This window comes from Aythya ferina (genome assembly GCF_964211825.1).
Source record: "Aythya ferina genome assembly, chromosome: 2".
NCBI classification, from domain to species: Eukaryota; Metazoa; Chordata; class Aves; order Anseriformes; family Anatidae; genus Aythya; species Aythya ferina.
Window position 1 is genome coordinate 133,290,344 of NC_140297.1, and position 1,043,976 is coordinate 134,334,319.

The 1,043,976-nt window shown below is 36.5% G+C and overlaps 6 protein-coding genes and 2 long non-coding RNA genes across 12 annotated transcripts; 4 read left to right on the top strand and 4 right to left on the bottom strand.

Annotated features, from left to right (window-relative positions):
* Positions 1–101,112: 101,112 nt before the first annotated feature.
* ATP6V0D2 (ATPase H+ transporting V0 subunit d2) lies at positions 101,113–122,320 on the top strand. The gene is made up of 8 exons (XM_084508417.1): positions 101,113–101,459; positions 110,755–110,926; positions 112,748–112,926; positions 114,746–114,825; positions 116,669–116,746; positions 119,768–119,944; positions 121,303–121,380; positions 121,921–122,320. The coding sequence occupies exons 1-8, from the start codon at positions 101,330–101,332 to the stop codon at positions 122,080–122,082; spliced, it is 1,056 nt and encodes a 351-aa protein (XP_084364543.1). The 5' UTR covers positions 101,113–101,329; the 3' UTR covers positions 122,083–122,320.
* Positions 119,076–123,879, bottom strand: LOC311431149. The gene is made up of 6 exons (XR_014689275.1): positions 123,594–123,879; positions 123,012–123,096; positions 122,635–122,747; positions 121,728–121,976; positions 120,541–120,599; positions 119,076–119,960 (listed from the first exon to the last, which is right to left on the bottom strand). It is a non-coding gene; the product is annotated as an uncharacterized lncRNA (long non-coding RNA).
* Positions 123,880–142,287: 18,408 nt separating this feature from the next.
* Positions 142,288–204,074, top strand: WWP1 (WW domain containing E3 ubiquitin protein ligase 1). 4 transcript variants are annotated; one of them, XM_084508681.1, is made up of 24 exons: positions 142,288–142,719; positions 164,669–164,759; positions 168,211–168,349; positions 170,654–170,778; positions 173,761–173,898; positions 173,998–174,058; positions 176,054–176,235; positions 180,180–180,531; positions 182,373–182,468; positions 183,157–183,331; positions 187,105–187,159; positions 187,272–187,356; positions 187,460–187,588; positions 188,673–188,745; positions 188,836–188,907; positions 189,965–190,053; positions 192,682–192,841; positions 195,210–195,343; positions 195,442–195,582; positions 196,929–197,049; positions 198,605–198,709; positions 199,975–200,071; positions 200,399–200,471; positions 201,923–204,074. In XM_084508681.1, the coding sequence occupies exons 2-24, from the start codon at positions 164,690–164,692 to the stop codon at positions 202,020–202,022; spliced, it is 2,772 nt and encodes a 923-aa protein (XP_084364807.1). In that variant the 5' UTR covers positions 142,288–142,719; positions 164,669–164,689; the 3' UTR covers positions 202,023–204,074. The 4 variants fall into 4 exon arrangements, with proteins under 4 accessions (XP_084364807.1, XP_084364808.1, XP_084364810.1 ...); XM_084508682.1 differs by having other exon boundaries at positions 174,001–174,058; XM_084508684.1 differs by lacking the exons at positions 142,288–142,719; positions 164,669–164,759; positions 170,654–170,778 and having other exon boundaries at positions 168,212–168,349.
* A 1,726-nt stretch (positions 204,075–205,800) lies between these two features.
* RMDN1 (regulator of microtubule dynamics 1) lies at positions 205,801–219,221 on the bottom strand. Its single transcript, XM_084508690.1, has 10 exons — positions 219,065–219,221; positions 218,782–218,893; positions 216,699–216,786; positions 215,256–215,415; positions 214,517–214,606; positions 213,678–213,733; positions 211,572–211,659; positions 210,430–210,460; positions 207,950–208,083; positions 205,801–205,943 (listed from the first exon to the last, which is right to left on the bottom strand). The coding sequence occupies exons 1-10, from the start codon at positions 219,194–219,196 to the stop codon at positions 205,905–205,907; spliced, it is 930 nt and encodes a 309-aa protein (XP_084364816.1). The 5' UTR covers positions 219,197–219,221; the 3' UTR covers positions 205,801–205,904.
* A 41-nt stretch (positions 219,222–219,262) lies between these two features.
* CPNE3 (copine 3) lies at positions 219,263–250,628 on the top strand. The gene is made up of 16 exons (XM_084508689.1): positions 219,263–219,397; positions 227,507–227,646; positions 228,223–228,402; positions 229,337–229,411; positions 229,861–229,932; positions 230,805–230,888; positions 232,506–232,595; positions 236,003–236,101; positions 238,298–238,384; positions 238,982–239,041; positions 240,176–240,309; positions 240,741–240,795; positions 240,897–240,948; positions 241,613–241,746; positions 246,446–246,682; positions 247,720–250,628. Exons 2-16 carry the CDS (start codon positions 227,515–227,517, stop codon positions 247,828–247,830), a joined length of 1,602 nt encoding a protein of 533 aa, XP_084364815.1. The 5' UTR covers positions 219,263–219,397; positions 227,507–227,514; the 3' UTR covers positions 247,831–250,628.
* A 2,765-nt stretch (positions 250,629–253,393) lies between these two features.
* Positions 253,394–916,882, bottom strand: CNGB3 (cyclic nucleotide gated channel subunit beta 3). The gene is made up of 16 exons (XM_084508686.1): positions 916,854–916,882; positions 287,119–287,273; positions 285,496–285,681; positions 284,708–284,916; positions 282,234–282,284; positions 280,338–280,424; positions 278,442–278,506; positions 275,745–275,867; positions 268,243–268,384; positions 266,284–266,443; positions 265,747–265,844; positions 264,620–264,703; positions 262,308–262,426; positions 257,803–257,949; positions 255,626–255,806; positions 253,394–254,471 (listed from the first exon to the last, which is right to left on the bottom strand). The coding sequence occupies exons 2-16, from the start codon at positions 287,195–287,197 to the stop codon at positions 254,196–254,198; spliced, it is 2,007 nt and encodes a 668-aa protein (XP_084364812.1). The 5' UTR covers positions 287,198–287,273; positions 916,854–916,882; the 3' UTR covers positions 253,394–254,195.
* LOC311431319 lies at positions 538,978–649,215 on the top strand. Of its 2 annotated transcripts, XR_014689343.1 has the most exons (6): positions 538,978–539,187; positions 542,296–542,361; positions 543,975–544,179; positions 617,271–617,393; positions 626,995–627,037; positions 649,085–649,215. It is a non-coding gene; the product is annotated as an uncharacterized lncRNA (long non-coding RNA). The 2 variants fall into 2 exon arrangements; XR_014689344.1 differs by lacking the exons at positions 626,995–627,037; positions 649,085–649,215 and having other exon boundaries at positions 617,271–618,653.
* On the bottom strand, positions 779,391–969,668 carry MMP16 (matrix metallopeptidase 16). The gene is made up of 10 exons (XM_084508687.1): positions 969,201–969,668; positions 877,278–877,426; positions 870,511–870,633; positions 858,401–858,705; positions 835,805–835,966; positions 828,603–828,820; positions 802,620–802,758; positions 792,368–792,518; positions 787,738–787,853; positions 779,391–783,878 (listed from the first exon to the last, which is right to left on the bottom strand). The coding sequence occupies exons 1-10, from the start codon at positions 969,330–969,332 to the stop codon at positions 783,544–783,546; spliced, it is 1,830 nt and encodes a 609-aa protein (XP_084364813.1). The 5' UTR covers positions 969,333–969,668; the 3' UTR covers positions 779,391–783,543.
* Between the last annotated feature and the right edge of the window lie 74,308 nt (positions 969,669–1,043,976).

A 1,043,976-nucleotide genomic window follows, 5' to 3' on the forward strand; every position in this document is an offset into this window, starting at 1 on the left:
TGAAATCATCTGTGCTCACAGTAAGACAAGGCAGACTCATGACCATCTCCAATGCTCCCTGTCCAGAACATCAGAGCAGGTACACGTGACAGTTTGTCTGAACATAGGATGAGCAGTGGAATGGGTAGAAGGCAGAAAGTGGAATGGGTACAAGGCAGAAAGTAGCTATTCTAAAAATATGTATTTATGTGTTCTTAATAAAAACCACAAACAAAATGGCCTTTTTTTCTCTTTTCTTTTTTCCTTCTATTTATTTATTTATTTATTTATTTATTTATTTATTTATTTATTTTATTTTACCAGCATTGAGAAAATACATGGGAAAGAACTAATTTTTCCCTTGATCCTTGTTAGATGCCGTTAGCATTTTCTGCACTTACAGAAAAAAAAAAAAAAAAAAAAAAAAAGAAAAAAAAGAAAAAAGGTTTATTCTCTGTAAATGGAGAAGCAGTGTGTGGAAAGCAGTGATAAAGCCTGAGGTACTTATTTCTCAGTGCTTTTGCAAGTAGCTCAGTGGAGTTCACAAATGCTCCTTTAAACTCTTTCAGCTCTGAAGAAATAGCAGGAGGATCTTAAAATCAGAATGCAAACTATTTGCAGCTACCTGACCGAATCTTTTTGAATGAGGGACTGGAAGCACATGACCACATGGAATTTTATTTTTAATTAAAAATACAATAATTATGTAACTGTCCTTTCTGTCATTTTTTCAGACCTCCAGTATTTCTACAGAGAAGTAGTCCTCCACAATGCATAACGATGTATCACAGGAACTTGTTCCCATAGAAGACATTTCTTAGTTTAATCTTCACCTAAACAAATATTCCCTTAAATAAAATAGAATAATATTCTCAGTGTCATGTGCTCAGTGTTTTCAGTATCTTAGAAGAGTAAACACCAACCCCCTGCCTGTTCCTGCTTCCTTTGACTCCTGCTTCCTTTCCCACGTGCTTTATGTCTCTCACTCTTTGACCCATGCTTGGGCCTTGCAGGTCCATTTGCTCTTCTCAGCTCTGACAGCTCTGCTGTACTCCAGACCTAATAAGCCACGGAAATGAGCTCTGCCAACTTTACTGGGAAACCATAGATGATGCTTTTCTACTTTATGAGAAAATATCTCCACTTTGGTGTGTGTCAGAGACCCATCTGACCCTCTCCACACTGGAACACAGTTTCTCTTATCTGGACTTTTCTTTTCTTTTAGTTATTTTTTTTTTTTTTTCCTGAACTATGGGATTCTTGGTTAGTTTTACAGCATTTGCTACAGAATGTCTTGTGTTTCTTTTTTTTTTTTTTTTCTTTTTTTTTTTTTTTTTTAAGTGATGTGTTCTGATGAAAGAAATGCATATTTCAGTTAAGATATGAGATAGACTGAAAAAAAAATAAAAATAAATCCTTCTGGTTCAAATACCTCAAGCCCCTAAATCCAGACATCATTCCTAAAAACAATTTTTTAAGTGAAAATTGATAAAAAATATGGTAACTTGGGAAATCCTTCCCTGTTTGATAGTTACTTAGATGACTGTAAAATAAGTATTTAACAGTACAATGTCACACCTAGAGAAATTATTCTACCATTCCATTATCCAACAAAATGTTTTAGGAGAACACATTGAAAGCCTATTATTGGATCCTAGTAGCAGCCATATTTAGCAGTTTCTGCCAGGACATTTTACAATTTTTTGATTTGTTAATTCCTACACATTTCAAGAGCGTCACTATCAGAACTGTTCACGTACCTGCCATAGCATATGGAAATTTGCTTTTCTTGAATTTTAAAGACCTCCAAAGGAATAGTCTACAGAATTCAGAGATTTCCAGATAGTAGGATGAAAATCACTATTCTGTAGGATATTATTTTGGATATTACCTCCTGAATTAGATCACAGAATCACAGAATCACAGAATTTTCTAGGTTGGAAGAGACCTCAAGGTCATCAGATGTACTTCACAAATGCAGAGTATGCTTATTTCAACACTGAAATGGAAATAAACATCTAGAAGTGGGAAGACCACTGGCTAAATTTACAATAAAGCCTGCCAAGATGATCAGAAAGTAAGATGTTACAGATCCTCACATACAGAGTGACTGTGTTGAATTTCAGGATTCACAGCAAATGTTTAAATGTAGTCAGTTATCAAGTGGTCAGTTATCAAGAATTCCCAGAAAAACTGAGATTTCAATTTGATCGGAAAGTCAATTTGAAACTGGAACTACACGTCTTGCTCTTTATGTGTTGGCCACTGATTCATGTTTTTAGAGTAACCAGCATCTGTATGAGACTCCATGTTAACATTAACAATAGATGGTTAATATGAGACTAGGAAATCTTTTTTATAGACACTATCTATAATTCCCTGATTGGCATCTGTCTACGCAAAATCCATCGCAAAAGGAATTTTGACACAAAAAAACAAGTCCAAGTACCTTTGGATTGGACCTCCTCAGCAGAAAAGCAAAGAAGGATACTTCCTTTGAAAATTGCAGCTGACCACAAGCCAAACCTCTTTGGGCTACAGACATGATTACCTCCTCCTCTGCTGTCAAGTCAGCTAATTATTAGTACAACTAAGATCAGAAGAAGAAAAGAAGTGCTCAGTTTTGTAATGATAACATGTTGCAAAGACATTTTCACAGGTGGATTTTGGATAAAGAAGGAAGGGCCCCCATGGTGTTCCTCTTTTAGAACTGTGAACGAGAAACAAGAATTTGTCCCTCTTAGGCAATAGCTTCTAGTTTTTGTGGTCTGACAGGCTCTAGTGAAGACCAATTTAAGACATACTTAATGATGCCACAGTTATTGTTTAATAATATACAGACACACAGAGAATGAAGATAACTGAAATGATTAACTAAGCACATGAAGCTAAGCAATGTTTCTGAAAACAAATGCAAACATGGATCCATTTTGGCACATTCCTAGATAACGATCTATGTCTGGACACATCTATTATTAACCTTTGCATTTTCTTAAAAGGAACAATTATTGATCTTTTTCACAAAATTGCAAGTAAGTGAATACATCAAGTGGAATAAATACTAGCAGGGAAGCACCATCTCCTATCATTTTGCCTGTCTTTTCCAAGAAGTGGAGAACAGCCTTGTGACCTAACCTGGCCATGCAGTGGCCAAACATTAAAACAACTTCTGAAATGCCCAGAAAATTCTTTTGGCTTTACTATATACTAATTTAGGAACTTTAGAAAAGTCTTCAAGGGTCTCCAAAGCTATGGCACAGTTGATTCAGTTCATCAGTCCTCACAGAGATGTGGTGGACAGTGAGTACCAGCAGCAAAGAGGAGATGAAGGCCTCTGGGTTATGGGGAGGAAGTACAAGCCCCCTCTGAGAGCTGATAGTATCAGTTAGGTAGAGGAGTCACTTCCCGAGTGGAAGCTGAAATATGATATAATTCTAACAATATCCATCCGGAAATCACAGAAATCTGCAGGATTCATTAGTTTCCAGGAAGACTTAGATGTTTTCCTAAACCTCAAAAGTTAATGTAGATGTTTCAGCAAGTTCAACAAGAAGTACAACAAAGATCCTGTTGTCTTTCCCTCCAAACTTGTGTATGTTTCTTAGGTACCTGATGAGCCATTTATATGACAGTGTCCCAAGTTATTTCCTCTGCTGTCTCTGTACCAACAATGTCTATTCTGACTTTGCTTCCTATGATTCTTATCCACTGCTGCATTTAGATGTCAACATCCAGTCAAAAAAATCAAAATAAAGCAAAACCAAGCTGTGCTAGCTAATATTTTTATGAATTGTTACAATGGCACTTATTATAAAAATAGCCATGACAGCTTCCTTTCTGACACATTTGATTATTCATTGTTCACTACATGTAATTTTTGGTCGTTAGTATAACTATAGCTCTTTCCATTTATCTTGCTTTACCACCATTTTCTGCCCTCTCACCTAGACTGATAAGTACTTTTTCTCTTGATCCCCGCTACTACCTCTGTATCTACTTACATGCCAAGCAGGTATTGTGATATTAAAGAAATCTTTTTGAGATCTTGGATGAATGACCATAACTTTTCAAGGAATCTCAGAGTTTCCACTGTACTCGGAGTGATCACTTTATTACAAGATTAGGTAGGAATTGTCAAGTGCCAATACCTGTTGTTTGTACTACTGCTATTGTTGCAGAAAATTCTACCATGTCTGATATCTAAATTAATTTATTTTCCATTTTATGCAATGCTGTTATATCAACTAATTGTTTGTACAATCATTATATTTGTCCCACTCCTGTGCATGATTTTTGCTCACATGAACTACTGTAGAATAGGAGTGCATTCCGCTGAAGCAACACATATAATGGTAACTATGGTCCCACATCAAGATATTATTTCTCTTTATCTATTCATTGATAAATGAACAGTAAATGTGGGAGGGGAGACACTTATGAGGCTTACTTAAGGGAATGAGTCACTCTATGTATAAATCAACACAATTAGGACTAGCTACTTAGAAACAGTACTTTCCACAACGTAAATCTCTACCAGTATTCATTGTAGGGAAAAGACATACTAAACCAAGAATCATATTAGCAATCTGCACACCAACTTGAAAACTGCACTTAAGTTGTACAGTAGGGAAAAAGATGCAAGAGTGTATGCCTCAGGAGGATGGTGCTGAAGTGGAAAGGATACTTAATTTAGCCAAATAAATTAACCAGTAGGTCTCATTAAGCATTCACTGTAAGCAACAGGGAGACTCCTCCTGCAGGTGATGCAAGGGATGTAAATTAAGTTCCTGATGTAGGTCCCATTTAGAAGAGCTAGCTCTTCACTGGCTGTTCAAGGAGTTTAGGGAGTCTGTTTGTCTCGTTTGCACAGCTAAAGTTGGAGGGTATTGGTATATCCCCTCACCTCAGCTGCCTCCTCTGGTCTGTTTCCTCAGTAGTTGACATTGACAATGTTCAAGTTTGTCATTATCCAGCATTATATTAAATACCCCAAAGTGTTGGCTGCACTTTGTGTTTCCTTATAAAGCTTTGTTTGCCCTGTGATTTATTTTATGAATGTTGATAGAGATATTTTCAAATCATTTACTAGTCAAAAGAGATCTTTTCCAAGACCGCAAAGTATAGCAACTCGTCTTAGACATTGGACTGAATTTCTGTTTTCTGATACCTGTTTCCTTCTGTAGTGATGTAAATCATACATTTTCAAAAAAAAAAAAAAAAAAAAAGTACTTAATTTCCTCAGATTCTAACACATTTATTTTATTTTTTTGTTGTCATAAAACTTAGTTGTTCTAATCAGTCCTTACAGACAGTATATGTAGTAGTCATGTAGAGTTCACTTATAGAGTTCACTCATACCCTAAGTGACCATAGGTAAAATGACCCCAGAATGTGCGTGAACACATAAAGACAAAATTTGCATCCAAATAGGGGTTTGAAAAAATACATTATGGGCCATAATAAAGCTTCATCGCTGTGTAACCACTGTTACGTGCTTTTTAGATGTTTTTTAAACTGTAATTGAGCATTTCAGAATCAGTTAGGTGGGAAAATTCAAAACTTTTAGAAAGTTTCTAATTCACTGCTGATAAACATCAGCATTTAAGGTCAAGAAGTGTCCAAAGAAAACGTGAAGAGTATAGTTGCTTGTGGGTCCCTTCAAGAAAGTCTTTGCACAGGATATTGCTTTTTAGGTTTTGGACAGACTTATATGCTTTTCTTTTTGCATGAAAACATTACTTTTCATGTAAAGCTGAGGTTAAAATTTTCACAAAACCATTGCACTTTTGGTTTTAATTTGAAATTATGAAGGTATTAAAAAGTTTACTTTGCCTGGATTTAATAAGGTGATATTCTCAATGTCATTTCTGAAACTGTACCTTCCAAAAGCCTTTCCACACTGTAATTATCTTGTTATTACAAGCTTTTGCAAAGTTACAGTACTGGGGGTAGAAATATCTATCATGTAGGCATAGACTAATCTAATACATGTGAGTTGCTCCTCTGTGCTCAACAGAGATGCTTTTGTAAATGAAGTATATATTTTGTACCTCTGTGCATAATATGGATGAAGGTCAATGTCAGTTTCATTTTACGTTTGAAAGCTAAAAATTTGAGCTGTAGAGAGTTTTTTACCTTTTATCTTCTGTATATCTATCAAATGCCTGCTGAGCAGAAATGGAAAATTCCTAGAGAAAGGGAATTTCTGCTCCTTCTGCTTTGTGACAGTGGGATTTCAAAACAAAGTCCTGGTTCTGTTAAATTCAGTCCAGCTTGACTGCAACACTAATTTCCAGCAAAAAAGTGACTCAAATGTTTATTTTTGCTTAAAGTCCCACTATGACATCCACCAAATTGAACTTAAACAAACTGATTTTAGAACTGTATTACTCTGTGCTCAGTAGTGGAATTTGCTTTAACATAAAATGTGTTGTGTCCTCTTGTGTCCTCTGAAAGCTTACTCTTATTTAATTATAATTCTATTTAAAAAAAAAAAAAAAAAAAAAAGTAGTAAGATTTATCATATTATCACCAGTTTCCACAGAAATATAATGAGACTTCATGAGTAACTGGCTTGTGACACTATTAATGGTCACATTGGTCACATGGGGATTGAGGAAAGCAGCAATTACCCATGACTTCAGTACAGTAAAGCACTTAGGTAAATGAAAACTGCCACTATCATCAACAGACCTGTAGATATTGCTAAAGAAAGCATTTGTTTACATACTCATAGATCATAGTCCAAGATTTTATTCATTTATAATGGAGATAAAGATTGTATGGACATTTCAAATTTTCTTAATTTCAGATATTACCATACAAATGACTTGTGTTTCAGCCTAAGGAAGTGAAGTCACTAACACGAGTGATAAGGCTGACTGGAGGCTATGAGACTAAGCACAGTCTGCCCTCTTTTAAAGGTTATTCTGTCTCCAGCATAAGTATGGGATGTTGGTACTCAGAATGTTCAGTTAAATTGTTGCTTCCTGCAATTGCCTGTGAGCTATCAGCATAGACATTGTTTTTGTGCATGCACGCTTGTATTTTTATCACAAACATTGGAATATGTAAATTCATAAATTTATCCAGTTTTAAGGGGAAAAAAAAAAAGTTATATTCTTTGGGGAGGGGAGAGGCATCTGAAAATGAAATTAATTTAGTTGCTGGAACAGTAATTAAATTATGCTTTTCTACTGGCTAATATAATGAACAGCTGTTTCCTATGAAGGGAAGGGTAGATCCCCTTTTTACCATGGAAACTTCAGATTAATTAGAACAATTAATCTATAAGGTAATAGTATCTTTTGGAATTTTCCACATCTCTACAAGTTTTCAAGTCAGCTTTCCTGCTCTCAAACATGTGCTCTTGTTTCCGTGTCATTAGTTTCAAAGTGAAAGCTGAGTGAATTGTTATTGCTCACTCTGCAAATAGAAAGGTGAAAAAAAGAATAAGTTGAGTAAATCATATTAACAGAAATGGTCTTGCATAAAATGAAAACAGCTTATAATCAGAATAATATTGTAGTCAGACTGCTGATTTGAAGTTACAAAAGCTGTAGCAGTTTAATACCTTTAGAAACGAGTTGACATTTCCTTTCATTTGAAAACCCCAGCCAAGTCCTTGTGAAAAGCAGTCTCACCACCCTTTGAGCTGTCTAAATAGCCTTTAAGTCTTGCATCTACCTTATATTTATTTTTTTCTTTAGAAATAGGCTATTTTCAATAAATCTCCTTTCAGAGTTATGAAAGACTAACACTTTTTTTTTTTTTTTCTTAATTGCTCCAGTCCAGCTGGTTGCTTTTGTTGCTGTGATACAGTATATTTTTTATTACATATTAATATTAAATTTGCTTTCTTGTATTTTGTCACTCTAAACTTCTACCACCAGTTTGGTTAGGAAGTTTTCTGTGTGTCCATTTCTGAAGGAATATGTCAAACTGAGAGGATTACTTCTAGAAAAGCAGGGAAAACTATACCATCTTCCTCAAGACTGAAGGCCTTCCTGACAGGTAGTAGTAGCTTCAGTCAAGTAGTGGTAGAGCTCAGCGTAGTTTCTGCTGGAAAAAAAAAAAAAAAAAAAAAAAAAAAAAAAAAAAAAAGGCTGTAAATGCCACTATAAGATCTAATGGTCCTTTCTAGCCTTGAAAAGTTACAGAGTCATTCACATGTGAGCGTGAATTTTAATTGGCACTTGCATGATCAGAAGGTGCAACTTTTATCAGAATCTGAATAAGATCCTGTGTTCATAAACCCCCAAACCTTGAAAAACTTGTGAAAGATCATGCATCAATAGCAGCCACATAATCTCCTTAGTTATTTTAAATATCAAATGTTTTAATTTACATTAATGCTATTGAGACTAAAGTTAAACATATTTAATTTTCCAATGTAACAGGTACCATTTCAACATGCTAGAATGGGCCTGAGCTGCCCCCAGCTGTCTTTGATCACAAAGGACCTAAAGAGGCCTTCTTTAAGCTTCAGACCATAGAGAGGCAACAAGTATTATCATAATCCCTTCCCTGCAGTTTTCTCCTTTTCCCTCAGGGTATGAGTATATGAGTGAGAAGAAGGGAACTGCACAGTGCTCACATAATGTGACCACATGCCCAAAGGTCACTCATTTCAGTGTTTAATGAGAAAATCATAGTTCCGTAGTCTCCCTGTAAATCAATATTTGCAACCTCTGTAGATTATGAGTTTGTAGATTATGAGCTTGAACAATGAGATTGGTTCCATTGCATGGGCAGGTCTCACAGGCTCTTTTGGAGTTACAGACTGTCCAGGAGAAATATGGAGAAGGAAAGAAGGCAAGTCTTCAGTGGAAAGCAGCTGCACATCTACCTGTATTTTACAGAAGATTACATTGCCAGAGGATGGGAATTTTTTCACCTTGTTTTTCTGAGTTAAGCAGAACCACCCATCCTCCCCTCCCACCCTAAAATAAAAAGTAAAAAGTTGTCAAAACTTCAGTTTGCTTTATAATAGCAGAGAGGTATGATCTGCAATTTGACTCCCAAGTGCTGTGCTTGGCCCTCAAAGACATGATAAATTTTGAGAAGTGTACTGAAATATCCATTTATATCAGGGTTTGTACTTTTTTATGTTTGGTTCACAGAGAAAGTTCACTACTTGCATCATCCTCCAGACAAGAAAAAACAAATTGGAAAGGGGACAGAAGGTGCTCCTTGTTTCAAGGGATTTTCTATTTTCCTTCCTTCTTCTTTTCTTTCTATTCTGCTTTATTGTTACTGTTCCCCGTAATGGAACTTCCTTATGGTCAATCTATTGTTACTTAGGATTATGATAGTGAATATCAGGCTGAGTCATGCAATATTTGCCAACTCCACACCTTTCAGTATTCTGTTTCTTGAGAGTGGAAGTAAAACAGCTGTTTGTGATTATAACTGCTTTCTTAAAAAAAAAAAAAAAAAAAAAAAAGCAGCTTCATTTTTAAAAGAAATTGAGTAAGAAAAGAAGAAAAGAAGCTCTAAAGAGAATTTAATACATATTCTTAAGGTTTTCATAAGTCTACAAAGAAATTGAAACTGTCCAGGTCCAGCAGCGTTCACAAGCAATGCCTTAGTAACACAAGGATTTCAAGTATTTACATCTAAGGAAAAGAAACAGAAGCAATTAAACAAAGAAGCATATTCTTAATTTCACTGAAGATGAAACAGAATAAGAATCAATAAGAAAAAATTTTTGCCTAAAATTTCTAATTGATTAATGAGAATCTATCTTTCACTGAAGACAAATAGAAGCTTAAGCCTGGTGTGTGTGAATCTAATGTGAGTTATTATGCACTATTATATACTAACCTTAATTGTCTTTTCAGGAATATTTTTATTTTAAATTACTTTGCATTTTTCCTTAACAATTTCTAACAGCTACATAAAACATCTGCACTGCAAACACTCAAAGGAGCATCCTGAGATGGCTGCACATGTGGTGACTTTTGTGATTTTTAATTTCTCCACTTGACTGTCAATAAGGAATGATTAGAAACAAAATATGTAATATTTCTGACATTGAATGATTGCTACAGAGCTGCTACTGGACAAACTAACACTCTATCTCATTGCGCAGGCATGTGATGTTTACTTTTGCCACCTTAGTCTACTAAGCGAATGCTGATAATATCTAAATCAAAAACAGATATTATTTTTATTCCAGATTTGACCTTGCAGTCATTGTTTAATATTTTCACCATTCCTGACAGATTATAGGTATGTGCCAGGGATGCAGCTTCTGGGGCCTTTCTGTGTCTTGTTATTTTAGGTGAGGTTTGTCAGCACTCTTTCTTACTCTCCTGTTTGCTGGGAGCAGCAGGAATAACTATATAAAAAATAAAATATAAAAAAATAACCCTCTTCAAAAGAGACAAATGAAAGGAAAAATACTGACCTACTGCATCAATCTGCAACTCTGCTATGTTGAGACTGAAAAATCTGAGACAAATTCTTTCAAAATGTGTAGGTTCATACTATAAGTGTTGCTATTTTTATAAAAATAATTGCAATAATAACTAATGATTTTTCCAAAATATCATATAGGCCCATCTTGACTGACTTTTCACACTACACAGCTGTAGATTTCACATGATAATTCCCACCTTGAAAGAAATAGCTTGTAACCGAGCTATAGCTTCCAATTGAAATAAAACATACCTTTCAGAAAAAAATACGCAGGCTTCTTTAGGTATTAGGAATTTTACCATGAGCCTCAGGAATCTCTCCCTGCTGTTAACTTACTGAAACAACTGCACTGCACTTTCAGTTGTAATATTTTTTAAATTCCCAGTCCAGTGAATGTTGCCATGTTATTTAAACAGAGATCAGAGATGAGAGATTTCCTTCTCTAAGTACTAAGTATGGAATTCACCCACTCTCCCCCAAACTTTATTCTCTAAAAGTTGGTCTTCTAATATAAATCACTTGTATAGGCTCCTTTTCTAGGTTGTGAAAGGACATACAACATTCACTTGGTCAGTCTTAGACACCTAAACTAGGAGTGGAGAAAGAGGCTGTTGCAGGAGTGTTTCCCACTTTAGGCAATTGAACTGGAGGCCTACTTTTTAGGCTGATAAAATTACATTTGGTGAACAACCAAAGTGGTCATGGGTCATAGTGATGTCCTGTACTCTCAGCTGTACTCTCAGAATTTTCTCTTTCTCTCACTGTATATCCATTTCCTAAATCATAGTTAATTCTCATAGTCAGTGGGTTGCCTCTTAACCATTTTTTGCCCTTGATGCCCACTACTGCACTGGAACAGGTTGCCCAGAGATGTTGTGAATGCCCCACCTCTGGAGTTGTTCAAGACCAGGCTAGATGAGGCCCTGAACAACCTGTTTTAGTGGGTTACATCCCTGTCTATGGCAGAGGGGATGGAACTAGATTATCTTTGAGGTCCATTCCATCCCAGGCCACTCTATGATTCTATGAAAAACAACTTCTTAAGCAACTGTAATTTTCTTTCCTACAGTAAAAATCTTCTATGACATGGCTACTCTGTTGACATATTTGGTTGAAACTGGCCAATGGGTTAGTAGTTCTTGTTTAGGAACACGGGAGTACAGACATGCACACATTTCCACCAGACCCACACCCCTGCACATACAAGCCACATAAGCTTGATTTCCCAACTTAACAGTTTTAAATGAAATTTGCAAAAAAAAAACAAGTGTATGTTCCTGCCTTCACTCGGCAGATGAGAAATGTCAAATGACTGACAGGGAATGGGAAAGCTCTGTATTTTCCCTTCCCTTCCCTTCCCTTCCCTTCCCTTCCCTTCCCTTCCCTTCCCTTCCCTTCCCTTCCCTTCCCTTCCCTTCCCTTCCCTTCCCTTCCCTTCCCTTCCCTTCCCTTCCCTTCCCTTCCCTTCCCTTCCCTTCCCTTCCCTTCCCTTCCCTTCCCTTCCCTTCCCTTCCCTTCCCTTCCCTTCCCTTCCCTTCCCTTCCCTTCCCCTCCCTCTTCCCTTATTTTCTCTTCCCTTCCCTCGTTCTTTCCCTTATCTTCCCTTCCCTTCCCTCTTTCAGTTAGAATACTCTGTCAAGAACAGGAAACTAAATTCAGTGTTTGGCCTTACATATATAGCACCAAAATAGCTTTGTGCAATACCTTAAGTCAGATCTTACCAGCTAAGCAATACTTGGAGGACTTCTCAGGATGTGGTAGGAAATGAGGGGGTGACAACACAGTGGCATCTTGTTTCATTCAGCACCAAAATATGTGCCTTTGCTTACTGAATATACTCTGATGCTCTCAAAAGCTCGAGGTTGTTAAAATACCATAGTTCTTTATATATGAACAATCTTTTAAGACCCAAGGATAAAATTTTACCTTAGGTAATTAAAATTAATATTCCTATAGAAATTCTGTCTAATGAGAGATTCTTAAATATTCTCTCTTAAACCTTTGTATATTGCTAGATGTTGATAAAAGTTGCTAGGTTCCTTCTCTGCAAGCAGCTACATTTCAGTGGTGATGTATCATATGTGTGAGGGTAAGTAAAACATTTGGGAATTCTTCTGTATTACTTGCTAGGTCTTTGTTGTAGCAACATTGGTTTGCAGCAGCAGTGACACTGCTGGGGTTCATTACTGTAAGAACACACAGACATAATGGAAAGCAGAATTTCATGACAAGAGAATTAAAATAAAAGTAATAGTCGTACAATGATTGGAGACAAATTACCTTTATTTTTTTTTTCCAGACTTTTTTCTCTTTACTGTGTTCTATTAAATGATTCTGTTTTATTTGCTTTATCTAATCGGTGTATAAAGGTTGGTTATTTATATACAACTATGCATACAGGTACTTAATTGTATATAAGAATATACAGAATATACATTACTATAGTATGGGTGTGTAATTGTACTATGCGTATTAGTACCATATGAAATTCTAACAAAGAATCTAGATGCATTTAAGGTACTGTGATTTAGAAAAGAAAAACATATGAAATATCTACAGTAGAGCAAGTAATGTAAACAAATTACTGTGAATATTCATTATAATTCTGGAAGAGTTTTTTTGTTGCCAGTTTGCACCATTTTTATACATTTTTTTCCAACAGTTGTGTTCTACTAAGAAAAAAAAAGCTATGGAAGATGAATTTTATGGATTTATATTTGGAATCTTTACACTGGTGTAAATGTTTTAACATTTAATACTGTACCCTGCAAGAAATTCCAGTGACTGCTTTGGGGATATTCATGATCGGAGATGTAAAATACCATGGTTGTCAAAATATGCCTCCAATTTGGCATGATCAATAAATAAGGAGAAAGAATTATAAATCTCTTACATTTTGCAAGTATTCAGAAAGAAATGTGAAAGACAAGTCTGTTCAAATCCCAGTTTTGTAGATGACTAACTACATTTACTTCTACCCACATCAATAAATCCTTTGCAGGGAAAGTAAATGTTTCACAAATTGGATAAAACACTGGTTAATAAGTTATTTGAGAATCAATGTGTATTTATTCAAGTTCCTTCTGTTAACACGCATTGCGAATTATTTCCATTTTTAACTCTGTGTTTCTCTGCAAGTTTGTCATTGGGTATTCCAAAAACACAGTGGAAAAATGTTCTAGCTAAAGAACAAAAAAGACTAGAAAAAGAGAAATGTAATCGATTTTGGAAGCTCATTTGAAATTTGTGAGGGATTTGAATTTGAATATCTGAATTTGCCAGTCTACAAAGGAAGAAAGTAGGAGTCTGCAAGTGAAGAAATTTCCCATGGTTCTTCCCTTATAACAAGCCACAAAGGAAGGAACTCTGTACTCAAACAGGTTCTGTAGAGCTGTTCAGTCTTTGCCTACATCATGACTACTGTCAGGATGATGATGTAGCTTGGGAAAACTTTCTGGGCACTTACTTGCCTTCTTCTTACGTCTGTTCACACTCTACAGCATCAGGGCTGTAGATTCTCTCCATCAAACTGCAACTTCAAGAAAACAGAAATGTTTTGTTAATTTACATGTCCAAATAAATTGTTAGATCTCCTATCACTATACTTCCCAATAAAGTGTCCCTTCTCAGCTTTCCTTTAGGTTCCCATTAAGTACTGGAAAGCCACTATAAGGTCTCCCTAGAGCTTTGTCTTCTCTAGGCTAATTAACTACAATTCTCTCAGCCTCTCTTCATAGGAGAGGTGTTCCAGTTCTCTGATCATCTTCATAGCCCTCCTCATATTGTTTTTCAACCAGCAATACCCCATGTCCTTCTCCGTAGTGCTGATCTCAATCCACTCATCGCTGAGACATGTTTAGGATTGTCCTGATCCAAGTGCAGGACCTAGTACTTGGCATTCTAAAACTTAATGAAGTTTACATGGGCCCACCTCTCAAGCCTGCCAAGGTAGGGATGACATCCCTTCCCTCCAGTGTGTGACTGCAAAACACAGCTTAGTGTCATCAGCAAACTTGCTGAGGGTGTACTCAATCTCACTGTCCATGTCACTGACAAAGATGTTAAACAGAGCTGGTCCCAACACAGACCCCTGAAGGAAACCATTCGTCACTGGTCTCCACCTGGACATTGAGCCATTGATCGCATCTCTTTGAGCCATCCAGCCAATTCCTTACCCACCAAGTGGTCCATCTCTCAAATCCATGTCTCTCCACTTTAGAGACAAGAATGTTGAGCAGGCAGTATTAAATGCTTTACACAAGTCCAGGTAGATGATGTCACTTGATCTTCCATTATGTACCCTGTTGTAGAAGGCCACCAAATATCAGGCAAAATATGCCCTTGTGAAGTGATGTTGGCTGTCACAAATCACCTCCTTATTTTTCACATAATTTCCAGGAGGCTCTGCTCCATGATCTTGCTGGGCACTGCAGTGAGACTGACAGGCTCGTAGTTTCCAGTTTCTGGAATAGCACAAGTGTCACTCCAGAAAAACAAACAAACAAACAAACAAACAAACAAAACCTGTCAGATAGACAGCCTATGGTCCTAGTGGTAAAGATTAAAAATAAATAAATAAATAAATGAATACATAAATAAATAGAAATAAAAACAGGCAATGCTAGTAGACAGCCAGCATAAGTAGCAGGGCTGAACGGAAGGACCTGTGCCAGCATGATGATCACATTGATGATCACATTTTTACTATGAAATAATATGAAAAGGTTCCTGAGGCTGGTTTAACTTCTAAGAGATAAACTAACCTAGGAGAATGTGCAAAGAAATTGTTATAACTCTTGACTTAGGAAATAACTTTTTTTTTTTTTCCCCCCAAGAAATTAGGAGGTAACCATCATATTTTTGAATTTGGAACAAATCTGATTTCAACGATCTGATAGATGGACAGCTAGTGAAATTCTTGCTTTATGTAACTTTTTGATTCAAAGGAAACCACTAGCAGCCTGAGGTGTGAATGTGTGTTTTCAACTCAAATAAATGGATTAATTTACAGTGATTGAGCTGAGAGGAAATGAAGACATGATTATGAGGTTTAACGTGGCATTGGCAAAGATAAAACACAATACAGGTGGCATCTCATAGATGACATACCGAAGGATTGCTGATATGGAATATATGTACAACTAATGAGAACTGAATTTAATGATAGAGACATATTATTTTCCATATCCTTGAACTTTATTTTCTTAACAATCTAAATATGGCAGTTTGTACAGCACTTACAGATACCTGTTGTGTTTCTTAATGCTTCACATATTAAAATGTTTATAACTTTGCATTTTTGCATAATTACATCTGTCTCATTGGAAAAATTTCTGGACTACCAACTGTTGTCACAATCAATGACAGCAACCTAATTAGGCTCCACTGGTTGCTAAAGTTAGTGAAAGCTTCCAGTAAATCAGTAAGTATTATCAGTGTTGTTTTTTGTTGTTGTTGTTTCTGTTTTGATTTGTTTTTGTTAAAGAAAAGATTTATTTATTTATTTATTTATTTATTTATTTTGTAAGGAAAGATGAATTCTTATTTACAGGAAAAAAAAAAAGCACGCAAAAACAGCATTATAGAAAAATGTATTGTTGGTAGTACTGGAGATTTTAGAGTATTGCATTCAAAATGTTTGTTTGTTTGTTTGTTTGTTTGTTTTTCATTAAAGTGATTTATACCTCTTCCTAAACCTCATTTTTATAGAGGACTTCAAAAGAAGGTTTCAACAAGCTGAGTAGTAAGATCAGCATTGTATCATATGATGTGTGGAAAGAAAATCACGAGCTTGAAAAAGGGAAATATGAAGCTGATGTACAATCAACCATTTCCTCTTTTATATTTTGTGTGTAGATATAAAAAAATGACTGACTGTAGATTCTGACTTTTTGTGGTTTATGAGAGGTAACAAGGAGCGTGGAATAGACTTGCTACGACATCTTCAGAAGATAACCATCACCTATGACCACAACAGACACTTCCTGACCAAACCAAATGAGGGTAGGTTGTCCCTCCCAGTCATCTAATCTATTTTTGTCCTGTGCCCAGCAATGCTAAACACTGTGAAAAGCTGCTGTTTGTTTGCTGTCCTTACGGAAAATTGTGAATATTGTAGTTGAATCGCAGACATCTGTGTTGCACCAGTCATGACATTAATTTACAAAGACAGACAATACTGAAGTCTATCATTGTAACTACAGATCATATGTATCTGGAGACTAAGAAAACTTGTTCACAAGATGGACAGAAGCAGCTTTCCATTTCCACCAGTGTGGCGTGACTCAGTCCTGAGTAGATAGGATTTTTGTTTCACATCAGTGAAACAGAACATCAAGTTCTGCATCTCTTTCTGCATTTGAAGCCAGTAACTATGGTCAAAAGTCAGCATATTTCCCAGAGATTTCAGAAGCAAAGAGAAAAGCAGCTGAACTTACAGGTGTCATTCTCCCAATTCAGGGTTAAACAACACAGTCAAAAAGAGACAACTACATTGCCCATTTCATATTCTGTACAGAGTGGATCTTCTGTCTCCTGAACAAACTGAGCACTATATTTAAATTAAAATGAAAAATATTTCTATCTACGGTTGCCCATTTATCAGTATAATGCTGATATCATCTTTGTCATGCTGAGAAATAGAGATGAAAAGTTAAAAAACATCATTGCATTTTAAGTCTGCCATTCCTAGGATTATTCTCTGACTGCAGGGTAAACACAAAGCAATGAATAGACAAGAAGCACTCACAGCAAAAGAGAATTTGCAAATCTTCAAATGATGTTGAATTTGAGTGGGCAGACCATGACAAAGTATTCACATTTCTTCATCAAATCTAACTAGTTTGCCACTACATACTGCACAGTAGCCCAAATGAGATGCTAGGAAGCAAAAAGACAACTCCTTTTGTAGATATGGGACAGGACAGGATTTGCTAGTTCAAAATTCTTTTAATTTAATTAGAGAAGTACAATGCATTTGAGATGTAAATACTAACATTAACTAAACTATTTAGTACTTTAAAATATTAAATTAAGTACTTCAGTGTTTGTCATCCAGCCCAGTCCCTGATGTAGATATACCAGACACGTTTACCCCCTATACTTCTGCATTCAGTCACTAAAACATGACATTTTTCTGGGGAGGCTAACTAAAAGGTCAGTGAAACACAAAGAATGTTGCCTGCCTATTGGCATTTTAATTTCTTGGGAAATGTTTTGGGTTAGAACTTCTTCCATGGGATTTTCACCACAGCTAGATTGTTTTCCGTTTTTGCACGGTTATTGGTATGTGTCCTTTGCTGTGCTTTCTTCAGTTACATCAGATGACTTAAGCATTGTTGCACCAGAATGTCTGACATATGAATTTGGCCTTAAACAAAAATCTAGTAATGAAACATTTATTACATGTCCTTTTACAATAAAAATAAACATGTGCAAAGAACTCCAAAAATGTTTGCATTGACTAGGCAAAAATCTGTGGCTTGATGAGGACAACAGAGATACTTGGGAGTACATAGTTAAGAGAACCTTCTTTATAATGGTATGAATTGTAAAAAATCTTAATTTTTGGAAGTCCAATAGAAGATCTATTTTTATCATCTTAGACACAAAGCTTTATTTAACTTTATGTTTAATGGAAGGTTTCCATTTCAAAGCTGTCTTTTAGGTATATCTTCATTTTGAATGGCAGTGATAAACACGAATTTAAAATACTCTACATTCTAGTTAAACAAAACAAAACACAATAAAATAGTTAGTTTTCAAGATGTACCTATAATTAAGGCTAATCTTACTTTCTGGTCTCTATATTGCTATAACTGGATCTTCAGTCCCACACCCCTGTTAACAGTTCTTGCCTACCGTTTGTTCTGCCAACAGCTTTGTTTTGTTTTGTTTTTTAAATTACAGGACTGTCATGTTTATAGTTGCTCATGAATAAAGACCAATGTCTGCCTAGGAAAGATATATCTGGCTAGAGAATTGGCTAGGGCTTGGTGTGCTTCCTTTATGTTGTTGGCTCAGATTTACTTTCTCCTTTATCCTCAGGACACTCCCATGACAAGGCAAAGAGAAGGGAATGTATTTACAGTTATTTCACTGCTCTGAAGGCAGTTTACGAAGATACTACCATTAATTAAAAATAAATGAAAATGTACTGTCGTTTCTCAAAGCACGCAACAAAAACATCACAACACATGTATTTAAAACATCACAACACTTGGATTTTTTACAGCAATAGTATTAGTACTACATGCAGATACAGGATATCAAAATTTAATTTCTCTCCCATTTTTTTTTCTTTTTTTTTTTTTTTTTTTTTTTTCCTACAGTCATATTAGAGTCCAGAGGAAGGCCACAAAGATGATCAGAGGGCTGGAGCACCTCTGATGTACCTCCTATGATGACAGGCTGAGTGCAGCCTGGAGAAGAGAAGGCTCTGGGGAGACCTTACAGACCCTTCTAGTACCTAAAGGGGGCCTACAGGAAAGCTGGGAAGGGACGCTTTGTCAGGGGGTGTAGTGAAAGGATAAGGGGGAATGGCTTTAGACTAAAATAGGGAGAGTTAGATTAGATATAAGGAAGAAATCCTTCACTCACAGACAGTGCACAGGTTGCCCAGAGAAACTGTGGATGCCTCATCCTAGTCTGGTGGGAGGTGTCCCTGACCATGGCAGGCAGGTTGGAATTAGATGATCTTTAAGGTCCCTTTGAAACTCTCCTTATAAAGATCTAAAAGCACCCTCTGACTTCAATGGAATTTTAGTTTGGTTTCAGTGGAATTTGGTTTGGGCTGGAAGGGACCTTAAAGACCCTTCTACTAGAGCAAGTTGCTTTTAGTAAAGAATTTCTTCCTAATATTTAATTTAAATCTACCCTCTGTTCGTTCCTAGTTCCTGATCTACACAGAATGCACAAACTTATGGCGGCATGGTGCCAAGCAGGTTTCTGTAATCACCTATCCTTATGTGACTTCTGTATGGGTGTATATTTGAGCCTGAGAAATATAAACTCTGTCACAGTAATGATTAAATAGAGGAAGCATTCTCTGGTAAATGTGCTCCTCAGATGAACAAAGAATAACTCACATTATATGCATTGACTTAGATGCTGGAAAATTCTGCTAATTGGCTGCTGGCAAAAAAAATTTGCACTAAATTTTGTAAACTATTAGAATGTTGTATCTTTTTTGTTGTTGTTGTTGTTTGTTTGTTTGTTTTGTTTTGTTTGTTTGTTTATTTTTTCCACTAAAGCTCTTGGTTCGTTTTTTCTTTTCCCTCTTTCCTTTAAAATTCCAATATGCAGAGACTTGTGCTTGTAGTTTATTCCTTAGGCTATGATTTCACCCTGTTTCCATTAAAGAAGCTGCAGTCATTTTCCTTTATAGGTACCAGGGTGTATATTTTCAACTGAAACACATTTTATTTTGAGATGTGTGACAGGTCACTCACAGTATGAACACAGGGTAGTTTTTCCAGGTGAAAAAAAAAACAAAACATTTTTTTCTGACATTTAGAGATGTCTGTTCCGTTGTGGACTGTGGTGGAAATGTGGCTGTTACAGTGATTTCAGACTTTTTCAGGTCAGGAAAGTTAGTTTACAACTCAAATCTAAAGTAGTGAAATAAGTGTTTACAAATTCCCTTTTTGCTGAAGTTAGATTTGAAGAGAAGATGGTGAATGTACCCTGAATGTGTGTTGCTAAACATGTTCCAGCTTTGGTGCTCACTTGTAATGTCCATGAAGCAAGGGCAGTTACAGAAACTGTCTCGGGGCAGAATTTAACTTTAAATCGTCTTCTGTGTAAGGGTTTTGCTGAACTGAAGCCAGGAGGATTAACTGGAATATATTAATAAACAGCATTTTTTCTTTTGCAGATATTAAAATAAATTTCTCTTTATCAGTTCTATATAACTTCATGAGGCATTTGTCGTCAAACAGGTCATTGGGAGAGGACAGCACTGAATTCTGGTCTGTAAATTACATTTATTAACACACTAATGAGGGAAAACACAAACAACTGAATTTCTTCAGGCTTTTAGTGGTTACTTTTAATGGCACAGAGATGATGTTTCTTTCAGAAAGCCACACAAGTTTTTCATGTACTGACCTACCTATGGTACAAAGCCAAGTGATAGCTTTATATCATTACATCTTCCACTTGCAAAACCTAATGATAAAGTAGTCCAAAAGCAATTTACATACAGTGGACTTGTAGCTATAGGAATAAAATGCTGTTCCATGGAAAAACCTGGTTGACTCCAATGTTTTCAAACATCCTGTTTTCTGACATATTTCATGAGAAGGTTTACAATAACCCTGGTATCCCGTAATACTCCTGATTCAGCTGTGTGTGGTTTTGGTCAAAAAAGGAAAATGTTAGCCTTCTGATTGCCACAGTTTCTACAAACAATAGACAGTGTCTGGGAATCTCTGCTAAATGATTGCCTTTGCTCTATATAAAAACTGATCTGAATTGTTCGCTTATATGGTGGCACATCTTAGACTAGATCTGAGTCCAACCTGACATGCAAAAACAGGCAAGAGTTCTGAAAGAATGTAGTTTTAATGATGAATATCCAGAAGTTGAATTCATGCCTTTCTGCTTTACGTACAATTTCCAGGATAAAAGAGAACAGCTGAAGCTCTAATCACTCCAGATACTGATCATTCTCCAGGGGGTCACACACATTCTCCTTGGAGGCCAGTTACTGAATTAGCAATTTTGATTTTTGATTACTCCATTTGGGAGCCTGTAGGAGTTGACTATTCTCTTAGGAAGAAGTCAAAACTCTGATTTTCTCTCTGAGTCTGAGAAACTGTGTTGTCTTCTTAATTGACTTTCAGTGATATTAACATTTATTTATGCCTCAAGTCTGATAAACACAAAATTTTAACACATCTTAGACTTCCCTCAATTAAGGCAGCAGATGGTAATAAATACAATAAATTGGTTCTATAACCTTGAGTTTTTATCATGTCTTCATTTGCATAAACACATAAGTAAACTCACATACAACCAATTTTTAACAGAAAAGGTGTATTGCAACCATGTAAATATGGTTATTTAGCCCTGGCCTCATTTTATAATTTTAAAACATGTATATATATCTTTTTTTTCCCAGTTAGAGACAAAATTATTCTAAAAAATCAAACCAGATTGTAGTCTTTGTATATTGAAAAAGAGGCAATGATATTGGAGAACATTTTGTACAGCCAAAAGTATCCAAAGTGTCACAGAAATTTAAGATGAGGCTATGCTACAGAGAGAGCTTTGGATCAGTGAAGGAGTGGAGAAGCTGCCTTCCAGTAACACCATCCCTTGGGGCACCTTGCACATTCAGAGCATTGGCAAGGACATTAATGCTGGTTTCCCAGTTGCCATGATTTATGCGCATCTTTGTCTTCATTGCCCTTAGGTTCCAGAGAGACCAGCGCTGCAGCTGGTAATGTACTGATGACAGAGGTTAAAGGCACAGCAGTTCTCTGCAGTTCTTTCCTGTAAGAAATGTGATGGATCTCATGTTAAGTTTTCAGCCAGTGAGAAGGGAGTTATCCTTGTTTGCAGAAATCACCAGCGTTAAGGAAAAATAAACAGTCCACCCTTACATACAGAAAAATATGGGATTTAGCACCAGCTGAAATGCAAGACTATGGAAGGTGGTGCCATGATTTCCACTAGCAGAGACTGAAGTCGGGAGTTATAAGATTCACTGCATGTATTGGTGCAGGGCATGCTCTTGATGACCTGCAAGGCTGAAAAACTCACTGGCAAACTCAGTGCACTCAGTGAGAGAGACCACAGCAGACAGGTGAACTCCTTGCAGCTTGTCCTAGATCAGCATGGCTTGCTTCTTATCTATGTCCTCTTCCTCCCATACTCTGCCTTTGCTGTCCCTGTTCCTATTTTGTATTTGTAGTATTAAGAATAAACGTTACCGTCACCATCATTTCTCTATTTCTTTTCTACTTTCTACTATTCTTCAATTTACTTTGTACTTTTAGAATTTCTACTCTCATTTTTCAGTTGTTCTTCATGCATGTCAAACCAAAACAGTGCAGAGGTTCTGACAGAATTGGTGGCAGAATTTAACTGAATGCTTTATGAAGAGAGAAAAGATGCAAGGGTTTGTCCATGGCCACTTTATTTTGCAGCCTTGTAAACATGACTTGCTTTATAGCTTTTCAGATGACTTATTGTGATGGAATCAGAGGAGATCATAGGGTTGTTCTAATAAAATATCCACAAGTCCAGTGGTATGCCTGTATGTTTACAGGAGGTCTGAGTGAAGGCCAGCAATGAAGAAAGTGGGAAGGCAATAAAGAGCAATAAATAACTGGAGTTGCTTTCAGACAGGGTTCTGTGGGTGAGGTTTTTGTGCCAAATACCAAAAGCAACTGTGCTGTCCTTGTTACAAACTATAGCCTTATTTTCACCTAAAAATTAAATTAATCTTTAATGTGGAAGGGAAAAAAAAAAAGAGAGAGAGAGAGAAAGTATTCAACTTGTTACTTTGTTGGCATTCAATTTGAGATTAAGGTGTTTAGTTGTATGTGTCTGCACATGAACCTAATGTGTGGAGTATCTGAGCTCCTGCTTGTAGTCACTAGAACTTCAACATTGCCTATACAGCCAATCGTGTCTATGCTATTAACAGCCCAAAACAACATAACCAGTGGAGTACAGAAAGCAATCCAGAAAACACACAAATGTAGGCACCTGGTTGCTGGTTGACTGAGCCATGAAGTATTGTATTGAATGTGTTGTCTTTAACTCTAATGAAAACATAAATACCTACCGGACCTTATAAATATCAACATATAGGTGTTTTAGTCTCAAATGGAACCTCTTGTTCTTTAATTCTCAGTCTACATGACAGAAGAAACTCAAAATTAAATAAATAAATAAATAAATAAATACCATTTTCCCTCTAAACAAAATTACAATGAGAAATCAGAGCATAACAAGTAAAATCAATGACCTTCTAAAAAGTATAAGGATCCAAAGTAACATTATTTAACGTCATTGGCACTGAAATAGTTCATTAATGCCAGGGTCTAACTGTGCATAGCTATTCATTTTTTATACACCTACATTGCTCTAAGACAATTTGCAAACAGTATGACAGAATGGAGGATTACCTACTCTTGAAATGCTCTATTATTAATGAACTCACAGCAGCTCTATACTACATTTTAGCATAGTAGGAGAGGAATAACATGTGCAAGTGAAACTGTAGGGTTTTTTGAGTACGCAGCATGTAATTACCCAGACTGGAAGGTGGCCAATGCACTAAAGCTGACACTCTAACACTAACTTCGCAGAATTTGGTATCCAGCATATTTGCAAACTGTTTGCTGCAGTTCATTTTCCAAGGTTCAGCATTAGACAGGAATATATTCTCTATTATATTCTCATGGCAGCACATCCTCCTCCTGATTATAGTCTCACAATCTACTTTTGCTGCCTAGCTCTGATACCTTTAATTTTTCTCGATTAGGGAAATGGAAAAGAGAACAATAGCTTATTCCTTCCTTCCCAACAGCCAGGATACATTTAAGTGACATGCAGTGGAAAATTACTCCCTGGAGTCTTCTCTGAGGTCCAGACAACACACATACATCTTAGAATAGTAAAAGTCATACACATCAGGATGAGGATCATGCACATCATGAGCACTTCACAAACAAAGACACCCTCTACTGTGTTCTAGGGAGTATGAGATAGCTTTGAAGTCACAACCATTACAAAGGCTGCCAAACTTCTCTTATTTTCAATTATCTGGTAACCCACTGTCAAAAGCAATGTTCTCTCTTTCCGCATTCCTCAGACAATATCAAATGACTAAAGAGGGAAGCTAAACGTGTTACTACATGGAATAATTGGGAGGGAAAGGTTATTTGGTTTAGGCTGAGGTGGGAGCAGGAGCCAGTTCACCTATGGGATTTGTTCGGGAATGATGAGAAATATGTGGGAGGTGAAGAGATTTGTCGAGATAAAGGTTGGTACCTGCAAGAAAGAGGCTACATGTGGTTGTTGGCAGAACTCATTTTACAGGAACAAAATCCGCTCTGAAGAGTGGTTTATGAACTTTGACCTGGGATCCAGGCAGGTAGGCCTTGTTCAATGGGTATAGATCTCATGCTTTCAGATATTGCACCGCCTTTTGTAACCGGAACCAAACAATGGATATTTTAATAATTGAAATATCTGTATTATGAGCTACAAATTTACTCAACTTTGCATTTTCCCATGAAAGCAAGGCTTTGAGTCTTGATGATTACATTTTCCAGAAGGAAATTTCACACAGCTTTTAGTCTTATGTATGTGGGAGGGGGAGTGAGCTCACTGCTGGCTGGGTCTGAGCCAGAGAAACCAGCACATAAATAGAAAGCAAAATTTTGGAAAAGAAACATGTCTAACAATAGAGAGGAACATGGACCCCATTGTTCTTCCAAGCACATTTCTACAACAGGTAGAAGACAGTAATGCCTCATTTAAACCTGTGTAACAGACTGACTGCTTATTTTGCTGTTTGCATTTAGCTGGTTCTGATGGATGCTCTGTAATTTTATGTCAGTCAAAGCATTTTTTTTTTTCCTTTGATAAAGCTGGCTATTCAGATAGTATTAGATTAGTGTTTTTTTTTTTTTGTTTGTGTGTGTGTGTGTTTTTTTTTGTTTTGTTTTGTTTTGTTTTTAGGATTTTTCCTAGGCATTTCATAAAATTGTGATTTTGACACTTTTTTCCATGCACTGTTGACTTTGTTGACAACTTTACTGAGCTCATTAAAATACTAGTATGATTTTGTATATCATAAATACTAGTCTGGTAGTGAGGAGGCTCATTAGAAAGCCCCAGAACTTTTTGGGGGCTAAATGTCCCAGAGCTACAGATGCTTATTTAATTAATGACTCCATCTCTGATCTCCCTTCTTAACTTATTTAAAGATGTCAGCCTTGACATTGACGCAATACACAACAGAGGTTTCTATCAGCATTACTTCTACTTTAGGAACATCTAAGTATTTAAAGTTCACCACTTCTACTGCCAAAGTGTTTCTGCATTACCTCCTTTTTCTATAGATGAGGCTTTTGTAGAAAAGCTTCAAATAAACGTTCCAGACATATTTTCTGTGAAAACAAGTGCTCAAATTTTCTGCATCTCCAATCTCTTTATCTTTCCTTGAAGTGTGCTTCATTCATCTCTACATTGTTTCTCTTTTAAACCAACTATTTGGAAAGCTGTAACAGAAGGAAGTGTTGGGTGACTTCTGCAGCAATTTGACCTAGATGGGTAGAGAACTCCACTCAAAGGCAGGACTGTGATAGCATAATATTAAACATATAAGTGAATATAGCTGCTTAGCATTAGCAGATGTAGTACTTTGTTAGTTCATCGATCCCTGCAATGTTAAAAGCAGAAATTATATATATATATATGTTTTTCTTTCTAAAATTCCATCTTACTCATAAGGCTTCTACTTTTAACTTCATGATTTTCTTTATAGCTAGACAGAGTATCTTCCTGACACCCGAAGTCTCTGTCAGGAACTAAGTTTTGAGGTGGACGTATTCAAGTTTCTAAACTGTACAAAGGGTTAAGATCTGGCTATTTTTTTCTTGACTTTTCTGTCTGGTCCTACTCCCCAAAACCACTAATCTCTAACTTCTACTCAAAATTTAATTGCATATTAATATATTATACATTATATAAAGTATTATACATTTATATCTAAATGGACAGTGTACAAATAACATTTGAGACATTATCTCAAATGCCCATGAGAGAATCATAAAATAAAACAGATGGCAAGGGCTAAATAAAATGAATGGCAATCAAAATGGTATTAAGTACCTTGCAAATAGAACAATAGTTTTGATTAACATCAGCAGGAATTACAGAGATAATAGGGAAGGTCTACAGAGCTCTAAAATGGTTTTTGGTGTTCCAGTCTGAAATAATCTACTGTGACAGAACCAGATCTCGCATCATTTAATCAGTACAGCTTTCTACACTGCCTTCAGTTTATGTGTTTTCCTATATGGGCAGTACAGATCATGTTGAAAAATAGAATATGAAAACTCAAAGCATTATCAAAATTAGTTTTCACTCTTACCTTTTTATTGGTTATAGCAGTGACAGATAAGAACAACAGCTTAACATGGAATATTTGTACTTGCTTGGCAACCAGCAGTTCTGGAGAGGGACTGCAGAGATAAAAGAATTTGGCAAACTATTTCAAATAAAATGTCTAAAATGGGGTTAAAATAGTGATAATACTCTGGACAATACAAAGCATACACACCCTGGTGTACTATATACTATTATTTCATACAGTACCATTTTTCTTCATGTAACCCAGCATCTCTCTATTAAAACTCCTCAAATTCAGTTTCTGATGGGCCTTTTAAATTTCCTATAAAGTGGGGTGACCTCCTTAGTAGGAAGAAACATATGGGCAGTGTGACATGGTTCCTCAGACGTCAGAGCATGCTCTGCTTACCAGGGTGTATCTCAGCTATGCTTGGATTTGAAGTGGAACAATTACAGACTGGGAACATATTGCAGAGGCACATTTACTAACTCAGTCATCAAAATTATGAGCAAAATATTTACACCTAAATTAAGGTCAGAAGTGTGAAACAAATGAACCCCTGCTGAAGTCATTTTCAAAAGTACAAAGATGACAGTATTTCAATTCTCAAGGTCGAAATAAGGGCTTGTATCTGAAATGTTGTGTGTTTCTCTTGTTTAACTCATAATAAAAATGAACTATAACCTCTCCCTTTTATGCTTTTCCCTCCTTCCCTTTACACAAGAGCAATGGGTATTATAAACCTAACAAAACTATGTAAAGAAAATACTGTAGGGTAAATTTTACCCTTTAGGCACAGCTAGGTGCTCAACTTGTTAGTTCTATAGTGAAATTCAGCAGAACAAACAATTTGTCTCAGAGGATTTAACTGAAAGGTCTGAGGAGGTCTGATCCAGCTCTCACAGAAATCAATGTGAACTTTTCCAGTGATGTCAGAGAAAGCTGGATCAGATCCAACAGTTAGGGAATTCTAAGTTAAAGCTCAGATTTATCTCATTTAGCCTTACATACTATTTCAGCTTCCTCTCCAATCAAGAATTGTAAACAAATACAAGTAAATGAAAAATTACAGAACAAAGCCTGGGTTAATACTGCCCAATCTATGTTTTCCCACAGCTATTCGTGTGTATCCTATTATCCCAAAAGAAATAAAATGAAACAAATAAATACAATTAGTTTGCAATACACACAGCTTTTCATTATAAATACAAGCCAGAGACTAATGAGGACAATACAGATAGGAGATAATGCATCTGTGTTTTCTAATGCAGTTTTAATATACAAATAATTTCATTGCAAATAATTATTACTGTAAGCTTAAACCCAAATGGTATAAAGTACTGCTGAAATTCAGACACCAAGCTTTATGAATGTTGATTTTAATGGAATTAGCTGGAAATCAGTGCTTTCTAAAGATATTCATCTGGAAAAGCTCTTCAATTTGTTTTTAGCTATCTAATTTCAGTTACTCCAAATGAAGTAGAAAGCTGATGGTATATAAAAACCATATCAATAAAATTTCAAATGTTGCAGCATTAAGAACATGCATTAGTTCTGTAGTGTACGTATGCAATTCCTCTCCCTTAACCATACAAACATTTTCCTTGACATTTTCTGTTCTAACACTATATATGATCTGTCCTTCAAATATCTTTTTAAAAGAAATATTAGTACTGGCATCCATTATGTTGTAGATGGACCTCGGCAGAATAAAAATATCTTGCTTAAAAAAGTACCTGCCGTGGAGCATTTAACAAAATGTCAAACCTTAAACTAGGTCAGCCTTGTAATTCTGAGCAGTCTTCTCATGACAAGAGCAACATAAACACACTAAGTGTTTTTCTATATGGTTACCCTCATGTTCGCCATATGTCTCTTAACCTGTTTTTATAATTTCTTTATTGCTCTTACTTGGTGTCCAACAATTTTATCCATGAACACAGAAAGAGCTCAGAGCTTGTACTTGTGTCCATTCTGGCCACGGCTAGTGGAGAGGCAGGAGGGCAGTTCTCTAGGTCACAGCTGGTAAATTTCAACCTTGTCCAAAAAGAAAAATCACTTGCATGCCTATAAACACTTCACCCCAAAACTCAAGAATCCTGACAGGTGTTTTTTATTTACACTGAATGTTATAGACCTTGAAACAGCCCCAGAGGAATATGAGTCCATTAAGAGGTTTAGCATACTCTGGTGATGAAGATGCTTGTTGGATGACAACAGCTAGGAGCTGGGTCAGTAGTTGAGCTCCATGCAAGAAGAGAATGATAGAATGATAGAATCATAAAATCATTTAGGTTGGAAACACTTCTAAGATCACAAAGTCCGACTGTTAACATAGCACTACCAAATCTACCACTAAACCATATCCCTAAGCATCAAATCTATAAATCTTTTGAATACCTTCAGGAATGGTGACCCAACTACTTCCCTGGGCAGCCTGTTCCAATGCTTCACATCCCTTTCAGTGAAGAAATGTTTCCTAATACCAAATCAAACCTCCCCTAGAACAACTGGAGGCCATTTCAATAACATGGAGTTCCCAGCTCTGATCAGTTCCTCTGTCCCTAAGGACAGTGTCCCAGGGTTCTCATCCACTAGGTCTTTAAACAACTGGAATTTTGCTCTTCTATATTTCAGTGTCCTGACTTTGCTCTTTGCCAGGTCCATATTCCCCAACTGAAAGAGGATGTGGTTGCTGTAGCCTAGATTGCTTCCAATCGTAACCTGTTTAATGAGCATTATGTCCTGAGCATATTTTCATTTTCTATCAATAATTTACATTTTGTCTATGAAACAAAATACACCATCACAGCACACCTGTTAATGACTTCAATGAAAAAAATAAAATAAAATGGTAGTAAGCTTGAAAGTAAACACAGTTATTATTTAACAAGTAAGCTAACATGCTGTTCTCTTTAATACTTAGTTTAATTATGTCACTGGAATGCATGCATGACATTATCCATTACAATTAATGAAGTGATTTGTCCAAAGTCACCTGCTCCTATTACCAGTAATCTAATCAGGCTAAACTCTACATTTCAGGGAATAATCAGTAAAGAAGAAGGCAGGTAGTCATGAACTCTGCAACTTTACTTCTACACTCATTAATATTAGATTTTCAAATTAGCAGACCACCTGCCAGTACAAATTTAATCTAGATTAGGCATAAATACATAATCACATTTCTGTCAGACTAACCAGAGTACGCAATATGATGTTGTGCCACCTTTTTGTTGGCTGCACATAAATAAATAATACTAATCAGGCATAAACTCTGAAAGAATTAAATTAAGCTTTTACTATTCTTATTCTTATTCTTATTTATTATTATTTATTATTATTATTAATTTTATATCATACTTGATCCACAACAATGAGTTTATTCCAGTTCCATTCTTTACCTGTGTGGCTATGCCATTTTTCACTCCATAGACCACCAAAGGGATTATTGCCCCAGGTGGCATGAAATTAAATTGGCTATGCTTGGTTAGTAAGTACCAGAGAAGGAATGGGGAGGGATGTTGTGGACCTCACTCACTTTATCATTATACACATGATGAAATGAGCAGAGCCACCAAAATAATTCAAGTAGAAACCCCAAACCTGTGTATTGAATTCTGCCTAGCAAGCCTAGCCAGAGCATTTCTCTGATGCATGGGTGGTAGCAAGGCAACAAAGCAGTGTGTGTAACAGCTTAGCTGACTGAGAGCATGATCACTATGTGGGATGTTTTCATTTCTGTGATGGCAAGTTGCTGTACATCATTTACAACAAAAAGACACCATAAGGAAATAGAACCAATGGTCAGGAAAACACATCCGAAGTATTGTGTGGAGAAGCTGGCTGCCCTCCCATGTAAATAGTTCTCACACAGGTATTCATTAAGTTCAAATACATGTCATTTGAAAGATTACTTATTTCAATGGGGACTCAGCAGTTTTACACGTAAGCAGAGTGTACAATTTCATATTCAGTAACAGCACAGATTGGGCAGGCATATGTAGTTAAACTTCGAATTGTAGATTTACATTTAAAAAATAGGCATAGAATGACCCAATACATGTGAAGAGTGCATTACTTTTTTCTTTTTTTTTTTAAGTTACTGGAAAATGGGACAAAGTTCACAAGACAAAATAAGCAGTAAAACCGGTTCTTAGAAAGAACACTGCTTCCTCATTTTTGCTTTCTTTGTGCAGTTTCCTAGAAAGCTGTATGTAATGGACTTGCAATACATAGCTCAAATATCCCCTCAAACAGCTCTGAGAAAGCAGATTGCTGTCACCTACTATATAGTGGTGACACTATATAGGCTATATAGACTACTATATAGACTTCTTTGTATATATATGTTGATATATTTCTACCAGTTATCTGAGGTTCTTCGTATTAGCTATTCTTCCAATTGTAGTTTAGTTCTGACAATACATTGCAGTTTGCACTGGCTTATTCCCTGATGTGACATTACTGTCACTCAATGACTGTCCAGGAGAAGCAAAATATACTGAAGTGGAAACAGACTGAAAATGAAGCCCAGTGCTTCTGTACCCAGGGTACAGAAAAAAACAGATGAGGAAAGTTATTTTCTATGTAGTCTTACACTGAACTGTATGTTTTCAAAAGAGATTTTGGACTTCTATTTTCAACATGAGAAAAAATTTAAAATGAAAGACAATCCTGTCTTGATTATTGTAGTGTTTTGTACATACCAAATAAAAGATCTCATTACCATTACAAGATCTGCTACCACCTATTAGGGTCACAAAGCTGATAGGAGAATTTTCCCTACAAGGAAAGACTGAGAGACCTGGGTCTGTTCAGCCTTGAGAACAGAAGACTGAGAGGGGATCTTATTAATGTTTACAAATATCTTAAGTGTGGGAGACAGTGGGATTTGGCCAACCTCTTTTCAGTGGTTTGTGGGGACAGGACAAGGGGCAATGGCCAAAAAATGGATCACAGGAAGTTCCACACCAACATGCGAAAGAACTTCACAGTGAGGGTGACGGAGCATTGGAACAGGCTGCCCAGAGAGGTTGTGGAGTCTCCTTTTCTGGAGATATTCAATCACCCCATCTGGATGCCTACCTGGATAACCTGCTCTAGGGAACCTGCTTTGGTAGGGGCGTTGGACCTGATGATCTCTTGAGGTTCCTTCCAACCCCTACAATTCTGTGATTCTGTGATATTTCCTCCTTATATAAATGGAGAAACACAGATTTAATCTGTTAATAAAATGGAAGACTTGTAACCCCACTCTTTTTCTCAGACTTATGCCACTGCTTCTGATACTGAATATTATGGAAGTAATTTAGATGAAAATTATTTTTAAGACTTATTTTTTTCACATTTTAATGTGAAGCAGAATTGGTGTCTCAGGAGCTCATGACAAATGGTAAGAAGTAATCTAAGGAGTCAAATTATTGGAATTCACCTCCTTAAAAAGGTAATATTACAGAGAAGACAGATATTACAAATGAAACCAGTCTTATTGTTTGGACTGATTATTCTCTGAACAAGAACTAGCTTTCTTCAAATTTCAAAATTAAGGATACAGAATTAGTTTCTGTACCTATTTAGCTAAGATAAATCCTGGAGATAGTTATGACTTGCCATATGTTATTATATGTGTAATCATTAAAAAATATTTATAATGCATTTCTAGTCTTCAAAAAATTCATGTAACTGGACATATGTTCTGTGCTTTACATAGCTGTGTTAGGTAAATAACCAACCCCTTCCCTGAGCATATAATATGGTCCACTTGCTAAGAAAAATCATGCACAGTAATTCAGGGCTACATACACGCTCAGAAGATGATCTTTGCCTTACTAGGTGGACAGTTGAGCACCAAAATGCTGTACATCATGCTATTTTTTTTTCTAATCCCAGGCTCTCTTTGCATTGCATCAACTAGTCCTCTCCAAGACAGATTTATTAGAAAAAGAGACAGTCCAAAAGAGGGTGGATATCATCATTCAGTGCTACTTGGCCTTGGAGCCAGGTATTAGCCTCTTCCTTATTTAGCTCAACAGTGTAGATGCAGCCTGAGAGCTCTTTAAGGTGGTGTCACTGCTCAGATGCCAAAACAAATGCACTTAAAGCATCGCAGACAGATATGTATCTCAGCTTTTCTTTAAAGCTTCCATTTCCAGAATTTCAGTTCCAATGCTTTAAAGTTCTCATTAATAATTCTGTTTGTTGTTGCTGTTTTTGTTTTAATATCCAAACTACTTATAGGAAATGCAATTATTTTATTCAATTCTTCCTCAGCCAACATTTGGAATGATTGATCCCACCCATTCTATAAACAACCCGTTACACGAATAAAAAAAACCCTCCCACTCCATATATATTTATATATATTTATTTTCTAGGCTAAACAAGCATAAGTTTTCAAATTTTATTCACAATTTATGCATTTGTAACTTTCTTACCAATTTATTTTCCACAAACACTTTCTTAGTATGGTAGATAAAAGCCAATATGACTTTCAAGTAAGGAACTAGGCCACACCAATGTCCAACCGACTACAAGAATTTCCCCCCAGATACAACATGCAACATTTATTAATTAACTAAGAGTTAAAATTAGACTTTGTTAGTGGTTTGTCCTGGAAAGGGATAACATTGTTGTCTCAAGTTCAGTTTGAGGAGCACAATGGATTAGTCTGATATGTTTTGTTCTTGACATCCATACCACTTGCTTCTTAGCATTATACGATCCCCTTTTCAAAAACATCTGGTGAATTTGGGGGCTTACTGGGTAGCAGTCAGGCAAGGACCATACGAGGGATGGTAAGTATCATGTAAAGAAAGAGAAAGAGCATTGTTTAAAAATTCACAATTAGGCCATTAAAATCAGTAGGTAACTCAAAATTTTTATCACCTTTACCTTTGTCTGTAAAAGGAGATTAAGCTTTGGGGAGGAATAATTCTCTGCATACAATTTTGTATACTTCATGTGCTCTGTCTGGAGGAACTGGATGGAGCACCTCTCCTATGAAGGCAAGCTAAGAGGGCTGGGGTTATTTAGAAGAGTAGGCTCTGGGGAGACCTTATAGCAACCTCCCAGTACCTCAAGGGGGCCTACAGAAAAGCTGGGGAGGGACTCTTTCTCAGGGAGTGTAGTGATAGGACAAAGGTGAATGGCTTTAAAGTAAAAGAGGAGATATTTAGATAGTAAGGAAGAAATTCTTCATCACAAGGGTCATGAGGTACTGGAACAGGTTGCCAAGAGAAGCTGTGGATATCTCATTCCTGGAAGGGTTCAAGATCAGGTTGGATGGGGCTGTGAGCAGCTTGGTCTAGGGGGAGATGTCGTTGCCCTTGGCGGGGGAGTTGAAACTAGATGATCTTTAAGATCCTTTCCAACTCAAATCATTCCATGATTCTATGATTCTATGATCTTGCTATGCTTCAGCCAGGTCAGTTTATACTCTCCCAGATTGTTTCTTTGATTGTTTGATTCAGGGATTAGAATAAACCAAAAACAGTATTGGCTGGCAAGTTTTTGTCTAAGAGTATGGCTGTATCTATTCTATGCTAATGTTAAAGAACAGTCAAATGTACACTTAATTATTATAAGTGCCTTTATTATAACTGATATACCTGTGTTATACCAAGAAGTCAAGACGCAAGCCTCTCCAGAATTCTCTTTAGATCCGGAGAGTTTTGCTGTGTTTTAATCAATTAATATTCCTGAGGACACACTGATCAACGAGTTAGCTAAACCCACATCAAAGTACCACTGAACCTCTAAAGTTTGTGTACATATGGAAAGTGCAAATACACAAAAAGACACACATACACACACTGAAAGTACAAATAAAACTTGTTTAAGGCAAAACATTCAAGGTGTGGCTTTTGGAGAACTTGCTATGTGTGTCTCGCAATATTTTTCACCAAGGACAATTTTTGTTCAACAAAATTCCTTTAAACATGGCTGGGAAAAGAAACCATGAAACCTTGATAGCACCTGGACCAATATAGCAACAGAGAATATCCTTCTTGATTTTGATGACAGTAGGAGAGAAAAAAGACATTGAAACTCCAAGTAAATTTGACAGATTTTTCTTTTCTTTTCTTTTCTTTTCTTTTCTTTTCTTTTCTTTTCTTTTCTTTTCTTTTCTTTTCTTTTCTTTTCTTTTCTTTTCTTTTCTTTTCTTTTCTTTTCTTTTCTTTTCTTTTCTTTTCTTTTCTTTTCTTTTCTTTTCTTTTCTTTCTTTTCTTTTCTTTTCTTTTCTTTTCTTTTCTTTTCTTTTCTTTTCTTTCCACTTTTTTTTTTTTTTTAGCTCAAAAACCTAGCAAATCTTGAGGGAAAGTGCAAATAAAAATGATGAGTCTCTATTCTAAAACAGTCAAAAATACAAAAGGATTGAAAATTATGTATTTAATATTGGAAGATGAAATCTTTACCTTGACAAAAAGCGGTATTCTCAGATATTAATTATCCTTGAGAAAAGGATACGGAAAAGAGGTACATCTCTCTGATGTTTTTATTCTTATTAGAGAAGCCTATTATTTATCAGAAAAAGTTACACACCCACCCACACATAAACATACACACAGTCTGTCTCTAGGATCCCTACAATAGATGTTTGAAGACCTCTTAAATATAATGCAGAGCATTATATGACAAAAGGTCACACACCAAAGACCTTTCACAGATTCTTCCCTGTTCTTATGTAATCAGAGGACTCCAGCAGATCTCTCTTGAAGACAAATTCATCTGAGCTGTTCTGGATGAGATATAAAGCTGGACTAGAAATGTGGAATACTGAATCCTTCATGATCTGACCTCTGTGGTGAACTCCCTTCTCTAAAAGGGGGTCTTGGCCAACCATATTTGCAGATACATGAAATGAAGGGAGACCTCTGAAGTAGTAAAATACCAACTATATCAGAGCTTCTTCAGTCAAAACTCCTACTTCAAATGCAGCCATGAAGTCTCAAGTTCCCTCTTGGGACAGGGAATAAGGAGAAGTGCCTTTGTGGCCAAGAAGACCAATGGCATCCTGGGGTGTATTAGAAGTGGTGTGGTTACTAGGTATTGAGAGGCTCTCCTACACTCCACCCCGGTGAAACTGCATCTGGAATATTACACCCAGTTCTGGGCTCCTCAGTTCAAGAAGGACAGTGAACTGCTTGGGAGAGTCCAGCGCGGAGCCACAAGGATGATTAAGGACGTGGAGCATCTCCCTTATGAGGAAAGGCTGAAGGAGATGGGTCTCTTTAGCTTGGAGAAGAGGAGACATAGGGGTGACCCCATTCATGTTTATAAATATATAAAGGGTGAGTGTCAGGACGATGGAGCCAGGCTCTTCTCAGTGACATCTAATGATAGGACAAGGAGCAATGGGTGCAAGCTGCAACATAGGAGGTTCTGTCTAAATATGAGACGAAACTTTTTCACAGTGAGGGTGACAGTGACCCTCACTGTGCCCATTCAGACTGTGCCCATTCCCTCTTGTCCTCTCTCTGGGCACAAATGAAAAGAGACTGGCTCCATCCTCTTGAAACTCTTCCTTCAAATATTTTTATGTGTTAATGAGGTGATCGTCCCCTTGTATTCTTCTCTGGTGAGGCTGCACCTCAAGTACTATGTTTAGTTTTAGGCCACTCAGCATAAGAAGGACATTGAGGCCCTGGAGCATGTCCAGAGAAGGGCTATGAAGCTGGTGAAGGGCCTGGAACCCAGGTTCTATGAGAAGCAGTTGAGGGAACTGGGGTTGTTTAGTCTGGAGAAGAGGAGGCTCAGGTAGAAACCTTACTGCTCTCTAGAGCTACCTGAAAAGAAGCCATGGGAAGCTGGGTGTGGGCCTCTTTTCACAGGTAACTGGGGGGAATGGCTTCAAGTTGTGCCAGGGGAGGTTTAGCTTAGAAATTAGGAGATATTTCTTCTCAGAAAGAGCAGTCAGGCACTGGAATAGGTTGCCCAGGGAAGTTGTGGCATCACCATCACTGGGGGAGTTTAACGGGAGGTGGGATGTGGTGCTTAGGGACATGGTTAAGTGGGTGATATTGGGGGTAGGGGGATGGTTGGACCAGATGATCCTGGAGGTCTTTTCCAACCTTAATGATTCTATGATTCTCTGAGGTCTCCCCTCAGTCTTCTCTTTTCCAGGCTAAATAGGCCCAGTTCTCTAGGCCTGTCAGGTGTTCCAGTCCTCTAATCATCTTTGTAGCATTCCTCTAGACTCATTCCAGTAGCTCAGATAGCTCATCTTCCATGCCAATATTTTTGAAGAGAAGGTGAGGAAAAACTTTTTAATTCAGAAATTGACAGATCTCTTTGATATTGTACATATATTATAAGCAAACATGGATTTTTAAATGGGTTTTTATTCCAAACCCACATCCTTTCAGGTTTCACATTCCCTTAACTTTCTTTTTCAGGCAACTGCTTTGTAACTGGTTTTACAACACATTGCAAGTCATAATGTCCCAGAAGAACTTGTAAGAGAGAAGTTCCTTGGTCAAAAACTTACCAAATGTAGGTCAATATTTTTTTCTTAAGTATCTGAGCGTCTGAGTGACTATACACAGTTTCAAACCATGGGAGCTTTGGTTGTATCCAGTAACAGCTTTATCTGCTAGTACAGTAATTAAAAAAAAAAAAAAAAAAAAAAAAAAAAAAAAAAAGTACTAAGCTTTATTCTAGTAAAATTAAAGGATGACTTAAAGGATGATTACTATTCAAATATTATGTCTGTGGTGTATTTTATCCTTACACAGTTTGCCATCACCAGAGGTATTATAAATATCAGAGGTATTTTCAAGCGTCACTGGTGTCCTAGGTGTTCTGTGTGCTGTATATACCTCCAGTGAATTCTCACTTCAGGAGTGACAGATGTCAACTTCCTGGCTAGTAGGCTGGCAGACGGATATCCGACATGCACAAAAGAGACTAGCTGCACACTGAGACAGCAGGGAGGCCTCCAACACTTGATCTCAAACAATTAGAGGAAAACAGTAGCTGAAAGCATAAAGCCAGGCTCTTTGAATTAAAGGATAGTATTTCTATTTAGAGATGCAATCCAACTTTAGATTGGTTAGATGTTATTTGTGTTTCAAAGTATGGTCAGTCTGGCATTTATTCTACATTATTTGAAAATAGACTACATTCAGAATTTAATTAAAGCACGTGAGGCTCCACATTGGTTTAACAGTCAGACTTTACTAATCTGATTATGGGATCAATGGCATAACTTGCATTGGTGTCTGAAATCCAAGCAAAATTTACAGTACATTAGTGAATCAGAAAAGAGTCTGAGCCAGAGAAAAACCCATACTGACTTTACAAATTAGGTTGTCTAAGTAGTGGGTTTGTTTGAACAATTCCCTATTTCTTCTTTCTGTCTACAAAGGCAATTTACCTAATGTAAGTTTTGATGCAGGACTGTACTGAAAGAACTGACCATTTTCAGATTTTACAGCCTAATTTTTTTTTTTTGCCTGTAGGCACCCCACAGTAATCATTACTAGAGAGTATCCATAATTTCTCTTCATTCCAAAGTGCAAAGGGAAGTCAGGTCTGGGAGATTTCTTACCAAAACTCCCAGGATGACATTTACCATAACATGCTTCAGAGTATCTGTGATCTTCTACAGGAAAATTACTGATATTTCATGGGGCTCTCATGACCAGTCTCAGTCAGACCATATCACAGTCAAAATCAACAGGTCTGTAGGAAAATCTTCTTATACTTAAAATTGCCTTGAGATAATGCAATGGAAACTGGTTTGTTTACTCTTGTAATTTGTACATTCTAGCAATAAAACCAATAAAAAATACTTACATCACAATATATAAGATACCAAAGTCTGCTACTTAGAATGGAAAATTAGAGATAATACAATTCATCATCATTGTGCTGTCAGTAGAGTTTCTGAACTCTGCTAAAATTCCTTGAAAAAGGGAACTCAGAGACTGGCAAAATCATAAGTATTCTCAAAAGGGAAGTTCTAAAAACAAGTAACTTAATGGTTTGCAAAATTAGGTATCCTTTACCCTATGCTTTTTTTTTTTTTTTTTTTTTTTTTTTTTTTTTTTTTTGAAGCAGGTTGAAAAAGCTAAATATAATGTGGCCACTGAAAAGAGAAGAATGACCTAGTAGGCTATAATACTACATACATGTAAACAGTTGTCTTATTCTGTCAAAATATTTTCAATAAATGCAATAGCATCTTCTTTACAATTTCTATGGATTTTTGTTAATCTGTAGTGAGATTTTAAAATCTAAGACACTATGTAATTAATACAACAATAACAATAGTACTTGGTTGCAATGTGGTATTTTTTCCAGAACAGATTTCCTGGCATTTAATTGAAGGAACTATCAAAGTAAGTGGGCTCAGTAGAACTAATCTTATTGTAAAATCTTATTCTAATGTAGATTACTGTTAAATTAAATCATGACCAGTGATCCTTATAAGATAGATAATAAATTCTATTGGTTCTTCCAATTGAGATTTAATTCTTCAAATGCATGAGGCGATCAGTACAGAAATAGCTTTACTAATCAAAAAGCAGTGCTTAAAGGGCAGCTCAAAATCCTAATAACAGATTGCCCCAAATTGTACTACCATTCTTCCTCTGTGGAAAACATTTTAACTGCTCTTTATATCCCATATGTGTAAAAAAGCATCTGTCCCATTGTCTATGATATTAGTTTCCTCTTAGCAGCAAAGACCAAACATTATGACTACCAATCCTGTTTTATCACTTTGTGCTTGAACACTATCTCTAATTCTAGCAGCTTACTTAGGGCTACATCTAATAATTTATCCCATAATGCCTCAAAAAAATTTATTTTCTCCTTTCTTAGCAGTACTTTCTTAGATGAACAAGATGAAAAAAAAATAGAAGAGGAGGCCCCATAGCTAGAATATCAGCCTTAGCCTAAGGAAATCTATTTTCAATGCCCTGCTTTGCAGCAACCCTTTTTTGATAAACTTGGGTATTACTGTCTGACAGCAGCACTTCCCTACCTCACAGGAGTATTATAAAGATAACTCCATAGAAAGTATTGAACCAAAAAAGTACCATGTGATGTAAATATTATAGATAACTAAAGTAATATGTTATTAATATTTATTAATAACAAACATATATCAGTATGTCTGTTTTGAATAAACGCCCAAATAATTTATATAACAGTTTGCATGTTTTAAGCTGGTGGTGTTTGTAGACTTAAGGCAGTTCAAGATATTGCTGATCCTTTTTTAAGTCTGACTGACCCTTGAATACCACAACCATAGATAATCTCACTACATATTATATTTTAATTCAACAGAAAATCAGATAAGGGACAAATAACAATAGTAATAATGAAGAAGTCTGGGAAATAAATTGTGGCTAGGGTAGTTTAAGCCAAAGAATGACTTATTTATACATCTGTCGATGTTCCTAATCCATCTTCAGTTCAGATATTCCTTCAGAAAGAAATAATGTCAGCTTTTGGCCATCTGTGCTTCCTTCAGATGAATTACTCAGATTATCAATTACATCTTTGGGCTCAAATACAATTGTTGATGAACAGGGAGGGGATCCAAACAAACAGTGCACTCAGGACCCTGAGATAGACCGTAGCACTTCCCTCTATCATATTTTGCACTAAGATGTAAGTTTATCAAATTTTGTAGTAGCTGTAATGCCTGATACACTAATAGATTTCAAAGGATATTTCGTTTTATCTTCAGCGAGTATATGGGATTACAGAGGTGACACAAGAGTCGTCCACAGACTAGCTAGATCTTTACTGCAAAGTATCCAGAAAATCAGGTATTGCTCTATCTACTAAGGTGCTTCAGATTGTATTGACTATAGAAAATGTATCTAATTTGTATTTGTGTAAGAAAGCCATATGTCTTTTTTGTGGTTGAAAATGCACTTTCAGCTAGCATCATGTATTTTCTGATTACCCATATAAGTTTTTGTCATAGCTACAAAGACATACTTCAAAATAAGAAAACCTTATCTACCATTTTCATGAGTATCATTATTCAGTCTAATTATTCAGCCATTTAATGGCAAGACAAAAATTCATGTGCTTATTTTAAAATGAATGCAATTCTGCTTCCTACACAGAGTGTCTAGAAACTATTAAGGCAAAGTAAAATGTCAGCAGTGTTTACCTTGGGAATTGGTTTCTCAAATGCATGGAAAAAAGTATGGGCAAAAGGCACATTTGCAAGAGTCACATCTTCTAAGCCTGTACCTGAAGGTCTAAAACTTATTAATAAACTCATTCTCTTACCACATGTTGGTTCAGTGACCACTTGTATGGCTAACTGGTGTCTTTTATTAGTGATGTATTACAAAATTACTATTTTTTTGCCTTCCGTTATAACAATCCACCCCAAAACTTTTGTGACCTGTTAAAATTGGAGATTATTCTCACAACACTCTCCTCTAACAATCCTTGTATTTTCTATATTTATGGAAATGGACTTTGCTACCAAAGTCAGCAAAGACGAAATAATTTCAAATATTTAATAAGAAATATTGCTATCAATGAAAATCTGAATATTAAAATGTTTTAATCCATTTGAGAATATTCAGTGCTGAGAATGCTGACACAGTCAAGCACAGAAGTACTTTTTAAACATGAATAGTCCTTCTCCTTATCTTCTCCTTCAGCTATTTTGAAACAAAGCCATCAACTACAAAATGCAGTGGTGGATTTTCTCTAGACCAGGATGACTGTGTTGGTTACATGCTGAAAGTCTCTCTCTCTTTCATTAAGGCTGAAGGCAAAAAATTGTTCTGTAGCTAAGTGTGTAGACTGCAGACAACACTTGCTTTCCTGGCTATTTCTTTCTCTCTGTTTCTTGCAGGCCATTGTACCAGTGTTCAGCTGGCTGAAGGCCCTATGTGTTCCCCTGTTCACTGTAGACAATCTCAGGTAAGTTTAACCAGGTGATTATGGTAAACATGAACCTATTTTTTTTTCCTTGAATAACCTACAAGATGTTGTTATAGAAGCCCATCGAGTGATAGGAAAACAGGAACACTGTGAACTGCAAACAAACAAACAAAAAAACACCACCAACAACAACAAAAAACAACAACAACAACAAATGGAAAAGGTATGACCTTGCTCCAGAGACCTCATATCCCAAAAAGGAGAGCAGCTACCTCAGTTGCTGAATGTGCTGTTCCAAAACTTTGGATGTTACGTAGTATAGGACAAAATTATTCTTATCAGACTTGCCTTCTGCCATTCTTTTTCCTTATAAGTAAAGGAGAAACTGATTGCCCAAGCAGCCACTGTTGACGTTTTACTTGGTCTTAATAGTTTCTAGTGTCTATTTTGTCTCTTCTACTTGTGTTCTGTTAGATATACTGCAATATTAAATACATCTGTATTTATGGATGAACACTTTAGGAGTATCTATACTAGCAAAATTCTTACAAATGTTATGGCAATCACTAGGACTGGCTACCATTACTCTTAGAGTGAACATAAGGTTTTATTATAGAATCGTTGAATCATAGAATGGCTTGGGTTGGAAGAGACCTCAAAGGTCACCTAGCTCCAACCCCCTGCCATAGGCAGAGCTGGCTCCAAGTAGATCAGATTGCTCAGGGCCTTGTTTAACCTGGTCTTGAACACTTCCCTCACCACCCTCTGAGTGAAGAATTTCCTCCTAACCTTTAATCTAAATCTCCCTTCTTTTAGTTTAAAACCATTCCCCCTCGTCCTGTCAATATCTGATTGAGCAAAGAGTCGCTCTTCATCTTTTTTATAAGTACTGAAAGGTCGCAATGAGATCACCCTTGAACCTTCTCTTCTGTAGGTTGAACAGCCCCAGCTCCCTCAGCCTTTCTTCGTGGAAGAATGTATATGAGGTTTTCAAACAGGTAAATGCTTCCCAATATGGCCTGTGAACAAGTTAACAAGTAGGTAAATTAGAATATAGATTTTCAGCATGTTTGCACTTTCATATGAATGCTTTTACAACAGTTAAACCACACGAGATCGCACAGCACCTGTTGTCTCAGGGAGTGTCCTTGGAGACCTGTCACGCTAGTAAATGTCATCCCAGAGGGAGCAGCAGTCATGGGCCTGCAGAGCTGTTTGCTTGAGTCCACTTGAATTCAGTGTTATGAAATATCAAGAAGCTGATCTGAGGGACATCAGCCCTTACTCTATCCAAAGTGAAACACCCTAGCAGAGATAACAGCATGTGCTGTAATTTCTGGATTTTCTCCTCCTTAAGTCGAATAAAATGTGGTTTTCTACTTGTAACATGGATGTCAGAGTTGTCTTCAGATTTCAACCTCCATTCAGAAGTATCACTAGACAGAAAATTACATTTAGGATTGCATCACTATCTTCACTCTCATGGGAATATCTTTGCATATATATCTCTTTCCTGCGGGTTAAAATACACAATGCTGTCAATAAAGATACCATGGAGAACAATTCAGGTGCCCAAAGATAGCACTTTACCATTTAAGATCCTTAGTCTCTTACCTGCTCTCCAGCTGTTGTTCCAGAAGCCCTGTTCCTGAAGACCTTATGTGACACATCTACCAAGCCCACTTTGATATCTCAAATGCACCTCAGATGGTACAGGAATAATTAATATTCAGTTATTGTTACAAAATTCATTTATTAATCATCCCAAAATATGAGACAGCACTGATCAGTCTGCAGGAAAACAGCCATTCAGAAGTTATCTAAGGGAAAAGGGTGTTATGAACAGATGTTCCTCCTGTGAAAACTACGACAAGCCCTCATTTATAGTCTTAAAGTTATGACGCTTCTCCATTTTTCTGCATTTGCCACAAATAAGCTTTGCCATCTACTGCTTACTTCTAGAGACAGCTTACTGTAGTGCAGAGGTTTTGTGTAGATGTATTTAATTCCAAAATAAGTGAAAAATATTGCATGTGTTACACCAGAAATCGTAATTTAGCTTGATAAAGCTGGATATGTTGCCTATGGTTTACATTATTTTTCCTTTTTTTGAGGGGTGGGGGTGGGGTGGGATGGGGAGTGGAGATAACTTTCAAAGACAGCTAATAATCTATCATTTCCAAGTAATCAATTGAAACTTTCCACAAATAACAGAGAGGTAAGACAATTAACGTAAGTACTGCAGTAAAAGTGCAGAGATAAGACAATATAGTAAAGAAATCAATTTCCCCAAACAAACAAAAAACCCACAAAACATTCAGAGTAGATTTTAATTATGTCCCATTTTCATAACCACATTGAATTGATGTGCTTCTAATATAGATTCTTAGTTTACTACTAAACCCCCAGATTCTTGTTTTAACAGCAACTTGTAGTATTAAAATGTGTCAATTATTTATTTTACTGTCTAAAATAGGTGCTTACATGTGACCTCTGGTTTCTTGGCTTTGCAATCATTTACATTAGTTTGCAGTGCTTAATATTTTCATTTTAAAATGATTGCATAGAAAAAGCCAGTTCTTAAGTAAGAACCATTAGCATCCACAATGGTGCCTTTTTAACTACAACGCGTACTGTCATACCATCCACTCCTGCATGGGTATCTACCACTGCAGCAGCTTGCTCATCACTGAGCCCCATGAACTACACAGTGTCTTGTGACTGTGCATTCGCTTGTGGTGTGGGGAACCTCCTGAGCACTCAGCCAAAGGGATAGTGTTTATCAGCTCAGCACTAGCTCCTACAAACATCAGTCCAGGAGGGGCTCTGGAAAACTCAGGACTTCATTATTCTATTTGTGCCTTTTCCAGTTTAGATCAATAAGCCAGCACTGAATTTCTTTGTTTCCCATACTGCTTGGTGCACTCTCACCAGCTCAATCTCTCCCCACCAGCTCTGGGGTTTTGATTTCTGCAGCTATTGACACACAGCTGACAGCAGCACTTGTACTCAGCTTTTCTGCTCCCCAGTGTTTCAGCTCCTCATCTCAGCACGTTTCTAATTCAGCCTCTCAGCTCTCAGGAGACAAGTTTGACCTCACTGTCTACATTTGGCTTTTTGTAGACTTTAGTCTTTTCTCCGTATTGTTCATATACTCCCAGATTACTTTTCATGGGAGAGTACTCCTTGGCATCTGCCAGCTCTATTCTTCTTACAACATGTTCTTGCATGGTTTAGAATCCCATTCCAACAAAGATTGACATTATTTACTGTTGCCAGCACTACAACAGCAGAAACATGGAACAATTCATGACAAGAATCACCAAGAACCTCCCAGCTAATGGTGACTACTTCCTAACCTGCAGTTTACTTGCTTTCTTGTCAAGTCTGAGCTTTCAAACATGGGAGAACAAGGAAATTTTTCAGACAAGAATCCACAACAATTCCATGAAGAGTAAACTGGAAATTCTTCTGTTTGTATTTTCTCTATATTTTGTCTCTTTACAAGGCAAATTATTTGTGATAAGGTTTTCCTATATGAGTATGTAATAAGTCATTCACACCCACAAGGTTGCATAAGCCATTCAACATGCATAGCATTCTGAATAATAAGGAAAGAGAATCAGACTGCAAATCACTGCTCTCCAGATTACAAGCAGCTTGGTCATCATTACACCTTCGTGATTTTGTTGATATGGAACCTGTCCATGTAGGAGAAGGCTCACCAGGTACAAAAGAGGCCAAGAACCTCTGCTCTAAACAAATCTATGTCTAGTCAGCACATCACTGCTTCCCTCAGAGCAAATCAGACACACTTTCAAAAAACTAAAGACTTCTTTTTCACAATCCCTGCACTTCTTTCTCTGCCTTTCTCTGTTCTTTTAAGATCACCATTGGACTTAAAGTATGTCTATGCATAAAATGTTTTTTTTTCCTCAGCTGAGCTAAATTAGCACTTTCAAGCCCAGCATCTAGCTGTTAGCGTTGGAAGCCAGTCTTTGCTCTTGAATAAATGGCCTAGTAGACCTGATGAGAAACTAGAGTGGACTGTGGGAATTTCAATCCGATACCAAGGACTGGGTTAGGGAGAAGATCACAGGACTTATCTCCTTTTTCTTCTGGGGCTTTGCTTTGAACTTTTTCAGGTCAGTGGCAAAAGAAAGTTGCTTACATCTGATGGCTCTGTCATGACTCACAAAAGGGGATGTGGCCTGCTTATTCCATTTATCATGGGTTGATAATCAAATTGCAAAGCCCAGCAGAGCCATCATTATCAGTAATGATTAAAGTTTCCTCATCCATACCTAAGATAGGTAACTGAACTCCCTGCATGTTATCCTGCTGCGTCAAGGTTAGACCACGCAGCTGTCTGTGCTCCACAACCAGAACTCACCAGGACTGCTAATAAATGCATTTTTCAGGCCCTATCTGCCCACACAATTTCTCTTTAATCCCTTTGCCCAAGATTGACAGACTTAATAGCTGTTTTTAAAAATGGAGGGAATGTGTAGAAAGACCTATTTTCTAGCATATGTAATATATAAAAAATATCAGTGTCAGTTAGCATGCAACCTTTTCTTTCAAAAGTACAGCTTTGCAAGCTAAAACCCAGCTGGGATGAAAGGCAAATCTACACAAAGGCATTACTGCTCTGCCTGACATTCTCTCCACTCTCAGGGTAGTGAGAGAAGCTCCACACCACATGCAGCCCCAAGGAAGACAAAAAAAGAAGGAAGAAAGGAGGGAAGGAGGGAAGGAGGGAAGGAGGGAAGGAGAGAAGGAAGGAAGGAAGGAAGGAAGGAAGGAAGGAAGGAAGGAAGGAAGGAAGGAAGGAAGGAAGGAAGGAAGGAAGGAAGGAAGGAAGGAAGGAAGGAAGGAAGGAAGGAAGGAAGGAAGGAAGGAAGGAAGGAAAGAAGGAAGGAAGGAAGGAAGGAAATCATTGCAAACTGAGTTGCTAACGAGCATTAACTCATGCTGAAGAAAGTTGAGAAAGTTGGTTAGGATAATTTCTGTGCTTTGAAGCACAAGAACAACAATCTGCAAGACTTGTAACTGTTGTGCTGTTCAGTGGGTGTGGTGGGTGGGGTGCCCAGTACAGTGGGCAATGTACAGAGGCCTCTAAAAACACAGGTTCCATAGTTGCTATGTGCATGACTGCTTGGGTTTCAGATGTGGCCATTCTGCATACTGTGTTATGAAAAATCCACCTGGACATGGTCCTGGGCAACCTGCTTGAGGTGTTCCTGCTTAAGCAGGAAGGTTTTACCAGATGACCTCCAGAAATCCATTCTGAACTCAACTGTTCTGTTATTCTATTATTCTATTCTGTTATTCTATTCTGTATTATATTCTTATATTATTTTATATTATTATTATATATATGTATATTATATACAGAATATTCTATTCTGTATATTCTATTATTATTCTATAATGATTATATAATAATTCTATTATTCTGTTATTTTATTATCTATTCTGTTCAAGGATTAATGTAAGTTGCTCTCCATTGTTTAAATTTATATGTGATCCTGTACTCAGAAAAACATATGGTCACTTTGGGCCAGAAGGACTGCTGCTCTGTAGGCTCTTTACCAAAAGCATCTTCGTTGTCTTTTCACTTGGAAGCTTCCATTTGGAGTGTTTGATCTCTGGTGTTTTCAAGTAAAGGCTTAAATATTCACCATGAAGAATTTATCTTAGTTTAAGATTAAGAATTTTGATGTAGAGGCATGCATTATCAGAAGCCATTTCATGAATACAAAATGTATGCATAATTTGATAATCAGGTTTAAATCAAGCTTTAGTCAGTAGGAGATGAACAAAGCTCCATCAACAAATGTAGCACAGAGGAGGTTGCTATTCTCTGTGGTTATTTTTTTTTTTTCCTAAATATTTTCAGTTCTGAGGTAAAGCTTTACGTAAAAAAAAAAAACTTCTGAAGGATCTTAATTCTATCCTGCTAAGCACAGAAAGTGCTGATGAGTCACTGAAATGTTTTTCCAAATCGAGTGCGTCTGATGTGGGATTTGGGTTGTGACTGGGTAGGTACAAGTGCACTCAAAGTATATCCTTGAGTTTCTGGCTACAGTCTAGTTGGAAGAATCTTAAAGCAACTTTCTTTGGGGCTGTCTGGGGTTCTGTCAGGCAGATACAAGCACACAGATTGGCAAACATTAAAAAACCCCAACAACACTAAAAGCTAAACCACTTCAAACACTCCTTGTTTGGGGATTTGGCACATTGGTATTTCTAGCGAAGAATCATTAAAATATCCAGCCATACAACTTCCAGTTCAGTTGCAAAACATGTCCATGAGGCAGGAGGAGAGTGTTGAGGGGTTTAGCCCTTTTTGTCTGCACCTTTGCTGCTACCCCTGGGAAAGTAATTCTTCACAGTGCTGCTTTCTGTCTTCGTCCTCCACAGAAAGGGGTCACCCCAGCAAGATATGGTGCCACTGCTACCTTGCATTTGTTTTGTGCTATTGAACAACTAGCCTATTGTTTTAATACCATAAACAAAGAGCTGTGGAAATGAGTTTGTGAATAGAGGCAGTGTTTAGATGAACAGCTATAGCATAGTTGATGCTGCAGCTCACTGCAATGCTCCTGGTGCCCCTGAAGGGGGGTAGGCATCTGCCCCAAGGAGACCCACTTTGGGACAGTCAGTAGGATAAGTGCAAGCATATGTCCTCAGTCTTTCCTTCTGCGTAGATGCAGCACCTTCCCCAGAGCTGCCAGCAGGCGCCTCTATTCCCTCTGGACTCTGCCTTCTGCTAAGAACAGGCAGCTATAAAGGCTGGGAGGGAAGGGGGCACAGTCAACCTCCTCTGGCACTCAAGCATAGGCTATCATCTTGCACAATCATACTGAAGTATCACAACAAAGAATCCGTTGAACAACTCCACCACTTGGACATCCAGGTGGGAATGGCCAGGGTGGGCAGGTGGGGGACTTCCATGAATTTTAACCTTTCAAGAGTGGCACACTGAACTGAGACTTGTTGAAGTCCAAGATCTGCTTTAGTCCTCTAACACTTTTATTTCATAAACTGGAACTGAATGAAGACTTCTAAGTGTTTCGAAATGTGTAAAACTTTTCCCTGCTTGGCTTGTACTTCTGTGTTGAGCTCCAGGTACAAGACAGGGCAAGTCAAACTACTCAAAATCCTGGTACAAATCCAGGAAATATTGAATGTTTCAGTGAAAAAAAAAGAGTGAAAGGTCAGATTTCATGTTATCCAGACTGAATTGAACTTGCTAAATTTCAAACCATTTGTGTCTGTGGTGTCATTATGTGTATTATAACCTGCCTTTTTAAAATGAACATGAAGCACTGTCACTCTTTGGCAAAGTCTGCTGGGAGGATGAATTTGAGAAAAGCTGCTGCCACAAGCATTTTTAGGGATTTAGGAATGTAATTGCCTGTTCTGGCAGCCAATCCAAAGTCTTCATTTCTTGCCTTTTTTCTTTTTTTTTTTTTTTTTTTTTTTTTTTTTTTTGTCAAAGTTATAATTACCTTTAAACCTGTGATGAAGATCTGCAAAGCTGAGGAAAGCAAGTTGTTTGCAGCTAGGACCACAGTTTTACTGTGCATCCTGTTCCAAATCTTCTCAGGGACCTTGCCTACACAGTGACCTACTGTAATTTTCCCAGAGAAAAATAAATGACAAAGGCCTAGCATCTCTTAGTCACCAAAGTGGTTATTTTTTTCCCTCCTGTTTGTTACTTAATAGAGTCCTTCTAACATTAAATGCAGATAAAGTTTGATTTTTGATCCCAAGATGTTACAAACTGTCCTTCATTTTCTTTCCTAATAACTAGAATTTGCAGTATATCCATGTGGCCCAAAACTCCACATATGCATTGTATTTTGAAGCTGTGGATTTCTTTGCCACTTATTTCCCACAAGCTGAGTCACTCTCTAGGGGCTGAAACTTGCTGAGAACTCAAGTGGATATGTTTTATGTCAATATGTTTACACATCAAATAAAACTGAAATGTTACCTTACTTCGGAAAACATATTCCAACTCAATTTACTGGGGAAATGTCATGGGTAAACATTAGAGCACAAGCTCTACACAGACATATTATTTTTCCTTCACTGACATTGTTAAGATTGAACATCTGACTATTTAAAAAATACATTTTAAATGTATCAGAGCCATGTAATGACATTAACAATACAAAGTGTAATTGAAGAGATTAAAAAGAATTTTATTTTTTTTCTGCCTTCCTTCTGGTGTTTATTTGTAGTTGGGTTACTTTGCCACCTCTATCAGAGACCTTTGTCCAGGAAGTTCTAAGGAAGCCATTCTGCCACCCTAGTCACCATCACTACTGTCCCTGAAGATATCCTTAAATAATTTGCTAGAATTATCCATGGAGTCCCAGTGAGAAAAACAGGAATAAAAATATCAAATCTCTCCTAAATTCTCTTTGTGTTAACCCTGCTACTTCTAAATACCGTGAGTGAATATTCGTGTTTTATATTGTACCTTAGCAGTGTTGTAAGAGAAGAGGCTGAGAAGAACACTGCCTTGGGACTAACTTGCTTCTGTCAGTTTATGTCACAACATTACATTTATTTTAATGAGGGGGTGTTACATTTCATGTCTGCCTATGATAACTAGATTAAAACAAATGGAAAAAGACATGAAAGCCAGCAAATTCTAAAGCATTAGACATTTTTGTAGCTAATGAGACCACTCTATTAAATTAGAAAAGATAATCTATTCAATTAGAAGAGAAAAAAACAGTGGCTTTTTTTTTTTTTTTTTTTTTTTTTTTTTTTTTTTTTTAATCTTTATTAAATCAGTTATAAAGCCAGGACATGCTTGTTAAAGGCAGATAGAAGTGTCTGCTCCTCTTTACAACTACTCTGAAGAATTTTCTCTGAAGTTTCTCGTGCTGGTTGCAGGCAGAGGAAACACAAAAAGGACAATAACACATTCTAGTATGGCCACTTCCACAGTGTTAATAGTCCTTATGTAAATGGCAGAAAGAATGCACTATATGTTAAGGAAAAAGTTACCTTTAGTGGCTGTACAATACAGTCCTGGAATTTACCTTCTTGTCTAAGCAGTGTCTACAGCTCTGCTGTTTGAGCTGAAGGCCTTGTGATGCCATGCAGTATGTGTTATATTGTATTGCACCCCTATGGTGTTCTCAATTCTTGACTTAAAATTTCTTCAGTAAAGACTGAAGGGAAAGACAGCTGCCTGCTACTGGCCTTATCCCAAACCTAATGGGTTGTGTAGTCACCTTCATTTCCATCTCACAGAAGTGGAAAAAGACATCTGTTTCCTTGGGAGTGTGTTTATCCCCAGATAAGAACTGTCAAAGCAAAGCCTTTTGTTGTTGTTGAGGGCTAGGGCTGTTGTTGCATGAGGGCTAGGACACTGCTCCAGGATGCCTTTTGAATTGAATTTAGAGGGTAAAAGAATTAACTCCTGATTTGCTGTGTGACAAACAAACGCTAAATAAAAATAAAAATTAAAATTAAATACTATCGAAACTGTTGTTCTTGTGGCTTGATGTTACAAACTAAAGCTTGTTCTAGCATTGAAATAGATACTGCCTTGAATTCAGATAAAGAATGCAGGAAAAATAATTTCCACTCAATCCTCTATCAGCTTTTGCTTCATTCTATAATTTCTAATTTATTTTCCCATTGGAAATATTATTTTTCTTCAGTGGCAGGGCAATTTGCTCTTTGCATAGACAAATAAAGTTGATTGTACATGTATTCGCTTCTGAGATTTTTTTATTTCTAACTGAGCTATTCAACACTTTTTGAACAAGCTTATTAACATACCCTATTACACTTCATTTATTTTTATATTTTCTTTATAAATCTGCCACCTATATATTGTATATGGAAAAAACTATGAGGGATTTTAGTAAAAACAAGACAAGACAAACCTTTTATTCTTTAATTTAATCTCTCTGATAATTTTGCATTAAAGTGTTAATAATGTCTTTCTGTTCTTCATCACTAAATCAAATGCTATATAATTCTCTTTCCACCTAATCACATTGTTTATTCTTTTAGAAAGAATATTTACATTATATAATGCCTTTTAATCTGTCAAATCATTCTTCTGTTTTGCTGCTAATTTCTATAAACTGTCAGCTCTATATATTTCTAGAAGAATATGAACAATCTTGTTGTACATCCTTCTTTCATAATCATCTGAGGAGAACTATGCATCCCTATGTTCTGAGTTTTTTTTTTTAATCCTTGAAAATCAAGAAAGAGTCCAGCAGCCTGGAGTCCTGTATGAAGTATTGTGAAAAATTATTAATGGCAGACCTCTAAAATTGCTTTTTATCTCAGATTTGAAACAGGTTCTGTGAACATGATAGGTAAGCAAGGGAGCCTGGGAGGCCTTGTGTCACGTTACAGACTTTGATGTTTGGCAACCCTGGTATGTGGGCTTGCAGCAAAACTTCTGTGAGGACAGCACAAGCATGGAAGCTTTCATGTTACATATGCACAAACATATGCACAATACATATGCATACCCTTCCCCTGATTTTGACATTTGGGGCATAGAGAGCTTTAAAAGTACTGCTTCCCTGTGCGGAGTGCAATGGAAATCACCTCTACCTGACCACACTTTCACATTTCTAATCTTTTCTCTCTTATACTGGAACCCAGCTCCTCTGGGTTCCATTAGGGCAAGTTTGGCACCCCCTGTGGAAAATGGGCATTATGCTTAGTGAACCTGTTGCATTTTTGGGGGAATAATTATTTTTTGACCCTGAAAAAGGATGGATTTTAATGATCAGATCACTTGAATTGGCAAAGAAATCTTGAGTATAAGCTTTTCCTTCAAAAAGAGATTTGCATAATTTACATATTTTACACATTTCACATAATTTACTTCTTCCACACAATTTACATAATTTACATATTAAATGTTTGCTAGAGCAAGGACTGGAATCAAAGACCTCTCGGGTGAGGCCACTGCATACCAAAATTCAAACTCATTTGCATAGCAGGTCCTGTCAGAGTTCTTCTTGGGCTTCATCACAACTTCAGAAATTCTTCTACTTTTCCTATTTCATAAAAAATAAGACAGCAAAGGTATTGGCCTAACTTATAGCCATGGAATAGCTGCATAAGACAGAGAAGACATCCTGGTCTTAGGCACTCATACAGCAATAAAACTGAGCAGTGTGAGGAGACCATTGTTTATACATAAGTGAGGATAGTGAGCTCTACCAAGAGCCTTGATTTCTTTAGCATTGGAAGTGTGGAAGAAAAGAGTGACCATTTATTTGAGAGGATGAAATGATGATCAGTGAGTATCTGATGATCAGTGAATGATCACTCAGTGAGTGAGTTTGTTTGAGAGTATGAAATGACATTCAAGTCCAATGCTGACTGTACTCTTTACCTTCATGTTACTCTGCAGTATAACAGAAGAATGACAGCTCATCTGCTCATGCTCACCTTCCTTCAATGTATTTTGGTGATTTTGGCTGCACACACTCTGTTCTGTTAAGTGCACCACAGCTTGAGGTCTGACCTCCACAGCACTGTGTACTGCATGATATGGGACAAGCAGAAGGTGATACTGTCAGGGAAAGAACATTTTACTATTTTTTCAGCATAGCTAGTGCACTCTCTCAAGGAAACTTTCAGCTGCCCAGTTCATGCTGCATTACCCTTAAGAAGGATTCAGCTACAACCTGAATGCAGTTTTAAAACTGTTCAGACCCCTTTAGGTTTCATTGATAGAGCAAGTCTTTGTTGGAAGCATTTTCTATGCATTTTATGAGCATCAAATTCTACATTTGAATTTCCAGTAACTCTATTAAATTTTGTGCAAAGCATGCATATTCTGTCAAGATATACATTTTGTTAAAACAAACAAAACAAACAAAAACTAATAATTGTGTCATGTTACATTATCGCTCTGTGTCCTCTGTGGCTCTCACAAGCACATCAATTTTTCTACTTTATAGCTGAAGGAAATAAAAATAGATCTGGTCTCTCATCAAACTTCCTAAGCATGAATCAGTGCAGGGCCTCCTCTAAAGTCTAGTCAGGATGACATATAAGATCCACGGTGTTTGTCACCTAAGTCTGCAGAGAGACAGAAATAACAGCTTTGGTAGAAAGCCGAGATAGCTACTCACTAAGCAAAACCTGCCAATTTTATCATTTAATTCTTTTCTCGCATCTTTTATTCAATCTCCTTCTTTCACAGCATATTCGATTCCCAAACCTATTAACTGCTTAGATAGTATATAATCACTTTTTACATTTGTACAATGGATTCTTCTGTAAAAGAAAATTTTCAGTATTTTCTAATGGGTGAGCTCATGAACTAGCTGGACAACAGCTGTCCAAGACATTAGAAAGTACAAACAAGGTCTCTGGAAAGCTTGACTACTTTGTCATCTACACTACACCTATGACTTGGGACACCACACAACTTATGGAAAATTTTCTTGAGGCAACATCCAAGTCACTCAGATTTCAAATACAAAACATTCTGCTTGTATGGATGTTTCCCTCCTAGCAGACCAGCATTAGGAGATGTATCTGCCATTTATTCGAAGGCTTGGCTTAAGTGTGCTCTGTAAGTTGCAACTAAACCAGTGCATGAGCAGTAACTTTTCTTCAGGTATGGAAACCATGCTGGCAATCCTCTAAAATACATTTATAAGATTGGCTTTCTGGAATAGAGACATATGGAGTGGCAGAGACCAAGTTGTAGCAAGGCATTTGGCATTTGCACACCTCTGAGCAGCATCTGCCAGCAGCCATGCCCTACCCACCCTGGCACTCACAGAACTGGCCAGCGAGGACTCAAGCTGACTGGGGAGGGAGCCCATTCTTCTCCAAATGCCTGTAAAGAAATACTTGGCATTGCACTGAATGTTTGGGGTTTTCTTTTGTTGTTTCTTTTTTAATCTGTTAACCACTTTTTTAATCCAGTTAACCACTGGAAATCCACTGGCATGCTCAGGCATGCATTAAGCATAATGGACAGTTCAGGCACTGAAAAATTCAAAGCAGAAATGAGTCATTTACTAGGAACATTTTTAAGATGGCAGAAGTATATATGTACACTATCTGGAATATAGTCAGTAGGTTGCTCACTCAGATTGTGCACATTTTAATGGGAGTTGACCTTTAATATTTCCTTGTTTTTTATTTTGAATCTTTTAATATGTAGTTTGTGAGGTAAGATATCTTTTGCTGTGTCTTAAAGTTGCTTCTCCATGTCACTGTTTCTTTTGCCATTTACCTCCTCAATACATCTTGAAAACTTTAGATTACTGCTTTCTGTTCTCCAAATCTTTTTAGCTCTGCTTGTTGGCAGAGCTTTTTAAGAGGCCCACTTAGAGCCCTATTAGTGTGTTATTACCAGCTGCTATTAGAGGTGATATGTATTTTACAATCATTCCTCCTTTTCTTTCTTTGTCTCTTTTGATTTTGCCACTATTCTTTTTTTTCCATGCATTTTCTCGGGAGCTGGTGTTTGCTTTGGCTAGTTTCTGACAGTTACAGGTATAATCACAGGTAAGCATACTTATTCTAGTATCTTTGATATTGCCAACATAAATTGTCATGATACATTACTTTCTGATTCTCAGCAATTAAAATTAATTTTTCTTTTCTGTATGAAATTACTGCTTTATTATCTGCTCCTTCTATATACCTCCTAGAGATCTTTAGGGAATGCTACTAACTGACCTCTTACAATCACAGATATCAGGAGAGGCTTGCTTGGTGGATGGTTCTCACAGTTTGTTACTCCTGGACCTCTCGCAATGATCCCTTTCCCCAGGTTGGGTAAGGCTCCACTTGTTTATCACTGCCATTTGCAGGGGAGAGGGGCTTGTCATGGTACACTGGCACAAATTTCAGATTAGCTAAGGAAGCAAAACTGTTAATTTTGCTGTCTTAATTATTCTGCATGCACAGTTAAGCCATCCATATAGAAGGGATAAGAAGATGCAAGAAAGGAATAGGGCAGAAAGCTGGAAAAGAGAGCATTTTTTAAGCTACTCTAAAAATTGTCCTTGCTTGAGAATGAGAAACAATTCTTCCACTTGATTCTAGGAGCCACTGTTGTGCTTTTTTGTTGTATCTCTGCTTACTATTATCCTCCCTAGTCTTGTCACTGAAGTCATCCATTATCAAACTGATGCCGTATTTTGTAGTACTTCAGTAAAAGTTTGTAGGCAGTTGTAGAACTGTTTGACAATGATCTGCTAAATGTTTGGCAGCCCATACATGATTGTTCTTTGGAAGGCAAAATTAAACTACTTCAAATGAGTGGGAGCTGTCTCACCTCTCTAAATATATTACAATGTTATAGTTTCATATTCAAAGTTTTATTATCAGTTTCTGCTTACCATTGTTGCTTACGTCAAATATTTCATACCAGATTACATGAAAAATAAGTAATTACCTTTCCTGTTACTCCAGTAACCTTTCTATTTCTCCTCCCTCAAAATCACTTCTTTCAGCACAATTCACAGACTTCACTGTTTTTTTTTTAATTATTATTTTTGTTTGTTTGCTTTCTTTTTTTCATCACACGATCTTCCAAGGAAGCTGTAAAGTTAGCCTACATAAAATAAGTCATTCAATACAGAATAAGTTTCATAGTATCTATAAGAATATGAATCTGCACCAGTCTGCTAGAGTTTCCCACTGCTTAATATCCTCTTTTAGAATTTACCTTGTTTAGGCTTTTAGAGTTCCAGTCCTGATCCTGAAGAACAAACATAGTCTTAGTCAAATTGTTGAGGTCTCTTTCTTATGGTTATTTATTCATAAAGATATTTACAAATTTAGTGTCATTGAAGAGCATTTTGTATTTGGTTTTGTATTTATTTTTCAAAAGAGCTACAAAAATGTATGGAACCATGTAATAACAAACAAACAAACGGATAGACAAAACCTCTGGCACTGGAGAATATACTCTGAGGAATAAGAAATTTTTAAAAATTAACATCTTTTCTTAAACATTTTTTTCCCAATTACATGTAGTTCCCCAGGTAAAACAAAATTGTGTTTCACATATGCATATACACACTTAGGCTGAAGTATTTAATCCTACTCCAGTAGAAGCCTACAAGATTAGTGAATTTGCATCTGGATATTGTCACGAAAGCAGAGCCCAAGAGCAGGTAGTTGCTGAAATTGGTATTCTACAGAGTAAGTCCTCCCTGTTGATATTCCTGTTGGCATTATGCAGCAATTGAGGTTCCCTCAGCTCATATCCCCTAAGCCCTCAACAATGCTGCTGCAAGATATTACAGAATTGTACATGCCACGTATTTTAAATCCAATGTGCTTTACTATTTGCTGACAAAGCAGCTATTTCACCCCTTGTATCTATGACTGATTCTCTAGTCATAAAAAGTTGGTTAAGTACCAAGTGGTGCCTTTTTTTCAAAGCAACAGAAATTTCGTCAGTCTGAAAATGTTTCTTCACCAGAAACCATGCAGAGACATGTCCTTCAGGTATATAGATACATGAAGGTGAGGTGAGGTCAGACAGAAAAAAATTATAAACCAGCATACTATGTCAATGCAAAGACGACATCTTGACTTGGAGATGCAAGTTTGTTCTTCTGTCTGTGCTTGCCACTATACACTCAGTTCCCCCCATGTCTATATCTGTTCTCAAACCCAGGCTCATTATAACTGAGATCTGATCATTGCCTCTTCCTTGTCAGTCACAATGGCTCCTAGTCTCACCCTTATCCTAGAACTAGCATTTGTCCATTGAATTCAACTGCTGTCTGCTACCAGGCCATATCAACCCTGCCATCTGCTTTATACTAATCTAATCTAATCCTCAAAACAAAACAAAACAAAAATCCTCAAAAGATAGTTCTGGATATAACTGAAAATTTGTGTTACAAAGGAATTAAATCCCTGGCAAATGGTAGATAGATGATAATGGAACTTGAGCAAGGTCATGGTGGGGAGGTGGGGGCTTTACCTCCAGAGAACTTCTGAAGGAGTGAAAATTAACTTTAGACAACCTGCTTCTGTAGAAAATTGAGCATTTCTCTTTAGACACCTGTGAACAGCAAACAAGAATACAATATATTGTTAGAACTTTTTGCAGTGGTTGTGTGTGATCAGTGATCGGGAAATGTAGTTTCAACACTACATTTTGAGGAGTTCCTGAGTTCCTTTACAAAAGCAGAAAGATGTTCCTTCCAGTCCGTTGAAACTACACCAGTCAAAAGCTATAAAGACAATTCTGCAACAAGGTCAGAACTCAACCCCATCCACAGCAATATGACAGCTACTGTGACAAATGTGGTTTTATGACATCAACTCATCTTTCAGCTTCCATGACACTATCCTTTCTTCTACTCCCCAGAAGCTTCTATTGTCTCAACTTGATCCTTGAAGGGGTTCCAGTCTCAGTCATCTTTTTGTCTCTACCTTACTTCTGTTAATCTCATTTAAAAAAATTAATTCAAGTGTCACGTCTATACTACTTACCTGGTGATTGACTTCTTTGCTCTAGATTTGTCTCCTGGTTTGTCAAGAAAAAATGCTACACAATCATTCTAACATTTAAAGCTTTTACAAGGAACTCAGGAGGCAGCAAGAAAAAGGTGCAATTTCACTGCACTCAGTTCCTGGTTGTAAAAGTTTTCATGTATTCTCCTTGCATGACCAGGAACTGTGCATTTGGTCCATCATGTCATCCCACAGAGTCCATGAATTCAGCCTTGGCACAGTTCCAGAATTGCTCTGGTAACTTTAAGAGCTTAAGGAAGTTGAGGAGGGCAGGGAGACAGCAGACAAGGGTGTTGATTAGATAAAATCAGTGCACCCTACCTGAACTCCAGTCCTGCTTTAAATATATCACAATGCAGCAGCCATTCCTTTCTAAATGATAGCTCATGTTCAAGCTGTATAGATTTGGATGAGATATAACCTTTTTTTCTTGTCATTTTACTGGAGAATAATGCGGCTGAATATATATTTAAGTCTAAATTGTAAAATCTGTTCTTTATTTTCCAGCCTGCTACATTGTAGTTTACCTGATGATACCCAGAATTACAGGGGCTAGCTGCCTTCCTGAGACAAATGCAAGCTACAGACTTTCTCTGTCTTGGTGACCTGCATTGAAAATGTTTTATTTAAGATTTTCTTTCTATTATGCTTCTCTCTATTAATATTTAAGTAATAAGCTCTATTAATATTAATATGGCTGTTTAATTTTTTTTTCTCTATTATTAGTATGCTCTGCCCTTCACTAAAAATGTAATTTGTTCAATGATTTCCACAGAAGCTGAGCTTTTAGTAAGGTAGCAAGTTCATTGTAAATGGCTATTTGTCCAACATAGATATATATATATTAAATAATGCAGAAGCAAAACTGGCTGAGGGAGAAGAGCTCTTTTAATACAGCTTTGCATTGTTTATATTCAAGAGTATGAGTATAATTTCTCTTTTTTTCAGCAAGATGCTTGAAGTTATTGATCACACATTTCTTAGCATATCCAAACCTAACAACTTGACTGCCTGCCTTGTCACTGTAGCACCAACTCCTTCCTGCTGTACCTCTGTGTTGAACCTTGACCTATAGAGATTAGCTTAGCCTACAGAAAGGGGCAAAGGGTAGTTTAGTCTCCCAGCCCTTTTGATCTAATCTTTTCTTCACAGACTTTCAGGAGCATTACCAGAAATTTTAGACTCTGCTAGTGCTTGGGTGGTTTTCTGAGCATTTTATATTTGTTCTTTCCTCCAACAAAACTATATTAAAATAATCCTTTTTGGAATGTGAAATAGTATTATTGAATTGTATGGTACAAAAAGATAATAAACTATTGTTGAAGTAAAGGTGTTTGTTAAAGTGATGGCAAAACTGATGGGCATTACTGCATGTTCTGAGTGTATGTAATCAAAAGATGCCAGCATGACTTAGGACTTCAAATTGAACATGAAATCAAGTAATAATGCAACAAAACTGTTTGAAAAGAATTGTGCAGATCAGTAAAAGATATATATATATTTTTTTTTTTTACTCTGCCTTACATCTAATATTGCCTTCAATTCAGATACCAGTTATTCGCTTCTGGCTATAATGGCACACACTTTGATCTTTGCAAGTAATGGAAGAAAGGTTTACACTTATGACAGCAGAGGAAGATACTCTGAGATAAAGCTTTTGTCCAAAACCACACAAAACTGTAGCAGAATAACCAAAAAGTAAATTAATTGTGGAACAACAAAACACTATTTGAATTCAAATTGTATATAAGAAAGACAAATCAGATAATGCAGTTTGTAATGTCTTTTACATAAGCATAGCAGATCCTGTCTATATGCACTTATATTGGTATGGGCATGCTTCCTTGATTCCAAGAGAAATAAAACTGATGGAGCATGAGCAAAATTATATGCAGTTTTCTCATCAGACTCAATTTTTTCCAAGTTCATCAATAGGTTTACTCCTTTTTTATTTTTATTATTATTTTTCTTTCTTTCTCATTTGCTCTTCTAAGCTTAAAAGTCTGCAAAGAGTATATATATATATGTTTATATAAAATATATACATATACTGTCAGTAATGTGGCCTATGACCTACAAAATCCAACTCCACGTATGATGCACTAACCAACAAACTCCTTATTTGGATCATGGCCTCATCTCTGTACCATTTCCTAAGTCACAGAATAATAGAATGGCTCGGGTTGGAAGCAACCTTAAAGATTATCTAGTTCCAACCCCCCTGCCACAGTCGGGGACACCACCCACTACATCAAATTGCTCAGGGCCTCATCTAGCTTGGTCTTGAGCACTTCCAGGGATGGGGCATCCACAACCTCTCTGGGCAACCTGTTCCAGTGCCTCACCAACCTGTTCCAGTGCCTTTACCCTAAAGAGGGCAAGCACAAGATGGTCCCAAGCACATTGTTATTGTAATGATTATTTCTCTCTTCTGGTGATCCTCAAACTGATGTGTCCTCCTCCTAAACCTGACGGTGCTTTCCCACACTGACATCTGCACACACAGTTTGCCTTTTCACCGGCATCTGTTTAATCTTTCTTGTCTGATTATTCACCTAGTGCTGTAAGTTTCAACTCTCCATAGGTTAGAAATCTACAAAGCACCAAATGCATCATTTTGGCCACTTGCCCTTTTAAATTCCAGGTTGTGAACTGATTATTTCAGTTTGACCTTGATAAAATCCATACAGCTGTGAGCCATGGCACCAGCTAATGAAGATGAATACCTCCCAGATGCTCAGGTGACTTCTCATGTCATAAGTAGGTATCATTGTTTATTACATATATAAACCTACAATGCGTTTTATCTAATAGTTTAACTCTGTATCAGCAAAACACACATATCTAGGAGGTGTTCGGGCTTTTTAATATTTGCCAATTAGTTACAATCTGCATATAGCATACTGTGCTCTGAATTCAAACATCTGCTCTGTGTTCTAGATGCTCTGGAAATCATGTATTTTTAGTTTCCATTTTCATGCACCTGAGCAAAAGCAATGCCATGGCAGGACTCACATGTTTCCAAGATTTGGGCATTCAGCTTGCTGTCAGGACAAACATACACACACCTCAATATCTGTGTGGGAGCTGAACCTTTCATCAGACACTGACTTTCTTTTAATGAGTCTCTGAATCAGCTGACTTGACTAAGCCAGTGTTAGGTTTCCTCTCCACAAATAAAACATTTACATTTTACCTTAACTACAGTACTGTATAACAACTAAATGAGAATCGTTGTTATAATAACCCATTATTTCTGCAGAGACTATTTGAAGTTTATCGTGTACAGAACACCAGCACAGAGGGCTACATGTGCTTTGTTTTACTGAAGCTTTTATGTTGTTCACTGAACTGTGATCTTTAAAGGAGCTTGACTTCGGTAACTTTATGTCCTATCAGATTTTCATCAAAAACAGTGCTAAGCAAGGATCCCATTACAGTTCAAATAGCTGTATTAATGGATTATAACAAATATGAGATGACATAGCTGTGCCCCTCCATCTTTTCCTTCTCTTCTTTAAAGCTCGATCTTCATTTCTTCTTCTCAAGCCCATTTGCATCTCTAAAGCCTTTGATTAGGGAAGGGAGCTCCAAAAGGTATTTCATTGTCAAACTCCCCCATGTTTACCCGTCACTGACCAACAGTGCTAACAACTTGCACTTGCGTTTGCAAAATTTAGTATTGTATTTTTTTGCAAGCTGTGAATTTATTAAATGCAACTGGACTTTTAATGTGCTAAATTTGCACGATAGCAGTGTGAGATGGATCCTGGACCCGCTTTGGTGTTTGAGCAGACTTGCAAAGGCCTTTCATTTGTTTGTCTGTAAAGATCTACAGATATTGGAATTGGTATAATAACATACCAGGGAGGGGAAATCTCCATAGAACTTCTTTGAAATTCAGGGTTAAGAACAAAAACCATGAACTACTAATAACAGAAAGATGTTTTTTTTTGTTTAGAGCACAGAAGAAAACTTGAAAAGATCATAACACTCCTCACAGTGAATTTACTGACAAGGATCTGTGGCTTTGTGAAGCTTGACACTTTTCACAGATGAAAATCTGCTTCTCTGATTCATCATCACATAACGGGCTTCATCCTGTTTATTATTAAAAGTACAGTCCTAAGGTATTTTAGGCTGTAGTGCCTAGAAGCTGGCACTGCAGGGTTCAGGCATGACTCTCCAGCCTTCACAGCTTCCAAAGGGAGAAGGAAACTGGATGATGGAAAATGAAAACCCTAGCATTTAGCAAAATGGAAATTAGCACATCCAGCCACAACTGACACATTTTCTTTGTCATTCCAGAAAGTAGCTTTACAATTTTTCTCTGAGTATCAGAGAAAACTTCCAACAGATCCCCTCCAAGAAGTTTGTCCTCAAGAAACGTCAATCAGCAAAGCACTACTGAAAGAGTATTTTTAAAATACTTGTCCAGAGACTGCTTTCTAGAGTAATCTAACATGGTGACTTGTCAATGGTCAAATCCTTGTTGTCCAATTCAGCTGCAAATTTCAATATACTATATTGTTGCAGTAGAATAAGTTATTGAATGGAATGGAGTGAAATGGAATGGAATAGAACGGAACAGAACAGAACAGAACAGAATAGAATAGTTCAGTTGGAAGAGGCCTTCAAAGATCAGCTAGTCCAACTGCCTGACCAGTTATGGCTAACCAAATGTTATTATTGAATTATGATTATTAAATGCATATTATTGAAGGCAGTATCAAAAGTGAATGAAAACTGATAGGCATGGGGCATCAGCCACCTCTCTGGAAAGACTGTTCCAGTGTTTTATCACCCTCAGAGTAAATACATTTTTCCTAATGCCCAGTCTGAACTTCCCCTGGCACAGTTCTGTGCTGTTCCCTCATTTTCTACCATCAGTTACCAGGGAGCAGAGACTGGCATCCCCCCCCATCCCCACCTCCACTTCCCCTCCTCATGAAGTTGCAGAGAGCAATGAGGCTGACTCTCAGCCTTCCCTTCTCCAGACTAGACAACGCAATTTTCCTCAGTCTCTCCTCTTAAGACATGTCTTCCAGCCCTTGTGCCAGCCCTTGTACCTTGAACACTCTTCTGGATGCATTCAAGGACCTTAACGTCCTTTTTGTGTTGTGGAGCCACTGCACGCAATACTCAAGGTGAGGCCACACAAGTGCTAAATATACCAGGAGAATCACCTCTTTTGACCATCTGGCCATTTTTATGTTTTATGAATCCCAAAATGTAGTTTGCCCTCTTGGTTGCCAGGGCACACTGCTGGCTCATGTTAAGCCTGTCTCCAACCAGCACCCCTTTCTGTTGAGCTGCTCCCCAGCCACTTGTCTCCTAGTCTGTACATGTGTCTGGCATTACTCTGTCCCATGTGCAGAACCTGGCATTTCCCTTTTCCATTTGAACTTGATGCCATTGTTGATGGGTTCCAATCTATCTAGATCCTTCTGCAAAGCCTCTCATCCCTCTAGCATCAACAGAACCTCTCAGTTCAGTATCATCAGCAAAATTGCTGAGGATGCCCTCCACTCCTGCATCCAGATCACTGATAAAAATGTTGAACAGTACTGGCCCTAGAACTGAGCCCTGGGGAACACCACTGGTGACCATCTGTCAGCCAGAGGTAACCCCATTCACTTACAACCCTTTGAGATCTACTGTCAAGACAGTTCATCACCTAGCATAATATGAAACTTTTTATTTCACAGTTGGACAATTTGTCCAGAAGGATGCTGAATTAACCTACCTGCCCATTTATTGTTCTATCATCCTTTGCACTAAATTGAGTGTACTTTGGAACATTTACTAAACACAGTCATTTCAAGTGCAAACATTCCAACTTTAGAGAGAACTGAACCAACCAGTGCTAGCCAGAGAAAGGGAGTAGATTTGTGAGTTTGTGATAAAGAGTGAAAAAACAGAACAAGGTTCTGGGTTAAAACACAAGCCCAAAGACAAATGACAAATTCAGCAAAACAAAAATAACTTGTTTGACAACATTACTGTAAGTGTGGGTCACCTTGTAATCTTTCTATTACTTGATTAAGCTGTATGGTTTTCTCACTAATGGAATATTAATCTCCTTTAGTTGTAATTGACAGAAACAATCATAATTTAAATAACAAACATGTAAGATAACTTCCCAAAAGGCTTGCATTTGGCCTAGTAATTATGGCAACAAACTTGCACAGCTCTTCTTAATGGTGGCTGTAAGCTATCCGACAAGGTTTTAAAGAAAATATTAACAGGCAACACATGCCTGCTGTTAACCATGCACACTCCCACAGGTACAGCCTGAAGGTCACTTGGAACACCAGCTTTGTTTTCTTAATCCATATCTCAAAGAGCTCACAACTTGTTGGCTGTCCTGGCAGCAAAGCTAGCCGGGGTTATGCTTTGTTCCCTGGTTCCTTGGTGTGCCTCCTGGTGACAGCAATCAGCGGTGCCCAGCCCAACGCGCTGCTGCAGGACAAATATGTAGGCAGACCATTTTCTCACTGCAAGAGACTGGCACAGGCTTTCTGCCTCTTTTTCTTTTTCTTTTTCTTTTTCTTTTTCTTTTTCTTTTTCTTTTTCTTTTTCTTTTTCTTTTTCTTTTTCTTTTTCTTTTTCTTTTTCTTTTTCTTTTTCTTTTTCTTTTTCTTTTTCTTTTTCTTTTTCTTTTTCTTTTCCTTTTCCTTTTCCTTTTCCTTTTCCTTTTCTTTTTTTTTTTCCTTTTTTTTTTTTTTTCTTTCCCCTAGTGAGATCATACCAAATGCTCTCTTAGTAATGGTGACATTTTTCTAGTTTAAAATAATTATGCACTAGTCTCTGGGGTTTAATACATACTATTTAGATAGTGCCTTCTTTCTTCCCTTCTGTCCACAGTATGTCTGCAGTGACTCCTCATCAAATGGCAGAGTGGTGTAAACACTAATTTTAACACCAAACCTCTAGAACATGACGTAGCCTACATTATTCTCAGTGATGCCCCATGAAATTGACTGCTTGGAGAATTACAATATTGCACAAAGGTCATTAAAGTTCAATTCAAATCAGTTCAATCAATACACACGTAATTTCACTGGGAGAACTAGATATCAGCCTAAGACTTGAAGTCTTTGAATAAATTGGCAACCACTCCTACTCTTTGTGTCCAATAAAAATATTTTTTTGCTCAGAACACTAATACTCACCAGTAGCCTGATACTAAATCAAGATTTTATGCCATGCTTCACCTATGTTCCTGAAAACACATTCTTGAATAATTCAGTCCAGAAGGTACTGAACAGCATTTTACCACATTTTATGTATCTTTACTGTCTTTATAACAATATGTACATATAGAATCATAGAATCATAGAATATCCTGAGTTGGAAGGGACCCTTAAGGATCATCAAGTCCAACTCTTGACACCGCACAGATCTACCCAAAAGTTCAGACCATGTGCCTAAGTTCACAGTCCAATCTCTTCTTAAATTCAGACAGGCTCGGTGCAGTGACCACTTCCCTGGGGAGCCTGTTCCAGTGTGCAACCACCCTCTCTGTGAAGAACCCCCTCCTGACGTCCAGCCTAAATTTCCCCTGCCTCAGCTTAACCCCGTTCCCGCGGGTCCTGTCACTGGTGTTAATGGAGAAAAGGTCTCCTGCCTCTCGACACCCCCTTACGAGGAAGTCGTAGACTGTGATGAGGTCTCCCCTCAGCCTCCTCTTCTCCAGGCTGAACAGGCCCAGTGACCTCAGCCGTTCTTCGTACGTCTTCCTCTCCAGGCCTTTCACCATCTTCGTAGCCCATATATATAAATAATACATATATTTAAATAACAGATAGGTATGAAAAATGTTGAAAACCTGCTTTATGTCTACTGTTCAAAAACCACTGAAATTTTTTGTTATACATATAAACAAACAAACAAACAAACAAACAAAAAACAACAACAACAAAAAAAAAAAAAAAAAAAGAAGTTACAGCTCAATGCCAGGTTTCTGCTGCTTAAAAATAAAGACCAATGAAAAGAGTCATAGGGAGGAAGTGAAGGAGGAAGGAAGGAAGGACTGTTACAGTGGATCAGAACAGAATAATTTCTGGGATTAGCCTTCCTATTGGCAAGTCATTATAGAGGATTAAAAATATTTCCACAAAAGAAAATTTCATTTAAATAGGTCCCCACATCAAGCACAATACAGCACAATACAGTTTGCATAAATATATTCACTATGTCATAGGTGTTTTTTTTTTAGTAATGGAAAAAGGGAGATAATCTCTTTTGGCACATGCACCTTTTAATCATGTGATTTTGCAAATATTTGAATCCACCAGCTAAAAGCATAGCTCATAACACACAGACCATGTGTAATGAGAGAAGATCAGTTCTTGTTCTGAAGTCCATGGTTTAGGCCCATGTGTGGTAAAAATGCATTAGTATGGTAAAAGCAGAACAAATAAAATTCCCATAAAAGTTTACACAACCTGTTTTGGTGACAGTGAACTTTGGTAAAGGGTGACAGTAATAACCTGTTTCTTGAGCCAAGTTTTACTTACACATTTACTCATCTGTCTTTTCCCTCTTCCCTCTCGGCAAGCACTCTGATAAGTGCAATGAAAGGTGTTTGGCAATCTTAAGAATGTCAAGTTACTCTTATCTGAAATACAAAGAATGAACACGAGATGCTTTCTCAGGTACAACAACAGAAAAGCTGAAACAGACGAAGATGACAGTAAATTCAGATCATTCATATGATGCTATAAATTTACATGACATTTTTCATTGAGAGATGACACACTGTAGCTTTTCAGGGGATCAGGAAGGGCTGGGATGGACAGCAGGACAGTGCAGCTGGGTGCTAGCAAGAGGAGCGGATGCTGACAAACATTAGCACCTCTTCTATCAAAGTGCAAAGGACTTCATGAGAACAGAGATCTCCAGACCATTATTGCAGACCAGACTGTAATGCTTTTCAAGATCTCCTTGTAGCAGGAAAAGCTATACCTAGATCTGAGAAAAAAAAAAATATATATATATACATAATAGGACACACATATATATAATATATATATATGTATACATATATACATATTATATATATATATATATATATATATATGATATATATATATATACACATCCTATTTTATACTCATTATTCCTAAAACCCAGCCAAAATCCCACAAAACCCCAAACCCATACAAGTATTCAGCTTTGAGAAAATTGAACTTAACATAGATTTTGTCTAGGTTTAAGGGGGGATGCTGGTCACATCTGATTCTAGCTAAGTAAAATTTACAAATAGAAATGAGCTCTGACTCAGGTTATAGGGGGAGGTAATTACTATTTCTGTGATATTAGGTTTGGCCATGTCTAAGAAACAGAAGATTTGCCATTTAATCACCAGAAAGTCACTCATTTTTACAGCTTTAATTGAAATTACGCATGGAAACCACTTTTCTCAATTTTCTTCTTAGTGTTCCTTAAATAACTTGTGGTGACAAGGTAAACCTTCATGAATTAAAGGTGCAGTATTAACACAGAGTGGCATGCTAATAATAATGGTATTTTTTTTTGTTGTTGTTACTAGCTCTCTTACTCTATTAGAAGATGTCAGATTGTGGTGACCGTATTAGCAAAGCATGATTTGAAGAGATATGTCTTCCTTTTAGCCAGCTGATGTAACTGCGAATAAAATAAAAATAAATAAATAAATAAAAAAAACTAAACTAAACTAAACTAAAAATACAGATACTCTGGGCAAAATTGCAACCTTCAGTTTAATACAGAATTAAAACAAAACAAACAAACAAACAAACAAACAACAACAAAAAAAAACTGCTGTGAGTTTAACTGTCCTGTGTTAATGAGTTAGACAAACTAAAGAAAAGATGTTGATGTCTGTAGAGGAATTTAAGAAGGGGGGACCTGCATCAGAGAGAGAGGGGAGAAAGGGAAAGATAAATACTGAAGAGCAGAACCCTAAGGGGTTTGTTGGCACATAGGGATGGAAAGGCTAAGAGGTACCATAAAAAAATTGCCCTACTCTGTGACTTTAAAGCCTATCAGAATTACGACTTCTTATTCGTGGATTCATCTGAACATGCTTCAGGACCAAAAACAGTTCAGAGGTGCAATATTTTTTGTGTGAAAAATTATTATTCTGCAAGCTTTTATATCACAGTATATGTAAAATATTAGTTATATTGACTGTGTCTGCCAGACAAGAGACAGGTGAAATCAAATTAAATTCACTGATAAATGCTCTGTTTGTTAAAAAATATTGAACTGAGTGAAAAATCAAAGGCAACCTGAAACTGAATGGTCTTGTGCAGTTATGGGTCTATGCAAATTATTTACCGTGTTCCAACTGGGAGGTTACTTTATAATATCTTAGTGGCATGTCTACATGGTACTGATTGTCAGGTAAACATTGGTGCAAAATTCATGGTTAAAGCTAGCCTAGGTACTGCAGCATCAAGCTCAAGTCACATAGTTATCTTAACTGTACTTTAATGGAAAACATATGAAGCATTTCCTATCCTAGTGCAGATTTGGGTTGATTTTTTTCTTCTTGAAGCAATGTTAATATATAACCTGATTTCCAAAAGTAGCTTGTAAGGGACAGTCCTAGGTCACCCTGCAGGACAGCAACAGAAATGAGCACAGAAGTTATCACTTCCAACATCTGGTATGTGGTCCCTGTGCAAGAGGTCACACTTTTTCCCTTCAAGCAGTTTGACAAAATAAGATAGGAGCCATATTTAGCTACTGGTTCTTGAGTCATAGGGAAGTCACAGAAGAAGTGTTATGGTGATAACAATTATACCCTGAAGAAAAGGATCAAAACTTTCTCAATAGTTTTGATGCTTTCATCCAGGAAATCCCTACTCTCGCATACAAAAACCATCACTCTCTTAAATACAAAGTTTCCCAATACAGTGCCGGATATCCTACAGTGAAGATATCCTGTGGAAGCAGGATGAGCCTGGAAGATGGGTGAACATTAAATCTGACTTCACACTGGATTCACCCATTACAAAATATTGCAGTTCAGAGTGAGTTTCTGATGGGCGATAAAGAAACAATCAGTACTTGACAGCATAATAAAATCTAACTAACTTACATGTAATAAAGAATATTTTTTCATCTCTAACACTGAGGATTTAAAAAACAATGCTACTTAAAATTAACTTCACAAATTCAATGCTACTTAAAATTAACTTCATTTTTAATCAACTTTTTTTCAAAAAGAACCTATTTTAATACAAGACATTCACTTAGAAAAAAATGAATTAATCTGAAAACATGGTATTCCTGACTTTCTAAAAATAAAAATTGACATTTAGCTCCCCCCAGCATTTTTTTTCCAGAAGATTGTTATAGTCTCAACACCTCCACACACAGCCAATTAGAACTAGGAGCAAAATGTACCTTTTCCTCCAAAAATACATTTTACTAAACTGTTCTTAAATAAGTATATTTAAGTATATATCATTATTATTATTTAAAGTACATGGATACTCGCTCTTCACTCTTTAAATCACTTTGAAGTGATTTTTCCAGATGAGAACATCGGTAGCAAATGAACATCAATAGATTTCCTTTATGGAACCACTGTCATACACCAAATGGAAGAACATTGGCAGGGTATAAATAATTATGCAAACTGTTCAATGAAATAAGAAGAACTGAATATTTTATATGTGTTTTATGGGACTCTTTGGGCTTCTGTTTGTGTAGATTTTTTTTATTTTTCTGTGAGGAAAAAAAGTCCTGAAATAAAGCCCTGTCTTCAGACCTCGATATCCTGTGATGGGCCCAATTTTAATTTAAAATACATAAGAATTTTCCTAAAGAAAACAACAACAACAACAAAAAAGTTTGTAAAATATTTTCATCAGTATATTAGCACGTGTTTTCTATAAGCAATACATATATATATATATATAGTTACACTATTTCTGCACTGAGAAATAGCCAAGTAAAATGGCTGAAAATTGCCATCTAGTGGCTTTGCAGTGAGTATCTCAAGCTGGATAATGGCACCATATTGGCAGTCTTATGAGCAAAAGTGGTGCTGGTATGATCCTTCTCAGGCCACTACAGAAAAGATTAGGAAGTTGTAGGAGAGAAGAGCATTTTCTTCCCTAATTTTTGTGCTATATCAGACCCACTTTTTTTTTTTTTTTTTTTTTTTTTTTTTTTTTTTTTTTGGGGGGGGCAGCAATATGAAGTTTTCAATTTAGAGAAATGCACTTCGAAAGCACTGACCTTTTTTATAGAATATATCATCTACTAGTACATCATGACTATGGCTTTAACAATCACTAATGCTTATACTTAGCTCTATTTCCTGTGTATATACATACCTCTACATTGGTATGTACATGTGTGTATATATATATATATATATATATATATAATTCACCATGTTGCTGTTTTGACCTTGGCACTCTGTAAATAATTTCATACGCACTTCCTAGCAGCACAACTGAACTTAAGTTAGTTGTCAAAGACATTGAAATTATTGCTATAAAACCATTTTCTACATTTATTTCCTCATTTTTTTGTTTTGTCTAAAACTCCTTCCCTCTAATGTCTGTTAAACTCTATTTCTACACAGTGTCTTGTATGAGACAAAAAACCTAGCTTGTATCCCCTTCTTCTTCAGATGCGTTATTCCTGGTATGGCCATGCCAGTTCACTTGGATTGTATCCCTACCTGTAGGTTGTTTTTTTTTTTTTTAACTCTATTCCTGCTACTGTACTGTCATTCGAAATATGAATTATATATATGTTCTTACATCCAGTAAGAACTGGCATCTCCTAAAATAAATGTATTGCGTGCAGATTTTGTGAAGGCTGGGTGGCAGCACACTAAACCACTCCAGTTATAATAGTCTTTCCCAGCTGCTTTAAAGCTGGAGGACTTTAAAATTCCTAAAGATAATAATGAGACGATGGGAAAGCAAAAGAAGAAACAGGAGAGAAGTTTCTGGAGAAGCCTGAAGAATCCAAATTAGATATGAAAGTGTTGAAACAGACCTAAATCCGCCAAATTTGTATAGTTGTGTTTTGTCAATGGCTTATTATCTAAACACTTTAAACTTTAAAAAGTCTTGGTTTACAGAGATGTGGTTGATAATTAGTTGCTTACAGGAACATATTTACCATGGGAGATATAGAATCTGAAGAGGACTGACTGTTTGGAACAATGTAATGAGAAATTCTGGCTCTTATAGGTAGAGAATTATCAACTGTTGCTTAGATCTTGCTCCAACATTTGATTTGATTCAAAATTAAAAATTCAAAAGTGGTGGATTGCTTTTCTTACAAGAGCATAAGTACTTTGAATTAATTGAAATGTAGTTGAATTTTACCTGCCAAGGTACCTGGAATGGTAACTCCAGAAACAAGTGTTAATTCTTTGTGTGCTGTTATTACTGACATTAGTTATTACCTATGGTTTTAGGAAATAGAGCTGGGAAAAGTATTTCAAATGGGAATAGGAAGTAAGTGAAAGGGAAGAAAGAATGAGCAACAGAAATAGAGGGAAATGTAGATAAAAACAAAGAAAAAAAAGAAGAGAATAAGTAGGCAATATAGCCTTCCAAAAAGGAGTAAGTTTCCAGAGGAAGTGGTGCAGCAGTGTTGCAGGTGAGGACTGGGCAGGTTATGGAGCAGATCCTGGTGCCCCTGAGGTGAAGAGGGACAACAGAAGTGCTCATGGGAAGCTGACAAGTTCTGAGCTTTTTTGCAGTAAGGCTTGAATAAGGCCTAAGGGCCTAGCTTTGTGCTCTGGAGATTTGGGAATCCGTCTCAACCTGGTCATGCATGGGTGTATATACCAAATGTTTTTCTTGGTTTAAGAATGGCCCTGTCCAAGAGAAAAAATAAAAGGAAGAGAAGACAGTGGGTGAACAAAGACAGTTTTGTCATTATGGCAATAAGTTGTTTTCTAGGAAACAACAGAACACTCTCACGGCTTCATCATGTTCAGCTTTGAGCCCCTCACTACAAGAAAGACATTGAGGCCCTGGAGTGTCTGACGGAACTGGGGTTGTTTAGTCTGGAGAAGAGGAGGCTCAGGGGAGACTTTATTGCTCTCTACAACTACCCAAAAGAATGTTGTGGGAGTCAGCCTCTTCTAGTGACAGGATGAGAGGGAATGGCCTCAAGTTGCACCAGGAGAGGTTCAGGTTGGAAATTAGGAGAAACTTCTTAGAAAGAGTGGTTAGGCATTGGAATGGGTTGCCTGGGAAGGTGTTAGAGTCCCTAGGGGTGTTCAAGGAAAGATTGGATGTGGTACATAGGAACATGGTTTGGTTGGTAATATTGGTAGTAGGAAGATGGTTGGACCAGATGATCTTGGAGGTCTTTCCCAACTTTAATGATTCTATGATGGACCACAAAATAAAACTCTAAAGGTCTGAATACATTGAGCAAGTGGTTGCAAACTTTTTTTTTTTTTTTTTGCTTTATCCCACCATATCTTATTTACGTACTTCAAACACTGCATACTTTCTTGAAAATATGTCAAATACAAAAACTAAAATAAGTATGTCCTCCAAATACAAAAACTAAAATAAGTATGTCCTCCAAGTTAGGTCTGCTGTGTGTGCGCATCCCAGCTGTATTCAATCTAGAGTTCGCACACTGTAAAAGATAAAGCAATTTATACTGTGTATGATATAACAAAACCTTCTTATCATGTTAGAGGGACTTGAGACATCAGTGTCAGCCAGCTGAGTTTACTATTCCTACAGTGGTTGAAGTGAACCTGATCTGCCCCATTTTGTAGTAGCCTAGAAGGAGATGCTTAGTCATTTACTGCCTTGTAGTTGAGTTTCAGCATTCACTCACTGAAGAGGTAGTAACTTCTATCAGAGAAAACAATAATACATAAAAGCAATTTGTCAACAGAGAAAAAATGAAAAAACAAAGCAACGATAATACTTTGACATAGAGTTAAATCTGAAAATAAATTGAATACATTTTTTCTTTGCTCAAGGAATGAAAATATGAATGAGTTTGGCTGACAGCTGATTTTTGTGTGCTTTGTGGCATAAGAAAAAAACTTCTTAATAGACAAAAATTTTAGATGTCACTGAGGTTGCAATGTAAACTACAAGCATCAACACAGAGTAAAGCCATTTTTTCCTCTTAATTATCTGTAGGATGTTTGTTACAGCCATAAAACACTTTGCAGCTCTTAACAAATGAACATTCCCCTGTTACCCGATAAGGCAAATTACTTATCTCCACAATTCTTTGCATAAAATTTCCTGATTTGCCGATGGAATAGGAAATAGTCATTACTCTACTGGTGAATATAAGTAATAATAATATTTTTTTTAAAAAAAGCTACTGTTTTGTCAAAAATAATAAATGGACCACAAATAAAACTGTAAATCAAAGACAGTTATATTGGTACATTCCTCATATCCATTAAAAAAAAAAAATAAATATTTGTAAATACAGTTCAGTAGTGTTATTAACCCATTCCATGGTTTGGATTTGCAAGTGAGATTACTGAAGATGTTGAGTGGGAGTGATTTGCAGGGAAGTCCTTTGAAATTAGAAGGAAAATTAGACTTTCTAAAAAAACAAGTTATATATATATATATGTAATATATATATATTGTATATGTATATAAAATATATAAAATATATTATATAATAATATATAAATATATTGTATATTGTATAATATATGTAATATTATGTAATATTATATATGATGTATATTAAAGATATATATTAAGGATGTCATGCCACTCCTCACTGGTGAGGGAATGAATATTCATTGTTGCTTCCACAGTGCTGCAACGGAGTCACACAGCTGCAGGTCTGGGAACAACCCTGTCACAGCAGACAGAACAAATAAATATGTTGCTGTACCTTGGAGAACAACATACTTAATGTTTGTCTGTCTGCCGAATCCCAGGCCTGGCCTGTGGGCAGTGGATGACACTGCTTGTATAAGCTTAAAATTAATCTATGAAAGGCTAGGTATTCCCTTTTTTTTCAATGGCAAAAATAACAGAGAGAAATTCACTCATAAAGTATCTGTTCTACCTGTCAAATACACACATTCATATGTTACCTGCCAACAAAGATATGGATAACATATCCTACAGCAGTGATGGTTTTGAAAGTTTGGGACAATTATAAAAAAGCATTTCTAAAAAAAACATCCTTTGGAGATGAACTGAAGAAACAGCAGCCACATTCTCATGGTCAGAAGTATGCTGCCCATTGTCAGGTCTTTCCTTCTGGTATCATAAAACCTTTACAGCTGTTCAAATATCCATATAGCCTTTAAGGATTATGGAGCCATATAGCCTTTCAGGATTATGGAGGTAATGAAGAGTACTTTGTTCTTTTGGTTTTGGATACAGAGACATGTCTCTCATGTGCGTGTCTAATATCTTAAATAAAATGAATAAATTAAAGAAAAAAATTAGAATGAACCCTCCCATCCCCGAACTACTGCTTCCCACACATCTGGTGTGCAGATTCTCACTACATTTCAACAGCTAATGGGACACGAGAAATAGAAAATGGATGAGTGCCCTTAGCATCATTTCTTGATATCTGCCAAAAGTCAGGTAGAAATGACTACAGCTGAAAACTAGATACCAAAATCAGATTTGATCAAAGCTTCTGTTGCCTACATCTGGCATTGAAGCAATTCATCTGGTTGACAGTCTCCATTCAGTCAAGTCCAAAGACACATTAATATTCCTGCTTTCTGCCTCATGCTCTATTGGGTACACAACTGCAGTGTATTTTTTGTATTATTTTTCCCTCTGTATCCTCCAAGAATCCAGTAAAAATATGTTCTAAGTGAAAGAGAACCTCAGTGACTGGTAAAAAATTGTGTGAGTTAATTGTGAAATCTCTAATGCACTCACATATCAATTACTTCAAGACCTTGTGATAATATATGAAACATTATAAACTAGGACCAGGCAGCATGAAAGTACTATAGAAATGGTCTCATAGAAAACGAGATGTCCTTTCAACAACTTTGATGGAAAAGGAAAGGCAAAACTATCTTCATCATGTTTCTAAAAAGCTGCTGAATAGTTTTGCACCACATGTTCCTCTTTTTTTTAGGAAAAAAAAGAAAAACACCAAAAAGCACATTAACACATAACACATTACCCCAGAGAAATCTGCTTTTTCTTTCCAAAAAATATAAGTTCTGAACTGAAATGTCACATTGAAAATGAAATTGAAAAGTTACTGAGAACTATTTTAAATATCCCAGTCTGAAAACCAGTGTAGCATTTGTCAACTCCATATGAAATGAAATCTGGGGAAAACATATTTCAGTGGTCACAAAAAAAGCTCCACCCATTTCTCCTAGAGGCAGAAATCCAAGTGGAAATTTTTCAGTCATTTATGGTGATAAGCTGTGTTAACCAGAATGTCACCACTGGCTCTCTTGGGTACAAGACTGGAAAAGAAACAGAAAAGCTTAGGGGTCCACGTTGAATGCTGGCAATCAAAATTTTTGTGTAACAACATGATGGCATCAAGAACTAGAGGCTAGTTGCAAAAGAAAAAAAAAAAGTGTCAAAGATGCAATGTTGAGTTTCAACTATGGAACTCTGAAAGCAGCAGAACCTAGGGTAGCCTTCAGAGTCAGCAAGAAGGGACATAAAGCAGAAGATAAAGAGAATGGCAGGGAGCAAATATGAGCAGAAAGAAATACAAATTTCTGAAAGGAACCCACAATCCAGTCAAAACTATTAATGAGATTAGCCCTACACTTTTCTGTCTATGTCTGCCTCTTAAACATCATGTTTTCATCCATATTTCCTTTTATACACACACACAAGAAAATGAAAGGTCCATCATGATGTTGATTATATCCCATGGTAGGCAAGGTACCACAAATGTAACCAACTTCAGCTCTGATATTGTTTCTCCCCTGGGTTTGCTGGTGCGTCACAGTAACCTTGGCTACAGGGCAGTTATTGATTCACAATACTAGTACAATGTGAGAGAATTTCACTGCACAACAGGATTATTGTGATTGACCTGAAAAAACCCTGCTTCAGCAGTAAATGCAGAATCCAAGTATTTGATCACCTTGTTAGATATTTTGCACTGCAGTCTGATGCTTTCTTGTGTTTGTCCAGGAACTTGCAACTAAGAAGTAAAAATAAGAATACAGCATGTAACACGTTATTGTATTAGTTTGACACAAGCACAGTACTAGAAAAATGTGAGACCAGAAAGATGACGTCTTTTTCCATTGCCAGAGAAAGAAGAATGCTATAAAAGTCATAACAACAGCAAAACACCAACAAAAAAGGGTTTCCCACCAATGTTACCACTAAAGTTGTTACCCAATTCTGAATGGACAGAACTTCTTAGCATCTTCCATGTCCTACAGCTTAGCTCATCCCACCTACTACTATCATGGCCAATGCTCAAGTATTTTTCTCCATGCTTTTTATTACTTCATTTTACCTTCATTGTAATAATAACTCTCAATCCTAGTGAGACTGCTTGCTAAAGTCGTTAAAAAAAGTTGTTAAAGACAGTGGTTGGAATTAAAAATTTGGTTCAGATGAATTATTTCTTTTGAACAAAAAATTGCCTGGATACAAAGCTATTTTGCAGCTTACCTATAGCTTTAAAATTATGAATACATACTGTTACTTAATCATGTTTCAACACTTTTTCACATGCACAGCTTGTGGAATAGTCTATTCATTGAAAAATTCATGCAGAATTTACCTTTTTTACAGCTGACTGATGTTATATACTCATTTGTACTTCACTGGAGTGCAGGGAGGATGCAAAATAATATTCAATTAAAGCAAAAGCAATTTTCTAAAGTTTGAACAGCAAGCAAAGATTCAGAGCAGCAGTGAGGCATGCCCACAAGAACCCCTTCCAGACATGAGCAGCTTTCCCCACCAGTCCTGTCAGTCTAGGTCCTTACAAACATGGCCACAGGCTGTCTGCTTTCTCAGCCAGCCACCCATGGAGGGGGATTTGCATGTATTTACCCCTATTTGGTTGCTTCCTCTGTGAACTTTCTTCTTGGATAAACAAGACTTGGTACTGAGGTAATCTTATTTTTGTGAATTTTCTGTTCATGATGTAACACTTACAGCCTGGGCACTACTTTTAAATAAATTTCACAGGTGAAAGGGTAGTTCCTGATACAGCATATGAAAGTAATCACAATATTAAGCAAATAAACATTTTCTACTCTTCCTCACTCTTTGTTCCCTATGTTATTTCCCCCAAAATAAGTTGTAAAACTGATATGAACCCTTTCAAATATCTATGGATTCTTCCAGAATGAATTTTGTATTTTTCTACTTGGAGATCAGTTTTGAATTCAACCACACATACACAGCTGACTTCAAAATCAAAAGTTTGAAGTCTTCTTCACAGAAAATAGAAAGGTAAATTTAAATATTTATCAAAGAACAAACCCAACTCTTGGCTACTTCTCAGCCAGTTAACAGCTTTATCTACCCAACCATACAGACTTTCACAACAGTACTAAGGTACTTTTAATCCAAGCCTAAGGAATAAAATCTTCATCTGACAAATGCTGCTAGTCCATTTACCTGAAAGGGTAGATCCCAAGGAGGCTCCACTCTGCTAGAGTTGTGTCCTCTATTTACAGGATGCAGGGCTGTAGAGGAAAATTTTTTCTTAAATTTTCCTAAATACAACTAGGCAGATCTCTTTCAATAGACAGGTACTCCAAACCAGGAGCACTTCATATTTAAGGAACAGTGAAACTCAGTTAGGAATTTCACATCCATCATAAAGGGTACATATATTTCTGAGTGAGTCTTGGCCTGATTATTCTGAAATATTTTCAAGATTCAATATTGAAACAAAAATTTTCTCTATTAATAAAAGTTAGTTGCTTCTGAGGAGTGATTGTATTTATATCTATGAATGAAAAAAATGGGCAAATTTTTATATTTTTAAATTCTAATAATGTGATGTGACATCCCTCTGATTACTAAAGAAGGTGTTGCTCTTCTGCTGTTGACGAAATGGTGACGTAGAATGTAGGTTCTTATTTTACATAAGGACTCCATATTATGTATGTAAAATAACTTTCACAAGAATACATGTTTAACATGTTATGTTACTAAATGCATTGTAATTAATAGGAATCGCATATTAAGATATTAGTGCAACATGTTAGAACTTTAATGACTTGCTTACATTTTTATATTATTTTTTTCATTAAGGATAAACTTGCACCTTCCCATGTTAGTGTGTTTCTTTCCTTAAGAACATGGAGTCAGAATTGGAAGATGTATTTTTATAGAACAAAATTTATTTGCAGGAGATATGTTAGCAAGTCTTGGAACACATAACATTTAACTTCACGACAGTTCCAACTGCAGAAAAAAAGATATGCGGTACTGCACACTCAATATCATATTAACCATGAGCATCTGGCTGTACTGCTCTAGGAGAGGAGGTTCAGTCCTCCAAGTTCTCAATCTTTCTCTTCCCTCCCTACATATTTTATATTTTAGGTTCAGTACAAGAATTTTGTTTGAATGTACTCTCCAGGATCATCTTGCTGTTCTTCCCACAGCAGCAAATCTTTGTGCTAACTTTGGTATGATCACAGTTTCTAAGCCAGCTATGTAGAGGGAGGCAGAGGAAAGGAATCCAGAATTACTAATACCAAATACAACCAAAGATCCCCAAACCACTTGTTCTTTGGAAATCCTTAGTCAGCTTGGATCTGAATAGGAGAAATGTAAAAGAGTTTATGCTTAAAAAATGCTCTTTGACCACCCACTCACATTTTAAAAAATATTTTCAGTACTGGCCTTATTTTATTTGATTTCAAAATAATTTAATTGATTTACTTTAGTGTGAAAAGGAAATTAAATGAAATGTTGAGCATATATGAACATGTAATCTTTTTAAATTAAATACAATTTTAATATAATAATATTGAAAAAATAAATAAACATACTGGGAGCACATAGCATATGGAAAAACAATATAAGACAAACAAATAAAACCATTTTTTTTATTGTGACAGAAAAAGCACACACACACACACCAAAAAACAAACAAACAAACAAAAAAACCCCACCTACTTCCTATTAATAAAGGCAATTGAGAGTGCCTTGTATTTTTATACCAAAACACAGAGTGTTGGCTGAGGAAAACATTTAATGCTTCCCTAATGGAAAAATATAGTCTACTATGTTCAGAGCAGAATAGGAAATATCATTAGCAAGAAACAGGAGCTAGGGTTATGCCAAATTGTTAGGCAGCAGTAATATGAATATGCCTTAAAACCTACTCTGTTAATGAAGGATATTTATTACACTTATGCAAATATGATGTAGGAGGTAAAATAATTTTGATAAAATTATTTTTATAGCAAAAATAAAAAATGGACTTGGATCTTGATTTCCATATACATTTCAGTATTTACTATGTCCAAGTGAAGATTCTGCATTTTTGTGCCCTCTGCTTTGAGCCATGAGATGCAACATTGAGCCTTCTGGTACACTTGCATTGCATCTGGGCTTCCATTCTACAATCTATTTACAAGCTCAATTCCAGATTCAAGTACCCAGTAGTTTCCAAAATGGGAGTGTGAGAACACTCTCTGAAAACTTTGTAATTTGCATACTTAAATAAAATAAAATGAACTCAATATATACTGCAAGCAAATTTATGCTTTAAATTTCTCTGTCTCAAAGTGACACTCTATCTTGACTGTTCCAAGCTTGCCTCAGGTACAGTTTTTAAGCACTTACAAACAGTTGTTGTTTTTTTTTTTTCAAATATTTGGTATGTTTAAAGTACTTTGTTTTGCACAGAGCTTGGACCTCTGGTATGCTGCATTAGCAGCATGATTAGTAGCCTTTATCTCAATTTTGATAACACTTTTTTAGGATTCAGTGTGCACACCAGTACTTTGAAATACCAGGCAATAAATGGAGTCAGTCTACCATGGATCTTAAATAGTTAGAAAGTCCAATTCACTAGTTGGACTACAGATGCCATAATTCTTTCATTATCATGTCTTCTCTTCACACATTGGTAATGAGCTATTTATTAATATTAGCTCTTAATATTCTTAAATTAGGATATTATATGAAAAAGTAAATAGTTAACAATGCTGTGCATATGCCATGTCCACCCCTAAAACTATTTGCATTGTGTTTATGAAAAGAATCCCAGAAATCAACCCTTGTGAATTTACAGGCAAGGAATTTATTTTGAAAAATTACTAAAAAGGTCTACCAATATTGTGTCCTTCACATGAAAGTCATCATAATGAAAAGATTCTATATATGCATGCGTCTGTAATAGCTAGATGGATTATGTAAAATGGTTTATATAATAAAGAAAACTAATAAGTCTTAATATTTAGCAAAGGTGACTGTGAATTTTAGTTAATTAAATTTTGCAAACTGTTATGTCCACTAATGAGCACACAAGCTGATTTAGTAGAATTAGTCCTTTGTAGTCAATAGAGTAATATATCCCTCTTTGTATTGCAGTGACAAAAGAGAAGTGTTGTCAGGGAACTGCCTGCCTACACACACAAACACTCTCTATAGAAATTGCCATTTTATTGGAAGCATGGAGGAATTTCACTGTGAAAACACAGGAAACCCAAGCCAAGATTTGACATAGCTAAATGCAATTATTAGACACTTTCATTCAAACTTGAGAATGGTGTTTCAAAAGCCACTGTTTTGTTACTGCCTGCTAAAAGCCCTTATGGCATTCTTTATGATTATTAGTGAAACAGAAATTAAATGGCAACTGACCCGTACAGTATTCACAGGCGTCATGTGTTTCGGAGACCCAGATACTGCATCTGCATCACTGTGTGATGAACATCACGTACATTCCCAATTAAGATTTGCTTTGGAGTGCCAGTATAGATGAATGAAGTAAATTTGATGAAACTTCTTAAAATGACGCTACAACAAAATGAATGCAATGGTCTTGTTTTCTGTTTTAAACTATGTATGATTGTTTTGTAAGCTTATGTTCAAGAAAAAAGAAAATCTCAGTAATGTCTACTAAAAAGAAATGAGTTAATAAAGAAGTCTGAAAGACTCAACATACCTCTTGAAAGGAATTACAATGTTGATATAAGTAGGTGTACTGACTATCTCAGATATTGAAAAACCATAACCATGCAATTTTTAACAAAGAAAAAGCAATAGCATGATGCCAGACAGCATAATCCTGCTAACAGCATTATGCAAGAAAAACCTTGTTTCCTTGTTTCTCAGGTGGAACATTCTGAATTCACATTTTTTAAAATGTACTACAGCGCCACCCATTGCTTTTAAGACAAAGCCAAGCTGATGGCAAATTGTCAGTGCCATCAGCCATTTCTGCTGCCTTCGGCAGCAACCTATCACTGCTAGCACCAATTTCCCACTACTCTGGTTCTGGCAGCAATCTACCCTTTTCAAGTAATCTAGCAGGTCAGAAAAAGAAGTCTGTTGTTTGAAGATGTCCAAAAACTGAATTGTTAGTTATAATCCTTTCTAAGAGGTTTAACTGATTCAGTGTACTTGAGAAAGCCAAAAGTTATTGGTATTCTACACATTTTACTCCTGCCCAACTACATATTGCCATGTAAATATTAGGTTCATCCACATATTCAAAGTTATCTTTTTTATATGAGACTTAAAACAGGGTTATAATTTCCCCTTTTCTAAGCACTCTAATAAATCACACTTGAGAGTGTTCAGTGGTAAGCATTTAAGGAGAACTTGATATCTTTTTTCTCTTTTCATTTAAAAGACAAATGGCATACCAACATACATATAACAAGTACACACACAGATGATCTGGAAAGAGTTATTCTCTAGGTATAAGTTTCTAGCTGTAACAGTACCTCAAAACCATATTCCCCAATAATTGCTTTATGTGGCAGTTTTACATGGAAAATGTATAAAAGTCCCGTTTCCTGATAAGTTCCCATGCAGCTTGCAGAACTGGCGCCTGCACAGCTCTATTTTCCCAATCCCATCCATTTGCAGGACCATGTTTTTCATAAACAGAAATTTATTTAGTACCTCTTGTCCACACACCACCTGGCTAACTTTTAGAAAACACTTCCTCTTTTTGCATAGACGTCATTTGTTGCAATTTCTGTGAGTCCTACACTTGCCTTTGCAGGAAAAAAAAAAAAAAAAAAAAAAAAAAAGATAGAAAAAAAAAAAAGATAATTCTTTCCTAAAGGTTTGCTTGCCACAATAGAAAAGTAACATGCAGGAACCAAAAATATATGTTGGTGAAGAGCCTGCTAGCAGCCTGAAAAAGAGTTGAACACTGATCAGGCAAAAGGCATGTCAATTAAAACTTTGTAAATACTGTATTTAAAGTCTCTTTACAAGGAAGCCTCAAACTGCCATTGTTCAACACGATTTAACATTTTCTGTTAGACTATAACTAGATGGGGGAGATAGAAGTTGGCCCTCCCTATACCAGACAAACTCCAGCTAAGGCTGTCTTCCTTTATTACCATCAAACTTTCCCAAATGAAGTGAACCTAAAATATAACAGCATTTTTAGGCAGACAAGTGAGTCTGGGCATTGAATTTTCATTCATAGAGGCTTGTCCAAATAATAACCCTCTGTCTGCTGTCACTTTCTTATGAACAACATAATTTAAGCTGGTTTCAGGAGCACGAAATTAAATCATTCACAGTGGATAGATCTTCTAATAACAAGACACTTTTATCTCACAGGCAGCACTGTTGTCAGACTTAGGCATAATTAGGACTAGCAATCGGTAATTTTGCTGTAAAGCAGCTGACGGAACAGTGGAGACTTTTATAAATAGACTGCAGTTAAAATCTTTAATATAGATTCAGATTGTTTATTTGGAAACTTCCATACAGCTATGTAGTATTTTGCTCTGATAAATATTAACATGTACAGAATTTGAGGTAATTCTTGTTCTCTAACCAGTCACTTTCCCTTTGAATTCCAGAACTGTAGATACTCCTACTGTTGTATATTATTGATAGTGGAAACAAATTTATCTTCTGGAATTTTGGAAAAGGTAATCACCTAACGGAATCTTTAATGCAAAATATGATACTATCTTAACCTAAACTGTAGAGGAGAGTAATGTGGGAGGCTAGCATTTTTAGTAAAATAACTGTCATAAAAGACCCACAGGAATGTGAAGAAAAAAAAAAAAAAACAACAACAACAAACAACAACAAACAAACAAACAAACAAACAAAAAAACACAAAACAGAAGAAGCAAAATACATTACGTGATAGGAAAGTCAAATTAGAGACTAATATATGAAAGTAAGACACTTCAAAGGAACCCTAAGACAGTGTTTCTCTCTAAAATGCATGTCACCTATCACCTTTCATTAAAAGATGATGGAAACAATACATATATAATCTACTGTAAAACTATAAAACTACATACTGTATTTGCATTTATTTTTTTTTTTCATTTCTGTTACCGGTTGTGATGCTTTACCATCCCACAAGTTTTAGCTTATTTCATAAAACCTTCATTCTCATCAAAAATCATTAGGTATAAATCACCTAAAATTTTCCTTTAACTCACTTCCTTCACCATGGTTCCTTTAAAAGTATTGCACAGTGTCACACAAGTTTATTTTGTCAATGAATACTTTGAAGCACAAAAACAAAGTGATTTGCCCAGGACATAGAAAAACAGTGGTAGAGCAGGTTAAAGGTGACAGATGTTTTAAGCCCTACACCAACCAGAATATAACTGCTTAACAAGTTGTAATAAGGCTAGAGGTTCACAGGCTACTCAGAAATATTCTTACATCAGACACTGGTATATGACTTTTTTTTCTACTTTAATGTCACTTCAGGATATCCAATGCAGCAAGCAGTTACTAAAATAATGCCCCAGGTCACTCATAATCTTTTGGAACCAAGGAAATTCCTATGAGAACAGCCATTCATAGACCTGTGTTAGACTTCCCATCCCATCCCATGCTCAGTGTTGAATCCACTCTCCATGCAGTGCATGATACATATACTTAGATTTCCATCCAATGTTTTGTGAAAAAGTCCTGAGTGGATGACCAGAGACATAATAAAGAAAAAGAAACTTGGAGAGGTTGCTGCATAGAAAAACAAAAGCAATGCAACATCTACTAGCTTGGGATCCAAAGGAATGCAAAAAAAATATTTTTGGAGGTTAAGCTCACTTTATATAAACTACATGCATTTTAGTATTTCATTATCTTCCTGAATGACTAATACTTCATCACACAGAGAAACTACTAATCTGTTTGTATTTTTAACTATGCAAATTATAGGACGTGATGGATATAGGATATGACAGTACATGGTCATCATGCACCCATAAATCATAGGATATTGACTATTGTAAATTTTAGTTTCTTTCTAAATTTTAGTGGCTGCACATATAAATATAATATGCATATATACATCTATAATAAATATTATAATATTTATAAAATCTATATTATTATAATATAAATAAAGCCATATATTTAAAAAATGATGCATCGTTCAGGATAAAAAAATACTCAAAATTTTAACTATAAATTGTAGCTATGACATCATGGACTACTTTAGGTTGGAAGAGACATTTGGATGTCTATTCTGAAACCCTGCTTTAAGCAGAGCCAACTTGATATTAGATCAAGTTGCTCTGGCTGAGTTTTGAAAAAATTCCAAGAATGGTGTCACAGGTCACAGGCTAGTTGGTTGAGGTAGCCACAAAAACAGAGCCATACCACTCAAAAAGTATTAACATAGGAGGGTAGATATATCAGGCAAGCAATATTTCTGTTCCAAGATTTCTATTGTACTACATGCACTCACACACTTGCAAATCAGATCCCAGCTCCTCTTAGCCAGTTAATACAAACTTGCACTATGGACCTGAGGGAATGGGGCACTCACTGTGACTGCTCGACACGTGGGGTTCTGCTGACATCTTGGCCCTTGCACATAACAGTTCTGCCTCAGGCTCTGCCTTTTACATGTCCAAACATAAACTCCTGGTGTTTCCCTCCTTTCCCAGATGCTTGGGGCTAGTCTTAACTATTCATTGCTTTCTAAATTAGATTGTCAACATAAACTGTTAATGACCTTGCTAATCACACAGCCCCAGGCCAATTTCTTTGATTTTCTCCATATCTAAGGCAATTACTGATCGTCCCTAGTGTTTCTATCACCCTCCTTCATCAAATATACTATAAAAAGTATAAAGACTACTACCTCTGGGCTTCTTTGTTTTCCAGCTAGTACCAGGTTAATCTAGTCAGTTCTCTGAATGGGTAGATGCAGTCATTTGCAGTCTCATTTGCTTTTGCAGTACTTCTGGCTGTGATTGTAAATTTTTTTCCTACACGTAGTAAGAATTTCTATTGTAATTTGTAGGAAAGTCTCTTATCTTTTATTGTACACCTCCAAGAAGAGTCTGGTTTTGTTTCTCTATAAATTTCTATTGGACCTGTGAGGACAGCAAAGTCCTCAATGTGGTAAGTTACCCCTTACCACATTGGACTTCTCTGTTGACTCAAGTTCAGTTTGCTTGCTCATCTTCAGACTCCTCCTTCTTTTTTTTTTTTTTTTTTTTTCCTTGTAAAGTAGCTCCTGGTCAACTGGCCTCCTCTTGCACTACTGAGTGGAGCAACTCCATCCCTAGGGGACAAAAAGGCATTGCATTTTCCTTTGTTGAACTTCATGAAGTTCCTGCCAGCCTAATTCGCCCAATTCTTTGAGATCTCTCTGACTGTAAGCCTGCCTGTGTTCTCAGCTCACCTCATTTTGATATCATCTACCCATCAGTGTGGTTAAAGTCACCCAAGCGTGGGACTAGGAGACTTATTTCGGTAGTGTGAAAGTGGCTTTAGCTACTTCTGCTTTTTGATGGAATGGTCTGTAGCAAATGGTAAATGTGACATTTTCCTTGTCCGCCCACAATACTCTTAACCTCTTGACAGGCCTCTGATAGAGTAGAGCTCTATGTGTTTAAGTCGTTTTAGGCAGAACACAACCTCCTTTCCTTGTGTTTTTTCTCTCTCCCAGAGAATGTATTTCTACCTCCTGCAGTGGATTTTTCCCACCATCTTTCTTTAACACCAATGATTCCATATCTGTGACTATGCATAGACCTCTTTCTCCTTTTTGTTTCCCATGCTGGGTGTACAGACACTTCAGATGGGCCCATGCTTTGTTTCTTAGAAGACTGTAAGAGTCTTATCTGTTATGCTGCCCTGGCTGCTGTTTCCACTTTATTTCCTTGGGCTGTGGACTTAATCCAAGGTAAAGATGGTGTGACATCTCCCTCAGGTTGTTGGAAAGTTTTTCTTAATTATTTCATCAGTCAATTCTGTCTCTTCTCAGCAGTCCTCAGTGCTCAAGGAAGTTCCATGGCCATATCAGACAATAGAATTCTAAAAAGTCCATGGGAGGCCTTTAAGAAAATTTTCAATAATGAGAAAGAGTACAGATATTCTCACACATATGAATTTTTCTGTTAAACCCAATTATATAATACATGAGAACAAAGGGCTGATTTCATATTAGTACAAAGAACTGAAATTTCAATTAAAAAAGCTACTAAACCAGAGACATCAGCCTTAAACAGCCAATTAGAGACAGAAAAAAATACTGCAATCCTCGCGTTTTTCAGATGTTTTCCAAGTTTTCTCTTTAATTGAATTTACTTGGGTTGTTAATGCTTATCTTCAGTGACGGAATAAAATAAGCATTGGTTACAGCCTAAAATGCTAATTGTTCCCATGTGACATCAAAATCTTTAGCTCTCCAGAAAGCATTTTTTTCTCATTGCTAATTTCTCACACTGTGAGAAATATTTAAAGTTCCTTTACTAGTTTTGAAAACACAATTTCCCATATTATCACCAGCTTCAACTCCTTAGCGCTGAAATAAATTCTTTGTTTTTATACATGTTAATGCCAGAATTTGTCATTAAGCCATAAGGTTCACAGCAAGAAATAATGTATTTTTTTCTTGAGTTAACAAAGCCAAATTTATGTGTAAAGTTAATCTGTAAAGACTGAAGCCAAGTCACAAAAAGCTACAAGATTTCCATAATAAGTTTATAGAAGATGCTTTACTACGGAAGTTTTACATAGGACCAAAAGTGTTACAGAAGTTTTGAAAACCAATTAAAGCAATAAAATTGTATTTTTTTTTTTCTGAACCTGTGCAGTAATATATGATTGTGTGGACAATGATTAAGACCATACTTATCTAGAGAGAATTAAGGAAATAAAATAATCTGAAATAAGATCTGTTCAATTTTTGGAAATAGAAAGATGACATTTCAGAGTATTATGATTATCTCTTAAGGACCATGGCATCTGAATTGTGTCTCTGGTCTGTCTAAACTTCCAGCAGTGCCAGAATCTGACTATGTGAACCATTTATAATGGCCCATGGGGAAAAAAAATAGACAGTTTGTATGTAATTTGCAATCTGAAGCAAGGCATAGAGATTTAGACTGAATTTAGATTTTGTAGATGAAATCATTATCAATTCTATAAACAGTTATTTCCTTCTTTTAATTCAGGATGCAAGTGGCCTAATAAAGGGATTTATTTCACTCACTGAAATTTCTGAAAGCACACTGAAGCTTCAGCTTGTCTGTGGCTTGTCTAAATGACAAGGAATAGATACCCAAAAGGAACAATCCACTTTTAGGAGACAGATTTAAGGTTCTCATTGAAATCACTTTAAATAGACATAATTTGGTGTAAAGTGTAAAGTAATCATTGTTTGCTGAAAAAAAATATAATCATATCACACATGCAGGATTACAAAAATGCTTGTATAGTTTTCCACATGATTCTCACCTCTGATTACTGCTGAATATATTATTGAAATCTCTGATTTCCAACCTATGCAAAAATTTTGCAAAGTCAGTCGTGAAGTCCTGTCCTGGTGAGTTTGATATCTGCTTATCTTCCTGTTCTGTGGACCTTGATACTAGAGCATGTCTACAACACAATACAGGGAGGATGAACAATGTTTAATTTAAGTACTAAAAACAAAGTAGCTTTGATGACATGGAATTTTGTTGTAGCTAAAGCTCATGAAGCTTGTACTTCATTAAGGTATTTGGTAGCTAAACTATCTCATTTATAAACTATCTCATTATGAGCAATATTTCATCTTTGGAATAGAGAAGCAGAGATAACAGTAACTTATCTTGTGAATGTTGTAACTGGCCAAAGGTTAGATATTTTTTGGTGCCTGAATATTCTCCAAAGACTTGAAACAATGAAGAATGTGAGTAGGCATCATTAAAACAGTCTTATTAGAAGATTACCATTTATAAAATCCAGAACTTCTCTTTGGAGTACACTTAATCATATCTTAAATCCATTCTGGTTCTGATATGGGGAAAAAAATATTTAAACTCTTGTACCTCGAGAGAAATGTGAAGCAACTGGAGAGAATCAAAAGGAGAGTGAAAAGAAAGATCAGATGCCTAAAAGCATTTTTATAATAATACATAAATAATTACATAAGAATAATAGTAACTTATTCTACATATGTACAGTGAGTAAGACAAGCAAGTAATAAATTCAAATTGCAGTAAGGAAAATTCCTATTAGATATTAAGACAAACTTTCTGATGCTATGGACAGCATAACACTGCAGTAAACTGCTCGTGAAGTTTTCAAGAACAAGACAGACAGATATCTGTCAGAAGTTAGAAGCAGTTTTCCTACCTGTTGATCTCTTCAGGTTCCTTCCAGCTCTCCTGTGCTAATACAGAAGGGGATATTGTGCAGATGCAGTAATGCAATCTTGTGTTTTCTGGAGCAAAGAGAAAGTACATCACCAACTAAGCCAAAAAGGGACACTCAATTTCATTTTTTTATTTTTATTTTTAAATCTTTTATCTTTTAACCCAAGATATATGCATATATTCATTTTCAGAGGAAGAAATGGGATGTGCAAGGAATATTATGATGGCATATTTATTTGAAATTCTATCTCACAGTTTTTGGGTACCTCATGAACATTCTATAGAGATGATGAAATAGTGAAATATTATAAATTAGCACATTTAGTCTTATTAATTTATTTCAGATATTTTTCTGACACTGCTGCAGCTAGAGTGTTTTGGAATGTTTTCTGTTAGTTCAGCATGTTTTACATGTGGATGAAGTATGCACAGCGGAATTAAAGCCTCAGGGCTCTTCCCTACTAACTAAACATAATTTTGGCTTAAGAGAATGATCAACACAAAAGTATAGCATACAGCAGGACAGGCAAGGAAAGGAACTGCAGGACCAGCGTTTCAATTGCATTCACTAAAGCCACTAATTAAAGTCTTAGAGATCTGATAACAACTAAACTTGCACTGTTTCCCTCTCTAGATACTTAAATACTTAGATGACTCATTAAAAGATATAATTTTAAAAGATAATGCATGCATTATTTTTTATTCACCAAAAATAACCAAAAAAGAACCCATCAAAAACAACCAAACCAAAACAAAACAAAACAAACAACAATACATTGTGGAAAAGCAGTATTAGTTCGCAAAGGAGATAATGTGACATCATCTACAGAGCTTGAGGAATAAGAACAGACCAAAAACTCTAGAAATGAACCATTCTTTGCTCTGTCTTTGTAAAAATTCCCTCTGCCAAAATACTTTATATATGTATGTGTATGTCTGTATTTGTATATGGATGTTTAGTTCGTAGGTTCTCAGATGAATGTTTGACCTTTGTACAATAACTGTAGCTACTATAAGAATTCTAGTTTCAAGAGCTTACTATCAAACACACAGCATTCATATGGCAGCATTTCTTCTCATCTCAGTTTTTGATTTTTATCCTTTTTTCATCTTTAGTGGGACTTCTAGCAGTACAATACTACTAGCAGTAGCTTAAGTAATATGCAATGTTTTCAAATAAATTTAGTCTTTCAATATTTTACTCAGTATTTTGTATTTTGATTTGCTTGGTGAGGCAGTTATAGACATAAAATCATAAAAAAAAATAAAAAAAAAATCAGAAAAGGCCACTATTTGAGGTCACTGCATGCCAGACACCCTGAGGCACATTTTCCACAGACAAGTGAAAAATTAGGACACCAGTTTCACCAACGTCATTTGGGAATCCGTTGCATTACAGCCTCCTTTACCGTAGAAACTGTCCTCCATGGATTTTCAGAGACGCTTAGCATTTATAGCTCAGAACCTACAGATAAATGAGATTTGGAAAAAGGGAAAAATGAGCAATCATTTTGGAAAATTTGGGTCATATACTTTTGTAAAGTACTTACTGGACTACCCAGTTATCTTCCCCAAAGTTTTGATTCTCTGCCATTTATTACAGTCTTCTTCCATTCTGAAACATCTATATGCTTCACTGAATTAGAAAGCAATCACGGATTAATCATGGAAAAAATACCAGAGAACAGAGAATACGAACTTAACAGATAAGTACTCGAGCAATACATATTTAAGATTTATTTTCTTTGCAGAAAAAGGGAAGAAAGAGGAGGGAAAGCATGAAAATTAACAGTGAAAAAAAAAATCACAATCATTTGAAAACAAATGTTAGTGATTTCTGTTACGGTGTCTTGTTTTATAGTTATGAATATTTCAAAGTCATTGAGAAACATCATCCTGTGACTACCACTTGGAAATTCTCTGGGTTATAGTCCAACTAAATTCCTTGGGTCAAAAATCTGGTAGATAAATGAATGTATCTAACTAATACATTACTTCACAAACTATGATGGAAAATTCCATATTTTCTATGAATAAAACTGAAGACAATAACCAGCTGCTGTTCAGCAGTGCCTTTTGCTTGCACTTGTTCCTTATCTCTGTATTTATGTACTCTATGTAACTTAGTGGAATCCATATATTTACTTGGAATGGCAGTAGTAGATGTAGAGAAGTATTTTATTCATGTATTTTATGAATAAAAGCAATTTTTACTGTGAGAAGCCCAACCTACTTTTTTTTTTTTTTTTTTTTTTTATTCCAGTAAATGATCTTTTGTGTAACTAGAGTTCTTTCTATTTCTAACCATATGTGCACACAGGTAACAATAGGAGTGAAAAGGCTGTATGTATAGTACCAGCTTAAACCTTTACCGTATTTGACTTCTGTTCATAATATCAAAGGCAAGGAACTATAAATATAATTTGCTCAATATATAGGACATGGTGATTAAAAAGATATTTCACGGTATTATTTTTTAGCAAGTTACTTACCTGTTTTCTATGACTGCTTGCCTCAAGACCTCCCATTTTATTATAAAGCTTAAAGTCTGTGTTTAGTGAATCTGCTTATATTTATGAAGAAGTGAACATGATGTTTATGGGCTCTGTGGACCAGATCCTTTCCCCTCATATATATTTTCATATATATTTATTTTATTACAATTACTGTTGTGACAACATCAACTTCTATTTGAAGTCAGATAAAGTTCTGATCTGTTTGCTGGCACTCATCCTGTCCATAAGAGTGCGAAAAGTTTGGCAACTCATTATACCTTTATTTTTTGACAGATTGGGTCTGGGATCAAGAGGGCCTGAGATGCAAAACTCCAGAGTGTTTAATTCAATACTCCTGGCAGCGTGCATGATGTTTGCAGCCACAGAAATCCATGTTTTTACTTTTTAATGCTAAATCAGATCCCAACTATGCAAATAAAGTTTTGTTTTGTTTTGTTTTGTTTTGTTTTTGTTTTTATTGTCTTTCCCACCTGTCCTCGGTAAATATGAATATGGAGAAGCAGGCCCTGGCACTAAAGAAAGTTTAGCATATTTATTTATTTATTTTAATAAAGGAAGCACATGCATTACATTATATTTTATCACTATTAAATATTTTTACATTTTTTGAACAAAGGATATGACTCTTTACTGGAAAAGGTAAAAAAAGAAAGCATTGTCCTGAGATAACCTTTCCCATGATTTGTGCTTACGTGGGTTTGTAGGAAAATGTGATATTAAGAACTTTTACCCTGAATAGTACTTTCATACTTCTACTGTTGAAGTCCTTCTGACTATGTGCTCTGGCCATTCAGCCACTCAATGTGCAGTAATGGTGAAGTAGAGTTCTGTTCAGCCAGGAATGAATAAAGGGGGACAAAGATCTCTGCATCCAAATATCAAAAATAGCAATAACTGCTTAAAACCAACTTTGACATTTTACTGAAGACTGAGATTAATTTAATTATGACATTCCCATGCTCAAACAATCTATAAACAAAAAAATCTTACAGTTAGAAGGTGTTAATAAAATGTAACAGAATGTCATTTCTGTGTTTTCTTTCTAATTTAAGATTTATTGTATTCATCCTTTCCAGCAGCAGCTCTAAGCTGTCTTTACTGTGTCTGATGGCTATTTATTTTCTAGTCCTTTTATATAATTTCACAAACACAACTTTAATTCTGATACATGTGTAGGAAATGAAGGGAACAAATGCATTATCAAACTCACAGTATTTGATATTTCACTATTTCACAAATAATTCACAATATTTGATTTCACTTTATACGACATAGCTATGACCATATGGTCGTTAAAAAACTTCAGACACCACACAAATGCAAAACTGAAAAAAAACTCAGTCATTTCATAAATCATCAGAATAACACATTCAGGTGTTATTTTCTAAGTCTGAAGCCACAGAACTAGGAAAACATAATAGGAGCAAATCAAGCTGTGAACTGAAATGTAAGTATTAAAATGTAAAACAAAAAGATGTCACTGAGTACTGAAGAAAAAGTACAAAGCTATCACCCTGAAATGTTATCATAAAATTATATGCCCATCTTTCTTTGGAAAATATAGTCCTGTAGAAAACAGATTCATTAAATTTTGATAAAGAATAATTATCAATCCAGGAATGAAGAGTATTTCTTTAATGTAAATTCTATATTCTGAAAATTTCTAAACCTTACCATCAGTATTTCTTGAATTAAAAATCTTGAGATGTGATTGAAAGGGTTTTGATTTTTTTTTTTTATTTAAGTATCACTATGTTTAAAAGTAATCTACCTTGAAAAGAGGTTTTCACACAAAATATAAAGAAATGACTGCCTAAATTTGCACATATGTGAAATGACATTTACAGAATTGTAACTAAACATATAGCTACATAACATACAAATCAGAATTTGTTTTTATTTCTTGTTACATACATTAAAAAAAAAAAAAAACTGGACTGTTTTCTGAGTTAATTTTGTATCAGTTAAGAACCACTCATGAAGATGAGAATAAAAAAGAACTAAAAATAATAATTCTACGTTTGAATAATTCTTAAGAGGTATCCGAGTTAGCAAAATGCTTATCTGAAATTGAAAACAAATATTCAAACAGAATAAAATTAAAGAAATACATTTCCAAGTTTATTTTCCCCATTTACAATGTACAATGATTTATCTTAGAATGTACTTGCGTATTTAGCATTCCTGGCAGAGCAGCTGTAAGCTGGTGTCATTTTAGGAAAGGTGTCTGGCTCCATCTAGTGACAAATTTGTAGCACATCAGGCTTCAAGTCAAGCTGAATAACGTACACACCACATCTTCCGTATTCATGCAGCCAAATAATTAACAATTAATAAATTTATTATTATTATTATTATTATTATTATTATTATTATTATTATTATTATTATTATTATTATTATTATTTCCGAGTTATTAATTCCTGCGTTAAAATAGAACTGTGATTTTGCAGTTCATACAAAGGTTTAAGACTTTATTCACAACCATTACACATAAAAATAATAAATGGAAAGGAGAACTGTAATAAAGATGTGCATGAAACTGAATGTAGATGTTCTTCATCCCAAATGACTGAAGACATCTCAGTGTCCATCCAGTTGCTCTCTCTTTCAATACAATCTCTCTAATCTCAATTAATCTATTTTTTCTATCTTATATTTTCTCTATTTATGATAATCTTTAATAGCCTATCCATCCTATGGTATCCTACTTTTTTGATCCTAATTCAAGTTATTCTCACAATTTTCAATAAAAGCCATCCCTGTCAATGACCACTTCCCCATGTTCATTTTTCTTAATTTATGTATTTGTCAGCAATATACATTAATATCATCTTCAAATGAAGAATTAAGCACTAGAAAAGTCAAATGAGCTAAAAATATCAGAAAACCATGCCCTCAGAAAGGCTTTTTTTTTTATCTTCCTGGCTGTTCCGTTTCCAGTCAGGTCAGGAAGTGGAAACAATAGCTCCAGGGCTGTTTGATTTTCAAATTCATTGTGTTATTTGTTTTACATGGAATAACATACTAAAAATAATATTTTTTTAAAATGTTCATTTTAGACACGAATATTGCCTATTTACAGTAGGGTTTGCTTGTTTGCTTTATTTTATTTTATTTTATTTTATTTTATTTTATTTTATTTTATTTTATTTTATTTTATTTTATTTTATTTTATTTTATTTTATTTATTACACATGTTAAATCACAGCCCATTGTAGCCCTTGTGAGGAGGCTCATCTTCCATGTGTGTACATTATTATTTCTAAATGATGCATTGTACATTTGTGCAGAATATCTGTATAATGTAAAATAATGTAAAAAGTTGTAAGAACCAGTGCAACAACAAAGATTACGTGGCAGAAGAAATAATAAGGGATCTCTTTTCAATGTGTGGAATGTATAGCTGCTCTTTCCCATTTAATAATTATTTAACAAGAACTCAGCGTGGTTAGAAACGTGTTATTTTTATCCATTAGATTGGAAACCAATTTTAAAAGTTGAATTTTGACAATACCTGCTACTAATTTATCTGAATCTTTTTTTTTTTTTTTTTTTTTTTTTAAGATAATGTATACATGCATTTAAATTATATCCAAAAGTTATTACTTTCTAGCTCTACCCTTCATTGAACTACCCTTTCAAAGTACAGTCAAAGCTATTTTTCCAATTCTACTATTGTTTTCTTATGGTAAGCAATTTTCTACCATAAAAAGAGAGCTAGCAGACTTCTGGTATGACTCACATTGTAACACAAGCACAATCACAGTTGCTTTCAAGTGCTTAGCTGCTGAGCTTTAAAGAGCAAGAAATAAAGGATCCTTCTTTTATCTATCATGAATTTCATGATATGTTAACAGAAGGCTACATTTTGCATTCATGTACATCTTCTGACTAGTTTTTGAAGTGGATAAAATTGACAATGAAAAAGAGATTTTAATGTCCAATTACTTTATCAGAAATATTAACTTTCAGAATTTGAGTCTGTGTCAGAAACTGTTACGGAGCTGAGGAAACCACTCAAATTGCAGTCCACAGAGTGAGGGGATTGGGACAGCAGAGAACTGTGACTGTGGGGAAGCAATGGACCATTTGCACTTCATACTGAGTTGCAAGTACGTTTTATTTTAAAGTTTTGTCAATCTTTCAGGATGTATCCAGGATAAAACCTTTATGATACCTGAATCTGAAGATACTATCAGTTAATTGTGGCAGTTAAGGGCCCATGAAGAAGATAAAAGGCTATTCATCTGCATTTAAAACCTTGTCAGTAAGTGGAGTAAAAATTAAGATACCAGCCAAAAAAAAAAAAAAAAAAAAAAAAAAAGCCCTGACACTGTGCAGATAAAGGCTTAAAGGCCTTAAAGCCAGGATGTTAATTCCTGCAGTCCTCACTAGAATTAGCCAGGACTTGAGTCCTGAGCAGAAGGCTGCTGACTTCATGTGAATGCCAGCCCCACCCCTAAAGTACAAATTATTCACACCAAAGTAGCCCAAATTTGTAACTGAGTGCATAAGTTTTGTAAAATTGCAGCTTCAGTTCTGAAAGCATTCCAGAGCTTTGTTAATTCTCTTAAATCTGCTTTTCTCTAGGTTTACATCTACCAATAATGATTTTCTGCTGGCTTCTCTCCACAGACTTACCACTTTAAGTCTCTGATAAAATCCATCTTATTACACTGGCATGTAATTCTTTGAACAAAGACCAAAAAAAAAAAAAAAAAAAAAAAAAAAAGAGAAAGCTTGCTGACCTACAAAGCTGATTAGCTTTTGAAGGTGTAGAAGGGGAAAAAGGAAGATCTTTGATATTTTGTAACATCAGATGTTTGTGAACCCAATATGAAAATAACACTTCTAACAAGGAATAGGAATAAAAGATGCATTTAATGTAAATTGTATGAAAAGCTAGTCAAGATAGGAAAGTTGGTGCATTACTGCTGTGTGAAGGCTCTCAGCAAAGGCAGTGTAAATTGGCTGGGTGGGTTAGCACTGGGTGTGCCTGCTAGGTACAGAACTGTTGTTGGTACACAAATACTGCCTCCCATGTGTGTAAAGGCTTAGCTATCAGTAAGATCTGCATGAGCATGCCCCTTTATCTTGCTTTAAAAGTAGCTACAAAGCATGGCAGCTGGGTTGTGGCTATTCAGGTATAGTTTATCATCATTCTCAATTTTCATATATTTTTAAGTACTCAGAGTGTATTGGATTTACATGACAAGTTTTTGGTAGTAGGAGTGCTGCAGGGGTAGTTTCTGTAGAGCCCAGCAGCTGACCCATGTGCGATCAGAGCCAGCTCCAGTCAGCTCCAAAAGGGACCAGAGCTGAGCCAGCGAGCGACACTGGATGGGCCTCTGGCAGAGCAGATTCAAGAAGGGGAAAATAAAACAACAACAAAAATTGCTTTACAACAGCAGCAGGAGAGAGTAGTGAGAACCAGACCCACAGACCCCCAGGTGAGTTCAGCAGGAGGGCAGGAGGTGCTCCAGGCACGCAGCAGCAGTTCCCCTGTGTCCTGTGGAGAGGCCCCTGATGGAGCAGGCTGTCCCCCTGCAGCCCATGGGTCCCACATGGAGCAGATCTCCACACTGCAGCCCATGGAGGAGCCCCTGCAGGAGCAGGCCCTGGACCAGAGTTGCAGCCTGTGGAGAGGAGCCCACGCAGGAGCAGGGAGTCGGTGGGTGGGGGGGAGCTGCTGCCCGTGGGAGACCTTTGCTGGAGCAGGGGAAGAGACTAACCGTGATGGAGCAGCAGTAAAAGCATTCACACTAACAAAGCAGTGTGGACTGACCACAACCCCATCCCCATTCCTTAGAAGAGGGTGGATGGAGGGAGAAGGTGTTTTAGTTCTCACCACGCTAATCTGTTATCAAGAGGTAATAAATAACATTAATCTCCCTATACTGAGTCTCTTTTGCCTGTGACAGTAATTGGCAAGTGATCTTCCTGTTGTCATCTCAACCGCTGGAATATTTTATTGTATTTTCTCCCCATTCTTTTGAAGGGTATGGTGTGAGACAGCAGTGTGGTGGACCTGGGCTGCCCATCAGGGTGAAACCACCATATCCATTATGGGCTATTACTTTGTGGCTGAGTGCAGCTCAGCAAAGTGCAGAAACTGGGACCAGCATAATTATGTTAGCTGAGTGTACTGAGGTAGCTGAGCTACACTTTTGCTACCCATGCTACCCATGCTACCCATGCTAGCACACTTCTGATTTCTATGTAAAGGAGGTGCATTTTCTACAGATCGTGTAGGAATTATAGAGTGTTAAGTCAAAAATCTCCCACATATAAACAGAAAGAGTCATACTATACACAGAGATAAAGAAATCTGTTTAACCCACACATTGAATCAGCACTTTATACTGATAACAGTGAAAGTGGCACATATAATGCTGATTATATATGTAAGCAATTGTGCAATCACAACTTCAGTAACTTTTGTTTTATTATCTTTCAGTACTTGTGAAAAAAGGAGTAAGTTTAATTCATGTGATTTAGGTTCAACATTCCATTGGTATAACACATAACATGCCTTACTCACTCTTCTGCTGATTCTTTATCATTTGTTCGTCAGCATTAACCTCGTGGCTGTCAACACTGCTAAAAAAAGGAGAGAGAAAAAAAAAAAAAAAAAAAAAAAAAAAGAGGAAGCTCAGAGAAAATTTGTAGATGTAGCAAAAATATATGTAAAACGGAAATACTTTGTTTGCCACTTCTGAGTATATGTGGTTTTTATTGTTAACATTAGATTAGTTGAAAACAAATTAAAAACACCAGAACTTCTTGTGTATTTCTTTCCAAGTCAATTTCTTCTAGTGAAAGTGAAAAAACTGGCTGTGGTTTACAGCAGTCTTAGGATGACCTCTTGTGGTTGAATAATATGCACATTTTGTTTCACAGTTTCTCAGAAACCTTGATATCGAAGGTTAAATTCTGCTCATAGATTTGAACAGTTTTGTATTGCTAATTCTGCTTAACCTCAATTAACATCTGCTTACAAACATGCTATCAGTATTTGCTTAGCTCACTGATAGAAAATTCTTTTAAATATATCTCAACCTTTGCACTCTACAAAGGTAACAGGTGAGAGTATTGTATTTTTTCACATGGTCATTTTTTTAAAAGTCAATTCATAGCTCTGTCTAATTAAGTTCATAAATATAAAAAACTATAATTTCTAAATAAAAACATGCCCACCCCAAAACACTGAAGAAGCCATATGGTACCAGTCATTCATTATAAGAAATTACGACAGATACTGAAGATACTCTCATATATTTTTATATAAAAATTTAGGCAGGTCTCTAATTATGTGCATTGTTTCTAAGTTTTGCTGGTAAAACTGTCTCCTTTCAACCACAACTTCTCTTGAAACAACAACAACAACAACAACAAAAAGAGAGAGAGAGAGAGAAAACCAACCATTTCCTGGTGTTGCTGAACGCAGCCTACTAACCCAAATTACAGCATTGGACACTTTATCCCCTAATAGATAAATTCCCTAATAGATAAAATCACCCAAGAGTCTAGCCTGCTTTCATGATGACGTGAAATCTTTCAAAAATACAGAGATTTCATTAAACAAGTTTGTTGAGATATAGCACTTCACATGATGGGCCTGAAAGCAGTATTTTTGGATCTTGTGGTTGCAATTTCTCACTGGAGGATCACCGGTGGTGGTATTTGCACCTGCCAGTCAGTATTTACATGACCCCAAACCTTACTAAATTTAGGCTCTGGTGCAAAGCCATTTCTGCACTGGCTCTGCTGTTTGAAGTTCTGGAGGCTCTTCAGCAGGACAGGCTTGGACTGCCACCAGCTGGACGTGTTCCATTTTCTGATACACTCTGACTGCAGCTGGGGGAGGCCTGACTTCAGCTGCTGCAAGACATTACTTGTTTATGTAATGCACACTTTTAGAGATGTGTAGGGTAAAAACAAACATTGCTGATAGTGTACACAATAATGAGTCCCTCGTGTTTTTATTTTTCATTTATATTCCTTGAAAAAATGAATAACAGACCGTTGAGTGGAACAAGCTAGAACAATGATGATGACATCGAAAAAGCAGGTTTAAATTAAAATTTAGATATCTTCACATGGCAATAGGAGGCACTGCAAATAATAACATACCTTGAAAAATTTCCCTGGATTTTGAAACACCAACAAACTTCTGTCAGTTTCTTGCATTCTATGCAAGAGGAGAATCTGGACACTGTGGGCATGGAGACTTGGGAAACAAAAACAAATAGCTTGTTTGGGGAAGGGGGGGGTCATCTGTTTCATTCTTTTGCTGGGCTAACTCTGCAATACTAAAACCAGACTTCCTTAAAATTGTTAGCCCAATTTTCAAGAAGGAAAGAAACTTCAATACCCCGGGCACCATTTGAACTTTCAAATACTTACACTTTGCATATCAGTGGACATGATTTTTTAAACATCCAAAATGCTGTCATTATTTTCCCTTCAGTTGCTCACAGGCGTGGAATTAACCATGTCAGCCTGAGTCAATTTTAATTCAACCTTCAAGCTACTAGTACTAATTGTACCAGTATTGGCCTGGCCTGACGGGTGGGCCATAGCTCTTGCCAGCCCACCAGGGACTCCTGGACAGAAAGTCAGGTAGCTGACTTTTCACCTTCTTCCTAGGGTGGCTGCTTGATCAGCAAACACCCAGGCACCTCGTGCTTCCCTGTGTGGCACGCAGAGCCGTGCCGCAGCCAGGAGTGAGGCAGTATAGACAGGAATGACCTAGTGAGTACCAAGTTGTCATCACTCAGCTCCCAGGTTAGGGACAAAAGTCCCATAGTTTTGCCGGTGTGGCTGCCAGCTCACAGCTCTCACTGCAGCCACGTTTCAATGCAAGAGATCAATAGAAAAGCCAAGCTGTACGTCTTCAGCCGACACAAGGCACCAAACTTGTTAAAAGCACTGAAAACCGAGCCTAAGTGTTGAGATGCAGACGGCAGACAGCTGCTGTAGTTCCTGTTGCTGGTGCTAACCCTCCAACCACACAGCAGTCTTCAACACCTCACTGAAATGTTCCTGAGCTCCAGTTAACTACATAGCTTAGTATCACCTAGTGCAATATGAGACTTTCCCTTCCAGCAAAGCCTGAAGACATATGTTGCATGTGATAGTGAATTTAGGGGGTAAAAAAGACTTTTTGTGTTGATTACAGAAGTGTAGCCACTTTGAAGAGTCAGACTGGGGACACCTAAATATGAAAGGCAGCAGACTTACCAGTTCCATATAAAATTCACTGATAGATTTAGCACAATTCTGAGTTTAATTTTTAATCAAAATCCAGAAGTCTACAAAGGCCCGAAATTTGCATTACAGAAATCAAGATTCTTATTTTTCCAATCTTTAATTTGTAAGAGGAAAAAATATGAGTTATTTCACATCTTGGTGAATATAACCAGACTATTTTGACTTGATCTTTGACAAATTATGGTTTTGAGATAAATTCTGGATATCCACTTTAAATGTTAATGTTAATGTTTAAGGTTAATGAAAATTGAACCTTTCAAAGATCTTTCACTTATCTAGCACCTATGGGCATGATCTAATGTTCACAGTAATTATTATAAGACTCTTATAATTTATATACATATTTCTCAGTAGTGATGGGCAGTAGAAAATTTGGGGTAATCAGAAATAAAAAGTCACACACAGACACTTAAAAAGCATTTAAATTACATTAATAGTTTATGAGATTCTTTTTCTGTGGTCTACTGCAGTTAACCATTTTAGTGTGGAAATATTTATTCAATATATATTCACAGATAACTTTCTGTTTGTTTCATATTTAAGAAATATGAAAATGCTATCAAGCTTTTTAATAAGCTTTTTATTTTCCAGTCAGTACAGAGCAGTTTTGCAATCAAAGGTTAAATCTCATGCTCCCTTTTTGGCTTCTCTTTCAACAATAATAGATTCATTTTCTGGCTCTGACAGGAGGGAGTTGGATTTGCTGGCTGGCTGTTGTGTAAGCATCAACTATACTGGAACTATATATACTTGGAGCAAGAAACAGGAAGAAACTAGTTGGTAAAACACAATCATAGGCTGGCAGGAAAACAGTGACTATTTGTCACTCCTTCCAAAGGGGAGGAAAATAATTGGTGGCAAATACTCAGTACCATCAAGAATCCAACAGAAAGCTCAAATCTCCTTTTCTCCATGCCGGGCTACTCAGAGTTTTACTTCAATGTGGACCATGGCTACCTGGAGGGTCTGGTCCGAGGGTTCAAAGCTGGGATCTTGACAAGTGCAGACTATGTCAATTTAGCACAGTGCGAGACACTAGAAGGTAAGTTTGGTGGATTATTTTATTTGGGAAGAAATACTGTTGCTTGGACCTTTGAAGAATGGAAGGTAAAAGACCAAAGTATTGACAGCCTTATCTTAAAAGCCAGATATAACCCTGCTTTCCTTTAAGAACTGTTCTTATATTTAATCTAATAGATTTCCATTGAAATTACCCTAGGATTGTACAGACTGTGATTTGCAAAGCAATCCGGATGATGGTGTTTTCTAGTTTACTGATAAATCTTGGAAATCTCATCCACAGACTTCCTATAGGCATTGGTAATCTCACATATATTAACCATTGTACAGGACTACGAGAGTATGGAAGTTTTGTAACATTGCAGCTGGACAAAATACTTTGCAGAATCTTATTAAAAACTTACCATTCAGCACTGAATTTCTCTATAAAAGATATAAGATATAATTTCAATACTTTATTACTTCATGAGTTCTAGGGCAGTCAAGGACATTTTGCTTACCATGAAGAGAAACATATGTCACAAAGGTAGAAAACTGAAATACTCTCAAGCTTAAAAAAAAAAAAAAAAGGTTTTTTTTTTTTTTCAAGGTGACTTTGCCACAGTAATAAAAGAACACACAGTAGTTTCCAAAGCAGCTTTCCGTGGCCAAGACTGGTCACAGCCTGATGAAGACAGACTTGTACAAAAAATCATATGACATACCTTTGGACACTTGGCAAGACAAAAAGGCAACAGAAAAATTCACCTTTCTAAAGGAACATAAAGTTTCTTTCCTTGACCCCAAATAAAAGCTATGATTGTATACTGAAATCTCATCTATAATACAGAGTATATTAGATGTATGTGCAAAAAGAGCAGCAAGAATTAATAAGCTCATTCTGTTTTCAGCTGCTTTGTCTATGCAGTGATAGAGCTGAGGAAATGAGAAGTGAAGAATGTGATGACTCCCACATGCATCAGAGTCTTGAGACTGTCTAAACTGTTACAGTATAAGCCTGGGAAGGTTGCACACATTAATCTTGCAGATTAAAAGAACTGCATTTAAATAGGCAGATGTAGGTATTTAGCTGTCAGCTGGAAAAAAATCCTCTCATAGTTAAAGAGATTTTTCAGTACAGTCAATGGGACTAGAGACTGTTGAACTGACCAAGTGCATGTGCCTACTCTAGTTGATAAACTGGAGACCTACATGAGCTCTTCATTTCATACAGTGTCAGTTTGGACACACAGAACACATGTAAACACTTACTTACTCTGAGAACTGAAATCTATTCTTTATGTCAGCTAGACAAAACCAGCAGTATATGATCTATGAAAATTAAGGACTCTACAGATGTTGCTTAAATTGAACTGCTTAAATTGAACTGCTTAAATTGAACAGTCCTGCTCCATGAGTTTACACATGGTTTAGGAAAAGCTAATAGAGCTTCAAACATCTATAAAGGACAGCAAAGACAGAATGATAGAATCATTAAATCTTGTTCTTCATTTTTCTCTGCAGAGGAACCCTGGAGATGATGTCACCAAAGGTTCCATGAGGAAAAAAAAATAAAATCCTGGCTATTTCTGAATAAGATAAAAAACAGACAAGTTTAAATACTTTTTAAAAACATACAAGGAAATAATATTTTCCTCACCCTTTCCAAAAGAATTCTTGTTCCTGTTCAAGAGACATGGGTAAAATGGTTAACCATGTCTGGAGAATGGTTAAAAATTATTTAAATTTTTAGTGATTTTTACAAGAAAGATATTTACAACCAGGGAGTAGTTTTCAAATATTACTGAGATATATGAACCTTTATTAAGCGTGTGCCCTGTTCCTTATGGGAAGATCACAACAGAGAGGTGACATCATTTCTTAAGTAAGATTTACAGTAGAAAGAACAGCAACTTTTTTTACTTTTGAACTTTCTTCTTTCTAATATTCATTCAATTTTAGAATGTAAATGCATTTCAGCTACAGAAAGAACAGTCTTCATCAAGCTGCCTACAAGAATATCTTCAGCACCCACTATCACTTCCTTTTTCTTTCCTAATCAGCTTCAGAACATCACCATCTCCATTGTACCATTTTTCTACTTGTAGAAAAAGTGTTTTTGTTGTTGTTGTTGTTGTTGTTGTTGTTTTAAATCAGGTTGCCATCACTTATCTACCAAGCATACTACTGAGAAATATTGGATTTGTCCATGGGGTTAATTATACAAATCTCTGTGCAAATAAATGATGCTGTAGTACTGAAGTTGAATCACAAGCGTACAGTACACCAAAAGCAGACCCTTACCTCTAAATTAGGAAATGGAGTTGGATCCAGCATATGCATTTGTGCTGTAGTACTACTTTGCTTGTCCTATAATGCCTTCAATTCATGTATTCACATTCAAAGGTAATAAATTTACACCACTGTGCATTCTGTGGCATTGTACCAGACCACAAAAAGTGGAGTAAGTTAAAAATATTATAAATATGCTAAAACCAACAAGCAGTAACAAAATCAAAACCACCCCAAGTAACCCATAAATAGAATCAAAAAGGTCTTTTAATTTCAAAGTGGTTTTGATATCTCTGGAGGAGAACCCATAATGCCAGTACAGAAGAACCACAAGTAGAAAACATGGGTTAGAGCTTTACATCTGCTTGGCAATAACAGGGTACGTAGAAAAGTGAAAAGGAAAGTTAAAAAGGAGGTTGCTAAGTGGCTTAAGTTAGCATTGTGTCCTTTCAATTCAGGGCCACACAAAGAGAAGTGCCCTTCAGCTGAATTTAGACATCCTTTGGGGCTTGTATGAATTATTATCATTTTCATGGAGCTACCTTGTGGTCCACAACACTGGCTGGAACCTCTGCAACATGGCATGCTACCAGTCTGGCTCTACTGCATCATCTGTCTTGGGGGAATGGGATCCCCAGAGCAACAGCGCTGGCACTGAAGCAGAGTATGTGAGGTTTTACATTCAGTGCTTTGTTCTTTCCTTGATTCCTTGCCTGATGGAAAGAGTGCTGCTCTCTAGAAGGGAAGCAAAGTCACAGAAGGATAAGCAGTCCAGCTCTGCTCCCACCAATGAAATAAATTCACAACTTGCCCATGCAGGGACACCAGCATGTAGCAGCTGAAAAAACATTAAATGAAAAGTGATGGTAGCTGGCTATTAAAGTGAGGAGTCAGACAAGACTCCATGTGCTTGATGCTTAGAGACCAGACTAATGCTTGGTTCAACCTCTTCCAGTACTCTTTCTTCATGTTTTAAACACACTCATCTTAAACTAGCCTCTCCCTGCCATGGTGTGAACTCTGATTGTGATTATCCTGATTTATATTATTGGAGCTTGTTGATTATTATTTTCTCAATTGTTCTGGCATCAGGTTGACTACTGTTTTTTACATACATTGTGCATGCTGGAATTTATTAAATTGGGTAGAAGAAATATTTCTCTAAAATAGGCCATGGAAGTGACAGGGTCATTCATCCAATATTCCTGGACATAGTATTTCTTCCATGATTTTGAGAGCCAGGTAGGACTATATCATGTGTTATGGCTAATATTTTTTATACCTTGTGATTTGGTGTAGATTCTAAAACTACTCAGACAATAAAAGAACCAAGGCAGACAATCACAGTCTTGTCAGAGACATCCTACCCACAGTAGGTTGGTTTTGGTTTCTGTTCATCACATTATACTAAACATATTTCAGAATGGTCAATACTTAGGGTTGATATTTGGGTTTTGCTGTCTGCTTTAGGTACTAAGCTCCTGGAAACCTGTGTCCAGAATGCATTTACAGAGTGTGACTCAAGCTAGGTATCTGGTTCATTTGGAAAGGATTTGATGAAAGCTAGATAGAATCATAGAATCATAGAATCATAGAATATCCTGAGTTGGAAGGGACCCTTAAGGATCATCAAGTCCAACTCTCGACACCGCACAGGTCTACCCAAAAGTTCAGACCATGTGCCTAAGTTCACAGTCCAATCTCTTCTTAAATTCAGACAGGCTCGGTGCAGTGACCACTTCCCTGGGGAGCCTGTTCCAGTGTGCAACCACCCTCTCTGTGAAGAACCCCCTCCTGACGTCCAGCCTAAATTTCCCCTGCCTCAGCTTAACCCCGTTCCCGTGGGTCCTGTCACTAGTGTTAATGGAGAAAAGGTCTCCTGCCTCTTGACAACCCCTTACAAGGAAGTTGTAGACTGCGATGAGGTCTCCCCTCAGCCTCCTCTTCTCCAGGCTGAACAGGCCCAGTGACCTCAGCCGTTCCTCGTACGTCTTCCCCTCCAGGCCTTTCACCATCTTCGTAGCCCTCCTCTGGACACTTTCCAACAGTTTCATGTCCTTTTTATACTGTGGTGCCCAGAACTGCACACAGTACTCGAGGTGAGGCCGCACCAGCGCAGAGTAGAGCGGGACAATCACCTCCCTTGACCTACTAGCGATGCCGTTCTTGATGCACCCCAGGATACGATTGGCCCTTCTGGCTGCCAGGGCACACTGCTGGCTCATATTCAACTTGCTGTCTACCACGACCCCCAGATCCCTCTCTTCTAGGCTGCTCTCCAGCGTCTCATCGCCCAGTCTGTACATGCAGCCAGGGTTTCCCCGTCCCAGGTGCAGGACCCGGCACTTGCTCTTATTGAACTTCATGCGGTTGGTGATCGCCCAGCTCTCCAACCTGTCCAGATCCCTCTGCAAGGCCTTTACGCCCTCATTTGAGTCCACAACTCCTCCAAGTTTGGTGTCATCAGCAAACTTGCTCAAAATACCCTCTATTCCTACATCCAGATCATTTATAAAAATATTGAAAAGTACCGGCCCTAAAATGGAGCCTTGAGGGACCCCACTGGTGACCGCCCGCCAGCCTGACGCAGCTCCATTTACCATAACCCTTTGGGCCCTGCCCGTTAGCCAATTGCTCACCCATCGTATGATGTTTTTATTTAGCTGTATGGTGGACATTTTGTCCAGTAGGATCCTATGGGAAACCGTGTCAAAAGCCTTGCTGAAGTCCAAAAAAATCACATCAGCTGGTTTCCCTTGGTCCACCATACGGGTGATCTTATCATAAAAGGAAATCAGGTTAGTTAGGCAGGACCTACCCTTCACAAACCCATGCTGGCTGGGACCAATGACTGCTTTGTCCCCCAGGTGCGCCTCAATAAGTCCGAGAACCAACTTCTCCATGATTTTACCAGGCACTGACGTGAGACTGACAGGCCTGTAATTGCTAGGGTCTTCTTTCTGACCCTTCTTGAAAATCGGCACAACATTTGCCAGCTTCCAGTCTACCGGGACCTCTCCAAATTCCCAGGATCGTTGAAAAATAATTGAGAGAGGTTCCGCGATGACATCCGCCAGCTCTTTCAGCACCCGGGGATGAATCCCATCCGGACCCATGGACTTGTAGGGATCCAGGTGGAGTAGCAAATCCCGCACACGTTCAGGGTCAGTTGGGAGTTTGTCATCCCCACCGTCCCGGTCCTCCAGCTCAGGGCACCCTGGGTCCCGAAGCCCATCATCGGCATTGAAGACAGAGGCAAAGAAGGCGTTAAGCGTCTCTGCTTTGCCTACGTCATCGTCTGTGAGGAGACCTTCCCTATCAAGGAGCGGCCCTATGTTTTCTTTAGTTCTCCTTTTTCCATTTACATATCTAAAAAAACCCTTTTTATTTTCTCTCACAGACACAGCCAGCTTCAACTCTAGCTGTGCTTTGGCCACTCGAACTTTCTCCCTACAAACACGAACAGCATCCCTGTATTCTTTCCATGACGCCTGGCCCTCCTTCCAGTAGCGAAACACTCTCTGTTTCCGCCTAATCTCCATTAGAACGTTCCTGTTCAGCCACGCCGGCCTCCTGCCCCGCCTGCCTGACTTGCGATATTTTGGAATTGCCTTATCTTGTGCTTCTAGGAGGCATCGCTTAAAGAGTGACCAGCACTGGTGGACATCGAGGCCTTCAAGAGCAGTTTCCCAGGGGACCTTACTGACTAGTTCCCTGAGCAGCCTGAAGTCCGCTTTCCCCATATCTAGGGATGAGGTTTTGGTGGCACTTTTCCTTCTGTCACCATAAATTTTGAACTCAACCACTTCATGGTCGCTATGACCGAGGCGGCCACCAATCACCACATCTCCCACCAGACCCTCTCTGTTTTCTAGCAACAGGTCTAGGAGGGCACCTTTCCTAGTTGGCTCCGTTAGCACCTGTACCAAGAAGTTATCATCTAGGTGCTTCATGAACCTCCTGGACTTGCTCGTGTCAGCCGTGTGGCACTCCCAGTTAACGTCCGGCAAGTTGAAGTCCCCCATAAGGACAAGGGGAGTTAATCTCGAGGCCTCTCTTAGTTCTGTAAAGAATAATTTATCGGTGCTATCATCCTGGCCAGGCGGTCTGTAATAGACTCCCACAACTACATCCCCTTTATTCGTTCGTCCCTTGATCCTTACCCAGAGGCTCTCAACTTTGCCATCGCCGACCTGAAGTTCCACACAGTCCAGCCCCTGCTTCACATACATCGCCACCCCACCACCTCGCCTACCCTGCCTGTCCCTCCTGAAGAGCCTGTAACCATCTATCGCAACACCCCAGTCACAGGACTCATCCCACCAGGTTTCGCTTATGCCGATGATGTCGTAGTTGCGGGACTGGGCCAGGACTTCTAGCTCATCTATTTTATTCCTCATACTGCGTGCGTTTGTGTAAAAGCACTTCAGGTGCGTCTCCTTACACTCAGCACCTTGTGGATCTGACCAAAGGACCCCACTGGCACACAGCCCCTCTGATTCTAGCGTACCATCCCTTAGGTCTTCACCGGCGCGCCTGGTTTTAGCCCCTTCCCCCTTCGACTCTAGTTTAAAGCCCTATCTATCAGCCCTGCCAACTCCTGACCTAAGATCCTTACCCCTCTCCGAGAGAGGCGCATCCCATCCGGTGCCATCAGGCCCGGTGTAGCATAGACCTTCCCATGATCAAAGAAACCAAAATTCTGCCGGTCACACCAGTCTCGAAGCCACGAGTTTATGTGAACAGTACGTCTTTCAGCTTCGATCCCCCCTATCGGAAGGACAGAGGCAAACACCACCTGCGCCCCTGATCCTCTAAGTAGTCGCCCCAAATCCCTAAAGTCTCTTTTGATCGCCTTCGGACTTCTCGTTGCTACTTCATCACTACCAGCCTGAAAGACCAGTAGCGGGTAGTAGTCAGTGGGCCGTACCAGGCGCTTGACTTTCTTGGCAAAGTCTCTCACCCGAGCCCCAGGGAGGCAACAGACTTCTCTGCGGGTTGGGTCCGGTCGGCATATCGGTCCCTCTGTCCCTTTCAGGAGGGAGCCCCCCATAACAATAGCCCTTCTTTCTTTTTTGAAGGATGATGTGGCAATGCGACGTGTAGGTCGCATTGTCTTAGGTGCCCCCTCCAACTGGGACGGGTGTTTGTCTACTTTGTCATTTAGATTGTCTTGCTCTAGTCCTTCATATCGATTATTTAAGGGTAGATGAGAATAGATTTTGGCTCTCTGCATGTAATGAGGTAGTGTATTGTAATCACACCATACACCGAGTATTTTTACCTTCTTTGCAGTAAAGAGAAAGTAAAAATTATCAGTTTGCAGAGGAAATTTAGCTCTTATATGAAAATATTTTTGTATTGTTTTTTGTTTTGTTTTTAAGCCAGTCTTAAATATTTAGATAAACTTCTGTCATAATTCTGTATTTTTGTTTCTCTCCTTCACCTTTCTTATCTCTCTCTTGAATTAAGTAATTTTCATTTTTTCATATTTGGATTCTTTTTCTTCTTCCTGGATAGAAACCTGTACTGAAACTGTGACTATTTCCTAGTATATGACTCTGATGACTGAAAAAACAACTCTCCAGTGCTCTCTTTCATTAACAGTTCTGTGATGACCTATATTATTTTAAGAATCAATTAGTTTAAACTGACAGCATGACTTCAGTCTCATGCAGGAAAATCTAAAGAAATGCTACCAGTTCTAGAGTGCTACCTGAGCAAGACTGTCCTATCCAAAACAGTGCATTGATGTAGTCACTGGAATGAGCTAGTGCCAGTAAAACTCATGTAAAAAACTCTACAGGTTATCTATCTCGTAGTATTAGTGCTAGACTTAGGAGTCAGAATTGCAATGCACTAGTTCTTTTGCATTGTCTCAGTGTAGGCATACTAAGAAAATATGCATGTGAAGAGTTAGGAAAGAGTAGCTACTCTACTGATAAATGCACACCTTGCTAAGGCATATTAAATTCTCTTGTAGACACACCCTTAATTCAGTCGGTGGGAGTGTTGCTATTCATTTCCCTAAATATCACTTCAGTTTTTGTATGGAAATCTAATAATTATAAATGCTAAAGCCTTATGACATTATCTCAATCTATAATTTATGGTACTTTTAATAAAGCATTTGAACATAATTACACAATATAGCAGGGCCTTTTCTAAAAGGAAGTGTTAAACTGCTTTGAACACTAAGAACTGATTCAAATCAGTTTTGCTTCATGGTGGAAAATAGCTAACAGAGGAAACTTATCAAATTAATTCTTTGATATTATAAAAGATTCTTTCAACTTTGCTGCCTAATCAACCCATTTTCTCCAATTACCATGGTGGGAACACTGGCAGAATGTCACGATAACCCAAGTTTCTGGAACAGCTTCTTAGGATCTGTTAATAGCAGCCATAAATCAGGCAAAGCCAAAACAGAAATGCTAAGGGAGGGTAACTGTGCCCTTTCAAGCACTCTCCTGCAGACCTCATTTGGAGACCAGAGTCTGAGCCAGGCAAGATGTGTTCTCTCATTTTCTTCAGGCAGCTTGATTACATGAGATTATAGTCTTACATGAGATTTAAACGTTTCACATGAAAATTGAAGATCTTAACAAAGTTACAGGATGATTCTTTTTGATACATAACAGTCTACTGTATCACAGGAGACAAAACTGACACATTATAATGATTCAGTACTGGTGCCCTGAATAAATCTGTGAAATCAAAACATTGAGCTGGGAAGGGGTGAGGGACAGCAGTAATTAACACTGTGCTTGTTGTGACTGTAAATTAAATTTACGAGTAAAACTTATGGCAGAGGTGTAAACTACTTCTGGTTTCTTGTAGCAATGAGTCTTACTCGGAGAAGGCAGTATAAATTTGCAGTAATTATGCATTTACTCTGTATCATCTATGGTAAAATCTTATGTATGATCAGACCCTTCATATGAAAATATAATATTACAAAGGAACATTTTAAATATTGTTTGATTTGATTTGTAGACAATATAATGGCAGTTTATTTTCATGATCTTCCTTGAATCTAATTTCAGATCTAAAGTTACATCTACAGACTACAGACTATGGCAACTTCTTGGCTAATGAACCTGGCCCTCTCACTATTTCCACCATTGATGATAAACTGAAAACAAAGCTACTCACAGAATTTCATTACTTTAGAAACCATGCTTTTGAACCACTTGCAACTTTTCTGAATTTTATCACGTAAGTAATATTACCACATTGCTTAAATTATGTACTCAAAGCAAAAGCACAGCTTCAGGTTAAAACAATGTAAATACATCTTAGTGGAATTTACATTAAATTTCAAAAACAGTGAAATTACTTTGATACTGTAATATTTACATACTTTATTTGCTAATATCTATTCTGAAATAATTGTTGTCTTCACAACCACTTATTTTAAAGAACACAAGAAAAGAAGATTTTTACTGCACACGTGGCCTAGAGTAGTGGGAGAGACTGAAAAAAAACTATTATTATTTTCAAATGTCATTTAAATCAGAGAACTTGCAAAAATAAGTTTGTGGGGGTGACTCATGAAAGATGTACAATTCCATGATATCCAGTGATTTAATTCCTAGGCATGTGGCAAATTCTAGATTTTGTTTAAAGACTACACGTCATATACCCACCATACTTTTTATACCATTTGAACATTAAAACCAGAACAACCTTATATTGTATATAGCAAGATACTTAGATCCAAGTGGCTTTGTTTAAAAGCACAAGTGCTGTTTGATGTCAGATTAAGAGAAAGTTCTGATCTCTATGCAGTTATAAACAGACAAAACTTGTAAATAAATGACTTAATGTTAAGGAAAGAATGGGGTTCTGCTTTATAACAGTATAACAACACGGATTAGAGAAATGTCACTAGAATATTTTACTTAACTGTTTATTCCCCTTGGTCTTTTTAATGTATTCTCACAAGACTGTTCATCTTACTTTCAAGGAATATTTTTATCATAACAGTATCTTTTTTGTTGTTGTTGTTCAAGTGTGACTAATCAGTTTTAGGTTGTTATGTCAACAGGATCTTAGAGACTGCCCTGGGACAGACTGCTATAACCTATTGGTATACAATGTTTGGGTTTTGCTTCAGAGAAATGAAAGTGAAAATATGAAAATTATGGCAGCTCTTTTCTTATACTTAATGACATGCATATGTACACGTGTGCATACATTCTAAATGCTGTTGTTTTGTGATAACAGAGACATTAGTTTAAGATATTTAACAAAACTATTGCATCACTGAACTATGTATCACCAGATCCTTAAACTCCATCACAGATTGTGTGTGAGATCGTATTATTCTCTGTATGTTGCTAGCTGTGTTTTGAACCTACAGCACAAGCTGAAGACTAGCATCCTTGTTATAAGCATCCCAAGGGAATAGCTTTCACATCTCCATTTCTGAGTCACTGATGAAACTCTTACCAGTCTCCAACAGCAAAACTAGTAAGAAGCTACTAGTAGAAACTTCTACTGAAAACTTTTAGCAATAAATAAGAAATCTGTGAGACTTTGTTCATAGTTTCCTCCTCAGATGATGTTTAAAGCTGAGTGAGAAGAAAGCCTAAGACTGGTCCATCTGCAGTTTTAGTGCCTAGATTCCTGTGCATTTCTCCCCATCTGGATGTGATATAGCAAAATCCCAAACTAGAGAAGCTATTAGCTCAGGTGATTTACTTTTCCGTAGCATGCATTGTCAAACCTACATTTCACAGCTGCTAAGCTTATCATGTTTCAGTTTTCCCTTCTTTAAAAGTGTCTCTTTTGCAAACCATTCATCATGTGATTTAAAACAAAAACTGTGTTGCCTACTTGCAATTTTAAAACTTCTGTTTGTTTTTGATAAATGAGACATTGATAAAGAGTGAATATAAATACCTGCAAATACTGTGGTCATTTCTGACTTCAGTGCTTTTACTAATTTTCAAAAATCTTGCTTTTGTATTTTTTTCAAACCAAAATTCATCATAAAACCAATGTTAATTTATTTTATTTTTATTTCAAATACAGATACAGCTACATGATTGACAATGTAATTCTTTTAATAACTGGCACATTACATCAGCGACCCATAGCTGAACTGGTTCCCAAGTGCCATCCACTGGGGAGTTTTGAGCAAATGGAAGCAGTCAGCATTGCCTCAAACCCCACAGAGCTCTTCAATGCAATTTTGGTTGACACACCATTAGGTAGGAATACCAAATTACTTCTTATTTGCTTCTTGAAACTACTAATTTTGTATACTTGAGAACATCTGAGATCAAGTAGCATGTTTTCCACTGGATATGCTGTGCTTTTGTAACAAAAAATGTGTAAATAATTGGCTGATGTAACTGGATCAAGCACTTCTGAAGTGGTGTTCAGCACTTTTTCTGGTAACATTTATTAACAGCGTCTATATCAGCCCTGATAGCAGACACAAAGAAAACACACTACTCTAGAAGAGTAATGGATATCTTTTATACTCAAAGTAGCCATTGATTTAGAGCATCTAGATTTTTATTTCAACACCTGCATCTATAATTAAAAAAATCAAGATAAAATCTTGCCTATCCCTCACTAAGGATCAAGAAACAGACAGTTACTAATAAATATTAGATGTTGTGGTATAACCTAGAATCTCTCTCCTGAGGATTTGGGCATTATTCAAGCACACAGATAATCCCATCCTGAAGGACTAATTCTAAAGGCAAAATAGAGCCGGGGCTGGGAACTTCACATTCTGAAAGTGAGATGAAATTCTCCTCAATGTGCTGCAGTAGCCAACACAAACAAAAAAATACCAAGTTGTGGGGCTTTGTTGGGAAGGGTACAGAGAATAAGATGTATCTGAATAGATTTGACCACCTATGGAAGCACTGAAGGTATGGCAGGTTCGTGGTTTGGCTCCAGGCAGAAGCCTGACTCCCACTCAGCTGCTTGCTCTCTCTCTGCCTCCATTGGGAGGGGGAAAAAATGGACAAAAAAGGGAACTTGTGGGCTGAAATAGAGACAGAGATCACTTACCAGTTGGTGTTGCAGATAAAACAGACTCAACTTGTTGAAAATTAATTTATTGCCAATTAATACATATATATATGTTTAATTACTGAACATTATCAATTATTATTATTATCAAAGATTGTTATTATAGTTATTTATTATGTTTAATACTAAGTATTACCAGATTTTTAAGAAAACAACAAAAATTCACAGGCAATCAGATACTCAAGGAAACTATCAGGGCTATGCCCCTTTGTGTCTTTCATCTCCCAACTGGATGCTGGGAGAGTAAGCCAGGCCTGCACACTCTCCCGAAATACTATCTCATGTTGCCACTGTCTCAGACAATATTCTCTCTAATGCAGCACTGGCCTGCCCCACTGACAAAGTTCATTAACAGTGACGGATTGGCATACTTTTGCAAATTATTTTATATATTATTTTAAAGTGGCCCAGCCACATAAATGAACTTCATCCCCCACCTGCCTTTTCAAAAGTTTGCTTTTTAGCCAGTTCTGCAGAGGACCTGGAAGTACAGATGGTCAGGATCAAAGCTTGTGCCCCTTTCTAGTTGCATCCTGTTAGCTTTCTCCCACTGACAAACATATCCAAAAAGGAAGAGGTAAACTAGGAAAGAGGATTCTCCTTAACAATGGAAGAACACCTGTGTGATTTAGGACAAAAATTATATTTAATGTTCCTCACTGGGAAATCTGCCTAATGACCAAACCATCTACTTCAGAGAAGATTAGGGCTTTCATTAGCATTTCCCATTTGATGATCTTTGGAGATGTGGACTCTGCTGCACTGATTGATTCTCTTCACAACAGATTCTTATTAAAAAGGAGGGAGTACAAGGATAAGCAGAAAATCAAGAGGATTTCTCTTCTTCTCTGTGTATCACTGCGTCTCGTACAACAGAAACATCATATTCTTGCTCATGCACTGGTATGAATGGCAATAGACAAGAGATGCATATTACCAACATGTACATTCATACTGCAATATAATAAATTCTTCTTTCAGCTGCTTTCTTTCAAGACTGCTTGTCTGAAAATGACCTGGATGAAATGAACATTGAAATAATGCGCAACAAACTGTACAAGGCAAGTTCTTGCAACATAACAATAATACTTGGGGTTTTAAAAGCATTTTAGAAAAGGAGGTCAGCATCATTAACCCTTTTTTATGGATAGGGAAACAGAAGCATGGAGAGACAAAGCAAGCTGTCTAAGGTCACCTGGATGATAAGTCCAGGAATCAAATCCAGCTCCTCTGATTTCTACTCCAGTGTCTGAAGAGATTTCAAATTTTAGGTCTGCATCCAAAATCTAATTTAATATCTCATTAATAAAAAAGCTTTAGATGTCAGGCTAATATCCAGATCCATTTGTTTGTGAATAACTCTTTTATCCACCAAGTGCCACAGAACTGTTATCTCCTAAATAATCCTAGGCAGGCTTTTGGCTAACATTTATTTTTATTCATAAAAGGTAAATGTAATTTGAAAAAGGTCTAATTTCTTTGAGTCTAGATGGCATTTTTTAAATTAATGTTTTTGCTTAATTTTCATTCTTTTTTTTTTTTTTTTAATTATATTTTGCATTGCTATGATACACTAATGTAAGGATATTCATCTAATATGTGCCTTGTGTTTTCAATATACTTTACAAATATTAGCACACAGGTCAATACTTTTATGGTGGTGTCTTTAAAGGCTATAGATATTTCATCCTGTTAATGGTTTCTCCCAGCATATTCTCTGCAGATTCTTCGTCATCTTTCACAGTGGATGCCCCAGACTGCAGGAAGTATTCTTAAAGTGATCCGATTGCATTAAGGGAAAAGAAAAAAAAATCTTCCATTAGAAATGATATTTTTTAATTCCCAATATGATATTTAATTCTTAAATACTCTGCTAATTCTTATTATTCTTAACAATATCAGTTACTAATAAACTAGACACTTTCTATTTGATAACATACAGATTTGATTCTTATGTCCTGTATTTGTATTTGTAAATTTGTATTACAACAAACTTACAATTATTAAAACTAATATTTATATTTTTTCTTCTCACACTGCTAAGTGTCAGGAGGATCATTCTGCAAACACTTCTAAATTATTAACATATCCTTTCTCCTCTGCTTCAGCTGTCAATGTGATCAATTATGTTTCAGCTGTATTATCAGAACTATACAGAATCTAACTAAAAATCCCATGCAGCAAATCCCCCTCGAGACATCTCTACTTAAAATTCACTTAATTGCATAGCTACTGACATCTTCCTTCAACAAGATTGGTGGAGTTGTGGCAAATGCATTCAGATAACATAAATGTTCCTTAAGACAGTATTTTGAAGGAGGGGGAGGCAGGGGGAACAACATTTCTGAGATACGTGGGGTCCTTCCTGCTCAGGTGTATTGAAATGGGTGCAAAGGAGGGAGTCTTCAATAGACCAAAGGGTTCTGCAGACCATTATTAGAGAAACTTAGTCCACTGTTCTGTCCTAATCCAGGGTTTTGAAGGGTAGAGCAGTAGGGATTAGTTTGTGTATCCTCATAGTGCTGGCCAAACAGCCGTGGCATATACCCAAATCCCCTCTTCCACACTCCAACTCCACACGCAGAGTTGCCTTCAGCCATCTGCTTATTATGCAGTGGAAGCTCAATGGAGCTAAAGAAGTTCATTCTTTATGAATGCAAAAGAGAACAAAGAAAGCATAATATTTGTTCTGTAACATCTTTTAAAAACATTTAAATATATATTGTAAGAACATGGTATTTGCATTTTACTATTCAATCCAGCAAAGTAATTAAGCACATAAATGAATTTAAATTCGTAGGTAGAATTATCAAAGTCAATGGAAGTATTTAAAAACGAGATTCACGACTATGTGGTCAACTTTTTAAGTAGCATTTAAAATATTTCTCTTCTTCTCTTTTGTAGTCTTATCTTGAGGCGTTCTATAAGTTTTGTGAAAAACAAGGAGGTACTACAGCAGAAATAATGAGACCCATTCTTGAGGTAAGAAAAAATTCACTCATTGTACATGAAAGTACTCCAAAATGCTTTTATAATTAAGTGACTTTGCTTTTCCTGTTTCTTCTCTCTCCGCTTGCAGTTATTTGTCAGATGTTTGAATAATAACTCTATTGCTGAGAGGTACTGAATTCTGTATTCTAGAATGAGTTTTACCTCCTGACTTGAGAAACAGGTAGTCCAGGGAGGAGTTAGCCTCAGTTAATATTTTTCTATAACAGAACAAAAAAAAAAAAAAAAAAGGTTCACTGATCTTACACTGTTGCCCCTTAACATATTTCTGTATTGTATAGAGAGAATAAAGGGAGCTCTTACATCTCCTAGAGCAAAATTAAATTTGGTATAGCTACATTCTGGCATTACTGTATATGAATGAATCATTATTTTTTAAACTTCATGGCACCATCATGTTTATTTACTCTTCTATTAAAATTAATGGTTGAAGTTATAATTGAGTGGCATTCAGAAAAGTCCAACTTTTCAGGATTTTTGTCTCAACTCAGAAAAGTTAAGAACTTATTTTTTCCATGGTATACAACATTCCTACCACACTCATAAAATTGAGTTCTCAGTATTCAGCTCTTTTTTTTTTTTTCCTAGATCATTTCCTTCCGGGAGGAAATGATCCTAATGATCCTTTTTTTTTTTCTTTCTTTCTTTTTTTTTTTTATTTCTTTTTTTTTTTTTTTCTGGGTAAGCAAAACTTGTACTCTGCAAACTGACTGAACAAAATTCACTGAGCTTTTATGACCTCATGCTAAAAGTCTACATTACAGGAGAGAGATACGAATGAGCCTAAATTATATTTTATGAAATAACATACTAATAGGACAATGCTATTTAATGTTTTATTTTACCAGTTCATAATGTTATGGTTACTTTCTAAAGAAAATATCCTTAATCAAGTTGAATTGTCCAGAAATTAAATATTTTGTTTATTCCTTTCTGAAAAACAAAAATCAAGAGATTGGTTGGCAGAGGTAAAGACATTTCTCAGTGATTCAGATTTTGCAGAAAGTTCATTTTTAGTTTGACATTCATGCTGAGAGATTACTAACTAGCATTGGATTAAGCATATTGTAAAACTCTGTTTATACTAGTGCTAACAGTTTGGTCCATTATAAGTTCTTTTAAAATCCCTGTCTAATGTCAGCAAACTTTTCTCTAAATTTCCTTTTCTACTTTAATAATGTGAAGGTAGATTGTTGAGTTTACAAAAAAGCCAAAAATTAGTTATTCAAAAGAATACCTTTTATTTATTCTGCCAAAATGAGTTTTCTATTTTAAAATCCCCAAATCCTTGACCATCACATTGCCAACCTACCACATTAAAAGTACTGGTGATCTCTCTTTGGACAACAAATGTTGCATGTTTAACCCTGAATCTGACAAGAAATTGCACAGCAGCTAGTGCTGGGCATGTTATTGCCTTGCTAATATTCAGGTAGCAGACACAGAGCTTCAGTTTTCCCTAAGGAAACCAAAACAATTAGCAAATGGTCATCCTGTGACTCCACCCTCACCTGCAGCAATGAAGTGGCCCAAGTCACTGAATAACTAACTGCCTCCTGACATTACCCTCAGTGGAGAATCTTGTGTGCCAATAATTTGATGAGTTGAGAGGTCTGGCTGGATAGGACCGATTCTGCAATCTTTCTCAAGCTGGGAACCACCCCAGGATTAGGCCCCATACCTGGTAGCATTAGTTGCAATTGCCTCTGAGCATGTTTTTCCAACAAAATATTACAAAACTACCAGCTAAATTCTACATGGCTTTAATAGGTTAAAAAAGCAAAGCATTCATCCTTCCAAAACAGTTTCACTAGGGCTGATACGCCTGTTCGTATTAATAAGGCAAGTGAAATTTGGCCCTGTTACTCATTAGCTAGAAATCTTTTCAAGCACACTTATTTTCTTCTCATTATTTCTGTATTGTTTATTCATTTTCCTTACTCTGAAGTCAGTGCCAAAGGGCAGCTGGGTACCTGTTACAAAGTGTTCCAGTACCTAGGAGTAGGACTTATGTGCTTCACTGCTAAATTTGTAGAACAGTGTCGCAATGGCATTTGTCAGTCTTTTTCAACAGAAAAGGGTACCTTTGTGCTCAAAACAGTTCAAAAGTTCGCAGCACAGGAAAAGTTGCAAACTGCCTAAAATCTGCACATGCTATATTTTCACTCAGAAATTTTTAGACACTTCTGAGTGGACACTTCCGTGTTCTTAAAAAATGAAGGTAAATAATAATAAAGGGAAGAAAGAAAGTCATAGTCAGTTTAGATCTCAAGAAAAAAGAACAGATTTAAATCGGACAGAATTGGGTAAGATTATTTTTATTTGCCATGTTTTTAATTAATTTTGCAGGGAAAATGTAGATGCTATAGCCTTTTAAAACTGGGAGAAGAAATATAGCCCTTGATTCTATGTATTAAAAAATAACTGTTATTTGAAACATTTGAAAACTTTAACTTGGCAGGTAAACAACCTCCTCCACAGAATTAAATCATTGTTTTAAATATGTGCATTCAGAAACTGTATTTTTCAATTTTTTTCATTCAACTTTTACTCTCAGCAGCACTTTGAGGTATCTCAGAACAGTGCTATTGATTCCTGATCCTTTCAATATATTAATATTATTATTTCTAAGACTATTATTTCATAACTTCAAAAGGGTGTGTGAGGAGATGTTTTGTCAACAACTTGTCAGCTGAGCAGGGAAATGAGGAAGTAGCAGTGTTGATATTTTCAGTACAAAATTCACAGAATAAAAGCTGTGCTTGCAAAACACTGTTTGACCTTCTAGTTAAAATTTAACAAGTATTTGCAAACTAGAATTTCCAATTTGTAAAATAAGATGTTTCTAATGCACAGTTTTATTTTTTAAGCCTCCATAGCTTAGCTTACTGAAAATGAAACAAAAACAAAACAAACAAGCAAACAAATAAACAACTGTTATTTTGTACTGAGATCTGTAATAATGCCTGCTTATTCCTTATTTTATGCATTAAGTTTGAGGCAGACAGACGTGCTTTTATCATCACCATTAATTCATTTGGCACTGAGCTGAGTAAAGATGACAGAGAGAAGCTATATCCAACCTGCGGAAAACTGTATCCAGAAGGCTTGCACCTGTTGGCCAATGCAGATGACTACGAGCAAGTGAAGTGTGTTGCAGATTACTATGCGGTGTGTAATCTAATTTCTTAAAACAAACAAAAAAAAGAAAATAAAAATACTTAACATCTCTTGATGTCAACAAAATTGTAACAAAAATTCACATAAGTTGAAAGCATTTTTGAAAGAATAAAGGATTCATCAAAGATACAAATACAAAAGATCCTGCAGAGAAATATATTGAATCAAAGGCCTTTGATATAAAGACAGAGTAACTTATTATCCTAGTGCAATACAAAGTTCTTCTTACAGCAGTGTTTAAATACCACTAAATCACATCATAATAAACAAAACTGTTCTTACTTCATTAACCCTCCCCAAATTGAAGTTCACAGCTGCTGCCTGATTTTGGCACAAAAACATGTCATTTTAAAACAAGAGGATCAAATAATTCATGCCACACATGACTGCAAACCTCATTCATTGCTAGGGTACTGTAAAAATAAAATGTTCTTAAAATTTTTCCCTAAATCACAGATTGAATCCAAGAAGTAGATGACATTATTAATACTGATGCAGCTAGCACTGCTATTAAAGATGAACCGATATAGAACATTTGCTCTGTGAATTAGCTATGGTACTGTGATTACTTTTAATATTTAACCTACCTCAAAGTAGGTACACCAAAAAAATTATGTCCAGTCTACTGATTTCTTCATACCTGTTCCTGTGCACAAGCAGAATGGTAGAAGTACGTTACCATATCAAATGTGGGACAGAGCGAGTATATTCATGCGATGGTGGGACATTTAGATGAATTTGGGAACCATTGTACTAGACCTATATTGCACTGCTACTTTATAGGAAAATCATAACCAACACACGGAGAAGCAAAACACACAGAAAGGTAACACAAGAAAGAAAGTCAAATATGTCTGTGCATACTCCAGAATATTCCAGTTACATATCAGACTGATGGATTACAATATTAATGCAGATAAAGCAAATCTAGCTGACTACTGGAATAAAATGATCACTCATGTGAGGATCAGAGTTCAGGGTTTTGGCTCCATTTACAACTCTGGCTCTGATGGATACTATTTGTACAAGAAGTTCAGTACTCTATATCCAAAGGAGTGAAAGGTCATGTGTCATTCTGCAGTCAGTCTCTTTCAGTGCCTTCAGAAAATTACTTTAAGCTGTAAGAAATGACAATAAAAACCACAAGAACAAACACCTTTTTTTTTTTCCTTCTATTTATTTTTGGTGACTATATGCTTTCAACTTTTGATTTATAGAAAATTGTAATCTATACATGAGTTCCACACAGAAAGATTACTTAATGTAGATTAATTAATAAAGCAAGGTAGTTGTGATGCACAAAATGCAAAAGTTCCTTACTTCTGTTGTGTGATTGTCTATGCTTTCAGGAATACAAGGCTGTGTTTGAGGGTGTAGGGAGTGACGCTGGAGAAAAGACACTGGAAGATGCATTTTTTGAACATGAGGTAAGAGGTTCTAACCATAAAATATAAAAATGAAAGTTAACACCCCCCCCCAAATAACATTTAAAACAATGAGATACTATGCTTTTGCTTCTACTATATTGCATCATTCAGTTTTATATTCAAAAACACAGAATTGCTATGACTGCCAACTTTTCAATGAAATGAAATAGGATTAATCTTTTTTAAATAAAATAAATCCCAGGGCATTTTTTTTTGAAGAATAGGTATAGAACTGTCAACCCTGATAGCCTACCTGAACCCCATACCATGTAAAATGCTTAGTGAAATTTCCTTTGAATAGTCTACTGAAGAAGGTATTTCACCGCTGCCCTTTACTTTTTACTTGCCTGTAATGCTGCTGTAGTCTGTTACCAAAACAGATAACCAGAGATGACATTTCAATGATATTTCTACTTGAGTCTCCTAATCAGTCATGATTGCAAAATTACGTAGAAATCTTCATGATGAAAGCTCCCGTTTAAAAATCCCGCTTGCTTTCTTTAATATATTACCATAATACTTGTTTAATCTTTTCCACAGGTAAAGCTGAATGTGCTTGCATTCAATAACCAGTTTCATTTTGGAGTATTTTATGCCTATGTGAAATTAAAGGAACAAGAATGCAGAAATATCGTATGGATTGCTGAATGTATTTCTCAGAGACACAGAACTAAAATTAACAACTATATTCCAATTTTCTAAATCTGAGAATTTATAACCCTACTGTGCTTGAAAAGAAGTAATATTTCATATAATAGAAGAAAAATGTTATTTTAAAAGTTAACTCTTATGTTTTGAGTTGTATTACTGATTCTCCTTCTATAGTGCAGTGCGACAAAAAAGTAATATAGATATATGTATCAGGAAATAGCAATGGACTCATTCACAGCTTTTGTGCCCATTTTAATTTAAAAGATCAATAAAAAGTCTCTGGAAAGGCCTTATATGCATATTCATTCTTCCTTGTGGAAGTAAGTTTTATACCAAAGACGTTTGTAAAGCTCTTTAATGCTTAACTTTGAATTAACATTTTTTTCAAAACCACTACTTCTGTCTTACACTTATAGTCTTCTTCATGGCATACAAGATTCTATGAAGGACTTACAACACAAAGAGGGATAAACTTTAGGGTTACTCTGAGAGTCCCCTCAAGGAATTTCAAGAGGGAGCTTCCTGAACCTTCGTAACTGTGAGATGTCTCTGGAGTTAAGTGTAAATAAGTAAGTGGGATGTCATGAACATGTCTTCACTTACTTCTTTACGGTCACTTGAGGTGCACCGTAAGTGTCCAGCAGGTGTCTGATCCACTTCACAGCAATATAATTATCTCCTCCAGCCACACCAAAGATACCGTCTTCATGTATGCACTAGGAAAGATTATGAAACATGAATGAAAATACCAGCCAAGTCTGTATCAGTTTTACATCAGGCACAAACAACACCAGCTCTGAGCTATTTAGGACCTGGCTAAGATCAGTAACTAAAAATAGAGCAGACAGTTGAAGCCAGATTGTAGTAGGACAAGATTAATTCTGCTGAGGAAAAAGAAAGGATTTTGAAAACCTCATCAACATTCTGCCTTCAGAATCCATTCAAGAAATTTGCCCTCTTGTATTTCACACAGGTTATACCTTGATTTTCTGCATGATTTCTTAGCTTCAGGCTGGACCACAGAAAATCTCCACCTTCAGCTGAGTATGTAATAAAATCCATTTCCTGCTGAGTAAACAGAATATATATATATATGTTATATATATATATATATATATATATGATGTCAACACCTTAGAGTTATGGAAGACATTCAGGCATCATGTTTTTAAGAACTGAGATGTATCTCTCCTCGTAACACATACATGCAGACATATATACATATATAAAAAACAGAAAACGTCACCTTTTTTATAGCTAAAACCGCACTGCTTAAACTGTAAATGTAACCAATGGGTTATATCCCAGGACATCCCATATAGATTTAATAAAGAATTTGGAAGATTTTCAATATTTTGCTTTATCATGAATCACTGAGAACTTTAAATAATTACTTTAAAAATACTTTCATTTAGAAATAATTTAGTAGGCATGTAGGAGGATTGCCTAAAACGGAATAATTGTAAAAGAAAATAATAAAATCTTATTTCTATGTTTAGGCTTATTTATTCTTTAAACCTAGTAATCCAGAAGCAAAACAAAACAAAACAAAACACCCTGACCTGTAAGATGTCTGCATTGCAACTGCAATTTCATTTTGGAATGTTCATCTGGAATGTGTATTTCTTAATTTGTATTTCCCATGCTAATCTTTGACCAACATTTTCCAGTTCACACCTATATTGCAAACTATATCATAAACTGCAGAAAAAAAAAAGCAAAAAAAAAGCAAGAGGGCTGCATTGTCTCAAATTTGCATTTTCCACATAGTTTAGTAATTGCATAAGAAAAAAAATTAAAATGTTATGAGCAGAAGAACAAAATCAACTGATCTAGGATGCAGAAACTGAATTCTTGCCTTTCAGTGCAGTATTTATAAGAATACTTTTTCTGTACTGATAGATCAAACCTCCCTACTTGAACAAAACAAATCAGCTGGCTTTCTGCCAAGAATTTTCTGAAGTGATTTGAAGGGGAAAGAATCTGCTCTCCACCCTAAATCATTCTGTGCCAGGGAAGATATGCAGCTGCTGTTGCTACAGTCCGTGGACACTGTTAGCTCAGAGAGAAATGAGTAGGAGTTGCAGCTTACACAATTATGTTGTCAGCAGAACTGGTCTTTAAACTATGGAAAAAACAGCATGAGTGTTGATTTTTTATTTTTATTTTTTAAAACCAACTTTCTAGATATTTGCTAAGTAAGCACAGGAAGTAACAGGCATCGTCTGTATTTCGTTTAAGAATAAGCAACAGAGTGGACAGACTAAGAAGGAAATTGGGACTTCAGAGCTACAATTCCTCAAACACCTAGCTTTTTTAACAAATAGTATAATTTAAATTACTTTCTTGTTAACAAATTAGCCTCCACGCTAGTCTATATACATCTATGCACAAAGAAAAATATTATAATATGTAATCTCTAACAATATCTATAGCAGAAGTCCTGATCACAAAATCACTACTACAAGCATAATTAACTTAGTAATGATCTGTCACTTTGTGGAATAGGGGAATATGAGACAATGAGCTACTTTTCTTGTTCTTCTTTGCATTTCTCAACAGGAACTTGTGTTCCCATGCTTAAATGACTAAACTTACATAGGCAAGTTTGTTCAGTATGATTATCATGACTATGCCCCTTTGCCTATGTCTTCAATGTGAGATGAAGAACAGGACCAGGCTCGAACTTCTGAGCTCTGATAACTGTGAATCTTTCATTCTCTTCATTTGCTGTAGCCCAGGCTTGAATTGCCCACAAACAGCTCAGCATCACTGAACTGTGGATGGACAGGGCTGCAGTGTTTCAAGCACTGCCCACGAACAATCCCTCCTTCCAGAACAAATGATAATTTGCATCCATGCTAGAAAAAGAATATTGTTCACTTATAGAATGAACAAGAGCAGAACATGATCTTAAGACTAAATCTGAACCTACTATCAGTCGACAGTCATAGAGACTCTTATTCTGATTCTATCAGTTCCAACGTAACTTTAAGGTAAAAATAAAAAGAATCCAGTACCATACTTGGCCTATTATGAATATTTATTAAAGCTAATATTGTGCAACTTCATTTTTTCATATATGACAATATGATGCTTCCTGTTTTTAATAATTATGCCTAAGTAACACAGTATATTTAACTTTTCAACAATTCTACTTAAGATCAAAACAGCAGATCCAAAGTATGTGGATGGAGGGATGGTTGGCCATCATTCTATTTGCATCAGAATTATGAAGTTGTTAGCATAAAGATTAATGGTTTAAAAAAATGAGACAAAGTCCCATGATATGCTGGACAAGTGGAGTACTTTATTAAAGAGAGTGGGAAAATGGTGTAATATAAATCACAAAAATAAATGACAATGATGTCTATAAGACAGTCAAAATAGTGTATAAGATACAGGAACTGTTCTCAAACACAAAATAAATTATTCAATATATTGGGATATCTCCTGAATGACAAATGAGAAAAGCAAGTCATGGAATTCAAGAAATAGCAAGACAAACCTCACAAAGAACCCACATAAGGATTTCATATTAATGACACACAGTGAGAGAAACATTTGAGAATTAGAATGTTTAAAAGATTTTTAGTAAAATCCATTAAAGTCAAATAAAGCAAAGTATTTGCATTTTCAGCTACACTGATTTAAATCAGTGTGGAGGAGGGGATTTGGGACAAGTACTGCATTCTCTTTATATTGTTCAGCACAAAAGGCAAGTGACAGCACTCAAATAATTACACGCCAGACCTAAACTCATCAGAATTGTTTATAACTACAGCAACACTTTAGTGAAGTTTGGCTGAGCCCTACATGAGTGTTGTTTACAACCTCTGACTGTAGTTACCAAAATCCAACCACAAAAAAAAAAAAAAAAAAAAAAAAAAAAAGCAAACAAACAAGACAGACAAACAAACAAACAAACAAAAAAACAAACCACAAAACAATAAGATTGAGTATGCACGGCTTGGGGACCAGTGCTGCTTCTTCTCTGGACAAACAAAGAAGCAAAGATGAGGAGGGCACATAATCTCTGTCCTTGGTAAAAAAAATTTTAAAAACTCAAAAGCAGAAATTAATCTTTATATAAGCTTCTCTTCCTCCCTCCTCCCCCTCCCCTCCCCCCCCCCCCCCCGTAGATTACAAAGGAGTTTTGACAGAAATAGCTAATTTAATATATATATCTTGTAGCAAAAGATAAGACTGAGCCATCATAACTGTTACAAAACTGAAGTGTTTTTATCTATCATCTGCCACACAAAGAGGGAGTACTGACACTGTTACAAATGTGTAGAAACCAATAGAGACAAAATAAAACAGAAGCTTATTTATAGCAAATATTATGACTTTTGTAAATGTATGAAAACCACAAACTCCAAATTACTCAGCATGTTATAAAATCATCTTGCTCAAAAAATTAACAAACGATTTAACAAAATATATAAAAGTACAATAAAAGCTACCATAGGTCATAGTCCACTAGTCTGCTCTTAAGGAAAAACAAACAAAAAAGAGCAATATTCCTTTTGGAGTCAGTGAGAGCAGGGTTAGAACCTCTGGGGTTCTATATTTTCTTATATATATATTTTTTTCTTTTATATATATATATATCACATATGTATTTATAGCCCCATTTGCTGTGGGCCTGTGAGTTGTATAAATATATATATATATATATATATGAAAAGCCTGAAGCTGTTCTTAGAGCTTCCCAGTATGTTAGACTGCTGTCCAGCAGGCTGCAGCAGCCAGGATGCTGAGAACTGTTGTGCTAGGTGGTTAACCAGCATGGTCACTGTGCCCAGCACAGGTCACAAAGTACTGAGCAGCAGATAACATTTTTCTTAGAAACCTTACGTGTATTAGTGTTGATGGCCAGTGATATCTATTTCTTTGAGCACATTTCTCTAGCACTCCTGGTTGGCAGGAGGCAATGACATAGAAGTTCTGCTGACATTGTTATCATTAACTCCCCTCTCTGGTCTCCATGATCTATCGTTAGAGGACTTCTGAGGTTCAGAGGTTTCAATGTCTGACTAATTAAACAAATCTATTCAATTTAGTATATTGGGAGCCAACCACATGAATCCTCCTCATTTTGATCAATACAAGCATGTGGAAAACAAACAGTGAAAGCCACTGCTAGTAAAGTATGCTAGTAAATGTGACTGCATAGAATCACGTCATCACTTATGTATCAAAGCTCTATTTCTATCATTCTAATTCATTTAAAGGTGTGAGCTTTAACTTTTTTTTTTTTTTTTTTTTTTTTTTTTTTCTTAAAAAGAGCTGTAACACTTTACAGCTTCCACCATGAAACCGTGGCTATCAATCTATAAGTAATCCTATCAGCACAGCTTTTTGCTCCCATGGTTTTCAGATCAGTCCTTGCTACTGAATCACAAGTAGCAGTTTCTAGTTTATCTTAATCTCTCAGGACCTTATCCTTACCAAAGCTTAAGTCAAGTTTTGTATTTAAACAAACTCTTGCCAAAAGTGTTAACTCATTGATCAAAATGCCTGCCTTTCTAGTCAGGCCTACTCATTCTAACCACATGTGCATTAAATGCTATTTTACCTAAGTGTCTCTCAGCAAGTCAAATATTTAATTGCAAAAGTCTTCAAGAGGTGTGGGCCAGACCTTGAACAAACATTCCGTATAGCTGTCCAGTCTTGTCCTTGATGTGGAACCTTCAGGTGCCTTGGAACTAACTGAAGAAAAATGTTAAGTCACTGAAACAGATTACAGCTACTCGCTCAAGAACTCAGAGTACTGTGAACTCTGCAACCTGAAACTGGATTTGAGACCTAGCAGGATAATAAACAGGTAATGAAGTAACTAGAAAGTTCTTTCCTGTGAGTATTATGAATAGGAATCAAACCCAAAGCCAACTGCAGGTGGGAAGAGTGGTTTACTAATGGGCATTATTGACTGGAATTAAACTGAGTAGTCCATATACTGCTTTGATGATCTCAAGAAACAAACAGAAAAAATGCCTGCTATCATACTTTAGTAACTGTATAGAGGATTAATTAATCTCAGAAGCTTCTTTATAGATATCTGGGACTTCCGGCTCCAAAGGAAAATCACTGCTATGGGAAGGTCCATACTGTTCTTAAATATCACCCAATGAACGGCTTCAGAGATGACTTGCCCCTACAGGAGACTGAAACAGTACAGCTCACTAAGTAAACTAAGCTCTTCTGATGTTTCTATGGTTTCTTGGCAGCAGGACAGTCAGTGAATACCCATTTTGTGAGAAATAACAGACAAATAAATTTTGTAAATGGCAGTTCAGAACAATAGGGAGAGTCTCATTTCTGGGTGTGAAATAAGCAGATACGGTTTAGTATCTCACAACAGTTTTAAACAAGACCTCTAACGCTGAAAAGGTTATTTGCAACTATGGCTATGCACATTGGGAAAGTGGGAGGAGGATTCTGAAGTAGAGACAACCACCAAGGAGATACAGGAGCCATAGAATGGTTTGGGTTGCAAGGAATGTTGAAGATCATCCAGTTCCAACCCCCTGCCACAGGCAGGGACACCTTCCCCTAGACCAGGTTGCCCAAAGCCATGCACGCACACCCATAACCAGCATTACCTCAGACATGCTTAGGTTCAGTTTTAGCCAGCTGCTGCTTTTGTTTAAATGTTAAGCTGGACAATATAGGAAATGTACTATCTGAGATGCTGACAGAAGACAAAGTTGACCTAGCTCTCTGCCTTCTAATAGATTTAAATTATTTTTTCTTCTTAGGCTTCTCCCTTTTGGGCATAAAAGCATGTATCATATTCCCCTTTTGGGAATAAAAGCAACTGCATAGTTCCATACCAGTAATAAGTCTCTGAAATGCTACAGACAAAACACGTTTACAAAACAATATTCACTTGTATTCTAATGAAGCGATAGCAATTAAAATGTGGGAGCTCTCACATGTCCTACTCCCTGATTTTACTTACAAAATAGGTAAGATATGTAGGTATGTTTTAATTTGAAATACGATATCTATAGCTCTTAATCAAGATAATGAGGCCCCTCACCTATTAGCAGAGTACACAATTAAAGGACTAAATACTGAAAGTCTGCCAGGTACATGGCTACCTCACAGGGTGTCCTAACATTAAGATTTGTTTCTTCCCATGCACTGTCTGGACTGCTTAAGCAACTCAAAATGGATCCTGCACACTGAGCAAAGAGACATATTGCTGATTAACAGCAAATGCTAAGCATAGGGCATATCTATACTTCACAGAAGCATAAGTGAGCAATCCAGTGCTGGAAAAGGTACCTGTATCTAATCAGCATCTAGAGGCTGCTCCTACATATGGATGCCAACAGCTGCATTAACTTATCAATTAAAGCCCTCTGCAGGGAGAAGATCTTGGGCTTGGTCCCTGCTGCAAGAACCAATTCTTTATCTATATTCAACAGAAAAAGAGCTGAAACAGTTTTTTTGACTGGCTCTTGAACAACCCAGGCTCAACGAAGCATTCTAACCAGCATAATTTTAAGGCATGAACTTGCACAACTAAGACATTGGAAACCAGATGAAAATGGGCCCTGCAACCAACAGATCTCTGGTCTCTGGATGTCTTGCATATGTACAGAGTGACTCTGCATGACAGGAAATGACTTGGAGTTGCACCAGTTCCTTCTCCTAAGCGAGTTTAAGCAAGACCTAGTCACTAACTTGTTCAGACTGAGACAATTCTGAGCAGCCAGTAAAACCAGCAAACAACTGGAAAACTCTGGAATCAAATAACAGGTGAATTCAGACATTTCGAAGAGCTGAACAAAATTTGCTTGGAGCAATTTTAGAATCAAAAGCTTCAAGCATGCCAGAGTTCTGTTTTCAATGCCAAAGTCCTAATTGGTTTAAGTCCTATAAACAAAACAAAGTGGAAAAATATTAACACGTTCATGCTAGTGGATCAAAGAACGGAGTGATTTCCCAAGGCCACTTTGGCAAAAGAGACAAATACTGAACACACATTTCTCATGCCACAGCCTGGCATTTCCATCAGAAGATTCTTTTTAAAAGATTTATTTCCCCAGATAATCTTACCAATAACACACAGCTCTCTTACCCGTCCCGTTCCCCCCGCCCCCCGAGGAGTTGATCAAATTATCATCAAAGAATAACTACCCTGAAAAGACTCTGTTTGCTCTGCTGTTGTGCTAAGCAACTGAAAAAAAAAATCAGTCTTTCCTTGTAGATCACATTTTATAGATGCCTGTTAAATTCTGTTGGTTTGCTCTGGACTCTTTCCAATTAGTCCACATCTTCTGAAGTGCACCAATTCAGATTAGTTTTGGGCACAGCACCAGGCACATTAGTGACAATGATGATTATTGAAAACTCTCTCAAAACATTTCTGTTTGCGCACTTATAGAGGGCACAATATAAGTGGAAAGAAAAATAAATAAAGCCTTTTGGAAATTTAAGCCTCCCAAAAGAGTTCTATCACCTACTCAAGGATGATGGAAAACAAAGTCTGATTATTATTCAGACAGTATCTGAAGTTACAGAAAGAGCAAATAGCTGACATATTCTGGCTAAGTCAGACTGCATCCAGAATGGCGACAATGATCTAATTCCACTGAAAGAAAAACAGTTAGACGGTCTATATGAAATCAGAATTCAGAACTATACAGATTAATATCAAAAGCTGCCATAAGCCTGAAAAAGTATAATGACATAATCTGATGGTATTTTGATACCAGCTCAGAACTGTCCAGCTTCACAGAAATTTTGTTTGACGACAAACAAAATGTATTGATGTATTTCAAGCAAAGTGTCTGAACCCAACCAAGGGGGGGAGGGAGGGAGGGAAGGCAGTTTTTCATCTTATCTGCTAACATATACAAAGTTAATACTAGCTGCAATAGGATGAGTTTTAAAAGATTAGCATTAGTGTATGTTAACATACAAACAGATATGTTTGGGTGCAGTTTCCCCTTGGCTAAGAAAAGTGATGCTCACACACAGCTCAATGGCTTCTCTATCCGTAACACAGAATCTCAGCATAACTAATGCCAAATTTTCAGAAAATAATCTATCGTTCCCCTGTTACAAATGGAATCCATCAACTTAATGGAAGTTACAGCAATTCTAAATGGTCACATATCTTTTTATACCTTCATGGTGCATGACAGAGCTACCCTCCACAGTCAGGCAGGCTCTTATAGTCTCAATATAAGAAAATGCTCAACAGTGAAGGAGCCTGTCCCAGAAAGAAGACTGAATAACAGCGAGACTGTTACTCAGCAGAAAGAAGAAATTTGTTCTGTGGGAAAAGAAACAAACAAACAAACAAACAAAAAAACTCCTGTAAAGATGAAATTTAGGCTGTGAAACAAAAAATGTAATACTTTTTGTCTTCTTAAAACAATGGCAAAGGATTTTCACCTCCTACCTATATTCAGGTATTCATAGTGGCCTATATAGAAATAAGAGTTATCATTACTAAGAAAAAAACACAATTAGGGTTGCTTTTTGCCAAATTAATACAATATCTTGTTCCTGCTTTCTTCCAGGCTCCAAGCTACACGAAATTAATTAATAAGCTGCTTCCAGGATGTGTCTTACTCCCATTCAAAAGCAATGAAAAATTAAATTTATCATATTTAATCCCCTTACTCTCTCAAAGAGAGTATTGGGTAAAAGCAAACTTTGATGTATATGTGAATAGTGAAGATGATGAATTTAAACCAGCCTAACCTCTCATCTGGGTTTTGAAAGTTAGATGCTTAGGAATTATACTGCCTTGGCAGACAGAACTACATTTGTTAGAAAAAGTCTTCAGGCAAAAACACAGAATGAAAACAACAACAAAACCACCACAGAATAAGCTAATTCAGTATTAAAAGAAAAATAAAAACACTATCCCTGCACTCCTTATAGAAGTCTTCATAAAATGGTCAACATTTCATGACACTATGGATTATGTACATCACAGAAGTTAAAACCAGCCAGTTTACAGGTCATGTCTAATGACTGAAGTCAATGGAAATGCTTCCATTACAGTAACTTTCTCTGATCCATTTCACATTTGCTCAACAATCTATTAACAGTGATTTTCAGAAGTTTTTTAAATATAAGAGAAAACATTTTTTAAAAGATTTGGAATTTTAAATAGCAGTTTTTGCACTAAACCATGTAGAAAAATATGTTCAGTTTGCATAGACCTTTCAGGCCAGCAGTGCAAGAAAATAGAAAATTGAACTGAGATAAATAGCTGAAATACTGGCGATGCTAAAGAATAGAAGGGATTTTGATGACTGACAATCTTGGGGCAAAGAGTCAGCTACTCTAACTAATGATTAAAAAATTAATTAAATTCCTTCATAAAGATCACTTTACTTAATTCTTCTGTCTGGAGCCTATCTAGCATTCCTAGTTATGTTGACTAACAAAAAACAAACAAACAAACAAACAAACAAACAAAAAAAACCCAGTTGGTTACAGCTCAGTCTTGTTATCAATTATTTATTTGCAGGTATTTCAGTATATTCAAATTACAGTGAATCCTTTTAAATATGCACAGTTTTTAACTTTTACACTTAATCTGTATTTCCATGCCCTTTTTTGCCCTTTTTTTTTTTTTTTTAAATATAACACCCTCTCTTCTCCATTACAAAGTAATCCAAATCGAGTAAGGATGCAATTACCACATTTTAGCTCTTGTCCAAGCCTATTTTGCTATTTGGCCACTGGTAGTGCAGCTAGCACAGCTGATGAAAAAAACAAAACAAACAAACAAAAAAAAACTAATACCTTGGAGACAGCAAATCCTAGCATGCAGACCACTATTGTGCATAGCATTTTATGAAAGAAATCTGATTCAATAACACCAAGAGGCTAATGTAATTGAACATGACCAGATTGCCACAGCTTTGCAGAAAGCCAAAGCAATAGTCTGCTATGAGCAAACTATTTCAGAGTAAGTCTGGAACATCTATGTCTTAGAAGGGAGAATACTCATGCAGTAATATCTCCACTTATTTCTGCTTTATTTATTTATTTATTTCCTTTTCAAACTGTTTCTGGCCTTGAACCTACCCAAAAATTTAAAATCTGTCAAGTTCAAGGTGAGTTACTACTAAAAAAAAATGTATCATCCTATATTATGAGAGTTCTCACTTTGTTGCTGGATGAATATTTTACCTTTTCTGGTTCCTTGAGTTACAGTTTTGTTAACTTTCATAAAATAAATGTGAAATTAATCTTGTCTCCCAAGACAAATCAGCAAAATTGGTCTGACTTCCCTGAATACTGCTGGACTCGCATGTTCATTATAAAAGTTAATGTGATATTTCTTGGGAAAGAGGGGAGAATACAAGGCTTTTACAGTTGAGAAAAACAAGTTAACCCTCTCCCCCCGAAAGAAGTTTTTAATTTCATTCATAATAAGATCTGTATCACTGGGGACACTGGTCTTGCTAATTGACTTTTTTTATTATTATAGGTAAACAACACGTTAGAACATTGTGGCATTTTCAAATAAACCATTGCTTTACTGGCAGTAAGTATCAAGAAACATTACTGGAAACCTGTTATTGCTGGAAAAGCATTTTTGAATGTTGTGCAGAAAAAGTACAATAATCAAACATCTTAACGAGTTACATTAGTCAATATGGCTTTTTCCTTAGTAAATTTTTGGAAGGAGGCTGAAAATAAGTCATGTTTTCAGGGTTCCAAAATGATTTTTGGCATATAACACAAATTACATGTAAACAGTACACTTTCTAGTTAATCAGTACTCCATAAATACCGAAATAGCTTTTGTTTAGTTCTAGAGAGGAAAAAAAACACCTTTAAAAGAACAATGCACCAGCCATGTTATATCTTTCATTGCCAAAACTAGCTGTTGTTTCTCCCTTAGGAAATGCTGGACAGAATTTTTAGCAAAAAAAATAGGAATAAAAAATAAATTAATTATTATTAATAATAACATATACAACCAGCAACCTTGTAGATTTCTGTTATTACATGTGATCCTTCTTCCCTCGACTTTCTCAGTTCAACCTTGCATTCATTTTTCTGCTACCTATCACCCAATGAACGTAAGACAGATGGTGGGTAGTTCTACTTTCTGAAAATAAGAACCATCCCTGAGGCTGTGTTCATAAAACAATCTTTTGGTACAGTATCTCACGTCAGTTCTGTAATTCACTCAGTGCTTGGTAGAGAGCCAAAGGAGATACCTACAGTTCACACACAGAGATGTGCAAGATAGGACTCACCCTTGAAACACACAACAAAACAAATGTATTTATCTCCCATATATATCTTACAAATACCTTTGCATATAGGAATCTATGCTCTTGAAAACTCTCAAGAAAGCCTTTTCTTCAAAGCCTTACACATGACAGAGAAATTGCTGTGGGTAAACATGGATTTTCTACATGAATGTGTTTTCACTTGGAGCTTACTTCCGTCCACTATATGGCAAATACTTGAGACTACAGCAGGAAATACTACTTAACACTCATTGAATTACTTGTGACACTGCCAATATTTTAGCGATCATATATGTATAACAAACTAGATTTCCAAATCAACTGATGTCATCTAGGTGAATGCAGAAGACAAAAAAAGTGGAAGAATTGCTCTATTTCAAACTCATCTCTTGTCCACCTGTCAGATTTGTGCTAAAACTTCTGTATTGTAAACTGAATGTGCAGAATGTGAAAGTAACACTACAATTCATTTTAAATGCTTTTAAAGAGCAACATACTCTGATTTTTACAGTAAGCATGCATGTGTTGTTCCATATTAATATTTAATTGGTTAAAACACTCCTGTATAAGTCATGAGAGAAATTTTAAAAATAACAATTTATAAATATTCTTATTCCCCTTTGTGTCTAAAACACTTTAAATATCAAATAAAGTATACATGAGTATGAATTTTGTATCTCATTTCAACATGCACAAATTGCTAGTGAAACTTTAATTACATTCTGGGGACAATGTCTTATAGCTGAGAATAAGAAAGCCTAAAGCAGTATAGAAATTTCTAAGGTAAACATTTTCTAGTCTATCCCCAGTTACAGTTTAGTCATGGAAGAAACTGTTCGCCAAGATTACTGTTCTACTATGGATGTGTATTGCCTTAATAATGAAGTGAACGTAAATTACTTGAAACATTGGAGTTATACATACAGAAACATAACAGTACGATACTGCAAATACCTGGGGGAAAAAAAAATAAATCATATTTTTAGAACACATGCATGGAACTATAAGTCTATTTTATTTACTGTACTATCTTGGCCTAAGTCTTATCTCCAGTTCAGGAAATGAAGTGATGGTTTTCAGAGATAAAAGGAGTACTAGGGCTTGAGAAAAAAGGTTTGCAGTTAAGAATATAAGAAAGGTCAGAGAGGCAAGTCAGGAAAAAGCTCAGGTTCACGATCTTTGTTTTTCTTTAGAAGAAAAGAAAATCGTGTTTTCATGCAAGTCATGAGCTTTGCACAGAAATGCAATATGGACGTGTTCTCTATAAAAGGAAAAGTTCTTAAATAGAGTTCGCAGTTCTTAAATAACCATGAATGTTATAATAACCCATATAGTGTTAAGAGGAAAAAATAGATGGTTAAGTCTCAGAAAATACCACAATTGAAGATTTGGATTTCTTATTTTTTCCAGATAATGCTCAGAAAAGGATTGTGAAAAGACAAGTAACTTGCAGATAAAACCAATGTCTGACTGGTTCACTTAGGCCATGTACTCATAATAGGTGAACACAATTTACACACACTTGTGAATTTTCAGTTCTGCTACCTAAATAGCTAGATAAAAGAAAAAGGACATATAGTAAACAAAACCTTGATTCCCTTTTACTGTGGTCCCCAGAGCACTACATTTCTCAATCTTTTAACTGAAGAAGCACTTAACCTGTAGAAATAAGTAAGTAAGTAAATAAATAAATAAATAGAACCAATCTCACATTTCAAAGACCATCTTGCACTTACTGTTACAAAGTAGTCGCAATTGCTTTCTCTTACAGGCAAATACAAAGATATAGAAATTATCCTAAATTTATTTTCCTCTTCCATTTGGCTTGTATGGCCTGCATGAGACCACGTGTGTGCACAAATTTCTGGCTTTGATTTTCTTTCTGAGTTCCCTTTTTATATGTTTTTGACCATCAATAACTATCAGACTATTGGCTTCATAGCCTTGCTTTAGGTGATGCTGCAGTTAAATCACATCACTCAGTGGTACGGGAGCTAATGAAGCTTGGTCTCCTAAAGATTTTTTTCTCATGGTTGATTGAGTCTGGGGCCTAAGAATGCAATTCCAACTGAAGCCTTCTTTTACAGCAAGCATCCATAAGGGCTGGCTGGCTTTTTGCTTACTATTTATCTCCCCATTCTTTGGTGGTTAATAGCACACTGTTTAATGATATAGCTTTTCCTTTACCTGTAGACCTTCCAGGGGGCATTTGCAGAAGGTTTCTACTGTACCCTGCTATCTATTTTTTTAAAATTTGTAGGAATTTGCCTGCCTGTTTAAGACACATTTGAAGTCGGCCACCAAATTCAAAAGTTGTTGTGGAGGTGTAGGGGTAATTGATCAGTGAACTGACCAATTCAGTCAGCATAGACCAATTCACTCAACATAGATCCTACTTCTACAGGAAGTGACACTAAAATCATTTTCCATACTCTGTTTTGCTTTTCCAAAACTCATTGTCTATTTATTGCAGAGAAAAAAAATAATAAAGCTACTGAAATATGAATGGAACAAAGCAACCTATTCCTGTCACCTTATTGCAATGACCCTCTCACACATCATGCCTTTCTCTTCCTTCCCCTGGCTCCACACTGACTTGCTATGCTCCCACACTCTTCTGGTGCATACCACTTACTTTCATAAAGTAGGACTAGAGTCCTTCATTCTCCATTACCTGACTTTTATCTCCTCAGACATCTAAGCAACACCCAGCTTACTAATTATCTGCTCCCAACCTCACCCTACTTGAGACCTGCTTCCAACCCAGAAGTGCAGCCATGCTTCAAAACAGTGACCCTGTATGAGGCAAGGACTTCAGACAGAGGCTCAAGCTTTTTTCTGCTACAATTTCAATAAATGTGAATTCACGTTAGTAAATTACACACTATTGCAGTGTGGAAACAGCACTTGATAAAAAGGTACTGTACGCTTTGTCTACATTTCAAACACTTTCTTGTGAAATTTGTTTTTCTGAGTTTGGAGAAGACCTTGCAGTATCAGACTTAAACCAAAGCAAAACGGGTATGTTTCCTACAACAGGAGATGAGACATACTGGTTTGTACATGATTTATTTTCACAAAGTAAGTCTTACATCTTGTGAGACAGCCCACCAGAAATAACAACGCTTTCAAAAGTTGTTTTCGTTGACTTTTAGGATTTGGCACACAAACCTGCATGCTTACATGAAAAAATAATAAATTCATTGCTGGTTCACCAGTGCCTCAGGGATGAGTAACAGACCTGAAAAGATGAAAATGTCAAGGTACTGAAATAATTGTACTCCCAAAACACGAAGCCATTTTGGAAGATGCTTGTATACAGGGAACCTATACTTTATTGGACTGTAGATAAAAATAAATGGTTTTTACCCCTCTCAGCCATTCACTTGTCCTTTACAGGTACAACTTTTGGATTGTAACATTTTGTTTTGGATTAACACTTTTTTGTTGTTGTTGTTGTTGTTGGTCCAGGCACAGGAAAAAGATTCTCCTTTTATTTCCAAACTTCTAGGTAAAGAAACTGATATTGTGTAAGACCAGAGCACCAAGCAATTTTATTGATTTCTGCTAACTGGAAGTCAAGTCTTTGCAATTTATCCGTTTTTAATTTCTCCATAATGCTGCTTAAAAACAAAACAAAACAAAAAATATTTTAATGTAATCAGCCAGAAAATTCTTGCTAGGCATCAAGTTAAATCAGGTGTGGCCAAAGTAATTACTAGGTATTATTTACACTGCTACACATGCAAAAAAAAACTTGTATCACAGACTAGAGCTTTATTGTGCCAGATACTGTGTACATAACAGTAGAATCCGTATTTCATACCTTATGTAAGAAGCAACATACGCATACCTCAGAGAGATGGGAGGAGATATGAAATAGTAAATAACTGGAAGGTATAGTACCCAATTTCCCTAACCATTGGAAAACTAGAGACTTTAAAATATGCTGGAAAAAATGCCTAAGGTAGGATTCTACTTCGAGTATAATGTTAAAAAACATATACCGCCATTAGCATAAAACCCTGCCCCTTACTTGCCATATAAATAAGATATTCTCATATGTTTGAGGTGTAGTTTTACAAACATACGTATGTATATAAATAAAATGTATATATAACTATACTCAATCCACTTTCAGATCATAATAATCATGGAACCAGAGAGAGAAATATGAGGAGACTCTGACAGGATGCCAACAATGCAGACATTCAGTTGTTATAGGGAGTGTTTATTGTCCTGGAACAGGAGCCAATATTGTGCATTGAAAAGCCATTGGTTATGTCTGAATGCTGTTGGGAAGAAGTACCAGAAACTAAAACTTTCCAGCTGTTCCAGCTAAGTTCCCTAATTGCTGGGCCATCCGGCAATACTCTTGCACTACTTCAGTGTGCTTTTGTGAAGCTGCACAGAGACTGCTCAGGATGGATAATCCTGACCCAAATCAGACAACCCTCACTGTTCAGTCAGCCTTGTCAGAAGAGGTTGGCCTGAGCTTTTTGAAGCTGAGGAGGGCAGAGAATGCAAGTTCTCTAGGTCCCATCTTACCTACGCATGATAATACTGTAAGCCCGGTGATCACTGCTACCACATTTCCATCTGCTTTTATCCTTACAGCAACTTCTGTACTTTGTGCGGGTTTCACATCTTTTGTGTACTTGGTATTCCCTAACCATGCCTCTCTGATTCGGCCCACCATGGATTTCAGATGATATACTACCTACTGTTTGGACTGCAAACAAAACAGGCAGAAGTCAATCAGCAATTTTTTGTTGCAGTGAAGACATCAGGTGCCCACTGCCCATGCCTAGAGTCACCAAATACGCGCACTGAAAGACCCAAGTGACTACATCCATGGTGCTCTGCAGCTTGTGCTCTTGAAGCGAGAATTTAATTTCTACCCAAGCCACACCTCACGTGCCCAGATGCATTTTTACACATGGTCCAAAGAAACTTATACATAAGTTTTCTTACTCTGCATGAGTTTTGTATAATAAATCTTCATTCAAACTGTGTTACTGTTGACAGTCAAATCTTCCCTCTACTCTCATTAGATATTGCTTCTCGGATTTTTCACAGTTGGAAGATTAGCGCTGCATAAGCAACCAACCTAACCACTTGCATTTAAAACGTATTATAACTCTTTGCTCATTTCAAACAACAGAAACCACACATACATGCAGAATAGTTCTGCATGCCTTTTCTCAAGTGAAACCAGTTTGTATTTGAGTCTCTTAAAGAAAGATTTGGTTTCAGCATCATCTTCTACTACTGTGTTACTGTTATGGAAGTTGAATTATTACACTTCATTTTTACTTTTTTTTTAATAAAATTTTCTAAACTGTTCTGTAGCACGAGGGCATTATAGTTTAATGGGGCTTTTATAAGATGTCTGAGAAATTCAAAAAGAACAGAAATTAAAATAGATGGTACTCTGTACTAATTTTATATGCTGCTGGAGACACATTTATATCTTTTAACGGTTCATTTCCTATTGAGTTCCAGAGGAGTTCTCCAGAAGAGTTGTTTGAGCAAAACCACTGCCATTCACACAGACTTTCCAATTAAAGGTTAGCTGTGCTCACTGCCAGTCCTCTGTGAGCAGTAATGTTCGCTGAAGAGGAAAGATACAACTCTGACCAGCGGACACTCTAGTCTTCTCTAACCCAGATTTTGCAAAAGCCATGCTGATTGAATTTCAAATAAATCTTCATGCAGGCTGTTTTGTCAAGTTCAAACTTTGGGTACTTTATGTTTTGATAAGGTTTCTGAGACCTTACTTGAGGTTAACAATGTATTTCAACCCCCTAAAGAACAAAGGTTTGAAGCACTGAGGCAACTGAACCTGCATTCATTCCTCCCAGTCTTCAGCTCTGAATGACAGAAAGTGTAATCTTTACTGGCCATAGCACAATAGAAAAAAAATAAGGTGGATACCTGCAAAATGAAGTAAACCATATTTTTTCTGATTCTTAACAAGTATACCTTAAGTATAACATGCTTTCAGCTAGTTTTCCATGCATAGCTTCTAAACACTATGCATATACTTTTATTTATTACCTATTGCCCTAAAACTGGTTGTAAAAATGGAAGAATCCTGAGGTTTTATAAGACATTTAAAACCCAAATTGTGCAATTAATCAACTTGTGACATTTTGCTTTCAGAAATGTATCAAATGTCTTAAGAGGGAATAATACTTGGAATGTCACTGTTCCCCAGGGTGAGACAAATGTACGACAAAGCTTATTTTGAAACAGAGGAGGCAAGCCAGAGAAGCCCAAAACTTGTATACAGAGTATTGTCTCAAATCGCTACACACTTTCATACTTCATAAGGCAAGGGTAATTTTAATAATTTTACACTTACAGACTATTCTGAAGAAATAATGCTCATATTTTTCACGAAATACAAGTATCGGATTACTGACATTAGTAATGAGCAAAGCCTTGGAAGAGGAGAACCTCAGAAATGGGAGAATTAAAAGCTTACATACAGAGCAGATATAGAAATGTTGCTATTTACACCTTCACTGGTCCTTTACTTATGAGAATGCAAAGGTGAATCCAATGGAAAGTTCCTCAACATAATTTTTTCCCCTGTAAGAATGTCCCCACCTAAACGTACTGGCATTTTTACTCTAGATTTCAATTAAATTGCTTTACCTCAGGTAAAACAAAAATAAATTAGCAGGAAAGAGAGATGGACCTTACTGGCAGACTCTGAAGGACAGTAAGAGTAGTTCCTTGGAGTAAGACAGTAGTTCATTTGGGGCAATCTCATAACAAAAGCACGATTGCATTCTTTAAATATGATAGCTGATGCACAGAAAACATTATTTATTGAATTCTGCAAATCAGATGGCTTAATTAGGTTACTAACTAAAAACAGGGAGCCTTACGGCCCACGATGGATTTTGCAAGCCTGAAGCTCACATCTGTCATAGCTGTAGTGTGCAAACACTCCAACTACCACAGTTTTCAGGCACTTGTACCAGTGTTACCAGTGAAGAGAAGACCTAGTATTATCTTCTAGAGAAGGCCAGTCAAAGATAATTCTTAAAGTTGAATTTTACATGTTTATTTTTTTTTCTCCAAACATTGTGGTACTCCTATAGATCTTGTATAAAGAACAAACAGGTTGGAAAGCAGTACTTCTGTGAGCATCCTGAAGGACTTTGTGTGCTCATCAGGCTGCTAGATTTTTTTATTTTTTTTTTTAAATCCAACAAAATGCCAGACTTGGCTGGAATCATAGAATCATTTAGGTTGGAAAATACCTTCAAGGTCATCTGTTCCGACCATCCCCCTACCACCAACGTCACCCACTAAACCATGTCCCTAAGTGCCACGTCCCACCTTTCCTTGAACAGCCCTAGGGACAGTGACTTCACCACCTCCCTGCACAACCCGTTACAATATCTGACTACTCTTTCTGAGAAGAAATGTCTCCTCATTTCCAACCTAAACCTCCTCTGGTGCAACTTGAGGCCATTCCCTCTAGTCCTATCACTAGTCATCTGAGAGAAGAGGCCGACCCCAGCTCCCCGCGCCTTCGTCTCAGGTAGTTGCAGAGAGCAATGAGGTCTCCCCTGAGCCTCCTCTTCCCCAGACCAAACACCCCCAGCTCCCTCAGCCGCTCCTCACAGGACTCGTGTCCCTTCAGGCAGTCCCTTCAGGCTTCCATGCTGCGAGCTGTTGCTCCTCGCAGCTCACCGTTTACCCCTCGGCGTGAGGCAGAAGCCTCTCGCGGTGCCCCGCCGGGACAGCCTGTGCCTCCCTCAGCCATGCCGGGGCCCCGTGCTCCAGGTGCAGCTGCGGGGGGAGCCCCAAATCCCCCTCAGGGAGCAGGATCCGACCTCCACCAGCCGGCACCCCCTCGGCCGCGGGGGAGCCCCTTCCCAGGGCGCTCCCCCTCAGGGGGCAGCACCGCCCGCCCCAACCCGCGGCTCCTCCTCCCCGCCCGGCTCGGCTCCGCTCCGCTCGTCTCCCCGCCGCGCCGCCCGACTTGGTTCAGCCCGGGGCAGGCGCTCGGCAGAAGCCCTGTCCCCCTGCGAAGAGCCTCGGCCCGGACCCTCCTTTCTCCTTCCCTCCCTCCCTCCCTGCGTCCCTCCCAGCGCCGCTGCGCACTGCCGGGCTCCGAGCGGGCCCTGACGCCCGGGCGGCGGCGGCGGCGGCTCCGCCACGGTTCCCGCAGCCCGTGCCGGGGGCGCGCACACGAGGCTGGCTCGGCCGTTGGGGGCGCGCCGCGGCGGCGGGAGGGGGGTTGCTGTGGGCGAGCCGCCGCTGCCGCGGTGAGATGGCATCATCCTGCGCGGCGGCCGAGGGGTGAGGAGGAGGAGGAGGAGGAGGAGGAGGAGGAGGAAGGCGAAGCAGGAGGAGGAGGAGGAGGAGGTGGGGGGAGGAGAAGGAGGCGGCAGCTGCGAGGCTGCGAGCCACGGTAAGGAAACAAAACAGGCTGCGCCGCTTTGCGGGCTGGCCCGGCGGCCTGCCGAGCGAAACGGCCGCGGTTTGGGTTGTTTTATTTTAATTTTATTTATTTTATTTCTCCCCCTCACACACACACACACCCTCTTCCCATCCGCGGGGGAGGGGGGAGCCGGGCGGCTGCGGGCCGCCCCTGTCACCGCGCGATGGGCGTGGGGGCTAAAATGGCGAAGGGAGCCGGGGCCAGGTCGCCGCCGCCTCGGCCTCCGCGCCCCGGCCCCTCGCCCTCCGCAGGCCGCTCCGGAGGGGGCTCCGAGGGTCCCTCGGCCCCCACCTGGCTGGGAAGGGAACGGGGAGGAACCCGGCTTATCGCGGCCCAGGGCTGAGACCCGACCTGTGGGGAGCCGCCCGGCGGCTTATCTGCGGGCTGGGGGCCGAGGGGCAGGGGGTGCGTGCGGCTCCGCCGGCCTGGGGGGCGGCCGGGGAGGGACAGGGGTGAGGAGAGGTTTGTCGTGCACCACGGGCTGCTGTCACCCTCGTCGCTGTGCTCCCCAAAAGGACAGCAGGGAGGGGGGACCTCGCTGCCACTGTTTGAGGTGTCCGCAGGGCTGTCGGGGTCCTCCTCATGCCTGTTTTACCGAGCACACCGTCTGGGTGCAGCACCTCGAAGAGTCTGTTTGTGTCGCCCGTCCCTGTTTATGTGGTGGCAAAATGTTACAACTTGGTGTCAGTGTTTATTTACTTGGATTTTTTTTCTGTAAAGCCTAATGCTGGGAACGTCGGTTCTCCTCCAAGTTGCAGTAGGATGATCTAGCTCTGCTTCCAGGTCTATAAATGTTTAAACTGTGCATCGGAGGGACAAGGACTGCATGCTGCCTAGTTTTAATGGGAGCTCTTCAGTGTTTGTGTGGAATTTCAGTATTTGGATGAAACAAAAGGAGATTTTCATATTTCAACCATATTTTCACACAGAACCTGCGTCATATAGAAAACTTTGCATAAAAAGCCCAGGTTGTGTGAGTTTACCATCTAGCAAGTGACAGTAATAAAACTGTCACTTGATGGAGGTGGCAGAGTTATTTATAAACATACGCATGAAAGACAATATTGCCTTCATAGTAATAAGTGTCTCCCTTTAAAACTCATACTCTGCTTTAATCCCTTTCTTGTCAGAGGAATGAAACGATTAATGATTGGCTGTAATAATTCTTCATTAACCTGGGCTTTTTTCTGTGTGTGTGTTGCCTTATTTGAGTAAGTTGGTAGATTTAAACTGAACTATTATTTCTCATGAATATTAATACTAGTGAAGATTGAAAAAAAGTAGAAAATATCTGTGTATTTTTCCTCCTTTTGAGAAACATTGTACAGTTGTAAAAGCACAGTTTGTCTGGAAACTTGATAAAGGTGCTTTCAACTGGGACAACTAGAAATAGTTTTAGCTGATGGTGTTTGTGAAGCTGTGGGTTTAGAATCCTTTTATCGCTTCCTTGGTGTGTATTTTCATCGTTAAAGTGAAGATGTGATTCTGTAAATGCTTCTAGTTTGAGTAACTAGTAGTCTTTTTCCGATGATACTGTAAGATAATTCTCTTACATGCATAATTATACCTGAAAACATGAAAGCAATGTTATGTACCAAGACAGATTTAATCTGTCAGTATGGAACAGTTTATTACTAAAAGGGGTATAAATTATTATTATTATTATTTTTTTTTTGAAAAATAACATATGTTTGTTGCTAAACATCAATGAACAACACATTGTGAGTTTGCATGTATTCTTGTTTAAGGGTTGACAATAAAGTTAAAATAATCACCTGTCTACAAGTGCTTCTTAAATCAGGGGAATACTTGCAGGGTTCTGAGCTGATCAGTCTCTTTTCCTGGCTCCGTAGAAGGAAGAGGAATATCTGCTAGTTCTGTTGCTTGTTGTTTCCATATCAAGTTGGGAACTTTGATAAGTTGGAAATTCCACCCTCTTTCCTGGTTTCTCTCTGAGAAGAATATGTGTGGAGGTTCTTCTGTTTCCCTCCAACTCTTTCGTGTCCAAAACCAGCATCTGTCACAGGAAGTGTGTTTTGCCTTCAGTTTTGCCTTATGCCATTAAAATAGTAGATTTGAAATCCAAGGCACCATAATAAAAAATTTATGGCCTAGCCATTTCCAATTAATAAATACGGCTTACCATTTGTGCACTTAGGCCAAACACCGTTAGCTTAAAACTAAGCAACAACAACAAAAAAAAACAAGTCCATCCTAGAATTTAATTGGCGAAAATGATGTGGTTTGGAGGGGGAGTGGATGGAGGGACAGACAAGTGCAGACATTGGTGCTGGGATGGCTTCCTCCAAGCTGTGCTTCAGTGATTGTTGGAAGCTACTTTTAATTTAAGATTTTCTCTTTTATCTTGATGGAGACTGAGGAGAAAGAGTAAAGCTACTCAAAGTATGTCATATATTTTAAGCTATGTTACCTGCTTCCGCACAGTGTAGCATTCACCTCAATTAAAAAGTGGCTTTTGAGCTCTTAATCAATTGCGTAAGACTCTAAGTCAGTAGATAAGCTGCTCCAGTATGCCTTCCAGAATAAAAATGTGTAAACTGGGGGCAGGGGTGGTGGTGGTGCTCTCTACTTTGTATGGTAGTGTCGAACCAGATCCTGTCATTTTTTGCCGTCCTTATGACATTATGTAAGCTTAGAGCTGTGGAGCTTTCTTTGGATTTCGAGTTAAGCCATGGCGAGGGACATGTTCTTTGTTCCTTCAGCCTACATGCAAGTGCAGAGAGCAGGATTTGCTTACAGCCAGGCCTTTCTTTAACATTTTGTTTTCTTTGCATCAGTAGGCCACTTGTTTTCCCTGTAGGTCCTAGGTCAGAGCTAGGATGTTCTCCTATAGCGACCTAAACTAGTCACAGGCAGGGACCAGTACGTGTTTCAGGGATCTCGCCTCTACTTTCTCGAAGGAAAATGGTTTAGTTGGGGGGAGAAATTCATTTTCCCCATTGGCAGCAGGAGTAGGTGTGGTCTAGAAGAGTTAATCTGAGGGCTTGTAGTAAAGAACAGATTGTATGAGTGGTGCACCCTCTTTTTTCCTGCAGAGCAGTGGCATGACATGTTTATTATTGCTTAACATTTCCAATAGTACCTTTTTAAGGGAGAGTTTTTTATTTTTAATTATTTTCTCTAACTGGGAATTCATAATTACTGCCTTTTGGGGTATGTTTTTACTGTGTTTCAGGACCTAATAGTTTAACCAGAAGCATGCTTGAGTTTAGCTTTGTATTGCTTAACCTAATGCTGCTTTACAGAAGAACACGAGGGACTCAGAGGAGCTATGAGCTGTCAGAATAGTTATAGTATGTCAGAATTGTTTACCTGGGAGTGTGCTATGGTTTTTCCTACTTAACATTTCAGGGAAACCTTTATCCTTGTATTACGTGTAGTTCTTGGTAGCTACAAGACACGTGGAATGTGGTATGGAGTAACTAATGACTGCAGGTTTGCATGACTGTATACTGCGGTGGTTCTCTAGATACAGGGCAAACAAGTTATTTTTTCAATCCCTCACCTCTCAGTCAATTTCAAGGATTTGTCATGTAACATAAGGTTTGGTAATTCAATATTTTCATGAAAGCACTTTCAAAGTTGTATTTAACGAGAATATGAATTCAGATTTAATTTACAAGTTTCTTGACTTTGAAGAATTAACTGAATTTTGCTTGGAGGGTAGTGTTACTTTATGAGGCCTTTTGACTAAAAGAAGCCTTTAATAAAAATTGGAATGAAGCATGTGTTTAACAAAGCAGATTATCTGCTTGAGCTTTTGATTTTTTTTTTTTGTATTTATCATCATTTTTCTTATTGCTGGAATATGTGAGAAATGTTAATGTTCTACTTCAAGTCACGAGGGTCTGAGGGTACTTGATTGTAACCAGTTCAAAACCTGAAGACCTCTTAACATCCATCACATGAGATGTTAACTGGGAGTTATTTAATTACTTCTGTAGTAAAATTCAACCTCTGATGTCTGAAGCAAGGATTTTTTCGCTGACTGAAACCACTTTGGAATAATTCCTCCAAATATAAAGATCTGTTCTTGAAAACACAGTAGCACTTTCTCTCCATTTATCTTGGATATAAATGACACAGAGTACAAGTGTTTGTAACTGACCTTCTCAAGTGGTTCTGAAGCACAGAATCATTCCGTCCGATTTTTTTTTTTTAATAGAACTTCAGAGTTAGGTTGCTGATTGTGGAGGTAGAAGAGAACAATAAATAAATAAACAGAGGAAAGTAATTTTGTTGTTGTTGTTTTAGACATTCTGGGATCTTCACATTGTAACCTGAAGTGGGCAGGAGAGAGCTCTTGTCTGTGCTTCTGTGAATGCACAGAGGAAAGTGCGTAAAGTATATTCTGCACACGTTTCTAGTTACTGGGGTTTCTAAATGAGATTTTTACTATCAATATTTGAATGGAGCAGCAGATTAGCAGAAGAATCCTTTTAAAAACAAATCAAAAAACACCACCACAAATGAAACTTTTCCTCTGTTTCTCATGTTGTTGGATATTGAGAGAATTTTGGACTGTATATACATTTAAATGTAGCCAGTGATATTTCAGTATAAGTCAAATCAAAGGAGCTATGGTTTTAGAATAGGGAAAAGTAAACAGGAAAGATTATGTTCCTAATCTGTGAAATTGCACAATATGTTCAGGCATTAGAACTAGAAAAAGAACACACGTACAGTTTTGAAACACAGTGCTCTGCTCATTCTTGAGAAATTCAGTAAGATGTAATGTAGTTTTTGTATGCGTAAACTAAAACTGCCAAACAGATCAGGATACATACATTTTAAAATCTGACCTTGTTTTTACTAGCTGGTAAATTGAATTAACTCTTGCATTTTCTAGTATGCATGCTGACACTAGAGAATCTGTGCATAACAGTCAAAAAACAAAACTAAACATAAGAGGAAAGCTGAAATGAAGATGAAGAGCAGCGGGGTTGCCACACTTCCCTTTTCTTTTCCCCTCAGGATAGAAGTGTGGAAGCACTTTTTTTTCTTGAATTTCAGTTCCTTTTATGCCTTCTTTCTTGCCACTTTTTTTTTTTTTCCTCCCTCTTCCCCAATTCCAGCTACCTTCTTACACTGTTATCTTTTCAAAAAATGAGTGCTGTCCTACTTTAGTATCTGGAAAGACTTTTTTTTTTAAGTGTGTTTTGACTTTTGGATGCTAGTTACAAGAATGGGAAAAAATTCAATTAGAATTGAAAATCTGATGGAAGACTGATGTAATCTGTGTGCCATTTACAAATAAAAATAATAATAAAAAAATCCCTACCTGCCTGTCTTGTGAGAAGTTTATGACAAGGCTGTCTTGTCATGGAATGGTGAATAAAACTGCTTTGTTAAGGGAATGGTTTTGAGGTAGAAAACTAGTGGGAATCTTAGCTTGTTATATGGCAAAAAGACTGCTACTAATGGAAGTACAAGTGGTTATTTGTCCTTTTTCTCAAAAGCAATTTAAATTAAAAAAATCTGTCAATCTGTAGGTTGTGAAATTATTTTCTGAGTAGTAGAAGTGGGAACTTCAGAGAGACAAAACAGGCTAGCTTAATACATCATGATGGGTACTTTTTTTTTGCTAACATACAAGGCTTAATGCACACTGGAAGAAGTAGCTAGAACTATTCATCAAAATGGGGTGTAAATTGAGTATTTAGTAATAAAAGCTTGACATAATTACAGATTACTCTATGAAAACATCTGATTGGGAATGAACTAAAACGTAAATGTTGGAATGTATTAGGAAAATAATATAGATTAGCTTGTATACTAGTTTTTATATTTATTTTATATGCTGTTTCTGAAACTGCTAAATGCTACTATTGTATGGCAGGTGGTCCCTGTATTATATGGGGACCTCCTATCTTTAGTTCATTTGCAAACAGACTGTTGTTTCTTGATTGTTTGTATTCCATTTTTTGATAGGGAAAATAACCAATTCAAGTAGAAAAGTATTAACATAGTACTGCGTCTGTGCAAACAAACTGGAAAGTAGAGCTTATTTTTCAGCTTAAAAGAATTGGAGGAAGAGGGCACCTTCAGCAGAGGCCAGCAGACCTTTGAATGAGGTTGAGTCTGAGTAAATTCCAGCTTGCGCTTTTAACCTTCTGCCATGTAACTAAACAAGGAGATACTGGAGCATACTTCGAAAACCTGAGTAGGGTAGTCTGTCGGGAAGTAATTGTTTACAAGGTTCAGTTGGGATTGGCTGATGTACGACTCAAGCTAAGGAACAGATATGGACAAGGAAAAGATGTGTTGATAAATAGTAGGTGCTTTAATAAAAAAGATTACAGACTTTACAGTTTAGGATGTGGACTAATCATGTTTCTAAGTATGTCCTATGAATGTATTATTCTAGACTGACCACTACAGGTTTTTGTTTGTTTATTTCTTGGTTGGTTGGTTTATGTTTTGTTTTCTCAAGTACTTGGAACAGCCAGCTTTCAGGGTAGGTTGATGTACTTCTTTATGTTTGGTAATTCTATTACATTGCTTGCTTCAGTTTCAAAGTTTGAAAGGCCATACGAAAGTAAAATCAGAGTAAGTAGACCTTAATTTGCAAAGAGATGCTGTTTGGGCTTGTTTTCCTACATCCTAGAAAATTTTGTTTCAAATGTCCTATTCTCCCACCCTGAGGGCTGAAGTAAGAACACATTTCTAGATGTTGATTGATACTACCTCTCGCCCCCAGCTTAAATAGTTGATGTCTCAAAGGTTGATGGAGAAGATGTTTATTTTATTCTCTGTTCTATTCTAACAACATCATCATGCCACCGTTTATACCCATGGTACATTCCAGTCTCAAATGAACGTTTTGTGCATTTTTTGATCTTATCCTCTCTTTGTCCTGTCTTTAAATAGTGTGTCATCGAGACAAGGATGACTGACTTCTGTGGATGAAGACTTACAGAATGACTAAGGATTCTTAATGCTCTTCAGACTAGAAGGAAGGATATAATAACCAAGACTGGCATGAACAATAGAGTGATTTATTAGTGTATTTTCTGATAAATTTTACCAAAGGCAACAGAAGCAAGGCCATATCATATGAAACTAGTAAGCATTATTTTCAAAAACAGAGAAAAGGAAGTGGTTCTTCACAAAGCTTGTAGCTTAGGTGTGGAACTTTTTACTGCAGAGTAACATAGATGTGAAACTCATGTGGTATTATGGAATACGTCAAGCACATTTTAGTCTGTTGTGTGGCAGTTCAAGGCAATATATTGCAGTCTTTGAATCCAAACACCATCTATTTACGATGAGAATTTTATGCCTGTGTAGTTTTTTGACTGGTTTGTTAGGCTCAATGGCTGTTGTGAGGGACCTTTCTGGGAGGTTGACTCTGGAATCAGGGCTGTTCTTTGGAGGTAACATCTCAAAGTTCATGTTTTTCGGGAAAATTGCCAGATAAACCAAAGAAATGTGGGTTTGTGGAAAGTAGGAATAGTTAATGTGCAAATTCCATTACATATAGCCCCTCAACTCCTCAAAAATTCACTTCTTATTGCATTTATGGACTGAAAGGATTTGCAGCAAAAAAATTCTGTTGGCCATGATTACATTAGGGGGTGCTGGTGATGCTTTTCTCTTCCTTGTCACTCCCTGCCTCTAATATCTGTCCGAAAAAGTTGCTCTAAAATGAACAAGAATGGGGGAATGATTGACTTCCTGCAGTGGGAAGTTGGGTGGCCTTTGCTGTGCAGTGTTTGTTGTCACTTGGTTTTGAAGTTTTCAGGGCAGTGTTCTCCAGAATTAGCTGGTAATGCTTTCAGGTTTATAAAATAGCCTTTTGCTTTGTATCAGAAAGGATACAGACCCTCGTGAGCGTATTTCTGCATTCCTCATGATTGTCATCTGTTAAATGGAGAAATGTAATCTATATTTCCAACACTGTTTTACTACAAAATTTAAGTTGTTTTCTTATAGTTCATTGATTCCTTTGTAGCTTTGAACTAAACTTGATTTCAGATATATTGATGTGGTTCAGTACTGACACTTGGGAATACAAGGTGCTTCTGGTAGGGCTTATATATTACTAATTTTTATCTTCTCAGCTTGCAATATTTGTATGGGACAAGCATTCATAAAGCAGTTACATTTTGTTATTGGGTTATCTCAGAATCATACTGGAAAATAAGTAGCAGAAATAGGCTGCTCTTTGTTTTAAGGAGGGTTTATCACCTGTGCACCTTATTAAGGACCAGGTTTATTGCTAGAGGATTCTACAGACTGGAGGGCCCTTCTGAAAAACAGGGACAATACTTGGGTGAGTGATCTCACTAATAGGTAAGACTGGCAGGCTCTGTGCTGGGAATTAGGACAGGCATGTTTTAATGTTTAACACTGTTGAGATTGACAGCTGGAAGGAGGCTTGCATAGCACATTATAAAAAGCAAACACAGGGAGGAAAGAGTGGGAACATTCAGTGAATTCTCCTTCACTGAGCTGTTTTTTGAGGTAGCTGTTGAGAGGTGGATCACATCAAACCTCTTACTGCCAAAAATTGTGCAAAGACCATTTCTGCTGTTTCAGCCCTTAACACTAAGCAGGTTTTTCTTTGGGTATTGACTTATTGCCTTTTACTGACTTACCAAAACAACAGAGACTGGGAAAGACCTATTTTGTGAGACAGTATTAATGCATTTCTTGTAATTGGTATTGCTTTATCATGGGTTCTTCAAAACCCCCCAGAACCAAGGGGGAGGGATGATGAGGGCACAGCAGAAACAACAAAACTCTTTGTCATTGTCTTCAGTGTTCCTTTGGAATTTTTTGGTTAGTTCTGCTGTGCCTGCAGTAGGGACATGCTTACACTAGTAATGGTTCTTGTGACTAATAAGGCTGTGGTGATGCGAGTGGATTTTATAAGCTATCTGGGCACTCGTGGTATGTGCTCAGGCTGCCTGCCTGCTCTGCAGCCCAAATACTTCTCCATTTCCTGTATTGCTGTAACACGTTACATACAGTGTTAAATTTAATATCAATGTGCCTCCACGTGACTGCAGTCAGGTTTTCTGTTCACCATGCAGATAGACTACAAATGCTGATATTTTAGGGATATGTTTTACTACATTACTTTCATGGCTCTCAATGCAGGTCTGATACACAATAATTTATAAGTACTATTAGGGTTTCCCATAGCAGAAGGTAACCCAGAGAGACTGAAGACTAAATATAACCAGTATATGATGTATGTGTTATTTTGATAGATGTGGAAGCTGTTCAGTTGAATATTAAAATGAGGGGGGAAATACTCATCCCAGATTTCTTGATATATGGATTGTGACCATTGTTCTATTCAAGATAGCTGGAAGTTGTTTATTCGGGTTATTACTTTGTGGGAGGGGGGCCTATCTAATACACAGAGGAGGCATTTTAGTATTTTTTGTTGTGTGATTTTTCTGGTAGGATCAAGAAACATCATCATAATTATGATTCATAAGCAAGGTGTGCCCTAAATATTTTGTCACATAAGTTGTTCTGTGATCGGGGAAATTTGCCTCATGATTTTTTTTTTTTTTTTTTTTTTAACATCATCACAATTCTCTCCTCTTCTTCTGGACCTTTCTTACAGTTAAAAAAAAATAAATAAATAAAAATCCACTGTACACAGCAGCAACCTAGACTGATTTATAGCTGTGTCTGTCTTTGGGCCAGGCAGCATGGATAACTTGAGTTCATGCTGTAGTCCTTTGCTCAGCAAGTGCAGGAAATTGTCTTTTTCCTGTACCTAGCTGTTGATTTTCATGAAGCTTCTGGGATCCAAGTGTATCAGAGGATGTTACTTTTCAGTTAAGTTAAACTGAATCTGGTGGTGAACAGATTCATTTCGAGGGATAGAGATGAAAGGAAGAGTGGGAAGAGGCGGTTGGACAATATGAATCATACATGCGATGTTTGCTTGGGAAACCAGGCTAAAAAAGGTCTTTGCCAGGGAGCTGCTAGTCTAAGTATAAGACAAAACAGAGCAGGCAGACTTGTGCCGTGGATTCATAGCCTGTGATTTGTTTAGACCTCTTGCATAACCCTCTCAAAAATAGGTTTTGTAAACTTCTGTAATTGTACTGTATTTTTTCTTAGCCCCTACTATGCGGCTGGCAATATGTTACAGTTAATGCATGGTTTGGTATTCCCACGTCTGAAACAACGGTCAGTCGATGTGCTTGAGAAATGACAGAAAATGAAATATTTTTATATGTAGCTTGCTCTCCATGCCGGTTACCACTCTGAACGGACAAAGGTTTGTTTGCTTGAAGCGGGGGGTGGGGAAGAACTGAGTGTAGGTTGGCCTGAGAAGGATAAATTAATGTACAGAAAAGCTTGCATCAAACCCAGTGTCTGAAGAAGAGTAGCAGTTTGCTTGCCAGTTCAGATCTGTCTAGGTCTGCTATAACGCTGGTAACTTGGAACTTACTAACAAAATATTTGCAGTTTATTGTGAATGTTGGAGCATCTCAGGAGAAGCTGTTAGTTGCCAAAAACTACAGCCTTGTCTTGCTGACAGGGCCTTACAGACTCTGAGGAGGAGACTGCTGAAGCCGAAATTGTACTACTGACAAAGCAGGTTCTAAGGAAGCCAACAGTATATGCCTGCCCATCAGGACACTCCATGGGCTTGATGTAAATGAAACATTCAGGATTATATATAGTGAATGTGCAGTTTATATGCTGAATGTTAAGTATCAGGAACACTTCAGTCTCCTGAAGTTTTCAGTGTTCAGAATTAACATGGAATATATCCTACAATTACAAAGGTTTCGAAACAATGAAAAGTACTTGCAATTTTTCCTTCCTGTCGTCCAGATCCATTTGTTTTTGTAGTTAATATTTACAAGTCTGATGGAGTACTGCTACTTGGTTGACTGAAGTTCAGAACCAGTAGTAGGTGCCACAGAAAATAATTTGTTGCTCAGCAAGTGATGGTCACCATATTACAAGCCAGTCCTATGATTTAGATTATTCAAAGACAAAAATAGCCATAGGACTAAAAGTTGAAGGTGAAAACAACAAAAAATAATGGTCTTAAAAATAGTAAGTGATTGAATTTAGGCAGGTAAAAAAAAAAAAGAAATTTGATTGGGAATTGACAGTTTGTGTTAGGGCAAAAGGAGAATACCAAAAGACAAGGAACTTGGCATATTCTGTGAAAAAATGCAACATTTCAGTGTCATATAAACAGATCTATTGAGTTAAATTGACAGAATGTAAGCTCTTCAAAGTAAAGCAGACAGGTTAGAAAACAAAGGTTAGAGCTGTTTGTGTAATTTGGACCTTGCTTTCCTTCTGTATGCTTAGTAGGAGTTAATTAAAGTTAATAAAGTTAATTAGTTATACCCAAAAAGGAGAATTATAAACCAGTGTATGCTTATATTAAATTCAGGCATCCAATTGAAATGAATCAAAACTAACCATCAAGTATTTTGACTAAATATAGAAGATATTCATGGATATAGCTTCTTACTTTAAGCTTCTGTTCATAGGAGAAGATTGTTCACCCCTCACATATACAGATAAATTATTTGTTAATAAAAGGTAATACTGGCTTACATACTGTTTCTTGTCCATGCCCCTAGACCATCACACCTAAAATAAAGTACCTTCTTGGCTTCACAGTACATTCTTAGTTACTTCATATTTGGTTAGAAGGGAGGATGGAATTGCTAACCTTTTAATTAGCCTGTCATAGGAGATGTTAACACGGTGGAGAACATCTTATATGGAAGAGGACAGATCAGATTTTTAGGAAGTAAAGAACAATAAATGAATTTTGTTACAAATATCAAGCAGAAACTTTAATGGTTCTCAGATGGCCCTATTACTGTTTATAGGAGATATCCCTTGATGATAAGTGTAGGCTTTCCATTGCTTCTTACAGTCGCAGACGTGCTTGTGGAGCTCAGGGAAATAAAGCTTTGACTTTAAAGTTTTGTATTTGCCTAGGTGCAAGTATTGTTGTAATTTTAGTTGTTGATTACCAAAGCTATCTATTTAGGGAGTGTCAGTTCTTAGAACTCCTTTGTTAGTGTTGGCTGTAGGCAAGATGAGAGTTGTACAAATACTCATTTGCTGGCTGTCCGGCTCAGTTTAATAAAGGTCAATGCATTTTTGGGTACACAGATTCTTCTCCAGATCTGAAACAAACATGTCAAACTTTCAGGTTGGATGTTAAAGAGCAATAGTTCCAAATTTAGTTAGGTATGCACTGTAGAGATATCTGAGAGGGAAAATGGCATCCCTGGAGTAGAAGTTACGGTGTTTATGGGGAAAAGTGGTGTATATGGTGGGGGAAAAATGACAGGTGTTCTTCAGGTTGTGAAACATGAAGAGGCTATTAAGGAGAAGGAGAATCTATAATGTGCCATAAAACTAACTGTCAAATGTGTGATTCCAGATATCCAGAGGAGCAGGCCCCATGTGGGCAGAACTTTGTCACGAGGTTGTTTCAGAAAGTGTCTTGTGGGCTGCCTTGGGCATGAGGACTGGGAGACCAGAGGTAATGATTAGTCTGCAAGATATTCTACTGTGCAATCATTGATTAGTTGGCCAAAGTGCAAGAATTCAGTGTGCTGGGTAAGGCATTAGAGTGCTATGTTTAGGATCCAGTGAATGACCTTTCTTTTAAGATATTTGCTGTATTTGTAGATACACTTGAACATTTCTACGTTTATTGCTCAGGGATGCACTTGATATGTTGAGTACCGGGAGAACCATGGGAATTGTTAAGAGGGTAGGGCGTCTGGGAATACTAGTTTCAAGGTTGGATCTCTCTTAATGTTTTAAGGATAAAGTCCTGCTTTGGTCTCTTTGTGTATAATCAGCTCTGAGATGGATTTTTTCTAATGTCAAAAGGAGATATCCTTTTTTTTTATTATTATTATTATTAATTATAAAGAATTACTGCTTCTCTGAAAAGAACACAGCTACACTAGCAGTTTTTTTTTTTTATAATCAGTTAATTAGAAAAACTTTCAATTAGCTTTAACAGAATTAGAAAAATACTGTGCTTTTGGTAGAGACATTTTGCGTTCTACAATTACCTTAAAGGAGGCTATAGCAAGGTGGGGATTGGTCTCTTTTCCCAAGCACCAAATAATAAGATGAGGAAGTGGCATTAAGTTGTGCCATAAGAGGTTTAGGTTGGATGTTGGATGTAGGAAAAAACACTTCACTGAAAGGGTTGTGAGGCATTGGAACAGGCTGTCCAGGGAAGTGGTTGACTCACCATACCTTTTTTGCTTACAGGGGAAAAAACTTAAATAGCTGTGCTTCCTTGTTTTAAAAAAAAAAATAATTTGAAAAAAGACTTTTTTGGTCTGTATTTCCATTTGAATTTGGAGGATATGCTCTCATACAAGAAAAATAATACTTATGACACTGTGGGGATTTTACCCATCTGTATTCTTAGTTATACTTAAAGTAAATTGAATGAAAGGTGCTAGTAACATTTAGGCTTTTTGCATATCTACTTCCTTTGTCCTTGCCTAGTGCATTTATACAGCTAGATTTCAAGTTTTCTTATTTCGATTTGGGGGGATTCAGGAAGGCTTTTGATTTGACGGTACTTATTCCTGGTGTAGTCTGTATTCGTGCTTATTTTTCATTCCCTTATCCATCCAGTTCTGTATTGTTTCTGGAACAGAAGCATCAGATTAGCAAGAGCATAAATCAGCGTTTATTAAAGCATGATCACTAAGCAAAATACATTGTGATTGCATATAAGTTGTTTTAAATGGCAATTACATTTATTTTCTATTCAATCTTCTCTCTTGTACTGGCTGAAACTGCAGTCAGCTGAATGACTTCTTAAGTTCTCTGCCACAGTTTTGTATAAATATCTGATCTAAATGTCTGAAACTAAAACTGGAAAAGTTGCTGTAGTCCAAATTGGCATATGAAGTAAAACTTCAGCTTTATGGATGGTTTCTGAGTTCCTGGCTATGTCAGCATGTGTGTTTTTTTATTTTTAAGTGGACTAACGTCATAAGAATGTGTGTGTGTGCATCTGCTCATGTGACTGGCTTCGTGACCCACTTTATTACATTTTTGTCAGTATGTTCAGACAGCTTATGCTAGGGTAGGGGGTGTTTCAGAGAAACACTCCAACATCCTTGAAGTTTTCATTAATTGGACATCAGAACGTATATTAGAACAATTGCAAAAAATTGTAACGTCATCTTCCTCACTCAGAGCTTCTTTGATAAGTATTTCCTTGGTATTTCCCTGATTTGTTAATTTATAAATATGTATTTGTTGTTCCAATGATACTTTTTATCTCTCAGTTTTAGAAGAAATGCTATTGTTTGTTTTAGTATAGCACAATAGAAAGTACCAGCCAGGTGCAACCATTACCAAATGGGCAGTGTCATAAAAAGATAACTACTAAAGTTTCATGAGTCCATTATCTACTAAAGACTAAAAATAGAGTAATGCAATATCCACTGAAGTAATTGTCTGTTTTTTTTTTTTATTTTTTTTGTGATGCTTTAATAGCATTTTGGGATTCAGATAAAGTGTTTCCCAGAATTGCAAATCTAAAATACTGTTATTAATTAGACTGTCTTCCATGAAACTGTTGATTCACATGAAACAGGAAGCGAGCCTTCAATTAAAAAAAAATAAAGGATATATCATGGTTTAGGTAGAGTCTTACTTTGTCTTAGTTGATCTGTAATTACACAAATTTGTATACAAAACTAAATTAACACTAATTTTAATGTATCTGCTACAGGGGTTTATAGAGAGATTGTATTCTTTGAGCTAATGTAGTGGTTATGTATGTTGAGGATAGTTCAGAAAGAAGTTTGTGACAACTGTGAACTTTATGTGGCTCTCAAGACTCTGTTAATTCATTTTTAGGGCCCAGGAATTCATTTATCGGGCCCAGGGGGGTTCTGTGTGTGTCAGTGAAGCAGCTCAGAAAGTAAAGCTTCATATCTCTTACAGCAATGAAACTTAGCCCAGGCACTTGAATAAAGAGATGTAGCAAGCTTATAGTCAGGGATGTGTTATGGCTGTAGCCCTTGTTAGAATTAATCCAGTGATGTTCAGCAGGATTATAAGTGCATGGATAGTGACCCTTTACATTGCGGTATTTAATCCTCTTTTTAAGATTATACAGAGATAACATCAAACATTTTAAGCCTTAATCAATATGTTTAGTAGCTAAACTGGACATTTATTTTGAGTAGCAAAAAATAAAATAAAAACGGGGGAGGAGGGGGGAATTGGGGGCTGCATACCACGTGGTGGTAAATGGTGCCTATAGGACATACAGTTCCTTGTGCACTAATAGCTAGGGTTTGAGCTACTGGAAATATATATATTTATATATTATTTTATTATAGCATGTTTCTATGCTTCCTCAGCAGCTGTTTTTCTTTCTCATGTAGACTTTCTTGCAAATAAGATCAAGAAAGTACTGGTGTTTTGCTTTTGACATCTCTGGTTATGAAAACTCGGTCCTCCAGATGAGTATCATCACTTTAATGACTTGCTGTAACTGCCGTCCCCTCCCCTCCTTAATCAAGATCGGACAACTTGTTTAGTTTAAGTTTTGGTTATTCTCTGCCATGCAGATGTAGGGTTTTCTGGCTTACAAAGATGGGAGTCTCCCATTCCTTGAAACTTGGATTTTTTTTTCAGTATTTCTTTGAATAATTTCTAGTTGCATGACCTTTTTTTTTTTTTTTAATCAGCTTATGATTTTTTTTTTTTATTCTAATGAGGTAAAACAGTGTTGGTGTAATCCCATCCTACAGCAAATCTGTCAGGCCCTCTGCTATGTGACTTCTTTACTGTCCCTGCTTAGTTTCACACAGCCTGTGTTTATGCTCTCTCTCTGTCTGGTGCAGCATTGCCTGCGCTCTCAGAAGCCTGAGGTTTTTTACAAGCAGTATTTTATTTCAGTAGCCGTTACATTTGTTTCCTATGTGTTCCCACGTATTTCTAGATTATTATCAAATTTACATTAGCCTTAATTCTTGTTAGACTACTCTTTCTTTGTCTTTATGCTCCCAGTAATGCTCTTCGTGTTCTGTCCTTTTCTAGTATATGGCAATCTACCACCAGCACCTTCCACAATGTCACTAATGCTATTTTTGTCACTACTGGAAACACTTAGATGATAAATTGCTTTTTATCTATTTATTATTTTTATTTCTGTGGCTGCATCATAGTAGTAGTTTGCCTGTTAAAGGAAATTTCCTGAGGGGATAAGCTTTGGTTTGTACTTCTCGTCTTTGACTGTGCAGCAGCATTTGTCCTCTGTCCAGAACAGCCTTCAGAGGGTAATAGGTGTTTCTATTTCAACTCTCTCGATAAGATCCTTCATCTTGTACAACATAACTTGGCTGGCTTTTCTTCCTGAAGGCTTTGTTTACCTGGAAGAAAGACCTGTCCAACTGTGAGTGTTACTCAATGTGCATCAGGCAATTAAGTTTCTTTTTTTCTTTGTTGTTTTGGACCTTGAATGAAAATCACAAACATGATGTGAGCAAGCTGTCTCTTCTTCCAGGAGAACCAACCCAGATCAAGCCTGATTTGACAATAACCTTTTAGTCCTGTTCAAAAATGTAGTAGCTGATTTGAATGGGTACTGATTGAAGTAACTGATAACTGTCTGAAGCATTGTCTTTTTTTTTTTTTTTTGATGTATTCCTAAAAAATAAGTTACTAGAAAAACAATTGATAAATTTTCCTAATTTGACTTAGAAAATGGAATGATTTTTCCCCCTATTAATTCTGTATCAGCTCTTAATTCCTACTTAAGCAAGGATGGGGAGGTCTGCAGCTTTGGAATCTTTAAACCATGAAGTGACCAGAAGTACTTAATTCAACTAGTTTGATCAAAAGCCATTTTGAGTACAAAATATGATGAAAGATCTCCTTCATGTATTGTTGTTACTAAAAGTGATGTCTATTTAAAAGAAAATGCTTTTTTTTTTTTTTTTTGCAGCTGCATATATTTTATTTTTCTAAATAGTATTTGACTTGCGTGTTAATGCAGTATTTTATTTACAGCATTCTAAAAAATTTAGAACTGTAATCATTGCTGTGTACATGTACCTAGGTGTACCATATTGTCAAGAATTTAATACAGGCCTTTATTATAAAAGGATGTTGATTTTTACAGGGGCAGCAGAAGCAGAACATTGGGGCACTGATGGTAGGGATGTAGTTGTGTACTTGTCGCAGAAACATGGAGTCCTGCAGCCAAAGCCAAGCCTAACTCCGTTTCATGTCCTTGATACGTTGGTAGCTTCCTGGCATTGTAATGTCTTTTTTCCTGGCCATTGTCGTCATTTTTTTTTCCCCTGATGGGGAAAGATACAAAGCTAAGTGTAGTCAGTTTTCACTTCAGTGTTATCAGGCCATTGGTAAATGTGTACACCAAATTCAGTTCATAGCTTAGGAGCAGGCAGGGCCAGAAATTCAGGTTAGGGCCGGGTCTATGTCTTGCAGATAAATCAGCACCTGAAACCTGAAGCCTAAGTAGGTTAGGCAATGAGCTGTCTGCCCTGTCTTCCTGGGGACTTTGACACAGTTTTTGTTTTTATTTATTTATCTTGATTTGTGCACACTAAGAATACAGTTAAAAGGAAACAAAACCAAAATAAAACAACTCAAAGCAATACCCCAAGCATTTTAGACCTATGTAAGTCGAGTCATAGAACCACAGAATGGTTTGGGTTGGAAGGGACCTTCAAGATTGTCCAGTTCCAACCCCCTGCTATGGGCAGGGACACTTCCCACCAGACCAGATTGCTCAAATCCCCATCCAATCTGGCCTTGAACACCTCCAGGAATGGGGCAGGAGGACAATAGGGGGAGGAAAAAAAAATATATATATAAAAGTGATTGTGATTTGTCAGTTACAGAAATATGCCTAAACTAATTTTTTCATGTATGATCAGAACTAGAGTGCAGATTGTAGTTTCTTATAAAGAGTTTACTTTAGTTGCTGCAGAACTGATTGCGTGTGTTGCTTGCTTAATGCCTTCCATATCAGCAGTCTTTAAAGGGAGGCTCCCAAGATGATCCATTTAGGTGTAGGAAGAAAATCCTAGGACTTGTGTTTTATCTGAAATAATAGGAATACAGTGCCAGGGAGATAGCCAATGGGACCTGTGATTCCTGCTAGGGTGAAAGGCTGGAACACAGAAGATGTGCCTTTGGTAGAAGAGGATCAGGTCAGAGAATACTTAAGTAAGCTGGACATTGATAAATCCATGGGCCTTGATGGGATCCACCCACAAGTGCTGAGGGAGCAATCAGATGTGATTGTGAGGCCATTCTGTATAATCTTTGCTGAGTTGTGGCAACTGGGATAATGCCCAAAGACTGTTGGAAAGCAAATGTCACTCCTACATTCAGGAGGGACAAGGAGGATACAGGGAAGTACAGGCCAGTCAGCCTCACCTTGATCCCTGGGAAGGTGGTGGAACAGCTAATGCTGGAAACTATTTCCAGGCACAGGAAGAAGAAAATCATCAGGAGTTGTCAGCATGGATTCACCACAGGCTAGTCATATTTGACCAGTCTGATAACTTCCTGTGATGAAACAGCTGACCTGGTACAGGTCAGGGGAGAGCAGTGGATAATATCTTTCCGGACTCTGACAAGGCCTTTGACACTGTCCCCCGTAAGATTCTCAGAGGGAAGCTGCTGAAGTATGGGCTGAATGAGCAGACAGTGAGGTCTACCAGGTCTAGTCCTGTTTCATGTCATCGTTAATGGTCTGATGGTGAAGAGTGCATACTCAATAAATCCATGGATGACAGACACACAATAGTCATATTGCTATCTAGAGGGGGACATCAACAGGCTAGAGAAATGGGCTGATGGAAACCTCATACAGTTCAACAAGGAAAAGTCCTGCACCTGGGGAGGAGTAACCGCAGGCACCAGTACATGCTGGGGGCCACCCAGCTGGAAAGCAGCTTGACAGAAAAGGACCTGGGGGTCCTGGTGGACACCAAGTTGAACATGAGGCAGCAATGTGCACTTCCTGCTAAGAAAGCTAATGCTGTTATGGGCTGCATCAGGCTAAGTGTTGCCAGCAGGTCAGGAGAAGTGATCCTTCTCTTCTACTCAGTGTTGGTGAGGCTGCATTTGGAGTACTGGGTCCAGTTCTGGGCCCCAGTGCGCAAGAGACATGGACATACATGCACTCAGAGGAGTCCAGTGAAAGACCATGAAGAGGATGAAGGTCAACATGGTCCTGGGCAACTGGCTGTCATTGTCCCTGCTTGAGCAGGAGTTGGACCAGATGCCCTCCAGAGGTCCCTTCCCACCTCACACATTCTGTGATTCTGAGGGGAGGTGGAATTAAACTTTAGTAATACTTAACATGGTCTTGCACCTCATACGGTTTCAAGAGGGGACAAGGGGGTATTGTGCAGCATGGGGTGTGTGTGGGGGTGGGTGTTCCATAGTGGCACCTTTCATATATTGAAGGTAATACTAATAATGCAAGCATGAGTGAACAAGAGCATGGCAGAGCTGATGCTTCTCCTACCTCAGGTATGAACTCTTTGTCAGTCATATTGTGAGGTAAAAACAGTGACAATTTAATCAAATCTGACAAGAAGTGGACCAAAAGAAAAATCAAAAATATCAAGAAGACTATTTCAAATACAGATCACCATCTTTAATGATTAACCTCATCTCTATTATATCTTGAGATATTAGCTAATGATAATGTGAAGCACCATCATGACTACCAAGGCATTTGTAAACTAAGCATCTAAAACACAGAGTCTAACCTCTCAATTCTTTTCTGCATTGTTTAAAGTTATGTGGTTTGCAATCCAGTACTCTACAAGATTTCACTATGTGATAGTGATAAATCTTCAGAGAAACCCCTCCTGAGATTCCTTACATAATAACAAAAGGAAAAAAAAAAAACACATATACTGGGGAAACACTTGTTCTTTCTGGTGTGGTAAAAATGTCTGACATAATACATGGAAAAGAATATGGCAACTAAAATACATTTCTTTGTTAGCAATTACTGTTAGAAAACACACAGAAAGTAGTACTGAAGATCTGAAGAAAGAAGTACCAGAACAAATTGCACTGTATGAGGTTTGCTTGGATGTAAATATAGATGTTTCTAACATCCCTCAGTTTATGGTATTTGCTAGATTCTGTTTTGATAAGGAAATACACAAAGAACTAAGCCACTAAAGGAAAGATGCACCAGAGAAGAGATATTTGTACCAGTAAATGACTTATAAAAACATTTTTTATGGAAAACTGTAACCACTGATGGAGTGCCTGGTTTGACTGATGTTTAAAAAAAAATAATAAAAAAATGGGGTTGGGGAATTACCAGGTAAGGTTAGAGATAGCACCAGATGTGAAATTGACTCACTGCATCATTACAGGCTATTACAGAAAGGAAGTTGGAGCCAGAAGTGCACAAAGTGCTGCAGGATGTTATTGATGTGGTTAATGATATGGAAGCAAGACCTTTAAGTAGCAGTATCTTTACAATACTTTGCTGATTATCTCATGGCAACATGCTGTCAAACAATGATGAATTATGTATTTTTCTTTCACAAAGCAACAAGTGTTATGTATTTGCTGACCTTCTGTTACGACAAGTGGCTGTCAGTAGTATACTACCCAGCAGATATTTTACAAACAGCAACACCAACAAAAAGACAATGTGTCCCTTCTGCCCATTAAAAGAGGTGCTTTGATGTTGAGAAAGTAACTGCTTTTTGCAAGAAATCTGTGCCGTGGAGCATTTTGAAAGTGAATGTTTGGAAATGTTTCCATGCTTATGTGCTTTTGTTGCCAGAAAGGATGTAAATGTGCCACCTGTATCACATCTGCATCACCTCTCATATCTGTACTTTTAAACTAGGAAACAATTTCCTAACCTGATGAGTTTTTCCTAACCTGATGAACTTAACCTTGTTCAGTAGGCTATGAACCTATTTGTTAAAAATACAAAAGTGCAACACCTTTCACTGATTTGCAAAAACAACTGATTGTCATCGGTGAAGGTGGAAATGTACTAGCCACATCTGACAAAAAATATATGCATAATTGATGGGAGTCAAAAATGACTTATGATTTAGTAAGTGCAGCCAATAACGTACTTCTATTTGGATCTGTGTATCTTTGTGAATTACGTTTTCCAGCTATGACGGATATTAAAATCAAGTATTGAAATAAACCGAATGTATAGTCTACTTTATTTCTAGCTTTGTTTCAGGTGTAGTAATTTGAAGGGAAGGGATTGATGCGGTGTGCATGTGCGTCAAGTGGTGGGATGCCCCAGCTAAGATCAGAGCCCCAGTATGTTAGTTGCTGAAGGGTAAGATGGGGTGGTCCCCGCAAAGTACTTGCTGCCTCAATGGAGGAGGAAGGCGATTGGTACGTGGACCAGCAGAAAGCTGGTTGCAAGTCCTAGAACAGAATTCAAATTTTCTTTGTCTAAATCACCTGTGGTGCAGCTGTGGCATCTTGATTTTCAAACATATAAGCATTTTGGACACATTCACTTGAAGTTGTGGGTGCTCAGCTCATCTGAAATCAGACCATGGGCATAGTTTCTAGAGATAGATAGGAACATTGATGTCACAGCTGATTTTTTTTTTTTTTTTTTTTTTAAGCAAGTAACTGTAAGGGTGCATGTATTCATAAAATGTATTCTAAACATACGCATTACTGAAGTGCCTTGGCATGCTCAAAGATGTAAGGTGAGACAAATTTGCAAAGTAAATTTTTTTGACTGGTGTTATGAAATACTACTGAATTGTCATACAGGAGTAACATTTGGTAATTTGGTGATTAGTTGAATACTTTATTTTATAGTTGCAACTAACACGCAGAGACAAGTACTTTTTAATAAGCATCTGTGTGCTTTTTCTTTTAGGCTAAAGCCTAAGCCTCTGACATGGCCACAGCCTCACCAAGATCTGATACAAGTAACAACCATAATGGCAGGTTACAGATGCAAGTAACAGGCAAGTAGTGATTTTTGTCATGGTGATTTTTACTGTGAAATATACATATTATAAAAAAATAAATAAATTTGAAACCAGTGTGAAAAATAGATCAGTGTAGTCAATATCTTAATTAACTGGAAGGTTATGAATATGAGTATGACTATAACATGCGTAGATGAATTGCAGCTAGGTAGAAATGGTGGAAGGAGTTAGGTGACAGAATTATATGAGCTTTTCAAATGAGAAAAAAATAAGTTGCAATGCAACAGTAGGGAAAAATGTAAGGAATTGTGCTTGGGAGCAAGTAGCTAATGGCACAAAATCTGTAGAGCGGAACATATGTTACTCTAGTCTTACAAGAAAAGATCGGCAGTTTGAATGAACTGCAGTGAAAATGAGTGCAATGTTGCATATTGTGACTGTTTACTTTTTTCCTCCTAATGTGTTTGTTCTCATAGTTTGAGATAGATTTTAGTCATTCCAGTATCTACTGGAAGGGAGACAGTGGTCTACAAACAACTCTGAAAATTTCTGACTGCGTTGGGGATGCTTTTTTTTTCCTAATTAATGCTGGACAGGCCACATAGGTGAATGTATTTTGCTATTCGTGGATAAGAACTGGTCAGGAATGTGATAATCGGCATCAATCTTAGCTGTTCTTTTTATGGCATGGGAAAGCAGAAGAAATACCCATTGTAGTCCAAAGATAAGCAGGATGAATCTAGGCTAACAAGCTTGACAATTGCTGTATCACTGTCTTAATTACCCAAATGTAAAAAATGTTATCAGCAAGTAGTTAGATATTATGCATAAATATATATATATACACATTTATATGTGTGTGTGTGTGTGTATATATATGTATGCATATGTATATGTGTTATTTTATCATTGATACATAACCTGAACTTTTCAAGGGTTCCTGAGAAATCTGGGAACCCTGAAGTAAGAAAGAATGCATGACTAAGAATATATTGAGTCTATCTTGACTAAAACTTGAAAAGCATCAGGAGGATACCATGTCTTAAAAAATACCATATCTGAAGAAAGATGCAGCGCGCTGGGTGGTAGAAAGAGGACCAGGTTATCTGAGAAAAAAAACAAACAAACATTGTTGTCCCCAGAATGGATATTTTCATTAATGAAATGAGAGGAACCTTCTGTGCGAAAATTGATTAACCTTGCGTAAGGATCAGGTAACTTGATAACATGACAAATTGTCATAATCAAGTATAAGTAATAGCATAGATGGGGCTACCTAGATCAAGTGTATAAATAACCGTAACAAACTGAGTTACATAAATGACCTGTAACTTCAGAACTGGGTATGCAGAAATGATCATTCTGATACCCTGTACTGTACTGCACTGCTAATTATATAAGTAGTTCTGTATTTTCCTGGCACTGGAGCTTCTCTGACTTCGAGATCTGGTTCAAGGATTGAAGTGGACAGAAATTCGTACAATTTTTAAGATTAGTTTTCTGAAAGTTTGGTTCTCTAACCAGCCTTTATTGCAAGATCAGAGGAATGCCAGTGGCAGTACAGAAAAAGAGGTGGGAGGCAGAGGAGTGTCAACTGTGGTTTTTGTTCAGATTTTTTTGCTGTTGCAGGATCTAGATTTATATTTCAAGACCTGTAGTTGAAAAGCACTTACATAAAGGAAGCAAGCAGCTTATGCTCATTTTGTAGGCAGGGAAATTCATATGGAGTGGTTTTGGTTTAGATAGTTACAAGCTTGTTGCCAACAAATTATACCATCATTATTTTTTCAAACAGTCTTAGTGAGTTATCTTGTTTAGTCAGTTCTTTTTGAAGTCTTTTTGCTAATATTTTGTGTTTATTCCTATTTTTTTAAGAAGTCCTTACCAAAAAATGGTACTATTCTCTGTGCTTGTCAGGGGACTGAAAACTTAATGACTTAAAGCATAATCAAAGAAAAGGGGGAAAACTAAAAGGAAGCTTGTATATTCTGACAGAATAGCTTTATTTTAAGAACTGTTGCAGTTGCTTTTAAAAAGCAAAATATGGAGGAAAAAACAAATGTGGAATAAGTAGGGGTTTTTGAAGCTGAAAAAGGTATCAATTTCAGATGAAAAAATATGGCCCGTGTGTGGAATCATGTTTCTAATCTTTTACATTTAATCTTTCATCAGTATCAATGCTGCAGCTCCCTTTTATGACACGTGACACATGAATTAGACATGAATTTTCAAATGTAAAGGAGTTAAGTGTACACCTTTTAATTGAAATTAGGTAAAATTTTGTGGTCAATGTCTTTAGGGTCTTGGACAGTTGCATCCCACTGACTTTTTAAATAACTAATTAATACTTTCCAGAATACTGTAATCCAGAAATATATTACAAAACTTTTTTGTCTTCCTTTCAGACAGTTTAGTTAACTCCCACTTATTTCTGGAATAACAAGTACCAGGCAGAAAAGTAACAGGGAAGGATTAGTTCCAAGTGGCTGAAAGTATTCAGCTTTGCTTTAGGTTCAAAGTGAAGGGAAGGAGGATTGCATTGAAGTATAGGAGGAATAATAAAAAGCATAGCCAGCAGGTATGTACAGCTGTGAGCCTACTGATGTGTTCTGAAGAATGTGCCTGAAGTAGAATTTAAAATATTGGCAGCTTGGCTGCTGTTGGTTTTTATAGTAACATTATCAGCTGGGTGAAGAAGTGAGAGAACAGATTTATATTCAGGAGCACTGAGGACCTCACTAGTCATTTGGAGATAAAAAATAGCTTCTTTGGTCATTTGCTCTTTCTAATTGTTGAAGATTTAGCTGAAGCCTTAAGTTTATCTGCAAAGCTAAATAGGGGGAAATTTTGCTAAAGCAAACTAGGGGGAAATTTGAGAGTTATTTTCTTAATTTTAGCAAACTGATGTGTTAAAACAGAGGTTAACTGGACAGGTGGAATAGGCGAATAGATGAAGTGCTGCATACTGGCTTTGCAGGGAAACATATATAGCAGTGAAAAATTTATAACAGTGAAATTTTGTAATAGGTTTAAATTGCGTATACCTTCATAAGTACATAAAATTTAAAGTACTAAAGATTCTATTGAAAAACGGCAGCAACAAAACAAAAAAAAATGATAATCTTTCAGATGTATCATACTTAGCTATTTTTCAGTTAGAAAATAGAGGAGATGGAAGAGGAAGAACTGTGAGAAGATAAACAAAAGAAACCACATGATTTTCAGTTTTCTGTAAAATAATTGTTGTGCTCTTAACTATGTTATCAGTACATGGGTAAAGGAACATGTCAAGCTTGGTGTGAACTACCTGACAAAGTAGTTTTTGAAATTAAATGCTACCATTTTAGCATTGACCTCTTTATGTTCAGCAGCAGTAGAAAAGGTGAGGAGTAACATTGCTCTGCCATGTTCTATGCATTGTGTAGGTGGTACTTTTTCTAGTTTTCAGCAAGTATGCTGTTTTAGATAAAGCAATACATTTTATTAGTTTCTAGTGCCAAACTGAAACGGAAAAAGAATTGGTTTGGAACAACTTTCTACACGGAATTAACTGCAGATGGAGAAATCAAGAAAACAGCAAAATCAAGTAGTTCTTCAAATCCAAAGTGGGATGAACAGCTGACAGTGTAAGTAGGTTTTTTTTTGATTATTTAATACTATTTATTAGCCAGACCCTGCAGGCAAATATTTACTAGGCTTGGCTGCCTACATAATTTTTTTTGGCTGTTGATAACCACATGCAGATGTAAGATGCTGTTTATCTTAAATGAAAAGTCTTACTCAGTGCTTATGATGTTCCAAGAACATTTTTATTTTGTTTTGTTTTGAGGAGAGTGTTCTTGTATACAGCTACTGTCCACAGTATACCCTTAATATTTGTTTGTACTGTGGACCTTTCAAGTTTAAGATTTATCTCTAGAAGATCTGACTGTCATTCTCAATGTTAAAATGCAAAATTTCTCAGCTGGATAAATAGTAGTTATAAGGAAAGTCACTTTTTGTTTTAAATTTCCTAATGCAACGGATACACACACAAAAACAGTTTACTGCAAAATGGCCATGTAACTTATCCTTACGTTTGAGCAGTTTAATTTGGTTATGGTTTAATTTGCTTACTGTGCAGCAGGTGCAGATATACCTGACTATGACCCTATGAAGAACTGGCAAATCTTGCACAATGTAGTTGGCTAGAATGCATTATTATGCAACCAAGATTGTACTACTACAGATTTGGGTGTGGAAACAACACAGCTACTTTCAAGAGGTGTTGAACATGGGCTAGTATGCCTTACAGCATCTGACCTGCCTTTGTACAATAATAGCCAGTTTGTTAGTTAGGGGAACCTGGTTTGGTTCTGGAGAATGGGGAGAGGCACAATATAACTAACTTTGGGGGAACTGTTTACTTAGGAACTAGTGTTCCTAATAACTGCAGACCTGGGCTGAACCAGGTGGGTATTCCTCTGTCACATTTCTTGATGTTTCAGGTTTAGTAGTTTATTAGCCCTTTGTAGTACAGCAAAACTGAATAGAAAACATTGATTTCGAGGAGTTATTACTAGCACAAGTACAGAGCTGTCGATATTCACAGAGACCAGAGTTGTTGTTCAGGAGGCAGGTTTCATTTGACAAGATTTGGTGAGCTGATAGAAATGAAGTAATTTGATGTATACAGTAGAGCCAAACAAACTCACTCCATCATCAGTATTATTTAGGAATTGATTCTTATATGTCAGGTATTCTGTTCCCCTTTTCTGTCTGTCAGAAAGGTATCACTGTTTCAGTTGTCCAATCTATTTAGGAATAAGTGAACTCTCCAACTTAATAAGTTCCCATGACATGTATGGGGGTATGCATGAGCACCAGCAGTGTATTCTGTGTGTACTTTTCCTCCCCACTCCCCATTTCTTTTTTTTAAGCTGGTCTTTTAGTAAGTCTTCCATTAGAAGGTGGACTATTCAAATTATAAAAGCACACTTCCTCATAGATTTCTGCAAAAATGATCCATGTTGTCCAACATATTCAAGTGACTAAAGTTAGCTCTGTTGATGCGGCCTGGGGATTGTTTTTAGCATTATTTTTAGCAATACTGATATAACTTCATGTTTCTAGTTCTGACGGATATGTGACCTTGGACTTGCAGTACAACGTTTCTGCTCCATTTTTCACAGCACTCTTGCTGTAATAGACCCTATCTTGCAAAAACTTACACTCCAGGACCTAGCATTGTTTTCCTTCCTGAGCAGGGGGGAGATACTGCCAAGGCTTATTGTAGCATTACTGTAATTGGGACCTTTATCTTTCTGCTTTCCTCTAGTTTTTACTTTAGCTTTATCATTTGAGTTTTTTCCCCTCTGATTTTTGTGAGCATGCATTGTGATTTTATATATATATTTGTGATTCATAAGCAATGTTTTATCAACATTTTCATGGCAAGTTGACAGCTATGGAATGTATTCCTCCTGCTTGCAAGTAGTTGATTGGTTGTATTTTCTTTTCATTTTTAGTAATTGGTATTTTTCACAGACAAATATGCTTACTACCTTTTTATTCACATTAAATAATGTGAGTTTTTAGTTAGAATTCTGGAATAGTGAGGAATAAGGAAAATATGTCTTTCATAAACCAAGTAAGATATGTTGTTATATAACTGAGCTTTGAGCTTAGGGTAGGTTTTTCTGATACTCCCCAAATTCCTTATGCTATTATAGTAATGCTCTTTAATTGATCTTAAGGATAAATATTATAGTGTTTTCAGTGCTTAGTTAATTAAAAATTTCCCCTAACGGTACAAAAACCACTTTCAGTCAATTATTATCAAGAAATAACAATAAATATGAGAAAGTGAATTAAGATCAAATACTCCTAATAACACGAATGAATACTTTAAAATTTGTATATATTTTTTAAAAAATGTATTTTATATGCAGGAATGTGACTCCACAGACTACGCTGGAATTTAGAGTGTGGAGCCATCACACTTTAAAAGCAGATGCTTTATTAGGAAGAGCCACTGTAGACTTGAGACAAGCTTTGGAAATACACAATAGAAAATGTAAGTTATCCTGAAGGATATTTTAAGTAGAATTATTATTACTAATCTATATATCAAAACTGGCAATCAGACTACTAATACATGTAATTACAACTGATTTTCAGTTGATGTCTTTCCTTGTCTCTTCTGGACATGTCTAACTGTGCTATAGAGAGAAATTTGAATGTAACAATGGGATATAATAATTTTGAAACATACACCAGAGTACAAGTTACTACAAACTAAGTAACCACAGTAGTGATTAATTGAAATGTTTTGTGGCAAACTAATATCTAATTTGCTAGAAGATCTGTTTTAGACTTGTTTTTAAAACAAACAAATAAATCTAAAGTTTTTGAAAAGCCATCATTGTTCCTGTTTTCCTTCTTTGGAATTGTTAATAGAAGGGCTGTATATTTTTCTCTAATAATTTAGCTGCCCAGAGAGCAGTAGAAACCATTGATAAAAAAAAAAAATTGAGAAACTTATTTTTAGCATATCAGTGATTGTTGTGTTCTACGTAACTTTTAACTTTTGTTGTCTTTAATAGAATTAAAACAGGTCTTCTTTATCTAATTCACTTTTAAATTTTTTTTTCATGAATGCAAGAAGATGGTGAATCCACACTTTAAATTCCGCTCCAGAGTGGCAGTAGAATTCCAGCTAAACCAATTTCTAACCTTTCTCACAAGCTAGATACACAAATCTGAGAGCTATGTTTAGGGAGGTGGAGGAAAGGAGATCCCACCCAGCCCCCTCACCCTGCTTCATTTTTCTGATTCTTACAGAAAATCGAAACAGAATGCAAAATCAAGTGGAGTTTCTTCAGCAGTACAAAAAAGATTCCTGACCAGGATTTCATAGTTAAGCAGAAAAGTTGCATATTTTTTAATTTATTTTTTTTTTTAAAGTGATTTCTAAAAAGACATTATAGTGAAATAAAATACTATTTAAATATTCATTCTGACATTACATGACCATATTTTTAAATACTTTCTAACAGAATTAAAAAGTGATTGCAAAAAGAATTGTATCTTCCGTACATCTAATGCATGATATTTTATGCTTTAACTGTGTCAGAAGAAACTGGATTGTAATAGTAACAGCAAACAAAATAGTTAATATTTTGTTGCTGTAGATACAGGGATTGTAGGATCCAATAACCTGGCAAATTCTTTCAGGAAATGGTTGACTGAGTTAGCTGTACATTGCACTAAAGGTAATTTATGTGCAACACTTCTGATTTTGATGTGTCGACAGTTTGACACATGCTGGATTATCAAGTAATTCAGTGACAGAATAATCTGATCAGTATCCTTCAGTGTTTCAGTTATTTGTACCTAATGTAAAATGCAGTACTTGAAAGGTGCTTTACTGAAGAAAATGTAAAGAGGATGTCTTCTAAATGAAGAAATTTTAGAATTAGTGCTATTACTTCCTCCTGCTAAGCACTGTTAGTAGTGAATTGCTACCCACACCCCTCCCAACTTTCTTGCAAACTCAGTTGGAGTACAGTGAACAGTTGGTCTGGTTTTGGAAGTTTACCTTTTAAAACAATACAAAGTAAACCAATCATCCTTTGCAAAGATGACAATTAGGAATATATATCCTAACAGCTCTGTGGTGGGCTAGTTTCTTCTCCCTTTTCTTTTGCTACCATTTTCTAAAATGCGGATCTCAAACCCAATAATTCTGTAGTAATTTGGCAGCTTTGTGCTTGCTCCAGTGAAATCCATTTGTAACATAGCAGTGGGTGTCTGCTAGTAACAGTTGCCCCACTACATATAGTTGAATCTGTTTTTTGAAATAACAGATGTCAGTATTGACCGTAGCAAAGTCTTGGGGACATCTCGTAACAGCTGATGGTAGCATTCCCTGTTTTCATGTTTATTGTTCATTTATGATGTTTATTAAAAAATTAAAAAAATAAGAAAATGCTGGCTAGTTTAATGCATAGAAGTGCAAGTTGCATAGGGAGCTTTGACTTTAGCCTGTAACACTGTCATATTGAGGGAAATATGCTGATACATCTTGAAAAAAATAATCCTTTAATCTGAGACAACAAATATTAAAAGGCCGTAACCGTTTTAACCTGATTAATGTGAACTCATAGCTTACTGTGTTTGCATTTCTGACGTGTAGTTTTAAATTCTGTACCAGTAACAGTTGATTTAGGGAGAATTATGCAACATCCACAGCATGTTTTACCTCTGGTTATGTATGTCTACGTGTGTATGCATTGCTTACCAGTTATATTGATTTTTTTTTACTGCACCATGTACATGTGTTTTGTGTTTTGTTTTCTTGTATATCTCGAAACAAAAAGTTTTTCAGTTCCTCATTTAATTTTTGATTGCTTCAGGTATCCTCTCATACTGTTTAATCCTTGGAGTTGGAGTCTGTGAAAATGCTCCTAAGAACTTACTAAAATATATATATGTATATATATTTAAATAGAAAAGACTGTGTGGAGTCTTTGTATTTATTTTTTCCTCAAAGTGATGTTCTTTTTAGTTGTCTCTTAGAACTACTTTTGGAAGGTGATAGAAGAAATGAACATAAGCTCTGGTTGTAGGATAAAGTTCCCTGTGACTTGTAACATGTAGTATTTGGATGTGTAGTTCAGAAGTTTTTTGACTTTAAGCCTTCCTGTGTTATGTAAATAGTGCATGGTTTCAGAAGGGCTTAGTGGAAAAAGAAAACCTGGGAAATCATTTACAATAAAGTGCTGAAAATACATGAATTCTATAGTATACCTAGAATATGTTACGTAAATGGACAGTTTATTTCTGTAATATACTGTGGTTTTACCCACAGCTGGTGTAAATTTACACAGTTTCATAGTGAACTGTGGTGATTCAAATCATCTGAACATCTCACGTTTCATTTTGTGCAACTAAATATATTTTTTGTTGACAGTCTTTTTTTTAACATTGCTTAGAATTTAATCTTTCCTTTATCCCTTCTCTTCTCTTCTCCTACCCACCCCAACTCCGTTTCTAGTGGAGAAGGTGAAAGAACAGTTGAAGCTATCTTTGGAAAACAAGAGTGGCATGGTGCAAACAGGTGAACTGACAGTTGTGCTAGATGGTTTGGTGGTTGAACAAGAATCTCTTACAAATATCAGTTCACCAGCAACCAGTAAGTTAAAACAATTCAACTGGATTGTAATATTTTGATTAATATTTCAAACAGATGTGGTGGAATATTTCTGTTGATTTTTGTTTGTTTACTGTTCAGTAGAAGTTCAGCAAAATGGCGAAGCTGTGCATGAAAACAGTGATGCAAGAAGTACAATAAGGTTGGAATTTATTTTTGTATTTTAAACTCTATGTGACATATATCAGCAAATTTATCTGTTAGCATTTTTTTTGTGTGAATGGGAGTGATTTTCACTGTCAAGCCCTTAATTATTTTACCACAGGCTTTAGAAATACAGTTTGTATAATAATTACATAATGTAGTTTGACAGAAATTAAATTTGCAACTTTCCTTCCTCTCCTGTTAGAGCCTGCTCTCCAGTAGTTTATGATTGCCTCTTGGAAGTGTAGCCCTCTGAAAACAGATTTCTTGTTGGCTGAAATTTTATGAAATCCTGGGAGCAGTGGCTCACTGTGATTTTGAGTACTTACTACATTCTTTTTTTTTTTTTTTTCTTGCTGTTTAAGAGATATTTCTGTTCATGTGTACCAACTTGTTGCAATGTACCATTTGAACGGAAGGAAGAAGAAAAAAAAGCATAAATGACTTCCCCTTTGCCCGGTTCCTTTTTTAAGGTTGTTATCAGGAAGTTGTTGAACAGACTTGTATTGCATTTAGGAAGCAAAAGTATTCAGAACACTAAGTCAAAGACTTTGCCTGCTTCAACCTGAAGTGGCAAGAATACGACTTTGGGATCAATTTAGAGCTTTGTTCTTGGTGCCTCCATTTTTATGCCAGCTGATGGAGTGCCTGCAGAGAAATAGGTGTATCCTGTTTGACCTCTCACTGTTAGTGAGTCAAGTAGGTCAATATTCACATCAAATTAACATTACTTTTTAGTTTTTAACACAGGATGCAATGAAAAAGCATACAGTTGCTATGCATTTGAACGACAGGACACATTTGTAGTTGTATGCTTGACTTGATTCTTCTTTTGAACATAAGTTCTCCCATAGGTGCACAATAAGAGGGAGTGAGGATAAAAAATTACTTACCCTAATTTGCTTTAGAAAGGTTTGGGACTATGCAAAGTGAATTGAAATGCATACGCGTAACACTTTGAAACATGAGTAGCAATTATTTGTTTTCATTCAACTGTTACTGCTCCCAGTGTAGTTTTTACTGTCACGTTTACTTGATGTTTGTATTCTGATTACAACAGTTTTCCATATAAATTTCCAGCGGTTTTGATTTACAGTTTTAAAACAAAAAGGTTTCTAGTCTAGAATTGACAAGAGATTGTATTTTAATTATCTGTTAATGCTACTCATCTTGTCGGGTAAGATAGCATGGAAATTCTATTTCTTCCTTTCATATTCTGCAAAGTGGGACTCGTAACAATTCTCATGTTTTTTTGTTATATATTTAACTTGAATTTTTAGCCACTACTCCTTGCAAAGATGGGGAGTTGGCACTGAATGTAATTTTCATAATATGTGATTCTGGTGGGTGGCTTTATGCATTCTGGGATAGATTTAAGTAAAAGTAGTGTAGTTGAACAGCACTTTGCATTCATAGGCCCTTACAGTACATGTATTTCATTGCAGCCATTCAAACACAGAGCTTCTTGTGTATATCTGTCCACATACTCTCCCATCCTGCCTATACATAGAGAAACTTCTTTTACTGAAGGAGTTTTCTTACTTATGTTATTACTAGAAAAAAAATAGAGATATGACAAAATTATTGTTCCAGTTGCTTAATGAGAGAAAAAGTTATCCTGCTCATAGCTGCTGCTTTGGAATGGTTCCTAAGGCATTTTTGGAAGATGTGGCAGGCACATTGGTCTGCCCAACTCAATTCTAATATGCCATTACAAAGTAAAAGATGAACAGGAAATTAAAAATCTTATCTGTTTTAAGTATCTAAAATTCTTCAAAACAACATTTGTATGTTGTTCCTTAATTGTTTTCGTCTTGCACTTGACTGTTACCTAGGCTGCATACATGGTATTATAAACTGTTGTGAATTTACCACGGTTTCTTTGTGTTTCTTTACCATGTAATAGTGTAGGATTTGTTTTACTTTGCCTAACTGTTCGACGTGTTTGTACTAATGTAAACCTATATATATTTTTTTCTTTATTTTTACCAAGATCTGCTTGTGATATTTCTAATGGGATAGACAATCAAGTACCTTCAAACTCTGTAGTACAGAATGCATTCTGCACAGAAACTATTAATGGAGACAGCTCACCATCTCCTACTCACGTTGCAGCGAGACCCAAAAATACACCAGTACCAAAACCACTTACAGCTCAGCCTGTCAACAGCACTGGTAAGAATGGGAGGGTTACGAGACCATGTACCGTAAGGCTTTTTTGTCTAGTTGAAATGAATCTGAAGTTGAATCACTTTTCCTGTACGTTTTTTTGTTAGATTTAAAAAATTCTGAAAGAATGTTTCTGGGCTTGAATTTATAATCTTGTGTTTTCACTTCCATGAATTTTTCTGGAGTAGGTCTATTCTTCAGTCTACCAACTTTCACACTTCCCTGTGAATTCTCATCTTGGATGAAGAAAGATGTAAAGCATCCAAATCTTCCTTCCCTATCCCAGATGACTAAACCATATTATGAGTTGTCAGGAGGAAAACTTAGGTTTCTTTCACAGAATTAATTTGAGTAACTTTAGTTAGGTTTCTTTTGCTATTGGATAAATCTGCTGTTTATTGCTGTCAGGGAATCACAGAATCATCTAGGTTGGAAGAGACCTCCAAGATCACCTAGTCCAACCTCTGACCCAACAGTAACAAGTCCTCCACTAAACCATATCACTAAGCTCTATATCTAAACGTCTTTTAAAGACCTCCAGGGGTGGTGACTCAACCAGTTCCCTGGGCAGCACATTCCAATGCCTAACAACCCTTTTGGTGAAGAAGCTTTACCTAATATCCAACCTAAACCTCTGCTGGTGCAACTTTAGCCCATTTCCCCTCGTCCTGTCATCGGGAACTATTGTGCTCTTAGTTGAAATGTGTTGTAGATTCTTTTTGCCTTCCATTTTAAAAAAAAGACATTCAGTAAAGTAAAAGAAGTGAAAAGCAAATATTTTTCATTATTTTTGTTCTTCAGAGAGAGCTTTGCATCTAATCATGACTATGCTTTCTAAGTGCTTTCCGTCTTTCCTCAGCTGATTGACTGAGATTAGAGTGATAGCAGAGCAAAAAGGTACTCTTAAATAGGAAGAGGCAAGCTGTTAATAAACAGGAGAATGGAGACTGTCAAGCTTCCTGTAATAGAGTGGGAAATGTGGGATGGTAGGAAGATGACGGAAATAATTATAAACTTTAAAAGGTAGTAATTAAATCAGGTCTTCTGTGAAGTGAATCTCTATTTAGAGAACTTGAACTCAATTCCCTTCTCTTTTCAGTTGAAGGCCAAAGAGCATATGTATTATTTAAGTGTTGTTCCCTTTTTAGGGAGAGAGATCCAATAGCTGAGAGATCCATTTTAAATTGGTATTCAGATAGTGTAATTGCAGAAATAATTGATTTGTTCAAATAGTAATATTGATGAAACCATACTACTGAGCTTGCACTAAGTCACTGTTACAACAGTTTTCAACTACTGTACCTGTTGGTGGAGACTTCTTTGAGACAAGATGTAGAATGAGTCTTCATGATCTGTTGATGACAGTTTTTTTGTTTTGTTCTTCTCACTGTTGTGCTTATCAGGATTGTCATTTTATGTGATGTTGCCAGAATTGCTTTTTCAGATCTGAATGATGAGGTAATCAGCTGATAAAATGTTTTATAGATCTGTTTTGGAGATCACCTTACTAAGAGAGACAACAATTTGTCAGTTACTTTGATCTCTGACTTCATTTTGGAATCTCATAGATCCTTTCACGTAGATGAATTGAAATTACTTTTTTAATGAAAGCTGAAACTTCAGCTGGCATTTTTTCTTATTTAAACAAAGCTGTTGGTAGAGAAAAGAGACATTTGAAGAAAACTGATCAGGTTGTCTGTAGTTATATATGTATTTTTTTAATCTCATGCTTTATAGTTGCTTGAACTAATATGAAGTCTTGATGTGGCTTGGTGTAGTTTAACCAGTTCTGTGTGAGATGGAAGTAGTGATATATTGCCCTGGAATAGTTCTGTTAATAAAGCAATGCCTTTACAGATCTTACAAATCGGCTGCTACCTGTAAAACCTTGCTCATCGTTATGCATGTGAAGAAACATATGTGGCCCAGTGATAATTCCTTAAAGAGATTGGCTTGCTAACTGGAATATATTACTGATTTCTATTTTATTGCTTGTAATTCTTTGATCTGCTTGTGTGTGTGTGTGTGTGTGTGTGTGCATGTGCAAGTGCTTTAGACGAAAATGAGATTTACAGTTTGCCAATATCTGGGAAAGCAAGAAATTGCTGACATTACAGAGCTATTGCAAGTAGTATGTAGAGTCTAGCTATTTATTTATTTGTGAGGATGCTATACATAAATAAGTAAACTCTTTAAAATGGTGTTCCATCATTTTATAGATACTAATCTATGGCTAATTTTTGCACATTTCTATCAATAAGGTTATGAATATAGAGAGCAATTGTAGTATTTTGGCCTCAGAATTGTAAGCTGATAGTATGCTATCAGCTAGAAAATCACTTGAAGTCTGCGTTGCATATTATATTTGGTCTTGAGGGAAAATACTTCCAACTCTAAAAAAGGTACGAACTGAGAAGCTTAAATAGAATTGTCACTGATGTTAGCCTGCTTTTTCTGCACCCCTAGTTGTGACTGATATTGCATTGCTTTAAATAAGGGCCTTGACTTTTAATGGGGGTCCTCTGACTACTGTACCTGATTTGTCTTGTCTGAGGCAAGGTCATGTGCTGAGATACTGTTCTGTTAAGCTCTGCAGATGATCGGTATTGATGTATTACTAGCCAATTGGGCTTGGGAGTACTTATGCCTTCTTAGCCCCTTTTTCCTGCCAAATCCATGTCTGCTTTAAACCTGTTATGAGATTATGCTTGCTTGAGTTGGATGACATTTGTGTTGTTCTTAAAAAGACAGAAATCAATTTAGTTTGATTCTAAAATAATTTTCTCAAGTCTTTGACCTATATAAATTACAAGTGTCATGGGTCGGACTGTGATGGAGTTTGTATGCTGCTGTATTTTAGATTTGTGACCAAAATAATGTTGATTACACAGTTATGTTTTAGCTGTGGCTGAACAGTGTTTGCGCAGAGTTAAGGCATTATCTATTTCTTACTCTGCCTCCCCCAGGTCAGTAAATAGATTGGGAGTATGCAGGAGGTTGGGAGACAACCAGGCAGATGACCTGAACCAACCACAGAGATATTCCATGCCTGTAGTGTTATGCCGAGCAATTAAAAAAGGAGATGAGGAAGTTTAGGGAGGTTAGCCATCTTTTTGCTGGGAACTGACTGGGTATCAGTCTACCCACTGAAGGTGGTGAATGATTGCCCTTACATCACTTGTTTTGTTTTGTCGTCTTTCTCTCTTCTGCTTCTTATTAACTATTTTTTGCTTTGACCATCAAGTTTTCTTGCTTTTACTCCTCCTTTCCTCTTGTCCCATCACACTGTGGGTGGGTGAGAAGTGTGAGTGAATGACTCTGTGGTACTTAGCTAATTACTTAAGTATGGTTAGCCCACAACAGTTAGCAAAATACAGATTTTTAGGACTTACTGACCTTGTTTGGGGTGTGAGGAGGAGTTTTTTCTAAGCCATACACAGGTGTTTTTTTGCTTAATTGTACAATTCTATATCTCAACTCTAAAAAATGGAAAAAAGTGTAAGAACTACCTCTTAGTTTAATGTATTTCATATAGTTATTTAGCTCCTAATATTTTTCTTTCATCTCATGCTAATAAAAATTCTTTTTTGAAGTTTGTACAAGTTCAGAGTTTCAAAGCAAATAAGGTGAAGCAGATGTCTACCTTTTGCTAATCTAAAGAATAGAGTGTAAAGTTGAATTGAACAAGATATGCGGAAACTAAGGTGTTACCTTTGCTGGATGTATAAAGAATAGCTTGCAGATTGTACGTTTTAATTACAGCTTTAGCTGAGGCAGGTGCACTGTGACTTTTTTGTCATCTTAGGCAAAAATGCTGCTTATGGCACGTAGGTGTGAATTAAACATGTTCCTTTCTTTGTTTCAATGTAGATTGCTCTACAAGTAGATCGTTAAAAAAGTAAAACTCATCAGAATCTGATATGCAAATGTTCTTATTTCCCATTTCTTAGTTAATGGTGAGTCATCTGCCTCTGCACCAGAAGCTGGTAATTCTTCTGTCTCCGAGGCAGTGGTGGTAGGTTCAGCAGAAGCTCCCATGTCTACAGATTGCACTAACACTACAGTAGAACCTCAGTCAACAGCAGAAGCAGCTAGTTGTTCCGAAAGCCACGCTTCTACATTACCTGTTGTGTCTGCTGGACTAGAAGATACAGCTACAACGGACTGTGTGCAACCTAATGCCAGAAACAGTACAGCAGCAGATGCAGCAAAACCTAGGGAATCCTCCTCAACCTCAAGTGCATCCGGAGAGCCTGTAAGACAGCAGCCTGGTAATGCCAGTACAGAACCTTTGCCACCAGGGTATGTGGGCTTGATTTTAATACTGTAATTGTGTTTGGTCTGAATGTGTATATAAAGAAACAGCAATTTAATTCCGTATGGAGATTGCCAAATGCAGATCAGTTGGCTGAGAAGGGGTTATTTGATCTAAAATGGGGTTTGTACTGTGCTGCTATAATTGGCTAGTAGCTCATGCCCCAGAAACTAGCAACTGATCACTGATTTGCTGAGACAGTAATATGATCTAAATAGAGGAACTCTTGGGCATTATGGATGTGAAAGCTTTTCATTTGATCTATTCAAACTTATTTGGGTTATAATTCATTGCTCCTTCAGTTCTTAAACTATAAGAATGTAGTAGGAAGTAAGATACAGAGAAGTGAAAATGAGTAAAATAGTCTACAAATACTTGTAGGTACTTGCAGCATAGGAATATAACCGATAATGTTAAAAACAAAGATTTGAAGTTTCTGTATATGCTCAGAATAACTAGAAACTGTTATTTCTATGAAACTGTCTGAGACTACTGCTGTAGTCCTAAACCTTAAGTACACAATTAAAGATATGCTTAAACATTTAATAAAAATATGATACATGTTCCAATACATATATCAATCTTAAACAAAACAAACAAAAAAACGAATGCTTTCATGTTTGGGTGAGAAGGTGTTTTCAGAAACTAACTGAGGATGCTGAAATTTCTTTGATATTTGAAATACTAACTATTTTAGCATTTTTTGAACACAGACAGTTTATTCCCAAAGCGTATATAATTTATGCCATTGCAGCTGATCTTTCTGAGAGCCTGCCTTGTATTTGCTCCCTCTGAAACAGGTTCAGTAAGTAATTAGGGACAGTTCACTTGAGCTTCTGCATTTGGATAAACATGAAAACAGGAATGTAGAAAGACAGATGTATGGTATGTACTGTGTAGGGAAATACTACAATTATTATTAAAATATTATTTGCTTCTCTTTTATCACATCATAGTCTTGCCATTTAACCTCTTGAACTGCAGAAAGCATTTCCAGGAGTTTTATAGGATACTTTGTAATAGTGAGGAAATGCACATCAAATTCTGTGAGTAGCAAGCAAGATGTTCTGCCTATACTTTAAGGAGCTAATTAATTACATTTATAAGAAAAGCATACATCTAACACAAACAAGGGCTTCGGTTCATTGTCTAATCCAGTTTTCCTCTCCCATTTAGAAATGGCATGTATTGTATTACAGCAGTTCTCAAGAGCATGAAACTTGAATTGCTTGTAATGTTTGGTCCTCTGTCCATCTTCATTGTAAGGGCTTTGCAACTAAAAGTGAAGAAGTAATCCCCAGGGATATCAGATACAGAATTTACCAGGATAGGAAATTATCTAGCCCGCATTTCAGGTTCACTCTGACACTCTGAAAGATCCTGTTGTTTGTTGGGTATAAGGAACAGTGCTTCAAAATGTAGATTACCTTTTTTTTTTTTTTTTGTGAGAGGCAAGTACTTGAAAATGCAAAGAATGTCTCTAAACTTTCTGAATTTAGTTATTTTAGCATACAGACTGTGTGTAGTTAATTACTTGGCTTGTTTTCAGATACCTTAAATAGAATTTGGAAATGTTTGTGAATATTGATGTACGCTCATTTTACGTACCAAGTTCCTTAAAGAAATTTTCATGGTGATACCAGTTCCAGCAGGAAGCAGGAAGTAAATGATTTTTATTCTAGTGTGAGTTGTCTTTGGTGTTTCAGAATGAGTTTTGGATCATTGTGTGTTCATTCAATAGCAAAGTGCTTTTTTTTGCTTAGTGAGAAATAATTCCTAAAGAAATGCTTTCACCTTGACTTATATGGAAGTCTTTTTTGTCTTGAAGATGGGAGCAAAGAAAGGATCCTCATGGTAGAACCTATTATGTTGATCACAACACGCGAACTACAACATGGGAAAGACCACAGCCCTTACCTCCTGGGTAATGTAGACTTTTTTTTAAATTTAAATCCGGTAATAGTACTATTTTTATGTTGTTGTTTGGTTGGTGCAAGAAGAACTACAGTCATGTTTTTAGTAAGCAGCTCATTGAAAATATGAGCTGCTTACTAAGAAATAGAAAATATGAGCAGCTCGTATATATTAAGAAACCTTAACTTTCAGTTAGCTTAGAATTGTGTTAATTTGCATAAGTATATTGGTGTATATATATGTCTCATTCTGATGACTTGTTCAAATGTAGCTGCTAAATTCTGTTTTTCTTCCTTTAAAACGTAAACATTAAAAAATGAACGCTTTACCACCCTTATTTAGATGGCACAACTCGCTGCAGTGCTCTTGTTCCTGACTTCTGATTCTCAGAAAATATGGTTGTTTATTTTGTGTGTGTGAAACCTGCCAACTTGTTCATGGTCACAGGAAATTGCAAAGTTAAAACTGAGGTGACAGAAAGAGCTGAGGATGCTATTTCCTGCAGTCTTGTTTGCTCAGTGTATTTGTTCTTCTACCAATGAAGCTGGGGAGTACTTTTGCATGCTTTAGAAATTAAAAACATGACTGTCACTCTCATTAATTCATTCAAATACTATCTAGGAACTTAGCATAAAGAGAAAATCAGTTATGTGATGGTACTGAAAAACATAACTGTTAACATTTGTGTTTCTTGGTAGCTGGGAAAGAAGAGTTGACGATCGCGGAAGAGTTTACTATGTGGACCATAACACCAGAACAACAACATGGCAACGACCAACAATGGAATCAGTCAGGAACTTTGAGCAATGGCAATCTCAGCGTAATCAACTGCAGGGAGCTATGCAACAATTTAACCAACGATACCTCTATTCGGTAATTTTTGCATAAAATTTAGACATGAATAGAGATATAGGTATACTTCCTGTTTGATTTTTCTAAAATGCTTTAATAACCATTCAACCATATGTGTTATATTTCTCATCAACAATTCAACTGATTCTGTTCACAAAGTTTATAAGAATCATCATTCAAGAAAAAAAGTACTCCCTTCTGAATCTCCTTCATAACTTGAGCTTTGTGGACTGTATGATACTTAAGACTTTCAATGACTGTAGTAACAGGTAAAAGTAGAGCACTCCCTTAACTGAAAAGGAGTGTAAAAGATGGGATTTGGGCATTTTGAATATTAAATGTCATTCAGAACTTCCCTAGTGATTAGGAGTCTCTCATCAGTACAGGTGTGGTAATTCTTTTACTTTGAGCTCATTTTGAAGCTAAGTCACCTGGTTCATCTCTGGAATTTCTAATACAGCTTTCCATTTCTCTCAGATAGTTGCTTACTTAACTGTTGGAAGAAAGTATCATGAGTAGCTTCAAAGAAAATATTTCTTGAGACAGATTTTTTTCATTTCTAATGAGATAAATGGGATAGTTGTTTTTTCAGCAGTTAAAGATGATGCCTGCATGTCACTTTTATCCTAAACACTTTATTGTAACTGTTCATTCTCTTAAGTCTCTAGGATAGGATCTTAATTTAATTAATGATAAATTATGCTTTAATCAATTTAATTAATGATAAATTATTTTAATTAATAAAATTAATAAATTAATAAAATTGATAAATTTAATTAATGATAAATTAATTTAATTGAGTTGAACAAATTCAACTTGAAGCTGGAGTGCTTTGAGAAGAAACTGTTGCAGTATAAGTCTGAATCAGCATCATTTTGACTTCTGGACCAGGACTCTATACATCTGGATACTTAACTTTCCTTTGAATTTGATAGACCTCAGATATCTCAGAAAACTCTCTTTTCCTGACCCTGAGATTTATTTGGTTTTGAGCTAGATTTATTCTGTCTCAGAGTACAGAATATACATGTCCTTTCTGACCTTAGAATCATCAAATTAGAATTTTTCAGACAGAATATGCTTGAAGGAAAATAAAAATAATTGGACTGCTTGCATACTATTTTGCATCTCTTTACAGTTCTATTTTTTAAGTACTGCATCAGTTGCATACCTAAAACTCAAATTTTTGGGGGGAAGAAAAAATTGAAATGATATTGAAGAGAATGTGAATGCAGGTTTTTTGTTGTTACTGTTTTAATTTAAGTGGTGCTGTATACATTTCTTTTAGAAATGTTGTGGTCAAACCACAGGTAACTTCCTCTGGTGACACATCAGAGCTCTGCTTATATAGCAGTTTATAAGTGAGATTATAAATTATTTTTTTGGGGGAAAAAAGTGAATTAATCCTCTTAATAAATGATGGAATATTTCAGCTACCTTGAATAGTCAAAGCTAAACCATATGAAGAAATTAAAGTGGATAGAGTATAGTTATTTTAATTACTTTTACTTTTTCTATTGTGTTCTTCTCAGTGGTACTTCTTTCAAACTGGGGACTGGAATTATCTTGCTTTTGATTTATATGCATTTCTTTCTAGCTTCATTCTCTTTTGTTGTGTTGTCATAACAGTAGGTAGTCCTTTTTTTTCTTATAATCTATTTTATGGAATGTAGCAGCGATTGTATTACTACGTACAGACTTAGTATTAGTTTATCCTCAGCCAAATCCATTGTTACTTGCACCCAGTTGTGGAGTAGTTCTACCTGGAAAGACTACTTAGATATTTCAAAATATTTAATATGAGAGAAGTTGCTTCAGACTTCTTGCTTCAATTTTTTTTTTAAATCTCTTAATAGGCACATAACTAGTTGCAGTGTAACTTGCTGAAGTTACTGGTTTTTAATACATTTAACATCCTGCAACTATATGCAGTCAAATGAACTAAAAAAAAAATAATAAAAAAAGTAATATCTATAAGTGGAAAAAAACTTCCATGAAATGAATACTTATCCAAAGTAAGAGTTGTTTCTTTTTTTTTTTTTAAAAAAAAAAAAAAAAAAAGCTTGGAAAAATTAATATAACTTTATTTAAAAAACGCTGCTTACTACTAAATGATAGCTGTTAGAAACATTCAAATGTTATTGTGTGTTTACTTACAATCATAGTATTGGCTAGATAGAACAGCCTTCTTCATCCTTTAGATGGTTACCTCATATCAATTCAAAAGCTCAAAGCATGCTGATGTGTAAAATTATTTTTGAATGTCATAGACTGTTTTCTAAGGATGGACCTTCATTATTAAAGCAGAATAAAAGACACTGCTTGTTTACTATTTTAACATCTTAGTTTTAATATGCAGCATACAGTGCAGTACCATGTAGAAATATGAATTAGCTCAGAGAGAGACTAGATACTAGAAATAATGTGACATATTAATGAATGCTCTACTTGGGTTAATATACTGTGCTGCTTTTGTTATTGAACCTGGCTCATTGAAATGGGGCCACTGCCTAGCGTTACAGTTTGTTCTGTAAATGTGCATTAGCCAGCAGCCACATATAAACCTTTGGGCCCATTAAGAAGATCAGAAAACTCTGAATCATACCACCATTCACATCTTTGGCAGATAGCATTTTTTGTTCTGTGCTATTCTTCCTATACTCACCACAGAGAAGTCTTTGGTTACAGGGTCATTGTGACTGTATAGATTCCAAAAGCAGAAAAGGCTAAGTGCATTTGTTGATGAGATGGTGGTAATTCTCTCTTCACATCTAATAGCCTGATCTTGAGTGTCCATTGCATTTTCTTCTAATCCTTGCTCTGTTTGTATTTCACAGGAAAACATGAAAAATACTGTAGCTTTTCTTGCCTGAATTTGGTGTTTGTAAACTCTTAGATGGATTTGAGATTTTTGTATTGCTAATGCTATTGAAAACCAAAGCAGTATTAGCAGTAAGGTGATCCTTTTAGATACCCTTTGGAAAACGTAGATTGGTTTCCACTTATCAAAATTTAATTGTGCACAAAAGAACAGTAACACGTAACTAGATAGGTGAATTTTCCATCCAAAAAGTTATAGGGGGTGATGCTTTTGATTATAAATTAGAGCATGGATCCTGCAGTCTGGGGGATTTCTGCCTTTTGTATTCTCTTTATTCCTTACATTATATTCCTGGGAGCTACTGGGAGACTTTTGCAAGGTTACAGTTTATTAGAAGTTTAGCATAGTTCATAATAATTTAATATATTTTTAAAAATAATTATTTTTCCCCTTTTCACCTTATTGTGTGTTGGTATAATTTTAAACATCTGAACATTTTAATGGAATGCGACTGTTTTTCCAAAGAACAACAAAGTTTGAAAACAGCTAAACACTCAGAAAAGACATCTGCTATTGAGGAACCAAAAAAAAAAACACCTATATTGGCAGTAGTCATTGTGCTTTCACACTTAATTTCAAATGTTAATTAAAAGTAAAGCATATTCTTAAACAAGAAGCACTGCTTATATGTGTTTTCATAAAACTGTTGTGAACTGTACATCTTCAAGATCACTGGCTCTCTCAGGTTTGCTCTAGGAAGGGAAGGGATGGTATGTGGGGTTGGAAGTAGTGGAGGCAAGAGCACAAGTGATATATTATCACATAATTATGCTTTTCCGTAAAAACAGACTAAAAATGGCATGGTGTTCAGAATGCACAGTCTTCAGAACTCATGGTAATATTGAAACACATTATGGGAAAAAGAAAGGTGAATAATACTTGCCTAACTGAATGTCCTTTTGTTTATAAATAGGCTTCAATGTTATCAGCAGAAAATGATCCACTTGGGCCTTTGCCACCAGGCTGGGGTAAGTTAATTAGCCGTTGATTTCAGGAAAGGACAGTTAAAGAAATTTGGAATGCAATTGTTGTATAGTTTATTTTTGGTTTTGTTTGCCTTTTTTTTCTTTTTTCCCATAGAAAGGAGAGTGGATTCAAATGATAGGGTGTATTTTGTAAATCATAACACAAAGACAACACAATGGGAAGACCCTCGAACTCAAGGGTAGGTGTGTAAATTGACTGCACAGAAAAAGATCTTGCTTAACTGTTATTTTAAACGTCATGACGTGGGGGGAAAAAGTACTCTCTGCAATTTTTTTCTGCAGTTTACAAAATGAGGACCCGCTTCCAGAGGGCTGGGAAATCAGATATACTAGAGAAGGTGTGCGATACTTTGTTGATCACAATACTAGAACCACCACCTTCAATGATCCTCGTACTGGGAAATCTTCTGTGTAAGTGAGAAATTAAGTGTAATCTCAAATGTTTTAATTTGTTGCAGTTTAATGATGAAGTTCTTCTCATATTGGAAAACAATCTATGTTTAGCTAGAATTGAACAATAAATCAAGAGCAAATCATTGTCCTGTAAATCAACTTTTAGCCTTTAATTGTCTTTTTTTTTCTATGCCACGTTTCACCGTACTGCTTTAATGTTAAATAGTTTTTATACACTGTTCAAATAACAAGATTGTATTGGCACTATAAATTGAGAGGGGAAATAAGGTAAACTTGTAAATTCAACTAATATAACTAATAGACAAATTTTTCAAGGAAGCAGGAAATGATTGTGAGGAGTATTGCTTATAGTTACATATTCTGTAGCAATATTAATGCCTCAGCAAGCAAATTCGGAATACTTCTCTACATTTTTATATTAAAATCTTTTTTTATTCTTTTTTTTTTTTTTTTTTTAATTGGTTAGTCAGAAGGATTGACCCAACTGATGTGTACCTGTCTTAATGTTTTGTGTAGAGCTTACTGGATTTACCTTTGATGTGTTGGTGGCCTCCTTTTCAAAGAGCCTATAGATTAGCGTTCCATAAATTTCTTCATAGTTCACAAACACCTGAAGCCTTCATTGTTGATCCTTGATTTTTTGTTGATCTTTGGGTGACTATAATGTGACTGAGATCATACTGCAGTCTTTCACTTCAGCTGTCTTTCCTTTTAGGTGTCTTTCCTTAAGCTGTATTCTAATTTTTACAAAATTGATAGGAATTTGAAATACTCAAAATCTCTACCTTTCTTCCAAATTTGGTAAATTTGCTATTGTCTTTAATAACAAAAACAACAACAAAATAGGTGTGTGTTGCACAGCCAGCGAATGGAAGACTGGTCAATCATCAGCTGCTTTTTATTTCCTTGGGAAGCTATATAAAAAAGAAGTCAGGGCATATATTAAGGATTTTCATTTGTTGATTGTGTCTTATGATCACAGTTTTTAATGTATTATTGAAATCTGCAAGCTGTTGTTTAGTGTTGAATGTGTTGTTTGACATCTGTGTATTTAATGCATCTCAAATATATTCCCTTACAGAAATAAAGGGCCACAGATTGCTTATGAGCGTAGCTTTAGGTGGAAACTTGCTCATTTCCGTTACTTGTGTCAGGTACTGATTAAGTAATTGTTTACTTTTTGAAACTATTTGAATTTACAGTTATAGTTTCTGCCTTTTAACACGATTACCTTATGATTACAGTCCAATGCACTGCCAAGCCATGTGAAAATCAATGTATCCAGACAGACTTTGTTTGAGGATTCCTTCCAGCAAGTAAGCCTGCAAAATTTGTTGTCTTTATGTTTATTCAGAAAAAAATGTAAGAACAAAAATAGCCATACCTAGTTCAGTCTAACAGTCCTTCAAGCACAGTAATCTTCCTCTGGTATTAGCCAAAGAGGGGCAGGGAGGTTAGGGAGGACTGTAAGAAAAGAAGTAACGTATATGTTAACTTTAAAAAATATTTTTTAGCTCCCAACTGTTTATAATTCAAATGTTTTTGAATTGGGTGTGTGGTTTCTGGTTATTTATTAATCATCAGTGGATTTCTATTTTGTGACCTTGTCTGTGCTTTTCTTGTTAATTTTTTTTACATATACCACTTTATTTGGAAATAAAGATTTCCAAAACTGAACCATATTGCATACCATATTAACCTAAGCACATCATATTTGCTTTTCTTTCTTTTTTTTTTTAATGTGTATATATATACAAAACAAAATGTTTATCTTTTCCAATTAAAACTGGTGCTCTGCTTTACCCTTCAAAGGTTAAATCTGTGTAATTAATGCTTATATTGAACTTCAATCAGTAGCAAGTGTATGCTCTCTCCTTTTTCTTTGTAACAATCAAAATGCTTGTTGTATTTGTTCCATTGAAACATCTTGAGAAGGATTCTCTGTAACCAAGCAGTATATCATTAATGGGAGCAGTACACTTATTTTGGATTAGAGGAAATCATGTTATTTGTATAAAAGCAAAAATATGTAATATGTCAGATGAAAAGCCTTTTAGCCTATTTTCCTTCAGGAGTGGCTGGTAATGTATACCTTTGGAAAAGTGTAAGAACAGTGTAACAACCATTTAGTGATAATTTCCCCTACTTGCTATCAGTGTGCTGCTAAGGGATTTTGAGTCAGAGTTTGATATTTTTGTATTCAGTTCATTAACTCAATGTTTCATGAGTTGGACTAATTGCTTTTCACATCTGTGTAAACATTTGGCATATGTGGGATATCTGTACCAATTAAATAAAATCTGAATTTGAAGGAGCAATTGCATTGAAAGTGCATCATCTATAGTTTATTACAAATTTTGATTCTTTTAATAGATTATGGCATTAAAACCCTATGATTTGAGGAGAAGATTATATGTTATATTCAGAGGAGAAGAAGGACTGGATTATGGTGGCTTGGCAAGGTAAAAGAAAATTTGTTTAACATAGGTGTTCAGTTTTTATTAGCACTTTAACCTTGATTTGTAATGTTATTCTGTTAGCAGAGTAGCTGCTTGCTTTTGCTGTGTCACCCTGGTTACTTCTTTAGCTCCTGATAATATATTAAGAAGGCAGAACTGGCAGAACTGGCAAACTGGCAATTGTTACGGGTTATGACCTTGTGTTAGAAAAACTGTGATCTCAGTTATTAAGTTCTTTGACAAAGACTGATGCTTAAATTGGCTTTTTTTTTTTTTTTTTTTTTTTTAATGCCAATTAATTGCTTTTGACTAAATTATTTCAGGAAGTTTCTACCAGACAGTTCATCTTTCCTGAAAATTAAGATAGTGGAAAAATAAATTCTTTTGCTTACTTAGAGAAAGTCAAACAAGCAAATACCAGATTGGGGCTGATACATGCAGACAGGATGTAAACAAGAAGAGAGTTGTGCAGGCATAAGGTAACAGCAGAGGACTGTGTAGGCTGTACAGGAATGTGCAACAACTAGAGCACAAGTTGGAAAATCATACACAAAGTGTGTTCTGTTGCCCATATAGAGGATAACCAACCACTCATTACTGCTGTGAATCATTTGACTGAAATGTTACCTTTAGGATGAAAATTCATTACTACTGCACACCCATGGAACTAGACACAGCCATAGGTGAAATTTCCTTTTTTTTTTTTTTTTAATGTAAATGTGTTCTGTTTTGATTTTGTTCTCTATCTGTGTAGCTAACTGTGTTATAATGAAGTTCAGTTAAAATGAATAGCATTTTCAAGTAAGGAAATATGCTTCAGACGTTTGAGCTTTGGATTAATGGGTGCTTATGCTTCTGAATTACAATAGCACATAGGCTTTTTGGATAGGCTACACTTTTTGCTTTGCATGCTTTTGTTTTGTTTTGTTTGGTGTTCCTATCATACTGACTTTAAGTGTAAGATGGTAACCAGGAGAGTTCAAGTAATCTGTTCCAGAGAAATGGTGTTTTCCAGAGAAGTAATGTTAGATTAACTTAACTGAAGAGTATTAGTCACAACAGGTAGCAGAATAATTTAAAAAAAAAAAAAAAAAAAGTAAGTAGTATAGTTTCATAGTTTAAGTAATAAGTTTTACCCAAGATTTTGAATGTGAAACTGAGAAACATCAAGGATCTCGTTGTAATTTAGCTGAGAATTCTTAAGTGATACTGAGTATGTGTACTGGCTTGCTAATTTACTGCATTAATACAAATACAGAAAGCTGATGCACATGATTTATTGTCCTGTCTCTTAGCAGGCTAAACTCTGTGTGTTCCCTCCAGATGTTTACCTTCTCTTTAGCAGGACTAACCTGATACTTTATCCTGTGGCTAGTTCTGGCTGTTAACATGAAAAATATATTGCTTTTATTAACTTCTTTCTGATGACTAATTTCTTTGAATCCTCCCTTGCTATCTGGCTTTGATCTAATTTAAATGCTTATTAAATTTGATATTGCTACACAGAGTTAATATAACTGCCTCAGTACAAAACTTGCATAGAATGGTGTGCAACATTCTTGTGCTTATTAAAAGATGCAAAAAACACAATAGGGTTATGGTATTCTGGTATCCTTTTTTTTTTCTTTCTTTCTTTTTTTTTTTTTTTTCTTTCTAAATGTCCTTTGGGTTGGAAGCATACAGTCATACAGTAGCAAGTCACGATCCATGACTTGAGTTTCACAGAACTGTTAGGAGAAATAACCCTGCAAGCTTCTAATTTTTATTCCCTGATTTCAGGTAAATACAGGGATAGAAAAGGTATCTATTAAATGTGACAGCTGAAGGGCATTCAAAGAGAATTCTGTTCCTGCCACTGTTACAGAACAGACTTTTGTTTTTTTGCAGCTTTCCCCTAGGTCTGGTTATTCAGTTTCAAGTATTTAGGGTCTGATACTAAAGTTCCTAAAAGTCTTTGGTTATATTAAAGATACTATAAAGTGACAAGTATTGTAAAAATCAGCTATCCTGACATGGAAATACCAGATTCTATTATAATTTCAGGTCAGTTGAGTTGAAAGATACGAAATCGGTGAATAAAATGTATTAGTTAAACCTCAACAAAAACGTATTTTCACATTGTTGTGTCCTATTGGCTTAGCTGATGCATGGTAATTTGTTAAATTGCTGTAACTTGGTGTATGTTCTGCTGTCAGATTGGGAAAGGAAATAAGGGGTTCTGTTTTATTTTACCTAAGTTGCTTATATTTTTTAATAGAAATTTGAGTTGTATGCAGTAAATGCAGGCATAATGAGGATAAACGGTGTGTACTGGTTGAGGCAAGGATTCTGTAAGCAAAAAAGTTACTAGTGTGCAGCTAAAACCTATCTATGACAGTGTGTTCTAGGTGACAACAATCGTTTATAAACTTTGGAAACCATGATTTTGTAACATTATAGATTTTAATTATGGATTTCTTTTATATTTAAGAAGTGTATAATACCTTATTTCTTCTGTGATGGTAATTCTGTTCATGTAACTTTTCTAAATTTGCATATGTTTTGACCATTTTGCTAGTTTACCAAAGGGGAATGGTGATAAACATTTGTATCTGATGGTTTTTATGTGTATAAATGTTTTTCTTTCCTTAGAGAATGGTTCTTCTTGCTTTCCCATGAAGTACTGAACCCTATGTACTGCCTATTTGAATATGCTGGCAAGAGCAACTATTGCCTGCAGATAAATCCAGCATCAACAATCAATCCTGACCATCTTTCATATTTCTGTTTCATTGGGCGCTTTATTGCCATGGTAGGTTAGATTTTTAAGGTTATTTTTTGCTGTAGCTGTACATTTATTCCTGAATAGTATTTGTTTTTCTGTTTTTTAAAGGTTATATTAATCCCAGGAAATGGAAGATTAAGGCATGTAAGGTTATTGACCCAAAACATTTCCTGAGAGTTAAGTCTCTTAACCACTGAATTTTCCTGGGATGGTGATAAAAGAGAATATGACACTCAATATAACATTTTATTGTTGTCAATTAGATGTGTGTACTTCATGCAGACTGTTGTTTGATTGTATGAATACTGATGCTCTGAAAAATGTGACTAGTATTTTCCTTAAAAAGGCTCTTCAGTTAGAAATGTTTTGCAGTACAGTGAGCCTTAAATTAAACATGCTTATTTGGATACAAAGGTCTCATACCGGGGAGGGCAGAAGCTTGCAGGGAGCTGATAGCATCCTGATGCACTGCCATCACGTTTCTCTTGAACTGAAAACTGAAGAGGCATATCTTCATTCCTTCTGGTATCACTGAGCCAAGTGTCTGTGTGTCTTGCTATACCACGGCACATTTCTTTCCCTCCATCTAGTGATACGATCTTCTTGCTATGTGATCATGATGTCTACAGGTAGTCCCCAGTACCTTCCTAGAAATGGTGAACAGTGACACCAAAAAGAGTAGATGAGGTTTTTTGTTTTGGTTTGGTTTGGTTGTTTTTTTCAGATTTCATAGAGTGGCTTGGGTTGGAAGGAACCTCAAAGATCATCTTGTTCCAACCTCCCTTCCGTAGGCATATTGAAGATACTGTTGTCTTCTCCTATTGCTCGGGCTTTTTGCATGAAATCAGAACAAGTGTGAGTGAAGTGTAATTGGAAAAATACTTTTAGAGTTAAGATAAGTTAGGCTGGGGCTGTTTCTTTTGCTTTTGTTGTAGTTTCTTCTTGACACATAAGTTTGTTCTGTTTTGATGGTAACACCTTCAATTTCGAAGATCTTATGGCCAGTTTCCCCATTTAATAACGCTGCAGAGGTATTGAAATAACCACAGACATTTTCATCTGAAACTGGGTTAAATGGAATATCATGCATATAAATGCATATCGTATATTACTTTGTGTACTCTATTAATTGTGTTACTCTATAACAAAAAGCTGTTAAATGCGATTAACTGATAAAACTTAAATGGTTTGCTCTAAGATTACTATAGCTATTAAATGAGATGAATTAAGAGCCTACTTCTGAAAAACAAAACAAAACAGGAAGTCATATGGCTGGATGTCACACTCAACATTTAATGTGTCTCTTTCTATCAGCTCACTCTCCTGTGAGAATTCTAGACTGGTTTAAAAATAAGTAAACAAATAAAGGCCTCCAGGGGAAGCTTTTTAATCTCTCCTAAAGCAGAAGAAAATGCTTGCTAGCGTAATCTCGAGAGGGCAAATTGGAATGTGTGGTGGGGGGAAAAAGAGGAACATTTCCTTTTTCTGGAGAAAATGGACTGTTACACTGGCTTTTCCGGTGATGGAATTTAGGTGCAGGGAGAGACAAGCAGCAAATTCAATACTGTGGCTTATGTTTCAAATGATTTTTAAGAGCTATTTTAGTGAAGAAGTTAAACTGGATAAGGATGAGAAAAACTAATGTTTGCACAGTAGTACCTGTACTCTGTTAGCTTTCAGAAGCACTGAGTCTGTATAAAGGCTAATCCTCTGTGTGTGTGTGTGCATGCACGCATAGTATTATGCTTCAGAACTGCAAACTAGATCACACCCTTTGCGTATGAGGGGTGAGAGAAGTGTGACTTTTTTTTCCAGTTTGATTTTTGGTATAGAAGAGGATATCTTTTCTAGTGCTGTTACCTATAAAGAATGTGATTCTGAAAGCTCTTTCAGAAACTTTCTGTGTTTGTTCTTTAAATTGTTTTACAACCTGCAGTAGCATTGCATAAAGGATGATTTTGCAGGATTTATGCATGTAGTGAAAAAGTTCAGTAGTACTCATATAAGCTCAAATAATATGCTCAAGTAAGATCAAATAACACTTGGCATACATACCAACCCACATAATAAAGAGGAAACTTTGTAATTTCCTCTTTTCATAGACTGTATTCTTTATGAGAAGTGTTTTTTTTTTATCAAAGGAAATCTAAATCATAATGACAACATATGTTTGGATAAACTTTGCCATATATATAATCATATGAAATTTTATATATTTCATATATGTTCTCATATTATAATCATAATCATATTAGTGTCTTCTCACTAAATGTAGTGGTTTGTTCTTTATAAGTACCAAGCTGCTACTGCTATTTTTTATTATTTGAAGGAGAAAGGAAAAGTAAATTTCGCAATTCAATAAAAATCAAACAGACTTTTTTTTTCTGTTCAACAGGCATTGTTTCATGGGAAATTTATTGACACTGGTTTTTCTCTGCCTTTCTACAAACGAATGCTGAGCAAGAAACTTACTATTAAGGATCTAGAATCTATTGATACTGAATTTTACAACTCCCTGATTTGGATAAGGTTTGTAGTTTTCTTTTTCCTGAAGTTTTATGGATTTTTCTGGTTTAGCCTCCATTGTGATTTTTTGTCTTTTTTTTTCTTTCTTTTCATTCCCTCAGAGATAATAACATTGAAGAGTGTAACTTGGAAATGTATTTCTGTGTGGATATGGAGCTCTTAGGAAAAGTAACCTCACATGAGCTGAAATCAGGAGGTTCAAATATACTGGTAACTGAAGAGAACAAAGAAGAATATATTGGGTAGGAAGGCATAGATGTTGAGAAGTATTTCATGTTACTTCTGTTGCTCTAGTCTTTTTTTACTGTGTGAATATATATATATATTTATTTTTCAATTACTATATAATTCTTGGAACTATTATTGAAATGGTAACTTGGTACATTGTGGTATCTTGGTAGATTTGGCTCTTTCTTTTTTCTCTCCCTTCCCCTGTTCACATACTACCATACCTCCTGCCGGTGGGGGGGGGGGGGGGGGGATAAAATAAAGGAAAGACCTGTTAGAGAGATGAGGACCTGTGTTATTACATCTACAATGAGAAAACAGCTGGAACCGAAAATGAGCAAACCTATTTTAAGTAACTAGGTAACAAATCCAGATAAAGGGAAGATGTATTTGACAGATGATTTCAAAATTGTTTAGTACTTGGCTGTCACTGTGATAATTGAAATTCAGAATCATGAATAATGTGGTGAGACTTAAACTATTTTTTCTTTGTTTTATTGTACTGCTCTTTCCTGCTTCTCTCCTAATCCTTATGATTGCCCTTTTTGTGAACCTGTATTTCTGATCCAGCTATTCAGAGTGATCTCAAAAGCACGTGTATCCTCTTCTGTGATACAGCATATGTTCCATGCTGCACATACAGTTCCCACTTTAAATTAGCAGTCTTTAGCTTTGCAGTGAAATAGTTTCTGTAGTATGCATATTTACTATATTTACTGCCACTTTTTTTTTTTTTTTCAATATTCAGAAATGGCTTGACCGTTGTAGTAGGAACTTAAAAAAAATACATTACCTCTTCCTTCCTCTGAGTCTTAGCATGAATCAGATGTTCAGAGTAGAAAAAGACTGTTTCTTGTTGAAGCCTGAAATAATCTTACGCTGGAAGTACTGGACAACTGTAGCTAGAAGTATTGTAAGCAGCAGTATTTCTTACTGTTCTGACTACACAAATATTTTAAATTGGTGGAAATTGTTCTTTTCTTCTTTTGAAACTCTAGGACTATGAGCTTTTTAAGCTAAAGCAATTTTTTCCAATAACAAATCATAATGCCCTAGTACCATCTTTGTCACGAAAAGACTGCTCAATTTAGATGAATAAAAGGTTTATAATAATTTCATTTTTTTAAACTGGAATAGTAACTTAAATACCTCCTGCTATTGTTACCGTCATTTGTGTTTGAAGATTTTAATAGTATGATTATGCCAAGTCCTTTATAGTCTATGGAATCATGCAGTGTAAGAAAGTAAAATTTGAGGGAATTTTACCTCACTGGACCACATACATAATCATGCATGTTTGAACTCCTTTGTATTGAGTGCTAACTGATGTTTAATTTATATTTGTTTTCTTCCATCCCAGGCTAATGGCTGAGTGGCGGTTTTCTCGGGGAGTTAGAGAACAAACCAAAGCTTTTCTTGATGGTTTTAATGAAGTTGTTCCTCTACAGTGGCTCCATTACTTTGATGAAAAGGAGCTGGAGGTGAGGCTTTCTGTTCAACATTTTTACATTTTGCAAAGGTAATACATATGTAATGACTACGTGGATAGGCCAACTTGAATCTCTCATTCTGTGTCATCCTACATTTGAGAGCTTGTGGAACACGGAGAATTTAATGGGAGAGGTGTGGGGGTAAATCACAATGGCAAGCCAGTAAGTATCTCTATTGCATCTGTGTTTTGTGTCGTCCTATAGATGTGAATTTTAGATTACATCTTCAGTTTTGAATTGTGTTTTGCAAAATTCTGTGGAAGGAACACAATATGAGATCACAGACTGATCAGTTAGTTTCAGAAAATTTCTCTTTAGTAAATTTCTCTTTAGTAAATGAGTAGAATTGCCTTTTAACACTTGGTACAGGAATTGATTCTGGTGTATGTTGGTTGCTCAGTTTCACACACATAATCATGTACATAATCAGGACACTCAGGACTGAAAGCTGTAGCAACGAACAAGGTTCAATATTAAATTTTCTAGATCTTCAGTATATAACCTAAGGCCTAATAACAAGTATAAGTTGCATGCACCATGTTTAATTAACCTCTGCCTGACCTTTGCTCTCACTGTTGGAGTTGTGGTTTGGAGCAAGGACAAAAGGTTTTGGAGTGATAGGCTTATTTATTTCTGAGAGATCAGCCAAAGTTGCCTGTATGTAATAAGCAGTGTTCTGCAAGTTTAAGTTAAATGCGAGTATTCCCTAAAAAAGGGCTTAGATCTATCTTATATTAGTTATCTTACTGTTCAGTTTTTAGGAGGCTTTGTCGTTAGCATGTTCAGCTTTTATTGCCTCTATTGCTGAATATTTTGCAAACTTGGCCTTCACAGTGTATTTTATCTTTACTAGCAGTAGCAGCAATGTTATCATCATCATCATCTTGGAATATGAGGCAAGGTTTTAATGGAAAAGATAGTATCTTTCTTAATATAAAACTTCCTTTCATGGAAAAGGTTGTATCTTCTATTACCGAATTATTAGTCAGATGAAACTATGCAGGCTTTTAGGCCACTGAAGAACATAAACTATTTTGGAGTTCTGTAAACTTAAGATAATCTGATTGTAGCATAAAATGGAAAAAGAAAAAAAAAAAAAAAAAAAAAAAAAAAAGCCAGACATACAATGATAGACTGGCTTGCTTGCATTAGAAGGGACTTTAAAGATCATTCTGTTGCAATCCCTTGCCAGGACACCAACCACCAGACCAGGTTGCTCACAGCCCCATCCAACCTGGCCTTAAAGGCTTCCAGGGATGGGGCATCCACAGCTACTGTGGGCAACCTGTTCCAGAGCCTCACCACCCTCTGAGTGAAGAATTTCCTCCTAACGTTAAAGCTAACTCTCTCCTCCTTTAGTTTAAAATTGTTCCCCCTTGTCCTATCATTATCTGCCTGAGTAAAAAATTGCTCTCCATCTTTTTTATAAGCCCCCAGTCCTTTGTTTGGAACAAGAACCTCCATTTTTGTTAGCATTTCTCATACAATATACAAAATAAAATTGTAATTTATGTGTATAGATAGGTATACTAATTCTGTTTTCTAGGTTATGCTCTGTGGTATGCAAGAGGTTGATTTAGCAGACTGGCAAAGGAACACTGTTTATCGTCATTATACAAGGAACAGCAAGCAGATCATATGGTTCTGGCAGGTATATTGATCAGTAAAATTTCTTTGGGGTTTTGTTCTATTTTCTTACACAAATGACACACGGAGCGGAAGGATGACATCTCTCTGAAGTCTCGCTCTTACTTCTTTTTTCCTTTTCTTGAGAAGGAAAGGAGGAATTCTTGGGGAGCATACTGTAGGGTGGGAAATGGCAGAGAGATACCTTCATCATATGTGGATAGCTGAATCAAATACTTTTTTTTTTTTTTTTTATCTATCTTGTCCTTCTTACTGCTATATTACAATTGAGCTTTTTTGCATTGTTAGCAGTGATACGTACCTTCTAATGTCCTTCTCTGTATTACATCTGTACATCTGAAATGCCACATATTATTTATGATTATTGTCATATTGTGCCAGTCTAGTACTGACTGAGTATAACTCACATCTTAATGGAGTTGGCCAAGAATTAGTTCCAGAAAAAAGAAACAAATAAAAAAAAAAACAACAGGCTCCCTCCCAGTTGTTAATGAATTTCCCTTAAGAGAAGTCACAAGGGGGCATTTCCCATCTCATGATAAATCATGATTTTAGAGATGCTTTTGACAAAGTTACTGTAAAAAATGATGCAAATCAATTACTTCCTATCTTATCTGCATGATCAGAAACATAAGATCTAAGGATTTCTCAGAAAAAAATAGTTAAGATTCTTTCAGTAATAAGCTTCTTAATCAGAAGTTCAAGCAACTTGAATATGGTTTCAGCGTTGACACAGCACAAATACTCATTTTCTTATCCGTGTTTTTGAGTAAAAATCCTAGCTGTATTGATCCCCCCTCTCATATCGAGATAGTTTCCCCTCTTTCCTTCCTCTTCAGCTTCCCAATAAATTTCTGTACAGTGTTATAGTTGTTAAGGATGGTGTTCTTTCTCATTGAGACTGTCACATGCAGGGAATACTTAAAAGTCTTGAACTACCCAGAGTCCATGACTAGGCTATTGCCATGTTTAATCAAAATGGCAGTAATCCTCATATAAAGTATTAGCATGTTTTATATTTTAGTGTAGAATAAAATAGATTCTTATTTGCTGATAGTTGGTGCCAGCATTCATGTTGTAACAGTCAGTAGTGCATATAATCTGAAATCTGTCTTCTTCCCCACCTTCAGTTTGTTGAAATCAAGAAAGCTGAACTGTTCTCAAGGTGTCTTTTAAAATGGAATTATACATTTTCTATGATCTTGTAGATTTTTTTTTCTCCAGCTATGTCCAAGATTTTTATTAAGTAATTTGAATCTCTATGCCTAGTTTGTAAAAGAGACAGACAACGAGGTTCGCATGCGACTTCTGCAGTTTGTCACTGGCACTTGTCGATTACCTCTGGGTGGATTTGCTGAACTTATGGGTAAGTGAAAGAAGACCAAAATTTTATACTGTTATTGTTTCATTTGCAAATGAATCATGCTCTAAGTGTACAGATGCCAAGAACTTCATGTACATTAGCTTGATTCTAGAAGGGCTTTTTATATCAGAAATCCCGTTTAATAACTTATAAATGATTAGGGAAACTAGCTTATTTCTGTTAGCTGAGCATTCACATTCATGTGACAATAAGCTGTCTGCTCTATCTGAATTGTCTTATGTATCGTATATCATATGATCATATATATCATATATATATCATGTGTACTATTTTAAAGGAACAGCTTGTTCTTTTAATCCTCTTTTTTAGGAAGTAATGGTCCTCAGAAATTCTGCATTGAAAAAGTTGGTAAGGAAACCTGGTTACCAAGAAGTCACACTTGGTAAGTTCTTACACGTAAACTTTCTGTACCCTTTAGTGATTCTCTATGCTGGTCTTGCATTTACCAAATCAAATGAAATCTAATTTGAATCTGTTATTTATCTCCAGCTTCAGCTTCTTTGATTGCTCTGACATGCCAGCATTGCAAACTCTCCTGGTTCCCTTACTCTTACATTTTGCTACTGCATTGTACGCTGTTTGTCACTCTCAGATCTATCAGAAGTCGAATGTCCTTCTTGTATAGAACTGTGAGGTGTTTCTTCATTTTAAATAATATTAAATAATCAAAAAAAAAAAAGTCATGTGGTTATCAGGTATATGCAGTTATCAGAGATGCTTTTTAACATTATAAAAGGTCAACATATGGTCATGGGAGAAAGTAGTGTGAAAGAAATCACAGCGAATGTTCAAGGCTGTGATGCAAACCAAGAATGAGTTACCTAGCTGAGTTGCTCGTTACAAATCTCACTCCCTTTTCCTGCTAGGCTTCAGACTATTATCTTGACTATTACTCCAAACTGGTACAGTGATTGCTTTCCCATATATACTGTGTGCAAATGAAACAGACCTTTTTTTGGCAACCCTGTGATAGTAGAATCACAGAATCATTCAGGTTGGAAAAGACCTCTAAGATGACCTTGTCCAACCTTTAACTTAGTACTGACAAGTCCACCACTAAGCCATGCTACTAAGTTCTACATCTACATGTTTCTTGAAGACCTCCAGGGATGGTGACTCTTATTCCAATGCTGTGCAATTCTTTCAGTAAAGAAATTTATCCTAATATCCAACCTAGGTGACAGTGATATACCATCACTACCTAAAGTATGGTGGTGAGTATTCCCCATACTTTTAAAGTGCTGCATGGAATCCTCTTCTATCATTTTCTCTTTTTTTTTTTTTTTTTTTAAAGTGGTGTATGTGGAAGTTAAGCATTCCTCTTTGTCCAAGATAACTTTGGATAAGACACAGAATGAAACAGAATTGAACAGAATTGTGGCAGAAGCCTTTTGGAGCAAAGCTTAAGGAAGAAATAAAACCTATTTCTAGGCAGGTGCAGGAAGGAAAAGACTTTGTCATTTTTCAGGCTTCTGCTGGAATTTGGAAATGTAGCAAATTAGGATGATGTTAAATTTCATGGTGAACATGAAATACCTGAGTATTATAGTTCTCTGTATCTTGAACTTTTAGTCTTCAAAGTGTGTTTTTTTTTTTTTTTTTTTTTTAAACTGATGTGATATCAGCCTTTTGTTTCTTGGAGTACTGCTCTAAAACTTTGTTATTACTGTTCACAGAAATGTCATGGTACTGAAATTGCACTGATTGACACTTCTTAATTTCTAATTGTTAGATCAGAACATTTTAGCTTTTACTGTAGCAGTCAATTGCTGTAGTGTTCTATGTGGGATTTAGATAAACTTAACACAGTTCTTTTTTTTTTCTCCTTCTCAGTTTTAATCGTTTGGATTTGCCACCCTATAAAAGCTATGAACAACTGAAAGAGAAGCTGCTCTTCGCCATTGAAGAAACAGAGGGATTTGGTCAAGAGTAGAAGTGGCTTCTAGTCTAAAAGGAGATCTTACATATTAAAAGGCCCAGCCAACTAAAATTGCACACTTAATTGTATATAAGCTTTTTGTTCTGTACAGTGATCTTTCTGGAACTCTAAAAGTATAATTGTTCTCCGTTCTTCCACAAAGATATGCAAAACAGTTCAGCCTTTTCTACTTTTATTTATTGCCCTTCCAAAAGACCAGAAAAATCCCTCATAAATTTTGAAAGCAGACAAGAGACTTATTTAAAATATATATTAAAAATATAAATATATATACTAATAAGCTCTAGTTTTATAGAGCTTTAAGTGTATGAAAAGTTGCAGCCATTTAAAAGGGCCTGGATTTGCTTTATCTTGGCTTTATTATTTAGAAAAAATGTTTAAACTGCTCTGTGTTCTCTCTTAAGAAACATCTCCAAGTTTGTTTTATTGCATGGCTGTTCTAAAAGGTGTTAAAGGCTTAGGCCAAACGTATCCTAAATATGTAGAAAGATGCTGCTGGTATTTGAGATGACAGAATACAATGTTCTGTCAGTTTAATTTTTTTAAATACGTAAATAGCTGATATATCCCTCTCTACTACACTGATGTAGCCAAGGTCATGAATAAAGCCTTTATTACTTGCACAAGAGTCATGTACAATAAGTTGAATGTGATTTAATGTTGAAATTAATTGGTGCCACTGTTCTGACTTATTGTAGGAGCTGAACAGAATATTTTAATTCATTTGAGCAGCATTGAAGTTTGTTTACATATTACCTTGGGTTATTACCACGAGGATGTTAGGTAATCTTCAAAGAAAAAGTTAATAATAAAAGAGAAACTATTACACATTCTCTCCTTGGTCTGGTGTCTTACAGGTGTGTGTTTTTTGTTTGTTTTTTTTTTTTTTTACTTTTCAATCTGTATCCTGTTCACAACTTCAGAGTATATTAATGTAAACTGAGATGTAAGGGTCTATGAAAGGTAATGTGAACTTTGCTGCTTTCTATGCTCATGTTCAGTTTCAGTTATTGGATCTAGTAAACCCAAATAAAATAAAGTTATATAAGCTTTGCACAGATAAAAGTATTTGAAAGTATTAAATAGTCTTATTCCTCTTAAGTTCCTGTAGAAATTCAGATGTACCTGAATTACGTATGTCTAAAACCTGTCATTCTTTTATGTAGACCAAGTTTCTCCTAAGTACACAGTAATAAAAACTGATTTTTTTTGGTGTTGAGGGCATTTGCTGAACTGCAAAGATACTTAAAAAAAAGTTACCACACTTTATTCATGTGAATGATATTAAATGCTACTTTTTAGCAAACTGTGCTTCCTTACTATAGAGTAAAAATGTTTAAAATTACCATTTGTATTATGCTTTAATATTAACTGTAAATTCCATTACATTTAACTTATACAGAATTTTGTACACACATGAAAATGATTTCTTAGACTATGATTAAAAACATTTCTGTAACATATCATATTGCACTGTTAAAAGTGTACATGCAGGAAAAAAAAAAAAGCTATATCTGTTTATCTGTTCTTATATCTTTCCAATACAGCAACTAAATTCTGCCAAAATTTTATTTTTCTACATATCAGATTCTCCTGAGGCTTTGTATCCAAATGCACAGTTTGCTGTGTAGCTGTTACCTGTACAGAACCTTGATAGCAGCGGTACTGCAAGTGGCCCAACAGACTGCTAGCTTGCGTTAACTTCCCATAAGAGGTTCGATAACTGCCATTTGAAAGTTTTTCATACTACACCAAATATCTTCTGCAAAGCCATTTTCATAAATATATCATTAATTTCAAGTGTAAATCCACCTAAATTATGGTTTATGCTGGTTAGAATGGAGGAAGCTTTAAAAAAAAAAAGTCAAAGGCAGGGCAACAGAACAGTGTGGCTCGCCTAAAAGACAGTTAAGAGGGCTAAATGTCGTACAGTTGAACTTTATGAATTTGCACTAATGAATGACTTGGTAACCCACTACCAACTGCTGAACTTTGTGAATCTGTGAGTAAGCAAATAATAATAAAAAAGACAGCACATCACAAGAATGTAGTTGCTTTATTGTTTTGGTAACTTCAGCTGTCTCGTGACTAAATTTTTCCTGTGGGTAACAGTGAGCAAGGAAAAAATAAAACCCTGTGTCCTTCTCTACATGATCTACTAGTTTGGTTCAAAGACTCACTACAAACATGGTTCAAGAGGCAAAAGAACATGAAGAACAATCTATGTACTCATGCACGTGTATGCAATTAACTTGGATATCCAGAGCTGAGTGTTCCAGTAATACTGCATTGCTACTTCTTTCCCATCTGTGTTGCCTGTAGTTAGCTGTGCTTAGGGCAGGGATAAAGGGATGGCTGAAGAGCGGGCAAGCAGCAAAGGCTTTAGGTATGCAAATGATTTCAGTGTCCAAGAATCTCTCTAAAGCACTGTGCATCATCCATCCCCAGATTTTGAAATACCAGTTACTTCATGTTGATGCTCTAATAGAAAAGTAGGAATTATTTTTCTATAGTGGAGAAAATCATCCTCTAAGTAGTTTCATCCCCTGAAACTAGAATTAGAATATTAAATTAGTCAGTTATAAAAAGCCATAACTAAGAGAGTCATTAGCTTGGCTTGTTAGTTGAAGCAATTTATGCCCTTCATGTTCCTCCTATAGATCCTTTTCTTATTAAAACACTAGGTATTTATAGTTAATTTGTTCTAGATTGTTAGACTTTCCACAGGCAATATCCTGCACTATTGAATTGTGTGTTTTTTCATTTATATGGTCCTAACCTATGATCCTAGGTTAATTTCTTCTTCTGGATAAAGTTAACGCTAAAATTATAGCATGAACAAGAAGTTTATCTTTCTCTCTACAAATAAACAACTCCTTACACAGAATTACACAGAATCACAGAATTTCTAGGTTGGAAGAGACCTCAAGATCATCGAGTCCAACCTCTGACCTAACGCTAACAGTCCCCACTAAACCATATCCCTAAGCTCTACATCTAAAAGTCTTTTGAAGACTTCCAGGGATGGTGACTCCACCACTTCCCTGGGCAGCCTGTTCCAATGCCTAACATCCCTTTCAGTAAAGAAGTTCTTCCTAACATCTAACCTAAAACTCCCCTGGCGCAACTTAATGGTCTTCAAAACTATAGTTCCCAGCCCTTCTGTATTGGGAAGATGTATTCCTCTTGTTGTCTGAGTCTGGGGCATGTTGTGTTTATGTCCAGCCAGTGTTGGCCACTGAATTTTCAGAATTCACACTCTCTCAAAATGCAAACAAATATTCATATTTAATAGAACTTTTTTCCCTGCAAATGCTACAGTCAATCATAAATGGATTTTTAAGTTTTCCCTGCTTCACAAAACCACAGCACTTCTTGCAAAGTCAAATATCAGCATTTCAATGTATTGGCATTGAAGCTGCTTGTGTAGAAGAATCTGTAATGAACCTTAATCAGAAAACTGTATCCGTACCTAATAATGTTAGCATATGATGTTACTACTCTTGAAGGCTATTTCACCATACAGAAGAATGCTCTAGAAAAAAAATCAGTGGCCTTAAAATTGTGTCATGGTCCTGTATCTCCTTTCCCTAAAAGTTATGCCAGTCCCTAACTTGCAGCTGAAGTGTAAAAACTTGCTTCCCCCCATATACCCTGCTTTTGACCTTGAAGACCTTTATTCACACATTTATTCTCACATAAGTAAACAATCACATAATAAAACAATTTCCCAGTTGACAATTTAATTGAAACAATTGAAGGAAACAGCAAGTTTAGAATATATATTTTATTAACAGCTTCAAATGAGTAATAGTAGTATTTAAGTTCTTTTCCCTATGCCGTTCACACCTGAGGTACTGAATTCCCAGTATCTTGTTATATAGAATTAAGCAACTCCAAAGCTTCTTTCTGTACCTGAAATACATAAATATAACAATACAGTGTAGTTACAGGCTTTTCTAGCAGAATTTGTCATGCAAGCATCTGAACGTTTCACCACAGTTCTGTAGATTTGTTACTGTCCTAAGACTAGTAAGTTTCCTTCCCCTATTGAAGATGCTCTGCATTTTTAACACGAATGGTAATAAAACGTCTTTACCCAGTCCCTTCAGTGTAATTAACATATGTGTTAATTATAACAGTAAGTTTCTTTGGGTTGAATACAGCAGATGAGCTCTTGATTTGCTACAGCCTTAGCATGTACCGAGTTATCCTATTCCTGGCCATAACCAACCAACCAACCAACCTGGAGTTTTCAAAACTCTGAATGGCAGCTAAAGAAGTGTGAAAAGTATCTTAATCTAGGGACTCTGGGTAAAGTCTAATAAATTTTGAAGTTGATTGCGAACATCAGTGTTAAATAAAGAATAAAAAACCTCTGGCCCTCACAGAGCAAGCAATTCAGGCAATGCAAGCCAGATATTATGGAGAGTCAGAGATGAGAAAAGCCCAGAATACTGACTTATGCTGACCTCTGTCATACACAGAAACAAGAATTCCAAGTTCTTTGCCCAGACCACTTTTCTTCTTGCTGGACTACACTGTCTAGTTCCCATGTTTGTGACACCTGTGATTTTTGCATTTTACACAATGACCCACAGAATGCAGAGAATACAACCTTAATTTAGCAGCTGTGCAGCGTTTTAGGAGATAGATAAGAAAACAGATCTTTGCACCAGATGAGCAGATGAGTAGTTTAACAAGTTGGCTATGGCACAGAAACCACTACTGGCTCTTTTTGTCTGGCTTCTGAAGGCAGGAAAGCTTTTGTCATCATTGGTTTCACATCTGCCTCCAGACACCAATTTGTTTGGCAACTGCTAAGTATGGAACAGTTTCATACAGACCTGAGACCACTACACCTTTAGGCTATTGAGCTCCTATAAAAACTGCAGAAAAATGGAAGAACCTTTATTCATTTCTACTGAAAGATATTGCTGAAGGAACTCACTCCTTCTGGGAGAAACAGTTTGAACCTCACTGGAGAATCCACAGAAGAGGAAAAGCTTGAGTAGTGTTTCTTCTGAGGTGTGAAATGCAAAATCCTTCCCAAGTATTTCTTACAGCTAGGACATTCAGAACATGACAGCACATTTACACATTTTCTGTAACAGTTAAAGCATGATCTCACAGTGCAGCTTTATGCAAAACGACTTTTAGGTCAATCAACCATAAGAAAAATTAGTCCTGATGCTAACGGAATTACTTGCTCACCGAAGACATCTGCAATTTCTGTGGTTTACATTGAATACAGCGCTAGGTCTGCACAAGGCTAACGAACTACCCTCCTGCAAGCACACTATATATATATAAGTAGGCAGCCAGTACCTACCTGTCCAAACTAGGATCCTGAGCAGTTCAAAAGGGTAATTAAGTGTCTATTTATTGCCTGCTAGCACTGGAGATTTGCTGTCAGAGACATTGCTTCCATTTGACTCATTTAATGCACTCTGAATCTTTCCCTGTACTGTCAAGCTTTACAGATCTAGCATGTTTCTGATGCATCCATGCTTTTCTCTTCCTCCTGCTCATGATTCCATTAAGGGGGTGTTTTTTAGCTCTTCCAAAATGTGATTTCCAACTGTCCAGTTTTAGGCCTATGAAAAGTGACTCTGTGCTCACGCAGACTGAGTTTAGCTCAGGTGCCTGCCTTAACCTGAGCAACACAGTTAAGAATGGGTGGCTAATAGCACCACAAAAACATTTTGAAGAAGAAAGAACAGTTCTTTATTAGCAGAACATTCCGACCACTGTATCCAGAGGCAGTCACCAAGATACTAGATTTTTTTGGTGTCTGGGTGTGATCCTGGAATATAGAGCAAGTTGTAGTTAGGCATCTGAGGTAACCATTCCATTGCCGTGATGTGACTGACATGTTAGTTACTGTGTGTGGTTGCATTATTCAATCCTTAGCTTCTTACCTGTTTGTCCTCTTCGGTATGTGCAGGATAATCCTTTGCTTTGCTTAACCACAGAAGAGCCATCTTTTTATTGTTTAACTTCAAGTATGCCTTCCCCAAAAAGAGCAAATTTTTGCTGTAGAAATTTGGGTCAGCTGCATAGAGACAGAAGAAAAGCTTTGAATGGTAACAAGCAGCATACTGTCAAAGCCATGATATAATGCCATTCCTTTAAATACTTATTTCAGAAAACATGAATAGTTTTTGGCTTTAGAACAGATGGAACCCAATGTAAAACAACTCTGCTTTCTAAAATTTGGTCTCCTATAGTAATGTTAGCTAGCAGCTTATTAATTAATATGCTAAATGAAACTAGATTCCTCACAATGAGCATACACAAAGCGTATGCATAAGAAACAGCTTTGCTTTGCAATTTGCAAATTTGCAATTTGCTCTTCTGGACCTAGTAGATGCAACAGGCAATGAAACCAGCTTAGAAAATATAGGCAAGGAAATAAACAGGCACATTTCCTAGCTTTAGACCACGTACATACAGATCATTTTAGTGTATCTTTTGCTACACAGGAAGAGAACTTAAAATTGTTTGTACCCAAGTTTAACTTTTCCTTTTTTAAGGAGAGATTTAAGAAGATGCTTTTATAAAACATACTTTGCCCATCAACCTTTATTAAAGACCAGTCTTGTGTACTATTAACACCCATTACAGCACAAGCTTCCTCTGCATTTGGATCTAAGGTCAGGATGCAAAATGCTGACAACCATTTTTTGTGCATTTTGTGCAATAATAAAGTACACAAAGGCAGGTAAATTCCTCTCCCTGAGGAAAAAGTGTAGTTTGGTAAAAATGACAGAGACTGACAGCAGCAATCCTGCCTGCTCCTATCTCTTCTTCTAGCAGGTGGACCCACTCTGTAGAATATATTAACTTCAATAATAAGCTCTAGCTTTGCCTGTGATTAGCATACTACTCTATTAAAAAAGAAAAATGGAATGATTTCACATGTACATAGTATGTGAATATCCAAGCATAAGCTATAACGATACTTTCAGAAATACTGCAAAAAAAAAAAAAAGTAAAAAAAAAAAAAGTCAAATACCAGTAAATGTATGGAGGTGTTTTGGAGGCACATTTTGAGATCAACTCTACCATTCCTGTTCGCAGATGCGCTACTTGATACACAGGGAAAGATGCACAATAAACTTTTCCATCAAACTTCATTTATACAACACTGTCTTCCCATATCTTTCAGCTTACCAGTTTTGCTTGGGATTTCCCTCTTGGGGAAATAATAGCTACATATTTTCTTTTACAAAAGGACAGTTTTACTGCTATTTGGATAGGTACTCTGATCCAAATAGCTTCCGAAATCAAAAAATGTGCTTTCTTTGTCATCCTATTGAAAATACAGGGGAGTTTTAAACTTTAAGAAGGAACTTGAAAGACTGACATAGAAATCTCACTTCTGCTTGCTTCTTTGCCCTGCAATAGTACATTACAGATGAATCCCTTGGGGAAATATAAGTTGTTACTAATAGGGTAAAAAATAAAAATAATATATATTTTTTTTAAAGTATGAAAAAAGAAAAAAAAAAAGAAAAAAGATATACTCACAGAATGACTGAGGTTAGAAGGGACCTCTGGAGGTCATCTGGTCCAACTCCTTCTCAAATATGGACACCTAGAGCCCCAGACCATTGTCCAGGTGGCTTCTGAAGGTCTCCCAGGAGGGAGACTGTACTACCTCACTCGGCAACCTGTGCCATGCTCAGTCATCCACCTGCACAGTAATTAAAGTGTTGCCTGATGTTTAGATTGAAACCTTTGTTCCAGTTTGCGCCCATTCTTTCTTGCCCTGGCACTGGGCACCACTGCAAAAAGCCTGGCTCTGTCTTCATTTCACCCTGCCTTCTGTATTTACAGACATTGATGAGATCGGATCCCCTCTGAACATCCCCATGTTGTTCGACCCTAGGATCCTCCAGGTCCTTGATCAAGATCTCGGTGGCCCTCTCCTCTAGACTCTCTCCAGTATGCCCATGTCTCTCTTGCAGTGCAGTGCCAAAGGCTGAGTACAGAAGGGATCACATCTCCCTCGACCTGCAGGCTGACAGCACTTTATCAGACACCACCCCAATAAGCAGCCTTCTGAGTGGAGAGGGCACGTCACTGACTCAAAAGTAGTAATTTTTAGCACTCTTCCCTGACCGGGAATCGAACCCGGGCCGCGGCGGTGAGAGCGCCGAATCCTAACCACTAGACCACCAGGGAGCGCGATAAGGGTGTTTTCCGTGCTGATAATAAGCGTGTGACACACTCTGAGCTTCTCTGAGATGCCTTCTGCCCTAACAGTCCAGTCACCTACCACAAAAGCTGGTAAGTTTATCACAGGCTATTCAGATAATTCCTGAAGCTAGAGGTTTATGCACGACAACGTGCAGTACATGACAGCATTCTACCTACAAAAAGCTACAAGAATTACCTTCCTCTGCCATGTGGAAGTAACGCAGAGCCTGCAAAAGAGAAGGTTGTCTTCTTTAAAATGGACCATGGTAAACTGAACACAGCAGTCAAGCTAAAGTACTATGCATGCTCAACACAGCTGAAGGACACCTATATCCTCCTAGCCATCATTTTATTTCTGTTAACTTAGCATGTTACAGATTGTTCTCATTCAATGTACAAACAGATTCAGCCTCTTTACCACAAACCTACTCATTCAGCTATCTGCCTGCCTCTATCAGTGTTTATTATTCCACTGTAGGTATAGTACCTCCTGTTTGTCCCTAGCAAGTTTGATGGCATATTTCCAACTTGTCAAAACCATTTCTAATTTCATTTCTACCTTCCAGTGTATCCACAGTCCCCCCAAGCCAGTTCTCATGTATAAATTTAATAGTGAAGTTTTATCATACTTTCAAATACTTCACAGAGGACTGAGTCCCACAGAACACCGGGCAGTATCTTCCTACTTGAAGATAAACCTTTATGAAATACACACACATTTTTCAACTAGTTTCACATACTGCACCTCAGAAACTTCACTTATCTCTTCCTAATGCTACCAGCTGGAGGGAAAATACTATCAGAGAATTTAAAGTGTGCATGTATCTACAAAGCAGTTTTTGTATTGAAACTGCACAAGTCTTATCAGTATGGCTCAACTACAAACTCTGGGACAAGGCTGCTTCTTTAGCTGCTTTAAGCGCTCTACACAACTTGATAGCGGGATTGGTAAAATTCTGCAGTATTTGAAATCCGAGCTGACACGCTGTATTCTTCCAAAAGTGATTTTCAGCAAAAGTTAAAAGCTTGACATTTCATTAAAGTTTTCTCTTTTTCAAACAGAACTTTAACTGCTTTTTGTGTTAACAGCAAGCAACCTTCTGCAATTACTTTCTAGTGACTCACTCACCCCTCACAACTTAAAAGAACAAAAGATTTTGGGCCAGGATTGTTGTTCTAATAGAAAACAAAGATTACAATGGCTGCCAGAGGATGAGAAAAAAGGTATTTGTTAGTAAGTAATAAATCGAGCTGTTACATTTTGCATTTATATTAGTAGAAGTATAGCAACAGTTCTGCAGGGGAAATAATAATCTAGGAAACATTTTCTTCTTGTACCTCTTGATAAGTGGAAGTTGGAGGTGTTGCAAATAGCATTGCAGCTATTTTTCGTTGGTACCATGGCATTTCAGCAAAGGAGTAACACCTGGAGCAAAAGGAAACATTGATTAACACCGTTCACCTTTCTCCTTGAACGAACATTCTCAGACCTTGGATATCGTAACTGGTTGTTGCCAAGAGTCACAACACCCACAGTCACGCTGCAAGTTCTATAAGCAAGTTCTTACAACTCCACAACACAATTGCAAGGTGTTTGCAATTGCTGCAAAGTTTGGCTAAAGAGGTTTTGGTGTGTCTTCTGCTGGGAATTTTTATTACATTAGGCTGGAGACAGTTATTAAACATGAAACAGCTTTTCAGCTTGTAGTATTTTAACAATTAATGAGCATTTTATATTGTTCTAAAATATAAACAATACAGCACAACTGAGTAATATCACTGCCTTACCTCAACATTACCTTGTTTTTCCTCAATTATTAATACACAAAAGCAGATGTGCAGCACATTCCTGAAAGACTCTGATCTATAAGAATGAAAATAAGCCTAAGAATCAAACTACTGTGTTCTAGGCTATGCCATTCTACTGTTTTCCTACCTACTGAATAATAAAGGTTATTAGTCACCTATCTCAGAGACGGTGAAAGGATTAAATATTTACATATTTCAAATACGTAGAGCATTCTAGGTCTAATATTAAACAGCACTATTCACTTTTATTACTCTCACACAGTGATGATAAAAATGCTTTATTCACTGCATAAAACAGAACACGCAGGAGGAGGTGAAAGATTAATGAGTAGAGATATGGAGGTGTTTGGGAGCAAGGGAAGGAACAGGGCATGGAAAACAAACTACGTTGAAAGTTTGCCATCAGACATGCCTTATCAGAATTGCCACTAAGACAGGTTCGGTCCAGTAAATACTAGGAAAAGAAATGAGAATCATACTCAAGAATTAACCAATATGAAATTCCAGTTTCAGATGAAGATGCTCTGGGGCTCAGTAATGAATATATGTCATCATACAACATCAGGAAATTTTAGTACCCAAAACAATAACAATCCTCAAATTTCTTATCTTTCTGTTTTTCCTTAGGAACAATGTTTAAAGTACTTTTCCAGAACAGGCTTCCTATCACAATAGTGACACTAAGGCTCATTCAGTTGGGAGTACACACATCTGCCTAAACATCTGGACTATTGCTGGGGTTAGGTCCTGTGGGAATAAGTAACACTGAGATACTGAAAATTTGAAATAAGACTTCTGATATTCAGCAGTCCAGAAAAGGCACAGAAAAAGTAGCTGTGATTTTTTTAGGATTTCTTTACAAATCCTTTGCCTTTATTTTCAATCTCTCAGGCTCGTAGTAGAGATTTCCTGTAAAACATCTAGCAGAGACCAAAGCCTCTATACATTATATAACCAGAAATGCTATCTGGAATCTCTCAATAACAAGTAAAAGATACTGTGTTCAACCAACTTGCTTCCACAGAAAATGCTGTTAGTATGAAAAGCTGTATTTCCAGTCCTTTGCCTGCATTGTAACAGTAACTCTTAGTGCAAATTTAACTGTGCAGTAAATTCAATGTCAAAGATTTTGATAATGCACATGCAGTCATAAGCTGCATTTACTTCAATGTAACTTTTAAAATACAGTATCATAACAGATAATAGAGGAAGTATTTTATGAACAGGCATCACATTTGATTGCTTTTCATGATACACAGACTCTTAAGTTGCAGCCATCAGTGAAATTCAATGTAGGTTCAGTGTTGAATTTTGTCTCCATTCACACTAGTCAGAACAAAATGACTTGTGTGTTATGGAGATAAAGGTCTGGAAAACAAGTTTGTAATAGTTCAATACAGAGAAACAAAGAAATTCAACGAATAAGTATTTTTTCATCTTTTTCAAATGTGTGAGAATTAACAGCCAGATGCTTTCAAGGCACGACCTCCTGTGCCATTCAATAGGTTTCCATGTTTGAATCAACTAATTACAAGCCACTGAATTATTCTAAGCATTTCTGCAATTCATACAGTCCACTTCTATTCTAGCATTTCTCTTTACCATGTGTTAAGTTTTGTTTAAAATGCACCTTACCAAATGCCCATAAGATGAATTGACGTTGCATCTTTTGGATTCAGTTCAATGGCTCTCTAGTGCAGGGGAGAAAAAAAAAAAACAAACAAAACAAAGATGTAAAAGTTTATTCTGTTGCATCCGGCTTAAAATACATTGAACAACTAAGAAACATGTTGACTTGTTCTATTACTAATTAAACTACATTAACTGTGTGTAAAGTTTCAGGGACACAGTACTTATTCAGTGCACAACTGAATCTGCTCACCTCCAAAAAATTGAAGACACTGACAGATTTCTAAGCGCTCATGGTTAACAGGTCAGTAAGAGTTTCACATGAGACTTGACATGTTCAGATTCTGATATAATTTCTGGTGATACAAAGTTAGTCAGCAGTCCTTTATCTTCTCCAGTACTTGTCCTTTACAGAATCACAGAATCACAGAATTTTCTAGGTTGGAAGAGACCTCAGGGTCATCGAGTCCAACCTCCAACCTAACGCTAACGAGTGTTAGTGGTACACAATCCACACTTACAAGGATGGCCACACACCCATTCTCAATAGCACAGCTATACTTTATCTAGTCCTAAGGGACAGCAAAAGCACTTCAGCTATTTCAGGACTCTCTTCTATAGAGACTTAGTTTACAGCAGGAGTTAATTTGTATCCCTTTTTGCTTTGGAATCCCAGACTGTCACAATAACCCCCAAAATCAAATTGTCACCAGGAAATTTGAACAGCAGTACATTTGCAAGTTTTCATCACCAGCCAGTTCATAGCTCTCAAAAAATCTATGTATTGGACACATTACGGCTATCATATGCAAAGAAAAAAACAACCAAACAACCATTTACACTACCTGAAAATGCTCTTTGATAACAAAGGCATTTGCAATTTTAACCTTGATTCCTTCGTAATCACCAACATCACTGATACAAATGGCATACCACTGTAATTCAAAGTAAAAAATAAAACATTTAATAAAGCACTATATTACTAGTAAATTAAAACAAACAAACAAACAAAAAAACATACAGAACAGCCACCACCCCCACCAAGCAAAAAGTATTTGTCATGAACAGTTGTAACAGTGTCAGAGCAACCTGCTAATCTGCACAGATAAGGGAATCGGTGTCCACCTTTTATCTGAGATGCCAACACAATTGACTATACTTTGTTACCTCTCTGCCTGAGAGAAACAGCAAAAAAAATAGTGGAATGAAGCCAGAGCCTAAAGTCTTTCAAATGAAACTCTATAGAGCTACAACTGCACACAGAGACAGCATGCTGGATGTGTGGCACGAGGAGATCAACTGTAATCTGTGTGATCTGTCACCTGTTCCCACAGTCCTGCACACATTAAACCAATTTCTGTTTCCTGCGTACAGGAAATTTAGCTGCAAAAGTCTGACTATGATCTTAGAAACAAATCAGTGAGAATTAGAAGCAAAAGAGTGAAAATTAGAGAATCATGCATTCTTAACTGAAAAATTAAATTACGCTGACGTTTGCTGAAACAGCACAATGACATTTGTTCCAGTTTCCACTGGCAGAAATCAAGGAACAAGATTTCAGTTGAGTTATTTTGCTTGGCTCACCTTGTGTGCTGCAAAATTTGATTCATTTTTTTCAAGTGCCTTTTTTGCATACTCAAGGGCTTCATACACCAGTTGTCTTTTCTCCTCTGCAGAAGTACTACTCAGTTGAGCTAAATCTCGTGATGCTCTTGCCAGCCGCCACAGTAACTCTGCATCCTCACTAGTTATGAACAGAAACACAAATGTTTTAAAGTAACAATGGCAACAAAGCTAGTAAAGGTCTCTGATCAGTCTTTCAATATGCATCTCAAGGGGGTGACAATATCATCTGCCGTTCTACGCTATATACAACTTCAGGGTAACAAACAACAAATGAAAACCTGCCATTTTACACTGTCTGAAATGCATTTCAGAGGTTTTTGCTGTCTGGTCATAAAACATTCCACTCCCATTTAAACAACCAGAAACCAAAAATATTAGAAAACATACCTGAGTCACTGTTAGACTCAGAATACCCATCAAAGCCGGTTTTCTTTTCTGGAGTCAAACTGAGTTATGCTCACAGCATAGCACAGTCCTGCTGTCATTAATGAAGTAACACAGAACTAGCAGACTAATTTTTCAGCCACATCACAAGAATGTTAAGTACAGCTACAGGGGATCATTACTTCTCACAGAGTAAGCAGCACTGTTATACACTTAGGAGCAAGATTACAGTTTGCTTATGGCACCATGTCCCTTGCAGGCCAGGACCTTCCTTTAACTTCCCACCCTTTGTACGTGTGCCTCTGTCAAGAACCAAAAAGCAAAAACAAAAAAAAGAAAGCAAGCCATCCAAAAACAACTGAATAGTTAACTTCCTCCAGAAGTGTTCTAGGCCTTGTTCTAGTGCCTTGTTTCCAAAGGAAAGGACTCTTAATTTATCTATGCATTTTCTGCTTTTTCCTTAAGCAGCCTGTTTGTTTCAACTCACTTATCTGAAATGTTTTGTGTAGTTAAGACATAACTACATGAGTAATAAACTTTTTCTGTTTGGACTCAAATTCTAACAGGAAATAAATGAAAACAGAAAGAAAGAACAGCTGGTAAGCAATGTAAAAAAATATCAAAAATTGTCAATGCCTAAATTCTAGATACTGTGGTCATTACAGTAATGTGTAGACATGCTGTGACTTTTCCGATGCATATGTATATTTTTAAGAATTATTAAAGTACTAAACCAAACAAACCTAAAACCTCCCTGCAGGAATGAAAACCTTAAATGTTAACCCTCCGCTTCTACAGCTGCACTCTGCCAAAAATCAGTACCTTTGTCATTCATTTTTCCATGGGGAAGAAAAAGATCAAGAATCCTTTCCTACTTAAATAAAGATGAAAGTAAGGTTCTCCAGCATACCACAACAAGAATATTAGTTGAAAACTGGTATAAAAGAACACATTGAAAAACAAAATAAAACAAAACACCAACAAACTAATATGTAGATATTCAATTCAGTCAAGTACCTATTTTTATGCTGAACCAGCAACCGATACAGCTTTTCAGTTTCTCCACTCCCGTACAGGTAGTCTGCTTGCTCTATAACTTCTGCCACTAAAAAAAGAATGAGAATCGTGGAAACAGAAAAACAAATTGTATGTAATTAGGATATTAGGGTATAAGCAAAATGTTTCAGAGCAAGTCAGTCTAACTGAAACACAAAGAACAAGTTACTTAATTTTTAGGCCATTGTTCTAAACAACTTTCATGCACGGCAGACTCAGATTAAGCTACTCATAATGAACAAGTAGGAAGAGAGACAGTGCTGAATACGTGCCTCTCTCATTGAACTGGGGAGTGGGCTTCAGCAACAAAGCATCCTGTGGATGCTTAATGTATTTAACATTCAAAAACGTCTTTCTTAAAGCATCAGACACTGGAAGCAATTTGTTTTCTTTGCAAAAAATATCCAGAAAAGGATAATGAAGAACCTTCTCTAGTACATGTATGGAATTCAAATGTAATAATATTAAAAAAAAAAAAAAAAAAAAAAAAAAAAGAATTTTGTTAAATTATTCTTGGTTCTTAATACAGTTCCATAGTTTTGCCAAAGACAACCACAGATTAAGTATGGTTCATTACCTTACCAAGCCAAAATGAAACATCGATCAAAGATTTTTCTGACTGAAGCTCTTCAAATTTGAAAAATCAATGTTGGCTTTTTATCAATTTATAAGCTAAGTATTCGATGTACTTAGAGCATTTAAATTCTTCTAGAGAATATTTTAAAACTCTGACGACAGAAAAGGAGGAATATGATTTCCACAACTGGATGAATATAAGGTAGTAATATAATATATATGTACGTAGTACACAAAACAGTATTCCACAGTCGTATCAAACAATTCACAATACAGGATTCTAGCATGAGAATAGACAGAATTAGGAGAAAAAAAAAAAAAAAAAGCAAATTGAAGCAGGTAGATCATTCTATTGAAGTATACAAAGGTGTAACAGCAAAACTTTGAGTTTATTCTTCTACCAACATTAAAACATGAAAAAATGACACTAAGTAAAATGTCCCACCGAATTTCATTTAGAATTTGCAGCTACACTATCATCTCTTTATTGCTACTCCTTGGTCTGTGATGAAACTTTTATGTGAAAACATAAGCTCAATCCACGCTTCGTAAAAATTACATTTATAAACTTTATTTTTCAAGTTATCTACTGAACATGGTAGTCATATTTCACGACAACATAGTTTTATTTATAAAAGAAAAAAGCACTGAAGACTACTAAATACAAGTCTTATGTTGAGCTTTAAAAGCTCCTAGAATATAAATGACTGAAGATTAGAGCATTCTGGATAACCTTTTTAACCTTGTCATCTCTAAATGCCTTCTATCAACAATTTCAAAGCTACAATAATGGTCTACATGGACTTTGGATTTAAGTGTGTAAGATAAGCCTCATAGTACATATGCAGCATTAAAGTAACCTCAGCGAATTACGTTTGCTTCCTGAGACATCCTGAACAGCACTGTCAGTATGGTCCTGTCTAATGACTGAATGCTCAGAATTCAACGTTCTGAACAAATTACTAGCTAGGTGATTTATGTAAATTATAAGACTTTTATTTCTTTTTAGTGTAGCAAAAACATGGGATATTTCTCATTTTCTCATTTTTGTTTGAAACACAATCTCAGTGCTACTTGACTACATTAAATGAGAACTCCACGGTGTTCATATAGAAAATCTCAATGAACTAGAATTCCAGAAATTGATCAGAGCTTGGTCTGCCTTCCCAAGTGAATCTTAACCTTTCTCAGCGAGTTACTTAAAGCCTGGGTGACAAACTAGGTGTCACACACCTTGTGCATTGATCTCATCCTGTCTACATCACCAGATTTGGTTTCAGTAACAATAAATTCCTAATTAAACTGTTACCACGCTTTCAAGCCCTGAACTAATTCAAAACCCTATCAGTGAAACGTCCTGCACACAGCCTGAGTGGAGAACCTCAAAGACATTACACCATTTTCCTATATAATCCTGGCAGTAGAAACCTTATGCTTCACATTAGAACAACCCATTTGAAAACATTACCTTTGAAGCTTGCATGAACCTCAGCAAAGCCAGAAAACAGCTTGGAAGCTTCATAAACCAAGAAGGACCCCGCTGAGAGCGCAACCCCCCTTTTAGGGCTTTTTCTAAGCACCTGCACGGGAACATAAAACGTGCGTTAATCAACGTCGTTACTCTGAATTACTATTTTTGCTCATCTCTGGCACGACGGTTTTATTTCCTATTCACAGCCCACACCCTCCCCGCCAGCTGGGGGTGTCCCGGGGAGGACGAGGACAGGCAGGACCCGCTGCCCCCCAGCTACCTGGCTCCGGCCGAGCCGTCCCCGGCCCCACGGGCCGCCTGTGGCGACCCCCGCCCGCCCTAGCAGCGTGCGGGCGTAGGGGCGGCCGAGGGGCCGCCGCAGCAGCGCCGCCATGACCGCGGCCGCCGCCATTTCGCACCTCCGCCGGCGGGGGCGGTGCTGGCGGCGGGGCCGGCCGGGGAGAGACGAGGCCGAGGCCGGCCCGTTCCGTTTCGTTCCGCCGGGGGGAGCCGCGCATGCTCTGCCTCGGTACCCTCAGGGCGGAGCGGGGCCGCTCGGTGCGGGCGTGGCGGAGCCGCCTCGGGGTGAGGGAGCCGCCGTGCGCTGCCGCAGGTGAGGGGCTGGAGGCGGGGAGGGGGTCGCGGCTGCTCCGCTAGGGAACGGGCTCGGGCACCGCGCTGCCGCCCGGGTGGGGCCCCTCCGGGCAGGGCTCCGCTCCCCGGGCACAGGCGGTGGCTCAGGTAACGGAGGGCTGTTGTGAAACGGCCCCGTGGGTGGCTGCTGCTGTGCTCCTGCCGCGGGAGAGCGGCCCCGGAGCAGCCTCCTGCGAGCGCTGAGCCGCCTGCCCCGGGGAGCGGAGCCCCGTGGGTGCCGCCCGCCTGAGCTTGTGAGGGCTGGGTGCTGGTGTGGGGTGCTCAGAAACCTGCCTTCGCCCCTCGGAGAGGAGACTGGCAGGAGTTATCGGCTTTCCTTGAAGTAAATGGCTACAAACAAGGCGTCCGCTTCCCGCAGAGTTATTGTTGTTCAAGTGTTTGGGGCTTATTTTTCCGCCCTGCTGCTGCGTGACGTGTGAGGTTCGCCTTAGCAGGCGTGCTGCTGGTCGGTTTACTTCTACATTAGGACAAAACTAAACTATGAAACTCTCTGCTTCTGCCACTACTGTCACATAGTCAAAGGGCATTAAGAGTCCTCAAGCTAACATACACCCTCTTGCCTCCAAAACTTCATCTTGCATTCATTTTCTTTGGAGTTGTATGTCTCAAAAAGTTCAGGATATTTTAATGGTCATACAACAAAGCGTGTTTAATGCAAGTGATTGGTGTCAGACTTACTCCTAGGTGTTTTTTTTTTTCAGTTAAGGTTTTAAATTGTTAACTTAAATCACACATACAGATCTTATTTTCCCAGTTTACGTAGTCACAGAGATAACTTCTTTTTTCAGAGTAGGCAGAGCTCCATATAAGCATTATTCATTGGAAGAATAAAAAGTAAAGTAAAGTAAAAAGATGTGTAAAGGAGCTAGAAGAACCAAACAGAAGTCTATTTACCTGTTTTAATGTTAGGGAGAATGCTGTTTTTCCAGTATGCATGTTTGTGTTAAATATATAAGAATTAATCAGTACAAATCAGTTACATGTGACTGTTAGACTATTTTTAATTGAGTTGTTAAAGGCAAATGCCCTTAAGGCTAGAGGTGAGCCATGGTAGCTGTTTAGTAGAGACAACACAAAGACCCATCTTCTAGGTGTAAATGTGGCACAACTTAGCTAATGCTAAGTCTCAACTCCACAGCTGAGTTAGCTTAATGTTACCTGGGGTGGAGTTTTTTCTCGGTTCTGCTCTAGAGAAAGGTAAATGCTGTCATTACCACAGTTTCCTTTAAGAAACACCCATTATTTAAGGAAAAAGTTACATGTTTAGATATTTTTTTTTCCTTTCCTTATTAATTTTGTTAATTTTTTAGACACAGGATGACTTCCAATATAAGTAATACATGATCAAGTTAGTATCAGTGAGCATTAGTTCCTTCAAAACCCAACAGAGTTATTTCTCTTGGTCAGTTGGGCTAAGGTTAACAGCCACTTCCAGCATCACGTTTGACATTGTGGTATGGCTTGTTAAAACAATCAAAGGAACTTTTTTTTTTTTTAAATTCTCATCTACATGTTGTATGTTTACTTTCCTCATTTGGTGTTTAATTGTACTTTATATGTGATTCTTTTGCTCAGGGATTTAAGAGTGACGTTCCTCGACGACTGAAAGATTTCTGAATATAGGGGTTTTGGTGCTGGCTTGCAGAGTCTTAATTTCTGTTAGTCTTGACAGAACAGTCTTTTGGATAGTGATAATAGTGGAATAGTGATTTAGACCATACTTTCTTCTGTGGTTGAAAGAATATGCTGTAGATCCTTCTTATCCTGTGGCTGGATCTGGTGCACGTGTGAACTCACTGCTCTGTGCAAGGCATGGTTAGGAGAAAGATGAAATAGTTGCTAGTTGTGGTTGGTGGCAACTGTCTTCTGGTACTTCTCACATCCAGGAGGGTTATCAGCACGTCCTGATGGTAGGTGAGTAGCATGTGTGCAGTAATCTAATGGTTCCAGGAAGCAGTATATTTGCTGTCTTAGTGTGTTCAGAGCTACTCCCTAGGAATATGCAGAGCAGGCATGTGTGATACCTCCCAGGGATAATGAATACAGAGTGCAAGTAGGTGGTACGATACAGAATTGAAAGACAAGACCAGAGAGCTGTTGGTTGTCCCACAGGAGGATTTGAAATATATACCATGTAAGGTATAATTCTCTGAATGGCAGTTTGAAGTTAGTGCTGTTTCTTGTACTGAGATAGTAAATGATGTGTTGGACCAGTGTGGTGTAGTGTTTCTATTGATTTTTCTTAGAGAACCTTAGGCAGCATGATGAATATAACTTAAAGATAGATTTTTATATTTAGGAGCCACCTACAAATAGTTGCCTGACTTGTTACACCAGTGTGCTACCAATCCAGTGGATAAATATTTGAGCTACCTGATTATGATGAATCTTTTATAAATAGATGATTCATTGCTCATAGAGAAAACAGTATTTCACTCATGCCTCAGATTCCTTAATACTAGCTCTTATTTTTTTCTCTGCATAATCTCCAGTTAAATGAGCAGTGTGGTCACTGTGGTTTTATCAGCATAATCTCATTTGTTCAATTAAGAATGAGATAGTTCCTCCGTGCATCCGAAGTGATGTGTGTGAGGAAGACAGAATTTACACTCAAGGTTTTGTGCGACTCCTAGAATACTTGGTGAATGATTCAAGTTGAGGTGAGATTCTTTTGATCTGCTTCTATTATTCAACTTGTCAGACCATCAACTAATGCAGCAGAAGAGTTTTATCAGCAGTGTTGTCTGTAAAGAAAAGAAAGCAGCAGTGGAAATTCAGATTTGTGGTACGATTTTTAGAGAAGCCTCAAATGTTCAAATGCAGTGCTGAAATTAGGTTATGAAATGGTCTTAGCCTTTCTAACTTCATGAAATGGCACGAGGTGGTTTGTTTCTTTAAGAATTGAAGGGTTGAATTGACTTTATTTGAAATACACATCTGTGCATTACGTGTTCTAGTATGATTGGAGATCATAATTCTGTTGGCCCCCTCTGGGAGTAAAAGCATCTGTATTTGTCACAGTTTCATTGTCAGTTTCTTGCAACAGTTGTGGCTTTTTCTGGGAATATGTTGTTCTGTGTTCTTTGCACATGCAACAGTTACAAAAAGATGTCAGGACCACTCTGATTATGGATTGAGAAGGTTACCTTTCTCAGGCAGATGTTGTCTCACAGGTTGTTTTCATTGCATTCTTATTTTGTTCATCTTTGTGCTGCCTCTTTGTTGGAACCCTCCTTGTGAAGGGCTGTTGCAGGAAGTGCTGTTGTTGCTTGGTGAGAGATGCAATAGAAGAGGTTCCAAGGAATACAGGCCTAGGGATCTTCACCGCAAAATACATACATATATATATATATATATATATATATATATATATATATATATTTGCAGGAGATGGCATCCTAGTCCTATCTGAAAGTACGGAGACTGAATAATTGCATATACTGCATGTTCAGGGCAGTAAAGCTACATATTCATTATTTCAGATTAGGGTTCATTCAAGACTAATTTATACAATATGCCTGTATAATTAATTTCCGTGTTATTGTCTGCCCAAGCTTATGGAAAATGCTTAATAATCCAAGGAGAATCAGAGTACTACTTTCATAAGATGTTTTTCAGTCTAACACACAGCTTATGTAAAATGCTTAACTGTTGTAGTGCCTAGAAGTGTCAGTGAACAGGAACAGGCTTTATTAGCAAGTTCTGAAATGTCTCCCCCTTTTTTTTTTTTTTTTCTGTGTCTGTCTGGGCACTGTAGCAACAAAATATAGAGCTTTAGTCTGCTGTCATTAGTAGTTCACAGCAACTAGGAAGTGCTCTGCTAGCGACAGCTTGTTCACATCAGAACAGGTTTGAGACTTGTGACTAAAGTCAGCAAAGCCAAACCCAGATAGAGCAGTGCTCACTTCATTAGTCCTTTTGCCTTGCTGTAGTTAGGTATTTCTGCTTATCAGATTGGATAGCACCTGCTCTAAGGAACACACCTCAACACTGCCCTGCCCTGGAAGTAGCACTTGGGCAAGTCTGTGCTCTCCTCTGGTAGGTATTGCAGCATTGATGTGATTGCTGCAGTCTGAGAGTACCCAAGTGCTCTGTTAGAAGATGATCCTGATAAGAGAGCTGTTGCTTTCCAGGTGGAATGCCCTGCTTACAGTTCCTGTTCAAAAGGAACTGGGTCATTTGGCGGACACCGCTCGTCTTCATTAGAATCCCTGGGGGAATTCAGGGAACATCATGATCAGTGGAACTGCAAGACAAGGCTAGTCCTTGACTTGCTGTTTTGCTTTGATAATGACAGCCCAAGCAGAAATACCTGCAATATATTTAGTTGAGCTAATCATGCTCTTGAATGCCCTAGGCTTTTTGTAGGGTCAGGAATCAGCATCTCCCTTGTGACTGTACACTGCTGCAGTTCAGAGTCTGGATGTCGCAAGCTCTGCTGAATTGTTTAGTAGTTCAGTCTCCCCTCATCCAGCATTATCAGTGGTTTTTAAGAGCCTGCTTACACTCCTGTGGTCACAAAATCTATGCCAATAGAAAGGACTGTCTTGTCACTGTCAACTGGCCCCATCCCAGTAAGCTTTTATCTTGTTTCATGCCATATCCTACCTGGAGGACAAATGGCTGATAGTTTGAGAAAGGCTGAGGTTTGGGTTATATTTGGCTGATGGGGAGTTACTTTCATAACAGCTAATTGCATAAATAAGTGTATTGTTATGTGATGTAACTTACTGGCAGTCAAGGCTCATCTTACCAGATCCCAAACAGTTTCATCACTTTGTGTAAAGTTATTCCAGTATCCCAAATCTGCAAGTAATCTAGTCATGTGTTTGAAATATTTTGCATCTGGCTTGCCTACTAGATCTGGTAGTTTGTTGTGGAACGGCATTTCGAGAAGTAATAATACATTACTGCAGCTGTGATTCCTTCTTTCCACCATCCTGAAGAGACTGCAATTTGCCAGACTCTGTGTCCCAACAGGTTTTCAAAAAGACAGCGCTTAAGTGGCAGTGACTCCCTTCCACGAAGGTATTTGTCCTCTTGGGAATCCCCCCACCCGAACCTGTTCTGGAAGTTTTCACCTAACACAGGCTTTCAGACATGAGGAGAATTGGGTGGAGCAGAGATATTCTTGCTTTTATGCAGCACGGGATTATGAGGATTCACACAGCGTGTGCAGAGCTCTAACAGCTGCTACTGGTTAAAAGACTTCTGGTTCATGTAGGCATGCAGAGCATGAGTACCCTTTGCAAGCTATGCACTGACTGCAGTGTTGCAAGGAAATTGTTTATTTTCTGCATGTTTTCACTAGTGTAAATACTGTTTTGGGTTAATGAGATAGGACTTCTTCCTCACCAGTGTGTATATTATTAACGTTTAGTGTTTATAATGTTACCTAAACATCAGGTTGTATACAGCTATTTACTATGAAATATATGAGCCTTACATTATTATGGACAATCATGTTGTCTTTTTCAAATAGCAGAATTATTTCTTGAAATACGTTAAAATGTTACAGACCTCTTCAGTTATAAAAATAATGATTTCTAATATTCTCAAAATCTCTGAGGAAAGTGACTTGTGTTATTTTCATTTTGCATCTTGTGAAACTGGGAAACGAAAAGACTAAAACTCGGGATTTGGGAAGTTTTTATTTCTAGGTTTCAAGTTGAGTGTCCTCTGCTCAGGGGTAAACACATTCTTGTTAGAAGCTGTCTTTTAGCTACTGTGGACACAATTACTAGGTCTTGAACAAGAACACATATTTCAGGACAGGGAAGCAGGCATTTTAATCCTTCCCCTCTCTGTATGTTAAAGGATGCTTTTTGCACCGTGCCTCTTTTGCTGAATCTGTTCTGTTCCCACACTATGTGCATAGTGGGGAGACAGTGACATGCAGAGGAGGAGAGGAAGTCACAAAATCAAAGTATTCATGTGAGAAAGTGCTTGTGGCACGAGAGAACTGGGACGTGCGTGCACAGGCTAAGAAGAAAAATCTGACCAGGTTTTTAGGTTGATCGAGTGCTGTCCATTTACAAGTGATTATGGAAAGATTACTTAGCCACATGTCTTCAGTTAAGGGTCCTTTCCCAAAATCCAGGTTAAGGAGTCTCAGTGAAGTTAGGGCAAGAAAATAGTGAATTTTTTAGAAGTAGGTCTCAGTTCAAGTGTGAATTCTGTTACATCTCACGAAAACCCTTTCTACCTGCTGCTGTAGCATCAGTGGGTGTTAGAGCATCGTTCTGTCAGCAGAAGATTGTTTTTCTGGAAACAGCCTGTAAGGAGTCACGCTCTGCTTTGCACTGGGCAAAGCCACTAACTGTTAATGAGCTCTGTCTGGCAGCCAGGAAAGCAACAGGGAATGGAAAATACCAGTATAAAAAGAAGCAGGAAAAAAGGGGCTGACAGCTTTTTAAAAGTATGCTTTCTAAGCCTAGGAAACATCAATTTGAAAACTGTTCTCTATGTTTGGAACTCAGAGCTTTGCTTTTTTTTTTTTTTTTTTTTTTTTTTTTTCCTCAAGGACAATGTCTGAAACTTGGTAAAGCCTTAGGAGTTCGAGCTGCTCAGATGGAATCACATATAGGTGTTTGGGAGGTGCAGGAGGATTTCCATAAGTCTGATGTGCTTCTTACAAGTAGTGTCTATGAGTGAATGAGTGCTTCCTTTACAGTTTATTTGTGTTTACTTCAGTTGGTAGTGGTCCCTAAACGGTCCATCCATCTCTAAGGCAGCAAAGCAGAGATGGAGAGGCAATATACAAAGTGTGTCCCAGTGGAACACAAGAAGCCTCAGGAAAGCTCCCTCAGACTACATTGTTTTCTTTCTCCCGTTTTCAATTCATTGGTCCTCTTTTCCATCATCATCATTTCCCTTTTTGTATGTAAAAAAAGAAGTTCTTTTTCACTGAGAGTCATATAAATGTAGTGAAACACAAAGGGCTGAGCACAGTTTCAGGTGCACTGTACTGTAAATGATGTAAGTAAACTGGCTAGATGGAAGCAGGTGCTTTTCCTTCCTTATTCTGTGCATTTTCACGATAAGTTAACCCAGAGGGATGCCGTGTCTGGACTGTGGACTTGCTGTACAAAAGAAAAACCTGAAGCTAAAGAGGCTTAGGAACTTCCAAGACAATCTGATTGTGGACAGAGGGGGAATTTTTAGTTTCTGAATCAAGGCTTACCCTCCAGGGAGATGCTGGAAATGTTGAACTGTAATTCTTGAAGAGTAAAATCAAGAGTTTCATAATATAGACAATATCTGTTGGTCAGACCTAGTTTAGATTGCAAATTATTGTTAGGCCACATTGGGCTTCATAATTGGTAATGAAGATGTTTGTTTGTATCTGCTCATATAGTTTTTGCAGTTCCAGTAGAGAATTATTGAGAAACTTCAACGGAAACGTGAGAAAGCTTTCATTTTTTTTTTTTTTAACTGAACCTCCAGGAAGAATGCTTCCTCCTTATTCTTAGTTGTTACTTGATTTCAAAATTTTCTATCCTTGTTATTAAAGTTGTCGTTGTTCTTAAAGATCTGCTAAGCAAGATTGCTTGCTCTTGTTCCCTGTTTAAACTCCTTTTCCAATCCTGCCGTGCTTATCACTTCAGCATGTTGTTACAAAGATTTGTTTGGGGGAGTATTTAATATTTTTTTTTCTAATTCATTGAATTATTATTAGTATCCACATTATGAGATACTGGCATTCATGTGGGTTTTACAAGATGAGATTTAGAGTATGTGAAATTTTATTGTCAGCAGTCCAAACCACTGTGCTTTGTGGCATATCCTGTTTTGCATTTGGTTCCTCAAGCATTCTAAGAAACTTAATCTTGTTTCTTATTGCAGACTTTGAAATGAAGTTTTATCCCAGTATGGCAAAGCCAAGAATATGGTGGTAATGCTGTTATCTTGGTACCTCATAAATTTTTAAAATGGTATTTAATGCCTTAAATTATGCTCCTGACAAGCAAATGTTTCTAATGATCAATCATAGAATTAATGCATTGTGACAATCACAGTATTTGCTTTTTAATCCATTTAAAAAATAATGATTTCTATTGTTTTCTAGCTTAACAAATGGCGGCGCAATGTGTGACAAAGGTGGAGCTGACTATTGCATGCACCAATCTCTTGGATAAAGATGTTGGTTCCAAGTCAGACCCTCTGTGTGTGCTTCTCCAGAATACAAGTGGTCAGCAGTGGTATGAGGTAAAATATGATTGCTCTCACGAATCTGTTAAAAACAGTCTAGCTTGTTGAACCTTTTAAAACACTGGAGCATAAAACATCATTAAAATATTTTAAGTATATGCTCGCACCTTTGAACACTTCTCATTAGGTTATGTCTATAATAGGAGTGCAAATAGCACACTAATAATTGCTTTCTAATAAATACTTACCTGGTCTATTTTACCACTGTTTTCCCCAGCCAAGACAGACAGACAACCCTTCCAAGTGCTTAAATACTGCACTCCAAAACTATGGTCTCATCCTTGATTTGACAATATGCAATTTTTATATTATATTATGTTATGTTCTTTTCTGCGAGTAGATAAGATACTCCTTACAGGGAGCAAAGAAAAACAGGACTTTATGTATATCTGACTTACCACGGTGTATTACAAAATCCATTGCTGTTTGTTGTATTTGATGAAAAGTTTGTTGAAAGATGCGACTTTATACTATGAAGCACTTCTGAAAGCCCTTAGCAATGTTACTTGATTTTGGTGCTTCTCGTAGTTGGTTGGTGAAATTTTGCGTAAAGTGGTATCTTTCTCTCTGCAGGTTGATCGCACAGAAAGAATTAAGAATTCCTTGAGCCCAAAGTTTTCAAAGAAATTCCTAATTGATTACTATTTTGAGCTTGTTCAGAAACTTAAGTTTGGAGTATATGACATTGATAACAAAACCTTTGATCTGAGTGATGATGACTTCCTAGGAGAATTTGAATGTACACTGGGGCAAGTAAGTATGCAGATTATTTCCCTTATAATTAAGAAAATATAAATTAAAGCAAACCATTAACCACTTTTATCTTAAATTTATTAATTACTGTGTTCTTTTTTTAGTTGGGTTACTCTCATGTTTAATAAGTTCCCTCTTTTTCCCCCCAAGTCTCAGTTCAGTAATACTTTTATTTGCAAAAGATTTTGAGATGCTGCCTTAAAATGTGCTCTAGAATGATGACTGGATTGCTATCTGAAAGTAAGTGGACTATCAGTGAGCCCAATGTAGTAATTTATATTACTTAGTATAATACTCAAATTCATATTTTTATGCCCTGAAAAAGAGAATTGGTGTATAGCAACATGTGAGTGTACACAAAGGCCATATTAATCTTAATTTGCTCTTCATTTAAGGCACGCAGTGATTCTGGTTCTACTTATTATTGATTTCATTCCCATTTCCTTCTCAAATTTTACTGTTAATGTTACTGCAATTAGGAAGTTTTTTTTAATCTTAAAAGATCCTTCAAAGGCATTTCTTTTCAAGAGAGTGTTCTTGGGATTTATCTCCCTGTGCCCAATTGTCTAAGTGTCGTTTTTTTCAAGTTCATTATAAAGACGAGCATTATGAAATGAAATTCATTAACAATTTAGTAATTCATTCTTAAAGTAAAGAAATACAAGTAGAATGAATAGAAACACTTCTGAGAAACCATTACCCAAAAAGGCTAAAATAAAGTCTACTAGAAACACTATAGGGGAAGAAGTGATGCTTGTTTGCATGACAAACACGTTGTGTTCATAAATCTGTTTAGTGAAGCTGTGAAGTGTGACTTGCATGTGCTTGAATGGTGGTTATGAAAAACATACATACCTCACTATTTCATTACATTCATTTGAAAATCTATTAAATTGATCTAATAATCCTTGACACTCAAATTTTATCTTGGCAGATAGTTTCTAGCAAGACGATAACAAAACCATTAGTACTTAAAAATGGCAGACCTGCTGGAAAAGGAAGTATTACGGTAAGACAGTAACTCACTTCAGCAATTATACTTAAGTATTGTTTTGTTTTATTTATTTATTCTGTAGCATTAACACAGTGGGTCTCATGTACAATTCTATGAAGAATGTGTAGTATTTTCTTCTCCCGAAATACTCTTTTGTCATCCAAAAGGAGGGTTGCCCAGCTTCTGTGATTGTAAGACTCACTGCATCCATTCAGATAATTCGGGCTACAGTAAAGCATCCGATGCACTGCTGTTAGGGCAGTGTCTTTAACTGTCAGTGTCATCATTGCGGTTAATCCTGATATCTAAACAAATTATCACTCCCTTTGCCCCCCGTTTTTTACTGGCTCATTTCTGAGCAAACGTGACCTTTTGAAATGGAACTGTCATAGGAGTATTGTGAGCACTATGAGACAATATAATTTCTGAATACAAAACATGTATGTATTTTTTTTTTAACCTAGATTACAGCAGAAGAAGTGAAGGATAACAGAGTGGTTCTATTTGAAGTAGAAGCAAGAAAACTGGACAATAAGGTATTTAAGTGACTGCTGTTTCTTTGGTAAAGCAGCAGAATCAATTTTGTCAGAAGACAGAACATCAAGATGCTCAGTCTTAGTTTTTGCTGATGTGATTACATCCATTAAGATTTTGCAAATGCTAAAAAAAATTGAGGGAAGATAGCTTCAGAGTAACTTCATTGACTATGTTCAAATGAATTTTGATACATTTCTAAATTAGATGAGTATATAGTAGGGATATTCTGTAAACAGCACTCTTCCATTGAATTGTAAGTCTTTATGTTTAATTGCAAAGATAATGGAGTTCTGATATATTCATTGGCTTGAATATTTGTGTAACTGTTCACCAGTTAGTGCTCTAAAAATGGTAAAAAAGAATAAGTACACTTAGTCTATAAATCTGTTATGTTAAGTATTTTGGTTAAAATGATTGTATTTAGAAAAACTTCTTAAAACAAAAATTTAATATAATTTTAATATTTAGCTTCATAAAAATTATTTTTAAATTAAAAGTAATTTAAAACTTTATTTTAATTCAGTAAAGCTAATGTTGACTGAATTTTAATCCATCAATTTAATGATATTTTTGAATTGGATCAAATTCTTAATGTACTTACATCATAGTACTACTGTAAGTATTAATTTTCTTGAACTTTATCTTAGATAAATTGAAATGTATCCCCTGTTCTTTCTCTTTCACAGGTGGTAAAAAAAAATATGATAAATTATATCTGATAAATATAATAAGAAGTGCATTTCTTCATCTGAAGTATTTGTTCCCTGAATATTTAGTTTACCTTTTGTTAATCTAAGTGCGTTTTAACTAGTGTTTAATCACATTCATGCCACAGGCTGTTCTGGGATAATTACATGTTATTTAAATACAGGATTTTTTTGGGAAGTCAGATCCTTATCTGGAATTCCACAAGCAAACTGGAGATGGAAACTGGGTGATGGTTCACAGAACAGAGGTAGGATATTTTTTGTCAACAACCTAGAGGCTGAGGTAATTTGATTTCCAGTATGTCACAGCATTAGAGGTACAGCACCTTACAACCAGAAGAGAGAGTGGTCTGGTAGCTGACATGCAGGTGGGTTAGAAATCATGTCAGCTTGACTTTCTTATATGACAGAAAGATTACTGTACTCTGGTTTTGTTTATAATGCCATCCTATTTTAAATGACAGAAAAAAATAACTTTCTGTAATCTAGAAGACAAATGCTTTAAAAAGGTACTGAATGCAGACAGATTTAACTGTTGTTCTGAGGGTAGAATTCAGGCATTCCTGTGACCGTGTTGCCTTTATGTCAGTGTCACCTAGCTGAACTGTTTACTAATTAAAGCAATTATACTGGATGCTTGCATAGCAAGGGCATGCCAAGGATAATGCAGAGTGAGGGGAAAATGCGCTCAAGCAGCAGCAGCAGCCTTCCAGACAGGACGTAGGCAGGTTCCATGGCAGCAACTGGCAGGAGCGGGTTCAAAATGTTCCACTGTAACATTTTGTGTAAGCTCAGGCCCTAGTCAAAACTTAGGAGGTATGCACATTGGAAGGGGTGCATTCATTTTCATTTTGAGAGACAGATTCTGAAGAAGCACAAGTCTTTTTTTTGTGAGACTTATAAAAATATTTTCCCTCACAGGGTGTTTCAGCTGCATGAGAAGTATCTTTACCGTGAGGATTTTTTCATCTTCAATTTAAATAATGAATAAATAATGAATCCAGAATTTACAGTTCCAACCTAGGACTGGCTCTTTGTTAGAGTTTGAAAACCATGTGTGTGTTTGTTTACTTATGTTCGTTTATTTGTATTATCTACTGTTTTCAAAATAGGTATTTTTCTCTATGCACCAGTGCTGGAAGCATAAATATTGCTATTATTAGATATTATTAGATATTACTTGTTTCGTTTGATTTCTTTTGCTTTATAAAATCACTATTGGGTATTTCTATTATGGATACTCTCCAGTTGACAAATTCTGAAGATCTTTCAGTGGCATATTTGTTTAGCTTTCAGCTTGAGAGACTGTGTGCAGTAAGGTGTTCTTTTATCATCATGCACTATTTTTACTTAACTATACCATGAATTTCTTGGGGGAATATTTCCATAAGTGGCATTTCAGAATAAACACTGGCTGAAGAGAAAAGTAATCTCCAGAACACTGCTGTATTCAGAAATTCCAGTGTAAACATTTCCCCTGTTTTTGGTAAATGCGTGTGTTTAAAAAAAAAACAACAAAAAACACTATATTTTTAAAATTACTTGAACAATGTCAGTATATTTGTAGATATAAAGAAATGGTAATTTTTGCAGGGTGGTAGCTGAATGGTATAGTAGATTACTGTGCAGTCTGAAAAATAAAGTTGGAAGTTCCTTTTGGAAAGATATCTTTTGGGCAATGAAATTGCATTTTGGGAATGTTTTGTTTATATCCTATGTGTTAGGCTTTGAGCTTCAGGAAGTGAATGACAGCAGCATTAGTCAACAGTTTTGCTTAGAACAATCAAGATGTGAAGGTATGACCAATTTTGAATCCCTGCTTTCCTCTCTTGTGAACTGTACTATTCTGTCTTTTATTCTTACAGGTTATTAAGAACAACTTGAATCCTGTTTGGAGGCCCTTTAAAATCTCTCTCAATTCTCTGTGCTACAGTGACATGGATAAGTCAATCAAGGTGGTGTATAAGAAATGTGTATATGAACTAATGTATTTGAATAAATATATAAAATAAATTAAGAGATGTATTATTCTAGTTAGTTTTTTTGTTTCAGATTGAATGGGAATTGGTAGAGTTTTTATTATTATTTGTTTGAAAGTAACAGAAGCACACTTAAGGGGGGATTGGTGATTTAAAAAAAAAACAAACAACTTACAGTTTCAGTCTCAATGTTGGTCTTTGAAAGTCTGGGAAACCAGTTAAACAGAAGTGGCTTTGGAATGTCCAGGTCAGTTTCTCACTTAGATTGTACAGTTTTAATATTGCACCAACCAATATTGGTGCTGGGAAGATACTACATAGTAAAAGTTGCATGGTAAAGGTTAGAGTATGCTTTACTCTGTTATGTGCAATAAATAACACTGATGAAATTCTTAATAGCGGAAGATAACAGATGTGGACCAGATATATCTTGTAGATACCAGATTTTCTCCTACATTTCTCCTCAGATGAATCTGAACTTTCTGTCAGAAGGTCAACCACATCTGTGTAGTCAGTTTTACTGGGACTGGTCTTTAACTCTTGCATTTCAAATCTTACTTTGAGTAAACTGTGTTTAACTTCTGAATGTTTTTTCTTCAGGAATTTCCATAGTTTAGGGATAGAATTGAAGCTAAGCAACCAATCAAAATGTTATTTATAAGCTAATATGAACATGTTAGAAACGTGATATTTTAGTATTTGGAAAAAAGCAAAAGCAACAACAAACCACTATACTTTCTGTTCTTCCTCTGGGAAAAAGCAAATGAGAGCATGATCTGCATGTGACAGGTATTAGTTATATGGCTTGAGGCAGTCCTCGAAAATGCTTAACAGCCACAGGGTTGCGGGTGTTACAACCACCTGTATAGATTTAAATATGTAATTACAGAGCAGATTAATGAAGAACTTCACAAGCCCAGAACCTCAGAACCTGCTTTCCTTGCTGCTTCTATGTTTTTTCTTTATGTTCCTTTCTTTCTCCCTTTTCCCTGAAATACCTGTGACAGCTCTTGCTTTGCCATATATTGTTGTAAACATACTTATCTTTTTCAGTAAACAGCCCTGCTAAAACTAAGACCATTTATTAAAATAATTATTTAAAATGAAGTTATTCTCAACTCTATAATGGTTTTAATAAAGTCTGTTCTCTGGAATCTTACTTCATAAGTGTAGGTTTATCTCCAGAGGAAATAAAATTTAGTTGGGAGTTCTTGTCAGATCGCAGACAGACAGTAGGCTGAATTGCAGCTTCTGGTATGCCTTAACTTAGAAAACCAGTAGCTATCACTTCAAACATTAAAATGCAAACAGAATTGTATCATAATATTAATGAAGAATTAAACAATGCTTTAACACTTTTATACATGCACAGTTGCATACGTAATGGGCTATTGGTCATACATAGTAAGTAAAAACACTGACTTTTCCCTAATGAGTGGCTTTTTATGCATTTAATGGCTTAGTTTGTGTATTCCCAGCAATACACAAACCATGTTGATTATTTGTCTTCTGAATTTATTCCTGCATACTTTGTGTGTGTGTTTGCAGTCACTGAAGCCTTTCTGTGCTGAAAATATGAGCCTTTCAACTGGAGCAAGAATGCCTAGCTCTGCTAGGGAAAATTTATATGCAATTTTACCACATGGTTCCCTGGTGTTATCATGTGTCCAAGAGAGCATATGTGGAACACAAGGAACGTTTCTGTCTTGTCTGTACTAAATTTTGAAAATTGGGTTAGATCGATCAAATATATCAAGCAAGACAAACTTTAATCCCTTTAAAAAGAAAAAGAGAGAACTTCTCCAACTGTGAACAAGTACTGCAACTTTTGGCTCAAGAAATGACTTCAGTTTTAAATTTCAGTTACTGAAGCGCTTGGCTGAGTATTTGATTGGCTTATTTATGGTGTTCAAAAGAGTTTACACATCATCTGCCATGATTGATATCTGTTGGTACTGTGAATGAGATTTAAGTTGCTATTCAGTGCATGCGCATGCATTTTATTTATTGGTGCATTTGAAGTGTTGTAGGAGTAGTACAGACAACAATGTAGAGGCATGCTCTCCACAGTGTAGAATATGCTATGTACACATCATATTTTGTACTTCAACATTACTGCTTGTTTCTGGAAAGTTAATTTTTCTCAGAAGCTCAAATATATGTTAAAGCTGTTTGTTTTTCTTTGTTATTCCTAAATGAAGTGGCCAATGCAATTAAACTGTGTTTCAAATATAACAAAACTTTTTTTCAGTGTTGAAAGAGAGATGTGGAAACAGTACGTCAGTTTAAGCCACATATATACACATATATATTATTTACATATACATGTTTATTCAGGAAAAAAATTCTTGAGGTTTATGTTTTGATTCCAAATAACAGGAAGTTTTTTCTTGGACTATTGTTTTTTTAGTATTTTAATTTGTTTTAATTGATTTTTTAATATTATTTGATTAATTAAAGTTAACTAGCATGTCTGTGTTGTAAAACTGAAATAAAATATCAGAAATGAATGGCATGTACAATTATTAAAAACCTATGCAATTATAGTTAAATATGTGGGTTTTTACTTAGACAATTGAAGAACATTTGAAGCTTGAGCTTTCAAAAACTGAGTACGTTATGATGAAAGTAATGGTGATAAAATAATGCTCACTTAAGCTGATAGATTCTCAAACAGAAGAACTGCCTGTTTTTCCCTTGTTCTGCCTTCCTTGGTTGGATTGGATGTTGAAAAATGAATTGCTCAAATTGAATGGTAAAGTCTTACCATTAAACCAGGCGAGAACGTTTATTTTTAGTTGACATTCTGATCCGTGAAGTGTGTATCATGAAGACTGTTTTCTAAGATTAAGGAAAATTCAAGTCCTTTCTAGATTTTGGACTGAAGCTTCATATACTTATAAATTCTAAGCTATCTTGGAGTTTAATAAAGTAATATTCAAGTATTAATAAAACTCTCCTGATTGTGAATAGATTTGGTGAATTTTTAGGTAGATGCTCAGTGATTTGGTTAAGACCTTCACAAAACCAAACATAATCCTTGATGACAGTAAAAGGCCTATAGATCATTTTCTTACTCTTCCCTTCCTCTCAAAATGTAGTTTGATATAATTTGTGTTACATACTGATCTGAGACCTGACACTATTTAGTGTTCTCATCTGTCTTCCACTTCAGTGGAAGATCTGCTGGGTAAATTCCTTTACCCAATCATAATGGTTAAATGCTTATGCAACCCTAAGACTGCAGCACAAGAAAAAACTCCATGATGTAAGAGTTCCAGGAATGTTTTGGACATTCAGGTTTATGTAAAAATGTCACTGTGGTGCTTATTGCTTTGGTAGGCCAATTTCTGCTGCTAACACTGAATAATGCTTCATTTTAGGTTGAGTGCTATGACTATGATGGTGATGGGTCTCATGATCTCATAGGAAGTTTTCAGACCACGATGTCAAAACTGAAGGAAGCATCTCGATCCTCACCTGTAAGTGTTACATAGTCTAAGCTGCTTGTATGTTTTTGATAAGCTGTTTTAGTCATTTTGGAACAAAGTTTACATCACTCAATTTTCTGGTACCTAAGTTGTGTTAGGCTACAGCTTAACAATATTACTGTAGTTGAGGCTGACTCAGTCTTTACAATGTGAATCCGCTTTCCTATCTTGGTTAGTATTTTTATAAATGTTATGTATCTAAATACCAACCATCATCACAAATGAATTTAATTAATCATAAAAGCCAAACAAACCAAACAAAAAACAACAAAGAACAGAAATCAAACAATTTAAATGAAGTATGGCACTTCAGTGAATATGGAAAAACTTCAGTATTTATATTACTGCACAGAACTGCACTTGATATGTTGCAATAGCTGGCTTGTCTTTGAAGTGAAATTACTTTTTGTGTTCTGACAAGCAGTAACAACTTGCAGACCTTGTAATAAACAGTATCCACTTGAAAAAGTGAAAGAAATCATTGGTAACCTTAACATTAAGCCTTTGCTTTTATGGACATGTATGTTGCCAAAATATTTTACTATTTTTCCTTTAATTCTGAAAACCTGCAGAATTGCTCCTGAATTGAAGATGAGATAGATATATTGAGTGCCTGCTTACACTTTTTTGACATCTTGAGTGTTGTATTTCTACTAAATTCTTCAGAGCTGTTGATGTAGAGCCTTTAACTGTAGGGTTTTTTGTTTTTTGCTTTTTGCTTCAAGCCTTGCCATGTTTTTTTTTTTTTTTTGTTGATGTCTGTTCCTGAATTCATTTTTAATTAGAGGGTTTAGTTTAATGCCTATTAATGGCTTGTATTGCTTGCAAGGAATTTTGGTTACTGTTTATTAGACACATCCTGCATTTGTTGGCTACTTGGAACTCTTAAGTGTTTTTTTTCACTTCTTTCTAGATTTTCAGGAGCCAGATGGTGTCAGTTTTGCTTTCCATGCTTTTAATGATTTGACTTGCACTTTTCTTAGAAAGCAGGATCATAAATTGAACACACCTAGAAGGATTCTGCACATTCACATATTCAAGCATGTGTTTTTGGAAAGAACTGTGATAGTGATTTCCCAAGCAGTATGAAGCATGGTTATGTGGAGGCTCTCTGAGAATACAAAAATTAATTTTTCCCTAGTAGCATAATAGGTGAAGTTTATTTTGAATTTAAAGAAAATATATTTTCAGTGATAATCCTCCTGTGCTGTTTTTGGAAATGCTTTTGGACAGTTGTTTTCATGAGAACTATGGCTGTGCCTGTTCATAGTAACTTAGCTCTGTGTCAGTAAGGTGGAGCAAAGATACAAGATAATACAAGTAATGAGCTGAAGGATCCTTCTACTTTTAAAAGGATCTAATCTGTAATCCCATGTGATCTGATTTATTTGATAAGGTCTGTAAAATATTTCCAGTATATGTTGGCATTTGACTTTGTGTGTTCTTTAGCTATTCCCACAATTTTGACATCAGTTGTCTTTGTAGATTTTTTTTTCTAAGATATGTAAAGAAGAGGCATATAGACTTCTCAGGTGCTAACATTGTTAATGCATTCTGTCCCTTTTTTCACTTGATATTAATTGCAAGATCACTTTAACTTAAAAAAAAAAAAAAAAAAAGCAGTGGAACTTGTTTCTGGCAGAGAGTCTGAAGGCACGGCTGGAATACCTCAGACTTACTTATGCACCAAACACGCTGGATTGTGTCATAGTGACTGCATGATGGCACTACCTGCTTAACCTAGCTAAGCCAACTGCTGATCCTGCTTTGCAGTTAAGGTATTGATGTAGTTAATGAAGCCTGAAGAAATGATTTTTGGAAAGCTTAAAAATATACTTTCTATTTCATTATGTTACTGCCACTGCTGCTGGGAAAAGTGATGATTTGCCTGAATTTCTGTGCCTTTACTAAAAACGTTGTTGGTAAGATCCTCAGAGAGAAAAATATACAGAGTTGCCTAAACAAACTTTTTTGTAGTCTTCTGTGTAAGAGAGGATTATCAGCTTCTTGATGGGAGGATGATGAGATTTTTCTCCCTGAATTTGGCAGGCTGGGTTTACTTTGGTTTGATAGTAAAATAAATGCATTTTTAATACAAGCCAAAAGTATAGGTCTGAGAATGAAAACTTTTGAATGTGTCCCATAAATTACATTTATGATGTTTTGTTTTCTTCTGCATCCATGCAGGTTGAATTTGAGTGCATCAATGAAAAGAAAAGACAGAAGAAGAAAAGCTATAAAAACTCTGGCATTGTGAGCGTTAAGCACTGTGAGGTCAGTAATATGTTATAGTATGACTTTGCTTTTAAGTGTTTAGCCATAACTCTCTCCTAGTAATGCTTTCATCCTCAAGCTGTAAGAAACTTCACAATAACTGAAAGTGATAGACATAATAAATATTTAAATATTCTGATTCATATAAGGAGAGAGATTTACATGTGAATCACACCTGTCCTTGACTGCCCCCCCCCCCCCACCCTCTAGAAGTCGTCTGTATGGAAAAGGTTGCTTTACCAATTTGTAAGGCTGTTCCTGAAACACTGTGGTTCCTAACTTACTATTTTATGGTGAATCACAGTCTGGTAAGTTTATTTATAAAATGACGTATTAAGTTAATGGTGCTTTTGGAGCTGCTGTGTTGTCTGCCTGTTATTTTGTAAGAGCTATGATTCTGATGCAAAGAGTAGCTGGTAGTATGCACTGTAAGTATTGTCGCTGCAGTGGGAGACACATCGATAGAGTAAAAGTAGTGATTTTCATGGGTAAAGATAAATCTGGAACATCAAAAGTTGCTTCAGTAATATTTATCGTTCTCCCTTTCTAAAAAAAAAAAAAAAAAAGTTAATTTCCATCTTTGACTTTTATTTTTAGATCATAATAGAATGCACATTCCTGGATTACATCATGGGTGGGTGTCAGCTGAATTTCACAGTAAGTTAAATCATTTATATAAAATTTGAATTTTTGGAGCAAACTGAACTTTATCATTGATTGCCTGTGCTCTTTATTTGATTATTGTGTTTTTATTTTGTTCTTTGGTGTGGAGGGTTAAATCTTGTCTGGCCACCAGGCCACAATCTCACTCCCCTCCTTAGGAGGGCAGGGGGAGAAAATAAGATGGAAAAGTTTGTGGGTCAAGCTAAAGATGGAGAGAGAGCTCGCTGATTACAGTCATGGGTAAAACAAACTTGACTTGAGGAAGGTTTGTTTAATTATTGCCTACTGAAAATACAGTAGGATAGTGATAAACAAATTTTAAAAAAACAACTGCCAACCCTGCAGCTCCTGCTGCTGCAAAGACCTTGTCATGCAAACCAAATGCAAGGGGGGAAGCCATTTTGCCAGAGTTTTAACTATTTTTTTTTAGGAAAAATCTTCTTTACTCCTGGTACAAAGGTCTGAACCTGTGGTTATTTTCAGTAGGAACTGACAGAGCTGTGTGGAAGGAGACCAAGGAGAAATTTACAGTTCTGTGCTGTTCAGATTTAATTCATGGTGTTTTTCTTTGCTTGTTTGTTTATTTTTTCATAATAAATGTCATGAGAAGCTTTCATGTTGTGTCTGGCTTCCAAGTTGTATAATTCATAAACCTAAATGCTGCACAAATAGCAGTAAAATGTCTTCACCCTAGTAACATATCTCATCACCAATACAGAGAAGATCTTGACCTCTTGAGGTCAGAGAGAGAACTATTTCTAGGCATCTGTTGGGTCTGCCTAGTTGTATGTCTGAGAAGAAAGATGTGTATGACAAGAAACAGGAGTTAATTTTCACAACTGTTGAAGAGCTGTTGTGAATAGTAACTTACAGTAAATACAGGCAAAACCTGACAGATGGAAGTAATTTCAGTGCTTCCAAGAAATACAGAGCTTCTGCTGGTCTTGTGGTGGCATTGATTTAAGAGGGCTAAGATTCCAAGAAACTTGGATCTTAAGTATTGTGCCTGTTAGAAATTTTTTTTTAACAACAGTTTATAACTCCTCTGTGGTTTTCACTTTAGCTTTGTCAGAGATTAGAAGCATAATTTCACCTCTAACAGCAGTTTGTAAATACTCTGTTTGACAGGTGGGGATAGATTTTACAGGCTCAAATGGAGACCCGCGCTCTCCAGACTCCCTTCATTACCTCAGCCCTAATGGAGTTAATGAATACCTAACAGCCATTTGGTCTGTAGGGATGGTCATTCAGGATTATGATACGTAAGTTTTAATTTTTTATTTAAATATTTTTTAAGTATAGATTTTTGTTGTAGCCAGTATTGAAGATACTAACATAAATAAAAATGAAAGTTCTGAGCTGAATGTAGAGCTAAAAAAAGACTTTGCAATCACTGTGTAATCACAAGCAGAATCTTGTGTTTACAGCAAGATAAGTAAGGCTTTTTATCTGTGATGTAAAGAGCAGCATTAATTTAAATAAATGCTCAATTTTTTGCCAATTTGATGTTAAAAATGGTTTTGGTCCTAGAAACAGTTGCAGGAGGAAGTTCCACCTAATTTTGCCTCGTAGCTCTTAATGATCAAAAGTATATTTAATAATCAAAAGCAGCACTGATTAACTAAACTTAGTGAACTATGATAGCTTTTAAAGGAAAGCACTTGCTTCATTTTCTTGAAAATTGCTCTTTTAGAGATAAGATGTTTCCAGCCTTTGGATTTGGTGCACAGATTCCTCCTTCCTTTCAGGTAATAGAACATGTAATTCTAGTAAATAAAACAATTAAAAACATTTACTTCAGGAGAGGATTGTATATACTGTTCTGACGTTGCCTTTTGTGTATTAACAGGTGTCACATGAGTTCCCATTAAATTTTAACCCATCAAACCCATTCTGTAATGGTAAGTCCAAAGTAACATCAGACTTAGAGAATAAAATATCTTACATGATTTTAAAGATAAAAAAAGTCATTTGAAATGTGGGCTGTGAAGCATGTTGCTCCAATTAAGTAGGCAAGATTAGTCATGTAGCAGAAAACAATTTCATAACGTGTATCTTAGTTATTAAAAGTAACATTTGGTCTCTCTTCTGAAATTACCTGGGAAAACAGATTTTAACAACTAGGGCCCAGTACAGGTAAACTGGGAACAGTTCTCTCACCTTGTCATGCAACTTCAAATCAGCAGTAAGATAGAATGTCTAGCTTGAGTATGATGCTGCTAGAGCCTGTTCAACATGGCCTCTCTGATCATGTTCTTAACTACCGCCAGTTGCCAGCTGGAGAGCTGTTGCAATTCAGTTACATGCACTTCTGTACAGTATTTGGCCTTTCTATTCTTGATGTAAGGCAAAGCATGTTAAGCATTGTTGAAGCTGAAGGCCTCCATTGGTTATAAATCATTTATGTTTTCATCATAGGAATCAAAGGATCATCGTGGTTGGTTTTAAATCTTTGCACCATTATTTTAAATAACTGATACATAGTGTTTTTAGGAAGATTGAGTGCATCAAAATATCCTAATTCTAATACGCAAACATTAGGTTGAAACTATTTATGTTCTCTAGGAATCCAAGGCATTGTTGATGCATATCGGGCTTGTCTTCCTCAAGTGAAGTTATATGGGCCAACCAATTTTTCTCCAATTATAAATCATGTGGCAAGATTTGCTGCTGCAGCTACACAGCAGCAAACAGCATCTGTAAGTTCTTTATCATAGTGTGCATATTTTTTTGCTTTCCATTTTGGCTTATACTGTTTTTCTTTCAAGCTTGTAAGTGTACCTGTTTTGACAGCTGGCCATTTACCCGGTGATTTGGTACTTGATATCTTTTGAAGCTAGATAAAAGCTAACTTATTCTTGCAGATTGTGCACAAAGATTCTCTCATAAATTAACAGAATGAACTCATCAGAGTTGAAATACTAGCTTAAAAATGTGTGGCATCTTTATGGCATCTTCTGCTAAATGCCCTTGCTGTGTTATGCTGTTATTAAAGTCTAATTAAAGCATTTGAATATATAGAATCATAAAATCATTTAAGCTGGAAAACACCTTCAACATCACTAGTTCCCACTATCAACCTCTACCAAGTCCCATTACTAAGCCATGCCCCTTAGTGCTACTTCCCTTGTCTCTTAAATACCTCCAGGGACAGGGATTCAAGGTCTACCCTGGTCAGACACCTTAAATCCTCAAACACCTGCTCTGTCAAGAATTCTTCTTAATGCCCAGTCTAAACCTCCCATGGTGCAACTTGAAACTGTTTCTCTGCATCCTATCACACTATCACTTGGAGAAAAGAGAATGACAGCCTCCTTGCTGCGACCTCCTTTCAGGTAGTTGTGGAGAGTGATGAGGTTTCCTCATCAGAGTCTTGTCCTCAAGACTAAACAGCTGTAGAATCATAGAATGGCTTGGGTTGGAAGGGACCATAAAGACCATCTAGTTCCAAGCCCCCTACCATGGGCAGGAGTGCTGACAACCAGATCAGGTTGCACAGGTCCTTGTCCAACCTGGTCTTGAACACCTTCAGGGATGGGGCATCCACAGCTTCTCCGTCCAATCAGTTCCAGTGCCTCACCACACTCTGAAGAATTTTCTTTCAACATTTAATCTGAATCTCCCCTCTTTTAGTTTAAAATCATTCCCCCTTGTCCTGTCATTACCTGTCTGAGTAAAAAGTTGCTCTCCATCTTTTTTAATCCCTCTTTAAGTATTGAAAAGCTGCAATGAACTCACCCTGGAGTCTTCTCTTGTTCGGGCTGAACATCCCTAGTTCTTTCAGCATTTCTTCTTAGCCTTTCACTGCTCCAGCCGTGTCGCGATCTTTCTTCATAGTCCTTCTCTGGACCTGCTCTAACAGCCCCACATCCTTCTTGTTTTGGAGGCCCCAGCAAGTGCAGCCTCACAAGGGCAGAGCAGAGGGGGACAATCACCTCCCTTGACCTGCTGGTCACTCCTTGTTTGATGCAGTTGGCCTTCTGGGCTGCAAGTGCACTGCTGGCTCATGTCGAGCCTTTCATCCACCAGAACACCCAAAGTCCTTTTCTGCAGGGCTGTTCTCAATGAGTTCTTCTCCCAGTCCGTACTCCTGTCTGGGACTTCCCTGACCCAGATACAGTACCTCGTACTTGTCCTTGTTGAATTTCATTAGGTTTACATGAGCCCACTTCTCAAGCTTGTCCAGATCCCTTTGGATGGCATTCCTTCCTTCTGTTGTATCAGCTGCACCACTCAGCTTGGTGTCATCTGCAGACTTGTTGAGGTTGCACTCAATCCCACTGTCCATGTCATTGATAAAGGTTATAAACAATGTTGGTCCCAAGGCAGACCCTTGAGGGACAACACTCATCACTGGCCTCTGCCTGGTATAGAGCCATTGACCACCACTCCCTGGGTACAGCCTTCACACCAGTTCCTTATCCACTGAATGGTCCACCCTTCAAATCCATTTCTGTCCAATTTGGAGATCAGAGTGTCTTGTGGGACCACGTTAAAGGCCTTATGGGAGTCCAGTCAGACAACATCAACTGGTCTTCCCATGTCAACTGATGCAGTTACTCAATCATAGAAGGCCCCAGACTGGTCAGGCACAATTTGCCCTTGGTGAAGCCATGCTGGCTGTCCTGGATCACATCCTTGTCTTGCATGTGCCTTGACATTGCTTCCAGGAGGATCTGTTTGATGATCTTGCCAGGCACAGAGTTGAGGCTCACGAGTCTGTAGCTTCCTGTATTTTAATTTCTATCATTTGTAAAAAACAGCAGTGATGTTTTCCTTTTTCCAGTCACCAGGGACTTTGCCCTACAACCATGACTTCAAATATGATGGAGAGAGACTTGGCAGCTCCATCAGCCTGTTCCCTCAGAACCTCAGGATGTGTGTCATTGGGCATGCATGTACTTGTATGCTCGATGTATTTGTACATTTAGACTTGTACCTGATGAGTTTCATCAGGTGGTCTGGAATCTGCTCTTTGCTTATAGTGGGAGGGACTTTGCTCCCCCAGCCCTCACCTACAGGTTTGGGGTCTTGAGGGATGTAGGAAGCCTGACGGGCAGCAAAGGCTGAGGCAAAGAAGTTTTAGAGTATCTCAGCCTTCTCCATGTTTGTCATTACGAATTCTTCCTTCTCATTTATCAGAGGAGATAAACTCTCCTTGGTCTTTTTCTGACCAATGTACTTCTTGTTATTGACCAATAACCTTCTTGTTATTTTTTGCGTCCCTTGCTAAGTTCAGTTCCATCTGTGCCTTGCCTTTCCTGATCCCATCCCTGCACATCTGGACGGCATCCCTGTAAACAAAATGACCCCCGTTCCATCAGCTCTCCTCATGAGTCTAATTACCTGGTTCCTTCACCAGCTCATATCTCTACACCCACTTGAGCAACTTAATATCTTGCATTGAGAGGCCCAAAACTGAATACTGTATTTGAGGTGCGGTCTCACTAGTGCTGCATATAAGGGGACAATCACTTCCCTAGTCCTGCTGGCCACGCTATTTCTGATACAGGCAAGGATGCCATTGGCCTTCTTGGCCACTTGAGCACACTGCTGGCTCACATTCAGCTGGCTGTTGATCAGCGCCTCCAAGTCCTTTTCTGCCAGGCAACTTTCCAGCCACTCTTCCCCAAGACTATAGTGCTGTATCAGGTTGTTATGACACAAGTCATGTATTAGAGTTACTTAGTGAAGAAAATAAACTAGACCTTGGTTCACATCAGATAGCTAAGAGAGCAAATCAACTCAGTCAGAAAATGGTAGGTATACCTCCTGGCATGTAGGTACCAACCTAAGCGACGAACTGTCCTTACTATAAAATTTTAGGTGCTGTATGCACTATCCACCTTGCTCCCTCTTACATATCACATGTGAGATGTTGAATTAGGAAATCTGAAGAACAAGTCTTAAGTATCAAATCCTTTAGATAATACTCCATACAAGTTCAGCCAGTCTGAAGCTATGTATATCTGAACTCATTGATCATAGTAAATACTTCTCTCAGATGTCATAGAAAATCAGAAAATAAAGTTAGCTATTTTTGCATATAAACGTACCTGTGGAAACCAGTTTGGAAAAGAGCTGTGGATTTTCATATACAAAGAAATTTGGAAGCTTTTTACTTGATGGTCTTTCAGTAGCAACTATCATCAGTACATGTATTAGGAAAGTATTTAGAAACTTCTGGACCTTTTTTTGAGTGCAATATGCCTAGCAATTTCTTTCTTTTTCTACGTGAAAGGATGTATTGAGGAATTTTTGCTGCCTTGCCATTTAATGCATTTAATGCAGATTTTTTTTCCCTAGAATGAGAGAAGCATAAGGAGAGAGAAATAAATCCAGTGATAGGTACTATCGTGCTTTTGGTCATAGCCTTCTGATCATGGTTGTTTTGTAGGCATTCTTGCTGGAGTGGGGAAGAATAGAATGGGTTGAAGCAATGACAAAAGATGGTACTTGAACAGAGGAGAAAAGGGAATATCAATTATTTTAGAGGCATCTAAAGAAAGATAGAAATCCAAATACTGAAGAGAGACTAATAAGAATACGGGGAGTACCTTTGAAACTGGAATTCATGCTGTCCAGTAATCGTCTGAAATAAACCAAATGAAAGAAGACTGCACGTTCAAAAAGTATTTGATGTTTTCCAAACTTTGTAGTTCTAGTTTGTTCATGGTGCTTCAATCTGAGACAGAAGGTAGGAAGCCAACTTCTAAAGGTCCTGGCAGTATCATGGAAGCAATTCAAGTGATACTTGACTAATTTACCTCTGGTAATTTAGTCAAGGTGGTCCCAGATGCCTAGCTAATAAAATTCAGAAAGCAGCTAGAGGACAGTTAAAGGAATTTAAAAATTATCGCGTTGCTTTTCAGAAGAAAAAACAAATTGTTTTAATCTATAGATTTTAGGAATATACTGAGTAAATGAGCGGCTGTTCTATTTTTCTTGGTATCACTCTTGTTTTTCTATTCTTACCTGGATGAAGCAACGGGTAGCATTTTATAAAGCTGTCAGTAGACCAGAAAGGAAACAAAAGCAAGTTTCACAAATATATCCTGTCCAAAACATCAGCAAACTGCCTTCTATACCAGCACAAATACTTGGAAAATAGGTTAGCTGTTAGTTTGTCCGAGGATTTTGAGAGTAAAGGAAGGAGGACAACATTATTTTTTGGGTGGAGGGTTGTTGAAAGATTACTACTATTAAAAGATTTTGCTGTCCATGTAAATATCTTTGGACTGTACAAAAGAAGCAAAACACAGATGTTTGTACACTTGAGTAAGTACAACGAGCATGTTTAAAGTCAGAACAGTATATAGGCTGCGTGCATTTTCTAAGCATATGTACCTACATGTTGTCTATTTTTCTGTCATAACACAGTGTTTATTGATTTGACAGCAATACTTTATTCTTCTGATCATAACGGATGGCGTGATAACGGACCTTGACCAAACTCGAACTGCCATAGTTAATGCTTCAAAACTGCCTATGTCCATTATCATTGTTGGTGTTGGAGGAGCAGACTTTGATGCTATGGAGTTTCTTGATGGTGACAATGGAGTTCTTAGGTCTTCATCAGGAGAACCAGCTGTCAGAGACATTGTCCAGTTTGTGCCTTTTAGGAAGTTCCAAAATGTAAGTAATCTGAATGATGTTCTAATTAAATACTATAGAAGTATGCTGGGTTTGCTGGGGTATATACAGTCCTTAGCCTTTGCGGTGTCCTTGAAAGGAACTCTGGAGTCTGAGATACATACTTACCAAATGCTCAAAAAGCCTTGACTTCAGTATCTGTAGAATTTCTATTAGGTAAGCTTATTCATGTTTAAAAAACTTCACTGGTGGTTTGAGCACTGCATTTCTAACAAGTTGCTACAGGAGAATGACCTGTGTAAATCTCCCTCAGACTTGATTAAACAAATGGATGTGTTTTTCATTTGGGAGGAAGAAGTTACTTTTTTCATTTGGAAAAGTGTTTTTTTTTTAATTGTAGATGTGTCCATTTGTAAATGTGGGTTACTGTCACATTTTAGTATGGTGTTAAAATTCAAAGCTAAGTTGGAAAAGGTGGTCTTCATTAGAAATTGTGTGTGGCCACAGCAGTGGTCAAAAAAGACTGAGATGTGGAAGAATGGAGTCTTGTACAACCAAAAAAAAATATATGCACAGGCTTTGCATGTAAAAAAATATGCACAGACTTTGCAGTTTGCTATGAAAGTCATATCTCTGGAAGAAGTAGATTTAAAAAAAATAATAAAAAAAAATTCTTCACAGTGGGGAAATTCTTCATGGTGGGGAAGATCTCTTTGTATTTTTATTTTTTTTATGAGAGCTCTTTGTTTAATTTTAGTGCAACTATATCAATATCGAGTATGTTTATTGAATAATGTACTTGGATGTAGATTAGTTAGGTTCAATATTCAGTATAAAACTATTCAAATACTTTCAGCTGCTAGAAAAAGGAGCAGTTTTTTTTTTAATGGATATTTTGCCTTGGAGTAAAAGCAGTAGAACAGGGAAGCTTCCATCTGTCCTGTAAGGGCACTGTAAATTCATCTGTAAAGTGTCAGACTTTAAATTCTCCTAGTATAAGAGATGCTTATTACTCGTCTTAAGATCTAATTTAACAGTTGGTGGAGACTGATACTTGGTGTTCTTTTATTTTTTCTAAGTCTCCAAAAGAAGCTCTGGCGCAGTGTGTCCTGGCAGAAGTCCCTCAGCAGGTGGTGAATTACTTCAGCACCTACAAACTGCAACCTCCTAAGAATCCTGCTGCAAAGTGAATGGGTTGAGCAGGCGAGCTGAGACCCTGTGCCTTCTTTACTTGGTGTACCTACCGACTTTGTTCTTGACATGCTTCTATATACATGTATATGCATACCTCTGTGATAATGCCTGTTAGCTTTTGTCTGTGAGAGTTTACCGAGTCTGCCTTTTGAGGGCCAAAATTGTAATCGTTTTAATATTCAGCATTGATTTGTGGGATAGGGCTTCTGTGGGTGTGTTTCATTTTGAAAAGTAACAGGGGAAAAATTCAATACGCAGGGAGGATGAGGAGAATGATGATGAACAGCTGCCTGTTTGATAAATACAGCTAGTGAGAGTGTTCAGTTACTTCAGCAGGGATCAACACCAAGTGCTGCGGTTTCTCAGTGATCATAAAACCAGCCAGATGTGGAAAGAGGGCATATACCCACCAAGCAGATAAAAGTTTGTATGTGCTTCAACAAATTTGGAATACTTCAGGATTCTGTGTCTATGTAAGCCACTGTAAGAAAATTTTGTCACAGTAGTGATACAGTTACATGAGTGCTAGAACAAAATGTAAAAGCCTTCCTTGTATGCATACTTGACATTTGCTACTTTAGTGCCTTTGGCCAGTGCCTGCCATCCAAGGCTGTATGAATATGAGGGAAATCTCTAACATCTCAGAAAAAATACTGTTGGCCTATGAAGCTACAGCCATAGAGGTTGTAAGATATGTTTAGAGTGTGATCTGTACTGGAAAACAGGAACTTCAGGTGTTTTAAGTAAAAGTCATATATGTGACTATTGATCTTTAAAGAGCAAGGGCTTATTGTGAAGCAAGAATTCACTTTTTAATTGGAAAAGTTCTGTTTAATAACTGCACATTATCAAACAAAGACGTTTTTTGGAAGTCCTACCTATTTATATTGTTTTTGTTATATTTAAAATCATGAATCTTTCTGATGAGCTCACTAGTGAACAGTGCCTGCAGAAATCATGTCTTCCTACTGGGAAGGAAGAGGAAAGATGAAGAAAGTCTCTAAGCTCAAATCCTATAATCATACTGCTTTTCTAGGGCAGACAATTTGTTATATTTTGTTGGCTTGAGTTTTTTCTTCACCATCTTTTCTTTGCAATAGACCTTAAAGTGTAAATCATGCTGTATGTGTGTAGTGGACAGACAAAGCTTTCTTGTCTCCCAGCTGCGTAGTGCTTGATGAGGATCTGTTCTGATCCTATCAGTGTATGTAGATGTAAAGGTCCCATTTATCATTTCAAAATGCTTGTCCTAAACATTAACTTCGCAGTTTCACATTTGAAGTGGTTTAGAGTTAGACATCTGCTTGATCTGATTTTAGTTGGTCTAGCTGTAGCATGTAGCATGTACAACAAAATGGACTAACACTAAATTTAGCATTCTCAGGCACCTAAGATGGCACCAGATCATAGTGGATATGCTTGTTCTAGTTGCTGGAGCTGCTCTGCTCTCTTTCCACACTTCTATAATTCTGCCAAAAATCTGAATTCATATTAACGCTAATGGATGAGTATTGAGATTGTCTTACACATCCTGTAAAACATACCAAATGTTTTGTAGTAGTTGACTAGTTACCAGTTATGAATTAATACAGTATTCTACGCTGCCTTTTCCTTGGTGGAAAAGGGTCCTAAATAGTTATAGGAGTGAAATAGTAAGAAAGATTTTGTTTCATGTTAAGCCATGATCTGTATTTTAAAAACAAATTCTTTTCTTTGATTGTATAGAAATACAGAATCATCTCTTCATTGATATGCAAGTGTATTAGTACTTGATACATAATATGTAATAAATTGTCATACAAGATCTGCAATATAAAATGCTACGATCAAGGAAGTGGATGCTTATACCGAACCTAAATCACGCTGCTGTAAACGAATAAAGTATGATTTTTGCACCAGTAAAATGTTTCACAGCCAAGTGGTCCATGTAGACAGATAAATGAATATAGACAAAGCGTTAATACTGTATCTAGTTAAGTGGACGCATACTACTGATGGGAATTCAGGATACTACTGAAATTCCTCTTCCAAAAATATGATGCTGCCTCCGAGTTACATTACAAATTCTTTCTTATGTTGTGGTGGAAGTGCATATAAATGCTTTCAAGTATGTTAATAAGCATAATTGTGCTAAACATCTGCTGCATATAGAATATCTAAAACTTTTTTGGTTTTTGATAATCTTAACATAAATTCAATTTCTGGAGCAGAGAATGCATTCTCTTGTTGCAAAAATGCTCCTGTATTTCTCAAGCTTAGGGAATTAAATAGCATATCAATGATACCTACTTCTCAATGTGCTCTATACTATGTAGAAGAAAAAATGCTTCAGACTGGACAGCGGCAAGAATCATTTTCCACATATAACTTCTTTTAGAGGCATACAGCTAACAGCATGTTGAAATATTTAGAAGCTTCCATGTTAGGCTGAAGCAGTATTCTGAGTCAAGGTATGTACCAAATTGTGAGTCAAGGGGAAGTCAGTTTGTTTTGCCATTTTTTATTTTTACATGCAAAAAATGCCTTACCAGCTTGAGCGTGTCAAGCAAAATATTGTCAAGTGAATGTGCTTGTAGGTCACTTGCACCACCTTGTGACAGAAATGATGTATAGCAGTCTTCATAATCGAGCTTTTTGCAATGTAATGTCTTAATATATATACATGTACAGCAGTGAAATAACCCGTGACCAGAGTTTTGTTTTTGTTTTTTTTAAAAAAGTACTTTCTGTATGTATTTCAGTTTGGAAGTTAACTGATTTACAATGCCTATGCATTAAAACTGTAATTTCAGTACACTGCTCTTCTGTCATGTTTTTGTATTCAGCATTTTCCATGAAACAATGAACACTGCTTTTGCAGTTACTATGATGATGGTTCCACAGGCTAAGCAGCTTAGATATATAACAAGTATTGTCAGATTAGAGGGAAAAATGCCTTTTTACTCAGTGGTTGTGAATGTGCACAGTGTATTTCATAAAGCATAACATACTGGCTTTTATCAAGATATTTTGAAATTGGATGGTTTTAGCAGTGAGTCTTTCATCCTCTTTGCTGTGTTAGAGTTCCCCTATTGATGCTATTCCATATACTTGTCATCAGTTTTTCCAGGGCGTGTTTTTTTTTTTTTTTTTCTTTACAGGAAATGTGCATTTTAAGTAGAAAGGCATGAAGATTTATTTTATATTTCATCCCTTTACCCTTAATGGTTTCTTAAGGTGTAGTCAAGTCTGAGATGCTTTATTGGGAAACTGAGGCATACTAGAGACATAACATTGCATGGTGTGTTTGGTATGCCATACAGAACCTGGATGAGCTTTGCTGAAAGATGCATCATGTAGGTGCTGATTCAAAGATCGAAGCCGAAATTCCTTTAAGTGGTATATTCTTTATTGCAGCGCTGGATGCACGGGGGATCTCTCCACCTATCGTGCATACCCAAAGCAAAAAGCAGTCTTGAATTTATACAATCAATCTATCAATATTCTACAAGCACCTATACATATGCATTACCTATCCCCGCCTTCCCTCGCTTCTTATGCTAATTAGCCTTTTGGCACCTTGCGCCTGCGTAGAGCCTTCCAAGAATTGTGGGCAGGGGTCTTTGGGACGTGGGCAGGGGTCTCTGGGAGGAAGACCCCGAGTCTTCCTCACAGTGTACTTTTCACCTTTGGTCAGGAATCTGCTGAATTGGCAGGTTTCTTAATTGCAAGAGCTGGTTGTTGCTAATTCTTCCGTTTGTTGTATCTTTATAATGAATTCCAATGTCCAGTTTTGAGATTTATAGTCCTTACGTTTGTTTCTCTGTCCGTCTGCCGCTTCCTTATCATGAGTTCCAGTGTCTTGTTTCGAGATATACAGTCCATGTCTGGGGATTGTCCTTGCCTCCCCAATGCCTCCCCAATACCTCCTTAATCAGTGCTCTAGAGCAGTTCATTCGATTTCTCCACAAATTAAGAATCCACAGGGTAAAATCAGGTTCTGAAAGTAATGCATTTTACACAAGGAGCATGTCTTGAGGTTTCTTGTGCTGCGTGTTGTTCCTTCTGGTGAAAACCCTACAAATAGTTGAGATTTGGCCCCTCGCCACTCTCCAAAATGGAGGGGTTCTGGGAAGGGATTCAACAACAGAGAAGAAAGATCTCAGAGAAGACCCAGATGTCTGTCACTTAACAAAATCTTGACCTTATGCACTAACCCTTTTTTGTTTCATTTTGGATCTAAGGAACTCAAGGGCTTTGCATGACTGGATAATTTTGAAGCCAGAACTGACAAGCTTCCCTTGCAATCCTAAGCTGTGAAGAACTGTAGTAAAGCAGCAACGTGAGAGATGCTCTGTTGCTGCAGTGTAACACTTACTGCTGAAGTTTCAGACCTTACTTTTATAATATTTGTAAGTATGTGATTGATGAACTTCAGTATGCCAACAGTGGAAATATTTGTTTTGAAGATGTGACAGCATTTGTGTAGGCAGAAGAGGGTTAGATCTTCTGCAGTGAGAACTTTACTCATCAATACCAACATGTTAAAATATGGGGGCTTATGTGCTTTCCCCCCCTTCCATAATGTTTTGAAAACTGTCCTTCAAAAAGTGATGTAAGAAGAACCATGTATTGTAATGAATTTGTAGATCTTTGACTATTCACAGAAGGCCTTAGTTGTGGAGTAGTTTAGCAGTATTTCTAACTTTGATATTGTACAGAGATACTCCTGGATGTGCAATAGACAAACGATTTTGATGACATTTATGATGTCATGCAGCAGAAAGAGGTAAGATGCATTTTTTTTTCTTACGTATCAAATAGAAAGTGATACACAAATAAGGATGGTTCTTCCCATATGGCAGTGAGCCTTTGACCTCACTGTTAATGGTGGAACTTTCTTTTTGAGAGATATGTGGCTATCAGCTGTGTCACAGAATGTTTGGAATATGCAGCATATGGAACGAGTCATCAAGTCACCCGGGCAAAGCTCCTGCAGATTCTGGTTGGGCTGCCAGATTTGCCTATGATTGGAGAAGTTCAAAGGCATTATAGGGCAGGCCTAACAGAACGTGTAGCCTACAGGAATGTATATAGCCTGCAAAGGGTTCAAAAGGCCTCATTTTGGCACGATATTTTTCTTATATCTTGACTGGCTGGTCAGCTGAGGAACTGTGTTTTGTTTTTAAGGTATTTGTGTGTATTGGGTTTTTATTTAATACTGCATCCCACTGTGTGTTGAGCTGATGCAGAAGATTGACTGTGGCAGCTCCTTGTTAAAAAAAAAAAAAAAAAAAAAAGCTGTAGCCCTCTCAAGTGCTGCACTGGATAAAGGATTTACTTTAGTTCATAGGTATGATGAAGCTCAGCCCCTGTAAGGCATGTAGTTTGCTTGGTATCATCAGGCTCTGATGGAAGTGAAAAACTGGAGCAGCCAACCTGTTGGTTGGAGAAAAAGAGCCAGAGCCAGAAACGTAAATCCTGCTTTTTGTAAAATACCTTTGTTTCTGAAGTGGCCATTGAAATGTCCAAGTAGGACATTTTTCTAAAGTATGCCTGTAGCAACTGCTTGCTTTTTAGAGAGAGAGATTAATGCCCAATCCCTTGAGAAGATGAAATGTGTAAATCAGCAACCAAAAGTTAAAGGTCACTCTTAAGGGAGAATATCTTCTCTATTTTTATTCACCAGAATCGATAAAGACAGCTAGAACAAATGCTTTTGCTTTCACAAGTTGGCAGTATTTATGTGATCTGCTTCCCCATTGTGTATGTTGTGAATATTTTTTATTTTACTTTTTTTTTTTTTCTAAACAATTTTTAATGGCATCTGAACATGCAACGTCATAGCTTTCTGCACTCAGCCATACTGATCACAAAAGCATGTCACTGATCAGAAGTATAAGGGGAGGAGAGAGAAAGATTGACAGAAACATAAGTAACCTCAGCAACAGTAGTGCAGTAACAAGAAAAAGGACAACTATGGGAAACCAGAAAAGAAAATAGAAAAGAACAGACATGAAAATTAAGAACAAACTGGCAACCATGAAAAACAATAAGAAAGAAAGAATAAATAGGAGAGGGAAAAGGAGAAGCAGGAACAAGACAGAATAAGAGAGAATGGAGAGCATGGATCAACCAAGAAACAAGCTGTACTGAAACCCAGTTGGATCTCTAATTCCTATTACAGCAGGAGTTCTCTCTTCAGGCTCAAGGTTCAGAGGTAGGTATACAAATCTGCCCAGTTGCCTCAGGAGAGGACAGAAAGAAGAAGAGGAGCTGGGATAGGTTCTTTCTTGAGTAGCCTCTACTTTTATATTTTGTACGCAAAAGCCAAGTCACACTAGCCCTCCGAATTCAGCAAAAACACAGCCCAAAGCACCATCTATTTCCTTTTCTTCTCTTTAGCTTCAACTTTAAGGATCTCTCCTTCTCCTGCTGTAGGTGATGGAGACATACTAATGATCAGAGACTCATTAGTGGTTCCTCTGTGCATAACTGCGGGTGGTTTAGGCTTAGCATCTGCATTCGGCTCTTCCTTTTGTGCAGGGGGTGCAGATGAGGCTGCAGGCTCAGGGGGTTTCTTCTCTTGTTCAGGTTTCTTCTCTGGTTCGGGTTTCTTCTCTTCTTGTTCAGGTTTCTCTGTTTCAGCTTCATTTTCCTAGAATCAAGAAATCAAATGTTTTCTAGTGCTGCAGAAAAAAATTGGGAAGTAGTTCTGTATATGCAGTGTATAGGCACAGCAGGGATGCTGTAATTAATGGCATGCAATGTATGTAAGCCTGCATTCAGCAACCAAAAATTTTGTGGAAAATGCTATTTCAAGATCAGAATGTCAACAATAAAACCCAGGAAAAGCTTGTGGGTACTGATAGTATCTGCTTCTCATGAATACTGCAGGACGAAACAGGCACATTCCGGGGCACACCACCTTTCCTCAAATTTTACCTTGCTTTATGTACTTATACTAGTATAGAAAGAAAATGTGTTATGTAAATCTCAACATATTCCCCAGTGCCCCAATTCCTTTTCCAAGCCTATTTGCTTTAAAGTTCATAAATACACATTAAATTTAGTGAATTTTCTGCTTCAATCATGGTATTGTTATAATTAATTTAAGCAAGTTCTTCATTTCACTTATAAGAAGGAAAGTATAAAGATATCCAGCTCAACCATAAAAGCCAGAAAAAGATTCTGCCACCTCTGGGCAAGAATTTAGAACTGAGCAGGTTCTTACTAATAGGAATGTTTCTCAGAAGAGAGTATAATGTGGGAATTACTTTTAATCAACTGAAACAAATTTTCTCATAAGTGTACTATATTACATATTTAATCAGATTTAGCTGTGTGGTCTTAACTTGAAATTTTGTCCTCAGTATTTGTTATAAGCAAAGTTCTGACTTTGAATTGGAAAGTTTGCTGTGTGCTTGAGTCAGCTGGAGCAGATTACTGTGTTAGGATATGCCTACATTTACTGTTCTTTACATAAGATTAGAAGATCAGATGCTTTTAGTGTCTTCGTAAGGTCTATTTTATCCTTACTTTCCTAGAGGATCTTTGTTTGCTTTATTTGCTTTGCTTTTGTTTTTCTCTATTCTGCATAGAGTCCAGATCCAGGAAGATTTGAGCCAAATTTTAGAATCAGTGTTTACAGAGATTAAGTGCCATGATTATATCTCAGCTACTGGGAATTTCTGCTGTTGATTGCAGTAAAACTATATTTTTATTTATTCTGTTTGCCCAAGCCCTCCCAGAATATTTCCCGTTTCTCTCTTCAGCACCTAAAAGAATCTATTCTGTTTTCTGTGGTGTTACCTGAATGTCTCTTTCTCTCTTCAGCTGCAGCAGCTTGGCAAGACCTGCTTTTCCTTTACCTCCAAGCATCGCTTTAAACAATTTTGGAGTTTCCTGTTTCTGCCCAAACAGACCAGCCAAGCCCCGTGGCTGTTGCACTGGTGGTCCAGGAGCAGGTTTCCCCTTCTCCTTCAGCAGCACCCTGGAGACAGGAAAGAATGAGAACACACAGCACTGCAGTGAAACCTAGAAAAGTTCCTGCAAAACCAAAATGCCACATTCATGGATGAAAACCTGACACCTTTTCTAGCCTTTTTTTTTTTTTTTTTTTTTTTTTTTAAACCCAGATGCAGTGGCAAGAGCAAAACTGATAAGGGTAAGGGTTTTACTGGCTTTGGCATCACTTAGTAAACTGCAGGCTGCTATTCTAATTTGGAGTTCTTTTTCTATTTGCTGTAGTCTAAACTAGTGCAGGCTCAAATTAAGGTGTCACAAAGCAGATGAGAGCTTAGTAAGGTGAGAAATAGTTGAGGGGGGTGGAAGTCTCCTACCTGACCTTCTAGATGCAAATCAAGAGCATTTATTTCTCTATTTGGAGTTTAGCTGATGCTTGTGTAAGTAATAGTTAACCAGCCTTTCAGTGTGGCACATCTCTCACAGATTAGGTTAGGGTGGGCAAGAAAGGAGGAGAAAGTAGTGTAGGACAGAGAATCAGAAATAAGTTTTGATGCTTGTACCATTATTTAGAAAGATGATGGAAGTCAGAAAGGTGATTGCTGGTGACCATCAGTCAGTGGATTTGTTCTGCCTTTCTACCTTCTAGTGTTGGTTTTGACAACCGGCCTCTCTGAAGATTCCAGATGTGAAAACAGGTGAGCAAGATCTGTGTGTCTGCATTGTTTGGTGCCATGGGCATCACATCAGACTATTCAGGGGTCCATCACTGAGTCTGGAAGCCAAGTATGTATGCTGCTGGTCTTCAGTAAATCTGGATTCCAGAGCTGTCGAGAGACTTTTGCTTTTTTCAACATTCATTACTGTCACAGGCTGTCCCCAGTGACTGGCTGGCACATCCTGCTTGACTTAGATAGAATTTAAACTGTTCAATGTTTTTGGCTAGTAAACTTTTTATACTGTCCAATATAAATGTTCAGATTCAGGTTTCCTTTTATTCTTGTTCTACCTTATCTTATGAGCTGGGAGTGCCATGGACAAGAGTTCAACAGACCATTTGGGGAAATTTCCTGCAGATTTGACACTTATGCTTTTCAGATGGCCCATTCTGCATTAGGTCCCGTGTTCCTCAGGGATGTAATGATTCGCAAGGTGCTGTCATTTGATAACCAGAGTTGCTGAAACAAGCTGAATGCAATCATTTGCTAGCACTTTCATGAGCAAAATGTCATGCCTATGCTAGCATTCTCTGGTGGAATTTTAAGTCTGGGATCGTTCTTCCAAACTTTGATGCCAATGCAAGGCAACAGCTAAGAACAATACGAGTGCTGAAGTCTACTGGTAAAGACAAACTGATTTATGCACTTCAACCTGATACAAGGTACTCACTTCTATAGTCTTATGACAAAATATGACCACATTTTGCCCTGTCAAAGCTAGGATAAACTGTGATCCTAGCAAGCTACAGCCAAAGCAAGATGAGAAGCAGTTTCTGTTCAAAATCCCATTTCAGAATCCATTTGCACAAAATGCACACCTTTCAAATCTGTGTGATTATCTTTCATCTTTTCAGGCCTTACGTTAAATCCATTTCTAACTGCTCTTTGAGACTTTGGAAAGGCATATGACTGTGGGTGCATTGAAGCATATCTCTTTAGAATTAATTGCAGATCTTCAGTTGTACCCTTGAAAACCTACGGCTTAACTGGCATCTGTCTTGCAATCTGTTTGCCTTGGCTACCTAAGGAGTCCTGATGTTCATCTGTTATCTCCTATTTTGTTACCTTAAGTAGAAGGGAGAATTCAGCTGTGTTCAAGACTTTATTCTATTTACCATGTTCCCATAACTCTTGGATTACCTGCCAAGACTATGACTTCTGTTAAGTATTACCAGACAAATCTGACCCCTAAGTACAAACATGCGTATATTTGTTGTTCTTCCAAGAAATGCAAATGCATCTAGAGCCACAACTGTCTGTTCTGCAGCTAAACAATGTGATTTAGAAACTGTTATTAGGACATACTTTGCTTTCTTCATCAGAAGTTTTTCTGAGTCAGGATAGTGTACCAGGATTTCGTTGAGTGTTTTCTTGTCTAGAATGAAAAGGTTGGCAAAGCCATGAGCCACTACGTTGGCAGTCCTTCGATTTCCTCCGCCTGCAGCTAATAGGCTGCAATGAAAATAAATATTGTCAGTTACTTCATTACTTGCCCTAGTCAGGAATATCTTTGCTGGTGGCTCTCCACTGCAAAGCTCACTTATGTACCCAACTGTTCTGGCTGATGCTGCAAGAAGGCAAGTTGTCACTTCTGGTTGGTATTGTGCTGGTCCTAAGGACTGAGAAAAGTCTTGCTGGGTAGACACCCAGGAGACACTACTGCAAGGACTGAATTTGTTTTAGTCTGTGTGCGAACTTGGCATTTCCTCATTTTTATTGCTGGAAGTGATTTAACACCATAAGGAGAGCAGAACAAGTCCATTACTACTCAAAGCATTATTTACAATAAATGACTCTAAGAATTATAATTTTCCTGAGTGAATAACTTCTGTTGGTCTCTGTTTTGTCCCACATATCACATCTCACATTTGGATGTTGGCAAGTTTGGATGTTGGATGTTGAAAAGGATTAGGAAGGTCTTTCAGGCTGACAGTTACAGATGTGTCTGCCTGAAAAAGGCGGCTATTTTGTTTTGAAAGTAAGGTGTTACAAAATTAAAATAATTCATTTCTCAGATTAAAAGAATTCATTTCTCAGCTGTGGTGATAAGCAAGGGAAGCTGCATTTTGCTCTCAATACTAAAATTGCTTTATCAATATTTGAGGAGATTCACCCTAGAAATTTGTCCCTTAAATGTTTCCCTGTGAGTTACTATTTATGAAGAATAATAATATCTAAATTTAAAGGTCATTATTAAAGGCTAATTGGGACCCTATCAAGGGTGAACTAATACTTTATCCTCGATATTAATTGGGATATATTAATAGTTTCTAAGTATAGAGGATATGTATGTAGCATTTATAAATACTAGATTATGCAGAGGTCTTGTGATTCTTTATTTGTAACTGTGTGTACAAGGCTATTTTTACATACATATTCACAGTTTTTCTTTGATCCAAGATAACAATCAATATATGAAGTCAAGCTGAAAATGCAGTATATTGTCTTTTTAAACAATTCTGTACTATTTTGTAGGAAAAAAAGTATTTGCACAATAAGAAAAGCAGCTGAAGAAAATTGCAAACAGCTTTTGAGTTCTGATGAATTGCATCTCAACAAGTCATTGAACAATCATTTTCAGGCTTTCCTAACAACAACCTCATTTTATTGAGGCAGACTAGGACTAAAGAGATCGGCTTTTTCATTATGGTGATGATGTGAGGTGAATTTTACAGGGGAGGCTCAAACAGAATCATCTTTGACTAAAGGCAGCATTATGGGCTTCATGACTCAACCTTTTGTGGCTAGTGTGCTAAGAGTTATTTGATAGGGTAAATCTTTAAAGATAACTGGCATTTGCCTTACAATGGCTCTTGATGCTATAATATCTATAATAATAAAGAAAATTGCATTTTTACCTTGCATTTTTTACTGCAGTTAGCCTGAAATGGTTTTATACTTGTATGAGATAACTTCTGAATTCTTATGATAGCAAATTTAATTTAGAGTTATGAAGTTGTCAAAGTGATGACTCAGCTTATCTACTCCTCTTTTATAGCTGATCTCAATAGCAAGCTGCCATTCATTGAAATGAGCAAATTGATCCAGGGAATGGTGTGCATATCACCATTGCAGGGTGATGGCTCCTCAGCCTGCATATGGAAAGAACTGGTAAGTTAGGAAAGGGTCTGGATCTGGCTTCTGAGAAGAATGTCAAACACCAAATGGCAGAGCTCACTGAAAAGCAGCAGCTGCTGCTGGGCCAAAGCAGAAAATTTAAACTTTCACAAAGCTAAATATTCTTTTTAGCTTTGACTTTTATTTTAAAAATTTAAGTTACAAAAACCACTGAAAGGCTAAAGATGAGACCAAACATTTAGAGCTCTTCCTGTCAAAAATGCTTTAGTTTTTCCAGAATTACCATTTTCTGATAGGAAATTGTTCTAGTGAAATAACATTAAATGAATGAATGAGGACATCTGGCTTAAAGTGTAAACTTGTCTGGGCTAATGAAGTGTTGTGTTATAGTTTCCCTGTCTTGAATTTCTCTCTCTCAATTGCCTGTACAGACAGGCTCTCATTAAGTCAGCAAGGCAAAAAAAAAATGTTTGCCTCTGTTTCTGAGATTATTTTGCTTCCCCAAACTGATATTATCTATACAGGAAAGTAGTAATGAGGGTAAGATGTTAATTGGAAGGTAGCTCCTATTACTTAATCTGTTTCTGTAACAATTTTGGAGGATGGAATTGGCAAAGGACTGGCTTGAACATTAGTCTTGCATTGGATTGACCTCCTAGTATAATTCAGGATTTTTTTTTTTTTTTTTGAAATGAATGAACATTCTTTGTTTTCTTCAACTCCTTTGACCAAGGAGGCTTTATAAGCACGCTTTATATGCATTTTGAACAGTAAGGTTAAATTGCAAGTATCTTATGAAGCTGACACAATTCTCTAAACAAATCTTGATCCAAACATCAGAAGGAAAGCCATGACGGTCCAATACCATGTGCTAAACAAGTTTTCCCCTCAGCATTCATAGTGTGGTTGTGCTAAATGAAGCAATACCTCATCTATTAAATACTTTTTTTTTCTTCCGTTTTCTTTGGCTATACAATACTCAGAAGACCTTGACAAAACTTACAAAGAGGGGTGCTATACAAACTCATTATTTTCTAACACATCACCGCAAGGAAACGGATAAATCTCTGGTGATATACTTAGTGCTTCATGTCTTTGCTTTCCAATTTTGGAGATGTCTGCCAGTTCCTATATATTTTCTCCTTGAGTTTATCCACTGCCTGTCATTTATATGCAAAGTAGCTGTGTCTGTACTGGTGTGCTGTCTCCACCAACGCAGTAGGTCAATAATGAATAAAACAAGACCAGGAGTGTAGGGTTAGCGCATTGCTGAGGGTTTTGCTGGCAATTACATGAAAAGTAAAATATATCAGGAAATGCATCTTTAAAGGCAGCTGTGTAGTTCTCATATGGAAATGAGTACTCACTTTTATTAGATCAAAACGTTGAAAATCCTTTCCTTGTTTTCAAACCAATGACTAACATTTTTCAGTTAAAAAAAAAAAAAGTCCTTGCTCCAAATGCAAAACTAATAAATAATTGAAAAACTAGGTGAGAGTTACATATCTGGGCTGCTGCAGCTTTTTTCCTTTATCTTTTCAGTATTTAGCCCTTCCTGAAAATCAGTGTGTTCTCGGTCTTTCCAGCAGTTTGTTTTGAGGCTTTGTTTTGGTATTGTATTGCCACACAGAGAAATACCTTTAAAATAACCTTCATGTGAAGAGCTGATACAATCTCACTTTCCCACTCAATGAGAAACGCCTGTATCTGTGGGATATATCAGGTGTTTTTCAGGTGCAGGTCTCAGCCAGTCCTCTACACCCATCACTGAATAAATGGGAATGTTTCCACTGCCACAAAGGGAGATGCAGTAGAAGATAAATGTAAACCTAGCATAGAGCTAATTGCCACTTCTCAAAAGACAGATTGAAGCTACCAGCAAGAGGATTAACAATAACAGGAAGGCAGCTGGAAGAAATCAAGAATCCAGTTTATCACATGCAGGAGCACATGCATTTTATTACTTTTCTTCAAGCCAACCTCAGCAGGGGATGCAATGCCTAAAATCTAGCACTTGGTTGGTTAATTGGTGAACAAGACACATAAGAGTTAATGGATTGCAACTCTCCACATAGCAGCTATGTGGAGAATATAAAAAACATTTGTAGCCATCTGAGAAAAATTTTCTTTTATGGCGAAACTTAGACCCCAAAACCTGATCTGTCAGCCTTTTTCTCTTATGCATGCTCTTAAACAAATACGTTTTAAAATGCAGATGATGACTTTTGGCAACTTAATCCCTACTTTAGCGCCTCAAGAACCACTCTGGTTTGCGATTTCAGATTTTTTATCTCCTTTGTTGGAAATTATCATTTTTACTATCTGCTCTGTAAGTACACTTAGTCGCACTATACAGACAATAAAATACATTTAGTCCTGCCCTATTGCAGACCTTGCAACAGGAAGATGCATTAAATCTTTTAAATGCTGAAGGAGAAGTCCATCTGTAAATCCCTATGAACATTTCCCAAAACACTGATTATACATTATTTGTTGTTTAGAAGGCTCAGATCTTGCCAGATTAGTCTCCAAGTTTTCATTTACTTAGTTTTTCCTTCACTTACCTATATCTCTATGCTCACTGTCTTCTTGGCTGATCTTACCCAACTTTCCAGCCTCCCAATGCTTACAAGAGAAGTTAAATTGATTATTTAACCAGTTAATTATTTATTATAAAACATTGATTATTTGACCAGTTCTAAAGGAAGTGTTAAAAATAGTGATGGACCTACCTGATCTCCCCAAATACAGCTCCTGCTCTTAGTGTAACCAGGACTTTTGTACCATCAGGACCTCCAAGGACTTGAACTTCACCTTGTTTGATGATGTACATCTCTCTGCCAATCTCTCCCTGGACACAGAAACATATAACAATCTAATTTTTTAACATAGAATAATCTGAAAAACTTCCATTTAAATAAATTTCATTGTTCTTATACACTGTTTTGCCATTATTATAGAGAAACTAATTTTTGTCCCACTTTTTCTAGCACTGAACACAAGTGCAAGGACTGACTTTGGCAGATCTAATGGTGATGTGAGTTAATATTTGAGTAGAATTAAGACTATCCAGGCCAGCTTGAAAAATGAAGACTAGATAATAAACAAGATTATATCAGTCATTTCCATCAACTATCCAGGTAGAAACTAAAGTAATTCAGCAGAACATTCAATAGCAGAAGTGTGAAAACCCCTGTGCTTCATGGTTTAAAAAGTTTCAGTTTTCACTCCATTAATTCTAATCTTCACTTATCTAATTTACAAAGAAAATAAGAATAAAAAATCACTCAAAACTTTGTCTACTTTTATGTAATCGCTGGATAGCTTGAGATTATTAGTTCACTTATTTATCCTCCACAAGATCTCATGAGATTAAAAGGCATGATATCAGTATATAGGATGAAAAGCAGGCAAACTGGAATAATAGAAGGGACTTCACAAACATGATAATAACTGTCCTCACAACATCTCAGTAATGGGAAAATAAATATTTTTCCATTTGTGCTGTTGGACTAACTGAAGAAAAACAACCATTTCATTTTAAAAGCAAAAATGCAGCAGCAACAAAGCTAGGATTCAAAATGTAGGGTTTGTACTTCCTTTCCCTTAATCTGGTTTTCAAAACCTGCATGCTGGAGCCTCTTTGGTAAGGTATGATGAGGCACACCCAGGTAGGAGGTACTCCCAGTTCTCAGGTTCCAACAGGGTTTTATTCCTTGCTAAAAAATACAGTGTTAGTGGGACTACCATGGTTGTTGGCCACATTGTAGATTTATATAAATGAGTGTCCTCTGTGCTCTAAATCTGGCTGGAATAAAATGATACTCCCATTTTTTGTAACCCATCCTTGTTTAGAACTGTTTTTATCTGACTGCAGGATCAAGACCTAGAACCTGTTACTGTCATTACTGTCATACCTGCTGTGGTAGAGTCCCAGCCACATTCCAAGATCCTCTAATGCTGTGCATTGTGCAAGCAAATAACTCTCCCACCCTGCCTAGCAATCAGTAATTCTGGGATTGGTCTTTCAAGGGACACACCTGATCCTTCAGTGCATTCACAAATGTTTAACTTCCTGCATTGTGGAACTGGTGGAACTAACTCAGCATTCAGAAAGAGGTTCACAGCATAGAATCATGGAATCACCGAATGGTTTGGGTTGGAAGGGACCTGAAAGATCATCTAATTCAACTCCCCTGCACGGGCAGGGACTCCTCCCACACCTTCCACCTTCCTCAGCTCCTTGAGGGAGCAGGACCTTTGTGACCAGAACTAGACCAGAGCGGCTAAAGCTAAGTTAAGGAGTTCTGATGGTCTGTGCTGTGAAGTGTGGGTTATTTAAAAGAACACTAACAGCACTGCTACTTTACCCCCATGCTTTAATTACATCCAGTAGAGCCTATGAGTATGGTAACAAACCTTTGAAAATAGACTTGTGCTGCTGTTAAGACCAAGTTTGAGCTAAAACGCAAAGAGAAGACACTTCATAGCTAAGGGACAGTGTGTCAGCATTGAGCTTAAGTCTGGAGATGGTTCCAGGCTCAGAGTGAAGGCAAAGCAAGATCAGATCCTGCTGTAAGGAGCAATACGGGTTATTTAAATTCCTGAGTAATTCTACTTCAGTATTTCTGAATACACAAATGAAACATATGCAAAGCATCATGGATTGAGATCTGTAGGGTAAGTTTGTATGTATATGTGTATAAAAAATTAAGCTTGCTCCATTTTAAATATTCAAACTTCATGATGTGTACCTAGATAAGCCATATTTACATTAAATACTTTCCCATACTATTATAGTTTTGTTGGCTAATATAAGTAATAAAACCCATATTGTCTTGTTCTGTGTTGAAACATGAGAGCAAATTTGTTGTTATTACATAGAATACCTTAATTATTTTTACGCTATCTAATTCACTCAGGATTAATTTTATTTAAAGAATACTATTGACCTATGTCTGAACTCTTTTTCTTTTTTCTTTTTTCTTTTTTTTTTCTAAAATATGTATTATATTTATTGTTTGAAAGAGACAGAAATGCTCACCTTTTTGCAGACAAAGTCACCAGGTAAATACACAATGGATTTCAACCTTAGCAGCATGTCATATATCATCTGAGTATCACAGCCCTGTTAAAATTAAGTAGAATTGTTCTGTATTGATTTAGTAACACAAGTGATTATTAGTGCTTACACTGGGCAGCAAGTTAATACAAGAGTGATCCAGGGGTTCATAAGTGGAATGAAAAATGAAAACATAGTAAGGGACAGCTTTTAAAAGAGAGAAATTATTGAAGGAAATGTCATTTCAGATACTTATAATATTCTCTTTGGGTTGAGCAATTTTTTAATATTTTTTTTTTAATGGAGTGAGCTTCTGTACATCTACAACATTCAGTGCTTTTTTCCTGTGTTTTATATGTCTTTTAGGTGATTTTTATACTGACCCAGGGGAAAAAAAGCAGGTCAAATTCTTTTTATGAATCTATGAATTCCAAGTCTTCAGCAAATGTTGCAGAAACATTGGAACTATGTAATGTTTAAACACAGACACCCTGATTTCTTGCAACTGTCCTAAAAAATGGTTAAGCTCAATGTATTTCACGACTACTTCTAAAAATGCAATGTCTCCCCATTTTTGATGTAAAATGTCCAATCTTAAGTACCACATTTAAATAATCTCTCTTGAAACCTACCATGATAATGATAAGAAAGCTCCTTTGAACAAAAAGCTACTAAAAATAACATTCACTACATCAAAGCCGTGTTCCCAGAACAAATAGTAACCGTGATCTCTCAGGCAGTGCTAGGCCGTAGACAGCAAGGTGATCTGTACTAAAAATTACATTCTTCTAAATTTGGCTCTAGAGATTAGTTATACTCTAGAATCTGACAGTCTGACCATCAGCTTTAATATGTCGGTATAACAGGACTGTTTCTTAATCTCATTCACTTTTTTTTTTTTTTTTTTTTTTTAATCTCTGATTTAACACAAAAAAGGCAGGTACTTGTCTTTGTCCTGACTTGTCCCCACTGACTTAGATATTTCTTAGACTTATTTTGCCTTGAATATTAACAAATACGTTCTTAAGTGTGGCAAGATGCACAAAAAAAAGGTTTCTGTCTCACAAATACCACACATCATTGCTGCATTCTTCTGTAAAGGTACTTGCTTTGAATAAGTCAACTTTATTGACAATTGCAAAGTTCACATCAATTGCAATGGCTAATTGCATTTTGGTTGGCATCTGCTCCAGTAATTCTGATTCATCTGTAACAGAAATTAAAAAAAAAAAGAAAAAAAAAAAAAAAGAAAAAAAAAAGAAAACCTGATTAGTTGGAAACTATACAGGAATAATGAAAGAAAGTCTATAAAAATGAGCATTGCATAGAAAAACAACTTAGTGGAGTAATTCTAGCATTTATTAGTTCAAATGAGGAAGATGCTAATATGCTAACCAGAAGAAATTGTCTTTTAAGTTGCATATCTTGTCTAAAGATATAACCAGAACTTTACATAAATTAATAGAAATTGTGAAGCGTTGTATTGCTTTGGGGTTTTTTGCTTTTCTAACGGAAATGGAATACTCTCCTCTTGCTCTCTCCTATGAAATTCAGAAAAGAAGAAATGTGCATTTCACCTTATAGCTATATCTGTACAGAACATTCTCTTTTTGAGCTTCTGTGTAACTGGAATTGGAAAGCCTTACCCAGCATTCCCTGAGAGTCCCATGTGTACTCATACCAGGTTCGAACACGATTTTGAACCACTTTTGGAATGGAGTAAGTGTTCATATAGGAGACAGTGTTGTCCATACAGGATCGGTAGTAGTTCTGTCCTGCTGTAGCTGCTCCGATTACATCTCTCATCTGCAAACATCAGTTGATATTACTACACATTTCAGCAAAAATAGTCATGATTTGAGTATCTTGTCAATGACATTAATAAAAAAAAAAAAGGATAAAACTTTTGTTTACAAAATTGCTGATTAATTATGCATTCGACTCCATGTTTTGAATAGTTCCTTCATCTGCTTTTTCAGAAACATTAAAGATAAAACTTAACTGTGTAAGAAACAGTCTATATTTTTTATTTTTAAAGGAATCATTTGTGTTTTTCAGCTTGCTCTTCTGTCTTTTATTTCTGTAGTTGCATGAAAAATACAGATAATGCTTTTGTAAACATCTATAATAAAGCTACTGTGCATTTGCTGTGCTATGCAAGTCAGAAATGAAGCAAACCAGGCTAAATTTCTGTAATAACATCAGCTGGCACCAATAGAGCTAAGATCCTGACACTGTTTAAATTGAAGCTAGATCAGTCCTAAAAATCCACTTTGGGCTGAAAGTTGACCTTGAAGACTTTAGTGCAGGAACATCATTTAAAATTTCAACACAAATGTAATTTGTTTTTAGTAGAACAGCTTCACACTGCAGTGGCCAAGGATTAGTATGCTACTGAGGTAAATTCTATTTCTTATTACAGAAAGGCAATTGATTGGAGGAATAACAATTTTTAGGCAGCTATGCTAAATTGGGAATAACTCAGTAAGTTTAAAATATTTTTGTAAACAGGAATTATAACAATATGTAATGAAGCTGCTCGTGTATTAATAAGTTTTGATTCCACAATTGACTACTCTAGTTCCAAAAGATAATCTCAGATCTATTTGGGGAAGAGAGCTTTTATATGAATAATCAGTTTTTGGTAATTTTTGGTTTTATTTTTGGTAATACTTGTTTGTGGATGAATTTGAAATTTGATAGGAAAGAATGTTCTATGATAATTGGGTATCTCACACTTCTAAATTGTGAGAGGCGTATATATTTTTTTAACTTTGGCTGAACTTTTTTTCACATTCTGAACTCATAAAGAAAAAATCACCAATATCTTTATTTTTTTCACATTAATTCTCCCAGTAACAGACATGTACAAATCAAAAGCCCTGGAATCACTTCTAAAGGAATCCAACACAAGACACAGCCTGCCATAAGAATCATTCTATTTTTCTGTAGGCAAGGTATTTTAAAACCTGTGGACCTAAAGCCCAAATTTAATAGTTAACAAGCTACAAGCTGGAAATAGTCCATGCTGGGTTCCATTTGTTTGGAAGTATAACTGATTTGCTTTGCTGTAGGCTTTTTTTTTTTTTTTCCTCTTGCCATATGAAAATCAAGAGAAATAGAAAATAGTCAATTTTCAAATCAACAAATATTTTGTAACTTATGGAAGATATCTCAATTCTGGTTTGACAGAAAGCTTGCGATTTGTATTCTCAGTAATATTAAGTATGATTTATTTGATAATTTGTACATATTAATATAATTATACTTGCAATTGTAACTTTCATATCAGATTTAACAGTAGAGTGTGAATGTTAAGGAACTGCCTCCTTGGCTGTGATGAAGAAAAAGGGAATTGTACATAGATTTAAGAATAATCTGTGTCATGCACAGACTTGGCTTTAAATCAACTTGTGTGTGAAAGGCTTACAAAACCAGGAACTGATTAAATGCATGCAGCAGTCAGAAGAGTGGGTGACAGTGAAAAAGAGGGACATCCATGTTATAGGTAAACTTTTTCCTGGAACTAAACAGAATAAAATTGAATATATCATTGCTACATTACAGTACATTGAATATACGTAGTTACTGATTTCTTGATGTACCTGACCAATTAAGCTGGAGAAGACAAAGACACCCAAGAAAAAATTCAGCAGTTGAAAAACTATCTCAAACAGGGTTTGTGGTTCTGGAAGGCCACCGATGGTGATTAATGTACGAACTGCCCAGTAGTAACACCTCAGGTACCTGTGGATACAGACAGAATTTTTGCTATTGAGTGGAGCTACTTATGTCATTGACTACACTTTTTATCACCTTAACAAACACTTTCTTGCCCTCACTACTTTCCCCCATGCCTGGGAAGAGCTGTCCATGTGAACACCCTTCAGGCTTTTCTCAGAACTCTCCTGGTCTGGAGGGCGAATATAGCAGTTAGCAATAGTCAGTCACTAAGACTATTGCAACATATGGCTTACATTGCCTCCTTCCCTGTATCCATTTGCTGTCTCTCTCTTCCCATGTTTAAGTGTGAGCTCTTTGGCCAAAGGCTTTTTTTTCTATTTGTACAGTCCTTTTTGTACAGCCCTGTGCATGACTGAATCCATTCCATTCAATCACTGTATTTCCACTAGTTGATAACACGAGTTTATAAAAACAACAAGGGACCTGTACAGAATTCTTTTTTATTTTGTGAGGATAGCCATACTAACTCTATACTTATGTATGTAAAGTGCCTTGGCATCTCTAATATTCTTTTTAAAATTTCATTCGAAAACCATTAGTAATGCAGCGTACCCCATTAAGTGCAGCTGCAATTAATTAGTTCTAATCATTGCCATGAATGTGCTATTGTTTCTTTCTTTTCTGAGCTAACAAATAAATGGTCCAGGAATATTTCTAAAGGACACCTAATCATTAGAATTTGACTTTATAAGTCTCTATACAATCAGATTTCAGCTTCTCTAATAATTAGAAGTAAGTTTTCCTTAATTGTACAGTGAGATTTCCTATCAACAATGACCATAGCTTCTAAAGCAATGAGGATTCATTCTATTTCTTGAATTTTATTGAGTTTGAAATAAAATAAAATTTAAAAAAGCAACAAAACCCCCAGCAACAAAACCGGAAGAAATGCTTTTGGAGATGTTTCTTTGAAATAGACAGTCTAGCATATATCTTCTCATGCCTGCACTGAATTTGAGGCCAACCTGATTGGCCTGCAAACTTCAGGAGTACATTTTAGTTTGGTGGCCCCCACTTTAAATTAAATCTCTTTTTTTTTTTTATTATTATTAAGATATGAACTCCACTCCTATTAATAAATGGTTTGTGTAACAATACTATGAGAAGGTCAGTTTTGTTCAAATATAAGAAAGTGAACTGACAATATCAACCACTTCCAGTGAAGAATGTTCCATTTTAAATAACTTGACAGTGTTTCCAAATCTTTTCACCTAAAATGTCAGGATTTCCCATGCAATCAATTTTTGGTTTTCACTACAAAGTCACATTTCTCTTGCTTTCAAAATAATGAAACGCAGTAGCGATGATCACTTTTACCCTGGTTTTCTGGTTTTAAACAGCCAGAACTGCCAGTTTTCATTCAGAGTCCTTAAATCAAAAATTAATTGCATATGTGTCATCCTGTCATTTTTCCTTGTTAGGGATGCAAAATGAACAGTTGGATTACACCAATACAATATTTTCACTCAGGTTCAAAAAAAACCCACCATCACCTATTCACACTTGCAGCAAAGTATGCATAAGTGGCAGCTTTCACTCAAGAGTTCTGTAGCTCAAAGAAAAAGCAAGAACAAGCCTCACATACCTGTTGGAGGAATTGCAGATTTAAACATAAAGTGATGTCTCTAGCTTGTCTAAGAAGATTTGTCATACGAAGCATATTGATATTGTATTCATTTGTTATGTGTGAATGCTGTAGAGCTTGAAACATGTAGAATTCATGACTATGAAAATGTAAAGAAATTAGCAGTACTTCTGTGCTTAATTACTGTAGCAAATGAAACAAATTAACAAACTCCCTCACTCCCAATGACCTCAGTTGCCAAGACTGTTAAATCCACCATGATATAATCTCCATTCTGGGAGAGAATCTGTGAAGCATGAAAGCAATTCCTGAAAGGACTTTAGGGATCCTTAACATGTTTCTTTGAAGAATACATACACTCCTGAGGTGTTTTTTTGTTTGTTTGTTTGTTTTCAGAACTGCCCATCCCTTTCTGAAGATGTAGTTAATACAGTGGTTTTTTTTTTTTTTTTTTTTTAATTTTACTTCAGAGGAAATTTTCTACAGATAAAGTCACAATGATATTCACTGTCTCTTAGGCACAGATTTTATATTTTCTCTTTTTACTTTACTTTATTAATTTTTTTTATTAATTTTGTTTTAATCTGACATAAACGTTACAGTGTTGAAATATAAGGGAATGTTTTTCCTAAGAAATGAGATTGTAAATTTTGTTTATGGAAAGCCAGAAAAAAACAGACTACAGTTTCAATGGCATTAGCAGCTCTGCTTCCTACTAGCTAGAGTGTCTGGAAAACATCAGTGCTTACCATATGGCTTACTAGCCTGCTATAAAATTACTGTTGGAGCAAACGACATGAGACAAGAAAGAGATTTTCACTCTGCAGAGCATAGACTGTAAGTGTATCCTTCAGGCAATCAGACTACTAGATTTTTCCCTGAAATAAGTCCTATGTATGAAAACATTCAGAAACAAACAAACAAACAAACAAACAAACAAAAACATAAGACACCTTGTAATGTTATGACAATAAAAATATATTTTTATAAAAGTCCACTTCAGAATATGCTGAAGTTCCTACATGGTTTTGGTTAATACAATTAAATCAAATCTTTGTGCATATGGCTGTCAGATTTTAAGGCGGTATTCACACAGCCCAGTGAAGCTGTATTTCAGGGCTGTCACATTTTTAATCTCTGATTACAACCAGCACAGGTTTGAAGTGGAATAAAGAAGAGGCTTTTATAAACAGGCATTCTAATGATGTCCTCCTTGGTACCTTTCCTTCTTGAATGACTTATTCATCAAATGACTGTGGGTGTGATGTGCTCAGAGAGTAAGGTGTAAATGACAATGATTTATATCAAAAATAAGGCTACAAGTAGCAAGTCTCAAAGCATTAGGTCTGACATATGTATGGGTTGGGCTGCTGCATTCACATGGCAAGGTTTTGGTAGTGGGGGTCTGCAGGGGTGGGCTCTGTGAGCAGAGGTCAGCAGCTGCCCCATGTCAGATCAGAGCCCGCTCCAGCCAGCTCCTGGACCTGCTGCTGGCCAGAGCTGAGCCACTAAGCAATGTTGTTTGCACCTATGTGAGAGCAGATTTAAGAAGGGGGGGGGAAAAATGTGCTGCACAACAGCAGCTGGGAGAGCACGAAATAAGAACCAGCCCTGCAGACCCCAAGAAGTGCAGAAGGAGGGCAGAAGGTGCTCCAGGCACGGAGCAGAAGTTCCCCTGTGACCTGTGGAGAGGCCCCTGGTGGAGCAGGCTGTCCCCCTGCAGCCCACATGGAGCAGATCCCACATGGCTGCAGCCCATGGAGGACCCCTGGTGGAGCAGGTGGATGTGGCCTGGAGGAGGCTGCAGCCCATGGAGAGCCCCCACAGGAGCAGGCCCTGGGCCGGAGCTGCAGCCCGTGGAGAGGAGCCCACGCAGGAGCACGGGGTCTGTGGGGAGCTGCTGCCTGTGGTACAGACCCCGTGCTGGAGCAGTTTGCTCTGGGGGGATGGACCCCATGGTACGGAGCCATGTGGGAGCAGTTCTTGAAGAGCTGCTGCCTGTGGGAACACCATGCAGGATCAGTTCAGGAAGGCTGGCGTCCATGGGAGGGACCCTACATCGAGCAGGGGGAGAGAGTAAGGAAGAGGAACAGGAGGTAATAAATAACATTATGCTGTCTGTTTTTCCCATGATGATAACTGGTGAGTGATCTCCCTGTCCTTATCTCATCCCTCCCTTGTGCCCTTTCCATTGTATTTTCTCCCCATTTCCCTTTGAGAAGGAGGAGCGTGAGAGTGGCTGTGGAGTTCAGCTGCCCATCATGGTGAGACCACCACAGCTGTGTATTCAGTTTGTTTGGAGGCACAAAACTGCCTCTGTAGCAAGCTCTGTGGGTGTGACACATCAGACCTATTTGGAAGTACAGCATATAGGTGATATGCACATATGCAACATCTTTAAAGATATGCCATTCTTACTGCATATTGGTCGTTGTAAACCAATGAAATTGAATTGTTCTAGACACATACAGTGATCATTTTCTGGGATTTCCAAATATCCACTACGTCTGTACCCAGAGCAGGAAGGCAGCAAGCCATAGAGAAAATTCATTAGGATACAAATGGATGTTTTGATTAGTAAATATGCTAGAGAATTTTTCAGCCTACCTGTAGACGGCTTGCAAACAGCAGGAAAGATATACCATGAGATAAGTGGAACAATTTTTTTGCCCAACTTTATTGTTGAACTGGGGGGCTGCATGAGAATTTTAGCTCCTTAGGCTTACTTTCCCTTATAGGCAGTGAGGTGGATACTTCCAGGGGACGATTCAAAACCATGACACTAGGTTCCTGCCTTTAATCACTTTCTAGAGGATTTGTCCATTTTCTCAAGGAATTAAACCAACCTCTTACTTATGTAGTTAAACTAGACTGAAAATAAACACATATGGTTCAAATTGTTCACTTAGCTAGAATTAAGAGACCTTCTCAATATCCTGCTGCTCTGGTCACATAAGCTCTGCGCTATGGTTTTGCATCTGTGATGCTACCCTCCTGCATTAGGAGGGACTGAAGTCTATCTACATAATTATGGGAAGTTCATCAAGAGCAGTTTTAATGCTGGGAACACCTTGGGTGGATAATTCGGGTGTGTTGCAGTGTGGGTAAACCTGACTGCCCTTTGTAGCTCGGGTTGAAGGCTTTCATTGTAGGCTGCCATGCAAAATATCTCTCTCTTTTTTTTTTTTTTTTTTATTTGGACTGGAGCTAACATTTTGGAGTCTGGACACAGACTGGAAAAGAATACATCTAGCAGAAGTTTGGAAGAATTGCTGCTTTGATAATTTTACTTGTGGTTTTAATGCTGTGCTACAGCTGTTATAAATTGGACCTCACTAGTTTGTATTCTTGCTCAGGAATACGTATAATCAAACCGATGAGGGAAACTCTCGTCTGTGTGTTCTTTTTAGCCTGGGAAAGGGAAAAACATGATCCTAAAGTGTTGACATTTTTAAGAACTTGGTTTGGACATCACTAGCAATATTTTATGGACACAGCAGGGATTCTACATAAAACCTTAATGCCACTAAATCAATGCCAGTTCACTTGCTTTGAGTCAGTGTAATCGGAGACTGCTACAGTTTTGTTTCATATGTCAAAATGCTGTCTGACTTTTTTTAATTAGTTAAGAAGCCATGTTTGTTTTATCTTCTTTCTGAACACATTCCCATTCTAGATGAGAACAATGGAATATTTTACTTCAAATATCTGCCCCTCTGACTGCTGTGTGAAAGGAAATTATTGCTCTACCATAATATATGCTTCAGTTCTGGTCACTTATTCTGATATATTTTTCTCAGATTGGAAAACAGGAACAACCAAGAACAAAGAAAAATATATACCTTGAAGTGTATTTTCTGACATGTTTAATTTCAAACTGCATCTCCAATAATAACTGTTGTTCATACTATGACTCTCTGTCAAAAATTTCCAAATATTTGACAAATAGGTATGTCTTGCCTTAGTCTTTGATTTGATGACTATCCTATACAAAAGCCATTTACTGTTAGAAGGATAACAGGTTATACTTTATGAGATGCAGCTCAACTTGGGATACATCTTGAGTTTCCATGTACCTGGGATCTTATATAGTATAAATTAGGTAGAAGCAAAAGAATAATTGCATACTAATGTCAGATGAGGTAGATTAACGGATTAAAGAAGCATACATGAATATATTCTTATGCGTGTTTTATTTCAACATCTCAGTGTAATGACTTAAGTTATCAGTTTATTATTACTATTAATAATAAATTCTGCCATAAATCCCATTTGATACTAGTGTGACATCGTTTTCAAAATGTTTTTGCTTCTTCACAGAAAAGGTACCACAAAACATTAAAAAACATGACCATTGCCTCTGGGCACAACTGTATTGTCTGTGGTCAAGCCAGAAAATAATTTCTACCAATTTTTTGCATAAATGCAAAGTAAAATAATTTTGAATTTTGCCTGTGAAAAACAGGAAGGCTTTTCAATATATATATATATTTTTTTTTCCTGCTCTTTATTCTCAGAGCCTTCAGGTGCTTAGTCTTAGTTAACTTGTTTTTTAATTACAAGACAAGTATTCCCAAGAATAACATTAACTGAAATTGCTATAAAAGAAATTCATTATGCATTTTTCTTGACAGATTTCTAGAATACTTGATCCTGTGAATAAATACCTGTGTACAATTTTCTTACATAAGTGGTCCCACTGAGCTCCATGAGCCTGCTTGCATGTCTGGGTATAATATTCCAGCTGCGTATTTTAGTGGTGTGTGAAAACTTCAGCCATGTTATTTTATTTTATTTTTTTGAGAGAGAACCTTAGCTATTAAAAATCAATGCTACTTTATACGAAGTGTGTTTTACTCTAAAGGTTATTTTCTTACCCTTCAAAACAGTGATTTCACATCAAACTTCTGAAGTCTGACAAAATTACAAAAAAGAAGAGCACATCTCCAAACTATTAAAAGAGAAGCGTGAAAAGTTGTTTAAAGGGTGTTTTATGTTAGCAGCAGTATATTATACGCAGTTTTGCAAATAACACAATTAATGAACAAATTATGCTTCTGTGCTTTAACTATTTTGTGGTCTTTGAAAAAATGTAGATTCTTTCATACATCTGATCATACTAGATATGTTTTTATATAACTACACCCAGAATACTGCTTTTCTGTTGCTTCCTCTCCCTCATCTTAATGATGGCATCTAGACTTTTTCTGTCATAAGGAGTTTGTGAGAAGTGTGCCAATATCCACTCCTTCCTATTGGGGACACCCCTTGGCACCTGGTTAAGCAAGTCCTTTTCCAAAGATCAGAGAAAGTCAGTAGATTTTTTTTAGACCAATCACAACGGTGCTAAGTGGGAATAAAATGTTGCATTTTAATGACAGTGCTGTGTGGCAGAAAAAGATTGGTGCCTCTGATTCCTTTGAGGTATTGTTCTGTCATCCTTCTAACAGTTCCCATGTGCATAAGTAATCAGTGAGTTTAATTTATGATCTTTGTTGCTTTCTAAATGTTTAATTAAGTTAGTGCTTAGTACTGACTCATACGCCTATAAAAGCTAAAAGTACTAAAACAATTATTCACTGCACCTGCCTCCCCAAATATGTGCTAGTAATGAAAGCTGCTAATCAACAGTCATGGTTCTAAAAATTAGCTATCCAAGCTAACAGCTATGCACTTGTAAAGTAAGGGCATAACCTGCAAACAAAGTCATGGGAAAGGGAGAGGGATGAAGGGAGGAGCAAAATCAATGAAAACTAATTGTGAGAGAAAAGGACTTACATGTTTCCTTGGCCATCGTACACCCATCTAGTGCTGCCAAGTCCTTCATAGTCTGAAGCCCAATAATACAAGCATGCATTAATGTGCAAGATAAACAGCAAGTATCCAGTTGTTCGAATGACCCTATAAAAGTCAACAGATTCCAAATTGCAGATGACTAAATTCCTGTTAAAAATGTATAGTTTTCCCTCCTTTTAATATGGCACCCTTTGCTTTTTGTGTCAATAATGTATATACTAAGCATACACTAAATAGCTCCCACCTGTATTGACTCTGTGAAAAAAAACAGCTGGCCAAAAAAGCTTGTCTCTGATGTTTGTCCAAGGTCAAATAAATATCTTTCCTTGAGTATTTGACACAGGAGTATTTTTTAAATCATGATGTCCTGAGAACTTCATAATCCACCTCTTTTACTGGCTATGAATATATACAGAAATGCGAAGCTATATTAATGAGGCTAGAGGGTACAAAATTATGTGTTTGTCAAATGCCGTTCAAGATAGGCTCTGAACCAGTGAACTAAAGCCAAGGAACGTCTGAGGTCAGAAATGAAATGCTTTGCAAGAGCTTTGCTAGGAAGCCTACAGTAGATCTGCTAAATAGTGTGATTTAGTGGCTACAGCAGGAGTTATATCATTCCTAATCCTGGTTCTTATGCTTATGGCCAGTTCTTCAAAGAACACTCGTGATGAACTACTTATGAACTGAGCGGCTTCCTGTTTAATACAGTAATGATCTCATTGTATATTCTCTGTTCAGTGCATGGGGATCAAAAGGAAGATCTCCTGGATTTAGCTCTCTGTTCAAACATTCATGTATCCAAAGGATAAATAAGGAGGAAAGTATAGGACTTGCCTAAACACAGAGAGGCTGTTCCATAATGGCTACATCTGCTACAGCCAGAATGCAATGCATTTCACAGTGCATAGTAACTGAGAGGGTGATTATATTTTGATGGTGGTTATAATTTAATGAGGTCTAATTAACTTGGATCTATAAATTAAGCTAATGGGAGATAATGTTTCTGTGGTTGCTTCTGTATTAAGTTCTCCTTTGCTTGTTCTTCAGGTGCCGTTGCATGACCTCTTTGCAACTCCATGCCACTGAGCCATCCCCCTACTTGCACTGTTTAGGATTCTGGCAACCGAATATGACTTCTCCGTTGAAATGTTGGTGCACTTCCAGGACAGCTCTGTTTAGAGTTGTGAGATGTTGAGAACAGCAGATAGCTGATGTGAGACAGTACTATTGCAAAACTGACCATGCTGGGACTTGGGTACTTGTTTGAATCCATGCAGGTGGACTCTTGAGACCAGAGTAAAGGTTCTGGAAGCACTTGCTACAATATATGTTGGCATAAATATATAGGCATGCACCTAGATATAGGCATGCGCCTTTTTATGGCATCTGCCATAATGGTGCAGTAACTTTTTCTAGCTCTATTCCTACAAACGCAAACTGGTGAATTTGAGAAATGAATCCATCCAGGCCCACTGTGAAACTGAAAAGCAGTTTCTTCACCTTGTGGAAATTTAGAGAAGCCTGATTTTGTACCAACAAGACTTAAAAAAGCATAACAAAGAAAGAAAACTCCTCAGTAAGTGAAAGGAGAGGATAACATATAAATAAGCTTTTAGAAGGACAGCATCTCATAAATACTTTAGTAGAACTTTGAGACTTCTAAGGTTTTTTATTTCACAGGTATCTGAAAACATGAAACATCATGTTTCAACCTCCTTTTTGAATTTCTAAATCACATAAAATATCTCATTTGCAATGTACGAATACAAAGACTCCCATTTAAGTGCAATACTCTCTGAAATAAGTTGGTAATCGTATTTTAATAAGATGGTATTTATGATGCAGCTGTATACAGGAAAAAGATTTTGCCCCCGGACTGGGACAGGGAAAGAAATCTGTTGGTGTAAGAACTGAACAGGATAAATTAAGGCTGTTGACAATGTTTGTCAGTAAATGGCAATAATGGTAATAGAGTAGATAGGCTGATCAGGTCCTAGCTGCAGCAGTGACTGCTGAGTGACCTATGAAATTTGCCATACCCATGTCCACGGGCTGCCTGAGTTGGAACCAAAATTCTTTTGGTGAATACAGAAGGTGAGAACACAGTGCAGTAGATATCAATTATAATCACTATTTGAGAGCCGTACTGAGTTCATTCTCATTCCAAGTTTAGTCAATGTGGTGGAGGATCAAGTTTCTGTATATGCCAGGTTCATGGTGAGAGCATGTTTGAAGAAAAATGTTGATATAGGCTCAAGCTCGTAACTTTTATAAAGTACAAATAAACAGCTACTGAGGATTTGGCACTGCTAAGAACCTAAAGAAGCTGTTCTTTAGCTCTTTCACTGAAGAAACTTCTTTCTGATTGTTCTGATCAGTTAAATTTTGACAGAAGCCTCAGTGTGGTGAATATTTTGCATGAAAGTAGCCTTTGCACACAAGCAGACCAGCTGAACTGAACAGGACTTCGTAGATGAATAAAGCTTTACATTTATTATTTTAATGATTACAATAAAGACAAAGATATTAAAAAAGATCTTAATTTGAACAGTTAAAATCTACCATACTGTGCCGACAAATATATACTGTCCAGTGCTTCACTGACAACTTACGACATTGAATGAAAGGCATTCTGTGCCAAGCTGTGCGTTCTACAAGGATTTAATAAGGACATACCTATAGATGTATGCTTTGTCCAGAATAGCTTCCAAACGATCATTAAACTCAAAGAATGTGTTATGCTGAATGGAAAATAAGTGAAGTCATCCAATCATTATCTTTCACCACACATTTTTCTAGTAATACTGTTATTAGTTCACAAACACATTTTGAAAATAATGGATTTTTCAGCAGTCTGAGTTTCCTTAAACATTTATCTAAAGGTGAACTGCAAAGATAAAAATTGAGTAAAACATTGTTTTGGGTGTTGAGCGTCCATTAATCTGATTACAGAGATGACCTTGCTGTTTAGGTCACACTGATGTAGATAATTGATTTCTACTTTTTCTTTTTCTGAAATTCCAGTAACTATTCAGTAAGTGCTCATATGTATCAACAACCACATATACGATTACATAGTAATGATTGCTGCTGTATCAAATTCCTCCTGTTAATAATTTCTAGTTCACCTTTAGCCCTAAACCAAATCATGGTTTGTTCAGCCCAGAGCAGAGCAGGCTGAGGGGAGGCCTCATGGCGGCCTGCAGCTCCCTCACGAGGGGAGCGGAGGGGCAGGCGCTGAGCTCTGCTCTCTGGGGACAGCGACAGGACCCGAGGGAACAGCATGGAGCTGGGACAGGGGAGGGTCAGGCTGGGGGTTAGGGAAAGGTTCTGTACCCAGAGGGTGGTCGGGCACTGGGACAGGCTCCCCAGGGAAGTGGTCAGGGCACTGAACCTGCCAGAGTTCAAGAAGCATTTGGACACTCTAAGACACATGATCTGATTTTTGGGTGATTCTCTGTGGACCCAGGAGTTGGACTTGATGATCTTTTTGGCCCCTTCCAACTTGAGATATTCTATGATTCTATGATAATATTCCCACATACATTTTTGGTGTTGTTCAGTACACATCTGTTTGACTAATACCAGGTACAGTTTAACTTTTTATTCTTTCATACTGTTTTGGTTCTGATTTATGGAAGTATGAAGTTTGTTGAAGACTGAAATGAAGAGCACCCTCATTTAATTCTTAGAGTTCTTGTTGCTTCTTCCAACTTTAAATGAAAGCCATTTCTTTGTCAACATGCTGCTCCATATTAAGTGCAGTTTCATAAATGGTTTGTAAGTTGAAAAGACATTCACGTTGTTATACGTGACTATCATTAATTGTTTTGGTTGTGCAGACACAGTATTTTGATGGTGATTCACACAGAGGTAGTTTTACAAAAGAAGAGAGAGAAGAATAATATGGCTCTGAGGTAGCATTTAACCATTAAACTGGTCAAAGGAATACTACAGAGCCTACCATATAGCACAGAGAGTTCAGAGAGAGACTGTGCTCATGTGTAGAGAACATATTGAGGCCTGTTAGGTATTGTGAAATAAAGGCAGAGGGATATTGTCTAACCACATATCAGCCCCTCCACTGCGTGTCTTTGGACTCAACAAAAGTGGGTTCATGCTTGTTAAATGTGCTGTGTACAGCTTATGTTGTCATTAAAATTTCCACCTTTGCTTAATAAGCACCTGACATTACCAACAGCAGGAGAAAATACATTGTCATTAATTAGTGATCTTAAATGAATATTTCTGATGTTTGAAAACTAAACAGTTTATTTAAGATTAATCTAATTTAAATAATGGAAACAAACCTTTCTTAATCCCAAAACAGCTTTTTTATTATAAGAAAGCTACAAGAAAAATAAGAGAATAATGGCTTCAGTTGGCTAGATAATATTTATTTATTTATTTATTTATTGCTGTTTATATACTGATGTAGCTTAGATTCAGAAGATTCCATAAGATACTTTTCATTTTCTAAGCTCCATATTCCTAAGTATTATAAACATATTTTCACTGGGATTTAGAAGCATTTATGTGTGGTTAGCCATCTATTACTAACACAGATCTTACCTTTAGCATTCTATTTGCTCTAAATGCTGGGTTAAATCCAAAGAAGATATATAAAACTTCAAATGGCAATACTGATATCACATCAAGCTGTTGAAGAGCAGTGAGAGAGATTTCAAAATAATCATAATGCATTTACTTGCTGTCAAAAACCTACTTAGATTGAATCATGATTGAGTATAAAATTTGAACAGTCAGCATGCAATGCCCATAACTTCCAAAGTACTAGCAGGCAAGATTATCTCTGAAAACACCAACAGCTTTGCTTTGCCCTACTTTTAAGTCCCTTGTGTCTGATATTTTCTTCTGTTTCATAGGGATTATTAACAGTATCTCAGATATTTGACTATTAATACATTCTGTTATTTCAATTACGATTCTGACAAGATTTAAATGGTAGGCATGTGGCTGGTAAATGGGGGTGCAAAAAGCACTTCATAGGCACTTCTACAGCTTTTAAGGTCAGGCTGCCTAAAGCAATCTGGGGGATCACAGTGAATTAGACTCCTTGATTGCAACTGGCAAAATTCATGTGTTTCATACAAAAGATTCATCATAGAATCATAGGAACTTAAAAATATATATGTATAGATGTTGGTTATTGTTATATTTGGATGCTTCTACTTCCCATATCAACAATTGTATGATAATTTATCTGCTTACTCTATTCTTTCCACTAACAGTGTGCAAAGAAGGAATGCTGTGGGAAACTTGGCTTTGCCTAAAGATTTGTGTCTTGAGTTGCTTTCCTCTGTTACTGATAACATTTGGGAATACGAGAGAAATATGGAACTGTGGGCTTCATCTCACTGTAATCAGAAATGTCTCTGCCCTGAGAGATGCAACTCACATTGGCAGCAACACTGCCCTTTAATTCCATGCAAGGAAGATACAGTTAATACCAGAACTCTGTGAAAAAAGAAGGAAACCAAGCCAAAAGCTTGATTGAGGACAAACAGCCTTCTATGGCTTCTCTCCCTCTCTCAGACACATGTCTAAGAGGAGGCAAAGATTAGTCAGAAGTGCTTTAATACCAGTAACTGTTAATTGGTACTTAATCATTTGACTAATTCCCAGTTTATGTCTACATCTTGCATGTAGTGAGAACACTCAGCTTCCATTGGTTTCCGTAGAAATCAAGAGCACTAAACATATTTCAAGAGTGAACCTAAAATAAAACTGTACATATCCATTTAATTCATTTGAGTTTAGTTTGACTCCCTTCTGCTAATTTTGCTGTAAAGTGTTTATTTGGGCTTTATATCCTGAAAGCACTTTTGGATAGCTTACCTTCAGGCATATAGATAGTGCAATCTACCAATCACTGAGACAAATTTTAGCTCTGAAACAAGACAGGTGCAAAAGTATATACAGAAGAGAGAGCAAAAAATGTATTTTCAGAGATGCAGGCTCAGTGTCACAGAACTGCATGTGTATCAGGAATTCAACAGACTACCTTCCCTCTGCTGGTAAATCCAATATTTTGGGGAAAAAAAAAAAAAAAAAAAAAAACAAAGAACAAAAAACACAATTATTCTAAAAAAAATCTAAACTTTTTCTTTTGATTTTAGAAAGCACTATGGGCATCAAAAACGTTGCTTCAAGTTTTTATTTGCTTATGTGAGCAATGGCATATTCACTAACATTAGGTACTTCACAGAGTTCACTGAATAGAGTTATCATCTGGTTAAAACTTTTAATTGTGTCTAATGAACCCCTGGCAAACTATGCTGTTGTCTTTCAGTTTGTATGGGGATGACCTTGCACAAATTCATCCAAAATCAGAATTTTATTAATTTTTTTTTCAATTATTATTATTTAGTATTATTTAGAATTGCATTTATAATTATTATGTTTTAGAAGCTACAGTATGACACTAGTAACACAGGACCTACTTACCCGAAACTTCATAGAGCTGTGGTAGAATTTCTTCATTTCCACTTTGTCTGACTACAGTGAGGATGAAAGGAGAAAAAGGGATAGTCAAGAACAGCATGCAAAGAATGAGCTCTGCTATTCTACAGTAGTAATACTCTTCTGATAATAAGGATGATACCATTTATATTAACAGTGGTTTAAAAGTATGAATGGTGAAGTATCTGGAGGAAGAAGTAGTATTTTTATTAGACCAATTTACCTTAGACCATATTTTATTAGACCTGCTTGAAAAAATCAGGTCCAGGGTTTATCTGTTTTTTTATCCAAGTCTGGCTATTGATCTAACAAAATATGCTATATTTTCACACAAACCTTCCCTCTCGAGGTCTTGGTACTGGCTGATCCTTGACCTAACACCCTTCAATTTGGGGGCCAAATGCTCCTTTTGACTTTAATGGTTCCAACAGAATGTTTCTGGTGGTGCTGTACAAAACTAACTCATTGAAAGCTGGCATTAACTTGCTAACATTATTAGCATTATAATAATCAACGCTGCATTCATTAGTAATGATTAGCTATTTATTTTTAAATTGCTCTCCATAGGAACTGATGCTAGAACCTTAATAAGAAAGGCTAATCACAAGTATCTAAAGAAATGCATCTATTATTATACTTACTGAATTTATAGCAGGAACACTTTAAAAATAGCCTTAAAATCTTAAGGACTTTCACTATTATCATTTTAAGCATTAAACTCAGTGCAAGAGATCAGGTGGTAGATGATTTCTTCACCCACTAAAATCTTTGAATTGTACAAACAGTTTCAAGGGAAATAAAAGGTAAGCTTCCTACATTAAATTTTTAACCTTGTTCATAAAACTTGAGTTTTCTAGGATTTCAGCAAGATTACCGTTTTTTTGTTTTTGTTTTTGTTTTTTTTTTTTGACTGGCTAGGCATAGAAAAATACATTACACTGCACTGCATTTAATATCTATCCAAACTATATTTACACAGTTCTATCTGAGATTCCTCTGTAAAGGTATTAGTAATATCTTGGATGTGTAAAATTCTACATAAAAGCACTGAACTAAAGCTAGTTCCAAATTACATTTGAGAATATATAATTTTGAATTTTCAGTCTGTTGGGCAAAATAATGTCACGCTGAAGTTATCTAAACTCTTTTATTTATTTATTTATTTATTTTCACATTAGGTTTTCTTCTCTAAGAACTTAAAGAGTCAAAAGCAGGGAAGATTTTAAAGAAAAGGGCATGTTCTATATGTCCTTTTCATATGTTAAGGGCAAGTCTTTACCTTTTTACAGGCACTTGCTTACAGTTTTATTTTGTGCTATTCTCTAAAAATATAACATAAAACAGAAGCAAAAAGCAAAATTGTATATATATGCACATTATGTATATATATATACACACACTATATATATATATATATCACAGAATCACAGACTCATCTAGGTTGGAAGAGACCTCAAGATCATCGAGTCCAACCTCTGACCTAACGCTAACAAGTCCTCCACTAAACCATATCGCTAAGTTCAACATCTAAATGTCTTTTAAAGACCTCCAGGGATGGTGACGCCACTGCTTCCCTGGGCAGCACATTCCAATGCCTCACAACCCTCTCAGTAAAGAAGTTCTTCCTAATATCCAACCTAAAACACCCCTGGTGCAACTTTAGCCCATTTCCCCTCATCCTGTCACCAGGCACATGGGAGAATAGACCAACCCCCACCTTGCTGCAGCTATATATATATATATATGTATATATATATACAGCCCCAGGAAAAAAAACAAACAAAAAAAACCCAAAAACAAACAAACAAAAAAACAACAACAAAAAAAAAACAAACAACAAAACACCACTAACAAAGAACAAACAAAGGAAAACACACATACAAAAATAAAATGTTTTTGAAAATTGAAATTGAAATTTGAAAATTTCAAAATTGAAATTTTGAAATTACTGGGATTTGTTCTGATTTAGGCAAAAAATTATAACCTCACAATCTGTAACAAAGTGCTTATATACTGTCCATATGTAGCAGATTGTGCACTGTCTTCAACTATGATTCCTGCACAATGTGAATGGAAAGTGGAAAGTTTCACACAAACATACAAATGCATACATACACATATGAGTACATAGTCATATAATCACTGGTTCCAGGGAAGCTGCACCAATTTACTCCTGGTAAGAAAGAGTTTTAAGCCTGTTCTGGCTGCTTGTATCTGTTGTTTTCTAACCTGCTTTTCTCTTTTTATTTTTTTTGTATGTAGGATTCACTTGTCCAGAATGTAGGCAATAGCTATGTTTCCTTCTTCCAAAACAGGATAATAGTAGGTCAATGAAGAAGAATATAGGTATACTTTGATAAATAAAATGTTGTGTAGATTTGACATATTAGGAAATGTGTATCAGCAATTTCTATAAACACATACCCACTATTTGTGGAAATCCTACTTCCAACACTTACTATTATATCTCCACCTTTTAAAAATTGCACTCGGGGCTGGAAAACCAGCAGGTCACACAGGTAGCAGATATCACAGATGATGTCTATGGCAACCCAATATATTGTATTACTTGGGGTTTGATATGGAAAGACAAAGCGAAGGGGGATAAACCAGCAATTCCAGTTATAGGCCACTGTCACAAGCATGAGCCATGCTACGTAACGTCGATCTGAAAGACAAAATAATGAATTTCCAGGCATGAAATTAAAATATTTTTTCATTCTTTTAGATATACTTATTCTAGTGCAGCCTCTGGGAACCTTTCTTCCCAGAGCAACCTCTCATTCTCCCTTTTTCAGTAACACAGTCTCATAAAAGTCACACAGGTTGAAAATAGGAATCACGCAATGAATAAGCAAAAGGGAAAAAGAAAAGTTTATGAAAGCATACAGAATTTAACGTATCTGATAAAGCTCAAAATGTTTTGTTGATGCATAGTATAACTGACAGAATAATTATTTTGCCTTAATGAATGGGAAAAATTCTCAATCAAGCGTCATCAGTTTTAATTGTGGTTGTTTTATATATCAGCTTCATGGCACTTAAAATCACACTGTCATAGTCTTACTACTGTTGTCAGTTTTCGTGGCTTTTTCCTGTTTGGAATGTAAGTTCTTGAGGGTTGGATCTATGTATCCCTCTGAACTGTAAACAGGAACGTGGATCTTGCTGTGACTTGTAGTTATCATATACTACTGAGTCACTTCAGCATGCCTTTACTCCATTCTGTTGCACAGTTTTAATTTACCTGTGTATGAGTCTATGCTGTCTGGTAGTTGTAGATAGGTCATGTATTTTTTCAGTGGTGGTTTTTTGAATTTACAGCAGAGCATATCACAGTAGTGATCCTCCTCTGGCTTTGCTTCTGCTTCCTCTTTCTTTTCTTCCTTTTTTTCATCTTTTGGTGGGGGTGGAGGCTTCTTTTTTGATGGTGCTAGTGAAAATAGAATATCACAACAAGTGACCTTTTAACAGTCGTTTAATTACTACACCCTCTATTAACATATACAAGAGCTTCATTGTGTTAAAAACTCTTCTAAAATCACTTGGGAGTGACTAAAGCTACAATTCATTACACTATTGAGTGTATTAAAGAACAGATTGGAATAAAATAACCGCTGATATAATCATGCACACCTGCTATCACAAACAGGGCACTTCATGTTAAAGAGTGCAATATATGTTACTGTATTTCCTTGGTGCCCACAACCAATGCCATAAAACACTGACAAGAAAAAAAAAAGGTAATTCATAATTCATCATTCATTAATTCACCTGGGCTTTTCTCTTAACATGATTGTTGCAACTAATGCATAGTTAGGATGGAGATAAGAAAATATATCTGTGCCATGGGCTGATCACTCCCCTCACCTAAGATCCGATATGCAAGATGCAGTAGGTGAAACTAATGGGAAGCCTATGGTTTTCTACATTTATATGCTTACAAAGCCTTTGATCCATGTTCTTCCATCTTTATCTTGGATAACTTTTTGTCCCATTAATTCTGGTGGCTTTACCTCCCAATAGGATACACAGTCTTAGCAGCAAATTGATGAAATGGAACTATGGTAATTTGAGAAATGATTTTTTCAAATACAAATAGGACAAAAGAGGTAAATGAGCAAAGTATTATTAAAAAAAATGGAATTCCTTTGTTAGCTGGTACAGTTTATAAGATGTCAAGCTCTGTTTTTTTTCTATTTTATTAAAAAATGGGTAAACACTAAACAGCTTCTCTAAATGGCAGAATATCAAATCACCACACTCAATTCTTTGTGAAAAAGAAATGAAGTAAAACTTTCCTATAAAGAGTAACAACATTGTATTTGTTTGATGTTTCATATTTTATCAAAAGTCAATATTTAATGAATTTCAGATGAGTTTGCTCTACTTGAAACACATACACAGAGTCCTCAGTGTGTCTGGAAGTTTGCTGCCATGGCTAAAATTTTATTTACTTTTACACAACAGATCTAATCTCAGATTGACCTATATTTACTTGTAAGATAGATATGTTTCCTCATATGTTTCAGATTCATCCCAATGAATAAAGGTATCTAGTATTTAATTTAAAATATATAAAACTGCTTGACAGACATGATTCTAGACTTGATTGCATAAGATTTTCCCCACAGATGTTTCAGTGATGGGGTTTAAAGGGATTTTGTACCTAAGGACCAGGCTTACTGTAAACTATTACAGGTAGCTTGACTCCAGTGGGCACAAAGTGATTCATTTCAATGGGTAAACATATGAAGTTTGCTATACTTACCAAAAAATGTTATCACAGCATTTTCTGTTCCCACAAAATAATATTCATCTTTAAACTCAACTGATACACAGCTATTTCATATATTCTAGAGTCACTTACAAGCTGTAGGACTGCCTTCAGGGGAGGACAGCACAGGGTCTTTCAGCTTTTCCTTATAGACTGTGGCCCTTTCCCGCATTTTTCTGACAATCTCTTGAAGCTGGGCATCAGCATACTCATTTGTTTGGAATCCTTGAGGTGTTGTCTTCTGTGTGCTAATTAAAACAAAACAAGATGTTGATGTGGTGGAAAGCTATGGAAGAAACAGTGCTAATTCTACAATATGAGCAGAATTCAAACATTAAGACTGGATCTTTATTGGCCACAATGTTTATTCGTATCATTTAATTCACTGTAAGTGGACACATGAGGTAACTGCTGTTGCTTCCAGCTTGTGTCAATCGATATTGCTGGCTGAATCCAGGAATCTACATTATATTTCAGGCAGAGGAGGTCAGGGTGCACCATGCTCTGTATAGCCTTCTACAGGAATGGCTTCCCACCACTACTTTTCACCAAGTTCTGCTTTGACTATGTAAGGCCTAGAGCTTATCCTACGTATTTGCTAAGATACAAAACATGTTCTTGCCATATGTCAAGTAAAATAAGGTCATTATTATGTGGTAATAGCCAGATGTTGACAGGATGTAACTGAGTTATATTAAAAAGACGCATACGGTGGTCCAGGTGGAGAGATTATGTTTACTTCATGCTCGTAATCTTTGGAAAACTGATTTCATCTATGATTTTTTATGGGTTTTAGCTACTAGGAAATAATAAGAAAAAAACCACATACTTTTTACCTAGTGGGAACAAACCAGTGGTGTTCTTGCTAAAGTTTCTCCAGTCACCACTAAGGTCCGCCCCCCCACAGTAAACACTGTGTGTTTACTCAGGCTCAGAGTAACACTGAGCTGATGTTCCAGCTTTAAGCATTTCTTCAGACTTAAGGACATTTGATTAGGATCTATGCATACTGCTCAGTCAATTAGAATATCTAGCTAAGAGTGTTCCTTGATCAACTCCTTTAGGCTTATTCTTACTTGAAATTTCATCCTTAGTTACTTGTTACTTGAGTCTGACTAGGCAAGCTGGGGACATTTTGGAGTGCCAAGCAGTTGGGCCATGCATTTGGACTTACTCTGTGTGGAGACCAGGATATGGATATTGCTGTGTATCCTAGACTGAACACTTCTCAACTGGTGTCTCACCCTGGTGGCACAGCCACAGAATCACAGAATCACAGAATTTTTCTAGGTTGGAAGAGACCTCAAGATCATCGAGTCCAACCTCTGACCTAACGCTAACAGTCCCCACTAAACCATATCCCTAAGCTCTACGTCTAAACGTCTTTTAAGACTTCCAGGGATGGTGACTCCACCACTTCCCTGGGCAGCCCGTTCCAATGTCTAACAACCCTTTCGGTAAAGAAGTTCTTCCTAACATCTAACCTAAAACTCCCCTGGTGCAACTTTAGCCCATTCCCCCTCGTCCTGTCACCAGGCACATGGGAGAACAGGCCAACCCCCACCTCACTACAGCCTCCTTTAAGGTATCTGTAAGATAGAGTTATTACAGGTGGGTGCAGGGCAGCTGGTGGCCTACTCCCATGCTGGTCACAACTGCTGTTGTCACAACTGCTGTTTGGCACAATCCACCTGTGCCTGATACAGGGAGTACAGCAGAGTAGTGCTCTTTAAGGGTTTTTCAATTCTGTACCAAATACCGGATGGGGCTGTTACAGAAAGAGAAGCAGCAGGGCAAGAGTGAAGCAAGCCTGAAATTTCCCATTTCTGGAGAAGATCTTCCCAAAGGTAAGTAGAAGGAAAGTGGTACAACAGCATATTGGGTAGGGAAGAAGAGAAAAATACTGTAAAGGGATCTTTGAATAAACACTATGTCTCCTCAAGTCTTAAACTGATTTTTAGGTTTCTAACAGGAGGAGCTGCAACTAAAAAAGGAGTGTGTCAGGGTTTTCTGAGAATCACAGTTTTCTGGAGACACACCACATATCACGTTGCCCAGGGACGTATAATTTAAGGATGTGAAAATGCTTCTCCAATAAAACATTGGATAAAATGGAGACATGTCATTAAAAACAGAGAAAGCAGAAGTCTGAAGTGTGTGTTTATCATTCTTCTAATTTAAGTCTTCTGTAGTTTCTATTTCTTAAAACTCCCCAGACAGGAGATTAATCAAACTATTCTGATATACTTTGTAATCTCATCACAGTTTATTTTATGTCACATATTCCCTTTGCTCCAGCCATCTGCAGTGTATTGAAATTCTTTCTTATTTTGAGCTAACATGTCACAATTGGTTTTTCAGCTTTATGCAAAGAATTTAAAATAATTCTTACTCTTCTGTTGCTGTATTTGCTCAAGGCATTAGCTATTTTATAAAAAAAATACACTTATCAGAAATGTCATAAGAAAAGTCCCTGCTATCTGCTTTCGAGGGATAAGCCAAAAGTTGTGTGGGATTTCTTCTATTCCACAGCCTCTCCCAAACAAGATAAAGTCTTCTCTATCATAAATTTGGTGCTTTATTGCTGCAGTGTAGGAATCATGTTGTTATTTGGTACTGATTGGAAGCTATATGAATCTGTTTAATGTTATTTGCCCTGCAGTTGATAAAAAATTGATTTTCCTTGCCCCACTTCTCATTTGGTTTGCATGAACTCCTCCTCTGTTACTTTCTAGTGAAGACATGCTTAAATTTTCTATGGTTAATATAACAGGAAAAGGGTACTTGTTGAACACAGCTAATTTGAAGATATGTTTTGTACGTGTACTTCACGTGGAAGTGCACTTTAAATTGCCTTGGCTAAGGAAGCCCTTTCAAACTGCACCTCTCACAATAGGTGGTGCTTTGCCATGAATACGTGACACCAGTGCTATGCAGCTGCCTTTTGCTGCATGCTACAATCTGGTGGAAATCAGCACCTGGCTCAGCACCTCCTACTGGGCCTGAGATCATTACTCAAGATTTGTGGTGCTTTCCTCTCTCTCAATCTCTCTCTCTCTCTCTCTTTTTTTTTTTTTTTTTTTTTCAGATGTTTCTTTCACTATGTGTGTGCTCTTTCATGTGTAAATCTTTTAATAACTCTATTAATAGACATTTTTTAAAATTCATATACATAAGCACATAGCTGCCAGCAGAACATATATGAGAAGCCAGCAGAAACAAGAGCAGTGGGTAAGCAACCCTGATAAGGTCATTTGCTGCTTTGAAGACACCACAGTTAATGAGAGTAATTGGTACCTCACACTACATTACAGTATTTTCTCGTTCTGGTTCACTGCTCCCCAGACTTTAGGATCTTGTGCTTGTGGAAAGGGCTACTCTAACTTATGTTTTTACCATGCTCTGTTAAGGAGATAATGCCTCATTTGAATATGTAATTATGTTCATACAGACTGTGTTGATTTCACTTTCTGGCTTTATTCTTTGTATGAAAGTTCTCACTGGGTGATCAGACCTGTGGGTATTGCTCATTTCCTGGTTTGCCTCTGCCTGTGTGTCACATTGCTGAATAGTTTGTGGCATGCAGGGGCAGATCTGCACGTTCAGAGGTAAATCTTCCTTACAGGCACACTGCTTAGCTGGGCAGAAAGGTACTTCCTCCTTGGTTTTCTGCTAAGTGCAAGGTTTTGTCTCTAAGCTGATGTATTATTCTTTAAGCAAATTGATCTCTATACAATATGTTACAATAGTACGCCTACACTTGTAACACCATACAGTCCTTTACAGAGTGGAAATATTTATACTCTGCAGTAAGAACTTCACATGGTCCAGTAAATGAAAGAGTCAGGACTACAACTCATGTACTAGGCATGTAGTTTTGTTAATACTTCAAACATACTTTGCCTAGCAATAGCAATGTATGTAACAAAATTGTAACAATAATGCATATTTTTATCTTCTTAACTTGTAGGTTTAACTTAACTTAATTCTCCCCAGGCCAAGAGAAAAGATTTAGACACCTGTAACACAGCAGAAGAAAAAGGTCTTGAAAGAACAGGCTATGGAAATACAGCGTTGAGTGTACTAATGTATGGAACATCTGTTAAGTACTGCGCCTTTGAAGCTTTCTGTGTTGAGTTCAAACAAAACAGGAATCAAGAAATGTTATGGGTGATTTCAGAATAAAGCATGTTAAACCTTTTCTAATTTGAAATCCAGAGTTTCTTTCCTGCTTTCTGGCCACAAACACCAAATACTGAGTTCAACTTCCTCTTTTATCTACCAGGTCACCCCCAAGAAAAAGTATTTCAAAAATACATGCTGTTGCCTAAAACAAATCCATACTGCTTTTTGCTGAGTTCAGTTATAACCCTTCTTTTTGCAGCATTTAAGAAAATCTATCCTACCTACTAGGGAATATAATTCTTGACCTTGCAATAGAACTTTTAGTGTTTTCATTGAGCATCAATATATCTAAACCAGTGTCTTAAATAAATAATTTCTTGTCTTGAATAAATTCTCTAGAACATCTAATCCAGATGACCAATTTTCAGAAGGATATAAAAATGCATAGCTATGCAAATGTCCACAAAACACGATATTATAGCTGAGAAATATTTCAGTGTGATAGAAAAACGTAGTTCTAGGTGTCATGAAATGTATTGATTCAAAGACATCCTCAGTATGCCCTGACAGTGTGGGTAGAGTTACAGGGACCAGAACCCAATATCCTTCGCCACTTCCCAAGCTAAGATCACACATCCTAGATAATTAAGAAACCTCATGGCTTTGTGTAAGAGAAAAATTGTGTTAATCATCTCCTTGGTCCAGAAAAAGGAGTAATCAGAAAAACTAACTATCCTCTTTTGGCTTTCTTTATAACCAATAGAAAGCTTCTCTGAGGAGAGGTTCAGAATAACTAAGGTAGGTTTCTGCTCTCAATTGCTTTTGAAAAGAACCTGTCCTTCTGCTTTACCTGCACAGGAATCCTATGGAGATTTAGGAGTCACCTTTAATTTTTCTTTAATGACTTTGGTACAAAATGTAGTAGTATGCTAGTGATGTTTGACAGTTCATTGAATTGGTACATTTACAAAATAGGACTGATTTCTGTACCAGACAAATTGAACTATTTAGACTGAGTAATAGAAATGAGAGCAAATCTAACACTACATAATGAAGACTTTCACTTAAAAAAATAATTGTAAGAATTTATTTTGTAAGTGTTGGGATCATTAATTTCAGATAGCAAAGGGAGAAATTTCCAAGTGTTTCAGTCAACAGCAGGGTGCCTATGGAGCCACATTCTAATTTGGCTATGAAAAACACTGCTAGAAATACAACCTTAAAATGCAGTTAACATATTGCCTGTGAAGGAAGCATTAATATTGACGTATAAACACATGGTAATAATTATTCTGACCATCCAGACTCAGAAGGTGAATTCACATAGGAAACTCTAGTATCATAGAATGATCAAGGCTAATGAGAACCTGTCTTATAAAGTAACAACAAAACAAACTGAGAGGCAGTATGATCATTGTCTATAATTCCAAATTTTGGTGGAGAACCAGGCAGGGAAAAGAAGTGTTTGAGTTGAAGAACAGTATTGTAACAGGAATAAATATGTAGAGAAACACTGTGAATTACTATGAAAGTTTCTAAGCCTGTAAAGACTGGGACAGCCTTGTGTTCTAGACAGCCTTCTGATATTCTAGGATGCGAGGAAATGGCCACAGTTTGTACTGGGGGAGGCTAAGATTGGATAGCAGGAAGAATGGAAACCCATGGAAAGGCTCTGAGGAACCTGCTTTGGAGGGGGGTTGGACCTAATGATCTTTTGAGGTCCCTTCCAACCCCTACAGTTCTGTGATTCTGTGATTCTGTTTTCAAGCAGTGGAACTGGCTGCCCATATAGTATTTTACAGTTCTGAAACAAACTGTTGACACTTTAGATCATTTCAAAAGTTCAATTAACCATTTCAAAAAGCTATTAAATCAATTTCAGTTTCCTGTAGCAATCTTAAAACCTGTACCTTACTGCGCCCCATCATCTCTTTTTTGTTGTTTTTTTTTTTTTTGAGGGAAAGTGTCTGAGAGACAACAAACTTTAGTGACCGAAGAGATCATGTGTTTCCCTGTTTGCTGCATGTTTTGAGATATTGACAGTATATTAACTTTTCTTTGCACTAAGAAAGGATAAAAATACATTTTATTTTCATTCTTTTTAGGATTTTGTTATGCTTTACAATGCAATTTGAATTCAAACTAATGTTACTTTTCTCCTAATATCTATTTTCTTATATATTTGATTAATTTAAAGTGATATAATATCAGGGTTAGTAGTTTTGACCACATATAAATGCAAGAATAAGCCATAAGCATCAATAAGCTTCATGTGGACTCTGTAAATAAATTTACCCATTGGAATTGATGTCTTTCTATTACCTCAGACTCTTTGTACTGAAATTATTCTTGTTTTGGCCCTAAGGAAGTGTTTTGAAACAAAACATGAAGATAATTCATTTTGCATATCTCATGTTTTATTCTTATAGCAAAATGGATATAGAAGCAACAATGTTCAAGTAAGCTGCTGTATTTCTGAGTTATCCGCTGGCATTGGACTCAGAACAAACTTCCCGATGTAGCGCAGACTGAAATCTAATCATCTGGGCTGCATGAGATTCCTCCTGTTTAGTTCAAAGGTTTGTCACAGCAGCTTCTTTGACAATCCTCTTAGTTATTCAATCACATCAGGCTGTGAATCCTCTAATCTTCTTTGCAGAATTCTCTAAGGAGAAGTCTGTCTCAATACTGAACACATGGAACTCTGACTGAGGTACCAGATTAAAATGTGAATAAGATTTTATTTTAATTAGCAATTTTGCAGTATGATCTATGCAAAAGAAAGTAGGGTGAATGTTGAAAGTACCAATTAACTTTTAAAAATCACCTTTCTTTAATGTCACTGGTGATATAAAATTGTTTAATTGCACTGGATATTTGCCATGATGTAAAAAATAAAGGCAGCATCATTTCTGACACTAATAGCTCTAGAACAAAAGTATAACATTCTAAGAAAGAACCATATGGGAATAAATGAGACTGTTGTGCTGTTGGGGCTTTCTTATTTGTAAGTGATTAAATCTCGTCTGGGACATTTGCTTCTTACCAGGAATTTCTGAAGATATTTTTTAGCGTATAAATGAAAGTGCTGTACAGAGTTCATGAGCACAGCGCAAATCCATCTTCAAACTTTCTATTCTTCTATTTTTAATAATAACCAGGGAATAAAATCTAGAATAAAAACACTGTGATATTTTACATAGTGAATTTGTTAAAAAGTTGCAACAAAATATTCCAAATGAAAAATTTCACTTTCATTGATGCTTTGATGTCTCATCTGAATTTCTGAATTCATTCAAATCCTAAAAAAAAAAAAAAAGGAAAACAACACCCAAGTGTAGGAGCAGAGACATTTTGAGACTTGAAACTTCGAGACATCCTATAATCTTACTTCCCTTTCCCACAGCTCAAAACAGGATGAAGCACACCTATGCCATTCCTTACACATTCTTGTTTAACCTTTTTAAAAAAATACGTCTAGTGATGGCTATTCCATAATTTTCATAAAGAATTTATTCCAGTGCCTCACTAGCCTCACTGAAAAATTTTTTCTTAACATAAATCTCTTTTGGTACAATTTGCTCTAACCACTATGAATATAGGATAAGAAGTATAGTTCCTCCTTTTTTATTTTATTTGTTTGAACAATATTATTTTCTATTTCTGTTATTATTCCTATTATTATTATTATTATTATTATTATTTTATTATTTAATATTATTTGCAAGGGAAAAAGATTTGGAGAAAGGTCACTAATAGTGTGGCTAAGAATATTAGTTAATTTTTTTAGCCCTCTTCACCTAGAATAATTCATTGTTCCAAATGCCAATTTTAGAGTTTACAGATTCCTGGCCCCAAGAGCTTCTTTTACAGAGCATACAAATACTATTTATCATACTCACTGGTGGAGGTGATTATTCAATGCACAGAGAGGTATGAGTACCTGAATAAAAATCTCTTAACCAAAATATACTTCAATAAGCTTTAATTCAACTAGAAAAGGTAAAAATAAAATTGAAAAAAATAGTGGCATAGATTCAGCTCGCATGGAAGCTCTAGTACGTTGGGAACTCTGGCAGTTAATTGCATGATTGCAGGGAAATTAGTCACTGTTGGGAATTCTGGCAGACTTTCACAATATGCTGAAGTTTGTGCCACATACTTTGCCACATACAATTTTTGCCTATGCTCATTATATAAAATCTGCTTGGTGCAACCAACTTCATTGCAATTCTACCTTCAATGATGGTAAACCATGATTCAACCATCTGTGCAGGAATTCATGCCATGCTCCCAGTATCAGTAAGAAAGTTCATGAGAGACAGAAACCAGTCCTCTGAGATGACGTTCAATTATCTCTAAGGCCATTGTTTCTCTTTCTGCAGCATCATTCATCCAGGGCACAAAATAAGGCTGGTCTGCCAGACCCCTTAAACTTCTCATCTGATCCTGCAATGTTTTCATCTTTGCAATGTTTTCATCTTTGGTGCAATGTTTTCATCTTTGGTGCAATTATATTACACACACTAGTGTACCTGTTGCAATGCTTGTTGCTTTTCTCAATTATCCAAATAGATAATTTGAAATAAATTACCATTTCTTCCTTCCTTCATGCCTGCCTGCCTGCCTTCCTTCCTTCCTTCCTTCCTTCCTTCCTTCCTTCCTTCACAAATAACAACAAAACCCACCAAAACAACAACAACAAAAACAAACCTTTTTTAAGATCAACAAAGGATTTACACAAAATACTTTTAATTAAGTAAGTAAATCAGTGGCAAAGTGACAAACCATACCCTTGTTTTCCTATGTATTCTAAACAAAGTTCTTCCATTTATTCTCTCAGAAGTAGGTATATATGAATATTATGAATATATAATATAAAATAATGCAAAGGAAAAAAAAAAAAGAAACAACAACAAAAAAAACATTTCAGCCTGCATAATGACATTCCAGTCTTCTTGCATGCTTCATTCTGTCTTCAAGGAAAACATTCTGAATTCATTACCTTTTCAACTTCAGGCTACCTACTTGAGTGTCCTGCAGAGCAAATGGCATTAAATAGCATGGGCAACTGCATCCTGCAGAACAGAATTTAAAGGCTGTGGGAAAATACATCTCAGCTATGATTACAACAAGTTTAATCCATTTAGATACAGGCAGCACAACATCACCTTTCTGTTTAATTTGCAGGTTCTCTATTTAGTCATTGCAGAAATTCAAATCCAGGCACTAAAAGTGATGAGCTCTGACAGACCTAAGCAGAAGGAATATAAGTTTTAAGAAAAGTATTTTGATTTCGCAAAATGTTTTGGATCTGTTCCATCTGTTTACAATTTTACGTACTGCAGTGTTTAGCTGAAAACAGCTAGAGAAAGGCAGGTCTCTTTGGAAAATATGTTTGTGACTGTAAACTGGGATTAAACTGGAATTTCAAAAGAGGGATTTTTCAGAAGTGCCCAGCATTTACCTTGTTTTACTTTCTTTCAAGTCAATTAGAATTTAGTACCATAAGTATCATCTTTTTGGGTCCTTGGTAAAGTAAACAATGATTTCCGGAGACTGCAGACGGTTGATACTAGGTCTGTTTCACCAAGGTGCTGAGATTTTGTACAATTGATAGGACATCATTTCTCTATGTACATGTATGCTCAGTGAATTGATGTGTAGCAACTAGTGGATGGCAAGCACTAATAAGCACAGTAATTTTCTTGGTTGAGGTAATTGAGCTAAATGAAGTACATTACTCACTAAGAACAGGATAGCAGCAGGAGTTCTCTTTATTAACCTGGCTATGCACCACATAGCAAATTGCCTCTTAATCTCTGTTTATTTTGTTATCTTTTTTTTTTTTTTTTTTTTTTTTTTTTTTTTTTTTTGGGCTATTAGCCAAATTAGAGAGGAAAAAAAATCTCTTTTATGGGCTTTAGAAAGGCTGGTATAACCTACTAGGTAATGGGATGTGGCTGTGAAAAAAACAAAATGCGAATGTAATTCAGTCTTCCCAAACCACCTGCCCTCATATGAGTTTGCAAAGCAGGAGCTCTCCTTTTTGGAAAATGTTGAAAGCTGGGTTTCTGAATTTGCAAAAGCAGAATCAGAACAGTATGTATACTGTGTGGGAATGTTAAACACATTTTGTTTAATTGCTATGTATATATATTTATTTAAATTCATTTAGTGCATTTTCTTCAAATATTCTTTGCTAATAGTGCTTAGATGCTGAAGGTGGCATATCAGATAAAAATGTTTCTTCCTCTCTGAACATAATCCAGAATGTGTAAGATGTTAAGGTGAACTATAAAAGCATCTGAAGTCTTGGCTATCTGCTGTATTTTTTTCTTTGTGTACTCTTGGATATGTAGCCTGCAAATATTGACTGTCATTTTACACAGCATTTTACAGAGCAGGTTTCATGATCCTTGACTGGGATTTCAGCGTACTCTATAGTATAAATAGTACAATGTAATCATCTTGGTAATCTGGGAAGATGAAACACTCTTACAACGTTAGCCAGGTTTATAGGCTTTTCAAAGACACAGAAGATTGAGGAGGTCATAGAAGGTCTTTATATCCCTCCATTTTCTCCGATCTATGCTCTCAGATGCTTTGTGTGCCATTCTTCTATCCTCAACCTTTTCTAGGCTGCTGCAACTTCTTTGTTCCAAACCTTTATGCCAGGCATCCACTTCTACTTCTTCATTAGGCATCTGTCTCCCCTCTTCTTACATGCCAAAACCCTTTACACATTTTTCTTCATCAAGTATTACATGCCACAGGCTTTGTGTTGGTTCCACCCTTCAGTGTAGGGTGATACCAACTTCTCACATTTGTCCAGTGTCAGCTTTGTGACATCTTGTGGGAGATGTGGTGATTGGTGGCCGCCTCGGTCATAGCGACCATGAAGTGGTTGAGTTCAAAATTTATGGTGACAGAAGGAAAAGTGCCACCAAAACCTCATCCCTAGATATGGGGAAAGCGGACTTCAGGCTGATCAGGGAACTAGTCAGCAAGGTCCCCTGGGAAACTGCTCTTGAAGGCCTCGATATCCACCAGTGCTGGTCACTCTTTAAGCGATGCCTCCTAGAAGCACAAGATCAGGCAATTCCTAAATATCGCAAGTCAGGCAGGCGGGGCAGGAGGCCGGCGTGGCTGACCAGGAACGTTCTAATGGAGATTAGGCGGAAACAGAGAGTGTTTCGCTACTGGAAGGAGGGCCAGGCGTCATGGAAAGAATACAGGGATGCTGTTCGTGTTTGTAGGGAGAAAGTTCGTGTGGCCAAAGCACAGCTAGAGTTAAAGCTGGCTGTGTCTGTGAGAGAAAATAAAAAGTTTTTTTTTAGATATGTAAATGGAAAAAGGAGAACTAAAGAATACATAGGGCCGCTCCTTGATAGGGAAGGTCTCCTCACAGACAATGACATAGGCAAAGCAGAGACGCTTAACGCCTTCTTTGCCTCTGTCTTCAATGCCGATGATGGGCTTTGGGACCCAGGGTGCCCTGAGCTGGAGGGCCGGGACGGTGGGGATGACAAACTCCCAACCGACCCTGAACGTGTGCGGGATTTGCTACTCCACCTGGATCCCTACAAGTCCATGGGTCCGGATGGGATTCATCCCCGGGTGCTGAAAGAGCTGGCGGACGTCATCGCGGAACCTCTCTCAATTATTTTTCAACGATCCTGGGAATTTGGAGAGGTCCCGGTAGACTGGAAGCTGGCAAATGTTGTGCCGATTTTCAAGAAGGGTCAGAAAGAAGACCCTAGCAATTACAGGCCTGTCAGTCTAATGTCAGTGCCTGGTAAAATCATGGAGAAGTTGGTTCTCGGACTTATTGAGGCGCACCTGGGGGACAAAGCAGTCATCGGTCCCAGCCAGCATGGGTTTGTGAAGGGTAGGTCCTGCCTAACTAACCTGATTTCCTTTTATGATAAGATCACCCGTATGGTGGACCAAGGGAAACCAGCTGATGTGATTTTTTTGGACTTCAGCAAGGCTTTTGACACGGTTTCCCATAGGATCCTACTGGACAAAATGTCCACCATACAGCTAAATAAAAACATCATACGATGGGTGAGCAATTGGCTAACGGGCAGGGCCCAAAGGGTTATGGTAAATGGGGCTGTGTCAGGCTGGCGGGCGGTCACCAGTGGGGTCCCTCAAGGCTCCATTTTAGGGCCGGTACTTTTCAATATTTTTATAAACGATCTGGATGTAGGAATAGAGGGTATTTTGAGCAAGTTTGCTTATGACACCAAACTTGGAGGAGTTGTGGACTCAAATGAGGGCGTAAAGGCCTTACAGAGGGATCTGGACAGGTTGGAGAGCTGGGCGATCACCAACCGCATGAAGTTCAATAAGAGCAAGTGCCGGGTCCTGCACCTGGGACGGGGAAACCCTGGCTGCACGTACAGACTGGGCGATGAGACACTGGAGAGCAGCCTAGAAGAGAGGGATCTGGGGGTCGTGGTAGACAGCAAGTTGAATATGAGCCAGCAGTGTGCCCTGGCAGCCAGGAGGGCCAATCGTGTCCTGGGGTGCATCAAGCACGGCATCGCTAGTAGGTCAAGGGAGGTGATTGTCCCGCTCTACTCTGCGCTGGTGCGGCCTCACCTCGAGTACTGTGTGCAGTTCTGGGCACCACAGTATAAAAAGGACATGAAACTGTTGGAGAGTGTCCAGAGGAGGGCTACGAAGATGGTGAAAGGCCTTGAGGGGAAGACGTACGAGGAACGGCTGAGGTCACTGGGCCTGTTCAGCCTGGAGAAGAGGAGGCTGAGGGGAGACCTCATCACAGTCTACAACTTCCTCGTAAGGGGGTGTCGAGAGGCAGGAGACCTTTTCTCCATTAACACTAGTGACAGGACCCGCGGGAACGGGGTTAAGCTGAGGCAGGGGAAATTTAGGCTGGACGTCAGGAGGGGGTTCTTCACAGAGAGGGTGGTTGCACACTGGAACAGGCTCCCCAGGGAAGTGGTCACTGCACCGAGCCTGTCTGAATTTAAGAAGAGATTGGACTGTGAACTTAGGCACATGGTCTGAACTTTTGGGTAGACCTGTGCGGTGTCAAGAGTTGGACTTGATGATCCTTAAGGGTCCCTTCCAACTCAGGATATTCTATGATTCTATGATTCTATGATCTTAATCATGTCTTTTCAAAGATTTTTGTTAGATTTTGTGTTCTAAACAGAACCTTCACGAAGCACATTATGGTGTTTTCTCTTGTGTATCCCTCTGCCTGCAGAACAAGGTGGTCTGGAGATCTTAGGTTTTATTTTTATTTATCTATTATTATTATCATTATCATTGTCATTATCATTATCATTATCATTATTTGAGTGAATTCTAGGTTCACTCAGTAGACTTGCTTTAAGTCAGTGTACTGGGTCTGGCTGGAATGTTAACTTTCCCGGCAGCAGCCCATACAGTGCCGTACTCTGTACTTGTAGCTGGAACAGCAGTGTTATCACACCAGTGTTGTGTCTACTGCTGAGCAGCAGTGGAACAGCATTGGGCCTTTCTCTAACCCTCTTAGGGGGTGGGCAAAAAAGTGAGGAGAGAAACATCACTAGGGCAGCTGACCTAAACCAATCAAAGGGATATTCCATACCATGTGGTGTCACACTCAGCAATAAAAGGTGGAAACAGGAAGAAGAGGGGAGGGGTGGGCTCTCGTTGAGAAGACGTCGGTCCTCCTCTCGAACACCGGCTGTGTGCGTTGAGGCCTTGCTTCAAGGACGTGGTCAATCATCGCTCATTTGTGGGAAGTAGAGAGTAATTTCTTTCCTCTGCACTTCCATATAGCTTTCATTTATTTTGTTTGTTTGTTTTCCTCCCTTTTTCCCCTTTCCCTTTTATTTCCCCTTAGTTAAATTGTTTAGTTCATGGTAGTCTTTATTTAATTATTATAATTATTTCCCTTTAATTAAATTATCCTTATCTCAACCCGTGAGTTGTTCTTTGCTTTACTTCTACTCCTCCTTATCTAAAGGAGGTTTTACCGTGCTGGGCAGCTAAACCCCACAACCACTCTCTCACTCCCCCTCCTTTAGATAAGGAGGGGGAGTGAGAGAGTGGTTGTGGGGTTTAGCTGCCCAGCACGGTAAAACCACCACAGTCAGTAAAGTTTTTGTACTGGTACCTAAAGCATTCCTTCAGCTTTGTGTCTGATGAGGTACATTCCTGGGGTTATCTCACTGCAGAGAAATAACTTTGCTAATGCTTCTTTCAACATTTGAAAAGTTTTTGTACAGTTTAAGACCAAAGAAGCCATCAGATTTTCTAGTCTGTTCTATTTACCAGAGCCTATTGTTCTCAGGGTCTCAGACTCATGAAACACTTGTCAAGTTTTCATGCAACCACTTGGCAGTGGCAGTCTTGCTGCTCCCTGAGGAGGTCCCACATTTGCTTAAGTGCTATGAAGTATCTCACCTGAAATACTTGCACTGCATTTCAAAACATTGTGTGATTGTGTACGTGCATGCATGTTTTTATGAACCCTCCCCAAGAGAAAGACGTCTTGATGTATTGTGAAGTCTGAAATGATGTTCTATGCTAGTTCCGTGTTAATAAGATGCCACTGTTTTCTATTAGAGTGCAAATTAGGTTCTAAGTGCTGTTCTGTTCCCTCATTTCTTGCTGTGAAGAGACAGCGTACTCTTAGCCCCCCCTCTCAGAGATTATTATTGCTCAGCAAATAGCTGTTCATGGAAATAGCTTATTGTTCTGTTGTGTTATCATTAAAGACGGAGGGAAGAAACAATACATTGGCAGACAAGACAGACCTGTGTGGAATCCTATCTAAGCCATTGTGAAACACACATTGAAATTGCAACACTGTTGCAATTCAGCACCTTGGCACATTAGCTGTTCATGTGTATCTTCTCTTTCAGATGTGACGTTTATATGGCTGTAGGCAAATCACAGCTGTGTGTCCATTGCAGTGTACTTTTATATTTGAAAAATGAGTACATGTTGAGAAGGAAAGCCAATTTTTTTTTTCTTGTAGACAATTTCTGTGGGAACTTTCAGTAATAAATGCTGTCTTTTTCAAAGCCATCATTCACTCAGTAAGAGAAATAGCTGGATTGTTCTTTCAGAGGAGGTTCAAAAAATATTTCCTTATTAATAGATAACACAGGCTGTGTTGCATCATGAGTAAAAAGCTACTCTGATGCAAATGAACTGGAAAGAGGACACACCTGGTGCACAACCCTACAAACATACATGTACATATTCCTACTTAATCCTGTTTTCAGATATGTTAATTACACTAGTATAAATGTTCATATATTAATAGTACCTGAAACTAAGATTTTAAAATTTGAAGTCCTTCTGTGAAAGTTGATTGCCTCCACCTGAAATTCTGTATGGAGGGACACAGGCCTGATCTAAATGGAAAATGTGGTGTTTTGAACATGAAAACTGCCTTTTCTCTTCCCTAATCTATGTATCTGAGTTTGTACAGATACATTTAAAAAATTAACAGTTGCAGTAAATGAGAATAATGTGAAACCTTTTCTATTAACATAATTTCCATGAAAATCGAGGTGCTCTGGATTGTGAACAGATAATACACAAACCTTAATTATCTGTCTTCAAAATCTATGGGCACTGTTCCAAGGTGCATACTGATGATTTTTACTGTGTAGATCAAGTGATCTTTTAATTAACTTTGAGAATGGCTAATATGGAAAAACAGTCTACCTAAGGCAATACCATAATATTAGGACCTACAGGCCTTAAAGGCCCTGGGCAGCCTCCATTGGAACTTTAACCTGAACACTCTGCCATGGATCTAGGCTGTCCATTCCTGAGCTATGCCATAAGTGTGTCTAACTCTCTGATCCTGTCTCTTGGACAGACTTTGGAGCCATGTTGTAGCTGGGTCTCCACTCCTCCCTTTGGACCTGTCTTTTTTGCTCCTGACTGGACTCCCTGGATAGTCTCTGAATCTGGTTCATCACTTTGCCTTGTTGATGGACCCTGTTACCAGGATCCTGCTCTTCTGCTGTGTTCAGGCTTCACTAGGAATGCATCTTGTTGGTAAGGGCACTGCTTGCACTGATGTAACCTATCACAAATTAGTCAGTTATAAATACATCACAAATGCTTTTATTTTCTGTAACTGCAGCCCCTCCTAGATTTTCTTAAAGAGGAGATCTATAAAATTCCTAAAAGAAATCAAATTTATTTCACTACAGAATGGTATTCCCCATGTTAGAAGCCTGAATCCATTTTAAAATCCCTCCCTTCAAAATAAATAAGTAAATAAATAAATAAATAACTGAAAATAATTAGAAAAATAATATCCAGCTTAGAAAAAACCCTCCCAGCTTCCCTTCCCTCAGGGAGCAGCTTGCCCTTGCTTCTCCCCAAAATGTAGCTGGACAAAATACAAAATTCCAATATGAGTTAAGAAAACTCTACTATCCATTTCACCTACCTTGAGTTCATTCAACTATCTAAATGATGGCTCTGTCTATAACAGTAGATCAAACAATAACAGGGAAAACTCCTGGGCATTGAGATTGTCAGTTGACTATCCTGCTGAATCATAAGAACAGTCCTTTGTATAGTTTTGTCTAGTCAAACCAGTGATTTCCCAAACAATTTCCAGGTATGGGAATACCCAGAAATTAGCATTGAACAAAGATAATTGACAACTGACTTTGTAAAGAGGTATTCTGTATTTTTCTAGTTGACCTGAGGGTTACAGAGTGATTTGAGCATGTTTCATTTGCTATTCTTATAGACTAAATGCATCCATTTGACTCAGATTCTGCATATGCATATATATTTATCTATCTTTTCTCCTGTTAAAAAGGCAATTGATTTCGTTAAAAGTATTCTAGTGGGTAAATTTGAATGCATAGACACAGTAAAGTAGTGACCTTGAGCAAGAATGTTGTCTCAATAGACTTCCATGAATCTTCAGGGGCAATGAATTAAATTCCAGCAAATGCACCATTTAAAAACGATTCTCCTTCCAGTTCTGAAAGCTCTATAATAGATATGTTTAGTTTAGTTTCATACAAATATGATGACTCCAGCACCATGCCTTCTAAGCCTTTCTCCAGAATTCAGTGGGTAACTGTTTTGACAGTGGATTTTACCAAAGATTTATTATTTTTTTTTAGAGTCTGTTGCTGTAATTAGACTGACTAGATATATCAAACTGGATGTATGCAAGACAATGAGTCAGAACAGCTCTGAGAAGAGAATGTTTAATATAAACATTTTAAATTTCCCTTTAACAGATTTTGTCTTCTAATAACAAGCAACATACCTTTTGTTTCATAAGCACAATGAAATCGTGTTAACCATGAGTATAGAATTTACCAGTGGAACTGCAAGCATGTAATAACATATCCCACAGTGACAAAAAAGGAGATAGCTTTAGCTTGGTTTTCATTGCTGACCTACAGATTCACATTTAAATTACCAAGTTATTTATTTATAACTTCTTCAGTCATTCTAGTCAGTCATTTTTATTGCATGCATTGTTTTTTAGAGTCATATGCATTAGTCTTTTGCTTGATTATTGCTTGTCACTGTACTAAAGTCTATCTTTGTGAAGGAAAGGAAATAGCTAATCTTCTCTATAAATTAAATAGCTACATGTCAGGAAAAGACCTTTGTTTTGTGTCATCAGGGTAATCTGACTAATAGAAGGCAAAAGCAAGCAGGGGAAGTTTCTGCCTGGTTCTAAACTGAGTATATACATAATTTGCCTTTCAAAGGGCTAGGGGGTCAGACCGTTAATAACCCCAGACAAGAGTAAAGTCTTGGGGCTGACTGACTGGATAACAGCCTTGCATAAAAGGGTCTGAGGGTCTGGTAGACCACATTAAACTACAGTGTGTTCATGTGGCAGTGAAGTCTAACCACATGCAATACTTTAGAAAAAACATATCTAACTGATTGAGGGAATGTGGTTATTTGTTTTTGGTGTAATATTTGTGAGATTGCATCTGTGTTCAGCTGTAGCCTTCCCTGTACAAGAAAAACATTGACAAAATGGTAAAATACAAGCTGAGGGTTGTTAAGATGACTGGGGGCTAGAACACAGGCTGTATGAGGAGACACACAAAGCTGGATTTGTTCAGACTAGAGATGAAAAGAGTTCAGAAGGTGGTGATAACTGCAGTGTTCCACTACCCAGTGGGTGACTGTAAAAAACATGGGTCATGTACAGGTGTACAACAAAAGGGCAAGAAGCAACAGAAGAAAGTAAAAGCAAGGTAAATGTCAATTTTATATATATATATATATATACGTATATTCATAAGGAGGATGGTCATAATAAGGTAGACCAGACTGATGAGAGAAACTGTGGAATTTCCATCCCTGGAGATTCGAAACTAGAGAGAGCAAGGCTCCGAACAACTTGATCTAACTTGGGAGCTGGGTGTAATCTCTGAATTCATCCTGCTTTTAGCAGGAGTTTGGTCCATGTTACTCCTGAAGCAGCCTTCCAACCTCAGCTGTTCTACGAGGCTAGTACTGTAATGAATATAGATTATTCTAATATTAGGGTTTTCTGGATTTCATATTCGTTCCTGTTTTAGGAAAAAAAAAAAAAGGTCACCTAAACTTTCTCCAAAGGTTTAATAACCCTAGATTTTCACCTGAAGGACTTTTCCCCTGAAGGACCATTATTGCTTAATTTGTTTGTCTCTTTTCTGGAAGAGACAGTTCTAATCATCTAATTGCATAGGCTAATGCTGATTTAATTGTATAACTCAGCAAAACTATGTTCAGGGTAAAAAGAATGATGTGATGTGACAAACATTCCAGCTATTCAAGGCAGCATTCTGGGACTTAGTCCTTTGCTAAGGCAGAGTAATAATGACTGAGCATTGATATAGAACTAGTTTATATGAGTAGTTGATCAAATTCTTTTCCTTGCAGTTTAGGATGAAGTACAGAATAAACTGTCAATACCACATACTAAATGAATACAGCACATGTATGGTTGCCTTAGAATTGAAATAATGCCCTTCAGGTACAGTACTGGAGACACTTTTAAAGAACGGAAATATTACACACAGAAATGTAATGTCAGGATGTCAGGAAAAAAAAAAATCACATTTTAAAATTGAATTTACTTACTTTGCATCTTCTTTTCCATTATTGAGCTGATGCTGTTCCTGTTGAGTTGCTTTAGCTGGTTCATTTGATTTTTCAGTTTGTGAAGGCTCAGATGTTTTTGCTGGAACTCCCTCTGCATTTGGAAATAAGTATTAATTTCTGAATACCAGTTTTTAAAGAATGATGATAGCGCTTTTGGAGGAATTTTTGGAGGAACTTGGCTGACATTATTTTGTCAATGGACATGATACTAATTCTAGCACCTGACCTTTGAATAATTTGCTGCATAAATCTATTTCAGTGCCAGCTGTACAGAACATGTTTATGATGAGTGCATCTTTTAGAATGTGAAACTTAGTGGGTTTTGATCTTGATTTATTTGTAAGCAGTTCAACAATGGTGAATATAGAGCTCTTTTATATTTATAAGCAACAAGAACTTGTGCAGTGTCATAGAATTATAGTGTGTACATATTTAAAAAAATAAGTAGAGGACAGATAGATCTGTCCTGAAATACATCGTAAAATACAGGAGGAAAAATGAAGAGTAGCTTATTTGCTTATGCATAGCAAATGCTGATAGAGTTATTTATACTCTAGTGTTTGAATTGCTTTAAGTCTCCTGTTGCTTCGGCTGCTATGACAGTCCTGCTTGTTGCTGAGTAAATTATGATTGAAATATATCATTAAGGTTGTGAGTAGGTGGAACTTTGGCTAGTCTAATTCTTCATATTTGTTACAAGTAACTTTGTTAAAGGAGTTTAGCAAGAAGTTTGTTTCACTTTCCCCTATGCAAATGGTATATTCTCTTGCTATTTAAGTGGCCTTATGTGATTAATTCTTCCAATTAGTCCTATTTCTTTATTTTAAATTTTTGTGCTGAAAAATAATTTGAAAGCTGTCATCAGTCTGCCACTTTGCATAAAGGAGGAACAAATCCAACCTTCATAAATACTTTAAGTAATACTATTATAGAGGAAAAAGCTTGGCAGCAAAACATCATAATAAATAAATCAGGAGCTTGTTGTGTATATCAATTTTAAATTCAAGACAGCTCAAAGAAAGTAAAACCTTGAGTATTTTGGATAGACAGTGTAAGATTAGTTTTTTTTTTCTGTTAGTTAATCTCCATATTTAGGGAGTTATTTGTTTCAAAGGGGGACAAGCAGTCACAGCAATAAACTGTTAAGCTACCCATCTGGAAAAGGATTGCTTGAAATGGTGTTGAAACAAAACTCAGTGAAGGACAATGGATCAGTTTGTTTACAGGACCTGATAAGCTAAACTACCCCCATACAACCATATATTCAGATAATTTTTTCTTCCAGGCATCTCTTGGAAGTGGATATGATGCTTCTCAAACTGAATTTCAGGTTTTACAAGATGAATAACTGATTACAGGACCAGTGGGGCATTTCTAGAGAGATATTTTATTTTCTTAGTATTTAGGTTAAGAAGTGAGAATGCCCTGTGCGAGCCTTGCTGCTCTTACAGAAATTTGCATCTTAAACAGGATCAAAGACAACACCTAGTGTGGAGTAAGAAAATACCAGAAATACTCAAGCCAGAGTCAGGCAAGGAATTGAAGAGAAGGCAAAGAAATCTGTGTTCTCCAATGTGCTGGTTGTTTTGGCTTAGCAAGTTTAGGGGTTAATTTGCAAATAATCCTTGGGGGAAATGAAGCACTATAAAATATGAAGAGACAGCCTGCAGGATTTGTCTTACTTATCAGCTGTAAACTGGGAAGATTTTTGTGAGAAATTCCATTTAAAACTCTGACATTCTATTGGATTTATGGCTTAAATTGATAATGGTGTCTTGCCCACCTAATAGAAATGCGGATTATTATTTGCTTTCTGCAGCAGTTAGTCTCACAGTACTATCTTGAGGAAAAGTCTATTGCAGATATAATACCGGGGAATATTTCATCTTGCCCAAAGGGTCCACACAAGGATTTTCAAGGTAGAGAATAACCCACATGCAGGGAGGTGAGAAGTCTACTGTTTCTGTCACCAGGAAGGTTCAAGAGGGGATGAAAGGATTTTTGTTTGATTACAGGGTTCAAAATACTTCTGACTTATAGTCAAAAAGATTATTTTTCTATTTATATTTATTTATTTATTTATTTATTTTGAAGGGAGGGATTTTAAAATGGATTCAGGCTTCTAACACAGGGAATATCATTCCGTAGTGAAATAAATTTGATTTCTTTTAGGAATTTCATAGATCTCCTCTTTAAGAAAATCTAGGAGGGGCTGCAGTTACAGAAAATAAAAGCATTTTTGATGTATTTATAACCAACTAATTTGTGGATCTTTCTACTGAATCAGAAAATGTTCTGTTAAAATCTGCTTCACCTGTAAAAACTCTTTTGAACCCCTACCCCAGAGGACCTCTACCAATGATACTATTGACTCTATGCGTTCCTTAGCACAGAATCCTCTCATGGTTTTGTGGTCAACATAACATGATGCAGAAAAAGAGATACAGGAGCCAAAAATTTCATCACTTTATGCTGTTTCTGCTCCCTTCTGAATACATGGATTGTAGTTGTCCAGAAATATTGTCCCTGACTCTCCCTGCAAAAAAATCCATGAACCTAAGAGTGACAGGATAACAAGTCGTAAAATTTTTGTAATTATCTCATTTTGGATTTTTTTTTTTTTTATAGCAATTTCCCCTAGCTACATCTATGAGCAGGAAATGCAGCCTGATAGGAGCAATCAGTACAGTGAAATGGTGTTGAAGGCCTGGCATCAACTATGTATCTATTTGAAGTAGCTGTGTGACAAACTGGGTCTATTGTGATACTCTGAAATAAGTGACTATCAGCAACTCAAGTAAAATAGGTATACTCATGATGTGCTTCTTCTTGCTTATTTTATATTCTAAAGGAAACCACTTTAGCTTTTCTGTTTAGTTTAGTTTTGTTTTATTTTTTAGTGAAAAACTAAAACACAGTGGAGGGGACAGTATAGAGATTCAGGTCAGAAGGGAATTCTTCATCTGAAATAAAATACCAGTGTAGATACTCTAAATAGAGTAACAGGCTTGTGGATAAGACTAACTGTCTCTGGAATGACAACATGTGTACTGGAAGGAAAGACCACAGAGTCACAAAAAATATAGTGCTTGTGTATAAGCATTCCAGTGCAGAAGGATAATGGCTTCTCAGTCTGCTAGATATTCTCATCTTGGCCCATGTAGACCATTACCTGCTGACTGGACTCAGACTGATGGAAAACATCAAAACCCATGAATATTCCAAACTTCCATGAGGTTTTAGAGTTCATAAATCTCCAGTCTCACAGGTTTTATTTTCATTAGGATTAGGATATCAGGGTCTCTGGTATCACTGCCAACTGCATGTCAAGTTTTAGTTGCTTCTTTATGTGCAAAACTGGTTTGTTGTCTGTGTAGTCACATTTAAAAAGCCCTAGTCACTCTTCATTGCTCGGAGAATCTAACTCACACTGCTCTGACTTCTGAGACCAGCCCCCAAAGGAAAGACCTAAAGGAACAATGTGGTAGTCATTTTAGGGAACACTTAGAGAGCAAGAGTTGGTTTCTAGAATAAATAACAATCCATCAGGTAGATGGCAAGGCTCATAGCTTCAAGAAAGCTTCTATTGGCTTTAAATAAATTTGATGATGGTAAAGAAATCATGAGTGAGCAAAAGAAGGCAGAATTATGCCAAGGTGCAATCACCTAAAGCAATTTTCAAAACAGATGGATCCAGGCTTACTTGGGAAAACAAGAGATTTTATTTTTTTTTAATATTTTCCATTCCTGTTATAGTAGAATATAGGTAGCTAAAGCTGCCACTGTATTACAGGTGGGAGTTGAGGAATGCAGCCAATTGATGTCAGAATATTCTAGATCATTTGGCCTGCCCATAAGAATAATATAATTTAAAGCCAAAATGGAGAAACTCGGGCTGTAGAAGTATAAATTTTTGGGCAAAACGCTATTCAAAGGAATCACTCAAAATGGTACCTGGTTAAAGTGAAAGGCCCACTGAAACCTAATCATATCAGTGATCTTCCTAGGATAGCAAGGAGCAAGGAACAAGATGCAGATTATAAGACCAGGTTGTTTCCCACTCGTAGTCTTTTTTTTTTTTTTTTTTCAAAATAGTCATAAAAAAGGGATATTGGTGGGATATCAGTCTTTTACCTAAGTGTTATCTTAGGTTGAAGATGGTCCCAGCCAAAGGCTGATATTATTAAACCTTCACTGTTTATTCTTGTCTCCTAGATGAGAGTTTTAACCCAATACATTTTAGATAATTTGTACTTATTTCTGGGTTTAAACCTTTTTGATTTATATGTATATATGTTTATATATATATATATATATAAATATTATCTTTCTCTCTCTGCAATTCCAGAGGTTTGAAAGTCTGTTTTTTTCTTTAATAAAACTTACAGTTCTTTGTATTAAGCACATGAAACCAGGCGGTAAGGCTTCATGAAAAGCAGAGTATTTTGCGGATAAGCATAATATTGGAAGAGCTGGCAACTTTGTTTTTAGTTTAAACCTGTTCATGTTTTCGAATGAGGTTTTAGAAACTTTCATATTTCTAAAATCCAGTACTGTATATACAAACTGTCCCGAAACTGTAGGTATTAATCCTAAGGATCTTTTTCCACAGATGAAGGTACTGGTATAGATAGATTTGCCAATGCCCTGACACAGCACTGCGGAGTCACTACTATCACCATAATAATTTTGAGTCATCTAAAGTGTTCAGTCCTGAGCATGCACAAGTATCTGTGGATCCAAAAATCTCTGTCATGGGCCTAGCCCCAAGGAAGTGTTGTAGACTTCTCTTCAGACAATAGGCAAAGCCATCAAAGGACTCTAAAGCCCCATGGATCCTCTGTGATAAATGTTAGCTTGTGGCCTTCAAGGTTATCATGATCCTTCCACCAGCAGAGTATATAATGTTATTTCCTAACGCAGTAAGTACTTAGCAAACAGAAGCGCAGAGTCAATCATGCTATACTAATTCATCATTTATTCTACTTCCAATCCAATTCTCGCTGTTCTTCAAAAGCTCTAGACCTGCAAAAGGCAATTATAACCTCTCCATGCTGGCTTGGACAGCTCCTTCCTCTTATTCTCTCCAAAGACCAATGTGGGAACAGAGGAGCTGAGCTGTCATCCTGCTGTTCAGAGCCAGGGAACAGACTGCTTGAGCAAGCATTTTATCTCTCATCTGAGCCCTGCTGTGTGCATACAAACATCACCAGAAGGCTGAAGGACAGGACAGAAAGCACTATATGCTGTGGAGACCATCAACCTTATGGGTTATCCATCATCATGAGGTGCATCTGTAGCAGCCCACCAATGAGAAGGGGCTTTCTCCCAGAAAGTAATAAAGCATTTATCTCAGTCACTAGGCTGACTTTAAAAGCTGTATTTCTTGGATCAGTTACGTTCAGACACACGTTCTGTAGCCATAAGGCTTTAACCATCACAAATGTATTCTCTTCATTGAAAAAAGGTATGAAGAGAAGCAAAATATATAAAAAAAATAGTAGTTTTTAGAGATAAAGATAGGAATAAACGATAGATATTAGCAGTTAAATGTGTTCTTGTGAATAGAACAAAGAAGTACCCTTGCTTTGCCACACTTCTGAAAAGGAAGAATTCCCCAGAATTCCCAGCCAGCTCCATTGCCTTGTACTTGCAACCCTGAGAATATCTTGTTTAGCTTTCTCCTCACTTTCTGAAATGGTTGTGCATATGTGAAGGAAAAACTTTTAATGGCCAACAGTTACTTAGGGTCCTCGTGCAAAAAGAGTTCCCTGGGCTTATCCTTTTGCTTGTCTGTACGAAAGTGCATTTTAGGACAACTTGATCTGAGATAATCTTACTACTCTTGAAATCCACAATATGTTGTCTTAAGGATCAGTTAAAAATCACTGAGTTGCATGTATATATTTTTAGTATATTTTCATATTAATATATTTCATATTTTTTTATATTAATTAAAGATATTGGCCCATACATTCTTCTACCACTAACTTCTTAGTGATTTTTACAAGTGTATTTTAAAATATACTGATGCTTAAAATATATTTACTCACAGTTGTTCTTAAATGACATGCTATATAGATAATACAGCTTTAAATCTTAACAAGCAGTTCAGATGTTTATTACCAGGATTAATGTGGGCTATCTTTAATTAAAGAATGATTAACGTTGTCCTTTTGTATTCCTTCAGTAGAAAGTCCTGGAAAATTTTATCATTATTCTTCTGGATATGTAGATTTAAGGTTCTCCTGAAAACCTTTTGTGATCTGGTATCTGTGCTCATATGGCAAGACTATTTTATTTAATAGACAAACAACAATGCTGGCAATTTTAATGGTACATGGAAATACTTGAGGTTAGACAGCATTGTTTGAAATAGGAAACTGCAAGGGTAGAGACTACTAATAGGAGACAGAGTGGCCAATGGTTGAGTAATCTGCTTATTTGCTATCTCTGTGTCATATAACCCTTCAAAACATAATTTTGAGTGCTTAAAATCAGTGCTTTTTTATCCTTTCCTTTTTTTTTGGAAAACTATTATTATCATTAAAAGTCTCAAAAAGGCTCTTAAATGTTACCAACTAGAGAGCAGGTTCTCTTAAGTACCAGGAGTAAAGAATGACTTTGCATTTGAAGTAGTAGAGTGGGAATTGAGAAAACTGGTCTACAAACTTCCTGGGTTACTTCTGTCAGAGCCATTTGTCTTATGGTCCTTGCCTCCCAGAAATGTTCAGGAGCTATGTTCATAAATACTTGAAAGATGTGGCTATAGGGTCATGAAAATGCCCAGAAAACTAAACAAAAAGGAAACATATGCAAGAAGGAGATAAAATTCAGCTCTGACATTTCAAAGTACACACCTTTGTGACTTTCCAAGTAAAGCTTTTGAACATATGCTGTGTACAAGGGAGAACTATTCAGAAATCAGTGGGGTTGAAGCAAAACAATCAATATATTTTGTCCATATATTTTATCAAAATAATAGCTGCCTGCTGACTGAGTGCCAGTGAAAAGTGTAAAGGACCTGAAGACAAGGAAAAGATTATTGTTTAAAAATCTCTGCATTGACAGGTCTGGTTTATTGAGCTGCAGCCCATTATATTTCAATATTTCACATCTTCATCAATGACATAGACAGTGGGATTAAGTGCACCCACAGCAAGTTTGCAGATGACACCATGCTGAATGGTGCAGTTGATACAACAGAAGGAAGAGATGCCATTCAAAGGGACCTGGACAGGCTGGAGAGCTGGACCCATGTGAAACCCATGAGGTTCAAGTGCAAGGTACTGCACCTGGGGCAGGGCAATCCCAGACATGAGTACAGACTGGGAGAAGAACTCATTGAGAGAATGAGTCCTCCCTGTGAAGAAGGACGTGGGAGTTCTGTTGGATGAAAGGCTTGATATGAGCCTGCAGTGTGTACTTGCAGCCCAGAAGTCCAACTGCATCCTGGACTACATGAACAGAGGTGCAACCAGCAGGTTGAGGGAGGCGGTTGTCCCCCTCTACTCTGCCCTTGTGAGGCCCCACCTGGAGTGCTGCATCCAGGCCTGGGGTCCCCAGCACAAGAAGGATGTGGATCTGTTAGAGTGAGTCTAGAGGAGGGCTACAAAGATGATCAGAGGGCTTCAGCACCTCTCCTCTGAAGAAAGGCTGAGAGAAATAGGGATGTTCAGCCTGGAGAAGAGAAGGCTCCAGGTAGACCTCATTGCAACCTTTCCATACTTAAAAGGGTCTTATAAAAAGGATGGAGAAGGACTCTTTACTTGGGCAGATAACAATAGGACAAGGGGCAATGGTCTTAAACTAAAAGAAGATAGATTTAGATTAGACATTAGGCAGAAATTCTTCACTGAAAAGGTAGTGAGGCACTGGAACAGGTTGCCTAGAGAAGTTGTGGATGCCCCATTCCTGAAGGTGCTCAAGGCCAGGCTGGATGGGGCCTTGGCCAACCTTATCTAGCGGGTGGCATGCCCACTAGGGGGATTGGAACTAGATGATCTTTAAGATCCCTTCCAAACCAAGCCACTCTATGATATCAAAATGCTGCACTTAATCTGTTTGTTTGTTTGTTTGTTTATTTATTTATTTATTATTATTATTTTCAAAATACCCTGGGTTTTGAGGTTCTAGGGAACAGGTTATGTAAAATTTCACCTTCAATTCATAGCTTCCTTCTCAGAGGCTTATAACTCACTTAACTGTAGTCCAGGCAATGTTAATTGGTGGTTAACTAGCAGAAATTAGCTGGAGTTTCTTAGTTCTAGGATTTTGTTCCCTTTAATAAATACATTCACTTTATTTCTGCGTACAAGGGGAGAGAGTGACCATCGTTTATGTAACAGCTGGTGACCAAAGCTTTCATCTAGTAAGAAGAAATCTTTGTTCTGAGCTTTGCTTATTTTGGTTAGGGACAAATACCTGTTTTGGGAATTGTTTTCTGTTAAAAATCAACCAAACCAAAACCAAACCAAAACAAACAAAAAACAAACAACAACAACAACAAAACAAACAAGTAAAAAAAAAACACACAATGTTTTAATGCTGAAATAAAAGTTCTTCTTCCCTCCTACAAGGTTAGTTTTTCAATTAACTCATAGGTTAGATCAGGCTTCATCTTGTACTCACTCTTCCTTCTCAGTCTTCACAGGTTTTTCATTCTTCTCTGCACTTACCCAGCAATTAGGAAGGTTACAGAATTTCCACCCCCATCTCTCTAGTCCAGATTGTATGTGGGTAGTTAGGTCACTGGAATGGGAGAAATATGGATTTGAACTCCCTTACCATGAAGGAGTCTCCACAACAGATAGGCTAATATACAAAATGCTTTTCTTATTTGTTTAGTAAAACTTTTAATGGAAAAGTGAATGTTCCTTGAGTGCATAAGTGTACTTGCTGTGACAGTCTGGAGTGGACTGTGGACTGAAGTTTCTTTAATCATGCCTTGGAAGTGCTAGACACTCAGTGATGCTGATTTTTTTTTTTTTTTTTTTTTGACTCTACCTGGGCTTCTCATTTGGGATACAGATTTTTTTGAGTCTGTCAGAAGCATCAGATTCTAATTTGCATTATAGCTTGGCACTTGCATTTTGTTTGGGGGTCAGTAGGTAGTCTTTTATATATATATTTTCCAAAGCATCTATGAAAATCTAAGAGCCACTGAAAAATTAACATGGCAGTCTCCTAGAAGGGAGGCTGTGTCTCCTTTATGATCCAGACATGCAATTCAACTATATAGAGAAATACCTAGGACGGTTTTAGACCTACGTTCTCTCTCAGGTTCTACCAAGAACAAAGATATATCACTGTGGGCTTTAGAGAAAACGCCATAAATATGTCTGTGAATCTGGACAAACTCTTTGAGACACTTTTGATTTTAGTAGAAGCAGGAAGACTGAAAAACTGGATATTGTAAACAGGCCAGTTTCTAGTGAGGGAAAAGTGAGATGGAAATGAAAGGAGAATGGACTTTAGAAGAGCTGTACTTATGTATGGTGCTACAGAAAGGGAAAGAAAAGGGATGGATTGGGAAGAATCACACTGGAAGGAGTTAAGAGGATGAAAGAAACTGTGTTAAAGAGGGTGATAAAGCAGACACCAGCAAGCAGGTGAAGACTGGACATAATTTTCTAAATAGTGTAACCATCAGCAGAGCTATTGAACAACAGTGTGTAAAACAAGTGAAGGATTTGTATAGCCAGTCAGTTATGGAAGGTGATAAGTATGCAAAGAAAGTATGGAAATTGGATTCAATATCATGGAGAACCTCTAATTAGGTGAATCATACTTTGTTAAGCACATAAAGAAATGCAGGGAATAAATTTAAAAATGAATTAATTATGGAAGAAACCCACTTAGCACAGAGAATTAATTACAGAGTGAGCTAATTATGCAGAGAATCTATCACAAAGCAAGCTAGTGAGAGAGAGGGCAACTGAGGAGGTGGGAATGAGGCAATGAGCGGCCAACAAAGAAGCCAAAAGTACCAGGTGTTGCTGAGTGATGTAAGTGGCCAAGTTTTAACCAAACAGGCTCCAATTGTGCTGCCTGCTGAGTTCTCATCTGTGCTGGGAACATCATGCTGCCTTGTGAAGTGCTAGAAGGGAGGGAGAAGGTGATGGTTGCTTTTGGCCATGTGAGAAAAAGGGGCTGAAGATAAGCTCTGCTCAGGACGTTGGTTTACATTTCAGGATGGTGGAGCTGCCTTATGGGACAATGATTAGGGGGTTTATTAGTCTATATTATTCTTGTTATACCAGAGAAACGACTTAGAGAACTTGGAAAAGCTTTTCTCTAATTGGTTCTACTGTCTCCACCAGTCTTCCTTAACTTGTTTTGAGTGACCTCTGTCTTAATAATTCTTTTGAAATTTGTACATACACTGTAAAATGATGTTTCTGGTCTGCTAACATTTGCTTTCCCACAGATACTCTCTATTTTCTTCTTCCAGAAGCTGTCCATGTCATTTTAGGCCTGACACAAAGTTCACCAAGTGTTGCAGGAGCCTATATTTAAAACTTGGCATGAACTGCTTGAAAGCAGCCTCACTTTTCTGCCCAGAGATTCTGGAGTTCCTTATTCAGTTTGTTGCCTGTAGTAATTCTCTGCATTGTATGGCTAATGTCTACTTAACTCATTAATACCCACATACAAAAAGAGAAGCTGTTTTGGAGCTATTTGAAAATAAGGCTTTTAGACTTCCAGAGAACTACTGTTTTTAAAAACAAATAAACAAATATGGAGCCTAACTGTACTATTACACTAGCCTTCAGTTACTGGTATGGTAGTTGCTTCTATGCTACCGCTTATTTTACATTTTAGAAGGGAAAAAAAAAAAAGATAGTTTTTACCTTGAAATATAGATTTATGAATTACATTAATCTCATAAAGTTAGATGAGATTTTGGGTGGAAGCAGAAGAATTTTCTATAACCATATTTCATTCTGTCATAGCCTAGCATCTATGATTTAATGTTGCTAAAAAGCCACATAACTTCTGACTTGATTTTTCAATGGTTGGCTTACTGTTACAGTTAATTCATGTCAGATTTTTTTTCATTGATTTAGTGCTACAGCCATTTTATAACAAGATAATTACATTAAATGTACTTTGTTTAAAGTTTCATTATATGAGAAAAGGAATTGTGATACTAGTTATGATTATACAAAGTGCGAGTAGGGGTTATGCAAGTTTCCTTATGGTCTTTTTCCAGTGCTCCTCTCTCCTTAAATTATCTTTATTACAGAAAGCTGAATGTTCCTCAACCTATGCTTTCTGCTTCAATAAAAGGAACTTGAATTGTTCTTCCAAAGGAAAAGTGTGAGGTGACAGAAAAACTGCACTTGGTGCTTTTCTATGGATGTTTTAGTGAACGATGGAAAAGGAGAGGGCTGCAGCACTGATGCTGTAGGGGATGATGACAAAGGCCAAGGCCCACAAATAGTTGTGTAATGCATCCAGAACTTTTTTTTTTTTTTTTTTTGGTAGCTGCTGCAGTAGTCATTCTTTGTCTGTTTTAAGAGGGGCAGAATAGCCATGGCCAGCTGCCATTGTTTTCAGTAGCCAGTTGTTTAGGAAGATGATTACCTCATATTATTGCCCTGAGCTTTATGTTCCAGACGTGGGAATCTTCCAAATGTTGATGGCAAATTTTCTTTAATGGCATTGCATTTTTTCTGTTTGTTCAACAACAAAAAAAATTGAATGGCAGTTCAACTAATCATGTTTAAAAAAGAGTTGAATATCAGCTCAACTGTCTCTATTTATCTATTTCCCCCCTTTTTTTGGTTTAAATATATTTGACAAACATACACAAAAGATGCATTAAAATATGCAATTTTCTTTCTTAAGCTAGTAATTACCTTTATTTTAAAGAAAAGTTCCTAAGAAGAAATCAAGATGACAGTAAGAGGAAATAGGTTTGTTAGACTAGCTCATAAAAGCGGACAAACTGATGGAGGGATTGTGTGCTTGAAAGCTTGTTGCCTTTTATTATCGTTGAGCAGCGCTAATATTCCTGTAGCAAATCATTGGTTTGGGGTCAATAGGAATTCAGAGTTCTTAATTTCTCCCAGAAATAAAAAATAAGATCAGCACCTGACAGAGCATTTTTAAGAGGAACATTTTTATTTACAGTTGTATGTAGGGTACATATATATATATATATATATTTTATAATCTCTGAACACTCATAAATGGCTTACTGACCTTGTTCCTTTGGTAATGGTTCTGCTGTCATACTGTTTTCAGTTTTCTGTGGCTTATCTTTTTTTGTATTTTCACCCTTGAGAAAATAAACAGGATAAGAAACTATAAATGTTTATTGTTGAGAATGATAAGGATGCTTTGATTTGTCTAGGAATTTAGTTAATCAAGTTGACACCTACTGAGCTGTGTTCCTGTGTTGTGTGTGTTCTTGAACCAGAATTTCCAGCTAGATTCACAAAAGGACTTGGAAACTGAGATCAAAAAGTGATGCCTTCACACCTGCTGCACAACCTAAGTTATGTAGTCAAGTTTTGCTGCTGCCTGTTCCCAGGGCCTCTTTCATGTAGTCAAGGCTGGCTAGTTCAGTACTGCCACTCACAAGACTTTCTACATCCCTGAATTAGTCATACTTTCTGCAGAGCCAATAGACCTGGTATGTTTTGAGCTACCTGACCACAGAGACAGATATTGATCTTTACAAAATACAGACAGTATCAACTTTTACTGCAAAAAGTTAACATATATATAAATTAAAATCACAGTGAATCTTTATGCATACTAAATATATTGCATTTTTTGTTTGTTTGTTTTGAAGGTTGTTTTCTCTGTTTCAGGCTTCTTCCTACTAGCATACGAACATTAATATGAGTATAATGCTCTACAGTTATCGACTATTATGTACATATCCTCTTTAAATGCCTTTTGTTGCAGGCAGAAGATGTCTTAATTCTTGACCTATTTACCTATCTCCATCCTAAAAACATCTTATAAATAGTGGAATATAACAGTGGTACAATCTGGGTATTGCATTGATATATGGAATCATTCTGGTGCGACGGGTAATCCATGTATCTAGGGAAATATAAATAAATAAATAAATATATTTTCCTAGAGCACTTTGCCAAGTGAGGTATCAGGCTGCACAGAATTCAGCTGTTTGGATTCAGGATTTTTATTTTTTTTTCAATATAATGTTTTATTGACTTAAGAAAATGGATTTGCAGAACTTTAAAACAAGCATGAGCAATACTCTTAGTGACCTAAATGCTATTCAAACACCTATGTTCTGTGAGCAATCCCATATGATGAAGACTAGGGGAGCTGAAGCTGAAATAACCTTCAGCTTTGCAAAAACTTTTTTTTTTTTTCCTCATGAGTCAGAATTTACAGTTTCTAAGACCTTCATACCTGCTTCACTGTAACCTCTGGAATTTTCCCTATAACTCTTTAATTTCTGATACCTAATAGTGCACAGGCGGTTCTGCTCTTAGAAATGTGATGTGCTTTAGAAGTATTACTATTACTCCGTCTCCCATACAAAACATTTCCCTAATTCTGCAGCAACTTCCCTGATGCCTTGGTCTCTCCACTATGTGTAGTGTTCAGGCTATTAGAACCAGAAAGTAAAGCTGTCCTACACCACAAGGAATCACTCTTCACTTATTTTCCTAAGTACTTACACCACTGTAAACAAATATAGCAAAATGGAATTTGTCTCTAAAATTACAGAGCAGTGGAAATTATTGATGTGCACTTCAACATTTCAGTTTTTCCCCTGTGATATTTTAAAGCTTGTTTTAAATTCTTCATTGGATTTTAGTTGACTGGAGTGTATGATTCCACAGCTCCTTTTCATAAGACTACTTGCTTTAGTTTCCTTTGAACTGCTAATATCTTACACAGCTTCTGAAAACTGGTTTGCTCTATATTAATGGCTGAGAAGGTCTTTTGTAACTGAAGAACAGAAAAATACAGTAATGAATCCAGTTCTCTTTCAAGAGACTTTATTTTATCATGTTATGGACTTCACTTTGGTTGAAAGAAATTTCAGAAGAGGATGGCAGGCTCTTTGTTCACCTCTATAGACTGGCAAAATACTAGAGAACTGTGTGTCCAAGGTAACTGGGCTGCAGAATATCTGTACAACCAGTGACTCAGAATCAAGGATTCTTGCTACATAGCAAGATGATGCTATCTGCAAGATCATTGCCTGCAGATCTGAAGTACATGAATAGTTTGTTGAACATTTTTTGCCATTTTGATGAATGGATGACTCCACACAGACATCCACTCAAACAATAGGTTTATTTTTTTTTGCATGTTTGTAAAGAACATAAATCAAATTTGAGTTGTAGTTGGACTTCTTTAAACCACAATTTCCTGAAGCTGTATAAAACTATGAGTTTAAGAAAATTGCACCAGTTATAAGAAATGATTCAGTCTTACGAACGCTTGTGCATGTAAATCAAGATTCCCAGAATTAAATTCAGAATCTTGGTACATCTAGACTATTATGAACATGTTAAAAAGTTACTTAGATTTAACTTTAAACTTAAGTTTAATTTCAATTGTTTTGGTAAACCCAAATTCAGATTAATAGCTCAGATATTAGTTATTTGGTTAAACCTTAAATTGTAGCCTTTTTGCCTTGTGAAAAACAAGCAAAAAATAACTCAAAACACTTTCTCTGATGTAACCGGGAAAAGATTAAAAATATATATATTCAAAGGTAACAAGTGAAGAATATCTATTCTTCTGTTTCTTTTGTATTCCATTAACTAGTATGGAAAGGATGAGTTAACTTTACAGTAAAGAACTACTAAGCAAACAAACAAAGCAACAACAAAACCAAAACTGTAGACTAAAATGTCTTTCTATAGTTTTCAAATCAGAGTTATATTAATAAAAACAAGCCAAATAAAAAAAATATATATATTTAAAGCTACTAAAATACTTTGCCTTTCTAACAGTTATTGGGAAGCTGAGTGATATATTGTATTGCATTCCAATATTCAGAAAGAGTATACTGGCATTTTCTACCAGGAGGGAACAACATGAAGAAGAATACCTCAGCACAACAAAAACAGTCATACCAATATTTCTAATTCCCTGTTTGCAATGTTGATCGAGGCCTTTCATAAGCTTTTATTATTTCGCATTAGTCCTATTTGGCAAGTGATTTGCGAAAGGAGGAAATCTTTTCTCATAATGAAAAGGTGAGAGAAAGGAGGGGAGGCATTTATTTGATTTTGCTAAATAATGATTTATATCCTTTGCAGTAAATTTGCTTGAAAATGTAATCTATTATGATATTTAGTTACATAAATACTTTCCAAACAAAATATTATATTACTGATCCTATAAAAAATAGACTATACCTGTTTTGTAGATGGCTTGGGAGGAATACTGCCATTTTCACAGTCTGCTTGCTCAGGTGATAACTTTGCTCTAGAAAACACTGCTTTTAGTCTTCTAAACATCTTGCCCCTTCAACTGTCCTGAAGTCTCTATAACCCTTTTACCATGAATAGGTATATAGCATGTTTTCTTGCCATCAGTAATCAAGCCAATTAGACACTTAATCAGGTTTAGGTGTGATTAATGTCTTAAAGAAATTCCCTGTACAGTCTGTTTTAGTGTTGGTTTTCTCATCATTTGTACCTTTGCTTTGTATCATAGATTTAGCTATTTCTAGCCTCAGTGGCTAAATTATATACATAGTCAATTTTTCATGCACAAATTCAAAGGAGAGTGAATGCTTTCTGGTTAAAATAAATCATTGTCTGATCTTTTAAGTAGTGGATATCAAGCAATAAGTTTATCTTTAGAAGTGAAATTTTAAGTCCTAAAGACACTCATAGCTCAACTAGAGGTTGATTGACCAGTAATCCTGGCACCATTGCATCTACCTAGTAGATTACATGAGGTAAATCTCTCAAGAGGAAGGTATTCTGTTGACATGCTGGAGGGAAGGGATGCTGTCCAGAGGGACCTGGACAGGCTTTAAAGGGGGGCCTGTGCAAACCTCATGAGGTTCAACAAGGCCAAGTGCAAGGTCCTGCACCTGGGTCAGGGCAATCCCAAGCACAAATACAGGCTGGGTGGAGAACGGATGGATTGAGAGCAGCCCTGAGGAGAAGGACTTGGGGGTGTTGGTTGACAAGAAGCTCAACATGAACTGGCAACATGCAACTTGCAGCCCAGAAAGCCAACCATATCCTGGGCTGCATCAAAATCAGCGTGGCCAGCAGGTCGAGGGTGGTGATTGTCTCCATCTGCTCTGCTCTTGTGAGACCCCACGTGGAGTCTTGCATTCAGTGCTGGGCTTACAGCACAAGAAGGACATGGACATATTAGAATGAGTCCAGAGGAGGGCCACAAAAATGGTCAGAGGGCAGGAGCACCTATGAAGACAGGCTGAGGAAGTTTGGGTTATTCAGTCTGGAAAGAAGGCTCCAGGGAGAATTTATAGTGGCCTTCCAATGCCTGAAGGGGGCCTACAGGAAAGCTGGAGAGGGGCTCCTTGTAAGGGAGTCTATCAGGGGACAGGACAAGGAGTAATGTCATTAAAATAAAATGGTAGATTTAGATTCAGAATAAATTCTTTACTGTGAGGGCAGTGAGTCACTGGCACAGGCTGCCCAGAGAAGCTGTGGCTGCCCCATCCTTGAAAGTGTTCAAGGCCAGGTTGGATGGGGCTTTGAGTACCCTGGTCTCATGGGATGTGTCCCTGCCCATGACAGGGTTGTTGAACCTAAATGAGTTTTATGGTCCCTTCCAATCCAAACCATTCTGTGTTTCTATGGTTTGTTCTTACATGTTTATGCCTGGTTTTATTCCAAGCTTTTTATTTTAAAAACTGGAAATAATTCCGTCTTTCATTTTCTAATGTATTTATAAATGATACTACATTATGAAGAGTACTAGCTAAAATTGTAACTAAATTGTAAACTAAATTTTATGTTAATGTCCTACAGATAAATAAAATACTATATATATATATTATATATATATATTAGATTGTATAATAAGGATATGATTCTGAGTTTCTGTAGGCTTTGCATCATCCTACATAAATGTCTTTAAAATCAAATATGTTTTAATTTATAAGTAAAACTCAATTTCAGATATCTTTACTGCCATGTTGATTCAATGCCTTCTAATCTTTACAACTCAATGGTCCCCTTGTCCTTAATTCTACTTTATTTATTACAAGACTATGCCTTCCCTCAGAACTCCAAATTTGACCTAAATCTCATAATTGATTTATGCTAGTCATCAAGTCATCAAGAAATGTTGAAATCTACTCCTTTGAGTTATTTCTATAATAACATATTTAGCAATTATAGTGAAGTATTGAAAATGTCATAAAGGCTGCCTCCTTGGGGTTTCAGTTGTCTAGCAAGAAGAGTTTCTAATCTTTATTCTACTATGGTTGCAGCTGCAAGAACGAACAACCAATTTTCATTAATTAATTTGCAAGCCTTGTTCCTACACTTATGAAGCAGCCCTTATAATAGTTGGCTGGATGTCAGTCTTGTAACTGGGAACCATCGCTGTGTGTGTGAATACATAGTAAGAGAGAAGAAGAAGAAGAACTTAGAACCTCCTTTTGTTCTGTTTTACTTCAAAGTCTATACAATTCTTGCCAATGCATGTCTATGGCAAAAGTTAGTGTTTGCCATGACTAAATTATAAATTCATGTCTAAAGTATTTCCACATTTATGCAGATCAATAGATAGCTTCTCTTGTATGTGAAACTCTGCCTCCATGCTCTTTTTGCATCAGCTGATAACAGAAGATTCTCAAAACAAATCCTGGAAAATATTTTTTGTTTTTCTCTTACTATGTGTGATTTTAGTGGATTAAATTGGCTAGTGCAGGAAACTTTAATCTAGTGCCATATAAAATGGTATTTGTGGACAGCCTTTTTGAGAGCAACTATCTCATTAAAAAATGTAATTTTTCATTATTTTTTTTTAGAATGGGTAATTTTTGTTCCTTGATTATTAAAAATTGTAAATAATAAAAAATGTACATAAAACATAATACAATGAAAACATAGAATTTATATATATATCAAATATATATCTCTGTTCAAAATTATGTAATATTATGCATATTCCTCTTTTAAAAAATGCCAAGCAACAAACTGTTTTAACTTTTTTTTTTTTTTTTTTCTTAATAGTGTTTACGCTGGTTTTAATTTATAATTAAAAACCATGCAAAAAAAAATATAACTGACATTAAAAGGAAAGTGCCTTTGGGAGCCTGTTAATAACTATTGACATCCACAGTTAATGAATGTTATATTGGTTTAGTCTGTGACTAATGAAATAAATGTTTGGAACCCCTTCATGTGATGCAGTTTTGTAAACAATAAGCAGACCATAGCAAATGTAATATTTTGATGTCAGTGGAGGTACAAGTTCACTTCCTGACCATTGTAAAATGATTAATATGCTCTTATTTTATTTCTCTTCTATGTACTATGGCTATTTAGTTGCTTTTATCAGCCCCTGAACATGCTAAAAGCAATTTGGATAATTGAATATCATGATCTGTTAAGTAAGAAGATTAAGAGTGCAGCAGCAAATGAGATAGCATATGTCCAGTTAGCTTAGCTATGTTGTCTTTGACCAGTGCTTACTATATGCTGTATAGGTAAACCCTACAGGATATAGGGAATTCAAGCCTGTCTCATGTTTTTTCTAGGTACAGGTGAAGCAAATCCTATATATATTAATGATGTGTCCCTATCCCATTTTTCCCCTTCTATTTTTTTCCAGTTAACAAAATACTGCTCTTCCATTTAAAAATTTGGTATGTGCATAGGCTTTCAAAGCTTTTGGTAATATTATTCTTCTATGGATTTTTTTTTTTTTAATTTTTAAATCAAAAAGTAAATTTTTGCAAGGCATTCACAGACTGGATTTTATATTTTAAACTTTCGTAAGAAGTTATTCTCCATGAAACATAGTAGGTGTCTTAGAAGCCGAGGTCATTTAAATGCCATATATTCACTTGAATTGTAATCACTGCTAAAATAGCTGGCATGGACCTTTTCCACCACCTCATTTGAAGCTGTTTTAAAGAGTGCGATGCTTCTTAAATCATAAGAATATAAAAAAGGGAGCATGACTTTTTCTTTTTCTTTTTCTTTTTCTTTTTCTTTTTCTTTTTCTTTTTCTTTTTCTTTTTCTTTTTCTTTTTCTTTTTCTTTTTCTTTTTCTTTTTCTTTTTCTTTTTCTTCTTTTTCTTTTTCTTTTTCTTTTTCTTTTTCTTTTTCCTCTCCTTCTCCTTTTCCTTTTTTTTTTTTTTTTCCCAATCAGACACTTGAAAAATATGAGTCCTGTGCGCCCAGATTTAACTACCAGTGCTACCAGTGTATGTAAACACAGAGTGAACTCCAAAAATTACTTTGCATTTCTCAACCGGCAGTTTCAGTATTCTGTGTGTGTGAATGTATGTGGAGGAATGGTTAAGTGAAATAGGACACGTGGATGTTGGGCAGTTAGGAGGCAATGGGCTAGTGAAGTACCGTACTCAACTCACATGAGTCTGGCACGGACACAGCTGGCTGAGAGCCAATCAGGCTCAAGGACACGATGCCCTTGAGCGATTGGGAAAGTCCCTGAGGCGGGACGGTGGCTAAAAGAAGGAGGAACTACCTGAAAAGAGCGGGAAGTGTTAGCCAATCCTGAGCTTAGTTTTTGCAATATGTATGAGTTGATTATATTCGAACTAGATAAAAGGCGACTGAGCTATCCATTAAAGTTGAAGTTCACTGTTCACTCATATTGAGCGTCTGTGTCTTCCTTCCGTCAACAACAAATGTACGGATCAATAGCTATCATCTGAAGTTTATAGTTTTGTATCTAATCAGGTATAGAATGTTACAAAAATCAGAGCCTGTGTTTCACTTCCATTCAAACTTCCAACGATGCAAAATGTAATACGTGGATATTTTTCATAGATAAATCTTCAGCTTCTCTCTGTGATTCAAGGATCTTGACAGCTAAAAGTATATTTCTTAGCTCTGTAACAGTATTCAGACAGGAACTGAATATAGCATTTTTAATGATTTTTCCTCTTCACAGTGCAAGATTTGACAATTTTCCCTATTTCTATGGATTAACAAAAATCAAAGCACTAATTTAAATCTTCTGTAATTTTGAGGACTTTATTAAAACTTGTTAATATATATGTATATGTATTTCTTATAAAAAGAAATGTTCTGGATCTCGTATTTTTCATATCTACTCACTCTCTTGCTTTTTTTTTTTTTTTTTTTTTACACTTAAGTCAGCATTACCTGGCGGTATTACCTAAGTATGCCTTAACAAAGAGACCAGATTTATGCTTTAAGTGGAAATATGTCTCTTTAAACCTATTACCATAGTCATGACCAGATGTATGCATTATAATGGTAGCATTCAGTGAGGTATCTTTAGAAATACCAAAGATAAATACTCAAAAAGCATTTCTCAGGATATAGGTTACCTACAAGATGATTTTTTACTTTTTTGATATAGCTATCTCTGCATTGATTCATAAGGCTTTTGTTATGTTGCATTTAATGTACTGGCACAAAAGTATCAGAATCAGCATCTGCAGCCTAAATTTGAGACAGTAATAGGCCTTACGCTCTGGAGGAATCTGGAAATTTACAATAATCTTGATTGTCTTTGCCTTCAAGGAATGTGGATTCTACTTTTCCTTTCCAACTCAGTTTTATATGTTAAATCCAATTAACAGAATTTGATCAGCTTAGAATAAAAAAACAGATGGGAACACTTCTGTGGCAATTGGCTGGAAAAGACAGGGTGCTGATATTTCTCATTCCTATTCACATTCCTCTACATAAAATTACTCTGTTAAGGTAGGAGCCATATACTGAAGACCCATCTTCCAGAACCTTCCCCAGATCCTGGCTAGCCCTGACTGTGATATTATCATCATGCTGTTACATCAGCTAACATGATGTTACGGTTGGAGGTGGCAACAAAATTGACTGTCAGCCTACCAAAACTAAAATGGCTGATAGCACCTCTTGCTAGTGATCTCTTTTGATGAAAGTAACATATGAATCAAAGGAATGGGCCATAACACAATAGTAAAATGTAAGCCTACTTAGGTTTAATTTAACCATTGCTCTGTTGGCTTAATGAAAGGTGAAAAAAGTTTCTTGTCCACCAGTAGAAAACACACTTCCCTTAGTGTGTCTGGCTTTCTTTTTCCTTTTGTTCCTTCACGGCTCCCGACAAGAAAGGCACCACCCCAGCTGTTTATACCTCCTATGTGTGCTTATGGGCAGAAGTTTTCCATTTTTAATAAAATTGAGAACTTTAAGAAATAGAAGCAAAATTGATAACTTAGGTGGTGCAGTCTTATTACTTTTTTCCTAAGATTACTTTCCTTTTCAATCATTTTAGTCATAAAAGTTTGAACATACTTTCCTGAAAAGAAATTTGGGAGATAGATGCATGGCTTAATTTGAATAATAAGGGTTCATGGTAGGCAGCTATGGGGAAGAGCATCAATAAGCATGGAAGATAAACACATGTGGAAGCTGCCTTCCTGTACTCTCTTGTGAGCAAATTATCAGAAGGAGAGGAAGAAATGGTGATGCATTTCAGGTGTCTCATGCGAGTAATGTTAATACTTGTATAATAGTCTCTCTGAGGGAACTGAAAATAAAGAATTAGGTTATAAACTACATCTTTTCTGGATCCATCTAAATCCATCTTACTTTCTACGTACCCTCAGTGCATCTTCTTCCCACTGCAGTGATGCTAAGCCTTATGTTTTTAGTAACATAAATATTTAAAGCGTGCCACCAACACAAAGTATCTAATCTAGTCAATAATACAGCAATAAGCTGAGAATCAAGCACTGCAGAAATGGTGGTTTAGCAGAGGAAGAAAACTCTAAATACAGAAGTAAATTGGTTTAGTTGATAAAGCACTGAACTGGGACTTATCCCAGTTTCAACCAGTTCACTTTTATGCTTTAACACTTTTATGCTTTACCTTTCTGTATTTTGTCTATACTTAAAGTTGTAATTATCATCTGAGGAGGCTTTCAATGCCATACATACATGTATGTCTAGACCAATCATTTTTTTTCTTATATTTATTAATACTAGCATTTTTTGGTGCTTTTGCAGTTGTGATGAACACTAAATTGTTTGTTTGGATGGGGAAAACTGGTGGAAAGGACTGGAATTCTTTAATCCATTACTAATGGTACTTCTAAGGCAAATTAGCAGTCCAGTTCACTTTGATGAGACCTTTACATTATAAAAAGCAGACATTAGGCAAACATTCACTTTTTGTGTAAGTGGTTTCATTCAAAAAAGTAATGTTCAACATGATTAACTCCTTCAGAGTTCCATATTGGTTCTTGCTTTCATTTCTCAACTTCTTTTAAAATAGAATGGTAAGAATGTTTTGATTCAGCTATCTAGCGGGTTGTATCTTAAGCCCAAAATACAAGACCTGGCTTCTGTTCTGACCTCTGACAAGAAAAGATTCATATTCAAAGTTCCTACTCTTCTGCAGTACTAGATTGACCTTTCTTAAAAATGAAGAGTTATTCTCAGCACCTCCTGTTGAAATAATATAGATATATAGATCATAGTTTGAACATTAACTGAAACAGAACACAGAGGGAGAGTAAGAGCAAGTGTTAGCCCTGCCCTTCAATCATTTAGGAAAAGAAGAGCAGAGTGTTAGATTCTACTGTAAAATCAGGACACTTTATATAATTTCAGATATAACGTGATGAATAAAATATGTGACACTTGTAGGAGTTAAAATAAAAGGGAAAATGCTTTGAATAAATGTTGCTTGTGTAGCACTGATGGCCTGTTTGGCCTGGACATCAGAGGGGTCAGGTGATAACTACTGGATTTGATTTGGCAACTGTTTTGATTCAATGACAAAAGGTAAAAAAGGAATGACTCTATGAGCAAGTCAGGCTCCACTTCTTGCTTCCCCTGGATGTGTCATTTGCAAATATAACATTGGTTATACTTACGGTAATGCAATCAGCTCTAAGAGAAGATGTAGAAGTTAGTTTTTCCGTCAGTTTAACTGTCATTTCCACTACAAAATAAGATCAGTTTGAAGAGAAGAGCATTTAATGGAAAAAAAAAAAAATATGTCCCTCATCATTTTGGCTGGCTTACTGTGTCCACAGGAAGAAGTTTACTTTTGATTTAAGTAATGCTGTGAAGAATTCATGCTCCCCTTTTACTTTTATTTTCAGGGCAATATTTGCAAAATGTCATTCTTCCACCTGCAAATTATAAATTGATAGATTATTTTCTAGAACATGCTCTCTGAATTAAAAATAATTCATTCAGATTCCTATTCTGTAGGTAGGAAAATCCTGCAATACCCACTGGAGCCCTCCTAACCACAACTTTATTTTTAAACTTAACTCTGAAATTCAGTTTAATATCAATATTCCCACCTCTCCATTAAAGCTTATTTCTTTACTTGTAAGGTTACCTCTACACAGCTGTCACATCATTTAAGGAGAAGGGTAACTTAACCTTCTGTAACTCAATGAGCTGAAACTATACCCATCTGAGATACTGGTCCTGTGTCTTCACATAATTCTGGAGTGATTCTTATATAAATACAACAGCTGTGAGAGACGATTATTTACCTTAGTGATTCTTCTACTTCCCATCAGCTATCTTGCTGTTTGATTCTGGGCCTGCAGATATTTGTGCATCCAGTTAACTCTAAAAAAATGTAAATTCCTCCACTGAAGTCATGAGGAAAAAAAATAATTTGATGGAATTATTTCTTTGTTTAAAATTCAATATCTCCATAAATAAGTCTTTGCAAGTCTTAAGTGTTAGGAGTTAAACTTGAAAGTCCTTAGATTCCAAAGTACTGTTTGCTGGAAATAAACCTAGTTAAAAAGATTCCAAGGTTGAAGTAATATTTGGTAGAAAGATGCTTTTTTTTTTTTTTTTTTAAGGTTACTAATTCTGGGACTCTACTTTTATATAAGGAGGGGAAAAAAAAAGCCTCAAAGAGTTTAAAAGAATGATTGGTTAAAATCCATTAGACTTTGTATTAGACTTTGTTAGTGTATTTGATATCTTCTTATGGTAAAGCTTTTTCTTGGAACAATGAAAGTTTTAGCAATGTAGGAAAAGAGATTTATTTAGTATTTAAAAGCTCAATCAGTGCAGTAAAAACTGGAAAGAAGCCATTTCCCTTCTGCTGTAGAGTTAGCTTAGTTATAGCTCTCAGTGTTACAGCAGTGTCATTTCTTATTCAGATAAAATATGACCTTTTTTCCTCACCCCAGTCATTAATCAAAAACACTAGTAAGTTCATGATTAAGCAGTTTATGAAGTGCCGTAAATTTTATCAGGGAAAGCAGAAGATGTGTATGACTTTTTAAAATTATAGTTTCTTTAGAGTTATAAAGCAGCAGACCAGTAGTCAGTTTTCCTTCAGATAGAATTCTGGTAAAGTTGTTCTTAGTTACAACTTTCTCATTTATTCAATTGTATCTGTTTGGTCTTGAGTGAAGATCCCTTATTTTTAATGGCATGTGGCTAGAAGCAAGCTACTGTGGGCTCCTGGATAACTCCATTCTTCTGCTTCCTTTCATGTGTATGTGTGTGAGCATGGAGGATGACATCTACTCATACCTCCTATTGCCATGGTCTTTTGCATCTTCAGCCTATGTATATTGTAAGAAACATGTCAACTTCGTGTCAACATGTAAACTTCAGAAGTTTAGCAAATCTTTCACCTATATTCTCTCCCTACCTAGCGTCAACCCAGAAAACCCATGGATCTTGCTATCAGTCATATAGTTCATTTTTACTTGTATAACGACTCCAAATTATCTTCTTCCTCATTCCCATTCTTCAAAGTGTCTCTTAAATCTTCTGATTTCAGCTTTTCAGCTCCTTCACAACCAGTGAACGTTATATTCTTCCTTCGGTATTTTATCTTGATTCCTACCAAGCTAACACTAGAGAACCCTGAGATCCAGTATTGCTCCACTGTGACACCACTAGATTTCTCTTACTTTTTCAGTCAGTGCCACAACCCCGTGTCCTGCTTAAATTCATGACTCTAACTAACTTTCCACTAAGCTTCTATCACCTCTATTCCAGTGCTCTGCCAAATCTGTTGTAGAAAGAGCAGTCAATGCAAGCTGAGAGCGATTCTTTTTTTCACTCTTCAGTGACTGTTCTGCTAGTGAGGGCAGTGGCAACTTCTAAGGGTCAGCGTAGATTCTTGGACCACTGAGGTACAAAGAAAATCATGACCAAGGCTCTTCAGATAGGTGTTTGGAGAAGAACTTTGTTTAGAACAAGCAAGGGATGACAGTGTTTCAACAGTTAATTTTTTTCAGCTTATTGACAAAAAGTAGTTAGTGGGTGTCCTGGTTTCAGTTAGAACAGAATTAATTTTCTTCCTAGTAGCTGGTGGAATGCTGTGTTTTGGCTTAGGATGAGAAGAGTGCTGATAACACCCCGATGTTTTAATTGTTGCAGAGCAGTGCTTATACCAAGCCAAGGACATCTCAGCCTTTCGCTCTGTCCTGCCAACAGGCAGGCTGGGGGTGCAGTAAGAGCTGGGAGGGGACAGACCCAGGACAGGTGACCCAAACTAGCCAAAGGGGTATTCCATACCATCTGACGTCATGCTAAACAATATATAGGGGTGGCTAGCCGGGGGGATGGGGCCGGACTGCTCGGTTAGGCTGGGCATCGGTCAGCGGGTGGTGAAGCAATTGCATTGTGCATCACTTGTTTGTACATATTATTATTACTTTCCTATTATCACCATTGTATTATTATTATTATTATTATTGTTATTATTATTTTCATGTCTTATTAAACTGTCTTTATCTCAACTCACGGGCTTCACTTTCCATTTCTCTCCCCCGTCCCAGAGAGGGAGGGGGGAGGGTGAGCGAACGGCTGCATGGTGTTTAGCTGCCGGCCAGGTTAAACCACGACAGTGGGTCACAAGTTGAAGAGTCCTGCTATCTACTAGTATACCCATTGAGCGGTTTTGAAGGTAATAGCAAAAATAAAAAATAAAATAAAAAATAGCCCTGATAAAGGATGGGATTTTGTAAAATTCATGCTCCCTTTTCATACCAGTAAATTAGAAGTGCTGTACTCTTTGGTAAGAACCAACTGCTGTAAGAACAAAGGTGTTTAATTGCTTAACTCCCTTTAAAGTCAGTAAATAATAAATGACTATTGACTAGTGACTATAAGACACATAAATACACTTTGCAAATGTAATCCTGGTCTGGTAAACTGGTAACCAAAGCACTAGAGATTCAGAGTCTCCTGCTAGATAGCATTTTAAAAGTTCATGTGTTAATTTATTTTATTTTACTAGCAGATAACATTGCATTGGAAGGGGGCTCTTCTGTTGTCTTGCTTCTCTATTACAGATGGTAGACATTTATTACAGTCTTTTGTGGAAATTAATCAAAAGCCATCTTAAACATTTGGTTTTGGCCAGGCTGGATGGGGCCAACCTGATCTAGTGGGTGACATCCCTGCCTGTGGCAGGGAGGATTAAGTTCCCTCCAAGCTGAGCCATTTTATGATTCTGTAATTAGTCACACTTTCACCTACCACTCTCATATCTCAAGGTGTTTCTGAAAATATGAGTAGCCTGTAGTTAAGTTACTGATTTGTCCTGACGTTTCTCAGAAATAATGAAACTCTGCTCTCAGTACTACTTTAGTGATTTCCTCAGGCACAAGTGATGAGGAAATTGTCAGAAAATTACAACACTGTCAGCTGGACAGAGTGAAATCTTTTTCATACATTCTCATCTGTATTGGTTCTGAATGGCCCATACACATAAAAACAGTAACAAATATTTTCTGAGTGTGCAGGTATGATCCTGGATGCACAGGGCAAACAGCCTATTTGGTATGATACTGTCATACACAGTTCCTTTTAACACAGACTGAAAAATCTATATCACTATTTCTAAATGAAATATAGAATGTACTGGATAAACAAATATTTTAATATGTATGTTTCTTTAAGCACTTATTTTTGGGTAGGATTATGCTGAATTTGCTGTACTACTCTGTAGCGCAACAATACCATATAAACATCTTCTAGGAAGAGCTATATAGAAGAGTTTATTCAATCCCTTCAGATTCAGTAGCCTAAACAAATGAAAAGCTAAAAATGCCTTTGAGGTACTTACTGCCTATAGAATCTGCCAAGGAAGCAGATGTCACCGCTAGAAAGATACAATAACCTCAGCAACTTACTATGCTTATTCTTTCATAAATATCGGGTTCCAAATCATCAGTCACTTTCTTGCCAACTCGTCATTTTTTTTTAATTGTTTCTTAATCTTACTGTGTACTTTATTGGTTCTTCTTTTTAGCTTGATTTAGTCTTCATCACACACCTATCCAATGGATTTGAAAATTACAGCTTGGAAAAGGATTCCCTTGACAGTAAGCACTTGTGGGTCTGCTGTGTTTAAAAACTCTGACATGATATGGTTCATTTTACTTCTGGAACCCAATAAAGTTTCCTCCAATTTGATTTAGTAGTCAGAAATAAATCTTCAAATAAAGAAATTGAAGAAATTGTGCTGCAATATATAATGACAGAAGTGTCCTAGGGAGATGTTTTTACATTGTGATATATGTATATTTGAAATACAGGTTTCAGGACTGCGAATCACTTTTTTTTTTTTTTTGTTAATAGAAGATAACCTTCAGGACTCTCCATGCTAATGTAATTTTATGCAACTTATAGGTATTCTTTTCTGCTGTACTACAAGTGTTGATCTGTGGACAGTGTATAATGAAAAATATGTTTTGAATCATAATGTTGCTGTCATAGTGTGGAAAATGAAGGAGTTACTCTAAGAATGAGTTCTCAGGTCATATGGGAAGTATATATATATGTACATGTGTTTTCATTTCAAATCATTTTACTCCATATTTTGGCTATATGCTAGTTTTCTCAGCAGAAAATCACAATGCCCTTAACAGATGGTCCCTCACAAAGAAAAGACCACTAGTATATGGATTTTATTTTTTTTAAAGTAATGAAGTAACATATAGAAATGAAAGAGAACTTCATATTCCATGTAAACAAAATGTATTGGGAAGGAGATGTTTTTACAACAGTCTACATAAAGCTGCGTTTATTTTTATCTCTGCTTTTGTTTCTCATCAGAATTTGTGAGACCCTGTTATCATAATATGTGAGTATCTGCCCGTTTTGTGAGATGTTTATTTTCATTTCTTTCCTATGTCTTAAAGCGCTATTGCTATTTCGCTGGGGAACTGAATGCATAGACTGAGATTCTTCTGAACTATCCTGAGGGGGAGAAATAGGCCTGAAAGGAATTTGGGCTCATTTCTGCCTTTCTTTTCACAACATTACAGAAGGAATCAGGACAACTGAATTTTGAATTGGGCAATTCAGTTAAGTTCCTGTACATGAAATTACTTGGCAGCGTCTCTTAAAGACCTTGTAGCAAAGCTACAAGAATGTAAATGTCTAGAGTCCTTCTCTAACAGATAAGCAAATTTTGTTCAGTGGTGCGTGTCAGCTCTATAATAAGCCATAACACAGTAGGGGTGATATTGCAGTAGTATCCACGAATGAAAATGTCCTTCTGTATTTGCTTTCCATCTCAGAAGATGCACAGCCTTTCTGTGTTCCAGGCTGAATCACAAAGCCCTGCTTTTTGCATAATTTGCAGTTTATGAACCATCTTTATATACCTTCTCATTTCTTTACATGGGAAGACCATGGCTGGTGTTGGGTATTTCTTTTTGTTTACCTCTGTAAAAGTAATTCAAGAATTACTTTTATTTATTTATTTATTTATTTTCCCTTTCACTCCATCTACTAAGCTTTAGGAAGAGATGGGCTATTAATTTAGAAAGGAAAACTATAATAGTTGCTGGTTTTGGATGCTAGATTAAGCTAATGAATTGATGTACTCCAGGTACCAGACATAGCTACTAGATATATGTCATATGAAGGAGGGGCAGACATTAGAAAAAAATGTCTCAAGTTTTGTTAGAAATGTTAAAATTGAATTATACTCCCTCAAAGAAGAGGGTCTACTCCTTGTTGCTCTGGCAGGCTGAGAACTGGGATGAGAGCACACTTACTGGCTGAATTTGCTGCTCTTGCATTATGGACAGAAGGAAGGAAAGGTTGAGATTATTGCTGGGAGATGATCTCCCCTCACTTCCTTTTAGTAACTGGCATACAACCTTACCACTTTCTCAGCTGCAGTAGTCAGGACAGATTGGTATAGGCAGGGTAGCTGGCTACACTAGGCTGTCCTGACTAGTGACAAATGACTACCTATTTTGGTTCCATAGCTCTTCCAAAATGCAGTTTTCTGTAACTTGAACTAAAAAGATTCCCCGTTATACCCCCGCATAATCATGTCACCTATTTTCTATTTTGACTGGATATTCAAAAGTCACCAAGTGTGTTAAGAGACCCATGCTTCCTATCATCAATGTGCCAAATATATAAATGAATTTTAAAAATACACAAAATCTACACAGTAATAAAATACAGAGTTCAGTTAATCTGTTTAGATTCATTGTATATTAAGGATGCTAGTAGAAGTACAAATATTTATTCAACTTCAGAAATTCACTGCACAAATATGAATAGATAATTATGGTCTCTACTAAGAAGAGTTCATATAAAAGCCACAAAGAAAGTATGATATTTTCATAAATTCAAGAAATATTTGCATATGTGGAAAATTTAATGGCATTTTCTAATTTGAAATGAAATTTTAACAGAGACCTAGCTGAAGAGAATAGGCTATGTTCCATGCATGGGTTGAACAGGCCATGAATGATTAAAAGGGAAAGAGAAGTAGCAATTAAATAAGCTATTGAAAATGAGATTGCTGAGTTTGGAAGAGTGAAGAGACTATATGGATGCACAGAATAAAACATCCAAGATGTGAGGATTCTGCACTGAATTTTGAAGGTGATAACATTGAGATATTTACATTTTGTAAAAGGACACTCTTCTATGTAGCACATGATGATTACACAAGGGTACCATGGTGGGTTTACCCTGCTATGCAGCTGAACTCCACCACAAGCGCTCTTAGTCTCCCTCCTCAAAGGAAAAGTGGGAGAAAATATGATGCAAAGGGTTAAGGGTTGAGATAAGGACAGGAAGATCGCCCACCATGTATTGTCACTAGCAAAACAGACTCAGCATAAGGAGATCAATGTAATTAATGCCCCTCACTAAAATCTAAAAGCAAACTAAAAACACCTTCCCCCCATCCACACTAAACTATGTCCTCTCTCAAGAAGTGCAGGTTGTATTGGATTTATGAGGCAAGGTTATGGTAGCAGTGGGTTGCAGGGATCACCTCTGTGAGAAGAATCTAGAAGCTGTCCCATGTCCCGTAAGGGCCAGTTTCAGCCAGATCCAAGGGTCCTGCCGCTGGCCAGAGCCAAGCCAGTAACTGAGGTTGTTTGTGTGTCTGTGAGGGCAAATTTAAGAAACGGAAAAAAAAAAAAAAAGCTGCGCTACAGCAGCTGGGAGAGTGAGGAGTGAGAACCAGCCCTGTAGACCCTCAGGTCAGTGCAGAAGCACGGCAGGAGGTGCTCCAGGCACACAGCAGCAGTTCCCCTGCGGCCTGTGGAGAGGCCCCTGGTGGAGCAGGCTGTCCCCCTGCAGCCCATGGGTCCCACATGGAGCAGATCTGCACGCTGCAGCCCATGGAGGAGCCCCCAGTGGAGCAGGTGGATGTGGCCTGGAGGAGGCTGCAGCCCATGGAGAGCCCCTGTAGGAGCAGGCCCCGGGCCGGAGCTGCAGCCTGTGGAGAGGAGCCCACGCAGGAGCAGGGGGGCTGGGGGGAGCTGCCGCCCGTGGGGAACCTGTGCTGGAGCAGTTTGCTCCTGGGGGATGGACCCCATGGGACGGAGCCGCGTGGGAGCAGTTCTTGAAGAGCTGCTGCCTGTGGGCAGCCCCTGCAGGCTCAGTCTGGGAAGGACGGCATCCCATGGGAGGACCCCATGTGGAGAAGGGGCAGAGTGACTGTGAAGGAGCAGTGGAGATGAAGCATCAGGGACTGACCGCAGCCCCCATTCCCTGTTCCCCTATGATGCTCAGGGGAAGAAGTTGGAAGAGGGTGGATGGGGGGGAATTTATTTATTTATTTAAGTTTCTCATTTCTCTATCTTGATAATAATAGGTAATAAATTTAATTAATCTCCCTATTGTGAGTCTGTTTTGCCCACAATAATTGTTGAGTGATCTCCCTGTCCTTATCTCAACCCCTGAGCCCTTCTCATCATATTTTCTTCCCCTTTCTCTTTGAGGATGGTGAGTTAGAGAGAGTGGTTGTGGTGAAGCTTGGCTATCCAGCTGGGTAAAACCACTACACAGGGGGATAGGGAAAGGTTCTTTACTATGAACGTGGTGAGTCACTGGAACAGGTTGCCCAGACAAGCTGTGGATGCCCCATCCCTGGAAGTGTTCAAGGCCAGGCTGGATGGGGCTTTGAGCAACCTGATCTAGTGGGAGGTGTCCCTGCCCATGGCAGGGGGCATTAGATTGTCTTTAAGGTCCCTTCCAACCCAAAGCATTCTATGATTCTAAGCTTTGTTCTATGAAACTCCTCCATCTCATCTGTTTAGAGTGGCATCTTAATTCTGGACTACTTTTTAAGTTTAAAGATTGTCTCTCCAGTTCTGCTGTGTTTGAGAGCAGTAGTGCATGGGTTGCCCTCCTGTTTTGGGGTTTGTTTAATTGTTCACTAAGTGTCTTCCTGGGAATAAAAACAAATTAATGAACTAAAACATTTTATTTCTCTGTGGATTCAGCTTCATTCTGTGAAGCCATAAACTTTGGAGTCCCTTCCTTGTATGAAGTGATCTCTGTTCTCTATAGTTTCCTCTCACAGTTTTTACTGATTTATTATTACGCCTGTGTGTATATGTTTTTAATGCTTTGCAATAATACCATAGGTTTTGTGAATCATGGACTGTACTTTGTATTTGATGAGAATTTGTATTTGGATAGGAACATAAGTCTTGCAATCCCTTGTGATAAGAATTTTCGTAGGATTTCTTCATATGGGTTTGTTTATTTGAAAGAGAAGAAGTTTTAAATTATTTGAAAGAGATCTTGAGAAGAAAACATTAAAGAAGATACATAGTTTTCTAGAGAAACTGACAAAAAGCAGAGGGAAAAATTGCTGCATCTTTGGAAGCAAGCTAGTGGAACAGTTACTGAGGCATAAACAAAAGATGGCTCAAATATATTGGGTTCTTAAACAAACCATATTTCAAAAATACTAAATTCAATTTTCAACTAGGCATCAATCACTCAAATTATACCTATTATGAAGGGAAAGAAAGTCCTTGTCTTCAAATCCATGCAAGGTGAAACATTTCAAAGAATAAATCCCAGTGGATTTGTGTTTCTGCAACATTTATTTCATATTTTCACCATTTATTGGTTTAGAACATTTTCAATACTCCTCAGTTTATAAAAGGTTCACAAAAAGTTAATAGGAGTTCTTCTTACTAGAAGAACCCATTTAAGAATGGATGAATTCTTACCCACTGTCCTGAGACAGAATATGAGTTAAAATGAAAGCGCCACGTCATTAAGTCTGTCCTTGTCAAGTCCATTTTATTTATTGTTAAGGCCACTGCCACATAAATAAGCTTATGCATAGCATTATATTACATATCTTGTATATATCATTAGGTACTATATTTGCGGTATTTTATATCTCCCAGCTATGCAAACTGATAAAATGCTGCTGATTGTATGCTGGTTTTCATGTCTTTCTGCTTGAACTTGGATGGTGATATATCTCTGTTCGGTTTCTCAGCATTATTTTTTTTTGAACGGGGGAAAACGATAAAATATGAATTTAAAACAAGTATCTTGCAGATCTCTTTCTTATAACTATGCCACCAATTTGGAGAGACAAAACCTACAGTTTGTGCAGTTCTGCACAAAGTCATAAAGACTTTGAGTGGCAGGAGGTGGCGCTGAAGAACACACAGAACAACCGAGTTTTGTGAATGCTTTGAAACTTTTGCAATGGCAATTATTTGCTGCTGCTGCTGCTCAGATCGGCTTCAAGAGCAGAATTTTTAATGCTGGAGGAGTGGAAACTTCAGTTTTAACTGGCTGTTAGATGGGCAAAATACCTCTGGGGCAGCAGTTTAAGGGGCTCAAGGTAATGCTCATAGAATTATATTTGTATATGCTCATAGCACACCAATTTGAAGTTACAGTGAAATTATAATATTCTGAAACAGAAGACATCAAAAAATTTTAAAAAATAAAGAAAAACAAAACCATCTCATCCTTCTCCTTCACCCTGTTGTTGTGACCCCAAGGAAGGGAATTAGAGCTTGTGAGAAATTTTCCAGTGGAAACACTTTTTTTTTTTTTCCTTCTCATTTCTATCAGAACATATTGCTTCAACAAAACCGAACTTTTCCTGGAAAAAAAACAAACAAACATATACCAAGTTTGACAAGAAGCAGTCTATAAGTGAAGTATGAATTTTTTCATCAGTGGAAGAGCAGGGGAGGCTGATTTTTTATTTGGATTCTCCAAAAGGCAGATTGTAGTTCTGCGTATTAAGTTTGTATCTTCATCTATAACCTGTATAAAAGCAGAAAGAGCAACAGAAGGAAGACAGACAGTTGCAAACAGAATCATTCAGTTCTGTGTATGATCACTCATCTTTTTTTTTTTTTTTTTATTTTTATTTTTTTGTGTCAATGAGATTTGGGAGAAACTCCAAACTATGTTATGCAGAAGCTTGAATTGTATATCCGCATGCACCTTTTGCATCTTTAACACTGATCTAATGGCTATTGTAAGGTAGCTGAAGATTTTACACTTTTTTTCTTAAGACTAAAAGTTCCTGCTATAATAAAAACAACAACAAAATTTAAAACTTTCATGGAATGGTTGAACTATTTAATACAAATATCAGAACTGGATGGCAAAAAAATCTGTTAGGAATACTTCAGTATTTTTTCAAATGTGTTAATCTCCTTAAGTTAAGATCCAAAATTTTAAGAAAAGTACCCTCAGTTATAGAAATGTTTTGATAAGCAGAGAAATGGAAACAGTTCCTATGTGAAAAAACGGCCATCTGGCCATTGTACATGCTGTTGGACAAGGAGGATGTAACTTTCTATGAGGGTAACAGTTTTTTCGTCTGTACTCCTTTCTCCCCATGTATACTGTTCTATTTTCTAGTGCTGATGAGTAATATATATATATATATATATATTTTTTTTTTTTTTTCTGAGGGCTTCACTCACTGTGAAATTAAATAATAATAGTTCTACATTCAGTCCCATATAGGCTCTAGTCCTTTCATCTGTGAACCTTGCTAATTTCTTGGAAAGAAGTTATCTACATATAAATGGTTTTGCGTTTGCCAGTATAAGCATGAAAGAATCCAAGTCTGAACAAAAAAAATAAACATAAATCCTGTATCTCTACCTTACAGGGTATGTCCAAAGACAGTAATTTGTTGAATTTCTAAAACCTTCTTCCAGATCTCGGCAGCCTCCAAATTTACAATAAATCCCAAGGCATTTTCAGGTCAGATAAACAGTACTGCAAACATAGCATTTCCGTTGTTCTGCTTTACTTTAAGGTCAAAGGTACATGGAACATGGCATTAAGCTTTTAGGAACATCATGCAGAGTTTTCACAGAACCAGAAGATGAAAGTACTTCCAGAAGAGGATAAACAATCTTTTATTGAAATTCACAGGATATACTTATTCAGGATTTCTGTGGTTTTGTAATTCTTTAAACTATTCAATGCAAATATGATTCAAAGTGTAACAGAAGAGCATTACTTGCAATAACAAAATTATAATGCTTTTAACTTGAAATTTTAATGAAATGAATCTTATCAAGTCATGTGAATACTTTTCAGTCTGTCCATAGCATTCAATAACAATTGCACAGTGACTCATGCTTGGTCAAAGAGAAGAGGCAGAATGAAGGAGAAATCTGGGAGGGAGGAGAAACAGAATATATGGAAGAGGTGCTGTGGAACACACTCAGAGGGCACTATGCTTTGCTATATATCTGCATAGGAAATAACTTGGAAGGCAGGTGGACCAAAGGATATCCATTTTTTTTTTTTTTTTTAAAAAGAAAAAATAACTAAATGTAGTTATTTAGAAATAACTTTATAATTTCATAGGGGTTTCATACAATACAAATTATGTTGAGTCAAGAATGTGTCCTGGCAGCCAGGAGGGCAAAATGCATTTTGGGATGCATTAAACGGAATTCAGCCAGGTGATTCTTCAGCTATATTGAAGAGCTATGTTTTAAGGTGCAGCCTCACCTTGAATGTTTTGTGTAGTTCTGGGCTCCACAATACAAAAAGGATGTTGAGATCTTTGAAAGCATCCAGACAAGGGCAACAAAGCTAGTACAAAGGCTGGAAGGCATGTCCTGTGAGGAGAGGCTGAGGACACTTGGGTTGTCTCGTCTGGAGAAGAGAAGGCTGAGAGGTGACTTCATTGCTCTATGCAACTTCCTGAGGTGGGAGAGTGGAGAGGGAGGTGCCATTCTCTGCTCCCTGGTAACTGATGGTAGAACACAAAGGAACAACACAAAACTGTGCCAGGGAGGTCCAGACTGGACATAAGGAAAAAAATTATTTACTGTGTGGTTGGTTAAAAACTGAAACAGGCTTCCTAGAGAGGTGGTTGATGCTCAGTGTTCATGAGACTTTTGGACAACATTTCAACTTTTGGTTAGCCATGAAGTCAGACAGTTGGACTTGCTGATCTTTGAAGGCCCCTTCCAACTGAACTACTCCGGTCTATTCTATTCTATTCTATTCTATTCTATTCTATTCTATTCTATTCTATTCTATTCTATTCTATTCTATTCTATTCTATTCTATTCTATTCTATTCTATTCTATTCTATTCTATTCTATTCTATTCGTAACAATTTGGGCTTTGGAGCAAGTTCTGTGTCTTCAAATCTCAAAATCATACTCTTTCCACTTACAAAATTGTGTCAACATTTTGTAAACAAAAAAGGAAGCACTGCAAGTCTAAGTGCATCTAATGCAAAGTACATCCCAGTACCACAGTTCATATTTAGTTTTAATATATTTTGAATAATCCTTTCCAGTTGTTTTGCAATTACACTTTGATAAACTTCTGTAGTAGCAGTTATACACTCAGAGAATTTCTGCTGAACATTCAAAAATACTACAAAGCTCAGACCTGGAAAATACAGGTTTTGTTTAGTGTTAATTTCATTTCCCTTGAAGTAGAGTTAAAAAGCAGGAAATTTGAGAAAATTAGTAACATCAGAGTAAAGGGCACAAAAAATATTCTCAGTCAGTATAAGGAAAATGATTATGATGTGTATTGACTTTGTTTCTTCAATGTTAAAAGATTTTTTTTTCTTTTAAAAGAGACAAGATCAAATAGCTTAAGACTCGGATTGACCTACTTTAGGATTCTTATGATTTTCTGTGAATTAAAAGAAAATCATCCTCTCTCCTCCTAAGATTAAACTTAAATGAAGACAACCTTCTTTGAAGATGGTGGAGTTGTTCCAGTGTAAAATTGGCTCAGTTGTGAGGGTAATCAGGCCTCTTAGTAGCACTATGGAAAAGATGATGGCAGTTTCATCCGTGGGAAGTAGATATAGTTACTTTAGTCTCTGCAGGATATCTCTCTTGCTGCACTTTACTTCAGAGAGTACAATCAATAGAGTAAATACATTCACCACAATCTGAAAATTGTACTTACCTACGGCAATTATTAGCAGTTTGAGTTTCCAGTGTTCAAAATGTTTAAAGGTGATTTATGTAGCTCTGCATAATGAGACCGAAAGGATGGAAGAAGACAGGCATATGAAGTTTCTCACTCATCTTGGAAAAAGAGAAAGTAAGATCAAGGAAAAATTTGTTCTGATCAGATTGGAGATGGCATCCTCCTGGTCTCTCCAGTAATTTGGCATTTGAAAGATGGTCATTACCATTTTCTACATGAGAAGAGCAGTAGTCTTGAAGTTAAATCACGGACCTCAGCATACAGGGCTTTAGACATATTTCTTGCACTGTGTGAGTTCTGTAAGTGCTCTGTTTCCTCATTTGAAAACAAAACAAAGTATCTCCAAATTTATCTCCAGTTTGTCACCATTAGCAATTCAGGTGTTACTAAAGTGGTATTTGATCTCACTACAGTTTGGCCAAGGTTTAATTTTCTTCCTGAGCTCCACCCAGTGCAGAAGTGGGCTTGGGTAGCAGCAGTAAGACTTTCATCCTTAAAACTGAATAATGCTAGTTCCTACCGCAGTAGTGTATGGTCTTGCTACAGACACACCAATAAGTCTGGGAACTGTGCAGTGTAGAAGTATTCAGAATATCTGTGGAAGAACTAGACTGGGTAAGCTACTGGAAACAGTGTAATTCAGCAAGTTTAAGATATTCAGCTGGGTAAACTGGAGTACAGTTAACATCAATGCACCACAGCTACATATGTCTGCCAAGGATGTTCTTCTCTATGTGCTGTATCTGTATCTGTATGGCACACTGGTCCACCTGGAGTTCCAGAGCTCCATGTAATCTGGCTTCTGATACACCCTTGTACTTGACAGCAATATTTACTTGCCTAGTCAGAACCATACCCATAGCTACTACACCTGTGATGTTTACATATAATTTGTCCAAAATTATGAAGTTTAGCTGCAATAACAAAATATTTACATAGATACATGTATTCTTAAAGTGTCATTCTTTAGGAAATAATGTGAAATTTTGAACTGCAAAATTTAAAACAAAAATGACAACAAACTAGAAACAAATTAAGTGCCATTTTAAAATGTAGTTAAGTAATGTAAGCAACACATTACACATGGAGAAACACCCTATTTGCTAACAGCTTCACATAGAAAATAATGCTGTTCTGAAACAAAAGCCAACTTCAAATTACACTGTTTAAACACACAGAGAACACTGCCTGATCTGATTGTATAAATTCTAACAGTCTTACTATGCTCATCTTTTAGTCCAAAAAACAGTGAGAAAGAAGATTTTATTTCATTTTTCATCATGGCGTTCTGCCACGCAGAGGGATGTGCGAAGTTTGGGCACTACTATATACACATTATTTTGGAAACTGATTGGTGATTTTCAATCAATAAGTTGTTCCTTCCAATGGAGTGCAATACCATTGGTGCAGCTGTGCCACCTTCTGCTAATGCTAAAATAAGTGGTGATAATCACATTGACTTGTAGATGTTTCTTACTCCTAAGCTTTTTTTAAAGCATTTCATTGCTTCTTTTGTATAGTTTAGTGAAGTGAAGGTGTTCAAAAAGATGCAAAAGATGTTACCTAAAACTGAGATCCTAAAGTTTGCATGGCTTGCAAAAGTACACTCCAGGTTTGGTTAAGGTTTGAGGCATATCTGTACAAAACAATGACAACAAATAATCAAAAAATATCATATCTAATAAACACAGACTTCTGTGTTTGGCTGTTTCTTACTATCAGCTAATTCTATGGTAGTTCCTTTTTTTTTTTTTTTTTTTTTTTTTTTTTTTTGTAAGGGAGAGTAGGAAATGAAGAAAAATGTAGTCTGGTTTACACTGCTTGCTCTATTTTACTTCTTTGAAGTGTCAGAGAAATAACAGGGAAAAATGAAGTAAGGAGATGGATGCAAATTCAGGATGGAAAAGCAAAGCTATTAAATTAGCTTTTGAGATGAAACAAACTATTTAATTGTGGAGAGAGATAAATGGTAGTTTCAAGTCACTTGAATTTGTATTACTTTGCTCTTGCATATACTTTAAATGAAGCAGAACTGTTAAGAAACAACTTCAAGCATTTCTCCATGAGCATCAGAATTTTTAAACTTTCACCGATGAATAAATGCAAATAGAACTGAAGCCTAGGGCATGCTTCCCTTGAAGTTACTTGCAGATTCCCAATTTGACTTTACTGATGTGGGTGTGCGACCTTCTCTGTGCAGTAGGCATCCTCTAGCATCCTTCATCTGTATAGCTGAAACACAGCATCTTCAGCAGCAGCAGCATCTTTAGATGCTGGAATTGTAGAATTGTAGACTAATGAATGAGCTTCTGGAGATCATCTTGACCAACCTCCAGCTCATATCAGAGACAGGTCAGTGCACAATGCTCAGGACCTTGTCCAGACAAGTTTTGAATACACAGATTTCACAACTGGGTAAACTGTTCCCATGCTGACTACCTTCATTGTGATGTTCTTTTTTTTTTTTTTTTTTTTTTTTTTCCCCTAATACCTGTGTCTATCATCCATCTTCCTGCCCCATTAGGCAATGCAGTCTCCAGTTAGATCTCCACTACCCTTCTCCTGAAAGCTGAACAAATCTGGCACCCTCAACGTCACTCCATGTGCCACACTCACCATCCCACTGACCACCTGGGTAGCCTCCACTGGGGTCAATTCAATGTTGCACTTCTCTGTGTTCCTCCTTACATTTATGTTATACACAAAGGACAAGGGATTTTTTTTTTCCCCTCTGATTTATACCTGCTACATCCTTTCACTGGGTGTAACGAACAGGAAAGAAGTGAACAAAGAGCACAGTACCTGAAGCATCTCTTTCCACTTTGTTTGTGTTTCTTAGTGTAAGAGTTTCACAGCAAAGGTCATCATACATCTGCTACACAAGCATTTTTTAGAATTTCAGATCAAACTGGTTTAGAACTGAACTGTAATAATACATACGAATGACCTAGGACAAACTAGGTTGCTAGGAAGCCAAATGTTGTTTATCTAGGGAGTTCAGGGAGAGGAATGAATTTAAATCCAGCTGTTTTAGAGTATGGAAATACTTATATAAGACACTCAAAGACATAATTATGTCCTACTCCTTCATTTGGAGAGAAAAATCAAGTGCAGTGGTTAAGCCACTTAATTTAATTTGAGATCACAAATACTAAAATACCATAATCAGAAGTGTAGAATTTTGTGTGATGTCATTAATAAAAAAGTTAATGTTCTTTCTTATAACAGAAAATATTTCTCTAAATATCCACACACTGACTGCACAAAAAGGCGAACACAGCCCTGTTCTGTATAGTGAACTTTGCCTCCTGTGACATTCCTAAAGGCCAAGAACAACATGGTGCAGGCCATCAGGCATCTCTTGACACAGTTTTGGCAAAGACACCTTAGCTGGCTCAACCTGCTGAAACCTCAGGGACAAACCTCAGCTTCCTTTGTCTTCATTTCCTTCTTCTCCCCCTACCACTTACAAAGTGCTTAAGAAAACAAGAACCCTAAATTAATGTGAAAAGTTTCTGTTTCATTAAAGTGGTATTCTTTATCAGAGCAAATAGAAGTAGTTCATATAGGACCACATTTTATAAATGAGGCTTACAGATAGCAATTGTATTATACTTTGGCAATGGCTGCAAGTTAGAGCACAGGAAGTTCCACACTGACATGTGAAAGAACTTCTTCACGGTGAGGGTGATGGAGCATTGGAATAGGGAGGTTGTGGAGTCTCCTTCTCTGGAGATATTCAAGGCCTGTCAGGACGCCCACCTGGGCGGCCTGCTCTGAGGAACCTGCTTTGGCAGGGGGGTTGGACCCGATGATCATTCAAGGTCCCTTCCAACCCCTACAGTTCTGTGATTTTACATAACAAGTATAGACTCACAACCTTCATTTTAATATACATTTTGTGGGCTGCAAGTAACCTTTGCAGTGACTGAAATTTACCATTGATACTAGAAAGATTAAACATTTTCCCTTTTCTTTCTGTATTGTTTGCAAAAGGTCAATGTGAGTATTAACAAACTTACCCTGGAAATCCAGAAAGGAAAGAAGATCTCTATGTATAGAGATCAAATGCAGAATACAAATTAAATAAATGTCTTGTCTCATTTCATAACTTTTCCTATTATTTTATTGGTAAGTCTATTCATTTTTTTTCCTCCTCTCTGCTAGTCCCATGTCTCTTCAAACAGTTAATGCTGGAGGTGATATGATAATATAAGAATAATTAAAATTAAAATTTAAAATTCTGAAACTCTGAAACAGAAGCGTAATTCAGAGTCTATTGTGGGTCCAGTCAGTTAAAATGAACTCTTGTTTCAAAATCATCTTGACAATGCAGCTCTAGGTAAATGCAGATACTGGTAAATGTTTTGGATGTCCTAGTTATGAAAAGAAACTAAGTGTCATGATGTTTTTGTAACTTCAGAAACTCTGCCTGAGGACTATATCTGCTAGTGAAATTCTTGACCCTGAATTAAGTCAGGACCTAACCTGAGGTTCACAAGAACATGCCAAGTGCCAGATGTCTAAGTAGGCCAACAGATTGTGCCACACGGTATGACCACCCTGAAATACTGTCTCTCCTGAGCTTAGACACTGAGGATATCCATTTGTGCAGGATTGGATGGATCATCCCTGTCTCCTCTAATGCAAACAAAAGTTATTTCTTTTTGGGCATGCAATATATTCATGGTTAACAATCAAGGTTGGCAGTTTAAGGTCTATGCACTCCTTGGTACTATCTGTTCTAGACACATCTTCCTTGTTACAGGAGGATAGCAGTAGTGACAGGGTACAGGGCAGTGATGGTGATTTTCCTACTTTCTGCTAAGTCTGAAACACTTTGCAGTTGGGAACACAGGACTCAAGGAAAAGTGAAAGAAGATGAGCATGAAAGAGCATGCCTTTGCATAAATGTTAGGGTATGCAGTGGGGAAAGGGCTGCTGCTAATCCAGTATATGTGCTCCTAAGTGTTATGCATTTTAAATCAAGCAATTACTGAACAAAGCCCCATTTAGTCACAAGAACAAAGTTTGGTAACTGTATCTTTCTTTTCTGGGGGCAGTGCCCTAGCCTTACTCATACAGTGGATGGGATACTCTCATGGAAATTATGAACTTTATTTCTCTGATCTGTGTCCTGTTCGCTAGCAGGAAGTTTTGAGCTACAGAGTATGAGGTCGGAAGCAGTCCATTCTCTTCAAACCAGATATTTAATGTAAACAGCTGAAACTACCATGTTTTGTACAATCAACTGCACTGGTGGTGTGTTCTTAGCATTTCTACAGGAGTGGGCTGCTAAAAGAACTTCATTGCAGGGTTGCCTTGCTTTGTCAACCCTAGACAGGCCTGTTTGCGAAAGAGAGCACAGTTGTCAGCACAGAGAGGAAACCAAGAATTCTGGCCATAAGGGTTAGCAAAACTTAAGGTATCCAAATGCTTCTCAAGGCATGATGTTTGTAGTTTGCATTTCTCCCTTAGTTGCCTTTTTTTTTTAATTATTTTTTTTTCCCCAGGGCTTTATATATATATATATATATATATATAAATATATATATTATCTCTCTCTCTCTCTCTCTAAAAATAAATATATATACATATATAAATAAATATATATTTATGTTTTATAATAATAATATATTGTATATTATGTGTGTGTGTATATATATACACACATAATTGAAAACAATGCAGGTGCTTGCTTTCACCCTCTGTAAAATGTGATTCTATTGTCAAATAGTGTTGTGAAAATATGTTTCAGGCTCTGAGGTAGAATGCTACAAGGCGTGAGGCCGTCTGATGTATTAGCATCTGATAAGTGCCTTAAACTCATGTTTCTGCCCACACATTGTCCTTTTGCCTCAGTAGGAGTAACAGGGATGATAAAACATTAGCAAATCAACAGTGCTCCCAGAACTTTTTTCTTTTAGAACAAGAATATTTAAGCATCCTCTGATCCTGTTCCAGCAATGACATGCAACCCAATACCATTCCTCTCAGTGATATTATGATAGTGCTAAGAAGCAGGGAAAGATAACCTAGAGCATTTGAATGTTTCAGAGAGTTTCTAAAACTAGACTGGAAATGCAGGTAGCTCCCCAGCTGTCACAGAGTTGAATTTACTTTCTCTTACCTTCATTTTGACAATACTGGTTGGTTTCAGCAAGGCCTGGAAACTGGTTCCAATTACATAGGCAAACAAGTATTGTACTCTGACTACATAAGTGGTCACTTATGTAGTCCTTTTCTTCACTTGTGTGAAGGTGGTGAGGCACTGTAATAGGTTACCCAGAGAGGTTGTGGATGTCACATCCCTGGAGGTGTTCAAGGCCAGGTTAGATGAGGCCCTAAGCAAAGTGATCTAGTAGTGGGTGGCATCTCTGCCTATGGCGGGGGGATGGAACTAGATGATCTTTGATGGCCTTACAACCCAAGCCATGGTATGACTATATGATTCTGTAATAAGTCAAAGAACTGCAAATCAAAGTTAGAAGAGTCAGTGTAACAACAATATGATTCAAGTAAGTTACCACCTGTATTTCTAGCCATAGTGGTTTGCAGTCATTTTTTCCACATGTTGTATTCTGCATTTATACTTATTTTACAGTGACAATCATCCATGTTTTTTTTTTTTTTGTATTTTTGCTCAGCTACTAATCAGTGTTTTCTTAGCATGAGGAAGGAATTGAAAGGCATTACATTGAAAGGAATCAGTTAATTTCTGGCCTTTGTTTATTTATCACAGAATCACAGAATTTTTCTAGGTTGGAAGAGACCTCAAGATCATCGAGTCCAACCTCTGACCTAACACTAACAAGTCCTCCACTAAACCATATCGCTAAGTTCAACATCTAAACGTCTTTTAAAGACCTCCAGGGATGGTGACTCCACCGCTTCCCTGGGCAGCCCATTCCAATGCCTCACAACCCTCTCAGTAAAGAAGTTCTTCCTAATATCCAACCTAAAACACCCCTGGCGCGACTTTACCCCATTCCCCCTCGTCCTGTCACCAGGCACATGGGAGAATAGACCAACCCCCACCTCGCTACAGCCTCCTTTAATGCACTTATAAAGAGCGATAAGGTTGCCCCTGAGCCTTCTTTTCTCCAGCTGAACAATCCCATCTCCCTCAGCCGCTCCTCATAGGACCTGTTCTCCAGGCCCCTCACCAGCTTTGTCACCCTTCTCTGGACTCTTTCGAGGACCTTGATGTCCTTCTTGTAGCAAGGGGCCCAAAACTGAACACAGTATTTGAGGTGTGGCCTCACCAGAGCCGAGTACAGGGGGACAATCACTTCCCTAGACCTGCTGGCCACACTGCTTCTTATACAAGCCAGGATGTTGTTGGCCTTCTTGGCCACCTGAGCACACTGCTGGCTCATATTCAGCCAACTATCCACCAATATTCCCAGGTCCTTCTCCGCCAGGCAGCTTTCCAACCACTCATCTCCCAGCCTGTAGCTCTGCTTGGGGTTATTGCGCCCCAGGTGCAGGACCTGGCACTTGGCCTTGTTGAACTTCATGCAGTTGACCTCAGCCCATCGGTGCAGCCTATCCAGATTCTCCTGCAGAGCCTTCCTACTCTCGAGCAGATTGACACACGCACCTAACTTGGTGTCATCTGTGAACTTACTGAGGGTGCACTCAATGCCCTTGTCCAGATCATTGATAAGATATTAAAGAGGACTGGCCCCAGCACCGAGCCCTGGGGGAACGCCACTAGTGACTGGCCTCCAACTGGATTTGACTCCATTCACCACGACTCTTTGGGCCCGGCTATCCAGCCAGTTTCTAACCCAACGAAGTGTGCGCCAGTCCAAGCCAAGAGCAGCCAGTTTCTTGAGGAGAATGCTGTGGGAAACAGTGTCAAAAGCCTTGCTGAAGTCAAGGTAGACCACATCCTCAGCCTTTCCCTCATTCACCAAGCGCGTCACTTTGTCAAAGAAGAAGATCAGGTTCGTTACACAGGACCTGCCTTTCATAAACCCATGCTGACTGGGCATGATCACCTGATTGCCCTGTAAGTGCTGCGTGATGACTCTCAGGAGGATCTGCTCCATGAGCTTCCCTGGCACTGAGGTCAAACTGACAGGCCTATAGTTTCCCGGGTCTGCCCTCCGGCCCTTCTTGTAGATGGGCATCACATTTGCTAGCCACCAGTCAACTGGGACCTCCCCCGATAGCCAGGACTGTTGATAAATGATGGTAAGCGGCTTGGCCAGCTCCTCCGCCAGTTCTCTCAGTATCCTTGGGTGGATCCCATCTGGCACCATCGACTTGCATACATCCAAGTGCCATAGCAGGTTGCCAACCATTTCCTCATGGATAGTGAGGGCCACATCCTGCTCCCCATCCCCTTCCACCAGCTCAGGGTACTGGGTATCCAGAGAGCAACTGGTTTTGCAGTTAAAGACTGAGGCAAAGAAGGCATTAAGCACCTCAGCCTTTTCCTCATCATTTGTAAATTAGTTCCTCCCCGCATCCAGTAAAAGATGGAGATTCTCCTTAGTCCTCTGTTTAGCACTGATGTATTTGTAGAAACATTTTTTGTTGTCTTTGATGGCAGTAGCCAGATTGAGCTCCAGATGAGCTTTGCCCTTTCTAATTTTGTCCCTGCACTGCCTCGTAACATCCTTACAGTCCTCCTGAGTGGCCCACCCTCTTTTCCAAAGATTATAAACCCTCTTTTTTCTCCTAAGCTCAAACCACAATACTCTGTTCAGCCAGGCCGGTCTTCTTCCCCGTTGGCTCGTCTTTGGCTATGTGGGGACAGACCGCTCCTGCACCATTAAGATTTCCTTCTTGAAGAGTGCCCAGCCTTCCTGGACTCCTCTGTCCTTCAGAACTGCCTCCCAAGGGACTCTACCAACCAGTGTCCTGAACAGTTCAAAGTCGGCCCTCCGGAAGTCCAATACGGTGGTTTTACTGGTCCCCTTCCTGGCTTCTTCAAGAATGGAGAACTCTACCATTTCATGGTCACTCTGCCCAAGAGAGTTTCCAACCACCACACCTCCCACCAGTCCTTCTCTGTTTGTGAAGAGAAGGTCTAGCGGGGCACTTCCCCTGGTAGGCTCACTAACCAGCTGCATCAGGAAGCTATCTTCCATGCTCTCCAGAAACCTCCTAGACTGCTTTCTCTGGGCTGTGTTGTACTTTCAGGATATAACTGGGAAGTTGAAGTCCCCCACAAGAACAAGCACTGACGATTTCGCAACTTTTTCCAGCTGCCTGTAGAACTTCTCATCAGTCTCCTCATCCTGGTTCAGCAGTCTATAACAGACCCTCACCAGGATGCTTCCCTTGTTGGCCTTCCTGCTGATCCTAACCCATAGGGACTCAACCTTGTCATTCCCAGCCTCAAGTTCCACAACATCAAAACTCTCTCTGATATAGAGAGCCACACCACCACATCTTCTATGCTGTCTGTCCCTTCTGAAGAACCTATAGCCAGACATTGCAGCACTTCAGTCATGAGAGTGGTCCCACCACATTTACGTGATGGCAACCAAGTTGTAGCCTGCCTGCTGCATGATGGCTTCCAGCTCCTCCTGTTTGTTACCCATGCTGCGTGCATTAGTGTAGATGCACTTCAGTTGGGCCATTGCCTTCTCTCCCAGCCTTGCTATTGTTCCCCCTGGCACAGCACTAACAAGCCTTGTTTCAGCCCTGTCCCCCTTCTTACCTAGTTTAAAGCCCTCTCAATGAGCCCCAGCAGCTCCTGGCCCAGGATCCTTTTTCCCCTTAGAGATAGGGACCCATCTGCAGCCATCAGGCCGCGTGCCGAGTAAAGCGCCCCATGGTCAAAAAAAAACAAAATTTCTGTGTTGGCACCAGCCCCTGAGCCACGTGTTTATCAGGTGGGATTTCCATGTCCTCTCTGTACCCCTCCCTGCCACCATAGGGATGGATGAAAACACCACCTGTACTCCCACTCCATCCACTAATGGTCTCAGTCCGCTAAAGTCCTGTTTGATGGTCTTCAGGCTTCTCTCTTCAATGTTATCACTGCCAGCCTGGACTATTAAAAGAGGATAATAGTCAGAAGGGAGAACCAGGTTGGGCAGCTTTCTGGCAATGTCCCTGACCCTGGCCCCAGGGAGGCAGCAGACTTCCCTATGGGTAGGGTCAAGCTGACAAATAGGGCCCTCTGTTCCCCTGAGAAGGGAGTTGCCCACAACAATCACCTTTATTTTTGTCTTGGTGGCGGCAGTCCTGAAGTGTGGAGTTGACTTCCTTGCCCTAGGCATCTTCCTGGGTAGATTTACTACCTCTGCCATAGCTACCGGTCTCTCAAGCTCCAGGGCCTCAAACCTGTTGCGTAAGGGCACCTGAGAAGGTGGGGCCAGTAGGGGGGAGACATCGCCTGCAATGTCGAGCAGGGACCTGTTTCCATTCCTCCTCAACTCCTAGGTCCCCTCCCTCTGCCCGACAGCAACATGGCAGGAGATCCACCCCCATTTGGAGTGTCTCACCCTGGTACCTGTCCTTCAGGCCGCAGAGGGAGTTGCTCCACAAGTCTATCTCCTGTTCACACTCCCTGATATCCCTCAACCTCTCGACCTTCTCCTTGAGTTCTGCCATGAGGTGGACCAGGTCATCCACCTGCTCACACCTCACGCACACAGTCTCTCTGCCCCCCGCAGGTGGCAGCAACAGGCTCAGGCACTCCCTGCACCCGGAGACCTGAATTGCTGCAGTTTTGAGTGGGCAGTAAGTCTGGGTGTGTACAGACTTCCTAGAGAGCGCACTGTGCCTGATGGAGACCATTGCAGCCTATCTAGTGGTAGACCGCTGTTAGAGGAGGTGTTCGTATGGGGTTAGGGGGAACGCTCTGCCCTGCCTGCGCGAACTGCCGCGCTACCTGCCGCGCCACTCCTTTCTGACGTGCCACTCCCTGTTTGCTCGTCCTGGTCGCCGCGCTCCCTAGGGGCAGCTTTTGACGGCCAGGGAAGGGGCACTGCTGGCTCTGCCTACGCCTCCTTCTTGCCTCGTTCACCTCCCTTGGGAGGGCTGACGGGTCCTAGTGGCTCCTGGCTCCCTCGAGTGGGCTCGGTGCCGGAAAAAAATTGGCCCTGCTCCGCTGCAGAACATGTCTACCCTGGAGCCGATTGCCTCATGTAAGAGTATGTAAGAGTATGGGAAGATCTTCTCGGTGATGATGAATTCCCAGTGGAATTTTGAAAATATGTTTCTTTAATTTGCAAATATTTTTACTCAGGTTGTTGGTTATCAGCTCATCTACTCCTGTCCACCATTCCATTTTATCATTCTTCTTTCCTTCTCCTCATTAATATTCTGTGTATTATTGATTTTTATTTGTCCTCCTGTGGAGAAGCCCCCAGTGGAGCAGGTGGATGTGGCCTGGAGGAGGCTGTGGCCCATGGAGAGCCCCCGCAGGAGCAGGCCCCGGGCTGGAGCTGCAGCCTGTGGAGAGGAGCCCACACAGGAGCAGGGGGTCTGGGGGAGCTGCCGCCCACCCATGGGGGACCCGTGCTGGAGCAGTTTGCTCCTGGGGGTTGGACCCTGTGGTACGGAGCCGTGTGGGAGCAGTTCTTGAAGAGCTGCTGCCTGTGGGCAGCCCCTGCAGGCTCAGCTGGGGAAGGATGGCATCCCTTGGGAGGGGCCCCACATGGGCCAGGGCAGAGAGTAACCGTGAAGGAGCAGCAGAAATTAAGCGTTAGGACCACAGCCCCCTTTCCTCTGTTCCCCTGTGCTGCTTGGGAGGGAGGAGGTGGAAGAGCGTGGATGGGGGAAGGTGCTTTTAGTTTGTTTTCTTTGTCACTTCTCTAACTTGTTAGTAATAAGCAATAAATTTTATTAATCTCATTATGCTGAGTCTGTTTTGTCCATGTTGATAGTTGTTGAGTGATCTTTCTGTCCTTATCTCAACCATTGAGCCCTTTTCATCATATTTTCTCCCCATTTCCCTTTGAGGGAGAGGATTGAGAGCAGTTGTAGTGGAGCTTGGCTGCCCACCTGAGTAAAAATGCCACATCTAGCAATGACTGCAAGTCCTCCTCTTTCTTCTCATGAAACAGCAAACAAGTGCTAGAGAAGGTAGAGAAGACATTGTATGAATTGAGATGTAAAATGGCTGGTATTAAAATTGTACTGCATTGCAATGTCAATTCAGCCATGCCTCATGCTACTTCAGTTTACAGAAGCTCAAGCTGTCTCGATGAGGCAAAGGGAGCTGTAATCATGAAAATGAACGGTTCCATCTTGCCTGCAGTGAAAATATGATGACAATGAGATTACAGTCTTTCTCATCAGCATGGATAATTAATTTTTTTACTCTCTGAATACAATAGTTTATCTAAAATAAAGATCAATAGAAATTAAGTTACCCCTTCCTAGTGATTTTTTTTTTTTTTTTTAATACTGAGATTTTAAAGCCAATGTCAATATCCTGAGGATTATTCTGTAGTTACATGCAACTATTTATTCTTCAGTCTCTTCAATGAATTTGTACAGACATTTAATGCATAATAAAGATTACTACTAAATTTATACCTGTAATATTTTGGGTGTGTTTATTGTTTTGAATATTGCATGTGTAGTCTCTAAAGTATGAATAAGTGCCAACAGTGGAATATCTATTATAAAAAATATTTTTAAACTTATGAAAAACTCTTGATGAGATATTATTTGATGTGGAGTTAAGTTATGGATGTTAAGTTAAGATGTGGAGTTAAGTCAGTCTTGAGTGGAATCATAAGGGAAGAAAAATTAACTTGTTCCTAAGTTCCAACTTGCAAAGAGTAGGACACTGCTTTTGCCCATGGTAGCCATAGCTTTTGCCCATGGTAGCATGCATTCATTAACGGACTTTTCCCAGTCAATGCAGTGTTTAAAATGTTCTTATGATACGTGCCAGAAGCCAGCTTAACCTAGTATCCTGTCATTGAGAACAGTCAAAAGGTGATGTCTAGGAAAAGTTGTGTGAAGACTGGAAGGAGAAATAATAAATATATTGTATTTCCCCAGTGATCTCTTGGACTCTAATATTTTTTAGATCAGGGACTTCTCAAGCCACATGTCATTCCTGTGCAATTACTGACCCTCAGTGTTTTTCTCTTTCATGAATTTCTCTAGTCTTCCAGTGAAGCCATTTAACTTGTGTATGTATTTAAAAGGATACTGTCTTTCATTTAGATTCCACAGCTAAATGCATGAACAGCAACAGAAGAGACTGGGTGGAAGAGATTTCCATATACATATATAAAGCAGAAATACATAGATTCACCATATAGACCTTTCTTTTCTTTTCAGATCAAATTCCTTTCCAGCAAAATCTGGAGTACAAGGTGCTTTTTAATTTTTTATTTATTTATTTATTTTTATCTATGAAAAACAGAAACCAAGGAACATTTTTTGTTGTTATTTAGTACTGGAGTATTTGGAAAGACTTGGTATCACTTCCATTGTTTGAGGCATCATGGAAATAATAGTACAACAAACTCCAAAACATATATATTTTTAAAGGATGCAATAGCTTGAAACTTATGATTTTTTTTTTTCTTGCTACTAGTTTGAATCAGAATTCTACCATATGGCAGAGAAGAAATAGGAAACCATATGCATCCATTACTGGGACTGTGTTCCTGAGAAAAACCAGTTTGCTATTTTTATATTGGCCAGCAGGTGTCAATACCCCAAAGTGATGAAGCTGCCCAACAGCCAGATAGACTTGAAAAAGAGTGAGGCTGAAACAAGGAATATATATACATTTTGGGTGCCTCGCTTTGAAAGCTGGCTTTGTGAAGTTCTGTGCTTCACTACCACTAGGAAGGAAGCCATCATCTGAGGGGAAAGAGGGAATGGAAATTAAACAACCCTTCCATCCAGAATGGAAAGATGTACTTATTTTTTCCTATTACATTAATAATAGTATTTCTATTTCCTGTCTACACCACTGTGAAGCTCTGGGATCTCTGACACCAATCTTCAAGCCTATGTGCTCCTTAGCCAGTCAGGCAGAATCTACCTAAACACTGTAAAAGTGACTACTTGGTAGTTTTTATCAGTGCAAGGGATATTAATTGAAGCTGTTCAAGTGCCACTACACCCCATGTGTTTATGGAATCTAAAGATGCTACTCTACAATATTTTAATGGATATTCTTATATTTAAGATCATAGTACCTGTCAGCTGTTGGAGTGAAATATCTAAAGAGAAATTTGTTTCCAATACAAATTTCAGTGTTAATAAAACCATGTGTAAGTAATGTCTTTTTGAATCCCTTTTATACTTTGGTGGAATAGAATCTTGTAATACTTTGTGTAGGAACATGACACATTCTCCTTAGATTAGATTTCAGAACTCTTTCAGTTAATTATAAAGATATCCATATTTCCATATTATTATAAATTAAGCATTCTAGGTACAAATTGGGGATCTCTTAGGAAAGATTTGTGATATTTCAACTTTTTTTTTTTTTTTTTCCTGATTTCCAGAGAAGTAGTGCCTGAAGGTTCTATCCTACTGTTTTAGATTCTACATAACCTTAATAAGGAAATAGTCATAACTGTTGTATTCTTTCACTGATTTCTCTTCTCTTCTCTTCTCTTCTCTTCTCTTCTCTTCTCTTCTCTTCTCTTCTCTTCTCTTCTCTTCTCTTCTCTTCTCTTCTCTTCTCTTCTCTTCTCTTCTCTTCTCTTCTCTTCTCTTCCCTTCTCTTCTCTTCTCTTCATACATTTTCAAGGCACAATATGTTATTTTGGAGCATTTTTTTGATCTCTCATTATAAGTGAGGACTTGTTTATTTTTATATATATATATATATATAATTTAGGTAAATATGTGTTATTGTATTACTTCTGTGAGTAATACATGGTCTCTCTACCTACCACTCATGATGAAATCCTGGTTGAAACTTTTTTTTTAAAACAATTGAATTTCTGACCTTAGCTTCCTACCAGCTGTTATTTTACAGTGAACTGTAAGAGCTAGGAATTTACATACTCCATTTTTAATTTAATCAAATGTTGTCAGTCTGCATCACACATTAGATACTGTTTCCATCAGAGAGAACTTAAAAAACAACAACCTGAAAGATTAAAAACCTCTACCTCTTGAAGCTAATAATCTTACTGAATTTTAACAGATTGCTTTAGCAGATGGGGATGTGATATTCACTACAGCAAATTGCATTTACATGCTCTCAGACAGAGATGTCACATTTGCCACAGTAATTTACATTAACATGATTTGAGACAGATTTGATTCCCCCCAAAGAATTAGAAATAACATTTTATCAATTCACTTTGCCTTGTCACTTCTTCAGATAATTGTCAGTCTGGACTAGGACATGTTTTTTACTGGTAAGTGTCATGATGAACAGGACAGAAATACTGTTTTGTAGTGGTCATCTATAAATGCTATGATATAAAGGATCCTGCATGCTACCACATCAATGCTATGTACCAAGAAATAAAGAACATGGATCCCAATTATTGTCACAGTGTAGTGGAAAATAAGTTACTTTTGATTCCATGTAATTTATTGATTCAACTCTGGGCAAAAGTCTTGCACTTCTGCATCTGTGTATAGCCTTTTACCACTACCTCTAGGAGATCTTGTCACCCACTTTAAAAGGCTGATGGAGCTCACTCTGAAAAGAAACTTAACCATCTCTGCTATAGATTAGACCACATCTTCAGGCAGGGGATTGTGTGGGTGCAATTTAGCTGTCTTCTAGTATTGTTCAGCAGATCTAGGAAACATATTTATGATGGCATCTGCTGTACCACTCGAAAGAAAGTATGCATGCATCTCTGTGTATTATCTGAAGGCACCAATGGTCCCCAAAAGTCTTAAATCCTGCCCTAAATCAGAAAACAACTTACAGAAACTGTAAGCAACAAACATGCTTAATAAAGCTTCTTTGGGAGAAAATAACACAGCTTCTGAAGCTTTATAGTTCTTGTAATTACTAGATTTCTAACCAGCTCAAGCAAGAGACTCCTGAAGTCCCAATACAGTCTCAAAGGGATTTTTCTGGTCAGAGGGTTAGAGGCCAACCTTGGAGGAAATGCTTCAGGGATATCTCACAAGAGTAACTTGAAGCTGTGGTGAGACCATCTCAAGTGATTGTTTCTGTAATTTGATTCAACATAGATCCAAGAAATGACAAAAGACCTTTGGGAGATGTGTTTGTTTGGAGTATGAAGCCTGGAAGTCTTGAATCAGAACCTGCTTGGATCAGCTGAAGACACTCACATTCCCTCAATTAGGCAATCCAATATCAAATGCAAACCTGTGTGCAGTACTTCATCTCTTTTCTAAAAGATGTTGCTGTGTATACATGGAGGGATGGTGAATGATCTATTATGTCAGTTGGAGAGAGACAGATAATATTTTTTTGCAGGACTCCATGAGAGTCCTAATGCCTCTCAGAAATAACAGAGGCAAATAACACCAAATGGCTGTGTGTGTTGCCACATGGTGAGATTTGTCTGTTATCAGGAAAAATTTGCTGGGATATCTCCTTGCATTCTCCATTTGTAACATGGGGTTTACCCTTGTTCATCTTCAGTTAATTCAAAAAAGAAAAAAAATCACCTGTCAAACACTAGCCTACTAACCTGTTAGAAGGAGAAGCATCATGGGATGTCTAGAAGAATCTAATCATCCCCTTCAGAGAAGAGTTTTAAGGGGTAGTCAGTTAAATCTTGGTGGACAACATTTTTCAATTATAGTAAAACAAGAGACGCTATAGCTGTTCTTTCAGTTAATGAGACAGATATGCTAACAGAAATCCAGATATCCTGAGGACAAAGATCTTAGCATAATATGCAGGGAGGTGTATCAAGATTTTATGGGCAATCTTAGTTCAGACATTATTTTAGATTATTTTAATACACTTTTTTTTTAATATTCTTATTCTTTTATTCTTTATTCTTATATATTTTTCTTCTGAGAGAAAGTGAGCTACTATTTATAAATAAAAAGTAGTATTTCCAATAAATGGAAGAACAGTGGCTGTTTGCCTGCCTAATTTCACATGAAGTTAGCATGATCAGGATACGTTCTCTGTTCAGTAGTACAATTCTGGTTTTCTGTGTTATCTGTAGAGATTTAGATCACCTCACCCTGGCATTTGATCTAGTCATACTTTAAGAATATAGATGCAGCTCATTTTGTAAGTGAAGGACAGATTTTCATTTCTGGATTCAAGTCCATTTAATTAATTAATTAATTAATTAATTTTTAATTTAAGAATATGAAAGTAGGTTAGATTCTCCAAAGACTTTCTAGGCATTTTAGCTGTATATTCTAATTCCACTGAATTGTCTTATACAATAGGTGTTTTGCAGATTACTCATTGTTGTGCTTTCTCAGACTCAGTTTTCTCAAAGCTTTCTCAGAGCCTTCAGGAGCTTAGAGCAGCCTGGCTCCTGTTAGAGTGTGAAGAGCGCCTACTACAGTGTAATTGGTGAAGACAGGTAAGATTCTGACTACACTCAAAATCTATAGTGGTTTAAGGTTGTTGCAAAAGTAAACCAACCCACTCCCTCAAATCAATTCCTCTTCCCATATTATGAACAGAATATGTATTGTATGTAAGCTTTTTTTTTTTTTTTTGCAAAAATAATGTGCCCATATTCTGTCCAGTAAAACACAAAATTTATAAGGCAATGTACCAGTAAAACTTCAAGCAGTGAGAGGGTCAAACTTGTCTGAGAAGAACTGATTTTTGTAATAAAATCTCACCAGAAATGGCTGCAAATTGCATAACATCTGAGGTAAACTTCTGAAACAGCCCTTCTGTACACCCTCTTCCCCTCCCATTGTGAGTGGAGAAAGTATACATTTTTTTTTCTTTCTTCTGAAAATGTTTTACTTTTAAACAAATAAAAGATGTTCACTCCTCTAGGTCACAAAAAGTCTTGGTTTTCAGAACTAATAATATTTTCCAAAGTTCTTTCACAAATTACAGATGTCACTACAATTGCATTCCGTCAAAGAGTTATACAGAAGAAAATCATAATGCATTACTGCAAAACATAAAATAAAAATAATAAAAAAAAAAGGGCTGGAGTTTAAGAACTGTTATGTGAAGAGAAACATGTTAATGATTGTTTCTAAGAATTCCATTAAAATATACATACATTTTTTGCTTGTAAACAAGCGTAAGATAGTACAATGAATCTGGACAGCAATGTTCCTACATTACAGCCAATAAAAGACCAATACAGAGACAAATGGTACTTGCCTATCTGTTTTTGCTTTAGAACAAATGAGGTGCAAAGACCTCAAGTCTATGTTAGTCATAGAATTGTATGCCTGAAAAAAAGCTTTGTAGAAATCAGTGAAGTTTTATAGAACTGGAATCCATCTGTATGTATCAGCTTGCAAGACTGGGTTTTAAACAGTAAATCTGAATAATAAAAATTAAAGTTTTAATAGTCTACCTTTATAAAAAGTAATGTATCTAATACTTTTTTCTCTTGAAGCTATTTTAGAATAGTGGTTCCTAATCCACACCTTTTGGGAAATGCTGGATAAGATCCTGTGGTGTTGCTGTAAGTCAGAGGGTACTAAAAGGTTAAATTTGAGCACAATGGGATGAACAGAACACAGGGTTGATTTCAAAATGAGACTTTCACAGAACTGTTATTCAAGGACCAATGATGGCTGCTGCTTTCTGCACGTTTCATTTAAACTAAAGACAAATTTTCCAAGAGAATTCAAAATCTGTCCAGAGAAAAAATCTTTGACACTTTCAATAATGTTACTGTACATTTCTCAATATAGTAAGTGTGATAAAAACACTAGTTAGAATTGCAAAACATTTTTGTTGTTGTTGTTTGTTTGTTTGTTTTTCCCTTCCTAGTTTGGATCTATTAAACAGATTCATTTTTATTTCACTGAGAAAATAAGCCCAATTTGATGTTGTTGTTGTTGTTTTTAATGCTTTGTAGAAACAGAAAGTTTGAACCAAGTTTATTTTTATAAATATTCTGCACTTGCAGGTGAAGTCTGACAGAATGTCACAGCTTACTTTCCATTTAGTTTCTAGCAATTACATGCCTACCACCTCTTCTGAATTACCAGCTGGAGACATTCAGATTTCATATTCAATCTCAGCTGCACTTAGATTTCTTAGAATTCTTTTCTCTTTCTCTCTCTGCCCCACCCCCCTTTTTTTTTTTTTTTTTTTTTTTTTTTTTTTTCCATTCCATGAAAACATTACTGTTATGGCTGGCAAACTGTATTCTTTTTTCTATCAGAAATCATGGTACCCAATGCTGTCATGGCTGCACATTGACATATAAACTTATATTCAATCCTTGAGTTAATATAACTAAATAAGAGAGACCTGCACAGATTTTCATGAATGTCTTTAATTCAGTGCTCCCAGCTCCACTCTGTGAATCATCTCCAGTGTCAGAACAGTGCAGTTGTTCAAAATATCCCTTAGTGTCATGTGTCCTGGACATACTGGTTGGGAGACATGAGGAGAGCAGATAGAGTAAAGGGAGTATTTTAAATTACACTATTGGGGTGGATGCAAGTAAATAATGATTGTGACAAGCAAAGGTATTTATTTTCCTGTTATTGCTATGGTTATTAGAAAAACTCTTGCTGGTTTAAGGCTGGGAGCCAGCTGGGCCTGCAGCTAAGAATAATTGTTGTTGCTGTACTGTGCAATGCCTTATGAATTCCTGCTGGGCTAGTAATTAATCAAAAGTGCAGCTGGGAATATTACATGGCCTTGCAGGTTAGTTGGTCTTTCTCAACATTTACCTAATTTCTTGGACTTGGAAGCTGGGATCTGGATTGAACTAAAAGCCAAAATAAGGTGAAAAGTTGTTGGTCTGAGTACAGTGGGTACAGAGTACACTTTTTTCTTCTCAGTTCTCCTCTTTGTTTTCCTCTGGTACCCTGAAAAAATGATTTATTGGTATTGGGAAAATACAGGGGCATACCATCATCTCATTCAGAACAAGAAAGATCTTAGTTCAGATATGAGATCCACACCCCCCCTTTTTGTTGTTGTTGTTGTTTTTCCCTCATCACTGGTGAGATCCTGGTTTATGTTTTCTTCTGTGTCTTAAAACTAGTGACAGTACCTATGCTAAGTTTGAGGCCAGATTCATGATATAGAAAACAGTATGGTCTTGTTTTCTCCCAAAGTCTGCTGTTGACAGTGACGACAATGTGGGATTGCTGTGTGGTGCTACTTCACAGCACAGAAGACTGTTGTCTGCAGAGACTTGAGTTTCAGGCCTAGGCTGTACCACAGCTTCACATGTTTTTTTGTCACCTGAAGATGTTATGATGGTGAATCTGGTTGAGTGGAAGAAACATCAAAGCTAAAATCTCCAGGGGTTTGTAAAGTCTCAGGGACAGCAACGTTGAAAAGGCTGTAAACCACTGACAGTATGCATAGCAAAGGCTGAAGAAAGCAAATCAGTTCATAACTGGATTTAGTTTTTGTTTTCATAAGCCTTTAATTCACTGATATACTTTGTAATACTCAAATATTAAACAAGCAGTATTTGAGGTAATGTTACTGGTAGCCTTAAGGTGGTACTGAGGAGAAGACAAATTATTAAATGTGCCGAAGACCTGCACTGAAGGCACATTTTCTGAGGGATAGTACCCTCTGTGAGAGTCATGTCCTCCAGCTTATGCATTTAAAACCTAGTAATTTAAATCTTAGACCTCTATGCCAGGCTCCTTCTGCTAGAAATAGATGCAAAGAAACTAAGCTCTTTATAGGCCAGTTTGCAGGCCAAAAACAGGTCAGATGACTTACTTTAAATGCGTGCCAGTCTAGGTGTACAAAGTTAGATAACATTACTTTCAACCTCAGTTGAACTTAATATATGAACTTTTAACTCTCTGAAGTTAAAAGTGAATGAATTTACATGAATCAACATGTAAATTCATTAAGCTTTCACCTTTCTACCTTTACTGTATTCATGAGTTAAAAGCTGTTGATTGTCCTGAAACTTTGAAGCCTTGTTCTGTTTTAATGGATATGAAGTTACACTTTGAGGAATGTTCTTTGAGGACAGTTCTACAGCAACTGTTCTAAATGTGGCACCTATATAAATGATTTGCATACCATTTCTGAATTAGGAAGGAAAGAGCATGGATAAGAAATCTAAGGAAGGACAGTGCTGATAATTAAAGGCATGCTTTCACTTTGAAAGATAATTCTGAAGACTGCGAGAATAAGATGTTGTTCCACAGCAACCTAGTAACTGGGTTAGTGTTCATGAAGAATTTACATTCAGGTGGGACTCTCTAAAGCTTTCAGTAAAACAAGAGTTGCTATATTCATCTATATTCAGGTGCTATATTTAAGCTATATCCAGCTTATTATTAAACTTAGTGTCTTTCTCTATTACAAAGTTAAAATCCTTGTGCTCTACAACAGAATAAAAGGGGAAGCTTTCTGGGCTCTGGTACCCACATGGTAAGATACCAACATGAAAGAGCAGCAGAAATTGTAATAGCTATTAATTGACTTAAAACACTTTGGAGGTTATGTAATATATAAAATCTGGATCTCTGTGTATTCATATTAAAAAGGTATTTCAAGTAAAATAAATATTTGCAGTATACAAAACATACAAATATGTTTTGCAGTTTGTCTACTGCAAAACATATTTGCAGTAGACAAAACAAGCAAACATCTGTGTGCTTGTGTTGTCTTACCTAATGGTACGTGTAGACTTAGGTCTTAGGCAGGGAGGTTCTGAAATTACCTCTGATCAGAGCACTAGAGGAAAAATACCTAAGTGCTTTATGTATACCATGTATATGTATACCATGTATACCACCATGCTACCATTCCGATCTTGTTTAAAATCTCTCATGCAGGCATTTTGTAATTGTACAAACCTATTGGGTATAGCATGGTAGAGAATCCAGACCTCTGTGCCTAACTGCTGGTGTAATCCCATTGAAACATGATTAGTGTATTCTGATGCTTTTGCCAGGTGAATAGCCCTGTTTACTGTCTCAGCTGAGGCTCTGTATGATTCAGCTAGCAGCACTTTCTTATCACAGAATCATCGAATCATAGAATGGCTCAGGTTGGAATGGACCCTAAAGATCATCTAGCTCCAGCACTTTCATGGATGGGGCATCTGCATCTTTTCTTGGCAACCTGTTCCAGTGCTTCACCACCCTCACAGTGAAGAATTTCCTCCTAACCTCTAACCTAAATCTCCCCTCTTCAGTTTAAAACCATTTCCCCTTGTCCTGTCATTGCCTGCCTGAGTTTGCTTTAAGTATTGACAAGCTGCAGTGAGGTCTCCCTGGAGCCTTCTTTTCTTCAGGCTGAACAGCCCCAGCTCTCTTAGCCTTTCTTTTCCTCAAAGAAAAGATGCTCCTGTCCTCTCATCAACTTCATAGCCCTGCTCTGGACCTGCTGTAACAGATCTACATACTTCTTGTGCTGGGGTCTTCAGACCTGGACACGGCATTCCAAATGAGGCTTCACGAGGGCAGAGCAGAGGGGGTAGCCCAGGATGTAGTTGGCCTTCTGGACTGCTAGCACGTGCTGATGACTCATGTCAAGCTTTTCATCCACCAGAACTCCCAAGTCCTTTTCCTCGGAGCTGCTCTCAATGAGTTCTTCTCTGTACTCATGTCTGGGATTGCACTTGGTCTTGTGGAACCTTATTAGGTTCATGTGGACCCACTTCTCAAGCCTGTCCAGGTCCCCCTTCCTCCTGCTGTATCAAGTGCACTACTCAGCTTGGTTTCATCAGCAAACTTACTGAGAGTGCACTCGATCCCATTGTCTATGTTGCTGATGAAGTTATTAAACTGTACTGGTCCCAAGACAGACCCCTGAGGGACACCGCTCATCATAGAACAGAGGGACATAGAACCATTGACCACCACACTCTGGGTGCGGCCTTCAAGCCAATTCCTTTTCCACTGAATGGTCTGGTCCACCCTTCAAATCCATTTGTGTCCAATTTAGAGATCAGGATGTCATGTGAGACCATGTTAAATGCCTTACAGAAGCCCAGGTAGATGACATTGGTCAGTCTTCCTTTGTCAACTGATGCAGTCACTCCATCATAGAAGGCCACCAGAGTGGTCAGACATGATTTGCCCTTGGTGAAGCTGTGCTGGCTGTCTTGGATCACCTCCTTGTCTTGCATGGGCCTTGACATTGCTTTCAGGAGGATCTGTTCTGTGATCTTGCCAGGCAGAGTTGTAATGCAGCAACAGACAGTAATAAAGTTTGATCATGAGTAGATATAACTAATTTCTGGTATAAATGAGGGCTAAGAAATCAACTGAATTGAAGCTGAAGCTCCTCTACAGAATCTGGGCTTTGGATGTGATCTTGTATCTAAAAAGTCATCATAGAGAATCTCACCAGGAGGGCTTTGTATTTCTGGCAGATTTTAAATTAGACTGCTTTTTGCCTTGCTATCTTGACTGGCTTCTGGTATTTTTTTCTTAGAGTAAGGGCAGTTCTTACAGAGTATATCATTTATATAAAGCTAGTTCTAAGGTCAAAAACTTGTAATGGCATATAGAACAACAAAAAGGCAGATCTTGCCTTCTGTCAATACGTTTTGATGATTCAGTCTTCTATTTTGAAAAGACCTCTTATCACAGAATTTGAAAAGCACTGTATGAAACCAGGCTAATGTTCCAAAACGTTTGCATGTTCTGCTGTTTCATGCTGAATGCCAATTATGAAAGGCACTTTAAAACTATTTATTTGTGGAAATGTGTTTGTTGCATTTTTACACTAAACAACAACAACAAAAACAAAATAGCAACACCATGCCTCACTGATATTTCACTCTACCAGATGGAACTAATAGGTGAACAGGAATCCTTTGAAAACAAAAGAACGTTCAAACATTCAGACCTGTTGAGTCAAGACTAGTGTACAAGCCCCACAGAACATTTCTGTTTTGGTTTCTAATGTCACAAAATAAAAGCAGTCTGAGTTTTACATGGTAGGGACCTGAAATAAGGTAGTGGAATGCATCAACCAGTAACAGCAAGTGATCCATCCCACAGGTTCTTTGTTCAGACTTTGGATTCTCTTTGTTCTTCTCTCAGGTTTTCAAGGAAATTTGTCTATGCACGTTAGAGGTAGCCAAATCCAGTGAGATTTTGTAACCAAAGGTTTTCTCCTGTTTTAACTATGTTAGAACCTAATTGTTGTGCTCGTGGAGGAAATTACATTTGCTTCAGAACTAGTTCAACTAGTCTGACTCTGTTTTGTGTGAGTATAAATCATGTAGCCTCAGCCAGCATGAATTTCTAAGACTCTGTAAAAATGCCATAGTTGGATAACAACATTTGGATATTGGATAACAACACTGGATAACACATGCAGCACAATGAATGACATATAGTTTCTTATAGCAGCTGCACACTACATCTCCTAGAGAATTTGATTTCTCTATCCTTTGTTTTCCCTTCGTATTTTTATTCTGTTTTTCTACAACATCACTTTATACTCTGATTTTACAAAATGCAATAACATAATAATAAGAAAGAGAAGTTTCATTATCAGTTTGCAGGCACTGAGGCAAGGCCTGGCCATACTGTAAAAAGTAATACATTATAATATATATTTAAGATTACATTTGATATAGGTTTGCTGTGTGAAGTTTCATAAAGAACAAAATGTTCTCTTATGAAATTCCAACAGCTTAATGAAGTTGTCATCACAAAGCTTTCACAATGAATACTTTATATATTAAAATAACTGAGGTTTTAAGATGTAAAATGAGACTTCACTTATGGCCTCATAAAATTTTGTTTTGCGAGGGTTTTTCATTATGTTTAAACTACAAGATAACCATGTTCTTTAAAAAAAATAATCACAAACTAAAAACAAGACAAACAAACAAAAAAACACTTATTTTCATTACATTTAAGAACTTTTTCAAGAATTATTTTTTATTCCAATATATTTTTATTTACATGAGAGCAGTTCATTCATCTTATTACAAAGTAGTAAGATTGATATCTACCTCTTTTTTTTTTTTTCTTTCTTTTTTTTCTTTTTTCTTTTCTTTTTTTTTTTCTTTTTCTTTTTTTTTTTTTTTTCAATAGCCTATCTGCTATTTAGGCTAAACTATCAGGCTTTAAATGTAGTATCTTCAGAAATCTTATGAGTGAGACATTATGCTTTAATACTTTTCCTGATAGAAAAAAATTCTTTGTGAATTGTTTTTATAATCTTGGAGAAGCTTCTAAGTGAACATAAAACTTTTTAAGTCTTTTACCATGAAACACTTCAAATTTATTCTTAAAATAAAGGTTTGACAGCTTCCCCTCTATACTGACAACTATTCCTGAGAATTAAACCTTGCAGCTATCTTTGCTTGATGAACAAACTCAGGAAAAAGGTCTTGAGTAATAAATTCAGCTTTCCTTCTAGTCAAGCACTTCTGTAAAAATTCAATGCCTACTGGCATTCTGTTTTCCATCATTTGTAAATGCCTCCTTGTTCCCTACTGCCATGCACAACAGAGTGGTAATAAATTTAAAAAGATGGATTACATTTTGGTAGCAAAAAGTGTTGAGTTTTCCGTCTTGTCATGGGCAAATTCTGCTATTTTCTTTAGCTTCTGGCTCAGAGTATGATGACAAGAAAGAAACTATCAAGTTGAATCTAATCAGCCCAATAGAAAACTGGAATTTGAAATACTAAGAAATTACTTTAAAAGAAAAAAATGCACAAAAGCAAAATTGCAATATATTTTCCAATCATTATAATTTTCCAATCATTATAATAATTCCATGTGCACAGTCAGTTCAAAGAAAGATTGCTACATGTTGAATATGTTTGTTTTTAATCAACAAATTTAGCATGTAAATAAAGAACTGTGGTTTCACAAGATTTTTTCTTTACATAAATAGACAAGGTCATACTTTGAAGAATCAGGTTGAAATAAATGGATTACAGGACATCATTTGATGACTTTTTTTTTTTCTAGTACAAAGAGCAAAGTGTGAAGAGTATTATGAACAGCAACTAAGGCCTAAGATAGCTTTGTAGAACTGTAGAGTTTAGTATTCTCTTCCTAATTGTATCTGACTATGTTAATCTCAAATTTCCCTTTTAGGATGGTCACCCAACTTCAACAAGGAGGTATACAATGGTTTCTATCCCAATATAGGCTCTAAGGTATACTTTGTGTCATGAAAAACACAGGTGAGAATTAACTTTAAACTTTAGGGTGTTGGCACCAACAGGAAGCTAGCATGTGAAAGGCTCACCCTAGGGATTTCTGTTTTGCTAGTCTCACTCTTTAAGTTTAGAATAGTGTTGTTAGGTGAGAAGGTTCCACTCACATACCTATAGACTAAGGTAATCTTATGTTGTGTATCTTGCCCAGTTCAGAATCTAAGACTTTAGCTTTGCTACTCTGAGCCTCAGACTTTTCTACAAAACTATCAGGTTCTGTTGAATTTACTGGTACACGTCTCAACCAGTTTGAGATATTTCTAGTGGGATTAACTGCATGGATTGAGCTCATCAGACCCTAATGTAGATATCTTAAATGTGTCTGTGTTCAACGAATCACATTTATTATTATTATTAATTATTATTATTATTAATTTTAGGGAGAATGCAATGAGCCTGTTTAAAAATGTTAGACATTCTAAAGTCACACGAAGAACATGAATTTCATTTAAAATATTTCTGCTATTTATCTTGGTTATTTCCAGCTCTGAGCTCTGGCAGGTAAAATGTGAAAAGAGAGAATGTTCTAAATGCAGGAAGAGGTGAGACGACTTTTCAAGCATTTCTAGTTGTCTCACAACACACCATCTTATCTAGAATACTGAGTTTCATAAATCATATTTGAAACTGTCTAAATCTTCTTCTAGGGAAACTAGGCTTCTAATCTGGATTTGTGAGTTCTATTCCTGCAAGCTGGTTCTTAACTGCTGCATTTCATTTTATGCAGTATTGTCCCCTGGAATCTGTTTATAGATTTTTATCCTACTCTAGTGCTTCTTGAATGCTGCTTCAGGTATTCCCTGTGTTATTATACTGTACCCAATTAAGCCATCCCAGGCCTTTCTCTACCAGCCTGTTTGAAGTCAGATATGTGGACAAGTATGAATTTCTTTAGTCTTGTTTGTTCAGAAAATCTTTTAATTCCATGTTTGTGATATTTGGTCTCCTTGTTCATGACAAGTATAGTTTTAAAGTGTTGTAAAGTTTTGCAAGAATTTTATGTGACCACAGGGCTTTTTGAGATCATTGTACACACTTACTTACTTGGCAGGAGCATTATTTTGAGCAAAACATTATTGTATTGCATGGGCTTGCAAACTTGTGTGGTTTGTATGGTTGACTACATATTATCTATAGTAAGCTAGAAAATCTTTACTATCTCATGATCTCATGTTTAATGACAGAAGACTATGTCTGACATGCAAAGCATTGCATAAAAGTATGATTTTTTCCTTGCTAAATGAACATACAGCTTTTCAGGCTCCCAGAATATTCATATTGTACAGATAAGCTTCCTCAGGAGGTAGCAAAATGGCTGGAAACAACTTGAAATGGTTGACTGAAATGTAGCAATTAAGGATAAATTATGATTAATATTATAATAAATTAGAATATTATATTATAATAAATTATGACAACCATACAAACTGTGATTTTGACTCTGAAAGAAGACAATCTATCCATAGCTTGCATATACCATTATTTTGGATTCATGACATGCATTTTCTTGAAACAATGTCCTGATGTCTCTGTCCCCTGAAGTTAGTTCTCTGGGGTAGACAGCTGTTCAGCTTGATTTCTGCTTATGATGTGAAAGTCATCCATCTTTTTATACTATATAAGGGACATTTTTCAACAAATTTTCTCTCTCTGAATATTTCCAGGTGTTGATAGTATTTCATACATCAATCTAGTACTAATATAAACCCTTGTGAGATTTGAAACCAATATGATTTAAATCTGGGGAAAACTTAATTATTTATGCATAGACTTTGCTTTGATAAAATATAAAAGGCAGCTTGTCTTTTCAGAACAGAAGCCAGCCTGAGAAGTTACGAATTTGTCCTGTTAGTTGCCTTATTCTTTGTCAGTCAGAAACGCAGATTAGAAAATGCTGAAAACACTAACATTAACAGACATGGCAGAAACTTGCAGAGAAAATGCATTAAAGTATTTTTTTTTTTTTTTAATGAAAAACTACTACTTGTTTGTGGTTCACTAAAATCAACTAGAAAGTGGAGATTTGTTTTTCAAGAATGTGTCCTAGCCTTATCTCAAATTTTGTGTTCTCCTAAATAAATTTGAATAAAGTCCCCTAAACCTGTAGTTGTTTAAATGATTTTTTCAGATTATGAAACTTCTCAGTATGATTCATTGGTACAATCTTTAAGCCATAAAATAATTTGTATTTCTGTTTTTGTTTGTTTCTTTGTGTTGTTTTGTTTTTGAAAATACTTGTACTTACTCGATTAATCCAAAGCTATAAAGGTAGTATCTGAGACAGATTAGACAGAGAAATGTACACTGCAGAAGCAAACAGGCAAGTAGGATGCCTTGCCCTGTAGTGCCTAACTCAGTCTGATTTGATTAACTGCTAAATTTATTTATAAACTCATGATTTATAATCCTTTATTACCTTGCAACTGTAGTCTATCTTTGACTATGGCATTTAATTTACTGAGATAATTAGCACAGTAACATGCTTAAAAGTACTAGTAGTACTATCACTTTCAATAATAATTATTAAAAGAGGCTAGGACATGTTTATTCTGTCAAATTGCAACATGAGTCACAAGCACAATCTTAAAATTGTGAAACACATTTGCACATTTTTAGGACTTTCTGATTATAGTAAAATGTTTTGAGATTGACAGTGATAAAATATTTGTGATTTTTCTTCAGCCTAATCTTCTGAAATGCTAACAAAAAGTCCAGCATATTTTCATCTATCTGAAGCAACTAGCAAGGTCCTGAAACTGGATGAACTGAAAACCCAGGACCTATTTCCATTTCCCTTAGATTTCCCATCCACTCCTCTTCCACTAATTTATGAGTTTTACCTTCTTTTATTCTTCAGTGTGTAGCTCCTGTATCTTCCTACTTCATGGACTTAAATGCCCTGAATGCTCTTTACTTGTGTAAGAGCTCTGTCGTCCTGGCCATGAGATACTACTGTAAAGATAAAGAAGGAAATGTTTCTGGAAGAAAACCAAAAAAAAAACACCACAAAACCCCTTGAAGACCCTTGAAAACACTCCCCATCCCCCAAAACTACCAAGTTTCTTCAACTCTTCTACTAATCTCACCTACAATAAGCTGCTTTGGAAAAGACTAAATTCCCATCTAAAAGCAGTATGTTTGGCTGCTTTTAAACCTAGCTTGCACAATTCTATAGCATATATCTTCTAGAGCAATGGATAACGAGTAATTAGATCTTTTCAGCTCTGTAACTGCACTCTGCTTCTTCACCCTACTCTGAAATTATTTTCTACAATTAACTGTTTATCTTTGGTATGTAAGATACCTTGTAATTCAAAGTATCTCAGAAGAATTCTTAAACTTTATTTTGTAAACTTTATTTCTTGTTCTTCTGTATCAGTCACTTTTATGAGAGAATTTATTTGATTTTAATTACGTCATTGCTGAACCAACATCCCTACTTTCTAATATGTTAAAGTTGCTATGACTTTCCTTTCTGAAGAGCTAAGAATCACTGAAAGCTTTCAGTGGACAAAATAATAAGTTTATAAGGCTATAGGCTCATAATTTTAGACAAGATTGTAAATAACTTATATGTCTAAAAGAGAACAGGACTGAAATTGAATTTAAAATCAATCTTTTGAGTCTGAAAATCCTTGCTACTTTGTACGTGGATGGTGATAATTAGATTTCCTAGGCCCACCAGTTTTTAACAAAGATTTGTCTGTAAATGCATGGAAACACTTTAGTTTTATTAAGCCCAAGCATCTCTGTTCCATTTCATGCCTGGGTTCTGCCACTCCTTCACGGTCACTCTCTGCCACTCTCTGTGTGAGGTCCCTCCCATGGGATGCCGTCCTTCCCGAACTGAGCCTGTGGGGGCTGCCCAGACGCAGCCTCTCTTCAAGAACTGCTCCCACATGGCCCCGTACCACAGGGTTCATCCCGTAGGAGCAAGCTGCTCCAGCACAGGTCCCCCATGGTGGCAGCTCCCCCCAGACCCCCTGCTCCTTCGTGGGCTCCTCCCCATGGGCTGCAGCTCCGGCCCAGGGCCTGCTCCTGTGGGGGCTCTCCATGGGCCTCATCCACCTGCTCCTCCACTCATCCTCCAGGCCACATCCACCTGCTCCACCAGGGGCTCCTCTACGGGCTGGAGCGTGGAGATCTGCTCCATGTGGGACCCATGGGCTGCAGGGGGACAGCCTGCTCCGCCACGGGCCTCTCCACAGGCCGCAGGGGAACTGCTGCTGTGTGCCTGGAGCACCTCCTGCCATGCTTCTGCACAGACCTTGGGGTCTGCAGTGGTGGTTCTTACTCCTCTCTCCCAGCTGCTGTTGTACGGCAGGTTTTTTTCCTTTTCTTCAATTTGCTCTCCCAGAGGCCCAACCAGCATTGCTCATGGCTCAGCTGTGGTCATCAGTGTGTCCCTCTGGAGCTGGCAGAAACTGGCCCTTATCTAACATGAGACAGCTTCTGGAGTCTTCTGGCATAGGCCACCCCTGCAGCCTCCTGCTACCAAAACCTTGCCATGTAAAAACAATGCACAGCTACTTTATTTTGTGATGTGTCATAACGTATACCACCCTTTATGTTTGGGAGACCAGAGTACAAAGTATTAATTCGGTACAAAGAAGACTGAACTTCATTTTCTACTGGTCGGGGAATTCAAACTCAGATCTCCTGGGAGAGATATCAAGTCCAATCTCTTCATCCACTAGGTTATGAGGCAAGGAATAAATGTTTTGTATTCCATAATGAAAGGGAAGGGAAGGGAAGGGAAGGGAAGGGAAGGGAAGGGAAGGGAAGGGAAGGGAAGGGAAGGGAAGGGAAGGGAAGGGAAGGGAAGGGAAGGGAAGGGAAGGGAAGGGAAGGGAAGGGAAGGGAAGGGAAGGGAAGGGAAGGGAAGGGAAGGGAAGGGAAGGGAAGGGAAGGGAAGGGAAGGGAAGGGAAGGGAAGGAAGGGAAGGGAAGGAAAGGAAGGGAAAGGAGAGGAAAGGAAAGAGAGGAAAGGAAAGGAGAGGAAAGGAAAGGAAGAAAGGAAAGGAAAGGAAGGAAAGGAAAGGAAAGGAAAGGAAAGGAAAGGAAAGGAAGGAAAGGAAAGGAAAGGAAAGGAAAGAAAGAAAGGAAAGGAAAGGAAAGGAAAGGAAAAGGAAAGGAAAGGAAAGGAAAGGAGAGGAAAGGAGAGGAGAGGAAAGGAGAGGAGAGGAAAGGAGAGGAAAGGAAAGGAAAGGAGAGGAAAGGAGAGGAAAGGAAAGGAAAGGAGAGGAAAGGAAAGGAAAGGAAAGGAAAGGAAAGGAAAGGAAAGGAAAGGAAAGGAAAGGAAAGGAAAGGAAAGGAAAGGAAAGGAAAGGAAAGGAAAGGAAAGGAAAGGAAAGGAAAGGAAAGGAAAGGAGAGGAAAGGAGAGGAGAGGAAAGGAGAGGAGAGGAAAGGAGAGGAGAGGAAAGGAGAGGAAAGGAGAGGAAAGGAAAGGAAAGGAAAGGAAAAGGAAAGGAAAGGAAAGGAAAGGAAAGGAAAGGAAAGGAAAGGAAAGAAAGAAAGGAAAGGAAAGGAAAGGAAAAGGAAAGGAAAGGAAAGGAAAGGAAAGGAGAGGAGAGGAAAGGAGAGGAAAGGAAAGGAAAGGAGGAAAGGAAAGGAGAGAGAAAGGAAAGGAAAGGAAGGAAAGGAAAGGAAAGGAAGGAAAGGAAAGGAAAGGAAAGGAAAGGAAAGGAAAGGAAAGAAAGGAAAGGAAAGGAAAGGAAAGGAAAGGAGAGGAAAGGAGAGGAAAGGAGAGGAAAGGAGAGGAAAGGAAAGGAGAGGAAAGGAAAGGAGAGGAAAGGAAAGGAAAGGAAAGGAAAGGAAAGGAAAGGAAAGGAAAGGAAAGGAAAGGAAAGGAAAGGAAAGGAAAGGAAAGGAAAGGAAAGGAAAGGAAAGGAAAGGAAAGGAAAGGAAAGGAAAGGAAAGGAAAGGAGAAAATAAAATTACGGAATATTTAGATGAAAAGATGAAATAAATGAGCCAGCATCCTCCCTTCTTCCAAAATTCATTTACATTAGTTATCTGTTAAATGCTATGCTAAAACTTAGGTAGTTGTGTTTGTAAAAGTGCATGACCTGTGTTCTAAAAAGGTAATCATTTTCTTTAGGCTTTAAAAGAAAAGTGTTTTCTGTTTCTAACATTCTACAAGTTGTCCAGGAATGGAGTTTGGCCTATGGACTGGGGGAAGGTGGTGCTCTATGAAAATCATTCAGCAATTCGAAATATGACAGCGTGAATAACATATTTGACCTCACTAAAAACATTTTAGAGGTGTGTTCAGGGGTATCACAAAAGAATTTAATTTAAGTGTTTTTTTTTTTTTTTTTTTTTTTTTTTTTAAAGATTAAATCTAATTAAGAGATGTATTATAATTGGGTGATGTATTATAATTTGGGTGATATTTAGTGTATTGCACATCAAAAAAAAAAAAAAAAAAGGTTATAAGTGGGAGAATAAGGCTCCAGTCATTAGCAAGACATGATTGGCACTTTGATGGACACTATGGGAACCTCACATTAATTGGTTTGATTATGATCTCAATTTTTCTGCTATAATTGTTTACATTGATAGTACTACTCTTTGTTCAGAGACAAGGGAGATCAGAACTAAGCCTCTTATGTGAGAAAGGTTTAGTCATGCAAAAAAATTGCAAGAACAGAGAAATGATTTATTAGCTGAGTAGTACCTGGAAGTTTAACAATTTATGCTGGCTAAACCTGAAGAAACTCAGTGCTACCCTGCATCTAGTGCAGTGTGCTTTCTGACCCACTCTCACAGCTGGGGAAAAAAATTATTGTTAATAAAATCACAGAAACCCAAAAGAACAAAAGAACCATAATATTAATATCAATAACACTACAAAGTTTTCTCCAAGAAAAAAAAAAAGAAAAGAAAACCAATGTTTTCATAATTATCATTAAATTTGGAATAGGAAATAAAAGATCTAGCTTTAGACTAAATCTGCATAGTACTGTATATCATAATCTTTATAACATCAGACTTTCTGCATCAAATCCCACCATCCTTGTTCTTGGTGATTGTTTCTGTTTGCTACTTTAGAGAAAACTGTAACCAAAGAAAATAACTGAATAAATCTTAGACCAAGAGCATAAAAATAGGTTTCTTTATGAACTGAAAAAAGCTCCTAAGAATGTCATATTCTTTAAATATTAATGTGTTGAGTACTTTTACGGAGTAGTGAAGAGACAGTTTTCCCTCAGTTTTTCACTGAGCTACTAATTTTTATACTGAACTGTTGTGGACTAAGATTTAGGAAATTCTCATCTCCCCTGCCACAAGCAGCAGATTTCCTTGATAGTAGTTAGTCCCTGGAGATGGCTGCATGTGAACAGCCCCTGAACGTGTATCTCTGAAACCACAAAACCTGTTCCAGTTTCGTATTGAGTATAAAACGTAGGTGATGATGCAGGAAGTTTTACAAAAATTGCCAAGTCTATATGGAGGAGTGACTTGTTTATTCAGTCATGTTACATGTTACTGGATTTAAAATAAAATTAAAATAGGACCATAGATCTACAAAAATGAATCAAGTCATTAACAACTTAATAGAGTATATTACTGGAATTTATTTAACAATAAAGGTTCATCTTAGCTGTTTCAATGTCTAAGCTTGCCTTCAAATCTGGCTGATTGACCAAATATATCTATTTAAGATTGTTGTGTCTTTGGGAGCAATTAGAGTTGCAGTTCTCCTGCTTGTGTTTTTGAAGGTGTTTAATGAGGTCATTCAGGTTAGGGTTTGGTGCAAAACTTTTCTTCAGTCCCAGATGAAGTTCTCAGTTCTCTTTCCTGTTTATTGCCTGATTCTTATTTCATGAGAATTAATGTCAGGTTATCATCTTCACTGAAGGGAGCTAAGTCTTTTCCTTTTTCTCTTCTTCCCTAAGGTCTTTTGGTTAATGTTGGTGTACCTTAAATAACATTTTCCTGGCTTCAGGCTTCTTTCTTCTGAGAAGAAACTGATAAAATAGTAGTATGAGAAATATTTATTCATGGTTTTCTTACTGGATGCATAATTGTTATTTTTTCCTTCGATATTTATGTAAATATTAAACACAAGAAGGTACCAGATGCTAAAATTGGAAATAGGTTGCTCTTGATAACAATTCCCTCTCTACCCCCTACCCATAGGTTTAGAAGAAACCTCCTAGGGCCCTTCTTATTGCAGCACCAAAGCACAAATTACATGTCAAGACAATGATTCTCATTAGCTTCCCATTTGTAACTGTAAGATGTCCGGTTTATCAAAAGCAAGTGCTTTAGAATAACACCAATTAATAAATTTTATAGGTTTTTATTTACTTGTCTATGCATTTGTAATTGGAAGTGTGTACTCTCCTTCATCTGAGAATCTTAGGCTGAGAGAGCTGAGGATGTTCAGACAAGAAGAGAAGGCTCCAGGGAGACCTCAGTGCAGCTTTTCAATACATAAATGGGCTTGTAAAACCTTTTTGCTCTGGCAGATAATGATAGGACAAAGGGGAATGGTTTCAAACTAGAAGAGGGGAAATTAGATTAGATGTTAGGAGGAAATTCTTCACTGTGAGGGTGGTGAGGCACTGGAATAGGTTGCCCAGAGAAGTTGTGGATGCCCCATCCATGGAATTGTTCAAAACCAGGCTGGATGAAGCCTTGGCCAACCTGATCTAGTGGGTAGCATCCCTGCCTATGGCAGTGGGTTTGGAACTAGACGATCTTTAAATTCCCTTCCAACCCAAATTGTTCTGTGATTCTGTGATTCTATGACTCTATGTTCTCTTTCCTCAGAATATTCTACCAGGTGCTTGGTCTTCTCTCTGATTGTCTTCCTCTGTTGGAATTTGTGTTTGAGTCTTGTTTCCTGAGAAATCTGTCAAGAATGGAAGTGTTTTGATCACTAGTATGGAACTGAAATAAGAAATTTGACAAGTTAACTTGCGTTGACAATGATCTTCCTTTTCAGCACCAGAGAGAGTGATAAAAATCTGTAGGCAATTCAAGGAGTGTGAAGCAAAAGGCAATGAGGTCTTTGATCCTTTTGAAGATTTCAACAGGGAATGGCTATCACAACTCGGTTTGTCACTCGTGAACTCTTCATCATGTGAAGATTTTAGTCTTGTATAGAGGCAATATGTCAGATTTCTTCAACAGCTTAATAAAACATCTTTTTAAAATTTACTTGTCCTAGTACCACTGTTCCTCTTTAACTCTCATATCTTTATTTTGAAACTTTGACTTCCTTCTTTGGTGGAAGTATTCTAGATTAGCTTGGACAGTTTTGACAAGACTATAGTTAAGTTCTAGCAATTTATCAGTGTACCATCAGAAAACACCATAATGTTGAAATTTGATTTATATGTGGAAAGTCCAGTTTCAAGGTCTGCTTCTACTTCTGATATTTACACGTTTGCCCTACCTAAAGGAGACCCTGAGTACAGTTTATTATTTGGAAGCATGCCCCTATGTAACAAAGCACTCAGTGCTTAATAGACCAAGAAAAGAGACTCCAGAAGAGAGTTACTGTGTGAAACCCCAACTTTGAAAATGCAGTTTTATGTTTCAGCATCCTTCTTCTCCTTCTGCTTCTGTAAACTTGAATCTTGCTTCCTGATGTATTCTTTCTGCAATGCTGCAGATTCTGACATCTCAGCCTGTGGTCAGCACCTGGATCTTCATCCTACTCACTGTCCTCAATTCACATCCACTGCTGTCATATTAAGCACTGTACATAAGATACAGGACTTTGGCCCTAACACTGGCACTATGGCTTCTTAAAACCAAGGCCGGGATTGTGGACTGTAATGTAAACTGCCAGACTGATGCTTTTCTAACACAAACAAAAATGCAAGTGCTGAAAGTGAATGTTTAGTTTCCTGGTCAAACTGAGGTCTACACATCAAAGAGAGTTCAAGATACACATTTGTACCAAAAGAGGTACTTCTAGGATTCAGTGTCAGAAGATCCTTTTGAGAAAATAATTTATTTGTTGTCAAATTATTTAGAATGCTTGAAAAATAACTACAATATTATTGTTTTAGGTGATTTATCAACTTTAAAATCAAATTCCTGTTTATATTGTTCTGTGGTTTTTACAAGTAACAGCATGTTGTTTTATAATCAAGGGAGAAAAAAGTATCTTTTCCCTCTTCTGAGTTCTTCATGTGTTTATTGCACATTGACAGGTTCTCCATGATCAGTTTTCCTTAATGTTCATTCAGATCATTGAAGCAAAAGTAGGAAAGAGAAAAGAACTTCTGTATTAGAAAAAACAAAACAAACAAAAACCACAAACAAATAAAAAATGAACAAACAACAACAAAGTCATTAACACCATCACACCATCTTGGTTTGAGACTCAAAAAGTATCTTGTACCTAAAATGATTAATTATTTTTGTTTTTATTTTATTTTATTTTATTTTATTTTATTTTATTTTATTTTATTTTATTTTATTTTATTTTATTTTATTTTATTTTATTTTAAATTGAGAATATATCTGTCAGATTACTCTGGTGTCTCAGCTCTTTAATTAACGTGAAATTAAAGATTTTTATGAGCACTGAAGAACTAATCAATGAATGTCTGATCACAAGTTTTGTAAAAGAAGGACACATTTTTTTTCTCTGCATGATGCACATTTATTTTCATAAAAGCTAATGTTTTATACAAAGCTTTTAAAAATCCAAATGTATTGCAAAGTCAGCTCTCTTTACAGAAACTTTAGCCAACATGGGTGGAGTAACTTCAGATTTAGGTGGGATAGCAGCAGCCATTGCTTCATTGATTGGTTAAAGTGCATGAACCTGGTACTACTAATATATTATAGGATTATATTTCCTATATAAATATATAGGATTATATATTCCTATATATAAATATATAGGATCCTATAAATATATAGGATTATGTATTCCTATTCATTCTACATGCACAGGACCTTGGAAAGAACCTCTTTGCAGTCCAAAACTCCTTCTCAAGCAGCACTGTGGGGAAAAAAGATCCTTTTTATCTCCATTCTGAATTTTCTTATGTCAATTTATGTCCATTATCTCTCATAATCCATCCATGCACTATCTCTGGTAGGTGTTGAGGGATGCTGTGACATCCCCCTCAAAGTCATCATTTCTACAGGGTGAACAAGCCCAGATCCTGCAGCCTCTTCTAACAGGGCAAGTGCTCCAGTCCTGACCATCATGGGAGCCTTCTGTTAAACATGCTCCTCCTGTACTGGGGCAAAACTGGATGCTGTATTTTGGATGATGCCTAACAAGTCCTGATTAGAGGGAGATGATCAGTACTTGATCCTGTTCTTACAGCCCCTGATATTTTTGGTCTCTTTTCTGCCAGGGCACACTGCTGGCTTATGTTCAGCCTGCTGTCAACTGAGATGCCCAGGTACTTCTCAGCAGAGCTGCTCCCCAGGCAGTACATCCCCTGCCTGCACCATAGCCAGGGACTTTTCCCTCCCAGGTGCAGAACTTGGTAATTGTCCTTGTTGAATTTCAGAAATTTGGCTCATTTCAGTAGCCTGTTCTCTGGATGGCAGCCCTGCTCTTGAGCACATTTCCCTGCTCCCTCCAGTTTGGTCTCATCTTCCAGCTTTATGAACATGCTTCCAAATCATTGTTAAAATTTGAACAGTACAGGTCTCAGAATAGTCCCGTATGGTATGTGTATATACAATATGTAGAAAGCATGCATGGGAATGTCACTGACTGGGAGGATCATGTCTGAAACATTTTCATGTAAAATAATGAACCACTAGTGCTTCAGCTAACATTTTGCACCTGCTTGTTCCAAAGCTGTAGTAGGCTCCTAATTGTCTGTAAGATGGAGAAGCAGTAAGGGTACCCAGGCTATAGAGAAGAGTGACATGGAAGCAGGATTTGTTTTTATGACCTGAAATACTGTGACACATTGAATTTGAAAAGACACGGTAAGACTCTTTTTATGTCTGATGAGAAAACCCCACAACCAGTTCAACAGGAATGGAAAAGCTGATATTTTACTCTAGAACTCTTTCTTTTTTCTTTTTCTTTTTTTTTTTTTTTTTTTTCCTTTTTTTTTTTTTTTTTCTGTTCTTTTTTAATGCTGTCAGAGGACTGCTGTTCCGTGCTCCTTTCTGGGTCAAACTTCATCTTGTACACACAGAACAATTATTCCATCCATTTTTATTTGGAAAGCCCATGAAAATCCCTGAACAGTGAAGAATCTGAGCTCTAATACTGCTAGTTTCCCATCTGTCACAATGACTTGCTAAGAAGGATTAGAAAATAAAACTAATTTACTGGTATTAGAATGAATTAAGTAATGACAGTAAATTATGGATTAAAACAGGGAGTGCTGCAATTCTGAGAAGTAAAAATGCAGCTTTATTTTAAAATGCATTTGCCTTCAAAATGAGAATGTATTTTAGATTTCAAGCCTTTACAAGGGTTTTAGTTTGGGCATTTCTTCTAATTTAAATGATTATAATATTTGCACCTTGAATGACACATATCCCTGGCATTCATCTGATATCATTTAGTGTGGCCCAATTATTTTCACTGATGAGTCAGGGGCAACCAAATGCGATGTGTACATCCAAAGGCTATACTAATACTGCCTCATTAGGCATAAACTGTATGCCCAGGGACACTTAAGGCTGTTAAGCATCTGGGCAAATACAGGCATTCATGTTTTCAAAACTTTTTCTTTAAATATTTTGTATCTCTTCCCACCCTTCTACCAGTCTCATCAGAACATGGTCCTCCATCTTTCAGTCCCACAGTGCAGAATACGTGTTAGCATATTTAGAATATAGGTCACCGTGAATTGATTTTTACAAAGCAACATGAACACTGAGGGATATGCAGTGCTATTTTAAATGTAGACACATTTGCCCTTACAAAGCCTGTTTTTAATGAAGTAAATATTTTGTCAAGTGATAATGCATTATAAGCCAGCCTCTGAAATCTAGAAGCAACACTCCTGTACTGCTGTTTGTTAAGGCTTTAATTAAAGCATGAGTACACAAATGCCTTCCATGTGAGGGTGTGTGCATGCAGAACTAGTGCAAGGCTGCTGCTAGAGGAGATGTACAGAAGAGAATTGTTGTTCCTATGACACCGGCCCTAGAGCACACAGGGCAGGTGTTCTCCTTTGATGAAAGTGAGCTCTGCGCATGTCTATATGTGCACTCAGATATCGCTTGCATGTGCAAGCAATATCATGCACTTTGTGTGTTAGGACTATTCCGTATATTTGAATTTGTTATATTTGAACCTGATTTGGTACCAAAGGACTACCAAGATGGCAAAGAGGCCGAAGCACTTCTCATGAGGAGAGGCTGAGAGGGCTGGGACTGTTCAGCCTGAAGAAGGGAAAGCTCAGAGGGAATCTCATTGATATCTATAAATAGCTGAAGGGAGGGTGCAAACAAGGTGGAACCATGCCTTTAGTGGTGATAAGTGCCAGGACAAGAGGCAGAGGACAAAGAATGGAACATAAATGGTTCTGTGTAAACATCAGGAAGCACTTGAGCAGGAGGTTGGGCGCAATGACCCCCAGAGGGGCCTTCCAACCTTATTCATTCTATGATTTTGTGTTTCTTAGGCTTTTGAAAAGAGACAAATTTGTGCAGGGTGTTTGTCTTTATTTGATTACTCATTGTATCATCAAAAGGGTAAGACTGATGCGTTCCTTCTTCTGTATCATTTACAGTTTAAATACTGATGAGATGTTCTGAATTTCTTTTTTAAGCATCTTCATATGGGTGTAATATATAAATGAAATTTTCTGATTCAGAAAAAGCAATTTAAAATAGGTTGTACATAATAAGTGAACTAATGGAACAAAGAAGTAAAGCATAGCAACTGTACTGCTGTAGGATTTTTATAATGAGGAATGGAGCAGGCAAATGTGACATACTTGTATAATCAGTCATTTAGAGTATTTATTATAATTAAAATTGTAGAAATTATGTGGATAGTAATCAGTTTTCATTATAGTTCTTTACGCATTTCAGTGCTATAATTAGATTGTGGCATCTGTCATTGCTGATTAATTTGTAGACAGCTCTATCTTTCCACTAAGATTTACTGTGCACCAGTCAAAAATTTTATTAGCTAAAAATATGAATAAAGAGTAGTTTGCGGGTGTAGCTTTTTTACTTTGTAATTTTGGAAAGAAGAAACTGCTGTGTAAAAATTTTCTGATTAGTATTTCTCCTTACACTCTCTGAATTGAGAATATCCCAGCAGGATCTGTGCAATTCTCCGTGATCAACACTGGGTAGAAGGAGCCCCAGCAGTTCTTTTTGGGCTTAGAAAATAAAAGCCATTTCTTTCTTAAAACCTTTTTCTGTAAGCTTACACATTTTGGGCTCAGCAGCCTATGAAAATCTGTTTTAATGTTAGGAAGAGAAGAGCTGTACAAAGTCAGGCTGTGAAGAATAACAGTCTATTCTAAATTGCAAAATATTAAAATGCCTCTGGTGCTCCAACTGTGGTCTGCAGAAGCTTGCTTTTGGCCCCAGTTGTACTAGGATTTATTTTACCCACATTTGTTATACTGTCTGTTGTCTTGAAAAGCTTTCTACCTTAAGTAAATGAAAGCTATAATGTCCTGATCTGTTCACTCTGCTGCTGGGTTGTCAGAGTATTGTGCTTGCTTAACTTTTGCAACAACGTGTAATATATCTTATCTGCAGAAAGACTAATACAGCTGATTGATGACCTGGGTCTTCTTAGCTACTATCTTGCTTTTCTTGTGGGCTCTGTTTGAGCTGTTCTTCATGATTTCCTGGATTTAACAACAAAGGTAGTTTATGAAATAATTTATGAAGTGTATTCTCCTACTGGCTGTTCTCACCTCTATGCCAGATTTCAGTCTCCTTGGCTGTTCTGTCAATTTTCTTCTGTCTTCAGTGAAAACTGAATCACTGAGCTGATTTAAGTTAAAAGCTAAACTTCTGAAAACAAGGCACCGGCAGCAACATATGGGCAAAAATGGGCAGATGAGATCAAGAAAGATGGGAGCTTTTCAACCAGTTTCTTTGCCAAAATTATCGTGTTGGGACTGAATGACTTCAGTCAAGTCAGATGCATACTAAATCACAAGGAAATCAGATAGGCAGAGCCATCAAACCTAGGCAAACCTTGCATGTATCATTTCATGACATTCACACCACAGCTTTCAGCATATCTGCTTTATGGTGAAGGACTTATTTGGACTAATTTTGCCATCTGTCTCTTAACCCTGTCAAAATTTTCACTTTATGGACAACCTTCTTCCATGTACTGAAAACATTTCTTTTAAAAATGAGTATCTTCATCCTAGGGAATCAGGAGTCAAATGCTAAATGTCCCTGGTGTATGACAAAGAATGATGATAACTTTCAGTGCCTAACACTGAAGAAATGACTTTTAGCATAGAGAACAACCATAGTTGTAGCTGATCATCACATGCAGCCAGGAAGACATTTCATAGAAAGTGAGAGCAGCCTTTTCCCAAACCAGCTAAGGTTTTGGATTATTTTTGTACTCTTATTATGGTGTGAGAATTGTATGGGATGTCTTTCAAGTTTGTATATGACTTGTCCAAGTCTCATAGATATATATATATATATTTTCCGCATCTAAGCTTTCAGGTTACAAATAGCACAAGTTTATGGGCAGCTATGAGGATCAAAACTCATATTTTGGTGTCTGATACATTGGTAAATTGCTGGACGAAATGAGATTAAAAAAACAAACACACAAACAAAAAACAACTTATACAGCATCAGGGAAAGAACAGGAAAATGAACTGATTTTGTCATTAACTTAAATAATCTGTTAAGTTAAACCACCTGTTTAATGTTCAAACTTGATTCCAACTTGCCAGCTGCAAGAAATAAAAAGAAAGGGAAAACCCTCTTGAAGAAAGAAAAGTGAAAATCTCAGAGTGGTAATGTTAATCATGATGATAAATTCTCTGTTACTAGTGAACCAAGTGTTTGCCAAAAATATACTGGGCTATATTAATAATATTAGGACATCACATATTGCAAGTCCTGCATTGGTATAGATTTGTTTTGAATGAAATGCTTTAATGCAGTATAGTCCAAGTACTACAGTAAGACAAGCAACAGAAATATGTAGAAGTCTGTCCTTGAAAAGCAGAAGTCTTAGGATGTCAAGATTTCTGAGCATGGAGAATTTTAGGCACTGCTCTTCATTAATGCAGCAATTTAATTTATTATGCTAAAGCTCACTTGTTTGCATGTGCAGTGAGTTGCTTCTCTGATTTTGGATGAGATAAATCTCATGCAAATATATATAGCTATGCACCACACAAAAATTTTAAATCAAAGATATATTTTTTTTCTAATTAAAACTTAAGGCATGCTAAGCAGAGAGATTACATTATGCAAAATGCTGAAGTGAGTTATATAGTTCTGTGTCTGATTAATATATTGTAGATGTCATAATCATAGCCCCATAATAAGCAGTTCATGAAGAGCAACAAGAGGAGAACAAGGAGGAAGTAGAAATTGATAGAACAAGGGGAATTTAATTGCATTTACCTAAGGCCAGTGAGGAGTCTGGAGAGAAACTCAGAGTTATCCTAGATCTGGTGTTAGGATGTTCTAAAACATGCCTAAAAGACAGATGCGATATGTAGTACAAAATGATGAATGTCTTTCTCAGTCCTCTTGCAAACTTCTGTTTTGTCAGAAGTACTTTCAGATGACCTTTGTTTCTTCCCCATCTTCAACATTATTGTGCCTTTAGTGAAACAAAAGTGATATAAGTGTAGGAGGAAGAGTTTCTTCCAACTCACCATTTTATTGTTAAAGCTGTGTCACATGAATTGTTTAGGGTTGCTTTTTCACCATGAAAAGCTGGAATCCTGCTATAAATTACAATCACAAGTTAAAAGCAGCTACTTCAAGTAAAGTGTCTCATGTCTATCTTGGTACTTTGTGACCTGTTATGATCCACACGGTAGATCATCAGATAAATAGGAATGCAAACATTGATGTTTTTAAGATTTAATTAAAATGTTCAGTTTTTAACAGAACTGAAGTAAAGCTTTTTCTCAAAAAGGGAAGTGTACTGTTTTGTGTTCGGATAGTAATTTTCCCCCTAGGTAGCCAAATAGGGATTGTACAGCTTTCAGTCTCAGCATAACTGTTCTTCCTGGATTCCTGTAAATAGCAAAATGCAGATTAAAATAGCAGCAGCAAGGGAATTAGCTAAACATGTACATTTATCCTGTTCACCCTCCAGAGCTTCTTTGTAAATGAGACTAATTTTGATTATCATAGCTTAGAGAATTTTCCTGTGTGTAAATAGATTTAAAACACGTTAGAACAGATGTTAATGCTCCGGCACATGCAGCCTAAACTGATTGCTAGTATCAATATGATAACTGGCCATTTGTTAGGATCCTTAAAGGGTAAAGCTTGAGTAGATTACTTGGAAGAAGAGTTTATCCAAAACAATGTATTTTTTCAAGGATTCACTTTATTTTCATCTCTGAGCACTAAACCCAAGAAAACAAAACCTCATCTGCTTATTTGTTCTTCCAAAGTTTTGTGACCTACCTCTTTATTCTCAATTAAAGGAAATTTAAAGAAAGAGTATGATGTTGAGAGAGATGAAACACTGGCTTCAACTTATTTGCTGCTACTATTTACTTCTACCTTTTTTGGAGGGGGGGATGGGTCAAGGTGGGAGATTATTTGACAGTTAGCCAGGGGAAACATTACGTTGTTGGTGTTGAAGAGTATAATTGCTTAGTATTGATTACAGAGTTTAAAATTTTCCTTGTGAATGTGATCCTCAGAAGAGAAGAAAGGTATCATTTATTGCTAACTCTATGACGAAGAATTGATTACAAAATGTGGTGTTGAAGTTCAAATGTCTGTAGAGTAACAAAAGCTAAAATCCATAACTGTGCTTGAAACATTAACCTTGTACTAATGATAAAACAGCATTAAACATCAGATTGACACCTGAGCTTAAATCTGTGAAACTACTTTGACTCGCAGAGCTGTTCCCTTATAACATGAAAAGAAAAGTGTCCACTCATTAGTGACAGGCATGATAATCATGTATGGCTCTGCTCTTCTGTGACAAACTAAGCAAACGTGTAATAATATATGTATATCCAAAAGCAAATATTTTGGAAACAATGATGAAGTAAAATTAATTTTAATCAGTGTCTGAATAATTTATTGATGCCAATAAGCTTTTAATTTGGGAAATCTCATAAATATTTTCCTGAATAATTCAAAGAAAAGTATCTTCAGGATAGTGCCTAGATGAGATAATTCAGCTATGATACATTTAGATGGTTTTAAAATTAGTTAAAAGCTTATTAAGCTGTGTTTTTATGAAGTATAAGGTAGAATTTTTCATTTCTTTCAACTCTTTCAGTAAACATATATGCTTTAGATGACTACTTCTACGTCTAACAAACTTGAAAAATGTATGTTTTTAGCATGCAACGAAGGAAAGATGAATGCCTCAAACTGTGTATATTGATAATCATACCAGACTGGTCTTAGACACTATATTTAGTTAGAAATTAAGAGGTATTGTGAACATAAATTTATTTACTGTGTGTAGGTGAATGTCTGAGGTTGGAAGAGCCCTCTGAAGGTCATTTGGTCCCACACCTCTTTCTCAGGCAGGACCACCTACAACCAGTTGCGCAGGACATGTCCAGACAGCTTTTTTTTTTTTTCCTCCAAGGAGGGAAACTCCACTACTCCCTCTGGGGAATGTGTGCAGTTATTCTCAAATAAAATAAATGCTTCCTAATACAAAGAGATTATTATTATTATTATTATTTTTGTCTGAGTACTACATTCTCTGAGAAGGAGTGACAAAGGAGGTATCTGTAAACATTCTAGAGTCAATATCTCAGTATCTTTTATTAGGCTGATAGGTTAAATGAGGAAAAATTAAACAAGTTTTGGGGAAACATCAAATGTTTTTTCAGAATTGATTGACATAGCAAAATCTTCACTCATTTCTTGACTTTGACCTCTCATCTAGTAATTTCCCTTGTGAAAACCATCACCATTTTTCTTTCTTGTTTCAGTACTTTCCAGAAGTGATTTACATTCCATGCCTGTTGTAAGTGTACAGCATAACTACAGCATTCAGCATAATTACAGAATCCTGTAGTTATTCTGTACACAGATGATGCTTGCTGACATCTGACAGTCATCCATATAAAAGTACTCTAGCAGGAGGCAAAGATTATTACATGGTTTGTGGATGCTCACAGACACGTCCAATATTTTTATGTAGCCCCATTTTTATGTAGCTGCTGAATGAGAGATACTGTTGAATACTGTTAGTCCTGAATTCTGTGGTGCCCTGCTAAGGCTGGTTCTGAAAGACTTTAGTCAACTATTTAATATTATGAGAACCCTACTCTTAAGACAGTAGTTTTATTTCCTCTGGAGAAACAGAGCTTGATATTTTTTTTGTTACTTTATAACTGCAGCTTCTTTAAAGGATATAAATTTTATATTTTATGCAAGGATCTTGTCAAAAGTTTATTAAACTTTATCCTAAACAAGTGTTCTACAGAGAAAACTGTTTTGTCAAGAATTTCTGAAGAGCATCACAAGATAATATCTCTCTTTCCCTCCCTCTCTCGCCCTCTCTCCTTCTTCCAGAGTGTAAAGAAACATCTTTCTCTGAAGTTTTTGAGAGAGATTAAGGAAGAAGAGCATAAGATATTATCAGGCCAAGCTTTACTATTGCATACAGTGGAGCAGCTGCAGGAGATAAAGATTAGTAGCTAGTGGTAAATTCATTTTCTGCATGAGCAGAACCATCTGTTCATTGCTAAGAAGTTCATTTGTCCAGCCTTTCAAAAATTTTGGTTACATATACCCATTTCTCAGCATAATGCATAATTTGGTTTGTGGGAGGGAAGATTAAGAGTGTGACTGCTTGAATTTTATTTATTGTACTTTATTCGCAAAAATATGAGCTGTGTGGAAAGTACTTTGCTGCTGAGAATGTATGTATGTTGCATATGTATGCCAGTCTGTAGTCACATCATACTTTGCACCTATATTGTAAGCTGCTGATTGCAAGACTGCATGATTATGAGATTACAGTTATTCAGTCGTTGTCCCATGGGCCATATTTAGTCTTGGCAAAGGCAGTAGCTTCATGAAGCACAGCCATATCTTATTTTGGCCACTGTAGCGGAACGCAGAGTAGGCATTTCTTGCCCCCAGGGTCTGAGGCTTACTGAAAAAGTTGCCCTTGACAGGCATTGATTTCCATTTGGTCTACTAGATGATAATTTATAGGTTTGCTCTGATTTCTATTTTTGTTGTTTGTTTTCTTTTCTGTTTTCCCCTTTGACAGTATATTGCTTAGAGTGGCTTGCAGACTGAAGTGATTAATATATATATTTTTTTCTTTCAGTTGAAATCAGATTTTCCAAAGAAATATTTTATATATATATATATGTATATATATATATATATATAAAACTGATACATAAAAGTGAACCTGCTTGTGTTATTCACATACAGAAGAAAAGAATATGGAAAGATGGGAGTGAGTCTTAAATTTCTAAGAGGCTAGTACTGTTAATTCTGATGACCATTTTAATCATACCTGATGACCATTTTAATCACATTTTAAAAAGTAAATGTCTACATAAAATCCATTAACAATATTGGAAGAAAACAGACTTCCTATGCTTTTTGGATATACCATATTAAACACATGAAGAGACTTAAATTAGTATTAGAAAGTTAAGTGGCAACAAGAATGTATTATGCTTAGCACTTAGTATGTAAATTCACTTGTTGCAAAGGTGTGATGAAAATGAACTCTGAAAACATTCTGTAAATATGTTACTTTTGATCTTTGAGTGACTGTTTGCAATATTTGCTAGTAGAAAAGCCAGTGTGCTTCTGAGTAACTAAACCATAAATATTAATTACCTTCTTTAAGATACCTTTAGAAATAGAAAGTTTTGCTAAAATTTTCACTATTGCTTAGGAAATACATAGTATGATATTCATGGTCTTAGTTAATCTCTCCTACTTTTAATTTTGCGTTTGAATTAGACTTATCACCACTGTATAAAAAGTTGCTTTGGCAATTCAGTGATGGATCATCATTCTCAGAGGCTGATAATTCTGTCTTAAAAGTTAACCCTGAATAAAATAACAAATCACATTTCACAGAAGCATTTACCCTTGATAGCTTGAAATGATGATGAATTACTTCTACCTCTACTCACTTTTTTTTTTTTTTTTTTTTTTTTTTCACACCCTCTCATGCTCTCTTACACAAGTTGTGTTCTATAGAACAGAAGCAAAACAAAGTTTATCAGTATCATACCACTGCAATTTGTGGCAGTGAGGGGAAAACTATATTTCTAGGCCACTGATCAAATTAGTCCTTGATTTACAGACTTCAGGACTTCCAAGGAAAGCTGCAATTTTTGCTAGTTTTACAAGTGATTCCTTATAAAATCGAGATGTGTAAAACTGTTGATGCATTTGAACTAAGTATTATATTTTTTCACTTCTCTGCATTGGCTTTATCTGCTTTATTGCACAAGATTAGGTAGCATGGTTACTTTGTTTCTTGCTCCCTTACCTCTCTTACTGGGATCCAAACTTACAGCATTAGCTTTCCTTTTTCCTTTGGAAAGAATTTGTCTCACAGGTACCAGTGAGATTATTGCATGTGTATCTGAAGACAAAATTTGGCCTAGTGACTTGAGCTTGTTTGCATCAGGCTTAGCTGCAGAGAGCTGTATAGGGAATTGTTCATAGTACTAGGCAAATATTGTAATTGCTAGATTACAGACAAGAGCCCCACAGCAACAGTACTGAACAAAGCAGTTTGAGCTTTGCATATTTAGATTCTCCTGCTAGAGAATACAAGTTCTGAGGCGATCTGCGATTGTTTTCTTCTGGGACTGTTAAAGCTAGAATGCAAGATCTTAATTATGTGCAACCCCAACCCTGCTTAGGATAATTTACTATTGCTCATTTGTGACAGTTCTTTTCTCTGGTTTATGTAAGGAAGCATGTCTTTCAGTAAATTTCTTGCCTCAAACATTTCCTGCACCTTTTAAAATTCCTATCTGATCATAGGGACATCTTATGAAAGTACTGATTTGTTTTGACTTTATGATTCCTAAAATGCATGCGTGTGCAGCATGTAAAATAACTGCCATAAAGGTGTGAACGGCAGAGTATCTCACTTAATAAAACACTGGATGATACATGAGAAAGCTGCTGACTTTCACAGGTGCAGATCAAGCCTTGAATCCTAAGAGGAGCATTTTCATTTAGCTGAACTTTAAATATACCAAAAATCATCTCAAAAGGTCAGAGACATGGGAAGAAAGCAAGACAGTTTAAATGTCTGTGGCAGATATGATACGGGAGTTCTTTTGTTTTGTTTTTTTCATGCATACTGCAGTCACTTCACTACAACAGGACTGTTAAAGTTGTGTGTGGCCTCTTATGCTGAGAAAAAAAACTGTGCTACAGGACAAGATTAATATAAAACCAGTCAAATGGATCTAGTTAACCTGATGGGGTATGTTGTAACAAGCTACAGGCTTGAGGAAAAGGGAGGACAAAAACTACAGGGTGCTTAGATGGAACCAGGAAACACTGCCAGCAAACACAAATTAAATGTTAAGACAAAATGCTACTCTTGGTATTACAAGAAAATAGGTCATCAGATATGTTGAAGAGATACAAGTGCCATCATTTCATCATTTGTAAGAGTTTAGAGTCTTTCTGTAGTAAGCTTTTAATTACAGGAAAGGCTTCAGGGTTGTGAATCTAAGACTTAAACATACATACATCAGTCCTTTCTTTCAAGAGACTGCCAAAGATGAAAAAAAAAGAAAAAAAAAAAAGAGGATGTCTTTTATGCAGTATTCTTGTGGTTATGGCATCCATCCAGGAAGTGGGAGATCTGAACTAATTATTTTCTCTCTGCCTCCCATCTTGCAGTTTTTATTTGGGGATGAAGTACTCTTGATCTTGTCTCACTGGAGCTGCTGTTTGACAGCATTTAAAACCTGGACAAAATGACATTCTTCAATCTACCCTTGGTCAGCAGTCCTTGGGCCAGCAATGGGAGTCCAGTGTCTTACCTGTGTCCACCGTCATAAGAGTTGTTCTCTTCCTTGTGAAATTTATCTCCCTCATCCCTTCCTTTCTTCTGGTCTTTCCAGATACTGCTAGATGAGTGTCTTAGCTGTCTCACAAAATCAGTGTGATAAGTGACTTTTGAGTTTATTGAATGAAAAGTTGGAAGATGTGTTCCAGCCATTTACATGTGAGATGAAAATGGGTTGGCAGTCTGCACTATTCAGCATGTAGCCATAGTACAGTTATGACAGCAATCTTGTTATGACTCTGCTCAAACAATGGACAATACGAAGACTCTTTTCTGGACCTATTATCATTCTCTCTGCTAGCAATAATTAACTTTGATTTTTTGGGATGACTGATTCAGGTTCTTACACAAATATGGCCTCCTTATGGAAAAGCATTTGTTAGGTTCAGTCTTTTTGCATAGCACTGAAGCACATAATGAAGACAGAGCTGGAAACTTCCAGTAAGTGTGAGCCACAATCAGCAATGCATCTTGGCATAATGGCTTTATCTCCTGCCTGTAGTGAGAAAAATGTTTTGACCATTGAGGAGTGGGCATTAGACTTGTAGCAGTTTTAGTTGACTCAATGGATTTTCTATTTATTTATTTTTTGTTTTGTTTTAAATCACAGAAGAGTCTCCCTCTCCCAGGTCTTTTTGAGTTCTATCAGCTTCAGTAATGTTTCCAATTATATATGTGTATCTTTAAGTTCTATTGCAGAAATGTACATCTGAGAAATTTTTTAAAGTAGTCTAATAGAAGAAGAGAAGAACATTTTCATTTTTACTCTGTATCTAAGATGCCAGTCAAGCTCATATCCTGTAGCTTTAAGTAAAACCCAGAATTGCTACTGTGATTTTCCAGAAGTCTTTTGCAAAAGTGCAGAGCCTACTGTTGCAATAAAAAAGCTCAAGGTATAAATATAAGGGTAGAGAAGTTGGTTCAAGTTTGTGTATTCTGCCTTCTGACAGTAAAATTTTAAAATCTTGTGGTACTTGAACACTTTTAATGTACCAAGGTGTTAGCAGATAAAGAGAACACGGTATCATAATTCTTTTCAATTTCTAATCTTGAAGAGCAATCAGGGTGTGTTACAAACTTAGCAGTGATCACCCTAGTCAATATTCTTAAACTAACAGAAATGGCTATAGTTGTCTACAGGACAGAATGAATACCTTTATGGAAATTTATTATTTAAAATATGATGTATTCTAATGTTTACAGTGACAGGAATTTGTGGCTCTCATAGACAGTTAATCTTTTTCCTTTCGGGAAGCCATTCAATAAATTACATCATTGAGGGGGCTATTACTTATTTTCTTACAAGAGAAAATACAGATCAGCAAAGATTGTTATGTCCAAGCTACAGACAGAATTATATATACATGTTTTGCATCAAAAGCCTTGATTCTTGCTGATGCATTGAAAACTCATTTTGAAATATATTCTGAATGACCCATTAAATCATCTCTGTATATCTTGTGTAGTTTAGCTTACAAGTGAACTAAAGATAAATAAACTAATAAGCTTATACACATATATTAACTCCAAGGTATAAGGCATAAAGAAAGAAGTACATACATACTATTGACTTGTTTATTGCTTGATGAACAAGCCTTTTAGATGAAGAGGTAAGGGGGGGAGATGTCAAATGTTCCTTTTTCTTTTAGTTTTGAGGAATATAAATGATCCTAATGAAAATGCTCAAACACTGCCAAAAATACTTAATCAAGTTAAAGTCTAAATTTTACACTGCAAAAAAAAAAATAGTATAAAGATGATGTTTAGATAAAGTTTTTGAGACGGGGAAAGGGAGAGTAGGTTACAAAGTAACAATGGAGACAACCTGTCATGATGTGCCTTGAAAGAAGTGAAGAGGTTCTTCCACATTACATGGAAAAGTGGTTTTTTTTTTTTTTTTTTTTTTTTTTTTTTTTTTCTCTCTGAAGGACAATGAAATTCAGTGAAAAATGTCAGAATTTGCTGAGAATTTAAGATGTAGAAATTTTAATGTACTGGAGAGGCCAGAAAGAATAGATTTTGGAAACTTTATTTACTTGCTTGCTTTTTCTTAAGTTGTTTCTTGTGTTTTGTTGGTGTTTGAAACTTTTGACCTATTTTCTAATAATGCAGTCTCAAAGTTCACAGTAAAATGATCTCATGAACAAGACATCCTTATAAAGATCTGGTGACCACTCACCAGAGTAGTAGGATAGTAACCGCTGATCAATATTATCACTGCAACTTATGGCCACTACTTGAAACGTATATGCAGAGAATCAAATTGTATTTAGCAAAAGGTTATTGCTCTGGTGTTAAGATCTGATTTAGATTCTATTTTTTTTTTCTTTGTTAGCTGAAAAAAACATGATTTGTCAGTGCAAGTCTGTACAGGGCCATAGAAATCACTTCCTTTAGATGAGGATTTACATTACTAACTGTTAAATCAAAATGAAATGGAGGAGCTCCAAAGATCTTCTGGTCTATAATGGTTCCCAAATGTTGGAAGTTGAGTAAGTTCAACTCTCAGAAAAAATATATGATATCTACTTTATAAAGTCTGTGCTGTTAGAAGACTTCTCTTGGGGCTTGTTTAGAATAATAGTGAGTTTCTTAACTGGTTCTTAACTCTCTACAGAGTAGAAGGCTGTTTGGATCATTGTCCTGTGTTGGTTTAAGTGGATTTGGACATAAGTGTAAGTTGAATAGGACATTCTAAATATAAATGTGAATCCATACAGGAATTTAAGTTAAATCACTGCCACTTTTGTAAGTAATTCTTAGAAACGTCTATGTCTTCCCCCTTTGAGGGTTGCCATTCTTCCCACAAATGCAACTTTTGAGCAAGTTTCCTATTCTGATCTGTCATTATATTTATTTTATTTTATTTTATTTTATTTTATTTTATTTTATTTTATTTATTTTGTTTAATTTTTATTTTAATTAATTAATTAATTTATTTATTTTTAGTGCAGCTGATTCTTGTAGTTGTGTGCAAGCTGTGATGACATCCCATCATAGACAGCATAACCTTCAGATCAGTGAAATGAATTGCAGATTTCTGCTCATATCCACAGTGCCCTGTCCCTTATATACACAGTGTCACATTTCTGGCAGTCGTAGGCAAACTCCTGGTGCTGAAAGGACATACAATTGAGTAGAGGCCCACAAATTAAATACTTACTATTTCTGACAGCAGTTGGAGAATTATCCTCATCATGTACATGTATCACAGCTTGGTCTTCTCTCAAGTGAATCTTTCCTTAGCAGAGGTGTTAATGTGATGTTATGCAGATGTAAAATGTTTGCTGCCCATTCCAACAGCCATGTCCAGATGCATCAGGGAATACATAAATTTCCTAGTACATACCATATATGCTGTGGTGCACATAAAGGGAGTCATTTATTTTCAGGTCATTAGGGTCCCAGAAAGGTATCAGTCCAGGCTTAGCTTGAGAAAATTTCTACCCCACAGTTTGTGGAGTATAAAGTTTTGAAGCAGAGCTGCTGTGCTCAGCAGATTATGGATTTTGTGTGCAGAAAACACTGATGATTTTAATTTTTTAATTAAATTTCACAGAAAGAGCTCTTCACAGAGAGTGAGAGACAAATATTTGTGACATCCAGAGTATCACTGCTACTCGCAGTTTTATTTTTTGCTTATTAGTGCTGGCTTCCAAATGTTGTTTGTATTCACTGACACATCTCTTTACCTACTTTCCCACCTTTCTCATATTTCACATTTTAAATATCTTGCTTTCTAGTGCAAAAGACATGGAACAATTGCAATAAAGAAAAAGGATCATTCCAGGCAGGTTTTTTATGCCTTTATTTTGTGAATGGCAGATATGATTACTGTGTAAAAGTTTATTATTGATTATCTGGCTCCCTCCATGTTATTCTTTCTGCTCTGATTTTCTCCTGCTATTAGTGGTCAGTCACGTGTCTTCATTTTTCTCAGATTTATAATTATCTATATATAAGACTTGGGGCCAACTGGTGTCAGGTGCATTCCAGATCTGTACACTCAGGAACAGCGAGCATGCTATATTGACAGATGCAAAAAACATATCCTGTAAAATGCTTCTTGACTATTTATGTGACTTGAATTTCAGCCATTTGCAGCTGACTCTATTCTCACGTCTTTCCATGGCATATCAATGACTAACCCAAGGTGTTTGGAAAGGGGAATTGCAAATGATCCACAAGCTTTTCTAAAGTCTTAATAATTGTCTCTGGCTGTGGGTCACATCCTTCCTTCCCTCAGAAGAAAAATACAAGAAAGTTTTTGAGATCTGGAATTCTTGCATATGGTCAGGGGAAAGGAATCCCAAAGTTTAATGCATTCTAATTAAATTAGCAGGGCTTTCTATTTGTCCCTCTGAAATACTTCCTTCCAGGCTCTTGGAATCAAACTGCTGTTGGTTCATCCAGTCCTCTTCAAAAAGAAAAAGAAAAATAAAAAAAAATAAAAAAGTGTTGATCAATTCTGAAAGAGTACCAACCATCATTACTGTATGATATAGACTGATCATTCTTCTAGGAATTATTTGATAATCTGTATTTTCTTGAAGCTTGATTTGTTCACAGTCCCAAGAATTCTGCCAGTTCTGAGACATATTCACATAAAATACCTTCTTCTGAAATAACACCTGTTCATAAAAACAGCCTGTACATGGACAAGATGATCTGAGTTTAATAAATGCATTGTTGGCTAAAAATACTCAGGGTCACTGACTCACTTGTTTACATTTTATTATTTATTATTATTATTTTAGTCAACTGCTGGTGCTTTCTTCAATGCCTTTGCAGTCATGAAATAGATTTTTTAAAGCTGCATAAGTTACTTGTACAGATTGCATTAACTTTAATACTTTGAATATTTCAAAACTCCTTGATTTACAGATAGAAGCAAAACTGGTGAGCTATAGTAAGGGAATCTCATTTTAATCCAATTGTATAGGATAGTTTAATGTATGCTTATGTCAAAACTTTTCTGTATGAAGGAAATATTGCCAAATAATCAGTTTTATACTAACACTGGAAGAAGTACCAGGTTTTACTGGAAAAATACACAGTTGACTGCTGTACTTTAAACAGTATTTTTTTGGATCATTTAGTAATTTTGGGGCAATTTGAAAATAGCAGTATTTATGACAGAATAGAATACTTTAAAACTGAAATAAAAGGTTAACATGGTAGCTATACCACTCTATTTATATCAGTACTATTGGCAGGTATTTTCTTATTCAAAATTGAAAGGCTCTGATGAGGAGATTGTATTGAAGGTTAAATTAATTCTGATATGGTTATAGCATCAGTAGTTGATAATTTCTTTAATATTGATGACTGCATGACAATTTAACTGATTACTTTAAAATAGGGATGCCTTTTCTTGGGGTTTCTTTAACTTCTGTTCAGCCTGCTGCAATCTTTTTTCATGTGTAGTTATTTCATTTCTTGTGTATTTTCAGATAGTGTATTCTAGTGTACCTATATTAAATGAAACACAAATTGTGTTGGCACCACTGGACATAATTACTCTTTTTTTTTTTTTTTTTTTCTTTTTCTTTTCTTCTTTTTTAAAGATGATGAAGAGCAATAATACAGGAAATAAATATTTATTCGTGGGAACAGATTTATTTCCCAAGTGAGAGAAAATAGACTAGCTATCTCTAAGGGAGGAGTAATGTTTTTGTCTGTGGTCTGTATACCTGCAAGCAAGGCAAAAGTCATAGCCAAAATAAAAGCAATAATAGAAAATCCAGGCTGAACATATAAATATCTAATTATACTACATCATTTCTGGCTACTCAGTGCCTCTTCTTCTATTCCTCTTCAGATTAACACTGGATGCAGAAGTGGCAGTTATGTCAATCAAGTAAAAAAAGCAGGAAGGGAGGGAAGTCTTAACAAAAGTTGTAAGAAAGAAAAAAGAAAATCTCCTTTAGAATGCCATACTGTCTTAGCCAGCCTGTGGGAAACGGACAACCTTATAGTATGTTCACTTCAGGTTTAAACTATGATTTCTGCATGGTAGCCTTTGGGATCATAGTGTTTGCTTGTTTGGTATTCTGACAGCTAGAACCTTATCTATTTAATCAATTAAAATCACTAATTTATTATCATCTCTAATCTATTAGAGAAAGGAGCTTCTCTCAAAACTTCTATTTGAAAAATTTAAATTATCTCCTCATATAGATATTTTTTAATTTAATCAAGAGTCTTCCTTTCATAATAATGTCCTGATGTTGCTCCAATTTGCTGCTTCCTATGGACAAGTGAAAAAAAACATGATACTTTTACTTCTCTTTTTAAAATGGTGACTTAATGAAACACATATTGTTAACACTATAAAATGTTGGTATTTTATTATCTCACAAGGTAATGCACATTTTTTTTTAAACATTTTTATAGGGAAGTATATATTTTTATGTATTTTGAAGGTTATACAGTGGTCTTAATTAGGAAGTGAAAGGTTGTTTTAAACAAAAAGGAAGCATTTAGGAATTATATATTCTTTAGGAGAATGATAAAATGTGCTGGCAATACTTGAAAAGAATCAAGTTCCCATAAATCAAACTTACAATAGATTCTATTTGAAAATGGAAAATACACTTTTAAGTATAATTCTCTTCATAGATCTGGCAAAGGTTATGCAAACAGATTTGTAAGCTGTATAGACTTTTGATACCATTGCAAAATTGATTTTGGAGGAGATTTTCAGGCCTTGCCTAAAAGTGGGTATTAAATAGCAGTGATAAATTATAAAGTTGAGGGAGCCACTTCAATTTGCAATTACCAATATTTAGGTGTAAATGGAAAATGAACAGAATTCTGAAGAATACAACTTTAATTGTCTGGGGGTCCTGATATGCCAGAGAACTTCTCATGAATGTAATTTACTGAGTAGCCACCAACATTTTCAAATAAGACAATTTCAACCATGAAGAAAGGATTTAAAAAATAAATAAAAATCAGCTCAAAATCAGTTTATGTAAACATGTAAGTGGGTGAGGCTGAGGCTGGTTCTTCTTTCCCGAGGGCTTCTGTCATAAATGACGTGGTGCAAGGTGGTTGTAAAAAGCTGCCTTGGGAACACATTGCACTAGATGTGTTCAACACAGTACCCAGGGTGTTATAGGGTAAGATGTGAGCACAGACTAAATCTGAAGATCAACGATGTTTGGCATTTTCTCAGGATTTTTTTATTTTTTTTTATTTTTTTTTGGCTCCTGTAACAGGCTGAATTAGAAGTGTGTATCCATGTGACTAGAAATTTTAGGGAAGCATAGATTAAGATCTGAGTTTTACAGTTAGTGTTAGTGCATGAGTTGCAAAGTGCTCAGGGTTCAAGAAGTCCATGCTGTCATGAATCTTAGAAATAATTCATAACTGATCATATATGTTTACTATCTGGCTGAATTCTTAGGCTGTGAAATTCACCTAAATTGTGAGGATTAAGTTTATTTAAGAAGCTTGTTAGCTTCTTCCTAACATAAAAAAAACAAACATGATTTAAGTTTGTGAAAAGCTCTCCAAGGCACATGTGTAAGGAGCTCATGGGTGGTGGTGATGGTGAAGATACCAAAAGTGAGCTAAACATGCACTTTTCATCAATGTTGGCATTACATTTTGGAATTACAATGTGGAAACCACATTTTTTCTGTTATTGATAAAATAGAGGTATTGTTCTCCACCGAGAACTGTCTCCAGGCCACCTGAGTGGCAGACTGTCCTGGCAGTGGAAATGCTTGGTGTTTTTTATGCAGGATGCCTGAAGAAAAATCTTGAAATTTGAGCTGATGGAGCCCTAAATAGCTAAGGATCTGTGAGGTCCACAGTGAAGCATGCAATATGACCCAAATATAGCTGAAAACCAAATCTCCTAACATACAATGTCGACAGGAGGAAAAACAATGAAAATAATTGTAGTCACATAGAGCTGAAACAGATGTATCATTTTGTTCCAGTGGCCTGAGTAGAATGCTAAGAAAGCAACCTCTCAGTAAGACTCACTGATAAAAATCTTATTATGTAGTTGATTTAATTTGTCTATACAGTTTAACTAGTAAATACACTATTAACATTTTAAGTTCAAATTGCTCAACTTTTAGGCCCATACATGCACTGCACAGCATTCTAAAGGACAAATCTTGCCTGTAAGCTGTTTCTGGAGCAGATAAAGCTGAAAGTAGTTTGGGGCAAAAGTTGAATGTTTTTGCTTCACTGCTGTTTTCACTGAAGAGAATTTTTGTGTCTGTTCCAAATTGCTTGTTATAGAAGCTAGAATTCTTGTAGAAATGCATATATGTATATATATATATAACTCTTGATTTCAGTGATAACTTTATTTTTATGCTATTAGAATTTACAAACTTTAAATAGTTACACAAGGGTCTTTAGCAGCCTAAAGTGTATACAATTCTATTATTTTAGGCGCTTGAGACAATTTCTTACAAAACTCTCATGCTTTAGGGCAATAGAAGTGTCTGATCAACTGGTAGATGAAGTGGTATTCTACCTCCAGAGGGCACTCTTTGGCCTGTTTAGAGATCAAGTTGACAGAGTGCTTTGAGAAATTCTTAAAGGAGTACAGAAAGACTAGTCTTTCTTCAAGAAAGGCAAAAGGCACAGGAGCAGACCTTCATAATGAAATGACCATCCTGTTGGATTAGGGGGAGCAATGGGTATTGTCTTCCTGGACTTCAGTAAGGCCTTTTACATTTTCCCCATAAGATCCTCATAGGGACTACAGAAATAGATTGTGAAGTGGATTGAAAGCTGGCTGAATGGCCAGAGGCTGGTGGTCAGTGGTGCAAAGTCTAGTTGGAGACCAGTAATAAGCAGAGTTCTGCAGGGATTAATACTGGGTCCAGTCTTATTTAACAGCAGCAGCAGACCTGAGGAGAAGGGCCTGGGATTGCTGGTTGATGAGAAGCTCAACATGAGCCAGCGATGTACGCTTACAACCCAGAAAGCCACTCATATCCTCGGCTGCATCAAAAGCAGTGTGGCCAGCAGGTTCGGAGAGGTGTTCTTGGCTGCATTAGGCAAAGCATTGCCAGCATGTCAAGAGAAGTGATCCTTCCCTTCTAGTCAGTGTTGCTGAAGCTGCATCTGTACTGTCGTCCAGTTCTGTCCCCCTTAGTGCAAAAGAGACCTAGACCTTTCCCTATGAGGAAAGGCTGAGAGACCTGTGTCTGTTCAACCTTGAGAAAAGAAGATTGAGAGGAGATTTTCTTAACATTTACAAATATCTTAAGTGTGGGAGACAGAGGGACTTGGCCAACCCCTTTTCAGTGGTTTGTGGGGACAGAATAAGGGGCAATGGCCACAAAACGGAGCACAGGAGGCTCCGCACCAACATGCGAAACAAATGCTTCACGGTGAGGGTGATGGAGCACTGGAACAGGCTGCCCAAAGAGGTTGTGGAGTCTCCTTCTCTGGAGATATTTAAGGCCTGTCTGGATGCCTACCTGGGCAGCCTGCTCTAAGGAACCTGCTTTGGCAAGGGGGTTGGACCTAATGATCTCTCCTTTCCAACCTCTACAATTCTGTGATTCTGTGACAAGTCTGGAAAGAGTCTAACAAAGGACCTCCAAGATGACAAAGGGGATGAAACACTTCTGAGCAGAGGCTGAGAGGGCTGGGACTGCTCAACCTGAAGAAGGGAAAACTCAGGGGGAATCTCACTGATGTCTAGAAATACCTGAAGGAAGGGTGCAAAGAGGACAGAGACAGACTCTGCAGTGCTGCCCAATGCCAGGACAAGAAAGAGTGAGCACAAACTGGAAGACAGGAGGTTTCCTCTGAATGCCAGGAGGAACTTCTCTACTGTGCATATGGTGGAGAACCAGCACAGGTTGCCCGGAGAGGTTGTGGAGTCTCCATTCTTGGAGATCTTCAAAAGCCACTTGGGCAATCTGCTCTGAGTGACCATGCTTGAGCAGGGGGTTGGAGCAGGTGGCCCCCAGAGGTCCCTGCCAGCCTCAACCATTCTGTGATTCTGTGAGAGTGCTACTGCTGCCATTGTTTGCCAGTCTGTCTATGCTGAGCTGCATGTATACATGCTTTTGTAAGAAGGTGGGAGCCATGCAGGAAGGTGTGTTAGGAACTGCGTATGCATTTGAAGGGGTCTTGTAATTTCTAATGTCACCTGATTTAATGTTAGTAAATTTGACTTAGCAAGTGATGAGGAGAGTGAGGTGCAAGAGGGACAGCAGCGTTTGCTTTGTTTATCTTGTAGCTTCAACAGACTTTCAGACCTGTGGGTTCAAGGTTACCTAACCTCAGAAGTTAGACTTTTTAACTGTTTCACTAAAAAGGAAGTACAACTTCTCATCCATTTCAGATGTGGTTAAAAGGGTGTTTTGTGTTTGTACAGCTTTGCTAATACAAGTTACCTTCAGGATACGAGTGATTTCTGGAACTAGAAGTAAATGAGATCAAAGATGCCCTTTGCCTGCTTCCACCTACCATTTCTATGACTCTCCTGGAGGTTTCTAATCTCACACATCTGCTGACATATCTACTTATTGTGTTGCTTATTCAAATGTCTGTGTGAAATACTCTGTGTAGAAAGCAACAAGAATTTATTTAGGATTTTTGTTTTCCTTAACCTAGATCGTTTCATAGATCAGGCTTAGGGAAGGGTTAAGCAGTTGTCAGTGTAACTGGCAGGAGAAAAGTGTGGGAACAAACAGCTGACAGTGGGTGCGAGGTGGTAATGATTCAAACCAGATCTGCTGCTGAGAAGTCTCTCTTGCAAGTCCTTGATGTAACCAGACTGTTATATTCCAGAGAAGGGAACACAAAAATTCTTGGAGAAGATGTCAGTGTTCAATAAGAACAGAATTTAATATTTATCCAAGTTCAGTAGCAAATTACCATTGACTTCAGTGAGCCTGGATTTCATCTATATTGTTTTCTGAATGCAGACATGACATGGAATAGTCAATAGGTACTTTCTGCCTCTTTCTGTCAGTTATTACACTGACCCTAACTCAGTGCAAATATGAGCTATTATTAAAAGAAACTTGTCCCACTTCTTCCACTCCTGCTTTTGGCTGCTTGTGTCCAATGTTTCCCTTGAGTCAGATCCAATAACAGAAATTTAGCCCTCCACTAAAAGGATAAACCCAAAACAAACAAAAATCAGTTTTCTGTTAGATCGGGTTGCTGAAGTGACTCATCCTGCAGCTGTGGATTACTTACATCTGATGCAAAGGAGTGAAACAGCAACTGAGCCTGGGGAAGAGACCACCCCTGTCAGTGACAGCTCAGTTTCTCCAAACATGTTGTCATCTTCTGGAAGAAGCGACTTCACCCTCCAGCCCACTTCCTTTCCCTCCTGTCGACATAAGCCTTTGTGTGGCTATGACATGGAGCTGGAGAACTGATCTGTGGTATTACTCACCCATATCAAGTTTACACATAGTAATGACACAAACTCATTTATTCCCATAAGGGAAAGGATAGTAAAAGAGCAGGGTTTAGTGGCCAGGGCTGAAGTGAGGCTGCTTCTGACAACAAGAATGCTTGCTTGAAGTGCATGTGAAGTTCTAGACACAGAATATAGCTTTAAGGTATCTTAAACTGATCTAAAACATGCCCACTGCACTCCTGCATCATCATCCAGTTATCGCCTTTACATCTGGGCTAGTGTTCTTGTGATGGATGGCAAGCAAATTTCAAAGAATAAGCTGGTTGAAAACTGAACCTGTGCAAAAGATTGTTTTTTTTTTTTTTTTTTTTTTTTTTTTTAAGCAGATGACTTCCCTAAATCACATGCTCTGCCAGATGGATCACAATGGAAAGAAGGAAGCACTGATTGCTTCTTTTTAAAGCTCTCTTTTTAAATCTATTCAGACAGCTAGTGAAACTCATCCTTAAAGATGTATGCTGTGGGTTGATGCAAGTAAGAAATGGTGCTAATCTGATGCTTTCCTAAGGTCCCAAATGCAAATAGATGTTCACAGCTCCATTAGGGAGTGGAAGAAAGAAAAACCTGGTTACTTCTTGCCCTTTTAGTCCCATGTGTCCTCCCCCTGCTGCCTTCCCTCCTCCTTCCCCTCCTGCTTTCCTCTTTTGACACAGGATTTTAGCCCTGTATTGGTAATTGGTGGTAACAGAACTGAAATAATTCTGATTATCTCTCTGCTCTTTACAAGTATAGCACAATATTGTCAGAAGAAATAATATGTTTTTCTCAGTATGATTTCTTTTTGTAGCCAACGATAGGATGTAGAAATAGGTTTCCTGGTAAAGTATAGGGCCAAAAGAATGATACTATGATAACTGCAGCTGTGAAAATCTATTTTTTATAAAGGAGGCTTTGTTTTTCTCAATTGTTTAAATTATTTCTGAATAAGTTTCTGTCATTCTTTTGGAAAAGAGATGAACTCGTAAATGGTCTGTGAAAATATTCAGCTTGAGCTGTCAGTGGATATCATCGATCTGAAGATCATTATCTTGACACGAGGCTTTCTTCAGGAAAATCCTCCAAAGAATTAGTCCCAGGAGTATGGTGAGTTGGCAGTTTGTGCTCCTGGCCTGGTGGCTGCAGCAAGGAGGATGGGTCACACTCTGGTTCAGGAGTCTTGGCCACTGTATTCTTCTTGGTGCCAGATGTAACCATGGCTGGTAGGTGCTGCTAACAGTGCTATATGTGTTACCCAGAGAAGTGAGGGAGGCTTTCCTTAGCAGATCATCATTTATCTGCCTGCTGGCTGATGCATTTTATTTCCTTCCCTTTTATCTTAACACTCTTTTTAAGATTTTCCTGTCCTGTTTGTACAGAAGAGACCAATACTCAAAGGTATTTGATGAAGATCAGCTATATGTGCATTGTTTGAAGGCTGAGCCTGTGTTGCAGACCACATTCAGTTTCAAAGACAAATTAGGAAAGAGAAATCTCAGAAAATTCCATGGCATGGATCAGTTTTGCCCAGTACATGCACCTTGACTTGCCCTACAATGACTGATACGTTTGAGTAGTTTTCTGAAACCTGGGGTTAGACAGCTTGGCTGTATGCTTTGCAGGCTTTTCAGAGATAAACACCATAAACACCAGAAATAATAAAAAAAATAATAATTTATTTAAAAATGCCTACTGGAAATGTATACAGTTAAATACATAACTGTAGCAAAGCTGGCTGGTCTCAACCCTTGTTTATCCTTGTTCTGGGAAGAAATGTTTGCCCTTTGTGGCATGGCTGGGGCAGTGCAGACCTTCCCCAGATCATGGGAACAAAGGGGACATGGAAAGATAGTGACAAAAGCTTGACAGCAGTCTCAGACCATTTCCAGATGTGAACAGAAAAGACAAATAGAGATCCTGGCCAAGTATCCTTGACCATGCGGACAGCAACATAATTTGGAGCAAGGTAACTTCCATTATATTTGTGTAGCTTCTCTGATTTTTTATTTTATTATTGTTATTATTTTTTTTTTTTTGCAGCCTACACTCCTCAATGTGTTGTATAGAAGCTATTGTCTAAGCTATTGTCAAACTTGTTTAAAGATAGCTTGTTTATTTAATGCCTTATCATTACATAGCAGACATACCCGGTGACTTAAAAAAATGTTGGAAGTGCAAAACAAGGTGAGACAGAGGTAAATAGCTCGTATACCATTAAGAGTATTAGACTTCTCAACAGCTTATCAAAGTTTACCTTTGGAAACTTTTATAATATGAAGAAAATAGGTTCTGTCTGTGTAGTTTTTAAAATAACAAAACAAAAACTTCATGACGTATGAATACATTCACAATATATATAATGTGTAATTACAATTGAATTACACTGGTCAATTTTCTATGTTCATATAGTTGTCTTACTGAGAGCTGTGGTTTTTGTGTGGTGTTCTCTTTTGTTATAGTCTACAACAAACAGATCCCTGAGGCAAATATTTACTCAAAAGATGAAAACCTCCAGGGCACTTTTTGGTGCTGTTCTATTAAAAAAAAAATAATGAATTGCATATTAATTTTGCTGTGGGCACTTGGACCTCCACTCAACACATTCCCAGTTCTAGCATGTGAATAGATCCATTAAAGTTAATAGTAAGGATATTTACAGAATTCATTGTCAACCTTCCACTTTTCTTTTACTAATTTCAGCTGACACAAAGTTGGATTGTGCTAAACACTTCTGGAAATCTTTCCTTTCAGAGGACTCAAATAGCTTGAGGCAGTGATGTTTTCAGAAAATTACACTTATTATTTTTACCAAAATTTCCTCATCAGCAAATTTTACTGACGATGTGGTTTTTGACTCCCATGGACAGAAGGGTGAATAAGAACTTCCGGATTTTACCCTGAATATTTCTTTTTCTTTGATCTTACAGTATTAATTTCTGGTGATATTTATCCTTTTTGCTTCTGGCTTCCTTTGGTAAATGAGTATATGTGGAGCTCTTAAAAAAATGCTTCATTGGAGCTAGTAGAAAAGGAATTAAACAAAACTATTTTCCCCTTGAACACAACAATCCCCTTGAAACAGCTAAATTTTATTCTCTGTAGGCATCTCATGCAGTAAGACTCCCACAGTCCTAAACCGTCTTGGTTTCTGACCACCCAAGCAAATGATCCAGTGGAAATGCAATGTCAAAACATTTCTCCTTGATCTCTTGGAAAAGCTTTTTCTCTTCACAGTTTCAAGTTACTCAGCTGCAAATCTATTAATAAAAAATACAGATAATTAGAGATAATTATATAAAAGCCACAAAACAAATAAACAAACAAACAAACAAAACAACAGAACAAAAAAATTTTAAACAACTTTGTGACAGCAACAGAAATGACCTCTCTGTGTAAATTAGCCAATAGTGGCAAAGGATTATATCGTACTATATTCTTATAATCAGGGAAGCAAAAAAACAATAATAAAAATGATAACATAACATATTAAATATGTTATTATATATAACATATTAAATGTTATAACGTATATTAAATATAACATATTAAATATTAAAACAATAAAACAATAAAATAATAAAAAATCATTCTAAATATTGATGTATGTGTGTATGAGTGGTTCTTTTTTCAAAGACTGTAAGAATAGATATTCAAAACCTCCAGAACTCAAACTCAGAGACAGAATCAAATAGGTGAGTTTCCTCACAACTTTAAAATCAGTTAGGTAATGTTATACATTACCCCATGAACAATAAGAAATGCTCATGGAGTAACAGTATGGGTAAAACAGACTATTTACCCATATGATAAATTACACATAGACAAAAAAAAAAAAAAAGACAAAAAAATAAATAAAAATCTGTCTGTGTAGAGAGTGTAGTAGGCACATAGAGAGGATAATTTTACTTATACAGATTACAGGACTTGCACAAATCCTTATTATGTCCTGTCTGTGTTGTACTATCCTGGTTTGAATGCTAGGCCTCTGAGCATCTTCCTCAACAACAAGAATGTGCAGTTGGCTTGATGAAGCGCTTTAATGAATCTCTGTTGTTGAAATGGGTAGTTGAGAATAAACCAGAGCTAAAGAACTATGGAATAAGTGTATTTATAACCTCTTTTTACCCTTCACACCTTCATGTGTGAAGTCTTGCTAGTGTTACCCAATCATCACCTCATTGCTTAATTACTTAATTGAAACACTATACAATGGAGACATTTTTTTTCTTTCTTTTTTTTTTTTTTTTTGAAATTCACCTTATTCTAATTTTTTCTAAATTCACCTCTCCAATTGTGATTAAAAATAAGAAGAAAATTACCTAGTGGGCTGTCTTACTTCTGGTTCTAAGAAATATTAACTGATTGGTTATGGCTGAACATAAGTAACGATTTAGGAATTTATGGTATTTGCCACTGCTGATGATACTGAATTGAATGTTTGATTTTGATGAGGGTTTTAATTTTTGACCAAAATATTATGCCCAGGTTTTCCTATCCTATGTGTCTTTTTTTCTTTTCCCCTGAGCTTTGAATCTGCTTACATAGTCCTGAAGTCACTAACATCTCTTTTTATTAAAAAAAAATAAATTGGAAAACATTGATATTCTTTCTAAAACTATCTGTGGAAAAACTGGGGGAGGTAGACCAGCTTGCTTATGAGCAGAGAAAAAAAAATAAAAAAGGAGAGATTTTACACATCTTTGAATTGTTATTCTGGATGAGCATACTAGCTAGAGACACCAGAACATTCAGTACAGTTGTTCTGAAGAGCATCATCCAAAAAATCAGTCTTTCCCACAGCCCAGGCGATAGTCATCTACTCCCATAGGGTGTATTAATAAAATCTTTCCACATTAGCAAAGTCTTTAGAACAAATTCCTCTTCTTCAAAAGTTATCTGACACCATCACTGTCAAAAATCTCTTACATAACTGAAAGTAGATTTGCACATATAAGTCTGTCATTTGTGTCTTCATGAAATCTTCATGCCCTAAAACAAAAAACACAGTAATATAAAAGTAGGATTTGAAAGGGAAAATTCTCCTCGTAGCTTTCCTCTATTAAAAGAAAGGTAAAACTGAACTGAGTATACAACAATTCTGAACACAGCAATATATTATGAACATCTGGTGTGGTTCTTGTGTGTGTGCTGGGCACCAAACAAAACTGGTGGGTGGCTGTGGAGAGGATAAAGGCATCCTGAGAAACAAGTTCTGGAAATGGCTTCCCTCCCCTCTCCCTCCCCCCCCTCCCCCTTTATATAGAATTTGCAGTTCCTAATTTATATTCCACAAAAGTATTAAAAAGTGGTTCCTTACCACTAAGACTTCCTAACAAATGCAAAGAATATGAATTAAGTGAGTAAGGAGATGAAAGGAGATTACAGAAGTTCGTCTACTTCTGTAATCTACTCAGACTGTTTAGATTTCTTTCATGCAAATAATGTCTCTGACCAGGTATGCTTAAAGGTACGTTTTTCAAAGTTTTTTGCCTACAACACAAGTTCAGTTTGCCATGATCCTTTAGCCCTTAAAACTCTTCTGTTAGCTGAAGCTTGGATTTCACATTCATGGGAATGATAAATATTAATACTATGAATCACATGAATCTAGCTGATCCCACTGATGGATATTATATTAGAGGCTTGATACTGTCATTATAACTAATGTGAATGGAGCCATGGCTGCAAGACAATAGATGACCTTGCCTACTAAATTGTTGTCATGTGAACAGACTGGACCTAAACCCAGGTTTAAACAGAAAATGGAATCAAAATGTCATAGCAATATTTTTTGACTGTAATTAGCAGTATATGTGACCTTTTCACATAATTCAACTTTTCTTTACTCATGTAACCCTGTGTAACTGAGATAGTTAAGTATGTGGTGGGGTCTAATCATGCTTAGAAAGTTTAGAAATTTAAGGTATTCTTCCCTATGTCATACTAAAATTTTGCAGTCCATTTTTACAAAGTAGGGAAAAAATCCTCTTTGGATTGTTTTGAATTTAATTGGTTAAGAAAATAGTGGAATATTCTATGCATGCACTGGGACAAATGACAGTAGCAGCTGACTCAGGCAGTTAACCCCAACTTCTGGTGATCAGCACCAACAGAGCATTGTCTCCCCTGGTCTGTCCCCACGTGCCCAAAGACAAGCTGGCGGGGAAGAAGACCAGCCTGGCTCAACAGAGAATTGTGGCTTGATCTTAGGAGAAAAAAGAAGGTTTATAATCTTTGGAAAAGTGGGCAGGCCACTAGGGAGGACTATAAGGATGTAGCGAGGCTGTGGAGGGACAAAATTAGGAAGGCCAAAGCTCATCTGGAGCTCAATCTGGCTACTGCGGTTAAAGATAACAAAAAACGTTTCTATAAATACATCAACACAAAAAGGAGGACTAAGGAGAATCTCCATCCTTTACTGGATGCGGGGGGAAACTTAGTTACAAAAGATGAGGAAAAGGCGGAGGTGCTCAATGCCTTCTTTGCCTCAGTCTTTAGCGGCAATACTGGTTGTTCTCTGGATACCCAGTACCCTGAGCTGGTGGAAGGGGTTGGGGAGCAGGATGTGGCCCTCACTATCCATGAAGAACTGTTTGGTGCCCTGCTACTGCACTTGGATGTGCACAAGTCGATGGGGCCAAATGGGATCCACCCAAGGGTACTGAGAGAACTGGCAGAGGAGCTGGCCAAGCCACTGTCCATCATTTATCAGCAGTCCTGGCGATCGGGGGAGGTCCCAGTTGACTGGCGGCTAGCAAATGTGACGCCCATCTACAAGAAGGGCCGGAGGGCAGACCCGGGAAACTACAGGCCTGTCAGTTTGACCTCAGTGCCAGGGAAGCTCATGGAGCAGATCCTCCTGAGAGTCATCACACAGCACTTACAGGGCAAGCAGGCGATCAGGCCTAGTCAGCATGGGTTTATGAAAGGCAGGTCCTGTGTAACGAACCTGATCTTCTTCTTTGACAAAGTGACGCGCTTGGTGAATGAGGGAAAGGCTGAGGATGTGGTCTACCTTGACTTCAGCAAGGCTTTTGACACTGTTTCCCACAGCATTCTCCTCAAGAAACTGGCTGCTCTTGGCTTGGACTGGCGCACACTTCGTTGGGTTAGAAACTGGCTGGATAGCCGGGCCCAAAGAGTCGTGGTGAATGGAGTCAAATCCAGTTGGAGGCCAGTCACTAGTGGCGTTCCCCCAGGGCTCGGTGCTGGGGCCAGTCCTCTTTAATATCTTCATCGATGATCTGGACAAGGGCATCGAGGGCACCCTCAGTAAGTTCACAGATGACACCAACTTAGGTGCGTGTGTCAATCTGCTTGAGGGTAGGAAAGCTCTGCAGGAGGATCTGGATAGGCTGCACCGATGGGCTGAGGTCAACTGCATGAAGTTCAACAAGGCCAAGTGCCAGGTCCTGCACCTGGGGCGCAATAACCCCAAGCAGAGCTACAGGCTGGGAGAGGAATGGTTGGAGAGCTGCCAGGCAGAGAAGGACCTGGGAGTGATGGTGGATAGTCAGCTGAATATGAGCCAGCAGTGTGCTCAGGTGGCCAAGAAGGCCAACGGCATCCTGGCTTGTATCAGGAACAGTGTGACCGGCAGGGCTAGGGAGGTGATCGTCCCCCTGTACTCAGCTCTGGTGAGGCTGCACCTCGAGTACTGTGTTCAGTTTTGGGCCCCTCGCTACAAGAAGGACATCGAGGTGCTTGAGCGGGTGCAGAGAAGGGCGACAAAGCTGGTGAGGGGCCTGGAGAACAAGTCCTACGAGGAGCGGCTGAGGGAGCTGGGCTTGTTCAGCCTGGAGAAGAGGAGGCTCAGGGGCGACCTTATCGCTCTCTATGGGTACCTCAAGGGAGGCTGTAGTGAGGTGGGGGTTGGTCTGTTCTCCCACGTGCCTGGTGACAGGACGAGGGGGAATGGGCTTAAGTTGAGCCAGGGGAGTTTTAGGTTAGATGTTAGGAAGAACTTCTTTACTGAAAGGGTTGTGAGGCATTGGAACAGGCTGCCCAGGGAAGTGGTGGAGTCACCATCCCTGGAAGTCTTCAAAAGACGTTTAGATGTAGAGCTTAGGGATATGGTTTAGTGGGGACTGCTAGCGTTAGGTCAGAGGTTGGACTCGATGATCTTGAGGTCTCTTCCAACCTACAAATTCTGTGATTCTGTGATTCTGTGTCTCTCTCGCTTTTCAGAATTACTCTGACCCCTTTATTGAAAACACCCGTCTGTCCAGCAGACAGACCCAAGCAACTAAGAGTGCCATACCATATGCAAAAATGTTGTCCCATTTGCATATGGAAGCATGTGTTTTGAAAGGGAATCATTGACAGAGCTGTTGCTAGTAAGAGCAGTAAGAGCAAAAGTATTTCCTTAATATAAAAAGTATTTCCCAATATTACAATTTTTTTTTATATTTTTTTTTCCCACTCATTGATACTTTGGGCAGATTCTTTTAATGATACACATTAATAGACCCAACAGACAGCATGACATTTTGCCAAAATACTAGTAAAATGCTTATTTAATTATTTTTTATTTCTTTGATACTGTGTTTGTTTTGTTAGGCAAGATTCTGATTGTGGTAAATTAGATGTTAGTGGACAGGATACCATATCCCATGTAATTATGGGGAGAACAGTATTTTTATACCATCTTTTAAAATTAGAAAACTTGCATTGACTTATGCTTTATCTTGCTTTCTTTTGAAGGTTAATATTGATATTTCAATTTTTAGGTTACTCATTACAAATTTTCATTAACAATTCTACTTTATAAATAATGTCAAACTAGAGAAACATGCATCAAATCTATTGTTGGACTTTCTCATGATTTATCCTTAGCTGAGCAAATTGCATTAAGTTGTTACATTTTTTCATTTATCAGAATTTATATAGAAATGAGGAATGCTGTTTGTTACTTCTTTATCTAATGTAAATCAGAGCAAGTCCGTTGAGTTAAATGGAACTCCTGTCAAGCTGAAGTCTTCCTCATTTGTCTTCGCAGTCCTGTATGAAATGTACATTTCACTTCTGGATGAAGTGAAACATTCAGGTCTGACCATTCAACAGACTTTGGATATGGGTGGCTTAGGTTTGGAATAAAGCTTTATGTATTCTGTAGTATGTGCAATACATATTTTTGCTGTAAATGCTCATGTTTCAGACAGACTGATCAAAAATAATCATTTTGGACTGTAATCATTTTGAAAGTATGAGGTAGTGAAGACCACCATATGAACCACCATTACTACAGCAGCAATGACTCCATGCACATTTACAGTTTCTCTCTCTTTTTTTTTTTTTTTTTTTTTTTTTTTTTTATAAAGTCAAGAAGGTCAATTTCTATACTATGTTGTTGTTCTGAAACTTCATAATCACAAGAGAAATGTCACCCTTACTTTCAGTTTCTCTTCTGAATATTTGAGTTGAAGAATCCAACCGACATGCTTATCTCTTACTTGCAAGCAGCTTTCCTTGCTTTTTCAGGTGCCAAAAATTCCAGCTGCCCAATATCCCACTGTGAAAATCTTCAGTTTCCCCTGGCAGCTTTTATGAAGCAGTTACATTACCATTATAAAAACTTTATAGCAGATCTTAAGTTGAAAATGCCAGGGACAATCTAAAACCAGCTGAATAAAAACTTAGAGTTTGGCTGCTGTTTTGATTATTCATGCTCAGATTCATTTAAGTGAGAATTCTCTTTTCCCGAACAAGATCTGAGATTGCTGTGAGTCGGTAGAATTCAGGGGCCTCAGTGACATTGGGGATATTTCCCTCCAGTGGCCACAGACTTAGCTGTAAGTGATTCTCTAGGAAAAGCAGCAGCAAAGAACCCAATGTGGGGTTGTTGGCTTTAGAAATGTTGGGAAGCAGAGAATACATGAAATTTCCCAACACCAGTTAGAACTTCAAGGACTCTTCCAAAGAAAAGTATATAAAATATGTGTAGGATTTCAATTATTTATCTTTGTTTGGCTTCAGTTTTTTATTTCTGTATGCTTGCATACAGAAGTTGTCTCAAGTGATTATGCTCATCATATTTCTACACACACACAAAATTCCAATTCCAAGTCTCTTATGAGCCGTTTGCACTAAATAGATTTATTTATTTTTTATTACTGATCCAGCAGAACAGTTTCTATTATCAAATTTAAATCTAATTGGATGAAATCTCTTAGTGATACACACACAAAAAAATATTTTATTTTATTCTCTGTTATTCTAAGTCCTACTGTGATTGTCAAAAAACAAACAAACAAACAAAAACAAAACAAAACAAAACAAAACAAACAAACAACAAACAAACAAACAAAAAACCATTTTGAAGTACATAAACTTTGAACATATGATGGCACTGTTGCCCCTAAACTAACTGGTGACTACATGCCTCTTGCCATGTGTGGTTTTGTTCTTCAGTGGAAAATACCAGGAAGTAGTCTCTATACTTTGTTTTTTTAAAGAAAACGGTTCTCAATATTTCTTGTATTTTTACTCTGTCAGTGACTTCTAACCTCATTTATCAACTAACCTCATTTATCAACTGACTTCTTGATCTCTTTTAATTTATTAATATTAACAGTTAAGCACTCCAGGCACTCCTTTTTCTTCTGTGTGTTTTCAAAAGTATAAGAAAATATTTGATGTGTTTTTACCTTGTTCTGGTTGTTTACCACTGGCATAAGTTGTTTCTAACAGTTCATGGAGGCTGATTCCAAAACCAATGTTCCTAAAAGATTTTTTAATCTTTGGGTCTGCAGACCCTGGCGAATCTCTTGTAGCCATTGGGGTCCTCTTAAGCTTTCATTCTGGTCACTAGCTCAAAAACAGTAATAGAGGTATATCCTTCCAGAAGCCAAACAGAAAGCTTCCTGCCTCCTATAAAGGTGCAATTAAATGGGACACCAAAGGTGAGGGTGTCGAGGAAGGTCAAGTGATGGGATATAGTATCCTTTCATTTTCCAGCAAGCTGAAGCTGGCAAAATTTTGAGTGGATTATGTTTACTTTGGAATTTTTGTTTGAAAAGAAAATTGATCTTAAAAGAAGTTTGAGGATTCATGCTTCTCAGAATCTGTTTATATGTTCTGAGTCAATACATATAACTGCTGGTTTGCAGTGTCAACAGCAGTAACAGACAAAGATGACTCAGTTTGCAGCATTTTGCAGTTTGTTTCCCTCCACTGAAAGAAGAGGCAATTATATATAGTATTCCTTTCCTCTCTAGTTGGCTCAATAATTCCACGCAAAGTTCTTTTGTTTTTATTTTTTATTGTATTTATTTACTTACCTGTGGAATATTTGTCACTCTCTTAGAAGCTTATCTTGTTGTCTTAGGTATCTATAACTTTCTGTCTTTCCCCTACCATGTGTAAAACCAAAGTATATGCTTGCCTGAGAGGTTGCTGCTGGAATGTCCATATCTTTAGGGTAAAATTCTTATCTATGACAACTAGAATGTTATTTCCTGGTCAATAGGTGTTTTATTGCATGTTTTATTTGGTATCCACTTGCTTGATTGGAAGACGGTAAAAATGACTACTGTTATAAAATTATTATGGAATTACAGAATGAGACATGTATGAGTAGCAGATCCTCAGGAAGCAGTTAAAGTACAAAGGACTAAAAGTGAACAAGAGTCAGCAATCTTACATGATTTTGAAAGATGACAGAGAACAGGAACGTAATTAGAAACACAGCTGATGAGTGAAATTGATCTCTCTGCTCTCCTGATCTGAGACAGTGTCCAGTTTTAAGTGCTGTGATTGAAGAGAGGGAAATATAAACTGCAGAATATCTAGAAAAAAAAAATAAAAAGGTGGTCACTGAGGTAGGAAATGACTTATGAGTATAAAATGGGTACAACACAGACATTTTGGAGTTGTTTAGAGAATACAATTAAATGCATTCTGCAAAAAGGAGTCGATCTAAGTGTTCTGTTTTCTGTTCCCATGCTGGATGCCCAGTTGGAAGTATTGTAGAAGTATATTGTGGAAGTATACCTTTTTCACTTTTATTTTTCAGTTGTGCTTAGATTTATCCAGCAACATCTATATGACCCTCCGATTCTGGTTGCAACTAGGAGTGACAGAAGCAGCTGTAGGTGTGCAATGCTTTGAGGAAAAGAAAAGCCTGAAATGCAGAGAAAATTGCATAACATCATCTTAACAACCATGTCAACAATCATCAATGAAGAGAGGATCGATGCTTTTCAGGAAGTGTTGAAAGAATGACAGTCCCGGTGGACAGTGCATTCAATCAGGAGTTCGTGCTGATCATAGAATCATAGAATCATTTAGGTTGGAAAAGACCCTGAAGGTCATCTGGTCCAAGCATCAACCTAACACTATCAAGTCTGCCACTAAACCATGTGAATGTGGATCCACGTGTCTCTTAAATACCTCCAGGGGTGGTGACTACACCACTTTCCTGGGCAGCCCATTCCAATGCTTGAGCACTCTTCCCATGAAGAAACTCTTGATATCCAGTCTAAACCTCCCCAGCATAGCTTGAGCCCTTTACCTCACATCACTTTGCTCCTGAAGCTGAGTGGTAGGAAGAAAAGGCAACTCATCTCAAGTTCATTTCCATCAATGACAGTGATTATTCTTGTGTATGAATCCATAGGCTGCCCAGGGAAGTGGTTCAGTCACCATCCCTGGAGGTCTTTAAAATACATTTAGATGTAGAGGTTAGGGATATGGTTTAGAGGAGCAGTTGTTAGGGTTAGGTCAGAGGTTGGACCCGGTGATCTTGGAGGTCTCTTCCAACCTAGATGATTCTGTGATTCAGTGATTTTCCAGTTTCCTTCATTTTCAATCCCCCCCCCCCAACAGATTTTATTAAAGCATCAGTAGCATCAGTGTGGAATCTTTGGCAGATTTACCTAAATCTTTATTTACTGAAATATTGGCATTACAGTAATGACTTCTGCTTTAGATAGGAAATTTCCACCCAACATTAAAAAAAAAAGGCAAACAAAACCAACCAGCCAACCCTAAACACCCATGGATCAATTACACAATTTGAGAATTTTGCTTGAGAATTTTTTCATAATCTCTGTGTGTGCTGCTTTCCCTTCTTCCCCGCTCCCCCCCTCCTTTTCAGGGTGTTGATAGTTTTGTATATGCAGATTGTGTTTTTTATTTATTTTAAGGCCTGTCTAAGAAGAGAGCACTGTATTCACTGTATTTGTTTCTCAGATATATGCTGGCAACATTCCTAAATGTATTTCATTTTATGTGTAATCTCCTGCAGTTCCTATGATGTTGGAATATGATTTTTGCTGCCTTCATGTTATTTATTTATTTATTTATTTATTTATTCCATATCGATATGAGTATCCATTTTCAACGTGTCTCAAACTTCAAAATTTCATTATTTGCAAATAAACTATTTTAGTTTTCTACTTCATCTCCTCTGTGGAGAATATGTTCTTATTACTCAGATGATGTAGTTCTTCTGCCCTTGCTTTAACATCTAGATTTCAAGGAAAATCTAGTCCTCTAGATTTTAAGAGTTGCTCTTCTCACTTCTCTGATACTGCTTCAATTAAAAAGCAATTTAATGGTGCAGAAATGAAAGAGTTAACTCAAACACACCACAAGTTAACTATTCTGGCTGTGCTTTCAAGCCCTGTCAGATTAAGAGGTCTATTGTAGCCTATGTAACACTAATTTTGATTGGATTTATATCCTTGCCCCTGGGCAAGGTCTCTGGGCCCCTTGTAGGGTTTCAAAGCCATATTTGCAGTCTTTCTTTCCATTCATGTTATGCTCTTTGATAATCATTATTAAATATATGGAAATAAAGCTTCATTTCCCTGTGTTGTTTTTCTGCTTACTAGATAAAGAACACTAAGGAGTTTCCTGTAGCTTTTAGATAATAGTTAATATTGCAATATTTATCACTGGATACAATTGTCCAAGTGATCTTGACAGGGTAGCCCCTATCTCAGTTTCTCAACCCTACGTTTCATTAAAGGTGCTGCAGTGAGAATTATGATACTTTCTCTAGACAATTTAAACACAAGGCCTTTTCTAATTCTCACTAAAGATGCTGGATTATGACTCCAGAATGGAGCTGCTCAGTTCATTAAAAAATGTGAGAAAAATATTCTTTAATCTCCTTCTTAATTCAAGAAATTCTTCAAATTCTTCAAATTCTTAAATCTCCTTCTAGCTATTTTATTTATTTATTTATTTATTTATTTATTTATTTATTTTCATTTGGAGCTGTCACTTTGTGCTATAGCTGGCAGAAATATGTGTTTTTATTTTCAGCCTGGTTTCCCAAAGAAACAATGGTTATATGAATGAACTGAGTGCCCTTTTGTTTCTTGTGGTAACTTTTACATCTATTCACTAATCTCAGTTTAATTTATTTTACAGGTAGTCAGAACATGTGACATTTCTACATTACTATTTCTCTTCTCATTTTCCCTTTGGTCATGATACCACATTTTTTATTTTTATCATACCAATGATACCACATTATTTTTTTTTTTTTAACATCTGTTCATTTATACAACATCCTGTCTAATCTTTTGCTTGCCTGTTGGCAGTCAGAGAAATAATGACCACAATGTTCTATAATGAATATAACACTCCAAGTCTGAGATTTTAAGCAAATAACAGATTATTTTGGGCTATCTGCACTGAAATAAAACTATTGAAAATCCTGATGTTTGGACAGAACTGAGCATCAATTTTCTGGTAGACAATCTCTAAATAATTACATTTCAAATCAGTAGAATCAGTCTTAAAATCTTAGCCAACATTTGGAGAAATATATTTCTATAGAAAAATATGTGATTAATCCTTGAACATTCTCTAAAGACTTTCTATTAGGCAAATCTTCAATTTTTCCTGCATCAGAGCTGTTGTCAGGCATTGTAGTTCTCTTAGGCTTAGTTCTTACCTTTCCCATCTGCATTATTAACTTCCTGACCCCAGGAGAATATGAATGACTCCAAAAGTCTAGGCTGGGTTTTGACTGATTTTAGGGACTCCATCATGAGTCTTTTGTTGTTGTTTGTTTGTTTGTTTGTTTTGTATCTGTGTGAATTTTAGGAACTGTAAGTGGGAGCTATAGGATTTAGCTTTTGCTCATATCTCAATCTGTGATGATAGGAGTTTCTGGGTAATTATTTGAAGCAGAAGAACAGTCTTTAATATTCCGTATTAGAAACTTCCAAGTAAAACTGGAGTCATCTTATATCTGATCTGCACCCATAATTTTACATTGTATGAGTTCTGAGATGCATTTTTAATGCAACTATTCTTTTTGTGCTAGAAATTTTTTGCTAAATACTCTAGAAAGACTCCAAAAGAAGATGTTATTTATAAAGTTTCTGATTTTTCTGCCTATTGCACTTGCAAAATTTTGTAAATGTTATTTTTCTGGTTATATGATGTTATAATTCTGGTTTATTTACATTATTACATAAATAATCAAGTAGAAATCTTATGCATATTGCAAATTTCAATTCCAAAGGTGTCTTGGAACATGTTTTGTGATCAGAAAGATAAAAATGAAAAAAATAAAAATAAAAATAAAAAGAAACAAAAAACAACCAACATGACAACATCAAGGTACTACTCAGAAGTAGTCTTGCTTCCCATTAAAACAATAAACATTTTTTTGATTAAGACTGATTATCTAAAGAAAATATTAGAAGAACAGCTTACATGAATTATAAAAAGAATTATTTTGATGGAGTACCTCAAGCTTGAATAACCAATAACTATGGTTGCAGCAGAAGACACCTTGGTATTGCATCTGATGCTTGCACATAATTTTTCTTGGAAACTTAGTAATGGCACTGCACTAAATGAAATTAATCAACAGTGGAACCAATTTGGTCTATGATATGACAAAATCATAGATTATCCTGAGTTGGGAAAGGCCCACAAGGATCAACAAGCTTAACTATTGGCTGCACAAAGGACCATCAAAAACCAAACTGTGTCTGAGAGCATTGTCCAAATGGCTCCAGCAGATATGGTGCCCTGGGGATCCTGTCCCAGTGCCTTACCACCCTCTGGGTGAAGAACCTTTTCCTAACACCCAGCCTTACTCTTCCCTGTCTCAGCTCCATGCCATTCCCTTGGGTCCTGTCACTGTACCCAGAGAGCAGAGCTCAGTGTCTGCCCCTTCTCTCCCCTCATGAGGAAGCTTCAGGCCACCATGAGGCCACCCCTCAGTCACCCCAAGGTACAGCTCATTGTACCCAGCCTCATGGAGCACAACAGGGAGAAAATTTGTGTGGCCAAAGCCCAATTAGAGTTGAAGCTGGCGATGTCTGTTGGAGACGATATTTTTTTTTTTTTTTTTAGATATGTGAACAGAAAAAGGAGAACCAAAGAAAACATAGGTTCGCTACTTGATGGGGAAGGTCTCCCCACAGACAATGACATAGGCAAAGCAGGGACGTTTAATGCTTTCTTTGCCTCTGTCTTCAACACTGATGATGGGCTTTGGGACCCAGGGTACCCTGGGCTGGAGGACTATGACGGTGGGAATGACAAACTCCCAGCCGACCCTGAACGTGTGCAGGATTTGCTGCTCCACCTGGATCCATACAAGTCCATGGGTCCGGATGGGATTCATCCCCGGGTGCTTAAAGAGCTGGCTGATGTCATCACAGGACCTCTCTCAATTTTTTTTTCAATGATCTTCGGAATCTGGAAAGGTCCTAGTAGAATGGAAGCTGGCAAATGTGCCAATTTTCAAGAAGAGTAAGAAAGAAGACCCTAGCAATTACAGGCCTGTCAGTCTAATGTCAGTGCCTGGTAAAATTATGGAGAAGATGATCCTTGAAGTTACTGAAGCGCACCTAGGGGACAATACAGTCATTGGTCCCAGCCAACATGGATTCATGAGGGGTAGATCCTGCCTAACAAATTTGATTTCCTTTTATGAAAAGTTCACCCATCTAGTTGACCATGGGAAACCAGCCGATGTGATCTTTTTGGACTTCAGCAAGGCTTTTGACACAGTTTCCCATAGGACCCTACTGGACAAAATGTCCAGCATAAAATTTAACAAAAACATCATATGATGGGTGAACAACTGGCTGATGGGCAGAGCTCAAAAGGTTGTAGTAAATGGGGCCACATCTGGCTAGCAGATGGTCGCTAGTAGGGTCCCTCAAGGCTTCATTTTATGTCCAGACCTCTTCAATGTCTTTATAAATGATTTGGATGTAGGACTAGAAGGTGTTTTGAGCAAATTTGCCAATGACACCAAACTTGGAGGAGTCGCGGACACGGATGAAGGTGGAAAGGCCTTGCAGAGAGATCTGGACAGATTGGAGAGCTGGGCAATCACCAACCACATGAAGTTTAACAAAAGCAAGTGCTGGGTCCTGCACCTGGGACGGGGCAACCCTGGCTATATGTACAGACTGGGCAATGAGACATTGGAGAGCAGCCCTGCAGAGAGGGATCTGGGGGTTGTGGTTGACAGCAAGTTGAATATGAACCAGCAGTGTGCCCTGGCAGCCAGAAGGGCCAACTGTATCTTGGGATGCATCAAGCACAGCATTGCTCGTAAGTCAAGGAAGGTGATCGTCCCGCTCTACTCTGTGCTGGTGCAGCCTCACCTTGAGTACTGTGTGCAGTTCTGGGCACCACAGTACAAAAAGGACATTAAAATGTTGGAGAGTGTCCAGAGGAGGACAACGAAGATGGTGAAGGGCCTAGAGGCGAAAGCATACAAGGAGCGGCTGAGGTCACTGGGCCTGTTCAGCCTGGAGAAGAGGAGGCTGATGGGGGACCTATTGGTCTACAACTTCCTTGCAAGGGGGAGTGGAGAAGCAGGTGACATATTCTCCATAAACAGCAGTGATAGGACCCGCATGAATGGTGTTAAACTGACACAGGGGAAGTTCAGGCTGGACATCAGGAAGAGGTTCTTCACCGAGAGGGTGGTTGCACACTGGAACAGGCTCCCCAGTGAATTAGCCACTTCACCAATCCTGTCTGAATTTAAGAAGTGATTGGACTGTGCAATTAGTCACATGGTCAAACTTTTGGGTAGACCTGTGTGGTGCCAGGAGTTGGACTTGATGATCCTTATGGGTCCCTTCCAACTCGGGATATTCTATGATTCTATGATCTCACTAGCATGCAGTTCCTCAAATTTTGGTGTACTGTCACATAGTTTATCACTGGTGAGCCTGCTTTTATCCCTTTCTCTGATGAAATCTAGCTTAAAGCTTTATCAATCAGTTCTGCTAACTCCTGTGCAAAAATCCCTTACCCACTTTAAGAAAGGTTCATCCCATCGGGCACCAATGGACCTGGTATTTTGAAGAACGTCCCATGATCGAGAAACTCCAAATTCTGAGGGTGACATCAGTCTTGGAGCCATGTATTGATCTGCTGGTTCTCCCTATTCCTTTCAATATTGTTCCCTGCTACTGGAAGGGTTGAGGAAAATCATTATGGTTTTGTCTAGTCTTTAAAGGATACAGAACAAAGCAATGAAACAAAATGAAAGAAATTTAAAAGTGTTTACCAGGTGTAAAATCTGACAGCTCCTAAAAGGTGTGTAAGTATCACTAATTTTCAGAAATATAGGAAACAGGATACTGCCATTTAAAAATATATTTCCTTAAAATTTTGTTCAAGAAGTGAAAACTGTTCTTCTTATGTACAAATTTATATTTTCATTAGCATATTAATGCTAATATCATGGGTCACACCTCTGAGAGCTCTGGTTCACAGCACTGTCCTGTTAATTCCATGTAAATAGTCAAGATGGCGTCTTCTTTGAAAGGCATATCAGTATCTGTAGTTTGAAGGTTGGTTGATCTATCTCTGAGTGAGATTTTATTTCTTTATTTATCTATTTATTTATTTATTTTCATCTCAGTCCTGTTTTCCAACTCTTTACTCCTTGTATTGAAGCTTAAGGAATGCCTATTGGCAAGTGATCTCTTGGTTCACTCAGAGATTTTTCTTTAATAATGTCCATGTTATATTTTTTCATGTATTTATTGAGGACTGTATGACATTTTCTCTTTTATTTTTAACTTAAGTGTTGAATTAGTTTTGTTTGACCCATGTTTTCAAATATTCTACTATAATAGCACAGAACACATTTTGTGAGTGTTGTGGTTTAACTCAGCTGGCAGCTAAGCACCACACAGCCGTTTGCTCACCCTCTCTGGGGTGGGGGAGAGAATCAGAAAAATGAAGCCTGTGGCTTGACATAGAGACAGTTTACTAGGACAGAAAGAGAAAGGAAAATAATAATAATAATGATAATAGTACTACTAATAAAAATGTGTGTAAAGCAAGTGATGCACAATGCATCACTTGCTCACCAGCTGCTGACTGATGCCTAGCATATCCCTGAGTAGCTGTCCCCCCATCCCTATATATTGTTCAGCATGATGTCAGATGGTATGGAGTACTTCTTTGGCCAGTTATGGGTCAGCTGTCCTAGTTCTGTCCCCTCCCAGCTCCTGCTGCACACCCAGCCTGCCCACTGGCAGGACAACGTAAGAAGGGAAAAAGTCCTTGGCTTAATGTAAGCACTGCTCTGCAACAATTAAAACATTAGTGTGTTATCAACATCATTCTTATCCTAAATCCAAAACACTGCATCATACCAGCTACTAGGAGGAACTCTATTCTAGCTGAAACCAGGACAGTGAGAAAAGCCTTTTATTTTTCTTTTCCAATTAATATATGCTATGAAATTACATAATATAAACTACTGAAAACATATTTACATATTTAAAAGTCATTTTCAGCTTAGTCCTCTCCTAACAAGCAAAACTGACATTTATCTTCCAGGAAATTAAGCCAATATCCCTTATACAGGGTCTCTGGTTCAGCAGAATTCTTAAGCGTCTGCCCACTTTTAATAGGGTTGACTATTCACATATCCTCAGTTATAAATTTGGTTATGCATCTGCCTAAACTGAGGTCTTGCTGTACAGTTTTCTGTAATCTGTTAAAGACAACTGATTGGAGTGCAGTATAGTCTCAATTCAATGGTTTCTTGAATAGCAAAGAGCAAATACCCCATAAAATATTGGCCGGCTCATAGGCTTATGCATTAGGAAGGCGATTCTTCCAGTTCAATTTGTGATTTGATAAATATGCATTTTAAAATAAGCTGATAATAGTAATTTGGTGATTTAAGTCAACTGAACATTTTCTGTTCATTTAGTTTGTTTAAATCAATTTTTAATTGATTGTCATGCATCAAAATATTGTATTGCACTTTGACACATTCATAAATTCTGTCATTAAGAACTCTTGTAACTATTTATGCAAATACCTTAATCAAAAAGCATATTTTGTTAGTCAAATTTTAGTTCAAGAATCACATTAACATTTTAACCATCATTTTTTACAGTCATGAATAGCAAGCAATTTTAATTACATCATGAGTTGGAATCCTTAACTACTGTCTTAATTAGCAAAGATGTTTTGTTATTAATGTTGCTTGATGTCTGATACTCTTAAAAAAAAAAAAAATCAAAGCAAACTTGTTTGAATTTACTATTTTTTTAATTGTTCACCTTTCTGTTCCAAGCTAGCTAGATCTATTCTTAAACTCAAAGTAGTTAGTAGTTGTGTAAAAAAAATTAAACCACAAGGAGTCGATATACTTTGTTGCATACTTGTTACTGTAAAAATAATCTCTTGTAAAAGCATAATGAAATTTTAGGCAATTGCATGCTAATAGCTTCCCAGTAAAAATTTCTGGGAAGATCATATATGTAAAGGTTACTTCCAACAAAGTGTTTATCTAAAGTTAAGGAGAGACAATTTTTCTAGTCTTGCATCTTCCCTTTTTATTTATTTATTTATTTATTTTTTTTTAATATGCTGTCTGTCTAAGAAAGAACATTACAATTTTGCAGACTGGAAGAAATTCATTTTAGTGTAGAAAAAAAAGCCAGAAGTCTACATGTCTATAAGTCCCACCTTAGTCTTACTGTGGGACATAGAGAGATGTAAATTTTTAGCTTCTGTATTCACCATGAGCATGATTCTGTTAGTGATCCCAGGTTGTTACTCATAAACAAAATCAGTTGTTTGTTGTGGTAATTATCTAACCTTGTCCCTGATTAGAGTGTAGTTTCTGTTTTTTTTTTTTTTTTTTTTTTTTTTTTCCATGTTATTAGAGAAACAGAAAAGAAAACCAAGGAAAGACCTCAAAAATCATGGATAGCAGGATTAAATACACTTAGATATACATCATAATGTATAACCTCTCCTAAAAACCATAAAGAGAGATTTTACAATGCTGCTAGAATACCTGTTGGTATTTTTTAGGGAGTGAAAAAATATTCATGCTGTCTCACAAATCTTTACTCAAAATTATGTTGATTCCTTCTCATTTTGTCTCCAGATGCATCAAAATCAATTGTCGTACTCCTAATGTCAACCACTTAGTTATCAGAAGGTTCTTCTGTCCTTCTTCAGTCTTCTCTTTTCTAGACTAAACAAAGTCCTTTAGCCTCCTTACAGATCATTTTTCAAAAATTTTAATATATTTTTAATTCCTACCATGGAGTCTTTATACTTTCCTTGAATCTCTTTTAAAATTCCAAAGCTGTTTTATAAAACTCAGTTGTTCTTTGTAGTCTTATTACTATACTACCAATTTTTCATGTGATGTTTGTCTATTTTATTTCTCCTTATTAAGTTTAGATAAATTGACTTGTTTACTTTCAAATTCCATTTTATTCTATCATCATCTTTCCAACTTCATGTCCTTTTTAAAAATTATTTTAAGTATTCTCTCATATCATATCATATCATATCATATCATATCATATCATATCATAATTTTATTTTATTTTATTTTATTTTATTTTATTTTATTTTATTTTATTTTATTTTATTTTATTTTATTTTATTTTATTTTATTTTATTTTATATTGCTGCAGTCATAATTGTGGTACACTTAATTTAAAGACAAAGCTCCACCTTGGCTATGAGTATTTTTCAGCAGAGGCAGAAAAGGGAATGGGCTGCAGTTCTCTTACATGCACGAAGATGAACATGGTGGAAGTCAATGAAGCTGACAAAATTTATGTGGGGCCTTTGAAGAGTAAAAGTAGCAAAAATTTACTTTGTCATTTTATTTTTGTGCTCTGGTTTGTCTAAAGTATTTGATGTATTCCAGTAGTAAGAAACTTCTTGGGAAATTAAAAAAGGAATCTCTAATTCACATCTAATTGCATAATATTCCATGGCATATCTACTTATTCCAAATATGAGTTTGAAATAATAATTTTGAATATATAAAGCATCCAGTCTGAAAATTTTGTCTTGAAGATATATTTCCAGCTTTGCTCCTTATTTAAGTGACAAGATAGCATAAGACTGAATAATGTTTCATTTTCCTGCTTTTTAAAAAAAAAAAAATTTTAACTCTTTCAGATCAATGCTTTTTTTTTTTTTTCTGCTCTGAATTACACCTGAATACTCATGGTACAAAAAGTTAAAGTATCAGTATACCCCATTGTACATATTCTGATGTTTAATGTAGAATCAAATCTGATTTCATTAACCTAAAATCAGAGTAATAAAATAATGATTTATCAATGAGCAGATCTCTCAGACCACTGAAGAAACATCATATTTCCATAAAACATATCACACCTTTGTTTTATCCAGTAGAGCTTTCTGATATTTTATTTTCCTAACTTGGAGTGTTCAGTATCCTTCTTTGCAATATTAACATATACGTGAAAATCTACTGAATGTGTTCCCTTTGTTATTGATAGGTTTTCCATTAAATTCATATTTCATAATTGGTTTAATTTATTACAAAATGTTAGATTAGTGATCATATTTTCAGGCCACATTTATATCAGGGGAATGAATAGAGTAGTTGACTGAGTGAGGTAATTAATCTCATCCTAAATGCCCCAAATAGTTTGGATAATTAAACCTTAAAACATCCTGTCTTTCAGAATTAAGTGAGGATAACTTAACCACTTTTTTTGTTGTTTTTGTTTTTGTTTTTGTTTTTTTTTTGGTATTTCTGTTTCATGTCATATCGTCTAATAGTTTACCTGTTGCACATTCAGTGGATATATGTTCAGATTTCTGAACAAGGGAAGAAAAAACATGAGCCACACTCTGAAGACAAAAGCTAGTCCAAGAACTGCCACTATGCCTGCCAAAGGAAAAGATCCCTACTTTAACCTATTGCTTTAAGGAGAAGAGGAGAAGAGGAGAAGAAAAGGAGAATATGAAAGGGAAATAAACCTTAATCTTTTGCATTCTGACCTTGCTTTCCTGAGCCAGGGAAATATTCAAAGTTTTACTAATTAATTACTCCATGTAAATCCAGTTAACCTCAAAAGAATCTGCAGTGTTTTTGAAGAAACACTGACAGAAGCTCGTGACAAATAACTTCTGAATATATTATCTGAGCAATTTTGTGCAGATATTTCAGCAAGACAGTTTTCCCCAACTAGTTTGTAATACCAAACAGGTGCTTTCTAAAAGCAAGATATGTGATGCCAGCTATTTTTCTTCTATGGGTAAGGAAGTTAGGCTTGTTTAATACGATTGTTCTTGGCAAATCCATGTTTGTTGTTATTCATCTCTTGTTGAATCAATTTGTTTTAGAGAATATGAGGCATACATTAGGAAACCTGGTTTTCTGGATTTATTGACAAGATTTTCATTATTATTTCATTAGGCAAGCTCTTGTTTACACAGAGATATAGACAGCTGAATATTTTACTGAAACTTCACTCAACAATTACATTTTGGACTGAAGGTCCAGGTGTCCAACCTGATTTCTTGTGATAGTCTTCCTGCCTGACCCAATTAACTTCTTTCACAGAGCAACCACTCATGCTTTTTACACTTTTCAAAGAACAGAGACTGACTGAGCCTCTTTTTCTTTTGCTGTTTAAGCTATTCACAGGTACAATATTTGAAATGTGAAGAGCAGAGTGAAGTTTGGCTGGCATCTATCCTTTGTCAATGTTGAGTTCTTGTTTTCAGTAATAAAATGTAAAAATTCTGTCCAAAATACCATGTTGTAGAAAAACATGGTGTTTGCTTAAGCTTGACAAAGATAGCATTTTGCACACATCCACCATCTACAGGTGGGAAAAACTACCTTGGATATCCCAGAAGTGGAAGCTCTGTAAACGTTAAGGTTATATATTTTATATGTTTGAAATATATACATTCCAAAATGTGAATATTTTTTACATTTTTTTATCATTTGCAGTCATCTTTCATTCAACTTGAATTATTGTAAGGAATGAAATGGATCCATAAAATAATTAAATTATAAATTTCATGGTTTATCTTGAAAAAAATATCAATGTATGAAATATGCAGCAATTTTTCATAGATAATATTTAAACAACAACAATAAAACCTCAACCAACCAACCAAAAAGAAAACAACAACAAGATATTTCAAAGATAACACACCTATTACAAATTTTCATATCTCTTTAGTGACAAAAATCAGCATATACACATTTTGGAAAAAAATATATTTGCAGATGGATCCTTCTACTTTACCAATAAATAGAAAATTATGAGATTCCAGAACTGATAAACTAATCAAACTTAAAAACAGTAAGGATTAGTGATTGGTTCCCTCTACTGTGTCAGGGACTGGCTCACTAGGAAGAGGGCATGTGTCTGCTATTTATGTGTCTGCTATTTATGTGTCTGCTATGCTAACATTCAATTCTGATTTATTTCTGAGAAGGTGTGGACCTTCCTTTTGCTCAGAAGAGTGCCCAGACCATCAGAATACAGGCTTTTTGGCCATTATGAGGGAAGAAGTGATAGTGATAGGAGTGATACTAAGGAGTGACAGTTTCTGCAGTTGCTGCTTCTCCATTTTTATATGAATAATGAAACTCTCTGGAACAGAAAATGGCATTGTACCTATATGGGAAATGTTTTAACCACAAAACTGAAGTGGAATACTTTCTCTTAGGTTTGGTTAATACGTAGGGAATATTACATGCAAAACAGGATTCAAAGTAAAGGAACAAAAGGAGGTTTTATTTCAGTCTAATGGCATATACCTGGTAAATGAAAGAAAAAAATGAAAGAAAATCCAAATGTTAGGTCTTAGTCAGCAGAGGGTAATTTTGAAATTTTATCTGATATAGTTATCCTAAATTCCTTGTTAGTGGTGTATGTCTTATCCAGTTCAACCCTTTCACTTTATGCCCCCTCATTATTATTATTATTTTTTTATTTTTATTTTGAAATAGGCTAGAAATCAAACAAATAGGAATGACTCTCTACTTGGTATGGGAAAGACCTGGAGTCTAGTCCTGCTGTACAGGCTCCTTGCTGGTTTACTCAGGACCAGACCAAAACCTTGCACAAGAAAACTTGTCTGCTAACATTCTGAATGCCCCGTAATGTGCTGACTAATCGACTGTCCTGGCACATTGAAAATGCAGGTGTATGCACATGTCACATCTGTCATGAGTATAGATAACCTCTGTGGTCTCCTCTTGAAAGTATTTCTCTTCCTAAGACTGTAGAGGATCCGAGTGTTTTGCCTCATATTAGACCCAACAGTTCTGTGGGTAGACTTTAAAACATCAAATTTAGAACCAAACAGTTTTGGAACTGGAAAACTGAACTGAAAAATATTCAAGTCTCTTTATTTCTGCTACAAACCAGCACAGATTAGCCCAAAGTGCATCTTGCTTTTTCATAAGACCATCAGAACAGTAATAGACCCTGTTTTAGTCAATCAGCTCTATTGTGTAATATCATTTCCAAGCATGCCAACAGCTCATGGGGTAAAGTAAACAAATTTAGAGCCAGATTCATCTAGATTTTACTCTTAATCTTTTTATTCTACATCTTGGTTCTTTAGCATTTTTAATGTTTCACATTTCTGATTATGAAACTTCCTTTTCTCATGCCCACTGACATACCTTTCTATCCAGAGAGAAAGCTGTCAATGCTTTTAACAAGCAAGAAACATCATGCTTAAATACTTTCAGTTGTATAAGACATCGGTCAACAACCTGAAGTAACATATTCTTGTTATAACAGATGTGACATTTTATTTATGTCTTACGGACAAAGACTAAGAAAGGATAATTATGGATATATTCTTCCACTCTAAAAAAGACAGACAGTTATAAATTGATAAAATGATGGAAATAACATTTCCATTTTTATGTTATTTGAAATATTTCTTCCTCTTTGCTCACTATCTAAAGACTGCCAATGTTTCATGGAAACCTGTCCTGCTTTTCAGCAGTAGTTTGTAACCAGACTTCGGTCACCCAATTCCTATTGATGTTGTCTCAAATAAAAAAATGAAATATTGTCAATGTATCTTTTTGTACTGAATTAAAGGAATTAATAAACAAACACATCTGTAAATGTTATCTATTAGCACATGTTAAGCTTCCACCCTACCAGTCCTCATGCTTTTTTATTACTTGGTGCTGCCTTCAAATCTTATATATTAATAAACAGAGCCTGGTCCAGTTCACTTTACTGGTGTCCAAACTCTGAAATCCCTTCTCTACTTTCATAATGGAAGCCTTGATTTGTTGGAAGTCACAGAGCTTTGACAACAATATTGTATGAGAGTTCAGATATTACTGTCTGGTGGTTTGAGTGTGGCAAAGTAGGGAAGGAACCCAGGGTTGCTGGCAGCTCCTTCCCCAGATAATGGCCAGATAAATCACAGGCCTTCCGGACATGCTTCCAGATGGAAGATAAGTTAGAAAGGAAAGCTACTCAATCATGAGTAATAAGGGTGTGACTGAACAGAAATTCTGACATGCATCATAAATAAATAAATAAATATATAAAATCCTCGCTTTTCTCTCCAAAATAATCTGTGCATTTTACCCTCTCTCTTGGGAAAGGAGCCAAAGGGAGATGTGGTTTCCCATCAGTCTTATATTTCTGAAAGCCTTACCTTGTGCGTGATACAATAATTTAATTCTCTAGGATTTATTTTTCCTCCTGTTCCTCTTTCAATTACAATTCATGGTCATGGAAGGGGCTAGGAGCAGAAAAGTCTCTTTGTGGAGAAAACAAAAGAGCAAGAAATAACAGGGGAATGCACATTATGGGTGTAAGTTTTCTGCTGTGCGTGTGTTTGTGAAGTGCAGAGAGTGCTAATTTTTTAATTTTCTCTCTTTCCCACTGCACTTTTTTTGACTGTCACACTACACAGATGTTTGAGTATACATGCTCAAATAAAAAAATATGTTACTTGATTCATTTATATGATCTACCCGTGAACACTGATTAATATGAAATGGTATTTTATAATGAAATACAGTTGCAAAAGAAATGAAAATAAGGAATGATAAAATGGATATTTTCACTGAATTGTTTTGCTCCTTTTTTCCTCTAAAAATTCAGATTCAATAACATGTACTAGTGAGTGATGAGGCAGAATGAAGAACTGTAGAGAACTCATGAAAGCTGTGTCATCAAAAGGGCTCTGTCATGAATTTCACCAAGAGAAATTTCTGAGAACAGTCATAAAGAACAATTGCATTGATATTTGAGAAGCCTATATGTAATACATATACTATGGAAGTCTTTTTAAAAAGTCAGTAGTTCCATAAACTGCAGAGTGAAGATGGCATGTACTGTAAATAACACAGACTGTCATTGCATGGCAATAAAATAAAGTATTGAATAACTTTAATTGAGCAGAATGCCTTGCAGGTACTGGATGAAACAAAAGATCTTGTGAAAAATAGTACTCTTCAGTACTGACATTAGTTATCTCTATGCTAAGTTTTGCATAGAAGGCCTTGATTCAGGGTTGCTCAAATAACCTGAATTTTCACATTTCCAAATGTTTGGAGTCTTGAATATGTTTCATTAGTTACTGGAAAATATAATCTGTATCTGTTAATACCAGAGTTAAGGCCATTGCATGGATTTTGATACCTCAAAGTCAAGTGTATTCTTTATAGAAAAGTGTGCAAAAATAAAAGTTGTTTCTGAATTAATCTTAACACCATTTTCTTGTTTAAAAATAGAAGTAACAGCTACATGACTGGCCATGAAAGTATTCTGACTACATATTAATTCTAAATAATATTTTGTACTATAACCTTATATGAAATCTGGAAGCCTCAATGCTTTCTACTGTTGCATTAAAAAGGTAGCAAAGTAGCTAGAATTGGTAGTCATTGTAGTTTGTTGTTATTCCCTGCTATGGTGAAAATTGCCAGCACAGTTTAGTTTATGACGGAGGAAATAGGATAAGCAATGGTATTCAGTGCAGTTTTCTTGGTCTGTGATAGTTCTGCTAAGCTAGTGATTTGTTCAGTGGAGAGAGATAAAAAGATTACAGCAGCAAATGGGATTGGGGACTTATATTAATGCAGAATCAATACTGCATTATAAAATCAAAATTCATTGGACTGAGAATTGAACATTTTCTGAAATTTTTGCAGTTCCCTGTTGTAAACAGTTTGCATGGGAAGTATTGAAGTATTCTGACGATATATAATGCTGTTGGTCTACTGACCCATATTGCCACAATAAATAAATAAATAAATAAATAAATAAATAATTACCTACTGTGTAGCATCACTATAATATTGTCTAATATAGGTCAGTTATATCTAAGATTAAAGGTTATGCTCCTGCTCAGCAGCAACACAAATTGTTATGTGGGTAATCTGATCACAAGAGTACACAAGAGTAACACCCAATTCTACAATTGGATCCACAAGTGTAGACTCTTGAGCAAATTGTTAAAATTAAAAAACCTAATGCTTAATAGTGCTTAATACTCAAATACCTTGTAATTAGAAAAACAGCTTAAATTCAGTGGCCTTCAGGCTGACAAGTAGTGTGCATTCAGAGCACATATTTCTGCTCAGGTCTGTGAAGACTACATCTATATACATGTATATATAAAAAGAGGACCAATCTCTGTCCCCAGATAGCTCTTACCCATATAACTGTTAGCTGTATCACTATTTTATTGGAAGGAGTTGCCTGCAGTAGTCCAGAACAGAGTTGGGGTGCATTAACAAGCTATTTAGGCAGTAAGAGGTTCAGTGTCTGAGCTTGCTCTCTGATATTTTATCTGGAAGAATAGCGATGCCTCTCATTCCTCTGGGGGGAGATTGGTAAGTACACCTGAGCACTTGTACGTGCATATGCATGCTTTGTTGTTGTTGTTGATTCTGTTAATTTTCTGTATTACCATTTTAATGTTCCCCACTTTTAGTATCTAAAGCCAAATTTGGGAAACCAGCACGCTACTACACATTCTCCCCAGCCATTTGCTCTTAGACACAGTATAAACATATACACTTAAAGTTTTCCTACTTTTTTTTTTTTTTTTTTTTTTTTTTTAAAGAATATTGTGTCAATTATAAATTTGGCACGTATTGTCTAAAAAGTACATTTTTAAAGAGGTGTGTACTACTAGACTGTGGATCCATATAGATGAGTAATTTTTGTGTCATCAGCTACTTATGTCATAGTAGGATCAGCCTTATTTTTATTTGATTTTCACTTGGCAAATATTTGGCAAGAAAGATGCATCTGGATAAAAAGTCAGTTTAATTAAATTAACCCTTAGAAGTTGTATAGCCTACACATATACCGATGAGATTTCCTATGAATGTTTTTGTGGTTTATTTTTTATTTTATTTTATTTTATTTTATTTTATTTTATTTTATTTTATTTTATTTTATTTTATTTTATTTTATTTTAGATGTTATTTTATTTTTTCTGGTTGTTATAAGGGTAACCAACAATTCCTGAACTATATATTAGCCCTAAATCTCCAGAGTTAAAATTTTCATGGGAATACAAATATTATAAGCAACTTAATAATGTAATTGGAATATGAAATTAGATGATAAGCTCAAGAGTATTAAAAGATAAAAAATTAATACAAAAAAAAAAGTAGAAAGTCAAAGGAATTAAGAAGCCTGTTTATAAGTGACTTCATGTTTTTCCTGTCCATGAACATATGGAAAAGATAACACTTAGAAGTACGATTACTCAGATTAGAGAACTTCCCTCCCTCATCTTTAAAAGTAGAATTACTGCTTCATGTCTAGATATAAACCATACTCATAATAATGTAACTATGGTAAATATATAATACAGCTTTTTGCTGAAGTTGAAAAAATAAGAAACAATAGCAAGAAAAAAAAAAAAACACAAAACAACACTAAGAACTTTGGTATGCTCTACATTTCCAGTCCCAGATTTCCAGAGTTTTAACTCTGAGATAGCTGTAAATGAAGAGAGGGGAAAAATAAAGGGAGGGAGGTGAGAGATGAGGGGATAATTTTGTCTTGTGCTTTGAATATTTTTATTTTACTCTCCTGATTCAGCACATTTAATCATTTATGCTACATCTAAAATTTTTTCATTGCAACCAGTGAATTAGGATTTTTGTGATTGTTCCTCTTAACTGAAAGCCGAAACTCATGTGCAATCACTTACTGCCAAGAGCTGAGCTTTTACTATATATGACTATTAACATTAGACTGGCAACAAAAAAGTAACATTTTCCCTGAGCCTTCTCTTCTCCAAGCTGAAGAGTTCCAGCTCTCTCAGCCTTTCCTGACAGGGGAGACACTCCAGACTCTTTGTCATCTTTGTGGTCCTTCACTGGACTCTCTCCAGTAGAGTCTCTCTTGTACTGGAGAAGTACCCAGAACTGGACTCAGCACTCCTGGTGTGGCCTCACTGGTGCTGAGCAGAGGAGAAAGATCACCTCACTCAGTATCACTCAGTATCACCTGCTGGCAATACTTCACCCAATGAAGCAAAGGATGCCATTAGTCTTCGTTACTTCAAGGGCTCATGTGCCAGGCATGGGCCATGACATACCAATCTTTAGGCAAGATTTTTGAAAAGTTAAGGAAATATTATTTAATAAATGCTCTCTTTCATGAGATTCATCTGTAGAAGTCATGTTTCCTACCTTCTGTACCACAAAATAAATCAGATTAATGTGTATGCAAATAAATATAGCTAGTTCAAATCATAAATGACAAGAGCTCTCACAGTTTCCACAGACTACTTCTGAGCTTTCTTTTCTAAGAGACTTGAAGGAAAACCCTGGACCGTCAGTCTGACAGTAACAATGTACACCGAACAGACTCTCTTCTCTTCCAGTTGAAACTCAATGTGATTACAGGACCAGACTTTTCTTAACCTGCTTTACGTCAGCAACCATGATGTTGACCTACTAGGTGACTATGGCCAACTGTGTGCTGTACTGATCTTTCCTGTAAAAGAGAAGTACAGATATCTCTTTCTGATGTGCTTTGGAACGTACTAAGTAGAGAAATATTTTTTCTGCTGGTATATTTTCAACTAAAAATTAAGAGAATATTCTTTATTTTGGAAACTGTCTTCCATAATTACAAGTGATAATTTTCAGTGGTAGATGTAGAAGTACTACCTGAGTTATTGAACATCTGGTCAAGACCTACAGGACATTAGCAGTTACTGAAGAAAAGGCAAAATAAATGTAGAAGCTTGTACATTAATTATACTTAGGTCACAGATAAAGCAGATATAAATGTGTTTCAGTCAAGTTTTCAATGACTGAACTGTTTCTCACGCACATTTAGAAATGCAGGGTGGTGCCTTTGGAAGCGCTGAATACTCTTTATAGAAAGAAAAGAAAAGAAAAGAAAAGAAAAGAAAAGAAAAGAAAAGAAAAGAAAAGAAAAGAAAAGGAAAGGAAAGGAAAGGAAAGGAAAGGAAAGGAAAGGAAAGGAAAGGAAAGGAAAGGAAAGGAAAGGAAAGGAAAGGAAAGGAAAGGAAAGGAAAGGAAAGGAAAGGAAAGGAAAGGAAAGGAAAGGAAAGGAAAGGAAAGGAAAGGAAAGGAAAGGAAAGGAAAGGAAAGGAAAGGAAAGGAAAGGAAAGGAAAGGAAAGGAAAGGAAAGGAAAGGAAAGGAAAGGAAAGGAAAGGAAAGGAAAGGAAAGGAAAGGAAAGGAAAGGAAAGGAAAGGAAAGGAAAGGAAAGGAAAGGAAAGGAAAGGAAAGGAAAGGAAAGAAAAAAAAAAGAGAAGAAAAGAAAATTTGCAAGATGGTAATTCACCATATTCATAAAACCTTTAATTTCATAACATAACTTTATAAATGTCTCCCTTATTTAGGAAAAAATTAAAGACAATTTGAACAATGTTTTTATGTGAAGGTCTAAAGATACAAGATGGTGCTTTCTTAAAACAGAAGGTAAATTCATACACTGATATTTATTAATGGCTAGATTGTTTCATTATTCATTAGATAATAACAAATCTTGTATGTTCATCACCATTTTCCTTAGTATGTTATTATATATTTCATTAAGACAAATAATTCAACTAATGCATTTTTTATAAAAGCAAAATTTTTTTGCAAGTCGCTATCACTATGTCTTATGGTAGAGCCTAGTGTCTCTGGATGATTCAGACCTACTCTTCTCCAAGCTTTAAAAAGAACTGTCATTATACCAAATAGTTATGGTACAGGCCCATCTTGGACACATCCTGAAATGCTCTATTTGCTCCTGCTAATCTCCAAATCTAAGAGCACTCTTTAGGCTGAGATTTTATTCAGCTCTATACTGCAAGATCAAGATCAAGATTTTCTGAAAAACAAAACAAAACAAAACTGAAAGTATGCATCCAGGATGAAAATTCTGACAAAAGCTGGTAGACAGAAAAAGTTGAAGGCAGCGACACATTTAGAGACTGAAGGGACTACAAGAAGGAGGCAGTAGGACCTGCAAAATGGTATATATTTTTTATATATATGTATATGATACAATATATTTCTGTTTAATTGTGAGAGCATGCAAACTACTTTTCTAAAATTTGGAAAAATTCCCTCTTTTCCTTGACTGAAACCTCAAGAGGAAACTTTATCTTCCTCCTTCCTGCACTTTTGCCCTCTGCCACTACCAACTTCCATTAAGCTGCCTTAAGGCCGTAACATTATTGTTATTATTCTAGACAAATTACCTATGTAGGTATATCTAAGTACAAATGTACCTGGCTCATGTTTTTTTTAGGATACTTATGATCTAATTAATGGACACAATTCTTTAAATTCCAGTTGTCACTATTTTTGCTAGAGAAAGACAAACCAGAACTGGTATATCTGCTGCACAGAACGCAGAGTAGATTTTAACAATCTTGTAGATATATCAAAGCAGTCCAATTGTTACAGCTCTTTTGTCCTAATTGTCAGTAATACCCAAACTAGCTCATTTAAAGTCATCTTGGGCATCCATACACCAGAGTGCAGACTTGCCCTTAACTAATGTTTTCACATACAAAACATTTTGTTAACACTTATTGTACTGTGTGTCACAGCTACAGCAATTCCACTCCATGGCAACATTAACATTTGTTTTTGTTCTACCTTGGAACATGACCAAAACCTTTTGGAACACTCCAGCAGAAATGAAATTATCAAAATCAGTGTTTATGTATCAAAACATATGGATGTGGTTAAGGGCCTGGCCTAGCACTGTAGAAAACCAGGTTCAATTAAATTGTTCTATATGAATCAGAACAGATTTCTTTCTTCCTAAAACATGCAAGATGAGGCAGACTAAGGACTTGAACCTCTACTCCATTTAATACTTTGTCTCTTTTCCTATTCTCTTTCATCAAAGATTTTTATTTTTTTTTTCGAAAAGCATCTTCCTATGATTCAAAAGCTGGTTTGATGAAATGTCATATAGTTAAAGGGTGTTCCAGCCAAAAATATTCACGGTACTCACAGCTGAATAGTCAAAACATAGCAGCCTCCAGTTTATAAGCAGGAAAATGCAGTCTCAGTTGTCAAGTGATATGCACAGGATCATGATGCAACTCAGTAAAAAAAGTTAGTTTAAAACTGAGATTTGTTTGTGCTTAATACAGTAGACCATAGTGTTATACATGAGCTACATTATTCAGATGTTCTGTGTTTCCATTTTGTAAAATATAACAGTGGAATGCATGAAATATGATAACAATTAATTTAGAATACCAGAAATTATTACTTTAACTTCTAGAATCAGATTTATTACCATAAGCACACAGAGTGGAGATACTCACATTAAAGAATGAAAATGCATGAGTGTTTCTTTACCCAAAGGAAACTCTTTACTTGACCTACACAGTATAGTAAATGTCTTTCTTGTAGCTTGTATTCTTGGCCCAAACGTCACTCTGTGATTCAAGTGCCCAAGCTTGGCATACAGATGGTATATAGATGTATATAGATGACATGATCGTATTATAGTTGGAAAGAGAAAAGAAACAGAGCAGGGATTAGGGGTCTAGCAACCTCATGGCTTGAACTTCCACCAAGGGAAGGAGAAGCACTGTTTATTATGCTCAGATTGAGGAAGTTTCCAGATCCCCAGAACACTGCCAAAAACACCAACCTGAATGAGATTCTAGAGGAAAGGTCCCTCCCCTCCCCTCCCCTCCCCTCCCCTCCCCTCCCCTCCCCTCCCCTCCCCTCCCCTCCCCTCCCCTCCCCTCCCCTCCCCTCCCCTCCCCTCCCCTCCCCTCCCCTCCCCTCCCCTCCCCTCCCCTCCCCTCCCCTCCCCTCCCCTCCCCTCCCCTCCCCTCCCCTCCCCTCCCCTCCCTCCCTTCCTTCCTTCCTTCCTTCCTTCCTTCCTTCCTTCCTTCCTTCCTTCCTTCCTTCCTTCCTTCCTTCCTTCCTTCCTTCCTTCCTTCCTTCCTTCCTTCCTTCCTTCCTTCCTTCCTTCCTTCCTTTTCTCTTTCTCTTTCTCTTTCTCTTTCTCTTTCTCTTTCTCTTTCTCTTTCTCTTTCTCTTTCTCTTTCTCTTTCTCTTTCTCTTTCTCTTTCTCTTTCTCTTTCTCTCTTTCTCTTTCTCTTTCTTTCTCTTTCTCTCTTCTCTCTCTCTCTCTTTTTTTTTTTTTTTTTTTCCCAATACAAACTGTTCATCATTCAGTGAAGCACACCAGAGAGATGATCAGTTTGTTTTGCTTGGTTGTGCTACGGGACCCTCTGGGCCCTTTCATCTGCTGTGAAAATGCACAGAAACTGCTGGTCTCTCCTTCTTGGTATCATCACTCACACGTGGGACCCAGCTTGGAGGAATTGTGGAATGGTATGCTGGCTGATTTGCAAATGACAAAAATTGCCTAACTGAAGGGAATAAAAAGAAGAGTTTAATGAATGTTAAAAAGAAAAAAAAAAAAAAAAAAGCAAAACAAAACAAAAAACAGCTATATGTTACATGAGTGAAATTCTTTTCATTGTGCCAGGTCAGCTAGGGTCAGATGTGTTACATATTTGGTCATTTTGGACAGTAGCAACAGATCTCATTTGATTTTTCAGGACACGTTTCATTATCCAAAAGATTTTGTCTTTGATCTTTCTTATACTGATCCAGATGGCTTCCATGTATAGGTACTAAATCGTAAATGTGTTTACTGTTGTTTGATGCTTACTTTCATTATTTCAAAAGCAGGAAAGGTTTTCTTTTGAATGCTATTCTAACTGCACATAAATAACTCACAGCTTCCAGAAGAACACATTACAGGCAATTATTCCTTAATCTAAATTATCGTGGCATTAAGCATGTGGTTAATTTTGCTGCAACTGCCTTTGCAAAAATAAGAAAATTCTTTTTTTTTCTTGGCCTGCTTTTTGTGGCTTTTGTTCTTATTCCTTGATGTGGATAACTACGGTAGTTTAATCTGGAATTACCAATGGTATTAGGCCAATTTTCTTAGTCTTGAGAAGAGGTGGTGGAAGCTGTACTGCAATATGTAATGGAAATTGAATTGATATGGAACTAATGTTCCACAGATGAAATTTTTCCTACACTTCTAATATATACCTGACAAATCTGTAAATATTTCTACAAATTGTATTTACTTCTCAGGGATACACATTTCAGTTAAAATAATACACGTATGTGTTTCCATATAACTTAACTTTTAGTCATTGTCAGCCAGGTGCCAATATAGTGAATCAAGTCATCTAAAATAGATACTGACTACTGAACTCTGAAGGACTCTGAAGACCACACTGATTGACTACTTTTACTAGATCTTCTCTGACTGTCATGCACATTTATACCTTTGCCCTGTGCTGAATCCTACTTGTTTGTTTAAAAAAAAACAGGTTTCTTCTCAAGTGTTTGAAGTGTCTGAAATAATTTCTTGAGCTTTCTTTTTCAGAAATACAACACAAACAGTTATGCTGTGTATAGCATTCTATTCTGCAGTATCCAGTGAGCCAAACTTACTATCAGCTTTAGCAGACTTTTCATTATTATTTTTTGACCTATAAGCAAGCCTCACATTTGTCCTCTTTTCTCTTTCCCAAAGATTTTAAAATTCAGATACTCCATTAAACTGGGGGAGAGTAGTTGTATTTAACTTGGAAAAATCAGTATGTGAGCTTGTTGAGCATTAAAGATTCAGATAATAATCTAATTTCCATTCATTTTCATGGTTGGCTACCCAGTGAATCTGAGTATCCTCATGGACTCTGAAGTCATCTTCAAATTGAGTCTGTTTCTGAAATATTTATCTTAGAGACAGATTTGAGATTTACTACCAGCCAAATGTGGTTAGATAAATAAAAATCTGCTATCTGTTCTGTATTTAATGTCCTCTCTTCAGAGAATACAGGTTTCTCTTTAATGTAGTAACCAAGAAGTTGGGCAGTTCAAGATCCTGAAATGAATCCGGAAAGCGAGTAGCAGAGTACTGACAGTGAACTTTTGGCAAATAGACTTTGGCTTATTAAGGGAGCTGGTACTGTGAGAGTAAGGGAGAATACTGTGAGAGGAAATTCTGAAGGGTAGAGGAGCTCAGGAGAGCTGACAGCATTTTTAAGGACAACCTATTCCAAGCACAAGAATGGTCCATGCTATACAAAGGAAAATAGGAAGACATATCAGGAAATAAGGTTGCCTAAGCAGGGAACTCTCAAATGAATTCAAATTCAAAAAGATTGTATATGTGACATGAAAATAAGGATGGGCTGGTGTACACACACACACACAAAGTGGGATGAGGAAGAGAATCAGAGGAGTAAAAGTGGTAAAACTCCTGGGTTGAGATAAAGACAGTTTAATAGGTAAAGCAAAAGCTATGCATATAAGCAAAGCAAAATAAGGAAATCATTCACTAATTCCCATCAGCAGGCAGATATTCATCCATTTCCAAAAAAAGCAGGGCTCATCACACCTAACAGTTACCGGGGAAGACAAATGCCATAACTATAAATGTTTCTCCTCCTCCTTTCTTCTCCCATTGCTCTGCACAATGTCATGTGGTATGGGATATTCCTTTGGTCAGTTTTGACCAGCTGTCCTGTCTGTGTCCCTTCCCAGTTTCTTGTGTATCCCCAGTAAACCAGCTGGTGGGGCAGTAAGAGGAACAAAAAAGGATTTGACATTGTGTAAGCACTTGTGTAAGCAGATATAAAATATGCATCAGTGTATTGTCAGCAGTATTTTCCATGGCAAATCCAAGATACAAGTTACTACAATGAAAATTAACTCTATCCTAGCCAAAACCATTACAGAACAAATAAGGAATACAGAAACCTTGCCTCATAGGGGTAGTGCTAACAAAATTAAAAGTCAGCTAGAGCTGAAACTAGAAAAGAGAATCAAGAGCAACAAGAAAAGCTTCTAACACTACATTAGAAATAAAAGGATAAACAAGAAAAAATGGATAGAGTCAGAAACAAGCAACCAAAAAAAAAAAAAAAAAACAAGTTATTTTTACTTATTATTAAAACACTTTTTTTTAACAGATAGCTCATGTTACAACAGAGGCTTCTTACTTTCTCAGTAGAATCTGCAGTGAATAATATTAGTTAAATCATTAATTAGATTCTTATTTTTAAACATATTTCTGGAAGTTTTTTTTATCTAGATACTTCAAAGTCTTAAACAAAAGTATTATACCATATATCAGAACACAAATGTATGTCCAGTGAATTCCTAAAAAGTGTTTAAATAATTCTTACAACAAGAATTTTATCAAATAGGGAATGCTGGGTTGCTCTAGAACACTGAGGAACATTTGGAGGATGAATTTTAACACGACTCAGTTCAGTTTACAGCACAGCTTCCAAAATGGTTATATTGGCAAAGTGAAGCAATGAATTCTTTCACAGGTGCAGGAGCAAGTGGCTTGGGAGGAGAAACTTCTCAAGATCCTTCTGAGCTGAGACTGAAGCCAGTCATATAGAATTGCCTTGCTCAACAAGTCAACAAGTACCTTTTTTTTTTTTTTTTTTTTTTTTGTTAGCCTGTCTCAATGCAGTTTCTGTTGAGCCTTTATTTTTCTATTTAGGGTTTCCTTAGTATGGATACCTTTCAAATTATACTATGTCCCTAGTGGACTCATGAACCCTCACAATGTAGATGACTGTAGGTGAGCATGTGTGCTTGTCCTGGCTCATTTAATAGAAGACTTACTTTGCTAAATAGTAATTTAAATGGTTATGGCTCTATAATATATAATTTCAGCATGATTTTATAACCATATGCAGCAGTACAATAAAGGCAGATTTTATTACCTTCAGATAAAGACCAGTCATGAAATCAAATAGAAAAACCTTTGAGCAGTAGGGATTTACTGATTGACTCCTAACTGTGACACTTAATTTAGCTGTGACAACTTAGTCTCAAATATTAGAGGAAACATTAGTTTTTTTTGTTTTGTTTTGTTTTTATTTATTATTATTATTATTTTTAGAGAAAATTAAGGTTAATTTAATGACAGCACATTCAAATTAGCATTTATCTTTTAAGTGTCAAACTCCATCATTAGTGGGCATTTTCTGGTGCTAGTCCATAGCAGCACTTTTATCTACTGTATGCAATATTCACTGATGCAAGATATTTGGTCTGATGGTTTTACATTCTCATAATCTGCCCCACTGATTTTTTATATGTGGAAAATATCACTGTCATGCAGCAACCTCAGCAGTAGATCCACTCTGGAACTGATCTTCTGGATCGTCTACATGCTACTTAGTAGTGAACCCTTTCAGTTTTATGACTGCCTTTTACTCTAGCATTGTGGTTGTGGTAATGATAGGTATTTTCTAGTTTGGCTCAATATTGGAATACAAATCTAATATTGTTTTGTTTCCTTTTAATTTTGATTTTCTCGTTTGACTTCATTTTTCATTTTCTCTAACTGTTTTTTAGCATAGCAAATTCTTTCAAATATCTCATAGTAAATATACTTGCCTTTTCTTACTGGAAATATTATCCTTGAGACAATTTTGACCAGTTTGCTCAGGTTAGAATATCGCTTCATTAGTGTTAGTGTTACATGCTTCACCAGCAAAGCTGTCTTAAAAACGAGGAATTGCTATTGGCAATTTGTTCCCTTGTGACAAATATTGATTCTCTCATTCAATAGGTCTGAAACACCTGGTTTGGGTGTCATACAAACTAGATTCCTTAGGAATTCCTCAGGAGTCTAGAGGACTAGATAAAAATAAGATAAATAAAATAAAATAAAACATAAAAACAATAAAAAAGATCAAGAGAACAGCATTATTTCACCCTTGAGAAAAGAACACTGAAAGGATACATGATAAAAGTCTTAAAATATTTAAAAAAGAAATGGAGGAAAGAAATTGATTTTCCATGACAATAATGTTTAGAATAAGATTTTTACTGAAAGCTCAGAATGAAAATTCATCTGTGTCATTTGGGGGCGGGGGGAAGTTACGTAGTTATGTTGCTTTTTCACTTTCCAAGCAGGATGATAAACCATGAAGTATAAACTAATTTTTATGATTTGCATATATATGTTTATATATATATCTATAACCCTCAGAAGTATTTTAATATGATTCATTATTGCATTTATTATTGATTAATAATAACAATAATGCCCCAAAGTAAAAATTGCAAATGAAAACAAAAATGTCTGTGAGCTTCTAAATAAACTCAAATTGTTTAAATTAATACCATCCTGGAATTCCAAAACTAGTAATTTCCTATAGTTTTCCTGTAATTCTAGAAAAACAAATTAGGTAGCACACAGACAAAAATAAGCAGCACTCCATCAACTTTCTCATGATGCTGATGTGGTTTGGTAATACCAGAAATATCTCTGCCTTGGAGACCTCAAAATACTGTTCAATGAAGACAGTTAAACCCAAGATTGCTCGTGACAGGATAATCAATTTACTCTCTATTTTTCAGAAATTATGCTTTGACTGCTACAGCTCTTGCATAAAATATTCAAACATTTTGTTTGTTTGTTTTAATTTAATAATGGTTTTATTCAGCATTAGGTCTTGTTATGTTAGGAAAATTGTTTTCTCCTTTCTAAATATATTTCTACACTGAGTCATGTTGAAAAAGTCTGAAGCAACTTCATTGTTCAAGATTACAAATTATGTATTAAATGTAATATTAAAATATTGAAAATATTAAAATATATAAAATGTAATATTAAAATATTATATTTTTTTTCTTTTGTACTCAGTTTCAACCTGCATTTCTTTAACTTAATCTACCTCGGTTTTGATGGAATAGCTACAAAAAAAGATTGAACTGTTTTAGCATACAGAACACACCTCATTAATGACGAAGACTGATGTGAACATTTACTTTGTGACTGTGTTAGCTTCCCACTCACTTCAAAGCAGAGCTCAAAGTCTTGATCCTAATAAAAGCACTAATGACAAGATTGCAAAACTGTTCAATGCACGCAGCAAAGGCCAGATTTTCTAACACATTCTATTCCCATTTGGGTGACGGATAAGTGGTTAAATTCTCAGAAGAGCTCACTGTGCTGGCTACTGAGCTGTTGAAAATCTGGAGATTAATGTCACTGCATGCTAAACAATTCTTACTATCTGGTTGTAATTGAGGGGGGTCTGCATGGGAGCTGAAGCCTTGTGAAAACTCACTCTCTTCTTATAATTTTACTAGGCAATCCCTCAAATCCATTCCAGATACCCTTTATGTTATTTTTTTGCTCTAAAGAAGACTAGGCCAAAATGAAAATTTATCTCTAAACAGTTTGGCACCTGTCTGCCTTAATAACTTTTTTTTTTTCTTTTTGTATAATATAAGAAATCTGAAAAATTGTTTTATTTTACCAAAGTAGTATTTTCTGTTTGGCAGATTAACTCTTGAAATCATTTCCTTGTAATTTATTGTCTATAAGAGAATGTTTTTAATGAAGATTTTTCCTACTTGACATAATCAAAGTATTTCTCACTTTAATATTAATATAGTGGTGATTATTTAGGTGAGATTTGCCTTTGACCAGCATTTTACAATAGAACATAATCTATTTCTGGTCTTTTCTATTAACATTGCCAAATTAATTTCTCAGTGGAGATTAATCATCTCCCCCTATCCCCAACCCCACCATCCCTGATGTCATGTAATGTAGGAGGAAATGGGCTTTGGAAAATTCTATCCAATTTAAATGGCAAATTCCTAAATGTACATAGTTGTCTTTGCTTTAATTTTGCACTTCTCACATAAGAAAGAACTAAAAATTAAGTTTTTGATTCTCATACTTGGCTGCCAGCTTTTGTGCCAGTTATTACACGGATGAGGCATAAGTGGTGAAATCTTTTTTTTTTTAAAAGAGATAATGAGAGTCATGGTAATTTTAAAATGAAAGTACAGGGAGGAAACACTCCAGTATGTTGTAGTGGGTTTACGTGTCAAGGTTTTGGTAGCAGCGGGCCACAGGGGTGGATTCTATGAGAAGGATCTAGAAGCTGTCCCATGTTTGGTAAGGGCCCCACTGCTGACGAGAGTCGAGCCAATAAGATGTTGTTTTGCACCTCTGTGAGAGCATATTTAAGACACGGAAAAAAACGCTGCACCCCACATCAGCTGGGAGAGTGAGAGGAGTGAGGAACAGCCTTGCAGGCGCCAAGGTCAGTGCAGAAGGAGGGGGAGAGGTGCTCCAGGCACCAGAGCAGAAGTCCCCTGTGGCCTGTGGTGAGGACCACGGTGAAGCGGGATGTCCCCCTGCAGCCCATGGAGTACCATGGTGGAGCAGCAGAGCTGCATAGACACTCCAGGTCACTTGATTTTAGCAGGGATAATTAGTTCAGTCACTGTGATGTTGGTGGTGGATGCATTACTTTTTGAGTAAGCATAGCCCTGGCAAGGGTCTGTTAAGGCTTTGGGAAACCTGAAGTGATTCCACATGGTTCCCAGGTGTTTGTGTACCAATGCGTGCAAGCCTTTGAGTCCTGCCAGGAAAAGAAGTTATGGGACAACTATGGACTAGAAACAGTACAAAAAATATTACTTGTACTCTGACTGTACCATATATTTAAGCAGTCCCTTCTCTTAGGCTTTCCAACTCCATGTTATATTGTCTAACAAAAAACTGATTAATCTGATGTATGTACATAAAAATATAAATATGTTTAATCAATAACCACTCAATATTGTATTTTTGAGATCTGTGGTTCAGAGATCAAGAACAGGATAATAGAACAAGACTTGTAGAATAGAAATTTCTTTTTTAGCCAGTGCTTGGCTTAGAATCACAGAATCACAGAATTTCTAGGTTGGAAGAGACCTCAAGATCATTGAGTCCAACCTCTGACCTAACACTAACAGTCTCCACTAAACCATATTCCTAAGCTCTACATCTAAACGTCTTTTAAAGACTTCTAGGGATGGTGTAGGCAACTAAAAATTTACATTTTATATCTCAAAACTGACAGTCAGAGAAGCAAAAATTCTAGCAATTCATAAGATGTTGGTAGTGATAGAGTAAATGTATTATTAGAGATCTTTAAAATGTTGGTGATAAAATAGAACTGAACTTACAGATAAATATTGTACTGGAGGGGAAAACTCCAAAATGACCCTTTCACACACCCACAAAAATGTCATGAAGCAAAATTGATTATAAATCAGATATCAGGTTTCTTTGGGATCCTCAGGCTTTAGTCCTCTTTGGAACAATGATGACCCACTCTTTCCGCAGTGGACTGGGGTAGCTTCACTTGCCTTTTGACTTTAGCAGGAAATGACAGAAGTGGATTTGTCTTTTTCCAAATGGGGAGATGCACTTTGCCAGACTGACAGAAAAAAATAATAAAATAAAATAGGAAGGACTTTTTTTGGGGTACATCTCTTTTTTTTTCTGTCTTTCTAACTGTTTGATTATTATTGCTTTGATGAGATATAAGGAGATGCTTTTTCTTATAATTCTGAAAATACCTTATGTTTTTGAAACTGAAACCTGAAAGGAAAGAGAACATAAATTAGGCAGCCTTTAATGGAATAACTGGTACAGGATTTTAGTGGACTAAACATAAAAGAAACTATCAAAACTAAATTATGTGTGTAAGAACACATAATTACTTCAGTAATGAGCACAGTGCAAGATGAAATATTTTCTGGTAACGATATACTATGCATTTATAATATATGTATAGTATATAAGATTTGTTTATTGCTGAAAATGTATTTCTAGTTATGCAGTTCCATCAAATCTCTCTCATTATTTGAAGAAAGATTAATATATTAATATATTCATAATATTAATATATTCCTTAAGAAATAGATATTAATCAGGATATAAAATCTGTGTAAAAAGTAGGCAGAGAAGAACTGAGCCCCAAAGCAGGTTTCATCTTTCACAAGGTAAACTGTAAACATGTTGAGCTAGGTTTAAAACCATTTCTGAAGTTTTGGAAATCACAAGAAAAATGTGCCGAGGTCTAATAAGGATCATAAAATTCAACAGTATCCAGACTGCAGTGCATGTACTAGAATAAGTGTCTGCCCTAATGATACTCATTAAAATTTCTAAGGTGATGTGCTGAGTACTTCTGAGTGTCTCAGGGTCTGAAAATCGCTTAGCTGATTATAAATTTGTCATGCTGAGAAGATTTGTGAGATGTTTTTAATTTGAAATACATCACATTCCTCAGGTAGAAGGGAAAGGTGATGATTCCAAGAACATTTTGACTGCAGGGAAAAAACACAAACACTAAACATCTGGGGTGTGAGGTACTGTAAATACTGGATTCCTATTCTAAAGCAAAGACTGCAAGAATTTGTCAGCTAGCCTTGTCCTAAAGCGTAGCATAATGTTTGATAAACTGTGGAAACTACAAATATAAGTTTATTTTCTCATCCGGTAACTGAATCTATTCCATAATCTTGTGAAAATGACAGCTTTTCAGGTGATTTTTTTTTTCCTATTTATAAAAAATGCTTTTTAAAGGGATTTTGAAGGGACACACAAGGATCATTGAGCTCAACTTCTGGCTCCACATAGGACCATCAAAAATCAGGCCTTATGTATGAAAGCATTGTCCAAATGCTTTTTGAACTCTGGTAAGCCGTCGTTGTCATGACCTGGGGAGCCTGTCCCAGTGCCTGACCACCCTCTGGGTGCAGAACCTTTCCCTAACACCCAGCCTGACCCTCCCCTGTCCCAGCTCCATGCTGTTCCCTCGGGTCCTGTCGCTGTCCCTAGAGAGCAGAGCTCAGTGCCTGCCCCTCCGCTCCCCTCGTGAAGGAGCTGATGAGGCCTCCCCTCAGCGTGCTCTGCTCTGGGCTGAACAAACCAAGGGACCCCAGACCCCAAGACACATATGTCTTGCCCTCTAGGCCCCTCACTATCTTCATTGTCTTCCTTTGGACACTAATAGTGCTGCAGCACCCAAAACTACATGCAGTACCACAGGTGAGGCCACACCAGCACAGAGCAGAGTGGGACAATAACTTCCCTCAGGCCTGAGGCACTCCAGGGCAGGGTTGGCCCTTCTGGATGCCTGGGAATGCTGCTGGCTCATGTTCTGTTGCCGTTAGCAAGCACCCCCAGATCCCTTTGCATGGGGCTGCTCTCCAGCTTCTTGTCCCACAGTCTGTACATATATCTAGGTTCAAAAAGATGGTGGGAGGAAAGTAGGGTATTAGGAAAAGGAAGGAGATGCAGGAAATGATATAAAGCTACACCAAAAAAAAAAAAGCCCTTGAGACTGTAGTTGATACTTTCAGATTAAAGTAGAAAGCATGTAAAAGAATTACGAGAATTTTGGGAAATCACTTTACATATATCTTAATAGGCTTTGTCACCTTGTATTACTATTTCTTAACCTTAACTTGTTCATATATTTCTATTGATTTGTAAGGCATAATAATAAAGTATAATCTACAGAATTGTGAAATATAACTATTTCTGAAACTGCAATACTTACTACTCCACAAATTAAGAAGGAAAAAAATAGAGGAAAATAAAGCTATAAATGTTCTTTTAAAATATAAGCTAATATTATTGTCCAAGAATCATTAACGTAGCACTTCACAAGAAAAGATTGTTTGAGATAAATGAATTAATCCTTGATTCCTTGTCCTCACTCTCTTCCCCTTGTCCCTTTCATTTGTTCCTTTCCACTTTTCCTCTTCCTGAAAAACAACAAAACAAAACAAAACACAAATATGGTATTATTTAGCTTTAAATTTGTTATATGATGAAATTCTTATATGTATAGTGTAAATAGAAGCATGTAGAAAATATGGCCAATAACTAACAATGTGTCATTAATGTGGAAATGTGTTGGTGGTGATTTTTTTTTTCGTTGTGATTCTCTGCCATCAGAATAGAAGGAAGTGGATTTCCTCAGAGTTCTGGACTGAATTGCCATGTGTTATGAAGGAGTAGAAAGTTATGCCTTTCTCATAATAAGCTACAGATAGGGAAACAAAATGAGAAGGCTAGAAGGATAAAATATGCATAATTTCAAATATTCTTGTTCTGCCTTTACTTTAGTTTGCACCACAGCAGAACTCTGGAGCTTGCATTTGTATAAAGGTATTGCTAATGCCTTCTTCAGAAAGTTGGCAGAGCCAAACAGAGAGGGAACAGGAAGCTTGATCCAGTCCCTGGGATTTCTTCCAGGGTAGAGAGTGATAAAGACCCTGGCAACACTAAGCTTGCAGAGAGTGGTCAGAGGAGATTTGTGGCCATATTTCAACCACAGCCTTTGGAGGACAGTATTAGCTGCTGTGTTCTGGACAAGCAGGTAAATTTTGCAGCAGTTTCAAGGCTGCTATAAATTACATTAGAAGTCAGACTGGACCAACATAATCACCAGAATGGTAGTGCCTTAAAATAATTTTGAAGCAGACACAACAGCAAAAAGGATAACACCCTGAATATTTCTGCTAAGATATACTTCCTGAAAATCCACTATATATAGCTACATTTTTTTTGGAGTGCATTAATATAATTCCTTACATAGATCAACCAGAATTTCACTCTGGAGCCTATAATGTCAATAGGAGTTTTCCTATGGATCCCACTGGATATTTAATCAGGCTTTAATTTCTTGTAGATTCAACACTGTGCCTTGGTATTTTAAATATGTATACATCTGTAACTATTGTAACTATCTACATAATTCCTACTTGTCGTGGTTTAACCCGGCCAGGTAAAACTGCCTCGCCCCGAGCGCCAGCTATCCTGAGGGAAACTTCGGAGGGAACCAGCTACTAGATGGTTCGATTAGTCCAGGACACTACTGAAGTGTGGCTGTGGTGCATCTCATTGAATGAGAACTGAGCTAGATATATTTTCATTTTTGTATTTGTTTACCTTCTTTTGTTATTCCTTAAGGAAACAAAACTTTCGCTGCTTCTGTCAGTGAAGCTTCTCTTTTTTTTTTTCCCCTCATTTTTGCCTCTTACTATTTTTCCTTCAGTTAAACTGTTTAATGCAGATAGATCTTCCCTTTGGAATGTGATAGGTGGGCAGCTCTTCCCAGCCGCAGTCTTCTACTCTACATATCAGAAGGTAACCTTAAAGTTAATGAATACAAAACAGCAGGATCCAAAACATTGTTGGCAGTAACTTTCGGTCTTCATTCCAAACCATGTTGGAAAAACAGTCATATTATCTGATACAATTTGATAGATTGATTTACAATGTGAGCAGGTTGCATCTATGTTTCTGCAATCAAGAGCAGTTAATCTCGAGTGAAATCATGTTGACTATATACAAGGTAGGATTACAGTTAATTTTTATTCCTTTTTTGTCATAAGCGCAAGAAAAACAGAGGAGCTACCTAGTGTAGTAAATACAGGTTCTAGATAGAATATTAAGCCACAGAGGATGATCTACTTTCCTATACCTGTGGATCTAATAAAAAGTCTGTAAATTCATTCCCATCAGCCACTGAGATTTATAACAATGAAGAATTTCAACCTGAATATAAATACCACATAGCTCCTGACCCTGAGCACTGTTTAATATGGGCTCACTGTGATAAAACTACAAACCTTCATAGCACACTGAGAAGAATTCCCTATTAAATCTCTGAGGTAGAGTGCTGCCCAAGTGCTCTGACATGTGTGTGCTTGCCCTCAAGGCAAAGAAAGTAAGAGCTATTTGCAGTGTTAGTTGGCTGACCAAAACCAGAAATGTTACAGTTTATGTCTAGGATTAAATTATTACTTACTCTTCTCTGTGAGAAAGAGGAAGAAGCAAGTAAGCTATTGGTCTCAGAGGATTTTTTTATGTCAAGTCATATGCTATTCATGCCTGCTAGTGAGTGTACAACAGATATTTTCACTGGCACAGTAGCACTAAGAACAATACGTCAAACATAGAAATAAATGAAACCTGAAAGGCTTTATCTATCTATCTATCTATCTATCTATCTATCTATCTATTTATTTTCTGCCTTTTCCCTTCTCCTTATATCTGAATACAGTAAAACAGTCCAAGAGAGAAGTTCAGTAAATTTCACTGATTTCCATTCTATAGTTCAGACTTCAGGCCTTATCCACAAAAGTCTGCAACTCAGCAAATGCTCCAAATGTTGAATAACTTCAGGATTTGAAGTTATATGCTAACTTCTGTCCATTCCACTTCATGAAGTGTGATAAGGAAAAGAATGTAGAATTAATTAAGTGTGCATGTTGTAGACTGCATCTCATAAATATCATGTAATACTAAAAGTTAGTTGTCAATACCTATAAAGGCACCTAGAAATTTCTTTGCATTGGACACATATGTTATAAAACAGCCACTAAATTGAAATTCTTTTTTTTTCCCCCCCCCCCTTTTTTTTTTTGGCTTATCACTGCTACATTATAGACAGCCAAGTCAAGTCTAGTTTTCATATAATTTTGACGCATAGTTGGCATATCACAACTCTTCACTACTTTAAAACTCTAGATCTGTCAAATGGTATACACATGAACCTGAAATGCAATTTCCTTTCCCAGCCAAAGACTCTCATATTTTAATCTTTATTATGCAGTCTTCTCACGCTCCAGTATTTGGATGGATAAAAATTCCACCATATTGTGTTTATTTTTACCTCAGTTCTGGCCTCAGTTCATTTCTATTTTTATAAAACTGTTTCAGGTTTTTCCACCTTACATTTTCCATATTTTTTCTTGCATTTCTATTATACCTATATGCATATGCATATGTGTACTTTGTTGTAGACTGATCTCCAGAGAGATAGAGAGGTCTGGAGTCTGTAATTCCCTAGCCCTGGCACTCTACAAATGGAGAGGTGGGCATTTACTCAGCATATGACACAGTCACAGTGATAGCCCTAATGTAGTCAGGCATCAGTGTTTACTGCTGCAGTAAACACTATTTATTTATTTATTTATTTATTTATTTATTTATTTATTAAAGTCTGAGCAGACACTGCTTAAAGATTTTGTGTGTATCCATACTCCAGGACTCCTCAAGAGTTTTAGCATTGGTTATTGTTGCTACATAAGAAAATCCCTATTGAGCACAGAAAAAGTTAGGGGCAAAGCACTGTTCTGCTAGCAAACACGTCCAGGCAAAACAAAGTTGCAGTCCATTACTGACAATCCTTTAATAATTATCTATCTACAGATAGAACTGGATCATCTGTGTACATATAAGCAAGGTTTAACTTTTTGGGATCTAGAGAAAGGAATGATACCACCTCTTTGCAGCTTTGTGTATGATTTTCATTGTTTAGCATCTTCTTGTATTATTATTATATATTTCCATATAGTTTTTGTTTGTTTGTTTGTTTGTTTTTCTAGAAGCACTATGCTTTCATGGGCAAATTGGTTCAACTGAATTCATAAAATCAGGGTTGTACTTCTAGTCTTTCATCCTACCTTAAATTGGGTGAGAACTACCACTTTGGTAAAAGTCTTAGAGACCGATGAAATGTGCTATGCATTAATGAAGTTACAGCATTATTGCAAAGTGCTAAGTTCTCCTCTGATCTAAAGCCTAAGATGTCTTCATTTTATTTTGGTTTTATTTGACTCCTATATCATAGCAGGAATTCAAAAATTAATATAAAATTCAGAGTGTGATTGTACTATAATACAAAATTTTCCTGTACCTGTATTGTGGTATTATGAAATCTCATTCTCATCTCTCTATTGACCTATTTTTATGTTCATTTCATGTTGTAAAACATTTTTTATTTTTTGTAAATACCATTAAGTTTTAAGAGTTCTTGGATTTGGTTGGACTGTGTATAAATATCATACTCTCTACACACACTGTTTAAATACTTTTGCTCAGTGAAGAAATCGTGGCATCTGAAGTTATGGGTCATTCTTTTTCCCAAATTTATTGAACATTTTGGAGCCAGAAGCTTGCTTCTGTAGTTCACACAGACATTGGCATTTAATTCATTATTCTGTGAAAAATGCTTTGTAATTCTGGAATAGTTCAGTGTGCTATATAAACTTCATGATTATTATTTTTGCCATATAGGACTCAGATCTCAGATACATGCTCAAGTTACCAATGTTTAATAGCTTTCTACTGTTGAGTGAAGCTATGACATCTGTCTGCAGTATGAGCTAAGTGTTACATTCATTTCAGACTTAGTCTTCAAAAAGAGCGGTTTCAGTAAATCTATAACTGTGGGACATGTCTGTAGATTAAGACAGGTAGCTTCATAATACTTTAAGCCTCAGATAAAATAAACACAACACAAGTAAATGCACTACTAGTGATGATATTTTATGGAAAGGGGATGTTGTAACATATTGCAAAGATATACAAGCTAGTTGATGTTTGGCACCCATTCAAGATTAGTAGACCTATTTGTGCTTACCCTAAACAAAAATTAAAATATATGATTTTTGATGCCTAATATTTTACTTGATCCTTATTCCACTAATATTAGATATGTGATATTCTCAGTTCTTTAATTTGCCAGAATACATTAGATTTTCTTTTAACCTGTGGCTTGAAATTTTTCCAATTATCCTTGGCTTGTGTAGATGTTTTCTGATAATCCATGTGTTCATGTGTTATGTCATGCATTATAGTCTCTGATGATACCATGGATCATAGGGACTGGAGCACCTCTCCTCAGAGAGAACTGGGATTATTCAGCCTGGATAAGGAGAGGCTGTGGGTCATCTCATCAATGTACACAAATACTTGAAGGGAGGGTGCAGAGAGGACTCAGCTAGGCACAAACTGTAACACAGGAGGTCTGTGTTAACACTTCTTTACTGTGCAGATGACTGGGCACTGACACAGATTGCCCAAAGAGGTTGTGGAGTCTTCCTCCTTGGAGATTTTCAAAAGCGATCTGGATATGGTCTTAGGCAACCTGCTCTAATTGTCCCTGCTTGAGCAGGGAGGTTGGACCACATGGCCTCCACGAGTCCATTCCAACCTCAACCATTCTGTGATATGTTAGAGATCTAAGCTGTTGTCTGGGTCAATAACACATTACTTATTTAGCTTTATTCTATTGCTACAATCTTCTTTTTGTTGCCAGCTTTCAGACTTTAGCTGTTCCATATATTTCTTGGTGATAAGTAATGGTGTAGTGATAAATAAGTATCCTTCAGAGTTTAATGTTTATGAAGGAAACTTGTTTACCAGTCTTCTGTCCAGTGAAGTTCCATACAGACCAAGTAGCATCAGCACCATATCTTTCTGTGAAAACAAGATGAGATTTTTTAATTCAATCTGCAGACTTTACCTGAACAAGTTTCCCATACCATTTTCCCTTCATACTCCTGAATGTTGTAACTCTAAGAACCACAAGCTACAATTCATGTGTCATTATTCCCAATTCAACAGAGCCTCTGAAGATCTCAGGCACTTGTGACCTACAAATTAGAGTGGTGCACCCTTCTGACAGTGAAGGCTAAGTGCAGTTGTGTTATATTAACAGACATCAATTGTAGGATGTGATTATTGTGATTACCCTTTTGGCATTTGACTAAACCTGGACTATTGTGTGTGCATTTTGTCTCCCCAGGACTGGAAAGATGCTGAAAACCAGGAGCAACCCCGCAGAGGGTCAGCAAGAAGAGAAGGAGACTGGAGCACATCATATAAGGAGAAGCTGAGAAAGCTAGTTTTGTTAGGCCCAGAGAACATAACATTAACCAGGGAATCTAATTGCTGTCCTTAGCTATCTGATGGATCAATTAGATATCAGACTGTTGTTGGAATTATGTAACAATAGGATGAGAGGTAATTTAATCTCATAAAGATAAATTTCAGTTATTTTTAAGAAAAAAAATAATCTCCAGATTTAAGGAGTCAAGCATCAAAACAAGTTGTACAGTCTTGGAATACACTCTTGAAGGTGTTCACAACTCAGCTGAAAAAGGTCCTGAAGAACCTGATCTAGTTTCAGAGTTCAGCTTTGAGAAGAGGTTCAGTGAGATAACTTATAGAGGACTATTCCAACCTAAGCTGCAATTCTGTCGTATGAGTGTGTCAGTTATCTTTTAAACTCTCATATGCCAGAGGAAGGTTTGTACAATTCCATATAATACTTTTTTGATCTACCTTACAGGGCAAAGAATTACTTGTACATGTCAAAGATTCCAGAGCCCCCCAGCATGCTATGTATTCCAGCAGTTTATCTGAGACTGAAACTGAAGTCCATAGCACCTTCTTTTTTCAGAGACCCTTTTACTATTTCCCTTTGTGCTGTATTGCCACCACATTAGTAAGTTCATCTGATCCAAGGCAAACATACTTGAAGTTCTGATCTGGAGAGTCATGTGACTCTCCTAACCATTTTATTGAGTGAAAGCTAAGGAAAGAACAGAGTAGCAGCTCCACATGCTGGAAGCTGGGGATTAGAGAAGAAAAACAACGTCATAGAGGATATAGAATTCTTTCTCAGTTGCTACCAGTTGAAATTCTTCCCCAGGTTCCCAAATCTACTGATCACAGCAGCACCAATCCTCACCCTGAGTCATCAGGTGAGCCCCTGAAAATAAGCTTTAGTCAATAGGTACAATTACAGATCTGTGCTCTGCTGTACGTGGTTACCACTAAAAGATGTTCTTTTAACCATCACAAAAACAATGATGGTAATAGTCCTACTTTTCTTATCCGCAGGTGCTGTGTGGATATCTTCATTAATCAAGAGTTTGGATAATGTGGAAAAAAGGGCAATGTAACTAGGGAATGTAAGCAAAGCTCACAAAACACTTCAAAAATTCTTTCAAAAGAACTTCTGAATAGGTAAAAAGCCAACAAGAAACCAAAGATACAAGGCAGGTCTTGAAAGCTTGAAAACTCTGTTCTAAAGAAAAAACACCTTTCTTATGATATCTGAACTATTTGCTTTGTGAATGCATATGTATCACAAATGAGAACTTAGACAAATATACTTCATTAATTAAATATTTTATTCTTATGTAATTGTCCTTAGTAACAATGTCAAGGTAAGCAAACTGAATTCTATCTTTCAGGAAAGCTGTCTGTTATTTCCACAAGGTGAGTGGCTGGTATTAAGTATCCTGAGTATCTGTTTCAAAGGGAACTTTGAAACAGAATTTTAGCCAGTACAATACATTTGCAGATCTAGACAAATTAATAAAAAAGGCTTCAATGCTATTTCATGCTCTGATTTCCCTAAGCTTATTAATGTGTTTTGATCTTTGTAATAGCATCCCCGATGGAATCCAGGAGTCTGCCTGTTTTCCACTGAATTGTCTTTAACATCACAGAGGATGTCCCCACACTTCTATTTTTCCACCCTCCTGTCTAAGCTTCTAACACGTGTAGTGAGAAATATCTCCTTTAATATTTTCTGCTGCTTAATTCAGTGATTCCTTGCTCAGCCACATCAGGTGATCAGAAATACCTCAGTTACCTCCATTACAGACTTGAAAAACTGAATTGGCAATTATTTACCTTAGGAAGCTCCAGTGGATTGAAAAATCATAAAAATTTAGTGATTTTTCCACTGTTAATTGTGCCCAAGGTATGAGAATTCCTCTTTTAGGATTTATTTCAGCATAGAGACCAAAGAGGGAAGGAAACGCGATGACATGTTATGTTTAAAACTGATTCTACAACCTAAGTATAGAATCACAAAATCATAGAATGGCTTGGGTTGGAAGGGACCTTAAAGCCCATCTAATTCCAACATCCCTGCCATGGTCAGGAATACCACCCACTAGATCAGGTTGCCCAGGGCCTCATCTAACCTGGTCTTGAACACCTCTAGGGATGGGGCATCCACAGCTTCTCTGGGCAACCAGTGCCTCACCACCTCACAGTGAAGAATTTCCTCCTAACTCTAATCTACACCTTTGTATTTAGGTTAAAACCATTCCCCCTTGTCCTGTCATTATCTGACAGCAAAAAGTTCCTCTCCGTCTATTTTAAAAATCCCCTGGAAAAGCTGCATTGGAAAAAAAATGGAAAAGCTGTATTGGAAAGCTGCAATAAGATCTCCCAGAGCCTTCTCTTCTTCAGGCTGAACATGCCCAGCTCTCTCAGTCTTTCTTCATAGTAGAGGTGCTCCAGTCCTCTGATCAACTTTGTGGCCCTCCTCTGGACCTGTTCTAACAGATCCACATCCTTGTGAGTAGGGCCCAAGATTTGGATGCAGTACTCCAAGTGGGGCCTCACAAGAGCAGAGTAGAAGGGAAGAATCATCTCCCTCAAACTGCTGGACACTCTTCTGTGCCATTGGCATGCTGTTGGCCTTCTGGGCTGTAAGCATGTACTGCTGGCTCATGTCAAGCTGTTGGTCTCCTAGGACTCCCAAGTCCTTCTTTTCAGGGTTGCTGTCAATGAGTTCTCCCAGTCTGTATTCATGTCTGGGATTGCCCTGACACCAGGTGAAGCACCTTGTACTTAGACTGGTTGAAATTCATAAGTTCAAGTAGAGGTCAAATAGAAGTTTTGTTGTTCTTGTTATTTTCAAAACACATATCAGCCGCAATAACAATATTGTTATTTGGAAGAACAGATGGACATCTAGCAATATTTTCATTGGAAAAACAAACTCTTTTCTCTCTCCCTCTCTCTCTCTTTTTCTCATTTAAGATAGATGATCCTTAGAGACTACTGACTTTGTCTACACTGGATCCAGGATGTACCGTGCAATTCAGATAACTGATCAAAATGCCCTAGTTTATTCTTGAAAGTGAGTTGAAAGCTCTAATTTTGCAGGTAATTTTTGTGCTTGATTGTGAACATAATATTTGAAAATAAGTGTCTTAATGTATGTCTAGTGATTTGAATTAGTCATTAATATTAAGTGGCACTTTGTCAAGTAGCTATGAGCTATGAACTGTGAAAGCTAGAGAGTAGCAGCTACTTTATTAAATGAATAACAAAAAGTTGTATCCTAAGTGAAAACCCTTCACTTTTCATGAAATATAAAGTCTGATGAATCAACATACCTTTCCTGGTTTAAAGGCAGAGATCCAAACTGATTTTTACAGTTAAAAAATCTGACACAGGAAAGCAGAGTCCAGTTTGTATTTGAAAACTTGTAGCAAAATGGTCTGATGAGTTTTACTAAACCATTCCTTTATAACTCTACACGAGATTCATGTTAAAAAAGAGCAATTGCAGCTCAGAGAATTTAAAAAATAAAAAGAGAAATATATTCTATATGCCAAAATCATTAAATTTAACTTAGACACTTCTCTGAGAAAGGTCAGAAGGAAATATATTTATGAATGTATAACAGAATATAACCTTTATTATAGTATCTTTTAAAATTATTCCTTGTTCATCAATTTAAGCTTAAAATAATGGTACCTCTGCTTCTCTTCACTAACATAATGTCTATGCAAGCATTTTACAGTGGAATGCAGATGTTTCTGAACAATTATGCTGGCATGTATTAATAATAACTGTGGTCCACAAAGTGGTGGATAGTCATTAGATGTGTATTTAAAACCTAGTTGTAACCCTCTATGAAAGTACTTTTTATGTAATACACAGATACAAGAATGGGGTCTAAATAATTTCAGTGTTTTTTAATGTCTATTTCAGATGAACACAAGCAGCAAGATAGCTTTCCTGTAAAAAAAACAAAACTCCTTATCTTAATAGACTTAAAGTAGGGGCAGTTATATCATGATCAGGGATTACTGAATCTTGAGGTTTCTGTTTTCTTAGATCAACTGCCATATAATCTTAAAGTTATATTTTCTTTTGCCTTTCCATGCCTCAAACTTTGTCTGGTTTTAGAGCAAGACCTGTTTTCAGGCTTTCTTTAATTAGAGATTTTTTGATGATATCTTACTGGTTAAGATAAAGGCCCTGATCTTGGCTAAAATCTCTGAATCAAGTATGCAGTTTGGAAGAACTAAAATTGAAAATTTCTGCATATTCATAGATATGTAAAAAAATATATATAATGTTATTTGCTTGTGTCATAGGTATTATGGAATTGAAAAACATTAAATACTATAAAATAATATATTATGAAATTTGTTTCTTAGGGGACAATTTCAGACTTAGGGTCTAATTCTCTATACAATTTTATGATTGTTACAGTATATGAGAATTATTTCTGCCACACTCAGTCACAGCATTGAAAGTAAGAAAATGGATTCTTCATTTGAGACATTAGCTGTAGTGAAAACAAAAGAGCTCTCTCTCTCTTTTTTTTTCTTTTAAAACCATCTAACATAACTTTAATAAAAAACTGAGAAAACAAAAACAAAAACAAACAATAGTTGCATTCCATGTTTGTTGCTTTGCTGCCAAACACTTCATTTGCAGCTTAAGCATTTAGTAATTTATTTGTATAATTTATATATTGGGCAGTTAGGCATTTAGCGGTATAAGAAATAGAGAACTGTAATCATTCTTCTAGTATATTTTGCAAATTCTGACAATCCATTGTTTGGGAACTTTCTGTGCTAGCAGTTTTTTTATCAATTAGTTATGTACAATTTACAAAATAAGCTGTTTGAATGCCTACCAGTCTGTTAAACTAAAAATCTTGTTATGAGGAAGAAGAATATACTTCGTATGCAAAGCCAAAAATTTATTGCTAGTTTAATTAAAGTCTTAATAGTCTCATCAAAGAATTATTATTAGTCCAGTTACAATGATGCCAACATTTATAGTTCAGTTCATATTTAGTTAAAATGATATATAAACAAGCTTACTGATATCTATTCCTGTCTCTGGTATTATGCTCACTCACATCAAGCTGATGTCTTTGTACAGGTAGGTGGATTGCTGTGTATGGGTGAATCAACCCCAGGTGATTTGCCTGCAGCAAAGTGATTCTAATTTTCATGTATTCTTTCTCACTCAAGGACTGCTTGGGTCTTGGTAGACTATTCATGTCTACCAATATGTTCTATGTCTCATGCTCTACATGCTCTTTCTTCATTTCTCTGCAGTGTTTTTGTTAACATTTGTTTTTTTTTTTTTTTTTTTTTTTTTGTATGCTTTGTTCTTTTATAGCTTCTAAAACTAGTTTAATCCAGCTTCCAAGGTTGCATTCCTTTGAATTGACCATTGGTGGGCCTTACTACCATCCATTACAGGATACATCAAGAGGCCATATTTCAAAGGCCTCTGCTATCCTCCAATGACTTTTCTCATCTGTGAAGTATTGTATTCCAGGGTCATAGATTCTACAGAATTCTACAGAAAAAAATATTTTTGTTATAATTATAAATTATAATAATAAATGTTACAATTATAAATTATAATTGTTATTAGTTACAAAACCATATATAATCCATAGCGTTACATCACACTATTATACAAAAATAAGCAAAAGTGTGTAATAGGTACCTGGTTTTTATATTAATTTTTTTGAAACCTAAAGAAATTCCCAGGTAGGACAAGACTAATCCTAGGTCTTCAGGTGCAGTGGTCACTGATGAGCCTATCCCATATTACTTAATCTAATTACTCTTGGAACTCATTTATATTTCAGCTCTCCACTCTGTTCTGTAGTGTTGAATTCCACAATTTAATTGCATATTGTGAAATCAGACCTTTTGTTTTCATTCTACTTTTGCACTTTCTATATGCTAACATAGGTAAACTAAAACTAAGAGGACTAATAGTTAACAAGTGATTCCACAAAAAAATCATTATAACATTTATTTATTTATATGTGTATAAACATAATTTTGTCCAAATTAAAAAATAAAACATAACAAACAACTATCCTATTAAATGCATTTCAGAAACCTTTTATGTCTAATTGTTTTGCCTCTTTTTCCTGTATATTTATTACTTTATCTTTTTTGATAAAACTGTACAAAACAAACAAACAAAAACTATATGCAGGTTGTGGATATGCCATGCATTTATACAGAGGTATTGCAATGTTTTCTGCTTTGTTTTCAATATTTTTTCTGACTATTCTTAGCTTCTTTGTGTTTTAGTCAATGCTTAACACCAACCTGCAGCTTATAGAGAATGTATTTTCTCTTTGTCTCTTCATACTTCTGTTGGTTTTAACTAGGTTTTAAAATCAGCAATTATATTTCTAACAGGGAGTCCTCAGAATATTTCTGTCCATGAGGCTTTTGAGACCTCTTTCCTGAGAGTCAGTCATTAATTTATTCAGCGTTCCTGTGTTTGAATAGTTAGATTTATTTTTGTGTGCATCATCTTTTATTTAATGACATTAACTAGACTAACCTGAACACTTTTACATCATCAGGAAACTTTATTGCTTCACTGTTTACCCCTTTGCCAAGATCACTCATAAGTATGTGAAGCAGCATAGTCATGAATCTTCTTGGGCAACCCTTTTTCTGATCTAAATACTAAACAGCAGTTTTATTTGTTTCCTGACAGTTATTAATTCAAAAGGACTTTATCCTTCTCATACGATGGTTTAATTTCCTTAAGAGTTTTTAGGGGAAAATAACTTCTTGAAAGCTTTTTGAAAAATTGAATTTTTTTTATTAATTAAAACATATTTGTCCACCTGCTCTTTAAGTAATAAATTATGCAGCAAGATTACCCTTTTCTTAGGGAAACAGTCCCCAGTTTGTACTTTGTGTATGTATCTTCTGGTTCTGTTCCTTATTATCTTTCAACTATCTGCTTGGTATGGAGGTCAGCATTCAAGGCCTATCATACAATGGATCTCTCCTAGGAGAATTTTATCAGATAGTGCTACATTTGCTGCTTGCCAGTATGGAGGCTGACTTAAGTGATAAGCTATACACTGCACGCAGAAGTTCAGCAATTTCACATCTGAGTTATTTTAGAGCTCTTGAGTGAATACCATCTGCTCCTGGCAGTTTGTTATTGTGCAGCTTGTTCTAAATCCACTTCTATTGACAAACCAGTTGGAGACATTTCTTCAGTCCCCCCTTCTGTAATGAATGACTCTGTTACGGAAACTTCACCTCCAGGCCTCGTGTGATCTTGCCTTCCATGAATGCTTCCTATACATTCTGGTAAGGTGATCCTATTATATTACTAGCAATTCAGATCAATCTATAGAGTGATATGGCTGTTGCTGAGGACCTGCTACTCCATATCAGTCCCATGGACTGATCACCCACCTGGCATGTATTAGGTAGATGCATTACCTTCCAGTTTAGTTTTATTTGGATTAATCCAATTCTTGCACTCCATGACTGCTACTCAGCATGGAACAATGGATGATGAAAAAAGTTCACATTCACTAAAATTTGTCAGTGGGGTATGTAGCTGATGTTGTACATTTACATACAGTAAACTTTATTTGCTGGGGTAAATTAAACAAAATGAGAGAGAATGACAGTGAGAGAGAGGAAAAAGGGAAAGAAGTAACTTAATTCAGTGGATGTCTGGGGAAAAAAGTCGAGATCTGAAGGCAAACATACTCCCTGAGAAACACAGTCCCCCATTAATACTTTTCCAATGGCAACTATATAGTCTTCATCAGCACAAGTTCAAACTCCCTATTGTTTTGTTGTTGATGTTTCTGCTTATGATGGCACAAATGATGACTGAATCACATTTTTGTCAGGGACAGAGATGCATGCTGACTGGGTCTTAAAATTTGTGCATCCATTTTATTGGGTAATGTAAATTAAATGAAAACCCTAATGCAAAAGCTACAACTCAAGGATAAAAAATGGAAAGAAGAGAAGAAAGGTTGAATCTCATGCCAGTACCAGTTGCTTCCCCTGAGAACTGGCCATAAGAGTAATGTTGGGATTTGCAGGTTAAAAGACCATAATAATAACAGCATTAGAGTCACAAGGAAAACATACTTACCCCACAGGTTCTGGAAAATATTGCCACAATAGCTTGGCTGAAAGTGTAGAGAGAGGCAGAAGAAAGGCAGGCTACCAAGCTGCAGACGGAAGTGGTACAAGGGCACTAAAGGAACAGAACTCACCAGGACCATGGATGGCATAGAGAAACTGCACTTGTGATCCAAACTGCAACTTGCAGTCCATGTCCAGCATTTCTGTCTTTAACCAATACCCTGACTCTGCTTCTGAAAAAAACATTACAAGCAAGACATTGTTTGATACGTGATATTGTCATTTTTTATTTAACTTATTATACTTGGCAGTATTTTTATTTTCCCATTTAGAAATAACTTTTCTTTTAAGGATGTCTTTCTACTCCTCTTAGCATTTTACTTTTGTAATAAGCACTTTTAGTTTTTTATTATTTCAAAAACTTTTCCAATATCTGACACATATTTACTTATGTTTTGAATAGTCATCTTGTAGTATATAAATATTTTGTCTTTTCATGAAACAATTTTCATTTCCTTTTAATACACCTTTACTTTGTTTGTGGTTTCCTTTTTAAAAGTTAAAGATACATGACTGTCCTAGGTTTTTCTCCATTATGAATTGGAGTATGATGAAACAAATGGTGTAGTAGTGTACAGTATTCAGAAAGACATGCACAGAGGTACAATTAGTTTCCAGTTCCCATTGGAAAGTCAGTGAGAGCTTGTTGGTTCTATCCACCTCCTACTCCAGCCTCGGGAATCACCTGCCTCGTGTTTAAGCAGCATGGCACACAAGCTGTGAAGCATATTATAGTCCTTCCTACCTAGACATAAAGCTGAATTAGATCACTTAATTTCTGCTTACTCTTTTATAATTTGATTTACCATAATTCACACAAAGCATTTTCAGAGCCTTGATGTATAGTTTCCAAACAGAAATGTGCTTTATTTGTAAACATTGGGAATGACACACTGTGAACCCAGAAAAGCTGTTCAAAGGGAGTAAGTCTTTTAAAATTTAATTATTTTTCTATAATTTTTGAAACAGAAACTAACTCATAAGGACTGAAATAAAAAAAAGGCCATTTCATACTTGAGAGGCTCCAAAATGTGGTACTGTCTCTTTCTGTGCCCATTAAGCAGTTTAGGTTAGTGCATATCCAACAGATGCATCTTTCTTGGTATCTCCCTTGGGTTTTCTGACATTAGAGGACACAGTGCTCGGTACATTGCTCACCAGCTGGAATTACTGCTAATAAAGAGACACCAAGGAGGTATAGTGTCATTCTTTAAAAATATTTGGTGAAAAGTGCATAACTCAGTATGACTTTTTTTTTTTTTTTGTAAAGTCATTTGGGTAGGAAAGACGATACAAGTAGTGGATTTTTCTTGACTTTTGTGCATTTGTGGATTTGTTTCTGTCTGCCTTACTTGTATTTCTATCAGAGTGGTAAATTAAGTAAGCAAGAAAGTAAGACTCTTAATTTCTAATAAACAGTCTACAGATGAGCTAGCAAAGCAGAAGAAATGTAATACATGTAAACCTCCAAGAAAAGTAGCTCTCTTTTCTTTCTTCCTTTTCTTTTTCAGTTAGGCAATGCTGGTCTTGAGACCTGTCAATTTTTTGCATTGATAGAGCATCGCAGGAGCAAACCATGAGGGAAGCATAGGTGTTGACCCAATCTAAAAAGTGGTGAGTGTCCTTGAATGCTTTTCTTTGGCTAGGTAATTGAATAAAGTTGTACAGTGTACCCACAGAGGGGATGGATGTGGTTTTCTTGTTATATTCCAACACAGCAAAGATAGCAAAACTTTTTATCTGCTTCTTAATTACTTCAGGTTCTTTGATCTTTTAAGTTTATTTTGTTCGGTAGCACTTTATAGAAAGATGAGTAGATGTTAGACTGACACTTCATTTAGCTGGGAACAGACAAAAGCTATTTGAATGTAGAACACTATAAAAATATGAATGCAATTTCACTTAACAGTAGCTGTTATCATCTTTGGCAAAGTGGAACTCCTATTTTCTAAATTGTTAATTTCTCCCACGTCACCTACTGACCATATTCAATGCTGCTCTGTTTGTCCTGGAGAGCTGTGAATCATATTTTACACTATGCTGCTCAACCATTTCTTAGTGATGGTTCTAATCATGCCAGGAATAATAGTAAATGAGTAGAATATCTGATCTAAAACAGGCAAGCTAATAAACCCAATGAAGTATTTAAATTCTTTCTGTTGAAATAATACTTAAAGGATTCTAATAGAAAAATCTAATATAGAGAGATTGATATGGCTAATCACTATTGCTTTTTATTCTGTAGCTCACTGGATGATGCATTTTGTGCCATCTCCCAGTACTATTTTGTATTCTTTATCCCTGTGTGTTGTCCAGTGTTTCCAGTAGCAACTGAACAAACACAGTCTGTTAAAATTGATTGAAACTGATTATACTATATTTTTTTAAATCTGGATGTTTCTTAACATTAAAGATGGTTTGCAGATCTCTTTGCAGATGCAATGACATACAGCTAGCACAGTGTCATCTGCAAGAGAAATGTAGCATTAATAAACTAAATGAATATTCTATATGGTATTTCCTATGAGTGAGCTTCAGAGAGTAATGGCATTTATATTGCCTTATTCATAGCCTTCCTATAGTGTGAATCAGGTGGGAAATCTCAGAAGAGGAAGCTGTTAGGATTTTCAGTATTTCTAGCATTAGACTGAAATTCTGTGATAATTGATTTTTTCTCTCCTTTTGAATGCCATTAAAAGAGAAAAGAGCTTTTGATCAAAGACAGAAAGGGCAAGAAAGAATGTGTGTGTTGGGAGGGAAATTTGTGAGTCAGTCTCTTTACAGTTTTCAGAGAGGCTTTGACTCAACTTTAAGTGAAAGTCTCAGGTATTCAATTTTTTAGTATCAAATTGTCTCTTTATGAAATTACTTTTTAAAAATAAATCTGCACAATATATAAAGAATGTACTTGTAATAATGTCTGCAAGCTCAAGAGGGGTGAACTGCAAAACTTAAGATGACACCGCCAGATGTTAAACCTCTGAGAGGAGCTGCAAAGATGTCCAGGAGAAGCAACAAGACTGACCATGAAATCTGACAGGTATCATTGGCTCCATAAAAAGACTTTTACACTCTGGTTTGATTTATGCTAAGTTTCTTTGATTTTTTCTTTTGAAAACTAATGTAATCTCAAATTGGATGGGTAAAACATATGTTAGCAGGTGTGATTTCCAACAGCAGGTGACAATGCTGTTTTCATGTGAAAGATAATTTTCATCTGCAACCTGCATACCTGGAGATGTGTCCACTGCACAGCTTCAGCTGGTATCCTGGAAAGTCATAATCTCATAAACATTTCTTGTACCTGAGCTATGTATCTCTTCAATCATTATAAATAGCTTTAATTTTGCAAATGGTTGCCGTAGGGTGTTACCAGAATTGAATTTCACACCCAGAAGCTGAAGTTGAGCTACATCTAGAATGGAGAGCTCTGCTACTCAACATCAGTTAGTAAGGTTCACACCTCCTTTATATTCTGAGTTTCCTGAAGAAAGTCTCTCATTATCATTTCTTGCTAGAAATCTTTTTGGGTTAAATTTACTTCACAGAACATCATAGGACATTTTACTCTTGCTCCTTCAGGCTTAGTAATTCATTCTTACTGAAAAAAAAAAGTGTCTTTCTTAGAGCGATTAAGACATACTATGGTTGCTAGACATCCAGTATATAAAAGTTGACTGTGAATTGTCCATCTCAAAACGTAGAGCATTTGAACATACACTCTCAACGCTCAAGTAGCTTTTTACTTTACCACTCAGAAAACTCGGTCATAACTAAACTTCCATAAATCTACAGTGACAGGCATTTTTATTCTTCTTTAAATGTCACCAGAAAAGATTCCATGTTTGAAGAGTACTTCAAAAAGGGAAAAAAACACATTCTTAGGAGCATACCAATCCTCTTGCGCTAAAACCTGTTAAAACAGGCATTTTCTAGTTGAGCTTATGAATGAATCATGGCAGAGTCCAAATCCTTTGCCTTTCTTGTAATTTAAACAGTTTATAAATTATTTGAAAAACTGATCTTATTTTACTCATTTACTAAGAAACCTCTGATTCTGATTTTACTTGTCTCATGCTTGCTAATATATTTGATTGATACTGTTTTTTACTATCAGAATTTTAGGAAGATGCTCTTTTCTTCTTGTAGGCACATAAATTATGATAGTAATTTTTGTTAACATTATTATAAATGTGCTATTACAGTGATGTTAAAGGATGAACAGTTAAAGGATCTGCAAAGGTCAGTTTTCTTCTTTGCATTAACAACTAAAATTTACCTATTCTCTTTGCAATCCCACTTTATCTTCTTCAGTTTGTCGTACATAAAGGCTGAGATTACTGTATAGTTTTATGTTCAGTAAGGAGAAATGACAGCACTAGAAGACTATATTTCCAAAATACACTCCTTCCAAAAAAAAAAAAAGAAAAAGAAAAGAAGAAAAGGAAAAGGAAAAAAAGGAAAAAGATTTTTTGGTGGTGGTGGTGGTGTTTTTATTTTTATTTTTATTTTTTTTTTTTTGAACATAGAATAAGCTGATTGGCTGAAAGATAGTTCCTCTATCTTGTGCAGGTCTGAGATAAGTTCCCCTTGTATTATACAGCTCTATACAGTTTTACTGTTAGATGTATGTATCCTGATGCATGTCTTTCTCCTGTAACAAGAAATACTAATTTTTAATCAGCTGAGACTTTGAAGGTTTGTATTAGAAAATACACTTTCTTCCCATAAAACAACATTATTTACAGGGCTTTGTACTGAACTAAAGTTTCCACACTATTGCCTCCAAAAGGGCTCTTTACCATGGCAACATCCCCACAGAAAGCAGCTGTGCCAAAACCACTTCCCATTAATAAAACAGAGAATTACATGAACTTGCTGTTCACAACCTTTGTCACAAAAATGATGTCTCACAATATTAATGTATGATCTAGTCTCAAAAATTTAGTAGTGTAGCATTCTGTTTTCACCTTTACACATTTTAAGTGACTGGTTAGCTATTTCATTCCTTTTATTGTTGATGGCCTTACTCATTTGAGGGAAAAGGTGTAGTTGCTAGTCAAAAGATAAAATGATGAAAGGTTAAGGCAATAAAACATATTACTATAGTTCTTGGTAGAGAAAATTACTTACCTATAATTGTTGTTCAGTGAAGAAGTGAAACATCTGAACATCCGTTTCTTAATGGCTTTCCTTGACAGTGACCTGGTGTCTCAGTTCCAAAAAAAACCAAAACACTGGGCAGATTTTCTGATAGATTCTGTCACTCTGCTTAACCCAAGTGGCTTTTTAAAGTCTAGCCTGTGAAAGGATTCTTGAGAGTTTGAGGGAACTGTTAGAAATTATACAGTCTTTAAGGCAAGAGGAATGTATTATTGGTATGCAGCATTTTCATTTTTCACTCATCTTTATAATGTTTAGGACTTAATTTTGCCTGACAATATTCTGATAAACCACCTGCCACTTCAACGCACAGCTATGTCTGTCATTGCAGGAGATGGACATCTGACAGTTCATCCTTACATGTTTTTATTCCCTTCAGTTCTACATCTGCTTAGTGAATGGTGGCTGACTGCTCTCATGGAAAAGTAGCCAACAGATTCCTTTTTCTTTATTTTCCTTTCTGAAACTTTGCTAAGTTTTAATCTTGTCCAAACAGAGAGCCTAGCAGCACTTTTTTTTTTTTTTTTTTTTTTTTTCCCCCAATTGTTCTTCTAGATGCAGTTCTTTGAATCCCTACTCATCCAAGAAAGGACAGGTTAGAAATCAGGTGAGGTTTGTTGTCCTTGGTAACCTGAACATTTTGTACCTCTGTCCACTGCATGTGCAGCTGGAAGGAAGGAAGGTAGCTTTGTGCAGGTCACACAACACACTAAGTGATTTTAAAGGTACATTTGTTTACTTGATGCACAGTTTGCATCATATTTAGCGTAAAATTATCTGCATAGTGTGAGCATTGGAATGGAAAACTGGGAAACTTTGTTTTCAGAAAAATTACATTGCACATACACATCTGCTGGCAGGACCAAGCTGTTCATGGGATTTCTATTACAAACTAGAAAAAGATACAGATGAATTACTATAACCTGCAGTTTTTTTGTGACCATTTTCCTTCAACAATCCATGAACTACCTAAGTCAAGAGTAACTAGCTTTATTCTGAGAGCAAAATTATTGCATATCTTCTTCCTTAGATTTGTTTATTCTGATTGGATTAGGAAAATCTAGTGCTTGCTTTCAGAGCAGGTTATACTCAAGCCCTGCTAGTGCTGGCTGTAAAGCTTGCTTGTGGGCTGCTTTTTGATCTCTATTCGTATGAACTAGCTCAGCTTGCAGCCAGTAGTGACTTACTATGGAAATTGATAAAACATAGTTTGGGTACATATTTTATGGTTGTACAAATCTGTGGTGTTTCAAGGATTTATCATGTGATATGATGAAAGAGATTGTCTCCCAGGTAGAGAAAGCTGTAAGATTGGATAAATTTTCAGCCTCATGCAATAAACCCTGTAAGACACTATAATCAGTGCCTGTAATTTAGTCAAGAACTCTTCAGAATATAAGTGTTAGTATATTCTGATGTGGGATAACTGCTTCTTTCAGGGTGATGAGCATTGGCTCTGAAATGTCAGCAGGTAGCTGCACTATGGGAATCAGATGGCAGCTATGAGGACCAGATTTGTCAGCAATACAGATCAGTCACTATTGAGAATCAGATCAGAAAAAAAAGAAAATCTGAAATTATAGAAAGCCTAAACATTAAAAACTATATAATGTTTCATAAGTTCTTTTCATGACACACACATGGATTAATAAGAAAATCACAGGGAATTCTTCTTTATGGTTAAAACCAAACCAGTTTATATTATTCATTTTAAAATTGTCTAGCAGAAGTAGCCTGGCTTGATGTCCAATACCAATATGGAAAGCTCCAAATAAATGTCCTGTTTCTACGATTTTTATACTCTACTTTAGATATTCATTTTATAATCATTTTTTAATCAGTGGTTAACACGAGAGAGTGTAATTATTATTGGTGGCAGAGATTGCTTTTAACAAAATTACATCCTTACTTATTATCATATTACCATAGTTACATTATTATTACAGAATAACCTTTACTTAATTACTAGCCACAAGCAATTATGGAAAATGATTTGAAAATTCTAATTTAGTGAAAATATCTTACTTTCATTTATGAACAACAAAATGTCATCATGGTCAGGTAATAAGATAATTTGCATATATCAATGTGCACTTAATGTAATTCATAACAATTCTTTAGGCCAGAATATTCATTCCTCCTGTTACTGCGAAAATGAATGAACACAATAAATAAGTCAACCTCAGGAAAACTAACTAGCTAAATAAAATCTGGTTCTCTTGACTGTTGGCTGTTAAATCTACTTTTTATACCATACTGTAATGATGGTTATAGCAATGCACAACACATTGGAGCATAGCTTTGAATTTGTTTTTCTTGAAGACTGGTTACAAACTGAAAATTTTCTCTGAAGCTCCAAAGGTCTTTAAAATCTGGACTTTATAAAGGTTTGTCTCTAATAGTTGCACATTACTATTTAAGAAATCCCATTTTCAGCTTCGTTTTGGTAAGAGTCTTTTCAATATTATTTTTTATTTTTATTTATTTTTTTTTCCTGCAGAAAGGTAAAAGAAATTATTTTGTGTTGCATTATTTCAGTTTATGCAATTGTTGAGACATCTAAGAATAGAATAGGAAATGATCAAGCAGCTGTAGTAATGGGGTTAGATCAATATACAATAGCTAAGAATATACAAAAAGAGGTTGTTCCAAAAATTCTAAACGTTTAACAGGAAATAGATAAGAAAGGCCTATCAAACAGTGGGATTAAAGGAAAAGTTTAGAGAAAGCTAGGAAACCAATTACCAAAATAACTATATATAAAGAAAGGCTGAAAAAGCAATGACAGGTTCCATACACAGGTTCACACACTGTACATTTGCAGATGTTCGTAATTGCCACATTGAACAGCTTTACAATACTCAATACCAGGGAGCAAGAAGGAATAGATTCAGGAGAAAAAATAGTAACTATCCTAGAAAAAGCCATAGAGATTTAGGAGAGAAAGTCCCTTATGCTGTGCAAAGGAAATAAAAAAAAATAACTTAAGCACCCTCAGTAAGTTTGCAGACGACACCAAGTTGGGGAGGAGTGTAGATCTGCCAAAGGGTAGAAAGGGGACTTGGACAGGATGGGTCGATGGGCAGAGGCCAATGGGATAAGGTTGAACATGGCTAAGTGCCGGGTCCTGCACTTTGGCCACAAAAACTCCATGCAGAGCTACAGGCTTAGGGCAGAGTAGCTGGAAAGTTGTGCAGAGGAAAAGGATCTGGGGGTGTTAATCATTGCTTGCCTGAACGTGAGCTGGCAGTGTGCCCAGGTGGCCAAGAAGGCCAACAGCTCCCTGCCTTGTGTCAGGAATAGCGTGGTCAGCAGGACCTGAGAGGTGATCATCCCCTTGTACCCAGCTCTGGTGAGGCCACACCTCGAGTACTGTCTTCCGTTTTGGGCCCCTCACTGCAAGAAAGACATCGAGGCCTTGGAACCTGAACCCAGTACACTGCAGGCAAAGTCTCACCAGCACTGAGTAGAGAAGTAGTATCACCTCCCTCGACCTGCTGGCAACAATATGCTTAATGCAGATAGTGAATACTATTACCCTTATTAGTAGCAATGGAATGCTGCAGACTCATATTCAGTTTGGTGTTCACCAAGGCTAACACATGAAAGCCTAACAAAACTTAGCTGGGCAAACAGAAATACCAGATCTACTGCATGTAAGAATTTTTGTGGTGTAGTCAGGATATACCAGATGTGTTGCAGGTGCTCAAATAGACCTGAAGTGTGCAAGTCAATATTTTAAACATGTGTTGATAGAAATTTTAAATCCAAAGTAGGTAGTGCTTAATAGATCTCTTAGGAAAGTCATTGACTGCCAGTTCACGAGGAAGGGAGGATCATTTTCTTTTGGTTTTCGTAGCAAAACAAAACAAAACAACACCAGAGAAACCAACACATCTAATCTGCAATAACTGTTATCAAGTATTTAAGCAGTCTTTCATTGCAGCCATCTAATCAATAGGCAGCCTGAATATAGAATGATTGACGTTCTTTAGAGTAAACATGCAGACACTATGCAAAAGGAAGCACTGCCTTGAAATAGTGATATAACATCCAGGACTGATGCTGTGTTACATGTTATCATCTAGATATGACATTATTTCACTTCTCCAAATGTCCCTAAGTGCCATGGTGTTTTCTCCAAGAGTATTAAAACCATATTTGAGGTGATCAGCTATGCTGATCATAGTAGTGGGTATAGTACTGATCATAGTACTTCAGAATAATGGAGATAGATTTCATGCTAGGCTGCAGTTCTGTTTTTGAAGGTGTGGAACAGTAACGCTTAAAAGACTTTAACTGTTTACACTACATTTTGCTTGAACGTTACATACACAAGAAAGCTCTCAAGATTAAATTAACTCTGTGTACATTATAGGAAGAGAAAATATTTGATTAAGTGTCAAAAGTCTTTTAGCCTTAACATGGTCATTGTATAGGTGCACTTAAAGCAATTATATATGTCTATTAGCCCATTTCTGGCTATATTTTTCATAGCATCCTGTTTATGTTTACCACTACTATGTATTTCATCAGATTATTTCTCCTTAAAGTTGCTTAGCTTTCTTTCCACAGTGCTTTCAGCCACTAAGAAACTATCGGTGTGTACAGCAGATATAATTAATTGTTTCCATGTTTTTCCTTGCCAAGGCTGATACTGATTTTTATCATTGTACCATTTTATTCATTCTTTGCAACCTGAGAGACTGCAGTATTGAACACCAAAAATAACTCCTCATTAAAAGCCTCTTTTCCAGCTTCCTTTATTTCATTCATCTTTCAAACCACCGTTTAAATATGTTTAACAATCCTGATCCCCCAAATCATTCTACTATTAAATTATTTTAATTCTGAGATTTACTCCTTAGAAACCTTAGGGAACTGTTCTTGAAGTAAAATACTTTTCACTCAGAAGCAGCAGCATAATTATTTTTTCTTATTCTCATTTTATTTTTTTTGGTGAAATTTCTAACCTTCAATTTTATTCATTATATCAATAGCTTGTAGTATTAATCAGTGATTTTTCAGTCTCAGATTTTAGTAAGTAACTTATGTTAAGAACTTAAAAAATGTCTGATTAAATTGCAGGTCCCTGGTTTACCTTACATCTTTTATTCTTAAATCTTTAATTACTTACACAGCAGAAATACTAAAGCCAGAACTGACATCTGTAAATTGTTTCATACAGACCAGACATCCACACAATAGTCTTATCTTACCTAGTGGCAGTAAAACTGTTTTTTAAACATGAATAATTGCCTTGTTACTAGCCAAGAAAATCCTTTTTATATCTAAACAAGCATTGCACATATGGGAATTGGGACAATAGCTGAACACTGGTTATGGCTATTCTTGAATTTTCCCACAATTTTGATAGCTGATAATAAAAACATAGTTCTTCTAGACTCACTAAAGTTATAACATTATTGTAATTTTTAAAATACTTTGTTTCCTTCCTTCACATCATTTGAAAATATTGTTCTATTGGAGTAAATATTACCCAAATAAAAGAGTAGTTATACACAAAATATAAGTATATTTTAAATTAGATCTCCAGTCAAATGTCATTTATTCTATTTTTTAAAATTATTTTACATAACTATTGCATTAAGGCATATGAGAGTTTAAGGTAACACACTACTTATAGTTTATGTTACACAGAGCTACCCCTGGAGCCTAATTGAAAGTAAGTGGAAATTTATTTAAATCCTTACCTTTGCAGTCAAAAATCTATGTTATACAGTCCAAAACAAGCTATAGTCATTTTTCTGTATTTCATTCTTAACTTTTTCAGCATGGATGAAGAAGAAACAATATACTTAGATCGGCAATGAGCATAATTTTTATGATGCACCTGATTTGTTTTTACAAAGTAGTACTTTGTAAAATTCAAGCACATACATTACACAAGTGGCCAAGGCCCAAAAATGCAAAGTTGAATTTTATTTGAATGAGAGATAGCAAAATAAACAGAACATTCTGGACATTATTATTTGTTTATGTCATTGAATTTTTGCTGCAAATAAATCTTAACAGTTCACAGGGCAGGCTGTCGGACAAGGTAGGTTCTGGATGCCAGAAGGTTATTATTGTATTGCATACTCACAGTAACATACAGCCATGAAATACAAGGCATTAGAATATGTCCATTCTTAAGAATATTCAAAAGCTTTTCCTTCTTAATAATAGCACAGAGAGGCATGGAGCCATATGTGCTGTAGCTTGCTGGAGGAGTCTGAAGAATCCAGAACTGACTTTGATCACCAGCCAGGCTGCCAAGAGCTGTCACACAGAGCACCCTCTGCAGTATGGCCTGGCTTGGCATAACCTTTTGGGTGCTACGCTGTCACTTTCTTGGTTAACCACAGAGTTCATGTGTTGTCAAGGTACTGATAGTACCTTCACCTCTCCAGACATCTATATAAAGTCATTGTACAAACACAGAAAAGTAGAATCATAGAAACATAGAATCATTAAGACCTTCAAGATCATCTGGTCCAACCATCACCCTACCACCAATGTCACCCACTAAACCCTAAGCACCACGTCCAACCTTTCCTTAAACACCCACAGGGATGGTGGCTCCACCACTTCCCTGGGTAACCCATTCCAGTGCCTGACTACTCTTTCTGAGAAGAAATGTCTCCTAATTTCCAGCCTAAACATTCCCTGGCACAACTTGAAACCATTCCCTCTAGTTCTATCACTAGTTATCTTTGAGAAGAGGCTGACCCCCAGCTCCCCACACCTTCCTTTCAGGTAGTTGTAGAGAACAATAAGGTCTCCCCTGAGCCTCCTCTTCTCCAGACTAAACAACTCCAGTTCCCTCAGCCACTCCTCATAGGACTTATGTTCCAGGGCCTTCGACAGTTCCATAGCCCTTCTCTGGACACACTCCTGGGCCTCAATGTCCTTCTTGTGAGGGGCCAAAACTGAACATAGTACTCAACGTGTAGCCTCACCAGAGCTGAGTACAAGAGGACGATCACCTCCCTGGTCCTGCTGGCCACACTATTCTTGATAGAAACCAGGATGCCATTGGCCTTGACCACCTGGGCACACTGCTGGCTCATGTTAAGGCGAGCATCAATCAGCACCCCCAGATTCTTTTCTTCTGCAAAGCTTTTGATCCACTCCTAGGTCTTAAGTTCTTTCAAGAAAGAAATTTTTGTACTTGGGATGCATTTCATGCTTTTGTCTTTGTATCTTGCTCAAAATCAACTTGTTTAAAAAATCTGAATCACCAGATAGTTTTTTTTATTCGTACTATTCTCTTTCTTCTCTGAACAGAATATGATTTATCCCCCCTCTTCCTGAAACTTTCTAATTTACTTTGTCCTGGGAATAACCTAATTTGTTCAGATAATAAGTATTTGATCAATGGCAGTCTCATTTACTGCTTTCTATTATTTATTTATTTATTTATTTATTTATTGTTTCCTGAAACTGTTTTCTTAAAAAGCCTATATTATAAGTATTATAGGAGAGGCACCATTCTTTTATAGGAATGGTGTCTCATTTTAAGGGCATGATAAAGTGCTCAGGAGGCTACTTTGAGGTTCTTTCTGGTTCATAGAGATCAGTTTACTGCATACATGTTAGCTACTGCAATAAAGCTGAAATGTAAAGCCAATTCAGTTAAAAACCCTTATTGCTTTTCATTTTCCTTGTTTTCTAAAATTGTTCCCTTCCAGACTCTTTCTCTGCTTGAAACTCACTCAAAGAACAATGTTTGAAAATTTGCTAAACCACTATTCATTAACGTGAAAAATGAAAGAATGTACTGGAGTCCTACTTCAAAACAGTTATTATTACTTGTTTTTCCATATTAATAATTGTACCCCTGACTCAAAAATAGTTGAATTTTACAAAATAGTAAAGTGGGGAAAAAAAGGATACATTCTTAAGCAATGAAAACCTGAGTTAAAAATGTTAGACTGTGTCTGAGGTGATTTTTACCAAATGAAATCCTTATCTCCTTCTGTGACATTTCAGTACAATCTTTTCTTCACTAGATGCCTCACAGAAAAAGAGACACCCGATGGTACAGTGGTGTAAAGCATCCAAGTAGAATTGGGGAGCTGCTGTCCAAATGTATTCATGACCCCTTCCAAGCCTTTTTTTGTTTTGTTTTGTTTTGTTTTGTTTCCTGGTGTTTGGATCTGTCCCATTTGTCCTTTCCCATAGGAGTGGAATGAAATTAGAAAGATCTGCCGTAGACTGATGCCCATGATACTTGGATTTGTGGAGGCCAAGGATAAACTCCCTCTTATAGTTTCAGCAAATCAGGGACCTGAAAAGGAATTTCCCACTTCCTGGATGACTGACTACTGGGCCAATGAGTGATTAGAAAAGATCTTTTGAGGGAAACTTAATCTGATCTGTTTACTCTGAGAATACCATTGAATTGGGCATCATGGATGAAGTAAATGTGGCATCCAGCACTCAACAGTATTAGATTTTGCTATAAAAAATTATATGTCATGGTTGAGCCCAATTACACAAAGACATTCATGCATTTCTGAAGTTAGATACAGCTAGATTAGGTTTACGCTGGTGCCAAAGCATCCAGACTGACTTTTAGAAAAGAACAGAATTGTTTGATTTCCTTTTAAGTATTGGTTCATGTACTGAACCATTTAGGAAGATTTCCTTGCAAGCTAGAAAGGACGGAAATGGAGAGAAATAAAAACAATAGATGAAACAATTAGTCTAGCTTAATTTCTGTTCATTTTCAAATGAAAACAATCACTGTATTAACAATATAGAATATTGTCTTTCATTTCATTTGGTTCATTTATGCAATCATTATATTCCCTTTGATTATAATAAATAAACATTGAAAAGTACAAAGTACTGTGCAGGAGGAGTGGTTATGCAATTGCCATGCAGGAAGAGGGTCAGGTGGGTTAGGAAAGAAAATGGAATATGAAGAAGGTCCATGGTTAATTATACCAGTTTTGATTTATGTGGAAAAATATATTTTTAATTGACTACTTTTTTTTTTCTCAGCCCCTCAAAGACTTTTTAATACTTCACTATGTCAGAAATTGAGACAGAAATCCAATATGTGTGTCACAGACCAAAGAAGTAAAAGGTTTTTGAATTTGGCTTTGTAACTTCATAGTATGAGTAATATTTTCAGATAGAAATAGAGATATTTCAATTTGCAAAGAGCTGATACAGATGCAAGTTTAGTTTCCCAATCACTTTTTAATAGGAAAATTATGATGAATAAAAATTACTTTTATAGTCTAAATTAAACAGCACTTTAAGATCAATATTATTAAATGTGCTTTTAAACTATAATTTCCCTTTAGGTTACCATTTTTTTTCTCCTCTCCTCTCCTCTCCTCTCCTCTCCTCTCCTCTCCTCTCCTCTCCTCTCCTCTCCTCTCCTCTCCTCTCCTCTCCTCTCCTCTCCTCTCCTCTCCTCTCCTCTCCTCTCCTCTCCTCTCCTCTCCTCTCCTCTCCTCTCCTCTCCCTTTTTTTGTTGCTAGTTAAATAATGAAAATAAATGTTTTCCTTTTTCTGTAATAACCTTGATATTCTTGGCAGACATTTAAATGTTCACTTTGAATTCTGTAAGCTGAGTTATGCAGTCTTCTCTGAAGCAAATGGCTGAGTAACGGCTCAATATCATTAAAAACACCTGAAAGAGCTTTTCAGTTTAAATATCTAAAAATATTTTACTTCCTGGGACATTAAATATTTGTGGCTTAAGAGCACTAAATCTTATTTGGCTTATTTGTTAAAGAAGATTGCTGTTTGGAGAATCTGGAAACTGCCCATGGTAAGACTGTATGATCAGTTTTGCAGTGTTTGTTATCATTGTGGAATTGCTTTAGTCAAGTGTTTCATGAAGACTAAAGCTTGCAAAGCCCATAATGAATGAGGTTACTGCACAGTTAATACTGCAGAAATGATCCATGATTTAAACATTAGATTTAATGGAACAGCCTTGAGATACATTAATTATTATGCTAAATAAGTAAGCTGTTTCTTGTGCAGCATACGCAGCTTAAACAGTAAGTTTTGCAGAAGGCATAAATAACTGCTTTCATATTTGTTACAAGATCTCATAGGACAAGATTTCATTTATGATGGCATAAAATAGATGGCCACAAACTGGAAAGGTAAAGCTCAGCTAAATAGCAGCTCTTTTGCCGTTGTCAGACCTTGTACAAAGCATAGTGTCATTAACAGGAAAAATCTAGTTCAAACAGCATTGGCCACTTTTGCTGAAGTAATGTTTCCTGGAAATTGAGTTTGACTACAGGAGTACAAACAAAATTATTGGACATCATTGTGATAATAACAAATTAAGTAATTAAATATGAACTTTCCAAATGTTATATACATATTAAATATATGTAATATATATGTTACATATTATATTACACATATATATATGTATACATTAACACATATGAATGTATTAATAAATTATGTTGCAGACCTGTTCAAATAACTGCCAAGGAATATGTGAGTGCATAGCATGATGAAACTTACTTCTGCCATAAAAGTTCATCATTCTGATGCAGAACAGGAAGACCTCAGCATGCATAACATCAAGCAATACTGAGAAAAAGGAAGCACAAGTAGCAGTATAGCTATCTCACTGACTTCATCATTAAGTTATAAATCAGCAATATCTTGATTTTGCAGATGCCAAAACAGTTTCATTCTCTCTTTTGTATGTGATGTCATCTGTTAGAGTTACACTTCAGAAAACAAAACAAAATTGTATTCCTGTCTGTATTTCCACAAAAACAGAACCGAAAATGCTGTCACATTCTGTATTCCTTAAGAGGAGAGAACATGGATTGTCATATGCAAGAAAGAAAGGAATGTAGTTTAGGCATAGAGTTTAAGTTCTAATTCTGTCAGACTGAACGAAAGAAACTTGCAAGACTGCTTGATCAAGAAATGTCCTCTCACAGAACTTTCTAATTCTGAAGATCAGTATAAGACTAAGAATAGAAAATACCTCTCAGACTTCTAAATTCTGTCAAGTAAGTTGGGTGACTCACTGTTGGAGCTCCAGCTTGATAGTTTTCTATTCTTGTTTTGTGTTATGACACTGTTTCCACTCAGAATTAAGCTTTAAAAAGAACTGATTTTTTTTGTTACTATTTTTTTTTTCTCTTCTGCTTTCCCCTTGAAATTACCTACTAGTTTCAAGGAGGAGAAATTTGGAAAAGCTATCTTATTTCATGAGGTAATAATATGCCACTAAATCATTTCAGATTCAGTACTGTTCAGTGGTGTGTCTGCTTTCTACATAGAATGTATTTCTTTTAAAATCATCAAAAAGTTTCCTATAAATTCTTTACCTACAATATCAAGGAAGGCTGTTTTGCATTGTACATGGAGGACAATCATTTTGTTGATGTAGAGCTTTGTCACTGCCTGTATGATGAATAACTCTAGGCAACGTTGTTCAAGTGATGGATAACACAAAGAGCCATGGCTCTGAAGACATATTCTAGTAAGAGGACAATCCTGATGTAAAATACATAATAAGAGCAAGTTGCTTGGAGTTACCTATCATCACAGCAATAATTGTCAATTCTATATGCTCTATAGGTAGCACTGCTCTGACAGCACATAATATCAAATGGAATCTCTTTATATGTGGTGTGTGGATAACGTTTGCTGCACAAAAAAAGGATGAAATGAGAATAGATTATCCCTGTTTCTTGTTTTTGTTCTGTTTTTGAAAGCAAGTCTCTTCTGAGACAATATAGTTGTAAAAATTAGAGACCAATGGTTAATAAGTCTGTTGTCTGTGTCTCCAAAGTTTAGCACTGACTGGAATATGCAAATAAATCATGCTTTCTATAGACAAAATGAGGCTTCTGACATTAAAATTGCCTGTCTAATTAAGGAAGATATCTCACTGTGATGATGTACAGAATATGATATGTTGTCTGTTGTTATTCATGGCTGCATTAGCCAGTGACTTGAATTATAAACCTGTGTAGGGTATGGTCATAGAGCTGTGCACTACTGGTGGCATGATGGGCTTACTGCTTCAGCCAAGAGACCACGTTGGATTCTAAAGATGCATCTAGGTTTTATATGGATTATTTGGATGAGACATTAGAAGGCAGGAACTACCTCTGCTCAAAGATATGGTGATAATGAAAAGGACATACGTAAAGTTATAACTCATGACTCAAGTGATAATCATGAAAACCAGCTTCTTGATGTAGTGTTCACATTTGTGAAAATTAGGAACTTAGCTAAGAATTAGCCTATAAATCTTGGTCACCGGGACATCCATATTATTTTAGATGGCATGTTTTATTGATTTTTTTAATAGCCAATTCAGAGCTATGGTGTAAAATAGTGTCAAAAAATGCTGATCATGAAGGAGTGTTACAGAAAAAAAAGCTCATTTTAATGACTCACTGTCATATTATGCCTTGCAGATCAAGCTATTTTACACCCAAATGTGATCACTTCCAGTTCTAAAATGAGACTAAACATTTTCAGTCTAATCTGATGCTGTGACTTCAAAATAAACAGTACGTTGATTTTATGCTAAGTGAAACAAACTTTTTAAAGTATGCTTTTTAATTTCCAAGGAATATTTCAAAGAAATATTTCTGTTTCTGGGAGCACTAAATTAAAGACAGATATTCAAAGACAGATAAACACTCCACTAGATAAGGTGATAGGGTCCCAAAAGATTTATGCAAATACAGAGCCCTAGAAATACAAAGGAAGATCTATAATGAAGCAGTCACTAATTTATGGCAGGTGCGGCTGATATTGGACTAAAGTTTTGGGTCACAGATTCATAGAATTATTCAATAATTTAGATTGGAAGGGACCTTAAAGATCATCTAGTTCCAACCATTCCAATTCATATTTTCTTATGTCTTATTATTCCCTCTTCTATTACTGTTGACATAAAATCTAGAATCATCCACAGAAATCTTCAGGTAATTTTGGTGTCAGAAATGCTGAGAATATGATGAAAATTTGGAAGAAAAATGAGTGATCTAGAAACAGATGGGATTGGCTCATGCGGAAAAGTGGGTTTCTTTTTTTATGAGAAAAAAATAATGAATGAGAAGGACTCAAACTTCTTGAAGAACTTGAATTATAAAGAGGATAAAGAAATATGATACATGGAATCTAAACTAGAGCAATAAATGGAATTGAAGTAAAGTTTCTTAAAACTAATTGCTGTTGAAAGGCTAATAGCAGTAACCTATGCCTATAACCAGAGTGGTACATTTAATTTAAGAAACAAAAGGCAGTCTGTTTTATGACCGTAAACAATCTTTTCTATCACCACAGCCACTGTTCTCAACGCTGTTTAGTAAACTTGTTTGTTAAAAAAAATAAATAAATGTGTGACAAAAGGCATCATTTTCCTTTTACAGAGAGCTTTTTTTTCTTCTGGGTATTTCATCTCTTGTAAGGCATTAGTACATTGAAACAAAGCAGAGGCAGAAATAGCTTCCAGAGAACATTGATGTAGTAAAGAAGGATGGGGGTGAGTTCCTTATTTATACCATACTTATAACTACCATACAATACATATACCATACAATATACCATACAATGTACAAGCTAAAATAAATTACCATCCAAAGGCTTGTCTTAAAAACAAAACAAACCAATTTATCTCATTAATAGTTTAACTTGTAATTTCACTTTTTCCTTGCACTTTTTCCTTGCACTTTTCCCTTTAGTAAGCATTCAAACATTACAAGGATGATATTAATTCAGGTATAAAATACTCCAGTGATTGCATGACAGCACCATTAATGATTTAGTAATTATTTATTTATTTTATTTACAGTAGCAAATGTGAAAGCAGGCAAGTGCATACAGTATGTCTGACCATAACAGCTTGAGAAATTTAACTCATCTTTATTCCAGTGATTGGAAACAAATGTTTATACAAAATATTTGAAGTCTCTGATATACCTTGAAGAAGTCTTTGTGTAAACCCCATTTTAGATAGACAAATTTCAAATGGCTTATATTAATTAAAATAGATTTGTTAATTATTTTCATATTTTTTTTTCTGTTTTTAATTAAAGCTTCTAGTATCATACAAGACACCTATACTAATCTTCTCAAGTTTTTTTTTCTTTTTTCTTTTTTTCTTTTTTTTTCTTTTTTATATTTCTTCCTCAATAGAATATAGGGTTAAATTTAATATCACTGTACAACTTGTGTAGTTATTTGTGTAGTTAAGGGTTACATACATGTAAAGCATGAGTTTACATGTTCGGGTTTATCCCCAGTTTCTCGTTTAATGAAAGAGTCTAATACATTGTAGCCTGTTTATTCTGAGAAATAATGTGCTTCCTACTTAACCACCTGTTAAAGGTTCACATATACAAACTGAGCACCCAGAAATTTCTGGGTGAGTAATGCAAAGATGATTTATGAAAATTAGAATTGCCTGCCTTTATTCTTTTGTCATCTGAATAGCTCTTACTGACATTTGTAGGCTTGGGAAGTTGTTAGATTTTGTGTGGATGGCCTTGTCACTTCCAGTAAGCTTACATCAACCTGCTGAAATTGATGCTATTAAGCTTTCCTTCAAAATGTGTTAGGCATTATTGTCACTCACATATCTTGCCTCATCAAAACAAACAATAAATGAATTCTAAATGCCTTCAGGTCTGAGAGTTAATGCCTCACAAAAAGAGGACATTGAGTTTCCTTGATGCCTTCTCACTAAAATAAAACTTCTGACCTTGAAGAGAATGTAAGGAGACAAGATTAATTATCTCTTACTTATTAACCAGTCCCTTCAAAATTAGATCCTCTTTGCAGATTGCAGACACTATGCCAATTGTGGTTTTTTTTTTTTTTCTTTTTTCTGCTTGTTTTACTTTCTGTTTGTTTTGTAATGTCTTTCTTTGTATGTTTGATAGTTCTGATCTGATGCTTTCTTTTTTACGCTGAGTGAAACATTGTGCCATTCACGCAATCTAAAAAATATAATTTGCACTTTACATATTTAGATGATAATGATTACTGATTTTCTGAACCCATTTATTTTAGGACCAGCCATTATGTTTCCCATCATTTACTCGGAAGGAACTTAGACTGCTGTCAAGTGAAATCACAAACTTCCCAGCAGAAAATCTGAGAGAAAAGGAACAAATGATAGATAGATGACAGAATGTACTGATTTCCTACTGGCAGTACTGAACATTGGATTACAGGACTGAAGAACTCTTTCAGTTTTTGGTTGTTCATTTCTGTTGCAACAAACTACATTTTAATTTGATATCACCTTGAAAAGCTTTGTTTCCTGGTAATTTGTTCTTTAGATCTTAGAATTGGAAACTTGGTTTCACGTCTAATTTTGCTAATGGCCAGTTTATTATATAAATAGATTTCTGACATTATGTTTTATCTGAGATAATGCTTATTTGTCTTTTGTTTCTACTCCGGTGCACTCATAAACAGCAGCCATAATAGCATGTTTTTTTCCCCTAAACCAGACTAAAAATAGGTCTTTTCTAGTGTTATCTCTTAAATTGACTGTCCATAATCCTTCCCCCTTCAGTTTGCTCGAACTAGAATTACTAGGCAAATATAACATGCACAAATATAACTGTAATGACACTAGTATTTTCATGTCCTCACCAGAAACCTCTCTCATGATGCAGTCCTAATGTTGGTAGTATCTTGTTCAATGTGTTTTGGTCTCAAGCCATTCCTTCTGTGTTATGGCCTCCTGGAAATTGATGTTTGTAACACTAATAACGACAGATCCTTTAAGGAAAACATGCTACAAGAATACACTTGAAAAAAAAGACAACATTGATTTACAAAACAATTTCTTTTTCTTGCAATTTTCTATGTTCCCTATGCTGTTATTTAAGAGATCTCATGTTTGAATAAGACCTTGCTCCTTCCCACTTTTCACATCCTGCAAAGAAAGGCAATTTCTGTGTTAATCTGTTAGAAAAAAATGTATGTGGATTCATAAATGTAACGTTATTACTTTCTGTAGGTTTAGGAATTGAACTGATCAACTGCTGAATGCCTTAGCCTCAGTTGACTTCAGGCACTCAGTGGGGGCTCTATAGAAATAGAAAAATTTTCTGTAGAAAAGTTTTCCTGTAGTTTATGGCTCTTAGTTCTTCAGTGTACTAGGCTGTTCCATAAAGAGAGGCCAAGACCTAGAGCAGGGCAGTTTATGCTTAAATAAAAACATCAATGATGGCAAGAATGTGGACAAAGGAAATAAAAATAAATAAATAAAAATAATAATAATAAAAAACAAATGTAATACAAATAGATGAATTAGAATTTAACTGAATATATCTCTTGGTATTAAAGTCACTTTGATTAGATAAAAGCTGATGAACTGTGATGACAAATCATTTAATTTGCTTCTGTTTTTAGGAATACATTCCAAACAAATACAGTGTTTAGACAAAAGGTCCTCCGTATAGGTAAATTATAAATGAACAAGAGATCGATATTTTACTTTTGAATCTACAGAAAATTTGTTGCTGCAGAAATCCTGATTGTCCTAAGGATTATTTAAATTTATGTGCCAATATTTGATTATTATCTATATCAGAAATTTAAAAATAATATTTATCTTCTCATGCTCATATGTATCACACATCTAAAAATGAAGAACAATCATTCCTCATATTTAAAATTATTCACTCTTTCAAGATCTGTGAATCTTATTTTGGAATTAAAAGATTTATGGCCTAAAACAAATATTTGGGCTTTCTAGTTGGAAACTGATGTTGATATTGAAACTATTTAACATCTATATATATAACATCTGTGAACATTTTTAAAATTGGTATATATAATGAAGTAAATTTCATACTTGCAAAACCACATGGATGAAGCTTAACCTATTTAACTGCTAATATTTTGTTTTTCTAACTTCTCATAATATAAAGTGCATGTAGATATATAGCCAATCATTTTTCATAATTTTAAGCAGCACATTTTCTTGATTCAACACAAATTAAGCAGCATGGGTGTTTATTAAACTTTGCATCTCTTTTGAGCTCTTCAGTTTGAGCAGGTTGCATGCTTCAAGCAAAATTACTGAGAAATCCAACCATGAATTACTTACTGATGTCTGCACACACAGCACTGGAAAAACACACATACATCATGGATAAATTTGTAATTTCACCACCACATTATAAGCTTATCTACTTGAATGAGACTGAAGTGAATGAAGGGTGATTGAGGACATAATTTTAATGCATCAGCCAAGATAAACAGTAAACTGAAACTGCATCTGTGTTATGGTACTGGGCTGAATGCCATAATCCGATTTATGCACCTGCTGAGCAGTTGGAAAACTATTTCCATACTAGATGGTATTCAAGCTTCAAGACTTCAGAGAACTGTGGGCCATCAACCCACCAACCACAGTGCCTTGCCCAACTTTGTGGTTCATGGTAGGCAGGTGTGGCACTTCCAACCTCCCCTGATGTGCCAGGTCTGAGCAGAATAAGCTGCAGAAAGCTGGAGGTCTTGGATGTCCAGGAAGTTAGGTAAAGGGGCTCTGACATCTGCTCTGGCCTGAAGGAAGGAAAGTCTCTGTGGAGAGACAAAATTAGCTCTACACCTATGGCTCAGAGGAGGGCACTGAATTGTCACCCAGGACTGCCATAATTACCCTGTATAAAGCCTAATTTACTTCAGGTTTGAAAAAGGAGAAGACACATTCCCTGCTGGATGATTTTGATGGGAAATGTGTGTAAGCCTATTTTATATATAAAAATGAAAACAGCAGTACATGAACAGAGTAAATTTTAGTTATTTCTAGCCTTGGAGGATATAGGATATGAAATCATTATTACATTAAAGAACTCTGAAGTTTTCCATTCGTGGCATTTTGTGATTTATTGTGCACATTAATTAAACAGTGGGACAAGCTTACCAGCTACATGGAGCCTAAATGTGTATTCTATGAGATAAAGACATATTAAGAAGAAAGGAACAGAAAATAATTTTCATGAAATACTGTAAATCTGCTAGCCACAGACAATTCAACAATAAAACTTAACAATAAATTCATTAACTCTAGGGGACCAGATCTTAAAGCATTATATATAAACAGTTCTGCCACTGGGTAAGCGCCGTTAACGTGAAATTTATCACTGTCTCTGTATCATTGTATTCAGAAACTACATAAAACATACACATTTACTAATTCCTGAATTTGAAGATACCACAGCTTATTCAAAAGGAAATCATAGTAGTGTGTGTGTGTGTGTCATTTTTTGTTGTTTCTTTTTTCCACTGTCTTTAAAATTTGCCAAAAGGTAAAGAAATGATTCATTTACAGGAACATTATTAAGTAAGAAATATTTTTAGTCCTTCTCATGCTGGCATGCAGGATGCTGAACAGAGAACTTTTTTAGTTTAAATGTATAGATGTAAAGAGCTGCATAATGTTCTTTATTTAAAGAGCTGCACTATCTTGCTCTTTTATTCTATGTGGGGTGGAGAGAATAGCCCTAAACGTCCCCCAAAACAATTGAGTAGGAACAGATTGAGTAAGAGTGAATAATCTAAAAAGTAAGTGTCTGGGGACTATGTATATATGTTTAAATAAACTCATTTTTCTTGACCTCCATGCAGAAGGGAAGTGTAGCACCATGACAGTAACTATTCCAGTAGGTCTTATAATAGCTGTACGACAGCCTGTGAGGGTATTTTTCCAGGCATATTTTCCATGTCCAGTTTTCATAGTCCTACATGTTGGAGAAGGCAGAATAGCCATCTGGATCCATTTGTTTTAGGACACCACTATAACATATAAAGAGTGTGCATGCATTGCCAAATATTCTGAAAATCCTTGCAATTTTCCTCCATTGTAGGGAACTGAACCCATGGAAGTGAACAAATATATTTTTAAGAGATACTGAATCTGTTAATGTATATTGAATATGTTTACTGCCTTCCATTATAAAATACAAAACAATGGTACATTTGATTTTATCGACGTATATTAAATTTGTTTACTGATGTTCCTTATTGAAATAATAAACAGAGAATTTCATTTGTACATATTTAATCAATTTAAATTTACTACTACTGCGTCATTGAAAAATCAGTTCAGGATCCAAACCTTATGATCATCAAGTAATTTCAATTTGAAGATTTTTCCAAACATCATGTTTCCATCCCATGCTATTAAAAGAGAATCTTTAATAGAATGTTTCTATTCCTTAGGGATTTTCTTTTGTTAGGGAATTATTTCTCATTTCTTCTTTTAAACAATATTCTTTATGATATTTTGCAATCTAAAAAGCAAAAATCATCTATAGATCATTTATTTTCCTCTCACCAGATAATAAAGCTATATAAGTTTTAGAACAGCAGCTGGTGTCTGTTAAAGAGAAACACCATCAATTTCTATTAAGTTTTCAGTGATAAGTAACGTGTACTTCATTTTCTTCCAACACATTCTGTTAAATCTTTGAGGACTTTGAATCAAATTACTTTGCAGCAGATGTTAGATTATTATATTTGAGGTTTTGTATTAGATTACTGTTTAATGGTGTTTTCTTAAACAATAAATGGATGTACTTGATAACAAGTATGACAACTATTTCATTCTCATAATGGCTTCTTGTTAGTAAGATGATGCTATCACAGAGTAATATGAACCTGCTGTCTGTGGCTTAGACTTTTGAGGAAGGTACTGCCATTTGAAAGAAACCACAGCTGAAAACAAAGCAGAAAACAAAGCAGAAGGATGCAGAAGAGTGCTTAATTACATATAACAGTGCTTGAACAACATTTATTTTCAGTCTAACCTTCGTTATTCCTTTCAAAACACTTAAATCCCTGATGAAGTCAAGTTATACTTGTAATAGAGCCTTAACAGACTGACGTGTGAGTTATGTGGTCCTTTCCTATAGAGACACATTAACTACTTTTAGGATAGTCTCTCTGCTGGCTACAATTCATGTATAGCATCTAGTATCTTGTGGCTTTGTAATATACTAATTTCTGTAGTTGTACAACAAAAGCTTGCTCATTAATTAATTCATACTCCTTGTTTCTTAGATGAAGAATGAAATAGGAAAATCCTGCCTATCAATTGTGATGAAAACTATTTCTTGTGAAACACTCCTTACTTTTATGGCTTTCCTTACCAGTGAGTTCTTATATATTCTATAGTTGTAGGATAGCACTGCAAGTTATATGGCTATGTGTGGCCATAGCTTTCATCTCATTAAGTTAAATACTAGAATACTAGCACAAAGAACAACCATAGGCACAGACTAGTCTTGTAAGTGGAAATTTACAATCTGAAGCAAGCTTATAAGGTTTGGGGCTGCAAATCTTATCTGTTGGGCTTTGTTTCTGGTATTCTAAACAAACAAACAACCAAACAAAAACAAACAAAAGAACTTGAGCATATAAACTCATGCTGCAAGCATTATGTAGTGCAGACTTCCAAAGTTGCTGATATATTTTAACCCCGTCTCTTTACATTGTTTCCTCAACCTTCCTATGTCTGTGAGCAGGAAACATAAGGAGCATTTTCCTGTTGTAGTAATATGCCAAGAAGCTAACACTTACAGAAATCTCAACTACTGGAACTGCATAATTTCTGATTTCAACTATTTTTTTTCTTGTCTTTTCTTTTTTTTTTTATTTTTCTTTTTTTTTTTTTATTTTTTCTTCAGGGTCAGAAAGTATCTCTGAGAATGAAAGAATTTTATTTCATACTTAGTAAGTTCAGTGATACAAGGATAGCTAAAAGTATTTTAAGACCTATTATAGTATGTATAATTCTGAACTATTTATACCGGATCTGAAGCAGCAATGTAGATTATAATTGCATTTTCTTTCCATTTATTCTTATGGTCCCTAAGCCTTTAGTTATACTGAATATTTTCCAATTTCTTCAACAGCCTCAGCAAAATTAATGTCACTGCTTCCAGAATAAAGTATCATAAATATGACTGAAAATAGTCATTGTTGTGGTTTAACCTCAGTTGGCAGCTGAGCACCACACAGCCAGCCAATGCAGACCAGAAAAGCAGCTGTGTGGTGCTCAGTTGACAACTGAGGTTAACCCACAAAAGTCAGTTTTTGAGTCCTGTCAAATGACTTGTACTAAGAAATCTGTTCAAGTCTTTGAACAGATCAAACAGGAGACAGTTTGTGTGGTAGCCCTTGGGCCAGTCCAGATAGGACCAGATGTGAGAAATGTGCTTTATATATCACAGCTGGGGAACATGGCACCCAGAAAGCACACAGAGGTTAAACTCTAATGCTGTAGAGTCAGGGGTATAGAGGATACACTACAGCTTGACTACAGCCATAATGAAAAACAGATATTAGCAACACGTGAAGGGCACCAAGCCTTTTCAGACGTTGGTACAGAAGTGCAGCTCCTCTTGGCATCACAATCACGTGTGATGTTCAAAGGAAGGCTCCCCTCTACACATCTTGTAACTAATACTATGTGGAGTAAGTGAGTAGTACCTGCCATACAATGGACCCGAATGGGGAACTCCAACTTCCCTGGAGTCCTGGAAAAGATGTTGGCCAGAAGGCAGAGTTTCAGAGCATCACCTGAGGAAGTGGTCTGGGCTGAGGAGGCCCCACTGTATAATACATTACCAGGCAATAAAAAGAAAATGCTCTTCTTATTGATGGGTCTAGCTGTATTGTGTGAAACCACCAGAGGTAGAAACATGCTGTGTGGAGTCTCAAAAAACAAGTTGCAGAAACTGTTAAAGGAAAAGGCAAATTGATACAGTTTACAGAAGAGAAAGCTACCCAGGTGGCCCTAGAGATTGCCAAATGAGAGAAGTGGCCAGTGCTCTTTCTCTGTACTGGTTCATGGTTAATGGCAAATGTCCTGTGGGTCAGCTACATCAGTGGAAATGGACAAATTGATGACAGAGAGGTAAACCCATCTAAGCTGTTGCATTCTGGCAAGACATCACTGCTGAGGTTGAGAACCTTGTAATGATATGTCATGTAGATGCTTGTGTGCCTAAGAGTTGTGTACCTGTGAAGAACATTAAAACATTGAGCAAGTAGACTGGGTTGCCAGAATTGAAGCTGCCCTGGTCAGCCTGGACTGGAATGTAAGACTATTTATAGTCTTATGGTCCTGTGTAACATCTGCACATGTAGAGAGAGATGCAATGCTCCCATGGGCTTATGGTTGAGGAGTGGATCTGACCACCAAAGCTATTGCATAGGTTACTCATAAATGTGAAACATGCCAGAACCAAGCAAACCAAGTAAAAAATTTCTGGTATAGAGGACAGTGGCTACGTTATCAACATCAGAAAGCAGGTCAATTGTATCACACTGCCATGAACCCACTAAGACAAGTGTCACTTGCTTACCATGGTGGAGGTAACCACCACAAGGCTGGAAACACCCTGCAACCCATACTGGTGCTCAAATCACCAACACAGACCTCAAAAAAAAAAAAAAAACAAATCCTGTGGTGGCATACCAGCCCAGAAAGGATCAAACCAAACAATGTGACTCATTTCTGAAAAACAAAACAAAACAAACAAACAAACAAAAACACACACAGAAGTACTTGGGCCAAAGAACATGATATTGATTGGGTGTATCACCTTTCCTTATCATGTACCAGCCTCCAGAAGGATGCAATGATACAATGGACTGATAAAGACTATGAAGAAAGAGATGGGTGGTGGAACATAAGAGAACTGGGCTGCAAATTTAATGGAAACAACCTGGCTTGGGAGCAGATAATTGACCTGGCCCTGCCAAAACAAAACCCTTACATATTATAGGTGTAGATAAGCTTCTAGTAGTGTGTGTAGGGAAATGGATGGGAAAAATATTGTGGGTTGTTCCTCCCTTAGAAAAGGGCAAGCCCATTTGTGGGATTGGGAGCCTGGGTGGGTAATGTGGGAGAACATTTGATGTGTAATGTGGGAGGATGGGGAAATCCAATGTGCACTTCAAGGAGATTTAAGATTGGGGGAAAATAACCCATGATTTGACTTGTGTGTTATAGGAAGTGCTACAACAAGAATCACCTGAACCAACAGGTGCAGTGCAGTGCAAGAACAGTGCCTTCCAACAGTGCCACTTCTGCAAGAAGTGCAGTACAAGTGCAACAGTGACTCAGCCTGAGCTGGTTTTAGCACCCAATAACACAATACACCATGTCTCCTGTCCTGGGTGACCACTATAACAGACAGATCCCAGGACATGGACTAAATGAGCTCAATAGACATTTTATGGTCATTTTATGGGTATGTCCAATAGCCTAAGGGAATGATATCTGTGTATATATCAAAGGACAGGAAGGGGGTACATTAATAAAAAATGTATTGGAAAGTGCATGACCTGAGAATGACACAGTGTGGAATGAAGGGTGGAGATTTCATTGGGTCTGGCTGGGTGGAATAAATTTCACCAAATGCAAACAGTAGCCCACAACAGTTTTATTTGAAATCTGACCCTATAAGGTACATATTAAACTCTGATAAAAAAGGAAGTAAAATACTTCTACTTTCTACATTTCATTTCCTATAAGAGAAAAGATCCTAAACATACTGAAATGTAATGATTACCTTAAAATACCATGAATATTCTGTGGATGTACTTCACAGTAGTCACAGGTACACCCTGTCAGAGCGTATGGGGAAATGGTTAGAACTGCCAATAGTGTTAAAGATGAAGGACATTGTTCTGCTTACAGAACAAACATGAAACTGAACACAAAGGTAACTTCAAGAGACCACCGTGGTGTTTGTGATGATGTCAGTTGGTGATGTCTGCTTTATTTAAAACAATGTTTTCAGAAGAAATAAAATCTTGATTTGTTTTCAGAATAACGTAAACCTTTGTGCAGTCTCCTTCCTTGGAGGTATTCAAAAGCTGCCTGGGCATGGTCTTGAGCAACCTTTAGGTCTCCCTACTTGAGCAGGAGTTGGACCAGATGATCTTCAGAGGCCCTTTCCAACCTCAACCATTCTGTGATTCTGCAGTTCTTTTCTACCTTACAGATTCTGGTTGTTCCCTCTTTGAGCTTCCTCAGAAGGCCTGTTGCACTCCTATCAAACTGGGTATAATTCCTCCTCAGCCAGGAAGCTGGGGTAACAAAGCAATTAGCCTTTGCCTCTCTCAAGCTGATTATCACAGTCCTTTAAAAATATACACAGTTGTAGATCATGCTTAAAATTAGGGAGAGGGTGGAAGGGGGGACGGCCAGCCAAAAATAAAATTGGAGAAGCCATACAGTATTACTTGAGGAGGTTACTGGAGAAAACAAATGTCAGCAAATACAGCAGCTTCTTAGTCACTTCAGGAAATATGTTACTGTACTTTATTATGTCTAACTATGAGAACACATAGTGCAACACAATCTGTACAATGAAAGAGTTGACAAACCATCACCTACACTACATACATTTTAGGGCTTTGTAGTCCTAGTAGGTCTGATGAGCAGACACCCATTAGCAAGTAGAATTCTCTGAGATATTCCATCTAAAGGGTTGAGAGTTTAATTCTCCCAGACTGCTCTACAATATGCACTGAAGCAAGTTAGATGGGAAAGATTAGGATTCTATCCTCAATAGTTTCTCATCTGAGTGAAAACAATAAGGGAAGCAACCTTACAGAAATCAGTCAAGGAGGAATCAGTCAGATGTCAATAGCAGAGAAATTAGTTTCTTCCCCCTCCTCTCCCCCACCAGTTTCCACTGTTTCTGAACATTTGCTTCAGTCCTTAATGTTTATTTGCTTTCACATAATTTGAGAACCAGATAACTTCACTCTGTATTTGTGCTTGTATTTAATTTATTATTTAAACAGAAATGGTAGTAATTAATTTACTTTGGCTTATTCAATACAGATATGCTACATGATATACATTGGCAAAGATTTTTGATTTACATCATCCTGAGTCTCTGGCATATTCCCTGGTGTCTCCAATAAGGTCTGTCTTGCATGAACACTTTCCTGTGTTCTTCCAGAAACTATCTTCTGTTAAACAGAGGAGATATTTAAAACATTTGCAAAGAGATCCTGCACAGAGTTTGTTTACCAAACACTGTTTCAAAGTGAACTTCATTATCATACTATTCTGATAATAACATCAGCATCGTTAATTGCCCTGTGATTACATGTTTAATGCATAAAATATCAGTCATTGCCAAGGAGTATAACTTGGCTGTGCTTTCCTAAAGTAATGCACTTCAAGACTTAGACACAGAACAGAAACCACATCAAAATATTGGCTGCATAAAAAATTCTCAATGGAAGTGGTTGCCCAAAAAATAATCTATTTTCATTGATAATTTACAGATAAGTAGATAAAATTACCTGTGTTCTTTTTAGCTTTATTTATCTATCACTACAGAAGAAACTTTGAAATTCTTAAAATTTCTTGCTCAGATTATCTGAGAGTGTCAGAAGTAAACTACAATAATATTCTGAGTTTGAGACCTTTTAGTCATTTTCTCTCTTTTACATAGTTCATCTGAAAGCTTTGATATATCATTTTTATTTTACTATTATTATTATTATTTTTAATTTCCATTTACAGTCTCAGATTCAACCCTCCTATCTGAAGCAGGTAAATAAAGTTGATTTTAGTTACATTTAGACCATATGCTAAATATCTCAAAATCTGAGGTTGCAAGCATAACCTTCCTTCTGCTCACACAGCTAAAATCCCAAATCCAGGTTTGAATTCCTGTATCCAGATGTCTGATACGCATCATCTTCTCTGAGATGTATCCTCACCCACAGGTTATTACAGGCTATTTCTACTTTGAATTGGCTCTGCTTTCCTGCCAAGCACATTAGCAAGACAACACCTAGTTCTCAACCTCATCAGTACTCACCTGACACCTCACAAATTGTCAAATGTCAGCTCAGGCACTGAAAACCAGAAGTCCCTGTAGAGTTTTAACCTAAGCTGAAAATTAACAGTAATGTGCCTACCTATAGCCGAGAAAAAGACGTGAAAAATTAATGTTTTATTGAGTGTTAAGAAAGGTTGGATGAAAGGTTGGCTGGTTGTTCCTCATTCCCCAGCTAAGCTTGAACTTTTGAACTTTTTGATTTATGTTATTCTTCCATGTCCCTTTTCAATGGCAGCAAAGTTAAAGACAGTTCCTCTCCTTATCTCCTCTCCTCTTTCCCTGTCCCATCCTTTTTTTTTTTTCTCTCTTTTTTCTTCAGTTAATTAACCCAGGTATCAGCACAGTCTCAGCAGCATTTCTGCTGGCACAAGTGTAAGGAGAATATAAACATGGCATGAGATTGGAGTCAAGCAGGAAAGGCTAGGGAAAAGCAAGAATTTCTAAAATAGAAAGAAAAAAAATATCGTCATACTTTGTCCCAGGTTTTCAGTTATAATACACCGATTTTTCATTTGGGATTTAACCTGGTACATGCCCACAAACTTCCAGGCTCTCAGATCAAGGTTCAAGACCCTACAGATTCTTCACAGTAGAAGACCATTTGGGAAATAATGTTTTAAACTCACTAAGATGACAAAAATACATAAATAAATATGTGTGTAATTTAAGCCCTGTAAATGTAAGCCCTGTAAATTATTTGCATTCAACAGGAAAATATACCTCATAGCAATAGCTTATTAGTCACTTATTTATTTATTTATTTACTTTCAGGAAAATTTACCTCTTAACAGTGGATTTGTAGTCACTTTTTTTTTTTCTCCCAAGCTGAATTAATGTACAGTCAAAATATCCACTGTGTTCAAATAGGAGATAAGACCAATAACGAGAAACAAACAAACAAACAAAAAACAAACAAACAAACAACAAAACAAAAAACACTATGGCTCACTTGGTAAATGTTTTTGTGTGCACAAATAAATCTCCACTAGGCTGTGTGTAGATTACTTGAAAAGGTAGCAGCACAAAAAAAAAAAAAAAAAAAAAGACATCATCAGTCAGTATCAGCCTCTGTTTAGGAATATCCCACAAGACAGATACACATCTAAGATGGCTATACACCTAAGTGGCTATACAAGTATTCCAGGTAAGAAGTCTTCCAAATTGAGTTAATTTTCATGTTTTAACTTAATGTGGAGTGCTATTTTATTATTATCACTATTTTATTTTATTTTATTTTATTTTATTTTATTTTATTTTATTTTATTTTATTTTATTTTTATTTAATGAATGAAAGAAATGAACTCCATCCTTAGCCATATGGAGATACAGCACAGGAAATAGTGTGAGATCTTTTCTCCTTAAAAGCTGGAAATACAAGTACTGAAACTCACAGCTGCTCTTGCTGCTGAGGCCAACTTGGGATGTTACCTAGCATCTTGCTCTGATCAGGTTTCTGAGAGAATTTTGCTGGTGAGTCCTGAAAGAAGTATGCAGGCTGACTTCTCAAGATCACACCAAAGCAGAAAATCAGTTCCAGAAGTTGGCCTCATCTTATGTAATTCTTTAAATATAAATAAATTCTTTAAATTCTTTGTAATTCTATAAATACAGAGGGTAATTATCATTGGAAATCTAAGAAAAGATACCATAAGTTCCCTTACAACAACTGTTATTCAATAATGGGCACAGTGAAGTATTTGGACTTTGGCAGTAAACAGATAGGTTAAAAACTCAGTCAGTGGACTTTACACAAGCAGTAATATGCTCTTGTAAAAGAAAGTCTAGAAATTGTAATAGCCATTTCTAAAGAATAAAATGTGAAAAATATCAGTTGCTGACCTTCCAGGGTAGCTGGAAATCAATAATTGGGACTGATAGACTGAAAAAAGATTTTCTTTCAGATAAAGCTCAAGGTTTTTAAAACACTGCATTTTTCATGTTTTTCTTCCTATGTCTTCTACTTACCATTTTAGACTTTTTTTTTTTCTTTTGACTTCTGATAGTTGTTATATACTAAAAGGTAAGATAATGACTGATGGAGACAGATCAAATAATAAACTTCTTTTCCGATCATTTCATGCAATCTTGTAATTAATATGTGTTCTATAATATAACTGTTCTTTTCTTCATACTAGACTATAAAATTTCTCAAACTCAAGATCAAGCCATGTATAGGTGACTCTGGGGTATCATAAATCATATGAATGTGATATCTCTTTTAGGTATCATTTTGTTGCTTCATGGGTCACCTATTTTTGATTTGCTAAAACAGAATCTTAATACTTCAAAGGATCAGCATATTTACTAAGACTGACAAGACTGAATTTTGTATTTAATATCTGCAGCAGAAACAGAATTTTAGAGAACATTTTTCTTCACTCAGAAAAAGAAGAAAAAAAGGCCCCAGTGCAGCTAGTAATTAAGAAAATGAACTTCAAATCAGTATTTCTCAGGTTATAATTACTAACAGTTACTGGCTTGGGTTATGCTCTTGTAAAACATTTTTGTTTTCAGCTTCATGCTTCTGAAAACTTTCTTTGCTCTACAGAATTTTAACTAAGCAAATGGTACGTTTTCTTGACTGCTTTTTCTTTTTATACTAGATTTTTTTTCCCATTGTTTCTTTTATATATTGTCTACTGTTGAACATCTTTCAGGAAGTTGCTAAGCGTGAAGGAGTTGCTAAGGAAGAATTAATTTGGAACTGTTCATGTTATCAGGGCCAACCACAGCTGCATATCCAGTTAGCACCTCATTTGTAATGGAGACTGTTTCCTGTGAGCTATGGTTAGTTAGTCTCATTCTGTTTTTTTGGTAAATTGTCAATTCATACAACAAAGTTGCTTTTGTGTGCACCCAGAGTAAAATAATAGATTATGCATAATTAAAGAAGGAGGCCTATTAGCTTTTGTTCCATTACACTATTTTTTCAGTTATTTTTCATTCTAATTCCACTTAAAAGTGCTATATAGGTGTAATTAAGTTAGATTGTCATTTATTCAGTTCATGCAAAAACTGAATGTGTGAAGCTGATCAACTAGCTGGTACTGGAATGAAATATATCTGTAATCTGCAGTGAAATGAAAAAGTAGCAACTTTATCAGATGTTTTTGATTAATTAGTTGTTAAAATACTTATAATCTTATGCATAGCATTAAATGCTGCCCATTTTGATTTATCAAGTTCTGATAAATCATGTGTCTCAATATTTGTTTATATGTAGACTCTGAATTTTTAGGTGATAATAGATGATTAAAAACAAACAAACAAACAAACAAAAACCCAACAAATTAAATGTTCTATATAGGGCATGCAACAGAATCTTGTTAGAAATCATTATCTCCCCCATCTTCCCACACCATTTAATATAAAGCTCCCATTAGTTTTGGGACATGCAGTTGCCTAAATAAACCAGTTAAGCTGGATGTAGATATCACTGATCAACATCATTGATCAAAGAGAACTTGTTTAGACTATAGACAAGTTTTTTTTTCCCCACTCTTATTAATTTACATAGAAGAGAAGGAAGTTCTGCAAGGACGTCTTTAATTATTTGCCACACTCAGACCTGAACATAACTTTTAAGTATGGAAAGCATTTATAATAGTATTTATGTGTTCTACACATAAATGTAGATAAATGGATACATCTGATACTATACAGGGAAGTAGTTATTATTTTGACTACGGTCAGCAATAAAAAAAAAAAACAATAATCACAGTGAACAATTAGAATAAAACTTTAATTTGTAAACAAGCTAGGGTGAACCACGTTACTCCAATATTCGCTTTTTTTTTTTTTTTTTTTTTTTTTTTTTTTTTTCTTTTTGGTTCTCCACAGGTCTCAAGGCTTTTCCAAGCCTTCCTTCAAAATAAAGCCCTCTTCTCTGCCCATGGATGATGTCACAGACACCCACACACATATTCTGCCCAGACCTATGGCTGCTTCAAGACTAGGCTCTCAGGTTGCTAGTCCTACTCAAGGGCTCTTCTGGATAACATCCATTAATCACACATTGACACACATGCCCTCACACACTCTAGTTACTGGACCCTCTTATTTATAGTCCTACACCAAACATACTGGTTAGCAACCCTTTTATATACCACCAAACCTTTTCATGCCCTTATCTTCTATTTTCCAATACTTGTTCCTCCCCAAACCACTTTGTTCCCTCCCTTTCCTCTTTGTTTTCTTCCCTAAACATCCTTAATACCTCTTGTACAGTCCTAAATGCTGTTTGTGACATCTGATAATGTCTCCTGCGCACCCTTGGCAGTAACCCTCTCTGTCTGTAAGGTGTTCCAGATGGCTGCTCTCATTTTCTCATGGTGCTGGGTATGACTCCTGGCCCATGGGGTTGATGACACCACCTTGATAGCCCTGAAAGCAGCTGGGTCAGGGTGCTGTTTTCTGAGTGGGTAATTACAGTTTGCCCCCCGCCCCAAGACATCTTGCCTCCTCGACGATCCTTACCATGTGTGGAGAAGACTTTCACCACACAATCTAACAATATATGCAGGGTCAAGTGAAAACACAATGTCATGTTACAGTAAGAAGCTTTGCCATAAATTGTTTTTTTTTTTTTTTTTTTTTTTTTTTTTTTTTTACGCCCTCCTCCCCCCGTCTTTTTCTGCCTATTAAAATACAGGAAAAGATTGTCTAAATAGAAATAACTCCTTTGTACACATTTGTACACAGAACTTTGTACACAGAACTTTTTCAGTTTTTATATATGCCTTTATTGGTCTGCATTAGCATTCTCTAAGGCCTTCCAGCTGAGCAGAGTGGACACTTATTTCAACCAGGCTTTCCTAGCATTGCAAAATCTTGGCCAAAGGTTATGTTTTGTCTTCAAGCTAAATCTGCTTCCTACCACTAGGGCTCAGCAGTGCTGCAACAATAATTTTAACCCCAGGCTCCCCATCTTGCTGATTGCAAGTCTTCCTATTAACACTTTTTTTTTTTTTTTTTTTTTTTTTTTTTTTTTGTCTCTCTGAAAACATACACTATAAAATTGAGAAGGAGCTGTGACTGAAGCACTTGGACTTCCATACTAGGTGATTAATTTTAACAGTATGTGAGCATCATGGTATATTTCCTGCTAGGAGCTTACCAAGTGGTTTTAAAATCACTAGTTCATCTAGGGTGCAAGCAAAAATACCCCCTGCACCAAACAGTAGCTTGAAAACATGAACATGCTCCTGGTTCTCATATGGAAAAGGTTTTTTGTTGTTGTTGTTTTTTCTCCCTACAAGAAATGAATAACTTGGGAGGAATGCTTGCACATATTAGACAACAAATACTGCGAAATCAAGAGCTTCTTGTAAAATACAAACCACTTAACATCATTTACAAAGCATGGAGCCCAGACAAGCACAGTTGAACGTGTACAGTTTTATTTAGGTTACATAATTCTGCATTCACCTTGCTCTGTTACTTTACTAACCTAATTCCAATCTTTACCTGCTGTCTCTGTGCATCTGCCTCTCAATTAAAGCTCACACCTGCAGTTGCTTCAGTTTACTGACCATTGCCATTAACCCTTTCCACAAGTTCTAGTTTGACTTGCAAAAAAAAAAAAATAAAATAAAATTGGGGTGATTCTATTGTCACATATATTCCTTGTAGACAGCATGTCTAAGTGACAGAACAATCTTTCAAATACCTTTGCTGTTTAACAAATGTGTAACAAGATGTAAACTACTACTCTGTATGATCAAACATCTTTGAAATCATGACTGTCATTATTATATCACTTCACAGACAAAGAGAGGAAGTGAGCATACATATATACAGATTGAGATAAAGGGGTTACTTTTTTGGGGAACCAGGTCCTAACACTTAATATTTTTGATTGGGAAATATGGAAAGTCACAAATTTTTAATAATGGAAAGGTGGGAGAGTACATATTTTTGGCAAAGGCACAGTCTTTTCAAAGGATTTTAATAAAACTCTACATAGATTTATGGCTAGAACAGTTTTACATTTTATTGGAGGAGATGTGTAATTAGTTTAAAAAACAGGTTTAATATATTTAGTGTCCCTTCAAATCTGAGTTGTTAGCTTGGCTTTCATCTTCGCAGTGAGTATTCTAGACTGCACTCAGACAAAATAAATACATTTTATGAGTAAAATACTGGGACTATGGAAAAGTACTGATACCAACATCATTCTGGAGTTGTATTGGCTTTCTGTAAAATTAGGAAGAATTCTGTTATGTCTTGTGAGATTAGGACTTTGCCTAGTGTTATTGTGAAAACTTTCCCACTGTGAAATAGAACAACTTAACTGTTAGGTGCTGCTCTTTTTCAAATGGGCCTGCTGTGATTTAGCATTGCTCTTGCAGCCTAATTGGTCAAATGCCAAATGTAAGGTGCTATATATAAATATATATATATATATAAAAAATATAATATATATATATAATATAATATATATATATATTTATATATATATATAAATATAAATATTATTGCTGTACACTCTACTTAATTAAGACAAGTTTTTTATTGAAAACCTCCCCGGTAACTAATTTAACCTAGTGATAGTAGATTGTAATTACTTATTTTAAATTGTCTGATATTAGCATAAATTCTGCAGGACAGCTATATGTTCATATGTACCTCACGTTAAGTAGTTGAATAGAGATTTGACAAAAATGAATTTTAAAAAAAGTAGGGTGGGAACCTGTACCCTTTATAGTATCCTTCAAATAAATAATAAGTAATACTCTGTGGACCTGGATTGTGCTGATAATTTTTGAGCACCTCAACTTTCTCAAGTTAAAATGGGAAAGCCTTCTGAAAGCCTTCCTTCATAAGGGAGACTATTTTCTCAAGTCCAGCAAAAGACAATGGAATTTACAGACAGTATTTGCAGTTTCAGGAGTTCTTATCAGATAGAGAATTAAAGTGTTCTTTCCTGTTTGAAATGCTTCAGACACCCTGGGCTCATTCTCTCTAGTAACACTTCCACATTTACCTCCTCCCTACCATTCCTCCTCAGGTGGGTCTTGAGAGCTGTAAGGGGGTCTAGAGTCAGAAGTGCTAAGCTGCTAAGTGTTAATAAAAAAAAAAAAAAAAGTGTTAAAAAAAAAAAAAAAGTGAGTCACAGCTTATTTCTCAGTGTGCTAGCTGAATGGAAAAGCTGATTTAAAAAGCTCTTGACACATGCTGCATTTAATTGTTCACTCAGTTGTGCTGGTATAATTGTATATGGACCCCATTGTAAGCAAGGCTACTGAAATGATTTAAGTTAAAAGAATTCTGCAAAAGGAAAAGGTTGTTCGTAACAGGGATTAAGTCACTCATCATCCCTGGAGTCTTGCAAGCAGTTGTATTGACACAGCTGGTCTGATGATGAATCTCAGTGCAGGCATGAGTGATTTTGGATGGCTTTGTTGTTGAAGTTACTGTCTTGTGAATCAATAGCCTGAAAGACAACATAGTAAACTGTTCCTGACTGCTCTTAGGAGCTGGGTATCAGTTTCTGTATGAGATGAGAAATAATTCTTTAATGGAAGGCAGCAGGCCTAGTAAATGCTATGATAAGTGCTGCTTGATGCTACCATTTAGGAGGGGAAGGAAGTGTATTCCTGTATCTTAGGCTCAGGATTCAGCTGAGAGGCAGGAGCTCTCAGTGTTTTTGTCTTAGTTCAAATCAGAGAAGAGCTAGCTGAAGCTTTCCTTTCCAGTTCTACTTAAAGGGAGAGCCAACAGAACACAGTCTCAGTTGAAAACAGAATCTGCTTTGCTCCCAGAAATGCTTGGTAAGAAGGTTAAGACTTTAGTGTTATCTTTGGGGGTCTTAATGTAAGACCTTCTTCTTTGGTAACACTACTGGCAAATTAGTATACTCAGTGAGACAGATTTTAGGCTTAAAAACTAGTCTGCATTCAGGGTAAACTTAACCCCGATGATTATAATTAGCTGGTATAAGCATCCTCTATAGCCTGCCCTTTCCCCAGTTTCTGTGTGTCTGTGACATGTGAACTCCTTAAGGCAAGGGCCAGGTCTTTGTCTGGAAGAAAGACCCCATTGTGACTATTGCTATGAACGAACAAGGGTGTTGTTTTGTAATAATCACAGCTCCTTCACAGTTTACACACAGAACTTTTAGCAAGGATAGAATAAAGGAAGTGCTGGAAATGAACTTGTCTGAAAAGGTAGTTTCAGATCAAACCTGAACTCTGTGTTTCTGTTTGTTTCTTTGTTTTTGGTTTTAAGTATGATCCATAAAAAGATCATATTTGTTTTGTCCTTTTCCTATTATGTTAGCTTGGATGGGAATGGGTAAGGGCACAAGATTTCTCTTAACTAACAAAGTAAACCATACATTAGCCACAAGAGCTTCATTTCTGCTTAAAATATTATGTAATTCTTCATGCAAGTTCTGTTTTCCTTTTTTAAATACTGATTAAGTTCTATAATAGAGATAAATATGATGAAGAAATATCCTCAGGTCAATAGTTTTGAAGTACTGGGCACTTTTGATTTGAGATTAACTCCACTGAAATGATTCTGCAGCTTAGATGAAATTTAAATAAACACCCAAAGGTCTCATAAAAATGGGCTTCCAAATGAAAATGTTCTTATAAGAAATTTAAAATAGAGTTGCATTCATTACTCTGAAGAACAGCTTTACCAGCTCCTGAATTGTTTTCACTGTATACACGTTTCTTTGGCATATTGAGCCAGTTCAGCATACACAGCCCAGAAAATACTTGGGTTATTTAAAAAACACATGTAGCCATAGTTCACTTTTGTTATTCATTATTTTGTTTTTAGTTTTCTGGTGAGGAAATAAACATTTCATAGTCAAGAAATGGTTTGAATCCCAATTCTACACAGAAAACAAAAAGCCATGCAATTGTGGCACAATGTGCAGTACAGTAAAAGATTCTCCTTCCGGTGGTTTTCTTTACCTACTCTTTTAAGGAATAGTATACTAATGGGTCTCAAGGTCTTAAGTAAGTCTAGGTATTTGTGAATACAAATTTAGAAGACAGAGATTGAGTGAAATATCTCTTTCAAACATTGTCAAATCTGGATCTCTGTGGGGCCTTCACCAGTAACAAATCTGCAGATTTCATTTGAATATCATCTCTGTCCTATACAGATTGAGACTTTTTCTTCCTGCAGTTGTCCGTTTTACTGGCAAAAATTTATATTTTTGTTGCCAGTGATAATTCTGCCTAATATAAAAGATGTGATTGTCCTTCTTTTCATAGAGTATTTCAGCTGATTCTCTGTAAAAAGAACACATTTATCCATATTTGTCTCTCTCTCTCTCTTTTTTTTTTTTTTTTTCTTTTCCCCTCTTATTTCATTCTGTTCCTTGTTGCTTTTTGTACTTCCTTTTCTCAATGCGCAATTCAATTTTACTGTTTGTATGTGAGTGGAGGTGATCCCTAGGGAGGCATCAATAATGCTATGCTTTGTGTCTTCTTTCATGCTTTTGTACCAACATTTGGGAAAAGAAATAAAACAGAGTTTCTGGTCATTTCAAACTGAGAGCTAGCAGATGAGGAAATAATTATCATCACTCTGCTTATTGACAGAACCATTTTTCCTGTAACCTTCTTTGTCCTTGATCTTGGAGAGGATCAGAATGTATGAACTTTTCTAACTTCATTTTCCAAAACTTAATAAAATGATGCATCAATTATGTGAAGAAAGCGTAAGAGCTGGAAGATGAAGCCAGGAGAAATGTAACGACTAATATATATGTGTGCTCAGGTGGCCAAGAAGGCCAATAGCATCCTGGCTTGTATCAGGAACAGTGTAGCCAGCAGGACCAGGGAGGCAATCATCCACCCTACTCTGGTGAGACTGCACCTCGAGTAATGTATTCAGTTTTGGGTCCCTCAATACAAAAAGGACATTGAGGCCCTGGAGCGTGTCTAGAGAAGTGCTATGGAACTGGTGAAGTGCCTGGAACACAAGTCCTATGAGGAGCGACTGAGGGAACTGGGGTGGTTTAGTCTGTGGAAGAGGAGGCTCAGGGGAGACCTTATTATTCTCTGCTCCCCACACTTGAAAGGAAGGCATGGGAAGCTGGGGGTCAGCCTCTTGCAGATAACTATTGATAGGACTAGAGGGAATGGCCTCAAGTTTCACCAGGGGATGTTCAGGCTGGATATTAGGAAAAAAATTCTTCTCAGAAAAGTCAGGCATTGGAAGAGGTTGCCCAGGTTCGTGGTTTGGTAGGGGGATGGTTGGACCAGGTGATCTTGGAGGTCTTTTCCAACCTTAATGATTCTATGATTCTCTCTCTATAAATATATATACAGATATATATATATCTACAGATGTAGTATATATAAATGTGAAAAAACACAAGAGTGATTGACAATGTAACAACACTGTATCAAACAAAAAACTACCTTCTCCACTGCTTATTCTTCCTATGCAGGTATGGAGACATTTTTGCAAGAGTAATATAATTTGATGGACTTTATTAAGGAGTAACAGAAGGGAATTGGAAGACCATATTTATGTAGGCAGTCAGCTGGGCAGTGACGGTGGTAAATGGTGAAAAAAAGCAACTGCAATGATATTCTATGTGGAATGGAGTCAAGTCACTGTGGTTTGAGGTTGTCTACTGGATTTAAGCTTCTCAAGGGAGATGAAAGAACATGATAGTTGTGTACATACTAAGGAAGTTTAAGGATGAAACTCACATTTAATTGCTTTATGATGTCAAAGCTGAAAAGCAACCATAGACATCTGGGAGCATGAAAATTCAAAAAACAAAGTCTTAATATGTTGTTGGTAACTTCAGACTTAAGCACATACAGGTTTTTGCGTCTATATTTTCAACTGAGTTGCTTTTATTTGTCTCAGTCCTCAGTAGAAACCTCAGTAGAAAGGATGTCTCTTATTAATCAGCATATTGCTGGGAAAGTGGAGTGAAAACTCTTCCAAAATTTTCTATTATATCGATCATTATACATGTATATGTAGCTTTGTATCCATAACTTATCTGTAAGTCTGTATGTGGCCATGGCACTGCTAATGCCATTCTAATTCTGTTTAACTTTCTTGAAAATAAGAATTTTCCTGTGGGCAGACATTTTAAATGTCAGGTGCTTTTTGGTGACTTTTTTTTTTTTTTTTCTTCTCCGCTGTTTCATCTTGATAATGGTTGGAAACTAAAATATAATGTTCCTCTCACTTTGAGAAAAAAAAGTTTAAAGAACGTTTTAGCAGTTTCAATACTTTACTGCTTTTCTGTTCTTTTCTGAACTGATTTTTCTTTAAAGAGCTTTTCTACCTTTGATACTCTGTTAGGTCACCTTGTTATATTAATGACTGTGGAAGGAATCCTTTAAAAAAGGAACCATTGCACTATATAGCAGCAGATATGGAATCTCTACCTTCTCAATATCTCCAAAATTAGAATAATTTCCCTTAGCAGCATATGGTCTCATCATAATAACACTTACTTTTATGTTGTTTTTTGTTGCTTACTAAGATCCTATGTAAGATGTATATGAGCAACACTTTGGAACATACAAGAATTGATATAAAAACAGATATTTTTTTTCTTTGGAGAAAAGAAGTTGTAGACTCATTAGTTTCAAATGAATTAAATTGCTGTCTGCTCTGATTATATCTATTAACAACATATTTTATTTCACTTACAGTAAACAATCTGTGGAAGCCAGAGAGTTTAAATTCTGGACTGTGTAAATGATGAAATATTGTCATCAAGATAGCTGTACTCTTATATTGATGCACACTTAGGGACAAGTCGTAACACTTTGTTTTTACCTTGATGGTCTTGATGCATCAGAAACTGCATAAATCTGACTATTCTGCTGAGTTTTGTCTAGTGTTACAAATGGTTTCAAATCCTTATTGTACTTTTTGAATACTTTGTCTTCTTTAAAATATATATAAACAACCTTGTAAAAGGTTACATATGTGAAACCTGATCTTTCTTTAATCAATATTCTCTAGAAAATGTACTAACTGGGCCATAGAATATATCGTAGACAATTTTAAATGTTCTGCATTCATTTAATTCCTCGTATAGCTCTATTGATTTCTGTTAGGATGAATCTCACACACTCAATCCAACTGCAGTGTGATTAATTGGTAAAAGAGAATAGCAGAAAACTCATTAGAGACCTGATTCTGCTTATTCATTATGTGAGTTGTATCAGTTTACCTGGAGCATTATTGGTTTCCATGAGACCATATAGCACAATGGCCTGCATGTGTGTGGACCCATTTATAGAAGTAAAAGCCAGAGCAGTTTGTTCTGTGAATAATGACAGAAATCCTAAAGTACCCTAAGGTGTCACACTTGGAGACAAATACGAACCATGGAAACTGCAACTATAAGTATTTTCTGTTTGAGAGCTACTTAAGTGTTCTGAGTGTGTTTAGTTTGACTTCCTATGTAAAACAGTCATACAATTTTCTTCTAGTGTTCCATCATCAAGGCCAAGTTGCACCAAATGTATTTCTTTGGTTTAAGAAAACAGATACGCTATCTTTCAAACTATATATATAAACTTTCATTTTTTCATAGGAAAAGGATGATGTTCAAATTATTGAATACCTTTTTTTTGTTGTTTTGTTTGTTTGTTTGTTTGTTTGTTTTTATCTCTTTTTGCTAGACTACTGTAAATGACCTTGAGACATCAGAGTTTTTGTACTGCTGTCTTTAGAGACAAGTTAATTTGTTGGCAGTCTACAAAAGGCACATATAAGTAAAAACTCCCTCCTTCTAACAGCATAGAATCATGTATATATTCCAGCCTCTATTTTTTTAAGCATCAATTCAATTGCTAAAAACTTGCTGTTTATATACTATATATGTATAAAAGAACACCTCAGCTGGTAGATTAAGGAAACACTAAATTCAATAATGAACACTGAAAATTCTGTTATTAATATGCTGTGTCACACTTGGCAAATATACGTCTGTTTAATTCAGTAAAGTCTTCAGTTCCCATTGGGGATTATTTTATAGTTTTGATCTTGTAATAGTGTAATAGATATTGCGGGGAGGAGGAGGGAGGAAAGTTTGTAATACATACGCATTTCACTACTATGTAATAATCAGCCATTTATAATTTACGTATCCTTGTCATGTATCATACAGAAATACAAGAAGGCAGCTTTTACTATTTTTCTTCATGGTGAACTAAAAGTAGCCTTTCTTTATTATTATTATTATTATTATTATTATTATTATTATTAAACATGCGTTTCCTGCTTTGAAGCAACTTTCCCATTACATTGTGTAGTAAATGCCATGCTGCTTAGTCTTGTGCAAGGTAAAATAGTTTTGATACCTTTCTGATACCCTTAAAGCATTTCACAGAGGTCAATGGAAGGTTTATTCATTACTAGCAGTGTTTGACTTTATCTTCATATTTATGCCAGCCAAAAGGCTTTCTCAGAACACACCCAACAGACCAAGTTTTGTGCAAGATGCTGGGGGCCTAATGCAACAAACTTATAAAAATAGAAAAGTTCATGGACCAAAAACATGCTTATTTACTAAAAGTACTTTTAAGTTCTTCAATAAACATATAGTCTCACTGCCTAAGATTATATGTATATAATGAATGAGACAATAAGTCATACTATTGATGAATCTGTTGAAGATGGGTGCTATTTTTCTTGATGTGATAAAATGGAGAAGCAGAGGTTAAATGAACCAGCATTAGGGTTATAATCTTCCATGGGCACTAAAAGTGTTTGTGCACTTAATCTTCACCAAACCCTACATCCTATATGTTTGCTTCAGCAAATGCTAAATGCTAGATGCTAAATATGTATAATTAAGGCAGACTGAAAACTTTGTTCTTCTCTTACATTTATTTGGATCACTTTTTTTTTTTTTTTTTTTTTTTTTTTTTGTCATCATTGTCTAAGCAACAGGTCTCTGATTTATCACTTTCAGGGAAAATATTTAACTGTCACAGCACCTTAACTTTCAGCTGAATCAGACAGATTATATTATACAGATTTATACAGAAGTGCCTTTATAAAGACACAACCACTGTAGCAGGTGCCCTTCTGTTCATGTTCTTTACAATGATAGTAATTGTCACAACATGTCAAAGATGGGGCAGTCCCAGCCTCAGAGAAGAATCGTTACGGACTGACCAGAATCCCTCCCCCCATTACCCAACCCCACTGCCAAGGCAGGGTAGAGGAGTCAGGAATGAAGCAGAAAGTGAGTGAAGTGAAATTGAGAGAGGGAAGAAAGGGGATGATAGAGAAATGGTGTTTTAGATTTTGTATTTATTATTCAACATCCAAGTCTATTTTTAAGTGGTAATAAATTAATTTCTCCCAAGTCTGTTTTTCCCATGATGACAATTTGTAACTGATCTCCCTGTCTTTATCTCAATCCTTAAGCATTTCCATTTTATTTTCTTTTTGTGTGCTGTTGAAAAGGAGGAGCGAGGGAGCACCTTGGTGGGCATCTGGCAGTCAGCCAAGGTCAGCCCACCACAGATGGTTACGTCATTTTATCAAAGGGTTTTATTTTCTGCTCTAATAGAGCATTTATACAAAGTTGTTTGGTCCTTAGAAAGATTGGTGGCAATACATTTTGGTTTTTCTTTGGATTTTTTTTTACTTCTTTATGGAGTTTGCTTTGGCCTGAAGAGGACAGGTATAAATGTTTTGTAAAAATAAAAAATAAAAAAGGGGGAGCTCAGTATGCCAACTTTTTTTATATGCTGTTAAAAGCCTCCCTGAAATATGAATGTCTCTAGATCTTACTACCCAGTGCTCTGCAGCAGATCTCATTCACCTGGATATTTGTGAAGGTTTCTTGGATGTATATTATTTCAGACAGAATATGTTGACAGTTGAATGAAATTTGGCTTCATCTTGAGTGCTTATATAACTCGCTTATTGCCAAACTTGTCACAGTGTTTCTTCTGATATATCAGATGTATGTCTGTATCTGACATGTTTACCCATATTAAGTTCATTTATATGGATGATGCTCACGCACAACCTCTGAACCAACAGACAGTAACTGTCTTTGAGAGACATGGAGGATGAATTCCTTGAAAAGCTTTTTGGAGTGCTTCTCTCTGTTAGCACCTACAGTCCATTTCATGGAAAAATTAGATATCAGTTCAAACCATCACTGAGGTTAGTTTGAGACAACATGCTTGCCTTTGCTTTGAATCGAGCACTTACTGCTAAGAGGTATCTTGCTGCCTCTCAGCTGCTCAATGGCACTGGGTAATTGAGACAGTTCCTAAATGTGTGATGATCTTCCCTTCACTCTGTACCAGTATAAATTGCCCCTTCCTCATTTCAGCCCAAGCTGCTTCACAGGAAGAGCATCCATGTGACCAGGCACCTCTTCCTCCCCTTCGACAGGCACTAGTAGCTGCTGCTCTTCATAGGTGTCTGGCACATGGTGTTGTGCGGGCCCTCCTCATGTTTGTCACACAAATGGGTGGAGAGAGTCAGAGGAAGCTCATGAAGACATTGACCTACACAGCAAGATCTCAAACTAACAGCAGAGAAGATTTTTCAAACTGGTCTGGTTAGGTTACATTTTTTCAGACAATTTCAATGAAAATTCTAAGATTCTCATCAAAATGATACATTTGAGTTATAGCTAGTTATGATACGTTTTAAAAATAAGCTCTTGTAACAATCACAGCTAGGGAAATGAAACATTTGCAATGATTCCACCTGTTTTGTTTTGGTTTTGTTATTTTCCTTTTTTTTTTTTTCATTTTGATCCATAACAGGATAGCCTTTTTTAAGTCTTAAAATTTGTCAATATGGACACTTAATTTTAAGTGTGTTCTTGGAAGTTTGTAAATAAAATTTTTCAATTTCCATATGTTCAAAACTCAAACATTAGTTTTACTTTTCCTCGTATGTTTTTGCTGTGTCATTTCAAATATCTAGTTCTCATTTAAGACCAAAGTGAACACTAATGAGAACAGAGGTTGAATATACTGGAAAAGATGACATTTCTGGGGGTAGTATATGAAAATGAGGAACTCAAAAATGCTAGCAAGCCTAAACTTATTCTGTATATTGTGTACTGAAATTGACTAGGTCTAATTCCAAAATCATACATATAAGTCTGGAAAACAATCTTTGCAATCAACTTAATAATATCTTTTTCAGTTTATAAAAACACAAAACGCAGTAGAAACACAGACTGATTTAACAAAATAGGCCCATTCCCTGATTCATTTTCTCATGAATCAAACTAAAACACATTCCACAAGGCTGCAGTGCCCTCATAAGTCACATGAAAAGTCACATTAAAAAACAAAACAAAAGAACAAAACACAACATATATTTAGCTTCAAAATACTTACCTATTGGGTAGTTGTTTGCTGTACATATTTATTAGTGTTTCAATTTGTTTCAATGGCTTTTACAAAGAAATAATAGACAGATAGAGCTTTTCTCTCCCAGACTTCCTCCTGTATCCCCAATGGCACTCAGTCAGCTTCCTGCAGCAAAGCTTCCACTCATGCTGTTCCCTTCCATTAGCACCTTAGGGAATACAGAGATGAAGAGATTTGAGTGTTTATCTGAAAGATACACTGAGGGTGCTGTTGAAGCAGTATTTTAGAAACTCACTGGTATACGGCAGTTCATAGGAATTTGAAAAAAAAAAAATCCCAACATAACACAGTTTACATAAATTGAAAAGTTTCAGAACCATATTTCATACTGAGGAAATATCTGCTCTTTGTTGCCTCTGTATATATTCTTTAATAATTATTTTATAGAATTTCTGATAAAGGATAAGATGATTTTCTGAACAAGCTGGAAAATATTAACAGACTATTTAAAACCAACAATTGAATAGGAGTTTGGTGAGGCTTGAAACAGTTATGTACTTTGATAAGAAAGGCTTATACTTTTAATATTACCAGTAAACTACCAGTTAGGAAATTTAAAGGAAATACTCTTTTAAAGCATCTCCAAGGAAAACAACACACTGTTTTGGGGAGAGGGAGTATGCTTTTAATCTTTCACAACTGAGAGGTTGATTTTAGAGGAAGAGTTAGTCTGTTCTGCAGTGAATACAGTCATCCTCCAAAGTACTAGTACCAGAATCCTTAGAGAGTGTAGATACCTTTTACACTCCATGCATGAGCTACTTGTGCCATGCATGAGCTGAATCAGGTCCTAAGTGTACTACCTGGGGAAAACAGCCAGTAGCTCTTCTCAGAAGTTATGTGTAATTAAGACAACATCTCATGTAATGCTTACTGGGTAAATTCCAATTTATTCATCTTTGAAAGGCCATTACTTTTAATGAAAATATACCATGTAGTCCAAAGTAGCATAGGCATCTTCCTTTAATATTTTTGTACCTTACTGTATTGGAATTCATGGCATCTTTAAAATAAATGAAAACACAGACATCTAATCATTATTTGAAGAAAAACTGATAAATAAAGATGAAGCTGGAAAATTGTCCAGGCCCTAAGATAGCAAAATAGTGTATTATCACCGTCTTTGAGAGGCAGCTGAGAAGATCAGTAAGAAACATAAACATCAACTGCAGAAGCAAACAAAATTTGGACTTCCATTCACTCAAAGCCCTGCATAGTTTTGACTAGACTTTTATCTACTCTGATTTGACTGTTTACTTCAGTCTTCAATGTCATTCAGAATTTATTTTCCATGTTTGCCCTTTTATCCTTTTTATTGCTGTAACTTTCTCTCATTGCCTTTTCCTTCCCTTTCATTCCAGCTTCAACTAACTCTACGTATACTTCACCCCTATTTAAAAAGTGAATTAAAACACTGTAGCCAGCTATCAGATAATTTATTCTTAATTTATTCTTTTTTTTTTTTTTTTTTTTTTTTTTTTTCCCATTCTACCCTTCTGTGTTTGAATTGTTTTAGCTCACAGCCTTTTCAGACAGAAGCCCATATATTTCTCTAAGCAAAGAACCTAGCACATTGGGGCTCCATGTTATGTTACAATTCTAAGATGCATGATTAGCATCCATGATAATACTTGGTGTCAGCTTGAATTAAATACAATGCAGTCCATGTTATAAATGAGTCCATGGAGACTCATTTTATATGTGTGCAGGGACAAAACTGTCCTATCACATAGGTATTAGAAAGATGAATGTGTTAGTAATTGAAAACAACTTGTTTCAAAACTAACATTTATGGTTCCATACATATAACACAAAGCATGACTTTTTTTTTTCTATTTTAACTAAGAGCTGCTTTCTCATATTTGCATACATAAATGAAACCACATTTGAAAGTATAATTTCAGTGTGGACTAGATAAAAAATTACATTATCAAGACCTTTCGATAATAAGAGTTGATATAATATCTGTCAGGTGTTATTCTAAACATGTATTTTGTGTTACAGAATTTGGGCATGTAACCAGATTAGATACAAACTAAATCTGTTAGAATCTACCATACAGTAATTCATTAAGGATGTGGATAAAATTCCTAAGAAATGCACAGGAATTTCACCATGGGCTTTCTTTTAATGTGATGCAGTGAATAGTGATATGTTTCCAAATTATACAAGTATCATTAGAAAACTGACAGTAAACTGTGCTTTTATGAAGACTGCATTGTACAAATGATAAAGGCTGAAAAAAAAACAACCACAACAACAACAAAACAAAACACATTATTTGCAATGTAATTAAAAACAAACAAACAAAACAACAGTAGGGTATGTCTGCTTTGCATTTTTTTATCACGAGACATGGGGGATAAAAGACCTTTCCATCTGATGTGCTTCAGTGCTCTCCATCTAATATAAGAGTATTAGTGGTCACCATCCCTGAAGTGGCTTAGCACAGCATTCATGCACAACTAGGCAGTGTATTATTGTACAGGACAAGAAGAAGTGATTTTTAAGCAAATATGAGCCACTGTCTGGGAATGCCTGTAAGAAGGGTGGAATACAGACAGAACAAAACAGGAAATTTTGTTTTCTTTCTAGGTTCTTTGCAGGGACTTCCCCTGTGTTCTAATATCAATGATATACTGAGTATTTTAATTCGATTTGGTATATCATTATTGGTGGAGGCAAAATAATGACACATTAAATTCAAGCTGAGCTATAATGGAAATCCTGTATTCATTATGTATGTATTAAAAATAATCAAGTCCATTATACCACCAAAATAAATCCCAAAGAAATGCAGAAAATTATTGTTAAAATGCTATTTTAAAGTGTTATCAGTTGAGTCATTCTCTGTAACTAGAGATTGCTGTTGTTTTCTTTTCAAAGGCAACCAATCCTTTACCCTTTCCAAAGCAAACACTTAGAAATAAAGTGAACCTTCTCACCTTTCATAATAGAAGCAAGGATATATATATATATATGTATATATATACATATATATATATATATATATATATTTTTTTTTTTTCTGTGAGGGTCACCAAGCACTGACACAGGTTTTCTGGAGTGATTGTGTAGTCTCCATCCTTTGAGATATTCAGGAGCTCTCTGAACATGGTCCTGGGTACCTTGCTCTGTGACCATACTTCGGCAGGTGTGTTGGACAAGATGACCTCCAGAGATCCCTTTCAAACTCAACCATTCTGTCATTAAATTAAAAATTACATTTTGTTATTGCAATCACCTTCCCATTCCCTCTAAAATTTCTCAGGTAAATATATGTATTGCTTACTGTACAAACTAAAGGAATTCATACTGTAGATCATGAGATTAAATATTTGGGGACATACTTGTTTTGTGTAATACAGAACGGTTCTGAAAATTATTTCTGCTAATTGAAACCTGGGTGAATTACTATTTTATCTATAAGAAGATTCTGCTGTAAGTATTTTATAAAGCTGTTAATATCTTCACATGAGGATGTTCTACTGCAGTTTCCTACCTGTAAACATCCTTAGCATGAGAACAGTTCATTTTTACCATAGCTTATTCTTCTACTATATTAAGATTTTAATTTATTAACCAATGTCATTGTCTGTAATTTACACATCAGGAGACAGGAAAAATTTTGAAATAGAGTGTATGAGATTTAAGAAAGCTCCTTTCTGTGTGTGGTGTTGTACAACAATCAGTTTGACACTTCAAACATAGAATCACAGAATCACAGAATTTTCTAGGTTGGAAGAGACCTCAAGGTCATCGAGTCCAACCTCCAACGTAACGCTAACAGCCCTCCACTAAACCATATCCCTAAGCTCTACCTGACGTTTATTTGGCCAATTCTTCACTTTGATATCCAGGAGAAATAGTTACTATAAAGAATTCTGTTTTAAAATCTATTTTGCATATGTCTCTTGCTACTAAAATGTTCTTTTTGGCTAAATCAAAGCTTCTTCACTGGCATGCTGAAAGGCAAATCAGCATGTCTCTACCAGATTTCAGCTTTCTTGCACCAACTACTTCTGTGCTAAGTCTGTATGCAAAAAGTGACAGTAGTATGTATAATGAAGAAAGTGTTTTGTTCAATAATTTTAATTCATTCTGAATTGTTTTGACTCCCTCTTCTCATTTCCACAAAATAAATAAATAAATAAATAAATACCTTGAACAGGTATCAGCTCTTGATATTTGGACAAGAGATGGAGAGAGAGTAAGAAAGGATTAGTGAAAGAAATGTTAGGCAGCCTTTACTTTTCCAGAAGTATTTTCACTTATATATCTGAGAATGAGAAATATGCAATGTCCATGATGCCTCCTTTTTTGAAATGAAGACATTGTTCCATAACTAACTTTTCTTCTCCTTCAGATAGAGAGACAACAAAGTCTCCTCAGAATCATAGAATCATGGTATGGTTTGGGTTGGAAGCGACCTTAAATATCATCTAGTTCCAAACCAACTGTCTTTGGCAGAGACACCTCTACTTGACTATGTTGCTCAAAGCCCCATCCAACCTGGCCTTGAACACCTCCAGGGACACATCCACATCTTCTGTGGGAAGCCTGTGCCAGTGCCTACCATGCTCACAGTGAAGAATTTCCTTCTTATATCTAATCTAAATCTACCCTCTTTTATTTTGAAGCTGTTACTCCTTGTTACTATACTTTCTGACAAAAAGTCCCTCCCCAGCTTTCCTGTAGGCCCCCTTTAGGTACTGAAAGGCTGCTATAAGGTCTCTCTGGAGTCTGCTCCTTGCCAGGCTGAGCAACCCCAACTCTCAGCCTGTTTTCAATGGAGAGGTGCTCCAGCTCTCTGAACATCTTTGTCTCTGATAGGTGGACAATAGTTGTCAAGTCAGGCAACTATTGTATATTAAATTATATAAAGCAAATGAGCATTTTGTATTCTATTCTAATAACCTATAATAACCATAACCTATTTCAGGTTGTTGCTTATTTTTCAAGTTACTTTACTGTTTTTTTGTTTTGTTTTGTTTTGTTTTTTAATAGTTTATCATTTCCACATTTCGTAGTATGGTTTTTGTTATGGAAACATTTGCCATTGACACAAGTTAAGCTTAGTCATAGCCACATGGGCAAAATAAAACTGGCTTATATAGTAGTTGAAAATTTATGTAAAGGTTTTGGAGATAATCAAGATTTTTATGATGTTTGTGGCTGTGCATATGTATGTATGTGCACAGATACATACACACAACTCATGAAGCTGTAATATCAAGATTTTGATCTGCATAAATTTGAAAGGACGTTGTTGCATAATGTGTCCTAAGAGAGACTCCAATAAAACAATTTGTTGTATGACCCCATTGTACATTCTGTACAAGCTATACATTTAGAGGTGAGATCTTTTCAAAGGTGTGCTGGGGTTCTGTTAAAATATATAGGGTATATCAGAAATACACAGTAGTACTGTTCCCATATTCTCTTGTTGTATTTATTTAGTGCATTTAAGAATAGTGAATCTCTTGGTCATATTTCTTCAAGATGTTCATTCTTTTCAAAGCTCTAGAGCTACATGCTAGGTTGAATGAAAATCAGCACCATGGGAAAAAGTGTGATACAGGAAGGCAGAAGACCCTTTGCACCATTTTCATATTACATAAGCAAAGTCCTTTCTTTATGAGCTGAGGCTAGCATTGCAATAGATGAAGTAAAGATAGCTATAGACTACAGATTTAATGTTAACTTTAATGCTAAATATGTGTAGTTTGTGATTAAAACAAAATCCTTTAAAAGTCAATGAAAGTTCCTTGATTATAATATAATTAATTAATATAATAATGCATATAATTATAATATGAATTAATAACCTGGCAAATGGTGACATTTGTATTTACCACGAAAGGCTACAAATGATAATATTTGTATTTTTAGTCACCTATAAAATAAAAGGCATATAAATGCAATAAAAAGGTAGGATAACTTAGGATAATTAGGTACTTACGTTTTTGTTTTAGAAATCTTTACTGATATTCAACTCTTTCCCATTCTAAATTTGACAAAATCAAAGATAATTTAAACTGGAATTCTTCTTTAAAGTATCTTTATAAATAAAACAGAGAGCTAGGAGCATGATGATTTACCAACAGCAGTATCTACTTAACACCCAAATTAATCTAAAAAAATAATATATATATATATATATATATATATATATGGAGTTGTAACTATGGCCATGAAGTTCCATTCTCTATTTCCAGCTGGGTAATTGTCTGATTTCTCAAATGGGAAAAACCTGGGAAAGCTGATCTGAATTTCTTGAAATTTAGAACAGTATCAGACATATCTCACCTAACTTTAGCCAAGTAAAAGTTCATTTTTGATACTGACATAGTTGTCTAGACCATCTTTATAGTCACAAGGAAACAGAGTGAAGGGCTTCCTCCAAGAACAAACAATGACATTGATCTTATTTACCTAGTTATGGATGGTGCGAATGAATCACCTCATTGCAGTGCTCACCTGTAGACATGGACTAGAGGTGGAGCTTTAACAGTGAATGTAAACTAACTACCCTGTCACAATCTTACAGTATTTGAGATGAATCTTATTTCCCTTGTTTAGAAATTCCAGCTTTTTTATTTGGTTAGACAAATAAAATGTTTTGAGCTCTCAGCAAGAGCTCAAAACATAATCATTGTCTTTCTCTAAACTAATGAATTCTATAATTGATCTATCAAATGTTGTTTTCTACCTCATTTCAGTGAGTTTGTTAGCTTTTTCATTCATGGCTTATGAAATGTGAGTTTAATGTATTTTCTCTAGGTGTTCATCATTTCAAACTTTTGCTTTAATTTATGCATTGCGTCATTTCACAAATGCATCACATGCTTCATTATTTTACTTTTTTTTTTTTTTCCCCCCTTACAGTTTATATTTCTTTTTCTGTCTCTTTTCATAAGTTTTATATCTTTGCCAGCTTCATGTAGTCTCTTGATGAGTCCCTGATGTTTAGGAAGTATTTCTCTACTGATTATATGATTCTCAAAATGATTCCTTTTTATTGGTATCAATACTTTTAGTTCAGCATCAGTTGTTTCTCTCAGTATCAGTTGCAAGGATGCTTTTCAGATTCTTAAAGGAGACTACAGGCTTATACCTAAATACATTGTAATTTAACATGTCAATTATTATTTATGTGTATTATTACAGCTTTATTGCAGTAGCAAGTCTATACTGTAATTATTGGTAAAGTTTAGATTCTGACCTTAAATTAATGACATCTTAATGGCTCCCCACAGATGTCCTGTAGATGCCAACAGTTGATAGTATAGCTGAATGCAGGTTAATAGAGAGTTAATAATATAACTTTAGTGTATATATAAAATATATTTTCACAATGCATTATAAGTCTTCTTTTTGATATAAGAGAACTTACAATGCCTTTTTTTTTTTTTTTTTTTTTTTTCACATTGCCTTTCTTGTTGTATAGCTAGCAAAACCAGATGAAATAAGTGCATTCATAGGATTTATTAGCTCTTGATTCTGTAATACTTACAGAGAAGTCAAAGTACTTGTAGAGCAACCACTGGGAAAAAAAATAAGTTTGATAACGTTTTGAATCAGTTTTACTTGCTTTTGTTTGTTTGTTTCATTTTCTTGTTTATTTTTGTTTTGTTTTTGTTATATGCTGTTGGTTTTTTTCACTCTTCTTGTTAGAACTTTCCTGGTGAGTTTACCCATGTATTTACTGTATATCCAAAAAATAAAAATAAAAATAAAAAATAATAAAAAAGACATGATATATATTGAAGCAATGCACGACATATATTGGAGCAATGAAGCGATCAATCCAGCTTAGACTGTGAGATAAGTTTTATAACTCCCAAGCGGAATGCAATTTGTATGCTGTAAAGGACATGTAAAAAAAAACTGTAAAGCTTTGTGGACATGAAATGGAAGAACCTATTCTTGTTAGTAACAACTGTGGAAAGGATTTGAGAACCACGGATAATAAATTTACTTTCAGCATGATTAGCAGGTGGCCTAATGTGGTCTTTGAATGCATGGACATAAGAATAGTCATAGATATAGCTAAAATACGTTATAGTTGTAGTAAGTTGAAGTAGTCATTGATAAGTCCCATTGTTTCAATTTTCGTAGTCAACAAATTCAAAATGTTGTCAGTAGCTAAAAAGGATTCTTCTTACATTTCCCCCTGCCAAAAAAAAAAAAAAAAAAAGAGTTGTAATCCAGAAATTACATTATATTATGATTAAAGAATTTTGAACTACTGGGTTGATCCAAATATCAGGTCATCTGATAAGTTAAATACCTGCATGAAGAAGAGTTTTCTGATTGAACATAATTCCTTACTCTGCTAAAAAAAAAAAAAAAAAAAAAAATTTAGAGAAGACTACATTTCAAGACTGAAAGTTGAAACTAAAACATAGAAACAAAACAAATCTCAGATTTTTAATGCCAAGGGCAATTAAATAGTGGAGTAATTTATTCAGAGATCTGATTAATTTCATCCTAAATAAGAACTTTATATCAGCACTCTATAGTTCTATAACATATATGTAATAGATAAAACAGAAGTTGTGGGTTGATATGAAGTTGTGGGTTGACAGAAGTTGATATGTTAAGGTGAATTATCCTCTCGCATGCAAGATTTGCTGGTTTTTTGTTTCCAATTTTTGAAATTCTATAGCTGGTATTTCTTAAGGGTATCTATTTACAGGAGAAATATGGCCCATATGAATAGCCAGAGTGCTGTTTTGGCACCCACTGCACTTCTCGTAAAACAAATAAGGCCAGAAAAGACAGCAGTGACAGTGGTAACAGAAGGAATTCCACCTACATAACAGAAAAGAAAGACATTTCTCCAAAAAGAGGGTAATGGTTCTGTAGCTGGATGCTGCATGGAGGTGGGAGGGTGAGCTGTGTGAAGAAGCTGAATGTTGTTTACTTTACTGTGGCTGGGTCAGCTTAGAAGATCTCCCCATGGACATCAGATCTGCCACACAAACCCAGAGGGTAATTTAAGAGTTCAGCTGAGCTGGAGGCAATCTGTGACTGCTGAATTCTTCCAATGTGTCAGCTCATCTGGAAACACCTAAGCATGAGTGATAAGAGTGGGTGGGAAGAACAAGGTGCTTCTGAAGAGTGATGATATGATTTTAGGGGCCATTGCAGCAAATGCAATGTCGACATATCCATGAAAAGATTGTTCTGTTTTGGAACAAAGTAATAAGGAATAAAACAGACCAAAACAAAATCCCAAATCAGAAACAAACAAACAAAAATATGATAGGGAAATAAAATCATTTTGTAAGATATTTTGAAAAAAAAATGCAAACAATTAACTAAGACAGTCCTAAGACTGAAGTCTTAGATCCTAAGTCTTAGTCCTAAGACTTGAAGTTTTTCACTTTCTAGGATGGTCCAAAGGGGTTCTTGCTTCTTTATTGCAAGCTCTGTAGCCTTGTTACAAACAAAATATATGAGCTCTAGAGGTATTGGGCCCTTGAGTCAGTGCGCTCAGAGTTCTGGGCTACTTGCCTGTTCTGGATGGATACATACATGAAGGCATTCTGAAGTATAGGCCATACATGAACTTTCCTCCCTTTTCTCTTCTTATTGGTCAATTAGTATGGATTACCAAGAGCCAGATTTTAGGATGCACTACTTGGTAAATGATGTCAACAGTTGGTAAATTTGTCTTCAAGCTAGGTGTATAGGCTACTTCTGCTTCATAATTTAAATGTAAACTGTAAATTTTATGATGCTCTAGGTGGTGCCTAGATCAGATTTGAAAACAGTAGTTGCAGAATAGCAATGGTACTGTGCTTGGAGGTAATGGCACGGAAACGTTCTCAGTTGCCTCTCTGTCTTCTGTGCAATCACAGGTACCTTTTTTCTTTTAAACTTCACTTACTTTTCTGTTCAGTTTCTACAAATTATGCATGGCTAAGAGCATGGAAGAAATTATCAGGGAATAGAGATTGAGACACAGGACTCCTGTATGTTTGAAAAAAATGTATGTATTTATTTATTTATTTTTAATTGCACTGCATTAATCTCTTGTATTAATTTAGGGAGAAGATACATTTTTAGTAAGTTGTCTTCTGTCCTCTGAGTTCATTGCATCAGAAACCATGTTCAAACTGGTGCACCCAGATATTGCTGGCCACTGTAAATGAAATTAGATTTGTTTATTCCCCCAAAAGGACTGTAGCAATATCTTACACTTTTCAGATGGCCAAATCACATAATATTTTCTCAAAGTCATTATCTCTATTACTTCAATAATGTTCATGGATTTGTTATCAAGAAAAATAATGGTTAATGTCAAATGGGAAAATATATAAAAATTTGAAATAAAAGCAAAGCTATCAACATTTAATGCATGGTTGTTGCCATTTTTTGAAGATATCATAAGAACATGGATTACTTGGACTTAGAATTGAAATTTGAAAATAAATACTATTTTAATTTTCTCAGGCACAAAACCAGAAATTCATGACCCTTTTTCTCATAAAACACTAACATTTTGGTATGTACAATTATCTAAAGTAAAATGTATTAAGCCCCCAGAATATATAGTATGTATGTATTTGTGTGAATGTATATGAATATATGTATTATTCTTTTCTTTTAGAGTGCATGACTTTTTCATAGCTATTATGTTAAGCTAAACAAAGAGACCTTTGTTTCTCAACTAGGTTTGAAAAATAAGGAAGAAGAAATCGTCACCACAGCAGCTGTCAAAATGTGGATTCTCAATGTTGATAACATGCTGAGTATGCAGTAAAGCTTTTGTTCTTGGCATGCCCATTCATACAGATGAGAGAAGCTTAAAGATGTGACTGTTTTTCAGTCCACATAGCTGACTTTAATCAGAACATTTAGCCTTGTTCTTCCTCCTTTCAAGGTTATGAAAAAACTCGATAAATCTCCCTTTGCATGCCACATAACATTGTTATAGTCTTCCTGTCAGATATACACAATCCCGGTGTCGTGTTTTTCTGAGTTTTAGACTGCAATATTTTCTCTGACTGCAATGTAGGAATGAGAAAATCTAAATTTGTTTGGAGTCCTGGAATGAGGTCTCAGTGCAGCAGTGGACGAGAAATAGGCCAGCAATTCAACAGATGGTTAGGACTTCATCTTGCAAGCTTCTCTCATGTCAAATAATTTTATGTGGACTTTTTCCCTGTTACACAGCATTCCCCAGTCACTGTGTTGCAGGTTTGCTCAAAGCCTGTGTAACATTTTGAATGTTTTCAGGTGAAAATTTACTGGAGGATGGAGTTTAGAGTGGAAGGAAAACTTTCACTCCTCTACTCCTCGTTGGCTGACATGGTACAAGCATCATCTCATGTGAAATGGGTTAATTTGTGCAGTCCCCTGATATTCCCCACTCCATGAAGGCTTTCATTTACTTCTGATATTAATATAGTAAAAATAGCGTGTAACAGCCCTTGGCACATGGTTAATTGCAGTCACAGAAAATACACAATATTAGTCTTTTATAATATTGTGTTTCTGTTCAGCGTAAATAACTGTAATTTATTTTATGATTCATGAAGTTATTCATACCCTTGACATCATATTCTCATCCTCAGACAAAAATGATGAAGCTTCTTTATGAGAATATGACAAATCATCTAATAAATTTTTATAGGTGTTGATTCACAATAAGAGAAGAATATTTGAATGCCACTGCAATTTTGAGATAATTATGTGTTCTTTACCATTGCATTGATACCTCTTTCTATCATACAGTTGTTTCTTTATACTAATTAGGTTAACTGATGCAAGAAAATACACATCAGGCTGTTTTATAAAAAAATGAACATTTCACACATGAAGGTGCTTTTTCTAAACATATATTAAAGTCTTTGCCATCTGGCAGATTCACCCACCAAATAGGCTCAATGATGATTTTAGACCTGTTCAGGTTTCAATTTTTAAGTCCTACTAGGCTCAACATTTTCTATAAGGATGCTGTCATAGCTTGCACATTTTAAAAAAATAGATCCTGAAAAGGGAATAATCTTTGGACCTTGTTTACCATTTTATCACAACATGATGCATAGTTTTTTTTTTTTTAAATTTATTTTAATTTTTATTTATTTATTTTATCTGGGTTTTGTGATTATTTCCACTGGTATTTTTAAATGGACACCTCAGCACTTCACTGTTACACTGCAGGTGGGTGGCAGTGCCCAGGTGCTGGCAGTGGGGGCTGCAGGGCTTCCTCTCGAAGGAGAGGCCAGGCCTCCACCATGCCAAACACGGTCAGTTCCAGCTGGAACTAGCTGGTTCCAGCCAGCTTCAACGGCCCCACCATGGGGCACCTCCGAGCAAGGCAACTATGGTGATGGTGCCTCTGGGAAAACATTTTTAATAAAGGGAAGAAAATGCTTCTCAGGCAGTGAGGAGTGAGAGAAAAAGTGTGAGAAATAGTCTTGGGAACACCAAGGTTTGAGAAGGATGGGAAGAGATGCTCCAGATACTGGAGAAGAGATTCCCCTGCAGAGAGTACCATGGTGGAGCAGGTGGGTATTTTCTGAAGGAGCTGTGGCCTGTGGAGGAGCCACAGTGGAACAGATTTATCTTGTGGGACTGCAGCCTGTGGAGAAGGCACTAAGCTGAAATGGGAAAAGTGTGAGGAGGAAGGAGGGGCAGAGAGGAACTGTTACAGGCTGCCCACCGCCCCCCATTACTCAGCCCCCTGTGCTGCTCAGGGTGGGGGACAGAGGAGGGAGTGAAATCAGGAATGAAGTTGAGTCTGTTCTGCCAATGATGGAAACTGGTAAGCAATCTCCCTGTCTTTGTCCATTAGCTCTTGCATCGTATTTTCTTCCCTGGTCCTGCTGAGGAGGGAAATTGAGAGAGGGGCTAGGTGGGTGCCTTCCAGCTGGCCAAGCTCAGTCCCACTACACACTAAAATACTCATCAGACTCTCTTGTGTAAGGACATTTTTTCCATGAACTATGTTGGGATTTTGATAGGTATATTATGACTGCTGATCTTACATTAAGTCTTACCATCTCTGTTCCTTATCCTATTTTCTATTTGTAACCTATATCTTTTTGCAAAGTGTGATACTTTACATGCTATCAGGAGCTATCAGGGTCTACACACCTCTTCATTTAGAATTTAGGTATTAGGATCAAATCTTGCTTTTGAACATTGCTAATCTGCTTTATACTTTATTAAAAACTCTGTCTATGTAACATAGTCATGTAATTTTACTATGGTGAATCTTGTTTTTACCTGATTTTTTTCAGTTGCTGTTCATTTCTCTGGTTTGAATTAAAAATAAAAATTCATAGCAAAGTATGTGATCATTTTAAAGTGACATTTGCAATGGGTGATCATTATTATTATTATTATTATTATGTATATATGTATATATGTATATATGTATATATATATATGTATATATGTATAGGTATATATGTATATATGCATGTATATATGTAACAGCAGAAAGAAATATACTCGTTTTTTTGTCATCTGCATTTTCCCTCTGAAAATATGTATTTTTAACAACAAGGAGATGACAAAAAATTGCCGATGATGGTTTTGGCACAACTTAATAAAAAGCTACCACACAGCTGAAATGTGACAGCAGACTACATGAACACTCCTACTTGTGTATAATGAGAGTTAAAACAGGTTTACGTAAAGTACTGAAATTCCTTGATCACAAAAAAAAATAATCAGGTCATACCAACAGTTCACCTTTAGATTTAAGGAAGAAAATGTTAATCAATAAATTTCAATTACTATGATCCCCTTGATTCAACCTGGTTTTTACATTCACTTTCTCATTTAACATGTTATTATAAACATCACTTAGAAACCAGTCTGTAATGAAAGAGTACATTGATGGTGTGCATATGAGTCATGCAAGTACTTTGCCCTCATTTAGTTAGTCATTTAAAATTGATCATATTTTTTGCTAATTTAATGAATGTAAATGAGTAAATATCTGTTATTGGAAAATCATAAATTCTCTCAACAAGTATAACCATGTCTTTCTATGTTGTGGAAATAAAGACTGTAGTATGCTATGGCTCTACAGACTTTGAATTTTTCATTTTTCTTTGAACTTTTCATTAGCTTTTAATTTCAGACAAATATAGCCTGGTGCCATATTCTTCAAAAAAAAGACCATTTATTACCTATGGTAATAAAGTGGTTAGAAATGACTTCTAAAATGACAATATGAGGAGCCAAAGATGTGTCTATAAAAGACATTGCCACTGACAGTCAAAAGAAGGAAGCTTTCCTCATGATTGGAGCAGCGAAAATTAATTTTGATGTTCTTTTCATGTTGATGTACATATCCCATAGGGTTTGGAAATATGTTAGAAACTTGCATTTGCATCCAACACAATATTTCAAAGGACAAGACACGCTATTCTGAGTGAATGCTCTTAAGCTAGATGTACGTTTTTGAAGTACTTCTTTCTCTCTCTTAAAGCTGTTCCTGAGGCAACTTTGCACCAACACATCTTGGGACTGTATCTGAATGGTATGGTGTCAGTTGTTGATTTATGCTTGTTTGGATGTTGGCCTTATGATTGACAAAGACACCTTGCATTGTTCTCTGGAAAACTAGGCTTTCTCAGATAATAAAAAATCTGAATCTCATCAGTGCTTATGTCAATGAAGACCTAATTCCAGTATAACTAAATTCTATTGGTTTTCTTTGTGAGGAGCTGTAGACTGTCAAAGCATTTGGACCTGATTCTTCTGTAAGAACTGTATTTTTGACATCTTGTGGGAGTGTGGCCAGTTTTCAGCAAATGGATTTTGCTGAAAAGACTATAAAGGTTTGCTTGGTGTCTGTATTTTTTACTACCTGAACATTCTTGCAGGCTTATCAACTGATGTAATTTCCGTGTTACACAGAAAATTTAGCCAAATATTTTGCTTGCTCTTTGTAAAGATCTTCCTGAGTTGCCAAATCTAAGTTGCTTCCTAAAACCTAAATTTTAGATTCTCTCTCTCTCCTCTCCCTTAAGTTGCAGTTATTAAGATTAATTTTAATTCCCAGCCTGAATGATAGTTATTTATTTTTTTTTTCTGTCACCAAAAATTTTCCAAATGTCATTGTAAACCTCACCACAAAAGGAAATCTGAAATGCAACATTGAACTTCCTGAACTACCAGGTAGCTTTTGAATTTTGAAAAGCAGAAAATCCTCAAAAAAATGAAGCTCTTAAAGCTTCTAAAATCTGTAGTTCCCAAGTAGTTGTCATGGAGGAGTCATCTCAGAGTCATAGACCCTAGTAATCTCTGCTCTCCTGGAATTCACAGGGCAATTTGGCAAGACTACTAGGCAAGGTTTTATTGGATACTTGTCTGTGTTTTGGCAAGCATTAGTTGAAACAGATGTTTATATACAACATTTTTATTTCTGAAACATGCTTCATCTTAAAACTAGCTTGGTTTACTGCCCTTGCTATTCCTATTGGAAAGCTGTTACAGAATCTTCTGGCTCTGAAGACTACAACTTCTAATTTCCAACCCCAAAGTATCTATGGCTCATATAGAAATATTTTTATTTTTTTATTAGGTCAACATTGTTGTTTATTTTAAGTAGCCTTTTTTTTTTTTTTTTTTTTTTTTCTCCAAAACACTCATATACTTGTATTTATGTAGAACAATCTTATCGCATCTCACTTCATTTTACTAAATTAAACAAAACAAGATCTTTTTGTCTATTGCATATGGATTGTGGTACTCTCATCTCATACTTCTAAGAATTACATTTGCTATTTGATGAACATGTCACATTACTGGCAAAAATTAACTGAGCCACATCACTCTTCTTTCTCTTCCAACTGATGAGCTCACAGTTTAGAGCAGTTACTTTTGTTTCCTCAAATTTATCAGCTTACGTTAGAGCTCTCCATGGCCACATTGCTTCAGTTGCTTAAATATCATACTCTGGTCTTCTTCATGTTGTGTTATTAACAATTTTTTTTTTTTTTTTTCAGCTAGCCTTTATATTTTGTGTCTACATAAAATGTAACATAACAAAAATATTAAACGAGATCTGTACCATGGCTAATCCTTGACTAACTGTATTCGTAATTGATCCCAGCTTGATTATTCCCTTCTCAGATCTATCAGTTGCCAGTTGTTTTTCAGCCACTATCCACCACACAATTTTTGTACCAGCTCTCATGCTCTCCCACTTGTTAATTCCCTTAAGTACTTTATCAGATGTTTTTTTACCACATAGCTGATACATTAGGTATATTGTTATTTCCCCACGTATGTTATGTTGTAGGCTGCAGATATCATGCTAATCTGATTCAGTGACTCTTGGATAACTTACTTTGGATTTTATCCCACTTCCACTTGCCATAGATCCTGTGTTACTTCCTTAAATAAATGTATTCTTTAAAATGACTTGGTTTTAACCTCTAATTTATGAAATCATTACCTTCAGATAATCCAAGAATGGATTTGAGTAGGGTAGAGAATTCTACATGGCCTGTGAGTGACATATGCTATAATTATTTTTCTGTCAGTATAAAGACTTGAACAATGTTTTCTTAACTCTTAAATCAATCATTTTCTTTTATAAGATATTATAACTGGAGACTTTCCTAGTCCTCCCTTTCTGAATCTTCTGCCTTTCAGATAAAGTACTTTAATAGTCACTGCAATATGGAATAAGAAAGTGGGAATAAGTCTCATCTGATGCTCTTTGGAAAGATGAGGTACCCAGCCTGCATTCCTAATCATAATGAATATTAAATTATTTATACAATATAGAACAGACTAGACAAGAGAGATTAAGGACACTTTCTCTGCTGTTTTTCCTAATGTATTTTAATCCATTGGGCCTCTTGGGAAGTGAGAGCTGGGGTTCAAACACTCTGAGGAAAAGAAAAGAATTTGTGTACTCCTACTCTTAAGCAATTGATTAAAAAAAAAAAAAATGTGTAAAATAACTTCTCATCCTGTTCTGTCAGCTTTGTGAATATGGTTTCATTGTTTTTTTATTTTTTCTACATTTCTCAGAAAACCAGAAAGGAAACATACTGTTGTAGATACAGAAGTATGTTTTTTTTCACTTTGTTTAGATTTGTTTAATCATGAGGGGAGGGGAAGTGATAGTGAAGTGAAGGTTTGCTTCAGTTTGTCAAAAGATTTATAAATAAATGTAGTTGACTTCCTACAATTGAGTGTGAAGGGTGATATTTTTATTTTGGGTTGTTTGCTGAAATGAAAAAAAAAAAATCAGAGCTTCATACACAACTACAGACAAGTGATTTCTTTGTCCAGCTTCTTGGTTTTCATAGAAATACCTAGCATGTTGAATTGGGCAAATACTTCTTAATAGCTGGAAAAAATATGTAAAGTGCATTTCAGGATTCTCATTGATACAGTTGCATTTGCCGGGTGTTGTGTGCATCTATGGATTTATATGCACTACTTTCCCTATTTGCTCTTGAGAGTGTTTCATTTCAATCATTATGATAATCTGGGATTATGATAGTTGGGGACCACCAACACAAAAATTTGTGTTAAACACAAAATTTACTTTTATTAATAGATATAATGTAATGGACTAAACTTTAAATATGACTTTATTTTCCTGAAAAAGATGTTTTGAAAAAATACCTAGGGAACAGTCTGTTTTTATGTGTACTTTACAGGACACTGAGTAACAGGTATATTATAAATTCAAGTTGCCTATTTATTAACAATAGCCCTTGTGATGTAAAAAAGAGTAAATTCTCACCTCAGTAATTTACACACTGAGAATACTCACAAAATGTACAGTTTTATTTCAACACATAGTTACTACTTTTGGGAGATATGACTAAACATAAACAAGGTAATAACAGTAGGTTATAAGGAAATGTTATAATATTGATTTCTTTAAAATATATACATTTAAAAGATAAAATTTATTTAAAAGATAGCTCACCTTTTCACAGTTGTGTAAAATTAAATTAACAACTTGGTGTTGCCTTATATTGCACAAAACTACTAACTTGTCAAAAATAATCTGTACTTATCCTTCAGAGACTAATGACCCATTGTATTTTTATATTGGCTTTGTGTGTAAAATGGTGGGACCTACATATGAAATCATTATTTCCTTTATAATAAACTGAATGAGTAATTATTAAATATAAGGTAATCTGTTTTTCTCTAGTATAAAATACCATAAAATAACCTTTTCATGGCACAGAAAACAAAACAAAACAAAACAAAACAAAACAAAAAGCTAATACTCTTTTCTGCCTCTGTTCTCAGAAGAATAATCAGACCACTGCAATCACATACATGTAAGAAAAAAATAATGCTTTTTGCTTGTGCTATTGCACAATATTGAAGAGTACCTGCATAGCACCCAACTGCTGGTAATGGCCTTAGGTGCCTTACTAATAACCGGCCTTATTTTTATTGTTTTATTGGAAGACCTGAATCAACATTGTTTTTCATTGTTTCCTTGTATAACCTTGGAAGAGACAAATTAGGCTTTCACAAAACCTTTAATTAGTATGCTTAATTCTACAATGTCAGTTTAATTGTTTGAAAAGATATGCAGCATAATTTTGGATGTTTTTTTCTTCCACTACTTTCCTGTTCATTTATTTCAAAGGTTATACTGTAGAGTTAATACCATTGGGTGTATGTTTATGCAACATTTAAAATTGCTCAACAGAGACAGTGTACAACAAAGTTTTATGTAAGACTGATATTTATGCACCTGTATAAAGGTTGGTGAGTTACATTCTGTGTTGGAGGAATATTTGCTGAGGGAAATGTGATGGTTTTTGGACAAGGAGGATATCTTCTGCTCCCAATGGAACCAACTCCAATCTAGGAACAGCAAGAGCTGGAGCCCCATCTCAGGGATGTGTGAAATTTTGTGGGCTATTACACCTACGTAAAACCCAATATGAGTTTTAGTCTTTGAAACTGAAGTGATCTATATTACAAAGAAAACAAAGCAGTGTTCCTTAACAGTGTAAGTCCTGAATAGTTATCCCCTGAAATCAATGGGTGCCATAATGTTTCTATTGCACAGAAATACACAGCTTTCTTGTCTATTGCCATGACAGATGCCGGCATTATTAAGCAGGATAATGGTAGTGACTGCATAATGTTGTAACACTGTGAGATTCTATTGCTCCCTAGATGTGCAGGTACTCTGTATAACAATACGAAATGCAGAGATGGAGTGAAAACAAATACTTGCAGAATCACAGAATGGCTGAGGTTGGAAGGGACCTCTGAAGAACAATACCACTGCTGAACAGAATCACCTAGAGCACATTGTGCAGGATGGCATCCAGGCAGGTTTTGAATATCTCCAGAGAAGAAGATTCCACAACCTCTCTGGGAAACCTGTTCCAGTGCTCTGTCACCCCTCACAGTAAAGAAGTGCCCTCTCATATTCAGCTGGAGTGCTCTTTCATATTCAGCCAGATATTCTGGCTAAATATAGCTGATTTATCCAATGACAAATAAAGAAGTTTTACTTGTAATAGAAAATTATGTACCTGTCCTGCAATGCCTGGAAAAATAAGAAACTTTCCTAAGATTCTTCACTTTTGCTAAGATTCCTGGATAAGCTGGATAACCACAGCACATCCCCCAGGTCCCTTAGAGTTTTGAGGAGCAGACAGATAGGAGATAACGGGTTTTTAAAGGAAATATTTTGCAATTGCCTTTAGTAGATTATGCTTAACTTTCTCTGTACAAATAGTTAGAATTTGACCTGCTCTTATACATGGAATTGAACATGCATATAATACTTGAAAATGTATTCTAAAATTCCATTAATTGTAGAATTGTATTCAATGTGAAATCAACAATTGTACAAGTGGCTGTTATTTTGTATAAGAAAGAGGAAATTGACATTTTGTTCTTCTAAGGTTTGGTTCAGTTTCTAGGCATTAGCAGGTGTCCAGAGCTTTCACTTGTTTTGGTAGAGGTGAAGTTACATACACTACATAATTTCTGTAAATTTCTGTTTTCATCACAGCACTTGTTACACTTGTCAGGCTCCTTCCAAGAGTTTTTCAATGACTTTGGTTGATGTTTTCCTGTAATTTTGTTGTTCTATCAATATCAGAGATTTGGGATCTAATCCTCTCATGATTTGTGCCTAATATATATGCTTCTAATTCCATAAAACCATTAAAAATAGTACTCTGAGTCATCAGGGGTTTGTTATGCTTTAAACAAAGGAAATGACTATGGAAATTACTAGGAAAAAAAAAAAAAAAGTGTCTTTTCACTGGCATCCTTCTAGTTACTTATTTTGAATGTGGGCTCAAATATAAGGAATGAATTAATGGTAATTTTATAATTCCCTTTTCTTTGATACAAGGATACTTTCTTTTTCTTAAAGAATACTTTTGCTTTGCTGCCTTTACTTTCTTTTACAGAGTATGCCATTTAACACATTTCCTGTGTTGGCAATATATTTTGATATTTTGTAGTTGAAAATGTTCAGTTTTTTTATTTTTTATTTTTATGGGTAAAAGGAATAATCCAACAGAGAAAAATATTAACAGACATATGAAAATAAAGTTTTTATTTATTTATTTATTTTTTTCTTAATACAAAATGAACTATGCAACTCTGTATAATAAAGTGTTTGAATTGGCTGGACCCTGGATTGTGAGATTAAAATGTTTATAGTAAATAGTATGACAGAAATATTTTGTTAATCTTGACTGTTCTCATGAGAGAGCAAACATGTTTTTCACCCAAATTCACTATAAATCCTTTGCCTTCCAACCGTGACTTAAGGGTTCATCATTCCATATGCACAAAAACTTGTTTGGAATAAGGTAGGCTGCAAATTTAAACTGGCTTAACTCCTCTTGATTAGATCCATCTGCCAATTCTCTGATTCCTGAAAATGTCTTTATCCAATTATATCTCTTATTCCAGAAACCAAGAATTTCACACATGGAGCTAATCAGGAAGAGCAGTTTAAATATGTCTGTTCCAGGGTAAATTCTCACATAGAGAGGCCTTAACACGCCACTTGAAGATAATGGGATTGAACAGGTGGTAATGGATTCACATTTATTAAACATTAAAATCCAGCTCATTCCCTCCAAGATGCATGGCTCAGTAGGTCTAGCTAGGGAACAAAACACTAACACTATTTCAGCCACTGAAGTTGTAAGGTTTTGCTTTGTGTATGCAGTTAGAACAAATCTGCCCTTTTAATGCAAGGACTTCTTCGGGCACTTAGGAATGAATCTGTTGCCCTGAGGACACTTATCCCACATGCCTCCTGATCTGTGGTAACTGTATTTGCACATACTGCAGTCATGAGCAAATGGAAAAGTGACTCAAACTAGATCATCTTCCAGTGATAACTGAGGTTCTAACTTATCACATCTGTAGTGATCTTTTTAGACCCATGGCCAGCAACTGCACTGCAGATCCAATGGTATTTCATAACTTAGCCATATATCTAAGCCCCTGATATAGAACAAAACTTTAACTCATCTGATTTGGTTTCCTAGGTAAGGCTTTGGATTTCATTCTCATTTTCCTTGTCATCCACTGTGTTCAGCCTTTAATGTCATTGATCCAAGAAAAAAGCTATACTCAGCTAAAGTGTTTTAAAGACCAGTGATCCAAATCTCTACATTCTCTCCTCATTTTATTTGAGATAATTTATAATGATTCCTGAAATGGGCAGAGTGATTTATGAAGAAAAAATACATTTTTAGTTGGCACAACTTTCCAAACCCTGAAGTCTTGAAGTTTGAACAGAAGTGAAAATTTGAGATCAAGTACATAGGCATCACAAATTCTCCTGTGATGGAAATGATATTTTCATCCCACTATCTCTGTATGTTAGAGTTGTAATCAATTCCTACTTAATCAAAAACAAACTAGAAAAAAAACATTGTGAATAAAAGTCAGAAACTGCCACAAAACTCTCTACAGCTTTAGGAAAAATAAAACAGCAAAAATCCATGGATAATCTCCAGCTTGTTCAAATGTATTTCTATTTCCTATTAATTTACATATAGAAGCTTATCATGGTTACAGTGTCTTTTTGATACTGTTCTTGCTTGAGGCCTTCTTGGCAACTAGCTAATGATCAATCTGAATTATTTTATAAACCTCACAAAGGATGTCATCTAAAGTTTTTTTAGCAGTGCCTGGAAATACAGACTTATTCCTTTATGGATTTTATTTATTTATTTATTTATTTATACTTGGTAATGCTCATTATGCTGTATAGCAAAGTCACAGAATTAGTATATGGCAGCTTGTCTACACATAAAAGAATAAGAATCAGGTCTAAAGGGGAGAAGGTTTTAGTTTCAATAAGAGAAACTGGGTGATTTAGTAGTAACCTTTCCCACAGGGAGGTTCTACCAATTTTGAGGTTAATTTATATGGTCTATTTATATATTTATAAATTTGGATATCAAGAAGAAAGGCATGGACACTCAAGGTTAATTAACTGTTGTTCAAAGCATAGGTATAGAAGAAAATGTGATAGCAGTAAAGGTAATAACAATCTTATGTCTCTGCTGATGTTAATGGAAGCATCAGAAAGATCATAGCAATCTCAGCATAGCAATCATAGCGTAGTCCCTGCTGGTCATGGGAACACGCCTGTTTTAATATCACACAAGCCCCTTCATGTTGATCATGGCACACTGTGCAAATCCCATCTGTGATGAGGCATTGTGGTCCTTACAGATTTATTGGGTTTCCGCAGAGGTAAACAAATCTATTCATAATTTATGCTGTCAGATAAGGGACTGTTACATGCAGATAAACTGCATAATCTCAGGGTCAGACAAGGTAGATGGTGTCATACACATGTACTGTCTGAGAACCATGAAAAGGATTTTGGTGCAGGTAATGACTTAAGGTCATCCAGTGGTTCACTGAGAGTGGTCCACGCGTATACATCTGTGTAGGAATCACAGGATCACACAGAATCACAAAATAATTGAGGTGGGAAAGGACCTCTGGAGATCATCTGGTTCAACCCCCCGCCAGCAGGATCACCTAGAGCACGTTGTGCAGGACAGCATCCAGGCAGGTTTTGAATATCTTCAGAGAAGGAGGCTCCACAACCTCTCTGGGCAGCTTGTTCCAGCGCTCTGTCACACAAACCATAAAGAAGCATTTTTTCATATTCAGCTGGAACTTCCTGTGTTCCACTTTGTGCCTGTTGCCTCTCATCCTGTTTCTGGGCTCAACTGAAAAGAGACCATCTCCATCCTCTTGACACCCTCCCTTCAGGTATTTATATACTGAGATATTTATATTTATATTTATATACTATTTATATATATATATTTATATAAGATGCCCTCTTAGTTTTTTCTCCAAGCTAAACAGGCCCAGCTCTCAGCCTCTCTTTGTATTACCGATGATCAAGTTCCTTAGTCATCTTTGTAGCTAGACTCGCTCCAGTAGTTCCATGTCCCTCTTGTACTGGGAGCCCAGAACTCGACATAATACTCCAGGTGTGGCCTCACCAGGGCTGAGTAGAGGAGGAGGATCACCTCCATTGACCTGCTGGCAGCACCCTTTTGAATGGACCCCAGGATAGCGTTGGCTGTCTTGGCCACAAGGACACAGAGCTGGCTCATGGTTAACTTGTTGTCTGCCAGGACTCCCATGTTCTTCTCTGCAGAGCTGCTTTTCAGCAGATGAGCCCTCAGCCTGTACTGGTGCATGGGGTTATTCATCCCTATGTGAAAGATCCTACACTTGCCTTTGTTGAACTTCATGAGTTTCCTCTCAACCCAACTCTCCAACCTGTCCAGATCTCTTTGAATTGCAGCACTGCCCTCTGGTGTGTTAGCCACTCCTCCAAGCTTTGTGTCTTCTGCAAACTTGCTAAGAGTGCACTCTGTTTCATCATACAGATCACTGATGACGAAGTGAAACGAGACTGAATTTACAGCTGGGGAACACTGCTAGCTAAAAGCCTCCAGTAGACTCTGTGTCACTGAGCACAACCCCCTGAGCTCTATCATCCAGCCAATTCTCAACCCACCTCACTGTCCACTCACCTATCCTACACCTCCTGAGGTTGCCTGTGAGGATGTTATGGGAGACAGTGTCAAAAGCCTTGCTGAAGTCAAGGTAGACAACATTCATTGCTCTCCCTTCATCTACCCAGCCAGTTGCCCCATCATAGAAGACTATCAGATTTTGTTATGAATGATTTCCTCTTGGTGAATCCATGCTGACTACTCCTGATCAGCTTATCCTCCAAGTGCATGGAGATGACCTCCAGGATGAGATGTTCCATCACCTTTCCAGGAATGGAGGTGAGGCTGACTGTCTTGCAGATTCCTGGGTTCTCCTTCTTGCCCTTTTTGAGAACTGGAGTGACATTGGCTTTCTTCCAGTCCTCAGACACTTCTGTTCTCTATGACCTTTCAGATATGATGGATAGCTTTAACATCCACCAGCTCCCTTAGCACTCAGCCCATCAGGGCCCATGGATTTGGGGGTGTCAGGTTTGCCTAAATGAACTCTAACACGATCCTCCTTGACCAAGGGAAATTTCTTTCTCCAGGCTTTCCCTCTTGTCTCAAGGGTCTGAGATTCCTGAGGGCTGGTCTTAGCAGTGCAGACTGAAGCAAAGGCTGCATTCAGTAAATCTGCCTTCTCTGTATCCTTCAGCACCAGGTCACCCACACCATTCAGCAGCAGGTCTATATTTTCTTAGAAAAATCTCTTATCTGAGCCCCTGGAAGGCAGTAAAACTTTCTAGACAAGGTCAGGTCAACAAATAGGTGCCTCCGTACCCTGCAGCAGGGAGTCAATCACAAAAATCACCTGCAGTTTCTTCTGGGTGTTCCTGCTAGGCACAGGGTCTCTCAGCCCAGTTGCCTCCCTTGAAGTCTTGCCCAGCTCCTCCTCAGCCTGGAGGGCAATGAAACTGTTCCTCAATAGCAAGGCTTCAGGAGGAGTAAGAGACTTTCTCCTCCTACGAGGAGTGACCAACTTCTTGCCCTCTTCTGTAGTGTTAGATGTAGAGCTTAGGGAAATGGTTTAGTGGGGACTGTTAACGTTAGGTCAGAGGTTGGACTCGATGACCTTGAGGTCTCTTCCAACCTAGAAAATTCTGTGATTCTGTGTTATGACATACTGCGTCATGTCATGCAGAACCCTCTGACAACTCCACTGCTGTATGGCATTGGGACTTTGGACTCCTGGAGCTGTATGGTCTCCATGGACATCCTGTCTGGTTCTTGCTCATCTTCTCAGATGCTTCACAACCTGCTGACTTCCTCTTGTAACTCCCTCACCTGATGACACAGCTCATGGACAATAGCATAGCTTCTGCAGGAGAGCTGGCTGTGAGTACAGGTCTCCTAGAGAGGACCCACACACTCCCTGCAGCCTGAGACCTGAAGAGATGTATCTGCTGTCAGAGGGTCTCTCTGGGTTGAGACCTCCAAAGTAGCTGATGCAGTAACTCCAGCAGCTACTGGGGAATATGGTCTGCGTTGTGTCATGACCACATCTGAGGAAGCGTATGCTACTAGGATTGGAAACAAAGGTGCCCTCTTGTGCCCTGCCATGCAAACTTCTGTGTCTGTTTGCTGCATCTGTTTGTTGTGCTCAGTGAACTAGTGATATAGTAATATATTAATATATAGTAATATAGTGGTTATTCATGCTAACATACATGCCTCTATAATCAAGGCCTATGGCTGTACTCAGCCCAGATTCTGCTTGAAATCATTGTATCTTCCTTAAAATATCTTCCACAGTATCCCACACCCACCAGCCCAGCAAAGTGCTTTTTTTCAAAGATACAATTTCCTTATGAGGTTATCTTTCCTTCTTTCTTGCATTCATGGACTTTATAACCTAAAATCATGGCATATTTCTTAGCTGATAGTCTGTGGCAGGGTGCAGCTGAGTGTGCTTGTGTTAGTGCATTGAAAAGTGCAGCTAGACCTTCCTGGTGATCCAGAAAACATTTTTCTTTGTTCTTTTCTTTCCTCAGGCACTGAGGATAATTAGAATAATAGGCCAACTGAGGGGATGCCGCAATACATGAGATAACACAGGGGAAAACCATTAAGAGTAGACATGAACAACTATAACAGTGTAAAGAAAGCAGATATATATTTCAGGAATTCCCCGAGTCTAAGTCTGGTAAACTAAATTTATAAAAAGAAAAAAAAAAATAAAAAAAAGAAAAAAAAAAAAAGAGTAATCCTAGATAAGTATCAGATGTAATGTGAATTTTCGAGTTCCACCAAATTTTCTATAAAATATCAAAGAGATGCACATTCAGTCTTTAGGTGTTCTAGGTAGGAAATAGGGTTGAGCCTTCTCAACGCAAACAAAAGAAATTTAAAGTTTGATAAGCCAGTGTTTGAATAAAGGTTTATAGAAGTATGACTTATTCTTTAAAAATAGACATAGCTATTCAAGGTCAATTTTGAATAGACACATTATTTCAAAGAAGTGATTAAAGCACAATAAAATAAACTACTGAAAAACTGAAATATTTGTTCTAGTAACCTTCTTATTAAAACTAAATTTCATTTTCTTCTGTAAGAATGAAAAATATATTCTGTATGAATATATAGCACACAGAAAATACTCCTGGGCATATTTTCACCTAGGAATGAAAATAGTATAAGAAGTATAAATATATATACTCTTTTTCTTTGAGTGATGACATGCTTCTTAACACTGGAGTTGCATACCAAGGTACAGTAGTAAGAATAGTTAAAATACTAAACTAGATTCAGAAGGCTTACTTTGTAAGATTCTGATAAGCACATGTGTTGTAATGAAGCTTTTCACCTCCCACTGATCATACTCATGGCTATTCAGGATACTTCATGAACAGAAATGACTTTTTTCTTCTTGCTGACATAAACTATTACCCATGTCACCTTTAAAGTTGAGACACTAAAAGGAGTTCTTGTCTTGACAACTGCATGAATTTCTCTTTTGAACCCCTTATATGTCTAAGATGATATTGCAAAATCCATGTTTTCTTCCTAAAAACAAGAAAAAAGAGGAAAACTCCAGACTCTAGACAGCCAATAACAACATATACGTTATGACAGTTGATTGAATGTAGCCAACAGTGAGAAATAATACAAAGGCTTCTCCTACTGAAATCATTGGAAATGGGATTAGGCTCAGTCATACTGAAATATTCTCTATATTGACAATGATTCCTTTGAGTACTGTACATTTTACATTGATATCAGACATGCTATTGCAACTGAGGTAAATAAAATAGTTGAAAGGGATCTTGTACAAGTACAGATAAAAGCAATTTAATGCATTGCAGAAAATTAAAAATGCAACAGGGAAGATCAATAGCAGGAATTAGCTGCAATAGACTGTGACTAATAGATGCTTACCAAGAGTTAATAGGAAGTGGCCTAAAAGCATTTAGAGACAAGGTTATCAGTACGCCCACTAAATATATTTGATAATCTGTAACTTTATGTAAGAACTCCATTGTTTTTCTTATTTCATTTTCTTTTTTTCATGTTGCTCTATGTTTTCACATGTTGTTCACTTACTGGTCTTGAAACATAAGAAAATGCAAAGATGAGTGCTGAGTTAAACATTGAGAAAAAAGTACTGTTGTGTAACTTTTATGCATTTCAAAAAAAAAAAATTCTTTTAAAGCTTTGTGAAATATATTGTAATACATGACATCTATTAAGTAAAAATCCAATAGAATGGCATTGGGAATGGTTGTACTAAGAGAATCTTTTCCATATTTGCAATGTATGAGAACAGAATTTTAAGTTATCTTGGATAACAAATTGGAATGTCTGCCACAAAAGACAAAAGGCTTTCCTCTTCTACACACTGAAATATTCATATTGCTTAAAAGACCTGGAATTAGAAATAAAAATGGAATAGAATGGAAAAAGCAATAATCTGTCAAAAAATGAATTGTAGTCTCCACAACAGACATGATTTCAAATAGGTATCACATAAGTATTATTGACAGTATTGTATGTACATTGGCCAAAGCTTAGTATTAAATGGATGCAAAATTTCCAAAAGGGGGGGAAATTCAGAAGTAAAAGTCACAGCCACCTTGTGTTTATGCGTGCCTATGAGTTTGATGAAGTCCTGGGCCTTCTGAACCCATTGTGAGCTCTGTCATTGATTTCAGAACACACTTCACCTTGTGACTTTTTATATAAAGATAACTGGTTTGTCAGCGAATATAACACAAAGTCAACATCTTTTATTTTTTCTAACACTGAGATAAGCACTAAATCTAAAGATGTATTTTCTTCTTTTGCATGTTTTCTGCTGCATGTACATGAAGAGGCTAATTTTAGGAAGTGTTTCATCTGCAAAAAGACCCTTTCATTTCAGTTCTGTTACTTCCAACAGCTCTCTTTTCCTTGTGGATCTTTGGCTGTGACACTGCTGACAAGGGCAAGTAACTTTCTTTCCCAATAATATGAGTTCCCTTCATAGCTTTTCAGGGCTGCACTGCAACCAGTAATGCAAGATGATGTCCTTTCAGTGGATATTTGTAAATGCTTTCTAAGAAGAAATTCTCTGGAGGAAAAAGATTTTATTTTATTATTATTATTATTATTATTTTTGCCAGTTGCTTTTTTAAAGGTGTTTAGAAAAAGCCAGACAAGTTTGGAGTCATGGAGTTTGTTGACTTCATATGACTAGAAGTAGATACTTTCATCTTTCTGCAGTTTCATTAAAAATAGTATTGATAAGTAGGATCCGTTAGAATGCTTTTGTTTGTTTGTTTTTAACAGCTAAATATCTACTCAATAAAAAGGTATTTTCAACCACATCAGGATTTGTTCTGTTTTTGAAGTGCTAATATTAATTACAGTTAGTAATTTTTTTGCCATTTGAAAAATAGTAATACTGCTTTTTTAAGGACTCCTAAATATCATCTAGTATTTTTCAGTGGACTGTTGGTAGGTACTTTATAAACATGCCAGTTATTATTCTTCCTTGGTTAAGTCATTTTCTACTCTTTATATTTAATCTATGAACTGAGTAATTTTGTGTTACATGATTTGAGACATTTGATTTTTTTGCCTTTTTGTAGAAGGGAAAGTGAGTTTATATTTTCTGAATTGTATTTATTCCTTCTTTCTGTTATACTATTTAATTACTTATAGATAGTTAAATGAAGTTAATTCTGCTGAGAAGAGTTTTTAAATCTGAAGTAGTTCTTATATTTTGCTGAATGTCTATCCATATTGCTAAATTTTTGTCAGTAGTGCAAGATGCTTTACTTTTGAAATCAGCAAATGTTACTAAGGCTGTAATTGTTACTTAGAGTAAGTTTTATTTGACACAGCTTAGTAAATATTTAAAAAAAAAATAAAAAGAAACATATTTTGTTTATTTGTTTTAATGACATTTACTTTAGCCAGTAAGGTAGAATTTTGATCCATTAAATGCTGTTCAGTCTCTTAGTGATGGGAAATGGCAATGGGGTTCTTACTTGTCAGTCATTGTTTATTGAGGAAAACAAACCATCTTGTCACAGGTAAAAGGAAGAAGTACACTTGGACATCACTACAAGTGGAAGCACAGATAAGAAAATGATATAGTAGGTACAAAATGGAAGACTCTGAAGTCAACCAGAGCTCAGCATTTAGACTGCTTCTTCTGATACAGAGTTTATCATAAAATTGCCAGTCTCCTGTGCACTCTCAAGTGCTTCTTAATGACTGGGTTAGAGAAGCATTACAGCCTCAGAAGAGACAGTCAGCCCTTTTGATCTTAGGCTGGCACATGTAAGATGGGGCAGTGGGTTACAGAGAAAAGATGGTACTTGCAGAAAGAAAGGGTGAAAGCCCTTTGGCCTGATCTGCCTTGAGATAAACATGTTCTTGAAGTCTTTTCCTCTGAGAAATGAAGTAGTTCATGATGTGTGTCCTAGATGGCAATCCAACCATGCTGGGGGCTCTGGGTCAACATCATAAAGGAAGAGATTGAGAATGTGCTGGCTTTATCTCACCATTTATATTACAAGCCTGCTCGACCTCTGCTCCATCCATCACATGCCTACCTGTCAGCATTTCAAACTGGACAGTGCATTCTTGTCACTAGAAGATTATTTAATGATTATCTAATAATCTACATAGCTTTGACAAAAACCATGACTACTGCTAACCTATAGTTATGTAATAGAGTCATAGAACATCCTGGATATAAACATTTGTAAATCTCCTTGCCAGGAGCAACTAATCTCTCTGTCACCAAGAGGATGACCTCTGCCAGTACAATTGAAAGCCAGAAACAGATTACTCCACTCAACAGACCTATACCCTGTATTTCACTTTGTCTGTGGCTATCACTATTCTTAGCTTATTCTCTCCTGTATTATAGGGCAAAACAGTTGATTTCAGTGTTTTTAGTTTTATTGTGATATGACTTTGGAAGTTATAAAATCTTCTAAAAAAGATCTAATTAAAAAATCTTCTAAAAAGATCTAATCTTGCAGACATGAGTTGCATAATACAATATTACTATAATGTATATTATTATACATATACATATATATTATGTATATTATTATATACAATATTATACAATGTATAATATTACATGGTAAATGAACAGTAAGTTCATATAATATTATCAGCCTCCATTGGAAAACAAATTCTCATAAAGATCTGCATGCCTGTTCATGTTTGCAGGATCAGACCCTGAGCAACCTGACAGTTCTCTACTGTTTCTTTGCTGTTTGCTATCTACTTAATGCACCTACAGCTATAAATTTGATTTAGAGTGAAGTGTTGTAAGGAAAAAATCTTGGGCAAGATTCCATTTTAAGTCACATTGTTTTAAAACAGTAGAAACCGTACATTAATGGAGACTTTTCTCAGCTTTGTCAATTTATCTCTTACCTTGCCTGCTATGTGCATATGTCAGAGCTTATATTAATAGTTTTATGGGAAGTATTTCAAAGAGTTGAAAAATAGGCTGTTTATATGGGACTTCCAAACAGATTTAGGGGTAGATATATCCCCTTTATAAGGGAAAACCAAAATCCCCTTCAACGTTGGTGAAGGTGATGAGGTTGGCACTGCACACATTCCAACATTGTTACACCCTGGCCCCTTAGGGAACTAGGTAGGGTGTGATGAAGAATTAGTGTCAGCAAGTTATGTAGGACCGTAATTTGTTGCTGTAATAGGCTAACAGCAAACAGCTGCTATTTCCCAAACTGAAGTTATGCACCATAAGACATAACTTTATATCATAAGACATAACATTATATCATTTATATCATCATTGCATTAAACTGTATTCCATGTTTAGCCTCCATTATACTTAAAGTTATTTTATGCTATAAAATAAAATGCTATTTTATTGCAAAGATTAACCAAACCAAAGATTAACCAAACCAAAACCATTGTTTATAGGACAGAAATTCAATGAGACACCGTACATTTCAGCATTCAGACTTCAGAATAGTTAAGATAGGCATTAAGATATACCACTTGTGGAAACTGTTAGACCATGCATTTTTTTTTATTTTCCCCCCCCCCTTAGGTTTGTGTCAAGTAGCTCAAATGCTTCTTCAAAATAGCTAAGACAATATTCAGCAATATCATACAGGTAAGTGAATCTGCAGATTCAATGTGTTTATAAATGAAATTACATAGCCTAAGCTCAGTGCAATTACAATAGTATCAGCTGAGGATTTTCCTCAAACTGTTCAAGAGGAAATTAGACTTGAACAAGGTTATGATGAGAGTATTCTTTTTCCTGCATGGCTCATTGCATACTAACACATTAGCTAAGAACACAAAGTAGTATAATATTCTGAAAACGACTGTAGCAATCAATATTTTTACATTTGTCTGGGAAAAATAATGCAAAGTGAAGCACAAAGTGAGTAAGAGCTACTGTGTCAATTCATCTGCCTACTAATGTATGTATGTGGGGATTGCTTGCAGCAATGCTTTGTGACAGCACAAGAACTTACAATAAATTTTCAGAGCTGTCACAAACTAGTCACAACAGAAATACTCAATTTCATATTTTTATGACATGTAAATGTTATCAGAAGAGGTTTGCTTGAAAAGCCACAGTAAATTCTTAAAAAAATATAGCCCGATGAATCACTGCATCAGAGTATTTCCCTAATACTTGCTTTAAGTTCACCTATAAATTGAATCTAATGGACCCAGTTCTAGTTCATAGCTCTCAGAAGTCACTGCATCAAAAGCACCAATGAAACAGATAAAGGAAATTTTTGTCTTTACATTTCCTTTCCTTCCAGGATTTTATTACTGGAGGTAGCTAGTTGTTACAGAGAGTTAGAGTAAAACATGGTCACAGACTTGAGAACCTTACAAACTAAATACAACACAAAGAACAGACAAATGCAGACAGATGGGAAAGAACATGGGGAAAAATAGGATAGTATTGGTCAGTGGGATTTGTAGTGACTTCTGTGAATGTTTCTGGTGTAATTGTAATAAAGTTACTCATAGGCATCACAGAAAAGAAGAATTTTAAGGTGTCTTTAAAGACAGAGAGTACACTATCTTCCCAAATACTTTTGAGGATTGCCTTCCACTATATCAGGATAAAATGACATCTAATGTTGGAATAAAAATGATTATCTGGACTGTGAGGTGGCAACTCAATAAATAGAACAGTGTACATATGTTTTAGCTAGCACTGAAAAACAGACTTTGCACTTGATACAATGTGATTGAAGTGGTATGACTGCACAAATAGTTAGGAATTAATTTAGAATATTCTGCTAATATATGGGTGTTGCGGTCAAGAAATAAAGTTACTGTAGTAGCAAGTCAACATTCAAAAACAACATGGACAAGTTTTGTCTAAGAAATGACTAAGCAAGTATAATCTTAGGGTTGTCATTGAGAGTTAAACAGTTTAAACTATTTAGAATAACCTGGATTTGAGCATACAGAGAGGTGAGCCCTGAGTCCTAATTAAGAAGAAAGCTGGAAGAAGGTGGAGTGGAAGAGGAGGTGTTCACAGAGATCAATAAAAGACACAATACAAATGGTTTAATGGAAAGGATTTAGCAAGTTTTCCTCATGTTGGCCATGTAGCGATGGCCAAAAGTAACTAAAGAAGTGTGGAAAGGATTAAGGTTTATTTAATTTGGACAGAACAGATAGGCTTGAAGTAGGGAAGTATATTTGTGGATTTTCAGCATATAAAATGATACCTGAATTTATATTTGGCAGTAAACCTGCATGATTTGCTGGGGGAAAGAAGAGGAGTACCAAGAGCCAAACATCTCGATGAGGATGGACAAAGTAGTCCTCTAAATGAAGAATGATAAAAGAGTAATAAGTAATGGAAGAAGGAATGAATTTTCAAAGAGGAACAATGATTTACAGAAGAAAGACCTAGCACAGTGTGTCAAAAGCAATGGAGAAATCAAGAAAGGTAATTCTTTTTTTCTGGTTTGAAAGAGGTATTTAACGATAATGGAGAGTAGAATTTTATGAAGCCTGTTTAAAAAAGAAAATTAAAGATGTGGAAACTATTGTGTTGATACTTAAACTAAGCAAATAAATAAATAAACAAATAAAGCTGCTTTGCATCAAGCAAAACCATGTGCAAATTGTATTGCTTCTATAGTAGGAGCTTACTAAATTCATCAACAAAACGAGCATTGGGGATATATTTATTCCACCAAGTAGTGGTTAACATATCCAATCCATTTTCAGCACAAAATGTGATGATGAAATGAAACAGGAACTAACAGAAGTACAATAGATTCAAATAAAGTGAAACAGGCTTAATTTGAATATCTACTTTACACTGTTTCACAATGATGCCTGATCTTGAGTTAAGAGCATAATTGGTCTTTGTTAATTGTTTCAGTTAGATAAATTAATTTTTTTTTGTGGCTGAGGTGACAGTGTACTCACATATACCAAGTCATGATCGATCTGTAACTCCTTTAACGATTTTGGCAACTGCTTTTATGGTGTTCACTGTAAGTGTCTTGAGTGACATGGTTCTAGTTAACAGGACAGTAGGTGTGGCAGTCTGAGGTACCCAGCGGAAGAGAATCTTGAAAATCTCTAACAACTTTATTTTTTCTTGTTTCATGCCATTAATCTGTTAATTCCTTCCTTCCTATGCATTAATTTGCTGCTGTTTATATCCAAAGTAAATTGTTGAATTTTAAATTGCACTATTGTACAAATAATAAATGTCAGGAAAAAGGTTAAGTTAATATTTCCTTGAAAATGAACAAACAAAACAAAACAAAACAAAACAAACAAACAAACAAAAAACAAAGGAAAGGAAAGTAATGCTTCATTATTTGGGTCAGTTAATTGAGAAGTTTTAGCAAATGTGCCCCAATTAAGCAGATTCCACCTGTTTGTTTGAAGATCCTCTGTTGTTTAAAAATATCTTTAAAAGTATTTTTTATCTCAAGTGAGACAAAAGGTACAGTCCAAGGCCTGCTAAACAGCTTATAAACAGCTAGTGTTTATACAAAGTGTAATACAAAATAGATGATTTGCAGTCCACGTAACACATCTTATGATATGAGATTTCAGAACTTTTCCTTTCAACTATACTTAATACAAAGTTACTTCTCTGAAATTCCAAACCTGTGAAAGATATCAAAGTTAAAAGTACTGGCATCCACATAAGATTTTTAGTGGTGCATGTTAATACTAGCAATACCTTTTAAGAACAGTAGTGTTTACTGAAGACAAACAGATTAATCCATACCTGTTTGATATCCAAAAATCCTCTCAGAGTTAGCACCTTTGACATCAGTATTTGTTTAAGTTATTAATAGTGTTTTGTTGTTGTTGTTTGTTTATTTTATTGGTTGGTTTTGTGTGTATTGCATGCACAGTGCTTCTTGTAAAATACAGTGCATACTACAAGGATGAGTGTAGTCTGGACTTTACAAACGTAAAACAAGTTACATTTTGAAAAGTAGATTATTTAACACTAGAAGTTATACAATGCCAACAAGTTAGTAACAGCTATAACTATTCAGTTGCTAAAGACTGTAACATAGGCTTTATGTCAGCAGAAAATTTTGTATGCATGGAATTCAGAGCTCATGAGAGATTATTGATTGACAGGCATAGAGATAAAGTCTGCAGTTGGGTGAATTCACTTGACCATTGCTGTTTTTCTACTCCACTTATAAGCTGCTGTTAAAAATATGTATAAAAACACTACGACCATCAAAAAAAAACAAAAAACAAAAAACAAACAAACAAACAAAAAAACCAGAAGGGTGCAGATATTTCTGGTGGAAAACTAAAAAAACAAGCCTTGCTATTTCAGTACACTGGAAGTAAAAATAAGTCATGAGTATTGAAGCCAGAGGGGTGAAATATTTTAAATGGCATGATAGCTCTTTGCCAGTCCCAGCAGTCCCAGTCTCAGCTTGCTACAGTAATTATATATGGGAAAAGGGTACAGAAAATCTGTGTTTGGAATGACACACTGCAGTCTGGGGCAACTTCAATAACTCAGGGGAATCATAGATTAAATAGGTACAATTTAGCTATATAATACACCAGAGGACATTATATTTGCCTGTCTCAGACAGGCAGTGCTTACAGATATCACCACTGATCTAAATAAGTCAGTGTAGGTATAGGGAAAGTCATGATAATGTAATATCTATATTAGGATGAATAAGAGGACGGGAAACTATTGTAAGAGAGAAATTCAGTTTTAGAGAATTACCCTTTGGTCTACCAGGGAAGGACTTTTGAGAGGTTTCTTCTGAGCATTTGAAAGAGGAACTTAAGAAAGAGAAACTTAAGGCCTATGAGTTTCATGTCTTGCATTATTCCATTTGAAAAATTTGATTTACAAGTGTTTTGTCACTCAAACTGACTTTTGTATTTTCTATGCACAGTTCAGAGTAGTGGGATGAAATGCCAGGATTTGGGTGCTCTGTTTTTTGTAAAAGCTTTTTTTTTATTATTATTATTTTTTTTAATTTCCCCAAAGAGCATCCAGATCCTCTATGAACTGAAAACTCAATAACTAGTTACCATATATCAAATAAGTTTAAAAAGGAAAGATAAGTTGTTCATAACCATTCCCACTCCTATTACAGAGGTGATGAGTGGAAATAATTTTGCCATCTTGTATAAGTCTCCGTTAACTGAAAGCTATTGTTTTTCACATTAAACAATTACAGCTGGAAATGACAACATATGTTGGCTCATAAAGATGTGAAAACATCTAGTTCTTTTTAAGTCCCCTGAACAACTTATGAAATCATGGAGCTTGTATTTTTGGGTCTGTTTCTTCACTCCAAAAAAATTGTTAAAAAGCTAATCAGTTGTATATTAAATTACAACTTAATAAAATTAGCTATAATTAAATATTTTAACATATTACTTGGTATGTTATGATTATTAAACATAGATAAAATGTCTGAGCAATGGAATGTGACTAGCTTTTTAGGTGTCTTTGTATCCTACCATTCATTAGTAAAATGTCTTATAGAAGTTTGCTATACAGATCTCATGGAGAAGGGAATATGGAAGTCCCATATATTGCTCTGTAATTACTTTGCATAAACACTGTTTCCTTGCAAATTTTGTTTTGTAAATTGTCCGAGAGAAGAAGCATAAATGTAAACTGTTGGAAAGCTATGTTTTATTTATTTTTCAATCAGTGTCTCTTTTGAAGATACATAGCATGTACTTTTAGCATGATTTTTCATGTTCAAAATATAGCTGGAGGACATCTCATGAGAATAATGAGGTTAGATCAATCTGATTTTCTTTTCATTGCTCTATATTTGCATCCTGAACCCCCAGACAAGTTTACATGGACAAGACTTTCACAGTCATACTGAATGCCACTTTGCTGGACAACAATAGGAGGATGCACTGTATGGTACCTAGTGAAGACATACATGAAAAGTTGGTTTTCTTTTTCTGGATGGTATCATATATATCATATATGTAGAATTAGACATTAGAGACTAAAACCACCTCAGCTCCTGATTCAAAACTTACTTTCTGTAAGTAATCAACAAAATGCATCCCATTAGGATATGTTTCCAGTGATTTATGAAAATTACAGTAAATAGTTAAGTGTTATTTTGGTAACTTTCCTAGGAGTTGAAACCATATTTTAGAGTCTTGAAGCATTAGTCAAAAAAAGGAAAAAAAAGTCCTAACACAAACAAAAAAACACAACACCATTTACTGTTCCCATTTGAGTAATTCAAAAGGGATCTTTCCAGACTCTAGATAGAGCGATGAAGCCAAATGAAGCCAAACGCTTTAGTGTTTCCAGGGACTAGAGGCCTGAACTGTTTATTTTTAAAGAATAATGTCAAACCCTGTGCTAGCTTCAAGTTAGAAGAACTGAGTTCCTGTGTCACGATACAAATGGTTATTATAATTTATATTGAGCCAAGTTATTTTTCTCCTCATCTGTGAAGCTGTGGAAAATGGATTCATTAATGCGTCTTTCTTTCAATGATTTGGTTTCTTGTTCTCTTCCACATTACGAGTAATTACTTTCCCACAACCTGGCCTCTTTTGATGAGTACTACTGTTTTCCAAATGTGAATGGTTATTGATTTGCCAAAAAGAGTCTAATTTAGAAGTCTAAGAGTGTTGCACAGCTGGGAAGAAACTGAAAAAAATATCCCAATCATTCATACTGCATTTGGCAGTCACAAACCCAAAGCGAAAACTGATTTTTGAAGTTGTTTTCCAGTCATATTTATTTTCATGCTTTTGCATGTTTTTAATACCAGGTGTCAATTAAAACTCTACTTAAAACTTAGAATACAGTTTTTTTTACTGAAATAGTAACTGTTCACAGTAGATTTCATTTTCAAAATTGCACAGCAGCAGCAAATGCACAGTTATCTAAAAGTGTATCTGTCTTTTTTTCAGGTTGATAGACTTGTACGTTATTTTCTTTTGGAAGAGATACCTATATTAGTATTGTATATTAGTATCCACTGATACTACAATTATTTTTGAAGTAAGATTAATGTAGTGCTTTGCATGACTACATGACGTAGTTTCTTTATCATTTTTTTTTTTTTTTAGATAGAGAAGTCTATGTGTCATCACTGTTAAGCCGAATAGGAATGAACACCATGAATAGTGTAGTTAATTCAATGTGGCTATTTGAAATTTAAGATACTTTCATGTGACTGATAGTGTTAGAATATGGTCACTACAGAGTTAGAAAAATTCTGATCTATGACTCTATTATTCTGATCTATATCTGATCTATGGAAATTTTCTAATGCTAGTGTTATAGTACCTCTGCCTTTTGAACATTGTATAAAGATCAAACCATATAACACAGGATACAGCAATATCGTGGATGAAATACTCAAAACACCTGAATCTAAACTTGAGAAGTGATTTTATGGGAGGTAATAAGCAGTTAAATGCAGACATCTAAATGAACACTTAGTAGGATATTCAAGAGTATCTCTCTATGTCCTTTCACGTTAAGAATTTGGCAACTAGTCTGATAACATTTTGAGCATCTAATATTCCTGAAATGGGGTCCTTCAAACAAGTATGATATTTCATATATGCTTGTGAAAAATCAGTGAACCTAGGATTCAAATAATAGATTCATCTTCATTGTCCAGCAGAATTCAGTGTAAATACGTTTGGACACAGCAGATAGCGTTTGCTTTGCTTCTAGGTCTCTTATCCTCCAGAGAGAAATATATGAATGCCATTTTGGGCATTGAAAGGAAGTTCAAAAAGAATTTTGGATATGGTGATGCTCAGTATTTCAATGTCCTCAAATGCTGTATGGGCCTCAGTATGTGGAGCTTCTCTTAATCTCATATGGAGGGATTAATGAGTATTAGCATGCTGGGCACTGGGAAATGTGAATACACTGATAGAAGTGGGAAAGAGAAAAGTGACATTCTGAACCTGAGGTGCTTTTTCAGTTAAGTTCCATGGTGAAAGTGAGATTCAGAGCTTCAGAGAAATTCTTTTTGTGTTTCTTTGTAAAACATATTGGTAACTGTCTGATAGCACACTTCCTGGGCAAATACTCCAGCTCTTGATTTACAGAGCCACTACAGTCAAAGGAAATTTCAATCTATGTCTTCAGAAAGTATCTTAGTCATCAAGCAAAAAGGTGTTCTTTATCAGAACATGTTTGCTATCTCTCCCTGAAGACAGTTTGCATGGCATAACAAGACAGGTTTCTTTCTAAGGGAAGTGAGAGAAATCTGAAAACTATAGTTTAGGGTTTAAGGTGTTTGTCTGGAAAAAAGAAGACTCCTAGGCTACATATATAGTAGTAAATTGAACAAGGTCTGAGTGCTGAGTGTGGTCTTGGATGGATTTAATTCTTAAAATAGATGTCCCTATCTTTAGATATCTCCAGTGCAGATTTCTGCATCTGTGCTAATTACTCCAGGAATCCTCTGTAGGAACAGAAAGAGACAAGAACTTTTAGAATGAGATTAATCTGAACTATGTTAGATATCTATAGTAAAATGATGGAGAACTGTGCTGCACAAGGATCACTTTTCTTAAGTTACTACACAGGGACTCTGAACAACTAACTTGGATGTAGATATCCATTCCTGGTCAGTAGAATATCACACCCACCTTAAGTGGGAGATGAGCTGCTATAATAGCTCATACTTAACAATACCACTGTGGGACAGGCACAGCTGTATATTCTTCAGTGTATCTACAAACAACTTTTCTCAAGAAACAGATCTTTATCTGCTTGTTTCCTCCAGCTGCTTGACACAACCAATCTGCCAGATGTGCATGTGTGTGTTTCTATTTTTGCTGCTAGCTAATGAAAATTAGCTGTGTTAAAAAATGAAACAAAACAAAACAACACAACAACAACAACAAAACTACAACAACAAAAATAGTATTTTAAACTATTAAGGTCAATCAACCTGATTTTGAGAGTAACTAGCTTCAGAGATCTCGGCTTATCACCACAACACAAGAATAAATCTGAAAACCTATAGGAAGTAATGTCAAGAAGCCGGGGATCATAACTGTGGACATCTGAATCTGTAAAATGACTGGGCAGATGCCAAGACAGGCTTTGTACTTACCTACCTTTGTATTCTTTTACTATCTTCTTATTTTACTCTTGGTGACTGGACATCACCTTCTCTTTGAAAACATCACCAGTGCCCAAGTCTCCCTGTGCACAAGGCTTAATATTAATGTAGGTGACAAGACCCACACAGATTAGGCATTGCAGGCCTTGGATATTATGTTGCTCATACAGTATCATTTACAGGTCCTTTCTTACAGGTCCTTTCAGGCTTCTGTAATAAACTGGTGGACCTGATGAGTCTTACGGACAAGGTTTGCTAGACTTCAAAACTACACTTTCAACAATACCTTTGATGTACTGAAACTATGCTTCATTAATGCTATTTAAAAGCATCATTTAGTTATGTCTCCTCCTTAATAAGCACCTCCTTAATCTGTACAACTGTGATTTCAACTATTAATAAAAAAAAAAAAAAGCTTTTGGTCAAAATACATATGGTATTACATTACCAGTGTGCTTAATATCTGCTAACCAATATGTTGCTATAATGTGAAGTGATAATGTAAAGTGATACATTCACGCTCAGTTTGTCAAGAAAGCAAGTGTACTGTGCATCCATAAATGATCACATACCACATCAGAAGTAACCTAACAGAAAGCTGTGCTTGTTCTGTACCATTCTGAGACCAGGTATGTGAAAGGCTAAAATAATTGCTCTGGGGAGCCTAGAACATGCTTAAGCATTTCATTCATTCAATGTGCAATTACTAGAAAAGAATGACAGATAAGGCAGAAGTAAAAAGAGTTCACTTACCTCTAGTGAAAAAAAAACACCTGATTGTTAAATGGCAATGGGAGATGGAAGGCCATATTCCAATTTATGCTAGCTTAGATCTATGACCATACACTAATTTCTGTAGGAGCCCCAATGCTGAATGTCCAGTCCTATTCATACTGTATTTGGTAGTACAGGTCTCATTCAGGAAAGCCTATCATGACTGAACAGATAAAACTTGAATTAATGCATTCAGCAAAAATTGGAAATATTATCTTGAATATATGTCACTGCACTTTACCTTGGCTTTTTAATATAAGCTGTTTTGCTATATGTTTTTTTCTTTGCACCAATGGAGCAAAGGTATAATGCACTACAACAAGGAAATAAATTAATTTCCCTAAATCAGTCTTGACCAATTATGCCTACTTTCATGTTTCTCTTTGAAGAGCTTATATATTCTGCACTGAACATGAAAAGCTGCTTTTGTGCTTGATTACCTAATTACAGTGAAAATAGGAGATATTTGGTAATATGTTTGTAGGAATCTAAATCATGGAAGTTCCATCTTGATTTTGGTGCAGTTCTTTTTTTTTTTTTTCTTGGTGTCTTGCTAAAGTATGTAGATTATATTGCATATTTTCACGGCAGGACAATAGGATTTTTAAACCTTTCTCCATTGTGACTTGCTGTGATGAAGTACCTTCAGACATTCAATCTTTGTGTGCCCTTAGCTTTCTGAGTTGAGAACAAATGGGCACTGTTTCTGTCTCTGGACTTCTAGGGACACACTAGAAGTATAAATTTTGTTTCTTTTGGCTACAGGACTGCCATTTGTCTGATCAATAAACTAACACAGTCTGAATTAGATCCTTTTTATCTCATCAACCACATATATTTGAGGTCTCCTGTATCTTCAAGATCCTCAAGAACATACCTCTTCTGGTTTAACATTTATTTATTTATTTTTCGTTAAGGACATCCAGTAACAATAGGTTCTTTTCCTGGACACCTGCTATTAGGAAACATGGAATTAGATGACTTTGCTTTTGCCTTTAGCAGATGTTTTGGAGCTTGTTAAATGATACCAATAATATGTTAAAACAATACCTTGTTTTATCCAGGCATGGAGGTCTCAGTAATCTTTGTGTTTTCTGTTGCTCAGGTTGTAGGAGCTGTTATAGTAGGCAGGCAGCCCCCAGCTTTGCTCCCAGCACCTACAGAAAGTGGCTAGCATTGTTTCTTCTGGCACTTCATGGCAGGACAGCTACACAATGATTCTCGGAAATACCTCTTGGGTCTTTAAGCACCTGCTTGCACCCTGCTTGCATCGTAGTAGGGGAGGGGATTACATCTTCAAAAACGAACACAACTGCATTGGTGAATGTCTGGTTTAATTGATGTCATATATAGGCTAATTAATTAATTCTTTATTTAAGCAATTTAAGCTCGGTTTTGTTCGTATTATTCAGGAACCTGATCATAGATTTAACTGAGGTTAGAGAGGTCTCTAGAGAGATCTCTAAAGGTTAGAGATCTCTGTTGATTACCAAGAATTGGCCCAAAGATCAAGTATTCTGAAATGCAGTTTCCCTTACACTTGAGAAACAGACCAGTATATTCAGTATAGCTTTAGCCCAATATATGCTTATCAGAATAGAAAATGATACATGTAATTTTGATTCTTAATAGGATGGTATTGTAGGAGCACTACAGCAGCAAAATTTGTTGTCCTGTCATATTTACTATGCATTCTATGAAATCCCAAAATGACTTTAACTTCTTTGATTGCGTATAATAATCAGATTCCTACTGAAAACATTCAGCAGTAAGGGACATCTAGAATAACTGGTCACTAGCAGAGTTTTTTTTGTTTGTTTGTTTGTTTGTTTTCCCACATATATTCTGAAGGGATTTTTCCTAAGGGAAAAAAGATTAAGTACAGATGTTCTTCCTTTTATTATCCAGAGACTGCTGGGGAAATAAAACATTTTAATGTTAAGAATTTGAAAGATTGTTTGCAAACTTCTGACCCAGCAGAAAAACCCTGGAAATCATTTGTTAGACTGTTTCTTACACAACCACTGAGTAAACCTTCATGTTGTTTCAGTTACAGACAGAAAATACAGGGAAAGTATGCAGATTCTATCTTGAAATGTACAAGAAAAATAGTAGGCACAATTTTCTGCTGAGCAGCAGAAAATAAATAAATAAATAAATGTTCATGCTGTAATCTGACACAAGTACCTGCATTCCATTCAATCCCTGTTTAAAAAAAAAAAAAGTAGAAAAGAATGGCCTTTGAAGTTACTCTTTAAGAACCAAAAGAAAGCAGGAAAGAAGTCTCTTAACACAGACGTATTAAATACAGAAAGGGAAGTTTGTTTGCCATGTTAAAGCATCTTTCAGGTAATTTTTCTCTCCCAAGGAACTGTGAGAAAGGAAGACCATCTTTATACACTGAAGGTTCATTTGTGTGACACAGGCTTGTAATTTCTTTATTATATTTTTGTGGCATTTACCAGGATATCAGCTATTGTTCTTCTATGTGATCCATTGTTAGACTCACTGTTTTGTCACTTTACAAAGTTACTCACTTATTTTGTCACTTTTTTATAGTAACACTATAAGGAGTTAACAGAGCATTACTGTTTTCAGTTAATGGTGATTCAAGTGTTTCTTATAGGCAAACTACTAAACGTGGAGAAGATAGTTCCACTGAGAGTTAACTACAAAGAGTAAAATCATGTTTAGGTTTTGTTGCTGATGCTATCTTTTAGTTTTATATGATATCAGTTTGGGCTGGAGAGTCTAAGCTCAGACAAGAAAAAGGCCAGGTGATGTTACTCAACCTTAATAAGTTACATTCTCTGAAAATGTTCGGTATGTTCTGATAAGAGAAGAAAACAAAGGTAACCTTTCTCCCCTCTCAAGTGCAATTACTATTATATTTGCACTGGAATGCCAGATTTAGCAGCTAATGATACTTACCTATTTATAGAATTCTTCAGAAGGAATATTTTTATTGACAGTGTTGACAGCAGAGATACCCTTTACTTCATATCATATAAACGAGAATGAAAAATGTCAACTATTAACATTTGTAATGCTAAATTGCCCAGAGATCAACCCTGTATTTCTAAATTTCAAGCTGAGAAATTTAAATGCTGGCAGCTGCCTCCCCCCATTTCACTTGTCTCCTGAAATTCAGTTTTCCTATGGAACACGTATATCTCTTGATTTGTCTTCCACATCTATGATTGCAGATCTCTTAGGTTCACCAGAAACAGTGAATTCTTTGTATACCATTAAAAAGGAAAAAAAAAAAAAAAAAAAAGAGGGGGGGTGAGGGAGAGGAGGAGGAGGGAATAAAACACACACACACACACAAAACTTGGCTTGTCTTCTGCATTCATATATTAACATTGACTTTGGAAGAAACAATATGCCTGTTCGATTTTTTTTTTTTTTTTTTCAGATGTGGAGCCAGCAGGGATTTCTCTGGCTAGGGAAATGTAACATGATTTGATTTTTTTTTTTTTTTTTTTTTCTGCATTTTGCTCTAGAGATTTGCAAGTTGATTATTAGGAGTGTAGTGTGAGTAGATGTCATGTCATAGCATGGTTTATGATTTGGTTATGTTTATTTTGGGTTCCAAACTGACACAGTTAAGTTAAGGAAAAGAGAACAAGTTTTTTAAGCAGTTCAGATATTTCTTGGAAAGACATGTTGAGCTGAGAGGCTTTCTAGGAAAATGTAGATCATCTTAGTTTTAATGTCTGGGTATATCTAAATACAATCTGCCTGATTCTGACCTAAGAAGCAAAGTTGGGCTTTTCAGTTAAAGTAACAGGAGTGGAAACTAAGTTACAAATGGAAGGGACAAGCTAAGGAGACAAGATATAAAAGACTTCAGGCATGATAAAGGAAAGAAAAACAACAGCAACAACAAAAACACACAAAAAGGAGATTAGCATAAGTTAATAAAAAGTCTTAATACCTTTTTCATGTTAACACCTAATGGTTAATGTTAATATTATGTCACAAAGGCACGACTATGTTAGATAGTTTTCAAAACAATGTGCAGATTTTTTGAGTAGTACTTAGTACTTCTACCACATTTGCATACAGAAAATTATTTTTGTTTTGGTTTAAAAAATATAAATCAGCATCATTACTTTTTTCAGTGTTCTATTTAGAATCCATCTAAATTACATTCCTCATCTTATGAACTGTTTCATCCTTTCCAGTGATTGACACAGTAACTTACATCCTCTCTAGCTGACACTTCATCTTCTTTTGCTGTAGAAATTGCTCAAAGTGACTGCTGATAGCACTTTAATTGTATCTGGCAGTTACATGTAGAATTTTGGTGATTAACATGTCAAATACTTAATGGATCCAAGAACTCTTCCACTTTTCTCCTTAACAGCATCTCTACCTGAAATTAATATTTTTTTTTACTTGAAACTAATATTCCTTTCTCTGCTCTTTCCTCTCATCATGCTTTTAATTAATGCCAAAAGAAAGGTAGTGGTGATTAATCATAGGCATTTTAGTTTAGGTAGCAACATATGTGGGAAAAGTAATTTCAACCACATTTGGAGTGTACCATTATAATGCTTTGAGAGGTAAGAATATGAATATTCTCTCTTATGTACTTTATGACAAGGAGAAAATAATGTTATTATAAGGGCTGTTCTGCTATCCATCCTTGTAAAACTTAGTGGTTGATTCTGAATGGTTTTAAATGTTTCTAAAGTGTATTTATAGCCTGGCACAAAGCCATCCTTAGCATTCAGTGAGTTCTTATCAAACCTTCAGTGACTCAGACAGGACACAATTATTGAGCTGTTTGCCAAGGTTCTGTTGTCTTTTCTGAACTGTTCAGCCATTCCTCTCAAGGGTAAAATCTCAGCAGAATAACCAGTAGAAATTGCTTCCACACACAGACATAAACTTCAAGAAGCTGACATTTAGAGCAAGAGAATGGACTCAAAGCCTGCAGTTTCCAGATTCTTGATTCTTATTTTACTCTGACTTCCCTTGTTGCCTTTGATAAGTTCACAAATCCAAAATTTCAGATGTAAGCTCTAATTTTCCTTGCAGTGGAGCTAAAAAGGTAATTTCTAGGACTCTTGGCAAATTTCATCTGTGCTGAAACCCCTGTCTTTATATTTCTACTTCCCACCCACGTTTTCTTCATCTCAAGCTACTGCCCACTGTGGTTAACACTATGAATAGAAGCACAGTTTGTCTCCTTTTTCTCTCTCTTTCTTTCTCTCTCTCTCTCTCTTTCTTTCTCTCTCCCTCTTTCTTTCTCTCTATCCCCCCTCTCTCTATTTCTCTTTCTCCCTCCCTCTCTCCCACCCTCCCTCCTTTCCTGCCTATTTATTTATTTATTTATTTATTACGGACAGGTTTTGAGCTCTAGAGAGGCCTTACTTCTCCATCCATTCCTGTGGAGCCACCTGAAAGCAACACTAGCTGTCAGATACAAGTGGCTGTCAACTGATGTGAACTTCAGGTTCACCACTTTACCATACTGGCTGTCCTTGTCCTCCCCTTGTATGGAGCAAGGATTACTTTGATTGGAGATTTAGTGGTTCTGCAGGTAGCTCCTTTTTCATTCTGTACCAAGGATATCTATTTTATTTATTTATTTATTTATTTTAATGTTCTTTTGGTCATAGATTTCATTCTTTCTACACTGAATTTTACTAAAGTCCTGAAATTATTACATCACCAGAACCCCCCAAACAAGGGGAGAGTTAACAAGATGAATGTTTGGCCTAATCCTAAATTAATGAGCTCACTTAGTACATGTACTGGACTTTTAAATTCTGTCTGCATTCAACTTGGTTTAGAAATATATTTGAGGTATTTTAAAAAAATCTTTATAATCAATAGCATTTTAAAAATATGTAGGAGAAAAAGGTAAACTTAAGCTCTTGGAGGAAAACATTGTTTATGGCTGTGGCCTCTCCAGGTAATTAACTGAATTATTTGTAGAGAATTGTTACTTAAGACATTTCATTATTTGATAAAATTTTATTGTCCATGGTTTGTGGTAATATATTTTGTGTAGCAGTATATAAATTAAATAACAAAGTCTTGAAGGGATTATAAAATAATGTAGTAACTGAAATTAGATCTTAAAAGACTAAATAATTGAAAAAAGGATTGAGTAATCAGAATTATTTTGTGTTCATTCAGGAGAAAGTCAACTCTGAATACATAAAAAGAGAAGGGCAAAGAGAATAGTAGAGTATCAAGGTACTAAAAAGAATGTTTCATTATTAGGGAATTATATCATCTTACAGTTCAGTTCTGGAATATTTTATAGACTAACTTTATGAAGTTTTGTAAATATGGATCTCTAATTATATCAAGTAAATTTTTATCTGAGGTTAAGTGTTACTGGTATTTAAAGGGAATCTTTTTATGAACCCTGTGAAATTTATGAGTACCGTGTAGTCTAAATCCAAACAAAAGCTACTTTCTAATTATTTTAATTTGGTAAGAAGTATTATTTGTTTTAAAGGAATAAAATCTGTTTTTGTTGTTGTTGTTGTTGTTTTAAATAATAATAATTTTGATTTTAATTATGAATAAACCCAGCAATCAGGAAAATCCACAGTGGTCAACACTGAGAATATTATCATTCACGTAATTAGGAAGCTTTGGAAGCTTTGATAATAGAAGTAAAGGAAAGGAAACTTCATTTTGTTTATGCAGTAGTTAGCTCAGTCAGTGACGTTTGCATAAATACATTATTCTGTAAATTGTGGTTGCCACAATACAGTCCTTTAGACATAATGGTAGCAATATCCTACTGTCATTTCCCTCTTGCACATAAAACTCATGTCTCATTAGTGTTTGCATCACCAGAATGTTTTTGCTTTTCTCCAGAGCTATCCCCCAAACTTTTGTTTCATTTATGAAAGTTTTAGTTTTATGAAATACAATGCAATATTCTACAGAAAACTCACTACATGTTGTGTTTGGGCAAGTTTTGTCAGTGTTCAGTTTAAAAGTGACCTGATACCTCTATGATGAAAACTCCACCTAAAACCAAACTCTTACCCTCATCTTAACAATCAATCCTACAAAGCCTTCTCTGTGCATTATGTGAGGATTAAAGACACTATAAAAGGGAAAATTTAATTCATAACAAAACCAGAACAAAGTGAGATAGAGTGCCCTAGAGATGAAAATAGGTGAATACAAAAATAGGTTAAAACAAACAAACAAACAAACAAAAGAACACCAAGAGCTGCTTTAAGAATTTAAGAAGACTACAAGACCTAAATGTCAAAGTACCAGTTCTAGTAAGAATTAGCTTACAGTGACTGTAATTAGCTTACAAAATTAGCACAAAAACACACACACAAAAAACCAAAACAAACAAAAAAAAAACTTAAATGGTTTGATTATATGCAAATACCTGCAACAAATGAATTTCAGAATTCGTTATTGTTTCCATCAAATGGCCTGTTTTGTGGTGACAGTACTGTTGTGAATACAAAGGTATTCCCGCTTTGCAGTCAGAAATCAAAATCATGGAGGGTTTGCTGTGCTTGGGAATTATCATCTATTTAAAATCTCCACTGGGATGCACCAAAAGCTGAGGTAGCTCCAGGTCCCTTCTGGCATGTTCAGTACAAAATGGTGAAACCTGAAGGCTCTTTGCAGTTGAGCAGTAATGTTCAAGTTATAAACCAGTGTATTAGTACCAGTTGCCATAGACTTAATCCCAACATACTTCAGTGTTAGCAGTGGAAGAAGAATCAAGTTTCCATGCCTCTTACTGGAGTATATTGAATTAAGAAGGTTGTAACACAGAACAGATTTTGCTCTGAGTTTAGCCAAAGCTAAACATTAAATTTCATACATTTACTTTCTCATTTTCTTTGACACACTTTAAAGGACAGAATAGTGCAAGAGGTATTGTTTTATGGAGAAATTAGCCCTGGTTTGGTGAAATGAAGACATGAAGTGAGTCAATAAGCAAAATGAGGCAAATATGAACAAACAGACATCACACAGCTGCTATTTAAATTAAATTGTTCCCTAAAAAGCTTGGGACTGCAGTGAAAGGCAGCAGTAATCTCACTGCACTGTTCCCTTTATTCTCCCAGCAGCCCTCCCAGACTAACCATTTTGCCCACTGTTTTTTCTGTAGACTAGCACGCAGCTGTTAATTATTTCTCCTTGGCAATCTTATTTTTCTTCTTACTCTTTCTACCTCCTGCACTGTGACCTCTTTATATTTCTCAATCTGTTTTTACTCCTTCCCCTCTCCCTCCCCCCACAATGAGAGAAATAATAATAATAAAAAATAATACAGGCTACCTGTATATTTTTTTGAAACATGTATTTACTCTGAGAACACTTTTTATACATTACTAAAAACAGCAGGGATAATAATTTTCTGAATTCCTTACAAAGTGCTTCAATTAGATAAGCCATTCTTTTATTAAAAGCAATAGTAAAGAAAGCAGGTTTGGTGCCCTTTCAAGTGAAGCACAGTTCTGCACATCACAAAAGACATATTCTTTAGAACCTGCAAATCATTGACTTGTCAGTGACTTCCTAAGCATAAAATAGTTTTCATCACTCATGGTTGTCTTTCAGGTTTTAACTTCCTTCTAGTTCTGGTTCCTTGAGGATTATCATAGAATCATAGAATGATAGAATATCCCAAGTTGGAAGGGAACCATAACGATCATCAAGTCCAACTCCTGGCACCACACAGGTCTACCTAAAAGTTTAGACCATGTCACCAAGTGCACGGTCCAATCGCTTCTTAAATTCAGACGGGCTTGGTGCAGTGACTGCTTCACTGGGGAGCCCGTTCTGGTGTGTGACCACCCTCTCGGTGAAGAACCTCTTCCTGATGTCCAGCCTGAACTTCCCCTGCGTCAGTTTAACACTATTCCTACAGGTCCTATCACTGCTGTTTATGGAGAATAGGTCACCTGCCTCTCCACTCCCCCTTGCAAGGAAGTTGTAGACCACGATGGGGTCCCTCCTCAGCCTCCTCTTCTCCAGGCTGAACAGGCCCAGTGACCTCAGCTGCTCCTCATATGTTTTCCCCTCTAGGCCCTTCACCATCTTAGTAGCCCTCCTCTGGACACTCTCCAACAGTTTAATGTCCTTTTTGTACTGTAGTGCCCAGAACTACACACAGTACTCGAGGTGAGGCCGGACCAGTGCAGAGTAGAGCGGGACAATCACCTCCCTCAACTGAATAGCAATACCATGTTTGATGCATCCCAGGATATGGTTGGCCCTCCTGGCTGCCAGGGCACACTGCTGGCTCGTATTCAACTTGCTGTCAACCAAAGATCCCTCGCTGTGGGGCTGCTCTCCAGTGTCTTGTTGCCCAGTCTGTACATATAGCCAGGGTTGCCCCATCCCAGGTGCAGGACCTGGCACTTGCTTTTGTTAAACTTCTTGTGGTTGGTGATTGCCCAGCTCTCCAATCTGTCCAGATCTTTCTGCAAGGCCTTTCCACCTTCATCTGAATCCAGAACTCCTCCAAGTAGGGTGTTGTTGGCAAATTTGCTCAAAACACCTTCTAGTCCTACATCCAAATCATTTATAAAGACATTGAAGAGGTCTGGCCATAAAATGGAGCCTTGAGGGACCCCACTAGTGACCATCCTCCAACCAAATGTGGCCCCATTTACCACAACCTTTTGAGCCCTGCCCGTCAGCCAGTTGCTCACCCATCATATGATGTTTTTGTTAAATTGTATGCTGGACATTTTGTCCAGTAGGATCCTATGGGAAATCATGTTAAAAGCCTTGCTGAAGTCCAAAGATCACATCAGCTGGTTTCCCGTGGTCAACTAGATGGGTGATCTTATCATAAAAGGAAATCAAATTTGTTAGGCAGGATTATGGTGTAATTGCCTGAAGTAACTAGGAAAATAAAACTAACATTCACATTTTTAAGGAAATGGTACAGCACTGAAGAGGCTTTCACGGTAGTGCATAACTGCATTACCTGAGCGTTCCCTAGGCTCCCAACCTTAGATGCTATCGCGCTGGAGAAACTTGGTGTGCTAACCCTAAGGAACAGCACGGAGTGTAGAGTGGAGTGGAGACACCACGGCTAGGCTCTGTAACCAGGTGGGGCCTCGATTGTTCTTGTGCACAAAGCTGCACTTTTTGCCACCCTGAGCCAAAGACCTGTCATGTTTTGACAAATGCCGTACCCTAGTGTACTTTTTGCTCATTATAATATCATTATAATACCAAAACCATCCCAAAACACCTCCATCCCAAAAGCTACCCGCCTCCAAGGTGCGACCACCCCTCACCGAGCATGCGCCCTGAATTTCTCAGAGCCTATTTTTCCCATCTCTAAACAGAGATGGGAAAACTTTACACCAATCATAACTAAGATATGCTTGACTAGAGCCACTCAAGCTCCACCTAAAAGACAGAAAATAATATAAATTGGCCCAAGAGAGAGGGGATGTTAGGGAAGATACCACCGTCAGGGGAGATACCATCCCGAGGAAATACAACATCCTTAGGACCTCCTGACTCCTGGGATCAGTCAACGGGCTGAGCCTCTCCTCCCCCCCCATTGGGATGCCTTTGGGTGAGATCTGAATACTTGCTTATAAATCTCTCTAGAGTCTTTGATCTTTTTAATGCGTTTATTTCTAGGCCGTGCACCTATAACAGCTGTAACACCTGTGTATTTCATGCATGATAACTTGCTTTTGCAGACAGTCACTATCGCTGCAATCCAAAAGAACCTGATTATCTGTTGCTGTAATAAACCATACTTGATTGCATTGTGATAGCTCTCATTAAGTGCAACTAGGGTAAGGGTGGTTATCCATGATAGTTCAGTGTTCTGAATCCAACCAGACGCCCAGACGGTTAATGCGTTTTTGGTGAATGTCTGAATGGACCCCCGGACCATTAATGCATTGATGGTGAATGTCTGACTGGACCCCCAGATGGTTAACTCGTTTTTGGTGAATGTCCGACTGGTTCAGTACCCTGAATCTGACCGGGCCCGTAATGGTTAATCAGCCACACCCCTTAATGCGACAAGGATCTACCCCTAATGAACCCATTTTTGATGGGACCAATGACTGCATTGTCCCCCAGGTGCATTTCAATAACTTCAAGAATCATCTTCTCCATAATTTTACCAGGCACTGACATGAGACTGACAGGCCTGTAATTGCTAGGGTCTTCTTTCTTACCCTTCTTGAAAATTGGCACAACATTTGCCAGCTTCCAGTGTACTGGGACCTCTCCAGATTATTCCTCAGTGTATTCTCTGTCTTGCCACAGCCTTCCTAACCAGACCCCATCTCTTTTAAGTCATATACTGTGAGAGCCAACTCAAAAGGAGCAACATAGCATGCAGTTTGACATTACACTCCATCCGGTACAGTTAATGAATGAGATAATCTTACTCTTTCCTCTATCATCCATTCAGATCACCTAACCTATCTAAAGGAAAAGAACCCGCTAAATGTATATTTACACACATACAAATACATACACACTTATCATGTATATACAGACAGAAGATCTGTTAAAAAGAAACTTTTGGGAATAAATGTCATTAGGCCTAGGAAAGAGAAGGAGACCAACGTAAGATATGGTCCTCTGTTGTGGTCAAATAGATCAGATGATGTGAACATAATGTGAATTTGTATTCTTGTACTGATTTTGGTTGGATGGAGTTAACTTTCTTCATAGCCATTCATATGGTACTGTGTTTTGCATTTGTCTCTAAAAAACAGATAACACACCATAGTTTTGCATTTGAACAGTGCTTGTACAGCATCAGGGCTTTTTCTTTTTCCCATTCTGCCCCTGTGATCAGGCTAGGGGTTGGTAAGATGCTGGAAAGAGACACAGCAAGGACAGCTGACCCAAGCTGACCAAAGGGATACTCCAGCCATATAATCTCATGCTCAGCTATAAAAAAAACAGGTAGGGGAAGAAGAAGGGGTATCCAAGGTGGTTGTTGTTCAGAGACTAGCTGGGCAACAGTCTACCTGTGGGAGGGAGCGAGCTATTTCCTTCTCTTGTTTTTCCTTCACCTCATAGAATCATGGAATGCTTTGGGTTCAAAGGGACCTTAAAGATCATCTCATTCCAACCCAGGGACATCATCCACTAGACGAAGTTACTTACCTATTAAACTGTCATTAAACATTAAACTGTCTTATCATAACCCACAAGTTTTCTTTTCTTTTTTTTTTTTTTTTTTTTTTAACCCCCATCCTGGGTGCAGGGAGAGTGAACAAGTGGCTATGTGGACACTTTTCCACTGGCCAAGGTCAATGCACCATGATCCTTAAAGTACAAAATGAGCCTATGTGCACCTGACAGTGCAGAACACTGATAACTTCCTGCCTTTGACTTTTCCAAAGAGATGTCTTGGATCCAAAGCCTCCCTGAACTGGGAAATTAAAGCAAATCTCAGAGGAGAAGAGAGGGAAGAGATCTAATTTTGTCCCCTACATCAGTCTAAGAAAACAGCCTCAGCGAAAGTCCTGTTTTTCAACTTGCAGAGTTGTTTCATGTTAACTTTTCATGAGTGAGTGAAGACTGAAGATCTATGTAATGATCTTATGACACTTAGGCCCTCAAAAATTATACAGTCTCTTTTCAGAGAATCAGGACTGTAAGTGGTCTTATAGTTTTATTTTTGTTTGTTTGTTTGCTTGTTTGTTTGTTTTTATTCTTGTTATCCAGAAATGGGCTTGGATTTTTGTATGACCTCCTGCTATGTGCTAATGTGTAGTTTGAAGCTCTTTATATTGAAAGAATTGCGATACTAACTAGCATGGTGCCTACTCTGTTGTCCTCTAAATCAACCAACTTTGAAGGAAGAACATATGTGACACTTTAATGACACAGCTTCAAGGAGAGTACAGGAGGGGAGTCTAGAGAAGTAATATTGGACCATCACCAGGATTCCTTCTATTGTCACGAATCCAACATGTTCTGTGAGGAAGCATTTAAAAGGACAATGTTCTCACAATTGTATGGTGTCTGCTTAATGAAAGAGAGTGTAAGAACCACCACTGCAGCTGTGACAACAGTTGGTCTGAAAGAAACTAGACTATCATTTGAATGGCTTTTCCACAGAGGAATTGCCCAGCATGAGTGTTATGACACTAAAAGTGCTTGTGCCAGCTTTAAAACAAGCTTTTTTGGGGGGAAGTGGTGGGCTAAGAGTAGACACCAAAACCTTCTGAATACTGTATACACCAAAACCTCCTGTATAAACAGTACTTCTGTTGTTTATGTTCTGCACAATGCTCTGCTTAAATCACAGTAAATTTATCATGATCTTAACATTACCTTGGGCCCACAGTAGATTTTTAGTCTGGGTGTAGAACATTTGGAAGTTGTTCCTAAGAGGAGCTTTTTAAGTACTCTGGATTGAAATTACAGCTTGCAAGTTTCACTTCCATTTTGTATCTTGCTTTGACAGTCAGGTAATTAGACTTTTGAATTCTCCAAAATCAGCCTGTAATTAAATGCAGCTACAAAGTAACAGATACAACTGGAAATAACTACTTCAAAATCACGTCTTATATTCAAATTAATTCCATAATATCTAATGGAAATTATGCATAAAAACTACATTTGGCACAAAATTATTATTTTTTGGCTCAAAAAAAAAAATAAATAGTTCTATGCTCATCCAATTTATTCTTATGCCACTTACTAGACAGCATCAGAATCATTTGTACAATGTGTATGACCTTTACTGGTTTTCAACTAGAAACACCAACTCATAACATCTTAATCACATTCTGCACCCCTGAAGCACTCTAAAACATCATAATGACAATCCCTCTTCACAGAAGTCATGTTAACAGCCAGATGAAGTTTTAACTCTGTTGTTCCTAGTGTGGAAATAAAAGCACTTTTCATAAAGTCATAGAATGGTTTAGGTTGGAAGGGACCTTAAATACCATGGGCCCCTCGCTACAAGAAGGACATCAAGGTGCTCGAGCGAGTCCAGAGAAGGGTGACGAAGCTGTTGAGGGGTCTGGAGAACAAGTCTTACGAGGAGCAGCTGAGGGAGCTGGGATTGTTCAGCCTGGAGAAGAGGAGGCTCAGGGGCAACCTTATCACTCTTTATAAGTACCTTAAAGGAGGCTGTAGTGAGGTGGGGGTTGGTCTATTTTCCCATGTGCCTGGTGGCAGGACAAGTGGGAATGGGCTAAAGTTGTGCCAGGGGTGTTTTAGGTTGGATATTAGGAAGAACTTCTTTACTGGGAGGGTTGTTAGGCATTGGAATGGGCTGCCTAGGGAAGCAGTGGAGTCACCTTCCCTAGAGGTCTTTAAAAGACGTTTAGATGTAGAGCTTAGGGATATAGGGATAGTGGAGGACTTGTTAGTGTTAGGTTGATGATCTTGGGGTCTCTTCCAACGTAGACAATTCTGTGATTCTGTGTGATCATCTATGTACAACTCCTCTGCTATAGGCAGGACTTTTTCTTGTCATAGAATATCACATCATAGAATGTCTCAAGTTGGAAGGGACCTCAAAGATCATCTAGTTCCAATTTCCCCTATAGGCAGGAATGCCACCCACTAGATCAGGTTGCTCAGGGCCTCATCTAACCTGGTCTTGAACACCTCCAGGGATGGGGCATCCACAACTTCCTTTGTCAGCTGATACAGTCACTCCATCATAGAAGGCCACTAGATTGGTCAGACATGATTTGCCTTTGGTAAACCTATGGGTGATCTCGGATCATTTATTTTCTTATATGTGCCTTGAAATTTCTTCCAGAAGGATCTGTTCCATGATCTTCCCAGGCACAGAGGTGAGGCTCACCCCTCTGTAGTTCCCCACATCTTCCTTTTTACTTTTATTAAAAGCGTGAGTGACTTTTCCATTTTTCTAGTCACCAGGGACTTCACCTGACTGCGAGAACTTTTCCAATGTGATGGAGAGAGGCTTGGCAACTACATCAGCCCATTCCCTCAGGACCCTGAGATGCATGTTGTCATGCCCCATAGACTTGTACCTGTTCAGTTTCATCAGGTGGTCTTGAAGCTGGAACATCGCACCAAGTCAGATGCAGACTTGGAGTGACAAAGCTAGAAAGAAAACCTAGCTTCTACCCTTGTGTCCCTCAAGAAGAGAGTTGGGAGGGAAACTGCTGTCTGTCCACCGCTGTCAAGAGGAAGAGTTAATGAGTGGCTGGAGTCTAAAGGCCAGCAGCTTTGTATGCCATTTAATGCTAGGTCACACAGATTGCCTGGAACATAACCTAAAATCATATTCCCCAAACCTGACACTCTGTTAAGAGGATGACAGAGGTGCATGTGTCTAACCAGACTCCCTCTTCCAGTTGCTATTCCTTACACATATTGGTATCTCTGTGTCCACAATTTGGACAATGGTGAAAAAACAAATGATTCATTCTACTTAATGTCTTTCATTATGCATGCAATCTAAAAACCTTTCAATGGAAAACCAGAAGTCCAGTTCTCAACTCAAAGACTGTCAGCAGTCAAAAGAAATCATATATTGGCCCTGAAGTCCAGTTTAACTTTAGTTGTAGTGTTAAATATTACTTTCAGTTCACAGTGTGTGGGAAGGAAGGAACACAGTCATCTACTACTTACATGGGCAAGATAGGTGGTTGAAGGCATCCTTTCTAGCATCTGAGTTCATTTCAGTGTTTTAAGAGCTCCTTTCTGGTATTTCTCATACCTTGAAGGTCAGTTGTGTCTTAGTACATAATGCATCAACCTGAGGAAAACATCCTGTCGTCTAATTGCCTGTTTTAGAACCTATTGTGAAAAAAACATACGTTAAATGTTTTGTCAGGGAGAAAAAGATTGATGAGTTGCTGGGTAACAGGAATAGCTCCAGCCTGGATATAACATCCTCCACAGGTGTGGGCACAATATCACTGATAGTTCAGGGTTGGTTTGTTGGTAGTTTTTATTGTTTTTTAACTTCACAGCAAATGCTAGGCTGTGTCAGAGACATCAGTGAGTTGTAATTTAGGGCAAGGTGTCCTTTTAGGATGAAACTCATTCTGTTGAATTATTAATTGGTGTAATTAAAAAAGCAATACAAACTTTCCAGCTCACCATCATTTATACTATTGGATTTTCCAACCACATCCAAAAATCTGTACAGCCATGGAGGAAATACATACATCATCTATAAACACTTCTGTCCTAAACATGTATCTGACTATAAGTACCTTTGTAAGAGGTAAATCTGTATCAGTTCTAAGGCCTTTGCCTTTTTATTGCTTTATTGCCTTTTTTTTTTTTTTTTTTTTCAAAGAAGCTTTCAGAAGTACCCCCTAAAGAGCATACTTTTTCCTTGTGAGTTTATTTTGTGTCCATCTGAGGAACAAAAGTCAGCAAGAGTGTTTTAAGGTGTCCTGAACCATCTCCTGTAAGACTCTTTTCTGCCTCTCTCCATCCCTTACCTCTTCCCCCTGCCTTCTTATAGCAGAAAGCCCCACTGAATTAAATTTCTAAATTGTTCCTACTGTCCTCCTGTTGTCCACAAGGGACATTTCACATAGAGGTTAAATTTCCATATCTTGAAGATTAGTAAGTATGAATTACTTACTACATTTTGGATGAAATTTAGACACTTTATATATACAAACTAACAGAATATAGACATAAATAATGTCCTTTTAAAGCCAACAGCTACTAGCTGTCTGCAGGGAGACTGCCTCTTTTTATGTTTGTTAAACAAGTCATTAATAGTATTCTCACAGTGAAGCTGATGTCTCAACTGACTTGAACTGCTGAATACTGAGCAAGAGTTACTGCAGAAGAGGATGGCAAAGACTCTAGATTGTGGAAGAGGGATTTATGGTCCTTATTTCCTCCACTTCTCTAAGTAAACATTATCCTGAAAAGCAAAACGTTTAAGAATTGCAAAATTATCTGTATGTATGCATTCATATATGTATATATTCTTTAGCAAAGAAGAATTTAAAAAATATACAGACATAAACCCCACTATTTATATTGCCATATGGTGAAAGGGTGTCTCTTCTGTTGCAGTACTTTTCACACTGGATGGAAAGAGAGAAGGTGAGGGCAGCTAGAGGAGTGAATAGTGGGTGACAGAGAAAACTCTAACATGGTTATCTGGGACCCAAGCCTGGATCATGCAAACTCTACTTTTTGCTTTGTTTGCTTCTAACTGAATATCCTATAAGCTTACTCTTTTCTTTTCTTTTCTTTTCTTTTCTTTTCTTTTCTTTTCTTTTCTTTTCTTTTCTTTTCTTTTCTTTTCTTTTCTTTTCTTTTCTTTTCTTTTCTTTTCTTTTCTTTTCTTTTCTTTTCTTTTCTTTTCTTTTCTTTTCTTTTCTTTTCTTTTCTTTTCCTTTTCCTTTCCTTTCCTTTCCTTTCCTTTCCTTTCCTTTCCTTTCCTTTCCTTTCCTTTCCTTTCCTTTCCTTTCCTTTCCTTTCCTTTCCTTTCCTTTCCTTTCCTTTCCTTTCCTTTCCTTTCCTTTCCTTTCCTTTCCTTTCCTTTCCTTTCCTTTCCTTTCCTTTCCTTTCCTTTCCTTTCCTTTCCTTTCCTTTCCTTTCCTTTCCTTTCCTTTCCTTTCCTTTCCTTTCCTTTCCTTTCCTTTCCTTTCCTTTTTCCTTTTTTTATGCTGTAATGGAGGTGCTTAGCATTTTGCTGTCACTCCAATATTACCACCTTCTTGCACAAGAGACAGAGTTATGTCAGGTTTCATAGGTGAACTGTAGGCACATAAGATGCAAGCATCAGTCATATGAGTGTCGTGCTTAATAAGTTAGACTTAACCGGGATTGCAATATGACATGGATATTAGAAGAGGATATTAAGACTTTGGAAGATTAGTTACAGTCACAATTTTTCTCTCAATTTCTCATAGACTTGATGTGGAAGTCTTTCTAGCTTATGACTATGTTTTCCCTTCCGGGCATTTTACAGAGGAAGAAAGCATGTGGGGAGAGCTGACTCAGTGTTAATACACAAAAATAAAATTTTACCTAACTTCAAAAAGAGAGTTTGGTAAGAGTCTGCTTTGTTAGCCCAAGTTCATCCAGGTGTGACTGTGCTGTAATTCTAATTTACTATATTTTTATATTGACTGCTTTGTAAGCATACCCTTTCTCAGTTGCATGGAAATGCTATCTTTATTTCTGCTTAGTTGTTGCAGAAATTATGTAAGTATTTACAATCAGTTTTTGTTTCTCCATTTGGCAATGGAAAACACATTTGCACTGTAATTTCAAGTCCACATTTATTCTGAAATCACTAGTTCTAGCATTTGTATTAGCACCCAGCTGCTACGTTCTTATTTTCTTTCTGAGAACATGTATGCTCAGATAGCTTCATGGGATGCTTTCAGCCATCTAGCAACAAGCTGTACTGACAAAATGCATGCTGCAATGTGGATTAGTAAAACTTGTGCCCTTTGCATCACCATCTGGTGCAAAGCCTGTGGGGCAGATCAACAGTGCATTGTGGGTTGCCAGAACTATCACAGAAAATTGAGACAGCTTGAAGTCAGGTTCACATAGTTCCCTCTGTTATACGAAACAATTCTGAAAAAAATCTTAGATAATTCATCGCATCCTATAATCTATTCTTCAATTCACTAATTTAAACTTTTATGTCTATTCTTGGGCAAAAAATTGAATTTTGAGTTGGACTACTTAGAGTTAAAACACCAGACTTTTTGCTTCCACAGATACTTATCATATTAGCAGGACACATATTAAACCCAGAATAATAGAGGTGTTCAGCTCAAAATTTTGTGACGTATTCTGATCAAAAATATAATTAAAAATTTTAGAGTATGCCAGATCTAGATTTATTAACACATCAGCATAACAAGTGTGTAGCCCTTATCAGAAAAAAAAAAAAAAAAACACCAAAAAAACAAACAAAAAAATTTCCCTTGAGAATTCTGTTTCTAGCAGAATTGAATTAAAAGTATTTAAATAAGCTTTTTCAGTCCAAGTGGCATGTCTTAATATATGACTGTGACTCACCTGAAGAAAAAGTAATATATTTCTTTATTGCAAAATCATTCTTTTCTATTGTACAAAAAATGTTGTTTAAAATGTAAAGCTGCTTATACTCTTTCTTTGTTAACATTTATTGGAAAAATATGTTATGGAGTTTGTAATAATGGGAAGGTCTATACGTACACCCCATGCTACGGAAATTCATTTGCTCATAGATCAGTTTCAGGTATCTCTTGCTTGGAACCTTAGCACATCTTCATATCAAATTTATTTATTTATAATATATTTTTCAATGAACTTATCTGTTGCAATGATAATACCTTACTGCCTTTGGGATCTCAATTCTTAGGGAAAATTCAAATTTCTCCTGGACAAAATATTCTCTCTCTTACCTCAATAGTCATTTTTCTGCCCCTAAACATGCATGAAAACACTTAAAAAGCATTTGTGAAATAGTTTGGAGAATAAAGGAATGGGGATCTTTAGTCATTTTTACATCTGTGTTAGAGACAAAAAAAATAATCAGGGGTTCTGGAATGGTGTGGGCATGCAGGTGGTCTTCATAAGGATTTGCTGCTAATATCTCAGCCTGCTGTAGCTGAGGATTTGGTCTGCCTACCAAAAGAGCAGAGCTCCTCCAACAGATCTGCGTTACAGTATTGACATCACAACTGAACTGCTTGTCGCTGATTACCCGCAAGCTTACTGCACTGACCTTTTTTAACAGATGCAGAAAGTTCAATTGAGAAACTTTGCATTTCTCATTGACTGTCCTCTTCTCTCTGCATTGATGTCAATATTTGACCAGAGTATTCAGATCAATGAAGGAAGTTCATATTAGGTCAGAAATTTGTTCCTGGATTTGAATATCCTTTCTGTAAAGGAGAATACTAATTCCATAATAACAGTGGCTTGAGACTTAACTGTGTCTATTAGCCCCCACTCAGAAATGTTGCTGGTCAATGTTTGAAGGCTGGAGATGATGTGATGTTTTGGACAGGCCAGGAAAATACCTCAAAACCTTACAAGATACTCTGTTTAAATGTCTTTAAATAATCTGTATAGTTAAAAACATTCAGCAAAACTCCTTAACAATAAAATACTATACTGAAAGTATTTAGCTGCCTGTCAACAACTGTTATTTGACATAGAAACATGTCTTCATTATACACTTACCACAAAAGATAAGATGCAGCAGATTTTTGTGAAGTATATAGACTTTGCAGAATCATATTATTATGGTTCACTTAGGTTAAAAGAAACTAAGAATTTCCTTGAAAAAATATATAATAATAATAAAAAGGTTGCTAGTGTCAAGTCTTCATCATATGAATTAAAAAAAAAAAAGTGTTTTTTATTAGTACAGTATATGTACAGTATATATACAGTACAATGTTTTTGGCAGGCCTTTTTCTTTAGAGACCAATTTATTGAGAGAAATAGAAATAGAGACCATATTTGTGCATGGTAGAATAATTTCACTGCAACAATAGTAATATTTTTCTTATAATAATAATATTGATTTTGTTTATTCAGAAGAGAAAACAAAGAGATTATGTGGGTCAATATTTGATTTAAATACTGTATATAACTTTAAAACTTTGATCTAATCTATCGAAGAGGTAGGCAATGGTCATATGCATACTCTCTTCAAGAAACCAAGAGATGTTAAGAAAAAATGTACCAATCCAAATGGAAAAAAAAAGAAAGAAACAAATGAACAGATGAATTGCTATGTCATATGAATTATACTCAACTCTAAATAAACTTTCCTTTGATTTCTTCCTAGAAGCAAGCACAAGAAGGAAAGACCTACAATCATCAACATTTTCTGCAGTTATAGTTTATTTCAGGGAAAGTCAGAACCTTGAGGTGAATCTGTCCATAGCTTTTTCCTTAATATGAGAAGATTAAAAGATTTTGCAGTCAGCGTTTCTGGGCTTTACTAGCAAAAAATCCCTTTTGAATAAGAGAAAGTTGAGGTCTTCAGACCATGAAACTTAAATCTCCTATGAACACTTGTGTTGCCAACTTCCTTCAGGCTAGCAGTCCAGTCCAGCACCCTTCTGCAAACAAGAAATCTCTTTTAACTTTGTAGGTTTGTCTGCCTTTCCATCATCTCAGAGGCTGGGCTGCTGGTCCCTGCAGACTTTTTGCTTTGTCTCCCAAACTGTATTTCAGAACTATCTGCTGGATGCACGTGTGCTCTGTTGCTGTCAGGGAGTTCCCCTGATGCACAGAGAGCAGCAACCAGAATAGTCAGGCTTACAAAGACAACATAAAATATGTATATAACAAACTGTAAGCAGACATATGAAGCAAAGGTAGGCTGTCTTCAATTCAAAGCATTTTTAATTTGAGGGCTTTCAGAAGCCTCTCACCTGTCAGTGTCAATGCCTTTTTTTTTTATTTTTTATTTATTTTTTATTTTTTATTATTTTTTTCCACAAAATAAATCCAGGAAACTTCTCTGCTCCAATCATGTTGCGATGGAACATCTGTACATGGTGCAGTCAGAGAAGGTAGCTCTGCTATCTATTTGCCTGACCAAAAGCAATTCTTCACGTACTATCTTTCACCTACAATTAAGAAAGTGGGTATTAGCTGCAGGAATATGTTTCTCTGTTTTAGGGTCCTGGTCCAGCCCTAAAAGACACAAGAAATGAAGCTGTATTCACTGTTGAAGTCTGATACTGAAAGAAAGCTAATGATGGCCTGTCTCTGGCTTACAAGGGTTCACTCATGTTTATATTTGACTAATAAGTGACTAAACTTCAACTGTTGAGCTTTTATGTTACTATTGTTGTAGAAAATACACAAAACAATGCAATAGGCACTTAAACCACCCTAATTGATTGCATTACAGAATTATTTAAAGGATTATTTTTCTGATTGTGGAGACAGCAACAGCAAGATTTTTCTACTGTCATGAGAAAGCCTGAACCCATAATGAGTAACAGCTTCTGTTTAGATTTAGGCTTAGATTCTTAATAAAGACCAAAATCAAAACAGGCTTAATACAGAAACGGGAACAGAAGAAGATCAGCCAAAAGTCACACCACAAGTTAAAAGCAAATCTATGAACAGACCTTTCTGTGGGTCAAATTATAGCACATAGAGCTTGTAATGGAGAAGAAAAAATATGTAACAGTTGTATCATATGTATGCATCTAATATCACTGAGAATGACCCACTGTTTCTCTGGTATGTTTCCTCCATTGTATCCTTGTTCTTTGCTATTCCATAGATACAGAGAGTTCAACTAATGCTACCTTACCTGCTGAAGAGGCAGGCCTTGCATAACACGGCTATTTTGGTTCCTTTTAGTGAACCTAAAAATGCCAGTCAAAGACAAACTGTGGAAGTATGATGTAGGTTTCAAATCATTACCTGGTGTTTCAGCTGCCTTGCTTTGAAAAAGCTATGCTAAATCACTTGAAACGCTTTTTGTAACAGACTGCTAATCATTTGTTTTGAATGGAGAAAATTTTGTAATGAGACAGCAATCATCAGCCTCAAAAGAACTGTCACATGTATGAGACTGTGACACCAAAACAAGACTTTATAAAGAGAGAGAGGATGAGTTCAGGGATGAAAATTCAAATAATGTACATATATCTGTTAAACTGCAAGAGGCAAAAATAGACAAAATAATTGTTTTTCTATACATATTTCTATACATATACATATATACATATATATCTATACATATTCATATATACATATACATATACATATATACATATATATCTATACATATTTTCTATACATATACATATTTCTTATATATAAGCTGCTTTTCACAGTGCTTCATTTTCAAATTGTTCTTGGTTACCTTTGCAGCTTTAAATGTGTTTTGCACAGAGGTCTTCTAAGCAAGGTTAGTGAAACTGAGCAAGTGGATTCCCCAGTAAACAACTTTAGAGTTTAGTGACAGAATAACTTGTATAAACTGAACAGATAACCATTTGCCATAGTGCTGATATTTTAGAAAACATGTTTAGTAAGGACTTTGCCAGGGTATTTTGGTTATATAGTAGAGGCATTCTGGTGTCTGCTTTGAGGAACGTTCTTTCTTTCATTCAATAAGTGGGTGGGAATGAAGGCACACAGTGCAGGCATCTGTTCAGTGCCTGATTTCATGCTGGGCTCAAGCATGAGAAGCACCAAACACTCTGGTTCACTCTGTGAAGGCAGATGAACATACGCTTAACTTTCAGTTCATAAATGATTCCTTGAACTCTGTTGGAGCACTCTGTGCACGACCACAACTAGAGACTGAACCAAAATACTTGTGGTCTGTAGGCAGCAATCCCATCACACGAGTTCCAGGACTATTGTGTTCTTTGGCTGAGCTTTTTGTAACTGTGCTGAACTGCTTTGGGCTGAAATCCACTCTGTGTTACTACACTATTGTTTCTATTGTATCTATGCCTACTGCTTACGCTTTTCCAGCACTGTTGTTTTCCATGTAAGTAGTGGAAATGACTTCCTTTCTTTAGATGTGTGTGCTTGTGTAGAGCATGTAACTATATGGAGGTGTACGGTGCCTGTCTGCTTTGTTTGTCTTTGAAAATAAACCACCACCCTTCTAAGTGCAACGAATCTTTCTGCCAGTGAGAAGTGGTCTTGCTGTGAGGCAATGGGAGGTGGAGGTATTTACAGAGAGAGGAAGTTCAACTAATTTCAGGTTGAATGAATTACAGCTATATTTTTATTTGTTTTCTCCCCTTTTACTTTAAAGGAAGTCACCTATAAAACATATAGTGCCTTTCCATGTATGAACAAATGCAACCATTCATGGTTTCCTGGAACTCTTTTTGTCACCTACTTATATAAAAGGAACCCCTCTGTCTTTGCAATATTTCTGTTTTGTTAACAACAACAACAAACAAACAAACAAACAAACAAAAACACTTCATTTCCATGGTGAGATGGATATATAAGACTATTAGTAGAGAAGGAAAGGCTATTTTGCCTTGACACAGTACCTTGTTTCTTAGATGAAAGATCAAAGAGAATTGAAATACCTTTATTTTATAAATGATTGTGTGGAATTAAGTATAAATCTGTTGGAGGTCTTTTAGGGGATCGTGTTATTCTTTTATTATTATTATCATTTAAATATGCCCACATCAATCAATCTTTCAGGGCCTTTTGTCTCTTCGCCTCTTTATCCTATTGCCTGCCCTTTGATTCTGTGCAATTTCCTAACTAAACCAATATTTATATGAACTGATCATGACATCTTTTTTGACATTTATTTTGTAACATTTAATAAAGGTTAGAGTAATTGTAATGCCAAAATTACTCTGTAAAAATTCATTGCAATGTTTTGCAAAGTGCTGTAATACAAAACAATGGGAAAAAGGAGGAAAATAATTCCATTGATGTAAAACTGTAATTCTGACTTAACTCACACACAGCTATTACATGTGGTTTTATTCTGGGAAATGTTCTACACCATTGTTTTCTATAATGTCTGCCACATGCTGCCTGTTGCTTTGCATTTAAGAATAGTATTTTGTACTCCAGACAAAATAAAACTATTTTCACATATCTAGACAAAGTAGTGCTGTGATGGGTAAAACATTGGCATTATTCATATCATTTCTGATTGAAGGGGTCAGCAAAGAGTCAGAAAAGCCTTCTCTGATGGATTCTGTGCTAACTCTGTGTTAGGTACCTTGGATTTTCCATTTATTTCTTCTTATGTGCCAGTATGTAACTTGTCAAAATTATGGAAGGAATATTTTCAATTTGGTTTAGGATCAACAGGGCTAAACCTGATTTTCTGATCTCTCTTTTTCCTCGTCTCTGTCACCTTGGGTTACATCACCAAAGGCATGCAGTCTGGAGATATTTGACTTAATCTTCACTTTCCTTCTTGACCTGTACATGCAGAGTTTCTCTACATTTACCATTTCCAGCTACATAAACTTTCAGAGTCTTCCAAAATCCAAGGATCTTAAGGTCCTCTGTCATTTCATATCTCATCCATTGCAGTTTACTTTTTCTGCTCTTAACATCACACAAATGATTCCCCTTCAAAATGTTTCTGTTACAATCATCTTGATTCTTTCTTCACCTCCTTCTCTCATCTGCTAGCTTCCTTTCTTCTGCTGCTTCAAATTACTTCCTTTACCAGTATTTTACCAAACACTAAATAATATTTTAATGAATTCTTTTTTTGTTTTGTTTTTTATCATTTTATCCCATGACTTTATCTGCTCTTTTCCTTCATTTTCAACATATGAATTGGAGATTGAAGTAAAAAATTAAAATAAGAGGTTTTCTTTGCTTATACAGCAGGACCATAGCAGGACCTGGGAACTTTCCCCCTAGGATGTCCAGTCAAACAGTAAAAGAAGGTCAGTCAATGCAAATTGATACACAGTACAGACAGGAGGGAGGAGAGCATATAGCAGGAGGAGACTCATATAGCAGTGGTCTGAAATGTGTTTTTTTTTTTTTTTTTTTTTTTTTTTTTTTTTTCCAGTGATCTGCTACTAGATAAATGTCATTATCTATTCATGTGTTCAATACTTGTGTTTCCTAAGGCTTTGCCCTGTAAGAGCTGATAACACTTGGCCTATCACCTTGGCAGGGTCTTGACAGTAAATGCTATTTGTACAGAGGGTCAAAGTACAACTTATTTCACAACATCTTTGTAATGAAAAAAATACTTGGTAAATATCAATAAACTGTTTGTATAACAAAAAAGTAGTTTATCTTCCCCAAATTTAAGTACGCATAAGCTGCAAAAGGCACTTTGCATTTTGCATGTAGTTTGGTGTAACTAACTTGTAGTACTACAAAAATTAAAAAAGTGATAAACAGATGTCACTTTAGAAAAAATAAAATTGTATCCACACTATATTTTTTATGGCCTGACACAGTAAAACAGAAAATAATCCTGAATTAAAATTTGAATATTAAATTTGAAATTAAAAATTGGTCTTTTGTCTCTCCCTAATCACACTGTCGAAACACGTGGCACAGATGCTGCTACCATCATAGTACCCTTCATATGAGTTTTTGATCTTCATATGATCTTTTTGACATTGAATTGACAGAGAAAGATAATTCTGTAGAACTATCCTAGTAATACTCATCAAACAGTGTATTTTCAGTTGCTTCTCTTTTCCTGTGAATAAGTACTTTAGCAGGTTCGCTGAAGAATAACTTCTATGACTATTTATCACCCAATTTGGAAATGGGTATTTGTCTCCCTGGGTCTTTGTGGAAAAGACCTTTGGGATTTGATTAAGAGGAATTGAATAAGGAATACACTAAAAAGTTGTAAAATACAGTGCAGCATTTAATACTTTTTTGACTATGCTGCAGGAGGGTAATTTTCTCATGTTCTCCCAGCTGTTCAAAAATTATTTGGTAACATCTTTTTTAAATACACGAAGTCAAATAAACATATGAGACCAGAAATCAGCTGACTTATGGAATTAAAACTTCTTTGGGACAGAATAGCCTGTGATTTTGCATCTGGTGCAGGGAAGAATATGAAAATGATATAAAACATTGTCACTCCCTTCATCCTTGGACTTAATCACAAAATACTAGTTCTCTAGACAACAGTGTTGAGGTAACGGTACCATAATTGCAGGAAAGTCTGATATAATGAGGATGCTCTGGTCATGTCATCTGTATAAAAATAGGAATGTCTTAATGTCCCCAAACTGCTTTATATTTTCCTCAAAATGCAGGGTGATTGGCCACCTTTATTTCATGATATAGAAGTAAGCATGATGTACCATGTTGGCTAGAAATCTTTACCTGTCCAAAATCTTGAATAGTCTTTCTATAAGGACTAATGCCTAGGACTATAAGGAATAATGCTTAGGACTATAATGAATAATGTCTTACTGCAGCTGAATACTAAAAATGAACTAAATAGGATATCATAGGAGGCAGAAGAAGCTTAACATTTTGGAGTTAGATTTTCTCCTCTTGCCTTTACATGAAACAGTTGTGCAAAAATGTCTTGAACTGTCTCATTTCTTAAAAATATATATTTGAGGTTTGTTTGTTTTTTCTTCCTCATTGGCTATATCTGCAATCTTCTTTCCAGCAAAACCTGTGAAATGTTTTATTCAAGGAAGTGGAAAAGAAAAATTACTGTTCAACCATAAATTAAAATTCGTTTTATTTATTTTATTTTATTTATTTATTTATTTATTTATTTATAACGGCCTTTATTAAGGCAGAACCTTTATCTAGCCTGTCTTCATAGCACAAGATATGGTATTTTACTTGGAAATTTGTGCATCAAATTTGGAACTTTGTGGTTGGGTGATAACATATCTCTTAAACCAAACCAAAGCAAACCAACCAACCAAAAAAAAAAAAAAAAAAAAAAAAAAAAACCACGAAAAAGGAGCACATCTAATCTCAAAGGTTTAAGGTTATAGAGTATCAACTCCCATCCCTTCTCCCCAGAGATATATTTCAGTGGTTAGTTATCCTAGGCATGCTTCCTTCTATAATTATCATTTGCTGACTGGTTTTAATTTGCGTAATTTTTCCTTCACTTGCTGTTGGAGTTCATTATCCTTTTTTCTTTCAGATTAAAAAACCTACCATCAAAAATCTTCTTTCCTTGTGAGTACTTACAAAATGTGATCAAGTATACCTTGTAATTTCTCTTTGATAAGATAAATAAATTATGCCTATTTAATCAATGTAAGGCTGACTTTCAAGACAGTGAAGCACTCCATTTCTGGGTTTTAAACCATTAACACTATGCTTATAACATAATATCAATTAGACAGTATTTTTCAGAAGTGGATTCAGTGTAGTATCCTTTAGAAAATACAACACCTCCATCATTACTTTGCAGTAGTCTTCAAAGGGTCTGAAATACTGCCTCTCTGTTTTGTCTGTTCCATTATAAAATGGATATATTAGTATGTCATCTCAGGCCCAAGACGCGTGCTTCTTCTGTCTATGTTGTTAGCACTTGAAGCTTGTTGGGAGAAAGGCAAATGAGTTCAAGAGAGGAACCTCTGTCTAGCCAATTATTTCACAGCTGTGATTGGTAAGATGCCCAGCAATACAGATATTTTTAAGGGACAAGTTGCTGCCGTGTCTACAAGGAGTATGTGGTCCTTGGCCACTTCAGTGTAAAGTAAAAGTAGCTTAATTTAAACCACCACTGATGAAATCCTGTTCCTGGCCCTGGGTTTGTTGACTTGATGAGCTTAGTGCCTCTCCTTGGACACCCACTGAGCTTTTCAGATAAACCTGGTACACTACGCACATCTAACACTTGAAAGAATTAAAAACATTCACAGCTAGTCCTGGGTTGCAATTTTCTGTGTATGTACATTCAGAACCTGGTATGTTTAGAAAGTGTCCAGCTCACAGTGTAATTGCTTGGGATGTTATTGAGAGATGACTGTGTAAACTGTCTTTTACCCTTTAATCTGGACATAGGCTCACAGCAATCCCTTTTGTTCTGAAGTCCAAAAGCTGGCATAATTCTGTTAAAAATATCTTTGTTATAACAAGCATTAATGCTTATTAATCATAAGAAGCATGCAAAAGATGACTAGGTATGGTTGTACAGCTGTGAGAGGCATGGTGATCCACAGTTGAGATAAAAAAGAGATTTTTGACTATACAAACCTTTTAATCAGTTGTGCTTTGTCACATGATTCGAACTAAATAGCTACATTCTGAAATGATCCTTGAAAAGATCCTGAAATTGCAAGAAGCATTTTCTATTTATGCCTATACCTACTGGGCAGTAATAATAACAGTAAAGGAACATTGAAGGAATGACTGAAAATTAGGAAAAAAAATAATATTCATATGCTCTGCAGTGCCATCTACAGTATTTTGGCCAAGACTGAACCACTGAACTAGAAATAGTGCATGTTCTATAAAGTATGAGTAAAGTGGAAAGTAATATATTTAATATATTGTAATATATTTAATATATTGTAATATAATGTAATATATTTAATATATTAATATATTTAATATATTAAATATATTACTTTATTACATTAGTAAGAGACTTACTTGATGATTATTATATTTCCAAATGCTCTTCTCCTATTATTTAAATATATTTAAATATATTTTCTCAGAAAGGTTTTGAATTGTTTAACCACATCTGAACATAATCAGCAAAGTTAAACTCCCATGTTACTGAAAAAAATGAAATTATACCTTCTTTAGACATATGACATCATTGTGGAAATTACAAACTAACCTGTAACAGCTTTTAAGGTAGATCTATTCAAGTTTTCTTCCTTTGCCTCCTGACTTCAGTCCTTGTCATGCTTGTATTACTTTTTCACAGTTTTCTCCAGGTCTGTGTGAACAAGAAATGCAAGAAGTAATACATAGAAGTAAGTTTTATCAAATGATTACAGGAGTCATGACATTAAAAAGATAATGTTTCTTAAAAGATTGGAGTTAAAATTATGAGAATTGGCAGCACTACCCTGAATGTTGAAAAAAAACAAAACTATTTTGGTTATAAACTAGCATTTAATTCTGTTTTGACTGAAAGAGCGTAGTACTTGACCTCATAGGAACTCAATTTTTTCATATACTCTGGGAGTAATTTTTCATTTAAAAGTAATATTTTTTATGATTTGGCAACTGCAAATGTTGTAGTCAGAGCACTAAGAGCACTAATTCTTTTTTTTTTTTTTAGTGTATATATGCTCTTTAAATTCTTTAAATACAATACAAGTTATCCATACCATGTATATTAAAATGCAAAATTTTTATTAATTAAAGTAGGTTTAATCAGGTCTCTAAAAATCTGTTACTGAACAAAGTAAACAGTGGTGAACATTACTAATTAAAAGCTGTTTTTATCATTGCAACTAATGTAGTGTTTTCTTGACAACTAAGTCTAGAAGTCACTTTCAAAAAATATACTTTCTAATTCTTTACTCAGTAATAATTAGAACACAGCCATTATATATTCACTTACCTGCTTACTATTGTGGAAAAATTTCACAGGAACATGTATGCAAGAACTTGTTTTCCAAGTAATTACTCAAAACCAAAAATAGTTTCCTGTGAAAGATGAGGCCATGTTTTCTGTGGGTTTTGTTGTTTAGTGCTCTCTAAATACTGTAAAACACCAAATTATTTGTAAGGTTTGAGTGGGAAGATTTTTTCCTGTCTCTTGCTTACATACTACCAAAAATACTGAGAACACTGGGTCCCAGTGCAAGGTCACAGCAATTATAATGTTCTTGAATGATGGTAAATTAGAACATGAAGTCGGTCCTTAGCACTGTCACACCACATCAGTATAACAGGTAAAGTAAGTTTCCTATGTCACATACCTCAGCAGCCAACTCTAACATTATACCTTAATCTGAAAAGTCCTGGAGATCTAAAGATCTTGCTATCTTGGCAAATTACCCGGATACCAAAGTCAGCTTCAAAATTAACTCACTTCATAAAGGGTATGATCTGCGTGTAAGTCATTAAAAGGCACCTTTCAGCTCCTGGTATTTCCCATGAGCAGACAGCATATACTGGTAGGTATATGTCCACTTTCAGGATGTGCAAAGGCCTGGATTCAGGTCTGTCTCTGGGATGGTCTGGGGAGGGGATGGGGGGAGGGAGGGGAGGACAGGGACGATGACTTCAAACTGAGGTCCTTGATCAGGGTTACCAGATATCAACATGACTTGGCAGTGTGCACTTAAAAGATAAGAGACCAGCAGGTCGAGGGAGGTGATTGTCCCCCTTGACTCAGCCCTGGTGAGGCCCCACCTGGAGTGCTGCATGCAGGTCTGGGGCCCCCAGCACAAGAAGAAAGAGCAAAGCCTCTAGCTACATGGGGATAAGGAGCAGTCAGCACAGCTATGACTCTGCCACATGACACAACAATATTCAGGAGACCTGAACTGTTCTGTTCTCAATCTGAGTACATTTAAGAGCAGAGTGACCTCTGTTCAGAGCTCTTAGAGTGGGTCAGAGGAGGGCCACAGAGATGATCAAAGGGCTAGAGCACCTCTCCTACAAAGACAGGTTGAGAGCTGGGGCTGTTCAGCCTACAGAAGAGGAGACTCCAGGGTGACCTGGTCGTAGCCTTTCAATAATAAAAATGATGAATAAGGACTCTTTACTCGGGTAGATAATGATAGGACAAAGGTCCTAAAAAATGGGTTTAAACTAAAAGAGGGGAGATTTAGATTAGAGGTTAGAAGGAAATTGTTCACTCAGAGAGTGGTGAGGTACTGGCACAGGTTACCCAGACAGTGGATGCCCTGTCCCTGGAAATGTTCAGGTTAGAAGAGGCCCTGAGCAACCTGGTCCAGTGGGTGGCATCCTTGCCTATGGCAGTGGGGTTGGAATTAGGTGATCCTTGAGGTCTCTTCCAACTCAGGACATTCTATGATTCTATGATATTGCCCATGAGGAGAGAGGCTGGGGCACAGATCTGCAAGAGACTGAGATGAAGGGTTAACTCCGGATTGATTAGGCAAGTCTTGCTGTTTTTTTAATGGTAAACCACAAATGATAATAATACTAATAAATGATAATAATATATGTACAGTATGTGAGTATGTAACACAATAAATATTATCAACTGGAATAACGTATTTGACACAAATATTTGTAACTATTTTAAACTATGTATTAGCAATCTCCTGTCACCTTCTTTTAGTTGTCCTGTCTATAGTTTACGAGGCAATGAATTCAAAGTGATTCTAATAAAGCTGAGAGATAGTTTAACCGTTTAAACTTGTATTTGAGCCTTAGGGAAAAAAAAAGAAAAAAAAAAGTTACACTTTTTTTTTTGTTGTTTTCTTCTTTTATTCTAGCTGTCTCTTGCATTGGCCTTAAAATCGCAAGAGAGGCATTTCTGTTTGCATGGTCTCACTGAGCCAGCCAAAACCACATAATGATGGAAACCTCACAAGAAAGTCTATTCTTGAAAAAAAAAATAAAAAAAAAATGCCTGGTTGTCTGCAATGTTTTTCCCTAGCCTGTTATTTCAGGGAAGGGGTGGGAACAGGGATGTTGTTCTTTGGGTAATGTGTGGGTAGTGATTACTATTGCAAAAGCTTACAGCTGGACTGCTTAGCTGACAGAAACAGGGAACAGACATCTGCAAGAGGACAAAAAGGCAGGGGAGCAACCCAAAGCCTCTTTTATTTTTTTATTTTTAAAGAGTCAGGAACAATAGCCAGTTAGGCTGTCAGCAAGTATAAAGCCTGGGAAAAATGCCACCCCATCTTAAATGCAGGGGTGGGCACAGCCTCTAGCTACATGGGGATAAGGAGCAGTCAGCACAGCTATGACTCTGCCACATGACACAATATTCAGGAGACCTGAACTGTTCTGTTCTCAATCTGAGTACATTTAAGAGCGGAGCGACCTCTGTTCAGAAATCAAAAAACAGTCCCTAAAAAGCAGACAAACTCTTTGTTGGAATTTCTTTTTCATGTTTGCACATGTATGAATGTTGCTGTTTTTATTTATTTATTTTTTTCATAAGTCACTGCTCATCAACCTCTTAGCTCCTTAACATGTCTAGCCATCCAGCTGCAGCTGGCTCAGTAAATACTGGTTTTGAGAAAAATGATCTGACATGACTATTTTGTTCAAGTAAATAAACCTGTAAAATAAACTTAGGCCTTTATTCATGAACACACTTTTAACCAGATGAAAGTTCTAAGTAATGCTGGATTTATGTGCAGCTCCACTTTACCTTTAAAAATGGAGACTGGAAGTGCTGTTTGGACAGCCTTTCAACACTAGATCATAAGCACAAATATATATATATATATACATATATATACATAAGCAAAGGCAATTCAATCAAAACACCTCTATAAAGACTAGCTAGACCCTCTATAATTAGAGAATATTAAGGGAATTATGAGGAACAAAGCAGGACAATGTATGTGGAAAGATTCTGTTGCTTTAGTTAGTGCTCTCTGTTTTATCTCCTAACTAGAGGGACTGAATGCTGGCTCGAATTGCTGTGACAACTAGGAAAAACAACTGGTGGGCCTTGAACCTTTCATAGGCTTGACCTTGCCAAGTGAGAAACGTGCTAGGTTTCCATCAAGGATGTTATATTCTGGCTTTGCCTAGCTCAGCTTATGGTCCTTTTGTGTCTGGTGACAGTTGGTTAATTTGTTCAATGTTTGAAATGCATCATTCCCCTTCTTTTTGTATACCTGTACTTTAAATTTACCCCTGTTAACTCTTCATAAAAAAATAATCCTTAGATTGTGTTTCCTCACTGTCCAAGTCATGCTATCGCTAAGGGATTCAGTAAGGGTCTAGAGCTGGAAGCAATAAGCACAGAGGAACCAAGACCACAAGCTCAGAAGCAGTGAAATAAGTTTTACCTATATAAAAAGGTGAATGTATATTTACCTGATGTTATCCCTGGAGGTGACTAGTTATGTGTTTCCTAGAACTCAGAAGAGGGGAAGGGCAAAATAAGATACAGGTGAAAGGACCAGGAAGGGCTGATTAAATAGGCATGTAGAAATTACTTAATAAATGTAATTCCCCCAGATTTGTGTGTTCTCTGTAAGAAATCTGTTTCTGCTAAGACTGTTGGCAGGGAAATATAAAAAATAAATAAATAAATTCAAATTATTGAACCAGCCTTGAGCAAGTTGGACTGGGTTGGAAGGGAAAAAATCATCCCCTGGTCTCAAATCTGAATAAGCTGGCAAAACTGGAACAAAGGAATTTCAAACAATAAATTATCAGTCACAAGCACAATAGCATAGAATCACAGAAGAAAATATGGCTGGAAGGGACATCAGGATATTTTCTGGTCCAATCTCCTGCCTTGAGGCAGGATCAAGAACCCATATGTCTTTCTTGAAATAAGTTTGAATGACATCTTAAAAAAGGACTTCAATGAAGCTCAGCAGCTCCCCAGGAAACCTGTCTGAAAGCTTGACAATCCTTACTGTTACAAGGTCTTAGTCCTACCTATAACATGTTGCTTTCTTTAGCATCTTAGTTTAAGACCTTGAGTTATATAAATAATATGATCATACCAATACACTTAAGGCAATCTTAATAGAGGTGCTTTGGAAGAAAACATGATGCTGAACCACTGAACAGTGGGGCAAATTTTTACATAAATGCAATTCTTCATTAAAAAGTTTTAAAATAATTCATAATTAATTTTCATAAGTTGTATATGATTAGAATGGTTTATATTCTTTGGAAAATGTAAATACAGGGTGTGTTGTGACATCTATGAGGTGAGCAGTTGATATTACAAGTCACTGAAGAAGCTGAATACTGACTGTAGGATCCAGCAGTTATTAATAGTACTGATGTATAAGAACCTTGCCTCAAAATATACAGAAATGGTTAATTTCACTGAGAACACCAGTATGGAATTAATGATTGAAGAATTTATACAAAACTTATTAATCTGTTTAGAAGAATAACCCTTAGTACATTGTTCCTTTCTCCATTATATTTACAACTTTAGATTAACAACAAAAAAAAAAGTAATCATTGCTCTAATAACAATAAATGTGCTTTCTAAATCTCAGAAATCTGTGTTTTAACTGTTTGAGTAAACATACATCTATATTTGTGAAGTATTAATCAGGAACTAAAAGTTATTTTGACAATCATTGCAGAAATTATGTGTTCCCAAATTTTGCCCATCGTGCACCACAGCAGGAAATATTAACTTTCTCTCCTGCTCTCCTCCTTACATGGGAAGTTTAAATAAAGAACTGATAAAGATATAATTAAAATCTTGCAATTTAAGTGTATCTCATGCATTATTAAAATCTTGCTCCTTCATATCTTGCTGTAATTATTCTGCTATATTCCTCCAGCTCTTCCAAGTACACTTCACAGGGCCAGACTGACACCTAAAGGGGCCATCTGCAAACCTCAGATAAGGACCATGGCTCAGCCTACAACAGCTGTAGAGTGGGTGGGAGAGGGGAAGACTGAAGCTTTGGGGCTCTGGGAATGTCTTGGCACTCCAGGGTGATGCCTGGTAATATGCAGGAGAGCAAATGGATTTCCTTATTTGGGTTTAATATATGGACCTATATCTTGATCAAATTTAGCAGAATGAAACCTTCCTGAGACAGATGATGCAAATGTTGAAATGTGATCCTCTGCAATAAATTCCTCAGTCCTGGAGTGTGTTAGAGTCCTGGACTTCTATCCTTTTGTAAAAGTGCTTGCTTGTAGGGATGAGTCAAAGGCTGTCATCTGTAGAATTTTCTTGATTCTCACATGGAGATCTATGGGAACTGAAAGTAGCTCCTCAACCTGGTGGTAGTGTCTGGACATCATGTGGGCCCATTGCTCCCTGAGGACCAAGAGCGTTGAGGGCTCCCCATGGGGGCATCAGGTCAGGGTCTGGCAGCCCATCCTGTCCCACCACCACAGCTAGGAGCTGGGCAGCTTGGGGCACAGGAACAGGCCTATCTCTTAGCATCAGGGACAGTCCCTGGGGTCAGGGACAGGCTGAAGCCAGGCTAGGCCCCTCAGGTGGGACTGGTTCTGCAAGGCCCTTGGCTGTGCAGGGCAGAGCTGTGGGGACTTGGAGAGAAGCCCATCTGTAGCCTCACCAGTTACAGTCTGACCACTCTGAGGCTGGCATGGGGTCATGGGCCCAGGCAGGATAGGGGAATGGGGGAGTCCCAGGGTTTGGCAGAGACAGGCCAGAGTGGCAGGGCCTTCGAGGCCTTGACAGTAAGTTTTAGTTTTGTTCTTTCATGTCAAGCTGGAAAAAAAAAAATCTTGCCCCATTGTCAGTTCTGTAAACAATCCATGGTTTGGTCTTACTTAATGTCAACAAGAAAATGTTCAAATTGCACTGCAACACAAAAACAGTGCTCTGCCTCAAGTGCTTTTCAGCTTCACATGACACTTGTATTTCCTCAGAACACAAGTCTCTCTCTAGGGCAGCTCTGCCTTAAATATGTTATTAGTCAGTAATCCTAGCAGCACACATGCTGAATTTTAAGTGCGTTTGGCCTCAATGAGTTCAATAAGACTAGTGGCTTAATAAATGTGCACTAAACATCATAGTGCTCATGGGGTAAAGGTCTTCAAGTAAGTACGCACTCCATGATGGGGAAACAGTCTCTTAACACTAAGACCCTGCCATGTTTTACTGATCTGCTGGAGAACTTGGTGGGACTATGATTCCTTTCTTTCATGGGATTAGGCTTCTCTTTAATAAGACAAAGCATTCACACCTACTGGCTTTGAGCACGTACTTGCCTTCACCTTCCTTTGTCACGAACACAAAGAGGTTTTGGATAGAAGAGTGGTATCTCAGAGTTTCCATTTAAGTTTTGAATTGTTCTCTGGAAAAGCTTTTATGCCCTCACTACTTCTTAAATTGGATGGCAAAGTTTAGGAGCCTAACTCATGAGAAGGAATAACTATCCTCCTACCGACTCACTGAGATCCGATCTGAGACTTTTACCAGCAGGATCCTCAGAGAAAGGAGCAGAGCTGTTAGGTTTTATCCGCAGCAAATTGCTTTCCTGTCTGGGGAGCAAAGGAGAGCTGGGGGCAGAATTGTGCTTTGAGTGTCTCCTGGCTAAAATTCAATAGTAATGTCTTATGTTTCCTTTGAGAAGAAGTGCTGATGAGAGTCGGTTAGTATTTCCTTTGTGCACAGAGAATATTGGTGATCTTTGTGCTATATTATATATAAAAATTAAAACTTAAAAAAAAAAGCTTATTTGTGTTATTGGACTAACTTTGCCTGTGTAAACTATTCCTAGTTTGTTATTACTGGTTTACTTGCATAGCTAAAACTTTTAAACATTACCTAATCTAAGACATATGAATCTTCTGCTGTCGTATATTTTACTGGTTACTTATAATTCTTACTTGTAGCTCTTTCTGAAAGTTTCAAGACAGCCCTCTAAGTTGAATATTTTCTGTGACAAAATTCATAATGGGAGACATACATGGAATATATTTATGTCCACATGGATGTTTCTACATGCAAACAGCTGATAAAGCAGAAATATTTAGGGGTGTGAATTATTGTGGAGAAGAGATGCCAGACAAAAAGTTTAAGCCTTACATAATCCACCCTATTGAGTCAGGGCTGATAGGTAGAGCTCTCCCATGATTATATAAGAAAAATAATAATGCTTTTACACTACAAAATATTAATAAGCAAGTATTGCAAACAGAAGCAAAAGACAGAGTCTAGGATATTTTTAACCATGTGGAAATGACCTTTTAGTCACATAAGGCATTCCAGTAGATACAAGCATTCATTCCCTTAACGTATTCTGACATACATACAAAATATTTGTTCAGTGTCTTATTTTACAATTTCCTGCAACTGGAAATGCTACTAACCTAGGTTTTCTTTGTTGTCTCTTTAGAACAACCTCTCAATTATTTTAAATACCAAACATCTGGGCTTTATAAACACAAACCATCTAGGTAACCTTTGTGTATACAGTTTTGTGTGTGATAATCTTTGACCATAATCTTGTCTTCTTGTCTTTTTTTTTTTTTTCCTTTTTTTTTTTTTTTTTTTTTCTTTTTTTCCCCCCCAAGATATAGTTCTAGGAAAAAAAAAAAAAAAAGGAAGTCCCTCTCTGGTTTATACTTGGTACTCAGTTAAAACAGAAGTACTTTTCATACTAATTTTTTCTGAAACAATGCACTAGATATGCTGAAACGTTCCACATCATCATGAGAATAGTACCACTGCAGATTAAATTTAACTGGCTTTCTTGTTCAAACTTTCACTGGTTCTGGTTTCCAATTTTCTGTTCCCCCTTAAGGTACTTTTAAAATTCCATATAGATTCCAAGGTCTGACACAAAATGCTGGAAGGATAAGTAAAACAAATCACCACATCTAAGCAAACACTTCGTGGTTAAAGCAGTCAGCCTGAGCACGTGAAGTCCAGTTTTAGTTTTTAACTCAGCCTAAAAGAATTTAAATTTTCACTTACCTTCTGGGGGAGTACAGGACATTTATAGGGTATCTCTTTCCATTTCTACCAGAGTCTATTTCACTTGGCATGAAATGTTGAAATACTGAAGTGGAGCCTTCTAGATACGTCTCTTCTGTTTTACAATTCTTCATTCTGTCTTAATGAATATTTACTGTTTTCTGTGAAGGGAAATGGTTTAATAATGGTAAGTAGGAGAACACTGTGTGAAACTACCCTAATATCAGATTTCAGAGCACTCACTGTGAAGTAAGACCTGAGTGTTTAAGTCCTCAGTATCGTCCTAAGACCTAGCAGGCCAGTAGAAATTCCCAGACAAGCAGATATTAGCCATCGTGATACCTTCTCTGAAATCCAGAAGGTTTTCCACAGGCAACCATAAGCAGAGACAATCGCCCCCTTCCAGCTCACAGTAAGCTGTTTCTCTTTTTGTGAGGAGGAGAATTAAGCTTTGCTTTTTTTTTTTTTTTTCTTGGTATTTTGTACTAACTGGTTTAAGCATCTCATCTATTAACAAGCTGGCTTTTATGGATCCCTGTCTTAAAATTTAGCTTTGCACATACACAGAGAGCTGTTTAGCTTGACTTATTGGGATGCCTCCCTTGAAACAGCAGGGCACAAGAAACTGCAATGCTGTATCACATTATTTTAAAATCTTTTGTGGCTTCACTGCTCATACCTTTCATTCATATTTTCACAGCCTGGGATGGACTCCAGCAGCTCAAAACTCTAGCGTAATTTGGCTGACAAAAATAAATTGCAGGAGCTGTGTTCCAAGGGATGCCTCCTGCCCAGAAAGCTGTTGCTCCAGTTCCAGCTCTGTGACAGCTGCACCACTGTATCCTTAACAGTGTCTGAGACAGCAGTCTCCGGGGAGAGCCATCTCACCACTACACACCTCAGGGGAAAATCTTGTCATTCCTCAGTTCCCAGAGCAGACCCAAGCGTGCTTCTCTATTTATATGAACCATGTACAGGTCCGTGGCTTTCTGTGCACCTGTGCTTTGCTTCAAGGACCCAAGAGATTGGCCATCGGTACTTTCATTTAGCAGTTTAAATGAGGCATTCCAATTTGTGGTGGGGGATGTGGGAAGGATTTTTAAAACTTGCCATATGTGCATATTTAACTGCATATAAACTGTGTTTCACTACAAGCAAAAGTGGGACATTTCTTAGTTGTGTATAGATGACAAATGTGAGCTTGTTCTGCTCCTGCTGATTTTCCTGAGACATGTTCATGGGGCCATATTATTGTGATACCAACCCTGAGATAACATATCTTGCCTCTGAAAAAGTTTTTGCCTTTAAGCCTTGTCTTAAGTCAGTATCTTGACTATAACTGTATGTCTTTCACATGACACAGGAAATGGTTAGTATAGGCCCCATAGGCCCACCAGATGTACACAGTTTTAGCTAGGTTTCCTTCTTACCTGAAATACTAGTTGTATTCTACTAGGCAGCCATGAACACCTCCCCCTCTACCCCTTCCGCCTCTCCTCCCCCCCACCGGACTCTTTGTCTGTCAGACTGTTTTTTTTTTTGTTTGTTTGTTTTTTTATTTGCCCTGTTTAAACTGGCTTTGATGCTCCTCCCCACGAGAGCTTGCTTGAAGAATTAGGGTTCCTTGCTGTAACAAGTGTTTCTTAATGATGATAAAATATGTAAACTCTTAGTCAATTATTAAGGCTTCATCCTCATTTCTCTCACTGAATGAGAGCACTGAAACTGTCTGATCCCAGAAATAAATGGCATTTTGGAATAAAGATTAAATACACAATTAATGCAGAAATTTATGGTTATAGTTTGTTAGACACAAAGAAGCAGTGATTGTGTTATATAGTGTTCCATTTATATATATTGCCAGTAAGTGTCAGGTACATCACATTGCTCATGAGATGAAATGAGTGACAGTTTTGCAGTGACACTGGTGCATCTAGACTCAGTTTTCTTGGACTGTCTCTGCAGGCACAGTCAGTAAGTGCTTTTTTACCAAACAATTGATCCAGTGAACCTCAAATCTGCTTTGAAACACTTTCTGCTACTTCATTTCTGGCTAATTATTTGAACAGCAACTGCCAAATGAGCTGAAATGTGCTGAAAGATACAAAAGCTTTCAGAGAATGCAAATCCTAAATGCTATCTGGTTTTAATATTTAAGAGTCTTCTTTAAATTAAACTACTTTCTAACATTTTTTGTTATCTTTTGTCTGTAGTTAATTGACCATTCAATTCCTTCTGCATATTTTCAGGTTATTTTTGTTGCTTTCATAAATGCTCCATGCACTGTCTATTGGTAATCTAATCAGCACTAACAAAGAATTTTTTCTTTGCACCAATTTGTCCTTATTCAAAAGTGTGCTAAACTCTTAATGGGAAATTACAGTTCAATCTCAACATGTTGCTCATCTTTTCTCCCCTCTCTGCCTATGTAATTGCACGAGAGGGTAGGTATGCCTACAACTCAGTGTTCCAAACAACATCTACTTTGAACTGTCTGAAAGAACCATTTATCTTTTTCCTCCCAATAAACTCTATAAGTTATCTGAAATGTCACTACATTGTCAGAAAGAGAGGCAGAAATCAAAGACTTTTAAAAACATTTCCTGTTTTCATGTCATTTCAATAATGCCTTTTGAAATACACATAGCAAACTACATTCTAATATCATATCTGTGCATTTATTTATTCTAGGTATCCAGAAATTAAACTGGGGGCAGATCAATACAGAATATTGCATAGTTTGACTGATGGGCCAATATGATTTTCTTGAGGAATTCTGTGCTTAGAAGACAGGAAAAAAAAGTATTCGATAGTATAGTCATTATTATATTATAATGTCTAGCACTGGTATGTAACTGAAAACCATATCAAAGATTGTAAATAGCCAGAATGAATGCAAAACAGAAAACAACATGAGTAAGCCAAGACCATCCTATTTTGTACAATTTTGTATGTTTATCAATTCTACCAGATACTCTGAACCTGACCAGACCTGCTGCTGCCTAACATGTGAAATGACATTGAAAGTATACAAACATTCAGTAATACATAAATAAGTGATTATGCATCTATCTTGCTATTTGAATTAGATAAAAGCAATTTAAATGAAATGCTGTGCTCATGATTTCAAGTACTTCAGAAAGAAAAGATACATAATGTAATGGAAGGAATTTCTTCACTAAAAATAACCATCCCTTCACAAAATTATGCTGTTAGACTGTTCTCTAAAAATATATATACATTCAAAATTTAGAGTTTGGATGTATAATGTTATACATGCATTTTGAAGGCACTCATCATTGGAGCAAGTGATAGTAATGATAATATATAGAGCATGAATGTTTTCCTTTGATGGTTTCCTACAGGAAATGTTTTGTGCTTCCAGAATGAATGGGTCTACTGTTCTGTGTTTTGTTAGTCAGACACTAAAACTGATCTTAATCAAGAAAAATCCAGGGCCAGTTGCCTAACAGCATTTTTAAAAATCCAAGTATATTGTGTTAACCAGAACATAGTCACATGCTCATTAATTCCTCCAAATAACATTCATAGCTTTGTGGGGATTATTTTTTTTTTTTCTGAAGAAGAATGTACAGTTATGATTCTTCTTTATCATATTTGTCCATGTTTTTACTAATACTATTACTTTTTATTACAGTTTGAATCAATTTGCCCAGTATGGATATACAGTGTTATTGATCATAGTATTAGAGATTCGATGAGGATATAACAGAAGTAATACTTTGACAATTTTAGGTAGTGACCATATATTATAACCTAATTTATTTTTACAAATATTACTATAATTTTATTGGATTGATTTAAAGCCACTCTTCTCTATAATTCAGATTGAGACAAAGCTTCATATTTGTCCATTTGTCCCCTGAAGAAAAAAAAAAAAAAAAAAGGCTCTGAAAAAGGCTCTGCTATAGACACATCCTGCACAGTAAACAACAGTGACAAATCTTTTATTTTTCCTTTACTACTCACCTGTTTTTGAGTTCTCTCATCACACTTCAATGATATATTAGCCCTCAAAGTTAAGGGTGGTGTGTTTTGTTGTTTTTGTTGTTTGGTGTATTTTTATTTTCATTTTTACACATTTCTGGGTCTGATGTCATTCAGTCACTTAATAAATAATTTTCTTGTATTACCATAAGAACCTGAGTACACCAAAGCCATAAGGAAAAACTGCAAAACTGAAGAATTCTAATATGTCATTTATATCTCATTCATTTAATACAATATAATAAAAAGATTAAGCTACAATAAAATTTTGTTGTTGGTGGTGTTTGTAGTAATTATTATAGCTTCATGCAATGAAACTTCACAAGCTACCTGCATTTAATCTGCCATGGGATGAACTTATATGCAACATCCAGTGCAAAGACTTCCAGCTCTTACTGGATTTCTCCTTGAGTTGTGTCATATTTGCAGGCCATATGGTTTTGTTCCCTCTTTGTTGTCCTTATTAATGCATTTTATTCTTCTCAACAGTATTTATTCTTCTCATCATTAGAGGACTGAGAATCCCATAGATATCCTGTTCCAAAAACTAAAAGTACAAATATGTCTGATCTTTTTAAAAAATGAGTGGAAGAAGTGTGCCTTCTGAATATTACAATGTAAAGGGGGTTAGATAGGGTATTTTATGAAATCCTAGACTATACACAATGCTTTCTTGTGCAGGCTGCATTAACTGCTGTGATGGCCTTTACTCCAAAATTATTTCATTTTAATAATTAACTAGCAAAAGCAATTGGTTTCCCTAAAATATTTCAAAGTACTTCCCAGTAGCATTTTTTTGAGTCGGTACTGAGACTCTTCCATAACAGGACAAAAGATAATAAAACCTTGATGCAGTTTGATGGGCCATTAGTATATCCTGAAAATGCTGCATTGGGATTTTTGACATTATATGTTATGACATAAGGATATTATTATGGAGATTCCCTGCATGATATATTGTAATAATCTCTAAAGCCTTTGCAGTATGTATGGCAGTCCAGAGCATTATGAAGCTTCAGTTAGGCAGCATCAAGTTGCAAGCCTGAATTTGGGTATCTTTCTTAGTACTTGTCAAACATATGCCACTGTTGATGTAGACTTCCAATGCATACTAAACACAAACATACTAAGCACGTGATATATACCAGCTCACAGCATTTATTTGAGTCAGTCAAATCATGGAGTAAGAAACTATTAATTCTAAGATAGGAGGAAGAGTCATGCTCTGAAATAAACCAACCTGAGAAGATTCTGAAAATGAAATGGCCAGAAATTGCCTGTCTCAGCCCCATGAAATTGTACTTTATGACTCAGCCACTGACTCTACCATTAGGTGATGGAAGAAAGATGAGGATGAGAATTACAAGAAGTCTGTGAACTGCATCTGTTGCCAGCTTGAAGGTTATGTTGTTTTAAAGGAATCAAAATCTTTTATTGTAGAGGGTACAGTTAATGAGTCTGGGGGAGAGCAGCAGAGTTTGTTCAATGACGCTGATTCGGGAAGTTGATTCAACTGGAAACTAACAGCAAAAAATACATACAGATATATGTATATATATATACATACATATTAGTTTGGGGCCAGATCTGTTCACTGAACCATGTGAGCACCATTACCAGCATGAGGGAGAGAACTGATATACAGCAATCTTGACTTAGTATGAATTAAGCTCCTGTGGAGCCAAATCCTGAAAGTATCTCTTTGCACAGCCTGAAATGCTGGGATTATTTTTATGAACTCAGGACCCTCCAGCTATGATAATTCAGCCTTTGGATCATAACTGAGTCACACTCTTTTCTGGAATATAATTCTTGCAGTGGACTGATTAGTCCACTGACTGCACTGTTCTCCTCTCTCATATTTGTCCAGTCTTGCCTTTTAGCTCACTAAGGAAAAAAATTCAGGAAATTCTGTCTAAATTAAGAGTACTTTTTTGCTACAATGGAAGAGGTTCAGATGAAAGCATCAATTCAGAGATTATTTTACAAAATAAATAAATAAATAAATAAATAAAATCAATTGTTCATATTGCAGACTATAGAAACTATATACTGTTCCCATTATGAACACATAGCATAAACTCAGTCCCAGGTAAAAAGAATGTGGCTCATGTGCTATTAGTTTGAAATCAAGTCATCTGGGAATTCATATATTTTTCCATGTTTTCTAGAATGTGCAAACATACTAAACATAATGCATTCCGGTGGTGTTCATGCAGAAGTGGTAGTCACTGTAACACTTTTGCAAAATCAAAAACTGCAAAGTCTTCATTCATTCTACTCAATAGCTAAAGCTAAAAAAAAATAAGATATGTAGCTCACCAGCCTCAGTTAAAAAAAAAAAAAAAAAAAAAAAAAAAAAGATTAAAAAGATTAAAAATCACCCTAAAACATATAGGCTGTTTTCACAGGAAGCTGGCACCTGGCTGTGATAGATCTATAAATAATACCCTGTGTACCTTGATCAAGTTAGACATTAAGCAGATTAGTATTCAAAGTAAATGGTTTAGCTGAGTTTTTTTAATACTTGCTCCAAGAGTGGATAAAAGTAACCTAGTATCTCCCTACTAGTTCACTTTATGATATCTGAGCCCGTAATTTGTGAAAGAATCTCTCAATATATGTATATTTAAAGTATTGATCCAAGCACTGTCTGTTTGCAGTTTGGATCCCTGAACTGACAAATTTCTTATGTTATAGCATTAAAAAATAATACTACTAATAAAATAAAGCTGTTTTTAAACTAAATGCATCGGCTCAAGCTAAATACAAATTAAATTCAAAACAAGGCTTTAGTTTTAGTGGGCTGGTTTTCATTCTAGTTTTACACTGGAGTCATCCCTTTGATTTACTCCAATGTGAGATCAGTATGGGGACCGTTTTCTGCAGTGTGCTGCAGCTTTACTCTTTTAATATTAATGACAAGCAAAAGCTGGAGTGTAATTTACCTGAGTGAATTATTGCTTTATAACAAACAAACATGCTGAAATGACTTAAAGAGATTTTGAACCAGCATTTCTGTGGGTAGGGGGTCCTATTAATTTTGAAAACAAAAGTCCATGGGATGTATTAAAAATGAATTACCACTTCATTTTCACTATTGGAATATTAATGTATATGCACACATTTTCTTTTTTGCTTTGGAAACATAAAGAAAAATATCACATTACATGGGAATAAGTAGGCAAATAGGTTTAATCTGTGAACAAAAGGGATTCAGAAGCATGAGCTGTTAAAAAAAGCAGGAAAGGAATAAAACACTAAACTAAGCATATATGAACAAAGGACTTGAAAAGTAATGGCAAATTAATAGGTTGAATCTGTATGTTGGGGAAATAGAGGCTTTAGAACGGGGTGTATATCATTTGGATCTTCCAAAAATGTGATTTCAATATCTCTCACTCTTGTGTTCTAAGATCTTTTGGAGATGATGTTGATCAAGACAGTCAGCCATAAGGAACTGACAGTAATTGAAATGATTAAAATAACTAAAAAGACAAACGTCCTGGTGGAAGTTTAGTAAAGAAAGAAACTAATTTTTTGAAAGGTGACAAGATTTGGGTGTGCACTCCAAGTAAGTATTAGATATCAACGGTCTCTTTATCGTTCCTTATGTGCTTAAATCACAGGAAAAGGTAGGGTATATGTACAGAAGAAGAAAACAAAACAAAGACAACATTTTTGTTGTCTTTTCATCTGATTGCCCTTTGACTTTCTGTGTATATCTGAATAGTTATACTGAAATTAGGAGAGTTATATTAATTTAATTCCATATAGACTTAAGTATATAGAATTAAGTTTCCCTTATACATATGGAACCTAATTGAGGGGAGATGTCATAGACAAGCTGATGCCCAAGGAGAAAGAGCTGAGAACCAAAGCTACTGAGGAAAGGTCAGGCCAGCAACAAGGAACATTGAGAGTGCAACAAGAGTGTCCAAGACTACAAAGCTATTTAACTTCAAAAAAAAGGTTAAAGAGAGAAGTAACAGTAAACAGAAACCACAAAGTGAATCCTTGATGAACAGAAAGGAATAGAAAAGGCAGTGTTGTGACAGGCAATTTTGGTAGGATGTAAGACATTCAGGAATTACGTTTCTTTCTCCCAGTAGGAAAACCTTAGCTGTATGAACTAGGCATCTGGCACACTTGTTAAGTACACCAAATTAAATAGTTATGACACACATCTATGCCTGAAATGTGTATACTACTGTTTGTCCATCGATCTCACTGTAATCTCTAGCTGGAGTTCTTTATCATTATTCTTGTTCACTAAAAGAAAAATGATGATACAAGTTAATGTTTTCGTTCAGTTTTGACTTACAGTCTGGTTTAGCAGCCTAAGAACTCCTTCCTTCCACTATCGTTTCTTCTGGACTCTTCTGGGACTCTGCAGAGTATAGGGCCTTGTCTGATGGTTCAGTGTCAGGTTTCTCACCACTGCTGAGGAAACGTAGCTTGAACCAACTGCATACCTGCTGTGACATATGCCTTTGAATATGCTGGAAAACTGTGGGAAGTTAGAATGAAATACATCCTGTACTGACTTGTTACTTCTCTTCATTCAAAAGCAGATATTGAGCAATTTGTTTTAACACTTCTTACAGCCCTATGGGAACATTGAGGACGAGTCACAGTATACTTCATTCATTCACAAGACAAGAAGTCTTGTGACACTGATCTGTATGTTCCTTTTACTGATAATGTTCCTTCACAATGTTCCACTAACACTTCAGTGTTTCTTTTTTCAGGAGTTCAAAGTATATGGAAGGCATTATTATGCAGTAAAGATGTATGTATTTTCTGAACTTTGGCAGAGAAAATGGATAGAGGTGTTTTTGTTGTTGTTGTTGTTGTTGTTGTTGTTTTTCTTCCTCTAACAGGTATTTTTTTAAACCATCAGAGCACAGGTTCTGAAACTAATCAGGCTGAACTGAATTTGCCAAGAGGAAAATCATCAGGACGAAAAGGATGACTTAAATAGGAAGTATGCACAATAATTAGATGCACGGATGCCTGCCTACAGACTAGTTAATCACAAGATGTGTGGTTTCATGAGGAAAAAAATATCTTTCTTTTATTTTTCATACCATCCTAACCTCCAAATGTCACCCAAAAGCCATCTGTACAGTTGTTTTATGAGTAATGTCATATGAGTGTGACGAAAACCTAATAAGCCTTTGGGGACTCTGATGTTTCATCCTCAGTAAAATATACAATCGTCTTTTATAAGCCTTGTTTATAGGTTACAGGTAGAACTTCCTTTCTTCCAGTCAGAAGGTCAGCAACATAAATCAAACAGATTTGATGTGTTTTACGTTCTGAGATATAAACTTTTTAGAATAGGCTTTGAATATAAGAAATTAAAGAGTAAATACTGATTCTAAGAATTTGGGGACATAGTGTGCAGTATGTCTACTATGCACAGCTACTTAGAAAAAAAACCACAACTATTTATTGTGTATGAGAAGTAGTCTCAGTTGCATATAAGTCAGTGAAATGAAAACAATGACATAATTAAAAAGCAAATAATACGAACATTTTTGCTAAAGGTAGTCCAAGGCCATATGACACAATGTTGTGGATGACACCAAGTTGGGGAGTAGTGTTGATCTGCCAAAGGACAGAAAGGCCCTGAAGAGAGACCTGGACAGGACGGGTCAATGGGCAGAGGCCAATGGGAGGTTCAACATGGCTAAGTGCCGGATCCTGCACTTCGGTCACAGCAACCCCATGCAACACTAGAGGCTTGGGGCAGAGTGGCTTGAGAGCTGTTCAGGGGAAAAGAATCTGTGGGTGTTAATTGATGCTCGCCTGTATGTGTGCTGGCAGTGTGCCCAGGTGGCCAAGAAGGCCAATGGTATCCTGGCTTGTATCAGTAGTATAGCCAGCAGGACCAGGGAGGTGATTGTCCCCTTGTACTCAGCGCTGGTGAGGCTGCACCTCAAGTATTGTGTCCAGCTTCGGGCCCCTCAATACAAGAAGGACATCAAAGCCCTGGAGCATGTCCAGAGGAGGGCTACAAAGCTGTTGAAGGGCCTGGAACACAAGTCCTATGAGGAGCAGCTGAGGGAACTGGGGTTGTTTATTCTGGAGAAGAGGAAGCTCAGGGGAAACCTTATTGCTCTCTACAGCTACGTGAAAGGAAGGTATGGAGAGCTAGGGATCAGCCTCTTCTCGCAAGTAACTAGTGATAGGACTGGAGGGGCTGGCCTCAAGTTGTGGGAGGGGTGGATTAGATTAGAAATTGGGAGACATTTCTTCTCAGAAAGAGTAGTCAGACATTGAAATGGGTTGCCCGGAGAGGTGGTGGAATCACTGTCCCTGGGGGTGTTTAAGGAAAGGTTGGACATGGTGCTTAGGGACATGGTTTAGTTGGAGATACTGGTGTTAGGGTGATGGTTGGACTAGATAATCTTGAAGGTCTTTTCCAACCTTAATGATTCTATAAATCTATGATCCTATGAAGAGCTCAAAATTGGCAACCAGAACCTTTAACTAATTCCATCATAATAGCACTTTACTGTCCTATGTTTTTTTTTTTGTTTGTTTGTTTGTTTTTCTAAAGTAATAGATAGGCCAGTAACCAAGAAAATATTGTCACAGCTAACAATTCATCCATTTTAGCTCTTTCCTTTCATGGAAGATGACAATCTGATGAGAAAAGTGGCAAGCTGGTAAGACCAATAGAAAGGTGAAATTCAAAGCTACAGTTCAAAAACATTAATTGCTACCTACACTCTAGCAGGACGTAACCAGTATCTTCTTTCTTTGCACCGTCTGTTTCATGGTTTGTCATCTTCTGTAGGATACTTTTTCAATAATACACCAAATGCACTTAGAATAATTGTCCCTGAAATTATCACAAAGGGCTTTAGCTAGGAATGTTTGTCTTTGATTGAATTCTATGATTACACTTGGAATTGGCCCTTCGTTGCTTCTTTTCTTTGTCATTCTTTGTATAATCCTAGCAATTCTGTGCATTGTTTGCTTGAAAGTCATTGAATTTCACCAATTAAACTGCAAATATCTTCAATTTGCATGGAAAACTGCAAGTCTATGGTGATTTATGACTACCAAGGTATGCCTAAAAATTTCTCAATCTATATGAAACTGTACTGTAATGAGGTCCTAGGCAATGGGAATACAAAAAGTTGAATAGCTAATCAGAGACAACAGTCAAAAAGTACAGCTGTACTCATCCATCCTGTGTTGGTTATCATAAAGTTTGCAGCAACCTTCTTCAAATGTGCACTCCCATCTCTGGGATTTTTGTCTAAGTAAATATGGCTGCTCAGCAGGTATAAGTCAGTGTCATATGTATGTATGCTGACTGCTATAATAGAATTAGGCTGCAAACTTGGTATTTAGATTCAATTTATGCCTCATATAGGAACATTCCTCAGTCTTATAGTTATCTCTCTATGAAAATGTGTCTGCTTTGTTAAAAAGGATGTCAAAGCCAGGAAGAAGGATATGCAAACAGAGGACACAAGGAGAAGTACTAATGTTATATTTCAGAGTATTAGTATCTGTAATTTGGAAAAACTTCAAGACAATTACTTGTTAAATAAATTATTAGTTGTGGTAATTGATTAAAAACACAGTAAAAATGTAAAAGGTCTTGCCTTCTTAAGTTTTTTTCAGATCTGTAGGAATTACACAGATTGCAAGCTCAGTCTTTAAGTAGCTAAGAATTTAGATCTGAGTGTATGTCATATTAACAATTTATTAGTAACTAGTTTATGTGTACTGTATATTGAAAACAGGATATGCTGTATTACCTTGCATAATTGCAAAATTTCTCTTCTATTTGTCCATCTATATTTCTCTCACTGGGTTATAAAACAAAGATTTTCCAACCCTACTTTTTCCATTAGCAAGTTAATCCACTGTTGCGTATTAGAAACCTCATTAATATTCCATTATCTTATTGTTAGCTTTTCAGCTGCCAAAACATCTCTGATGATAAAGTTGCTTTCTGGTATCTCAAAGCATCTCATTAATCTGTTCCCTAAGCCAACCAGATAAAAGAAAGGCAGCAATGTTGCAGGACTGTTATTTCCTAGTAGGACCATACATTAAATCCGAAAATCCCACCAATGTTGATCACATAATCCAACATAAAATAATTGTAATTAAGTCTTGTCACAGAATCAACACCTGGGCTTTGCCTCAACTTTTATTTCTGATATCTTACTATTTAATTATCAGCAGGAGACCATATGCTGTGACAATAAAAATGATGTCATTGATGTCATATCTTAATATGCATCATTTCCAGAGAGTTTAACACCCACATATAGGTAACATACATCTCACAGAAGGTAACATATGAGAAAGAAATAAATTTATGTGAAGTCAAAAGGCAAATCAAGATGGGACACAACCACAACTAGCTCAGGTATGTTGGACAGAGCAAACAGTAGTTCTAATATCTAAGGAGACCTTGAGAGCTTTGAATGCATAAAAATAAATGTTCTCAATATTCATTTTACTCCAAGAACACTTGAAACTTTATTTAATTGTAAATAAAAATGACTTAATTGGATTTGTAATGCTTTTTATATAACAGGGGAAAAGTCACTACCTATATGAAGCATACATGTTTCAACTCTGCTGTCATATTTTAAAATGCTCCAAAAACTTTCTTTGATTTGGTTTTGGAAAAAGATGCCATTAGACTAGTAATATGTGTTTTCATGCTGAACCTACTAGGTAAAATTCTTCTGGCCTTTAAAATCTACACCAAGAAAAGACACTGAGACAAAAGCATTATAAAGTATTTGCAACCCAAGCAGGGTCTGACAAATTAAAGAAGGATAAATAAAATGAATATAAGATTATTATGTGCTTTGCTTAACTTGTGTAGCCTATGAACTTTCACTTTATTTAGTCCTTTGAGGGTTTTTACTTTTATTTTCTACACCACCGTGTATAAAATTGTAAGTTTTCTTTTATCAATTACCTAATCAGTTCTACTTGTCTTACTATTGCATTTTATACCCAGTCTAATAAGTGTTCACTTTAATAAGTTGCCAGGAAAAGCATGCTTTTGTTAACATTATTAGTATAAAAATAGAAAATTTTGGTTGCAGTTGACTTCAAATAATGTGAAGATTATATATCATGTAATAATGAAATATTAATGAGGTTTCTAATATAGATATATCTATCTAAAGAAAGCAGTTAAACATTAGCAAATTGTTCAGTATCTATGGGAATAAATCAGTTTACATGTATTTCTTGTCAGTCATACCTTAACATATCACTTCTAGATGCATTATGTAATCTCTTATTAATGCATGCTCCCAGGATGCTACTCTGCTATATTTGATATCTTTTGTCATGTTTTATTGCCTTTCTGTGGAGCTTCTCTGGAAGGAGGGAAAATGCTCTATCAATTGATTAGATCCAAGCCATTCAATCACAGATATTTTAATAGTTCTTTTTATCTAGACTTTTCCATTTACAAAAAGGGCTCAAGTCCACATAAGCATACTTAAAACAAACAAACAAACTAACAAAACACATTAGCACAACATGAATTTTCAGGCACCACCACAATAATATGATTCTATGATTCTAATATATTGTTTATCAGTGTAAGATAGCAAAAGTGTAAGATCAGCAAAGTAGGCCACTCAGAACTAGGACTGTATTCCTAACTCAGGAAAAACCTTACTGTTCTCATCTTCCAAGAAAAACTATGTTTCTCTGGAGCATGTGAACAATTATATAAAATATATATATATGTGGAAAATTTATATATTATACATGCATACCATTAGCTATATATAATATTTTAAAAGTATGTAAGATTTTTGCTTTTCTGGTTAGCATAAAAAACCTTGTTTCCTATGTTTTTTCTTTGCCTTATTTATTTATTTATTTATTTATTTATTTTATCCCCAAGCTGGCAATTGTCTCCAGGAGAAGGGACACAACATTTGCATTATTATTGGTTTTGGTTTTGGAAAGATTTAGCAACTGGTTTCAGAACAGGAAATAAGCAGAAAAGGAAAGAGACTACAATGGGAAAGTTTGTCTTTCCTTAACTCAGAGAATCAAAACCTTCTGCTAGACATGCTTCCTTGCTCTACCTACCCAAAGGTAGTGAGAAACAGCAATATTATTATTATTATTTTTAATTATTATTTTATTTTATTTTTAAGTGAATTCTGGTCAAGGAGACAGTACATTACAAATCTGGGAAGACTTCAAAGGTGAAATCCTCCTCATAACACCTACCAGAGATATGTCTGGCTTAGGAAAAGAGAAAATCAGAATTACCCTAAACAGCATGAAGTTTAAAAATCGTATGAACATTTTAAGCCTCACCCAGATGCCTATTTACTAGTCCAAATCTTGAAGCTCAGGAACGGATATGTTGTCACTTATTTTCCCAAGCAATTCTTGCCTTTTATACTGTGCTCCCATTATGAACTGTGTAAAGTGGAACAAATACTCCAAGAGATCACCTGGCACTGCAAATTCCTCTTTTTTTTTGTTTTGTTTGATTTTTGTTTTGTTTTGTTTTGTTTTTGTTTTCTTTCCTGAAGAATACAAAAGCAGGTTTTGAAGGACAGGATGTTCAGCCATGGAGCTTTACTTCACCTAAAGACAAATCTGTAATAATCACTGTAGTAAATAAATAAGCAAATACAATAAAATGGTAAAGCCTACTTGACTATGAAAAGTATTTCAAAGCCTCAGACACTGAATTTTAAGTGGAACAATGATCTGTTTACAAACAAGACTATGTTACTTTTACATTCTCCTCATGTGAAATAGGATTTGAGAAAAATTTCGCATTTGAATGTATGACAAAGAAAACATTCAAAGCTGTTTTAGAGTTCACTGCATTAGCAGAATTATATTTTTTCAGTAGTATTAAATATGTTAACATCTTCAAAACAATGCATCCAGCTTTCTACCAACTTTCCATTTATATCCAATTAGCCACAAGCAGTGATTTTCACTGCAATGCTTATTTAAATGGTTCATGAAAATACACTTATTTTACTTGATAACTTAGAAATTCCATGTCCCTCTTCATTGGGGCAGCCTTTATGCTAACATTTCAAACTGTTATGACTACTCATCAAGTATTTTCATTTCAGTATTAAAAAAAAAAAAAAAGGAGTTATATTATTTTCAGTAAATTTCCTTTCCAAAAATTGATTATTCTAAGATGATGATCCCACTGATGATGTCCTAGAAGAATTATCAGTCTTGAAATGAAAGTTGGATTATATAAAATAAGACAGTTTATTTGCTTTAAAAATATCAAAGTTGCATAATGGCTAGCAAACAAGTAAGAAATCTGTACTTCACTTATTTTAAACTGAGTGTAGCACTATTCAATCTTTTATTTTCAAGGTAAAACAGATTTTCCCACAGGTTTCTTTATGATTGCATTTGCTTAATTTACCCGTATCCAAATTGATTTGTTAATATTTGGACTGTTTTGAAATAGGCATCTCATTCAGAAAAAGTATAATCTCTAGAGGCAAATCAGTACCATATCTCAAGAGACCTTTGTATAACTGAAGCACAAATATATGTATTGCACTGTTCCTAAATTCAGACACACAGTTCACATTGACAGTAAATATATAAACATATAAATTTTAAATTGAAATGTTGCATATTTGAAAATCATTTGTGGTACCTTACATAATAAAAGAGACAGTTTGGAAGGATGTTATGGAAACTACCATTGAAACGAGCTTATCTTAAGAGTCGAAAGTATTCTTAGTAGTTACACCCATTGTGATTCAATGTTTGCCTTCCAAACTCATATTGTATCATATTAAAATAACGTGTTACAATAAGACTGCAAGGCTTGACCTTTGAAAACTTATTTTAGAGAAAGCAATATAGTTGAGACTGATTCATGAACAACAATTACTTTGCAGAAACTATTATTCCTTAACGTTATTGCAGCATTCCAAAAGCGTATTTTATGAGAGGGCAGTAAAACCATTTTGTGTATATGTCGCATAAGAACTTATCATGAAATCTTCCTGAAAAGAGTTAACCATGGAAATCCTTGCCCAGAGGATACCAAAGGGTTGGTTACAGATGGCTTTTAACAGATGGTTATTAAAAATATTGTTTTAATTAATTACTCCATATTTTCTGGATGGAGAATGCCAAAGAAGCTGACAATGTAGTCCATGGTTATAGCAGTAGTTGTCAGAGGGATTTGATTACGTTGCAGAACATTTGAATAAAATCTCCTTCTACTGATTAGAGTGATTAGTAAATTTTGAGAATGGAGATCTTTTTAAAATTCTAGGCTGTAAGTTTTCTCAAATAAGATGCCTGAGGACCATATAGATGCCAAGGAAAAGGTGACTGAAAAGGCCATCACTATGGGTTCCTCGGTCTTCTGGTGAATACCATGCACTGTAGAATTTTCTGTGGACAGTTTGGTTGGGTTTTGTTCCACCTTTTGTCAAGGTTAAAAAAATAAATAAGCCTGTTTATGCTGAGGAAAAAAAGCTATGGAGAAAAATGTCAAATGCCACTAATATCTCTTTCAACAGTAAACATACTCATTGCCCAGTCCCCAAAATGGTAACAACCCTACGTTGCCATATTATTTTTATACTATATTGCCTTATTTTTAACATTTCTAATTTCATATTCCCACCAATGCTGCAGAATTGCCAGATATCTTTTTTTGTTTGTTTGTTTTTATTTTTTTGAAGATGACTGTTGAGTGGAGCAGATCTTTTTTTTCAAAACCTGCAGTCAGTTGGTCAGTAAGTTCCGGCAGACATGACGTGTTCTCCCCATTGTGTTTTATGGCATCCTGAACAGTTGTATCCAAAATCCTCTTCATCCCAATTTGTGTATACCCACATAACTAACAACTCAAATTAAACAAACAAACAAACAAAAACAAAACAAAACAACAACAACAAAACGACACAATATTTTAATACTGATTTATATTAAAACACGTAATAGTATTTTTTATTTATATAGATTTCAAAAAGGCAGTGTGATTTCTGTTGAAAAATCCTTCCAAAATAATGACCTTTAAATAAGCTCCCAGGCCACAGTTGATCACTGTTGACAAGGCCTCGAGGGCTTTTCTTGATAGGATTCCACTTCAAAGCAGGCAGTCTGAGTTGCAAACAAAGAGAATTTACACTCTTTTAGCTTATGGTGCAATCTGGCTTTAAATTGCACAGCTATGTATTGAACTTCTACTAAATTTCTGCTCTAGTTATTTCAAGCATAACAGTCATCCCATCAGAGGTCTGAAAAACAGTGACAAATGTACTGTATAAAAAAAAACAAAACAAAACAACAACAACAAACAAAACAAAACAAAACAAAACAAATTTAGACAGTTATCACAGAACAGCAGTTAATTAGATAGTGTGACAATCAAACAAGTGTCAATATTGCATCAAATGGCAATATAAATTGGCCAAGACAAGTAGACAAAAAAATTGTTTTCTTTTGAAAAAGAAGGCTAATAAGACATCTATGCCTGTCATTAACTGAGTAGATTCATTGCTTATAATATCTTACCATAATGTTTACTGTTCAGTAAAGATGTTAAAACAGAGAAAGATGGTATAATATGAATTGCAAGGAACATAGAATAAATTCAGAGAAGCATAAGATAGTCTTATGTTGATAGGTTAAGCTTACAAAATCATGGTGCATTTCTAGTCATGCTGAAGTCAGTGAGAGACCCTAACCTCAAATCAACCAAAATATTATACATTGGAAAGAGAGGGGATTTTCACAGTTCCTAATTATTATATGGTGATTAATATTAACCTGTGTTCACCATTCAATGACAGTCTGAAACAACACTTTCTTAACAATCAACAAGTGTCTATGACAGTACTGGGGAAAAATATTATATAAAAAAAGTATTATTAACAGATCAAAATGAATATCGCAAATAGGAGTGATAAAAATATAAAACTATAATAAATATTAGTAATAAAAATTTTGAAGTCATCACTTTGATCAATCTCAAATTTTTTGTAAAGAAGAATTAGTAGTGAAAATAGCGTTTCCATATTTGAACCATCTAAACAAAACATTTGTCGTGTGTTTGCAAGGATGTGTATTTATGGTATCTAATCACAGAAAATAGTCATAGTAATACTTTAATAGAAGATTCTAAAATGAATTTGATTTGTTTTACAAGTTAGAAAATTTTTACTATTTATAACAATAGACAATATATATTGCGTTTCTTTCTATCAGTTTACAGTAGAGCACTTGAATATGTTATTGAACGTGGCATTGCTTAAAGCTTAGGTTGGAAATGTATTGTAGTATTCACAGAGATGGAAATATTTTGTATCTGAAACTCCAGTAAAGTTTTGTGGCTTTCAGTCCTGCTTGAATGAGCTCCATTGGCTTTCAGTAAATGTTCATGTATGTATGGCACAGAATTTTTCTAGAAAAAAGATTTTCTAGAAATCAGATATTTTCTAGAAACCAGATATTTTTAAATTCAATCTTCTCATCAATATTGAGTAAATCAAGATATTAAAAGTGAAACACTAGTTTTTATTTAAATTCTCTAGAAAGCTGAATCCCACTTTCTAGAAGTACCTCATGAAATTTATTTGCTAAGGCTGACCAGAAAACCTTTGAAAATGAAGTTCAATTATTAAAATGTATCAAATGTTTTTCCAGGTTTCACAAGGATTTAATCTGAAGTTATTTCAATTTAAATATGATCTATGAGTCCATTGATAGGGACAACATAATACATTGTTTATTTCACCATGTTTTACTCTTAAGCATTTTTTGTTAGCATTGCACTCTAAAAAAGAGAAGATTTAGAACAGTTCCACTGAGCTACTGAATGAAGAATATCCTGCATATCAATGTATGATTTTCCAAAAACAAACAAATAAACAAGCAAACAAACAAACAAAGAGCCCAATAAACCCCAAACTATTTACTTATTTGCTTTCTTTTAGAAACCGGTTAAAAATTAAAACACTACATCTATATATGCCCATCAAAGGTTGTTAATTTACTTGTTGTTATGACATTTAAGTACAGATTTTAAACTTAATTGAAATTAAGAAATCCCTTCTGTTCCCAAAAGCATTTCATTGGTTGTGTAACTTTAAGCAAGTTAACACTAAATAAGATTTTATTTATGTAAGACTACACTCTCTGCTCCAGAGGTTTTACAAAATCCATCTAATTCAGATATACCAGATCAAAACTGCAGGATGAATTCCCAGTGGCAGCAAGAACCGGCATTGTCTTCTGCTCCATCAGTGCTCCTTTCCTCTTACATTTCCACACACAACAATAAATGCTTACAATGAAAAAGGAAGGTTAAAAAGACAAATACTGCACACATATGTTTCCACGGAATACCCAACAACACTCACAGCACTTACTGTGCTCTCACATGTACTCTAAAATGCAAGCTGGGGTTGCTCCTCTAATGGTGAGCATCCACCACTGTCTTTATAAATCCAGCTCTTGCATCTTAGAATGTTAACAAGCCCTCTAAGAAAGTGAATTTTGTACAGTTTCCAGTCCAGCAAAGCATACTTGAAGAATAGCACAGAAAAGATAATTTCTTATAACTAGAGAACTAAATAAAACACTCTGTTTCAGGAGTAATACCAAAGTAGTAACTCAGGAGTAATTCAGAAGTAATATCATTACGTCTCTAAAACAGATTTTCTGTTCTTGTTCAAATATAAAGCAAACAAACAAACAAAAAAAACACTTAAGTATCTCCTCTTGTATCACCCTTAAATAACTTGTTACTATTTTGAGTGTGTACTGATACTTATTTAAACACGATCCCTACAGATTTTTATTTAAGAACTTTAAAATGTAATAAAAATCAGTATCCCTGAGCAGACTGAGTGATGATGAGAAAAAGATGAGGTGGATATTTTTGTCAGATTCTAACTTACTGGGTAGCTAAGAAAATCTTTTGATATCATGAGAGAAAATACCAAAGCACAATTAAAATAAATATAATTTGGGTGGAAACAAAAAAGAGTATTTGCATGAGGACAACAATTCCCAGGACATTTTAGAGAAACACCCTTTGCTTTAAATATATATATATAGATATAGATATAGATAAAACGTCTTTTCTAATGTCCTTAGCCTTTTAGTATATTATTTAAATGATGCTCATTCTCAGCTTTAATAAATTCTTTTATATATATATATATATATATATATTATATGGAAAGAAACTCACAAAAATCTTTGCAAAAAGTGTAATTAAATTTTAATTGAAAGTCACTTTTAACATAATCATCTTTTTTCCAGTTCTTCACAGCATACATCAGTTTACTTATGTAAGGAAAATATTATCTCCACCTTTGAACTTATGGTATAAATAGACATAATAAATCCCACATATTCTGAGAAATTGAAAAAGCTCCCATTTCAAGGTAGAACATTAGACCATTTTCTAATATAAAACTTCTGGACCATGCATACTCACTGTATTCAATCTCTCAATATCCAATATTTTCCATGAAATTATCTGCATTCACCTTTTCATTGGGTTTCAACCATTCAGCATTCAACACTTTGATAATGGTTTCCAAATGATTTTCCATAAACTCAACATACTTTCTCAAAGAAAGACTTATATTAAGATAACTTTATCCACTGAAATCAAAACTAAGAAAAATATTTAAGAGACATTGTTAAATTTATACACAGAGGAAAACCTAAAATGTTTACTTCACATTTTTCTGCTTTGTCATGGTGTGTTTTTAGCTATGTTACATTACAAAAATATTCATTATATACACATTATTTTTCTTTTAATATATAAGACCGTATGCCACTTCTATTTTTTAGACTTAAAAGAGTCTTCTAGTAGAGTCTGAAAAAAATATATATTTGTTGTTCTACATTGTTCCAAGGTGTAGATTCCCTCTTCTTTCCACCTTTTGTTAACTTAAAGATTTTATTTTAAAATGTTAATGGAGAATGATGACCTAAATTATGAAATTAACCTGGTATTTGCAATTGAAGTGGTTACAGTCTTTGACTGTATAAAACCCAGAGGTTTTGGGGAAAGTACCTTACTACTTCCATGATTTCAGGACTGGCAAAGTGAAGTAGCTCCTGCACTTCTATTATTCAGGCAAATAAAGGAAAGCAGTTCACAGATTTTATTACACAATCTTAATGAATAAATGTTAACTTCTTATCTAGTAACCTTCTTGTATACACTGTATAATTGGGCAGTTAGCTGGGTGGTTAGCATATATTGTTTCTATGTAGGGAAGGAACAGGATGAAGTGCCTTCTGCAGTTGATATTCAGAATATCTGTTGCATACAGGAATGGAAATTAAAGAGATGTGGCCAGTTGGGGTACTTACTTCAAAACAGCTTAGTGAGGAGGCATCTTGGACTCATTCACAGTTTTTTGTCTCACCGTGGCCATATTCTTCACTTTTTGAAGTGGTACTTCAAAAAGCTCACAGTCTCAGTCTCCATCACCATTTTCTCTTCTTCAATTCTTTTCTCAAACAAAAAAGCTCCAAGAGCTCCCATCTGTCATTCCAGTATCATCATAAAGCCTTGAAACATTTATTCTGCCATCTTCCCTGCAGTTCAGAATTTGCCAGCAGCACTTTGCCACACAATAATTCCTTTTAACATGTGACAAATGAACGCAATAAACAAATCTCTTTAGGGATGGTCTCTACTCCCAAGCTGAGTGTGTGCAGTAATCTGTGCTGGGCCCATGCCAAGTTAGCATGTTTCTGACTTAAACTTCCACCGAATAATGCAGTCCAGTTACTTTCTATTTGTTTAGTAATAGAAAAACTTTGTAAACTTCTGTTTAGCCAACCTTAGGATAGCTGGAGAAAAAAAAAATAAAAAATAAAAAAGGAAAAAAAGGAAAAAAAAAGTTTTTTGCCAGTTGTTTGCCACTCTGACAAAAATTCAATATAGTTGTAAAGTTCAAACATATTCTGTTGCTTGGTCTATCTCTCCAAACTTGTCTTTAGTCAAACCATTTGCAAACAAAACATTAAAATTGAGAGCATGGCCCACTGTTACTCCTCTTCTTCACTCAGGAGTTTCGTATGTATCTTTGGCTTGAATTACTTCCTTAAGTCTGGCCATTTTCCCATTTCTCCCGTTGACACTTCAGTTTTCTGTTCATTTTAATCCCTTCTTCAGGACTATGAGTTAACTGTTGCCCTAACTGTGTTTCTCAAGCCAATTAGGATCTCTAATATTATACATGTATCTGACTCTTCCTCCAAAACTCAGAAATTTGAATGCTGAAATTATTAAGCTCTGAACTTGTGGGTAATGTTGCTATTTCTGCATTTATTATTTGATAATAAAACATCAAAGTCTTCATGGATCTTAAGATATGAGTGTATTTATCTAGATTGAAAAGTGATATTTGAAACAGGGATGTTTGAAAGCTGTAATAGACTTTTTTTCCTTTTTTTTTTTTTTTTTTTTTTTTCAGTTAATTATAAAATTTTATATGTTCGGTAAGGATTTAATTTCAAAAATTAAAGAATATATCCACTGATAATATACTGAACAAAAACATTTATTGATTAGTATGACATCATAAGCATGCCTTACAAATGGCATTTCTCCTTTCAGAATATGAAGTGCTATGGAAGAAAAAGAAAAAAAATGAAGATAAGGCAGTGGTTGGAAATGAGGAAACATTATTTATTTAACAAAACTTATAGAATTCAGATTTTTATTTATTTATTTATTTATTTAAGTGGCTGGTCATTTAACTAAGTCATTTATTCATTAGCTTCTCTATTCTCTCTATTCCCTTGTTTTCTCAGGGAAAAGAAATTACATCCCTCTTGGCTTTCTTATATTCTCTGATGCTTTGTTTCCTTGGAAACAATAACCATTAACGTTCTCCATTTCCCCTTTTGTTGCCATTTTCTGGATACCATGAGTATCCCAGACGTTTCTACAGTGGAATGTAGACATCCAAGAAAAGACTATGAATTAGAAAATCAAAACATTTGTTAGTGATACAAGACATAGTTAAAAGTGAAACACAACAGAAAATACTGCTGCATTTAATGTTTCACATAAGCTTCAGATTCAGGAAAGCTTTTTCATGGGAGAAAAAGTGTGTGTTTAAACTGTGGGGGGGGGGGGACGGGGGAGGGAGAAAGGGGTGGGTGGAGGATGAACAGACACAATGCGCACATACACATTCTGTGCAAATACCTGTATTTAATAGGTCACTGAATTTCAGATGGCATTGCTGTTCCACACTGACAAAGCTGAAATAGCTTTTCTGTTGCTGTTGGCAGTAAAACAAAATTGCAATCCACAAAGAACAATATGCATGTAATCGAAACTACAGATGTGTGAACTGTTTGAAAATAAGTTCTGCTAGATTAAATTTTTTTTTTTTTCTGAACTGGACTGAGACCATCTAGAAGTATTTTATGGATTAGTAAATGTCTTTTGGGAGGATTTTGCTCCTTTCCATTCAGCAGGTTGACATGTAGGGTTGAATTATTCTGCCCAAATTGAGATGTGTAATGTTGAATCATTTCAGTCTGAGCAAGTAACACATGAGGCAGGACAAAGGTACTTGTAGATGGTAATTCATCTTAGCCTAATACTTATCTAGGATGAGCCAAGATGGGCCTTCTGAATGCATTCATTGTTCTCCGTTGACTATGAAGGAAACCAGGATGAGTTCAGATTTAGTCATACAATTTTAATTATGTAAATATAAGTGAGATAGAACATAATTGTACCCTCTAGGCTACACATATATTTTATATATATCCTATTTATACCTCTACTTATATCACATACATATATTTTCACCTCTCATCAGTTCTGCAGAGGTGTTTATCACTTCCTTCTGACTACAGCTATGTCACTGCAGACAATAATGCAAGACTCATGAGACCAGGAAAACCAAGAATGATTGAAGTGCTATTTTCAAGACATCTTTCTGTATGTTGTTTACTGTTTGCTTTAATGTGGAATGAATAAGCAGTTGTTCCTCATACAGGACGCCACATGGTGGGTAATGCACTGAGTCTGTATATTGTGATAGTGCTTTTTGGCAGGCAGTCACTGTCACCCTACATCGCATTTCAGTATCACTCAAGTCCATGGGTTGTCAGCTTTTTCCACCTGTGCATTTCTCCGCACTGACCCTGACATAGCTAGTGTGTTTAGTTTCTTCCACTCCACACAGAGCTGACATCAGTTTTCATTTCTTGTAAGAGCTCTCTGCAGTTTTGGAAGGTTTTAATTCAGTCCTTTAGAATATGTCTAATCTCTGAGGAGATTTGATAATAGCTCTGTAGACTGCTAGACCTTTGTAGAATAAACAAAGACAAACTGCATAGAAATATTAGCTGTTTAGAGCATCAGTTCTGCTGCTGAACATGCTTGAGAGGAATGGTTTAATGTGAAAAGGATAGACCATTTATCTGTGAGGCAAATACATGACGGACAATCCAGACACATTGTGAAATGAGAGAAAATGATGGATGCTGAGTGAAAGAGATTATTAAGAAATAATATTCCGTCTTTAGGTGTCCAAGTTTGCACCACTGGTGCAACTAAAAGCAAATAAAAGTAGAGTCAATGAACAGCGAATCACATTTCAATAATTAGAATAAGAACAAATGCATACATTCTCATGATTTTCTAACTGAATTAATTGTGTACTTTGGGCAGTATAAAAGCATATCATGGGCTAAATATATATATATATATATATATATATATATATATTTGTTTTAAGACTTGTGTTCGTAATAGACTACAGAAATTTCCACTAAGTATATTTTGAAATAATTGTGAAGAAGGAATAAAATCTCCTTCTAAAATCTCCTTCCTAATTTTTCCTTCTTGAGTGAAGATTAAAAATAAGTAAGTTAGTGAGAGCATTTATTACTGATGCTTCCTTGTATTTTAAATGGTGTTACTAAAAAATAACAATGCTCCTGTACCACTCGATTAGCACTGGAATAGGGAATACCATATAACATAAAAAGAATTATCAAGTCTATCATGCAGCAAATAGGTAACATATACACCTTTTAAATCTCACATGAAATTCTCAATTTTATGGTGAAATTCAGGGGAAAAAATACTCTGATTTCCATCTTACTTCTGCTTAGTATTTTGTAAATAATAATACTCTGGCTTAGACAGTTTTCATATAAATAATTGGTTTTCATTTGCATAATGAAGTTAAGATTATAATTTCCTCTATAATAAAAACTTCCTACGATCTTGGTTCAGAATTTGGACACTGTTGTGCTCGACATAAGATATCTACATAATAAAATTCACTTCTTGGCAATAATGTAAACATAGGAGATTAAGAATATTAAAAAATAAATAAAATTGGATTCCTCCAACAAAAGAAGGTGAGGATCAGGGGTCTGTGGAAAATGTGCTGTCCCAAGAGGCTGCAAGGAGCATTGATTAAGAAATTAAGTCTTTTCCTGCTTTCGTCCTTGCCATATGGCAAGCCATAATTATAGAGGAACCCATAATAGGCCTTACAGGTCGGCAGAACCTTTTAAAATGTCTACAGAGTTAGACATTTTAGCTCTGTCTCAACCTGTTCCCTCTCTAACCCCCAAACTCTGATCTTAGCTCCTGACTTTCACATCTTCCCCAAGTGCCACAGATGGATTTTAGAGGTCTTTTTACACCAGTCTTTCCTGTATGCAAAGGAAAAAAGTAGAAGTCAGCTTGTTCTCGGCTACTTTTGTCTTCCAGGCAGTGGCTGTGTCCTGTCCCTGTAAAATACAGAGACAGGACACAGTGAATGCTACTACAGATAGAAATAGAAAAAATGGAAATTATTTCTTGTTCTAATAAAAATAACAGAGTTTTACAGAGTTTTCACTCCTGCTAGGAGAACTACAAAGGAAAAATAGTTTCAACTATCTGGGAAGCATAAAATCACAAGGCTTAGAAATGGAAAATTAAGATGGAAATGTGTATTAGCTCATCCATTTCTCTCTTATGTCAGAACAATAATTTTTCTCTATATTATACTGTCTAGCACTTGTCCAGTTCCAAATAAATAGGTTTTCACCATCCCTAGGCCATCCATTCTAAAGATAAATTAAGCTTAATGTTGGCGGTCAAATTCCTGGATTTTTGTTGTTGGTTGTTCCAATTATTCTTCCCTCCCTTCCTGGGTTTAGGCCTGTTTATTATGGCAGAATTCTTCTGATTTGAGCACTGGATTTCTATCTGAAGTTTACCTGTAAGAGAGTTTTTGTTGTTGTTGTTGTTTTGATTTTGATTTTGTTTTTTAATCTTGAGTATTGCTCTGGACATAGTTTCCATAGGTGACTCCTTTGTGGCTGTAATTGCAACTTCCGTTTAAAACTTTGTGAGTGTACGCACTTTATTTACTTTGCAAAATTTTGCAGCATGTCTGTCTGTGTTGCAGATCTGCAGACTCTGCCATATGTAGGACACTTATTTTTGAGATGCCAAGTGCCAAAACTCCTACAATTCTTTGCTTTAGTTTACTGACTACTGGGTCTGGTAGGATTTTTGTTTTTAAATTGGATGCTTTTACTAGGAGCAGTATTGCAGATTTTTTTTTTTTTTTTTATTGTTATTATTATTATTTTTAAGTGATAACCACACCATCTACCTTTTCATTTTCTTCCCACTTTTTATATCTAACTTAGCAGGCTGTACACAGTTACTGATATTTTGCTGTGTATTTTATGTGGAAGCTGATTATACTTCAATCATTACTTAAGAATATGCCTTTATTAATACAACAAATATTTTATCAGAGAGCATCCATATAGTTCTCCAAATAAGAAACAGTATATTCATCTTTTGAGACTTAAGTTTTGAGAGAGAGAGAGAGAGAGGGAGTGAGAGAGGGAGATTTTCCATTCTGACAAGCACCAATATCTTTTGTCTATTTTCTTTTGTATAAAGACTATTTATTTCTGTAGTCCTTATCGAGTATAGCTCCCATCATTACACACATAGTATTAGATGTAGAAAGACATCTGTTAGTACACCAAATTCTTTTCCACTGAAATCAAATACAAAGCTGAAGCTTTTCTGGAGACTGATTCTTGAATTCATGGTGATCCATGAATTCCAAGATCCAAGAGATCATGGATTATATTCATTCACAGATCACTGAGAGTGAGGTGGAATACCTATCTCCCTTTGAAGGAAATTTAAAATAATTAATATAATACTTTACTGAACAAATAAGTAAAGGAGGGTTTTATGACAGATGCAACAAAAATGTATCATGTGGAAAATTCATCCAGAGATGATCATCCAGTAGAAAAGACTATGAGCATGTTTACTTGCTGCATGTAAAGATCTGGACAAAAAATAAATAAAACAGACATGAAAATTATGCAAAGAACTAGCTGGGAACCATTCCTCTAAAGTTAACAGATAAACTTTATATTGTACAAATTATAATGGAATTTGAAGTTGAATCATATGCAAAGTGTTTAAATGGCAATAGAACAACAATTAATAAAAATAGGTAAAAACATCTGACACAAAAGTTGGGAATGATGAAGTAGTCAAGAAAGATGGTTTTCTTTGCTCTTGACAAAAAGATAAGACACAAGAACATTCACGAGCTGTTCTTCCTGTTTCTTCCTGACTCACCAGGAAGAAAAAGAATGTTTTGTTTGTTACAGTAAAGATTAACCTAATGGCTATATCTTTTATGTGTTTTTGGAAATTTCCAGAATTACTTCAAATGTGGCCGCCTTCAGGAATTCTGAGAACACTTTCTGGATGAAGTTAGAAATCAGTGGCAGTTACATGCAGGACCTGGAACAAACTGCTGATTTGAGCCAAGTTCTAAGAAGGTACATTGCTTCTGCACAATTATATATGGATTTGTGGAGCCAAAAACCTTCTAAGCATTGCAAAGGCCATCTTATACATGACCTGCTTTGACATTTCAGTTCTTGAAGGTATGACCTTCCTTAAGGATTGCATTTCCAAAAACAGGAACAAACCAAGAACAGAAACTTTCCAGTAGCAAATGCAACAGCTAAAGACCTCATGTGTTCAGTTACAGTAGGAGACTGCTGATTCACAACACGTTGTCTATGAATGCAAATTTCCTGGATATGGCAGTGCAAGGGATTTTTTGAAGATACCATTTTCCTATGGAGCTTTTCACATTCATTTTCTATGTCTCAAACATTCTGCAAACAGAAGTATGGTGTATGGTGGAAGTATTGATTTGGATCCATACTTTTGGCAACATTCCTGTGTCATTGTCATATTAATAGGCTCTTTTTCCCCCCCCAATTATTAATTTTTCTCATATCTGTGGTGGTTTTACTTGGGTGGGTGGCCGAGCTCCACCACAACCTCTCTCTCACTCCCCCTCCTCAAAGAAGAATGGGGAGAAAATACGATGAAAAGAGCTCAAGGGTTGACATAAGGGCGAGCGATAAATATGATAATTACATGCAGTAATTATCGTGACGGGCAAAACAGACTCAGCATAGGGAGATAGTAAGATTTATTACCTATTACTAACAAGATAGAGAAGTGAGAAACAAAGGAAAGAAATCAAAAGAACTCCCCCCCCCCCCAAAAAAAAAAAGAAATTCCTTGACTTTTGAGCAATATTTGTTCTTTGTTTAAAATATATAATTATTAAATTATCTTCAGTAATTGAAAAAGAAGAGTACATGAATTACAGGAAGTCTAAGCAAAAGTAAAATCATATGATCACATGCAGTGAAATTTACTTTATAAATACCATATTTGTGAATTCTGTTGACCCTAACTTTTGTGGAGTTAACATGAAAGCTACAGGGCCACAATTATCTATTTATAGCTAGACAGATTGACAGTACTCTACATTATCAAGGACTGCAAAAATATATGGTACTACGCCAAATTTTAGAACACAGTCTCTTTTATCCTCTTCTCCAATAAATATTATTCTACTGTTTATTTTTTAAATTAAATTTTTGTTCTCAACCTATGATAACCAATCAAATCATTTATATGTTACTACATTCATAGTAACTTGCTTGATTTATGATACATAGCTGAAAGATTTTTTCAGAATTACTGTACAAAAATGATAATGTATATGTGGTAATGCGTGCTGAACAATTAAATAAAGGTAAATTAAATATTTTTATGCTCCAAGATGTGGTTTCTGTTTTGGCATGGGTTAGGGAAGTCTGATTCAGTGCATAGATACGAATACCCTATATTTCTAAATAGCTTTACAAATTAGTTCAGACATGCTGAAAATAGGAATGCAACCCCAGAACTGCTGGACTAAAAGAGACCTTCTGTATCATTCTGTGAGACACTGGCACAGGTTGCCCAAAGAAACTGTGGATGCACATCCCTGGAAGTGTTTAAGGACAGGTTGGATGGGGCTTTGAGAAACCTGGTCTGGTGGGAGGTGTCCCTGCCCATTGCAGAGGGTTGGGATTAGGTCGTATTTCAAGTCCCTTCCAACCCAAACCATTCTACAATTCTATGATCTTTTACTATACTCTGTCATTGATAGAGGTGCCTGTTATTACAGGCATCTAGTGCACTGCACTTAGCCGTTTACATCTTTAAAATAGTTACACTCAATATTTTAAAACATTACTGCCCTGGTGATTATTTATCTTTTTCTAATTTAATTCCTTATGCATTTATTTTCAGAATAGAGTACTTTTTGTGTCAATATTTGACCTTGTTTTAAAGTACTAACTACCTTTGAATTTATGCCTCTGTTGTACATAAAAAGCAACAAATGTTTTCTTTTTCAGCTTTTGTCTAGCAAGACTGTAGAACCCAATTAATTTTGTTCTTATAGGATGGACTATCAACTCTTCAAATATTGTTATATCCTAAAATCACACAGAAGAGGTATGCTCATTATATGACGAGCTAATAAAGCATGCTCTCTTATTTGATTTCAACAGATAAATTTTCCACAAATAACAAAATAATTTTACCTTATTTTGATTAGTTCTTCATTTTCTTTTCATTTCTGTGAATTTGAGTTCTCAGGATGTTTTTCTCTCAATGTGCAATATTCTAATCATTTATCTGCATGAGGTCTTCAAGTTAATGACATCAGCAAATTGCAGAAATGCAGTGTAACATTTATGTCAAAGCTATTAATTGAAACCAACAATATATATATCCCAGCAACTGTACTGGTTAAGCACTATGCATCTGATAAATCAATTTTCAGTACTGTACAATTTTCTTTTTAACTAGTTCCTCACATTTCTCCTTTTCAGATTTGTCTTCCTTAATGCAAAACAAAACATAACAAAGCAAACAAACAAAACACTTTGTTTGTTTGTTTGTTTGTTTTTTCTCAAGGGGCATTAGAACAAATACACCTTTCTTTCAGGTAGTTGTAGAGAGCAATAAGGTCTCCCCTGAGCCTTCTCTTCACAGAATAAAAAACCCCAGACCCCTCAGTCACTCCTCATAGGACTTGTGTTCCAGGCCATTCAACAGCTCTGTAGCCCTTCTCTTGACATGTTCCAGGGCCTCAACGTCCTTCTTGTAGTGAGGTGCCCAAAGCGGAACACAGTACTTGTGGTATAGCCTCACCAGAGCAGAACACAGGGGAACAATCACCTCCGTGGTCCTGCTGGCTACACTGTTCCTGATACAAGCCGGGATGTCATTGACCTTCTTGGCCATCTGAGCACACTGCCAGTGCACATTCAGGCAAGCATCGATTAACGCCCGCAGATACTTTTCCTCTGAACAGCTCTATAGCCCCTCTGCACCAAGCCTGTAGTGTTGCATGGGGTTGCTGTGACCAAAGTGCAGGACCTGGCACTTAGCCATGTTGAACCTCATCCCACTGGCCTCTGCCCATCGACACATCCTGTCCAGGTCTCTCTGCAGGGCCTTCCTACCCTCCAGCAGGTTGACACTACTACCCAGCTTGCTGTCAGCTGCAAACTTATTGAGGGTGCACTCAATTCCCTCTTCCAAATCATCAACAAAGATATCGAAGAGGATGACCCCAACACCGACCCCTGTGGAACACTACTGATGACAAATTGCCAGCTGGATTTCACTTATCACTGTCCTGGAGCTCTAAATGAACAGACTGAGAAAATCCCTTTTCCAGGAGCATGTGAAATTTTCTTTTTTTTTTTTTTTTTTTTTTTTTTTTTTTTTTTTTTTTTTTTTTTTTCCTGAAGACTGAAGCTGTTTCTACGATCCATATCTTCAATAAGATGAACCAATAAAACTCATTCTGTGTATGTGCTACACTGGACTTGCACACCAGATGTTCACCTGCAAATCAAATGTGAAGGAAACACCCTATTTCTTTCCTGTACTGGGCATGTAGACTGTGGTCTTTAACATACTCGGTTGGTTAATTTCTATTTTTCTTGCAGGACAATCCTAAAAAAAACAGCTTTACAGCTGTAGCCAAACAATTTGAAATCAAAATGTAAATACATGCATTTATATACTTCAATATCACTAACCACATTCAAAAGATATGGAGAAATTACAAATTCATATATATATAGATATATTTAAAAGTCTTTATCTTCTCTTATGCTTTGCTCTTGAATGTTAACTGTTACAATGAGCTAGTGCGCTGTGAAGGCTTTTACCAGACTTCAAAGATTACTTTAAGGCAGCTAGACTTAATATTCATTATCAAATGCACATTCGTCTCTTCCCCTCCTCTTTATTTCAAACATTGTTTTACTGCAGAAAAACAAGCAAGCAAATGAAACAAACAAACAAAAATCAATACTTTAATTAGTGCACACCTGAGTAGCAGGTACGTGGGTTTCTCTGCAAGTCATTCAAAGGGGATGAACCAAAGTGATTCTCACTGGGACATAAGCACTGCATAAACATTACCAGCTCAGTGATGTCCAGACTTGGGCAACTGTACAAATATCAGTATCTAGCATGGAAACTGTTCAGTTGTTCATCCCTTGCAAGACAGATTTTGTTAATGGCTTCTGTATCTGAATGTTGAATTCAAATACCTAAAGAGATATGGTTTACTTTCTTTGCATGAATGTAGCCCAAGTCCATTTAAGAGACTGGTCTTTAGCAGCTAAGGCCATTCAAGGTAAATGGCCATGGTAACAACAGCTTTTGGTGTCTGCCTATGTTTACCTGTGCACTGATATATTCATAGTAGACAGTGAGTAATCTTGATTTCTCGTCTTGATTTTCTAGCTAAAATTCACTTAGGAGAATACTATATTATGGGAGATTATCATAGGAAAATTTCCATTTATTTTTAGGAGGATTTAGAGTGATTTATTGCATCTCATATTGAGTTGCCTTATGAAAGTAATTCGGGGATCTCTAAAACAGCATTATATTTGGGAAACATAAACCACCCTTTTCATACAGTATACTTAGACTGCTTTTCCAGGTCATTAGGCTTACCAAAAACATATAAGAAAACAGGCTGTTTTTACTTCACATCTAAGTGAAACATTCTTGTCTTTTAAAACTACTTTTCTTCTCCTGCTCATTTCTACTATTTACTGCTTCACTAAGTTTATAAATTCAGTTGTCCTGGTTATTGTTTTTTCTTTCTCCTGTATAAATTCTTTCTGGGCTTAAGAAATAAAAGACACTGCTACAAGACAAATACTCTGAGCTGGCGTACGCCTCGGGGCAATTCATCTACATTTTTCTGATACTATAAATCCCTATTTACATCAAATGAGGAAAGGTCAACAGAGCTGCTAATGAAGACTGCCTCATTGCAGTCAGTATTCATTGAAGACACAGAACTGCTATCTGTCTTCTGCATAACTCACCTCATCAACTTGGCTGGCAGCTAATATTTTCAATGATAAAGAGGTTGAAGAGAACACTTTTTTTTTTTTTTTCACCAGCCATTTTAGTTCTTCTAAATTAATCTTTTTGCTTTCATTTATGTATTGCTTTATTTACTTGATAGTTTCCATTTTCCTGTCATGAACCTTGTTTTCTGATGTTCCTTTTGGTATAACTGTATTTTTAATAATCTTGCCATCTGAAGGCAATTCTTCCCATTGTGATCATCTGCCAAAAATCAAGCATATCCCATAAGAATTAGCCCTAGTAGTGTGCCTTCAGAAATGACGTATGTGACAGTTAACATGTTCCTAATGTGGCAACAATACTTTATTTACTCCTGATAAACTTTTCTGCACATTACTTGTGCAGAAAACATAGACTAAGCTTTTCTTGTGTAAATTGCTCTTTGAATGACACTAACTCATTTTATTTTCTCATAAATGAGTATATCTCAGATATCATAAGTGAAGACATTCTAAGCAAAGAAACAGCAATTGGGACACTAGATTTATGCAAGAGCATTAATTTGCAGCAATATCTTACTGCTATCCTGCTTTATTGACCACAGCTGAAAATTACTGAAAACTCTGTCTACTTCTATAAAGGGATTTCATTATGCAAATAGCATTGGACTGAACTCATTTTTTCTTCATAGAAGGATTGCTGACTGAGCTAATGAAAATATTGTTTTCCATCATGTCAAAAAACTTGTTTCTCAATCTGCATAAAGCCATGTAATAGAAAAGGACCCCATCTCTTCCTGTGTTCTAGTACCTGCAGATGCAGATGGATACTGAGTGATTTTACACATTCAGTAAACTACATGTAAACTGGTAATGTTGTAACGTGATGATCAAAGGATACCAAGATTTTTTTAGATCCATAAACTGGGCATGTAATTTCTAATGAGACAGGCCATATATCAAAATAGACTACTGTCCACAACAATACATTATTTAATAATAATAAAAACCTTCTTTACATTAAAATGAAGATATAGCATGTCTCTTGTTTTGAAAATTTAGAGATCACAGAATGTTGAGATGAGCTCTTTTTTTTTTTTTTTTCTTTTTTTTTTCTTTTCTTTTTAATTACCATCACTTCTGAAAATATTTGGAAGTGTTTTCATCCTGAAGTATAGAGACATAGAATCATAGAATGGCTGGGATTGGAAGGGACCTTGAAGATCATCTAGTTCCAACCCCCTGCCATGTTCAGGGGCACCTCTCACTGGATCAGATTGCCCAGGGCCTCGTCCAACTTGAAAACCTCCAGGGATGGAGCATCTACAACTTCTCTGAGCAGCCTGTTCCAGTGCCTCACCACCCTCTGAGTGAAGAATTTCCTCCTAACCTCTAATCTAAATCTCCCCTCTTTTATTTTAAAACCATTCCCCCTTGTCCTGACTAAGCAAAAAATTGCTCCCTATCTTTTTTATAAGCCCCCTTTAAGTACTGAAAAGCTGAATTGATTGATAAGGTCACCCAGAACCTCCCCTTCTCTAGGCTGAACTCCAACCCTCTCAGCCTTTCTTCATAGGAGAGATGCTTCAGTTCTCTGATCAACTTTTTTTTTTTCTCTGGGCCTGTTCTAACAGCACCACATCCTTCTTGTGCTGGGGGCCCCAGACCTGGATGCAGTACTCCAAGTGAGGGCTCACAAGGGCAGAATGGAGGGTCATAATCACCTGAAGTAGTCCCAAAACAAAAAACAACCAACCAACCAACTTTTGTTATAAACTCTTAAAATAATTTATAGAATATACTCTGTTATGTCCAAGTATATTCTGTTTTAATATTCACTCTGACTTTTTTTTTTATGCTTTATTGACTAGACAAATCTTGTAAAATAAACTTTTTGATAAAATACAAGGAAAATGAACTTAAATTGTCTTCAGAGCAGTTTAACATACTAGTCTATGACTTCAATTTCTGTCTCAAATACCTTCTTGCATTTTGTATACATCCTAGGCTAAGACTTAATTTTCCATGACAAGATCCAGAGAGAAGCAGCAATTTTTGAATGACCCCTTTCATTTTGAATTATGCTTTAAAATTTAAGCAGCAAAAATAAAAATTTATAATCATAGGCTACAACATCTAACTGTGCAGGACAAATTTTAAAAATGGTGTCTTATTTTTTCTTTTTTTTTCCTTTTTTTTTTTTTAAAAAAAAAAATCCATAGTATAATATCTTTCTAAATCAAGAAGAATACCATGTTTTAAGGGATTCATTCATCAATATTAAAAATACAGTAAGCATTTTTATATGATAACTTGTGGTCTATCTTCAAAGGATTTCCCTACTTTAAAACATACTGACACATGTTTTGAATTACCTTATATTTCTTTAAAAATACTTGCAATAGCTCCGCTAGGATTTCACTTTCAGTTTTACAGCTGGTCTGGATCTTTATACTGACATCAATTATAAGATAACTGAATTCCTAAAAAGTAATTTTATGTGCAGCAATATCACTACAAGATTTCCCAGCAGTACCAGAGACAGTAACGGCTTTTTTGCAAAAGAATCAAAACTGAAAAAAAAAAAAAATTAAAAAAAAAATCTAAATATGGATTTAGGTTTCCAACTCCTTTAACAGTACCTGACTGTGTTAATACCTTTTTTGATCATCAAACTTTTTTTTTTTTTTTAAAAAAAAAAAGCATGTGAGAGGCTTATTCTTACATGATTTCTCAAGTCAAAAGTAAACGGATTTGAGATGAAACCATCATCTTTTTACATAATTAGTGCCTCACAGCCTTATCTCTCTCTATCAGTTACTAAATGTTGAAATATTTTTACGCTAAGTGGAAGAATATGTCTAAAAGCCTGCTACACAAGGTTGAGAGGGCAATGAAGAGAGAATCACAAAAAAAAAGGAAAAACAGAAGTGGTGTCTTATTAGAGTTTTAAAAAGAGCAGGAGTCAACCAAAAATAAATAAATAAAGTGATTTTAATCCATCAGATGGTACTGAGATTAACCTGTGTTTAAAAAGTTAAGAAAAGAACCACTGAAGACTGGGGAGCACAGGAGTAATGTTGGAAGCCTTGAATGACTGAAGAGGTAGCCAACACACAGCTGTTTACACTGGTACCTCCCTTGGGAAGAGGAGTCTCTTCTCTTCCTTGTCAGCAACACATAGTGAATTAGTCCAAAGATGATGGATGTGCAGGCAACTATCACCAGATGTTTGTCTGAGATGAAAGTGCAGAACATCTCAACAAGCTGAGCTTATACAAAGACATTTATCTTTTTTTTTTTTTTTTTTTTTTTTCCTAGTGATATATCAGGATCAGTGGTCCTCATTACTCTCTGTGAGGACATGATAAAAAGGGAGGCCTCTCAACTTAAGGACATCTATTGAAAAGGAAGTAGAAAAACAGCTGGCACATCCATGCAGCTGAAGTTTATTTTTGCCACACTTGTCAAGTCCAAACTGTCATCCAAGCTAGGATCAGCACCCAGCAGTGAGAGCAAGCATAGGTTCATTGACACATTACCAGCTACTCTCAAGCTGTCAGATCCTTTCAGGCTGTGAATAATAGCTGGGACTCCTCCACATAGCAGCATGGAATCAGCATCCTAAAAGGACATATAATATTTGCTTCTGTTTGTTAGTGATCAGGAGGAGCTGATCCTGGTTTCTTGAGAGCTTTTCTCACAAAATCAAAAGCAGAAAGCTGAAGACTGCGTTTAGTTGTCTGACCTTTGAGGGAAGGAGCCAGGCCAGAACAAGTCTGTGTTTACATTTCCCAGTCAGGGGAGGAATGACAAGATTGGTAAGGGTGTTATAAGTGTGAGAGAGCCTTCTGGTTTATGTTATGTTGACCACTATAGACAGCTTCGCTTTTCCTTCCCTTTTTTCCCTTGAGAAAAAAGTTGTTTGCTACTGAGCAATTATGGAGGAACAAATGCAAGCTGAGAAGAATGAAGTGTGTGTGTGTGAGAGAAGGACTGAGACTGAGTATTTCATAGTATAGGCCCAGCCTTGTTTTTTTCAGCTGATGCAGAATCAGTGACAGATCCTGATATAACCTTGAAGGTTACGTTGCATTTAGAAATTACTGCTCTCTGTTAATCCATGGCCAACATAATTTGATCCTAACCATGGATGCATGCTGTAAGCCTTTGGGACATTTAATATTGAGAAGAGCTGTGCTTGAGGCCATCACTGGAAGGCCCCTGATATGTCAGACACTTGAGGTGGATCTCAACCTGCCTGGAGTTTTTTCTACTTCTCCCTGTAAATGCCAGATTAAGCAAAATCAAAGAGGACACTAAGAGGCTGCAGCACAATGGCAACCATGGTGGTACCTGACGTGAACTACTGAAAAAGCATTAATCCAATAAAGACTTCACCATGGTCCTGAAAGAATTTGTGGGATAGGGACTTTCCTATGAAATGTAAATTTGTGGCTTACATTAAAAATTCGTGTGCAGTACACCCTGGTAGATAACCCTCTAGAGCAGAACTCTATCTCAAGCCTTCCTGTAACAATGATAGTTAGTTATTTACTTCAGATTTCTACTTACAGTTGATTTTTGTCTCGATCAAGATTACTTAGAGCCAGTTGTTATTCTGCCTCATGTATGCATTGGTGACATTGATTTCCTCTCTGTTCTTTTATAGTTGCTCACATCCCTGTAAGCTGAGGCCTACTACAACTTCCAAGGTAAGCACCAGCATCATTTTGAAATAAACACTCATTCTGAAATAGTATATTTGCTTCTGAAATACATTTTTCACTTTTTCTTTTATATCTCTCTTTCTTTTATGCTGGTAGCCAAAACCTTCCTTGTGTCTGTGATTAATGTGACTCATTGAAAGTGCTCTTCCTCTTCTTGCTTCCTTGGAAGCCACATTTGGACAGACTTTAAGGTGATTTCATTTAGTAAAGATCCCCTTTATTTTTAATATTTTCTTTGAAATGTGGTAAAAGAGTTTAGTCAAATAGTTACAATTGATGAATTGTAACAAGAAGTGATTCTCTTTATTTATTTATTTATTTATTTATTTATTTCTTTATGAATGAGAATTGTTAATCAGACGAGGGAAATACTAAGGTTGTCACTAGACCAACATGATATTTTTTTTGTGTAAAATCTCCTGGAGAGGTCTTTCAGACTCAAATTCTATACGTCCATATACCTCTACATGGGGCATCTGAATGGGAATCTGTAAACTGATGCTCACATGGCTATCTGAATACATGGCAGTCCAAAAGTACTAGTTTTCAGCACTAAAAAAAAAGTTTTCAGCACTAAGGATTTATTATTCCTTATTTACATTTGTTAACAGCTAGTAAGATTATTCAGATCATTCAAGGATCAAGTACACTTTCTGAAAATTCCTGTAAAAATGCAATACCATGAAAAAAATAGTTGAGATTTTAGATAGCAGAAATGTATTGGAAGTAAAATGTAAACAGTGATATAATACCTGAAACCTGGCAAATTAAACTAAACAGCTGCACAGAAACGTTTAGTTCTGTTTCCACACAATGAAATTCTCTGCAATGATTTATGGGCAAGTGTTTCCACAAAACTGCAGCTCCAGTTGTAAGTCCTACTTTTGGTTTTAGCTAAAATGTCATATTAAGTGGAAAACAGAAGGAAATATTTTGTTTTGGATCATGTATGGAGCTGCCTTGGCAGAAGGAGGAGTTAGGCTTGCAAAAAGAAACCTCTGTATATGGTTTATAACAACATCTTCTCCTTGGACTGAAACATCAGCCTGACCTTTTGAGGACCAGGTTCTGGCATGTTTATTTTCCCTGAGCACTATCTATCCTGGCTCCAAGACTGAGTTCTGTGTGGCTGCCAATGGCTACAACTGAGATTAAACTGTGTTTATTAAAACCAGGTATACTAAGTTGGAGTTACTAAATCCTATATCCTAGTTGATACTCTGAAGGGCAGTCATCACTTACAGCTTTCCCTAAATTCACTAACATTTATGAATGCTCAACAGCTACTGGAAATCATCCCATGTAAATTTAATTGCCTAAACAGGCCTTTAGGAACTTAGCATAAGTAACCTGAGTTGAAAAGTTTGACAGTGAAATTTATTTTAATACCAGTTCTTTGTTTGGTTGGTTTTAAATTCCAGTAAATGTGAAGGTTTTCTCACATGCAAGCTATTATTGTTTTGTTCTGAGCGCTTTAACTCTAGAAACTGAATAATCAATTGTTTCAGTGGGCCTGCTGCTCATTTATTTTATTTTATTTTTTTCCCCAAGGAAAAAAAGCGAGTTGTTTTATTTTTCACTCACTAGGAAAAAAGTGGGTTTCAGTGTGCTGTGTTGTGCAGCCTTCTTACTTTCCTTCATAGTAAAATCTTTAACACAATAGCAAGATGAAGAAATGTGAGATTTAATTTTAATTCTAATAAAACAAATTGAGTTTGTCTTCTTACTTGAATATATGAATGGTCTGAAAGTGCCAAAGTTAAGGGCAAATGTTCTAGCTTAGGGCAAATATTTTCATGGTTGGCTTGTGTGGGAGGAGGGAACAAGGAGGAAGGGTTTGATTATCAGAGGAGAAAGGACATTTTAATGTTGCTTCCAAAAGCTTTGAGTCCATGCTTTTTCCTTGTGAATTGGTTGGTGAGCCAGGCTCACCAATGCTGTGACAGAATTCCAGTTGTGAAAATACTTGTGCCTTTTCTGTGATGTGCTGCTGACAACAGGGGTGATGGAAAAATTCTGTTCAAAATTACCACCACTCTCGGCAGTGTCTACTCTAGCTATTGCTCCACCTACATCTGCCCTGCCCAAACCTTGAAGATTTTGTGAGAAAAGCCATGCAGAAACTGAAATAAAATACACCACTAACAGGCCTTCTCACGGGTACTGTTCCAGTCACACTCAGCTTTAGCTGCGCTTCATGGTAGAAGAGGTAAAGTCTTAGTTATCTTCTCCACTGCTTTATTATACAATCAAAAAGTATGAGGACAAATCAGTTGCAGATTCCTTTCCACTTACCTGTGTTAACAAAAAATATTCTGACTAGCACCCCGATTACCGGTACTAGGCTGGATGTTCAAGGGAAGGGTCCCCTCTACGCATCATGCAACTGATGCTACATGGAGCAAGTGGGTTGCACTGATTACTCAGCGGGCTCGAATAGGAAACCCCAGTCGCCCAGGAATATTGGAAGTGATCATGGACTGGCCAGAAGGCAAATACTTTGGGATATCATCAGAGGAGGAGGTGGGTCGTGCTGAAGAAGCCCCACTGTACAACCAGTTGCCAGAGAATGAAAAGAAATATGCCCTGTTCACTGATGGGTCCTGTCGTATTGTGGGGAAGCATCGGAGATGGAAGGCTGCTGTATGGAGTCCTACGCGACGAGTTGCAGAAGCTGCTGAGGGAGAAGGTGAATCGAGTCAGTTTGCAGAAGTGAAAGCCATTCAGCTGGCTTTAGACATTGCTGAACGAGAAAAATGGCCAGTTCTCTATCTCTACACCGATTCATGGATGGTAGCAAATGCCCTGTGGGGATGGTTACAGCAATGGAAGCAAAACAACTGGCAGCGTAGGGGCAAACCTATCTGGGCTGCTGCATTGTGGCAAGATATTGCTGCTCGGGTAGAGAACCTGGCTGTGAAAGTACGCCACGTAGATGCTCATGTGCCCAAGAATCGGGCTACTGAAGAACATCAAAACAACCAGCAGGTGGATCAGGCTGCTAAGATTGAAGTAGCTCAGGTGGACCTGGATTGGCAGCATAAAGGTGAATTATTTATAGCCCGATGGGCCCATGACACCTCAGGCCATCAAGGTAGAGATGCAACATACAGATGGGCTCGTGATCGAGGGGTGGACTTGACCATGGACGCTATAGCACAGGTTATTCATGACTGTGAAACATGTGCTGCAATCAAGCAAGCCAAACGGTCAAAGCCTCTTTGGTATGGAGGACGATGGCTGAAATATAAATATGGAGAGGCCTGGCAGATTGATTACATCACACTCCCTCAAACTCGCAATGGCAAGCGCCACGTACTTACAATGGTGGAAGCAACCACCGGATGGCTGGAAACATATCCTGTGCCTCATGCTACCGCCCAGAACACCATCCTGGGCCTTGAAAAGCAAGTCCTATGGCGACATGGCACCCCAGAAAGAATAGAATCAGACAATGGGACTCACTTCCGAAACAACCTTATAGACACTTGGGCCAAAGAACATGGTATTGAATGGGTGTATCACATCCCCTATCATGCACCAGCCTCCGGGAAAGTTGAACGATACAATGGCCTGTTAAAGACTACCTTGAAAGCAATGGGCGCTGGGACGTTCAAAAACTGGGATACGCATTTGGCAAAGGCCACCTGGTTAGTCAATACTAGGGGATCTACCAACCGAGCTGGACCTGCCCAATCAAACCTGTTACGTACTGTAGATGGGGATAAAGTTCCTGTAGTGCATGTAAAAAATATGCTGGGTAAAATAGTCTGGGCTACTCCTGCCTCAGGAAAAGGCAAACCTATTCGTGGAATTGTTTTCGCTCAGGGACCTGGATATACTTGGTGGGTGATGCAAAAGAACGGAGAGGTCCGGTGTGTACCTCAAGGAGATTTAATACTGGGTGAGAATAGCCCATGAACTGAATTGCACCATGTTAAATAGTATATTATACTGTATGTTATCACTACCATGATTACTATAGGTGACTAATTAGAATGTATGGAAAAGAGTGTAACCTGAGCATGACATAAATGGTATGGAATAAGGGGTGGATAGATGTCCTGGTTTCAGTTAGCACAGAATTAATTTTCTTCCTAGTAGCTGGTGGAATGCTGTGTTTTGGCTTAGAATGAGAAGAGTGCTGATAACACCCCGATGCTTTAATTGTTGCAGAGCAGTGCTTATACTAAGCCAAGGACATCTCAGCCTTTGCTCTGTCCTGCCAACGGGCAGGCTGGGGGGTGCAGTAAGAGCTGGGAGGGGACAGACCCAGGACAGGTGACCCAAACTAGCCAAAGGGGTATTCCATACCATCTGACGTCATGCTAAACAATATATAGGGGTGGCTAGCCGGGGGGAGGGGGCCGGACTGCTCGGGGTTAGGCTGGGCATCGGTCAGCGGGTGGTGAGCAATTGCATTGTGCATCACTTGTTTGTACATACTATTATTACTTTCGTATTATCACCATTGTATCATCATTATTATTATTGTTATTATTATTTTGTTATTTTTTTTTCCTGTCTTATTAAACTGTCTTTATCTCAACTCACGGGCTTCACTTTCCATTTCTCTCCCCCGTCCCAGAGAGGGAGGGGGGAGGGTGAGCGAACGGCTGCGTGGTGTTTAGCTGCCGGTCGGGTTAAACCACGACAGTGAGCAATAAATTTGATGTTGCTGATTTGATTTTTTGTTGTCCTCTGACTTTGTGCAGAATGTTGGCATCTGCCTGTTTCAATACCCCTGAAGTAAAATTTGAGTAAAATTCCCAGGTTGATTTTCCAAAGATCTGGCTGATTGTGAAATGCTGAGATGTCAGGTAAACATGACTACCATGAAATGAGGTGGAGATGAGGCAGTTATAGAGGAAGAGGCAGGAAAAGAGAAGGAGGAAAGGACAGGTCAAGTCTGACTGTTGCTATTCACAGCTCTAAGAGGAAACTTCAGGCATGGAGCATAAAAGAAACATGAGGCAGAAACCTGAAAAGCCTATAAAATAACCAAAAAGTTTCACAACAGAGCTGTTTTCTAGATGACCTCCAATTCCCAACTGAAATGGGACTGAGCGAAGTAGGATCTCCCACCTGACTTCAAATCAGCACACAGAAACATGGTATCTACCTTGTGGGAATGCAGCTTTTTAAAGCATTAAATTTAAGCTTTTAAAATCCTCCCTCAGAATGTTTAATTCATCATTATGAAGCAGAATAAACCTTCTAAACTGTTTGTCTTGCACTGGAGGTACAAACAAAATAGTTCACTTTTGTACCTTTATTAAATAGCATTATGTTAGAAATCACCGTACTCCTGAGATCTAAAATGTATAATGCCATTTATATGACAAAATAGATAAGTAAAATGTGTTTCTTTGTTTTTTTTTTGTTTGTTTGTTTGTTTGTTTGTTTTTTCTTCTGCACACCTCCACATGCGCAAGTTTCCCAATTTTACAGAGGAAGGATGACAGGTTTTGCTTGTTTCTTTTGCATTCACTAGCTGTTTGGGTAAGGTGTTAGTGTTTTTTTTGTTTGTTTGTTTGTTTGTTTGTTTTTGTTTTGTTTTGTTTTGTTTCATTTTTGTTGAGGCCCAGTCCTCGCAATAGCTATATTTTCCAAAAAATAAATTGACTAAGAAAAATTTCTCAAATTGTCACCCACAAAACAAATTGTTCATTTCATCAGTAATCATGCCTTTTTTTTCTTTTTTCCCAACATTTGACTTAAAACTTGCACTTCTTGTTGGCTTAGACTTTTGCAACAAGTTCTCTCAGCTTTCTTTTTCAGCTACTTTGCAAAATTATCTTAGTGTTTCCTCTGATTATTACCTGTGAAAGACAGAAGTAAAAATTACATTTCTCTTTCTTTTTACTTTCTTTCTATGCACAATTGACTTAAAAAATGTATACCATTTACACCTCCTTGGCTTTGTCTAAACTGCTGAGCTGTTGAGCTCTGCAAATTTAGTTTACAGCCCTGGCTCCTTGGGTGCCAGGTCACTGGAGGCATTATTGCTCCCTCCTTCTTGTTTTGATTACTGAGATTGTTCTGTTGAAAGTCAAAGCACAGAGAAGAATAATTTCTACTCAAATCTTACAGTGATATGCTGTCAGGATATGGTCAAAGTACTTATCATTGTCTACAGCTGGGAAGTCAGCTGAATTGCACCTGATTTAGACGTGTGGAATGAAGACAGTAAATAAACTTAATACATGGCCTAGTGAAACACATGACTTCCCTGGTACCTGACAAAACTTGGAAAGGTTATTTATGAGTACAAAGGTACTCTCTGGAAATATCTTGAGGCTGATCAGCATGGCAGAGTTTCTCAATTGTTTGAAGGTTACTTAGGTACCTTTTCCAGGGAAAGAAATTGAAATACTGCAACCCAACAGGTTTAATTAAAGCCAATGTTAAGTAACAGAGAAGCATAGTTGGTTTCCTATCAGTATACCACCATTCCTACTTCTTCCCTCCCTCCCTCTATGTAAAGATTAAAATATTAAAATTTTCAAAACTTTTCCAGACTATTTCAGTCCCACTTTTCTTAAGCATTTAAATGTATTTTCTGAGGGCAAGTGAGATCCAGCCATAAAAGTTGATAGTTAAATATAGGATCTGCAAAGAAAAATACTAGTCTCTGACTTTGTATATTTTTATTTCTCCTGTACATGTGACATTTGGAAGTGATACTCAGAGAAATTGCAAACAAAGTTCATGATCTGGAAACATCATTCCCTTTTACTGTAAATAGCTCCATGTTCTGAATACTGAGAGAAAACTAAATGAGGTGAACCCTAATCAGATCTCTAGATTTCTTCCTAACAGCATGTCTACAAAAAGCCTAAAAATGCTATCTGACAAACAATGAGGAAGTCATGAAATATGATATTGTGATCAACATAACTATAACATTTGGGTGATATAGATTAGACATTGCTCTCTAAATAGGGTACCAAGGGCCCCAGATATTTCAATACGGCTTTCCAATTTTTACTGATTCACTACTGCATGATCTAACACAGTCTCACAGTCTCTTTCACCTACTAACCCTGGTTTTAAAAAATTTACTTGCCAGGTTAGTCTCAGATGTCAAGGAGGCTTAATAACTGAAGTGTCAATGACTTTTTAGCTTGAAACAATATGCTTTGACAACAGAAAACATGGGAGAAACAACTTCAGCAGTATGAATGGTATGTTTATTCACATTAAGGCTGGGGCTGTTCAGCCTACAGAAAAGAAGGCTCCAGGATGACCTCATTGCAACCTTTCAGTACTTGAGGGAGACTAATAAAAAATCAAATATTGACAGGATGAGGGGGAATGGTTTGAAAATAAGAGGGGAGATTTAGATTAGAGGTTAGGAGGAAACTCTTCACTCAGAGTGTGGTGAGGCACTGGCACAGGTTGCCCAGAGAGATTGTGGATGCCCCACTCTTGGAAGTTCAAGACCAGGTTAGATGAGGCCCTGAGCAACCTTATCTAGCGGATGGCATGCCTTCCTATGTCACGGGATAGAACTAGATGACCTCTGAGGTCCCTTCCAACCCCAGCCATTCTATGATTCTATGATTCCTTAATGCACAATTTATCAGTAAGATATTTTTCTCTTACATTTTAGTCATATATTACAAAGGGAATTAACTTTTTTTGTTTGTTTTTGTTTCTAACTGGCTTACCTCTGCTTAGTCTTTACCCTTTTCCTTTTCCTTTTCCTTTTCCTTTTCCTTTTCCTTTTCCTTTTCCTTTTCCTTTTCCTTTTCCTTTTCCTTTTCCTTTTTTGTTTTTCCTTCCTTCCTTCCTTCCTTCCTTCCTTCCTTCCTTCCTTCCTTCCTTCCTTCCTTCCTTCCTTCCTTCCTTCCTTCCTTCCTTCCTTCCCTCCTTCCTTCCTTCCTTCCTTCCTTCCTTCCTCCCTCCCTCCCTCCCTCCCTCCCTCCCTCCCTCCCTCCCTCCCTCCCTCCCTCCCTCCCTCCCTCCCTCCCTCCCTCCCTCCCTCCCTCCCTCCCTTCCTTCCTTCCTTCCTTCCTTCCTTCCTTCCTTCCTTCCTTCCTTCCTTCCTTCCTTCCTTCCTTCCTTCCTTTTGTCATCTTCAGCTCACTGATATCAGGGAATACTTGCAATATTTGGTGAAGACAATGATTATTCCTCCTATTTGTTTGAAGAGCATATTAGAGACAGATGATGAAAAATACCACAAGATTTCCTGATCAGGAGAAATGGATGAACATTACTTTGGTGCTTCCCTGTGGAAATGCTGATATTTAGAGAGCTTTCTGTGTAATAAATGTAGGAGATAGGAAAATCTCTTAGAAGAACATCAAAGCCTTTAAAATTGAAAAAGAAACCTCTTTTAAATTGATTGTTCTGTGTCTGGTCATATCAGGGAAGCTATTTATGCCTCTCTTTCTGTCTCTCTCTCTCTCTCTTCCTCCCTCCTTCTTCTTTCTTCCAACAGTAACTGAATCAAGACAAAGGACCTTGGCAGAATATGGAAGGGCAGAAGCCATTTTGGGTATCTTGTCAGAAACAAGATAAGCAAAAATACTGCAGAATTCTGGGTTGCCAAAGTGTATCAAAACTGTTGTTTTATGTTAAACTTCAGTTTAGCCCTCGCCATTAAGCTCATTGAACTGAGAAGGAGACATTTTACTCAGTGAATGTAAGGCTGCCACAGTTTTCCCTTATAAGTAGTGTAATTGACAACTGGTTCTCAGATTACTGAAATGGTATTTTCAAATCAAAGTTGACTTTTAATGGTGAGTTGTGGTTGCCAGATATATGTGGATGGCCTGTCCTTTTATCTGGTACTGTCTCTTCAATTGAATTCTTCCTGTATACATTCTTTTCATTTTTTTCACCCATTTGCTGATGATATTTCTCATTACTGTTCTGTCTTTGATGGTACTGCTATATTTTGTAGGGTCCTGGTTATTGTGGTTAGATTATTATAATATAGACACTGGATTCACTGTTTACAAATAAAGGTTCTGTTTAAGTACAAGTAAAACAATTGTGCACTGCTTACTACACATTTTTTTGAAAAGAAAAAGAAAAAAAATAGACATTAATATTACTGCTGATAAAATTGTATATAGATTGCTAGTCAAAAACATTGCTGTGACAGCACTGAGTGTTTAGCTAAAAGCCCCCGAATTGTTTTGCTAATGCTTTTGCTATCCACAAGGGATCTCATAAGCCAGACAGTAATAGTTCCCCCTGTTGCTCTTCTTAATTATGGCTTCTCACATGAATATGCCCCCTAATCAGAAAAGCTTTTAGACAGATTAGATTGGATACTGATTACAACCGCAGTGACTGTAAGATATTTCATGCGAGTTTTTCTTATTTATGCTTGTACTGTAACTTGTATGCTTTATGCTTGTACTGAAACTAGGCTCAGACCTCCTGTGTCTAAGGGGCTCTGGGTCCCTGGGAATCCTGCCTCTGTTGCATCATCAGTTTTCAGTTTAAAGAACTACTAGCAGGGGGTAGAAATAAACTCAAAAACAAATAATAACCTGAGTATTTATCCAACTTCTTGAATGTATTTTAGACTGCAACTAATTTCCATGCTATTGCTGCATGGCTCACAATGCCAAAATTCTTTAGCTCAAATATTCCCTAAAAATTTTTATATTTTCTTGTGATAACAAAAGACTGAGAATGATTTCTGTGTTCTCTTGCTCTTCTTTGTGTACAGGTGTCCTTTCTTCAGGAAGGCTCAGGTAGCAACTTTGACACACAGTATATTTCCCCAAAGACTATGAAAGTTGGTGACCATCCGTAGGGAATATGTATGAACTCCAGAAAGTTATAAATACTGTTAAAAACTGAGACACTATTGTTGCTTCATATGATGAAAAATATAGCTTTCCAGAAATAATACCTAATCCCTTACAGTCACATAAAACACAGAAGTACGTACCTTTAAGAACATAATCCATATAAAAGTCTCAAAAGCCTGCAGAAGCCTGGTTTGTAAACAGATATCAAACATCATGCTCAGATTGCAGAGGCAATTTATTAAAAAAAAATTGTCATTTTAAAGAAACACTAATTCTGGAATCAAGATTAAAAATATTTAAATATCAGTGAAATTTCTAAAGGAAAACTGCAAAGGCTATCATTCAAAGCCAAGTGGTCAAATTAAGATGTTGTCTCAGTCCAGCCCATGAGACATGCTCATAGAGATCATCTGAACTAACTAAAGACACACTTCTGTCTTAAAATAAATGGGAGGAAAAAAAAATGTTCTTTAGTGTTAAGAGAGACATCAAAAAGAGTTTATTGACTTTCTGAAGCATAATGAAAAAAAGGAATGGACATTCAATCAAAAGATCCTTCCAGTCTTCTGAATAACAGATAATTCTAGAAGTAAGCTGCTGGGTAAAACTAAAATTAAGAGTTTAGGATTTTGGGGCAATAGACCAGTTTCAGCAAGAAGAAGCAGCTGTGAAATCTGGGAGGTCTCCACCTCAGTCAAAGGAAAACCATGGCAAAACTGCTCAGGAGAGTGTTAAATTATCACCAAGAGGAGAAAGTGGAAATGTAATTAGAAATAATAAAATTTCTTTTTATTATTAGGATCAAAATATTGAGAAGGAAATGGATCAAAGCATCACAGAAAGTGAAAAGTATAAATCCTGTGCCAGGGAATGTTGTGGTATTAGTTAACTATTAAGTAATTTTCACTGATGTGTTATCATTGACATTTTTTTTTGGAAAGATTAGAGCCATCACTTGTTCCAAAGGGAGGATGGTGGTATATTGTCTTAAAAAATGGTACTGTCTGACTATGTCTATACCAGTAAATTAAACAATGCTGGGGAACTTTTCTGTGCATTGGAACATTGTTGTCCATACCCACTAAATGGCTAGAATAATCACTGATGTGATTTTGGCCTGCATCAACCAGCATTTTTTCTAACTATTCTCTGACACAGAATGGTTGTTAATGATAGACAGGACTCCAAATAGGCAGTTTGCATGTGGTCACCCTGTTTAGAGGATAAAAATAATTAATAATTAGAACATGCCTCCTGCCCAGCTGATGAAGTTTTTGATTTCTAAAGGGAAATGAGAAAAAGAAAGCAAGCTGATGTGAGCCGTAATGAAACAAAATTGAATATAAATAGAAGAAAAAATGAGAAGGGAAGCAAGAGGACAGAAGATGTGTCCATCAAACTCAAGGACAACATGAAATGATTTTAAAAATGAAAGAAGAATAGGAGCCATGAATAAGTGTTAGTGTATCAGTCAGTAGAAAAAAAGGTAGAGCACATAATATTAAAGCAAAAGAAGGTGAGTGAATATTTAATATATCATCAGAGGTGAGCGAATATATCATAAAGGTGAGTGAATATTTAATATATCATCAGAGAAAAAGGCCAGATAGAGTGGTGGTTTTTTGTTTGTTAGTTTTTGGCAAATAGTAATAATGCAATTCTTATTACAATTTAAAAATCTGAAAAAGACCCAAAAGAGTTGAGTACCTTTGAAATTACTAGAAGCTGACAGTCTGATCTAAGAGTTTTGGAAGAGCTGTAAGATATTGCCTTGCAGTTCAGAGGAAGTTCAAGAGAATTGGGTATCTTTGTTACACAGAACAAAGGTAAAATGTACAAAGCAGGTACAGAGAATCATCTGAGTAACGATCAGTCTGTGAAGATGACTATGGTCAGAATGAGTCAGACCATAAATCCATTTTTGCTGTGGGATATACTGTCTCTTCTGAAACTAATATAGGATATGGATCTGGGGGTTTTATCAGTTGGCTTTGGTCACCAAAAGGGACTAAGCACTGTAGCACTAAATATTTTTAAGAAATATCCTGTCACGGTGTTTTAAACTCCGACAAAGTAGAAAAAATAAAATTGATACTGTTAAAATATGTATGTATTGGAAAGCATGGCCTTGTGCAGCCCACAGATCAATAATACAAATTGATTGGACCATTCAGTTCAAGACAAGACTTATTTAAAAGGACCAAGTGGAAGTCATTGATTTTAGAACATGTAAACTACACTTGGAGAACAGAGTTGCTAAGCAGGCACTGGCTTCTTGAGGCCTTCCTGAATGCTGTGTCCAGTTCTGGTGCCCTCATCTTGTGCCCTCATTTCAAGGATGTTTACAAAACTGAGAGTCTAACCACAAAGTTATTTAAAATAGATAAGTAAATGCCTTATAATAAGAAAATCAAGGAGCTGCACTTTAACAAGTAATTGTTAAATAAAAATGTGGCATTTCAGTCACAATGTAAATGTACTAGCAAAAGGATCTGATATTTAGTAATACGGTGTCACAACCTGTAATACAAAAATGTAATGACTGAAAATAGAAGCTCCACTAATTCAGCTGAAGGATATTGTTTCTACAACAGCAAGTAGATAGAATCTGAGTGATTTAGCATCACAAAATTGGTGGCAGCTTTTCCAGAGCTGGAAACTTTAAAACAGAGTTGAGGTGGGGATTTTTTTTTTCCTATTGTTTGTTTGTTTTTCCTATTGTTTGTTTGTTTTCTGTAATACTATCTGCTATTTTACCACTGCTTCAAAAAAATGATCTTTCACAGGATGTCAGATTAGCATGTCATGCAGAGAAGCGCTGTAACCTCCTTCACAGGACCTCTTTGTGGATTGCTGGAATCAAAAAGGGCATATGAGGAAAAAACTCTCTCTTGCATCTTTGACCTTTTTCTTTTATTATTTTCCGAGTATTTGCTATTTACCATTGTCATAAACAGGATACTGAGCTAGATGAATGATTGGTTCAGCCCAATACAGTTGTTCACATGTTCTTACTATAGTAGTCCTTTTTGTCTTGAACTCCTACAGATGTTGTCAGAGATTAAATGTATTCCATTACACATAATTGTTGTCTTTTGTAGGCTTGAGTAGAAAAAAATACTGCCAACTACTCAGGAAATTGCATAGGTCCTGTAATAGCTGAATCTGTAATTATATACTGATGCCAGATTACCACAGGAATAACTAATAGCAGCAACTGTGTAACACCACAGACTACACACCTTTCTTTTGAATGAAGTGTGTTAGTCTGGATATAGCACCAGCAAGTTCCTCTCAATGCAGATTTCATTGAGGCTTTAATCGCTTACTCCTTTCTAGGATGCTCACACCTGATTTTAAGATTGTGAGCTATTGTAGTCTTATGTACAATCTATTACATCTGAGTGTTATAAAGCCCGATAAATATGAAGCTGCCTCTTAGGAAAATGGTATTTTTCCAGTGTCAGAGATTACTTCAGAAGACATTTTGAGCTTTTCAGTAAATTGGTTGCAAATCATCGTGATGTTTAGAGTGCTGGGTGCATGGATTGTGACAGGTTCTGACAAGATAGAAAGTGGTGTGGCATTATCAGTAGCCATGGAAATGGTCTCTAAAAGGAATGCTACAGTACTTCAATGTTAAAACTGCCATCAAGACTTTCATAATCTGTTCACAGATGGCTTATAAACAGAAAGGTGAAATCAGCTGAAAAAAAAGCTATTGAGTAAGAAGTATACACACACACTTCTTGCCTGAAAGTATGCTCAGGTGTTCTGTCAGCCAAGCAACAATCGCATTTTGAAAAGAAAACAGAGAAGCAATGTTTCTGAACTGACTGACAAAAAATTCCTAGAGAAGAAATATGGTTAGTTTGAACAGAGGTTTGAGTTAGGGTGGAGTCTAAGGAGGGGATCCAAATTTGGATCAGCCATCTGGTCCTCTTTGCTCAACACCCATGCATACATTGCAATCCTATGCTATAACCCTACATGTCTGAGGAAATTTTCTAAGGGAGAGGTCACTACATGACTAATCAACTATAAGTAATTATACAGAGAAAAAACAAAACAAAACAAAAGGATTACAAACATTATGAGAAAGAGTAATATGAGCTTTGGTTCTGACAAAAGCCTGATGGGCAGATGATAGGGTTACAGAAAATCCCCCTGGGTGAGAACAGACAGTTACTGTATGGGGACCCCATTAGTGCCCATGTCCTCTGTGCTGCTCAACTTCTGCAGATTACCCAGGCCACTGTCAGCAGCCAGACAAGGGGCTTGGTGCCTCTTGTTTGTCCTTGAAAGCCTCATTTGCACTTGTTGGAGTGCTTCTTCCCTACTGACCAGCTGATACTAACATCCCTGTTATTCACTCTTGCTGATTGAGGAAGAAACCAAGGGTCATGACACTCCCTTTGGGTGACAAAGCCTGATAAAGGTGCTTGAACACTGATAATCACAGAATCACAGAATTGTCTAGGTTGAAAGAGACCTCATCGAGTCCAACCTCTGACATAACACTAACAAGTCCTCCACTAAACCATATCGCTAAGTTCAATATCTAAACGTCTTTTAAAGTCCTCCAGGGATGGTGACTCCATCACTTCCCTGGGCAGCTCGTTCCAACGCCTCACAACCCTCTCAGTAAAGAAGTTCTTCCTAACATCCAACCTAAAACTCCCCTGGCGCAACTTTAGCCCATTCCCCCTCGTCCTGTCACTAGGCACATGAGAGAATAGACCAACCCCCACCTCGCTACAGCCTCCTTTAAGGTACTTGTAGAGTACCTTAAGGTCGCCCCTGAGCCTCCTTTTCTCCAGGCTGAACAAGCCCAGCTCCCTCAGCCGCTCCTCACAGGACTTGTTCTCCAGACCCCTCACCAGCTTCGTCACCCTTCTCTGGACTCACTCAAGCACCTTGATGTCCTTCTTGTAGCAAGGGGCCCAAAACTGAACATAGTACTTGAGGTGTGGCCTCACCAGAGCTGAGTACAGGGGGACAATCACTTCCCTAGACCTGCTGGCCACACTGCTTCTTATACAAGCCAGGATGCTGTTGGCCTTCTTGGCCACCTGAGCACACTGCTGGCTCATATTCAGTCGACTATCCACCAATACTCCCAGGTCCTTCCCTATCTGGCAGCTTTCCAACCACTCATCTCCCAGCCTGTAGCTCTGCTTGGGGTTATTGTACCCCAGGTGGAGGACCTGGCACTTGACCTTGTTGAACTTCATACTGTTGACCTCAGCCCATCGGTGCAGCCTATCCAGATCCTCCTGCAGAGCCTTCCTACCCTCGAGCAGATTGACACATGCACCTAACTTGGTGTCATCTGCAAACTTACTGAGGGTGCACTCGATCCCCTCATCCAGATCATCGATGAAGATATTAAAGAGGACCGGCCCCAGCACCGAGCCCTGGGGAATGCCACTAGTGACTGGCCTCCAACTGGATTTGACTCCATTCACTACAACTCTTTGGGCCCGGCTATCCAGCCAGTTTTTAACCCAACGAAGTACACCAGTCCAAGCCACGAGCAGACAGTTTCTTGCGCAGAATGCTGTGGGAAACGGTGTCAAAAGCCTTGCTGAAGTCAAGGTAGGCCACATCCACAGCCTTTCCCTCATCCACCAAGAGCGTCACTTTGTCATAGAAGGAGATCAGGAAATTAGGGAAGGAGATCTGAGATCAGGTTCATCAAGCAAGACGTCCCTTTCATAAACCCATGCTGACTGGGCCTGATCACCTGGTTGCCCTGCAAGTGCTATGTGATGATACTCAAGATAATCTGCTCCATGAGTTTCCCTGGCACTGAGGTCAAACTGACAGGCCTATAGTTTCCTGGGTCTACCCTCCGGCCCTTCTTGTAGATGGGCGTCATGTTTGCTAGCCGCCAGTCGATTGGGACCTCCCCCGATAGCCAGGACTGTTGATAAATGATGGTAAGCAGCTTGGTCAGCTCCTCTGCCAGTTCTCTCAGTATCCTCGGGTGGATCCCATCCGGCCCCATCGACTTGCGTACATCCAAGTAGCAGGTCGCCAACCATTTCCTCATGGATAGTAAGGGCCACATTCTGCTCCCCATCCCCTTCCACCAGTTCAGGGTACTGGGTATCCAGAGAGCAACTGGTTTTGCCACTAAAGACTGAGGCAAAGAAGGCATTAAGCACCTCTGCCTTTTCCTCATCTTTCGTAACTAAGTTTCCCCCCGTATCCAGTAAAGGATGGAGATTCTCCTTAGTCCTCTGTTTTGCGTTGATGTATTTGTAGAAATATTTTTTGTTATCTTTGACGGCAGTAGCCAGATTGAGCTCCAGATGAGCTTTGGCTTCCTTACAACATCCTTATAGTGTTGCGTGCCACTATAGTTAGAGTGGCCCGCCCTCTTTTCCAAAGATTGTAAACCCTCTTTTTTCTCCTAAGCTCAAGCCACGATTCTCTGTTCAGACTGGCCGGTCTTCTTCCCTGCCGGCTCGTCTTTGGGCACATGGGGACAGACCGCTCCTGCGCCATTAAGATTTCCTTCATGGGAAAAGAAGAAAAGAAAGGAAATCTGATGATGCATATGAAACTGCTGTTTGTTAGGGAATTAAGGTATACAATACCTGTCAATTCATTTTGCAATTTCTTTTCTCACTAGATTAATTTAAGGAAAAATTCATTACAAGTATGGTTGTACATGTTGTTTTTTTATAATAAATATTAAGTGTGAAACTGAAATCAAAATTCCAAGAAGGAAAAATTAAAATCAGCAATAAGCTATTGAATACAGAATAAGTCAGTTCTTCCTCTGGTCACCTTCCTCTGTTATCAAAGTTGAGGGTGTACTTCCAATGTAATTGTGCCTTTTCACTCTTCTAAGAATCAGTTTTTTGGGGTACTGCCTTCTAATTAAATCTCATTTTCATTCAATAACATTTGTGTCAAAATGCAGTCCTGAACCCACCTTCTATCCTTTACCATTATCCTGCTAAGGACTGATATTGCATTTTTCATTCTGTACCTCAGGAAAACACAAAAAAAGCATAATAGAATTTTAAGAAAAAATAAAATATCTGATGAACATGAGCAGATCTCTCATCTCTGTGTTATCTCTTGCCTTTACAAACTTATCCATTTGATGCATTTCATGAAGCAAAAATACTTGAGGAGTTTCTTCAGCTTTTTGTTGTAGCATTCATGTTTCCACAGTAAACTTCAGTATTTATTATTATTATTATTGTTGTTGTTGTTATTATTAATATTAATATTGGCATAGATATGTTTTTGTTTATTGTATCCAACACTTAATTTTGTTAAATGCTTCATAAATTATGCATCAAAATAAATGGTCATTATACCAATATCTAATTAACTGAATTGTTTCTGTGTTTTCAAGGCAAAACATGACACTAATACAAAATAAAAGGAAAGTGAGAACGGTAGTTTATACTGCCTAACAACAGTCTTTTTACCACAATCACTTTTAAGAAGAAACATCTAAATTTTGGCTGCTCTAAACATATAGGAATTTGATTTTTTTGATCGTGTATGTTTTCAAGTATGCTAAGTTCTTAATTAATTTTTTGTTTTTTAGGGGGAGGGATTTTTTATTTTTATTTTTTAAGGAAATAAATCCACAGTGCTAGCTACATACTGATAATCTAATTATATCACAGAATCACAGAATTTCTAGGTTGGAAGAGACCTCAAGATCATTGAGTCCAACCTCTGACCTGACACTATCAAGTCCTCCACTAAACCATATCGCTAAGTTCAATATCTAAACGTCTTTTAAAGACCTCCAGGGATGGTGACTCCACCACTTCCCTGGGCAGCTCGTTCCAATGCCTCACAACCCTCTCAGTAAAGAAGTTCTTCCTAACATCCAACCTAAAACTCCCCTGGCGCAACTTTAGCCCATTCCCCCTCGTCCTGTCACTAGGCACATGAGAGAATAGACCAACCCCCACCTCGCTACAGCCTCCTTTAAGGTACTTGTAGAGTACCTTAAGGTCGCCCCTGAGCCTCCTTTTCTCCAGGCTGAACAAGCCCAGCTCCCTCAGCCGCTCCTCACAGGACTTGTTCTCCAGACCCCTCACCAGCTTCGTCACCCTTCTCTGGACTCACTCAAGCACCTTGATGTCCTTCTTGTAGCAAGGGGCCCAAAACTGAACATAGTACTTGAGGTGTGGCCTCACCAGAGCTGAGTACAGGGGGACAATCACTTCCCTAGACCTGCTGGCCACAGTGCTTCTTATACAAGCCAGGATGCTGTTGGCCTTCTTGGCCACCTGAGCACAGTACTGGCTTGTATTTTAGACAACCCTGGTAAAGATGCTATTTCTGTAGACATATACTTGCAGTACATAACAGGGAACATTTAAGTGATATTGCATGTCCAGTGCACCAAGGCTCTATCTTTTCAATATTTTTCCCTTGGAGTGAAGCTGGCTTCAGAGGTTCTTGCCCATATCCTCCTTCCTATTCAGGAGGCTGTGCATTTCCACATCTTCCATTTCATACCTGTAGGATGGGTTGTTAATCAGATCATTAAAATATCCCGAGTTAAACCAAGTATTTTTGGATGTCACTTTCTAAGTTAGATGACTCTTGACTTATGACACAATCCAATGTAGACAGTTGTATCAGTGCAACCAAGAGATAGGTAAAGAGGTTGGAAACAAGCAGTAGTGCATAAGAAAGGAACTGTCTTAATACAACTTCTATCTCTGATGGAAATACATCATGGAACAGCTTCCTTGCCCCTGGCATTTCAGGATGCCAGGAGCACAACAGTGCAAGCAGCATGTGCCACTCTACAGACATGAATTCTTAGTTCTTGGTAGCAAAGCACACTTCCCCGTACACACTGGATTAGCCATCACATGTACATTAAAATATAAAGAAGATTTTTCTTTTCAGTGGTTATCTTGCGTTTTGTTTTTCTAGAATGTATAGTAAAATTAATTGAGATGCTGGTTTAACTTGTTCAGAAAAACAAGCTTTGTTCTGTCTTTTGAAAAGCAGCACTGAAGCTTTCATTCATCTGCTTTTCATCCAGTGTTCTTTTCTGGCCTGCTTTCTGCTTCCTGCCACACAATGCAAAATTATTATGAAAGCATTTAAAGTAATGACAACTATATTAAGAACACATCACTTCGGAAAAAATATTAACCATTTTTCTCTGTGTAGGCAAAAAGGGAACAGAAGTCTGCTTGAATTATAAAGGCCACACACACACCGGCCAAGTGCCACATGATCTCTGAAAATTAACTAATAGAGCCACAGCTGGAGACAGTCATACATAAATGTAATGCTCAGAGTGCTTATGAAGCTGTTTTTGGCTCTCTACACCCATACAGTTTTTTTTTCAACTAGATTGCTAAAACAGGTATCTTACAGGATATTGAACACTATGGCAAAAGATATATACTTAGGATATCAACATTGATAGGCTAGTCCATGAAGGCTTCCTATGTATATTCCATGGAAGAACAGAGAGATGCTTCTTCAGAAGCAGAGTCGGATAAATTAGTAGGAGCTTAATGTGTGTGATTTGTGTGATTTAAATCTCTCTTTGTTGTTTTCCACTCCCACCCTACCTTCTCTCTCTCCTCTCCCTTTAATGAAGAACCTAGGGAACGAATATCTAAGGTAGAAACAGCCACTGCCTTACTAAAGATAAGCCTTATTCCAGGAGAGCATATAAGCACATAGTTAATTTTAAGTACACAGGTAGGCACTGGAGCATTTTAAATGCATTAAAGCATGTCTGAGAATCTTGTTAGGTTGTGGCCAGTGAACCAAACTTGAGCAGTGACAATCTTGCAAGTTATTTTTTCTGGGCACCCAACTGACACTGGGGAATGAAGCAGTAACACAGGCTTCTGCTCGTCTGTGTTCGGCCTGAAAACATGGTCATAATGTCTGATCTCAGGCCAACAGAAGTTGATGGGAAGTTTATACTTTGAAGTAGACTTATGGAGCAGTTTTTATATTTCTTGCCCAGCTATGGGCCAATAAAATGGCCAAGGAATGTAGGACAGCTTTCAAAAACATTACAAAGAATATATGTGTGTCTTTGTGTGTGTGTATGAATGAGAACTACTGGGAGAAAAAGATCTGAGAGTCTGGGAAAATTACTTTCAAGTTAGAATATTGTGCCATGTATCTGACTCTGTGAAGTTTGTAACTATTTACTACTGCATTAAAAATAGTTGAGATACAAACTAACCACAACTGGTGTTGAATTGACACTAGGAACAATCAGATCAGATACTTAATATTGTTAGCCAAAGAGGCTATTAACCCCATGTAATAAAATTATATCTCCACCATGAAATGGCTAATTCTGAATTTTAAGGAAGTATAAAAGTAATGAGAAAAATTTGGAAAATGCTTTTTTTGAAAGGGAAAAATGTCAGAAAGTTTCCTGTTAGTATTTGTTATCTTTATAGTATTTGTTATATGCTCTAGCACACACAAACATAACTCAAGGCTCAAAACACTTTTCTCGTATAATGGGATATAATGAGTCTTTAAAGTAAGAATCAATCTGTTTGAATAGGAGGTACCAGATGTGTATACACTAAGATGAAAGAACAAGTTTTCTCTCATCAGCACGTGGAAGATTTATGTTTCTAATTCCTCCTAGAGGATGGAGAAGAAATATTCATGAACAGAAGGTAGGATACCGTATGGTCTAATGGATCAATCTAATGCTGAAATCCAAAAATTCCTGTGCTCATCCCAGCATTATTATAATGTTTTGAGACTCTTTTTTTTTTTTTTTTTGCATTGCAGTCCCCTCAGCTGTAAAACCTATGCACTCTAAATCTTTTATGGGGAAGACTAATTAGATTTTAATATATAAAATGTGTAAGGTTAGGAGTTAATGGGTAGGTTTCTTACAATTCTTACAATCACTTATGATTGTAAGAATTCACTTGTGAATCACTAATTGATTCTTACAATCACTTGAGATTCAGACTGCCCAAGAAGGAATGTGGAAGATACATGGAATATGCTAAGTACATGTAAGCATCCCAACGTATCCTGTATTGTAGGTTTATTTATGTGTATTTTAGGATTATCAGAGTGGATGGTTTCACCTACTTATTCCAAATAAAAAGACTTCTCTTCAGAAACTTTCTTTCCTTTTGCAGCCATCCATTGGAGGCAAGGTACAATATAGTATAAGATCTACTTATTCCCATTTATGCTATAGTAACTTTCCATGAAACCAAAGTTTAGATCATACACCTTGCTTGTGTGGAAAACAGGGTTGAATCTGCCTCCTTTCAGGGAGAGTTAAAGATAACTGAAATGCTTTCTAACCCCTAGGAGTCCAAAGGTGAGGCACCTTGCCTTTAGAAGCTCTCGTGGAACAAGACAGTTTCCACTGGGAGATCTGTATTTGAGCTCATTAAGGCCAGGATTTCATCCCTGTGCCTATGTCACTACTGGAAATAAGACTTTGGATGGAAAGTCATTTATGTGCTTCTAATATCTGGAATGTGTAGTATTTTGAAAAAAATACTCCTTTTACTCATCCATCAGCAGCAAAATGAGACACAAGATGAATCTGAACTGAATTATCTTCTGCACTTAAACTGAAGGAAAAACCAACATTTTATAAACATTTACAACTTTAGAATATAAAAAAGTCAGGATATATGCCAGATCAATATCCTTGATTTAGATTTTTTGACAAGTAGTTCCCCCCCCCCCCTCAATACACACACATACTCTTTGCTTCAGCTTGCCCCCACCTCTCCTGCCACATTTTAGAATTTGAAATTAAAAGCATAAATTATACGTTGTAGCTTGGAGCTAAAAAAATGATTCTGTCTCTGAATGTTCTTTTAGAACCACAGCCAGCCAAAACTAATTCAGCACAGTCTCACTGAAGTGCTTGGAGCAGTCTGTCTAAACAGCACAGGCCTTCTTAATTTACCAAACGCTCCCACTGCCTCCAATTAGGATGAAAGTGACTGTGCCATTGAAGAAAAAAGTAACTTGACTCTTTCAAGCAGCAGTTGAGAGAGTTTGAAAACTTACACGTAACAGGCTTTCAGACTCGGGTCAGCTTGATACCTTTGACCTTCTGGAGGGCCTAACAAAATGCCAGCGGGAACAAGAAATCTTCCCTGTTTGTATAGCTGCTGGATATCATGCACTTCATCTACCCTTGCAGAGACCTATATTTTATTACATATCAAAGTCACAAGGTGGATCATTTCAGAGGACTGACTCCTGCATTCCTTTTCAGGTCATTTCCTTGCGCAAGCCAGAGGACATCTGAACTCTCCCATGCTCCACTTGAGCTATTATTCTCATTGTCTTCAAAAACAGACACAGGCAGATATTTCATAAAAATGAGCCTCAAAATTTCCTGTGTACGGCCATGAAACAAAGTGCATCATACAGATCCTTAGCAGGAGAAGACTCATTTGATTGTTGTTAACAGTTAGGGTTTTGTGCTTGACTGCCTTTTCACAGTTCTAATGAAAATCTGTGGATGCAGAATTGAGATCTAGAGTGCTTGAATGTGGTATCGATGCATAGGCAGGAGGCACTGGAATGATGATTGCTTCTGCTTATCATCTATAGATGAGGGCATAATGGTGCATTAGATGAGTCAACAAAGAGAGAGAATGTAGATATAGAATTATTGTCTGTAGCATATGTTGACTGTGCAAGGAAAAAAAAAAAAAAAGCAAGTTTGCATTTTCCAGCTTTTGTGCACTTGACTTTGCAACTTTAGTAATACTCTTTTTAAATAAGTATATATTTTTTTTCTCTATATAGTATACACAAAAGTCATTCTTTTGTTTGGAACAAAAAACACAACTATGGCATATCATTTTCTGCAAGCTATGTAAACAAATTTGTCATGAGCAGCCACTTTATATTTGTAATCTATTTGATTATTTTTTTCTTGGGCCACCAGTATATGAAAATCAAGTAAAAACATTTTATTGCTTTTGTTCTTAAATTATGCCTGTTCCGCAAATAAATAAATAAATAAATAAATAATCATTTGATGTGGACTACTGGAATTATTATGTGAAATTTAAAGTATTTAGAAAGCATATATATATATATACACATATATATTGTATTTTCAGAAGGATTTAGCTTAAGTGTGAGATAAAAACTTAATTGGCATTTATTTAATCTGATTTGGCTTCCCTGTTACTAAATCTAATTTTATGTAATTGAAGAAGTAAGAGTAAGTAGATCTCAGAGATTTAAAAACTCAAAATAAGCCTAGAGGAACATGAATTCTGTATAGTAATCACATTTTTCTCAAAGTATATAGCTCTTAAGAATGTTGAAGGACTTAAAGATAAGTATATGAAATATTGGGCTCCCTATTCCATTGACAGGTTTTTCATGGGCTTTTTTTTTTTTTTTTTAATCCAACTTCCCTTTCAAATACCTAAACAGATGAAGCAAATTGCAACTATCAATAAGTTGCAAAAATACATATTTTACAGTGATAATAATATACAAAAATAATGATGTGAAATTATTTTGTATTTCATTCATGTAGTTGAGAGGAATGTCATCAACAAACATCTCGGTGATCCATCAAATAGATCTACTTCCTCTGTCATACGTTCCCATGGAAGTGTTAGCCTGGAATGAGAATGGGGAAGGGGAAGGATGTAATTTGAATCTTCACAAGGGAGTCAATTTAAAATATAGAAATTTCACAAATCAATAGTATTAAAACAGTTATTGAATTTAAATATTAATAGGATGGGAGGTATTGATGGACTGGAACCAGAGCTACATAAAGTGGAGCGCATTATATAGCTAAAGCATTAGCCTGAAATAGGAAATCTAATTTTCTTTCAACTAATATACCTATGAATTGGAAATATACCATTGTGACTCTGATCCATAAAAGTGGAGACTTAACTCAGTGAGTGCCATGTACAATTTATCTCTGCTTTTTGGCACTGTGGCCAAAACTTTATTGTGGCCACTACTTCAACATTAGGCACAAAAGAACCTCTGATTAATCTACTCTCAATGAATTACATATCTTAAATACATACACAAAATTTAAATGAGAAGTCTGGTTCTGTACTGCTGAAATCATGCTGGCTATGAACTACACAGTAAAATTCCTTTCACTTTCCTATCTGTCATATTACTAATCATGTTACTGCAACATAAAAGATGTTGACTTATCATTTCTTTCCATACTATAGCAAAGGTTTCATGTCATTGTGCTATGTCACAAGACAACATTGTTTATTGAATTACAATTTGAGTGGGGCAGGACTTAAATTTTTACTCTGACAATGAAAGTCGTAAGGTGAATATCAAATAAATTTCATAGAGGTACTCTGAATGTATCATGTCTGTAGTTTATTTCCTTGACTTCAGATTCCTTAGAATTTTTTGGCATTTTTCCCAAAGAACAAATTACAGAATACTGTTTCACCTTCTTTCAGGGAAGTATTGTTCATTGAGCATTATTTTTCAGCACGCAACTATAAAACAGTCTTGCATAACATGAAACAGGCCTGTGTCTATTAGAAGCTCATTTGAAAATAGACCTATTACAAGAGTACATTACGAGCATGTATATGGTAAATAGCTCTCAAGAATATGGAAGTAGTTTGAGAATTTATTTGATCATTAAAATGTATTGTTGTACACTGTACTCTTAACTTGGAATGGTAAGATCTTCAATGAGAGCAGGTTTACAGGTTTTATTGTGCCTGATCTTGCAGTAATTCTTCATATTTATGATGATGCATGCAGCACTACAGTTAACAGCTTTTGAATCCCTGGCCTGAGAATGTTTGTCATTCCTGAAGTCTTTCACAGCCTTAACTCACACCTGGATGCTGAAAACAAACTTACCTCAGAATGAGACACTCATCCACATACAGGATGAGTATTAAATTGCTTGTCTGCTTTTTCTTTGTTCCATTATTTTTATCCTTTTTTTTTTTTTTTTTTTTTTTTTTTTTTTTTCCTTCATTAGTATTGTAAGATTTAAAGGCTATGAGCAATATAATGCATGAAACACTGCTTCTCAGGGATCAGAGGAACATTTCCTCATTTGTGAGCACATACACAGGATCACAATCTCACCTGAAGTGGGGTAGTGTTATTATTTACCCATATCAGTTGCATTCTCATTAGGGCAGAAGTACATCTAGAAAGTAGAAGCGGTATATTTTTGGCTTTGCTCAGTACTCAATACAACACCATTGCCAGTGATTGGCTTTGTCATTCTGTGATGAAGTCAGGTGAAAGGTTTTGGTGAAATTTACACCAAAGATGGAATCTTAACTACACTACACTAAAGTGCTGGATATATTGTTGTTGTTGTTGTTGTTATTATTATTTATTAATAATAATAATTATTATTATAATAATTGTCGGTGTTGTTGTTTTGTTGTTGTTGTTATTATTTCAATTTATTTACTCAGCTTCTCATGTTTGTTAGAAGTACATACTGATACAAAAGCAAGGACAATCATGATTAATACTGTATTGGCTGTAGTGTTCAACACTGAACTTTTCTCTTTCTGTGTACCCTTTCTGTGATTTAGCTTTACATTTCCATCAGGTCCCATTGAGCCTTGTTGTTATTTATTATCTGAAGGAATAAAATTCCCTGTTATGCCTAAATTTATACATTTTAAATTATGGTATTTTCTTTCTAGAAGCCTGATAAATTTTCCTCACTAATGCATTTGGTATTTGCATCATTATCAGATATTTGTTCCTTTTTTTTTTTTTTTTTTTCTTCATTATTATGGGTTCTGTTTGAATTTTAACATATGGAAGGAGATGTGTGTGTGATAATATATGAAGTAATGTACACTTATATCCTAAACAAAAAGTTAGAATGAATATTGTTATCACTTGACTATACAATAGTGCAGTAGATGACAAGATTAATATTAATCACCCTACATTTAGAATAGCCTGCACTCATAAATAAATCATTTTGATAGACAAATGAAATGAAGTAAACAGATTATGATGCTCATGCTCATCAGAAAACTGGAATAGATGATATTCAGAAGGTAATAACAGAAAAAAAGGGAGGGGGGGGAAGCTGAAGTAAAAGACTAGACAGTCATCCAAGGTGTCCATGAAACTGGACAATGATTCAAAAAATCTCTAAAGTTTCCATTTTAAAAGTACTTTTCACTGTTGGATATAAAAGGCCATTTGTGGCTCCTGCAAAGCTATCAGTCATTGTAAAAGAATATCATACCGTGGGAAGAAAAAATATGAACATTTATAATTTGCAACCACGGTGATAATTTAAAGCTTAAATATCAAAGAACAGATCAATGAACAGAAATTACAAGCAAATGAGCTCAGTCCATCCATAGTTGTCTGAGATGAGCTGGATTATGACAGCTCTGAGAGGATGGGGATGGATTCATCTTGAGAGAAAACACACAAGTAGCAGCTGCAGCATAGGTGTGGCTTGTGGTATTTTTGTTAGACACACACACAGACACACAGAAAGTTCCCTGCTGCAGCAGAAGACATCTCTGCTTATATGATGCTCTGGGACGAGCTGTGTCAACCTTGTTGTGTAACTGATTAAGTGAGCCACATATTAATACCATCTCACATGTATCTAACCCAGTTTCTGGAAACATGGCTGTGAGCATGAGTGCATATGTTCATGTCCTGAGCAAAGTTCTCTGCAGCCAGTACCAGAATCACCAGACTACAGTAATTATAAGATAAAGTCCTATTTACTTGAGCTGTAGAAGCTCACTACTTTGATGTCTTAAGTCTTTGGTGCAACCCACATGACAGCTCAGATGACAGTCATGCCATATGAGTCAGGCAGGCAAGATTACACTTCTGGTACACAAACTATTTTAATTGCAATAAAGAATTCATAATAAGCCCAGTTGATCTTTGTTGTTTTGTCTGTACCAGAGTGATTAGTGACATGGGTAGGGTTAGATTGTTTAGCCAAAAGCAATTAATTTTGTTTTGCCAGTTGTGGGGAATTTTAACCTTAACATCAGAGTGCCTGTGTCACTGCCGATGCATGCAATGGATCAGCATTTAGCTTTAATGAAAGCTAAAGGAAAGTTGGGGGGAGGGAAGGAATTACTGACAAAATCAGTGTTACAGAATACCATATCAGACAAACTGTAGGCTTTTCAGTCCTGTTTATCTTACTTCAGAGTATTGATTATTTGCAATCAGCAAGACAAAAACTGCTGAAGGTGAAAGTCAGTTGAATTGAGAATAGGTTATTTATCATGTTAGCAAAGAATTCTTCTATTTATTTTTTTTCAGCTTTCCATTATTATAGCAACTTTCCTTTTTATAAGAGGCTGAAGATGTCTGCATTGCAGCATAATTGGTTCTGGCTGCTAGCCACCTGACAAAGTTAATTATTGATTGTCTGTGCATTGGTCCTGTGAGAGAATCCAATGTCTATACAAATTAGTTGGAGACAACTGTCTTGTAAAATAGTCAGAATAAATCCTTTATACCTTCCTAAACAGAAATGTGATAGATTATTGGCTTTTTGAGGGAAAGGGCAAAGTTTAGTACTAGCTTCTATTCATAAATGACGAGGCTTCTTCACTACTGAACTCAATTCCAATCAAAGGGTACAAGCATTAAGGAACTGAATTCACAGATGAGTCTGAAGAATACTAATTATTTTCAGACCCATCCCACTTTAATAAATTATTGGTGATAACTGGATTATTTCAGGTTTTGAAGGACTGTGATTATTGTATGCCTGTTATTTTATTTCAGAATGTATTCCTCTCATTATATTTTGAGTTAAAATCAACAGATTTTACTATATGCAATCTCACAAAAGTTAAGTTCATGTTGCTTAAATATTTAAACACTGAATGCTTATAGATTTGGAAGAAGAAAATTAAGTCTTCAAAAATAAATAAATAAATAAATAAACAACCACACAATATTCTTGTGAAAGCAGATGAAAACATCTTCCATTGGATGAACAATACATAGGATGAACAGTGTCATCAGATCCAGATACATTCATATTAGCACACACACAAATGCAAGAACCTAAATACTTGTTTTGGCTAATCTTTAATTAGAAACATGTGAAAAAAATACTTTTCTTTCCCCCTGCATTTATTTACTCATGGTGAATCACAAGACATAAATGAAGAAATAGAGACAAGCTCTGAGCTTTGGTGGTGAAGCAAACTTCAAAGAAGTGGAGAAATCCCTGTTTAGCAAGGCCTGTTGACACATCATTTTACTCCGTGTGCTGAAGTTTCTGTTCTCACTCCCCCACCAGTTCTTTGCCACTATCCCTTTACACGTAGGTTACCACCACTGGAAATCAGCAACTCATCCAAACCTTCCCTGCTAAGATTCAATTCAAATAATGTTGGGAAGCTTAAAGTGTTGGTCTTTAGTAGCTTATTTCTCTTTGGGACTGAAAGTGATTAGGGAGTATTCATACAAACAACTCTGCTGGTAAAAAGGCAATAGAGGCAACTGGAGGCAGGCTGGAACAATTTTTTTTTTTTTTTTTTTTTTTTTTTTCCTGCACAGCTGCAGTCAGAAAGGGATGTGTGAACAAGCCTTAAGGCTCCACAGCTTCTTTCCAGAGTTATGGTAGTCTGGTCTTCTCCTGCTAATTCAGATAGCTGCTATTGCACAAGAGAAACTGTGGGTGAGGAGGCAATAATGTGTCTAGCAGGAGATCCTTTGATCTTTCCTCTCCCTGGTCTCCCATGAAATCATTTAGTTCTCCCTGAGCAGAGGCTTTGTGTTATATTCACTGTGCAGGGACCATCCAAGAATTCAAATGTTGAAACAAACTTTATGAAATGCCTATTTATGAAAAAGCTACAAATTTAAGAATGTATTTTCATGTTGAACACAACTGAGGCACAAATCTTCTTGACTTTCCCACACATACTTCAATGCTGTTGTTCTTCAACTGTTAAAAGAAATGTGTCTCAAGCTTACAGGCAGAACCCTGAAAACATGACCCAAATCCTTTGAAATTAGACAGGTAAGAAAAATCACCATAACTGTTCACTTTTAATACCCCCCAGCCCAAAGACACACACACACACACACAATTTTTAAAAGAAATCTTATAGTATTGGAATTATAGCAGTTATATTTCAAAGATGAGAGTTTGCAGTCTTATAATGATCAACATTTTACACCAATGACTATAATTGTCTGCCTTAGTTTAATCTGGCACCAGGTTCTAAATAAGAGAGTTGCCCAAGGGAGTACAAACTATGTTGAACAGAAGTAATTTCTTTTAGAAAAAGAAGCACAAAATTCACTTCTGGTCTCATTTCACTTATGTCTATCTTGCCGTCATTACTTAAATCAGTGAAATTGCACTGACATAAAATGAGAATAAAATCAGCTCTACTGCATAGATGTAATAAAATCTAGTGCATGTATAAATGTTGAGATCTCACAGGACGGTGGCCAGGAAGCCTTGGTAAAGATTAAATATGTTAAGTAGTGTTCAAATATTCATTTATGTTATTGACATGAAAGTTCCTCTTTTAACCACTCTAAATCTTATTTCTCATCTTGTTGTTTTTTTTTGTTTGTTTGTTTGTTTTTTTTGTGTGTGTGTTTTTTTTTTTTTTTTTTTTTTTTTTTTTTGGGGCGGGGAGGGGTCTTCACATCCTAGTTTTCTCTATAACTTATGCTGGAATGTAGAAAGAAAAAACAACAACAACAACAACAACAAAAAAACACATGCAAATAATTTCATTCTGCAAAATAAATAGCAAGACAACAACAACAACAAAATAACATGGAACTATATATATAATATTTGTATATTATATTTAGAGTATGAATAAGTTTTAACACTTAGCTAAAACTCTAGCCACTGAAATCTTTAAACTTCTGCCATTGAAACAAACAGGTCAGTTTTTCACCAATATCATTTTGTGAAAAACCTTGAAAACATGCTGAGCAGAGTTAAGCAAATGATATTTAGAAACTTTTAATATTCACTTGATTCTGTGTTTTTTTTTTTTATGGGCAATCTTTAAAGACCAGCTGTTCAGCTTATTTTCCTGGCTTTCTAGTCAAACTGGCTGATTTGCCACTATATGCAAATACTAGGTCCCTCATAGGACAGAATGACATTGAGGAAGATTAGCAACAGGACAGAAATGCTTTCTGGACAGGCACAAGGTTTTAATATGTACATTTGTTTATACACACTAGAAATCTAATATTTGTCATTTGTCATCTACCTTCAACAGGTTTAGTATGGATAGCTCAATGCTATTACCTAAATATAGTCAGTTGCTTAAACTGCTGCTTAAAGGTACTCTGTGGTATCAGAGACATATATGCAAGGATTGTATTTGTGATGAAGATCCCACAGGAGATTCATAACCCTCTGGTCTAGAAGCTGAAGGTGTGGTGAAATACTGAGGGTATCTGAATGGCTCATTCATGTTTGATAGTTAATACATATACTGCCAAACAGAAGATTTTAAAAACTAACCTTCAGTTCTAACTAAATGTAGCCCCATATGGGCCTGAGTCTCATTTCTTACTGATTTCTTTGCTCTGTAACTCCAGTAAAACCAGAAATGCATTCTATTTACACCACTGTAAGTGATTATAAAATCATTGCTTCTGGCACTATATGTAGCAGGATAATATGGAGAAAAAAATGTTTTTCTAGCCTACGCCACTAGATCAAAGGAATGCAAATGAAGCTAACCATAAGCCAGCTGACTCTTGTATTTCAGAGATACTTTTAACAATGTTTAATATTTTCCAATCTCATCTTCTGAAAGGTTTGTATGGTAAAGGCAAACAATTTGCTCCTGTAGTCAAGACTTCTGCTTTAGTTGTTTGAGAAGAAAGTTAGGTGGTTTAGGTCCTTAAAAAAGTTAGAGCAAAATAGCACCACTTTAGGTTGTTTACTGATACTGAAAGGTACCTACGAAGCATATTGTTATATTATTGAACTTTCTACAAAGACTTAGTTCTTTTTTTTTGCCATTAGGTAAATCATTTGATAATACAATGGCTGTGTTTCTTACTGTGAGGTTCACGGGGCGTTCTTGCTAATACAGGAGTCATCCTGTTTTGAGACCTCTTCCTTCGCAGCCCTTCTTCCCCAAGGTGACTGTCACTGAGCTTTGCAAGAGTTTGCTGCTGTGAGGCTGTTACGGACCTAGCATCCATCTTAGACGATCAATATGTATCCTTAACAGCTGTGGAGGAGAAGAAAAGAATACAGTGACTCCTTTCCAATGAGCTGAGGCACTATGCCAGCTCATACTGGCATTATATCTTTGCTTGTTAATTTAGCTGTTTGAGAATCAGATCTGTAACTGCCACAGAACTGTCACCAGGGTCTTACATCACACAGGGAGTAAAAAAAAAAATAAAATAGTTTACACTCTTTAAATCTAAATCCCAGCGCAAGTCAGCCAAATGGAGGAATTTTAGCACTGAAATATGCCTTTCTATAGCTGTGACCCTAGTTCTAATTTTTCAAACAGTTAATGATAACAACATTAGATCAGACCCACAAGATCAAAGCAACTGGGAGGATGGAAATGCAAGAGATAAAGACAGATGAATAAAAACAGACAGCTTACTGCTGTTAAGAGTTACTACTGTCTAGCAGCTGAGCTCTGGTAAATCCATATTCCCAATGACAAATGAGAACCTCATAAACTCACTAACATAAACCACCATTATGGAAGGAAAGAGAGGGAGACTTTAGAAAGAATCTACAGTTTTGGTTGAGATGATACTTTTAATTTTATCTTCTTTTGCTTGGGTTGATTTTATTACACCTTTACTGGATCCTGAAGCAATATAATTCCCTATATATTGATCTGCTAATCTTTTGCTTTGCACATTTTTATACTTATTCAAGGAAACTTCTACTTTATTTGTATCACTCAAGGACTTAAAAATACACAAATTTGAACCTTACAGTAACTTCATGGACATATATGTCTACCATACTAAGGTAACCAGTCTACCATACTAAGGTAACCAATGCAAAAATCAAGCCCACTGAATATACTAGTGGAGAAGTATAGGAGAAAGGAACTAAGGAGGAATATAATGAATTATAATATTGGCTGGATCATAGGCAGAAGATAATCTGAAGGGATGTATTTTGGAAATACTGAAATATGTGAACAGGGTTGATGGTCAGTTTTGTCAGTACAAGTGGTAGAATTAAAAAACATAGGGCTGAATATGTTTTATTTTCTGTTGTATTCTTGGTAACATGCATCAGTATGCAGAAGTAATTTAACCAATGAGCTCTCAATTAAGCAATCTAGTCAGTCATACTCTGCAGTAAAACTAAAGCTAGGCTCTTCCAACTGTCTTCAGATGCACTCTTTTTGAGCACAAAAGCTCACTGAGATAACTGCTTCACCTCTCATCTGGCATTTATGGAGACATGTCAGCTTGAACAAATTCTTAGAGTTTTTGGGGATGGAAAAAAATACATCTAAAGCAGCTTTAATACTATCAGCAAAATCATTTTCTGTCTTTCCTTCAGTCATCTTTCAGACACTTCTGAGAACAGACATATTACTTGAACTTGAACTTTTTATTTTAAAGAATACAATATGATCTTTTTAACATAAGCTATTTTTCTTTTTCAAAATGTTTTGAAGTTATATTTTTTTTTTCTTTATCATATATTTATTTATATAAAGATATTTTTTAATGGCAGTAGCCTTCATACAGTGCTTGTGGTGATGTTCATATATGAAAACCATTTATTAGGGCTTGAAGCCCTAACAGCTCCAATGCCTCATAGCTCAAAAAATGGCCATACCTGTCTTTGCTATAACACAGCCTAGTAGAGACTACAGTCATTATTAGAGGTTATAGCCAAAACTACCATTCAAACCGTTCCCAGCTACTATCAGTTGATGTTTTATAAACTTTTAAATTAGCGAAAAGTACTTTTCTGAATATTTAAGTGCTCTGATTCTTTAAAAAAAAAAAAAAGTTTTTATTACTTTCTTCAAAGTTTTATAAGCTTTCCATAAACTTAGTGACTTGTTCAAGTATATTTCAGACACAGTGATCTGTTCAAAAGGCAAATTCAAAATGGAAAATAACAGTCAAGCTGGGACATGGAAATCTTAGTGCAACATAGTATGCAAGAACTAACAGCTAGTATTACTGACCCCAAAATACTATATTTCTTTTTGATATGAGTTTTACTTGAGGGTTCTGAATATTTTTGGTTTGCTTAGATGACATTAAAATGAACTTTCTGTTGAGTAACAAGCACTGAGGTTTTATGTGAGGCTGCCAGAAAATCCAATCCAGGGATTAGTAGTTTAAGTTTCTAAATTATAGTGCATATGCTTCAAGTAAATTATAAATTGAACGGATAAGCACGATGATAAATTAACTCTTAACAGCCATTTTTTTTTCTGAATAGCATGATATATAAGATGTGTATAATACAAGTCACAATAGCCACAGAAATTACATTACATAAGCCTTAATTTATAGTGAAATTATAATGAGAAAACAATTTTAAACAGTTTTTATATATGGCAAAGTCTATTCATAATCCAATTCAACTTTACTTTTCTCCTTATGCAGCATTAAATTGCTATGTCATCACAATTATTCCAAAAGTTTTATTTATTTGCAAAAATAAATCAACATAAAGCAGAGTAAGTCCAGTAAATATCTATATCTGAAATGCTTTATTTGATCTGGAGTTTTCAAAAAGTGTAAATGAATTATATCATTTTATTTATTCATTTTCATTGGGAATTTAGCATCTAAATCCCTTTGGCTTCCGTGAAAAGCCTACTTAATATTCTTTGCATGGTTGCTTCACATAGTTATGAATGTATAATGCATTACTTAAATGTCACTGGAAATATTACTGAATGAAAATAAAGAGCCTATGGTACAATAAAACATGTACTTTCTAGAGATAATATTCCTTGCTTTCTCAGTGGTATCAGTAGTACTGGAATCTTGCTATCCCATGATAAGGATATCTCCTCTGTAAAGGATATATGTAATAGCTGATGATGAAATAATTCATCTTTTGCTAAGAGCCATTTGGTGTTCAACATGCCATTTGTCCTCAAACTAGACTTTAACTAGAATTTAAATGGCAGATGGCCTCTTGTTAGCTCTTTACACAACTGGGAGAAATGGAATGGATCAGGCAAAAAAGATGGTTTTTGTTCACAGATTGGAAAGGGAAAAGTATTCTGTTGTACCTCTCTGCAGGGAACTCTGAAGCTCAGGTGGGCTGAGCTAGTCAAACTTAGTCAAACAACCTAGAGCAACCTCCTTTTGTTGTTATAATCTGCTCACCAAAGTCAGTTCCACCAGTGAACAGTTGATGACTGAAAATTAGAGAATGATTAGAGAATGAGAGTAAGACAGTTAAAGCTTTCTTAGTCTAATTAACTCTGCAGATTTTCTATCTGAAACATGGTGTTTATCAGTTGTCTTTGACTTAGAGAAGGTATATGTATATTAAAAAAAAAAAAAAAAAAAAAAAAAAAAAAAAAAAAAAGAGGTGTAAAAATAAAGGAATCTGCAATAGTTGCAACCATCAGTGTTCTGCTACTTTTTCTCACAGCAGATGCCACAGAGGAGATACGGGCTGTGGCCCATGGAGAGCCCCCACAGGGGCAGGGCCCAGGCCAGATCTGCAGCCCATGGAGAGGAAACCGCACAGGAGCAGTGGGTCTGCGGGGAGCTGCCACCCATGGAGGACCCATGCTGGAGCAGTTTGCTTCTGACAGATGGACCCCGTGGTATGGACCCATGTGGGAGCAGTTCTTGAAGAGCTGCTGCCTGTGGACAGCCGCCACAGGATAAGTTTAGGAAGGACAGCATTCCATGGGAAGGACCCCACATGGAGCAGGGGCAGAGAGTGACCATGAGTTGCAGAAACAAAGCATTACAGACCAACCACCAACCCTATTCCCTGTTCCCTGGCACTGCTTGGGGGGAAGTGGTGGAAAAGGCTGGATGGAAGGGGAATGTTGTTTTAGTTTTATTTTGGTTCTCACTGCTCTAGTCTGTTAGTAATAGGCAATAAATTATATTAATCTCTCTATGCTGAGTCTGTTTTGCCTATGAAAATAATTGTTGAACAATCTCCCTTTCCTTATCTCAACCCTGAGTCCCTTCCATCATATTTTTTCTCCCTTTTCCTTTTATGAGGGGAGTGAGAGAGCAATTGTGGTGGAGTTTAGCTGTACTTCAATTTGAAACCATCACATCAAGTGAAACAAACATGGGTTGGAGGATTCATAATCTGCATTCTTGGATAAAAATAAAATGTCCTTGTGGAGAATACTATTACAGAGCCAGTGCTCAGTCACCTGCACACTAAAGAAGTGTTGCCTGATGAGCCTCTTGGAGCCTCTGGGAGCCTCTTGTTTTTTCAGTTTTCTCCCACTTACTCTTGTCCTATCACTGGGCACCACTGCAAAGAGCCTGTCTCTGTCCTTTTTGCACCTTTGTTATTTATATACATTGATGAGATTCCTCCCGAGTCTCCTCTTCTCTAGACTAAAATGTCCCAGCTTTCTCAGCCTTTCCTCACAGAAGAGATGCTCTGGTCCCTTCATCATATTTGTAGCCCTTTGTTGGACTCTATCTAGTATGTCCAGGTCTCTCTTGTATTGGGGAGCCCAGAACTGGACACAGTGTCCTCACTGTGCTTGAGCCCACTAGGGGTGGCTTCATCAGTGCTGTGTAGAGAGCAACACCTTCTTTGACCTGCTAGCAATTCTTCTAATGCAGCCCAGAATGCCTTCTTTGTGACAAGGGCACTTTTCTGGCTCACATTAAACTTGGTGTTCTCTAGGACCCCAGCAGGTCTTGATGCCTGGGTTTGTCCCTCCCTGTGAGCAGGACTTTGCACTTCTTGTTGAACTTGGTGAGGTATCTGTCAGCCCATTTCTCCAGCCTATCCAGGCCCTTCTGGAAGACAGCACGTCTCTTTGGCAAAACAACCATTTCTCATAATCTCTTTCTCATCATCTCCAAACTTGCTGAGAGTATACTCTGCTCCATTGTCCAGATTATCAATGAAGTCATTGAACAGGACTGGAACCAGTATTGACCTCTGGGGTTCTCTGCCTCCAAATAGACTTTGCATAGGGAAAGAGCCTGAAGAAAAGCTGAAGCTGAAAGACCACTGGAGGGAAGCAAATATAACCAGCTCCTGGAAGTGTGGGTCCCTTCCTAGCAATCAGGATGTGTTTTTTTGTTTTGTTTTGGTTTTTGTTTGTTTGTTTGTTTGTTTGTTTTGTGGGATTGCAACTCCATGCAGATGGGATGCACAACTGTAATGAAAGGAACAAATACCAAGAATCACATTAAGCCCATGTTGTTTGTAAAACAATATTTTTTTTATTATTTTTTAAGTATTTCCATTGTTTTACTTAGTAACTTCGAGACTTGTTTTAGTTTTAATATATTTTGATTCAAGTTTTATTTAAATCTTCCTTTTCAATTTAAACATTTTTTGAGTCTTTCTAGAGCTAGGAGGTTCAGTTTATTTCTCAAAGACATGGATGACTTGGAATGATTATGTCTCTTTCTGCTTAGCAATATTTTACTAATGATCATCTGGCACTGCCTGCTCTTTCAAATGTTAATTTTCTCAGCCTATGCTAGCTATTCTTTACAGTCTCCTCAATATTGCTATGATTATCAAATATCAGTAAATAATACACCTAGATAAATAATGTTTTGCTAATGTTTTATCATCAAAATACTGGATTCAATTGTGGATCCCATTGTCAATGCTATAAAGTGGCACTGGAGAAATGGAAAGGGGGAAGAGATGTTTATAAATCTGGAAAAAATAATTAACTTCATATAAAGAATCATATCAGAATTGTATTCTCTTTTACATTTATTCCTGTTGTCTTTGTAGTTCAATCATTCAATTCAGGAGCAGAAAATAATTAACAGACAGGGTACCAAGGATGTTTGAGCAGCTAGAGGTAAATTTAAGCTTACCCTTATTGAATTTGGAAATAATTCCTGGGAACTTAGCTTATAGAAGCTCCATATGAATCTCCATATGATGGTCAAGATGTACTCTCAGGTACTTCCATTGCTCCATTTTCAAAAGACTGCTCTTCTGACTTAATGAATTTTTCTCATTCATCGTATATCACAGTAGAAATCTCTATCAGTCAAAAGAAGTTGAATTTTGAAATGCTCAGCACCTGTGGCATGTTGATTAGTTTTATTGTGTTCTCTGTTCTGATATTTTTAAATATAGAAAGTGAAGTAATTCATTCAAAGATGACCACCTGAAAACTGAGACTGTGTTGGTTAAGATCTGTTACAATGCACTGGAATGTGTTATGTCTTTCTACAGTTTACTCTAGTAATAATTAATGGTCATCAAGTAAACTGATTGGTATTTCCACTTTTGCTCTGGGCTCTTAAGGTCTGTGTTATTTTCCTCCTTATATCTATTACTAGTGTGTTAGTAAGTGCTTCAGACTTTTGCAGTACCCTGGACCCTTATGCCTTTTTAGCCACTCCAAGTAGTACCGTCTTTTCACAGTTGTAGCTCAAATAAAGTATCAAAAGATTCTGATGAACTCTTACTAAGGTTCAGATCTAAAGAAAATATCCAGAGAAAGAAACTATTAGTTTTTGTTGTTGTTTGTTTTGTTTTCTGTGAGTGACATAAAGTTCAGAAACAAGGCTTTCAAGGTGCTTGATTAAAAAGATAGCTACTTGTCAGTTTGAATATGGAGCTAAAGGATGAAAAGAAAGCTTAAAATTGCCTGGTACAGGAAAATAATAATAATAATAATAATAAAGTTATTTTCTTAATAGCAAATATAGGGGTGATTAAATCTGCCAGACCAACAGTCCTGGCAGTAAATGCCCTTCATCAGTTCCAGGTTCTTTTATGCCAGAGCAGCCTATCAGCCATGATGTAGAACTGCAGTTATTATGCCTGTGATATTTAGTCTAATGACTGCACTGTCATTCAGTCTTGTCTGTGGGGCAAACCATGTCTTGGGCACAGAAGGAAAGTAGATCGGTAGATTATATTGTAGTAGACTTTTGGCAATATGCAGTGTGCAGGAGCTCAGATCTGTCTCTGTTGTTAGGTCCTCTCTTTGTCACTCTTGTTTTCTACTGTCCTTATGTGCTCCTTTCTCTTCATGCATTGGGTAACAATTGTCCAGTCCTTACTAAGCAACAACTAGAGTTCTTGCAAATTTGTTACTGCAGGAGAGGCACGGCTCTTTAACCCACCCAAACTCAGGTTTCCTGGTTCTTAGGACATGTCAGTGCTATGTAGTACAGCATCGCACACTGTAATAGAAGCATCAGATGCACTGAACCAAGAAGGATGTAACTGAGCAAGGACAAATATCATGCTTCCAATCTGCAGCACAGACAGGCCTACTCAATTGCATCTAACTCAATACATATTATTCAGTGGGTCGTATTATTGAGTGGGTCTTGCACTGTAGACTTAGTTTCACTGTCACTGAGCCTGAAGTATGCTATAAAATGCTAAGCAAAGGTTTGTCCTCAAAACAGAATCAAAAGCTGCAGTTTGAAAGATGAAATCTTGTGTTACTCTAAAAGGCCTTACCAGAATGCCTCATCTTTTATCTTTCTTTCCTGTTTCCTTAATCATTTTAGGTTCAAATTAATTACTATTAGAGAACTTGAGGCACAGTTTTCTCAGATAAAGAAATGTGTACAGTGAAAGGTGAAAGACCATCTGGAGCTTGGATTGAATGATATTAACAATCTGACTAATGGTGTAGTGTCTAAAACTAAAGAAGGAAATACCAAGCCAAGCCATTAGGCAAATGTAATCCATTACAGTAACAGACAGTCCAGCGCTTCAGGGAGATCTTTGTCTTTCTCATTTCTCTCCATCTAGCTCTTTTAATTTGTGTTTTGTAGCTATCTGTCTTCAGTTTAAAACTGCATTGTTGTCCATTCCTAATCTTATAATCATGGTTCCTTTCTCTTGTTACATAAACTTCAGTAACTGTTCCTCCTAGCTACTTTTGAAATAGTCTCTGGGTTGAAGTACATAGTCTAGTTTTAATTGCTTAGGAACTACAGAGTAAAAAAGTAGTCATGTGGAAAAAAGAAAAAAGAAAAAAAAAAAAAAGAAAAAAGGAAAAGAAAGAGCAAAAAAAAGAGAAAAAAATGAAAAAAAAAAAAAGATAAAAAGAAAAAAATAAAAAAAGAGAAAAAGAGGAAAAAATAAAAAAAGAAACGAGAAAATAAACAAACCAGAAACCAGAAAACAAAAACAAAAGCAAAAACAAACAAACAAAAAAACACCCTGCCCTGAACTAATAACCCAATAAGCAAAAACAATGAAATTGCCTTCTAAAATCCTACTGTCTCTATTGCTCCTGTAGGCACCATTATTCTCTGAGCTTTTTGGATTGTTTTCAGAGAGAAATTAAAAGAATGGAAGAAAATTTGTAGTGGTTATGGGCTCTTAACTAACCATGCTACAGAAAAATTTGCAGGACTGAGGGCTTCATCAAGAAATTACTCTAACAGTTGATGTGGTTCTTCTGCTCTGCTCTACTTGTTAATATTTATTAATGGCCATTTTCAAAATTATAAAAAGGACCATGTAGGAAAGAATGAAAACAGAGAAGTGATAAAGCAGAAAAGGAAAAGAGTAATACAAGAAAAGGGATAGATGTATAATGCAAAACAAGCAAACAAATTGGAGCAATAGTATAAAACATTTGCAAAAGTATTGAAGAGAGGGGCAAAGAGAAAGAGGCATGTTTATCTTTAAACAGAAGGAAGAAAAAAAAAAGATGAATTCATTTATTTCTTTGGCATATTAGAATGGTGCCTTTTTGTAGGAGAAGGTAGGTGTGGAATTCAGACAAAATAAAAATTATCTCTACATTAATATTTGACCTACTTTTATTGAAACAGAATGATTATGTATTACCTATACAACATAATGTGTATTTATGTAAGTAGCCCAGTTTGAATAAAATGCATAGTTTCTGTCAGCAGTGTTATTCAGGACCCTTCAAGCTGCATGTTCAGAAATGTCTAGTCAAATCTCACTGTGCTTTTTTTTTTTTTTTTTTTTTTTCCACCTAGGTTCAAAGGATTAAAACTTTAGCATCAAATCCTTCATGAACAAGACAGAAAGAATTTTTCTGACTCTTTTACCTCCAGTAGATCAGCTGGTAATTACAAACAAGTCTGGTCTGTGATTGTATTTACACAGATTCAAGACTGAAGAAAGTAAACGAAGTGTGTGTGGTTACTGTGCATGTACATAAATCAAGATCTAAACGCAAACCACTGAAATCAGAATATGTTTCATAATAAATAGAAGGAATTAAATGTATTTCTATACAAAGCCAAGCTTAAAAATCTTTAAGAGCTTAGATTAAATGATAGTTATACTTTGTGCAGGATGAGTTCACCATGATGAGATTCACCCAAAATGCAGCCTTCTTGAATTAAGTGAACTATACACTGAGAACCAAGCCTATCAATGAAAGGTTTGTCTGCAGCATCTGTGGTAGTAGAATCACACCAAGAAAATTATTTGTGTTATTTTTTTGTCCTAGGTTTCCAATGTGTCTATTTCCATTTCTGTGTATGAATGCAGGAGTTCAAATGTATAGTAGCAATCATCTATGAGGAACAAGTTGGAAGTTAGATTGCTTTGGGGATTGTTATCAGAAAATTTTAAAAGTCCCAAACAGAGGAGTGATATGAACTCCCTAGATGAAAAAAACAATACTTTTCTTAACCTGTTTTTTTTTTTCACAGATGCGATTCTCAGGAAAACAAGCTAATCTTTTTCTCTTTCTCTCTCTCTTTAAAAATACAGAGCTGTGGCAGTCATGATATTTATTAATTATATTTTCTGCCAATAAATATAATTTTTATTTTCATAAAACTGCCCATTTTGATCTGTTCCTAACCTTGGCAGTATATGCAGTACTCTTTCCTATATATTCTTCTTATTTGGGCTCTTTTTCAAAGGCATCTAAAATGTTGAAATGCATGTGGCCCCTTTGGCAGCTGTGATAGTAAATTTGGAAAGTTCATTTTCAAGTGACTGACATGTACACATAATTGAAATGAATTAAAACAACTGTTAGCTTGAAAGTATGGTAAAGGAGTTATATTTTGCCACATGCCTACACACAAATCTACCCACATCTACCATACATTTAGCACAGTTACTGTATTCTTTTATTTATTGGTATTATAGCTGGGACAAATATTCCACTCAAAGAAATATTCCACCAAGGAACTAATTTTGCAAACAGAGTACAATATGTTCTACACAATTTACAATGTGTATTCAATTAAGGTTATTGATTTTTAACATAATTCATACATTTTCCTAACATTCGGGATGAAAACCACTTCAAATATTTTCTCTAAAATATAAAATCTTTAATAAATTAACTTACAAGATAAGTCTGGATGTTTCCACTTCTAATAGTCATGTGGGAATTCTTGAAGATTTGGTGGAAAATGAAGTATGGTGATGTTGGACAAGGAGGTCGTTATTAAATCTTTGTTTCTTATCTTCCAGGTCACAATGAGAGAGATAAGACAACATCCTCTGTAAATTTCTATCCACTCAGTAAAACCATAGAAAAATAAATAAATAATATATACACTATTTTTTCTTTCTATGTCTCTTCTTATAGCCATTTTCTTCTATGGAGTTTTTCTACAATATATAATAGCTTACTGCAGATCTCTTCAGCATATTTATTTTAACGTTCTGTATTGTTACTGTCACAGCACTGTCAGATAAATATAAAACCTGTTTTTCATTAGCTGTGGAAATTTGTCTTCCACCTTTCTAACTCAGAGGTTCTATTATATATGCTACTTTTGCAACAGGTTATTAATATTATTTATGACAAAAATAAATAAATAAATAAATAAATAAATTGCTCACTTTACTTGATCAGCAAGATCACTGAAAAGTACTGTATTCTCACATTAGTTCTGATACTTGAAACAAAATACAAAATACATTTATATTTCAATAAATTTATCCATTTGGCTTTAGAATTTTAAAGTCTTTGTACGATCAAAAGTCATCAACATCATCAAAGCAGTGAAGATATTTATAATTACAAAATTTATTTGGTAGTCTAATATTAGTAACACTGCAGGGTAAAAGCTGGCTAAATAGTTTCATGAATCTTTCACTCTTTCAGGAGGTCAGGATTTATCAAACATTCTGTTCCCAGCTCATGTCTTTCAAAGTCTTTCCTTCTCTGTGTCTCTTTCTGACTGAAAATGAAGAAATGCAACCGAAGAGTTAGTCTGTCCATGAGTCATATGAGACAGATGAGAATTAAACCTAAGAATAAATTATAATAATTATATAAACTCTGCATCCTTTAAGCCAAGACAATTAACATGCAAAATGTGGTAACCTCCTGCCAAGACAATTAACATGCAAAATCATGGTCATTAAGGCCAGCACCAAGGGTAGATGGCATTGGAGAGAGGGATTCTTGCCTGCAGCATTAAAATATGAAGGTGAAACAAGAAAACATAATGAAATTTGTGTGTGTGTGTGTTGGGAGGGGTATAGGGGTAGGAAGGTGAAGCAGAGACTAGCTTCATATAAGAATAAGCAACTGGAGAGGCATAATATTCACTGAGTAATACTTTGAACAAGACAAGTTTAAAAAAATAATCTTGCCAACTAAATGGTTTTATAAGATTTGACAGAGAAAATGAAAATAATATGCTAGCTACTTGAAAGGCAGAAGAAGAATATTTCTCTGACTGACTGGCTAGACAAAATGGTCAAAGATATGAAAAGGAGTATAACCACATGATGATGTAATATGTCTGGTTTAAATTTCTTTAAGTACTGTACATACTATATTATGCAAATTGTATCTTATTTGAAGCTGATTAAATCTATTAATAAATGCTGTTTTTAATTAGACCACTTAAATCATTGGATTTCTCAGGGAATATTATACAGACTGTTCCAAAGAGATGAAATAATGTTAAATGTCTAAGATGATATTGTGAAGTAACTACGTGGTGATGTGGTGTTCTCACCTCAAGTGACTTGGAAATTGTATCATGGAAGGCAAGAAGTTAAAGAAAAATGTCAAGTGCTATAGGCAAGATTTCCCAAGATTCTCAGGATAAAAGAACAAGTCACTGGATGTCATACCTGCTCCTTTTTATATATATATATTTTTCCTCATATCTTTGATAAGTAGGAGGAAAAGATGATAAATGAACAAATACATAAAACAAGTGCTAAAGAAGAAAAATGAGGAAAGGGATGAGGAAACTAATAACAGTGAATAAAAGGGCAAGTGCAAGGAAAGACAGGAAGCAAAGATGAGATAATTGAAATTATGTTACAACTATTTGAATGATAATGAAATCCATTACTTTACTGAAGTGAGCTTCCTTGCTTGCTTTGCTACAAAGCCCTCTGAAGTAAAACATTTTGTGTTCGGGCAGCAGAATGTTCTGGACCCTGAAGGAAGTGGCTCCAGAGGGTAACCACAGAATTATAGAATGATTTGGGTTTGTGGTGGTTTTACCATGCTATGCAGCTGAACTTCACCACAACCACTCTTTCACTCCTCTTCCTCAAAGAAAAAGGGAAAGAAAATATGATGGAAAGGGCTCAAGGGTTGAGATAAGGAAAGGCAGATTACTGAAAAAATATTGTCGCAGGCAAAACAGACTCATCATAGGGAGATTAATATAATTTATTGCCTATTACTAGTGGACTAGAACTAGAAACTAATAGAAAATTTAAAAAAACCTTCTCCTCCACTGTGGCAGGGACATCTTCCACTAGATGAAGTTGTTTAAAGCCCCATCCAACCTGGCCTTGAATACTGACAGGGATGGAGCATCTGCAACTTCTCTGGTAAACCTCTGCCAGTGCCTCACTACCCTCTGAGTAAAGAATTTCTTCCTTATATGTAATCTAAATCTACCCTCTTATAGTTTAAAGCCATTACTCCTTGTCCTATCTTTACACTCTCCAATAAAAAGTCTCTCTCCTGCTTTCTTGTAGGCTTCCTTTAGGTACTGGAAAGCTATTATAAGGTCTCCCTTACAGAGCCTTCTCTTCACGCTGAACAACCCTAAATCTCTCAGCTTGTCTTCAGAGGTGTGAAGCCTCAGGGCTCATTCTAATAGGTCTATGTCCTTCTTGTGTGGCTGAATGCAGCACTCCAGATGGGGTCTCAGAAGAGCAGAATGGAGGGGGAGAATCGCCTCCCTTGACCTGCTGTTCATAATCAACCCAGGATCCCTGACCTCTTGAGCCTGTCATTGAGCCTGACCAGCTCAATGCTGGTATGAAATAGGGTTCTTACTTTTCACTGTTTTTCTTAACCCTTCCCCTGCCTGCAAAGTTCATTACGCATGCATAATGTACAGTTCTCACCTGGATAGTCTCCAGCAACAGAATAGCACTTTTTCCATTCATTCCAAGATCAAATGGTACAAATATCATTCAATCTCATGAAAAAAATCTTTTGTAGAATTCCAGAACGTGGAACAAAACTCAGTTCCACAATCCCTCCATGGACAGTATTTAGATAGTTTTTGGTGGTTAGTTTTTGCCTCTTTGCAAGTTCTTTACTAAGATTAACTATCTAGCTTCTATGGTCCTCTCAAATATTATAAGTTGCCTGCTTCTAAAATAGATTTCTTCATTGTTTTCTGGTTGTCCTTCTGTTTCCTTTTTTTGTCCTTACTGAACTTCTAACTGTCTTTTAGGACTTGAATGTCACCAACATGAATGTCATCAGTGTTTATTCCCTTTTTTTCCAAATCATTGACAAAGACACTAAGAAAGACTTAATCTAAGATGAGGCATTGCTTTCTAACTCAATACTTTCCTCTTTATCAGTGAACTTTGTTTATGATCTTCTACACTGTTTTCAATCAATATAGCAATGTTTCTGCATCTCAAAAGTGATCTAAATTAATTTCCCAGGTAAGATTTCATTATTCACTTCATCAAGTGCTTTACTAAAGTATTTCACATGTAGTGCTTTATTTCATCTAGTGATTTTGTAATTCTATTTTAAAAAGCAATCAAGTTTGTCACTGTGATTTATCCTTTAGGAGTAAAATATTATCTTCTTCCCTGATAGTTGTAAAATGATTTTTAATATAGCAAAACCTTCTTGCATAGCAAGACCGGTTGTGCTCACCTTCAACACCTTATGAGACTGGCTTATAGACAAAAACAAACAAACAAACAAGCGAACAACAACAACAATAAAAACAAACAAACAAACAAAAAAGAAATAGAAATAAAAATGTACCAAATTGAACAAGAAACATATGAAACATTTTGAGCTAGACGAAGTGAATATTTATACTAATAACCACTTCTGACAGTAGCCAGAAAGAGGAAACAATTTAATCCTATTTACCATGTATATCTTGTTTTATTTGCCTCCCCCCTCTCTGCCTTCATGCTTGAAGTAGTATTTGGTTCAGTGAGTTCCCATCTCTGAGATTGACAGATGTTACTTTTATGAATTTAACAAACTCATGCAGCATTAAATTTCACAGTAAACTGATTTGGTATTGTGCAAGTACCAGTACTGTATACTGTTACCAGTACTTCTTCCAGTATTTCAATCACTTCAGTATTTTTTTCTCTTTTTATATTGTAAGAAGCCATCAGTAGAATTTCTTTGCTCACCTTTTCCATGTAACTCATGATTTATACCCATGTATCATACCCACCCTCATACATCGTTTTTTTCTGGATGCAGATTCACATTTTTAATCTCTCTTTTTAATGAAACTATTCCATACCTCTGATCACCTTCATCTCATGCAGTTCTTCTTTAGATGGAATTAATATAGCTACACATAGAATTCAAGGCACAAGTATATTTTGGGTTTACATAGTCCAATAGAGGCAATTCCAGTTTTGTTTTCTGTGTCCTGCCTAAATCTTAACATTCATTTTGCCTCTTTTATGGCTGTAAGTATTCAACTCATGTTTTTGCAGTATATGGAATAATAAATTTATCCACAAAAAAATCCAAGATATCTTAAAATGTATTTTGAATGACAGTAGCTCATCTGAAAGCCAACATTTTTTCAGTATAAAGGGTTATTTTTCCACTTCTGAATCATTTACATTTATAGACAATGAACTGCATCTTTCATTTGTTTTGAGATAGATCCCTGACTTGCTCTACCATAAAACAAGGACACTCCCTCAGCTTCTCTGCAGTGATTAGTAGTTCAAATAATTCATTTAACTTTTCTTCTTTGACATTCATTACTTTGGTGAGTGTGAGAGGTAAGGTGAGGAAGAACTAAATGATCAAAAAGACAGCTAGTACTGAAAGAGGAAATAGCAGGAAAATGGAGAGGAAAAGAGATAAGAAAAACAAATTGAAGGAAGCCATAAAGTGAGAAAGGAATTTAAGAATGAGGAAAAAGAATTCATAAAATCTGAAATTACCTAGACTACTTGAATGATAAATACAACCATTTCTATATCAAGACAGGAAATTAATATTATCCTGCGGTTAGCTCAGGTCCTTTGCCCTAAACATCCACAGTGGAAGTCTCGCATACAGATTTGGATTTATGGGTCTGAAACAAATATGGTACAGTGCTAGTGGACATTAACTGCAAATATTCTTTCATCCATTACCTGTGTTTTATACCTTCCCGAGGATAGGAGCATCATTGTTTTCAGCATAAAAATCTACTTTCTGAGGTAAATGTGACATTTCTTTTCTTGTTTATTTGGCAAGGGAATGCCTGGAGGTGGAGAGTTTCTCATGCAAATAGAGTCGAGTGTGCTGAGTCACCGTCCTTTGGCGCATGACACACTTTCTACAAAAGGTTAGAGAAAACTTTAGTCTTTCTTCCCCATCCCGGTACAGAATTGAAATCTCTCTCCATCTTATTAAACTCCATCTGATGTCATTTATGAATTTGAAATGTCTTTTTAATGACCTGAATTTAGTCAGTTTTAAATGCATTGTACATGGAATTAGTTATGGTGCTAGGACTCTTTTTTTTTTTTCCTTTTTTTCATTAATGGCCAAACTGCTTATATAAAGTTCAGTCTAAATATAACATAATTTTGTTCTGAATATGCCTTTTTAGAATGTTTATTTGGCATTTGCTAGATGAGCCCTCTAAATAATCTAATTCTAGGAAAAGCTTCATCAAAAGGTCATTTTCTAATGATGAAAAAGTCATCATGATTTGCTTCTGAAATTATCTCCATTTTCCATCTCAGACTATTGGTGTAGTGTCCTAGATCTGCTTAGGTTCTCTTTTGTTAGGTGTATTTGAATGCTAGAAGCGATATTTCTCAGCAAACACAAACTAGGAAATAGCAGCAGAGACGTCTCTTGTGACAACCAGATTCAATTGGCTGGGATATGGAGTGTGATACAGAGGCAGTTGCTCCAGAGGCATTACTGATGCACAGGAATCCTTGCAGCCATTCAAGACACAGGAAAAAATGCAGTCACTGACCCAGAGTCATTTATTGATTTCCTTCCTACACAACTCTGACTTCTCTCATTTGCTTAGAGGCAGCAAGATTATTTCCTGATAAACATACAGCTGATCCTCTATAGCATAATAAGATTGACTGCTTGGATGATGCTCATGAGTTAGTACTGTAGTATGCCTTCTCTTTCCCACTCCCTATCCTCTCTGTGCTTCTTCCACAGCCTTTTCTTTGGGTACTTTATGCAAGGTCCTATTTATAGAGTTAATACTTTGTAAGTTAACGTTATCACAAATCTGACACCTTCCATTCAGCTGTCAAATATCTCCCTCTCCATTTCCTCCAGTTTCCTTCCTCCTCTTTTCTCCCTTGCTTCATGTAGATGTTTTCTCAGTCAGGGTTACTTAAATGTGAGTGGAGAATTTCAGTGGAGTTTCTGTCTTTAAGTGATTTTAGGGCCAGACTAAAATGGTAAGGAAGACTGTACAATTTAAGAAGTATATATACAGTGAGGATTCATAGTCATAGTTACAGTTATTACAGTAATAGTCATAGTCATTCTAGTAACAGTTTTTTGTTTGGTTGGTTTGGTTTAATAAAAGCAGAGAATCATAGAATGGCTTGGGTTGGAAGGGACTTCCAAGGTTCCAACCCCCCTGCCAAAGGCAGGGACACCACCCATTAGATCAGGTTGCCTAGGGCCACATCTAACCTGGTCTTGAACACCTCCAGGGATTAGAGTATGATTTTTAACATATGATTTCGTAGAACTAATCTACCTGAAATTAATGTCTTGGTGGTAATTGTGGTGGGTATTATACAAAACTGTGATATAGATGGATTATAGAGTGCAATAGATATAGATAATATAGAGTGCAATAGATAATAATATAATATGGTTATACAATAAGACAAGTCTGCTTTTCAAAGTGTTTACCAAACATATAGTCAACTTTCATGCAAGAACAGAAAATAATGGACTTTATTTTAGTAGAACATACTAGTGTTTTTATTTTTTTTTCCTGTTAGTTGTGTTATCCTAAAACCAGACAACCAGTCACCACACTTCTTAAACCTTCACCATCCTGATCCTTTCAACTGTGTTTTGTTTTGTTTTGTTTTGTTTTTTAGTTTTTGTTTTTTCCCACAAGTTAATGGAAAGGGATTGAAGTTGCTCTTTGAAATACAGAGATGTCAGATGTGAGACTGCTATCACATGGTTAGCCTAAATTTATTTTTAAAAATTCATACTAAGCAAAACCCTTAGTCCAAAAACAACAGATTCTTTTAATTGGACAGTCTCATGCTATAGATAATTTCTGCTGTGGTCATTTGTGGTCAGTTTCTTGTGGTCAAGATTTTGTCATACTGCATACTGTTTTTTTAAGTACATGTTGATTTTCAAAACATGTAGACAGAGAAAAATAAAAGATTTGACTTACAAACTGTAGAATCTTACCTGAATATGGTTTGATAATTCATTATATTTATGTTAAATCTCTTGTTTGGTTAAGTGATTTCTATCTTTCTTAATAGACATGTGTTTTGCAGAAATCTACTGAATGATGCACAATATGGACCCTTAGTTATCCAAGAAGCATTCTGAAACAAAACCCTCTGATTTGCTTAGGAATTAATACTAGTTTTACTCAAGTATAACATGTAACATCATTTTAGTTTCTTCTTTATCCCTCCAGTACACAAGTGCTATGTTTCTCTCATCTGTGTCAGATAATATCCTCTTCATTTAGAATGTGTAATCTGTTTTACTTGGCTCCTATTTCTGAAGTGAAACGAAGATCTAGCATGGCATAATCCCAATTGAATTGACATCAGCAGATCCCACAGCTTTATTTTTTACATGGCTAGAAATAAAAACTGTTGCTTCAAAGCAACAATTTCATTTTGAAAATCTTAACTTTCTTTTTGCTCTGATACACACAGTAGAAGAATTTGGAAGCAGATAAGGTGAAAGCACATATTATCATATGTGCTTTCTACCTATCTACAAAAAAGCAGCTATCTAAAACATATCTACAAAAAGCAGCTCAGCTGGACTGATACCACCAAAACTAATGTATGAAAATGAACATCCTGTATATTATCTCTCAATTTGGCTTGCCTTAATGTAAATACATTACATAAGTCCAAAGTTCTTAATTCATTACAAGGCACTTAATTTTCATATTTCTTTGGTTTACAAATATACTAAGTGCAAAGTTTAGTGTTTTCAAACTCTCCACCCCCCCAAAAACAAACAAACAAACAAACAAACAAACAAACAAAAAACTAGGACGAGAAGCATGTGTTTCAATTAATTCCATTCACAGCAGAAATTAATTCCATCTGCACTCCTTTAGAAAGAAGTAAAAGTTCAATAGAGCATTTAGTAAGTAGGTTAAATATATATATATATATTGAAATCTTTCTAGTGTAGCTTTTTCTTGATGAACTCTGTTTCCAGCATGGATGAGTATTTCATTAACATCTTGTCCTCAGGGCAAAATTTAAGGCTGCCCAGGTTAGTAGGAGCTACCCACATGTATCCAAGCAATCGAGCAGTATGGATTTGTCAGGAATAAATTGTTTTAAACCAATTAAATATTTTTTCTTTAGTAGGCAACAGACATCATGAGCTGAAGATAAGTCATAGATGCTGTGCAGATTGATTTAAGGAAAGCTTTAGATATTTAGAAATGGAATAAATGTGGTATAAATTCAACTACTATAGCTGGAATGCCATTCTCAGGGTACCTAGTAATGGCTTACTGACAAAATGGAAGAATGTACTGACTGGGACTCCGTAGGGATCTAGACAGTCTGGTGCTGTTGAAGATTTTCATTAGTAATCTGGTTGATTGAATTTGCAGATGATGGAAAGAACTGCAAGTACATTGGAGGATAGGAATGAATTCAAAATGATCTTGAGAAGCAGAAGTATTATCTAGAAGAAAGGATATTGTGCAACAAAAGTAACAGCACTTAGGTGGGGATCATCAGGACAATACAGTATCAGGAACAAAGAAGGGATAACAGGCGATCACAGCCTGACTTGAGCCAACAATGTCTCGATGTCATGAAAAATGCAAATACAATAAAATACATATTTACATTAGATACATTATGTGTCCCTAGGACACAGAATAGAAGTTCACGCTGCCAAACACATGAAGTAATATTTTTCTCACTGCTCAACATTTTTAAGTCCTCAAATTGACTTCAGTTTTGGGCACAGCATTCTAAGTAATAGCTATATCAATCAGAAAGCAGCAAGAATAGTCTAGGTCTGGAAAAAAATAGGAAAATTTTTTTCAAATGCGTAAATGTTTAGCATAGAGAAATGTTTTAGCATGGAGGACCAGGATTCCTGTTCTCAAGGATGAAAAAAGGCTGCTGCAAAGAAAATAATCTATTTTCTGTGTCCATTGTATGTGACAAGGGAATATGATGAGAAGAGATCTATATCAAAGAAGATTCAGTTTAAATATTGGAAAAAGCTTTACAGCAAGCGTGGTGAAGTACTGGAAGAGGCTGCTTAGGGGAAGCTACAAATATCAGTGGTGTAATTAAGATCAGGCTAGACAAGCCGTTTTTATTACTGGGGCATTGGGGTGGTCTTGAAGGATTTCCTCCCTCTCTGAGAACCTTATCAGATTCTTGTAAAAAAATCTCTTCAGCTTTTGAATAATAACAAGGAGCACTAACCAAATAAACTGTTCTTTTGCCATGATGACATTTAGTTGAGAGAATTTTTTTTTTTCTGTATAATTTGTTTCTCTTTATTTTACTACAGTTATGCCTTATTTGTCTTTCTCTTGCTTTTGCTTTTTCGCTCTTCTTCGCATTTATCTCTTCATGTTTATTTGAATAAACCTGATTTCTTATGAGGAAAAAAAAAGTCTTGAAATTTATCCTATCATCCACCTTTCTGTCAATTCCCAGCTAATAATTTTGAACCCACAGGCTAATTTCAAGTAGCTACGCAGTGGCATAGTCATCACAAAGACATCAAGCTCTTTAGTGTTTTGGGAAACTTGCATCTGGACAGAGGTAAAACTGGCAGGTGGAACTGAGATTTTGTTCTGATAATCATAGCTGGCCTGTTGATCAGGAAAGCCACTGTTTTGGCATGAGGACTCTACATCTTGCCTCTTACTCTGGCAAAGAGAAAATAAAATCTTGTAATGCTACAGTGAGGAGGCAGGCAACAAAGACAACCAAGAAGACAAGAAGGGAAAGTCCAAATTCATCAGTGTCCCTATAAAAGTACTGCTGGCCCATGAGAGACTCGGCATGACAGTCTGAAGTGACAGTTCATCACAGGAACATATCATACTGATGTCATCTGCTGGGCAGCAGGAGCCTATCCCAGCACTGGGATTTCCTCAGGGACAGGACAGGAACCAACTACAACAATTTTACTAACAGCAATCCAAGCATTATTTTACTCTTCCATCTGTTTCTCTTTGTAGTCTACTATTTCAGTTGCATACAGAGCGAGGTATTCTTGTCTTTTCTTATATTTAATTATTAGCTCTGGCTAGAAAGGCTATCAAAAATGTTATTCTTCTCCTTCTTTCAGTATATTTCTCTTTAAAATATATGAGAAGAAGAAGGTGCTATACTGAAAGAAAGTAGGGGCTTTTCATTTCTTGGCTTTGGATTAGCCAGATAAATACGTTCTTTTTATAAAATACACAAGAAGCTGTTCTGTCCCATATAAAATAAATGCCTACAAATAAGAAGCAAGTCCACTGGGGGTGGGGGGGAGAATACTTTAAATCTGGAAACTGATTTTTTCCCTCAAATTCCTGGGGGTAGAAGAAAAAAGAATATTCATTCTAATTTCTTGTTGGCTTATATTTTCCAGCTCATTGGCCTGCTAAATGTGAGACCCATAGGCCAAATTTGGGGCAAGTTTAGATACAATTCTCATCACATTTGCATAATATATCTCTGAGAATAAATCATACTGTTTTCAGTATCACGGTGTGGTATCTAGGCCCATGCTTCTGTGAAGGTCAAGGAAAGTCACTGCCTTTGCTGGTGTAGGATCGAGCCTCAACTGTTCCCTCTATAAGCTTGCTACAATAGAACTGACATTTTGAGTAGGACTTTGTTGTTTCAAACAACCTTTTAAATATTGTAGATGTGGTGGGTTAATCTTGTCCAGCAGCCGGGGACACCCACCCAACCAATCAGACACCCTCGACAGGGAAGTGTGAGAACAGAGGATGGAGAAGACTGTGGATTGAGATTTATTCTTAAAAATGTTTTCCCAGAGGTGCCACCACCTTGGCTGACCAGGCTCAGCTGTGCCCTATGGTGGGGCTGCAGGAGCTGGCTGGAACTGGCCATGTTTGGTATGGGACAGGCCCAGCTGCTCCTCACAGAGGCCTTGCTGAAGCCCCCACTGCCAGCACCTGGGCACCAACAGCCAATGCAGAGGGTATGAATTTTATGACTCACCTTCAATATTGAGAAAAGCTAGGAAAAGGATAGCCCTAATTTGTCTTCTGACACAGACAAGGTGAGGAGGATAACGGATGATATTATGTCGCATCATTTTTTTCCGTAATCTCCACTTAGAGGATTTGTAGTGATAGCATCATTATACCTCCTTACAAATAAGATTCAAATATTGAAGAACAGGGCTGAATGTCTCTCTTCCTCCATGACTAAAATAACAGAGGAAGAGATCATTTGGTAGAGAGATCGATGGTAGAGCTCTACCATAGCTCTTTTAAACCACCAGTGGTCCTTAATCACATCACTCGAAGCAGGGACAACTATATAGCTTTTCCACTGCTCTTTTATAACACACAGAGGCTAATGGTAGGGATGATATTTTCAGGGGGTGGGGAGTAAAGTCTAAGTCTGTGAGATGATGCAGACAACCCCTCAAAGACTTAGATGTTTATCCATTTTGTAAAACCTGTATTAATTAGGTCTCCTTTCTTCATCTCCAGGCACTCACTCAGCTTCAGTAGTATGCCCATTATCTCCACAACAGCTGCTGAGCTAACTGACTATTTTCACAAATACATGCTTGCATGCTATTAGCTTTATTGGCAAAGTCCAGATTTACTGGAAACCTGAGGTATCTTCTGGGCTTTCTGAGTTATTTCAGGGTTATTCTTAGCGCAACATCTGAAGCTCCTTGGGGAAACATCTAAACTCAGAACTCAGCCATGTAGCAATACTGCTTCCTTATCTCTTTCAGCAGTGCTAGTACCTCATTAGTACCAATCCCCTTCCTCTGTCACTTTTGTCATCCTACCATGTGTTAGCAATAGAGAAAGCACTTTTTTTCCCTGTGCTGAGGATTATTTTTTTTTCTTTATCATAGGTGCTTTCAGCTGTTATTTAGTCCTCTGATTTCTTTTCCCTCTCATATTTTCTGCTTCCAGCAGAAAGCATCACAAAAGATGGTCTCTCTGATGGACCTATTTCAGTAAATGTCATCAAATGAATGATGAAATTTGTTCCTTACAAATTTGTTTAACTGCATCTGACCAGTCCAAACTAACTCTATGCCCTAGTAATAGCAGCTTGTTTTAGTTATATATTCGGATGCTAAGGAGAAGAGGAACATGTCTCTTCATTTTGTGTCATTCAACCAGCTTTCCAATGTTGTCCCATAAAGTGATCTATAAAATCATTACCAGTAGTTATGACGTGCCATCACTACCATGTATGTTATGATTGTGCCACCTCTATGGCCGTATGGTCTGTAATGGTCTGATAATACTATTTCTTTGGCTTGCCTCCTGTTTATTCTTGGATCACATGACTTTACTACCAATAATAGTGCCACGCCATATGTTAGAACTGTCTGATGTAGGAGGTGAATAACTAATCTATATAGCACAGCTAAGGTATCACTGCCCAGTATTATAATCAGCTGAAGGAATTCTCTAGCTACACTCATGTATGATAAACTGAAGTCTTTATGTAATATTTTTTAGAGCTAAAAAATAAGCCTGGCAGTCATCAACAACTATCATCATAGAATCATAGAATTATAGAATGTCCTGAGTTGGAAGGGACCCATAAGGATCATCAAGTCCAACTCATGGCACCACATAGGTCTACCTAAAAGTCTAGACAATGTGACTAAGTGCACAGTCCAATCGCTTAAATTCAGACAGGCTTGGTGCAGTGACTACTTCACTGGGGAGCCTGTTCTGGTGTGCGACCACCTTCTCGGTGAAGAACCTCTTCCTGATGTCTAGCCTAAACTTCCCATGCCTCAGCTTAACACCATTCCCGTGGATCCCATCATTGGTGATTACGGAGAATACCTCTCTACTCCACCTTGCGAGGAAGTTGTAGTTGACTGCGATGAGGTCCCCCCTCAGCCTCCTCTTCTCCAGGCTGAACAGGCCCAGTGACCTCAGCTGCTCCTCATATGTTTTCCCCTCTAGGCCCTTCACCATCTTCATCACCCTCCTCTGGACACTCTCCAACAGTTTCATGTCCTTTTTGTACTGTGGTGCCCAGAACTGCACACTCAAGGTGAGGCCACACCAGCACAGAGTAGAGCGGGACAATCACTACCCTTGGCCGACTAGCAATGCCGTGTTTGATCCATCCCAGGATATGGTTGGCTCTCCTGGCTGCCAGGGCACACTGCTGGCTCATATTCAACTTACTGTCAACCACAACCCCCTGATCCCTCTCTGCAGGGCTGCTCTCCAGCTCATCACCCAGTCTGTACATATAGCCAGGGTTGCCCTGTCCCAGGTGCAGGACCCAGCACTTGCTTTTGTTAAACTTCATATGGTTGGTGATCACCCAGCTCTCCAATCTGTCCAGGTCTCTCTGCAAGGCCTTTCCATCTTCATCTGAATCCAGAACTCCTCCAAGTTTGGTGTCGTCAGCAAATTTGCTCAAAACACCTTCTAGTCCTACATCCAAATCATTTATAAAAACATTGAAGAGGACTAGCCCTAAAATGGAGCCTTGAGGAACCCCACTAGTGACCCTCCGCCAGCCAGATGTGACCCCATTTACCATAACCCTTTGAGCCCTGCCTGTCAGCCAATTACTCATCCATCATATGATGTTTTTGTTAAGTTGTATGCTGAACATTTTGTCCAGTAGGATCCTATGGGAAACTGTGTCAAAAGCCTTGCTGAAGTCCAAAAAGATCACATCAGCTGGTTTCCCTTGGTTGACTAGATGGGTGATCTTATCATAAAAGGAAATCAGACTTGTTAGGCAGAATCTACCCCTCATGAACCCATTTTTGCTGGGACCAATGACTGCATTGTCCCCCCGGGTGTGCTTCAATAACTTCAAGAATCATCTTCTCCATAATTTTACCAGGCACTGACATGAGACTGACAGGCCTGTAATTGCTAGGGTCTTCTTTTTTACCCTTCTTGAAAATTGGAACAACATTTGCCAGCTTCCACTCTACTAGGACCTCTCCAGATTCTGAAGATCATTGAAAAATAATTGAGAGAGGTCCTGTGATGACATCAGCCAGCTCTTTAAGCACCTTGGGATGAATCCCATATGGACCCATGGACTTGCATGGATTCAGGTGGAGCAGTAAATCCTGCACACGTTCAGGGTCAGTTGGGAGTTTGTCATTCCTACCGTCATGGTCCACCAGCACCCTGGGTCCTGAAGCCCATCATCAGTGTTGAAGACAGAGGCAAAGAAGGCATTAAATGTCTCTGCTTTGCCTATATCATTGTCTGTGAGAAGACCTTCCCCATCAAGTAGCAGACCTGTTTTCTTTGGTTCTCCTTTTTCTGTTCACATATCTAAAAAAAACTTTTTTATTGTCTCCCACAGATATGGCCAGCTTCAACTCTAGTTGGGTTTTGGCCACAGAAACTTTCTCCCTACAAACATGAACAGCATCCCTGTATTCCTTCCACGTCACCTGATCCTCCTTCCAGCAGCTGTACACTTTTTTTTTGGTCTAAGCTCCAGTAGAAGATCCCTGGTCAGCCAGGCCGGCCTTCTGTCCCACTTGCCTGACTTCTGACATTTTGGAATTGCCTGATCTTGCGCTTTTAGGAGGCAGTACTTAAAGATTGACCAGCACTGATGGACACCAATGCCTTCAAAACCAGTTTCCCTGGGGACCTTGCTGACTAGTTCCCTGAGCAGCCTGAAGTCTGCTTTCCCCATATCCAGGGCTGAAGTTTTGGTGGCAGTTTTCCTTCTGTCTCCATAAATTCTAAACTCAACCACTTCATGGTCACTATGACTGAGATGGCCACCAATTGCCATGTCTCCCACAAGACCCTCTTTGTTCTCCAGCAACAGATCTAGGAGGGCACCTTTCCTAGTCGGCTCCCTTAGTACCTGCACCAAGAAGTTATCATCTAGGTGCTTGATGAACCTCCTGGATTTGCTTGTGTGAGCCATGTGGTGATCCCAGTTGATGTCTGGCAAGTTGAAATCCCCCATAAGGACAAGGGGAGTTGATCTTGAGGCATCTCTTAGTTCTGCAAAGAATAATTCATCAGCGTTGTCGTCCTGGCCAGGTAATAGACCCCCACAATGACATCACCGTTATTTGTTCATCCCATAATCCTTACGCAGAGGCTCTCAACTTTGCCATCACCAACTTGAAGTTCCACACAGTCCAGCCCATGCTTCACATACATCGCCACCCCTCCACCTCGCCTACCCTGCCTGTCCCTCCTGAAGAGCCTGTAACCATCTATTGTAACACACCAGCCACAGAACTAATCCCACCAGGTTTCACTTATGCCAATGATATTGTAGCTGTGGGACTTGGCCAAGACTTAGGGATATGGTTTAGCTTAGGGATATGGTTTAGTGGGGACTGTTAGTGTTAGGTCAGAGGTTGGACTCGATGATCTTGAGGTCTCTTCCAACCTAGAAATTCTGTGATTTTGTGATTCTGTGATTCTGTGAAGACTTCTAGCTCATCCATTTTATTCCTCATACTGTGTGCGCTTTAGTGTAGAAGCACTTCAGATGTGCCTCCCTACATGCAGCACCTTGTGGGGCCGACCAAAGGACCTCACTAACACATGGTCCCTCTGATTCTAGTGCACCATCCCTTAGCTCATAACCAGCATGCTTGGTTTTATCCCCTTCCCCATTCAACTCTAGTTTAAAGCCCTATCTATCAACCCTGCCAACTCCTGAGCAAAAATCCTTATCCCTCTCTGAGAGAGGTGCATCCCATCTGGTGCCAGCAGTCCTGACATTGCATAGACCTTCCCATGATCGAGAAACCCAAAGTTCTGCTGGTTGCACCAGTCCTGAAGCCACGTGTTAATGTGATGAGTCTGCTTGTCAGCATCGATCCCCCTATCAGAAGGACAGAGGCAAACACAACCTGTGCCCCTGACCCTTAAAGTAGTCACCCCAAAGCCGTAAAGTCCCTTTTGATTGCTCTCGGACTTTTTGTTGCTAGCTCATCATTACCAGCCTGAAAGACTAGTAGCGGGTAGTAGTTGGTGGGCTGTACCAGGCGCTTGACTTTCTTAGCCAAGTCTCTCACCCGAGTCCCAGGGAGGCAACAGACGTCCCTGTGGGTTGGGTCTGGTCAGCATATTGGACCCTGTGTCCCCTTCAAAAGGGAGTCCCCCATGACAATAACCCTTAAATAACTATTAAATATATTCCATGCTTAGTTTAATGTGAACTGGGAGTAATATAGGTGAAAACAGGTATAAATGAGAAGAAATACAGTCAGAAATATTTTTATTATCATTTCCATTATACATGACTGGAAAAAAAAAATAAGGAAGAGGAACGGGACTGGTTCTGGTCCCAAACATCTATTAAATAATACACTTTACTGAAGTGTAGGTAATATAGTTATGAAAGATCACATGTCTAAATTCATGAACAAAGGACCAGAAACTCATCCTCTATATTCCTCCCAGTGGAGTCTTAATAACCTGCTTCTGCAAGAACATTATACAAAAGAAACAACTCAAATGTATTTGGAAGCAAACACAATGGAGGAAATGTCTCTCTCGCTGTTATGAGAAACTATGAAAACCATACTGAAAAGCTATATAATATTGTATTCAAATCACAGGAGGAATGAAAACATCAAAACAAAATAATTAGAAAAGAAACTAAACCCAGGAACCCAGAGGTACTTTACAGACTCTTCCAGAACATAGTGGCCAGAAAATGCTCTAATTCACAATTACTGTTCAGCAAACACCAAAAGAAACCCTTATATTTTTATATCTAAACCAAAATACTGTTTTTAAATCAATGCTGAAATATAAGCTTGGAAAAGTGCTTGACTCGTCAGATTTATTAAGCTTGGTTATTGTTGTGTGCCTTAAAATACCAGCAGTCCAATCGTCATTACTAAATTTCAGGAGTTAATGGGAGAATGCTGCAGTTTCTGGGGGAAACCTGATGCAACTGAACAAAATCCAGAGAAGTTCATGACATCTGTAGCAAGTATTTAAAGTTGATCTTTTCAAAATCTGAATTGTTTAAAAACCTACTAGGACCGGAGTAGATGGAACCAGCAATTTTAAGCACCAAATATTAAACACCTTGGGATCTGAATGGACTTAAGTATATGTAAGTCTTCACTTAATTCTTCCTCCAGAGCAAATTTAAAGGTGAATTTTTAGATAAGTTATGAATTTCCAACTTTTCCAACTGTTATGTTTTCTTTGCTGCAAGAATAAAATGTATTTTTCTCTCTGTGACATTTATTTATGTGAAGAAGATCTACAAGACACAAACATAAATTTCTGTTTTCTGAAATTTCTATGGAAAAGATAGAAGGGAAAAACACAAGCATTCTAACTGCTTTCTTTAAAGGATTCTTGAAGTGCCCGTACAACAGATAGTAGTGGGAGCACATTTCTCTCTGTTAAAAGTACTATCTTTTTATCCCCAGCACAGGGAAAGGGGGAGGATACAGAATCATCCAAAAACAACAGATTGGAGATGTACTAAATCACCCATTTCCCGTGCTGTTTTTTATCCACCCATAAATGATAAAGTAACTTATATATCTTATCACACCACCCTAACAGTCCTTTACCCAACGTGGCTTGCAGACCTCTCCTTCCTGTTCTCTGCCACTTAGTAAGTGACCCTAGACTTCCCTAGCTGCATACTGCTCTCTCTACTCATCAACAGTGTCACCTAGGACTATTAATCTGGGATTTTTCCTATCTCACATTTAGGGGTCACCCCCTCCTCACAGGAGTGGTGAAGATATTCCAACTCTTACCTGAAAAAGATACCTTTCTTCAGAAATTCCTAGAGATACTGCTAGGTGAAGACCCCTTTGTCTCAGTTAAAGTCACTGTATAGGTTCTGCTGTTGTATTGTGATCAGAGCTTTGTCATCCTGGTATTCTTCTTGGATAGTCTTAAGCAGATAAATACAACTTATAGCAAAAACCAATGCATTATACTTCATTAACAATACTGTAGTAGAGTATGCTACAATAGTGGTATTAATGACTGCGTTCAGGTGTGCTTTCAGTTTGGGGATAGAAATAAATAATGCAAAAGCTGACAAACACATTAGCCACTTGTTATTTATGTTGAGCAGAAAAAATTGTTTCATGAGATAGCTGGAGATCCTCTGGAGGTGGAGCTGTGGGAAACACTAAGGGGATTGCTCAGTGGCAGCTTAAATTGATCTCCATCCTGCCTGAGAGGGTCTCTCCCTCCTCCTTCCATCAACCCTCCTTGGGCCAGCTCCATCTGAGCTGATGCAGAATGCCACGTCAGTAGAGAACACTTACATCTGTTGTTTTTAGGGTTTTGTGCTGACTGACTGTGCTGAATGCAAGGCCCCACAGGTGCTGGAGCCAGTGCAAGGAATAGACTGGAATACATGGCTGGGGATGACAAGACGAAATGGCAGTGTAGCAACCAGTAATTAGGTTGGCTTGCAAGACATTACAATTGGAGCCTATACAGTGTCTAAAGACAGTCTGCAGTTAAACTATATGTCCTGTGTGTTCAGTATATTGCTGCACTGATTACAGTAAGATGTGAATGTGTCAGGAACAAAACATTGACTTGCAGCAACAAAAGTAAAAGAAGGTAAGAAAGCCAGGGAAATAACTGTACCTTAAATTAAGTTCTTTGGGAAACTGGTCTGGTTGGAAAGACATATAAGGATATTTTGAGTGGAAATAATGCCTCATGTTGTTTTCCTTATGCTCAGGTAAACAGAACAGTTGTATGTTCTTTATCAATATAAACTAAGCCAAAAGGTATACTTCTGTCTGGCATCAAGCTCATCTTCTGTTGAAAATTGCTTGGGAATATGCGAAATATAAACTATATAACCAGGTTAAGGATAATAAACCATAACACCGCTGGAAGAGTATTGATCAAAGTATCTACTCACTGTGACTATTTAAGTGTGTTGTCTTCATTAAATTTAGACTTCTAACGCACTTAGAATATTGAACATCCTGATATGGAAGAGAACTGCAAGGATCATCAAGTCCAATTCCTGGCTCCACGCAGGACCACCCAAAAATCAAACCACATCTGAAAGTGTTGTCCAAACTCTTCTTTAACTCCAGCAGGCTCCGTGCCATGACCACTCAGCTGGAGATCCTGTTCCAGTGACTGACCACCCTCTCAGTGAAGAACCTTTTACTAACACCCAATCTGAACCTTTTCTGTTGCACCTTTATACTGTTCCCTTGTGTTCTATTGCTGGTCTCCAGAGACCAGAGCTCAGTGCCTCCCTGTATGCACCCCCGTCAGAAGAAAGCTGCAGGCCGCAATGAGCCCTCCCCTCAGTCTCCTCCTCTTTAGTCTGAGCAAACCAAGGGGCCTCAGCTGTTCTTCGTATGTCTTCCCGTCTAGACATTTCACCATCTTTGTAGCCCTCCTTTGGACACTCCCTAATAGTTTCATGTCCTTTTTATACTGTGGCACCCAAAACTGCACACAGTGCCCAAGGTGAGGCTGCACAGCACAGAGCAGAGTGGGACAATCCCTTCCCTTGACTGGCTAACTGTGCTGGGCCTGAGACACCCCAGGGTGGGGTTGGCCTTTCTGGCTGCCAGGGCGTGCTGCTGGCTTGTATTCATCTTGCTGTTTACCGGAACCCCCAGATCCCTTTCAATGGGGCTGCCTTCCAGCTCCTCGTTTCCAAGTCTGTACATATATTCAGGATTATACCATCCCAGTTGCAGAATCTGGCACTTGCTCTTGTTAAATTTCATACTGTTGGTGATTGTCTTACTATCCTTGTGCATGGCTTCGTTATGGCATATGCATAAGGTTGGATGGGAGTAATACTTCCTTTTATACAAGATCGAGAGAAACTGTCCCTTGTTCTCACATCTGCACTGTTGATTAAATGTTTTTCACCTCTGATTTTGTGAACGTGAATGGCCAAGCCCACACAGCTCCTATAACCCATGCAATGATACTGCCATGCTGGAATGCTCTAAATTCATGCTACATAAATGCAGCTCATGCCTGTGCTCTCCATTTTTGGATCACTTATGAATTGCTGTTTATAATAAGGCTCACTTAAACCACCATCCCCTTGTGGCATAGACGCAACATGTTCTTCCTTCAAAGAAAAGTTGTTTTGCTCACAGTGGCAGCTTCTCAGTGTCAGGATCACTTCTTTACAGGGACTCCCAGACATGAAGATAGACAAATTAATAGAAACAAATGAACTGTCACTAGCTTATATATTGTTACTCCGTAACTACTGGATAGGGCACTTCTCTGTTTACTACATCTGTGGCAACTTGATCAGGGCTTGTGATGCTGTTTTCTTTTCCAGGTTGAACTGCAAGATATTTTTATGTAAGATGGAAACAAACAAACAAAAACACCACCACCAACAACAAAAAGCCCCAGGAATCCAGCTGTAGCTTTAAACACTACTGCTGTAATTACCAAACAACATTGATTGCCTCAGCAGAAAAACAAACAAACAAACAAAAAACTTTAAATAAATATCAATATTTTTCTTTATTTTTTTTTAAACAAAGCAAAATGCTATGCAATGGCTGAAAAAAAAAAAAAAAAGCAATTGAAACACAAACAGCAGAAGAGCAAAAGGCATTTTCTTTTTATGGGATGAAAGTAAAGAAAACCTTTTCTAAATGTGCTTCAGATAATGCACTTTGCAGAGTCAATCTTGTCCTTTCAGTCTTTATCATTAATTATTCAACAGGGCAGTAAAGAAAGCTCCAAGCTGCAACCAATATGACAACTTGTTAGTTACACAAAACTCAGAACCAAGGTTTGGTTGCAGTCCCTTTTACAAGCAGTACTAGTCAAGTTGCCAGGATTAATTTGTAAAACCATGCAGCATTTAGCAGAAGCTGTTAAAATAGTGAGGCAGAACAGGTCAGGCATGATGTCTAGATACTTTTGCATGCAAATATTCCGGATAAATTTGTCAGTGCCTTATTTTACAAAATTAGCCAGCAGCCTTATTATTCCAGAGCTGTAGGTACTTAAATATTCTTTGTCTCCATATTGTTGACTTAGACAAACTCATAGCCCAGTTTGCATGCACACCTGGACACAGCTTTTAATGATGAATTTTCCATGTCAAAGGTACAACTCTCACAAGTCTGCCTAGAAAGGAAGCTGTTGAAAGCACAGGGAAAGGAGGAGAATGAATGTTACAATTCAGAAAAGCAGAGAACAGATCTGGAAAAGAGAGCCAGTGAGTGGGCCTCAGAGCTTTATCCATGGGTGTGTCATGGGAATATAGTCTGCCAGGATTTAATGTTTTCTGTCCTGAAGTCACATGATCTTAAAAGCTGTTCTTCACTATAAGGTTATCCACTACTTACTAATTTTGCTACTTGTTAATAGCTTTATTGCACAAGTTTGTTCAATTGAGCATTTTTCACAAGTACCCTGAAAGATGGTTGACATAAGATATTAATGTTTCACATAATCAAGAGCATATATAAGGAAAGCATTTTTCGGGATTAATTTCTACAGTTGAAAAATTATTTTTTTATAATATCAGTTCCTTCAAATCTTGGATTAAAAGAGTAGACAACAGTCTAAAAAGAAATCACTTTTGCAAAATTATCAACCAACATCAATTAAAGTTATTTGCAATTTATAGGTGCAGAAGTTTATATAGTTGAAAAGCATCACGCATAATTTCAATAGAAACCACATTAGAAACTCTAAAAGAAAGTAAAGAGTCTTGTACTTATGAAGACAGGACCTATTTTCTTTATTTATTATCATGCAATGGTTTCCTCGTACAGCATCACACAAAGCAACTATGATATTCTCTTTATATGTCAAAAGTTATGCAACAGCTAAGAAACCATTGCATATAAAAGATTTGTTTTTACTATTAACTTCTTTCACATCTTACTGCCTTACAAAGAGTCCAAGAGAAAATAATTTCTGAATTTTTCCTTGCAAGTTCTCTTGTACCTCAAGAGAAAATAGTTCCAGAAATTCTTCTGCAGTATCAGCAATTGCATCCAGCAGGCACACCAATTGAACAGGGAACTACAAAATCATGCAAATACTTTTCAGCCAGAAAGGATTCAGTCTAATTTTGATTTGTGCCCAGTGAAGTCTTACTTTAGTGTTTTACATCAACAGGCAAATATAATTCTATGTTGCCATTTATTAATAAAAACATCCCATGTTTTAATGCTCTTTGCAAGGAAAGAAGATTATTAACTGAAATGCTTCTTGCCAAATAAGGTTAATAAAAACTCTCAGAACCAAGTGGGATGACTTTTACTGTGACCACTAATGCTTGGACTTATCAAGAACATCTAAACTCACATTTAATAAAATGGATTGACACCACACCCAGATTTCTTGGAGAAAAACAGAAGGAATATGATTGTGAAGGAAGACAGACAGGTGTAACCCCACAAATATTTGGGTCTGACACATGCTGTATGTAATGCAATTTTAGCAGCAACTTGTCTCTCTATAAAATGTCAACATTCAAAACACAGTCTTGCTAGAGGTGTCATGTAAAGATAGGTTTCTGCTTAAAACTGATGGGAAATCCTGAGTAATATTTCTATGCCAGGGATACACTGGATAAATTCCACCTACTTTATCAGTGAGAAGGAGATAGTATTTAAAGCAAAGTATATACAGTAAATATGAAATATTGCTAGGTTAATATTCCTAGGTATTGTGTATGCAACATCTACAGATTTTAGGGAATTTACTTTTGTTTCATGTTAAGAGTCACAACTTTTAATTGTTGAACCATCTACCTGTCATTTTTTCTTTCCCTCTCTAGGCATAAATGGTGATTAAACTTGGAAAGTTAAGCTTTGTTGCCTGAAAAACATACTTTTCATTGGAGATTAAATATTTTTTATTGTTTTCCTTGGAGTGAAAGTTTAATTCTTATTTTCAAAAATCTTCTTTTGACATTTCAAACATTAAGTGACATGATAGCACAACTCTCACACAGTGGTGGAGGTAAATAGGAAATGTGAAAAAGAGAAGCTAAAGATATTAAGATATCCCAACACTGATTAAGCACTGCAGGCAGAAGTCAGCCCTCAGAATGGGGGTCTGCTTCATCACCAAGTACGTGAAAGGGAAATTGAAGAAGATAAAACTGTAGAGAAACAAAATGATTTTTTTATATCAGCCTTTACTCTTAAAGATAAGGAAATTCCTGTTCAGAGGTTATTTTTCATGGGTAATCAAGGTGAAGTACTAACAAAGACATATATCTATGCAAGAGTTGTTAGCTGATCACAGGAAACAAAATAGCTGTAAATCACTAGAGGCATTCACCTACTCAAAACACTAAAGAAATTAAAAAGAAAGCACATGAAAGGCTAAAATAAAATAAAATTAAATAAAGCACCAGTTGTTGAGGACTGGAAGGTGGACAGTGCTGTGTACATATTTTTCTCATAAAAGGAGTGAGTTGTAATAGGAAAATTTTGAGACAGGAAACTTTGGTTAGTTTTAATGCAGTAAATCTGATGCGAGATTAAAAAACAAAGAAAGTATCCTACCTCTTGTCATGGCCAAAACACATTGCTGAGCAACCATACTGATACACTTGAATAAACAAAATAATGTACCTGCAAAACCCCCATGGGTTTTGTGAGGCGTTTAAAGCTTGAGATTGGCTTGCTGATACCGCTTGTTAGCCTTCTGCAGACAAGCCTGACACATTTGTGTCACTGAGGATGGGAAACCTGAAGTGAGGCTAGTGCTTGTCACAACTTGAAAACTAGCCCTTGTAAAGGGTCACCCACTGGCAGATTGGGTCATTTGAAGGGACCTGGGCTCTTTGATGTCCCAGATTTACCTATCTTCCCCCAGCCCAATAGACATCAGTTGAGTTGCATGGGTCAGTCCTAGGTCTTCTAAGATTTAAAGTATGGATTTGACTAATTTCCTGCATCAAATAAAACTTGAATGAAAGGGAGATCTATGGATTTTAAGACAATAAGGATAATAGCCTGTTGTGGCCAATTTGGTTAAAACAGGCTGTTTACATAGGACTAGTCGGGTTAGTGAAATTATGAGAATATGAAGGAAAAAGAGCAGAAGGAGAGCAAGGGATCCATCTGTCTATATTTATGGAGTGTCAAAGCAGAATAGATCAAGTCCTTGCCTTTTGTTATTTTGTCACCCCTTTTGTGTCACTCTTAACCCAGGCAAACTTTCACTGAAATCAATGGCAGAAGAGCCATTAGTCCTAAGCCAGCAGAACTGCAAGATTTGGCTTCCACTTCTCGTTCTTTATTAACACATGTTTTTAAGTAAAAGCTGGGCAAATCACATTGGACACATTATTTTTCAAACTGAAATTGGGTCACTTGTTCCTAAATTGTCCTGAGTCCATTAGTACAAAAACATTCTGCTTTTTTTTTTTTTTTTTTCTTTGCTTTTCTTCATCCTTCTAACTAAGGCATTTCTTTGATAAACATATTTTTGCTATTGTTTTAGTCCTAAAGAGCCTCCTGCAGGTGCTCCTGGGACTATCCTGCTAAACTAGTCTAGATCTAGTAGGTCTAAACTAAACTAGGATTTTTAGATCCAAATTTTGCATCGGTAAATAGATATGGCAAAATATCAATAGAGCGGGATCAGACTGTATTTTTTCAGTTCAGTGTGAGAAATGGTGTACTATCAGAAAGAGGACTCAAGAACTTTCTCTGAATATACAAGTAGATTTTAAGAAAAAGAGTGAAAAATACTACGTCTCCGCTTTCCTTGAAAAACTAGTAGTGGAGGCTGGTGCCTTTTCCATGCAGATATGTTTAATTCCTGTATTTTTTCCTTTTGCAATCCCATTAATTCTTAGGTACTTTTGATTCACTTTAATGGCATAGGTCTACAGTGTGTCTGCCATAGGCAGATGAAAGCCTGTTCCACAAGACTCAGTGGGATATGTGTTTACTTTGCCTAGACTTTGAGCTGGTGCAAATTCTTTCTGTCTATGTCTTAAGTCATAGCCAGAGACCTGACTCAGAGCTAATGAGCCCAAATGAAAGCCTACATAGTACCTATCTCCTGTAGCTACATGTATTTTTAGAAACAAACTCATGTTTACCAGTAATTTACCAAGTGCAAGACTTGGAGATCTGGGGAGGTACAACTGTCCCGTACTGTGTTTTTGCTGAAACATCATCAACAGCAGCTCCTAATTTGAGATCCACAGCTTCTAGGCTTATTATCCAACTTCTTACAACATCTTACTACACTTACATTTTAAAGATATTTTTAAGTCACATTGTAAGACAGATCTGATTCACTTTCAGAAATGAGAATGTTGGCTGACCCAAACCCTTCCTTCAGGATTCTGTGTAACCATTCTCTGTGATTTGATATTCTGCCACAGATCTTTATAAATGATATATGCATGTGTACCTTGGCATCCTCTCTTATGGCTTTCTTCTTCCCAAAGGGGAATAAAAAAGATTAAATGTTTCCTGAAAAGAAATACTGTCAAAGTTTTGTCTTTTGCACTAGTGGTTAGGACTTAAGTATCTATACCACATAAACTTTTAAAATGGCATATTTCTTGTGTATAAATAAAATATAATGCAATGACTTAACTGCACAGATTCATTTGACACCAAAATTCCACTTGAGACATTCCAAAAAGTTATTTTCTTCTTCACCTGTGAAAAATGTGTAAACACGTACGCAAAAATGTTCTTTGGGCCCTAGTCTGCCATAGTTTTGCTAAAATAGAGAAGTCTATGCATATTGCAAAGAGAAAAAGGAGACTGAAAGAGAAAGTGTCATTAACTTTTACTGTGTGAAAAGTTGCACTCACTACTAGAAATGGTTTAAGCTAAAACATCAGAATAACAAAAGCTCTCTTTTATACCTTTATAGTTGACAGCTTTCAAGTCTTTAAATAGTCTATTCTGTTCCAGCCAAATATCTTGCATTAACAGAGGAATATGGGAGAAGATTCTTGTTTATGCTTGACTTATCTGGGAAGTAAGAAGGACAGAAAGTAATAAAAAGAAAAGGAACAGGAAGCTTCTGACAGAAAACCAAAGAAAAAAAAAATGGAAAGGAAAAAGACCTGTTAAAGAGGTCTGCCCAAATAGAAGAAAGGCAAGGCAAACAGAAAAAAATCCATTGTCAAATGGATTAAACCTAGATTAAAGCAATTTAACCAAGAAGATTAAAGGAGACCTGAGACCTGAAAGCAGCAACAAGGTTTGAAAAGATAAGAAGAGCAACAAAAAATGGGGGGAAACAAATGCTGTAGTTGCCTTCAAGAACCAGCAATGTTGAGTCTGATGCTAGCAAGGGTCTAAGGAGCCAGTGTAGCTTGTGGGAGCATAACCATATAGGCTTTAGCAGTTTGGTTTGGTAAATTGCTCAGGTTACACAATTGCAATGGCTGTTTACTACTGGCTAAGGGAGAATCTCCTCTGTCTCCAAGGGTCTTGGTAGTATTCAGACTTGCACTCTCCTTTCAAAGGCTGAGATATACTTGAAGATTGTCATTCTGGAATGCAGAGCAGATTACATATTTTTTTTTCTACAGAATTTTTGCTCAGAAAATTCCCTTAGTGGCAAAGATACATGGAATCTCAGTAGCTTCATGCAGAGAAACAAAGTTAATTGTTCATAGGAATATTATTCTTAAAAGGGATGGACTCAAATCTTGACTAGTCTTTATGCATAAAACGTTGCTACAGGACACCTGTCCCCTCTAAAACCTGCTAAGAAAAGTTAAAGAAGACATTCTTCCTCTTCCTTCTCAACATGAATAGTGAAAGAATGGAAATGAGTACCCATACTGGCCTCTAGTTTTCTCAAAGTGGCTAGTCTGAGCACTATCTCTTAACATCATTAAATGCACATGTGAATCCACTTTTAGGCTGTTCTCTCATACCATCAAAGTGGAATAGGATGGCTAAGCTGATAAATCCTCATTGTAAATCCAAACTGTTATGGCTTACAAGATATGGACAAAGCTGTGCCTGTTCCACCTCTGCCAGTAGATATTTCCCTTGACTAAACAAAATGAGAAACTGTAATTGAGCTATAGCCAAAATGTAGATGGAATATGTGGATGTGTAGAGTTAGGCACATTTTATTTTATTCTCTCAAGCATGTTCCTTATATTACCAGTTATGGCTAAACCAATTTAATAATAATAATAATAATAGGTTAAATTCAACTTGTAAATTGTTAATGCAGTTCCTAACATAGTTCTGATTCATGTACATGTACTTTCATAGGAAGTACCCATGTACAGTTAATATGGTCCAGAAACCACTCCCAGTGGACAGTTTGAATGAAGCCTTTCTGTTTTGGGAGAGTTTAACTGTGGGAACATGAGCTGTGCTGAGCCAGAGATGAGTTGCTGCCTTGTATTATTTACTGTTCCACAGAGGTAACCATAGCAGTCACAGTGGTTACAGGGTTATCCAAACTCCTCATATTAAAAAACAGCTATAACTAAAATGCTTTATTTATGGCTAGATAATCTATTTGCAATTATTCACCAGTGGGAAGACTGGTAAGTAGCATTTATTTTTTCAGCAAAACCTAGGCTGAATACAAAGTCACAGAAAATAAAGAGGAAAAACTTTCAGCTGCCATTAAGAATTTGGAAGACCTGGCCATGCTCTCTGCACTCTGCTGTGGATATTCTGTTCCAGAATTTTTGAGTACTAACAAGATATTTAAGGTCATTTCTCCTAGTTGTGTTTGCTATGGCTGCTTTTCTTTCCCTGATTGCTGGAAATGACTGCTTCTACTAAAAAACAACCCCCCTCTCAGTGACAATCATACTACAGAGAATCTTTTAAGTGGTAAGAGGCAAATCACAGTAGTGAGTCAGCCAATCAGTCAATCAAGAAAATAGTGAATTAGAGAATAGTGCAGCAATCTCATGCATACATATTCCCCTTTGCATCAGTGTCAAATTCAAAATGCAGGTGCATAAATTCTCTTTGATGGCTGCACAGACAGTCATCATTACGTACTTCAACCAGTTGATAGGTATGCTCAGTAGTGTGAATCACTATTCAGATTTCCATCTCACTAGGGGAAGTGTTTTGTTTTCAGACTAATTTTTTTTTCCTTCAAGTCCAATGTTTTTGAAAGAAAATAAGAAAGATGGATGAATGGCATGGGGATTCAAGTCTACTGGAATGAGAAATCAGTTTAAGAAACCTTTTTCTCATTTTCTCTTCCTTCTTGGTCCTCTTTTCTCTGTCATTCATGTCTTCTCCATGGACAGGGGCCTTAAGAATAACCCACTTTTAGTCATGACGATTGATACTCAGTGAGATCATGCAAATGCTCAGTCTGCAATTCTAAGCACCCAATCTAGGTATTCACATCAGGATTCTTGACATTCTAGACTTCAGAGAGAGGAGTTTTATTTTTATTTATTTATTTATTTATTTATTTATTTATTTATTTTTCCAAAAGACAGTTCAGGGCTTATGTATCTTTTTCCTTTTCTAATTAGTTGTGAGGAAGTATGTGTTTCTCTGGGTTATTTATGTCAAAGTCTGAAGAGACTGATTTTGTAATTTAGCCATTTAGATTAGGTGTCTGAAATTAAATACGGAAGTGCATCTTTCTAACATTCCAAAACTGTTGAAGCCAATCTAAGTTACTGTTGTAACAACTTGTCCTGTGAAATAGTCACTTGTACTCTCTTTTCTGGTGTTCCCTGACACTGGAGCATAGCTGTAACTGGACAGCAGTTTCAGGGTGCTGGCATCATGTAAAATTACCTTTGTGAAAAATGATCTGTTCTTTTAGCTCCATCGGCTGTAGAGCAGTTATCAGTGTGGAAAGAAAGGAAGAAAAGTAGAGAATGGAAAACAGAAGGGGGAAAGAGTGGGTCTTATATTGTTTTCAAACAGTGCCATGAAGCCAAAATCCAGAAGAATTTAATATACTCAGGCTCAAAGATGCAACAAAAATCTAACATGCCTGATTTCCTGAACTGATTGACAATGTTGACTCAGGCAGCTATGCTTCCTGGCTAAAGACGCCAGTCCCTTGCATAACAGGTAGCAATGGGGCCACACCAGGGAGGGGAAGAACTTAGCAGGTCCAGGCATTTCACAGCTGCAGGGATATTGCAGCATAACATGTCCCTCTGGTATCTTATACCCTCTGTTCCAGCTTTTGGAGTTGGGCTATTATGTGTCCTCCGGCATAAAATTCTGGGGCGCAGACAAAAAGAAAGGGTCCAGGAAGGAGCTATGTTCCGGGTCATATCTCCTTGCACATGAAGAAACAGATTCAAGTTGCTCTGTGTAAGCTCTGAGGCTGGCTACATGAAGCTATTCTGACCCATAAGCCACATAGAAGATTTGCTATGGCACTATGCCTGACCTGGTAAGTCAATGGCTTATTAGCTTTGGCACAGTATCAGCCCAGTGTGGCTAAGCAGTTTCTAGTTTTGACCAGCTCAGGATACAGGCAGAACAAGAGTAGGTCTGTCTGCAAGTGTCTGCATACGTTAGGTGTTACAGCACTTGATTAAGTGGTGAAAGTTCTTCAATGCTGCTCTTTGAGCTTTATTTAAGTATGAATATCAGACAGTTACAGACACTTAGAGGAAGCTGGAATCACAGTCCAGGGACTCCTCTTTCTGTTTGAAAACTCGACTTTCCCTTCTACTTCTCCTCAACCGTCTTAGCCTAACTAGGTAGCCTAAGCTGGAAATAGTGTGAAAGAAAGGAATGGGAAGATGTTTTAATACCCTAAATGAAGCTACTTAATATCAGGAACAAGAGTTACAGAGACTGAAGAGCAATCAACAAAGCTTCAGGGAACCAAGTATATGAGACCAAACAATGGCTTTCTTTCTAACTGACTCTCACTTTGTCTCTTTCTGTCCCTGTGAGACTCTTGAACTCCCATTGGAACAGAAAATCAGCATCCACCCAGCAGAGCATATACTTTCCCGGGCCATGCAATGTACATGTTGAAATCAGCAGCAGATAAAGTATAGAGTACCTAACCCAAAGGTCTTCCACTTCCTAGACAATTGTGGGGAATGCCCTTATATCAGTATTATGCCTTCCATATTAACTGTAGATCTCAGTAAGTCTAAATACTTGGTGTCTTTAGGATTGGGATAGTTGTCAGTCTAAACATGAAGTGCAGAAGAGTTATAAGTGGAAATCAGTACCTATTACTTCAGAAGAGGCACTTCTGAATCTGCTTATATTTTTAAGACTAAATTATTTCAGAAGTTACAGGTTAGATAGTAAGATACATACTGAATTTAGGCACCTGAACAATTAGAAAAAGTTGGAAATCCAGCTACTTGGGATTTAAAAGGTTTTCAGACACTTAAATAGGTAAGGCAGACAAATCAAGCTTTAGTCTCATCACTAGATATGGAGAGATTTCTTTCCCCATATTCTCTTCATTCATTTTGCATCCTAAGGGGTGCAGAGGTCTTTCTCCAGAAGCTGGGAAGGGTGACACTTGCTTTTCAGCACTTAGAAAAGCTCTCAGCCTGGTGCTTACAGGCAATCTCCTCAAATGTGAAGGTTACTAGTTCAATGCACTTTCTTCTGACTCATTGAGGAGTAGTATCCCATTTCTAGGTAGGGACCTGCTAAATCAGACTGATATCAACATGGACTCTGTGCTTGGAACTAGACACTGCCATTTTAGATTGAGTTTCAAGCAAGAGGGTGTTTAATGAATGGGAGCACAGAACTGCCAGGCTTCTATATCAGAAGCAGACACAGGTGAGAGACAGAAGTGGGGCACAAGTACAACTGTAGCACTCCTGAGCATGTACAGAAATATAATTGTAGGCACTTGAAGGAGGTTTTTTTTTGTTGTTGTTGTTTTTTTCTTCCTTTTTTTTTTTTTTTTTTTTTTTTTTTTTTTTTTTCCAGGAAACATAAGCAGCTTAATGCTTTTAAAGGTTATATGTAGGGTGACAGTGAGTTTTTGGATAGCTGTTCTGATCTGATTTTTTTTAAAATTCAGTTTAAGGTGTTTATGAAGTATTTTCATACTCACTTTTAGGCCTTGTGAAAAATTTACCTCAACTTTTTTTTTTGCTTCAGCTTTCTGCTGCTTTGCTGAAAGCAAAAGTTACTTTTCTATAATCTTGGCATACCCCAATATTTTGCTTTTTACATGAAATGTGTAATTTGTGTTAGAAGTGGTTTGGCTCATTTTTCTATTGTGTGTTGTATAAAATGCCACCACTAAATGTACTGTCTTTATTTTAGAATTTGTGTAAGTGCAAAATTGCTAATTGCATATTGTTTCCATTTAAATTTCTCCATGTTAGATCTTCTTACCTTATAATGTTTTCTGGCCAAAATAATTTTGTGTAACTTGGAAACATGGAAATGAAAGCCAGGGTAGTTTTATCCTCCTCTAAATCACTTAGGTGCATATTGAATGTATCAATATGAATTCTCTAACTTTTGCTAATATATTCTAGGCCAACCTCGTTCAACATTATTATCAGCGATCTGGATGCAGGAGTGGGATGCATCCTCAGCAAGCTGGCTGATGATATTAAACTGAGAGGTGCTGTTGACTCCCTGGGGGGATGAGAGGCCATGCAGAAAGATCTAGATAGATTGGAATATTTGGCCATCAGCAATGGCATCAAGTTCAAAACAGAAAATGCCAGGTGTTGCACATGGGACAGATTAATACTGGACACAGTATTGAAGGGGGCTTATAAAAAGAAGGGAAGTAACTCCTTGCTCAGTTGGATAATGACAGGATAAGGGGGAATGTTTTTAAACTAAAAGAGGGGAGATGTAGTTTAGAGGTTAGGAGGAAATTCTTCTTCTTTCAGAGGGTGATGAGGCACTGGAACAGCTTACCCAGACAGGTTGTGGATGCCCCATCCATGCAGGTGTTCATGATCAGGTTGGATGAGACCCTTAGCAACCTGATCTAGTAGGTGGCATCCCTGCCTATGGCAGGAGGGTTGGAACTAGATGATCTTTAAGGTCCTTTCCAACCCAAGCTATTCTATGATTCTATGAGAGGGGGGTGTTGGTCTCTGCTCCTTGGTAACTGATGGTAGAACATGAGGGAGCAGCACAAAGCTGCTCCAGTGGAGGTTCAGACCTTAGGAAGGATTTATTTACTGTGAGGGTGATCAAACACTGGAACAGGCTTCCTAGAGAGGTGGTTGATGCTCAGCATTCAAGAGACATTTGGACAATGCTCTCATTAATGTGTTTTAACCTCTGGTTATCTCTGAAGAGGACAAGCAGCTGGACTAGATGATCTTTGATGATCTTTGAAAGTTCTTTCCAACTGAACTGAACTGAACTGTTCAGTTTTATTTGATTCAATTCGATAGCACTAACTGTGGAAAGACACTTTTGTTAATGAAGATATTTAACCTTGCCATTGCATTGTGGCTGACTTTCACTATCTTACTGTTACTGTAGTCCGTATTTCAGTTTGCTCTTCTAAATTTTAGTCAATTTGGTCTTAACAACTTTTATTCTATTAGTTAATACATGTATATTAGAATATTAGTATTTCTGTATATTTTAAGATGTTTATCTTATTTTATTTTATTTTTGTTTTGTTTTGTTTTGTTTTGTTTTGTTTTCCCTCTCACTTCTTTTAGCCAGTGCCTTAACCAGGGATACAGACTAAGAAACATTTCTTACATGGCGTGTTGAATATGGATCTTTGTTTACAGGTTATTCAAGTTATACAATATTGCTTTTGGGAACTACCGCAACAAAAGAAGTCTATGATTGCCTAATTAAAGAATGTACATGGTCATGGAATATATGTATACTCATCTTTGCTTTAGCAAATCTAAGACTTTGCATTGATTCACTGTAGGTCTTAAATTATCTGTGATTGAATCTGTGAATTATCAGTTGAATCACAGACAGACTTTCCATTTCCTAGACAGAAACATAATTAGTGTTCACAGTAACCATAGGTAGAAATATATTCACCAAATACTTCCCTTGAAATGAGCAGTTGATACAGATACAATGGAGAGTAACTTGGAGTTACATGATATCAAATGTTATGCCCTGTTCCAGCACAGGAGTCCTATTACCTCTCAGCCCTATTCTTTAGATATTCCCATTAAAGTCAAGCAGTGTTCAAAATGATGAAAACATCATAAAGAATTTCTATCCTATTTCTTTCCCATCTACAGTATTTAAAGAAAATTCTACTCCTCTTTCATCCAAAACTATTAAAAATGTTGTAGGATACAACTAATCAGAAACCAGTTACAAAACATAATTATTTTGTAATTATGAGCTGAACTTTTCAATGAAAGTTTAAAAGAGATTGCATACTGTGATAAGTTAAATGTTGGCTAGCAATATCATTTTCTTAGTATCAGAACTTTAAAAGGAAAAAAAATATAAAATAGGTGACCTTAAAAGGAAAAAAAATACATTTCTTTTGCTTTGGTATTTGATGAGATTTATTTTAAAGGGCTATGGACTTAGTAAAGATAAAACAATTGGAGTGGAAATTTTATCTGTTTCAGTTATCCTGAAATACTTAGGTACTTTTTCATGTCTGAAGAACTAGTGAACTAAAGATATTAGAATGGTACAATATTTGAGTGGCAGAGAGATAAATTTTAACCATAGCCTCTAAACCTCTGTCTGATTGTTAGTTTTTATTCAGATTTACATTGACAAATTAGTATATTGTAAAACTAATGTCCTGCTATTAAATCTGTCTTCTCTGACAACATTCCTTGAAGAAATTATTCAACAAGAACAAATTAATGGAGACCCCAAATATCATAGTCTGCATACTTTTACAACCTGCAAAAAAAAGCTTGCTTTACCTTTTCCTCTTATATTTGAGGAGAGTGAGGAGCGAGACATGTATAAACATATACACATGTATACATATCCATATACAATTACATACAAACATAAAATCTAGAAAATCAAGAAGTACTCTCTCAAGCACAAAAAAGCACAGAGCTCTACAGACAAAATTAAAGAAAAACAAATCCTTACAGGACAAATAGAAATTATAAACTACCTGCCTTTTTCTTCTAGAAACCTCTTACATTTAGTTTGTTAGAGGTGCTTTAAAATTTAGTGGAACAACAGAATAGGCAGTCATTTTTCACTAGGTTTGTGGACTTTGAATTATCTCATATATTCATGTGGTAAAAAAAAAAAAAAAAAAAAAAAAAAAAAAAAAAAAAAGTTAGTGTTTATTCTAGGTCCTTATGTTCATACTCTGAAAGCAAACACTTTTTAAGAAAGCCATTCCTTCTGCATACCAGTATGAACAGTGATAAAATTGTCAGGAGGCCCTCCCTCTAAGGAGAAGGAATGTATTTGTAGAAAAGGCTATGTCATTTTATTTATTTATTTATTTATTTTAAGTTTGAGATTGCTTACCAAAAAGCCCATATAAATCAAATTTATGTAGTGTGTCTAGGCCCCTGAGCATGCCAAGGCCCCTGAGCCTACTGAAGCTGAAATCCTTTATGAGCTTTCTGGAATTTGCTATTTCACTCAGACACTAAATGTTGCTTTGCTTGGTGCTTAATCTAGCTAAATAATGAGGGATTTCACACACTTAGCTATCACGTCCAAAAACAACTTTCTCATACTGTTGGAACACAAACATTGGCTTTCTTAGCTGTCCTGAACTTGGTGTGTGCTATATGGAATGCAATCACACTTTGATGGTTGGCTTGAGAAATTTATCTTTTCCCATGTTAATTTTGCCAGTGATCTTACCAAAAACCCTGTATTTTAAATGCTGAATTAATGCATACTCTCTTTGGAAGGTCTTTTATGAACACCTGCTGCATGTATGTTTAAAAAAAATAATTAAAAATATCAATAGTAGTACTTATAAACACATGTAATAGTGGATAGTTGTACTCTGATTGATTGTCAAAGAACAATATGGAGGCAATTTGTACAGAGCTTTTATAACTTTTCCTAAAACTTCTGGTTCAACTGAAAAGGCCCACAAGCCCTGTCAGCAAATGACAATAATACAGAAATAAGAATTTGGTCATTACCAATCTCCTAAGTTAATTGTGCATTAAAAATATATATTTTCTTCCCCCTGTGAAAATTTCAAGCATCACAGATACCTAAGCTTAATTTCATTTTACGATATGGTAATAATATGGTCTATCATATGTATTTCTAAATTTATGAGGGCAATTGTGTAAGATGACACATGGACAGTAATGCCTATCAGCCTCTTTTTCTAGCTCATCCTCTCTCATCTAATCATTCAGCCCTCCTACCACTTCCTACTTTCTTATTTACAGGTCTGTGAATTTGTAGGACACACATGGTAACAAAGGGCTGCCATTGCAGTTATGTCTGAGTGGTGGCAGTTTGTCTTTTTCCTCCTTAAGTGGTTCTAGTTTGCAGGGCTGGAGTTGCATTAGTCCTTCCGTTCAAATTCCTCAAGTACAAAACTCATTTTGTTTCTGCTTTTAGCAGTGAAAGATTTTATAGGTAGATATGTTTTCTGATGACAGCACAATATTCAGTATAATCTGTGGTGACTTATCACCTTTTTAGCAACTGTGGACTGAAACAGACAATTCTGGAAGAAACGTGGCCTGGCAGTTAAATGAGTAATGGTGGCATAATCTGATTGTTTCAGATGGAAATAATAAAAGAAACAATTGCAAAATGTCATGTATTAGGAAAAAAAAATGAAAAAAAAAAAAAAAGAAAAACAAAACAAAACAAACAAACAAACAAACAAACAAAACCACACTGTTTATATAAATATAGGTTAAATCAAATACCCAAATAATTTGCACTAGACATTCAGAGACAGCCTGCATCTGGGATGACTGGTATGAATGTTCTCCTTTCAGGAAAGCACTGATTAAGAAAATAAACTCCTAAAAGAGTTAGCATTTGTAGTTTATACAACTGTGAGTTTTATACAGAACCAGAGTATCATCATCATTTCTTTAAATACCATGACCCTAGAAGGTACTTACCATTTTCCCTGTGATCAATTGACATGTTTCACTAGGAAGCCTTAGATAGGGTAGGGTTCAGTGCTGATGACTATACCAAAAATAGCTATTCCTATTGGCCTTTTGCCACTGACATCGTCATCATCCATGAAACAGTCTCCTGTGTCACACCTATGCACATCTTCTTCTTCTTCCTCCTTTCTACTGTCAGGGCCCTGAGTGTACTGGTAGCCCCTAATCACCTTGGCCGCCCTCATCTGGGACAGCTACCCACATCCTTGGGCCCAGGGCTCTGTATAAACTCAAGTTATTGACTTGAATTCTTGTCTGAATTACACAGGAAGAGTACCTTTCTGCAGCCTGATACTCCAGATGGACCTCAGACCCATGCTGTGCATAGATTATATTCTGGATGGGCCTCATGTACCATGTAGCTTTTCTCCATCCCTGTCTCTGGCCCTGTCTCTGATTGTTTCTGACTGGACTCCTGGTTGGCCCTGGCCCTGGTTCAGCCCCTTGACCTGGTGCTGGACTGACATTATGACCAGTCCCCTGCTCTGTCCCTGTGCTCAGGCCCTGGGGAATAGTGCCCTGTCAGTGGTTCACCCTTGGCTCCTGGCTCCTTGTCCCTCCGAGAACAGACAGCATTTGCTGCACCCTGACACCAAGTGGGTTTTCTTCCTATTTGCTGTAGCTCTGTTCATGATCTAGTTTGAGTTACAATGAGTAGAAGGCAGTCCTGTGAGGAATTGAGAGGTGTGACCCAGAGCTTGGAATCAGGCCATTAAAAACTTGATACTATTTGGAAGAGTTCAGTTACAGGCGATACGAAGATAGGCCTGGTCTCAAGCAGAAGGGTCAGGGATTTATTTACAGGAGCAAGATGCTGTGCATTCCTAGGCTAGATACACTGAAATTTTACTCAAGATTTGAAAAGATAAGTAGCACATGCTTTCAAGTGAACAAGCTTAAAAATAAGCAAGATCTCTGAAGTCAAATTACTTTAACTATTTCAATTCATAAGAGTTTATTGGAAATGGGGCCTTAAGTGTCTATGAGGTTGTGAATTCAAAAACAAGCTAAACTTGCAGATCTTTGTAGTGCAATTAACAAAACCCTTAGGGACAGAGTTTGAAACATGCAATATGTCAGACTGAGATCTAAACATGGAATATAAAATATTCCTAGATACTTATAGTAGTCTCTAAAAACACTACAAATAGGACTAATTTAAGTAATATAAAATTACAATGTGATAGTAACATCATTCTCAGTAGGCTCAGTAATAAAAGGGGAAATCGTATATTTAGGACTTAATTCTCTAAAGATGGTTGGATAGCTTCTGTACAGAGTGCTGTATGTGGTGTATAATTTTTGTGCACAATACATAGAGAAAAGTGCATAACTATAGAGCAAAAGCAACAAGGAATATTAGGTGAGAATATATAATTTTGTAGATGATATAATCTTACAACTAGGCACAGATGGTAAGATGGTAATAGTAATAAAGAAAAGGCATGACTGTTCAAGAAATATTAATGTTCTATAATTAGGAAGAAGCAGAATGTTATATATACATCAGATGAGGACAACAAAATGCTTTTCTTGCCCATTACTAGCCCCAGAGAACAGTAAAAATCTTCTGCCATAGAGATACATATTTAATCAAATTGTCTGAAAAACATGAACTAAAACATCCTGGAAGAGCTGGTTGAATTTGTCTTGCTTATGCTTTCAATTTTCAGAAACTTTGGGATAACAAAGGGAATTTAGAAAACTAGAAGTTGTGATGAGCCAGTAACATAACGGGCAGAGAAGGCAACTGTGGCAAATATAGTCTAGTAGGATTAAAAAAGTGAAGCGATCCAATTAGGTATCAAAAATATCATAAGTTCTTACCGTCTGATTAGAAAAAAACAGCACTTGTCAACAACAAAACACTGGTTTCATTTTTCCCTTAGAATTCATGTTTAGTTCCTAAAGAATATTGTCTAAACATAAGGCAGCTGAATTTGGTATGGCCCTTTGACTTGCTGTAGATTCTCATTCTGTAAATTGCAAGATAAGTAGATGTAAGTAGATTTAAGATAGTAGACTATCTTAAATAATTTTCAGTGGGAAGTTATTGAATTATGAGTAAACTCTCAAAAATTCTTCAGGCCTTGATGCTTGGTCCTCATATATGTCAGAATTATATTTGCTGGAGAACAGTAAAGCATGTGCATAAAAGTGTGATGAATAAAAGGTACCACTAATGCCATACATGGCAAAGCCCATGTTCAGTCCCTGCCAGAGAATATAACCAACATGTAAAGAAAACAGGAAGGAGAGAAAGAGTTATGTTTGCTTTACCTTTACTGTGGAATATAGAATGTATTTCAGAAAAGTTACGTAGAATGCTGTTACATATTATTGATTAGTATATTCTGGAATCAGGTAATAAGAACTTTACTTCAGGCCAAATGAAGAATCTGAAAAAAAAGTGTGGAGAATTCATAAAAATTGCTTTTTATTTTATTTTTTTTTTTTAAGAATTTCTTTTTACATTTTAGTCAACAAATTAAAATACAAATAATTCTTTCCCCTAACATTTTTTTATTAATTTAGCACATTTTCATTATTCAGAACATTCTTTAAACTTCTCTACATATCTTTATTCAGCATCTTTTTCCAACTAGTATAGTAGACTAAATATAAAGTAGCAAAATGACAGCTTTTTTTTTATTATTATTCCAGAAAGGTGGATATTGTTTGACCACACTGTTGCTCCATCCTACTGTTTTACTAATACCAGAAGTCTCCTTATCACTCTCTTTTCATTCCCAGTCATCTGCTCCTCAGTATGCATTCCCTTAGCCTCATTTCCAGCCAAGTGATGCATACCTTTTCCTTGTGCTAGACTTGGCCACTGTCTGAACTCTGAATAAATTCACCTCAGTAAGTCAGGGGAAAAAAAAAATCAGAACAAAACTAAATACATTTCTGACAGATGAATCAATGGAATTGGCTTACTATGCAACAGCATGAAGATCAGGTCAAGAACATGTAACCAAAGATGTAAAACAGAAAGCAAGAAAGGAAGTGTGGGGAGTAAGATATTCCACCTTAGCAAGAATTAGGTCAGTTTACCCATAACATGTGACTATACCATCAATTTTATGAAATATATTTGTTTGCTGTTCTTAAATGTGTGCCCTCTGGATCTTCATCTAACCTCCATTAAAGTATTGCAACCTCCATCAACTTCTTGTTTTCTTTTACTATCATTTTTGCATTCATTCATCTACTAGAATTTGTTTGCAGTTGTGGATTGTCAGATAAACAAAAAAACAGGTAAAATAATCCAGAAATCCAAGCTCACTGATCAGACTATAGCTTTAAGTTATCAAGTCAAGGTTTTCAAATGTAATTTGTTGATTATACATTCATTTTTCCTTGGAACCCAATATCACACCTTTTCTAGTAACAGAAAGTATAAGACTGAAAGTTGTTATCTGATCATGTTTTCTCCAAAACATCTTCAGCCTCCTGGCCACTTTTGAAAATATAATACATGAAGTACTCTGCTAAATAGACAGTTGAATACAATTTCTACATAAAAGTCAACAGCTTGAGCCTCATTTAGAAAGACCACCTGTAGATGAATGCACAACTGAGTCCCTGTGACTATTCATTGCCTTTTAGATTCACCTAGTCAAAGTTTGCTATTAAATACTTTAGAAAAAGTTCTTAGATATTAAAAGAATAGTTTACATATATGAATAACTATACAAGTAGAATTTTTTTCCATGATGGAAACTGTTGAGGAAGCCAGAGAAATCTATAATATTTTGTACTATTTATACATAATAAATTAAATAAATTAAATATAAGTTAAAAACACTAATTCAAATGACTAAAATTCAAGCATTACTTGAAGAAAGGGTTGTGTTTGTTTGTTTGTTTGTTTGTTTTTCAGTTAGCAGATCTTTAGAAGGTTTTAACTGAAAACAAAATCTGTCAAAGCTTCATGTCAAAAAATTAAATGAAGAATTTAAGGGAATGTCTAAAATGAAAATGTCATCACTGAGCTTCTTCTATTCACTCAATCTACATTCTGATGAGGAAATTGCTACACACTGAGGTATGGAATGTATTTTATACCTTTGAAAGTTTTACACCACCTGAAGAAGAAATAAATGAGTAATCTACACTGTGGTAGTCATCAACTCTACTTGCTTCACACAAACATTTAGATTCACATAATTGGCATTTGCTCTAAGCTAAATTAATTTAAGCTGGGAATGGTCATTTTCTGAAATCTTACTAATTGCATGCTGGCCAAGGAATTGAAATCTAAATAAAAACATTCAATTTCTTGGAATGTTATTATTTTGTATAGGAAGTACTTGAGAAATAACTGTATATTTTTACAGTCATAAAGGTCAAACAAATTTATCTGATAGTAAAAACAGGAGATTCCAGCCTTATCTTCCTCATTTGATGTCTATCATAGGAAATTTATTGTTATTATTATTATTGCTATTGTTATTATTATTTTTATTGTTATTATTATTGTTATTATTATTTTAGGACAGTTTGGAATTTACGAAGTGAAATGAGGAGTATCTAGGTGCTTATATCACAAGCTATTAGAATTATACGTTCACATCATCTGAGACAGTAAAAACGTGATCACAGCTTTTTTTGGGGGGGGGGGGGGAGTAACTATTTTCTCTCTTTTATCTGCTCTTATCTGCTGTTTTGTTTCTACATCATAACATTGCTCTTAAATCTAGAAGATAACATACTGTTTTCTTCTCTTTTCAGTTATTTATAAGTCATCATAAAATCCATGTCTTTTTTCACAATGAAATTTAGGGAAGGGGAGTTTGGGCAAGGTGCTTTTTATGATATGTTTATTTATACAGAATGAGATGCTGTGATTATAACCTAGAATTTACAAGGAAAAGACATCAGATAAATAAATAGAGACGAGGGAGAATCCAGAAAAGAAAGTCTCATCAGTAAGTCCCTTAACATTGTCCCCAGTGACAGAATTAGTTGTGCTCCATTCTAATAAACTGAAAACTTAACCAATGTATTAATGTGACAGCAGTTATGCTTGTATTATCTGCCTGCAAATGATGGAGTTTGCAGGCACAGAGAGATTTGTAGCACAAGATTTCTGCAAGATGTATTCCACATTATAAGAGTAAGAACAAGGAAATATGATCTTGAAGGTGAGTCAACAATGTTATGGATGTGTATCTTGCACATTCTCAAGCTGTTAAAAATAAAGAATGATGATATAATTTATGGAGTATTTGTCAGTTATCACTTTAGTCATTCATTAATATTAATTTTTATTACAGAAACATATAATAATCTCCCAAAAAAGTTAGGTTTCCATTGTGTATTCACACATGCAATCTCAGATGCACAGAATTTTCTTTTTAAAAACACACAGAGTAGAGAATGAAACAGAGGCAATTTGACTTGCCTGCAATTAAGTCAGCAACAAAGATAGCAGGACTGCAATTTGACATGTTATCCAGTAGAATATGGTATGTTTTGTGCTGTTTGAAAGCATAACCCTCCTTTAATCTCCATTCTGTATTTGTTCTCTATCTGGTGGTGTCTATTTCTTTCATCAGTGTTAAGCATCATAATGTGCCAGTCCAGTTTTGTGATTCTGCTATACATGGTTGTCTTGTATAGCTATCAGGATTGACTATATGCTAAATATAAATAATTGAGTCTTGCCCAGGATATTGTTATTCTTATTTGTAGGATATTATTGAGCAATGATAAAAACATCAGTGCATGAAAATGGAAATGCCAATCGTTGACAAGGAGAGGAATGAACCTATCTTCTAGGGATGTCATATCAATAGTCATCAGTCCACTTCAGGAAACAGAATTCCTCTTTTTCGTGTTTTTGTCAAACAAATTCTGAGCCAATAAAGTAAATAAAAATAAAAATCTTTCAATGTATTTTGAAATACTTGTAGCCCCAGTGCTGAGTCAGCCTTGTTTTAAGCATCACCATCTGTTAGGAATTGCATAGAACCATTTCTTCTAGGCCTGCTGATTCTGCATGAAATGAATGGTCCAGCAGCTTCATGAGAGTTAGTATGAAGTTTTGGTGTGGAAACGGAAGGCTCTTCTTCTTAATTCCAAGCTGTGCAGTATGGAGGTATATGATTTATGATAGCGCCCACAAGCCTGACTCAAAATCTTTTTTTTTTTTTTTCTCAATCAAAATAACAGAGCAAAAGCAATCCCCAGTTTAACTGGTTTAATAACTCAATATAACTGTGGTCCTGTACAGAAATGATTAATACATATTTAAAAAAAAAAAAAAAAAAAAAAGTCTCACCTGATTAAAAGCTCTGTTGATCAAACATTTTGGGGTAAGATAGAATAAATTACTTCAGACATCTAAAGGGATTAAAGATCCCTCTTCTGGAGCCTGGACTGATTGCTGATCAGGAAAGTTTTATGTAAGAGTGCTATGTGTTAAAACAGCACAAGGAATATCAGACTGCGGTAAAAAGCTCTGATCTTTTATTTGTTGGCCCTCAAGGTCCCAAGCTGTGATTTGGGAAGACTTTTTTAATTAACTGTTTCTTTAACAAAGGTAAAATAAAACAGAACCTTATCTGAAGACATACTTTTGAAAATAATGCAATACTTCTAACAACGTGCAGAAACTGAGTTGTACATACATCTTTCTGAGAGACAATCTGTACAGAATAAAACCAATTTAGTCTTTGACTATGGGGTAATCCCCTCAGCATATGAGCAAACATTCCTGAATCAAGGAAAGAATTCACATCCACTTTACTTGACAAGTTACATATTGAAATATTATCAACCTTTTTTTTTTTTTTTTTTTTTTTTTTTTTTTCAGTAGAAGTTTTTGGCCTCTTGAATTGTGAGAGTTTGAAAATAAAAAGGGGTTGAAACATCCAAAATCCACACTTTTATATTAGACAAATTGCCAATTTTTAAAGCCTAAAATACTTTGGACATGATTTTCTTTTCCCTTCTTTCATTGACAAAAAATATAAGAAATTTTAGTGAAGGCTTTGTTTCTTCTCTGTAAGAGTATTTAACTGCCTAATTTTCTTAATCCTAATACAATTTTGCTTTCATTGAATATGATTATGAGATTTCTGGAACAGAATCACGACAATACCGTACTGGGTTTATGTGTATGGTAGCAGCAGTGGTGTCTGTGAGAAGAGACTGCCCCATGTTAGATTAAGTGCCTGTGTCTCCAAAAGGGACCGTTGGCCAGAGCTGAGCCAGTGAGTGATGCCGGTTACTCCAGGCACCAGAGCAGAAGTTCCCCTGCAGCCCACGGGTCTCACATGGAGCAGATCTCCACACTGCAGCCTGTGGAGGAGCCTCTGGTGGATGTGGCCTGGAGGAGGCTGCGGCCCATGGAGAGCCCCCACAGGAGCAGGCTCTGGGCTGGATTGACCACAACCCCCATTCCCTGTTCCTCTGCACCACTTGGGGTAAAGGAGATAGAAAAGGGTGGATGGGGGAAGATGGTTTTAGTTTGCTTTTAGTTTCCCACTTCTCTAGCAATAGGCACTAAATTACATTAATTTCTCTTATGTCGTCTGTTTTGGCCATGGTGGTAGTTGGTAAGTGATCTCCATGTCCTTATCTCAACCCATGACCTTTCTTTTTTGTTTTGTTTTTTTTCTATCCCCCGTTCCTCTGTGAAGAGGAGTGAGAGAGTGTTGTGGTGGTGCCCAACAGTGCTAAACCAATACAAGTATGTTGACAAGTATATTGGGATACTTAAATTGTTCTCCAATTTGATGAACAAAAAACCCTAAATAATTGTAACTTTTTTTTTTTTAGCTTTTTCTATAATTTGTCAAAGTACAGGTATTTATGGACTCTTCAGATCGTGTAGATAAAAGAACCTTTTCTTAATATGATAGCTAGGATTCTTTTGAAGCTGCTTAAATTTTCTCTCTCTCTTTCCTTCCTTCCTTCCTTCCTTCCTTCCTTCCTTCCTTCCTTCCTTCCTTCCTTCCTTCCTTCCTTCCTTCCTTCCTTCCTTTCTTTTTTCCTTCCTTCTTTCCTTCTTTCTATTTATTATTTTTATTCTTTTGTCTTTTCACGAAGCTTGGAGGTTATCCACACAAAATGAATTGGACAGTTCTTCATACCCAGTTCCCATGGCAGCTGTTCTCCAAAAGATCTTTTGTTCCAAACCCTCCAACTCTGCTGTAGTTATGTCAATGTTTCAGACATTCTACATTTGGATTTAAATGAAAGGTCATCTTATTGCTGTTTAACTTAGTTCTGATTCCTAAGTAATTTCTAAATCATTCATTTAAGATGAGAGTGTTTTTTCATATACTAACTCCAGTATTTCATGAACAACTTTAATATTTCAGTTCACTTAATATAGAGCCTCCATGAGAAGCGAGAAACCTTTGAAATATTGAGGCTAAAATCATTTATGCCTGAAAATCACCAGAAATTAATTTTTAACATTGTACCAGGCCTGACACATTTGGTTAGTCATAAATAATAAATTACAAAATCCATTGGATCTGCATCTTCTTCGGATGAGGTAAGACAAAGACCTAAATCTGGAATTAGTCTGAACTATGATTAAAAGGCACCCTTTAAATCCTTTTTTGATTTTCCCTCAGAAAAGTACATAGTGCATGCTCCCACACAGACCAGACATATAAATAAACTTCCAAAGAAGCAACAGGCAACAGGCTCTAAAAGGTCTGCATAGCAAATTATGGGACAGGATTTACTTTAGTTAATTTGTTGAAGTTTTCCTTTTTATTTTTTGTTCTTATTGGCTATATCTCCTGTGGTTTCTAGTGCCTGTGTTTCTCAGACCTGGTGTGTAATCATTTGCCAGCAACACAGACTATTATTCAAATGTATGTCTAGTTCAAGATAAATAGCACAATTAAGATGCTCACATTGGAAATCTTTACTGGAAAATTACTTGATGCTGAAGGTGTATTTTGCTGCAAAAGGAATAAAGATGTTTTTTAAGTGATCAGAATACTTATTGTTCTAAAAGTGCCAAAATGTCAGATACAGTAAAATCTTCTTCAAAAGACCTCTTGAAGGACATTGATTTAAAAACTATTCTTCCCAGCACTTCATAGAATAAAGGTTTAGCAATTCTTTTTCTCTTTGATAGATTTTCTGTTCATGGAGTTTCTATTTCTGTGCAATTTTTTTCAGATGCAGCATTTCAAGCATTGTGGAAAATTTACTGGAGCAAACAGACAACTATTGGGTTATGAAGATTTCTGTACTGAATGGTTTGATTTCTAAGTGTTGTGTAAATCTTACTTTGTAAGCCTAAATCCTTCTGTAGGTATGCCCTCAGGATTACATAATACATTTGTGGTACAGCAGGGAGTTGAAAATTCCCTTGCAAATTGCACACAATAATCCTAATCCCTAGACTGTCTCCTTCTGAGAATTTTTGTTCTGACAGCATCAGTGACAAACACTGGTTACATTGAGGCAAGAAGTCAGAAGAGTTTTGGCTATGTTTGTTTTGGTCCCTTATCATCAAAACAACAATGGAAAAGGCTTACAAAACATTTGAACCAGGTGTCTAGACAGCTGGGGGAGAGAGAGGGAAAACAGATTGAAAAGTGAAAGATTTATATGAAACCTAGAAAACACTGGGAAGCTTAAAGGAAAAATAATCCTATCTGTCCATAAAAGGATGGAATGAGATGACATAGTCAACTAAGAAACCGCAATTCAATTATGTAAAATAATAAAAGATTGGATCTTACAAACCACAGTTCATAAAACTGTGTTTAAGCAGTTTAAACTACTATTTGCAGATTAAAACCAAGAGTCCTGCCTTTGTTCAATGTCTTTCCTCGTTTTTTTTTTTTTTTTTTTTTTTTTTTTTTTTTTTTTTGTAATATAGTGGGGTTTTTTTGTTTGTTTATTATTATCATTTGACTTGTCTGGAGAATTTGTAACTTTGACAATAAGAAAAGAATGAGAAAATAACATGAAATGGGAAATGCTATATATGAGGGAGATGTTATACAAACAAAGCCAAGGGTATGAAGTGGTTTGTGGAGTTCTTCTCCAATGAAGGAAGCACCAGCATAACTAATGTCAAAGGTTGCCTTCCTAAAATGATCACAGCATAGAAAACATAGAATACATAAATGTGATAGGTTGTGAGGAGCAGAAGCAAACAAGCTCAGTTTCCTACTGATTTATAGTGGGATTTATACTACTGATTTATAGGTGGGATTCCGCCTATGAGATGTAATGGTCTCACATTATAATCTTTCCTTAATGCAGTTTATCTGCTTTAAACAAGAATCTATTTTTTATGATTCATAGAAGAAAGGTCTTTTGCTTCCATTTAATATGATTAAGATTGGACAAGGGCTCTAAAGGCCTGTAAGGGGGTTCACTCATACATGCATGTACATATATTAAAGTATTAAATTAAATAAGACTTATTTCCTTAGGAAATGAAGGTACAGATAAACTTCTTACAAACTGTTTGTGCCTTAAATAGAAAAACAAAACAAAACAAACTAAAAAATCCTCCACTTATCCCTATTTTCTTCATAGATTAATAACAGGCACATATTAGTGGAACTTTACCAAGACTTGTCTTAAACATTATCTTTTTAAATGAGTCTGTCGAGAGATTGACTGTGGACTGCTGGTTTGATGACGACTGTGGTGGAAGGAATTTTCGACTCCAATCCTAGCTCCAGCATTTCACACAAATCACATTGGAATTAACTCTACATTTTTACTCACAGAACTTGTTTTTCTTTAAAAAGGATGAGTAAGGAGGCTGAAATCCAATCTCTGGATTTCATTTCAGAAAAAGAGGAAAGTATTTTCCTCTGACTTCATAAATGTGAAGCTTGTCTGTGTTAGATAGCCAAAACCAATGCTTGTGCATTAAGGTTTCTGGTAAATCATAATTGCTAAACATCTTACATTAAAAACTATTATCCTGGCAAGCGTTTTAAATGTCTTGTGTGGATAATGTCAGAAAAGAATATGGTGATTAGAGTGAAACTTACGTTAAATGGAAATTGTGATCAAAAAAATTATGTCTTGGGGTGCATTGTGATTGACTCATCTTCATCAATATTGAATGATGAGACTGACAAGAAAATAATACACAGTAGGAAAAGAAGTTTTGCAGTAAAATAGATGTAACATACAGAACAGGGAAATGTTCATTCATAAGAGCAAAAATAAACATGAAGTAAACACTGAGTATAGTTTCCATGGGTAGTTGCAGACCTCCAATTATGCCTCCTAAGAAACAGCAGAAAATCAGTTATACAACTTGCTGTTCAGACTTTTAAAGCTGCGGGTGATTATTCATTTCTGCCTTGATTTCACGCTATTATAAAATTTCATGTATTGCAGCTATTTTTGCTCAGCACAGTAGGATTTCTCCATTTTAATTCATTACTCGATAACATTGACCATACACAGGGTCTAGAAAAAACTGTGTGAACCACTGTTTACCAGTAGCAGTAGCAGAACACTTTGGAAAAACATTTTTGTCTTCAGAAGAGTCTTGTGCACTGACCTTTTCAAGAAGCAGGCAATCCTGAGACAGATCTCTGAGTCCAGAGACAACAATATCAGTGTTGGAACCAGATGAGGATCTGTCACTCATGAAATGGAGATGTAGAATTCTGAGGAAATCACCTCTCATTACCTCGTTTTCTCTTTCCCAGTTTGTATTCCTTCAGTTTGATGTAACTTCTTCAGGAGGCACTGGCTCTTTTTTTTCCATTTCTTGTGTATATTCTGTGATCCTATGTTCAGTGAAGGTTCTAGATGCTGGTGTTAAAGAAAGAATGAAGATGCTACACAAGTGCAAAATATATTATGTGAATTTTGTTTAAAAGTATTAATACAAACTGAGCGTTTTCATAGTGTAACCAGTTTTCCAAACAGCTGAAATCAGCTTAACTTGAATGAAAGTCTTACCTCACTCTTGGATCTCTCTCTATACCTTTATGCATGTTTCTATTACATATTTTTTTTGGTAGACAAATACATAACTTTTCAAATTAAGTCCCTGTAGTACAGGGACTTGAAGGTGGCCTAATTTTGTCTCATTTCAAATATTCCATTATTAATGAGAAATCCAGCCTAATTATATTTCCATATGCTTTAAAATTAAAAATGACAGACCTTTGCAGAACATGGAGACATTTTCCAGGTCAGATATTAATGTGCATTAATGTGCACTTTTTTTTTTTTTTTTCTTTTTTTTTTTTTTTCTGGTAACCAGCCCTTTCATCTTAAATTCCAAAGTGATGTTAATTTAATAATAGAGGATAAAGTTCAATGCTGCAAAAGCCTTTCTGTCCCACCAGGGCTTATGCACTGAACCTGCTCATTCCCCTATCTTAAAACCCAGAAATCCCTTTGGTCACAAAAGGAAATGATTTCTGGATCCTCTGATAGTGAAACCTGGGGATTAACCTCTTGCATCATTTGTATTTGAAGGTGTTATAATTGGCATTCAGCAACACCTGAGTTTAGAGTGTTCTTTTATGCATGATGACCTGTAATGTGTTTAAGGATTTCTGACACTTTGATTATTTATTTATTTAAACAGAGATTCAATATATTGTTTCTAGTATTCTGCTACTTTTTTACATTAATAATTCAGATGACTATATCTTATTTTCTAGAAAAAGAGAATGTGAAGATCAGTAAACAAGTCAAACCTTCAACCCAAACATTATTCATTTGATGCTTTAGGACTCTTTAAAATGCTTTACTTTCCTAGTGAATACTTTTTAAACAACTTGTTAATTCAAACATTCCAGAAGATCTTTAGTAAGAATGTGCCTTTGATTCAGATCTATCTTCTTCCTTCAACGAAGTGCAAAAAATCATATCTATTCAACAGAATGGTTTGGTTTGGGAAGGGACCTTAAAGTCCATCTAATTCCAACCCCCTGACATGGGCAGGGACACCTTCCACTAGAGTAGGTTGCTCAAAGACCCATCCAAACTGGCCTTGAACACATGGGACAACCACAGTTTCTCTGGACAACCTGTTCTAGTGACTCACTACCCTCATAGTAAAGACTTTCAAGCTTTCCTTTAGGCCCCTTTTAGGCACTGGAAGGCCACTATATGGTCTCCCCAGAGCTTTCTCTACTCCAGGCTGAACAACCCCAGCTCCCTCAGCCTGTTTTCATAGAGAGGTGCTCCAGCCTCTTGATCACCTTTGTGGCCTCCTCTGGACTTGCTCTAACAGGTCCATGTCATTCTCGTGCTGGGGGCCCCAGAGCAGAACGCAGCACTCTAAGTGGGATCTCACAAGATCACAGCAGAGGGGGAGAATCACCTCTGCCACCTTGCTGGCCACACTGCTTTTGATGCAGCCCAGGATATGGTTGGCTTTCTAGGTTGCAAGCACACATTGCTGGCTGATGGTGAGCTTCGCATCAACCAACAGCTTTAGGTCCTACCCCTCAGGGCTGCTCTGAAGCCATTCTGTCTTGAGTACTTTTCTCACATACTCTGTCTCTCAGTAAAATGAGAGAAAATCAGATGTGATATTCCTAACAGTATTTTTTTTAAATTATCTTAATACTTCTGCTTTAACAGCCATCTCAGTACAACAAAGGGAAAAAATAATCAGGCAAACATTTGGCACATAGACAAATACTGTGGTGACCACCTTCAAAATCTTTAAAGCTTTCAAGTCAATTTGAAATACAAAAATACCAATTTGTATCACTCAAAAATGCCTGCTATACTGTTACTTCTCTCTAGCTCAGACATTTTAAGTTTTATGTTCTAATGCATCAGTACAATGATTTGAGCAATGTTTGCTATTAGAGGACTTTGTTTTCAGTGCCATTTTTTTCACAAAGAAGTGAATCATATTCATTGCTAGCATGACATTGGCAAAATGACCAGAACAAGAATTTCTGAACTGTTTAATTAATAATAAACTCAATAAAATTCTACATTGTCATGACACCTAACATATTTTTCCGTGATATAGACCAATTAACCCAGCTTTGTAACTTAAAATTATTTTTCAGTTAGGAGTATTCTCAATTCAGAATTTAGTTGAAATAGAATAGTTTATTTCTTTCTTATTTTCCCTTCCCCCCCCCCCCCTTTTTTTTTTAAATTGTTATTATCATTAATTTAATGTTCTTTAGCTTAAGAAGGTTTACGATCCTGATAGTTAAAATAAGATCTGGGAAGTTCTGCTCCAACCCATGTTACTTGCACCTAGCTCAGTTCAGACATGCTATGGAATCTTCTGGTTTGCAGACACAGATTAACAAGAGCATTTCTAAAGTAATATCAGACCAGGAAATCTGAATTCTCCATCAGATGAACCAGTAAAATAATTTCTCCTGGAGTCTTGCTGGAACTCGGTGTGTCACAACTTGAGGAACATCTGCTTTTCCAATACATATTACAACCTCATTATTACAATGCTTGGGGCTGGAAACAAGCAAGCCTGTTACCTGCAGTAACAGGCATCTCAGAGAGTTGAAAGTAAATTCTAAATGATAATAGAATAAGTCAATACTTTTTGTGCCAAAAGTAAGAGTAGAAGGAAATATTATATTTTCTACTTATTTAATGAACAGTTATTCTAATCTAATGTTCAATTGTCACATACTTTCTAGCTTTTATTCTAATACAGTGATACAGTGTAAAAGTGAATCATATCTAAAAATATCTTTTTAATTATTATTATTATTTTTTAATATTAAACTCTCAGATTAATTAAGTTTGGATTTTTTTAAGGTTAAAGAAGTAAGACTTACCATCAAAAATTCTAACATTTTTTCACTTCTACAATGTTTATGGAAACAGTAATATTAAATTATTAACTAAATAATTCATTAAATAATCAATTCAGTAAATAATCAATTTGTTTAAATTATATAATAAATTCCTAAAAATCTATCTATATTTAGCTAGAGATCTGTAGGAAGGTTGCTTGAAATATTGCATGCATTCTAATCAACCACACCTAGAATTACGTGATAACTAGAAATTTGAAAAGTATTAACAACCTGGACAATTTTTTGTTGTTGTTGTTCTTTGGTTTCTGTACCAAGTGTTCTCTGTATGTGATCTAAAGAAGTTAGATATATTGTTTATATAGGTAGCGTCAACTGTAGAAACAACCAGATATTAAGCTTTTTCATGATCTTTCAAAACACAGAAACATAGGATATACAATTCTGTGTATTTTTGATTGGTATCTCAAAGTTATGTAAAGAAAGCCACTGGTCCTGGTAACCTTCCTGCTAGCTCAGTAAGTATTATCCACATTTAATACCTGGAACCACTACAGTTGCAGCCTTGTAAAATGTTTGCATCCTAGCAAATCTAAGCGCATTTCAGAAGACCCTGTAAGAATTATGTGAAAGATTTTGTATTTCAGTATAGATTAAAAAGCAAATCCAGGTAATCAAAATATTTGTAACCCTTTAAAGAAAGTTTGGGAAACTGATTTGTAGTTTGATACAGAGTAGGTAAAATTCAGAGATTAGGGTATGATTATATGTATTGTGCTTGGACTTTTTAGATTTCTTTGAATTTGAAACAAAGCATGGCTCATGGGATACAAAGCCTATGCTACATGAAGAATGGATTTAATCTTATGTAGAAAATTAACCTCTTCCCTCAAGTTTGAGCTACCCTGATTATACTTCTCTCTCACCAGACCCCACTCTGCAGTGTTTTTTTCCTCATTGTTAGCCTTTATGAGAAAAAGAAATAAAAGGATTTAAAAACAAGTATAACACATTTTCCACTCCTCTTTTAGTTATGACTAGATTCCTCAAATATAAAAATTGATTGAAAATAGCATTTTGAAGGTAGATTTTTTTTTTTATTATTATTAAATTCAAAGTCAAATTATAAACATATAAGAAAGGATAGTAGCAGCTTCATAATAACACTAAAACACAGTTTACATGTCTGAGAAGTAAACTGAAAGGCCACAGAAAGCATATAGTGGGAGTGATAAATGCAAAACAATTTGGGAAAGTATTTTGTATAAAGTGCAACAGAAGATAGAGACAGTTGCTAGAAATGGATTGGGCATCTTTGCCCTGCTGTAAAGGAATGATTGATGCTGCTGTTGCGATTACTGTAAGAACACATAGTTGTACTTGTCAGTACTCCAGTGAGGGCCCTGCCAGCTGAGACAAACTCCATGTCCTCTAAGATCTGCGTTTCCAGATTTTGTCTTGAAAGACAAAACATTTTCTTCTGTGCTTCTTTGTGTACGCAAGCCTGAGGTTTCTACCTCTAAGGTCAGTAACTTGGACACCAACTAGTAGTCTGGATTCCTTTAAGTCACCAAATGTTTGGAGATATTTACTAGAAAACATGACAGGAAAACCCCAATAACAAAGCATTCTTCAGCTTGCTCAAGCAAAGCCTGTCCATCTGTGCCTTTGAAAATCATTTATCTGAGATTTCTTATTTCTGTTTTTCTAGGAAAACAAGTTATAGTAGTAAAGGTTAGCCCTGATAGAAGCTATATCAATGTACAAATTACAGTATCTATAACCTTTTGTGCTCAGATTTCTAAGTCTTTAGTTCTAAATCTCAGGCAAGTCATTAAGAAGGCAGATCACCATCTATTTTATAAATAGCTTTTTCTTATGCAAATTTCATTAATTTTAGTAGGCCACTTTGTATGTGGTATTATGCAATCACCTCTGATTTGTGTAGGAGCACCTAATGTGAATCTCCTTAACAAGACAGCTCAACTATGGTACTTTGTGCCTGGTTTTAGAAGTTCTCGCTTTCCTGCCTCTAGACATTTTCTAATTCTCTTTCCTGGGAGGCTTTAAGGTGCTCAGGAAAGTATTTATGATTTTATTGACTGTCTACTTCAATTTACAGAGATTACCTGATAACTAGTACACAATAAATGACCATAATACTGAATGGCCATCTGAGAATGGTAAAGGGGAAAAAAAAAAAAAAAAAGAAAAAAAAAAAAGAAAAAAGAGAGGTAAATATTACATTTAGGAAAACAACAACAAAACAGAACAGAACATCGCCATTTGCCGAGGCGATCGGCTCCGGGGCAGACGCGTTCTGCAGCGGAGCGGGGGATCGGGCCAGGCAGGGCTAATTTTTTCCGGCATCGAGCCTACTTGAGGGAGCCGCCAGGACCCGGAAGCCCTCGTGAGGGAGGCTGACGAGGCGAAGGCGGAGCCAGCAGCGCCCCCTCCCCAGCCGTTCAAAAGCTGCCCCTAGGGAGCGCGAGCGACCAGGAGCGCGGCGAACAGGGCGGGCAAACAGGGCGTGGCGCGTCAGAAGGGAGTGGCGCGGCAGTTAGCGCGGCAGTGCGCGCAGGAAGGGCAGAGCGCTCCCCCTACACACAAACAACACCTCGTTAACAACAGCCGTAACTAGGCGATAATGGTCGCCACCAGGCACGGCGCGCTCTCCAGAAAGTCGGTACACACGCAGACCGACTACCCGTTAAAAGATGCAGCAGTTCAGGTCACCGGATGCAAGGAGTGTCTGAGCCTGTTGCTGCCATCGGCGGGAGGCAGAGAAACTGCGTGTGTGAGGTGCAAGCAGGTGGATGATCTGGTCCGCATGGTGGCGGAGCTCAAGGAGGAGGTGGAGAGGTTGAGGGCCATCAGGGAGTGTGAGCGGGAGATAAGACTTCTGGAGTAACTCCCTGCAGGGCCTCAAGGGGAGGTGCCGAGGTGAGACTCCTCAAATGGGGGCGGACCCCCTGCCCTGTCCCCGTCGGGCAGAGGGAGGGAATCTGGGAGTTCAGGAGGAATGGAAACAGGTCCCTGCTCGACATCGCAGGCGATGCTCTCCCCTTCCGGCCCCACCTTCCCAGGTGCCCTTACACAACAGGTTTGAGGCCCTAGAGATTGAGAGGCCGGTGTGTGAGGAAGAGGTAGCAAATGTTCCCAGGAGGATGCCTGGGGCGAGGAGGTCGACTCAGCGCCTCAGGACTGCCTCCACCAAGAAAGACAGGAGGGTTATTGTTGTTCGTGACTCGATTCTTAGGGGAACAGAGGGCCCTATTTGTCGGCCTGACCCTACCCGTAGGGAAGTCTGCTGTCTCCCTGGGGCCAGGGTCAGGGACGTTGCCAGGAAGCTTCCTAACCTGGTACGCCCCTCTGACTATTACCCCCTTTTGATAGTCCAGGCGGGCAGTGATAACATCGAAGAGAGAAGCCTCAAGGCTATCAAAAGGGACTTTAGGGGACTGGATCGGTTAGTGGATGGAGCGGGAGTGCAGGTGGTGTTTTCATCCATCCCTATGGTGGCAGGGAGGGGTTCAGAGAGGACACGGAAAGCCCACCTGTTAAACACGTGGATCCGGGGCTGGTGCCAACGCAGAAATCTTGGGTTTTTTGATCATGGGGCACTTTACTCAGCACCTGGCCTGATGGCCGCAGACGGGTCCCTATCTTTTAGGGGAAAAAGGATCCTGGGCCAGGAACTGGCAGGGCTCATTGAGAGGGCTTTAAACTAGGTAGGAAGGGGGATGGGGCTGAGGCTAGGATTGTTGGGGCTGTGCCAGGGGGAACAATGGCAAGGCCGGAGGATAAGGCAATGGCCCAGCTGAAGTGCATCTACACCAATGCACGCAGCATGGGTAACAAACAGGAGGAGCTGGAAGCCATCGTGCGGCAGGCAGGCTACGACTTGGTTGCCATCACGGAGACGTGGTGGGACCAGTCTCATGACTGGAGTGCTGCAATGCCTGGCTATAAGCTCTATAGAAGGGACAGGCAGCATAGAAGGGGTGGTGGTGTGGCTCTCTATATTAGAGAGTCTTTCGAGGTTGTAGAACTCGAGGTTGGGAATGACAAGGTCGAGTCCCTTTGGGTTAGGATCGGCAGGGACAACAAGGCTAGTGTCCTGGTCGGGGTCTGCTATAGACTGCCGAACCAGGATGAGGAGACGGATGAGGAATTCTACAGGCAGCTGACAGAGGTTGCAAAATCATCAGCTCTTGTACTCGTGGGGGACTTCAACTTCCCTGACATATCCTGGAAGCACAACACAGCCCTGAGAAAGCAGTCTAGGAGGTTTCTGGAGAGCGTGGAAGATAGCTTCCTGACGCAGCTGGTTAGTGAACCTACCAGGGGTGGTGCCCCGCTAGACCTTCTCTTCACAAACAGAGAAGGACTGGTGGAGGACGTGATCGTCGGGAGCTGTCTTGGGCAGAGTGACCACGCAATGGTGGAGTTCATTATTCTTGGCGAGGCCAGGAAGGGGACCAGTAAAACCGCTGTATTGGACTTTCGGAGGGCTGACTTTGAGCTGCTCAGGACACTAGTTGGTGGAGTCCCTTGGGAGGTGGTTCTGAAGGGCAGAGGGGTCCAGGAAGGCTGGGCGCTCTTCAAGAGGGAAGTCTTAATGGCGCAGGAACGGTCTGTCCCCACGTGCCCAAAGACGAGCTGGCGGGGAAGAAGACCGGCCTGGCTCAACAGAGAGTTGCAGCTTGATCTTAGGAGGAAAAAGAGGGTTTATAAGCTTTGGAAAAGTGGGCAGGCCACTAAGGAGGACTTTAAAGAAGTAGCGAGGCTGTGCAGGGACAAAATTAGGAAGGCCAAAGCTCATCTGGAGCTCAATCTGGCTACTGCCGTTAAAGATAACAAAAAACGTTTCTATAAATACATCAACACAAAAAGGAGGACTAAGGAGAATCTCCATCCTTTACTGGATGCGGGGGGAAACTTAGTTACAAGAGATGAGGAAAAGGCGGAGGTGCTCAATGCCTTCTTTGCCTCAGTCTTTAGCGGCAATACTGGATGTTCTCTGGATACTCAGTACCCTGAGCTGGTGGAAGGGGATGGGGAGCAGGATGTGGCCCTCATTATCCATGAAGAACTGGTTGGTGACCTGCTACGGCACTTGGATGTGCACAAGTCGATGGGGCCGGATGGGATCCACCCAAGGGTACTGAGGGAACTGGCAGAGGAGCTGGCCAAGCCACTGTCCATCATTTATCAACAGTCCTGGCTATCGGGGGAGGTCCCAATCGACTGGCGGCTAGCAAACGTGACGCCCATCTACAAGAAGGGCCGGAAGGCAGACCCGGGAAACTACAGGCCTGTCAGTTTGACCTCAGTGCCAGGAAAGCTCATGGAACAGATCCTCCTGAGAGTCATCATGCAGCACTTGCAGGGGAAGCAGGCGATCAGGCCCAGTCAGCATGGCTTTATGAAAGGCAGGTCATGCCTGACGAACCTGATCTCCTTCTATGACAGAGTGACGCGCTGGGTGGATGAGGGAAAGGCTGTGGATGTGGTCTACCTTGACTTCAGCAAGGCTTTTGACACCGTCTCCCACAGCATTCTCCTCAAGAAACTGGCTGCTCTTGGCTTGGACTGGCGCACGCTTCGTTGGGTTAGAAACTGGCTGGATAGCCGGGCCCAAAGAGTCGTGGTGAATGGAGCCAAGTCCAGTTGGAGGCCAGTCACTAGTGGCGTCCCCCAGGGCTCGGTGCTGGGGCCAGTTCTCTTTAATATCTTCATCGATGATCTGGACGAGGGCATCGAGTGCACCCTCAGTAAGTTTGCAGATGACACCAAGTTAGGTGACTGTGTCGATCTGCTTGAGGGTAGGAAAGCTCTGCAGGAGGATCTGGATAGGCTGCACCGATGGGCTGAGGTCAACTGCATGAAGTTTAACAAGGCCAAGTGCCGGGTCCTGCACCTGGGGCGCAATAACCCCAAGCAGAGCTACAGGCTGGGAGAGGAGTGGTTGGAAAGCTGCCAGGCAGAGAAGGACCTGGGAGTGATGGTGGATAGTCGGCTGAATATGAGCCAGCAGTGTGCTCAGGTGGCCAAGAAGGCCAACGGCATCCTGGCTTGTATCAGGAACAGCGTGACCAGCAGGGCTAGGGAGGTGATCGTCCCCCTGTACTCAGTTCTGGTGAGGCCGCACCTCGAGTACTGTGTTCAGTTTTGGGCCCCTCACTACAAGAAGGACATGGAGGTGCTTGAGCGGGTCCAGAGAAGGGCGACGAAGCAGGTAAGGGGCCTGGAGAACAAGTCCTACGAGGAGCGGCTGAGGGAGCTGGGCTTGTTCAGCCTGGAGAAGAGGAGGCTCAGGGGTGACCTTATCGCTCTTTTTAGGTACCTCAAGGGAGGCTGTAGCGAGGTGGGGGTTGGCCTGTTCTCCCATGTGCCTGGTGACAGGACGAGGGGGAATGGGCTTAAGTTGAGCCAGGGGAGTTTTAGGTTAGATGTTAGGAAGAACTTCTTCACTGAAAGGGTTGTGAGGCACTGGAACAGGCTGCCCAGGGAAGTGGTGGAGTCACCATCCCTGGAAGTCTTCAAAAGACGCTTAGATGTAGAGCTTAGGGATATGGTTTAGTGGAGGGCTGTTAGCGTTAGGTTGGAGGTTGGACTCGATGACCTTGAGGTCTCTTCCAACCTAGAAAATTCTGTGATTCTGTGATTCTGTGAGAACAACAAGAACAACAGATAAAGTGGAAGGTCCAAAATACTTAAGTTACCAGTATAATTTACAATCCCATATATGATCCAAATATTGGTCCAAATCTGAAACATAATGCTGAGTATGCTGTAGCTGCATACTAGAAAATTCAGGCAATGTTGTTAAGGTGAACTTTGAAAGGATCTTCAGAGGGGTCAGAAAAAAACTCCTCTGCCAGAAGGAAGTATTTTTTCTACCAGGAATTAAGTACTGTTTAAGGGAATTTACCCATCTGGACAGGAAGTCTCTTACAGGGTAGAAGGAGTTTACATGTCCATGTTAAGGCAGTTACCTGCCCAAGAAGCAGTACAGTTCAGTCAGTCAATTTAACATGGCTGTATCTGTGTTCTGTACAGTATGAGGCACGTTAGGCATATCGCAAGCCTGCTGGTGCAAGCAAAAGGGATGTAACAGTGCCTGACTCAGCAAGGTCACCTTAGGCTGTGGCAAAGAGGAGGAAAATGCACTTCACTGGGGAGATTCACACCATGCCATAAGCTCTGTAACACCCTGCTGTGTTGGAGGCTGCACATGGCTTGATTCTCCTTCAGCTCAGACACTGTCACATGAAATTCATGAAATTTTTAACAAACTTGATCAGTTCCATGGTATTTTGAAAAGTGAATCAGAGGAGCAATAATTTTAGCTGTTTTTTCAGCTACTGTCAGTCACTGACATAAAGGCAGTTATTCTGACTAGAGCAACTGATTAACCAGATTCATAAACAGTACAGAAACAGTGTACAAAATTGGAATTAAGACTTCAAAGTGAGTACTGGAAGTACCTATTGGTAAATACTGAAATGCTGTTGTAACTCAGAAAAAACAGTGTAGCGCACTAACATTTACCAGCTCCTTTACCAATCATTGTGCAAAGCAAGAGACAACCACATTTAGGCTGGAGAATCTACCTGATGACAACAGGAATATAGAGAGATGTAGCTGAAAGGAAATTCATCCTGCAGAATCTGTATGATGAAGAGAAAAACAAAGAGAGAACATGGTGTGACTCTTCAGTCACGATCTGAGTTTTTGCCTTGTGGGCAGTTAGGAAATATTGTGTAACTCATTATTACAGTTATGCTTTTAAACTCAGCAGATCTGTGGCAGAAGTTAGCAGAGACAGTTAGCATTCATTATGCCCTACTAGTCTTTCAGCATGGGACCCTCTTAAATTTTATGATGTATTCTGATTCTAATAGCTCTTTCTTTTATGATACAACTATTGTTTAGAAACAAAATCCTTCAAATATATATATATTTCATGTCATATATCCCTCCATATTTTACTAAAAGAAAAGGCAATGTGAATTCTTTTTTGATACATAGCATTTCAGTGGGACTTCCAGGAAAAACTACAATCGTCTTGCTAGTGAACACAGATACTGAGAGCAAGATTTCTGTTGGCAGTTCAAAACTGCCCGGATGAACAGTCTGGGTTGCCTGTGGATATTTCCCTGTCCATAACTGGTAGACTTGTCAAGGTGTAGGTGTGGTGTAAATGCCTGAAGTAACTAGGAAAATAAAACTAACATTCACATTTTTAAGGAAAAGGTACAGCATTGAAGAGGCTTTCAGGGTAGGGCATAACTGCATTATCTGAGCGTTCCCTAGGCTCCCAGCCTTAGATGCTATCGCGCTGGGGAAACTTGGTGTGCTAGCTCTAAGGAACAGCACGGAGCGTAGAGTGGAGTGGAGACACCACGGCTAGGCTCTGTAATCAGATGGGGCCTCGATTGTTCTTGTGCACAAAGCTGCACTTTTTGCCACCCTAAGCCAAAGACCTGTCATGTTTTGACAAATGCTGTACCCTAGTGTACTTTTTGCTCATTATAATATCATTATAATACCAAAACACACCTCCATCCCAAAAGCTACCCGCCTCCAAGGTGCGACCACCCCTCACTGAGCATGCGCTCTGAATTCCTCAGAGCCTATTACTTTAAACGGAGACGGGAAAACTTTACACCAATCATAACTAAGATATGCTTGACTAGAGCCACTCAAGCTCCACCTAAAAGATAGAAAATAATATAAATTGGCCCAAGAGAAAGGGGATGTTAGGGAAGATACCACCGTCAGGGGAGATACCATCCCGAGGACAACATCCTTAGGACCTCCTGACTCCTGGGATCAGTCGACGGGCTGAGCCTCTCTTCCCCCCCCATTGGGACGCCTTTGGGTGAGATCTAAATACTTGCTTATAAATCTCTGTAGAGTCTCTGATCCTTTTTAACGCATTTATTTCTAGGCTGTGCACCTGTAACACCTGTAACATCTATAACATCTGTAACACCTGTAACATCTGTAACACCTATAAACACCTGTAACATCTATAACATCTATAACACCTATAACACCTGTGTATTTTATGCATACTAGCTTGCTTTTGCAGACAGTCACTATCACCGGCAATCCAAAAGAACCTGATTATCTGTTGCTGTAATAAACCATACTTGATTGCATTGTGATAACTCTCATTGAGTGCAACGAGGGTGAGGGTGGTTATCCGTGATAGTTCAGTGTTCTGAATCTAACCAGACCCCCAGGCGGTTAATGCATTTTTGGTGAATGTCCGAACGGACCCCCAGATGGTTAATGCGTTTTTGGTGAATGTCTGAACGGACCCCCAGGCCGTTAATGCGTTTTTGGTGAATGTCCGACTGGTTCAGTATCCTGAATCTGACCGGGCCCGTAACGGTTAATCAGCTACACCCCTTAACGCGACAGTAGGTGAGAGCCTTGTAGTGTCTTTTTTCAGCTCTGTTCCCTTCTTAGAATAAAGAAAGATTTATTTAGGGGTATTCTTCTGTATAAAAGACCAAGTCCCCAGATTCACAATTCAGGCTGCAGTAGATATACTTGGAGGAAGCCCTCCCTGTTCTCTGCTCCCTGCTCCAGCAGCAGGCAGGACGTGGAGTGGTAGATGATGAAGGAAGAGGTGGGATGACTTCAGAGATGCTTGTGGTGGGGGACAAAAGAGGCTCTCTTGACGTTCTGGAGGGAGCAGAGTACAGAGGGGGTACACTGGCCTCTGGACTGCAGGGCACAGAAAAAGGGAAGGAAGGAGGTGCTGTCATCAGCTGCACACTGGAGCCACACTGCACAGGAGATGTGTTTACACAGAACACATTCCCTGGAAATGAGAGGCCGTTGTAAATAGAAATGTGCCTTGAAGCCAAGGAGCACCTGGGGACTTTTGTTCTCAGCATCAAAAGAACTTCACTTCATTCATTGCCACTATGAGAGGGTTCTCTTGTATTCCTAAAAATTGAATCAGAACAAGTCTGGACTGTAGTTCCTAGAACTTCTTGTCTCTCTGAGTGTTACATTTGGGAATGGTAGAAAAATACTTTTGCATCCATTGCAGGTGTTGTCTGTGTCAACAGAGCCAATAGTAAAATATTTATTCTTCCTCTATGGGTCTCTGAATACAGTTTTTAAACTCATTTAAATGTTTTGTTTGTTTGTTTTGTTTTGTTTTGTTTTTCAAACTTTGGTATATGATAGAATATAGAGATTTAATTGACCACTCTAAAAACAGTGGGTAGAAAAACAACATACTCTCTCTTTAAAATCTCCTGCTAACTGCCACAGACATGATAGAGTCTTAACATTACATCTGGGCTAATCTCAAAATCTTATCTTTCAAGAAATAATAGATTTTCCTATCTACCTATCATTCTTATGCAATATTACTTCCATTCTTGTTAGAAAAATGAGAGATAACAATCAGGGTACCTGCCAGGATAAACACAAAAGCTGCAGCTTTCTTCAGCAGCATTTCCACTTAGCATATTTAAAAATCTCTTAGTTGAAAAAAAATGTTCTTCATCCATTTGAGAACTTACGAATATAAACTCATGTAATGATATTATGACAACTTTGTTAATTTTTGTAAAGGTTTTGTTGTTGTTGTTGTTTTGTTTGTTTGTTTGTTTTGTTCTTCAGACTCCTGGAAATTATGAAGGACTTATTGGTAGTTTAAATGGATTTTACAACATTGTTTAATTTGAAATTTTATGGTATTTTTACACAGCTCTGCCCATAGCCAGTATTAAGTAGCAATTTTCCATCTGGGTAGGGTGACATGTCATGCAGATGGCACTGGTGTTTACTCTAAGGCTCTCTAAACATCTGTCTTGCAGACAAATTAAAGTATTCTTTCTGTGCTGAACAGAAATTACTTCTGATTTTTCTGCACTGTAAAAACATTATTTTCAGATTAGCAAGAGGCAAGCCATCCATTACTTCTTCAGGAGAGGTTGTGACATAGATCTTGTGGGAGAATAAAGCCTAATTGAAAGGATAAAAAGCTTAAACTCTAAGCCTATCTTTGTTGAATTGGTCTGCAAAGAGATATATGCACATGAAAAAATCTTGGTTTAGTTAATGTCTGTCTCTGTGTCATTCCTGTTAACCAGCAGACAAATTTCTAACTGTCCAACGGTTCATTTTTGGTTCCTATTTTGTGGCACACATGAGGTGCTGTGCCATGGAGATGAGCAGAGCCTGGAGCTGTGGCAAGAGCTGCTCCCCCTCTTTGCACAGTGAGTTGCACAGTGATGTTGGCTTTGTGTCCTTCTTTGCCTGTGCTCCAGACTTGACCTCTCTTCCATAGCTGTTGGCTCCTGACCAGCACAGGGGCTGGAAAAGAGGTTTGTTGGCTGTGTTGGAAGTCAAGTTTCATTATGGCAATGAGCCAAAATGGAGTCCAGATGGGGTTGGCTTCAATAGGAGAATGAGTGATGAGCACAAGCTTAGTTTTATGTGATTCAGAACGAACAGAAGCCAGTGCTCAAAAAAGCTTACATTTCATTGTATGTAAGTGAATGGGAAGGAGGCAAAGCAGAGTTCAATCTCATTGTGGAAAGCCCTGAGGTGCTGAAAAGTATTGTTTTCACATTAAAATATATCGTCATGAAAACCTATAACAACACAAAAATGGGTCTCTGCTGCTGTGGAGCTGAGTGGTGTGCATAAAGAGCATGGATGTTCATGGTCTATTACTGTCTGCATTCTGTTTCATCCTTGGGTGGTTAGTTTTACCTTTTGTATAGGTTTGTTATAGGCTATGTATACATGTAGGAGTGTTACAGGATTCTTGACAGTTGCAAATGGGCCGATCTCAACACATTGCAAAACAGACCGCATTTCTAAAATAATGCTCTTGTTATGCCTACCAGATCTGAAACAGGGGTACATTTCAGAGAAATTACCAGAGAAACTGCTAAATTCAGCAGGCTTGAATAGGGCTTCAGACTTCTACTGATAGCTCAGTTACTTCCACGCTGTGTGGCCTTCGTGCAAGGTATTTATTTCCTCCTCTTCCTTGTTCCCACTGTGATCTCTTTAGGCACTGTGTCCTACTGAGTGTTTGTGTATTATCTAATATAACAGGGCCTGCTAGGCACAACTGCAATACAATTAATAAATAATAATACTTTTAGTCCCACTCTGCTATTTACAGGATTATGCAATGTATCATTTTCTAGAGTTAATGTTCACTTAAACATTTAGCCAAACTATACATACATAAGTTTTTTTCTCATTATTATTTTTCTTTAATAAATCAGTCTCTCTAACTTCTTAATTCTTTTATTGGATTTCTGTGAATGAGAAAGTTAGAGAGGTGCTATGAGTAAAGTAGCCCTACATTTTGCACAATTCTTATCAGCAATAAAAAATTGTGTTATATATAATCAATACATTTGTACACATTCATCAAAAATAAACCAAATATATAAAATGGGGTTTTATTGGTGCATTTTTCTAACTGTGTCTCGGTTTTTGTTATACCCTCCTGCACTTGCATACTATATATATATTCTGAGGATATGGAATAAAAGTTTAGTCTTAGCTGAGTTTTTCAGATGCCTCACCTGGCCCTCCTCTGTTGTGCATACTTCAGCCAGGCCTGTCTTTGGATACACTGACACTTGAATGTTTACAGTTCTGAATGCTTGAACATGCAAATAGATTGCCAGAAATAAGCATTATTTCTGTATGCTGACCGTATGCTCATATGAACACATTTAAATACATGGGGGATGGTTGCCAGAATTTAGGACAGGTGCAAAAGACTGTACATGAAAACACACGAAGGATGTAAACATGTAAAACATGGTGGATTTGAATGAGCACAGGCAGACCTTGCTTATTAAAAACATATGCTTTCCGTCTTTTGAGGATAAGACAGGAATAAAATTTGCTGTTCCTTTAAGAAAGAAATGAAGACTCCTATATACAGGTTTATAAACAAATTTAGAAGATAAACTGAATTTGATGTTTAAACATGTGTTAGTATCATTTATCTCACTGAATATTCATCACTCATTTTTCATATGTTAAGAGTAATGTAAACTTTGAAAGATCGTATTTGTAAAGAGATGATCTGCTAAAGCTTGCATAGCAACTGAAGCTATGCCTACATATGCTTTATCATACATATATTTCTGCATGGAACATGACATACTGCTAGTCTTTTAGAATTCCAGAATCACACAATCAAAAAATGGTTGAGGTTGAAAGAGACCTCTAGTCCAACCCCATTGGAAAAGCAGGGCCATCAGGATCTCCATGGAGGAGACCACAAGCTCTCTAATAAATCTGTGCCAGTGCTCTGTCACCCATACAGTAAAGAAACGCTTCCTGGTGTTCAGAGGGATCCTCCTGTACTACATTTTGTGCCCATTGCCTCTTGTCCTGCTACTAGGTCCATCTTTTCTGCACCCTCTCTTAATTGATAAGATCCTCTTTGAGATACTTTCCCAGCTGGAACAGTCCCAGCTCTCTCAGCTTCTCCTCAGAGAAGAGTTGGTCCAGTCCCTTCATCATCTTGGTAGCTCTATGCTGGACTCTTTTTAGTATGTCCAGGTCTCTCTTGTTCTGGGGGGGCATAGAAGTGAACAAAGTACTCCGGGTATGGCTGCACCAAGGCTCAGCAGAGGATCACCTGCTAGTGACACCTTGCCTAATGCAGCCAAGAATATTGTTAGCCTTCTTAGAGGAAAAGGCACGTTGCTACTTCATGTTTTAATTGGTGTCCACCAGGACCCCCAGGTCCTTTTCTGTATTCCATCTGGGTGGCCTGCAGCCTGTACCAGTGACTGGGCTTGTTCTTTCCCAGGTGCAGGGCTTTGCACTTCTTGTTGAGCTTCATGAAGTACCTGTTGGCACATCTTTCCAGCATGTCCATGTCCCTCTGGATGGCAGCAAGACTCTCCATCAGCCATTCCTCCCAGTTTTGTGTCATCTCCAAACTTGCTCAGGCTACACTCTGCCCCATTCTCCAGATCACTGAGGAAGTTTTTGAACAGGATTGGGCTCAGTATTGTCCCCGGGGTATTCTGCTCTTTCACTGGCCTCCAACTAAACTGTACCATTGACTGCTGCAATTTAGGCCTGGCTATTCAGACAGTTTTTGATCCACTTCCCTGTCTGCCCATGCAGCTCATACACCTGTGGGGATCTTATGGGGGACAGTGTCAACAGTCTTACTGAAGTCCAGGTAGGCAATATCCACGGCTCTCCCCACAGCTCCCTAGCTCGTCGATTCATCACAGAAGATTATCATGTTGGTCAAGTGTGACTTCCCTTTGGCGAATTCATGCTGACTACTCCTAATTTTCTTGCTCTTCATCTACCTGGAAATGGTTTTGACTTCTATTCACCATGATCGATCAAAGGTGGCCTCACAACATCAGCCAGATGTGCCTCATCACTCACAGATGAATCCCATCAGGGACTTATATATGTGCAGTTTGGACATCATGTGTGTCCAGGGATCCAAGACTAGTAAGTATAATACAGCTAAATTTTACATTTTGTTCTTAAGAATTTTCCAGTAAACAATTTTTATTTATTTATTTATTTATTTATTTATTTTTGTGGCTAGTAAATATAATACAGCTAAAATTTGGAGAAGATATTCATGTCCTCGCACAAGTACTTAGCTCCTCACATGAGTAACTTCACTGGAGCTGGTGTTCCTATCTGACTTAATGTCTGCCCAGGGAAAGCTCTGTAAACAATCTATGAAGAATAAAATAAACTATTTGCAAGTTAACTACAGGAAAGAGAGAAAAGAGATGATTCTTTTTTGAAAAGGATCATGATAAATCTGTCAAGGGAGTAGACAGACTGTTGCATAACGTATAGCAGTCATAGGCAGAGCAATCTAGATCACTGAGCAGCATGGAACAGGTAAAATTACTCCAAACAGTTGGTATTAAGTGTTAATTGCCTGAGCCTCTCTGAGACCATAGGAGTAAACTTTGCTGCATGACCCAGTTCTTATGTAAAGTAATTAAACACAAGTTTAGGCCAAACTCTTCAATGTACATACCACAGATGTTGAGGAAGTTTGTCTTATCGCTTAAGATTTCTGGATGGATTTCATCATTTCATTCTGAATATGTTTGTTTGTTTGTTTGTTTGTTTTGGCTTAAGCCCATCTCCAGTATTGATAATGTTCTTGTATATTTTAATTCCACAAAATCCTTAGTGTTTTAACACATACCTGGCACCTAAAGATGTCCTTATCTCTGTATATTTGAGACATCCCTTTGATTTCAGTGTGATATCTCATGCATGTAAGTGCTCTGCAGGATCAAAGCCAAAGTATTTAGTATTTTGCATGACATAGCCCCTATAAAATGGTGATAACATTTATTATAAAGTAGTTAGATTACTTTCAGATCCAGACATAATGCCTTCTTCACAGGCCTATAAAAGAGGAAACTAATTTTGCAAAAACAATCAGTTGGTCAAAATATAATAATAAGCCTTTTTATGATTTCCTTGAACACAGAAACAATGCCTCCACACAGTATGAATTGCTGAGCTCTTAACAAAATTACTGTAAAAGACTCTGAGACAAGAATCGATAGATAAACTTTCCTATAGCATGGCAAAGATGCAGAAGTAACACCTTTCAAATGGGCTACAGATTTGGAGTGTCAGGTATAACCTTCCTTATGTAATCTCTAAGTAGGATAATCATGAAGTATTAATGTAATCAAATAAGTCTAGATAAGGTCAAACACCTTAGGTGTTATCTCTTCAACTATAATTGCTGTTACAATACAAGTTTATGAACAGCATGAAACATCCTGCATTTTAGCAGAGAAAAGACTTTGGCAAGTATAATTCTGTTTGAAGATAATAGTAAAATAAAGCCAAACAGGAAGCAGGACTTAATTCTGACGTGTACAGGGCTGCTTCTAGAAGTAGAGAGCCTCTTCCTGGGCTGATTCTCCCACTCTGCTCCTTCCGTGTATGTTAAATGTTACCAAGAGACTAGAAACAATTTGCTTCTGGGTGGTTTAGGATCCTTTATGGGCTCTTAAGTATGTCACAATACTGCTTTCCTGAAGCTAGGACTGAGCAAAGGTGATTCAAGAGGAGAATCTGTCCAGATCACCCCAGCTAACATCATGACCTTGCTGTGCTGTTATTTCTCACATCTGTTCAGGTAGTCACATCATGTCCAGTAGTTTCACACCCTAGGCTAATCTTAGGCCAGGGCTGAGCCATTTTCCTACATACCTTAACACAACTTACAATACTTTTCAGTGCAATGTGAGTGCAAATGAAAGTGCATAATACATGCAACTCTCCTGCAGTCAGTTGCAAGTTCTACAGGTGCCAGCCGTAAAAGTTGTTGTGAAATGCATGCTATTAATTTAATTGTTTGCAAAAGCTGATAGATCCTAGTACTCAAAGAATACATTTACATCAGCAGCAAGTTTCTCTAATATTGAAGGGGCTTAGACTTTTATAAATTTTGATATTTTTTAGGAAAAAGAGAAATGTTATAGGGACTAGAAACAGGCAATGAATAACAAGGGTTACTGATTCAAAATGCATTACATGGTTTTCTGCTTTTTGGCATACCTTAACAAAACTAGAATATGCCAAAAACTTTCCACTGTTATCAATTTAAATGCATTATGATTTTGATGAAATATAACCAGTCAGCAAGACAATGAAAAGTAATTTTTTGTGCATGATTGTTTGCAACTGTGTATTTGAAGTTATACACAATATTGTGTACAAATCATTTAAGGGGTTTCACCTCAGAAAATCCATATATTGATTTGAAGCTTCATTGACTTCAAGACTATGTCTGATACAGGCTTGATCTTGCAAAGAGCTGCATTGGGATGCAACCAGGCACACTAGACTGTGAACAGAATTCACTAAACTTCCCAAGAAACTGGAGGTAGGATTGTCTATCTATTCTATTTATAGACTATTAGATTTCAAAGTTAGCAGTGCTGTAGTATAAAGAAACATCATAGTCATCTGCAGTGCCCTGGCAACCTGGAATGTAGCAACTTTGTCATTTTAACTGGCTATTAGAAACAAAAAACACACACAAAAAAATAATCACAGGGAAAACCTATTGAAACTAATTCATTGCTATTCTTTGTTTTGTAAGATATAATGCATGTGCTGCTGTCTGAAAATGTAATAGTAAGTTTCCAGTTTTTAATCTGTATGTTCTAATTGGTCAGGAATTTTACATAAAGCTCATCAGCTTGAAGGCCTCATTGCCCATTTTAGAACAATGAATGTGTCCTGATTGCATTGTTTTCCCTAAATATGTCATTAATGGTGAGATGGAAAAATTTGTGTTCAATAAAATCAGGGTGAGAATCCTTGTCTTCTACACAAGAGCAAATGGAGAAGAATTGCTAACCTAAGCAATTGGGATGTTTTTAGTAGTCTATAATCTCCTTTAGTCAAGAGAGAAAGATCATTTTTATTCACAAGGATGGGTCGACCCTGTTCTGTACCACTGGTCACAAAAACTCTGACATCTCTGCAGATCCTGATATGAATAGATATATCCATGTTTGAATGGCTGACCAATTTTTCTTTGGTGTCATTCTATGGATCTTAATGTGCAATTATATTTTTCTTAAGGCTCAGTACGATGCTATCATCTGTTCAGTATGCACAAGCTACTACTAATTGAGACAGCAAAGTTTTTCCTAAAATAAAGACATTTTCTAATATAATTGGAGACTTTCCTCCCACCCTAAGATTACAAGTTTCTTTATAATAGTAACTGGTATGCTAAAAAGATTATTTAATTCCATTCTAGCACAGTCCTGCAGAACTTAAAGCACCAGAAGAAACACAGAGGTTTCACCTTTCATAGTTAATTAGATAGTGTCAGGGAAGAAATGGGTGCTGAAGCTTCATCAGCTGTTAAACTGCACAGTTTTTAAATTGCTAGCTAGCATGGTCCTTAGCATAAGTTTGATTTGAGCTAAAACCCTGTCAGATTTTCATAGGCCAAAATTCATTCATAATAGATAATTTCATGCATCCTGTTTTGAATGGTAGGAGAGTTTAATGCTATGTAATAATGGACTATGTCTCTGCCAGCTGGTTTCAGAGCCAGAGATCAGCCACAAGACCTTCACTAATCTTCCCAATATAAAGATCCCATTTGATTCTCAAGAGCTACTTGTCCTCTTCTTCTATTGCTGAGATTATTTTTTTCCGAAATTTGCATCATGAGACACTTTTTAGAAATTCCAATGGAATCTTAGTATAAAGAAGAATGCTCACAGAAAAACAAAACCAAAACCAAACAACAACTACAAAACCAAACCAAAACAAACAAACAAAAAAACACCTTGGCTCAGCAACTCCCTGAGCTTCTTTCTGATTGCTAAGGTTTTGGAGGATTTGCTACAGAAATATTCTTATATGATTACATCCTCCTTGTACTTTTTATGAATCCTTTGCAATGGCTAGAGGGACTGTTTGCTCCCAGTACAGATGTTCTTTTATTCTTATACGAACAAGCAGAAATATGCCCATGGGAGAAAGGTTTTTGTTCTTTCTCATACAGTGGTCTAGGAATTTTTGGATTACATACTGCATCATGAAGAATAATAAAGTTTGTAGTCTAGTGTGTTAAAATCTATCTTGCTAATTAGCATATTTTTTTTTTCTGCAATAATTATCTGTCATTAATGAAGGAGGAAAGCAGGAAATGTTCAGATCCTGTTGTAGAATAGACTCATTTACAAAATCTGTTAAGAAGGAGTTACATATATAACTCCCAAATATCATGAGATTAAATATTGATGTTTTCCTTTTGACCACAAGTTTTTAGAGAACATCAAAAGGTGTTGATGTGAACACATCAGTGAACACACACATGCATTAAAATATTTATATATTGTCCATTTTTTAAATGTAATAAAAACTACAACTAATTAAATTTTCCTAGTGTTGCATATAGTTTGTTAGAAAAAATATTAAAAGGCAATGTAGCAAAAACATATCTATTCCAGTTTATATGGCTGTGAACTAGTGCCTAACAGTTCATAAGAATAGTATTGGAAAAGTATGTAGGATTCATCTTGTTCTTACAAGCCTATGGGATCTGGCATTTATTGGAACAGGACTATTTTACTGGTTTAATGCCAGTGATTGAAATCAAGAAAATGCTTTTTCATAACCTTGGATCCTAGTCATCACTCTTTCGTTTTTCCACTCTAACACTTTCCAGGCCACACACTTTTACATAATAATTTCATATTTAAACTGAAATTTCAAATGAAATAACTTGGCTTTTCAAAATTATCTGACTATATTTTAAAATTTATTTTAATAAATTCTAATCAATCTATACTCCTATCATCAGATCCACTCTTGAAGTAGTATTTTTCCACTGGTCCAGTGTGCTTCAGTTGTCTTTTATTTTACTTTTACAGGAACACAGTGTCATCTAGGAAATAACTTGCAGAAAGAGCAAAATGTTAATCTTTTACATGTTAAAAGGCTATGCTCTCTCTTTGATCTGTTACAGTTTACGTGTTGCCCTATAAAGAATATAAAGCATTTTTCACAATATGCCGTGTTGTGTATGGAGTTCAATAATATCTTTTAATCTAAACAAAGCACATTGTTCAAGCCTGATTTTAACTTTTGGTTGTCAGTGGTTTTGTTCATTAACTGTAATTTTGGATACTGTCCATATAGACAATATATGTCAGATTTTATTTGGCAGATAATCTATGTCCTGAGACTTTGCAGACTCTGTTTGCCATATTAAAATCTTTCTCATTATGATTTTTCACATTTCTGTCTAGACTGTTTAAAAACAAATTTTCTTAGCATATAACCAGTACATAATTGTTTGTACAAATACATTTCTCTAATACATTGTCATATATCAGTTATGAATATTCTTCAAGTATTGTATGAATATTCTTCAAATATTGATAAAGAACTAGATATGTCTATGAGCTAGCTAAGACTGTGGCATTTTTTCTGACTTGCAAAACTTACATTACAAAATGTATACCATTCTTTCCACAGTCAGTGGATTCTTCTTGACTGTAAATCATAGGAAGATAGAGAGCTATAGAGTCATGAATTACTACCAGGAAAAGCCAGTTCATGAATCTAGCCATTTGTAGAGATTGAATGTTTAGCTCCAACCTGGATTTAGCAAAAAGCTTGTCCTATTTAACTCGGTACAGTTTTCAATGTCTTTTGTATCTCAGAACCCTTCCTTCTTGCTGTAGACATACATTTAAATTTGTGAGGGAGTTTTTCCAGGAAATGGAGCCCACTGAACTAGCATCTTATAGACCAATTTCACTATTCTACTGGCTTTCTGTCTTCTAGTGGCATCTTCCAGGAGAGAAAATATCTTTTTGAACTGCAGATTAATTTTAGCCCAGAAATATATACTGAATATATAGAAATATATACAGAAATATATATTTGCAACCTGTTAAGGGTTACCTCAGAGCATCAGTCTCCAAAGTGGGGTGTACACACCCCAGGATGTGTGAAAGAGATTCCAGAGGGTTGTGGAAAGAAAACATTTTTTGTGCCATTAATAGATAAAATAATAAAAATAATGTTTATTTCATACTTACCTCATCCTTTTTAACTTTCTTGTTTTGTGTATAATGTACAGAGTATACTAGTACAGAAATAGATCTATTGAATTATAAATAAGAAATATATGTATATTGGAAGTGTGTGCTCAGAAATGTATGTGCAAACAGAAAGCTATGGCTTCCTCTGTAGATTGTTCTCCAGCAATGATAATAAGGAGCTTCTGACACTCAGCTATGGCTTATACTACAACCATACTATAGAGTTCATCCCAGATACCTCCAGTTACATAACATATTGATATTTTCAATGTCTGTATCTTGGATGTGTAATGGATGTTTTGTTATTATTCCTCTAGTCTTGTTGATTCCCTGTAGCAGATCTGTGTTTCCACCCTATTTGTTTCTCCTTTCTCTCTACGTTGCTCTTCATGACTGTTTCTCCACCCATTCATTTATTTTATTCTTTTTACCTTCCTCTTGTCCTGTGTTTCTTCGCATTGCCTTCAAATCCTCTAATTCCCTTACACTTTTACCATGTGACCAACTTTATGTTCACTACAATTAAGTAATTATAAACTGCTCCCATAGACAGGAACAAGTGTAAATAGGAGAGAAAAAACATGTCAAATGCAACTTTCCTTTTATTGTAACCCTCATGCTCTTTTGTTTGCAATCACTCACCTTGTCAGATCTAAGTTTAGACTATAAACTCTTCAAGGCAGAAACCATTTTTTACTTTCCTGGAAACTGTTTTCCCATCTTATTGCACTATATAAATACTGGTGAACATTTTAAAACACCATTAGTCATTTTGTATGCCACAATGTTCATCTGTCCAGCTAAAGAGTGCTTAAAGGGTTAGGAATTTTATATGGCAGGTACTCTGCATTTCCTAAAAAATGGGGTTTCTTTAGGATGCTATATATTGGATAACTGAAGTGATTAAAAAAGAAACATCAATCATATTTATTGCACATAGAAATCTCACTGGTATCGCTGGCAGGAAGAATGGAGGATGAAAACAACAGGAAAGTAACCAGTCTCTGATAGGAGATGCTGAATCCAGCAGCCTGATAGAGGTTAGGTGGCTGCAGCTCCATATCCACAGGTCCAACCAGTAACAAGGCTGAGCATGTCATCCTGACAGGTATGCAAACACATCTATACCATATGTGTATCCGCATGGCCAGACACACACACACTGTAGAGGAATCCAGTAACTGATACTAGATTCTCACTCTATCTAGTAACTTGTCCTGGGACTTTCATATCTCCAGTTGTGGCATACACTGACATGCACACATTCAAATGGGTCCCACAGTAAAATCATGGACCCCATGACCAGCCCAGTAGCTGGCTTGGACATCCTGGTCCCTCCAGTTAACAATCAGAAAATTCAGTGGTCTGTTTAGTGTCCAGCCTAGTCTCATGGACTCTTCCAACCTGTCTCCAAGGCCATACATATCTGCCTGCACACTATGCACACACTCCAGTCAGAGTGGTAATATATGAAGCTGTACTGGGTTTACATGCAAGGGTTTGGTAGCAGGGGGGCTGTAGGGGTGGCCTCTATGAGCAGAGCCCAGCAGCTGCCCCATGTCAGATCTGAGCTGGCTCCTCTCAGCTCCAAAAAGGACCTGCTGCTGGCCAGAGCCAAGCCAGTGAGCAACATTTGTTGGGCCTCTGAGAGATCAGATTTAAGAAAAGGGGAAGGAAAAAAACAAACTGCTGCACAACAGCAGCTGGGAGAGCCAGGAGTGAGAAGCAGCCCTACAGACCCCAAGGTCAGTACAGAAGGAGGGCAGGAGGTGCTCCAGGAGCCAGAGCAGGAGTTCCCTGTGGGGAGGCCCCTGGTGGAGCAGGCTGTCCCCCTGTAGCCCACGGGTCCCACATGGAGCAGATCTCCACACTGCGGCCCATGGAGAGCCCCCACAGGAGCAGGCCCTGGGCCAGAGCTGCAGCCCACGGAGGAGAAGAGGGTCTGAGGGGAGCTGCTGCTTGTGGGGGACCTGTGCAGGAGCAGTTTGCTCCTGATGGATTGACCCCATGGTAAAGACCCATGTTGGAGCTGTTCTTGAAGAGCTGCTGCCTGTGGGCAGCCCCCGAAGGATCAGTTTGGGAACGATGGCATGCCATGGCAGGGACTCCATTCCTCACTCTCCTGTGCTGCTCAGGGGGAGAAGGTAGAAGAGGGTGAATAGGGGGGGAAGGTGTTTTTAGTTTGCTTTTGGTGTATCACTGTTCTAGTCTGCTAGTGATAGGCAATAAATTACATTAATCTCCCTATTTTGAGTTTCTGCTTGTGATGAAAATTGTTGCGTGATCTCCCTGTCCTTATCTCAACCCTTGAGCCCTTCACATCATATTTTCTCCCCTTGCAAAGGAAAGCAGAAGGGGAGTGAGAGTGTGGTAAAGTTCAGTTGCCCAGCAGGGTAAAAACAAGATGGAAACACCCAAAGGAGCAAACACCGACCAGAAGATTGGATATAAGTGTCATATGCTCATTTCAGCCAGATTAATTGTCCATTAGAACCCAAGCATATTTATTTGTAACTGCCTAGGACAACCAGCCTAACAGATACAGGACGTTGAGTAAAGTCTCATTGCTCATACAGATGTGAAAGATTGAAAAAGCTGTCAGCTCCCAAAGGACACTAAAAGAATATCCAAAAACAGCACAAGAGAACCTCGGGAGATATGAGAGTACAGCATCCTTTTTCCTCTGTGTCACTGCAGAGACTCCTGCCTAGACCACCCAAGTACAAATGTCTTAGAGACTGCATGCCATGTGAACTACGTGGACGCATAGGTTTTAGTGTTTTTGAGTATGTGGGTAAGACTGTGTGTGAATGAATTAAATAACTTTTGTTTAAGAATAAAATCACTTTTTTTTTTTTTTTTTTTTTTTTTTCTGTATGTCTCATGTTCAGTTTTGCTACATTTGGACTGCAGTGTTGCAGCATTATTTCCTACAGGCCAGTTTAGATGTCACCTTGTTCAGTGTGTTGGCTGCTGTGGAACCCCATTATTAGCCACACAAGAACTTACAAGAACATACAAGCTCTTACTACATGTCAAGAATTTACACAGAATTTCTAGGTTGGAAGAGACCTCTAGATCATCGAGTCCAACCTCTGACCTAACACTAACAGTCCCCACTAAACCATATCCCTAAGCTCTACATCTAAACGTCTTTTAAAGACTTCCAGGGATGGTGACTCCACCACTTCCCTGGGCAGCCTGTTCCAATGCCTAACAACCCTTTCGGTAAAGACTGCTAAAGGGCTCACAGACCTTCTAAACAATCTTACAATAAATTATAAACATACAACAGTAGCACTTATATTATGGGCTTTGAAAATTCCCCATCCAGTTAGCTGAGGTATTTTTCTGTACTTGCAGAAGTTGTTATACCCATTACACTACTAAATGATAAATAAACAAGCACAGATTCTCATGATCTTAGAAAAGCTTAATTACAATCAAATCACAGAATCACAGAATTTTCTAGGTTGGAAGAGACCTCAAGGTCATCGAGTCCAACCTCTGACCTAACGCTAACAGTCCCCACTAAACCATTTCCCTAAGCTCTACATCTAAACGTCTTTTGAAGACTTCCAGGGATAATAATAAAATAAAGAAGAGTTTGGTATGAGGAAGAACATCAGGATTTAGTGAAGCAGTAGAAGCTGAATTTAATGAAATACAATTACTTACTGAGCAGCTAGAGTGTGTGGGTGAAGTGCAACTGTGAGGGGGAAGGTTTGAGTGTGTGTATATATTGCTATTTGTAACCACCCTTCACACACCAAGTGGTATACTCTGCTTCCTTCACAGAAAAAGGAAAAAAAAAAAAATCTTTCTTCTACAAATAAGTGCAATTTTCCTTTTCATTTTCTCATTTATTTTAATATATGGGGCAGCATATAATGTACAGTTGTAATAACTACAGCTAAATATATTGTAAGGAAATAGGCAAGAAATGCAGTATACAAGTGACTGCTAAACTTACAGGGATGTAACACTGAAAAGGAACAAGGGCTGTTCCTCCTTTAGTAGTAGATGCACATTGAGATATACTAAAGGCAGCAATTTAAATTCAGAAAATGCCTTGAAATGCAATGTCTCCCTCTCCTTTAGGAATGTTTTCCTCACCAATAAAATAATAATTTATCTCTCAGATGTCTTCTGTGACTTCCCACATGACTCTCTAATCAATGGTGTACTGTCTGAAGAGAAAGCGTAAAGTGTGTTGTCATTTGTTTAGGGCACTATCCTTGGAAGTGAAAAGCCTAGATTGGACATAGCCATACTAATAAAAGCTTGAATCCTAAATCAGCTATTTCTACATCTACTGCCCTGATAACAGTAAAGAGGAACTTTTAGTGCAATGACCAGGTCTATAAGGAAGTTTTGGTCTTACATATATACTCAAGTCTGGGAAGGTGGGAGAGAGAGCTACAGCCCTTTTTATCAGGTTTCCCTCAAACTGTGTTTGTCATTTCCGTGTTCTATGTACCCAACGCTGCAAATGTCACTCTGTACAGTGTCTACAGATATGAAAATGCAGTTCTCTCTGATTTTTGCCAAAACAAACTTACTTATTCCTTCTTCTGACAAATACTCATTTTCCTAGTCTCCACTTTCAAGATGCCAATTTCTTATGGGAGGACTAGGGAGTTCATTCCTACCTGCACATTTCCACAACTATGGAACCAGTAGCTGAGCCAGTTTCTCCTATACATGCAGACTTAGTTTGTCATCAGTCACAAAGATTGCATTTTTTCCATGTTTACGGTTTAAGAGACTTTAAGATATGTTTATGTGTGTCTGCTACCTTTGACCCAAAGACAATCAAATCTGTATTTACGACTTTGGGCCACAGCAGCTCTCATCAGTTTCAGGTTAATTGATTATATGGTGTACTTTATTTCTCCTGTAAAAGGAAGCTCTGAGTTCTTTTTGTACTAACATCACATTCTGTGTTAACTTCACGTTATAATCCTTCTTTTATAGTATAACTTCTGAAGTTCTCACTCCACTCAAGTCAATGACAGGAGGCTACTGAATTTGAGTCCAAATTTTCATCCATGGATATAAAAAGCAGCTCCTTCCATCCGGCAGTTCTGGAAGAGGAACAACTTTTTTAGCAACAAACATGGTTAAAGTACTGTAATTTATTTGTGAGACAGAATTAAAGACATTTTTGCCATCTGGAGGAAACATTCTGTTACCATGGGTTTGTTTTTAAAACTGAAAAGGTGGCATCCCCAATGTGTAAGCAGAACAAGATTTGTTTTTCATATACAATGGCCTTACTTAGCATTTGACAAAGCCAAATGTAACAGGATGCTCTATTCACTGCTTAAATGTCTTAGTAGGTAGCTTTGTGTACCAAAATTGGGACTAATCCAGGTTATTTTCTTTTTCAAAGTCATCATTTTCTCATCACAAAACTGCTGAAGGAGGGATGTGGTCATTTTTTGTTTCAAATTTTTTTCTCTGAGTCTGTCCGTAATTACAGTTCTCTCTTCCAAAATTTACCAGCTGCTGCTCTAACAGAAGATAAACAAATCAACTTGAGAAGACATTCAGGAAGATGGAACCAGAAAACATGCATGGGATCTGGAAAATGAAAATTTATCTGTAAGGAAATAATGAGATTGTTTTATTCTCTGAAATAGATCAAGACAGAAATTCCTACATATAAGAGCTCTTCTACAACTATTACAATAAAATCAATAAATGTGTGAAGGATAACTGGATGAAGTTCTGGGTTAAAATTAAATAAAATAACAATTACAGGTGAACATACAGAAAGTGATGATCCAAGACTAGTAAATCAGCATGCAACTCTCCTTTAAGAATGAAGAGTGTAAAGTGTAAAATGAAAAGTGTAAAATACACAACATCATGTACTTAGTACAAGATAAGTGAACTGCTGCAAGGCAAAGCTTCCAGCTTTCTTCTTTCACTGGAAGTCTCACTCTGTGTAAGGGTGGAGCTCTGTCTCTGCTCTCTGCCTTTTCTTAGGTGGATGCTCTTATTTCTAGTCCCCAGGTGCAGTACAATATACAGGTGTCACTGATTTTTAATGTCTTTATTCTCTGTATTCTTGTGTGGGTATTGGAGAGATTGGAGGGGTTTTGGTAGACATAAAAAAAAATAAAAAAAATGAATCTGGCTAGGAAAATATTAACTGTGTTAAATGGTAATTATTATGTTGGTAGTAACACCTATGAGGATCAGCCTATTTTTTCTCTCATGAGGTACAATCACAGCATAACAGATGAAACTCAGGCCAAGAATAATAATTTGCTTCAAATCCTTTCTTAAGAATTTGTTACATTTTGCTCGACCATGCACAACTTCACATTTCATCCAGTGTTCAGACACCTGAATATAGCAAAAGTATTCTGTAAAATTTTTGGTATTTTTTTTTCCATCTGTTAATTACTTGTAACTATTTTGGGGTCAAATCCACTGTGTGACAGTTCACTTCTTAGGGTTTTGTGTTTTGGCTTCAATATATACAAGTGAAATGAGGTTCATGTTTCCTGTGAAGTTAGTAGAGATATTTTGAATCTACTCTGTGATTTTCTCTGTTTCATTTTTCAGAAGGTAGCTACTCTGGCTCACTTTATTGACAACACTAGGAACTGAAAAAGTTGCTTGGGGGGGGCGGGGGGGAAGGGGGAAACAAAAAAAAACGGAACCCTATACTGACAATCCATCATTAAAGCACACTATTCTAACCCAGTGTTCTGAACCTTGTATCCTGGCCTTTTGGGGTATAACTCATCTTTTATTAATTTTATATCTGCTTTTCATGTCAGATCCCAAATGACAGTTTTGCAGGCTACTCTACCTTTAGGTGAGAGACAGGTAAGTAATTTGGCAAAACATGCCCTCTGACAGTGAGAGTTTATGTGAAACTACATATTAGAAGTCAAGTTTCACTACTGGGAAAGGTCTGTTATATGGCCATCAGAAAAGCTTTGCTTGAATAACAGGTAATCTGTGAAAATGACTAGAGGGCTACTGAAATAAAGCGGGGGGGGGGGGGGGGGGGGGGAGCTGTAAAAAGTCTAGATGTAAGAGAAAGAAAGATTTAAATGAAGTTGCTGTAATTCAAAGATTACTGTAAGAAGAAAGTTGCCTGAGGAGGAGAGTGTAAGAGATAATGACCTATGAGCTACCTTATCCTTGAATATCCTATGCTTCGGTGTTCTTTTAAATTTTATTTTTGTTTTCTTGTTTCTACTTAAAACATGTTATTTATCAATATTCCTGTTCAAAATGCAAGCATCAGAAAAGGGCATATGTTCCACCTCAGCAGCAGCAGTCACAGACACTAGTAGAGGTATCAGATGCTTCCTACCGGTCTTCACTGGCAGTCAGACTTCCTCAAGTACCAGAAACTTTAGGCAGAGGCTGGGGAACAAAGTCCCTCCCATTGTAAGTGAAAAGCAGGTTTGAGACTGCCTGATAAAACTGAACAGATACAAGTCTATGGGGTCTGGTGACATGCATCCTGGGGTCCTGAGGGAACTGGCTGACAGAGTAGCCAAGCCTCTCTCTTTTTCTTTGAAAAGTCATGGTAGTAGGGCAAAGTCTGGAAAAAGGAAAACATTGCTCCCATTTTTAGAGGGTAGAAATGAAGACACAGGGAACTACAGACTGGTGAGCCTTACCTTTGCGCCTGGGAAGATCATGGAACAGATCCTCCTGGAAGCAATGTTAAGGCACATGCAAGACATGGTGGTGATCCAAGATATTCAGTGTGACTTCACTAAGGGTAAATCATGCCTGACCAATCTGGTGGTCTTCTATAATGGAGTGACTGCATCAGTCAACAAAGGTAAACCAGCAAAAAAAAGTGCATGCTTGCCACCCAGAAGGCCAACTCTCTCCTGGGCTGACTCAACAGAGGAGTGGCCAGCAGGTCAAGGGAGGGGATTGTCCCCCTCTACTCTGCCTTTGTGAGGCCCCCAGAGTACTGTGTCCAAGTCTGGGGGCCCCAGCACAAGGAGCATGCTGACCTGTTAGAGCTGGGGCAGAGGAGGGCCACAAAGATTAGAGGGCTTGAGCACGTCTCCTATGAAGAAAGGGTGAGAGAGCTGGGGATGTTCAGCCTGGAGAAGAGAAGGCTCCCAGGAGACCTCACTGTAGCCTTTCAGTACTTAAACAGGGCTTACACAAAAGTGACATTTTACACAAGAAGACAGTGATGGGGCAAGGGGGAGTAGGTTTAAACTAAAAGATGGGAGTTTTAGATTAGATATTAGAAGAAATCCTTCACTATGAGGGTGGTAAGTCACTGGAACAGGTTGCCCAGAGAAGCTGTGGATGCCCTATCCCTGGAAGTGTTCAAAGCCAGGTTGGATGGGGCTTTGGGCAACCTGATCTAGTGGGAGATGTCCCTAACCATAGCTTGGGGGTTGGCATTAGATTGTCTTTAAGGTCTTTTCCAACCCAAACCATTCTTTGATTCTATGATACTACTCAGTGTTCAGCTTTCTATATGCAATCCCTACACACCAAAGCATTACTGAGGAAGCTCACATTCAGCTGAATCCCCACTATGATTTCTCTCAGGCTCAGTCTTTCCTGGGTTTCATCTTGGAAGCTCAGCCTGTGTTCTTTACTCCCAGGTGTATGACCTCACACTTAGCCAGGCAGAAACATATGGATTGTGCCCAATTTACAAGATGATCCAGCTTTCTACATTAGTGACCTGCATTCTTCATTATTTACCACTCCCTCAATCTTTGTCAACAGCAAACTTTATCAGTAATGATTTTATGTCTTCCACATCACTGGCAAATATTAAGTACTGTACAATCAAGAATAGATCCCCATGGGGCTCCAGTAAAGTCGCACAGCTAGATGGTTCTCCAAAATAGCATTCTGAGACATGCAGTTTTGAATCCATTTTTAATATACCATATTGTTTTTGTATCGTTCTGTTTTCTGATTTAAAATGTTGTAAAATACAAATAGCAAGACCTTAGCTTTCAACTTTATCAATTAAATTTCTGTGTGCTTTTTTTTTTCTTTCATTGTATTAATTTGATAAAATTTTCAATCATAAACATCTGCTGATGGCATTATTTAAATAACCCTCCTGTAATAGTAGAGCCTTAATGACTAGTTGGTACTACTACATGATGAGAACCTGATTAACTGGGAGCTAAGTGCCAGTCATTAAGGCTGCCTATTCAGCTCTTTGTAGGAATTGAGATGGCTTATTGGAGCATTTGAATTGAAGATATTTATTAATGTGCATATGCATCTGCTAAATGTTATAACTTAAACTATAACTGTAAATTACCAGAGATGAGTTCCTCACAAGAGCTTAAATATTTAGATACCATTTCAGATGTTTGCATGTAAAATATAAATTCCCTAAAAGCACTCCAAGTGCTATAGCCAGCTATCTCTGGAGACACCTAAATTCTTTAGATGCCTAAGCTTTAAACAGTAATTCAAAACCATCAAGTGTATAATAGAAATCAATTGTTGTTTGCAGATGTTAAGAAAATTTACAGATTATCTATTTTCATGTTTAGGTTATCTCTAATGATTATTTTAGTATATTTCCAGAGCTTGTTTTCTGGTTCTGATGTCACATATAGGTAGGCGTCTCTTTTACCCAAAAGCCTAATGCTTAGATCAAAAAGATCCATTAATTCGCTTAGGTTACAGAGGGAGACAAAAACTGTTCTTCATAGCCTTTGTTTCATTCAGGCATCACAATCACAAATAAAACCTTACATCTGTCCCACAGCTGAATTCAAGGCACCAGGCACCATGTCTCTGGGCACTTCGGTCTCAGAGGCTTAGACCTCTCTTGCAGATAGGTGCCTGTGTTTTTGCTTTCCAAAAAGAGTACCTGCATCTTTTATTTTTTTCTGAAAAGCTTGTAATTGTGGTAGTCTTGGACCTTCATTTCTGTTTCCTTTCTCCTCCGTCTTATAAGCACGGACCTGCCACTGAATTGAATGTGCGGCTGTGTTTCATTTAATCAGTCATTAGATGTTCAACTTTTCATATTCTTAACTATAAAGGTAGAATACTGGTAGGAAAGGATTTTGAAAAACTGTCCTGTTTAAAAAAAAAAAAAAAAAAAAAAAAGTTTTGTTTTTTTATTTTATTTTATTTTATTTTATTTTATTTTATTTTATTTTATTTTATTTTATTTTATTTTTGAAGCTACAGATATAGGTTATTCTCTTCAACTTCTGTTTAGAACAATGATGTTGACACATTCTCAGCACTGGAGCATCCCTCACTGTAACATACTCTGGCAGCTTAGCTTTGCGATGTACACTGGTTCTATTTTAATAGGAGACTAATTGGCTTACCAATGAAGCTGCTTAGGTGAGGCAAGTATAAATGGTTTCCTCAGCAATACATACTGCCACAAAACCCTAGAGATGACTTAAAATTTAAGATTACTTTGTTGTGCAGTTTGATGCCAGGTTTCCACCATAGAGACATGATCTGGTAAGGATATTCTTTCAGCTTTTTAAGATGGGCAATGCATATATTTATAACATTATAGCCCATATGTTTGAATTTATTTGACATTTCATGGACTTTGCCATGCCACAATTTTCCTTCCTTTCTGGAAATGTCCCTCCTTGTTTAGCTGGACAGGAATGCAGCTGACATCAAGATATATCCTTGATATATCATAGATGTTATGATTTAGCATGTACCGTTTCACCTGATGAGACCAATCTACCTTTTCTGCTTGAACAGTGTACCACTTCTCTCAATAAGCCCCTATCCACTGGGAGTTTAACTGTGCCAGCTACAAGGCAGTATTTGTTGATGGATTCTCTTGAGTAGAGAGACAGCAGCAGGACATTTGAAACACTTTCCTTTACGTCCTTCTGATCACTAGGTTACTTTTTACAATTTAGAAATGAAACTGTCATTTTAAGGAAAAGGAAGTGGTGCATTCTGTTTCTCTTTGGCATTCTGATTCTTTTGCTTGAAACAAACCTTGGCTCCTCTTCTCAGAATAGTTTGAAAGACAAGGTCACATAATATGAATTTCTCATTTAAACTACATTAGGCAGTAATTCTTCAATTCAGACTATTCCCATAGTGCTCTGCACTTATTACATTACAGAGATGAGGACTGCACCTAAAAAGAAAAAAAAAAAGAAAGAAAAAAAAAAAAAAAAAAAAAAAGGAATGAAGCCAAAAGAACATTTTATATATATTATCTTCCAGGATAAAATAATAATAATAATAATAATAATAATAATAATAATAATAATAATAATAACAATAATAATAACAATAATAATAATAATAATTTAAAGTTGATTCTGGGTATGCTACCCTTTTTAGATTTTTATGGCACACAACAGAGTGTTGGAAAAAAATATTTGTTTATCATGAATGGCCAGCAGTTCCCTTAGTCTTAAAAGCAGTAATCATTGACAATCAGACACATAATCACTCATGTGCTACAGCTAATGGACACAACACATAAATGTGATAGATTAAAATGTGTTTTATTTTATTTTATTTTATTTTATTTTATTTTATTTTATTTTATTTTATTTTATTTTTACTTAAGCTTAAATTCAACATTAGAAAATTCTTTGGCATAAAATCTTCCTCTTCCCTGAGAATATCTAGTTTTTAAAGTGGTATATGAGCATAGACATAGCATGAGAGATTATTGCATTTCTTAGCATTGGAATAAAGGTGAAAATGTAGATTATTTTCAAGTGCCTATTACTCTATAAGTTGGTTAAGAACTTCAGCTACAACATAAATCAAGTGTGTACATCTTCCCTCTTTTTTCCATTTAACAAAATGGAATATAGAGTCAATATCACGTTAACTAACAAGGAATCTGTGGGACCTTCAGTATTTGTACAGTGTTTAGATATATTTTCTAGCTCCCTCTAAACTAGGTATTTACATTGTTGCCTGTCATTTAGCTATGCAAACTAATATATTCACTTTCACAAGAGATTCAGATATATTCAAATAATGCTAAAAGATAACTTAAAAAAAATAACTATAACTTCAAGAAGTGACTATTTTTACTTTTTTATTTTATTTTATTTTATTTTATTTTATTTTATTTTATTTTATTTTATTTTATTTTATTTTATTATTTTATTTTATTTTATTTTATTTTATTTTATTTTATTTTATTTTATTTTTTTCAAAAATACAAAATACGCAGGAACTGAACAGGTGTCCCAGATTCATTGCCTATAATTCTGGTAAATCAGCCTTTTTGTGTTGTGTAGGAATCTGGTGATGCACACCACAGCGACTCACCTTTCTTCATATAATACTCTGTTTGGATTGCCTTGCTTTCTCCAGTGAGAAAAAGCAAACATCTCATGATGTATATTACATATCCACTGCTTCTAGAATCAGAGGAGCTTTAGTCTCAACAGGCAGCTAAGAACCCAATAAAATGATTTGTCCTGTTCTCAGACTCAAGGCAAATTGACATGGCTGTTGGATTTCCTGAAGTTTGTTTAATAAACAAACCAAAGAAAAAAATAATCTGTATGAACAGAGAGCAAGCAGTTTAAAGCTTAGGGCAGGTGTTCTTAGACATCAACCATTGCAAAATTTTGTTTAAGCTAAAAGAAAAGAAAACAAACCAAACCAAAACACTTTGAATTAAGTTGCTACTACAACAGTTTTATGTTTAAGTAAAAAAAAAAAAAAAAGAGGTTTTGATATTCTAGTTTTATATTTCTCTGAATAAAGTGAGCTTGCACAACACAAGTGGTTGTTTGATAGCTTATTATAAGGCTTGCCTAAGTTGGCAATCTAGTTTAGACAGCCACCAAAACAGGTAAATACGTGGAAAGTACATGAATAGGGTGGCATGCAGTTTGCCTTTTTCTTCTCTTTTCCTTTCCTTTCTTTTCCTTTCTTTGCTTTGCTTTGCTTTTCAGAATGGTGAAGCAATATCTGCTATTATCAATAGCTAAATTGTGTGAATATTTCACTTGTTTCTAGTAGGTAAAGTTATTTAAGCAATGAAGAAAAGAAATTTATATTAATCTATCTATATTTTTTTAATTATGTAAAATCACTATAATAATATTGTTTACCTAAAATCAGTATTGTATACACTAAGCACAAGTACCATACAGCTACTCAAGTGTTGCCATCAAGGAGACTGTTCATTCTGCAGAACAAATTTAAGAATTAAAATTAAGTTGCTAGAAAAGATCAACATAAACTTCTAATAACTCTATATCCATTAAACCTCAGGCCCCATTATGTCAGGTAACAATACAAATCACTGGTATTAAAATAAATTGGACTTTATATACTTCAGGAAAAGAGAGCCTGATCAGACTTAACCTTGGATGTAATGTCAACATCTTAAGTATTTTAATTTAACTGTTATACAATTGTGAAAGTACTCCATAGCTTTAGAGTTTCCATACATTCTGAAACTCACTTTCAGTGTCATTTATCATTGCATCTGAAGTGAAACAATTATCACTGACAGTCTTTTAAAAAAATATTTAGTTTATAAGTACAAACCACTTAAAATAAGTGAAATACTTTTTCTTTTGAGTTATTTCTCTGTTGGTAGTAGCTGAAGTATCATCTGTAGGAAACAAAATCTTCACTGATTTTTTTTTCTTCACTACAAGCATAGTTCAACTGAATTACTTTTTTATTTTTTATTTTTTCTCTAAACTGAAAACATCAGCAACAAGGCAATAGCATTATTCAAGCATATTTGTTCAATTAAATCTTCCAGCACTGAAGACATTTATTTTATATTAGTATGATTATTAAAAAGAATGTATACCTTCAGAAGCAAATGTGAAGCAAATACCTTCTCCCCACGTTCAAAAAACCTAGGGCATATGATCCTAAAAGCTTTATTTTAATATCTCCCAAGATCAGTTGTGGAATGTCTACATTTGTAGACACAAACTTATTTTAACAGATTAAGAATTGCACAGAATAATCTGCAGGTTTATTATAAGTCATATACCGTTGAGCTAAAGTGTCCCTCTAAAACTAGGGGATCCAGAAAGGGGAAAAAAGAATGCTAAACTAGGCACCAGGATGTATGAAAGGTTAAATCTGCAGCCATTTTGGTGGGAATTAGACTCTGCATTTATCTCATATAATCTTTTCTGTATTAGGTTTCCTTAAAATGACAAATGACATAAAAATATAGTTTTAATGCTTTATTTCTGTCACAGAAGGTTCAGTTTATAAATTAGGCTCCAAAATGCAGACTGAGAAATTTCCTTTTTATGAAAAAAATACGCTTTTCAGAGTAAGAACAGTAGTGCATTCACATGCACAACTGACATTTCATGTAATGATCCACAATCTGAAAAAAAAAAAAAAAAAAAAGAGTATGTTTACTGATAATGGATTCATTAGGATCTCTATCCTACTGCCAACAGGCACAAGAAAAATTTCTCTGGCTACATGTGTTGGCTACTCTTAGTGTTGATGGAAGAACTGAAATGTCTTTCAATCGCATCCAAGTAAAAGGGGATCTTTGTTCTGTGTTCTAGTGGGACTGAAAACATTCATTTTAAAACTCAAAGGTGTACGCTCTAGGAAGACTTAGAAGATGTTTGTTAACTGAGGAGGCTCCAAAAGGGGAAGTTAGACTAAATGTGTCACTGTTAAATTTATGATGAGTTCCAGAGGCCCAGGCACTTTTAGGTTCCAAGAAATCTCAAAGCAATGCAGAATATGAAGGAAAATTATTTTTGCATGTACTTCACAAGAGCAGATTCATTGACTACATAATTCTATTTGAATAAAATATTTAAATTTGAAGTATAAACTTTACTTACTAGGACCATGAAATATTTCCATGGTATAGCTTGTTAGAGATCAGAAAAGAAAAAAGAATAATATATATATGTATGTATGTATATATATTTACATGGAAAGTATTCAGTTATTCTATAAGACCTTAATACATGTGTACATATAACTTGTATATTATTATTCTGTATATCATTACATACAAAGCTTTCTCCTGAATTTCTTTACAGTTTTATGTTTCATTTCAAAAATCTTAACAGTGAGAGTCCTTGAAGGAAAAAAAAAAAAAAAAAAAGTGGTTTCTAATTTGGTTTCATATGAGTTGTAAGATATTTCTATCCTTGGTGTGCTTACAGTGGTGCACACCTTCACACCTTGACTAAAATGGTAGGTTGTAAGTGAATATGGGACTGTTGAGTTGTAAGTGAATAAGTGAAGTGTGAGCGGGATTCCCTAAACTGCCTAAGAGACCATCTCACTGATCACAGTAACAAGTCACGTTAAGCCAGGGAATTACCTTTTGAAGCACAGGATGAGTCAAAAGGAAATATAAAAAAAAAAAAAAAAAAAAAAAAAAAAAAAAAGAATATCAAAATTTTAATGATGGGATGAGACTTAGGAAAGATCAGCAGCAAGGCTGGTGTGACCCTGCCAGATCTGACACTGCAGCACTGAGTGATGTGCCTGTACCAGGCAGCACATCCCCCTGTGCATACCCCCATTAGCAAAATAAACCAACAACCAAACAACCAAAACAAAATGACCAAAACAAACAAAGAAACCAAACCAAAACAAAAAAGCATCAACACCTGAACATCCTGCATTCTGAAAACTTTGGATGGGCCTGGATAATTTCATCTTCTTTGTCTCTCACAGAAAGCTGCATCCTGTGGCTCTTCATAGTTGTCACTCCCAGGGTTAGGCAGGCCATTCTCTGCAGGAAGAGAATGGAATTTTCTACATCAGATGATGTAGATGGAATTTTCTACATCAATCCCTTCAGCCATAAGAGTAAGAAAAAGTAAGTTAAAGCAGTTGTCCAATCGTCTCTAGTGAAGAGTTTATTTGTTCATCTAATGTACTATGCATCACAGCCCTGAGATGCAGATGGGAGAGAAGTTGACAAAGTAATACAGGAGTCCTTTTTCTCCTAATTGTTCTACTTTGCATATCTCCCAAACGAGAGAAATTGCTAAGCTATTGATGCTATCTTTTAGTGATGTTTACAAGACATTTAGCAATATAAAAAATAGTAGTTTGTGTAGATAGTGGGGAAAAAGAAAACATTATGAAAGAATTAGAGTTGCTAAGATAATTATTTTGAAGCAACAATGTGATAATAACTTGCGTTTGGTACAAAATTATCTCAGAAGAGATATTTGCCTTACCTCACTTTTATGATTCATATTTTAATTCATAAAAAATGTTCCACTAATAGATTTTAGGTGATTATGAGATGATCATTACTTTCAGTACATCAAGAATCACAGCTTTTCATAATTGTTTTATTGTTGATCTGTCCCTTCCAACACAATTTTGGGCAAGTGGGCCAAAACTTAGCAACCCATCTCTCTTTAGGAAAATATATAAACATACATAGGCATGTAAACTTAATTTTCCTGCTGAGCAGGATTTAGTCTTCCTGTTTATATGCCTCACACATCTGGGTCAAAAAGGGCTTAGTATAAGTACACATGTTTGAAATGTATCTTCCTGCATAAGCACACATATACAGGTCTAGTTACCCACTGAAAATCAGCTCTTTCTTATTGCATAGATAGTAAAGTACATTCAACCACAAAATTCTTCCATTTAATGATATTTTAACTGATTCTGACATTTGCAACATTTAGATGTCATCGGTGTTCTTGGAATCTTTGCAGGAATAATTACAGACACTTGTGTTCACCAGCAGAGATTGGAAATGCAGGAAGTTTTGCAAAGATATTTCTTTGCTAACTTCTCATGAAGATGTACATATTAGGAAGTAGTTCTAAATAAACTGAATAATCAAATAAACTACATGTGCACAGATTAAGTTTGTGAGGTTGTCTCATTAGTGGGTCCTCAACACAAAAGTTCAGGGAAAGATTTGGGAGAATTAATAAACTTCCAGATGCACATACCCTAAGAAGCCACAGATAACGGGGTCAACACCAAAGACCAGAATTTAGGGTACGTAATTAATACTTGATAGTGACAGAGCACTGGAACAGGCTGCTCAGGGAGGTTGTGGAGTCTCCTTCTCTGGAGATATTCAAGGCCTGCCTGGACGCCTACCTGGGCAGCCTGCTCTAAGGAACCTCCTTTGGCAGGGGGGTTGGACCTGATGATCTCTTGAGGTCTTTTCCAGCCCACACAGTTCTGTGATTCTGTGGCTCTGTGATCATCTGCTAAAGATTAAACACCTCCTCCTCATCTCCCCCTCCCAAACAAACAAACAAACAAAAACCATACTGGTTCCTGTGAATTAGACCTGGAAGCAGATACTAATGCTTTCTTGAATTCCACTCTGACTGTAGTACTAAAAGCCCAAATGCATCTTTCTCCATTCCCTGTACTGAGCATAGTCATTTTCAGAATCTGTAAAAGAAGGTTATACACGACTCTGATATACAATTGTCCAATGCAAATGGAAAAATATTTTTTGTCCACAAAAGAGCCCAGAGGAAACTCTTAATGCATGGAATCAGTATAGTACTGTACAAATACAGTACAATATGTTTCCTGTTATGTATCAAAAAATCAGGTCCAAGTGTTATCAATAAAGAACCCATTTCTTTTTATCTTCCCAGGGTACTGAAAGGGGAAGAAATAGGGGTGGACGGAAACATTAGTGCTGTTTCTTCTGTCAGCATTTTTTTCTCATTCTGTTTTGATTTTTATTTTATTTTTGTTCTATTTTGTATCTGTGTAGCTAATATGTAGTCTGCTGACAAAATCTCTTTTCCTTGGCCTTATTCAAAACACTGGGAAATATATGAAACCTCAGAATAAACTTCTTAGTTTTCACTAAGGGGAAGACTTTCAGTTTGAAAAATTTAATTCTTTAAGGATAAAATTGTCATTCACACTGACTATCCATCTTGACACTTCTTTGTTCATTTGTTTATGAAAAATTGTGAAAGAATTGACCATCTGTTTAGTATAGAAGGCAAGTACTGTAGAAACCCCAGTGACAAAATTACGAGGCAAAATTTGCCTGTGTTACCTAGCTTGCTCCCAAGATACTATTTTCTGCTCATAGCTTATTACCATTACTAAATCCATTAAGGGGTATTAAATCCATTAAAAGCAAGGAAACTTGATATTAAATTTTCATATAAAGTGATGATCTCCAAATAAGTTATCTGAGAAAGTCCTCCTTAATCAGCCATTTTCTACATCACATGTTTTGAATTATTTCCTTACACCTTAGGGAAAAATCTTTCTTTCTCTTTAGAAACTGACATTATTCACTCATTCATTGAAAACTGTGCAACATGTACATAGGTTTTATTTAACCTTCCTGTTTGCACATACACACACACACAAACACACTGAATTTGTTACAGAGTAGATGATTGGCTGAATATATTGACTAACTTAACTAGTGCTGTGCAAGATATGTGTAAACTATTCAAAGGGTTATTTTTATTATATATATATATATATATTTTTTTATACAGAAGTATTAGTGGGCTTCACTGTGACGTCAGTCTTTTCACAAGTCACACTGAGTACTAATGCACAGAAAAAACATTAAATGGGAATTTTGATGACGTAAAGATCTGTGTTAAGGAGACTGTCAGAATATGATACACAGGAATCCTTATTTCAAAGTTGTTTTTGAGACAAATTTAACTCCTCTACATAAATATTAGATGGTGAGAAGGACTGTTACAGTAGTTCTCAAAGATATATTTTCAGGATCATTATCTCAAAATTCATCATCCCCCAAGTGGTTGCTTATCATTGTGTCTGGTTTTGGTCAAGAAGCAGAAAGAAATTAAATGCACTTATTCCATTTAAATATTGATATTAAGTATATCTGCTAAAGTGTAGATTGATATGAAATACGAAGTTCAGTAAATGAAGATCCTTCAGTTTTACATTTACCCAAAGCAGTGGGAAGCTTGATAGTTTATTCTTCACTGAGTCAATTATAGCAAATGCTGCTTGTTTATCAGCTCAATATATAAACACATTAATGACAGTATGGGATCTAGTCCAACACCTTGAACTGCTTCCTCAGAGATACTACTTTAAATTTGCCTATTCTTACATTTTTCCTCAGTTCTGCCTCACAGTCTATCAGGTCCTGTCCAAAGGACTCTGTGCCAGTGGTGATGGTTTGCACTGAATACCTCTGAGATTTTGCTTCTTTGCATATATTAAGTTGCCTTTTGAGCCTATTCAAAATTTGAGTATATTTGTGAGCAACTTTTAGTATATATGATAAATTGTAATAAATGTTTCACCATCTTACTTGTGTGTTGTGCAAAGTATCTACTTTTGCTTGCTTTAAGCTTTTGACCTGTTAATTTCATTTAATTCCCTTAGGGAGAAGACAGTGAAAAATAACTTTCTATATACTTATTCATATAACAGAGGGTTTTAGAACTTTTTTGTGTTTCCCTTCAGCTGCCTTTTTTGAATCACAGAATCACAGAATTTCTAGGTTGGAAGAGACCTCAAGATCATCGAGTCCAACCTCTGACCTAACACTAACAACTCCTCCACTAAACCATATCCCTAAGCTCTACATCTAATTGTCTTTTAAAGACCTCCAGGGATGGTGACTCCACTACTTCCCTGGGCAGCCCGTTCCAATGTCTAATAACCCTTTCGGTAAAGAAGTTCTTCCTAACATCCAACCTAAAACTCCTCTGGCATTATAGAGTCCTTCTATAAGCAGTTTTTCTTTATAAAATAGAAACATCTATGATGACTTGATCATCCTTGTAGCCTTTATCCAAACATGACTACCTTATACAACATGATTATTTTGCTACTTAATAAGTACTTTTAACATGCAAGGAGAGAAGCAGAGGCAGATTTTCAAATAGAATTCAAGATGCAGGTATGTAATTGATTTACACAGTACTACAATGATTTTATTATTTTTTTGTTTTGTTCTCTATTCCATTCCTAACAACTTCTAACATCTCATTTGCTTTTCTTCACTGCTACTGTGCATTGAACTGGCACTTTCATAGATCTCTCCCTATCATACTCCTAAAAGCTTTTCTCAAACACTGTTAATAATATACTAATATGCATAAAACAACATTATATATACAAAATTTATTTTTTCATGTTTCACTTGTACTTCATTTCATCTATATGCCATGCCATTTCCTAGTTGCTTAATATTGTGCAGTTTTTCTTTTTACCATTATTAACACTCATTCCTTGTCTTTATTACTGTTAGTATTATCAGCACTTTTCCATATAACTCTTCCCAGATTATTTATGAATATAGTGAATAACACAGTCTCTGACAGAGACTACTACAGATTTTTATTTATGATGTATTTCCATTGTGAGCATGCAGTAATAATTCTTTCCTCAGTTTCCTGTACTTTAATCACTTCATCCATACGAGGACTTTGCCTCCTTTGTTAAATTTCTTTAAGAGTCTTTGCAGGGGAATCCTACTAAAAGCCTCTTGGAAACCCAGAAAAGCATACCAACTTGATTAGCATTATTTACATGTTTTGAGAACTTTGATAGATAAGTAAGATAGCCTCTTACTAAAGCCATTCTGATTCCTCTCCCATGTATCATATTTATCCATACATTTACTAATCCCTTTTCTAAGGTCAGTTTTCTCAATAGACATCATAGTTTACTTGATTAAAATTTTTCAGATTTCACAAAAAGCACTTTAAAGAACTGCTGTCACCATAATCACCTTACAGTCATGAGGCACTTTTAGGAAGACAGCACAAGTCATGTCAGCTGTCTTTCCACTTCCTTCAGATCTCTTATATTAATTCAAGCAGATATTTGACACATCATCTTGTCAACTATTCTTGTCAACTATTTCCCTCCTCCCTTTTATCCCCTCCCCCCTCCCCAACAAGATGAGAGCAGAAAATGGGATGGAAAAGCTTGTGCCTCAAGACAAAGATAGGGAGATCACTTGCCAAACTCCATCACACGTGAAACAGACTTGACTAGGGAAAATTACCTTAATGTTATTTAAAATAGGTTTGGATAGTGAGAAACAAAGACAAATTAAAACGACAGCTTCCACTGACTCCCTACCCCTTCTTTCCAGGCTCAACTTCCATCCTTCACTCCTCATGCCTCTACTCTCCCACTCCACTGAGCAGTGCAGGGAATGGGGGTTGTGGTCAGCCCACAGCAGTTTTTCATTGCTGCTCCTCCCTCCTCATACTTTCCACTCTTCCAGTGCGGGTGTCTTCCTCAGGGTACACTCCTTTATGAACTGCTCCAGGGCTGGGTCCTCCATGGGCTGCAGTATGGATATCTGCTCTGGTGTTTGGAGCACCTCTTCCCCTCCATCCTCTCTCACATAAGCGTTCGCAAGGCTGCTTTCACTTTTTCTCCACAGTCCTTGCTCTATGTGGTATTTTTATCCTTTCATGAACACATTTTCGCAGAGGTGCCACCTCTTTGGCTGCTGGGCTTAGTGGTGCCCCGTGGTGGGACAACTGGAGCCAGCTGGAACCAGCTGGCACCATCTATCAAGGGCAGCCCCAGCCTCTCCTCACAGAGGCCTCCCTATAGCCTTCGCTGCCAGTACCTGGGCACTAAAACAATGACATATACAATATAATGTCTAACAGCCTGTAAGCCACTAACAGGTCCCTGGGAAGGAGATAAGCTAGCTCGTTCCACTCATAAGGACCTTAGTCTGACAAATACAATGCTAGAGCAATGCAGAAACACAGAACCCTCACAGAATATCTGAGTGACCCAGCTTGAGACAGCCACTGCAAAGAATCTGTATAGAATATGCCTAAATGCCTTCTATGTTGAGTGGAGAGGCACTTTAGAATCAGATTCACAATGGCTGCAATAATATTTCCTAAACGAATGCTAAAGCAAATAGAATACTAAGAAATACTGAAGAAATAAAGTATTTAAAATCATTCTTCTGTCTCAGACTTAAGTATATGAACGACAAATGGCTCTGGAGATTAAGTATCTAAATTGTTTCTTTGTAGACACTAAGGAAAGAAGACTGAAGTGAATGAAAACCATCTAATTCCTAGGAGGAGCCAACCCCTTGAGACAAACATGTTTTGGAAACCAGAAATCTCCAGACCCCAGGGCTGATACTCAGATGAGTCACCCATCTCCAAGTGTGCAATTTACCCATTTCAACAAAGGAAATCTTTAGACCCTGATCTCCACATGTGCCTAGCTCTTCCCAAGGATGGTGGCTAAGGCACAGGCATGAGACAGAGTTGCACAGGCTTCCCAGTGCTTAATAACCAGTTTAAGTGTCAGCTTGCTCGACAAGTTGACTGTTATTAATCATATTTTTAGCGCGCAGAGTTGAGCACTAAAGAGAGACATAATTCAGTGCTGGCAGTTCTATTCATTTCAGTACAGAATATGACAACAGTTAGCCAGTGGTGATCATGTGATTCACCAGGAGTCAAAGAACTAGTCTCTGTTCTGGGAAGTAAAATCTTATTCCTGTAAGGCTAATGTTGCCAGGTATCTCCCTTGCTGCAGCCACAAAACTACAAAAGCAGCTGCAAGACCACTTTATGGGCCATGCAGATAGACAGAATCAGCTTTAGAGGAACTCCTGGAGTTGCCGGACTACAGGCTGGGACTTGATGCTTTAACAATCCATGTAAAGAGTTTAAAAGGAAGGAGATATGGGGGAATAAGATTGCCAGTGCTAAAATAATTACTTTTATGTATAAAGAAGGAATCTCTGCATGAACCATGCAGCTTCTGAGATAAACAAGCGTGTATGACTGTGCCAGTATAATTTGGAGAGAGGTGGGAGAGGTTAGAATAAAGCTTTTGTCCCTCAAGGAATTGTTCCAGCAGCTCACATCAACATAGGCATATGTACTGCACAACACCATGCAGCCTGGCCCATCAAAGGAATAATTTAATCTTCAGAACTTTAAATTTCTTGTCTCTCTGAACCACTTAAGTTCAATTCTTTTAATTAACATTTAAATGAGATTACAATTCCCCGTTTGCATTTTCAAAGGTCATTAGGACTTTATGGCATTAGGCAATGTTCGTTACATATCAAAGGATTTGAGAAATCATCTCACATTGAAGCATTTTATACTTTTCCAGTACAGCTTATCTGGATTTATTTTGCTGCTTCCTCTTTAACTACCTATTTGTCCTGGTTTCAGTTAGCACAGAATTAATTTTCTTCCTAGTAGCTGGTGGAATGCTGTGTTTTGGCTTAGAATGAGAAGAGTGCTGATAACACCCCGATGCTTTAATTGTTGCAGAGCAGTGCTTATACTAAGCCAAGGACATCTCAGCCTTTGCTCTGTCCTGCCAACGGGCAGGCTGGGGGGGGTGCAGTAAGAGCTGGGAGGGGACAGACCCAGGACAGGTGACCCAAACTAGCCAAAGGGGTATTCCATACCATCTGACGTCATGCTAAACAATATATAGGGGTGGCTAGCCGGGGGGAGGGGGCCGGACTGCTCGGGGTTAAGCTGGGCATCGGTCAGCGGGTGGTGAGCAATTGCATTGTGCATCACTTGTTTGTACATATTATTAGTAGTAGTACTATTATCATCATTGTATTATTATTATTATTATTATTATTATTATTATTTTCCTGTCTTATTAAACTGTCTTCATCTCAACTCACGAGCTTCACTTTCCATTTCTCTCCCCCGTCCCAGAGAGGGAGGGGGGAGGGTGAGCGAACGGCTGCGTGGTGTTTAGCTGCCAGCCGGGTTAAACCACGACAGTCTTTTACCCCGAGCAGTCCGGCCCCCTCCCCCCGGCTAGCCACCCCTATATATTGTTTAGCATGACGTCAGATGGTATGGAATACCCCTTTGGCTAGTTTGGGTCACCTGTCCTGGGTCTGTCCCCTCCCAGCTCTTACTGCACCCCCCCCAGCCTGCCCGTTGGCAGGACAGAGCAAAGGCTGAGATGTCCTTGGCTTAGTATAAGCACTGCTCTGCAACAATTAAAGCATCGGGGTGTTATCAGCACTCTTCTCATTCTAAGCCAAAACACAGCATTCCACCAGCTACTAGGAAGAAAATTAATTCTGTGCTAACTGAAACCAGGACACTATTGTACCTGGATTTAATAAGTAACACAACTAGAAAAAACATGCATGGCCCAGATTTCTCTGAAAGGTAAATTGAAGTTCCACTGTCTAAATTAATTTCCATATCCTATAAAGTAAAGCTCAAAACTATCTTTTCTAAACCCTTTCTTCTTTACTGCATTTCTCATTTCTCATAGAATGTTTATCTTTCCCCTACTTCCATCTTTTTATTACACTGGTAGTGTGCTCCGTGCCCTCATTTGTCTGTTCCCTCTTCTTCTTAGAGACCTGAGTACACAGTACAGTAACATTTCTCAGCAAGATAAGAGCTTGTGCTATATGACATAACCCTGCCTATAAGCAAAGCACTGTACACACAGTTGAATGCACAAAAGCTGTAAGGGACATTCAGCATTACAGTCAGAGGGCATTCAGCATCGCTGCCCTTGCAAAGCCTCTTTTTGCTCTCACATACGTCCTAGTCTGCTAGTTGACGTACGTGCAGGATAGCTCAATGAATGTGTCTTCTCTATGCTATTTGTAGTGTTCAAAGGCTCTCCTTTTGGCTCCTTGAAATACCCTCCCCTGAGCTAGTCTATGCTAAGGACGTTTTTTTTTTTTTTTTTTTTTTTTTTTTTGCCACTCATTCCCAGTTAGGCTCATTTCAGCCTCCAATTGTTGGGATCCCACTGCCACTCCAGAAATGCAGATGCATTCTGTTCCTTTACAGCTTGATGGCATTAGGGTACACTATACACTGGTGTCCACTGGAGCCTTGTTTTCCTGTGGGTCTGATGTGCCAGGCCATTGATCCATACTGTCCAAAAAACCCTGTTGTCCTTTTCCTCCACCTGGTTGGAGGCAGAGCCCCTCTAGTGCTGGTCATAATATTCATTAGTCACTTCTTGTAAATGAAAATCAGAAGTCCCTTTGTTAAGATCAAAAGTAAGACTGACCCTTCTATTCTGTCTAGGGACCTGCCAACCAGAAACTGGAGCATTAATTTTTGTGGAAGAACTGCCTTTTGTGATTGTTTTTCCTTGCAACTCATGTGCTTGTGCCTTTATTGTCAAGGTAGATTTCCTATCTCACTTCTGCATGTCTTCCTCATGATCACATGGGCGAAACCACAAAGTGGCACATGGTATATATATATCCACTATATCCTCTCTATAACAGTGGAACCCTTTGAATAGCTGAGATACTAGTTTGTACAGCTGGGGTGGAAGATATATTTTCTTTGAGTTGCTGGACCTCTTGGGAAAGACATAAGCCCCTAGGGGGAAAAGAGACTTTCTTTGTACTGCCGGAGTTGGACAGCCAATTCATCCATTATTTGTTCCTCTTAGTCTTTCCAGGTCATTACTGCTAAAGAGTTGGCATATGACAGTGTGTTTCGTACAAATTTCTGCCACAAATGTAGCATGCACTTGAATTCATCTGGATTTTTGGATATCTATCAGGTCATTGTCTAGGTCACCATAACATCACCTCCAGAACAGTTAATTCCCTCAGGTACTGTATACCTCTTTCTGTAGTTGTCCACTTGCCTGTGTGACATATAACATCTTTGAAGGGACACCTTTCCTTCACACCTGACACGAGTTACTTCCAGAGGCTGAGGGCTTGTGGCCCTTTTCCAATCACGTTGTCAATGCCCCCTTCCCTAGAGAGGGATCCCAGTTCCTTAGCTTTCCTGCCCTCTAATTCCAGGCTATTGGCCTCATTATCCCAGCATCAGAGAAGCCATGTGATAGTGTGCTCATCTGGACAACATTTGAATGTCACATATCTCACAGCTTACCCAGGGATAAGGGATCAAGTGGTGACTGTTACATGTATGAGATCTGCCTCTTCCTCCTCCTGTTCCCATGATGGCCCTGCTTCTAAATAGCCTGCCTTCTCCTCTTTCTCTTTCCGCTTCTTAGTAAGGAATTAACCACTGTGTATAGGGGTGACTGATACCAGCACGGGTTGGTTCTCTGGTCCAGCTGCAGTGCCTGTCACAGGAGTTAGAGTTGCTTCAGGGCCTGGTATGGGGGTTGGAGTGGTTGCATGACCTGTCACAAGAGCTGCATTAGTGTTGAGTACTGCTCAGTAGGCATAGGCCAAACCCTAACACATTGCAGTGAATTGTGTATCTGGAATTGCCGGGGTGATGGTGTAACTTTTTCAAATATTTTACAATTTTTTTCATGATTCTGCATTTTTTTGGGGGGTGAAGTTTCAAATCATTGGAAGTGCCCACTGTTCTAGGTTCCTGCCCATATCCTCCCACACTCCCTGCCACTCATAGCTATTCTGCCTTAGGGCAGGTCTTTGGGTGGCATTCTTAAATAGTTGTTTAACATTACAATAAATAAATAAAATAAAATAAAATAAAATAAAATAAAATAAAATAAAATAAAATAAAATAAAATAAAATAAAATAAAATAAAATAAAATAAAACAAAACAAAACTAAACCTGAAACACATTCAGGAGACAGAGCAATAGGAACATACTTGTTTGAACATCCCAGGGATATTCAAAATTCTCAAGAGGTGTTGTAACTAGCCTGGAGGAGAATGAAGAGGTGGAGGAGAAAAAGTGGGTGAAGAAGTGGGAGAAAGTGTTGCTCTTCATCTCCCCCATATATTGTCTCCCTGAGGAGAAAAGGCAAAGAGTGCAATTTATTAATAGTTTCTGAGAGATGGTTCCCAAAGTATGAAATGACAGCAATGCTGAGTACAAATACCACATTCATAAGCCAGTGTTACACAGTACAGCAAAATGATAACCTTAAACCAGCCCCCAGAGATGATTAACGGTACAACAGGAAACACATACAGCAAGTAATGTGTAACTCAACACAACTCTGAGAACAAGCACAACAACTCTAAGAGAAAAAAAAAAAATAAAAAATCAACATTGTTACCAGCAACTATTAAATGGATATCATGCTTATAACGATTTTTAATTTTTTTTTTTTTAATGTTCTCTTGTCAGATCTGTCATTATGCCACCCCTTCATGCCCCACACTGGACCTGAAAAGGACTATTGTGGTTTAACTGGGCAGGCATCCAAGCACCACACAGCCATTCACACCTTCCCTCCCTGCACCCAATGGGAAGGGGGAAAGAATTGGGAAAATAAATAAATAAATAAATAAACAGAATAAACAAAGCAAGTGATGCATAGTGAGATTGCTCACCACTGACTAATGCCCAGCTAGTCCCCAAGCAGTGACCGCTCACCCCCTGGTCAACTTGCCCAGCTTTATTGTTCCTCATGATGCCAGAAAATATGAGATATCCCTTTGGACAGTTTGGGTCGGTTGTCCTGGCTCTGTCCCCTCCCAACTCCTTGTGCACCCCCAGGCTCCTTGGTAGCAGGGCAGTATGAGAAGCTGAAAAGTCACTGCTCCGCAGCAACTGAAACATCAGCATGTTATCAACATTATTCTCATCCTAAATCCAAAACACAGCACCATACCAGCTACTAGGAAGAAAATTAACTCCATCCCAGCTGAAAGAAGGACAGAGACTCTGGTTCTATCATTGCCTCATTATTATCCAGTGGTAGTATACAATTATAGTACTGCTGAGCAGGCAAGCACATCAAATATTTAAATATGAAGAAACTTATGCTGAGCTTCCTTTCCAGTTTCCTTTGTTATTTTCTTTGTACACATATCCTTGACAGTTCTGACACACATATTATTTCCTTTAATTGTGTAGCATTTCTGAACATTACTTTCCAGCATCTTTTGCTACTGTCTGCATCTCTGTTCTTCTAGTTGAAGAATGACAGGGTTACAATTTATTTAACTTGCACGTCTTACCAAGAGAAACTGCCTTCTTAAATTAACTCCCAGATTTTGCTGTCTATTAAATGTAGAGAGGAAACAGCTCCTGAAGGCCACCATCTAGGGCACAAATATAGTTGAATAAAGTGTCAATGTACTTACTTTATGCACAGATTAGGGGATATAATCTGGTAGTCATCCCCTCTTCTAGACTTGTGAGGGGCATTTAAGTTCCTCTATCCTAAACATGATCTTCTGAAAGGCTAGACTGACCTTGGTGAAGGTCTAAATTTGCTTTAACTCAGAGTTTTCTATGGTTCAAAGTTTAAAAAGTGCATGACCAGGTGTCGGTTATATGGTTATATCCGAAGAAGTCTTATATATTTTTTTATTTTTATTTTTATTTTTATTTTTATTTTTATTTTTATTTTTATTTTTATTTTTATTTTTATTTTTATTTTTATTTTTATTTTTATTTTTATTTTTATTTTTATTTTTATTTTTTAACTTCTGAACCAAGAGACTCTGATTCTTTTTGAATTGAAGTATTTTCAGAAGATGCCTTATGTTTTAAAGTTTTATGCCTGCTGGGATGATATCAATGGGATGATGCTGTCTTGTTCAGTAGGCCAGAGTAGTTTCTGGAATAGCTGTTTTGAAAATAAAATACTTTTTATTTCTAAAAGACCTAGCTAGTGCACACCAAAAGAGAAACCACAATGCACGCACAATGTGGACAGTCAATGAAATGGGACCTGGGAGAGATTTGGGTAGTATAGTATTGAGATACCCTGTATCTTCTTTGTAAAAGTAGATAGAATCCTTCACAGATAATATAGTATTTTCTTACAAAAGAACAACAAGAAAAAATAATAAAAAAACAACAGCAACAAAAAACACCTCTTCAGTATCTTTTCAACCTGAATGTATTGCTATAATGAAAACATGAGCAAAGACATGCAGCAGGAAACTGGTCAGTGTGACAAGGTAACAGGATCTCAGTGTAGAAACCAGGACGCTGCAGCCACACTTGTCAAATGTCATGGTAAGAATGTCTAATGCTGAAAATAAAAATCAAAATCAAAAAAAAATGTCTGTGAACCATAACACAAAAGTACTGCACAATACATTTCTTAGCATGCAATTAAACAGCAAGTGAGCAAGTCATAGATAACAAGGATGCCTCTGCATGTCACTGCAGGGGAATATATAAAAATAGAAGAATCCTGGAAGAGAAAAGAAAGATAATCAATACAGAGATTAATGACAGCAATTTCATACAAACATCTGGGCAATTAAGCATTCTCTTTAGGAGTTGTTTCTTGCAGTGACTTGTGAAGGGATAAATGAGTTGCAAACCAAACTTCACATCAATATATTGAACATTGCCAGTGTGGTAGAAACAATACTTATTTCAGCTTGGACACTTTCCAGAAATTAAATACTAATACAAAAACATATTTGAAAATATTGGTTCCTCAAATAATTTTTGTAATTGTTGTTGGATATTGCTTTGCTTTTGCAACTTTTCCACTCTGATTCTCCTGAATTATAACTTGAACGTTTTAGATCAGAAAAACAAAAACAAACAAACAAACAAAAAAGGAGTTTCATGAAGGAAGGAGGCACTTAAGTGAAAGTCTATATGTTGCATTTCATGTGACAAATAATGAAACAGAATCACAGAATCACAAAATATCTGAGGTTGGAAGAGAGCTCTGGAGGTCACCTGGTCCAACCACTTACTGAAGCCTGGATACATACAGCAGGTTGCCTAGGACCCTGTCCAGACAGCTTTTGAATATCTCCAAGGAGATATTCCATCATTCACACAGAAAAGACCTGCTTCCTAATGTTCAGAGGGAACCTTCTGTGTTCCAGTTTGTGCCCATTGCCTCTTGTCCTGTCTCTGACCACCACTGAAAAGAACCTGGCTTTGTCCTTTTTGTACCCTCCCTTCAGATATTTATAGACATGGATAAGATCCTCCCTGAGCCTCTTCATTCCAGGTGTGGCCTCACCAGGGCTCAGCAGATGCGAAGGATCACCTCTCTTGTGACACTGGCTAATGCTGGTGACACCTTGCCTAATGCAGCCAAGAATATTGTTAGCCTTCTTAGAGGAAAGGGCACGTTGCTACTTCATGTTTTAATTGGTGTCCACCAGGACCCCCAGGTCCTTTTCTGTATTCCATCTGGGTGGCCTGCAGCCTGTACCAGTGACTGGGCTTGTTCTTTCCCAGGTGCAGGGCTTTGCACTTCTTGTTGAGCTTCATGAAGTACCTGTTGGCACATCTTTCCAGCATGTCCATGTCCCTCTGGATGGCAGCAAGACTCTCCATCAGCCATTCCTCCCAGTTTTGTGTCATCTCCAAACTTGCTCAGGCTACACTCTGCCCCATTCTCCAGATCATTGAGGAAGTTTTTGAACAGGATTGGGCTCAGTATTGTCCCCGGGGTATTCTGCTCTTTCACTGGCCTCCAACTAAACTGTACCATTGACTGCTGCAATTTAGGCCTGGCTATTCAGACAGTTTTTGATCCACTTCCCTGTCTGCCCATGCAGCTCATACACCTGTGGGGATCTTATGGGGGACAGTGTCAACAGTCTTACTGAAGTCCAGGTAGGCAATATCCACGGCTCTCCCCACAGCTCCCTAGCTCGTCAATTCATCACAGAAGATTATCATGTTGGTCAAGCGTGACTTCCCTTTGGTGAATCCATGCCTGATTTTCTTACTCTTTATGGAAGTAAAAATGCTTAAGTGTTGTAAAAAGTCCTATGCATCCTGAATGTTTGTATAGAGGATAATAGTTTATGTCCTCTGGGGCTGAAAGCAACTCAAATGGACTTTGGTTTGACATTGATCAGAGTCTAGTTTCTTTTCCTATTGAAGCACAATTCAAATGTACATTACAGCCTTGCATGTCCCATAGCAGAATTCTACTTCTAATACAAACCCATTTTCACTTGTGCAGCAGTGAACTGGCAATATACATGGAGAAAAAGAAGTTTGACTTACATGTTTTGTAAGTTTTAGGATTGACTAATATTCATTAAATTTCAGTCCTCATGATTGGTAAGCACCCAGTGTTTTGCCATTTGACTTGCTAGGTGATCTGTAAAACACTAATTTCCTTTATCCTTAGCTTATTTTGAGCAGAAAACAAGTCTTTGCCATGCCACCAGATATTGTGTTGAACTGAAGAATGTCATAAATAATATATTCATAAGTTGTAATTCCATTGTCAGTTATTGACATCCAAATGTTCAGTTGATTTTATTCACTATAATAACTCAAACGTAATATGAGAGTGGTTGGCAAGCAGTGATTAGAAATATTTGTTAGTCATAGTTAATTTTGTCTAATTGGTTAAACCAGTATTGATTGTGTTTCCTCTTTGAAAAGATTTTTTGGAAGAGAATAATTCCTGGAAACTAAATTCTGAATTTGGGCCCAAACATTAAAACAAAAAATGAATTACCTGCCAAATAATTGTGAGAATAGGTCTGAAACAGACTGAATTGTCATATCAAATTTCTCTTGTGCTAATTGTGATTGCTAGATGTTTACTAATAAGTAAACATCTTCTGCGTTTTGCAGCATATTCACCCACGAAGTGAATGGTATACATTAGACATGGATCAGCTTGGAAGTTTTTTAAATTCTTCTCTTTCAGAAACCAAACACTTCCTTGAACTTAAGATGCTAAGGTATTTAAGACACTCCCTAAACCCTTCCATTCAGAACTGGTGTTTATGTCAATCACCTGCAGACAAAGCTACACGGAAGCTAATTTCTAGGCTGAATGATTAGACTCACCTTTTACTGACACTATAATTTTTTATTTTTTTTTGTTCGCTCACAAAAGAAGGGAAGAAATTTAGCCACCTGTTCATCATTTTTTTTATAGTGTCTGCATCAGTAAAGTCTAATGAATGGTGCTTCAAATATTACAGAAGTAGGTACAAAGCTAGGCACTCCACCTTTCTCCTATAAATCCTATAGGAGAATTAGAGTTTAGAATAAACTCTATTTATTCTAAAGAATCTAGAGATTCTACTCTATTTTGATTTGAAAAATAAACTAATTCTCCTTTTGCCTTTTTTATACCCAGATATATCCATAATATCTCTATATTGTCTGTATCTGTTATTTATTCATTTTCTGAGGTGAAAGTTGGCTGTAATGTTATACAGCATCTAAAGAACAGCAACTATAAATCTTATGGTAATATGTACCAAGCAAACCACAATGCCTTTAGGAAACTTTTTTTCTGTTCTCTTATTTATTGACAGATTTTTTTTTTTTTTAATTACAACACAATGAAACGATGGTAAGTACATAAGATGCAATAGTATAAAAAGCCATTTTAACCCTTCCCTTGGTTAAGACACTTACAGCAGACAAGAACTGCCCCACCCCAATTCCCCCCTTCTCAAATGAAAAAAAAAATAAATATAAATTAATAAATATAAAACAAATCACTGCACAGCCCTTAACTCTTTGATTGCCATGGCAAGAACCCTAATGATGATTCTAGCATGTGACTTTCTGTGGTTAAAGGTTGCCGCAGCAGTCAAAGGGTTATAGCATTGTAAACATAAGTATTTTGTTGAAAATGTTCAGTCATGTTAATGGTCTACAGCAATGAGATTATTATCATGACCCCTTGACCTTTAATGACACAACGTTATAAGGAGTTAAAGAGATAATAGCTTGGAGAGCTGTTACATAGATTAGTTAACCCATTTTGTTTAACAATGCACTATGAGGTCTTGATTTACTAATAAAAGACAACTTGTGTATAATAAAACACTGTTCAATGCATTGATCAATAAAATCAATGAAAAAAATCAGTCTAAGCACCACAAAATTTTGCCTGATTATATCTGACAGTCATAATACACTTTAGCACCATTTAGTCAGCCTTGCATTTGCACACAAACAAACTTTGTGTTTGTCAGTAAAAGCTACCTGAAGGAATAACATATGTCAGTTATAAAAAGGTTACTGTATAGAATGCTGTGTGAGCCAATAAAATAAAATAAAATAAAATAAAATAAAATAAAATAAAATAAAATAACAATAACAATAACAATAACAATAATAAAATGACATTTAGTTGCAGGAAAAAAAAGCTCCAGTTATTTTGTTACTAACATACATTCTAATGAGCCAAACATGGGCATGAAATGCATGGGGCTATGCTGAGAAAAGAAAATAAAGATAAGAAATTTTCATGACACAGAGAAATCATTACATCTATATTCTGAGTTATTTGTCAGGCCTTGTAAATTAAGTGAGCAACTGTTGGATGGTTCAAGAAGTAGAGCTTGAAAAGAGTTGGTGTTTAAGAATGTATGGGTTTTACATGTTATGCATAAAACCACTTTCAGAGATATCCTAGAAACTGTACCAAAATCATGAAAAACACGAAAAAGATGAAAAGTTTGTTTCTTCTTTCTCAGAGGTGGAGGATAAACAAGGATATCATGGTGTGCGAAGAGACTCATAATTGTAGCAGATTCTAGCTAACGTATTGGAACCAGATTAATTTCTACTCTAATTACAGGGAATTAGGTGGAGGAAAGAATGGCAACCACATGGAAATTAGAATCAGCTTCTAAAATCACAAAGCACACCCAAAAAACAGGATTAAAAAAAATTAATAAAATAAATCATGTTCTGACAGATAAAAGATTACAGCACTTGGACTGAAAAAAAAAAAAAAAAGTGAACGTTATTTGGAAAGTAATGGAAACAAGAATGTGTATGTAGTAGGAAAAAAAAAAAAAAAAAAAAAAAAAAGACATGTACCCTTCTTGTACATAAACATATCAAACTGATTGACTACACACAAACAAAATCAGCCATACACACTTTAATCACTAACAGTACCAACCACAGAACAGGCAAAGAGCAGACATAACCTTCCTTAAACATCTTCTGAGCATGTAGGAATACACCATGTACAGTAAACCTGCAGAAGTCAAACACTTGCACCTTTCACTGCAGGCTGTGAATGAACTGAATAATGAATCTAATTCCCAGCCTACACTAGCAGATGACAGGTAGAGCTCTTCATAAATACACTGTTTATGACACCTAAAAATTAGGATCATTCAGAAAACAGTGCATAATAACTTTCAGCCATGCAATGGTGTTAGTCTATTATGCCAGAGTAATAATTTAATGCTGGTTGATGTCTGTGTACGAACTGACTTGGTGTAGAGGAGGGTCCGGTCCTAGAGTTATTGTTGGAGTAGCAATGGCATAAATTACAGGCATCAGAATGCAAAGATGGAAGAGAAAAGACAAGAATTGGTACCACTGTAAGTAATACTAATACTCTCAAAATACAGCTTCCCACCTCTCACAGACAACATAAACCATGGACGTAAATAGTGTGCAAGGGCTGGCATCAAAAATGGTGGCTCTTTGCTGTTACATTATGACCAATGGAATAGCCATGAGATGCAAACATGAAGTCTATGATGGTTAGTGCTGGCTGTGCCATAAAATTTTTATAAAAGTTAAAGGATGGCTTTGCCAATGGATGTCAGAGACTTTAGCAATCTGAAATGAATAACTTGGAGCTCAGCTGTTGGAATACTGGGCAATGAACAAGATTTAGTGAAAGATATATTCCAAGTTCCTCTAATGTGCATATGATGTATTTTTGAGAAAGTACTAGCTTTACATCATTGACAAAAAGCTGCATTTCCCAGTGATAGACGGTGAAAATATATAAGATTAATGAGGTGGACAACAAAATTTTATTTTCTTCATCTGTAGAGTTAAGAGACCATTTCTCACTTGTCTACCAAGATCACAATACATTAAAAATTGTATCAATCAGTCAGAAAACATGTCAAGGCACAGTGGAAAAAATAAATAAAAAGGGGGAGGGATCAGAAATTTGAACATTTGAATCATCAACATCAATTTAAATAAAAAAATAAAGTGATACATGATCCATCCAGAGGTTATAGGTGTGTTTCTATTAAATCAAATATTTCAGGACTGAGATACAGAAATAAAGATACTTGTCTGTAATATAGACTAACATGGGTAAAGGCTTCTTTCTTCTTCAATATCTCATACAGCAGAGTTCTTCAAGTGATGGATAACTATGGGGTTCTAATTTCTAAAAACGAGGGTAAAAACATTAAACTTGACAAGTTTTTGCACATAGATTCAGGATGATATTGGTTTGACTAATCCTTTCTTGAATGATTTATGATTGTAGAATATATTTAGTGTGTTCTCTATGTATTTGTGGTCAGATTTAGAGCAACTCCACTGAGGTGCCTTTTTGACAGACCAGTAGTATATGACATCAAATATATAATTCAGTGGACTTTCCTAAGTGTAACAAGTATCTTTGTTCTTGGAAATCAATAATACTTTCAAAGCTATCACTGAGTTCCCGATAATATGTCTTTTTGTTCCAATGTCAGTAACCAAGGTAGTGGGTACATGAAATTTTCCGTGGTGTCAGTCATCATCTTTGGTTCCTTCCCTGCTCATCAAATAGGCTTTGCACTTGCAGTTATGAAGCAAAGTGTTCTCATTCCTTTTCTTATATTCTTATAGAAATTAAAAAAGGAAATGCACTTCCCCTGCTTTTTCTATGTCTGCCTGCTGTCTTTGATCAAAAGACCTAGTTTGCTCTCCTGTGGATCCTAGGTGTTTTGGAAAGACAATTCATGACTAATATAGGTTTTCTCTAAGAAAGATTTCAATGGTCCTAAAAAGCTGTATTTGTCATCACTGTGAACCAAGGACAACAACCCTCAAAGCAATGCATATATAGCAGATGATGGTCTGTGTATCTTGTATGGGAGATTCATAGTCCTCAGTCTATCCTATAATATCGTTTTCATTCAGACACAGTAAGACAGTAATAGTGAATGACACTACAAGTCCAAACTTTTAAGCGTGAATTGACAAGAGATGTCTGCTTGGTTTCAGAAACACATTTAAGGATGGATGTTAGACATATACTTAGTTGACAATATTTCACCAAATGCATTACACAGTGTAAGAACTGAGGATAGATTATTTGTGTCATCACACATTCCTTCAATACTGGATTGCTACTCAGGATTAAATTGTCTTGGGTATAGCAATCTCAGGCATTTCTGTGAGCTGAGTGAGTATTGACAATTAATGTCCTGAAGGTTGTTCTTTTTGTTGTCTGTTTGTTTTTAATAGTTTTCATCTGCCTTTTGATTCATGACCTGAGTGCACAGTACTTCATTATGTAAGGTGTAATACAGCTATGCAAATACAATCCACAGTAATGCCTTTCAGGTGTGAATTGTGGTTTGCCATGATCATTTAAACAGTGCTGTAGGTTGCTAGTGATGTCTTCTGAATACACATCATCAAATGTATCTTTTTCTAATGTGTATAACAGTGCTTTCCTAATATGTATAACTCTCTGTCTAAGCAAACAAACTGCTCAGAACTGACTTCAACATGGTAATCCCGTAAAATATGAATGTGATCAGTGTGTGAGCACTGAAATTTCTCTGGCAATAGCCAAGCAATGCATATATTGTATATGAATCTGTTCAGATTTTTTGTATGCCTAAATATGAGGCTGTGCTTTTAATTTTGAATATATCAGTTGTGTAATAGTTGTTGTGTATTTTGGGCTACATATAATATGTAAGTGTTAATACTGAAAAATAAAGAGTATTTTAAACCACCATTTTACACTACTGGCCAACCTCCTTTTTCTCTTTGAGGTTGTGAAATCAGAGTAAGGGAAACAGTTTTTTTCACACCTTATAAATGAGTTAGCACTGACTGCATACTGACCCTAAGCACTGTCAGCTTCCACAAGTCTGACAATTTTATTTATAGCCATGTAAGTACAAATATGTGTGTAGACAAGGTTTTAAACTATGTCAATATATAAGGATGGAAATATGGATTAGAAACATTATTTTCTGCTTTAACATGCTACTCTCTGTAAGTGGTGAACACAGCTGAGCATGCACTGATTGGCAGAGTTACAGTGCATTGTTACCAGTATGTAATACATTAGGGAAGTAATACTTCCCTAAACCTCTTCAAACTCTGTTGTCATAATGTTAAGGTATAAGCAGTTACTGCAGAAAGCTATTTTATACCAGCCTTCTGTTGCTAATCCTACTTCCCAGAAACCCAGTTCCCAAAATGATGGTTGGGCAAATGTCTGATCCAGGACACGCGCATGGCACAGAATAAAAGTGATTATTCCATGGGTCAGTGTCAGATAGCAAGATGAAGAGAATGCTCAGTATATAGTTTACCACAAGAGCAAATTTTATTGTTTGTTTGTTTGTTTGTTTGTTTATTTATGGGGCATGAAAGACTATGAATTAAGATATGCTGAGAGCTTGCCAAAGAGAGTAAGGGTGTAGTTATAAAAAGGATATGATGCAATTTCATAGGGTAGAGATGCCTATTAATTAAATAGCAAACTTTAGTTTATGTGGTGGCTATTATAATTACTAGCTGTGGACAATGTCATTTTACAGAAGCAGAAGAAACTAAGCTGTATGACTGGAAAGCTTTGTGCCATCATAAATGGCTGGCATATGTAATGGTTAGAGTTTATGTAGTGTGACAGCAAGCAGCACTGTGCTGCATGCACATCCAAGTGTAGAAAATCCTGTTTAGTATGTTAGTTTGAATCAACGTTTCTTCATTTATATTTTACCTGTCTCTCAAATTTATTTAATCTGTACTATGGGCAGACCAGAGTAATACTTAAGGCTATATCCACAGGGTCAACATACTTTAAACACCTCACATAGAATGTCATATCTCAACAAGATGATAGACAACTGCAACTGACTACAAATTGTAGATGATATGCTACAGCTTATGAATGCTGAGAGTCAAAACCTGTTTATGATGTTTGTGTTCAATGCTGTCTACATACTTGGAAAGACATTTTGATTTGATGAACAAATGCTTACTGTGGTCACATACTGATGAACCTTCAAAATATGAACTCCAGTTATCATTGTGTTTTCTTAGTTACATACATACCTCAAATAACACATCATAGAGAATCTATGCTGTCTAACACTAGAGTCTACCTTAGATCAATTGTAAGATGGAGCCAGTCCACAACAAGTGGTGGTATGCTTTTGATGTTTACCAGACATTTTCAGCATCTATGGCACTGATGACAATGTTGACCAGTCTGTGACATCTCAGAGGATAAGTCATAAGAATGGATTAGAGAGATTGGACTCACACATTACATTTTTTTTTTTATGAGATCATTGGCTGACAAATCCATGATTTATATGCATAAACATATTAATTTTATATTTATATGTTATATGGTTCACTTACACCTGATTTTGTAACTGACATATGTTTAAATGGTCTTATCTTATTCGAACCACTCTGTCTAGAGTCTGTGAACTTTGAGCCAAGGAAGTATTCTTAACTTAACAGCACTGGTCTATCAGTCACAGATACAGCATTGTAAAAGGTTATCTGTTCCTCGACTCACACAAAACATTATTTCATTTACAGCATAGCTGCACACCTAAGTAGCCAGTGACATTTGTTCCTTCCACTGATAATAATGATTTTCCTTGTAGCTCATAGGGCTGCAGTCTTCTATTTACACTTCTGGAAATAGAGCTATCTAAAGACAGTCTTGACAACAACAAAAGGCGACAGGGAGCTATTGTTCTGTAATGGCTGCATCAAATCTCTTACTACTATGCTACACAGCTTCCTCCACCTCTGCAATTGATGACAGAACTTAGGCCTCATTCTAAGAATACACGTATATGTAAGCCAGGACAGAGCAAGCCCCTGCAGTCATATTTTTCTTCAGCCTGGTTATCTTGTGCTATCTCCAGTTTAGGCTGCTAATGGTGTGGTAGTTTGCATTTCTACTTTCTTAAAAATGCAATGACTGGAACAAGGCTTTTTTTAAGCTTTGCCCTAGTGATGGTTCAAATGAAAAAAAAAAAAAAAAAAAAAAAAAAAAAAAAAAAAAAAGAATAGGAATGTAATGTTTCCGTTGCTTTTAGGCAGACCTACTTTCTATCCTACACACATTTTTTCTAACCAACAAGCTAGAATTCTATTCTATACAATTTGGTACCAAAAGCTACATTTAACTGATGTTAGGATTGTGAAGTAAGCCAAAAAAAGCTGAAATTTCAAAATTAAGTCTTACACTCTGTTCTTAACCCCCAGTGCTCATAGCACAAGAGTCTTGGCAAAACAACTGGGAGGTGAAGTACACTGCCAAGAGAAAGTTTAAATCTGCCCCTTATGTTTGAATATATTATTTTCTGTCATTTTCATTCACAAAAGTAGCTTTTTTGTTTTTTCTTTAGTTATTCCCTCCCTTTTCTCCACTTTGAATAAAAGAAAAAGAACAAAAATTCATAGGAAGATATAAAACATGTATTACATTTATTCAGGAGACTTGAAAGGGCTCCGTTGGAGCCATTTGAGTCTCTCAATCTCAGGCTATCCAGTAAATATACAATTACATACTTTTTAAAGTGTATTTTTTGGAAAAAAAAATAAAATTGTGTCAATATGTTACAGTCAATAACCTTTTCATAGTTTTATACATTAAAAGGCCAGGTGAAATGGTGATGTTATCTACTCTGACCTCCTGCGTCATACAGACCATATTATTTTGAAGATACACAGCCCCGTATAGTCAGCTTGATAGACTGTAACTGATTAACACAATGAATATTTAGTTTTGTATTTTTCCACAGTACAGATTGTGACAGTAGCAATATGGAAAAGTTTATTAAAAATGTTATATGAAAAGTTACGACATGTGAGTAGGAACCCAGATTGCAGAACTCAATCACTTTGTTTTTGATTAGTGCTTGTAATTATAGGCCCTGATAGAAAAACAACTGTTCAAAAAATAACATCGTCTTAGAACTTTTACTTGTTTGAGTTCAAAACTAAATCAGGTAACACCACTAATTTAATCTGAATTTCCATAATTCAGTCAGCCAACATATATTTGGAAATTCCACTGACCACAATTGCTCCTACATCTATTACTTAAAACAAACCTTTATGACTGCATTATAATCTACTGAAAATAGGAGTATATAAGATAAATGCTGACAAAATCTTGCTCTGCGTGACATAAACATGCCAATATAATATTACTTTTCCCTCTCTGTATATAATATATATGCACTTTAGAGTAAAAGAAAATAATCAACTTGTGTATTCAGGTATCTATGATGTACCATATACCAAGCACTAGACTTATCACACTTACCTTCCTGCATAATTAAAATTAAGTTCTCCAAATGCAAACATTTTTGTTACTTTATCAAAAAACAACAGTCAACATGCTCAGCACTTCATTACTCTCAGGGAAACAGTTGCACAAAAAGTTAAAGCTGCCATGAAAGATATTTCAAAATTGAAGTGAATTTTTCAAGTGAACAAAAAAACAGATGAGATGCTGTTCTGAATTAAAGATAATATAAAACCAGTTCTCCTGTTGTAGAGGAAAACCAAATGCAGAGTAAATAGTGTTAGTATTTTCCACCAAGGGACAAAATTGGAACAGGTGATGAATCATTTTGTTCTGTCTGTAGCAAAATATAAGTTATAGTAGATTGTTGACAATAAAAATCTATGCATGAATTAAAATATGCATGTATGTGTATGTGAGTGTGTGTATGCATTTCTAAATACACAAATGCATGTACACACACACATATTAATATATATGACAAAGAGGCATTGAATTCTGAATTCACCAAATGAGCAGATGTGCAGTAAATACCCTAGGTTACTTAACTGTCAATTAATATATATTTTCAGCAATGACTGAATTGGATTTACTAAATAATGCTATGGGCTGATACTGGTGTAATTCTAACCTACAGTATGCGGTACCTCTACAAAACATCTCAAAAATGCCATCTGCATTGCATATTTGTTGTAAAACTATATCTTTTTCTAATCTTCATTTCTGTTAGCCGTTACATATGTATATCTGTTTATGCTCTAAGAAATAACAATTTGCAATGCTTTATAGCATGCCACATATGTTCATAAAGTCCTCAAATCAATATAAAATCATGTAGTTGAACAAAAAGGCATACTATTTTTCATGCTATGCTCAATATAAATATAAATTCAAGGCAGTCAAGCTATTCATTACCAAAATAATAACCATAATATATGTGTATATATACCTACACTCTCTAAAAAGTGATCCAGTTATGTGAATTAAGAAATCAGTAAGAAATTGGCTGAATGTAGTACAAAAGTCTTATTTTATGTAAAAGCCAATACTGGCCATTTCAAGTATTTTAATACTTTCCTATAACCTTTTCATTAATAACTAGCTATCTGTAGAAATGATAACTTTATATGGAAAAATTGTATTCAAGTTAAATAAAAAATCATTTCTACTGTAGTTCATTTTTAGAGTGTGCATGTATACATAGCAAAATACCTTTCTACAGATCTATCATAAATATTTTTGTTTCTGTCTTTTCTTTCCTAAGAAAACACTTCAACATTTTTTTCTCTAATTTTGGATAATGTACATCAGGCCTTTAAGAAATTAAACCCATCTTAGATCATTAGCAACACCGGATTCCATTCAGTTTGTGCCAGTTTGCAAGTTAAAGGTCAAAGAGCAAAGACATAGGACAGTACACTTTAAGGAAATTCAGACAGTGAAGCTGTTCACAGAAGACAATGTTTAACTTGGTAATGACAGTCAACAGGTCAATAATCAAGTTCAAGGCAAGCTGTTCATTGTTGCAAAAGCTACTCCCCTCAAATCCTGGCTTTCATAAAAAACCAGGTGTCTGACATTTGGGGTGCATCATTCTGACCATCTTTAATAAGTTCACAGCCCAGTGACTGTAAAGCCTATCACTGCAAGAAGCAGCTCCTAAAATCAATAAAGAGGTCTGTCAGTTGCTGACTTTTCTCTAGGAAAAAAATATTGATACAAACCTGCTCTGCAGGTCACATGAAAATGACAATACTGCTGTTAGCACAAATTACACGTAATGACAAAATGCTTTGGTGGTCCCTTGGCTCTGTCGGTGATATCATGTTCAGCTAAAGGCCAGAGATTTGACTAACCCTTTGAGAACTATAGTGAACATGCAAGGGGGTAACACACCAGAGGATATTCATGCAATATCAGAGTCATCATTTTAGTTTTCCTTTGAAACTGTAACTCTACCTCTGAAGAGGCAAATTGTATTATCATGCAACATAGTTTAAAATAGAAGTTCAAGCTGCTTAAGATAAAAGGCTAAGCTATAAAACTGTAGCCAGTTCAGAAAAATCCTTGGTAAGTGGTAGAAGATATTAAAATAGGTTTGGTTCATTTAACCAGAAAGTAGCTGGTAAATATAGTTTGTTTTCTCTTTATGCTATAAATGCTTTTGTATCGATAATGCAAGTAGTTAAAAACACTCACTTGCAGTCACAGGAAATCCGTTTTAAATACAAAACAAAACAAAACAAAACAAAAACAAACCTGTTGTTCTTTTAAAATCTGTATTTCCAAAACACAATCCTGTAATTTAATGACAACCAAGATTAACATCCACCAGACTCTGAAAACTGATGCAATAGTTCTCAAAGGGTTACACCAAAGTAATACCAGTGTCAAGTTCTCTACACCATGACTGTTGCTTTAAGTTCATTGAAATCCACTTCAGAGACACACTGCTTTTTACCATGCTTTGGAATGAGTGCTCCTGACAGACCTGTGAAAGGCCTGGGGCAGTTGGCTTGGTACAGCTTGGGAAAGATTATGCAGGAAAACCAACCCAAAATCAAACAACCCAATAAAAAGATTCCGCTTGAATATAGTAATGAATATAAATGAGTTTAAAACATTGAGGACATAGCCCAGAGCAGCTGTATAAAACACAAAATGAATGTATTATTAAGGCTGTTACTATATTGCAGATATTTTGGCCCCTTGTTTGTTGGAAAATGGCTGTCCAAACAGTCTGAAGTCCTGCGTGTCATCCGGGTCTCCCACCTGACAAACTGGAAGTAGGAGTAGGACTTTATCCATAGCACATAGACAGAAAGCAATCCTCTTTGGAGACAAAGCTGTTTTGGGTCTTCTCACTTTCCTGAAAGTTCCATTGCAGGTTGTTGTGTTTTTCTAAAAAAATTGACTTTCAGCAAAATTTTTTTCAAAGGGGAACAGGCCTTAAGGGAAAAATGTAGAAACATTTGAGATTTTTTATTTTTCCTCTTCATTAGTTAATCCTGATAGTTTATCGGGCATTTGGCGTGCAGAGGAAAGGCCTAAATTGAATGACAAAGAAAGACAAAGGACTGAAGAAACAGCAGATACTTTGTATCATGGAAGCTTCCCAGCTGAGCAAATCGCCACTCATGCGCAGGACAGGCAACCCCCTGGGTTTTAAAGATCAGCTTTGTTTCAGACTGACAGATGCCTGCTCCTAGCTAGGAAACTGCATAACAGCTCTTGTGTCGAATCTCAAGTTACCACAAACTCCTGGGAGGGAAAGAAAAAAAAAAAACAAAACAAAACCCTACATCACACCCACTCTTGCATAGAGCGTTTGCAGTACAGTATGTGGCGGGGTGTTCCTTTCCTTTTGAACTGGAACACAGTGTAAACCAAGACAAGGAGGCACAAGGCCAGGATGCAAGGAATGACAATGGCTATGGCTTTCACAGTGCTGGCTGTGTTGTCCAATTTGATGACAATGTCAACGTCATCTTGAGGGCTGTGTCGGTCTTTGTCTCGGTCTGTTGGTCCATCACAACCCATAAAATCCTTAAGGATTGATCTGGGATAGCCAGGTTCCACTCTGAGCATCTGGTTATTGAATTTCCAGTACTCTTTTCCTTTGTAGAAATATGTGAAGCCTGAGGAAGAAAAATCACAATTATTCACAGTCATATCAGATCAAGCATGCCATCTACACCCAATGACTGAAACTACTGGTATCAAATTATTTTACAATTAGAAAGATAAAAAATATGAGGAATGTGCCCTACTGATTGGCCTTTCAAAAGTTTCATTTCTTTCCTTTCTCTAGAAAATCTGTTTTCCCCTATTTTTTACAGAATAGAAAGGTTTTATTTCCTGCATTACCACAAACAATAAAGGAATTCCAAAAAAAATATATTATTTTTGACAGACCAGGGTCCAGGTGATTTGTTTATACATTGAAAGCCCAACTGGAGCTGTAATCCTCGGGGCCAGCTCTATGCATGCACTTGGAAGCATCTCAAGCTCTTCAAGATGAAAAGTCTACTGAAATAAGTTACTATGCTGAGCTAGCCAGAAATAAGAGCTCTGTCTCTTCAGTGTCACATAGCCTACCACTGTACTTCAGAAGAAGGAAACTGTGTGAAATAAAAGCAGCTTTGCCAAAAAAAAAAAAAAAAAAAAAAAAAAAACAAACAAACAAAAAAACAGGTGTACACATTTAAATTTTCTGTAGGGTGCTGGTATTTGATCATTTAGATGCAATCAAATATGCCTCCATGGAAAAAAAAAAAAAAAAAAAAGAAAGAAAAAAGAGAGAGAGAGAGAGACTCCCTGACAAAAATCTGTTACTGTATTATCCCAGATGAAAAATGGTATTAATCTGGAAAAGCAAACAAACAAACAAATACAGCAAACTTTCACAAAGGGTGAATTTCCTCCCACTGTTTATAGGCTGAATACAAACTGATGGATTTTTTCCAAATTTTTTTTTTCTCCCAGTTAAGTACTTCATCTGAAGCAATTTGATGTATTATCTATAAAAATATTCTAATATATATAGAGAGACTATATAGAGATATGACATCTGTCATATCTCTATATGAGTACTGTGTTCAGTTTTGGGCCCCTCGCTACAAGAAGGACATCGAGGTGCTTGAGCGGGTGCAGAGAAGGGCGACAAAGCTGGTGAGGGGCCTGGAGAACAAGTCCTACGAGGAGCGGCTGAGGGAGCTGGGCTTGTTCAGCCTGGAGAAGAGGAGGCTCAGGGGTGACCTTATCGCTCTTTTTAGGTACCTCAAGGGAGGCTGTAGCGAGGTGGGGGTTGGCCTGTTCTCCCACGTGCCTGGTGACAGGACGAGGGGGAATGGGCTTAAGTTGAGCCAGGGGAGTTTTAGGTTAGATGTTAGGAAGAACTTCTTCACTGAAAGGGTTGTGAGGCATTGGAACAGGCTGCCCAGGGAAGTGGTAGAGTCACCATCCCTGGAAGTCTTCAAAAGACGCTTAGATGTAGAGCTTAGGGATATGGTTTAGTGGAGGGCTGTTAGCGTTAGGTTGGAGGTTGGACTCGATGACCTTGAGGTCTCTTCCAACCTAGAAAATTCTGTGATTCTGTGATCTCTATATCTGTATTCTTACCTATATATATAAACTACAAACTTGTATATATCAGGTACCTATAACCCAAAATACTGACATTAGTATTAATTGCTAAGGAAATCCTTTTGTCTATTATCAGACTTACTGTAGGTGTTTATTTGCATGGTTTGCACAATAAAAATACAAGGGAAAGCCAAAATAAATTAAAAATTATTTGGTTTAATTAGAAGATATGCTTTCAAAAGGTCATCAACAGAACTATGAAGATAAGCTTGTATGTCAGCTCTTCTACCCAAAGAAAGGAAAACAGATCCAGACAAAATGCACTCAAATTCTTTCAAGATAAGCTGTGTTACTTCATATTGGTATCTGTTTTTGTTTCTTGGTATTTCCATATAAGCAGCAGTGGAGATCTGAACTATTTCTCAGGACATGCCTGCTTTCATTATTTCATGAAAAATGTCTTAGTGGTTTAATGGGAAATTTATGATACCATTTTCTGCCTTTTTTTCTGCCCTAGGGTCCTTTTAGGCTTCCTGAGAAGCCCAAGAATGTCCTTTTCCCTTCACCTTCTTCACAATATAATGTCATGTTTTACCACCCTCCTCATTCAAAGACTGCTAGACAGACTATCAAAGCTATTGGGGAAGAAAAGAGAAGTGGGTCTGACATTATGAAGAGTCTTTTCTGCCTTAGTAATAAGTGTTCTGCCCCTGTAGTACTTTGAAAACCACTCATCTGAGTGTTACACTAAGATAATTTGCATTCATAATGATAGACACATGTACCTGAGCTCAATAGAGAAACCATTTTATAAGAAGTGCAATCAAAATAAGAAAAAAAAAATAATACATGCATACATACAGCTATCATAGAATCATAGAATAGCTCGGGTTGGAAAGAACCTTAAATATCATCTAACTCCAACCCCCGCCCTCCCCGCCCCGCCACAGGCAGGGATACCATCCACTAGATCAGGTTGGCACTAGATCAGGTTGGCCAAGGCCCCATCTGTCCTGGCCTTGAACACCTCCAGGGATGGGGCATCCACAACTTGTGTTTGCCAACCTGTTCCAGTGCCTCACTATATATAAACATATATATGTACTAAATTCCTTTTGGATGTAAATCTTTAGAAATATGCTTAAAAAGTAATTAAGGGAAGAAAGCAGAGGTTATATCAATTGTGCTTGTGCGTGCATACATAATTTTTGTGCCCATTTCCAAACATATATGTGTATTTACAAACAACAGTTAGTTATTGAGTGTAATATACGCAGAATATCATCATGCCTGATCTACTTCCCAGTAAAAATAAAATAAACCAAAGAAAAACAACATAAAAAAACCTAGTCTAGCCAAAATGCTGGAATCCAAAGATGTTTTCTACTTCTGGGTGTAACAGAGATGAAGCAAGGAAGCAATTAGATATATTTTGGGAAAACAAACAAACAAACAAATAAAACCAAAAAACTATAGTAAATTACTTAAGTTGGAGATTGAAATACTAGATGGAAATTATCTATACATGGAAAGAAATCTTTTTGCCTAATTATTAAAAGGAAATTAAAATAATATGGCAATACATATATGTGCTGTCTGTGAGGTGAGCACAAGAAATTCAAAATTTACTAATAAATAAATCATAAATGCCATACAACTTTCTTCCAACAATGACAAATGAGGACAGATGCATATTTTTATTCCCATCAAAGGTATCTACACTCTGTGCAACTGAGGACAGCCTGCCAGTAGCCCTGAGTAGCACTGAATTCTCATAAAGTAGACGAGATTTTGGCTGCTCTCATTCATTTGGAACTGTGGCAAACCGAAATTCTAGATTCCTGTATGTGATGATCCATCTTGGTCCAGGTAATAGCACCTTATACTAACATCCCCATGATTTGCATTTCTGTATCATGGGTTTATGACATCTTTGATAACATAGATTTCTAAGGATATATCAGATTAAGATTTCTATTCAGATAAAAATCTGGTTTCCCTGTTCTAGTTGTTCAGAATAAAGGTACTACCTTCTAAACTGTATAAACAGCCAATGCCTTGACAGTAGCAAAATGGAGATATACTGTGGTTAGAAAACTCATTTTAAGACATTCTTTAATTCTGCAGAAAACAGAAATAATTAAATGATTTAAGACAGAATAAACAAACAAAAAGAATGAAAATTAATGTTTATTATGCTAAATTTGAAAGATCTTTTCCCTTCATTGTGTTAAGTGATACATGCAAGCAAACAAATCCTTTTTCACAAAATCAAGTTCTATAGCAGGAAATATTTCCTCTCTTCATAAATTCCTCCACTACTTAATACAAATAGTCAATCACTGCTCTGCTACTTTATCTTACATAAAGGGTAAACTAATAAATTATTAAAACAGAGATGTGTTTGCATACCATTTTCTTTGTGGACAAAGGCTCCCTGAGGAGATTCTGGGATACCTTTCCAAATTGTGATTGGTTTGGGATAACCAGGGTCCATGGATCTCATTTCTTCACTGTACCTCCAGTACCTGTTTGTTTTTTTTTTGTTTTTTTTTTTTTTTTTTTTTAAAGAAAGAAAGAAAGAAAACAAAGAAAAAAATATAACATAACAGGCAAGAAACTACATAGTTTTTTCCTTCTGACATTTGCTGTATTCAATAGTCACAAAACACCTGAGTTCTTTTCTTTGAAGATACTACCAAATAACAAAGAAATAAAATCTATTTGCAAACTAGATTAACTGTTTCATATACGCTGAAAAAAAGAAAGATAAAAGATTTTTGCACTTTGACAACTAAATCAACTTGTGTCCCACTTTTAATCAGAGCAATTCTGATGTCTAGAACACAGTGAAACAAAGAGAAGCAGCATATGAAAAAAAAGGTACACAAATGTTTTAACTAACATTTTAATCACAAAAATGCCAGCATGCTTAACTGCTTAACTTGACTCCCTATGAATATACATTACTGTAGCTGGTCATTTTATTACATAGTTACGATGCAACAGAAAATTTCAAAAGCACTTCTGCATCATTGTCAACCAGTCTTTCTCTAGTTAAAAAGCCTCAATATGCAAATTCTAGGCAACCTGAACTTCAGATAAATATTTACAATCTTGATTTTATTTACACTTAGAAATAACGTTGATACTTCCCTTGGTCTTACGCAGATGATTAAACTGCTATATGCATCTAAGTGTTATCATAGAGTATCCTTAGTTTCTCTGTGTATATTGCTATAATATTTGGGTAGGTTAGTACATATTTTGTTTGGCTCCACTAATTTAAAATACACTAAGTTAGAGCATAGTTTTTTGGGAGTTTTCCAAATTCAGCTTTATTCTTGTGAAAAATCACCTATAAAGGCTATAAAACTCTCCATATCACCTGAATTAATAATATAGTCCTGCTAAATTCTTGACCTTTTTTATAATTTGAACCATTTGACTTCAGCTTTTAGAAATGGTTGTTATGATATATCCTGGTAGATTAAAGAGTCCTTAAGTGGACAATATTTTTTCCTTGTGAAGGTTCTTAGAAACTAATCAATTCATCTCTTGATCTTTCTGAAAAACAGAATAGACTAAACTCTTATGTACCTTGCCCTGTGTGGCATTTCCCTGGCTTTAAAATTCTAGTGAAATTAAAAGGTGGCAGATTTGGTAAATTACACTAAAAACTATTTGCATTTATTTTTTTATTTCAAATGCATAAATCATTTTTATAAGCTGATTTCTTAATATAGTAGCACATGCACCAGTAACCAGCCAGAAAACGATGTTGTTTATTTTGAAATGGAACATCTTTTAGAATTTACATGGAGAATGAAACAACATGTAGAAATAGCAAACAAAGATCTGAAATCAATACTAATGCAGATAGTTATAACTCATGTCCTGACTCTGCATTTCTTCAGCCTTAGCTTGCATCTTCTGTTTCCACATTTGTTTGTTCTCATTTCTGTGTTCTCACTCTTCACTGAGTTTAATCTTCTATTTTCTATTTTTATCTTTTTATCTTTTTATCATTTTTATCTGCATTTCTTATGAATTATCTTACGTTTTCCTCTATCCCTCTTTCCCAAAACCCCCTTTCTTGCTTGCTTAATTCCATTCTTTTTCATTTCTTCTCTTCCAACCTGGAGCTCTTCTTGCGAGCTCCATTTACATATATAACCTCTATGTTTTTCTACATGATGGAAACAGGCAGTCCTATAGGACTTTCAAACATATATGTTGCCATTAAAAAACATCTTTGAGGACACAGTCAGTACACACTTGAAAGCCCTGAAAGCATTGTCTTTTCAGCATTGATGAGAAATCCTATTAGGAAAAGACCGATCATGATACTATCTCTTCAGTCAGTGCTGGAACAATGAGCATGTCCACAGGGTAAGGAAAAGCCTAGTTCTGTCTTTCCTTGGCATGCAAAATGTTCATAAGCAGACTCCCCAGTGACGACTTGAATGGTTTGAGCTTTACCAACTATATAAACTGTGCTACTATATCTCAAAGACTGATAGAATAAAAGGGAGAAAATAAATGAAAATGCACTTTGTGATTTTGTAAAAATAAATATAGAAAAACATTTGCTAAAATGCGTTCTTTCCTCTAGTTAATACTGTGTACTTAACCATATTGTAAACTACCAGATAACTAAACTTTATCAATGAAAAAAAAAAGATTCATTTAAACTAAAAAGTGCAAAAAACACACCAAAGAGGGTCATAAACAAGGCCAAGTGTCAAGAAGTGCAGCAAGCATGTTATCGTCTTGTCCTACACTATTCAGTTCTAAGGAGAGGAATAAGAGTGGGTAAAATGTCTTTCTGCAGTCTTTTGTCCCCTCTTTTGCTTTCATAGAATTACTTTGAAGAGTTATCTTTTCTGTGTAAATGGATCACTTCAAGTAATAATAATGATCATTTCATGAATTAGTTTAGACATACAAATATTATAATATAATTTACTATTTGAACTTCTAAATATATTTATATTTTTAATCTTATAGGTAATATTTTATGCTTGTTATTCTATTGCTCCAACTGCTTTTTGTTTATACCGTTGTTCTGGCAAATTTAACTCTGTCTAGATTCTGCCCTGAAGCTCCTTTACTGAATATTATCATCAAAACAATTGTACATGTCCTTGAGTTACATAAGCAGGAACATTGTTATTTTGACGCTAGTGTAATGTTTTGATTTCCTTTAATTACTATGTCCTGCCACTAAGCAGCTACATTCATACCTTACTAAGGATTAAATACAGCCCTATAGTATATATATACGTACTACTAAAACCAGCAGAATTCAACTCTAACTTTACATAAAATAAAGAAATTGTGATATAAAAAATACACATTGAGAAGCTTAGTGGTATATGGGCTTATTCCCACTGGTGGTCAATATCCCATAATAGCTCAATTATCTCTGCAAGCTCCATGTTCTTCGATCTTCTTACATACTGCAATGCATTTATATCATGCTGAGTCTCATTCTGCTAGTTAGCTCTAAGTTTAAACTTTGTCAACAGATTTTTTTTTTTTACTGAATGTTTTTTTTTATGTTAAAATATTATTTCCAATTATTATTATTATTATTATTATTTAGGAAACTATTAACTATAAGTAACTGTTTGTGCATGGAAATATAAAAGGACACTGCTGAATAAAGACTAAGTGAAGGTCATGTCAGATTCCTACTGTACATACTTTCCCAGGTGTGTGGAGGTGGGAAATTGTTATCTGAAAATGAACTTACATGAAAAATAAAAATATAATAATCAATCTTCTGAACAAGAGGAAGCAAATTATACAGGTGTCTTTCTTCGCTAATTTTCAAACACCACTAAATTTTGACTTAGTTTCTACCTTCTTTACCAGATCTTGAAGAACTATTTTTCTTTAAAAACAAACAAAACCTTTAACAATACAGTTGGTTGTGGCAGTCTGTAAAGCAATATTATTGTACTGTTAAAAGATGATAAATACAGTGTTATCTACTAAACTAGTAAACTAAAAATATTCTGTGATGTGCATTAAATTAATTTCTTAAGACATCCAAGAACATTATTAATGTCTCATAATCCTAAGTACCATACAGTAATAACAGCAGCAATCATACTTTTAACAATACTAATATAAACATTCAAATAATTAGGAAAGAATAAGTTTTCTATTGGTTTATTATTTGTTTATTATTATTGGTGTCTTGAGCACCCAGAATATATTAATAAACAAATATAGTAACAAGTTGAACTTATCCATCATTCAGATAACTTGCAGAGCTTCAAAAACCAATGGGTTTTCTTAACATTTCTATAAAGTTGACAAATATTCTTTCCTTTATTTTTGCAGATATGGAAATGAAGACATGGAGACAATAAGTGACAAGTGGAAGTCAGTTTCAGGACTGGAGGAGAACTCAGATTTTACCATTTTTCTTTTGTTCTTTTTTTAATAATAAAAATAAGTGTCCCTTCTGAAAGAAACCATAGCCTTAATTTAAAAATAATTCCTAGGGAACTGCTTAAATTGTTCTCTAGCTTCCTGTGTTAGCTGTCATTTTCCTTTCTTATCTCATTTTTAAATAGTAGCAACAAAGCCATTTTCACTGACCTTAAAAACTTTCAAATGAATCATTGCCTGTTTATGTGCTAGAGTTTAGAAATGAGGATAAAAAGGAGGTAATAGTGGACATAAGACTAAACACCAGGAAACTACCCAAATAAAGTGAGAGTGCAAGCTAATTACATTACTTGGAATATTTAAATTTAAATTTGTCACAACTGTGACATGCCTGTTGACTTCTAAATCATAACTTTCCACTGGAAAGAGACACTTCATATCAGTATGCTAACATAATGATAATATAGATTATAAGAAATATGAAAGAAGTATGGCCCTCTGCAGGAGGAATTAATAACATCCACAAAAACCACTGAGTTGTTGAAGTGGCACAACTTCTTTAGAGAAATAACAGAAAAGATTAATGTGCTTAGTTGAGATCCACAAAATTGTTTCCTTGAAGAATTCATATACCAACCTATCTCCTTTGAAGAAGTAGGTTTTCCCAACATCTTCCCACCAAATTGCTGAATCAATACCATGGGAAGGAATTCCACTTCCAAGTGTTATTAAGTCATGAGGATACCCTGGCTGGAGAGTAGTGTCCTTGAAAACCCAGAACTTGTTACCTGTACAAAACCATATATAAAGACATACATATATAGGTGTTAGTCTTCAGAACTCTCAGTATTGAAATGAATACATTCTAAAGAAATAAGACTCCCATAGGGTACAGTAATTGTGCTACAAACTTTGAAATGAAAAATATTATATCACTGCAGATAATGCCAAAATAAAATACCTTTGAAAATAAAATGTATTACAGATACCTTGTATTTATAAAACATCTATTATCCAAAAGGACCATAAATAGGACCACATATTCTAATACCATCTATTCTGAGATCAAACCCAGAGTGAAAATTAAGTCATCTTTAAGGGTCTCTGTGAACGGTAATGTAATAAATTTACAGCAGTACAATACAATAGTATATAATGTTGCACGAGGAAAAAAATAGTTAATTTTAAGACAAAATGAGATAAGAAAACATAAATAAATGAAAAATAGAAACTCTTATCCTCATATAAACTGAATACTTTTATGTCTGTGTTCTTTTTCTCCTGAAAAAGTTAAATTATTTAGGCATAATGTACAGGTAGATTTTAAAATATTTTTTCATATTATACATTCGTATTCATATCCTTAGTGTGACCTACAGACTGCAAACTAAGGTTCTGAAGTCCCTCAGGTGAAAATGCTGTGCTCCTGAAATTAATGAGTGGTTGCCTTTAGTACCAGTGGCAATATCATTTAACCTTTGGTTTTGCGTAGTGGATCATTGAAAACCACACAATTGATTTAGTGTATGATGATAACACAAGGTAGTTGTGTGATGCTAGCTGGTATGCAAATATCTACACAAGGTTACCTAATCTGTTTTAAATATCAGTTTAGGCGTAATGCCTCCTGGACAGCAATGCTCAGTGGTTGAATCCTTACCGTTTCAGTTACTTGCTGAATATATTGTCTGTCTAGCAGTGAGCATGTCTACAAAAGTAGAATTTGCCACAATTTTTTCTAGTACCTGTACCTGCTTTTGGAGAGGATGCTTCCTGTGCTCTCTTGAGATTCTTAACACTTCATTTTCCCACCTTCAGTTTGCTCTAGCTTCCTATCCAAGCTCTTCTTCCTCAATGAACTCATGTCACCAAATTCATTACCTCATATTATAAGCCTTTAGACTAGTGCTATCCACAATAATTCTGCTATCTTCTAGGCTCTTCCCTGTCTTTTAAACATACTGTGCCTGCTGACCTATTTCTGCAACCATCTTTTCATTTGTATGTTTTTACTTTCTTCTAATTAATCCTCAAAATACACATCTTACCTGTGTATTTTCAGTAAAAATTTCTCTTTCAAACACAGACATCTCAGGCTGAAAAAAGGTAATAAAGATCCTCCTATGCCCCCTAGAAATAGGGAAAATGGAGCATAATCTATGTTTTAGTATTTATCTGAAGAACTTGCTTTAGAGCCTGTCTTCTTTTTGCTTTATGTTATCTAGGCCACAGGGACATTCTTTGTAAGCTAGACTATAGCCTCCATCATGTAGGAAACATGCTTATTTTCTCTTTAAGGGACTACCTTCATCTGTGTTTCTAAAAAGTGCTGCTAATTGTAATAACAACACTGAAGGAGAGGGTTGCCTGATGTGATGTAGACCTTTCTGAGTTACATTACAGAGAAGTCTAGGGAAGGTACACAAATACTGGATTGGCCTATTGTATATGTTTATATAGCCCTATTGGATATTTCACCTTAGTCTGTCCAGTGTTATTTATGATGATGTTTAAAATTTAAGGGAAAAAAAATGAAACAAACAAACCAAAAGAACAACAAAAACAGGTTGTATGGGGCTTTGAGCAGCCTGTTCTAGTGGAAGGTGTCCCTGCCTGTGGCAGAGGGTTTGCAACTAAATGATCTTTAAGGTTCTTTCCAACCCAAACCATTCTATGATTCTATGATAAAATATGTTTTCCTCAGACACTTTTAGAAAGAGATCTTAATAGATAAAATCATGGCTGTTTATATTAGTTATTATATTTACCTGTAAGGCTAGGCAGGCTGTTACACAGACTTAGGAGGTTAAGGCGCTATGCTGCATAATTATTTTATAAGGAAATGTAGTATCACTCCAAAGACATAGGATCAGGTGTATGCCAGAGTTAAGAAGAGGGAAAATCCAGAACACTGGTTTGCAGTTGTTTTTAAATTTTAGCTATCCCTCAGTGGTATTAAATATTTGCATAACGGGAGGTTTGCTTTATATCCCTGTTTGTACTGGAGTGATATAAAGCATGCTTTCATTTTATCACAGTTTTAATTAGGAGAAGGGATATAGTTTCAGTCCCTCCCATGCTGGGTTTCCAGAATAAATTTTTTATCAGCTTCTTCACAGCTGCTTGCCACCCACTTCCAAATACTGAGACTACAGTTTGCTCAACAGATCCATCTTTTCCCTCTGTCAGTTGAAGGAAGAAAGGGTTCTAAGAAGAAACACATACAGAGACATTTGAAGTACTGAAAATAAAAGGGACATAGAGATCTAAGAACAGTCACAAAAAGCTAAGGTCTGTATTGACCAAGGATTAAGGTCTGTGCTACCCTGATGTTTACCTTTACTGAGATTCCCTACAGAATTCACTTATATAGGGTATGATAATGAGGGTGAGCATCTCTAATCTTTCATTGTCTCTCCTTCCATGTGGTTTATCCTTCTGCCAATTCAGATGACCAGACACAGAAGACTTCAGATGATAATGGCAGTTTCAAATGCAACAGTAAGAGAAGCCATGTATTTTGGACCTTAGTAGTTGGTACTTATGGTGTGAACAACAGATGGCATCCAGTAAATGATACGGAGCCAGCTCATTTCTGTTTCAGAAGATCATTCAAAATGACAGCTGTTGCACAGCATTGAGAGGCATATGCTGTGATGTATGTAATGCCATTACCTTTTCTTGTGCCTCACAAGGAATAAAAGTAAAGTCAGTTGTTAGGAATTGATCATTACCAGCCATACCCAACACGTCAAATTCAGCTATTAACAAGATCAAGTCACAGCAAAACAAAACAGTGGTTGAGCGCACACTTTAGTGGATAGCAGTACTGAGCAAGGTAACAAATCTGTTACATGTTCATATATACTGAAGTATAAGCAGGTAAAGAAAGGAAAAACATGACATAAGTGAGAAATTAAATCCTTCTTCACAAAATTTCTGACAGAAAGCGAATTGCTTTGCGGTAAATAGAAAAAAGGTAAATTTAACTATATAAAATACACTTACAAAAATGGAGACAGTAGGGCATTGAGAGCTTTAACATATGTGGGCAAAACTTCTATTGATTCTAACTATTCTAACACTAACTATTATGTATTATAGAGTTTAACATTGGAAGATATATTTAGTCTGCTACAACTCCGTTGATTGTATATGGGAATGGGAATGTTTGTATATAAGAAACCCAAATGTTCCACCTGACTGCCCATTTTATTTTTTTATTTTTTTTTTTTCCTGTTTAGCATCTGTCCCTCAGCTGGAAGAAAGTGGGTGACTTGATCAGAGAATTTCAGAAAAGTTCAAATTCAGTATTAGGAGTTAAAGCTGAAAATCAGTGCAAAGGATGCATGACTATAAAGAAAATTAACTCCTTTACTTCTAAATTATATTTATGTATCGTAAAATGTACTAAAAATGAACCCGCATGTCAGTAAGCTTTCATTTGGTTCATATTCCACTTCCACAATTAAATAGTCAATACACTTCATGAATTGTGATTACAATGGAAATAAAGAATACATAACAAGACTAAAATAATTATAGTTTCAACCTTCTTATACATAAATAATGCTTGATCGGAGTCCTACTGTATGGCCCAGACAGAAATTAGCACTGTATTTATTTAATAGACTTGTTTTTCAAGGTCTGTTTGGTAGGTTTGTTATTCTCACAGAGTTTAATAAAGCACCACATGTTTCATGAAGTCTGGCCAGCCTTCAGAATGTTTCATCTCTCTGCATTTATTCCCTAATGTAGATCCAATATACCAACAAGCAGAATGTTAAGGTCACAAGCTGAGAATGAAGCAAGTGACAAAAAAGTCAAAATGTCTTACTTTTTTTCAGTAATGCTTTGTTAAATATCATCACCATAGGAAAATAATTGAGAAAGATGAACTGTGACTGCAATTACTTGAAGTTTCTAAGCATCTATCTTTGACATTCTTAAAAAATTGCTGGAAATAAAGGCTATCTCTACTGCAATACCTCTCTTAAAATACCAAATATTTAACTCCAGATAGTCTCCAGACTGACAACTGCAAAAAATTATGCAGATTTTAGAAACCATGACCATTCCTTTTTAGCATCAGAATGCTGAATGGTTGTGCTCCAGGGTTGTCAGCAACCAATTCATGTTTGTTCATGGTCTATGTACTTATAATATCCTGTGCAGGATATAGCATATAATCACTATATGTGCTATGATGAGCCAAGATTATAAAAACTTTTAGGACTTCTATTCTGAACTGGTTTCTGTCTGAAACCAGTTAGAATTTGAATATCTAATTCCGGAGGGTTTTTTCTCCAGTTACTCTTGTTCCTAACTTTGGTCTTGCAAGCCAGGATCAAGCATCTTCTCACTAGTATCCCCAAGTTACTATTTTTGCTTCCTTTTATCTCATTCTCTTTTTTTTCCCCACATCTCGTCTCTGGCACTTCTCTGCTCCATTATCCAACGCTATAGTAAATCTATTTTTCAAAATAATATTGCCAAGCAGTGGGATAAGTGCAGTTGAAAGTTATGATGGTGGCACTGTGTTTTACAGCAGCCTTTCTATTGCTACATTTGGTTTACCATAACATTCAATAGCACAGATGGCCTGACAATTTCATTTTTAGCACTACATAAATTCCCACAGGTATGGAGAATAAATTTTACTATTCACATTTCCTCATTTAAAATAAAATAATAATAATAAATAATAAAAAGTATAGTTCTGGAGCCATCTTCTTATTATCATTCAGCACAGACACCAGCAGTGAATAACAAGAATGTAAACAGCTGCTTTTTATAAGCCACTGTCCACCAGATAGTTAAGTACTTTATAAGCATTATGAGTCACAAGGATGCGGGCCAATTATCTTAAGCTACATAAAATGAGCAAGTATCACTTTATAGCTTTGCACTACAAGCATGTCACTGAATTTTTGCAATTATTTTTCCTTTTATAAAATAAATATCAATGAAAAAAAAAAGTATATGAAACTAGTTAAATTTGTAAAGATAAAAAAATCAAAACCAAGGAAATTTCAAAACTGAAGAAGACCCTTGATCCAATAGCCTTGAACTTGATTTAGCTATATTTTTGATGGATATCTAACATATTATGTGTGGTCTCAAATGCTCCACCAATATTCTCAGAAGATTAATGTTGAACAGGTATAAACATACTGAAAGATTTTAAATAGCACACATAAGGAATAACTACATTTCTCACAGTAAAAAAAATAAGCTATACAGATGTTTCAAAGGATCATAAATAAATATTCCACCCTCAGTTGCCATCCCAGATTATTTGTATATGGCTAATATTTTACAACATGGCTCCCATTTAAATATATATATATATATATACATACATTTAAAATACCTGTTGTCCTGGTTTCAGTTAGAACAGAGAGCATGAGACTCTTAATCTCAGGGTCGTGGGTTCGAGCCCCACGTTGGGCGCCAAAAAGACTGTCGTGGTTTAACCCGGCTGGCAGCTAAACACCACGCAGCCGTTCGCTCACCCTCCCCCCTCCCTCTCTGGGACGGGGGAGAGAAATGGAAAGTGAAGCCCGTGAGTTGAGATAAAGACAGTTTAATAAGACAGGAAAATAATAATAATAATAATAATAATAATAATAATAATAATAGTACAATGATGATAATAGTACTACTAATAATAATATGTACAAACAAGTGATGCACAATGCAATTGCTCACCACCCGCTGACCGATGCCCAGCTTAACCCCGAGCAGTCCGGCCCCCTCCCCCCGGCTAGCCACCCCTATATATTGTTTAGCATGACGTCAGATGGTATGGAATACCCCTTTGGCTAGTTCGGGTCACCTGTCCTGGGTCTGTCCCCTCCCAGCTCTTACTGCACCCCCAGCCTGCCTGTTGGCAGGACAGAGCGAAAGTCTGAGGTGTCCTTGGCTTGGTATAAGCACTGCTCTGCAACAATTAAAACATCGGGGTGTTATCAGCACTCTTCTCATCCTAAGCCAAAACACAGCATTCCACCAGCTACTAGGAAGAAAATTAATTCTGTTCTAACTGAAACCAGGACATCTATACTATTTTATATTTCTACTAGTGTAAAACAGAAGCCTATTAATAAGAATACAACTGTTTACACATAAATAGGAAAAATATAATACTAATTAAAAAAAAAAAAAAGAAAAAAGTTATGAAGATCTAAACTTGCTTTATCATTTAAATCAACTATTTCAAACGATGTTTGATGTCTCAGAAGGTAAAGATTTAAACAAATCAAATCAAATCAAATCAAATCAAATCAAATTCAATTGGATCAAATAGGATAGAATCGAATCAAATCAAATCAAATCAAATTGAATTGAATTGAATAGTTCAGTTGGAAGGGACCTTCAGAGACCATCTAGTCCAACTGCCTGACTTCTTCAGAGCTAACAAAAGTTCAAGTATATTATTGAGGTCATTGTCCAAATATCTCTTGAACATTGACAGACATGAAGCATCAACCACCTCTCTGGGAAGCTTGTTTCAGTGTTTGATCTCTGTCATGGTAAAGAAATTTTTTCTTACATCTAGTCTGAACTTCCCCTGGACCAGCTTCACACCATTTTTGCATATCTTGTTATCAGTTACCAGGAAAAAGGGACAAGCACCTCCCTGCCTGTTTCCTTTCCTCAAGAAGTCATAGAGAATAATAAGGTCATTCTCATCTCTTTCTCACGCCTTCTCATATAATAAGATTACACCTTCTCATCTCCAGACAACCCGAGTGTCCTCATAAGAAGGAAATAGAGCATAGATTATTGAAAGTAAATGAGATTTGTGGATTCCTAAAGAGATCAACAGAATGTTCCTATCCTGGATGTTTCACAAGGTCTACACTGAGTGTATCTTGGAAGTGTTATTGGCCTACAATTGAATGATTTTTGTCCTGAACCTATGACAGTTTAGGCATGCAAGCAAAAACGAAGTTGCAATTACTCAGTAGTAGTCACAGATGAATAAATTGTATTAATTCTCCCTCCTCTGACCCCAGACAGTGGATATATTGCTCCACAAAAAAGAAAGCAGAAGTGGAAAACTGTTCAGTCATGGAAGATGTCCAGACCCTGTTTCACCATAGGAACAAAGCCTCCAAAGTGAGTGAAAGAGAGCAATAGAGATGTAAGGTGTGCCTTCAGAAAGGATTCTGAAGGGAGGATATTTACACACTGACATGTTTCTCCAGAACATGGCTGAGATTGAACAGCCTATAATTTATTGGAAGACATTGGATGTTACTGATAACTTGAGAAGAAGTATTGGAAGCTTTATTTAAAAACCTGCAAGTCAATGCTGTTGTCACTTGATCACGACACTTTTCTGTGGTGAAGAACGGATCAGTCTTAAAGTGAGAAGTGAGGTGATCTGGAGAGTGTTTTCTGAGCACACTGTGATGTTCACCCAGTCCAAGCTTGGTGATAGCATTAACTCCATTGATTCTTTTTTTTTTTTTTTTTTTTTTTTCCTCTGAATAATGAACATAAATGTTGGCTTAGATCTGTGCTTTGTGAACACATCTGTATTACAAACTTCAGATTTAGAGCTCCTACTAGAACTTACTTGGTTTCACCATTTTTTTTTTTCCATTGGTAAAGCATTCTACCTAGGTAACATGTTCTGTTTGCTCATCATCTCAGCAACAATCAGCTTGTCTATTGCTAACAACCTTGGGAGGAAGACATACACTATTTTCCCAAGAAGAAATTTTGTAAGGGAATGGAAGAAATGAGATGAGGATTGCTACCTACAGACTTCTGCTATCATGTTTCACAAATCATCTGAGATCCTTGGTAAACAGGAGTTTTCAAGGACATGCATAGAAAATACTCAGATGAATCTATTGATTCTGTGGCAGCAAGAAAACAGGAATTACACTGGTGGACAAACACCATCAGGTAGATATTGGAAATCATGAAGAGCTTATTCTTCATGACAGAGAAGCAAAAATTCAGAAAAAAAAAAGTCAAAAAAGAAAATAGAAGTATTTTTGACTTTGGCAAACAACAAAACAATACAGATGTTACTGAAAAAAACAAAACAAAACACAACAACAACAAATAAAGGAATTTTGAATGAAAAGCAAGTGGAAAAATATCTATAGCAAAATCCAAGTGTATGATGTTATCAATAAGGCACAAAATCATCTGTTCTGAACTCAAAGAGCATACACTGGGGATAAGGAAGATGGAAAAGAACAGTTTTCTGACTTATAGAAACACTATCGTGTTGCTTCTATTTGCTTTAATTAATCTAGATTATTTCATTTCACATGCAAAAACATGAACAAAATCCTCTTAGCCCCTCCTGTTGTTTTGTTGTCTGTAACATACAGACTTGTTGAATCAACCCATTCCTCCAGGGCCTAACAGGAGTCAGTCAGCACTGGATAAAGATTTAAATAATAAAATATTTTTAGGTCACAGGGAAGGAAAGGAAACGAAAGGTAAGGCTAGCTTGATCATTTCTGCGTGAAGGTCAGGCAATGGGGATCCCAGAATTATCAAGGAAGAGGACTGATGTGCACAGAATGGTTCCTTTGCTCTGTGTAACAATGATGAGCAAAGAAGAATGTACAGAATAATCCCTCTATCCTTGTATGACCAGCAGACATGAAAATCAAATAGAGGAATGCAGATTTCGTGATACTTTGATCATGATCTTACTGACTTCCCAGTTTATGTCATTAAGTTTATTTTATGGCAACATAAATAAAAGTATATATTCTTTTGAAGTCATACAAATAGAAAATACTACATGGAATGTAATTTACCTTACAATTCACACACACACAAAAAAATAGTTTGGCTATTAGTAGAATGTAAAGTTCATCTTCATTGTACCATTATGTAGTATTTCTGCATGTTATTAAGCATTTTCCATTTAACATTTTAAAGGTGATAACATTTCCATAGTGAATGAAATATTGAATGAAATATTACTTCTATCTCCCTGTTAATGTTTCTGCTTCTAAAACAAAGGACTAATTTATGATATAACAATTTGAAAAACATTATTTCTACCTTTTTGTGATAAATTAACAAGTGAATCACTCACAACATAAATAAAAGCTGAAGTTTTACAAATACCTATGAAGTTTCTTATTTATTTTCCTAAAATATTATATTATAAAACATATTTTAGATGTTTTTCACTCTTGAATTGCTATATGGGTATTTATTTATCATATAGGACAATACAAATTTGTCAATTTTGCTTATTAAATCTAAATTAGATTTAAATCTAAATTAGATTTAAAGAACCACTGACACTGGGAATGAAACTGAAAAGAATTAAATGTATTAGCAATAATTTAATTCATACAACATTTTATGGAGTTTATACTTTTACAGAAATACTTGATACATCTGTGAAAAATATATTTGTTATGAATTCATTTCCCACCTGAAATTCCTAACATCAGAGGTCTTATATGAAATAAGTACAGTGCAATACAGTACCATATATGTAGATCAGATGCCATTTAAATATATATGTGCAAATATCATTTGTAACAAGAAAGAAGAGCAAGGAGAACAATATGAAAACATAGGCAACTGTGTTTATTCTTGCTTCTGATCCAGATTTTCCAAAAAAATATTTCATCGTAGATCACTGCATTGCAATGCCTTGTATTTATGCTTCTAAACTTTTACTGAATATATCAGAGTAAATGATCTGATACTCTGAAGGGTAAGCATAAATTAAAGCTGCAGTAGACAGGATGACAAAACATAACTCATATGTAGCTTTAGTTAGCTACAAATTTCTAACATGATTTACAAACCATTAGTACAAATAAGTAAGTATGTTCCAAAAAAAACATCACAGTCAAAAGTATTACACAAAGTCTGGCTTTTCTTACCTTTAAAGAAGACAAAATTCCCGTCACTGTTTTCATAAACTGCATCAATGCTGGGAGGCAGTCCTCTCCAGAAATAGGTAATCTGCATGGGGTATCCATCCATCACCCTGTTGTTTCTGACTCTCCAAAACCACTGATCCTGGAAACCAAATATACACCTCTTATTGTGCTTTCAGGAATTCGTATATATTCAGTTGTTGTTCTGGAAATACTGAATAGCCTATCCTAGCATTTTTAGAGCAGAACCTTGGCTGTTTGCATAACTATATCTGTATTTGCATATGTGTCACCTCCCCACATTACCAATGTGTCAGAACTAGTTGTTCCCTAAGGTTAGAATAAGCTTCCCATGTGAACTCTGTGTGTGGTGCAGATAACCTTTGTCAGAATGTACAGAGTACTGTACAAGATGATGCAACCTTCTCAACATCATTCCGGTAAGGGACCAGACTTAAAATTTGCAGGCTGACTACAAGTGCTTATAGACTGAGCTGTAGGTACACGTGATCAACTAATTCTGCAAGTCATTTTTCTGCAGTGGCTTCTAAGAGTGAAAGGTTGGTAGATTAACATTACAGTAGTGTAACTTTACTACAACAGCCCCATAAGAACTACAATTTGATGGCAACTTTACTGTAGTGAAGATTTGCAGTCTTTACATGCGCAAAAATTAATATTACAGCCAATTATAGGTTTTAAATCCAGTATCCTGGTAAATCTCTCGTATATTGTTGACACTTAAAATAACTTCTCCCTGTTAAGATATGCTATTGCTTTAAGTGAGAATCATATGGAAGGTGCATTGTTGAGGAATGAGGAATATTGAAGTTGAGAAATGAGTACATGACACATTAGGTGGGTTTTGATAAAGACAGCATTATTGTAAGAGTTGAAGAGGTACAACAGAAACAGTTCCAGTTGGCAAAGGAACTCTAATAGGATATTTCACTTTTTAGACACATTTTCACAGTCTTACAATATTAATGTTATATAAAACAAAACAACCCCCTTTAAATGACAAAGTGCTATCCTGTCAGGTATCTGTCACAGTTGTTTTACATGGCAGTTCAGCCTTCTTTCTGTACAGATCAACTTGCAAAGCAAAAGAAATCTGTGCTCTTGTGGGAACTGGCACAGCTTAGAGAGAAGATTAGTATTTTACAGGAGCAGGCTTATGATGAACTGCATTCATCATTTTTCCTAACCTGAGATCACAACTCTATTTAATTGTTCATCTTTACAATGACACATCAATTTATAAATCATCACTGAAAGTATTAACTATAGAAATACAAAACTGCTCAACACATACACAAAAATACATCTTAGTCATGTGCATAAACGAGTCTTGGATTGAAAGAGTTGTTTTCAGTTCCAAATTTCTGAGGATAACTTTTAAAAAATGTTTGAATAGCTTATACAATTTGAAAAATATAACATTGATTGCCACTGAGTTGCAACTCTGAGAATAATATCCCTCACATCTAGCTATTTCACTAGTAATAAAACTCTATTATATCTTATAGTCACTCTAGTTTTGTCTCATTATACTCCTATTTACAATTTATTTTTATTTTTATTTTTTATTTTTAATTGTTAGTTGTATTAAAATGTTTTAGGAAGGTCAGCAAAACTTTTTTTTTTTTTTTTTTTTTTTTTTTTTTTTAGGATAAATTGACCAAATTCCAGTATAGGCAAAAGTGAGGGAATGCAGCTTAAAGATAAAAACGTTTAGGGAGGCCTAATTTTAAGTGTTCTCAATGCTGGAACAGATGTCAACCTCTGTTATTTGGTCATGAAGATAAGACAAAAGGGCTATGAAAAAATAAAATTAGGGGAAATGTCATCAAATCAGATGATTTGGAAGTACTTTTTCATTGAAATGGTAATTAACACTTGAAATGCATTTTCACATCATATTTTTAAGGCATCATGAATCTAGCAGTGACTTGGGGAAAAATGATTTAACAGGAAGTCTCAATAGGTCAAATAGTTCTTGTCTTTTCCAAATTCCTACAAAGCTCTCAAAAGCCAGGTATTATCTCAGAAATCAGTTACTGAAGTTTAAAAAATTACAAAGAAGTAGCAAGCTGCAGTGAGCTTCTCTTTCTGATATATGTTACTATCAGGGTTTGCCTGGGCCTGCATCCTGTACCCCAAATCACTAGGAAATTAACAGACAACAATAAAAACACAGGAAACACGCTATGAAACCTCTCTAATAACACCTCTGAGAGAGGTGACAATGTTTCTCTCTCCCAGTCACCCATCATTTATGGTTCAGGAGGTTCCCGAACAAAATTTTATAATTTTGGTATTAGCACTTCACTGCTAAGAATTCCTTCCTAAACACATGCAAATTCACAGCATCCACAGCTATCTGCTGAAATAAATATATGACAATTTAACAACATGCAGTGTGAAAAGCCATAAGCAATTAGCAAATTCACAGCTGCTCACTGTTCTGCCTTCATTTGCCTTCTTTCCTTTTCTGTATCACCAACAATAGCTGCACTTTGACTGCAAGATCTAATCCAAGATCCTTGTTAAAATTACCTTGTAGACCAAATCCATTCTACAATCTTTCTGTTTGTTTTCAGGAAACCTTTCTATATGTTTGACCAAAGTTTAGGAAAAAGAAATTCTTGAAATAAGATCTTCCTATTCCATTACCCTTAATGTTTAAATATTGTGTCCTGAAACATAATTTTGAGCATACCAAGATCAGTTTTCTGATGAGCATTGGCACAAATTAACTGACTTCAGGGAGTTCAATGGAGCGGTACCAGCATTACAAGAGATTCTGACCCACTGAACTTCCTGAATTCCTTTAATAATTTTCTGTTGTCAGTAAATTGTATTACAATTTACAGTCTTCTAAGTAATGATTGAGAAGAGAGCTACCGGCTAGCAGTACCTGCAGTACTAGCAGGAAGCTAGCAGGTACTGTACCAAAATTCTAGAACTATTTGTTCACTTTTTTTTTTTTTCTTTTTAAATTAAATTAACCTTTCTGTTCAAGTAGCTATTACATGATTTATTATTATTATTTTCATTATGGTGTTCATGAACTACAGTGGTTACTTAAAAATACTAAAAAGGCTTTTTGTCTCAATCAAGTGCTCTGAAAAGTTTACACATCCAATGAGTTCATTATTTTTCTGGGATGTTTTCAGTTGATTTACATGTCATCATAATAAGAAGGAACAATGGGGTATTGTTCATCAGTAAAGACCCTTCAGGTTTTCACAGTGTAGTCCCAAACTGGGAAAACAGAATTAAAATTTTGGAAGGGAATAATCTTAACATTTTTATGTTCCTATGTAAATAGAAAAAAAGCAGGCACATTATTTGCTAACAGATGTATTTTTAGAGATAGGCAGACTGACAAGATTGAGCAAGTATCTGGAAATGTGTGAAAACAGAACTGGTAGTCTGGATCATATATAAGAATGGGCAAAATAGGTGTTGGTGGACATTGATAGAATAATATGCTTATGTAAATTTAATTTTCCTGGCTGATTTTCATATGAACAGAACAGACCCAATGATTTTACACTGCCAGAGTTCAAACTCTGGAAAACAAGCTGACTAATTCTAACATGTGGATGCAGAGCATGCCAAGGCTCTTGCTGAGGTATCAGATAGGCTCTGTTTATAGAAATAATGGATCATTTCAGCACGTATGACTAAATTTACTTATTTTTTCTTAAACAAAGTTATATTTACTAGCAATTTTATCATCTGCATTTTGATAAACAGATACAAGTAATGAAAATGTATTTTGAATGCTATTATTGAAATTGGAAAGAAGAATAGTCTTGGAGAAAGTGTACTCACTCTAAGAAAGCTCCTTTACACTCAAAGTAAATAGCCTGAAACAATTTATCTGACAAAACACATCTCAGCATATTTGCTTATATTGAATAAATACAATTTTGTCTCTTTTGAGAAATATAGTGCATTGAATAACTGTTTGTCTTTCCCACTATATTGGTTTAATATACTTCTAATTACTTAATTTCTCCAAAACACATTAACTCCTGCAGACAGGTTGAACATATGACTTGTCACATGCATTGCAATTCCAAGCCTAAAAAACACATGGATTGAGTACAAAGCTTTTAGTGCCTTTCCTTGCTGGCTAGCAAATGTTTTTTTTTTTTTTTTGTAAGCATCTGTAGTTACCCAGTAGCTCCAAATACATGGATCACTCACTTGCAGCTGGGATCTTGAATAATAAAGGATCATTTAATGTTATAACCAGAGACATACTAAGTTAAACTTGGACAATTATTCCCAGTTCAGAAAGCAGGACTGTAACCGACAAACAAACAAACAAAATGGAATTGAAAAGAGAGTAATATATCTAAGAATCAGAAAATGGATATTGAGCAAGGAGATTATAAGCTACTTCAGAAACACTATTATGGATAAAGAGAAATGGTAGAATGAAAAGCAGGAACAGTCACTCAGATTGACTGTTACAGAATTTTATTTAGAATATGGGACACTTTTGATGAAAAAAAAAAAAAAAAAAGACAACAAAGCCTTTTAGAGAAATTAAACTGAATAAAGATTGTACATAAATCATTCTGCTCTCAGTAAACACTCTAGGTAATTTTCCCAGTACATATGTAGCTTAGTGATTAGATGAAGGGACTGAAATGTAGTACTGTGTGTAAGATAATAGCAAGTACCTTCTGCACAAAAGTATTTCCTTGTGGACAGTCTTGAATAGAAGACTATTATAGTAAAAAAAAATCTGTCTCATAATGCATAATATATAATACTCTTACACTAAATATACTTTTGCTTTTCAGTGATGACTTTGGTAAATTGCGTTCTTCATGTTTGATTCTACGAATTCTCAGAAACATTCTATTTGATGCTGGTTAACATTTATGCCTTTTTTTTTTTTTTTTTTTTAATGAATGTTTAAATCTGTACATCAATGAAGGGGAGTTTCAATCCCATTCCCTGGTATTTATTCTCACCCTAAACATTCTTCATGATCCTTAAGTGACAGAACTGATGGTATGAGAATTAAAAGCAATCTCCAGTTATTTCGATTCATCCATAAAAACAGACAAAACAAACTAACTAACTAGCTAACGGACAACAAAACCACCACCATCACAACAACAAAAACTTGTAGCGATTTTAGTGCAAAATTAGTAGATTTTTTGTTTCTCAGAACCTCACTTTCTCCCTCATCTCTGAACCAACAACCATCACCAACAGTAAAACATGAATGTGCTGCAAAATCTCTAAAGCTCTGCCCTTTATTTTATACTTGATGAATCCCACCTAGAATTCGTTAATGACATGCAGCACCCGAACCCTGACTCAGAGATCTAAAATACACCTAATAAAAAACACCAGGGTCTGGCTGGGATGGAGTTAACTTTCCCTTCAGTGACTCATATAAGGCTGTGCTCTGCACTTGTAGCTAGAACAGCACTTTCTAGATACACTTTTCTTGTGCTAGAACAGCACACCATTTTTTTGCCTATTGCTGAGCAATACCGGCACAGCATCAAGACTTCCTCCATCTCTTCCCTCTCCCTGGCCCCCAAAAGAGCCAGCAGGCTGGAGGTGGGCAAGAGGTGGGGAGGGAACATCACCAGAGCAGCCAGACTAAACTGACTAAAAGGATATTCCATGACATGTGGTGTCATGCTGAACAATAAAAGCTGGGTAATGGAAAAGACTTCTCTTATGCTCTTATGAAGGGAGACTGTTATGAAAACATGTCATCCCAAACAACCACTACATGTATTGAGGCCTCATTTCCCAAGATGTGGCTGAACATCTCTAGCTGATGTGAAGTAGAGAATAATACATTTTTTCTCTCTTTGCTTCTGGTGTGGCCTTTGCTTGTTCTCTCTCCTCCCCTAACTACCCTCCCCCCCACAACTTCTACCTTTAATTAAATTATCCTTATCACAACCCATGAGCCTTTTCCATGAGCCTTTTTTTTCCTTCATAATTTCTCCTATCTCCTCTTCCTTTGATGAAGGGGAGTGAGAGAGCAGTTGTGGTGGAGTTTAGCTAACTATCAAGGTGAAACCACCACAAACAGAAAAACTGTCCAAGGTGATACACATTTTTTAAAAAGTACAGAGTTAAATAGAAGAAAAAATTGGAAACTTTTTGAATGTTATCTTTTGTACATACTTAGCAATGAAGATTAAGTTGCCTTTAAGCAGAAATTAGGTCTTGTGATGGTTTTACAAGGAATCTTAAAAGTCACTCTGGGTGCACAAGGAAAGAAAAGATTTAAGGCAGATGGTGGGATAGATGAAAATGTTTACAGCTGTAAATTATGATATTTTGACTACAAATATAAAAAAATATGTGGAATCTCTAGAACTCTGTGAAATACCTTTACATTATGCAGAAAGTACCGTATGAATTTCTATTAGTCAATAATACTCTGACTTAATGTTAAAGTATATATACAGTGTTGTTACAGGTATTCCACCATCAAAAGATCGAATGAGATGCAAAACTGAAAAACTGAGTATCTACAGCTGTTACAGAAAGAAGTTTTACCATGGCTATATTCCACAGGGATCACTGCTTGGCCTATTTAATTTCCCATGAAAAGGCAAATAAATGTGCTCTAAACGTCTGCCCTAAATTGATGTTAACTAAATACTGATTTCCAAGTAATATTGTAGGCTAATACTATTGACAAAACACATAAAAGTTTCAGACTGGGTCATGCCTTCTCCTTTAATCTCACCATATGAAAAAGCAGGCCTTTTTCAATGGAAGATTGAAAATACCCAGAAGCTATGCAAAGTTTGAGAGGCAAACTGAAAAATTCAGACAAATGACTATTGTAATTTCTTTCCTATCTGAGAGTTGCAAAAACAGCACGTGGTAAATAATAAACTATGATGTTTAGGAAATTTAAATTATTCTTCTACAGAGAAAGAAGAGTTCCAGTTATGTAAAGAGAAAGATACCAGAGAACAAAACCTTTAGAAACTATCTTTCAAATGACTGTGAGAATGAAAGCTTTATATTACACACCTTAATATGTTCTATATGTATTGTATCCAAGTAAAGATATATCAGAACAATCCTTTTGAAAATCTTGATCTAATTTCAAAAGGCACTTTTTCACATCTACTTCATCTGAATATCATATGAATTTCATCAGGGGACCCCGATGTCTGGGATCTGGGTCTAGGAGTCAATACTGTCTCTGCCACTGAGTCTTAGCATGTGGGTTCATGGGCTTCACTCCTAGTCATTTGGTTGTTTCTTTCATAACATCCATTTTCAACATTACAAATTTAGAACTTATAGCTAGGAATACATAATAGGAAATGTATATATAATAGAAAAAAGAAAAAGATTTTGAGTAACATTCTGCAAAATAATTTTAATGGAGCAGAAGAAAAATTTAGTCTAGGGGATATAAAAGTAGAAAAAAATATTAGCACAATTCAGCTATGAGTGTTTAAATTATTATTATCTTATTTTATTATTTTTTTACATAATATTTTTGAGGAGATGTATAGATTTAGATATAGCTGCACTTCAGTTCCTACTTAATTACACAGAAGAAAATAATTGGCTCTAGTGAGACTGGAATCAGACATTAAACGGATACTAACAATCTAGCTTGTTTTAGGAAACAATTAACTAAACAGGTTATTCTATACGCAGACTGAATATTTTAGCTCAACTTATTATTAAGCTAATTCACTTTAAGAACAAACAATACTCTTAAAACTACCAAGGACCATTATCCATTCTTTAACACATGAATGTATAATGCATTGACGGTGATTTATTTGAACTGGTAGAAACAATTCATCTTTCCTAATGAGTTTGAGATAACAGCATGGTTATAATGGGGTAACAATGTGGTTTGAGAAACCACCTTGTGAACTCAGACCATTTAACACTGCTCAGAAACACTTCAGCCTCTCCTATGGTGAGATCCTGAACGTTTTGCTGGAGATGAGACCAACTCACTAGATTTAAACCATCCTTCACACAAAATAAAGCCATTGTTACAATGAACTCTTTTTCTTAACAGTATGTTTATGCCAACCAAGTCCAGGAGTAATGTAGCTACCTGTGAGTAGGAGTAAGATACTGGTAGACTTACCCATTTGCTGTTTATAGTAAGTACTACATTGCACAATTGTTTGTCCTCAGCTGGACTGATTAACTGCTATTTAAAAAAGAAAGCATTCTTCCCCTCCCCCCCCCAGTTTATAATATGCTGTATACATCTCTTTCACAGATACTAAACAAAACAAAATTGTAATGTGTACTCTTGTTCATCCAAAGTCTGCTATTGTCTTATGCACCAGGAAGACGGAGCGTAATAAGAGAAGTTACGACAGAAGCTGGAGCAAAAATACCATCAAATTTTAAAGTATGGCTGATTAGCCAATGTCAGTAAACCCTCTGAAAACTCTTCTGACCTTTTATAGCAATTTCAATAAAATGCTATCAGCTGCAACCCATTTCTCCTACTTCTGGTGTTGGACAATGGTAAACCCAAGATGTGTACTTTCTCCTCCTTTATTTTACCTTTCAATTTATTGTTTTCTATATAAACCTCCTTTTACATTTTCTCTAAAGTATAGTCTAGTTATTTTTTACTGTGTGTTGGTGCCGAGGTGCTGGCAGCGAGGCCTCTGTGAGGAGAGGCTGGAGTTGCCCCATGTCAGGCATGGCCAATTCCAGACAGTTTCAGTCAGCTCCAATGGCCCCACTGTACAACACCACTGAGCCTGGCAGCCCGTGGGAAAACTTGTTTAAGAAATGGCAAAAATATTGCTCCTTGCTTAAATTTTCTTACATTCAAAACGCTTCAATGTTTAGGATCAGATTTGAGGAAGTTAAGGACTTTTTCACACCAAAGAATTAAGTAATAATTCTATCTCATTGGATGTCAACAGAAAAAAAAAAAAAAAAAAGTTAAAAAGTTTTAAAACTCAGTGTTATTTTCTAAAACAGTGATCTGTATTAAATTCTCAGAAAGTCCTAAATGGAACAAATATTTGTTCATTATAATTAATTTATAATACCTTTACATGGTATCTACATTATTTTTTAATATTATTAAGAAGAGATGTTCATTTTTTTTACAGTGAATTGGACAAAATTGGAGTACTCCTTACTGTAGCCTCCTACATTAGAAAAGGTATAATTCTTCTAGTTTCCACAGTAGGACAATTCTGAAATGCTCAATATTGTAATATTTGCCAGGAATTTCTGATTTTATTTCTAGTACACAAATAATAATATTGAATGCCTGACAACACGCTATACAAGAATTCTGCAACTCTTCAACAAGCTTTAAAAAACGTCTACTCATATTTAGACTAGGTTCTGCGATTCTGAGACAATTACTATATCCAAATACTATATGTGCTTCCCTGAACAATGGATGCATGAGATGCACAGAGGCACGTGTTAGAAATAAAATCAACTCTTAAAAGCAGATCTTATTCTTTAAAAGTGCCCAAACAGGCTATTTATTATTTGTTTGTTAAGGAAACAGGCTTGGTACTATTCATACAGAAATGCCAGACAAATTACCTTTTTAAATGATTGCACATCTAGTGAAAATATATCTTCAGAGGCATCCACAGCCATGGCTGTATGTTCTCTTTTGAAAGAGGTGCTTTCATGTAAACCCTGGCCCTTCCCTGTCTGTGCTTGGTGGAGTGGATTAACTAAATGCAGTAAGTTAGTTAACTTAATTTCTTAGTTAATTTTCCTAACTTAATGACTGCTCTTGCCCTTGCCAGTGCAGATGAAAACATTTTTTTTTACTTCTTCTTTATTTCTTTCTCTCTCTTTTTTTTTTTAATATAGAAAATCTTCTCTACTTTTCAAACTAACAAATTTTAATTACTCCATATCAACAATTTCATTCTAAATTAGGCACAGCTAAGGGCTGCTGCTAGTATTTGTTATTCCATGGCAGTAATTCATTTAAGAACACTTTGATGCACGTTTGGTTAATATTTTTTGAAATGTGTCCTCATTTTTTTCCTGTTCTGTTTTCATTAGCAAATGAATCTTTAACTATATCCTTTGTTTTAATTCTTTCAGTCTTACTAGTCATTCAAATATACATATTTTATAGTTTCTTCATTATCAAATTTTATTTCAGCTTCTTATAAAACATTTTGATGCATATTCATCTGTCCTGTTTTTGCTATGTAGACAGTAGCAATGGCATTTATGCATTTCCTTTCTTTGTATACATTAACCTTTCAAAAATACTCTGAAGCAATCAAAACCTGTAAGTATCTATTGAATGCTTTTAGTTCAAGGAAAAACTATTAGAAAACAGTATACTTTTAAAATGTGCCACTGTATCTTTGGTTACCAACAATGGCTGGATGACACTAGGTCTTTTACATGAAATTCAGCAGTCTGAGATCGGTAACAAATACAACAGGTTGATCTAGGCCTTATGTGGAAGATTTCCACACATGATAGAGCTAGAGATATCCAAGAGCTCTTCCTGTAAAGTCTTCCATACCATAACTTGCTTAGTGAACCTATTCCAAATGCAAATCTGACAGTTAAAGACCTTGCACTATGGTGCAGCTGGAGATCGTAGTCCTCAGTGCTATTGCTTTTCTGATGTCCCAGAACTTATTAATGGTAACAACTCAAGTATGAGTCATGCCACTAATACTATAGCTTTGCCAGCTAGATAATTCAATTTAAAAACAAATTAAGAAGATAAAAAAAAAAAAAAAAAAAAAAAAAAAAAAGTAGCTAAGCTATTGTCTTTTGGTCTCTTTATTCCTAACTGAGTTTGTCATTTCAGTTCATTCTGATTTTGTCCAAATAACTAAAAAGACTTATACTCCATAAAATGTTCTCATTGCCACATGCTGATTACTCAATATGAACAAACAGTCAGTTATTAGAAAGACACAAAAAAGACCTGTGAAGACATCTAATCTAGGCTTTCTGCCAGGAATTTCTGAAATGATCCCATTCCCTCTAATGCTCTGTAGGTAACAGCACATGTATGTGATGCACAAAACACTTCATCCACAGGATTAACATTAGGCCTCAACAGAGCAGTTGACTAGTTATTTCCCTAGTAGTGATTGCACAAAACAATCTGTAAGCAATCTGTAAATTTTCTTGAACCCAATTCTGTTGCCTGCATCCTTGGGGAATTCATACAGAAGGTTTGACCCCATACAGAAGGTTTAACCCCTACTATATACCTACACAGTAGGTATATAGTATACACAGTAGGTATATAGTAGGGGTTAAAGAATGAAAAGGTGTGAAAAGGTTTAATAAGTAGTTGAGCTGAAGAGATGTGAGGTGAAGATGTCTGCTTTGCAGTAACTCTCCTTGTCTCTTTACAAAGCACAGTGTAAAAGGAGTTGGAATGAAGACTGACTTTCTGAGAGGCCTGCATTTACACAGGCTGCGTCAACACATTATCATGATTCTTGGAAATATCATGGGATATATGTTGAATATCACGTTTAAATGAGTCACAGTTTTTCTAGTTACTAACACCTACTTCTTGGTACTTCTCTTACATTAATACATTCCCCTCCAGATGCTATGGGAAACCAAATAACCAATACTTTTCTGTAACAGTTTGCTAGCTTAACTCTGACAAACCTATGAGCCTCTACTCTATTTGAAATCTCAGTAATATTAATTTTACAACTTCCTTCATCCCTCAAGTCAACAATGATACTGTATGTCCATTTTTATTCAAATTATCCTTTTATAGCCTACTTTGCTGTTCCATTAAGAAAGAGTATCCATGATCTTGGACTACCTTTTCCCTTTAAATAAAATTGGCAAGAGGATTTGAAAACATGCACAATTCCCTAGGAATAGGTTAGATATTAGTATAAATATTTTTTCAGAAATGTGTTCCCAGTTGCATGGTATTCCTTGGTGGTACGCTATTCTGTTTTACCTATAATAGCACAGATCTTTGAAAACAAATCTATCCCAAAGACCAACTGTAGTGCCTATTATCCTTCAGAAAAATTAGTGTTGTTTTTTTTTTTTTTTTTTTTTTTTTTCCATGTTTGTTTTTTAATTTGTTTTTCTGTTTATCTTGGACCATAAGAAAAAAATAATATATATATATTATATAATATAATATTATATAATATAAATTATATAATAATAATATATATATATATGGAAAATAAGGATTTCTTTCTTTCTTCCTTTCTTTCTTGGATGTCTTTTTTTTTTTTTTTTCAAAATAACATTTATTTTCAGAATTATATTTTATCTATTTCTCATCGGTCTGACTTTGTTGACTCCACATTTGTAAGGAATAGACATAGAAATATTTGAAAGTGGTTCAGGACAGACTTAACTTTGTCCAAAGAAAACAGACCAACTGTTCTAATTAAATTGAGATAATTGGGTTTTCTCTACCTGTCTATCCTTATTGCTTTATCACTTGTAATATGGACATCTGCCTGATGGGTGAGCAGAATACAAGTATGTCTGAGTCATCAGGCTTTTCCTGAAAATTAAAAATGCCAGAGGAAAGCAAACCCAATCCCCTGTCTATAATTTTGCCCCCCAAATATAGAGATTGATTCAGTATGGTATGTAGGCTATGTAGTGGGCTATCTCTGGGCCTAGATAACCAGAAGTTCATTGATAACGCAGGAGAGAGTATGACCCACTTCATCAAAGGTTTCACTGGCAGGGAAAACACTGAAAAACGTTAAATGGAGAAATGATGATTAAGCCAAAGCCATAATTACTCATTTCTAGTTTCTTTGACCCAGCTAGCTACCACCAGCAAACAAAGAAGACTGGAAAAGTCCAAATAGAATACAAAAGGATTAACTCATTAAAAAATAATTTTAGCTACATGAATAAGCCTGTGGACTGTGAACCATGGCATGTCTGAGAGATCATTTAGTATCATTTCAAGAGACAGCAAGTCTCTTTTTACTGGGGAAATAAAATATATGTTATTACTCTTCACTATTGTTGGCCAACAGTTCATGAAGACAGGGGAGTACCAAACTGTATGCACCACGATTAACCAAAAACAACCGTCACAAAACTATTATTGACACTGTATGAACATAGAAATTAGTACTCCATCTATGTATTAGTACATAGATGTATTAATACAGCTTTCATTGCCTTGATGCAATGATCTTTGTACTCTAGAGTGCATTGTCATAAATGACATTTATAAAGAATGTAAGAATGTATTTAATTTTATACCGCAACCTTTCTAAACTCAAAGAAATTCTTTCTAATCTTCCTTCTTTGTTTCTATATTATCAACATTGTCTGTGGAAGTCAACTAATGAAATGATCTGAAGGCCAAAAAATCTCAACCCTATGTCCCAAAATGCCTTTCCTATGCCTTCCAGTAACTAACGGCGGTGTACATGGAAGATCGTGAGGGGCTTTTTATCAGGAATTGTAACAATAGGACAAGTAATGGTTTTAAACAAAAATGTGGTCGATTTAGATTGGATATTCAGAAGAAATTCTTTACTATGAGGTTGGTGAGGCACTGGAAGAGACTATCCAGAAAAGCTGTGGATGCCAATCTCTGGAAGTGTTCCAGGTCAGGTTGGATGGAGCTTTGAGCAAACTGGTCTATTGAAAAATCTCTCCATCTATGGCAAGGGGTTGGAACAAGATGATCTTTGGAGGTCCCTTTTAACCCAAAATATTCTGTGATGCTATGATTTTATGAACTGAGACAGAGAAGTCCACACAAATGACTAGTCCAGACCAAGATGTACAGACCAGTACATAATCAAATTCAGCTTTTAAAAATATACATGCATTGAATACAGATTTCTGATAATTCAGTCTTTCATGTTGCTTAGTGAATGAATGAAGCAATAAGCTCTGATATGCTGATAACATATGAAAATAGAGAAAGACATGATGTAAGGAACTCTGTAGGGGTGTCACTTTGGATTCAAGCCCCTGAACAGCTAAGACACTAATATATGCTGTTTGATCACAGTTTAGTGCTTGTAATCTATGAAATTGTGCTGACAACAACAACAACAAAATCTATCTTGGTACCAAATCAGGCTTTGAGTACCATACTGCACTACTAAGTAAGTCTTCCCCATGGAAGTGACAGGATTAGAAAGATGTTGCAGTGGTTCCCACTGTAACCTGTGGCTAAACAGATATATTCTTGATGTCATCCAGAGTTGAGACTGACAGAAATGGACAAAGAGAAAAGCAGGCCATGGAGACAGGAATATCTAGCAAAGAGCACCAACAATGATACCTGTTGCAACAACACAGATATAAAAATGTTATATATTTAGAATCATATAATGGTTTGGGTTGGAAGGGACCTTGAAGGTCATCTAATTTGAACCCCCCTGCCATAGGCAGGGACACCACCCACTAGATTAGGTTGCCCAGAGCCTCATCTAACATGTTGTTAAATATGGATGAGGCATCCACAACCTCTCTGGGCAACCTGTTCCAGTGCATCACCAACCTCTGAGTGAAGAACTTCCTCTTAATCTCTAATCTAAATCTCTCCTCTTTTAGTTTAAAACCACTCTTACTTGTTCTGTTGTTATCTGACTGAGAAAATTTGATTGTTTTTGGTTTGTCACTCAGATACAGGGATTAAATCTTGAAGAAATTGAAGGACTTTCTAACAGTGCATATTGTAGAATAAATATGATGACAGATAAACTGTGAATTTACCATTTAAAGCAATAAATGACTGTGGGTGACTATAGAGCTGGACATCACCAAAACATCACCAAAACATCTACAAAGGCCCCATTGTGTTAAGATTGAAAAGAAACACTGGTGCTCTGCTAGGGAGAAGGGGAAATCATTGAATTCTATTATCAAGTATATTGTTTGATCTAATAATACAGTCTGTTCTCAGTGAAGATACTCTCACTGAACAGATTTGTCAGATCATTACTTAAAATTTTCTCTGTCCCATTTGAATTTATAGACTGGACAAGCAATATTATCATATTATATAGCAAAACAGTTCTTGATTTCATATGCTTAATATTAAAAGCTAATGTGCTGTTTCTTGTGTTATTTTACCTAATATCTATTACTCATAGCTGATTGTCTCCCTGTCATATCAAAGGCACTGAACTCTGGTGAAATCTTGACTCTGTTAAGGTCAATGGAATTTTTCACATTAGTTTTAGCTGGGCCAAGAATTCACTCAGTAGGCAAAGAAGAATGCACTTCAAAAACATTCAAGCTATGACGTATAAAAAAGAAGATACAGAATTTTGATAAATGTTTATTATAAGTTCCTTATATTTTAGTACATTTTCAAATTGCAAATGGTTTTTCATTCATTTGTTGAAAAAACTAAGTGCATGGATGTTGCTTAATTATTTAAGATTTCAACTGCTTAGTAGTGCAGTGCTTTGCACAGGGAAGAACTAATTTAGAGGAACAAATGAGATGAGTTTCTTTTCATCTCTGTTAAATTTCTGTGTTGTTGATCCTTAACCCCTTGAATGGGCAATAAATAAAAAAAGTAAATGAATAATTAAAACACACAAATACTTCTGGAAAATAAAGCCTTAGCTGCAAATCAAGATTAAGCAAATATTTCCAAGACTAATCAATAACACTGCTTGAAAAAGCTTATATTACAAATCATTACAATTGTTTCCCAAAATCTCTACATAAATTAGTTGAAAGGCCACAATTTTGTACAACAAGAAATTTTAATTAAATCTTGTGCTTGAAATGTTTCTGCAATTACTCCCTTTGGTTCTATTAAGACGTAGCCCCAATTAAAATGTATTGTTAATATTCCAAGATAACACTTGCTGGTGCCTTCATGTAATTTTAAATAATTCCTTGCCGTGAAATTTTGCACTCATTTTATTTTATTTTATTATTTTTTTGCTATTCTATTGCAAATTAAGTATTTTTTCATTAGTGGAACATCCAAACACTTATTCTCTGAAAATAGTCAAGTTTAAAAAGATTAAATACATTTTGTACCCAAGTATTCTGTTAAGGCTTTTTGTTAAATTTTTGCTGTAGTAAAATAGCAAGTAAAAAAATTTATTGGTTCACAGTTACAAGTGACTGTAACAAGTAAACATTGTAACTGTGAGAAGAAAAACAGGATTTGATCTTTCACCTTTAATTTGCACTGTTAGTACTTACTCAAATGCATATGCTCACCAAGGGCTTTTATGTTCATATATTTTCCTAATTGAGATTCTCTGTTTACCTTACATTATTCATAAGACATAAATTTGTCAGATCAAAGTCTTTTATATTTATTTATTTATCTATATTTTTTATTATTTTCTTCAATTTCTTTAACAGTGGCATGCAGAGTTATAATTTTCCTGTATTTCTTTCACTTGATGTTATATTTAACTTGCTCTGATCTTAAGCACAAATAAATTACTGGTCATCTAGGTTTCAGAATAAACTCTTGACATATGTGGGAAAAAGAAGGGGGGACAGTTATATTCATGGCTAACTAAAATAGCAATTTCTGTTAGTCTACATATCCACAAGTAACGTGTTATCATTTATGGATTACTTTGGGTGAAGTAAGAGAAGCTGTAATTCTTTTTTTTAATTTTTTTTTTCATATTGTTACAAGTACTTCCCTAAGAATATGTACAGATTTGACCCACTGTATCTTTTTACAAAGAGTGACAGAGATCTTCAGATTCCACTAGCTCTATGAATATATAGGCACACACATACGAAAATGACCAATTCTTGGAATTTTGGCTTCCAAATAGTTAGTCTCACATTTTATTTTTTTTCCCCACAATTTATTAGGTTAAAACTAAGTCAGAAATAAGAATTTGTTAACATTCATGTTTAACTGTCTAACCTTTATAGACACATCCCACATCCTACCACTACATTTTTATATGGGTTCATACATAGGTTTGCCTACCCCATTGTGAAAGATCTTTTTAATGTGATGACTCTGCAGGGTAGAAAGTGTAGGTGTAATGGTTCATCATGAGAACAGAAGGAAAGGATTAGTCTTTGAATAAAGTGGTTTAGACCAGAGCCTGACCCTTGAAATGGAAGTTGATTTCTCCCGAAAGCTGATACAGGGAAAGGAGACAGGAGAGGATCTGTCTTGCACAGCTGGAGATGGTGGCTCCCCACAGTCCCCTCTGTTAGTGCTTTGTGATCAGCAGCTGCATACACGTCTGCTGTGCCTGGCCCCTTCTCCTGACCTGAACATAGCAGTCACAAAACAGACCCCTGATTAAATCTCACTAGATACTCCCTGTGAGAGCTGTAGCCTAAAAGAGACAATGGATCACATGCAATGGGGACATGAATCAGTAAAACAGTCAAATTTCAATGGATTCACAGCATCACAGAATGACTGAGTTTGGAAGAGACCTATGGAGGATTCAGAGAAGTATGAAGAAATGCTCAGTCTCCTTCCTTGGAGGAGAGTGGGGAAAGCTGATGACGCAGAGACAATTTGCAAATCTATTCCTTTCTAGTCATCACATTTCAATACCTACATAAAATCACAATAAGGCTGAGGTTGGAAGGCACCTCTGAAGATCCAACCCCCTCCTTTGCTCAAAGCAGAATCAGATGAAGCCCAGGGCTGTGTCCAGTCAGGTTTTGAGGCTCCACAAAGGTTTTGAGGCTCTGGAGGGTCCACTGTTTCTCTGGACAACCTGTTGTAGTGTTTGATCTGTAAGGGTTTACAATGGGAAGGTACTTTCCTATGTTTAAATTGAATTTAAATTGCGTTTAAACAAGTGTTTCTGTCTTACTTTTCACCAAGGGAAAATACAATTCAGAAAGATGTTAGTATGTAATTTAAGGTGATGTCTCAGCAGTACATCATTCAAACTTGTGTTAAGGAGATAGTCAAACAGCAGGTACCACAGTGTCACTCAAAAAATGGCTTCAGGAGAAATAATATGAGTTAGCATGGGAGGGTTTATTTAGGTCAAGATGGTGTGGGCAATGGCATTTTAACAACATGGTAACATCACTTGCATTGAAAGAAAGGATTGTGTAGTACACCATCAAGGTGCCCACAAAGACACCAGTGTCTAAGGGCTGGCTGACCTTCAGAAAAATCTGAACTACATTTATAGCAGAACTGCTTGGCCTCAGAGGACAGACTGTATCTAATTAAAAGCGAAGCACATATGATGGACATGAGAGAAGCTCAGTGCCATCTGCTTTGCTGCTGATCAAATCCTTTTACACTACACTGTTCGCCAATGAAAACATAACCTTCTTGGAAAAAATAGTACTTTTCTGTCTGACAAATCTAAGGCTCTGCTGTAGATATTGAGTCACGCACCCTTCTGAAGTTATGATTTATAATGGGCCAGTACATAAATAATAGGAATTTTATTAGCCAGATATTACAGATTGTTAATCAGTTCAAGTTGCTTATGAGTTTCAATAACATATATATGCACTACACTTGCACTCTTGTAAATAAATCCCTAGTAATATATAGCTATAATTCTTTATACTTTTCTATACATGATACTCATACGTGCACAAATGTAGGCTAGTAAGTGCTACTTAATAAATGTAGCTATGACTGGGTTGACATCTTTCAGATGGACATAAAACTCTGTCCATAACAATTTTTTTCAAAGGTGAGTGGGAGGATTTTTAAATGACTTACTCTGGGAAGTTTATGACTCATGTGATTACATTCTTGTCTAGATTTCCCTGCAGCTGGATGGAGTATACTACCTGTTTCCCATACAGTGATGAACAGACAGTGCATTTTAAAGTTGTGAAACATGGTAGCTAAAGTCCTTTCCTAACGTAGAAACACACCAAAAGATTTAAATAAAGTTTGGAAAATATTTTGTCATCAGCCAGTGAAAAGTACCTATATACCAAAAATACATGAACTATGACTTTTTAGCATTCCAGCACTTCCCTGCTTTTGTCCTTCTTGACATCATACAACTTGTTTTTGTGCCACAAAACATCCATCTCGTACATTTCCAATGGGTTTGGTCTACTGTGATACATTGAAGTCCCCCTGAACTTTTGCTGCTTTTCTCCCTCCTTTTCAACATAGAACCTGAGCTACATGAATTAAAGCTGTCATCCTCGCTAATGAGTACAAAAATAGCAAATCCCATCAGGTTATTCTTCCTGTCGTAAAGATATGAAAAAGAGGTAGAAAGGAATCTGCTCTCTGCAGTCTTAGCTACTTCTGACCTCCCGTTCCTGGTCTTTTACAGTTGATATGTTAAGTGATTTTCTCTCTCGGATCCCGAAATGTTTACTTCCACAGCATCCTCTGCTGAACTTTCCCAGGCTGCAATTGACAGACCAGACCAGACATCATAATGCTGTGGCATTATGAGAGCAAAACAGCTACACAAACAGTCTAGGAGACCTTTGAAAAAATATATGCTTTCAAATTCTGTGGAGTCAAGTCTCTTATTGTGTCTATTTCTTTATCTCTACTTTTTATTAGTAGTATTTTCCCTCTGTCCCTCAGATTTATTTTCCCTCTGTCCCTCAGATTTTATTTTTTTTTATTACACCAACCAGTCTAATTATTAAATAGTCAGTGCTAAAATTCTTTAAAAATTCCTCTTTTGTTTAATACATACCAATCAACTTTTTTTTTTTTTTTCTTCTTCTTTTGTGTTTGTAGTGGGTTTACGTGGCAAGGTTTTGGTAGCAGGGAGCCATAGGGGTGGTTTCTGTGAGAAAGATCTAGAAGCTGCCCCATGTTTGGGAAGGGCCCCATTGTTTTCAGAGCTGAGCCAATAAGCGATGTTGTTTTGCACCTCTGTGAGAGCATATTTAAGACAGGGAGAAAAACGCTGCGCCACACAGCAGACGGGAGAGTCAAGGGAGTGAGAGAACAGCCTTGCAGGTGCCAAGCTCAGTGTAGAGGGAGCGGGAGAGGTGCTCCAGGTGCCGGAGCAGAAGTCCCCTGCGGCCCGTGGAGGAGACCACGGTGGAGCAGGTGGCCCTGCACCGATGGAGGCTGCCGCCTGTGGAAGACCCCTGCCGGAGCAGATTCCGGGCCGGACCTGTAGCCCGTGGAGAAGAGCCCACGCAGGAGCAGGTGACCCGGCAGGAGCTGCTGCCCGTAGGGGAGCCAGGTTGGAGCAGTTTGCTCCTGAGGGGTGGACCCTGTGGTACGGACCCATATCTGGAGCAGTTCTGAAAGAGCTGCTGCCTGTGGGAAGCCCACGCCAGATCAGTTCATCAAGGACTGCATCCCGTGGGTGGGACCCCACAGCACAGGGGACGAGAGTGACCGAGAAGGAGCGGCAGAGAAGAAGTGCTGTAGACTGACCATAACCCCCATTCCCCCATTCCCCTGCGCCGCTCGGGGGGAGAAGGTGGAAGAGGGTGGATGGGGGGGAAGGTGCTTTTGGTTTGCTTTTGCCTTTGTTTTCTCACTTCTCTCGCTTGTTAGTAATAGGCAATAAATCTTACTATCTCCTTATGCCGAGTCTATTTTGCCCGTTACAATAATTACTGAGTGATTTTCTCGTCCTTATCTCAACCTTTGAGCTCCTTTTCACATATTTTCTCCCCATTCCTCTTTGAGGAGGGGGAGTGAGAGAGAGGCTGTGGTGGAGCTCGGCTGCCCACTCGAGCGGAACCACGACAGTGTTTAACAGCATACTCTATATAAATACACGATTCCAAAAGGGATATTGAATGGCATCTATACAGTTATATATGAAAGCAACTGCAGCCTAAACTAATGCCAAGGGCTAATGACAGCCTAATTAGCTTGGTTTGTTTAGCACTTCATTTTTTGTTTTTACAGTGGTTCTTAGCAGATGAAGAGTCAGAAAACAAATTTCTTCAAGTTGTGGAGAAATTACTATAAAATAGTAAAACACAGCCTGTTAAGGCCTTCCTAAAATTGTTTCCATATTCTACCATCTGTAACACTAACATTTCAGAATACATTTCTCTAAGTTGTAAATGCTCTTTCCATGGTGGACACATTTCTTTCTCTACACTTACATTACATTTCAACAAAAACCCTATTAAATGTCAATGGTTAAATCTGGTATTCATGAAGGAGCGAGTTAACTTTTCAAACATTACTAAAAACATTATGGATCATATAATATGATCCATAATAGATCATAAATAGATCCATTAATAGATCTCTTAATTTGTTTCTTAAAGAGTTAGCATTAGCAAAGCAGAAAGTACTAATGCAACGTCTATGAGATGTTCTTCTGCAAAGCAAAATCCTGTTTCAAAAAACCAAAGAAATGTGACCAGTCTCTCTAATGTGCTGATCCTGAAGGACAATTTCAACACGTGGTGTTTTCTAGATGTACCCAGTTCAAAAGCTAAGGATTTTATTAAAATCAGTATAATCTTAAAACAAGGATAAAGGAAAAAATAGTAACAGCAGGAACACATGTTGTTGAAACAGAGCTAGAGGTAATTTTGCTGACAAGGAACAATCAAGATATAGAGTCAAACACAAGCTACACACACACCTCAAAAATCAGACAATAAACAACCAGTATGACTCTGTCTGCATACTGACAGATAGTACATCTGAGACAGTAATTTCTGTGCACCATTGAACCCCTTGAAAACTTTTTTTTTTTTTTTTAATTAACAGTACAAAGTATTCAGAAAGCATTAACATAAGTACCTTTATGGGTAGGACATCCAATATCATCTTCAAAACTCTATCTCTCTCTTTTTTTTTTCCTTTTTTTTTTTTTTTTTTTTTCTACAGAAATTGGAAAAGCATGTTGTAAACATCTTCACTAATGGATTTTATCTGGTGACCTTAGAAGATGGGGATCCTTTTCACTGAGGTCCCTAGAGGTACTTCCAGGAGACTTTAAGAAGACAGGATTGTCAAATATAACATACTACTGTATACAGTGGCTGAGAAGATTTTCCATTAAAAGCAGGCAGGCTGACAGTGTCATACCACTTAGCACAATTTTTCCAGAAAAGGAGGACCAATTTATATTTTTTTTCCTCAATTTTTCAGCATTTTTTATGTCCCTGGAGAGTCCTAACTAAACAGAGGGAGAAAACAGCTGGAGAAAATACTGGAAATGCGAGTGACAGCTAATACTAATTGCATTCAGCATAAATGCAGAAGCTAACAGGAACCTCAGGATAAAAGCTTGGCACTCATGAATTTTGGCATAGAAAGTCTTGTCCTGATGGTTGCTTCTACCAGTTCAAGCACATTTATAAATAATAGCTATAATTTTAAAACTACATTCAATTAAGACAAACTTCATCCATTTTCAAATATCATTTGATGAAAACTGAAGCCAATACTTACAATAATTTCCTTTTTCTTTTTTTAATTATTATTTTTTTTATCATACTATATCTCCATGCCATATAGCTAGCCGTGGCATTTTAAGGCACCTAATTTAATGAATTCAGGAAAAATTCTTTTGGGAATATATTTATACAGCATTAATCCATATATATTTGTTGCAAAATATTTTTTTTTCCATAAAATCTAGTAATTTCTACCAAAACAATTCACCTGCAAAATTCTAATTTTATTTGCTGATCCTTGGGGAATCTTTAACAGGTTGATTGCTTTACTTCTGTATTTATCAGTCATGTTACTTTAAGAACAATTCTTCTTTATTTCATTTCTTAAACCACACAAATTTTATCGAGTGTTGCTAGGACTGCTATTTTGTCAAACTGATGGAAAACAATAAAAAAGGATAAATGTAGATTCCATTTTCCCTTTAAGTTTACTGTTATTCAGTTTAACTCTGGTACTAGCCATTTGAGAATACTGGATATTCTTAAAACCACAAACAAAGCTCATCAATTTGACAGAACACAGCAATTGCCTCTAATATTCTGATACACTAAAGCATACCTAATAGCTAAACAGCCAGCAGAAGCAATCTTCTTGAAATTAATATTGTTTGTCATCTACTATGAAAATCCACAGTGTATCTCAAACTCAAACTGCTATCTTTTGTGCTTCAGTTTTATGCTTAAATTAGAATTTAATTATTCAAAAGGACTTGCATTCTTCAACTCTGTGGCTAAGCTCCCAAGCAATTTCAAGGATTATTTAAACAAATTGAGCACCTGATCTTAAAACTGGCCCATGAGATAAAAATATTATCTATTTTTGTTTTGAAATTGGTACACAGCACACATGCTATTCAGAAGGCAGTAAAATTTGCCACTACACAGTTGTCACAGACCTGTGGATAAAGAGAAAGAAAGCGAAGGATATCATTTGATTAGCCTCCAACTTGATTAATTTTAACTCATTTGGGAACTATCCAGCAATAATTCTTCCAATGAAGGTCATAATTCTTCTTTAATTGTTTCCACCTGGTACAGTACTGGCATCAATTCCCTCTTTTCTCCACGTCTCTGTATCTGGTTCTCAGTCTGTTGCTCATGCCTTCCCAGGCTTTCTTTGTACTAGCATTAAGGGGCAGGAGTAAGGCGATTGCCTTTTTCAGTTGTGTCAGACAACAGAATCCCCTGCTTCATTTCCTCCATTGCTGGATGCTCTCCTTGAATTCATTCCTTATTCCAGTTTATACCTTTTGAGAATGAATTCTTGCCCTGCTCCTGCTACAGTCTGATGTGCTAAGCTTTCACTTGTAACTTGCCCTCTGCCACTGACATTCTGCAAAGGAAAGTAGAAAAATAACAACCCCTAACTTCTTGACTTCTCTAATTCCTTCTCCTCTTTCCTGATTCTTTCATGCCCCTCCCCATGCTCATATACACACACACGAAAGAGAGAGAGAGAGAGAATCACAACCAGGTAATGAGACTGTCTTAGTAGACAAAAGTCATTCACAACTTAATTTCTGAACCAGAATGTTCAGAATGGCCTAATAGCCCAAGGATTCAATGACACATAGACCACAAAAACAGGATTTGTATACTTAACTAAATTCCATTGTTTAGTGTGCTAACCCAAGTTATCTCTTTCCATGCTGCCAGGTACTCTGAAGAGAAAATGAGAACTGTGGGATCCTTAAAGAAATTCATCCAGACAAATGCCATCTTTTTCTTGCCTTACAACATCTTGCTTTTAAGATTGAAGCAACTGAATTTTGTAATTCTAAACTCTAGACATAACACCTGTAAACAGTCTGTTACTGTTTTTTTTTTTTTTTTCTGATAACATTTGACTTTGTTTCTTCACTAGAGTGGGGACATCAGGAATAAAAATTTAGTTTTAGAACATAAACACACACTAGAAAGTATATAAGCCATATAGTAAACATGTAGCGTTTCACATGTATGTAGTTTTAAGGCAATAAGCAGCAAACAACTTTCCAAGAAAACACAGTTTTTCTTTTCAAACAGAATCGAAAAGAGTGATAAGTAATGGTGGTCAATCCAGGAACACTGACTTGGCTAGACGGGAAATTTTGTATTAGTGGGATAGCATTTCACTATTTATCGATTTATGTCTAAAATAAATGAGAGAATGTTTTATTGCTCTTGAGGTGGATGATATGAGATTGAAGTAGATATTTTAATATCCTGTTTAATGTCAAGTTAGAAAATTAGATTCTTCTTTAACCTTTGAGTTTTAGTCGTAAAAAGACTGATAGTTCAAGACCTCCCAGAGTTTGAAGATGTACCATCTATTCAAATGAAAAGGGCTGACAGCCTCAGGGATGACAAAATACTTAGCTGTTCCTGGAAAAAAATATTTTTTTTTGCTCATTGGGTTATGAAGTTTCTCATCAATAATTGGGTTGTGAAGTTATTCATCAGTAATTGGTTACTCATCAATAATTGCGATGAAATAATGTAAAGCTATTGGTAAATATTTTTTCTAAGTTATGCTACAGAAAGTGAAGGTCTAAGTAGTAGTGCTAAAGAGATTTATCTGGAGCAATAAAGTACATAAAAAGAAAACATGTTAAGGGGGAAATGGTCCCACCAGAAAGAACAACAAAAAGAAAGAACCAAAAAACAAAAACAAAAACAAAAACAAAAAATATTGAATTGGGAGCTTCATGCTTTAGGACAAATTCATGTGTAATTGTGATATTGCTGAAGGAAAAAATACTATCCTTTCATGTGAAAGGCCTTAGCTATAATGTTGAATCATATCATATATTCACAAAACAAAGATCTCACGCTTCCTATTGCTGAAGCACATTTGACACAGCAATAGTTCAAAATAATAGATTATCCTCTTTCATGTTTCTAGAACACAGCAATACCTGTCAGAAAATTGTCTAAAGATTTAAGACACTGAATAATGAAGATTTTGTAATTATTTTTCAACATTCAATGTCTTCTGGAAACTGTATTTCCTAAGATAGTTTTGATGTCCGTGAGCTTTAGCAAAGTCCCTCTATCAAAAGACTGCCTTTCAAATCAGTTTGATTAATTCAGTTTGTCACATATACTACATTTATCAGCTTAGAGCAAGATGACTGGTAATAAACAGCAACCCATTTGCAATAAGATTTTTGTATTTTTGTGACGAAGACCTTTACTGAGATGTTGTGCATTTAATGCAACCACAACACAATGACACACTCCATTGCAAATGACAGATCTAATCATAAAGTTAAAATTATAGTGCTGGGCAATAAATAAATAAATAAATAAATAATAAAATTAAGACACACTGTATCTACTATATGTCTGAACATAGCTGTATTCCCAGCGAAGTTATTCTTACTAGCTTCTATTCCTCAGCTGATATATGCTTTTTTATTTCTCCATAAGCTGCAGCATTTATTTACCCTTGCATTTTGAGGCATTACAGTTTCTGCTGACATGAGTATTTTCCCCAAATAGAACATTACAGCAGTCCCTTGCTAGATATTCAAGCTATGTGTATGTTTATTTTTTAATTTCTTTCTTGAACTTTCTAACTGTGAGAGGGCTGGGAAAGTGGAGTCATGATGAATGAGAGTTTGCTTAAAAAAAAAAAAAAGTAGAAATGTAGACATTTGATGTAGCATTGAAAAATTCACAACCTCCTACCTTGAAAACAAACATTTCCCGGCGAAGAATAGCCAGAGTGTTGAAGTTCCCATCACAGATGTTAGGTTTGGCCCCAGGATAGGAAGGTTTGTCACCAGTGGGTGGCCGGGGAGGTTTAGGTTGTCTGTCATTCTTCCGCGGGTCTGCTGGAGGGATCGAACGATGTGGGGGCACTGTTGGCAGAGGTCTTGTTGGTGGTGGGATCCTGTCAGGTGGACCTTTAAAAATAGTAGCAAGGGATAATTTACATGGCTATCAGTGACATTTCAAGAAGAAGTACAAAGAAACCCTGCTGTAAGCAGTGCAAATCCTACAGCGGGTGGAGAATGGAAAAAGTGACCTAATCAGCCTTTCTCATGTTGCTAAAGGGTATAATGAAGGAATACCACAGAACCAAAGCACTAATGAAGAAAATAATTGTTTTTCACTGTTCAGGATCTTTCTTCTTTATTGGAACAACAATTCAATAAAACCTTCAAAGGATTTATTCACTACATATACTTTACCAAATGAATAAGAACTGTTCAGAAAAAATCATTGTCTCTTGCATAAAATAAAGGGAATAAACAAACAAAACTTTTCCTAATAAGACTATCATCAGTCAATGGGTTTACAAACCATCTTTTTAACTTCCACCTATCAATTTGCATATGCGTGGTATGACATGTGTGGTAATTTCTACTGACCCAATTTTTAGGCAAAGTACTATCTTATTCAGAACATGTTTGCACCTTTCCACACTTCCCTTTGCTATGTATAGACGGTCTTAAAACTGGACTTCAAATCCTATGCATCCACATTTTAAAAAATATATAATAATAATACTTTGCATTTTTCTTCAAAATTCTTAAATTAATTATGTTTTATTTTTTCTTCATTTATTTATTTAATTTTTATTTTTTGGTGAGTTTAACAAAGCTATATACTTGGTAATTAAAAGAATTTCTGAGGATAAATGTATTGAAAAGGAATAACTAAAACTCTGTATAATGTTTTAAACAAAGTTTTATTCTTGTACACACATTTTCTGTCATAATATACAGGTATATTACAGATGAAAGGTAAAATAACTATCCCACCCACAAGTTCTCTATCTGAAAGTTGAATGGCCTTCCTAGAGAGATGCTTTTCATATATTTATATTTATATATATTTCATTCAGGATATGCAAGGATGGGATCAAGAAAGGCAAGGCACAGATTGAACTGAACTTGGCAAGGGATGCAAAGAATAACAAGAAGGGATTCTGTAGGTACATTGGTCAGAAAAGAAATGCCAAGGAGAGTTTATCTCCTCTGATAAATAAGAAGGGAGAACTGGTAACAACAGACATGGAGAAGGCTACTCAGCAACTTCTTTGGCTCAGCCTTCACTGTCAGTTAGTATTTCCACATCTGTCAAGTGGCATCCCTTCCTATGGCAGGGGGTTGGAGTTAGATGATCTTTAAGGTCCCTTCCAACGTGAGACATTCTATGACTTTACAATTCTAATTCTCTGAATCTCTGGGCAGGATCTGGGGGAGTAAAGTCCCTTCCACTGTAAGCAAAGAAGAGGTTCGAGACCACCTAATGAAACTGATGACACAAGTCTATAGGACCCAATGTCATACATTCCAGGGTCCTGAGGGAGCTGTCTGATGTAGTTGCCAAGCCTCTCTCCATCATATTTGAAAAGTCCTGGAAAAGTCCCTAGTGACTGGGAAAAAGGAAATATCTCTCCCATTATTAAAAAGGGTAGAAATGAAGACCAGGGGAACTACAGACTGATGAGCCCCACCCCTGTGCCTGGGAGGATCATAGAACAGATCCTTGACATTGTTTCCAAACAATGTCAAGTCACATACAAGACAAGGCAATGATCCAAGACAGTCAGCACAGCTTCACCATGGACAAATTGTGCCTGACCTGTCTGGCGACATTCAGTGATGGAGTGACTGCATCAGTCAACAAGAGAAGACCAACCCATGTCATCTACTTGGGCTTCTGGGGCTTTTGACATGACATCTTTGTTTCTAAATTGGAGAAATATGGATTTGAAGGTTGGAGTATTCAGTAGATAAGGAATTGGCCAGATGTCTACAGCTAGAGAGTTATAGTCAATGGAACTATGGCCAGGTAGAGACCTGTAATGAGTGGTGTCCCTCAGCAATCTGTCTTGGGACTGGTGCTGTTTAATATCTTTATCAATGACGTAGACAGTGGAACAGACATAGACAGTGGTACCCTCAGCAAGGGCCTGCAGCATAAGGAAGACATGGACCTGTTCGAGTGTGTCCAGAGGAGGACCACAAAGATGACTATAGGGCTGGAGCACCTCTCCTATGAAAAAAGCTGTGTGTGTTCAGCCTGGAAAAGAGAAGACTGCAAGGAGATGTCATTGTGGCCTTTCAGTAGTTAAAGAGGGCTTATACAAAAGATGGAGAGTGACTTTTTACCCAAGCAGATAGTGATAGAAAGAAGGGAAACATTTTTAAACAAAAAGGGGGGAGATTTAGATTAGTTATAAGGAAGAAATCCTTCATTATGAGGGACTGGAACAGGTTGCCCAGAGGAACTATGGATGCCCCATCCCTGGAAGTGTTCAAGGCCAGGTTGTATGCGGCCCTGGGCAACACAATCTAGTGGGTGGTGTCCCTGCCGATGACAGCAAGGTTAGTATTAAATGAGCTTTAAAGTCCTTTCCAACTAGTACATTTACTTATATTTTCCATGTACAACAATATTGCAAGTTTCAGTTGGATCAGTAATATTTCTGGAAACAAATGAAAATTTAAATTTGGATCATCTCTCCAAATCATTTAAATACAAAATCAATTTTGACTTAAAAAAACTAACATATTTTTCATGAGCAATTTCAGAAAAACATTTTAATAGTAAGACAACCTTAAAACTTCATAAATGCCATTTGAATTTCTGATACTTGTTCAAAATAAGCATACTTTTTAAAGAAAAATATAGACTATGGAAGGAAATGGTAAACTCCCCAAATAGTTGTCATACAATTTAATAGGGCATTTATTTCATTCACAGTTTTAAGGTTTGTGACATTTATAATTTACAGTTAATAATGGTGTTCTGAGGAATATTGCAGACCAAAGTAATTATTTTAATAGGCGTGACATTTTTATTGAGGCGTATGATTCCCGATCACCTCTTGATTTTAAAGGAGGAAAGGAATCAGTTTGCAGTAGCTCATGTTGGAATGATTTTAACCCCAAACCAAAGTTTTCGTATGTCATTTGCTGGTGATGTCAGATATTACATCCCAGGGGTAACACATTTCTCCTAACGTATAGCTCACAGCTGTTAGAGCTTAGTGGTTAGTTTTTGGCAATGTATTGTTGTCTAGCTCTCAAGTCTAGACTACGAAGTTATGAGACCATGAGAAACAACCTTCCTTCTAGCTAATCACACAGGGAAAAAAAAAGAAAAAAAAAAAAAAAGCTTGGTAAGATAATCATTTTGAAATTGCTATTTAAGCTTTATGAAAATATATATCAGTGCTTACTAATACAATATGTTTAAAAAGCTTGTTAATATAAAATATATCATAATGGCAGCAGAGTTCTAATTAGCAGTATGGTAATTCTACATCTATATAGGTGTCATTTGTAGTAGTAATGATATGCAAGGAATGGCCGTGATAATATTCAATTTAACCCTGATAGTTAAACCTCTAAACTGAAAATAACTGTAAGTATAAAATTAAATCTAATACAAAGTTAATTGGGGAATATTAACCAAGGGAGTTCTAAATCATATAACTGGATACATGGCATTAACATAGAAATAGCACAGATTTTTCACTGTAGGAAATATACATATATATATTATAAACAAAACAAAACAAACAAAACAGCTATAGAATCAGTCTTTAAAACCAGGAAAAAAATTATGGCTTTGGAAGTGTAAGGAAAAATAATGTGGGAGTTAGTCTTAGATTCAGCCTATAAGCAAAATAATGTTATTGTTTTCACAGAATCATTTAGTTTGGAAACAATCTCTAAGATCAACTAGTCCAACCTTTAACATAACACTGCCAATTCCACCATTAAACACTGTCACTAAGCACTACATCTATACTCTTTTTCAAGACCTCCAGGGATGGTGACTCAAATACTTCCCCAGGCAGCCTGTTCCAATACTTCACAACCTTGTCAGTGAAGAAATTTTTCCTAATATACAACTTAAACCTCCCCTGGCACAATTTAAGGCCATTTCCTCTTATCACTTAGTGCTTGGGAGAAGGGACTGATCCCACCTCACTATAGCCTCCTTTAAGGTGGGGTGCAATAAGGTCTCCCCTGAGTGTCCTTTTCTCTAAGCTAAATAACCCCAGGTCCCTCAGCTGCTCCTCATAAGACTTGTTCTCTAAGCCCTTCCCCAGCTTCGTAGCCCTTCTGTGGTCATGCTCCAGCACCTCTATGTCCATCTTGTAGTGAGGGGCCCAAAACTGAACACGATATTCAAGGTGTGACCTCATTAGAGCTGAGTACAGGGGGACAATCACTTCCCTAATCCTGCTGCCCACACAGTTTCTGATACAAGCCAGGATGCCGTTGGCCTTCTTGGTCACCTGAGCACACTGCTGGCTCATACTCAGATGGCTACTGACCAATACCTCCAGGTCCCTTTCCGTCAGGCAGCTTTCCAGACACTCTTCTCCCAGCCTGTATTTTTGCATGGGATTGTTGTGCCCCATGTTCAGGACCGGACACTTAACCTTGTTGAACTTCATAGAGTTGGCCTCGGCCCATCAGTCCATCCTATCCAGATCGCTCCACAGAACCTTTCTACCCTTAAGCAGATCAACACTTATGCCTAACTTGGTGTTATCTGTAAACTTAAGGTGAACTCAATCCCTTTGTCCAGAGCATTGGTAAAGATATTGAACAGAAGTGGCCTTGGTACTGAGCCCTGGGGGCCAGCACTAATGACTGACTTCCAGCTGGATTTAACTCCATTCATCACAACCCTGAGCTCAGCCACTCAGCCAGCTTTTAACCTCACAAAGCGTACACACATCCAAGCTGTGAGCAGCCAGGGTCAGAAGAATACTGGGAAACCGTGTCAAAAGCCTTACAGAAGTCTAGGTAGACCACATCCACAGCCTTTCCCTTATCCACTGAGTCTATCACCTTGTAGGAGGAGATCAGGTTCGTCAAACAGGACCTGCCCTTATTAAACCCACACTGACTGGACCTGATCACCTGGTTGCCCTGTAGGTGCTATGTGATGGCATTCAGAATAATCTGCTCCATGAGCTTCCCCAGCTCCAAGGTCAGACTGACAGGCCTGTAGTTTTCTGGATCCTCCTTCTGGCTCTTTTTTTAAATGGGAATCACATTTGCTAGCCAGCAGTCAACTGGGACCTCCCCTGATAGCCAGGACTCTTGACAAATGATGGAAAGCACCTTGGCGAGCACTTCCACCGAGTCCTTCAGTACCCATGGGTGGATCCCATTTGGCCCCATAGACTTGCATACATCTATACATCTAAGTCGAGCAGGTCACTAAAAATTTCCTCATGGATTATGAAGGATTCATTCTGCTCACCATCCTTATCTGCCAACTCAGGGAACTGGGAACGTGGTGAACAACTGGTCTTGCTGCTAAAGAATGAGACAAAGAAGGCATTAAGTACAACAGCCTTTACTTCATCTCTTGTCACTGTTTCCCCCACATCCAATAAGAGATGGAGATTCTCCTTAGTCCTTCTTTTCTTGTTTATGTATTTATAAAAGCATTTTAATTGTCTTTAACAGCAGTAGCCAGATTGAGCTCAAGTTGAGTTTCCAAAGGTCATAAACCCTCTTTTTCTTCCTGAGTTCTAGCCATAGCTCTCTGTTCAGCCAGGCTGGTCTTCCACCCTGACTTGTCTTTTGGCATGTGAGATATATGTATTTTTTTTTCAGGAATGAAATCTTTTAAGATTTCAATCCTGAAGGGTGTCCAGCCTTCCTGGACTCCTTTGCCCTTCAGGACTGTCTCCCAAGGGACTCCACCAACCAGTCTCCCTAACAGGCCAAAGTCTACTCTCTAGAAGTCCAGGGTGGTAGTTCTGCTAACCCCCTGCTTACTTTTGTAAGAATCAAAAAGTCTATTAATTCATGATCTCTATGCCCAAGATGGCCTGCAACCTTCACATCACTCACAGGTCCTTCTTTGGTAACAAGCAAAAGATCCCAAGGGGCGCTGTCGTTAGCTGACTCACTCACCAGATGTGTCAGGAAATTATCTTCCACACACTGTAGAAACTTGCTAGACAGTTTCCTCTCCACTGTGTTGTATTTCCAGCGGACATCTGGTAAGATGAAGTCCCCCATGAGAACATGGGCTAGCGATTGTGAGAGTTCTCCCAACTGCCACATATAGAATATTTTGCCTGCTACTTCAGCCTGGTTGGGTGGTTCTTAGTAGAATCCCACCATGACATCTGCCTCATCGGCCCTCCCCTTTATTCTTATAAACACTCAAATCTGTTATCACCATTGCTCAGCTCTAGAAAAGCAAAATACTTCCTAACATACAGGGCTATGTTGTGTTTTGGTTTTAAAATTTCAGTTACCTTGCATTCTCAAATACATACAGAATTTACATTTGCTAGATTATTTGCTAGATCCTATTTCCAGCCACAAAAATAAATAAATAAATAAATAAAAATTAAAAAGTGGGTCTTTTTTTCCCCCGTGTAGCTCAAAGTCTTGGACTCATAATCACATTCTTTTGAGATCAATTAGCTATATTTATCACAAAAAAAAAAGGGCTTTCAGGGACCACAAAATTGATCTACCCAGGGAACTGTTTAGTATTATAACTGATAAACTGATAACTGAGCAGCAATCAATTCATACAGTTATATTAGCTTCGAGTACTGTGGAAATAAGCTCATTATGGTTAAAGCCTGCATATCTTAATATTTTAATAGATTGGGATCTCTTTGCAGATATTTTCTTTATGGCCTTTTAAAACATTTAAGATTACCATTCCAGCTGAGTGCAAATTTGAATGCAAGTTGTGAACAGTGAGAAAACAAGTAAAAGAACTTCATCAGAATTTTTGGCATTATCACAAGAAGGCATTTGGGATAACAAGTGGCAGAGCCTACCCCAACAAATTATTTTAGAGAGGTGATGTGGACAGGAGGTTGTCAAACATATTCTTAAGTGAAAACATTGTTTCCTAATTAAAGTATGACATACCATATATCTTCTGAATGCCCTGTAAATCATCATTAGGTAGTTTGAAGTTATCAGTTTCCATATACTGGTAAAATGGAGCCATGATTGCTGTGGGATCATTAGAATGCTCCAAGCCCAGAGCATGTCCCAGTTCATGCACAGCAACTAGAAACAGATCATTTCCTGTGGAGAAAAGAAAGGGAAAATAATGTATGAAACAATAAGCATAGTAACAGAAATAACACAAGTGGAGGACTCTTCATTTGAAAGACATTTTCATTGAATTTGAATTTTACTAGTTAATTAACAATGAAACATTAAGGTAATGCAGTTGCAAAGGTAACTTTTTTTTTTTTTTTTTTTTTTTAAGAGGCAACTAATAATATTATAAGCATATGATACTCATATGAATACCATGTGAGTGTTTATCTTTTTAAACTGATGCGCATGGTTAGTACAGGGTTCAAGTGTCATATCTGGCATCTAGGCTTGTGTGTAGTTTTAGACATCAGGTTTATGCTTTAGTTAGGCTAAGTAAAAATGCTTGCACTAAGTCATAGTTCCAAAAGGAAAATATCTCTGATGTGTGTGGTTAACTTCACAGACTGAGGACTACCTATTTAGGACAAACCCTACAGGGAACTTAGTCATCCAAGCAATCAGCAATCAGGCCTCTGCTGATTATTTGTACGTTGTCCATTTCTGAATCACCATAACTGAAATTCTAATGAGGGAAATATGGGTGTCTTGCTATCTCATTCTCAAAATAGGATTCCCTTATTTATTTCATTGTATTTCATTGTATTTCATTGTATTTCATTTATTTTTCAAATTCTTAAGTATTAGAACTTTTTGATTTATGTAGATCTAAATAATAAAATGTCAGACTCGTATTATAGACTGATAATGACTGCTTTTGTTTTTTCCCTTCCAAAAACCCACATTTCATTTTTATTACAGGGTATTGGAAACAATTAGAAATGTTACCAGTAGAATTATGGCACTCTGTGAAGTAAACACAAATCAAAGTTAGTAGAAGTATTTCTATAAAGGTTTCAGAGCTCAACCTTTATGGTGTTCATTTTGTTTATTTTTAATCATCTAAGAATGCATGATCTTTTATAAGTTTTTTGTAATGATTCTGTCTGTAGTCATCCTGTTATATAATGAGACTTTGGAAAAAATGTTTTACATCAGAAAGATTTTGGTCACTTGGAGAGGATTCACATCCAATGTATTGCTCAGTTTCACCACATAGGAATGGGAGGAATCATTCCTCAGAAGTGTTCCTATCCCGCACAAAAATTTACCAGCTTATGATGAACATAACTTAGGTTACCAGCTTATGATGCTTATAACTTTTAGAACGTTGGACATAAGCTAAAGGGGTTCCACCTAGAGTAGGTAGCTTTTTGTTGAAATACCAGTATACATGGTGAAAAAGTAAAACTGAAATGTAAAGTCTATACTGTGGTCCAGTAGACAGATCAATATTGAGATGCAAAAATGTTAAACATTAACTTTCATTCTATATTCTGTAAATCCTTTGGAGGTAGACAGTAATATTCCACTGCTGGCACTGGGATTATAAGTACTTTTATAATATAATAAGAATATTAAACATTGGATTTAGTTAAAAAAAAAATAAAAAAAAAGACAGAAGAAGAAAAAGACATATATTTACAGAACTTTGAGAACACAGTTGAGAGTGTTTCAATTTTTCAAGTATTTCCTCTTGCTGACACAAGAAATAAACTTTCTTCCAAGTACCTATGAAAGGGGAAACACTTGGCAGTAGATGTCTTCATGATGTATAGAACCATGCTGATGTTTGTAATATAAATGTCTGATTGAAAGCATGGAAACATTCACAGTTAAAACTCTGTTTAGTTGACAGTCTTTTCACGTCTTTCTTGTTTTTAATCCAGAAATAGGAAAACTAAATGCTTGTGCTCCTTTATTCAGTATAACTGTGCAGAAAAATCACCTTTCAAAAATTAATGTGAAATAATATGCATTTAGAAATGAGAAAAAATTTATCCTATCATTTATAATTAAGTGGTTTTCAGATGAAATATCTTCTTGACTATATGTGTATATATATCTGTGTGCAGTTCTTTACATAGTAAAGCAGATTCTCCATGCACTGTTGTAACAGGTTTGAGGAGCTTGACTGTCCCTCTCAGTAATGCTTTTGATATCTGAATTTGCCCTTCTATATCCAGTCAAAACTGATCTTGACGGTATCTCATAGCCACAACATCTGTAGCTAACCTCAGCATTTTAAGTGATACACAGGAGCAACCCTGTAAATGTTTTCATTCTGCACTCACAATGGAATAATTAATATCCTTTAAAAAAATGATAGTTTAAGATGAAAAGACATGAAACAAGATACTACTGTGCTATTAGCTATTAGATATATAGCTATTGTATTGTGACAAGGCTCAAAAGTTCTCTTCTGCATTTTATGAAAGTTAGAGTTTCAACACAGGTTTATTAGAATGAATTATTTATTTGTGCAGCTTTAAGTTGTGTGTGTAAAATGGAACTTCCTTTTGTTCATCAGACCTTGTGAAAGGCAAATTTGTCTCCTAGACCTGGGCTCCTATCATCATAATTAAGAATATTAACCAGTCTAAGTCTTTGTATCAATAATTCAACTATCAAACCGCATACAGTATTTATTGAACCATTTTCATAGTTTTACATTAATAATATTTGAATGTTTAATAATATAAATAATGGCACTGTGGCTACGCTGATCAGTATCAATAGATTAAAGAGTGTTTTATGTGTGGTACTCAACATCTACTGTTTGAAGTGAGAGGGCCGGGAGGTGAACTTGTAACCATTTCTAAATTACGTAAAACTACAGTTAATAAAATACTCTTGGAAGAGTCTACTGTTTCTCTCTAATTGTGCCAATTATACAATGCCTGAAGAATCAATACATCCTTTGGTCTTCAGTCCCCACTGAGTATTTATAAAGATCTCTAGGAATTCCTATATCTTGTTCCATCTTGACTTTGAGGCTGCATAAATTACACAATGAAGTGAATATACATAGTAAATAAATAAAGCTGCTACTGGCACGTGTTCCTTCCAGGATCACAGACAATGCGCATATGGCAGAGCACTTCTACTACTACTGTGATAGTGGGTCTATGTCAAAGAACAGGTATTATGCAAGGGGTGTTTGTCTCTCTTCCTATGTATTTTGGGTGGGGTCATATGTGAAAAATCATAAATATCCAGTATCTGCTTGGCCCCTCTAGGCTTAGTAAAAACCTAAGCCCAAAAGGGAAAAAGGGAAAAAGACAAAAGGACTCTGTAATTTCTACCTCCTGCAATGCAACCGGTAGATGTCAAGGTAGCTATTATATGTAGTAAACTAGAGATACAACTGCCCTTGGAGTAAACAGGTAAAGGGGAAAGGAGAAGGTCACAGGAAAAAACTGGGAGAATAACATTCTTGCCTGGGAAGACAGCGTGATTTAACAGGGAACATATTTTCTACTTATAGTCAAATAGTTCCATTTTTCATAACTATTTCCATCAAGAGTCATGATTGTCTCCAGGGCATCCTGAGTTTAAACTGACCCAAATAACTTAGTGCAGTTGAAACTGAGGTTTAAACCAGTTCAGAATGTGTTGCATGAGACCACTGCAGGTAGGACTTATTACTGTCATAGTTTTCATTCTTCTTCTCTTGCATATGATTAGATCTCTCTAATTCAGCAACAATTAGTCAGTCCCTATTTGCTTTTGGGAGATAACTTGCCTTGAGCATCACAATTTTACTATAACTGTCTACTGAGAATGCAGAAGGATAATCCTAAAAGTGCTCATTCTTTCTCTCCAGTCTGTGCAGAAGTGTATTTGAGTCTGCAAGGTTGATAACAGGACAACTTCAGTTCCTTGTCTAGTGGTCAGAGAAAGATGGAGTATACAGGCAAGTGAATATTAGTACAAGCTCCAGACAGCTTTGTTAGCATACTTACACTGGACATCATCTTTTAAATATTTTGAGTCCTCACCATTGAAGGAGAGAGTCCCAGATGATTCTGTATATCCATATACATTATGTATGTAGAAAAATATATTTCAGTCTACTTGGCAAAATGAAGCACCATCTCAAAAACTTTAAAAAGTCACTAGAAAAAGAATTAAACTACATACAACTATGATGGCTTTTAAACTAAAAGTTGCCACTTTGGGATATGCAGCGGTGAATATTCATTGTGATAGTCTGTTACATCTTGTTATATTTATCTATAGGGTAATAGAGAAGTATTGCAAAATATATTTCACAAGTCCAAAATCTGTGCATCCCTGGTCTTCTGTTATTAACACAGAAATTCAGAATAGGTAGGATATAATATCAAACATATTGTGATTGTTTTTCATATGTTATCTCAGGTTTAATTCCACATTGAAAAAAAAAAATAATACTGTGTGTAAGAAACTAAGACAAAATGATTATTTTTATACTGACACTTTTCTCTGAGGCTATAAACTATTTTAGGCACTAAATCTGCCTGACTTTACAATCACTGCCCAAACTCCAGAATATAAATATGTATTAATATATCAAATATTCAGCAGCCAACACTGTGGAGCACAGTGTATGGAGAAACCTCTGTAGCTAATATATACACTATTTTTCATGTCTACAGAGAAACAAAGCTAATATGTTTGTCCACAGCAAGCTATTAAGAAACACTAGTACTGGAGACATTATTTCCTGCTTTAAATGGTATGTGAGCTTAATTTAGAAAAGTAATACGCTAATGGCTTACCAACTGTTAGATTTGTCACTTGGCCATCTTTTTTACATAGTACTAAATGACACCCCAAGGCATGTCACTTGGTTCTTCTCCTTGGCACATGATAGTAACTGCTACAATACATTATGAGCTCAAAAGTTATCCATCCAAGTGACCTAAATTTTGTAGACTTCTATATCCAGAGAACAACAAAACAAAGCTAGAAGATGAATTTCAAATGTGAAACAAACTGGAACACTACAAAACTACTTTATATACAGACCATTTCTTTTTTTTTCTCAAATCTTTTTCTACGACACAGAATATTTCAGATTAAACATATATGAATTTGAAATGTAAATCTGTACAAGAAAGACTCCCATTTCGTATCTGTTATCAACAAACCGGTACTCCAGAGGCAACTTCATAGTTCATCAGAGAATATTACACATGTACTGTCCATGAACTTGTCTGACGTATTTACAATTTGCATTTTTGTTATTTGGTTCATTTATACCATTAAATCACCAGATCAAAGCTGCTAATCCAAACTTGCTGAAATGCTGCAAGATTTAGAATAAGATTCTTACTGCATGTAGCATACAGAAAAACGGAAGTTGTATATCTATGTTATTATTTTTATTTCCAGACAGGACAGAATTTTGAATGCAATATTTCAACAGTCAGTGATAAAAGAAGACTTTTTCTCTCTGTCACCATATTGAATACAGCAGAATTAAGCATATGTATGCTCTTACATAAATGCAATATATGCATGCTATATATGCGTATAAATGGTCCTAGATACAAATCATAGGCATGCTCTTATACAAAAAAACAGTGCCACATTTCCCAGCCTAGGAAATCATATACTGTTGCTTGATGTTATCTCAAACTTTTATCAGTCACTGAAAATTGTTAGCTTTATGGTTATTTGGAGAAGAATTTTCCAAGAAAAAGGAGAGATGGTGCCATAGCTTTGACAAAAGAATAAAACTGTTGTTTGTTATTGTTGTTGTTTTTCTGGTTTTAAATTAAAAAAAAAAAAAAAGTATGATACAGAGTATATCCATTTTCTGTATGAACTTGGTGTACCTATTTTGTGTATACAGTGCATTTTGAAGACTTAAATACTAAATCCCATTTAGTCATTTTTCCACTGTGACTAAAAAGAATGACACAAAAATGTATTTCATTTATTCTGTCATTATATATAAGCTAATACATAGACTGCAATATTTGCAGATTGTTTTGCTGAAATGTATATATATTTGGAAACAGTAGGGAGACACAAGAAGTTTATTATATATAGAAAGCATGTACTAATACGCTCTGTATATCATTTAGTATACCTACGCCCACATGTGTATACTTCTTTAAAAAATACTCTATTTTAAACTGACCAGGAGATTAGTGTGAAATTTAAACTAGCTTGCTTGAAATTTGACAAGGGAATATTCAGCAGGACTGTCTTAAGGTGACTCAGTGATCATTGCTGAAACTCATTAAGGATATGTGAGTTTAAAAGAGTGTATGTCTTTTCAGGCAGTTTTCTACTGGTTCTGCATATTCTAGGCATAATTTAGAAGAAGTCAAGAGTCTGATAAAAAACATCTTTGAATGGAGCCCACATTCTTTTATAAAACATATCAGCCTCTGCTTTAAAAGGGGAGGACGTGCAGAAGGTAAGACTTTTTGCTTTACCACTTATATTTATTATCATTTATACAACCATCTAGTAAATAACTTGAAATGGGTATAATTAATTACTTCAGATATTCTTAATTTTCTTTCTAAAACAACATGGTGTAAGGATCTTTCCACTTTTTTTTTTTTTTTTCTCTCGTACTTCTAATTACTAGTAATAAAAGATATCACAAATTACTCTGACTCATGTATTAATATCAATATCTCTAAAAAATGAGAAGTCAAGCAGTTGGAAATTATCCTAGGGAGGTAAGCAAGGTACTAGAGCATGCTGCTTCCCCAAAAGGTGTAAATAAGGTTCTGCAAATATACTGCTTACTGTTTTGTTTCATGCTTTGAGGAAACCCTGCTGTGACAGTGAACCTAAAAAGACTAAGAACATCTACACTTGTGCTGAGTCTTTAGCTCCCAGGATTAATTTCTGTCGATCTCCTGGGATTAACTGCTTCAGCATGCAGGTCTACTACCAAATTTTTATATTATTCTCAGATGGCATTTGCATTCAGATAGTAATGAAGCCATGTCACTTAGCGGACTGAAAAGTACTATTTTGTATGTGCTCATGGCCATCTTTAGATACTAATTATTTTAAATAAATCAAATTAAAATTATATTGGAATTTTTAATTTTGTTATAAAATTAAAAATTAATTTCTCTCAGAAAACTTATACCAGTCAAAAGGTTTGAAAATACAATGGTTATTCTTGGAACATTACAAATGACTAGGATGCTAAATAACATTTAATCTATTTTTCCAGTAGTCTCAATGCATTTGCAAATGTTGCACATACTGTAGCAGCCTTATCTATTTATAATTTTTCCTGTCGTCTCTTTGTTGCTGTTTTTGGTTGTTGCTGTGGGAACAATAAGCTGTAGAAGTATTTAAAACTTATTTCTGAAGGCTGTGAGAATGAACACATGCTGAGACTGAATGTTTGAATATGTGTGTGACAAGAGCATGTATCACATATTTATCAGCTCTCTTGCATGGTCCTGTCCTTAAGGGTCATTCATGTACAGGGAATGGACATCCTTCTACCACTCCTGAGTGAGTGCCAGGGTGGGAAAGGATAAAAATAAAAGGATAAAAATAAAATTGAGGCTGATTCCATATTAAAATCAAATCATTGACTTTGACAACAACAAATGTAGATTTTGACTCAAAACCACTCAGATAAAATGTTGGCTTGTTAACACCGCAGCTACTTTTGTTTTGAAGAGATGTTTTTGTTATTGTTGTTGTTTTTTCTTCTTCGTTTCCTCTAACGTCCTGTGTATCCAACTATAATGAGAAATATGTGCAATTACCAGGAGGACGGTCAAAGTCATGCTGCCAATATTCACAATAGATGTAACTTGCCATGGGGCAGAAATCTGTACAGGTCCTGCAGATCACTGAAATCACCGAAATAGAACCATGTACAATTTAATTTATGTATAAAGCATGTGTTGGCACTCTGCAGACATAATTTTTTACCCAGTCTCAGTTAAACTACTGAGATTAATTATATCATGCTCTAATTTAATTCACACTAAAGCCAGGTACAGGTTGTTATTCGTATCCTACTTAACACATATATATGACTAAGATTTTTTTAAAGATAAAGTGACATACCATTGGATTTATATTTGGGAATTTTATGTGAGTGGTTCTTCTTTCTTTATAGTTGTGTTGCCTGTTTAGTTCCTATTAAGAGAAAAAATCATGATAGAATTTTCCATATATATATATATATTTTTTTTTTTTTTTGGACACAATGCTTACCCCATTTTCTTATGTTCCATCAGTTCTCCAACTGCATCAACAGAACAGAGATATATATAATTCTTATGGTAATGGAAAACAAATATATGTTTACATATTACCATATTACCTGTGACATGTTCAAAATTTAAGTTGTGCATTACCTTTGTGTATTACCATATTTAAATCAACAGGAAGGTGTTTGTCCTGTCATACAACAGGGATAGTCTGCACCAGTAACTACCTTGTCTGAGTGTAATACTGAACTGTTCCCCCAGCAGGCATCTCTGCTTCTGAGATTTCCTTGTATCCCAGTTGGTGCTATTATTTGGAAGCAGTTATTACTTCAGTTCTCCTTCTCTAATCTGAAATTGCACGGTTTCAACATTGCAGGCAATATATCTCTAACTACAAAGGAACTCTATGAGATTAACTCAGATATAAACATCAACATTTGGTCAGATTGATTCCACCCCCTGATGCTGCTGGTTTCTGACTCAGGTCTTTTCATTTAGGCCCATGGCAAAACATTAATTATAAAGTACAAGATACAGATTTAATTCTGTGTACAAAATCAGGAAGCATTCATCATTTACTTGAACTAGAGACTTAAACCTGTCCACCACAACAAAGCTTTTTGCACAAACAATATTATTCTTTTAATTTAGCTGGTCCTTTTTGATCTTTCTTTTTTCATCTTTTCCCCAGCCTGATATTTTAGCTGTAGATGTTTCCAGGTACTGGTGTTAAATGCTCAGCATTTTTTGAAATGCAAACCACTTAGGAAAGAATCTAAATATAGACTTAGAAAAAAAATATGGCCTCAAGAACATATGGTTTAAGCATTTTGAAGTACAGAATTGACAGAGTAAAGCACAAATTATTCTCTAGATTTGAGAACGCAGACATTGTGAGAAAGTCTTTCATTAGACAGTCATATGCTGTTCTTAAAAAAAGTTATATATGAGGTTTCCTTATATTTTAGGGTTAGCTTACATTCTACTTTTGCTACAACAATATATTAATTTTCTTCCTAACAGATAAAGATATACACGATTATGTAAAGTTCCTGTCTCTTTCTCAGGAAACAATGACAATATGCATAGTAATTGGGAGTGTGATTTTTCCAATCTGTTTGCCTCTGAAAAGACAGGAAGAGGAGGGGTCAGCACAATAATGATATCCTATAGAATGTCTGTGGAAAAAAATCTTAGAACCACTGTCTTGGAGAAAAAGTCTCCACAAAGCGGTCTTAGCAGCCAACAGAGACTCTAAGATCCAACATGAGATTTGGAGTCCCGAGCCCAGTACCCTCTTTGAACAGCAAAAATGCAACTTTCCATTTAATGGGACAATTTGAGGGTCATAGGTATTTTTTAAAATACTCACAGATAATTCTCTTTCCTAAATTATGTCTACTATGGTTTAGTGGAGGGCTGTTAGCGTTAGGTTGGAGGTTGGACTCGATGACCTTGAGGTCTCTTCCAACCTAGGAAATTCTGTGATTCTGTGATTCTGTGATACTATCTCGGACTGATAAAAATATAGTTTCAAGCTATTCTTGTGTGTGTGTGTGTGTGTGAACTGATTTTGCCTTTTATGGCAATTTATTTGTGATCAAAAAGGTAACTTCCTTTTTTTTTTTTTTTCTTTTTTTTTTTTTTTTTTTGACCTGGCTTGTTTAACAGTATGGATTTTCATAAGGTGTCCATAGCAAGTGGACCTGAAATGAACTTGAAATTCAGGCTGTGGTGTGAAATCTCATAAAGCAGTTTCCTTATAATTAGCATTAGAGCTGTTATAATTATTTTTAGAGTATACATTTTAAAGAAATACTGTCTTTCTGATAGATGATGGAGAACATAAAAAGATGTATAGGGGATAAAAATAACACTAGAATATGTTAAATCATTTAATTTTTCCCCCTTTTCAATAACTGTTTGTCATGGAGAAGATTTATATGAAGCTCTCTCAGATTCAGGACCCAGACTTAAAATCTGCTAAACTTTCTGCTAAGAGGAGGAAAGGTAGGAGCTAGATTTATTTGTTGTGTGTGAGGTCTTTCTCTCTCTTTCTCTCTATTTCTCTCTCTTTCTTTCTTTCTCTCTTTTCCTCTCTTTCTCACACAGTAACCGTATGTGAGGGGTTCTGGGATTAGGAAAATAATCATGAAAAGGCTGACCCACATTTTCTATATGCACTTGTTCAAACTACATCGATCTGCTCTCCCCCCCAAAATAAATAAAAAAAAAAATAATAAATAAATAAATAAATAATCTTTCTACCTCGCTACAGAAAAAGAAAAAAAAAAAGCACTTTTTTTTTTTTTTGTGACACATTGAAAAGACACATCATTTGCTTCAACATATTAATGAGCTTAACAAATATTTTTCAACTACATTCCCCATGTTAACTCACTACTCTCAGTATACAGGTGTCTGATCCAATGAATCCAGTTTGGGAAGACAGTAATAAAATTTTTGTTGTTGTATAACCAGCTGTTAGAGACAAAGGCCTCTAGACGACAACAATAATATTAATAATAATGGTGTGGTCTGTTTCTTTTCTGTACATACCTTCAATGGTTACAGAAATTGTCTGTGAGGGGCCATTCTGTCTTTCAGCTAAATGTTTCTTTGGCAATGAAGTCGATGTAACAGGCAATGTGAACTTTCATCATTCATTTCCATGCAAAGTCAACCACTTTAGTTTTAACAGTTCTCATTAGCAGTTTAAGACTGGCTGATAGCGAATTAAGACAGATGGCTAATGCAAGAAGTTTGTTCTACTGGCCCTAGTATGCGGGAAATAACCTCCAGTTGTAGTTCAAATGGATAACTGAATTTGCAGCTTCCCTAGCTACTCCACATAGGCTTGCAACGGTCTGTGTTTGCCTACACAACGATGGAAGTAATATGCAACTTAGTAAATCTTATTACACTTCGTTTTTGATTTACTGCCTGCATCATGACCATTTCTGTTTGGCAAATAAGCCATAGTGTAAATACCGCCTTGGAGCTATAGACACTAAAAACACTGTGTAAGATGTGCTTAACAGACTACACTTCCATTGCTTTAATTAGGAATACTACAAAGTCCATCTCTTTGACTTATTCCTCAGCCTCTCTTTCAGATAGCATATTAGTGTACTTAACAATTTTAGGTCAAGATGGAAGCTGAGAGTATGATATTGATAGCCCCAGAGATATATTAAAATGGGCCAACTGAACACACGTCTAAAACATGGGGCTGGATTCATCCACGTCCCTGCCTTCACTGAGTGCCAGTGTTTAAGTTTCCCTTTTAACAACATGTAAATTAAGCACTTTTCTCAAAGCTAAAATGGTTTTCCATGAAAGCAAAAACAAACAAACAAACAAACAAACAACAACAACAAATAGAAAATGAGTTAATTACCTTGCCAATGGTTAATATTTTCCAACATCTGGTTTCCAGGCAGTACATGGGATATATTAGAAAGATCCACTTTTCATGTCTGTATATTCCTATGCCTTATGACTGAGTCCTCACAAGCTACCCAGGGCCATTTATGGATGCATATAATGCATCTCTTCAATAACTAAAGGGGCCTCTCTATTCGCAAGTGCAGCTCTATATCCATAGCTCTACATACCATAGTAATACTTTTAAGTACACACTGAATGGTTCAGAGTTATCATTTTATGCAACAACTTGGGGTGACTGGACATGGAACAAGTGGGTGTATGCACACCAAACAAGTATAATCCATGTAAGATCTGTGAAGCCTGAAAACAGATTACCCTGTTAAATTCTAACAGCATAACACACACTCACTATTGGGGAAAGAGTGATTTGTTTTCTAAATAATGAAAGCCTTGAGGTTTAGCCATAAAAAATATTATATGTGTACGAGTTGACTCCTGAATTTCAGGGAGAATCGTGAAATGAAAAGAATCATCAGTTACTCCATCTGTCTGTAGCTTGCAAAGTTCTTTTAAATATTTTCTGGCATCTTCAGCATCGTGATATGCTATAAACGTAATTGTTTGTTTCTTTGCTGTATTTTATAATACTGTTAATTACCTCATTTTCGCATTCAAATAGGTTTAGTTTAAAACAGAAGTTGGGCTTCTTTAACCTTGTAACCATACATAAACAAAGCTGTAACTTCAAAAAGTTAGGTATCTTTAGCCTGGAAACAAGATGTGACCGAGATCCATACAATTATTAATGGCATAGATAAAATGATTAGGGAAATACTTCCTCATAATATGAGTATCAGTGTACCTAAAGTGAATTTATAAATGGCAACTTTAAAAATCAAGAACAGATAGCTTTTCACATCTGCTTAAACTATAAAACACACTGCCACAGGATGTTGTGGATACTAAATGCTTACATGGGTTAAAAAAGAGATTACACCAGTTCATGAAAGGAAATCCCTCAAAGGCTATTAAACACAGAAATATGGCCTCTGGCTCAGAAAGCCAATGAGTCACAGATTTTTGGAAGCTAGGAGTGAATATGCCAGGGTTTTTGTTGCCACATGCTTGCCCTTGCTCTTATCCTCTTCCCTAGGTATCAGCTAATAGCCCTATTAAGAATAGGTTGATTTCTAGGAACCCATGTTGTTAATTCTGTGTTTAAAATACGTAAGTATTTACATAAGATAAGTATGATACTATATATATATATATTTAAGGAACACAATCAGCTTTTAAATATTTATCCTAGTAAAGAACTGGAAAACAAGCATGTGATGACTACTAGGTCACACTGCTTGATTGCAGATTAAACTCAATATGAATAAAAGTTTATTAAAATAATCAAGTAAGCAAGAGCACTAGGCTTTATGAAATGAAAGTAATGTTAAAATTGTAATACAGAGCTTCCTTTAATCTGAAGTGCTCAGCTTGCTTTTTACCTAACCATAGCATATGACATGCATTGTTTGAGACACAAATCTCCCTTAGGAGACATGGTTTTCACAACTCCACTGGTTCATATTTCCAGCAGCATATATCTGCTGCACTGTGACATTGGCAGCCAAAAGAAATTTACTACAAGTTGATCTATGCACTTCAGAGATTAAGATTTTCATAAATTTTTCCTGGCTGCCAAAACAGAGCCCACAGCATAATCTATGCACTAACTAGAGTCCAAATATCTATCTACATTAGATACTGTATTTGCATCAAATCCCAAAAGCTTTTGCTTGGCAACGTGAACGATCTATCAACTGCATAGTACAAAGTGACAGAGTTTTTTTTTGTTTGTCTGTAAAACTTGTAATTTTTGAGTACTACAGAGTTAGCAAAAAAATTACCAAATCCTTATGAAGAGTTTTGTACTTGTTCTTCCAAAGACAGATTCACGTATATAAAAGTTGCAACTATTCCACATGAATGTAAGCATGCTACAAATATATTCTCCTTACGCTTAAAAGCAAATGTACACCAAAAATACCTAGTACTTCTGTAATAAAATATCATTTACTATTATTTATTGTGTTATTTTGTTTAAAGGCCTCTTTCTACAGAATTTCAGTATTGTGTACTAATTTTGCTACAGACATTAAACAACAACAACAACAAATGCATGTATATTTTATTTCTGTTTCTCTGGCAGATATTAATATGAGGATAGGAGTATCAAATGAATTCTACTGATCTACTATTTTATCTGAGGAGAGCTTATACTTAGTTTTGCCAAGTATTTTTTGCCACTGGAAGTCAGACTTCTGCAGTTAGATTTTAGTCAGCAACTGGTACATTAAGCATCATGTCTAATCTGCTTGAAGTCTAAGCTCTCGAGACATCCTTGTCTTCCCCAAGAGCTACTTCTAAATCTTGCTGTTTTAAAAAGCTGCACATGTGTAAGTAGGTCAATCTTAAATTAATCTAGTTAAAAGTACTATACTCTCCATTCAAACACTCAAAAAAAAAAATGATTTAAAGAAGAGCTAAACTAACTTAAGTGCATTTTGCCAGACAAATCTAAAATCAATTTTGATAAACCAATGCAATTTTTGAAGTTGAAGCAGGAGTTTATGCTTTAAGTTAAGTTAAGCCATCTAGTTTCTGGCAGGTTGCAAAAAAATGTTTTCAGCTACTCTCAGCTGGAGAAAGGACATATATACATTAAGAAGCTATAAAAAATATGATGATATGTATTACTGATGGATTTGTCTATTAAAATATATCTTCATCCATGATTGGCTGCTCTCTGAAAGTCTTCTTTCTGATCTATTTACTCTGCCATAATTTTTAGGATTCCATCCGAGAGCTTTACTATATTTAATAGTAATTATGTTTGTAATAAAATATAAAATAAATCCAGGTAAAAGAGATTAATTGAAAATATATAAGGTAAAAGTGAGGAGGAATAACAGTTGCATCTCAGTCACCATTCCCACCTGATAGAAATAGTTTGTGTTTCATTCAACAAACAGACAGCAGTGACGTTGAACTCCAAAAATCATCACAGCCCTTTCATTCCCAACTACTGCTTGCCAACATGAAGCTTCTGAACATAGTCATTAGTTAGGAACCTGGCTTCAGTGGGTTGGGACTGCCAAAGATTATCAGGATTTTACCCAAACTTCATCTACTAAATGTTTGCTGGTATTTACCAACAGAACTAGTCAAGACACACAGGTTTCTAAAGATAATCTAGCTTTGTCTGAAGTCACTGTTCAGAAGACTGCTTTCAGTCTCTTCATCTGTTCCTCGCTTAGGTCTTCAGAAATTATAAATGATGGAAGGTCTGAGATTCATTTAGCTTTGGTACTGCTCACTGTTAAGTTAATGGGAAGGGTGCAAAATGAATTGAGGTTAGTACTTGTCCTCTTCAAGGCTTTCCAAAATAATAAATAAAGCAAGCAAGCAAGCAACACCCCTTACTCCAGAACACTCTAGCTAGTTATCCTATAATAGGGGACATATTATCATTTCAAGTGGACTTTATCACTTCAAAGACAACCTCAATGTGTACACTGCATTTAGCAACTCTGAGATCTGATATTGACTCCTCTCTTTCTCAAAAGTCCGGTAGTGGGATCCTAAGCAACATTAATTTACAAGTATGAAATCATATTTCACAATGCGATCAGATCTAGTGAGTCCTGTATAAAACATATGTTTTGTTTTCTTTGTAATTTGATTTTTTTGAAGTAAACATAGGAAAATTGTCCTTCTGATTGATCCTGCTGATTCTATTACTATATTCTATTGACAAAGCAGATCTGCAAGATAAGTCCTATTCATAACTGTGTTGTTATAGAAATACATCATCTATTTTTTCCAGTAGCAAATATCTATGCTCAGCAGATATTATTTAAAATTTCCACAGATTTATAAACACTGCTGCTCAAAACCAAAGTAAAATGTGAAGAGTATAAGTAGAAACATAAAATTGCCTGTTTTACAATAGGGAAAGCATCTTATCCCTAAGACCTTGAGAATGCATATACATCATGCTGCAGTAACTTGGAGGATAGGGGAGGAGGCTCTGAAGCTTAACAACTACTAATGAAGCAGCATGTCCAGAAATCTAGCACACTAGTTATTCTACTAGAATCTGATACTTCAACCTTTAATTATATTGCAGTACCTTAAAACTTTATGTGTTCCAGATTTAAAAATGGCCAGATGAAGACAACATGTGACAGAGCCCCATTAAAGCCAACAAGAACACTACCATCAGCTTCAGTACAGGAAGACATTTTTATGCTAGCAGCTAACAGTAGAGGCAGTCCCTGCCTCCTCTCATCCCTGTCAATGACTCTGAATTTCTATACAGAGATTTCAAATATTTTCAACTGAAAATATATTTTGAAAAAGACTTCTGGTTAAGGATTTTGACAATACTATACCTCCAAAATATTGCCGCTCTTAGCAAGACATCATTGTCCTTTTCTGGATACATCATTCATTGTCTAAATACTTTTCACTCCAAAAATGAGGTGATGTATATCACCTAAATGGATCGGAGTCATAGGGACAATGAAATCTTCTCCTCGCCTCCAGATTGATATATTAAGATTTTTTTCCTTTTCCTTTTTTTCCTTCTTATTCTTTCCAGCATATAAATTTAGGAGAAAATAAAGTTGTTGTTTTTTTTTGTTTGTTTGTTTTTAATAAACACTGATTTTTCAAATAAATACTTGTGTCAGTTGATGTTGCTTATTTTCATCTGTTTTTTTTTATTGTTGTTTACATCTCTAATTGTCCATCCTGTATGACCTCTATTTCCTTATTTTACATGTATATGTTTGTCTTGTTATTAACCTAAACTGTGCTCTTTGTGAAATATTTTCCTGTGATTTTCACATCCTTTCTGATTTCCTGTTCCTGACTAGTGTTTCACTTTCAATGTTTGTTTCTTCCATCCTCTTCTACTACAGTTGCAAAGTGCTACCAAAATAATCTTGAGACTAAACAAACTAAACTTTCCCTGCTGCAGCCCATACAATGGTGTGTTCTGCACCTGTAGCTAGAACAGCACTGGTATCACACCAGTGTTGTGTCTATTGCTGCACAATACCGGCACAGCATCAGGACTCCCTCCAAACCCCAACCAGTAAACTGGGAGTGGGCAAGAGGTGTGGAGGGAGCATCACCAGGGCAGCTGACCTAAACTGACCAAGGGGATATTCCATGCCATGTGGTGTCACACTCAGCAATAAAAGGTAGGAAAGGGGAAAAGGGGTGGAGGAGGTGGGGGGTGGGGAAGGGGAAGGTGGCTCTCATTATGAAGATGTCTGTCCTCCTATACAACTGCTATGTGTATTGAGGCCCTGCTTCCCTGGACGTGGCCAAACATCGCTTGTTGAAGGGAAATAGGATTTCTCTTCAGGGAAATAGGAAAGAAAAAAAGATTTTTTCCCCCTCTCTCTGTGTCTCTGTGCTTTCAAGCAGTCTTTGTTGTTGTTTTTTCCCTCTTTATTTTCCCTTGAATTAAATAAATTATTTTTTTTCTCAACCCATGAGCTCCCCCCCCCCCTTTTTTTTTTTTTTCCAGAATACTTTCTTCTCCTCTTCTTTTGAGGGGGAGTGAGAGCAGTTGTGGTGAAGTTCAGCAGCCCAGCAAGGTAAAACCAATATTGTTTGCAATCACCAGCAGCACAATGGAAATTCAGAGAAGAGTTCACTACAGTTTAGCTGGAATTAAGGTATCAGCTGTACTCAGTTTATAGGGTATCCAGAAAAAAAAAAAAAAAAAAAAAAAAAAAAAAAAAAAGATCATTATAGAGAGTCTGCAAGTGTTAATTTGTGTGACCAGAGTGTTTTTGTTTGTTTGTTTGTTTGTCTTCTGAGCAACAGGCCCATTAGTCTCTACTCCTACAAAAGTCTTATTCGCTCCTCAGAATGAGGGAAAAGTGCAGACCCCACAAAGCACAGACTTTTTTCACCACCTTGTTAAAATAGGTGTACAAGCCACAAAAAATGACCCTGAAGTGATAACAATGGAAAACAGCACTAAGATGCAGAGATTATGTGTTTCTATTGAAAACGACCCCCCAGTCTGTAACGTCTGTAACTGGCAGAGGAGCTGGCCAAGCCGCTGTCCATCATTTATCAACAGTCCTGGCTATCGGGGGAGGTCCCAATCGACTGGCGGCTAGCAAACGTGACGCCCATCTACAAGAAGGGCCGGAGGGCAGACCCAGGAAACTACAGGCCTGTCAGTTTGACCTCAGTGCCAGGAAAGCTCATGGAGCAGATCCTCCTGAGAGTCATCATGCAGCACTTGAAGGGGAAGCAGGCGATCAGGCCCAGTCAGCATGGCTTTATGAAAGGCAGGTCATGCTTGACGAACCTGATCTCCTTCTATGACAGAGTGACGCGCTGGGTGGATGAGGGAAAGGCTGTGGATGTGGTCTACCTTGACTTCAGCAAGGCTTTTGACACCGTCTCCCACAGCATTCTCCTCAAGAAACTGGCTGCTCTTGGCTTGGACTGGCGCACGCTTCGTTGGGTTAGAAACTGGCTGGATAGCCGGGCCCAAAGAGTCGTGGTGAATGGAGCCAAGTCCAGTTGGAGGCCGGTCACTAGTGGCGTCCCCCAGGGCTCGGTGCTGGGGCCGGTCCTCTTTAATATCTTCATCGATGATCTGGACGAGGGCATCGAGTGCACCCTCAGTAAGTTCGCAGATGACACCAAGTTAGGTGCATGTGTCGATCTGCTTGAGGGTAGGAAAGCTCTGCAGGAGGATCTGGATAGGCTGGACCGATGGGCTGAGGTCAACTGCATGAAGTTTAACAAGGCCAAGTGCCGGGTCCTGCACCTGGGGCGCAATAACCCCATGCAGAGCTACAGGCTGGGAGAGGAATGGTTGGAAAGCTGCCAGGCAGAGAAGGACCTGGGAGTGATGGTGGACAGTCGGCTGAATATGAGCCAGCAGTGTGCTCAGGTGGCCACGAAGGCCAACGGCATCCTGGCTTGTATTAGGAACAGCGTGACCAGCAGGGCTAGGGAGGTGATCGTCCCCCTGTACTCAGCTCTGGTGAGGCCGCACCTCGAGTACTGTGTTCAGTTTTGGGCCCCTCGCTACAAGAAGGACATCGAGGTGCTTGAGCGGGTCCAGAGAAGGGCGACGAAGCTGGTGAGGGGCCTGGAGAACAAGTCCTACGAGGAGCGGCTGAGGGAGCTGGGCTTGTTCAGCCTGGAGAAGAGGAGGCTCAGGGGTGACCTTATCGCTCTTTTTAGGTACCTCAAGGGAGGCTGTAGCGAGGTGGGGGTTGGCCTGTTCTCCCACGTGCCTGGTGACAGGACGAGGGGGAATGGGCTTAAGTTGAGCCAGGGGAGTTTTAGGTTAGATGTTAGGAAGAACTTCTTCACTGAAAGGGTTGTGAGGCATTGGAACAGGCTGCCCAGGGAAGTGGTGGAGTCACCATCCCTGGAAGTCTTCAAAAGACGCTTAGATGTAGAGCTTAGGGATATGGTTTAGTGGAGGGCTGTTAGCGTTAGGTTGGAGGTTGGACTCGATGACCTTGAGGTCTCTTCCAACCTAGAAAATTCTGTGATTCTGTGATTCTGTGATTCTGTTATTGAAACCAAGCAAAACAAAATAAAATCAAGAAAGCATGATAAGAAAATGACAACAAAAACCCAGTAACAACAAATCACCCAAAGTATGAGGACAGTGCTATTAACTAGTCAATATAAAGTAATGAGTACTGAATTTGTGTATGATAATTTATATTCTTGTTTTGTGCTCATTAAATATATACATATATTTAAAAAATAATAATTTAAAAAGGAAAACTGTCTTTGAAAACTTTCCAAGGAGTTGCTTGTGTTTTCTGAGTTAGAGAGTATGGCAAGCAGTTTTCATTAGCAGAACACTAAAAGGTGGAAAATCAGGCTAGTACTTTTCAAGAGGACCTAAGACTTGCATTTTGCTGCTAAATAAGCAAGCTGATCTATGTTTTCAAATCACTCTGGAATAATAGAATTGTAATCAGAGAAAAAGATTCTTTGGGGTGAGATTTAATTCAAAAACAAAACCAAAAATTTATGACCAAAGGTTTTTACCCTTGTATTGGATTTCTAACAACACTACATGGAGTTGACTATTGCAGGACTATGGCAGCAATGAAGCTTAAAAAAATGACACTCGCCCAGGAAAAATGACTCATGGCTAAGATCAGAAAGATATTTTTCAACCTTCTGCTTTTCAGTGTTCTGAGACTGAGCTCAAGATGATAGGGAGCCTAAGAGAGCTGTAAGTCTTTCCTTCCTGTCAATCCCAAATGGCATGCTTGTCTTCTTTTTCCACCTGGAGATTTTTTCCAGTCACAAAACAACAACAAAAACAAAAATGTGGACATTCCTTCAGGATTCCTAGACCTAAGCTAATGCAGTAAGATCATCAGCTAATGCAGTAAGATCATCAGCACAGGCCTACCTGATAACTGGAAGTCACGGACAAATAGCAACTCTGAGTACATATATCAACTGTACTTAGGTTGATATTTCTAGGCTGACAATCACGTAATACTTTAATTTAGACAATAACTATGACCTAAGATCCAATGTACATACAATTTCAACAATGAAACTAGAATTTGCCAAAATTCTTCAGAATATTTACATTGATAAGATATTTAATTTCAATGTATTTTGCAGAAATTTTGCAGTCATAAACTATTGTGGGTTTTCTATCTTGACTATCCCATTTTAAGAGAAATCTGACTCCCTCAAAAAGGATATATGAGCACATCAAAGTACGTTATTACACTTGCAAAACATATTTCCTGTGATACCTGTTGGCACTTCATGACATAGATAACAAAAATTTTCTTATAAAAGGTCAGTCCTCTAAGATATATAAAAGCACAGTTTTAATGATAGTATCATTTTACTTTCACTTACTTTTTTCCTTCAAGATATTTTAAAATGAGTTAATACAAGAAATAGCTCTTGACAACTATTCTACAAAACACAACCACAAGAAAACACATTAAGAAATGCATGTCATTTTGCACTCTGAAAAATATCTAAGTTAGAGTAGAAGAAGATAGCCAGAAGGTCGCACATTTTCATAGAGACTAAAAGTATCCATATGTGGAACTGTTCCAAAGGAGTTATCACATTTTAAATTGACACCTTGCCTTCAACATACACGTCTGTAGATTTTCCTGTGTACTTAAGTAATAACTTAAAAAAGATAGAACATTATGTGCAGTGTTGGTCTCCCACAGAGTTCATAAGAACACTTTCATTTAGCCTCACAATGCTGTGACTATTTACCTGAGCTGCACAAACAGAAGACTCCCACTGCTGTTTCTTTGATCTGAGCTTGTGGAGGGCAAATATAAGTAGTGCAATATGTTTTGCTCCAATAAGAATCTGGGGCTCAGTCCATAGGAAATAAGCTTCTTGAACCCATTCTGCTACTAAAGGCCTCCACAATGCAGTATACTGTTCTTGCTTCACTGACCCTTACACAATACAAGTATTTCCCATCAGAATCATCACAATATCCTATTTATACCCCTGAACTGTTAAGTTGAGACTTTGTTGTAAGCACAAGGCTACAAATACTGGTACACATAGAACTCTGAATTAGACTCAGAAGATGAAAAAGAGAGGAAAGAAAGGAGTTAAATAAAGTCCTTAATTGTTCACAAATTTGGTTTAACATTCAAATATAACAGTTTTGCACTTAATTGTCGTCTTTATCATCTTTTGTGTACCAATAGCATCCTCTTTGTGCATCTGTATGTCTTCTTCTATATGTCATTGTTTGCTGAAGAGACTCTCTCAAACTATGGAAATGAGTTAGAGAGATCTACTAGGACAACTGGGGCCAAAGCAGCAAATGCACAATAAGTCTACAAAAAAGTTTTTCCTTGATACTGTTCTGCAGAGATAGCTTTAAATTAGGCTTATTAGATAATAACAGTAATTTAATCACATGAACTTGGAGCTCAGCAAAGGCCATATTATTCTTCTGCAAATAGTATCATTAAAGAGTATCTGCAGTCTTCACTTAGCAAATTTTAGATGTACCAACTGTAGTAACTTCTTTAACTCTGAGGCATTTACAACTTAAATAAGTAATTACGAATCACAGAATGGTTTGGGCTGTAAGGGACCTTAACGATCGTCTAGTTCCAAACTCCCTCCCATGGACAGGGAGACCTACCTCTAGACCAGGTTGCTCAAAGACCCATCAAACCTGGCATTGAACACCATCAGGGCCCATCCACAGCTTCTCTGGGCAACCAGTGCCAGTGCCTCACCACCCTCTGAGTAAAGAACTTCTTCCTAATATCTAACCTAAATCTAACTTCTAGTTTTAAACCCTTACTCCTAGTCCTATCACTACCTTCTTTGCTAAAGAGTCCTTCCCCAGCTTTCTCTTATGAGTTCCAAAAAAAAGGTTCAAAAGTTATTGGGAAGCACTAATTCTGTTCTTGGAATAGCACCCTTAAGAGTTGACTTTAAATGCTACTATTGCATCACCATTAAGTAAAACAGAAGACTAGGTTTTATACAGATAGGTATCGGTGAGAAGTATCAGTCGTTCTTAATCTCTCATATCACTTCTAATGAACATTCCATTTTCCCTAAACCTAAATAAAATCCATATGGCCAACAAGTACAAAATGCAACTTGTTTATGTAAACACTCATCAGTACAATGCTTGAATTAACACAAGGGTTCCTAACAAGAATTTAATGTGTTTCAAGAGAAACACTTCTTCACGCTCTGAGTTACATTTAGACAGAAACTTTCTATTGAAGATTCCTAATAGACCAATTAACTGAAGATATTTCTAAAGCAACATAAACTTAGGGTAGAAAACTATGTGACTTAAGGACAGGGAAGCATGGAAATAGCTGAAAATTCATGAGATGCTTTAATTAATATTAATTATTTTGTTTAAATTGAAATCTTCTCTTACCATCATGATTAGGATTTCCCAAAGTCCATGGCTCATCTGAGTCAAAATGAGTGTCTCCCCCAATTCCTGGCCCAGGGAAATATGCATGGGCCAAAAATCCTCCCTCCCCGTCAAAGGGAGAACTGTCTCCATGAAAACCTGATGCAAAAATGATTGTAATATCCACGTCCCTCTTGCCATTTTCTAATTCAATATAAGGAACTTCTTCAAATGTTAGAGGAGTTACATTCTGCCACACATCAAAGGCACGGCGAATGGCTTTACGAGTTTCAGCATCACCTACTTTTGGAGTGACGTTCTTAATGCTGAAAGAAACAGAGAAAGAGTAAATAGATTAAATTTTACAGAGTGGTAAGTGACACTGCTCACATCCACTTTTCACTAGATTATTAAAAACATAGAGCTTTTAATAAAACATATTAGTGTTGTTTTATATTCCTTAAGAAAAGTATTTTTAAACAAGCAGGTGAGAAATTATTGTGTTAATTCATTTAGCCCTTTACACTAGTTGTCCTTATATGTTAGCTGACTTATTCTGAGCAGTACAAAAATCTTATTTGTAGAACATTAAAAATATTTTTAAATGAAAAAATTCTGAACAGTGGGATAACCAGATTAATCAGCCACTGACTGCTTACCTCCTGGACCACAATTCAAATACATCACAGCTGAAGAATGGCATGTCATTTCTGATCAAAAGCTTCAAATGTTTCCAGTTAAATGATTTTTTAACTTCTTAGTGAGCCCATTAACAATAGCAGAGCTCCATACTGTGACTACCAACCAATTTTTACAAAGCCTCAAAAATGGTTCTTGTTTCATTTGGAACTGGATAGATAATTTCTTATCACAAATAAAGCCTTTCTATTTTGTAACAGGCTAAGATGTTCTTTAATAATCTGATCGCGTTTATTAATGTTTCATAAAACTGTGGAATTTGTCAGAAAAATCATTTTATAGAAAATCAGTTTTATGCTAATTCATAAAAAGTTAAACAAAAATTTCGGTCTCTACTACATATACAGTTACACACACACATAAAAAAAAAAGGCAAAGAAATGTCATAATCACTGTTGAGTTCAAAATGGAACTAAACTGCATTACAGTGGAATTATCTTAAAAACAAACAAAGAAAACTACCCTTCTTTATTTAAATATATTACTTAATTCAAGAAAAGATTGCCAATAATCAGATTCAGACCTATCCAATTTCCTCTGTAATTTTTACTCAATTCATGCGCACAACAAAGACTTATATTATTATGTCTGTACTGAAACTGCTGCAATCAAATGCACCTTTTTTTTTTTTTTTCATTTGACGTGCTTTGCTGAACATCCATCCATCCATCACAAGTTTTAGAAGTAGCGTTCTGGAATGCATGTAAGATTTCTGTAAGTTTATACAACACGATGTGCTGATGGAGATCACAAACACTTCACTAGTCAGCCTGAGAAGATTCATATACTTGATTATATGATACTGAAAGTTTATAAAAATGGAAGCAAACCTTTCAAGTCTAATTTAATTTTACATATATAGTATGTAAAATACTTATTGAATTCCTCTAGTTTCATCATGTTCTTTTAAAACAAACTTTGTCAGATTTACAAAGTCCTGCCACACAGATACCACTCAGAGAGGAAAAATCCTGACACCTGGGCCTGGCCCTATCCTACACAATGTAGATGTTGTGATTCAGATTGCTTTGTATGCCTTTTTCTCCTGCTTTTGTCTGGGATAGAATTAATTTTCATCTTAGAGGCTCATATGTTTTTAGAGGATTCTGTGTTTTAGGATTTTTGATGAAAACACTGTTGATAACACACCAATGTTTTTGGTTGTTGCTGATCCTTGCACAGACTCATGGACATTTCAACTTCTTGTGCTGCCCTGCAAATGAGGAGGCTGGGGATGCACAAGGAAGTAGGAGGGCACACAACCAGGACAGCTGACCCAAACTGGCCAAAAGGATATCCCATACCAAATGGAGTTATAATCAGAAATAAAAGACAACTGGGTGAAAGAAGGGGGGACATTTGGAGAAATGGCTTTTGTCTTCCTAAGTAACTGTTATGCTTGATGAGTATCTGCTTTTGTGGAAGCAGCTGAACACCTGCCTGCCAATGGGAAGTAGTAAATGAATTCCTTGTTTCACTTTGCTTGTGCACATAGATTTTGCTTTACCTAATAAACTGTCTTTATCTTAACCCATGATTTTTTTTTTTTACTTTTATCTTTTAGATTCTCTTCCCTGTCTCACTGTGGGAGGAGTGAGTGAACAACTGTGTGGTACTTAGGTGCGTGATGGGCTAGCAACACCTTTCCTCACAGTTACGTATTCCTCATAGTACTGACTCATCAGTAACTTTATGATTAGTGTTGTTTTGATTTTCAGGTAGTTAAAAATTACTGGACACACTGGGCCAAGTATCAGGCCCTGCAGAACCCCTCTCTAAAAGCTCCCTACTTTGTGAATTATTTTTTTTAAGATGTTTTAAGATGTTTTGGAGTTTGTAGCCTACCCACACGTTGAGAATGTACAGTATTTCTTTCACAACCAGAATGCCATATAGCACTAAATGAAAACACCTCACAAAAGCACACTTACACTGCCACTACCAGAAACTTAACAACAGTTAATGTGCTGCTTTCCTAAGAATATCACTACAATGAAGATGACATTTTGCATTAGTCTAATTTTACAGTGTACTCTGTAAGGCACATAAATTGTCCCAAGCACAGCTCACTGAGGGATTAGAGCTTGTGCTGCTGCATATACAGCAAATGAATAAACAGGTTTTTATAGAAAATAGAATACGTGTAGCAAAACTGCTATTTTTTATGTAGTAAAAATGATGAAAAGAGATTGGATAAAAACAGATTGGAATTTTTTACTGGTGGTAAACTGATCAATTGTTTGGTCTAAGAGAAATTGACTCACATTTTGAACCTCATCATTTTACATTTTCTTGCTTTTCAGTGCACAGAATTAAGTTTTAGTCATTGATTATAAATGAAAAATTGAGCCATTCAACTAGTTTCACACACATTAACTATGGGTGATTACCTATAGTGGGGGACTTTTTCTAGGAGCTTCAGCTATCAAATTACTTTTGAAATAGTATTCTACATCTCAAGAGTCATTGTCAATAAAAAATATTTTTCAGAGCATACGTTCTGTATTAGAAAAAGACAGATTTCTGGCTTCCAAAATGGTCTTCCGGAGAGAGTAAGATTGTAATGAAAAATGTAGCTTCTAAAGAAATTAAATAAATCAGTATTTATTCCAATATAGGAATATTTCCAGAAATGATTGTCCTTTTTAATGGGCTTAATACAAGTCAAGTTCAATCCTAAAAGGGCAAATTCTAATGCTATTTGTAACACCAGTGTGGAAGTTTTCTGGCTGGGAAGCTTGCATAGAATATAGATATGAAATCCAAACAACTTTACATTTCTTTCATGGTGTTGATCTTCAAAGGGGTAGTAACAAAATAAATCCATACAATGTATCAACTATCAGGGATTTTAAGGCTCATCACTTAAAAGGCTTTGGTTTAGACATATCACTTCAGTAGCAGATAGTCTTATGTGGTCTTTTTTCACGTGGCTCTACATCTTAAAGATAGGAGTCACCTAAAATAGTAGTTGCTGTCACTGGTAACATGAAAAGAGGAGCTAGGCATCTTACACTCAATGTGTCCGTATAACGTGGCTCAAAAAAACTTGGGGACATGCCAACCCAGATTCATTCTTATTGCAAGGTGGTAACATAGCAAGCCAAAAGCCATCATAATAAGAAAATGGTATTTCCTAAGAACTGCTTTCATAACTTCTCTGTCTAGTGATCATTTCACAGGAAAGAAATTCAACTGAGAAATCTCCAGTGATGGCCTTGAATTGATTTGCAATGAAACCTTATAAAGGAGCTGAAGACAGTACTTGCAATTCCTTCCAATGGAATTTTTTTAGTAAGTAAAAGGAAAATAAGTTGAAATATTTCTTTAGATGCCATTTTTTACAAACAAGTATACTGACTGATATTTTGCACAGATTTTGAAAGCTGTTATTCTTAGATAATCACAGACATATATCCATTGAATACAGTATTTTGTGGTTATTATTGCTGCTTGACGCAAACATTGTTTTCAACCTTGCAGTTGCTTTAGTCATAGTAGTTTTTAAATCCATCTCTTGTAAAAGAAAGAAAAAAAAATCATCAGTGATATCCACTTTTCATGTTTAAGTAGTATTTATACAGATACATGAAGAGTCTTGTTTGGAAGACTGCTATTCTGAAATTCTGTCTCCTCTTGATTTTAGAAAAGCTTTGGGTTTTCCTTCTACTCCTCCCCCTCTTCACCCAAAATAGCCTCCAAAAAATTCTCCATCTTTCAGTGACAGATTTTTGGCTGCAACAGCTTCAGGAGCCTCGTAAGGCTGTCAGGATATACCTCACATGACTGTGTAGAATCACTCATCTGAAAATTAAATACAGTGTATTAAGAATCACATATTTGCCATTAAATTTCACTGTTTCCTTCTTTTTCTTATGGTCCTCAGAGCAGCTCACTATATCTTTCACATAAATTGCTACGATCCTGTATATAAAATCAACACTTCTGACCAAACTAAAACCCAAGAGACAGTTCAGCAAATGCTAGATAAAGCTCAAATACTTTTGCATAAAGCTTAGCATTATTGCTTACCTTAGCAGAAACAGTCTTCACAAGAGTTATAATAACTCAGTGACAGACTCCTTCATGGCCTGTAGACTTTGATACTTTTATTCTTCCCTAAATATAATAAATACTGTTCTTAAATTGGTTCTGTGCTCATTTGTGCAGTAAATCCAGAGTACAGGATTAACAATATCTTACTACCCTGTTGTTATGATTACACTGGATACTAATGAGTGCTTTTGAAATTATTAGGTAACTATAATGATGCAAGAGGACTTTTTAAGGACTTTTTAGGACTTTTTTCTAGAACATGAATATATCAATTAACTATACATTTAGATAATATTTCTACAATGTCATTTCTTTCAAACATTCTAAGATTTTCCCCAAATTTGGGGAAAAATTCCCATTTTCCCACAAATGGGAAACTCTTTTCTAGAGAAAGAAAGAGTACAGAAGAAAAAAGATCAGGAAATTTAACTGAATAGGTAAAAACATGCAGTCTGTAATCCATATGAAGTAGTCAGCCATTTCTAGATCTATAATTGATATGAAGCAGTTAAGATAAAATAAATTGAAACATAATTTAAATTTAAATAACTTGTTGAAACATTAGCTTCACATTGCCATTGCTGTCAATCAAACCTAAAAAAAAAGGTTTTCTTCTATCGTTTTTTTTTCCTTTTTTCCCATCCCAGTCTTACTCCTATTTGAAACAAATAGATCACCTCTGGTTAAAGGTATACTGCATTTTGTGCCATCATTTATCTACAGGCACTTTCCATCAAGTAACTTCATTAATCTCTCACTGATGTGGGTTTTCTTAGCTTCAACTTCTTTGCAGTCTCACTTTGCTAACTCTTTGTAGCTATAACCTTAAAACATGTAAAATGTGATCTTGATTCATATAGCTCCAGCTCCAGCTGATTAAGCCGAAGTCAGATATATTGCTTTTGATCTCCTTGTTCTGTGATCACAATAAAAGTCAACCTACTGTTGCCACATCTATAATTCTCTTGGCTATTCTGTTTCATGGACAATACTCTCCCTATAATTTGTTAAAAGGAGCTGAAAAGTGACAAAGATAAGGTTTCCAAGATACAAAGCTAAGATTATTAAAATACTTTGTTTCTACAGGAATGTGACCCATGTCATATTTTACTACTAATTAATACGAATAAAATGCAAGACCAAAAAAAAAATTTACAATTATAACATATTAATGTTTAAGGATTTTATTATTTCTGAATTGTTGAAGTAGTCAAATATAAAAGAAATGAGAACTCATATTATACAATGGAGATAAATTTTATTTGAAAAGGGCTTACACTTAAAGTACATATAGTGAAAAGCATTTTAATTTAAATTACACTGTGCAAAAGCATGGCTAATTGGCTTAATTGACTGTTAAGTAGGAATTCTCTCACACAAGTACAGTTATTGGGACTTTTCATTACCTTATATACCTTTTATTAGGTATACTTTACATGCCTTTACTTCTACATTTAGTGGTTAGAAATGCTGAGGTACATAACACAGCTAACTGTTTTTTAAGAAAAGGGAAAGAATCACGGCTATGAAATTAGATTTTGAGATAGCACCAAGCTTTAACAGGGGGTATATATGCCTAAATCAGCAGGTAGGAACGGAAGTACTTTATTTTATTCAGATTCATAAACATTGCCTATAATGGTACTAACAGAACTAAGGTAAATACCAGAAACCTTCCCATGTAGCATAAGGTTGATTATAAGTCCAAATTTTTTTTTGGTTTTGTTTTTCTTTTTCTTTTTGAAAGCTTGTGGGAAATACATATATAATGGCAAAAGAATGTTTAATACACAAGGATCTATTAAAATTTACGCTGTAATTTTGCATCCATGATTATTAAGGAAAGTTAATGCTTAGTTTCAGTAATCATAGGATCCCTGGCCCTTTAGTCCTCAGGATATGAAGCTCTATGGTAGTCTATAATAGTTTATGAGAATTTCATTATTGAAAAGAACTAGTCTCCCTAGTATAAATACCTATTTTTCTAGAGCATGCAAGTACAAGTCACCAGAGCTCCAGCAAAACATGTGAGTGGTAATGATAAGAACACACATGTGGGTCAAATAAAAACATCTGTTTTCAGAGAACCCTAAGAACTTCTTCCCCATGCCAGTCAGCTTGCTTTCCTCATTTGCAAGTATCACTTCCCAATACAAATCTGCATCCATTTTCTGTGATACTGTGTGTACTTTGATAGAGAGCAATGAAAGATTTTGGCTACTGACTTGAAATTTAAAGTTCTAGAGCACATGGTAGGGTATTTCCACTGACTTAATGCCTTGTAAGCCTCGTGTGTATGTTGGGAAAAATGATACAGGCCAGTCCTGTAAATGTTTCTGGCATGTTTCAAAATGTTACTTAGGCATAAGATAATACAACTGAATTAAAGCACAGAATATTGCTTCCATGTTGAAGACTGGTTTTCAGATGTTTCAGTTACTCAAAAATTAATTAAAGTTAGAAACTTCTCATCATCTCTGAAAACAACAACAAAAACACAGAGAATGTTTATCCCTTATTTCTGTTGTTTTTATTATTATTATTACTATTTATTTATTTACTTACTTTTAAAGGAAAGAGAATATGCTCATGTCTAGACACTGAAATAACCATATATTTAAAAAATACAGTATGCAAATCATCCCATCACAAAACATATGCTCTTATTTCAATATTGATGGCTCTGCCCTTTTTCATTCATGAGCAAAATATAATCAAGGAGATTCAGCATACACAATTCTTAGTGACAACTTGAATTAATAAGGAATGCAATTCCTTGATTTAGGAAATATGTTCTTAATAGTCCTCTGTGGCAGTAATATTATGTTATAATCCAACGTGTTGCTACTTTAAATCAAAAATACTTTCTAAAGTCTTTCTTAACTCAGCTTTGTCTTATTTTTCAGTGTGACTTTCAAACTTCAAAGAAAATTTTCTTTCCATGTTCCACACAATGTGGGTCATTCAGAATGTAGTAATAATATGGTATATTTTTAACAAGACATATAGGACCTTTCATTACATACTGAAGCTTCCATCAAGCATTAATTCATTTAACTGGACAGCATAAAGGTAGGCATGTCCAAATCTTTCATCTTTTGTTGCTTTTTGGGGAGCTGAAGTCAAGGATGAATCCAGCTTGTTGGGAAAGGAAGAAGAAATTAATCTAGTGTTTGACCCAAGGCCACTGACCATCTGCAGTTAAGCTTTCTCTACCAATTAAATTAATGTTATATATTGCTGAACTTATTATTATTATTATATATATTATTATGAATTATTATTTTTTTTCTCTTTCTCAAGAAAGAAGAATAAAGCTGCAGAATAGCTTTTAAATTAATATTTTATTTTATTTTAAAATGTTAAAGGTTCTAAATGAGGGTCTTAATTCAACACAAAGTTTGAGTTTTCAGAGAGCATTCTCTAATTTTATTTGTATAAGTGTTCTGCAGGCTGAATAATCTGAAAAATTGGCTAATGACTGACTCTCTTAGTGCTAGAGTTAAAATTATGAATAGTATGCCCAGACTTCTGATGAAGAGGACTTTATATTCAATAATTCTCTATCTAATTATATGCCTAAAAAAGGCATATAAACATTCATGTTCTATTTTACAAAGACAAGTGGTTTATTGATTCACATCCTTACTCCTTTTAAATACTGGGTGATTTACTTCCCTAGCAACAGAGAAGGTGATTGCTTTTTCAGAGAGACTTGCAAGTGTCTTTGTAAATATCACCTTAAAAAAAATAAAAAATCCCTTAATAGGTTTCATAAATTTCTTCTCTCAATCTATATTATGTTCAGTCAGAGATTGTTTTGTAATCTGATACAGTCTAAAACACTAAGAGACAAGACTTTGCCATTAAGATCTTTCTTGTTCTGTAATGGAGCTAGTTCTCACTAGTCCTATATGCTTATGGCTGTTTAAAAAGGTTAATCACTTTCTGTTTCTCCTTTCATAAAAGTTGTATTAGAATATAGGAGAAGTATAAATAATACATAAGTATAAATAATGTTTACAAGGTATGCAAGCATGAACTATACCACACAGAACAGATACAAGAACTACTATTGCTGTGTAACTTCATTAGAAACAGGAATTCTTAAAAAAACACCCTATTCACCAGTTCAAATAATTTGAAAGCTGCATTCCCTGAAGGAGAGAAAGTATAACTAATGCAGCAAAATATCCATTCCATGCTATCATTAAAAATATTGGAATTCTGCATATTGACACTGACTGTAGATATATGGCTGTCTAAGACTAATGATCATCTAAGCTAAAACTGTAATATGTGGCCAGAAAGGATGCAATTAACACAAATGATATTGGTAAATGATTTATTTAAAGCTCCATCTTGATATTTGAGCTGAATTTCCTAGCCTGAAAAATTACAAATTGAAAACATGGAAATGCAGGAAAAATGTGATATAAGTAGCATGTGTATCCATTTTGATCCCCTTATCTGTGATTACAGAGACAATCTAAGGGGAAAAATATTCTTAACAACATTTAATCATTCAAATTTAACAGGTGCCAGGAACAATTCTTGGGGGAAAAAGAAAGAAAGAGAAAAAAAAATCTAGACTGAAAATACAAGTAGACACAGATTAAAATGCATTTATATGTGATCTCAGTTCTGTTTTTTCAAACAATAGTTTGATATTTTGCCTAAAGTGATAATTATTTCATTTAAATCCAGCATCCAGGATATCCTCTAGCTAGAGAGATAGTAAGTGGTAAATGTAGCTTTTGAACTCCTTCAGCGTGCTCCCCTCAGCATCAGAGTTGCACCAATTTGACGATACATAGAAAAAACACTACATCTGTGAATTTCACAGAGCCCAACAAAACTTTATACATTTACAGTTTTATATTAAATACTTTCTAGAAATAAGCATCTAGCATTTGAAAAGTTTGCCTTACTCTATCCCAGTCAAAGCTCCCCAGAAAAACATAAAATAAAAGAATAAATAAATAAATAAATAAATAAATAAATAAATAAACTTCTAAGAAAACCTGCTATAAGCTGCTGTTAAGGTTCATGTTCTGCTCATCTTTATTGGGCTCTTTTTCAAGTAGTGTCAATGCAATACATTTTTTTTTGCAGTTAACCTTCCTGTTCAGAAAAGCAGGTGAGTGAAGTGCTACGATAAGATAACCTTACAGAATGATAGAATCATAGAATGGCTCAGGTTAGAAGGGATCATCTAACTCCAACCCCCCTGCCATAGGCAGCAATGCCACCCACTAGATCAGGTTGGCCAAGGCCCCATCCAGCTAGGCCTTGAACATCTCCAGGGATGGGGTATCCACAACTTCTCTGGACAACCTGTTCCAGTGTCTCACAACCCTACCTTGATTGATGGCATTTTTTTTTATTGTTTATTCTGTGTTTCTGTTCTATTATTTCCAGAAAAGTTGAAGAGGTAGCAGACACTGATATGAAAAAGAAATTATCCTTCCTTTGGAGGTGTTCCTAAACTTAGACAGTTAAGACTACAAGGTTGGACTAGTCAGAAACAATGCAGCTGGAAATCTGCAGGTTACAAAGAGACTAGCACCAAGAAAAATGGAGCAGACGTGATGGTAGAGATATGTTCAAAATTTTAAGGGAACAAAGTAACTTAAAGGGTCATTGAGTTAACTGTAATCTTGTCAGCAGGGAACCACTAGGAAGGACAAAATAAGTGGAGAGAAGGGATAAATTTTATTTCTCTATTTTATTTCTCTTTCTCTCTCTTTTTTTTTTCCTGTTGTTAGTTGCTTTGAATTTCCTATATTCAGAAAAAATAATATATATATATTATATATATATATAATATATATTATTCTAAGGCAACTTGGCTTTTCTAGTTTAAATGTCTTTTGGTCTGTAATTCACTACAAAAGTATTACAGGTTTATTCACTTTAAAGCTCTTGTTGACTGGAGGTCCTGTCAAAATGAGAGACTGAACATTTTACAAGAGGGAAGGGAAGGCAGGAGGTAAAGAACTGCTATAAATTCCTCAAAGTGAGAGAGATTACTAGATAGTTGTCACATAGTTTAAAACTGGGCACCCTTGTTTGGGATTATGATGAATGCTTTGGGTGATGGAAGATAAACAAGTGGTAAGATTTAGACTGTTGTAAAAAATCCTGTAATGAAATAGAAAATTGGACTCAGTACAAATGAGATGGGAAAAAAAAAAAAAAAAAAGCATTTTTAGATGACCATGAATTCTTTTCATATGTATGCATACATGTACATGCTATGTTTAAATTTTAAAATGCAGATAGAAGTGCTTTCTTATTACATTATATTTTCTTATTTCTTTATTGTTACATTAACAATAAAGAACATAAGCCAGTGCAACATACTAATCACAAGGTAGTCAGTTCTCTATTGCTTGAAGTTATATCAGTGTTTAATGCCTTAAATAAAATTCTACAATTCAAACATAAGCCATAGAATTGATATAGTGTTACTAATAAAACTCTCTTCTCAGTTCTATGAAGATCAGTCTATATGACCATTAGAGCTTATGTACTTAAAATCTTATGCTTATATGGGGTTATGAATAAAGGTAACAGTCAGTGAATTTAAAAACAGGTTTATCCCTTGTAACTTACTCTTGTTAGATAGTACAGAAATCACAGAAGGGATGTGTAAATTTTCAAACAGGCTGTGTGGGAATCAGTCTGTTGACAAACTATGCATACTACATTACATACATGACATTTACTTTGGTTGACAGAACTCTGGCAAGTACGCTGTATGGATCTAAGTTTCCCTGGAAAGATCAGATTTTACAGAATAGGCAATATACTGTGTAAAGTATGTGCCAGACTCATGAGTTACAAAGATGTACAGCCCCCATGTATCCCTATACTCATCGCTGGGTAAGCAGGAAATGGTTAGGTCAGTGACTCACCAAAATGTAATCAAATTCATTGGTGCTTCAAAACAGACCTGTAGGCACCTACATTTTACGGAGACTGACTTCCTTCAATAACCTATTTTACATACTCTAAATTAGCAATCTCAGTTTCATTAGAGTGCTCCTACTTTCAGAGAAATGTTCTCTGAGAAGCTGCCAAGAGGGTTGTAAGGTAAGGTTAAGGACATACTGGGTGTGAATTAGATGCTGAAAGCTTCTGAGAATTTAGTGCTTACTAAATGCATGTAATTTTAATCCAGGAAAATCCCCTGGTTCTTAGGTACTACATATGTATTTATCCAAGAGGTATTCAAATCAGCATTTTTACATCACATATTAATAACAAACTTCTTGAAACATTGAAAAATATTTCAGAACCTCATATTTACTTTTAATTAAAATTCAGTGCTACTAGTGAGATTTATAAATCTACATTAGTATTTTTAGTACCTGTAAGTGATATGTTTGTGCTGCCACTTCTGTCCTGTTAACGCATATCGTTTCCGACGAATGTTAAATTTAGAGCTACCTCGTGTTTGGTCAGGCACACCACATCGAGGCTTCTTCATCCAGCTGCAAGAAACAGCACCATAGTTGAAACAGCATGAAAGAAAAATCATAATCACTGCACTCAATTAATAAAGATATCAAACTTTTTTTTGAAGTTAGAGTATGATCAATTTTGTGTCTACAAGCAAAGATGACTAACAAGAGGAACAGTTATCTTGCTATTAGATGTATATTTTGTGGAGCTTCATTGCGTCTGCTGGCATTCAGAAACAAATTTATTTGTTTTTATTCCCACACCCCTTTTTTTTTCCCTTCGTTTGCTACAACTTCTCAACAAAGACTTCATAAGTGTTTCAGAATTAGTAATTTATTCTGATTCATTCAAAGTAATTCTTATCTGTGTTATTGGCTTTCTTACTGGAGGTGTTAAGTTAAAGTATACATACACAAATTTAATCAAATCATTAGTTACTACTGCCAGATTTTTATTTTTTTTAATTCAACATATTGAAACATTCTAACATCATAATAATTTTAAGATCTTCATTAAATGTTCCTACTACATGTATGTCACTGTCTTTCCACACAATGAAGGGTACCAGCTCTATTCACAACTGTAAATAACTAGTGGAGATATCTAACAAGAATTCTGCTTAGAATATTTAAAGTTCTGCACAGAATCAAGTTGAAAATATCTAATATACAAACAACAAAAGCAACCACTTCCGTAGCACTAGACTTTCAACAGAAATGCTGTTTTTGCAATGGCCTTCAAAGTTTTAAAGTATTCATATATTTCAAACACCTCAAATTTGTCAGCATTCCAAATTATCAAAATTACAATGATGTCTTATTCAAAAGAATAAGTTCAACAGAAGTGTTACTAAAAGAACTGTTTCTTACTTGCAGTATAAACGCTTTAGTTTGATTAGAAGTAACAAAACTCAGCAGAAGTGGTGATTTTATGTGAACTGAATATCTGCAGCACAACCAGGATGATAGTAAGATTAAAGACATTTATTGTATAAGTAAAAGACTTATATTGTATAAGACTCCCCTGATACTTTTCCAGTTCATTGACTTTACTCATGCCAGATAATTACTGATGTGAAAGCTGCAGTTTTCCTACGGTATATACCACAACAACGGTAATGTTCTTCAGGCTTGCACAGATGAATTTCTGACCATTAAACTGGCATTTAAGCATTGTTTTGTAAATATATACACACACCAGCTTTATGAATGGATGATAAGTCACTTGAAATTTCATCTAATTAGAATATAGATACTTTTTAAAATATGTACAGTTAACAAAACTTAAAAAAAAATAATAATTAAAGAAACAAACAAACAAAAAAAGAAACCAGCCAATTTATTTAATCTTTTCCTGTAGGTATTCTTAGTTAAATATATGTATAATAAATAAATTGTCTTGTTTTGTTCATAAGAAAATGTGGAATGATTGCAGTGCAAAGGACTATTTTTTATATATACATATATATAGTACTAGTGTATATATATGTGTATAGTAAATAATTCAATGAAATCACTGATTCTTCAGTTCTGTACTCAAGGAATGAGATGCATATTGTACGTTTGATAACTACTACTACGGGACAGACTATATTGCATATGGAATGACTTTTTAGAGATGGGATGATGAAATTTGAATTTCAGTGAAATCAGACACACTTGTTTTCATAAATCCATGGATTTCACTACATCCCCTGTCAAAGAGTCCCTCCCCAGCTTTCCTGTAGGCTCCCCCTTATGTACTGGAAGGCCACTATAAGACCTCCCTGGAGCCTTCTCTTCTCCAGGCTGAACAATGTCAATTCTCTCAGCCTGTTTTCACAGGATCAACACTACATCAAAAGAAAGTAGCAAGCAATAAAGAAACACATACACACACACACACAGATTAATAATAATAAAAACAAACAAACAAGCTGTTACTGAAACAAGCTTTCAAGTTACTTCCAAAGTTCAATACTCCTCTAGAAAAAGTTAGTATAAAATGTTTTATGCTTAAGATTTAATACCAAAACAAACAAGTAACATACAAACAAACAAAACAAGACTAGTAGATAGCATGGACTCAGAATTCAACATAATATTATTTTACTAGAAATACTAACAAACAATTTTAAACAAAACAATAGTTCCAAATTTTGAACAAATTTTGAAATTTAAGCAGTCACAATTTGTTTTTCCATTGACTTTGAAGTGGCATGTACCTATCAGAAGTGCTGTGCAGCCTGTCAAGCTTTCATCCTTGTTAGAATGGGCACAGGATGTTCCATGCTGTCATTCTGTGTGGCCTGTTGATATTCTTACTGTTGGTTATACAATGACTGGGACTGTGGTTTGTACACAGCATAAATCCCAATGTAAATGTAAATGTAAGCCTTTGCACAAGTGGCTCACTAGCTTTCAGCAAGTTATCTTCATGTAAAATTTCAGGAAAGATGTAATTTTCTTTGTTTAATGCAGCTGAAGTGTTGGACTGTCACCTGCTTTATTACCCAGATACTAATTGAGCTAAATTTGGCAGTCGGAGTTTTAAACAAAGTATTAAGTTGTTAGTAATGGAGTCAAGTCCTTTCTAGTACAGAAATGAGGCAAAATATTAACAATCTCTGGCACATAATTTTCACTTTCTCTTTTTTTTTTTTTTTAATGCTAAAAATAGTTTCTTAAACATTAACAGGTCTTACTCTGACTGTGGGGAAGGCTTCTGTCCGTAATCATTAATGCTCATGAAATTTGTGGATACTTACTGTGTTACGTGCTCTTCCATCTGAGGGATAACTGATGTATAAAACATTCGTTTTTATTTTCTTCTGAATATACTACTTATAGCATAATATGATCAATGCTTCCCATGTTCTTGATCGTGTGTTAGAATTTAATTATTTAATATATATATTATTCTATTTTAAAAGGTGCACACTGGTGATGACTGCCTACCTCTCCTTCATATGTTTGTTTCCGAACTTGTGGAAATATTTTATGCAGCAGCCCTTCAATATTAATATTTTATTGGTACTCAATAAAGAGGCTTAATTGTGACTAACGTACTCTATCTGTAGGCATAAATCTTACATCTAATTCTTCTCTTAGGTCCATTAGTTTAAAGCTTGAAGAGCTATATATGTCAAGAGAACTAAAACAGCTTAGACTCACTTAAAATTAACAAACAAACAAACAAACAAACGCTAATACCACAGAAGGAAAATAAAAAGGGAGAACACCAAAAATCCAATTTGACTCAGTGGCTGGAAAAACTGATTTCAGTTAACTTCTGAATGGCACCCTGAAACTTCTTGTGAAGAGAGATGTTTTCTAAATGTTTTTACTCTTCCCTATTGTTTTCTTACTATCATTACAGGACTTTACTGGCACTCCTCTATGTAACAGAAAACAGTTAAAAAATGGTGTAAGGTATTTCAACACTCTTACTGAGGATGGTTTCTCAGCAAGGCACTGAATGTTTGCTGAGGCAACAAAAATTTATATATACTTTTTTCACATAAAACAACATTTACACACAAAACAACACAAAACAACCAATAGAACAGACTACTGATATGATTTCAACAGCTCAAAATTTATCATTCACTGCTCATTGAAATAAAATATATTTTAATTATAACCTATAAAGTAAACTTTCGTTATAAGTTCATCTGAGAACTAAAGTGACCACATTTGCCACCTATTTGTAAAGGATGACATTAAAATAAAATGAATGCTTTGTTACTATCACAGAGATTTATTCACCATCTTATATACTACCATTCTATTTGTATACCAAGAGGTTTGTAATGTATCCCTTTAAACTGCAAAACACATGTTGGAAATAAACATGTATAAGTTTTAAGAAAAGACAGCAACTACTCTTCCTCTGCTTCATATGTTTGTTTCAGGAATGTGAAAGACCAAGAAGGGTCCATTTTCATAATTTTCTTTTTGAATTGATGGGTCATTGTCATTGATCGGTTTGGTAATATATGAACAAGTTGCGTAAAATATTGTTGCACCCCATGCAAATGTCAGAGTATTTTGTCTGCATTTTCCATTCTAATAATTCTATTCAGAATGTCCCTCATTTTTTATGTCATTATGATGATATCTATTTCTACCACTCATATTTCCATATCCCCAGCAATAAACATGTATCATTTTTTCAAATTACTTGGGAAACAAATTTAAAAATACAGCAAAAACAAGTGAATTGTGAGTAGTAGGGGCAAGATGTTCATATTTATGCATGCCAAAATACTCATTAAGGGATTAACTGTTTCTCAGAATAAGAAATTTCCTCCAGGAGACTTTGATGCTGCTGCTGCAAGACATTATTTCTCTGCTCATGTTCCCATAGTCGATTCCTGTCAAATTACTACAGTAATTTCTTTTAATTGTTCATCCTGCAGACTAAGAGGCAGAGTGTAATCTCTTCTCCAGACATGCTAAAGAAGCAGGTATGCACAAGATGAGAACATGTTTCTATGAGATTCCTGCTACAGTCTTTATTTTGTAATCCCAGCATTGCATGAGATTATAACATAAAAATCAAAGAGAAGCAAATGGTAAACTGTCAAACTTTTCCAGTCAAAAGAGAGTATGTATTCTCTTTATATATAGACAAAAGTGAAAATTATTTCAAAAGTTTACAAATCACTGCCATAAATGAACAATTAAAAAAATATATATCCTTTGCTATGTCGCCACTTCTCACTAGAATATTCAGTGCTGTTAACTGATGGTAACTTGAGGGCACACTTTAGTTTAATGAGTTTTTTTTTTTTTTTTTTTTTTTTTTCTCAAGACCAATGCAAATGTGACAAGTCTTTAAGAATCAGTTTTGTTCCCAACTTGGCTCAAGTTAATACAACTCCAAATGTGTAAGTAAACATGGAAATCATAAAGCATTAATTATATGTACCTAAGAATCACCATGCTTTAGTCTTTCTTTCTGTGGAGAAGAAAATTATGTATCAAAAGAATGGAAGGTTCGTGTTTGGAAGATTCAGACCCACTAAACTATAAAATGGGTGTTTTGGACTGCTGTATTCTTTGTCTCTTATTTAACAGAAGAAATGAAGACAATCTTTCTGGCATGCTGCCCAACATGCCCAGTTTAGAAAACATAAAGTACTTCCTTTTGCAATTAAATATTTTTGTTTGTTTGTTTTAGTTTTTGTTTTTAACTTGCTGACTGATGCAAGAGATGTCTTCCCCTTTTCCTTTCTTTTACCACTTTCTAGCTTCTCTGTACTGCTAATTGAACAGATCATTTTCCTTTTAGTGAAATATATTGCTTCTTACAAAGCTGCCACTAATGTGTCTTTATAAGACTACTAGTGCTGGGTGTAGTAGCACTCTCCCCTCAAAGATCAATCACAAGTTGAATAAAGAGCCCAGTTTTTACAACCTGCAGGCTGGACCATAAACATATCTTTGCGCATGGCTCTCTCACAGGGCGTTTCTTGAGCCTACTGCTATTGCAATGCCTGTTCTAAGGTCCTTTAAATTCCAAAACTGAGGGATGTCTGATCAACTCACCTCCCTTTAGGGCAGCCCTAAAATCTGTTTTGCTTTATTGCTTTTCAATGCAATAATGCATGTGCCAGTGGAATAAAATGATTTTTCCAATCCTGCCAGCATTTTAGGTAGACTCTTCCCTAAACCATAAATGATTGAATAATCATTCATGTCAGCTACTTTGCCAGAAAAGAATAACAAAAGATGACATCAGATTGAGGCTAGTAAGTGGGAAATTAAAGAGGATTTCCCCCAAAAACAAAACAAAACAAAACATTTTTGAGAAGCAGTAGAAACGTATGTCAATAAAGTAATGCTGGATATGTTATTTTGTTATTGTTCTATAGTGTTATTTTGTTGTTTGCTTTTCAGGTAAAGTTACTTCTTCTAAAATCATGAGATTATCTTCATTGCATTTTACCTGGAATGAGTCCAACACTTCAACTCCTAGCCTCAAATAAGTTTTCTTCATACTCGTTCTATTTTGCATCTTCTATTATACTCATTCTATTTTGCATCTTTGCACATTTCTAAATTTTGTCATAGCATAGAGCCGTTTGGAAGAGTCTTTCAATCTCTTCCCTTCTACAGCATTTGGCCGTGTTTAGTCTCTCAGCAAAATCATATACTGCCTCCTTTACATGACCAGAATTGCAAAGGGCATGCAAAACTAATCCAGTTTTACTGCACGTGAAAATTAGCACACCTGGTCTTTTGTTACTGGAAACCATGAAATGAATGAACCAGTGGAATGTGCTAACTTTTGTGTGTCTTTGTGTGTAATGAGGATAAGGAAATTTACACTAAAGATTTTCCACTGTGAAACATTTAGTGAATTCTTGGCAGTTTCAAAAAGATTTCTCCAGTTCTACACGGATAATCTTCCTTTTCTTTAATTAAGCCTGAAACATTTTCTTTAGAATCATGGGCACAAAAGCAGGCAGCAGTTGACAGCTGACTATCTCCTATTATTAAATACAACAGAACAAGATGAAAATAAAAGAAGTCAAGGAGAGGCAGAAACATTTTTGCTCCCCATCTGAATATGCAATGCTATTTGGATATCCGGGTCACCCTACTTCATTTGCCATATAGTTTTTCCATTTCTATTTTACTCTTCCTGAAACAGAAAAGTCAAGAGCAGTTCAGTACCAGTTACTTACTCAATTGTGTTCCTGTCCACTTTTCCTGTCATATTAATGCCATAGAACTGCTGCATGGCAGCTATAGCTGATTGCATGGTTTCTGCAGAGCGCAACACCGACATTCTGGGGTCAGTTGGTGGAAGGTAGCCATACTTTTGTAACCATACCTGCAATGACAAGTGCAGTGGCTATTAAATAGAAATTAGAGGTAAATAAAGTGTTCCCCTGTAATTAGTTTTGTATGATATATAATGAAGTTTCTGGTTCATCAAGCATAAATCCTGTTAAATCCTGTTAGTTTATTGGAGGTTTGGGTCTTCGGATTTTTTTTTTTTTTTGCCTTTTTTTTTTCCTTCTTTTTCCAGAGAAGAAATTCTTTGGGCCTTTCATTTCTTCTCCTTTATTAAAGATTCTGCTGTTCCCAGACTTACAGTGTTTTTTACCCAGGAGCCAGTTCTCTTTATTATCTGAAACTGCCTCCTTCAATTATTTTTTTAATGTACTTATTTATTTGAAGTTACAACTTAACCACCTATCCCTTTCTGTAGGCACTTCAAAAAAAATTTAAAGCAGGCAAAATGTAAAATCTACAATATATGCCACATATAATTGACTGTCCAACAGATACATAATAATATTTACCAACTATAATAAATCCACAATAGCTCTCACACAGTTACACTGCATTGTTCTCTACTCTCAAGGAATATGAAAGAGAGGGTGAGAAGAGATTCATTTTCCAGGATGAATATCAAACTCACATATTTATAAGCAAAGCAGGTGGCTGGGAAAGAGGGAAGGAGTAGTCTGTGCACACTTACAGGAATCTCCCTGGTAAGAGGATCCCCCTTTTCAGATCCAGATAGATTTAGTGCCAACTCTTTATGTTCATAATTGTGTATAAGTAAGAAGGAGAGGGCATGGTCCAAATAACTGAAAGCTGTGTGGATTACAGCCAATGTCTTAGTACACCTGGAAAAACTCTCTGCAACATGCTGTCCTCTTAAGGCAATGTTTCACAAATGAGTAGCTGCAGTTATCCCTAATGTTTTGAAGCATTCTCAAAATCCAGCCTATACAAAACACAGTGTAAGACTTTTAAGCTGATGAGAGAACTGATATATCTTTGAAAACGTCTTTGCTTCTCATGTGAGTAGAACTACTCACTACAATGAAAAGTGTACATATTGCCACTACACAAGAAATGGTTAAATTGTCCTCCTTTAGCTTCACTCTCCACAGTAAGAAAGCACATGCAACCCCATAAATCAGTTTTTCCATTCTTAAATGAATTAAGAAATTCAGTCACCTCTCTCAGATCTATCACATTCATGGATTCAGAATTGTTACGTTAATAAATTTTATCCACCTACTCTCCCCTTATAAGTGTGCCATGGGCTTTGTCTACCTTATACAATGCTGCTGGGTTATTTACCTGTTTATACACACAGTTTACACACATCCTGACACCAAACCATGCAATTGCAATTTTCAACCTTAAGTTTAGCTTGCAGAGTCCTGTCCATAGAAAGATAATCATGTTTGTGGTTCACTTCCATTTTACATATCTAAAAAACACCCTAAGCTTTCCAGAGAAGTACCTCAAGATGGAACAATTTGTTGTCATGTTTAACTTTTCTACGCAGTGAACATGAATTATAAGTTCACTTTGGCATAGTGCAATTAAAGGATCAAACCAGCACTAAAGATAGGGGAAATCTTCAGGTTATAAACTTGGATATTTCTAATTTAAATAGGTTTACATATCCAGAGACATACACAATCTCAAAAATGTTTGTGAGCTCTGCACAATGGGGAGACACAATATAGACAGCATTAAGATGTAGCCTAACCTCTGTCACCTTCACACTATCTCTATGTACAGGAGCCCTTCAGAATAAGAACAGAATTATATTTAATAGAATGATGCTCTTATTTCCCATTAAACTGAACAATTACAATCTGTAGCTACATCCAATTTTGTATTCTCCTGACTTCTTGCACTTTTCAGCTTCAAGGATGAACTTACGAACTTTACATTTTGTATTATTTTGTGTCATCACACCATTTAGCTTATGTGTCATTTTCTGCTGGAAGTCTACTTTTCCTTCCGTTACTGGAGGATGGCTCTGAAAGGCCAGCTTGGGGTGGAAGGTTGGCAAGATATAATATGTGGAAATGTAACCATGAAAGTAACAAATTAGTTTGATGCAGAGTGGGTTGATTTCAAGGTAATTTGTAGAGTTCCTCTGAATTAGTACTTACAAATAATATATCTAAGGATGGGGTTACTTTGAGATTCATCAAGCCATTAAAGAAAAAACAAGAAGAATGTCAAAATATACTAAAACAAATGATCACCTTAGGAAGAAAAATAATTCTGAGCAGCATATCACTGCTCCCAAAACTGATGCCACCTTCTTGCCAGCATTAATTTGGTATACAGACACACAGTAGGGCTTTCCATAAAGTTCTCTTTTGTGTGTTAAGGGCACAAAAATTTCCTTGGTAGGCTTGAGAGACCACTTATCACCACTGAAAAACATCCTTACTGTGGCAAACTGAAGGAGATGGGTATGGGGTTACAATTTACCAGATTTACCAGAAGCTGAAGTTTCAGATACCTAAATTAGAAAGGGTGTAAGGAGAGAAAGAGAGAGAAAAAAGGGCTTGGGGAACACTGCTCATGAAAGAAAGGCAGAGGAGTGGACAAACTGGAATTAAGAACAGTACCACTGCAGACACAGGAGAAAAAGAAAAAGAGGTGGCTCAGAAACAGCAGGAGCCTATTCCCTTTTAAAAATACAGGACACCCAATAATCACTCCCTAATGTTGAATAAAGGAAGTAGACCACCTGGCTCTTCTCTTACAATTCAAAATAGCAAATAAAAGACACAGTATGTCTGGAAAGTCAGAGGACAGTCAGAAAACAAGTTCCTTTTTCTGAAAATTCAGACTAATTGGCATCTAAGGCTAATAACTAGTGAATGCCTGAAAGCAAGCTCAGATACTACTAAAAGCTATTAGTGTTCTATAGTATTGTGCAGCATGAAACAAGACAAGAGACAACAAATCTGGTTTCTGTGTCATTCCTCAGATTTCACAATTTTTTACTAAAGGATTTTGAAGGACCTTGGATCAGTATGCCAGGTGACTGAAATATGTGTCTAAGACTCCATTGTACACAGTCCAAAAGCTGGGAACTAGGAAAGAGAAACTTAACTTTAAAATTAAGTCCAGAATATAAAGGTGGCAAAAATATCAGAAAGGAAAAGAATGAGGTAGCCACAGCAGGAGAACAAATTAAAACAATTTTCTCACAGTCTTGTAATTTTGAGGCAACCTATTTAAGAAATTATGGCCAGAAGACTTTCTCCCTCACTCAGTAATGAAATTAAATGTCTCTCTGCCTTAACACACTTCAAAAATGTTAGCAAGTAATCTATCATTTTGAGGAACTTGTTTGTCCTGGAAAAAGGAACTAGTGAAGTGCATCCTTCTAACACATAATCTTTGGGATGCCAACAAAGACACTGCATGGACTCCAAAATAAGTGATATCTCACATTTCTTTATACAGTATAGGAAGATAAAATACCACTATTTCAATTGAAGCTTCTGAAGCTTCCTTATTCAGCAGCAATCTGACAGCCATGTTAACCTCTTACGGTAACCACAGAAAAACACAGCTGCAAGACAACAGGCTCCACCACTTCCCTCTCTATTACAATGCTTTGCCATCCTCTGCGAGGTTTGCCTCAGAACTGAATCTCCCTTGTTGTAACTTAAGCCTATAGCTTCTCATTTTTACCTGGTGAAGGGAACTAATTATTCTTTTCCCCTCTGCAGCAGCCTTTTATATATTAGAACTCTCTTATGTGAGTCACTCTACTCTTTTAAAATAAACTAAATGAATGCCATTTGTTTAATCTCAGAGACTTTTCATTGTTCACACTAACCTCTAGGAAACTAGAAGCTAAAATCTATCTTCACTAAGCATCTGCTTGCCCTAGATTTGTATATTGGTTCTTATTGTCCTATTGACAAACACTGGATTTTTAACTGAAGACTGTTAGATGTAATTCAGAAGGATGTGGACACTCAAAGGTTTGGTTTTGGACAAAAGTACAGAAATAAAATTAAACTAAAACTATTTTTTTCTCACTAATTGAACTTCAAGACTTACGTATCATTTATTTAGACATTTTAAAATTATAAAACCATGCTCTACATATACTATGCCTTTTGCATTAGAAGAATTCCCCCTACATAATTTCATTTCTTCCATAAGGAAAAAAATAAAAGTAAACAAAGCTCACAGGTGAAGAAATGAGAAATGCTAGGAGTTTGTAGGGGAACTGCAGGAATCTGTGGAACCCATAAGTACTTAGAACATGAGCTGTATTAACTTTCAGATTTAAGATGTCATTAGCCATATGCCTAAGGTTTTTTGATAGTTTGTGTGTCTCCTGCCAGGATGAGAACTTTTCATCTTTGTATCTGCTACTACCGCTATGCTATACCAATAATTTAGCTACAGAATAGATATCACTTTGTCATTCATCTGTATGTTTTCTCTTTTAAGGGAGAAAGTATGGGTTAATTTAAAATATATGAAATACAGTGGTGGACTTCAGTCATTCAGATCTTTGCTAGTTTGGGAAGAAAGAGTACTCTTAAAAACACCATGTTGACACCAGACGGTTACAGAAACAAAGATAATCAATATATCATAATAAAAGATTAAGAAGTGAGATTATTATGAAGAGTATCTGAGAGCTTTGTGATTTCTAAGATAGAATTTATCAATGAATCATCAGCGTTACTTAATGACTGCACAGTATAAGCTACAGTATATTTATGTTCTATAAAACTGAAACCTTAGTAAATCAAACAGGCTCAGAAAGCACAGATCAAAACAATTTCATGAATACCTTCATTAGTGCAGCTGCATATCATTATTATTCATGTATTCTTGTTCCTTTCTCAGATTTTATCATAAAAACAAAATTCCTGTATGTACTGAGTAAAACTCAGATTTTTTAACTTCAAACTGTTTTTTTGTTTGTTTGTTTGTTTGTTTTGTTTTTTTTTTTTTTTTTTAAGGTACTTCTACTAAAAACAATTTAAGTGAAATTATTTAAAATGTCTGAGTAATTGAGGAGATTTATATTTTCAAAAACCATATATTTAGGAATCTAACTTTTACTGATCACCACAGGATTTAGCAGTTTAGGTGCTGATATCACCTTGAAAAGAACTTGAAAGTTTTACTATGATATAGATAAATAAGCCAAGTTCAGAATTAGTAACTGTATAGCCAGCTTAGTTCTCCATGTAGGCCAATTAATCGTACACCCTGCAATAATCTGCAATTTCCAAAAAAAGTTAATATCTATCTGCTTTAGAGTTTGCATATCAGCTTGTTACTGCTACTGTGATACCATCTGAAACTGCCCTGGTGTTTATAAAGTACTATTGAAACTGATTCAATATGCTTAGAATCGAAAGAATAATATATCAACGATATTTTTTTTTCTTTTTGTCCCAGCCATGCTTGCATCCTAGCAACGTTGTATTGTTGCAAGTTTTTAATGTCTAATGGTACATTTTAGTTGCAGGCCTAACTTCTGCAGCCAGTAGTGACTTTTCAGTGGCAACTTGATAGATAGCCAGAGTAAGTAGTACAGAACTAAGCACTTGCACAGAGCAGTATAAGGAATTTTCTTCTGTTTTTCCTACCTCTTATCTCTGATTCCACCAATTTCTTACTGATGATTACCCTTTTTAACACCAATGTGAATTTACAGAACACAGATAATTGTATACACAGTATATATTGTGTATGGTATCTATATGGTGAGAGAAAATTCTTAGTGACATCCTTCCCCCCAAAAGCATATCAGACTAGGAGAATCCAACCTAGTCTATCAGAAGAGACTAACAGATGTGAATACAAATTATGATAGACAACATAATAACTTAATGGTCATGATCAGTTTGCTACCTATGGTTTAATTTGGGATAACTAATATTTAGCAACTAAAACTGAGCTTGCACATTCAGAATAAGGTCTTTTGCAATAAGGTCTTAAAAGTAGAAAAAGCCTATAGGATATTTAGATTGCAGACCACACTGTAGTAAAAACTTAGATGTAGTCTTTGAAGCAGTAGATTTGAGCTCATAGTGGACCAGTGTTGTGGTTTTACTAAGCTGGGCAGCCAAGCTCCACCACAACTGCTCTTTCACTCCCCATCCTCAAAAGGAAAAGGGAGATAAAATAGGGTGAAAGGGGCTCAAGGGGCAGAGAAAATGGGATAAAAAGGGCTCAGAGGATGAGATAAGGACAGGGAGATCACTCAACAATTATTGTCACGGGCAAAACAGACAGCATAGAGAGATTAAAGAAATTTACTATCTATTACTAACAAGCTAGAGAAGTGAGAAACAAAACAAACTAAAACCACCTTCCCCCCCATCCATCCTCTTCTACCTCCTCCCTATGAGTGGCGCAGGGGAGCAAGGAATGAGGGCTGCAGTCAGTCCCTAACGCTTTGTCTCCGCAGCTCCTTCATGGTCACTCTCTGCCCCTGCTCTGCTCCGATATGGGGTCCCTCCCACGGGATGCTGTCCTTTCCCAATTGAACCTGCGGGGGCTGCCCACAGGCAGTAGCTCTTCAAGCACTGCTCCCACATGGCTCCGTACCACGGGGTCCATCCCCCAGGAGCAAACTGCTCCAGCACGGGTCCCCCATGGGTGGCAGCTCCCCCCCAAACCCCCTGCTCTTGCGTGGGCTCCTCTCCATGGGCTGCAGCTCTTTCCCAGGGCCTGCTCCTGTGGGGGCTCTCCATGGGCCACAGCCTCCTTCAGGCCACATCTACCTGCTCCACTGGGGGCTCCTCCATGGGCTGCAGCGTGGAGATCTGCTCCATGTGGGACCCATGGGCTGCAGTGGGACAGTCTGCTCCACCAGGGGCCTCTCCATAGGCCTCAGGGGAACTGCTGCTGCATGCCTGGAGCACCTCCTGCCCTCCTTCTGCACTGACCTTGGGGTCTGCGGGGCTGGTTCTCACTCTTCTCACTCCTCACTCTCCCAGCTGCAGTGTTTTTTTTTTTGTTTGTTTGTTTTTGTTTTTGTTTTTGATCTTTTTGGATTTCAGTAAAGCTTTTGACACAGTTTCTGATAGGATTGTACTGGACAAAATGTCCAGTATACAGGTAGACAAAAACATCAGACAATGGGTGAATAATTGGTTGACGAGTAGGGCTCAAAGGTCTGTGGTAAATGGGGCCACATCAGGCTAGCGGCTGGTCACCAGTGGGGTCCCCCAAGGCTCCATTTTAGGGCCAGTTCTCTTAAATGTTTTTATAAATGATTTGGAGGTAGGACTAGAAGGTGTTTTGAGCAAATTTACTGATGATACTAAACTTGAAGGAGTTGTTGACTTTGTTGAGGGTGGAAAGGCCTTACAGAAAGACCTGAACAGACTGGAGAGCTGGGCAGTCACCAACCGCATTTAAAAAGTTTAACAAGAGCAAGTGCCAGATTCTGCATCTGGGACTGGATAAGCCTGGCTATATATACAGACTGGGTGACAAGATGTTGGACAGTGGCCCCGCAGAGATGGATCTGGGGGTTTTGGTTGATGTCAAGCTGAGTATGAGCCAACAGCGTGCCGTGGCAGCCAGGAGGACCAACCATATCCTGGGATGCATCAAGCACGGCATTGGTAGTTGGTCGAGGGAAGTGACTGTCCTGCTCTACTCTGTGCTGGTGTGGCACAAGTACTCAAGTACTGTGTGCAGTTCCGAGCACCACAGTACAAAAAGGACATGAAACTATTGGAGAGTGTCCAGAGAAGGGCTACTAAGATGATGGAGGGCCTAGAGGAGAAGACGTACAAGGAGCAGCTGAGGTCACTAGGTTTATTTGACCTGAAAAAAAGGAGGCTGAGGGGAGACTTCATCACAGTCTACAGCTTCTTCATGAGGGGGAGTGGAGGGGCAGGCGCTGATCTATTCTCTTTAGTGACCAGTGATAGGACCTGAGGGACTAGCGTCAAGCTGCGACAGGGGACACTCAGGCTGGACATCAGGAAGAGGTTCTTCACTGAGAGGGTTGTTATGCACTGGAACAGGCTCCCCAGGGATGTAGTCACTGCACTAAGCCTGTTAGAATTTAAGAAGCATTTGGACTGTGCTCTTAGTCATATGGTCTGAATTTTTGGATAGACCTGTGTGGTGCCAGGAGTTGGACTTGATGATCCTTACGGGTCCCTTCCAATTTGGAATATTCTATGATTCTATGATTCTAGTTCAGTGTTGCTACAGTTGGTTCATTAAAATTACCTGAGGCATCTCCACAGCTTTAGCATGTATATCCTTATAATTTTTTTTCCTATGCCCCACTACAAAATGGGTGGGAAACTGAACGTTCATATTATGTAAGTCTCAGTATGAAACCACATTTGCCAGTACATGTTCATGTATATTTCCTACAGGAAGTCAGGAGAGAGGGGACAGAGCCTGGAATTGCCCCATGCAAGTATATGGTGATCAAGATCATTTTAAAAGCTCACACTTGCAGTGAGGAGTAATTCCACTTCAAGTCAAGACTGCATAAGATCTGCCTAGTTAGTGACTTGAACCAAAGATACAGCACAATTAAATAGGCAAAATATATTAAAAAATGATTGCTGATTTCCCAATATTTATGATTCTATTTTAGTTTAAATGTGCTAAATTCTTTGCTTTACTGTCACACTTGAATATGGAAAAAACACGTACCTTGAGAGCTGCAGTAATGAAAGAGGTTCCCAGTAAGTAGAAAAGGTAGGAACTGCATGTACTGCTGTGCTTCAGAGACTCAGAAATATGCTTGGAACAAGGGTCAGATATTACCCAGTTCCCAAGGCAGGAGTTACATTTTTCATTTACAGAGTGTCTGTACAGGGAGTGGGTTAGTGTTATAACAGATTACGATATGAATCTTTGCCATGGAAAGAAACTCTTTGTACCTTGATCATTCCCCATAACATTATACATATTTATAGCTGACTGTAGAATGTGAAACTTATTCATTAGTTTCTCAAGGAATATTTCTCCAGTCATGAATAGAAATCTCTGAAGAAGTCTGGCATGGACCCAGATCAGTGGAAAGACTACCACAAATAAAACTAACAGTTCTAGTAGATGTAAATACTCCTTCATACAGCTTATGTTAGGGAACACCATCCTTACATCATAGTAGAATTTCTATAGCTTCTTTGAAAATTTGAAAAGCAATGCTAAGGATGCTGTGCTGAATAATCAGGCTGTATAAGTCATGATTACTTACGAGTTTTATCTGATACTTTAAAGGCTATGAAGATGATAAAGGGACTGGAGCACCTCTCCTATGAGGGACAGGTTGAGAGATCTGGAACTCTTCAGCCAGAGAAGAGGAAGCTCAGGGGGAATCTTATCAATGTATACAAATACTTGAAGGGACGATGTAATGAGGATGGAGCCAGGCTCTTTTCTGTGGTGTGTAGTTCCAGGACAAGAGGCAATGGGCACCAGATGGAACACATGAGATTCAATCTAAACATCAGGAAGCACTTCTGTACTGTGTGGGTGGCAGAGCACTGGCACTGGTTGCCCACATAGGTTGTGGAGTCTTCCTCCTTGGAGATCATGAGAAGCTGCCTGGACATGGTCCTGGGCAACCTGCTCTAATTGTCCTTGCTGGAGCAGGGACGTTGGACCAGATGGCTTCCAGAGGGCCCATCAACCTCAACCATTCTGTGATTCTGTGATTCTAAACTGAAGCATCCGGAGAACTTGCAGAATCCTATTCATACTGGCTCAAACCTGTTCATACTGGTTCAGGGGAAAGTCCCTGAGGGACAAGAAATCTAGGTAAGTATTACATTATTGGTATTTTTATTGCATTTTGTTTGTTTGTTTGTTTCCTTGTTGTTTTCTCCCTCCTCCCCCTGAGGTCTGTTGTAACAATTACTCTAAAATTTTTCCAGGCTCTTTCTCATACTGTCAAACAAAAGGATAGACTATTTTACTGTGTACGGTATTTCCACCTAAAGTAAATTTGTATTTTAGGTCGCAGAGGGAAAGGTGTATAGGTTCAAACAAGAATCTGTCCCAAGGGTGGCTAATTTAAGTTAGCAATTCTAACAAACCCCTCTCAAGTGACTTCATAGCAAAACTTTGGGTTGAAATGCAAGACTACTAACATTGGCTAAGCATATACCCCTTGCAAATTATGGTTCTAGTGACTGATTTTCTTAGATAGATGCTCTCCTCATGGAGAAGGGTCTTCATTTGGAATAATAACTTACATGCTTGTACCCAATGTTATTCCAAGATCTCCAAAACGGGAAGAGTAGTAGTTATCCAGGAGGAAAAAGATATTTACATTCTTGTTTTCCTGAACAATTTTATGGACCCTCTCTGCTCATAAGTCACAAGAACTACTAACATGAGGACAAAAAAAGGACTGATAGAGAATTGGTTAATATCAACATGGGAACAACACTAATTATTAGTGTTTATGCAGTAGAAGACATATAGATGTTACAGAGTCCTATTGTGCTACACTAAGAAACCTAGAATGAGAGTCAATTCCTTCATCATAAATAAATATTGTCTAGTGTAATGTGAAATGAAGAAACAATTTAGAGGAAGGAAAGACTTAAAGATCATGTGAAAAGAGGATGAAATGCAGCATAAAAGAAACACTGGCAGGTGTTATATGTACAATAGGTGCTGAGTAATTTAAGCTTTTAAACAAGATAAGGTAGAAAAATAATGAGGAATTCTTAGTTGTCATCCACAATCACTTGGAAAAAAAAAAAAAAAGAGGGGACAGTCTTGGAGATAATAACTTATCTAGCAGAGTGCTGTAAGATTAAGGGAACAAGTCCTCATGTTCAAAGATGAAAATAAATTCAGGGAAGTTAATTCTCCACAAAGCTCTCATTTTACTTTTTCTGTTCTACAGCACATTTTACTTATGAATCTCAAACTAAGGAAGCACTTTTGTGGAACTTTGCTACTTTTTTCCTGATAGCTAAGCACTCTGTTTTCTAGAATACATTTTACAAGAAGTGTGGTCTATTTCTTTGATAACCATCAAAGACATTTTATGGTACAGAGATTGCCCACAATATCCCATGATCTCGTCACTATAAGTCCACAAGTCATTTTATTTGTCCCTGTAAACATTTGCTTCTCATTGCATCTGTCTCTCTCTGTGAATCTTCTGAAAGGTTACTTATGTGTTCACACCTGGAATATCCTTGATCTTTGCTGAGTTTAGATTGCTTTCTCTCTTTTGCTGATTCTTGTCATTTGTAACTGTGGGGGTTTATTCAGATGCCTGGATGCCAGAACAGCATGGGACAGGTCACCTGACTGGCATATATCAAACAAAAAAATGATGAGGCTGGAGTCAGAACAATCCTGGTTGAGCCACAGGCCCATTATGTGTTCCTGGGAAAATTAACTGGATTTCTTGGCAGCAAAGATAAGAATGAGTGATGCTTCTAAACTTTCCTCAGCCCAGCATTGTAAGAAATCCGACAGGGTTTGGAACATATAAAATGCTATCTAAATGCAACTGTCATCTATGGTTGTCTCAAGGAAGGCAAGTGTTAAAAATGACTCTCTCATCACACTCCAGAAAATTACCCAAAGTTGAGGGATAAACCCCACTTTGTGATTGCCTTGATATTGGTATATTTGATCGCTATAGCTTTTCCCTAACTTACCTACAAGCTAGGTTTTTTTTTTTTTTAGTCTAATCCATGTGTGTATTGCTGGCACTATTTTAACTGTGCTTATTATCACAGTATTTCATTGCAGAGTTGTTTCTTCCATTTCATTATTTCTAAAAGTAAACAAGGAACTGAACACCAACCAAGAAAACATAGTTTGCTTCATAGCTCCTACAGATTTGTTTATCTTGTTTTAGATTCCACAGGAGTAGAGAAAAGCCCTCACACAGATATGCTAACCAACCAAAGCAATGCATTTTATGATTTCTTTATGAATGAATTCATAAAGACTGCCTAACTACTTCCATCACCATCCTATACAAGCAACAAAGTCTCAAAGTGGTGGAAATGATCACAGACCTTTTAGGCTCCGAGAATATAATTGCAGTGAGTCACATATTTCAAAAGGGAGTCATTTGTATCAGTAAGATTTAACAGTAATTTAGGATTTTCCCTTAAAGCCTGTAGTCATGTACATCATCATCAACATCAGACAAATAGAAATTTTGTAGTACTATAAAATTAAGTTGAAAAATCATGGTTATTTGACATGTCTTCAAGGGCACAGTTTTAAATCATATGCTGTAGTGTAATGTGCTATAATATATATACATACATTTTATGTATATAAGGAAATCAGGCAAAAATGTCAGTAGGCCTTCATCAGTGAACAAGGAGCTCCTTGACAAATTCAAACACAAAAAAGAAAGCCTACAGAGAATGGAAGCAAGGACAGATAGCTTGGGAGGAATACAGAGAAATCATCTGAGCAGCCAGGAATCAGATTAGGAAAGTTAAAGCCCTGGTAAAATTAAATCTGGCCAGGGACATCAAGGGCAACACGCAACACTTCCACAGGTACATTGGTGATAAAAGGAAATTGTGGTCCTTCTCCAAAAGGAGACAGGAGTCCTAGTTACCTGGGATATGGAGCAGGCGGAGGTACTCAACTTTTTTGTCTGTCTTCACTGGCAAGTACTCTAGCTACACTGCCCAAGACACAGAAGACAAAGGTAGGAACTAGGAGAATGAAGAACTACCCACTGTACAGGAAGATCATGATCTAAGGAACCTGAAGGTGTGCAAGTCCATGGGATCAGATGAGATGCATCTGTAGATCTTGGGGGAACAGTTGGATGCAGTTGCTAATCCACTGTCCGTCATATTTGAGAAGTCATGGCAGTGGGGGACAGTGGGGTGAAGTTCCCACTTCTGGGAAGATGGGAAGCAAAACCTCTCATAAGAGGGGAAAACAGGATGACGCAGGGAACTACAAGCCAGTCAGTCTTACCTCTGTGCCTCGCAAAATTATGAAGCAGATCCTCCTGGAAACTATGGAAAATAAAGAGGTGATTTGTGACAGCCAACATGGCTTCACTAAGGATGCCTGACAAAGTTGGTGGCCTTCAACAACAGGATTACAGCACCAGTGGATAGAGGAAGAGCAACTGACATCATCTACCTGGACTTGTAAAAAATATTTGATGTTGTCCTACATGACATCCTTGTCTTTAAACTGGAGACAAATGGATTTGACAGGTGGATGACTCAGTGGATAAGGAATTGGCTGGACGGTCACAGTCAGAGTTGTGGTCAGAGTCTTGATGTCCAAGTGGAGATCAGTGACGAGTGGTATTCCTCAAGAGTTGGTATTGGGACTGATGCTCTTTAACATCTTTGTCAGCAACATGGACAGTGGGATTGAGTGCACTCTCAGCATGTCAGCCAATGACACCAAGCTGTGTGGTGCTATCAATATGCTGGAGAGAAGGGATTCCATCAAGAGGGACCTTGTCAGGCTTGAAAGATGTGCCTGTGCAAACCTCAGAAAGTTCAGTAAGTCCTGCAGCTAGGTCAGGGCAATTCATAGCATAAATGCAGGAGTGGAGAAGGGAGTGAGAACAGCTCTGAGGAGAAGGACTTAGGGTTGTTGGTTAATGAAAACCTCAACATGATCCAGCAATGTGGGCTTGCACCTCAGAAAGCCATTGTATCAAAAACAGCATGGCCATCAGGTCAAGGGAAGTGATTCTGTTGGAATGAGCCCAGAGAAGGCCCACAAAGATAATCAGAGGGATGGAGCACCTCTCCTATGAAGAGAGGCTGAGAGATTTAGGGTTGTTCAACCTAAAGAAGGCTCCAGGGAGACCTTATAGCAGCCTTCCATTACCTAAAGGGGGCCTACAAGAAAGATGGAGAGGGACTTTTTATTGGGCCATGTAATGATAGAACAAGGATATAACAAGTAATAGAACAAGGGTTAATGGATTTAAACTGAAAGAGGGTAGATTTAGATTAGATATAGGGAAGAAATTTTTTACTATGAGGGTGGTGAGGTACTGGCACAGGTTGCCCATAAAAGCTGTGGATGCACCACCTCTGGAAGAATTTAAGGCCCAGTTGGATGGGGCTTTGAGCAACACCCTATATTTGGATCTAGGAGATCTTAAAGGTCCCTTCCAAACCAAACCATTCTATGATTCCATGATTCTACTATATTGACAGTACATTAAACAAAATATATTAATTAGCATGGTCCTTTTAATATGTCCCAAGTGGTTGTTTCAAATTATCTTAATAAAAGTACTGTATTTTTGTTCTAAGACATTTACATAGGAAATACATAAATACATAATGTACCAACAGATGGTGTTGTGCTACTTTATAAAGGCTCGTAGGAAGATAGTCCATTGTAATAAAATCAAAAGGTCATGCTGCAAAGTTCCTTTTGGGAAAAGATTACTCAAACCATATCTGACACTTGGTATTTGAATCCATTAGATAAAATAACTCTACTATTATAGTTTATGAACTTTTAAGTTTATAACAGTGAAGTTAAACATCTATAAGGCATGTGACTTGGCCAAACTTTTTTTTTTTTTTCTCTCGGTATCACATTTAATTTTCTTCATTACCAAGTTTATTCTTATTGTTTTATAAACATAAGAATAAATAATATTTTTAATCATAAAAGTATACATTAAATTTCCATGCAAATATTTCCCATGGAGATATTTATATATTAAATGTTCTCATAGTATGGATAAAACTCAAAATGCAAGAAAGCAATAGAACAGAAATGCAATAACTAATTGCACACATTGTGGGTTTATACTTTATAGGTTTGTTGTATTTTATTGTTGTTGTTTTTGGTTTGTTGTTTTTTATTGTTGTTTTTGTTGTTTGTTTGTTTTTTGATGACTTGTTTTTTTACAAGTAAGATTGCATGTAAATTCATATGGTACTCCACTTAAGCAGTGTTTGAAAGTATGTGTCTGAAAAACAATTGGATACACTAAACAAAACAGCAAGGTTGCCTCCAGTGGAAACAGGAGGCATTCAACTGAACAGAGAGATCCCTTATTTTGGTGAATATTATTCTTCCTTTCTTCCTTCCTTCTGTCCTTCCTTTCTATGCCTTTTTAGCAACTACTGATGTCACTACCACTTGCAATGTATGTTTTTATGACAGTATATGTGCTTCCTCTGGTCAGAGGAAGAGTTTTTAAATATAAATTGACTGTAAAAATGCTTTTAAATTAAAAATATTTTTTCCTGTTTTCTGTTTTTCAAAATCAGCTATTTCAGATATAAACTTTAAAGATTCTGTGCTTCCTGTCTGAATATCCATCCATATCATTCCACATTTTAGAAATATTTTTTTTAAATTATTTTTATTTTTGTTCTTTTTTTTTTTGTTGTTGTTTTTCACATTCAGGTTAGTATAAGATTTGTGATATTCTTCAGTACTCTAATGACTCTGAAAAATCTAATTACTGTTTTCCTGCAGAAACTTGTAGATAGAAGATAAACATTGGATTTTATAAGGCACAGTATTATCTACAGATAATATTAGGTTGTCCCTTCCCAGGGGAAGACAGGAAGAGGATGTAGTGCATAAAAAGTAATACTGTGGTTTCTGAAATGACTTTATTTGGTCCAAATGGCAGAGTGGAAAAATAAATAAATAAATAAATAAACTGTGACACCTAGTTAAAAAATAAAAATAAAAAATAACATCAAACAACAACAACAAAAAACCAACCAACCAACCAACCAAAAAAGACTTGTTCCTTCTGCCAGGGAGCAGAAAGGAAGTGTAATCCCTAAAACATATAATTTCTTAGGAACAATGCATCCAGTTGGGAGGAAGGAGGACAACTTTCTAATTCAGTCACTCACTTCCTGTTTTTCAATGAAGACAATTCATTCAACTACATAGTAACTCTATCTGATCAGAAACTCTAAGAATGAAAAGGAAAAGGCAGCACAGATGTAAGCTTGTTTTATGTCAGTCCCAATCTCTTTCAGTTTCTGACTTATTCCCCAGTTTTGAAGATGGTGCAGCAAAGGAATTTCCATGGGATATTGATCTGTAATGAATACTCCCCACTTCCACTTCCAACCTGCCAATAGAAAATACCCATGGGAGAAGGTAAATCTGTTACAGGGAGGGTAGAGATCAACCAGAGTCCAGCTTATTTTTGCATACTTGCTTCTATGGATTCTCTTTGATAATTTATTCAAATAACATCTGTTACATTTTCCACTTGTACATATGGTTTGAATGGTGCTACAAAGTGCCCTACAACTGAAGAGGTAATGAGAAGACTAGATAAATAGTTTTACTTTTTTTTTACACATCATCTTCAACAGTGATCACATACCTTTCATAAATTCTGTTCCAGCATGGATTGCAATAGGTCAATATAGTAGCTTTTCTGGCTAGACTTCAAATCTTAAGTAACAAGAAAATGTGAATTTTGTATGGGTGAGACATTATCATTGCTTCAAAGTCACCACAGAGTCTGTTACAATTGACACCTGCTGTAGATGTTAAGGTAAGGGAAAAGAAAGAAAGTAGAGAAAGATGTCTTGCCTGCTACGGTAAAGACCATATCAATTCTGAAGTAAAACATTCCCTTTCCACAAAACCATCTGTGTAGATCAATGACAGAATATGACCAACTCAGGCTAGCTGTACTAGCCTCCTACTTTCAAAAAGATAAAAAATCCTTATTCTTCATTTGACATGCAAGTCTATTTTGCTTGTATGCTAACTTACCAGTTGTCTGTAATGCTTTTGCACATAGGAGATATACATATACATGTATTTCAGTACATCTGCAATTCTCCTTTTTATGTCACCCTCTAAACTCTATTTTTGTTAAAGGGCAGGATTACAAAAATAGCAAGGGGGAAGGGGAAGTGGTAGATTGATGCAAGTAAGGGATGTGACAAGGTGATTCCTGCAGGCAGAAAGGGACATACAGTAATTGCTTCAAAGCCAACCACAGAATTATCTTTTATTAGCTCCCCTATGGGCTATGGTCATGTGTATTGCAATTTAAAAATGTAATAGAACAATTTTAGCTTTGCTTAATTAGGACCTGATGCTGTGAATTCCTGAGTACCCTCAATAGCCAGAAGTTCCAATAGATGCTTAGTATCTGGCAGCAGTGTCTCGTCTCTATCAACCAACAGCAAGAGTAGTATTTATTTATATTTTCATATATATAAAAAAAAATGTTTCTTCGATAAAATAATTTCCTTTCATTTATCACAGGTAACATTTATAAGAGCTCAGACATTGCAGAGTTTTTTGTATAAATACATTATTTTTCTAGCTCAAGCATGTAGATAGAATTGAAACAGCACAAAATAAGAGGGAAAAATATATTAGCATGGTGGGTAATCTGGGTTATCTTCCTTTTTTTTTTTTTTTTTTTTTTTTTTTCCTGCAAGGCATGATCTTCCATACAGTTCAGAAGTATAATATGAAAAACAAGTAACCTAGTACATTTTAAAATTGCATTTGTAGTTAATAAATATAGCAGGTTCTGTAGTGTCATAGCAATGTCATTGGCATGCTTATCCTGTGAATGTTACATTTAAGTATCCCAAGCAGTACTTTATTTGATACTCATTTGCTCCGAGTTTAACACAAGTTATTTAAACTCGATGTACCATAAATTAGTGGCAAAATCTGAGCTATGGTAACTCCGTTGAGCAACAAAAGACAAATTTAAGAAGTCTGCATACATTTTTTACAGGTCTGGCTGCAAATAAGGACATTTGCATTTATGAAAGCCAAGGCTTTTTACAACTGTTTATCTGTGTATGCACAGAATCACAGAATCAAAAGGGTTGGAAGGGACCTCGAAAGATCATTGGGTCCAACATCCCTGCCAAAACAGGTTCCTTAGATTCAAGATAACATTTGTTTTGCAAATTTTGGTCTCAGAAACAAGAAAAAATATTTTAATATATAAATATAGAGAGAAAGAGGTCAGAGAAAATGACGTTAGCAATCAAATGAAGTCCTGCAAATATTAAGCTCTCTCCCAAATTAAGTTATATCAGAACAACAACTAAGGTACCAGTACTCAAAAAAAATCAAGCCTGGGACTCATGTATAATGAACAAAGAAGTACAGATTATGATTGTCCCAGTATAAACTGGTTAGGATATATTGCTCTAGTCCCTCCTACCCCAAAAAAGAACAGATAGACAAAGAATTTCCAACTGAGACCTTCAAACAGGAAGTAGATATCCTGGATGTAGTATTCTTATTTTGCTGTATGTATTTTTTTTCCTGCATGATAGCATATTTAGACCCTGGGTATTTTTTTTATTTATTTATTTTTTATTTTTTAAATTGTTAAAAACTTAACAGTATGCTTTTGCATTCAGTTTTAAGATGATAGCTGACAAATCACTGCACTATAAATTTCATTTTTATCAAGGACCAACTTCTTATTCATGTTAACATTGTACAATAGAATGGCATCATACCTTTTCTAAGATTCATTTTTTTTTTTTTTAATAAATGCTTGCCACATTTTTAGCTGTAAGAAATTTTTCACAAAAAAAAAAAAAAAAAAAAAAAGTAATCTTTCTTTTTTTCTTCTTTCTCCCAATATAAGGACTATCCAGTTTCAGGAAAAGTGATAAAGTTACAAGTTCTTACAAGTTCTTCTTTAACAAATGAGAAATTCATGTTACTAAAAAGCAGAAATTCCTAGCCTTTTCTTCTAGTTTTGGACTAATGTTTGAGATCAGCTTTTAAAATAATAATGTCACTTCAAGTGTATCATTAGACTCAGGTCTTTTTTAGTTTAATAGTGGATTTAATAATGCAGCCATTATCTGAACAGAAACCTATGTAAAGGTGACTTCCTGAATCTGCAGAAGAGTACTTAAAGTGCTCATACTGCTCTTTGATTGCATTATAAGGAGGTGCATGGCTATGAACAGGAGTTTAAAGAGAAGTTCCTAGATGGTAAAAGCTGTGTAATCCTATTGTCAAGAAAGTTATCTGTAGCAGTCAAACACTGGGATGTAAATGCAGTCTCAGAGTGTCAGTGACCTTTCTTTTCTTTCTCTTCATATCAAAAAGTCTGAAGAAGCAGATGGAGGCTGTGCTTGCAACTGAATGCAAAAGAAAGTTCTTCTATCCTATAACTATTGAAGAATAACTACTTCAAAGTTATCAAACACCTATTAGTCAGATGTCGATTTGAAAACCTTAAGACATCACATTAACAGAAACTATAATCAACTTTCCAGTACCTGTTGAAGTATCTATAGTCATGGAAGCGTCTCATGTATCCTTTCCATAAAGTATATCGTCTATTAGGAACCTGAAGCTGCCAGGTGGAAAACTAGACTTTTCTTCTCATTCTGTTTTACTGATAATAAGTGAGATATGTTCACAAAGCTATATTGCCAAAAAACAAGGTATGCCTGATGAAACAAGATTGCCTTTACCAAGAGGCATTTTCAGATTCATCAAATTATTTAATCTCTAGTTGTCCTTCCCTTCCCTTCCCTCTCCCTATACAGAGCAGAAATGCAGTCTTGCTTCAGTAATGGGTAAGTTTTGCAGGTAACTGAAAAGTAAAGCAAAAATGAAGAATCTGTTGATATCAAAAGCTGTTAACTGATCATATGTTCAGGAATATTATCTCTATAACATAAACTGATGCACAATATATTGTAAAGTAAATATAGAGTAAATATATTGCAAAATAAATATAGAGTAAAAATGGGAAATGCCACAATGGATCATCTCAATGGCTATGCACTTCTTGTCTTAGGAAACAATCCCTATTGGACGTTTATTGAATAGCCTGGCTACTGGGGTAAACTCATTTTCTGGAGAAGAGGAGGCTCAGGCCTGGAGAAGAGGAGGCTCAGGGGTGACCTTATCGCTCTCTATAGGTACCTCAAGGGAGGCTGTAGCGAGGTGGGGGTTGGTTTGTTCTCCCACGTGCCTGGTGACAGGACGAGGGGGAATGGGCTAAAGTTGAGCCAGGGGAGTTTTAGGTTAGATGTTAGGAAGAACTTCGTCACTGAAAGGGTTGTGAGGCATTGGAACAGGCTGCCCAGGGAAGTGGTGGAGTCACCATCCCTGGAAGTCTTCAAAAGACGTTTAGATGTAGAGCTTAGGGATATGGTTTAGTGGGGACTGTTAGCGTTAGGTCAGAGGTTGGACTCGATAATCTTGAGGTCTCTTCCAACCTAGAAATTCTGTGATTCTGTGATTTTCACCCCATTAATTAAGGTTACAGATAAATTTCCACTTAAAAATTTACTGTCCATTTCAGCTCATCCACATTATGTTCTGCAAAGATAAATAGGAAAACACAGTTCAGCTTTTCTTATTCTTAAGGCTTATCCTGTTTATTGCCCTCAAAAGAAGCAATATTAATATGGTCCCTTCCAAAAAAGACTTTCCCTTTATCATTTTTTCTGTTTTTTAAGTGTCCTAGCGTTTTCCTTTTGCTGTACATTAAACAGATGTTTTTGCTGAGCTGTCCAAAACATTGCCCAAGTCTCATCCCTCAGTGACTGCAATTAACATGGAAATCTGCAACGTGTGTGAGAAATTCAAATTATTCCCTCTAGTGTGCATTACCTTATCAGCATTGAATTTCACTTGCCACCCATAATAAATTGATAACCATTCACTCCAATCCACACACTCTGAGAACTGTACTATGCAAATAATAATAATTAGTACTCAGTATTATTAATGAGTACTCAAATAATAAGCACTCAGCAAATAATATCTCTCTAAAATTAATCTCACTTTATAACTCATTTCTATAAAATCAATTCTCAACTAAATTAGTGGTGGGAAAAAAAAAAGTCTTTCAGGGATAAGTAGCTACTGAACTAATTTTCAAAGTTTTAGGAGATACTATTTTCACTGGCAAGTTGAAAATCAAATTTATTTATTTATTTATTTATTTATTTATTTATTTCCACCCCTAAATGGATGTGCTTTATTTCAAAGCAGAATTAATTCAGGAAAATCCTATGACTTTTACTATAGCAGTAGGATAATCAACAGCCTTCTATGATAATAGGCCTTGTGTTATTTTCCTCTTAGATGTAACAATCTTAGAGATAATCTTTCTTTATAAAGAGTAGGATGTGATGGGATATTTCAACAATCACCATGACTGTAGCTACTAGACTTGAATTTGTGCATACCATGATCTCCAAATCATTAGTTGCCTTTTTGTGTGTGTGTGTGTGTGTGCGCGCCTGTTCACATTATCTCAGCCCCACAGAGCACATGTGGTTATGACAGCAAAGAGGTAATGCTTAGTGTAACAGAAAGCTGTATAATTAAGCGATATATATCACAAGAGTTTGGGAGGTCTGGCATCTGATGTCTCCAGGGAAGAGTGCAGAAGCCTGAACGAAATAAAGCATCAAGGACTGACAAATAGCAGGACATAGACTAGTCAGGGACTGGAAAGAACTGGAAAATATTCATTTGTTTTCAGCGAGTACTAAACTGTTTTGTAGGTAAAAAAATAAAAATAATAAAAAAAATTGAGAGACATGGATCAAAAGTCTGCTACTGAGGTCTGAGACGATGAATTGGCTCAAGGGTTGTTTATATAAACGCTTCAGTTGCACACATAAGGTCTAGACAGGTGGAAACACATATGCATCACTTCAAACAATCTTAGCCAGTTTTCTGCCATAGGGTTAAAAATAATAATAATAATCTGCTTGCAATGTCAGAATGAGCTATTTATTTTATTTATTTTTGTAGGGCACACAGGACAGCTGACATACCAAGTTATATACATGTCACTTTTCATAATGGAACACTTGAACTAAATCTTGTAAAACCCTTACAACTAATTACCTTTTGTACTCTTCCAGTAAAATTCTGCTCTCAGTTCTGAATTAACAAGTAAGCTTAGTTTACTTAGAAGGTTATTTTTAAAGAACATCCACATAATCTTGATATTAAAAAAATTGATATTGCTATATTTTAGTGCTCTAGATATAATAGATATTATTTGAATTACTTTTCCAGCACTTTGTCATAGAGGTATTTTAAAAAAAAAAAATCAAAAATTCATGCTAGGGTATAAAGGAATTGCCCTCCAGAACTTCAATTTATCCATAATTTTGCTATATTTAACAAACACTATCAAATATTTGCTATTCCAAAAGATCTTTATATCACATAGGTATGGATGCAAATTTCTTTCACAGAAAGGGCAATAAGCATTTTTTGTTCTAAGACCTGTTTCCTATTCTAGCCACTGGAATTCAAAGCCATACCACTACTTGTGCTCTTCTCTGTGGAGACATTCCCTCACACTACTTCAAGTAGCATTCCTCCTATGCACACAATATTACAGATGGCACAGGCTGTGGAGAGCTTCAACCTGTTGCCTCTAGTCTAAGAGACTGTTGTGAGGGAATGTGGCAGAGAAAGGCTGGGAAGATGAGTAAATGCATCATTTGCAAGATCACCATGGAAAATCTGATGACCCCTTCGCACCAGCTATCTGGCAATGCTTTTCAAATACTAGAGTGAACCAGCTACGCAAAAGTTTATTTAGCTTGATAAAACTCAAAGGGACTAGAGGTCAAAAACTTCTCTCTTCTGTATTTCTGAGTGGAAGCTGAAGGTGTGCTACGTATCATGCTGATAAATACACTCTTCTCTCTTCCATGTAATGGGATTGCAGATTTGGAACACAATTTCGTGAATTCTGTCTCCAGCCTGAGACCTGCTAATGTTGGTAACATTATATCTTCCAATGTCTTCACTAGTAATTGCGTGTGACACTTTATACTGTGGTGAATGTGAATATGATCAGCTTTGAAAGAATAGATTCAAACAGATTAGGAAAACAAACACAATAACAAAAATAATAAAAAGACCTAAATAGAAAAGCAGATATGCAAGAGAAGCATTCATCTTTGTAATCCTAACTAGCAAATCTTTAAACCATTATCTGTGCCCTTATATGTAAAATTTTAAATGCATCTAGGTTTTTGCAAAGTGGAAACTTGCAAATGGCAGGGAGAGAATAACATGGATAATTACACACAGCAACAAATCCTCAGAAGTCCTCAAGTGGTAATTTAAGCTGGTTAAGGCCAGAGCAGCATCTCAGATGTAGACTGAGAAACCTAATAGTGGACTGAACACATATTCAGAGAGTCAGTTTCAAGCAACAAATTACAATCTGGAAAAGGCCTTACTAAAATCAAAAGCCTGGAGAATTAAATCAAGGCTTCTTCAGGAAGATAGCTCAGTAGGTCAGGCGGAATTGTATATGGGATAAGTATTGTATTTCATTATTAATTATTTCTGACTGGTCAAGATGGTTATATCATGAAGGATTGTTAGCTATGTTTTGTTTTGTTTTTAAGTTAACCCCCTATTTTTATATTCTATATAATTGACGACTTCTCTGAAGCAGTATAAAATGTACAAAAGTATATAAAATGCATGTCTTCACAGATGGTTGCACATGACTGAACATTATAATGATTGTGAATATAAACTGATTTTTTTTTTTTTCTCAAATTAGGAATAAGACCAGGACAATAAAAACAGTACTAAAGTCCACACAAATAAATATTACAATGCATTTGAAGTATAAACAAATATTGAAGTTAATAAAACCAAATGTTGTTTCTCTTCTTTATGTTAATAAGTTGATAAAAGCAAAAAGCATGGACATTCCAGCTGGACTTGCAGATGGACTCTACAGGTACTAGTCTGATTAAATTATAATACCGTACATGCATTCACAGTGTTTGTGACCAAACAGAAATTAGTTATTAATGTCACAATGCATTCACATTTTATTTTTACTACAGCTAAATTAACTTTCTCATACTTTCAAAATGCTTTGATGATTATCACTTGACTCTGCTTACTTTCCTCCACAGGTACTTTTCTCCCTGTTCTACTGTTTAAAATGCTTTTCATTTGATAAAACATACTTGCATTTCAGTTTTCTCTGGCATCAACTTTTATTATGGTATATACTCATTAGTTTTTATACTACATTAAAAAAAAAATGACACAAATTGGCAGCTAGGCAGAAGTTTAAAATTTTGTCAGGGAGTCTCCATAAGAGCAGCTCTTACTAGACATTTTTCATGCCCTATTATCAGTGACAAGACCCATAGATCCATATGACACCTTAGATACTATCATTTTACTGTAATTGATCCCAGCAACAATGGCTTGGCTTTCATTTCAGTATTTTCCATCTTTACAACAAACTCTGTATAAACTTAGAAAAAGACCTCTCTTTCATAGTACTTTGATGTAGCAAAGTAATGCTTTTAATATTGCTTGTAACACCCAAGCCCTTGTTGATACCTATGCTTCAATTAATAAAATGAACTGCAAACACATTGGTTTTCACAAAGTCTTAAATTTATATTGTTTTTTCAGCACTTGGTTATGGAAACTTAGAATTAAATCCAGAACCAGATGTCCTCTCTTGTGTGTTACAAATCCATGCAGACTTGCACATGCAGAAAGGCTTAGTTTAAAGCACATGAAAGACAGAAGTTTATTATCTAAATGGGATATGATTAAAATTGGGATTAAAGTAGTCTTTAATCCCAATATTTACAGATGTTTACTCTTGTGAAATTCTCGAAAGCAACACTGAGCTAAACACTGTGTCAACTGCTTACTGTCATTTTGATCAAAAAAATAATAAATCCTACTTTAAAACATTTTCATTATTTAAGTAAACTATGAACAGTTTTGTTGTTGTTGTTGTTTTGTTTTGTTTTGTTTTGTTTTAAATTCTAATTTTACTTGATTTTTCTGGCAAAATTTTTATTAAGTTTCTGATACCTAATAGCATGACAAATGATTTTGAGATACATTTTCAGTTAATATTCAGTTAATACAAAGTGCTATAGCTTTTTATTAGTCTCGATTTTACTGACCCAAAATTCAGTCTCAGTGACAAGGGATCTGACAAAGGACCTCTCAGCAATGCCAACTGTGATGAGAATCTGACATGTTCAGCTTTAGAAAGGTCAATGCAGAAGGACAACCTTGCTTGCAGCATCCATCACAACAGAATTCAGCAGCTTGGATGAAGAAAATGCTTTCCTTTAGTCTGATCAATCACAGTATCAGGGTGATGTCTCAAAATACTAAAAACAACCACTAACATGTTTGTAAATACTGATTTTTCTTTCATGCTATCACCTTCAAATTTGCATAAGACCCCATTCTGGAAGACTACATCAAACCATTTAATGCCGTAGAAAGACTGAATTAGAAAAGCTGTCAGAAAAAGAATACTTCAGAAAATAGTGTTCTTCTTAAAACAGTTTTTATAATGCCTTAAATCAATTGTTAAAAAATGTCTAATTTTAATTGAAATATGGATATAAGCTTAAATTTTTATTACATAGATATAATTTTGTTCAGTCCAACAGCCTCCATGAAACTCCTACTTTGCTTTATTCCCTTATGGATTACTCAGACCTCTCTATACGTAGGCAATGTCCTTCATGTCCTTCATCAACCTTTCAGTGCCTCTGGTATGCTGGAACACTTTGACCTTCTGTAAGCCTCTTCAAAATATGACAGCGAGGTAGAATTACTTACATTCTGCTTTGCTCAGACTTCAACTTTTTCTGTGGACATCTGGAAAATAGCTACATCAATCAAACAATGCTTGACTCTTCAAGGAAGTTTGGTGCTACTTTTGGGTGGTAGCAGCTTTGTAGCTACATTGGTAACCATAAAAAATGCAAGTAAGGGCAATACATAGAAGTATACATGGATTCAACAAATGTAGTTCAGAATTAAAGAAAATAATGCAGAAAAGAAAATAAAAGTAACACTAGAGAAAGGTACAGAATAACAGTCTGGGGCCTGCTGCCATTGAAATCAATGTTAAACATTGCTTGATCTCTATGGTACCATGGAGTAACTGCAGTTTGCTTTCCAGCCAGCTGACACTAGTTCTAACTGATCAGTCAGAAGTCTACAAAAGAGAATAAATGTGGCCCCAACTCCCTGGTTACTATCCACTGTTGAGATAATAAACAATAATAATTTATGTATGATGATAATTATTTATCTGGCAGGACAGAACACCCAGTAGCACTGAATTCAAGAATGTATGTTTGAATAGTTCATGGTATCTTTTTTTTCTTCCAACATAATTTTGCTTAGACTCTATCTGGATGTGTCACTTGCCCTGTTTCTTTAATCCATGTATAGTTGTTTCTTCTTTTCATTTCATTAGCACTAAAAAAACAATAGTTATATTTAGTGTCCTGACTAGATACCCCCTTGAAAATTACATTATTATAGCAGTCCACATTTAGAAGTACAAAAAAGAAATAAAATCAGAGTGTGAAGAAGATGCTCAGTCCTATGAACGTCACAGCCATAGAACTACATCTGCAGTGTCTAGAGGAGTCAAATATACCCACAAAGTATGATTTAAAGTTTATCACCTCTCTTAGATGCTCTAGTGCCATCTAATAAGCACAATCTGTAAAAGTTACCTCCAATTCTACTATTTGTTCTAGTTTCATTTTAAAAAAATACTTCCAAATACCTCTGCACAAAATGTGGAGAGTGATGTGGACACAAATGTGGACAGTATGATGTCACTGTACATGCACGTTTGCTTAGTATCTCCAAGTCCCAGTGGATGGTAAGGAGAAGGAAGTCACCTAAGGCTGACCTCAGGTAAAAATGTGTCTTACTTCATCAGTTGTGCCATGGGCTTCTTTAACCAAAACTAAGCACATGAAAACAAAGCAATTATTGGCAAAATACATTGAAATGCCTCATAGTCCCTGGCTAGTTCCATGCTGGCTAGTCCCTGTTGGTTATTATATTTTCTAACATGCCATTTCTTCCACATGGATTCCCTGGTATAATGAGCAGCCACTCCTGCAGTGTCAGTGCTGGGTCATAGGCACACTAAGAAAGTCTTTTGTCCCACCTCTTTCTTTCATGTGGTGTTGGTGGCAGCTGGCACATCTCTGTGCCAAACTCTGCACAGGTGATGGAGGCGGCATTTATTGGCTACTCAAGAGCTGTCATTCATCTACTCCATCTCCTCCGTGAACAAGGCAGTGGAATGTATTTTATATATATATATTTATATATATATAATTATTATTTTGCATGCTGCTTTGAATAGATGCTGTACAAGTTGTGAAAAATGTATGCTAAAGTTTTGTAATCCTTGTTTTGGATAAGAACAACAGTCAACAAACTGTTCTGCGACATCCAACATCAATTCAGACTTTATGGCAGCCCATTGCTGGACAGGGTGCGGCTCTACACCATTTACAAAAAAGTCCAGCAATGACATTTACATTATAGTGCTGCCTCCACATCTATTATGCAATGGTAATCACTGCAAACAGTCAACATTCCCATTTAAGCTCAGTGCTTTCCAGCCAGTTAGGATCAAAAGTAATTCTCACCCATTTTTAGATTGTGAAATGCATTCAGCCTTCCAATCTTGACAGCTTGTATCAAGCTCTCGCCAGCCCCAATGAACAAACATACATAAAGCAGAAATGCCAGGCAAAAGAAAGAAAAACTGCTGCTGTCCTGAAAGCCCCTTGGCACCTCAGGCAACCATTGCAAGTCAAAACACATTCCTTATAGTCTTTTCACCTGTGAACGGAGACTGACTCTGTGAGAAACCAGCCGGGGTTGAAGTCATTTTTGTACCATCCACCACTTAAGATGTGCCAAGCAGTGCTTGGTTACAGCTATGACTCTAAATCAAAATATCTCTTATTTGAAAAAATAAAATAAAATAAAATAAAATAAAATAAAATAAAATAAAATAAAATAAAATATAAAAAATCTTTCACTTTCAAAAGGTAAGAGCTTCCAGATGTACAACTGTCAAGGCAGATCAGTTTCTGATCTAGATCCAGATACCTTGACAGTACCGCCTTTAGTACAGATGCAAAAAAAAAAAAAAAAAAAGTCAAGAAATGAGATTTGAATTTCAATTACAAGGCATTCTCTTTTAATCTTGTGATGACACTACCTAAAATAAAGTAACATTCTGCTATTGTTTTTGAAACATAAAATGCATCTCAACTGATGCAGCCGAAGTCTAGGAAAACTGACTACTCTCAGATATAAGAATATGTAAATTAGAGAAACTGCACATCCCCAAATGTTTCTGATATTTGTGAAGGAATATTGCAGAAATTATTGACATAACACAGGTTTAGAATGGCATGCAATTCTAACCAATTACAATGATATGTAATTTAATAACAAATTTGACTCAGTGTTTGCTCTGTTGTTTCATGTCTACATCCTTCCAAGAAGCTTTCTCAGAATATTTGATCACCCGGCATTATTCACTGCTCACTCAGCTATTCAATCTCACAGATTTCTGGGATAAACTGGCTTGAGGCATGTGAATTCCATGGTCAAAACATAATGCACAAAAGACTTAAGCAAAGGAAACCATCACACCCCAGATGGGAGACTTAATTCTTGGAGACCTCTGCTGTACGTAATGAAATGCTGGATGTGTAGGAAAGACACTTCAGAAATGGGATCACAGGGAGGAAAAGAGGGAGACGGGCAAAGAGAGGCCAATGGGATATGAGTATGATGTAAGACACAAAACCCAAGAATAGCAAAATAGCATGTGCTTAAATTTATGTGAGATCTACATAAGCAAAGGTATTTGTAAGCCAAAACATTGTATTTGCTCTAAATAGGTTTCAATAAATGCCTGTAGGAAACATTTTGCTATATAACTATGATGTGTGTAAAATATTTTGATGTTTATTTTTTCACCTATACCTTGTAGGATATATGTGGTTTACTGCCAGTTAAGGTTTTATAAATTATTCTCACATTTGTAAATACCAAATAACTGTCAAACGGTTTTCTCAATTTGGGGAAGAGTGGGAAAGGGGGGCACGGGAAGGGTGGGGAGGGACGGGGAGGCACAAAGGTGCTGTTGAAAGAAAATATAAAGAAAATAATTTTAAAAGGAAAAAAAAAGTAACACAGGCAGCTGGTGGATTGGCATTTGGAGGCTGACAGCTTTGAGGAGTGTAAGAAGCATGTACGTACTTCAGGGTTTCCACTCTGAGAACACATCTGAAACTGAGTTACCTATCACTTAATCCAACAGCAGCATGAAAGTGAGGACTACATTTTATAGGCAGATCTGTCTCTGACCAGAAAAGGACATCTGTATCACAAGTTACTATGCTGGTTACCACGTAACCTCATACATCTCCCAAACATGTCACAGAACACCACAACCTCAACTTCCCCATCACCTTCCTACCCTGCAACAGGCATTAGACTTTCACTATGAAAGACCAAAAACCTCACAAACAATAATGCTGAAATATAACACCTTTTCTCAAGATTGTTGTAACAACTTATTTGGAAACCCAGGCTTTGTATCTTGCAGAAGAAAATCATTCCTGTCAAAAGGAAAACTTGAGGGTATATTGTGATTAGATTCTTCTGCTTGGTTTCTCATGTCTGCACCTGGTGGTGCCATTTATAGCCACTTCCCATTATAAGCATATTGACCGTAGATGAAAATAGGAAACATTACTGAATGACATGTGTAAGCTCTCTCAAATAAAAACATACAGGCAAGCATCAGCAGAACTAAATTCATATGATCAACCTGAAGTATGCTCTAAAGCAGCTGTGTGGTAATTACACTGTACAGGGAGAAACTGCAGCTGGAAAAATCTTCAACAGCTACATCTCTTTGCCCTTTGATTACACAGAAATAGAAATATACAGAGAGTTGATATCAACTGCACCTCGCCTCACCATGGTTTCCTTGTGAATTAAATAAATTGCAATAAATTGCAATACATTTTGAGTTTAGAAGAATCGGACATTCTGTCAAGAACCAGCTATTTAAACAGTCATCCTTCTTAAAAGGCATGCATTTTATAGCCTTTTATGTGATTGCATAGTTTACTTCCATTTATTTACCCACTTGTCTCATAAAACCTGATTGATACTCTTCCTGAGGCTTTCCCTGCAGTCATCCAATTGCCTCTCCTTCCTTAGACTTGTATTCACAGTTCTGCCTCTGCCTCGTTCATCTTTCACACGTGATCCTGGACTATTCCTATTTAGACCCCATTTGGACTCTACAGACTGTAAGAAAATTTTACCTGTTCTCTTTCACTACCCTCCTTGGGGGTTCAAAGCACTAAATTTGAGCGCAGTACTCAGTCACTTCCCTCCAGCTTTCCACCACCTCCATTTCCTGCCTTTTCCATGACAAGAGTTTCCATAACATATTATAACCTTTCTGGCAACAACACATATCCGTCTACACAGTGCATTAAAAGAGGTGCCTGCCCTACAAGCCAAACAAGATGTACTCTGCTTTACATGGAGATAAGCCTGAATTAAAAAGGCCCTCCTGAGATGTACATGTAAAGTACACCCGTTAAAACTCAGCACTACGTCAATGCAAGCACAGATCTTTTGGACTCAACCCAGCTCACAATGCATTCTCTCAGAGTATCTATGAGAGATCCTAAGCACACCTACAGAACATCTTGGAGACATTTACTCAGTCTTCTTTCTCAAAAATTCCACATGCATTCATATGAATGTGTGCAAAATATTTCTGGGTGAAAGAAAAAAAAAAAAAAAAAAGCTATACTCTGGAGCACTGTCTTGTTTACCCTTGCTATTACCAGTGTAATATTTTTCCTTGCTTTTTAAATTTGTTCCCTTCCCTCAAAACATCTGCTGAAGGTGCAAAAACATCCAAGCCAGCTCTGCTTAGGGCCATCATACAAGGTCTTACTCACTCCAGTACAATTGTTCTGCTTCTTCCTCTTTTGGGGGATCCCTTTTTCTAAACCTTGAAGAAATTTCCTGTTATCTCATTGATATGGTCCAGAGACCACATCTGAATTATTTTTTTCCTTTTCTGGACTCCCTAGTGCACGGAGAGGTGCCTTTGAACCTTCAGACGTTCTGTGATTTCTACCAACTTTGTACCTTTGATCCATTCTCCTGCTTTTGACACTGTTCACAACTCCCTCTACTTTCACATTCCTGCCACTTTGTGTCTTTATTTCTTGGAAGGCTGACTAAGAACACCCAAATGAAGAGTCAGCTCAAATCAAGAAACACTACAACTACTTCCACATGGCTTCTGGACTTCTGAGCCCTGCTACCACACACAAAGACCAGAGCAGAATTAACTGTGCTGACTGAATACATAGCATGACCTACATACAGATCACATAATCTTCTCATTAATAACAGAAAGTTTATTTCATTCCTATTTCAATTCCTGCTTGTCACCTTTGTTTATAGTAATACTGCTTTTTTTTTTTTTTTTTGACCACGTAAGAGGTCAAACAAGTTCTGACTAAACCCAAACCACTCCTATGACTCCCTTTAAATTTTCTAGAATATAGGTGCCTTATCCCCCTATTCCCACAGCCCTTGGGTGAAAAACATACCTCAGTAACTCTGATGGCCCTCATGGAATTAGATGTTTTATACTGATGTAATGGAGGAGAAGCTGGTCCTCCATGTTGCAAGGCTTAATAAAAAAGTATACTGGGGAAAGAATCACCAAGCTTTATACTATTTGTTTGTTTGTTTTCAATACTAAATGCAATTACTGTTATTAAAGTGGCCCATAATACCTGAGTAACTGTTAACTATTAACTGTTTTGTTGCTGTTGTTGCCACATATGGAAGCTGACATAAAATAAAACTTCAAAACGCCCTGTATGTCCAATTGAGATGGGATAGATTGAATGAAAGATAAAAAGGCAAAATAGTAAATTACTTAATCAACTTCATGTATGCTTAACTAGGGGTTGCAGTATAATAAGGTTTTCCCTAATCCAAACAAATAAATTAAAACATCATCCTGCTTCTTGGAGAAAAAAAAAAAAAAAAGTTATCACAAAGTATAATTTTCTGCATTCAGTTATATAATCTGGTACTGGCAAAAGTTATACAGTGTTTAAAATATGTAATTATACCGAATAACAAGGCCAAAGCCCTGAGGAATTTTAAAGTCACAGATGAAAGACAATGCAGTAGATTCCTCTGCAGCAGGGAGGCTGGAGATAGTGCTGTGTGACGTTTAACACCAGAAGTATACTGATAAGTCAAAATCCAGCTATGATAGCTGCAGATAGAGGTTGAAATGATTGAAGTGCTATCTGTAGCAGAAGGCAGGGAGTAAAACAGGGAACTCCTATTTTAGTTCATTGCTCTCAGGGCCTGTGTATGCCCTGATAGTGACCTTCCATACTCCCCCATGAATAGAAACCTCCCAGCAGTAGTTAGAAGAAGGAAGCAACCTCATGTAGATTTTCCACTACACAGGTACTTCCAGTATACCTCTCCTAGAAGCCTTTCTACTGTTCTTCTGCCTGGGATCTTCCGAGAAAAAGGAAATGAAAGCAGATTTTTTTTATTTTTCTGAAGAATGAAGAAAAAGCTAAATATTAGATTGTCACTTCCTGTGTAAAAGATCCACAAATGAGACCAATGAAAACACATATAAAGCTAAGAAGCAAGCAATAGCTTGTAGCATCTGTGAAGGTTTTGCCTCACTGATTGATCTGGGAATTCCCACTATTTGCCTGCAGGACAGCAGCCATAAAAATAAAAATAAATAAATAAATGCAAAGCTAATCAATGAAGATAAATGAAAAATGAAAACTCATCATTCTTTGGACCAGAAACAAAAGCATTGCAATGGGTGAGGAAAAATGGTTGCTATTGTCTAAATGGACAGAAGTTTTGCATCAGGTTTATTTCATTATTCGCAAAACAACAAATACTTAAATGCTTTCAAGGAACTTTATAGCTTTAGTAAACAACTATTGGAAAACATGACATGGTGATCTACTATTTATTTTTCAGAATAAATAAGCTACAACCAGAGTATAATAGATTAAATAGAAAATGTGGCTGTTTTACTAGAAGTAAAAACAGCAAACCAAATAACCTTTTTACATAACCACTTCAACTTTGAAAAACAGAAAAATCCTGCTTAAAAATTGCATGCCTTTAAGTATTGTTTATGAGCTGTGCAAGAGCAAAATAAACAAAAGATTACACTAGTGCAGCTCCTCAAGTAGCATCTTTCTTTACTCCAAGTATCTGTCATTCATTTCTTTTCCTTTTATTGAAGCAAGTTTAAAATAGAATGTATCAATCTATGCTTTCATATAAACCTATCAGCTTTTAAATGAAAGGACAAAACATTTTTGCAAAATAAACCCTTCCAGTTATGATGCATAGATATTTCCTTACTGAATCTCACAGCTTGATGCTTATGGTTCTTTTGCTAACACAGGAGCAAATCAGGAATAACTATCAAAGCTTAAATACTTATTCCAATACAAAAGTCACAAAAGTCATGCAAGCAAATGGAAAACTCAATGTTATTTGTTATGAGTCAGTTGTGAAATACCTCTTAATCTGTCAGAACTACATCTTCCATGAGACACTGCAGTCTCACCTAAGTGAAACTAGGCATAGTGAACATCTGATCTAGTAAGGGAGATAGACAGAAAACAAATGCCAAAATATTGGAATTGTCTGTGGGACAAAATTTGTGATTTCAGTGAGCTCTAATGTGATATATTCAGATATGGTGACTGCCACTTCCATCAAACAGTCCCAAAATAAACAAAAAAGAAGCCTGGAGAGGTGATATTCTCAGTCTACAACTGAGAGACTGTTGTACTCCAGATGTACATCTGGAGCATCTGCAAGACAAAAAAGTGTTCATGCAAAACTGTGGAGAGTATCTGTGGTGTAATAAATAGCAGCAGTCTAGCAAGTCTGACTCATCCTGAGCTGATTCAGAAATTCTGTTCCGTTCTCTATATGTTAACCTATTTAGAATAACTGGTTAATTAAGAAGGCATCACATTGGAAGTAACTTGTCCGATTCCACAAATACAAAGACCAAATTCACACATCAATCTAAATAGAAGTTTTAAAAGAATATAAATATGGGCAAAATCAGAATTTTGATATTATATTTTACCAAAAAAAAATAATAGAAAAGTAAGGCCATTTGAGAGTACAGGAGTCATTAAGTCATTTCCCTATCTCCAAAGTAGATTTAGGTACATCTAAACTATTCATGACTGATTATTTTTCTTAAAAATGAAAAATGAAATCCACACTGAAATCCACAATGCAAAAGAATACACACTGTTTCCTGATATCAGCTTTCCTTCACTTCATTTACAAAAAGTAATTTTATTTTATTTTTTCAGTAGCAAATCTAAAGCAATGGACTGTGATTGGTTGGTTGGTTCTGTGTTTTTTGTTTTTGTTTTTAAATTAAGTTAATTATTAGCTCTTTACCCAGAGATTCAGACTGTACATAAGGAAAAATTTCTTTACTGTGAGGGTGGTCAAACACTGGAACTGAGTTCCTACAGTGGTCGATGCCCCATGCCCGTTAGTGTTCAGGCACTCATACCCTCATCATTAATGTGCCTTAAATATGCTTTAACTTTTCGTTAGCCCTGAAGAAGTCAGGCAGTTGGACTACATGATCTCTGAAGGTCCCTTCCAACTGAACTATTCTATTCTATTCTATTCTATTCTATTCTATTCTATTCTATTCTATTCTATTCTATTCTATTCTATTCTATTCTATTCATGCCATGCCACGCCACGCCACGCCATGCCATAATGACCTTTCTTTCCCATTGTTGAAAGTGATTCAAAAGTCTCAGAACTCATCCGTAATTATAATTATACTTTTTAGTCTGTTACCAAATACTTTTAAAAAATGTTGAACAAAATCAGGACCAGCACAGTCCATCCTCTTTGAAAATCATCCACTGATAACTCAGCCTTAAGTACAGTTTCCAACGTTTAATTTTGCACTTCACAAGGTGTAATTATGCACCTTGCCTTAATTTCATCTACATGTTCTTCTAATTTGCTTATAGAGTTCCTCATGTGACAGTGTAAGAAACCTTCCTTGAAGTCAAAATTAATCCTATCCTTTTCTACATCCAATTAACTCAAAAAAATCTTTCAGAAAAAAGTAGAGTATGTTGATGAGACTGTATTTGACAAAACATATTACCTGTTTTTATTATTTTTATCTTCTAGATACCTGCATATTGAATGCATAATAATTTGTTCTATTAATTTTCCAGATGTTGAAGTTACTCTCATTCATCTATAATTCTTCAGTAGGCTATTCCATTTTTAAAGCTACAGACTATGTTTGCTAATAGTTCAGGGATTGAGTTGGTTTTCTAAATTCTTAAAGGCAATTAAGAATTTGGTTTTCTAAATTCTTAAAGGCAAATTAAATTGGACCCTGTCAACATGAATACATCATGTTACATTAATATTCTTTAAAATTTTTCCTTTCTAATTCTGTGTTTGTACCTATTTGGTAATTTTATTTTGTTAAGTATGTGCCTGCAGAACTGAGTGGGATTTTTTTTTAATGTTTTTTACCCTTCTTCCTTGCTAAGCAAAGGACCAACACAATCCTTTATCATTCTTTCATTCTAATTTATTTTTCTAACACCTTCAGAAAATTTCACTCAAAGCTTTCATGTACCTTATTTGTGAAGCCTAATGAATCCGTATTTCACAGTATATTTCCTGCCTTTCCTCCTCAATACAATAGCTTGCTACTCTGCTTTTAACATATTCCCTTTCAGTATCTGCCAGCTATCCTTCACTTATTGATCCTTTACTTTATCTTCACAGGTGACCTTTTCTACCAAGTCCCCAAGTTTGTTAAAATATGTTTCTTTGAAGACTATTGTCCATCTTCTGCCACTACTGGTGCTTTTTCCTAACACCACAACTTTTGTCATTTTACAGACACTTTCACACAAATTAGCTTCTAAGCAGAGATTGTCATGTTTGCAGAAATTACTTAGTCATAGCCAAATGTGAGAAATGCTATTTGTAATAACTTTCCTTACACTTTAAAATAAATTTCTTCATACATCAGTCCTTGTCTATTCTTGCATAGTATTTTTGGAATAGATTAGCTGATGTTCTCTGATTCGCCAACATTGTCTTTGTTGTTTCTATTCTTCAACCAAGTTGGCTACAGTAGATTCCAAGAATGACAGCAAGCCTTTATTTACTTTTCCCTTCTCTATACAGGCTGGTGAAAGTGTGCTTTCAAGATGTCTGCTTCTCACTTCCCTGCCTTAAATGTCAGACAGCTATAAGGATACTTTTTTTTATCTTAAAAAAAAATATATATATATATACATACATATATATATATATAAATAAATATATATATATATAACTTTTTTGACCAAAAAAAAAGTATAACTTCTTTTTCCTTAGCTTATCTAAACAAACCATACCTCAGTAGTCCATTTCTGATTTAATTCATAGTACCTTTGTGACCCATACCAACTAATGGATACTAATGTGTATGCAATGTAATGGAACACACTAATATATGTTAAAGATATCTTCCAGTTTATCCTGCAGGCATCTCTGTAAAGAATTGTCAGTGTCTGGCACTGTTTGATATTGTCCTGCCATTTCCAGGTTCTTGCCTCAGTTTTCAGTTCTGGGAATACTTCAGCCTACCAGTGATATTTTTACTCAAAAATAATTTGATCTTCTTTCGAGGGGAAGGGAGGAGAGGAAGAAAGGGGAGGGGAGAGGTGGGGAGGACCAACAAGCTGACAAAGTAGTGTATTCCCTTCCTAAACATTATTAGAAGATTCTTATTAATTGTATTTAATATTAATAGCAGAAAAATCAAAAAGGAGGAAAAATAGGTCTTTAAAAAACATATAAACACAATAAATTTGTTAACAAAATTAATCAATTATTCAAATTAATCAATATTATTATTGATATTTAAAACAATGCAAACCTGGTTTTGATTATTACAGATGCATTTTTTTAAGGATTTGAACGTATTTTTGGTTTTGCTTTAGGCAGGAGTAACAGAATCTTAAGTGCCCTTATGCTTTCTGAAGTACCAGGTATGATGTGAACACCTGTCAGTCATGTCATGTCCCTTGATCTCATTATGATTGTAACTTTTATTAAACTATCTTCAGAACTGGGAGGAAATTCTGAATTACAAATCTTATAATGAAAAAATGTGTGACTTTACTAAAATAACTTAATTATTTCACAGTAAAATAAGCACTGAAATTATGTGCTCAGTTCACTGGACAACATCTGGTGTAACTAGCTGCTGACACTCACTGAAGCCTTAGTGTGGAGATTATTGTACAAATTGTAAAAAATACAATACAAAGTGCCACTATAGCAACATGACTCCTACCATCACAAGTTTGTCTTTGAAAGGAGGTGAGCAATTTGCAACATACATGTCACAATTCTTTTTTGAGATAAATATATTTATTGAAACACTGAATCTGTAAACACTTCCTGTGTAAAAAATATACAATAACCTAATCATTTTATAAGCATATATGCTGATAAACATATACATCCACACATGCAAACATTTAAATAGCAATGTATGCTGGAAAATAATGACATCATTTGTGTTATTGAAATGGGTATAATTAAACTTAAAAGAGTCTACATGTTTTGCATTACCTATGTATTAGAAAAATGCAATGAAAATTTAACAGGATCTATTAAAATTCTAAAGCCATTGCTTATATAAAAAATGATTTATTAACTCAGATAAATACTAACTTAAAAGACTGGCATCTGAGTCAGACACATAGCACTCTATTGTCGTAAAATAAAATTAATTAATGAAATAATTCTAATAAATAGTAAATTTCAATAATATAAAATATTTTCATCATGCACCACATACACTGCTGCAAAACAAACTGAAACACTGACTTTGAAACTATCAACTTCTACAGTGACATTATTTACATGGGATTAATTGTGCAATTTACTCTTAATTAAGCTAGTGATGCATTCCTGTGAAATTTTCTCAGTGTGTAATTACTTTTATATACAATTCTGGCGAGTTCAAACATTTTATGCTTTCTGCAGTATAACTTAAGATTTAAGAGAGGGTTTCTTTTACATTGTCATTAGTAAATGCTTGGCAATTTAACAATCTCTCTACAGTATAAACATTTATAAAAATGTCAATCATTTTGACTTTTATGTGCTTAAAAATATTCAAATTTTCCCCAGAGGGTGGTAAGCTAAGTTCCTTGTCCTGTTCTTGGTACAATCATAGGCTGTTATTACTGAAAGTCCACCCAGGTTTTCTGTGGTTTACAGCTGGATCTAAATATGGTGAGATTAAGGCTTTCTCTAATGTCTTTTGAAAAGCTCCACTAAAATTACCTTATTTCCAGCTCCTTTACGTTTATTCTTACATTTTCTTCAACAAGATGTAGGAGATGGCTTCTGTTTTTGTTTGTTTGTTTGTTTTAGGTTATGTAAACCTAATCACACTGCAGATATAAAGTTTTTCCCAGCACAAAGTAACTAGCCCTATTAAACAAAAGGAAACAAACAAACAAACAACAACAAAACACGGCTATCAGTATAACCCACAACTATAGTAAAAAAGAATATATTGTATTCCATGTTTTACATGGATGTTGCCTCAATCTGGTTTTGCATATTTTGCATATTTTCTAAACTGAAATCCTCACACAGTGTTGAACAGAATCTAATGGAGAAACATTTTTTCGTAGTTTATCTCATTCCAGTAATTTCACGATGAATCAAATGATAACAGTTTAATGAGAAGTGTGCTCTGGTGCAAAGAATAAACAGAACTTAAGAAGAGAAGCTGCAAAGATACAAACACTGAGAGAGAATGTGTTTTCACTAGAAGTTGACTTAAATATTCTATAATACCATAACCTTCAGAATTGCAAAACATGCTTGGCAAAATCATAAGGCCAAAGTCAAGTTTTATGGCTTTCTAAAAGTAAGGAAAACATAAAAATCAACAAAAGACCTACCTTCAACAAGATCCAGATTTTCTCAGGTGATATAATACTATCACTCCATTGCCCTAATTTGCTAAACATTTCAAAGCAGAAATCATATTGTAGTGGCAAGAATACCTAAAAGAAGTTTCGAGAAGGGTAACATAGTCTATGAAGAAGTGACAGGAAAAGTATATGTTATACAAGTTAAAAGGGAAATTCAAGAATTCCAAGATAAAAAGAAAAAAAAAAAAAAAGATGAGATGTTAGGTTGAATCCATCTTAGACTTTGTCACAGAGAAATTTATTCATCCTTGATGTTAAATCTGATCTGTTTCTGCAGTAGCCTATTGTCGTGGTTTAACCCGGCCGGCAGCTAAACACCACGCAGCCGTTCGCTCACCCTCCCCGCTCCCTCTCTGGGACGGGGGAGAGAAATGGAAAGTGAAGCCCGTGAGCTGAGATAAAGACAGTTTAATAAGACAGGAAAATAATAATAACAAAATAATAATAACAATAATAATAATAATAATACAATGGTGATAATAGGAAAGTAATAATAATATGTACAAACAAGTGATGCACAATGCAATTGCTCACCACCCACTGACCGATGCCCAGCCTAACCCCGAGCAGTCCGGCCCCCTCCCCCTGGCTAGCCACCCCTATATATTGTTTAGCATGACGTCAGATGGTATGGAATACCCCTTTGGCTAGTTTGGGTCACCTGTCCTGGGTCTGTCCCCTCCCAGCTCTTACTGCACCCCCAGCCTGCCTGTTGGCAGGACAGAGCGAAAGGCTGAGATGTCCTTGGCTTGGTATAAGCACTGCTCTGCAACAATTAAAACATCGGGGTGTTATCAGCACTCTTCTCATCCTAAGCCAAAACACAGCATTCCACCAGCTACTAGGAAGAAAATTAATTCTGTTCTAACTGAAACCAGGACACCTATACTGCCTGAACCAACAAAGTAAAATGTCTTACAGTTTCCTCTAAAAAGAAACAAAAACTTTCATCAGCAGAAAATATAATAGAAATTCAATAACATGTTCCCAAAGTTCACTCTACAAATTGAAGAAAATCTTGTTCCTAGAATTACACTAAGCTGCTACAGAAACTTAAAACAAGACCATTAAAACAATGGTCGAATCTGTTCCAGTTTATATGAACTTTGTCAAGAATTATAGGAGATCTTCTAGCTGAGGAACAGGCTTGTGAGAATCAAAAAGAGGTCATCAGTCTAGAGAGATGTCGAAGTCTTACTGTGAGGACTTGTAGACACTCAAACAAATAATACTTTTAACATTTAATGTAATTTACTGGAATCAGATCCTTGCTACCAGACTGTCTATACAAGGACAGATTTATACATAATACAGTTGCCACTGTATTATGTATAAATTTTTACTAAAATCATATAGTCTGCTATCCAGCAGTGGATTCCAGGAATTGGATCTATGATAAGATCTAAAAAGTTTGAACTATAGCAGGAACTGCAGAATAAAGTAGAATTATAAAAACATCCACTAAAAATTAGAGTGCTGTAAAATAAAGCAGTTACGGGAAATTACCACTTACAGGAATTTAGCAAAAAGTATTGCTTTGCAAATTAATATGGATTATGTCACAATTCTTTTATCTAGAGCAGGTGATCCAAACTTTCTAGACAAACTGCTCTCAACTATATCTTTCATTTCTCACACACAAACATTCATTATTTAATGGTTTTAATTTAATAAATAAATAGATAAATATCTGTCTTTCATTGTTTCTATAAGGACTGATTTTTTCTGGAGTCAGTTCCAGGATATGTGTGAGAATTTGTAGGCTGTAGAACAGAAGAAAGGAACATAATATTCCTAGTAATCTGTAATTTATTCCCTGCAATTTTTTGTTTTATGAGGAGACTAGATGCTCACACAGGAAGTAGATGAACACAAATTCTGAAAAACTTCTTCCTCAAGAGCTCATTTCTGAAAAGTGCACTTGAAATTGACAAAGATCAGTTTCATTCTATTATTTACTAATATGACAAAACACCACTGAAGCCATATTTTACTGGTCATGGCATTAGATTTCCACATTCCATGAACAGTTACAATGTTTTTACCTTTTTACCTCATTAAGTTAAGAGCTTGAAACAGTTTGCAGGATTAAAGTCCAAGAAATTTGCATACATATAATAGGCACATGGTAGAAGTTGGCTTATTGAACTTTATTTTTTATTTCCCTGGCACAACTGGGCTTGAAGCATGAGTTTAATGAAGGAAATATATCCAGCTACCAATCCCAGCTTTTAGTTATTGCTTTCCTTCTCCTGGAATTCATAAGCATCATATTTGTTTAATTTTTACGCTAATTTGTAAGAATTACATTTCTATTTCTGTCAAGGCTAAGTTGTTGCATTTAGTAATTTGAAAAAGTTTTTCTCATACTATCGAATAAATGAGCAGGAATATTTCTTCAGAACATTAAAGAGAAAACATCTGCCCCTAATCTAGAATTCACCATTTTTCAACATAAAATGTTACATAAGACTGAACAGTTTTGTTTTGTTTTGTTCTAATCCCATTTTATTTTAGTTTAAAAAAGTTAGACTAGAATAAGATGTAATTATGTGTAAAGCTAAAACACTAAATCTTTGATGTAAATAAATAGAAGTCATAATCAAGCAATATATCAATATCTCTTAGCAAACATCTAGAAGTTAATTATACTAATTTCACACACTAATGGCTTTGCCCTGAACCTAGAAATGCCTAAAGCCACTTCATGAAAGGAAAAATAAAAAAATAAATGCTGTAAGGGTGAATTTGAACAATGTAAAGCTCCTGTTTAAAGGTCTTGCTACTGTGAAGTTTTATTTAATTTTTTACTCAGTAAATCAGATAGTGGCACTTTTTTGCTTTAGCTGTGTGTTCAGATCTATAAATCTTCATTTGTCCTGGTTTTAGATCAAAGAGATTAGCTCCAGATCAGCTGCAGAGACACAATCAATTCTTGTTCTCTGAATGGAAAGCCCCCATTGTGGGTTCTTCCAACAAAATTAGTTTAATTATAAATCCAAGAGCAACCTATCAGAAACATGTTAATAAAACCTGTTTCTAGATCCTAATCTATATTCTCACTTCTAAACGTGTTGTTGTTGTTGCTGTTTCCTGACATATTACGATATTAATTTGTATAATTTGTTGTTACAACTGTGCGAATTCTCCTTCAGACTAAAAAACATCCTATTATCCAAATCCTATGACAGTTCAAGGGTGTCACTCTGCTGTCACTGAAGGTAAGAGGCTCTCTAACTACAAGACCGATGTGATATTATAAGCTTTAAAAACATACTATACCCTTCCAATCCACATTTCAACAATAATCTTCACATCTGTGTTGAATTCTATGCAGCAAAACCAGCTAATTCCAAATAAATGTTAGATTCATAGAATCATATAATCATAGAATCATAAAATATCTCAAGTTGGAAGGGACCCACAAGGAACAACAAATCCAATTAGTGGCTCCACATGGACCCCAAAATCAAACTGTATGTCTGAGAATGATGTCCAGATGCTTCTTGAACTTCATCAGGATCAGTGCTGTGACCACTTCCCTGGGGAGCCTGTTCCATTGCCCAACCACCATCTGGGTGAAGAACCTTTTCCTAACACCCAGTCTGACTCCTCCACTGTCCCAGCTCCATGCCATTCCCTTAGGTCCTGTCACTGTCCCCAAAGAGCAGAGCTCAGCACCTGCCCCTCTGCTCCCCTCATGAGGAAGCTGCAGGCCGCCACAAGGCCTCCCACCCTCAAGAGCAAACCAAGGGTCCTCAGCTACTCCTCATATGTCTTGCCCTCTAGACTCTTCACCATCTTTGTAGCACTCCTTCGGACATTTTCTAGCAGTTTTATGTCCTTTTTATACTGTGGTACCCCAAACTGCACACAGTGCTTGAAGTGAGGTCACACTAGCACAGAGCAGATGGTCAATCCCTTCTCTCAAATGGCTAGCAGTGCTATGCTGGATGCACCCCAGGGCATGGCTGGCCCTCCTGGCTGCCAGGGCACATTGTTGACTCATATTCAACTTGCTGTCAACCAAAATGCCCAGGTTTCTTCTGCAGGGTTGCTTTCCAACCTCACATCCCCCAAGTCTGTACATACAGCCAGGGTTGCCCCTTCCCAGGTGCAGAATCCAGCACTTGCTCTTAAACTTCGTATGGTTGGTGAATGCCCAACTTCCTAATTTGCCAAGATCTCTCTGCAAGACCTCTCTACCTTCAATGGAGTTGACATCTCATCCCAATTTAGATTCACTTCTGGATATGCAATAATTATTAAACAGATGCTAAATTCCCCCTATTGTTGTATACCTAGGGTTCACAGGCCACTTCAGCGTTTACTTGACTACTATGACAATTACCACACCAATTCTCAGTCTTCCAGGACATTGCTAGCTCCTGCTAGGTTATCCACAGAAACTCAGAGACAACACAGGGAGACTTGAGCAACAGAACAACAGGAGTAAATGAAGGGCAGTCACTTTGTGCAAATGTTTATACTCCTTTGCCTCTGGATATGTAATAAAATATAATCTCAAGATTCTCCTGGAATTTATGAATTGGGAAATCTGATTTCCTGTTCAAACTGTAGAGGTCCGCAGTGCTCTTATGAGAAAGAATGATTTCAAAACAGTTATATTATACAGGGTTTTCAGTCCCCTTTAAGTTTTTTTTTTTTTTTTTTTTTTTTTTTTTTTTCTGAAGACCAATACCTAAGAATCTAACATAAAACCATCCATTTTTGTGTACCAGTCTGAGATAAACAGCACTCTAGAAAGCTGTTATTTCTGTAAGCTATCCATATACTCATAATTTTGCAATTAGTAATTTGAAAATGACACAATGGGAATTGTGCTGTATCTTTCAAATATACACTATAACTGTAACAGTGAAAGGAAAGTAGAGGCCAAAAGAGCAGAGATAACACCTATACATATGTGTCATTCTTAAATATGTCTGGTGTGTCTCCTCTTCCTTTTGCGTAACAATAATTACTAAACATTTTATAATTATTTGTTACAGAATAATCATCACCTTGACCTTGGCAATTAACTTTAAAAAGTTATCATAATATTTTGCATGTAAATTGAGTATCACAAAACTCTCACTTTCTAAAGAATTTACCCTCTACATTCATTTACCCTCCTTAAAGTTAATTATTACAATGTACCCATAAAAGATTGCATAACAATGTCTCCAATTGCTGTATAGCAAAAAAAAAAAACCTAACAACAAAACAAACAAACAAACAAACAAAAACAACCACATCATTTTAAATAGGTAGTATGTCTTTGACTTTTTAATATTGGATTATGGCAAGTCAAGAAAGTCAAGGTTCTTCTGACAATACACTGCCTCTTTTGCTTTGCCATATTGGCATTCAATTTATTCTCTTTCCCTCTGAATGGTCTGGGAAACAGTGCCTAGACAACTAACTGCATTAAAAGTGTAACTTAAGCAAGAGAGGATTTTATCTTTTTATTTGAAAAACATGCTAGCAAGTGTCCTGCAGCTGTCATTAATTAAGTCTAGTACAACACCATCCTGTTTAAAATTCTGACTTTGCTTAATTACAACTGCGGGTAAATCTCCTTTGCATGTGGTTAGCATAAACATTGATGTATATGACCTATAAAACTACAAAGTCTTAAAACAACCCTAATAAAATATATTGTCACCTTATTTAAAAGTACTCCTGTATATTCAGCTCATTGCCCTAAGTACCTGCAAGATTAGAAACTGTCATTTCCTGTTGTATAAGAAAAAATAACTTTCCCATATAAAGCTACACAACACTGATGATTAGTGTCTCCTAACGATCTATTGTTAGGAGATTGTTTGAAATAATGTTAGTTTCCAAATACAGTGCTAAAGCAGTTGCATGTACGCTACAGGCCCACAATTCCCATACTAATTTGTATTTCCACAATCACAGTTTCTCGGTGTTAACACCATTTTTCTCTCCTCTTTTGTAGTATAAACACCTTCACTAAAAGTGAGAATTGATTTATTAGCACTCTCTTTAAGTAGATCTAATGCATCTGGAGCATCTCTCTACTGTGAAAGAGCAAAGTAACTCTGCAGACTATTTAGCATCTTTTTCCAAACTTAAATAAACTCATTTACATGAGCAATGATGCTAGAGATACTGCTTCTATCTGGGACAGAGAGTAGACCCAAGAAACAGCTACTGAATACAGAAAACATCTCTCTAAAGGAGACAGACCTCTCCAATTTGCTTCAAATATTACTGATGCATAGCAGAACGAGAAGTACCAGTTTGCTCATGCAGCATTGACAACTTCCTTACATATAAGTAGGTAGGAACACTTGACAATAGTAGACATCTAATTGCAAGAGATGAAAAATGGTCTTCTTATGTGACAAGGGAAAGGGACAAAGTAGGGCACAAAAAGAAACAAGAAAATGACATGTCTGGCTGAAGTCCACACCCCTGTGTTTCCCATTAGTACAATATTTCCATTACAGATTTACTATTGCAAATCCGTGAAGGATGAAATTCCACCAGTGACAAAGTATGAAAAATATATTTTTTTCTCATTTGCTCATTCTAAGAGGTCCAAATTCACTTCCAAACTCAGAAAATACTTGATTCATACTTAATTGAACCACATGCTGCTCTGAGAGAAAAAATACTGCTGCAGTATCCAGCACTATACAATCCATTAAGAAGAAACAGATCCCTTTCTCCATGCATCCAATTTACCATTATAAAAACTCTATGTCCCTCTTTAATCTCAAATTAGGTGTTAAAGAAGGATGATAATATCAATATATTATCATATAAAGCATCCCTACAAATACTATCAGTATTCAAATTTTTATTTTTGTTTTTCTTGTACAGTGACAAAGTTTAGATTTCCTGTGAATTCAATGGACTGGCTAAGTACTGTTTATTGTCTCTTTCATATAAGATTTAGAGCCACTTTTTTCTTTCAGTCTGTTGGTTTCTGTATCCTCAGGTATGCAAACAGTAACATTAAAAACTTACTCTTTTGCTCTAGGCCCTTCACCATTTTTGTAGCCCTTCTCTAGACACCCTCCAATAGTTTCACATCCTTTTTGTACTGTGGTGCCCAGAACTGCACACGGTACTTGAGGTGAGGTCACACCAGTGCAGAGTAGAGCGGGACAATCACTTCCCTTGACCAACTAGCAATGCCGTGCTTGATGCACCCCAGGATAGGTTGCCACTATTGGAGCCAGGGTACGCTGCTGGCTCATATTCAACATGCTACCAACCACAACCCCCAGATCCCTCTCTGTGGGGCTGCTCTCAAGCAGTGCATCCCCTAGTCTGTACATATAATCTGTTCTCTCTTTAGCTTACTGAAAATCTAGAATATAGTTTTTCTCTTCAAGTGTTTGTCCAATAAGCACACATCTTAAATCAGTTCATTCTTGACAAAAACATCAAAAGCAAGCTCTGTGTCACATATCAGTTCAGCTCTACAGAATATGAGTCTGTTGTGATAGAATTACACACCTAACTGGTTATAAAGCTCCCTCTATTTAAGCAATGGTTGATTACTGTGTTTAATTTGGCACTCTCAAGTGCACCTTCTAATCTGACGTTATTTCAGACAAGCAGGATGCTCAGATTCAGCTGCCTCAACTCTACAACTAGCTCTTCAAGCCTTTTAAATGTCGCGGTTAATTAAATACATTTCCCCTAGAAAATACATTACTATAACAGAGATGTGGCTTACTAATTTCTAAAAGGACAAATTTGTAAGAAAGAAATCAGGTTCAGCAAAGGAATTTCTAAAATACACAGAAGTGTTGTTCTCCTGAAAAAGAAAATGACCAACAAATGGGGAAAAAAAAAAAAAAGAAAGAATAAATTCTCCAGGTAAACAACTTGCTGAATGTAATTTTAATCATGAAACTTCAAATGAAAGCTATGCTTTGCTTATCCAGCCAGAAGCTACGATATGCTCACTCTCTCCTCTTATATTCCAGTAGACATAAATAACCTCTGTCAAGGGAATGCTTCTCTTAAAACTTTCCTATCTCTTTCAATGGAAGTTCTCCTTGCCCTAATGCTCCTGCTATTTGCTACTGGATTTCTTGCCAGAGAGCTGTTCAGAGTAAATGGTCCTGCCTGGAGAACATCCACCCTGTTCCCGACGGGAATCAATACCGATAGCACTTCATTTCTCTCACATATCTTCCCACACGAGGCACTAGCTTTGTTGTATAAAAATGAACTTTTACACCCTTAACAGCTATATGCAAAATAGGACTCAAATGAATTATGACCAACACACAGACACACATAAAACCCCAAAATATCAAGGAAACCGTTTTGGAGACTTGGAACCATCATATGTTTATAGTATGCAGTACAGCAGAATATGCTTGAACTAGTGACAGCAGTCAAATTTAAAGGGTGGTTCAACTCCAAAATGTGTTTTTCAACATCTTTTATGAGATTACAATCAAAAATAAATAAAAAAAATGAACTCCCCAGCCCTTTCCACTCCTTTCTAACTCTCAGCATGGGATCCAGAAAGCTGTTTTCTCTCTAACATCCAGTAATCTTGATCCAATTTGTACGTAACAAAGGGACAATTATGGCAAGGATCACTTCTCTGGTCTACTGTCCTCATTGGTATATGATATATATATATGTCCTCATTGGTATATGATTGGTATATAATATAGACATTAATAATTATCTTTAGTAAATATGGTTAGTTATCTGATAATATTTATAAATCCTATACATATATTAAAATATGTCTGCAGTCCACTGCAAATTCCCCAAATTCTGTAATGGATACAAACTCAAGGTGCAAATCTTGTTTGGAAAAAAAAAAAAAAAGTTTTTACACACTGTTTTAAGGTTAATAACAGAAGTTGTGCTCCAAGGCTGCTGCAGGAAGTGACTGGGAATATTTGACAATGCTCTTCTCTGTAATCACTGTGAAGAAATAAGTTCTGAAGAGGTGCCATTTTCAATTTCTAAAAACTCACCTTGGATAAAATGTTGTACTTCAGCTGAGGATTATGTAGCTCTAGCAACATTAACAAAATAAAACAGAAATTTATTTCTGCTCATAAAATTCAATAACAATTTGTCACCTGCTCTTGCTACAGAAAGAGCATTATCAGTAAAGGCTGGGTTTACATTACCATACAACTGATAGTAGGGCAACCAGGACAGTGCTACCGGGATGGATGTTACCTCAGTATACAAGAGGCTGGAGAAGGGAGACATGCAAATAGCATGGAGGGGCAGAACAGTCAAGCACCTGTGTCATACTTCATTGGATTGCATACCCCAAGTAAAGAAGAAGGCCATACAACTACCTTCACCTGATGGGTAAATACAGGCTCTATGAGAATACAAATGCTCTTTTAAATTTCTGCTTGTATTGTGGTTTTATTACTTTTATGTATTTTAAAAAAGTATACAAGTACAATGCACAACATTACCTCCTCACCATAAATCAATGTCTCAACTGAAATATTTATGGATAAAGTATCAGCTGTATTAATAAAGAATGTGGTTTTGGCAGCCAATCATTTTGACTGCACAGAAAGAACTTCTACCATTCATAATATTTTAGGTAGGCAGAGGATAATTATCGAATACCTAATCAAATACCTGCATTTTGCAGTGCTTGGCTGTGCCATTAAAGGTGCAGCACTGAGTTGTGTCCAAGGTCAACAATTAAAAAAATCAATCATTTAAGTAATAAGCACTTGCTGACTTTCCTAAAACCATCCTTCAGTTGTGAAGTGTTTTTAAACAGATCAGGAAGATGGCTAGGTTATGAAAAAGTTCTATTCTCACTATCAGACCTTTTCAGAAATTTAAATTAGAATATTGGCTTCAGACACCTCAGCATAGTATGTCTATTAAGACTCAGATAGGTATAACCAGGAGTACTGCTCAGATATAAGTGATTGTTAAAACACTATCTTCATTAACGGTATCTTAATAATGCCCAGTACTGTGTATTATAGATACAGCTTATAATGTTTTATAAGGTTATAATTCAGTCATATATTTAAAGACTAAGAAAGCAGTTTTTGTTGTCTTTGTCAACTCGTCTATTTAAAAGGAAGAAAGCTGAGAATTTCTTGTAGTTTTGAAGGTTAGCAGCAGAATGTAGACTGCACAAGTATTTGTGCTCCAAGGCTGTTGCATGTCACTGGGAAGATCCAAGAATTGTTTGTTGAAGGGTCTTGTGGAATATAAGGGGGAAGAAAACAGCTTCAGTCCAGTATCTTGCCAAGGGGTGGATATTACAACTCTCTCTTAAGCAAGACTTGAATAGAATGTAGCAGACATTTTATCAAGCAAGAATGAAGCATTTTTTTCCAACTATCTTTCTGAAATTTGCAATTCAGCATAATACAGAAAAGCAAACAACCTCTATAGCCTCAGAGAAGTTAAACATGTCTCAATTTAACTGTTTACAAAATGGAGAATAACATCAGCCATGTACATTGATAAGCTAATTGGAAATGTCTGCTGATAGGATAATTGGAAATATCTTCCCCTTTTTGTAACTGTCATGTGCTAAGGTACACAAAAAGTTGGAAGCAGCAGGGTTATATAGTAGTTTGTTGCAAAAAATCTTCACAATATTTTTACAATACCATCTCAGAAGGGAACAATGAAACTCGTTTAGGTTTTTCAGAACATTTTGAGATCTTTGAATTACTTTATTTAGTGTTTTTTAAGGATTTTTTTATTATTATTATTATTTTTTTTCCAGTTTCCAACATTCCAGGAAGCCAATGCCTCTGTCCTTTTTATTCCATTTCTAAAATGTTCTCTTTTTATTTGTTTCTCCAAAATAAAAAATAATAATAATAAAAAAAAAGGAAAAAAAAAAAAGATAGAGCATAATAAAAGTAAGCATGACTGAAAAGCAGTTGCTATGGTTCACTGTGTTTCACAAAGTGCTGAGTGGAAAGTAAATGGTAGAAAGAGGACAAGAAGAATAGCTAAAGCGTTCCAAACAGGGAGAAATGAATGCTTTGTAGTACATGTGAATCTGTTCTGCAATTATTATTCTGAAGAGGAAAAAATTCATATTTCTTTCTTCAGGTTTGAGAAGAAACCTTATCAATTCAGCATTCATACCAACCTCCCCACGAGGGAGCGTATATATAATACACATTTTTATTACAGATAATGTATCTTTATTATATAATATGTATGTGTTATATATTTTTTTTATATTCTGTATTTATATATAATTTAAAATATAGCATATTTGATGTATTATATTTATGTAATAAATATAACAGATAGTAGATAAATATATTTTATTATGTACATATATATGTATTTTCAATACACTGGCTATTTCACATGCTATCACAGTTTCTTATAAGTGCATTTTTACATGTAGAATTCTACATGTATTCAATCAACACATGCATGACATCTTAAAAGAGAAATCAACTCAATCTGCACTCTGCTCCTCTAAAGATTCATGATGGAATTATGTGGATGTTTCTGTAGAAAAAAGATACCACTTGTTCTGTAAAGCATCTTTAGGCCAACTGCAAAACTAAAGGGTTAAGCCTAAGAAAGAACCACATGACTGGTGATTATGTGAAGTAGCTAACTCCCTGCCATATCAACATTAGATTATCATTCTGTAGAGGCTGTGCCTATAGATCTGTTTAATGAATCCCACAGAAAAAGAACTAAGACCTCTTATTTGAAATTAACATAAGAGGGTGGCGTTTGCTTTAAACCAGAGGCTAAGATCAGTCTTTATACATCAAAGATCAGTATGTGTATCACCTCTGTTGCAGGTGATATTTACCTTCCTGAATTTCCAAATCACATCAGATCTTAAGGCTCTATACCACTCTTTTCAATCTACAGCATTTGTTCTAAGGTCTCATTCATCTTCTATAATTTTTTAGGAAAACTTTCATCTCAGAAAGTGGTTAGGAGTTAGAACAGGTTGCCCAGGGTGTGGTGTCACCATCCCTGGAGATGTTTAAAGAAAGGGTAGATGTGGTACTTAGGGACACGGTTGGACTACATGATCATAGAGGTCTTTCTGACCTTAATGATTCTATGATTCTTTGAAATGGTGTTTCAAACAACAGAAATATATACAGATATATTTCCTTAAATAGTTAACCTTGTCAAAAATGTTACCTATTCTATTATATTAGTGCAGTTCTAGTATTGGGCATGCATCATACAGAGTCATTTTAAAGATTAAAGTAGAGGTCATTCAGACCAAACCTATTATCCTGCAGAAATGACTTGTTTCCATTCATTGTCTAGTTTCAGTCAAGTGCTCATCCTTAACCATGAACATTAGTCTCACTTATATGCTTACAGAAAGTTATAGCTGTCTATTATTACAAATAATAGGAATTTCAGTGCATGAAGTGTATAAACTCTATGGTTTCAGAGCTACACATTCTCAGAAATGTAAACAAAGGCAAACTAAGGAATGCATTTCAAATATCAGCAAAGGATTTGAAGGAAACAAAGCTTTTCTCTTCAGCAATACTCTTCTATTATTTTTAGATAAGAAGATCAATACAAGTTTGTATTTTACAGTGCATTCCCTGCAACAACCCGTTAGAAACTGGAAGATACAGACAAAGAATACAGAGATAAATTGAACATATTTACACTAATTTATATTTCCTCGATTTGGAAAACATTCATTTTCCTCCTTGTACTCTGAAGAGAAGTGAAATTTGCATGTCTGCATATGTTTAACAAGAATTTAAACACATACCGTGTCTTGGTGTTCTCATAACATCTTTGCCTCCATACTACCACCATTTGAGTGATATTTGTGTATCTCTAAGAAATGATTACCTTTCATCCGTATCAGCGTAACAAGGGAAGAACCAAAAATAATTGTTGTATACCCCACAAAAATAGCGATTTAAAAAATTATTATATCATAATAAAATAAAAGAAGAATAACCCATCTTAGATAAGGGGAGTCTGAGTACTATAACCCAGCAGAAGATTATAGTTGAGAACTAAACTTGATTTGATGTCTGACATTTAGTATTAGATAATAATAAACATGTCCTGTGAGACTAATATCTGGCTGAGTTGTGGCTACACTGCAATCAAAGCAGCCTGATCATATTAACTTTGAGGACCTGAGTAAAGGTCTAGAATTTGTTTCTTGTGCTCCTAATGCAGTAAAGAACACTGCTTTGTTGTACAAAGGCTGTACTGCTCATGCCCTGAAGAGTCTGATTTCAAGTGAGTCAGAGAGACAAAAATGTAAGGAATAACTAGCAAACAACATTTATTTACGTCTCAATGATAAAATTAACCAGACAATAATATTGCATCCATAAAACATTGTAAATTGATGATATATGGAGCAAATTACAAGTCTCCATAAAAACACATAGTTACTTGAAAATACAGATCTTCAAAGGGATTTGGAAAAGGAAGAATGAGTGACCTGGAAGACAGTGCCTCCAGTTCTGCTCTTATTATTATTACTAAATGAGAAAAAAGGTGTATTTCTGGAGCCATTATTTCGCAACTAGAAATCTCATGTGTTTGCCCCTATTTGACAATAGCAATTAAAAACAAAACAAAAAACACTTAGTCTAAAGAGCCTACCACATTAAAAAGCATGATAAAATCCTCCATGTAATTTAATTGTTTTAGTAGATAACTGGAGCGGGTCCGGGGTTTTGTTGCAGGGAAGCAGTTGGTCATACTTACGGAATTTCAGTCCATTTTTAATTACATGTATTTGACTCAGCAAGCAATTTTTTACAGATAGAAAAGTATAGTTTTTCAAACAGCAAATCTCAAAGCAATAGCTATAGCTAGCTGGTACTGCAGGATTAAACTTCTTCAGTAGCTTATCAACCACAGTTTAGCCCAGTCAAGTTAAACTAAGGTCATAGGTTCAGGTACAGCTGCCTCTAGCTGATGAGTTCTGAGATAAACAGTGCAGGTTCTCTATAGCTGTAATAGGACAAGAAAAAGTGCAGAATAGCATGTTTCTTTTCAGCTTATTTCTATCTCTGGGTGAGCTAAACACAATAGCTTTCTCTCCATCCTTTCTCGATAAAATAAACTAAACTAATCTCTCAGTAGAAGCTTGCCTATTGTACTTTTTTTTAAACTTGTATCGGTACTCTAATTTATTATTGAGACAGCTTTCGGCAGACCTACCTGTGTCGGGCTTACTTTAACCATTAACCATTTCTCTGTGACCTGCTGTGCCTGCAGACAGGCAAGTTATGTTCTGAAGATGCTTCATCCCATATTCTCATTTGAGATGTTACTTCAGCAGATGGGACATGCTTTTAAAAATTGAGAATAAAATAAGGCAGTTAGTGGGACAGTCCATGGAGGATAGGAACAAAGAGAAATAGAAATGAAATGGAAGGAATAATAAATGCTGAGAGGTAAATTTGAAGAAACAAAGGGAAAGAAAAGGCAGAAGGTTTGGCTACATAGGACAGTTATGAAAGCATTCAGGAGTAAAAATTTTGGTTAAATTCTGTGGAAAAGGGAGTAAGGTGCACAGAGATGGTGTAGGAGAGTGGACAACAGAAGAAGAGAAGAAGGAAAATTAAAAACAGGAAGCCATATTGAGCTGCTTAGTATTTAGAACAAGTTCACCTAAGTCAGCAATTTCTATGTATTTCTAGTGAAAAAAATAGCGATATTTATTAAGAATTTATTTATTTATTTATTAATCTCTGGATGAGAAAGCAACATCACCTTTTTTTGCACCTTTGAAGTTTTAAGTACTGCTTTCATTCCTCACAAGGAAAAAGGTTAGTTCTTCACTTCAATACAAGGCAGGCTACAAGCATTCTTCCCCCAGAATTTCTTCTTTAGATTCTTTAGATGCAAAAATTTGTTTAATTCAAAAGAAATATTATCCAAGAAACTTGTCAAAACTCATGAGCCACATAAAGCTATGTAATACTAATTGGAAATTCAAACAACAGCAAAAAAAAAAAAAAAAAGTTAATGAAAACCATAGTGGAATTTGAGAATCACCTGCAACACTTTTCCCCTTTTCTGAAATTTCTTGAAGTTTCTGTTTAGAACAACAACAACAAAATGTTTCTAACGTCACATTTCATTAGGCAATTATTTCTTCCATTTTCATCTACTGCCATGGGAAACAAATATCAAGTTTGTTAACACTGTAGGAAGTATTAGAACCAGACAACTGGTTAACAGACAGTTCATTGCAATGCCTATCTATAAGGTTTTCAAGATGATTCATAAATAAATAAATAACGATAATGATAGTAATAGTAATAATACATTAAAAACATAATAATAATAATAAAACAACCTATTTTTGGCTCCCTACTTACAAAAAATCTGAGTAGTAATCATATTCTGAACAATTTAAAGTAAACATGAATAGATGATTCTGGAAGACTCAAACAGTAAAATAATTGCTAACTAACAGGATTAAATAAAATCCTGCAGCTGCAGTCTCTTATATTGGGCTAATACAAGCATTTCAAGATGCAGATGTAGGAAAAAACAAAAACAAAACACTACAGTAACACTTAGAACATAAAAGCTTCATATACAAACAGCATATGGAATGAAAACATACCATTTGTAGAAAGACAATGCTATTTCCTCTTAACAGAATTTACACACATTTTAAATATCAATAGACACACAAGAAAATAAAAAGAAATGAATATCTCAATGAGAGAGCTTAGCAAAATCAACACTTATTCCAGTCATGCAGAAGACACTAAACTTCAAGTAAGTTATTACTCAGGTTTTGCAAATCAGCATTTACATTCGCTCACACAAAAAAATGCAAAATATAGTGGGCAACAGCATCAGCCAAGAGTTTAGCTTACCACAGACCATATGGGAGGATGTCCCCATAGACTGTGCATCTTGTACTAGCATGGCATCTGCAGTACATAGTAACACTTTATCTGATGTAATAAGGCCTTCTGCTCTTAGTCATTCCAAGTTATAAAACAAATGATTAAATGATTTCACCATAAGCAGCCGCATGAAACACTGACAAGGTGGGATGAATATAATGGAGTTATTATTCCAAATGCCAGGCAACTTGTTACTGTTATATTAACAGTTACAGCCAAGCTTATCCTTTTGTTAAAATACTATATGCTTAAAAAAAAAAAAAAAAAAAAAAAAAAAAAAGTTAATTAACAGAGTAAAACTTCTAGAGTTCTTTGGTATCTTACAGTGGGGGTATGTTTGTGGACCAATGCATCCAATGAAAATATAATAACATTTATGTAAACTGCATGTTATCAACAAATGACTGTCATGCTTTGAAAACTGTTAGCTAGAGTGAAGTAACGTAAAAGTGCCACCCACAACAAATACACAATATGTTCATTGCTATGCATTTTCAACAAATATTAAGAGAGCACAGACTTTAACAGCTTGTCATGTGAGATATGTTCACAAAAGTACATCTTCAAAAATATTAATAGATCACAAAAGACTTTAGCAACTTTTGCTATGAGAAGCTTAGAAGAGCTGCAGTTTTTAGAAAGAAGGACTTTCCAGTGGGACAGGTACCTATAGACACCGTCTCCCATTATGTCATTGTGATAGTTAATAAAAATGCAGCTGATAAGCACTGTTGAAACAACATCGAGAGAAGGATGCTTTCCAACAAAGTTCCATGCTTCAGTCATAGAAGGATGACATCACTAGAATTTATTGTAATAAAACAAGTATCAGCAGTCCTTTTTTATTTCAGATGTTTTCTCATCAAATACAGCCTTTATTTTTCCCTAGCATTAGAATACACATCTAACTACAAAAAGAAAAAGAGAGAATACAAATGTCTTAAATTAAAGAAGAATAGCATACATTTATTTCTTTAACATTCCACAGGGAAAAAAAAAATAAATAAAAAATAAAGTAAGGAAACCAGTCTAGATTTACCCAAAGGAACAAAGACACAAAAGGTAATCCATCCACTAGTTCTGGGGCCCATGGGAATCTTCATTAAAAGTGAAAAGAAGTAGAAAAAAAATCATGGTAGTAATTATTTTAGCAAATTAGCATTTTCCAACATATATTCATCCCTAAAAAATTTCTGTCTGGCTCTCATCTTGTCCTGTCCTATGCTAAAAGCCCTGAGCAGGAACTGCTCTGGCCTAAGTGACAAACCCAACAATACAGTAAAAATATCTTCAGCATACTACGTCTTCTTAATCTGCCTGCATTCAACATAATAACTCTACTGGGAGCTACTGATAAAACTAGACCAAGATAGGGACACATTAAAGATTAGTTTTAGAGATTTTGGCAGTGATGTTATGTTCTCAAGCACCATTGACATTAGTCTCTTTTTTTTATTACATCTTCAATTTTAGCATACTGTGTCTGCTTTTAAACATTTTAAACACTTCACTCATGTAAGGACCATTTGACCAAACCGTGTTCCATCAACTACTTGCAAATAATATATATATATATTATATAATATATATATATATTTATATATATATACTTATATATATTTATATATATATATATTATATATATAATATATATATATTATTTGCAAGTAGTTGCAAATATATATATATATTATATAATATATATATATATTTATATATATATACTTATATATATTTATATATATATATTATATATATAATATATATATATTATTTGCAAGTAGTTATCTATTATATAATATAATGATATAATAATATAATATATAATATATAATATAATAAATAATATAATAAAATAATAAAATAATAAATATATTGTATAATATATTATATAATATATTATATATATAATATAATATAATATAATATAATATAATATAATATAATGTAATATATAATAATAATAATATAATATAATAATATAATATATATTATATATATTATATATATTTATATATATATAATATATATATTATTTGCAAGTAGTTATCTATTATATAATATAATAATATAATAATATAATAATAATATAATATATATTATTTGCAAGTAGTTGATGGAACACGGTTTGGTCAAATGGTATATATATATTTCAGAATTTTAAGAGATGGATTACCCAGAACACCAGGAATCCAAATTTCACACTGATTTTCCTTAAATATTTTATCCTTAAAGGCCTTGACATCATATCATATAATTTAACACATAAAGCGCATCTCCAGCTCCAGTAATCTAATCCTGTTTAAGCAGGCAAAATTCTTTCAGTTTTCTCAACGTCTCTATAATTTGTGTCAACTTTCTGCTTGAAATAAAGATAACCGTAAAACATACTGTATAAAAATACAGTATGCAAGGCACCCCTAGGATTGCCTTGGATTGGTTAACTGCATAGTTATCATAATTATTTTTTATGTAATACATATCTACCTAATAGACAATTTCCGATTGTCTGTTTCAGAGCAAATCCAACAAAACCACTCTGGTTATAAAAGTGATTCTCAAACTAGTCCAAATAACTGTTGAATTTGCTCTGAACCTGTCTATTGAAGTTGGCTGCTGAGGAGATTTTAAAGTTCAAGGATTACTCACTTGTGAAGCTCCAATAACCTCAACTGTGTTACAGGTCCTGAGCACTAGGCACAAAAACATCATCTCCAAACATTTGTAAGGTAAGGGATCAGCTCTCTGCAAGGCTTTAGAAGAATGCTTTTTCAATTGTAGTACTAACATTTCATCTAAATTTCCATTTGAGTGCTAGAATGCTTAAACAGGATTACTTAGAAGAAAGATGTTTTCCTGTCTGAAAGTACTGTATGTTACTTACGTTCTGCAGATTGTCTAACATCAGTAAAACATGGTGAGGCACTAGTTACTTCCTGCTTGAAAAATGCTGCTCATTTCCTAGTACTTTTCATGTAAATACTGCCATTCCACAGCTAATTGTCATTAAAGAAAATGTAATAGGTCTTCCTTCAGAACAACTGAGTTGATATCTAAAGGAATCAAATACAAACTTTTAATAACAAGCCTTAGTTTAATTTTCTCACAAGCCAAGCCAAATGAAACACAACTAGGCAACAAATATGATTACCATGAAATAGGAGAGCCACTCTTTTTCCATTCCACCAACTAAGCGAGATCTTTTATCGTCATTTTCAGTGTAAGCATAGGTCTTCATTTTTTTGAAGAATCTCAGAATTAATTACATAAGAGAATTCACTTCTGAATTCTTAATTACCATAGCACTGTCACTGTTGTATGTGAGTGAGGTCGTGTGGTAAGAACCAACACTTGTCTCTAGATTGAGATAGAATAGAAACTCTTGGTTGATGAGTAGGTAAAGCAGATATGACAAAAGATGGAGGGATGTGGGGGAGAAGAAATGGATTATTCAGGTTTTTCCAGCAAACAGGGAAAGGTATCAAACTTCTACTAATCTGTTCTGGCGGGTGGTATTGTTTGGAAGGTTCGGTGCAGGAAGAAAGAGTCAGGATTTTCTCCTCCTATTTAATCTGGTTGTCCAAGTGAAGGTAGATTTCACAGGTTCTAGAAAAGAAGCTTTGTATGAAGCTAATTAATGCCGATCCCCACAGGTGTTCTGTTTCTTTTCAAGGGCTCACTTGGAACAGCTGTTTCCAAACCTCCCTGACTTGGGTGGGTAGATTTTTTATGCACAGACACAGGCATTAACTACAAAACCTCCAGATAACTTTCCGTGATAATTCTAGACTGTCTACGAGAAAATAGGACACAACACAATCACTAGAATAGACAGACTTGCTTTGGTACTGTTGGAGGTTGAGATTAACCAACTTCTTCCTTTCTGTTCACCCACTAATAATCAAGAACCCAGCCACCCTGCTATGGAAAGATGAGGAGGTACAGCATGGTGGAAACAGGAGAGCACTTCAGTAAAAAACATGAGACACATCAACACAGGAAATGGGTTTAATGAAAGTAGACTCCTACTCTTCTGCTTGTATTTCTACCTGTTTGCCTGAATTTGCATGCAGAGAGGCTCTGAGCAGCAAAGCTTTTATTCTACATAAGTAGCAAGCTGAATTCCAAGGTATGTGAGCATGTACTGTTAGACAAGCTAGCTCAAATAGTAGAGGCAGTATAGTTACATTATAGAAGAGTTCTGCCACAGATAATCAGACCAACCACTGCATCTTGTTGTGGGAACATATCCATAAATTGGTTAATCTCAACCTCCAGTGTCTAATGGACAACCTCATGATTAGAAATTATGAAAAATAAGATGAAAGGATTCTAGAATATGATCATGAATACAAGGTTGTGTAGTTATTTCTCTTTAGAAATTTTGGACTTCTGCTATTATGACATAATACCTTCTCAAGACACTGGTATATTTACTCTAAGGATTTCCATGCACATTCAGCTTTTAAGAACTTTGACATACAAGCAGCCTAAAACAAGAGATGTGATGAGATGTCAGTGCCTGAGAAAGAAAAAACGCATTCCACTGACTCTTGGAAGCTTGCCTTTCTCACTTAACCTGTGCAGTGTCTAAGTAATATTGGTTTAGCATTATAACTGAGACAAACAGGGGGAGAGCCCTTGAAATATTTCCATATCCTAAAAGAAATGGAAAACTATCCATTTCTATATCACCCTAGTTATTTCAGAAAGAAAAGCGTATCTCACTAACTTACCATCCTCTTTTTAAATAGTTCTCTTCTCTTTGGATCCAGTTTCTGACTGACAGCCTTCAATTTATCACAGACTGCCTGCCACACACTTCTTCAAACATTTCAGTATATATGAGGATATATTAGCAGGATAGCAAACAGACCTGGAAATGCCTTCTATATATCTCGACTACTAGTAATGATCAAATGCTGCAAATTCCAGATCTCTCTTTATTTTTACATCCTCTCTTTACTTTTCCATCTCAGCCGCCATCTCCTCCTCGAACCCCCAAACAATGCTCTGCCAAAGCTCTTCTATATTCAGCCTTTCAGCTTCCAAGCCTTTCTTTGCTTCATACAGATACCAAAGCTTACCTGTCACACAAAACCATCAGAAATGAAAAACAGATATTAAACTTATTATTTGCTTATTTTGACCTGTGGACATACTAATGAATGCACAACTTGAAACTATCATGCAGTAGCTGATATAATATTTATTTTCAAAAAATCAGAGTAACAACAAATATACAAATATTTCCAGAAACTGCAAAATGTTAGACAGCAATAAAGCTTGTAACTTCAGCACGGATTTACATTTTTGTGAAATCTCTTTTGATAGTACAAGAAAAAGGCTTTGACTCAAAGTTTTTAGACATGTGCTGTACTCATTTCTATGGAAACTTAAAGTTTGCTTTCATTTAGGAAATGCAAACCAAGCAAGCCTTACAAAATCTATATAACCTAATTAAGAAAGAAAAGTACTCAATTCTGAAAGTCAGTTATCACATCACACCAGAAGTGCTTTCCTATGTCCAAGCTACACATCTGTCCAAGTAAACTGAACAATGAATGAAAGGAAAAGAAATAACATGCAGCACTTTATTGGACTCTAAATAGCTTGTTCCCAAAGGGCAGACAGACCCTGAAATCTTTATCATCCAGCTATATAATCACCAAACCCACGAGCTATCTATACATGCATATGCACCACAGTCAGACAATCACAATCAAGACCACACAAAAAACTGAAAGACATCTTCTCAGGTACTGGGATCACTGGCCTTAAAGGATTTTTTTTCTCAGAAGAAAGAATACTCTTTTTTCTGAGAAAAATAAAATAAAATTATAATAACATTAATAAAAATTATACATCATTCCCATTATGCATTATTTGGAGAAATACTTTTGCCTGAATGTGTTTTTAAGAAACGCTTAGAAGTGACCCTCATTGAAATTCCTTTTCTTCATCATTGAAATGCAATAGGATTATTTTCAGATTAAATCACAAAATTGTCTGGATACATGAGGAAATGAAAACAATTTTAAAAGCACATACAGGCAGAAACAGGAAAGAAAAAAATTAAAAAAAAAAAAAAAAAGAAAACTAAAAAGACAAAAGACTTCACACGCAAGCCTGAGTATTTTTCTGAAATTATCTCTATATATTATATAGATACATATATTATATAATATTATATACATATATATTATATATATATGTATACTCTTCACTGCAATTGCAAGTTTGCACCCATATACCTGATGCTATTCTACACAGAGATTGTAGCACAATTAAAATGTTAGTTTGTGGGTTCTTTTAGCATACCAATTATATCCATAAAACCACAACTCCTGATTTAGGTATGGTGGTGACTTCTCTACACTAGGTTATTCATTCTGCTGTATCTTTTTAATTTCCTGCTTCTGGATCTAGAAATAGACAGAAAAGTGTAGAGCAAACCTACACTCATGTCAATTCTACCAAGCCATATTGGAATTGAATTTGCTACTTTTCCTGTCTCATCTACTGCTAAGAAATAAATTTGTACTGTAAACAACCTCTGATGGACAGTTCTTGGTTTTCATTCTTAATGGCAGTTATGAACATTGTTGGGATGGAATCTGCTGAAAAAGGGACATTGCTAGGGGATTACACTAAGACTCCTCGAAGAGAAAAAGATGAAGGAAAGGAACCTGTAAAACAGTACAGAACTGGGAGCAGTTCTGTACTGCAACTTCACTGAAAAGGTGAAGAAACTATTGCAAACAACCAGGTCTTTCTTTCTTTCTTTCTTTCTTTCTTTCTTTCTTTCTTTCTTTCTTTCTTTCTTTCTTTCTTTCTTTCTTTCTTTCTTTCTTTCTTTCTTTCTTTCTTTCTTTCTTTCTTTCTTTCTTTCTTTCTTTCTTTCTTTCTTTCTTTCTTTCTTTCTCTATGGCCCCACAGAATGGTGCTGACTCAAGAAGTCAGTGAGTTGTCTGGAAGCAAGGTTCAACTATGGGAAGGCATTTGTTTATTAGTCCTTCTTATATTGATTGCCTTCCCTAAGTTGTTTGAATTTTCTTAGAAACTTAATTAATCTAGTTTTATGCTTAGAAATCCTAGAAGTAATTTACTTATTTACTTGTTTATTTAAAAGCCTTCAGGTTTTGTTTGAAGACTTACTTGTAAAGGAAAAGTCTATGAACATCTGTATTGCAGCTGTGGTTGACTTGGGTTCCCATCACACTAAAAAGTAAGTTCTCAAATCAGCAAAGCTTCAAATGCATCTGGCAAAAACAAATAAACAAAACCACCACCAAGAAAAACCAGACAATAACAGAATCCAGCTGTATCTAGCACATTAGTCTTGCAACTTCATGGATATGGCCATCAATTCTAAGAATTCTAAAGGTCTAACTTTTACCTCTGACTGCTGCCAGACAATCACACCTACCAGAAGAAAAAAGCAGTGCCACATGAATAATGAGGATAGATTAAATCCAGCTATTTGAAACAAGGAAAGCCAAAACCACAGCACCAATCACCTCTTTGCAGCCCCTTTAGTCCACGTTGTCAGTATGTTCTGAAACTGTGACTTTGAATACTCAAGTATTTTTTCCATTCTTACTATGCCTTAATTTGAATTCATTTAAACTTTTATAAATGTATTTTTGAGATGTTATGCTCTTCAAGTCACCCTGAAGTTGATCATCTCTGATTTTATCAACAGCAGCCTGAATGATGTAGAGTGATTTTTTGGTGATGCTTGTGCTTATTGTACTGCTAAAAGTACACCCCCATTGACAGCAATTTCTGGACCATCACAAACAATCTAGGATTCAGCAAGGCTCTGTCCATAAGCACAAGGTGTGCACTATGTTTTGCTTCCCTTCTTTCTTCCATTTCCTTTACAGCTGTGCCAATCAGGCAACCGATTTCAGGCAGCATCTTTTGCTCTGTGTGCTCAATCCCCCTCTGCGGTCTGTACAGAAGCTCAGATGTGTCCTGAGACTTATCCCATGCTGCTCCTTCTCAGTTTTACTTATGTAAATGTTCAACTCAACCTGATGGAAAATTCTGGGACAGAATTAAGGTAGTCAGTCTCTAAAGCAGATTCAGTCCACTACACTAATAAAATAGAGTTAAGGTGTCAATTTTAACCATAACTGACAGTGGTAACTTTTACTTCCATATCCCATTTATACTGTGTTTTGAAAGCCAAGTCTAACTAATATGCAATGTATTTCTTAAATAATGTTGGTTTTAATTGCCTAAAGTAAAGACAGTGCATTTCACACTCTTAAATTATGGATTACAGTCTTCTACTTCAGCAGGACTATGAGATCATACAGTTCATTAAATGTTAATTAGGATATTTTCTTGCAGTTTGTCTTTAAATTTAGGGACATGGGACAAAATTCTGCAGGAAAAAAAAATAAAATAAAAAATAGAACGTGTCAAAGCTCCCTTCCCTTGTCTCTGATGTTTGACAAACATAGTAGTGGAACACAGAACTTTACCTTTGACTTAAACAGCAATTTTCTCTGAGAAAAGACTGCAACTTATGTTGAAGCTGACTTACAAAAGTTTTCAGAGTCAGAAAACATGTCAGGAAAACATCAGTAAAAATGCACTAAGGTAGATTATGGGTTTTAACTGGGAATTTTGCTTGCTCTTATTACAGTATTTAAAAAAAAATGCAAAATTAATCTCCTGTGGTACAGCTAAAATCACATTATCTTAAAGAAACTCCTCATTAAACAGAACTGCAATCTAAAGATGTGCCAAACCTCATAATATTACTGTAAAATACATTTTGTCCTTGTTCCAGACACCTCTGTTTTTTAAATAACAGGGAAAAAAAATAAAGAAAGAAAGAAAAAGTGGAAAATACTCTAAATTAATACAAAATTATACAGTTAGAACATCTAAAACATACAGATGTTAGAACACCTAAAATTTTTTTTAACTACTAGTAAGATAATTTTTTAAGCGTACTGATTAGGGTTTCTATACCAGTCTTCTAAACATAGTTGAGTCATCCAGAAATAATTTTAACACGGTAAGGGAAGTACTTTGACCATGACTTACAGGTGTTTAACAGAGAAGCAAAGATATGGAGTCTGAAATCCTTTCTTCAATAGGATCAGTAGGATCAGCAGCAAACTGAGAGATTTCAACAGTACAAAATGGCACTTGGAGATGCTACTAAAATAGTCAGCTTTACAACAAAGTAATGCTGAATCATCTGAAACCAAAACACATACTACATTGCTGGTAGAATTTATTTTTACTTATCCAGGTTATTTTGAAAGTCAGAGCTGGAAAAATCTATGATGTATCTCATAAATCACTGCAATTATCAATCAGTAAAGTGGTGAAAGGTCCCACCCTTTAGCAAGGCAGCCATCAGCTTGGATGATCAACGCAAAGCACCAGGACTGATTAAAAAACACTAAAAAAAATCTAAACATATATATCTGAAAAGAATATATAATATTTACATGCTATTACTTCAAAAGCAAATTGACTATGAAAAAATCTGTTCCCATCATTTAACACCCCTTTTAGAATTACAAATTCTCTGAATAATGTTAATAAGATCAGTCTAATGAGATCTTACAATCAATTTCATCTGAAATGTTGCAATGGCGTTTCAAGGGATTTATTTCATATACAACTGTTTTCACTGTATTCTACAAAGATGCTTTAAATTTTGAAGTCATGTTTTTTGTAACATTTTTAAAGTGAAACTAAGTATAAACTTACATGTTTGATTTTTCAGGAGTAAATAGAATCCATGTAATAACAATACCCAGATGTTCAACCTGTCAAAAGTAATATCATCTAAATAAAAGGAGTATGTAAACTACAGATTTTAGCTGTAAGTAACCACTTAGCAGCCTTATGTCCCAGTCCCAGACTCAGAATCAGATCTCCCAAGAATAACAAATATTCCTAAAAATTAAGAAAAACAAAGCTAATAGACAACATTAATGAAAGAGAGAGAGAAAGAGAAAGAAAGAAAATAGTACTTGTTGATTATTCACAGGGAATGTGGACTTTATAATTCCCTATAGTTAGAAATCTGTTTCCTTCCTGCTAAAGTAGTTCTTCTGAAAAAGCAATGCTTTTTCATTGCAGTGTTCTATGACTGTTACGTTTGGCTAATAAAAAATAATTTCTTTTTTTTTTTTTTTTTTAGATTGTTACCTGTCTGCCTTTGAAATACACTGTGCATCCTTACAATGACTTTGTTAGCTCTTCAATATCTTGTATTCTCTAGATAGCAACTGAACTCTGTATTTACTAATTCATCTTTATTTGCAGCTGGCAGATGCAAAGATGTTGGATATACTCAGGAGACCTTGACATGTGACTTCTTGAAACATAGAGGATTTACAATTTTCCCTTTAGCAAACTGTTCCATGATTTATTTCAAGAAATGTGAGTCCCAAGGCAAAATGAGGTTATTAGACTGACTTATTCTCTTTCAAAATAAGAATTTAATGACTAACATGCAGCTTTATACTTCTAACCTTAGCTAGCTAAGACTTTGGTTTAGTTAAAGTTACTTCTGGTCAAAAAAAAAAAAGCAATGTGTATGAGGGGACAGAGGAATCTCAGCCATCTCATTCTGAGTCCTGTCATGGACTTACAGGCTAATACAGCCATGGTGAATATCTCCTGACTCAGTCTGAAGTTGTAATAATGAATGGAGAGAATGTTGGGCACACGGTGACTTTGTGAGCCATTATTGATAAGAGGTAGTGCTGGTAGCATTTCACCAGGTTAGTTCAAGACTTATATGGACTAATTACACGCTACGACAGGTAGGGAACACCTTTTCTGCAGGTTCAGATTTCAGCAGAACAGGTCAATTGCATGTTGCCTTGTCAAAAATGAAAGAAGTTGAGTCAGGCAACAAAATATACTTGAATTTCAAACCACTGACACAGACTTGGTCCCCACTGAATCTGTCAAACATCTTATTTATAATCCTTACTTAGTGCTGTTGTACAAGAAGGCATAGACTGTATGGCTCAAAAGCATGCAGAAGTACACCAGAGACCGGAAAATAAAATATTTGAAGCATTTCACTTCTTCAACACAGAGGTTTAGTCAGTGGTAATATGAAATGATCTTCTCCCCTTAGAAAATTATGAGTTCTTCTGAAATTGTAGGCTTTTGAATCTTATAGGTGAATATGTCCCCTGGCCTGCCATACATGCACATGAATGATCCTCTATAGAGTCAACTTTTTAATACCAGACTCAGTGTTCAAATTTGTCTCCAAAGTGCCAAATCAGATTATGCTTGGTACCTTGTCCTCCAATATTACAAGTTTTCTTTTTACTTGCTGTAAATACCTGTAGAATTAACAATAACTTCCCTCTGTTCTAATCAAACTACTGACCTGCAAGTATGCCTCAAATCTCAAAACCGTATATATGCTTTTTGGATGGGATACATGTAATCCAAGCACAATAGCGATACATAAATAGAATATAGGTCAGTAAACTTTGTCAAAAACACTTTACAGATACGAAATGCTCTTTAAGAAACTGATACAATCATTTAAATACACAGAAACACATAACAATTCAGGCATAACTATTTCTATTCTTCACCATTTGGTGTATGATACTGCCAAACACTTGTCATTTCTCTCTATAAAAATATGTTAGTAGTGAAAGAACAAACCTGTTCAGAGATAACTAAAAGATTAACAAAGAAAAAAAGACTGTCAACTCACAGAATTATTATTCTGTTGCTTTCTATTCACAACCATTGACACTGTGGGTATCCAACATGGACAGAGATTAATAGCAGAGCCTTAAGAAAAACAGTAAACTGGTCACTCTGCTAGCTGGTGAGAGTCCTCAAGCACATCAGGATAAGCAGACTGATGTCACCTCACTCCTTTAAGTTATTCACCAGGAGCCTGTTGCTGTATTTTATTTTTTTTCTTCAGCAGAGCTAAATAATTCATCAGGGCATGGTGTTTTGTGAGCAGGCCAGACTGCAGGCATCAGGCCAAGACCAAGGTCGCCATGGAGACGTACATGCAGCATCATTCTCATTCCCTCCTTGCTGAGAGAGCGTATGAAAAATGGCATCAGCTGAGCAGCCTTGTTCATTTTAGCAATGAACAATAGGTATAATAAAAACAAAACAAAAAAAAAAAAAAAAAGGAAGCAAAATAAGGATATAAAATCATCTGCTGTAACTGCACTGAAAGATTTAAATGACAAATGAATCATTAAGCAGTTCCTATTTGCACTGATACAACTATTATTTTACATGAGAGAAATACCAACCCCTCATTATTAATAAGAGCTATTGCTCCTCTTCAAACAAGTGTGTTATCCTATACATTGCAGATGGCAAATTATTAAAGATATATGTTCTTTACACATTTTTTTTTTTTTTGTATCTGAAATGCAGTTGTAGAGACAAAATTAAATCCTAAAATAGAAACAAGATTTATTGGTTTGATTTCCTTTTCCCTATTAAATACACTTGCTGTAAAATACTGATTTTCAGAGTTCTCTCAGCATTCCTTAAGACCTGGGCATATTTATTTTCTAAACAGAAACAACAACAACAAATACTACTCAGAAATGCCCAAAATTACATCAGAGGAAAAATGTTTTTGAATGGTGTTTACTGAAGTATTATTTCTCAATGAATTAATGGTATATAACATGAAAACATCATTTTTGTAGGTCATATCAATGGCAAAACGAAAATCTATTCTTTAATATTTTTACTAAATTAGCTTAACTTTCTAACCTCTATTCTAGATACATATTGTTGTTTTGACAGTTTTGCTCTCCAGGCACCTACCTGCTATTAAATATCATTATGATCTATTCCCCAAAGCAATAATGTTTTTTATCAGATGTACAATGTAAAAATCTGAAAAAAAAAAAAAATCTGCAACCACCTAGAATAAAATTCCTTTTTTTTTTTTTTTTTTTTTTTTTTTTCTCACTTCTAAGCTTGTTTATTACAGAAAACTTATAAGACTACTCCCTCTAACACATTCCCACATCCTCAAGATTATGTGTTTATTGGAAAGAGTGATTCTGCGGAATGCTGACATCACACAAATACAACATAGTACTATATATATAGCCTTTGCAAACCACGGTGTGCCTTGCATAGGTGATAACGGGAAAACTTACAGTGTGAGACCAAAAGCACACAAACTGGAGGACCACACGACTTCTTTATGGTAACCCTGAATTCAGAAGAAGAGCATCTCTTGCCCTTCAAGGTCTTTATACTCTCCCATTGCCTCTATTACAGACTCCTGCTAGGACTCCAAAACCTTGAATCTACTATAAACTAATATATTGAAGGTTTTTCTCTATGATTGATAATCTCATTCTCTGCTTAGGCTCAACTCTCTCTAGCAATATTCTTGTCTATCCCTTACCCTTCCAGATTCATCTCTAAAAATTGTAGTTGAAGTATATCAGTGTTGTATGAACACAGTAGGCCTCTTCTCGATTTCAGGTGCTCCCACAGAGATTCTCTGTGTTCAAATAAAACTTCATAAATAGAAACCCTACAACATTTTGCAGCAGTGTCCCCACTGACTATCACATACATGTGAGCAATTTGTATTTTGAGACCAATTCTCCTAGGGTAAATCTGACAGATGAGAACTGAGGACCAATGCATTTCATGAAAAATCTGAGGAGATAAAAGTCACAGAACCCCTGATTTCAGAACTATCATGTCTAATTTAAATCCCAATCCACCCACCAAAAACCACAATATCAATTTGTTTTGTCTTTCCTTTATAATTATGAAGGAGTTAAATGAGCTCAAAATCATGCCTTTTCAGCTTTTTGAGATGGTGTTTTTTTTAATTATTTTATTTATTTTTTTATTTTCAGAATAATATTTTGGCATATAAAGATCACAAAATCTAGTTACTAATACATTACCTCCTTTTTTTTTTTTTTTTTTTCCTTTTCCCTATTTCATCACACAGAGGATAAAAGTTCCTTTGTCTAGAGAGACTACTAAATCACCCCCAAAAAACGTCTGCTGTTGCACTCTAAACAGAAAATTAGAACAAGTCCCTTTGCTCAATTATGAAATGGTAAGAAGTCAAAGGTTAAAACCTTGTAGCTCAGGTAGGGATAGAATGGTCTATTGCTGGAAGCCTAAATTCCATTACAAGAGAAGGGCAGACCTCCGGGTGGAGTTTTCATTTGGGATGATCTAACTGCAGCCTTCCAAGCCAGCTGGCCATTACATTTATTTTCCATTGGATTTGACAGGTCTGGTCTGCCTCCAAGGCTGCACACAGAACAGCCTGAGTATCATGGAGCTGAAGACCTCATTACAAACATTAAAAAATCCAGATACGGTAACACAAACACCAGCAAGTGTTGGACAGCTGAGGAAATGTGCTGAATGATTGTGATGCTCATGATGATTTTATATGGACTAGAAGAGAGTTACTTCTGAATCAGACTTCATGTAATGTCAGAACCAGGCCTTTTATTCTCTCCTGAGCATACATAGCATGGAAAAAGTTGTTATTCCTCTGCTTTTTTGATCTGTTGTTTCATGAGTATCACACACTTCTGTAAATCCTTGTAGCTATTGATGTTAATAAATCTTTTTGACATTTACAAATTGTTACTTGCAAAAAGAAGAAAAAAATGAAAAAAATATACAGCTTAATTTGCTTTATTTCTAAAACATGAAGAAAAGGCCTAAGTGAGAGCTTGTTGGTACACTTTTACCTTATAACACAATATAAGTGGTCACAGGGAAAAGTATAAAAAGAACAATTGCCACGAAAACCTACTAGAAACATTGTTACAGACGGACTCACAGGATGCTGAGGATATATGTTGTGGAAATAAAAGTAATTAACAAAAATCACATTTCCTGATATAGTACATATTTTGTTATCAAGATTATATGGAAGATATAGATGACATCAGATACAGGTCCTTTTGGATTTGGTGTCCAGCAATTTTCCTGCTTTTTCAATCTTCTATGTACAGTAGTCATGCCATGGACATGACAAAAAAGCACAGATGAATAGTTGTGTGAGTTGCACTAGATTTCACATTATCCAGAAGCAATGGTTTTTCTTCTGTAATGTTCTTAAGGGGAGGGAAAAATGGGATAGAATTGCCTTGTGACCTGCCATGGGAAGACACACTGTTAAGCAGAAGGAGGCAGGTTTTTTTCAAGTTGTTTGGCTCTCTGTCCATCTCCTGGTTCCTTCGTGCTCTCTGTTGTTAGTTATTTGATCCATACGTCTTTTCCTGTGTAACTCTTGTAGAGAGTATGGCTTACATGATAGTGAACAAAGGATGTTTAAGCTACTAGGAGAATGTATGACATAGTGGCATGCTACTGCTCTTCCAAAGCTAGGCATCTTGACATCCAATCCTCACAGTGCTCTCATAGTGATGTTTGGGCAGATTAACTGAACTCAGTTTCCTCGTATGTATGCTAGGCTTAAAAAAAAAAAAAAAAAAAAAAAAAATGTTCTCCTTTGACAAAGTAAGAATTTTTAATTTTGTCTAAAGAAAGATGAAATGTCTGATGATGTTTTACAGTGCTAGCATCATACAAACAGACTAGCATCATTAAGTACAGTGTATTGTGACTTGCTTTTAATCACAGAGATTAAACGACCAGACGTTCCACTTGTACCTGAACTGATATGTATGCAGAAATTTGGATCCATACTACAATATGTTAAATGACTTTATTGCTGAACTACATATAACTCCTATGGTATGTGATAAGTTCTATAGGAATCACCAGGGACGGTGAGCTTTTACTGAATGGGATGTTTAAGCAAAAAGTGAACGTGTCTAGACAGTGAAAGCAGTACAGACTGGAGACTCAAAAGAACAATAAGACTGTGGCAGGATGACTGAAAAGTCTGTTTGGAGTGATGACTAATGTTTTCCAGCATATATGTTAAAAGGTTTCAATAAATGTCCTATAAAGTGCTACAGAAAGTACAGATAATGTTTTTACATAGCATTGTTATCATTGTGAAAATTTGTTTGCCACTGTTTGTCAAGCATTTTGAACAAGGGCACATTTATATGCAGAAACAATAAAAAGCAGTCATATTTAGCTGCTAGGCAACTCTGAAAGATTGTAAGGCTCTTCCTCCAGACTACCATCACAACTCCACTTCATCCTGACACCCCATATTTCTTCGTATGCACAATCATGGACTCCTATGTTTTTGCTCTACTATTACAATTGCTTAACAAAATGCTAGGTTGACTAGCAAAATGAAATGCAGTAAAATTAACTTCCAAGGTTGGTAAAGGAAGGTCTCTAAACAAAAGCAGCGAAGTGATGCAGGTCCAGATCTACACATACAAATGCTATTTATTTATTTATTTGTCTCTGGATATGGGGATTTCTTAGTCAGGTGTAGCATTGTATGACTGCTATTGGGAAACAAATTAATGTTGTAACTAGCAAGGCACAGCAGGTAGAATCAGTGATAGTTTCAGGATATCTATGCTTCACTCTGTACTGTAGCAGAGAAATGTCTTCGTATCAGAAACAGCATCACAGAACACTATAGTGACATATGAGCATCTCACATATTTTAAAATAAACACTTCACTTGGTTCTCAGCCAAAGAAAGGAGGAGTAACACTGCTAATGCTCATGGAGTGGCAGTGGTGAAATATATATCATGCTCTCCTCCTCCACTTGCAGGGAAGTGCAAATAATTTGTCCCAGCATGTAGTTCAAACAAAGAAGCTAGGTCAAAGTAGCAATATTTATAGCTTGTTCTGCTGGTGATCACTGAGACTAATTTTGAGAGAGAATTATTTCAACTTGAGGCAGAAATTATGTCCTCATTTAACATCATGATGGAACATAAGAAAAATATTTCTAGTGACCTGGTATATGTCTGCTTGGTACAAAAAGGTAAGTTAAACATAATCAGCTTCATATTTTTTTCCCCGTAAGTGACTTCAATTGCCAATGCCTTGGAGATTGATTGTCAGACACGACATTCAAACAACATCCCTAACTAAGCCTCTCCCAGTTCAAGTATCTGCACTGCCTCGCTTGATATTTTGTTGTAGTATGACATTTTCTAAATAAAATAAAATAAAATAAAATAATGACTTTGCCAATCACACAAGAAACATTTCTGGAAAATTATGTCATTTTTATCTGCCAAAGGCTTATCCTGAAAGCAATACTCCCTGTAGCCTACAGTGTTCAGCCAGTACTACTGATGTTAGCAAGAGCTAATCCCATGAGTGAAGAACACAGAGTAAAAGCAACATGAAACATTCTAGCTGGTGGCAGAGGACTCCCAGGCTGCAGACGCATTCCCCTCATGCTTTAACTGAAAGCTTTATAAGAAAGGTACTCCAGGTGACCACAAACACACAAATGTCAAGAGTGAAACTTCTATTAACTTCACTCGAGACATAAATGAACTGTAGGAATTTGTCAGTTACTAGGAATTACCAGTCTTCTACAGAATACTGTAGTTTCAGTATCCTTTCTTCTACTTACAGAATAAAACAACCAAACAAAAAACTTGAAAAGGGGAGAGGAAGCATCACACATTACATGGCAATAGCTGTATCTACACAGAGAATGAGGGAATATCTGAAGAAATGAAATCCAGTAACTCTGATTTCACTTCTGCAGCAGAAATTGGAAATGCATGCTTACAAACCCTTAACACTGTACGATACTTAGACTGACAAAGTAACTCAATTTCATAAACAAAAAAAACAAACAAACAAAACACACAAAAAACTGCACATGGCAAATTTATTGTACAAATTGCTGACATGACAGACAAGCATGATGCAATGAATATTTTATTTATCTTGATTTCAAGCTCATTAATGCTGCACCACACAGCAGTTTCACCTACAAGGTCAGACATTAGAAAAATTGCTCATACCGTTTCATAACTGGTTTGTTAAAAGAAAATGGAGGGTGTCAGCTCAAGAGGAAACATTTGGCTTGTGTACAAGTAATAAGCACAATAGTAATCAATAACTTGATTTTGTTTACACAGTGTAAACTGAAGGCAGTATTTCACAGGGTATCAGAGGAGGTTAATAATATCAATGACAAACAAATAAAAATAAAAGCATGGAAAAAAACACTGGTCTTTCTCCTTTTCAAGACACCGATCAGTCTGTCTTACTCAAATACAGTTCTCAAAAGCATGCTTTCCCAGATTAAGGAAAATTCTTCTGCTGTACACTAGGCTGAGCATTATAAAGAGAAGTAAGAAGAAGAAGAAGAGAAGAAGAAGAAGAGAAGAATAAGGAAGAAGAAGGAAGAAGAAAGAAAGAAGAAAGGAAGAAGAAAGAAGAAGAAGAAGAAGACAAAGAAGAAACAGAAGGTGGCTCATTTTTTTGTTTTCCTGAGTAACAATCTGAATGTGGTCTGCAAGGTTAATAACGCTAGACCATTGCTACTACAGGAGTTCAGAGGATTACTAGTAGATAACACAAGTTGATCATCCCACTATATTTTCCAAAAATATAGTTCAAATAAACTCTCACTGACATTCTTCTTGACAGTCCAAGGAAGTAGGACTTTAGCTCTGGTATGATCAAATTCAGCATAGTGCTGGGCAACTTGCATCACCACTAACCGTACTAGCACAATGCCAGGAAAAAACATGTCCATCTCCTCAATAGTTAGTACCTCCTATTTCAAACCAAAACTTGCAACCAAGAACGACATGATCATATGAAAGCAGAGATTCCAGACAAATACAATGCAGGGCAGACAAGTTTTTGTCTCTCAACTTACTGTATGCAACAAATGGCAACAACATGATTTCAGACATTTGAAGGCAAATTTTCTAGATCATATGTAAAACCTGACTGCACCCTTTTCCAATAGACCAGTATGACTGTACCACAGACTAACATGAAATAAAACCTTTATCCTCAAGTCTTAAAATCTGGTTAAATTCTCCTTTTACCACAAAAGTGTCTGGGGCTAACTTTTCTTTGTGATGCTTGGACGATACAAATCCAAATTAAATACTGATATGCAAAAACAAAGAAACTACAAAACAATCAGCTTTCCAATACAGTCTCTGTCAGAGAGTTATCCAGAAGAGATTCATAATTTTAATATATTATATATAAACACAGTCAGACCTCTAATATATTGCAATACTGTGTTCTTATAGAATAAATCCATACAACATAACTTGAAGCTTACAGTGAACTCAAGTGCTAATTTCTTGTACAGAATCTGCTTTATTTTACATTGGACTAGTTCTACAGACGTCAGGTACTGCAATTACAATGCTTTTTTTTTTTTTTTTTTTTTTTTTCCCCCCTCCTCCAACATTTGTGATTAGAGCTTTACGTCAGATCTGGACATAACAGGTAAAATTCATTCCACTATTTTAGAGGCTCTTTGGGCACCTGCAACTCAGAAGCCAAATCCAACTCTGTTAGTAGAAGCAAAGAGCAATGTTCCTTCTCTGTTCTTTCAAAACAGAGTCACACCAGCCACTGTATTTATCTGACGTAAGTGTGCTTCTGCTGAATTCTTACTTTGAAATTCATGGTTTGCTGTTTCCTTACTACCTAAGCAACATTTTCTGAATCACAGAAGAGATATGTGGTGGCTGATTTAAAATACATCCCATTACAGACTTACGTGGTTAAAATACAGCTGAACTTCCTGTTTGCATTCTTGGACAAGCAGAATCCCTATTACCAGGTCTTCCAAAGGTCATCTCCTGATTTTCACTTGTGCAGGAAATCAATCACTAAGGGAATTCTGAAGTTTAAATATATGTTTTTAAGTAGTCAATTATTTGTCCCCTGCATCAAGATTAAAGAAAATAAAAGAGCAAAATAAAAGAATATAAAAAGAGAAAAAACATCCGATTACATAGTGAGAAGAAGGATTTATATTATCTATATACTGTTTTCTAAATTAACCTATTTAGTTCACAAATGATTTTTAGTTTATCATGTTTATCATAGTTTATATATGTCAATACTGACATTGGTACTTTAATGTACTGCTTTTGGAAGTCTAATCTTGGACCTCTAGGATACCACTTCAAAACTCTATTTTGTAGCATCAAAAATTAGAGTTACAAAATCACAAACTTAGTTTAAAAGCAGTAAAAGCTTTTATAGTTTCTCCTCCAATGAGCAAAATCACAGATCGTGTAAAAATAAAAGCTACATCTCTGGAACACTACCCAGTCACTGCAGCTGCAGTCAGTGGTTAAGTCAAATGTTAGGCTAGTCAAAGTTAGGCCTCTCCCATGGTCAAGCACAAGGCCAGCCAGCTAGCCACTGTCAGTTTAGTGGTGTTATGCAAATTGTATAATGGTAGTAGTCATCACACTCTTGTGTTGGCAGCTGTTAGAAGCACTTTGGCCTTTTGAAGTGGCAAGTTTTAATAGAGGCAAAAATATCACCAAACACAGTTCTGAAGGCAATCAAAACTGAAAGTGGTAATGAAGTGAGTATTGTGACTAGAGTGTTAGGTAGACTTCACCTTAAACATTTGGTAGATATTCATGAAGATGGTTTACTGCAGATAATGGAAATATTAAGTTTCTTTAACTGTGAAATACCTGTCCTCATTTCAGGAAAGGAAAAAGTAATCTATAAACTGTGAACATAAAAGTTCAAAAAGCAGAAGACAACCAAAAATATTCTAAAAGCCTTTTTATGTTTTTTACACCAGTCTGGTTGATTCCACAGGCCATATTCACAATTGGTAGCATTGAATTAAATGTTATTAGAAAAAGGCACTTTCACACATGGTGGCTGGGATGGTGGGGATGACAAACTCCCAACTGCCCCTGAACATGTGCGGGATTTGCTACTCCACCTGGATCCATACAAGTCCATGGGTCCGGATGGGATTCATCCCCGGGTGCTGAAAGAGCTGGCGGATGTCATCGCGGAACCTCTATCAATTATTTTTCAATGATCCTGGGAATTTGGAGAGGTCCCGGTAGACTGGAAGCTGGCAAATGTTGTGCCGATTTTCAAGAAGGGTCAGAAAGAAGACCCTAGCAATTACAGGCCTGTCAGTCTCACGTCAGTGCCTGGTAAAATCATGGAGAAGTTGGTTCTCGGACTTATTGAGGCGCACCTGGGGGACAAAGCAGTCATTGGTCCCAGCCAGCATGGGTTTGTGAAGGGTAGGTCCTGCCTAACTAACCTGATTTCCTTTTATGATAAGATCACCCGTATGGTGGACCAAGGGAAACCAGCTGATGTGATTTTTTTGGACTTCAGCAAGGCTTTTGACACGGTTTCCCATAGGATCCTACTGGACAAAATGTCCACCATACAGCTAAATAAAAACATCATACGATGGGTGAGCAATTGGCTAACGGGCAGGGCCCAAAGGGTTATGGTAAATGGAGCTGCGTCAGGCTGGCGGGCGGTCACCAGTGGGGTCCCTCAAGGCTCCATTTTAGGGCCGGTACTTTTCAATATTTTTATAAACGATCTGGATGTAGGAATAGAGGGTATTTTGAGCAAGTTTGCTGATGACACCAAACTTGGAGGAGTTGTGGACTCAAATGAGGGCGTAAAGGCCTTGCAGAGGGATCTGGACAGGTTGGAGAGCTGGGCGATCACCAACCGCATGAGGTTCAATAAGAGCAAGTGCCGGGTCCTGCACCTGGGACGGGGAAACCCTGGCTGCATGTACAGACTGGGCGATGAGACGCTGGAGAGCAGCCTAGAAGAGAGGGATCTGGGGGTCGTGGTAGACAGCAAGTTGAATATGAGCCAGCAGTGTGCCCTGGCAGCCAGGAGGGCCAATCGTATCCTGGGGTGCATCAAGCACGGCATCGCTAGTAGGTCAAGGGAGGTGATTGTCCCGCTCTACTCTGCGCTGGTGCGGCCTCACCTCGAGTACTGTGTGCAGTTCTGGGCACCACAGTATAAAAAGGACATGAAACTGTTGGAAAGTGTCCAGAGGAGGGCTACGAAGATGGTGAAAGGCCTTGAGGGGAAGACGTACGAGGAACGGCTGAGGTCACTGGGCCTGTTCAGCCTGGAGAAGAGGAGGCTGAGGGGAGACCTCATCACAGTCTACAACTTCCTCGTAAGGGGGTGTCAAGAGGCAGGAGACCTTTTCTCCATTAACACTAGTGACAGGACCTGCGGGAACGGGGTTAAGCTGAGGCAGGGGAAATTTAGGCTGGACGTCAGGAGGGGGTTCTTCACAGAGAGGGTGGTTGCACACTGGAACAGGCTCCCCAGGGAAGTGGTCACTGCACCGAGCCTGTCTGAATTTAAGAAGAGATTGGACTGTGAACTTAGGCACATGGTCTGAACTTTTGGGTAGACCTGTGCGGTGTCAAGAGTTGGACTTGATGATCCTTAAGGGTCCTTTCCAACTCAGGATATTCTATGATTCTATGAACAGTGTAAGCGACAAAAGGTAAGGAAGTGGAGAAGTCAACTGATGCAATACAGTCCAAAGTTTTGTTCTAATGTGATAGATATAAAGTTCTTAAGGTATACAGACCAGTGCAGAAGAATAAACATTACAGTCAATAGCTGTCAGTAGACATGAATAGCTGTCAGTCTCACTGAATGAGGAAAATTACTGTTAGACTCATGGTATAGGGAAAGGAAAGAATCCAGTCCCTTACTGCTGATGACATAAACCATATTAAGAGAGGCCTTTCATTAAATGGTTAGAATTTATCACAATTTAATTCCACCCTCCCCCTCAAAAAAATTTTCTTTCTGGTATGCTTTCACAGTGGCCACTCCTCTAGTGATGTTACACTTCCTTCTAACTACAAGATTAGTTTTACACATAGATAGTTTCTCTCTACTTCTTTTTGTACTAATTTTAACCTTTATGCACAGGTTGAGACTATGAATTTAGAAACGAATATTCATCTTAAGTATTCAGTATACTGCTCATTGACTCAGTTAAAGCACTGAGTGATTCAGGGCTTTTCAAACAGTATGGAGTAAAATCCTGGATACAATAAAACTAATGGCAAAATCTGACCAATTCCATTAAGTTAGAATCTCATCAAAGTTTTCCAGTCAAGACCACTGGAAATAAATACCTGATTAGGATTGAAAATAGATATCTGATTAGGATAATAACTAAATAAGCAAACAAATAGCAGTTACATAAAAGAAAATGGGAAATATCGGTGGATTCCCTTCTCTCAGTTGCTTCTCCCTATCACTCAAACATGGGCAATGCATGAGCTCTATTAAAAGAAACCATGGAGCAAAAGCATATTTGTACTCTCCTTTTCTACATAAACCTTAAGGCTGCTGACTTCTTTCAATTACTCTGAATTCTTTGTTCCAAGGGAGAAAAAATACATCATTTTTTATTATTTTACACCGAAACACCAAACACCGTTACACAGTTTGCAACTACACATGTAGCTGTTTTATTTCTAAGAAGTTAAAATCTACAAAGACCTTTCTTTGTAGGGAATTTAAAATTGAAAGCCCCATTCTGTCCTTTTCTAGCTATCATGTTAATGCTAATGTGCTTGATGAATTTCTGTATTGTATTATTTTATTAGTTAAAACACTAGAAAAGCTATAGTTTCTTAAGGCTCTCCTGTCTCAGCCACTTGTAATTTTTACCAAACATCACCAAATGTTCTAGTATTTTGAAAGCTTAGTTTCAGCTTAAGAATCATTGCTTGGCTGCTAAAAATTTAGAGAAGGATGGGAATATTCATAAAGACACACACACACAAACCTTACAATGAAATGGATTTTTTTTTTTTTTTACTTTATTTTGAGCAAAACTAGAGAAAGAAAACGTTTCTACAGAATAAAAATCTTTTGGTCCAATTTAAATTGACATCAACTCTTTAGAAAGATCTTGCATGTAGAGAAAAATTCTCTAATATCTCAGTGGAAAAGACATCTAAGCAATTAATCTACGAAGAACAATGACTCTATCTTTATCTGACTGCTAGGACAAAAAGTGAATTCTCTCAGCAGCCAGAAGAAATGATGAGATTATTCACAAAGGAACTAAAATACTGTTTTTTCTCTAAGTGAGCCTGTCAGTGCAAAACAATAGAGTAGAGCTAAATATTACAAAGGAAGCTCTTCTGGAATAGAAGATTGCAGATATAATCACTCTTCTTCCCCAAGTGCAGACCTGAAAATCAACAGTAGATCTATTCTCCGTTCAATTACATGATAGCAGAAACCTCAGTCAAATAGTACATCTGGTATATTCAGGTATTTGCAGATCTGGATTTACAAAGAAGTAAATAAGCAAACATATAAACATAAAATGGCCATTAATCCTCTTATTCGGATCAAGTTGTTTTCACAGTTCTGAAGATCTAAAGCAAGTAGTGTAAATAAATCAATGAAATTACATACCTGACTATGATGATATCTAAACTCTAGCATTAACACTGAAATGTAAATTTTTGTTGAATTAATCCATGTTACTTTACTGTATAGTACTTGAAAACTGCTAATTATTCTTGAGAACACATGGCTCCTACCCAGAGAAATTATTAAAATGTCATTTTCATTTTTATCTTCTTGGGGATTGTCTATCAGACCACAGACATTTAGCAAGCTTATACTTCTAAAATATATTTTTTAATTACTTACTCTTCATAAAAATGCTTAACATTCTGTTCTCTCTCCTTAAGGGCATCAGATAGCTGTTTTCAAGTTTGTATGTTTAGGAAAGAAAAACAGCCTTTAAAATCACTTAGGGTAAGGCATCAAATAACTCTTGTGAGTATTGTATTTATAAAACAGGGCAAAAATATACTGTCTAAGTTAGATAATATGTTGTACACTGACTTAAACAGGCCCAGCCCTGGTCTCATTAAGGTTAAAGGCAAAACTGCCTTGATGTCAGTAGAAAAATGTTGTGTTCCTTATATCCCTAACTAAATATTTAAAATACATGAAATCTAAATGTGTATGAAATAGTGCCTTCTTGCATTAAGGGATAAATCTGTGTGTAGATTTATATATATAAATCTACATATATATATATACATATATATATATATATATATATATATATATATAAATCTGTGATGATGTGTAGAGCATCAGAGCGACAGGATGAAAATCATACCACCATAACAGAACTCTGTTCTTTGGCTTTGCCAGAAATACTAGTGTCTAGTGTGATCTATGATGATCTACATTATCCAGGGAATGACAAATATGTCACTGGACTTCTAGGATGGTCATGATTTTCTAGAATGTTATCTAAAGCCCAAACAAGATAGGCCACAGGGGCTAAACACCAAATAGACAAATTTAATGAAACCTACCATTGCAGAGGGAAGGGATTCAACACCAAATTAAGACATCTGAATACCAATGTCTACACGGGGGAGCCTCATAGATACAGGTGTCTTGACACACTCCATGACTTAAACTCTGCAATAGGATTCGAGTACCTAAACAGAAGTGTCTAGTGCTACCTGAGATGACCTAGGACACACAGCCTGACTTCCAGCTGCTAATCTGAAAAAACAAAGCTTCCATAGATATTACATTATTTCTGCCAGCTTTATGCATATTTCACCCTTGTGCTCCTTAAATGGTGCTAGATGCCTATATGTAAGCAAGTAAATCATGCTGCTAGTCAATACTAGCAATGGAATCCAGAAAAAGATTCAGGTCATTCTGATGTTGACATTAAATGGCTGATTAGCTGAATTATTCTCTCTGCTTCATTGATTTCCGGGAGCAGATTGTTATTAATACACAGGAAACATACATAAAACACATTTGAACACCTAAATGTAAGTATTGTTGTCTCAAACTGAATCCCTTTTCCAATTTAACCCAGAGGGCAGCCTTGCTGCTTGCACACTGGCTAGAAAGTGTATCTCATACAAATAATCCTGAACAAATCTCAGCATCAGGATGTATGTTAGCAAACCAATCCAACCTTCCCACATAACACATTTTGAGATTTTTGTTTGGCAAATGTTACAAAATATGCAGAGCATGGACATTATGATAGCTCACATGCACAAGTGTCACAAACATCTTTAAGTTTGTGTTTGTGAATATACTAATGACATGACGTGTGAACTCAAAAAAAAAAAAAAAAAGAAACAAAATGATTTCTTCACAGGTTGTTGTATCTAGATATCTATAAAACTCCTACTAATATCCAGTTTTATTCTTCAGGTGGTAATACTTAAATACAACAATGCACAATACTTACAGAATCATAGACTGGTTTTGATTGGACCCTTAAATCCCATCTAATTCCAACCCCTGCCATGGTCAAGGACAACTCCCCCCACCACACTGCATTGCCTAAAGCCCCATCCAGCCTGGCCTTGAGCACCTCCAGGGATGGGGCACCCACAGCTTCTCTGGGCAACCTGTGTCAGTGCCTCACCACCCTCTGAGTGAAGGATTTCTCCCTAAAATGTAATCTAAACCTTGTCTCTTTTAGTTTAAATCCATTTCCCTTTGTCTTATCCCTACACCCCCTGACAAAGAGTCACTCCCCAGCTTACCCATAGCCCCCTTTAGGTACTAGAAGGCCACTATAAAATCTCCCCGGAGCCTTCTTTTCTCCAAGCTGAACAACCCCAAGTAGCTCAGCCTGTCTTCATAGGAGAGGTGTTCAAAAACATCACAAACTATTCTAGCCCTTCTGACACAGTGATAGCAATTCACACAAAACTGCATATATTTTTAAATCAGGTACTGTTAGTCTATTTCAGCTGCACTACAGATTTCAAACGAAGTGATAATTTAAATAAAGCCTTTGTTTCTCGCTGCTCCTCCTGTTGTTTTGTTGTTGTTGTGTTTTTTGTTTTTGATTTTTTTTTTTTTTTGTAAAGTCAAAGAAATGCACAGAATTACCAGTCAGTGCATATCATCTATTCTCATACACAGATGCTCTCACTTTGGCTTGCAGAACAGACATCACTTCTATCAGAAACTGCTTAACTGGAGACAACTTTGAACTATTGTTGCCGCCAAAGGAAAAGTCTACTGAAAAGAATTCTTCCACTGTAGTTTTCCATAATGTACATTTAGCAGTTTGTTTGTTTGTTTTTTTCAAGTGCAATTTTGGAAGTTCCGCCACTGTGGATTTTAAAGTTTGACTTTACAAAATGCCAGAAAACATACAATAGCAAGCAATCTAGCGCACTGGCAGAGAAATAGACTCTTAACAAGTCTTTCTCATCTCTTCTATCTATGATTCTATGGTTCAATAATGACTGATGACTTTCCCTGGCTGCAGGCAATGTCCTGTAAAGAGACAAGCTGAGGATGCTGAGGAAAGTACCTTGGCAGGAAAGTGTGTGTGTGTGTGGTGTGTGTGTGTGTGGGGGGGGGGGGGAGTTGGAGGGAAGGGGGAAGAAAAGAAAAGAAGAAAAGTAGAACAAAGGAAGACTATAAGGTACAGGAACCTTGAAGAAAAAGATTCAGTTTCCAATTCTATAGTATTTAACATGTCAGCACAGCAACGCTCTTATTCTCCCAGTGCCTCATTCTTTGCCTTTTTTTTTTTTTTCTTTTTTTTTTAATAAGCAGTGGTATGTGAGCTGCATATCTGCCTATTAGTGGTGTATAATAAAAACATTAATACCTGGAGCAGTGAAAAGTCAATCCTTTATTTCAACTCATGGAAATCCACAAATATTCAAACAAACAAAGAAAAAGGCTAGATACTGTGATAACAAGGCAACATGTCTGTGGAACAAATCACTTTATTAAATAAGTGAATTTGTTTAAAAATAGAATACTTTAATTTTGCATTGTGCAACACACAGATTGATCTGAAATACATTTTATTTGATAAGACTTTTACACTGAAAGATATTTTGAAGCAAACTACTTGTTTTTGTATTTGGGTATCAAAAAATTATCATATTCAAACTTTCATCCTGAAAGAGAATGTCATACTCTGTATCTTCAATCATTTTCTGACATCCTTCATGTAATCCTACTGACAATATTTTCTATCTAGCTTTGGTACATATATTAAAAAAATACAAACAAACAAAAAGAAATAAAACAGTGTTTGAAATGTTATTATTGACATGTTTTTCATTTCTTCTGCTCTGGTATTTGATATGATGAATATATTCATCACTTCATTATTACACAGATGACCTAAGTGAAATGCTGTATTTATTTATATATATATATATATATATATATATATATTTTTTTTTTTTCCTACTATTTTTTACATGACAAAAAAGGGAAACAGGTCAGAGACAAATGAATGATCTAGAAACATTCATGGCTCTTTAGCATCATTTCATTTCTATTGTTCTTGACATGTATTGGAAAAGGCAGCAAATACTCCTCAATTAGTCCAATCTACATTTGTGAAAGCTCAGTTAAGGATATGACAGCTCTGTTATCACTATTGATAGCTCTGTTATCAATATGAAGACTCATTATGAAACCAGACACATGAACCAGATCTCCAGCCCCGCAGCACATTGCTTCAATCACTTACATCACCTCATTTTTCCTACATACGCGAAAATACATGAAACAAAGAGACACCTTTCCAAAGCTGACATACTGTGTAAGTAAGGAAGGACAGAGGTATTAGAAGCCAGAATTTGTTAATTATTTAAATTAATTAATGAAAATAGAAAAATGGAATGCAGTTCTTTTTTTTTGTGATATACGTAGAGCTAATAAGAGGAAAAACAAAACAACAAAAAAAACCTCTCACTTGCCAAAATCAAAATCATGCTGTACATTTAGCAATATAAATCTATTACTGCTAGTAATAATAATAAATTTTATTGTGAGGAAGACAGATCATTTATTTTGTTTGCAATTAAATATATCACTACAATTCCAAGCAGCATGTAAACCACGGCATGCAGACAAACACAATCTGGCAGTTGCTCTGAGAAGACAGTGGGTCAAAGTAATTTCCTAGAAGAACATCACACAACCAAAGTCTGAGGTAAGAAAAAAATATGACAGGATCACCACCTTCAGATCCGGATGCGGTACAAGAAAGAAGCAATTTCCTCTTTGCTACACTTCATAAAAATCTATTGAGACATTTAAAGGAAGCATACTTCTTCCCATTGAAAGGGTTGCTTTTTCTTTTGTTTTGCTATCTACTTTTTAAATAAATTGATGATTTTCCCTCTGCCATTGAGTTGGTAATTTTCTGAAAAGGAAGTCTCCCCCTTGCCAACCTGCATATCACACTTGTAAGTGGAGATGTGATTACAGGTTAGCAAAAATGAAGAGGACCAATGGAATAAAACTGCTTCTCTACAAGATCATGAGGAAAAAATATAATAAAAAATAGATTCTGAGGTTAGCATTTCTTTTATAATTACCTATCCAATTACTAAACCAGCTCAATTGCTTCTGAAAATATGCTGAACATCATCTTCGTTTACTATAGCCATGTCACATAAGTGGGAAAAACTGATGAAAATCCACATAGGTTTGTCTTACAGCAAGCACCTTGTCCCCCATAAGCACAGCTTGGTATGAGTAGTACGAGGGAGTCAATACAGTTAGAAGCTTAAAGTGGAGGGTATCAGTCCTAGGGGGGCATTCCAACTCAGTTCTCCAATAAGGAAGCAAAGCCACTTGCAGACCAAGAGGTAGCAATAGAGAGACAAATCTACTTTCACCCTGGCCCTAGAGTGACAGATGCCCTTTTAAGACCTATCTATAAGGAATTTGTCTCAGTATTGCTCTTGATATACAGAGACATCCTCTCTGAGCAATCCATAGCACATCTGTTATTTCTGCACTGCTACTCCACACAAGGGTCACTCACAATACAATCCCTACAATCCCTAAAGAACTAATAAAAAAGGCAAAATATTTCTCATCCAACAGTCAAGACAATTGTCAAATCATATATTTTATGAACGTGTTTCCATACATTGTAACTAAATCGGCTATTTTCTCCCGAAAGCATCAAGTGACTTTAGTGTTCTACAGAAGTTCTCGGGCTCATTGCTTCAGCTGCACATCTTCTGTTGCAGCAGTTTTTAAACCCTGAATTTTAAAACCCTTTTCAAATACCGGGTTCAAGCCTTAGCACTTGAGATTGGATTGCCTATGGCTAAGCAGTGGAATAAACAGGAGAAGTTTCGTCACACCCTGAAGCCTTGATCTTGAAATTAACAGGTGATTTTAAACATGACGAAAACACCTGAACAAGACCCTAAGTCAATTATGTGTTGTAATACCTAAAGGTGTGCTAGGACTATTATAATCACTGCTGAAGTGCAGGCAATTCCACAGCTGGGATAAACCAGCTTTTAACAAATAAACATTGTACCAGCAGTTTCAGTTAACAAGTAAAACTACAGAAATATTCTTTTTCTATTTCTGTAATTTCTGTCAATTTTTACTCGACACAGAAATAAGTTGTTACCACTTAATTGCTCTTACTGTACAGTGAAGATGCTTATAATGAATGATGATAAGCAGGAACATGAATGAACAGTTGCCAAGCAACCAATAAATAAAGGTTCCAAATAGCATGACCTCTCTTTAAAAGATAAAGCTCTAATCATAATTATTTTTCAAATCCATTTCTGTGCCAAGTAAAATCATGTTTGCAGCACTAATCCTGGTCTTCCTCATACAAAATTAAACTAAATCTGTCATTTGACATATCACAGTTAGCAAAGTGAACAGACTCAACCTGCTCCTTCAAACTACAGTCAATTGCGTGGTTTAAGGACAGCAAACAGGTTAGACGATAAACTGAAATCTGAAACAGGCAGGTAACAAGCATTACACAATTTAATAAAGGTCATTTTAAAAAGTTACATCTCAGCTTTAAGGATCATCAAAAAGCATCAACACAAAGTCTTCCACAATCATACAGTAAAGTAGAAGGATGAGATAGACTTTAAAACACTGACAACAGATGCAGTTTAAAATGTTTAAAATCCATATAATACTGCATTCTATCTTTATAAACTCTTACAATTCAGTCTTGCTGAGTGCATAAGGAGAGCTGAGATGCCTAGAGCAAGCACTGACCTTTTAGATGGATTCAAATAAAACTGACAAAGAGCAACATAAATCTTAAACCAGTTAAAGAAGATGGTATATCCACTCTGAAGAAACAATGAACGGTTATGCAGGAGCATTATTCTACTGCAGGATGCCTTCTGAATAATGGAAGGGGAGAGAGCTTGGGATTGTTCAGGCTTTTTTTGCTGAACTAATAAATTGTGTATTTATTTTAGTAAGATCTTTTCAGAAAACATTAGGAATACATGTTTTGGCAGGTTTCTCTTGCACTAAATAAGGTGATTACATAAATCTTTTTGTTTAACTATTTTATTTCTTTTCTTTAGTGGAATTGAGAACAACTAATAGCTCTCAATTAGATCTCAAAATAGCTGTGATGCTCCATCACTAAGTAGTCAGAAATATGCAATAGAAAAATAAAGATGAAATAGAACTATAAACAAATCCGTCCTGCATCTAAGGTCTAAAACACTATGTCAGTGGTGAACTCTTCAGAACTGGGACCATTTTTTTCAATCTGTATTTGAACAAAATAAGAGGCAAAAAAATCTAGAAGGTTATCTGAAACATTTTAAACAACATTATCTCATGCTACACAGTAGAAAATTGATCTACTGTAATTTTTGTAAAAAGGAATTGTTTTAATTATAGCAGAGAATATACTTTACTGACTAGTAATCTCCACATACATTTATTTTATAATATTAAATGAGAGCCTATTTGTCATGTAGTAGGTATTTGCCTACTGTAACAGAAACGAGTTCTGTTGCCTATTAGGCATAAAACTTTCTGAACATTAGTTTCCTTATCTGTTCATCAGAAACCCTTACAGAAGGTTTTCTTTGCATCTGTATTTCCTCAATAATCAAATAGGAAATATCCCATATTATATCTATATTTTTATTGAATAATATTTCTCCATCTAGCCACCTCCATCACCAGATCCAAGCCTCCTAATCCTCTCCAGCCTCCTAATAATTTCATCTTGAACTTCTTGTTTTCACAAAGAGACAGTTCATTTAGTAGATATGTTATCCAAGGGCAAGATTGAGAATTTGAACAACTGAGAATCAGGCGTACTATCTGCACCTAAAAACAATGAAGATGACCCTGTAAATTCTTTTTAGGACACACAGCACTATTTACATCAAAAACACTTTAATTGCTTCTCCTTAATTCTCTCTGAGCTTGAATTTTAACAAGGTAGAAAAGTAAAGTTTTGTGCTTGCAAACCTGCTAAGCAAGCCCACTGGCTGACAAGTGTGTAAAGGTGATATTGGAAGAATGTTTCCCTCCCAAATGTTTATTCCCTTTCAATTGCCAGCTGAAGAATTAAACTGGACTGCTTTCAAGCTTAAATGACCCAGAGCCCATGAAAGAAAAGGTCCTAGATTACCACTGGACAGGAGATGGATGCTAGTTATAAACTTTATTAACAATGAAAACAATGTGGTTCTTAGGCACTTATAGCCATGGAGGAAATTGATAGTATTTTCTTGAAGTTTTGATTCTACTGTATTTTGTTCCACAATAAGAAATTTAACTGTCACACATCTGAAAATGGGAGGAGATAAAAGACTGTATTGTTTTAAAGAGCTGCTCACACTAAAATAAGATTCATTTTAAGACCTTCCCTAGGGATTCAAGTCTATAAATTTAGCATTAGAATAAAGAAACTAGAGTGTAACTGCCTGCTTGAGGAGAGAGATGATGAAGCATGCTTTGTTTCTAGTGCTTCCCACATCTCAGATACAGTGAATGAAACCAGGTGGGAACCTAAAAGCAGTTCTTTCCTTAACAGGCTTTATGCACATACCCAGCTGATGCGGTTACTCACAGGAATAAGAATATCCAGTATTAGAATACAAAATTGAATCTTATTCTAGATTCATGATTGACTATCCTGTCTTCTGACCAAGGTGTACTTGTTTAAGTAACCCTTAAATAATGTTGACATTGCTTTCTATTTTTTATATTAAATAAATATCATTAAATATACACAACTACTATTTAAATATATACATAAATTAATTGATAATATTAGAAGATGAGCTCACAGATCAATACTAGCTCAAACAGTACAATAATATTGGTTTTAGGAAAACATTTAAGTATCTATACAGTCTTACATGAATGATACTCATGAAAGACCATAGATAGACAATCCCAATAAGACATATTATTACTATAGTGAGGAACTTTGAGGGAAAAAAGAAAAGCCTGGCTGGCTCAGAATATCATCCTCTATCAGATTCTGAGAACAAATTATCTTGTGCTTGTTTGTATCAATTTTACTATTTAAATGTGTGTTTAATAACTGTTATTCCATTATCTATTTCACTGATGGGCATTTTCCTCTATTATTGTATGGAAATAATTTAAAATAGTAGAAAGAAAAACCTACATCATTAGCCATATCCTTCTGTTACTGCAATTGCTTATGGATGTTATAGTTCTGGACCAATAGTTCAACATTGAAAATAGGAAGCTACCAGTATAGTCCTTAGTTGTTCACATGATGTTAAAAGCAATGTTTCACCAAAATACCACTGGTAACCAGTGAACTTGACCATTAATGTTAAAATCTTCCTACACATACCAGTATGTGAAACTTAAACTTCATCATGACTTCTTCAACTATCAATTCAACTATTCAACCACCTCTCATGCAGCTTTAACACAAAACTCTCATTGCCTCAGAGTGCAAGTGTGCTCCTCCAGAGTCCCATACTCCATGACCTGAATCCTACTCAGCTATGTCTATTAAATACAATACTATATATATGAACACAATTCAGAATTGACAACTCAGGTATCATTGGAAGCTTAAGGACTTCATCCATGTAGATATTTGCTTAGAAGAATTTTACACAGAAGCAATAAAATTACAAAGAAAGAACAGTAATGTTCATATAAGCTTGTAACCTTCATCTGTATGTTTTTCTTTTAAAAGGCAACATTTTATTTAATATCTTTGAGCTACAGTAGTATCTCTTAAGAATTGCTCTGGCTCACAGCCCAACAAACCAGCATTGAAACAAACAAACAATCCAAAAGTGCTACAGAAATGTTTCTTTTCAATTAGGAAAATGAATTAACAGAGGCAGAATAATAAGAGGAAATAAAAGATCTCTGTTTTTAGAGGAAATAAAGGATCTCTGTATTTTATAATGTTCAACAGGTATTATCCGTACTTTATTTAGAAACCGGAAATAATTAAAATCTGCTTTCCAACCATCCTAAGTATCTGTTCAGGGACATTTTATTCAACTAAATATACACTGCTTCTTTCCTGAAACCTGTTTCATATGTAAATTTGTATTGCCATAAGAATTGTCATATATTCACACAATTTACCATCAAGTACAATTGTATTATGCACTTGTGCTGACATAGAGTGCTGTACAGCACAATACATACACTGCTACTGCCAACACCTTTGCCTCAGATTTCTCATGATTTTAGCCTTTGCTGTTCCCTACAAGAAGAAAGTTGAATTTGCAGTGCTATCCAAATAGCATGAACATGGGAATGGCTGTTCTGGGGCAAAACTCAAGTCTGTCTAGACAGGATCATGTCACAGAGTAGTCAAAAGCAGTGGTTTAGGGAAGAACCTCACATTAGGACAACTCTTGAATACCAGAGAAATTCCCTCAAAACTGATTCTGGCTCCCAGCAATCTGTGGCTCAAAGACTGAAATATGAAAAGAGACTGAGAGAGCTGGCTGGTATATGATGAACTGGGAGGAAGAACTTGAGATGGAATATTTCGAAGAAGGAAATATGTTCCCTCATCACACTACTGCATTTCACCCAGCAGTGTCTCTTGCCACTGGTATTGTCTTTTGCCCTCCAAACGTGTTGTTTTCCATATGGACGAGGTGGCAAAAATGAAACTGTTTCCCTTCTTTCCTCATAAAACCTCCTTCTGACTGGAGTTGGCCTCCTGTTCCTATTCCACTTGACGAAACCAATCTTTTTCTCCTCCCACACTAGCTCCATCTGCCGCCCGTCTCTCCAGCAGAGCCAGATGCCAGCAAAGCAGACTACTGTGGGAGGAGAAAGTTCTGTTGCTGGAATTTCTTCCCTATACCCTGCAGGGGGCCAGCCTGTGAAGCCTGGAGAGGCTACTGAGAGCAACTTCCTCCCTTCCATGCTGCTTTCCTATGCTCATCCATAAAGAAGGCAGCTGAGGACAGGAGCAAAAGGAGAAAACTTCAACATGCACTATGAAATTGGTGACTTCAATATTTACATAGCAAGATTCACAACAGACTACAGACTACACACTGCATAAACGCATAAGAAGACATGAGTGTTGCCCCAAAGCGCTTACAGTCATACTGAAGTGGAGATGTACATTTGTGATATGAAATGAATGAGAGGGACTAGTGTGCAGATAGCACACTAGGAAAAAAAAAAGAAAAGGTAGGATGTATGATCAAGAGAGATTTTAATGATGGAGTAAAGACGATACTTTCCAGAGAGAAAGAAGTCAGAGAGGGAAGCTGAGGTTGCGTGTTGCTAAGCAGAAAGGAGGACTGCATGTGGCAAGGGAAACTGCCATCCAAGAGGGAAAGGATAGAATGAAAGCAGACAAGGAAAGGAAATGTGATTTTGGTATGTATGAGGTGATCTTGCATGAGGAAGGATGAGAGAAAGTAAAGGTAAGGACTTGAGACAGAAAAGGAGACAGTTTAGGGATGGAAGACCATCTGCGGGGGTAGTCTTGACATAGACAGGAGCAAGAATGAGTGTCTCTAAGTGAGAAAAAGAGCTCACATAAAACAAGCCAGTATACAAATGTGCGAGACGGAGAAAAAGGCAAAGGCTTCATTTCTGTGAGAGAAAGAATTGTGGGAACATGAGATGAAAGAGACAAGGAACGAGTTGAGGGTGGTGCATGGGTGCAGCATAAAGTTTGGAGTGGGGCTGGCAGTACAGAAGAAAGAGAAATCACACCAAGATCTAACAGAAAACCGTTACAGCGTATGCGGAGTGGAAAGAGCACAAGCAAATTAGAGAGATGTAATGAGAAGATGAAAAAGAACAGACAGAAAGAGCACATTGAAAAAGATGAGGAAGAAGGGCTTACAACAGAATGAACAGAGTGACGGGAGGGGGAAAAGGAGGAGAGAATAGTTGCTGTAAAGTCAGTAAAAGCTCATTATTTAATAGGAAGCATTAGCATTATGTAAAAATATATATATATATTATAATAATAAATAAATAGAAAACGGGGTGCATACAGAAGAGTGACTGGAAATAGCTGTTCACTGAATTCTCACCGTGGCTACAAACTCTTAGGATTTGCCCCATCTAGGTAACCCTATGTTTTAACCTTCATTTTCACTTAGGAAAAAAAAAAAAAAAAACGTATTTCCTGGTCCTCCACACCCTCTAACTTTTGTGTTGTAGTTGCACCTTTATGCCATTTGTTTCACCGTTTCTAGTGGCAACTCTTTTTGTTAGCTTTAAGTGGGAAAAGGATCTTATTTTGCCAAACACTTCACCACAAAGAAACGCGCCCCACATCCCAAGTTTCCTTCCTCCTGTCCCCACAACACTCTTTCATTCATTCTTCTTTCCAAAAAAATAAAGGAAGAGAGAAGGATCAGAAGAAAAGGGTGGGGGTAACCTCAGCTATACAGTAATATCTTAGGTCCACGGTATTCAGAGAGCCTTCCCCGAGCTGTAGTGCCCAGCGCCGGGCCGGGGGCTGCCCGCCTGTCCCGGGGGGGCTGAGGGGGCACGGGCAGCGCTCCAGAGCCCAGCACCGAGCCTGGAGCTGCCGCCGGCAGCGGGATCGCCCTCGGAAACGCAGCCATCAGGGAGAGGAGCTAGCTGCCGGCTGCTGGAAAGAAATCGCCACCGACCTGGCTGCTTGATGACATGGCTGGCTGGGGGGGGGTCGATTTTATTTAGGGGATGTGGAAAAGGGAAGGGGGAAGCAGGAGCGGAGGGAGCACACGCTCGCACACGCATACGGCTGAGCTTACCTCCACATTGAAATACTGCTCCGCTTTGCACATTGTAGCACATAAAATCCAAAGGAAGGTTTGCAAGAAAAACACCCTGGACCGAGACACGAAATCCAACCGGCTTCCAGTGCTGAATGCGAGTACGATCATAGTGAACTGTGCTTCAACGGATGGAAGATCTCTCTCTCTCTCTCTCTCTCAATCCCCCTCTCTCTCTCTCTGTTCCTTAAACAAATACACAAACAAACCAGCCCCCTCCCCGGGTCGGTGAAGAGCCCGTAGCGCAGGTTCACCCACAGCAGGGGAGGAGGTGGAGAAGGAGGAGGAGGAGGAGAAGGAAGGGGCACTTGGCAGCTCCGGCAGCAGGCTCAGCTATCGCTCATCCTCCCCGCCAGTTCCGTACAGGGGGAATGTGGCGTCCGAGTGCCGCCGCAGCTCCGGCACGACTCCCCTCTGCCCGGCAGCAGCAGCAGCAGCCGCCTCCCCGTGTCCTCCTCCTCCTCCTCCTCCCCCTCCTCCTCCCCCTCCTTCTCTTCAGCCTCCTCCCCTCCCTCCGTCCGTCCGTCCCTCCCTCCTCCTCCTCAGCCTCCTCCCCCTCCGCCTCCGCCTCCTAACGGGGATGGCTCGGCTCCGCTCCCTGCCCTTCCTCTCCTCTCTCCCCACTTCTCGCCCCCCTCCTCATCCCAAATCCACGCAGCCCCGCCCGCCTCCCGGCAGCCACCTTGAAGGCGACGGCCCCGCCAGGCGGCCCCGCCGCACTCCGTCCCTCGCCCCCCCCGCCGCCGCCGGCCCGGCTCTTCCATCCCTTTATTTTTTTCGCTTCTGCCGGGGAAGGGGCCCGCAGCGTCCCCAGTGCCTCCTGCCTCCCTGCCGCCCCCCTGCGGGCCGCGGGGGGAGAGGTGGAGGGGTCGCTGGGGTACCCCCGGGTGACCGGGGATGGATGCAGAACCACCGCGGGGAAAGTTCCCCGAATGGTGTAGTTAGCGGTGATGTAAGCAAGTCAGTAATAAATAAATAAAAATAAAAGTGTATTTTTATTTTCAAAATCCATTTGAATATGCTCAGATGTACGGTCATATTATTGGGGGGAAAATGCCTTCCGATTTAGGCACATAAGCAATTATTGTGATTTTATGTTAAAAAGATCGTTTTATGAAGCTGTTTGATGTTTTAGCAGAGCTGCCCAGTCAAAGGTGGAGCAACCCATGACATCAGTGAGACAAGCTGTTGCGGTAATGCATCTTGTTCAGGTATGTACTGAAAAACAACAAAAACACAGGAAGAAAAAGAGTAATTTAGAAGATTCCAAGATATGAAAACTTACAATATGCTTAGTTATCAAAAAAGATGCACTAGATCAGGATATGCAACAGACTGGAAATAGAAGACATCCCTGACAGACAAGTCTACTTTATTGGGTAGTTGAGGTCAATGACCAGAATTAAAACTCATGCTGTTTAGACATACAGAGTTTTGATAACACTTAGTAGCAGAATGTAGGAATAAGGCAGGTTCTCCGTCTTTTGATATCTTAAAAATAAGGCAGTTATCTCTGAAGATGTCATGTTCTGCCTAACCAAAAGTTTTGCAATTTAGCAGAATTGCTATTGTGATACACTTTTTTTTTTTTTTCTTTCCTTTTTCTTTTTTTTTCTTTTTAACATTAACTGCTTGATCTAAAAGGCATTTTCTCTTCTTCAAATTATTAGTGATGTGGATGATGGAATCATGAAATATAGAGCTGGAAGCAAGCTAGAAGGACTTGCTGGCACTTTGGTGTCATCAGAAGTCAAAATGACATAAATAACAAATTAATGTATTGAAACCATAGCAAGAAACTTAATACTGACAAATGCAAATTACATTTGGCAAGAAAAATCAAAAAGTATGACACCAGTAAAACAACAACAGCACATCAGAAAAGAATCTGAGCAATGTAATGGATCTTAAAGTAAATATGAGTCAGCAACAGTTAAAAAAAAAAAAAAAAAAAAAAAAAAAGACAACCTCATCGTACAGTGTGTTAATAGCTGTCCTTTATTTCTGATAGGACAGATGATTTTTCTGCTAGGGACTGGTGGAGCCAGGAGCCAAGAGTGTTTAGTCTCAAACTAGACAGAGTCCAGAAGAAAATAATACTAAAACATTTAGAATGTAAGACATGGAAAATTTGAAATAAACACCATTTCTTTAGTCTGAGAAGGCCTAGGGGAAATAGTATGGAAAATTTTCTTTGTATGGAAAATGTTGCTGTGAAAAGGACAAAAATACTCTTTCTGTCTTCAGGATGAAGGAAAAATGTATCAACTAAATTATTTAGAAAATTTAGATTTAATGTTAGATGAAAACATTATAAATTTATTTCTAAATTTATTTTTTTTAATGCTAATTTTTCTTTTCTAGATTTATTCTTCCTAAAATATAAAGGTAGTAATACTGGGAACTAGATACCTAGGGGGAGTGTGGAATATCTTTCATATGGAGGTTTGATAAGCAATAATATTATAGCTATACCTTCCATTTTCAGTATAATGGATTGGAATATGTGATCTCATCTTTTTTTTTTGGGGGGGGGGAGGGGTGCTATTATATTAGTAGTTTCATTCATTTTATTATTCTATGAATTAGTAACTGGTTATTACTCAGGTATTACTTTGTGAACTAACAACTGATAATTCATTACTCTATGAATCAGTAACTGTTGGAAAAGAAGCACTTATCCTGTGCTTTTTGTTTTTCCTCTTCTTCTAAGGAACCTTCTTTTTATCTGTGCTCTCAGAAAGTGCTAGCTCTGTTTTTGTTGGTGTATTTTGTAACGTCCGCCATTAATGTAATACCTGGAAATGGATACATAAATCATAGAATCATAGAATGGCTTGGATTGGAAGGGACCTTAAAGATCATCTACTTCCAAACTCCCTACCATGGGCAGGGATACCACCCACTAGACTGGGTTATCCAAAACCCCATCCAAACTGGCCTTGAGCACAGCTCCTCTGGGCAACTTATGCCAGTATGTTCTGGAACTGGAACTTCATTCATCGCGCCTGTCAGGACTGCTCTGACAATTTATTCTGAAAAACATGGGACTATCAATATGATTACCTTCTTCCTTTACTCTGTATCCATTAGAAGAGGAAAGAAGAAAAGCAATGGTATGAATAGAACAGTGGAGAACAAAAACACACAAGTGTTTGTAAGGCTGTGTGAGAAAGATAGAGAGACCACAGTGATAAAGAAAGAGATTGGTAAGGAAAAAGAGCAGAAATATGTGGCCATGGGAAGAAATGAGGCAATGTCCATATGAAGGACAAAGATGACCTTTGAAGTGAAAAATTTCATTCAGGAATGCTTGTGTGAGGAAACACCAGCAGTGATGGGAAAGGGCCTTGAATATTTATGTGTAAGCTGGGGGCATCAATATACAGGAGTACCATCAGAGCCTCTTGGACGTTCAAGGTAGAGAGAAAGAGAAAAGAATTCTGAAACTCCATGCAGTGAGTTGTAGGTAGATATCTGTGTATGGGAGTGTGTGAGAGATTGGAGAAAAGGCAGGAAAGAGCAATGAAGATGAAAGAAAAAAGGAAAGAAGAAGAAAAATGGAACTGGAAAGAACTTGGAGATATTTCTTGAAGTACTTGATTGACTCAAGTCCTGTACTTTATTAGTGTCTTGCTGATTTCTATCTTTATGAAATAACAATGTGATATTTTCTATTCTTACAGCTCATACTGCTTACCAGCAGTAATTTATAAATGGTGAGCAGGTTTGTAGGAAAGCAAAACTGAAAAAACAAAACAAAACAAAACAAAAAAACTTTTGGCCTATTTCAAAGACAAGGAGAGCTCTTTTCCTGCTGCTCCCAACCAACCTACTAGCTCAGTTTTTTAGGTTCTGTAGATTAATTATATCTTTTATGGATGACTGCAGTCACATAAGTAGTAGTATGTACTAGAAGCAGGCATAGGCATCATTGAGCATGCCCATGTCCAGCTTTGAATACAGGGCAAACATCTTCCACATTACTGCATATACAATTCTGAATTAAAAAAAAAAAAAAAAAAAAAAAAAAAAGATAAGTAAAAAAGCACAAAATATTACATGTTGTCTTTGCTGACTTCTGTGGTGCTTAGCTGCTAATAGTACAAGCTGGAACTTTTTAAAGGAAGAGGGCTTTGTTGAAACATACCATAAACTGCAAGAAGTAAGGGTAAATATCACAAATCTTACATATCTATGGATTGCTACATTTATATATAGTTTGGAAAGATTTTCTACCCACATGGCCTTTTACTTATGAAATGAGGCTTTCATAGATGTGTCTATTTGGCAGGTCCTACAGGATATGAAGGCAACAAGTTTAACAGAATACAGGGAATACTGCATTTAACATGCATTCCTGCAACAATTATGCTCATATTGCCTCTGTTCAGGTCACTATTGGTCTTTATTGTGCAAGTTTCATTGTAGTCACAAGCCTATGTAGCCAGGAATTAGAACTGACTTATACTGCTAGTACACTTTCCTATGTTGTCTTACAGCTCCACTAATGGCTTTATAAAGTAGCTGAGTAAAGACAGGAGAAGTAAAATTGTGAAACTTCACACAATTGTAGTAGAATCACAAGGAAAGATCGTAGAATCATAAAATTCACTAATAATTCATATTTTGGTTCATGCTTGGTTGCTATTTTTCACCAAAAGCCAGTGAAGTCAAGGAGGAAGTCTGAAAGTGTAAAAACTTATAACTAACTAAATGAAATTAGTTAACTATCCATTGAATTTTTAATTCTAATAAAGTCGTAATGTCATAGAATAACTAATAAATTCATAATGTCATAGAATAACTTAGGTTCACAGGGGCCTCTGCAAGTCATCAGGTCCAACTACCTGCACAAAGCAGACTCAGCTCAGATTAGGCTACTCTCTCTGGTGCTTGTTTGAGAGTTACAAATCAAGTTAACCTAACCTAAGTATATAACCTAGTCTGCAAAATGATTTCCCTGTGTCAGGGAGATATTTCAAGGGTAAAATCTCTTTTGTGTGGCATTTGTCAGGCCTCCAGTTATTTTAGTCTTCGTAGTGACAGCATCCATTTCAGAAACTAGAGCAGATATCTCCTAATCTCTTAAAAGTAGGAGAGGTCACCAAGAGAAATAGCTATTGAAAATAAAATTCTGTAGCTGAAGACTGACAGAAGTATATTTTAAAGAGAAAGAAGACACAGTGTTAAAGAAAAATGACTCTTGGAAACAAAAACATTGTGAACTACACAATAACAGTAAAAATAATATATTTTTCTGTAATAAAATCTTAAAAAAAAATAATTTTTAGTAGCATGAGTTAGTACTGTGTTAGTGAATAATAGATCAAAAAAAAAAAAAAAAAAAAAAAAAAGCACCAAAGCAGCCAACTCCTTGTTTACTCCATGCAAGTACTCATATAAAACTTTATTTTCTCTACTCTATGACAATTTTCATGCTACTGTTTTCCCTTTCAATTGTAATACATTCTCTCCATGCTTTCTGATTTTTGTCTGAGTCTCCAGAGCAAGGAAGGTCTGTTTAAACATCAAGTCCATCAGCAATTTCCCAACATACTAAATGGGTCCATGCAGCCAAAGGTGTATGAATGGTCCAGCTGTCCTTCGGACTGTGCTGCTGATTACTCACTAGGTAATGCAGGAATAGAAGTCTAGTCAATGTTGTAAGATCTTAACAATTTATGTTGAATATTATCTCCTTCGTTTTTACAATGTGCCCTATATTGATGTTTTTAAAAGCTAAGGAAAGAACATGATGCACAAAACAGAAATAAATAATGTAGAGCAACAACAGGTGAGTCTGACAGACAGGAGTTCTGAGAAGCATAGTCAATGGCTTGTAAGGTAATAGAGTGCTTTTAAAAATATATAAAATATTTTTTTAAGCTTTGAAAGGTTTGGTCAAGAAAGGAACCAACAGGTGTTTTTCATAAGTTGTATTTCATAAGTATGAAAAAGTCTAGTTACTTGAGGGCTTCTACAACATAAATACAAAGGACTTCATATTAGGTTGAATCTTAAATGAAAGGTAATTATCCCAAGTTTTGTATTGCTCTAAGCTGACTGGAAATTCAACTTCAACATGGGTTAAAATAGACACGTATAATATTCCTTAAGATCATTTTAGTTTATAGCATTTATATATGAGATTTTGGATCAAGAATAAATGTTTATAGAAGAAAGACTTCACACTGCTTATAAAAAGAGAGCAGAGTTATCAATAGAAAATATGTTTTAAAAGGGCTCACTTGAAAATGTATCTGAGGAGGTTAGCCTGTAAGAAACAGATTTCACCCAGGGTTAAGCTTATGCATTACTCCCTTTTGCAATAGATACCCAAAATTACAGATATATATCAGATAGAAACAGCTATTATTCAAGTGACAAATCACACACAGGGGATTCAGTTTTTCTATGTCTAGGTTCTTCCAATTACAACCTGATTTCCCCCTCCCCCCCTCCCCCCCATTAATAGGCAACTTTTACTTCCATGTTAGGGTTATCTTAACATCCCTTTTCTCTAATTGGTTAATTGTAGAAATAGGTTAATTTTGTCTCTTGGGAAATAGTGGTCAGGTCAAAGAAGACTATAAAATAAAGTATATTCTCTTGAGACTAGTATTAAAGTTTTGTTTGCAGTCTCAACTTTGTAACCTGTGTGCTGATGGTCTAAAAAGCAACATTTAACAATTTTAGAAATAACGTTTTTCAGTGTGGGAGTATTGAAGTGTGGGTGTATTGTTATAAACCCATTTACCCCAAAGCAAAAAAGAGTATGGAAGAAAAAGGGAAGCTAAGACCTGGAAAATGAATTTGTTAGAATAGAAGGACAGACATATTTATTAGGACTACAGTGTATAAAAATGCATTACACACTTACAGGATCTTGTTGCCCCAAACAGATGTTGTTAGGGGAAATATAAATTTGAACAGGACTCAGTTTTCCTTTGCCTAAGCTCTTCTGATCAAACACTGTTTTTAACACCATTTACTTCTGGATTCAAGCAATGGTAACAGTTTCTTTTTACTCTTACTGTTGTTTTTCATATTTATATTTGTCCTGGAAGGAAAGAAAGGAACAGGGATTTTATATCAGTTAAGCTTAAACAGAATTTTGCCTTGTTAACATTTTTCATCAGTCAAATTTCATGTCATTGCCTGTTCTTCTCTATTCCAGTGCCAGTTGTGTCCTTAGTTTTATCTTAACGAGAGTAATTAAAAAAAAAAAAAAAAAGTTTTAAATATGATGTCATAAGGGCGAAGATGCTGGTGTAGATGTGGTTGTTGGGAGGAAGGGTAGGAAGTTCCTTTGAATCTGATATCCTGCTGTGAAATTACTGTAGCATTTTTGAAGGGGAGGTACAGTTCAAACCCGTCTGTATATATGATTGTATTGTGTGTGTGTGTGGAATAGAGCTACAAAAACAGATTTAACCTCATTATATTGTTCTAGTACTATATCAAGGAAAAGTTATGATAAAGGAAGAAGATGGGGTGATAAACTGGGGTGGTATAACAATGTTATTAGCCTTGAAAAGTCTGCTTTTACATGGCTAATAGTAGAGGGGAAGTTGTCAGGAGAGGAAGATAAGTAGACCAGTTTTATGTGTGTATTCTGGGAGAAATTCAGAGAAAGTAGTTAGATTATGTTATGATCTTTTACAAAGTCTTATTTGTTCAGTTAGATGTGGCCTTCATAACTCATGTGCAGAAAAGTCACAAGAAAACTACCCCCTCCAGTTTTGCTCTGTACAATGTGTGAGCCCAAACACCATCCTGGAACTTGTAATGCTTTACAATGTCCTTCTTAAAAAAGCTCACTAGGTTCATGTATTTTAACTTATATATATATATTAAGGAAGATAAATATATACATATATATATATGTATATATTTATATATACATATAAATTATATGTATAAATTTATGTATATATATGTATATATTTATATGTATATATATGTATATATATATATATATGTATATATTTATCTTCCTTAATCTTAGACATACAGTTTTTTAATCTTTTCTCTATCTTCCTTCTGGGATTTTTCTGGTCTTCTCAATTTTATTTTCTTCTAACTTCTGTATTGCAAGACACCTCATAAAAGCACAAGAACTGGTTGTACAGTATTTCCATATCATTAAGGAGGCTCCCAGTAGAGATCCCAAGCATATGTTCTTACTCATGCATATCTGAAGAAGAGGCAGAATTATGCTTAGACCTTTAGCTTAAGAGAGGCTTCCAAATACTGCTCATACTTTTAGGTTGAAGTCTCAAGGCCACCTAACAGATTTGAACACCTAGTTCTCATTAATTTTCTGGGACTTGGACAAACCTGTATGCACAGAAGCAGATGTGAAAATACTAGGTTCTTTCTTCACCTGTTTCATTGCCCTGTGGTGAAAAGGATAAAGCAAAAATAAAGGAATGGAAAAACAAGAAAAGCACAGGGGCTTACTAATACATACATATATATATATATATATTTTTTTTTTTTTTAAGTGCATTTACTGCTATTTATTTAGCTGCTTAGTCATCACATGAGTTTTACGCAGTGTTTACCTGAATTGATTGATATCACAGTTGCCCAGCTTATTACATGCTCTGAAAGCCTTTCTAACTGTTCCTATTATTTAGTGTTATTACCATTGTTATTGTGTTCAGACCTTCACAGTGAAAAAAACACCTTTAGTGAGTGCATTTTATGTGTGAGGGGTGTTTAGCTGGCTTAGTAGCCTCCAGACCCAAAGGCAGCTGAAAACATTTGTACTTTTTAAAAAGTTTTGCACATTTTGATAAAACATTCACTTGTTTGTCAAGACGAGTAAAATTTCTGGAGGATAGAGGATGACAACAGCAACTTGAGGAATATGTGGTTTGTTCATTTGTTTGTTTTCATTCTAATAGAGATACTAGCATTTGTCTTCTGTGAGAGTGCATGTGTGCACACATATATGTATGTGTGAGAGAGAAACAGAGAGTAAGCAAGGCAGAATTCCAGATTCTTTCAATAAAGAGGATATAATCTCTAGTTTTTCATTATAAGCATCCATTAAGCTGCCAGAAGGCAGAGGGTGTGGTGGAGTTCTGAGACAAGGACTTCTTGCTTTCCCCAAGCCCGTATAGATACTTATCTTTAAGCACATGATGTCCATACATATCTAGGGTGTATAAAAAATGAGTGGTACATATGCATGGTATGCTTATGATAGTATATATATGTATATGGACTAACATCTAATGAATATTAGATCATGTAAAATAAATTTTCTCATTAATCATTTGAGCAAGCTCCACTGTACCACATTTAATTATTCTATCTGGTTTTACCATAAATTTAAGTTTACCATATTTTATTATCCAAATAAGTGAGCTTGTTAGTTGTTATAACTTGAGACTGGAGTTCATAAAATAATTTAGCTGGAAATTTCTTATTTTATGTTTAGTCTGTGCTTCATCAGTAACTTCAGTGATGTTCAGATACATTTATTTCAGCTGGGTGAACCTCAAGCACCTGTCTCAGTAAATCTATATTTGACCTAAATAATATCTTGCAACTCAGTACAACCAAATACAACCAAATACTTTTCTAATGAGTAAGAGAATAGATTAATACATATTTGATGAAAGAAGCACTAATAACTGTGAAAATTACATGTTGTTTTCATTTTTAGTAGTATGAATTTCAGGTAAATGCAAAGTCTATGGAACATAAGTCTAACAAGATTACTTCAATATCCAAAAGTAGTTCTGGTGTGTATTAAGGGTGCTTTTTATTAGGCTATTTCATAAATACTTAATAAAACGTAAATATTTTTCCTAATTATGTTATTTCCCCTTTAAATTGTAATCATATAGGTAATATAGTTTGCTACCACATTCTGCCTATATTTAACATTATTTATTTATTTATTTGTTTATAAGTAGTATCATTAGCTATGTCCTTTTCCAAGCCTCAGGAATCTTAAATTACTTGACAGCATTTCATTCAATGATACTTGGCATCATACTGGCTCTTGGGATATCTTAATTTTCTTACTTTCCCATAGAATCAAAACCATTCATATTTTATATTTGCCAGATTTTATGGTTCAGATCCCAAGTTTGTGTAACCTTTATATGTTCTAGATGAATGTTCCTCACCAAAGCATTTTGTTGCCATAGTGAAACAAATATTTCCATATTACTTGGTATCAGTAACTAATCGGTTTAGTTGTTTTTGTGTTTTGTTATTGCTTTTGTTTGTTTGTTTGTTTGTTTTTCCATGGAGGGCAGGAGGGAGTCAAGTCTGAAAATGTGGAACAATGCATGAGTAGATGATGAAAAAAGTTCCTTTCTTAATGTACAGTTTTTAGAACTCCATAACAGCATACTATCATGTACAAATGAAATTACTAGGAAAAAAAATAAAATATTGTGCTAGCTCAGTTTTAAGTAAATTTTAGTTACAAGGGGGGTATATTTCTGTTCAAGTTGACCCATTCATAGACACTGCTTCTATGAATGTCAATTCCATATTTTCATTAACAACCTAAACAATGAAATGAAGGGCATGGTAATGCAATTTGCAAATTTTTTTCTTTGTGAAGTTTGTAAGTATTCTGGAGATAAATGCATGTCAGAGAAAAGGTCAAAAATATGATTAAATTTAATGATGATAAATACATGTACTACGATTGTGAAAAAATGATATGGACAAACATAAAATGAGGAAGAACAATGCAAGAAAGACTGGGAAAAAAAAAAAAAAAAAAAGTATAGATGTTCCATAATTTGAATTAAGATTAATAGGATGTTACAAAAAAAAAAAAAAAAAAAAAAAAAAAAAAAAAAAAAGATAAATACAATTCTGGGAATGGTTTATGGAAAATTGACAACTTTGGGTAATACTTTTTTTTCTTTCCTTACTCAGTCTTACTAAGATCTCAACTGGAATTTTAGGTTTGGTTACCATACTGTAAGACAAAACAAATAGAAAGTGATCTGAAACAAAGTGATCAGAGATTTGAAAGCATATAAGAAAGGTTTTGTTTTGGACTGGAAATTTTTTGTGTAGCCTAGAAAGGAATTCACTACAGAGGATATGGTAATTATATCTGTGAAAATGTACAGGTATCATAAAAAGCATACATTTACACCCCGTCACTGTGGGGGAAATTTGACTTAATTACGAATCAAGAAATTTAATTTAGACTTTTTTTTTTTTTTTTTTTTTTTTCCTAATAGTACATAATATTGGGAGAGGCTATTTATGGAGGCCATGAAAATTCTATATCTGTATTCTAAATATCTATAAAGATATTTAGGGTACCTGAACAGAGTACATGTCACAGAGTAGAGTACACTCAATAAATAACCAATCTGGTGAATTCCCTTTTTAATGAATTATAGGTAAGCAGTGCAATCAACATTTAACAAACAGCAAATTTTGTATTGATTTAAGTGTGTGTATATATATATATGTGCACATACTTTTTTATTATTATTATTCCATGGGAAGTATTTTTTACTTGTTCTACTCCTCAAGAATCAACTGAGACCAGAGAACTGCTTTTCTCCAGTTCATACACCAAATTCGTTCATTACAGATAAGTTTCTAATTTCTCCATTTTTGTTACTTTTTTTTTTTTTTTTTTTTTCCCTAGTCAGGAAAGATCCTCACATGATGGGAAGTTTTGTGAGCTATTGTGGAACACAGTAGCAAGCTGACTAACAGGACTACTCTTTGAAACACTAGTGTTCTCTCCCGTCATTTTTGCTGACAGATGATACATTTTTCTTTAGCTCTTGTAACTAAAAGCTTTTAATTTAATGATTAAAAATGTACTTGCTTGGAATGGTATGAGCTTGCCATTCTGAGAAGATGATGACAATAATATGATTGTGATGTAATTACAGCATATCCAGCTTTGGGAAGCGATCTCATTTTCAGAAACCCATAGCTCATCGTAATAGTTACCAATACAGTCTCTAAACTTGCCTCTACAGATGGAAAAGGATAAAATTATCTGGACCCTATACAGATGACAATAATCAGAGTATAGCTATCCTTTAAAACACCTTGTTGCCTTTTTTTTTTTTTTTTTTAATAATTATTACTTCTGAGTTGGAGGAAGAAGAAATTAATGAACAGGTAACTTCTAAACTTTGGTTCACATTATTGAAGATCACCCTGGTCTTCATGTAGCTATAAGTGGGTCATTTCAAAATAAGTGATACTGCTCACTATTCTTCTACTTGCCATTTACTGTAAGAAGTTATGTGTCTTATTCAGCCTAAAGGTCTACAGCCAACAAGACCATTGACGTAGTTTCAGTAATGAAGACAGGGAAGAAGAAACATGTAGTAGAAGAAACATGCTGAGCATTTAGTGCCTTACAAATGACTCATGGCTGGTGTAGCTGAATACCTATAACATGAGTAGAGAAGTAGACATTAAGGCATAGAAAAACAAAGCAAGACAGCAGTACTGTTTAGAATAACACACAAAGTGAGATATGCAAGGGCATGACCTTGTATTCAGTAATCTACTCTTTATGCAAGCAATTTGCAGAAATTTGCATTAAGATAAACTAGTGAACACAGGGAATGATTTCTGTAAATAATCTTTTTTTTTTTTTTTTATGAATTCACTTCCGCATTGTATTTATTGGTTTTGTTTGTCTATGAATATTCCAGTGAACTAGAATTAGTGTGCATGATTATATTTATTTGGTTAGTTAACTATTAAAAAAAATAATAATAAAATAAATGCTAGGGAATGTTTCAGGAAGAGGAGTTCTGCACCTGTAAACAAAAACTAGTCATGGCAATTCCATTACATTGCAACTGGAAACTTCATCAACTGAAGGTAAGTAGAAAATGACAAAAATGTCCTAGGAAACATCTCTCCCCCTTGAAGTGTCTGAGGTTACTGATGCCATTCCTTAGTATCACCTCTCCTCCTCTGAGCTATTAAACTGAAGCAGCTCCAGAAGTTTTATTCCTGTGGCTCCATACAGTGTCCTATGAGGAATGGCTGAGGGAACTGGGATTGTTTAGTCTGGAGAAGAGGAGACCTTATTGCTCTCTACAACTACCTGAGCTGGGGATCTGGGGTTCAGTCTCTTCTCACAGATTAACTAGTGATAGGACTAGCGGGAATCACCTCAAGTTGTGCCAGGGGAGGTTTAGGTTGGAAATTAGGAGACATTTCTTCTCAGAAAGAGTAGTCAGGCATCAGAACAGGTTGCCCAGGAAGGTAGAGGAGTCACTGTCCCTGGGGGTGTTTAAGGAAAGGTTTGATGTTGTGCTTAGGGAGATGGTTTAGTGGGTGATATTGGTGACAGGGTGATGGTTGGACCAGATGATCTTGAAGGTCTTTTCCAACCTTAATGATTCTATGATTCTATGACTTTGTTGTAGTGAGAGGGGAGCTAATCTTTCCTATGTCTCTGTTTGTTTTGTTTTGTTTTTTCCCGATCATATTCATTCATTTTACTCAAAGAATCAGCAATTGTTCCCACTTCTACATGACCAAGTGGGAAACAACCCTCTGATGAGTGCATGTGAAGGAACAGAATCGTTGGATCTTCTTTCCATTTGCAGAGTCTCCTCAGAAGACCCATTCTAAAATCATGCATACCACTTCACTAGTCAAAGGAATTTGTTCTCATTTCTTTTAAGTTGTAAGGATAAAATAGCTGAAACTAGCTCTGATCATCCTACATCTCTCATATCTGGGCCACCAACAGTTTAGATGAAGGTGATGAAAAATTAGTTTTTTAAAACGTAGTAATTACACAGCAATTTATTTTATTTTGTTTTGTTTTATTTATTTATTTTTCATCTGTATTACTGTCTTTGCTTTCTGCTGCATCCTTATGGACTCTGACAAGTTATAATTAGTCGTGCACTAGATCAATTTGAAACTTTGACTTCTACTTTCAGGTGGTTATGATAATTTTACTTTTTATCTAATCACTTGTAAGATTCTAATAGTATGCTTCAGGAAGAGTTTCACTGATAGTAGGTTGCAAATTGTAAAGTTTTGCAATCTGTACACAGTCTGTATTGCAATCCTAGGTGATGGGTAAAACTAAGTCTTCCCTTAATGCTACTTTTCCTTTTGGTTGTAGAAGACATGATCAGTTACCTATGGATCTAAAATTATCTGTAAGATAGTAGAGAATAGAGGAAGGAAAAAAAAAAAAAAAAAAAAAAGTGGAGAAAAATTATAAAACAGACAGGCAAAAGAACAGTAGAAGATGAGCTTAAAATTTCTGATATATCCCTTAAGAATATCAGCAATATTAGCCTTCTTGGGCATCACTGTCTTTCACCATTTCCTGTTAATGCCACTGCTTGTTCTACCATTCTTTGAGAGAAATTTGCACTTTTGTGGTGAATGGAAGAATCCATCTCTTTAGTTTTTAGTGGAAGGTTGTGTTTGTGACATCCATCTAAAGGCCACTTTCATGTTGTTCTGTAATAAGGAAAGAGAAAAAAAAAAAAATTGCCAAGCTAAATGAGGAATATCCTTTGCAGCTGTAGACAGGAGATTGATTATATGTGGTAAGGATGAGATATTGGTGTATCTAAGAGAAAGCAGGAAAAATGATACCATCTGAGAACATCATGACTGGCACAATGGGAGGAAGAAATAATGAAGTAATAGGATGAGATCAAGAAATGGAACTATGTGGCTTCATTACCCACTTGACCGTACTGGGAGAAAAGATCTTTGCAGACTGCCAGGAATACGTTGAAACAATGACAAAATGACTACAAAAATGTTTAAAAACAACAACAACAACAAAATAAAATGAAAATATATATATTTGGATCCAGTCACCTCCTTACTCTGCTAAAAAATGAACTGTTGTTGCCCTCCAAGTCTGATAACCAGGTAGGACAGAAAGTGGGTTTTGTCTCTTAAGAAAAATGGTGAAATCATGAGTCCACTGAAATTCAAAACAAAAGTCTGTAATTTAATTACAGCCTAGAGATATGAGTTCAATCAGTGCATTAAATATTTGCCTTTATATTTTGCTGTATTTCCAAATTTATCTCTTGTACCTCTTCTATTAAGAAAAATTTCTTGGACAATTTATTGAGCAGTATATATTTTTATTCTTCAAAGTATTCATTATATACCAGCTATGACCTTGAGTTAATAATAGGGATGTTTGAAAAGGCAGGGGACAGAATGAGATTGTAAGGGTAACAAGATGTAGAAAGTAATACCATGCAGAGAAGCATGTTGCACTTGTATTGAAAGAATACATACATTTTTATGCAACATGGCAAACTTCATATGCACTTTTGGCAAGAGAAGAGAAGATGTGTTATCTAATGAAAAATGTGTTTCTCTTTCTATTGCACTAATATACCAACTACACAGAGGAATAAACAACGTTAATGTAGCCTGCTGAGATGAAGCAAATCCTACAGTGACATTACTTGACATATACAAATAAAATGACTGTATCTCTCATGCTGGAAAACAGTTAAAATCCATGAAGTACCAAAAAGTGGAATCTTTCTATGAGATAGATGTACATATTTCTTCTTGTTTAAACATCAGGGTAATTAATATAAAACCACACATCTAATGTGAAGTGCATGCAATACATTTTCAGTAAAAATTAGCTACCTGAAGATCTCCTAAAACAACTACTATAACCTTTCTCATATATATAGATGTAAATTTGATTTGCTGATCTTATTCATAGAGTTAATCTTAAAATTTCATAGAATGTTGTGAAACTGACAAGATAGGTACGTTTCAAACTTAGCGGGAATAGCAATTGATGCCTTAACATGGGGAATACACTCTACTGGCACTTTTTTGATGTAGTGTTGGATCACAATTAATTCTGACCTGCTCAATGCTTGCATGCTTTCAAGAGCTGCATATAAAGGGTTTTCTTGTTGGTCTGGCCCAGAAATATTATAGTGATAGAACTGCATGCATGACTGAGAGATAACCGTCCTCACCTTGCTCACTGTAGGAAGCCATGTATATGATAGTTTAGTGGGTTTATGTGGGAAGGTTTTGGTAGTGGGGGGCTGCAGGGATGGACTCTGTGAGAAGAATCCAGAAGCTGCCCCATGTTAGATAAGGGTCAGTTTCAGCTGGATCCAAAGGGACCCGCCACTGCCCAGAGCTGAGGTACTAACTGATGTTGTTTGCACCTCTGGGAGAGCAGACTGAAGAAAGGGAATAAAATTGTTGCACAACAGCAGCTGGGAGAGTGAGGAGTGAGAACCAGACAGAAGAAGGGCAGGAGGTGCACCAGGCACGCAGCAGCAGTTCCCCCATGGCTTGTGGAGAGGCCCCTGGTGGAGCAGGCTGTCCCCATGCAGCCCATGGAGCTCCACATGGAGCAGATCTCTATGCTGCAGCCCGTGGAGGAGCCCCCGGTGGAGCAGGTGGATGTGGCCTGAAGGAGTCTGCGGCCCATGGAGAGCCCCCGCAGGAGCAGGCCCCGGGCCGGAGCTGCAGCCCGTGGAGAGGAGCCCACGCAGGAGCAGGGGGGCTGGGGGGAGCTGCCACCCAACCATGGGGGACCCGTGCTGGAGCAGTTTGCTCCTGGGGGATGGACCCTGTGGCACAGAGCCATGTTGGTGCAGTTCTTAAAGATCTACTGCATGTGGGCAGCCCATGCAGGATCAGTTCGGGAAAAACAGCATCCCGTAGGAGGGACCCCACATGGAGCAGGGGCAGAGAGTGGCCGTGAAGGCACGGTGGAGACAAAGTGTTCAGGACTCACTGCAGTCCCCATTCCCTGTTCCCCCATGCTTCTCAGCGGGGAGGAAGTAGAACAGTGTGGATGGGGCAAAGGTGTTTTTAGTTGTTTTATTTTTGTTTGTTTCTTACTGTTCTAATTTGTTACTAATAGGTGATAAATTTTATTAATCTCCCTATAGTGAGTCTGCTTTGCCCATGATGATAATTGTTGAGTGATCTCCGTGTCCTTATCTCAACCCTTGAGCTCCTTCCATCCTATTTTCTCCCCCTTTTCCTTTGAGAAGGGGGATTGAGAAAGTGGTTATAGTCAAGCTCAGCTGCCCAGCTGGGTAAAACCACCACAGATGCCACATATATCATTATGGTGATACCTGTATAGTTGATCTTTTATTAAGGCACAGGCAAAACACCTGCTTTTCAGATTCCCTCTGCTTTCTTTTCCAAGGTTATACAAGATGATATCTGACTACACTTTCATCACCAGGTTGCTGCTGTGCAGCCCACCCACTACCCTGAGAGGTTAACTCCTTGGGTAAGCACCATGTCATCCAAGGATGATTTGTATTTACTTAATTTTATATTTCAGTTGCAGAAACATCTACTTGCACAGTCTTTTCTACTTTACTTGTGGGTCCCAATGTATTTGTTTTGCCTAGTTCAACAGTTGCTGTGAGATTGTAGTTGGCAAATTATGCGATCTGAAAACAAATTTTAAATTCTAGATACAACATAACAATTAAATACCATTTTAGAGACTGTTAAAAATCTCTGAAGTGTGCTTATATGTGAAAGGTAATTTTTATGAATGCATTAGGTATGGCGGAAGACGAATAACTAGGTTAGAGAATATTCTGAATAAAGCAAGAAATACCTGGTAGGAAAAATTATCTAATTCTTTACACATTACAATGTGTAGAAGTCCGGTCTGCCTTTAAAACTCTAAAATATCAGATATGATTCATAAAATTAAAGCAAATATAAATTTGGGCCTGATTTATTTATACAAAATGTAAAACTATTAGGGAAACATTATTTTATTCGCCCCTGTGACAGGGAGCAGTGAGAGCTCATCTGGCCTTGGGCTCTTGATGAGGAGAAGCTGACAGTAGGTGGGACAAACAAGGCGGTTCCTTCCATGATGAAGGCACAGCCCCACAGCTTCAGGGCAGGGTAGTAAGGGAAGCAGGCTCAACCAGCAGTCACAGGCAAGGTGAGGTCATGAGTCAAGTCCAGGGGGAGCCTAGGAGGTAGGATTGAAGACCCTACCTACAGCCTGGCTGTCCAGGAAGCCTACAAACCAGGACAGCAGGAGGCATATCTGGGCTCATGGACACCTACAGCATCACTCTGGGCAGGTCTGGGTGTCCAGGAATGAGCTTAAATTAGACTCTCATGCCACCACAGAAAGGGTGGGTGAAGGTCAAGGTGAGGCTGCTTAGGGTAGTAAAGCCTGTTAGCACACTCAGGACCCAACAGTGTAAATCCAAAGTAATACCATTTGCTTCAAAGTATAAGCAATGTAATTTACAGAAATCAGTCTCTCTCAGTCAAATTTTCAACCCCATTATGTGTTAAGAAATGGTTTAGTGAAATAATGAGTCATTTAACAAATATTTATGTTGCTCTTTATTGGATGAAATAAGTCTTACTGATGAAGTCTGAATATTAAAACAACACCCACTAGATGTTTAAAACAGATTAAATGCCCAAAATATGTTGTTAGAATTGTTACATTTATACTTGCGATATGTGTGAAGCCACATCTTAATCTCATTAATCTATATTTCATAAAAATTCAAACATATCCCAAAGAAACTTTCATTGATTCCTGTTCCAAATTATAAAATATTATTCACTTTAGTTATAAAGGCCCCATTTATTCAAAAGAGATTACCTATGTAGACAGATGCTCAGTGTAATTTACTGTGGGAAGAACACATAATTCCCCAAAAGTAGTTCATGGGATATTTTTCAATCAAGGATATTTTCTGGTTCTGTCTCACAGTTCTATATTACAAAGCAATATGTTTTTCATATTTTTTTTTAGTATAATTTATACAATTGCAAATAAATTTATCCACTAGAGGGCAATAACTTTGCTTACCTAGCTGAAATAACAATATTCCAGTTGATTACAATGTTTAAGTGAATAAGGAAAGACACAGAAAATCATGTGAATGATACAGTATTTTGACTGACTTCAGACTGGGAAGAACACTCATCAAGAATTAGGAAATTCCAGAGAGTATTTTCATCACCTGGATGATTGTTGTCTGTCCTCTACAAAAAGTAAAACCTTAAAAAAAATAATAATAATCCTCTTCATCTTAATCTCTTCATGGATGTTTTGATGACTCTTCCGATTCAGAAACTCTGACAGCTCTATTGCAAATTTAATTCCAAAGTGAACATTTTTTTAATGAATAACAAAATACTGCTATCCCCTTTGAAAAGAGTTCAAACACATTTATAAGAGGAAAATGGAACTAAATCTTGATAATATATAAAGGTTATATATCATTTCATCAAATTGCTATTCTGCTCAGTATTATGACAAAATTATTCCTTCCATAGTGTGCTTTGCTCCAAGAAAAAATTCCTATTACATGTGAATCCTGGGAACAGAAGCTGAAGAAAGTTGAAGAAACATTCCTCAGGAAAGTTGTGTCATTATACAAGTCTCTCAAAGGTCCAAACCTTTCAGTCAAAGGAAATGTGGGTCAGAAGTAAGTATAAAGAAAATAAGGCAATGTTAATAAAAAGGTACATGTTAAAAAAAAAAAAAAAAATGCAATTACTAGAAAACACAACAAATTCAGTTATTCAATGTTTAGTTGTAAAACTAAATTTGCTGATTTATTTGAACTGTTAAAGTAGAAATAAAGGTCTCTCTAAATTTAATCCCAATATTAACAAAGTTTTTAATGATATTTCTAGTTATTATATACAAATGCACTTACGTGTAAAATTTAAAATGGATTAAAGAAATAATAAACATACATATGAAATTATAGGTAAATCAGTTTAAATGGAAATATGTTCCAGATGCCAAAGGAGATGCTGGTAAAATGCCTGGGATGTGACGTCAAAGATGATGAGTAAATAGGGTTTAGTAGTAGCATTGAATTAATCCTGAAGATAAAGTAGCATTGATATATGCTCCAGGAGGATTTCACACAGGAAACTGTAAGCTAGAAAATCATAACTGTTGCTCTAGATGGATGGAGGGGATATATTCTGCCTGAGCGTTCTCTCTGGCATAGTGCAGGTGCCCTGTCATGCCAGCTGAATTCCTTATGCATTATAATAGGTACCTGGAAGGAAGGGAAATGGAATTTGAAATTATCTCATTTTGCCTGGGTGAATGTTTAGATGAGTACAGAGCCTCTCTCTTTGCTTTCTGAAAATATACGGCCCCAGTCTTGTAAGAACACAGTATCTACATTAATTCTGATTAATCCTAATGTCTTCAGGTAGTATGTATGCAAGAAAATAAAACCTCTAAATATTAAAACTCAAGATAGAAATCTAGAAGCTATTTACCTCCAGAATGACCAAGTGAAGTTTTGATGCAATAAACTTGCAGTTAAGCCACCTATTCTACATAGTGCATTGAATATTGGTGCTATGGCCCTGAGGGCACTGTCAGCCCTGCCTGGCCCTGTTCACCCTTGAGGCTTGCCCCATGTTGCCCAGGACAACGAACATTCTGTCAGGCTCCAGTACTGTCAGTTTCTATCCCAGTGATGCCATAATGGGGGTAGTCACCAGCTGCAAGGCTGCACCCACCTGCAGGCTGTGTCCCAAACCCAGCCTTGGGCTGTCCCAGTTCTCAGGGAGGAGCCTAACACACTGTTACTCTCGGTTACCTAGGCCTGATCCTGACCTGTTGTCCTGTCTTGAGCTCAGACTTGATTAACATGGCCTTGACTAGTGATCTGAGCTCTTGGGTGAACCCATCTGCCATCTTCAGGCCCACTCTGCCACCTTGCCAGGACAGTGGGACAGGCGCCTACGCACCAGAAGCAGATGGTCCTTGCTGCTGCCTGGCAACTGGGATGCTGAGCCAGCTGCTGGGAATTGTAAATGATAAAGAAATAATACAAATTTGAAATGATAATCTCAGAATGATAAATTCCATGTCCCACAATCAAATTTTTCTCATAAGCACTTAGGGATGCATTAAAGCATTCTGTCACTGAATTATAGAATCATAAAATATCTTGAGTTGGAAGGGACCCACAAAGATCATTGAGTACAGCTCTTGGCTTTACAGAAGTGAAAGGTTCTTCACTGAAAGGGTGGTTGTGCACCGGAACAGACTTCTCAGGGAAGTAAGTGGTCATGGCACCAAGCCTGCCAGAATTCAAGAAGTGTTTGGACAATGCTCTTAGACATATGGTTTGATTTTTGTGTGGTCCTGCATGGAACAAGGACTTGTACTCAGTGGTCCTAGTTAGTCCCTTCCAACCTAGGATATTCTGTGATTCTATGATTAAGAACTACATTGCCTGGCCTCAATGTTTTCCTGACAGTAGAACTATAAATTCACACCAGCAGATTTTTTTTCTGTGACGGTATCGTACCTACAACAAAAGGTGGTATTCACTCATATACAAGTATAAGCCTCTCCTATGTACACCTCAATAACTGTGTGAATGTACAATAAATTAATAGTCCCTATTCTTTGAATATGGAAAGTTTTCAAGTTAATCTTTCAACAACTTAGAAAACATGGTTTTTTTTGTGCCATGTTTTGAAAGGGACTTTACTCTGTTAGCTAATTACTCCAACTAAGGTCAGAATCCAAAGAGCTTAAATAATATTTAATCTTAATCATTTTATGTTATGTTATTGGCTTATTTTTATACTTCTATAAAATATCCATTATAAATCCATTTTAAATGGATTAATGGGTTTTCTTTTTCAGAGTTGCTAACACTTGACAGGAGGTGGAGTAGAAAAAGGATAACCTCCACAACTTTCTTAGTCAATGAGAGAGACAGCTTCCTTCTAAATGAAGATGACTTTAATTTAACATGCTGAACATCCCTCTTAAGGAATCTCTCTACACTTATTATTTGAGAAACCAAAGCACAGATAGATATAGATGGTATAGATAAAGATATAGATGATATGGATAAAGACTGATATAATACGACATACTTAGTAGAAATTTACTTTTTTTTTTCTTCCTAAGACAAGTCTGAATTTGTAGGATTTCTCTACTTAGTACATGATTTTTTGGTTATCTTAGTTCGTACAATTATGATGCCAGAGATGGTTAGATCATTAAGTAATGAATTTCTAAAAACTCCACAATGAAAATCCTGTGAATCAGAGACAGGATGGTTGGGATCCAGTTTTCTGCTTGAATCAGTTTCTGCTTATTAGCTTTGCTTGAAAAGTAATACATAATTTTTTCCCAAGTATCTGGCCTAGCCCATTGAAATAACTTCTAGTGAAATGATTCTAGGAAATAAATCGTATAAATTATTTTAAAAAATTAAACATTCCCTTTAGGAATTGTTGGGTTTGTTTCACTGTCTTCTTTTTCTTTATATAGATTACCAATTAGCTCCTCTCAGCAAATTAAAGCAAGAAGTGCCATTGGATGGTCAAATATTTTTTTCTTTAGAATTAAACATCACAGAACAGTCCTTATGATGAGATGACTCAGGAAGACAAAAAAAAAAAAAAAAAAAGGAGAAGATTATTTGAAGAATGCTCAGTGTGTGGTAGCTAATGCTTCTCAAAGGTGATATGTTTTTTTTGCTGCCATAATCTTGAATGACTTCTTTTTGTCCAAAGCACAAGGTGGCAGGCAAATGAGAGGAGAAAAACAAAAGGAAATCCTTTCACTCAGTGACATATAGAGGAACTCCAATATGTGAGTTTCTCTGCTTAGCTCTCACATAGTTCTGCTTTTACTTTGCAACTCTGCTTTTACTTTACTCTGTTTCTACTCTGAAGCCCTCTAAAGCTTTTGTAAAGTCAGTTACAAAGACTAGATTCATTAATGTGCCTTGACAATGTGCTCTGCCCTGAAAATGTAGAATAACTTCAATGCAGCTTTAGTGGGGTCTGAATTGCTTTGGCATGGTAACAAATCTAACCTCAAAGGTTAAAATAATTTTATTTTTAAAAGTTTGATACTTCATAACTTCATATCATTAGGCATTATGAAGAGAATGTTCTCTGGCAGCTTCTTATTTCAGTGTTCTAGAATTGATAATTCCTCAAATGTAAGAAAACATAGAAAAATATCCTGCAAAGGTTAAAAAGCAATGTTAACCAACAGCAAAATGCTATTTACTCTTTCTTTACCAATACACATTACCAATATTACTTCTATTTTTTTTTTTTTTTTTTTTTTTTTGTCAGGGGATTATATATAATATATACACACACAGTGGTGACAGTGAACTGTTGACTGATAGACACCTACACACGCATGTAATTTTTCATTTGAGCAGTCTAATCAGAGATTCAGGCAGGTCCATGGTGATTTAAGTGAGATCTCACTACATTTTGTATCATGGAAGGCACTCTATACTGTGAAACTTTATGAAGGGATGGAGAAACATAAAATATATATACTAAAAACAAAAATACACAAGACAACTTTCCTCAGCTTAATATCATGATGTTTGAAGTCTGAAGGAATTTTAAATTCTTCTGCCTGCAAACAGGGGTCATTCCATAATCATACTCTTAGGTATCCATGTCGAATTCCTGAAATCGTATAAAGCAAATAGATGAGTAAAAGAGATAAAATAATTGATAATTTTATTTCTTGATGTGCCTCTGCCATTACTTCCTGAAGAAAAGATACAAATGGTTTAGATATATTTAAAGATTATTTTTTTTTTTCAATCAGGTGTTGAATTATACAATGAATATACTTAGGCCATTATGCAGAGAACTGCCTTTGGTCCACTATAAAACAATATTATTAGCCTTAACTGCTTGCAGAGCAATGTCAAAATGGTATCAAAATTAATATTTACAAGCAAGCTACTCTGAATTAGAGCTACCAGCTGTGTCCCTTTGAATTACATGAGACTTCAGTGATTCTCCTTGAAAATGATTTTTTTTGTGCTCATATTAAAATAAATGTTAATTTCAGTTTAGAATATACATTTATTTAAAAAGTGGAAAGCTAAGCTGTGTTAGACTAGTGAAATGGAACTCATTTTAATATTTCTTTTATACTTTCATTAAGGAATATACACTAGTAAGAATTAAATAATAGATAATGCAGCTTTGGTATTTGGTTTTCTCTTTTTTTCTGTTCAGAGGACTAACTTAAAATAAGAAATCCTCAGAGCATCCACATCTGAATTCACATCTTAATGAGTCAATTGTTTCTCTAGAGACTGAAACTTGCCAGCTTAGGTTAACAAATATATGATAGTGAAGTCCAAAATGTTTTTGTGTATGCCGGTGCCTTTAATTCGGTTCTTGGCTTTCTGTTTCAACTACTTTTGCAAAGGTTGAATTTAATAGAATCTGGTTTCATCGACTGATTTTCACTTTCAAGGTACCCTGCATGGTGCTTTTACCTTGCTGGGCAGTTAAACTCCACCACAACCTCTCTCTCACTCCGACTCAGAAGAAGAGGGGGAAAGAAATTATGCTGGAAACAGAAAGAGAGAAAGAGAGAAAGAAAGAGAGAAAGAGAGAAAGAGAGAAGGAAAGAAGGAAAGAAGGAAAGAAGGAAAGAAGGAAAGAAGGAAAGAAAGAAGGAAAGAAAGAAAGAAAGAAAGAAAGAAAGAAAGAAAGAAAGAAAGAAAGAAAGAAAGAAAGAAGGAAGGAAGGAAGGAAGGAAGGAAGGAAGGAAGGAAGGAAGGAAGGAAGGAAGGAAGGATAATTTAATTAAAGGAAAAGGAAAAAAAAAAAAGTGAAGGTCATGAGGAAGCAAAAAGAGATAAAAAATATAATCTCTACTTCCCATCAATGAGGGATGTTTGGCCACATCCCAGGAAGCAGGGCCTCAATACATATAGCGGTTGTTTCAGAGGACAGATAACTCATAAAAAGAGATTCCCTTCCACCCCTTACCCAACTTTTATTGCTGAGTTTGACACAGAATATGGTAGAGAATATCTCTTTGGTCAGTTTAGGTCAGCTGCCCCAATGACGTCCCCTCCCCACCTCTTGTCCACCACCCCCAGCGTACTGGCCTGGGGGGAGAAAGGGAGGGTTGGAAGGAATCTTGATGCTGTGCCAATATTTCTCAGCAATAGACAAAACACTGGTGTGATAGCAATGCTGCTGTAGTTACAAGTGCAGAGCACTATATGGGCCACTTCAGGGAAAGTTAACTCCCCAGCCAGACCCAGTACACCCTGAAGTTTTTTTTACAAGATAATGAGACACAAGCTTCTCATTTCAACTGATGTGCAAGAATGAGTTGTCATATAAAAGAAGAAGATCTACACATCCCTGTTTGGGTGACATTCATATTGTACTCCTATGGAATTTTCTTGAATAATAACAATAGACAGCCTCTGCAACGGCATAACAGCCTGAGTGGGAAGCCCAAATGTTATCACTCTCAAGGGAAGGTATGCACCTGAAGTACCAGTGGAACCTTTCATGCACCAGCCTCTGAGAGGAACCTGTGGTAGGCTATTTTCTAAAAAACATTATACAGAGAAAATGCAGCAAGATCACCAGGGCATATAACTTCTCCCCAGGTCACATAGTTGCACAGTACAACATCAGGGCAAATAAATATCCATCTGGATACAAACTGTTGAGCTTTGATTCCAATTTTAGATGTTAATGCCTACATCACAAGAAAAATAAATACTGGCTGAGGAAGAACCCTGATATTTTAAATTGTCATAGACTCTTCATGTGTCAGCATCAGTTAATTTCTCTTGCCCATATCTCCTGAAATTCCTGCAAAGCATTTTGACTTACCAGATACTGGAAGCTTTATACAGTGCTTTGTACCACTTTGTAACATAATATCCTCAGGCAGCACCACAAAACTTTCAAATATAGAGGATGTGTGACTCACTCTCCCCATCCTCTATCCCACCATCCTCTATCCTAGGAGTGGTTTCTAAATTAAGTTTCAAAATTACTTCTTCAAAGTAATCATTTTTTCATCCTACCTGTTACTACTATACCATGGCAATAAGATGTTACTTGGCTTTCCTGTGCAAGCATCATTTAAATGAAAACACTTCTGAGAATTGATATTTTAAGAAAAGCACCTTAAATACAGTAAGAATTGGCAACAGCACACAGCATACCAAAATAGAAGGTAACTAATTTTCTTACTGAAGACACTCTGCTCTCTGCATTGTCGTTAAGCATACTGATAACCATGGTATTTTGCAACCAGTGTAAATAGCATTAGACTTAGAAGAGGAACAGTTATGGCAGAAGAGTAACACTTATTTTGAAGGAAGAAAGGAAGAAAACTGTTTGCTCACTCACAGCTAGGATTATAGCTGTATTGAGTGTAAATAAAATAGAGTTTTCTTAATAATAATAATAATAATAATAATAATAATAATAATAATAATAATAGTTTATCTCTAGAATCCTGATGTGGTTTTATGTGTGGACTGGGCTAATGTAACTAATGTAGTTAGTATTGCATTAGTTGTGGTGGCAGAGATTAGCCTTGTAAAACTCATAAGACTCAGAGCTAAGAAGAGTGTTTGATCAATGCACAAGGAAGAACTTTGGAGGACAGCAAACGTGCACCATAGGCAAAGTAAACTTCTGGCATATCCTGAATTTCCATAAGTTAAAATTTGCATAGGCTGTAGTTTAATAGCAATATATGAAATAGTAGCAATAAAGCTTTTTTGTTTGCTTGTTTGTTTTTTTTTTTTTTTTTTTTTTTTTTTGTTTCCATATGTTTTTCCCTTGTTTTTTCCCTTGTTTTTCTTGTTTTTCCCAACTTCATTGTTCAGGGAAAAAGGACAACGGGGTTGATAGAAATAACAGCAGAAGAGTAGAATATATTCACACTCAGGGTAAGACTGAAGAGAAATACTCTTCTTACTCAAAATCAAGTTGCTGTACTAAAGTACGACATCCTTACAAATTCATGTGTTCTGTCATCTACTTCTAACTGGAGGATCTAATTGGAAAAAAAAAAAAGTCACATAAAACAGAGTTTAAGAGAGACAGTGCAAAAATAGCTATAATCTAAGGAAAATATCTCCAAGTAGAAAGAAGATAGACATCTATAGAGTAAACTGAAGTGGGAATATTTGTCCAGAAGCAGGTTAAGAGATAGAATTGTAGTAGAAATTAGAAAGCCTACAAAAACCCATCAGTGTTTGTTAAAACGCAAACAAAATCTTTCAGTAACTTGAAGACTATCATTATCCCAAACCACTTCAAATAGCATTGAAAAGTCAATATCATTATCAACAACATGAGTATGCCATCCAACTTCAGCAGAGAAATAATGCTCACTTTTTGTAATATAAAAATGAATTCTGTCACATCGAGCCAGATGAACCATTCAGGCACTGATAATCTTGACTATATTTATTTATTTATTTATTTATTTATTTATTTATTTTTTCTTAAGGGAAAAACTGAATGCCTATTTGTGGAAAAATACTAGAAAACATGGGGATACAGAGTTCTATCAAGTTTACAGCCAATACATTCATTTATTAGGTGGGTAAAAATGACACCAAGGAAATAGAAATTCATGTGCAGATTCAGTGGAAGAATTTTAGACAGAAGGCAGATAAGTTGAATATTATTGAGAAATTGCTCCATTCTTTATATCTTGACAGATGGTGGTCTCCAGCTTTCACTTGAATTTTGAGAATAAGTAAAGGAATCCAGACTGTTGAATGAGAACTGACCCCCCACAATTTTTAGAGGTGGTTATCTTGACTACTTGAGTTTCTAAATATCTTGTAGTCTTGAGAATCTTTAATATATAGTGGCATGGAAAAAGGGAGCAAAGAACAGCATTTGAAAAAAGAAATCAAATCATAAGAGGGTCTCTAATCCTAGAGAACCTTATCTCTCCATCACAAACTAGAACAGCAATGTAGTTTTTTATTAATTTTTGAGGCTCCACTGACACAAAGAAGCACCTACTAGTAAAAGGGCCTATACTTAAAGACATGATTCTTAAAGTTGCTTTTTGTTGTGGATCAATTTAAGGAAGTAATTTTTAAGACAAATAGAACATATGTAGTCACATTATCAGTGTTAAATATGTTCCATAAAGAAGTTGCAATGGAGATAAGATTTAATCAATATTAAATCTTTGTATTCTGGAGTATATAACACTGTATTGCTTAAAAAAATAGTTCTACTGTTGTACTACATTAGGGGAGTTTTGGTGTAAGGACAGCAGTTGTGACTGTTGTAGGAAGAGGCCATGAATGGCCCTGTACTTGTCACAGCCAGTTCCAGCTGGCTTGTACAACAGTGTGAGCATCTCATTATGCATTGAAACCACTACCAGCCAGTGGAGTCCCAGTGTCATGGCTCTGATGTGTTCAAGAAAGAGCAACAGACTCTGTGGAGGCAACTAGATGAAGGAGATGCTGGGGACATAGCTGAAAATGCATTTTCAGAAGTAGACTCCAGACACTGTATGTTACTGAGGGATTGCAAACTATGGATTAGCAATGCTAAAGCACAGATATCTCTAAGGAAATGTGGTAATAAGTGACCCCCCACACACACATACTAGGGTGTAGACAACATGAGGGACCACAGTCATGGACAATACCCATTGCAGCCGAGGAAAACAAATAGAAGCAAGAAGTGATGAAAAACTCACCAACCCCAACCTCCTGTCACATCAACATAAGAAATTGGGATTGACTGAGTATAACTCACTGTCAAAATAAGGTGAATTAAGACTGGAAAGGGAGTTGGAAAAGTGACTGAATTTGAGCCTGTCAAAAGGTGATGAAAGGTCTTTCCTAATTGTTTTTATTTTAGTACCTCAATTAGTAATCAAAATTATGTGTCAGTTGGCAATAAAGTAAACTATATCCTCTAAGCTGAGACTGTTTTGTCCACAACAGGCATTATTTATAACAGCCTGGGTACAGAGAGAGATGTGTTGATCCAGGAGAGTCCAGCAAAGGAGCACAAAGATGACTGAGGGACTGGAGAGAAAGCTGAGAGAGCTAGGACTCTTCAGCATGGATATGAGAAAGCTCAGGGGGAATGTCATCTATGTATACAAATACTCAAAAGAAGGATGCAATGAGGATGGAGTCAGGCTCTTTTCAGTGATGCCCAGTGCCAGGACATGAGGCAATGGGCACCAACTGGAACACAGGAGGTTCTGACTGAGCATTAGAAAACACTTTACTATTGAGTGACAGAGCACTGGCACAGGCTGCCCAGAGAGGCTGAGAAGTCTTCATCCCCGGAGATGTTCAAAAGCTGTCCAGACAAGGTCCTGGACAACCTGCTTTATGTGGCCATGCTTGAGTAGGGGGTTGGACAAAATGATCACCAGAGGTCCCTTCCAACCTTAACCAATCTGTGATTCTGTGAGAAAGAACCAGCAGTTGTTCCCTTGGCAACCCAAGAAAAAATTGCTGATAGCATTATTAAACTAACCACAGGGCTGCCAATGAAATAATACATAAAATAAATATACATAAAATAATAAATAAAAATAATTGATTCCCTGGTAAAACAAGGAGTGGTCTCAAAGACTCATTCACCTTACAACAGTCATTACAGAATCTTACTGGAGAATGGCAGTTACCAGTAGGTGTTAGCTTTGAATGAAATCATATCTCCATTATCTGTTCTGGTTCCAGACATGTTGCAATTCCTGCACAAGCAAAGAGCCAAAAAATATACCTGGTGAGTTACAACTGTTTTTTCCAGTCCCTATGGCTGAAGAAGCAAGACACCAACTTGCCTTCACCTGAAATGATGCGCACCTGGAACTGGCTGCCCAAGGGGTGTAAATACAGCCAAATCATCTACTTTGGCATCATCCACCTAACTGTAAACCAATAGATATCCAGATAATTTTTCCATTACGTTGATTGTGTATTGAATTGGAGAAACAATGTCCAAAAAGTACTAAGGAAAGGATATGTTAACCGTGGACTTCAGTTAGATGACCACCAAACTGCTCATCCCCAAGAGGATGGGGAGACAAAATAGGATGAAAAAGCTCATAAATTGATATAAAGACGGGCATCACTGACCAATTACTATCATAGTAATTGACTTGGAGAAAATTAATTAAATTAATTTTAAATTTACTTTATTATCTATTTAAAATAGATTTTGTCTAAAACAAAGAAAAAAAAAAATAAAACAATACCTACCTCCCACTCCCACTTTTTCTCAGGTTCAACTTCATTTCCCAGGCTCCTTCTTTCCCAGCTCTTCTACCTACCCATCCCCACCCTGATTGGTGCAGGGGGAATGGGAAATGGGCAGTTATGGTCAATATACAGAAGTTCCTGTCTGCCTTGTGTTATGTCTTCTCTCTGAAACATATCATAGCTGTCCAAATTTCTTGAGTAAGTAACATGAAAGTCCATTTATAATAAACAAGAACTCCTTCCTGATCATTAACAGTTTCTGGTGCATGCACAGCCCAAGTTACAGTCGACTGACCAAACCCTTATATCAAGTGACTTCCAATAAAAGTCATTTTATGACAGAAGAGAAACCAAAGCAAATTTTTGAACAGATCAACCAAGAGGTAGCCTGGGCAATGGCATTACTAACGATTCAGAAATGTAGCAATTTTGCTATATACCAATTTAGGAAAGAGGAGCAGTTTCTGGTAACAAGAGCAGGATTTTGCAGCAATGATCTCCTGAAGAGATAAGAGGGAAGATGTTGGGATTCTGGAGTTGGAGCTATAGTGGAGCAAAAAAATAGTCACATTTCTCTGGAATAAGAGGCTGAAAGATGAGGGTGTTCATGCCACTGAAATATTAGGTACACAGCAGTCACAGTGGTTGCAGGACAGGACTACCTGTCCTGAGCTCTTTGTTTAAGGATTCAAAACCCACTGAGGAAAGAGCAATCAGTACTATGTTACAAAAATGGGTCCTGGCCCCTACCCGGGAGGCATGCACCAGTTCAAGCTTCAGACTGAGATTAGCTGAGTTTATTAGTCAGTAAGCCAGTAAATCAATAATGTGAGGAAAGCAAATTCCTTGGGCTGTTGAAGCCCCAGCATATGATTAATTAAGTACTGAAAACAAACAATAGGGTTTGTTTACAGATGGATCTTGTAAAATTGCAATAGGGATCAGGAGGTGGTGAGCTGCTGGTTGGAATCCCTCCACAGGAAAAGCTGCCACCTGCAAAGGCTCTAGTCAGTTTGCAGAAGTAATGGTCTTGAAAATAGTCTTGGAACATGTTCAGGAGCATCAACAGCCCCAGCGTATGTATATACAGACTCCTGGATGGTGGCTAATGCAGTGTGGAAATGGCTTGAAGAGTGGAGCTCATATTAACGGGCAGCAGTGAGTAGCTGAGCCTGGGGAAGGGGGAAGAAAGTGTAGGTGTTTAATTGTGTATGGTTTTAAATGTGTTTGTGTAATTTTTTCTTAGTATCTGAATCAATAATCAAAAGTTTGTGTTAATTGAGAATAAAAGTTAAGTAAAATTCCTCAAACTGAAAACATTTTGCCTTTGACAACTGCTGACAAGATGGCATAAACAAGAGGATTTCTAGAGGGTAGCTCTAGAAAGCAAAAGATTGATTTCATCTGCTTACTACCATACACTTCCTTCATGAAAGTGGAAAAAAGGGTACCATATGCATGGACAGATCTAAAGAAACAAATATACCCAATTGCTGATGGGACTGTGCAGGTAACCCTAGCAGATTTAGGAGACTTAAGAAAAATCTATGTTTAAAATAGGAAATAAAGAGATTACCAGCTGAATATGCAAGCTTATTTGGCATATGTTTGAATAGTGAGAAGAGTGCAAACAATACAAAGAAGAATATACAGGATATACAAATTTTCAATTGAACCTGGGGAAAACAAAACAAGACAAAACAAAACAAAACAAAACAAAAAAAAAACAGATCAGGATTTAGGAAATATATGGATTACAGAAGGGTAATTTTCAAATTTCCAAGAGAAAGTCTATCTAGAGGGCAAGAATTGATGAGAAAACTAAAGACAGATTTTACAAATTCTGACCTATCTAACTGACTCAGGAAATGAACAACACATTGCAGTATAATTCAAGTGACTCAATGGCATCAGGGAATCTGAAAACATAATGGATATCAGTAGGTCTGCCTAATCCCCTGGAAAGACATCCAAGAATCTGATGTCAAGGACAAACAGAAAAGGATCTTTACCTGCTAGTTTTGGATCCAGCAGTCCATCTTCACAGGTAACAAAACAAATTCTGATGATCTAGAAAAACACTTTTATCCCCTGAAGTCATCTGGACCTCACCAGAGAAATGACAGACCCTGTCACAGTTATGATAATGCCAAAAACAGTGGGCAGCCTCTATAGCAAAGTAACCAGTGACCTGAGGTGAGGATATACAGCTGAGCATGCTTAGATCTAGCCATCAAATTATCACACAAAACAATGACAAAAAGCAATAGCCCATGTTGCCATGGAAAACAGTGCATGCAAGGTAAATGCAGACTGACAGAGCAGTGGAGAGAAAAACATGGACAACTGCATAGAATTGCCAGATAGAGAGCATTTATGGACATGAAGAATGTGACCTAGCAAAATGTTACATCCTATGAGAAATGAATTTTCCTAATATGTCTATGACAAGAGTTACATGATCTGACAAATCCTCTTAGGCACCACAAAAACATTCAAATTCAGGAATTCTAAGACCAAGAAGGTTTTAGCATTTATGCTTGATGGGAATTTTGAAAAGATTGGTTCCCATTATGATTCAGAAAAAAAAAAAAAAAAAAAAAAAAAGTTATGCTGAAAGAGAAAATGTGAATTTAGTGAACTGTGTATCAACCCTGTTTCAAACTGATGGCAAGATCTTTCACTATTCTGCTACACTCTGTCTATGGCTCTTTTTTAATGTCTTAGATATTATAATATATAACATTTCTGAAAAGAAACAAAATAACTAGCTTAAATAATATCAGATGTTTCCAACTGTGAGTAGTTTAATGATACATAATTTGGTGCAGTTAATGCAAACAGAAAGGGATGATAAACTGTTTTATTAAATATAACATAAATTATCATAACTACAATATCAAATTCTCCTCTGCTTTGATTTTTAAGTGAAAATGTTTTCATTTGTTCTTTATAATAATTTTTAAGGAAGCGTATGTAATATTCTTCAGTATATTGACAGCACACTTTATCCTAAATAGATGATCTTTGTTACAGATTCTACTTGTAATCTAGGTTAGATCTGAATAACCATACAGACTTCTATCTGTGTGAAATTTAACAAAGTTTATTTTTGCAGCATCAGTGAAGAATTCACTAGTTAACAATGTCTATAGATTTCAGTTTATACGGAGAGAATGCAAAGCAGGTTCTTAATTTTATCTCCACCACACTAGCATCAACAGATGAACTTCAATGATGTAGGTGAAAATTAGTACTGGCATGTGAAAATCTAAAGGTAAACTGGGAGTGTGTATTTAGAAGGGTGATATCTTCTACAATTTTCTCTCAGCAAGGCTACAATGTGGCAGTGCCTATTTCACAGTTTATCCCTATTTTTCAGGAAGACTTACTGAATGGAATACTCTCACGTGCATGAAAAGCATAATTCATTCAGACCTGCAGGATGGATGAAACTAGTGGTGCCAAGTGCTGTAAGAAAAGACCAAACATATATTTTGCTGTGAAGTATATAGTGTGCTGAATGCAAAATATGAAATAACATTGCAGCATTTTAATAGACAGCCCAAAAGAATTAGGATAGTTAGGATAAATATACCTTTGATAGCTTGGAAATATCTATAGAAAAACAGAGTTCACCATTTTTGGCATATGTAGGCATTAAACATATATATGTTTTTGTTTGTTTGTTTGTTTGTTTGTTTGTTTAAAGGGGGTAGGGTTCTTGAAGATGAATGCTATATATTTTGGTGATTTTATTTTAAAAAAAGAAAAAGGAAAAAAATGTAAATATTTTCAAAGCTGTCTATGTGTTTTTGGATGTCATACAAAAGCTAAATCCATTCAGAGGAATACACAATTTTATGGTATTTATGGAAAGACATGAGAGATTAAAATTTAATTTTAAATGCTATTAGAAATATTTTTTGAAATAGTTCACAGATGATAATTTAATATCATTTCACACTTTATATGAAATACTTAATCTGAAAGTAGGAAAGTAATCTAGAGTTGGTTCAGAAGATCTGGAAATTGTTTCTTGTCTCATAATTCAAAATAAGACAGTTCATGAAGTTAATTAACCACCGAGTTTGACAAAAACTGTGGTAGATTTTTTTATCACACTGAATTGAAAACTGAATGTCTTCCTAAAAGACATGCTCCAATTAATAAATGAGTTAAAGGGCATCATATGATGAATATCTACTCCTTTGATATATAGAAGAGGTAATTATGATGACACTCTAAAGTACTTTAAAAGGAGTTCTTACCTAACATCCCTCTAACATCTCATCACAATAGGAATGAATGTACTTCCATCTTAAAGGAAAAATTAAACATCTGTTGGTGCTCATTGCACGCTGTGATGTGAGAACATTTCTGTGACACCCATTGTTTCCATTCTTATTTTTCCTAGTACAACTTTTGGATTGTAATAAAAGTACATAAAAGCAGAGAATTATCTCTTAATCTGGAATATCAAATCTCTCTCTCTAGAAAATAGTTTTAGGCTTTATGTAAGCTGGAAATTTTATTTTAAATATATTCAGTTTAAATTTAGATTTTGCAGGTTTTAAAAATGTGCATTCATAGATGTGTTCATGTGTTCACAGATGTAATATAATGTGAAGTAAGGAAGCAATAGTTAACAACTTTACAGTCTGATTCTACCACCATATTTTTATTGGAATTAGCTAGCCATTTCACTGTTTCATTACAGTGCCGGTTTAGAGCCTTAAAAGGTAATACACAATCATTTCTGCTGGGGGGGGGGGGGGGGGGGGGAGGGCGGGGAGAGGCAGGGGGAAGTGAGCTTCAGAATATAGCTTATCAGCAAGGGAAAGAAGGGCTGGAAAGAAAGTGTACAAATGTGGACAGTTTTTTAATGCAAATTTTAAAATATTAAAAATAATTTTAATTGCCCTGGCATTGCATGAACATCATTGAGTCATTAATTCAAGCCGGCAGCAGGTTTTTAAATACCTTTCCAACTTTGCTGTGTGAGGAAGCAGATCATTTTAATGGATATTTAAAACCTCAAGATGTGTCTAATACTTGAAAGCTTCAGTGTAGAACTGGCAGAACTACGGTGGCTTCAAAATTCTACAAAAAAAAAATCTCAGTGCAACTAGTATGACATGTAGAGGCCTCTAACAAAAGATAGCTCTTGTTTACAGAATGGCAACAATGAAAGGTTTGATCTCATTTGTACTTTGTCTTTTTTTTTTTTTTTTTTTTCCTATGTCAAGTTTTAAGGTTACCGTTTGAGAGTGGCTCATGTAGAAATTTACTGTTTATGTCTTCTAAGGCTTTCTCTTAGGTGATACAATAGTTAATGGAGCTTATGAATACTTTGGAAACTAAATAATTATTAAATAATTCTAATGATTCTCACTAGGTAGTATCTTTCTATTAATGGTTGGACTATCCACAGGCTAAGTCACAAAAACAAGTAACAAACATCTCTGAGGCACAGACAAAAGACTAAACCTGGTGAGAAATTTAGGCACACCGAAGTACTTGACAGCTTCTAAATTATAAATCAGTCTGTTCTTCACCTTTCCATGTAGATTCCACAACTAGCTCAAAAAGAACAGACTGTAGAACTACGCCAGATTACTCACCTGGGTTCTGGAAATGTGGAGGGTCTTTTTAGCCAAGGGCTCCACATACCTGGAAAAGTGCAGTACCATACACTAAAGCGCAAGTGTATCCTGGGATACACTTGTAAACATCTTGAAAGCTTTTGTACTAAATAGTAATTTTTATTTTTTACAGATTTTTGATTCATAAATCCATGAAAATCTCAATATTTATCTAAAAAACAAGCAATCAAATGAGAAATGTTATTATCGTTCATTTGTTCATTACTGGGCAATCCTTACTGAAGTCCTTATAAAACATGTCTCCATCCTAGGAAAAACTAATGCACTAACAAAAGCTTTGTCCCATGTTTCAGTACTAACACCATCAATAAACATTTTAAATCCACAAAAAAATAAAAAAAACAATCAAAGTGCACATACACACACACAAAAATCAGTGAGGGTGAATAAACAAGATGTTACTAACTAAAATGCTGTGGTTTTGATTTTTTTTTTTCCTTTAATTGTATAGAATCTTACACAGGAAAGACTCACTTGGTTGCATTTGGGAAACATTAGTGAAAGCATTAAATAGTCTTTTTGTGGCAAAAGGGATGCAAGCTAGGCCAGGCTATGTAAGTAATTATTGCTGCTGCAGAAATCCAGTCATTTTTCTTTTAAAAGGCAAGGGCAGGAAAAAGATAAAAAAGTTGGTGAGACCAAGTCTCAATTGCAACTTAAAAATAAGGAAATTACAAGTACAGTGTGCAGTTTTATCTGTCACTTCCAGACTTGATAAAGTTCTACCCAAGCCTGTGAGTAGACAAATAAGTGTCTGATGTAAGAAAAAAACTTTCCTGGCTTATACAAGTTCCTATAGGCAAGCTGTGTGTTTAAAATAACCCATATCAGGATTGTCAGTCTCCTTAAAAATATTCAGAGCTTATGTTATATCTGAGTCCATCCTGGCCCATCTTCAATTAGCTGGAGGAAATCTTTTTAATCCTAAACTCTTACAGTTCTTCATGATGCCTTCTCATCCTTCAGTGTGTAAATATGAAAAGGAAATTCAAGAAGGATTCTGGATCCTGAGTCAATTGCTAAAGATACATAAAGGAAAATGTTTTTGACATACTTCCCTTCCTAGCTATGCTTCCTAGCATTTGCTGTTGAATAGTTTAAGAAGTCTCCTTACTCAAAAATATTGCTTCTGGATTGCCAAATTCATCGTGTACACTGTGAGGGATGAAATAATTCTGTGTTTCAGGTTCCAGTCTGGTAGGTCTCACGTGTCAAGCCCATATGCTTCTAGTGATTAATCCAGTTCATTTAGCTTAGGGTAACTAAATAATATCTTCATTTTAGGTATTTAATGAAGTAAGATTTATCTCAGAAAAAGGGATCTATTTGTCCAAGGTTAAGCACCTAAATTAGGCAGATATGATCTCATTTCATGAAGACTTCAAAGGCACCTACTTTCTTCCATTGACCAGATGGGAGATGTATGCTTTACCTTTAGAATATTGTGTGCTTTAATATGACTAAAATAGAAGGTAAATAGTTTAGGCTCTACCTTAAGGTTACTTTTGGGTCTAGCCTGAAATACTTGGTCTTTCATTAAAAATTTTTTACCATTTATGTTTTATTCCAGTCCTCAGAATCATTCAGTCATACTCATATGATATTCTGTATTAAAGACACTTTCTGATTCTGTATCATTACCAACTTTCATTATCACATCAAAACTTGTGCCAAGTCCCTAATGAAATACTTAAATAACATCAGTCCCAAGACTAACTTTTTAGAATTCCACCAGTAACTTAAAGATAAATCTCATTTCTGTTCTTTTCATATTTCATTGGTCAGTTTCTTAGTTTCTTACTTATCACAGTTTCTCTACTAGTTCCCATTTTCTACAGCTTAATGAATATCCCCTGTGACACTGCATCATGATCATTATTGTTATTATTATTTTAGTGAAGAGCAGATTAAGTCTACTGCATTTCTCTAAATGGCTTAGGAACAAAGGAAACATGATCCATTATATTAGATCAGCTCATAAATTACATTTTAGCAAAGTCTAGTGTAAAGAGATAATAATTTTAAGATATTAATCAAAAATGATAAGTAATTCTCTCAGAATTCACCCAGAGACCAAACTTAAATACTTATTGAAATATGTGGAGAGAAACCAAAACAACACTAAAGCAAATAATTTTTTTTTTTTTTTTATAGAAATAACTGAATGACAGTTATTAACTGAATTATTTCTAATGATCTTATGTTTAGGCACCAATCAAGAACCCTGCTCCCTTAGAAACTGCAAAAACTAACTCTACAATGTAATATGATGTTTTATTTGCCTCCTCCTTGGTTCTTTCTTTCTGACAGTGTGATGAATTATGTTGGTGTTGCAAGTTATTGGGTCACTAAAGTTAGAGCACAAACTCATTTTTATGACAGCACTAAGACATTACTCTGCCTATTCCTTGAAAATAAAAAGAGTGTTTTTGAAGTTGCAACTTTTTCTACATGCACCAAAAATGATTTCTGCGGTCTCTTTAAAGAGAAATTAATTTGTAATACACATCACGTCCATGTGTCACATCTGACATCAATAAGCCCTAATATGTTTCTTCCTAGGTGTTAATGTCAATACTTGTAATACAGTACTTCTCTGGAGAAAAGGAATAACCTGGGAAATAGAGACGCACTGAGAGCTCTCGTGATTCACGATTCACTAGCGTAGAAATGTCTTATCAGATGAAGTTACGAATGTGTTCTGTATACTATTCTCCAGCCAAAACAGACTAGTTTTTCTTCTCTTGTGAGCAGAAAATCATGAAAGATTATTACAGTGATATGTAATAATGCTTATCAAACAGCAAAACCAGAAGTGGACACGATCAAGCATAATTTATTATTCAGAAAATATAGGCTTGCAATTTTATGGGTGATCTCTGAGAATGATTATTTCAGAAATAGCAGATGAAATCTTGGCCGCACTGAAATCACTGAAATTTTGCCATCAATTTGAATAGAGATGGAATTCCACCTTCTTTTAGTTTTCATTTTCGCGTCTCACTTTTTTGGTTATCTGGACATTTTGTATTCAAGATGTATTGTAATTTGTTTTATCTTTCAGCTCGGGCCTGGGGAAAAAATGCACATCTGTATTTCCAAAGCATTTGAGTCATCTCACTGTTTTTGATAGATTACTTATATATGTACATTTATTCTTGAACATATCTGTGGGGAGGGCTAGAGTATCAGTGAGAAAGGTGAACAGGTAAAATTAAATTACCTAGATCTCATACAAGTTCAATGGGAATCAAATATCTTTTACTGTCTCTATTTATAAAGGAAACCAGTATTCCTAACACACTGAAGGATATCTACAAGGATGTTCAGAGCACACAGCCTGTATGAAGGGGCTGAGGAGGACTGTTTGAACAGTCAGAGAGAAGACTAAGGGACAATAAAATACTTGAAAGATAGTAAAAGTCTTCTCAGTAGATGATACAGCAAGTGGCAATAAGGTAATTCAGGTTGGGAGGGTTCTCAAGGGGTCTCTATTCCAACCTTCTATTCGAAGTATCTGTGAGGTCAGAGCAGTGTTCTCATGGCTTAGAATCATACAATAATAGAATTGTGCAGGTTGGAAAAGACCTTAAAGATCATCTAATTTCAATCCCCCTGTCATGGGCAGGGACACCTCCCACCAGACCAGGTTGCACAAAGCCCCATCCAACCTGGCCTTTAACACTTCCAGGGATTCCCATCCACAGCTTCTCTGGGTAACCCATGATAGTGCCTCACCACCCTCAGAGTAAAGAATGTCTTCCTTATACCTAATCTAAACTTAAAACTTTTTAGTATAAAACCATCTCTCCTTGTCCTATCACTATACTCCCAATCTTTCCTGTAGGCCCCCTTTAGATATGGAAGACCACTCCGTCTCCCTGGAGCCTTCTCTTCCCTGGGCTGAACAACCCCAAGTCTCTAAGCCTGTCTTCATAGGAGAGGTGCTCCAGCACTCTGATCATCTTTGTGGCCCTCCTCTGGACCCTCTCTTATAGGTTCACGTCTTTCTTATGCTGCAGGCCCTAGAGCTGAATGCAGTAGTCCAAGTGGGGTCTCACAAGAGTGGAGTAGATGGGGAGAATCACCCCCTTCAACTTGCTAGCTGCTCTTTTGTTGCAACCAGGATATGGTTGGCTTTCCAGGCTGCAGGTGCATATTGCCAACTCACTTCCAGTTTTTCAACTACCAGTACCCCTAAGTGCTTTTCTACAGGGTTACTTTCTATCCTCTCACTGTCCATCCTGTATTTGTGCTTGGGATTGCTCTGACTCAGATGCAGGACCTTCCACTTGGCTTTGCTGAAACACATTATATTTATGTGGGCCCACTTTTCTAGTTTCTCGAGGTCCATTTAGATGCCTTTAGATCCCTCCAGTGTGTCAACTGCACCACTCAGCTTGGTGTCATCAGTAAAACTGCAGAGGGTGCACTCAATCCCACTGTACATGGCACTGACAAAGATGTTCAATAGTAAAGGTCCTAGTACAGACCCTTGAGGACCTCATCATTGGTCTTCACTTGGACATCAAGCTGTTGACTCTCACCTGCATTAGTGAGACCATCCAGCCAATTCTTTATCCACAGAGTGGCCCATCTGTCAAATCCATGTCTCTCCAACTTGGACACAAGGATGTCATGAAGGACAGTGTCAAACGGCTTGCACAAATCCAGGTCTATTCTGAAAAACCTTCAAGAATGAAAACTGAACAGCCTTCCTGGGCAACCTGTTCCTTGCTTGATTGCTCCATTTCAAAAAATTTCTCCTTATATCCAGTCTGAGCCTTTCTTGCTTGAACTATATGTGTTGTATCTTATCAGCCTACCATGGACCATTGTGAAGAGCCTAACAACACCTTCTTGATTTCTCTATTGATACTGGTAGGCTGTTGTTTTGCTTTCCGAAGCCTTCCCTTCTCCAGGGTGAACAAATCCAGCTCCCTCTGCCTTTCATCACAGGGAAAATGCTTCAACCCCACATGTCACTGTTCCTGACTTCTGAATTTGCTTCAGCATTTCAAAATTTCTTTTTATACTGGCTGTTGGGAGAGGGCAAAAAATTGGATGCAATATTCTGGGTGTGGTCTCATGAATGATAACGTATGATGGGATAATAACTTCCCTTGATCTATTTTTGAATTGAATTCAAAAATTCTTGTTCATTTCACCCAGGATTTGGTTGACCCTCTTTGGTGCCAGGACATACTACTGACTCATGCTCATCCTGCTATCTATGAATCCCCACTGGTCCTTTTCACCGGAGCTGCTTCTCAGCCTGATTCAACCCAGCCTGTATTGTTGCCAGTGATTTTTCTTCCAAGATACAGGACTTGGCATTTGCTCCTCTGGAATTTAATTGGGTTCCTGTTGGTCCATTCCTCCTGCCTGCCTAGGTCACTTTGTATGGTAGCCTTGTTCTCAACCATTTCAGATGTTCCCTCCATTTTAATGTGATCTGAAAACCTGAGGAGACTGCACTTAGTCATCCCCTCAAGATAATGGTGTTGACCATGACAAAACACAGAATAGACCCCTACAATTCTCTACTTTTTACTAGCCTCCAGGTAGAGCTTAATCCATTAACCACTGCCCTTTAAACCTGATCACACAATCATCTTTTTACCCATTCACTGTGCACCCATCCAGACTGTAATGTCCTAATTTGGATTCAAGAATATCATGGAAAACAGTATTAAAAGCCTTGCTAAGGTCAAGATAAATTATATTCACTGTTCTCACTTCATCCTCAGATTTTTTTTTTATCATGGAAGGCAACCAAGTTGGTCAGGCATGATTTATCTTTGGTAGGTCTACAATGACTGTTTCCAGTCACTTTATTCTCCTTTGTGTGCCCAGGAATGTGTACCAAAAAGGCTCTTTCCATTATTTTCCCAGGGACCAAACAGCCTGATTAGCCTTCCAGAGGCTGAAGCTTGGAATGCTGAGGTTGGAGATTATGAAAAACATTCAGTAAGGAGTAATGAAGTGTTGGAACAGATTATGGAATCTCCATCCTTGGAGTTTGTTAGAACTCAGTTAGGCAAAACCATTACTGACCTGATTAAACACTGGCAATCTCCTACTTTAAAGCAACCCTGTTGTCTTGTACAAATTTACCTTTTATTGTACCACAATCACATTTTTTATACACAACAGATTAGGTCACTTCGGCTTCCATGCAAAATATATAGGGCTGTTTTTGCCTAAAATAGTTTATTTTTATATTAGGCTGGGAAAAGAAGAAGTTAAGGATGCTCTAAAGCAACCTAAGTGCAGTCAAAAGAACTTTAAAACACAATGGAAAAAATGTGGTCATTTAGAGACTACTCTCATTTGAAGTTCACAACTATTTTAAATATTGAAAACAGAAGAAATAAGTAGTATTGTCCCTCCTCAACTACTCTACGTTACACAGGCACTGAAATAACTCTTTTACAATTTATTATGCACTAAGAAGGATTTCATTTCAAACTACTTTGTACCCAAAGATGACTTAAGTACCTTAGAAAAATTCTTTAATCCTATCAGCCATATTAGATAGATGGAGAAATAAAAAAAAAAAATAAAAAATAAATTTATGTCAAGAGAGGAATTTAATTTTAGTGGTGTTATGAGGACTGAACATCTTGCAGAATTGATCTCAAGAAGTTCCATTCAAGAAAACTGGGTTGAATTGACTGTGAGAGTGGTGATGAACAGGATATTATCCTGACAGAGCTTTATCCTCCATCTTTTTGAGTCATTGGCTTCTTCAGTAGGACTTATGTGCAAATGACATATTTTTTTTATCAGTAAAAGATTTTATATTTAGACACTATTTTTCCAGGCCTTAAAAATGTTTTTATTCCTACATGACTGGATCTTCAAAATCAGTCTCATTTAAACTTATTGGGATTTGATTTGAATAAGAAACTAATGGAATACATTAAAAATTTTCATATTCTACAGTAATTTTAAGGATTGAATATACTTCATTAGACAATCAACTAATATATATATATATATATATATTTATTTTTTTTTTTACCTGATTCTACATTCTTAAATTTTGCAATAGTGCGATTTACTTGAGGTGTTTGAATTATTTTTATAACCTTTGTGAAATTTGGTTTTCTCTTTCAGTGTATCATATCCCATGCAGTGGTATAGATGTAAGGAAAAGTGTCTGGAAAGTTGCCAGGCAGAAAAGGACCCAGGGGTCCAGGTTGACAGCCAGCTGAACATGAGCCAGAAGAATGTCCAGGTGGCCAAGAAGGCCAATGACACCCTGGCTTGTATCAGAAAAAATGTGGCCAGAAAGATGAGGGAAGGGATTGTCCCTGTGTACTCAGCACTGGTGAGACAACACCTTGAATAATGTGTTCAGTTATAGGTCCCTCACTATAAGAAGGATATTGAGTTGTTGGAATAAATTCAGAGAAGAGCAATAAAGCTGATTACTAGAAAACAAAATTATATGAGGAGCACCTAAAGGAACTGGAGTTGTTTAGTCTAGAGAAAAGAAAGCTGAAGGGAGACTTTTTTGATGTCTACAACTACCTGAAAAGAGGTTGGAAAGGGGAGAGTGTCAGTCTTTTTTCTCAGATGACAATTATTAGCACAGAAGGAAACAGTTTCAAGTTGGACCAGGGGAGGTTTAGATTGGATATCAGGAAGAATTTATTTGCAGAGACCATGGTTAGGTAAATACAATGTCAGGAAGAACTTTTTAATGGAAAAAGTGATTAGGCACTAGAACAAGCTACACAGGGAAGTGATAGAGTTGCCATCCCTGGAAGTACTTAAAAGATGTGTGGATGTATTGCTTAGAGACATGGTTTAGTGGTGGACTTGGTAGGTGATACTTGGACTTGATGATCTTACGGGTCTTTTCCAATCTAAATAATTCCATGATTCTGTGATATCACTTACATAGAAATTTCTGTCTTTCCAAGAGCACAGTTACAGAGACGGATATCACAGCATCACAGAATCACATGATTAGGTTGGAAGGGACCTCTGGAGGTCATCTGAACCAACTCCTCTGCTCAAGCAGAGCCACCTAGAGCAGGTCACCCAGGAAATATCATCCATGTAGTAAGCTGTACATGCACAAGACAACTTCTAGAACAATGTGGTGCATTCATTTAAGTCTCACATTCGATTGTCTCATTTCATCTCTATTCACTACCCTATTTTGGCCACAATTTTCTTTAATTTCCAGACCTTGGGAAAAAAAAAAAAATCAATCAACTGTTTAAAAAAATAAAATCAGTGCACTGAAAATGTATTTTCCATCTCACACATTGCAGACCCTGGTGCTATGTCCTCATTTTCAGCTTGGAAATAATGATCTCACTGTAACTAATTTTAAGGTTCAGGTTTGAATCTAGCTGAATACTAAAATGGAATAAGCAGAAGTTTTCCATCTCTCTCTCTTTTCTTTTTTTTTTTTTTTTTTTCTGGAAAAAGATGGCAAGAAAAGTCTAAAGATCTAAACCTATTAGATTTTCAAATGGAAAGAACTTCTCTAGAACACTTTGAATGTTTATGTGGTTCCCTCCTCCAGGCCAGCATCTACCAGCAGAAGTGTTTCTATTCAGCACTGATATTAATGAAGAATTGTGCTGCCTTTACCTGAAGTGCTCAACGGAGAAGAGTAAGAATAACTTGGTTTGTCAAATTTTGAACCTGCTCATTACCCCACAGTTGTTACCACTGTTAAGAGACAGGTTGTTTTTTTTTTTTTTTTTTTTTTTACCAATAACGTACACAGGCAGGTCAGAAAGGACCCATAAGGGAGCTGCTCTTCTGGCTCATATCCAAAGTATTTTCTCTAATAGTTGGGCCTTTTGCTCACCTACTGCTGAGTGACAGACGATAGCAGGCACTGACCTTGCATATCCCTCATGAGAGGACAAAAGGAGCCAGCTGTAGATGGTTGCCAGTCTCAGCAGGGCTATTCTCAAAGCTGAGTCATATATCTCTCTAGCCTAGTCTTATCCAGGTGGTTATCAGGCCAATCCCCACTGCTTTAATAGTTATCTTTAAGCAAAGGATTTCCACAAAATTGACATAAAAAGGCTTTTGAAAGATCTAAGCTTTCTATATCATCTGCTTACCTGCTAGGAAATGAGAAGTACTAACACTCTGGAATCCCTCAGGCTAGAATGATTAGTGGCCCTTGAAATAGCAAAGTATCAGTGAACAGCACACAAACATTTTCTCATGTGAAAGCTGCATTGTGAAAATAGTCTATAGCTCATTGTACAAAAATAAAAAGATTAGTGCCCCATGCAACTGATGTTTTGTACAGTCTGGGCATTGACATAACAAGCTTATGAAGTTGGGGCCAGGCCAGTTCTGATTCCAGGAACACAGCAAGAGATTGATTAAAGTGAGCTTTATACCATCTGTGGTCAGGTTGTGCTTGGGATAGTTCATATATCTGCAAGAGCAGCAATAAATATGCCAGTAGAGACAACAGCTTTTCATGAACTGAGAAAAGAAGCAGAAGCCAAACAGGGAGATGATTTCTGCCTATCAGTAAGGATTCGAGGAGAATGAGTGGCTCCCTGTCGCCTTGTGAGAAAAAATCACCTGCAAATGAAAGCCGATACTGGAAGATGCTTCCTCAGAGGTGAATTTATGATTCAAACTCAAATTCATTCTAATATTTATTCAATTAAATTTGGTATAGGCATTTTGGCAGAAATTCAAGGTCTACATTAGTGAGACAGTAGCAAAATATATATCTGGTTAGAAATAACTGGTTCTAAAATCCTTTAGTCTATTAGTGAGATTGAAAGTAAAGGCCAAATTATAACCAGTGCATAAACAGGCACAATTTAATTCGCTTCAGTGGTATGATACACTTTTCTGCCAGGTATATGTTTTGCCATAAGAGGGTCAGGGAGAGCAAAGTAGTCCTTACTTCTCCATACCTTCAGCTAACACGAAGCAGCCGTCATCCTCACCACAAGAATTACTTGATTCCAAATACATGCCATTTCTGATCCATCCACAGCCTAGGCCTTGTGCCAGCTCCTGTGGGTGTCTTGGCAGGGAGCTCCATTAAGATCTGAATTACCAGCACACATAATCACCAATGTCAGTTGTTAAACATGAAGCAGTTATGTCAAAGGATAAAGCAGAGAATATATTTTGTGATTAATCTCCTACTTAATGTTTTGTTATCTCAAGCATCTAATTGGACCCAGAAAAGACTTGCTAGTACCTATAAGTGAACTGAACTGAGAAAAGCTGGAATTACTACAGGAAACACTTTCCACGTTTAAAAAAATGCAAGTAGGTAGCTGAAAACAGTAAAGCATATGATGTAGGCAGGAAAAGTAATACTATGTTCTCAGATCCATTTACATGCGAGTAATTCAGGCAGATTTTTTTTTTTACTTATTATTAGTTTTGATATATAGGTTTCCACAATGGGTTATGCATAGATTTAGAGAAATAAAAATACAAGTCATATTTCTAATAACACTTTATCTTTCTGAGTTTCCCAGACATGTGCAATGACTGCCGAATCTATTCTGGAGTAGTAGCTTCTTTTTAAAGAGTACCAAATCATTTCTATACTACTAGTAAATGCTATGATTTCAAACTTTTATATTGTATGTATTCTCTGATGGAGTTTGCTGGGGCAGACCCTCCTGCTTCTCATTAAATTACGATGTTCTTATTAAATCCCATAATAGTATGGGATTAGGCAGCAATGCTGGCAGACCAAGCAGTTGTCTTGGACTGCTAATATCATCTTTTGTCATTATCATTTTGAAACTATTTGATTATAAAATTAATCTCATAATCCCACTTTTCTTAGGAACACTTTTTCTTACCTAGCTTTCTGACAGAAGAATATTTTTCAGTGTTTAATACCAGAAGCAATCTTTGGATATAAAGCTGCTCCTCAGTAAAATTCTTAACATTTTTATAGATATTGAACTACTTGTTATTTAATAGCTATAAGCTTTTTGACTTTTTTTTTTTTTTTTAAGTAATTTTTGATGTCCAGAATAGCTCGTTAAGTGGTCACCTGTTATTTAGGCATTAATATTCACATTCAGAGATTCTTATTATCTTTGCTGATATATGACTTTCCAGATAAGTTTTTGATTTTGACTAGGCTAATTCTAGCCCCGCCCCCATTTATTTATTTTTTCTTCTGGATTTCATCATTGATCTTCTTTATCACTTTTTTGTTGTTGTTGTTGTTGTTATTAACAAAGCAATATTACAGGCTGAGGATGATGTGCCTTTTTGACAGTTTAATACAACAAAATCTGGGAACCCTAGTCCATAAAGAGAGCTAGGATATAATTTTTACAGGTTATATACATTTCATCTTCTTGGTCTTTTACAGATAGATATTTTATTATTTTTTTTAGTAACTTAGAAATGTGCATAACGCATGCATTTTTAAAATTCCATTTTCCTTTGCCAAATCTTAACAGACATTTTCTGATTTGGACCCCAAAATTACTATGTCCCAAATAACCCTAAGTTTTGGACTCTACGTGAAGCAGTGGCTCTCCAAGACAAGACAAGAACCCTACAACTGCTTTATCTGGGCTTCAATAACAGCCTTTTTGCATTTATTCAGCTCTATAGATGGAAGAAAAATAAGGATAAGAAGCTAAATTCTCAAGAAAGAGACATTTGTGGTTTCATCACAGACTTGCCAATACTTTAGGTTAGGTTAGCAGTACTGAGGGGTATTCTGACTCTCTGGGTCACAAGCCTCAGGTGCACAATCTATGCTTTCAATCAGTGCACCAACTGTATTAAAAATACTCTTGAGAGGGCAATTTACTAAACAGTGGGGTTTGAAGTAGTCAGCAGAGTCAACAGGAAGCTGCTAAAGTCTAAAGCTGGGGTCAACTGAAGAGGCAGTGAAGTAGAAATTTCTGCTTTTTGAGAGTTGCCAATAATTAAATTTTTCTTTAAAGAAACAGAACCAATTTATATATAAATAGGTTAAATATAAATATGTAAAAATATATATATATTTATATATAAATGTAAATATATATAAATATATAAACAGGTTATATAAAAAACATATTTATATGTTTTATTTTCTTTTAAACACCATGGAAGTTGAAAGCAGAACAAGTTTTATATAAAGGTTTAGTAGTTCCAAGGCATCCCTTGGGAGCAGGAGTTTTAGGTTTAGGTCTGTTTTCAGCCTAAATGAGTAGAAAATACATCTCAGTAAATGTGACCCTTCATACAGAGGTTTAGATAAAATTACTTGCAAAGCTTCAGACAGAAGTTTGCATATTACATCCTTAGCTTTTAAGGAAATCTCTAAATAATTATCTGATAATACGTGACCTGTGAATTTTACAAGGGTTTGTAGCCCTGCCAAGAGTGAGTTTATTTTCACAGGGGAGACAAAAGAGTATGCTTCGCATAAAACACATCTCCATCAAAACATTGGTTCTTGCTCCAATGTTTGGTATGTTCTTGAAATGTTGAGAAATAATCATCAGGTCATTTCTAAATACAAGGAAAACAGGCTTTTCCCATATTTCAGTCTGAGGTAGAACTAAACTAATTTGCCTAAATTTTCTCAAATTTATACCAAGATACACACCTGCTAAGAAAAAAAAAAAAAAAAAAAAAAAAAGGTAACTCAGTAGCTGAAATTTGGGAAAATGGATTGCACATAGAGATAGAAATATGTGTAGGAATAACATCATCTTATTACTAAAAGTCTTCTGGGACTTGCATTATAATTGCAACGAGATCTTGAAAAAGCAGTCACATAAACACAATTGCTTAGTGGTATCTAATTACATTATCAGGATACACTTGTCACGGAGATTATATGCTGCAGTAAGTGCAATAACAAATAATATCAGAAAAGGATTTGCTGAAGAAATTCCAAAGGCTGAATCGTCATTTTTGTTAAAATAATTACATTGGGAAGAGTTTCAAAATTAGGAGAAGAGCCATTCACTTTAACACATAGAAGGGATTAAGCAATGGTGGTATTACATTGAGATAGTCTTTGGCCCATCCTCAGCACAGCTGAGAGTATGTAAGTACTCAGAGAATTCTTAGCTCAGCAAGAATTTTCTGCATTAAGTTCTGAAGTTGTTCTTTTTAATTTCTCCCTTAAGTAACATCTACTGGGGAACATTTTTCAAGTCAGACAGTTCATAGATTTTCTTTCTTTATTTTTACATGATCAACTGCTGTTAAAGTTGAGAAATGAAAGGCTAAACCTTAACTGAATGGGAAAAAGGAGAACATAGGATGCCTCTGTGAAAGAATATGTAGGAGAACAAACATTTTGATGGCACCAAAACTGACACGAAACTTCCCTTTCCCCAGAGTAGCTCATGACATTTAAAGGCACAGGATTGTGCATGGTCTTTGTCTATTTACTGACAATAAATCCAAAACCAGAGGATCTCATTTTCTTCTCATGTACAAGGCATTACTATTTTATTGATGGAACTGAAACTGGTCACTTACACACTTACATGCTTGAAAGAATAGAGTAGTAGAAGCAAGATTTTTTCCTTTTTTAATTTCTGCCTTTCTGCAGTTTTCATATGGGGGGGACATCATTAAGCATATATAGGGCAAGAAGCTAATAATAAAAGTCCATTTTCTACAAAGTATTATGCTCTACAAAGAATGCTTGTCTTTTGAGGCAGGTATTCAAGATCCCAGATTGAAGGGGTAATTCCTCTACTGTCCCATTAATTTATGCCATAGACAGAGACACACACAGCAGTGCACTGTACTATTGCCTGTGGAAGAAGCCATACAAGATGAATCAGAAAGTTATAATTCCCTGCAGAAACCCATGTATGAGTTAGGAGGGAACCTGGATTAAAAAGCACAGAAAACTACTTATACTTTCTCCTAACTAATCCCCTTGGGAATAACTAAGATGCTGAATTTATCAGACTTGAACCTGTAAAGAACCTCACACAGCTAAAAGGACTATTTTGGGGTAGGAACCATAATTATGACACTCCTGTGGTAAACGTACATAAATTTCTCTTTAAAGGCAGGTATTCAAGATCTGTGTGAAATCAGTGAAGATAATATGCATTTATTTGGGATTCCATCCCATCTACAGTTAACTGCTCATTTTAATTTTGAAATCCTGCTTCTGTTTTATAGCCACTTAATAACTAATTTCTAGAAATCTGGTCTCAGAATATTCTAGAGGCTTTGGCTCAAAAAATGTGAAATGCAGCTAAGCAATTTGAAAGGAGGCTTGGTGGACATCTCCCATTCTTAGACTAATTTAGTTGAAAAGCTAAATCCAAACTGCAAAGTTTTTATAACATATTTAATTCCATAAGAACATTCATTGCTACTCTGTTTTTTAGTGGTTTCTAGAACCATCTTTAGGCTTTGTTATTATTGTAAAAGCTTGTTAAAAAATTAAGATATTTCCAGAAGAATTTAGTTGCTTTTTTTTTTTTTTTTTTTTTTTTTTTTTTTTTTTTTTTTTTTTTTTTTTTTTTTTTTTTTTTTAACGCAGAAATACTTTTCACATATGCAAACAAGTCACCACTGAAGCCTAATGAAATGAGATCCGAGGGTAGATATCACTGTAAGTGAAACAATATCTCTTCTGGCCTTAAACATTCTTAATTTATTGGCTTCCTGACATTCAAATACTTACAAGATTTTCAATTAGTCATATTATTGTAAGTGGAAATACAAAAATTTTTACTTATCCATGTGAAGGAGTGCTGTTTTTTTTTTTTGAAAACACAAACTAAGTATTTATTGAACTGAAGAATGTAGGACTGTAAAGGTAGAATGTATACCTCTTTATGCTTCCTTTGATGCAGGTAACATAAATTAGTTATTAGAGAAAACTGTAAATATAAACTGTAGGCTATAAACTAAAACCGTAGACTATAAACTAAGAAGAAAACTGTAAATACAAAATAGATATTAGGAGAAAACTGTAAAGCCTGCCCATACCTTTACTCTAATATTTTTCAGTATTAGATAATTTACATGACAAAAACAGTTTTCTAAAGGGATTCATCAATTAGAAGGAAAATGTACTAATTTTGTAATTCTTGTTTTAGTATCAAATTTCCAATCTATGCAAATTAGAAACTACTGTAACTATTTTGGAGGAGATTTTGAAATGTCCAAAAAAAGTATTATGTTCAATACTTGATTATTTAACAAGATGAAAGACACAAAGTTCTGACAATTTAAAAGGACAAAGGCTCTTGGAGCATGTTATGTGGTGCTCTGAAAATCAGTTAAACTTTCAAAGTAGAGATTGAGCAATTGAGGTAAGCTGACAAATGCATTCACTACTTTGCTGGCCATATTCCAAAATCAGTTAATTTGAAAAATGTCTTGGAATTTCCAGAGTTACTTTACCAACATACTGCTTTCACCTGTTCCAAAAAATAAAAGTGTTTGTGGTATACACAGAGGTGACTAAGCATGGTCTGTTGTTGACCGTGTCAGTAAAACATAGACCAAGAAGACTGAAAGAAAGTCAGAAATTTAGATAGTTTGGGTAAATACAGACACCACATTGCATCTGTCATATTATGTTAACAGGAAGACTGTTGGAAAATTATAAATATATACCAGAAAAATGGCTGCTGTGGCCTGTTTTCAAGCTTCTGTTTTTCCTATAAAATGTTAACATTACGTTAAAATATTCTTTACCAGCACCTCATCCATTTGGAAGTACAAAATACTTCATGTGCTAGAGAAGGACAGATGGTCCAGCTAGTTCTAGTAAAAAGGTCCAGGAATCTTAGAATTGGGTCTCGCAACTTTGAGTTCAGTGTAAACTGAAAGAGCAATGAGAAATTTCTTTAGTCAAGTGATGTTTCTTTAAGGGTCACTAAATCTGTTGTGCAATGTAAGCATCTAGAATTTGATAAGCATTTGGATACCCTTAGATGGAAAATGTTATTTAAGTTTAAAGGATTATATCTATGTATTTATTCACGAGAGAAGCTGAAGTGGGATTGGCTTTCTGTCAAAAACTGTCAAACAGAAATAGAATTCCTTCTGGATTGTTGTCTTGAGGATTCCTCCTGCTGTCTCAGAGATTTATGTGGAAAGATTTACAAATGTATTACAGTCCAGTGAGTGGAACACAGGACTAGAAATGGGAAGGATTATACCACCTCTGACCTTAGTTATTTTGTGATCTTTGACATGTCCTTCCACCCTACCTTAATTTTATTTCCTATCTATAGTCAACCTTATCTTCTTTGGCAAATTTCCATGTACAAAGAAAGGAGACAGGACTTAGGAGCCCCAGTACTACAATTCTCAGTGATTTTACAAGAATACCTTCAAAGCTTTATAGTCTCTTTCAAACTCCATCTAACCTCTTCAGAGAGAGTGACTGTCTCCTAGTGTTTATATTTGTGATGGATTAAAAAATGAAAAGTGATTATTTTGTAAATGCTACTGTAATAATGTTGCTGCTTTTACAATTTATGATACTATTAATAATTATAGTAATGTTGCATATACATAAACATCTACATATGTTACATATATATAAACACTTCCTAGCTGTACATTAGTAGCTCAGACTACAAGTTCATGTATCCAAGAGAGTACCTGGCAGTATATAGTAAGGATATGTCAAAACCAGATAGCTGTCTAATTTTATATAAAGAAAGTCAGTGTATGCAAGAGCTGTAGTGCATCCTTGTCTGAACAATGGGGTGACCAGGAACCCCAGTATTTTCAAGTAAGTAGTATGTACATTCTGTTCAGTATGTACACAAGGCATAACCCATGCATATTTTTACTCTTGAGAAGCACACAGAGAAATGGAAGCATGGAGGAAGATTGTACATATTCCCTTTCAGTAAGCTGCATGTGCCTGTAAAATAATCATATTCAAAACAATCAGATTATAGATTGACTTGTCTATGAAAAATTAATGCTTTGAATTCCTTTTAAACATTATGCTTTATTGATTTTTAAATGTCACAAAAAGGACATGTAATTATTTAGCATAGAAAAAAACAGCTTTAGATCTTTCAATAAACAGAGAAGACAGAAGACTCATTATAAGAAATGATGGTTTGCAGACCTTATTGCCTACGTAATGAAAAAGGAAGAAGAAAGAAAATAATAATTTAGCAATTTTAAATCAGATCAAGAAAGGTAATGCAAAATATTTTCTGCAAATATTTGTTTGTCTTTTTTGTGGATTCGTGTCAGTCATATTTATTACATATTTTTATTAAAGCTGGTAAAAATTATTTTTTCTGCTCAAATTTTTGTTAACAAGGAATACAAAAGACACTTATGTGACATCATGAAATCTATGTGTATGTTTGAATGTGTGAGGTTTTGCACTAGAGCTGTTTAGATGTTTATCCAACCAGCAAATAAGAACAATACCACGTACTTTTGCTGATCAAGGCATCAAACACATGAATAGTAAGAACAGTGAATATTCAGTCCATAAAATTAACAAGGAACTTTTTTTTTTTTTTTTTAAGTAGTTATTTTAATTCTGAATATTGAATAAATCTGAAAAAACTGCAATCTGCTCACTGCAATCTGCCATAAGAAAAAGATTTAGATAAATTATACATAACAAATCATTCACTCATCTATGTTCTAAACAATATCCATCAGTGTTCTTGGAGATGTCTATATAACAGCAAAATGTGTAAATATAGATATCAGATAATATATGTATATATATGTATATAATATATATATATTATGCTTGAGAAAATCAAAGGAGAGTGCTTCTTACTTTAACAATCCACAAAAAAAAAAAAAAAAAAAAAAAAAAAAAAAAAAAAATCAAAGACATTTAGGAAACAACTTTTACAATAAAATTTCCAGACTTTATCGGCGTGATATTATGCCACAGAACAGTTGCATATGTAGCAATTCGGCAGTTATGCCCCTGATTTCATAGTGATGTCATCACCCTTGATAGAGTTAAAATAGACCAACCTAAAAGTCAGGATGAAACAATGGTCATTCAAAAGAACTGAAGTTACTCTAATCTACTGAAGCTACTCTACAAACAAACAAACAAACTGTCTTAATACACTTTTGTGTAAGAAAAGACAAATGTTTTCTTTAAATGTCCAGAAATCTCATTTAGATAAAATATAAGGAAAGGGGTATACATTCTCATAGGAATGAAACCTATACAGTATATTTAGTTGTCTATGGCTAGGTGTTGAATTCCTTGTTGACAGGAGGAGTGCAGAAGGAAATGGAGATGCCCAGTGGAAGCAATTTAGGGATCAATTAGTATAACAATTTGTTTTTTGTTTAAAGTAACAAAGACGAAATTTGGGTACTGAAATAACACATAAATACATGCTCAGACACATGCAGTTCTCATTTTCTCCCCCATACATCAGCCTGTGCCTACAACTGAATAGAAGTGGTGACACAGAAACAAATTCTGAGGCATCCAGTCCTGGTTGTGCAATTATGTCTGTTTTTTTACACCTTGTTTTCTTGAAAAGCACAAACTGATGTTCTAATATTCCCCATGGAAAAAGCCATACTGTTCCTGTGGAAGAAATGTGAAATATATAAACCCCACAATGAACATTTAAGAAGTGTGTACAATTTATGAATTTTTGTGCTGTTATATTTGTAAAATGACATTTGTACTAACAAACTCCCAAACTATTCCCAGGAAATGTCTGGCAAAAAGCAGTTGTCCTGTGCTAATGCTTTGCCAGCGACTCTGAAAACAGTTGCACAGTATAGATGATCACATTCCAGAGCTTGAAAATGCCATCTATAAAGGCAGAAAAAAAAAAAAAAAAAAAAAAAAAAAGTGTCTTACAATTATACTTCTAATGTTATGGACAAGGACCAGAGCTTGCCTCTTGCAAGTCTGTCTTTGGAATAAAGTACCACTAACGTGCTTTCATCTAGGTATGCAAAGAGAAGGTTGCAGTTGTTTGCTTCTTTTGATTGGGCTAGTGTTTAGAACAGGAGAATTTCTTAAGTGGTCACATATAGGAATTTTGTGTTACTATGGGGACTGAAGAATATTTGAGGTGTACAGGAAGACTTCAACAAAAACAGAGTGGAAGAAGAAGAGCATAATGACTTGTTTCTGGCTTCAGGACTAGTCGAAGTCGAAGGAATTTGATAAAGACAGGTGAAAAGACCACATTTCAGAAGATAAATTCTAATTGTGGACAATATCCCAAAAGAGGTAGCTGGAGAGAAATACTCTAGAGTGGGTAAGAAACTTTGGCAGAGAAGTATAGAGATTACACTTTATTTTCTCTACATCTGTACACTTTCTGTATTAGCAAAACCTATCAGTAAGCATGGTTAGTGGCATCAGGTGTGACTATCACTATTTTCAACTGTCTCCCATTAACCAAATGCTTTAATCTGTGTGAGAAAAAAGTTAAAAGTTTCAGAAAAGGATTTAAGACAACAAAGTCAAGAACTTGTCCATAGGGGCTGAAGTCACCCCTTGCTTAGGAGTGTGACCCAGAACTGTAGAGTTCTGAGTCACGGTAAGATCTTGATCATTTTAAGATCTTCTTTTATCTGAAACTATCTGTCATTGTTCTGTTGAGTACTGAACAGGTAGGTCATTAGCAGGGCTTCTATCCTTAAATGTATCTCAAAGCATTTTATGAGAAATATGGTCATCAGGGTTTTGTATACTATGGGTGTACATTCACAATTTTGCAGGACAGCATTCTTTCTCTCAGGGAACTCACCTGGAATAAGCAAAGGGATTCAGTTTCTTTTTCCTTTTGCAACTTAATGACCCTGATATAATTAAAGCCTCCCATGTTTTCTGGTTAGAGGTGGTTACCACATCCCAACAAAATGCAGTTTCTTTATTGTCAAGCATATCTGCTTGTGTTTCATGAATTAAACACAGCATCCTTCCAAACACTGTCATGTTTCATTTCCAATATAATATTTTTCATTGTTTAAAATTTTGTTTGGTAGGAAAATCACCATTTTATTGGTAGACGAACACGGTTATGAAAAGTAGATTAATTGCATCATAAGTGATATTCATGTCCTTAGTGGCTTGGTTTTAGGAAGTCTAGATTGTTTGAGTAACCTATTCAGGAAAAGATTTTTCTTTAGCTTCATACTCTTGGTTACAGTCTATGTTCATCTTAGGAGAATTATAGGCAATACATACACAGTTGTTTTCATTTTGAATGATAAATATAAAACATCTTTTCTCTAACTTATCTATTAAAACAATGCATCCCTAGTGTAAAAATCATGTAGCGCTTGCCATTTACACTCCTAAAAGCAGTAAATTTTGTATTTTACAAAATAGGAAACTGAAGCCCAGTAAGAACATGCTTGAGAAACTTGGGGATAGAACTAGTCATTTCTGTGTAACACCAGGCAGCAAAGGCACACAGCAATTGAATTTCATAGAGTTGTTGAAAGTAAAAAGGAAAACACCTTCCTTATCCTTTACCATTAAACTTCAGATTTTGTTTTTATATTTAGTTGGCAATTTACAACATTTTTTCAAACAATATTTTTGTTGTCTGGTAATTACTTGAAAATAAAAGTCTGGATTCCTGAGTCTCATCAGACTGATAAGTGATATTTATCTGACTTCGGTCAATGCTTTTGGAAACTGTCTGAAAGAGCAAAAGGTACTCAAAGAGAATATTATGTCAACTGGTGTACCTAGTAAACGTAGTCACATATGATGTGACTTTTGAATTGTGGCTACCATTGAGGCCATTGTCACAGTTGTTTAGACAAGATTTGATGGGGAGTATAAATCTGGCTGCTAAAAAAATAAAATAGATGTATAATGGAAAATTAATCTATTTTCTAGATTTTAGGAACACTGAAGATTTTCAGAAAAGTTATTTTATCTAAAATGTTTATTATCTATTTTCAAAGTAATCAGCAGGAAGATTATGGCCTTCTAGATGAGACAGACCAGGCAACTTGCCACTACCTGTTCTTAAATTCGTCATGAAAGAGTTAGAAAGTTTGTGGAAACTGTAAGGGAATTATATGTCCTTTCTGCATTAGCCTTCCCTCTAAGGGAGGACTCACCTCAATAGATAAGCATATGCTGAACAAATATGGTATTCCAGGCTTTCTCATTCTGAAGTCCACATCATTCTGACTTACATAGTGCTCCTATTTCAACTTTTCCATTACTCATTTGCAGAGAAAGAAAAATATCCACCTCTCTGCTGGTTTTGAAGTCAAAAATCAATCAAGATTTCATATATTATTATTATTATTTTATTTCTGCTATTATTTCCAGTGGTATTAGTGTTTCTTCTAACATTTGTATTTTGGAAATTGTTCTTTTTCTATTGTCAGGTTGGTGTCCAGGAAACAAGACAAATCCATGTTTACTGTCTTCTGTTATCCCTGTAGAGACTCCAGTAGGGTGTAGTTGAGGTTGAATTCCCAAGCAGACAGGATCCTTGCAAGAAAGCAGAGGCTGTATTCAACCTGGTGACTGATACTGCTCCCTTTTCTCTTCAGGCTTCCATACATACATATCCTGCTGCTCTTTTACTGTAATGGAAGAAATTCTGGAAGCAATCAATATAACTTGTGAGTAGCTCTATAATGCCAGGCCTCATACAAATGTTAGGGTGTGTAATATCAATCTGAATGAATATTAGCTATCTGTAGCTATACAGTAGATAAACCAGTAACCTCAATGTGCCCAGCACCCTTTCCTGATTTACAAGTAACTGGCATAAGTGAGTTATGCCAGTTAGTATAGGTGAGTCCTGCTAAACTCTCCTGGAATTCAGAACAATATTTTGGGAATATTCCACAGCTTGCACTGATTCCCAAACTGCCTGCCAATTGTTTGTAAGAATGTGGCATGGGCTGAAACTTGGTCAAGTACAATTGTAGTAAGTCAGCAGTAATAAAACAAAATTTGAGAAATTAAAGAAATTAATTGTAACTGTTGCATGTATCTTCTATATTACAGCCTGCATGCCTGACATCACCCAGGAAAGAATTAGAGAGTATCTCAACATCATGAACTAGTTGCCAGACCATTCATAAATGTCTGCAGTAAATATTGGCAGTTATCTACAGCTGTTGTAACAGCTGAATATCATTGTTGATAAATTATTGAACCTGACATGAAAACAGAGGGAAAGAGATAAAAGAAGAGAGAACGGGACAGTAGATATGTATATACAACCCAGTAGTACCATGAATGTAGCTGATCATGGAGGAATAGTCTGCCATCATCTCTTGTGTCTGTCACTTGGAAATAACATGGAATCAGATTCCTCCAAATGGGGAACACTGCTTCAAAATTGCATTATGGGAATCTCATTTGTCATCATAAATTGAGAACAGAGATGTACAAGTTGGTATTGCCAGATTCTAAATCTCTGTTCTGCCCATTGATGCTCTGTCATCAGTTATCTTCTGCACTAAATGAGGGATGACCTCAGTACAAACCTCCAGGAATGTGAATTCTTCCACTGGCACACCTCCCACATTTGTAGCAAGATCTTCTGCTGTTAGTTATTTGTTCTGCTCAGAAACTTAGAGACTGAGTGGACTGGGAAGCTATTCATCACCATGCTGAATGTCACTTCAACCTTCTGTAATTTAATTTCTTTGTGTACTTTCTCTCTTTGTATGTGGTCTATGGCAAACACATCAGCGTGCTCCCATACATTAGTATGACCATGGCTGGGCAGAGATCAAGTCTTTTGCAGCAGCTACTTTATATTCATCCTGTAAGAATGGGACATAGTTGAACATAAAATTTCCATTCCACAATGTAGACAGTCACCTGGACTTGCAGTATTGCAGTATTGTCTTTTTTTTTTTTTTTGGAAGTAGCATAATTCTTAGGTACTGGCCAGCTTTGAAACGTAAAGAAAACCATGTGACAGGGCATGTATTTCAGACTGCACACAGTGCCCAGAAGAAGAGTTGAATGCACAGAAATTTAAGATGCACTGATTGTTTAAGACTGATGTAAGAATAAGTCTAAGAGGAGGAAGGTCAGAAAATCTCAGATGCATGCTCTTGCTAATTTGGCATTATCATTTAACATATGATAATGAGAGTGAACTCTATTATCAGATGACTGAGCAGTGCAAGCATTAACTTGTTAGTCTTGTTTGTCTTTCTCCTTTGCTAATAACTTCTCTGTTTTCTGAATGTTAACTGCTTTATGATGAGGCATCATAACATTGTATGTTATTGTTATTTACTCAATTATTAGTCCAAGGACAGTATAACTACCAACTATTGTTTTTTTGCCACTTCTCCTTAGGTTTGACATAGGTTGTGTAGGCCCACAATGTATGCTTTCCAGCTCCAGTGTTCTTACATGGTCTAATAAAAGACATTTATTCTCCTCCCAAGCTTTATATCTATCAATACTTGGGACTGAATCACAGAATGGCTGAGTTTGGAAGGAGCCTCTTGAGCCTCTACTAAAACAGTATCAGATAGAGCAGGTTGCCCATGGCTGTCTTTACCTGTGCAAGGTAAAGTGCAAGGTACAGTGAGGGTTGTCTAACAACCCTCACTGTAAAAAAAAAATTGTTTTCTGGTGTTGAGATGGAATTTAATTTTTTACAGTTTCTTGATGTTGCCTCTTATCCTGTCACTGGATACTATTGAGAGGAATCTGTCTCCCTCTTCTTCATTCCCTCCCATCAGGTATTTGTACACATGGATAAGTTCCCTGCCAAACCTTTTCTTTCCCTCGCTGAATCTGTTTAAACAAAGGAGTAATTAAAAGATCTAAAAGTGAAATGAAACACTCTCTTCCCAACTGAGCCTTTATCTGGAGGGATTGGGACTGTAGAAAGTTGTTTGTTTTTGTTTGGACTTACAGCACTGGCTATATCATTTTATTTTATTTTATTTTATTTTATTTTATTTTATTTTATTTTATTTTATTTTATTTTATTTTATTTTATTTTATTTTATTTTATTTTATTTTATTTTATTTTATTTTATTTTATTCTATTTTATTTTATTTTATTTTATTATTTCATTTCATTTACTTTATTTTTCTGGGACTTCCTTACAAAGATTTTTTTCATGTGAATTATTGATATTTGGTTCACCTCTGTTGTTAATGTCACATGGTATTTCTAATTTGAGGAACTTTTTTATTTTTATTATTATTATTATTACATCTTCACTAATGAACCTTTCTACTTATTAGAAAACATCCATATCTCGTGAGTTTTATAAAAAATCACCTTTTAGAACTTGATATTTTTATTCTAGGTCTTCAGTAATTTGGTTACTGTTAGAAATAACCCTGGCAAAGTATAAATAAAAAGTTTTTTGCAGTAGTTTTATTTCTAAATGTTAATAGTATGGCAGCAGCTCATAAATCATTAATGATAAGCCTCTAATTATGTGCCAGCATCACAGTGGGATCCAACCCAATACAAAAAAATTTACATATTCATGAATACATTCATACTTATGCATGGCAGAAGGGCATAATACAGTAGAAATCATATAATAGCTTTTGCTTTCTACAAACTGTTATTTGGGTGAATTGTCTCCTTTTCTTCTACCCCTTTTCCAGATATGTGCCTATGATATATACTGTAATTTCAAAGTTTTCTTTGGAGTTAGATTTTAGGCAAGAGATAGTTTCATCTTGTCCAGAAGAATGTGTATAGTCTGCAAGGTTATAGCTAATGAATAACTCGTGTAACTAGTGTCCATTTCCATTTGCTGACATGAATTTGGAGTTTAAAATATAGCTGGTATATGTTTACTCTAGAATTGATGGAGCTTTATTTATTTATTTATTTATTTATTTATTGTGATATAACTTGGCATCATTTTTTTTTTTTTTTTAATCTGGTTTTGTTTTGTTTTGTTTTAGTGAATATTTACAACTGCCTGTACCTTGGACAGTTCATTTCAGACGGTGTAGGTACTTCAGTAGGTGAGCAATGAGGGATGTCTTGTAAATGTAAACGGTAATGATTGGAAGGAAAAGGACGGGCTTTATTTGTTATGTTTGTACAAAACTTTTTAGTACAGATCATAGAAGAAATCGCCTTATTGATGTGGGAATCTAGCCTTTTTTTCTCAGCCCTGAAAGAATCTAGCATGAGTTCTTTTTGAAAGAGTTTTATTCTAAAAAAAAAATAAAAATAAAAATAAAAAAATAAACAAATAGACAAACAAACAAAAAACCACAACACTTGAGTTAAACATCAAAACAAGCTCCTGTCTTCTTCAGACTTCCATCCCTGAAGACTTGGAGGGTTTTCTTCCTTATGCCTTTTTGTACGTGATGCTCTCTTCATCCTGCTCAGTGTTTTGGTCTAATGTGGGAGATCACCTGCAGATCTCTTTTCAAATGAGTCACTTCCTACCTCTGTAATCATTTCCACCTTTTCCACTGGGCCAAATAATTGAAAAAGATGAGCTGTCTCCTGGCTCCCTATCTCTTAAAGGAAAGCAGGCTGCTCCAGTATAAGCCACAATCTCTGCTTGGGGCTTATTGACACTGCTGTAATTCAGACGCCCGTGATAGTTATTTTAATTGAATGTACCTATAACTAGTTATGTGTATTTCCACAGAAGATAGTATTCAAGGATCTCTACGCATTTTTAGCAATTAAGAATTATTAAGATTCATATCAAACCTGCATAGTATATAATGATAATTAAAATATCACTATATGTGGCATTGAACAATCTCTATCTCTGTTGTAAAATACAATATATGTTAAAAAAAAATTACATGCCAAAAAATTCACAGTTTGTATTATCACCCCTCTCCCACACCCCACCCTCATTGTAGACCTGTATCTCACTCATATAACGCAGAATGACAGAACTGTCTAGGTTGGAAGAGACCTCAAGATCATTGAGTCCAACCTCTGACCTAACACTAACGAGTCCTCCACTAAACCATATCACTAATTTCAACATCTTTTAAAGACCTCCAGGGATGGAGGTCTTTATCTCCAGGGATGAGCATCTCCCCTGGTAGGCTCACTAACCAGCTGCATCAGGAAGCTATCTTCAATGCTCTCCAGAAACCTCCTAGACTGCTTTCTCTGGGCTGTGTTGTGCTTCCAGGATACATCTGGGAAGTTGAAGTCTCACCATGTCCCTGGGAAGCCCATTCCAGTGCCTCACAACCCTCTCAGTAGAGAAGTTCTTCCTAATATCCAACCTAAAACACCCCTGGCACAACTTTAGTCCATTCCCCCTTGTCCTGTCACCAGGCACATGAGAGAATAGACCAACCACCATCTTACTACAGACTCTTTAATGTACTTATAAAGACCGATAAGGTCACTCCTGAGCCTCCTTTTCTCCAGGCTGAACAAGCCCAGCTCTTTCAGCCGCTCCTCATAGGACTTGTTCTCCAGACCCCTCACCAGCTTCGTTGCCCTTCTCTGGACATGCTTGAGCACCTCCATGTCCTTCTTGTAGCGAGGGGCCCAAAACTGAATACAGTGCTCAAGGTGTGGCCTCACCAGAGCCGAATACAGGGGGACAATCACTTCCCTAGACCTGCTGGCCACACTGCTTCTTATAAAAGCCAGGAATGCCATTGGCCTTCTTGGCCACCTGAGCACACCGCTGGCTCATATTCAGCCGACTATCCACCAATACTCCCAGGTCCTTCTCCGCCAGGCAGCTTTCCAACCAATCCTCTCCCAGCCTGTAGCTCTGCTTGGGGTTATTGCGCCCCAGGTGCAGGACCCGGCACTTGGCCTTGTTGAATTGCACACAGTTGACCTCAGCCCATTGGTCCAGCCTATCCAGATCCTCCTGCAGAGCCTTCCTACCATCGAGCAGATCGACACAGTCACCTAACTTGGTGTCATCTGCAAACTTACTGAGGGTGCACTCGATGCCCTCTTCAAGATCATCAATGAAGATATTAAAGAGGACTGGCCCCAGTACCGAGCCCTGGGGAACGCCACTAGTGACCGGCCTCCAACTGGATTTGACTCCATTCACCACGACTCTTTGGGCCCGGCTATCCAGCCAGTTTCTAACCCAACGAAGCGTGCGCCAGTCCAAGCCAAGAGCAGCCAGTTTCTTGAGGAGAATGCTGTGGGAGACGGTGTCAAAAGCCTTGCTGAAGTCAAGGTAGACCACATCCACAGCCTTTCCCTCATCCATCAAGTGCGTCACTTTGTCATAGAAGGAGATCAGGTTCGTCAAGCAGGACCTGCCTTTCATAAACCCATGCTGACTGGGCCTGAATACCTGCTTGCCCTGCAAGTGCCGCTTGATGCCACTCAAGATAATCTGCTCCATGAGTTTCCCTGGCACCGAGGTCAAACTGACAGGCCTATAGTTTCCTGGGTCTACCCTCCAGCCCTTCTTATAGACGGGCGTCATGTTTGCTAGCCACCAGTTGACTGGGACCTACCCCGATAGCCAGGGGATAAATGCTGATAAACTGCTGATAAATGATGGTAGTTCTCTCAGTACCCTCGGATGTATCACATCCGGCCCCATTGACTTACGCATATCCAAGTGCCATAGCAGGTCACCAACCGTTTCCTCGTGGATAGTGAGGGCCACATTCTGCTCCCCATCCCCTTCCACCAGTTTAGGGTACTGGGTATCCAGAGAGGAACTGATTTTGCTGCTATGAGCTTTGGTGTTTCTGATTTTGTCCCTGCACTGCCTCTCGACATCCTTATAGTCCTCCCAAGTGGCCCGCCCTCTTTTCTAAAGATTGTAAACCCTCTTTTTTCTCCTAAGCTCAAACCACAATTCTCTGTTCAGCCAGGCCGGTCTTCCCCGCCGGCTTGTCTTTGGGCACGTGGGGACAGACTGCTCCTGAGCTATTAAGATTTCCTTCTTGAAGAGTGCCCAGCCTTCCTGGACTCCTCTGCCCTTCAGAACTGCCTCCCAAGGGACTCTACCGACCAGTGTCCTGAACAGTTCAAAGTCGGCCCTCTGGAAGTCCAGTACAGTGGTTTTACTGGTCCCCTTCCTGGCTTCTCCAAGGATGGATAACTACTATTTCATGGTCACTCTGCCCAAGACAGTTTCCAACCACCACATCTCCCACCAGTCCTTCTCTGTTTGTGAAGAGAAGGTCTAGTGGGGCACCTCCCCTGGTAGGCTCACTAACCAGCTGCATCAGGAAGCTATCTTCCATGCTCTCCAGAAACCTCCTAGACTGCTTTCTCTGGGCTGTGTTGTGCTTCCAGGATATATCAGGGAAGTTGAAGTCCCCCACGAGAACAAGCACTGACAATTTCGCAACTTTTTCCAGATGCCTGTAGAACACCTCATCAGTCTCCTCATCCTGGTTCGGCGGTCTGTAACAGACCCCCACCAGGATGCTTCCCTTGTTGGCCTTCCCGCTGATCCTAACCCACAGGGACTCAACCTTATCATTCCCAGCCTCAAGTTCCACGACATCAGAACTCTCTCTGATATAGAGAGCCACACCACCACTCCTTCCATGCTGCCTGTCCCTTCTGAAGAGCCTTTAGCCAGACATTGCAGCACTCCACACTTTGGACATTGCAGTCCCACCACATTTCCGTGATGGCAACCAAGCCATAGGCTGCCTGCCACATGATGGCTTCCAGCTCCTCGTTTGTTACCCATGCTGCGTTCATTAGTGTAGATGCACTTCAGTTGGGCCATTGCCTTCTCTCCCAGCCTTGCCATTGTTCCCCCTGGCACTGCTCTAACAAACCTTGTTTCAGCCCTGTCCCCCTTCTTACCTAGTTTAAAGCCCTCTCAATGAGCCCTGCCAGCTCCTGGCCTAGGATCTGTTTTCCCCTTAGAGATCGGGACCCGTCTGTGGCCATCAGGCCGGGTGCCGAGTAAAGCACCCCATGGTCAAAAATGACAAGATTTCTGTGTTGGCACAAGCCTCTGAGCCATGTGTTTATCAGGTGGGTTTTTTGTGTCCTGTCAGTACCCCTCCCTGCCACCGTAGGGATAGACGAAAACACCACCTGTACTCCCGCTCCACCCACTAACCGTCCCAGTCCCCTAAAGTCCCATTTGATGGTCTTCAGGCTTCTCTCTTCAATGTTATCACTGCCAGCCTGGACTATTAAAAGAGGATAATAGTCAGAGGGGCGAACCAGGTTGGGAAGCTTTCTGGCAATGTCCCTGACCCTGGCCCCAGGGAGGTAGCAGACTTCCCTACGGGTAGAGTGAGGCCGACAAATAGGGCCCTCTGTTCCCCTGAGAAGGGAGTTGCCCAGTGTGTTGTAGTGGGTGTACCTGGCAAGGTTTTGGTAGCAAGGGGCCATAGGTGGTTTCTGTGAGAAAGATCTAGAAGCTGCCCCATATTTGGCAAGGGCCCCATTGTTTTCCAGAGCTGAGCCAATAAGCGATGTTGTTTTGCGCTTCTGTGAGAGCATATTTAAGACAGGGAAAAAAACGCTGCGCCACACAGCAGACGGGAGAGTCAAGGGAGTGAGAGAACAGCCTTGCAGGTGCCAAGGTCAGTGTAGAGGGAGCGGGAGAGGTGCTCCAGGTGCTGGAGCAGAAGTCCCCTGCGGCCTGTGGTGAGGACCATGGTGAAGCAGGATGTCCATGCTGCAGCCCGTGGAGGAGACCACGGTGGAGCAGGTGGCCCTGCACCGATGGAGGCTGCCGCCTGTGAAAGACCCCTGCCGGAGCAGATTCTGGGCCGGACCTGTAGCCCGTGGAGAGGAGACCACGCAGGAGCAGGTGAACTGGCAGGAGCTGCTGCCCGTGGGGGAGCCAGGTTGGAGCAGTTTGCTCCTGAGGGATGGACCCTGTGGTATGGACCCATATCTGGAGCAGTTCTGGAAGAGCTGCTGCCTGTGGGAAGCCTACACCGGATCAGTTCATCAAGGACTGCATCCCGTGGGTGGGACCCCACAGCACAGGGGACGAAAGTGACCGAGAAGGAGCGGCAGAGAAGAAGTGCTGTAGACTGACCATAACCCCCATTCCCCCATTCCCCTGCGCCGCTTGGGGGGGTGAGGGAGGGGGTTGGAAGAGGGTGGATAGGGGGGGAAGGTGCTTTTGGTTTCTTTTCTTTGTTTCTCACTTCTCTAGCTTGTTAGTAATAAGCAATAAATCTTACTATCTCCCTATGCCGAGTCTGTTTTGCCCGTTACAGTAATTACTGCATGATTTTCTCGTCCTTATCTCAACCTTTGAGCCCTTTTCACATATTTTCTCCCCATTCCTCTTTGAGGAGGGGGAGTGAGAGAGCGGCTGTGGTGGAGCTCGGCTGCCCACTTGAGTGGAACCACGACGTGTGTGTCATGGACACCTCGCTGCTGCACCATACGAATACTGTGGGTCAGAGAACAGAGAAGTTCCTCCTGATCGTATATTTCTTTATGTCATCTAAACCCCTTCTTGTTGCACAACAAGCAGATCCCCTAACACAAAAATCAACATCAGTCCAAGTAATAGGTCTGCTGAAGGATGAAAAGAAACATGAGTATCTAAAGGAAATTGCACACATAATTTATGGAGCCAAACTTAAGTATGGCAGTGTGAGAATTGCCAAGTTGGTGTACAATAATGGTTTGTCTTGTCCACCTTTCTGTATCTGACAGTGAACAGTGCTGGGTGCTTTCAAGAAATGTTTCATAAAGATAGAAGTTACAGGGTAAGGAATAATAAATCTTATCAAAGAATTCTTTTCAGCACCTATATATTGAAATATTCCTCTTTGTGCTCACTCTCCTTAGACTATCATAGCAGTCTTCAGCTTGGCATGGCGTTCTTTTCTTTTGACTTGAAGTTCCAGGCAAAGTTTTGCTCATCCTCTCAGCTACATATTATTCCTGCTTCAATGAAATGTAGTGTGAAGAGTCCATGGTGGTGTCACTGAAATTGAACTTATAATTTTGTCCTAGAGGATTCTAGCTGTATCTGGAGGAGGCTGGAACATGGCCTGAAGCCACCACACACTGGTTTGTATTATCATTGGCTCATGCTCTTCGTCAGGACAAAGCAAGAAAAAAAACGTGGTAAGAAAAGTAGAAAAATTTCAGTGGTTTTCATTATTATGGTCCTTAAAAGTCCAAGTCTTTCTTTACTTTTTTTTTTTTTTTTTTTTTTTCTTCCTAATTTATACACTGTTAAAATAATTTAACCTCATTGCCATTGAAGTGCAGTTAATCATTTAGAAAATATTAATAATTAAAAAATGCAATTAAGAATGTCACAAGAATTATGGAAATGCTTACAAAACGATCACCAATATTTCTTTAAGATAAAGCATGTTTCAGTGAAAAAACTTGAGCAATTTTAATTTGAAACTTTTGAACAACTCCACTGGTACTGAAGGCCAGGCTTTCAAACTTATCTAAAGTTTTGTCATTTTTTGCTATAGTAGTTATTGTTATTTAACAAAATAGATAAACTGACAAGGATCCTAGTATGCACATCCTAGAAAAATTAAGAAAATCTATTATATTAGTGATCACAGTACAGTGCTGTCATATAAATACTTTATAGTCATAGAAGATAACACATTTTAAAATATTTTTTGAAGTTCATTTTTAATATTACAAAATCTAAACTTCTGACAGAGAGTGGATAATGTGTTAGTATGCTGTCCAGTTTACAGAAACAAGTACCTTCCTACTCTTATTATGGAAACTTGTACTTGCAAGAAATCTGTTGTAAAGTATACGATACGTGAAGTACAATAATGTTAAGACTAAGAACATGGATTAACACTGCATTGTAATACAACAGGCTTTCCTTGCTTATGTTGTTTGCAGATCATATAAATTAATAAACTACTTTTCCTAAATCCACTTTTATTAGAACAATCTCTTCTATGTTGAGCTAATACTTCTTTTCTATGTTGAGATAAATATTGAGCAAATAACCCTAATACAGAAGTTTTTGAAGAATTCAATTTTTTGTTTGCTCATTTGTTTTTAAATCCCCTCTTTATTCTTCCAATTTATCCAAATATAGCTTTCTCATGTCTCCTATTCTAGTGGCTTATTCTATTCCACGCGGTTTATAATCCTTCATCCTGCTTTGTCTTCTTACACACCAGAGAAACTTTTAGCATACAGAAATCTCCAGCAATTTCCTATTGCTGGAGATTTCCAGCAATAATCCTGATTTCCTATTTCCCCAGGGGCAATTACTTTGCAGGATAACCTTTTATTATTATTATTATTAATATATTATTTTATTCAAAAAAAAAGTCATCATCCCATCAAAGTGGGATTTTTTTATTATTTTTTATTTTTAATTTAACCATAATTTCTAAAGCTTGAATAGTTTTCACAAAGTACAAGATACCCCAAACTAGGTTGACATATTGGATAACAGTTGCAAGAGATATTTTTAAACAATGGAGTTTCCTTATTTTTGTAACAACATATGGAAATATATTATTTAAAATACCTGCCCATAATGCACTGTTCATTCTCTATCTGTCTTCTCACCTGGTTCTGGACTGGACGCTTTGTGATTTTAAAAACAAAGGACAAACTTCACCTAGGTAGAATGTACCTCTCCCAGTGAAACTGTCAGTTGACATGCATATTAGGTGTAAAGTTCATGAACTTCCTTATTTTTAAAGTTTTTGCTAATTTTAGGTATATTTTCTATAAATGGTTATCTTCTTACTTTCTTTCACGTCTGTGTTTGTTTTGTAATTATATTATTTGCCTGATGGAAAAAACATGATCCTGCTCTGGCCACATATCAGCAAATTGTTCAGCATTTGTGGAGATAACTAATATCAGAAAAGAAATCAAAATAAACATGAATAACCTACAAGAAATGAGGAAAACATTTGAATGCTTCCACCACAATTGCCTTTGATTTTAGAGCTCCTAGTCTAAAGGTCATGTTGTAGGGATTAATTTTAAAACGTCAAGAAGAAAAGCTAAGCTGTTTCTATTATGGGAGACAATTCAAAATTTATGTTTTTCTAAATATTGACATTACCTACATTGGTATTAGAATAGTAATTAAAAAAAAAAAAAAAAAAAGTGGGGAAGGGACCTCTAGAGGTCCTTCTCAAAACAAGGGTAAGCTCAAAGTAGAACTGGACTGCTGACAGCATTGTCCATCTGGGTTTTGAAATATTAGGATTCCAAGTTTTCTCAAGGTTGTTACATTCAGACATGAGATATATAAAGTACTTGTAAGAGTCTTACAGAGAGCACTCGTATAGGTCTGCATTGTGTATTTTGTATGTGGTTTTAGAAGTACATACAACATGTAGTCTAATAATTCCTTCTGACATACAGCTCTATCAATTTTCTATTCTTGACAATTTAAGACGTACCTAAAAATCAATTATGTATATATTGTTTTCCACTAACAATAAACAATATGATATTATGATATTTCATAAAAATCTTAGTGCCCCATAAGAAAAGCTCACAAAACTCTCATAGTTTACAGTGGGATCAAGGTTCTGGTGAGGACATACATAAAACATGGCCTCTTTCTGATTGCTGTAAATACGCAAATACCATGGACAATATTTAAACACAAAACAAAACAAAGTATTTTTTGCATACCACACTATTTACCTTTATTGCAATATTTATACTATTCTGACACTTTGTGGAGGAAATTTATCAAACACTGCATAAATTTAAAGAATGATTCTGTAAATGTCCACTTCTTATTTGCTCCCAATATAAGATGAAAACTAGGATATATAATACCTCACAGTACTGTCTTAAAAAAATAAATCTTTCTCTTTAAGCCTTGGACATCTTTTGCTTCTGAAAATTTCTTTAAGTCAAGATATCATAGCTGGAGTTATGTATCATAATTCCAAGCAAAAACAAAAACAACAAAACAAAACAAAACAAAAAACAAACAAACAAAAAAACAAACAAAGAAACAAAAAAAACATAAAATTTACAGGACAAAAATATGATACAATTTATACCCACTTTTCCACTCATTTTGTCAACACTTTTCCACTCATTTTGTCAATACTTAAAACTGTCACATAGTCCCTGGCATGTTTTGAGTGTGTGTGTGTGTTTGTGTGTGTGTGTGTGAGTTTGTGTGTTTGGTTGGTTTTGTTTTGCTTTTTTTCTATTTTTTGGTCAGGTCAGACAGCATTGTCACAAAAAATTTCTGGCAGTGTTTCAGAAGTTAGAGTACTACAAGTCTTGCAGACAATTCAAGTGTTATTGACCTGTTTGAGGGGCTAATATACCGTATGACGGTTTTTATGGTGTATATGGAGGATGAAGTATACATAGAGAACTTCCAATGCATCATATTTTCATCTTTATCTCAGCTCTTGACTTTGGGACAACATAAAGTTTCCGATTACTCTTCAGCTTGCTGTTTGAACTTGTTCTGCATCCACATCATGGCTGCCAGTGTGTTGGCACTTTTAGACCCATTCTTTCTCTCTGCAGAGGTATAGACTTGCTCTTTGCTTTTTAACAATAAAAGAAGAAAATAAGCCAAAACATGCACTGTGTTCCTAATGTGTCTGAGAGAAATTTTCTTACTCAAACATTTGTGTTATGGATTCAAACAATCTGCATTCTGGGTCTTTCTGTGATACAGGAGCAGAACGGGGGGAACGGCAAGGACGTTGCGGGGGATGGGGGGTGGGGAAAGGCTCCAGCAGATAGCAATTTTATAAGGGTCTGAAGACCTATCACTATCACAACCAAAAAATGATGTGCATGTGTGAAATTCACATTGTGTAGGAACAGAAGAAGTTGTTGTTTTGATAGATAGAGACATGGAGATTACATTTGTATTTATCAGTTTCCTAGCTTGCAAGTATAAGAACTGTTAACTACACTATTTTTTTAATGTAGTTTTCCTACCTAGAAATGAAAGATTGTATGTCTCACCTTTATTGGGTTTAATAGCAGAGTGGGAATGCAGAGTTTGATATCACAGAATCACAGAATTTTCTAGGTTGGAAGAGACCTCAAGGTCATCGAGTCCAACCTCTGACCTAACGCTAACAGTCCCCACTAAACCATTTCCCTAAGCTCTACATCTAAACGTCTTTTAAAGACCTCCAGGGATGGTGACTCCACCACTTCCCTGGGCAGCCTGTTCCAGTGCCTAACAACCCTTTCAGTGAAGAAGTTCTTCCTAACATCTAACCTAAAACTCCCCTGGCTCAACTTAAGCCCATTCCCCCTCGTCCTGTCACCAGGCACGTGGGAGAACAGGCCAACCCCCACCTCGCTACAGCCTCCTTTGAGGTACCTATAAAGAGCGATAAGGTCGCCCCTGAGCCTCCTCTTCTCCAGGCTGAACAAGCCCAGCTCCCTCAGCCGCTCCTCGTAAGACTTGTTCTCCAGGCCCCTCACCAGCTTTGTCGCCCTTCTCTGCACCCGCTCAAGCACCTCAATGTCCTTCTTGTAGCGAGGGGCCCAAAACTGAACACAGTACTCGAGGTGCGGCCTCACCAGAGCTGAGTACAGGGGGATGATCACCTCCCTAGCCCTGCTGGTCACACTGTTCCTGATACAAGCCAGGATGCCGTTGGCCTTCTTGGCCACCTGAGCACACTGCTGGCTCATATTCAGCCGACTATCCACCATCACTCCCAGGTCCTTCTCTGCCTGGCAGCTCTCCAACCATTCCTCTCCCAGCCTGTAGCTCTGCTTGGGGTTATTGCGCCGCAGGTGCAGGACCTGGCACTTGGCCTTGTTGAACTTCATGCAGTTGACCTCAGCCCATTGGTCCAGCCTATCCAGATCCTCCTGCAGAGCTTTCCTACCCTCAAGCAGATCGACACACGCACCTAACTTGGTGTCATCTGTGAACTTACTGAGGGTGCACTCAATGCCCTCGTCCAGATCATCGATGAAGATATTAAAGAGGACCGGCCCCAGCACCGAGCCCTGGGGGACGCCACTAGTGACTGGCCTCCAACTGGACTTGGCTCCATTCACCACGACTCTTTGGGCCCGGCTATCCAGCCAGTTTCTAACCCAACGAAGCGTGCGCCAGTCCAAGCCAAGAGCAGCCAGTTTCTTGAGGAGAATGCTGTGGGAGACGGTGTCAAAAGCCTTGCTGAAGTCAAGGTAGACCACATCCACAGCCTTTCCCTCATCCACCCAGCGCATCACTCTGTCATAGAAGGAGATCAGGTTCGTCAGGCATGACCTGCCTTTCATAAAGCCAGCTCAAGGCAGCTGACATCTTCAAAACTCCACCAGGCCTTCTGCAGTGGTTTACTCAAGTTCATATTTGAGATGATCATTCATGATAACTGCAATTGCTCAGATTAAGATAACATTCTCTGTCACGTGCATTTGCATCCTCTGATTACATGGAATTCTGCTGCTGTTTTCACTCATTCCAGAGCTCTCAAAACTTTTGTGTGCTTTTTGGAAAGAGTAAGTAACATTTGGCCACTTCTGTCCCAGTGGAGTAGCATTGTCCTAGAAATAGTGCTATTTTAGTCAGTGTCACACTTCTGGCTACTTCAGGAAAAATAAATAAATAAATAAATAAACACCCACACACCACTCACACCCACAAAATAGCAAACAGAAGAGATTTAATTAAATTGTAGCCACCTACGATAATAGTTTACAGGACACAGCTTGATGTATTTTGGCAAAATTATACAGACAAGTGTTTTCATTGCCTCTATTCAGAAATGTATTCTTTGCAAGTGATTTTCACTGTCTTACTTTTGGCAATTGATAACGTACAGCAATTTTACTTTCAGAAGAAAGAGGAATAATTTATTCCATGAAAAAAGTAATCCATAAACAGCCTTATTCATTAGAATCTCTGGATCTCCTTTGCATTTTTCAATATTCATAGGCATTTCTATTCTAATCAGTCTAACCTAATCTTCCTGTGATGTCTGACACCCCCATATGATGTTGTAGGAAGCTAAAACACTTCTGAATATGCAAAAGACTGTGACAGAGCTGTAGCACTGGAGCCATAGAAAAAAAAAGTTGATTGTTTTAAAGTAGTGCAAATACTAGGCATTAGAAGTTATTCTTAATTTGACCTGATATAGATGAAATCAGATTTTGCTTTTGTAAGGAAAATGAATGTTGGGAATGCTACTGTGTTTTTCCTAGTAGCTTTTCAATCTCCACGAAAATGGAATTGTTATATATGGACTCACTATTTGATTACCATTTCCTCACTCTGCCTTGGGTAGCAATCACTTAAAATAAAATTTAATATTAACAAAAATTCAAAAACACAAGGCAACAACATAGTACCTTATGATACAGTTTCTTTGAAATGACTTTCAAAAATATGCACCCCCGCAGCCTGGCTTTTAATTTGTATATTTTCTTAAGCACATAATAGTATAGACATCCTAATGTAAGACTGGCACCATTCATAAGCTGAGGGAATGAAAATTTGGTTTGTTTTTATTAATTCTTGTTGGAGCAGCCCATGTCTGGTATGCACAACCTACATTCACCAGTTTGTATTTAAACACTGAAAAAGAAATACATTCCTTCTTTATTGCTACAGTTGCTTTAAATTAAAATTGTGAAGGAATACAATGTTAGGTAACACAAAGCTTCTTTTATTTCTCTTTTAAAAAATCTTTATGAACATACTGATGTATTTTGTAAACATAATAATTTTTATCTAGTGAATCAGTGGGAAAACATAGCCTCAGGGCTCAACTCTGTGGTGTCTCTCAGAAATGATACTAGTAAAGTTATGCTAAAACTATCATAAAAGTAAAGAAAAAAACCTTTTAGTGAGTGCTTGCAACATTTTAATACTAATGGAACCTTATTTGCTCAAATGAGAACATTTTCATAAAAGCTTACAGAGCAAAAGGCTCTGCATTTTCTTTATACAAATTAAAGACAGAACATTAAAGGGCAGATGTAAAACTTTGCCAAATAGCTCTCTCTCCATTGATTTTACTGTGTGTTAAGAAGAAAGGTTCTAGCTTGCTTGTTTATGACATGGAGAAAAAGTGCTGGTTTTGCTGTCATGAAAGTCTGAAGGACCAGTGAGAAGAGGTGAATCTTACAAAGGCAAGGATCTGAATGAAACCTTCAAGGTCCAAGGTGACTAAGGAGCAACATATCAAAAAGCTTATCAATGAAAAAGCCAGGTTCCAGCCTCCATTGAGTTTCCATCCTGGGCTTTGTCAGCTGTAACATCAGACAAATGCTCAGGCTTTGTAAAAACAACAGGATGTGCAGGATGATGCTTCCAAGGCTGGTGGTCTCACCTGGAAGCATATTTGAAAAGCTGAAGATGGAGGCAAAGGCCTAGTATTCTATTATTCTAAACTATTATTCTAATTTTTCTTATTAGTAGACAGTAATGTCACTGGTGATAGGGAAGGTGTTTTTACTACTTTTACAAGGTATTCTTATGGTTTGTGAAGGTGAGAGCTACACTTAAACTGCATAGTGCCTTTGAAAACAGTGTGCAGGGAAAGATGAGGTCAGAACTCCTAAAAGCTTTTCAAACTGGTTCTTGTCAGTATGTCTTCTCTGTTACTTGTTTTGAGGTTCAAGAGATGATTGGTACAAATATCTTAGAAAACTTATTATAATAAAGACTAGTCTAGTCTTTACAAGTATATTCATTTAATCTCCATTTTTTGTCTTTATGAAATAAAATATTTTTATCTATCTAGAGTACTTACTGAGAAAGAACATTTTAGGCAGAGCAGATAGAAATATAAAAGAATCAGAAAAACTTTTTTTTTTTTTTTCAGGCTGTTTTGGCAAATCTCTGTTTTGTGATGAAACTGATCAAAAATATTTTGTACTTTTAAGTGGTAGAGGAAGTCTTCTCCTCTCTTCTCCTCTCTTCTCCTCTCTTCTCCTCTCTTCTCCTCTCTTCTCCTCTCTTCTCCTCTCCTCTCCTCTCCTCTCCTCTCCTCTCCTCTCTTCTCCTCTCTTCTCCTCTCTTCTCCTCTCTTCTCCTCTCTTCTCCTCTCTTCTCCTCTCTTCTCCTCTCTTCTCTTCTCTTCTCTTCTCTTCTCTTCTCTTCTCTTCTCTTCTTCTCTTCTCTTCTCTTCTCTTCTCTTCTCTTCTCTTCTCTTCTCTTCTCTTCTCTTCTCTTCTCTTCTTCTTCTCTTCTCTTCTCTTCTCTTCTCTTCTCTTCTCTTCTCTTCTCTTCTCTTCT

Excerpts from the sequence above, each read along its gene's own strand:
- CNGB3 (XM_084508686.1), bottom strand. The coding sequence starts at position 287,197 with ATGCGGGAAAGGGCCACAGTCTATAAGGAAAAGCTGAAAGACCCTGTG. Across the intron at positions 278,507-280,337 it reads GAGCAAATAGAATGCTAAAG|CATAACACATTCTTTGAGTT; the intron begins GTAAGATCTGTG and ends TTTTCCATTCAG. Across the intron at positions 265,845-266,283 it reads GGACTCTCAGGGAATGCTGG|ATGAATCAGAATTACTGGAG; the intron begins GTAAGGCTTTCC and ends TTTCTGTTACAG.
- CPNE3 (XM_084508689.1), top strand. The coding sequence starts at position 227,515 with ATGGCGGCGCAATGTGTGACAAAGGTGGAGCTGACTATTGCATGCACC. Across the intron at positions 227,647-228,222 it reads GTGGTCAGCAGTGGTATGAG|GTTGATCGCACAGAAAGAAT; the intron begins GTAAAATATGAT and ends TTCTCTCTGCAG. Across the intron at positions 239,042-240,175 it reads GGTGTCAGCTGAATTTCACA|GTGGGGATAGATTTTACAGG; the intron begins GTAAGTTAAATC and ends TCTGTTTGACAG.
- RMDN1 (XM_084508690.1), bottom strand. The coding sequence starts at position 219,196 with ATGGCGGCGGCCGCGGTCATGGCGGCGCTGCTGCGGCGGCCCCTCGGC. Across the intron at positions 216,787-218,781 it reads GGTTCATGCAAGCTTCAAAG|TGGCAGAAGTTATAGAGCAA; the intron begins GTAATGTTTTCA and ends TTCTTTTTTTAG. Across the intron at positions 214,607-215,255 it reads CAAATTTTGCAGCACACAAG|TGGTATGCCATTTGTATCAG; the intron begins GTGAGCCAAGCA and ends TTTGAATTACAG.
- ATP6V0D2 (XM_084508417.1), top strand. The coding sequence starts at position 101,330 with ATGCCGGGCTACTCAGAGTTTTACTTCAATGTGGACCATGGCTACCTG. Across the intron at positions 101,460-110,754 it reads ACAGTGCGAGACACTAGAAG|ATCTAAAGTTACATCTACAG; the intron begins GTAAGTTTGGTG and ends ATCTAATTTCAG. Across the intron at positions 112,927-114,745 it reads TTTGGTTGACACACCATTAG|CTGCTTTCTTTCAAGACTGC; the intron begins GTAGGAATACCA and ends TTCTTCTTTCAG.
- MMP16 (XM_084508687.1), bottom strand. The coding sequence starts at position 969,332 with ATGATCGTACTCGCATTCAGCACTGGAAGCCGGTTGGATTTCGTGTCT. Across the intron at positions 877,427-969,200 it reads AGCAGTATTTCAATGTGGAG|GTATGGTTACAAAAGTATGG; the intron begins GTAAGCTCAGCC and ends TTGTCATTGCAG. Across the intron at positions 870,634-877,277 it reads GTGGACAGGAACACAATTGA|CTGGATGAAGAAGCCTCGAT; the intron begins GTAAGTAACTGG and ends TGTTTCTTGCAG.
- WWP1 (XM_084508681.1), top strand. The coding sequence starts at position 164,690 with ATGGCCACAGCCTCACCAAGATCTGATACAAGTAACAACCATAATGGC. Across the intron at positions 168,350-170,653 it reads TGGGATGAACAGCTGACAGT|GAATGTGACTCCACAGACTA; the intron begins GTAAGTAGGTTT and ends TTTTATATGCAG. Across the intron at positions 173,899-173,997 it reads TATCAGTTCACCAGCAACCA|TAGAAGTTCAGCAAAATGGC; the intron begins GTAAGTTAAAAC and ends TTTACTGTTCAG.